The sequence below is a fragment of the Dipodomys merriami genome, unplaced genomic scaffold (genome assembly GCF_024711535.1).
Source record: "Dipodomys merriami isolate MVZ:Mamm:240054 unplaced genomic scaffold, mDipMer1.0.p SCAF_12, whole genome shotgun sequence".
Classification (NCBI taxonomy): Eukaryota; Metazoa; Chordata; class Mammalia; order Rodentia; family Heteromyidae; genus Dipodomys; species Dipodomys merriami.
Window position 1 is genome coordinate 35,006,870 of NW_027202493.1, and position 817,500 is coordinate 35,824,369.

The following is an 817,500-nucleotide window of genomic DNA, read 5'->3' on the forward strand; positions in this document are numbered from 1 at the left end:
AGGAAAGCCTGTGAAATTCTTATCTCTAATTAACCACCTCAAAAGTTGGAAGTGGAGCTGAGGCTTAAGTGGTAGAGCATTAGCCTTGAGCAAGAAAGCTCAGGGATAATGTACAGGCCCTGGGTTCAAGCTCCACAACACATACACCAAAAGATGCTTCGTAGAGCATTTACTTGGCATGCACAATGCCCCAGGTTCTATCCCAAACACTGGAAAGAGGGAGGGAAGCAGGGAAAAGGAAGAGAAGGAAGGGAGGGAGGGAGAGAGAGAAAAGAGAGAGAGATATGAACATGTCATGATAAAATGTTTAAAGAGCTCTATTCTTTGGGAATGTTGAAGGAGGTGACGAGATATTATATTCATAAACTGCTTTTTTGGTTGTTTTTGTTTCCCAGTCCTGGGGCTTGAACTCAGGGCCTGGACACTGCCCCTGAGCTTCTTTTGCTCAAGGTTAGTGCTCTACCACTTGAGCCACAATACACTTTTGGATTTTTCTGCTTATGTGGTACTGAGGAATAGAACCCAAGGCTTCATGCATGCTAGGCAAGCACTCTACCACTAAGCCACCTTCCCAGCCAATAAACTGCTTTGTTAAGTGGCATCTCTTCTGCACAACTACTTAAAGACAATAAAAATTCAAAAAGATTGCTCTACTCTTTTAAAAATATACTTTTATGATGACGATGAAGGTGCTGTTACCATTTTATTGGTCAGGTAATGAGTACATTTCTTTTTGGACAATGTCACACTTCTTTTTGCTTTTCCTGTTTCCCCCTCCTGTCCCTGCCTGCAAGTTATATAGCTCATTTTCAAACAAAGCTCTACTCTTTTAGTGAATTTCAAGCGTCCCATAAGAGCATCGTTAAGTGTAGTGTCACGGTGCTGTCCGTTGCAGCTCTAGAACTTTCTCATTTTCCAACAGAACCTTTATATCCTTTGATGTCCCCACCCAGCTGCAAGCAAGCCACTTTGAAGTGGCCCCATGTTGGAGTTCCAGCCCATTTGATGACTCTAGCCCCAACACTACCTAGTGCTGACCCAAGATGTCCTCAGGAGAGGCACAGCTGAGTCCCCACAAGGCGGAGCTGATCATAAGTCATCGCCTGAAGCCTCTGAGTTGGGATTGATTTGCCACAGAGCACTGGGTGCATGCAACACAAGCTGTTACCTGGGAGGCAGATTTGAACTTGGGTGCATTGGCTGTGGGACTGAGAAGCAGGTGAACATAACAGGACCAGGGCCGGGTGAGCGGTGATGTGAAAGACGGTGAGGAATGATGAGGAGAAGCTTGGGAGGAGGAAACGCTGGCAGTGCGGGGTCCGGGTGTCTGCAGCCATCTTACCTGCAGAAACACAGAATGCATGAATGGAGGAGGGCCAAGATTTTCCAGCAAGGATGATTAAGGTATAGCTTGGTTCTTTCCAGCAAGGACAGCGAAGGTATAGCTGCACATGCAAAACGAATGGATAGAGATGAACCACAGAGTTCTATTACATTTTTGAATAGCTTGAATAGATGATACAATGCTCACAAGGTAAGAAATAGGCAAAGATCAGATCTAGGGCATTGCCTGGGACACTGGTGTGAGGGTGAAAAAAATACACTTGAGCTGGTTGTGGTGCCATCATTATTCAGTCCCCAGAAAGCCTTGAAGAATGTTCTGTGGAGCTCCACACAGGTGGCTCACGCCTGTGATCCTAGCTGCTCAGGAGGCTAAGATCTGAGGATCAAGGTTCGAAGCCAGCTCAGGGAAGAAAAGTCCCCCTGAGATTCTTACCTTGAATTAACCACTCAAAAATGGAAACTGGCGCTGTGGCTCAAGTGGTAGAGTGCTAGCCTGGAACACAAAGAGGTTCAGGGACAGCACCCAGGCCCCGAGTTCAAGCCCCACAAGCCCCGCAAACAAGAAAGTTCTGTGGGAACTCTCAGGAGAGGAAGGATCTTCTAAGAACCTTAAAGCCATTTCTCCTGCTGTATGTGGGGAATGGGGTCATGTCTCTCTATTTGGGCTGCTGTATAGAAAAAGGTTCCTTGTAAAGAGCTGTTGGAGCCGCCCCATGATTAGTAGGGAAGCTGCTATTGTTTTCCTAGGCTGTGCCATTGGAGCTGCAGGACGCGGAGGTCTGTCTGTGGCCTGAGCAACCAGAAGCCTAGCAGATCCCTGTGATCTCAGAAGCAAGGGAGGGCTGCGTGTACTCTCCAAGTACTCAACCAAGTACTCTCCCAAGGGGAGTACTTGGGAGGGAGATGTAGTGTGACTGGATTGAGAAGGCAGAAATAGTTCACAATGGAAAGGGTCTTCAGAGACTTCCACTGTCTCCAGGCACGAAGCAGTTTGAGAGAGATATGAGACATGGAGTATTAATTGATGGCTTAATGAATTCATTCATCTGCCAGTACCGGCACTTAAACTTATGGCCTTGCGTTCTTACTTAGCCTTTTCCCATCAAGCCTGGTGCTCTGCCAGTTGAGCCACACCTTTACTTTAGCCTTTTGCTGGTTCATGAGAGATAAATGTCTCTCAGATTTGTTTGTCTGGGCTGGCTTTGAATCGGGATCCTCACATCTCAGCCTCCTAAGTAGTTAGGATTACAGGCGTGAGCCACTGGTGCCTGGCTTGGATTCTTTCTTTAAAAAAGAAGGACGAGCTAGAAGTCCAGGAGGTCGAAACAAATGCCTTGAAGAACTGAACCACTCCACAGGAGAGGATGAACTGAATTCACAATCTCTGTAAACTTAAAAAAAAAAGAGTTAATGAATTATTATTGTTATTATTGTTATTATTATTATTGTCAGTCATGGGCTTGAACTCTGGGCCTGGAAGCTGTCCCTCAGCTCTTCAGCTCAAGGTGAGCACTCTACCACTGGAGCCACAGCACCACTTTTGGTTTTCCAGTGGTTTATTTGAGATAAGAGTCTCACGGACTTTCCTGCCTGGGCTAGCTTTGAACCGTGATCCTCAGATCTCAGCATCCTGAGTAGCTAGGATTACAGGTGTGAGCCACCAGTGCCTGGCTATGAATTCTTAATATAAGAACACTATAGAGTGTCCAGCAATTTATCAGGACTCAACAAATATTAGCTATGAGCATTACTCCTTCGGACTTTTCTTAAATATCTTAATAAAAACATTTAACCTCATTGGAGCGTTACTTTATTAAAACACTCCCTCTAGGAAGTTAATTCATATGTTTTTATATTGTTATTAGATTATTAAAATGTCTTTAGAGCATCTGAAATGTCTGAAGTTATTTAGACTGATTCAATTAAATGAAATATTAATTTAGATGTGAGAATTTATGAATCTAGATGTGTTTTATGTTTAGATGGATCAAATGATCCCTGGGACAGTCCCTGAGGAGAGCTGGTAGAATACTGGGCTAGAAAACATATTAACATTTCTATAGCAAAATAAGTGAGCATTCACAGTCACAGGAATAAATAATTGCTAAAAGTAGTATTATATTAATATAGACATTGTCCTATCTATCTATCTATCTATCTATCTATCTATCTATCTATCTATCTATCTATCTATCTATCTATCTATCTATCTATCTATTCTGGTGTTGGGTTTGAATTCAGGGCCTGGGTGCTGTCCCTTAGTTTTTTTTTTTTTTTTTTTCCAATTTTTATTTTTTAACTAAAATCGGATGATCTGTCGCTGCTGGATTCAAACTGTGACCTTCAACGGTCAGTCTCCAAAGTAGCTAGGATCACAAGAATGAAGGATCAAAACCTGGCAAAATTTCTTAATTACTTTTTTTTTTTTTTTTACCAACTGGAAAAAACTACTAAAGGACTTAGATGATTAGGTCTGGAAACCTCCCACCGGCTCTTAAGGCAGGGACAGGAACAGATAATATAATGTAATTGTTTTTTGTTTTTTTTTTTTGTATTTGTTTTGTTTTTTTTGGGTCCGGTCATGGTGCCTGAACTCTGGGCTTGGGTGCTGTTCCTCAGCTCTTCAGCTCAAGGCCAGCACTCTACCACTTGAGCCACAGCGCCTCTTCTGGCTTTTTTCTTTTTGCTTATGTGGTGCTGAGGAATTGAACCCAGGGCCTTATGCATGCAAGGCAAGCACTCTACCACTGAGCCACCTTCCCAGCCCCAATCTAATGTAATTGTTGAGTAAAATCTGTCACATTCACAGTGCTGGGGACTGACACTGATGTGGAAAGGCTTAACATTTTGCTTTCATCGCATCGATTCTGACCTAGACTCGGGACAGAGGGGCACACACTGAACCTAACTCTTGAGATTATCATTCTTAACGCCAATAGCAAATTGTTTAAGGTTTATTCCCTTAGATAAGCCATGGCTGAAATATCTAATTCAAATGATGAGCAAGTAGCCATTCGCTCTTCTTTCTGATGTCTCTTGAACTAAATGAAGTCAACAAGATCCTAGAAAAAGAATAAAAGACCTTGGCTTGAGATACATTGCTGCCTGAGGTTTTGGTCTAATAAAGCAGGAGATTGAGTTGTGTGTTACAGATTCCCAAGCAGTACCTCCAAGAGCAGTTAAATTGGATAAATGTCAACCCTCCATATCTTCAGATGCCACTATTAGATAAAACTGCAAAGTGGGTGAAAGAGATGGTTTCCTTTGTCACCTTTCAGGCAGACACCAGACCTACGAGATTAGGCTTTCTGCATAGAGAAGCTGCTTCCTGAGTTTCTGGTCCTTTGTTTTTATTCATTACTGATGTTTGCAGGCACACACGTCATTGAGTTCTAAGCCTGACTGATGCATCAATGCATCATGGGACCTTTGTGAAAAGCTCTCTGTCACTCTGAATATATAGCTCAGTTTGGTGCATAACTTTGGACCTTTTAATGGGAACTCCTAAACTTAGTGTCGCTTTAGCAGCTATGTTGCTGGGAATTTTCATCCAGCAATAAAAACAAACAAACAAATAAGTTAACAAAAATAAGAAAATACCCCAGCGACTGAACTCACAAACCACTTCCTATTTCATTTTGGGAGACAGGCCTGAGCAAAGAGAGACACCATCTTCAGTGTAGACTGACCAGGCTGTGAGGACAGACTCACACCCAAAACAAGATGGCACTCAGAGCTGGAACACAGGGGAAAAAAAGCCAACCCACTTTCCCCCTAAAAATTAACATGTATTAGTTTTACCAGTTTTTTTTTTTTTGGTTTGGTGACATTTATATTCATGCAAATAGTATTTCCTGATCACCAGTGTACTTTACCCTCTCTAAAATTCTCTTATCCCCCCCCCAAAAAAAACAATTTCAACAGGTTGCATTGTTCTATTTGCATATATGCAAATAAATGACTTTGAACATATTCATCTTCATTTTCCCTCCCTCTCCTGCAACAGAACCTCTTATTTTCCTGTCATTCAGTATTTCAGTATTAAAAAAAAGATGAATTTTCATTGGACCAGGGTGTTTTTTTTTTAAATCATGGTATTATTTCACAAGTGCATAGCTTCTATTTTGTTCAGATTAAGCCCCTCAATTCTGATTCCCCTCTCTTTTCTGGTATCCCTTTTTCGGCCACTTTGGAAAGCAACTTTTAGACAACTTACCTCCAATCCTCCCTGCAACTTCCCCCCTCCCCCCCTACTACACACTGAGCATGTGCACAGCTTCATATCCAATGGCTTAGCAGTACTTCAACAGCAAAAATAACAACTGGTGTCTATACTGGAAGTCTAAATACATACATACATACATACATACATACATACATATATATATATATATTGCGGGACAAATTTCCTGCAAAAATATGTAGATTAGTTTTTTAATTAGATTATTATCAAGGATGTACTTAAAATGTAGAGAATGCTTAGAATTTGTGATTAAGTATCATAGCCTCAAAAGCTCTTTGACAAAATATGTGAAATTTGTTTTTTTGACTGAAGCAATTTACATACCTAAGATGTTGATATTTTTGAGACCATCGCTAGTATTTTGACGTTACTTGAACATATTTCTAATAATCTATTTGAATAATGTGAGAGTTCTAGTTTCTTAGTGGATGCCTATGTTTAAGATACGTAGGCAAATATGCTCCAGACACTAAATGTTGCTCTTATTATTTAGAAGAACATATAGACATATTTTAGGTTTTCTTTTTTCTTTTTTTTCCCAGTCCTGGGCTTGAACTCTGGGCCTGGGCACTGTCTTTTGTGCAAGGCAAACACTCTACCACCTGAGCCACAGTGCTGCTTCCAGCTTTTTTGAGGTTTTTTTTTTGTTTGTTTGTTTTTGAGATAATGGTCTCACAGATTTTTTTTGGGGGGGGGGCCAGGGCTGGCCTTGAATTGCGATCCTCAGGTCTCAGCCTCCTGAGTAGCTAGGATTACAGGTGTGAGCCACTGGCACCCAGTCCTAAGTTTTCTTTGTTGCAGTATTTTCTAATTTTCTTTTCTCCGGTACTAAGGAATGGACTCAGGATCCTGGGCAGACAAGGCAAGTGCTCTGCCACTTGAGCTGCATGATCAGCATTTATTTTCATATCTTGTTTTTAAGATGGGTGGCTAATATTGCCTGGGCTGACCTCAGACTCAATCCTTCTGCCTTACTCCTCAAGTAGCTGAGATTATAGGTATGTACTACCACACTTAGCTATTGTAGTAGTTCATTGGCCATTGAGAAATATTTTTGGTCTTTCAATTTTTGTTTTGTTTTGGAGATGGGGTTTCACTAGGTAGCTCAAGTTGGCTTTGAATTTGTGATCTTTCTAATTGTTATCTTCTAAGTGCTGAGGTTACAAGTGTCTGGTCATATGCCTAGTTTTGTACCCAAAACTCATTGATTATCTCTTATTAATTATACAAAATCTACCCTGCTTTTTTTTTTTTTTTGGCAGTTTTTGGGTTTGAGCTCAGGGTTACAGTCTCCCTTGTACTGGGGCTATATAGGTGTATACCACTGCTCCCAGTTTATGTGTTGAGATGAGATCTTGTTAATTTGTTTTTCTATGCTGACAATTTATTCTGCTTCAGATTTCTGCTTACATGTAGCAAGGATTACAGGTGTGAGCCACTCACTGTACTTGCTAATTATCTATTTTTTATTTTTATTTTTGTGAACATACTATACAGAGGGGTTACAATTACATGGGCATATCTATTTTTTTTAAAAGTAGGACAATGCTAGCTTGCAGAATCTTGGGCTTTAGAGGTGTCAAAGGTCACATCTCAGCTAGATCTGAACCCTTTACCCATCTTCTCATCATCACTCTTTTTTTTTGGTCCGGTCGTGGGGCCTGAACTCTGGGCCTGGGCGCTGTCCCTCAGCTCTTCAGTTCAAGGCTAGCGCTCTACCACTTGAGCCACAGCGCCACTTCCAGCTTTTTTTCTTTTTGCTTATGTGGTGCTGGGGAATCAAACCCAGGGCCTCAGGCATGCAAGGCAAGCACTCTACCACTGAGCCACCTTCCCAGCCCCTCATCATCATTCTTATTAGCTAAGCATTGGTGCTTGGCTTGCCCAACTGCAGAAGCAGCTAGAAAGTCCCTTTTTTTTTCCTTCTGTACTGTGATTCTTACAACTTAAAAGCAGGATTCTTTTTCTTTTATTCAAGGAGAAAAGTGGAGAATAAATGAATGGGCTAGCAAAAAGCCAAGCTGGAGGTGTGGCTCAAGAGGTAGAGTGCCAACCATGAGCAAGCAAGTCAAACTAGTGCAAGGTCCCAAGTTTAGGTTCCAGTAACAGCAAAACAATAAAACAAAAACCTATGAAGTTCATTACTTGTATTCATTAGGCATGGAATAACTATTAGTTTCTATCATTTTCTGAAAAAGTAGAAAAATTATTCACCCATATGTTTTATTACACAAACGAGTATCAAATGGCAATATAATTCCAAAACCTGTTTCTTAGCAGTTTTTTTTTCCCCTTTCTTTATTTGGGTCTTGGAAAGATCACAAATTCAAAGCCAGCTTAAGCTACCTAGTGAAACCCCATCTCCAAAACAAAACAAAAATTGAAAGACCAAAAGACCAGGCCTGGGCACTGTCCCTGAGCTCTTTTTGCTGAAGGCCAGCACTCTACCACTTGGGCTACAGCAGCACTTCTGGCTTTTTCTGCGATTAATTGGAGCTAAGTCTCACACACTTTCCTGCCTGGGCTGGCTTTGAACCACGATTCTCAGATCTCAAGTTCCTGAGTAGCTAGGATTAATAGGTGGGAGTCACCAGAGCCCGGCCTTACCTGGTTTTGAATATCAAGAAATAAAAAAAAAGAAGAATACAAAGAAAGCTCTAGTTACACAGTGCATTGTTGGCTAAGTGAAGAGATTTGCCATCAGTGACTTCTGTACTTAAGAGTTCTTACTCAAGTGAGACTAGGCACTAGAATTCATGCCCGGGACGGTGGAGCTGTGGACAGAGCTGACCATAATAACAGCTAGACATCTGCAGAGGGCGCCATTGCAACTCCTAGAACCTAGTCACCGCGCCTACTTTCTTTGCAGTGCTAGTTGTTTTTAATTTTTTAGGAAGTTAGTGGCACAAACTCTCGGCCTTTGAGGAGTAGGCTTCTCTGGAAACTGTCTCATGGCGTCATCCCTAAAGGAGTAACACAGGCAAACGTGTGATCCTGACAATTCAGTGTACAAACACCTTTGATCAAGTGAACTCATTTTTCCAAGTGAGTTTCATAGTTAATGCAGTGTTAATGCCCCAGAAGGAGGCAAATTCAGCCTATGCTATTTTTTTTCTCCAGAATAGGTGACTATAGCTCAAACTTGTAACAGGTTTGCCTAAAGGCCTTTGCATATGAAGTGCTACAGTTCTAGGAGATCGATTATTTTATTATTCCTTTGCCCCTATTATTTATATAGAAAGGTTAAGTAATGCAAAGACTTACTGTAAATTTGTAGCAGAATTAGGACCTGTGCCAGAGCAGAGAAGATGGTATGTGTGTATGTTTTTTACTTTTTATTTATTTATTTATTTTGTACCAGGCTTGAACTCAGAGCCTGGGTGCTGTCTCTGAGCTAGTTTGCTCAAGACCAGTACTTCACTAGTTGAGTCACAGCTCTACTTCTGGTTTTTTGGTGCTTAATTGGAGATAAGAGTCTTTCCTGTCTGAGCTGGCTTTGAGCCTTGATCCTCAGATCTGGGCCTCCCAAGTAGCTAGGATCACAGGATCACAGGTGTGAGGCACCGGTACCTGGCTATTTATTTCTTAATTACTTTTGTAGTATTGGGGTTTGAACTGTGGGTATGTGAGGCAAACACCTACAACTAAGTTATATTCCCACTCCTTGATTTTTCCAGAGAGGGTTAGGATTGTGACTCTGGCCTCGAACGCACTAGGTAGCCCAAGCTGGCTTAGAACTCATGATCACCCCACCTCCACCTTCCCAGTGTTGGATGACAAATATACACTTCTCTGCTTGGTCAGGGCAGGCTTTTATGTGTTCTTAAAAAAATTAAGTAGCCGGGTGCTGTGGCTCTCGCCTGTAATCCTAGCTACTCAGGAGGCTGAGATCTGAGGATCATGGTTCAAAGCCAGCCCAGGCAGGAAAGTCCGTGAGACTCTTGTCTCCAATAAACCACCAGAAAACCACAAGTGGCGCTGTGGCTCAAGTGGTAGAACACTCACCTTGAGCTGAAGAGAATAGGGACAGCGCCTAAGCCCAGAGTTCAAGCCCCATGTCTGACAAAAAATAAATAAATAAAGCTATTCTACATAAGATGTGTTGCATTAGCTTAAGGAAGTTTCAGAGTTCTGTAAATAGGTCTCTGTCCTATATGGAGATAAGATGTCTTCTAGTTCTTAAGTCTTACAGTTGCTAAAATAAACAAGGCCTAATATACACCAACTATTAGTGCTTTCCTGCTAATCCTTTCAAGAGATTAGTTTAATCTATACTCATCAACGAGATTGTCAGTCCTTACTTCAAGTCCCTACTATCCTACCACAAACAAATGACCACTCATTTAACGGAGCTGTTAAAGAAAATGACGAGCTGAGTGCTGGTTGCTCACTCCTCTAATCCTAGTTAAAATAGGAGGCTGAGATCCAAGGATTACAGTTCAGGAAAGCCTTTTTTTTTTCTTTTTTTGTCCGTCATGGGGCTTGAACTCTGGGCCTGGGCACTGTCCTTCAGCTCTTCAGCTCAAGGTGAGCGCTCTACCATTTGAGCCACAGCACCACTTCCAGTTTTCTGGTGGTTAATTGGAGATTCGAATCTCACGGATTTTTTGCCCAGGCTGGCTTTGAACCACGATCCTCAGATCTCAGCCTCCTGAGTTGATAGGATTATAGGTGTGAGCCACCAGGCCTGGCTTTTTTTTTTCTTGGAGATTCTTATCTCCAATTAATCACCCCCAAACTCCCCAAACAAAAAAACAGCCAGAAGTAGAGCTGTGGCTCAAGTGGTAGTACACTAGCCTTGAGCAAAAGAAGCTCAGGGACAGTGGCCTGGCCCTGAGTTCAAGCCCCAGAAAAACAACAACAACAACAACAAAAGAAAATGATGTGTGAAGAGCAGAGCTGGGTCTTCTGACAGAGAGCAATGTGCTGTGAGCTTCTGGACAATGAATCTCAACACAGACTGTCAGCAGAGAACTGGAATTCTCTTTGGAAACTTTGCCCAGGGTCATCGTGTGCAAAGTCTTTAGGAGAGAAGCAGATAGCCCGGCGGGGACATGAGATAAGTGTAAGACAGGTTTGATCCTTAACTGCCCAGTCATCAGAGAGGCTTCCATTTCTCACTTCCGACAGACAACACAGTTCTAAGACGAATGATCACACAGCCAGGAGGAGAGGCGTCCGGGGTCCTGGGTTTGGAGGAGACAGCTGGGAACCAGGTCTGCTTGGTGATTTGCAGGGAATGCTGCGCTCGAAGGGGAACTCAGCTCTCAAGATAGCACCTTTTCTTGGTGCCCATTATGAGGCCTGAACTCAGGGCTGGTTGCTGTCCCTGAGCTTCTTTATGCTCAAGGCTAGGACTCAATCACTTGAACCACAGCTCTACTTCTGGCTTTTGCTTTGAAGTTTATTGGAGATAAGAGTCTCACAGATTTTCCTGCTGGGGTTGGCTTCAAATCACAGATTCTCAGATCTCAGCCTCCTGAGTAGCTAGGGTTACAGGCATGAGCTACAGGTACCCAGCTCATTGTTAATTTCTGAGTGGGATTCAAAACATGGCTTTTGTGCATAAGTACTTATGAACTGATTTTTAATTATTGTTCTACTCGCACCGAGATCCTACCACGTCCCAGGTAGCAATTCTAGTATGGAGGAAACAAGTGTCCTTAGGACACAGTGCCTGTCTCCAGTACTGCTGCCTGCCTTTGGGAAAGAAGAAAACATCTGCGTGCTCATCCTTCCCATTATCATTAGTGATTTGCTCTGCTAGGTTTTCCCTATTGTCTAGTAATACTGGAAAATTCAAGTAGGGACGTCTTGCGATTATTTTAACTTTAGAAGTATGGTTTCTAATATTAAAGATTTCCAAACCATAATGCTCAGATTTTGTAAAATGGCCTCAATTTCCTACTGTTGGTTGTCTCACTGAATAAAGGAAATACTGAGCTCATGGGAGTCGCCTGGGTGGGGCAGTGGAGAGACATTATTGCAACACAGCCATTGTTGGGTTTATCTTAGGCTGTGTGCCACACTTCTTTCCGTTCATGCTCTATACTCCATTCACAAGCTCTATGCCTCCTTTGTAACTCATCTCTTGATTTTACTGTGTGAGCTGCTTCTCTGCCCCCTTGGTGCTGATACTGGGCTTGAACTCAGGGCTTTGTACATTTCTTGGCTCTCTCTGCTCAAGGCTAGCACTTACTACTTGAGCCATTCTTCTACTTCTAGGGTTTTGCTGGTAAGTTGGAGGTATGAGTCTCATGCACTTTTTTGTCTATACTGGCTTTGAACTGCTACCTTCAGATATTAGTCTTCTGAGAAGCTAGGATCATAGGTGTGAGCCATCAGTGCCTGATGGCTCATCCTTTTCTTTTCTTTCTTTCTTCCTTTCTTCCTTTCTTTCTTTCTTTCTTTCTTTCTTTCTTTCTTTCTTTCTTTCTTTCTTTCTTTCTTTCTTTCTTTCTTTCTTTCTTTCCTTCTTTCTTTCTTTCTCCCCTTCTTCCTTCCTTCCTTCCTTCCTTCCTTCCATCATGGAGCTTGAACTCTGGGCCTGGGAGCTGCCCCTCAGCTCTTCAGCTCAAGGCTAGCGTTCTACCACTTGAGCCACAGCGCCACTTCTGGCTTTTTCTCTTTATGTGGTGCTAAGAAATTGAACCCAGGCCCTCATGCATGAGAAGCAAGCACTCTGCCACCGAGCCCCCTTCCCAGCCCATCTTTCTTTCCTTCTTTTTTAAAAAAATGGTAATGAGGATAATATCTTGGTTCTTACACATGCCATGTGAGTGTTCTACCACTTGGGCCATGTCCCTACCCCTTTCATGTGAGATTTAATTCAAAACAGTGTTATGCATCTGTGAGATTCTACCTTCTAACAGCCTTTTCTGTAGTTCTTGGTGCTGTTTTTCTGTTTGGTTCGCATAATACTAAGGATACGTCCAGATCGTCTAAGAAGAAATGTAGCTTGCATGCCGGGACAGTTGACTCCCTTACTTGCTCCATGGGAACTACCCTATTAGTCTGAGTGGTTGGAAGACTAAGTCGAGAATCAAGAAACCACATTTCTTTTGCTCTTAGAGGATTCTAAGGGGCACAGGCTTTGGCAAGTTTTTGCTTTTTGTTTTTTTTAAACCCACAAAATTTACAGCTTTAATAAAGCTGATCTAGTCTTTCTAACTTTTCTGTGGTGAAATGTGATTTGATATTCACTGGAGATAAAGGAGATAGAAGGAGGCTTCGGCAGGCCTCCTGCTGGAAAGCTAACTAGCACTGGCAGAAATGAACCCGAGGATCATCTACGCATTAGGATCTGAGCCAGTCTGGGGAGATGAGGAACGTGCCAAGGGTTCAAGCGAGAACAGAACTGCTGTGGAGTGGGGTTTAAGTTAAATGCTCTGAGGTGTTTTCAGATGTTTCTGTGCATCTGAAAATCCAAAGGGAAGCAAGAAGCGAGCCTGAGGGCTTAGAGGGCCTCGGCTGCCGCACTTCAATAACTCACAAGCTGTATTGAGTCTCGTGATGGCTCACCCCCAGTGCCAATAGGACTACAGTGGTTTAGTTAAAAGGATATAAAACAAGGTGCCATTTTATCTTCCTCCTTTGTCTCTTCTTAGACCCACTGAGAACAAATTGGCCTGTAATGACAGATCGCAGGCCTCTAGCCCCAAATGGAGTAGCTGGTTGTCATCCATCATCACGACATTTCAGCTTTAGCAAACATGGCGGCTCCCAGAGGAACACAGGGCGTAACTCGGGAGGTTGGAGGGAGCAAGGTCTTAGGAGTCATACATCAATAAGGGGAGGGAGGAAAGAGGAGGGAAGTAGAAGGAGGAAGGGGAGGAAGAGGAGGAGGAGGCTGATGGGGTACAGCCTCTGTCAGTTAGCAGCACCAAGAATCTCAGCTCAGTATAATTCCTTTTACATTGTCTTAGAGAAAAAGTTCTAGAATGAATATCCAAAGATCATAGCTCTCTGATATTTGGGTGCAGTATGGAGACTCTGAAATCAGACGCAGAAGTTAGTGGCTGCTTTCTTAGAACTGCTAAAACTTTCCTTGAAAGACAAATCAGAGAAAGAGAACATAGGTTTGATTTTGATTTGGTTGGCTGTAAAATCATGCAGAATTTCTTTCCTTTTATTTTTGGTGAATGTGGTACTTTGTATTTTTTTTTTTCATTTCAAAGTACAATTAATAGTAAAAATCAAATAAGGGGCAACTTATTATTTAACCAAATGTCATATACCCTATTTTATTTTCACTCCACCATAAGCCACTTAGGAGGGATTTCAGAATTAGGGTCATCTGTAAAATGTTTGTTTAAAGAAGGGGAAAATAAATACAGACATATTAGAGAATTAAGGTTGGTGAAGTGGTGGCTCATGCCTGTAATCCTAGCTACTCAGGAAGCTGAGAGCTGAGGATCACGGTTCAAAGCCAGCCCAGGCAAGAAAGTCTGTGAGACTCTTATCTCCAACAAACCACCAGAAAACCGGAAGTGGCGCTATGGCTCAAGTGGTAGAGGGCTCGCTGTGAGCTGAAGAGCTGAGGGACAGTGCCCAAGCCCAGAGTTCAAGCCCCACAACCAACAAAAGAAAGAAAGAAAAAAAAAAAACAATTAAGGTTGGTGGCTAGCAATAGGAAAAAAAACAAAACATGCATCAGAGATAAGAGAGAGTAGAAAATGATGGGTGGAAACCAAGTGAGAAGCTAGTAGGTGCCACAAATGTCATTAGTTCAGACTGTGGGTTTGTAATTCTTGGTTCTGCGATGCTCCACAGCACAAATGGAGCTTCATTTATTCAAGTTTTAACTTTAGATGCTCAGGTAATTGTGGGATCCTTTAAGATACTTGCTATATCTATAGAGTCCGGGGAAAGACAGTATCAAATTGGAATCAATAGCAGTGGGAGTTCCCCTGCCCTAAATAACAGAATTATTCAATATGATCCTGTAAGAGGACTCGTTAATGTGTGTGAGAAGAGCTTGCCACGTAGTACAAGAGAATTTTGTTTTGCATTTCTTCTTCAAGATGCATTGTGCTGATTGATGACATGTTCTTCCTAATAACACTAGGAAGTAATTAAAGGTGGTCTGTCATTTTGCTAAAATGGAAAACTAGGCAGAGGCGATGTAAGTGCATGCTGTAAGGGAGTCTACTCCACACGAGGGCTGCCTTGTTTTGTCCTGCTCCCCGTGCCCCCCAAGCTTACCCACCTAAAAAACACAACTCATTCTATTAGGTTAGGAACTTAATTTTCACCAACTCAAGTTAGAGGGTCCGAGCAGATGCCAGACGACAGGAGAAGTCAGAGTATTGTAGGCAGGCTGGTTCCTCTTAGATGGTTGTGTGTGTGTGTGTGTGTGTGTGTGTGTGTGTGTGTGTGTGTGTGTGTGTGTAGGCTGTGCTATATAATTTGTGATGCACAGGGAAGAAGTGCTTTTCTGTAGGTAGACAAGATGGCATGGCTAATTTCCAGCTGTTGAGCTGTTCCTCAAGAGACTGAATGAGGGAAGACTTCGAGTGTTGAACTTTGCCATTGGAGATTAGAGATTAAGTTTTTAAAATTGATATTATGTAGGTGATGTACAGGGGAGGTTATAGTTACATACGTGGATTAGAGTTTTAATAAAACATAATTACCAAATTGAAACTCTTCACAGGCGATTCTGACTATAAAAGATGCTTTAGTAGAGAGTGAGGCTGTGAGAGTTCGTGTGTTAGGGCTAAGATGGAAGAGCCATTAGGACCAATGTTGTAACCAGTCTAGGAGTGAAATGATTTCAGGAGATGAGAAGAATGTAAGACTATACCTTCCTCTTCCTTCAGCAATTCTTCCTTGTAAGAAACACATATATTCTCCCTGTTTGCTTCTCCTGTGAGAGCTTCCCAGGGTAGCAAAAGTCACATTTTGCTTTTGATTTGAGTGCTAATCAGGTTATAGTCTGCCATTTAAGACTTGAAAGGGAGCCATTGGGGACAAATGAAAGCATAGTTCTCCTCAGTCTGTGTTCTCGTTTTTGGTGGATGTTGTACAGAAGTTTCCATAAAGGCTTCTGTGATGTTTGCTAGACTCTGGGTAGTTCGGCATTAGCAGAGCCTTTTGCAGGCTTTGCATGATGTTGGTTGGTCTCTAGAAGATGACTGTGGCACGGGCTCCCAGCAAGTCACCATAATGGGGGAAACTAGTTCTTAAGCTCTTAGTGCTTCCGCCCTTTTATTACAGATTAACTTCCTGAGGACACTTTTAATGTCTTTATATTCGTCAGAGCTGTACCTTTACATTTGAATTTGTATGACTTTTTGTTAGAAATTCTAACTAGAGGGCTGGGAAGGTGGCTCAGTGGTCGAGTGCTTGCCTTGCATGCCTGAGGCCCTGGGTTCAATTCCTCAGCACCACATAAGCAGAAAAAAAAAAGCAGGCAGTGGTGCTGTGGCTCAAGTGGTAGAGTGCTAGCCTTGGGCTGAAGAGCTGAGGGACAGCGCCCAGGCCCAGAGTTCAGGCCCCACGACCAGACCCCCCCAAAAAGAAATTCTAATTAGAGTCAACTGTAATATGTAGTTCTTTCTTTCTTTCTTTTTCTTTTAAAATAGAACTCTGGCCATCTATTTAAAAACATGTGCCATCCTGAAAGCAATATGTTATGCCAAAGGAGCCAGACATGAAGTACATAAAGTATTATGCACTTAGAAGAAGGCCCAGGGCACTAATACATGGAGACTGTGAGGACTTATTGTTTAATGGTATAGAGACTCAACGGGGGATGATGGAGAATTCTGGAGATGGACATAGTCCTGGTTATGTCACAATGGAAATCTATCTTATGCTACTGAAATGTGTACTTAAAAATATAATTTATATTTTTTTGTCTATCATAGGAGTGAACTCAGGGCCTGGGTGCTAGCTCTGAACTCTTTCACTTTGGGTGCTTTTTTTTTTTTTTGTCAGTTGTGGGGCTTAAACTCTGGGCCTGGATGCTGTCCCTCAGCTCTTCAGCTCAAAGCAAACGCTCTACCACTTGAGGCACAGTGCCACTTCTGGTTTTCTGGGGGTTCATTGGAGATAAGAATCTCATGGACTTTCCTGCCTGGGCTGGCTTTGAACTGTGATCCTCAGATCACAGTTGGGATTATAGGCATGAGCCAACAGTACCTGGTATCTGTGAGCCGCTTATCTCCAATTAACCATTAGACAACTGGAGGTGGAGCTATGGCTTAAAGTGGTAGAGTACTGGCCTTGAGCAAAATTGCTCAGTGATTCATGGATGGTATGAGCTCACTGGTTTCACTAGTGAGTTTTCACATTGCTTGGAATGCTTTCAGATTTTTTTTGTGTGCCTGTCCAGGGGCTTGAACTCTGGGCCTGGGTGCTGTCCCTGAGCTGTTTAGCTCAAGGCTAACCAGTTCCATTTCTGGCTTTTAGTGGTTAATTGGAAATAACCGTTTTAAGAACTTTCCTGCCCGGGCTGGCTTTAAGCCATGACTTCCTCAGATCTGTTTCCTGACTAGCTAGGATTACAGGTGTGAGCCACCAGCTCCGGGTTCTATCATCCGTTTCAACCAGGAGAAGCAGTAGAAGATGGAGCACAACTCAACCTTCCCTCAAAAATAACCAGTGCAGAAAGGGGCCGGAAGCGTGGCTCAAATGGTAGAGCATTACCTGTTTCACAACTTCAGGGGCCTGATTGCAATCCCAGGCCTAACCAAAATGAATAAACAAATAAACAAACCATGTTGTTTGCCATCAGAAGTCTCATAACAACTTGGGAGTCTATTTTCTTGGAGATCAGTTTGTGTTGTAGTGGCCTATAGAAAAATAGTTGAACAATTTGATATGGTTTCCAACATCTTTTATGGATACCGTCTTGGGTCTTTCCTTTTCAAATGAAGAATTATGAGGCAGGGGAATGGGAGCAGAGGCAAAGTTTATCTGAAAGTAAGAGGATGGGCTGGGAAGGTGGCTTAGTGGTAGAGTGCTTGTCTAGGTAGAACATGAGCTTCTTTTGCTCAAGGACAGTGCTCAGGCCATGAGTTCAGGCCCTAGGACTGGCGAAACAATAAAAACGAAAAGAAAGAGGAAGGGGAGGAGGAAGAAAGGAATGAGGGGGAGAGAGGGAAAGAGAGAAAGAGTGAGAGGGAGAAGGAGAGGGAACCCAGAAATGATCAGTTTGCTTGCAGTGCTTGTGTGGTCTCTTTGGGTGTCTTGGCTCTTTGGCTTCCTGGTGGTTCCCTGGGCCCATCTCCTCCATGGGAAGGGGTAACTGTCCTGTCAGTGGACTGCTCCAGGGTCTTTAGGAAGAAGGGCATCGTTTCCATCAGGCTGCCTTTTCTCCCTATTTACCTTGTCTTTCTCCTTCTGCCTGTCCCTCACTACGATGACTTCAACTAAACTTTCTGCCTTTTATCACGTGTCCTCCACTCCATTCGGATGTAACCACATTATTCTTCTCACTATTTTCTGAGGACAATTTGCTCTCCTGGCTTTCTATGTACTTGCTCAGGCACAGCCTGATAGGTTCTGTCTAGTTTTTGTCTTTCTGAAACACTTTGTCCTCTTTATTTCAAGGCTTTACGTGGGCTTTTAAGTGTAAAGTGATTCTTCTCCATTGGTAATCACTATAGCAGAGGTCTGAAAACTCAAGTTGCATAGGTTGGCTCATGCTAGGGCAGCTTTGGCATTGCGCCTTGCATGTTTGTTCATTGTTCACACATGTCTCATGAATGGTAAATTTCGTGAGTACTGGCAAAGTACTGTGGCGTTGTCATCAGAGCCTGCTGTTCTTCACATCACATGTTCCATATGTCTGTTTATGAACTTAAATTTAATTATGAAGCAATACCTCATGTAAAGAGTGCTGAGCCAGGTTTAATTGATCGCGTTGAAATATTAGTCACTCATTCTGTTTGCTATGAGATAAAAAACCAACATATGCAGATTTGAAATAATTAAAAAAGAAATGAAATAGCTGTGGCACTACTCACAATAGCCAAGATATGGAAACAACCCCACAATAGATGATTGGACCCCCCAAAATGTGGTACCTATATACAACGGGATTTTACACATTTTGTGGTCTGTACAACGAATTATTGATTGCATCCCCCCCCCTTTGATTCATCTATTACTCTCCCCTTGGCCCCACCCCTTCTTAGATGTATCCATTTCCTGGACTTGGACCTCATCTTTCTACAAGATTAAACTTGAGCTCTCCATAGAGTCTAACAGAACACAGACATGGCTACAGTCAATACAACCATGTTCATTGCTGCACTACTCGCCATAGCCAAGATATAGAATCAGCCCAGAAGATCTTCAATGGATGAATGGATCAAGACAGTGACACACACACACACACACACACACACACACACACACACACACACACACACACACACACACACACACACACACACACACACACACACACACACACACACACCCCAATGGAATTCCAACCATCCATTTCCTTACAAATGGTAAGACTTGGAAAAAATTAAGCCAGACTCAGAGAAACTAAGGTTACATAGTTTATCTCATTTGTGATAGCTAGAATGTGCCTATAAGCCTATAAGTAAACACTCCCGGTGGTATGCAAGTGATTACAGATGAATTAACTGAAGTATAATAGACTCTATGAAAAACTTCTTTTGAGAGAGATATTTATCTCAAACCAAATACCGTATGGGAAGGTGCACTTTGTAAGCAGTAGAGTAATTCTTTTTTTTTTTTTTTTTGGTCGGTCGTGGGGCTTGAACTCTGGGCCTGGGCGCTGTCCCTCAGCTCTTCAGCTCAAGGCGAGCGCTCTACCACTATGAGCTACAGCGCCACTTCCGGTTTTCTGGTGGTTTATTGGAGATAGGAGTCTCACGGTCTCTCCTGCCCGGGCTGGCTTTGAACTGGGATCCTCAGATCTCAGCCTCCTGAGTAGCTAGGATTACAGGTGTGAGCCACCAGCGCTCGGCTCAGTAGAGTAATTCTTAACATTAGTGGATGATATTTTATGCATTATGACCTACTTCCAACTCCATTGTGTATGTAAAAGCTCCTATTTTCTTTCTTTCTTTCTTTCTTTCTTTCTTTCTTTCTTTCTTTCTTTCTTTCTTTCTTTCTTTCTTTCTTTCTTTCTTTCTTTCTTTCTTTCTTTCTTTCTTTCTTTCTTTCTTTCTTTCTTTCTTTCTTTCTGTCCTTCCTTCCTTCCTTCCTTCCTTCCTTCCTTCCTTCCTTCCTTCCTTCCTTCCTTCTTTCCTTCTTTCCTCTCCCTCTCCCTCTCTCCTTCTCTCCTTCTCTCTCTCCCTCCCTGTTTCCCTCCCTCCCTTCTTCCTTCTTCCTTCTTGGTTGTTGGGCTTGAATTTAGGGCCTGCATGCTGTCCCTGAGGCTCTTTCTTAAGGCTAGTACTTTACCACTTGAGCTGCAGTGCCCCTTGCAGATTTTTTTGAGTGGTTAATTGGAAATAAGAGTCTCAGGGGGACTTTTCTGCCTGGGTTAGCTTTGAATCTTGATCTTAATATCTCTGCCTCCTGAGTATCTAGGAATACAGGTGGGAGACACCGGTGCCCAGCTTACTTTCATTACTTAAAGAAACTTATTGGAGTTTGTATCTTGTCTGCAAGCAGATGTTAATTACCATTTGATATAGGAATTAGAGATGGAATACACATGGAGCAGTGGCGGTGGTATAGTTAACATCAAGCATGATATACGTATCTTGTTTTTCAACATTATACTGAATAATTAAAATGATTCTTGTTTTGACATATTTAACAGTTTGGGTGGGGCCTGTCAGTACTATGTGGTTAGTGTACATTTCCTAGTAACTCATAAACAAAGGTGTATTGCTTCCTGTGCAAAAGTGGTTGTCAATGATCATCTCCTACTTGCTGTAGCACACGTTTCTCAGAGCAGGTGTGGGTTCTCAGTACGTTGGTGGGGATTGTGATCCACACTCTGCAGTTTTCTTTTCTCCTTAACTCCATGAAATCACTAATGTAGAATTCAGAAATAAGTTTAAGGAACAAATAATGCTATTTGCTTAGCAAACCAGTTTGTCCACTAAGGACTTCCCCCCCCCCCCCTCAATAATGTGAGAACATCCATTACTAGCAGTGGAGAGCTTGCCATGAAAATGCAGCTTATTTAAGACATTTGGGACAAGGAGTGAGCTATAATCTCAGAAGAAGGGAGTACTTCATGTGAAATAAAGGAGATGTTGAGATGAGTGCTGGACTTTGTACAACAGCCTTTGAGTGCTTATAGATATCCCTTTGTTCAAGGGAGAAATACTGAATAATTTTTTGTACAACACTTCTCTGAATATTTGAAAGTATTTATTGTATCTTCAGTTGAAGACACCCCTTAGAGCTCATATACGCTTCATGTGTTCAATAAATAACTCTTAAAACCTTTAGGTGTTTCATCTAGAAAAAGAGAAAAAAGTATTTATTTTTTTCACTTTGGAGTGGCTGCCTTTATAGGCATTGGTGAATAGAAGCATATGCCTTATTCATATTCTGACCAGAGAAAAGATCATCAACCTTGTATCTTTCCTCTTTTCGGAAGCTTGGATTTTCCACCTGTAAAATTAGAATGAAACACTTACCCTACAGGGTTACAAGTGGAATCCATGTCAAACATCAAAGCATTTAGCATAGAGCCTGACAAGTACAAGACCTGGGAAATTTTAGTTATCTTCCTAGATAAAAATGGAAATGTTTCTAGGGATATTTAGCATAGATTAACCACAAAAGTCACATCCTAGGATAAAATAGATATCATTTCTATTTAATGCTGTTCATGGAGCTCTCCCCAAAGGCACTTGGGTAATACTCTGATTTTGTAAGTCCTGCAAAGGGGTTTCAGGTAGTTCCCAGAGGAGAATGGAGTAGGAGGCAGAAGGCTGTCCCTGAAGTCCTTCATGCACTGCTGTAGATGAGATTAGCTGAGTTACATGCTGGCCATCTAGCATAGTGGAAGCTTTGAGTCTCTAGTGACTCAAAAGGAGATTATATTTTGGGTTACAGACCCCGCCCCCCAAGCCTACATATTCGAGTCCTTTAAAATTGTTGTGCCTTGGTGTGACAAAGTGACACATGTCTGTACTCCAGAGCAGCAAAAATCATCCAACTTGGACTATATAATGAGATCCTGGTTTAAACAAACAAATGATATGTCTGTATGTGATCTTTCTTCTTAGGAGTCCATTTCTCATCTTTAAGAATTTTTATTTCCATTTATATTTTCTTTGGTTGTAGAACTAAGAGGAGAATTTTAAAAAGTTTTTATTTTATTTTATTTTTTATAGTTGCAAGTCCTGGGCTTGTACTACTCAGGGCTTGGGAGCTGTCCTTGAGCCTCTTTGTGTTCAAGGCTAGTGGATCTACCACTTGAGCCACAGCACCACTTCCAGCCTTTTTTGAGTAGTTTATTAGAGATAAGAGTATCACGGACTTTCCTGCCCAAGCTGGCTTCAAACTGTGATCCTCAGATCTCAGCCTCCTGAGTAGCTAAGATTACAGTTGTGAGCCATCTGTGCTCATGTGGAGAATTTTTTTTCAATTAAAGTATATGATATGTAGGGGCTGGGAAAGTGGCTCAGTGGTAGAGTGCTTGCCTTGCATGCATGAGGCCCTGGGTTCGATTCCTCAGCACCACATAAGCAAAAAGAAAAAAAGCTGGAAGTGGCCCTGTGGCTCAAGTGGTAGAGTGCTACCCTTGAACTGAAGAGCTGAGGGACAGCACCCAGGCCCAGAGATCAGACCCCAGGACTGGACCAAAAAATAAATAAATAAATTATATGATACGTAAACCTTAAGTGAAATAAAAAATGACTTATTGCAGATATCTGATGGATGTAGTTTTCTTTTTGAAATGAATCAGAAATCCCACTTCTATTGTATTGTCCTACACATACATGCTCATACATGTTGGTTTTCCAGGATGGATTGTATATACAGCCTGTTTGTTCCAGTTATATCATCTAAGTCAATTCTTTAAGTTCATTCACTGTCCTGATTTTCATTTTTAAAAAAAGAAAGAAAAGCCAGTTGCCAGTGCTCATGCCTGCAATCCTAGGCTAAGATCTGAGGATCATGGTTTGAAGCCAGCCTGGGCAGAAAAGTCCCTGTGAGATTCTTATCTCCAGTTGACCACTCAAACACCTGAAGTGATGCTGTGGCTCAAGTGGTAGAATGCTAGCCTTGAGCACAAAGAGGCTCAGTGACACTTCCTAAGTTCAACCCCCATGGCTGACCAAAAAAAAAAAAAAAAGAAAGAATTATTTTTAAAAAAGTATAAAAGAAGGCAGTATTTCCTTTTTTTTTTTTTGGTCCAGTTGTAGGGCCTGAACTCTGGGCCTGGGCTCTGTCCTTCAGCTCTTCAGGTCAAGGCTAGCACTCTACCACTTGAGCCACAGCGCCACTTCCGGCTTTTTTCTTATGTGGTGCTGAGGAATCGAACCCAGGACCTTGAGCATGCAAGGCAAGTGCTCTACCACTGAGCCACCTTCCCAGCCCCAAGAAGGCAGTATTCCCTTGGGAAACTTGTAGTAAGTTGCTGAAAAACTTGAGTGGACAGGGAACCATGCTTGCCTGCTGTAGCACACCATGATACACTTGCTAAATGATTTTGGAGGACCGGCTTCTTGGGAGTCTGGGGTTTCCAGGGCTGGGGATCTTGGTGTCTCTGGACCAGCCCTGTCCCCAAAGTGGCTGACACCTTTTCCTTCTCTCATTTTCCAGAGATCCTAATGCATACAGGTGAGAGTGTTCATTGCTGTGTTCTTTCTAAATTAAGTTCTTCCAAGTGAGTAGCCTGTAGTTATGATGTTTCTCAGCCATTTGTTGATATTATGGTAGCTTTTTATTCTCCACATTCCCTTCTGGAGTGTGTGTCCCCATGTGCGTCCACAGGTGCAGCCTCTCCCTCTTTGGATGTCTCCTGCCCTCCTTCATACCTTTACTTGGTTCACTCTCTTGCTCAGCCTCTTGTTCCTTCAGACCACAGGAAGGAGCTGAGAGTCTAGGGAACAGCAGCAGGAGGCTGTTCATGTGAAAGGCAAATGTTCCAGGTTGTCTGTGAAACTGGATCATAGACCCTGTGGAATGCTTTGAAGACTTTTACTTCCCTCACATGCACCTTTGTAATGCTTCTAGAGTTGATGTTGATGCTCAAAGCTTTTTGTTTATTTCTTTCCCTATAATCTGGAGGTTCTGGTAACCTGTAGAGTATTTCCCCCCCCCCCCCATAACTGTTTTGTTTTCTTTTTCCCCTTCTTCCTTTCCTTTGGCCCTATGTCTTTCCCACTATGCACAGATAAAACTTCACTTACAACTTCTTAATATGATAGGTAGAGAATGTATGGAGTTTAAACACATCAATAGATACTTTAACTTTCAAAAAAATTAAATTATTATCTTTAAGTTGTAGGAAGGAGTTGTCATTTAACAGGGCAGTTTATGAATACAATATATATATATATATATTGATCAATATCATACCTTTCAACATTCTCACTCATCCTTCTTCTATCCACCTCTTCCCTACTCTTCTTAATTTGTAGGATATAAGTTCTTCATCTGTCTATCCCTTGCTCCTTGACTCCATTCAACCCCTTTTGAACACCTGCTTCCTGGTATTTTATTTTACTGAACTTTCATTTTTGGCTTTGAATCTACTGTATTTCAGTAAATGATTTTTTTTTTTTGCTCCAGTCCAGGGGCTTGAACTCAGAGCCTGGGTGCTATCTCTGACCTCTGATCTCTGACCTCAAGACTAGCTCTCTACTACTTCACTCACAGCTCCACTTCTGGCTTTTGGGGTAGTTAATTGCAGATAAAGTGTCTCACAGATTTTCCTGCCCAGGTTGGCTTTGAATTGTGATCTTCAAACCTCAGCTTCCTGAGTAGCTAGAATTACAGGTGTGAGCCACTTACACCGGTTGAGAAATGATTATTTAACATTTCAGGGGGAATCAAGCAATTCTTGCTCTTTTTGAAGGCATAACAATCACAATAGAAGAATTTGGTGATACATGCCAGGGCTTCTGGAGCTGAAGAGGGAGGACCATTGTGTATAATTCTCCTTTTCCTTTCTACTTAATTAGGATTATCTCTCTCCATCATCTGCTCATTAAATCAATATTTCAAAAGTCAAGGTATATGTTAATTATATTTAATACAAAATCTGCATTCATTAGATAACATTGCTTTCTTAGCCTTTGATGAGTTCTTTGCAATTGTCATGTTAGGGATAATATAGTAAGGATGATTTTGTTTTAAGTCCTACATCTGTAGTCTTATAATCTTTATTATTATTGGTGATGAAAATAAATTTCAAAATTCTAAAAGATCATCAAAACATCAGAGCATCTGTTCGCTTGAGCTATTCTCCCTAGAGTATCCATTTGAATGCAACATTTTTGTAAGCTAAATTTACCTTGGTGTCTTAGTCTATTTGTGCTGCTGTAACAGAATTCCCAACACTGAATAATTTACAAAGAAAGTAAGTTTATTTTTCACAGTTCTAGAGGCTGGATTGAGGGACCTGGATGTGGTGAGAACATTCTTTATCTCTCATAACATGGTGTATGGCGAGAAAGGGGGTGGGGGGACTCATTTTTTTTCTGGTTGGTCTTGGGGCTTGAACTCAGGACCTGGGCAATGTCTCTGGGTGTTTTTACCAAACGCTAGCATTCTACTGCTTAAACCACTTAAACTCAAGCTCTTGCTTGAGCTTGTTTCAAATCATGATCTTCTGCCTTGTGAGTAGCTAGGATTACAGAGGTGAGCACACTGAGGTATGGCAAGTATTGAATTTTGAGGAAGCTGTAAATTATATTTTCTTTATTCTAGAGTGCCTCAAAAATGAAACCATTCATTTCCCTAAAACCTGGCTTCTTCTTTTCTTGTGGATGCCAGTTTACAACATGGAAAAAATTATTATTATTGTTCTTATTTTTTATTGGGAAACATATGAGATTTCATTATTTAATTGGGTTCTTTTAAAAATAATTGTTATTATAAAGGTGATGTACAGAGGGGTTATATAGTCCACTCCTTTTTGGACAATGTCACCTCTTCCCTCACTTTCTTCTAGTTTTTCCCTCCCATTGCCACCCACAAGTTGCATAGTTCATTTTCAACATAGCGTCCAATGAGTTCTATTGCTGCATTTGTTCACCCTTTGTCCTTCCATTTCTGTGCTGCCCTTACATTCCCAAAGACATAAACGAACAAACAGAACTTAAAGAAAAGAAAACATCAAAAAAGGAAAAAAAACCCTCTTGTTTTCATTTCCTGGAGTTCCTGGATAGTGCTTACTTTGTATGATCAGATGCACATAGGCATTGTGCCTCTGTTCCTCTCCCATGGAGAAGCTCTTGATGCCACGGACAGGATGCAAAACTCTTGTTTTGTAGAGGAGTGCACATGTGTTTGCCTTATGTTCTAGTTCATTTAGTGACCTGTTGTATTTTGTATGGGGTAAGAGGAAATAGAAGAATGCACTGAAACAGGAATAAAAAAGAAATTATGATTATTCACCTTTTCACCGGGAACTATTATCTGCAGATTTTCATGAGTCTAAACATTTCACATGTTCCTCTGTCATTTACATATCTTTCCTGCTCATAAAGTTGCCAAGACTCTTATGCAAATGAAGAACCCAGGAGTAGAAATGTTAAGCAGTGCAGAGACAGAGTCGGAGAGGTGGGAATTAGCTTAATCTTCATATTTGCTCATATTGAACTTTCCTAGGCAGGCCGTGCTGACTCCTGCTCTGATTAATTCATTGACCTCGTATTATCCTATAAAAAATTACTTAAGGAAATTTTTATTTGATGCTGTGAGGTTATTATATGACTCTCAATAGCAAGCTCTGCCCATTTTTCTTCTTCTAATATTTATGCTTCCTTGTAGTTTTTAACTTTCTCTTTCTTTTTTCTTTTTCTCCCTGTCATCAAACTTTACTAAATTCCTTCTGTGGGTAGAAAGCTTTTTAGATTTGAAGGGGAATAAAGATACATAATACATGGTTTTTGCCTGGAAGAGCTTTGGAAGGGAGCGAGAGGTAAAGTAGTGACTGTAAACCATGAATCACTGTTTGATTAAATACTGTCATCATGATACTGGTGAACCTTCAGAGAGACAATTGTCTGTTAGTAGGTGCTCTTGGGATGTGGGACCTACCTGGACTGGGATTTAGAAGCAGCTGTTATGCAGAATAAAAAATATTATAGCAAAGCCCAGAAGATTTTTAGTCTCACGGTAGAATTTGTCTTGGGTGTGTAAAGAGTTTTCTTGAGTCTCAATGTCCTCATCTGTAAATTAAGAAGCTCATATATAGTTTTTTTTGTTTTTGTTTTTGTTTTTTTTGCTTGTCAGTTGTGGGGTTTGAACTCAGGACCTGGGCACTCCCTGAGGTATTTTGTTCTACTACTTTGAGGCACAGTTTATTGTTTTCTGGAGATAATAGTCTCACAGACTTTCCTGCTTAGCCTGGATCCTCAGATCTCAGCCTCCTGAGTATGTAGGATTAAAGGCATGAGCCACCAGTGCCTGGCCATGTATAGTTTTAGGAGATTACTTGAGCAAGTACCTAAGTTCTCCAATAGTGGCCAATGTTACTGTCTCTTGCTATTGACATTGATATGGTTTCATATCTATTATAGGATTATAAAATATTGGTATGTTAGCCTCAGTAGATTCACTATATTGTTTTACTGACATCCACTTTGATAAAGCAAAAAATTATGTTGAGTGGCCCTAGAAAATGAATCGAGGGCTTCCTCTAGACCAGATCCCGGAGGAACTGAGGACTTCCACCTAGCAGCCTATAAATAATGAACACTGTCAATGATTGGCTAAGTGACTGTGGAAACACATCACTGAGAAGAAGCCATGGTCTGGGGAAACACGGTGAATACAGCCTTGTGAGAGATCATGAAGGGGACCCAGAAAAACCCTTGTCCAAATTTCTGTACCACAGAAAATGTGAGATAACCAAGAAGTCATATTTCAACATGTTATGTTCTAGCAAGCAAGGGTAGGAGTGTAAGATGGTACTCAGCTACAGATAATGACTGTTGTATTTTGGTTAAAAAAGACTGTCTAGGCAGGACACCAGTGGCACATGACTGTAATCCTTGCTATTCAGGAGACTGAGATCTGAGGATCATTGTTTGAAGCCAGTCCACACAGGAAGGAGAGTCATAGCTCTGCGTCTGACTTTTTGCTGGTTAATTGGAGACAAGAGTCTTCCAGACTTTCTTGCTCAAGTTGGCTCCAAACAATGATCCTCAGAACTCAGCCTCTTGAGTAGCTAGGAATATGGGCATTCTAGACCTTTTTGATGACTTTTTACAAACATCCATGTGAAGAAGGAAATCTATTTAGGAATGTGCTCTACCGCTTGCTCTTTTTCATATCTCAGGGGTATCTGTACATGTCAGGCCTTTAAAATCTACCACATTCTTTTTCTAAGTCTGGCGGACATCATGTCCCCAGTGTTCTTTAGAAATAAGTTGGAGAATTTTCATTTAATGGCAGCAACTGGGTCTTATTTTTATCCTTATGCCCTTGAATCCAGTATCCTCACTGTTTTCAGCAAAACCTCAGTAATGGGCATTTCTTACATGGTCTTCGTAGTCGGTTATTTCTATTAAAACTGCCATCTCATGTTAAGGTGGTTGTTCTGTGAATCTCAGACCACACTTCTAGGACCTGGTCCTTCATTTATTATATTTGCCTGAAACATCTTTCAACTCTATTATTGCATGTAATTGTTAACAGTGACTATGTAAGCTAAGCAGAACGTAATCATTCTATTTTATAAAGGTAGATGATGAGTCTTAGAGGAAGTTACCTAACTACTGAGCATTCTGTGCTGTGACATTGGCCCTGCTGTGTCCTTCATTGTCCCTTGCCTGCTTACGACTGCCATTATGATGTCCCAGGAGACATTTTCTGCACCCCCGCACCTTTACTCTTTGCCATGACAAAACCTAGTCGGTGTATTTTTCTTTGGATAAATTAATATATTTACATGAATAGTGGCCTCTTCCTGAGTGTTACCTCTCCTGGAGTTATTTGTATAAAAGTTGGTGAATTAATCTAAATAAATAAGGACTATGACAGGAGTTGTGGGAGAAGATTAGAATAGACTTTAATGTACCCTAAATGATTTTATATGGAAGATCTCTGAATTCTGTCATGCCTATTGCCTATGTGTTAGGAAGATACACTGAGTGGGCCTCTCTCTGTGTTTTTCTTTAATTAATTTTATGGATTGCTCAAGAGTTTATTGAGTTACTGGTACCATGTAACTTTTAACTCTTTGCTGTATTTTTTTCTTTAGTTTTACACCTTTTGGCTTTATTATTTTTCCACATTTTTCTCCAATCTACTCCAGACAAATTGTCAAATAACCCTGAAGAGAAATACAGGTTCTTTGAAAGCCTTTTTTCCCCTCAGAATAGCTTAGAAAGTGTTTGAATTGTTGGTATTTATCTTTGACAATAACCCTTCATGAAAATGACCAAGGTGTTTTCAGAAAGTTAGACCCGTGGGATCTTTTACTTAGCAATTGCCATCTGACTCCAGTGATCTTATTTTCATTCAGTGAATCTGAGATTTTTTATTGCTAACACAGAGATTGAAAAAAAACTCATAGCAATTTCCTCAGGGATCTTTGCATCCTTTAGGGGCCATTTGTTGTTTCAGTGAGTGATTCTCCCAATGTGTTCACATTATTATTTAAGAGACAGTGTGGACCAAAGAAGAGATTTGCCCCTAGTAAAGAGTTTGTCTTCTTTTCCTTAGATCTGCACAAAAACAGGATCCTCCTCTCCCCCCAAGAAACTCATTAGCATGGAAATCTCTAATCCTTACTCAGAAATATGATTTTTTTCTTTAAAAAAAACCAAAGAACTAGGCTGCATTTAAAAAATCAGCCTGATATTTTTCATCCCTATGGTGTTTTTACATCCATGTGGAAAGATGATGCTTGGCTTGAAGAAGGCCGTGGTGTCTAGATGGGTGTGAAAACAGGTCAGTGCCATCTGCCCTGCGAGTGGAGGTGAGGAACCTCATGGAACAAAAGAAAGGCTGGAGCAAACTAATTAATACATCAGAGGATACCAGGAAATAGGTCTGCTGTTTTGCTGCAAATGAGATTTAATGAACTTTAGAAAACAAACCAAAAAAAAAAAAAAAAGAGAGAATTTTAGTATTCATCAGATAGACTTTACTATTTTCCCATGTAATCTCAGGTTATGAGCCAATCCCTCTTAAATTATTTGTCTTAGAATCGTATTATTGATAATAGCAATGGGATTAGTTAAAGAGTATTGGCAACGAACCAGGCTCGGTTTAGCCTACTTTCTACTGAGTGGGTTCAATCTGTCCCATAGTCTCTTAGGTAGGTCCAGCGATGCTCACTTTACAGATGTGAGCAGTGATTCTCCAGGCATTCGTAGCCTGCGCACGGATGGGAAACTAGTTAATGCCAGAGTGGGAGCTAAAGCAGCTGGGTCAGGCTGCGGTGCCCCTCTGACCTATTCAGGCTGGATGTTTCAAACCAGTGGGTGGAGCTGCACCCCTGTGCATATGAAATGAGAGCAAAGCAAACACCGTAGCAGCGAAGATCCTCCCTGATCTACTGGGCCTGAGCACTAATACTAATAAAATAAAGATCCCTAGGGGAAATACTTGGCTACTCTCACATGTTCTTTGTGCCAGTCATCACTTAGCCAACCAACATTCATTTAATGGACATCGCTTTGTAAAACCAAGATGAATGTTGTGGGCACTTGCAAAGAAAACAAAGGATTCCAGCCTGAGCTGCAACATGTTGAATCCAGATGGTGGTTCCGGGGGATGGGAAGAGGGCAAAAAGATGTAGAAAAATGCAATCACTGATCCCTCCCCCCATTTTTGTACTGTTGATGATTTGGGCACGATAATGACTAGCACTGTATAAAACAAAGCGAACATGTGAAACTTTTCCAGACTCTTCCTCCAGAAGCACAGTCACTGGAAGATGTTGATCATGAAGGTGATTGCACAACCTGATTTATTCTAAGCCTCTTCCCTTGTACCCCACCTCAGCTCCATTCGCCTCTTTCTTCCGTGTGTGTATTGGCTCTGGTAGAAAGACACAAGGTGCAAGCGAGGAGCTGTGGTCTCAGGGTTACACACTAACAGATGAACCTTTGGACCCGCTCTCTAGAGCCATGATGGATTGCAGAGACAGCTGAGAGTCAAGATCCATCAGTCATACCTTTGGGCAGTTCCCTGCTGCCCAGATTCTGGGCTGGTTTACGTGACTTGCTTTTTGGCCCGTGTCCTCAAGCAGACGAGACATAAGCAGAGATTGGCATGCAAATTTAGTTTGCCCTTTGTTTGATCCTGTTGCTCTGTGAGAGCTGTGTAGAGTCCTACGTGAGCCTAGAAGATGAGGAGATCTCTGTGTTGCAGCTGCTGCTCCTCCTGCCTCTTTTCTTTCCTTGTTTGGAGACAGGCTCTTGCTATAAGGTTACTATGCAGGCTTTCCTTGAACTTGCAATCCTCCTGTCATAGCCGCCTGAGTGTTAGCATCCAGGAAGTTTGCTACTATGCTTAGCTAACTTGTGAGTTCAAGGCCAGCCTAGTAAAGGTGCCCTGTCTCAAAAAAACAAAACAAATACCAAGTGGGCTGGAGGTGTAGTTCAGTTGTGAATCACTTGACATGCATTGCAAGAGGCTATGGGTTCAATCCCCAGCACCACAAACACCAACAGCAGCAACAACCATAGCTTTTCTTTTTTTTTTTTTTAAGTTAAAATTAGCCAATTTGCATCAATTTGGAGAGTCAAGACCATTTACATTTAGGGTTATTATTCAGAGCTATTCCTGTAATTATTTTTCCTCTTGTTTGTTTCAAGTACTTATTTATTTATTTATTTTTTTGCCTGGAGCTTGAACTCACGGCCTGGGCACTGTCCCTGAACTTCTTTTGCTCAAGGCTAGCACTCTACCACTTGAGCCACAGTGCCACTTCTGTCTTTTGTTTTGTTTTGTTTTGTTTATGTGGTGCTGAGGAATCAAAGCCAGGGCTTCATGCATGCAAGGCAAGTGCTCTGCCACTAAGCCACATCGCCAGCCCTTCGGTTGTTCTTTTCGTTTGGCTGCATTTATCTTAGGAGTTTGCTGGTTTAATGGGTTAAACATTTGATTTCCTCCCTAATTAATTAATTAATTAATTTTTTGGTCGGTCATGGGGCTTGAACTCTGGGCCTGGGCGCTGTCCTTGAGCTCTTCAGCTCAAGTCACAGAGCCATTTCTGGTTTTCTGGTGGTTAATTGGAGATAAGAGTCTCATAGACTTTCCTGCCTGGGCTGGCTTTGAACCAGGATCTTCAGATGTCAGCCTCCAGAGTAGCTAAGATTACAGGCATGAGCCATTGGTGCCCACCGCCAGCCCCACCAATTCTTATTTATTCATTTTACGAAACCTTATTCTTTTCTGAGCTCTTGTATTTTTCTTTCTTCTTGTATTTTTCAATGTCTTTCTTCCTTATGTTCCTGTAGGATTCCTTAAAATGTCTTCTGATATGCTGGGTGAGTAGTTATGAATTGTTTTAGTTTTCTATTTATTTGGGAAGATTTTTTTCTCCTTCAATTTTTAAAGGCTAACATTGCTGGATATAGTCATCTTGGTTGTCAGTTGTTTGTTTCTCAAGGTTTGAAGTATATCATTCCATGCTTTTCTGGCCCTGAGAATTCTGATGCACTTGGGAAAAGTTTTCCTTTGCTAATAAGTTGATGTTTTTCTCTTGCAGCTTTCAATAGTGTTTCTTTTTCTGTAATCTTAACATGTTCAGTAGAATACATCTTAGTTGGGTTCATTGGCTAAGCCTATTTGAAATTCTAGGTGCCTCTTTTACTTGAGTGTCCATATCTTTCCCTAGAATTGGGAAATTTTTTTTGGGTGGGGTCCGGTTGTGGGGCCTGCACTTTGGGACTGGGCACTGTCCCTCAGCTCTTCAGCTCTTCACTTGAGCCACAGCGCCACTTCTGGCTTTTTTTTTTTTTTTTTTGCTTATGTGGTTCTGGGGAATCGAACCCAGGGCCTCATGCATGCAAGGCAAACGCTCTACCACTGAGCCACCTTCCCAGCCCCTAGAATTGGGAAATTTTATGCCACAATTTTATTGAATACGTTTTCTATTCCTTCAGTTTTGTGTCTTGGCTCCTAGTTCTAGCCCATGGATTTTAATTTTATGGATTATTTCTAGTGGGTCGCTTTTTCCCACTACCATTCAGGGCACAAACAACAGACAGCAGTAACAAAAAGTAACAATTCAAAAACAAATCAGAGGAAGTGGCACTGTGACTCAAAAGTGGTAAAGCACTAGCCTTGAGCAAAAGAGCTCAGGGACTGCACCCAGGTCCTGAGTTCAAGCCCTGGGAGCCCTCTCCACCCACACACCCCCCAAACCCCACAAAAAATCCAACAACAACAACAAAACAAAGCGAAACCAAATCATATCTATAAATGTTGGAAATATCAATGGCACCCCGAAAAAGTTTCAAAAATAAATTTAGGATACTTCCAGATAAATGAGTTGAGAAAACATTAAAGCCAAATGATATTAATAAAAAGTAATTGACCTAGGCCCCGAGTTCAAGCCCCAGGACTGGTTCTCCCTCCCTCCCCACACATAAAAGGAATAGAGAGAAGGAAGAAATAGCAAGATAGAAAAATATATTGGGTAAAGGCATAAAAAATAATGAGGGAAACTGAGCATAGTGGCTCATGCATGTAACCCTAGCAATTCAGGAGGCTAAGCTCCAAGAATCATGGTTTGAAGCCAGCACAGGAAGAAAAGTCTGATGAAAAGTCCACCAGAAATCTAGAAGTGGAGATGGGGCTAGTTTAGGCCCAGAGTTCAAGCCCCAGTACCTGTGCCCTTGTGTGCATGCATGCACACACACACACACACACACACACACACACACACACACACACAGAGTAAATCTAAAGTTAATGTGGAAGGGGTGAAGCAGAAAGACAAGATTGGGTTTTATTAGAATCATTCTGGTAGATGATAGTAATCACTATTTGGATCACAGTAATCACCATGCCCAGCCATTAACTCAGAATGATGCAAGCCGGGCTAGCAATGGAGGGCTAAGGATGTAGGCAGCAGTAGAGCCCTCATTCAGCATGTGCTAGGCTCTGGGATGGAGCCTGGGTCTGGGCGCCAACTGCAGGTGGATGAAGGGGATTTAGAGGTAAAAGATCGCATAACTGTATCGAAGAGGAAGTAGTGACTGGAAAAGAAACTTTTTTCAAGAGCAAATAACATACCAGTTTCTGTTGTTTAAAAAGTTTTCCAATAGTGAACTTTCAGGAAGTTTAAAAAAAAAACCCAGAATTATAGAGAATTTGGAAAGGATAGAGGATTTACAGTGGTTATGAAACTGGTCACTGATGATAAATATATTAACATAGGAATTGTTCATGGCTCCACTTTGTTTGATATTATTTTCCAGTTCTTGACACTCTTGGCAATAGGTTTTTCCTTTGCTCCATCTGGCACCTTTCAGGGTAACCTGATTTCAGTTTGTAATGTCGTTAAGTCTTGTTGAAAATACATTCAAATATTTTTCAGTTGATAGTATCTTCCCAGGTTTGACTCAGCTCGTGTTTTCTAACAGACTCATCATTTTTCCTCCCCTTATAAGCTGATTTATTTTCCTACTTGTCCTTGATAAGTTCAGGAAAAGCAGATCAGACAATAGCCCTGCTAATACGGTTCAGATTTATATTTGTCCCACTCTTGTTAAGAGATTAATAAGACACATGTTCGTTGGTGACTGCCAGTGGATTGTTGGGGGAAATCTCATTTGCTCTGAGAATACGTGTGCGTGCGCGTGGTAAGGGCGCTGTCAGATATGTCACACTCCCGTTGTCCTGTTGTCCTCCCTCCAACTGCCTCTTCCCCGCCTCCTGAGTTTTGCACTTGTGAAGGAAATGGGACCCCTGGAGCATGACACATTTGCATTCAAGATCTTTGCAGTCAGATCTGATTTCATTTGCCAGAACTGAATGTGACCTGTAGGTTTTTATTTCTTTGGGAATTTTGTAGGCTTGGGAACAATTAGTATAAATTCTAAACTTAGACATTGGCTCTCTCTTCCTTCACTCCCTCCCTCATTCTCTCCCCTTCACCCCCCCCCAAAAAAAAGGACAAAAAGCTGTTTAAGAGATAGGGATGAAGGAAACTGAATCTTTGAATTTTCTTAAAGTAGTTGTGGCAATTGCAAAGAGAGAGAGAGAGAGAAAGAGAAATAGGCCCTAACTCAGAGATCAGTTGTCTCCCCAGCTCCTGTTTTTGTTTTTGTTTCTGGTGGTCATAATGGAGGTAGGAGAAGTCATTTTTAATGTTTCAGAAAGAGACAGCTCACCTCCAAAGCAGCAGAGCGGCAGACCCAGGAGTTCTCTGGGGAATCTGTGATGCGCAATGCTGGCGCCCGCGCGGGGGATGCAGGGAATGTCTTCGCCCAGGCTCAGGTGGAGGGAGAATTAAGCTTGCATCTTTCCATCTGGGTTTTGTCCTGCTCAGATATGGTTCTCTCTGCTTCTGTGACAGGATTTTAAATTTTAATGTTATCTTTTGGGTGCCCATCCTGGGGCTTGAACTCAGGTCCTAGGCACTGTCCCCTGAGCTTTTTTTGCTGAAGGCTAGCACTCTACCGCTTGAGCCACAGTTCTACTTCTGGCTTTTTTTTTGGGGGGGGGGTAGTTAATTGGAGATTAGAGTCTCACAGACTTTCCTGCCTGGGCTGGCTACAAACTGGGATCTTCAGATCTCAGTAGCCAGGAGTACAGACGTGAGTCTCCACACCAGGCTGACTGTAGCTCATTCTTTTTTTTTTGTTTTATTTATTTATTTATTTATTTTGGTCCAGTTGTGGGGCCTGAACTCTGGGCCTGGGCGCTGTCCCTCAGCTCTTCAGCTCAAGGCTAGTGCTCTACCACTTGAGCCACAGTGCCACTTCTGGCTTTTTTCTTATGTGGTGCTGAGGAATCGAACCCAGTGCCTCAGGCATGCAAGGCAAGCGCTCTACCACTGAGCCACCTTCCCAGCCCTGTAGCTCATTCTTAACCACTTGCTCAGTAGGGAGGGAAGAGACACCTATTACACAGAGCCGTTCTTGGGCCATAAGATGTAAGGAAATTATAGTTAAGAATATAATACAATTAGGAATATAGTTAAAAATACAGTTAATAATATCCAAGGGTGGAGGCAGGACACATTTGGAAAGGGCTCAGACCTGTTGGAGAAGGATTAGCCACCCAGCAGCAGGGCAGATGGTTGCTGTGGAGTCGGGGGGAGTGCTGGACAGCACCCCAGGTACTGATGTGGGGGATGTCATGCAGTGGGGGGCTGGGGGCTGGCAGAGTGTGGGAGAGCCACAGGTGTTGGGGGGCAGGCTGTGGGAGATTCAGAGAATCTCTGAATCCCAGAGGCTACCCGCTCCTTAACCTTGACTTTACCACATGAAAGGGGCTGCTTGCAGAGGGCTTGGGCCGTGTCCAGTACAGTTCATCCGCATCCCATTCGCCTCCCGGTGCTGCAAATTGCCCAAAGCCTTTTTTCTTTCTGTTTACAAAGAGAGCTTCACAGTCGACTCCCTGTAATGGGGAATAGCTGGAAGGCACTGGTGGTTTATCACAAAGCGTCCCCACACACAGGACCTGGGAAGCAGGCAAGCGACATCCCCAGCACGGCCACAGAGCCCAATGGCTATTTTCAGTCCCAGGAAGGAGAGCCATTGCGCCAAGCTAGCAAGCCACCCACCCCTCCCCACCCCCTTCTCCTGTGGACGAAAGACAGCATTTTTTTTCAAGGTATTAGGGCATATTGTTTTGTGCATTTCCAAACAGAGCCGGGCGATTTCTTATCTGTGTATTTAAAAAGAAATGGAAAACCTTCCAGAGAGTCGTATTCAAATAAGCATCTCCAAATAACCCCCAGAAGTGAAAACATTTTGTCTCTGGAAAACAAGAAAGGAGATGCGATTCATAAAGCTGGGGGGTAATTCTCACATGCCTCTCCCCTTTCTTCCCAGTTCTCTTTCATATCTGGTGTGTGTTGCAGTCTTGCACGTGTGAGTGACACTGTCCTGTTCTCAGCTGGCACACGGAAGCTCAGAAAACACAGCCTGAATCGCCCAGCGTTCCCTTCTCCCGAAATCCCTCGTTTGCCCTTACCTTTCTTTTCTTTTTCGTTCCAAAGTTTCTTCTACTTAACCTTTTCTTTTTTCTTTAGGCTGTTCACTCTATTCTTTGCCCCCATCCTGGGGCTTGAACTCAGGGCCTGGGCACTGCCCCTGGGCTTTTTTTGTTTTTGTATTTTTTCTCTCCCAAGGCTAGAGCTCTACCATTTGAACCACAGCCACGTCTGGCTTTTTCTAGGTGGTTCATTGGAGATAAGAGTCTCATGGACTTCCCTGCCCAGGCTGGCTTTGAACCATGATTCTTAGATCTCAGTCTCCTGAGTAGCTATGAGCCACCAATGCCCAGCTTTCTCTCTAGTCTTTTGTATTCGTCGTTCAATTATTCCTCACCCATTTTCTTATTCAACCTCCGAGAGTCCTTGAAGTACTTTGTCAGAGACAAAAACCTCCTCAGAAGGTGGAGTTGGGCTGAGCGGAAGGACTCCCTCCTCTTTTCTGGGGTGGCTGAGGAGGCTGAGAACAGGAAGAGATCAGAAATTCTGTCCTCTTCACCCTTTCTCCTCATCAATTTTTGCTGGCTCCTGCGAAGAGAGATGATATTCAATATTTAAATCTTCTTTCAGAAGTTCTTGAGATTTACAACCTAGGGCATAATTTCTCTTGTTCCCTGAGAAGTGCAGTCAGGTGAAGTCTGAGCGCAGGCGTGCGCGCGTGTGCGCGCACACACACACACACACACACACACACACACACACACACACACACACACACACACACACACACACACACACACACACACACACCCCATTCTCCACTCTCCACACACACACACACACACACACACACACACCATTCTCCATTATGGGAAATCTTGACCATCTGTATTATCATTTAAATTCTCTGCCCTTCAGTATCTCTGTTCCTCAGAACCTGCAGACAACTGTGCTCTCCCGAGTAACTCTGGGGACGGCTTCCTGCCATTTGCAGGACTTCCCCGGCCAGGTCAGCACCTGCAGGAATGCTAGCAGCAGCGTGGGTGTGCGCAGGCTGCCCTGTCATGCAGGAGGAGTGTTCCAGAAGGCACGAGATGCCACACTGGCTTTTACTCCAACCAGAAAAATAAAGTTGCTTGAATTGCAAGCTATTTTATCTGTGCATCGTTCCTTTACGAACTACGGATAGGATTGTGACAGTGTTGGTGGAAGTCAGCACGCACTGATTTCTAAACATGGGTGTCCTTCTTTAGGACATCTCTGGGTTTTCTTTCCCTTGTGTGTGGATGAATGGAAGGGTGTGGCTATGTGGTTCGGGGCCTGGGCACTTGTAAGTTAAGAGCATGGCATCAATGTGCAAGGGTCTTCCAGCTCTTTTCTTCTTGGCCTGAGCACGTCTCATTTGAGAGGACTGCTGCTCCTCGAAACAGTTCCCAGGAAAGGAGGACGCAAGGCAGAAAAAGCTGCCACTGAGCAGACCACTGACATACACGAGAAAAAGATGAAGATAGGATGTTGTTCCTTGGCATAGCTCAGATCATTTGGACTAATTTCCTGGACAGGAATATATCCCCTATCTATCATCTATATCTATTCATCAATTATCCACTGATTGATCTCTTCATCCTATCTATCTATCTAGCTATCTATCTGTCTGTCTGACTGTCTGTCCATCCATCTGTCCGTCTACCTCTATCTGTCTATCATCTATTTTTGTGTGGTACTGAGGATTGAACTAGGGTTCTTGTGGAAAAGAGAGATAATCGCAGGGTGATTATGGTCAAGAAGCATTGTAGACTTCTTAAGTTGAAACTCTTGGTACAACTAATTGATATAAATTAGAAAAAATAAGATAAGCTGAGCACTGGAGGCTTGTGCCTGTAATCCTAGCTACTCAGGAGGCTGAGATCAGAGAATTGTGGTTCAAAGCCAGCCTGGGCAGGGAAATCCATGAGAACTCTTATCTCCAATTAATTACCAAAAAGCTGGAGATGGTGTTGTGACTCAAAATCGTAGAACACTAGCCTTGAGCACCAAGGTTTAGGTACAGGCCCTTAGTTTAAGCCCTAGGACTGTGTGTGTGTGTGTGTGTGTGTGTGTGCGCACGGATGCACACACACATATACACACGTGCACACACACATACACAAGATAAACGTTTAATGGAAAGCTCTCCCTGGGAAACATTGATCAGGATCTATCGTACTCATAAGCTGACATATTGAATTGCAATTCCTTTGTATGACTAAAGATAATAAAAATATAGAATAAAAAGAAGAAATAAAGGAGGGAAGAAAAAGAGAAAGAAAGCTCTCTCTTCATGATAATCTTACCAAAGTAGAATCACAGTTACAAGAGGAGGTCCTTGGGGCTGGGAAGGTGGCTCAGTGGTAGAGCGCTTGCCTTGCATGCATGAAGCCCTGGGTTCGATTCCTCAGCACCACATAAGCAAAGAGAAAAAAGCCGGAAGTGGCGCTGTGGCTTAAGTGGTAGAGCGCTAGCCTTGAGCTGAAGAGCTGAGGGACAGCGCCCAGGCCCAGAGTTCAGGTCCCACAACCGGACCCCCCCCCCAAAAAAAAAACAAAAAAAAAAAACCCCAAAAAAAGAAAAACAAAAAAAAACCAAGAGGAGGTCCTTGCTATAAAAACAATTCCATTGCCGGGCGCTGGTGGCTCACGCCTGTAATCCTAGCTACTCAGGAGGCTGAGATCTGAGGATCGCGGTTCAAAGCCAGCCCGGGCAGGAAAGACCGTGAGACTCCTATCTCCAATAAACCACCAGAAAACCGGAAGTGGCGCTGTAGCTCAAGTGGTAGAGCGCTCGCCTTGAGCTGAAGAGCTGAGGGACAGAGCCCAGGCCCAGAGTTCAAGCCCCACGACCGACAAAAAAAAAAAAAACAAAAAACCAACAACAACAAAAAAACAATTCCATTTACACAGGTCCATACATTCATGCATTAAAAACAACAACAAAACAGAGGTACCACAAAGTGGAGAAGCTTGACCTAATTCTGTATAATTAGTTTAGAGAAATACACACCCAGACACCCAGACACAGACAGACAGACCGACAGACACACATACACACACACACATACACACACACACACACACACACACACACACACACACACACACACACACACACACACACACCAGTCATTAGGGACTGGAGAATTGTTGCCTTTTCTTTATTTGTTTTCATAACTCCTTTGTTTATATATTCATTCATTTATGTTTTTGTTTGATAACTGCATTTCATGCCAGCCAATACATAACGCTGGAGATGAATAATGCAGAAAATCCATTGTTATCCTTGTAATTAAATTAATAACCAATTCTTGTTCTGAAAGACAAGTGAATCATGAGGTCATTTCTAAATAATTTGCATTTAAATATCTGCAAACCCTGATGCACTGTGAGCTCATGTCATTAAGGAATGTGTATCCGAGCGGGCATGAAGCTTCTTGTTGGCTCTGCTGACCTTTAGTCTTTACAATTTTAAGATAGGTTTTCGGAAGTACTCTCAATATGCAATACAAATTTTAATGGATATTGAGTATAATTAAACCAACTGGTCTGGAAAGAGATACATAAGGAAACGGTGAACGGAAGAGGTAAAGGACTTCATTTTGCCAATTTGTTCAATTTGGATATATCAAAGGAGTCAATGTTGCCTATTTTTTCTCTACGTAATGGTACTTTTTAAAAAAGGTGTTCCCAAGTTGGGTGTGGTAGCTCATGACTATAGTCTCAGCACTCAGGAGACTGAGGTAGGAGGATTGCTTGAATTTACTACTTTCAGATTAGCCTAGCCTGAACAACCTGGGAAGACCCTCTAGCAAAGAAAAAGCAACTATGGTTCCACATATATGAGGAGCAGCAGCGACCTCCAGTGGTAAAACCCACTCATTTCAGGAGGCTTGCATGGAGTGTCTCTTTTTAGTGGTATTCAGTCTCTTGCTTTCTAGGAAAGGCTCCATCAAGCCCCCACCCAGTCCTTTGGCTTTTACTTGGTTCTGCAGAAATCACTCTAAATTTTCTCGCCTCTGTGCTTACTACAGAATATCTGGGGACCCAACTGTACACCACCCCACTCTAATTTTCTTTTTTGACAGCCTCTTGCTAAACAGCCCAGGCTGGCCTGGAAGTCCCCCCTCCTCTACCTTAGCCTCCAGTGTGCTGGGATTACAGATGTGCACCACCATGCTCACATTCATGGAATGTCTTGGTGGTTTGTGGTCTATTGTTTTTGAATGATTTCCTTTCACTGTGTGTAATGTTTGGCTTAAATATATTATTTATCAAGATAAATGTACGAATGATGGAAAAGCAACACAAAAGAACAGATCTCCCACAGACTAGAGTCTATTGGGAAAGAATGCAGAGAAGAAAATGTGTGAGAATATATTTGCTGTGTAGAGGGTGAGTTTTCAAGGCAAGGAAGGATTGGGTCAAGTACTGGATAAGAAGTCTTCGCTGTAAATACCCCTTCCAGGCAAGTGCTCTTCTTTTTAATTTTTCTTATTTTTGTGTTCTATCACTTGAACTCCATCGTAAGAACTCTTCTGAAGGTTGACTTATTCTATTTTTGGTGACCCCCTCAACTCATCAATAATCCTAAAAATGTCTAAAACGTGACACAATATACTCTACAATCTGCGCCGTACTTGAATGTCAGGTTAACATTTTGGAAGCAAATACCACTCGATTGCACTACATCGAACTATTTAAATATGAAATAACACATTAGCCGTTTTCTGTATTTGTCACTAGGGATACTCCTGATTTTCCCAGTGAGGTTTTGAAGGGCTTTTTTTTTTTGTTTTTTAAATCCCATTTGTTAGTTCATGCTATCTAGCAGGTCACATTGCTTCTGGGACATAGCACACAGGGTTGTCTATTCTGTTGATGTTAAACCTGTTCCTTGGTACAACAGTGTACAAACTGTGCTGTTTTCTCTTTATTTAAAAGGCAGGTTTGGCTGGGCACTGGTGGCTCGCACTTGTAATCCTAGCTACTTAGGAAGCTGAGATCTGAGTTCAGTTCAAAGCCATCCCAGCAAGAAAGACCATGAGACTTCTATCTCCATTTAAGCACCAAAAAAGCCAGAAGTGAAGCTGTGGCTTAAGTGGTAGAGCTGCTAGCCTTGAGCAAAATAGTTCAGGGGTGGTGCCCAGGACTAGGGGTGGCCTGGAGGAGGGGGAGGGGAAAAGACAGATGTAATTATGGAGGATGAGAGGAAGGAAGAGCAGGTAGAGCAAAGAGCATAGTTTGCATCATTGCTCTCGTGGATTGTGTTTTGTGGAAATTAAGTGGAATTGCTAAGATGCCAATATAGTTACATCTGCCAAATACAGAAAGGGAGATTTAGAAAATGGCTGGAATGTGGGCTGGGAAGGTGGCTCAGTGGTAGAGTGCTTGCCTTGCATGCCTGAGGCCCTGGGTTCGATTCCTCAGCACCACATAAGCAAAAAGAAAAAAAAAAGCCAGAAGTGGCGCTGTGGCTCAAGTGATAGAGTGCTAGCCTTGAGCTGAAGAGCTGAGGGACAGTGCCCAGGCCCAGAGTTCAGGCCCCACGACTGGACCCAAAAAAAAAGAAAATGGCTGGAATGTATACTTGGATACAGGTGAGGTGAAGGCAACTTTCATGAAGAGAATTCACGTATTCAGTCTACATGCTCCTGAACACATGCACTTGTGCATGCATGCATGCGCGTGCACACACACAGAGTTCAAAACAAATAAATCACTTATCTGAAACAAAGATGAGATTTACAAATCTTGGAGAAGGTTGAAATTATCAGCGATTACAGCTTCTCTCAAGAGCTAAGGATGCACCCGAGTAGGGACTTTCCTAAGAACCTGTAGACGAGCAGAAGAATTCCACTTAACTTCTGACTTACTTTTTAGAGAAAGTCATTGAACACACACACACATACACACACACTCACACTCCATTAACCTTCTGCTCTAATATCAAGGTGCATATGCATAAGCCTTTACTCGATATCTAATAAATGTTCAAAAGCACATTTCAGGGCTGGGTAAGTACCACTGCAGTGATAAGGGACTATTAGAAATGATGACAGGACACAAGGCCCTGTGGTCTGATGCTCTCTGCACAGCTGTCTGTGCTGGGGATCCAAGCATGACCTAGTACCAATGCAGATGGCAATTTTGGTTTTCTCATTGAACTTGGCTCAGGGTTCTTCAGGAATCTGTAATATGAAAGGTGAGTTGAGACAGACAGAATAGCACTTGGGTGTTGATCATGGGGAGAAGGCTCTTTTGACCCCAGAGACTCTAAAGTAGCTAAGGAGGTTGACGTCAAGATGAGTTCCCTGCAAACCACGTTCCCACCTACTGCTTTCCCAGCCTACCTGCGCCTCACAGTAGAAAAGGCCTGGAATGTTCTTGCCACTCCTGGGGACCAGCTGGCTTCTGTGCTGGGTAGAACTCATGCCAGCTAATAATGGTGCACTTTCTGCCTTCCTATACCTGTGAGTAGTTGGAGCAATCCAGAGTCGCCAGGCTGTCCCGACGAGATCAGTATTACCTGCTTACCCTATTCACCGATAGCCATGTACAGTATCATCCAGGTCCTGAGCACTATGTTAGTAAATCAGTGAGCAATCAGTGAGGAAGATAAATCAGTGAGCAAACATAGGTGTGTGCGTTCCCAGCCGTGCTCTCCGTGTGCCAAGGAACTTCTTCTTTCTCACTGTATGCATTTTAGTGGATGTCAAGGTTAAGGTCAAGTCTGCGTGTCCCCTTTGAACTTCTTGTGCAACACAACTTCCTTCCCACACCACCTTCACCACCATGCGTTTTGTAAGTAAGATCCAGTGCATACTTTCTCTATTTTGCTTTCTATTTTAACCTAGCACAATGCTGGCTGCGGATGATGTTTAAAACTCTCTGAGTGGGGACAGATTGGGGAGAGTGCCATGGAAAGGGTAACGTTGATCGCGATGTGCTCATAAATGGACATCAATGGATCCCGTTGAACAACTACTTAAAGATAGTAGTCATAAAAAGCTGAAGATACCATCGGTGCTTGATTGCTTTCTTTCCTCCTCCTCCTCTTCCTCCTCTTCCTCCTTTTCTTCTTCCTCCTCTTCCCTTCTTCTTCCTCCTCCTCCTCCTCCTCCTCCTCCTCCTCCTCCTCCTCCTCCTCCTCCTCCTCCTCCTCCTCCTCCTCCTCCTCCTCCTCCTCCTCCTCCTCCTCCTCCTCCTCCTCCTCCTCCTCTTCTTCTTCTTCTTCTTCTTCTTCTTCTTCTTCTTCTTCTTCTTCTTCTCCTCCTCCTCCTCCTCCTCCTCCGCTACTTCTTCTTCTTCTTCTTCTTCTTCTTCTTCTTCTTCTTCTTCTTCTTCTTCTTCTTCTTCTTCTTCTTCTTCTTCTTCTTCTCCTCCTCCTCCTCCTCCTCCTCCTCCTCCTCCTCCTCCTCCTCCTCCTCCTCCCTCCCCTCCTCCTCCTCCTCCTCCTCCCCTCCTCCTCCTCCTCCTCCCCTCCTCCCCTCCTCCTCCTCCTCCTCCTCCTCTTCTTCTTCTTCTTCTTCTTCTTCTTCTTCTTCTTCTTCTTCTCTTCTCCTCCTCCTCCTCCTCCTCCTCCTCCTCCTCCTCCTCCTCCTCCTCCTCCTCTTCCTCCTCCTTCTTCTTGGAACAATAAAAAAGATATTTGACCTCACACAGCTAAAAATAGGCTTGAAAATTCATCATCTGATAAGAATACAATTTATTTTAAATATAAATATAATTTTTATTGTTAGTATTAAGGTGTTATACAAAGGTGTTATATTAAGGGTTATTAATATTTTTTAAGACTATGATGATCTGTATCAGGAAAGAACACAAATGGGTTATTTATGAAAGCAAATGAACAAAGATTCTGTAAACTCCAATTTTATAAGAAAGATTATTATAATCCTCCCTAATTTGACTTGAAAAAACTATATTTGTATTTGAATTGTGTTTAGCTTGGCTGCAGCTTGGAATTTCAATGTAAATATAATCTCTCTGTCTTTTGGGTCTTTCTTTTTCCTTCCTTCCTTCCTTTTAAAAAAAGTTTTATTTTACTTTATTATAAATTTTTTTATTGTGAAGGTGATGCACAGAAGGGTTACAGTTACATAAATAAGGTAATAAGTACATTTCTTGTCAAATGCTAGCTCTACTTTCCTACTTTCCCTCTCCCCCACCCCTACCCCCCAAGTTGTACAGAGCATCTACAACATAATATCTTGTGTATATTGCTGTTGCATTCCTTCCTTCCTCTCTCCCTACTCTCCTCTCCTTACCTCTCCTCCCCTCCTCTTCTCTTTCTTCTTCTCTTCCCTCTTCCCTTCCCTTCCCTTCTCTTTCTTTCTCTTCTCTTCTCATAAATGTCTGCTTCATGCAAATACATTTTATTTTATTATTATTGTGAAAATACCATACAGAGGGGTTACAATTACATGGGCAAGGCAATGAGTACATTTCTTATCAAGCATTGTTGCTTCCTCCTTTGTTTCTCCTTCCCATCCCTTGTTTCCCCTTCCCATCCCTTCCCATCTCCCTCCCCCCTCTTCCCACACAATCCCCCCCTCCCCCACCAAAGTTGTAAAGTTCGATTTTCAACATAAGGTCTTGTACATCTCATTGTTGCAATGGGTCCACTTTCCCCTTCACAAATTATAACTATATCAAATGCAGTGCCCGAACTAGTAATGAGATTGTTTTTTAAAAGAATTCTCCTGTTAAAATTCTCCTGTCTGTCTGTCTGTCTGCCTGCCTGCCTGCCTGTCTGTGTGTCTATGTATTACACAAGTGACTTCCTCCAAAAAGTAGTTGTCTTCTTGCTGGCTCTAATGGTGCTCAGAGAGGGTAGCTGTGATCATTGTGTTTTGGGCTGGGGTGGGGGCTGGGTCTTACGCTTGCCAGCTCCTGACTGCTTTGTTTTCTTATGGACCCGACCATTAAAGAGAGGAGCTGATGACACTTCACCAGGATGCAGCTTGAGCAGAGGATGATTTTCTCTTTTAGAGAATGGAGATAAAAGTCTATTATTTTCTCCTATTTTCTTTCCTAAGGTATCCTCTGATATCCATAGAGGTAGAGCAGCTTAAAAAGCTCCACGGCATTGTTTCAATCTGTGTGAATATATTCCCTTACCTAATTTGCCACCAAGAAGATAAGACAAGAGATAAGAAATTTGGGGGGGGAAAATTTATACATGTTAGAGATCCCTTCCCCTCAACATTTTTTTCTTCTTCAGCAGGGTGTGAAGACACATGTGAACGGGGTGAGCAAATTGCTCCAATTGTCAGAGTTGCCAGGTAGTGTTTAAATGAATACCAGGTGATCAGTCACCCTAATGAAAAAATTCTGCTTGTGCATGTGCTTGTGGCTGTGTCTGAAATCCTAGCTACTCTGCGGTCTCAGGATCCTGGTTCAAAGGCAGCCCAGACAGAACAGTTTATAAGATTCTTATCTCCAATTAACCAACAAAAGCTAGAACTGGAGACTTAGCTCAAGTGGTAGAGTGCTAGCATGAGTGAAAAAATTAAGAGACAGCACCTAGGCCCTGAGTTCAAGTCCCAGTAGTAGCTTTGTGTGTGTGTGCATGTGTGTGTGTGTGTGTGTGTGTGTGTGCGTGCACATACACACACACACACATACACACACACACATTGACTGAAACCAAGGAAGATGATGTAGTCATTTCAGTCTTTTTCTTTCTCTTTTTCTTCTCTTTTCTTTTCTTTTCTTTCTCTTCCTTTTTCTTTTTGGTCAGTCTAGGCCTGGGCGCTGTCCCTAAGCTCTTCAGCTCTCTGCCAATGTTCTACTACTTGAGCCACCATGCCACTTCCGGGTTTCTGGTGGTTAAATAGTCTCATGCACTTTCCTGCTCAGGTGGGCTTTGAACTGCAATCTTCGGATCTCAGCCTCCTGAGTTGCTAGGATTACAGGTGTGAGCCACCAGCGCCCGTTATTCCAGTATTTTCTAAATGAAATAAGTCACTTCTATAGCATTTATATTGGATGGTTTTAAGCATTTGTGTGTGTGTGTGTGTGTGTGTGTGTATGTGTGTGTGTGTATACTGAGACTTAAACTCAGAGCCTGAGCTCTGCCCTTTACCATTTCTGCTTAAGATGATCACTTTACCACTTGAGCCACTTGAAGATGAACCTCTCATGGATTTTCCTGCCTGGGCTGTCTATGCAGTCCCAGATGTCAGCCTTCTGAATAGCGAGGATTACAGGCATGAGCCACCAGCACCCCGCTGATTTTTTTTTCTCTCAAAAGTATAATTTTACTGTATTATTAAGGTGTTGTACAGAAAGGTTACTGTTACATAAGTGAAGTAATGAGCACATGCTGGTTTTTGGACAGTGACACCCTCCTTTCTCTTTTCCCCAGTGGAACTTTGTTTTTACAAGTATCATATTTGCAATAGTGCTTGACTTATTTCCTAACTAGTGAGTATTTTCACTGCATATTTCTTACCCTGAGCAACTACAAAGAGTGCATTGGTTAAAAGTGTTTACCTTGAGGGTGGAGAGCGAGGATTTGTGGAAATTGTTCAGCGCTGTAGAGGGGGCAACACCCTCCCCCCCCAAAAAAATGTATGCATGTTACCCCCCAGAATCTGTGAATGCCAAAGGATCTGGAAATCTTTGAAAAATATAAGAATTCTAGCTGGGTGCAGGTGGTTCACGCCTGTAATCCCAGCTACTCAGGAGGCTGAGATCTGAGGATCACAGTTCAATGCCAGCCCAGGCAGGAAAGTGTGTGAGACTCTTATCTCCAATTAAACACCAGAAAAACCAGAAGTGGTGCCGTGGCTCAAGTGGAAAAGCGCTTGCCTTGAGCTGAACTGCTGAGGGACAGCTTCTAGGCCCAGAGTTCAAGCCCCATGACTGACCAAAAACAAAAACAAAAACAAAAAGAATTCTCCCAAGAGGGAATTATCCCAGATGTTCAAGTGGGTTCTAAATCCATGACAAATGTTTTTATAGGAGAAAGACTGAGAGATTTGGAAGACACAGTGGGCTGCGAATGCAATGTGATGAGGGGGCGGGGGCTGCACACCAGCCCGGCAACACCTGCAGCCACGCGGAGCTGGAGGAAATGAGTAAGACTCCCCAAGAGCCTTTGCAAGGGGCCCAGCCCGGCCATCACCTTGATTTTGGACCTCTGACTGCCAGGTATGTGAGAGAATGCCCTTCTGTGGTTTTTAAGCCACCAAGACTGTGGTCATTTGTTACCATAACATTGGGCAGCCACATAAGCACTCTAAAGTTTATAAGGTAGGCTTGATAATACTAACCTCCAAGGGCTATGGGGAACCAGGCTCCCCCTGTGAGCCCCGCAACGCAGGCAAAGGACCAAGCAAGGAGGAAGAGTGTGTTGTAGAGGTAAGTACTCACTGAGTCTCAGAAAGTTTGAGCATTGTTCAATGAGCTAATTCCATATGAAATAAACGGCATGGTGACTAAAGACAATATATGCGGCTAGAATTTTATCCTCCTTTTACAAAATATGAAGAACTCCATTGGCTGGCCATTTCTACGGAAGCTGCCCCTTCACTTCTGTCTGCAGTGCAAGTAAATGGTTGTCTTTGTCATCTGTGTTCTTTGAACTCAAGGCCTTGTGCTTGTTAAGTAGGCCCTCCATGTGGAGCGTGCCTCCCACGCCATCTTCGTACATAGTTGCAGGATCTTCTCAGTCTTACCTATACGTATACTCATTGTTCTTTTTCCCTCTCCTTCTCCACCCTCACCAACTGAATCAACTCATGTCCATGAATCATGTCCGTGAATAGGTATGCCCTTTAAGTCTAGTTGCCATTAATGAGGGAAAACATGACATTTGACTTTTTGTAAAGCTTGGCCCATCAACATGATGATCTCAATTTTTCCCCCTCCAAATAACATAGTCTATGTCTGTTGTTTACCGTCTATGTCTGTTGTTTGGAATCATGGTTGATTCCACAGTTTGGTTATTACAAACAGCACTGCAATAGACATGACTGGGCAGATATCCTTTCTTTCTTTCTTTTTTTTTATTTTTTATTTTTTTTGGGTCCGGTCGTGGGGCCTGTACTATGGGCCTGGGCGCTATCCCTCAGCTCTTCAGCTCAAGGCTAGCGCTCTACCACTTGTGCCACAGCACCACTCCAGCTTTTTTCTTTTTGCTTATGTGGTAATGAGGAGTTGAACTCAGGGCCTCAGGCATGCAAGGCAAGCGCTCTACCACTGAGCCACCTTCCCAGCCCCAGATATCCTTTCTTTTATATTGATTTACCTTCTTCAACAAATGCCCAGTAGTGGTATGACAAGTAACATGTTATGTGTAGTTTTAGGTTTTTGACGCATCTCCATACGGATTTCCTTAATAGTTGCATGAATCTACGTTCCCACTTAGAGTGCACGAAAATTTCTTTTTCTCTCTCATATTTGCCAATATTTGTTGCTGTTTATTTTCTTGATGACCATTCTTAACTGGCATGAGATGGAATCTTAGTGTAGTTTTGATCTGCATTTTCTTTATTGCTAATGTAGTTGAACATTTCTCAATGTGTCTGTTAGCCATTTGTACATCTTCTGAGAACTCTGTGTTGAATTCACTTACCCATTTAGTTTTTTTGAGAGTAATTAAAATGTTGTTAGTTTAATTTTTGTTGAGTTCCTTATATATTCTGAATATTAATCTGTCATGTGTGAAATAGCTGGTGGAGAAGATGTTCTCCTTTCCCGTGGGTTGTCCCATTTTGTTGAGTTCTTTATATATTCTGAATATTAGTCTATCATCTGTGAAATAGCTGGTGAAGATGTTCTCCTTTCCTATGAGTTGTCTCATGGTTTGGGTGATTGTTTCTTTTGCTGTGCAGAAATTTTTTAACTCATGTAATCCCATTTTTGAATTCTTGTTTTTGGGCGATTGAAGTCATATTTAAAAAACAATTACCAATACCTATAACTTCCTGTAGTATACTTATAAAGTTTCAAATTTTGCTTTGAGTACTTTGGACCATGTGAATTTGAGTTTAGTACAGGGTGAGAGATAGGGCCCAAACTTCAGTCTCCTGCAGGTAGACAATCAGTTTTCTCAAAACCATTTGTTGAAGAGACTTTCTATTCTCCTGCATATATATTTTATATCTTTGTAAAGAATTAGGTGATTATAGTGATGTGGTTTTATTTCTGGGTCTTCTCTTGTCCACTGATTTTTTTGAGTCTGTTTTTGTGTCAATATCATGCTTTTTTTTTTTTTTTTTTGCTGGTCATGGGGCCTGAACTCTGGGTCTGGTCGCTGTCCCTCAGCTCTTCAGCTCAAGGCTAGCACTCTACTACTGTAGCCACAGCACCACTTCCGGCTTTTTCTGTTTATGTGGTGCTGAGGAATCGAACCCAGGGCCTCATGCTTGCAAGGCAAGTACTCTACCACTGAGCCACCTTCCCAGCCCTCATGCTGTTTTTGTTAATATGGCTTTGTAGTATAATCTGTGGTGTAAGTCAGATATTATGATACCTCCCACACTGCACATTGTTCTTTTTGCTCAGAATTACTTTTTTTTTTGGGGGGGTCCAATCGTGGGGCCTGAACTCTGGGCCTGGGCGCTGTCCCTCAGCTCTTCAGCTCAAGGCTAGCGCTCTACCATTTGAGCCACAGTGCCACTTCTGGCTTTTTTCTTTTTGCTTATGTGGTGCTGAGGAATCGAACCCAGGGCCTCAGGCATACAAGGCAAGCACTCTACCACTGAGCCACCTTCCCAACCCCTCAGAATTACTTTTGCTATGAGGATTTTTTCAAATGTTTCTATATGCATTTTTGATTGATATCTGTTTCTGTGAAGAATAATAGGACTTTGATAAGTATTGTCTTGAATATATGAATTATCTTTGCTGGTTATTTTTCCCACATGGTTTTTATGAGATCATTAAGTTTAAAGGGATATATATGTATACACACATACATGTGTATGTGCACACACATGTAAATATATGTATACGTGCACATATGCACATATATTTGCACACACATGTATACACACATGCATAAACACACATATTTATGCACATGTATATATGTGTATATATGTATATAATATATACATACTATATATATGTAGTATATACCTTGATAAGAATTTCATCTCTATCACTCTACTTAATCCAACTTCCCATCTTCCCAAACTAGTCTCAACAAGATTCATTAACATAAGATCTCTTTTCCTGCTTAGGCTGACTTAGAACCATCATCCTTCCATGTAGCTTAGGATGATAGTTACACCCTACTCCTCGATACAGCTATAGGGCTGGTGAAGGAGCCTCGACAATTTTTCTACCTAGGCTGGCCTTGAACCATAACCTTTCAATTCTCAGGCTCCTAAGTAGCTAGGATTAGAAACACGAATCACAAGTGCCTAGAAAGTATTATTATTATTTTTAATTTTTTCATTTCTGACTCTCTTGTAATTATTAGAGGCTAAGAATCAGAAGCAAAATGTATCTTTAAAATCTCCTAACTCACATCCACATTTATATTCTGTAGATTTTGTGATCATCATGCTCAACACATTTCCCTCCCCCTCATTTCCATTTCCCACTTACATCCTTTCTTGGAACAAGTTTTATGTCAGTTGGAATGTATATATTATATCACATGTAATTTTTCAGGTGATTAAGGAACTCTTTTAAAAGGAGGAGACTCCCAGGCTATCAGATAATGCACCCACTCACCGAGCAGTAGCATAACTAATACTTTATATCCCAATATTGAGAACTGTGATATTATGGTATTAATATAGCCCACAGTTACAATATTCAGCAGAGCATTTGGCATTTTGTTGGCTACTTGATATATATGTTTATTAGATGGAAACATTTGGAATATCCCAATTGTTTCTGTGGCTGTTTTTGACTTTAGGGCTAAGTGTGCAGGATTTTCCTTCTACTCTTAATGCTTATGGATCATGAACAGTTCCACAACTTCCTTGGCAAAATAAAAACACAGGAAGAATATGTAGTTAGGAGGCTTCGTTGTTAGGCATAATTCTTGGAAATCGTTGGCAGCCTTTTAATACATGCATGGAAGAGACGATTCCTTCTATGGGCCTGCAAGCTTGGGCGCTCAGAATTGATTTCTGCTGGCTTTGCATGTGAGGACTAGAGCATGAAAGATGGTTTCTGAGGGTGCTTTGAAGGAGACGGGAGACAGAAGGCAGATGCTGGTGTGGGGAGCAGATGAGCCTCTCTTAGTGGTGCCTGGCGCCAGTACTGCTCTCTACTGCTCTGAGTCCAGACCAGGATGCAACACAGAGCAGAGACAAGTTGCTTCTTCTATATTAGATATATAAAGATGACATCTGCATAGGTCCAAAAGGATAGTTCAATAGAAGGAATTCGAGAGAGAGAGAGTGTTGAGTAAGGAAGGAAAATTAAACTATATATTTATAAAGCATGAAAGAGATTGCCTGTGTGAAGCTTGATCTCCATTTATAGGAGAGAAAATTTCTAAATATGAATTTAGCATTTAAACTTAAGAGACACAGGATGTCATATAATAGGTGGAAAATCTAAGTAAATCTTATGTTAGGGAATACTACTCAACAATAAAAGGGGAGGAGACTTAACGCCCACAGCCACTTGGATAAATCTCTAGGAAAGTCTATGGAGTTTAAAAAAAAAAAGAGAGAGAGAGAGCTAAGCTGGGTGCTGGTGGCTCACACCTGTAATCCTAGCTACTCAGGAGGCTGAGATCTGAGGATCATGGTTCAAAGCCAGCCCAGGCAGGAAAGTCCTTGAGACTCTTATCTCCAGCTAACCACTGGGAAAGTGGAAGTAGTGCTGTGGCTCAAGTGGTAGAGTGCTTGCCTTGAGCTGAAGAGCTCAGGGACAGCACCAAGGCCCAGAGTTCAAGCCCCATGACCGACCAAAAACAAACAAAAGAACTAGTTTTCCAAGGTCATATCCTATCTGACTCCATTGTATAATATTAAGTACCCGGCTTAATATAATAGTCTGAAGTGTTAAAATTATAGAAATAGAGAACAAACTAGTAGCTTCAGAATTAAGGCAAGAGTAGGAGTAGAAGGGAAGAGGGCGTAAACACCAGAGGATTGTGTAGAGATGGACAGGTTCTGTGCCTTGATGAAGTAAGTCCATGTTAATTTCCTAGTTATAGTTTTATGAAATGATTATTCCAGCTATTACCATTGGGGAAAAGATACATGGCATTGCTCTGCTGTATTTCTCACAATTGGTGATTTCTAAGTGAAGTGTTGACTTACAAAAACTAATTAATAATATTGGGCGAATATGAGAATAAGAGAAAAATGTCACCAGTGGAATAAGTTGCTTAGATATACTTTCCTGCTTCTAAGCTATAAATAGGAAGAGTTATGTTAAACATTTCCCTTGCTAAATCCACCTATGTGAGAAAACAGAAATACGAGCATTTGATAACATTTATTCTAGTGGAGGAGGGAGGTTTTATGTACATAATTTTGTCTCCAGCTAAAGTAAGGTAAAACTGTATCATGATTAAATAGTATCATCATTGTGCCTAATTTATAAAGTACAGATATTTTCATCTGTCTAGTATTCTCATTTTTCTTTTTTCATGTTATCTAAGTTTAAAACACTGGCAGTGCTGTTGTTAGCAGGAAAATCTTAGTTCAAGGAATATTTAAAAAACACCAATGATTCAAATTTCAATGCTACTGAACGGGGCTATTTCTAAGAGGCCATTTTAAAGTTGAGAGAAAAATAACAGTTCTGGTATTAAATTTATTAAAAACTAAAAGCAGTGTAGAGTGATTTCAATGAAGAGGGAGGAGGAAAATGAGCTAAGTTTTAGAAGCAAAACAGTACCCAACTATTCTTTGAACATAGGGAGGAACATGTAGTCTTATAAAACTCTTGAGTCAGGGAGATATTTGCATTTATAAAAACATTTTTATTTTTCTGAAAAGCCCCTTTTGTTTGGACTGCTTATGATGTAGTACATGCAATCACAAGAACATATTAATGCATGAAGAAGATATACATTTCCCTAGGTTTCTGCAGCCATTGTAACTCACTTCTGTTTCTTTGGAGTGGGTAATCAGTTAACTTGTGCTTCTTTCTGGTGACAATTTTATGTGGGACATATGTTCTATTCAGCTGCATAGAAGCATCAAACCAAAATAACAGGTCAAAATAGCAGGGCATGTGTACGGTCAGGCACCATGCTCAGCATTTGAGTGAATTATCTCAGTTAACCCCTGTAAAGACGCTTAGAAGAATGTGCTGTTATTCTCCTCATCAGGTGAATGTTCGCTATTGTGCGTGTTCTCTGATATGCTAATCATTGTATGGGGACCGTGCGCGCATGTGCATGCATCACACGTGGGGGCTTCGTTGCTGGCGGTCCCATTTCCCAGATGATGGAAAGGACGCTCTCTCATCATGTGTATAGCTGATAGATTGCAGGTCGGGGATTCGATCTCTAGCTATTGGTGACACGGCTCCATCTATCTTGGGTTCTGATGCCATGCTAACCCTTTTCACCTCTTTCTCGGTCACAAACTCTGTCAAACCTTTCTCATCTGTTTCCCCTATGGTGCTTTATAGAGTAAGGGACCAACACTGTATTTGTTAAATTATAATAGACCCTCCTTCAATGACAATTACAATAGCCCTTGTGCAAGTAGAATAAATAAAATATATCAGGTACTGGTCACAAGAAAAAAAAATGGATCTAGAAGCACAAGGTACTGATACTCTAACCAACAGAATTGCTCCTGATATGGATACAAACAAACGCCACTTTGGTGTATGGCTCTGTGTGGCCCTACTTTTGTTGCTTGTGGTTATTGTTGGTTGTGGAGCTGGAACTCAGGACCTGGGCTCTGTCCTTGAGCTCTTTTGCTCTGTATTACTTAGAGCCACAGCGCCACTTTCAGTTTTCTGGTGGTTATTGGAGCTAAGGGTCTCATGGACTTTCCTGCCTGGGTTGGCTTTGAACAATGATCCACAGATCTGTCTCCTGATTAGCTAGAATTATAGGCCTGAGCCACCAGCGCCTGGCTTGGCCTTGCATTTTGAGGTGAAATATAAACTATAAGCACAGAAGATAATGTTTTCTCTTATTTCATGTTTCACATTGTCTTTAAGCTGAGATGATAAGCCAGCTTTGGCTCTACCTAGTTATTCAAGATGAGTCTTCTTACCAAACACAATTGTGGTTGTCAAATCATGTTTTCTGACTCTTCTTTATACATATCTGATCTCTGGTAGGCGTTTCTCATCCTCTTACCTAATCAGGGAAGAAATGTACTTAGCAGTTTTAAATTTCTCATTGTTTTTCACCATTGGGCACATTTTCTTGGAGTTCGTGACATAGCTGTTTCTATGTCAGAGCAGGAAAACTTTTTGTTATGGAAATACTTTAGATGTCAGTCATTAAAATAAGGCTCTCAGTGCCGGTGGCTCACGCCTGTAATCCTAGCTACTCAGGAGGCTAAGATCTAGGGATCTCGGTTCAAAGCCAGCCAGGGCAGGAAAGTTCGTGAGACTCTTATTTTGGGGGGGGGCAGTCGTGGGGCCTGAACTCTGGGCCTGGGCGCTGTCCCTCAGCTCTTCAGCTCAAGGCTAGCGCTCTACCACTTGAGCCTCAGCGCCACTTCCGGCTTTTTTTCTTTTTTGCTTATGGGGTGCTGAGGAATCGAACCCAGGGCCTCATGCATGCAAGGCAAGCGCTCTACCACTGAGCCACCTTCCCAGCCCTCGTGAGACTCTTATCTCCAATAAACTGCTAGAAAACCGGAAGTGGTGCTTGTGGCTCAAGGGGGAGAGCACTCGCCATGAGCTGAAGAGCACAGGGACAGCGCCCAGGCCCAGAGTTCAAGCCCCACAGCAGACAAAAAAAAAAAGGCTCTCAAGTGACTGAAATCAATTCCCAGCACAGAAGAGCTTGGAGTAGCTAGTGTTAATGTGGACACAGGCAGCAACAATTTTTAATATTAGTTGACCTGTTTGGGCTATCTGTCAAATTCTCATCTTTTTCTGTGACCTTTAGCTTTGGGCCTGAACCATTTACAGTCTCATTACAACTAGTGCATGTAGAGATGCCTATAATTTATGAAATTCTTATTTATGAAGTCATAGTTTAATTTCCCAGCATCACTGCAGACTGAAAAGTGTATAATGGGGCTGTAATTCCAGCTAGCATGCATACCCAAAACCAAGCCTTGAAAGGAAGGAAGGAAGGAAAGAAGGAAGGATGAGAGGGAGGGACGAGAGGAAAGAGGGAGGAAGAAATGAAGGAAGGAAAAAAAAGTGTTAAAGTGATGGCTTAAAAAAAATCGAATTTCTTAAGCTCTGCCTTTATTTAAAACATAGCAGCACATGTTCCATGTGTTAAAGCTCTACAGTACATTTTAAAACTAGAGTAATATTGTATGCATGAAATAGATGTACAAATGTTCTAAAATTCTCTTCCTGCCCTTAATTTTTTTTTTTTTTGGGTCCAGTTGTGGGGCCTGAACTCTGGGCTTGGGTACTGTCCCTCAGCTCTTCAGCTCAAGGCTAGCGCCCTACCACTTGAGCCACAGCGCCACTTCTGGCTTTTTTCTTTTTGCTTATGTGGTGCTGGGGAATCGAACCCAGGGCCTCATGCATGCAAGGCAAGCGCTCTACCACTGAGCCACCTTCCCAGCCCCCCTTAATTTTTTTTCTTGTCACAACACCATGATACTTTACTCAGTTAGATATCAAATAGCTATTTTTTTTTTTCACGGAGATTTAAAGCATTAGATGCCATACATGGCACATGGGAAGAATTATTTAAAATTTTTCTCTAGAAGTGTAAACATAATTTTAGACACAGGGAAGAAAGAGTAAACTGAGAAAGAATCTGTATTGACTGCGGTTTATGGAAGATTGTCATGGTGCCTTTGTAAAGTTAGTTATTTCGATAAAAGGGTCCTGCATGCCTTTTGTAGCTCAGCATTATCTTCTCACCCCAGAATCCTTTCCATGAATTCAAGTCCATGTTTTTAGCGACAGACACCTCTTACTTGTAGAAATAACACCTGTCAAACCAGATGTTGTTTTGGCTTGTGCTCATCAATACCCAATGCTTTGCTATTCTACAATCTCCCCTAGCCTTCTGTGTGTCTGCTCCCTCCTGGGAGGGAGGCCAACATAGATGCCTAAGTATTGCTTACTGCACATGTCTGTGTGTGCATGTATATATATGCACAAGTGTGTATATTTTTTGTCTTGCTATAATCCTTGTTATAAGCCATGAAGTCTTTGGAACAATCTTGAATATATTCAACGTGCTTAAAAAAATACAAAGCAAGAAAAACGATCAGCTATCAGCATTAAACATTCAGGTGACTTAAAAGAATCAATGCTGACGTCTGGAATCACAGGACTTCTTGGGGCTGTAGAAGGAGCAGGCTATTCGTTACTCTGGCTGGTCAACAGCAGTGAGTAATGGAAGGGGATTTTAACCGATAGAAGGGATCAAGGACGTAGAAACTACTTTGTTCACTTTGAAAAATGAGATGACATTGAAGCTCACCAGCACCAGAGTGCAAGTGACTTTCTCTTAGGGGTGATGCTTTGTATGTTAATGATAATACCAGATACTAATAAATACTAACATCTACTGAGGGTGAAACTTTGTAACAATAGCAACAAAATAGTTATCATGGCTGAGCATGGCCTGCAAGGCAGAGATGTGAGGCTAAATGTATTTTTTCCATATGTATTTTTGATTGTAAAAATAGTTAAATGTATTTTTTTGAAGTAGAAATTTATTTTTATTTACTATTTTATTTTGTATGTGTGTTGGTAACTAGGACAGCCACAGCTCCACTTTGGACTTTTGCTGGTTAATTGGAGATATGAATCTCCAGGATTTTGTGTGTGTGTGTGTGTGTGCATGCACATGCACGTGCAACTGGCTTTGAACCATGACCCTAGATGTCAGCCTCCTTAGTAGATAGGATTACAGGTGGGAATCATTGGCACCCAGCTTTTAAAACTCTTTATTTATTAATAGTCTTAAAATTAGCTTTAAATATTTTAAAAAAGTGGTTTCAATTCCACATAACAATTTATGGGTGCAAAGCATGTTGATACACCCTTCCTTGCTCTCCTCATCTCTCTCCCCAAGTTCTCTGGTTCCATTTTTCATACTATATATATGTACATATGTATATTTATAATATCAGTATACATGTATGTATATATGTGTATATATAACATTATCACTATATTCATCTGCCCTTCCTTTCTCCATTTGTCTGTCCCTGTATCCTTTGACCTTCTCCCCATTCTGACAACACATGTTTTAGCTTCCTGGGATTCATTTTGTTGATTTTTAATTGGCACATAATCATATATATATTTATGGCACACATCATGATGTTTTGATACAGTATGCATGTGGAATGCTTGAATCTGGGTAATTGGCATGTCCATCACACTTACCCTTTCTTTGTGACCAGTTTATTCAGAAACCTTCTTCTGAGATAATACCATACACTTTTGTTAACTATAGCCACCCTGGTGTGCAAAAGAACACCAGATTTACCCTTCCTGATTGTAAAGGTTATCTATAGACCACGTGTCATCTTTCTATGATATTTAGCACAACACTAAGAATGGCTACTGTATCATAGCATTTTAAACTTAATTTTATTCAGTTGTGTTTTTTTTTTTAAACACCATTACTTTTAAATTGTATTTCTGAAAGTTCAAGTACTGCATAGGAGGTAATGAAGGCTGCAGCCTACCATCTAGCAGCAATAACTGTTTAGAGTTTCATACATGAACGATTGCATAATTTTCTATGCTTGTACAAATATGCATAAATTAGGTAGTTTAAAAACTAGTTTTATCTTAAACATCCATCTGGCAATTGTTTTTTACTTAAACATTATTTATTGCTGGTTATATGTATGTATATTGTATATGAATATGTGTGTATATATATGCTGTATGTTATTACACTCTGTACAACATAATCAAACTGTAATAATCAATGCAGATTGATGAAAGTTGACTATGCATTGTCTGTTTTACAATGATAAATAATGCTTGAGTAAAAATGCTGCACTGCATATGTTTATCCATTTCCTCTTTTTTTTTTTTTTTTTGCTGAGATCAGCACTAGGAGGAAACTTTTCCAGTTGTCACATTGCTAGTAAAGGGCAGTGCCCCAATATGACTCAGGTTTGATTCCCATACCCTGTTCTCAATCTCTGCACTCTACCCAGTGGCCTTACGGTACCGGTGCTGTGTAACACATATGTTTTTGTGGTTACCCCTGGCTTCTATCTTTCCCCTCCTGATAATCCCGGCACCTACACTTTATACACTGGATTTGGGAACAATACCATTGTTGTGAGAAGCAAGTCCATGTGATGGAGTCAGGGGCAGGTTGGCTGTCTAAGGAGCAATGTTGAGTAAAATGAGATCATTTCTTTTGTGCATCTGGGATCGTGTGGCAGTGTTTCTGATATTTGTCACTTCCTCTGCTCTCTTCTCTAAGTTCTTTTTGCCTGCTTGTCCTGAATGTTTAATTTAAGCAATCAACAAGTTTGCAGAGATGAGAAACATCTGGACTTAACTAATTTTTACTTATTATCTTTGAAGTATTACATTACTGCAATAAGCATTGATTACCATGAGCTTATCAGTATATATGTATATATATATTTTGTCACTGAGAAAATTAATATGGCTACAGGCAATACCATGAAAATCATTGAAACGACATCATTTCAGTGAAGCCAACATGATTTCATTCCAAGTAGCTCCATTCTGGCAGAGAAAATTGAATTTTCCCCACATTTTCTTTCTCCTTAAGATATACTTTTGCCTTTGGCTTAAAATAGTTTTCATTTCTTTGCAGGAGGTCAACTTTAATGGTTCTTTTTTTCCCCGTTCTTATCTTACTTTTATCACAGTGATTTTTGTTTGCTTGTTTGTTACTAGTTCTGGGACTTGAACTTAGGGCCCGGTGCTTTGGCTGAGCTTCAGTTTTGCTCAGTGCTAGCACTCTATCCCTTGAACCACAGCACACGTTATGGCTTATTCTGAGGAGTTTATTGAAGATAAAAATCTTATGGGCTTTCCTGTGTGGGATGACTTTGAGTAGCTAAGATTACAGGTATGAGCCACTCTTTTGCATTTTATTTATTCCGTATCACTGTTTCACATCTCAAAGCCTAGGGCCCTCTCATTTGACTTCTCAAAAAATACTTCTTTCCATCTATCTTATTTTGAAGTTTCTTCATAGCTCATTAGGACGAATAAAACAAATGGAGATGAAAAAGATGGGTTAAGTGTTGGAGACCGACTAGACTCCTTAACCTAAGTTCAGATACTAAGAATTTTCATGGTTAAAGATAAGAAGTTGTTTAAGATATTGTATTCCTGTACGTCCCCCCCCCCCCCCGACTTAGATGATATGGTTATGACTGTAGAAGTCATAAGTGTAATTATATACTAATACTAATTATAATACTAATAATTTTAGAACAACTATTCTTTGGTGAACAAGAAAGAATTTTTCTTTTAAGTAGAATGTGATTGCTTGTTGCTAATCAAATATGTATTCTTATAGTAGCTCCATGTTTTGGTCTTGCTTTGGCTGATCTCACAGAATATCGCATACCTGGTAAGTGGCTCAGGTTTGGGGTGAGATGTGTTGGCCAGTGTCAGATCTCAGCATCCGGACAGGATAGGCCCTCTGCTGTCATTGTACGGTGAGAGGGTTACAAGGCAGGAGAAGAAGACAATATAATAATCCTACTAGGTAGTAAAACCAAAAATGAAAAATTAAGCACCCGAAGTAAAATCTTGCATCTAACAATACCTCTATTCACTTGCCACTTAAACAGGCTTAAAAGAATCCAGTGAATTTGTAGCAGACTATAATTCTTTGCTTTGTATCTCTTGGCATCAGATTCATTGACCAGAGTTCAGCTCTTTCCCATAAATTTTAAACTCAGAGAATTGAAAGGTAAGATCTGAAGAGCTGTTTTTCTTTTTAAAGTCTCATTCTGCATTTTTAGAAGTAAGTGTGGGGGGGAAATAAGTGGAATCATGAGAGGTCTCTAATTGCTTATCATTAATTCATATTTTCACTGGATTGGCTGAACATAGTACGCTATGAATTCTTTTTCTCCTTTCATGGCTTGAGGCCTTCTCTGAGGTGGTCACTTAGATAAAATGCAGAAAAGTAACTCTCGCTGGAAAAAAAGAAGAATGTTTTTTATTTATTTCTAACTTGGAGATTCTGAAGTCTGTCATCTCAAGCATTAAAATATTATGTGCTTGACCAACCAAGAATGACAACTGTTTGGCTACACAGAATTTCTATATGGAAAACCTCCTCCCTGCAGTGGTTTATGGAGCACACACAAGCAAAGTCAATATGACCACAGTTCAATTGATATTTGCTTTATGTAATCAGATGAATAACACATTTATCCAGAGAAGGGCTAATGTAATAGTTAGATTCTCAGCAAGGCAGAAGGCTCCATGTGGAGAAAATACTTTCATATCTGTGATATAATGTAATAATGAGTGTGAAGTTCCAATAATGGCCTTCTCTCTGTCGGGAAGGGGTAGCCACTAATTGACTTGGTTTCCCCTCAGAGCGTGCAATCATCGTTATTTTCCATGTTGATTTCCTTATGAATATAACGTACCAGTGTATGTTCTTCATTAATGCCATTTTCAGCAATGATAGGGGTGCGGATTCTAGTTCCCTTTTCGTTTCCTATTCACTGTTTCTATTCACTGTTGGTTCAGTCACTCTATTCCTGCTGTAAAGATGTACTACGTAAGGTTCTCTGGGGAGACAGATGGGAGACGGAGGCAATGCTCTGTTCCAGTTTGGTCTCCTAAAGGAGCCATCTGTGTCTGTTGATAATAGAGACGGAAGAAATTAAGTGTGGCCTCTACTTTTCACCTCCATTTGCTCCTCAATCAGCCCAATCATATTAGGAAAGACACTTCTAATCTCCCTAAAGCTAAACACAATTCCGTTTTTTGGAGGGATGATATCATAGTTGATTTCCTTGGTGCATTTCCCATTATTATCAACCATTCCCATTTTCTCCAACACCCCCTGGCCTGGTTTCCATGACGACATGTAACCCCGACTATTTTCCTACCTTGATGGCTACTCCATTTTGAAGGACTCTTCTGTCTATTCTATAGTGGCCTCTCCGTATTTCTTTCATTTTGTACTGTGCATTCACCATCTTTTCAATGAGCATGTTTGGACCAGTGACAAAATATGAACAGCAAGAACTGTGAAAGCAAGAGGAGCAGAGCGGGTGGCAGCCCCCGGGACAGGTGCGGGAGCAGAGAAGTCAGATAAGTCAGTCTAAGAGTAGAGCCCTTATGTTCTTACTAAGGGAGGTTCTCATCAGAATCCACAGCTTCTGATGGGAGGGGGAGAGAGAGAGAGAGAGAGAGAGAGAGAGAAAGAGAGAGAGAGAGAGAGAGAGAGAGAGAGAGAGAGAGAGAGAGAGAGAGAGAGAGAGAGAGAGAGAGAGAGATAAAGAGGTGGGGAGAGAGAAAGGAAGAGGGAGAGAGAGGGGAAGGAGTTGTAACAATTCTCCTCTGCTCTAATTTAGGTGTGTGTGTGTGTGTGTGTGTGTGTGTGTGTGTGTATTTGTGTGTGTGTGTACTTGTGTACGTGTGTACTGGGGCTGGAACTCAGGCTTTATAATCTCCCTTGACTTTTTCACTCAAGGCTGGTGTTTTACCACTTGATCCACACCTCTGTGTCCAGCTTTTTGTTGGTGAATTGGAGATAAGAATATTACAGATCTTCCTGCCTGGGCTGGTTTATTTTATACATTTTTATTGCAAAAATACTGTACAGAGGGGTTATAGTTACATGAGCAAGGTAATGAATACATTTCCTATCAAGCATTGTTACCTCCTCCTTTGTTTTCCCCCACCATCCTTTCCCTCCCACCTCCACAACTACACCTCCCCCCCCACCAAAGTTGTAAAGTTCGTTTTTCAACATAACGACTTGTATATCTCATTGTTACAATGGGTCAACCTGTATTCCTATTTAAGCATTTTGTTTTTTCCTTTCCCCTCCCCAAATTAGAGAAGTGTATATACAAGATGCAGGGTACCGACATCAAATACAGTGAAAACAAGGGTTATACGGTGGGGGAGGAACATACAAAGAAACAAAAAACATCACATGGTATATTATAAATATGTTAGGAACAATGGCAAGAAAGAAAAAACCACTTGTGTCCCTATCTTGGGGTTCATTTTGCCTAGCATCATCTTATCTGGTCATATGTACATAGCTTTTGACCTATTCTGCTTATCCCAGACATATACTAGTTATTGCAAATAAGGGAAACCATGGGACCTGTGTTTCTTTGGGCCTGGCTTACTTCACTTAATATAATTTTTTCCAAGTCTTTCCATTCCCTAACAAATGGGGCAATGTCATTCTTTCTGATGGAGGCATAGAATTCCATTGTGTATATATACCACATTTTCTTGATCCATTCATCTACTGAGGGGCATCTGGGTTGGTTCCATATCTTAGCTATGGTAAATAATGCTGTGATAAACATAGTTGTGCTGGTAGCTTTAGTGTGGTCTTGTTTGTGATCATTTGGGTAAAGGCCCAAAAGTGGGATTGCTGGGTCATAGGGGAGCTCTATGTGAAGTCTTTTGAGGAACCTCCATACTACTTTCCAAAGTGGTCGACCAAGTTTACATTTCCACCAACAATGCAGTAGGGTTCCCTTCTGTCCACATCCCCTCCAGCATCTGTTGTTATTACAGTTTTTGATTATAGCTGCCTGGGCTGGTTTTAAACCACAAAATCTTCAGATCTCAGTCTCCTGAGTAGCTAGGATTCTAGACTTATGCCAGCAGTGCCTGGCTTTATTTTGATTTTGAAGACAGTATTTTGCTATGTAGCTCAGGCTCCTCTGGGACTCACTAAGCCAAACTGGCTTTGAGTATGTGATCCCACTGACTCTATGTGCTGGGATTATAGGCATGCTCTACCATACTGGCAGTGATTATAATCTTTTATTGCCTTATACTGTGATACTTCTCTTTTAGCCTCTTCTATGTGCGAGGCACTACCTTTACTTGGAAATAAGAGAAGAAAAACAACTGAGAGTGTTATTGCTCATTTTAACTCTAATGCTATAGTGTTACTCACATGTAACTGACAAGGAAAATGATTATAATTTTCCTTCTCAATCTCTTCTAATGTTCAAAATTACTGCCATCGTGGTAATGGTGTTATGTGTAATGAAAGCATTCATTTATGGTTTGCATTCGGGACTGAACTTTTTTTTTTTTTAAAGATAATAGCTGATGAGTAAGTCAATTTTAGGGTTGTTCTTTATCATAAGGTAAGTGGTAGCTTTGCTTTTCCTGTTGAGGTTTACAACTGCAGATCTACTACAGTCACCACCGCTCCAGCATATACATACACTTCTGTGACTGACAGGGTGAGCTTTTAAAAAACACTTCCCTTGTCACTGTGGATTTAATGAAAGGGGAAAGCTATGGTCTTTATGGTGAACCATGCAGTGCCTGCTGCTTAGACCTTTAGCGTCTCTTGATAAGGACCGCCTTCCTCAGCTTTGTCCTTATAGTTGGACCCAGCAGTGACCATATTCATGCATGTTTTCTGGTCCAAATACAAGAAAGTTTATGAAATACCATTCACTGAAAACCCGAAGGCCACCACCCACAGACTTTGCCAGGGCCTGCGCCTGCCTTGTATCTCTCGCCCTGCTGGGTATAGGAAGGGGCACACTTACAGCGGTAGTCCTGTGATCCTTCTTAAGGGGTGTGGTGGCACCCACCCACAGTAGACTCCAGCACTCCGGAGGCTGAGGTGGGAGGGTGGAGGGTTTGAGTCCTGTCTGATCTGCATGGTGACACCTTAGCTCAAAACCAAGTCACATAGAAAGTGGAGCTGTGGCTCAAGTGGTAGAGCGCCAGACAGCCTTGAGCAAAAATGCTAATGGAGGATGTGACGTCCTGAGCTCAGGCCCCAGTACTGGTCCCCCCCAAAATTAAAAAAAAGATAAAGTAATGAGGAAGTTAATAAAATAATAAACAGAAATAGGACAAAGTTGTTAGGTAGTTCTTGGGCTAAAAAATAAATAATTCTCAGGCAATATAGATTACCAAAAAGAAAAGACAAAGCCACCATTAGGAATGAAAAAAAATGTATGTATAAAAAGATTAAAAAGACAAACAAACCATACCTCCCTTTGTCATCAAGAAGAAGACATTTTCACGCTATTTCTTAAAACCTTTTTAGGTTTATCCTTCAATTTTAAGGATAATTTATCTGTATTCTGTATTTTTCTCTTGATATAAAATCTTCTATACCTTTGATATATTCTTTTTTATACTTGTGTGTTTTGTGTCCCCCAAGTGTTACTTCTCATGTTAGAAAATGCTGGGAGCAGCCTCTATTTGAAGGTATTTGGCATTGGTAGATTAGTCAAGATTTAACTGCGTGATTTAAATAATACAGATTGAGAAATGTATGTACCACATGGAAGGACTTCCAGCTGTAGAGCCTACAGGCTAGTGCTACTGTGTGTGGTACACACGAGGCCCTGTGTTCATCATTACATTCGTGTGAATGCACACACACACACACACACACACACACACACACACACACACACACACACACACACACACACACACACACACACACACACACACACACACACACACACACACACCTTTCCTGCCCCTCCCTTTCCCCAATTCCAAGCCAAAATGCATTCTTTTTTTTTGCCAGTCCTGGGGCTTGAACTCCGGGTCTGAGCACTGTCGCTGAGCTTCTTTTGCTCAAGGCTAGCACTTTGTCACTTGAACCACAACTCCATTTCTGGCTTTTTCTGTGTATGTGGCCCTGAGGATTTGAACCCAGGGCTTCATGCCTGCTAGGCAAGCACTCTACTAAGCCACATTCCCAGCCCCTCAAAATACATTCTTTTTTTTTAGATGTTATATCTTATTCTTTTTATTTGTACTACTTTTACTGGTATATTGTTAATATTGGGTTATTTTTCTTTTTTTCTTTTATTTATTTTTATTGTGAAAATACTGTACAGAGGGGTTACAATTACATGGGCAAGATAATGAGTACATTTCTTATCAAGCATTGTAGCCTCCTCCTTTGTTTCCCCTTCCCATCCCTTCCCATCCTCCCCCCATCCCCCCACGCAATCCTCCCCGCTACCCCCCCTCCCCTGCACCAAAGTTGTAAAGTTCATTTTCGACATAATGACTTGTACATCTCATTGTTGCAATGGATCTACCTGTATCCCTATTTAAACGATTTGTTTTTCCCCTTCCCCTCCACAAATTATGCCGACATCAAATACAGTGAAAGCAGGGGTTATACTGTGGGGGAGGGACATACAAAGCAACAAAGAAATAATCTTATAAATGCGTTAGAAACAATCGCATGAAAGAAAAAAACATATGAATACATATCTTAGGGTTCATTTCCCTAACATCACCTTATCTGACCTTTTCTGCTTGACTCAGACATATACTAGATATTGCAAATAAGGAAAACATGGGAAAATGCATTCTTTTTAAAAGTAATTTATTTGTCAGATCTGAAATGGAAGGCAAACAGTATTTATTGTTATTGTTATTATTATTGTTATTATTATTGTTATTATTATTTTGCCTGTCATGAAGCTTGAACTCAGGGCCTGGGCACTGTCTCAGCTTCTTTGGCTCAAGGCTAGTGCTCTCTCACTTGAGCCACAGTGCCACTTTAGGCTTTTTTTCTGTTTCTGTGGTACTGAGGAATCAAACCTGGGGCTTCATGCATGCTAGGCAAACACTACCACTGAGCCACATCCCCAGCCCATATTATTTATGAGTAACTGCTTTTTGTTGTTGTTGTTGTTGTGGGCATTGAACTCAGGGCCTGGGCACTGTCTCTGAGCTTTTTCGCTCAAGGTTAGTGTCCTACCCCTTTGAGCCACAGTGCCATTTCTGGCCTTCTGGCAGTTAATTGGAGATGAGTCTCACAGACTTTCCTGCCTGGGCTGGTTTCAAACTGTGGTCCTCGGATCTCAGGCCTCTGAGTAGCTGAGATTATAGGACTGAGCCGCTGGTGCCTGGCTATTGCTAATAGTTTTGATCAAAGAACGACTTTAGCTGAGTGTCTTTCATGTTTTCAACAGTTGTATGATATCATAGCTTTGCAGAGTTGACCTCTCTGACATCCTTGGGAAATCTTGTTTCAAAGCATGAAATTCCACAGGCCCCATTCTCCAGGAAAAGTACCTGATATGTATTTCATTCAAGAGGAGAAAGTTCTGGAATGAGGCCACGTGACCTCTTTATTATTATGACTTTTAATGCGTTTTACCTGTACATGTTAATGGATTTCACTGTGGTTGTTCCATACATTGTATATCATGCATTGACCACATCCAGTGTCCCAAAGATTCTCTTTCACCCTTCTCTCTTTCCCCCACTCCCTTTGGTATCCTTATTTATCCTAGTGGTCCTAGTACTACTTTCAGGTCCAATTAGAAAAATCTAGCTTCCACACACAAGAAAGAGACAGAAAGAGAGAAAAAAACCATGCAACACTTGTATTCTTGTTTTTTGGAGACTTTGGGGTTTGAATTGAGGTCATCATCCTCAATAGGCAGGTGCTCTACTACCTGAGCCATACCTCTAGCATGTACAACTTGTCTTTCTGTACTTGATTTATTCCATTTAAAGTGGCTCTGTCTTCATGCAGATGTTATCATTGTTCTTTATGTCTGAATGTTAATATATATGTGTGTGTATATAATATTAGAATACAGAATGTTAATATATATGTGTATATGTGTGTGTATACAGTATTTTCTTTATCCGTTATTTATTGATGGGCATCTAGGCTAATTCCATAGCTTAGCTATTGTGGATAATGTTGATAAGAACATAAGTGTATAGGAATATTTATTGTATGCTGAAGTCATTTCCTTTTGGCATCGACCCAAGAGTAGTTGTACCATATGATAATGACCATTTTTAGTTTTTTGAGGAACCTCCATACTGGTTTCCACAATGGCTGCACTCATTTCCATTCCTACCAACAGTGTATAAGGATTCCTTTTTCTCCAGATCTTTACCAACATTTGTTGATAATAATAATAATAATGTTATTATTTGATAATACCTATTCTGTTGGTATGAATGGAAACCAATGCTTTGAACTTTGAAAATGTTGAAGTTTTTTTTCATGTATTTATTGGCCATTTCTATTTCTTTGGAGAAGTATTTGTTCAGATTATTTGCCCAGATACTATTTTTTTTTGTTGAGGTCTATATATTCTGGATATTTGTCCATCAGAGGAATAGGTACAGTTTCTCTCTCACTCCATAGCCTGTCTCCTCGCTTAGTTACTTTCTTTGCCAGTGATCTCTTACACTTGAGAAAGTGGCTAAGCCAGCCAGATCTGATTGAGGAGAATGGTGCGTAGATGACCTGAGTTGTTAAGCATTTATCTCTGCAAGAGTTGGGAATCTTTGGTCAGATTTTGTTCTCAGATCCTGGAAAGTTCTATCTTGGAAGCTCTCATCTTGTTAGCGTTTAAGTTTTTGTCTTGATGGAAAATATTTCATTGTTTGGTAATTGAGAAGAAGCTGCTTGTGTTACTAACAGCTAAAGGCTGAGCACAGATATTTAGCCCATAAAGAATGGCATAAAGCAAGAGAAACTTCCTCCTAGCAGAAACATTGACCAATATTGCTTGGATAGAGTTTTTAATTGCTTAGAATAGTGTTGAAAAAGCACTTCATGGAAAACTGTGTATGACTTTGTGATATTTTCTGAGCAAGGTAAGTAAAAGAAATGGAAGAAATGAACATTAGAGGTAATGGTCTTAATTGAAGTGAAACAGACATGTGTAGACAAAGTTCATCCTAGGCAGAAGTAATTAGAGCCATGCCAGTCTTTCTCACAGTGTAAGCCTGTTGATTGGCTTACTATGATTCCATTACTAGTATTCTATTATTATTGTTGTTCTTTTCTACCTCGTGTTGGCCATGTAGGAGCCACATGCAGTCAGTGGTGAATTTGGTATTAACGAGTCCAGGTGAAGAGATTTTTGTGGTTATTCTTGGCTCTTCTCTCTCATACTTTGCTTCCAGCCCACCAGGAATCCTGTGCACATGATTCAAAACAGATTACGACTCCCTGCCTTCATTGCCATTCCTAGAAGGACCGCCATCTCTCACCAGTCCGTCTCCAGCCTCTTCAAAGTTCTCTCCATTTCCATTCTCTTCCCTGCTGCCTCTTTTCAATACAGTGTCAGGAGTGACCCCTGGAAAAAAGTTAATCAAATCATGCCACTCCTCAGCTCCAACTCTGTGACGGTTCAGTTTCACATATAGTATAAAAATGGAAGCTGTTTTTGGTGCATGTAGGGTTGTCAGCCAGGAGCTCTAATGCTAGCCATTTCTCTGATCTTACCTCCCACTTCACTCTTCGCCAGCCCCCTCTTGCTTGGCCTTCTCGCTTCTCACATATACCTCAAGGGCTTTGCTTATTTTCCGAAATACTCTTTTCCCAAAATACCCATCCAGATAGCTACATTTTTCAGGTCAGTTCCAATCTTACCACCTCTTCCCAATTTTAGTACATACTAAGTTGTAATTCTTGGAAACAGAAAAAAAATGGTAATACACGATGGACAACTTTCCAGAAAGTACATGCACTGACAATTTATTATTTTTATGGCCATACATTAGACACTGTATCATACTTTATCCAATCTATTTATATTTATGGAAGTTAAAATGTCTCATATTTATTTATTTATTGGGCTGGACCTGGGGCTTAAACTAAGCACCTGGATTCTGTCCCTGAGCTTATTTTTGCTCAAGGCTCATGCTCTAGTACTTGAGCCACAGCTCCACTTCCAGCTTTTTTGATCGTTAATTGGAGATAAGAGTCTCATGGACTCAAAGCCTAGGGTGGCTTTGAACTGCTATCCTCAGCTCACAGCCTCCTGTGTAGCTAGGATTGCAGGTATGAGCCATTAGCACCCAGGGCAAGGATGATTGAAAACAATGCAGTCAGTGGTGAAGTGAACGGATTCATCTGTGCATCTTCAGATGCGCTGTGACTGTCGAGAGCCGCTTCATAGCAGAATTACAAAATCAAAGCATAGAATGTCAAAAGGTTTGATGGTCCCTTCTAACTTACCAGCCAAAAAGGTTGAAACTGGTCTTTAAATAGGACGCTTTTATCCTTCTGCATGCCTTGCTTGGTTGGTGGAATCCATATCCATTTGCTTGGTGTGCATTGCGGATCTTCTGAAGGGGCGTGACCCTGGGGAATGGAGACAACCTTTCCACTGCCAGAAGGGATTCTGCATAATCCTAAGACCTCCACGCAAAGCCCCCTGCAGCAAGCGCCATGTATTTCAGATCTCTTGAGAGGCCTGCATTACACCTGGCTGTGTCAGCACAGCACCTGTGCTCTGGCACTGAATGGAGGCAATGGTGGAAAGGTTGTGCTCCTGGCTTATCTTCCTACTGACATGCTTTCCCGCCTGGACGCCCAGCTTCTTCATCATGACGCAGAGCTGCACTTACATGAAATGAGTTCTCACGAATTTTGTATTCATGTCATCATACTTAGGTATGTTCTCATGCTGCCTAAACTCAGGCGGTAGGACTATCACATGTATTTTCTGTCTGTCTTCAGTGGATAGACAGGGTAGTCTACTAGCTCATTTATTTGGTGCTGGGAAAGGTAGTTGTTTACTTCTTTTTATTGCTGGTCCTGGGGTTTGAACTTAGGGCCTGGACTCTGTCCCTGAGCTTTTGTGCTCATGGCTAGCACTCTACCACTTGAGCCATAGCTCTATTTCTGGCTTTTTGAGTGTTTAAGAGTCTCACAGACTTTCTTACCCAGGCTGGCTTTGAACCATGATCCTCAGATCTTAGCCTCCTGAGTAGCTAGGATTATAGACCTGAGCTATTTGTGCCTGGCTAGCAGTTCACTTCTTGATGATAAGTCTAAAGTAGAATAAACCCTAGAATGAATGACCATTTCTAGAGATTGAAATGTGACAGGCATAAAATGCATCCGAGCTGTTGTTTTCTTAGAGGTTAGCAAACTGTTTATTGTTTGTTACTGATCTATTCCGTCAAATGACTTTTCTTTTATTCTGGAAGTGATTTCCTCCTGTCATTTTGCAGGAAAGAACTGTTTAATAACCCACTTTTTAGCTCCTAGGTGCAGAGATACTGCTCTTAGTCGTGAAGGGGCAGTTGGTTAATTTCAATATGAGTCTAGAGAATGGAGAGTAGCAGTAAGCATGAATATAATAACTCTGTTACGCTAGACACTGGACAGCAACAGGAAAGATTTAGCCAGGAGGACAATAGAATCTGGAATTCAGCCCAGAAAGCAAAATCTGGCACAGTTAAAGACCTAGGCAGGATGAGAGTTAAGATTGAGTGCTGAGATACAGGGGCCTCTGGCACCAGGTTAAATCTCTTGTTCCCCACATAAATGGAAATGTTAAATTGGAAATCCTTTGCACAACATTTGAAAATAAAACAGACAAATACACATATGCAAAACTTGTGTATCTATCTCTATATGAACAAGTAAAAATTGTATACTTTTATATACAGCATGATATTTTGATGCAAGCAAAATATGGAGTAGCTAAAGCAAGCTAATGAACATAGGCTATAGCTTATATAATTCTCTCTCTTTTTTTTGGTGGTGTGATTACTGAAAATCTATTCTCAGCAATTTTTTTTTCAGCAATTTTTAACAGCCATCGTCACCACTGAAATTTACTAGTAGTAGCAATCACCATGATGTATAATAGAGCTTGAAAATGTATTCGGCACATCTAATGGAAATTGTATGTCTTTGATTAATAGCTACCCTAAACCCCAAGGCATCATTTTACTCTCCATTTATGAGTTCAGCTCATAAGTGAGATCAGGGGATATTTTCCTTCCATACCTATTGCGCTTGACATCATATTCTTAACACTCATCTGTGTTGCAAGTGACGGAGTTTTCTCTGCTCATTTGTTGATGGGTGCTGAGCATGATTCCATATCTTCGTTTGTGCTATAGTTTTGAGACTTGACGTTTCTCCCAGGGGTCTGGTGTTAGGCCTCTGTTGCTTGGTATCCAGAGTGATGCTATTGGGGGCTGATGGACCTTTAAGAGGTGGGCCCAATGGGAATTTCACAGGTCACTGTGGGCATGCCTGGGAAGCTGGCTGTGGAATTCCACTTCCTTTCTCGTCTCTTTTGCTTCCTAGCAATGAAGTTAGCACTTTTGCTCTGCTCAGTGCGATGTGCTTCTGCCTTGTGACAGGCCGAAAGCAACAGAACCAATGGAATCACTACTGGCACACTCAAGACTGACTTCATTGAGCCCCTTTCTCTTTTTTTTTTTTTTAATTGTATTTTATTTTATTTGAGAACATACTGTACAGAGGGGCTACAATTACATGGGCAGGATAATGCATACATTTCTTACCAAGCATTGCAGCCTCCTCCTTTGTTTACCCTTCACATCCCTTCCCAGCCTCCCCCCTCCCCCCACCCAATTATACCCCCCTCCCCCCCCCACACCGACATTGTAAAGCTGGTTTTGACATGACATTTTGTACTTCTCATTGTTGCAACAGGTCCACCTGAATCCTTAAACGACTTGTTTGTCCCCATCTCCTCCACATGTTATACTGACATCAAATATAGTGAAAGCGGGGGTTACACTGTGGGGGAGGGACATACAAAGCAACAAAGAAATAATCTTATAAATGCGTTAGAAACACATGCATGAAAGAAACGAAAACATTAAAATACATATTTAAGGGTTCATTTTCCTAACATCACATTATCTGACCTTTTCTGCTTGACTCATACCTATACTAGATATTGCAAATAAGGGAAACCATGGGACCTATGCTTCTTTGGGCCTGGCTTACTTCACTTAATATAATTTTTTCCAAACCTTTCCATTTCCTAACAAATGGGGAAATGTCATTCTTTCTGCTGGAGGCATAGAATTCCATTGTGTATATATACCACATTTTCTTGATCCATTCATCTACTGAGGGGCATCTGGGTTGGTTCCATGTCTTAGCTATGGTAAATAATGCTGCAATAAACATAGTTGTGCTGGTAGCTTTAGTGTGGTCTTGTTTGTAAACATTTGGGTAAATGCCCAAAAGTGGGATTGCTGGATCATAGGGGAGATCTATGTGAAGTCTTTTGAGGAACCTCCATACTGCTTTCCAAAGTGGTTGAACAAGTTTACATTCCCACCAACAATGAAGTAAGGTTCCTTTCTGTCCACATCCCCTCCAGCATCTGTTGTTGTTAGAGTTCTTGATTTTTGCTGTTCTAACTGGAGTGAGGTGATATCTCAATGTTGTTTTGATTTGCATTTCTTTTATGGCTAGGGATGTTGAACATTTCTTCATGTGTCTATTGGCCATCCTTCTTTCTTCTTCAGAGAAGCTTCTCTTTAAGTCTTTCGCCCACTTATTTATTGGGCAGTTGTTTCTTTGAGGATTTGTTGTTGGGTGGTTTAATTTTTTGAGTTCCAAGTATATTTTAGATATGAGACCCTTGTCCGTTGTATGGCTAGTAAAGATCTTCTCCCAATCGGTGGGCTTTCTATTGATCTTGCTAGCTATGTCATTTGCCCTGCAGAAGCTCTGCAACCGTATGCAATCCCATTTGTCCAACCTTTCTTTGATTTGTTGTGCTTCCGGGTCTCTATTCAGAAAGTTTCGGCCTGAGCCAAGGAGACCTAAGGTTTCTCCTATTCCATCCTGTAATGTTTTCAGAGTGTCTGCTTTGAGTTCAAGGTCTTTGATCCATTTGGAGTTGATTCTGGTGCAGGGTGATATATAAGGATCTAGCTTTAGTTTTCTACATGTAGTTAACCAATTTTGCCAGCACCATTTACTGAAGAGGCTGTCTTTCTTCCATTCTATTGTTTTAGCTTCCTTATCGAAGATTAGATGGCTATAGGTCTGTAGGTTCATTTCTGGGTTTTCAATTCTATTCCATTGGTCCTGAGGTCTGTTCTTATGCCAATACCAAGCTGTTTTGATTACTATGGCTTTATAGTAGAGTTTGAAATTTGGTATTGATATTCCTCCAGCAGTGTTCTTTCCGTTGAGGCGTGTTTTTGCTATTTGGGGTCTTTTATTGTTCCATATGAATTTTTGGATTGCCTCCTCTATTTCCTTGAAGAATGAGGGTGGAATATTGATAGGTATCGTGTTGAATTTGTAGATAGCCTTGGGAAGTATTGCCATGTTCACGATGTTAATCTTGCCAATCCAGGAGCATGGGAGGTTTTGCCATTTTTTAAGTTCTGTGTTGATTTCCTTTTTCAAGATTTTAAAGTTTTCATCATAGAGGTCCTTCACTTCTTTGGTTAAGTTAATTCCTAGGTATTTTATTTTTTGTGGGGCTATTACAAATGGAGTTGCTTTCCTAATTTCAGCCACACTTTTCTCATTGTTGGCATATAGAAAAGCCATTGATTTTGGGGGGTTAATTTTATAACCTGCTACTTTGCCAAAGTTTTGAATCAGCTTGAGTAATTTGGGAGTGGAGTCCATGGGATTCTTTAAATACAAGATCATGTCATCTGCAAAGAGGGAGAGTTTTATTTCTTCTTTCCCTATTTGGATCCCCTTTATGTCTGCATCTTGTCTTATTGCTGTAGCTAGGCATTCTAATACTAGATTGAAGAGAAGTGGAGAGAGTGGGCATCCTTGTCTCGTTCCTGAGTTAAGAGGAAATGGCTTTAGTTTTTCACCATTGAGTATAATGCTGGCTGTAGGTTTGTCATATACAGCCTTTATTGTATTGAGGAATGTTCCATGGATTCCTAATTTTTCCAGAACCTTCATCATAAAGGGGTGTTGGATCTTGTCAAATGCTTTTTCTGCATCTATTGAGATAACCATGTGGTTCTTATTCTTGCTCCTGTTGATGTGATGAATAATATTAATTGATTTGCGTATATTGAACCAGCTTTGCATCCCTGAAATGAATCCTGTTTGATCATGGTGTATGATTTTTTGGATGAATTGTTGAAGTCGATTGGCCAAAATTTTGTTGAGAAGTTTTGCATCAATGTTCATCAAAGAAATGGGTCTATAGTTCTCTTTCTTTGATGAGTCCTTGCCTGGTTTTGGGATGAGGGTTATGATGGCTTCATAGAATGTGTTCGGTAGTGAGCTTTCTCTTTCAATTTCATTGAAGAGTTGGAGGAGTATTGGTGTGAGCTCTGCTTTGAAGGCCTTGTAAAATTCCGCTGTAAAACCATCTGGTCCTGGACTTTTCTTAGCTGGGAGGTCTCTTATTGCTGTTTCTATTTCAATGCTTGATATGGGCCTGTTAAGCTGGTTTAACTCATCTTGGTTTAGTTTTGGCATGTCAATATTTGCTAGGAAAAGGTCCATTTCTGTCAAGTTCTCAAACTTATTAGCATAAAGTTTTGAGAAGTATTCCCTTATAATGTTCTGAATCTTGGTTGTTTCCGTGGTGATGTTTCCATTCTCATCTCTGAGTTTATTAATTTGGGTGTGTTCTCTCCTTTTTCTGATTAGATTTGCTAAGGGTCTATCAATTTTGTTAAGTTTTTCGAAGAACCAACTCTTTGTTTTGTTGATTCTTTCTATAGTTTTTTTGGATTCTAATTCATTTAATTCTGATTTAATTTTGATTATTTCTTTCCGTCTACTGGATTGGGGTTTATCTTGCTGCTCTTTTTCAAGGAGGTTTAGATGTGTCATTAAATTGTTAGTTTCCGATCTCTCCAATTTGTTGATGTAGGAGCTCAGAGCTATAAACTTGCCTCTGAGTACTGCCTTTGCTGTGTCCCAGAGGAGCTGGTAATTTGTGTGTTCATTTTTGTTGAATAGCATGAACATTTGAATTTCCTTTCTAATCTCTTCCATGACCCACTCATGATTCAGCAGTGTGTTGTTCAGCCTCCATGTGATACCGGACTTTCTTTGGTGGCTTTTGTTGTTGAGCTCTAATTTTATTCCCTTGTGGTCAGAGAGAATGCAAGGTATAACTTCAATGTTTCTGAATTTAGACAAGTTTGCTTTGTGGCCTAAAATGTGGTCTATTTTAGAAAACGTTCCATGTGCTGCTGAGAAGAACGTGTATTCTGATGCTGCTGGGTGAAATGTTCGGTAAATGTCTGTTAAGTCTAGTTGATCTATGCAGCTGTTTAGATCTGCGGTTTCTCTGTTGAGTTTTTGCCGGGTTGATCTATCTAGTGGGGAGAGTGGTGTGTTAAAATCCCCAACAATTAATGTCTTTGGATCTATATGGGATTTGAGGGAAAGTAGTGTTTCTTTGATAAATTTGGGTGCTCCATTGTTTGGCGAATAGATATTTAGAATTGTAATATCCTCCTGAAGTAGCGATCCTTTAATTAGTATGTAGCGACCTTCTTTATCTCTTCTCACGAATTTTAGTTTGAAGTCTATTTTATCTGATATTAGGATTGCAACTCCCGCCTGTTTATGAGGGCCGTTTGCTTGGTAGATTTTGTTCCAGCCTTTAACATTGAAGATGTGTTTGTTTTTACGGGCAAGATGTGACTCCTGCAGGCAGCAGATAGAAGGGTCTTGTTTTTTAATCCAACTAGACAGTCTATGTCGCTTAATTGGAGAGTTCAGTCCGTTAACGTTAAGAGATAGTACTGAGAGGTATTTGGGAGTTCCTGCCATGTTATCCACCTTCTTGGGGGCTGCGAAAACTGGGTTCTTCCTAAGGTTCTTGGATTCTCAGTTTGGGTGTAGTTTCTTGGCCTTTGTTGCGTTCTTGTTGGTTTTCTATGTGTAGGACATCTTTAAGAATCTTTTGTAGGGCTGGTTTGTTGGAGATGTATTGTTTCAATTTTTCTTTGCTATGGAAGGTTTTTATTTGGCCTTCAGTTATGAAGGAGAGTTTAGCTGGGTACAGTATTCTTGGTTGATAGTTGTTTGTTTTTAGGGCATGGCATACGTCATTCCAGGCTCTTCTTGCTTTGATTGTCTCTGCTGAGAAATCTGAGGTAATTCTAATTGGTTTCCCTTTGTAGGTGATTACCCTTTTCTCCCTGACAGCTTTAAGGATCTTTTCCTTGGTCTGGGTTGATCCTGTGTGGATTATAATGTGACGGTGGGATGTCCTATTCTGGTCTGGTTTATTTGGGGTTCTAAAAGCTTCTTGTATCTGAATAGGCCTATCTTTTTGTATGTTTGGGAAGTTCTCTGCTAGGATCCTGTTAAACAAATTTCCTAGACCATTAACTTCTGTTTCTAGGTGCTCCTCTACACCCATTATCCTTAGATTGGGCCTTCTGATGGTGTCTTCCAGGTGTTGGATAGACCTATCATATTTCTTGGACTTGTCTTGGATGGTTGTATGTTCTTTCTCTATAATATCTAGGCTGTCTTCAATCCCTGAGATTCGATCTTCTGCATGGTCTAACCTGCTGTCAAGACTCTCTACTTTGTTTTTTATCTCTTTTCCTTCTAATTGGTCAGCTTTGATGGCTTCAAGTTCTTTGTTGAAGCTCTGTTTTAGGTCTTGTATGAATTTCTTTACTTCCTTAATTTGGTGTTCAGTGTTTGTTCTCAAATCACTTAGTTGATTGGTTATGGTTTCTTTGGACTCCCATTCCTTCTGTTGGGTTCCATTCAGCATTCCCTTTGTGGTCTCCCTGACTTCCTTCAGCTCTTTGTTAATGGATTCCATGAATGCCTTTAGTGATCTTTGTGTATTCTCTACCTGGTCTCTTAATTCGTGAATTACTCTTTGATTAGTTTCCTCCCTTCTGTGGGATTCCTGCAGTTCTCTTTGAGTGTTTTCTGCCTGCTCACGCCATTCCTCCCTTTCTCTTTGAGTATTCTCAAGTTGTTCACGCAAATCCTGTATCAGTTTTTGAGACGCTTCCTCACGCTTATGATATTCCTGTATAAACTTCTGGGATGCCTCCTCTCTCTCCCTATCACGTTCATACAGAGTCCTTTGTACATTGTCAAACTTCTCATTTATCATGTTTGCTATTAGTGTTTGTAGAGCTATTTGGGAACTCTCCTCTGGATTATTCTTTATCTGTTCTAATCCCTGATTATCAAGGTTGGGAATTGAGATACCCGAATTTGCCATTTTTCTTGTGTTTTTCCAGCTTACTCGGCCCATTTGAGATAAAGATTGCACCAGTTTTGTGCTAGAACACTATCTTAAGGCAACCATCAACCAAAGTTTGCATTTGTACCGTCAATAGTCTACAGATACAATCTAGTTCAACAGATACATCTATTCAACATCAAAGGACTATATGTTAAAGGACTTCGAACCGCAGAAAAGAATTTGGAAAACCAGAAATTATTAGGATTAGGGAGAGATGTGGGTAAAAAATGGGAATAGATTGGTGTGGGGAGGCACAGGGAGAGTTAACTATGTCCTAATCACAGTGCAGGAAATGGGTTGGGTAGGATGCAAGTAGAGAGAGAGAGAAAAAGAAGAGACAGAAAGGGGAATAAAGAGAGACCAGAAAAAGAATAGAAACGTAAAAATTGATGTTATTATAGAGGTTAAAAGACCGTCTATTTAGAGAGGAATGTGAATATGTTCAAAGAAGGGGAGGGACATAGAGGAGATGTGAAAATCTTTAAGGATGGGAAAGGGAGAAGAAAAGATCAGAAGTTCAGTAGAGCTAGATAAAAAACAAAAAGATAATTAAGAAAGAAAGAAAAAGAGAAAGAAGACAAGAAAAGAAAGGAAAACTCTCATTCACGTATTCCTAAAATAAAAATTATAAGATGAGAAAAAAAAAGTTACTGGAAAACAATTATTTTTTCAGAAGAGGCAAAAATTAAAGATTAATAAAAGTTTTAGAAGGGAAAAAAATTTATATATATATATATATATATAAGGTAACAAAAAACAAAAAACAAGCAAAAAAAACGAAAAGAAGAAGAAGAAGAAGAAAAAAAAAAAAGAAAAAAAAAGTCTTTTGATTTTTTTTTTCGGGGGGGGGGGAGGAGTGGGAAGAATCCTGTATCTCCCTTTTGTCTGCAACCAGTCTCTTGTTGGAGTCTCTGGTCAGCTTGAGGTCCTGTGGCTTGATTGGTTTCTTAAGTCGGTTGGTTGGAAGAGGCAGAAAAATGCTCTGCTTTACCCAAGATTTTGAGATCCCCCTCCCAGGTTAGTTTTCTGGGAGGATGGTCTGCTTTGAGAGTCACAAAAGAGGGGGATGTGGTGATGAGGCTAGGTTCTGGGTAGAGTTGAGGCCTTTCAACAAACAGTAGTTTTTCCCTGGGGCTATTTTGTGATAAAGCTCACAGCGCCCAGCCTGGAGCCATTCTCAGGGTTTCTGTTTTTCAATTGATTGTGGTGGCTGCTAGAGGGAGGGGCAGCCTCTGGCTCTGGTTACCCAGTGAGGCAAGGCACTCTGATGGCTGGCGCCTGAGCTGGGTGACTTTTCCCTGGATGGAGCTGAGTCTGGCAGGTCACTTCGCGGTTAAGTTCTTGTGACCTGCTAAATGACTCATTTTATTCCAAGGCCTGAGCTGGAGCTAGCAGCTCCTCCGAGCTTTGTCGGTATCCAAGATGGAGATCACCGGTGCTGGGGGGGGAGGGGTGGCCTTCCCTCCTCTGCTCCCTGAGGAGTGAGGATGTCGGGCTTGTACTCACGCCGAGTCTTGGATCCTGGGTCGTCTCTGGTCTGCAAACAGCAGGATGAAGGTGTTCGCTCCTTGTCGGTTCTTGTTGGTGTTGAGTAGAATCCGCTCGTCCGCTGTGTCTGGCTCCTTCGTCCCCGACTCTCTGTGTCTCAGGTATGACTCCGCGGCGGTGGTCGCCGCCGCGACCCCGCCGCCGAAGCGGCAGCTGATGCGTTTCCTTGGCTTCCCCTCTCTTGTCTAACTCTCTGTCCTGTGATGGCACACTTGGTGTGATTCTCTGGCTTAGGACTGTTCACTGGAATTCTAAAACTACTTTCTATGCGAGAGCTTGTTCAGATTCCAGCTTCTCCTCCGCCATCTTCCCGGAACTCGAGCCCCTTTCTCTTTGTAAAGTTAATTATTTCAGGTGTTTCATTATAATTATATGAGACTAAGATAGCAATGAAAATGGGCATGTGCTGTCTCTTCAACTTGCTGATTTTTCTCATCCAGAAGCCTGATGGATGGATCATAGAGTAGTTCTTTTTGTAATTTTTTGAGGAAATTCCAAATACTGGCTTCCATAATAGCTAGGCCAATTTGCATTTGCAGTGAACACATGGGAAGAATAAGTTTTCTGAGCTGGATAGGTGTAGGAGTGGGTGAAGTCACATGTGCAATTTTAAAAACATACTAAGCTTCAAGTAGAACATATCTAATGTTTTATATTATTATGTGTGTTGATATAAATATATGTTAATATTCAGTTAAAGACACCGTATATATTCGGTAATTTTCTGTTATGTCTTTTGTGTCCACTCTAAGTCTCTCCATGTAGCCTGTAAGGACATGCATGCATTTATATTTACAGTGGGTTTGCATTGGTGTGGGTGAAGCATTCATTTTTAATGTTCATACTTAGCCCATCAGCAATGTTAGCCTCATTAAATTGGAAGTCAAAAATATTGTCCTAAAATCAGTGGGATCCAAGTATTTCATGAGCTTGTGCATTGTTTTTGTTGAAAGTAATATTGATTGTTACATGCCAGATACTGATTTTTACTTTATTTTTACTAAAAAATTATTGTTATCTTGAAGTAGTTGTACAAAGGAGCCAGATTTGATTTTAGCAGCTGGGAACAGGTCATCAAATGAAAATAATGCCCTTGTTGCTATCAGAGTATATTTTAGCAGAGGAATACAGAGATACAAACTGGATCATCTCTGCTTATGACTATCACGGAGAAAAGAAAAGCTGGGAAGGGATATCAATAGACAGAGGCGATGTTTGAGGGAGATCACAAGTAAACAACTTGCTGGAGTCAAGTTGATTTGCACCTGAATATCTGAGTGTGTTTCATGGCTTTGTGTGAAGAGAGGACCTGGCGCTTGTGAGGAACATGGGTAGATGAAAATAGAAGAGGTTGGGGAAGTTCTGAGGCCAACTAATAACCAACTATCATAAACCCTAGTAAAGAATTTGGAATCTATTTTTCAGAGCTAGAAGACATGGATGGTGTTGAGCATAGAACTGATATTTCAAAAAGGTCATGGCTACCGTGTAGGAAAATGTCAGCCGTGCTATGCCATGATTAACACCCTACTGTCTCATTGCACAGACAATGCCAATGTACAGAATAAGTCTATAGACTTATTGGAAACAAAGTATATATTGGAAACAAAGTATGCTCAGCAATGATTATTTTTATAGCACTGTACATTGTATACCCTTCCTGATGATATGCTTTTAGTCTTTTTAGTTTAAGTCTATAAAATAGTGTATTCTACCTTCAAGACCTGTCATGCTATGCAAATCTGGGCTCAGTCTATGCTGTCCTTTTCATTCTTTATATTTTGTAAATGCCATCCTGTGTATCTTTGCTAAAAGTAGAAAGCAATGGTATCTTAGTTCAGTAAAGTCTGATTTGTTGCAGTCTAGGAAAAAAATGTATTATGAAACTGGTATGCTCTTCGAGTCTTAGGAAGTTTTGGATAATATTAAAAGGGAGTATTAAATGAGCACTCAGCTGGTTTCCACACAATAGAAATTCAGCTGCCCCAGAGATTAGCGAAGTCAAACTCTTGAGAAAAAAAAATGAAATAACAAGTTTTATTGTTTTTAGTTATAAGGACTTAATTAAAAAAATGGATGTCAATTATGGCTAAAAGAATGCTGGAGTAAAAGACACAGGGAAATGTCTGAGTAAGGAAAAGGGACTTTCAGAAAACAGCAAGACTTTACCACCTTACACCACTTTTGAAATGTCATGATGATCCTCATTAAGTGTTCCTTATTTCTGGGATAAATTAAAGTCTCCTGGACCATTCTGAAATGGCTAAAAAAAATCAGGATAATATATTCACCACACAAACTAGGAAGGCCTGAGAGAAAGAGAACATGACATTTTCTCTCACAGCTGAGCTTCCTGGTGAATAACGCTTTGAAACGTCTGTTGAAAATAATTACTGAACAATGAGATAATACACCAACTCTAACTAGAATATATTGTTATTGAAGACAGACTTTCATATTTTACTCTTCCCTGCAAAACAATGAGTTATACTTACTTCATCAGTAATGACCTATTAGTGAGCTAAACTTCAATTAAAAATGAGGGAATTAACTCAATTTATTCTAGTGAGGGAAATGTGACCTTTCTAAAAAAGAAGCATCGATATTTTGATTGAATTATTTTAAAAGATGTACAGTTTTGTGTGTATGTGTGTGTGTGTGTGTGTGTGTGTGTGTGTGTACATGTGTGTGTGTATGTGCATGTGTGTATGTGTAAGTGTACTAGTCTTGGGAATACTGTCCCTTAGCTGTTTTGCTCAAGGCTAGTGCTCTACCATAGAGCCACAGCTCCACTTCTGGCTTTTTGGTGGTTAGTTGGAAATAAGAGTTGCATGGACTTTCCTGCCCAGGCTGGCTTTGAACCACAACCCTTTGATCTCAGCCTCCTTTCTAGCTGGGATTACTGGCATGAGCGGCCAGAGCCTGTTGAGATGTATAGCTTTTAATCATATGTACAATTTCCATACCATTTCTAACTTCTTTTATCAATAAGTTAAAATATTTTACAGTTGTTTATGTTCCTATTTTTCTTACAAATACAATTTTTATGTATATATTTTCACATGCAATTGAATGTAATTTTGGTTAAAGATATGAAGATATAAAGATATAGCTAAACATAATGTTACTATTATCAATTAGTGTGATGTGGGGTATGATAGGATCCTACACTTAAAAGACCCAAATAATTCTACCAGAAGACTCTTGGATCTGGCAAACACTTTCTACAAAGTAATAATAATAATAATCAACATATGACTGGGAGGAAGCAAAGAAAGGAGTGATATTGCCCTAAAGGAAGTATACTAATTAGCTGATTTATGAAATGGAACCATTCTGGACATCTTTCTAATAATAACAATAAAAAAACATAAAAATCAATACCTTTTCTATATTTTACACATACTCTCGTTGAAAAAAAAAACCTAAAAATATCTAAGTATAAAGTTAACCAAAGATAATTACAGGCCTATACAATGAAAACTACAAGACAACAAAGACAATATAGAAGACACTAGAAGATAGAAAGACCTCCCATGTTCATAGAATGGCAGAATTAATATTGTCAGAATGGTCAGATCACTAAAGCAATATAAAATCCAACACAGTCCTCACCAAAATTCCAATGACATTCTTCATAGAAGTAGGAAGAAGAGAAGGAGGAGAAGGAGGAAGAGGAGGAAGAGGAAGAGGAGGAAGAACAGGAGGAGAAGGAGGAGGAGGAGGAGACGATGATGACCACTTCCTAACATTCATTTAAAAAAGCAATACTGGAGGTATAAAATCTGACTTCAAATTGTATTACAGAGACACAGTAATAAAAACAGCAATGTACTGGCACAGACACATAAATGAAGGAATAGAACAGAAGATACAGAAAGATACCTAGGCAGCTATGACTATCTTAAACTCAAGAAAGGCATCCCAAGTATACATTGGAGAAAAAGTCTCTTTAACAAATGATGCTGGAAAAATTGGATATTCACATATAGAAGACTGAAACTAGAACCTCATCTCTCAGTCTTACAAAAAAAAACTCAAAATGAATCAGAGACCTTAATGTAAGAACTTAATGTCTGAAATTACTAGCAGAAAACTTAGGAAGAAGACCTTCAACATCTAGAAATAGAGGATGACTTTCTAAACAGGAGTCCAGAGCTCAAGAAACAAGAACTGAGAAAAGGGATTTCATTAGAAAGGTTTCTGGTTGGGATTAGGTGTGTGTGTGTGTGTGTGTGTGTGTGTGTGTGTGTGTGTGTGTGTGTGTGTGTGTGTGTGTGTGTGTGTGTGTGTGTGTGTGTGTGTGTGTGTGTGTGTACGTGTGTGTGTACGTGTGTGTGTGTACGTGTGTGTGTGTGTGTGTACATAGATATGTATGATGGAAGAGGAGACATTGAGCAAGTAGTTCTCCTGTTTACAAAGCTATGAGTTGAGAGATATTTTCTATAGGATTTTAAAGTCAGATGTCAGTCAGATTCTTGTCTTTTGAGTCATGATCAAATCTTCTGTTTCTTTCTTATGTGTTATTATGCTATAATATGACTTTAAAAATTTTATTTTATTGTAAAGATGCTGTACAGAGGGGTTACAGTTACATGAGTAAGGCAATGACTACATTACTTGAATATGACTTAAAAAAACTGTTCTGCTAAGAGTTCATTTGATTTTTGGAATCTGTATGTTGGAGTGTTTAATGAGTCTGGGGTATTTCTGAAACCTTATTTCTTCAAATTGTATCTATGCACTATTCTTTTTCTTGTACATCAAATGTGTTCAACCTCTTCTCCATATTTCATCCATTTAGCAATGGCTAATGTCATTTTCCTTTCCTTTTCTCTCATACCTGTGGGAATTCATCTTGGGAGATAGTAGAGAGATTCCGTGCAAAGACAAAGGCAGAGATTCATCATTTTTGTTTGATGTGTAATCCCCTTGCCAGCTGCTTCCTCTTGATGGATGTTTTCAAATCTGCATTTCATGAGTTGTAGACAATGAGAGGTTGAAATGCTTTTTATAACTATTCGATTTCATTTTGCAAACTCCCTTCCTGTCATGTTCTTCAGCAGCTCTCAGTCCTGAACTTGCCCAATGCTGATGGTGTCTATGTTTCTTGCCACAGTGAACATCACTGATTTCCTTTGCTAACTCAGATTCATGGGGGATTGATGAAGGGGGAGATGCCATCTCTTTTAAGTGACACAGGTCTTCTCAGTGCTCTGTAATCATGAGCAATTCGACATCACTGAAAGTTAAAAAACCCAGCACTTAGGAAGGCCCATCCAATAAGCTGGAAACTTAGCAGTGGTATGTCAACATGAACCAAGAGTTCTACTAAAGGCTTTAAAATAAATGGTAATAAGTTGAGTACATATCTGCTTTCTTAAAGGACACAAATTTAGATTTTTTTACCTTTGTTTTTGGGAGCTATGAAAGATAAGTAAAATCCATTTGTGCAACTATTTAAAGACTTGGAAAAAATTATATTAAGTGAAGTAAGCCAGGCCCAAAGAAACATAGGTCCCATGGTTTCCCTTATTTGCAATAACTAGTATATGTCTGAGACAAGCAGAAAAGGTCAAATAAAGTGATGTTAAGGGAATGAACCCCAAGATAAGTATTCAAATGTTTTTTTTCTTTCATGCAATTGTTTCTAACATATTTATAAGATGATTTCTTTGTTGCTTTGTATGTCCCTCCCCCACAGTATAACCCCTGCTTTCACTGTATTTGATGTTGGTATAATTTGTGGAGGGGAAGGGCAAAAACAAATTGTTTAACTAAGGATACAGGTGGACTCATTGCAACAATGAGATGTACAAGTCGTTATGTCGAAAAATGAACTTTACAACTTTGGTGGGGCGGGGGAGGATCGGGTAGGGGGAGGGGAGAAGAATATGGGAAGGGATGGGAAGGGGAAACAAAGAGGAGGCAACAATGCTTGATCAGAAATGTACTTGTTATCTTGCCCATGTAATTGTAACTCCTGGAAGTGGCGCTGTAGCTCAAGTGGTAGAGCGCTCGCCTTGAGCTGAAGACAGCGCCCAGGCCCAGAGTTCAAGCCCCACGACCGACAAAAAAAAAAAAAAATTGTAACTCCTCTGTATGGTATTCTCACAATAAAAAAAAAAAGATGATAGAAAGGAATTTGATTAGAAACATAATTTGACATAGGGAACAACCATGTGTGAACCAGAAAATCAAATAAATCAAGTTAGCAAGCTGGGTCTGACAGCATCCAGGCAATGTGGGAAGCATTAGGTAGTCGTGTTCATCTGAGGGAATTCAACCTTGCCAGCACACTAAAGGACTCCGAAGATGGTGCATTTGCTTCTGATACCGTGTGGTACAGAAGCGAGGGGGAGTTGTTAAGAAGAGGTGGCTTGGTCAGGGCAGCATGCTTTCCCGTTTGGCATTGGTCTTTGTCCTGGTCTTGGTTACACAGAAAATAACTCAAACAAGAAGTAACTAACTTCTTTTGATCAAATACAATGGTGAGTCAGTCATTCTGCTCAGAGATACTGATGTTGGAGGCGACAGGGCAGTGGCGAATCATCACACTTCTATCTCTTATACCTTCGCACTGAGTATCAAGTAGAATGTACTTGAAGAACAGTTACTATAGGGCAAGTGAAATGTACTTTTATTAACAGTTACCCTGTAGTTGTGTTCTTCCTTTCAAAGCCTAGGGAGTAAAAGGGAACATGTCCAGGGAGGTGTCTGAAAATAAGCTACTTTGAATGTTCGGTTTCAAGGTACTGTACCAGGTAGGTATATACAGGCAGGCTATGATTCTCTGTGCTTAGAAAATGCGTTGAATGCAGTCTTTAGGTCTGTGATAGAAAGATACTATCCTCAACTTGTCACCATGTCTCTCCCCTGTTTCAAACAAACAAATCAACCTTCAGGAGGAAACGTTTCTTTTCTTTTTTGTTTAAGACTGGGACTTGAACTTGGTATTTAATGCTTTTTGCTTTTGCTCATTGGCTGGTGCTCTACTACTTCATTCATGCCTCCAACCCCAGCAAAGAAATGTTTACAAACAATTCATTTGACAAGGGATTAATACACAGAATATATAAGGAACTCCACTCCACAGTAAACACAAGCAAATAAATAAATAATTCAATGAAAATGAGCAAATCTGATCAAGATATATTGTACTTAAATACTGACATGTTGAATTGAAATCCAGTTGCACAACTATTTAGAGATAATAAAAAAATGACCAAATGATCTGAGCAGAAATTTTTCAAGAGAAAATATACAAAATGTCTTAAATATATGAAAAATGCTTAACTCTAATCATTGGGGAAATGGTAATCAAAATGGAGATGTCATTTCACACCAACTAGACTGGATATTAAAAAAAGGACAAAAATAAAGACAAATGTTGGTGATGATACAGATAAAAGGGCACATACTTGGTGGGAATGTAGAGTATAGTCATGATAGAAAACAGTCTGGAGCTAGAAAGATAAAGCTAGAAGAAGAGTTACTGTATGACCCAGTGATTCTATTCAAACTAAAAGGAGATTAATGTGTTGAATGATTGTGCCTATACTCCTATGCTTACTGAAACACCATCCACAGTGACCAAGATACAGAATCAACATAGGTATCCATGAAAGGCCATGAACAAATAGAAAAGAAAAGGTGGTATACATAGCATTCATCTCTAAGGAAGAGCAAAATGCTATCTTAGGTGGCAGTGTGGCTTTGTCATAGGAGATGGTATGAGATCAATCAGACACAGCAAGATAAACACTGGGAAGCTAAATACATTGGCCACAGAAGTGGAGTAGGATACTAGTCACTGGAAGCTGGGGAAGGTGAAGCTTGAGTGATGAATAGGGACAGGGTAGCATTAGACAGAGAGTATAGCTTCTGATATTCTACAGCACGGTAGAATAAGTATGATTGGCAGCGATTGTTTTTATGTTCCAAAAGTGAAGAGAGGATTTTGAATGTTATCAATGCAAAGAAATGACAAATGCCTGCAGCAATGATCTGCCAGGGGTCCTGATCTGACCATTCCACATCAGATTCACGTACTGAGAGGTCACACCACAGCCTGTAAATAGGTACAGGTATGGTGTCCATTAACAAATTATAGGAGAGATACCTGCCTCCATCCAGGTCAAGGAGAGAGATTGAGTGAGTTAGCAAAGGAGCTATTTGCCATCAAGTTTTTGATCCAGAACAAAGGCATGGATGAATAACTTCCCTTATGAAGTGCTGCCTATACCAGATCTGGGCCTTTGTGTGTGTGTGTGTGTGTGTGTGTGTGTGTGTGTGTGTGTGTGTGTGTGTGTGTGTGTGTGTGTGTGTGTGTGTGTGTGTGTGTGTACACGTGTGAGTGCACACATGCCGGTGAGTGCATGCCCATTCCCCTTTTGTAAAGAACTCCCATTGTATACAATTCACACAGTAGAATTGCTGATAGGAGAAAACCTAGTCAAGAGAGTAATTTTTTTGGGGTGTGTGTAGCAGCAGCATCTCAGGATGCAAAGAACAATAATGTATTCTAGACTTTTCCATTTAATGCATTGCTCTCCTTATAATCCCACTTCATTACATTTTATCTCTTTCTCCCTTACGTTCCACTACACTTTTCTTTATCTGCACTTACTTAGTCTGTTATCTCCTTTCTAGTTTTATCCTTCTAAGTGTTGCCTTTGTTTATTTAGAGTTAGTCCCCACCCCCTTTTCAAATGCATCCCAGGATGCTGAGATGCTATTATTGACCTGCTGACATTGTTCTTAATCAAAAGTCTGAATTGTAGTTTCAATTACATTGCTGTAGATTTACTTACTAATTGGTTTGGGATGTGAATTTTTGCTTCAGGTGAGAGACCTCATTCAGCAGGGCTGGTTATGTCCTTTAATGAGGGAAACAAAAGCCAACGAGAAACAACATAGAATTCTTATTTGTTCCTTTCTGGAGCAATGTAGGAGAGATATGTAAATAATAGAGCTATTTATATCAGCTGTCACTTTGCTTTATCCAAGGAGTAACTCTGCAGTTACTTTAACCACTTCTGCCTGGCATCTATTTAGATGGGTGATAACTGTAAAACATTTTCAGTGTCAAGAACTGAACATTTGAATGCCATTTTTCATTTTTAATGGAGTTAGAAGCTTTTCGAACAGCTCTGATGAGAATCTTCAACTGATTCTGAAGCCACTATTACATTTATGTAAGAAAATTAGCAGTCTTGTTGTTACAAAAATGTACAATCAAATACAATTTTTTTTTTTTTTTGTCAGTTGTGGGGCTTGAACTCTGGCCTGGGCGCTGTCCCTCAGCTCTTCAGCTCAAGGCTAGCGCTCTACCACTTGAGCCACAGCACCATTTTTGGTTTTCTGAGTAGTTTATTGGTTATAAAAGTCTCACGGACTTTCCTGCCCAGGCTGGCTTTGAACCATGATCCTCAGATCTCAGCCTCCTGAGTAGCTAGGATTACAGGCATGAGCCACTGGCGCCTGGCCCTATTTTATTTTATTTTATTTTTTGCCAGTCCTGGGGCTTGAACTCAGGCCCTGGGCACTGTCATTGAGCTTCTTTTGCTCAAGGCTAGTGCTCTTCCACCTGAGCCACAGCACCACTTTCAGCTTTTTCTGTTTATGTGATACTGAGGAATAGAACCCAGGGCTTCATGCATGCAAGGCAAGCACTCTACACTAAGCCATATTCCCAGCCCAATACAACCCATTTTTAATTGAGAATAATGGAAGGAAAATAACTTTAATGTTTTGGAACCAATTAGACATATCTCCCTGGATATACATTTTTCCCCTACATTGGAAAATGCAAACATTTGGAGAATTTAAGATAAATATACTGTTGTTTTGTTAAATATTTTTGAAACATTTGTTTTGCTTTGCTGAGAAATATCTTTTCCTTGAGGCGATGTGATTCTGTCCAAAGGTTTTCTTTCTGTTGTGTTTTTATTGAGCTGATAGATGCTGTGTTTGAGAACATACTTTCTTTTCATGATTTGATGAATGGGTTCATTTTCTTTCTCCTTGTCTTTTATAATTTTTTTTTACTTAAAAAATCCAGAGGACATTTCTCTAGCTTACTGAATGTGTATTTAGAGCTAATGGTATAAAAATCGGATTTTTAATTCTTTTCTTTGGTGTGCTATCTTTCTATATTAAGATTGTCTGGAGTTTGTTTTACATTGTTCCCATTACACAACTGTGTATTACAAGATTTGATATGCTTTGCAAGTTATTTTTTCTTGATTCCATTCTATAGTTATGGATTTATGAAAAATTGATACTCTGCCTGTATAAGAGAAAAGCTCCTGTTTTGTTAACAAGACCCCAAATGCTGCTTTAAATCATTTATTCCACGAGCAAAACACAAAAGAAAACCCTTCTATCATTTTGAAAGCCAGGCTGTGGAGCTTATGATGTCTTTAGAAATGCACCATCTTTATTGTAAAGAACAAATACAGTTGTGATTCAGTAAAACTGGAAAATGAGTTTCCTGCTGTGGTCCCTGCAGCTGCAGGGTCCTGAGAAATATCTCACTCCTTTGGTTGTTTTCATGACTGGAAAAATTGGAAGCCATACTTGTCTTCATTTGCAGCATTGTGAGTATTAGATGGAGCAATGGATGAAAAATGCTTTTGTAGTCTGTAGATCTTTCCCTCCACATGAATCAAGCTTTTCCTTACATTGAAAGATCTTCAACTGATGCACTCACATGGAGAGGACTGGAGGCATCCATTGGATATGGAGGAGAAAAATGAAAACTGCCTGATAGAGCAGACATCTCATGGGCTCCTAGGAAATGCTGATAGTGACCGCCTCTCTGTCAGCAGACTCAGAATTGTTAAGATAAGGAGATTAACTCCTAGCAAAAGTGTGAGGCAGAATGGGTGGTGAATTTCTGTTTATAAAAATTACAGAAAGACATCCCGAATGCTATAGAAAGCTGTTGTACTTCTACTGTTCAAGCCTGGCCTTGACAATTAATGTATCCATGAATCTAATCACACAGTGGTTTTGGTGTAGAATGAGCAGCATGATTTCTCTGCCCATCCATTTCGCTAAAATGCTCTTCCTGAAATAGTTCACATTCTCAAGAATCAGCATCAATCAGTTGCCTCTTCATTGTACATTTGTAAACTCTGTTGCTTGATGGTTTCATAAACCTAGAGAATTTCCAAGCGCAGAGAGTTCCTAGATAATCACTGCTAGAGAGCTAAGACTAAAAATAAAGGCTGGGTATGGTGGTGTATGCCTATAATCATAGCTAGTTGAGAGGCAGAGATCAGGAAATCACTATTGGAAGTTATTCCAGGCCTCGGAGTTCACTCGATGGCTGGGAGGGGTGGAGCATGACTTATACCCCCGCTACCAATGGGGGACAAAGGCCAGGCATAGTGCATTTGGCTTGTCATCCTCAATGACATGGGGAAGGACAGGTAGGAAGAACTTAGCTTAGGTAGACCTACGTAGAAAGTGGGTCTCTACCTTGAAATTCATCAATCCAAAAAGGGGCTCAGGTGGTAGAGCCCCTGCTTTACATGCATGAGCCTTTTTAGGCCCCAGTACCACAAGCAACTTGATGCTAATAAAATAAATAAAATGAAATAGCTATGTGTAGAATATTGATTATTAAAATACGCAAATGAATAGAAGTGGTGTTTATAGAACATATTTTTGGAAATGCTATTTGGTTATTGGGAGCAAATCAAAAACCTAACGTAAATGATGAGACAGTTTTATTTGAAATTCTTCATCAGTCGGTTGTTGGAAAACCAAAGGGATTTTTAAACTTACATGAAATATCTCCAAAAGGAGCTGAGTGGGAAGGAGTGATTCACACTCTTATTCTTAAGTGCCTTTGATTTGTTCCTCTTCTGTGTCCATCTGGAAATGCCACTCAGCAACTGGTTTCCTTTTCTTTTCGTGTTCCCTGCCCCAAATCAGGTACACTTCCGTGGCTCATTAGCAAGTTCATTCCATGTTACCAGAAAGTTTAATAGGGGAATCAGGAAAAGGATTTGCATTGAATACCATGGGGCAAAATTTCACGAAAACTTCCGTTGAAATTTCTCCTTCCAAGTTTTCCTCTTCCTGTGAATTATTCTCTCACCATCTCATATCTCCTCCCTACCACCCCCCCCCCCCCCACTCCTATCTACATCTTCCACGTTATCTCTGAATGTCCTCCCTCACCTCCTCTGCATGTCCGATTTGGCTAAGCAAAAGCTCTGGTTATCCAACTCTTGAAAGTGGTTCTCTGACCAGGGAAGTCTGTGGGTGATTTCTACCCACGCATCCCCATCCTGATTTGCCAAAATCTTGCCAGGGGTTTGGGGGGTGGGGGGTAGAAGGAGAAGGCTCAGAAAAGAGCAGTCCAATTTTCCTAAGTAAAATGAGCTATTTTCCCCCTGAAATTAGCCTCCTTGGGGAAGTCAGTAGTATTCGCTGAGAGGCTGAACTTGAAAGAAATTTTTGTTTTATTTTTGGTGGGGAGGGCAGTACTAGGATTCGAACTCAGGGCTTTGTGCTTGCTAGGCAGCTATTTTACCTCTTGGGACATGCCTCCAGCTGTTTAGGCTTTTTTTTAAAAAAATAGGATCTCACATTTACTCTGTGGCTGACTTGAACTACAGTTCTCCTATTTCTACTTCCCATATAGTTGGGAAGGTAGTTGAAGCTAGGTATGTGCCACCAGCTTTTTATAGGTTGAGAGGGTGTCTTATGAACTTTGTTTTGCCTGGGCTGACTCAAGCCATGAATGATATTCTCAGCCTCCTGGGTTGCTAGGATTACCAGTGCGAGCCTCTGCTCCTAGCTAGGAAGAGTAAGATCAAGTAGGTAAAGGAAAGGGTAAGAGATTACCTACTCCCGGAGGAGAATGGCCTGTCCTGCAGTGCCATATTGGCAGTAGCAACGATGATGGTGTTAGAATTGCTTTTGAAGTCTTTTATTTTTGGCAGGTCCGAGTGCTGAACTCAGGGCCTGTACCCTGTCCCTGACCTTTTTGCACAAGGCTCTACCACTTTGAGCCACAGCTCCACTTCCAGTTCTCAGGTGGTTAATTGGAGATTAAGAGTCTCTCAGACTTTCCTGCCCGAGCTGGCTACAAATTTCAAATCCTCAGATCTCAGCCTCCTGAGTAGCTAGGATTATAGGTGTGAGCCATTAGCACCTGGCAGCTTTGAAAGTTTTTAGGCTGAGACAGGAAAGACCTAAGTAGGGTGTTAACATTACCACACTTACATTTTGAAGGAATAGTTATGAATAAACAGAGAATGGATTGATGTAGATGAAGGATGACAAGTAGACATAGACAGGCAAGTAAGAAGCTCATGTAGTAGTGAAATGGACATAATTGGAGCCTGGACCAGTGTGTTTATAGTTGAGATAAAAGGAAGAGAACAGTTAACTTGGGTTTGACAATGAAACCAGGAAGGGAGATTTAAAGATGACTCCTGAGGAATGTAGAACAGAAACTTGGTGACACAGCCACAGAGGTAGAGACATTATAAGTAAATCAAATTTGGTAAAAGGATTGTGGAGAGAAGATAGGAAGTGTGTGTGTGTGTGTGTGTGTGTGTGTTTACATGTGTTGGATGTGAGTTTGTGCTGATCTAGGGATACATTTGAGAAATATACGTAGAGTTTGGAAGTCAGAGAATCCTAAGTTAGAGATAAGAATTCTAAGAGATAAAATCTGAGGGCACTCCACAATAGTCTCTTTTGATGTGTTGTTGTTGTTAATTTAAACAATAGCTTTGTTAAAACATAGTTCACAATGTAAGCAAACCAGGCATATGCAGGGTACAATTCAATGGTTTTTGGTGTGTTCACAGATCCAGGCAGCCTTCACCACTGCCAGTTTTAGAACATTTTCATCACCCCGAAAGAAAACCTGCATACCTTGGCCATCTCTCTCCCTCCCCCTCACCCCCCCCCCACTGTCTCAGATTTTTCCCACTCTCAAGCCTCAGGCAAGGAGTAATGTACTGTCTCCTATAAAGTTCTCTGTACTGAACGCATCATGTGAGTGTGATATATAATGTGTGATCTTCTGTGTCACTTAGGCTAATGATGCATGTGTGACTTTTGCATTCTATCCTGTATTTCTACTTCATTCCTTTGTATATCTGAATATTTCACTATAAGCGCACACTACATTTTGTTTATACATATGGTTGTCTTGTATAATTGCAGGTGTGATGATTTAAGAAAAGATTACAGTGTGAGAAAACAAGGCTTTATACCATGCTGCTGTTGTTTAAATAAGGGTTTCTTCAAGGACGCTGTGTTAAAAGCCTGTGGTGCTGTTGGAAGGATGGTGGAACCTTTAAGAGGCGGGGCTTAGTTGGAAGTGTATCAATCATAACCAGCCTTGACCTTGCAGAGGATAATGGTATGTCAGTCTCTTCCTCTCTTTGGCTCCTCATTGTTACCAGGTAAGCTTCCTGGGCAATGCACCCTGACCATGATGCATTGCCTTGGCCTGACCCTTGATGCATTGCCTTATCACAGGTCATAGGGCAACAGGACCAAGCAACTACATCCTGCGCCCAAATAAGCTTTCCAGTTTTATAAGTTGATTAATCTCAGGATTATAGGAATGGACAGCTGCCCAGCAGACATGCTTTATGGATTGTTCATGAACAGCTAGGGTGATAGGAGGAAAATCATGGGGTTTTTGTGTCATGGAAACTAAAGAGCAAGTGTTTCACAAAGGAGGGACTATTTATCAGGATCAAGCACCCATGTGTAGTACAGAAAGATGGAACATAAAAATATCTTATGAATTGCGGGACATGAAATCTGTTGATATTCATTAAGTGGTGTGTGTGTGTGTGTGTTTGTGTGTGTGTGTGTGTGTGTATTTGTGTGTGTGTGTGTATGGCATTGGAACTTAAAAAACTCAGGATAGATGCTGTACCACTTGAGCCACATCTCCAGACTTTCATGATTTTTTTTTTTTTTTTTGTGGAGCAACAAGGGTGCAAATCCTATAGGCTGGAGGAGAAGAAGATGAAGAAATAGGCAGAGAAGATGCAAAGATAAGGAGATAGAATGTTATTGTCAACAATTGATCCCTTCAAATAGTAATGAAAAGAGGAAATGTGAATAGCAGCTGCATTTAGCAGAAGCTAGACAGGCAAAAAGAAGCAGGAGAGCTGGAGAGAAATTGATAGTCAAGAGTTATTGGGGGAGGGGTCCCCTAAACCCAGAGAGGAGATATGTACAGGGTTAAGGGGTTCCTTCTTTAGAAGACAGAAGGAAAGACCCTTCTCCAGGACCCGCACAGGAGGGAGGGGGCAGAGCCCGGGATGGTTGTGTGTGCTTTACATTCGAAAGGTGTGAGAATTTTCATTCCCAGGCCTCTGTTTTCTCTGCAGTTTTTTTTTTTCAACGTGCACAATACAAAGCAGATTGGTGAGCGAATAAAGAAAGAAACAAAGCAGGAGCCAGATTGTGAAAGACAATCTGCTGACAAAAAAAAAAAAAAGACAAAGAAAGGCAATCTGCTAAATCAAAAAAATAAGGCAGAGTTGGAAGGAGTTGGAAGCCTTGGTTGAATTTGTCTTTTAGCACAGTTGTTTTGATGATGATACAGAGTGGTTGTGGGGAGAGACTGAGGAGATTACTTAAGAATTTAGACAAGAGATGAAGTCTAGAAGGAAGGGGCAGGGGTGTGAAAAGGAACCAAGAACACACTCCAGGCCTGTCGGGAAGATGGAAAGTTTGTGACTGAAAGAAGGTTGGGTGGGGGAGGGCGGGGGCAAGGATGGACGGTGATTTCTAGATTGGATGGTCCGAGCAGTGGCTGTTGTGAGTTCCAGGTGAGAAACAGAAGTTCAGTGTAGACTTTTTAACTTGCAAGAGACTCTGCTTCAGCAAAGGGGAAACCAATAAGCAGACAGTCAAGGAAGAGGGAACAGCTCTGTGTGAACAACAAAGTGTTATATGTATTCATCGAAAATGCATGCTTAAGACGCTGATAACCAGTGAGACTTTTTAGGAAGAAGTAAAAAGTGAAAAATGAAGACAGAAAAACACCCTTGCCCCTAAACACCAGCATTTAAGGGGCCGGGAGAAAAAGAAGATACCTGTAAGTAGGTAGAAAGGACTACGGGATCAGAGAAGCTAGTGAAGAAAGTAGACTCAAGGCAAAGTCCAGTAGTCAAAGTCAAATGTCCAAGTCCAGTGGTATAAGGCTTTCGTTTTGCCCCTTGGTTGGAGAATTAGCATGATTAAATGTCTCTATTTTTAGGGCCATTCCAAATTATGAACACAAGTGATTGGTAAGAGAAACAAATATTCTGTAAATCAGGTTTTACCATACTGACTGAGGAAGAAATGGAAAACAATGAAATCTGAGAATTTTAGCCCAGTCTAGATGCATGAAGGAGCGAAGGTTTGGGGAGAATATTTTTACCACCTACAGGTAGAGCTTGGGACACTTTATTCCTTCTTTTTTTTGTTCTTTCAATCTTCTTTTAAAAACATTAAAATTTTATTTTTCTTGAATATTTTTATTACCTTTAAGTAGTGGTACAAAGGCATTACTTTTCAGCAATGCAGTTTATGAATACTTAAAGTAAGCACATTTTAATAACTATGAGCTTTCTAAATAGGAATTTGCTTCTAAGTAAAGAAGGATGGAATTTCATTATTCTGAGATGCGTTTGTGTCTGCTAGACACTTACTTTAGTCCTGTGGAGTCTCACATAGTTTAAAGGTCTGAGAGAGCCTTTTTATTAGGAGACTCCATTAAGTGATTATCATTTTGTTTGTAAAGGCTGACCATTATAATCTGAATTAAAGTAAAATGGTATTACAGACCTCTAGACTTGCTTTACATTTTTCCTGTCTCCTGTGTTTTCTCATTCTTGCACACATCATTCTCAATGAATGGAATGGTCTCTCTTCTCATTCATTTTAACTTCCTCCCTACCTCAAGGCTGGCGGTAGACAAGTTCCTGTCACATCAATTGTGCCTTTCCATGCTTCTGTCACCAGCACGTGCCAATGTGTAACTCAGAGCTATGCTTGCTGGGATGTCAGAAAATACACACACACACACACACACACACACACACACACACACACACACACATATTTAATGAGAGCTGTTGGCTGGTTGGTCTGTGTCAGTGTCTCCTAAATCTATTCAAAGTTAATGAACAAAAGCGGGCTGACTTTGCAAACAAAGCATAACTGGGAGAAAGTGATTTTGCAAATAAGATAAATATTTCTTTTGATCTGCCATGGTATATAAAAAACATATTCAGGGAAGGAAGTATGTGAGGAGAAGAGCCTTGCACTGGGGATGTGGGGTGTCTATTTTCTATCTACTAATATGCATTCACTGCTTATCGATGGTATTTTGTATTTATTTCTATTATTACTTTTTTTTTTTTGGTGTGGGTATAGGGATTGAATTCAAGGCCTGTCGTTAAACCAGTGGCCATATCCTTTTGCTTTTGTTTTTCAATAAGGTCTTTTTTGCATTAGCCAGGCTGGCATAGGACCATGACCCCCTACCTTTACCTCCAATTATCTGGGATTACAGATGCTTGTCACCATGCTCATCCCTAGTATTTTTATTTTGTGTATCTATTACCATCACCTGTCCAGACATTTTAAAGGTCACTAAAGGCTGTTCTGCAAATAGCTGAGGGAATACCTTTCTGAGAATTAGAATTTATCTTTTTGAAATATATTCTACATTGAATTGCTTTCAGCAGTGATGTGAAGATGCCAAATATAAACTGAATTTTTTTCTAAATTATCTTCAAGTACTTATACAAAGGAGCTGCCATTTAATAAAGCAGTTATGAATACAATGTGTTTTGATCAGTGTCAACCCCTTCAACAATTTTTTTATGCCAGTCTTGGGGCTTGAACTCAGGACCTGGGCACTGTCCCTGAGCTTCTTTTGCTCAAGGCTAGCACTCTACCACTTGAGCCACAGCACTACTTCTGGCTTTGTCTGTGTATGTGGTACCGAGGAATCGAACTCAGGGCTTCATACATACTAGGAAAGCACTCTACCACTAAGCCACATTCCCAGCCCTACAGTTTTTTTTTTAAATGAAAGAAATTTTGGTTGTCTTTCCATAATTATACAAAGGCTTCAGTTCAGCATATCAGATTATGAGTGCGGGGTATCTGATCAGCACCATCCCTTCCCCCATCCTGCCCTCTAGCCCAGCCTCACCCACCCCCTCAAGTTATTTCATTTCTCAAATAGGAATTTAACATTTTATTGAGTCAGAGTTGCTATTAGAAGATTACTGGGTATACTGGCTGAATTACTTCACTTTGCTTATGAAACCCATGTTAGATATAGACAAGCCTGTTAAACTCCGAAGAGCTAGAACAGTGTACTACAGAAGATCTTGGCCATTCTTGCCCTTCATGGATGGAGCTTGCAGTGTTTTCAGATTTCACATTTCATAGTAGCTTGCTGCCTGCGCTCCTCACTGTAGTGAGTGGACCTTCCTCTCACTAGCCCGCGTCTGTACCTTCCAAGTTTTGGATAGATTGTCTATGTAGATAAGAAAACGAGTCTGTAAGTTAAGTACATCAGCAAAATGCAAATCTGTAATGAGTATTTTAAGGGCCCTTTCTTAGAGTAACGACATGACTTTTGGAGGACAAACATGTCATCAATTTTTAGTGCCGAGAGGTCCAGTAGACGTATATTTAGAAAGAAAGAAATTTTCCAAGGCAGTACAAACTATAATTGATCATGCAATTGCCATTGCTCTTTGTTTCCATTAGAACTGTGGATGTATAAACAAAATTTATTGAATAGCAATCTGTGGATTTATATTCAAAACTTTAGATACTTAGGCATTTGGCCATTTGTTGGGCGCTGCTGATGGCTTTTCTGACATAACTGGGATGGAGAAAATTTTATTCATAGGATTTCAGGGAGGCCGGGCCTGCCTTGCTAATAAACAGCTCCAGGAGAATAAATAGTATTATTCTTGCAGGGCTTGGAAGCAGAGGGTGGTGTGGAGTGAGCGAGGCTTCAGAATGGGATGGGAGGAGAAGAATTCCAGAGCCACTTAACATGGCAGAGGGCTGCAAGGTTCTCCAATGTCCCATAATGCCTGTTGTTGCTGGAAAACGATGTCATTGGATGCCATTAAAATTAGGCTATTGCAAGAATGGAACGTCTTCTCTTTTCTTCTTTTTTCTCCTGGTCAGAATGGGATTGAACTCAGGGCCTGATGCTTACTAGCAAAGCACTCTATCACCAAGGCCACACTCCCATCCTTTTGCTTTTAAGTTGTATTTCAGGTCAGGTCTTTGTACTTCTGGCCCTGGCAAGTCTCCACCACTTGCATAGCTGGGATTACAGGTGTGTATCACCATGACCACCTTTGTTTTAGAGACAAACTCTCACTACCTTTTTGCATGGGATGGCCTCAAACTATGATCCTCCTATTTCTGCCTCCTGAACAGACAGAGTTATAGACATGAACCAGTATGTCTGGCCATTGAGCTCCATTCCTAAAATTAAAGCTGAGAACAAGATGAAGGAGCTGCAGGAATTATAGAGATGTTTCTGATCTTTCTGCTCTTTCTAGGCTTTTTAAAAAACCAGTCCTGGGACTTGAACTCAGGGCCTGGGTGGTTCCTGAGCTTCTTTTTGATCAAGGCCTAGCATGCTACCACTTGAGTCACAGCTTCACTTTTGGCTTTTTTGGTGATTAACTGGAGATAAGATTCTTGTAGAGGGGCTGGGAAGGTGGCTCAGTGGTTAAGTGCTTGCCTTGCATGCATGAGGCCCTGGGTTTGATTCCTCAGCACCACATAAGCAAAAGGAAAAAAGCCGGAAGTGGAGCTGTGGCTCAAGTGGTAGAGCGCTAGCCTTGAGCTGAAGAGCTGAGGGACAGCACCCAGGCCCAGGGTTCAGACCCCACGACCGGACCAAAAAAAAAAAAAAAAAAAAAAAGAATCTCGTGGACTTTCCTGCATGGGCTGGCTTTGAACCATGATCCTCAGATCTGAGTCTCCTGTGTAGCTAGGATTGTAGGCATGAGCTACCAGCTCCAAGTTTCAGGCCATTGTATTAGTGTTATATTCAAATTTCCTGAAATTCTTAAGGGAAAGAGAGCTCCAAAATGATTATTAAGCTAAAGAGAAATGATGCTCATGTTCTTTTTTTTTTTTTTTAAATTGTATTTTATTTTATTTGAGAACATACTGTACAGAGGGGCTACAATTACATGGGCAGGATAATGCATACATTTCTTACCAAGCATTGCAGCCTCCTCCTTTGTTTACCCTTCACTTCCCTTCCCCGCCTCCCCCCACCCCCACCCAATTTTACCCCCCTCCCCCCACCCAATTATACCCCCGTCCCCCCCCCCCCACCGACATTGTAAAGCTGGTTTTGACATGACATTTTGTACTTCTCATTGTTGCAACAGGTCCACCTGAATCCTTAAACGACTTGTTTGTCCCCATCTCCTCCACATGTTATACTGACATCAAATATAGTGAAAGCGGGGGTTACACTGTGGGGGAGGGACATACAAAGCAACAAAGAAATAATCTTATAAATGTGTTAGAAACACATGCATGAAAGAAACGAAAACATTAAAATACATATTTAAGGGTTCATTTTCCTAACATCACATTATCTGACCTTTTCCGCTTGACTCATACCTATACTAGATATTGTAAATAAGGGAAACCATGGGACCTATGCTTCTTTGGGCCTGGCTTACTTCACTTAATATAATTTTTTCCAAACCTTTCCATTTCCTAACAAATGGGGAAATGTCATTCTTTCTGCTGGAGGCATAGAATTCCATTGTGTATATATACCACATTTTCTTGATCCATTCATCTACTGAGGGGCATCTGGGTTGGTTCCATATCTTAGCTATGGTAAATAATGCTGCAATAAACATAGTTGTGCTGGTAGCTTTAGTGTGGTCTTGTTTGTAAACATTTGGGTAAATGCCCAAAAGTGGGATTGCTGGATCATAGGGGAGATCTATGTGAAGTCTTTTGAGGAACCTCCATACTGCTTTCCAAAGTGGTTGAACAAGTTTACATTCCCACCAACAATGAAGTAAGGTTCCTTTCTGTCCACATCCCCTCCAGCATCTGTTGTTGTTAGAGTTCTTGATTTTTGCTGTTCTAACTGGAGTGAGGTGATATCTCAATGTTGTTTTGATTTGCATTTCTTTTATGGCTAGGGATGTTGAACATTTCTTCATGTGTCTATTGGCCATCCTTCTTTCTTCTTCAGAGAAGCTTCTCTTTAAGTCTTTCGCCCACTTATTTATTGGGCAGTTGTTTCTTTGAGGATTTGTTGTTGGGTGGTTTAATTTTTTGAGTTCCAAGTATATTTTAGATATGAGACCCTTGTCCGTTGTATGGCTAGTAAAGATCTTCTCCCAATCGGTGGGCTTTCTATTGATCTTGCCAGCTATGTCATTTGCCCTGCAGAAGCTCTGCAATCTTATGCAATCCCATTTGTCCAACCTTTCTTTGATTTGTTGTGCTTCCGGGTCTCTATTCAGAAAATTTCGACCTGAGCCAAGGAGACCTAGGGTTTCTCCTATTCCATCCTGTAATGTTTTCAGAGTGTCTGCTTTGAGTTCAAGGTCTTTGATCCATTTGGAGTTGATTCTGGTGCAGGGTGATATATAAGGATCTAGCTTTAGTTTTCTACATGTAGTTAACCAATTTTGCCAGCACCATTTACTGAAGAGGCTGTCTTTCTTCCATTCTATTGTTTTAGCTTCCTTATCAAAGATTAGATGGCTATAGGTCTGTAGGTTCATTTCTGGGTTTTCAATTCTATTCCATTGGTCCTGAGGTCTGTTCTTATGCCAATACCAAGCTGTTTTGATTACTATGGCTTTATAGTAGAGTTTGAAATTTGGTATTGATATTCCTCCAGCAGTGTTCTTTCCGTTGAGGTGCGTTTTTGCTATTCGGGGTCTTTTATTGTTCCATATGAATTTTTGGATTGCCTCCTCTATTTCCTTGAAGAATGAGGGTGGAATTTTGATAGGTATCGCGTTGAATTTGTAGATAGCCTTGGGAAGTATTGCCATTTTCACGATGTTAATCTTGCCAATCCAGGAGCATGGGAGGTTTTGCCATTTTTTAAGTTCTGTGTTGATTTCCTTTTTCAAGATTTTAAAGTTTTCATCATAGAGGTCCTTCACTTCTTTGGTTAAGTTAATTCCTAGGTATTTTATTTTTTGTGGGGCTATTACAAATGGAGTTGCTTTCCTAATTTCAGCCACACTTTTCTCATTGTTGGCATATAGAAAAGCCATTGATTTTTGGGGGTTAATTTTATAACCTGCTACTTTGCCAAAGTTTTGAATCAGCTTGAGTAATTTGGGAGTGGAGTCTATGGGATTCTTTAAATACAAGATCATGTCATCTGCAAAGAGGGAGAGTTTTATTTCTTCTTTCCCTATTTGGATCCCCTTTATGTCTGCATCTTGTCTTATTGCTGTAGCTAGGCATTCTAATACTAGACTGAAGAGAAGTGGAGAGAGTGGGCATCCTTGTCTTGTTCCTGAGTTAAGAGGAAATGGCTTTAGTTTTTCACCATTGAGTATAATGCTGGCTGTAGGTTTGTCATATACAGCCTTTATTGTATTGAGGAATGTTCCATGGATTCCTAATTTTTCCAGAACCTTCATCATAAAGGGGTGTTGGATCTTGTCAAATGCTTTTTCTGCATCTATTGAGATAACCATGTGGTTCTTATTCTTGCTCCTGTTGATGTGGTGAATAATATTAATTGATTTGCGTATATTGAACCAGCTTTGCATCCCTGAAATGAATCCTGTTTGATCATAGTGTATGATTTTTTGGATGAATTGTTGAAGTCAATTGGCCAAAATTTTGTTGAGAAGTTTTGCATCAATGTTCATCAAAGAAATGGGTCTATAGTTCTCTTTCTTTGATGAGTCCCTGCCTGGTTTTGGGATGAGGGTTATGATGGCTTCATAGAATGTGTTCGGTAGTGAGCTTTCTCTTTCAATTTCATTGAAGAGTTGGAGGAGTATTGGTGTGAGCTCTGCTTTGAAGGCCTTGTAAAATTCCGCTGTAAAACCATCTGGTCCTGGACTTTTCTTAGCTGGGAGGTCTCTTATTGCTGTTTCTATTTCAATGCTTGATATGGGCCTGTTAAGCTGGTTTAACTCATCTTGGTTTAGTTTTGGCATGTCAATATTTGCTAGGAAAAGGTCCATTTCTGTCAAGTTCTCAAACTTATTAGCATAAAGTTTTGAGAAGTATTCCCTTATAATGTTCTGAATCTTGGTTGTTTCCGTGGTGATGTTTCCATTCTCATCTCTGAGTTTATTAATTTGGGTGTGTTCTCTCCTTTTTCTGATAAGGTTTGCTAAGGGTCTGTCAATTTTGTTAAGTTTTTCGAAGAACCAACTCTTTGTTTTGTTGATTCTTTCTATAGTTTTTTTGGATTCTAATTCATTTAATTCTGATTTAATTTTGCTTATTTCTTTCCGTCTACTGGATTGGGGTTTATCTTGCTGCTCTTTTTCAAGGAGGTTTAGATGTGTCATTAAATTGCTAGTTTCCGATCTCTCCAATTTGTTGATGTAGGAGCTCAGAGCTATAAACTTGCCTCTGAGTACTGCCTTTGCTGTGTCCCAGAGGAGCTGGTAATTTGTGTGTTCATTTTTGTTGAATAGCATGAACATTTGAATTTCCTTTCTAATCTCTTCCATGACCCACTCATGATTCAGCAGTGTGTTGTTCAGCCTCCATGTGATACCGGACTTTCTTTGGTGGCTTTTGGTGTTGAGTTCTAATTTTATTCCCTTGTGGTCAGAGAGAATGCAAGGTATAACTTCAATGTTTCTGAATTTAGACAAGTTTGCTTTGTGGCCTAAAATGTGATCTATTTTAGAAAACGTTCCATGTGCTGCTGAGAAGAACGTGTATTCTGATGCTGCTGGGTGAAATGTTCGGTAAATGTCTGTTAAGTCTAGTTGATCTATGCAGCTGTTTAGATCTGCGGTTTCTCTGTTGAGTTTTTGCCGAGTTGATCTATCTAGTGGGGAAAGTGGTGTGTTAAAATCCCCAACAATTAATGTCTTTGGATCTATATGGGATTTGAGGGAAAGTAGTGTTTCTTTGATAAATTTGGGTGCTCCATTGTTTGGCGAATAGATATTTAGAATTGTAATATCCTCCTGAAGGAGAGATCCTTTAATTAGTATGTAGCGACCTTCTTTATCTCTTCTCACAAATTTTAATTTGAAGTCTATTTTATCTGATATTAGGATTGCAACTCCCGCCTGTTTATGAGGGCCGTTTGCTTGGTAGATTTTGTTCCAGCCTTTAACCTTGAAAATATGTTTGTTTTTACGGGCAAGATGTGACTCCTGCAGGCAGCAGATAGAAGGGTCTTGTTTTTTAATCCAACTAGACAGTCTATGTCGCTTAATTGGAGAGTTCAGTCCGTTAACGTTAAGAGATAGTACTGAGAGGTATTTGGGAGTTCCTGCCATGTTATCCACCTTCTTGGGGGCTGTGAAAACTGGGTTCTTCCTAAGGTTCTTGGATTCTCAGTTTGGGTGCAGTTTCTTGGCCTTTGTTGCGGTCTTGTTGGTTTTCTATGTGTAGGACATCTTTAAGAATCTTTTGCAGGGCTGGTTTGGTGGAGATGTATTGTTTCAATTTTTCTTTGCTATGGAAGGTTTTTATTTGGCCTTCAGTTATGAAGGAGAGTTTAGCTGGGTACAGTATTCTTGGTTGATAGTTGTTTGTTTTTAGGGCATGGCATACGTCATTCCAGGCTCTTCTTGCTTTGATTGTCTCTGCTGAGAAATCTGAGGTAATTCTAATTGGTTTCCCTTTATAGGTGATTAACCTTTTCTCCTTGACAGCTTTAAGGATCTTTTCCTTGGTCTGGGTTGATCCTGTGTGGATTATAATGTGACGGTGGGATGTCCTATTCTGGTCTGGTTTATTTGGGGTTCTAAAAGCTTCTTGTATCTGAATAGGCCTATCTTTTTGTATGTTTGGGAAGTTCTCTGCTAGGATCCTGTTAAACAAATTTCCTAGACCATTAACTTCTGTTTCTAGGTGCTCCTCTACACCCATTATCCTTAGATTGGGCCTTCTGATGGTGTCTTCCAGGTGTTGGATAGACCTATCATATTTCTTGGACTTGTCTTGGATGGTTGTATATTCTTTCTCTATAATATCTAGGCTGTCTTCAATCCCTGAGATTCGATCTTCTGCATGGTCTAACCTGCTGTCAAGACTCTCTACTTTGTTTTTTATCTCTTTTCCTTCTAATTGGTCAGCTTTGATGGCTTCAAGTTCTTTGTTGAAGCTCTGTTTTAGGTCTTGTATGAATTTCTTTACTTCCTTAATTTGGTGTTCAGTGTTTGTTCTCAAATCACTCAGTTGATTGGTTATGGTTTCTTTGGACTGCCATTCCTTCTGTTGGGTTCCATTCAGCATTCCCTTTGTGGTCTCCCTGACTTCCTTCAGCTCTTTGTTAATGGATTCCATGAATGCCTTTAGTGATCTTTGTGTATTCTCTACCTGGTCTCTTAATTCGTGAATTACTCTTTGATTAGTTTCCTCCCTTCTGTGGGCTTCCTGCAGTTCTCTTTGAGTGTTCTCTGCCTGCTCACGCCATTCCTCCCTTTCTCTTTGAGTGTTCTCAAGTTGTTCATGCAAATCCTGTATCAGTTTTTGAGAAGCTTCCTCACGCTTATGATATTCCTGTATAAACTTCTGGGATGCCTCCTCTCTCTCCCTATCACGCTCATACAGAGTCCTTTGTACATTGTCAAACTTCTCATTTATCATGTTTGCTATTAGTGTTTGTAGAGCTATTTGGGAAGTCTCCTCTTGATTATTCTTTATCTGTTCTAATCCCTGATTATCAAGGTTGGGAATTGAGATACCCGAATTTGCCATTTTTCTTGTGTTTTTCCGGCTTACTCGGCCCATTTGAGATAAAGATTGCACCAGTTTTGTGCTAGAACACTATCTTAAGGCAACCATCAACCAAAGTTTGCATTTGTACAGTCAATAGTCTACAGATACAATCTAGTTCAACAGATACATCTATTCAACATCAAAGGACTATATGTTAAAGGACTTCGAACCGCAGAAAAGAATTTGGAAAACCAGAAATTATTAGGATTAGGGAGAGATGTGGGTAAAAAATAGGAATAGATTGGTGTGGGTAGGCACAGGGAGAGTTAACTATGTCCTAATCACAGTGCAGGAAATGGGTTGGGTAGGATGCAAGTAGAGAGAGAGAGAAAAAGAAGAGACAGAAAGGGGAATAAAGAGAGACCAGAAAAAGAATAGAAACGTAAAAATTAATGTTATTGTAGAGGTTAAAAGACCGTCTATTTAGAGAGGAATGTGAATATGTTCAGAGAAGGGGAGGGACATAGAGGAGATGTGAAAAGCTTTAAGGATGGGAAAGGGGGAAGAAAAGATCAGAAGTTCAGTAGAGCTAGATAAAAAACAAAAAGATAATTAAGAAAGAAAGAAAAAGAGAAAGAAGACAAGAAAAGAAAGGAAAACTCTCATTCACGTATTCCTAAAATAAAAATTATAAGATGAGAAAAAAAAAAGTTACTGGAAAACAATTATTTTTTCAGAAGAGGCAAAGATTAAAGATTAATAAAAGTTTTAGAAGGGAAAAAAATTTATATATATATATATATATATATATATATATATATAAGGTAACAAAAAACAAGGAAAAAAAAAGAAAAGAAGAAGAAGAAAAAGAAAAAAAGAAAAAAAAAGAAAAAAAAAGTCTTTTGATTTTTTTTTTGGGGGGGGGAGGAGTGGGAAGAATCCTGTATCTCCCTTTTGTCTGCAACCAGTCTCTTGTTGGAGTCTCTGGTCAGCTTGAGGTCCTGTGGCTTGATTGGTTTCTTAAGTCGGTTGGTTGGAAGAGGCAGAAAAATGCTCTGCTTTACCCAAGATTTTGAGATCCCCCTCCCAGGTTAGTTTTCTGGGAGGATGGTCTGCTTTGAGAGTCACAAAAGAGGGGGATGTGGTGATGAGGCTAGGTTCTGGGTAGAGTTGAGGCCTTTCAACAAACCGTAGCTTTTCCCTGGGGCTATTTTGTGATAAAGCTCACAGCGCCCAGCCTGGAGCCATTCTCAGGGTTTCTGTTTTTCAATTGATTGTGGTGGCTGCTAGAGGGAGGGGCAGCCTCTGGCTCTGGTTACCCAGTGAGGCAAGGCACTCTGATGGCTGGCGCCTGAGCTGGGTGACTTTTCCCTGGATGGAGCTGAGTCTGGCAGGTCACTTCGCCGTTAAGTTCTTGTGACCTGCTAAATGACTCATTTTATTCCAAGGCCTGAGCTGGAGCTGGCAGCTCCTCCGAGCTTTGTCGGTATCCAAGATGGAGATCACCGGTGCTGGGGGGGGGAGGGGTGGCCTTCCCTCCTCTGCTCCCTGAGGAGTGAGGATGTCGGGCTTGTACTCACGCCGAGTCTTGGATCCTGGGTCGTCTCTGGTCTGCAAACAGCAGGATGAAGATGTTCGCTCCTTGTCGGTTCTTGTTGGTGTTGAGTAGAATACGCTCGTCCGCTGCGTCTGGCTCCTTCGTCCCTGACTCTCTGTGTCTCAGGTATGACCCCGCGGCGGTGGTCGCCGCCGCGACCCCGCCGCCGAAGCGGCAGCTGATGCGTTTCCTTGGCTTCCCCTCTCTTGTCTAACTCTCTGTCCTGTGATGGCACACTTGGTGTGATTCTCTGGCTTAGGACTGTTGACTGGAACTCTAAAACTACTTTCTATGCGAGAGCTTGTTCAGATTCCAGCTTCTCCTCCGCCATCTTCCCGGAACTCCCCCCCTTTTTTTTTTTTTTTTTCTTTTTTTACACGTGGGGATGGGGGCTGGTCCTGAGGTTTGAACTCAGGGCCTGAGCATTGTCCTTGAGCTTGAGCCTTTGAACCACAGTTCCATTTCTAGCTTTTTGGTGATTAGTTGGAGATAAGAGCTCATAGACTTTCTTATCCAGGCTGGCTTTGAACTGCAATCCTCACTATCAGTTTCCTGAATAGCTAGGATTATAGGCATGAGCCACCGGTACCTGACATGTTCTTGCCTTTTAACTAGAAATTATTGTCACCAGCTACAGTGTGGGTATTTCAGTCCTTTTTCTTAATGTGATGTAAGTGTGTGTGTTTCGAGTATGCCTACCGGATTGAGTTGGTATTTCTGGATAGAATCTGCCAGACTTCCCATTTTCCCAACTCCTCAGAGTGCTTGGTAGAGTTCAAGGTATAGTTATTGCCGTTGATTGCTCCAGTAACTAAGAGACAACAGAAGTAAGTTCCTGTTAGTCTGACTGGATCCAAGTAGGACTGGGCCAAGGTATTCACCAGAGAGTTAAAAAACCAGGATAAAAGAATTGGCAGAAATAAAAGGACACTGAACACTGCAAACCTATATCATATATTACATAAATTGAGGTAAATACCTTGGTCTTTAATCAAGATTCAAGTTTTAATACATCTCACAAAACCAACTCCCCCCTCTCCCCGCTCCCTGGACCCCACAAAAAAAGAGGCAATACTTCAAACAAAATAATCTGTGGTTTAGGTTGAGTACAATGGCTCATGCCTATAATCCTAGATACTTGGGAGGTAGAGATCTGAAAGCTCATGGTTCAAGGCTAGCCTAAATAAAAAGTCAGCAAGATCTTCATCTCAGTTAATAAACTGGTCAAGGAAGTTCATGTCTGGGCAGGTGGAAGACTGTAAAGAGGAGGTTAGAAGTTTTAGACTGGTAAAAATGTGACAGCCAACCTGAAAAATGACTAAAAGAAAAAAAAAAGGAGAAAAGGCTGGGAATGTGGCACGGCTCAAATGGTAAAACACCTGACTATCTACCGAGGGAGAGGCCCTGAGTTGAAACCCAAATTGGGGATGATTTGATTGTATTTATGACCTCTATTCTTCAGTGCCCTCCTCCCACCAAACCTATAGCTTCAATTAGTGCAAAAGGGAAGGTGTTTTAATGGGAGGCCCACTTAGCTGTGGCTGTAATGGGAAAGTAGGTCAGACTCCAGACCAGCTGTATTGTAATCAAGTGATATGCTTGTTAAATGTAGATGCTCCATTATGAAATACTAAATTGGTCTCTGGAAAAGAGGGCTCAAGAATTTTTATTTCTAAGAGCTTGAAGTATGGCTTCAACAGAGAGCACAGATTTTTCTTTTTATTTATATATATATATATTTATTGTAAAAATGTTGTACAGAGGGGTTACAGTTACATGAATAGGGTAATGAGTACATCTCATAGCGAGCATTGTTACCTCCTTTGTTTTCCCCCTATCATCCCTTCCCTTCCCTGCAGGAAAGGGTACAATTCTGTGTTTGTTTGAATGAGCAAAGGGTAGAGCAAATTATGGTGTGCTATCATGTAGATGCAAATCCTCCTGCCCGCCCCCCAACCCTGACATTATAAAGTTTGTTTTCAACATAGTGTCCTGTACATCTCGTGGTTACAATAGATCAGCCTGCATCCCCATTTAAGCATTCCCCAGTATCCCTTCCCCTCCCCAAATTACAAAAATGTATATATAATGTGCAGAACACGGCATCAAATCCAGTGAAAACAGGGGTTATACTGTGGGGGAAGAAGCTACAAAAGAAACGAAAGAATCATAGTAGAGCATAGACTTTTGAGTTCAAACCTCAACCCCTCACTCAATAACAATAGCAATAGCAGCCAAAAACCTCAAAAGAATTTGCATTTTTAAGATTCTGTCCGGGCAATCCTTATGTAATCAAGGTTGCTGGCCTAGTTGAAGGACCACTACTGACATGAGGCAGGAGGAAAATGAGCAGGAAGTGTTTGTGGTTCCTTAGAGTAGCAGGGGAATGTGGAGGCCTTGGCTTTATAGTGTAACAGCCTGGCCTGTGATTAGGTGATCTACCCAGGGAGCCACCCAGGCTTCCTGATTCTCTGCCTTCCTTGCTGTATTTAAGTGTGAATCAGAGTACTAGAGATCCAGATGACAAATGGAGACAATTCATGGAAAGGACAAATGAGGTGCTTGGAAAGTCATACCTTTGATAACATCCAGTCCTATGAGCTCAATATGATCGCCCTACTCTGTGGCCATCCCACACCCTTGGCTGGAAGCCTGAAGATCCCACGTTTGAAGAGCATGTGTCATCAAGTAATTCTCCAACCCCTGTCAAATCGTTTCCTGTACCATGTGCATGACAAAACACAGATCACAAATATGTGCCCACAAGAATCCAGTTGTCAGAAAGAGAAATAAAATCTGTTTCAGGAATGTGGTAGAACCATTCAAACATTCCAGGATACAATGACAAAAGAAAAGTACAGAAGAGGGGTAAGGATCATATTGACTAAATGTGGTGGACTAAGGGAGAGAGATTCAGCTAACAAAGAAATTAAAATTCTAGCCCCAATGAAGTAGAGGAGAAACACTGAATCTCTGTTGTGTGTGAGTAAATCTAAGAAAAGCATGACAAGAAGACCTGAGGTAGGATGAAGTAAAATGGCGGGTAATGTCTGAGAGTTAGGTCCCTGCAGGAAAGGGTACAATTCTGTGTTTGTTTGAATGAGCAAAGGGCAGAGCAAATTATGGTAGATCATATAGATACGGACTTTCTGAGGATAAAGTATCTTTCACCCATTGAAAATGGATATTTGGACAATTGCCAGAGGCAGATTTTATTTTATCTTTTTTGGGGGGGATGGGAGGGTTGGTTATAAGGCTGAACTTTGGGCCTGGGCGCTGTCCCTCAGCACTTCAGCTCAAGGCTAGTGCTCTACCACTTGAGCCACAGTGCCACTTCTGGTTTTTGAGTGGTTTCTGGGTTTTTAAGTGATGTTTCTGCCTGGGCTGGCTTTGAACTGCAATCCTCAGATCTCAGCCTCCTGAGTAGCAAGGATTACAGGTGTGAGCCACTGGCACCCACCTTTTTTCTTTTCTTTTCTTTTTTTTCACACTTTTTTTTTAAATTTTATTTTATTTTATTTGAGAGCATACTGTACAGAGGGGTTACAATTACATTGGCAGGATAATGCATACATTTCTTACCAAGCATTGCAGCCTCCTCCTTTGTTTACCTTCACCTCCCTTCCCAGCCTCCCCCCTCCCCCCCACCCAATCATACCCCCCTCCCCCCCACACCGACATTGTAAAGCTTGCTTTGACATGACATTTTGTAATTCTCCTTGTTGCAACAGGTCCACCTGAGATAAGAGTCTCACATACTTTCTTTTTTACCTTGGCTGGCTTTGGAAGGTGATCCTTCTCTTCAAGCCTCCTGAGTAGCTAGGATAAAAGGCATGAGCCACTACCACCTAGATAATGTTTATTTTTATTTTTTATTGGTGGAGAGAAGCAATGTCTTTCCAGATAATTCTAGACAATTATTTTCCAGTTTACTAGTTGGTTATAATTCTGGTGTGGAATTCCTGGAAAGAGAAATATTTTGGTAGTGCTTTAACTTAATGTAGCAAGCAATTAACAAGAAAAGATGGCTTCCTTATAAATCAATTGATGTATTTTTTTTTCATAAAGCCATCTTGAGAATAGATTTAACAGTATTCTTCAAGAAGTTTTCTAATGTGTTTGTTTCTGTCCAATGCTAGATTGATTTTTAGCTTAAACTCCAACCGAGAAATCTCCTGTTTGAAACAAAACAAGCTAAACAAAAGACCTCTCTCCTATTTAAAGCAATGGAGAAAATCATTAGTAAAGTAAAAGCTGAGATGGCCATGGAACCACAGAACTTAACTGAGAAGTCAACTCTGGGTTTAGGCCAAATCAAGTTCAACAAGCTCTTCTGAATAAAGGCTTTACCTTTCCAAATTTTTTTAAGAAATGTGCTCCTGAGGATCATGACAACTGAATACAGTCCAATAAGCACAGATTGCTGCTGGGACAGCGGTAATCAGGCAGGCCACCCCAAATAGAATCACCCAAATCAAAGAGAGGATCTCGTTGCCTAGAAGACATCATGCATTTGACCATATCTAACTCAGTTTCCATGGATGAGGTATTTAGTCAGCATTTTACTGTATCTTTAAGCATTGTGCTCTGGGATGAAGCTAGTAAGGAAGGGAAATGCAGGCTAGGATTCCAAAGAGTTAAATGTCTGAGGAACTAGAATTCCACTTTGTGTGTGTGTGTGTGTGTGTGTGTGTGTGTGTTTGTGTGTGTGTGTGTGTGTGTGTGTAGGTGCATACACATGCACACCTGAGTTAAATATATTCATACTACATATTGTTATCACTTTACAGAATAAATGATTCATTCATTTTCTATGAATCTTTTCACTGAATTTCTGAATTCACTTCTCTGGCACTGTGTTATTGAGAGATCTTAGTAGAAGCAGTTTTACTTGATTACCCATCTAGATAGCAGAGCAATCAGGACTTACTGGGGTCAGGTGACCTGCTAGATGCTTGAGGAATATGGCCTTTAGAAGGCTTATCTGGAGTTAGAAGTCCTACACGTTTTGAACAAAGGCATATTCCTTTATAATAAGTAAAGTCATTGTGATTGGTTGTGCAGAAAAATGATGTCAAACATAACAGGTGAAATGGTTATTAATCTCTCTTTAAAAGACTTCAATAGGAATCTCAATCTTTTTATGGGGAGAAACCAATTTTTTCATAAAATGGGCTATTCTCAATGAGCCATAATTCATCAGCAAGGAATGGATCCTCACAAATGTTGGTGACCTTGTGACATTTGCCTTTTTTAGACATTTCCTGCATTTCTTTTATAATTCAACACTTTATATTTAGAAAACTGAATACATATATAATCCTAATCTCTTCTTGCCTTTACTGAAACACCAGCACCTTTCAGGCATAATTTTGCTATTCTAACTTACTAAAAAACTGCTACTTTGGTGTTTTGTTCAAGTGTCTCTTTTAGGTTGGGCAGGTGGCTCAATCCTGTAATCCTACCTACTAGGGAGGCACAGCTTGGGAAGATTTCAGTTGGAGGCCAGCCCTGGTAAAGAGCAGCAAGACCCCATCTCAACCAATAAGTTAGATATATTGGTGTCTATCTGCCATTGCAGCTACCCAGAAGGTATAAATAGGAAGATCATGGCCCGAGGACGTCCAGACAAAATGCAAGACAGTACTGGAAAAAAATTACTAAAGCAAAATGGTGTTAGGGTGTGGCCTGAGTAGTAGGGCACCTGCTCTCTGAGGTCCTGAGTTTAAAACTTGAAAAAAATAAAAGACTTCTAACCTATCATCCAGTGCTTCAAGATCTGATAGATTCGTGGCGATCTTTGGCAATTCTGAGGAAGAAACTGTCTGAAATGTGATACTATGATGATCATTGCCAAATCAGCAAGACAGACTAGAGTCAAAGACCTTGATGATTCCTTTCTGTTTTCCTGTGATACTGGGAATAGAACTCAGGGCTTCACATGGGCTAGGCAGGTGCTCTACCACTTGAGCCACAGCACCAGTCTTTTTGATTTTTAGTTTAATTTTCACATAGGTCTCATGCTTTTGCTCAGGCTGGCCTTGGTCTGTGATCTTCTATCTCCACCTAAACCAAGTGGCTGGGATTACAGGCATGCATCATCCCGTCCCGTTTGATTGTCCCTTTTAAAGTGACTGAGTAACTTTAAACGAGGTCGCTGTGGTCAACCTTTTAGTTTTTTTTCTGTGACTGGCAAGGAGAAGAGACAGGAAGAGGCAACTTGAGGATGAAAAGACTTTTCAAAAGTCTTAGTCTTTTTCCCTTTTTCAAATTCATGCATATGGAATAACATGACAGAGCAGCACCTCAAACTACTTTCAAGAATGATTAATTGCTGAGCAACAAAGGATTTCCCCAACTTCAGGAAGCGTCTCCTCACAGCTTACAATTAGTGTGTCTCCTCTGACACAGTGGCTGTCAGGAAGGGGAGGGAAAGCTTATTTTAAATAGTGAACACACCTCCATTTGTCATAAGCCTGCACTAAGCTTTTCAGAACTGTTTTCCATTTTCTTTACCGGAAGCTAAATAACCTCTAAACAAGGTAAATGTCTCTCCCTCTCTTTTTTTAGTTCTGAGGTGGCTGAGGCTTAAGTGTTAGCCTTTTGAAACACTCCAACTCAATTTCTTTCCTTTCTTTTAAATATTAACCAGGAGGCCCTAAATTAGGAAGTGCATAGATTTTCAGTTATAATCCCATTTATTAAGGTCTGACAGAATAACTTCACCTTGTTAAATCTAGTTGCAGTGCACTGAGATTTATTAAAAGGAATTGTAATGCGTCTGTCGACTTAAAATGAGAGCTGGGTACATCAACTAGATTCAGCGTTTATGGTGATTTAGAAGAAAGGCATTTTTTTTTCCCTTCTGAATTATTTTATGACATTTGTGAAAACCTCAAAAATAAGAAACTATAAAATGTGATTTTTCTCTTTAAAAGACTGTCATATGAATTTAGCATTTCTCATTATTTCAAATGCAGGACCAGAGAATTCTAGAGATACACCTATTTTTATTTCTGCCCAATACTCGGACAGAAGGAAACAAATTATAATTAAATTTATTGACTTATGATGCTTCTCATTTGCTTTGTAATCTAAATCGTTTCATAAGAGAATGTAATGTTGGTCATTTGGCTTTTGTGTGAGAAACTATTAGTAGAAAAAATAATCTTACTGTTAGATTTAATTCTTAAAAATGAAAATAGACAGTTGCAACCTAGGTAAGTGGCTAAATAATGGAGGCAATAGAGTTCTCTGCTCAGATTAAAAAAAAAAATTTGCTAGAGTAATCTACCAAGTTATTGCTATTAGAAAAGCCATTCACTTCCATGAGGATGTTTGGGTTAGGAAATAAGTTCATTCTGCATCATGCTCCAAATGTGCCAAATAAAGAAGAATATATATATATATATATATATATATATATATATATACACATATATATGTATATATATATTTGTACTGTTCTGTGAACATTGAAAGCCACTTATTTTAAAGACACATATGAGTGCTTTCCTCTCTAGGTGTCTCTGGTTCCCTTTGTCTATATGGCCTCATCCTACAGGTTGGCATAGAGTTGTCTCTCATCTAAATGACTCCACTTAATAGACTTACTAGCCAAGTGGCAGTGGCTCATACCTGTAATTTTAGCTATATGGGAGGCTAGATCTGAGGATCTTAGTTTGAAGCCAGCCGGGGCAGCAAAGTCCTTGAGACACTTACCTCCAACCAAAAAGCTGGAAGTGGAACTCTGGCTTAAGTGGTAGAGTAGAAATGCTCAGGGACAGTGCCCAGACCCTGAGTTCAGATCTCAGGACCAGCACAAAAGAACAACAACAAAACAATGATCTATTGAATAAGTTGATATGACTATTTTTTCTTTTTTGTACATTTTTTATTGTAAAAATGTTGTACAGAGGGGGTACAGTTACATGAATTTTTTTCTTAACCTTTATATATCTTTTTACTTTTAACTGGTATCTAAAATAAATGATCGGTGACACCAAGAAAAAGCACATTAACTTCAGTCATTGGGAATTCAGTAATTTCCCAGTTCCTGTTAGAAATATGCGCCCCAAGAACCACTGGAATCAATGATAAACACGAAAACATTGTTTCAGCAAGGCAAAGTGTACTTTTGCAGACGGGTGTGCCTTCAGCCAAAAATCTGGGAAGGACAGGACACCCTGTTATTTACCGTCCCAAGAGCAGGCCCCGCCCCTCTGCTCACATTGGTTGAGCTCAGCCTCACAATCTGCTCCTGACTGGCTAGTTGGAACACGGGTAAAATATATTTACATAAGATGACTTTGAAATAACATTAACTGTACACAAGTAATCTCAGAATATACCCACACCCTCTGTCATTTCTTGAACAATCAGAAGTGTCTTAATTCCATCTTGAAAAGAAATCAGTTTAAGGCAAAACTTAACAGTTCAAAAACCCTTTCTTATCCCAGAGCAGTTCCTCTTTTCCTGAACTAGAGCCACCAGGTCGAAGTAGGGACTTTTAACCAACACACTTTGATAGAAAAGATCATTTTTCTCATGCTGTGTGGGTCTGTCTACATTTTCAGGTCTGGATATGCCTTTAGGCTTCCTGTGGGTGTAGCCTTCCTACTTTCTCCCTTGCTCTGGTTTGTCTCCTAATTGGAGATAAGAATCTCAGGGGCTGGAAGTGGTGCTGTGGCTCAAGTGGTAGAGCGCTAGCCTTGAGCTGAAGAGCTCAGGGACAGTGCCCAGGCCCAGAGTTCAAGCCTCACGACCGACAGAAGAAAAAAAAAAAGAATCTCAGGGGCTTTTCTGCCTAGGCTGACTTCGATCTGGGATTCCTCCTTTCTCTGCCTCCCGAGTAGCTAGGATGACAAGTGGGAGCCGCAGGGTGTCCAACTCACATCACGTTTCCTTGACTTCCTCTTATCCTGCAGTCTCTGTCCTCTGTCTCTTTGCCTTCTCTATTTGACTTTTAAATCTTGAACGGCCTGTGGGTGTTTCCATTGACACAATCTTGTTATCCAATTTCATGGCTTTAAATATACTCTATATTACAATCATCCCCAAGTTTTTTGCCAGATTCTGCTCACTTCTTAACATGCCATTTATATGTCTAATAGATATGTCAGGCTTACATGTTTTCTACCAGATCCTCCTCTGATTGTCTCAGGGCAATCACACCTGAGTTATCTTTGGCTTCTCCTAGTCAGTATGTGCATATGAAAGTGTCTGCTTTACTTCCAAAGCATTTTCTGTCTAATACTCTCCATTGTTGTCAATTGTTACCTTAGGCCAAGAATCCTGAGGGGCTGCTATGTTTTCCACTAGTCCTAGCTTCAGGTTTTCTCTCCCCTACAAGTGACTTCATGCGTTCACTTATGTAAATCATTTCTTGGTGCAAAGAAACTATTTCTTTAGGCACAAGAACAGATATTACAGAACCATGAAAGCTATGTGCTCTCCTCCATGTCTCACCCTCTTCACAAGTGATTCTCATGCAAAGCTCTGAGTAGAAGCCTTTCTAAGTAATGTCACCCTCTAAACACCCCCCCCTCCCCCCCCCCCCCCCCGCCCCTCATAGGGCCCTTACAGATGCAGGAATTCTTCAACATTACCTGGTGGCCATGTAAACAGTGAAGATTTTGATTATGGGTTATAATGAGATAGACATTTGTATTTTTATATAAGAAGGTTCCTTCCTTCCTTCCTTCCTCCCTCCCTCCCTCCCTCCCTCCCTTCGTCCCTCCCTCCTTCCCTCCCTCTCTCTCTCTTCCTCCCTCCCTTCCTTCTTTCCTCCCTTCCTCCCTTCCTTTCCCTTCCCTTCCATCCCTCCCGCCCTCCCTCTCTCTCCTTCTTTCTTTCTTTCTTTCTTTCTTTCTTTCTTTCTTTCTTTCTTTCTTTCTTTCTTTCTTTCTTTCTTTCTTTCTTGTTCTCTCTAGTGGATCTTGGCTTTCTTTCAGAACCTTCCTCTCTGGGACTGGTTTATTAAAATGGGACCAGTAAGAGCTGGAGGATTGGCTCAGGTGGTAGAGCACCAGCCAACAAGCAAAAGAATCAGATGCTGAATTCGAGTTCTTGTCTTGGACAAGAATAAATAAATAAAATGGGACCTGGGCTTCTCCAGCTCGTAAGGCTGTGCTTAAATGAGTCCGGGCCCAAGAGCCAGGAGCCAGGGGTGGATGGCGTTTGGCAGTTCCTGTGGTCTCACTGTGAAGGGAGGGTCTTGCTATCATGCCATAGGTAAGTCTGTAAACACGGACTGCTACCCACAGAACACGTGTGTACCACAGGCACAGCTCCACGGGGAAGCTTGTTGATGCCTGGGTGTGTTATTACCCTACAAGACTCTCTCTCACCCAGCATGGCAAACAACAGAGCAAAAGAAAACAACAGACACGATTTAGAAAAAACCTAGATTATTAACAATAAAAGGATTTTCTTAGAGTCTCAGCGTGCGTGCGTGCGTGTGTGTGTGTGTGTGTGTGTGTGTGTGTGTGTGTGTGTGTGTGTGTGTGTGTGTGTGTGTGTGTGTGTGTGTGTGTGTGTGTGTGTGTGTGCGCCTGGGCGTGTGCTTTTCAAGTTTGCTGGACTGGGCCAGAGATGTGGTGATGTTTCACAGAATCGCATGTTCAACGTTTCCAGCCCCTTTTGGTGGTACTTGGATTGAGTAAATCTTTTTGCTCCTGTCATTTCAAAGATTACAGAGGTTTTACTCATTTTGAGACAGAACCTGTCGTCGAGGCTGGTCTCCAAGCCTTCTGCTTTCCAATATAAAGTGTTGGATGACAGGCGTGAGCCACTAGCAGTTCAGTTGGCCTCGTATTCTGGATTCCAACAATCACTATAAACTCCATGGCCTGCAATTTTTGTTTTTATCGAGGCAGACTCTCAAGATGGCCTGGCATTCAAGGTCCTTCTGCCTCAGCTTTCTGTGTGCTGAGATTCCAGGCATGTACCACCAGGCTCAGCAAACTCTCTACTTTCAACAGTGAAATATAGGACTCCATTGGCTCCACGAGTCCTGGCATCACTCACCTTGAAAGTGGACTTTAACTGCTGAAGTATTAACCTGTGTCACACAGAAAAAAGACCTTCTCCAGGGTCAGTGTGTCTGCTGCAGTAAGGGGTTCAGGACCCCTCAGATAGAGACAGTTAGCCCAAATCTCACCCCATTCAGCTTGACTATGTAAAGGGCTGACCTTTTTTTAAAAAAATTTATGATAGATCAGTTTAAACAGATTCCATATGTCTTTTATAGCTGAACTGTTCTCTTTCCAACTTGAGTTTTTAAAAGAAATGTGTGAAAGGCTTTATATCAGATACTGAGAAGCTCAAAATACTAAAGGGAGCTTAATTAAAGCCACTAGAAAATTCACAGTAAGAGACAATAAAAGCAGCAAGCGAGAGAAATCACACGGGCTGGATCTAGAAGCATGGGGTGTGTGTGTGTTTGTGTGTGTGTGAAGGAGAGCAAAGGGGAATGCCCGATGCCTCCAGGACAATCTAGCAGATCAAGGAAGGGAGAAAACCAAGTCGAATCTCTGTTAACACAGAAATCCCTTTTGACAAATATTGCTAACTCAGAGTCTGCAGTAAGAATACCTTGAAGAGCCAGATATTCAACAAAATCAAATCCTTTTTTCCCTTGTTTTCTCTCTATGTTCAGCTAGAGTTTTCTGATCATGTGCTGTCTTAGAGGGCTGGCCTCCAATGAATCCCTTAGAGTACCATTACCTGTCTCATTATTACCACCCATATGCAAGGATTGTGAGTATAGCTAGAATTACCAAACACTTAGTATGTTAGGCGGGTAACAGGTTCAGATCTTCTGCATCTCTGATAACCTCTATCCACTTTATTATTCAAACCCCTTCTTTGTTTGGTTTGAGCCTTTGGTGACATGCTAGAATATGGCGAATCAAGGATAACTAAAGCAATAGAATCTAAGGAGGTTTTTCACACTTAAACACATTTCCTTCCATCTCTGTATTTGCCACCGTTGGTCATACTGATCATTTTATAACCATACTGATCATGTATGATCATTGATGGTCATACATATCCCACATAAGAAGAATTACAGAATTTTCTAAGTGGCCATGTGGCTGTTAGAAGTTCTGAGAGAAATCCCAACATATTGCTACATGTATTAGAAAGATTACTGGGGGAATATCATGAGCTTACTGTCCTTTTATTTTTTGTGCTAGTCCTGGGACTTGAACTCAATAGTTGGGTGCTTCTTTTGCTCAGTACCATTTTCTGAGTAGTTTATTGGAGATAAAGCATCACATGGATTTTCTGCACAGGTTCACTTCAAACCATGAGCCTCAGATTTCAGCCTCCTGAGTAGCTCAGATTACAGGTATGAGCTACAGATGGCCAGCAGTTGCTTGCTATCTTTCTCGTAGCACATCAACAACTCCAGGTAGGGCATGTTCCTGGGTAGGCTGAGCAAAACTATATACTTATTGCTGTTTGATAAGACAGAAATGGTGATCCCAAGGTGTGACCAGGGCTGGCTTTGACCAATCATGCTGGGCCAGAATGACACTAACAACAGGAAGGCAACTAAACTGTGTCGAGATCAGATTAAAGGTGTGTCAAAGGATATTTTTTTTTGGTTAGTATTGCTGTCTGTGCACCTGCAATGTGTGTTGTGTATTGATACATGTTGTTTCTTATATTTCATTTAAACAGTCTGGGGTGGGGGCACTAGAGGGAAGGAGACGGGTAAATGGAGACGTGAACAAAGATGAATGTGGTCAAAATAGTTGAAGTACACGTGTGAAATAGAAATGAAGCTTTCTGCATTTGGTTTGACAAGTGAGGAAGTGGGAGGAGCGGAATCCTATGGAAAGGCAGCGTCTGATCAAGGTCCATTGGACATGTATAACGACAGTCAGAGGGAAGACCCCTCTCGCCAGATAATTGATGGTTAAAAAAAAATGTGGAAAAAATTCGCAAGTCAGCAAAAAGGTGCTGGTTCTAGAAATGATGAGAGTTGTACTGCGAAAAGAGAGCTGTCCATTGGTGAGCTCATTTGGGCATTTTGTGTTATAGTTCCTGATATATATTCTCTGTTCTGCGGACAGTGATTTTTGGACTCAAAACAAAACCAAGCCCTGAAAAAAAAAAAAGCTAACAGCTATCATTTGCATATGGTCTTTATTCACACAGACTCCAGGAAGCACTTGCTAAAAACATTTGTTGCTCACAAAGCCCATGGGGCTAATTCTCTTCTGACCACTTTGTATATGGCTGAGAGATGAACTATTTTACTAAAACCACAAAGTGTAAAGTGGGACAGGAACCCCCGACCTATGCTCTGAATCTTCTCTAGAAGATATGCTCTTGCCAGGTACCAATGGCTCACGCTTCTAATTCTAGCTACTCAGAAGGCTGAGATAGGAGGATCTTTGTTCAAAGCCAGCCGAGGCAAGAAAGGCTGTGAGACTGTTCTCTCCAATTAATCACCGAAAGGAACTAAGCCAGAAGTGGAGCTGTGCTTCAAGTGGTAGAGCGCCAGCCTTGCGCAAAATGCTCAGGGATAACACCCAGGTTCTGAGTTCAAGTCATAGGACCAGTCCACAAAAAATTATGTTCTCTAATTTTTCCGTGGCTCTGACTTATCATTGTATACTCAGCACTTAACACAGCACCTGACACTTCTAGGAAATATGTTTGGTTAGATCCAGCTTGAAAAAGAAGTGCTGAAAGAGCACAGGGGACATAGATAAAAGTGTGAACGATACAACTTGTGGGTAGAGATGGGAGGAAGGGAATGGGAGAGAATGAGGGAACAGACGACGCTGTATGAAAGGAAATGTACTTCTTACTTGATGCAGGTAAATATAAGCCCTCCATATATCACCTCTATAATAACAATAAACTAAATTAAAAAGATATGATTCTATCTATCTATCTATCATCTATCTATCTATCTATCTATCTATCTATCTATCTATCTATCTATCTATCTATCTATCTATCTATCTATCTATCTATCAATCTATCTATCTCATGGATGACAAGAAGTTTCTGTTTCTTCAGGTATTTTAAAATTACACTTAGAAATCTTTCACAGGAATCAGAATCGTAGGATCCCACTTACACCTCAAAAACCCTGGGGATCTGGTATAGAGAACAAACAATCTTTCTGGGGGACTCCAGTCACATGGCCCAGATGATCAGGTGGGTGTTATGGGGGAGGTGATGGTATATTCTGTTGAAGGGCTTGAGTGGGGTGAATAGGCAGAGGCAAAGCAATGGAGAACTCTGTTGTTGCTTGGAGGTTAATAGAAAATATCCATGCTTTACTGAGCATAACTCACTGCATAAAAGATGGCGCACGCTTGCTTAACAAGGTCACTTAGCTCAGGGAGATTTTTGATGTAATTCTCCATCAAATCCTTTCACCTGCCGTGGCTGGTCAAACCTTGCAAATGGAGTCAACGAAATTAGTCACTCGAAATTCAAGTGCCCAGATTGCACTTTCTTAGGATTGAGTTTCTAGTTACTGTCACTGCCTGGGGAATGACACTTCCTAATGGAGGGTACTCAGGAATGCCCAGAGGCCTCTCTGCTGTGAGCTCCAGAGGACATCTATTTATCTCATTTAGATTCAGGCTATTTATTGAAGAATGGCATTAGTGTCAGTACAAGGAGACAGCTTTGGAATATACGGTAGAGCCCCTCAGTGCAGGTAGCAGTCTGTTGACTGTTCTTCTCTGGAAAAACAAAAGTGGGACAAAATTAAGAGAAAAATGCAGAAAGCATAAACATAGGGTTAAACATGAAGATCATGGCACATCAGTGTCACTCACGTATCCAGCCAAAGCACACAGAACAAAGAGCTGGGAGAACTCTTATTCATCGTAATGCCAGGTGACTTGTGGGCAGATGTTTCCTGAAGACCTCAAGCCTTAAATATGATAATAGTGACTGGTATTGATGCGTGTGCTTGTCTGTGAGTGTTTGGTAGCACATTGGTTACATACTCGTGCACTCTAGCAGAAGGCTGGTTTTCAATGGATAGGTCTAGTGGCATCATAGGAAGCAATAAAAATTTTCATCCATTGTCACCACCATTTTGGCTGGTGATAGGTTTGGTTTTTATTTTACACTTGAATGGTAGAGATTTTGCTATAACTGACCTTCCCAACTCTTCTCATTTCCTTCCCCAGCCATTCCTGTCCAGTGCTCACAGATGGATCATAGATGAATCACGAACTATCTATGAAACGTTTTCTGCCCATGCACTTTTTTGGTGATCTTCAAAGTCTTAACCCAACACAGTCTCTCAATCATTGGTCCCTCCTTCTATTAGACTATTCTGAAGGGAAACAGATGGGTATTTGTTCCACACTACTTTGTCCACATTTTTTTGTTTTCTGAAGTTCCTGTCACCCCTTCTATTGTTGTGGGCTTGCTTTTCATTTTTTTTGGGGGGGGCAGTTGTGGGGCCTGAACTCTGGGCCTGGGCACTATCCCTCAGCTCTTCAGCTCAAGGCTAGCACTCTACCACTTGAGCCACAGTGCCACTTCCGGCTTTTTTCTTTTTGCTTATGTGGTGCTGAGGAATCGAACCCAGGGCCTCATGCATGCAAGGCAAGCGCTCTACCACTGAGCCACCTTCCCAGCCCTGCTTTTCATTTTAACAGGAAGTTTTCTGACTTCTTTCAGAGATCCTCAGATCTCAGCTTCCTGAATAGCTAGGATTAAAGGCATGAGCCACTAGTGCAATTGTTTAGACTATAAACATGTTTATTCATTTTTATTCCATATTTTATTCATCTTGGTATTCTTAGTGTCTGGCAAGGTGCTGAAACTCATCATAGGTTGCAGTATTTTTTGGATAAACCAAGTGAGTAGAATCCTATTGTTTACAAGAGATCTGAAGCGATTCCTTGGCTCATCATGACTTAGTTGGAAATTTGGCAACAGAACTCAACTTCATGGGCCAAGTTTTGTGCTTGTGCCACTAAATTGAAGGGCAAATATCACATTTTTTTTGAGACTGACAAGTCAATGGCCAATAGCTAATTCTCCTATAATGTTGTAAACCTTGCAACAAAGTTAATCATTCACTGTGTTTTGTTCCTCAGCTCATTGAAACTTGGAACACAAAAGAATGGCAAAGGCTGAATTGCTGTTTGTGAACTGAACTGCTCCTTCCTACAAAGTTGCTTTTTCACTTAAGTCATAATTCCTGGGCTGTGCTGTCCCCATGGAATATCAAACTTTAAAAACAATGTCTCATAACCTGCATAATCCAACTGATTTATAGAATGGTATTGGGTATAGTCATCTTTTCCATAAGCTTAGTGCCATAGAGAGGAGGATTCTGTCATGACACTTTGATGGAAGTTAATTTCCCCATTCCTTCTGTTTTCTCCGCACCATGGCCAGGAAGACTATTAGGAGATTGCCAGTTGGCCTGTCTCCTTCACTCAAACTCTGTCAAGAATGGTATTTACCACCAAGATAGAAGCTATCTTTCCTCTTGCCTTAGGGCTCCAACATATAATTTTGACAGCTTTTCCTTTATTAAAGAAATTGTGTCAATTAAAAAAAAACTGGAGCTTTCCTTTCTGTGGTTAATATTAAATTTTCAATGCAGAGGGATTTCTTTCATGCCAAATTTAAAAGGGAATTTAGGACCAAATTAGAGAAGATTTATACTTTTGAGAGGCCCATTAGTGTGACAATGATTTTCATAGCATCCCTTCAGCAGGATCTATTCAAGAATGAATTTTAACCAGATACTACAGTTGTTTTTAGACACTCAGCAGTATACAAACCACACACATCAGTTATTAGCATGTATGACATGTATGGTATATTGTGACCAGAGGAGGAGAGAGTTTTTAAGAGCCCGACCTGCATAGCAGGCTGAACAGATAGCTGACAGAAGAGATACTTGGTAACCATAGAAGCCAGCATCTCTGAGGCTGATGAGCCTCATCAGATGACAAAGCCAACATTACTAGGGCTTGAAGGGTTCTTTCTAAACAGCAGTAGACATGTTCCTCATAAAGCAAGAGTGTACCATGCTCCTGTGTGTGTGTGTGTGTGTGTGTGTGTGTGTGTGTGTGTGTAATTTTTTTGCCTTCTATTTTTTATTGAAATGAAACAGAAGTTCTAAGTCCTGGCTGCACATTAGAAATAGCTGTGGAGTTGATTCTTTTTAAAGCCTCTGTTGATTGGATCATATCCTAGTCCAATTAAATGTGAAAGCCTAGAGATGAGGGCCAGACCTAGACATTTTTCAAAGCCCCTCAGGTCATCCTATTATGCTTTAAAGTCACATCCAAAGTGAGTTTCAACCTGCTGCCACATTAGGGGGCTGCTAGAATACCCAGAAAGGCATTCAAAATACCATAGCATGAACTTCCTCTGTCAACAGGCTACGGAAATGGTTATAAATTGGATTCGTTTGCTTCAGTGCCCTCCTGACTCACCACAGTGCAAGTTCCCTCTCCAAGGCATAGTTTCCAAACAGCTACAAAAGGCCAGTGTAACTGAAAGGTCAAATCAAAGGAAGACAAGGGAGAGCAGATGAGCCGTCCACTGTACCCAGAGTGACCTGTGTTCGCAACTGTCCACACACACACACACACACACACACACACAACCAGAGGGAGATCAGTGGCCCAGCAGAAAATTCTAGGCATACAGAAATTCTTCCTCAATTTCAGCACTTCTTATGAGTTTAGGCTGGTCATCGGGGCTAGGGTGTGTATGTGTGAGTGTGTGTGTGTGTGTGTGTGTGTGTGTGTGTGTGTGTGCGCACATTCCATATTGCTAGAATGTTAGCTTTTTCATCTGCTAAATTGGTTGCATCTTCTCTGCAATTGGAACTCAAAAGTAACAAGGAAAATCCCTAGTTAATATGGGAAGAAACTCTCTACACGACACATTAAGCCTTTCTCCCAGCTTTTAACCCACACAGCTGGCCCGCAGCGCTCCGTGAATATCAAGGGCACAGGCTAGTGTTCATCACTCAGGCCCATGGTGTTGGGTGACCCAAAAGGAAAAGTTTGGGTTGTTTCTTCCTCTTTAAGATTCACTTCTTGTGCTGAGTGGAGTAGACAGCCAGCAGCTGTGGTTAAAAAAAAAACGACCCACCCTCTATTTGTTCCAGTTGGTTCTTTCATTCCCTACTGGGCCATCTTGTAAATTGGCAGTTATAAGTAATGACAAAGAGTCCCTCTCAAGGTTGGCAGGTGTGATGAGTGAGTCACATGCTGACATATTACCTGCAGTCAAACAATCTCTCTGCTGTCCCCCCCGAGATGGGAGAAAAAGTAAAAAAAATGAAATAAGATAAAATAGAATGCCTCCTTCTCTATCAGCTCTCTCCCAAACAGACTGAAACCTCAGGTTTTTCTTTACTATGAGCTTTGAACCGTGGCTGATTCAATCTAATAACAGCCTTTGTATTCTTGTTGCAGGAAACATCTGAGCTATTTAAATGGAGCTAGAATGAGCTGATATTCCTGTTGATTTTATGTTGGTAGGCAAAGTCACTGTTGGTGAGAACCAAAATGACCGCATTGGAAAGAGCCACTGACTGGTAAATAGACCCTTTACACTCTAGTGTTTCCATGTTCCCTCAGAAAATATGGCCACTAAATTTGACAACCCAGAACTAAATCCACCAATTCATTACTGAGTAAAAAGCCCAATTATTATTATTTTTTTAGTGAGTCATTGCACTTTCCAAGTGAAGTCTGTATCTTAGATCAGATTGGTATCTATCTACATGTGGTAGAATAGATCCATTATTTCTTTATTTTTTTGTATCACATCAAATATAAATTATGCTCATTTATTTTTTTATTGTGAACATACTGTACAGAGGGGTTACAATTACATGGGCAAGATAATGAGTACATTTCCTATCAAGCATTGTAGCCTCCTTTGTTTACCCTTCACATCCCTTCCCAGCCTCCCCCCGCCCCCCAACCAACCCTCCCCTCCACCAATCCTCCCCCTCCCCCAAAGTTGGAAAGTTCGTTTTCGACATGACAACTTGTACTTCTCATTGCTGCAACGGGTCCACCTGTATCCTTATTTAAATGACTTGTTTTTCCCCTTCCCCTCCACAAATTATACCGACATCAAATATAGTGAAAGCAGGGGTTATACTGTGGGAGAGGGACATACAAAGCAACAAAGAAATAATCTTATAAATGCATTAGAAACAAATGCAAGAAAGAAAAAAAACATTTAAATACATATCTTAGGGTTCATTTTCCTAACATTTCCTGTAATTATATATACATAATATAATATGTATTATATATAGTTACATAGCTGTAGTAACTATACATAGTTATATATATATATTATATTATTCTACATAATATAATATATTAGATATAATTACATAATTGTAGCTTCACTGTATCATAGGTTTTTTAAAAACAAAGCATATAGTGATCCCTCACCTGTTGTGTGAGTTACATTCCAGAGACCTCTGTGTTAGGCGAAAATCCACAAAGTAGCAAGAAGTGAGCCAGGATACAGAGAGGGATGAGCATCTAGCGCTGTTAATACGTAACTCCCACTATAGGTGAGGGATCACTGCATTACTATTTTGCTGAACTAGTGTGTTGGGGAGATGATAATTCAAATTTCTTAATTTTCTTTTTCTTTCTTTTCTTTTCTTTTTTTTTTTGTTGGTCGTGGCACTTGAACTCTGGGCCAGGGCGCTGTCCCTCAGCTCTTCAGCTCAAGGCTAGCGCTCTACCACTTGAGCCACAGCACCACTTCTGGTTTTCTGAGTGGTTTTTTGGAGATAAGAGTCTCACAGTTTTTCCTGCCCAGGCTGGCTTTGAACCATGATCCTCTGATCTCAGTCTCCTGAGTAGCTAGGATTACAGGCCACCAGCACTCAGCCCTTACTTTTCTTTTGAGTCTTTAAGTTATTGGTCCTGATTTTTTTGTTGTTGTTGTTGGTCATGGGGCTTGAACTCTGGGCCTGAGTGCTGTCCCTCAGCTTTTCAGCTCAAGGCTAGCAGTCTACCACTTGAGCCACAATGCCACTTCTGATTTTCTGGTGGTTAATTAGAGATAAGAGTTTCATGGACTTTCCTGCCCCAGCTGGCTTTGAATCATGATCCTCAGATCTCAGCTTCCTGACTAGTTAGGATTACAAGCAGTAAGAGACACTAGTACCTGGTTTAAAAAAATAAATTCTTAGAAATTCTATTGTGTTTCTCAAGATTATTTCAACACCAATAAGTAGGTCTGCCAAGGGAAACAATGTCTTATGAGTATGGAGTCAAGAGTGTGATTTTCTGCCTTTCATTCATCTACTAAAGGTGATTTAAGACATTGGTAGAAGGGTATGGTCAGCTTTCCTGAAATCAAGACTTAGGGCACTGAAATTTCCCATGGCCAGGGATAAAAGAAATCAGCTTCAGTGATAGTGGAAGTAGCAATTGTAAACAATGTCTTCTGGGCATTTGAACAAGAAGTAACTTGTTGAAAGTTGAAATTGGAGACCAGTGGTGTTTTTCTTAATAGACAGCTGTTGTTTTCCCTCTGTTCTGGCAGCAGTCTCTTCTTGTGGGAGCTGAATTTCCTTCCAGTTAACTAATGATTTTATTCTATCTTCTTGGTCACAGGAGTAATAACATAACACAAGCTGGGGTGCTTAGTGGATCCAACTACGATGTGCCAACAATGCCAATTGAGATCTTTAAACATTAGTAGCCGTCTGTGTCCTAGGATCAGGGAGAAGCTCTCTGTGTCCCACTGTGTTAACTGCTTGCCTGAGGGAAAGTTGATTGACAGGGCAGCCATGATTAATACAAGAGCCAGATAATGAAAATCAGAAGCCAGAGCAAGAAACCTCACAGGTGTATGGAACTGTGGCTTCCTTTTCTAACCACTTAGGCATCTTCATGGTACATTTCTACTTGCCAAGCAAGTGTTGCAATGGTAAAATGCTTTTTTAAAAATCTGTGTCTTGGCAATTGGGGACTTTGAAGTATTTAATCCTTATAAGGAGATTTGTAAGAGTGGATAGGTATGTAGATAGGTAAGAGGGTATATGAAAGACTTAGACATAGAGTACCCTGTCCTATTAACTATGTAAATTAAAGACACTTGAAAAACAGCAGTTGCGAGATTACTTTGACCTTTGTGCCATTTGTTAGAGGTTTAAGGAAATCACAAAATTCCCATGGTAAAAGATACCAGGTTTATCTTAGAAAGAAAGGCAACATTTTTGTCTCAAAGGATGAGAAGTTGAGACTGAATACATACTGTGTGAAGAATCCCAAATCTGGAAATAAGGCCACTGACTCAGTTAATCAGGGCAAAGAGTCTTTATTAGCTGTGCAGGGACTACACCCCACTATGTGGATAGGGGAATGCAGTGAGGTCTTTTTCTCATGAGGGTCTTTTAAGGAAAAACTACACAAGTCGGGGGTGGGGGGTGGGGGCGGGGTTGTCAAGGCAAGCAAGCAGATTTACAGAAGCAAAACATAGCCTTGAGTTGCAGAAGTAGAAGCAAAACATCATCTTGAGCTGGTCAGCATGACTGATACTATGGATACTATTGATACTTGGTTACAAAAATCAAAACCTATCCTTAGATTACAAAAGTCAAAACATAACCTTGGGTAGGGGTAGTCTGTTTTACAGAAACGATTTATATTATAAGCTCTTGAGTAATACAGCAACTTAGTACTGCGGGCGATAGGCCTCCAGGTTGTCAGTGGCCTTCAGCAAAGTTTGTGGTAAACTGCAAAGCTGCCAGCTTGGTGGACTTGAGTGAGGGAGAGATGCTCTTTGGCTTTTTAGCAAGGATGGAAAAGGCTTAGGCTAACTGCTGGCCATTTGACCTGGAGTTTCTCTCTTCAGAGAGGTTCTGCCCCATTTTGAATAATCAATAATTGTGTTCTGTTTCTGATTTCACACATTACACTGTGCAGACCTTATCAGGACAGCTCTTATTTTTAACCTCTGTCCACAGCAGTCAGATCTCTAATGTACTATTTGGCTAGTTCAGTATCTAACTGTTTTATTTAACGGTTTCTTTGGATCTCTACTTCTTTCTTTTTTGAAAATTTTATTTTATTGTAAAGATGCTGTACAGGGAGTTGCAGTTAGATAAAGTAATGAGCACATTTCTTGTGGAACACTGTTAACCCCGCCTTTGTTTTTCTCCTACTATCCCTTCCCTCCCCCACCTCCCCTACTTCTCCCTCCCACCCCCAGAAGTTGTAAAGTTTGTTTCCAACATGGTGTCTTATGAGTATCATTGTTGCAATGGGTCTCTATTTCTTTAGGAGGGCTTCTGCCCAGGAAAAACTTGTTTATCTCTTGCTAGTGTCTCAGGCCAATTCTCTTTTCTTTTTCTTTCTTTCTTTTTCTGTTTTTAAATTTAGGTCCGAGATCAGGACTCGAACTCAGTACCTGGCACTTTCACTCAGTGGCTAGCACTCTACCAACAGATTCATGCTTCCAATCCCTCTCAAGTCAGTTTTACTTGTGGATTCAGCTGAGAGCCTAAGAGGTGTAGGTGGAATTTTTCCACCCCTACATGGAATATTTACTGAAGCTGATGTAACTTAACTAATTTCCTGTCATCATTTTGACATCACAATGTGGCTAGCTAGCCTGAAGCCACTCCGTGGTGACCAGAGACTTATTTTTAGAAGACTTACACACTCTGGTTTGACACACAGATTCATTTTGATTATTTTTTCTTCCCTGGAGAGTTGAAATCCACATCAGAAAATGATGCTGATTTGGTTGTTTCATTTATCAAAGTGAGTTGAAAGATTTTTTGAAAGTTATTAAGAGTTATGTCAATTCAAATTTATCAAACCCAATTGAAGATATTGAGCTGTAGGCATCCTATCCAAGGGATATTTTAAAAAAAATTCAGAAAAGACAGCCATATTCACCCATACTAACACACTCAAATTGAAAAATGTTTTATTCCAAATACTTTTCTTAGCAATAAAGTATGTGTATTTCATAAGAACAAATTTTATCTAAAAGCTTGAAAATAGTTAAATTACAAGGATGAGACATACACTTTTTACTAGAAAATAAATGAGACACTAAAGTGTAGCAAAGAATTAGGCAGACAATGTCACCATTCCTGGTTTACTTATTTAAAAGCTAAAAAAAAATCACAACAAAATATTCTGCCCCTTTCTTCCACAAATAACTTATTATTAAAAAAATCTTTATGAAACAGCAGGCTTACAGTTACATAAGCCAGGCAAAGCGTGCATTTCCTTTGGGAAAGTACCCCTTCCTTTGCTCTCTTCTGGCCTTTCCCTCCCATCCCATTCACCGGTTATCCAGTTCATTTTCAACATGGTGTCCAGTGAGAACCATTGGTACATTTGTTTTGCCTTTATCCCCCCCCCCCATTTCTCTGCTTCCCCTTACTCTTCCAAAGACATATAAACAAGCAACCCAAAAAAGAGAAGAAAACAAAAACAAGAAAAAACTTCTTGTGTCTATTTTCTAGAGTTTATTTTGATAACTATTATTCTGTATGACCAGATGCCCATAAGTAAATAAATATTTTTTAAAAAAAATCTGGAACAAATGGATAAAAATGGCAAAAGGAAATAGTTATTTTCTAACTGCAGAAGTAGTTACTGCTATTAGAAACTAGTTACCACTTCCAGACCCCCTGATAAGCTGAGGACCCACTTGGGGAAATATTCTTTGAAAGCCCCTCAGCCTCCTGAATTCATCGTGGTTGGGTTTATAGGACCATAGTTCTACCATCCTTTGTTTCATCCAGATTTCATTTCTGTCATTCTGATTGGGACATCAGTGAAGGCCTGACTGTAGAACTAGAAGTCTGTTGAAGTTTCTGCAGCCAAAATATTGACTGAAAAAAAATAGACAATTGTTTTGGATGGGAATTGAAGCTTTGCTTTACCTGCAGAGGTACAGGAAACTCAGGAAGATCATGCTGCTGCTAAAACATCCGACTGAGGGGAGTTGCCAGTACCAACTAGACTATGATTAGAGGGCTAGGTAAGCAGAGTGTGAGATGCTGAGCAAGTCCACAGGCAATCCAGATACACAGCAATCAGAACTCTTGACTCTGGCTAGACCTGGAGCACAGGCAAGGAATTTCAGCACTGGAAGGGAAGTCCTGGGATCTGGGTAATGTGCAAATGTAGTTGCTCAGGAAGCTCACACTGCACTGGAATGGAAGGAGGGATCCTGTCACAGAGCCTTCAGCCTATTATTGTCTTTCCATGCTCTGAAGATGCTGGATTGTTTCTAACTTTTCTGAAACACGGACAGTAACATCACTGATAGGGGGGGCAGGAGGTGGAGGGGGAAGGATGGGGGAGGAGACAGGGAGGTATGGAGGGAAGGGATGGTAGGGGAAAACAAAGGAGGAGGTAACAATGCTCCATAGGAAATGTACTCATTACCTTGCTCATGTAACTGTAACCCCTCTGTACAATATCTTTACAATAAAAAATATATTAAAAACATCACTGATACTAATCACAGCAGCTAAGACACTGAGGAATTTCCTTTTTTTTTAAATTTATTTTTATTGTTAAGGTTTACAGAGGGGTTACAATTACACACGTAAGGTAGTGAGTACATTTCTTATCAAACTTGTTATTCCTTCCCTCATTTTTCTCCCAGAATTTGGTGTGTGTGTGTGTGTATGTTGCTCATGGGGCCTGAATGCTATCCCTGAGCTCTTCAGCTCAAGGCTAGTGTTCTACCACTTGAGCCAGAGCACCACTTCAGGTTTTCTGGTGGTTAATTGGAGATAAGAGTCTCATGGACTTTCCTTCCCCAGGCTGGCTTTGAACTGGGATCCTCAGATCTCAGCCTCTGGAGTAGCTAGGATTATAGGCATGAGCCACTGGTGCCAGGCCAGAATTTCTGTTTTAAGTACCATTGTAAGTGGGTCTCATGTATTTGTTCATTTAAATTTCCCAGCATCCTGGAGAAGTATCTTTAGTGTTATAGCAAGAGAATCCAAGGTCAATTAATGTTCAATTAGCTAGTGCATGGATAATATGGGTGAGGCCTAGATCCCAAAAAGGGTTTCTGTGTTTGTGTTTCAGACCCATGGGTATGGTGGTACTATTTAACATATTGGCATATTTTTACATTTAAAAATGTACATTCCTAGTTTCTGAAAATATTAATCAAGTGATCCTGAGTTCCAGTTTGTTCAACGTCATCTTGATTTAGACCTGTATGTATAGCCTGATTGATAATAGCTCTCCTTTTCACTCTTAAAAGAAACCTCTGGAATAAAAGTGGTTTTGCCTTCCTGATATTTCTCAGTTCCTTTTTATTCCTCTACTAATAATTCTTTATTGGTTCAGTTTCTAGATAGAATTTATTTTATGGTCCTAAGAGCCCTTAGCTTTGCTTATAAAATCTTACCAATAAGAATGTTTGATAAAATGGGATAATTTCCTTAATAAAACATGGGTTGTCTAAATAGGCTAAAAAACTATATCTAAGGAACTCATTTCATGAATAAGGACACACATAGATGTGTCAGGATGTCACTCAGTGTGAGAGCATGCACGTTGCATGCCCAAGGCTCTGAATGCAACACCTAGTACAAGAAAGGATAAAAGACACTCATAGGATGAAAGTAAAGGAATGGAAAATACACCCTGCAAGAAGAAATGAGAAGGGAGTAAAAGTAGATATATTTATGTCAGACCAACAGTCCAAAACTGTCAAAATGGTTAAAAACTGTACAAAGACAATAAAATTCACTATGTAATGATTAAGGGATCAATCAATAAGAGGTCCATCTGTATAAAGGTAAGCATCATTAGATCTAAATGGAAAGATAGACTCAAATATAACATAGTTGAGGACTTCAATACGCTGTTTTCATTGATGGATTGCTTGTTCAGACAAAGAAATCAAGAGAGCAATAGTTACACAATACCTAGGAATAACTGTAACAAAGAAATATGAGAAATTTACAATTATAATTATAAAAGGCAGATTAAGCAAGTTGGGGACAACAAGAAATGGAAAACCATTCCATGCTCATGTGATGAATTAATATGGTTCTTTAGTATAGTAGGATAATTATAGTTGAGAATTAACTGAGTACCTCACAGTAACTAGTATAGAGAATTTTGAATGTATCCAATGCAAAGAAATTATGTATGAATAAGGTGATATGCCAATCACTGTGATATAATAATTGACCATTATATACATGAATTTAGCTGTTACCCTTTACCCTATAAATACATATATTATTGCAATGTGTTAATCAAAATAAAATTATACTTAAAATGGAAAGTAATGCTTCTTTATAGTATTCAATAATAATGACATTTTTATTGCTTTCTCAGGAATCTGAATTTCAATCATAGTTTTACTTAGTTAAATGTATGACCTTCAATGAGATACTTAAATAGGATTAATATATCAGGTTATAGACTGAATTAAAACCTTGCCCCCAAATTTATATGTTGAATTTGTAACCTCTGTTACCTTGCAACTTCACTGTGTGGGGAATATGTATTTAAAAAGTAATTAAGTTTAAGGCAGATTGTGTTGTCTCATACCTATAATCCCAGCTCTTGGAATGTAGAGATCCAATACTACTCAACTCCACAAGTGGGTACAAATTCTTCAATACATGGTCAATTGGGGAGACCATACTCAAATCACAATGCACTCTGATGGGGACTAGAATTTGGAATGTAAGCCACTGAAAATACCATCTAAAGTCTGACATAATATTTTACAATAGACATTCAACAGTTATATTGATATTATTTATAATTTTATTATTGCTAAGTATAGGTTCAATTAACCATATAAAGCTACATCCTAAACAATCCTTCAAACTGATTATATTTAGAGACTTTGCATTTTTGTCATCAGAATCAGATGAGAGTATTTTATAAAGAGTTTGACTTTAAATATTTACATTATACTTATTTCAGAAATAATACACAATGATGTTTAGGACTAAGTGAAATAAAACATCATTATCAACAACAAAAGAAAAAAGAAAAGAAAAAAATGTGTTAACAAGTTCCTAAGGAGTGAATGCTCATGTTTAGTTATTTTTAATAGTTTTTTTTATCTAGAAAATTTCTATTGATTATACTCATATTCACATAGATATACTCATTCCATGTGGAGATATAGCCAAATCTACATACTTATCTATGTATTTATTTTATCCATATAGACAGGAAACTCAGTGTCAGACAATAGACCTTCTCTCAGATTGGCACTTAGCTACAGCACTTGAGATATGGAGAAGATACAACCTCTTCTCCAGATCTCCCCTGCTACAGATGAGTCCTGACTCTCACACTCAGTCCTGACTCTGGTTGAAGCCTTCCACAAAGAGCTGGGTTATTATGTGCTGCAGCTGGGTCTGTGATTCTGTCCGCGGGGCACATGGCTCACCTCTGTGATAGGTTGCAGACTTGCCTTCTTTTCTCTTTATTTCCCCATGTTGGTCAGCTGCCTAGTCTCTCCCTTCCCAATTCGCCATGGTCTTTCTGACTTTCTCTCCCTAGTATACAGTCTTTCCTTACTCACATAGTCTTCTGTTTCTGGTTTCCATCCCGCCCCTCCTTTCTTGTATGGTACCTTGTCTTTTCTAGTGAATTGAAAGTAGGAAACACAGCCTGTCAATCTTAATTCTGTATCTATGTCAAAGTTTATTTGTTATATAAGAAGAAAGACTGATTAAATAAGAAAAGTGTTAAGTCATTCTCTAGAGAGTAGGATCTGCTTCCACGAGAGTGAAAGGAATCCCAAATTGCTCACTATGGGGCAACTTGGTTCACATTGCATTCTTGGCATGATACTATTTCTGAAGTACTTCCTATGTTATAGACACGAGAAATCCACGGTATATGGAAAATTCATTAATATTTCAAAACATTCTGAAAGATAACTAAAAATGGCATTTGATAAATACACACATGTTGTGCACAGACATATTAAAATAGTATAATTGTCTGTGCTGGAATGTGTTTGCTATTCGATAGAAAACAGAGCATACTAATCTCATGTTTGATATGATAGCAATGTTTGTTTGCTAATTGGCTTTTATCCCAAACTATTACTTGTTAATGTTCCTAAATGTATTGCAGTCATTACTTCCCAGTAATGGCAATCTGAAGCATGTAAATAGAGCTGGGTGAAACATATTGTCCTAACTTGTGAATCCCTTTATTTTTTTCTAAAATAAAGGAGGAAAAAAGAAACAGACCAAGGAATAGGTACTAGTTGTTTATATAAGGTTATCTCCCGCTCTATAAAAGACATTGGCAAAGAGGGTAATAACTGTTCAGGAAGAAAAATGTCTGCAGATGGGTTGTGCAGTGAAAAAAATAGTTACTAAATTTTGGGCTAATTCCATTAACTCACATCTTTGGACATAAGTTTTTTTTGAAGAGTTTCACATAATTTCTTCTGTTTTAGAATGGCTCATAAATGATATAAGGTTTTAGGAAGAGCTCATTCTTATTGAATACCTGTTACCAGTTTGGCTAAAAATTACCTACTGAGAAAAATAATCACTCAGAAAGTCTTCCAAGTTTTTCTGGAAAACATAATGTAGGAGTGGAGAGTTGATTATAATGACTTTTCTTTTTTTCTTTTTTTTTTGGGGGGGATGCTGATTCTGGGTATAATGGGAACATTTAAACTCTTCTCTTTCATTGTAGTGGTTCGGATGTAGAAAATACCTACTTTTATCTATGAAGAAGTTCACATTTGAACAACTCCACTGAGTTTGATTCAGCCATTTGGTGGTGTAGACTGAAATGATTTATCTTCTTACTTTCTTTTGTAAGAGATATACTCTCTTTTTACAATCCCCCATTCTCTTTCTCTTTTCTCTCTCAAAAATTTTTATTAAATCTAGATAGGATATCTATCACCCTCCATGAATAGCTTGTAAAGAAATCATACAAAATTAAAGTTCCTGATGTCTTGCTGATCTGGTGTCCAATAGAGTCATATTAATGCTGTCTTCAATGTCTGCTTCCCCAGGGGTCATAGATCCAGTTTTTGTAATTTACGCCACCAAATATTTCTCTCATATTGCTTGTTGAAATGATGTATTTTATATCAGGAAGATAAGATACAGCTTATTGGAGGCAACATGGTCAGATTATAAAGGGATAATTCAAGTCCTAAATGTATATCTCCAACTATAGATTGATATTCGGACCAAGCAGTAAAAACAATAGATAAATTCCAGTAATGCACAGAGGAGACAGGAAAAATCAAACATATTACTAACAGCCATGGGGAAATAAAACAATTTCCAGGTGTCCCAGAATCATACCTGAATGGAAACAAAATGGCTATATTTTAAATGCTTAATTAACTTTTTGCTTGTTTGTTTTTTGGTTGTAGGGCTTATACTGAGGCCTGGGCTCTGCCCCGAGCTCTTTTGTTCAAGGTCAGTGCTCTACCACTTTGAGCCACAGTGCCACTTTGGGTTTTCTGGCAGTTAATTGAAGGTAAGAGTCTTACCAGCTTTCTTGCCAGGGCTGGCTTTCAACTGCAATCTTCACATCTCAACCTCCTGTGTAGCCAGGGCCATAGGCATGAGCCATCAGCCTCTAGCTATTCTTATTAACTTTAATAGCTGTACAAAGGAGTTTCAGTTCAACATATCAGTTTATGTATAGAGTCACCCCTTCCATTATTTACCCCCTCCCCATTTATATCTACCCCACCAATCTCTTCAAGTTTCCTAGTTTTATTTTCACATATGTACACTGAGTACTACATGTGTATTCACCCACCATTCCTCTCTCTGTTCATCTACATCCCTCCTCCAAAACCTCAGTCTTCTGAGAAAAGAGTTATTTCAGCTTCCTGGTATTTTATTAAGCAGCAATCCCCTCAGACAAGACAGATTTCAGCTTCCTGATGTTCATTTTATTAAGCTGTCTGTTAATTGTTTGAAGTTACACATGAAACCTCCTTCTGCCTATGTCATACTTCAGTCAGTTTCATTACATATCTATGTAAACGGCCCTGTACATGTTTTTATATATGATTGTATTCTAGGTTTAACTTCTTCTACATGGCGGGGGGTGGGGGAGACACGCACCCTTTGTCTCTCTGAGCATGACTGACTTCCTTCAGCAAGATTCAACCCCTCCCCCAAGTCCATCCATTTCTCTTCAAATGACATAATATTATTTGTAAGGCATCAGGTGTGTTTCTATAATTTGACTATGATAACTAGTGCAGCAAAGAATGTGGATGTGCAGATGCCTTTATTGCATCCTGACTTGCAATCTTTTGAATAGATGCCCTAGAGTGGTAGTGCTGGATTATAGGGTATTTCTATTTTTAGTTTTTTGATGAATCTCACACTGACTTCCATAGTAGATGCACTAATTTACATTCCCACCAACTGTGAAATTACTATTGATTGGCTGACTCTATAATTTAGCATCCATTTTGACCATATTAAAGAAATCAAAGTCTCAAGTGTAAAATCTCATATAATAAAAAAACTAGAAAAATTAGTGTCCTTATTAAAAGTATAAAAAAGTGTAATTTGGTTGTAAAATCAACTGTTCCATTAGAAGCCTCAGAAATATTTGAGTTTCTCTCTGGCCCTTCTTCCTTGCTGAAGTTATACTATACTCATGTAGAGAGAAAAGATGCTTTAAACTGGGTGCTGGTGACTCAGACTTGTAATCCTAGCCACTCAGGAGGCTGAGATAGGAGGATCACAGTTTGAAGCCATCCTGGGCATAAAGTCCATGAGACTGTCACTTCCAATTAACCAGAAAAAAAGAAGAGCTGCAAATGGAGTAGTGGCTCAAGTGGTAGAGTTCCAGCCTTGAGCAAAAAAGCTCAGGGATAACATGCAGGCCCTGGAAGAAATCCCCAGGACTGGTGCACATACACAAACAGGCTTAAGTAGATGGGTCAGTTTTTTTTTTTATCATTATACTTTCAGTAAATCCTGTGCTTAAATACTTAACATATATTTTCTAAAAGTACAACAGTGATGATAGTTTCACCTATTTACTTTGAATTCTACATGAAGTCTTGGTTACAGCTATGTAAGGAAGATATAGTCAAATCCACCATTTAAATGGGAATTATTAATTAACATTCTGATTGTAGGTACATATGAAAAAGCAAAAAAAAAAAAAATCAAAACATCCTAGCAATATGGAGGAAAACTTTTTCATGGAAACAAAATTGTTTAAAATTGTGCTTAGTTTTCTCTTTATAGTTTAAAATTTTTTACTTTTTATTTTAAATTGGCACATAGAGTTGTGTGTGTATCTGTGTAGTACCATGTGATGTTTTGATACATGCGTGCATTATATAATACTCAATAATGAAAAGTTAAGCTGTGGCTCAACTTATGTGGGGACATTTTATTTTACATTTTTAATTAGTGTGTATTAATCATATAGAAAAATAAGTGCACTAGGATATTTCCATATATGTATATAATATACTTCAACAATATTTACCCCCAGTCACTCTTCTTTGAACCCTTTCCCATCCCATATTCTTGTACTTTCCTATATCCATTAAAAACAGATCTACACATGATAGAAAATATTTCATATTTGTCTTTCTGAGTCTAAGATATTTCATTTGCTATGATAATTTGCAGTTCCATTCATTTTTCTGGAAATGAATCATTTTGTTTTTCTTTATGGCTGAATACTATTCTGTTGTGCATATATACCATACAGGTTTTAGTCTATAAGTTGGATAAATGCTTCTATAAATAGATGCATGCAGGTGGCTTTGTTGTGTGCTAACTTAGATTTTTTTTGGTTATATACCCAGCAAGTATGTTCAGAGTGGATCACATGGTAGTTAATTTTTTGAGGAAGCTCCTTCTGATTTCTATAGTAGTCAGATTAATTTACAGTCCCACTAAGAAGTGTATAAGAATACCTTTCCCTTATTTCCTTGCCATTGTAGTTTGTTTTCTTGATGATAGCTATTCTGACTGGGGTGAGAGAGATCTGCTTGATTTTGATTTGCCTGATGCTTAAGGATGTCGTGCATTTATTGGTCATTTGTACATATTCTCTTGAGAAGCATCAGTTTGTTTGCACATATATAGTTCATTTTTTTGTTACTTTGATGTTTAACTTTCTTGATTTCCTTTTATATTCTGGATATCAATTTTGTGTCAGATGAGTAGTGGGTGAGGCTTCACTTTTATTCTGTAGGCTATCTCTTCATGCTAGTAATTGTTTCCTTTGCAGTGCAGTGCTTTTTAATTTGATGCAATCTCATTTTACAATTCCCATCTATTATTTCCTGATCTATTGGAGTCCAATTCAGAAAGCCATTGCATTGAAGTGTTTTCTCTAGGCATCACAACACTTGATTTGACATCATACTATAGAGCCATATAACAAAACATCACAGTACTTGAAAACAACACACATACACATATTCCATTAGAAGAGAAGACCCAGAAATATACTCATATAGCTAGGGCTATCTCATCTTGAGCAAAAAATAAATAAATAAAAAAGGCACTGGTTAAGAGACAGCTTCTTCAACAATAGAAGTGGAAAAACATATATAGAAGATTGAAACTAGATTCCCTATGTCTAATACAGAACAAAAATCAACTCAAAATTGAGTCAAAGTCCATAATATAAGCCTTGAAATGTTCCCATTGCTTCTAAATATATCTTTTCATGTCAAGTTTGAATTTTTTATTTCATGTTGATGTTTTACTTCTATAATTGAAGAGATGAATTTGATTTTTTTAAAGGTCAGTTGGTTTCCTGATTTATTTTTTTCCAAGTTGCCACCCTACGGTGTGAGGTTAAAAACAGAAACTCAACTAAAACTTATGCAAAAAAGTGGTGATATTTTCCCATGTTGTATCTTGCATTTCTGTTCTTCTCAGTGTTGGACTCATCCCAACTTTCACAATGTTGTGAAGAAGACAGCGGTAGCAGTACTTAATTCACACCAGGCACAAAAGGAGTTCTTGCTTTTCCTAGGTTGTGGTCCCTACTAAGGTCCTGCACCAGTTCATGGTATAAGAAGTGGAGATAGCAGATGTGTCAGATAGCAGATTGCCTGAAACTTCAGGGCAATTCTTTGGCAAAGAAAATACAATCAGAAGAGAAAAGGGCAGCCTCTTTTCCAAACAAGAAGTAGGTATCTAGCAGTCATAACACGTGTGCATGTATATGTACACACACAATTTGTGAAATGCATTAAGATATTATTATGCTGGATTAAAATTAAATTAATATCCAGCTGCTGGTGGCTCACATCTGTAATCCAAGCTACTCAGGAGGCTGAGATCTGAGGGTTGCAATTTGAAGACAGTCCAGACAGGAAAGTCCATGAGACTCTTATCTCCAGTTAACCACCAGAAAACTGGAAGTGGAGCTGTAGCTCAAGTGGTAGAACATATAGCCTTGAGCACAAAAGCCCAGGGAGTTCAAGCCCAGGGATCAGCACAAAAAAGAAAAAAGTCACTAAATACACTAAAAAAGTAGCACTATTATCTTTATTATGAAATAAAGTATTTTTTATTTGTATTTATTCATCCTTGTGGTTTTGGAAAACCAAACTAGGTCCTTGCATGTAGTAGGCAAATGGTCCACCACCGAGCCTAGTTCACACCCCCTTTTTTAGTTTGTCTAATTCAAAAGAGCCAAGACTATTATTGGATGTCTGAACTAGCATATTGTCAAGATTACTGAGAGTGGGAAAGATTCTGATGGTAGAATCTGGAGAAGTTTAACAGCTTATTATGAAGCACAGAAGAGAGAAAGTTATAGTGTATCAATCTCTGGTAATATTTTAAGAACTTCACAATAAAAAAAAGAGTGCCCAGATGTGTGTCAGTCAAGTAACAAATACAGGAAGAAATATTTTGCCTTTCTGTTTTGTAATGTATACTTTTTACATCATGTATTGCTTTGTTACTGGTTATTTAAAACAATAAAGCAGCAAGAAAATGCCAGACCTATGTTAACAAAACATTAATATGCTGACAGATACAGGACTTTTGTTTGTGTTTTGCTTTTTGCAAAGAACATATTCAAATGCTTGATGATATAATCGGCAATGGTTTTGGAAGCACACTACTGAGAAAATCCTATTGGTTTCCAACACCTAGGAGGGGTGATTTACTAGTGACCCTGTCCTGGTGCTTGTAGCTGTGAGTAAACTGAGATGCTGGGAGAAACTGGAGAGACGGAAGCTCAGCTATTACTTATGAAACATGCTTCCCACTGTGAGAAACATCACCGTTGTTATGAACCCAGCAAGCACATAGTTATGCCTACTAGGGCGTATAACTCTAAGAGTTTCTGAAATAAAGTTTGGATTGCCTTCTGTTTGCAATGGTGAAATTCATTAGGAGAAGAACAAAAGCTTTGGTATGCTTCTCTAACACAGCTTAGTAAGTACTTGGGCCCTATTAATTGTGGTGAATTCAGTGCTTGATGTTTGACCCATTGAAAAACCATGAGAGCTTTATTGCTTTATTAATTAATTGGTATATTTTTTAATGTATCTTAACACTTTTATTGTCAAGGCGATGTACAGAGGGGATACAGTTACATAATAAGCAAGGTAGCGAGTACATTTCTTGTTGAACTTGTTACCCGCTCCCTCACTTTTCTCCCACTTTCCTTTCCCTGTGTACCCCCTTGATTTTGTTTTGAGGGTGTGACTCAGGAGTGAATACTCTGGACTTCGTATTTTCTCAGAAAACAACAACTTTATTCTTGTCATGCCTAATCCCTTAAGGCCTGTTCACTGAAATAATTTAAAGAAAGCCAACCGAAGAGATTGTCCTGCAGTTACAAACTCATCCTTTCCCAAGGATGACTTCCTTACTGTAATTGCTTCATCTTTACATCACTGTTCCTATCAAGTCCACACCATGATCAAGGTTAAAGGAAAGGAACAAAAACAGATACAAAAATGTCAATAAACTATCCAATTTTATTTTCACAATAGTTCCTCCCCTCCTCTCTCTTTTTGAGGGACATTAGTATTTAAACTCAGGGCCTGGAGCTTACTCAGCTTGCTTTGCTGGTATTTTACCATTTGAGCTATGCCCCTAGCCTTGCTTTTTGCTAGTTGTTTAAGCAGCGTGAGTCTCTCAGACTCTTCTGCCTGGGATGGCCTTGAATCGTGATCCTCAGTGTCTCTTTTTCATTGTTTGTCTACCATCATCTTTTTTCATATGTTTGTGTTTCCACTAGCCCTGTTGACAATAATAACTTAAAACTGAAATGTCAATCAGAAGTTAACAAGACAGGAGCACATCAATGGAATGCTGTGAAAGCATCACAGAGGTCATCTTAAGCTTTTCCAGTGAGTGGTCAAAGCTGGCACAGTTGCAACAACAAAATCAACCAATTGATTCATAAGGCAGTATTGGGTTACAGCCCAAAGCTAGAATTAAATAGAGATAATGAGTGGTTGTACAACAATGTGATCACACTAAATGCTACTGAATTGTTCATTTGAATACAGCTAATTTTATAATATGTGAATTTCATCTCAATAAAGAAAAAAGGGAAGGAAAACCCAAAGAGGCAATTAGCAGTAGCATTGGCAGCAATCCATCAAGAGCAAAATGTTAACACAGTTAACAGAGTAGCATGGCATGGCTCCACATTCTTTTATATCAGTTTCTATTTCCTTAGATTCCTAGAAAAAGATTATGGTAAAAAAAATCCGATCTCCATGTAAAGAAATAAGAGCATGGGGTGTATGTGTTTTATAGATGTGGTCTATAGCAAAGTGTTAGCCATTTCTGTTGATAAATATATGGACCTCACATTTATTGACTTCTGAGAAAAGAGGAGAGATACCCCACAAGCAGATGGGAATCTCTGAGCACATGGATGGAGGGGACTTCCCGCTCCCAGGAGCAGTGGATCAGGCACTGAGCATTGTTAGAGCAATGCTAAATGCTGTTGATGTTGATACTGCTGGTGTTAATGGAAAGCCTTTGTTGTAATCATCTCCTTTAGTATTTACTTTGACTTTAAATGTGTTGGGATGTTGGGAGGCAAGAGCATTTGCATCTCCACGGCTGAGACCCTTCCCTGAGCTACCCCATGCTTGAGTGAAGTACTCTCCGCCAAGCAGCAGACCAACATCCCTCATGGCAGCAACAATAGCTGCTTCCAACATGCCATAGACACCCTGAAGAAACCATTTGGCAACTATGGCTCCCTGCCAACGTGTAACTTTGGTCCTGAAGGAGCTGTCCCAGCACTCAGTAGATACAGAACATTTTTTAATTTGCCATCACAAGGTTTGGTGAACTCTAGATGACACTGCAGACTGAATGGGAATGGGTGGTTGTTGGAACTTCCTCTGGTGGCCTGCTAGAAACACCTGTGATAGGTGTAAACACAAGCCTCCATTTGCAGAAGAGAAGGCCGGGACGGAGCCATGATCCCTGCAGACCCATTCGCATGGTGGTTCTTCCACTACTGGTGTGGTGCCGTGGTCACACCCCTTTCTGATGGCACAAGAGGCTGTTCAGCTTTCTTTGGGAGTCAGCTGGGAGACAGTCCCTATGCTGTCCTCTGGTGTTAAAGTATTTGGCACAAGGAAAGGTTCATATCAAGTGATCTTTTCTTGCCAATTAAAAAAATTGTATTTTTATTATCTTGGAATCGCTGTACAAAGGGATTATCATTCAGCAGATCAGTTTGTAAGGACGGTCATCTTGATGGATGTCATGCCTTCTCCGTTCTCTCCCATCCCTCCCAGTGCAATGCTGCCTTTCCATTCCCTAGTTTCATAGGGTGTGCTCTGAACATTGCGACTGCGCTCTTCCCCTCCACCCTTCCTCTCTTCACTTCCTTTTATCCTCCCCCCACTTCAAGAGCCAGTTCTCTGGTATTTATTTCAATGGACTGTGAGTTTTCCTAAGGAATTTCCCCAATTTAATTCTCTCCTGTAAATGTCATACTTTTAATACATTTGTGTACACTTGCATCTCCAACCCCATATGTGTTTGTTTACTTGTATGTTTATAAATTAGATCTAGCTTTCACATATGAGAGAAAACATGTGTTCTTTGTCTCTCTGGGTAACATTATTTTGAGACTCTGACTAGTTCCCGAAAGCAGACGTAAAATACCACGTGCCCTCTGCCTCCCCAAATAGTCTACATATAAAAAAAAAAATCTCATTTAGGGTCCAGGCATGGTGACAGGCCCCTGTTATCCCAGCACTTGGGACAAAGGGGCAAGAAGACTGCAGGTTCTAGGCCAACCCAAGGGAGGGCCTGTCTCAAAACAATGAAGAAGTGAAAATCTCCAACTATTACCAGTCAGTGAGTTGCAGTCCTGTTGTGGAAAATGGAATGAATTAAGTTCCCTCCCCATAACTTGAAGAGAGCTCTGGGCCTGATCTTCCTTAGGACTGTGGTTTAGCATGATCTTAGATACCTGTTGCATTGACAGGACCCTAGATAGGGCTTGTTATACATGGACTATTGAGGGGGATGCTTATTCTCAGTGTTTTGAGGTATGCTTTTAGGAATTTTGCCAGCTTTAGCAAATATTGTAAGTTGCATGCCCAATTAAATTTTAATTTCAGCTAAGCAAACAAAAATTTTAACATAAATATGAATCAATTGTTAGAATGGTCATATTTATCATGAAAGCTTATTTATCTAGAATTCAGATTTTATTTGGTGTTGCTGTAGATAAATCTCTTAACCTCCTCCCTGGACTAAAGTAGAATCTTTGCTGCCAGCATTCTTTTTTTTCCCCCCTTTGTGCTGGTACTGGGACTCTAATTCAAAGACTCATGTTCTTACTCAGCTTTGAGCTCAAGGCTAGTGCTCTAGCACTTGGTCCATGCCTCCACATTTGTTCTTTGCTGGAGAATTGGAGCTAAGGGTCTCTCACATTTGTTTGCCTGATCTTGTTTTGAACCTCAGTTCCTAGATCTCAGCAACTGCTACTAGCATTCTTAAAGATAACCATGCAGAAGACTATGGCTACTATATTTCCTACAGAACTTTGCAATGACACCTCTCAGTTTATCGTGTGTGTGTTTAATCTTTTGTGTTGTGTTTTTGTTTCAAATAATAAGTTTCCAGTCTTCTGTTGTAGAGGAAGTCATGTGTAGTTGAACTTTCTTGACCAGCTTTTCAATGGTCTATTTATTTCAGCTCAGTAAACACAGAGTTCTCCTCACCCCCATTTATTGATGTACTTGTCATCACTTCCAGAGAGTTTAGGCATGGATGGTAGTACATGCTTTTCTTCATAAATTCTGTTGCATTCTGTTTAGGATGCAGGTTCCTCAGTCATGGAATTGTCACCACCTGTCCATCTCTCTTTCAGCTTCCTGAGTTCTTCCATTCTTGGAGAAACAAAGGGAAATGTACATTTTTTAACTCATGTTCCTCAACCACAGGTCAGATTTAGATATTTCATAGATGACATTCAAAGAACAGTGATCTTAATCTTAATTAAACTTTTTTTGGAGAAGTGGAAGAATGACTAATAAGAGAATAAGATTATGAAACAAAAATACGAGAGAGAAGGAAAAAATTATTAGGAAGCACATCCATTTTCTCACAAATAGGAAACAAAACCAAGTAATTTAATTTACATTATGGGATTCATGTTGAACTACTTTAAAATAAACATCTTGAGCAAGTTGGCCTTATACCAAGAATGTGCTAATTATTTTAAAATTAAAAAATCTGTTAATATAATTAACTCAAAGATATGAAGAAGAATATATCTTTATGAAATAAAGGAGGAGTGTGATAAACATTCCCATACTAGGCCGGGCGCCGGTGGCTCACTCCTGTAATCCTAGCTACTCAGGAAGCTGAGATCTGAGAATCGCAGTTCAAAGCCAGCCCGGGCAGGAAAGACCGTGAGACTCCTATCTCCAATAAACCACTAGAAAACCGGAAGTGGCGCTGTAGCTCAAGTGGTAGAGCGCTCGCCTTGAGCTGAAGAGCTGAGGGACAGCACCCAGGCCCAGAGTTCAAGCCCCACGACCGACAAAAAAAAACAACAACAAAAAACCCCCAAAAAACATTCCCATACTGCTTCAAAATAAAAACCCACAGAACTATAAATAGATTTAGATATGTAAATAGAAATACATACCTATATGCATGTACATATATTTCTATAAAATGTAAAGGCCCAAATCCCCATGTAGCTGCCAAATATCAAGAATAAACTTCATGTTTATTATTTGATGCATTATTTGATGATCAGGTTCTTGCCAATGACAAAGAAACTATATTTTCCTCATTTCTAATCAGAATTTACTGGGAGTTCTAATCAGCTCAGTGGGTTTAAATTAAAAATATGATGTAAGAATTTTTTTAAATAAAGTAAGTATAGCTTCACATGATTTATAGACAAAATGGTAGTTTGCTTAGGAAATCCAAGAGAATCTATAGTCGAAGAATGAAAAGTACTTAAGGAAGTTCAGTATGGTTACACGTTGCACAGGAAATCCACAAAAGTTACATGCAATTTTCACAGCAAAAATTTTAAAAAGATATAATGATGTAATGCTATGAAATGCAGAAACTTAAGTAAAATCCAACAAATGAGGTTTTAGGCTTTTGTAGAGCTAATTATGTGGTGTATTAAAAGACATGAATAAAAAAAAGTATAGAGTTAAAAATTCAAAATAACCTGTTTGTCCCTCAGGCCCTAATTAATCTTAAATTTAATACAATTGCCCTTAAAAGCCCAATAGAGTTTTGCTGATTTTTTTTCCCCCATGGTAAATTAAAAAGTAGATTTAGAAGTTCTTATGTACCTACCAGTAGAGGCCAAATTTGTCCATAAACAGCTGAGGAATAAAATGGTAAAGATTCACTTTAGCAGAAATGAAGCTCTGTAATAAAGTTTAAAAACATAGAAAGCATAGGGGCTGGGAAGATGGTTCAGTGGTAGAGTGCTTGCCTCGCATGCATGAGGCCCTGGGTTCGATTCCTCAGCTCCACATAAGAAGAAAAAGCTGGAAGTGGCACTGTGGCTCAAGTGGTAGAGTGCTAGCCTTGAGCAGAAAAGCTGGGGGACAGCGCCCAGGCTGAGTTCAGGCCCCACAACCACCGCTAACAATTATATATATATATGTATATGTGTATATATATGTATACATATATATATATATAGCGACACACTGATGTAGAGTTTGAATGCCAGATTAGAGTAATGAAGCTGATTGCTAGGAGAGAGACTTGTCTATATAAAGAAATCTTAAAACTTATGAAGGTGTTAGTACAAATCCACAGAGAGCCCTTGACTTATTCAATAGGTAGTATTGGGATAATTGTGATAATACAGGTAAGTATCACACAGTATACATTTATTTACTTCAGGCAGATTGAAAGCCTAAATGTGAAAAAAAGCCACAGTTAAAATTTAGTGCAATATTAGAAAAAATAATGATTTCAACCAAGAGGGTGTTTTTCTCAAATAAAATGTAATAAGTATAAGCCAAAAGTAAAATAAATTGATGAATGGGTTTGCATTAAGAGGATACATTTCTACATTTCCAAAGATACTGAATCAAGAACAAGTTCTATTTTGATAAAAAAAAATTCAAGAAAATATTAGTGTCTAGAATGTGTAAGGAACATAAAAACTTTTTTTTTGAGACTTTCTCATGCCTGTATGGCTCCTACCCTTACCTTCCTTTCTAGGCCCAGAGTATGAAATTGTTCTGCATCTTTGGACAACTGAGAGTTTTTCTCTCATATTCTCAACCTCTTCTCTCTGACTCAGTTACATCCTTTGAATATGTTTTCCTATCTGTTAAATAGGGGCAAAAATAACTAAGTTCTATTATTGTCCTGAGCATCATATGAGATTAGAGATCTAGGTAAATATTATTATTATTATTTTTATCGTGAAAATACTGTACAGAGGGGTTACAATTACATGAGCAAGATAATGAGTACATTTCTTATCAAGCATTGTAGCCTCCTCCTTTGTTTTCCCTTCCCATTCCTTCTTGTCCTCACCCGACCCCCCCCAATCCTCCCCTCCCCCCCCACAAAAGTTGTAAAGTTCGTTTTCGACATAACGATTTGTACATCTCATTGTTGCAATGGGTCCACCTGTATCCCTATTTAAATGATTTGTTTTTCCTCTTCCCTGCCACAAATTATACCAACATCAAATACAGTGAAAGCAGGGGTTATACTGTGGGGAAGGGACATACAAAGCAACAAAGAAATAATCTTCTAAATGTGTTAGAAACAATCACATGGAAGAAAAAAAAATTGAATCCATATCTTAGGGTTCATTTCCCTAACATCACCTTATCTGACCTTTTCTGCTTGATTTAGACATATACTAGATATTGCAAATAAGGGAAACCATGGGACCTATGTTTCTTTGGGCCTGGCTTACTTCACTTAATATACTTTTTTCCAAGCCTTTCCATTTCCTAACAAATGGGGCAATGTCATTCTTTCTGTTGGAGGCATAGAATTCCATTGTGTATATATACCACATTTTCTTGATCCATTCATCTACTGAGGGGCATCTGGGTTGGTTCCAAAACTGCAAAGGGCTATAGTCTTTAAGAACTTGTAATTTGTAATCTAGTTTTTAAGTCTCGTAGGATTTTCATTTCATAGAAGGATTTTTCTTTATATAGTATTAGTCTCTAAAATGTTTGCAGAAAATACTTGCTAAAGTTCACAAAATAGAACCCAGGGAAGAAAAGAAAATTGCATACTAAATGTGAAGAGAGTTCTGCAGAGAAAGAGACGCAGAACTTCATACAGTCTTCCCAACCCCCATAAGATGACATTTCTTCTTCAGAATGAATCAGAAGTATATATGAGTTATGAAAACACAGGTTTTAAAATTGATTAAAATGATGTATTATCTTATGTTCAAATTAGTAAATTGATATAGTACTTTGAGTGAACAGCAGGACATAAAAACACTTTTGAACAGTATTATGAAGCATTGCAGATGCTTTTTTTTGAATAGCTGTTCATTTCCTAAATAGACTTTATTTGATAGCTTTTCTCATTTAATAAAAGGATGAATTGGAAAAATACGAACAGATTGTGATAACCAAAAATAAATGAACTTGACAACCTGGAAGAGGAGCAGTTGCCAATGGACTGAATAATAATGTAGGAGAATTCTGTCATGCAAAATTTATGTATGCATAAGAAATAAAATGTCTGACATTTAAGTTTAGAACAGGCTGCCATGAAGCAGATTTTGGAAAAAAAATACCATTTGTAATTTCTCCCCAAATAATGTTTTAGTCAAATATGTAGTTGGCTATGTTTTAATGACTAATTTGAAATATCTTGTTTCTTCCTTCCTTTCATTCTTTGATTAAAGAAAAAAACCACAAAATAATATTCTAGTGAAGATGACTACAATGAAAACTATGGCTCTTTTTGTTTCAAATGTGTATTATTCATAAAAGGGAAGAATCTAATAATCCCTTGCTTGAATATTGTGATTGGAATTGATATCTCTGGTAAAGCAATTTATTCTTTTTTATCTTTATTTTTTTAGTGTAAAAAAACTGTGCATAGGGTTACAGTTAGATGAGTAAAGTAATGAATACATTTCCTATCGAGTGTTGTTACCTGCTCCTTTGTTTTTCCTCTACCAACTCTTTCCTCCCCACTTCCCTAACTTCTCCCTCTCCCCCCCCCAAGTTGTAAAGTTTGTTTTCAACATAGTGTCTTGTACATCTCATTGTTAAAATGGGTCAACCTGTATCCTTATTTCAGCATTTTGTTATTTCCCTTCCCCTCTCCAAATTAGAAAAATGTATATACAAGATGCAGGGCACCGACATCAAATACAGTGAAAGCAGGGGTTAGACTATGGGGGAAGAACATACAAAAGAAACAAAAAAAATCACATGGTACATTATAAGTACATTAAAAACAACAGCAGAAAGATAAAACCACTTGTGTCTCTATCTTGGGGTTCACTTTGTTTAGCATCATCGTATATGGTCATATGTACATAGCTTTTGAGATTTTTCTGCTTGTCCTAGATATATACTAGTTAGCTTTTTTTTTTTTTACAGAACTGGCAATGACAATCTCATTCTTATTGCCTATGCTATGTTGAGCAAATTGCATAACATCTCTGAACCTCAAATGACTCTTGTATAGAAAGTAACAGTTCAAGAATGTTGCAGTGTTCAAAGACGACAACTCATCTGACAGTGCATTCAAAACTGTAAATTATGTAAAATAAAATATGCCTATGCATATGTATTTTACACATGATCATTTCCCCACTGGAATTTTATGGCATATGGATTCGAGCATTCCAACAATTCAGCTTTCATTTTCTACTCATATAACTGAAGGTCCGTAGAAATGTTTAAGCAGCCATAAACCAATTAAGCCAAATCTAGTTAAACATTTCAGTAAAGAACCTCAAAAAGCTCATCTATGTTTTTCCTATTATTGCTGGAGAAACAAAGACACAAGAGAAGTAAAGATAGCCTACAGTTCATAGTAGGATCAGGACTTGGAGTTCAGCTGTTCTGAATCCCTCCTTTTGATAAACGTTTTAATATTCCATTCTGCTTCCTTTCCATGCACTAGGGATGGAAGCCAGTGCATAATGATGCCCTTCCTTAGTATTTCATATGGGCTTCTTCCAGACAACAAATGATCATTGCATGCTTTCTGTGATAGCGATGGGTAGTGAAAGATGGTATAGCACAACACAGGAGCAAATGTGCAAAAAAAGAGCCAAAATAATCTTGAGAACTGTACAATACAGAATTGTACAATAGAATTATTTATATAAGAAGCCTGGTGATGATACTGAAGAGAGGCCAGAGACGTCATAACGTAGATTTCCAAATAAAGAAGGTATTTTTCCCCCAAACTTATTTTGATGAAAAAAGGGAATCTTCTCTCCCTCTTCTCCCTCTTTCCTGCCCTCCCTGTTTCCTTCTCCTTCCTCCTCTCTCTCTTCCTCCTTCCCTCTTCCTCTCTCCACACGCCTCATTGTTGGTGGATGTAGGGTAACCTGAGAGAAATCACTGAAAGGGGAAAGTAAAGACCCAGGTGCCTGTGAAATGTAGCTTCATTGCTGTCAACTACAGGATGTGAGGGAGGGATCATCAGAGAATTTATTTCTAATAATACTGGTAGAGATCAGTGCAGATGGGAAGCTAGGAGGAGCAAATGGGAAACCAAAACTAAAACTTAGATTGGGTAGTATAGAACTTGAATAACACCACCACCACCACCACCACCACCACCACCACCACCAACAGCAATGCAATAGAAAACTAGTAACAGGTTTAATGAAGGCAGAACGGTCTCTTCTGAGGTTTGATTTTTTACTTCAAAATATCACCCTGAGTATGGAAAGGAGATTAAAGGGATTACAAACATAGGTACATAGTCAAACTGGATGCTGGTGGTTTGATGCCAGCCAGGACAAGAAAGTCTATGAGGTTCTTACCTCCAATTAACCAGCTGAATGTCAGAAGTTGAACTGTGGGTCAAAGTGGTAGAGTGCTAACCTTGAGCAAAAAAAAAAAAAAAAAAAATGACAGCATCCAGCTTCTGAGTTCTGACTGACAAAAACCAAAACCTCAAACAAAACAAAACTCCTCCCCCCCCCCCCCCAGCGCCCTCATGTACAGTCACATTAGGGACTTTTAATGGAGAGGGTGGGAATTTGATCTGAAGCAGTGGTGGCAGAGATGGGATAATGGATTAAGAATGAGTCAGGAATTGACATTCTCATGATACAGGTGAAGAAATAGTTAAGCTCAGAGAGGCTACGTAATTAGCCCATGATCACAATGTCAGGACCAGCTTCCCAGTTGTATTTCCTGAGGAGGGAAGTGCAGTCACCTAGACTGAGGGGACTGGAGAGCTTGGGAGATGCATTCAGCAATAGCATTTTCCCCTCCTTTTCCTCTACAAATGTTAGCTTTGAAATGGACACTTAAACCTTTTATGTATTTATTGGGTACCATGTGATATTTTGACCCTTGTACAGAATGACCCATGCACCTGGCATAGCTATCACCTCACACACGGATCTTTTTTATTTGTAAAGATAACAAAAATATTTTTTAAAAACCACTGATCTTCGTTTTGGTGTGGGAACACTCAAAATCCTTTGTGCTAGCTCATTTGAAATAGTCAGTTAATGTTTGTCATTCATATTCATCCTCTGTGCCAGAGAACATTAGAAGTTCTTATTCATATTCAACTGCTCCCCTGTATTCATGAACCATCCTCCCCCTACCACCCCTCTGCCTACTTTCTTTTTTTTTATTTTTATTTTAATTTTTTTCTGCCTACTTTCCTATCCTGTGGTAACATCTTTTCTAGGCTCGGATTCTTCTTCAAATAAGAAAGAGGTCAACATTTTTCTTCCACTTGTGAGAATGTGCAATGTTTCGCTCTATCTGACTTGTTTTGCTCAACAACATCTCTTTCAGTACCATTCACATGCCCACCAGTGACAGAATAATTCTATTTTAGTTTCCATAACTGAATAATCTGCTGTAAATAACTAAATATAATATATGATAGATCATATATAATCATAGTTCATATATTATCACATATTGTAATAATATATGGTAAATAGGATATATAATAGGTAATGTAAAATATATAAATGTATATTACATGTTATTTTATCCAGTCATCAGAGGATGGATTCTTAGATAGACTTTATATCTTGGCTGTTGTGTATAGTGCTGCAGTAATATGTGAATGCAGAGGTCTCTTCATGATACTGATTTTAATTCACCTGTCTGTCTATCTGTCTATTAGTGGATTGCTTGATCATAAGATAGTTCCATGATCTGAATTCTATTTCTAGTTTTTTGAGGAACCTTTATGCTGTTTTCCCATGATGAGTATAGTAACATGTTTTCACAGCAGTGCATGCGGGTTTTCCCCCCTAAGAATTCCTTGGCAGCAGTTGTGATTATTATTATTATTATTTTAATATTAGTCAGTAAAGTATGTGGTGAGATTATTGGTGTAGTTTTGATTTGTATTTCCCTGATAACTAGTGAAGTGGAGCATTTTTTCATATAACTTGGCCATTTACAACGCCTGTTTTCTTTCTCCAGTACTCAGATTGAATCCACGGCCTCATGCATGGAAGGCCAGTGCTGCAACTCTTGAGTCGTATGCTTAGCCGTCTTGTTTGTATTTTGTTTTTGAGATGGCTTCTCACTAATTTTGTCTGGACTGCCCCCAACTTGTAATCCTCCTGCTTCTACACTATTCAAGAAGCTGGGATTACAGGTGTGAATTGCAAAGCTGCTTCACATATCATCTTTTGATAAATGTCTAGAGTAAAAAATAAAAACAAACCCAACAAACACACAAACAACAAAACCAAGGCAGGCATGGTAGTACAAACCTGTAATCCTAGCTTCTCAGTCTGAAGCTGACAGGCAAAAGTGAGAGAACAAATATACAAAATAAGTTAAAGCAAAAGAAGGATTGGTTCTGAGTTTATGGGCTAGGACCAGAATTGCCTCCCCTCCCCTCCAAAATAAAGACAAACAAAATAGAAACTCCCCCCAAAACAAACCCACAAAATGTCTACTTTCTAAATGATCGGGAAATTTTGAATGATCATGAAAAATACTCAACTTTATGTAGATAAGTTTCTTACTAAAATGTCAAATATCTTCATTCAAATGGAAACTGTGAAGAAAAAGTTCATTTAGGTACATATACACCAAGTAAATACATTAGGGAAATGTTTTTCTTCTGCATTGCTCTTCTTGGCATTTCTAGACATAGCTAGAAAAGGCTCAGTTCCTTTAATATGATCAGGAAAAGTGGTGTGCTCCCTTTTAAGGAGAAGTTTGTTCTTTATCTTCTTCTTTTCTTTTTCTTTTACTACTGCTGGGAAAACACTCTAAAATAAAAATCCAATTCATAAAGCCTTAGGTAGCGGTAGAATTACATTATTCACACTTAGTTCACGTGGAGAAGTTCGTTGCAGCTAGCGAGGGAGGAGAGAAGTGCAGATCCCAGTGGATTTGGCCTTCCAACAAATACATCATTCATGAACATTTTGGCCTTCTTTCTCCATTCCTATTGTGTGGTATGACTCTCCCTAGGCTCTCATGCTCAGCACTGAACATTAGAAGCTTCGAGAAGCTTTACAGCAGTAGCTTAGAGTTCAAGTGTCAGCAGTTTTCTGTTCTTTTTTTTTATTAATAAGTTTTTTTATTGTGAAAATACTGTACAGAGGGGTTACAATTACATGAGTAAGGTAATGAGTACATTTCTTATCAAGCATTGTTGCCTCCTACTGTTTCCCTTACCATCCTGCCCCCCCCCAAGTTGTAAAGTTAGTTTTTCAACATAACGTCTGTACATCTCATTATTGCAATGGGTCCACCTGTATCCCTATTTAAGCAATTTGTTTTTTCCCTTCCCCTCCACAAATTATACCAACATCAATACAGTGAAAACAGGGGTTATACTGTGGGGGAGGGACATACAAAGCAACAAAGAAATCATCTTATAAATATGTTAGAAACAATAGCAAGAAACATTTGAGTACTTATCTTGGGATTCATTTTGCCTAACATCAACTTATCTGACCATTTTTGCTTGTCTCAGATATATATATATATATATATATATATATATATATATATATATATACACACACATTCTAGTTATTGCAAATAAGGGAAACCATGGGACCTGTGTTTCTTTGGGCCTGGCTTACTTCACTTAATATAATTTTTTTCTAAGACTTTCCATTTCCTAACAAGTGGGGCAATGTCATTCTTTCTGATGGAGGCAAAAAATTCCATTGTGTATATATACCACATTTTCCTGATCCATTCATCTACTGATGGGCATCTGGGTTGGTTCCATATCTTAGCTATGGTAAATAATATATCACCCTGTACCAGAATCAACTCCAAATGGATCAAAGACCTCGAAGTCAAGGCAGACACCCTGAAAACATTACAGGATGGAATAGGAGAAACCCTAGGTCTCCTCGGCACAGGCTGGAATTTTCTTAATAGAGACCCAGAAACACAACAAATTAAAGAAAGGTTGGACAAATGGGATTGCATGAAGCTGCAGAGCTTTTGCATGGCAAAGGACATAGCTAGCAAGATCAATAGAAAGCCCACAGACTGGGAGAAGATGTTCACTAGCCATACAATGGACAAGGGTCTAATATCTAAAATGTACCTGGAACTCAAAAAATTAAATCCCCCAACAACAAATCCTCAAAGAAACAACTGCCCAATAAATAAGTGGGCTAAAGACTTACAGAGAAACTTCTCTGAAGACAAAAGACACATGAAGAAATGCTCAACCTTCCTAGCCATAAAAGAAATGCAAATCAAAACAACATTGAGATACCACCTCACCCCAGTTAGAATGGCTAAAATCAAGAACTCTAATAACAACAGATGCTGGAGGGGATGTGAACAGAAGGAAACTTTACTGCATTGTTGGTGGGAGTGTAAACTTGTTCAACCACTTTGGAAAGTAGTATGGAGGTTCCTCAAAAGACTCCACATAGAGCTCCCCTATGACCCAGCAATCCCACTTTTGGGCATTTACCCAAATGTTCATAAACAAGACCACACTAAAGCTACCAGTTTCCTGTTCTGACAGAGGCCAACCTCTCCTCTTTTTCATTAATTGTGAACTTTCTCAAAGCTTGGTTTTCCTTTTTCTTATTTATTTTTTTAAATATGGGCCCTAATTTAGAAGTGGCCCTTAATCAATCTCCTCTTCCCAAGCAACTTTTCTTATTTTTCATTTATTTCAAGATAATTTAGACTAGTTTTTTTTTAAAAAAAATCACAAACATTCTGGCCAATTTTTTTCTTTTTAAAATTTGTTACGTCTCCCCCGAGTCATAGGGAAGACTGATGTTGCTGTTTCTGACACGGAAAATGCCATATTCTGCCACGTCTCTTTTGTCTCATGTTGTTTCTTCTATGAATATGACTGGTGTTATAAAGACAACCACATACATTGCGCTTGTACTCAGCCTGGGTTGGTAGTGGTAGGGCTCCACCAGTAGAATCGAGGGTAGAAGAGTTGGTTTTGCCAGTACCAGCTTTGCGCTAGTAGGGAAAATGAGGCAAAAGCATGTGGGTATTCCTCACCCTGTCCCATCTCGACCTTGTCTCCAATCTTGTCTGTTCTCCAGGTCACTGCTGTGAGCCCCTTCTATCTCTAAGAAGCAATTCTTAACCAGGAGGCTGTGATCTCTTAACTTGCTTTATATATAAAGGACATAGGAAAAAGAGCATTAGATAACCCCGAGAAAGCCTCCTGGCATAGATGTTTAAACCCTGTGATAAAGAGTACACTTTTACTCAGACTAAAACAAAGTTGAGATTTCTAAAAGAATGTTTTAGAATTTGAACCAAGGAGGAGGCTGCAATGCTTGGTAAGAAATGTATGCATTATCCTGCCCATGTAATTGTAGCCCCTTTGTACAGTATGTTCTCAAATAAAATAAAATTAAAAAGTCAAATAAGAAAATATTAACACTGAAACACATCATGGAGACACATTGGAACTCTATGACTTTATCTTCATTTTCTTTTTGGGATTACAACGGATAGGATACTTAATCACCTGAGTAGTTTTTAATCTTTATTTTTAAACTTTAATTTTATTGTCAAGGTGGTATACAGAGGGATTACAGTTACCTAAGTCAGATAATAAGGATACTTCTTTGTGAACAGTGCCACCCCTCCCTCATTTTCTCCAAGTTTTTCCCTTCCCCCCACGTTGTACAGTTCATTTCGGATATAGTGTCTGTCTAATGAGTATCACTGCTGAATTGGTTCACCCTTTTTCTCATCATTTCTGGGATGAGCACTTTCTAGCATTGTTGGAAAAGGGGATCTATTTGCATTTTCAGATTCCATTGCCATCCATTCAAAGATGCGTCTCTGGATTCATGGTGGGCAAGATACATTGTAGACCTCACAAATTTAACTGTATTCAAATGTCATCTCACAAAGGGGATGCACTGGAGGAGGTGCATTGGCAATAGTTGGCAGGTGGAAATTCCTTGCTTTGCTGAAGACATTTTACAATTGGCAACTCTTAGAGCAAATACTCATCCAGGAAGGGAAGTTCAGAGGGGCGGTGGTGTTTTCTATTTACAAAAGGAAGTCAGGGTTCTAGGAAGCTGTTTAACTGCTCCTTCTTTCTACCATGACCTCAAAGTTGGAACAATGAAAACATTTGTTCTCAATGGAATCATCCTTTGGATTGACTGCACACTGTTCTAACTGAGACAAACCTTACTTAGGCTGTGTCTCTTCAGTTTTTACACAGTCATCCAGTGTATTACAACCTATATGGAGCACACTCATAAACACGATACTTCTTTGGTTCTCACTTGGCACCTTTTGAGATTCTGCAGACGTGCAAGTTTTATATGCTGTCTTGGATCTGCTTCTAATTTGACCTTAACATTTGGGATCTCTTGCTAGGCAGGCACATTACCTGCCCAGAATCCCTTGCTTCTCTGCTTCTTCTCTATTCATCCCTCCTTCCTGAGATGGATAACCAACTCTGGTACCTTACTGGACAACTGTAGTAGCAGTGGGTTATTTTCAGGAGTAGCACTACCACAAAAGGTTATTTGCTCAGGAAATATCCTCTGTGTACTTCTTAACAGAGACTCTATTGCTAGAAGGAAATGTACTCTCTGTCTGACTTATGTAACTGCAACACCTCTAGTTTTAGTAATTTCAAATAATAACAACTAAAAAAGGAGAGTAAGACAAGAAGAATACAAAGAAAACCACCAAAGAAGTGCATAACTTTCCTTCAAAATTCCAAATAGATGCAGCCATTAAATCCCACTGCCTTTGGTCCAGGTGCTGTGATGCACTATGACTCTGGGGTAAAAAAGTAGCTACTTTCTTTCGTTTTCTTTTTTTTTTTTTTTTTTTTGCCAGTCATGGTGCCTGAACTCTGGGCCTGGGCACTGTCCCTCAGTTCTTCAGCTCAAGGCTAGCGCTCTACCACTTGAGCCACAGCACCATTTCCAGCCTTTTCTGCTTATGTGGTGCTGAGGAATCGAACCCAGGGCCTCATGCATGCAAGGCAAGCACTCTACCACTGAGCCACCTTCCCAGCCCCTTGTTTTCTTTTTTTCTTTCTTTTTAGATTTAAAAATTTTATTGTAAAGGTGATGCACAGAGGGGTTACAGTTACCTAAGTCGGGTAATGAGCACATTTCCTTTTGAATAGTGTCACCCCCTCCCTCATTCTCTCCCAATTTTTCCCATCCCGACCCCTTTCCCCCCAAGATTGTATAGTTTATTTCCAACATAATGTCTAGTGGATTTCATTGCTGAATTGGTTCACTCTTTGTCCCACTTTTCCACTGCTTCCCCTTCCCCTCTCCAAATCCGATAAACTTGCACACATGAAAAACAGTGGCAGAAGGGAATAAACCAAAGAAAAAAGGAAAGAAGAAAAGGAAAAGAAAAAAAAGAATCCCAAGCAGTACACCCTCCCTCCCTCCCCTACCCTCTTGCTTCTATTTCTTGGAGTTCATTTCGATAAGCATCGTTTTATGATCATACACACATAGCTCTTGGGCCCTTGTGATCCTCTCCTAAGAATAGCCTCCTTTGTTCTGTGTGAATGTTTAGAGTGCTGTTTAATTAATCATGTCCAGGTGTAATTATTTGTCTTTTACTATCCATTGGATTTACTTGTAGATTTATAGACATGTTCTAATTATTACAAATGGGAGAAAACAGGCAGCCCATATTTCTTTGGGTCGGGTTTACTTCCCTTAGTATAATTTTTTCCAAGTCTTTCCATTTTCTTACAAATGGGGCAATGTCTTTCTTTTGATGGAAGCATAGAATTCCATTGTGTATCTATACCGTATTTTCTTGATCCATTCATCACTGAGGGGCATCTGGGTTGATTCCTTGAATGGATGCCTAGGAGTAGGATTGCTGGGTAGCTGCTTTCTTTAACTTCCCATTGTTCTCACCTCACCATCCAGGGTTTCTCATTAGCATAACAGTAGCTTAAAGAAATGCTACATGGTGCAAATTCTAGACTCTGGAACAAGGCCCAAATTCTTTATCTATTATGATTATATGTTCTGATAGCTCTCTTTTACTGCATACCTACTGTGTGACAGAAACAATGCCAGATATTTTTAAAGTCATAATTTTTAATCCTACTTACAGCTTTCAGAGAGAGGTAGGAATGATTTCCATTCAGCAAATAAAGAAATTGTGGTTTAGAGAGAAAAGTGTATCAAGTAACAAATCTGGATGCAAACCTGTATGTGTCTGACTTCCATCCTCTTACTCATTCTCCACCCCAGAAGCTGCTTGCTTCCTCTTCTTCCTCCTCTTCCTCCTACCCCTCCCCCTCCCCCTCCTCCTCCCCCTCCCCCCTCCTCCTCCTCCTCTTCCCCCTCCTCCCTTCCTTCTTCTTCTGCTTACCCACTTCACTTCTCCCATCTTCTTTCTTTGCAGTTCTGGAAATCAAACTCAAGACTTTGAAATGCTAAAAAAAAAATCACTCTCCTGATAAGCATGCCCCCAGTTCACCTGTTTAATTCTCTAACTATGTGTACTAATTACATTTTGCTGTTTAACCATCTTACACCTATTTATTGTCTAAGTTTCTAAGGGGTCTGGAGACTGACTTTGTTGAGTCAACAAATACTATCATGGTATAGCTGATCTTCATACTTTGCTAGAGCTTTGTGTCTTCTTCCAAGTGGTTAAAAAAATTCATTTTCTGGCTTCTTGCCTGGTGTGGTACAGGTGGCCTCCTTCTCAAAGCCTTTCACGTGGTGCTTTGTCCTTTTCACATGTGCACAATAGAGGTGTTGGCTTCATCCTCCTCTTTCTCCTTCTCCTCCTCTCTCTTTCTCTTTCTCTTTGTTTCTTTCTTTTCTTCCTTTTCCTTTTCTTTCTTCTTTTTTTCTTTCCTTCTTACTGTTTTCTATTCTTCTTCCTCCCTCCTTCCTTCCCTCCCTCCCTTCTTCCTCCCTCCCTCCCTCCCTCCCACCCTTCCTTCCTTCCTTCCTTCCTTCCTTCCTCCTCTTCTTTTCTTCTTTCTTCTCTTCCTCCCTTTTCTCCTTCTCTTCCTTCTTCTCTGTCTCCTCATTTTCTCCTCCTCCTTTCTTATTCTCCTCTTTGTTCTCCTCCTCCTCTTTCTTCTTTTTCCTCCTCTTCCCTCTCCCCTTCCCTTCCTCTCCCCTCTCCCTCCTCCTCCTCCTCCTCTTCTTCCTCCTTTGCCTCTGTGTGTGTGTGTGTGTGTGTGTGTGTGTGTGTGTGTGTGTGTGTGTGTGTGTGTGTGTGTGTGTGTGTGTGTGTGTATGCCAGTATTGGGGCTTGATCTCAGCACTTCCTGTTCAAAATTGGTGATTGACTATTTGAGCCACAACTCCACTTCTGGCTTTGGCTGGTTAATTGGAAATAAGAGTTTCTCAGATTTGTCTGCTTGGGATGGCTTTGAACCACAATCCTCAGACTTCAGCCTCTTTAGCAGCCAGAACTAAAGTCATGAGCCACTGGCACCTGGTATTATTGGCTTCTTGAAGGACAGTTGGGAGTTTTGTTCTTCAGAGTGCTCCGGTAGTTTATAAAACAAACGAATCAAGGGAGTGCTGTGCTGCTCCATTTTCTGTGTTCTGTTTGAGTAAGTCACTTATGTGGTCCACAGTCAAGGGGTGGGGATCATACAGGTGTGTGGATTTTGGGGGTGTTTCTGCATTGCCCGCTTTTGAAACATTCTCAGAGGCTGCTGGTAAAGGTAAAGGGAGCTCATCTGAGAGCGCAGTAGGCTGGCTTTCCTGTTGCTGATGTTTCTTCTAAGTGCCTTTCCCCATCTGTAAGGCAGAGAGGGTGTATTTATCCACTTTCCCAGGGCAGGGTGACAATTTGACCATAAAATGCTTCATTGCCCAGGATGGAAGCTTCTGTATAAAGTCAGTCTTTTTTTTTTCCTCCAAAAAAAGAAAAATATAGAAAGAAGTCATCAGTTGCTAGGGAAACCACAACCTTTTTGCATGTGCTTATTTAGAAAAGAGATATATTCAAGACTCTTCACTATAGGAACAGGGATGGTGCATTATGTTTGTGAGAATAAACAATGAGGAAATACCATTCTCAAAGGGAAAAAAATCCATTATCTTGCATCTTGCTGAAAATATTTGATTCTCAAGGGGTTCAATTTGAAATTCATCCTCTTTGTCCCTCTGCCATTATTTTAGTCTGGCTTGCATATGAATTTTTTTTTGAAACCAGCAGAATCCCTGGATCTGGACAAAATTTGAGGAGATGAAGGGGTTCTGGTTAAACTAGAAAAATCCTGTTCCAATTTGGCATGGCAAAGAAGCCAAGATCTCCCCTTTATGTCCACATTACACCTGGGCATGAAATCAAGAAACACCTTCAGAACATTTAAAAATATTCTTAGGACCTCTGCAGACTCTTGTATGATCACTTAGATGAGCATGTTTTTGTAGAAATACCATGACTCTATTCACACTTTTGAAAAGGCAGTTCTATTTTCAGGTGTCTGAAATTTTAGCTAAAATAGTTTGATTCCTTTGGACTCTAACTACCCCTTCCATAGATGGCTCAGCACCATGACTCCTCCTTTGTTGATGGTAAGATGCCTCATTTAGTGAAACTCCTTTTAGTGATCCTGCTCAAAGTCATTAGCACTGGCCTTTTATGGACCACTTCATCTCTAAGGAACTGTGCTTTAGAATCTCTTCAGAGATGGTTTACTTGTGAAAACATGGAGGTGGAACACAATGACCCAAGGAGGAGATAATCAAATGAGATTTTCTGATTGGCAGAAATAATCTTACTTAACAGTGGTGCCTTGGTTGGGATCATGAGCTGTGTTAGCCTTCTGCAAACCTTCTGCGGAGAGTGTTACTTGCAGTCTCAAAAGGAAGAGAAAAAGCCCATCTGAAAACCAAGGACAATGTTATTTTGAGTTGAGTCTTTGTGCATAGTCTGTATACTACCAATAATTGTACTGTTGGTAACTGTAGGAAAAAAATATGCCCAGATGGATTGCTTCTCTCCTTGGAAAGAAGCCCTATGCTCAGAAGGTCATTCTTACTCTTCCAGGAAGGGATTAGGTGATGGTATAAGCGCAGAGGTTCAAGTCATCCCAAAGCTATCTGCTGATTAAACAGACCACTAAGGAGAACAAGCATGGAATCAAAGTACCCACAGTGCTCTAAGCATGGGAATACTCTCGCTCCAGCTGTCTCTTGTGCCTTGTTCACACATACCTCTGATCAGTGATCCAGGCCTGTGGCGAGGGGGCAATATTTTATTCATTAATGTGGCTCCTGCATTCAGGCTTATAAATCCAAAGCATTAAACATTGCTTAAAACCACTCAAACGATTGAAGCCAGAGTTAAAACTGATGTTGTGCAAAGAATCAGAAGCCTGAGAGAAATATTCGTAAAAAAATTTACATGTTGATTTAACAAAAACTGTTCAGATAGGTGCTAGGGGCTTCCAAATTTAATATTTAATATTATAGTTGTAATCCTGATTACATAGGAGTCTGACAGTGGGAGGTTTGAAGTTTCAGGGCAGCCTGGGGAGAGGGTGGGGGTGTGACTCCATGAGGGGAAGAAGGGAAGAAGCTGGGTGTGATAACACACACACACACACACACACACACACACACACACACACACACACACACACACAGAGTCCTCCTAGCTGCTATAAGAAGCCTAATATAGGCACACACCTCAAAGTAGGGGGTGAGGCCCTTGCTCCAAAAAGAACTGGAGTTAATGGCGTAAGAGGTTGAGTACCAGTCTAGTCAGCCTGAGTCCCGGAGTTCAAACCCCAGTGCCACAAAAAGTTGAAGCCCCCTTGTATTTAAATCAATAGTTTGCATCACTGTTTTGCCAAAGTCATGTACTTGACAGTAAACAAAAAGAACTTGGGTTAGCTTCCTGGAGAGGCAGAGAATCACGGTGGTGGGATGGGGCGGGGGGGCAGAAAAGGCTACTCATCTCAGGGCAGCCAGGATGGAAAGAGAGACAGGAGGAGGGACTGAGGTCCCAATATGATCTTCATCTCCTTCAAGGCAGTACTTCAACCACCTCCCTTTTGGTGGGCTCCATCTCCCTAAGATTCAACTGCCTTCCAAGAGCACCACGCACAGGCTGCAAATAAACATGCAATAAATGGTTTGGGGATCATTTAAGACCCAAACCATTACAGAATTGTATGGACTAGATTTGCAATTGTTCTCTAACCTCCACAGGGCTTAAATGTATAACTTTCAGTACCAATGCCTGGGCCCTGAGTCCAAGCCCCAGTATTGGCACACATACTTAGCACAGACACAGACACATGACAACTCCCTCACTCCACACGCATGGAAGAAAACAAAAAGAAGAAAAAAGGCAAATGAAATGGGCAGGAAAAGCAACAAAAACTGGTTAGTGTTTAGCTATTCTGCTTAGGTATAATGGGACACATTGTGTGTGAAGAGGCAAACTTTCTATCAGTCTATTGACTTACTACTTCAGACAGATGAACAGCTTGTGATACACTCAGAGAAGTAATTTCATACACTAGAAAAGAGAATTATATATTCAGTATAATTCTAGAGTAGAATTTAGGAATAATATGCTACATTTGAGAATAATATATCTTCAAACATCCAGTTAAGCTTGTTACTAGATCACTCACACTATTTCCTTCCCCTCCCTGACTTTTTTCCCCCCCTAGCTGTATTGGAGTTTGAACTCAGGGCTCACACTTGCTAGGTAAGAGCTCTGCTGCCTGAGTCACAACCCAAGACCTTCTGATTTCTGTTTGTTTTCGATTATGATCTCCTGTTTTTGCCCTAGGGCTTGCTTCAGACTGAAATTTTCCTACTTCTGTTCTCACATAGCTGGGATTACAGGAATGAGCTATCATGCCTAGCATATTTTTCTTCTTTTTAAAATTAGTTGGGAATAGAAAATCATGGCCAGATTGAGAATCATTAATGACCTTAGATCAGAAATTAATTCATCCACATGATTTACAGATTTCACTATTATTAGACTGAGAAATAAAATTTATCAATCAAGGTTCTTAGCCAGTATATTTTAAAAGTGAATAATTACATCTTTCCCTAACTGCTGCTTGTAAGGTTGGCTTGAACATAATTCCAGTGGGGTTGGAGGCGTGGCTTAGTTGGTAGAGTGCTAGCCAGTAACAAAAGTGGCAGATTCCAAGTCCTGGTCTCAGCCCTAGAAAAAGGAAAGAAAATAGTTCCAATAGAAATTAGCAATTAAGGTAGTGGAGAAATTTCAAAAGATACGGGATTAGAGAATCTTGTCATCCTTCTTCTTGGCCAGATAATTTCACACTTATCACTAGCCAGTGTCATGGTATGATTACAAATTTGTTGTCACTGCTTTCTTTTGCCAAACAGAAGGTGAGCGGTTCTGACACTAGATCTGTAGTTTTCAAATCCCACAGGTAGGTTGTATAAACGCAAAGACATCTGTAACATTTTGTGGTTGAAAGGGACTTAACAATCAACCAGTGACTGATCTGAGATCAGCGAGGCACAGGTCATGATGACATAGGCCAGAACAAGACTGAAGGCAGCTTGCTTCCTACTCCAGTGCACTTACAGCACGACATAGAGCATCAGAATTCGTGGTCGGTGTTTCGACTAGATATAAGGTTACTACACTGGGATTTTTCAGGACTGTGGATTTCCACAGGACATGGTTTCCAATGTGGACATGGTTTCCAAATGATTTTGGAAGCCTTAGGTGGCACCTGCTACTTTTAAATAAATGAAAAACATCTTTAATCGTTATTAAATTCTCCTTGCTTCCAATAGCAGTGTTAAATAACAGTAGGCAAGCTGTCAGCATCTTCATTTAAAAACAAAAACACCTAACAGACAGCAATATAAAGTAGTTTAAAAAGTCTTATTAGCAAAGTGATGAGTGGAAGTAGAGCCAAGACTGTGCCTCTATTTTTTTTCCAGTTATATGCAGTTGTCTGTTCTTTCCATAATCCAATGATTCATATTTTATTACTGCTCCCCTCTGCTGTAACATTGTAAGACTATCTTGAAGACACCAATGAGCTTAAGCACTGATTTAAACATTTGTATTTATCAAATCATATGTATTTATAATGATAAATATATAATTATAATGATATATTTTATACTATCTAAACTATAATTGGGAAATTATATATATGCATAAATTATTTGAAAACTAAAGTTAGTGTGTTTGAAATGGAAAAGTTATACCTGGTGTCATTTCAGTGAATTGCTTTCATAAAAATGCTAATGCCTGTGAGAGATTCAAATGCACTTAGAAGATTATGCACATGGGCACCCAAATTGTATAAAAATCCGGGAGCAACTTGCAATAACTAGTCCATGCAAATGCCAAAGATGCTTAGATTTTTCCCTGAAATCACACTCATTACATGACAATTAGAATGTGACGTCAAGTCTTTTTTTTTTTTTTTTAAACAGGGAGGCAAATCTGCTAACAGATTTGTCTTAACAGATAGACATATAAGGCACATCAATTTTAGAAAGGGGTCTCCTGTGGAAGAACCACTAGGTGCCACACTAGAGCATTTAGCTGAACTTCTACTTTGCTTTCTCATTGAACTATTTGTAATTGACTGCAATACACTTGCGTAGTTTTGACATTCTCATGACAAGTGCTTTTAGCTGCAAAGCCCAACTCCTGTCTGACTTGGACTTGCTCAGTATTAGCTGTGTGCATATTCTGTAACTGAGAATCTATACTCAATCATTTCATGTGGCTGTGCAGGTAGTAGTGTATAGTGACTGAAAAATTATGCCAAGATCACTTTCTGCTGGATTCCCAGGAGAATGATCTCATAGGTTGAGTTTTGCATAATCAAGTATTTATAAGTTTATTTCAACTTATGGGTTGTGAGGAAATATGAACTCACATTAAAGTTAAGTAGCTCTAAGGACAAGGAGAAAAAAACTAATCTGATTCTCTTAATTGAACACACAATAAGGGAATCTGAGAAAAACTCTTGCAGAGATTACAAAACAAATGTAAGTGATTTGTCAAAGCCAAAAGCTAGAAGTGATCAGTTTAGATCACTAGAGTCGGGAGGTCTACTAAATGGGATGAATTACTCAGCTCATTAGTTCAGGAATTGGCTAATGTTCTAAGAACTTCTCTAGTTATTGATATTCTCAGTTACCAGTGCATCTTGGCTAATAAAAACATAATTTGCCACTAGAATTGACTGCTCAGATCTTAAAACCCAATGATAATTCCCATTTCTGACAGATACTGTTACCTGAATTTAATGTTAAGAGTTTATGTCAAGAGTGATATTAATAAGAGAGATGAATAGAAGTCTCCAATGTGCCCCCTGCCACAGAAACATCAGTTTGAACAGTCATATTCTCATCAAAATAACTTTTTAAGAGCTCAGAAAAAATCCAGGGTGTGACTGGAACACAGAAATACCCAAAGACCCCTGAAGGGGCACAGGAAGGGGAGTTTCACATTACCTGTGTCGCCCTTCCCCTCAGCCCAGGGAACATAGTGGAGACAGGTGCTCCTCTCTGTGGAGGAGATGGAGTGAAACAAATAGATTTGTCTCAGAACTCAGCACTAGGCCCAATTCAGTGAACTCTGGGGCTAAGCTAAGCCTATATCCCCTGACTGTAGAATCACTGTAATATCACCCCATCCTCCATGGAGTGTTCCTGGTGTCCTCAGGCTCTAAATCATCAGGCTCATCATCTCCTGTAGGATCATATTAGTGCCCAGTGTACCCACCATCCAGTCCCATATCATCAGAACCAGACATAACACCCCTCCCCACAGAGCAAGGCCACAAGCCTGTCTGTGTGCACAATGATCAGGCCGCCTCCCTGCCCCTTGACTCCACGCTTGTCTCCATGAACCAGGATTCATACCTACACCTCAGAACCCAGGCTCTAGGCTTGCTTCTACAGATGTAAGTACCAGACCTACTCATATGGATCCAAGCTACAGAATGCTCCCCAGGGATCCACGTGCCAGGCCTGTCTGCCCTTTGACCCAGGCACAAAGTCAGTCAGTTCACAGACTTCAGGGCAAGCTCTCCCACGTATCCCTCAATTGACTTGATAGAGAATCTCTGGCTAGGCTGCTTGGGTGAGGGCTTTCTCTATTCTATAAGAACTATTTCTTCAAATGTGCTCTACAGCTGCATAAAGCCACAGGGATTGCAGATAATTCGCTCAATGTGACTCACCAAAGGAATGCAATAATGTACTAGTAATGGACCCTAAGAAATAGTGATCTGTGATTATGCAAGACAATCATTTTCAAAGAAGCTCAATGAGCTACAGGAAAAAATGAATACCTATATGAAATGATAAAAAGTTAACATAAGGATAAAATGAACAGTTCAAGGAAGAAGAAACCATAAAAGTAACAGAACAGAAATTCTGGAGCTGAAGAACACATCAATCAAGCAGAAAGGAGAGATATTATTCCATCATACTTGTTAAGAAGTACCTTACCATACAATTAGTGTGGACAGTAGTAGAGAGGCTCTTCAAGAAATAAAAACAGAAGCTAGGTGGCAGTAGCTCACGACCGTAATCCTAGCTACTCAGGAAGCTGAGATCTGAGGATCACAATTCAAAGCCAGCCTGGACAGGAAAGTCCGTGAGACTTTTTCTCCAATAAAAACCACTAGAAAAAACCAGAAGTGGTGCTGTGGCTCAAGTGGGAGAGTGCTAGCCTTGAGTACAAAAAGGCTCAGGGACAGTGTCCAGGCTCTGAGTTCAAGCCCCAGGACCAGCAAAAAATAAAAAATAAATAAAAAATCAAACCAGATACGATCTAGCAGTTCTGTTTCTGGGTATATATTTAAAGAAAATGAAGTCAGTATCCCCAAGGATATCTGCTCTGCTCTGATCCTGGAAGCTTATTCACCATAATCGAGATAGAGGTCCAACCTAAGCATCTATCCATGAAGTAATGAAGGAAGAAATAACGTTTGCAAGATACTACTCAGCCAGAAAGAATAGACTGAACCTGAACTTGAACCTGAAGGATGCGATGGTAGGTGTAGTAAAGCAGATACAGGAAGACCAGTTTGCATCATCTCATTTACATACAGAAGCCAAACAAGTGAGACTCAGAAGTAGAAAGTTGAATGTCAGAACCTGAAGGATTTTGGTCAAATGGTGTGCAGCTTCAATTATGAATGAGTTCTGAAGATCTAATCAGCCAAATGGCAGCTATCAGTAATAATCCTGTGTTATCTACTGAAATATGCACACGGATCAGATCTTAAACACTTTCAACACACACATACACACACACTTGCAATTAAGTGAGATGATAATTATGGCAATTCACTTACTTGTGATAATTATTTCACAATGTGTGTGTGTACCCAAATACCATGTTATGTACTTTAAATATATACATTTTTGTTTGTCAATTATACCTCAATAAAGCTGGTGGATGTGAATTAGAGTGCTACTGGGTAAATAAATAAGCCTCAGCCAACTAAATTGCTTGAGGAAAACCAGGCAGTTTGCCAAATTAAAAATCAGAAACATAGTTAAAATGAAATAAAGGTAAAGCTTGACATAGTATGCACGCTATTTTTGTAGCTGTTTTATTTAGCTTTTAGTCTCTACTTAGGTGACAGAATCTATGAGGGTATGGGGTCTTGGTATACTATGCTTGTGATTTTATAGCTTAGGTACAGCTTGAAAAAGATCTTTCTAGATTCTGAGTTGAGTAGAATGTTAACAGGAACTATTTGTAAGGAAGGCAAGCAAGCATGCAGAAGTGGTCTTTATTACTGAGAGATCCTAGTGAGAAACACACTCCCCTGCCAAGTGCAAAGAACGGACTTGAAGACCAGAAGTATAGCAGAAATGAGACTCCCAGATCAAGTGTCTGGAGGGCGGGCACGCCCCCAGACATGGCAGTAAGCAGTTATTCTCCTAATGGGCAAAACCCTTCCCTGCTCCTCAGTGGCTGAACACTATGGGGTGTACAATCTTCCCGGATATCACTTAAGTTTCATTCTTTTCTATTGGATGATCTTAATAGAAACCTTTTGGTTTCTTGGTTGCATTTTAGAAGCAGGCCTTTGTTATTCCTCCCCCCATTTTGTTCTCTGTGATAGGAAGTATTTTTCCCTGGCCATTCGAATTCTGGCATGCGCATAGTTTTTACGTGCTTTCTCATGATTGTGGCCCATCGTGTTGCCTGCTGGTTGGCTGGCTTCTGATATGCTATTTGTGACTCTTTGTCTAGGGAACTTCCAAGTGCATGAACTTTGGGATCATCACGTCAGTAAGCGGTTAGATCATTGTGTAAGCAAACTCTCAGTAACTTTTCACTTAGGGTCAGATGCCTTGTCTTGGAAATGGACTACCACTGGTTTTATTTTCCATCCTAGGAAAGGCAGAGTGAGGGGAGCAGCTTACAACATGGCCTCCACCTTCCTTGCCATCTGGGATCCACACCCTTTGTCATCTATCCCACAGTGAATGGATTCTGATCTGAAGGACCAATAGGACTAGAAAATGGATGATATATGACTTTTGAGACTAGAAACTGAAAGGCACTTTTTAACATATGATTTCTCTCCCCCCTCCTTTCTCTCTTGGATTGCTTATCCTATGATAAGCCAGCTCACATTCCATGCAGATGCACCAGACTTCCAGAAATCCACCTGCTGGAGCAGTGAGGTCCTCCCACCAAGTGGGTGCTGACTTCCCTGCCCTGTCAGTAGGGAATTGTTCAGCTCCAAATGAGATGCAGGATGACTGCAAAATGACAGTAGAAATCTAAGTGTAACTTCATGACAGCCCCAACCCGGAACTGCCCAGCCAATCAGCTTGCAGATTCCATTCCTTTCACAGAATCTGTGACAGGAACCAAATGATTATTATGTTAAGTGATTACTGTTTTAATATGATTTGTTATATACCATTTACTCATTAATATGGAGAAAACATGGTACGATAGCCAATTCATTCTGATTCATGGGACATTTCTTAGCAATAGAGAAAAGAACAGAGCTTCAGGTCAGGAATAAAGGATGGGGAGTTAGCTCTTTCTCTTCTTCTGGTGAATGGCTTTACTGTACATTTGGTGGGGGAAGGTAACTCTCACACTCTATTCATTCTTTTCTCTCTTTTCCCCCATTATTTCTTTTTCTTTCGCAAGGCTAGTGCTCTACCACTTGAACTACAATTCCACTTCTGGCTTTTTGGGTGGTTAATTGGAGATAAGAGTCTCATGGACTTTCTTACTGGGGCTGACTTAACACTGAGATCTTCAAATCTCAGTCTCTTGAGTAGCTAGGCACCTGGTTAATTAATATTTCTATTAGCATACATCAGTATAAGGGCTATACAATAAATACTGTCAATTTCCCTGCACGATCACTCTTTCTTATACTCCTGCTTCTTAAAACATTTTCAATAATAATAATAATAATAATAATAATAATAATAATAATAATAATAATAATGGTGTTTGAAGTCAGGCTCAGGGTACTGTCCCTAGACTTCTTTTGCTTAAGGCTAGTGCTCCACTTCTTGAGCCACAGCTCCACTTCCAGCTCTTTTTTTTTTTTTTTGTGTGGTAATTTATTGGAGATGAGTGTCACGGACTTTCCTTCCTGGGCTGGATTTGAATTGTGATCTTCAGATGTCAGCCTCCAGAGTAGCTAGAATTACAAGCAGGAGCTTGTAGCTTTATATATTTTGTATTTTTATACATGCACATGATGTACTTCAACCATATTCACCATCATTCACCCTCTCCATTCACCCTTCCCTCTGCTGCTGATACCCATCCTCCAGTGAGCCTGCTTTACAGTGACTGTTGTCCAAGGTCAAAGGAAGTGAAAGGAAGAGCTTCCTCTTTAGTGGTGGTTCTAGGGTAGAGATTTGATGGAATGTGGCATCACATTTCTTGGGATATTATTTTATTCCTAAGACATGAGATCTAGTATATTGTATAACTAGGACATAGAGTCTTCTATGAAGTAATTTTCCTTCAGAGTAAAATACATTTTCCTTTTTTTCCTAAATATATTGATTCTTGACTTTCATCCCTTAATGTGTATTATTAGGATAATTACTTGGTAATTATTTGCATCATTAAGTAGGTGTAGTTTTATGTTTTAGCATGCCCTTATAGTATTTGTTATTTGTTGAAGATAATGATTTTAATGTGTGTTACATTTTTAAAGTCAGATTTAGAAAATTAGGTAAGTAAAAAAGGTTGCATTTATTGCATTATTTGAATTAGAAATATTTTCATTAGGTACATATCATATTTTTTATATTCTAAGCCACTGAAATGACTGATTTATAAGTTAGTATGGTTGTATTCTCTAAACAAGCTTGCCAGAATCAGTTATATGAAACTGGTAATCTTGGAGTTCTCTCAGAAATAGCTTTGAGGCACAAATGAAATTGCGCTTATTTTTATACCCCAATTATGATGATTCTCCCACCATTCTCCATGTTTTAACAGCATCTCAAAACATCTCAGCTGTCTGGGGGAAGCCCACAAAACAAATCTTATTCATGCCTCTTAACCAGTCTTATGCCAATGCGTTCTCTGTAGCTGTTCTTAGAACATCCACTATTGTGACATCGTTGTACACCATCATTCTATAAAGCTACTCTTCAGACATGGCTGGTGGCACCCACAGTGAAAATATGTTATGGCTCTATATTGTCTCACGATTCTTGGAGCGATCTCATGGTGCTAGTCTCTGCAGAGACAGAGGGAAAGGACTTAGAGTTTCTTTCAAAGTCCTTAAAATAGGTCATTTGTCCTTCATTGAGAATCTCATCAAGTATTATATGAACATAGTTCATATAATAGTCAAACTCTGTTCACAGCTAAAATCTGGGGGATCTGCTGTAAGCGTCACAAAACTTCCTTAAGCCATCTTCCTGTTCCTATTTAAAATCCAAAGTTTCTTTTGTTTCTGAATCTCCCTCCCTCCCACTCTCCCTCCCTCCTTCTTTTCTTTCTTTCTTTCTTTCTTTCTTTCTTTCTTTCTTTCTTTCTTTCTTTCTTTCTTTCTTTCTTTCTTTCTTTCTTTCTTTCTTTCTTCCTTCTTTCTCTCTCTCTCTTTCCTTCCTCCTCCTCCCTCCTCTTTCCCTCTCTCCCTCCCTCCCTCCCTCCCTCCTTCCCTCCCTCCCTTTCCTCCTCCTCCTCCTCCTCCTCCTCCTCCTCCTCCTCCTCCTCCTCCTCTTCCCCCCTCCTCCTCCTCCTCCCCCCCCCCCCCTCCTCCTCCTCCTCCTCCTCCTCCTCCTCCTCCTCCTCCTCCACTGGGGAATTTAACTAGGGCTTCATGCTAGGCAAGCAAGCATTCTATCACTTGAGCCAGGCCCTAGTCCTTTTGCTTTTAGTTTACTTGTCACATAGAGTCTTGCACTATCTTTGCTTGAGTAAGCCTCAGGCCACAATCTTCCTACCATTGTCTTCCAAGTAGCTGAGATTACAGACATGAACCAATGTGCACAGTCCCTCAAAAGTGATTTCCTTTTTCTTTTTGGTGCACCCCTGGGTGTTGACCCTGAGCTTTTTTGCTCAAATCACAGCAATCCAGCCTTCTCTCTCTGGAGTCAAAGCCCTACCACTTGTGGTAGACTTGTAAAGGTCACCTTAAAGTTTTGTTTTTTGTTCTGCTTTTCAATTTCCCTCTGTGTGTGCAGTGATTAAATGGAAAAGGCAGTGTGCTTCAGTCTTCTTAGAACTGTGCGTCTTCTTCTGGCCTTGTGCGTGTATGCGGAGAGGGAGAGAAATTTCTATAAATACATATGTCCTCTTTTAGATGAAACTTCAGTGCTGGAAGAGGAGGGTAGGAATTTGCAGGCCATTAAGCTCCAATTTAAGTCCTGTCTTATCCTTTTTTTAAATTAAAATACAAAAATCAAGTCTGTTTCCAGCTTGATAAAATAACCTGTGGCTAACTGGACATTTTCATAAAAGAGACTGACTTGTAATCACGTAAGCTGTTCAAAAAATATGGCTTCAGTAATTGTTATACATGCCTGTTCTAATGAACTGTCCTAGCTCTCTACGCGCTAGGAGATGCATCTGGCTCATTTGAAGTCAATTCTACGAACCTTTAAACATGCAAAATGCTGTTAGTGCTCACTCCTATGGCTTCTAAACTTTAAAGGAGGACTGAAATAGTTTGTATTAGGTTAATTGACTCCCATATAGAATTTCTAATTATTAACTACATACAGTATAGAAGGGAAAAAAGGTAAAGTACTGCAGTCATAGTTGCAGTCTTCAGTTGCCTAACTGTTTAGAAATTAAAGGGTAGAACAGTTTGGAGAATCTTTATTTGCTAGTATTCTACAGTCATTCTAGGATTTCCCCCATAAGAATTTTAGAAGGTTGGATTTGGAATGACCATATCTAAATTGACTTCCCGGCCCTGTCAACTACCTTTTATGCAAAGATGACATCGTGTCTCTTGTCTTAGATCTGGAACAACAATGCTAACGGAACCCTTGATTTCAGAAGAGATGTAACATATTTTCATATATATATTTACAATTTAGTTCTAACTTCTTGAAAACATGTGCTCTTTGTCCCTCTAAGTCTGACTTACTTCACTTAGTGTAATTTTCTCCATCCATCTCCCTGAAGGGTGAGTGACATTCCATTATATATAATGAAATGTATCATATATTTATAAGCTACAGCTCATATTTTTGACCCATTTGTCCCGTGTGGGGCATCTGGGCTGTTTCTATAACTTGGCTATGGTGAATAGTGCAGCAATGAACATAAATGTGCAAGTGTCTTGTTTTCCTGTATCCTGACTTATAATCTTTTGGAAAGTGCTCAAAAGATGTATTTCTGGATCATAGGGTAGTTCTATGTTCAGTTGTTTTTTTTTTAAGGAATCTCCTAACTGCCTTCCATAGTGGTTGCAAGTTTACATTTACACCAACAGTATCATAGAGCCCCTTCCCCACACATCTCTGCCAACAAAAAATTCAATGTATTAAACTTTTTCCTTTTTTTGGTAGTTACTATACTAAAACATGAACATACCAGACATGGTTGATTCAACTTTCCCCCTGACTCAGAAACTTTTGTTGACTCAGTTGATTGCTGGCAGCTATTGGACTGAATATACTGTGAGGAAGGCCCATAAAAATACTGTGCTAGAGAGGATGGTATTGATGCAGGAGACCATGAAGAGTTTATGGTACTTAGCAAAAACCACAACATGCCCAGGGCTGTATCCTTGCTACTGATGAAAAAGGGATCTTTAAGCCTAAAACATTGGCATTCTAGGGAGATAGATGTCTTACTTCAACATTCTCCTGAACAAGACATGAAGAACAGCTTTACCTGACCCTCAGGGTATGTTTGACTTCGGTCCAGGGGACAGCAGAAGGGATCTTAACTTCAAATCCATCAGTGAGATTTATGATCCAAGTTTAAAAGGCAGAAAGAAAAAAAAAGAATCAAATGCCGACAGAATCCACAATGAAAAGGAATACACAAAGTCTGTAGGTATGCATGCACACATGCACAGATAGGGATATATTTTGACTGTCGCTCTGACCAAAAAGATATTAAAAATAGTCTTCAGTTGTATGACTCTTCCAGTTCTAAATGGAACTGAAAATGAAAAGAAAAATGCCTCTTTTTACATTCTGATACTTCTATTGATCCTGAAAGATACTTACAATTTTGTTTTGCTTTTTTTTCATGGAGAAGAATGTCTGAGCCCATTGCATTTATGCATAACCATTTCATGGGTGAGCAAAATTTTATGTCCCTCTATAGCCATCCAAGAAAGACTGGAATTTTTTCCAGGAGCAGTCCCAGGCTTCATTAATTTTAAGGCCATCTTCAACTACACAGATCATAGTTACTTAAGAAGAATTCTTATGCCATCAAGACAAATAAAACTTCTATTAGATATTCAAGCATTTGATTCAATTCTAAAGATCATAGAGAATGTTTCCTGGAATTCGGGTGACTAATGCTAAATGGTACACATTCAGAGATGAGATGATCGAATACAGATTGGGGTTAAACTTGGAAGTGTTGTAACATGTAAATTCCAGTCTTTTTTAAGTCACAGAATGGAGGGGGAAAAGACAAGGACAATTTGTTTTGTATGGAGATTTAAGTTCATGGAATATTAAGCTTTAATGGAAATTAACCACTCTCCACCTCACCCCACAGTAAAACCATCTCCATGCATCCAATGAGAGAGTGTGTGTGTGTGTGTGTGTGTGTGTGTGTGTGTGTGTGTGTGTGTGTGTGTGTGTGTGTGTGTGTGTGTGTGTGTGTGTGTGTGTATGTTGGGTGACATTTCCTTTATTTCTCCTGGAGTCCATGTAAACATGAAGTTTAATGGAAAATATTATGGCTATTCCTCAAAAAAATTGAGAATGGTACTACCGTGTGATTGTCTGTCCCACTCCTGGGCATATATCTAAAGCAGATGAACCTAGTAAGTCTAAGAGACATCTATATTTCTGTGCTCATGGAAACACAATTCCAATAGCCAAGATATGGAATCAACTTAAGTGTCTATCAATGAGTGAATGTACTATGTATACATAATGGACTAGTATTCAGCAGTAAAAAGAATGAAGTCCTGTCATTTGTCACAACACAAGATAGAGCTATAGGATGATCTTTCTTTCTTTCTTTTCTTTTTCTAAAGTGAAACAAGACAGTACAGTAAGAAAGATGTTGCATGATCTCATAGAGATAGTGATTGTAAGAGTAGTTCCCAGAAGCTGGGAAGGGAGAAAGGGGGTGGGGTGATGGGTGATGGGGAGAGATTGCTCAGTGTTCAGACAGGAGGAATAAGTTCCAATCTTCTATTGCACATTGGAGTGAATGTAGCTATTGTGTTGAGTATTGATTATTGTTTTGACTATTTCAAAATAGGGAGAAGTGAGGAATTTGAGGGTTCTTACCATAAAAGAGAGATAAACTTAAGAAGTGATAGTTATGCTGAATTCCCTGCTTTGATGGTTACACATTTTGTTCGGTAGGGTGAAACCTCACATATAAATATGTACCAGGTCTATGCATCAATTCTGGACTAAATAAATAATAAACATGAAATTCAGACTTTAGGATGACATGCACTCATACTTAAACATGAACATGCAACCCCTCTCCCATCAAGAACTTGAATCTTCAACATCCTTAACAAATCTCTGAAAAATTAAAAGTGCTTCCCTTCACAGTGCGTGAAAACTAAAATCAAATAGCTGACTTTTTTTTTACTCTAAAAAAAGATTTTTTTTTTTCAGATTCAGCTCCAGGTGTTTCTGCTACCTTTCCTTCCCTGTCCTAGCTTCCGGGTGCAAAACTATCAAAACTCCTCAGAGATACCTTCCCTCACTGAGACGATCCAATTGATAAGGTTCAGTGGGTTAGAGCTTCAGAATACAGATGACAAGTGTTCTAAAGGTGGCTTGGCTCTAGGTGATAGGGTTTTCTTTTCGGTGTTGTGGACTTGTCTCTTTGTAAAGATGCCACAACAAAATAATGCAACTCTATAGAGAGCTTTCCACATTGCCAATCTGAGAAGGCAATGTAGCTCTTTATGGACGATCTTTAAACAAGAGCAGTTTTTATTACTTCCAAATCACTTGCAGCTGTTATTCACTATCTTTGCAGTTGCCATAAGATCAAATCTAAGATACGGCTCTTGTTACAGCCATCTGTTTAATGCTTTGTTGAGAGACTTTATTTCCCTACTTTCATCAGGATTAGTTTTTGTGCATCCAAATGTTTGCAAAGGTGAGTGTGTAAACTCATTGGCTGAGAATGTACTGCAGCGCTGTGTGGAGTTTCCAATCTGTCTGCACCACAGTATAAAATGAGACCTTCAGAGGCAGGCAAGCTGGTTCTTTCTTTATTCCCACCTATCTCTCATCACCTGATCTAAAGTCTAGCCCAGGGTCCAGTTTCAGTCAGTGTTGATTGAATGAAGGAATGAGTGAGTGAATGAGTATGGAGGAACATACTTTACGAGGCAAAAAAAGGCAAAAGCTGCCCTCATTTTAAGATACAGAAACTAAGGCATTCATCTTTATCTAGGTGCCCATCTTTCGGAAAATTCGAGGCACAGTTTTTATGATAATAAGGTATTTTTTGATAGTGATAGAGCTTTCTTTTCCTTACTCATGTTCTAATAAAGAGTAGCACAGGAATGACTGCCATTGTTTCATTAAATATAGGCAGAATTGTTATAAGACTCTGGGTTAGATAGCAGCATACAACTGCTCTCTCCATCCACATCAAGGGAGGAAGTGCATACAGGTCCAAGAAGGTGAATCTGGAGCCAAGCTGTCTAGGGTCAAATCTCCATTGGGTACCTCCCATCATCTGTCCTCCGAGCCAGCTACATCACTGCATTGCTGTAGTTCCTCACTTGTAAAATAATGAACTTACTCATTTGTCAATACGTCCTCTCTCCCTCCCATGTTCCCTCCTCCCATTCTCCTTCATTCTTCTTTCTCAATCTCCTTCCTTCCCTTCTTTCATTCCCTCCCTCCCTTCCTTTTTTGTTCCCTCCTTCCTTTCTTCTTTTTCTGTCACCTTCTAGTATCGTCCCTTTAATTGCTGCTTTTTCTTCTATACTATTTTCACAATTTGTATTAGGTTGAAACCTATAAAATTGACGCAATATTTTGTTTTCAAGCCTGCCCACAGGCATTTCTAGCTTTCAGAAAGCAAACACAACACATTTAAATAAGTAAGCAAACATCCTTTAAGTCAGACTTGGCTGATATTTAATCTAGGATTTAGTTTGTTCTCTGTATAGAACTCTTCCCTCCCCCTCCCTTTCCACCAAGTAACGTCAGAGAAGTTCTCACACTGATATCTCTGCTGCTTTATTTTATGTCTTTTGACACTTGTTTCTTTTCCACATGTCATACTCTTTGAACCTGGGATGCACTGTACAGTCTCAGAGCCTGTGACTCTGGTCAGCCAGGCACCCTAGAGTAGCAGCCATGGTTGGTGCATGCACAAGTATAGTCATGGATATATGTCTGTCTGTCCCTGAAGTGGAGTTGTCTGTGTGACTGGCACTGCACACTTCAAATCAAATTCCAATTTAAAGTGTTAGAAATGAGCAAATCTATCATTTGGCAAAGAAACATAGCAGGGAAATCTAATGTTTATTCATGAAACAAATATTCATCATCTCAGGAGTAGCCACCCTCCCATTGTTTTCTTGGAAAGCAAATCAAAGTGTTTGAGGAAAATAATGGGCAGAAAACACTGCTCCCAAATATAGCATGAATGATTTAAATGAAAGAGCCAGAAGATGTTCCTGATTATTTCCTTGTCCCCTCTCTGTACAATTGAAGTTCCACTCCCCTTCTCTTCCCTGAGGTGAATGGAAAACTTGAATTCATTTCTTTACTTCTACTTGGAAATGTCCTGGGAAGATCATTCTGATAGCCTCCTCTCTTCTCTCTGAAGTTCACCAGCAGACAGACAGCTGTCTCCTCTTCGGGGAGGGAAGACATGAGGCACAAAGTGGTCAAGAAGGATCTGAACAAATAGGACTTGCCAGTCTCCATTAATAAAATTAATGGTGATTTTTTTTATTACCATTCAATCACATCCTTTTGTTTTCTAATCAGACATTTGCATGAGAGTCTATAAAAATACAATTACCCTTGGGTCTTTGGCCTTTTTATTTTTTGAGGTTTTATTGTCAGGTAAAATTCTTAATACATAAACTTGTTGTACTATGTTTTATTTTATTTTTCCCTGGTTGTGGGGCGTGAACTCTGGGCCTGGGTGCTGTCCCTCAGCTCAAAGCTAGTGCTGTACCACTTGAGTCACATCGCCACTTCTAGTTTTCTGGTGGTTTATTGGAGATATGAATCTCACAGACTTTTCTGCCTGGGATAGCTTTGAATCGCGATCCTCAGATCTCAGCCTCATGAGTAGCTATGTGCTATGATTTTTTTTAAATTGAGCTCTTTTGTTATAGAGGGTCTCAGTCTCAGGCAGGAACCTTTGTGATGGGTGAGGAAAATATATGACTTTTCTCCTACTAAACCACTAAGAGCAAGTACTCACAAGATATCCCACCATTATGTTTGGGACTAAGTTCTTTTTCCAGTGGTTGTGCCTATTACTCAGTGATGCACAGAGGCAAGATAAATTGCTAAAATCTTTTAGGTTAGATTTTGGAAAATGTTAAGACAAAGAGAAACTCGTGTCATTAAAGATTCACTTCACTAATTATAAAAAGAAAAAAAGTGCTTCACAGTATAATTAGAAGCATTTTTTAAAAAATAAAAGGGCATATTAAAATAGTGATGTGTGGCATCATGCCGTAATTCTAGCTACTCAAGAGGTTGAGATCTGAGGATCACTGTTCAAAGCCAGCCTGGGTAGGAGAAACTCTTATCTTCAATTAGCTACCAAGAAAAGCCAGGAGTGGAGTGGAGGCTCAAGTGGTAGAGTGTTAGCCTTGAGCAAAAAAACCCTCAGATGCAGGACCCAGGCCCTGATTTCAAGCTCCAGAACTGGCACATGTACATTCGTGTGTGTGTGCGCGCGCGCGCGCGCGCGCGCATGCGCACGTGTAATCTATTAATTTGGTGACTGTCATGTGTAAGGCAGTACGTGTATGAGATGCTGTATTCATTGTCCAGACGTCCACAACAAAGGTGCCAGCAGCACAGGCCTTCTCTGGAAAGCAGCAAGGATCCTTCTGGGCCTCCTGCTGGCTCCCTTCTCAGCTTAAAGCTGCAGCCCTCCAGCCCTGACCTTTCCATCTACCTCCCACTGCTCTTTCCGCCTGCCTGAGCCTTTCCATGCGCCTCGACTCTTCCAAGGACACAACCACATTGAACTAGGTCCTACTCTAGTGACCTCATCTTACCGTGACTCCATCTGCAAAGACACAAGAACCGGAAGAGAAGAATTGCACAAAGCTTTATGGCAACACTGTAATAGGTGCAGTTTGTAAAACGGAAATGGTGTAAATATGTTTTCAACCCACAAACTTCTTCCATTCTGGCAAAGGAGGATGCCCACATATGATAGGATAAGCTGTAAAGCAAAAACAAAAACAGTTAATGTAAGAAAAGTTAGGTGAGCTCTCAGGAAAATTGAAAGGAAGAAAATCTTTCCTATGACATGTCTATAATTGTTCTTCTGGAAACTTTGTTCCAAATAATACATACTACTCTCAACATGTCAGAACTTAATCTACTGCCATAACAGTGCATTAAACAATCAGTAAGCCTACCCATTAGTGTTTAATATTTATAATAATATTGTGGTAGCTATTATAGTTAATGTACCTAAATAGATTTATAATATTGCTCACTCCTTCCCATTGGAACTGTAAGTTTAGTCATAAAAATTATAAAACAACAGATGTGTCAAATATGAAATATGTAAAGCCGAATGATTTTAATTTTATTTCAAAGGCTTGAAGCATACGTATCTTCCACAGTGTTTTTTTTTATTCCTCTGTGCTGGTATTGAACTAAGGCCTTGCATGAGCCATACCCCTAGTTCCTACTTGTATTTATTAAAATGTTGAAATGGTTTAGACTTAGGAAATAGGCAGTTCAACAAAGGAAATGAAGGGGATATGTCTGTCAAAGTTCTGTTTTATTTAGCTTTGAATTTATTGCTGTGAATTAAGTTTCTCTTTCTCAACTCAGGGGGCACCTATGGATTTTGTATTGACTGGGAGGATTGCTGAATAGTCTGAGACTCAGTTTACCCATACGTATGATACACGTAGTAGACAGATTTAGCATGGTCTCCAACATGGCTCCATCGGTTCTCTTGTACAGCAATTTCTTTCTGAGTGTCAGTAGACCTTGTTACTTGTTTCTGGCCAATAACTTACGGCAAGGATGACTTACATATCATTACTCTCCCTGTAGTATGATATATGCATGACTTAGTCTTTCAGATGGATATATAAAAAAGTGTCTCTTCTCTGGTTTTGAAGAAGCAAGCTATCAAGAATAATTGTCATATTGTTGAAGTCCATGTGGTGAGTGACCTTTAGGAATGACAGCTGTCTCCAGAGATAAACTGAAGCCCTTCATTCTGCAGCCAGAAAAGAATCAATTCTGCCTACCACTCAGGGAACTTGGAATTGGGTCTTTCCCAGTCAAAACTCCATTGAGACAGCAGATATTCACAGCTAGGACTGAATTGCAGCTGATAGTATCCTGAAGCAGAGACACAACTACACCAGGCCCAGACTTGGGACCCACAGATGTAATAAAACAGTCATAGTGTATATTATTTAAATGACTAAGTTTATAAGTGTAAATATTTTTTATTTTATTTTATTTTATTTTATTTGAGAACATACTGTACAGAGGGGTTACAATTACATGGGCAGGATAATGTGTACATTTCTTACCAAGCACTGCAGCCTCCTCCTTTGTTTACCCTTCACATCACTTCCCAGCCTCCCCCCTCGCCCCCCAATCCCAATCCTTCTCCTTCCCCCTTTCCCCTCCCTCCCCCCCCCCTGCACCGACGTTGTAAAGCTCATTTTGGACATGACAACTTGTACTTCTCATTGTTGCAACAGGTCCACCTGTATCCTTAAACAACTGGTTTTTTCCCATCTCCTCCACAAGTTATTTGGACATCAAATAGAGTGAAAGCAGGGGTTATACTGTGGGGGAGGGACATACAAAGCAACAAAGAGATAATCTTATAAATGCATTAGAAACACATGCGTGAAAGAAAAAAACATTAAAATACATATCTAAGGGTTCATTTTCCTGACATCACATTATCTGACCTTTTCTGCTTGACTCATACATATACTAGATATTGCAAATAAGGGAAACCATGGGACCTATGTTTCTTTGGGCCTGGCTTACTTCAATAAGTGTAAATATTTAAATGAAGTTTACACTCACTTGTTTGCAACAATATAGAACACATATAGCATTAGTCTTATAAACTAATATTATGGGTTTTCTCAGAATGGTTGGTAGATATAAATAAGGAATGAATGTGAAAGATTCAGCAGAGGGCTTACTTAGCAAATAGCGACGTGGATCCTATGCTAGTTCTTAGCAGTTTCCTTTGTGGCTAGATTCCTGAACATAGGTCTCACCATTGCAATTTAAAATTAGATCAACCCGGAAAGCGGGCAAGAGCAAACAATACACAAAATGAAATGAAGATTAGTTATGTGCTTGGACACTTGGCGGTAAGAACGAAACTGAGAAGAAAATTAGGCAGGGAGTGAGGGGATGTGATTGCTTTGATGGTCCTGAATCACTAGGAACATTATTTTCCCCCTGGGTTAAAGCTCTTAAATTCTTCAAATTTGGAAACCACTGGATCTCCATTATTAAACCACATTCTCTCCTGGGGAATTTAGTTCCCATTACAGCAAACAGATAACGTGGGATTTCATTGAAACTTGTCCTAAACTCTACTGCTCATATATATAAATATATGTGTGTGTGTGTGTGTGTGTATATATACATATATATATACATATATATGCATATATATATTTGCTTATACGAATCTCTTAAGAAACTATCAATGTAAAGTAGTCCCCAGACACTTTGCAAAGATTTACTTTAACATTTACCTTTTAACAGAACCCAAGTTCAATACTGACTTTAATATTTACATTCTGTCTGTGGAATGGAGAGTGGATTTAGTATGCACTCTTTTTATTATATTATGAGGACAACAAGATATGAGGAGATTTCAGGAATCAACTCAGATGCTTTTTTTCTTCATGTTTTGGATTTTGTCTTTCTGGATATCCAGCATTATTTAAAATTGCACTCACAGTTATCACCAGACTCATCTGAAATATTCCAAAGTATAATATTAAGTAATACTTTTTTCATTTTTTATTGACTTCATATTTCAAGTTTAATCGTATGATTACTGCACTTGTGTTGATTAGTGAATCAATTATGTGACATGAAGCAACCAACTTTTTACTAGATTTGAATATAATAATTTGTATATAAGCACTATGAAATCAATTTGAATACAGGTTAAAACCAGTGATAACACAGTAATTACAATCCCAGAAGGCCTGTAACCTGTAATCTGTAAGTCTTTGCCTAATTTCCCATTTTACGGAATTCTCTTTCCTAGAGATCTGTATACAAAATAGGTGGAAATTTTTTTTTTTTTTTTTTTTTTTTTTTTGTCGGTCGTGGGGCTTGAACTCTGGGCCTGGGCGCTGTCCTTCAGCTCTTCAGCTCAAGACTAGCGCTCTACCACTTGAGCTACAGTGCCACTTCTGGTTTTCTGGTGGTTTATTGGAGATAGGAGTCTCACAGTCTTTCCTGCCCCGGCTGGCTTTGAACCGTGATCCTCAGATCTCAGCCTCCTGAGTAGCTAGGATTACAGGCGTGAGCCACCAGCGCCCGGCTTAGGTGGAAATTTGGAGTGCAACCAGGAGCACTTTGATGCATAACTGTGAAATCTAAAACAAGTATGTATTATGTAGACTTTAAAGGCATTTGATCACAATTTCCCTTTTCAAAAAAAATTAGTAACATATTCTTTCTTTTTCCTTCCTTCCTTCCTTCCTTCCTTCCTTCCTTCCTTCCTTCCTTCCTTCCTTCCTTCCTTCCTTCCTTCCTGCCTTCCTTCCTTCCTCCCTCCCTCCCTTCCTGCCTTCCTGCCTTCCTTCCTTCCTTCCTTCCTTCCTTCCTTCCTTCCTTCCTTCCTTCCTTCCTTCCTTCCTTCCTTTCTTCCTTCCTTCCTTCCTTCCTTCCTTCCTTTCTTTTTTTCAGTTGTGGGGCTTGAACTCTGGGCCTGGGTGCTGTTCCCTGAGCTCTTCATATCAAGGCAAGCGCTCTACCACTTGAGCCACAGTGCCAATTCTGGTTTTCTGGTGGTTAATTGAAGATAAAAGTCTTATGGACTTTCCTTGCCCAGGCTGTCTTTGAACCGCAATCATCAGATCTCAGCCTCCTGAGTAGCTAGGGTTACAGGTGTGAGCTGCCGATGCCCAGCAGAAATATATTCTTCAAGGGATCTATTTTGTGAAAATTCTTGGTTAACTTGTGTGTGGGCAGTGTCCCTTGAGCTTCTTTAGCTCAAGGCTAGTGCTGTACCTCATGAGTTGCTTCCAGCTTTTTCTGAGTAGTTGACTGGAGAAAAGAGGCTCATGGACTTTCCTGCCTGGGCTGCCTTCAAACTGTGATCCTCAGATCTCACCCTCCTGACTAGCCAGAATTACCTGGGCCACCGGTGCCTGGTTTTGATTACCTTTTTGTGTTACAGGGTATGGGGCACTGGTTAAGTAGGCAGAACTCTGTTGTTTCTTTCTTTCTTTCTTTCTTTCTTTCTTTCTTTCTTTCTTTCTTTCTTTCTTTCTTTCTTTCTTTCTTTCTTTCTTTCTTTCTTTCTTTCTTTCTTTCTTTCTTTCTTTCGTTCGTTCGTTCCGGTCGTGGGGCCTGAACTCTGGGCGTGGGCACTGTCCCTCAGCTCTTCAACTCAAGGCTAGTGCTCTACCACTTGAGCCACAGTGCCACTTCTGGCTTCTTTTTCCTTTTTGCTTAGGTGCTGAGGAATCTAACCCAGGGCCTCATGCATGTGAGGCAAGCGCTCTACCACTGAGCCACCTTCCCAGCCCTCTGTTGGTTGTTTCTATTGGAAGTGAATCTAATTGTGCTCACTGTTGAGAACTGAAGGCTGATTTTATATAACTGTCTAGTGTCAAAAATCATGAATTGTTGCTTTAGTGATGAGTAAGAATAATTATTCTTGAAATATGAAGAAAACTATACATAACTCTCAAATGAATGTAGTTTATCTTCAAAATAAAAAAAATGAGCAAAGTTTAGCATACTCACGGTTAACAGGTTGCAGGAAGGGGTAATGATGAGCAGCCTTATGGCCCTGCATCACCCCTCCAAGACCTTCCAGTTCTACTTCTGGTAATTTTCATCAAGTTTGCCACATGGTTCTAAAATCATTTCTTATACTTTGCCTAATTTAGATGCTATCTGTTCCCTCCCAGTGAGAATCATTCCTTAACTTCTTTTTTCCAGGAGGTAGATCAGTGTCCTTAAGGACATTGCTGGCCATCTCTGTAGACTGGACAACCCAAACTTCTGCTCTTTGTTACATTACTTCTAGAAAGCTCTGAACTCACCCTGGTTTTCAGCCTATCAGCCATGTGTTTATTTTACACTGAGATCATGAATGATTACAATCCACCTAACCAGGGTTTGATTGTGAAAGTAGGAGCCAGTGGACATCATTTGCATATCCATTAGCTTCAGCCAATCCCTGCATGAATTTTATGTGTTTTCATTAGGGTCCAATGTCCTGCGTCTTTCAAAGGAGAATTCCCTATCTACTTCATGTGTTTCCTTTTCCACACACTGCCAGTTACTTTCAAATATGTTAAAGATTTTCTATGTTCTAATGACATTATTCTATACACTCTTCCCCTCTGTTTTCCTACAGCTGTTTATATTTTATCTTTATTCTTTATCTATATATTTTATATTTAGCTATCCAGATAGGTTTATTTTTACATTTATTTTCTAGTGAATAAAATTTTTTAGATATTCATGATATGTAATATGTTGTAGAAAAGCAAAATCAAGCTAGTCAATACATTCATTACTTCATAATCTATTTTTTGTTTTTATGGTGAGAGCTTTTAAAATCTGCAGATATGCAAGGCATCACTATGAACCATATTTGCATTATTTTACAATAGATATTCTAATCATAATCCTTTTGTGCTGGGTGTTGGGTCTTAAACTCAGGAGCTAGTGCTCGCCTTTGGGCTTTTTGTCTTATGGCTGGTACTGTACTACTTGAGTCATGACTCTAGTTCTGTCTTCTTGCTGGTTAATTGAAAAGTTTTTCTATATTTTTTTTTCCCTAGACTGGCTTTGAACTGTGATCCTCAGATAAAACAGCTTCCAGAGTATCTGGGGTTATAATGAGGAGCCATTGGTATTCAGCTCTGAACATAATACTATTAACTGAAAATTTATATCCACACAGCCATTATCTGCCTTTTTTCATTTCAGCAAGTACTTTGTGCAAATACCATACAAGGCAATCTAGGAATAATAAAACTAGTAATATGCATAGGTAACATAAATCTTTATGTTTTAAAATGTTAATATAATTTCTGCCTTTAAGGAAGCTTTTATAAAATCATTTAACCCAAAACACATTTACTATGCAAAGGATTTCCCCTGCTTATTTTGATAGACAAAATAATTAAGATATACAGGATTGCACATTTTACTAAGGTTATCTGCTCCATTTCCCAATTCCTCTCTCTTCTTTATTAGCTGTCATTTCCGAGAATCTGGAGTTAAAGAGAAGGGTTGTATACTCAGGAAGTTCTGAGCATTTCCTAATCTTGTTCCTGAGCGAGTTAGCTAATTTCTCAGTGTCTATCATCTATGTAAGGACAAGGGTGAACTCCTTGGATTATTGGAACCATAAAATGAAATAACATATGTACTACATTCCTATGTCATACTGAGCGAATCCATGACACAGACTGGAAAATGCAATTCCATTTCAGTTTAGATTTTGCTCTTCTTGTATTTTTTATATGCCATTTAACATTTAGTTAAGCTCTTGGGATTTTTTCCCCTTATTCCTAGCCTTTCATACAATTTCCTTCACTTGTTATTTAGATCCTTCAGAAATTTCAGTCCTCTAATGCTAAAATCCTTTAACTACACTAGGTCCAGCCATTTTTGGGGGGAGTATGGAAAATTTTCCTTTGTAAGAGTAGCCAAAATTAGTTATATAAAATGTGAATTTTCTTTGGTAGGAAACTTGAATTGTTTGTAACCTCCAGTGTGTTAAAAAAAAGTATTTTTAGAGATAACTTCCATCATCTTATGATGAAGCTAACCGGGTCTTGATTTTTTTTTTTCTGGGAATAATTTTTTTTTAGCATGTAGATTATTCATGTCCTTTATTTCTCCTCCCTAGTTGGTCTGCCTCTTGGCTATTTTTACAGCTCATTAGTGCCTCCATCAGAGGATGAGAAATGGAAATAAAAGAAAATGAAACTCAAATGTGGGCAGTACCTATGCAGTGGAAAACGGACCTTTGGGGATGAAAGAAAACCCATCTGATTGGCTGTGGTGCTCTTAACGACTGAATTATACTCACTACTTGATTTCAGACGTTATCCACGACTGAATTCTCTTCCTGAAATGGTTGGTTGGTACTCATTACCACAGTGACATCTGTCAGCCACCCGGGCCATCAGACCTGCTGAGTGATTGTCTTCATCTCTGACTGGTGGGCAAGGTGTCTGCACAGGACTTTCAACTTCATTCTGTTGGATTTGCCAGTTTACTTACATCTTCTCATTCCTCATCTGCCTCTTGGGATTTGGGTTCACCTAGAAACTACAAACACGGCAGAAACCTACCTGTTCCATTGATGGTGTGGGAGTCTACAGAGCTGGTAATTTCAAAGGTTTTGGAAGATCTGACTCTGACCACTTTTGGGTCTGAAATGAAGGTAGGTTTGGTTTGCATCCTTGGATGACCTGTTGTGATCATTGGCTGGGCCACCAATAGAAGCCATTCTTTTCCTTGATTCTTTTTCTTTTTATGGATATCATAGTCCATGCTTAAAAACATAAGCTTGATAAAGGAGTGACTTGTTTTTCAAAACATGTAGATTCAGTTGACCACACCAATTACATCTGTGACAGTTTGCTTGGTGTTATATTTTTTTTTCTAACAATTTCTATACAGAGATCAGATTGGGAACCTGTAAATGTCTAATGGGATTTGGGCATTTTGGGGGCTTAGGTTCTTGTTAGCATGAAAAGAACAGGGTACAGTTAGCCGAATATGTATAAGTAAGTTATTGTTTAGAAAGAGTGCTAAACCCTTGGCCAGGTCCTTTTTCCAATTTTTTTATTTTTTATTTTTTATTGTGAACATACTGTACAGAGGCGTTAAAATTACATGGGCAAGATAATGAGTACATTTCTTATCAAGCATTGCAGCCTCCTCCTTTGTTTATCCTTCCCATCCCTTCCCAGCCTCCCCCCCAACCTAATCCTCCCCCCCCCCCAAAGTTGTAAAGTTCGTTTTCGACATGACAACTTGTACTTCTCATTGTTGCAATGGGTCCACCTGTATCCTTATTTAAACAACTTGTTTTTCCCCTTCCCCTCCACAAATTATACCAACATCATCCAATTTTTAACAATACGAGTTTTAATAAAATTTTGGAAATACCCATATTTTAAAAGGTTTCCCTTAATAGAAAATCTTTGGGTGAATCTCTTTGCTTTTGAAATAGGAAAGAGATAGATCGAACTTCCTACTCAGACACTCATTGGATGTCTCAGTTATCTTTTGGCTTAATATTGCTCCTTCCAGTTCATAAATATTATTTATATTCCAAAGAAAAGTGCACTTCAAAAGTGCTGTATTAAATATCACAGTTCCTTCCCCCTCTGTGGGTGAAAAAAGCCACAGTAGTCCTCTGAATTATGGAACGACATAAGTAAGGAAAAGTTTAACACAATGGAACAGCCGTGAAAGACAGCTTGTCTAGCTTGCCTCATTTTTTGGGTTGTTTTTAGATTGGTAATATGCCAGCGAGGCAAAGAAAGACATTAGGAAGAAAAGAGAGGGCCAGAAAAATGAATGGGGAATTTATTTGAAAAGCAAGGAACAACAGCTTCTTAAATTAGGGGCTGTCTGAATATATTCTGTATCCTAAAGTATGACAGAGAGGTAAGCTGGTTCCTGACAAATCTGATCTCCTTTAAATCCTTCTTTATAATAATAATTATTTTTTTCTTTTTTTATTGTGAAAATACTGTACAGAGGGGTTACAATTACATGGGCAAGATAATGAGTACATTTCTTATCAAGCATGTAGCCTCGTACTTTGTTTCCCCTTCCCATCCTTTCCCATCCTTCCCCCGGCCCCCCCAATCCTCCCCGCCCCCCCCCAACCAAAGTTGTAAAGTTCGTTTTCGACATAATGACTTGTAGGTCTCATTGTTGCATTGGGTCCACCTGTATCCCTATTTAAACGATTTGTTTTTCCCATTCACCTCCACAAATTATATGGACATCAAATACAATGAAAGCAGGGGTTATACTGTGGGGGAGGGACATACAAAGCAACAAAGAAATCATCTTATACATGTGTTAGAAACAATCACATGAAAGAAAAAAACATTTGAATACATATCTTAGAGTTCATTTCACTAACATCACCTTATCTGACCTTTTGTGCTTGACTCAGACATATACTAGATATTGCAAATAAGGGAAACCACGGGACCTGTGTTTCTTTGGGCCTGGCTTACTTCACTTAATATAATTTTTTCCAAGCCTTTCCATTTCCTAACAAATGGGGCAATGTCATTCTTTCTGATGGAGGCATAGAATTCCATTTTGTATATATACCACATTTTCTTGATCCATTCATCTACTGAGGGGCATCTGGGTTGGTTCCATATCTTAGCTATGGTGCATAATGCTGCAATAAACATAGTTGTGCTGGTAGCATTAGTGTGGTCTTGTTTGTAAACATTTGGGTAAATGCCCAAAAGTGGGATTGCTGGGTCATAGGGGAGCTCTATGTGGAGTCTTTTGAGGAACCTCCATACTGCTTTCCAAAGTGGCTGAACAAGTTACACTCCCACCAACAATGCAGTAAGGTTCCCTTCTGTCCACATCCCCTTCAGCATCTAATAATAATTATTTTAAGGGAGTTAGACAGTAAAGGAACTGTATGGAGTAGGTTGGCATAGTGTAAAATTTATGTCACGCCCATTACTGGGTTTCAAGAAACTGGCTCAAAGTTTTAAAAGGGAAGTCACTGTTCATTTGAGAAATAATGACCTAGACTTCAGGATTCCATTGTGAAAATTTAAGACAGTAGTGAAATTAATTAGCTCTTGCTTGTGGCTTTGTGGGACGATGGGAAGGTTCTGAATTCAGAGGGGTGGTCTTCCCCTCTGTGGAGGTGTGGACTTCTAGGAGACCAAACTAGAGAAATACATTTTTAAAAAGTAGCTGGTGGCTCATACCTATAATCCTAACTACTCAGGATGCTGAGATCTGAAGATCACTGTTCAAAGCCAGAAAAGTCAATGAGACTCCTATCTCTAATCAACTACTCAGAAAAAGCTGTGACTCAAGTTGTAGAATTCTAGCCTTGAGCACAAGGAGGCTCAGGGACAGTGCTTGGGCTCTGAGTTCAAGCCTCAGGACTGGAAAACTACTTCTCTATCATCAAATTGTTATGTTCATGCCACAGAGAAAACACACAAGAAGACCAATAATGACTCTTCTTTCCATCTTGAGTCATTAACTGAATTCTTAGGTTGTTTTTAAAAGTGAACTCTAGAATAATTCTCTTACAGATGACAGAGATTCTTTAAAAGAATTAGAAAGATGGCTGGGAAGGTGGCTCAGTGGTAGAGGGCTTGTCTTGCATGCATAAGGCCCTGGGTTCAATTCCTCAGCACCATATAAGCTGAAAAAGCCAGAAGTGGCGCTATGGCTCAAGTGGTAGAGTGCTAGCTTTGAGCTGAAGAGCTGAGGCCCAGAGCCAGGCCTCACTAATGGAAAACAAAAAGGGTTAGAAAGAGTATCTGTCCTGTAGTCAACATGACCTTTGTCATTTATTAGGCTGTTTATCTGCTTTAAATTTTTTCCCTCAGTATCTTTTCCTTTTAACTACCTGGTTAAATATCTTTGTAGGCCTTCTTAATTGAGTCTTTTAAAAGTCACGTAGAGAGTCCTATACGTTGCCTTGCAAAGGTCAGGAATGATTTGCACTTGAGTGGCAGTGGAGGGTTGTTGTATAAATAATATCTCTGCCTTGGAAAGGTCACGTGGAAAAGTGGGGAAAAGAATCTCATCTTCTATACTCCCTGAATCTCACATACATCATGTTCCTTTGGAAATCAGTACTTTGCAAACATGCCATTCAGTGTGTTCTTCTTAGCATGGATATCTCCCTCTTGGTTGCCTCCATGTTAGTAACTGAAGGAGAAACAAAGAGTATGCTTCATGTGACTGGGCAATCAGTATACACCTGCATTATAATCATGAGATTGTTAAAGCCGAGAACAACATTAACGCTGATCCTAATGCCTTCTTTCACTAAAAGAGACATGCAGATTAGGAGATTCCTGACTTGTTCTAATAAGTTAACTGTTTACCTTAGAATGGGCCTGGGTTCAAGTGTCCTGCTTTTATCAGTTCTGTGTTCTCTAGTGACGTAATATTGACTGCTACTGAGAAAAGTCTTCACCAAGACTTTTCTCAGTAGCAGTCAATATTACGTCACTAGAGATTACGTCACTACAGAACACAGAACATGGAAGGCGATGTCTAAGGAAGAATATTGTCCTTACCCCAGAAATCCCTCTTTGGTTCTTTCCTGGTCACTACCATAACCACCTCAAAGGCAATGGTAAGGCTGGCCTCCATAATCACGCTATTTCACATAATTTGTTACTTTTCAGGGTCTTCATGATGGATAATCATTTTTTTGTATCTATCATTTATGAGATGATCACTTGAGTGATTTTTAGTTTGGAGATCTTTTAATACTTTTATGAACATTCTTGTTTATATATTTGGATACATGCACTCGTACATGTACTCTCTCTGTCTCTGTCTCTGTCTCTGTCTCTGTCTCTCACACACATACACACATACACACAAACACACACACACACAAACTTCCCTCAGCTGGTTTCAGGAAACGGAATAGGAAGTAGGTTACAATAATGTGTCCCAGCTTTCCTTTGTGGAGATGGACTGCCACATACTTTTCTGCTTAGGCTGGCCTGGAATAACACTCTTCTCATTCTCGGCCTAGCAGGTAGTTAGGATTAAATATATAACTCACCAGCATCTGGCTCAGAATTTTTTTTTTTGGCTCAGAATTTTTAATGTTATGTGAAATAACACTGATAGACCTTGCAAATAAAATTTGGAGGGAAAAAAAGCCACTTACAGAAAATATATTTATATATAAAGTTTAAAAATGGTGCAAAATTCATGTATGGTGACTGAATCCAGGATTGTGATCACCCACGCGTGCAGTAGTTTTCATTACGGTTTGGTTTGCTTGTACTTGATAATTAATTTTGAATGTGGTTTTTATTTATTTATTACTTATATATTTTTCTTAACTGTACATTTTATGATTTTAACATAATTGTACAAATTCAGTATGTCAATTTACGAGTATAGTTCATCTCAAACAGTGTTATTCTGTCCATCCTTCTTCCTCCTACTCATGAACATGGTTTTTATATTATTTATTGGTTCGTTGGTACATTTTTTCCTCTTGGCTTGCCTACTTTTCCCCTAGTAACTTTTCTGCTTAGGCTCTTAGTACAGAATATCATTAACAGGGCTGAGAATGTGGCTTAGTGGTAGAGTGCTTGCCTAGCTCTCTTGAGGCCCTGGGTTCAAAATTCCTCAGTACCACATAACAGAAAAAGCCAGTAGTGGCACTATGGCTCAAGTGGTAGGGTTGCTAGTCTTGAGCAAAAGGAGCTCAGGGACAGTGACCCAGCCCGGAGTTGAAGCTGAGGACTGGGAAAAAAAGAAAAAAAAAGATCATTAACTGCATAGCTTATAAACAATAGACTTGTTTCTTGTTTTTGTGACAGGCTCTCATTAACTTTCCCAAGCTGAGCTCGAACTCAATAATTCTTCTGCCTTTGCCTCCTGAGTATGTCACTTCTTGGATAAGAAGGTTTTGTTTTGAGCATTCAAATTCATTTCTAAAATTGTGTTCATTTATTATCTTTAAAATACTTAATTTTTGGCTGGGTATTGGTTGCTCATGCCTGTAATCCTATCTATTCAGGGGCTGAGATCTGAGGATTGTGCATTGAAGCCAGCCTGGGCAGGAAAGTACGTGATACTCTTATGTCCAATTAACCAGCAAAAAGCTGCAAGTGTATCTGTGGTTCAAGTGGTAGAGCATCAGCCTTGAGCACAAAAGCTCAGGGACAGAACCTAGGCTTTAAGTTCAAACCTCAGAACTAGCATAAAAACACATAAAAAGCTTAAGTCTCTTTCAGATCACGTTCTATTATTACAAAGTTTTAAATGACATTATTACTTGGTGCTTGCTGCCACTAATATTTTTTTGTAGATGTTGATTCCATGTTCACCTGTTATAACCCTTTATGAAAAGAAAATCTTTCTTTTAAGAGGCTTTAGCATTGCATCTGCCAGATAGGCTCTATGCATATCCTTGGTATATAGACTATTGTATATTAAATTTCAGCTCTCTGGACAACATGCCAATGCATAACAAAAATATGTATACTTATAGGCACAAAATACCTCAGAGGTTTTTGCTTTTGCCCAGAACCTTCATGCATAGATTTTACACTTCCTGAAAGAGGATGAAAGATATAGGTATTTCTGACAATAATGTATGTAAAATATTCCTAAAAGAAAAAAAAGTGAAGAACAAATGTATCATGTTGTCATTGCTTTGGATTTTATAGAAAGATATAGCTCACTTATGTTCAATACAGAGGAACCTTACAGCATTTAGTAACATTTATTAGTATAAAACTTTTATAATGATGGAGGTAAGAGGTGCTCTAAGTGAAAAAAATACACATGGGATTTAAAATTTTTAGTGCAAAACAAGTCTATAAGTTGGCTCAGTGGTAGAGTGCTTACCTTGCATGCATGAGGCCCTGGGTTTGATTCTTCAACACCACATAAGCAGAAAAAGCCGGAAGTGGCGCTGTGGCTCAAGTGGTAGAGCACTAGCTGTGAGTTGAAGAGCTGAGGGACAGTGCCCAGGCCCAGACTTCAGGCCCCATGACTGACCAAAAAAAACCAAACACCTCATCAATGGTTTTTTTATGGATTACATATTGAAATGATGTTTGGGTATATTGAGTTGAATGAGATATACTATTACAATTAATTTGACTTAAAAACATAATAATGAGTGGAAAATCTAATTCAAAGGCTATAAAAGGAACTCCTTTTCTTTCTATGGTTGTCTGGACTCAGAATATTGGCACAGAAAGAATCTATATTTTGTTTTTACCTATTGGCTTTGTTTTCATTACAATTTTATCTCCTTTCTCTCTTGCCTAATAACAGAAAGGATACAGAACCATGCCTCAAACAGTGATGCACCAGAAAGTGTAAAAGCTTAAGGCAGAGTTTCAGGGACTGTGTGTTGAGCAGACTACATGAACTAGAGTGTCTCTTGCAGTTTGGTGTCTAATTCTCATTGTGTATACTTAGAGGCACTTCGCAAATCAGGCACTCTCTTTCAGATCAATGGTCAAAAAGATTCTAGGCGTAGCAAAGAAACAGATAATGAGAGGGAAAAAAATCAAGGAGAACAGTGTTGGAGTTAATTCATCTTTGTTAAGAAACCTCATTGTAGAAATATTGGCAGCAGCAGTGGTGAGAATCTAGCTGAGGATGAAAGGCACACACTCTTATTTTCATTCTCTTGGGGAAATAAGGACTAAGAATGAATTGGACCATAAAGAAATCAGGCAGGAATTCTCACCTGACTGATTTGATTTCTTCGTAAAGTTGAATATCTAAGATTTTCAACTTGCTCTTGGAAACAATTAGGAGACATGAAAAGATATACATTATAGGTACAGGAAGAATGAGAATAAATGCAACCAAAAGCTTTCTTTTTATGGATAATTCTACATTTCTTAGCTCTTAGGTTAGCTTTTATTTGTATTATAGCACATTTTTTGAAGGTGGGGAAGGAGAGTAATGGGGTTTGAACGCATAACCTCCTGCTTGCTGGAAGAAAATGGCTTTTTTAGCTGGGCATGGGTGGCTCACACCTGTAATCTTAGCTACTTTGGAGGCTAAGATCTGAGAACCTTGGCTCAAAGCCAGCTCAGGCAGAAAAGTCTGTGAAACTATCCCCAATAAACCACCCCAAAGCCAGAAATGAAGTTGTGATTCAAGTGGCAAATCACCAGGCTTTGAGTAAAAAAGTTGCGGGAGAGAGCTCTGGTCCTGAGTTCAAGCCCCAGAGGTCACAAATTCCCTGAGATATTCAAGTATGACTTATTCAACACTCTGACTAGTACTCTTAACACAGGACCATTGGGAAAGAGGTTTTTGGGTAGCAAAATATTAAAATATTCAGCCAGTGGAAGCCTCATGTTCATCGGTTCATCTTCAGTGGACAGACTTGGATGGTCCTTCTTCTTCATTGATTTTAGAAAGGCTTTTATGCTCTAATCCCAGCTCTAATCATTCTATTTCCCATGAACTGATCTCTCTCTCTCTCTCTCTCTCTCCGTCTCTCTCCCTCCCTCCGACTCTGCCTATATCAAGTAAGCTTTTGTTTTGATTTTTAATTTTATAGCTCTCATCAATGGAAGACATTAAGTTGTTGTGTAGCAAGCTTTGAAATGCTAGTGATTAACCATGATTCGACAAGAAGGTGGAGCAATGATCAGAACCATTGATTTGGGATCCACTGTGTGAGGAAGGTCACGTGATCACCTCTGCTTCTTTTGAAGGCAGAAGAATGTAAGACTTGCCTTTTGAAAAATAAAGTTTACTTATTTTTTTGGAAGTACTGAGGATTGAACCTAGAACCTTCTATGAGTGTCTAGGCTTTATACTACTTGAGCTGTGCCCCCAGCGTTTTTGTTTTAATTTTGTTTCGGAGACTGGATGTCACTCTCCTTTGGCACCAGCTGTCTTGGAGCTGTCCCTCCTGCTCCTGCCTTCCAACCAGCTGAGGTTACAGGCAGGGAACCCCTGGCCTTAATGTTTCCATAATTTGATTTGTTGTAAAATTAACACTCCATAGCGGTGAATGGAAAAAAATATTTTCTTTATAGTCGAAGGGCTTTAATTCTGTCTTTTATGTGCTGATAATGGTTGTGTTTTTATATACTGATGTTATTTATACCATTCTATTACTCATCAAGAGTGACACTGAATGTATACTATTTGTCAAGAATTCTAAGCACTGTGTGTGTGTGTGTGTGTGTGTGTGTGTGTGTGTGTGTGTGTGTGTGTGTGTGTGTGAACATGTGTGCATGCAGGTCCTGGTACCAACTCAGGGACAGGGCACTCTGCCTAAGCTTTTTCACTTAAAGCTAACATTCTGTCACTTGAGACACAGCTCCACTTCGGCTTTATGATAATGAATTGGAGATTGATAGTCTTACAGAATTTCCCTCCCAGACTGGCTTTGAACCATAGTCCTTAGGTCTCAACCTCCTAAGTAGCAAGGATTACAGGAATGAGCCACCAGAGCACAGATATAAGCACTTTTTTGCCTTTATTCTTTATGGTTTTTTTTTTCAATTGTAAAGGTGATGTCCAGAGGGGTTATGAGGTCACAGTTACATTAGTAAGGAAATGAGTACAATTTTTGTTGAACATTGTTACCCCCTCTCTAGTTTTCTCCTATTTTCCCTCTCCCCCAACTCCCTCCCCCTCCAAGTTGCAAAGGTTATTTCCAATGTAGTGTCTTGTGAGTATCATTGTTGCATTGCTTCACCCTTTGTCTTTTGTCTCGCCATTTCTAGGATTCCCCTTCTCATCCCCAAATCAGATAAACTTATATACAATATAAAGGGTACCAGGAAAAAAACAGTGACAACAGGTTGTAAACCAAGGAGAAATTATAAAAAAGAAATAAAAAAGAAATAACTGCATACAGTACACTAAGAAAAAAACCCTCTTGTAGTTTATTTTGATTAGAATCATTTTATAAGGTCATAAGTACATAGCTATTGAGCTATTATGAACCTCTGCTAGGACTATCCTAGATGTAGAGGGAACCACAAAGGCCATACTAAAGCTACCAGCACAACTATGTTCATTGCAGGATTATTATTTTTTTTTCTTTTTGTCGGTCGTGGGGCTTGAACTCTGGGCCTGGGTGCTGTCCCTCAGCTCTACAGCTCAAGGCGAGCACTCTACCACTTGAGCTACAGCGCCACTTCCGGTTTTCTGGTGGTTTATTGGAGATAGGAGTCTCACCGTCTCTCCTGCCTGGGCTGGCTTTGAACCGCAATCCTCAGATCTCAGCCTCCTGAGTAGTTAGGATTACAGGCGTGAGCCATTGCAGGATTATTTACCATAGTCAAGACATGGTATCAACCCAGCTGCCCCTCAGCAGATGAATGGATCAAGAGCATGTGGTATATATATACACAATGAAATTCTGTGCTTCCCCCAGAAAGAAAGACACTGCTCCATTCATAAGGAAATTTTATTAAGTGAAGTAAGCCAGACCCAAAGAAACATAGGCTACCTGAGTTTGCTTTTATTTTTAACAAAACAGAGACCCAATTATATATGTCTAGCTTCTTACTGCAAATCTCATATTGAGTGTTTTGAAGGCAATTTTATCTTCAGCTTCAAACTCACTAGTCTTCGTTTCTAGGTATAAACACTGTATCCACTCATTTCACTGGTCTTGACCTCGGCATTGCATTTGACCTGCCATTCTTTCTCCTGGGTTAATTGAGCAAGCATCAAGGCCTGGTGTACAGAACTGTCCATTCTAGTTTACATTAGCAGTTCCATCTCTACAGCTCTTACCTGTCCCTTATGTCACCTGCTCTACTACAAGAGGCTCCTAGCATATCTGCAAGGGGGCAGTGTCACTACCTTATGAGAAATCATCCACAGGATAATTACTAGCCTTATCTTCAGCCTTACCCTATGTCCCTGTGACTCTCCTCATAACATCCCAATCTTACTGGAGAAGACATTTTTATCAAGGAGAAATTCCCTGATTCCTTATACTAGTCTTGGTCTTCCTGGTATTGTCCCACAGTACATCATGCTTTTCTTTTTCTTTTAGCTTCTAGTTACGCATGCTCCAAGCATATTCCCTATTGAGTCTAGGCTTCATGGGAGCTGGAAACACACCAGTGGTGTTCAGCAAAATATTTACATTGTCTAGCTCTGTAATTGTCGTGTGTGCGTGTGTGTGTGTGTGTGGGGGGTGGTAACTGGTGTTTGAACTCAGGGCCTTGTGCTAGCTTGGCTGGTGCTCTAGCCCTTGAGCCTACTATCTGGTGGTTATTTTGGAGAAAATGTCTAGTGACATTGAAAATGTTTTTCTGAATGAGCTGGCGATGAACCACAATTCCCCAGATCTCAGCCTTACAAGTAGCTAGGATTATAGGCATGAGCCACTGGTACCTACCATATTTTAAATGAATGAATGAATAAAACCATACAGGTCTTCCATTTACAAGCCTGGTTCTTTTTACTATGCCATCTGCTTTCGGATACGTTTTGATTTAATTCTCCTTTCATAAAAATGCAATCTTTGCCTTAGGACTCTGATGGGAATAGCCAATATATTCAATATAGACATTTACATTTTGTTTCTTATTTAGGTACTTTCCTAGTTTTTCTTAGTGATAAATTTCTCAGGTTCTTTTTGAAATACTTACCAAAAAGATCAGAGAGGAATGGCTGTTTTTGAATGAGAAATGATTAAAGCACATTTTAAATTGTGTTGGATTATCCAAAAGCAAATTAAAAAAATGTGCTCCAGGCAAAAAGGTTTTGAATATTGATATTTCCTGAAAAGCATAGAAGTGACACCGGATAGATGGGAAAAAAAGCCAGAAATGTATGAAATTTCCTAAAACCCATGTTGATGGTTATGGTTGATCTTAGTTTTCATAGCATAGGAAGCATAGTCATAAGAGGGTTATGATTAAAGGTCTCAGTAGCACATACTTTTGAGTATCAGCGCTAAAGATGCATGAGTGTTTATGGATTTTAAACCAATACTCACTCATGTTTACAACAACAATCATCATCATCATAACAGTAGTAACCATATACTAGTATGTACCAGATAACTGTCTGATAGGTATTTTTCATGCATTATCTCCAATTCTTGCCATCCTGACAGTTAGATGTTACATTCACCGTGTTTAGATGAGACTCTATGTATATAGAAAGAGTGCATGAGGAGCACACAGCAAGGTGTGCCTGGCTTCCCAGCCTGTACTTTCTGCAGGTTTGCTTTCTCTGTGCAGCAGGGGTTATTGCTTCTTTTCTGGTCAGATTTGCCCTGGTAAGACAATGCCGGTGCTGATGATGTAGCAGGATTGCATATATTGTTCCAATCTGCTTAAATTGGCTACTGTGCAAAACTGAAGCAAACCCCTAGCAGCTCAATAGAAAATCTATATGTTCCAACAGGATGTCCGCGAGGGAAGCAGCACATCTCTAATTTGGAACAATCAGCACAGCAGGGAGTGTGGCAGGGCTGCTTTGGAGAAATATACAAGAGCTTCAGTCATCGGAGTTGGCAGAAGGAATAGGATGCATTGTCGAAACTAAGCATTTTCTTTAGAATCAGTCTTGGTCTGGATCTGGAGGCAGCAGTTGAATTTCCTTCATGTGAGGCATAGCTATGTCATTAGCTGGCTAAATGATATTAGTTAGACAGAGACCAGGATCAGTAATCAAAGAAGTATGGAGAAAATTTGAGTAAATAGAGCAGTTTTCCTGGTAAAACCCATTCGATCACTAAAGCATATTGAATAAGAAAAATTCACTTGGGAAAGTTTGAAAGTAGCATTTTAAAAATGAATTTGAAAAATGCTGTGACTTTAATTTGTGGCAGATACTTTTTGTGAAAAAAACGTATCACAACTTAGATGTTTTTTCTAACAAGATTTTTGAAGAACTGAGGGAGGTTGCATATGTGAAGGAAGTTACCAACATTTTATGATTTAATAATTTATTAAATTATTGGGGATTATAACTTGAACTCAATCCTTCAGTCTATGCACATTTCTTTAAATTATTTCTTGTTTTTTCTTTTTCTTTTTTTTTGGGGGGGGGGTGTCCGGTCGTGGGGCCTGAACTCTGGGCCTGGGCGCTGTCCCTCAGCTCTTCAGCTCAAGGCTAGCACTCTACCACTTGAGCCACAGCGCCACTTTGGGCTTTTTTCTTTTTGCTTATGTGGTGCTGAGGAATCGAACTCAAGGCCTCAGGCATGCAAGGCAAGCACTCTACCACTGAGCCACCTTCCCAGCCCCTCTTTAAATTATTTCTGCACACCAATTTATTAGAGCACTATTGACAACAGCCAAACTATAGAATCAGATTAGGCATCCAGCCTTGATGAATGGACAAAGATCTATCTATCTATCGATCTATCTATCTATCTATCTATCTATCTATCTATCTATCTATCTATCTATCTATCTATCTATCTATCTATCTATCTATCTATCTATCTATCATCTGGCATTCAACCATAAAAAAATGAAATTATTGTCACTTGCAGGAAAATGGGTGGGAATGCAAACCATTATGTTATCTTTTTCAATCCTTTTGCTTTATGTCTATGTCTGTGTTTATGTCTCTGTTTGTCTTTGCTAGTGAAGGGCATTTATAGGGGCATTTTTAGGATATTTTAAGGGTGGGGGAGGGCATCAGTCATGTGGCCTAGGTGGTGTTCCTGAGATTTTGTTGTGTTCAAGGCTAGCACTCTACCACTTGGAGCCACAGCTCTCTTTCCTGTTTTTTCTGGTGATTAATTAGAGATAAGAGTCTCACAGACTTTCCTACCCAAGCTGGTTTAGACCCTTGATCATCAGATCTCAGCTTCTTGAGTAGCTAGGATTATAGGTGTGGTCCACCACGCCTAGTAAAAAGCATCCTTATAGGCAAGAAATGGTTGGGTCTTGATTGATTGATTGATTTAGCCAGTCCTGGGGCTTGATTCAGGATCTTGGCACTATACTTGAGCTTCTTTTGCTCAAGGCTAGCATTCTACCACTTGAGCCACAGTGCCACTTGTGGCCTTTTCTGTTTATGTGCTACTGAGGAGACGAACTCAGGGCCTCAGGAATGCTAGACAAGTACTCTACCATTAAGCCACGTTCCCAGCCCTTGTTTCATTTGTTTTTTAAATCTAAGCTGGCAGACTATGTCTTTTGACATAACATTTGGAATTATTGTTGAAAGGTGGGTGATGGCTCAGGCCTGAGACTCCTGGGGATTTGGGCACTGCTGGCAGCTAGAATCCAGCTTTGTCAGGACATTCTGTGTCAGGACATCTGGCTGCTGCACACTGACTGGCTGGCAGGTGGGCCAGGTGTTCCTTCCAGAGGAGAATTGAGTCATGGTTATTTGGTTCAGATACAACCTGGAAGCATACACAGAGTTGGAATGCAGCACTTGAAGGTTGGTGGTCTCAGGACTTTCAGACCAGGCCCAGAAACTCCTTGTGCTGTGAGCAAATCACATGATTTGCCACATATTAGCTCAGAGATCATCGACCACGGACTTAGGGCTCTGTTTCTGCAGTGTTCCCAGCAATAAAACTCATTTCTGAGGGGGAGGAGGACTGTGGAGGCCTTCATTGTCCATGGCTCCTATTGCTTCCACTTCTCAGTTCATCCATGTCAGATTCTCTTCTTCTCCATGACCACCTCTGATGGCCATTTCCACAGACACTGTGGTAGTGGTAGGGTCCTGGGAATCTCCAAATCATGATTGCTTCTTATTTTCAAGTCCCTCAAAAAGTTTAGTTCTCTCTCAAGATGACATCTTGCTACAGTTCTTTGAGACAAAGGAAGCCACAAAAATTTTCTATTCAAAACTAGCCTGATGTTCAGGAGCAGCTATGGCCACACCAAACCCCATAATATATATTTCATCCTATGTTTAGTGTTACCTACCTATCACCAGGATCATCTGGTCTACCTTGTCTTTTATCTTGTACTTCTTATCTCCTTCAGGGAGTTGGAGTTGAGGTTACAAATGTTTTATTTTTATCTCCTTTTTTTCTCTCTTGCTTTCCTGTTTCTCCATTTTTTTTGGCTGTCCTCTCACCTCTTTCTGATTTCCAATGTTCTTCCTCTTTTATAAATCCTCAGAATAAATTCTCTCCTTTGTTATCTCGATTCTCATTCATGAAGTTGAATGCAGGATGCTTCTAATCTGCCATCTCTCTCTACTCCCAATGTCCTTACATCATAAATTTTTTCACATAAAAAGTTGAAGATAATACTGAGAGCTATTTTATTCTGTCAATGACTTTGGAAGAATAATATTTAGGAACAAAAAAGAATTCATGTTTAGAAAAGAATCATGATGTAATGACATTTTATTTTACTTCTAGGACGAAAATCTTGTTCCTAGTTTAGGGTTTTTCCGAATTTAAATGAAATTATTTAGCTTTCCAAAGCATCGGTTTAAACACTGTGTGAACCTTTTGGAAGGTTACATGGGATCTAATTGCCATATTCCTATTATGTTGAATTTACTTGATAAAATACCTTGACATTTGCTAGACAAATGTTTATCATTTCTTTGGAATGCTTTCTTTGTATACCAAACACTTCGAAAAAAATCCTAGACTATGCAGAAAAAATATATTGCAGACAACTTTATTTGCATAACATCAATCTTATGCTTGACTTCAAAAACATGATTTGAATCATTTGCATGAAAACAAGATCTTTGTCTTTCAAGTGCCTGTCTCTTTCTGCAGCTCTATAGCTTATACTGGATTATGACTTCAATGAAGAGTAAACAGCAGGAACAGATGAACTCTTAAAAATAAAGATCCTGTTTTCATGAAAATACCTCTAATAATTAAAACAGAGACATAGGGAAGTCATACTCAAAGTCTCTGGCTAAATCCAGTGGAGTTTTCAAAAGTGAAAAAAATACTCTTTTGCTTTGATTTCACACCCCAAATCAGTGAAGTGTTACTGTCTTTTTATGGATATTTATAACTCTTGTGGTTGGAATGCCAGTGACTTTCAAGTCGAACTCTTAGATTTCCTGCCACCTTTTTTCTCCAAAGGGCTTGGGGGAAGGAATGTAAGCACAACCATTTTCTCTCAGAGTTTATTTGTAAACACTTCTTAAACTTGAGAGGATGATGATAATAACGTGTAAATATTCATGTATCTATGCATAGGTATATAAATATATGATTCTTTCTCTATACTCATATATTTATGGTACTTTATATTATATTTTATAAATTAAAATATGTTCCTCTGACAACAAAAAGTTGTTTCGGCCTTTTGGAGGATGGGAATATGTGTGTGTGTCTATATATATATATATATATATATATATATATATATATATATATATGTATATATATATATATATATAAACATCACTGAAAAGTTTTAAGTTACTCTTTTTACATGATGCATGCTACAGTTTTGCTTTTTTCCAACTTCTGTCAGTGCTTATCTACATCAATTTTGAACTTCTCTTGATGGCTGGGCTTCCCTCTGTTGCTCTTTCTAAAATAGCGACTCAACGCATCTCTTCCATGGGTCTGTCACACCGCATCTCTGCTTGGGGCAGCTTGACTAGGGCTAGGGGATCCATTCCCAGGCTTGCTGCTTCATATGGCTGCCAATTTGGGAGCTAGCTGGTGCTGCTAGCGCTGCTGGACTGCTGGGAAGGGGCCTAATTTGCCTTCTACGTGGGTTCTTGCTATGGGCTTCTCCACAAGTTGGATGCTGGGTTCTAACAGTGAATATTTCAAGAGAGAGAAATAGAAGCTACTCGTCACTGAATCCCTGATTGCAGAAATTGGCACAGCATCATCTCTTCCATTCTCTATTGATCATGCAGTTGCTGCACCCTCCTAGATTCAAGAGGTAGACAACACAGCTCTCACCTCTTGATGGGAGTGTGTCAGAAGTTTTTTTTTAACCATCTTCACTGTAGAATATTTCATTTTTTTGAGATGGGTCTGAACTCAGATATTGGTACCCAAGCTTTCCCTCATCTTTCCAAGAAGTTGAACATTCTTCACCAGTTGCTCTGGTGGGTGCTGCACGTCTGTGAAGGCCTGCGGGCTCTCTTGGCTTGTCCTGTCAGGATTCCTCTGCAGAGTCACCAGCCTCAAGGAAGAGCAACATTCCTGTGAGATCGGAACAACTAGTGGGAATAATTCCAGAAATCCTTTGCTACTCAATTATATAGGACTAACACAAGGCTGCGAAATTGAGCTCTCCTCATTTAGTTATCTTGTTTAGCTGTTTCCCTTCTATCTTTTTACGATAATGAAAGTTACAGAATCAAGCTTGTTTGTTTGTTCCCTTGGCTACAAATCTCACAGTACATCCAGTTACTTTTTTAAAATTTATTATTTGTTTTGTTCTGGTTTCTGGGTTTTGAACTCAGTGCCCAAGAATTGTCCTTGAGCTTCTTCACTCAGGGCTAGTGTTCTACTACTTGAGCCACAGTTCCACTTTTGGTTTTTTGGTGGTATCTTGTAGATAAGAGTCTCTTGGACTTTCCTGAGCAGGGTGACTTTGAACCATGATGCTCAGATCTCAGCCTTCTCAGTAGCTAGGATTACAGGTGTGAGCCACTGGTACCTGGTTTACACATTTACTTATAAATTTGTAAAACTTGATGTCTGAACAGGAATATGGAGAGATACCCAGGGCTCCCAAATTGGCAGCATGTAAAGTCGTATTTCGGTAACATGTTAGTGGCATATAGCACAATCAGACCTAACCTTAAGTATATAGGAGCTATTTTCATGACTACTTGAGACTCAATGGTTGGACAGACTAACCCTGCCTATCTGCCCCTGGCAACATTTTATCTTTCAATTCCCTTTTCTAGTCTGAGCATCATGTCAATGCATATCAATTAGTTAGGTATAAGAAATATATGACTTTTGCATTTAATCCATTTTTATTGTGACTAACTCGAGAGTAGTCACAAGAAAAGTATCATACTAATGATTAGAATACCTTAGCTGACATTCTGGAGAATGACCCTTCTTTCTACCCTTCCTTCTCTCCTGATAATTTTCTTCTTTGTTCACCACTGATGCCATTCCCTCCCCCCTCACTTATTCTTCTTTTCTAGTCACATTTAGGACATTCTATTTTTGCCTAACTTGTTTTTTTTTTCCTTAAAGCAAAGCTTTAGCTAATAATCAGAACTTCACTAGCCTAACACTTCTGTGATCTGACTCCCAAAAATGGGCACTTTAATTAGTGTGCCTTTGGTGGCGTGGATGTGAATATAGCAAGTAGGAAAAGCACATTTTCCCTCTCTAAAAACCTTTACCAAATGAGCTACCTGATTGACCACTGGATTTTAACCAAGTCTGTGATGTGAGACTCCCAGTTTCAGAGCAGTAATAATGAGGAGGTGAACAAAGAAGAGATGCCCTGTGTCAACTACAAAAATGAGATAAAGATACTCCTTCTAAGCTTTTATTATCTTATGAACACCGTCTTTTCCTAATTGAAACCTTCTTTGGAGTTGAAGAGTAGTCACGACTCGAAGGGAATGTGTAATTTAAAAATATTCACAGTTGAAAAATCTACAAACGTTTTCTAGGGCGAGTTATGTGTTCAGAAAACATCCCCATTTTATGTCAGGCCACAATCTCATCCCCAATGCTGTCCTCCTCAGAGCTCTCCTCCAAGGCTCCTTCACAACCAAGTTGGTCCCAAATTATGCAAAACAGATACTTGACTATCTCTCCTCCTAATTATTGTCTAATGCTAGTAATGCTCATGCAGTTGTTGTGATGTATTCTTTTTTTTTTTTGGGGGGGGGGTCCGGTCATGGGGCCTGAACTCTGGGCCTGGGCACTGTCCCTCAGCTCTTCAGCTCACGGCTAGCGCTCTACCACTTGAGCCACAGCGCCACTTCCGGCTTTTTTCTTATGTGGTGCTGAGGAATCGAACCCAGGGCCTCAGGCATGCAAGGCAAGCGCTCTACCACTGAGCCACCTTCCCAGCCCCTGTTGTGATGTGTTCTATGGGGGCATATGAAGGCTAGTTTTATAGATTGACTTATGTGAGTCTTGAAGGTTGCCATGTATTTTGTTAAACATTATTCTAGATGTTTGTATATGGACATATTGGAATGAAACTATAATTTAGATTGATGGACTTTTAGGGAAGCAGATTGCTCTCTATAACCTGGTTTGGCCTCATCTGACTTGTGAAAAGGAAACAAACAAAACAACAACAACAAAAACAAACTATGCCTTTTTCCAGGCAGGAAAGCACTTCCAGCAGAGTATCTTTGGGTTTTGGACTGTCTTTGATCTACAGTATCAACTCATCTTGCAGCACTAGCAGATAGTTTTCAAATTGCCACTTGTACATTGGCTGTCCTGGTCTCCAGTCCATCTAACTACATGGGCTACTTCCTTAGACAATGTACACCCCTCCCCCACAATTGGTTCTGTTTCTCTGGAGAATTCTAATATAAGCCAATCTCATTGGGATTTTAGCCATTTGAATTTTCTATTATCAATGACCAATTATTTAAGTTTTTAAAACTAATTGTGTATATTTTATATTTTATAAATATATATTTATAATATTATATTATAGTTCTCTTACTTTCTTGTTAAGTGTATTTCATCAATTATTTCTAAAAATGTTGATGTGTAGATCAAAGATACATCATACTCAGATGTGTAATATATAGTGTTCTTCTTTTTTCCTTTAAGTCTTTTTTTCTGTAAACCACCACTTCATTCATGGGAGATAGGAAAACAACTAAAGTTAGCTAACTAGAATTCTTTAAGTTTAGTACAGTTTATTTAACTTTATTTAAATTCATGTTAGGTGATGGTTTAATAAAACTCAAATGAATGTGGCCAGTCTTATCTCTCTCTAACAATTTTACCCTTTCACCTCTTCAACAGAAAATTGTACTTAGATGTAGGAGAAAAGTCCTAGCAATGGATTAAAGGATGCTGGGAAGGCTAGCTTAGTGCTGCTCTTTTGCACTTTTCACTGGCTTCCAGGGAAATTTTCTAGGTCACTCTAGTCACCAGAATGCTGTAGATGCTATCAAAACACACCGCTAAGGAAAACCATGACCTCACATTCTGAATCGGCAACTTTGGACCCTGCCTTCCACCCAGCACTGTCCCATTGTGCCTAGCACTAAAGGGCTCTGTAGTTGTTCTCCAGCCTCCATGAATCCAGGGACCTAGTGATTCTCTGGTAGCTTTTGGCACAGGAGCATTTTACCTAACCACGCCACCTCCACCTGGGAGCAAGCTTGCAAGGCAAGCACCATCTGATTTCTTCTAGACTTCCTCCTCAGACCACATAGGATTTGGGATGCTTTTAAGCCACTCATGAGCTTAGGGAAGTTTAGAATGCTACCTCCATCCCATCCTAGTTGTGAATGTCCATAGCATTCGTTTTCTATTACACTTGAGGTTGGGGTGGAGTTCCATTCAAAGAGGCAGTGTCTGTGGGGTGGGGGCAGGGCGTAGGGGCCCTTGAGGTGGGCCTTGACCAAAGCCAGGAGCGAGGGGATGCTGAACACCCTTTTAATGTCACCTCCAATGTGACTTTCCTTTAGATTCCCCCCACTCTGTGGAGAACTCCACTCCTAGACTATTTTACTATCTTTATTGCCTTCATATTATATAGCAGCCTAAGCAAAGTCTTACATTTTGTACAAAAAAATAAGGAAAAATGCACTGATTCAATATTTAAGAACATGATTCCATAATACAGGGGGTAAATTTGTTCCAAGTACACATCGATAGAATAACATAATAGATATCAATAATATCATAACAATGATAATTAATTAATGATATCAAATATTAACCATAGTATACTTATATATCCTATTAACCATATTATTAATAATATATTGCTAATACTATTAATAGATATTGTCTAATAATCACAATGAATTTCCCTTGCATTATTAATGCTGATTAAAATAGTAAGCAAAGCTTCCTTCAATGAATTGGCCATGATTGTTTTGTGTTGGTGAATGGTGTTTAAATGAATTGAGTTCCTCTATTTTTAAGTTGTACTGAGAGGTGAATTTCAGTAAAGAAACCAAGACAAGATTGTACAATATACTAGTGAGATATAAAGGTTTGGGGCACTGTGGAAAGTGGTTGTAATTCTTTCTTTTTTCTTGAGAATTCTTTTAGAACTTCCTTCAGGACTGTGGTACCTTTATATAATATTATCTCAAAATATGTAGGCTCTTTGCGTGTACTGCATGGCCAGATTCAGTGAACAAATCATGCCACTGGCTCTGACTTCTGTGATAGTATAATCTGCTAATGTCTTCCCCTCCATTATATGCTTGCTGGTAATGATGACTTAGCTGTTTTTTCAAAAATATCTGAGAAATCGGAATAGGTCTCGCTCTAGCTGTTTTAGAAGTTTCTTTGCAACATAAATTAAAATGGTGAATTTATGATGTGAGTAGATTTTTCCTTGAGGAATAGCCCAACTCCAGCTGCAAAGGCTATGTAGAGAAGCTGGGGTTTAAATAGCGATAATCAAATTTTCTGTGTCCAAGGGAGTGAAGGAACACAGTTCTAAATGGATCAAGGGGTTCCATCTTGGTACCCTGCATGCTGTAATAATGTAGGGCAAGACCCAGGTTAAGTTAGGAGGGGTGACTTCATCAAGGTTGTAGGGATGAAGAGGAAGGAGGCGCAGAGGTGCAGGATGGTCTGTCGCAGTGGAGGGCTGTTAACAGCTAGGCGCCATGTAAATCCTGGGTCAGTTACATCGGGGTCACAGAGACAGCAATCCTGGAAGGAAATGAAACATTCCATGGGCCATTCCTAACCAAGGCTCCTCCACTCTCTGACTTCTTGCCCCTGGTGAGTCTTAGCACTGGCTGATTAGGCCACTCTGTTTGAACGGAATCCGAGACCTCGTCTTATCATCACTTAACAACGTTTCATGAATATGATGAGCCCCATTCATGCTCAGACTGTGGAAAACTCTGGCAGGGGGCTTTTAGAAGACTTCACATCCCCTACCATATAATTGTCAAATTGATTATATATTCATTATCTATGTAAGTGATCTTAGATGCACTGATCAAAGAGAGTTAATAATAAGTTAGTTATCCTATGCTTTTCGAAAAAAAGTAAATTTATCTCCATTGCTTTCTACCTTCTACATTTTTTTTTATGTTAATTCTTTTTTTTTTTTAATTGTATTTTATTTTATTTGAGAACATACTGTACAGAGGGGCTACAATTACATGGGCAGGATAATGCATACATTTCTTACCAAGCATTGCAGCCTCCTCCTTTGTTTACCCTTCACTTCCCTTCCCCGCCTCCCCCCTCCCCCCACCCAATTTTACCCCCCTCCCCCCACCCAATTATACCCCCCTCCCCCCCCACACCGAAATTGTAAAGCTGGTTTTGACATGACATTTTGTACTTCTCATTGTTGCAACAGGTCCACCTGAATCCTTAAACGACTTGTTTGTCCCCATCTCCTCCACATGTTATACTGACATCAAATATAGTGAAAGCGGGGGTTACACTGTGGGGGAGGGACATACAAAGCAACAAAGAAATAATCTTATAAATGCATTAGAAACACATGCATGAAAGAAACGAAAACATTAAAATACATATTTAAGGGTTCATTTTCCTAACATCACATTATCTGGCCTTTTCCGCTTGACTCATACCTATACTAGATATTGCAAATAAGGGAAACCATGGGACCTATGCTTCTTTGGGCCTGGCTTACTTCACTTAATATAATTTTTTCCAAACCTTTCCATTTCCTAACAAATGGGGAAATGTCATTCTTTCTGCTGGAGGCATAGAATTCCATTGTGTATATATACCACATTTTCTTGATCCATTCATCTACTGAGGGGCATCTGGGTTGGTTCCAGATCTTAGCTATGGTAAATAATGCTGCAATAAACATAGTTGTGCTGGTAGCTTTAGTGTGGTCTTGTTTGTAAACATTTGGGTAAATGCCCAAAAGTGGGATTGCTGGATCATAGGGGAGATCTATGTGAAGTCTTTTGAGGAACCTCCATACTGCTTTCCAAAGTGGTTGAACAAGTTTACATTCCCACCAACAATGAAGTAAGGTTCCTTTCTGTCCACATCCCCTCCAGCATCTGTTGTTATTAGAGTTCTTGATTTTTGCTGTTCTAACTGGAGTGAGGTGATATCTCAATGTTGTTTTGATTTGCATTTCTTTTATGGCTAGGGATGTTGAACATTTCTTCATGTGTCTATTGGCCATCCTTCTTTCTTCTTCAGAGAAGCTTCTCTTTAAGTCTTTCGCCCACTTATTTATTGGGCAGTTGTTTCTTTGAGGATTTGTTGTTGGGTGGTCTACCTTCTACATTTAACCCATTAAGTACCTGAAGATTAAAACTCCTTCCCCCTCTACCTCATTATTTTGTTCTCAAACCTAAGGAGGGAAATAATCCTGCTGGAAGGTCACCTCTAAAGATGAGTGCTGAAACCATTCATCCAGGAGGTCTGAGCATTCTCCCATCTTCCCTTTGGAAAGCGGGGAGGATGATGGAAGCCAAGGACAAAGTGGGTTTGCAAGCACAGCGGAGTTTTGTCTTTGCATCTGTCCTAAATCATACAAACCGTCTAGCTAAACATAGAGATTGCTCAATGCTTCTATCTACCCAAGTGGAAATTGAAAGCTTGAAGATACCTCACCAGACTGCAAGAAGCCTCCGTATGGGAGGAGTAGTGTATGGCAGGTCTCCATGTGCAGGGCCCAGGCAGGGGAAGGACAACAGAGATGCCCATCACCAGAGGGGCTATGGTGCCAGCAAGCTGCCGATCAGAATGAGAAATTCGACTTGGCTGCTAATGATGTCTCTAGCTGCCGATCAGAATGAGAAATTCGACTTGGCTGCTAATGATATCTCACACTGCTCACCAACAGGTGGTCAGTCCCCCAAATCCAATGGCAAATGACATGAGTCTCCGACAGTCTCAAATGCCAGAATACCCTTCTCCAGTGTTAGGACTCAGCTCAGAAGTAACAGTGTTATTGCCCCACAGGTAGGAGATAGCTCCTACACGACAGTTCCTGTTTTGACTTCACCATCTCCACCAGACTTGCAAAGGGCTCCATAATTCCAGCGCTCCACACATCGCCTTCAACCCTGTTCTAGAAAGGTCTCTCCTTAGATGGGCCACGTCTGGAAATCTAAACATGTCTGCATTCTGAAACATACTTGTACATGTTCGGCACAGAGGGCACTCACACCTGCAAGACACCAAGTGCACACCTGTCTACCACCAAGAAGGGAGGTGACATACTCGAAGAGACAGAGGCCATCTGTGGACACTGACAGCAGAACAGAAGATGAGGAACTAGTCTGCCAAGCCCAACGTGTGGATCAGTCCAGCCTAACATCGAGGCCTGCTGAGACAGCCTGAGTTCCCCCAGCAGTGCCCTGTCCACACCGGCACCAGGGCGGCCTGCTGTCACCTGACACTCCGTAGGCACATGGGCGGGACAAAATGGTCCTTCCGCTGCAGGTACAGGTGCTGTACTCTATCAGCCCAGGGAAAGCCACCCAATTCATGGTACTTTACTGCGGTAGCCTGAACTAAGAAAGCGTTTAAGGAGTCTAACTTTAGCCACACAGTTGGGAATTAGAACCAGGCAGTGAGCCAAGCCATCCTGGTGTCAAATAGTCTACTGTAACTTCCTGTGTTTTTTTTTTTTTAATGTGATTTCATGGTGTTAATATGTCTTGTTAAATTGAATTCGATTTTAAACTATTTAGAATAGATTTACATGATAGCAAAGGTTCCTCTCCTCTTCATCACCGACTCTAATTCCTATTCTATTTCATTCCTTTTCTTTTTTTCCTCCTTCTTTTGTTCATACTTCCTTATTTTCGGCTGCTAACTAAAAGATAATGAAGAACTTTGGAAACAAGTAAATTCAGAAGTAATGGCAGTTTAATTAAATTCTGACTTCTCTCTGCAAGTTTTATAGAGGAAGGAGATATGGTCTTAGGCTTTATTGTACTATAAAATCTTGATTCTAATTCCTAAGAAGAGGCTCCCTTTTCAAGCATGCCATCTGTCTGTTGCTTGTTAAGAGTGGCCCATAGATCACTGGACTTCTATTCTGGAATGGGATCTGGTGTAGGGAAAATAATTGTCATGACCTTGTTTGCAAAATGGGGGAGATAGTTCATCTTCACCACCCCTTCATCCCTAGGAGCCCTACAGAAAAGCTGTTCAATATCAATAAGAGACCATGGCATTTTCTGCCCCTTGGGGCTTATGAAATTAATAAAATAAAGCAACAACCCAAATGTTTAGTGGAAGTGTCTTATGTCCGTAGGCCAACCATAGTGTTAGGGCTCAGAGGTGACTGTGAATGTTTATCAATGGAAAATTCTCCCTACTGGCACAAATATCCTAAAGAAACAGACAGTTTAAATGATGTGAAAATGGATTTCAAGACTAGTGGAGTGGTTCAAGTGGTAGAACACCTGCTTGGTAAGCAAAAGGCCCTAAATTTAACCCCAAAGCAACTCCCCAAAACAAATGAGCTTCAAGATAAATCTTCTCTCGTTTGTCCCTACCTTCCCCCCTTAAGAGGTACTGCCCTTCCTTCTAGAAGGTCATGTAAGAACTCTTCTCAATCTTTTGATGGAGAGTACAAGCTTTATAAAGCATGGTCTTCTCCCCCAGTGACCTCGCAATTGGAGGGGAAATGCATCAATGGTGACTAAGCAAAGAGCAGTGAACTATTTCCTGAAGAAGAGAAAGAAGAGCAGATTGTAGGGACGTGGAGCTTCAGAAACATCCGCCAGGGACCGGAGATCCAAAGCTGCTGCTGGAGCACCCGGCCTGGCTCCCACGCGGGGGCCTGCCACTTTTCAACCTTGGCAGCTCAGGCTGCAATTGGTTTTGTTTGCCTCCCACTCCATAGGATATGGCGAGGACAAAGTAAATGAACACGCCAAAGAATGTGCAGAACCTTTCTTGTCCAAAGAGCACAGTGCTGGCTACCGCGGGGGGATGCTATATAAAGGGAATCCTTTGTACTGGTATGGCTTGGATGAAAACACAGAGGTGAATCAAGGGATGAGAACATCCACTCTGTCTGGACCAGGGCTGGGTGTTTGTTATTCTAGTGCGGTGGTGAATTCTGTTTCTTCTGCGCTTCATCTACATAAGGTTCCAGGTCAAAGCTATTAACCACTATGATCAGTTCATAATGCTGGGGACAGGGAGGCATTGCAGCTAAGCGGTTTCTCAGTGTTTTTAATCATAATATTAAAGGGAACAGTTAACACCTAGCACTTGGGTCAGGTATAGTTCTTGTGTTTCATGTAAACAGTCCATCTTACCACAACAGTCAGAAAAGGGATCTTGTTATTTTAGTCAATTCTTAAATTCTTTTTGCAATACTGATATTTGAGCCCAGAGTCTTGTGCTTTCCAGACACATCTAAGTCACATCTCCAGCCCTGTATTTTATTTTATTTTATTTTTCAGTCTAGGCTCTTATTTTCTGCCTAGTGTGTGACTGAGCTACCATCAGCCTACTTTTGAGCTTTCTGTTATTGCTGCATCCATTTTCCTTCCACGGAGATGGAAGTCTAAGTCTCCTGTCCTTTTCTGTCCAGCTTTCTACATAGCTTGGGATGACGGGAGAAAGCCACTATCCTAGCTCTCGGTTGAGAAGAGGGATCTCAAACTTTTCTGTCCTGTCTGGCCTCAAACTGCGATCCTCCAGTTCTCCACCTCCCAAGTAGCGAAGATTAGAGGCATGAGCCACTAGAGCCTAGTTATTTTATTTTTGTAATAGTTCTGGAGAGACTTGGGGGAGGTAAGAAACTTGGATTATTCAATGATTTGAACACATGAAATAGACTTCAGAGTTTTTAACCTACTAATGGAGGAAATATAATTAGGTAGCACATAGAGATGTTTGAAGGCACACAAAAGTTTTACAGCCTTTAAATTCATACCATTTGGGGTTCTGTCTGCTCTGTCTCTGGGTAAATAAACATTCTAGGGTCAATGAGTTATAGTTGCAAATGACTGAACCTAATGTATATAGTTAGACAATCAATAAAATCCCAGAACAGGGTCTTTACAGTACTGAAAGTATCTTTATTTTGTACTCCAATTGGTTTAAAAAACATTACATTTTGGGGGGTCCTATTGCATTTCACACTCTCCCAATTATCCATTGCATACATCCATTTTTTTTGTACACATAAGCCCTTGCTTATCTGGATACTAGGTTCAGCCTGTAGGCAGTAGCAGGAATAAGACACCCTTTCTCAGCTCTGATTCTTAGATTGCATAGCAACCTGAGCTAGGAAAGGAAAAGTGACTGGGAAATATTTCCAGTCACATCACAGTCCATTTGTCATTTTGTGTTCTTGACCCAGAAAGAGAAGAAGCTATTTAGACTCAGTGGCTGGAACTTTCACTAAAGTGCACAAATAAAATTAATGGAGCACAGTGTATGTCTCTGCATGTGTGTCTTTCTGTCACCATGTCATATGTCATGAATGATACAGGGAGTTCCAAGAGAAATGAAGTAAATGGCAGAGCAATTTGTAATGCAAAGAAGTGTTCTATTTTTTTGACAAGAAATTCTATTGATCAGATGGAAATGATGATAACATCTTATGAATTTATCATATGACACTAGATTGCAAAGATGATCCATTTGAAGAATAAGATGCTTACAATCCCTTGCCAGAAATGACATTTATTTATTATTTAAGGCTATACTAGTAGACACTGTAAACATTAGAAAGCAGATATAGAGCCAGCATGAAGAGACTTCAGAATGCAGAAGATCCTAATAAATACACACTATTTCTATGCTTTCTTGATAAATAAGCTATGTTTTGTTATGTATGTAAACAAATAAATCTAAGTATTCAAATTTGCATTTCAAGTATGTATTACTAGGACATAAGCTAGTGGAATGCTAGGTATTTTCAAGCTCTCAATTCATTGTTAAATACTATATTGTATTTATGTTCAGATAACTATTATATACAGTTGCCTTGTAGATAGTGATTACAGTACAATATATATACAGTGCAAGTCACAATACAATGGGAACTTTGCTGTTTGGGTTTATCTTATTATTAAGACATTTCTTCCCAGTTTTACCTCTCACTCGTATGACCTTAACCCAGAAGTAAAACTTGGATCATACCTCATTTAGAATTGGTTTTCTGAGGAAGAAAGGTATTGTTTGTGTCTTTTGAAAACTCTACAAAAATAGGTGGGGGGGGGCATTAGAGTTTTTGATTAGCCACATTCATGTTGTGATAAAAGGAAGTTAAAAAAACCCAAAATGTGAGCAAAAACCACAGATAGCTGTATATACTGAAATAAGTATTATTTTCTCTCTTCTCTCCCTTTGCTTTTTATTTCTGTTTCTCTTTTTCTGAAAACTTCCAAGATGACTGTGGGATGTGGGGCAGATTGATTTGCACAGCTTTGCTGTTAAATCACCCGTTCTGCCACCCAGAGTGCTCAAACCCTTCCTCCATCATTAATCTCAACTACTGAGCTGATGGGAATTGGACTCTGAAAACAGGTTGTCTGCCAAAGAAGATATCCCCAGGCAAATACTTACAATATTTTTACCTAGTAAACTAAGTTTAGATTGTTTTTCTTTTCCTTTCTTTCCTTCTTTTCCTTTTTTTTTTTTTTTAAAAAAAAACAAACCTAATCAAAACAAAAACAATAATCTGTTTTCCCCATGGACTGATGAGGTAACTCCAAATGTGCTGGAATTGAGAGGAAAATAAATCACCCTAGACACATTCAGCATTTGCAAGACCTAACTAATAGCTCTGAAAAATTCACAGAATAGTAGATAAAAGACTCACTTATACCTGGCTTTGCAGATAGATATTCTTGTTCAGAGTTAGAAAACAAATGCAGCTGTCTGTCTGGTCTCTATACTGTGCTGGCTGTGGTGGGCTCACTAGTTTAGCAGACTTGCTTTGTAAAAAGCCCTGCTTTTGTTATCCCACCTTTGAGAGAGTGTGAATTTGGGTTGGAATCACATTACAATTTTGGCTATGTGATTTCTGCTAAGGTTCAGTTTTCTCATCTTGGGACTGAGGGTGATAGTAGTACTTTCTTGTTAGTGTTGTGGAGAGCATTAAGTTAGAAACTATTGGGGTTTATACCTGAAGTATTGCACAAATGTCCGATGTTGAAGGCACAGTCCCCAAGGGAACAGCATTCAGAGGTGATGTCTTTGGGGGAACAATTGGATAACAAAGGCTCTAATCTCAACAGTGCATCAGTTCATTGATGGGTTCTTAGCTTGATGAGCTATTGAGAGATGGTAGAAACTTTAGGAGTTGGAGTCTAGTTGGGGGAAGTAGATTACTGGGGACAGGCTGTTGATGGATGCATTTTGTCCTTGGACCTATCCCCTTTCCCACCCCTCCTCATTTCTTTTCTTCCTGGCCTCCATGAGGTGAGCAACTCAGCTCCCCCAAGATGCTCTGCATCACCACACAGCCAGCCAACAACAATGGCCCCCAGAGACCAGGACCCCAAGAGACGCTGTGTGCCAAAATGGAATCATTCTTTTAACCCAGTTTTTATCAGACAGTTCTCTCATAGACAGGGGAAAAATAACTAGCTCAATGACTCAAACATAGATGTTAGATCATAGAAAACTCAATTCTAGCTTCTAATACAATATTTTTATGCTAACTGTTCCGATGAATAGATAGCATGTTAAGTACTGAGGACTCTGATGATTGTAGGGTTAGATGTTAGTCATGAATGTGCTCATGGTAGAATTGAGGATAATGCATGTAGCAAGCCATAATCAAATTCAGGGGATAAAGGGGAGATAGTTCTTAGTAAAGGAGTCATCACTTGTTTTTTTATTATAATGGCATCCCACGAATTGTAAAGTTCCCAAATGAGCCACACATTTCTGTTTCCAAAATCGATTTCTATTTCTAAAATCCTTGAATCTGGGTGGCCTTGAGACTTGCTTTGGAAAAATGAAGAATCCTGTTGCTTTATTTTCATTCTCTTGGATCAATATTGCCATCACATGAAGAAGCTTTGTCTGTCTTCCTAGAGGGACAGAGATCACGTGGAAGAGAATCAGGGAAGTCTAGCTAACGCCCAGCATCAACTACCAAATACCTGAATTAAGGCCATCTTAGATCATCCAGCTTCACCAATATGAACGACCTCAGGAGAAAATAGTGGAAAAGAGCAGAACTACCTAGCTGACCTCCACCTACATTGCTCATGAGCAAGCACATGGTTCTTGTTTTAAGCCACTGAATTCTGGAAAGATTTGTTATATAGCAGTAATTAACTCATCTGATTTCATATATGATTTTACTCTATAAATTTCAATCAATTTGGAGGTCCAGAGTTGTGTTTATGAGCATTTTATAGCACATATGTCAGATCTTGGCACTAGACCTTTTTGTTGGTGCCTGCCAAGTTGCCATTCAAATGCAGAGAAATTTCTTGGAAGGGAGAGAAGCTGCATCATAGGGATAGTAAACAATATGATCTAATAAAGAAAAAGATATTGTATTCCTTATATGTTTCTTCTTGAAGTGAGAAAATTAGTTTGTGTCAATATATTTTTTTTTTTTGGGTCCGGTTGTGGGGCCTGAACTCTGGGCCTGGGCACTGTCCCTCAGCTCTTCAGCTCAAGGCTAGCACTCTACCACTTGAGCCACAGCGCCACTTCCGGCTTTTTTCTTATGTGGTGCTGAGGAATTGAACCCAGGACCTTGAGCATGCAAGGCAAGTGCTCTACCATTGAGCCACCTTCCCAGCCCCTTGTATCAATATTATAATGTATAATATAGTATGTGTGAAGACCTTACTAATTAGAGTTTTGAAAGAATACCTGTCAGCATAATGAAGCATATGAGGGTCAGAAAAAATGGGGACCTGAGCAATATAGAAAAAAGAAGGCTTAATCATGATTGGTTTTCATTGCATCTTACATATTTTAGCAAACAAAACTCTTCATTTAAACCCTAGTACCACTAAAGAACTCGGACAAAAACAAAACAAAAATATCCCACAGAAGCACATGAAATATCAAATATGTAAAAGTTTCATAATACCAACCCTCTAACAATAATATCGTTATTGGGGGCGATTTAATTGCTTTTATAAATAAGCTAATATACTAGATCAAATAGTCAAATCAGAGTCACATGGATAGAGGATCTTGCCAAAATTAACTAAATAATTCCAAGGATCTAAGTAATCAGGTGAATCAGGTAGAACATAGGGGAATGTGGAATTTGAGGGCAGCTCTTCTGTTGTTACACAGTAGGTCTGTGATCCAGAGAAGTTGATGTATCTGAGACAGATTTGCAAATTTCCTTACACAAAGGGGGAGCATTTAGATTATTAGATATTTTTGTTACTCTCCTTTCCAAATATTATCACTTCTTTACTGTTTTCAGGAAGCCACTCCTCACAGATTCTAAGCTCCTTTCATGAAGTCTTTTTCTACTAGAAAGGAGGATCACATTATGTATTTAATGGTCCAGTTAGCAATAAGATTGGGACAAGGTCATCTGACTCCTCCCAAATTCTCTCCCCTGGGGTACCTGCCCCACCCCCTCCTCTGGTGAAAAGAATTGGATCACCTGCTTTCACTTCTGCCCCAAAGTTCATTATTTTTACTTCAGGGCACAAGCTACTGAGGAGGTATAATCAGATACTCCCTTTAAAACACAGTTGGATTAGCTCTTCTCTGGGTGCTTCTGGTTACCAAACTTGTTTCACTTAAATTTACATTTCTAGAAATTGCATTTTGGATTTGTCTTTAAAAGTTGGTATAAATGAATTATGTACATAGTAATGGGGTTCATTATGGCATTTCCATACATATATACATACATACGATGTACTTTTTGTTGTTGTTGTTGGTCGTGGGACTTGAACTCTGGGCCTGGGCGCTGTCCCTCAGCTCTTCAGCTCAAGGCTAGCGCTCTACCACTTGAGCCACAGTGCAGTTTCCAATTTTCTGGTGATTAATCGGAGATAAGAGTCTCATGGACTTTTCTACCTGGGCTGGTTTTGAACCATGATCCTCAGATCTCAGCCTCCTGAGTAGCTAGGATTACAGGCAGGAATCACTGGATCCCAGCCACAAAGTACTTTATAATACTACCATACTATGTACTTTATAATATGTACTATGTACATATTCACTTCTTAAGATGTCATAAATGTTTATCAAGCTCCACATCAAATACATAAAACAAAGTGTATTTAGACAAATCTAACTTTTATCCTTATTCTATATGCTTTATTCTCTCTTGTGACAGCTGTACTTATAGACTGTTCCTATTGAAATATGTATCTCTTCTTTCTTAAGCAAATATCAGTGTTCTGCCTACATTTTCTTTTGCTTCCCCTTAACATTATTTCCTAGAAACTACAATACAGCAGCAGAGATTTTTTCATTTGTCATTGCATAGTTCTTCTGTGTGTGTATGTGGTATGTGTGCATGGACATTTCAAGTAATTACCACAATGACAGACGGATAGACTTTTGGATTATTTCTCGGTCTCTTACCTTTCCTCACTTTTACTAACGCCATGGCAATAGCCTTGTACTCTTTTTATATTTTTGCAAGTATAATTTCAGGGTAGAAGCTAAATATGGTATTATAACAAAAAATAATATTTAAATATAATATTTTAAATGTATGTGTTATATATTACATAACATATGATATAGAATATACTTTTCATACATGAAAATATATAATATTGCATGTACAATATATTATACATATTTATATAGTAACATTATATATTATAATGTAAGTATATATACATTTTGCTATGCTTTTGCCAAATTATCCTTAGTGTTGAATTTCTCCATGGTCTCCCAAGCAAAGAATGATGAAACCTTCAGATTTTTCTTCCAAACTGATAGAAGACAAATGAGCAGTTCTAAAATTTAATTTCTCATTTATCAATACTTAAGATCAGTTGAGCATCTTTTCACATGTTCAAAGACGGTTTGTGCTTTTACTTTCTATGAACGATGTTCATAGATCCATTCCCATATCTTGCCCATTCCTTTGGCTATTGCTTCAGTTTTTAAAGGCTTTCGAATTACATTGAGTGTAAATAAAGGTTGAAAGTATGATGCATAAGTTAGAAGAATTTTTGTGGTCTTTCATTTTTATCCTCTCACGATAAAAGCTTTTATATATTCAAAGCCTTCCATTTTTATTTGGTCCCAATTATTTCCGTCTTATTGCCTCTCAATTTTAAACATAGCTAGGAAAGTTTTCCCACCTCCAAATTATAGAAAAGTTTGTCCATGTTTCTTCTAATACTTGAATGACTTTATTTTACATTTGAATATTTGATCTCTTTAGAATCCATCATATGTGTACAAGTGGGAAACAGATTAAATTTTGTGTCCTATTTTTCTATCCAGTTATTTGAATATCAGTTATTAATGTCCACATTTCTCCCAGTGACAGCCTGTAGTCCTTATCTCATATTAAATTTTCATGTGGGATTAGTTCTATTTCTGTATTTTTTAGTTCTGTTCCACTGCTGTGCCAGCTTATTCATGGTCTAATGCTACATTATTGTGCAATTGCCTAAGTTCTAGCATATGTTTTAATATCTGGCACAGCAAAATGCCTCCTGACTCTAGTTGATTTTAGCTTTACAATTTTCTTGGTTATTCTTATTTGCTTTCTCTTTCAAATAAACTTTATATCCAGTGGCTAATAAACTTCATATTCTGGTTCAATGACATGTATTTTTTTAATAAACAACCCACGCACCAACACACACACACACACACACACACACACACACACACACACACACACACACACACAATCCATTCTTGAAAAATCCAACATTGCTCTTGCTAAAGTCAGTAACTTCCATGTTTTAAAGTGTGACACACTATCGTCAGTTTGCTTATCTTGGTATATACACAGCATATGACAAGAAGCATCTTTACTTTTATTAAAAAATTAAATGATTTTTAAAAAGTTATCCTTAAGTAGTTGTACAGAGGGGTTTCAATTCAACACATCCGTTGTGAGTACAATGCATCTAGATCAATTGTCTCTACATTTATTGTATTCCCCCATTTCCTCCCAACCCACACCCATCCCCTATGTTTACCTAGTTCCATTTTCACATAATGTGTACACTGAAAATTCTATATTCATTTGCTTATCCAGCCTCCAGGATACCACTCTTCCAGTTTTCACTCTATCCACTGAGTTTTTTCTCATTGACTTTTGGTTTATTCCTACCTTCTACCCTTCCAGATGAGGGAGTTCTAGCACTCAGTGTTTGAACTTCTCACTTCTGTCTAAACTCATGCTTTTAATTACCTCACCATACCTTAAGGGTTAAAAGTTATCCTGCATGCTGAAAAATACTAAATTTCATTTCTTGCTCTCATCTTCACTAATTTACAGTCTCTTGAATCTGATCATTTCCTATTACATAGCCTAAGTTTCTACTTCGAGTTCTAATAAACATTTCAAAATGAGCATAACTCAAACTGAAATCTAGCTTTCTCCAACCTCAAATGTGTCATTTCCACTTTTTTTCTTCTAGTTTTACCGGTGGGGGAGGAGTTCTTTCAATTGCTCAGGTCAAAAGTGTTAGTGATATTATTGACTTTTCTGCCATTTGCCACCCTGATACAAACTTGTAGCTCCTGGTAGTTAATCTGTAAGCTAAGTCAACAATGGCAGTTTATTACAGGGAGTTTAGCCCAGCAACATAACTTGTCTGATTTAAAAAAATCACTATAAACTCTGGTCTCCCCACTCTCTCTCCACGTATATTTATCTTCTCTCACTGTTTCAATTCTTACAAATTTTCCACTTTGAAATTTCCTTTATAGCTTTAAAAGGGATTGAACAATATTTAAGGCTTTCTCTTGTGAGGGTCATGCTAGTCCTCATCAATTTCTTGATTTTTTTTAAATAAAAAGAAGGATCAGAAGAAATTGGAACAGAGAACAAAGCTACTTTTAATGGTGCAAAGTAAAGACTCAGAACTTGAAATTCTGCGTGCCTTGATTTAGATATTTTTCATGGTTTGAGGTAATGAGAAAAGTCACTTCTATGTCATGTGGTTCTGGAAGAAAGATATTTCATAGGTGGAATCCTCTCAGATTTCAAACTGCTTTGTCTCCTTCCTTACCTGTCTAAAGTTAAACAAATATGCATCATGGGATGCTTTCCATAGATTACTCAATGGAGCAAGGTCCAAGAAAATTACAAGGTGCTTAGTCTTCCGGTGAGAAAATGCCTGAGTTATTGCGTGTTCCTTATTATTCGCCTTTAGCATAAAAGATGAAAATGAAAAATTCATTAAATACACTGAAAAAAGGGCCAATCTATCAGGTAGAAGACAAGGCGAATATCACTTGCTTTAATATGAATGCTTTATATGGAGGAATTGATGATGAAGCGAAACAGGAAAACCAGTTGTCTCCCAGGCAAATGATGTCAAGGTTTCCTAGAAGAATATATGTAAAAAGGTGAAGAGAGGTTAATAAATTACATCATGGTCATCCTTGAAGCTAGATTGTGCCAATCAAAGGATCCCATCATCTCTTAAATATATGACTTCCCTGGATTTGAGAGTAGCTATCAGTTCTGCATGCCTTAAAGCCACAGTGTAAGATGTAAGCATATGAGCAAAATTCTTATATCCAAATTAAAAAGCTTATTATCTCACTAGAACAGCAAGAAAGGAACTCAGACATGACTTGTTATGGTTTGGCTGCTTGCTGAAGAAATTGACAGGTGCAGAAATGTTACTACCTCCTAGGCGATGTGTTGTATCCTCTGTGCCATTGCCCAAGGGAAAGGACCATCCTACAAAGGAAGAATTTCTCTTGTGCACCACATCCAGGCTGGCTTGGTGAGGGTATGTTCAATAATTAAGACTATGAATTTTTAAAAAGACCATGAATAGTAGTTCTTTAAAAATTATGGCTTCTTTTTGAGTGAGAAGATGATTTTGTTTCTTCTCGTTCCCATGTTGTTTCTCCCTCATTATTCTTCTTGAATTAAGTAGTTCAACAGAATTACTCATTGAGGTAATTTGAAATCTTCTTTCAATAATTATACACTGGAAGAGCACTTTTATCATTCTGTTTTACGAAGATATTTGTAAAACAAAATAGTGTTAAAATGAGTGAGAATTAAATTTCTGTCTAAAGACATATGGTTGAGTTACCATTGCTTCATTCCTTTTATTTTTTATTTACTATTAGTTTATTCTGTGCCTTAGATAAGTTGACAGATATTTAGATGAAAGAGAAATGATGAAGATCTTATGCTAATAAATAATATAGCTTTATTCTCTGGATATAAAACAAATTTGTGGACTTTGTATATTCCAGACAATAATACTACCACAGAGCTGCATCTCTGGAAATTTTTTTCTTTTTAAGACATTCCTTATAGATATGATAGTTAGATAAGGACTTGCATATATTAAGTTCTTCAGAATCCTTCTGTCTTTTATTGTAATACAGTAACATATATGAACCTTTGTTCAGAAAGTTACTCATGTGACATTATTTGTACCCAATAAATAATAAATATACATAAAATACATCAAAGTTTATCTTAGATTGCCTTGTACCACCAATAGTTTATTTTACATTACCAATACATTGCTTTTATACACTCCTTTTTTTTTTTTTGGTCCTGATTCTAGGGCCTGAACTCAGGGCTTGGGTGCTGTCCTTGAGAATTTTTGCTCAAAGCTAGCACTGTAGCATTTGAGCCACAGCTCTATTTACCACTTTTTGGTGGTTGATTGGCTTTGAATGCACACTATTCTCAGATCCTAGCCTCCTGAGTAGTTAGGAGTACAGGTGTGAGCCACAGGCACCCAGCCCAATTCCTGTCTTTATACAACAAAGTCACTAAGGATATGTTGTTAAATAATTCCTTATCACAGACTAGTAGAAGGAAGTAAGACTCACGCTCTGTCATTTGGACTTCACCAACTTCTCTGTGACACTCATTTCAACAAACAAGAGATACGAACGCTTAAATATTGGAGTTGTTTATGAGTCACTCATAAAAATGCAAGGAATTCTAGCAGATTATCTAGGAATGTCAGGTTGAGAATGCTGGAAATGAGATATTTAACATGAAGTATGAGCCTATTTAGTATCTGAGAATTGTTAGTTATGTGTTAAAGTAGGTGAGAGCAGTACCCTTGTTCTTTCTAACAATTATCTTCCAGAGTTCCCCAGATCACATGACTGCATTTTATGCAATGGACTTTAGAATATGTTCACATAGTATCTTTTAAGAAAGATCATTGAGTTAATGCTTAACATGTTCTTACCTGGGCCAACACAAATGTTTACAATTATTCTGTTGAACTGTTCCTTGTTGATTTGCTGCTGAGAATGAAAGCTTGAATGTTATTTTTTTTTTTACTAAATTGGGTGATTTTTAAAACAAAACAAAACAAATTAGATTCTCTAATTAGATTCTCTGTGACAGTGATCATTTATATGAAATAAAGAATCGAAGGGAATAGACTGCATGTAGCATAAGACACTATTTTTAATGGATTTGTCCATTATAAAATTTGAAGTGCAACCTAAATGAAACCAAGGAGAGGCTATCTAGGGAAAGAAGGCCCAAGAAGAGAAAACTTCAGGGTTAAGGCTCTGAGTTAGGAGAATGTTCTGAAAACAGAAATATCCCAGGGGTCAGTGTGGCTGGATTAGTGAATCAGAGTGAAGATATTAAGTACTGTTGATAGGGAGTCAGCCAGATCCAGTTAGAATAGAACTTTGTAATAGGGTAAGGAATGATAGCATTACAGGTCTTAATGGATCACTGTGGTGGTTCTGTGCAGAAAAGACCCAAATAGAAGCAAGAAACTTTTCAGGATTTGATGACTACATTCTGGGTGAAAATGCTGATGACTGAGGATAGGTGATACAGAGGTGAATTTGTTGACAGCCTTGACAACGGAACATAATGTAATGAAGATGGATGTAAACAGTGGTGCGATTTACTGATTTGAAGAAGCTGGAGGCAGAAATGTTGGGAATAAGTTTGATTTGAGAAGCTTATGGAAGCAAAGCCTTTTGTATAGTTTCCTCTGATGCACACAGAAGAGATTGAAGCTGAAGTGAAAGTTTGAAGTCCTTTACATTATAATCATAGTTAAAGCTGATGGAATGGAGTATGTTAACCTCAGGAGGTGATGTCAATAGATACCAGGTCTGAGGAGTAAGCCTCTTGGGACTTTCACTATGTAGACAGTGAGAAAGCAGAGCCATCCCTCACAGGAGATAGAGAATGACCAGCTATGAGAAACACAAAGAATTACGATGTTCTGGAAGCTAAAAGGCCAAATGTGAAAGTTCAGGAAGGAAATAGTTGAGAATTTTGGATGTTCCCCAAATTTAAATTAGATTCATAGACAGAAAATGAAACATGAGAAAACAATGTAGAGGTGACAAATTAACTTGACAGCAGGTGTTGACGTAGCATGGCTGGTATGAAATATCTATTGAAGTAAGTTCCTTGATAGAAATGGTGAGCACGAAAGTAGAATCATGGAATATGAACAAATGTTTTATTTTTTTTAAGAATTAGAAAAAGTAAGGTAGCAGTCAGGGAAAAATAGTCAAGAGAGAAGAAGAAAATCTGTATGTTGATAGCAAGATCTAGTGAAGAGAAAAATCAACAAAGTAGATCACAATCAGAATAGCTAAAGAAGCGAAGTTCTTGGGCAGAAGAAAGGAAATTGTCTCTTGGGGATGATTGGAGGTAATAACTAAGCAGATGCAGCTGTGTTTGGCTTGATGTACAGATGGTACATTATAAGAGGATGAAGAATGTAATGAAAATGTCTTTATATGTGAAAAATGGGCATGGAGATTGATTCTGGTAGGGCATAATTGGAGAATGAGTTCACAAGGAAAATGTAGGAGGATTGGCTTGGGTTAAAAAATGACAAACCATGATCTTGAGGTTGATTAGCATGATCACCAATGTACAAGTAAACCCAAATAGCAGGTAAGAAGTCTGAGAGGGCTTAGAAGTTGGCTCAGTGGTAGAGTGCTTGCCTCCCATGCATGAGGCCCTAGGTTCGATTCCTCAGCACCACATAAGCAGAAAAAACCCAAAGTGGCGTTGTGGCTCAAGTGGTAGGGCACTAGCCTTGAACTGAAGAGCTGAGGGACAGCACCCAGGCCCAGAGTTCAGCCCCCATGACCAGCAAAAAAAAAAAAAAAAAAAAAAAAGAAATCTGATAGCGTGATGTTTTAGTAAGAATCATATTTAAGCTTGAATAAGTGGCTACCCTGGCTTCCCAAATAATTTTATAACCTGGAGGATACCAGCATTTGTATGTGGATATAGACTATAGAATCCTTGTTGATTGGAAAGAAATGACATGGTATTACAATTGTCAGGATTATAATGAAATTTGTTGCTAACTGGACAGCCAGCTATCCAATGTGGCTTCCCAGCTACTGACTCAAACATAGCATATCTTGTCTCAAATCAGGAGTTCTGTCTTAGTCAAACCCCAAAGCTCCACTTACTTCTGCTGTTGGTTTAGATTATGCTCAGTGTCCAAATGGTTTAGGGCCTCCAAATGAAGGACCAAAATAGAGATAGATAAATGGAACAGAAAGGGGCAATAAGTAGAACAGAAGGAGGCAAGCCTGGAAAGAGCTGCCCAGAAAGTTTATGGATTTGGTAAGAATTCAAAACTTTCTATTTTAAACATAACAGTAAATACTGTAAAATTAGCAGAAAAAGTCAAATGTTTTTAGTACAGGAAAAAGCGTAGCTTTAATTTTTTTTGACAATTGAATGCTTTTGTATCCATTTATAATGATAACTTTTTTTTTGGTTAAACTGAAAGAAAGCACAGAATGATTATGTGGGTCCTTAGACAGAGTCCTAAGCAACAGAGAGCACAGTGTCCTTAAACATCGCTTTAGGATCAATAAAGCAAGCTTTGAAAGTTCCTTAAAAAAACAACTAAATTCTCCCTACAAATAGATGGTCTGCCTGCTGAATTGTCACTAAGTGAAGAGGAGTCTGGGAAGACTGGAGGTACATTTCGCCACAAACATTGTTCCTGATGGACACGCTCAAAGCAATGTCAGAACAAGGCACTTCTTAATCGAGTGGGTAATTAACACACTCATTATGAAACAGCTTTCAAATAACAAGTACCTTAAATGAGATTTGTACAGATGTTGAAGCTTATTCAATTTGTGTTCGATTCCCATGGGAGCTACTAAGAGCAGATAACTTTCCACTTCTGATTTCTGCACGCCCTGATGCTTTGCATGTCCCAAGAAGGCTGATGTGATGGTTTGATGGCAGATGTGGCTCACACTGCCTGGCCCTGGGTGATGTCTCATTCCACACAGCTGTGCAGTATGCTTCTGGTCTTAGGGGCTGAGATCTCACGAATCCTACTCAGGCCAGTCCCTTCGCGGGGGCCAGAGCTCTCCTGTAGTTTTCTGTGCTTTGTCAGTAGTATAGTGTTGAATGAGGAGTTGCTTAAAAGAATTTGATGATACAATTTCCACTCGGTGTTTTATAACCTCTTAGGTCAACATCATGAACTGTATTCAAGTCATGTGGATTTCTTCTAAAAGGCAAATTCCCTAGGGGTCCTATGCCAAGAAATAACTACTGAGTTAAAATGTGTCTCTTTTCCCTCATCTGTATTCTACAGACTTTCCCCAAGAATTTACTACCTCGAATGTCTAATTCTTGGCTTGGTGGCATTGGACTCCGATCTTGCTAGTATGAGGACTACTTTTAACTAAATATTCAAATATTATTTTTCTTAATAATATAATTTTTTTTCAGAAACAAATGCTGATAGCAGGTGAACTCAGAGCCTCAGTGTCTCACAGGGGGAGGTCTTCCAGGGATGGGCAGAAATGACAGGACCCACCCCTTACGCTTCCTTCCTGGCTTCCTGCCTTCCTGCCCCCTCACCCCATGTGCTGCTTCAACACAGACTCAAGGCAATGGGGCCAGCTGGTCATGGATTGAAACTTCCAAAACTCTAAGAAAAAAACCCACTAAAACACAAGCCTTTCTCTCTCATAAGTATTTGATTAGCATAATGGAAAGATGATTAGTCCAGCGTAGCTTTCTTCTAAGAAAACTCTTCGATCTGACTTAAGTTGATTTGCTTATTTTTACAAAGCACACAGCACATAGAATCAGATATCTTTTCGGAGGCTTGGGAGTGGACGTGAAGAGTTATCATTCATTCTGTGTCAGATGGATGCATCAGTTAGAAGATGAACTCGAGGTAGTGAATTCAACTGTTTCAGGTGCTGTTTCAGGCACTGCATAATCTCTTGTGTATTATTTTAGAAATTAGTGTTTTATGTACATTGTGGAATTACTGAGTATTTTGTGATACAAGGCTGCTTGATAGTTATATCTTTTTCAATTTAAAGTATTATTTAGTTTTAAAAAACCATTTCATTATCTTTAAGTTGTACAAAGGAGGAGCCATTCAACAAAGCAGTTTATGAATACAATGCCTCTTGATCAGTGTCATCCCTTTCAACATTTTTTTTAACGATTTTGTAGGATATGCATTTTGAATATTTGATGGCATTTTCCCCTTTCTCTTCATTCATTTATCCCTCCTCCCTTCACTCTTACCTTTCAAGTACCTGCTTCTTGGTGTTTATTTTGTTGACCTTTAATTTAGTCTGCCTGTATTATTTAGTTTTGAGGGAAAATATTTTTCATCCTATTCATACCATCACCACAGTGTAAATTCTCTCTAATAAGTAAAACTGACAAATTATTTGGATTTTATTTTATTCTACTCCTTTTTTTGGGGGGGGGGTCTGGTTGCCTTTTTTCATTTTACTTTTGTGGTGCTGAGGAATTGAACCCAGGGCCTCAGGCATGAAAGGCAAGCACTCTACCACTGAGCCATCTTCCCAGCCCCTGGATTTTATTTTATTAATATCATTAATATTTAATTATTGTTTTTCTTTATGTGCAACATAAAACTGACAAATTAAAAGCTAAAATTTTGCCAAGGAAAAAGCTATAGAACCTTATAAAAAACATTGGACCTTGATCTGCCTTAGTTTCTGTATGGTTTTGAAAAATTGTTACCATAAACTAATTCTACCAAAGGATTATATTGTGATGTTTACAATTTATGTATAAAGTACTTTGACTAAACTCATCCTAACTTTATTTACTCTTTCTCATCCTGTGGATTGTCTCTTGATTCTGGAAATCGCTTCCTTCAACGTGTAGAAAGTTTTTAATTTGATACAATCCCATTTGTTAATTCCTTCTCTTTTATACTGAGCAATTAGAGTCCTATTTAGAAAGTAATTGCCTATGCCTACATCATTAAATGTTTTCCCATAGTAGTTTCTAACTTTCCAGCTTTACATTTAAACTTCTTATCCATTTGCATTGATTCTTGTGCAAAGTAAGAGATGGAGATGTAGTTTAAGTCACCTACAAGAAGATGTCTAGTTTTCCCAATATCATTAATTGAAGCGTTTGTCTTTTCTTTGACATACGTTTTAGGCATTGCTAGTGATCAGATGGGTGTAGCTATGTGGGTTTATTCCTAGACCTTTAATTTTCTTCCATTGGTCTAATGCCTGTTTTTGTGCCTATACCATGCTGTTCCTGTTACACTGGCTCTTTAGTAGTTTCTTTATTTAGCTAGAGTATGAGTGACTTCTAAAGATTGGTACCCAGTCCTTGTGTTTGCTAGGCAACACTGTCTTGTCTTTATATTCTTGATTCCTTCTAATTTAATTCTGTTGAATTTTTATGTTTATTTTTTACTAATAGGGCTTTGTTATTGCCACATGTGCTTGCTTTTACACATACAAATTCTGCCACAAATGTTATATAAACTTGTCTATTTTCCTTGGAGTGTGATAAATTTGAATCTGATGGTAAATTTTTTAGTATTACCACAAAGGTTTTGTTATGATTTATTTGAAAACATTTGTATGGACCATAGAATAGGAATACTTAGGTAAAGCTCAGAACATGTGTTAGATTGAGTTAGATGAAAGTACTGAAATAACTCAATAGCAAGAAAACAAGTAGCTATTGAAAGTGAGCAAAGGAGTTGATTAGATTTTTCTCAAGAGAAGACAGGCAAATTACCAACAGATAAGTGAAAAAATACTCAACACCACTAACCATTAGGGAAATTAAAATGCAAACTGCAATGAAATATTACCTCATTATGATTATTATCAAGAGATGAAAGAGAATGAATATGGCAAGATGTGCAGACAGGACACCCTTGTACCCTGGGGACCAAAATGTAAATGAGGGAAGCCATTATTGAAAGTAGTGTGCAAGTTCCCCAAGTAATGGAAATAGACAGATGTAAAGTGCATACACTCAGGAGGTCAACGCAAGAGGGTCATGAGTTCATTACTAGCCTGAACTCTATATAGAGACCCTGTGGCAAACAATAACATCAGCAACAAAATAAAACAGCCAAACAAACAAGAGCTCCTCTAAATAATCTGGGTTAGTAGATGTTTTGTTGCTGTGACAAAAAACCTGACAAAAATGTAGATTTTTCCTTTCTTCCTTCTTCCTTCCATTCTCTCTCTCTCTCTCTCTCTCTCTCTCTCTCTCTCTCTCTCTCTCTCTCTCTCTCTCTCTCTCTCTCTCTCTCTCTCTCTCTCTCTCTCTCTCTCTCTCTCTCTCTCTCTCTCAGCTAATGGTTTCAGTCCACAGTCATGGCTCCCATTGTTTTGATGCCTGTGGCAAGGCAGACGCAGCTTGGGGGAGCAAAGCCATTCACTTCCTAACAGTGAAGATATAAGGGGAATAACAGTATGAGGCCAAGGTAGCATATGCCCTTCAACCTATATCTATATCTATAGCTATTCATTGTGCTTCAAGCGAGCAAATTCATTTTTTTCTGATCATATAGCCAACAGATATGAAATCAGCATCCTGAAGAGGCACGTGGGCTGTCTGTCCTCTTATTTGCTACAGCATTATTTATGATAGTCAAGTTATAGATTTCAACCCTAAGTTTCTATCAGTGGAAGAATGGATAGAGGAAAAAATAGTATATGTACACCATAGGATTCAGCCTTCAAAGTGAGGGAAGCCTCTGTCACTTGTAACAATATGGATGAACCAGGAGGATTACACTAAATGAATTCTCTCAATAGTGGGTAGAATCTAAAACAATGGAACTCCTAGAAGTGGTAAGCAGAAGAACGGTGACAAGAGGCTGGAGCTCTAAAGGGGATGGAGAGAGGTTGGCCAAAGCACACAGTGTTCCCACTACTCAGAAAATGAATACATATTTGAAAAAAGTCTATACTTCTTTTAGGTGGCGGTATGCCATTGGAGAAGCTGAAATGTTGGCTTTGGAAAGAGTTTTATAAACTTGAAATATTCTGTTTTCCTTGTTCCAGTAAGTACAAGGTGATAATGGTCCTTCAGAAGATTCGAGCTTCCTGAAGTGGCGGAGCATCTTTGTGCACCTCCAAGAAGGACCACCTACTCTCCTCTTTCCACCACCAAGCCTTTCCAGTATTTTGTCTTCCTTGTATTATTTTTCTTGGAGCTCTATATCTTAAAAATGCATTCCTTAAAGCAAATCTGAAAGATGCAAACCTATTGCACAATTTTAAAAATACCTATGTGTAAGGTTAAAATAGTTTTGCAGAATACAAATGCCAAAGCAAAGCAAAAAGGCCCTTGAAAGGGCTTATCATTTTAAGAATGGAAAACATGCACAAAAATAGAAATTTTGTCAAAGAAAGCCTGTTATGGCAATTTACTCAGTGCCTTTACCTTGGAGAGAAATATTCAACTGCTAAGACCAATTCGGAAGTAATTTGTCTTATTTCTAAATGCAAGAAAATAGAAAAATCTTAAGTATGGTACTGGTAAAAAGCACTGTCAGAATTCATAATTTTATGTTAAATATTGAAAACACTAGTTAAAACATTTTTGAGACAGAAAGGATATATTGTGAATGGAATTACCTCCGAAATAACAAGAACACATACACATTCTTGTAATATGTTGTAGAAGTCCAGAGCTGGTGGTTCACTCCTGTAATCCCAGCTACTCAGGAGGCTGAGATCTGAGGATCATGGTTTGAAGCCAGCCCAGGCAGAAAAATCCCTGTGAAACTCTTGTCTCTAAATAACCACTCTTAAACTGGAAGTGGTGCTGTGGCTCAAGTGGTAGAGCATTCTCCTTGAGCACAATGAGACTCAGGGATAGTGCCAAGTTCAAGCCTCACAACCAACAAAAATAAAAAATAAAAAACTCCTGTAGAATAAACTTCATGCACTACAAAATTGCTATTAAATAAAATCTATAAACATAATTGACAATACTTATCTATTTGATTAATACTGCCAGCTTACAAACTATAAACTCCAGAGCAACAAAGCAAATTAATTAAGGCATTTAGAAAACAGGAAAATAGCTGTGCCTTCCTTTGGGTACCGATGGAAACAATACAGTGTAGCTGAAATTGTAGTAATTTCTCTTCTTTGTTTGATACTTAGACACTGTAATGATCTTGACTTCTTTTGAATAGAATAACACGCACTTCTGTGTGTACAAGACATTAATGGAATTATACACAGCTCCTTGTATTTGCTCAAATTTCTGAAAAAAATAACAGATCCTGTAGCTTTCTGCCAGCAAATCAGGCTGTGCAAGATGCTGTCCTTGGTGCTGAAATCACAGTTTATGGACCTAAATGCAAAGTATGAGGGTAAAGTTTAAAGCACATGTGCGTGCATGTGCTTTAAAATACACACACACACACACACACACACACACACACACACACACACACAGAGAGAGAGAGAGAGAGAGAGAGAGAGAGAGAGAGAGAGAGAGAGAGAGAGAGAGAGAGAGAGAGAGAGAGAGAACACTTCTTATGGCTGAACAATTATGTGACCACAAGAATACTGCTTATCCAAGCAACTTCCATAAGTTCTAATAGACTCCTGGAAAATTCAAAACCAGTAGTTAACTTAAGTCTAATGCCCATGTTTCTGCCTTACATGGACTTCAAATATCATGAAACAGAACTCATGCTAACAAAAGACAGTATGCACTGATCTATAAACTGGAATTGTTTTTTAATCTCTATGTTGAAGTCTCTAATGAACATTTGCCAACAAATAAATAAATAATCTTGTAGTAAGAAAATATGAGTAAGTAGCATTTAGTTTTGCTGGGTGCTGTGCAAAAGCTTCACACACACACACACACATACACACAGTCACACACATACACACCACACACATATCTATATCAGGTAATGCAATCATCACCCCATCCCACATAAAGTCAACTCCATTACTCTCATTTTATAGGTGAGGATATTGAAATACACACCTAGAAAGCAGTGTAGACAGATTTCAAATTTAGGCCAAACTTGTTCTTGTGTGTTTTTAATAACTACAGCCTCTGCATGAGAACTCAAACTCCATTTAGAGGCTACTTCATAATGACAGCATAGAGAGAGATTATTGAGGTAATTTAATCCCTATTAGAAATTGATTGTGATGGTTCATTCAGTATTTTTATCATGATAGAAATAGATCAGTCCCAGGACTCAATAAAGGCAAGAATAAGAGCCAGAGTACTTCTTTATTCTGAATTTTGTGAAAGGCACGATCATCAATAGAAATTAATTCAGCTTTAAACTTGATAAAGGCAATTTTCCATAATGATTAAGCAGGGTGAGAGGCAACAATGTTTGGTGCTAAGTACCACTTGGGACATTGGTCATTGAATGAGCTTTCCAAGTAGTTTCTCTTTTTACACCTCAGTTTTCTTATCAACAAGTTGAGGAAAATAGTAATGATGCCTATTACACAAAGTTGTTTTTTGATTAAGAGGGTTAATGCATATAAAGCACTGAAAATAATGTCTGGCAGTTCACAGTCCTCAAAAACATTAGTTATAATTATTGTATTTGTTTATGACATTAATTAGGTTATGATTAGCGTTTTTGAAAACTCATTCTTTTTTCTTTTATATTAGCATTTATTAACCATACAAAATAATGGATTTCAGTATGACATTTCTAGGCCAGAATTTTTATTTTTTTTCTTTTCTTGTGGTACTGGGGATTGAACCTAGTGTCTTGTGCATGTTGAGCAAGCTACCACCACTGAACTTAACCTCAGGACTGAGTATGACATTTCTATTCATATATATAATATACGTTGCTTATATTCATCACTACCAATTGCTCTCTCTTGTTCCTACCTGTGATAAACCTTATTCTTATTCACAAAATACTTTGGTCAGAGGACATTATTTACATATTTAATTATCATTCTAATGAGTTGATTTTGTTTTTAAATACAGAGGTTTAATTGCTTCCACCTACCATCTGCACCTATCAAATACTGGCTATATATTGAGTAAATTAGAAACAACATGAGTTACAAATGTGGACATCTAGACAAATAGTGTTTTGCACTGTGCAGCAGATTTACAATAGATGATGTTGGTTACAAAGTCATAAGCAATATCTGTATACATTTGTGACTGAATCAATGAAAGTAAGGGAACTTAGGCTTCTTAATCATTATTAGTTAATTAAAAACTAAATAAACCAAGAAAATAACATTTATTTTTGCCACACTGAAATGGTCTGAAGGCACCCTATATAAATCCTTGGTTACAACTGAGTTAAACAACATGGGCACTTTAGAAAATATTACAATGACAATTCCTAAGAGATATTGCTTCATGTTAATATAAAAATGGTGTCATTCTTTTAGAAGGCACTAACAATTATAAGAAATTGTTCTATACATAGTACTCAAACATCCTATTAAGTTTTGGTAGCAATAACTCTGATAGTGCACATCATTAACTTCAGCCAGTTGCCAGGGATCAGAATGTAGAGACAGGATCCATTAAAAAAAACACTAAACAAAAATGAAAACAAACAAAATGCTATGTAGTTTCCATCCTTAAATGTTACAGAATGGGAAATGTATGAAGTAAGCCAATCATGACAGGAGAGCCCGAACTATATACAGAGGGGCCTGGGAAGAAAAGTTAGAGGGCATGGTGATGTACAGAGGTGTTACAGTTACATAAGTAAGGGAGTGGTTACATTTCTTGGATAACTTGTTATCCTTTCCCTGTCTCTGAAGTTTTAAACTTTTATTTTCACATTTTCTTCTTTTGCCATGGGCAAGCTCCCTTACTTTTGTTATTTCTCTATGTCTTCTCTATTCATTTCTTGGCTTTAGTCTTAGTACTTTTTTCTTTCTTATCTTTAGTTGTACAAAGAAGTTGCCATGTAACAAAACAGTTTATAAATACAATGTATCTTGTACCTTTCAACATTCTTACCCATCCCTCCCAATTCATCCCTTCCCTCACTTTTCTTGGTTTCACAGGATAGATATACACTGAATTTTTGACTGCTTTACTATATTTATTCCAGTTTTATTAAACATTCAATAATATGTCACGTTTCTCATGCTTAGAAACTTCTCTTTTTTCTTTTGATCATGGAACTTGAACTCAGGGCCTGAGTGCTGAGTTGTTTTTTGCATAAGGCTTTGCACTCTATTGCTTCGAGCCATAGCTCCACTTCCGATTTTTTTTGAGTGGTTAATTGGAGACAAGAGTCTCACGGGAACTTTTCTGCTTGGGCTAGCTTTGAACTGTGATCCTCAGACCTTAGTTTCCTGAGAAGCTAAGATTATAGGTCTGAGCCACTGGTACCTGGCATACTTAGAAATGTTATTCAATAAAATATAGTACTACTTTATTTGTAATTTCTGTCACTGTTTTGAATGGAAATTGATTTCTTACTAATGTAAAAGTCTATGTTCTTAATTTTACTTAAAATTTATTATTTTTAGTATTTAGTACTCTTATCTAACTGCTAAACTAAATGAAGCAAGTTATTTAGCTTCTCTGTGCATCAAGTTTCTGTCCAAAATGAGGATAAGTATTTTTTAGCATATTATGAGGCTTAAATTTATATATGTAAATTTATATGCATATATACGCAACACATGTGTATATAATGTATACATATGTAATAGCATGCACATAACATATGTATTGTATACACATAATGCTTAGACAAGTACATAAACATAGTAAATTCTGAATATGTGAACTATTATTGTTCACAGCCATTTGTCCATAATTACAAGAACCAGAAATATCTAAACATTGAAAAACTATAAACAACCTCATTTGGCAGCAAATATGACCTGCCCTTATATTAAGTTTGTTTTTATCACACTTGGTTTAACCAGAAATTTCATTACAGATGTTTATCTGTGTTTGTTTTCATGGTGCTAACTCAGGCCTCATTCCTTATTGGAAGGACTTATGCCATCACAGTCCTCCGTACACGCTCGTCAACATGTTTGTATATCTATGTATATGATCCTGTGTATGTTTTCCATATGTATTCATAATTTAGATCTAACTTTCACATATGGGAAAACCTGAACCTTTTTTCTGTGTCTGACTTACTTCACTTAACATAATCCTTTCATGTCTTTCCATTTCCCTGCAAATGACATCATAATTTTCTTTCTCGTAGATGAGTAACATTCAGTTGTATGTATACATACACACAAGTGAGTGCACATCACATCACATCTTGATGAGTGCATTACTGTAGGGCATCTGGGCTGTTTCCATAACTTGGCTATGTAAATACTGTGTCAGTGAGCTATGTGAGTGTCTTTGCTATCTTAATGTCTTTACTGTATCCTGACTTGTGTTCTTTTGTATAAATGTCAATGAGTGGTATCTCTGGATCAGAGAGTAGTTCAAACTGCCCGATATAGTGGTTATAGTAGTTTACATTCCCACCAACAATGGAACAGGGTTCCTTAGTGCCCACATCCCCACCAGCATTTGCTGTTGTCCATATTCTTGAGGATTCCATTCTTGGAGATGAAATTCTAGTGTTATTTTGACTTGCATTTCATTTATTGCAGGAGTTAGGACTCGTTGACCTAGGCACAGTATCAAGCAAAATCTGCATGAGGAAGTTTGTGAGGGCCATTCTCTGAACCACTCCACTTTTATGTGTCAAGGAATAGCGAAGGTCCTTTATAGATCTTTCATTTTCCTGTCTTCTTTTCCTTGTCCTTTTGCTTGTCCTGGTCCCTATAATTTGCTCACATAATTGGGTTCCCAGTATGACTTACAGGATTTAGCTTAGGGGGCTGGGAAGGTGGCTCAGTGGTAGAGCACTTGCCTTGCATGCATAAGGCTGTGGGTTCGATTCCTCAGCACCACATAAACAAAAAACAACAAAAAAACAGGATTTAGCTTAGGAGCCTTCTTTTTATTGATTTGTTAGTTTATGAATTTTATATCACCTTTCTTCCTTATCTTCTTTACTTACAAATACCTCTGAAATAAAATACAGGGAAGGCAGATAGGGTAAACTTCTATTTCCAGGTGAAAAATGTAAAGTGGCTAGATTAAATGAATTACTTATGCCATAAATCATACCATTAAGAGAATTAAGTCCAGAAGGAGACTTGTAGCATGCTGAGATTTTCATACATGACTCCAGTGTGTTTCAGGAGTTAGAGTTCTCTTGGAAAAACAGGAATGTCCATTAGGGACTTTCCTCAGCAAATACTTTTTTTTGTCAGAACAGTTAAGAAAATATGGCTGTGGAAGGAAATCTGTTGAAATATGACTCACAATCAGAAAATCAGAAAATTATTCTCCTGTTGTGAGCATTTGACTTTGTGGTATCCTTAATTCCATGCTTATGAATGGGCCAGTCAGACTAATCAAAGTAATATAAAGAAACATACAGGATCAAGCTGGGTGCTGGTGGCTCATGCCTGTAATCCTAGCTAATCAGGAGACTGAGATCTGAGGATCTTGGTCCAAAGCCAGCCCGGGCAGAAAAGTCCATGAGACTCTTATCTCCAGTCAACCACCAGAAAAGCGGAAGTGGTGCTGTGGCACAGTGGCTCAAGTGCTCTCCTTGAGCTGAAGAGCTGAGGGACAGTGTTCAGGCTCAGAGTTCAAGCCCCATGACTGACGAAAGAAAAGAAAAAAAAGAAACATACAGGATCATAAACTCTGGGTAAACAAATGGAAGACAAATCACCAATACCTCTTTTACAGCTAAATTCAGTGAGCATGTGAGGAAAATCAAAACTCAAAGATCGCATGACTGACACATGCTAAAATAAGTCCACATTTTACTTTCCAACTAGTTTTATTTTAGGGAAAAATGGTTTCAATACATTCTTTTATAATTTGCTCTTGCTATACATAGAGTTTCTTTTTCCTTCCCACAAGTTATGTGCCTGTTTCAAAAGAGAACCATCCTCTCTCCTTCCCTCACTGTTCAAACAAAAACAAATTCTCAAATGACCACTTCTCTGCCATATTAGTCCCAATGATTGGAAATACTGACAAAGCAGCAGGAAAATTAGCTTACAGTCAAAAGATAGATTTTGACCCATAACTAAAAATATTTAATAACTGAAGAATGTTCCAAAAGCAAGGTCAAAGTAACATTAGTATTTTAAACATAGACATGCACCAAAGAAGTTGTTATCTGTGATCATATCTTGCAAGCATGAAGATTCCCACCATTTGCTTACATTGTTTAATTGGTAAATGAGAAGCAATATAAGAGACAGGGTAACATCATACACTGAAAGAATGATCATGTACTATGTGTTCCTCTTAATCTTTCTGTAAATCTATTCAATAACCCTTGTTAACAGAGTTGTTAAGTGTCAGTCAATTATGTATACTAATAACATTTCTAAAAAGATAAAGATTTTGAAATACTCTATGATAAATATATATACTTAAGAAGATTGGCTGAACATTTCATGTTTTATCATATTTTCTCTGATAAAACCATGTAGGCAAAATGAACCTCAAGATAAGGACTCAAATGTTTTTTCTTTCTTGCTATTGTTTCTAACACATTGATAAGATATTTCTTTGTTGCTTTGTATGTCCCTCCTCCATGGTATAACCCCTCTTTTCACTGTATTTGATGGTGGTATAATTTGGGGAGTGGAAGGGAAAAAACAAATTGCTTAAATAGGGATACAGGTGGACAAGACTTTATGTTGAAAAATGAACTTTACAACTTTGGCCGGGGAGGGGGGACTGTGAGGGGATTTGGGAAGCGATGGTAAGGGGAAACAAAGGAGGAGGCAACAATGCTTGATAAGAAATATACTCATTACCTTGCCCATGATAGTTGTAACCCCTCTGTACAGTATTTTCACAATAAAAAAAAATCCAAAAAAACCATATGGGGCCTTTCTATATAAAATGACCAATTTTCCTGGCTAATATTCAAAATAGGGCTGATAGCCTTCATTTAGATAAGTGATGTAGTTTACCTTCACAGATCCACCTCTTTTATACAGAGAAGATAGTTGTTAAGGCAATCTTTTTATTTAAATAATGGTATATGATTACTTTTTATTTCATTTTAAGTAATATTTCCAAGCACAATGCCACCATGTTTGCTTTTTGTCTGAAACTGTTTAAGAGTAGATTAAATAGTAAAATACATTTAATAGCCCCAAGATACTTTTTTTCATAAATAACCTTAGAAGTATATCATTAGTAGGGTTAGTAGAAATAAAATAAATGAGTTTTGGAATTGCTGGAAAAGTGAACATCACCTACCTCACCTGAAGGAAAGTTATCTAAAAGCTGCAGATTAGGCTATATGTGTTCAGAAAGAGTAAATCTTACATTTGCTTTCTAATTATTAGTTGGCTAGATAATTTTTGTAACCCCTCTAGGTTTTGATTTGTTCCTTGCAAGAGAGGTCCACAATTTGAAAATTAAACAGCCATAATGTTTGACACATAAAACATTAGTTGTTTTTATTTATTATTTATCAACAGTTGACAAATTCATATCTAAGAAAACTTGTTTTACATATTAGCTATAAATTAGCTTATTAATTTCAACAAAACCAGAGCATAAAGTTTGGTAGAATCCATAAAGGAAAATGGTACAATATTTATATTTTTCCTACCCAAATGGCAGTTGCTTTTTGAAGAGAATCATCCCAAAACAGTTATCATGGTATTAGTAATTGAGACAGAATTAATATATCACTCTCAACCTTCAGTTCTGAGGTTTAATATATTCATTGTTTAAATGTGATTAGAACATAAGTTAAAGTTGTAAGATAAAATCTTTTGTGATCTAGTTTTTTCTTAGAATCATAAAACCTTTACTTTTTTGGTGCCAGTTCTGGGGCTGAACTCAGTGACTTAGGTGCTTTCTCTGAACTTCCTTTGCTCAAGGATAGCACTCTACCACTTGAGCCATAGCTCCACTTTCAGATATTTTGATAGTTTAATGGAGATAAGAGTCTCACAGACTTTCCTGCCCGGGCTGGCTTTGACCAATGATCCCCAGATTTCAGCCTTATGAGTAGCTAGGATTACAAGACTGAGCCACTGGCACCTGGAAAACCTTTACATTTTTAAAGACAACAATTGAATGCTTTATTTTGTTTTGTTTATAACCATCCATTGAAATAAAAATATCTTGAAGTGTTCAAACAACATGGCTTACAAATCACAAAGAAGTAAACACACACACACATGTATTGGATACAGGAATCTTTTGGCTCTTGGTAGGTGAACACAATGGGCAGAGAAGTTCTTGTCAAGAAGTACTAAGTTGGGGCTGGGAAGGTGGCTCAGTGGTAGAGCGCTTGCCTTGCATGCCTGATGCCCTGAGTTCAATTCCTCAGCACCACATAAGCAAAAAGAAAAAAGCCGAAGTGGCGCTGTGGCTCAAGTGGTAGAGCGCTAGCCTTGAGCTGAAGAGCTGAGGGACAGTGCCCAGGCCCAGAGTTCAGGCCCGATGACCAGAACCACCCCCCCCCACCCCCGCCCCCCAAAAAGTACTAAGTTCACGTTGCTAAGATTATAAGGTTGCAGTGACAGCCACTGGACTGTATTTTAAATTTTCAAATAATTCCAGAATCACAAAGCTGAAGACTTTTCTATCAGAACAAATAAACTATTGCATGTAAATGCATTTCATTTTCCTTAAAGTGAAAGATATGAGATTGCTTTAATCCTTAAGAACATTGATTTTAAAAAATGCTGAAGAATGTATTTTCTGATCACTGTAGGAACTAAACTCCCCTGATCTGCTAACTACCTGTGACCTTCTTGTACCAGGCTTGTTCATTAGCCAAGAGAATGCTGAAGAACAGCAGATAAAAAGAGGCAATGAAGATAGATGGAGCATCAAAGAAGCAATCTAGAAGGGAGGTTTACAACTTGACCTTCTGATATTCTTAGAACAGCATCATTAGCAGTTCTAATTACTTTTTTTCCAAGCAATTGGATCACTTTCTTATCTCAAAGACTGCCATTGTTACCTTCCCAGTTCCTGCTTGTCACAGTTTCTACCGAGTCTATTTCCCATTTGCTGTTATTTTTGATACTTATAATACTTGATACTTTATTTTGATTATCATAATTATTTTGATACTTATAATCTTATCCCTAGAAGTTTGTGCAGTGTGTATATTCTTTTGTACTTTGGGAGAATTAGTATGTGGCTGTCCTTTAAGATTTTTTTTTAAAACCTTAATTGAAAGAAATGAGGAGGAAGTTAAAGTACACATTTATAGTACATATGAAAGCATTATATGTGCTGACAATGTCAAGAATACCTTAATTAGAAAATAACATATTAACACTTTTACATTTCCTATATTCCCAACTATGTGCATCACAACTTTAAAAAATATTTTATTTTAAAAATGCTTTCTGCTCTTTCTTTGTCATCTGTAGACACTTTTGTCCCCCAGAGAAAATTCTTACTGGATCTCAATTTTCTAGCACATTAACAAGTCTATCTAACACAATGACTAGTTTTCAAGTTGTTGGCATTGTTTTTGTTATTATTGTTGAGCCCTCTTTGAAGTTACAAATGACAAGGAGTTTCTAATGGTATCCGAATTTGTTATATAATCCATTGCTAACGTCTGTATCTCTACAAATTAATGGTGGTGAATCAGCCTCAGGGTCTACAGACAGAAGTTAGGTGTTTCCAGTTAAGCCTTATGAGTCAGCGCTGACCTTCGGTACTGTCCAGGGCAATTTTCGTTTCTTTCAGGGTGCTAAGTAGAAATCTGGAGAATTCTGGAGAAATCAAGGGGATCCATGGCACAGACAGATTAAAGTGGCAAAGTTTGAGGTCTGGCATGTGAATAGCAGGAATTTTTGGTATGAAAGCTGCTCAGAAGTGATGTAGGGTGGGATCTCAGATTGTGTGTATGTGTGTTAATACTGGTGAATCTTTGAAAGTATTGAGTCGGTTCCCACTCTTCTGATAAAACGATTGATACTATATACAGTACCGAATTGCTAGCCAAGCACGCATGGCTGGCTGTTCCTTGTAATGATAGCTAGTCAGGAGGCTGAGATATGGAGGATTTGAGGTCTGAAGTCAGCCAGGGTTCAAAACTCTGAGACTTCATCTTCAAAATAACTAGCAAAAAACTAGGCTGGGGGCATGACTGAAGTGGTGCAAGATTAGCAGGCATGAGGTCATGATTCAAATTGTTTTACTGACAGAACAAACCAACTAACCCCAAACAGCACAACACAACATATTATCCTACCACCGATTTCTCTCAGTAAACTTTGACCATGACGGATGGCAGGCCTGGGGGAAGATGCCAAGCGGGCGTAGGGTGAAGCTACAGGAGAGACAGCTGGTAGTATTTGGTGGGAGGAGAGGAAAATGACTCCTCAGGCCAAGGGTGAGTTTCTGCTGGTTGCTTTGTCCTCCGAGCGCCTCTTTTTGGTGTTTGGGTCGTACAGATCATCCACGGTCCCCTTGTTTGCCAGTGTCCCATCCATGAACCGCCCCAGCCTTTCTTCCTCTCTTAACCCATCCCTGAGACTGACACTGGCCAAACATCCTGTACTTTCTCCATGGCCTGGACTGGGACTTCCAGAGGCTCCAGCTATATTCTTGGTAATCATCTCCCAGATAGGAAGCCAAAAAACTTTCTCCTCCTCACCCTGGGCTTGGCGGTCAGTCTAGATCTTGGGAGAGCAGAGCGCTCTGGGTCCAGGCCCAGCCTCCATGGAGCCCACCTCGCCCACTCCCATCTCCCCTCTCCAAGTGACACCTTTCTCCAGACCCCTCCTGTGTCCCGTTCCCTGACTCTGATGATGATGGTGTGTTGGGGGGGGGGGGGACGGAGGGGGGAGGGAACTCGCCCAGCCGGGGTGCCTGCCGCCTCCACCCGCTCGGCGTTCCCGCGTGAGCGCTGGATTATTCCAGTTTTTGAGCATGGCAGATTTCCACCGGATGACATCATGGGAGCCCAGTGAGTGCCGGCTCGGGAGAGGTGGGTGTGTGTGGCAGAGCCAGGGAGGGGGGCGCAGCGGAGGGGAGAGGGCTGGGGAGCGGAGCCGGAGCCCGGGGGCAGCACGCGGCGAGCTGCGGAGGGCTGGGGAGGAGCGCGCAGCCAGCTGCTGACAAAGGAGGCGGCGAGGATGCGGCTTCCCCGGGACACCGGCCGCCGCGCCGCCCTCCTCCGCCGCCCCCGGGTGAGTGAGTGAGCGCCACGGTTCATTCAGTCAGCCTGGCTCGGGGAGTCAGCCTGCCTCCCGCGCCTGCCCCGGGAGGCCGGTGTCTGGAGCGCAGGACTCGGCACCAGCGCAGGGAAGCCGGTGCCTTGGCCGGGCGGTGGTGGGTAGCGCTCAGGAGAGCTCCGGGCCCCGGGCTGAGGTTCTGGGCGGGTGTTAGGAGCAACTCTCCGCGGCGGGGCTGGCCGGGGTAAGGAGCGGGCTGCCTCGGGTACTTTTCTGAATCGGAGCCCCCCCTGCGCCCGCCCTGCGCTCGTGGCGTGCGGCGGATCCCCGGCGGCGCGGCGCGCGGGGTTTGCGCGCGAGCATCTTGTGAGTAGTGGTCCAGCCGCACCCCTCGGAGAGCGCGGGATCGCTGGCGACGGGCGCTTCCCCGGGCTCACCAACTCCGCGTGCGGGCTCAGAGACGCCAGCGCCCGGTTACCCACGGAGGGCGCGCGCCCCGCGCAAGACCTCAGGGCAGCCTTTGTCTGGGGTTTCGCGTGGATGCGCTCCGATCCGAGCCAGGCTCCCTGCCACAGTTGGGGTGGAATCCTGGTTCCTGGCATCCACCCGCCCCGGGGGGGCGGGGGCGGGCAGAGGTCCCATCCCATTGTGTTCGTGCGGGAGCTGGGACTGGAGACAGCGGCAGGGTCCCGCGCTCACCGGTGAGTGTCGCAGTCATCCAGGTGTGTGGAGGAGCTCTGGGCAGGGGGCTCCAGGAGGTGAGGGGAGTCGGTCGGTCAAGGCGCACAGACGCCCAAGTTTTATCCCCGAGTAGTGCCAGGAAAACAAACTTAGCGAGAATGGATGGATATCCATTATATATATATATATATATATATATATATATATATATATCCATTATATATACATATATACATACACACATATCACATTCTCTTTGCTATGTGTTTATTTGGGGGGCGTCAATCGTGGCAGGTGGATGCAGTTAGAAGCCTGTGCGGTAGTTGGAGCCCCTGTTTTCATGACAGTTCCTTTTGTTAGTAAGTCCTGGAGAGGTTTGCACGCTGATGTGTTTGAGATTGGGGCACCTTTTCTAGTGTATCCAGCTTTGCGGGCTTGAGGAGATTCAGGACCTGCTCGCCAGGTAAATGAGTTGGGAGCTGTATCCACCGCCCAGGTGTGAACGTAGTGGTCCCTGCCCACGCGTGTTGGCTTCCTGCCCGTCAGACGCACGTTGTTTTATCTATGAATTCCTTCTGTTTGGGAAGAGTCCAATTTTCCTATCACCAGAAGTGAGGATATCTATTGGAACCTCCCACTCCCCAAAGAAAACCCACTTTGAGAAAGAGAAACACGTGAAAATATGCTGTTCTGGGTTCAGATTTTTTATTTTAGAGTTTTCAGTCACTGCAGTACAATCTCATGATTATTCCATATTCATGATTTTAGGATATAATCATCACTGGATATCAGGAAGGTTCTCTGTACAAGTATTACAGTTCTAACATGATGACAGAAGAATACCCCAGTTATTCATTCAAAAGGTCATTTTATTTTTTTAAGGGCATATTTATTATTCTTCAGAACATTTCTTTGTCTTTAAAGATAGGTGATCTCAATGAAGCTTTTATATAAAAATGAGGATTGAAATACATTTTCTTGATTGGTAATTGTTTATATCCCTCATCACAGATAGGTTGAAGTGCCTTCCAAGAGACAGAAGTGAAAATTATTGGAATAAGAATGCGGGAGAAGTATAGAAAGCCTTTGGGGAGATAGAAGAGCGAGGGTTAAAAAAATTTTTTTTTAACTAAACATTAGTGGTAGCACTAGGAAGGCACTCAGGGGGTGTGACACTAGTTTTGTTTTTGGAAAAGATCCTGTGTCTTTGACAAAGCGTAAGTGCATGATCACATTAGAATATGTCGAGAGACCCATAATATAACCAAAGAGATTTTCTTTATTTGAGCTTTCTTGGGGTTAGCAGCTGGTATTTTTCTCCTGTGATTCAGAAATAATGTTTATTTCATTATTTGTTTCTTGGCTTCTTGTTACAAAAAGCTCCATCTATGTGTTCAAAGTTTCTAACTTCCACGTAGCCATTTCTGTATAGTACAGCATAGACACATTTACATTAAAGTTCTGAGAACCTGTTGCTTGTGTCGATGAAGGCTTTCTGCACACAGGGTGATAGCAAAAAATGCTTCTTCAAACCTGGTCCAGCAAACAGGTTATTTGCTGACGTTGTTACGTGACCATGTGCACTTGTCATAAATACATGCTTCCACATAAAACATATTTGTAATTCAGATCAGTCACTAAGCAATGTCAGGTAGATTTTTTCCAAATAATATTACCTATAAAATATGCTGTGTTGCTCATTGAACATGGTAAATAAAATGTAGATTAAGGAGATCTTGTTGTATTTTATATCTATGATAATTAATTTCATTTAAAAATAGTTATCCAAGAAAGTCAAAAGCCCTTGAGTATTTTACTATACATGCATTAGAATGTGAAGGGGCAATACCTCACAAAATGCTAGCTTACAGACAAATATGATTTGATGTGTTTGATAGGAAGTACAGTATTTATTTTGTAAAGAAGCAGGAAGTAAAATGAGCCATGAACTACAGATCATTCTTCTAAGAGTCTTTGATATATTTCACAAGTAAGTTGGTTGTTTTGCAACCCAAAGACCTGTACTTGAGAAAGATGAGGAGAAAGAGGCAGAAGTTACACTGTAAGACTAAAACAAAGTCATAGCATCTTGTCCTGAGTAGGAATAATGATGTTCCATGAACATGGAGAAGAGCGTATGTGGGGGGTTCTTTTCAAGAAAACATTATGTGAAGGAAGGGGTACTTACTGCTTGATGGCTCCAGCTTTTATGGTCCCAGTTGGTTGATTTAACAGATACTTTTAACTTATGCTTTATGAAATTTCCTTCACCTTCCTGGAGGCAAAGTTGCATCTTGAACTCTATCAGAAGGTTGCCTCGTGGCCTTTCCCTGAGGATGACTTACAGCTTTTCTAGTTTAAGGTGCATATGGATCACAGGACATTATGGTTTTAACTTTCGCACAGGTCTTTAATATGGAAATTGGTGAGTAAATTCTTGAATGAAGAGTTTTACCACTTAGTAGTTTTTTTTCTCCCCTTTCTGGAATTACAAAATAAGACTGAAAGCCAACAATTTATTGTTGTTATTGTTGTTGCTAGTCCTGGGGCTTAAACTCAGGGCCTGGACACTATCCCTAAGCTTCTCTGTTCTCAAGTCTAGTAGTCTACCACTTGAGCCACAGCGCTACTTCCAGATTTTATTGTTTATCTGGTACTGAGGAATGGAACCCAGGGCTTCATGCCTTCTAGGCAAGTGCTTTACCACTAAGTTATATTCTCAGCCCCAATTGTAGGGTTTTTGAAACTAGTGAGGAATATGATGATATCTTATTTAAAGGGTAAAGAAACTTTGAGGCAACTGGTTTCAAAGCCACCATTATCCTCTTGCTGTATGTTGTATACATTTTACAACTAAATGGGCTACTCAGTGCTGTTATTAATTAATTTTCTACTTCATAATGTCCAAGTAAAACTAGGTAAGCAATGTGTGTTCTAGTTTTGAGTTTGTTCTATCATTAGGACTTGTCAGAACACATAAACACATAAACAAATAGAGGAAATTAGAACAAATAGAGGTATATTACTTTTCTTTCACAGAAAACAATGAGCATTATATATGCCTTCTTGTTTAACTGAGAAGGAAGGGGAAAGATGTGCAGCACATACAAATCAGTTAATATGCAGACATGATTTCTGAAAATGTAGGGAAAATTTTGACAGAAATCATTAAACATTGTGAACTTTTACATTTATAATTACTTAAAGGAACTACAGTCAATTTAGATTGCAATTTCTAATTTAAATATCTAGTAATTTCAATTTATGTCATCCTTAGCAATTTATTTGTGGTAATTTGCTCATGAAATTATGAAAGTGGTTTTTATATTGACAGTTTCCTGACAAAAATGCTCGTGTCTCTTGTGTGGCTGAAAATATGTTTATACACATGTAATTCTAAAGAATTTTAAGGTGTGCATATGATGTTTGTTTGGCAGTTTCTTTTTTCAACAATTTACCTAGTTATTCCTTTGACTTCTGGCTGTTCTCAACCTGTGAGCCTTATTGTTTGTTATTTTGAAGGGAATATGTTATTGTCTTTGGCAGAATGTAAGATTTTTTATCTGTCATTTTCCTTGAGTTTTTACCATGTTGTTCCTAATACAGTTTATCTTCATTTTAGATTTCTTATACTTGTGGATTAATATCTTTCATTGGATGGAATATTAGGGTGAATTTTCACCATCATCTCCTTTCTGAGATCTCAAGTCATATTTAGTTAGTGGTTTCACTACATCCATCGTGCCTCTTACACTTCTGTGTTTTCTGAAATTCTTTGAGTATTTCCTTTTGTCCTCTTTTTTGATTCTGTAGTCATCTATGACCTGTGTCTATTATTCTGTCAAATGTGTTTGTGAATTATTACTATAATGATTGTATTTTCTGTTTTCAATTATGGCAGTTGGTTCTTTCCTATTGATTCCAATTGATCTATTTTCATGATTATTTCTGATTTACCTGTCTCTCTGTTTATGTATTTTGTCAGGTCTTGAACTCATGATCTGCTTGCCTAAGTCTCCTTTTCTTTTCATTTTTTCGGTGTTGAGGATGGGGAGCCAGGGCAGATGCTAGGCAAGCTTTCTACTACTGAGCTACCTTCCTAGCCACAAATCTTGTATTCTGCATTTACAGCTTTTAAAATAAGTGTGAGTTATTTGCTTGATAAAAATGTAAATCACTATTACTTGCATTAAAAAAATCACAAACAAAACTTCAATATGTTAACTTCCGTTAAATCTGCATGGATTTCTTATGGGTAGGCTTAAAATAAATTTTTTTTTGGGGGGGTTCGGTTGTGGGGCCTGACCTCTGGGCCTGGGCGCTGTCCCTCAGCTCTTCAGCTCAAGGCTAGCGCTCTACCACTTGAGCCACAGCGCCACTTTCGGCTTTTTTCTTTTTTGCTTATGTGGTGCTGAGGAATCGAACTCAGGGCCTCATGCATGCAAGGCAAGCACTCTACCACTGAGCCACCTCACCTTTCCAGCCCTAAAATAATATTTTTTATGTTTGTATATACTTATACAAATGTTATTTAATGATGGGCCAACATAAAGGGCAAATTAAAGCACATTGAAAGCAAGAACAAAGATGATATTGGAGGCAAAATAAGAGGGGCCACAAGGAAGCACCTAGAATAAATAAGTGCTCTGAAATGGAGTCTAAAGGGGTCTGATAGCAAAGATCAGGAAAGAGATGACAGGACATCAGTTCCTACTATTATAGTGCTTGACAGGAATGGTGCACATTGATGGTCAGTCATTGGTCATTTGTCTTCTATTTCCCAGGTCAGAATTTCAAGAAGCAGGAAACAATATCGTCCAAGTCATTTATTACTCTAAAGGCCTCACTGTGTCTAAACTGACACAGGGTAAAATTTACCCAGTTGTGAAGTGTTACCATCTAGGAAGACAAGACTATTGTCCCAGATAGGAGTTTATAGATTCAGTTTCTTTCCTTCCCTTTTTCAATTTAGTGTATGCTAATTAGACAAAACCACAGATTTCATTATGACATTTTCTTTGTCTTTAGATTTTATTTTTTATTACCAATTTATTTTTATTGTACAAGTGAGGTACAGAGGGGTGATAGTTGCATAAGTCAGGTAATGAGTGCATTTCTTTTGCACAGTGCCACCTCTTCCCTCTCATTAGAGCATTTTCATGCATGTATGCAATATACTTTGATCATTTTCATCCCTCATTATCCTCTCTTATCTACCTCCCGCCCGTCTCCTTCTTCTTCCCAAATATGATGACCTTCTTTCATCTGTATCTCTTCAAATTATATACGTAGAAAATGACAGGGTAGCAATCTTTGCAAAGTTTTGCTTTATCATGGCATACCTAATATAAAAAGTTCTTTGAAGAATTTGCCTTTCAGCAGTGTAAGACAGAGTATGTGCTACTAAATTGTCTTAAAACTGTTGATCATTCATATTAACTTGACCATATTCATTAGCATAAGAGAGAATAGTTTCATGCTGCCATGCTTTTCTCTTGAGTGTTTTAATGAGGAGCCCTCTTATTTTCCATGGTGTTTACTTTGCTGTAGTTGATGGACTGAACTCACAAGTTCCCCAGTCCCTGTAAGGTACTGTTTCTTTGCTTGGTAGCTGTCGAGGGACCACATAGGTGCTGGTAAGCACTGTTGCCTTGGAGGCAGATTTTAACCTTGGTTCTTCTTTGATGCCTAGGATTTACCATATTATATTAGGGGATAATTTTGTCATAAAAAACACTTTTCCAAATTAAATAGGAAGAGTCAGTTTTGCTGCTTTTTCCAAATTAAATAGGAAGAGTCAGTTTTGCTGCTAGAAGAATGGGAGGCCAGTGGTATTTGGAAAAAGCTCAGAACCGAAGCTATGCTGAGCTATAATGAAATTTCCACTGGGAGTTGACATTGGTTAAATTACCAAACCTGTTTAGAAATTGGTCTCCTTATCTACAAAATGTGTCTAACAATACTTTCCTCATGAGATGGCTATTAAAAAGATTAGAGGTGGGAGTAAATTCTCGGGTAAATTAATGGATAGTCGTAAGTAGCTCCTACTGTCATTAATGACAGTTTGTCACTTTAACTTATCAAATAGGTTTTTGAAACTTGACCCTCAAACTCAGCCTCCTGAGTGGCTAGAATTACCCTTGGTGCCTGGTATGGCTCTTCTTTTTAAAAACTTTACAACATTACTTTCCAAAGCATTCATTCTATGTAAGAGGTATTCTCTGATTGCTTCTTTAGACCCATTCTCCATGGGGCTGCATTCTCCTGTGCTTCTTTGGCTGTGGTTTCTGGTTGGATTTGATCACTGGGACTACACCAGCAGGAGCCTGCAGTGGAGACTGGAAGGACAATGGAAGGGAATTCATTTCTCTGGCTCCTCTGGCTCTTAAGTGGGTTGTGGTAGTAGATGCATATATTCATGTCCACAATTTCTCTGTGTCATTCCCAGTTCTACCTGGATTTCTACCATCGTTCTCTCGCATTAGATCCAGTAGGTAGCAGTGGTTGTGGGAGAGCTGATAAAGGAAGCAAGGCTTCCTCCTTTAATTCTGACCACCTGTCTGCATAGTCTCGATGGATGTGATATCTCTTTCTTCCAAGGGTTCTGACATACAGCTAATTAGGATTGGGAGTCTACTGGTTATATAGCTTATTTGAGAGACATGCCGTTTTAACAATAGATCTTTCCTATCCATATACTCTATGTAGTTCTTCTTTTATGTGCTCCAATGATGCTATGTGTAATATATATATATATATATATATATATATTATATATATATATTCTAGAAAGATCTTGCTTTGCTGTTTTGAGATTTATTCTCAAGGTCCGTATTGTTTTTGTTGCAGCTGTAAATGAAAAATTTAAAAGGATATGTGCGCTGTTTATTGCTGATGTATATTGATTTTCACATGTTGATTTTCCCATCCAGCAACATCAATAATAGTTTTTAATAGTTTTATTCAGAGTGTATTATATAGGCTAAATAACCATATTGTCTGTGTATAATGTGAATAATAATCCTCACTAAAAATTTATGGAGAATTTACTTATTGGGAAAGACATACTTTTTCCCCATTTATTTTCTGAGACAGTCTCACTGTGTAGCCCTGTTTCTCCCTAGATAGAGAGTTCTCCAGTTACAGGACAATCTGTGGAACCATTTCTACATGATTGGTCAAGGTTTTGCTGGAGTATAGGCTCATCTCCCTCTGTCCAGTCAGGGGTCCCTTGCCGTCTAAAAAAACAAATCTGTTTACAGAGAAAGGGATCTGCAGCATAACTAAAAGTTGGTGTACTGGTCTCTTTATTTTAAGCTCTTATAATATTTCATATAATCAGTTTAAAGATTTTGTATTATTATTATTATTAATTATTATTGGCACAGTCCTGGGGCTTGAACTCAGGGCCTGGGTGCTGTATCTAAGCTTTTCTTTTTTCCATGCAAGGCTAGTACTCTGCCACTTGAGCCATGGCTCTACTTCTGGATTTTGGGTGGTTAATTGGAAATAAGAGTTTCATAGATTTTCCTACCCAGGCTGGCTTTGAACCATGAGCCTCAGATCTTAGCCTTCTTAGCTAGGATTACAGATATGAGCCACCAGCATCTGGCTCTATTTATTATTAATGTAGAAGCCAATTTATTTTCTTGTGAATAGATTTTTAAGTTTTACCATTTGGGGCTTCTAATTCATTTATGAGGTGAATTTTCAATGATAAGCTCTCCTTACATTTTTTTTAATATAAATTCTATTTGGTCGGTTTATGCACATGCTGATGAATTTGGCTTTGAAAGTATTATTTAGGATTGTTGCAGCTGGGTCTAGATATGAAATCTTATACTTTTCCTTTCTTGGATTATATTTTCTTAACTTTAGTATGAAGGCTATATCACCTTAAAAGTGAGTTTGTGAAATTTACTTGTCTCTCCCTTCCTCTTTTCTGAGAAGTGTCTTGTATGATTAGTTTCTTCTTTGAATGTTTGGCAAAACTTGCCTGTAAAACTCTTTACAATTAATGCATTTTAATATACTATTTCAAATTAGTTAATAATTATGCCTCTTGATGTATTCATATATGTGAGTCATACTGAATAGCATATATTTTATAGAAAGTTAAGCCAAATATGGTAGGCAGAGGGATGGGGATCTTGAATATGAGACCCATGAGACAGTGGATCTTGCTCTTTTTCCCCACCGTTGCTCCAGTCAAACTTCAAAATACAGGCATAATAGATGTAGGTATGCCTTAAATGGTAGGGTGCTTCCATAGTGCATTTGAGATTGGAAGTTCAGTCATTAGTGCCTGAAAGAAAAGAAGACAAGGGCTGGGAAGGTGGCTCAGTGGTAGAGTGCTTGCCTTATATGCATGAGGCCCTGGGTTCGATTCTTCAGCACCACATAAGCAGAAAAAGCTAGAAGTGGTGCTGTGGCTCAAGTGGTAGAGCACTAGCCTTGAGCTGAAGAGGTGAGGGACAGCGCCCAGGCCCAGAGTTCAGACCCCATGGCCAGCCAAAAAAAAAAAAAAAAAGACAATTATTTAAGTATTCATTGTTTTCAAATTATTTAACATATCCTTATGAAGTCTTTAATTCATTAAGTCATGCCTGTTATGTTTTTAAAACATAACTTCCATATCTGTTTATTTTCTGCTACTTTATGGTATTTCTTTCTGTCATCTTCAACAGAGAAGAATCAAGCCAATACATGTCAATTTCTGGTTAATAAAGCAGAAAAATCAGGTTGGGTAGAGTGCTTGCCTTGCATGCATGAGGCCCTGGGTTCGATTCTTCAGCACCACATAAGCAGAAAAAGCTAGAAGTGGTGCTGTGGCTCAAATGGTAGAGCGCTAGCCTTGAGCTGAAGAGCTGAAGGACAGCGCCCAGGCCAGAGTTCAGGCCCCACAACCGACCAAAAAAAAAAAAAAAAAAAAAAAAGCAGAAAAATCTTGTCAGTATCAAATACAGGCATTCTCCCAAAAAACTTGGAATGTGGGAAGAAGTGAGCATACTGGAAATGATAAGGTTTGAAAACCAAGTTGGATGAAATTTTTCTGTCTGAACAGAAACATTTTTCTCTAATTCACAGTTTAGGTATGAGTTTGGACATTTCTCACATGTGTGTTTCTGAGAGTTTTCTCTTCTTAAGGGTGCATTTATGTCACATGTTTATAGAAGAAAAAAATGACGGGTGGTTGTCAGTCTGTGAATAGTTGGCTCTTTTGGAAGTAGGATATATTCAAGGGACAGCAAGACACCTGCTTCGCGCTGCCAAACTCTACCTTCTTTCTTTTAAATCCTGTAATTATGCATTTTGAAATATACATGCAACCTTGTACTTGTTTTGAATGTGGTGTTATTAATCTTTAGTTTTTCTTGGTTTTATTAACTGTGCTAATTTATGGAATATTTTTTGTCATGCTCCATAGTGAGGATAACTGAAGAAATGAAGGGACCAAAGGGTCTAGAGTTTGAAGACTTAGAAATACAGCTAGAAAAAAAAGTAAAGGAAAAATAAAACTAGGAAAACTTATGAAGGAAAAGCTAACATAGATAAAACTACATATTATGTCAAATGATGACCAAAATATTTCTTAAAGGGAAATGGTTAAAGGAAAGTACTAAAGAAAAATCATAGAAAACCTGGATATTAAAAAAGAATTTGATGGCTCATACTTGTAATCTTAGCTACTGAGGAAGCTGAGATTGTGGTTCCAAGCCAGCCTGGATAGAAAAGTCCATGAGACTCTTAGGTTAAGCACCAGAAAAGGTGGATGTGGAGCTGTGGCTCCAATGGTAGAGAGCTAGCCTTGAGCAACTGTGGTCAGAGACAGCACTAAGACCCTGAGTATAAGCACCAGGAACAGCACCAAAAAATTTTTTTTTGAAAAATGAGATGATGGGTGGGGGGAGAAAAATGAGATGGCACCTCTCAATGGAAAGTGAAAGTGAATAAAATTAAATAAATGTTAAGAAATTGAATACAGACAGTTTAAAAAAATATGTACAAAGTCAAATATGAATGCAAGTACATTTAGGCACTAATGTGTGAGATAAATAAAGGTTATTCTTTGTGAAAGATTATTAATATTTTGGCTTGGATGCTAGCTTTAATTACCATAATAGCTCACAAAAAATGAATGTATTTGGGGAATTTTCCAAATTCAGAAGTAATCACTAAATTTCAGCAAGAAATGAGCTATTTAAGGACTCATGATAGTTGCTTTGCTGATTCTCACAATGTTAATTATGATGCTCTTGATAATGGTTGCCCAGGGCAATTAATGAGGTGAGCTGGAGCAAATGCTTCTGGAAGAGGTGCCCACACCAGCTTGCTAATGCCAATTGCATGCAATGTTCCTGGGAGATTGCGCTCACCTTGGCTACTAGAATGCGATGTTCTCTGAACCAAAGTCATTGCGAAATTTAAAAACACCCATGTCTGTGACCCTTGATTTTGCTGTGTCTCACAATTACCCAGAGACGTCCTAAAAAGTCCAGATTTCTGGAGGGTTTTCTGACCACTTAAATGAGAAAGGAGCATCTGTCATCTTAGCAGACCTTTGTTCAAACAGAAAAATTGACTTAATTTGATGGCACTTATAGGTATTTTCAGCAATGATAAGGACCTTTGTTTAAATAAATAAAAGACATAATTACTTCAAAGAACTCATTAAAATAAAAAAAAATAAGCTCTAGAATATCTCTCATTATTTCATAGTAGAGTATAACTATGGTTTGGGCATTCTGTTACAGATAATTAACCCATACATTCACTTTGTCTCAAATATGGCCTGCAGGCTTCCATGATTTGAACATAGCACAACAGGAGAGAGGATTTTAGGGGGTGTGCCTGGACCGGAAGACTTCAAGGGGTGTGACCGGGCAGCGTAGACCTCAGAAAATGTGTGTCTCTTGTCCAAGAGAAAGCCTCAGGGGCATCTACTGTGATGCAGGGCAGTGCATGCAGATGTGCGTGGGCTCTGAGCTTTGCAACACAGCAGACAATACTGAAACCAGCGGCAAGTGCGAAAGATGGAATTCTTCCCCAAGCACATGGCTTCATCAACAGAGCCACCTCTTCCAGCGCCACCCACAGGCAATGACACACACCACTGGAGTTAATAGAGTGCTCACAGGCAGGATGCGGAGGCCCCGCTCTCCTGAGCATTCTCTAACAGCTCCATGAAAAGAAGCCCAGTTGTCCTCCTATGAAATAATGTCAATTGCCCAAGCAATGTTTACTCTGAACCCCCAGAAGGAATCTAGAATCTTTGCTTTTAAAGTTAGATTTCCCAGAGTCATTAGAGAAACACTTTTTCTTAAATGGGGTGTGATAACAGAGTGTTTTTATTGTTCTCATATATATATATATATATGTATACATATACATATACATGTATATGTATACATATATATATATATACACAGAGAGAGAGAGAGAGAGAGAGAGAGAGAGAGAGAGAGAGAGAGAGAGAGAAAGAGAGAGACCTTTCTGTAAAAAAAAATGGAGAAAACTAAATAACATTTAGAATTCCTTGTAGGTTTCTATGTTTTTTTTTTTAAATCTTTTCAAATGGCCTCTTGCTGAGTGTCCAGCATTATCCACAATCTGAAATAGCAGACGTTTTAAAAATATTGCCATAGTCTGGGCACTGGTGGCTTTCAGGAGGCTGAGATCTGAGGCTCTCGGTTCAAAGCCAGCCCGAGCAGGAAAGTCCGTGAGACTCTAATCTCCAGTAAACCACTCAGAAAACTGGAAGTCGTGCTGTGGCTCAAGTGGTAGAGTGCTAGCCTTGAGCTGAAGAACTGAGGGACAGCGCCCAGGCCCAGAGTTCAACCCCCATGACCGACAACAACACACGTGTGTGTGGTGTGTGTGTGTGTGTGTGTGTGTGTGTGTATGTGTGTGTGTGTGTGTGTGTGTGTGTGTGTGTGTGTGTGTTGCTGTACAGAATTTTCTATTCCATAAACTATTCTGAACCTGGTTTGCCATCCACAGGTGACATTTATTTGTAACACATCAATTACATGAATTGAGCAATGACATCACATGAATCCAACACATATTTACAACCTGATAATCTTACCAACTTCCTTCTTTAAATGACAAACTATTATGCTAGGCAGATCTACCAACTACTTCTCATCAAGGGTAGTATCATTTACTTCCTTTTAATTCTATTTATGTCTGCAAGCCAAAACTCATATTGAACATCTGTTTTATTTTTGCACGAAAATTTCAGCTCTCCTGCGTGAATGGAATTCATTTTGAAATTCTTGCTGTTTCTGTTTTCTTTCTCAGTTTTCCTTCATACTCTTGACAAGTTTTGTTTTGTCTTCTAATGATTCCTCTGACACCAAGGCAACTTTCTTGGCTGCCGCGTATTCAAAACCAATTCACTCGTGACTGTATTGTTAGCACTTATGCTCAGAGTCTGTTTCAAGGCTCCCCTTTCTGAGCACTGTTTCTAGGCACCCAAATGGAACCAGAGCCTCCTGCTGCACAACTGAATGTCAATACTCTCCGGGCTCTGCCCAGGTTCGGATGCTTGCCTGGTGGAGGAGGCTTGATGTGGTCAGCTCTGACTCACATCTTAAGTTCTCATTTTGTAGGGAGAGTGGCTCCTATTTTATTCATTAGGAAGACACAGCCATTCTTTGTGTATTTTCTGCAGTTCTCCTGTCTCTCCTTTGTTCCCCCTGTTTGTTACCTGTGCGTTGAGACTCTATAGCTCCGAGAGAACTGAAAACCCTCCCTGAAATTTCTTCTGGAAATGGACATTTCCTTTATCTTCTGTGGTTGTGTGTGTGTGTGTGGGGGGGGCTGAGAGGTGGGGAGGAGGGAGAGAGGGGGGTTGAACCATTTCTCAAAAATCTGTTTTGTGCAAAAATCTCCATACCTAGTCGAAGATTGTATTTTGTCAATATTGAGGAGAACATAAAATAACTTTTAGTTTTTATCCATCACACATTATTATCAACTGTCACTTCAAGTACAGGGCTCATGATGATTCATTTTTACATTCATTTTTACAAAGCCTTAGTCACTGTAGCATTCTGGCTTCCTATTGCATTGAAAATGGATGGAACTGTGCTCAGAAGCATTTTCCCTCTCTCTCTCTTTCTGTCTCTTTCTTTCCTTCTGTTCTTCCTCCTCCTTCCCCTTGATTCTTCTATTTTTTAAATTGATCAGTGTCTTACTATGTAGGCTAGGTTGTCTTGAACTTGTGATCCTTCTGTCTCAGCCTCCTGATTGTGGATCTTGACACTCAGGTAGCTGTGGTGGTAGCAGCAGGGTCCATTTATCTTGATAGCAAAGCAGATAGAGTTCTAGAATTGATGCAATGGATGTAGTCAGGGACAGGGGCTTTCTCTTTCTTCCCAAACATTAATCCTCTCTAGAGATTAATCCACTCTAAGATGTCCTATTCCCCAGAAACAGGACAATCTTTGGGTACACCAAAGCTTGCTGAGCCTTAAACTTAAGAGTAGATGTTATTTATCCTCATTAGAACATAAGACAATTAGTAATGGAGATTATCTGGCTTAATTAAAAAAATTTTTTTTAATTGTGAAAATACATACAGAGGAGTTACAATTACATGAGCAAGGTAATGAGTATATTTCTTATCAAGCATTGTTGCTTCTGCCTTTTAATTTTTGGTTGTATTTCTAGTATGTGGAAGAGTACATGCAATACAGGGCAGTTTCAGTGAGTAATGCTTGATTGTATGAATGAATTGAGTGAATGTGCTTTGTCTTGGTAGTACATAGTTAAAAACCAGGAGATCTTATTTTCAGGCAAAACCTATGGGTTCTGTTTTATGTGCTTTGTTTCTTAATGATCCATGGTATTGTTATTCAGTTGTTCTGGGCTTTTTTCCATCTAGAAATGATATTGAAACTCCTGTGAAGGTTAAAGTTCATGGCTCTCGAGGTCATACTCTGCAGCCTTCTTCAAAAGAGAATCAATAGATTGTCTGAATTTAGATGTTTCATATAGAACTGAGGAAACAGACATCTACTTACAAGCTATGTTATGATGTGTGTTTTAGGCACCTCTGAGTGAGATTAACAAAGCATAAACCTCATGGAAAGTTGGGATGATATAAAGTTCAAACCTTACTGTAGGAAGAGAAACTCTTGTCTAATGTGAGTAAACATTAGTTAATTAAAGAAAGATAATCCTACTTTTTTTTGTTCCTTTTTGCATACATTAGGGTAAAACCCTTGATTCCTCTTCGTCACCTAATTATAAAGGCAGTTAATAAATGCAAATGGACTGTTATCTGCCAAGCAAAGTCTATACTTTTTTTTTTTATATAAAACAGACTTTCTATGAAAAAAATAAAACAAATTCTCTTGAAGGCAATTACTTGGAAAACATCTAGATTTTTTTCTCTCTCTCTTTCTCTTTTACTGGCTTCCAGAATATTTTGAAAATATCAGATTGTCACCCTATCTAAACCAGAGACAAATGTTGATTTTTCATTTAAATGATTATTCTTTAATTCTAACTGCCCTCGCTTTTCAAAAGAAAACTTAATAGGGGTCTAATTGGATTCGAGGAAGAGTTTCAAATGCTTTGTGCTGACAAAATGAAAATAGAATAAATTGTATTAAATGTCACAAACACAAACACTTTCTACTTACTTTAATTAGCCCTAAAATAGAAACTTTCCATTTTGTTTCTCTGGACACCTTTGTTCATATTCCTGGTTTACCCTCCTGTCTCAACGTTGATGTATGAGAAACAGCAAACTCGCAGTGATGACAGAACTCACAAATAATGGTTGTCCACCTCTCTGCTAAATAGCTACTAAGAGCTTTCACTGATATTTCCTTTTGGCCAGTAAGATTAAGAATATTTGATTATCCTACAAAAAATGTGGCACAGTGCATCTCCAAGACTAAATAATTGCGCATTTTGAGAAGTGAGATATTGCCTTTTATCAGCCTGGTAAGTGAAGAGAAAATAGGAATAGCTAAGAACAAGCAAAGGAAACAAGATGAGTCTCAGATTTAACATGACACAGGAACTGCATAGAGCAGACTCCTTGGGAGAGTGAAATTCTAGACAACAACATGTAACCACTTTGCCTAAAGGATACACTTGTTTTTGACAAAGAAAAGAACATACTCCCTTCGTCATTGTTCAGCTCTCCAGGCCATTTTTCAACCATGTACGTCACCCAGGGAGTCTTGGGTTAGAAGGACACATAGAGAGAAAATCTGCCATCTCCCAACCATGAATCCTGATGACTTAAATAAGAAAAGAGGCAATAGGAAAGAGCTCTTCATTCATCTCAGTCCTGATTCAAGCTCCTCCTCAGAATTCACTTATTAGTCCATGTATTCATCGACAGCTATTGAACACCTATCAAGTGTCTGACACAGATCCGTGTGTTTAGGGATTGTCAATAAACAAGCAAAGTTCCACTCCTTCCTAACACACTCGCCGAGAGGAGTCCCAGTATGAATATAAGAACAGTGTGAGTTCTGTTTCTAATATGGGAATGTGAATACTGGCATATGAGTAAAAACAGTCTAAAATTTAATTCTTAAGAAAAATATTATTTTGTTGTTATTACAGGGGGGCTCAGGGTCTTACTTTTAGTCAGCAACTGCTCTAAACACTTGAACCAGACCCTTTTAGCTTATCCATGAAAAAGGGTCTTAAATCTATTTCTATTGGCTCACACCTATAATCCTAACTACTCAGAAGGCTGAATTCTGAGAATTGTGGTTCAAAGCCAGCTTGGACAGGAAAGTTTATGAGACTTTTATTTCCAATTAGCCACCCAAAAGGCAGAAATGGAGCTGTGGGTCAAGTGATAGAGCACTAGATTTGAGCGAAAAAGCTCAGGGATAGTACCCAGACCCCGAATTCAAGCCCAAGGACTGGCACACAAGCCGACACAAAGGTTTTTGCACTAAAAAGGCTAGTCTCCAACTGCTGGCCTCCTGTTTCCATCAGCTGAGTGGCTGAAATTACAGGAGTGAGCCACCGTGCCTGGCTAGGATTATATAATTTTTTAAATTTGCATTTTCTATATTTTCAAAAGACATTTAAAGAGGAAGAATCCTGATGCCCATGTGCACCATAAAAATTTTCTATAATGGTTATGGCTCTTTATAACTCATTCAATTTCAGTATATTCTTACTCTAGTGCCACACATTATCCCTAGGTGCTATATCCTAGAGCGATCTTTGAAATGATTCAGTATCAATTCTGAAGACTGAGCATTTTATATGGTTTAAAGTTCATATGTAAGCACATGTGCACATGCATACGGGCATAAGGACAATATTTGTCATGATCATTTCTTACTTGGTTCAGTACATTAGATACCAAGATGTGAAAGATGAGGACTAGATCTCCAGAACGTTTTTGTTCTACCTATTGAGATCATTCTTTAAAGAATAAATGTATAGGAACAATGCAATTCAGCTCTGTTTTCTCTTCAAGAAATGATAGTTTATAGGGAATCATAAAATCATACTTGCTTCTTAAAAACATAGGGAGTTATTTTATATCATGCCAATGGCTCTGCCCATTCGATAACGTTTCACTCCTGTACATTTATATGAAACTAATGTTTAGTTATCCCAATGTATCTTTTGTCTCTTTATTACATGAATTCAACTTCTAAGAGGTTCATTTTCTATATCCTGAGACATCTAGGGTATTATCTGTTTAGATCTTCTAAGCTCATTTGCTCAGAGCTAATGAGAACTGAGTCTCAGCTCTGATACCCAAGGGGACAGCTGGTCCTGAACTTGAATACTCATATATAATTTCAGCTCTTACTCATAATAGTGAATTTGTCTCAGTAGCACTCAAAGCTTTGGCCCACTAAAATTTATATGGATGTTAAAATGCGTTTTATATAAAAAACTAATCTTATTACTTACTCAGTCACTAGTAAAGGAATCATGTGAATGATTTTATTATTGTGAGACTCGTCAAAGCTGGGTTTAATATATCTCTTATTAAACTCATCAAAGAGCTTCTGGTATTTTCAATGCATTATCAAGTTCTGGATCTAAGGATTTATTTAGTGTTGACAAGAATAAGAATTACATATATAACTTGAAATAATACAACTAGAAATTGTGGCCTATTGAGGATAGATTTACAAATTAGACTAATGCATGACATATGAGAACTATTTGATTATTCTTTCCCCAAAAAGAAAACAATTGCTTTTGGTTATAAAGAAAATGCTTTAAAGACACAAACAAGCAAAAAAAACTTACTTAATTTAAAGTTTCCTTACTTTGTAGTGTCTAGGTAGGTTAGTTAAGGATGGGTATGTTCTTTGCTATTTCTGGTTGTATTTTTGTAGATGTGTGAATGGATGGAGAAGGAAGTAAGATTTTGACAGATAATAGTTAATTGGTTTTTGTTGTTGTTTATAAAAAACAACTAATTCCCAATGGATAACTTGAAAATTAGTACACTTATTTTTTGGTCAGCTGTGGGGCTTGAACTCAGGTCCTGACGCTGACAGCTTTTTGTAGTGGCATGTTTTGGATCTTTTCTTTGTATCTTTTGTCTATCCAGTGTAGATGTGTGTCTGAAGCTTACATAGCAACCCATAATAAGCTATCTTTTAGCTTGTAACAAGTTAACTTTCTTTTTAAAATGTAATTTTTAAAAATTATCTTTAATTAGTTGTACAAAAGAGGCACCACATAACAAGGCAGTTTAAGAGTAAAATGCATCTTGATCAACATTCTCACCTCCCTCCACTCACCCTTCCCTTACTTTCCTTGACTGCCTTCTCTCTCTCCTTTCTGCTTCATTCATTTTCCCCTCTTGCCTTGTCTGCCTACCCCTCTTAGATATACACATTTCCTGGTGTTGATTTTGTTGGGCTTTGACTTAGTCTTTCTAAAAGATTATACTAGTGAACTAGTATATGTCTAGGACAAGCAGAAAAGCTCAATAGCTATGTACATATGACCATATAAGATGACGCTAAGTGAAATGAACCCCTAGATAGGGACATAAGTGTATTTTTTTCTTCTTGATATTGTTTTTAATGTACTTATAATATACTCTGTGATGTTTTTGTTTCTTTTCTATGTTCTTCCCCCACTGTAGAACCCCTATTGTCACTGTATTTGATGTCGGTGCCGTGCATCCTGTACATACATTTTTCTAATTTGGGGAGGGAAAGGGAAATAACAAAATGCTGAAATAGGGATACAGGTTGACCCATTGTAGCAATGAGATGTACAAGATGCTGTGTTGAAAACGAACTTTACAGCTTGGGGCAGGGGAAGGAGTTGGGGAGGTGGGGAGGGAAAGGATGGTAGGGGAAAAACAAAGGAGGGGGAACGATGCTCGATAGGAAATGTACTCATTACCTTACCCATGTAACTGTAACCCCTCTGTACAGTATTTTTACAATAAAATATTTTAAAAAGATTATACTATTGAACTCTCCATAGAGTCTACTAGACTTCAATTAATTCATTTGTAGCCAACAACTTAACTTTGATTACATGCCCAAACACTTCAGTTTTATTCCCCTTTCTCTCATCATTTTTGATGTAACAAAAGCATTCTTTTATTTGTATCCATTAATAGTTATTGCAACTTTGTTTTTAAAATACTTTTCCTTATAATCTTTATGCAGAGGTATAATTAGTCTATCACCATTAAATTATTAGTGTGTTTTACCAGTGAGTTTTATATTTTCATATGTTTTTATATAACTAACTAGAAATTTCTTCCTTCAGCTTGAAGAACTTCGCTTATCATTTCTTGTCAATAGGTCTAGTAATAGTGAACTTGGATGTATTTGTCTGAGAAAGTCTTTATCATTCTTTCAATAGAGAAATTCAGGGCTGTTGGCTACAGTATTATTGGTTGACTTATTTTTAATTTCAGAAATTTGAATATACCATCATACTACCCCTGGATCTGCATGCTTTCCAGTGAGATCTATTATTGATAATCTCCTGGGAGTTCCTCTTCATGTGATCTCTTTTTTCTTGCTCCTTCCAAAATCTCTCTCTTTAAATTTTAGCTCTTTGATTATGCTGTATCTCAGGTGGGTATCTTTGGATTTATATTATTTTCAGTCCTTCCTGAATCTGAATTTCTATTTCCTTTTTTTGACATGACATTATTTCTTTCGAGTGTATTTTTTCTGTTCCACTTCCTTTCTCTTCTTCTCTTATGCCAGGGAATTAGATATTGTCATGGTGGGTAGAGTTCTATATGTCTCTTGAACCATTTTTGCTCCTTTCTTAATTTTCTTTTTTTTTTAATTCCTCAAGTTAGATTATAACTACCTGCCATTTCATTCACCAGTCCTTTCTTCTGCTTGACTTAGTCTGCTGTCAAACTCTCTATTGAATTTTTCATTTTATTTATAAAGTTTCTTAGTTTTTCAGTTTGCTTTCCTTTTTTTCTTCTATGCCTTTGCTAAAATTCTAAATTTGTTCTAGAATTGTGTCCAAATTGGTGAGCATCTTTATGATTATTGTTCTGAATTTGTTGTTGGAGATATCATGTTTTTTTTTTTTTCAGTTCCTAGTGTTTGCTTCTGAAAACTCATTCTTTTATTAGCTATGTTTTATCGTATTTACTATGTTCCTCTATTTCTTTATGTAACTTTATTTCTATGTTGCATTTTGTGCATAAGACAGTTTCTCCCCTAGTTTTGTCAGATCCATCTCAAATAAAGAGTTTGTGACCTGAAATTTTTTAATATATATTTTTATTGTAAAGATACTGTACAGAGGGGTTACAGTTACATGAGTAAGGTAATGAGTACATTTCCTATTGAGCATTGTTACCCCCTTTTGTTTTTCCCCTACCATTCCTTCCCTCCCCACCTCCCCAACTCCTCCCCCCACCACACCCGAAGTTGTAGAGTTCATTTTCAGCATAGTTGTGAACTGAAATTTTAAGGAGTCTCTTAATTTTTTTGTTTGTTAGCTGATTCTGCTTTGTGTAGCTTCCTGGAAAATACTATATGCCAAATTGTGTCAGAATATAGAGACGGGCAAAGTAGAGTCTAGACCCTGCAGGTGCCGTGTGAAGGGCAGAGGTGTTGGGTAGTGGTACAGTTTCATCTGTCTTCACACTAAAGCAGAGTACAGATGTTTGTGTCTTAATCGCTGTCAGAAAGTAAGGAGATGCTACGTAATAAATGTTTATACTAACACTAGGCCTGCACTCCATAATCATAAGGCACCATATTGGAAGTAGGTCCAGTCTAGGCCTACCTTCTGGTTTATTATGTAGACCATTCAGGAATGCAAAGACCTGTCAACAGCAGAGCTAGAATGTCAAGGAGATAGGAGATAGTTCTTTAGGTAGAAACTATAAAGTTGCAGTATGTAGCTGACATTATGCAAATGTTCATGATTGGTTACATTCTGCTGCCAGAGCTAAGTTTAGTGGTGTGTGTGTGTGTGTGTGTGTGTGTGTGTGTGTTTGTGTATCAGTCTTGGGGCTTGAACTCAGGGCCTGGATGCTGCCTCTGAGCTTTTGCACCCAAGGCTAGTGCTCTATCATGTGAGCCACAGCTCCACTTGTGGCTTGTTTTGGTGGTTAATTGGAGATATGAGTCTTACATTCTTTTTTGCCGGGGCTGACTTTGAACTGCGATCCTTAGGTCTCAGCTTCTTGAATAGCTAGGATTATATAGGTGAGGCACTGGCACCTGGCTAGGGTGGAGTTTGTTTTTTTCTTAAGAAAGTAGCTATACAAGTTGAAATGTTCCCTTTGTGGCATATACCCATACTGGAGAGATACTAGAGAAATGTGTGTATGCCCATGTAAAGTGATGCTTTTTTTTTCTTGTGGTTTAAAGAGTGTCACATATATTTAGTCCTCTCTGCTTCTGCAGCTAGCAGGTTTAGGCTACAGTCCCTTGGGTAGAAACTGCCAAAGTCAGGGCACTCAATGTGTAGAAAACTCTATTTTTAGAAGGACTAATAGAGTTGGAATTTTCACTGGGTCAAACTTGGAGAGAAGGCAGAGGAAGTGCTGATTTGTTTGTTAGGTTGCTGGCAGGCCAATATTAGGGTACACTTTCAACTTCTTGTTCTAAGTTCCTTAGAAACCAGGCTAAGTAGCCTCTAGAAGATTGTCATAACTCTCTCTAGGGAGAAACAAAGGGATGCTTTCCTTTAAACCTCTTCTTAATGCTTCTCTCAAAGGATGAAGGCTTAAGATGTGCTTGCATGCCCATCTTCACTGCTACCTTTTTCCTTTACTTGAGAAAGATTAATTCCCAGCCTTGGTGAATTAAGAGTCTATCTATAGAGAAACTTAGAGTCATGTGTGTATTGGAGGTCCAACCCCTTTGCTCCACAGGGATGAGTTGGCTGTTAGAAATTCTTTTCTTCCTTTTATGACACAGTGCCTATGCCTTGGGGTATACTTTGTGCATGAGTGTGCTTCACTATTTTGGACCTACTGTGAATGTTTCCTAATCTGCCTGGTACATAGGAAGTGATTCACTGTTGTCTTTTCACCTCCTAGCAAGTCATATTATATTGCAGGAACATCTCAACTAGCTATGAAACCTACTTCATATCACTCAGAGAGATTTCATTATGTATTTGATTGCAAAAGCACCCTATAGAAATGATAACCATAACATTACAATCCCACTTCAGAATTAGCAAAAAAAATAAAAGTATATTTCATCTAGGCAATTCTCAAACAACAAAATGTCTTAAAGCAGTTGTTCCTTTCTCAGCCAACTCACAGAACCTCTTGCCCACCATTACAATCTTGTGATACTGATTTCTGATTGAGACTACATCACAGATGCCCAGTTAATCAAGATGCAGTTAATGTGTGGCACTAATTGCACCAAGTTTTAGGTGCTGAAGTCAGGGCTCTTCCTTCTTGTACTCAAGGCCAGCTGTGATGTAAATTTGGAAATGCAGTAAAACTGACCTTCCTTTCTGCATCTTGGTCCCAGGAGTCAAGTTTTGCAGATGTGCTGTTTCCTGAACTCATGATATGGCTGGCACTCTGTGTCTTCCTGTGCTCCTCAGTGTGAGGAGGTCCACTTAAACCTAGCTATAAGCCTATTCTGGTCCACAGTACCATGTGCTAGTCCCTTACAGCTTCATTTTCTGTGCTAAATTCTGGTAGGAACACAATCTGTGCTAATTTAGACCAAGATATGTAAATTAGTAATATTTTTCTTGTAAAAATAAGCATTTAATTTTCTAAAAAAATTATCATCTTTTGCAAGAAACATGAGAATGTCAGAGGATATGAAGGGTGGAAGAGTGTGGCGTGAAATGTAAACTTCAGTACCCTGAGAGGGACAAACGGAGCATGACTGAGAGAGGTTTTAGTTTTAAATTTCTACTTGCATAATTATTATTTGTAATAATCTCCATAGGATCAGGCAGCTTGAGAGAAAGAATAGTTAGAAGAGGAATAAGAAGAGGTACAAAAGGAATACGGAGGTAGAAGGAAAACCAGAAGGAAGATAAATGCTTTGAAGGTCAGTGATTTGGGATCTGGTATATTTCTAAGGAACAAAACCACACATGGAGATGTTAAAATGTATTTCAGTGATAGAAACTTCGATAGTGCATCATTGTGCCGTCTCTGCTATTGTAGGTGTTTGAAATCTTACATAGTGAAAGTGCAGATAAGCTCTCTATCAATATATATCAAAGAGATGTTGCTGAGGCTGAGATTAAAGACTTATTCAGAGATTCTTAGAATGCAAAACACATTGTCCTGAGAAATGTAAGTTATATATACACGCACATTTGTGACACACACACCCAACACTACATGTAAATGTGATCAAAGAGAAGAAAATGGAGCCAATCAAAGTTGGTTGTGGGACCTGAACTCTGGGCCTGGGCGCTGTCCCTCAGCTCTGCAGCTCAAGGCTAGTGCTCTACCATTTGAGCCACAGTGTCACTTCCGGCTTTTTCTGCTTTTTTGTTCGTGGGTCTTCAACTCTGGGCCTGGGCGCTATCCCTGCACTCTTTAGCTCAAGATGAGTGCTCTGCCGCTTGAGCCATAGTACCACTTCTGGTTTTCTGGTGGCTGACTGGAGATAAGAGTCTCAGGGATGTTCCTGCCTGGGCTGGCTTTGAACCACAATTCTCAGATCTCAGCCTCCTGAGTAGCTGGGATTACAGGCATGAGCCACTGGCACCAGGCTCCAAAGTATTCTTTTAAAATGTTCACAAAGAAAAAAAAAATAAAATGTTCACAAAGAAACCTGCTAAGATTTAAATTTTAAAGGAAAGGAAGAGAAGTTTACTTCTATAGAAGTGTAATAGTTTGGTATTAATGCATAATATCTGTGAAATATGAAAGGGTAAGCAAACAAAAGTGCAGAGCAGTGTCCAAATCCCAAGGCACAAATGAAGAGTCCAGAACTAAAGGAGTGTGCATGTATTCCTTTTCCTCTGAGTTTGTGTTTTAACAAGTTGCTTTGCCAGGCATTTTGAAAGGACACTTTAACATACTCCTTTTTTCATTTTCTCTCTTTTATAGGAATTTGATTATTTATCAGCATGATTCCTTACAATTCATACTAATTGTCTATATAACTTATTTTGAGTCAACTTTTTTGTTACTATTTCTATCTCCAATGAAATCGCTGATTTTTTTTTTTTTTTTTTTTTGTCTGTGGTGGGGCCTGAACTCTGGGCCTGGGCACTGTCCCTCAGCTCTTCAGCTCAAGGCTAGCGCTCTACCACTTGAGCCACAGCGCCACTTCTGGCTTTTTTTTCCCTGCTTATGTGGTGCTCAGGAATCGAACCCAGGGCCTCATGCATGCAAGGCAAGTGCTCTACCACTGAGCCACCTTTCCAGCCCTAAGATTTTTTTTTTTTTTTTTTTTTTTTGGTCGTGGGGCTTGAACTCTGGGCCTGGGCGCTGTCCCTCAGCTCTTCAGCTCAAGGCGAGCGCTCTACCATTTGAGCTACAGCGCCACTTCCGGTTTTCTGGTGGTTTATTGGAGATAGGAGTCTCACGGTCTCTCCTGCCCGGGCTGGCTTTGAACCGCAATCCTCAGATCTCAGCCTCCTGAGTAGCTAGGATTACAGGCGTGAGCCACCAGCGCCTGGCCTAAGATTTTTTTTTTTAAGTAAGCTGGGTTTTAAAAAATAAATTGCTCTAAATAACAAACAAAAACATTAGTTTGGGGGATATAAATTGGACTAACAATTATTTGAAAAAATTTAGAACCACAAGAATGTAAAGCTTAAATTCAGGAATGAATGTATTCTGCAACTTGTGGGTGACACAATCAGTTAAATAGACCTGGTTCCTCATTATATAGAGGGTTGACCCTCACATAATCATGGTTTGCGTATTTCAACAAACACAGGAATAGCATAGATGACAAATATCTTATTTCCTAAATGTGGTTTAAAAAAGAAAAAGGTGGTGGTGGGAGGGGAGGATCTTAAAACAAAAGAGCGTGGCTGCCAGCAGGACTGTGATATTTTGGGATCCCATGTTGTCAATCTGTCTTACACCACTACCTCTGTGTGAGCAGCGTCAGGGCTGGGTGGATTCCCATCTCCACACTGGAGCCTCTTCTGTTCCTCGTATTGTAAGAGAAAAATCTGCCTGCTTTGCTTTTCTACCCCACAGACTTAATAATCATGCAGTTTGCAACTTTCAGAGTTGGAAACACAGGGAGCTTTTGTTTCGTAGTTCAAGGTGGCGGCGGCACGCGTGCCCCTGTGTGCTCCTAGTGCATTTTTCCACGTTTGTATGAATGAATAGTGCAGCTTCAGAGGTCTCACGTGGAACTCAAGAGAGGCGGCAGCAACCTGATGAGCTGCTTTCTGCAAGGGTTTTGCGGGCTCAGAGCTGATTCTGCACTGCCCACGTGTATCCGTGTATGGCGGTGACAAAGCACGCGGGTACCCTGGCTCACAGACCCTCACAGCCAATCCAGTGGTCTTGGAAGCTGAAGGCCCTTTACCTGGAGTTAGCTTCTCCAGGGGCTTTCACCTTGGTCTCTCAAGTGGAGGTGCTGGAGCAGAAGAGGGAAAGTGAACAGATGCTGGCTGATGGGGACACTGGCAGGCTGCTGTGTGGGGGGACGGGAGGCATTTCTGTTAGGAAGCCAAGATGCCCTCCGAGGGGTGAAGGCAGTGTGCCACGAGCGAGCAGATGGCACTCTGTACCATTTAAATTTGTGCCTCAGTGCAAGTAGACCATTTCCCTTCCTCCCTCCTGTCCTCCCTCCTTCCCTTCCTTCCTAATTTCCTCCCTCCCTCCCTCTCTTCCTCCCTCCTTCTCTCCCTTCTTCAGTCCCTGTCCCTCCCTCCCTCCCTCCCTCCCTCTCCCTCCCTCTGCCTCTCCTTCTCATCCCCTCCTTTCCTTCTGTGCTGATGCAACCCACAGCACACTGACTGCTTTCTCACGTTGTATTTTCAATATATGTATTTTAACCCTTTGGGCAGGAGAGCCTTTTAAATAATAAAAGAAGCAGATGTTACAGTTTCCACCAATAAAAAGATTGCCACAGAGGTCAAGGGTAGTTTACTTTAGCCGAAGCACATCTGTTTGTCTCTGCTGATAATGAGGATTTTCTTTGCTTCTGGCATTTAGAATTTCTCATCTAGGGATCAAATGAGAGAATTTTCTTTTGAGGGGAAAGTTCCTTCTCCAATAATGAGGGAGAGATGCAGAGCATCGTGAGAATGACCAAAGGATGTGCATCCAAGCTTTACTTGTACTTACCTTGCTAATCTATTTAAAGTGTTTTAGTAATCCTGATAGGAAAAGAAAAATATTTGTAATTGAAAGTCTATTCTGTGGCACACATGTTTAAGTGAGGGATCTTTGTGATTTACTGTGTCTTCACCCAAGTGTTACCATGGAAATATGTAAATTCACATTTAATTTGTTTTCCAATAATTCTCTGACCTTGGTACATGGACTCAACTATACTAGGTACTGTCGTTAAATGTCTTCTGTTGTCCATTTAAGGCGGAGTCTTACTATGTAACCCAGATTAGTCTTGAACTCAGGCTCCTCCTGCTCAGCCTCGAAAGTACTGAGGTTCCAGGAATGTAGTCCTACACCCTGCTTTATAGTTTGGATGTGAAATGTCATCAAAAGGCCTAGATGTTGAAGGCTTAGTCCCAATGGTGATAATGGGAGGTAGTGGGGCCTAGTGCAGGGCACTCCCCGAGTGACCAGGAAGAGATTGGGGCACCCTGTTTCCTTCTCTTTCTCTTCTGTGCCCTTGTCAGGAGATGAACAACTTTTCTCTAACACATTCTCCTGAATGGAATGCATGCTACCTTGCTACAGCCTCCCTCAAAGCAGCCAGTGAACCACGGATGGAGCCTCCCCAGTGGAGCCAAATAAACCTTCTTCTCTTTTTCCTTGCTCTAGGTTAATCTCAGTTACTTGCTGTAGTCATGGGAAGCTGACTAACACTGGAGCTTTGCTCTTCAGTTCCATTTTAGCTTTAAGTTTTTGACGGCTTGGAAAAGTAGATGAAGGCAGACAGAAAGTTTTCATTGGTAATTGTTCTAATAACCACGCCCCTGTGCTTGATACCCAGCTGTAGAACTGTGGAAAGCACTTTAAACCATAATTCTAAAACTACTCTTTGCTTTTTTTAAGTAAAAAAAAATCTGTTGTCTTTCAGAAAAATCATTGTCTTTTAGAACACTCCTGGTTGGTTAGCGAGTTTTTTCCCTTATTTAGACGTGAGAAAATATATCATTCACTCAAATACTGGTTCCAATCTTACTTTAGAATTTTCTCTCTACACCTATTAAAAAACCCCTAATAAAAATCTATGATCTGTAGTCCAACCCCATGCCTTCTCACCCTACAGCTTCTCTCGAGGGTGAAGGATAATATATATTCTGAGTGGGGATGGATACAGCTTTTTATCTCTAGCCCAAACATCTCTCCCAAGCCTGGGACTCAGTGCCTAACTGCATGGTAAACATGTTTTCTTGGATGCCTCTCAGAAGACTCATCTTGGACATGCCTCTCACAATCTGCTGCTGTTCCTGTCTCATACTGGCCGCCTGTGCTTTCCAGCTGCAAGAGCCGGAAGCTACATGCAGTCCCTAAGTTCCTACAACTAAATTACAAACCAAGGTGTTAAGGACTGGTTTCTTCTGCTACCGTTTGCCCTGTTTTTCCTTCTTGCGAATGAACCATCTCTAGGTTTCCCTGAATTAATCACCTCGGCGTTTGAAGTGGCCTATGTGTCTCAGTAGCCTACTCTCCATCTTGGATTTGGACTGCAGGGGCAACTGTGAGAAGGTGGCTTCCTGACTTAGAAGCTTTTCAAGGTTGCCAGGCACCAGCGGCTCACACCTGTAATCCCAGCTATTCCAGAGGCTGAGATCTGAGGATCATGGTTTGAATCTAGCTCATGGGCAGGGAAGTCCATGAGACTTCTATCTCCAATTAACCACACAGGAAAAGCTGTAAATGGAGGTGTGGCTGAAATGGTAGAGTGCTAGCCTTGAGCACAACAATCTGAGAGACAGTGCCAAGGCCTAAAGTTCAAGCCTCAGGACTGGCACAAAAAAAAAATGAAAGAAAGAAAGAAGAAAGCTTTTCAAAGTCATGTTCAAATTTTCAAGCATATAACATCTCGCTTCACTGATGATGTCCCAGCCACGCTACCTGGGTTCCTATCCCTTGGTCCCTACCTTCACTCAAGTTAAAGAATAATTTGCTGGTTGGGCACCCATGCCTTTAATTCTGGCTCCTCAGGAGGATGAAATCAGAGGATTGTAACTTGAAGCCAGCCCAGGCTGGAAAGAGACTCTTATTCCAATTAACCAATATAAACCCAGAAGTGGAGCTGTGTCTCAAATGATAGAATACCAGCCATGAGTGAAAAAGCTCAGGGGCAGCATCCAGGCCCTGAGTTCAAGCCCCAGGACTGGCATAAAACCCCCTCTCCCAACACACACAGCATAACCTGCAATTATTTCACATATTGCATTCATTTACCACGTGTATAGGTTTTGCACTCACTTTTCTTACAGTTTTTGTAACTGAAATCTAGAAGCAGGGTTTTGTGGATGTTCTGCTTTCATTGAGCTGTGTTTCTCCCTCTGTTTTCTCATATGCCTCTGTGTATAAATTGCAGGGCCTTGGCAGTATGACTTGAAGTTCCCAATTCCATGTCCCTGTCCCCATTAAACTAGCTTGACATTAAGGCTGTAGTTATGTTTCTGTTGCAAGTGCTAACGTAGCATCGAGTATCTAGTAGATTACTCAGTCATTGTAATTTGGCTGCCTGAACTCAAGGTAATAGTGATCCCTACTAATAATATCTACCTATGTCAGGAATTGGGCTATGCCTTATACATGTATATTCACATTTGATCCTTATAACAAGCCAGCGAAGTAGGTGCTATTACTACCTCTATTCAACCAAATCACAAGGACCTCAAGCAACTAAGTAGAAAGTCTAAGACTAGACCATCAGCAAACAGTCCTTAGTTTGGCCCAAGAATCTATGCTCTATGAATTTGTGAAAGCAAAGATAACTCCCCTAAACTTCTGCTTTTAGAGGTTCAAATTGGTCCAGGCTTTATTAAGGGAGTTATAATAAACAAAAAGGTAGATAACAAAAGGTAGATAACAAAAAATAAGGAAGCAGTAAGTTGAATACCCTCAGGCACTCATTCCATTTCTTTTGACAATGTTAGTGAAGAAGGTCAAACACTCAAAATCCCACATCGTTATTTAGACATAGGATAAAAAGCCACACAAGCAGCATTCCCTGCAGGTTTCATGCAGACTCAAGCACAGTAGTCAAATCTCCTGCAGAGTTCCCACAGGTCTCTGTAATTTTCATTCAAATTCATTATTTGTTTATTTGTTTGTTTGTTTTTAACTAAGGAGATTTCTTTTTTTTAAATTTAATTTAATTTTATTTGTGAACATACTGTACAGAGGAGTTACAATTACATGGGCAGGATAATGCATACATTTCTTACCAAGCATTGCAGCCTCCTCCTTTGTTTACCCTTCACATCCCTTCCCAGCCTCCCCCCTCCCCCCATCCCAATCCTATTCCTTCCCCCCCCCCCCCCCCCCACCGCACCGACGTTGTAAAGCTCGTTTTGGACATGACAACTTGTGCTTCTCATTGTTGCAACAGGTCCACCTGTATCCTTAAACAACTGGTGTTTCCCCATCACCTCCACTAGTTATACTGACATCAAATATAGTGAAAGCAGGGGTTATACTGTGGGGGAGGGACATACAAAGCAACAAAGAGATAATCTTATAAATGTGTTAGAAACACATGCATGAAAGAAAAAAACATTAAAATACACATCTAAGGGTTCATTTTTCTGACATCACATTATCTGACCTTTTCCGCTTGACTCATACATATACTAGATATTACAAATAAGGGAAACCATGGGACCTATGTTTCTTTGGGCCTGGCTTACTTCACTTAATATAATTTTTTCCAAGTTTTTCCATTTCTTAACAAATGGGGCAATGTCATTCTTTCTGATGGAGGCATAGAATTCCATTGTGTATATATACCACATTTTCTTGATCCATTCATCTACTGAGGGGCATCTGGGTTGGTTCCATATCTTAGCTATGGTAAATAATGCTGCAATAAACATAGTTGTGCTGGTAGCTTTAGTGTGGTCTTGTTTGTAAACATTTGGGTAAATGCCCAAAAGTGGGATTGCTGGATCATAGGGGAGATCTATGTGAAGTCTTTTGAGGAACCTCCATACTGCTTTCCAAAGTGGTTGAACAAGTTTACATTCCCACCAACAATGAAGTAAGGTTCCTTTCTGTCCACATCCCCTCCAGCATCTGTTGTTGTTAGAGTTCTTGATTTTTGCTGTTCTAACTGGAGTGAGGTGATATCTCAATGTTGTTTTGATTTGCATTTCTTTTATGGCTAGGGATGTTGAACATTTCTTCATGTGTCTATTGGCCATCCTTCTTTCTTCTTCAGAGAAGCTTCTCTTTAAGTCTTTCGCCCACTTATTTATTGGGCAGTTGTTTCTTTGAGGATTTGTTGTTGGGTGGTTTAATTTTTTGAGTTCCAAGTATATTTTAGATATGAGACCCTTGTCCGTTGTATGGCTAGTAAAGATCTTCTCCCAATCGGTGGGCTTTCTATTGATCTTGCCAGCTATGTCATTTGCCCTGCAGAAGCTCTGCAATCTTATGCAATCCCATTTGTCCAACCTTTCTTTGATTTGTTGTGCTTCCGGGTCTCTATTCAGAAAATTTCGACCTGAGCCAAGGAGACCTAGGGTTTCTCCTATTCCATCCTGTAATGTTTTCAGAGTGTCTGCTTTGAGTTCAAGGTCTTTGATCCATTTGGAGTTGATTCTGGTGCAGGGTGATATATAAGGATCTAGCTTTAATTTTCTACATGTAGTTAACCAATTTTGCCAGCACCATTTACTGAAGAGGTTGTCTTTCTTCCAGTCTATTGTTTTAGCTCCCTTATCGAAGATTAGATGGCTATAGGTCTGTAGGTTCATTTCTGGGTTTTCAATTCTATTCCATTGGTCCTGAGGTCTGTTCTTATGCCAGTACCAAGCTGTTTTGATTACTATGGCTTTATAGTAGAGTTTGAAGTTTGGTATTGATATTCCTCCAGCAGTGTTCTTTCCGTTGAGGAGCGTTTTTGCTATTCGGGGTCTTTTATTTTTCCATATGAATTTTTGGATTGCCTCTTCTATTTCCTTGAAGAATGAGGTTGGAATTTTGATAGGTATTGCATTGAATTTGTAGATAGCCTTGGGAAGTATTGCCATGTTCACGATGTTAATCTTTCCAATCCAGGAGCATGGGAGGTTTTGCCATTTTTAAAGTTCTGTGTTGATTTCCTTTTTTAAGATTTTAAAGTTTTCATCATAGAGGTCCTTCACTTCTTTAGTTAAGTTAATTCCTAGGTATTTTATTTTTTGTGGGGCTATTACAAATGGAGTTGCTTTCCTAATTTCAGCCACACTTTTCTCATTGTTGGCATACAGAAAAGCCATTGATTTTGGGGGGTTAATTTTATATCCTGCTACTTTGCCAAAGTTTTGAATCAGCTTGAGTAATTTGGGAGTGGAGTCTATGGGATTCTTTAGATACAAGATCATGTCATCTGCAAAGAGGGAGAGTTTTATTTCTTCTTTCCCTATTTGGATCCCCTTTATGTCTGCATCTTGTCTTATTGCTGTAGCTAGGCATTCTAATACTAGATTGAAGAGAAATGGAGAGAGTGGGCATCCTTGTCTTGTTCCTGAGTTAAGAGGAAATGGCTTTAGTTTTTCACCATTGAGTATAATGCTGGCTGTAGGTTTGTCATATACAGCCTTTATTATATTGAGGAATGTTCCATGGATTCAACTAAGGAGATTTCTATCTGAAGGATCAGTCAAAGCTAAGCAAGGTAGAAAGTTTGGGATGAATCTTTAAAAAAAACTATTTAAGTGCAGTTTCCAAATATTAATGTAATTTAAAAAACTTTTGGAATAGACAAAAAATGTACAACAATGATGTGCAACTTTAATACTGTGGTCACTGTTCGCTATAACGTGTTTTTAAATCTTAGGGGAAACATGCCATTTAAAAATTTATTTTTAGTTTTTCTTTAGCTGCGGGTAGCAGTTACTTTGTGTGTAGTATATTTTGTAAATTGTAGTATATATTTTTAGTAGAGTGAAATATTCCTATTGAGTTTCATATATTTGAGGTTTCCTAACTTTGTGAATAAGCTCATTTCAACATGCAATGGCTAAAAATAACTATCTTTAAGTCATCTGAAACTAATACTTGTATATGAAGTGAAATAGGGACCCAATTTAATACTTTATATTTATGTAGCCCATTATGTGAATACTGTTTATATAAAATGCAACCTTCCAACTGGCTTGATTTATAACTTGTCATCAGTCTAAATATATACATACACAAGTGAACAGAAAAAGTAGTATATATATATTTATTTTTCTACAGATCTACTTGTCTACTCCTATTCTTGTAACATATGGTTAATTATCTTGTAAGACAAATGTCTTTCTCTTCCAATACGCTTTTTTCCCCTTTTTTTGATGCTGTTTTTTTGATATACTTAGGACTTTTTTTCCATGTGGACTTCAACATCATCTTTACTCAACGAAAATTTGTAAATATTTGGCATTGTATGAAATTTATATATTCCTTTTTTGGGAATTTGTATTTTGGTTTTATAAATGCAAAAAAATAGAATACATCTCCTTTTTATTACATCATGGTTTGAGTCCTTTCTAGTTCATTTTATTATTGTATTGTTATAGATCTTGTGACTTGGTTGTTAAATGAAATCTATTTCTAAAGATTTTATAATTTTATTGTTTTTTCCAATATTCTTTCTCACTTCCTTTTCAATTACTTCTTGCTAAAATAGAGAATAACTATTGATTTCCTTTAACGTCTTTTAGACTGAACTTATGAATTTATTGTATTAAGCATAGACACTTTTAAACAAATTCTCTTGAGTTCAAAGCAATTGTATTCTCAGTTCATCATATAAAGTTTCATATAATCTTTTCCATTATTTATAGTTAATTTTATTTTCTTCTCTAATTATATTTACTAGATTTTTCAAGTCAATGTTAAATAACACTGTGATTCACTATGCAGTTTCCAATTACAGTTGTAATTGCTCTAGTGTTTCATATTTGGAATAATATTAGCTGTTGATCTTGAGGTAATTGTCATTGCATATCTGCAATGTCCTTTTCTTCTGTTTTACTTAGAAGTTCTTTTTGAAGCATATAAAACGTGTCAAGTGCCTTTCCTACCATACTGTCATGCTTATCTAATTTTTATCTTTGTTGATTAGCATAATTGATATCAGATTTCATGAAATGGAATCACTCATATGCACATATTTTTAATAGTCCGGTTCTCTATATAAGCCATTCTTGAGCTCTCAGGTATTAAATAAAGTTTGTCCTTTTTGTTTGCTTTTGCCAAATAAGAATAACACGTCATTCAAGTTATGCTGTCTTCTTAAAATCAGACAAAAATGTTCAATGTATTTTTACCTTGTTGGTTATTTTGAATTGCAATGAAAATTTTCACTCTTTCAAGTCCATATCAAGTTTTCTGAGTCCATCTAGCCCCGATTCCTTTTCCAATTCTAGATCCTTGCTTACCTTTTCAATCTTATTATTAGTAATCAAGGCCTTCCAAACTTTCTACTTCCTAGGTTTTAGATTTAGTTATGGTATATATTCTGTTCATCCACAATTCATGGCCAGGATTTCATTTATAATCTTGTCATTCATTTAATGTTTTCTGAAAGATGTGGTGATGTTTCTTTTCTCAATATGAACCATTTTCTATGATATCTTAACTCTTCCTTAACCACGGGTTAATTTGACTCATTGGCACTTTTGCAAAAGTTTTGAACCTATTTATTTTCTTGTGTTTCAATAATTTCTGCTCATTGATATTAATTTCATATTCCACTTCTTTCAGCATTTTGTTTAAATTAGTTGTGTTTTCACAACTCTCTTGCCTTTCTAATAAAGGCTGCACATGCTGTGCGTTTAACTTCTACATGTCTTCAGGTGGTTGGTCTTCTCTCTATCTGCGGGGTTCACACATAGAGTTTCAACCAATTTTGAGTTGAAAATATTTGAAAACTATTGTGTTTGTTGTGAGCATGTTTGAACTTTTTTTTTTAACCATTCCTGGGGTGTCAACTCAGGGCCTGGGCACTGTCCCTGGGCTTCTTTTGCTCAAGGCTAGTACTCTACCACTTGAGCCACAGCACCATTTTTGGCTTTTTCTGTGTCTGTGGTACTGAGGAATCAAACCCAGGGTTTCATGCATGCTAGGCAAGCACTCTCCCACTAAGCCACATTCCTAGCCTCAGACTTTATTTTTTTAAGTCACTATTCCCTCAGCCAACACAGTATAAAACTATTACTGTAGCACTTACATTATATTAGGTTCATAAATATATGAAGTATTTTAATTGTATGAGTTAGTATGGTGATTAGTTATTAAATGTTATATTAGGTATTACAATTACCCAGAGATGACTTCAAGCATAAAGAAATGTATGCCTAGATTATTTGCAAATACTAAGCCATTTTTTATGGAGGAATTGAGCATCCTTAGGTTTTAGTATCCAGGTGGGTTTTGGAAATAGTTCCCTGCAGATACTGAAGACTGATTTCCATACTCTTCATACTCTTTATATTTAGCTGCTGCTTTCTTCTGATCCAGGGGTTATTTTTGGCATATATTCACTCATTTGAAATAGGTTAAGATTACTTAACATTCTCCAAATTTATTGGAATATAATCAAAATATTTAACATATAGGATGTCTATAAAATACTCAAAAAGTCACTTTGAGGCAAAATATATAATTTATTTTGTTGTATTTTATTTCTTCTTTTTGGTATGCTTTTAAAACACATGCTGTATAGAAATATAATATTCTTTTTTTTTGCTCCATTTTATTATTATTGTTGCTGCTGGTGTGGTGTGTGTGCTGGCATTTGGATTTGAACTCAGATCTTTGAGCTTTAGCTCAACTTTTTACGCGTGTATCTGTCGTTCAGCTCTAGAAATAGAATATTCTATGCAATATAATTAATAAGGTTAATTTCCTTCATATTTAAAATGAATATCTTTTAAATCTCAGTGATTTGTCACTTATAATTTTATCCTGTATTTACTTTCACTTTTCCCTTTCATTTCTTTGCTTTGTTAGGTTTGCTTTGCTTATTTAGGGTTTGTATTTAGGCATGTTCACGTTTGTGGGCATAACATCTCTTTAGAAGTTATAATTACATGTGATGACATCATATTCCAACTTGTGTAGTTGTTTAATCTCAGGCTTTATGGGATCTGACAATAGTGCTGATATTTTTGCATTCTTTTGATCTGCATTCAGTACATGTTTTGGTTCGGTAATCCCTTCACACAGTTTTTTTTTATATTACACAATTTTCTTTGATTTTAATGAGTCTCTTAAGTGATATTTTAAAAAATTCAGATATGTTAATAGCAGAAGTCAATAAATGACTAATGCAATTTTATTTGTTTTTAGAGATGACTATTTTCCTTCAGAAGAAATTGTCCTTCCTTAACTGCCTCTTCTCTGTCTCTCTTTCCCTCTAAAGACACACACACACACACACACACACACACACACACACACACACACACACACACACACACACACACACACACACACACACACACACACACACGAAAGAACTATAGACTATTTTTACTTCTCTTTTTATTCCATCTAGGCTGACATACTTTGCTTTCTATTTCCTCTACCCACAACTCTTAGTTTTGAGGTCAGTATAATAATAGTTTGGTTTGTTGTGAGGATTAAATTTAAAAAATACTCAGAGCACCACTCTGTTACACAAGCAGCATTATTCTGTATTTTTATTGCCACTACTCCACCATCCTCCACTTGGATTTAGTTATTTGTAAATGCATCACATGAGCCTCTCTTCATCATTATTTACTTTCTTGTTTATTTTCCTGCCTAGGTTTCTCATGTTAATTATTTCAGTTCTGATTCATTTGGAGAGCATGCTTCTTTGTTTACCCTCAAAGTCTTCTGTAATGTTGAATATGATTGATATCTCCTCAGGGTTCTTGGAAAGTAGTTATCCAATTTGCCTGGTATGTAGATGTTTTTTTCTGTGAAGTTCTTGCATCCAGTGTTGCAGGTGAGAAATTTCATGCTAGTCTGATTATGGTTTCCTTGCAAATAACTTGTGCATTGTGGCTAGAATAGTGCCTTGTCTTACTATCTCTCTTTGATGTTTCTGTTTTGCCAGGATATCAAGAGTTGTATTTCCTCTATCTTTCTCCTTTGTGGAAATGTGTCTTCTACCTGGGTCCTGAGTTTACTAAAGCAGGTCACAATTCCTAGACAAAGTTAGTTAAATGCTTCGTACCGTGAAGATAGTAATACTTACTGTCCTTTTGTTCTCTACCCAGCATCTGAAATAGAAGATGACAGTCAGTATTTGTTAAATGGAAAATTGGATTCAGTGATTCACAATTAGACACAGGAATATATGAAATATGGTGATAGGGATTTATCCTCATGTGACATTGCAGTCATATCATCCCTCTTGTTGCACAAGAAATTGTGCATATTCCTGAAAATAGCTACAGAAATGGGGCAGAAAGGACTAAGTTTAAGGGGTAAGTACCTTGCTTATCTATACTTATTCTTTGTTATTCTCAATGACTGGCGCTTGTTTGCAGTGGTAGGGATTGAACCTGGGCCCTATGCATGCTAGGTAAATGCTTTACTACGGAGCCACATCCCCAGCAACCAATGACTGTTTCTAAATATGCAGAGAATTTTGCATATTCCTCTGCCATTCTCATTCTAAGAAGTGTAGTTGACCTAAGCATAGCTCAAAGGAATGCATAAGACATTTATCTCACCTTTTACTTCATTGATCTTTGTCTTCCTCTCCACTACAAAAAATCTTTTATTTTTATTGTCAAGGTGATGTTCAGACAGGTTACAGTTCCATAAGTAAGGTAGTGATTACATTTCTTGTCTCACCACAATAAAAAAAATCTTATTTCAACAAAATTCATCTGGACCAACTAAATAAGCAATTTAAAAAGAAAAAGTAGAACCCATTAGAACTTGGGGCTAGAAATGTAGATGAGTGGTAAAGTACTTGAATCACATGCTGTAGGCCTAGGTTTATTTCTTTTATTTTTTCATTATCTTTAAGTAGTTGTACAGAGGAGTTGCCATTTAACAGATCAGTTCATGATTACAATGCATCTTGATCAGTGTCACTCTCCTTAAGTTTTTAAATTGTCTTTTTTTATCTATATTTTACTTCCTGTTTTACTGATTTTACTTATATAGGTTTGATCCCCAGTAATCTAAGGAAACAAAATAGACAAGCCAACGAACACAAGAAAAAAATAAAGTAAACCTTTGGCCCTATGACATTTTCACATTCCTTTCTTTAAAGAGCCATATCAATGACAGGTGGAAAGATATTTCTACTACACATGGATTTATTAGTTCCTACTTTTTCTAGGAACAATATTACTTGAAAGCCAGTCAGAAGGGAATCAGTGAGGCGAGGTAGCCTTCTGGAGGTGCTACTTTTCTGCTAGCTTGCCCTGGGCATCTAGATCCTGTGATTGCAGTAGAATCTCCCAGCATAGATGCTTAGGACAAAACCTGAAGAAATCCTTGAACTCTTTTTGTTATCATGACAAAGCACATAAAATAAATGGAGTAGCTGGGTGCCAGTGGCTCATGCCTGTAGTCTTGGCTATTCAGGAGGTTGAGACCTAAGGATTGGGGTTTCAAGCCAGCCCGGGCAGGAAAGTCCATGAGACTTATTACCAATTAACCACCAGAAAGCCAGAAGTGATGCTGTGGCTCAAAGTGGTAGAGCCTTGAGTGGAAAACCCAAGGGACAGAGCCCAAGCCCCCTCTCTGGAAAAAAAAAATGAGTATTATTGAATCGTCTGATGATCTGGAAATGGTATAATGAATTTCAATAGAAATGCTTGTTTCCATGTGTCTCTATATTATCAAGGATACAGATGAAGGTTAGGTATTGAGTTTTACTTTCTCTTGTGGAAAGTGGTTATTTATGTTCTAAATGACATGGAAAGTTAATCCACATCTGCAGGGTCTTCCATTTCACTCATCTCATGCTGCTGCAACGTATTAACAGCGGCCGAGAATCCACAGGTAGTAGATCTGCACTTCGCACAGTCACCATTCAAGTACATTTCTATAGACCAACTCACCTTGCTTTTCACTGTACAAACCCAGATAATTCCTTCTGCATTGACCAGGGTCTTAAAAATGCCTGCTGTCTCTTTTGTCCTATAATGCTTTCTCCCTTTGTAAGATGCTCTTTCTCTCTGACATCTACCTTTGTGTCCTTCTACACAACACACAATCATTTTCCCTTCACGGTTTCGGAATTAGGTTGTAGCAGTCTAAAGATTTTACAGTATCTCACTCTTCCAAGGGAGGATCGATGGTAGATTGAGTATAACGAACCAAAATTGCATTTTCCTTTTCTCCCCCATTAACTTCAAATATTTCCTCACACTGTGATTTTTACTTTGTGCTCCACCACCTTCTGGGTGGTGGCTGATGATAGTGCATGGTCCTTTCCATAATCGAAGTCTGAAACTGATCAGAGGTTTTTTCTTTTAACAATTGCTGTGAACAAAGTAATGCTTTGCATTTAGATACTTGTTTAATCTGTGTTTATTTATTCATTCATTTAGTTAGCAGTGTCAGGGCTTGAACTCAGGGATTTGGACATGCTAGGCATGTATTCTACCATGTACTCAGATTTATTTATGTTGATTTTGAGACAAGGTCTCAATGGTACCTCTGCTCAGATTGGCCTTGAACTTGAAATTTTCCCTGCTTCTACTGCCTGATTAAGTTGGTATTAAAGGCATGCACTCCTAGCCAGTTCAACTTTAATTTTTATAACAACTCTGTGAAATAGTGTTCATAATTACTTCCCTCCCCCAGATCATAAACCTAGGATAGGGAGATATTAAACAATTTGTGTCTGTACATCCATCTGTATACTATGCTGTCTCTCATGATCTTGAATTTTTACTCCCCCTGGAGTTAAAACCATAGTCTGATTTCTCTCTTGTCAAGGACAACTATGTATTTAAATTTAGAGTGTAGATTAGGATAGAATCCTTCATTGTAGATGAAAACAATCTCAACTGTTGCAGAGCTAGGTCTTCTATTGACTGACTGTTATGGTGGGTTGTCACATCCTGGAGATTATTTTATAACAGTGTACTAGGTGCAACTCTCAGAATCTCAAATGAACGACAACAACAACAAAGAATACTGTTGATGTAATTCGGGTGGACTTTGGCAAACCTGTGTGAACTTGGATTTCCTAAGAGTCTCTTGTCTATCTGGAGCCATTCACCCATTTTCATACCTAGTCACAGCCAATGAAACCAAAATGCTGCCTACCTGCAAAAGACCCTTCTATTCACTTTCACTATTCTATTCTTTGATCTTTTTCTTTAGTGGAGTCAGTTGCTTGTCTGCCATTTTTGGCTTTTTTATTTACTTGTTTGTTTTTCTTGAGGAAAAGTGCTATTTGGCCAAGTGTTAGGTTTACTTATTCTTAGATCACACCAGGTGATTAGGCCTTCAGCTTTCTGAGAGAGGACAGCAGAGGGTCTGGGCAGCTGCAAGCAGTTCTAGATAATCTACAAAGTGGTTATTCCTTTAGACACTAGACACATTTGTCTCCATACACTTTCTTTTAAAAATCATAATTATTTTCTTATTTAAAATTGTTTAAATGGTCTTTAAGCAGCTGTGCTAAGGAGGTTGCTGCTTTTAACAAAGAGTTTAGGAATACAATGCATCTTGATCAGTGCAAACCCCTTCAACATTCTCACCCCCTTGGGCCCACCCCTGCCCTTACATCTTTTAATTCTGTGGTAAATATAATGAATTCTTGACTTCATTCTCTCTCCCTTCACCCTTTCATTTGATTACCCCTCTTCCTTTGGCCCTATCTCACCTTGCATGTATCCATTTCCTGGTGCTTATTTTGTTGGGCTTTGACCCAGTCTTCCTAAAAAATTAAAAATTTTTGAGCTCTCCATAGAGTCTATTATGCTTCAGTTAATTCATTTGTATCCATTTGCAGACCACCCAAAGTAATTTACTTATAAACACATTCTATCTACCACCAATGAGGTAAATCATGCAATCTTTGTTTCTCTGGGTATGGCTTACATCTTCTTCCTTGCTAATGTAGTTGGCTGCATCCTGCTGGTGTGGAACATAGTGCCACAGTATGGAGTGATTTTTGCTTTCCAGAATTAGGAAACTTTTGATATAAGCATGGCGCACTGGGGCCTCATGTTCCCGCATATGGGTCCTGTTCCAACAGTGGTTTGCTAACTATTGTCTCCAGATAGTAATGAGTGCTTTGCATCGCCTCTACACTTTCTGCAAGATGGCACTGTAATTGAAAGTTAAGGATCTGTGGAATTTTTTTTTAAGTTCAATTAACTCAACACAGAAGAAAACTAAAGTTGGCCTCAGCTCCTTTTATTGGCATTATTCACTTGGTTTTAATGGGATCTGAAATGTTTTATGGAGCATAGACAAACTTGGTGTTTCGTGCATAAAATTAGCTTGGCCATCTCCTTCTATTCTGCTACACTCTAGTAAACTGTGGAATAACCTTCTACTCTTTTTATTTAATGTATTTTATTTAATACTTGCTTGATGAGTGGCTTTAAAAATTATTCCCGAATGTTGAGGAATTATCACTAGTGAAAGATGAGAGTTTTCAGTGAGAATAATCAAAAGATACATGCATTCTGACTTATTTATTTCACCAAGAGAAAAGAACTTGAGAGCTATAAAATTACTTAGTATAGGAGAAGAGAAAACATCACACTGTAAATGTAGTAAATGTGTGACTCACAGGCACCTGACACATGAATTAGTGAAAGGAGATGATTATGAAGACAGGCAAGAACAACATTGCCGAACTATCAAAGGACCAATGGATACTTACTTAAAGCTTTGTATGACTTAGAAATTGCCTGATAATTAGTATATAGTATGCTAACCACTGTTATTATTAATGACTTTTATGTTTGTTCAGTTTCTCTAGGGTTCAAGGGTATATCATTGTCTGGTATTGCTTTTGTAGTAGATGTGATATTTGTAAATGCATGAAAGGACGATTGGTACTCGGTGATATATGTGTAATCGAAGAGTAATTTCAGGTAAAATGATCTGAGAAACCCTTCACTCTAGCTTTTGGTTGGTATGGAGAAAGAGAAAGAACAGCTATACCCAACTAACTTCCTCTAGATAATTGTGACATGCAAGATTAGTTCATTGGCTCAGGCATTGTGTGGATCAGAGACAAATACAAGTTCTGACAAACAGCTCTTAAAATTTGGACTCGAGTTGGTTAAATACAGTATTCCCTTAACCCTTCCCGAGTTTTCAGTTGCCCAGGCTCAATTGCAGTCTCAAAATGCTAAATGGAAATTTCCAGAAATAAACAACTAATGCATTTTAAACTGCCCAATGAAATCTCACAGCATCTTCTATGTCCTTCAGAGAATGTGAGTCAGCCATAGATAGGTACAGAGAGAATGACCATACGGTGTAGATGGCCTCCCATTAGTCACTCAGTATTGGTGCCCAAGAAAGCCTTATTTTACTGAACACTGGCCCCCAAACACCAGATCGATGAGGCTAGAAATCTAGATATGCCAAAGAGAAGCTGTGAAGTGAAAAGGTAAAAGTTCTTGACTTAATAATAATGAAAGTGTGTGTGGGGGGGAACAGGCACCGGTCACTGTAATTCTAATTACTTGAGAGACTGAGATTGGAAGGATCAGGGATCAAGGCCAGTCCTGGCATAGAGACAAATACGCCTCAACCATAGTTGAGTATAGTGGCATGCATCGGTCACCCCAGCTATGTGGGAAGGAGATATTGGGAAGATCACAGTTCCAGACCAGCTGAAACAGAAAACTCCCCCAAACTCCCATCTCAACGGAAGAAGATGGGTATAGTGGTGTGCACCTGTTGTCTCAGCTATGATGATGAGAAGCATCATGGTCCAAAAAGTGCTTCTGGAGAAAAAGAGAGGGCTCCATTTCAAAACTAACACGGGATAATAAGAACTGGAAGCATATTTCACCAAGGGCAAGGCCCTGAGTGCAAACCCCTGTACCACACACACACACACACACACACACACACACACACACACACACACACACACACACACACACACACACACACACACACACACACACACAGAGGAAATATTGTGTGCCTAAATTCTTAAGATCCCTGGACGAGATAATAGGGAAAAATCCTTGTATATGTCAGGCTCCGTTCAGTCACTTTCAGGCACTTACTGCAAATTTTTGAACACTTCTCTTGTGAGTAAGAGGAGACCGCTGTGAGGACAGACAGTGCATGTTCTATCTAGTAAGTAATGAATGAAATTATCCATTTGGATGCAGATCAGAAAATGCCATTGGGCAATTTGTGATCTAGAAAACAATCCGTGGAACATGCTGAATGAGCACAAATGAAGGACCTTCCAAAAAGCTGTAGCTTAACTTTATCTTTGGAGCAGTGATGGGTTGAAGCAAGGAGAGTGTCAGCCCTGATGTAGCTGTTGAAGAATTCCCTCCGGCGTTTGAGTGGGAAATGAATTAAAGGATGCAACTCAAGCTAGAAGGCTGTTTTCTTTCAGGCAGAAGAAAATGAAAATTGGAGCTAGGACAGATTAATAGGGATACAGAAAAGGCCATGGATTTGTGAATTATTCGTGAGACAAGTCTGTCAGCGTTTTTTAAGTGATTGAATGTGGGAGAAGGGGAACATTTATTCTGACTCTCTTGGTGCTGGTGTGGGTGCTAGTAGATTTAATTTTCATTCACTGAGTTAGGAAATCCAGGGAGAGTAGTATTTTGGGAAGATGATGCATTTAGTTATTCAGGGGTTTTGTTTTCTTTTAAAATGCATATGATTTTTTGGCATGGTGATGCATTAAGCTTTAGGAGCTATTCAAAGCTGGTGATTTTGTTACTTAGGAAGAAAGGTAGGGGAGCAGAAAGAAGAAACAAGAGCCACGATGATTATATGTACTTCACTACCTTTCTTGCCATGTCTCAACTTTGATCTTCTGTTTCTGAAAAATGAACTATAAAGAAAACCCATGTTTTGACCCTTCAGAGGATATAAACTTTGGCTCAGTTTATTCCAAAGAGAGATATCAAGGGCTCGGTCTGTAGACACTCTGCTTGTTTAGGTGCGTCAGTGGATTGAGAGTCACTGAAAAGCCAAACGCGGCTTTACACAGATCCACATTTTACCATTTGTTCCTGAGCGGTCCAGATGGAGACAAAGCATCCTCATGTGTCAGCACCTTTATTTATTGAGGGTGTAATTATCCATCTTCAGTGATGTCCCGGGGTGACCCGTAGCTGCTTCATCATTCCAATGTATAGTTATGAAGTTTGTGGACCTGTGGTCATGAACCTGTGTCTCCACATTGTATTTTTGCAAGGGTAGAATATCCTCTTTAATACGTACCTACCCGGAGGTCAACATGAAGGGCATTAAACATTTTTTGATGCTTGTATTTTTCTTCAACATGAAGAAGCCCTGTAAGAAGTATGAGATCATTCAGAACTCCAGAGATAACTTCTCGCTCCAATTTGGGTAGTTGTGGTTAGGGAGTCCGAGGAAAGAAAATCATTTATGAGGGGGAGAACGGAGAGAAAAAAAGGGCCTGGATTTGACTTAGGGTATGTGTTAAAATGGTCTGAGCTCTGTTAACATGTCCAATGAATACACGTTAATCAAATATATGTGAGTAAATTAAATGAAAACAATGTACAAGAGCTTCATGTGTCATTCACAAATGAAACCCGATTGCTTGAGGAAGATTTGTGAGAACATCTCTCGTGGTATTTACTCAGTGGGATGTCTTCATTGCCCTGTGGCTATGAGAGAGCTGTATTTTGTATGTTGGATTTACCATATCTAGAAATTCAACTGACAACTTGCCGAAGTTCTTGAAAGATTCAGTTCTGTGGTAACAAGGAAATTAGTGCCATCTTCTATGCGGGTGAAGGAAGTACCATAGATAAAAATGGACTTTGTGATTTTTGGAGTGAGGAGTGAATGATCCATGGTCATTATGGGTTTTCTTTGAAGTTAGAGATTAAAAGGGAAAAAATGGAAAGGAAATTCAGTCCAAAATCAAAGATAAGAGAGGGTCAATCATTGTGCAAAACATTAGCTAGCAAGGCACAAAATTCCTGTCCGTGCCAGGAAGGATTTACGTGACCAGATTGTTGAGTATTCTTTTTATCTGACACACATACATCATACAACGAAACTCTTGGTCATAATACTAGTGAGTCTCACATGATACACTTTATATTCATGATTATTTGGGTGTAGTTTTAATTCAAATGAGATTATGACTAATTCTGAAAGTTCTTTTTTGATTTATAAAAAATAAATTTATTACATAACACCTTGTTTTTTTAACAATGTTCATTTTTTTAAAAATTCAGAACACTTGTGTCATTCATGTAAGCTTGATACAGTACATTATATGTTATAGGGTTTTGTTTTCCTCAAAAATTCTGAGGCGCTTTTATTCCTCCTCCTCTGCTGAAGTAAGGGCATCCTAAACAATGTACAAACAAGTTTTTAAAAAGAAAAGTAACTGAACAAAATAATAGCACTACACCAATCAGCTTTAAAATCATGACAAAGTATCTGAATTGGATGCTGCACCTTTTTCTAAGGAAGTCATCATTCATGCTTTTCTCATTTTATCTAGTGTGATTATGAAAAAAATACTTTACCCCAAAAGATAAACAGCAAGATTAAGGTAAGCCAAGATGGTATCTGACATCATATTTTTCCCCTTAGTTTCATAGCAACTGGGAATGAACTACACAGATATCTTTTTAAATGCCTTATTGCCTTTCAGAACTTAAACAAACAGTTTAGCCAAATGGTTAGTGGAAAAGTTCCTTGTCCAATTGTTCAATAAGTAGTAATCTTGAAGAATGTTGTTTTCCTTAAAATGTGAAGAGCAGAGAAGTTGGTTAATCATATACGGAATAGGATCAAACTGATTAGTTTTACTTATTTTTCTATTGAATCATACAAATAAAGAAAATGTAACTAAGAGTCATACTTTTTGTTCCTTTTCTGTCTGCCTGAGCATTGCACCTGGAGGGGGAGGGGAACAGAACTTATTTAAGAAAATCTTGGTATTAGTGATAATTCTTAGAGGGTTAACTGGATCCACATCTATCAACAGTTCAGAATTGAGCTCAGTCAGCTAACAGGAGAAACTGCTCAAGAGTACTAAATAAGTGGTTAAAAAGCAGCATTTGCCTCTGGAGACAAGGTGGAATTAATGGTGGAGAACAGCTTCTGCCTCTAGAGACAAGAGTCCCTTTTCTAATGCTTTTGAAATGTTTCCATGTCCCTGGGATTCTTTAAGCTTCCATAAGACCAGTCATCAGCAGAAGGCAAATGTTTTAGTGGGAAGTCTGAACACACCATCTTAGTATACTGGGTTTTTCAAAATTAAATGTTTCAGCTTGCAATGTGAACCCACAAATAGTTAAATGGAGAAAAAAGTCAATATTTATCATCCCTGATTATTAGAAAAATTCCAAGCTGTGAGGGATAAATTATATTTTTATGTAATCTTAGTTATTCACTTCTATCTGTTCTTGGTTTTCTTAGAAAACCATATTATTGCTCTTTTATTAAATGCTTTAAAATTAAGTAGCTGTATTAGCTTTAAAGGCAGCTGTACGGTTTCTCCCAAAGCAAATATGTTACATGTGGTAAGAGATTAAACACTACAAAACTAATAAACTTTGTATCTAATATTGTAAGCAACTTTTCAATTTTCAGATAAACATAAACTTTTTTCATAAATGGCATTGTTTTAACAGTCTCTTCAGTCTACGTGTTCTTTGTAAAAATGAATTTTCCTCCTGTTGATTGACGGAGCATCTAAAAGGATTGCCATTTTATATGTTTGTTTCTTTGAATAACAAAAACATAATTTGTTGTGAAAGAAAATTCCTGCATTTTTAATATGGGTTTGGTTATATCACTCCAAAGAAAGAAAGGGCAATATATAATTGATTTCTCAAAATGAGCATTAGCCTAGTAAGGGATAACTCAGATAGGACCATCACTACCTGGCCTGCCTAGCAATTCCTCAGATACTGAATAGACCGTTGTATACATTGTATTGTATTGTATTTTGTTGAACGTCACTCAGTACCATGACTGGATACTAGATGGTTACTAGGTTCATGGCAGTTACCTTTTCTAAATGCAGCAGTAGGGCCTTTTACCGAGCTGCCTGCTTAGAATGCTGTGAGAGGTGTTGTTCATCCAAATGTGAGTGAGTGATCAGCCGAGTTCCATCTGTCATCCTTACTGGGTCCACAGGAAGGAATCTGTCTATAGGTCTCGGTTACCATCTCATCTGCTGAGTGAAATGTAGAGGAACCGAAGTGCAGACTACAAAGAAAATCAGACCCCTGCCCCTACCACATGTACAAGCATTATGCAAGCTTCACTCATGCTCTATGTAAGTGTTCTCTCTCCATATACTCATGTTTATGTATGTATATGCATGTGTGTGTGCACAATTCACCAACATTTGGGAGTTTCCTAGAATAGTATCTCTGAAAAGAATTTAAATTTTTTTTGACCACCACATACATAAATAGTAAAAACAAATATTATTTAAAAGTGATTCAATAGCTATTTTTTTTTTTTTTTTGGTTGGTAGTGGGGCTTGCCTGGAAGCTGTCCTTGAGCTCTTCAGCTGAAGGCTAGCACTTCACCACTTGAGCTTCTGGCTTTTTTTTTTTTAGTTGTTTAATGGAGTCTCCCAGACTTTCCTGCTCAGCTGCAATGGACATCCTCAGATCTCAGCCTCTTGAGTAGCTAGGATTACAGGCATGAGTCACCACACTTAGCTCTCTGTCTGATTTTTTTTTGAGTTATGTTTTTTTTTCTTTAATGGTAATTCTTATTTGGTGTGATCATGAGGTTCTTTTTTTTTTGGTTTGATATTTTAGAGTTTTTGATTTAATGGGTTGTTTACATTTTTTGTATTCTATCTTTTCTTAAACAGCAGCCATTGCAATGATCTGGAATACTTAGTCAAGCTGCTCTGGAACTTGACCAAGCAGAAACCTCGAAGAATGCAGTGTGAACTGATTAAGAAAATAATTATGCTTACATAATAATCATGCTTACAGATTAGTGCCCCTGTGAGTGTGACCGGAAATCAGTAGATTTCACTAATGATGGTGAAAGGAACTCTCATTTAATGACCTCTTTGCTTTGGAATCTGGAACAGAAACTATTAAAGTACTTCCCCTTTTGTATGTATTGACTTGAATACAAGAATGATTTCTAAGTATTTGTTGACATCACTCACCTTCAATGCTAAGCTTTAATGACATTTCAAGATCCTCTGTGAATTATATACAAATCGTCACCATCATTGTGATTTCTTTCCCCTACTTAGAATTAAATGTATCCAATTAAGTTAGCAGTCAATGAGAGATGGTTGATCTCATAACGCTAGGTAGGGAGGTGAATTTTCCAGTCCTGTCCCTCCAGCTTTTCTCACACATTGATTTGTATTCATTAATGTGCAGTTACCCCATCTGGAAGATATAAAAGAGTCAGTACAGCTATAAGACAACCTTAAGATTTGGCATGTTTAGTAGGCTCAAGGGGGCAACAATGTGAATGAAGACACATGATTTGGAAGCATTTACAGCACAATAGTTTTGAAGACTTGAACATTAAACTCATAAATTCTTCCTGAAAGGAAGAACACTATGATATGCAAACATATCATTGTTTCTTTATCTTTTCCCATATTTTTGGTGTGCCTAGACTCTGTCTTCTAACTATAACACTAATTTAAGGTAAAATAAATCTTTGGATATATTGGAGTCTTTAGTGCTTAGCTTAGTCTACTACGGAGAGAGTAGCACACATAACACAATGGTAGAGAATACATCGCCATTTCCCAATTTAATTTGTAATGAGAATTTCTATTCCGTTGAATGGCAAGAAAGTGAAATGAATTCAGGTGTTAAATTCCTTTTTTTTCCAGGGGCTCAGGCATTGGAAATGAATTAGGATAAAGATTTCATAGGTTTGGGAAAGAGAAAGGTTTTGACCATGTATTGATCTATCACCCACTGGCCCACCCATCAATTTATACAGCCTTAAAAGATTACTGTTGTTTATCTTTCTGTTTGTGCTGAGGACCACAACAAGGTTAATTCCTTTAACCAGAATCAGTCTACCTACTTTTTGACTATGCTGTTCTATAAGAAACTATGAGTCTTTATTTATCTCAACCCTAGGGATTTCTATATGGTTATAAAGCACAAGTCAGATTCTTATTCCTGAGACTTTAAATTGTTTGAGGTTCTCAGCTTGGTATCTAGTTGGGTAAGAAGTGAGGTCTGAGGCATGGGCAACTTTACTTTCTACTCATGTGTTCATGCAAAGCTTTGAGATCTTTCATTCAGGCAACGTTCTTCCTATTCCTTTTAGATCTAAGGGCTTAAGACTAAAGGCAGGAAGAAATCCTTACAGATTGGAGGGTAACATGGTAAGAAAATATAGAAAATATTCATGTAACATCTCTAAATATTACCCACTCAGCATTTAAAATAGTCAGTAAATTGATGTTACATGTTGATGATGATTAGTTCATAGCATGTTGTACCTCAGTTTCAATCAATATCTTTTGTATAAGAGGCTAAATATTTTCTCATTTTATTTAATTAAACATCGGCTCAGATGGGTGATAAATTGGCCTAAGAGTCTAATTGTTTTAATATATGAGCTCTCTACATGTGCACTGGATAATATGAGGGCACTCATTCATATTTTCATTATCTTCTCTGTCTATTTGGCTTGGGAAAGAATATCTTAACTTTTTCTTAGTAGCAGACATACATTGTGATCTAGTTGCCTATGGAAAATATACAGAAGTTTTACTAGCCCTTGAGTAATAAAATTTGAAATACAGTTCATACCAAATAAAGACATCAAATAATCTTTATTTTCTGTGAAGCACCAATTCACCAACTTTTCATGGGGTCACATTGTGAAGTCTTGGCATCTGCAGTAGGAATATGTGTTCTGTTTTAAATTTAGTGTTCTAAGGATCATACAGCCTATTTGTTTTTAATGTTGCCCTGAATCATATCTGAAATGGATGCATGCCACTTCGGTCTTCCATTTTTAGAAGTTTAAAAATCAGATCTTAGCTTAAATGGTCTTCAACTTCAATTTACTACTCAAAAGTCTGTCCCAAAATAGTCCATACTTTTCTTTTATAGTACTTACTCCCAATTTGTAATTTACATTTATTTGTTTAACACCTGTCTTTCTAGCAGGAGTGGGACCCATTTATTTTTTTTTCATTTTATTTTATTGTGAACATACTGTACAGAGGGGTTACAATTACATGGGCAGGATAATGCATACATTTCTTATCAAGCATTTCAGCTTCCTCCTTTGTTTACCCTTCACATTCCTTCCCAGCCTCCCCCCACCCCCCCACCCAATCCTCCCCCACCCCCTGCACCAATGTTGTAAAGCTTGTTTTTCGACATGACAACTTGTACTTCTCATTGTTGCAACAGGTGAGCGGGACCCATTTATGAGCAGGGATTATTTTCTCTTTGGTCCCTATTGTTTTCAATGCATAGAATAGTGTCTGGCACATAGCACACACTAAGTAAATTAAGATGTGAAGGGGTGAATGAAAGAGTCCACCATGATCATCGAAATATCATTTAAGACTTTGAAATGATGCCAGAAACTTCATAGACTACATCCATACTCACAAATTGATCTAAAAGGTCCAAGGCAACTCTTGCAAAAACAAACAACAACAAAATAAAAGAGATAAAATTGAATTGCTATTTTTCTGCATTTAGCTTTCTTTCCCCCACAAACAAAATGAAAATAACACTTACAGTCTCCTATGGGTAGACCCGGCTCTGGGTCTCATAAACATTAATAAACAGGCAGCATATCGACACAATGGACCCAGTCCTCAGGACAAGTTATGCTGCTTGTATTTATTGGGAAGTATCGAACTGTTACAGGATCAGTGGTGCTTCTAGTGTAGGAAGAAATGACATGTCTTGCCATGGACCTTGCCTTGATCCCTGTCCAATACTTCAAGTGCGAAGAAAGCAACTCAGAGAGTTTGTATACAGTCTTGGAAATTATCCTTAAGAAAAAAACCTAAGCTTGTACTGATAGATAATGTTGTATTCTGACTCTTAAGTCATTTCAAGATGAGTAAAATTGACAAAGGAGCGGGGACAAAGACCACACTGGAGAATGCATGTGACTTTTTCCCCCCCACAATGCACTTGCAATAAATGTAAAAACTCGTAGCTTACTAGTCAGCAATACCTGCTTTACATTATTGGCTTGATTTGCTTCTGTACAATTCAATAGGCCGTTGCTACAGGCCTCACAGTTTGTGTTATTTTCCCCAGTAACTTGTTTTGGTATTCGGAGACTATCTTCAGGGACGTCTACCCTTGTTTTACCCCCTTTTGTTATAGCCATTTCTAGCATCTTTTGTGCAATCTCCTACTTATGATCCTAATTGCAAGCTTCTGTACTATTTCATGGCTTCCAATCTTCCAATCTTTGGGGATTAATTCATAATTTGATTGCTTTCAAGAAAGAAATAGCTTGCACAGTTCCATTTGGAAGAGATTGAGCAGAATATCAGCTTGAGATGTTAAATGCCAGCCGTGAATAGGGACAGGGGAGCTTTTACTCAGATTCATCAGTCACTTAGGGTGTTGATTATCCCAGCAATGCCCAGAGGAGCTAGAACTTTCTTTTTTCCTAGTAGCAAGTAAGAAAATAAAAGTCTCATTACATTGTCTCCCATGAAATTGCACTTAACATTCTCAAGCTGAAAGCTGAATGTGTGTGTGTGTGTGTGTGTGTGTGTGTGTGTGTGTGTGTGTGTGTGTGTGTGTGTGTGTGTGTGTGTGTGTGTGTGTGTGTGTGTGTGTGTGTGTGTGTGTGTGTGTGTGTGTGTGTGTGTGTTGGTGGTGAGGACCAGGCCAAGGGCATGTAATAGTTATGGTAGTAAGGTGTAGTGAGATAAGCTGCCTGGTTAGTTAATGACTCCTTAACAAAAGTAGTTGAGAACTACTTAACAGGTCATGGGGACAATCCCATGCAGGAATAAAGGATGCTAGGTCTCTGACCACCTATTTCATGTAGGCAAGGTAAAATATGGTCTTTATATATACAATCCTATTTATTTCATATTTATTCCTGGGGTATATCAGACATAACACAGAAGAAAAATGTTAAGTTCTTTGTCAAAGCTGGCCCAATATGTTTGCTGTTTTTCCTCTGGGTGTTTCCCCAAATCCATCTTCCTCATCCCAATTGCTTTCTCCATACCTTCAAAGGAAAATATGTGCTCTTAGATCTAAGTTTCCTAAATTTATTGTACAGAAACAACTTAGAGTTTCATTACAATTCATAGGTTTTCCCTATCTGTTTTTCAGCTTCTGCAGACATCCCCATGGATTAGCCTATTGGGTTTTCCAATCTCAAATGCCTTTTCTTTCTCAGTTCTTCTCATGTGGTCAGGGGAGTTATTACTCCTCTGTAAAACTTAACTGTCTCCCATTTTCAACATATTAAATGCGCAATTATGTGTGATGATGTTTTAAGATCTGGTTCCATCTTAATTTACAGTGTCTTTTTTTAAAATTATAGCTTTCCAAACCTTATTCCAGGCAACTTTGAATGTAGTTGTATCTATATAGTTTAGCTTTTTCCTTTTCTCTTATCTTCTCTTTTTCCTTGTCGACTTAGATCTTCCTTATCCTGTAATGCTCAGCTTACATGCTACTATCTTTGTGATGTTGCCCTTAATCAGAGTAAGCACCTAATTTTTCCCATTGTTATTACCTTGCATGTGAAACTCTTATCTCCAATTAACCTCAAGAAAACCAGAAGTAGTTCTGTGGTGTTTATTTTGTTGGGTTTTGACTTAGTCTTTTTAAAAGATTATACTATTTGAGTACTCCATAGAGTCTATTATACTTCAGTTAATTCATTTGTAAACACTTGCAAATGGCACAATGTGTTGACTTACAGATTTTAGAGCATATTCTATATACCACAAACAAGGGAAACCATGCAACCTTGTTTCTGTGGATCTGGCTTACTTCTCTTAATATAATTTTCCCCAAGCCTTTCCATTTCCTTAGGAATGGTATGTTATCATTCTTTGTTATAGACGAGTAACATTCCATTGTGTCTATGTACCATATTTTCTTGATCCATTCATTGACTGAAGAACATCTGGGCTGATTCCATATTTTGGCTATGGTGAATAGTGCTGCAATGAACATGGTTGTGCTGATGGCTTTACTCTAATCTTATTTGCGTTCTATCGGATAATTTCTGAGGAGTGGGATTGTTGTTTAGATTCTGAGGAACCTCCATACTCTTCTTCAGAATGGATGAACAAAATTATGTTCCTTTCCTGGTTGAGAATGGATTACAACAGAGCACTAATGCTCAGTGGTGGTACTTGAGGATATCATGAAAAGCAGGCTTTTTTAGAAGGAGGTTTGTGTTCTTCATCAGTTGAGCCAAATAAAAGAACTTACTTTAGTTTAGCTAAGATCCCTACAACCTCAACTGAGGTGCTAATTGAGCTTCCAAAATTTTAATTCAGTGGGAAAAAATGTAACTTAACTTCCCATGAAAAACTGTGCTCTGTGTATTTTTGATCACTTGACTCATTTTTTGTAGTTAATACCCCATTTTAATAATAAAGGCAATTTCTAATTTTCTGTCATTATTTAAGGCTTGCTGCTTTCTTAAGCAATGATTTCTGTTCCATTATAATATTTCTAAGATTTCCATTCAAAATGTCAAAGTTGTCAGGACTTTTAGTGCTAGTTGGTTTTTATGAAAGGAGATTTAGGAACTATAAATTCTTGTAGTTACTAAAGGATTAGTTCTAGGAGATATCTCATGGAGAGAACAAAATCTATTTCTTGGCACAAAGCCTAGAACAAAGTAGACACCTGGTAAATACTTGCTAGCTGACCACAAGCTCACTGTGTGCCTTCAGTGATCATTTTTAGCAGATATTTGCTTGGTACATGTGTGTGCCTGGAGGAAGGTATTAGGAAATTGTAGGTATATACACCATTAGGTTGTATTTTACATGAAATGTCTTGCTCTGTAAAGAAAATACAACTTGAATATATTTTTATATGCTGCTGTTGTGTAAAGAGCCTTATTGTCCTGAAAATACGTTTTTGTTTTATTTTACAGAGTACACTGCATGAGATGTTAATTGTCTTCTATCACTTAATTTACCATATTACAGAAATTGCTGTATTGCTTTAGTCTTTGCATTGGTGAAACTTAGAGGATGATAAAATGTGACTTTCTTTGTGTAGATATTATCCAAAGGGCACTTCTTATCAGTTACTAGAGTGCTGTTTGTCTACAGAAGCAACAATATAGTGCTTATATATAATAATGTATCATGTAGGGTGTTAATATCCTGAAAAAATAGCATCCTGAGAGAAAAGTCTATATGAAACTCTGGTGGGAGTTAAGTTTAATTTTGTTGAAAACAAGCCTGAGAATCCTTTAAAGAGACTAATTTAAGGATAATCACGAGTCCCTGCAAAGGTGTACTTCATCTTACATGAAACAAAATATAAAAATTATTTAAAATATATGAAAAGAGATTGTCCAGTTGTAATTGGTTACTTTCAATGGATAATCACTGATTGGACTCTGAAAAAGTTCTTGCCCATAAGGTTATTTTTTTTTAACCTGGAAACCAGGAAGAGAAATATTGCTTTAGTTACTTAATTTTCTCAATATAGCCATCTTCTCAGTAACAATGTAAAGCCACTCTGGATGGCTCTTTATTTTTAATATATTTTATTTACTATTTTAAATTTATTTTGTATATTTGTTCTATACTTGAATTTGCTATAAAAATATTAGTAGGCAGTGGGAAATGCATAAAAATACATTTCTACTAAAATAAGTACTTCTGCTTAAAAGGGTAAAAATTATTGATATATTTGGGAACTTGAGTGTTATAATTTTTCTTCAATTCTTTTGCTTTTTCAGACATAAGAGGGGCATGAATTCATGCTTTTTCTTTTTTTTTTTTGTAGTTGTGGTGCTTGAACTCAAGGCTAACACTCTGCCACTTTAAGTCACAGCTACCCTTCCAGTTTTCTGATGGTTAAATGGAGATAAGAGTCCCATAGACTTTCCTTCCCAGGCTGGCTTTGAACCGCTACCCTCAGATCTCAGCCCCCTGAATAGCTAGGATTAGAGGTGTGAGCCTCCAGTGCCCAGTGAAATCATGTTTTTCACCCTCAGATTATATGTTAAATTATGCTCAGGATGGACATTCCCAACAATATCAAGACATTTTTTGCATATCTTTTTCTTCTTGTTTCCACCTACATTAAAAGATGTAAGTATGAGAGTAATTACTTCCATGTGAATAAAAGTATGTAACTTGAAATTTTAATCTTTCTGGATATTATATGGATACTTGCCCCTGACAAATGTCATAGGTTCATGAAAAAGGTAAGATGTGGGATTTGAGAGTGACAGAGACACTATTTATATCAAGTATATAAATATTACATTAAAGATATTGAGCTCTTCTAGAAATTAAGTTTTCATCATTATCATATGCTGGGATTAAAAGAAATCAACAACAATGAGAGATATCAAAAGAATGGGATCTATTTTACCAGTCAATGAGCAGCATCCTTTTGGGTGAGCTGACATATGATACATGATTGATTTAGTGATACTGCTTTTAATTAAAAAGTGGTTAGTATTTCTGATTACTTGTAACTTTCAGGCAAAATTTATTTTGAGAATTTAAAAGTTCATCTCTAGATGATTACATATAATCTAGATGTACAGGAACAAGGCTATGAATTTCCATTTTGCTTGGTGCCAGTGGCTCACACCTATAATCTTAGCTACTCAAGAGACTGAGATTGGAGGATCATGGTTCAAAGCTAGCCCAAGCAGGAAGTCCATGAGACTCTTTTTTGTTGTTGTTGTTGTTGTTGTTGTTGTTGGTCGTGGGGCTTGAACTCTTGGTCTGGACATTGTCCCTGAGCTCTTCAGATCAAGACTAGGGCTCTACCACTCAAGCCACAGCACTACTTCCTGTTTTCTAGTGGTTTATCTCTAGTGGAGGTAGGAGTCTCAAGGACTTTCCTGCCTGGGCTGGCTTTGAACTGAGATCCTCAAATCTCAGCCTCCTGAATAGCTAGGATTACAGGCGTGAGCCACCAGCGCCTGGCTCCATGAGACTGTTGTGTCCAATTACTCACCTAAAATCTGAGAATAGAGCTGTATCTTAAGCGGTAGAATGCTAGCCTTGAGCAAGAATGCTCAGGGACAATACCTAGGCCCTGAGTTCAAGACTTGGACTGGCACACACATACAAAAAATGGATTCTCTTTTTGTTTTGAAATAGCAGATGGAGTCATCATCATTACTGGTGGAGTGTGTGATTCTTTATTCTACTCTATGTGTAATCTAATCAATAATCAAGTGCTCTCTGTGTAATTAACTTTCAAATTTACTTTCTGTCTCCTACTCCTTTTGCATTAGTTTAGTACATCTTCTAGCTTCATTAAAAAAGAACATCTTTTTACCCTCTCTTGCTCTGCAACTTCTGCTTTTTCTCTTCTATTCTGTGAGAAAGGGCTTTATCATGTGATATTTATTATTAATTTTTTTCTGCCTCTTACATGCAGAACTGATAGTCAACAAATATAAATATAAGTTGCTTAAATATTCAAAACTCACCAAAGGGTTCTATCTTAATTGAAGAAACTTCTTGAGTATCATATTCCCATAGTATTAAGCCTATATTAGTTCAAATAAAATGTTATGTTTCTATTTTGTATAAAAGGTCCTACTTCTTTGATCATCTCTCTCTCTCTCTCTCTCCCTCTCTCTCTCTCTCTGACACGCGTGTGAGCGCGTGCACACACACACACATGCACTCAGTCTACAAAACTGAATTCAGAGCATTACCATCCCCAAATATGCCACATTGGCATAAATGTTGGTTGGACGTAAAGGGACTTGAAAAATAGCAAATGCCAGAGGTCATTTTAATCTCCCACGTTCTCCCTAAAACAGGAAATTAAAATATTGTCTGTGAAAGATGTTCTCCTGTACCAGGAAAAATAAATCTACAATGGAAACCATAGCCTAGGACTTCTGTACAGGCTTCATTAGCTATTTCTTATCGTCTTTTAGCTTTGACCTATAGTTTACTTATTTCTCCAGAGTTCTCTCTCTCTCTTTATTTGAGCTAAGATGAAAATATTTATGTTCTGCTCATTCTTTGGATCCTCATTTCTTTATGAAGATTGTAATGCCATGTAAAACCTACATAAATTAATTTAGTTGACTTTAGACCCAGCCAGCGTTCCTACAAATAAAGTAAAATTTTCATGGAAAAAAAACCCTACAGGTTAGATTTGGGCAGTAAGTAGGTGTCCCTGTAAAATCAGCTCAATTCATGTGGTTGAATTCATGTGTGAGGAGTGAGAATCCACTGAGAAAGAGAGAAATAAGCAAGCGATGTGTGAAGCTGGCAAGAAATAGGACAGGGTTCATGTATTTGTTGACTTTCACCCAGAGTGGTAGTTCTCAGGCTACCTCATTGTTGAGAATGTATTATGTGGGAACATTTTTGTGTTAAAGCACAATAAGATTGCATTTCTTGTATCCTAGCTTCTGATAATGATCTTGACAATAGATAATTTGAGGGTTGAGGACTGCTGGTCTTCAGCAATGATTTTCAACCAGGGAAAGTAATTGATAAGGGGCCGAAGAACCAGTGCAAAGGGGCTCTCCTGTCTTTAGGCACAGCAAATATAATCATCAGTTACAAATACTACTAATGTAGACGTACATAGACTAGCTCCGAAGATTCCTAATGAAAAGACTTTATCAGAATGATTTGTTAACTGAATAGTAGCTTCTCATTACAACAAGCTTTCTCGGTCTGAGAATAGTAAAATATGACTGGGTTCTAAAAAAGTCTTTAGATGAGATTAACTTAGTGGGGTTTATTTTTCTGTGTCACTAGAACTTGGTAAATATTTTACAAACAAGTACCTTGTTTTGGGAAAATAATTAAAATGAGCAATCCAGTAATTAGCATTAAACACTGGCAAAATATGTAAATAGATTTTTAGGTAGTAGCTAGCTTCAAGAATGTTGAGAATAGACATGCCTATATGAAAATGTCAGAATGAAACCCTTTTCACAGTTAATATAAACTAATAAAAAAGAAAGGAAGGTTAATGATGGACTTAAAATTGTATGCCATTTATTGGTTCAATTTCTCAATATAGAAATACTTATGCAGAGAGAGAACCATTTGGCTTAAAAAAAAACCTGTGCTATCATGTACTAATCTTCTAGGAGGGTTGTCAGATAAAATAAAGAATATTTTGGTTAAACTTGGATTTCAGAGAAACAACCAATAACTCTTTTAGCATAAATATTTAACCACATTGTGGATATTGTAATTCAGGAGGTTAGGGGAGTGTTAGGAATAGTTAAATTAATTTATTGATTAAACAATTAATTAGGAAGTATGAGGGATTGAACCTGGAGACTTGAGCATGCTAGTCAAGGTTTCTACCTCTTGAACCACATTTTTCAGCCTTCTTGTTTCCATTTTGCTTTTTTTTTTTTTAATATTATTTTATTTTATTTGAGAACATACTGTACAGAGGGGCTACAATTACATGGGCAGGATAATGCATACATTTCTTACCAAGCATTGGAGCCTCCTCCTTTGTTTACCCTTCACCTCCCTTCCCAGCTTCCTCCCTCCCCCCACCCAATTATTCCCCCCTCCACCCCCCCACCGACATTGTAAAGCTGGTTTTGACATGACATTTTGTACTTCTCATTGTTGCAACAGGTCCACCTGAATCCTTAAATGACTTGTTTGCCCCATCTCCTCCACATGTTATACTGACATCAAATATAGTGAAAGCGGGGGTTACACTGTGGGGGAGGGACATACAAAGCAACAAAGAAATAATCTTATAAATGCGTTAGAAACATATGCATGAAAGAAACGAAAACATTAAAATACATATTTAAGGGTTCATTTTCCTAACATCACATTATCTGACCTTTTCTGCTTGACTCATACCTATACTAGATATTGCAAATAAGGGAAACCATGGGACCTATGCTTCTTTGGGCCTGGCTTACTTCACTTAATATAATTTTTTCCAAGCCTTTCCATTTCCTAACAAATGGGGAAATGTCATTCTTTCTGATGGAGGCATAGAATTCCATTGTGTATATATACCACATTTTCTTGATCCATTCATCTACTGAGGGGCATCTGGGTTGGTTCCATATCTTAGCTATGGTAAATAATGCTGCAATAAACATAGTTGTGCTGGTAGCTTTAGTGTGGTCTTGTTTGTAAACATTTGGGTAAATGCCCAAAAGTGGGATTGCTGGATCATAGGGGAGATCTATGTGAAGTCTTTTGAGGAACCTCCATACTGCTTTCCAAAGTGGTTGAACAAGTTTACATTCCCACCAACAATGAAGTAAGGTTCCTTTCTGTCCACATCCCCTCCAGCATCTGTTGTTGTTAGAGTTCTTGATTTTTGCTGTTCTAACTGGAGTGAGGTGATATCTCAATGTTGTTTTGATTTGCATTTCTTTTATGGCTAGGGATGTTGAACATTTCTTCATGTGTCTATTGGCCATCCTTCTTTCTTCTTCAGAGAAGCTTCTCTTTAAGTCTTTCGCCCACTTATTTATTGGGCAGTTGTTTCTTTGAGGATTTGTTGTTGGGTGGTTTAATTTTTTGAGTTCCAAGTATATTTTAGATATGAGACCCTTGTCCGTTGCATTTTGCTTTGAGACAGGCCTCAAACTACCTCTACACATCCTGGCCTGGAACTTCTGCCTTCCCCCGTCACCTCTCAGGTATCTAGTATTATGCCCCCTCATCTAGTGTGGAATCTTAGTTTTTAAGAAGTTTCTCAATCACTTCTCACAATCAGGCTTGCTTACACACTCTCTTTAGAAGCTCTGAAGTTGGACTGGGAACATGGCTTCGTGGTAGAGTGCTTGTCTAGCATGCATGAAGCCCTGAGTTCAATTCCTCAGTACCACATAAACAGAAATAGCTAGAAGACTGCTAGCTTTGAGCACAGAGAGGCTCAGGATAGTGCCCAGGCCCTGAGTTCAAGACCCAGGATTGGCAAAAAAAAAAAAAAAAAGTCCTGAAGTATACCTGGCGCTGCTACAGCATTGGCCTTCCAATCTGACCCCCTTGGCTCTTTCCAGGCCCTTGGGTTTCTCCTCATAGTGTGTCTTCATCTGCCATCATTATCCTCAAAGCATGGCGTCCATGGAAATGCATGCATGCATAGGCAAAGAAGGTTCACTGTGATTCCTCCTCGTTTCTTTTCTTTTTAGGTGTAATAATCACTGAATTTAAGGTTTAAATGACAGTCTACTTAACTATTTGATGATTATATTACTCACTGATTTTTATGAAGATAATATAAGGATTACAATGAAATCTTACATTTGGGAGGGGGGGAGAAACAAAGGAAATCACCTCATAAGAGCTCATTATAAAAAGCATGTGGAATTTGTTTTTCCCCTAGTATTCTGCACTGTAACTTTATTATATAATAGTTGTTTTTTAAACATATGGGTTAAATGAACAGAGTAAACATGTGGACTCATATAGTTTCTGCTCATTTGGGGGAGATGAATCTCAATGGAGGCAGGTGTATGGAGAGCTTTACTTAAAATTAGTTTTTCTTTAAAAAATTGAATGTGCTCTTTGCGCTCTCACCAATTGTGCATAAAACTCTTTACGGTATGAGAAATTTCTATTCATATCTCTAGCCCACATTTAAAGTATGTTACTTGTTTTATTGATATTGACTTTTTTTTTTGGTCGGTCATGGGGCTTGAACTCTGGGCCTGGGCGTTGTCCCTCAGCTCTTCAGCTCAAGGCGAGTGCTCTACCACTTGAGCCACAGCACCACTTCCAGTTTTCTGGTGGTTTATTGGAGATAAGAGTCTCACGGACTTTACCTGCCTGGGCTGGCTTTGAACCACCATCCTCAGATCTCAGCCTCCTGAGTAGCTAGGATTGCAGGTATGAGCTGCTGGCACCCAGCTGAGTTGACTTTCTTATGTATTCTGAATAGGAATCCTTCATCCTTCCTTCTTTCCACTCTTCCTCCCCATTGTACGTAGGCTGGCTCCTTCTTTTGTTTATTGGTTTCCTTGCTGTGCAGAAGCCTTTTAGTTTGATAAAAAATCCAATTTGTCTGAGTTTGTTTAAACGGCCTGTGTTTGGTATCAGATCCAAAAAGAGCTTGTCCCCACCTAGGCCTGTGACCTAAGGCATGTTCTCTATGTCTTCTGTAGTTTCAGAGATGAGGGTCTTACATTGAAATCTTTAACCCATTTTGAACCCATTTTTGTAACTTCTGAGAGATGCAGTCTGCTTTTCTTTTTTAGCCTAGGGACATTTAGTTTCCCCCTAGTTCCACTATTTATGGATGAGACAGTCTTCCTCATAATGTACTTTTTAACTGCCATATTTATTTACTGCAGAACTGTTAATAACAGCCAGTGCATGAAGTAAACCTAAATGCCCATCATTGGACAATGGATAAAGAGATGATTTCATATATTGTGGAATTCTTTCAGCCACATAGAGTCTTGTCCTTTGTGACTATGTGGATGGACTCAAAGGATATTAGACTAAAGGAATTCAGTCAGTTGTAGAAGGACAAACACCAGAGGATTTCACTGGTAAGTGGAATCTTAAATACTAGTTTCAGAGCTGCTTAGAGTAGAAACATAGTTAACAGAGACTGGGAAGAGTAAGAGGTTGGGGTAGGGTAGAAATTGGTCAGTGGTACAATGTTACTGTTTTATGGGAGGAATAAAGTCTGGTGCGCCATGGGCATGGCAAGGTGGATATAATTACCTATGGTAACTTATGTGCATTAAAATCTCTCAAAAGAGAAACAGGAATTCAAATAATAAAGATATTTAAAAATTTTAAAGTGATATTCTAATTACTCTGAATTGATCACTACCCTATATATTCATCTGAATATATTCATATGTATGATTTATCAGATCAGTATATTGTTTGGATTTATGTACATATATTAGATGTAAATCTTACATACAAATCTAAAGGATGAAGTGAAAGAATGATCTGGGCATTGGTGGCTCATACCTGTGATCCTAGCTACTCAGGAGACTGAGATCTGTGGATCAAAGTTTGAAGCCAGCCAGCAGTATAGTCCTTGAGATTCTTATCTTCCATCAAAAAGCTGGAAGTGGAGGGATGACTCAATAGAACACTAGCTTTGAGCGAAAAAGCTTATGGACAATGTCCAAGCCCCAGGACTGGCACCTAAAATAAAATTAATGCATGCAGTTATGCAATGCATGCATTAAAATGAACAAAGTAAGGAATTTGCGGCACTATTTTCAAAGGAATGAAAGAAAAGCTTTTAATTATGTGAGTGACAGAGAGAGATTGAAAGTTCAGTTGTGTTTAAAATAAAAATTACCTGTCATCTAAGAGACATAATGACTATATTTTGATTCTGTCTTCTATCACTTGAACTTTTCCTTTTAATGCTGTGATTCTCTGTGGGAAAACAGAGGACAATAATCACTAAGTGACACATCTTGTCAGGTTATTAGTTTGTCAAACTAATTTAGATAGCATGTTCTATGTTACGGTTTTATTCCTGATGTTTGTTAATGTGGATAATTTGTAATAAGTACTTAGAAATGACCAGATATGTAGAAATATGGAGCTGTGTCATAAGGCTAAAACTCATACGTACTTTTTTATTTTCTCAGCAAAGTATTTAAATATCTATATACCAAATGCGATATGACACATGATATACCTAGATTAAATGGTTGGAATATACTATGAATTTAGATGTTATGGATGGTGGTTGTTTAAGTGTCCATATGAAGAACTTTCTAATAGAATCTTAAAAAATACACAGTACTGTAATTAAAATCTTACTCTATCTTTCAGAATTTTGAGCACAAGTAGATTACCCTGGCAAACTACTGAAAAAGTATAGTTATTTTGTTAGAGTGGCTTTTTTTGTTTGTTTGTGGAATATTTTCCTATTCTCCCTACTCGTAGTTTTCTGTTATTATTATGTTTTTTGTTTGCATGCTTACTTCTAAGTTCACTGATAAGGGTAAAAATGAGGCCCAAACAAATCTAGATTACTAATTTCTTAAATCAACAGTCCTGTTGAGAAAAAGAGATAATAGTAGTAATTATTAATTTTTCTTTCACATAGTGTGTAGCTACAGTTTAGCCTCTCTAAAATAATACAGTGAAAATTGGACAATTACGAGGCTGTTCAATTTAGAACATAAAATCAATAACTTTTTTTCTTGTGGTGCTAAAGATTAAACTCATAGCTTTGTGCATGCTAGGCAAGTACTGTTCAATTCAGTTATGTCTTCAGCCCCAATAAAATACTTTAAAAGTAAGTAGCATTGCAATTTTTAGTCTCAGTTTTTGATTGTAATGAAAATTATCATTCCTAGTGATGTGTCTTATAATTGTCTTTGTCTGGAAGCTCTCAGAATTCTTTACATTTCTATCATAGATGTATTATTGTTCAGCATAGTCAGGTAATTTTTGTATTATAAAAATACTCATATATTACCCCCTATAGTTGTCAAACTACTTTTATAAAATAAACATTTGCTGAAGGGGTTGGCATTTTATTTATTATCATACTATCAATTCATGAAGAAATAACACAATTAGCTACTGTAAGTGCATATGCATTTTAGCTAATATGACTGGGAGAAAATTCACTCTTGGTAAGTTAAAACTGTAAATATAGTTGGGTTACTTTGAGTTTAATTTTGGTATGCTGTGTTTGAAAAAGATATACCAAAGACATGATACTGAACTACTTCAATGTTTGTCTAGGAAGAAAAGTAGTTTGGTAGATGACTATTTTGGGGAGCAGTTTTTAATATATAATTCTAGATGCAAGGTAGATATCTGTGAGGGGAAAGTCTAGCCAAAACTTATATCTTTCTCTTATTTTTTTTTTTAAATTGTATTTTATTCTTTCTCTTATTTTTGTATGCCAAGCTTATAAAAGCTTTCTTTATTGTTAATTGAAAGTGCTTATCCAAAATATCTTTTCAGCAATTTTAAAATGATTTTATCTATTAAGGTACCAAATACTCAAATACTTAATTACTTATGTGTTATAATATTTTATAAAATTATGTATGCAGTCTATTTCCTATAGAATTTTTCTACTTTTATCAACTGACTCAAACTAGTTAACTGGTTTTCCTCTTGGTTTTTTTTTTTTTTTTTTTTGTTCATCATGGGGCTTGAACTCAGCCTAGGTGCTATTATTGAGCTCTTCAGCTCAAGGCAAGTGCTCTACCACTTGAGCCACAGCTCCACTTCCAGTTTTCTGGTGGTTAACTGGAGATAAGAGTCTCACGAGGATGTATAAGTAAGGCATGGGAAAAAAAGTCTCACAGACTTTGCTGCCTGGGCTGGCTTTGAACCATGATCCTCAGATCTCAGCCTCCCAAGTAGCTAAGATTACAGGCCTGAGCCACTAGCGCCTGGCTCTTTCTCCTCCTCCTCCTCCTTCTTCTCTTTCTTCTTCTTTTCTTTGTTCTCCTCCTTTTCCTCCTCTTCTTCCTCATCCTCATCTTCCCTCCCTCTCTACTTTTCTTTTTTTATTTTAGTGTAAGGACCACAATAATGGCAAAGTGAATAATCTAAATGTATTTCCATTTGGCCTATACTTGTAAAGACACTGGAATACTCAAAAAATGAATTAGTAAATATATTTAATCCTACCTCATATCCAAACTAAGAATGTGAGCTTTTCCTTCTATTCAATAGGTGATTTGAATAGTTTTCAGGGTGAATGTGTTTTTGTGCTTTCATCAACTTTAAGTAGTTGTAGAAGGAGTCGCTATTCAACAAAGCAGTTTATGAATACAAGTTTTCTTAGCCAATGGCCTCTCTGGAGACAGTACGATTACTGGAGCACTTAAGTTGCAGACGTGAGCCTATCAACGCATGGCTTGAGTGACTCAGTGAGGAGTTCAAGGCACTGGGAAATCAGATGATAAAGTTGAAGAAGTTTTGGAGAAGAATTTGATAGCTGGAGAGAAATTTGTGTGAGGAGGGTGGAGAAGCCAGCTGGTTTGGGTGTTGAAGATGATAATGCATGTAGGAGTAAAGAGTCAAAATGATCAGAAAGTGGTTGTTGTAAGCAAGAAAGACCGTTTCTTGAGGTATTCCACATGAAGAGCACAAACTTCATGTAAATGGGATTCAGATAATGCAAACATGTGAAGGTGATAATTATAAAAAGATTGATTAATGGGAGAGTTTATAGAGTTCAAGGTCTATAAGGTAGAAGGAATCAGAGATACAGAGATACAGGACAAGTATGACTTGTGCATAGAATGATCTTGCTAGCCATGGAAAGCTTCAGTTAAATTCTTTAGAACTATGAGGTTTTTCTTTGTTGTTGTTTTAAATGTAGCATGTGATTTCTTGTTTCTTTTGTATGTTCTTCCCTCTGTGGTAGATCCCCTGTTGTCACGGTATCGGTATTTGATTTTGGCATCCTGGGTATTGTACATATGCTTATCTGAACTAGGGAAAGGAAGGGGAACAACAAAATGGGGAGACAAAGGACAAGGGGGAACCAATGCAACAGTGATATACACAAGAAGTATGTTGAAATGATCTGTACAACTTGCTGGGGAAGGAAAAGAGGGAGAAAAAATGAGGGAAGGGGTAACAAGTTATACAAGAAATGTAATCACTACCTTACTTATGTAACTGTAAACCCTCTGTACATCACCTTGACAATAATTTTTTTAAGTATGGATTGTGATTGGCTTAAATTAATTTTTTTTGGTTGTGGGACTTGAACTGGGCACTGTCCCTGATCTTTTGTGTGCAAGGCTCTCTACCACTTGAGCCACAGTGACACTTCTGGCTTTTTTTTTTTTTTTTTGGTTAATTGGAGATAAAAGTCTCATGGACTTTACTACCCAGGCTGGCTGTGAACCACAATCCTCAGATCTCAGCCTCCTGAACAGCCAAGATTATAGTTAGGCTTGTCTTTTATAAGATAAGCTTACTGTCACTATAGCTTACAGTGGTGTGATGTGGTGTGTGTGTGTATGTATGTGTGTGTATGGTGTGTGATGTGTACTTGTGCAAGTGTCATGTAGCTTGGGTGACTGACAGTGCTTCACTTTGTCAGTGGCTGATTGCATTGTAGTGTCAAGTCACTGCCTTTCTTGCCCTTTAGTTTCAAGTTGGATCTTTAGCATTGCTCCTTTCAGCACAGCTAGGGAACCACTCTCAGTCCCCCCAGTTGATCTCTATAATCTCTTGCCTTTGGTCTACATATCTTTTCTTCTGCCTGAACAGGAACTCTGCTCTCATGCCAACCACCTCTGGGTTGAGCTGACACTTGCAGTCATCGTGCATGCTGCAACTTTGGAGTTGTCTCCTCGAAGAAGCCACTTCTATGCCTCAGCAGTGAATTAGTTATGGCCCGTGTTCCCGGCATGCTCCCCAACACCTTGTACGCCAATCAGAGTACTTAACTGCCTGGCTGCATTGCTGATGTTTAATGCAAGCTGTTTGATGGAAGGCAGTTTGAAGAGAATTTCCACCCTCTAGGTAGGAAAGATACCTGATAGCTTTTTAATATACATTCGCAGCATGGATGGACTGATTTGACTAAAATCAATTATGACATGAATTAGTTTCTGTTTTCACTACTCATGTCATTCATGTATGTTTTGCTATACAATAAATGATACCTATGTATATGAGGATTGTGTGCTCCAATAGATTTAAGAATATAATTGAAACATTGAGAGACCGAGTGAAGGTTTCATCCTGAGTATTCAGTTGATTACAGTACATTTTCCTTTGAGATAAATTCTGACAGAAAACATCTCATTCAGTCCTCTCTTTATTCTCCACAGTATTATATAATTGATGACTCTCTCTGTACACACCAGGCAATGTTCAACAAGAGTTAGGAATGTTTTCAGAATTACAAAATCACAACCAGTGTTCACATATCGTTGTAGAGTGAGCCCTGGTAAAAAGAAATAGAAATACATGTTCTGATTTTAAAAAGTCATGTTCCTACTAACTACCCAGTTCATTTAATGGGTCTAATCATATTTAAAGAATAAACTTCAAGAAATGAAAAATGAAAAAATAATAGAAGTCTGACTTTTAGTCTCTCGGCGTCTTATACATATTCTTGAAGTATATGTGAATTTGTGAAAATCACTGTTTTCCCTGCTGGGCTAAGTTGACAGATGTAATAAAGTTGATTTAAATATTTGAACATAAATCTATAATCCATCTGGAGTTTCTTTTGGTTTGTGTCATGAGGTGGGAATCAATGTTGTTCTTTTTTCCAAATGGTTAGCCAGTTGAACCAACACCTTGTCTTGAATTATTCATTGCTTTTTGCTAGGTTAAAAATGCCATCTTTATGATACACCAAAATTATTTATTTAATTAGGTTTACTGCTATTCTTTCTATGCAACACTATTGATTTTTCTATTCTTATGTTACTATATCAGTATATCTTGGTGTATGTATGTGTGTGTGTGCGTGTGTGTGTGTGTGTGTGTGTGTGTGTGTGTGTGTGTGTGTGTGTGTGTGTTTCTTGTTTTGTTGGAGACATTCTTTGAACACATAATAACCTAGGTTCAAACTTTAATTCTGGTTCATGCTATATTGGTGATGTTCAGGAACTATCTCTCTAAAGCTGACTGAACTCATTACTAAAATGGAAATGTTAATAATAAATTGGGAATAATGATAACACATTTTATAAGATTATTGAGGATTAAGTGAAATAATTTATAATAATTTTAGTAATAATTTATAATAATTTTAGTAATAATTTCATTGACTATTTGGTAAATTTATAATCTATTTCATTGAAAGATAGAAAAATTCTCTTTGACTTAACCTCTGTCTTAAACTCCAGTTTCCCTCTGTATATATTTAAGAATCTTAGTTGGGTACCAGTGGCTCACACCTGTAATCCTAGCTACTTAGGAGGCTGAGATCTGAGGATCACAGTTCAAAGCCAGCCTGGGCAAGAATGTCCATGATACTCTTATCTCTGATAACCACCAGAAAACTGGAAGTGTCGCTGTGGCTCAAGTGGTAGAGTGCTTGCCTTGAGCTGAAGAGCTGAAGGACAGTGCCCAGGCCTAGAATTCAAGCCCAATGACCAACACCACCAACAACAAAAAAGCTATGAACAAGGTTTGTATTCAGGACTTGTCATTAGCTTGGCTCGCTTGCTAGGCTGGTGCCCTATCATCATCCCTCCAGACTGGCTTTTATTTATTTATTTATTTATTTATTTATTTATTTATTTATTTATTTTTTGGGTCCGGTCGTGGGGCCTGAACTCTGGGCCTGGACGCTGTCCCTCAGCTCTTCAGCTCAAGGCTAGCGCTCTACCACTTGAGCCATAGCGCCACTTTCCGGCTTTTTTCTTTTTGCTTATGTGGTGCTGAGGAATCGAACCCAGGGCCTCGAGCATGCAAGGCAAGCGCTCTACCACTGAGCCACCTTCCCAGCCCCTATTTATTTATTTTTGAATCTGGAGTCTAGTGAATTTTTCTGCCTAGGTAGCTTTAAACCACTATAGTCTGGATTTCAGCCCTCTGTGAATAGCTAGGATTACAAATGTAAACCACCAGCATCTGACCCAAAGATATTACTTGTATATGTATTTATCTCCCTTATCTCTCTCTCTTCCTCTTCCCTTCTCTCTGTTCCTCCATTAGTATATAAACTATGAGCTGGCACCCACATCTGTACAACATGTAATCATTTAAGTAATTAGCACACACAAAACAAGCTATAGAGACAAAGCAGTGAAAAGAGCAATAGTTTAAGCCTTCACAAAGCTTTCAAGATTTAAAGGCTAGATGGAGAAAGATGAAATGATTCTAGATGTGAGAAAGTACACACACACAATTCCCCCTTCCCATGTGTGTTGCTTGCCAAAAATCATGGAAAAGTATGCAAAAAGAAAATGTTTTATCATCAGATTCTTCTCAGTGATGATAAGAATTTAAACATTTTTTTGAGTTGAGTGACTTCAGGGCGACTAACACTTATTTTGGAGGCGTAACAGGAACCAAGTCCTTGAGACTGGAAAGCCAGACATAGGAAGTGGAATCATAATAGCTAAAAAATGTTAGAAATATAAAGAGATTAAATAGTACTTTAAAGAAATCATTGAAGTGGGGGAATATAAAATGTGTCAAATTTGCCTTTTTGTTTTCATGGGAGAGACTGTGATGCATTTAGAAGCTGATGTAATAGATTCAGGTAAGGTAGGGATATTGACTATTTAAATGAAAGAAGGAAAAATTAATAATAATTCAGTGGGTCATTTGGCTTGGAAATATGGTGTGACTTCCATGGGGGCTTTACCAACTATAGAGACATCTCTCCAGTAATCAGGAGAACCATTGAATTGTTTTACCATTAGTATTTTAAACGTACATCTCCAGTTATCCATGACTCCTTTGTTAACTAATGCTACTGCTTTTTATGTGAAAGAGAAAAAATGCCCTTTCTTTCTCCTAATTTACTACTGAAGTTCAGTTACTCACTGCCTCAACTTTGCCTTGCCAAAGATGAATGAAATCTACACATAACATACATTTATAAGGCATGACAGCAGATAAATAGCCAAGGTTCTAGAGTGAATTTTACATATCTGAGTGGAATTTAACCAACCATTAATCTCTTTCTCTCTTCTCAGTTAATCAAGTTTATGTCAAGAGACAAGGAAAAAATTATCCAAATATTATTTAGAACAATTATCATTAATTAGTAATCTTTATCCAGAGGGGATTTTACCCATCCCCCATCTCCACCCCCTTAAGGATTGTTCTAATATTAGATTTGAATTCAAATGGTGTAATGATCTTGTCTCTTTCCAGCTGAATATTGATCATAAATCAATTAATTGTGAGATAGAAACGTGGAGTGACAGCTTGGTTGTCACAGTATATACACAGTAAGAGAATAACAGGACAAGAGGAGCCAACTTTCTAGGTAAATCATTCTCAAGTTCTTTTCTCTCATTTATTTTTATTTTTCTAGACAGAGTCTATGTAACCAATGGTGTCTGGCCTAGAACTCAGTTGGCAATATTCAGCCTCAGCTTCCTGAGAGGAGGTGTATGTTCACCATACCTGTCTGATTTTAAATATTTGGTGTAATCAATGAGCTATACTATTTTGCTTTACATTGGAATTCTTTATTGGTATACACATACTTTATTTAGAGCAAATTAATCTTATCTCCTCTTATGTTTTTACAACTTGCAGAAGAGCATGTTTCCGAGTAGGCTGAATATACAGTGGGTATCATTTGGAGCATTAGTATAAATCCTGGCTACGTGGTGGTGTTCAAACCAAATTGACCTACTTGACCTCTCTCTCTCTCTCTCTCTCTCTCTCTCTCTCTCTCTCTCTCTCTCTCTCTCTCTCTGTCTCTCTCTCTCTCTCTCTCTCTCTCTCTCTGTCTCTCTCCCCCCACCCCTTTAGCAGTACTGGAGTTTGAACTCAGAGCTTTGTGCTTGATAGGTAGGTGTTCTACCATTTGAGCCATATTCCAGCTCTTTTTTGCTTTATTTATTTATATATTTATTTATTTATTATTTGTCAGTCATAGGGCTTGAACTCAGGGCCTGGGTGCTATCTCTGAGTTCTTTTGCACAAGGCTATCACTACTACTTTGTACCACAGTACTACTTCCGGTTTTCTGGTGGTTAATTGGAGATAAGTCTCTCAGACTTTCCTGCCTGGACTAGTTTCAAACTGCTAATCTCAGATCTCAGCCTCCTGAATAGCTAAGATTACAGATGTGAGCCACTGACACCTAATTGCCTTTGTTGTTTTTGAGATTTGGGTCTCCCCTGTTGGCTAGGCAGGACTGGACTTGAATTTGCTTATTATTCTTCCCATGCAGCTGGAATGACGGAGGTTTATCATCATTTTTAGCTTCTGGTTGAGATGGGAGTGTTATAAACTTTATGCTTGGGCTGGCTTTGAACTGTGATCTTCTAGACTTCAGCCTTTGTAATAGCTAGGATTACAGATGTGAACTATATACCTCGTTGATTTTTCTATTTCATTTAAGAGCATTTCTATTTGTTAATACTTTTTAAACAAACTTTGGGATGGTCTTTCTTTCTATTTTTCTTTTCTATCATGGAGTATTCTAGGTGGAACTTGATTCTGTGAGTAAGCTAGCATCTTTGGATGTGGTTTGATGAAGAACATTATCAAAGTAGTTTCACTACATTTTAGTTGCTGTGACTAGTGAAACACACACATATCTGTCTCACTGTGGATATTTTCCTGTAGTTAGAGTTGTAATAATAGTTCTGTGTCAGATCAGTCACTTGAATCTCTGCTAAGACATTGTGCATGTTGGAAATTAATTTGCTTTCTTAGGAAGCTGTATCTACTATTGCAACTGAACAAATAAATTTTATACATTAGCCTAGGTTGGTTTAACACTTTCGATTGCTCTGTAGAAAGAATCCCATAAGACATTAACACATATTTTTCCCTGAGTTTAAAACCTAACACATGCCTGCTACATAAAGCTTGATATATTGCATGAAACATATATATTTATATACATATAGTTTGCTTAGTATCGTTTTTTTCCAAGTCCTTCCATTCCCTTACAAATGGGGCAATGCCATTCTTTTTGATGGAAGCATAGAATTCCACTGTGTATATATACCACATTTTTTGACCCATTGAGCAGTATCAGAGTTGAGGAGAAAACCATACAGTACACTATAAATAGCTAACTGCAAGTTAGCAGACGTTCTGAACTTTCTACACTGTCCCCTCTAATCATCTCTTCTAGTAAAGGACAATTTCTACCAAGTTGCAAAGTCTTATTGTTATTCTGTGGATAACATTCAGAATTGAGACTCTATCCTCATCCAAACACTCATATATTTGTCTTCAGAAGATCAGCATGTGTGTTTCTTTTATTCATATTTTCCTGTGATTCAGGGCATGATCAGGAAACAGAAGCCATTCTATATATTCTAGTATTACAATATTAACGAGAAGCTTAAGCTATTTTTGGAAAAGCTAGGACATAAGACATCAGGACAGCAACTAGAAAGGACTTCAAATATAGTAAGATCAGAGGAGTTCTGTTTGATAACAGAGATGCCAGTATGAAAGACCAGAAAGTAGGCAAAGAGCCAGACTTCGCATGGATTTCTGAAGTCTATAAGTCCCATCCAGCTGACAGTGGGAGCTTAGGAGGTAGTGTGCAGGCCAGCACACTGGAGCCAATCCTCCCATGTGTATTCCCCAAGCATGCTACATCAAAGGAACCCATCTTCTCCTTTTTCTCAACTGTTCATTAGCCAATTAAACCCAGAATGGTGTATGTGGACAGAGGCCTTCTTTATCCTTCTTAGGGCAGCCATGGTAGAAGTTGACTATCCAGCACAATTCCCTTCCCCTTTGCTCATGCTTTTCATTTTTTCCTTTTACTGTTAACCATCTTAATGTGCATATTTTATAATCTATATCTAGCAAGTGAGACATGTGAAGTCATTTCAAGTTTAATATATTTCTCTATTCCCCCAAGTTGTTTTATTCTATAAGATAGAATATATATATATATATATATATATGGTAGAATATAGAATATATTTTATAAGGTAGAGTATAATACATTCTAGAACTTGCCATAAAAGCACAGGAACAAATTTCCCTAAATTAACACAGAATCATTTTCAACAATGCATCAGAGAACATATGTAAAATGCATCAGAGAACATTGTGTAAAAGTTAAAATCCACACACATACACACACACAAACAGAAGCATAATCTATCATTTCTTTTTCTTGGTACTACTAAAAGATTGTTTTGTCCACGTTATTTTCTTAGACTAGAATACACATGCTTAAGGGTAAAATAAATTCTCTATGTTTTTATTTAAATAATAACCCTTGGTTATTGTCTGTGTTTATATACAAATACTCCCTTGAAAAGTATACCCTTAAGGGACTTTGCCAGTCTGATTTCCTTTTCTGAGCTATAAGAAATATTTAATTTGAAGATCTGGAGACAGAACCCTAAATGACCATGATTCGGTAGGTCTTGAGAGCCACTGTTACGAATGAGCATCCCAGTGATTGATGCTCACCAAATCAGGCCCTTCAAAGAACTTCGGGGATTAAAATGGCAGAGACTGTTGGTTGACATTTGCCTGTTTTAGAATGGCTGTATGTAAATAATGAGCATATTTAAGGCTGCCATACCTATTATTGTTTTTAAGTGAGAAATATAGTTTCTAATAATATAATAATAACCACATCTATTAAAGTTATTTTTAACACTTATGTTTTCTAATACTGATCCATATCAACCATCTCATTGGAAACTTAATAACAAGACAAGATGTTATCATTTGGGTTTTCTAATGAAATAATCTGAAGTCCCATAAAGGTAAGAGACTTCTGAATATCATGTGCTCTGGAAAAGATGGACCTAGACCACATTTATACCTTTCACAAAAACCTGCAGGATATTGCTGTCACAATCCATTTAGCATTCTGTTCTATCAATCAGGTGACTTCCATCCATTCAGTTCTTCATTCACTTACTTATTTGTTGAGAACTTCTGGTATATTCCAGACATAACTCTGATTCATACAGGAGTGCACAAAGCATTCATTACTCTCACACTCATGAAATTACAGTGTCACATTGGAGAGAGAAGTCAAACAATGAACTTTCCCAATTATTTTGAAATTTTAAATATGACTAGATATGATATGACTATAGAGTTCTTCTTAATTTAGGTGGATGGGAGGAGCCATTAATAACAGCTTCCCTGAGTCAGTTCCATTTAAACGGAATCATGATAGATGATGAATAATTTGTCAGGAGAAAAATAGTCGAAGGTTGAAGAAAAAGCCAGTATCAAGACATGAATTTTGGAATATGTTGGGTTTAAAAACTAGACATGTCATGTTGGCTAAGGCTGAGGATATAGCGCAGTGTTAGAGAGCTTGCTGCACCTGTGCTTCACAATCCCAAACTAGTCCCCCCTCCAAAATAAGAGAAAAACATTATCATATTATGAGGTACATTAATGTCTAGCATTGCTGTAACAAAATACCACAAGCTGGGGTTTCTTAAGCAACAGAAATTTAGTGTCTCACATTACTGCAGGTTAGCGTTCCACCACCAGGGTGTTCCCAGGAGGCCCACCCTGGTGGATAGAGGAGCTGGGACATTTTTCGTTCCTTGTTTCTTGCTTTGCTTCAGTTTGTGACAGCAGATTCTGGCCTGCTCATGATGTGCCCTTCTGTCTCTTTGTCCAGTTTCCTTTATTTTGCAGGAAGATGGTCATATGGACTCGAGCCTCCTAATGCTTCATCTTAACCAGTTACCTCTGCAATTTCCACTCAAGCAGTATTGAGTGGGGAAAGGAGGGGGGACTTTCCAATAAATAAAGGAACTCTTGATGGACTCAACTCATCACGTGTTGATTCTACGACATGATTATTGAACGATGGTAGCTCCCAAACAGAAAACAATTCTGTGATCTCATGAGTACTGAACCACAGCTTTTGTAGTGTCACTGTGTTTGTGGACTGTTTAAAGGCCCAGACATGCATCTGATAGTAAGGGGTTCTTGCAGAATCCAGATACTGAATATTAGATCAATGCTTTTCAGCCTCATAAAAACTGTTTCCAATTGAGAGTCTATAGGTCTAGTAAAGTTGTTAAATTTATGACTCAACCAAGTCACAAGTATCTCCTGCAGTATATCTCTGGATTGAGGGAAAACAAGGTGAGTGAACTAATCAAGCTGCTTTTGCTGACTTCAGCTGCAAGTTATGTTTGGTTGGTCAAGAGAAACACTCACAGGACTCCTGACCTCCCCCCCTGGTAATTAAGAATGTTACATGGAACCATTTCCAGAAAGTGTGTCAACTGGAGAGAGATAGGAAAGGGATAGAGAGTTCATTTACCATTTGCTCAAGTGAAGAATGATCTACAAATCCCACAAAATTTAAGTAGTCTTAAAGGACATGCCATTGGCAGATTTATCTTATAGTCGTTCCTTCTCTCGTAGAGTGCTTCAAAACAAAGCAATTTATCGATCCCAGTAGTCTCATTATTCTGGAGGTTTATAAGGTTAAAAATACCTGGAGTTTTATGAGCAGTGATAGTGGTGAATTGTGGCATTAACACTAAAGTGTATGTTTACAGCACTGACTAACTCAGATAGAAGCTGGAGGACCAACAGCCTGGATTGAGAAGCAAAGATAAAAATGTTGTAGATTCTTTTTAATTTTAAGAATGTCTATATTGTTGGTGAATTATCTTCTTAAAACTAGGTTGGTGATCTTCATCACCAATTACCTATTAAAAAAATCATCTACAGATACCTAAACACTGTCAACACTCAACTCTGTTTCAGATTAAATCACCACAGAGCCTGGCTTTCCAGCAGCCATATTTGAGACCAGAGATTTTCTCTGTGGCAGTCATTCATGACAGTGATAATTAATAGATATGAAAATTGCAAAGACAGTAATTGAAAAATCCTTTAGCTTATCTTCAAAGACCTGACCATAGTGAACCTAATGGTCCTTTTAGGATGAATTCACTTTAGATTTGCTCTTCATTGCTCAACCTAACACTGGAAAAACACTTACTTTCACCTTTCTATATATTTGTGGTCTTTTTTTATTAGAAGTGCTCAGTAGATTATCTATTTTTAAAAAATGAACTCACTATATGAAAGTCTATTCACATAGTACCAAATAGACCTTCAATAAGCATGCAGTTGCCTTTCTAATCTAACTTATGATGACAAATACTAAATTTTGGTGCCAAAAGTATTTGTATAATTCTGAAATGTCCTTATTTTTCTTCATTAATGTCTTTGACTATGAAAAACAATTTCCCAAATAAACCGAACCTACTAAAAAAAGGAGTTATATGATCCATAAGTCAGTTGGAAAATAAATTCAAGTATTCTTTGAATATATATTTAAATTCAAAGGGAAGGATGGACTTTAACTTAATACTCGAAATAGAAATGTATTACAAAATGTCTGCATAAAATGATCAAAACATAAACCTTGAAGTCTGTTCTTTGATATTGTAACTCTCTGCACGTGGCAGGAACTCATTTTGACAATCACATTCAGAGGAAAGAACTCTAAGACATAAAAGTAAGATAAACTACAAGCCTTAGGATATGTGTGGTAGTCCGCTTTCCATCACTGTGACAAGATTCCTCAGAAAAGTAACTTAAAAAAGAAGTGATTTATTTCACCCCATAGATTGAGAGATCTCAGCCCGTGTTGCTCAGGCCTCATTGCTTCAGGCAAATGGTGAGGAGAACCAGCACAGAGGAGTCCCATGATGAAGAAAACCAGCTCATTTCAGGTGCTAGGACAGGGATGGGGGAGGGGGAAGGGCTCAGGGGAAGGGGACAGGACAAGGAGAGGGCTGAGGTAACCCCATCCTCATTAAGGGTGACCTAATTTCCTTCCCCTAGGCCCCATCACTTCCCAACAGTTGCCGTATCTTATATGTCTAATTTTTTTTAATCTATAAAACTTGTTTCTTCTTTGTGATGGTTTGGGTTTTTCCCAGGTATGGGACTTCCCAATGTCTTTGACTTTGAGGAAAGTACTGAGCTGCTTCAGCACCCAGGTAGTTACTGAGCATGGGTTTCCGTTGTGGGAATGAGGGGTTTGGGAAGGAGCTTCTGGGTTTCCTGAGCTTTCTGAAGCATCCTCTTGTTGCTGGGGTAACCTCTAATGATTTTCTTTTTCATGTGTATATAATACAATATTATATATTATAATATAAATATAATCATATATAGTTGCATACTCTTTTATATTAAAACATCTATTGTTTCTTTTTTATTTTAATTTTATTGTCAAGGTGATGTACAGAGGGGTTACAGTTACATAAGTAAGGTAGTGAGTACATTTCTGGTTGAACATTGTTACGCCCTCCCTTGTTTTTCTCCTTCTTTCCCTCCCCCTTAGTGCTCCCCCAAGGTGTAAAATTCATTTTCAACAGCTATTGTTTCTCTTCTATACGTCTGTTGAAGATAATGGTAGAATCAGCATGTATTCTGTATTCTCATAAGTTAAAGATATAGAGCTATTCTCTAATACAATGATTTAAACCATATTTAGTTATAGAGTTAAACTTTTAGAAATTGTATCATTTAAGTTATGGGGGTTTTATCATATAGGTTTTACTTTTACATCTCTACAAAGATAGATTTTTTTAAAAAAATTCATATTCTTTCCTAATTTAGTAATCATCATCTCTGAAAATAATTTTGAGATTTTTTCTCTTCCAGCTCTTTATTTTATGGCTTAATAAAGATAATATTATTGATTTCTTAGGGAACTAATCAAAATCACTTTTGAATGTCCATTGGTTCTACTTCCTTCTTGTGTAAAATTATTTAATTATTTTGTACATTTGTCTCCTCAAAATTTGAGTTCTCTTGTCATTGTCCTGTCAGTTCTGAGAAGTAGCTTTTCGTCTTTGGGTCTCTGGGTTTTCACTCCACTGAGATTTCGTTAGCATGAAGCTGTGCTATTCTGTCAGCGCTGCATGGAGAGTTAGACAGGAAGGGTTGGTAAGGCAATGCAGAAGTGGCTCCGTGTAAGTGAGGGCTTGAATTTTCAAAATCACTGTGAAATTATTGTTTTTAAAGTCTGCAACAAAAAGTTTTGTTTTATCCATACTACGTGAAGTAATTTGACTTTACCATTATCCTGGATTGCCAAACCTCATCCATTTACACACTTTGTAAGACAACAATTTGAAATGATCACTGTTTCGATGTGAATTTCCCTTTGGCTCCAGGCTAGAATTTGACATCTGCAGGATACGCAGGATTGACTAGAAGAAATGCCAAGAAAGAAATCTTCTAGGGCAACTGTATATTTCATTATATTGTAAGCATCCTCAAATCATTACAACCTCATGGTTTATTCTATACACATGGCTTATTCTATACACACACAATATACATTATATACAAATATATTTCTGTATATCATCTAATGAAAATATTGTCAGCTTGAATTTGGTGAATAAACATACATACTCTGCCTTTGTAGTGGTATTTTGCCATAGAAAGAACGACTTCCTCTATCATATAGGGCAAAGAGCAAATTCAAATAAATTTTGCTAGGGAAATCCATTTCTGAAATAAATAACTCAGGAAATAAAGGCATAAACTAAACGTCTAATCATACAGAGTGACTAGCATGCTGATAATCATTGTATTGTTAAAGCATTGTGCTAGTAAATGAATGTTCATGGCATTATATTTCTTGATCATGGTTGTAGGTCTATGAAATGTCAGCAACAAAGGACATGTTCAAGTCTGTTCTGTTCTTCTCAAGTGAAAGCAGCAATAAAAACAAGTAGGGAATAACAAATTAGGTCAATTCAAGAAGGAACAGAAAGCATAATTAGTATTGATAGTGAATGGCTTAATTCAATCTCATCTCCATTTTCCTTGTAAGTTAGATTTCCCCTCTTCTTTATTTTAACCAATATTGTTGCAATCTTTTATCCTATTTCTCTAGATTCCAATAATTTTTGAAATCTTGAATTGCTTTTATTCAACAGATCATACTATTGGTTACTGAGTGTTTTTTTTTAAACCTTGTTAGACTTCATCAAGTTTTATGGTATTTATATAAATTACTCATTCTATGTAATCGACCTTGGATGAATGTTTTCAAAATATTAAAAGTGCCACACAACATATTAGTTCAATGTATGTGATGCTAATTTTATTAATTATGAAACCTTGAAGGGAAAATTAAAAGTTACAGTTTTTCTCTAACTTTATTCCTTAGTTTACCCAGTCAAGTCAAAAGAGTACTGAAATCATCTGATCTTCATCATGCAATTTGAGAGTTTATCTTTTATATTTTGTAGATTCAGACCTTATTTCTTGGTTCTCTTATTTTTTTGAGGAGAAACTTCTAAAATTAAGTAACAAATGAAGATCTGTATGACATCAAAGTTTACATGAGTATGTCTCTTCTATTTTCATTGACTTTCTCCTACCTTTGTTTTTTTTCCTTTTTTTGTTTTTTTACCAGTCCTGGGACTTGAACTCAGGGCCTGGGCACTGTCCCTGAGCTTCTTTTGCTCAAGGCTAGCACTTTACCATTGAGTCACAATGCTCTTCTCGCTTTTTCTGTTTATGTGCTACTGAGGAATTGAACCCATGGCTTCATGCATGCTAGGCAAGCACTCTACCACTAGGCCACATTCCCAGGCCATACCCTTGTGTTTAATACTGTGTTCTCTCTCTTGGTGTTCTAAATTAGCATGATACAGACTGGACTGTGTTTCTTCTCTGGATCTGTGACTCACTAAGGAACCTTAGATAAGCTCCTTAAATCACCCTAATTTTTCCCATCTATTACGAGTCAACACTAGGTAATACAAATAAAATACTTAGCATTGTATATGACTTTTCCTTCCCTGATACCTTCTAAGTTTTCCTTTAAAATTTTCTTTTTATTTCAGTCCAAGGAACATTTTTCAGTTTTCAGTTATCCTTGTTTCTCCTATCAAATTAATAAACGATCATCATTTATTTCCCTTTGATTTTGCCTGTACTTGAAGTCAAGAGATACTTTTGGGGGGCTAACATTTACTGTTCTTGACTCCATGCTCTTTCTTCCTCAACAAGTTCTACGTCATTAGGAAAAAACCATCTGAAATATAGTTCTATTGTGGCCTTTACCCATCATTTTCAGAGCACTCCCCAATACGCATAGAACAAAGTCCAGCTTATGTTGTTTTAGATGCAGGAATATTGTCATGCCCTTTTTCTAGTTAGTGTTATTGTCTTTGCAAACGTGTCTCTTCTGTTTCAACAGCACACATTCCCCGTGTTCTCTTCTCAGAGTCTTGTTCATTCTCTCGCCAGCCTTAGGGTCTCAGAAAGTCTTCTTCAAGTCCACATGCCCATATGACCAAACTCACACCCACACTTCAAAACTCAGGCCTTCTCCCTCAGACAGTGACTATTTAATTTAGTCCAGTCATTTCTTCACCCATACATCTCACTATAGCAAGTTGTCCAGAAAGTTCAGCTGTGATTATAGATGAAGAAAACAGGTGCTGATCAGTGGATTTTTTTCACATAGATAAAACATTCTTTATATTGGAGAACTATGCCCTTTAGGACTTTCCTAGCTCAAGAGACAAAGTCAGGGTCCGGCTTCAAACTTACAAAGAAGCTATCTCTTTTTAGAGGCTGAAGTAATTAGTGAATTTAGTTTGAAACTAATACCATGCCCCCAAATTCTAGGGCCTTTAAAAGTTATACTCAATCTATTTACTTGTGTTCTATCAATGAAACAACAAACCTGAAATCACAACACATCTGTTAACAATAGTGTTTCGTGAATGTGCTAAGCCCATGGGTGAAACCTGCTTCTGCGCAAAAGGATTATAGTCAAAATATTACTAATCATTGATAATGCATCTAATTACCCAGGAGGTCTGATGGAGACTTAACAGTGTTGTTTTTAATGCCTACTAATACAATAAGCATTGTGGAGCTTCAATGAAATATAGATGACATGTATTTAAGAAATATACTTCTTAAGCTATAGCAGCCATAGGTAGTGATTTTTCTGATGAATTTGGGAACAGTAAATTGGAAGCTTTCTGAAAATGATCCATGATTCTATATACAATTAAAAACATGACAAAAATAACTTTAAAGAGCACTCTTTTGATTCATGGGATGAGGTTAACTCCCATTATAAATGGGAGTTTGGAAGAAGTTAATTCCTGTCTTCGTGGAGGACTTTGAAGGATCCAAGATTCCAGTGGAGCAAAAGATGAAGATGTAGAGACTGAGGGAACATCACCCTAACAAGCAAAGTTTGAAGATGGGACCAAATGATTGCAACTGCACTTTAAGACTTCAACAGAGGAGCAGTGGTCTCCAACGGAAGAGTAAACAAAACAGCTTCTTGAATGAAGCATATTCCTGGTGAAGATGCTATGGGCATTGATGAAGTGACCACGAAAGCTTTAGATCATGTCATAGACTACAGTTGATAAAGCAGCTGTACAAAGACTAAAGATTCTCTTTGCTGTCAAACAACATTGGATGCTTCAGAGAAAACTTTTGTGAAAGGAAGAGACAATGCAATGAATCTTACCAATTTTGTGTTTTAAGAAATCATCACAGGCTCTCTCTGCTCTTTTCTAGCTCTTTCTCAGCTTTCCTTCTCTTCTCTTTCCCAGCTCCTTTCTCTTTCCTAGCTCTCTCTTTCCCACCTTTTCCAGATGCTCTCTTTTCCAGCTCTTTTCTGTCTTTTCTAGCTATTTTCTCTCTCTTTCCCAGCTCTCTCTCTTTCCCAGTTTTCCCAGCTCTCTTTCCCCACCTCGTGGAGGACCAAGATGGCCTGGTGCCAGCCGGAATGATGAATAAGCCTACCCCTTACCTGAATACCATGAGCGTGGTGCTGTTCTGACTCGGAAAGATAAAAAAAAAAAGAAAAAAAGAAAAAAAGAAATCATCACAGGCTGCTCAGCCGTTGGTAACTACTTTTCTATCCATCAGTATTCATCAGTATTCAATCAAAACCCACCTCGGACAAAAGGTTCTGACTCACTAATGATATGGGTGCTTGTGACCATTTTTGTCAATAAAGTATTCCCTAATTAAGGTATACTCATTGTTTTAGGCTAAATAAAGGGGAAAAAACTGTAGTCTATCTCACACTGAATAGAAAACAGTATAGTCAGTAGCTTGTATATGCAATGGGAAACAAAAAACTAATGCAACCCAGTTTATTGTGATGTTTGCTTTATTGTAGCGGGCTAATACTAAACCTGAAGCATCTCTAAAGCATGCTTATATAAAACCAGCATTCAGTTCTGTGAAATTGCTGGAAAGGCCAAAGAAATAAAACAAAGAAAATAGAAGGGCACACACGCACTTTGAAGAATTCTATGAGGATTCATGTTTTCAATAGTACATGTTAACCATCAAGGCTTACATAACTTGTGGTTTTATTACTGGAAATGTTGAAAGGCATTTGGATAACCAAAGTCTCTCAGTACATGACTTTTTTCAGATTTTGTCAAAACACTTAGTTGTGTTCTAAGCAGGTTGAATTACTCAGAATGTACTGCTTCTTGACAAAGCAGTTTGTACACTGTGTAATCCAGCAGGAAAAATCAAAGATGTCACAGACTGCCTAACTACAGTCATGTCAAACCACAGATTTAGCTCTCCAGGGGGGTATTTTATTTTCCTATGTGCTGCAATTGTACAAAAGAAAAGTTACCAAATACTAAAAGTCTCAGAGTGAAAAGAAAAATGGACTCTAGGTAAACTGTAGAAAAATTGTCTTTTTTTTAAACTAATAACATATGTCAGGCACACAGCCAAGAACCAGTCAGTAATTAAAATCAGATATTTATCAAATCAAAATAGATACTCCAAAATTCTTGGAGCACAGATAATGTATTTATATCATTACCAATACTGCTTGATCCTTTTCCTTTGAAAGGCAATTTAAATTCTCCCCTAGGGAACAAATTACTATGATAAAATAACTTTAGGCATATATGCTGAAGAAGTGAGAAATCATAGTTGAAACATAAATCATAAGAAAGCTCAGCAAAAACAAAACAATAAAAACCACTCCATAATCAACAAATATATTAAAAATTCTAACAGTCTAGAGCTATTTATTTATTGTTTGATGGATTGTTTTTTTCTGCTGTTCTGGGGCTTGGAATCAGGACACTCAAGGTTAATGTTTTACCATGTGATCCATAGCCCTACTTCTGGCTTTTTGGTGGTTAATTAGTGGTAATTGTGTCATAGATTTTCTTTTCCAGGCTGTTTAGTCCTCAGATCACAGTATCCTGATTACAGGATTACAGGCATGAGATACCTACAAGAGTTAGTTATTATATAGGTGAATAGTTAGTTCACCTAACTGTAGGTGAACAGAATATAAGAAGATTCTTTTTCCAGACCTCAAAATTACTCAGACATGGTCAGAAATATTTTGTGCATTCTGAGAAATGTTTATAAATGTATAAGGACATAGTTACAAACTAGAAAGATAAGTAACAGACTGGGAGAAGACCTTTACAGCTATACATCTGACAAAGGCCTAATATCCAATATATACAAGGAGTTGAAAAAGCTAACCCCTCCCAAACCTGTCACTTCATGGAAAAGGGAGCTAGGGAGAGACTTCTCAGAAGAAGAGGTAAGAAGGCAAAGAAACACATGATGGGAGGGGGGAATGGAGGAGTTGGGGAGGTAGGGCAAGAAGTGATGATAGGGGAAAAACAATGGGGGGGTAACAATGCTTGATAGGAAATGTACTCATTACCTTACTCATGTAACTGTAACCCCTCTGTACAGAATCTGTACAATAGAAAAAATATATATATAAAAGAAACACATGTGGAAATGCTCATCAACGCTGGCCATAAAGGAAATGTAGATCAAAACAACTCTGAGATTTCAGATTACCCCAGTTAGGTTGCCAACATTGTGAATTCTAACAACTAATATTGGTAGGGCTGAGGGAAAAAGGAAACCTAATGCATTGTACTACTGGTGGGAATGTAAGCTTGTACAACCACTTTGGAAAACAGTCTGGAGGTTCCTCAAAAACTTAAGTGTAGACCTTTCCTATGACCCAACCATACCACTCCTGGGCATCTATGTTGTACTGTTCAAAATAGCCAAGATATGGAAACATCCCAAATGCCCCACAATAGATGAGTGGATCCAAGAAACTTGGGACCTATTCACAATGGATTTTTACACAGCCATTAGAAACAATAAAATGATACCATTTGCAGGGAACTGGATGGAATCATGTAAAGTGAGGTAAGCCAAGCTCAGAGAGACAAATGGCACAGGTTCTCTCTGATGTGTGGAAATTTAGATCTAAAATTCAGTGAGATATGACAAATGATACAGGATTCTAGGTACTCACACACAGTGAGACCAAAAGAGGAAACTCTTAGAAAAGAAACACAAGCAATGCCTAATTGCCTATTTATGCTTATGTAAAATTATATCCAAGATATGGAAGTGAGATCTCTCTTTTTTTCTTAAAAAATTTCTTTGGTTGATTCTGTCTTCTTTACCTTATATATAGTGTATTCAAGTGTATATCTTCAGGAAGGGTCAGGGAGAGGGTATAGAACTCAAGGGAAAAAGGGTGAAAATGCAGCGGTTGAGCTCACAGGGCACTGATGAAAGTGAACTAAACAACTAGAGGATGGAGTTGGGAGAAGAGGACTGAGAGACAGTGAGAGAACAGAAGATACTATATGAAGGAAATGTACTCATTACCTGACTCATGTGATTGTAATCCCTCTGTCCATCACCTTTATAATAACAATAAAGTCAATAATAAATGTACAAGGTACTTAAAATTATTATCATTGAAAAATGCTTGAATTTCACAAGTTTTAACCATCACAGAAAATCCCTCACTTAACCACAAAAAAAGAAGCTCCAGTTTTTACTACAAGTTGGTTAAGATGTTTATAAAATATACATTATTCTGAAGGACCTAGTGAAAATTCATTTGATAACTCTTTTCTGGATTCAATTATATTGCTGTTTCTATAGAAATAACTTCAATATAGAGTTTGTTTTGCCTTTGGTTCAACACCAGGGCAAACTTGGTACCTGACTCTTTTGTTCATTGGCTACCCCTCTATCAATCACTGGCAAGCCTTCAACTCCATCTTCAATATATTTTATTAAAACTACAAAGTGGGTTAAATGGAAGTTTTTTTTAAAAAACTTTTTCTTTCTCCCTCATCACTGTTTAGATGGCAGTTAAAGTTACCTTCCTATTTATTACCTAGAAAATGACCAGAAACACAAACCAATTCACGACATTCAAGATCTTAATGAAAGGCAACCACAGGGTATGCTCTTAGCAGCAGTGGAGATGAGCTCAGGGTCGCATGCTTCCTAGGTACCTGTTTTGCCATTTGAGCCATACCTAAACCATTTTTCTTTCCGTTTCTTTTGCAGATAGGATCTCATTTATTACACTGATTGCCATTGGGCTCTGAAGCTTCTTCCAGCTTCTTAAAGTATCTTGGATTACAGACCTGTACCCTCACCAATTAGTAATTCAACTTTTTAATAGGTTTATCTTGTTTTTGTTTTACTGTTGTTTTTCTCTTCTACATTAATATTTCTGTCACCACTGAGTTAGAGGGAAACGTAGGCTCCTAGTATCTCGGCTTTCTGAATCTGCTTTTGAGTTGAACTCAGAGTTACTCACACAATGAAAATATACTTTGAGAAATGGATGCACACATTCTATATTCTATCCTCAAATGTTATTTATTTATTTTGATTTTATTGTCAAGGTGATGTATAAAATGCTTTCAGTTTCATACATAAGATAGGGACATTTCTTTTCGAACTTGCTACCCCTCCCTCATTTTTCTCCCACTTTCCCTCCACTCCCCCCCTCCAAACTGTCTGAATGCCCCAGGTCTTTAGAAATGTACATAGATAGTAGGAAAGAAGGAAAAAGAGGAGACTGTTGAGAGGTGTAGAGCAATGTCAAGGAAGCAAGAAGAACATGACATCTGGAGTGGTCAAAGGTATCAAGCAGTGTTCTAGTCAGTGCTTTGTGTTTAACTGAGATGGGAGACAAGCTGTTAGATGTCATGGGAGAGAAGTTTCTGGTGTCAGTGAAGAATAAAAATTTAATTGGACATTGGATGAAACAACTGGATTTTTCAAAAAGAATTTGCACTCTATCACATGTTTTGCTCATACAATGGGATTGTAAAAGGTGACTATTAGGGAAAAAGGAGAGGAGAGGAGGACGGGGAGGAATATTATAGAAACATGATATCAATATCTGTGTCAATGTATATGTTTGTATATGCATGTATGAAAAAAACTGCAAAATGTTAACAAGGGAGGAGGAAAGGGGTGGAATGAAGAACAATATAGATGGTGACACTTGGGTCAAAGTGCATCATATACATGTATATAAATATTACAAAGAACCCCCTTTGTACATTTAATTTTTGCTAAATAAATTCTCAAGAAAGAATTTGGACTGCTAGGAAAACGAAATCATGTCATTGGGTAAAAGTGGTTTATACAAGGATTTGAAAACAGAATGAAAATGAAATAAGAAACATGGCATGGACAAGGAAACTTTGGTCCAGTTAAAGGGTGCAATGTGTTGGAAGGAGGGGTTTGGATTTGGAAGTGTGAGGAAGCAAACGAGGAAGGTAAAGATAGAACAAATTTCTGTAGTTCTACATCCAAGGTAGCTTTACTAGTATACAATTGACAGAGATAGACAAGGCGGAACCATGGGCAGAGATACATTGAGTGAACAGTTTCTAGGGGTCAGCAAGCAAAAATACGGTGCTTAAATGCTCAAGGTATGATTTGAAATGTGTTCTCAGTAAGACGTGCCAGTGACTTGGAATCCTTATAATCAATTTTATTGATTCTCAGGTTCTGTATTTGTGGATTTAGCGAGCTAAACTTTTTTTTTTGGTGACCTCAAAAGTAATCTTGTCTGCATTGATGTGGTCATTTGCAGGCATGCACAGACTGGCAGAGAATTCTCTTTGCACATAGTAAACACAGGAAAGCTGGGCTGTGCTTTACATTAAATCAGTATTACATAAGCTCGGTCCAGCTGTAATCCTACTCAGTATGAATGTAATGTTTAATATACACTAAAAAACATACATACAAAACACACACAAAACAGTTATTGATTGGTTGATGGAATTACTGTGACTTTGCACTCATGGGAATTTACCTACTTACTCAGTACTTGCTAGTTCAGCTTGGAGAGCACAGACTTCCACAAATAATAAGAACTGATTGCATTTTTTTAATTGATTGCATTTTTAAATCACCCATATGTAAATAGGCCATTCAAATAGAATTCCAACAGCTCTTGAAATATTTCTTAGTTCTGTGTTTTCTGCACTAATAAATAATTTGCAAATTGAAAGGTCTGGATAAATACATGACTCATGACTCATACTTTTCTTTACCCAGAGCCTGGCAATTGATAAGAAGTTTTTCTGTCAGCTTCTTTCCTGAAATGAGTAAAATATATTTTGCTGTCTTTCCAAGCAACTCAAACTTGAAAAAGTTTCATAATATTTTATTCAATTGCTATAGATCTGTCAGATAATGATCCATTAAAAGTGATTTGCTAAATGAATCTTCAAACAATATTTTCAAAAACATCAACTATTTTATCATATGAGCTGCCATAGATAATAGCATATGGCATGTGTATTTTCTCGAGTTGGTATCTTTAGTTCAAATAAAAATCTTAAAATTCAGTTAGTATTATGAACATTTCCATAATATTTCCTAAGCCTTTTGTTTTATTGGTCCAACTGTAGTTTTCCTATTAACATATCCAAAATAAAGCTTATATCAGCAGTAAGGAAAATCAGTAGAGAAAACAGTTCAGTACTAAGAACTCTATAGTATTTTTGTAGGAACTATGGAATAAAATGCATAAGAACAGTCTTCTAACTAAGCTTTTGAGTCCCTCAGAAGATAGCTCATGTAATGAAATAGTGAAAGATATCACTATTTGAATTAAAGGATTCAATCCACACCCAAGCTTTTAATATTTAATGCAGACCCTTCTGAGAAATTTAGTGGTACAAGTATTAATTGATTTCACAGGCATTTAATAAGTCAAACAAGATTAAGTGAAATATTTCTGTGATTAAAAAGGTAGAAATGATTGAAGAACTGAAGGGAGGTTGGAGGGAGACTAATAAGTGCATTAAACTGTGACTGAGAGGTTCTAAGCTCATGTCCTTCTACCTTCAGAAAGTATGAGATTGAAAATGCAAGCTTTGCTTTACAAGTCATTATTGATTTAATATGTAGCAATATAAAATAATTGTTGCTATTTATCTTTATTATTTTTGGTCAAAATCTTAAATGTTCTTGTTTGTGTTGTTAATCCTGATTTGTCAGAGTAATTAAAATAAGCTTTGTACTATAATTTAGGATTTTGGAATATCAGGAAGATATTCTTTTGCAGGACACATTACTTCTTGTGTATCAGAGAACAATAAAAAATAGAAAAATAGAAAACAAAACCTTAAAAAATGCCATATTCCTTGTGTTTAAAGCCAGAAACTGAATTCAGCCAACATAACTTGTATATGGTTCAGGTTCTATTTCTTCCTCCCAAGTAGTGGACTTACAGTTATGGATTCAAGAGGTTACCCAATTTAGTTCTGATACCAAGGTATAATTTTAAAAACGTCAGTCCAATTCAATCCATTAGAGAATTTCTTTTTCCTTGTCATTGACTACTATTTTTGTAAGTGTATGAAAGTAATGAATTTAATGAAAGAGAAAAAAATGGGGTTGAAACACTGTATTAATCATTTACCATAGAGAATATAAATATGAATATATCTATCTATCTCTATCTATCTGGCTCCTTTTCATGAGACACTCATTGGGAAGATTGGTCCAACAGTAATTCTTGAAGAGTGAAAAAGAGTTGCATATAGTTACCAGGAGCTCTGAGCAGTGTGGATAATGTTTTAGAAATGAGTAGAACCTAGTTATGAGAGCTGGGTCACAGGCTGGAGTGAAGCGAGTGGGCCTGCTGATCAGATCTGATGGTTTACTCAACAGGTGCTTACAGGGATGCCATTAAACACCACACTTCGTATGGTCCAGAAGGATGTCTCTTTAGGTATTTCAAACATTTTAGGTGCTGGGATTGATTCTAAATCAGACCTAAGTCTGAAAATGAGGTTCAAGTACAAGTTTTGTAGAAGCAGGGTTAAGAAGCCCTCCTATAGGTCAGAGTATGAACATTATATATATATTTATACACATTATTTATACATACATTATATAAGTATATTAAATATTATATATTACATATATTATAGATAATGTTATATATAACATTATGTAATACATAACATAATATGTTAGTATATATTGTATATTACACAATGTTACATATATAATATACTAGTATATTATATGATACATAATACATGGCATAATATATTATGAGTGATATATGACATAATGTGTTTAATAGTATATATTTCATGATGGTTTATATATAAGTATTATATATAAAATATTAATTGATGATATGAGTAGGGGTCATTCAGTCATTTTCATTGTAATTATGGTGGTATAGTATGTAAGTCATCCACAATCAGTTAGAAGGGCTTGAAAGTAGAGTTATTTATAGACTGAAGAACATCCTGTCATTACTTTCATTAAATATTATGAGTATGACCTATAATACCAGAGGAAACTGGTAAAAGAGCATATTCTTTGGAAAGTCTTAAAGCAAAACTGTTGTTAACTACTAAAGAAGTTTCAGAAACAGAATCCATAATATAGCACAAGAACTCAGGTGTGTCTGTGGGCATTCAGGTGTGGTTGTGAAACTGCTATCATATTTGGTGCTGAAATTGAAAATATAGTTCGAGTTATATGTACATGTGATTTATGAAATATTCTGTGGCCAGACAAGCAAAGTGTAACTTATTTTACATTCAATAATAATCCAATGTAATACATGAGAAGGTATTTTAGAAATGATACTATTTTTAAGGTGTGGATTTTAAATAGAATCCATAAAGCGTATTATATGGGTGAAAGGAAAAAGTACACGTTAAATACATGGTCATCAAAGATTGCATAGCTCACTTAGTTTCTGCATGTAGGTTAAGGACAACCTTGAGGTTTAAAAACAGACCTTCAGGATATGAGGCAGGGGTTTATACTGTTGATTACTGGTTGACAGTCATTGATGTTAGGGATCTGTTTGTGACCGTATTTTGTGTACTTCCTTGTCATTGTACAGTGAGTCCCTGGCTATTATGTGAAGCATTATATAATCTCCCACTTCTTTTGCTCTGTTGCCATCATGTATACTTATGAGGTGATATGACATCATATTATATGCCATATAAACACCTAGGCACTAATTCTAGGAATAATGTTTAAGTGTTGTAGGGCATTTGTGCTGTTTTTATAGCAATAGGCACAAGTGAAGTATATTAACCTTCAAAATTAGCAGTCGTTAGGCAGTCAAGTAAAGACTGTGATTAGAACCAAAAGATGATGAATGAAAATGATGTTGCTTGATTAAAATTAGGTTTTACTAAAATGAGTGCTGACTTTGTTCTTTGTGAACTAATCAAGCGTGTCGAAGGGATGGTTGCCTTCTTTTCTTTAGAGTTCAATACTGTGTACATGAAATGATACGGTGGTTTCATTCTAAAATATCCCATTGGTCAATCAGAACACTGAAAAAGTTATATATCTCTAGAATATTAATTGATGATATGATTAGATGTCATCCAGTCATTTTCATTATGGTAGAAAAGTACTTAAGTTGTCCATAGTCATCCATTAGGGGCTTGGAAATAGAGTTCATTTTAGACTTACAGACTGAGTCTGCTGTCACAGTGCATTACTTCCATTTAACATTATGGGTGTGACCTGTAATATTAGAGATTCACAGGAAACTGTGGAGCAGGAGCCTATTCTTTGGAGAGCTCAGTGTTCAGTATTTTTATGTGTAATTTGGGTTAAGAGTTAGAAGCAAAAGAGAGGACCTTCTGAAGTAAAGCTGTGAATTTTGAACCTAAGTTCTTAGTAGCCCACTGCATATCAACAATGCCTACATCATTCATTCTTTTTAATTTTGTTCTCGCAGGAATGTATGTGTCAAATTCTTCAGCAGAAATACTAACCATCTCAAAATTTGGACAGTCTAGTTACTCTGTTTTGATCCAGATTGCAGAAGTATGTCCACAGGGAAAAGAAAGTATGACTTACCAAGAATCTAACGAATTGGGTTTTCTAAACTTAGCATGCTCTAAAAATAGAACATTTATCCATCAATGATATTATGCAACAGGAAGCCTTATTGCAAAAATGTAAGAATTATTGTGGAAGAAAAGTCTGTGGAAGGTTAGGTTACATTACACACACACACACACATACACACACACACACACACACACACACACACACACTTTTCCTGCACTTCAAAACATTTCATTACTTTCTTCATTCTCTTTTTAAAAATCTTTCTTATGCTTTTCTTTCTTCATCAATGTAAAATAGAATCCATGGTTCAGACAGAACTTGGACAGCAGTTCACAAGGGAAAGGAACTACCACATTAAAATACTAGACTATATTAATCTTCCTCCTATTTACTTTGAAAGAATTCTACTAGTTGTAAGGAAATTCTGTGCTCAGGAATATGATCATCCTGACATCCTAGAAATGATGAAACCTTAACACTAAGCTTGTGTGAGTGAATCACTCATTATCACCTTACAGACTAGTATACAGCACAATTAAAGCAGATATACATATTCATTCACCCCAATAACAATAGTAGCATATATTAATGGCAGCATAACAAAGTACCATCAAATTTAGCAATTTAAAAACAACTCAAGATAAAGGCATATACAAGATGCAGCGTATCAAAATTAAATATGTTGACATCAGGGGATATACCATAGAGGGAAGAATATACAAAAGAAACAAAAAAAAATTACATCCTACATTAAAAACAACAGAAAAACCTCATGTATATACATTTATCTAATTTGGGGAGGGGAAGGGGAATAACAAAATGCTGAATCAAGGACACAGGATGACCCATTGCAACAGTGATACTTACAAGCCACTCCATTGGAAGAACTTTACAATATTAGTAGTGGGAGCGGTGGGGGAGGGAAGGGATAATAGGAGAAAAACGAAGGAGGGGGTAACAATGTTCCACAAGAAATGTACTCATTACCTTATTCATGTAACTGTAAACCCCGCCCCTACAGCATCTTTACAATAAAATAAAATTAAAAACAAAAGCAACAACTCGAGACTGGCTTAACGGGCTGGTTCTGGCTAAGGCTGAATGATGCAACTGCACTCAAGCCTGGGCTGTATTAAGGAGAAGGCTGACTTGGGGTTGAGGTTCCACTTGTGAGAAACATTATACACATGGCTGTTGATCAAAGGGTCCAGCTTCTCCCTTGGTATTGGCAGCTAAGCTTCTGTTTCATGTGTTTCCAAACTGTTACCTATGACATGTCCCTAGAACAATCCAAAGAGAGAGCAGGTGGAGGAAGCGGCAAAGACACCTTTCTATCACCTAGTTGCTAAAAATCACAACCAGCCTTTTGTACTTCCTTATCTTCTTCACTAAGAGTAAACCCACTAAGGGAAGTCCTACTCCAGGGGACTGTCTGTCTTCAGGCCTTTGCCTCTTGAAGGGAGCGTAGAGGTGGTGAACATTTTGCCAGTTTAAAATGGCAGGCATCTGATGCTGGAGGGGATGTGGACAGAAAGGAACCTTACTTCATTGTTGGTGGGAATGTAAACTTGTTCAACCACTTTGGAAAGCAGTATGGAGGTTCCTCAAAAGACTTCACATAGATCTCCCCTATGATCCAGCAATCCCACTTTTGGGCATTTACCCAAAGGTTTACAAACAAGACCACACTAAAGCTACCAGCACAACTATGTTTATTGCAGCATTATTTACCATAGCTAAGATATGGAACCAACCCAGATGCCCCTCAGTAGATGAATGGATCAAGAAAATGTGGTATATATACACAATGGAATTCTATGCCTCCATCAGAAAGAATGACATTTCCCCATTTGTTAGGAAATGGAAAGGCTTGGAAAAAATTATATTAAGTGAAGTAAGCCAAGCCCAAAGAAACATAGGTCCCATGGTTTCCCTTATTTGCAATATCTAGTATAGGTATGAGTCAAGCAGAAAAGGTCAGATAATGTGATGTTAGGAAAATGAACCCTTAAATATGTATTTTAATGTTTTCGTTTCTTTCATGCATGTGTTTCTAACGCATTTATAAGATTATTTCTTTGTTGCTTTGTATGTCCCTCCCCCACAGTGTAACCCCCGCTTTCACTATATTTGATGTCAGTATAACATGTGGAGGAGATGGGGACAAACAAGTCGTTTAAGGATTCAGGTGGACCTGTTGCAACAATGAGAAGTACAAAATGTCATGTCAAAACCAGCTTTACAATGTCGGTGTGGGGGGGTAGGGGGGTATGATTGGGTGGGGGGGAGGGGGGAGGCTGGGAAGGGAGGTGAAGGGTAAACAAAGGAGGAGGCTGCAATGCTTGGTAAGAAATGTATGCATTATCCTGCCCATGTAATTGTAGCCCCTCTGTACAGTATGTTCTCAAATAAAATAAAAAAAAATGGCAGGCATCTGAATAAGAGCTTCTACCATGGTTAGAATAATGGTGCCATAATGGTGTCATCTTCAGTATAAATGTGCTAAGAGGCATATTCGACCTTCCCCAGGAATGAGATTAGCAACCTTATAAAAGCATTTTGGAGCCTGAACTTACCTTGTGCGTCCCCTGCTCCCTGTGGGAACACAACATTTGGGCATGCTGGAGGACCCACAGCAAGTCACCCTGGTGGAAGTGGAGACCGGTCTCCTCACTAGACAACAATTTCCTAGCATCCAGAACTATAGGGATTGGCTGTTGTTGTTTATACATGATCTATTCTCAGGAATTTTGTTGTAGTAACACAGACAGGCTAAGGTAGTGAGAATTAAATGAGTGCTTAGACTTTTATTTTTTCTTTTTGTGCTTGAACTCAGGGCTTGGGCACTGTCTCTGAATTTCTTTTGCTTAAGGCTAGTGCTCTACCACTTAAGCCAGAGATCCACTTCTGGATTTTTGGGTTTTATTTTATTTTATTTTTATTAGTGGTGTTTGGAGGTAAGAGTCTCAGGGACTTTCCTGCCCTAGCTGACTTGGAATTGTCATCCTCAGGTCTCAGCCTCCTGAATAGCTAAGATTATAGGTGTGAGTCACAGGTAACTAACTAGAGACTGTTCTATAAAAGCACAAAGCTGCTTCTTCATTACCTCATTTTCTACCTAAAGTTGCCTGCTAAACACAGATTGCCTACAAAGTTGGGTTGTTCTTCATTTCTATGGTTTCATTTCTTGCTCTGATTTAAGACTCCTCTTTCCTATATCTACTGATTTAACCCTGGGCTCATGTTATGATCTTCTTCCATGAATTATATACTTTCTCTTTTCTCCTTTTAATTAAAATTGGCATTTGGTCTGCTACTCCCTAGAGGAATTTTTATTTTTTTTTTCCTTTTCAAGAAAGACAATAGTTTTCAAACATTGGTTCACACTGAGCTAAAACTTGTTAGGCTAGGGACTCAAAAACTCTACCCCTACAATTCAATATTTAATTGTAAATGGCCATATATTCTCTCATTCTTATTTTACTGATTTAAAAAGCAAGAAAAAAAGATATGTATGTACACTGAATTCATCCCTGTTGAGTGCAGTTAAGAGTAAAGAAAACATTCCTTTGTCCCAGAGCTGATAAATTTGATCAGAAATTTGTGATTTCACAGTAACTTCCATGGCAAATTAAATGATTCTACATGCTCATTAACTGCTAAAAGAACTTTTTAAAGTAAAGGTTGTTAACTATGATAATTAGCCAAGAGTAAATCTATTTGTTATAATGTTTCATTTAATTCAATTAGAGAAAGCCATGTGTTTAATTCATTCCTCAGATATTCTCTAATAAATTCAGGAATCTTTTAGGCTAATGGGACCAAATAGAATAGAGAGACAGAAAATACAATCTTTTGTCACCAAGAGGAGATGTGTACCTATAAAGTAAGCTTGAATTATAACGTTATGTCACCATTGCCGCCACCATCAGTTAGCAGTTGTTGAAAATTTACTGTATAAGTACTACTTTGCATACATTCAAGATTGTGTTTCTAGCGAACATGCAGGTCACTTGAATCTAGTATTTCTATGTCAGAAATCCACATAGCATCTTATTGTCTATCTGTACTAGATTACCTCAACATTCTCTACTAGGTGCATTGCCTCTCCTTTCTACCACAATGTATTTATCATCTCAAAACCTTGTGAAGACGTCCCATATCTATGCAGTCATAGATTATAAGATCATAAGTAGTGAGGGCAAATGGACTATGTGAAGTGAATTATGTAACAGTTACTTGTATAGCTCTAGATTCTACAAAACCCCACATTGTCGTTTCTTGATGCACTAAGAATATCAGCATCTAGCCAACAAGTGTATGTTACTCATGCCTCTAGTTCTAGCTGCTCAAGAGGATGAAATTAGACAGATTGTAGTTTGAGGCCAGCCCAAACAAAAAATTGAGACTCCCTTCTTAAGAAATAGCTAAGTCATGGTGTCCTACATCTGTCATCTCAGCCATAAGTGGAAAGCAAAATATAGGATTGCTGTCCAGACATTAGCATTACTCTATTTCAAAATAATCAGTACCAAATATATTATACTATTTAATATAATATATATATAATATATATTACCACCAGTTATCTCCCTGAAAGACAGAATGATTTTGAAATCTACTTAGGATTAGAAAGCATGGAAAACAAAAATTGTATTTATGCTAAAGTGTATAGACCACATGAAATCAGCAGATTAATTGCGTAAGCCCGATAAATTTGATGATGAACTTTTAGACTAGCATCCAACCACTCCATTTCTGGCTTTGTTAAAATGGTTAATTGGAGATAAGAGTCTTGTGACCTTTTCTTGCCTGAGCTGGCTTTGAACTGTGATCCTCTGATCTCAGTCTCCTGAGTAGGTAGGATGACAGACTGGAGCTACCAGTATTTCACTCTGCCAATATTTTCGAATGTGCCCTCAGCATTTTAAATCATACCTGTAATATATCAGACAAAATTCCAGTTCCTTTATTGTCTCATGAACCCTGTTTAAAATCAGGTCTTAAATTTCCAACCATTGTAATATGACTTTGTGAAGGAAACCCCTCTGTGAATGATTTCCAAGAAGCATGAATATCAGTTCTTTCTGGTTGGAAAGAGCACATGCTTTAATTTGATCTCCATACACTGTAGATTTTCTAGAAGAAATGATGACATCAGTCAGTCACTGTATACTTGGTCATGTTTTTCTATCTTTATCATTTTTAGCATCAGCTATCAAAAATCAAGCAAAATGGTAAAAATAAAAAATCACCTGTCACAGGATCTTGGCTGTTCTGGAGATAGGCAAAAAAAATAAATAAATAAATTGGCAGGAGAGTCTTAAAATTATATACCTTTGGATTTTAAAAAATAAAGTATTTCCCACAAAAGAGGATAAACTTGAGAGAGAAAATAATCTATTCATTAAGCAAATGTTTCTTCAGTGTCTACTTTATGAAAAGACATCCTGGCAAGCTCTGCCACAGCACAGAATAGAATGCAAGTTGGTACAGGCAGGCTGAGACAATCGCACAATCACCTTTAGTCCAGAGCGAATTGTGCATTGTGCGTGTGAGACATGACTGTGGGGCTGTGGCGTTGTGAAGCAGAAGTCCTGGCATCTGTCAGGGAGCCAGGGGGAAATCTCAGAAACGATGAAGAACACCAGCATGGCCCGGAAGAAGGCCTAAGGGTCTCTGCGTTCATTTTGTTTCATTTTTAGTTGTAAAATTAGGAATCTAAGGTAGAAAGTTTTGAAAATCGAGATGCTCACACCAAGGAAAAGAGTTACCAAAAATTCCACATGCCAGTAAAATCCTAACTGAAATATGGTTTTAATCCACTTTCAGCTATCTTTGTACTCTTCATATATTTGAGAAAATCATTTGTATATAATTTTACATGCCACTTTCTAAAGTTCACAACATTATATTATATACAACATTATGATGTACTATATATTCTGTAGTATATTATTATATAATTTATTATACTTATATAAGTATATAAATATATGTTATAAAATATATACTATATATAGTGTATATATAAATATATAATATATAAATATATATAAATTTATATAAATATATATAAATTTATATATATAATATAAAAATATTTATTTTATTATTATATATAAATACATATTTATAAACATATATAAAATATAATATATGTTATATACTATAAACTATATATTATATACGACATTATATTATATTATATTCACTTAAAACAGCTATACTGGATTTTAAAAACAATTTTAGAGCCTTAATACTAAGTAGTTGTTTGTTCTAGCATTCTAAGTACTCTAAACACAGTCCATATAACACGTTTAGGTCATGTCTTAGGCTTTGCTATCCAAAGTCACATATTGAGATAAAAATGGATCAAGAAAATGTGGTATATATATTAATATATATGCATATAATATATATGCAATGCAATTTTACTCATTCATTAGGAAGAATGATGTTGCACCATTTGTAAAGAAAGGGAAAGACCAGACCTAGAACAAATGTTGAGGAAGTTAGACCCAGAAAGACAAAGGGTATATGTTTTCCCTTATATGTGGAAGCCAGGTTTAGCTTATACACTTATAAGTAAATACATTGGGTGGTATGCAAGTGTGTACAAATATTTACTGAAATATGGTAGATTTGAGGGAGATCTCAGATAGTGTAATTCCTTAGAAAGCCCCAAATCAAAGCTCAGCAAAAAAAAAACAAACACCAGAAAGTGGGTTCTCAAAAGGTTGGGGTTAAGGATTAAGGAGTGGGTGAATGAAGAGGAGAAGAAGGGGAAAATGCAGTCATAAACCCAGTGTGCAACCTACACGATTAAGAAGAATGAGGGAAGAGATGGGTGGGGGAGGGACGCATGAGAATGTTGAACAAGATGACATTGGTCAAGATATATTGTATTCATAAACTCCTTTGTTAAGTGGAAACTCTGTTGTACAACTACCTAAAGATAATAATTTTAAAAAGGAAAGAAAAAAAGAAAAGAAAATGGAAGCAGGTAAATTAAGGGGGTGGGAGAGTTGGAGAGACGGGAAAACAATGGAAAGAGCGACACTGATCAAGATGCCCTGTACTCGTAAATTGACATGTTGAATTGACACTCCTTTGTATAATTACTTAAATATAATAATAATAGTCACATATTGAACATTGAGCTTTCAAAAAATCTTTTTATTGTTATCATACAGATTATGTACAAAGTTGTTACATTTACATAAGTCAGGTAAAGAGTACATTTCTTTTTGGACAATCTCACCTTTTCCCTCATTCTCTCCAGTTTTTCCCTCCCATCACCATCCATAAGTTGTATAGTTCATTTTCAACATATTGTCCAGTGAGTACCACTGCTACATTTGTTTACCCTTTGTCCCTCTATTTCTTTGTGTCCCCTTGCCCTTCCCCAAACATATAAATGAACAAATAAGATCCAAGGAAAAGATAATGAAAATAGCAACAAAGAAAAAAAACACCTGATTCCATTTCCTGAAGTTCATTTTGCTTTTGTGTGCCTCTCCCAAGGCTATCTGCCTTTGGTCTCACTGTGTGTGAATGCTCAGAGACTTGTATAATTTATTATGTCCCAGTGTATTTTAGATTTGGCTTTCACATATGAAAAAAAAACATGCACCATTTGTCTCTCTGAGCATGGCTTACCTCACTTAACGTGATTTGTTCTAGGTCTGTCAATTTCCCTGCAAATGACATAACACTGAGCTTTTACTTAAAATTCTTTTCTCTATTTCAGACATTTGTAGGACAGATTATTAAGGAGAAGCTAGTAGGTGTAAGGTTGAATGCATTTTTCCATGCTATCAATATATGGTTAGGTGGGTAAGAGACAGATAAGAGTAAGCATGGAGATATTTTTAAAAGAGAAAAAAAGTGCAAGGATCCATACCTGTAATGTGTCTAGTTCTCCACTCTGACCAGAAGATAAAATAAAAAGTGAATAAGTAAAAAGAAATGTCCTGAGATGAAGCAGAGATGTTCTGAATTGTAATATTAGTTTCTTCTTTTTGTGCAGGTAGGTCTTGGTCAGGACCTTAATCTCTTGCTTGGTCTTTTTGCTCATAGCATGGCTTCTATCACTTGAGCTACAAAGTCCAGTTCAGCTGTTTTTTGAGTTGATTGTAAATGAAATTTTGTGGGCTTTTCTGCTTCACCTTGCTTTGAGCCAGGATTTTCAGATCTCAGCCTCCCAAGTAGCTGTGTTTACAGGCATTATCCAAAGGCATGAGTTTCTTCTTGTTAAAAGAATTTACTCATTTATGAATGGTGTAAATTTATTTCAAACTAGAGAATAAAAATATTGTGATGTTTCAATACACGTATCATTGTGTAACGTTTAAATTAGGCTAAATATATCTGTCTTTTCAAACATTTTTCTTAATGGTGGAAATGTTTAAAATCCATTCTTTTTGCTTTCTGAAATTTATATTTCACTATTTTGCTTTTTATAATTTAGTAATAATAGGTAGTCTAGGATAGCTGAATTGCTTTCAACAGTAGAATATAATAATTGGCAGGTAGTTGAGAAATTAGCATAGAATCTCTAATAAATCAATATTTATAGTAATCTCTAATAAGTAGTCATCTCTAATAAAGTACTCACTCTGTAGATTTTCATTTACTTCTAGTAGCTACAATTCTGCATTTGCATTCTTTTAATTCTATTGTTAAGGTATATTTCAAAGGACCTTTATGGAATATCTATGTGAATAAATTTTGTTATTTGCAATCATACATTTAAAAATTAGTAGCCAAAATATTGGATTATAACAGTGACTGGAAATGTTACCATCTTTTTAAAGTCAGGAACTTTTTTTTCAGTAACAGTAACCCTGTGGAGGTTGCTGACACAGTTTTTGTTTTTTTGTTTTTTTTGGTAAGAAATGAGATACCTGTGGTTCTCAACCTAGAGTATGAGTTCTGTATTCTATCATTAAACTAAGGATAATGGAAATTTAAATATTTTTCTTCATCCATAATTAATCTAATCCAAGAAAGGACTTTGCTTTATTAATAGAAAAATTAACTAATCTTGATCATTCCTTTGTTAGCCATTGGGTCCCAAGTAATTAAATTTCATATAATTATTTTTCAGTCTGCTGCCATTCTTTGTAAAGCATCCATTTTCCTCCTTTTTTTCTTATTAGAATTACATAGCCTTTCACCTTAAATTGGAAGATTTAATGAAGCAGTAATGAGACTTGTAAATTCAAGAGAATGTTTCACAATGTTATTTTCCAAGGCATTTAGAATAAAGAGCTGTAATTGCACATCGTTTTCCCACCTCTTGGCTATCTGAAAGTTTCTCCTCAAATCTTTTTTTTTTATTTCTAAACAAATGAATCAACTGCCAGCATTAGTACTTAAGGTGATTTCTTCAGTAAAGGTCAACTAAGAAGAAATGGCTAAACCATAAAAGAAAATAACACATTTATGTGATCCAAGGCTGGCCTTCTTATATAGATTTCCATTTTGCAAACACTTTCAGTGCAATTTATCTTTGCTGGATCCGTAAAGAAAAGTCTTCTAAGTTGCTGGCTCTAAACAAAATCAAATCCCAGAGTTCTCATTGATTAGCTAGGCCTTATAGGTGAACTAACTTGAGACTAAATATCATATTTTTCTTCATCTTTTCATTGTATGTGTTTAATTTCTCATTGTGTTTAACCATTTGGCTTTGTAGTGAGAATAGAGAGATAGGCTTTCCCTAGAATAATTGAGAAGTGTTTTCATTAATGATGTTGTAGATACATACTTTTCCACCCCGCCATTCATCACTGGACATGATACACAATTCCTTAGCACTTGACACTCCTCTTCATTTTTCTTCTATGTCTCCATCTCCTGTTAGTCTTGCCTTTTCTTCTTCTTCCCATCCTTTCCATCTCTTTCTTAAGTTTTGTTGATCAAGCTCTTGACCAAATTTGAAGAACCAGATGGAAATGGGAAACTATAATAAGGATTATGAGCAGAGAAATGAGGAGAATTGTGGCGAACTCCACGAAGCATGTTTCACACACTAACAGTAATGCATAATGATCTCAATGCACGAGAACAGACCTTATCATTTAAAAATACACTGTACATTTTCTCGCACCAAGAAAAAAAATGCATCAATCATCTTCACGCAAGCAAGTATCTCAGACAATGACAGAGCACTTGCTTTAAAAGTATTTGAAGGGTGGAAGGAAGGATGGTCATGACTGTTCAAAGTTCTTTTTCCTGTGGCTGGGGAAGAAGGAGAACAGTGGAATCAGAAATCAAGGACATCTCTACCACAGGGCTCTGAACTTTCCTGAGGCTTTGGAGACCACCAAGTCTGGCCATACTTGTTCATGGGAATACCACTGAAAGTCAGAAAAAGAGGAGCAAGGTGCCCTTCCTGCCTCTGCTTCCTTCTAGGCCTTTGTATTAGTAGACATGAAGGCCAGTCTGGGAAATATTATGTATGGGGTTTTTACTGCTCTGAAATAGAAAGGATAAGGAGAAATGGGTAGAGTTGTTGCCAAATGACAATCACATCAGGAAAAACACTGTAGAATCTGGTGTCTTTCCTGAAGTTCTAATGAGCTCATTTCCTTTCCAGTCCTCTACACCACTTTCCTCAACACATCACTGACATTTTTAATTTAATTATTTTAATCATTACTTTGGTTTGAACTTAGAATCTTGTTAGGCTAATGTTCCCCACTGTGGAGCCTCTGGGCCTTTTGATTAACTTGTTTTTCAGATAAGGTCTTGTACTTTTTTTCCTGGGCTGGTCTGAACAAAATTCCTACTACCCCTGTTTCACACATAATGGGGATTACAGATGTAGTACTATGCCCAGATTGTTGAGATGGGGTGTTGCTAATATTTTTCCCAAAGTTAATCCTCTTTATCTCTGCCTTTTGTGTAGCTTGGATTATCAGAGTATGCCACCAAGCCTGGCCTACTTTGAAAGTTTTAACGACAGGAAATATGCATGTATTTTTTTTATCCCTTTGCCTGTATTGAATTTCAATCATATTTATAACTGCTGGAGTCTTATTGATTCATAGTACAGTTCAATCCACATCTCTGGTGTTCTGATAGTAATCACTGTACCTTTATAAAGCCATAGGTTTTATAGTACAGTGTACTTAATTTGGGAGGGAAGAGCACAAAATACTTAGGATTCATGTGTTGCCTTAAATCCAGGACTTTTTCAAGGTTTGAGAATATGTACATTTGTAAATATAGTCTACATTTTATATTTTGGACCTTTCCGTTTAAGTCTATGGTCAGTTTCAAATTATCTATGTGTGTGTGTTAAATGACGTATGATTTGAGGGTCAGTTTTTTCCCCCCACCTTTCCATTGTTATAGCAACCATTTATTAGAGGTGATATTTGAAGTGTTCAATTTTTTACTTTTGTTATTCTTGTCATGATGTGTAGCTTAAAAAACCAAAACATTTCTGTTTTGTGTTTGCCAGTCATGGAGAATCAAGTAAAGTTCAAAGTCATTTCGACAATAGGAAGTGTATTTTGCTTTTCAGCAGCAATGACATCACTCTTTTTTAAATTTGATTTTATTGTCAAGGTGATGTACAGAGGGGTTATAGTTACATAGGTAAGGTAAATGACCTCACTCTTAACTTGTAAATTTATATGAGTCCTCTGCTTCAAGTCTAGATGGATCCTAAGCCATCACTAATAAGTGACCCAAGACATTTTTTTCTTTCCAATTGTCAGAGAAAAATTCTAAAATATTGTGTCAGGTATTTTTAATATATCCTTGTCTGTTGCCAAAATGTTATGAGTTCTCCCAAGTGCCCATAACTTTCTAACTCTCCAGTGTGCTATATATTCCCTAACAATTAGTTCTCACCATCTATGTGGAAAATGAGCAGTTAGCAAAAATTCTAATATCAGAGCCCCTATGTACTGTTGCATGAAGCCTTGTCACTCTCAATATTCCTGGTAAAGACTGTGTTTTACTACATATATCACATATATTCATATATATGTATACATATGTATATATGCTGTATACACACGCACACACATATTGATTCCTTTAGATATTTTGCCGTCTTAACTTAGTTTTAATTCACACAATTTTTTAAAAAAACACCAGAAGTCATCAGTTTAAAATTAATGATTTTTTTCTGCAAATGTAGACATAGGTTTTTAAATGAATATTCTTGTTAGAATATATTTACTAGGAAAAAAGAATATATTACTCACAATATAAAATACATTTTTGGGGGGGCAGGTGCAAGTGGCTCATGCTTGTAATCCTAGCTACTCAGGAGGCTGAGATCTGGGGATAATGGTTCAAAGCCAGCCCAGGCAGGAAAGTCCATGAGACTCTTATTTCCAAAAACCACTAGAAAAATGCAAGTAGCACTGTGGCTCAAGGGTACAGCACTCACCTTGAGCTGAAGAGCTGAAGGACAGTGCCCAGGCCCAGAGTTCAAGCCCCGTGACTGACAAAAAAAAATTTTTTTTTGGGGTATCCATTTTACATTTCAATTAATAAGATTTTGGGTGTTTATCATGTTTACATATACTTATAAATGTAATTTTTCTTACAGAACAGAATTGGAATCACATCTTAAGATAATAAGAGTTATTGAGTCTAAATGATATCTTGTGTATGATATATGGCCTTTAAAATTTGAAAAATATTCCATGTAAAATATTCACTGAAATATCCTTCCTCTGACTACTATCAACATGTTTTCAAGGATGTATAATATTCCACTGTTTACACATACCACATTTTCTTTATGTAGACAGCTTCTTGGCTGTTGATAATAGTGCTAGTAGTTCCTACTACTTAAATAAGTTTTAAATATACAGGTTTTTGTGCACTTATGCATTCATTTCTTATTATTACTTTTTATTACCTTCATAATTTTGAATCCTTTCTATCTACCCATGAATGCTAATTTTGATATCTTCTGATTAGAACCACAGAGCTCCAGTGTATCATATATGTAATCGTTTACCTGCCTTTCTCAATTGAGTAACATCTGGTCATCTCAAAACTAGTCTGCTCCAATCTTTACTCTTTCCTGTTCTGTTCTATTATCTATTTTTTTCCATTTTACTTAATGGGATTTTCTATTATCCAATTTCTTATGCTCCAGATGAGGAATTGTCTTTAATAGATTTCCTCCCTCATCTTCCTTACCAAACCTGCCATGAAGCTCGAACTTTCTACTATAAATGTTCGCGGGCTTTAAGAAGTCACCTTCTCTACCCCTCTGCTGAGGGTGGTTAGTGATTCAACCTCTCTCACACTTGGGCAAATGTCAGGGTTTTCTATCAGTCTCTCTGTTTGCATTCTGGCCTCTTTCCAATCAATGCTCCATGTGGTAACAGAATCTGTATTTCAGTAATTTTTTTTCTTTATGTAGTGGAATGCTCAACCAGACTATTTTTGGGCTACCCACAGTGAATAATTCTGAAGCAAAAAGGAAGAGAAAAAAATCTCATGATCTGCAACTTGCCCAAATATGTTTTGTGAAGTAGGTCCCTGCAGAGTCTGAAATGCCAGATAATCAATATGTCTCCAGTTTGCTTTAGAGGCGGCTTTTATTTTGTGTGTGCTTGGTTTTCTTCTTGTTATTAGTTCTATATTACACTTTGACATGATTTCCATGAAGCCCATTTTTTTAGAAAATTCAGGAAAATTAAGAGATTTGTTTGTGTATCAGTAAAGAGTTCAAATTATACCAATCTCAGGGAAGTAGCTCATTTGCCCAAATCAAACACAAACACAGAATGTGCTTCCTGATCACATGGCTCTCCAAATGGCAACTCAGGAATAACTTCCTTCCAACCTCAACCTTTCTTGATTTTTTTTTTTGGCGGGTGGGGGGTAATACTTGAGTCTGAACTGGGAATCTTGGCTTGCTGGACAGACACTCTGCCATTTGAACTATGCCTCCAAGCCATTTTTTTCAGATAACATTTCATTTTTGTCCTGGGTCAGATTCAATCCATGATCCACCTACTTCTATCTTTCAGATAGCTAGGATAAGAGATATGCTCATATCTGACACCTGAGATTTTTGTTGAGATGGGGGGGGCAGGAAATCTAAGGTTTTTTTCTTCTAAACTCTGCCTCCTAAGGAGTTGGGTTTACAACTACAGGTGTGCACAGCCATGATGCCTACCTCAGTAAAAATGTGTCTTTTGGAATCTGAGGATCCACCTTTATAAAATCTCAGCAGTGAGAATGAATACCAGACAGAGGAGACTCCTGTAGCCCAAGGGATGGAATCTAATCACTGATCTAGCAAGAACTCAGTGATACATCAGTGCCCAGCAACCTGGACCACAGAGTCCAGCTGTGTTCCCAAGAAGAACATAAGACAGGTTGACAAGTCTCTGGCATAATAAAGTTCTATGCATTTCTGGAAACTGTGATGCTGAGGAACCATCAATAGGGTAGAGAAGTTCAGATGTAGGAAAGCAAGACAGACCACAATGTTTTCATGCACGAGGGCTGGGGAGGGCAGAGCGAATCTAGATTGGGATTTTAGAAGACAGGATCTTTTACAGATGTAATTTTAATCCTGTCACTTTCTTGTAGAAATACTTCCCTGTCACTCTTTCAAATAACCTTCTCATCCCATGGGAGTCAAATTCCACAATCTTGACAAGAACTAGCAGGCACACAGCCCTTGCCCATTATTCCAGAACTCTCCGCAGGTGTCTGTGGTTTGGATCTAACCATTTTATTTTTAGAAGAGTAAGATAGATCAGAAATTCACATTCAAAACAGCCCCATTCCCAGAGAATGCCACCCAGAGAGCTTTGCCTATCAGTTTGACCTACAAGACTCTGCTTAAATATCCCCGCATGCAGTGAATGTTTATCAATATCCGTCCAAAATTGCCTTCTTTTGTTTTCAAGCTTTTTTTTAATGAAATGTAATTTTCCTTTATGGAAGCACTTTCAATTTATATTTATAAATTTGCTTTTATGACAACTTGTTTGATATTGCCTGTTTTATTCTCATCTGGAGCCATTTCCAGTGCCTGTTACAAAGGGAACAGCCAAGAAAGGCATATCAAATAAGTGAATTCCTAACAGAACATTAAAAAGACTGTTAAATTTGCTGGCCCCCTATTAACCGATCATCTCTGAGTTTGACAATGCTTTAAACAGCGTGATCAGATTATGCAGATGTTTTTAGGAAGTAATGTTCTTATGAATGGTAAAGCATAAAATTACAGGATTTATTTTGGCACATATATTTCTGTTCTTTGTTCTTAAGAATGGCTTTTAAGCTAGGTGTGGTAGCAGATGCCTTTAATACCAGTTACATGGTGTGAAGATAGGAAGCAGGAGGGTCATGAGTTCAAGGGCAGTCTAGGTAAAGTTAGCAAAATCCTGTCTCAGAAACAAAATAAAGAATGATGAGCAGCTGGACTCCAGTGGTTCATACCTATCGTAACCTTAGCTACTTAGGATGCTGAGATTTGAGCATCACAGTTCGGAGCCGCCTCAGGAAGCAAAGTCCAAGAGACTTTTATCTACAATTAATCACCCCAAATCCAGAAGTGGAGCTGCAGCTCAAGTGATGGAATGCTAACTTGAGCAAATAAATCTGTGACGCTGCCCAGGCCCTGAGTTCAAATGGAAGAACTAGCAATACCACACCACACACACACACACACACACACACACACACACACACACACACACACACACACACACACACACACACACACACACACACACACACACACACACACACACACACACACACACACACACACACACACACACACACACACACACACACATCCAAACAATCCAAAGAGCTAGAGGATGGAGTGGTAGAGCACTTGTGAGCCTGCACAAGGCCCTTATTCAATCCTTAACACCCAAAAATTAAATTAAGAAAGAATGGCTCTTTCTTCCTTTTTTCCTTGCCCTCCCTCCATCCAGAAAAAATAGAGATGAGAACTATCTTGAATAAATGTATGTAACCAGTGCTTACAAGACTGCCTTCATAATGCAGGTGGGCTGTTACATTTATTGCCAATTTTTAAAATTTAGTATATATGTTAGTGATAAGTTATTACAGTTTTAGTGATAAACTATTAATGATATGTTGTCTTAATTTTAATGATGGCTTATTACAGTTTTAACGATGTTATTAGGGATAATTGACCTTAATTTTAAAGCTAAGTTATTATAGATTTCATTTGGTTTTAGTACAAGTGTTAATCATGATGCTGAACTTGATTTTTTTATTGTAATTTACAGAATATTTTTACTTTGCTCTTGATTTGTTCTGTAAGTGTGAACACTTATATGTAATTATTAAATATATTTACTTTATTACAGCTAAATATATGACTATCCTAGTTACTTGTACAAAGTACATTTTGGCTAATCATTTATTTTAAAAAGATGAGGATCTCAACTCACATAGTTCCATCTTTGAAAGTTAAATCTCTGTTCTCTTTTGTCTCTTTCTGTCTCTCTCTCTCTTTTTTAGTACTGGGGTTTGAACATGGCCTCACACCTGCCAGGCAGACAATTTACCACTTCAATCATGCCCCTAAACCTTTTTTATTTTTAGGTTGTTTTTAGAGAGTCTCTTTCCCCTCCCCTAAGGTCAGCCTAGCCTAAGACTGTGATTCTTTTACTAATTCCATCCTTATAGCGGGATTGCAGACAGGTACCACTACTTCTGATTTATTGGTTGAGATACGAATCTTTCTCACTTTTCCCCTCACTGTCTTTAAAATTCAACCCAACTGATCTCCATTTTCTGGGTAGCTAGGATTACAGGTGTGAGCCAAAGTGCCTAATCGAAATATTCTTCTTTATTTGCAAACAAAAATGAATGTGGTTTCTGTGTTACAATAAATTAACAGATTCATATTCTTTTACCTTTCAGGTCTTAATTTGAAGCCTGTGTTTTATAGTGTTTTACAAATTAAAAAAATAGAGCAGCTTATTTTAATTTCAATTTCATGAATGTGGTTTTCTGGAGCAATTCTGGATATTCCATAGAAAGAGAGGAAAGCAACACGAAAGCTTTAGCTTGGACTGTGTATAATGAAGCAAAAGTTTATCTATTTTCAATTCTTACCGAAAGTAAGTGAGGATGATAATATCCTGGTGCTTTTATTCCTTAGGAAAAAAAATCTAAGTATATAGAATAGAATAGGGTAGAAGAGTAGAGAGGAATAGAATGGAATGGAACGGTTCATTCAGAGCTTGGTCTTAGATCTGATTTTTGGCTTTTAGAGAAGATACTTTGTTGCTATAGACAGCAGGATCAAAGCTAGGGTTTTCCATGTGGCTTTAGACAACTTATCCTATATAAATCTTGTTTTTGTGTTCCAAATGCAGATGAAACAGAAACCACTGTCATCAGCAACTTATAAAATATTGAAAGAAGTTCTTATTTCATTCTGTGGTTTTCTTACTAAGTGCTAAAATGTAGCTAGCTGTTATAACTGTTTTGCATTTTAATCAGTGACTAATTATAAAATTGTTTCCTAGATATTAATTTTACGTGATTAAATAGAAAATGCTTATAACATGAATCAAACAATGCGGCACTTTAAATCCTGAAAGGAAGGAATGTACTAAAGCACTAAAGAAAAACTAAAATAATTTCTCATAGAAAATATTGACCACACTGAGATCACTGTAGGTAAAAAAGAAAAAGAATCATTGAATACTCCTTTATTTAACTCTCTTTACCTTGAAAGAAATTGAGTACCTTAATTGTACAGATATATTCAAATACTGATGTGGCAAGAAAGAGTTGAATATTTTAAGTGTGAAATTAAATTTTAATGTTCTTCTTTAAGTTTACAAGTCCTTGAACCTGTTGCCTCCAGAAGATATTTAGTGTTCTGTGCTCTAAATCATGTCTCAGTACCCTCACACTATCTTTACTCAGCCTTTCCTGACAGTCATTGCTGCTTTTCTGATTCCTGTCTCAGGCCACATCTTCAGGATTGCTCCTGAATCAGACAAACATCTTGCATATTTTATGAGCCATAACGTTTCCTAATACAGAACAGTTAACTATAACCGGGTCATTGCAACTGAACAGTGAATGGCACATTGAATGTCATTTTCACTGCAAAATTGGCTCTGTACTTAAAGAGACCAGTGACTCACACTAAATGGAAAAACGCATTAGTTTTCTTTTGCCTGGCTGTCTCAGAGCAGTAAAAGTAGTGATTTTTTTTTTAAAGTGAGTTCCTTTTGTGGTGGTCCATGTTTAAAGTGTAGAGGAAAACATCACTCATTCCTCTCCTCACATTTTGTAAGTGAAAAGTTTTCTTAACTTGATGACTGTTATGTGTCGATTTCTAATATTTGTTCTCCTTTAGCACACATTCCAAATGGTGAGCAATCAGGATTTTGCAACATCTTCTGCATTGAGAGAATGACATAAAAAGCTTAAGAGTTTCTACTTTAAATAAGGCTTCATGCCACTAGCTTTCATTTAGCACCTGTCATCCATGTGTACATCAGAGGGAGTAAGAGAGTCTGTTCTTCCTATGATGAGGATAGAATCACATCATGATGACTGTAATACAGGGCGTGTGAACTAGCACAATTAAATTTTGTGCACAAAAGTACCCCAAAAATCAATGGCGTTGGCATTATAAATGGAACATATTCATAAACACATATTTATTCCTTATAGTTGGATGTATTTGCAGATATTTATTTAATCAGTATGTAAGTACACAGATTTGATAGCTGCCATGTAACTCATTTACTTTATACTTCAGTCCCAATTTTCCACCTTTCTCCTTAAGATTGTCCCATATCCTCCTTTCCACCACTTTCCACTCCTCCTACACCATAATCAGTTCTTTTCTCATTTAGGGATGTATTCTAGGGTCTAGGTTAATGATAAAGCAAATCTCTATTATTGTCCAAATCTCCAATGACAGTTGAGTATTACGTCAACTTGGCTGAGCCATTAGTGGCCAGAAATTTGTGGGTGTTTATGTGTTTTGTTAGTTTTCTTGCTTTTCTGATATCAGTTTTGATATTTGTGGGCTTAGAGTACCTCAGATTATCTTTCATACTGTCGGTGGCCTCATCTAATCAGCTGAAGGCCTTCATAGAACCAAGACTGGTCTGGAATAGACTGACTTTGAACTTGAACTGTAGCTCTCTTCTAAATTGACTGCTGGCTTTCTACATCAGACTTGGAGTCTCTAAAATTTTATGGGCCTATGTCTTCAAAAAAAAACCCTGTATCTCTATCTATAGCATTTATAGAAAAAATATGAAAGCCTTCTGTTTTATACTATGCAAATAGAATGCTGAATTTCGCTCCTGAAATTTGTTCCTTTCTACCCGGACCCAATGTAATGACACTGCTATTGCTCTAGCTACTTAAACAAAATTCCATGAGGGTTTTCTTGAGGCTGCTGCCCTATCCCCATGAACAAGTCCTCATGAATCTGTCTCCTTTTCCACCACTATTCCCTTTGTCTAGGCCACTAATGAGACCCATCGGTACACTTCAAAAGCCTCCTTCTAAAATCCACTTTTTTCCCCAAGCTATTTTGAAGAACACGAATCAGATTTTGGTAAAAGGGAAAATATTTATACGATCTGAAGAGAAACCAGAGTATACGAATCAGATTTTGGGGTTGAGAAGTCTTAATGTCTTAGCACCCAGCTAAGATAACATTCAAAGCCTTTTCTTGTCATGTAAGGCCAGTCCGCAATGATTTCGGTTATGTATTTCTTTCCCATCTTCTCCAGTCCTTTCTTCATAGCCTCATGGAGCTGACCTTCGTTCTACTCTTGATCTGATCTTCTCTGGAAGTCCTTAGCCCTCAGATGTGCTCTTTGCACACCAATCCAGTCTCTTCTCTTCTTAGCAATTATCACCCCTGGAATGATCTGCTTTGATTGCCTTTTTAAAAAACATTATTCTTACCAGGATATAAAATTCCTTGAAAGCAGAGGCCTGGTTTTATTTTATTGTGATACATTTGGTGCCTGTGTTGTAGAGGGATTTAATCTTTTCAAAAGGAAGGTGCACCCTTTTGTAGAAAGGTTATTGAAGTACAGTTTTGTATACGAATACTTGCAAAGTATCTCTAGGTGGCTCATCGGTCATGGTAGAAAAAGGAAACATAAAAGAATAAGTATCATGGAACTGCACCTTGAAAGACAAGTAGGATTGTTAGTTGTGCAAGAGATATGCAGGAAAGAGACATAAAACATACTTAGAAAAAAGTTATCATATGGGTATAATTAGAATGCTAGTAAAAGGGCAGGGATATAAGGTTACATCTTACTGTTTTTTAATTTTAATTATACCAGAAGGGATGTCAGCTTGATACTTTTGGAAAATACCCAAAGTGTGTGTGAGTGTGCGTGTGTGTATATGCGCGCAGGCACGCACGTGCCAATACTTGAGCTTGAACTCAGGACCTGGGCACTGTTCCTGAGGTGTTTTGTTGTGTTTTGTTTTCCTCAAGGCTAGCACTCTACCCCTTGAGCCACAGTTCTACTTTTGGTTTTTTGGTGGTTATTGGAGATAAGAGTCTCACAAACTTTTCCTGCCCAGGCTGGCTTTGAACCCTAATCCTCAGATCCTCAGCCTCCTAAGTAGCTTGGATTACAAGTATGAGCCACTGGTACCCAGCTTCCAATGATTTCTTTTAGATATCTTGTGATCATATAATATGGCAGACACTAAGATCACAAAGTAGTGAATGGAGTAAGGCATTGTAGAGGATGCAATGATAAACATCTGCATATCACTAACAGAGGCAGACAGGTGTGCTTCTGCAAATCCAGTGTGGCCTGCAGGTCCCTGCAGTAAGTAATGAGTGTCTTTTTTAAAAATGTTTTTTTATTGTGAAAATACTGTACAGAGGGATTACAGTTACATGAGCCAGGTAATGAGTACATTTCTTATCAAGCATTGTTGCCTCCTCCTTTGTTTTCCTCCTACCATCCCTTCCCTCCCATCTCCACAACTATACTCCCCCCCCCCCACCTAAATTGTAAAGTTCATTTTTCAACAACATCTCAGTTACAATGGGTCAACCTGTATCCCTTTTTAAACATTTTGTTTTTTCCCTTCCCCTTCCCAAATTATACTGACATCAAATACAGTGAAAACAAGGGTTATACCATGAGGGAGGGCCATACAAAGCAACAAAAAAAATCATATGGTTCCTTATAAATATGTTAGAAACAATAGCAAGAAAGAAAAAATACCACTTGTGTCCCTATCTTGGGGTTCATTTCGCTTAACTTCATCTTATCTGGTCATATGTACATAGCTTTTGACCTCTGGTTCTTGTAAGAAAAGGTTAATCGGAGTAAACTATCATATGCATACATGTGAACTACAGAGCTATAACCCCTATGGATGATTAATATACAATAAAACTATAGGACAAATTGAATCAGGAAAGTACTGCAGGCTGTGTTGGGAGGCGGGAACTGAACAGGTGGGGCGAATGGAAAGGGTGGTGAGGTGAATTTGATTGAAGTTCTTTGTATGCATGTGTGGAAATCCTTCTGTTGTAGATCTAAGATATGCTAAAAAAAGGATTCAAAAAAGGCCAAGGAAACTCACTGACCATTGCCAAAAGCCCAAGGTAGGAGAGTCTGACTCCTCCAAGGCAAAGCTTTGAGCTGTTTGTGCTGTGTGGCTAGCGCTTGTGATGAGATAAGAGGAAGACTGGAGAGACACTCAGGTACGCGGGCACAGAGCACTCCAGGTGTCAAAGAAGTGTAGAACACTTTGGCATGCCTCTGAACTTGGGGAAAAAGATGTTCCTATCTCTATTTTAGAGGGGTCCTTCTGATGTCTATATATTTGCTGGACTTATGAGAGGTAAAGCAGAGGATAAGAATTCAGCTCTAGGGGTCTGTTTTTGTTCCAGCACCAAGCTGTTTTGATTACTATGGCTTTGTAGTAGAGTTTGAAATTTGGTATTGATATTCCTCCAGCACTGTTCCTTCTGTTGAGGATCCTTCCAATCCAGGAGCATGGGAGGTTTTGCCACTTTCTAAGTTCTGTTTTGATTTCCTTTTTCGGGTTTTTAAAGTTTTCATCGTAGAGGTCCTTCACTTCTTTAGTTAATTCCTAGGTATTTTATTTTTTGTGGGGCTATTAACGAATGGAGTTGCTTTCCTGATTTCAGCCACGCTTTTCTCATTGTTGGCATACAGAAAAGCCATTGATTTTTGAGGGTTAATTTTATACCCTGCTACTTTGCCAAAGTTTTGAATCAGTTTGAGTAACTTGGGAGTAGAGTCTATGGGATTCTTTAAATACAAGATCATGTCATCTGCAAAGAGGGAGAGTTTTACTTCATCTTTCCCTGTTTGGATCGCCGTTATGTTTGCTTCTTGTCTTATTGCTGTAGCTAGTCATTCTAAGACTAAATTGAAGAGAAGTGGAGAGAGTGGACATCCTTGCCTCGTTCCTGAGTTAAGAGGAAATGGCTTTAGCTTTTCACCATTAAGTATAATGCTGGCTGTAGGTTTATCATATACAGCCTTTATTGTATTGAGGAATGTTCCATGGATTCATAATTTTTCCAGAACTTTCATCATAAAGGGGTGTTGGATCTTGTCAAATGCCATATTTATAAGATGATTTCTTTGTTGCTTTGTATGTCCCTCCCCCACAGTATAACCCCTGCTTTCACTGATTTGAAGTTGGTATAATTTGTGGAGGGGAAGGGAAAAAACAAATCGTTTAAATAGGGATACAGGTGGACCCATTGCAACAATGAGATGTACAAATCGTTATGTTGAAAAACGAACTTTACAGCTTTTGTGGGGGATGGGAGGAAGGTGGGGGAGATGGGAAGGAATGGGAAGGGGAAACAAAGGAGGAGGCAACAATGCTTGATAAGAAATGTACTCATTATCTTGCCCATGTAATTGTTACCCCTCTGTATGGTATTTTCACAATAAAAACAAAACAAAACAAAAACAAAAAAAGAAAAAAAAAGAATTCAGCTCTAGCTAGAAATTTGCTACTGTAGAAGCTGGACAAAGGAAGCTGCTGAGGGCCAGAATCTAGAAATGGCTGTAGGAATGGTAAGGGAATGTCAATATTTGGGAAGAAAAATGGGAAACTTTGCAGGTGTTTGCTTTTGAGACATTTTAAGGTTATTAGCTGGTCTAAATATTTTCCTGCTATGTATGGGTTATAGGATTTGGGACATACCAACACTTTAAGTACATCTGAATAGGATTGTTATAATCTGTAATTTTTTAAACTACTGGAAACTGAGCATACCTAAAACTTTGCTATCTTACCAAAAATTGTAAAATACACATCCAAACCATAGAACTGTATATCTACAAGGTTTAATGGGAAAAAAACCTATGATTAAATATGCTTGGAGAAGTAACTGTTATTATCAGCTAAAAGAGATACAACCCATACCCATAAGACAAATAGTAACCATGAAACTAATAATAATTATAATTTAACAAGTGATGAATAGCAGTAATTGAACTCTGATATAACAGAAGACACCCTCAATGAGACCTTTAGCAGTCCAGGTATTTATAAATGTATTTATTACTGGAAAATTGTAACATTTTTTCCTATATTCATGTTGAATTTAAGCACTAAGGGATTTTTTATTTTGCATATCATTACAGACTTCAATTGATTCTAGTAAAAATTTTATCTTTAGTTACTATTATTCGACATCAGTTGACCTTTAATAGTTTATGCAATTTATATCATCTGTAGAATAAAGGCCTATAGAATTTCAGAGCAAATCCCAAAGTTTATATAATGTTGGGTTAATCTAAAATGGAGTAAAGGCAAAATCCAAGGTGATCAACAAGGTGAAATGTCATTAGCCTCTATTGCCAGACTTTTATTGCTGGCCTAGATCATCTTTCAAGTCTAATTTTGTTCTGAAATCCTCTTGCTTTATTTTTTTTTAGGAACTTAAATTCAATGGTTCTTTTTATTTCTTTTTATTATTGTGAAAATATTGTACAGAGGGGTTACAATTACATGGGCAAGATAATGAGTACATTTCTTATAAAGCATTGTAGCCTCCTCCTTTGTTTCCCCTTCCCATCCCTTCCCATCCTCCCCCTGCCCTTCCACCCAGTCCTCCCTGCTCCCCCTCCCCCCTGAAATCCTCTTGCTTTATATATCATGCAAATGAGGCTAAGAGGAGTTGAATCTTAGGTCATAGGCACCAATCTCCCAGGGAGTTACAGAGCTAGGCTACAGGGTGACATGTGTCTCCATTGTCGTCAGAATCACCCAGATGGAAAGTCTGGAAAACTTGAGACATAGATCTCATTTAGCTTCTATATGTAACCCTCTAGGTTTGGTTAAAACATCTTTAATTTCCAAAACATTGTATTTACCATTTAAACATGTATAAGCATATATATAATCCTATATATACTATATATAGGTATATATATAAATATATATCTACATATAGATTAGATATAGACATAGATATATATTATAGAGATGGATATATTCTGTATCTATATATAATTAATATTTTCTCTTTTAAATTATCCATAGTTATAGCAATATAAAAATTCTAAGATTTTGCCTTTATAACTGTAGTTGGAAAAACATCTTTTTATTCATTCAACAAACACAAATGGCTTGTTACACAGAAACGACTAGCTAGATATGTGGGGAACAAAGAGGTTGGTAAGGAATGAATCATATCTTCAAAGAACCCAAGTGACCATGACAAAAGTAACTTTGCTTTCTGAATGAGTGTTCTCAGGTTTGTGCAGTGATATGCTAGGTATTAAATATTTTCAATTTCTAAAATACTAAAATTTTGAAATTTAGTATTTGATATCCAAAGGTTATAATCAGACTTTTCTCCCTTCTGATGAAAAATCCATTAAATGTGTCACAGAACTTGGCCCTAATGTTTCGATATTAGTCAGTACCATTCTGCTAAATTTTACTGTAGAGTGACAGCATATAATTAAGAGAAGTAGACTGAGAGTGTGAAAAGTTAATTAACTGTGAGATTTTTGACAGACACCAGATAATTAAAAATTAAAATTAAAATGGGTGTTTTGAAATTTTTAATTGTGTTTTATTTTGTATTGTGATGCCAGGCCGTGTGCAAAAGGATGCTTTTCCATGAAGGAGCTTGGGGTGTCCAGCGTTAGCTCCCCAGAGAAGTCATAATGCACTTCCCACCTGCCGTGTCCTTAATCTGTTTCTGAAAGTAATTTTCGAAATTAGAATACTGCTGTGGCATTAAAATTTAATTCTCTGTTGGCACCACCGGGAAGAAATTTCTAGAAGAAAGAAATCCACACAACTCAAAAGAAAATTATATTTCTTACACTTTTGTATTTTCACAAAGGAAGAGATAGTGCTGGGGTCTGTAATTCAGTCATGAAGGAAAACAGTTTTGTGCATGCCTCAATATGATGCCTCAATATGACTCCTTGTGTCTCTAACTCAGGTTCCTGACATTTTTCTTTTGTTGATGATTTCGATGTACTCCTCCCAGTTTTGAAAGAGACAGCACAGTTTTGGAAATTATAGCCTATGCTCATCAGTTCCCTTAAAATACATTTGGTCTACTGCATATTGGAAGTTTTTTTAAATTTAATTTTATTTTTTTATTGTGAACATACTGTACAGAGAGGTTACAATTACATGGGCAGGATAATGCGTACATTTCTTACCAAGCATTGCAGCCTCCTCCTTTGTTTACCCTTCACATCCCTTCCCAGCCTCCCCCCTGCATATTGGAAGTTTTAAACAACTGAGGTTGTTAAAAGAAGTCTAAATTGTTACTTAAAACTTCTCACTATAGAAATCCAGGGTCTTGGTAGATATGAAAAAAAGGCCTTATGATGGTTTGGGTATTTTTGAAGTACGTTGTTTACCATTATTTTTTTTAGAGAGTACATTTTTTTTAATTGTGAAAATACTGTATAGAGGGGTTACAATTACATGGGCAAGATAATGAGTACATTTCTTATCAAGCATTATAGCCTCCTCCTTTGTTTGTTTGGTTTTTTTTTTTAGAAGCTTGCTTTCCAGTTTGATGGTAAAGAAGCATTATGGAACTTTTAAGAATTGGCTAGTGGAAGCCAGGCACTGGTGGCTCATGGCTGTAATCCTAGCTACAAGGCCCTTTGGACTGACACAGAATGGAGTTCTGGCCTGAATTCCAAAGGAAATCTATTCCCTTGCAGAAGTAAATCTGCTTCCTGCCCATCGCAGTTTGCACTGTCCTTGAACACAGCTTCTAATTCCCTGTCCTCAAAAGATGCACATAGCTGCCAGATTCATGGAGTCAGTCTCCAAACCTGGCTGCATCCATTGTCCATAGGTGTGTGCCGCCGATGCTGAGAATCTGGGCAGGACCAGAGGTCCAGAAGCATTTGCACTCAAGACAAAGCGATTGCTTCACTCACCATGGAACACAACTTACTAGCATCTCATCATATTTTTGTGAATAAAAAATTCTTATGTATTGCTTTATAATCATGTAGGCCAACGACTTTGACACTCATGTAGGCCAATGACTTTGGATATTTAATCTTGAGATTTAATCTTGTATCTTAAAAGTCCTGTCAAGAAATCAGCGATACATAACCATTTAAATGATAGGAGCTTTAAAAAAGTGAACTGTCATGAGACTTATTTTAGTTAAACCTTAAGGATTCTTAAATAGCTAAGTGCTGTGCTTAGATGTTTTTTTAATCTCCCAACAAAATATGAGCAAATTTTATTTTATTTTTATTATTTTTACCAGAAGTGGTGCGCTTTCTCTTTGCCTCAGGCCATATTGTTTTCTCTTATTAAGAATGTAAGAGAAAAGAGGCCACTCACTGGAAAGATTTCCTTCCTAGCAGAGTCCTAGGAGACTGACTTGACCCAAGAGCATGTTGCTAGTTTAATGAAAGTTGGCATCAAGAATTTAGGAGTTTGAAAAAGTATTCTCAAATTTTCCTACAATTGGTGTGCATAGACCATGGTTAAGCTATAACTTAAATTCTTTGAGGATGACATTTAAAAAAAATTATAAAGTGAGAGTCATACAGAAATATCAAAATCAATGAAGGCGTTTTAATCATTGAGGGAATCCTGGACATCAGTTCAACATATTATTCCCTTGGTTGGTTGTGAAGTATCAGGATTATTGCATATTTTAAAAGATTACTAAAATGAAATCAACAGTTAGCCTGTAAGGTTCAATAAAAGCATATACTTATACAGAAATTTAACTATTGGCCTGAAATTGTTTTTCTGAGTAGTTAGAGTATCTCTTCCAGAAGAAGGAATTTAAGTGTTTTCTTTTCCTGAAAATAAGTGACATAGTTTATAAACTATCTGGGTATGTTCTTATCTCACCGAAGGAAGATATTTCATTTGTTAATCTCTCCAGAATTTGCAGCAAAGATATGTGTATCCATAATTCTACTTTCAGATGAATTGAGTCTCAACTAACATGAAAACAAATTTGAAGCATGGTTGCTTAAATATTTTACTTCACAGCAGTCCATCTTGAAGTATTTAATGTTGTCCTGAAGAATAGACAACAGTGTAATGAAATCTGTTGAGCCAGCATGTTAATAGTGGACTCGAGAAGGTATCTTTGCTGTGTGAAGAATTTAAAACTGATTAACCCTGGAATAAAAATTCCCCTAATGAAGTTATTGGATTTAATAACTGCAATATTTCTTCATTTGAGTGAGAGCTCACTTCAGTAAAAATAACCATTCCCTCAGATACCTTAAGTGTGCTTATGTTTATTGATATCTTTCAGTATTAGAACTTCAGTCAGAATGAATGTAGCATGCTACATGCCACATAAAAGAAATCCAAACAGAAAAGAAACCCCATGACAGCTAATATGGGCTATTTTTCCATTCCTAACACCTGTCCTAAACAGAATTCTTAAAGACTTAATTTTTAAAAATTGTCAGTTGTGCGGTTTGAACTCAGGGTCTGGGTGCTGTCCCTGAGCTCTTTTACTAAAGGCTAGCACTCTACCACTTTAAACCACAGCACCACTTCTGGTTTTCTGGTGGATAATTGGAGATAAGAATCTCATGGACTTTCCTGACCAGTCTGGCTTTGAACCACAATCCTCAGATCTCAGCCTCCTGAGTAGCTAGGATTACAGGCGTGAGCCACTGGCTGGCTTCTTAAAGACTTTTGAATGCAGCAAAATGATTTCTTTAAATGATCAGTTTGATACTGTTTAATACCAGTATGTCAAATTTCATGTTGCTTTGTTACTTTTACCTTTTTAAATCTTTAAGAATTTTTAATCCTTAAAAAGACCTGTGAAATGAAATTTCAGCATCTCACTCACCTTGAAGACATCACGTCATTGTGCAACTATTATCACTACTCATCTGTACAACTCTTTGCATCTTCTTTTACCTATGTGGGTTCTCCTCAACAGATGAGGAATGTTCTAACGTGTGCATTGTAAGTCTCACATTGACTAGCCTAACCTACTGAACATCCCAGCTGAGCAACATGGCACCCAATAGAGGATCTGTGCTTTGCTCTTGTCATCTGGTGGCTAAATGGCAGTTGTGGTGGGATGAACCATTTTGTACTGAAGACTGTCTGGATTATGAATGTCCAAGTCATCATCCTAGGAGCCATAGAGATAACTCTCAGGCATGGTGATTCAGTGAAATCTAAGGAGGCAACCATGACTGGGTTCAGCTTTCCTCTCACCAGTGTCCAAATGACCAACTCCACATACAAGTCTGTTGTGACATCCAGGGCTGTACTGCCAAGAGAGTTAATGATTGATTGTGTCTTTGCTAACGTGTTATTTGATATTGAGTTGTCATCAACTGGTTGCTATGGAAAGGTTTGAAAATGGGACAACCATTTTTTTCTGATAGAACCAGTGTTTTGGAGTGAAAGTTATATCCTCATTGTGTAAGTAACACATGACATGCAACTCTGTTAGTGAAAACAGTTGCTATGCCTGTCAGGTGAGAGGTAGGCGAAGAGACCCACTCACCCAATGGTTATTGAAAGGGTGGAATGAGATATGTGGTGAAAACAAACCAGGATTCCTCAATGGAGCTTTATCCCTACATCCAATGGGACATGGAAAGAAACAGAAATGATAGATGGAAATGTCAGGAGGGGTTAAGAAAATAATTGTAGACGCCAACTTATGCATACAACTCATTCCATTAGTGTCTAGTGTGTTGTGATTTGAACAAACCAGCTCTGCATTGTAGTGAGTCTTTACCCTCACTAAGGGTGCTGAGCCAATATTACATCTGAATGGTGATTCCCCGCCCCCCCCCATTTCTATTATTTCCCATTGCTTTCAGAAAAATGTTCAGGTGCCATGGTGAGCTTTCAAGATTCTCTCCCAAAAAACCATAACCCTCTCTCTACAAGGGAGCCCCTCCCAGACCTCTTTCTTCCTGCCTCCCTCTTGTTTCCCACCTTTAATAACCTAGTGACCGGGGAATTTCTTTCCTTCCTCTCTTCAAATGTCACTTCCTTGGGAAGGTTTTCTTTTTCAATTTAACCCTCCCCTGAACTTGATTACATCCATCTGTTCTGTGTTCTCATAAAATCCTGAACTCTATTTATCATGAAGTTCATTGCACCTTATTTATTCCTCCTCTGCTGTATTTTATATTTTATGATGGCAGTAGATACTCTTCTTGTCACATACCATCATTCAGCCCTGTGCTTTGTACCCTTTCAGAACAAAACATGGAAACCATTCTTGAAAGTTGTACATGCAAAGGAATAGGAGGATAAGAGATGCAGGAAGAAACATAGGATGCTTTCTTTAAATGAGAAAATTTCTATGTGAAAACAGTGTGTACTTGATTTAAAGTCAAGAAGCTTCATTTTGACCATATAAAAATCAGATACTTCTATATAGCAAGAAACCCAAACAACAAAAGCCAATGATTGAAAAAAAAATGCATAGTGGAGAAAAGATTTTCTACTCTTTATATGGATGAAAGATTGTTGAGAAATACCAGTGAACTAAAGAGCAAAGTATTGGAACAAGCAGTTCCTAGATTCAAACTAGTATATGTAACATTGGGAAAGTTCTGCTGCTGATAATCTAAGCTATTTTGGGAGTAGGTGTGAATGGGATTTGAACTCATGTCCCTTCACTGGCTAGGCACTTGGACCAAACACCAACCACATTTTGCTTTGGTTATTTTTTTTTGAGATAAGAGTTTCACATTTTTCCTGGATCACAACTTTCCTATTTATACTTTCCTCTGCATGACAGGTGTGTACCACCATGCCTAGCTTTTTCTAGTGAGATGGGAGAATTCACGAACTTTTGCCTACATTGACCTTGAGCCACAATCCTCCTGATTGTAACCACCTGAGTAGCTAGAATTACAAATGGTAGTCCATGCCCAGCTTGCTAAGATGTGCCTTATGATATTCATGTATATTTGAACTGTCAATGAACAACTTGTCAATGATTTCTAAAATTATAAGTTGAATCAGTAATCTCCCTTTGGGAATTTTAACTGAGACGAAAATCACACAGTTAAAAATGATATTCACACTGAATTATTCATCTTACGATTCTTTTCAAGAGTAAAAGTTTAGAAATATAAATACCCACCAATTGCACATTGGTTAGATAAATTATAATGCATCATTACTATCCAATATTGTACATGGAAGAAGTTCTGCCAGTATTTTTGTTTATTGATGGATCTTTGTGTCCCGAGTGGGCTGGAATTCAGGACCTTGCCCTTACACTTGGCTCTTTTTTTTTTGGTGCGAGAATGGTGGTGTACCACTTAAGCCATGTCCCCATTTTAAAATGACAATATTTCCAAGTTTTATTATTTTAAAGTGTTTCACAATTATGTATAAAGGATCTCATCTTATGTAGTAAAAGAGCTCTGTGTGTGTGTGTGTGCATGCGTGTACCTTACATATTACATATATAAGGATATGTGAACATGTATATATACTATATAAATTATATATACAATCACCTTCCTCCCTAAATATTATAATTTAGCTCTATTTGTGACAAAATTAGTTATGATCAAAACCATTATGGAACTAAATAGCAAGAAATGTGGGTTTTATTTTGTAAGGTTTTATAATTTATAAAGTATATTCTGTGCCCTAACATTGGAATCTTTGTTTTTTTTACAAGCAAAAGGACTCTTCTCTTCATGAAATCAGTTGTTTGTGGACTGTAGCTAATACATTTGCTGAGATTCAGAATGTCTCAGAAATTAGAGAATAATAGATCGGCAAATGTAAAGAGACTTTTAATATAGACACATTGTATATGTGCATATGCATATATACATACCTTCTATATATACATATACATGTTATCATACATGAATGCAGTATCTATATACAACAGAGAACAAAAATACTCAAAAGAGATACATAAGACTGCATGAAAAGATTATGAAAAGTTGATTCAGAGCCAAACTATATTGAGATTTCTTCTTTTCCCAGTTGGAGTGGCTATCATTAGAGAAAAGAAAACAATAGGATGCTAGATTACAAAGGAAACCTGTTACACACTAGTGAGAATGTAAATGAGTTTGGTCACATGGAAGATCCTTAAGATCTGGGTCTATGTCCAAAAGAGTCAAATTTAGCTTCCTGCAGAGCTTCCTGTGTACTGATCTTTTTTATTGAGGTATTTATAATAATCAGTTTATGGAATGAGCATGACTACTCATCATTGAGTGGACAGAAAAAGAAAATCACACACACACACACACACACACACACACACACACACACACACATACACATACACAGAGCAAATATCCAATACCAGAAATCTTATCATCCCATATAGAAGTTGTTTTTTTTTAAAATTCCTAGTCTCTCTTTGCCACAACAATCAGTACACTTAAACTCTCCTCCCAGTGGAGATTATTGAAATATTCTTTTTTGGTACATTTTTATTGCAAAACATGCTATACAGAGGGGTTACAGTTACATGAACAAGGTAATGAGTACAATTCCTACTGAGCATTGTTACCTCCTCCCCTGTTTTCCCCCTACCATCCCTTCCCTCCCACCTCCACAGCCACCTTCCCCCCCACTCTACCCCCGCCCCCTGCCGAAGTTGTAAAGTTGATCTTCAACATAGTGTTTTGTACATCTCACTGTTACAATGGGTCAATCTGTATCCTTATTTAAGCATTTTGTTTTTTCCCTTCCCCTCCCCTAATTAGAGAAGTGTATAAACAAGATACAAGGCACCAACATCAAATACCGTGGGATTCTGCCATGGCGGAGGAACATACAAAGAAAAAAAATCACATGGTACATTATAAGTACGTTAGAAACAACAGCAAGAAAGAAAAAAGATATTTGTGTCCCTATCTTGGGGTTCATTTCACTTAACATCATCTTATATGGTCATAAGTACATAGCTTTTGGCCTTTTCTGCCCATCTTACAAATGTACTACTTATTGCAAATAAGGGAAACGATGGGAAGTATGTTTCTTTGGGCCTGGCTTGATACACAGCGGGACACAGCGGGGGAAACAGCGGGGGTCACAGCGGGAAACAACGGGGGACACAGCGGGACACAGCGGGGACACAGTGGGTGACACAGCGGGGGACACAGTGGGTGACACAGCGGGGGACACAGCGGATCAAAGCGGGGACACAGCGGGGACACAGTGTGGACACAGCAGGACACAGGGTGACACTGCGGGACACAGCGGGGACACAGCGGAGGACACAGCAAGGACACAGCGGGACACAGCAGGACACAGCGAGACACAGCGGGAACACTCCATGGGACAGCGGGGACACAGTGGGACAAAGCGGGGGACAGCAGGGACACAGCAGGTCACAGCGGGACAAAGCGGGACAAAGCGGGGAAACAGCGGGGGACAGCGGGGAAACAGCGGGACACAGAGGGGACACAGCGGGGACACAGCGGGACACAGCGGGGGACACAGTGGGTGACACAGCGGGGGACACAGCGGATCAAAGCGGGGACACAGCGGGGACACAGTGGGGACACAGCAGGACACAGGGTGACACTGCGGGACACAGCGGGGACACAGCGGAGGACACAGCGAGGACACAGCGGGACACAGCAGGACACAGCGAGACACAGCGGGGACACAGTGGGAACACTCCATGGGACAGCGGGGACACAGTGGGACACAGCGGAGGACAGCAGGGACACAGCAGGTCACAGCGGGACAAAGCGGGACAAAGCGGGGAAACAGCGGGGGACAGCGGGACACAAAGGGGACACAGCGGGGACACATATTTTTTTCCAAGTCTTTCCATTTCCTAACAAATGGGACAATGCCATTCTTTCTGATGGAGGCATTGTGTATATATACCACATTTTCTTGATCCATTCATCTACTGAGGGGCATCTGGGTTGGTTCCATATCTTAGCTATGGTAAATAGTGCTGCAGTAAACATAGTTGTGCTGGTAGCCTTAGTATGGCTTTGTTTGTGATTGTTTGGGTAAATGCCCAAAAGTGGGATTGCTGGGTCGTAGAGGAGCTTTATGTGGAGTCTTTTGAGGAACCTCCATACTGCTTTCCAAAGTGGTTGAACAAGTTTACACTCCCACCAACAGTGCAGTAGGGTTCCCTGAAATATCCTTAAATGGAGCAAAGCTTCTAAAAAAAAATTCCCCAGCTTGATATTGCCCCATTGACAAGGTGAGAGGGAGGTGGGGAGAGGATGGAAAGGGATGGGAAGGGGAAACAAAGGAGGAGGCTGCAATGCTTGATAAGAAATGTACTCATTATCTTGCCCATGTAATTGTAACCCCTCTGTACAGTATTTTCACAATAAAAAAATTCCCCAGTTTATTGTATTATATAGATTGTAGACTAGTTGTTTGGGTGCAAATCAAAATTCTTTATCACAAAAAAGAAATCTTTTTGGAATTTTACTAGACAGAGAGTAATTTAGTACAAGTAGGAAGATTTATCAATGGTGTCTTATAAAAGGACATTTTCCACAGGAGCTAGGAGAAACAATGGATGCGCAAGGTTTGCTTATTGAAGTGCCCTTTACAAGCTCTCTGTGTGTATTTTAATTTCAGGTAATTAATTTTTAGAGTTGACTTTTATGTCATAAATGAAACATTAATTAGAAAATGTGCATCTTTCAGTGATTCCAGACTTATTTTAGCTTTGAAACTATTTAGTATTTATATAGTAGTGGTTTATTTGCTAAATCACAGAGAATTGCTACTTTTCCCTTTGTATCTCCAAATGTTGCATACTTTGGCATACAAATATGGCTATTAGAAATTGATGCCAAAATAAATTGCAATATGCAGCTAGGGGAATGTGGAGCTTATTAATTTTTTTCTGTTTTCTTTCTTCTGGTGCTGATCTTAGGGCTAGAACACATGGCCTGAGCCACTGTCCCTGAGCTTTCCTGCTCAAAGCTAGGGTTCTACCATTTGATCCACAGCTTCAGTTCTGGTTGTTTTGTTTTGTTTTTTTTGAGTACTTTCTTGGAGATGAATGTCACAGATTTTGACTGCTCTGGCTGGCTTTGAACTGCAATCCTCAGACCTTAGCCTCCTAAGTAGCTAGGATTGCAGGTGTGAGCCACTGGTGTCCAGCTAATTCTTAGCAGTTTAGCTCATCTGTAATGAGGGTTTACTGTGTGTAGTACCCTGTGTTGAGTGATCCAATAGTGACTTTTGTTGAATCCCATGAAGGAGAGGTATGGCTTCTTCCATATTATCATCTTGCTCCTTCTGTTTGCAGGGACTGTGTACCATCTGACCCAGTAGTTGAGAAGCCAGACAGAGGTAAAAGGCTCCTGGACATTATCAGGAGAAGAAGAGGTCCCTTCACAACCAAACTGTGCTAGGGAGCATGGATGCAGACAACTGTGTTTTCTGATTTTCTTTGCTTTCAGCTGAGGTCCTGAGATATGCTGTCATCTTAAGAAAACAACAAAACAACAACAAACACCACCACCACCAGAAACAATCAACAAAAACCATGATGCAGCTTTCCAATTTGTAAAAGAGACGTTTCCCCTTTTTTTTTCTTGGAATTTGTCTCTTCCCTGTGCCTCTAGTATGATTATCTTCGTGTTACACCTTTAATATGTTCACTGACACTGTGTTTCTCCAACTCTTAGGTAAAACATCTCAAGAGTTTAAAAAACCATCATCGTTCCAACCACTACCAGATGTAAAGCTTCATCTGACAAGAGAAAACAACCTAGCCCACCCAAATATGGCATGCTAATTAAAATCATCGTGACATTTTAAAATTCCATATACAAAATAGCATCCTCAATTCTCTGTGATTTATTCTGAGAGGCAAAGAGTGCGTCACTTTACCGCTTCAGCTCCTTAGTCTGATGAGAATTCTATGGCAAATTATAATCATTTGTCTGTTACCTCATTAGTTAAAAGTGTTAAACCAAAGGAGGTAAGGGAAAACTTGCTCGTATCTGGAGCCTTGCCCTTCATGGCATGACCTCCCAGCTTTCCTGAGGATCACCACCTGTGCCCCCACGTTTCTTCTTGCCTCGTAGCTGTATCCTTCAGCCACGTTTCTATCTAAGCATCACTCGCTATGACATTTGGTTGCTGGCCGCTGGCTGCTTCACAAGGGCAGAGCTGGGTGGGGGGAGGTCTACTATCTCCAAACTGAAGTTATTTCTTTCGATGACCTCTTCGGGGACAAGGTCATCCCCAATACAGTGGAGACCTTTCTTTCCAAAGTTAGAAGGTAGATGTGGGTTTGCTATGGTGGGGTTATTTGAGATAGGACTATTTATGAATTGTGACAATAACTGGGTTCAAGACTGTGAAATGACCACTATCATCAATGGCTTAGATTCATAAGCATGTGCTCTATGACGTTCTTCTAGAGCGGCAGGTAAACTCTGAGGAACCAATGATGGAATTGATGTCCTTCCCTGGCTAATAGGGTCACCATGCCAGTTTGCTAATTTGTCTTCTAAATGCTAGGATTATATTTATCGTCCTTCTCTTCTCTTCCTTTCTCTGCCACCATTTAGACTCACATGTACAGGGGCAGAAAGTTTCATATATATTGGTACAATATGTTTCTGCAGATTATAAAAATGATAGCCCTCAGTTTGCCCTGAGTTTGGGAGTTTGTGCTTTGCTTCTGTAATGTGTCCACTTTAGAGCTTGTTGTCATGTAGCTTGTATCTAGCAAGTTCCTGGTCTCCATCATAAGAATTACTGTTTCCAACAGAATAGATAGAGAACGATCTACTCATTGTACTTTAAAGCCAGGAAAACTTTTCTGTAGAGTCTTCTTTCCACAATATTCTCCTGTGGCATTTACAAGTCAGGCAATGCTTGTGTTATGATAATTGTAACACACTGGAAATCAAAGACTCCAGATTCTGTACTCACTTCTGACCTTTAGTGATTGTGTGATTTTAGTAAATAACCTTACTTTTTATTGTGTGATATTGAGGGCTAGGACCCAGGGCTTCACAAATGCTAGGCAAGCCACATCCTCAGTCCAAACTTTACTTCGCCAGTCTTTAGGTTTTAGTTTTATGAACAATAGGGAAGTCACTGTGTGAAGTAATATATCTGAAGTTACTGGCTCTTGAAATCATTAGATCAGGATGAGGACTGGTGTGGTTAGAGGTTAGAGACCCACTGCTCTGTGCTGGAAACTGACCCATAGGTAGTATTAGAAAAGTTACCTTGATCATATATTACTTATATGTACATTTGTGTGTATTAAAGGCAGTCTACTTACTTACATTGGTAGTTCCATGGTGATAAGCAACATGCCTAATGTTGCCTGTGAAGTACATCTGTATACCTATACCTGTCTCTGTCTGTCTATCTGACTGTCTGTCTGTCTGTCTGTCTGTCTGTCTGTCTGTCTGTCTGTCTGTCTCTCTCTCTCTCTCTCTCTCTCTCTCTCTCTCTCTCTCTCTCACACACACACACACACACACACACACACACACATCCCTGGGTGGGGACAGAGGGGCAGTTATTCAGGTATATATCAAATTCAATTTAAGAAAAAAGTAAAAGAAATCCAGGAATGAATCTCAACAATGAATGAATCCGAAGGACCAGTTGCTTGCTTATTTAGAATTATAAGCTAGAATGTGATTGCTTATAACTTTAATCTCAGCTACTCAGAAAGCAAAGATCAGGAGTGTCATGGTTGAAAGCCAAATATGGACAAAGAGTTACTAAATCTCCCCCTCCATAAACCAGAGATGGTGATGCATGCCTATGGTTCCAGCTATGTGGGAGGATACAGGAGGAGGGTGGTGATGAAAGGTTGGTCCCTTGGCAAAAAAAATGAGACTCTAACTGAAAAACAACTAGAGCAAAATATGGGCTGAGGGCACAGTTCAAATGAAAGAGTGCTTTCCTGGCAGATGGAAGGGCCTGTGTTCAAACCCTAGTACTGCCATCCAAAAAGAAAGTCAGAAGGCTACAAACGAAAGCCCTGACCAGTGGATCTATCAAAGGTATCTCTGTACAACATCTGGGTGACAAAATAAATCAACAACTTAAAATGGATCCTGATGTCCCTCTTTCTCAGAAACGCTTTATCTTGAATTCTCAAATGCTCAGGATGTGCCTATATGAATTGTGGGTGTGATTTAATGCTCTGATAGCGTGATCCTCTACTCCTGTGCATTTGATTACCCTTAGGGAGTTAATTAATTTAAAGCAGTTGAATATTAATTTTGCTAAGAGGGTTGGCATTACCTGAAGTCATAGGAAAATGGGGTTGCTGTCTTTTTTCCTTTGAATCTCTCTCTCTATATATATGTAGATATAGATATGTTTAGATATTTATATATCTATAATATCTATATCCCTGAACAGAACAAACTATCCTGAGAGAATATATAGATACCCTTAGGTAGGGCTAGGTACTACAGATGTGGGGCGGGTCAGGTTCTGCCTGTCTCTGTGCAAGCACAGGGCTTTGGTATTGGATTCATGCCTTAGAAGAGCAGCTGTGAAATGATTGTGTCTTTCTCCCTGACTCCTTGGCATCGTTGTCATAGTGACCACATTTAGTCAGGTTGCCTTAGTGATCGCCGAAGCTTGAGGTAAGATGGGAAGAGAGATTTCCAGGTTGTAGTCATACCACTCAGTATTTGTTTTTAAAAGTCTATCAAACTTGATCTTGAGTTTATTTTGTGTCAACATACTGGTATTTACGCTAATTGTTTTAGCCTTGCATTCCAGAAAAAAATGAAGGTTGCTTTTTTTGGGCAATGGCTTGATGAAGATGGATGAATAATTTTTGGAATATTGCTGAGTTATTAAAGTCTGAGTGAAAATAATTTGGAAAAGGTTATGCGAATGTACTAGTCAAGGGTTGCAAGAGAAACAGAGGCAGTAGATGTGTATGTGGAGAGAGCAGGGAGGGAGAGAGGCAGGGGAAGAAAGAGAGAAAGAGGAAAAACAGATAGGATAATGTATTTTATGGAAGTGTGTGTGTGTGTGTGTGTGTGTGTGTGTGTGTGTTTTAAAGTGCTTGTGGAGGCTGACTAGTCTAGAATCCGCTGGGCAGTGTGTACTTTAGTGAATAAAAGTGATCTGGAAGCAGAATTTCTTCCTTTTCTTGGAATCTCCTTTCCTTCATGGTCTTCAACTGATCAGTTAAATCCGCCTACACCATGGAGGGCAGTATGTTTTCTTCAGTAATTGTCGATTTAAATATCTGTTCTATCATGGCAGCACTTCTAATGATATTTGAACCAGAAACTTAGTATCATATTCTAGCCAAGCTGACTCAAAATGAACCATTATAAAGATCCATAAAAATCCCATAAACATTTAAAAACCACCATAAAAATGATTTCAACTACAAGCTTTATATTGCTTTGGGGGACAACCTAATAAAGTAAATAATATTGTAGAAGTCCCAAGTCTGAATACTGGAATTACTCTTGTGGGCACCTCTGTAGAAATGGGACAATATTGTAGGAAGATACATCTAGATTGTAGGAAGATACATCTTGGCTTTGGTAATCATAAATAAGGACAGGCTTTGTAATGACAACGTAATAATTGCAACGATAAGTAAGTCTACTCTACCACAAAACTGAAAAGCTTGAAGTTTGTGAAGACTTTCTCAACTCTATAGTTGAGATTAGTGCTCAAATAGGTTGAAGCTAGTTTAAGTTTAGTCGGTGTGAAATACAACTTGATAACAATGCAGGTGAAATATTTTTTTTTGCTGCCATCACAATTCAAAACTATCCTAAATAGAAGATGTTTTCTCATTCTTCTATCCATTGTCTTGATGAACTCAGAATACCTGCACTTTTTTTTTTCTTTTAAGGAAACTCACTCTTCCTAGAAGTAGGAGCATTAGGTAACTACTAACAACTTTCTAAACAGTATCTAATTTTTTCCTTCCTGGATAATTAGCCACAATTCATTTTTGAGATTAATATTCCTTGGGGGGGGGATGAGGATGATGTGGACACCAAAGCATAAGTAGGCAACGAATTGCCACTGTAAAGGGCTGGATATATTTCCAAAAGACTTATTTTCAAAAATAACTTGCAATTAAACTTTTAACCGATTAAAGAAACATTAAGTCCCATAGGCTTGACAAAAGTTCTCCCCTACCAATGTGTTATACCTCCTTAGGAGATAGTTGGCAAGATGCCTTTCACCAGGCCAGTGATGAGGCTGTTTCCTCTATCACTCTTCGGTGGAACTCTCCCAGGGACCACTCTCAAGTCCTTTCTGCTTCCTCAATGACATAGTTATATTTCTAAAATATGTCTAAGAAGGAAAGAAAGGAAGGGGGAAAAGGAAGGAAAAGAGGAAAAAGAGGGAGGAGAGGAAAAGAAAGGAAGGCAAACAGAAAAGGAAGAAGATAGGAAGAGCAAGAATATTCTTGAGAATATTTACTATCCAACACTGCTTTTACCTCTGCCTCTCATTGCTTGTTAGCACCCTGCAGGAGCTGAGAAGCTGTAGGAACTGCTTAGGGCTGAGTCATGTGACCATGCTGTCCTTTAAGCTCTCTTCTTCTGCTCCTGTCACTATGGGTTTGCTATATATAAAGCCAAGTTGTATATGTAAGTTCTCAGACTTGCAGAAACTGAATTGGCTTTTAACTTAAGAATGGCATGTTGTATTTTATTGAGAATTTATTGTATCAAGGTCTATTCTGTGTAAGAGCATATAGTAATAAAGAATACATCTTTAGTAAACTCAATGTGCTTACAATATTCTGAGAAACACAGGCAAGACCTTAAGTTTTATTAAGGGAAAATTAATTTAGATCTCTGATCATGTTAACTTTCTGACATTCATTCTAATTCAACAAACATATAAGCAGTTGCTAGAAAATGTACCATATTCATTGTCCATGAAGAGAGTATAATCTCAAAAATAAGAATTTTGATGCCTGTCAATGGAAAAAATGAATAAAGAAAATGAGATCTAGATACACAATGGAGTTTTACTCATCCATGCACAATTTGTAAAGGAATGGAAAAACCTGGAAAGAAAATCATGTTAAGTGAAGAAAGAGACAAAGAGACAAAAGGATGCATGTTTTCCCTTATATGTGAAAGCTAGATTTAGCTTATGAACTTATCAGTAATTACATTGATATTCACATGGTCAATACATTGATATGCAAGCATAGACAAATGTGTTAACTAAAGTACAGTAGATTCAAGGGAAAACATAAATAGCGTAATTCCTTAGAAAGGCAAAGAAAGTTAAAAGTTCAGTAAAATGAAACAGCAAGAAGTGGGTACTCAAAAGGGGTAGGGTGGGGTGAACAGGAAATGGGTAGATGAATGAGGAGGAGAAGATGAGGAGAATGTAGCCAAGAGTCCAGTGTAGATCCTACAATTAAGAAGAGTAGGGGAAGCATTGGGTGGGTGGGGGATGGGTGAGCTTGTTAAGAGGGGTGACAGTGTATTGTATTCATAAACTGCTTTGGTAAGTGACAACTCCATTGGACAACTACTTAAAGATAATTTTTAAACTCACGAAAAGAAAAAGAAAGAATATTGGTTACTTTATAGGTTTCCATTTTATTTTATTTAAGAACTTTGCTCACATTCTTTGTTCTAGGCACTAGGGAAAGAAATGAAGCCATATAGATGAGAAGTCATAGTTCTTACTGTAAGAGTAGAAAACAAATGAGGAATGAGGGATGAGAATGGGCTACACAAGAAAGGAGCACAGGAAATGGAACTGGTCAGTGTGCCAGGTCTCTGCAGTACTACTGGGCTGGTGTGGCTTTGACATTTAATTCTTTATTTTTTTGACATTTTAATTCTATGACATTTAATTCTATGAGAGCCTGATGGATGTTGGAGAGACTTTCTTTGATGTGGAGTTTAATTATACTTAACATACAATTAACGGAGGGGGCCAGACAGATAAAGTCAATGCCAACTGAATGGACTATTCCTTGGTCAGATCAGTACATTGTTCTTAATAGTTTACTGGGAAAGTGGATCCATATTGGTCTTACCATATTACAATTGTGCCACTAGCCACAGATTTACATATTGCTTGAGAAATTGTGAACGGTAAAATTTAGAGACTTAATTTGTTTTCTTCGCAGCCTTCGTTTCCAAAATGATCGGCATTTGGGTGATAGGAATTGTCACTATATTGAGGAACTCAATGTAAATTTATCATTCTTTGAAGTATTTTTAAAAGTTTTGGACTCTAGAGTCCCTTCTTTAGTAAGATTTAGAAAAAGCATAACACACAACACACTCTTCCTTTTTTATTGTAAAAGTGTAAAAATCTATTTTTAACAATTAAAAGAAGAATCATTATTTGTGACATAAACATGCCTAGAAACTTCTAATCACCTCATTAACTTTGTATACAGTATAAAAAGCACTGTGAAAATTTATGGATACTGAGCAATATGTTTTAAAAGCAAATGAGTAGAGGTACATAAATACATACATACTTGTTATATTATTACTCTTCTATAATTTTTATTAATGTGGCTTTTCTAAGTAGGCATATTTCTAAGTCAAAAGCAAATTACCATGATGGAAATACTTAATGTCTTGAATAATCACATGCTCTTTGTACCTTTTATTGTCATAGAATCAGCAAGCTTTATAGTATTCACATTGGAAATATTTTATTGAAATAAATGACAAAAGAGTGTGCAAAAGAGGAAGCTTATACCATCAACTACAAATACACAGTAAGACTTTTTTCCTTGTAGTTTAATTATCCGTAACATCCAATTAACAATAATATTTAATGAGTAAAGAAAAACCATGAGTAGACATTGGTTCATATATAAATGGATAAGCTTTTTTTTTTTTAAATCCCAATTTGGGATCTCTAGTAAGCAGCAATAATTCGTTATGTAATTTTAAATTAGTTTCATCTGATTTTCTCTGACACCTTCATTGAAGTAGAAGGAAGTCATCATAATTGCCCATGAACATTTGTGCCTGGGAACATGAGTACATTTTTCATGCCAATCAGCACCTCATAATGCTTTCTCCCCAGTGTTCTCGATGACATTTCCTTTCACCTATGAGGGGATTTGTTCCAGCAGTTGTGAAAAGTCCTTACTTCCATGGAGCTCACTTTTAGACTCCTTTGTAAAATATTTCATGTGGATTTAAGAAAAAAAAAGCAGTCAGGTTCAAATGTCTGTCCAGACCATCCAGTGATAGATCAGTACCAACATTGCACACTCTTGGAGGGAAGAAGCTGTACATAATTAATGTGCATTGAACATGTGTTCTGTACCTCACACAGTCACATAGAGTGTCTCATTTCATCTTTACCTTTGTAGTGGTTGTGAAACACAGTGCTAGTTATGATTCAGGCTCAACAAACACTTGATGCTTAACAGATTAATGTCACTGATGAACCTGAGTTTATACAGGCTGAAAAATACCAAAATTTCTCCAACCCAGTGGTTGCAAGCTCAGAAGACATTTTCAGTAAAAGAAATTAATTTCTGCTAAGCCTCACCAGAAAATAAACTGATGCGAATTTGTGAAGGATTGTGTGTGTGTGTGTGTGTGTGTGTGTGTGTGTGTGTGTGTGTGTGTGTGTGTGTGTGTGTGTGTGTGTGTGTGTGTGTGTGTGTGTGTGTGAGACCACAGCATGATGCTTTTAGAAGGGTTGCTCACATTTTCTTCTGGATATATTTACTATTTTCATTAAAATAAGAAAATCTGATTTTCAAAAAATGCAAAGAGCTGGCTCCTATTAATTTCATCCCCTCCAGCACTCTTGTGTGTTTTGGACATCTGCCTTTCTGGGTAGATAGCTGAAAATTTTGGCTACCAAAATACACCTGAGTCCAATTAAGCAGTCTGGAAATATGGAGAGCACTAGGTGTAAGTACAACTAGTCAGAAAATGACACATGATTTGGTGATGTTAAATGAAGGGCAAGTACATCCTTTGTGGAGGTGATAGATATTTAATTCACCAAGTGGTTTGGCTGTGTTTGCTGAGTGACACTGATGCATGGGTGGATTACTAAGGGGGTTAGTCATCCTCTCAAGCAAAGATGGTAAGTAGAAAAGGTCTCGAAGCAAATGACACATGCTACTGGGCTCCAGCCATATAGCTTTCAATGCCCAGCAGTCCTGAGTAGCACGGTTTTTGCATTTTTCTTTAAAATGTTGAATGTATCTTAACAGACATAACAGTTCTCTCTTTGGTCTTGATAAATGGCCACTATCCCAAGAGAATATATTTCAAAATGAAGGGCAAATTTAGAGACTAGATGTTTTCTTGATAATCCATGGTCTGTCTTTATAAAATAATACTCAGATATGAAATTTTTTGATATATGATTTTTCTTTGGATAACTTGATTGTATAAGTGCAGAAATAATGAAAAGCATTTAACTAGCTTCACACTTCATTTGGACTGTGATGGGATTTTATTAGAGTGAACAAGCTCACCCAACATGCTTATATATTTATCATCTTGCACATAAAATAAGGGTGGCAGAGGAAAAGGCGTGGAGAGAGACAAAAGGAGCACTTCAAAGGCGAGAACCCTTATTAGGCTGATAGAATTCTATCCCCAGGTTGATTTTTAATAGGCATACAATCCTTTGAATTTCTTATCCTAAACTCCAGAGAGAGTGTCTTCTTAAAAGCTAAGTCTCTCTGTCTGTGTTTTTTGCATGAATTAATTTAAAAACATCTTTGAAAATGAGTTGCTGCATTATTTGCGAAGCATACCCAGCCTCTGTAGTTTCATATGCAATTAAAATAAACAGGGAGAGGGAAAATAAACTGCAGTGGTATTTGATTCCTCTGTTGGTTTGTTCAGTGATGATTCTAGCAATCCACTGGCTGCTTGGTGTGTTGTAGTAATGGAGATAAGAGAAAGAAGAGATTTGGTAGGGAAGACCACTCCTGCATACCTGATAACACCAAAAGATGAAGGAAGAAGTAGAATTTAATGTTATCAGGCAACTCCGAAGTCAAGTCTACCCGACATCTTTTCTGTGTCCACTTGCGTGTTGTCCTAAAATTCAAGGTCTTTCATCTCATGATTATCTTGTCTTTTTATTCTACCAAAACGTTCTTTACTGTAACATATAACACATGTTCACCAAACGCTGCTAACACATTGACTGGAAATAGAAATTGAAGAGGTCTTAGTCAACTTGTGCTACCAGAGCAAAATACTACAGACCAGCTATCTTAACCAATAGCAACTTATGTTCTCAGAATTCTGGAAGTTGGAATTCTAAAATCAGTGTACCAGTGTGGTCTGGTTCTGGTGAGGGTTTGTATTCCTCTTAGCTTGCAGTAGACCACTTTTCTGCTGTATCTTTATATCACACACACACACACACACACACACACACACACACACACACACACACACACACACACTTTCCCAGCCCACACATGTATCACTGCTTTAGCTGTATTCTCTCATATCATATAATATTTTGTACTCACCCAGTTGAGTTACACATTCTAGTTAGCTAGAAATTCATCATTTCCAAATGCTTGTTAATTACAGATAGCTTCATGCTATTGATTATAGCACAGATAGTTATTCTTAACCTTGCTTTGATGATGAGAAGGAAGGGAAGGGAAGGAAAGGAAAGGGGGAATGGAAGGGGAAAAAGGGGAGGACAGGGAAGACCTTGTAAGTCTGACTATATTGATCCCAATCAGACTTTCTCATAGATGTAAAACTTTGTAACACTTAACCTGCATCCTTATTTGGGAGCTTCCATTTCTATTGGTGTGATATTCTTCGTATTTTATTCTAGTAGACAAATTCTTGCATACTTTTCTATTGATGTGTTTTACATTATTAAATTCTAGAAATGCCATTTCATTTTTAATCAAATCTGTTGACACTTTAAAAACAAGTCTTTGGGTTTTATTCATTTTTATCTTCTTGTTTTAGATGTTTATACCTACAAAACATTTCTTTTATATGCTGATAATCCCTGTATCTGAACTTCTCAGAGATCTGATTTTACTGATCACTGTTTTGTGCATATACTGTTTCTTTTAGTGCTTTGCATATTGTAAATGTGAGTTGTTTATTGTTGGAAATTCATTTATGGCAGTGTTCTGAGTTCTGGGATGAATAGTGGTTTTCTCAAATGATTCCATTTTTCTCTACCAGGTCCCTCAGAGAACTACATGTCAAGGATTACTATAAATAAAAACATTCTGGAATAAAGACTATATGGAATATGTCTAGTGGTAATTTTTCATTTCCACAGTAAGATAGGTGAATCTAATTTACCCTTAAGCCATGGTGATAGTAATTCAGTGGCCTGGGGCCTGTATCCTTTTACAGATACTTAACCTGGAAAGTGATAGCAGGCATTATCTCACAGCCTTTCATTTACACAAATCTGCAAGGAGACAAACTCAATTTTGTAAGATCTAACAATTATGCTAAATATACAAATTATTATGGGTGATTCACTATCCTGGTTTCTGCTTTTAGCCTGAAGATGATGTCGATAGTGGTGGTGATGGTAATGATTTTAACATCACTCGGAGAGATTTACGAGTCTACTTTTGCTAATTATATCCAACTTTGGTAATTGACTTCACTTGGATGAGGTCTTGGTATACCTTGAAAGACAAAGTGCTAGAATCCACACTATTGTGTTTCCTTCTTATCTTTTTTTTTGTCTTTTTGTACCAGATATGGCTTTTATATAAAGAGCTTAGAGTCACTTTTACTTTTACGGAGTCGGAGATTTCATATCATTTAATTGTGTCATCTGTCTTCTGTTATCTTATTACATGCTTTTCTGATCTTTAAAATGCTTTACGTGGGCTAGTCTTTAAAAGTCTCATGGAGAAGCAATGCCTTGAGCGGATCATGATGAAAGCGTAGCTGTCAGTTGGAGATTTGTAATGAGAGGAGGAGGGAGTCCTTCAGTGAGGGAGCACGTGCTCAGGCTGGATCATGCAGTTTCTTTTATTTGAAAAGGCCATATCAAAGTTCCCACCCAGAGGTTTTTGTTAATGGTCCTTACTTTTCTGATAATGGATATTTGATTTTTTTCCCTAAAAATGATGATCAGAGCAGTCATCTAACGCCACTCGGTAACAATAAAATGTCAATAGAGAGTTCTACTAAAATATGAAATTGAGGGAAAAAAAGTTTTCAGAATTCATCCATCTGTAGGATGGTGAATTAAATTAAATAATAAGAAGTGATAGAAGCTTTTCTGAGGATAATACTAAGAAAGATGCGAAGGCAAAATCCTGCTTCAGTAAGAGGAAAGTCTTGAAGGGTAAGTCCTGTGTTTCAACGACTTTGAAAGCATTGAATGCCACCCCTGGACCCACAGTGATTAAATTCATTGGGCTCAAGTTACACTTGAGACTCAAAGAAGAGACACAATTACTGGACTCAGACAGCTCTTATCTGGCACAGATAGGATTTAGATCTTACATTGACTCTAAACTCAGTCTTTTCTACCCTACTGTATTTTGTGCTAGCTTACATTCTTTTCCACCTCCAATAATTCCCATAAAAGGGTTTCACAAATATCTCCTTTATGGCCAGTTTATGCCAATATAATAAACTTTTTGCACGTTTTTACAAGCATCACCTGGATAAATACACAGGCAATAGTGAGACCGTGCTATAAGGAATGTGCTAAAGGTGAAATCTCTTAATTGCCCAAGATGAGGAACAGCTATATAAAACTTTCTTCATTATTTCCTGTATTTCTAAAAGGCTATTATTATTATTATTATTATTTTATTGTGTTTGGTAGCAAAATCCTAAACATGCTCAGTTTTCAGTTCTCTCATCTGTGTGTATTACACAGTGGTTATTGAAAAAGAGAGGTGTATTTAGGCTACCAAGAAACAAATGAAAAATAAATTAAATACAATTAAATTTTCTTAGAAGAACATTGTGGTAAATGACCTATGACAATTCATGTAATTCACAGATACAACAAATATTGGTACTATTTCCTATAATTCCTAATTTTTACCAATTTTGATTTAATATTTTTTAGATCAACTGCAAGGGGCTTTATTTAGTACTTACACTAATGCTATCGAGTTTATTGCTTTATCTAATAGCTCTATTTATATTAGAGAAAACAGAAACTGGGAGGGGTTAGATAATTTGGCCATCCTCTCACATGAGTCAATCAGGACATGGAGTCTCAGTGCATCCGATTGCAGGCTTGAGGTCTTAACCACAAGGCTCTCTATTGGAATCCTGAGCACAGTTAAGACTTGGCAGGAAAGAGCACAACTATTTGTAGAATGCTACATGAGACCTTGCTCATTGCCATGGTCATCTCTGAGATGCCTGTGTAGGAGAATGACTCAAATGCAGAGACATTCATTCAGAAAATGTCAGTTAGATGGGGCTTTGGATAAAAGGAAAGAGGACAGCATTGGATGTTGCTGCTGGGTGGTGGTTGGAAACGTGGGAACAAGTGTGGCGAATATGGAAATGCTTAGGTCAGTTTAGCTGGGGAGAAACTGCATGGAAATAGTCACCTGAGATCTTTGGAATGAGAACCATCTTTCATATTTGTGTGCTATATATTTGGTTCCTATATCCTCATCAGAATTGTATTTGTAGTTCATGACTACAAAGTATAACACTAATCAGATTAGGCAAGAAGATACAAGCAGGAGTGGAGCACATCTTATCCAGTGTAAAAAATGAATTATCTGTAAGCACACCTTAGATTGAACAGGTTTAAACTATAAGAAGAGTCATTTCTGTTGGGGTTGGAAGGTAACACCAAGTGCATGCAGGCTCTTCTCTTGGAAGTTGTAGATGAATTTAGCCACATGAATATGAATAAGCAATTACTTAGAATAGGACTGATGGAGTCAATCATCAAACACATCACATTGAAAACCACTGTTAAGCTGAGTACCAGTGGCTCACACCTGTAATTCTAAATACTCAGGAGGCTGAGATCTGGGGATTCCAGTTCAAAGCCAGCCTGGGCAGGAAAGTCCGTGAGACTCTTTTTTTTTTAATTTAATTTTTTTTTGTCGGTCATGGGGCCTGAACTCTGGGCGTGGGCACTGTCCCTCAGCTCTTCAGCTCAAGGCTAGCACTCTACCACTTGAGACAGAGCAGCACCACTTCCGGCTTTTTCTGCTTATGTGGTGCTGAGGAATAGAACCCAGGACCTCAGGCATGCAAGGCAAACACTCTACCACTGAGCCACCTACCCAGCCCCTGTGAGACTCTTATCTCTAATTATCTACCCCAAGAGCTAGAAGGGGAGCTGTGGCTCAAGTGGTAGATCTCTAGCTTTGAGCAGAAAAGCATAGGGAGAGCACCCAGGTCCTGAGTTCAAGCCCCAGGACTGGGACAAAAATAAAGAAGGAAAAGATAAACCACTGTTAGAATTGGCCTGGATGAATTGCTCTGAACACAGACGGCAGTAAGCCAGGGCTCCCCTGCAGGTCTCAGAGGGAGCAGCACTAAATTGACTCCTTGATTTCAAGCATCTAGACATGTGGTAAAAGGCTTTTCTGGGAATTCTGTCTACTGGCTTGTGGCATTTTGTTATTGTAGATCTAAGAAAATAGTACAACATGAACTTGAATAAATCAGAAGTTTGCAACTTTTTTTAAACAGAGTATTTTTGCATGATCTTAAAACCCTTTGAAGGCTTTTCTAAATTTTTAAAAGAAAAGCATATTTTGTTTCATCTTGAACGTTTTGCTTAATCTATTTGAATAATACAATTATTCAATAGAAATGTCATTTGCTTAATATTAATATAAAAAGCAATTATTTTACCTGGCTCTGGTGGCCCATGCCTGTAATCCAAACTACTTTGGAGGCTGAGATCTAAAAAGCCCAGTTCAAAGCCAGTCGAGACATAAAAGTCTATGAGACTATTATCTTGTTAGCCACCAAGAAGCCAGAAATTGAGCTGTGATTCTGTGATTCAAGTGTTTATGTGCCCACCTTGAGTGAAAAAGCTAAGGGCTAGTGCCCAAGACCTGAGTTAAACAAAAGAAAAAGTTATTTCATCATATTTATTTTAGATTTGCTGAAAATATAAATTGAATGTATTCTACAGTATTATACATATATGCTGTGATATTTTCATATTTATTATATTCTAGTTTTTAATTTTTTGTTTGTGGAAAAATGAATACATCTACATGTGGGTATTTATCAGGGAACTAAAAAGCAATTTTTAAGGATGAAAGAGGCAGAAAAATAACAGGACCAAAATGAAGGTCAAAATAACTGACTTCTAATATTAGCATCGTTATTTAGATGCAGTCTCCTTTAGCCATTTAATCTCTGACTAAACATGTGATTTCCTCTGCAAAAGTGGCATTTGCTGAGATGTTTGAAGGTCAAATGAAAGGGTACCTCTTCCACTGGCAATGTTCGAGTACAACGTGCAGGTCAGAATAGGGCTGTAATTGGAAGAACTCTTGGATTAATACCGTATTTGTGGCAGACTTCACTTAATATAAAATGACAAGGATTTTGGTTTCTCTTCCTTATTTCTCTATTGACATTATTCCTACTGAAGTGAGAGTTAACTTTGCTTCATTAGTTGAGATACTACATACATATATGGGATTTATCTATATATCATATAATGAAGGCATAAAAAATTGTACAGTTGTCACTATCTTTAAGAAATTAAATCAGTTTGGTGTGACCCTAGTCAAAATGTCAATCTGCAAGAAAACAAATGCTGGTGAGAATATGGGGTGAGAAAAGGAATTGAGGGTGGGGATGTAAATTAGTCAAGCCATTAGGGAAATGAGTATGGAGGTTCCTTGAAAAACAAACTATGTTAAGATCCTCTATTCCACTCATGAGTATATTCTCCAAGGAAATAAAGTCAGCAGGCAATAGAGATACCTGCACACCCATGTTTATTGTGGCACAAATCACAGTAGCTATTCTGTGGAATCAGACTAGGTGCCTCTCAGCTGATGAATGGATAAAGAATATGGAATAAATGCATAATGGAATATTATTTAGACCAAAGAAGAAAAATTGTGTCATCTATCAGAAAATGGATGGAACTTGGGATCATGATATTAAGTAAAATGAGCCAGACTCTGGAAGACAAATATTGTATATTTTCTTTCATTTGTACAAGGCTAGTGCTCTACCACTTTGAGCCACAGGTCCACTTTTCGTTTTTGAGTGCTTAGTTGGAGATAAGAGTCTCACTAGGACTTTTCTGGCTGGTTTGAACTGTAATCTTCACATCTCTGCTTCCTGAGTAGCTAAGATTACAGGCATGAGCCACTGGTACTCAGCCAGTCTGTATTTTTTTAATGACATAAAGGTAGAAGCTAGGCTATTTAGGGTGAGGAAACAACGGATAGGCTATTTAGGATGGGAGACAAGAGAAGGTCTGAATAAATATAATGAAACTACATTTTAAGCATGTATAAAACGTCATGATGAACTACATTACTTTTACAATTCATATGTATCAATAAATATGTAGAAATATTTTAATGTGAGAAAATGGACTTTGAGAACTTGTTTGAGATGTATAATTGGGGGAACTTGCTTCTAGAAATTAAACTCAGTAGGATTTCAGTCATGTCCAGATTCTGTATTTCAACCATGGCTCTGTAATTCTTGAGCTGATGACTTAAATCTTAAATTACATTCAATAAAATATCTCTGTCTTAATCTCAGCTGCACTGCCTGGCAGAAGGGTTATAATTTGATGTTAGCCTGGACAAAAATGTCAGCAATATCTTACCTCAAAACATAAGCAAGGCAAGGTGACATAATTTGTAATCCTAGTCCCATGGGAGGCACAGGTAGGAGTATTATGGTTTGAGGCTGGCCCTGAGCCAAATCAAAACCCTATCTGAAAAGCAAACTAAAACAAAAGGGCTGGGCATGTGGTTCAAGTGATAAGAGTGTTTGCCTGAAACAGACACTTTCCAAAAAAGCTATAATTTCATTCCCTGAAAGAGATACTTTCCAAAAAGCTATAATTTATTACCAGTATATGTTTCTTTGAACTATACCTGAAAGATGAAAATCCTCCCCAAGGTAGAAGATGGAGATTATAGACACTAAAATTTGCTTCACATAAAGAAACTCTCAACAGAAATTTCACATCCACTGAGGCTGGAAACTACTTCATTGCTTGAAAGTCTGTGAAATTCAAAGAATAAATGACATCATTAGGTCTTTAGTAAAGACTGGCGTAATTTTAATGTTCTTGAAACGATGATTAATGTTAATTATGTAAAATCATGAACATTCACTTTTCTGGCTCCAGAAGATGTTTGTTTTGATTATTTATAACAATCAGTATGAGATTTCCAATAAGTGAAGCAGAACATGTTAAAGCAGGACAAACCCAAGCTGGGGCTGAGCAGACCCATGTACATGGTTCCTCATTTCTTGATTGGATACCACACTTTTTACATACCCCCAACCTACTTTCCTCATATATAAGGATGGGTATGTTGGATGGGTATGTGTGTGTGTGTGTGTGTGTATGCCTTTTTCTATTTCTTAAAGATATAATTCTGCATGTTTGCTTTTGCAAGGCATCCATTAGCAAATTTTAAAGCATGAGTGAAGAAAATTCTATTTTCTTTATAAAAGCTAAATGGCAAATGACAAGACATTTTTCACATTTCAATAGCTACTTTTTTTTTGAAGCCCGTTGTTGTAAATGTTTATCGCATAAGACATGCAAAAGTACATGGGAAGTATTATACTATGTTTTGAAGGGTATCAACTAATTTGTCAAATATTCACAATGTGTGAAGTGCACCAAACTCACATTTAGGTTACTTCTTGAGTGGCACAAACTACCATATGGAACAAGGAATTGCAGTAATTATATTTCTCTGGCTTTTACAGTTTATAGAACTACTTCTGAAAGTGTTCTCTTTAACAGTAAACTGGAATTTGAAAGACAAGTCCTGAATATGCTAATGGATAATGCATATGTTATGTATAAATACACATAGCCTCACCTGAGTTTTGTACCAGTGTATTTATTTTAAAGGCCTAATTTAAGATTTAAAAAAAACCTCAAATTCTCTTCTATTCCATTACTATGGTTATTGTTATTGTTGACTCAGTTGCAGGTTGAAATTATGGCTTCACACCTGTTCAGCCTTCTTACAAGGCTTCTTTTAGGGTTTGTTTGGCTGGTGCCTCTCACTTGAGCCATGCCTCCAGCCCAGCTTTTTACAGGTTTTTTTTTTACTTATTTATTTTTCAAGAAGATTTATTTTCTTATTTTTGTATTATCTTTAAGTAGTTATGCAAAGGGGTTTTAATTAAACATGTCAGTTTATGAGTACGATGAATCTTGATCACTATCACCACTTCCATTATTCTTCTCCCATTTGTTCCAGCCTTGCTGGTTGGAGTTGGAGTCTCATGGACTTTTCTACCCTAACTGTCCTCAGATCATAATCCTTAGATCTCAGCCCCCAAGTAAATAGGAGTCTGAGCCTGAGTCACTAGCGTCCACCTTAAAATTCTATGTTAAATGAACGATAGCTCTTTATCTGCGGTGGGATTTTTGTTTCGTTTTGTTTTTTTTGTGTGATGTTTATTTTTTATGTCAGCTTTGTCAGGGGGCCTCTTGTTTGAGAGTCCCAGTTGGTCATAAGTGCTGATCTGTGAAAGGTCAAGCAATGTTGCATCCCAATTAGACTGCATACTTTAATTATTTAGAAAATGATTTACAATACATAATTTTCTATTTAAATCCATAATTTTGAAAGCAACTTTTAAAAAAAATTTAAGTCTATTTTTGATAATCAGGAATAATTAATGTGTAATAGTTTAATTTATGTAACAAAATTGAAATTATAGGGATTTAAATGAATCATTTTATCATACATAAAAATATATTTTCCATATATGTAACATATCCAAAGTTTATATTTTTCACAGTAATGAGAATTGAATTTAACACCTTGTGCATGCTAACACCTCATACATTATTGCTCCAGTAGTTGAGTTACAGCTTCAGCTGTTTGATTGTATTTCTTTATACACTTGAGATAAATAAAGCCTTGCTAACTTTATCTAGGCTGGCCTCAAACTTCAATCCTCCTGCCATCACTTAACAAATTGCTGGGATTATGGGTGAGAATCACCATGCCTGGTTCAACATTTTCAAATCATTTCCTACTCATGTTTGCATGTTTTTATTTTATATAAATGATTATTTGTCCTGAATGGGGTATTCAAAGTGGGATTGTTCTTTGTATAAGATGCTTTAGAATGTCTCCTCTTTATTTTTTTAATGTCTTTTCTTTTTTGTTTTTTTAAACCAATAAAAATGGGTATTTTATAAATTTACAGATTCATAGGTGTAAAGTGGTTTGAACTACTGCTTTGGTGATTAAGGGTTAATACATATTTGTGTTTTTCTGTGTGTGTCTAAGTGATTTTATAATATATTTAGTGTAATCATTCTTTTGCCTAAAATATGAGTTTATGCACACTCTGATTTTTCTAGAACAATGGAAGAGAAAGGTAGGGACATAAATGACAGAATAATGTTTGCTAAGTGTTTAGAAGTGATTTTGATATAATTTTGGCTCAAGTGATATCTTTTTAGGGCATTCTGGTTTCCATTGCTTACTTGTCATCTTAGCAGATATGCCCACCTAAATATGTCTATTTAATTTATACGTATGAATGTGTTTGTTTACTTTTTGTTTTCTGTCCCATTAGAATATAAAAGCTTTGTACATTTAAGAATTTTTGGTTTTGGATGTGAGGGCGATCTGGCTGCGACATCTGTCACCCCATTGATCGCCAGGGTTGATTCGGCTGATCTGGCTGGCCAGGCATGTGTCCCCCTCCTCCCTCACTGCTCCATGTGCGTCCCTCCCGAAGCTGCATGCTCCGTCAAAGAGGTCGACCATCTCCAATAGAGAAGGACCAGTCTTCGGTCAAGGGTATCCAAGTAGCTGCGCTCCCCTGCTAGAACCTCCAAACAAGCTCTCAAGAATTTTTGTTTTCGTTTGTTTGTTTTTGCTAATTATCACATTCCATACTCTCAGAACAAAGCTTGGCAAAGAGTAGTTACTGGATACATGAAATGAATGAATAAATGAATATGGTTGGAACTGTAAGGATGAATAATAGGTACCAAACCAAAAAAAAATTCTCATGATTGTGAGGGGTAAGAGCCAAGAAAACATGAGTAAGTGGCAAAGTTAAATACAATTTATAAAAAACAAATGAAGTTCATGTTTATGGCTAGTGGCCAGGTAAGCGGAGAGGCTGGCGAATCTGGTCTGAGGTGAGTTAGAAAGTTTATAATGTCTAGTGTTATTTTCCTAATTTCACTAAAAGCACAAAATCAGTTTTTAAAAAGATATTTAGCAAAGGAGGAGGCTACAATGCTTGATAAGAAATGTACTCATTATCTTGCCCATGTAATTGTAACCCCTCTGTACAGTATTTTTACAATAAAAAAATAAAAATAAAATTCATCTCTTGCACCAGCAAAAAAAAAAAAAGATATTTAGCATAGTGTTCGGGGACTTCTTTGGATGTAGCAGGCTCTAGGTGGGCTGCGAAGGCTTGATTGGCAGGTGAGTCCCTGGGGGAAGTGATGGACCGCATGTTTAGAGTAAAGTTCAGTGAACATGACAATGCTGGGGAAGTGGGAAGAACCGCCCATCGTGAGCACAGACGCCTTCCGTAGGAAACAAGGGTCGTTTAAGAAATGTTACTTCATCATGTAGAAAACAGACCCCAGTTTTCAGTCTATCTGTGTAGAGAGATTCACAGGTGAGGATTCAAAGGTGGGAAAGTTCAGCCCAAGAACAAAGTGTGTCAACTCTGATATGATCCGGCTTGCTGATGTGCTGCAATTTTGAGCCGAGGAGCAAAATTGATTTATAGCCGATTTTTCAAAAGCCAGATGGAAGAGTTTTGGTCATGCTTTTTACCTTCCAACTGTCTTAGCTCCCCTATTCATCACAGTCTTAGTTTCTATTTCTGTTGGAACAAGGTTATTACAGACAAATTGGTTTAAAATAACTCACATGTATTTCCTTACTCGTTAGAGGTCAAAGTGAGTCTCATTGGGCTATAATCAAATGTCAGCATCACGTTCCTCTCTCTGGGAGGAATAAGTTTTCTTGCCTTGTCTGACTTCTAAAGAAGCTTTCATCGCCTGGATTCTGATCCTCTACCATCTCCAAAGCCAGCACTGGCTGATCAAGTCTTGCTCACGTCCTATTAAATCACTCAGACACGTTGGCCTTGCTCTCCTTCATTCACAGTTCTTATTCCCCACCCCCTTGTCCCAAGATGAGTTGGGATGAGGTTGGTCCATGAAGACTTACTGTGTTCGTTTTTTGTTTTTTTGTTTTTTGCTTATGTGGTGCTGGGGAATCGAACCCAGGGCCTCATGCATGCAAGGCAAGCGCTCTACCACTGAGCCACCTTCCCAGCAAGACTTATTGTGTTAAAGTCTCCTTTGCTACGTGAGATAAGTTATTTCTAGATTTAGGGGTTAGGAAGTGAACATTTCTGGGGGACAATTGTGTGCCTTGACGATTGCATATATTCTTCAGGAAAATTTGGCCTTTCCTGAAAACAAACTTATTTCTAGAACAGAATAATTTCTTTTCCTATCTGTTGCAATTGGTCATACTGATCTGGTAATACGGTTATTTATACATTAGTTATGTAGTACACCGTATCTTAATGATACAATATGCTAATTGGTTATACAAATTACTTCTTGCTTACTGCTATGCTCTGAGAGGACAGGGTTTTTTGATGTTAGCTGAATAGAGCCAGACTCAAAAAGATCAAGTTCAAGACCAGGAAGGCAGGTGTCACAGCTGGAAATCAGTTTTGTTTTTCCAGTTAGGCTTTGCTCATCTGTTGTGGAATTTTTATTTTCCGCATGCGAGGAAAGCCTTACCATTCTCCTTATTCCACAGAGCTTGCTGCTGGGAGTCAGATCGCCATGGATTCATACGCAGTGTTCTTCTGCACACTCCTTGAACTTCATGGGAATATTTGAGCCCTGGGGAAAACCCAAAAGCAGCACTGTACGGTTGCAAAGTCCACACAAACATTTTAGAAAAAAAACCCTCAAAAGCATTTTAGAGAATAAAGTTAATAATAAATTATCTGAAATCCATTAGTATCTGTCCAGGTGAAATGTAATAATGAAATGTATCAGCTTGGCCTCTGTGACAGATTCTTAAATAAGAATTAATCTCTGTAATTAACTGATAATGGAATTTCGCTTTTTAATTGTGAGTGAATAAGACCAACCAGTTGCATATATATATATATATACATATATATATATAATTTTTTTTTACTGTTTTTGGCAGTGACTCTTCCATCACATTGTTTTATGAGGCAATAATATAGTGTCTAAATAGAAAAACCCAGGGCACAAATAATTTATCCTATTGAATAACAAAGAGATTTCCATGAATAAATCAGGAAATCAAATTACTTCTCGTGTTGGCCAGAACCAAATGTGACATTTATAACTGCAATAAAAATCATGATGAATGATGTTCGAATGTCAGAAGTTTGAATATGTGACATCAATTCATTAAATGTCCAGGAATTTATAATATAACCCTCATCTCAAACAAGTGGCTTAGATTTCTTTGTATCACACATTTAATATCTGCTATAGTCCAGATTAAATCTGACTTCGAGTATGTCCTAAAAAGTATATGAACTCATTGTATTTCTGACCAAAAACGTGAGCTTTTACTATTCACACAAATCTAAAAATGGCTTTATTTGATCATATTTTATGATTTTTTTTTTACTGAAGGACTTCTTGAAACTGTTGCTAGGAAACCAGCTTTGGAAAATAAGGGCAAACTACAATAAAAATCTACTGGTTAAAAATGGAAAAGGACTCCGAAAAGCAGCCATTTTTTGGAGGAAAGATTATATATAGTAAAAAGCTTTTCTTTTTAGGACTAGGGAATTAGTCCATCTCCTGGTTGCTAGGCCATAAAATAATAAAAAGTTATTCTACTCTCTGAGCTATATACCTTATGTTCTGATGCTTCGTGAACTGTTATCTATTGAATTCTATAAGAATTCACTTTCCAAATGCAAAAATCTTGAAAAGACCCTCGAGTTTGTAGGCCATACTGCACATAGAGCAGGCATAATCCTTGACTTCAGGAAATTAAATGTGGTGAGGAGATACATACGAGACATGATTGTGTTCATTTCTTTGCCCATGTTAATTGCTTTGGACGGGCTGCAGGTAGAAAAAGCAATATTTGCTAGCATCATGTAGGATTTCCCGTGAGAATTAAATGCTTTATTTCAACAAAGAATATTTTAACTAACAATGTGGTCAGTGAACAGAATGAATTTGTTTTTGAAATTGCTTAACAATAGTCAGTTTAGAAAATAGCATCTTAAAGTGACACATTTCATTTCTTCATGATACTGAAGCTATAGTTTTAGACAGTGGTTTAAGTAAAAGCAATATCTCTAATGACCTCTACAGACTGAAAACTTGCAGGAGAGCAAACTATGAGCAGTGAAACCAGAAGAGGAATTTTTAAAAGAGTAGAATGGGTTAACGATTGGTGGTGTAAAGGGGTTCATGATTATCCATAATAACTTGTCTCACAGAGACTATGGGGTAGAAGAGTCCACTTTATCTGCTTTCATTAGTGAGTCACATGTTGAGCACTGACTCATTCAGGAATCATTCAAGAACAGAGGAAAATCTAGTGAACTGGCCTCATGTCAATATTCTGTTGATAGTTACAAGGTCAGGTCTTTCCTGGTTCCTTTTAAGATATGTTAACAGATCAAAAGCCAAACACCATTTGCTTTTGTTTCTTCACATGCATGCATTGCTGCCTTACTCAGTTCCTTTTCTGTTCTTTTCCATCCTTAGCTGGTTACTGCAAGCCCAGTAGCAGTAATGACCGAGTCTCCCACTATTCTCCTCTGGCCTCTTTACCTGGTGTGTGGTCACACAAAGCCCTTCATTTCCCCAAATATAAAAAGGCTGTGTTTTTGATTGCTTGCTTATTTATTTTTTTCGGGCTGTGGGGCTTAGAACGCAGGGCCTGGGTGCTTCAGGGCTAGCACTCTTAACACTTGAACCACAGCACCACTTTTGTTTTTGGAGTGGTAATTGGAGATAAGAGTCTCACAGGGACTGTCTGTTCCAGCTGGCTTCAAACCGTGATCCTCAAATCTCAGCCTCCTGAAGTAGCTGGGGTTACAGATGTGAGACACTGGTACCTGGCAAGGATGTGTTTTTTGGTTAACCTTTTGTAAACGTTTAATGACTAATACAAAAAACAGTACAAGGAGTGAGAGCATGCAACGATGGCAGAGCCCATTACCACAGAAAACACGGGTCTTCCGTTCCAGGTCTGCTTCTATGTTTTGCTCTCACCCTCCACCATGTTGGCAAGTCTCCCAACTCTACAATTACTGCTAGTCTTTCAGAGCTGTGTACCCTCTCTCTCAGGGAGTGATCATAGTGCTCAGACTCACCCTTTGCTCGCTGGTTCCTGCTTTGGTCTCAGGAGCTAACTTTCCCTGGACTCAATCATACTTGAAACCAATTTTTTCATCTCCCCTGTAAAAAAATATCTTCTTGAATTGTGCCCCCTGGTGGTTGGTGGTGGTATGTGTGTGTGTTGGGGGTGGGGTGGAATCACACCTGCAAATCATACTTTGCAAAGTATAATTTAGTCCTTTTGAATTAGCAACAAGGACATCTGTTTTCTAGTTCAAGCCCACATCATTCTGTTTTTTTTTTAAATGTCATTCTCCTCTCCATCCCAATTCTTTTTGTAGTGCTCAAGTTGGCACTGAGGGTACAGAGAGTTTTACCCTTGACAAGCCAGGGTTCTAACACAAGCTGTGGCTATTTTTCACATAAGACCGCTGGCTTTTTTCCCCAGATCAGACAGTCACAATCCATATATATATATAAATACATATCATCTGTATAACTGGGATTAGAGGTATGGACCACTATATCTGGCACAGTTTTTTTGTAATCCACAAATACTTTAAATTGTGTCTGAAGCCTCAGGTACCTCAACTTAAGTTGTTCCTAAGGTGATTTCTGAACACACACACACACACACACACACACACACACAGAGAGAGAGAGAGAGAGAGAGAGAGAGAGAGAGAGAGAGAGAGAGAGAGAGAGAGAGAGAGAGAGAGAGAGAGAGAGAAGAAGAGAAAGGGCAAAAGAGAGGGAAAGGGAGAGCAAGGGAGAGAAGGAGAGTGAGAGAAAGAGTGAGAATAAAACATAGGAACATATCAAACTAATACAGAACTGTGGGGAAATATTGATTGATGGATGTTTAAAACCTCATTAAGATAAACAGACATACACACACACAACTAAATGTGTAAACAATGGGCTCATCGACAGGAAAAAAAAGAAACTGCATTTTGAATTTGAACCATAAAACAAATTACACAAGCCAAAGACACTGCTATTATATATATACTGCTCTTGAATTCAATTCACATTTCACCACTCTCATTATTTGCTTAAATATTATCATTTTTGTTGCTGAAATTCACTTTACATTAATTCTACATTAGTTCTCTGGCTGTGCTATAGATTCAACACAATGTTTGCACACGTTAGGCAAGTCTTTTGCCACTGAGCTACCTCTGCAGCTCATTCTGACACATTTTCTAATTTTAAAAATTGTCAGGACTTCCCTGAAGATTTTTCATTCCCTAATAGACAACCTTGTAACTTACTAGACTGAAACTGCAGGATATGTCAAAAGGCGAATTAGTCTCAGTAAAATAATTATGTTAATATATTTCTATGATATTATGATAATAGAATATGACAGATAAAACTCCGTGATAAGATACATAGTCATATCTTTCATGCAACATCAACAGAGTGATTATTTTTAATAGCACTAAGGAAAATCCTGTTATCAACCTGCTTTCAAAATGTAAGTTTCACAAGTTTGAGTCTGACACTATCGATTGAGTTTATTGGGTTAATACTGGGTAATAATAGCTCTTTCAAAATATTTCAAAAGATGTGTGGCTAAAAGGTATGTACAAAAAGAAACAAATCCAATGTCTTAATTTTGAGAATTACATTTAGTAGAATAGGTCATTAATCACACATGGGTAAACTCCACTTTTGTATTTAATCATTTGTTCTGTTTCCAGACCAGTTGGGAATATATTTTGCTGGTATCACTTATATACTAGAACAAAATTCTTAAAGCCAACAAAACAAACTAAATCCAAATGATAAAAAGTTTGTTAAGAACTGACAGCAGTAGATTTATTGGGAAGAGCTTTTGAGTAAATCCATGTGAATTGAGCACAAAGTAAGAGATTTGAAAGCATTCTTATCCCTGGAGTCTAGTTCTAAAGTTTACAGTTCGTTTTCGACATAACGGCTTGTACATCTCATTGTTGCAATGTACTCTTTCATTTGAATCAGAGATTCCTAAAGATAGGGATCAAAAAGCACGTTCTGCATAAAAATATTTCAAAGGCCCTCAGGAAATGTACAGTAAATATTAAAGATATCCATTACCCTGCCCAAACTTTGAACATGTTAATAGATGTAAGTTCAGTTGTCTCATATTTTGGTTGCTTGGAGAAATAAAACTTGGAAAATTCATATTTTTCTAAGAGTGATTCTTTGACAGAATCTATATAGTCCATTTTTCTGTTGTTGTAACAAAATATTGGTGCTGGGTACTTAATAAACAAAAAGAAGTTTGTTCAGCTCACAGTTATGTGCTAAATAGCCAAAGACTTGAAGAACCCATTCTTTCAACTAGTGGACATGGGGGTCAGAATGGGAGGATCACATTCCAAAAAGATCACATGACCGGAAGATGGGGATCCAGGTCCAGGCTTTTTCTTTTTTTTTAAATATATCAATCTATTCTTGCAGAATCTACTAAGGTCCTATTATAACTATATTAATCCCTTCTAAGAGCAGTGCCCCCAATGACAAGTTCTACTTTATAAAAGCCCAGCACCTCTTAGCATTGCCAGACAGAAGACCAAGCTCCTGGCTCTGAACTGTGGAGGGACACAGCCAAACCATGTCCAAACCAAAGAGACACAATGCTTCCTTTTATACTTTGTGTCTCTTATCTTACTTAGTAACACATATGTATGCTAAAAGAAGTTCTTTGAGCTTTTTTTAAATATAAAAATACAAAATAAATATAAAAATAATAGAGAAAAATGGATTCTATGTTTTTACTCCTGAACACAACTCTCTAGTTTTCTTGTTAGGAACCAACTTCTATTAGAATGTGTACTTTCAGAATATATTAAAGATTGTGGTGGTGGTGGTGGGGAAGGATATCAATAAATGCAGGTGAAAGATTTAAGATGATCAGTAAAAACCTCCCCTTCCCCCAAATAAAAACACCTTGCTAAAGAATGACAGGATCCCAAATATCTTAAGTAGCATAGTTATCATCAGAATGACTTAAATACCTGGGAAAAATATGACACACTCTTAAACTAAGAACATATTCTCTAAGAATAGAAAGGACTTTCATTAGTACTATTTTTAGTGGCAATTTGAAATTTGAATGAGTATGCACATTAGCATAATGAAAATTACTGGAGTTTTAAGATAACCCTTGAGAAACCATCAATTTTAAGATAACCTTGGAAACCATCAATTGTCTGGCTGAGCAAAAATCACTGAGGATTCTGTTGTAGTAATGTGTGTGGAAAGCAATTTGGAAGTAAATGGATAAATTGTTTCTTTGGGCCCATTCAGGAAATCTCATTGCAACTAATAACTAAAAAGACTCCATATATATATATATATATATATAGATAGATAGATGGATAGATAGATATAGATATAGATATAGATATAGATATAGATAGATAGATAGATAGATAGATGGATAGATAGATATAGATATCTCTCTATATATATGTATATATAATGACCCTCAAAAGGGCAAACATCATAACTATTCATTAGATAAAAATGACTTGGATAACAGAACTTGAATACTTACTGCTAATGGGATCCCATGAGTATCAAACACCTTGAAATTTTTTAATATAGTGGGCAAATGACTTATATGTGGGAAGTTAGATCTTAATACTGTATCCATTTATAAAATGAGATCTAATGTGTGGAATAATGGCACATACTATTTCCCAATGATATGGGAGGTATAAATAGAAGGATTGTAGTCTGAGGCTGTTCTGGCTAGGTGAAAAATAGCCCAATAGAAAAACTGGAGGCATGAGTCAAGTGGCAGATGTTTATGTAGCAAGTTCATGGTTGTGAGCTCAGATGACAATATTAAAAAAAACAGAAAGATAAGAAAAGAAAAGAAAGGAAGCAAGAAAGCTGTCAACAAGCAAGCAAGAAAGCACAAATGGTAGGTAGGTAGGTAGGTAGGTAGGTAGATATAGATAGATAGATAGATAGATAGATAGATAGATAGATAGATAGATAGATAGATAGAAAGGCAAATAGATGATAGGAAGGAAACAATATTAAGTGGACCTTGAGTCAGATTCTTTTGATACTTATTCTAGTCTTGTAAGTGATGCTGCTCATTTAAGTCAATGAGAAGACTACTAGCAGCTATCATGGTTGGAGAAAAAGTTGCTTTATTAAAATTTAAAAAAATTGTTATCTTTGTGGTTATGACTTTATCAGTAGCCTACCAAATACCTATCTATCTATCTATCTATCTATCTATCTATCTATCTATCTATCTATCTATCTATCTATCTATCTATCTATCTATCTTTCTTTCTTTCTTTCTTTCTTTCTTTCTATCTTTCTATCTATCTTTCTATCTATCTATCTATCTATCTATCTATCTATCTATCTATCTATCTATCTATCTATCTATCTATCTATCTATCTATCTTTCTTTCTTTCTTTCTTTCTATCTTTCTATCTATCTTTCTATCTATCTGTCTATCTTTCTATCTATCTATCTATCTATCTATCTATCTATCTATCTATCTATCTATCTATCTATCTATCTATCTATCTATCTATCTATCTATCTATCTATCCCTGTCTGTATTTTTCTAGTGTTGATTATCACTATAACAGGGCAAATAGGGATACTTTCTTTTATTTTTTTTTTATTGTGAAAATACCAGAGACACTTTCTTACCGTGTGTGTGTGTGTGTGTGTGTGTGTGTGTGTGTGTGTGTGTGTGTGTGTGTGTGTGTGTGAGAGAGAGAGAGAGAGAGAGAGAGAGAGAGAGAGAGAGAGTTCTGAAGCTTGAACTCAGGGCCTGGGTACTGTCCTGGGGCTTCTATTGCTCAGGGTATTTCTCTACCACTTCAGCTGCAGCTCTAGTTTTGACTTGCTTTAGGAAATGAGTCTCACAGACTTTCCTGCCCAGGCTGCCTTTGAACCATGTTCCTCAGAACTCAGCCTCCTGGGTAGCTAGGATTATAGTTGTGAGCCATCAGTGCCTGGCACTTTCTTGACTTCAGATACAATGCAATATAGTATTTTTTTGCTTACAATGTCAGATATAAGTAATGTATCTATACCTGGTTCCAGGTTATAAAAATATGGGAAATGTAAGAAAAATAAATATCCCATGATAAAAAGGACAAATTAGGTGGTTTTCTGTAAAAAAAAAAAAAAAAAAGCATTTTAAAGTCAGAGGGCTGGAGTCATAGTTCAAGTGGTAAGGTACCTAGCAAGTTTAAGACTAGCACTTCCCACAAATTTTACAAACTTGGGTACATTCTTCTAAATTAAATGAGACTAGAATCCATAGCAAACAAATGCAAATGCATAAATGTTAGTGAGACCCTAGTGAAAAGAAGAAGAAAGGAAGGAAGGAAGGTAGGAAGGAAGAAAGGAAGGAAGGAAGGAAGGAAGGAATGACAGAAGTTAGGAAATTTTTCTAGTGGAGATACTGCATACTGATACAGCGCTGCTATAAAATGCATTTGCATTTTATATACATGACATATGTCACATGTGTTCAGAACACAGATTTCATGTAAGAAATTACCTTTTTATGCAAACTAATTTGCTGAGGGCCTCTCAGGAGTGATCCTAATTAAAATGGTGGCTGGTTTATAGCATTTCCACAAGCTACTCAGAGTGGCAGGCACAGGAAAGAAGTTTACAAGTGGGGAAACAGCAGTAGAATTTAAAAAGGGTTGTTACTACCTTTGATTCTTCTTCAAGCTTCAGGGTGTAGGGCAGTCATTCTGTTTACCTACAATCACCAAAGAGAGAGGAAAAATACAAATTCCTGTTAATAAAAGAGGATAGTAGTTTGTTTTTCTCAGTCAGTTCTTAGAAATTGCTTCCTTAAAGAAGTGTTACGATGCCACTGTACAAACTGCTCTCCCAAGTTTTAAAACAAATGAAGTTTATAATTATGGGATTGTATTCCCAAATACTGACTGTAATTTGCTCTACAGGAGGAATATTTTCTTCTTTAGACAAAGATACACCTCCTTCTATTGTTTGTCAAATTAAACAGAAAACTTCTCATTGCAACTGAGCATATACTTTGCCTTCTTTCCATCTACTTGGCAAATACTCTTATAAAACCTCTTATAAACCGGTATCCCATAGCAACCCCACTGGCATTTTAGCTCTGTGTCTCCCAGTTGAATTTATCTCTCCCAAGAAAACCACCTTAGCACTTCAAAGAAAGCAATTTTCATTCATTTGGAAGGGCTTGGCCTGGGACCCCCCCCCTTAATTTCCTCTGTGGGGTAGAGCTGTCAAGTACACATTCCTTACACTTAAGGTAAAAATACTTGATATTTAAGCACCTTGTCAATTCTATTTAAATCTCAATGTGGACCGTGAGTCAGATTATTTCACACAAAATTCACTATCCTTCTATTGCAGACAAGTCAGGGCCAGATAACCCAGTTAAAGGAAGACTTCTATCCTACAGAGTTTGGTGAAAGAAAAGCTATATTAGAGTTAGAATTTTAGTGAGAAGAAATTCAAATACACTGATTTTTAAATATGTTTTTATCATAAAGATACTGTACAGTGGGGTTACAGTTACATGAGTAAGGTGATGAGCACATTTCCTATCGAGTGTTGTTACTTCCTCCTTTGTTTTACCTTACCAATCCTTCCCTCCTTACCTCCCCAACTCCTCCCTGCCCCCCCCAAGTTGTAAAGTTCATTTGCAACATAGTGTCCTGTACACCTCATTGTTACAGTGAGTCAACCTGTATCCTTATTTCAGCATTTTGTTATTTCCCTTCCCCTCCCCAAATTAGAAAACTGTATATACAAGATGCATGACACTGATATCAAATACAGTAAAAAAACAGGGGTTATACCATGGGGGAAGAACATACAAGAGGAACAAAATAAGCACACAGTACATTTTAAATATGTTAAAAACAATATCAAGAAAGAAAAAACCACTTGTGTCCCTATCTTGCAGTTCATTTCACTTAACATCATCTTAAATGGTCATATGTACATAGCTTTTGAACTTTTCTGCTTGTCCTCAACTTATACTAGTTATTGCAAATAAAGGAAACCATGGGACCTCTGTTTCTTTGGGTCTGGCTTACTTCACTTAATATAATTTTTTCCAAGTCTTTCCACTTCCTAACAAATGGGGCAATGTCATTCTTTCTGATGGAGGCATAGAATTCCATTGTGTATATATACCACATTTTCTTGATCCATTCATTTGCTGAGGGGCATCAGGGTTGGTTCCATATCTTAGCTATGGTTAATAATGCTGCAATAAACATAGTTGTGCTGGTAGCTTTAGTATAGCCTTGTTTGTGATGGTTTGGGTAAATGCCCAAAAGTGGGATTGTTGGGTCATAAGGGAGCTCTCTGTGGAGTCTTTTGAGGAACCTCTATACTACTATCCAAAGTGGTTGAACAAGTTTATACTGCCACCAACAATGCAGTAGGGTTCCCTTTTGGCCACATCCCCTCCAGCATCTGTTGTTATTAGATTTCTTGATTATAGCCATTCTAACTGGAGTGAAGTGAAATCTCAATGTTGTTTTGATTTACATTTCTTTTATGGCTAGAGAAGTTGAGCATTTCTTCATGTGTCTATTGGCCATCCTTCTTTCCTCTTCAGAGAAGTTTCTCTTTAAGTCTTTAGCCCACTTATCAAATACACTTATTTTTTTGAATTTGTTGACACATAACTGTATCAGTTGAATTGTTAATATGTGCTGAGGAGATGGTTATGTCCTGGAAAGAAGAGCAAGACCAAGCCATCACCCCAGAATATCACTTGTCACTCATGGAGTAGGACTTCAGTAATGGTAATCCTCAGTTTCTCAGATCAGGAATGGGTACAAGCTTCCCAGGGTGTTGTGAAGATCCTGTGAGACTTATAGAAAACCTTTTCACAAGGAATGAAACTCAGTGGTAGGGACTGTACCTACATGAGCAAGGCACACTGTTCCCAGTATTGCAAAACACAAACAAACACACAAACATATACCATGCAAACAAACGTCATCTGTGCAAAGAGCAAGCATTGTTTAATTCAGAATTTCCTAGTCCACTCTTTGATTTCTGATTTGCCATTTTATTATTGCAAGTGCCTTTTATATGCTATTTAAATTAAAAAAAATTCAGAGAAGTACAATACAAAAAAAAGAGAAAATTACTGAAACCAGTAAAAAAAATACAATGATATTGTAGCCTGAAGTACATTTCTGAAAAATAATGAAATAAAAAACAAAATGAAATTCTTGTTAATATTTTGCAATCTTGAGAGGTAATAATGAACTAAACTGCTGTTTCATAATCTACCCTTTAAAAATAAAAATAAATAAAAAAACAACAAAAACCTCTAAGCCAGTCTCCCTCATGCCATTCAGAATCCAAATTTAAAATGATTTTTTTGCCCTTGAATATACACCCACATTTTAATAGGCACTTTCAAGTATAATTATTTTGAAAAAGTGCATTAACACTTTATTATGAATAACTTCTGTAAATAAACAAAATTCAGATGAGCTTGAGCATGTTTATTTTAACAATCCTTTATACCATATTTTTTTCTAGATGTTACCACTAGTCTTCAAATTCGAAGCATAATTGCTAATGTATTAGTTTTTGTATCTCTCTGTGTCATATTCAGTCATTTAAACTTATTGCATATGGTTTTTAACAAATCTGGATAATAAATTACAAACTTGATCAAAATTTAACAGTATGGGATTAGCCTCTCAAAACTTAATATACGGGCTAGGAGTATAGTTCAAATGGTAGAGGCCTGACTAGCATGTGTGAAGCCCTGGGTTCAATTCCCACTGTTGTGAGAGGGGGGAGATATGAATATAAATTCACTTCTTTTTACATTTTTTCTAAATGTAAAAAAGTATCCAGGTAGAAATTTATTTAGAACAATAATGTTAACTAATAAAAAACTTCAACACTGGAGGGTTGTGGGATTGGTGGACTGCACTCACTTACGTGAAAGAAACTTGGGGGGAAATATCTGTACTAACTCAGTCCTGTTGAGTTGATATGTAAAGTCATAATTCAAAGAAAAATTTATAGAAGTAGTTGAAATGCTTGTCATTGAACTTTTCAATGACTGATTCCCAGAGACTGTTGTTATCTTTTGAGAAGTCCAAATCAGAAGATATACATAGTCCCTAATTTCTCAGCCAGCACACCCAAATATGTTACTAGAAATTTAGGGCAGCTAAGTTGACGTAGGTCCTTGTATCTAGCAAGAGAAGTATTCAGGCAAGATGTAAACATAATAAAAGTGATAGGGAAGTTTATTAAAAAAGAAATATGTCGATGGGGGGGGTGAGGGAGACAGACAGACAGACAGACAGACAGACAGACAGACAGAGCAACTAGCATAGATGTGCCACTGGAAGACACCCAGCCCTTCAGCCCATATCTACCTGGAGAGGTCTTTCCTCATAACAGAGTTTAGCTTTGGGTTAAATAGGGAGGATTGGAGTCCTTGAAGACCACTTTCTGATTGGCAGTTCTCCTTTCTGTTTCCTATAAAGTTCCACTGCCAAAGAATGAATGTTCCGCCCTTATTTCTTCATTCTTTTTGCCCCTCTTGTTTCGTCCTCACACATTTCCCTGTCAGGCAGGTTTTGGCTTATCATGTCATCCTGCCGTCTCCAGACTCTATAGACCACAAACCCTTCTGCTTATTCATTCTTTTATACTTATTTATGGTAGTACTGGGGGTTTGATTCAGGACTTAATACTCATGAGAAAAGTGCTCTACTACTTAATCCATGCCTCCAATTCTTTTTGCTCTGGTTATATTTTTGATATTGGCTCTTACTTTTCATTCCAGTCTGGTGGGATTGCATCTTTGTTGTTGTTGTTGTTGCTTGTGATTGCATCTTTGTTGTTGTTGTTGTTGTTTTTGTTGCTTGTGGGGCTTGAACTTAGGACCTGGGCGCTGTCATTGAACCTCATTTGTGTTCAAGGCTGCCGCTCTATCACTTGGGCCACAGCACCACTTTGGGTCTTTTAGTAGTTAACTGGAGACAAGAGTCTCATGGGGACTTTTCTGCCCTGGCTGGCTTCAAACCATGATTCTTAGATCTCAGCCTCCTGAGTAGTTAGGATGACCGGTGTGAGCCACAGGCCCCTGGATGCATTAGAATCTTATTTAAGCTTTCTGCCATAACAGGATGATAGGCACATGCCACCATGGTCAGCTATTAATTTATTTTGAAATAATTCATTCCACCTTTAATAATGGGAGGTTTTCGATAGTATCCATAGAATTATAACCACAGAAAATAGATCAGTACATTTTCTCACACTAGTACAGTATGAGGTTAATTCGAGGTTCTTTATATTTTCTTAGAGAGCATATCAAGCCATTATAAAAACTCAGTAATCACGTTCTAAAATAAATTAGATTTACAAGTTTGAGATTGTATCTGCAAATGACAAATGGCATTTGAAGCAGCAAAGAGGCATCAAATTGTAATCATTTTACCACAGAAAGTAAAACTAACCACGGTCTACAACTCCAGATGGACTGATATTTTGCTAAAGTGGTACTTTGAACTCCTGAGTGCCAGCACTTTTCCCAAGGGGAGATATTAAAAACATCACCCGTACTTTTTATTTTCTTTTTCTTGACTTCAACTTTTCTCTACTCTCCTTCTCTTTCTGTCTCTGTCTCTGTCTCTCTCTGTCTCTCTGTGTCTCTCTCTTCCTCCCTCTCTGTCTCTGTCTCTCTGTCTCTGTCTCTCTCTTCCTCCCTCTCTCTCCCTCTGTGTGTCTCTGTGTCTCTCTGTGGTTCTGGAGTTTGAACTCAGGGCCTCAGCACTGTCCTTGGGCTTTTGTGCTCAATGTTAGTGTTCTACCACTTGAACCACAGCTCTACTTCCAGCTTTTTTCCAGATTTTTGGTGGTTAGAGATAAGAATCTCACAGACATTTCTACCTATTTGGCAAAATGTTGCTGCAATGTTTTATGTTATTTCAGTGCAAGATTTTAAAGAATAGTATAATGTTTTTCAGCCACTGATAGGTTGATTTCTTATTAACACATATTATTACTTAAATTTTACTTGAATGTCTCATATCTTCTAAGATGTCATTTTAAATACTAGATTCGGAAATTTAAGAAACTAATAATTGTGTTATATCTACTTATACAAACATTTTTTCAAGTGTTCATATAAAAGTATTGAAATGTTCAAATCATTCATGTCTATTAATTGTAATTATCTGTATCAATCTTTCATCATGAGCTGTTTCTAAAATAATTTTAATAACATGCCAAATGCTAAATGACTTGTTTCATCATTTCTGTAATAAAATGATTCAGTTTTTAAATATAATTTCTAAAATTATGTGTGATATCATTTGGTGCCAGTGTTTATTCACTAAAAATATTCTTTCACAATATTATCATTTTATTATGATCCCTGCCAAATGTAAGAAATTTTCATTATCACTCTTATATAAACTTTTTTGGATCATCTGTGGAGCATACTTGCTTTGCCAAAACTAGAATTATGTATATTATACGTGTTCAACAACAACATGCTATCTCTTCATTTAGGCTCTGAGTGAATAAATACAGCCATTGATTTTTCCAAATTAGATTTTAATTTTAAACAGTAGCAATATGATTGTGTCCTCAATCATCTTATTCTCACCTAGTCATTGGTTGCAATCAATCCTTGGCCATTCTTTTTTTTAAACCTAATTTTATTGTAAAGGTGATGTACAGAGGGGTTAAAGTAACATACATAAGGTAATGAATACATTTCTTGTTGAATATTGTTACCCCCTCCCTCAATTTTCTTCCACTTTGCCTCCCATTTACTCTCCCTCCCCAGTTGTACAATTCATTTCCAACATAGTGTCTTGCATTGTATTGTAGAGTATTGTATTGTAGAGTATTGCTGGTGTATTGGTTCTTGACCATTCTTAACTATTGTTTCAGTATTTTGATCCTCAAAGAAATTAAGACTAAATATAAAATCATGTGCATAAAGCAACCAGTGCGTATTTTTTATTTGAATTAGTCAGAATATAATAAATATTCTGAAAGTTTCTTCCTGCTCTGTCTTTCAGAAAGTCAAGCTTTTGTTTGTCAGATGAATAATTTTCAGCAAGTTTATTGCTGAGTATCTACAAATAGGTCCAAACTTGAGGATTGCAAGGATTGATTCGATGAATTCTTAAGATTTTTCTTCCATTGTTAAATTTTCTTAGAAGTCAGTATTCTTCATCATAAAGGAGCAGAGTGATTTCATGTCATGGCCGGTCAGTGGAGACCAGTTGAAAATTATGGCTCTAAAGTTTTATTTCTTTTTCATAGTTCACAGCATTCTTTCAGGAATTATTTTGTGTAGGAAGTTTCTTAGGTTTTTGGTTAGTTTTCCTATCTTATTAATACTTACTATAACCAAGTAGTTTGTTCTAATAATTGTCTTCTAATGGTTTTTCTTTTTTTCAATACTAAGGAAGAAAAATAAAAGATATTGGAATGTAACACATATGGTATATTTAAGAAAAAAAATAGCAAGTATTCACATAACTTTTTTTCTTTCTTTTTGGTCAGTCATGGGCTTGAACTCTGGGCATGGGCGCTGTCCTTCAGCTCTTCACCTCAAGGCTAGCGCCCTACTACTTGAGCCACAGTGCCGTTGCCGGCTTTTTTCTGTGTATGTGGTGCTGAGGAATTGAATGCAGGGTCTCATGCATGCGAGGCAAGCACTCTACCACTGAGCCACCTTCCCAGGCCCACATAACTTTTTGTACTGATCATATTTCTACCTTAAAATGTATCTCCTGTGATATAATAGTGCATTTATAAATACATATATATATTCATATATATGATGTTAATATTTGATTTAGTATTATTGGTAATCAACAATTGCATTAACATCATGATTTGTATCAGATTGAATATGAAGCAGACAGTGATCCCCCTAGACCCATGAGACAGATATGTTCTTGTGCTCTTAATTCGTATCTTGTGAAAACTACAAATTAGCATCTTTACAATAAAATAAAATTTAAAAATAAAGCATTATAAAAAAAGAAAAGAAAACTACAAGTATACCAGGTGCAAGGCAGTGTCTAGAGAGCAACTGGCCACTGATCTGCTTCTTACAGGAGAAAAATCTTAAAATATGAGGAAGAAAACTTAAAAAAAAATAAAGCCATACTCATGACTCGTAGAAATTACTGCGCCCTGGATCATTCAAGCAGTCTGGTATAGGGAACAGTTCCTTCCTCTGATTTGGGCGGGACTAATATCATTAACTACCATGATGCCCACAATCTCCTTCCCATATCTTCTTCACACCCTTCCCTTTACCCTCATCCCTTTCTTGAGAAAAATGTTTCAGGAAAGCTTTTGCCTGAGGTTGTTTTCTCCATGTATCTCTTATTACTGGGACAAATGTTCCTTTGTACCTGATATCAAGATTTACAGAAATGAATATTATATTACACAGGGATATATCCCTGTTGTATCATACTATCCCATTGATTTAGAGAAAACCATGGTGTGTACAATCTGTATGCAGTCTTTTCATTGTACAAGTCATAATTTCTTTATAATCATTGTAAGCATAGACTCAAGTTTATTTATTTTGATTTTTCTTTTTCAGGACATGTACTCTAGAAGAGTTTTGAGTGGACAGAGCCAGTTGTCCTGCTGTGACTAAACAACTCTGCCACAGTTTGTAAGTTCATCTATTTTCTCTCATTTAAATAAGACCTGTTCTTTCAGAAACCCTATTTATTTTCATTGGTAATTAGAGCTGAATCTTGTTTTCAATGGGAGGCTTAATTGACTATTTTCCCCCAAATTTTGTTTTAACCTCAATTGTATTCAATTTCAGTAAATACTGAAAAAGCATTTCTTTGTTAGACTATGTTTCCAGGTATCTTTCAGCCAACATTTTCATGACTTGTGGTAAGACCCTTATCAGTGGGTGAGACAGATCAAAGAGAAGGTGCTGCTTGAAATGCTAATTTAGCTTGAGCAAAATATGCTGGTAATTACAGAGTTCACTGTTTTCATAAGCAAATACATTTAATTTTATTGTCACCATTGTTCTATATGGCCTCATCAAGAGAAACACTTTCACTAGTCCAAGCTGAAAGAATGGACTCTGAGACCAAAAGTTTAGTGGAGGTGAGATTTTAATGGTAATTTTGTAGGATCAGTTGTCTTGTGGGCAGGCAATCTCTAGAATACACAGCAAGCAATTTGTTACCTATGGCACAAATCCCTCCCCACTTCCTCATTGTCTAAGTGATATGGGTTGTATAATCTTTCTGAAAGTTGCCTGAGTTTCATTATTTTCGTATCCTGTTTCCTTCTCACTTTAAGTGTACATTTATTTACAAGGATACTTTGTTACTCTTTGCCAATTGGCCAGTCCTCAACATCTTATTTGCCTGGAGGCTTTCCTCCAGGGCATGGATTTAGAGTTCCTCCATTAGCAGGTTATTAAATAAGTTCATAGTAATTTTCCACTCTGGAATTGGATTCCTAGGTTTGAAAATGGGCCACCAATAACTATTTCTCATACTTGCCAATGTAACTAACTCTTACTACCTATAGAAAATTTTGCCTTTCACTAATATTTAAATTTATAGTAAATGATTATCATATTCACAACAATGTTGGTTAATTTCAGATAAATGTCACATGGACTTTCCTGCCTGGGCTGGGTTTGAACAACAATCCTCCGATCTCAATCTCTTGAGTGGCTAGGATTACAGGCATGAGCCAACAGTACCTGACACATCACTCCATTGGAAGACATTTAAAACAAGACAGATCCTGTCTTGAAGGACCATTTTGTGTTTTTTTAAATTGAAAACAAAACACAAAACCCCAAGCTCTATGCTACAATTATCAACTTTTGTTGAAAACAAAGATATTTCATAGTGAGAGTTATAGGTTATGATTTTATTCGCGTAAGCATGCTGTATACCTTTTTTAGTATATTGCAAGCCATTTAATTTTACCACCAAAAGTGATAAATAGTTTTTGTCAGAAAGAACTTGAGTTACTTAAAAGAGTAATGAAGTAACTCTGAAAGTTTTGTGTGTCTTTCAGAGATTTTACAGATCTTGAAGAAATAATATATTTCACCAACATAATAAAAACTTGGGTTTTCACTAATGATTTTTGCTTTATAGAAACTATTGTAATGAGTCTATTCAGTGAAGATAATTTAGTTTCTAGTAGATTCATGAGTTATTTGGAGTAAAGCTCTTAACACTTCTACATAGAGAGAACAAAACTGCCTAAGTACAAAAGAGTAAGTTTAACAAATAGGAGTCTCTTAAAGAAAGACTCAGTTTGTCTTCAGCTAAAAATTTATGTATAGAATAAAGATCACCAGGACAGTAAGCCTCAGAAGGCAGCATGGTATTCTATGTATTATTCTGTCTCATGATCTAGGGCATTGTTCATTACTGATCAAAAGAAAGATGCTAATTTTTCCTTTTATTCATAATTACTAACAATTACATCCTGGACATTTGGGATAGAATATATACCCAAATGGAAGTGGAATATATAACAAAAGTCTCCTTTTTCACAGTTCTTCACATATCTATATGTATGATTTTAAAACTTAAAAGAACAATATGAATATTCTTTTGAATCATTTATTTAAAAAGATTTTCTTTCAGTATGATCTCTAATTTGTTTTTCCAGCATAATTAACAACCATGTCTTTTCATTTCATTTGTCTTAACACTCATATTAATGAATTTGCCTTTTGTCTTGCTCTGAACTTGATACTGAAAAAGGTTTTCTGCACCATTGCTTCTTAATGTGCCACAGGTAATTAGCTCTGTTACAGTAGCCTCTAAAATACTTCTCTAAAATGAATAGAGACTTTCACAGGAAACAGATCTATCTCAAAATGATTTCGTTTCTTTGAGGTCAGTATCAAGATGAAAGACATTTTGAGTAAGAAACTTAGGAAATTACAGAAAATGTCTAACATAGATAGATGGACAGAAAGTATTTTCCATATACTATCAAATATCATTAATATCAAAATTTTTAATGTTCCAACATGTTCTGATTAAAGAAATGAAAAAGAGGGCTGAGGTCTTCCCATGGCATAGAGGAGAACATGTGTTCCAATCTGCTAAATATATTCTGTCTTTTCTGTAACTGACATCCCCTGTGTTACTTGTGGATTGAGCACCCTGTTAAAGTCAGACCTTTTATTTATGTAGCTGGGAATACTGATTTCAACTTGGTGTTCTGTGTGGTGGAGACCATGAATCAAAGCATTGCCAAAGGTGAAAATGTAGGCATTTGGCAGTGCTTTGATGGCTCTTCATACAAATTCTAACATGGGCCATATTTCAAATGCTAAATTTCAAAGGGGATAATGTTTTGTACTTTGCAAAATAGGAAAAATGTCTGCTCTTAAAGCCCAAAAGGAAGAAATTGGATTATTTACATGGCTTTTGGAAATGCTAGTTCCATGTTTATTTCATCAGTATTTTTAATATATATATATATATATACATATATGTAAAATGATTTATTGCTCTAAATGCATTTCTAGACATGTTTTTGGCCCAACAGTGGCCAGGAACAAAGTGGTGTCTGCTTTAGCATGAAGTCTGCCTGAAATTTCATGTCACTAAAGGGTCCTTCTTTTAATTTTGTCTCTCTCGTTACCAAATCAATTATCGCAATGAACTCTCTTCTTTCTTCAAACGACTGAGAACCCAGCCCTATATATTGGGGATGTGCTGCCCCTCATTCTGTGACACAAGAAACCACTGAGAGATATTTGAAGCCCAGTCCTGCAGCAAGAGTGAAGTGTTTAAGTCACCACAGAGCAAGGCTAGGTTGTTCAATGAACTCAGCTACACACAGGAGTTCAACTCTGTCTTTGGATTGAATTATGGCACTCCAGGACTAGTCTTCAACAATTCCCTCTCACTGAAGTATTAAAGTTAAGTGTCTGTCTCAGTTTCTTAAAGGTCGTGATTGGTAGCTAGTAGCTAGTTGACAGACCCTGGAATATAATCTCAGCCAACTAATCTTGGAGTTTGAAATTTTAATTTCTATTCTAAGAATCGTATTTTTTCATTTTCTCATTTCATTTATCAAATGACAGATATTATTTCTGGTTGAGACTTGGCCACTTAGAGGTTTACAGGACTGCTATGTTAGCAGTGATGATTGTAATGGGTAACTTTTTTTGTGTTTGTGCTGATCCTGGGGCTTGAACTCAGAGCCTGGGTGTTGTCTCTTAGCTTCTTTGGTTCAAGGTTAATGCTCTACCATTTGACCTACAGTGCCACTTTTGGCCTTTTCTAAGTAGTTCATTGGAGATAAGAGACTTATGGACTTTTCTGCACAGGGTGGCTTTGACCTGTTGTTCTCGGATCTCAGCATCCTGAGTAGCTAGGATTACAGGAGTGAGCCAATAGAGGTAGATTTTAATGATATGGTTAAAATAGATTTTAATGGTATGTTTTTGGTTTGTTTACTGAAGTTTTTGATGGTGTTATTGTTATAATTCAAGTATCATTCATAATGCAAAGCTGTATTCTGATATTTCCATTATACCAAGTATTTATCAGAATTGTTCTTGAATATTAAGTGGCTTTCAGTAAGATAATCAGATGCTCTTTCCTTTGCATTGGAAATATATTTCATTAGTAAGATTCGAATATTTTAATAATTGTTTATCCTTTAAACTTAGTGGGAAATAGCACTTAATGGCTTTGAACTTGATTTTCTCAATGTTTGCTTTGAATCCACATATTTCATTCATATTCTTGAGGTAGTTTTATATGTCTGCAATCTTTGTGAAATCAAGATCATATAAAATAATTTCCACTCCTTGGGGATTCTTACCCATGCATGCTGTTTTATGCTGCATTTTTGCAGTCTTAGCTATGAATCACATTTTTTAAAACAAAACAGGGATGATAGCCAGGATTGGTGAGGTATTGTTATAATCCCAGCACTTGGAAGGGCTGAATCAGGAAGGCTGAGAGACCAGTATGGGCTATACAGAAAGACTCTCTCTGCAACGTACAAAGGAAGGAGGGAAGGAAAGAAAGAAGGAAAGAGCAAAATAAGGAAGAAAGAAAGAGAAAAAGATAAAAAGCATACTTTTTTATTCTGTAGCTTTAATGACTACGAGTATATGATTACTGACATCCACTTCTCAAGTTTTATTCTGTGCCCCTGGACCTTGTGAAAGCCCAGAGGCTGTATATTGACAAAGTTTTCTGCACCTTGGCCTGTGGCATTATATATTCCTCTTTTTGTCTCTCCATGGAAGTCTTCATTCAGCGGGTCCATAGTGCAGCCTTATCCTCCCTCACTAACATGGTCTCCTTGGAAGCCAAAACCTGTGTATGCATCTCAGCAAGCAAGAGGCTTAGAAGTGCAAATGATGTCCTTTTCTTTGCCTGCCTGCAGAGGTCAGCCCTTTTGAACAAGCTGGACCACCTATGCTGGTCATGTAGTCATGTTCTGCACAGCAGAAAGACCTGAATAGTGTTGTGAAAGAAATCTCTGAACCTTCAGGTTGCCTCTTATCCCAGCCAGACATCTCTCTTGTTTGCACTAAAAACCTGGAGAGGTGAAACCAGAACATGTATCATTCAGATGACCAAAACCACCCTAGGTTTTTCAAAGAGAGAAGTGAATAAATACTAGGCTAACTGTAACAGAGGTAGAGAAAGGTGGAGTTGGTGGATTGAACAAGAGACAAGATAAGGCAAGTGAAGAATTAGTAATTAGCCTGGAGGTACAAAACCATTACTCTTACCCTAAGATTTCCATGCCTAGAACCCAGATGTCCAGGAACATAATCCTGTATCATTTAGGAACTCCATAGGCCTCCCTGTCGCTGTCCACCCCTCCGGTGCTGAAATGGCTGCGCACAGCCCTGCTGGAGGTGCCACAGGAAACTTGAGGTGAAGGGAGTCCCTCTTCCATTCCCCTGTCTTCCGGTGTCCAACGTATGTCTCCAAGAAAGACGTTTAGCCAAGGGAATGTGGGAAGGATAGTTTTCTGGGAGCCGAGGGACAAAAGTCCACACCAGTCTTGACCTTTAGTTTCTTAACATCTATTTGTGTCCTTTGTTTACATGGCAATAACATCATGCATCTGCCATTTATCTTTTAAGGCCCATTATCACATAAGTGAAGAGGCTCTTTCCCTCTGTCCTGAAAAAGAGAGAGTTTTTTGATAGTCCCCATCTTATGGTCTAGTTATATTCCCATTGTATATTCTAAAACCTAAAAGCCATATTTTAAGTATTCTATGTCCAGTCTTCCTTATATAAAACAGTAGGTAAAAAGAAGAAAAGGATCAAATGTAACTAATCTCTTACTATGTGGCTGAGTGGTCCCTCCAGCTGCTACTTATTCATGGATATGGAAGTTCCTGGCTCTTCAGCCTTTGGGCTATAGGGTTAACAACAGTAGCCCCTGTGCTCTCAGACCTCTGGTGTTGAACAGGGAATTTTATATTGTTGTTTTCCCTGGTCCTGAAACCTTTTGACTTTGATATTCAAGCAGTGGGCTTCCCTGGTTTATCCTGCAAAGAACCTAGTGAAATTTCTTGGATACTATAATTGCACAAGTCAATTTATGTTTAATAATCTCTATCTATCTATCTATCTATCTATCTATCTATCTATCTATCTATCTATCTATCTATCTATCTATCTATCTGTCTGTCTATCTGTCTGTCTATCTGTCTATCTGTCTATCTGTCTGTCTGTCTGTTGATCTATCTATCTATCTATCTATCTATCTATCTATCTATCTATCTATCTATCTATCTATCTATCTGTCTGTCTGTCTGTCTGTCTGTCTGTCTGTCTGTCTGTCTGTCTGTCTGTCTGTCTGTCTGTCCGTCTGTCTGTCTATCTATCTACCTACCTATCTTACAGGCTCCATTATTTGTTATTTATATATGGGTATGGGTTTGTGGAGAACCCTAATACAAATGGTATTGCAGGGGTTCATAGATATCAAAACTTAACAAAATTTTACATGCAAAACAGATGCCGCTTTTTATCTTGAAACAAAACAAAACTAGATATGATCATCTGGCCCTATGAAGCTTCTTTACCCCAATTTTATGTATTTGTTATCTTCCCTCACAGTGGTTTGAATGACCCCCACATTGTTAATTCTATTAATTCAACATTAGTAAAATGAATGCATATTGGTCATAGATACCGTTCTATACTCTGTAGATTTCATTTCTGGTACTTTTATCTGGAAGTATCAATGACAGTAAAACAAGTTAAAATTTCTCATTCTGTAGAGAGTGCGGATGGATGTACTGTGCAATCCCTCCTCCTCCTCCACAGTGTGTTTAGGTAATAGTTACACCGTCTTCTAAATTTGACAGGAAAGCTCTTGGTACTCTGTGGTCAGATTTTCAAAGTCAGTGCTATTGTTCCAAAGTAAGGTGCTTTTCTTGGCTTACAGCCTAAGTTTTCTTTAGCACTTCAATCAAGTTAGGTTCCTGAAGAAAATATAATTTGCTTTATCTTTAGGATCTCTCTTCACCCCTAGAGCTTCAGTGCTTTATTCCCATGTTTGAATGACAGCCATGACTTCCCAGAAGTTAGCCCTGAGCCTCGAAAAACTTCCTCACTGGTTTTCTTCCTTCATGGATGCTTTGGTGCCTTCCCTGTATTTCCTTTCCCTGTATTTCATGTATTTTATGTACTATAATATTTTATTATTTTATTAATTGATTAATTCATTAAGCTGGTCTGAAGCTTGAACTCATCACCTAGGTACTATCCCTGAGCTGTTGTGCTCAAGACCAGTGTTCTATTACTTGTGTCATAGCTCCAATACTGGCTTTTTGTTGGCTAGTCAGAGATAAGAATCTCTTAGACTTTCCTGCCCAGAATGACTCTGAACCCTGATCTTCAGACATTAGACTACAAGCATGAACCACTGTCCCCTGGAGAGTTTTTAATTTTTTTATACGTTCATCAAGTGTTTTTATTATAAGGCTGGATAATGTGATTTAGAAGACAATAAAAGATGATATTTCCAACCACAGATATGAAGCACCAAATGTAATGGATATATACCACTTCTTTGTTGTTGAAATTATGTGTTTTCAAAATCAAATTATGATGATTTTTATTATTATGAGATAATTTCACAGATGTGGAATGACTAAGGAAGTGAGTAGGAACATTTTCAGCCCCTTCATGTACAGTGATAATTTTCTGGCCAAATTGTCTTAATCTATCTAATTTCTCAGTTCTTGTTTCAACAATTCTCAGTATTACGAGCTTACCTGAAACTGTTTTTAATCCCATATCACAGGATAAAGCTGAATTCTCATAAAATATTTTAGTATATTTATGTGAAAGTACATATGTTAGTGGTCAAAAAGCATGAGTAATTACATTTGAGAAACCTCTTAGAGACAATTTATGTGGCAAAATGCATAAACATTTTTCTTTTGACTCTTTTGACATGTGTATTAGCGCAATTTCTTTTTTCTGATTTATAGGAAAAAATTATCTTGTCTTTAATGCCCCTTCATATGTTTGAAGACCATTTTAGACTATATTTCAGTTTAATGTATGTATTTAATTTTGGCAGCATTTCCATGTCAATCATCTTATCCTTCAAAGTAATGCCACATGTGGAATTATTCAAGTAATGAAAGTAAATACGACTCACCTTTCCCTGAGATCCGTTAGGCATCCATTATGTCTTCTAGCTTAGAAAGCCTGAAAAAACTCACTAGGCTATGGTATGAAGTTAGAGTCTATTCAGCTCCTTGATGAGAGGGTGGTTTTGTGTGAAACTTCTTGGATTATGAGTAGCTTTGGCCACTAAATTGTTCTAGGAAGCCATGCATTACGCCAAGACCCTCAGCTAGAAATAGAATTGGCAAAAGAGTATTGCTCTGACAAATTTTTAATTGTTTTCTGTTTTTATCCAACTTATTAATAATCATGGATAAGACCTGATGGTCTTGAGAGGTTTCTTGAATGCCTTTCTCTCATTATGTAGTTTATATTTTGCATGTTTCTGTTTCTCAATCTCCATTTTCTTACTCGAAATAATTACAAGTGCTTTGTAAAAATTAGAAACCATATTATTGAAAGTGTGGTTGCTAATTGATTTATACAATATAACTTTGAAATAGTTATGAAATATATTTTACATTTACTATAGAAGAGCAGTAAGAAAAACAAATATTTCCTCTAATCAGAGCAATCTATTGCTTGTGTGGTTGTCTTAAGTGTTTGACAAGGTAGAAAAACGTTCTACATATTATCCATATCAATAAATCTAGTTGGCTGAGTTGATATTGCATCATTCATGAGTGGGTCATGTGGTAGTTCCCCCATAACACGAGTCTAGCTGATTACCTAAGTTTATTTCAGATCATTCCTGCATTCATTGAGTTGTAACTAGTTGTTCATTTAAAATATATTTATTTTCCAGGTATTGTGCTAAAGACTAGATTCAAATAAAACTTACTAGTGGTGTTCTTGAGTTTTATTTCATTGCAATACTTTATTATTGTAAGATTTCCTTTTATTTACTTTCTAGATATTCTTTTTCCTTTACCAGCCACCATCCATCTGTTTAAAATCATTTATGTTTGCATCCATAATGAGAAATCATACAAAGAGACTACTTGTAGATTTTGGGTGATAATTAACATCCCTGATTAGTATTTTCATTTAGGTACTGTTAATCTTTAAAATTAAGTGGAGTGGTTTATTGCTTAAGCCCACAAAAAGAAATGAGTTCTTCTGGGCTTGAATATAAATTTTGTCTCTACTGGATATGTGGTTGCTAATTTGAAATTTTGAGCCCTTAAAATGTAAAAATGGATAGGTGAAAAAGTTCAGTGAGATGATACACATTAATAAATAATATCTGGTAAATATAACTATCAATGGCTAGTATTTATATCATGAAATGCTGAACTTTTCCTGACAAAACGTTAAATTTATCATATTGATAGGTGATCTGTGGTTACTCCTGGCCATATGAATACTCATTAAAGAAATAATTCCATATGTGAGATAATATTATTTCAGAAACATCCTAATAGTGTTTTGTTTTTTAATTATATTCAATTGATAAGATCATAATATTTTTATCACCATTGATGAAGTGTGTATAATGGGTTTTAGAAACAGAAAATAAAACTATTCCTGTTGTTTTGAACTGAACTAGCCCTTGAAAAGCCATATTTGGTATGTAAATAAAAGTTAGCATTCTGTTAAGGCTTTAAAAAGGTAATGGATTGAGCTGGGAAGGTGGCTCAGTGGTAGGGTGCTTGCCTCGCATGCATGAGGCCCTGGATTCAATTCCTCAATACCATACACAGAAAAAGCTGGAAGTGGCTCTATGCCTCAAGTGGTAGACTTGAGGGGGATAGTTTTACTAAGAAAAGCAATCAATTCCTATAGAATAATTAAATATCCTATTCCTAAACCAAAATTTCCTTTGACTCATAGAAATGGGAAATAATCATGTTATATTTTTTCATGATTTATTTTTTCTTGCTTCAACAGTATCTTCGTCTATCTAATTCCTATCCAGAATGCAATGAGGAATGCACAATCATAAGCTGAATGATTTCTGTGTACCAAGAGTGTTTTGAATTGCACTGCAGAATTTTCACACATATAATGAAAAAAATCCCAATTGGCATTTTCTTTGGAAAAATCCATAATAATTATACATGCTATACATCCCTTTTAGTACCCAAGGGTTTAATTCTTGATTACTATGTATTTTTCCATGTACAAAACTCTTACATTATAATAGTCCTTCTTCAGTCTGAGCTGAATGTCAAAGAGAATTTGGCAAATAAAATGATAAGGAAATGTCCTGTTGAGCATATTGTGAGTAGTTATAATGGTTTTTCACTCTCTGTACCATTTTGGGGTTTGCTTATACTTATTTTTTTCCGATAGCTTGAGATAAATCTGGGTTATTTATTTGAAATTACTCTTCTTAAAAAAATTACCTGTAAGTAGTTGTACTCAACAAATCCGTTATGAGTACAGTGAATCTTGATTGATATCTTCCCTTTCATTGTTCTCTACCATGGCTCCCAACCCCACCCCTACTGTCAGTCCTCAGGTGTCCATTGAATATTATGGGTGCATTCTTCCCCCATCCTCTCTTCATTCCAGATTACTCTTTTTTAAATGTAGGTAATTACAACTTTATATTTTTCTTTTAGCACTGCCTTTCTTATATCCAAAATATTCTGGTAAATTGCATTCTCATTAAATGCTAAGATCTTTTTTATTTCCTTTCTATGATGACCCACTGGTGAGTCACCAATATATTGTTCAGTCTCCCATGTGTTTGAACATTTTCTATTGTGTTTGTTATGTTGTTTATTTCTAGCTTCATTCCATTGCAGTCAGATAGAATGCAAGTTATTTTAAGACTTGCTTTATGTCTTCACGAGGCTTCTTTTGGCTATAAAATACAATCTATATTTTGTCTCTCAACCAAATAGGATGCCCAGTACCTTGATGTCTTTTGTAGAGTGACCTTAAAATAATTGCTAGCTAGACACATAATGTTAGTCTCTATGCTTTCTAAGAAATGTGTGAAATATCTTTAATGACCAACATTTTCCCTATGTCTTTTAAGTTTTTCTTTCTTTGTAAAGTTGTTGTCTTCTAGATTGAAGTCATGTTAAAGACTTGGTGAAGATTCACTGTGCTCATATACTACTTTGTTGAATGGCAAACTCCTCTGTACAACTACTTAAAGATTAAAAATTTAAAACAAAAAGAGGTGGATGCATAAGAATTACTGCAAAGGTCTTTTATGAATTGCTTTATTTTCTGTTGTCCTCACTTGTCAGTAAATGAAACATACAGATATAGGTATAAGTTGATATGTGTAAGCTGATGACACTAAGAAATGGAGCAGCAATACCTCATGTCCTGAGGCTCATTTACTTCACAAATTCACAATTTCATGCTTTGTTAAGAAAGAGAGAAACTGTTGATGACTGAAGGTGAAAGGAGAAGATAGGCTTCACTGGAGAGGAGCAGACACCTCTGCAGTTCACAGGGAGAGTGGTTTTGCAGGAAATATACGCATGCATGTATTGGGAGGAGAAGGCTCGGGGAAAGCTACCTCCCAGGGCTGTTTTCACAATTTAGAAAACACTAATTTATGAATCAGTTGCCTGGCTCTGCTGGCAAGGTAGATAAGATGCCATGCACCGAGCATAGCGAGCAGGTCTGGGCACATTTGTCAGCCAGATGGTGTGAGACAGTTTATTAGCACACTGTCCTTAAGTGATGTCTCTATTAGTCCTAGTCAAGTTGACTATTAAGGGTAGTGTGACTCTGTTGGAGCTAGAGATAAAATACACTGTATTCAAAGAAGCAAAGGCAAAACCTTTAGGTGAAAATTTAGGAGCCAGTTTTTCCTTTTATCTATCTGTTTATCTATCTATTTCTTTTCTGCTGACACTGGGGCTTGAACTCAGGACCTTGTATTCTCACTTGGAAGGATCTGATTTTCCAGTAGATCATGAGGACAGGCGGTGTCATTTTTGCCTTAATGTGTATATGCATGTGTCTCTGTGTTTTCCCCTGAGTCCCAAACCAAGCTAAGAAACATGGATACATGAAAAATGTTTTTTCTCTTTGTTGTCACAAAACTGAGACCAGTGGTGTGCTGTTATGTTTGCATATAGGCGCACTCACAGTATGGGTGTGGGGGAGGGGATATTCCCCCCAGGCCCCCAGCTTCCCCTCCCTGTTGGGTGTCCAAACTTGTGAAATAAGCAATGTGAGTATTCTGAAAGTGACTCCATTCTGTGCCTTCATTCTGACTTGCAATCCACAGGAAAAACAGGATTTTCATGAAGCTGCATCTTCACAAATCACTGCTATACAGCATAATTTTCTAGGTTATGGCTAAACAAGGAAGAGTGCTAGAAATCACAATAATTTTTTTATTTATGACTTTGGCAGGAGGGAGGTCTCCTTTTACAAATATCTTTCTTCCCGATGATTTAAAAACGTGCTAAAATTGTGTTAAACAAAATCAGTGGACACGGACTGGGAAGGTGGCTCAGTGGTGGAGCACATGCCTTGCATGCCTGAGGCCCTGGGTTCGATTCCTCAGCACCACATAAGCAGAAAGAAAAAAGCTGGAAGTGGCACTGTGGCTCAAGTGGTAGAGCGCTAGCCTTGAGCTAAAGAGCTGAGGGACAGTGCCCAGGCCCAGAGTTCAGGCCCCACGACCAGACCCCCCCCCAAAAAAAAAATCAGTGGACAATATCTGCTGTCATAATTATATTTATCTTTCCTTTTTAATCTGAAACATGTCCAGTGTTGGTGATTTACTATTTGTCCACATCAAGATATTTGTATAGTTGAACATTCTCCAGTTGTTCCATATAGTTTGCCATCAACAGCAAATTTGATCTTTGCCCCGAAAATTTTAAAGCTTTGTTTCCTCTGAAAGAAATTTCATACAATAATCTCTAGGGATTTCAAGGATGCTCTGCTTTTCATAGGTTTAAAACATCTGCTTTTCTTTTTACTTTTGACTATTTGACCAACTTGCTAAAAATTTATAAAAGATAGAGCGGTATTAAACGTACTTTTAAATTTACAAGTGAAAAGACATCTTTTGGGGTTGTGGAGGATTGCAGACTAGAGGCTTTCTTCTTTAGACTTGAAGGAAAGTAGTTTGAGAAGCAAAGGAAAGACTCTCTACAGAAAGGCCCCCAAGGGAGGAAGAGGATAGCTGAAGTTTGTGGCTAAACAGAAAGGTGACAGAGAAAATGAGCAAAAGGTTGGTGACTCCAGTAAGAACTCTATGGCAGGGTAATCTGTCGACCTCCCTCCGTGACTGCTCTGTAGACCTAGTCACGGGACAGACCCATGCCTCATTGCAAGCATCAAACCCTGGCGTGGGATTTGATGGGTTAGGGACTTCCCCAGTGAAGTCAGATTCAGATGAAACAGGCTTTTGTTGCCCATATTTCAGACAATGGAAGGGAGATGATTTCTTGTCGGGTGGTCTCCTGCTTGAGACTGAGCTACTCAGATAATCAGATTTCCTTAGCAGCCTGGAAGCTGCTCATGATAAATTACCTCTGTTAGAATAAATCAGTAGAAATCTATACCCTGTTTCAAAAACACGATAATCTCTCTTTTTCTTTCTTTCCTTCCTTCCTTCCTCCCTCCCTCCCTCCCTCCCTCCCTTCCTCTCTCCCTCCCTTCCTTCCTTCCTTCCTTCCTTCCTTCCTTCCTTCCTTCCTTCCTTCCTTCCTTCCTTCCTTCCTTTTTTTCTTCCTTCTTTCCTTCCTTCCTTCTTCCCTCCTTCTTTCCTTCTTTCTTCTTTCCTTCCCTTCCTCCCATCTTCCTTTTCTCCCTCCTTCCACCCCCTCTCTGTTTCATTCTTTCTTTCTCTTTCCTCTCCACAAAGCTTATTTATCTGCTGTACATTTTGGAAATAGGTGAAGATCACTTGCATACAAACAAGTAGTGAATACTGACTTGATTTAGAGCTTTCCCTAAAAGAAAATCAGCCCCCATAGTGAAAAACACACTCATCCAAGCTCAATAAAAAAGAGGAAATTTTCATTGTGGTTTTATTTATTCCAAAATGATACTTTGGGTATAAGATATTAATGAAAAGATCTTAGCATGGTAACTTGTTTATAGCAAGATATCAGAAAATTATATATGGTTGTTGTTTAATTAAGTTGGCCTTTCTAAAATATGATATTCAGTGTTGATTTATTTCCTGCATTTTAATATGAAAATTGTTAGCTGATATTCAAAGACCTTTCTATCTTGTCCTTAATGTACATTTCTATGAGTCATTTGTCTGTTAATCAACTCAACCCATATTTAGGAAATAATCATGAAGTTTATATGAGTTCCTGTTCTTCAGAAAAAAACAACAATTTTGTTCCTGAATTTGCATATCATTCTTCAAAACTTAGTACAACTTTCTATGTCTGACTTTCTTCTCTTGACTTTTATCACTGATGACATGGTTACTAATTATTTCCCATTTCTCTTATTTTACCAATACTTATGTAGACTTTTCACACATTTTAATACCTTTTTATGTCTATTATAGACACTATTTTATTAGTAGTCACCCGATACAAATTTCTCAATCATTATTTCCTTATAGATCCAAGTATCTGGGACATTAACAAGGGTATTTTCAATAGAATCATTGCTTGAGTTCCAAGATTTAGTGCTGTCAGTTTCCTTTGAGAAAGTTGAGACGATAAGAATGTTTAAAGTTGATCTATTTTGAGAGAATGCCATTATACAGTGAGTAATGTTGGAAAAACCTGAACATACATTGGGAAATTACAAGGCTTTTCCATTTTTTAACTGTTTTTATTGTGAAAATACTATATAGAGGGGTTACAATTACATGAGCAAGGTAATGAGTACATTTCTTATCGAGCATTGTTGCCTCCTCCTTTGTTTTTCCCCTACCATCCCTTCCCTCCCACTTCCACAACTACACTCCCCTCCCCCCACCTAAATTGTAAAGTTCGTTTTCAACATAGCATCTTATACATCTCATTGTTACAATGGGTCAACCTGTATCCCTGTTTAAACAATTTGCTTTTTCCCTTCCCCTCCCCAAATTATACCAACATCAAATACAGTGAAAACAGGGGTTATACCGTGGGGGAGGGACATTAAAGCAAGAGTATACTTGCTTTTATCAGTTCCTAGTTTTCTCCCACTGCACATCTTCAGAGATGAATCAAATAGGGAAGAAATGACAGTGATGGCTTCCTTTTCTAGGTCTTTGACCATCTCAGAGTATAGGGCTCCAGTGCTTTCATACTTCTCTCTAGGGCTTCTGTATCTTTAAAAGTCTACAGATTGCTGGTTATATTTTTGCTACTGGCATAATCTAGTTAATCTGAATTCCACTTTCTTGCCCCCAAAAATATTCATAAAAGATACAATGGCACATTTGTCTTTCTGCTCAGAGTGCAGCAGTCTGGGGGAAGGAGATGTAAATTTCTGTTTCCTATCGTATGTACTTACAGTAGGAGCCAGAGACACACAGCAGGGTGAGACATTTTAAAAGTTTGCCACTAAGAAGTGGTGTGTTGTCAGCAAGGACCACAGAGATGTCGTATAGAGACAGAGAAGAGCAGCACAGAATCTCAAACAAAGGAACAAAACAAAACTTAAATATTCATTGTAACAAGTTGAATTGTTTGAGGGAACTGTCATTGTTTTCTTTATGAATATTAACCTAAGCTAGGTAAAATATCTATCGTTAAAGGTAAATGTACTGGTCTTTGTTTCTGGATGCTTTGTAATATTTCTGAGTATTTAGAACTTTAGTATTTTAGTCATAATTAACTTTTATTTTGAAACAGAAAAGATAAGTATTTTTGACTTATGATTTTTCTGTGAAAAGTAATACAGTTTTTAAAAAGTATTTTATTGTCTTTAAGTACTTGTGCACAGGGGTTACCATTGAACATGCCAGTTGATAAGTAAAGTGACTTATAATTGATATCACCCCAATTAAAATTCTCCCCTTCTCTCCCTCCCCCTAATATAGTCTTTATCAAAAAATCTCAACTGGTAAAGAAGAATTGTGTTTTCTCTTTTCCCACATCTTTAAAATTTAAAAGATACTCTTTAACATTTTCTAGAGCACTATTTGAATGCCATACTAATTAGTTATCATGTTTATAACCAATACTTTCATGTACAAAGGAAAATATGTTTCACTTGTAAGGTAAATAAAGCGTGGTTTATTTACTATTACTTGTTAAATTGGAAAAACAATGTTTATTTTACAGCTCAAAGATCAGTGTCAAATCAGATTCAAATATTACATGTTTGAATGGTTTGAGAGAAGGCACGGAGGCATTGAGGATGGCGTGGATTGTGAGACCCGGCCTCTCTTTCAAGTATTTAATTGCATGTTAATACGTAGAAGTAGAGTTCACAGTGCAGCCTTAACAAATCCCTCCAGATCAATAATCCCACGCGATTCAGTTGGGATGAATTTGTGCCATTTGTCATCTCAGGCAGAACTGCTTTGAGGGGTGTAGGAGCACAAGCCAGATGTGATGACGTGTTGGTGGTGAGAACTGAATCGGCTGAGTCTAGTGAGACTATGTAGTCATGTTATGGATGTGATGACGTGTTGGTGGTGAGAACTGAATCATCTGAGTCTAGCGAGACTATGCAGTCATGTTACTGAGACTGCATATGGAATTGAGGTGTTAGCGCCTCTTTTGTGAGTGAGGCAGAAAATGAGAAGATTGCAGTTTGAGGGAAGTCCTGAAAGAAAGTTCATAAAACCCAATTACAACCAGTAAAAAGTTGGGCATGACTCACACCTGTAATCCTACCTACACAGGAGGCTGAGATCTGAGGATCACGGTTCAAAGCCATCCCAGGCAGGGAGGTCTGTGAGACTCTTTTCTTTTTTTTTTCACTTAATAAGTTTTGTTTTATTGGGAAAATACTATACATAGGGGTTACAATTACATGGACAAGGTAATGAGTACATTTCTTATCCAGCATTGTTGCCTCCTCCTTTGTTTATCCCCTACTATCCCTTCCCTCCCACCTCCACTATTACATTCCCCCACACACACCTAAATTGTAAAGTTTGCTGTTCGACTATCTCAATTAACCACCAGAAAAACAGACAAGGTGCTGTGGCTCGAGTGGTAGAGTACTAGCTTTAAGCTGAAAATTTGAGGGACAGTGCCCAGGCCCAGAGTTCAAGCCCCATGGTCTACCAAAAAAAATTGGCATGCTGGTACATTCCTGTTATCCTAGCCATACTGGAACATAAGTAGGAAGATCATAGTCAACTTGGGCATTTTTCTGAGAACTTATCTGAAAAATAGGAGAAGCAAAAAGGTATGGAGGCATGGCACAGGAGTAGTAGAGTGCCATCCTAGAAGTTCAAACTCAAGAAGAAGAAAGAAGAAGAAAAGAAGAAGAAGAAGAAGAAGAAGAAGAAGAAGAAGAAGAAGAAGAAGAAGAAGAAGAAGAAGAAGAAGAAGAAGAAGAAGAAGAAGAAGAAGAAGAAGAAGAAGAAGAAGAAGGAAGAAGAAGGAAGAAGGAAGAAGAAGAAGAAGAAAAGAAGAAGAAGAAGAAGAAGAAGAAGAAGAAGAAGAAGAAGAAGAAGAAGAAGAAGAAGAAGAAGAAGAAGAAGAAGAAGAAGAAGAAGAAGAAAGAAGAAGAAGAAGAAGAAGAAGGAGAAGAAGGAGAAGAAGAGACATTGAATAATTCTAGCAAGTTTTTCAAATGATTCCCATCATGGTTGCAAAAACATACATTTTAGTAAAAATTCTAGATAAGGTCCCTTTGAAGTTCATGACTACAATCTCAAATCTAGTGGGAAATTTCCTGCATCTCTTGCACGGAATACAATTAATTTTAAGGGTAGATCATATCACTCATGTATCATATATAGCAGTAAATGTCATGTCACAAAATTCTTACAAAAAACAGCTATTTTGAGTGTTTTCAAATAATGTTTGCTACAAGATTGTTTTTCTGGTTACCCTGCTTATACAGTGTGTAAAAATGCAGTTTGGAAATTGAAGAATATTGTCTGTAAAATGAGGGCTTAAAAGTCTAAAAAATTAAGTACAATGAAAATGGCATTCAGTTTTGTTAAAATTGAGAGAAATAAAAGTCCTAGCCACTATAATAAGGCTAGATGATTTAATTTTTACAGATGATGAATTCAGCCTCTTGAGTCCAAATTTACATTCGTATTTTCCCATTAGAATATTTCAATAGAAACATGTCAAAAGGAATTCAAATTCTAAACGAACAATAATTTCACACTAAGTTATTGAAAGATCATTCATTTACAGTTTGAAAAACCATGATGAATCAAAGATTCAAAGATGATGTGTCCAAGACTTCTCCTCAAATCTATTGGGAGTAATACATGACATGATCAAGATTTAAGAATATAATAATATGGAACACTCCATTGCATTTTAATATCCTAATAGGTTGTATTCAGAAGCAAATCCACACAAATTATAGGATAGCTTATGAAGGAAAGTACTTTAAAATGTAGTAAATGACATGGTGAGCAGGAATAAGTCAAAGATTCTGATGTGAATGATTTTTGATTAGTCTTTTTGGTTTTTATTGTTGTATGTAACTCAAAATGTACTTGGCCTGCAGGAAGATTGCAATAATTTTTTTAATGTGACATTGCAAATCAACTTGATGAAGGAGTAAAATGATAGATTATTTGAATGAATTTCCATGTGATCAAACAACCATTGTCAAAGAGAATTGGTTAATAAGCTGATATCATTTTGAGGATCACTTTCTAACTATAAATAACCTGTTTCTCCAACATTTTTGCCAGTGATGGCATAGGTTATTTATGTACTTATAAAATTATAATGCAATGCAGAATGCAGAGGATGAAAATATATAGGAAAATATGGAGTGGAATGTCTTTAGGGTATTATAAAAATTCATTTCAACTTTAATTATGACCAGTAGAAAGTTCTTATTTCTATTGACTGGAAATATATTTCTGCGTAACTTTTACTTTATTTTATTTACTGGTTGTATTTCTTAGGAGAAATAAGGAGTGTTGGAGCTTTTTTTCCTAGGAAGAAGCTGTTCTATTACTGAAAAACTCTCATGATTGTTTTATTTTGCTCTGAAAACAAATTCTTATTTTTTCAAACTACTTATGAAGTTACATGCTCTTACATTTTATGCACTATTTCTTAATTTTCTTAATTGATCCTAAGAGTTTTTACATACTTCATCACAACTTAATCTAAAGATAAAATGAGAAATACTTTATAACATAAAAATAGTGTTCCATAAGTTTATTTTTAAGGCATTATTTTCTATCACTACAGCTTGAGCACACATTAGAAAGTTAGCTCAATTTCTACAAAATTTTCCAACATGTCTTGTAACAATTTTTGTCTAAATTTCTGTTTCTGTAGCTTATACTCCAAGAACCAATTCTGAAATAAATTCTTAAATTTTATAGTCCACTTGTAAATATAGTATAATAGTTTGAAAAATATAAATATTTTGAAAAAATGGGCAACTTTGATTTTTCCAATCCCTTATTTTGTTCATACAAAAACTACAGTCTTAACAGAACATGATACAGAAGCATAGCGAAGATAATTTGGGTTGGTAAATGTATTTTACCACATATGAAGTATCTGATTTAAAGTTGACAAAGCATTCTACAAATAGGAAAATGGATACCCACTTTATCCATGTTCATAGCAATGCTAAATAATAGGCCCAAAATGTATTACTCACCTACTTGAAATCTGTGACCTCATCAAAAAGTAGATATTTTGTTTTTGTAATTTTATTCTTCTTTTTTATTTTTATTTTTATTTTTTTGTGAACACACTGTATAGAGGGGTTACAATTACATGGGCAGGTTAATGCATACATTTCTTATCAAGCATTGCAGCCTCCTCCTTTGTTTACCCTTAATTTTATTCTTCTTTATAAAGAATTCTAAAGCCAATTTCAGTATTTCCTTTTCATTATTTTAAATACATTAAATATTATTTTAAATATTTCATTATTTAAAGTAGTGCCCAAATAACAGAATATTGTGATTCATAAAAGAGTACAACATTGAGAATTTCATATGTATGACATTCGGGACAGATTCTGTTGATAAGAACTGCCATAAGTGGAGAAACCAGCGTGATTATGGATATCTGTATTTATTTACATCATTTTAAATTTGACTTAGAACACATAAAAAATAGTCCAATGAAGCTTACATGTCGTATAATTTTATTTTCCATGCCGAGCCTGTTGGCACATAAAAGCCAAAATGTCTTTCATATGGCTAGGCACTCTTTGCCAGGAAAGCTAAAGAAGCATGTTTTGTTTACCCATTGTGAAAATGCATTAATTATGTAGAGGTTGTTTTTTTTTAATGAGGAATCTCAACTTGAAAAGGCTAGGGACTTATCACAATTTATCTCAATCAAAAAGCTTGGTCTTGAAGCATTCCAAAGAAGTTGCTTATCACATCACTAAGAGCAAGAGAAAGGATCCCAACACGTCAGAAAGCACTTGGAGAAGCCATATGCCCTGGGAATGCCCTGGTGCATGAGCGGCTATAGAGCCTCTGTAATAATACACCATCTATTCCAGAATTACTGATATTCCGTTTTAATATTTGGAAGCAGATCATGGAGGAATTGGCACTTTTTATTTCCCTTCATCATGCTCGATGAATCTCCTCTTGTTCTTTCAGAACAACCGGCTTTTATGTGCATGCATCAAACATGAATGAAGAATTCCTATTCTATGAGCCCTTTTGCAAGCTGTTCAGGCCATTGGTATCTTCACATGGAAAAAAAAAATTCTGTGCCAACCTAGTCTTCAACTGGAAAGAAAATCTTGTTACCCTGCTTAGAAGGAACACCTGCAGGTTTTGGCAAAGTCTCTGAATTTGCAATTTTAGGGAACAAAGAGGTTCAACAGGCATCAGTGTGACTCACTGGTTTCTATATCTGTGCGGATTTGCTTCAGAGACAGTGCCATCCCTCCCTAAAATGCTTTTCCCCACTGCCTTGGAAGTGGTGAATTTTATCAGAAACAGGGGAGACCAAGTACATATTAAAATCAAGAAATGCAACAAAATTTCAAGGTACTGTTTCAGTGTAACAATGGATTTTGGCTTTCAGAGAATAGGATTTTAAAACCTTTCTTTAAGAAAAAGGAGTGCCTTTGTTAGCCAAAGTAGTTTTCTCTGCACATTTATGGGAAAAAATAGTACCATGACTTATTTAGATGGAAGTGTATGTTATTTGCCAACAGACAATAAATTGAGGTTTGTAGCCAATCAGAGAAAGCATGCATCTGCACTTAGGACTTCAGTATTTCTGATTGGCTGTTGAGCCCATGGTTTGTATCCTCACAATGATATTGTGAGCCAAGATGGTTGCTTCTGGGCTAAGGTTACATAAAATAAAGGAACAATTTGTGTGTGTGTGTGTGTGTGTGTGTGTGTGTGTGTGTGTGTGTGAGAGAGAGAGAGAGAGAGAGAGAGAGAGAGAGAGAGAGAGAGAGAGAGAGTGCACAAAAGGAGAATTTTTAGTCATATTCCATTGATGTCCCAAAACTCCCCATGTAACATTAAATGTCCTTGTACCATATCCAGATATGATGAATTCTGAAAAATCTCTCCAGAATTATATAAGAGACTGTGGTTAAAAGAATAATTAGGCATCTTGTACGAAGAGAAAGAGGATGAAATAAAAGTTGGGTTAAACAGATCAGCAGTGTCTGCCATATTGGCTCTATTGAGTATACTTTCCCCGCCTTTGGCTCAATGGATAGAGCTTTTGTGACTTGGGTATGGTAATGCTTTTCATTGAATGTGCTGCTATCCTTGCTGTCATGATTAGGATAAAAAAGAAATGACTGAGGCCATATACAGTGTTTGTGGGTCCCTCTGAAATTTGAAAATGCAGTGGGGGGGACTCCTTTTCCAAATGCGGACACAAAGCTTGTTTCCTTCCATCAGAGTTTCTCTTCAGTTGTCACACTGTTTTAAATGTGCAATTTAGAGTTGTATTCCCCCAGGGTGCTTGTAGAAACTCACAGATGCTTATGCATCTTCCCTGAGCACCACATAATCCTCCAGGATTCACACTCAAGCCCCTTCTGACAGAAGAGCGGCCACAGTTGCCAGGTCAGAGAGGAAGTGAGACATGAGAGCCAGTCTGTGCTCAGGCAATGTGAGAAGAAGATGACAGAAGTTAGGAGCATGTACGAGCTACGGCTCCACATTTTCACGTTGTCCCTTAAGATTTTACGAATAAAGTACAAATTCAAAAATCCTAAGAGAATTCAACTTTCTTTTTTGTCAGTCCTGGAGATTGAACTTGGGGTCTGGGCACTCACTTTCCCTGAGCTTTTTCACTCAAGGCTAGCACTCTACTGCTTTGGGCCACAAAATCACTTTTGGTTTTCAGAGGGATTTTTGGAGATCAGAGTCTCACAGACTTTCCTGCCTGGGCTGGCTTTGAACCATGATTGTCAGATCTCAGCCTCCTGAGTAGCTAGGATTATGGGCATGAGCCACCGGCACCCAGCTAAGAGAGTTCATCTTGAAATGTCATGTGTGAGACCACCTTCTGATCAAGAAATCCTGTGTGATGAGTTGATCACAATCAGGAATGTCAGAGCTGGGAATGAATTCCTCTACCCAATTTCTTCCTGTAAAGGAGCAAGTTACCATGTAACATGACTGACAGTTCTAGGTTGGATTTCTGAGAGATAGACCCAGATAGGAATTTTCCTGTGAAAAAGTCATTTGTTAAGAAATCTTCCCAGAGAAGCATTGAGACAAAACGGGGAAAAGAAGTGAGGTGAATATTTAAAAGTTCCCATTAGAACTTTGCCTTGGAATACACCTTGAACTAGTGCAGGTTGTAGTTCTCAGGCAATCAAAGCATTTGTAACTCTACACCTGTCAGTATTCATTGAGGGTTCCTCCACTCAAGACATACTTTCCCAGACACTTTCTATTCACCCAGTAGCACAAGGGCCAATGTTGACTTGGGCAGCTCAGAAAGAGCTGTGCACAAGAGAGAGGCTGATACTTAGGGGAGGCAAAGGTCAGGGAGCTTTGGCATCATGACGGTGGAGAAGAATACAAGGAACTGATTGGATAGGGGCCTAGCACCAAATCTAATGGGAAAACACTTCTGTAGACTGCAGTTCAACTTCTTATTTTTTTCCTGCAGCAAATATTTAGGTATTTGGAAACATCACAAACTTATTTAAAACTTATTCCTGCAGGGCAAATATTTGCAGCTTTCCTTAAGGGATGAAGATGATCAGCACCTAGTAGGGTGACTTGGACAAAAGTCAGGGGTCAATACTCAACCTTTCTTCAAGAAATCAGGCGTCTCTTGTTTCTAAGAAAAGTAGAATGGACAGTGGTGTATGCATATGGATGTGGACATGTTTGTACAGACTGACTATAAATTTAATACAGAAATGGCTCCCAGAGGCCCATTATTCCAAAGACTGTATTTAGCTTCCTATAGTCCATGCTGCTAAATATATTTTAAAGAAAATGATAAATGTTTCAATTGACTAAAAGTTCCAAGTGAGTCTCCTATTCATTGATAACTTCTATCCTTTTAGGTCATTTATTTTTCTACATAAAGTCTATTTGGCGTTGAATGTACATGGCAAGGACTCAGAGGACACTCTTGACCACAAGATCAAATCTGATCATATAATTCAGGTTGATTTCCCTCTTTGTCCTTTTCATTAACTCACTGTACCTTTTTATATGTGCTGGCTTATTTATGTTTTTCATTCCTCCCACTTATGTAGTCCTGAACACATTGCATAGAGGAATTAAATTAAATAACATTCAAAGTCACTTGTAACTTTTATATCCCAGGTTATGAAAAGGGATAATTTGCTAACAATTAAAGCTACTCCAAGTCAAGATGCCCTTCTCCATGACCTAGTGAGCCACTCCTGTACTTTTTCAAGCAGAGCTTGGTAAGCTGCATAACAGTTTGTTTAAAATGTGAAAGAGAGGATTTCATCATTAGAAAAAGGAGTGGAATGAACTATCATTAAACATTATTTTCCTCTTTGAAATGTAAGTCTAAACAGGAAAGTGAGGAGAATGCTGAGTTATTTGAACTTTATCTTTATGGACTGAAACAAAACTCTTCAGCTTAATGGAAGAGGCATATGGAAAATACAGTGATGCAGTACTGTAAAGTGGTCTGGGTCTAAAAACGGGAAAATCAGTGTGATTCAAATATTCTTAACTCAAGTCCACAGCACAAATTTCTTGTGCATAATTTAGAAAATGAAGAGTCTATTGCATATTTTCAATCACACACCCATGGTCCCTTGGTGGACCAGTGGACTCCAGGATCCTTAAGATGCAAGCAAGTTGACTCCATACAGTCATCACATCACCGAATGAGCAGTCCTAAACTTGTAGCTTTCCTTACTAAATCCTGTGTAAAATAATGTCAAGAATGTTCAAACACAGATCATTTCATGGAGTTTAATCTGTAAGCACTAGAAAAATCTCATGGATTGCTTCTAAGGAAGTGTGAAAGCCTATCTCATCTCTCTTGTGTATTGAAATAGATTTTTTTCCAGCCAAGAATTCTTTTAAAAAAACTTTTAAAAATGATCACATTTTATAAAACATAGTTCTAAGTAAACATACTTTTGAAAGAAATCAGAGTGAAAATGAGAGGGCAGGGGAGGGGGTAGGCTCTGGAAATTGAACCCAAAACTGTTCTCATGCGAGGCAAATGTTCAAATGTTCTACTAATATACTCATCTCTGGACAAATTATAAAACAAAAAAGATGACAACAAATTACAAGAGATGGTCACTGGTTAAAATATTTGCAGAAACATTGAGATGTAAAAAAATCTCTGATATAGGAGATTTATACAGTGAGCTGATCTTTCTTGTCATTCTCTCTTAACGTAATCACAAATCCTCCCAGTTGTCAACCCACAACTAGTAGCCCACTATGGTTTCTAATCCTTCTACCAAGAACTGGTGTGAAACAGGACTTTCACTTAGCCTGTCGGATAGTAAGGAATCTGCTGGTTCACCAGAGTCCCTAGCAGTAGATACTGCTGAGGAGGTAGAGACACAAATGTTTACTATTTGTGGTTAAGCAGGAGATGAGGTTCAGGAGTGTTTTAGTAGATATGATACATAGCAGCCCCGCTCTGTCCACAGCAGATCTCTTTCACAGCTAGGAAACTCCTAGGTTAGAAAACTCATAGTTTTTCAGCAAGCAGATAGCAAAGTGAAATTTTCTGTTGTTGTTTTTTTTTACCCAGGAGGAAGGCATTATCTTCATTATCCTGATTTGAGAGAAATATAATCTCTAATTTTCAGGACTGACTATGTAATTATCCTTGAAAAGATAACACAAAACAAAAAGCTGTCACAAGATTTGTGGGGATACCTCTGAGAATTTGTAGAATACCTACCTAGGAATATTGCTATTAGATTTTCTACATCAGAAGTGAGATAGCAAATATTATCATTTGAATTGTGTTTATCATCTGGGGACCAGATAGACAGATAACATAGATAGATGTTTTTAAGATCTGTAATCTCATTGTAGTATTATAACAATATTCATTTTTCCATGGAGACACATAAAAATTACTTTGCATTTTGGGAAAGAGTTGTAGGAGAAAGCAGAAATGTTTTCTATATGATAAACCTGAAAGTGTCCCCATTATTTTTGAGTGATCAGGATTATTCTTTATAAACTCTATCTTAGCACTAATAGGGTAATGGATTGCTTTCTTTCTTTTCCTGTGCCCCCTCACTGAATAGTTTGGTAAGTATCTGGACTCTGAAATCTGTCCTACCACAATACTGACTCTGGTACTTCCTTATTGCATCTTCCCAGTCATAGTGGCAACTCTTTGTATGAGATAGGTACTTCTAATCAGGAGGGAAATATTAAATTTTGTCTTGTATTTTGCAACGTGGAGTGTTTGACACATTGTTAACATGCAAAATGTTACCTATAAATATAACAGTATGAATTCAGGAAATACAGAAGAGCATGGGCAAGATCATTTAGCAATCTTCCTCCAGGTATAAGTACATGTAGCATTTCAGTTTCTTTGCTAAGAAAACATAATAGTACTCTTACAAGTATAGATTGTGGAGCATATAGTACATACATACTATATAAATACTATATATACTATGTATATACACATATATATTATATAAAATATACACTATAGTATATATTGTATATATAGTATATACTATATACTATATATATACTATATATACAGTATATACTGTATATATAGTATATATATAGTATATATATGTGTGTGTATATATATATATATATATATATATATATATATATATATATATATACTGTATTCTAAACTCTTCTTCCACCTTAAAAATGGATAAGAGGGAGAGAATGCAGTCAAGAATCCAATCAATGAGAAAAGTAGAGGGCAGGGAGGGATGGGTGGGAACATTGAAAGGGGTAACAATGATCAGCATACATTCATAATCTGCTGTGTTAAATGGCAACAAATATTTAGAAAGTGTATCAAGTGCATTTCTGAACTCCAGTAAATAATGTATGAAGTGCATGCCTATCCTTAGCTACATCATGTAGGTGTGTTATATTTCAGCAGTGAGTAATCTGTTTCCATCCATAAGTTTCTATAGTCTTCTATATGCCTTTGAGCAGAACTTCATTATATACAAGATAAACATTCTTTGCGTTGGAAGGTTAAAGAAAATGAGTATGAGGGATGGAGGTAACAAGTTAGACAAAGAATGCAATCACTACCTTACTTATGTAACTGTAACCTCTCTGTATATCACCTTGACAATAATTAAAAAAAAAAGAAAATGAGCATTTTAACCTCTTTTGAAATGTCGTGCCCAATTGTCCTTCAGTAAGAGGGAGTCTATCTCTCATCCAAAAAGAATTACAGAAGTTGCTGCGTAGAAACAGAAGAAAAAGGGAGGAAGCGAGAACACAAGTTAATAAGATACTCAACACTTCATGTGCTCATGGTCACTGGGCATCGTTACAGTTCAATTTCAAATGTAGCAGGACTGCAGTGAGCCCAATTCACTGCACGTCCATCAATCCTGACATATTGCTGACTGTCTCTGAGGGTCTCATGCTTTGTGCAGCAGAAGCCAGAGGGGCTTTCCAGCAAGATGAGTGGCCACGGTGACTTCAATGGGAATCTGCAAGAGAAGGGTGGCTGCCTGGTATACTGTGGGAAAAATCCTCTCAAGGTTGGTGAAAGACTGAGAAAGGAGTGAATGGCATTTCAGGACTTTGATGATCATCTCCTGGACTGTGAAAAAGCTGTGAGTGGAGAAGGAGAGCATATAAGAACGAAGAGCTAGGGTATGGTATGCAGCGCTTAAGTTTCCCTGGATGCATAGTCTGGGTTGCCTGCTATTAGGTAACCATCTAGTAAAAATGTTGGGTGGTTTTTAAAAATACAAATTCAGAATTCAGGGAAATAGGCCAGGTCAAATAGGTACAAGCCTCTGTACATAAGCGTTATTGTAATATAAATCTGGGCCTGTTTAAAAACTACAAGGAGAGAAAAAGGAAAGTTCGAGAATAATTCATCCAGCTCCTCCAATACAGATGTTTGGTGTAGAAACATGCACAAAGTGTACATAGCAAGAATTGACTTGAAAGTTTCTGTTCATCATATCTTTTAATTCCTGTTTGCTTTTTTTTTAAAGCAAGAAAAAATGTAAAAGCAACAATATTCTAGCAGTATTTTCCATCAAAAATCTCTGAAACAGAGTATCATGTAGTTCAGGCTGGCCTTGAACTTGTGACCCTCCTGCCACAGCGAGCCAAGTTTAGTGATTACAGGCATGCACCACCATGGACAGCCTTCTGTCAACTTGTTTGTGGAAAGGAATGAACATACACTAATTGTACTTTTTCAGTGTGTCTTAAGACATGACTGCTAGATGTTACAAGATGATGTTTTGCACCAGATATTATGTGATTAGGACCGGTTCTAATCCTTAATGACTATGTATATTAAGTAATTAATTGACTTCTCTGATCCCTTCTATAATAATATTTGGAAAAGGGATTATAACACCTGGTCCCCAAGAGGGTAGAGAGAAATAAAGCAGTTAGTACTTTTAAACTAATCGCTAATATTTTATGCATTATGCTTTTGCTATCTGTTAATTCATGTTAAATAAACATTGGCTTTTAATGAATATCGTAATTATTTTCTAGACCAGAAGTTTCTGTGTAAGAGAATTAGACAATGGTGATGCTTTTTGCTCCTCACTTCTAGATAAGAATAAATTAGATAAGAAGTCCAAGTGAATGAAATCTTTTATAAAGACAGCTAAAAGGTAATGAATTTTAATATGTTTAAGAAAGAGATGGAAAAACTTGATGCTGACAATTAATTCTGGAAAGAATTTCTCAAGAGCGTTTCCATATTGATTGAAATGTTCAATGGGGAAACATAACAAACCAAACTCTCAAGGAAATTAGAAGTTTCAAAAGGCATTTTGTGACATGATAAGGATGAGACAATAGGTAAGTAAACTGAAGTCTTCAAATTAAATTAGAAATCAAAAGACAAAGCATACGTTAGTTGTACGAGGAAAGGAGGCATTTCATTGTAACACTTCCACAAAAGCATACACCCAGATGAGTTTCACCTTCGCCATCATTCTCCCTCATCCCCCATGCCCTCAAGACAACTTCCCTATTCTCAACATATGTATTTTTGCATATGCAACATACAAAGTACATCAATCATATTAACTATAGTTTCCTCCTTCTGGCATCTGGATCCCAACAAAATCAGTTTTACTGTCTTTTATTACATTTGGGTGTATATTAATTATACCAAAGGATTTCTCCTTAGTATCTCATATCTGCATAGACTGTCCTCCCATTTTTCAACTGTTTTCAGTCAGGGAGATTACTTGCATATTCTTCATACATAACAAATTTACTGTGATTTTATTTATCCTCCATTATTCTCTTTCCCTCTCCTTACTTCCTCTCATCCTCCAAACAGTCCACTAGTTACAAGCATATTTTCTATATCTAGATGTGCATATATCCATATATATCTATAGAAATATAGATGATAGTAATAGATGATGATAGATGAGTGATAGTTGAGAGATACTAGATAGATGCATAGATAAATGGTAGATATGATAGATAGATAGATGATAGATAGATAGATGATAGATAGATAGATAGATGATAGGTAGATGATTGATAGATAGATGCCTTTTAGATCTGGATTCCACAAATGACCAAAACTCTGCAATATTAACCTTTCAAACTTGACTTATCTCACTCAACCTGATGATCTCCTTTTCTATTCATTTTCCTGAAGTGACATTGTTCCATTTTTCTTTTTAATCTCATCCCTACCCAGTCACAACATTTAAAATTATATTTTTTTCATTTGATTGGGAACATGCCATCTAGTATAGTATCAGGAGTCATTTTATTTAATTTCATCATTATGTTTCCATCTCTTTGAAGTTTTCTCTTATTTGGTTCATTGCCCTGGATTTTATGAATAGACCAAACCAAAATATACTACCATTTTGGATGTGTTAGGTACTATTTGGGGAAAATAGTGGCCACACAGGAGAGCAAAATGGTATGCTTGTTAAGGTACTTCAAACCTAAGATAGATGGGAAGATGTCATGACAAATATAAGGTATTAATCATTTGCCCACAAGTGAACATTGTAGGTAACCATATTAGAAGTGTCTTTGCCCTAGATTGTTAAGGAGGACATCATTTTATCTGGGGATGAAGCTGAGCCTAAAGGGTGAACATGGTCTTTCCTGGCAGAAATGATCCACACAGATCTTCTTAGAAGAGTCAAGAACACAATTGACAATGACTGGCTAAAAAACATATTTAAGTACAGAAAACATTAGCAAAGAGAATATATTAAATATTTACATGATCGAGTATGTATGGGAGGTTTTTTTTAAAAAAACAACTGCAAAAATGAGCTGGCATGAGGAGCCAATGGCTCTCTCCTGTAAATCCTAGCTAATCAGGAGGCTGAGATCTGAGGATTATGGTTCAAAGCAAGCCTGGGCAAGAAAGTCCATGAGACTTAGTCTCCAATAAAAAACAACCCAGAAAAAAAACAACCCAGAAAGAGAGCTGTAGCTCAAAGTGGTAGGGTTCTAGCCTCAAGCAAAGAAAGCTCAGGAACAGCACCTAGGCCCTGAGTTCAAGCCCCCTGGACTGGTACATGCACACAAAAATGAGCTGGGATGTATCATTGCTGTCTTTATAAATTACCACAGATTCAGTGGTTGAGAACAGCACTCATCTATTATCTCACAGATCAGTATGTCAGAAATCTATGTGACCTGCTGAACTACCTGTGCCTGGTCTCACAGGACCTGCAGGAAGGTCTTGGCTGAACTGGTCTCTTTTGTAGAGGTGTGATAGATCATCAAGGCCCCAAACCACTCCCGTGTCTGTAGGAGTTCACAGTTGCATGTACTTGATGTGCTTGTGGCACTGAGGTCCCTGTGTCCTTGCTTCTGGAAGCAGAAAGTCATTCCCAGCTTTCAGAGCTATACTCTGCGCTGAAGATACATTTATATTGACTTAGCTAGGGTTAGGAGCAAAACCACCACACTTGTGGCTTAGAAGTACTAATGGAATTGTTTTTAGGCATTTTTTCAAATGAATATATTCATATTTAGCAACATTTATGAAAACTTACATTTCCTTGAGGAAGATTCATTTATTTCTTATAATTAACTTTGTTTGTACAAAGTGGCTCCAACATTAGCATTCTAAGTTTTTTCCATAAAAACATTATCTGCAGTAGTGTTTGCCTCTTTTCTACTGAGTGGTTCTTCTGCATGAAACTTTTTATGTATAATCTCCTAAAATATCCTTCTCTCTTTCCTTCACTTTGTTCTGGATTTCTACACTGGTTTTTCACCAAGCTATGCTCGATTTATATAATTCAACTCTCATTCACAAAATGCAATTGTTTCCTAGAAATAACGTTATTTGGGTTTACTCACCTATTGCAGGTCTAATGCATTTACATTTTTACTAACATTTCTTAACTTGATTTATAAACTTTTCACAGAACAATGATGGCAAAGTATAATTGAGTGTAACCCGAAGATTCATTAAGCAGTTATTGCATGATTTTATAGGAAGGATGTTGGTTATTAAATTCCCATTGGTCATTTAAAAATATCCTAATTCTTAGTATCAAGGAATGCTATGAAATTGTGTTTACACATAGAATTATTTCTATTCATTAACTAATGAGACCTGGAAGAAAGTGCCTACTATAGGTTGGAGACAATTCTCCAAGAGGCTTTTGTTTTTCTGTATATCTTGTGAAAGGAGACACCAAGAGCTTTCCGTCTGGCCAATTTGTTTGGGAATATTGTTAGAAAGAACAGCCTTGGATTGAAAATGAAGTTTCCCTCTGTGATATAAGGCAGAGTGGTTTTTTTTGGCTGTCCAGTATAATAAAGCTTATGTTTCCCTCTACACCGAAAGCTTATTCTAAAACCTTGGGATTAAGCTTGAGCTTCTTTTCTACCACAGCCCTTGCCTATGCAGATGTCACATGTTGTTGTAACGTTCCATTATCTCTGACTCTTCAGCCAGCATCCATATAGCTGCAGCAACCTGGCCTACTGCATGCTAGAGGGAGGAACGTCTGCATTTTTTGTAACTCTTGTCATTATGTTTCAGGTATCCTGCTGAATACATAAAGCACGTTCAATTACATTGTTGCCCTCACTTTTGTTTGAGGCAAGAATGTTAGAAAATATTAACCTTAAATTGATCAAACTTGTACTAATGTAGGTAGCTTATTTTGACAGGTCCTTGTTATTGTTGTTGTTGTTGTTTTGGCTTGGTTGGGTTGATTTTGAGGTTCTGCAAATAGTCTATTTTTGGTCTGCTGTATTATTGGTTGTTTGCCTCTTTGCTGTTAAGTTCTATGGTTTTGATACCTTTCTCCATATCACAGCCACATCAGTTCTATTATCTTCTACAATTCCTAGAAGGTATTTTATGTTTTTATTTTTATGTTTTTAATTTAGTTTTATTGTAAAGGTGATGAACAGAGGGGTTACAGTTAAATCTGTAAGGTAACGAGAACATTTCCTGTGGAACATTGCTACCCCTCCCTCATTTTTCTCCCACATTCCCTTCCCCCTCCAACTCCCTCCACCCCAAGTTGTAAAGTTTATTTCCAACATAGTGTTTTGTGAGTATCGCTGTTGCATTGGTTCACCCTTTGTCTTTTGTCTCACCATTTTGCTATCCTCCATCCTTTCCTCAAATCAGATAACGTATATACAACATACAGGGTACCGAAATGAAAAACAAGGACAACAGGAGATAAACCAAAGGAAAAAATGAAAGAAAAAAAGATAAAACTTCCCACAGTACATTAAAACAACAGAGTTCATTTTGATTAGCATCATTTTATATGGTCATATGTACATAATCATTGAGCTATTGTGATCCTTTGCTAGGACTATTCCTAGACAGACACTAATTATTACAAGTGAGGGAAACTATGGAGCCTATGTTTCTTTGGGTCTGGCTTACTTCACTTAATATGATTGTTTCCAAGTCCCTAGAAGGTATTTTAAATTCTCATTTTCTGGAGTTAACAAGAAGGGTATCCTTTATTCTAGTTACTAGATGTTACAACTTCTTGATTTTCAGATGATTTCATAGGAATTATTTGAGGACAGGAGGAGAAAAAGATCATGTAAAAATGTGATTATCCAATTTGAGGGAAGAAGGGATAGAAAACTATTAGAGGTCCCAGGCTCGATTCCAGTCACCTGCCATCTGTTCCCCTAGAATTTAACTTCTCTCATGGAGTGATTTAGTTTAATTAGGACATGAATCTACTTGTTCAGCCCAAACAGACTGAAGCTAGAAGAACAGAATCATCTCATTCTTGGTTCCTGGCCAGGTTGAAGAATCTCTGAGGACAAAGGATAGAAGACAATCATAAACATATTTACTCTCTTAGGAAGTAATACTAATTAAGAGAAATAAGTTGAATATTGTTGGTGATGACACTTTTCAGCAGTACTTCTACCTCTCAGGAGGAAGATGGTTATGAAACTGTGAATTACAGTATTAGGGAAGAGAGAAAATGTCTCTTCTTTTAAACCCAGGTGGATCATTTCTTTTTTTCTCCAAAATATCCATCTTAATTTTACAAAGTACATTTACTTAGTGATCCATGAGAGCTACACAGTGAAAAGCTAAGGAAAGGCGATCAACGTGCCATGAGTTTTAAACCAGTGGTTCTCAAACTTTTGCCTATCGTCAGAATCACCAGGAAAGCTTTGCAGAAGCATATTTCTGGGCCCTATCTCCACATCACAATGATCATTTATAACGAACTATAAAGTGATGTTTGTGCTATTGATATTGATCTCACATTGAGAACCACAGTTCTTAGTGGGAAAATGGAAAGGAAAACCACTTCCATATTCTAGTTAAGATACCACGCTCTATGCTATAAAGTACTTACTTAACTTGATTCTGTAGTCACAGACTTCATCCAGCCATAAATAATTAGGAAGGCCTAAGGAGTCACATGGTAGTAATTGTAACAGAGAAATGCAGGAAGGAAGCATGAATCCTATCTTTGGCTAAGAGATAAGCCATATGAAGCAATGATATCTGATAGAAAAGTTAAATGCCAAGATTTAAAAAAATGTGTGGATTTGTTACTACGGTAGACACAGAAAGGAGATATTTCTGAAAGCACCCGTAGGGTAGTGGTTCTGGAAAGACAGACCTTTTACCTCCGGGCCTAAGCCCTCTTTCAGGCTCATAAAACATTCTTGTTTGTATATGCAGATGCTACTGCAACATTTACAGTTTGCTCAAAGGACAAATATCCAGCAAAGTCTGGGGCACACTAAAAGCTAGTAGTTGGCTTGGCTAGTTTTAGAATACCATGTGTGGTAATGATTTTATATACTATAAGCCTATTAAAATTGTCACTACCATTGCCTATGAGATTTCAAATTGAATTTATTTTCTGAAAGCTAATAAATTTGCACACTGTCAAGAATGTAGTAGTGGACACATATTTTGTGAAAATGTGCACATAATTTCTATTACATCACACCATTTAAAGGTTCAGATACTTTCTAATTTATAAGTCAGTGCTGCATCCTAAACTTGTTTTCTAGATTTGAAGCCCTCAAAGCACAAAGCAAAATCATTTTGTAGCAATAAAGATATGGGCTGGTGTTCAAGAAAGTCATGTTTGGTGTATTAAAGAGGGAAAACATTGGATACAAGTGTTGCTTGAGCTGACTTCACGTTGAGATTTTCTGATCTCAGCCTCCTGAGTAGATAGAATTACAGGTGTGAGCCACTGGTGCCTGGTCAGAAATCTACCTTTTTTTGGTCATCAATACACATCTATCTCAATTCAGATGAAAACAATTAAAAAATAGATTTACCATATTCAATTCTACAAATAAATGTTCAAATATGTACTTAGCTATAATATTTATAAATACACACACATATGTGCATAAAACTTCATAAAGTGCCACTTATTTTTCTACATTGAGCACCTATTCCTAATCACTTTTACTTGGTTGTTTCTGAAAATATCAAGTGTCATAAGGAAAAACGTGCCCATCTTACTAAAAATCCACTCAAGTGGTAAAGACCACTTCCATTTTCTTGAGCCAGATGTGAAGAATTTTTGAGCTGCTCATTTAATATTTCCTTAAACTTTTGAGTGTCATTGCACTACTGCGGGCAGCCTACATGTCTGTGCTTTCAGTGTTTTGTGTCTGAGGAGTGTGGATGTGAAGAGAACAGCGTCTTAGGTAGAGTAACGAGCTGTGGTGAATAATAGATGAAAATTCATACTTCAGAGAGCAAGCCCTTCCTTTTCACAGAGCTCTCTGTCATGCAACTCCAGTGAGCAAGTGTTATCGAGGTGTGGGAACTGGGAAGTGTGCGATATGCTATTTTTATAACTGTGATTACGTGAGCCTTCTGTCTTGGATGGTAATTGTACATGGAAAGAACTTCTTATTTGAAGGACTTCTGCACTCTTCACCTAATTTTGTTGCTTGGGTTTTTATTGGTACATGGCAAATGCAATTTCAACCCAATCTCTTTCCCTGTATCATTATTGGCATGTCAAAGTCAATATATGTTGCTACTCTGATGTGAAAAGGGCCCCAAAGAGATTCAAGTTCTATGCCAGGCCGGTGGTTCCTATAACTATTTTTTGAAATATCTTCCAACATGGGACCTATAAGCAATATTGTGTGTTGCCATCTAAGGAGTAAAAGAAATATACAGAAAATTTCTATTCTTTTAAAGTAATAGAGATGAATACATTATTGTATATTTTAACCTATTAAAGATGTCTGTATGTATTTTTCTATATGTTCACATTTTCTACTTATGTATTAAACTAAGTTTTGACAGCTTTTCATATAGTGTAGATACTAGGCCTTCTCAGATATGTAATTTGCACCTATTTTCTCCCTGCATGACACTAGTCTTTTTTAGCAGAGTCTATGAGAAAGGAGACTTTGTTTGTAATATATTCATAAAATATATTTTATGGAAATATAAAATATATTATACAATATATGATATAGAAATATAGAAGTATGTATATAGACTTCTATATTTATAATATATCAATATGTATCTATAAATATAAGAAGGACATACCATGTTAAAATATTTATAAAACATATTAAAACATATCAAAATGTAATATTTATATATTATATAATATATGTCTATAAATACAGTATTTATTGGATTTTTAATATTAGGAATTATGTTTTTGATGGCAAACGATTGTTTTTCCTACCCCTTGATGCTGAAGACTTGCTCTTTTGTTACTTTCTTTCTTGAAGTCTTGTAGTTTTAGGATTTACATTTAAGTCTATGATCCATTCTGAGCAAATTTTTGAAACACAGTAAGGTTTAGTAAAGTCACCAAATCAGGAGATATTTGCCATTAAAAAGGAAGTCTGTGGGGCTGGGAAGGTGGCTCAGTGGTAGAGCGCTTGCCTTGCATGCCTGAGGCCCTGGATTCAATTCCTCAGCACCACATAAGCAGAAAGAAAAAAGCTGGAAGTGGTGTGTGGCTCAAGTGGTACAATGCTAGCCTTCAGCTGAAGAGCTGAGGGATAGAGCCCAGGCCCAGAGTTCAGGCCCCACAACTAGACCCCTCCCTCCCAAAAAAGGAAGTCTGTGGCTCACAGATCCTGCAAGCAGAGGCCTTGTGACACCAAGAAACCTGCAGGATTGATTGCAATACAGGGGCTGGGGGATCTGAGAAGAACTATTCATTGAATTTTCCACAGGAAGGAACAGACAGGGTAGGTGTGTCCAGCATGCACACACAGGACAGCTATTGAAGAATCAAACTCCAGAACCTAGAAATGTGGTTAACCTGCTTTATGAACTGGAAAGTCTTATACCATGTAAGCAACTTTGCTTTCTAGACCCATTGTCTGCTTTCTCTGCTCTAATTTGGGCCCTGAGAGACAAATCTTAATGTACTGTCTTGCTTTATCTACTGTCCCTGTGGCTTCTGGTAGTAATTAGAAACAAAACAAAACAAAACTATACTGTCATAGGTTGTAGGATGAGAAGCAGGCTCTGGGTATTTATATTATTCCTGCTCTTCTTTGCATTTTCCCCACTTATGTAGAACCCTTATGAGACAGCTTTTCTGCTACAAATACAACTTTTACAGAGGCCTGGTAACTTTCTTTATTTCCTTTATGCTTAGTGGTTGGTATGCATTCCTATTGTTTCTAGTCCATGGATGCTTCATCGTCTCTTACAGATTTTCTTTTCTGCATGCTCTTGATATGATCCTCCAGTAAACTGTCAATTAAACTGAGATCTTAACTGCTACACACATTCCTAGATCTCCACAGCCTTGTCAGCCCCAGTGTGGTTGAAAGAGCATCAGTCCTTCATGCTCACAAACAGCTCTTTCTTTTCTAGCCCCATTCTTGGATTGAGTTTTGGTGAAAAAACACACAGACTGCTTGTTTCACTCCCACTAGCTTCTTTGTCCTGTGCTTCTCCAACTACATAATATACGAACTGTCCATAACATGAAAGAAGAGAAAATCAAAGAAGTATCTTCTTCTTCTTTTTTTTTTAGATGTATCTTCTTTTAAGAGTGGCTGTCTCTCAACAAAGTCTTTATGTTTATGGCTCTTCTTCCAATACAATGACACATTAAGAAAAGGATTCTATTTATCATTCACATTTCATATGACTGTATTCATTGAGTCAAAATAAGCTAGTGATTCTTAAGCATTATAATTTCATGGGAAGCCGTTAATCTTGGGTATGGCTTTTACTAAACAAAGTATTATGGTGCATTTTGTATTAGTTCATTTATTTTTCATTATGTAATTGTAGAATTATGTATGAAAATGTACAGCTCGCACAGATATTTCATCCCCAGTGGCAGTCTAGACCTGGTGAGGTTGGAGTGAACCACGTTGAGCTAATAGCTTTTAAAAACTAGAGATTTTTATGAGGGGTTGAAAGTAATTTGGATTAAAAAAACCTGCGTGTTTCTGGGAAGGCTTATGAATGAGGAATGGAAAAGAGGAACTTAGTTTGCCAAAGAGCACTGGATGGTACCAATCAAATGCAAGATGGCGGAGAGATTTCTATGGGTGCTGCAAAGGGCTCCAAAATAGTTGGAAAGACTCTTTGATGTATTGCTTATCAGTTTTTCTCTTCACTTATACAACGCACTCACACTTTTAACATTAGCTGTGATTGTAATCAGGTACTGGTTTTCATTAGCCTTTGTCTCTAATTATCTTTACTTCCTTAATGACCTAAGATGATGATATGACTTTAAATATCATCTCTAGGACAGAAACTCCAAATTTTCATCTCTAGCTCAGTTCTTTGGAACTCAGACTTGCATGTCCAATAGCTCAGGGGATCTTCTGCATGGGTTTCTAATTTGCATCTCAAAATCTACACGAATTCCCAGTCACCCTGACTATTCCATTGATGGCATCATGCAGACAATTACTCAGACCTCAGACCCCTTATAATAATGGCTTGTTTGTTTTTTGTTTTTTGTGGATTCTAGGGCTTACCTCAGGGCCTGGGTGCTGTTCTTGAGCCTCTTTCTGTTCAAGTCTAGTGCTCTAACACTTGAGCCACAGTACCACTGTCAGTTATTGAATGGTTAGTTGAAGATTAGAGTCTCATGGGGACTTTTCTGCCTGACCTGGCTTTGATCCATGATCCTCAGATCTCAGCCTCTTGATTACCTAGGATAACAGGTGTGAGCCACCAGCGCCCTGTGCAGTTATGCATTATACTGCTTCTTCTCAGACTAATCTAGTCATAGAATCTTATTGAGTCTACTTTTAACTGTATTCCCAAATCTAGTTGCATACAACAAATGCCATTGCTAATACTGGTCTAAGACACTATCTTTAACTTAGAGGTGATATTACTGATTGTTTAGAGTGCAATAGACAATATTAGATGATATCTATATAATGAATAAATATCTCCTTTGCTCAGTTTCTCACCACTAGATTTGTAAATAAATACATACTTTGCTAAATTTTTTCACCACTAGCATTTTTCATTTTTTTTCTTTCTTGTAGTACTGAGAATTAGTTTTAGTTTGTCAGAAAGAGTCTCCCACAAACTTTTGCCAACGATGGCCTGAAAGTACAATCTTCCTAACTCTGCTTCCAGAATAACAGGAGTGATCCAACTCACCAAGTTTGTTTATGAAATGGGGTCTTAATCATCTTTTTCCATTTATGTCCTTTAAAAATGATCTTTCTAAGCTAGGAGCCTATGGTTAATGCCTATAATCCTACCTACTCAGAATGCTGAGATCTGAGGATTGTGGTTTGAAGCATCCCAGGCAGGAAAGTCCATGAGACTCTTATTTCCAAATAATAATAGAAAAACCTGGAAGTGGTGCTGTGGTTCAAGTGGTAGAGTGCTAGCCTTGCATAAAAGAGCTCAGGGACAGTGCCCAGGCCCAGAGTTCAAGCCCCAGGACTGGCAAAAACAACAAAAACAAAACAAAAAGACCAACAATCCTTCTAGTCTACCTTCTGATTAGCTAGTAATACAGCCATGAGCCACTTTACCCCATTTATCAATAGTCTTTTAAACTTCAGCCTTTTAACACAAGTATTTAATGATTTCACCCAGTAGTTTTAATTCTTAGTTTCTGGTCACAAAACAAAGCATTTTTCTTGCCAGTGTACTTACCATTGGTCTAGTGAGTTTCATGAATTGTTTGGAAGGCTATTATTTATTGAAAATGAGGGCATAAAAATAAGTAATTTGGATGTTCTTTTATTTTTTAAATAATATCTGAAAATATAGCAAGAACAGATGATGTACACTTTTATCCTTGTAACTTTGATTTATGTAAATTAAATATCAATTAAGCATTCCGGTCCCCCACATTCCATGTTTTCAGGCAGCCTTCTAATCATTTGAGAGCAATTTTATGGGTTAATTTTGCCATTTCCCTATGCACTTACAATGGGAGTTTATTTGTTTAGAGAAGACAGATCCTTTTAGAAGCTTGCTTCAGTCTTCCAATAATGAAGTACATTTTATACAATATAGTGTATACTCTCCAACTAGAGAATAGAAAATAATGTCAACAAGCCAGCAGTGTCTGTCACATTATTTAAAAATCATAATTAAAAGGGATTATCTGTGAGTGAGGTAAACCACTAAATTATTAGGACTTTAAATGAAAACATCTAGCAAATAACTAATCCATTCTTAGCAACTCTTATTTGTTAATAATTAAAAGCAATCCTTACTAATTAGATCTGGTTTCACTAAGGCTTTAGGCTGGCCTTGACTCATGATCCTTGTGACTCTGCATTAGAGGCAGGGACCACCACACCCAACTTGTTTGAGGTTTTTACTCCCTTTTATTGAACTTGGAACTAGGAAATACGTTGCATTTTACTGTATACCTTAAAGACATTTTAGCACATTGTTAATGTCCATACTTTATGTATTTGTGTGTTACTCCTTAGTTGCTATTTACTTAAAAGCCTTCTTTATAAACATACTTTGCTCCCCTAAATTGCCCATTCCTCAATCCCAATGTCAAGAATTGGCATAGATCTGAGCTTTAACTTTCATAGAGGGTCAGCAAGTCACGGCAGCTCTCAGAAAACACCAGGTCCTGGACTCAGAGAGAAAATATGCATGAAATTCACAGGCATCAAATGCTGAGCCTCCCAGCACAGAGTAGGACTGTGCCACAGCCAAGGAACACACAGCTCAGGAAACACAGAACTTTCAAGGGACTCCTAACAAAGCTGACTCATTTTTACCAAGGAGAAAGACACTGTCTTTCTTTTGTTACCTTGATTTGAGGGATATCCAACCTAACTTCCTGGATTGTGGACTATACAATCATACTGGAAAAGAACACAAAACAGGAAGCTCACCAAAAGAATTTGCTTTTCCCAGTTACGGTTGCAGTAGTGAGTTTTCTTCTAAACCTATAGGGAATTTATATTGCTTAAATATTATTCATACACAGAGAAGCTGTGGATTTAAGTTGTCAGGTTGTTTCAGAACTTTCCGCATGCAGAGGGTAATTAAAGAGGGTAACCACCCCCTCTGGGTTTTCTACTTATATCCATTATGAGATTCTGCAGACATTAGACCCTGGGTAAGCTGTTAAACTTGCCTGATTCCACTAAGATAATTATTTTCAAAAGCTTGGATCAAACATAGAAATGTTATGCCTTCAAGTATTACTTCATGTAAAAACTATATGAAGTCTTTTATTAGGTAAAACGTTAAGGAAAATATCAAAATATTGAGATGTATAAGATTAATGGAGATTAGCGGTATTTCTCTCTTATATCTCCTTGATAATGGGGTGTTGTATGTGTTTCGGTGTATATAGTGGAAGTGAGTTGATAACACTTTTATAAAGTTGCACAGATGTGGAGAGATCTGAAATTGGTCTGCAGTTCTGATGTCTGTCATCGAAGTGACTTCATAAGGTTTATTTAATTTCTCTGAATTTTAGAGTCTTTGGAAAACTGCGATAACAATGACAGTCATTCTGAAATATAAGGAAATACTTATATACACAGAAAACACAGCATAAAATAGAAGTATGAAGTTCAGTGTTGGAAGGCAGGATCTGAGCATAGTGCTTGGAAGATGCACCCAGGAGTCCCGCGAAGGGTTCCACACAGGTGTACTGTCGATATTCTTTCATGTTCTTTTTGTAGTGCTTTTGTGACATCCTTAGTATCCTCAGCGCCTGCCAAATGTTATAATGTGGACCCGTGAAATGATTTCATTATTTTATATCAATGTGAAGTAGTTTTAATTCCAAAACGTATTTATTCCCCTGAGACTCTGCACTTGGAGGATTTTCCAGTCATTTTCAAAGCCAATGAATATAAGTCACACTTTGATGTGACAGTGGGGTGCAGAATGAACATTGTGGTGGGAATAGTAATTTGTCCCTAGATTCTTCCTATAGGACATTAGAACAGCCTACTAGCCTCATGTCATCAAACTCCCTTTTCTTACCGATGCCTCTTCTGCTTTCCACTTCTACCATGTGATGTATGTGCACATGCACGTGCACCTGTGTGTGCCCGTACTGGGGCCTGAACTCAGGGCTTGGGCAGAATCCCTTGGCTTTTTCACCCAAGGCTAGACTTGTACTACTTGAGCCACAACTCCACTTCTTGCTTTTTGTTTGTTCACTGGAGATCAGACTCTTAGGAATGTTCCTGCCCAGGCTGGCTTTAAACTTCAATGCTCAACTCTCAGCCTCCTACCTAGGCAGAATTACAAGATAGGCGTGAGCCACCAGCATTTAGCTGTCTACCCTATTCTGATCTTCTCCATCCAGTACCTTCACTCCAAAAACATCCCTCACAAAAATATACTGAATCATTCATGCTGAAAATTGCATTGTGGTTGCTATCTGCACCACACAGGCTTATGCATGACAGTGTATTATCCCAAAACCAAATCAAGCCTGTTTTATAAATCTTAACTCCTCCACAAAGCCGGCTCCTCCCGCGTCTCTGCTCCCCACACGGGGCCTAATAACATTCTGGATACTCATCAGACAAAGTTGTTTTACTGTAATTAAAGACTGGTGCACTCACACATGTCTGTTACAATTAGGTGGGTCTTTCATATTAAGGCAAGTCGTTCGGAGAAAATGTTGGAATGAAAAAGTGAGTTTGATCTCGAAGCAAGAGGAAAGAGGGGATGGCAAATTACTCTACACGATTATTACAGAGCAGCTCTTCATCTTCCCTGACAGTTCATGACCAGAACAAAGTGCACTTAGGAGAGGAATATAAAAATGCTTTTACTCCTATTTGGAAGAATAAAAAAGTAACAGAAAAGGTAAATAAGTTATTGGTTTCATTTTTTTAAAGCCTCTCTCTTTCCCTCTCTCCCTCTTCTTCTTCTTCTTCTTTTCCCTCTTCCTTTCTCTCTCTCTCTCTCTCCCTCTCCCCCTCCTCCTTTCTTTTCCCATCTCTCCTATCCTCCCTTCTTTCCCCTCCCCCTTGTTTTTCCTTTGCTTCCAGGGTTAGAACCCAGAGCACCATACATGGTAAATATATTCTCTCACAGTGAACTGTGTCATCAGCCCTTGTTGGCTTTTGTGTGTGTGTGTGTGTGTGCATTTTACTTGTAATATTTTATTAACTATATTTAAAGTTTGACTAAACAATATCCCTTCTGTAATCTGACAACTTCAAATAATGAAGGATGTTAAAGAATGTGAATATTATAGAGAAACCATGATCGCCTTTATATCAGTTGTGTGTTGCTTCTCAGGAAACACAGCTTTTCCCTAATTCCTTTCCTTTCACAGCTGCTCCTGTTATTGACTTCTGTCAGTTTTTCACCTCTAAGGCCTGTATGAAAGGTAGAAGCCCCACAGGTAGAAAAGGAGCTCTGCTGTTTTTCTCTCTGGTTAGCACGGAAAGACGAGTCAGTGAAGGATGCTGAAGAAAATCAGCATATTATTTTTGAGATATCAGCTCACGGGGAGATCATTGGCGCATTTCTTTTCAAAGAAGACTCCTTCCCAAAGACAAAAGAAACGGTTTCCATTGGTAGTGACATTTTAGGAAGACTCTTAGCATTCAGATGTTTTTTTAATTCATTATCTTTAAGTAGTTGTGCAGTAGTTGTAGCAGTGTTTGAAGACAGTACATCTGGATCAGTGTCATCCCCTTCATCATCCTCACCCCTTTTCGACCCACCTCTTCCCTTATTTTTCTTCATTTTGTGGTAAATGAATTCTCGACAGTATTCCCCTCCCTCCCCCCCAACTCCCCTTTTTATTCATCTACCTCTCTCCCCTTGGTCCTACTCTTCTCTTGCATGTACCTGTTTCTTGATGTTTTGTTGGGCTTTATCCTAGTCTTTCTAGAAGATTATATGACTTGAGCTCTCCATAGTCTATTATACTTCAGCCAACACACTTGGAACCACTTTCATTCTGCCTAAACATGTCTGTCCTGCTGTTTTGCCTTCACCTTATGGTTCTTCTCCCTTCCCCCATGTAGCTGATAAGCTATTTGGTGGATAACCCAAGCTGTTAACATGACCAGTCCCCTACAGTGTGGTCTCAGGATTCATCGTCAGCCACATCTGTCCTATGATATCCTATATAAGAGATCATTTTGAATTTCTTTAAGATTTTATAGCTTTCCACCTGGGCTTTGCGTTGACCATTTCGGGCATGTGTTTCTCCTTGTGGAGACTTTCCATACTAATCTAGATGAATACTAGCCTTGTCCCCTTGTGGATAACCCTGTCCTGTCTGGGTTTTTCACAGCCACAGAGGGTCAGTGACCAACACTCCATGCTTTGTGTTCCTTTAGCACAGTTCATTTCACATTCCTTTAGGGACAAATGAAAAATGGTGATTCCTCTTCCTCAAAGATCATACTCTTTTCCCCATCCACGGGATTCTCCATCTGCTCTCAGATAGAGAGCAAAGCCAGCCAAACATCCTACTCATGATAGCAGTTATTGTTTTAGGACTGTGACAGAAAAAAGATGGCACAGTGAAAAATGGCTTCACCAAAACAAATTTAAAGAAGGAAGAGTTGCAAAAGATCAAAGGAGGGATGGTGAGTCACCCAGGCGGTAACCATCCTAGGAAACCTGTGGGGAGCAGTAGAGAAATTGAACAGTACCAACAGCTTCCATTTTGTTGCTATTTTCGCTCTCTCTTTTTACTTTTTATTTTAGGTGGTGTCTTATTTTAGCATCGTAATGTAGAAAATCAGACCACTGAAGGCTTTTCGCCATGAGCACTTACATAAGTACATCTCAAACACTCTGATATGCTGGTTTCCATTTTCATTCATTTCCCAATTTGCTCTCTATTAGCCTGTGAGATTTCTTCTCTGGCTTGTTGGGTGTATTGAAATATATGAATGGACTTCTAACTATTGGGGGGAATTTTCTAGATTTTCTTGATATTGATTGCTAAGTCCACGGAAATTAGGAAACACATGCTTGATTAGCTCAGTTCTCTTAAATGAGCAAAGGCATTTTATTGCCCAGTTTAGGAGATATTTTATATACATTTGATAAGAATGCAACGGATGGGGTTGGTTGGCAGACTCTTTTAGTAACTATTTCCATTTTCCTTTCAATTACAGAAGTAGTAGTTTTGAAGTGGAAACTCAATTGGGCCACTTTTATTTGGGTTAATTTCCACCGTACTTATTTGAATATCTGTTATGATGTGCTTACATATTCATAGTACTGCTATTTTTCAATTTGAATATCCCAATTATGCAGTGAGGCTTGTTTCATTGAGCTTATAGTTCCATATATGCACATACTGTATTTTCAATAAATTTACCCCCTCTGTTACTTGGCTGTTATAGTAAACATATAAATATGACTATATAAAATACATTTTGATAAATATATATATATATATATATAAAGAGAATACCAGAACCTGATTGCTGTAGAGAACCAAAAGATCAATAATAATTTTTAGTACTGCTCAAATAAAGAAAATATCCAAATGATTATTATAGTGTTCTAATTCATTGTTTGGGGGACCAAATCATAAATGCAGAGCATCTTATAAAATTGTATAATTATGTAATGGAACTGGCATGGGGTGCACACCTATGCTCTAGGCACTCTTGAGGCTGAGGCAGAAGGATTGTCGTTAGAAGCCAGACTGGGTGATAAAATGAAACCTGATCTGAAAAATAAAATAGTTAATTTTTCTCATAAAGCATTTGCAATGCTGCTTTAAAATATTCACTAGCCAATTTTTAAATATTTTATACAATTGATTTTACATGTTTTTTTAAATGTCTTTTTTCTATGAAATTTTTTTCATGGTAATAAAAATAGCTTTGGTTCTTGAAAGTTAACCTATTAAAATATTGTGTGTTAATTATGCCTCTATATAGGCATTTTAAATAAGAGAATTTGTGTACATTTGTACTTTATTTAAGCCAATTACTTTAAATTATAGATAAGGTATATGTCACTGACAAAGAATAGCTGATAATTAGGGAAGTATATTCTTTTCTTTTTTTGTCACAAGTCAATGATTTAACTCTTCTTCTGTGATAAGGTCACATACTCCTGTGATTGCCTCTTTATTTTTTCTATTCTTCTTTATAATAAATAATCAATAACACAGTCTGTCTATTCATATCAAATCCTGCTTCACTACAAAATATCACTTTCACATTAGCATCTCTATGTGAAAACACCTTTATATACAAAAAATAAACACAAAACTTTATGTTGCAGAATTTTCCAAATTAAAGGGTATTCAGAAGTTAGCAAATCCAATATTTCAAAAAATATTCATCGTTCACTTGGGGTTATATTTGTTTTTTTTTTTTTTCGTTTTCTCGCTCAGATTCTATTAAAGCAAGTAATTAGGTTATAAAAAACTAGTCAGTTATTGGTCACTGGTAAATGAATGTAAGTCATTTCCCACTTTGTAAAAACTTCATTTAGTGTCGAGGGCCATTAACAGAAATTAGTAATGATTTCCATTTTCAAAAGTTGGAAAATTAACAATGGACTGTTCTTGTCCAAGGATGTCAACTCTCAGTTCTGTATTCCAATTTCAAAAGAGAAACATTCCAGTTGTTTTCTATTTGATATTTTGTTTGGCTGAGAAAAATTTTAGGTGAAATGCAATAGGCATGCCCTTGTAGCTGTGGGGCGCTTTGAATTGGTGACAATTTAGGAATAAACATTGATGGCATTATTAGGTTTTAGCAATTTGGCTAAACATATACCAATTGGTATCTATAAACAACTTACAGAAACCAATAATATTATAATAAATTACATCTTCATTGCCTCGGTGGTATTGGAAATTATATTTTTCCCATGCCCATACATGGCTCTTTGAATAATAGTTATTTTTATTTTTGGCAGTCGTGGGGCTGGACTCTGGGCCTGAACACTATCCCTCAGCTCTTCATCTCAAGCTAGTGCTCTACCATGGCACCAATTCTAGTTTTATATGCTTATTTGGTGCTGAGGAATGGAACCCAGGGCCTCATGCATGCGAGGCAAGCACTCTACCACTGATCCAACTTCCCAGCCCCAGCTAATAGTTTTAATGAAATTTTCTAAGTCCACTGACTGTTTTGACTCTTAAATATATAGCATATTAATCAGTAGAAAATACAAATTATGCTCTGTAGTAACCATTTGGAAAATCTGCCATAGTGAAAGAAGAGTATGTAGATTATCTTTCTAAATATTGATCTGTCATTTCTTTTTTTGTTTCGGTTATGGGAATTGAACTCTGGGCCTGGGCACTGTTCCTCAGCTCTTCAGCTCAAGGCAAGTGCTCTACCACTTGAGCCACAGTGCCACTTCCTGTTTTCTGGTGGTTTATTGGAGATAAGAGTCTCATGGACATTCCTGCCTGGGCTGGCTTTGAACCATGATAACTCAGATCTCAGCCCCCTGAGTAGCTAGGATTACAAGTGTGAGCCACCAGCGCCTGGCTTGACTTGTCATTTCTTAAAGTGCTTCCCAAAGTTTTGCTTATGTTGAAAAGAATCAGTGTCATAAAAATTACCATTCTAAATTAATAGTTGTATAAGTGTTAACACCTGACATTTTTCATGATCAGAGGACCATGTAGCAAAAAAAGCTAAGGTTGCACATCTTGGTTCACAACTACAATCCCTGCTCAGAGATAGAGATGAGGCAGTTTAAGCCAGAATAACAAAAACTTAGCAAGATTTTATGTCTGTATTTCTGTAATTTCAGATTCATGAAACATAAATAGGAAGATTGTGATCTGAGACTACACTAGGTAAAAAGCATGAACTCTATCTGAAAAATGAAGTAAAAGGTTCTGGGGGTATGGTTTAAGTAGTAGAGTACTTGCCTAGCAAGTGCAAAGAGAAAGAAAGAAAGAAAGAAAGAAAGAAAGAAAGAAAGAAAGAAAGAAAGAAAGAAAGAAAGAAAGAAAGAAAGAAAGAAAGAAAGAAAGAAAGAAAGAAAGAAAGAAAGAAAGAGGAAGGAAGAAAATACTGGAACTAGCTGTCCTTTACTCAATAATTTTTCCTCAAATTATGAAACATTCAAATATTTTTAAAAAAACAGCAAAGTGCAGTTTCCAAAGAGCAGATGCATGATTAGATTAGAAAGAGCAGTTGCATCATAAAAAATTTTCCTTCTTGAAAACCTATTAGTAATAAATAAATAAATAGAAAATTAACGGTTTATGTAATTGTGTTTATCATGTAGATATTATTTCAAACAAATCGAAGCATACACTCATACTCATCAGCTGGGCCAGTCATTGGTGAAAGAGCTGAAGAATCCAAGCAGGCAGATGGTTCACCTTCTCTACCATCTACTGGTCTTCAATTCTGTGAGAGTACCTTGTCTCTGAGGATTTAGTCTAGCCAGTCATCTACAAAACAGTAGAGTGCTTTCTATTCCCCTTCCAAAATATAAAAATCCTGTGATTCTATTTTCCACCAAAGCTAATAAAGATTAGTAAGAGAAATCCCTCTAGGGGAATAAAAATAAGAGATATTGAACCTGTACTTATTTCTCTACATCCAGGCTTAAATTTTAGTTAAGAATCCAAGATAATGTCATATGCTTTTTGTTATGTCCATGCGCTTGATTAGGAGTGTCAGGGCCAATTCTTAGCTTAAACCTTAAATACAGGAAGCATATTAGTAAATGTACTCCAATTTTCTGATGCAAATGAACGATCACGTCTACGTGATGGGAAACTACTGATTCTTTCCTTAAGCCACTGAAGGTCTCAGGTAGATTGTACTGTTAAACTCCAAGAGTACTGGGGTTTATATGCTTCTGGGGATACCGATAATGAAATCAGAACACGACTGTGGACCTCTGCTAGCACATGCGCACACCACACTTTCAGGCCATGGCGACAAGGCCAATTCTGAAACACGAGGGACTCAAGATTTTCTGTGATGATGCTGATTCTTCCATCGATGCCAAGCCATGTTCCTCACTTTCTGAAGAGCAGAAATAAATGTAGGAGTTCCCATTCAACAGAGCAGTTAATAACTACAACACATCTTGATCATTCTTTTTTTTAATTAGCTAAATAATATTTTGAAAGTCACAGAGAAGGTTAGGATGGACTTATGCCTTTATGTGCTTACAAAGCTAACTTAACTTTATTTTCCAAAACACATCTTGCTTTTACATTCTTATTTGTGTGTGTGTGTGTGTGTGTGTGTGTGTGTGTGTGTGTGTGTGTGTGTGTGTGTGTGTGTGTGTGTGTGTGTGTGGTGGTACTGGGGCTTGAACTCAAAGCCTTACAGTTGCTAAGTAGGCATTCTATCCCTTGACCCATGCTCCTCACCCTTATACCACTTTAAATAAGATATTAGTTCCATTAATGTATCAATTCCATTAATTGCCAAGAAGATAACATAGAAATTTGAATTTAATTCTTTATTTTATTTTATTTTTTATTGTGAGAATACCGTACAGAGGAGTTACAATTACATGGGCAAGATAACGAATACATTTCTTATCAAGCATTGTTCCTCCTCTTTGTTTTCCCTTCCTGATCCTCCCCCCCCCTGCCCCCGCCACCAAAGTTGTAAAGTTCATTTTTCAGCATAACGACTTGTACATCTCATTGTTGCAATGGGTCCATGATTTGTTTTTTTCCGTTCCCCTCCACAAATTGTACCAACATCAAATACAGTGAAAGCATGGGTTATACTGTGGGGGAGAGACATACAAAGCAACATAGAAATCATCTTATAAATATGTTAGAAAGAAAACAAAACATTTGAATACTTATCTTGGGGTTCATTCCTCTAACATGACCTTATCAGACCTTTTCTGCTTGACTCAGACATTTACTAGTTATTGCAAATAAGGGAAACCATGGGACCTATGTTTCTCTGGGCCTGGCTTACTTCACTTAATAAAATTTTTTCCAAGTCTTTCCATTTCCTAACAAATGGGGCAATGTCATTCTTTCTGATGGAGGCATAGAATTCCATTGTGTACATATACCACATTTTCTTGATCCATTCATCTACTGAGGGGCATCTGGGTTGGTTCCATATCTTAGCTATAGTAAATAATGCTGCAATAAACATAGTTGTGCTGGTAGCTTTAGTATGTGTGCTTTCTTTTTTTTATCTCTACTGACCTTTTGAGCCTTTTTTTCTTTCTTCTCTCATTCTTTGCACTTCTCTTCTTTCGTTCTTTTCTGCATGACTTAATTGCTGTTCTGCTCATCCTCAGATATACCCGTCATTGATGATTAGATCTTATCCCCCATTGTGAATGTAATTCTAAAGTATTTCTGCCAGCTAATTAATTCTTAATATCTGCTAATCCTATTTAAAATTTCAGAACTTTTAATAGTATTAATTTTTTAAAATTTCATAATAAATTAGAAAGGAGAAACAACCTCATGATGCTAATAGAAATATTGTGTTTGTGATGATATTCTTTTGTAATATGAATAATATAAAGAATTCAAAATCGTACAACTGAATTTTAATGCCTGCTGTAATTATTACCCATTTCAGTGGCTGTAGTGTTTACTACCGAGTCCTCGAAAGATTGAAATCATTTGCATGACTCTGTTGCAATATGCTCCAATCTTCAGAAATAGACCTGGCCAAAACTGGGATGAATACTTTCCAAAGAATACGTGCAAGGATTTTGAACATTCTTCCAAAATATCATCTTTAGTGCTAAAACTTTATCTTCCAATTCTTCTGAAAAGTTTCAAAAGGTCTTCCACATTAAAAGGATGTTTTTGTAGTTAAAATAGACACAGCACATACCAAACACACATCACCAAAATTGGATTCTAAGAATCTGAAAAACAAAAATGAAAACAGAAAACACAACATTTTAACATTTTATAAATACTATATTACATTCCAGACATCCTAATAAATTCAGAACAAGTTATATTAATCAATATTTTTTCCTCTTTCCTTATTTGGCTTGTTGGAGTTGTTCCCTTACTCTTCAATTTAAGTGCATGCTTCAGCATTTCCCTAAGAAATGCAGCTATGGCTCCCAGAGCCTTTTTTCTTGTCCCTTACTGGGTACCAGGACTTTGTGCAGTGATGGCTTGCCTTGTATTTATTCTAGATAACCATCTTTGACAGAGTCATCCAACACCTATAATGGAGATGCATTGAAAACCCATTCCATCCATTTTTTCTCTTTTTTTATTTCCAGGGAATTTTTGTTAAAATATTTTTTCTGGGTACAGAGTACCCTTTTTTATTTTTCTGATCATTTGAAATTCTTAACTATACTATGGCTCTCTGTGTCTATAATGTTGACACTGTGTGACATAGCTGGTTTTCCTTTCTTCCTTTTCTGGTTTTTTTTTCCTTCTGTGTCTATCAGTATCATATTCTAGGGACCACATATGGCCTAATGCAAGTGACAATCTGAAATACATTTTCTGTGTTATTTTAAATAGTGTCTAGAATCCCTAATGCCAATCTCACACATCTTTATGCTTTAAGATAACTTAGTCATTTCTATTAAATTTAACCCAGGGCCCAAGTTCTTCCCTAAGTCTATCATGACTTATTTAGAATTGTTGTGCTTTCTCATTGCTCAAACCTTCTTGCACTCGGAATTCCATTTTATCTTTCAGATATTAATGATACGTTGTGATATTTTTAAACAAATTGTCTTGTGTAGGTCACATCTCTCTAATGACGTGAAGTAACCCTTTAGAATGTGCAGATTGTGACACAGAATTGTAAAAATTACCTCTTGCCCTTTCATTCCCAGAATATTTCAGAAAACTCAGAAGATGCTCAATAAATGTCTATTGCATTGCTTTATCAGTATCCTCATTTAATGCATTACGATTCTTACTTCCTATCTTGTCCTTGCCTAATATTATTTCCTTTTTGCTTAATTACATGCAATATAAACTTCTTAAGAGCCAATTAGTTTTAAATTTAACTGGCCAAGATTGTGACAAACTTTATGAGCGTGACCTAGAACATATTTTGTTTTATTTTCCTTTTATCGACTAGGCTACCAAGGACAAGAAGCAGCAACAAATCAGACTATCTCAAGGAAAGCTGAGTTCTGAGTAGCAGAGTTATCTGCAGTTTTCAAATTCAGGAAGGTACGAGGTGCTGTTTCCAGAAACAGAAAGTTTTAACCAGGATGTTGAAGCTGAATAAATACACTTAAGCTGCATATTGGGAATAGTATCTGTAAGGTTACTGAAAGGAGAATGACACATGGATCAGACAGAAGAGTTTATTTGGGAGAGCCAACTGCTGGGCCGCTCTAAAGACAGGGTCCTGAACTAATGGCTGAGAGAGATTATATAGGGAAGGGCAAGAAGGAGGTGTGGCCATAGCCCATGAGAAAGTGACCTCAGAGGATGAGGAAGTGACCTGAGAGCCTGGGAGACCTCCCACTCTCAGGTGGGCCAGTTACCTGCATTACAGGTGCTGGGCAGGGACTTCTCGGGAGGACCACATGCAGTTTTGCATGCAGAGAGAACACAGGGGATGGAGTCTACATGCAGTTTTGCATGAAAAGAAAACAAAGAGAAAAGGACATTTTTTCCCCCTGGAGGACCTAACGGTATTCAGGTAGAGAGTCAACACTATAGAATAACAATAACAATAATGGTAGTTCATAGTTTACTCTCTCTCTCTCTCTCTCTCTCTCTCTCTCTCTCTCTCTCTCTCTCTCTCTCTCTCTCTCTCTCTCTCTCACACACACACACACACACACACACACACACACACAAAGAGAAAGAAAAGCTTAGAATTCTGGATCATGTATCATGATTGTGTATGCATACAAGAGAGTTGAATGGCTTTCCTCTATAGCTAATGCTTTTTAGGGCTCCGTTGCTGAGTGCGTCCATCCTTCTTTACTTTCTTAGGGATTGATTATTGAGCAAGATGGCCTGTGCTCCCACAGAAGAAATGCAACTTCAAGAGTTTTCTGAGCTTTTGGCTTGTTTCCTAAGCAATCACCCCTAGAACCTGCATGCTCCTGCATACCACAACACTTTGGAGCTGTTTGAAGAACAGCTGTGAGTGCTTATAACTCATTGCCATTAGAGGTATACATGCCACTGTACCAAAGCAGCCCTGACTTAGACCCAATGTCAAAAACATGATTTTCCCACTGATGCAACTTGAAAATTTTAGGAGCTTAATTCCTAATACAATACTTCACGAATGTGTATTGGTTTTCTTATTTCTAAAATGCTTTAAAAAGATACAGCACATTTCCTCTTGCTTAGTATGTAAAATACTCTAAAAAATACTCTTTTCCTGAAATTCAATTTATATTCTAAGTTTTAGGATACAAGAAAGCTAATTGAAACAACTCAACCATATAAATCAAATTAACTTAAAATTTAAATCTTATTTTTTTTAAAAAAAATCTCATAGTAAACAAAGGATAACTTCACATGCATAATGAAGTACAGGATTAAGACAGCCACTGAGTTAATTCAAGCTAAAAATCTCCTTTCCGGTAACTTTAATGAATATTTTCAGCAAGAGTACGGAAGTCTCATTTTATCTAAAAAACTGTCTTGGCTTTTAATGGAACCTTTCATGGGTGTAAACACTGACATTACTTTTCTAAGGAGGTTTATAATTTACATTTTAGTGTTTGTCACAGACTATTAGATTTACAGACTTCTATTTCCAACTTTCTCTTAATTAAGACAGTCCTGGAAAGGATTAACACTCATTTTTAAATTTAATTTTATTGTCAAGCTGATGTCAGAGGTGTTATATTTACATACATAAGGTAGTGAATACATTTCTTATAGAACTTGTTACCCCTCTCATTTTTCTCCCACTTTCCCTTTCTCAATCCACCCCCCAAGTTGTATAGATCATTTCCAACATATTGTCTTGTGAGTATCACTGTTGGATTGCTTCGCCTTTTATCCTTTGTCTCACCATTTTGCTGTTCCTCTTCCCTTCCCTAATTCAGATAAATGTATATACAATACCCAGGGTACCAAAATCAAGTACAGTGACAACAGGGGATAAACCATATAAAAAACACATATAAAAAAGAAAAAAGAGATCACATAGTACATTAAAAACAATAGTATCAAAGTAAAACCTCTTGCCATAAGAGAAATGCAAATCAAAACAACAACCTCACCCACTATTGGTGGGAGTGTAGTCTTGTTCAACCACTCTGGAAAGCAGTGTAGAGGTTCCTCAAAAGACTAAATATAGAGCTCCCCTATGACCCAGTAATACCATTTCTGGGCAAATAATCACATACAAGGCCATAGCAAAGCTACCAGCACAACCATGTTTATTGCACCATGATTTACCATAGCTAAGCTATGGAACCAACCTAGATTCCCCTCAGTAGATGAATGGATCAAGAAACTGTGGTATATATACACAATGGAATTCTATGCTTCCATCAGAAAGAATGATATCTCCCTATTTGTAAGGAAATGGAAAGACTTGGGGAAAAAATCATATTAAGTGAAGTAAGCCAGACCCAAAGAAACATAGATCCCATGTTTTCCCTCATTTGTAATAATTAGAATATGTCTAGGGTAGCCCTCACAGATGAGCAGAAGAGCTCAGTGGCTATGTACATATGAGATTAGGCTATACAATCATTCTTAAAGTCAGGAAATGTCCCCTGCACACTTTCAGATCACAGATGGGATCTGTAAACTATAGCAATGTGTTTAGACATTGTCATCTTAAGTTTGGAGGTGGCATTTCTGGAAGAGGTTGGCCTTTCTTCCTTTTATTCAAGCTTCTGTACTTCACAAATATGCTTTGTAAGCTAAGTCTGATGATGAAGAAATATTGAGTGTGGCATGACCTTTATTTTTTTCCTAAAGCAAGAAGTTTGTGACTGTACAATCTACAGCTTATTGAGCTAAGGCTGTTTTACTGATATATTATAGTGGTTCTCAAAATTAATTTAAGAATCAACTGTGATTGTTTTAAAAAACTATCCATTTCAGATTACCACCACAGCTTTGTGGAACTGGAATCCACATTACTGGGTCTTGGGTCAACTAACTTTGCATTTTTAAAATCTCTGTGGCTGAGTCTGATAAATGGTAGAGGTTAGAACCTGGAAAGGTGACTAATTGAGTTTAAAAGAATTGGATAATTGGGAACGACTTGACAAAACATGAAAATACTTATTTTGATGCAAATATTTAAATTAAAAATGGATTTGTTAAATGGCAGATATTTTGTGCAACTCCTAAAATGTAGTTACAATAAATAGATAGATAAATAAATGCTTGGTTTGGGGCTATCTTTACATTGTTTACATTTGGTTTTGTTACAAATGAGAGTATCTATCTTTGCCAAATTTTTTTCTAGGTGGAGCTAAAACATTATATTATTATATTGGAACAGGCATTGCCATTGTGAAATGGAAAGATGTGTCTAGAGATAAATTGTCATGTATAAAACAGCACCCTGTGACAGAAATCTCTATCTCTATCTCTATCTCTCTAATTTTTTGGGCTGCATAAACACAAAAGACCTTAGGATACCTGGTCTATTCATAACGACCAGAAAATTGTATCAAATGAAAGAAGAGAACTTGGCTTTGTAAAGACAGAATGCCCTAAAAGAAGAGGAAATCACAAGGGAATGTGATTTTTACAGTTAGAGCATTTTTAGGATTTCATTCATCTGAAATACTATTTTTATTTTTGTTGTTCACGGGGTCTGAACTCTGGGCCTGGGAACTGTCCCTCGGCTCTAGATCTCTACCACTTGAGCCACAGCACCACTTCCCACTTTTTCTGCTTATGTGGTGCTGAGGAATCGAACCCAAGGCCTCATGCATGCTAGGCAAGCACTCGACCACTGAGCCACCTTCCCAGCCCTGAACTATTTTAAAAGGTCACTTGGCTTTTTTTTTTTTTATATAAAGTAAAGAACAGAAAATCTTACTCATTATTTGTTTTTTTTCCCAAATCATTTATTTCTGAAGAAGAATAGAAAAGTTCTTAGCAGAGTCTGTTTCCTTCATGGAAGAGCAAAGCAGCATTACTACTGATCCTAACAAGTACATTTAGAGAGCAGGACAGAGACCTAGGGTTCAGTACTGATGGTGCTTTCTGATTTTGTTGTCAGCTCTCCATAGGCTATGCAGTCACCTTCAGTCGCTTTCCTCTGTTATTTACTCTTCCAGTCTCCTCTCTCTTCCCTCCCCTTTCTCTCCCTTCCTTCTCTCTCCCTTCCTTCTCTCTCCCCCACCTTAGTGGGTGCTGTTCACTTGCAGGCAGGTCCTTTAACCTAAGCAGATTACTGTAGACATAGAAGCACGAAGGACAGAGCCAGCTAGTGAGCTTTCCAAGGAAGAGATTTGGCTCTAACTAGGACACTAAGCTTTTCAGCCTTCTGCTTATTTACCTAAGTCAGCAGGATGCAGTGTCTCTGGGTGCTTAGTGGACTCCTGGGGAATGGGGGGGAACGGGGGACCCAACAAAAGCAGAAGTGGCAGCCGCTGCACATGTGGGAGTGTGTGCCATTAAAGGAAGCAGTTGCTAATAAGGGCCTGTGAGACCTGGGTTTCCTTGGTTTCCATGACAGTTATTAGGTACCATAGAAATTGAATTGTCTCCCACAATGCTCTGAGGGGAGAGGGGGTGCTCCCGTGACAAAGCAGTGCAGTTATGACTTGCAGTAAACCGTCCTTTGGAGAATGCAATCCTCCCTGGATTATTTTGCTCTTATTCCTTTTCAACCCTCCTTTCAGTGGACTTGGCATTTTAGCCAGAAGACCCTGGCACCTGCTGCACCATGTCTCAAACACTATTTTTCCCCCTTTTTATCTAGACCTGAGCTTGGCAAAGCAAGGATATGAACAATTGTGCAGGTGGGCTGCTGAGGGCCAGTGAAGAGATCAGGCGTCCAATCAGGGATTGGCAACCTGCAGCCCTGCCAATATGCCCCTGCACCAGATTTCTGTAATCCCTGCCCGGGAGACTGCCAGCAATGGGAGAAGTTCAATGGGCAGAAACAAAGAGAAGAACAAGGAAGTCGAGGTAAGAGGAGGTTTGCCTTGACAAACTTAGAGAACTATGGATTGTAGCCAACACAGCTTGCGCTCTTTCTGTCTCTGTCTCTGTCTCTCTCCTCTTCTCTCTCCTCTCCTCCTTGATCTCTGTTTCTTGCTGTGAGCAACAAGATGTGGCTCAGGTGTAAGAACAGTCGAATTCCAGCTGTCAGCTTCTAATAGTAGAGTGGGAGAGAATCATTTGCAACTAACAGGGACATAGGAAACAAGTTGTTTTCTGAATAAAGAAAAGAAGCAGATGGATTAGGACATTTGGCATTTGACAGATCATCACTTCTGCCTTTTTCTGACCAATCCACAAAATCACTTTTCACATCTTTGACTCATGGGATAGAACCCAGATGTCCTGAATTGGTCATGGATGCTGCCCTTGTCCATTTTCAGACACTAGGATGGTTGATGTGCGCCAAATCTGCTCACAGCTCATGAAACTTACATGTGCAAAAGTAACTTTCTTAACATAGTAGTAGAGATGTCAGGGAGAGAAAGCTGTAACACTGAATACATAGCACATAACAGGGTAACTTTGTTGTCATTTCTTGATAGTGTACGGATGCACATGGCTTTTACTTGCTGTCTGTTCAATTATATTTTATTCTTTATGATAAAAAAGCATTGCTTGAAACAACATAGTATATAATGCTTATTATATTTCGGTTTTGTTTTAGAGTGAACCTAATGAGCTATCGATGTAACTTACACTGTATGAAAGTTTGGTTATGAGTACCTGTTTCAAAGGGTTTTAAGAAAGGGATTGAGTAGAGTCAAGCAGACTGGGTGAAAAGTAAGTACTGCTAAGATCACCTCAAAGGAATGTAGAAATTAGAAATCAAGCAGGCATTCTTAAAAGACCAATGCACGCTTTGAATCCCCACATGAAGTTAACCTAGACTGCCAGTGAGACCCTGTCTCAAAAAACAGAACTGGATCTGTAATCCTCTTATTCTTTTTAAACAATTATAGTTAGTTATTTGTTTATCTTTGTAGAATATGAGCTGTTCCTACTTTAGGTCTTTGGGTTAATCTTTTTTGCCCAAGGATGTGTGCTCAAGACACACAAAAAATAAACAAGAAACAAAAATAAGGGAAATAGCAAGTGAAGTATCAAATAGGCTTGATAGGAAGCAATTAATAAACTTGTATATTTACAGCCCCCCTCCTGCTTTCTTTTACCTGGTTTGTAAAATATCATTTAAGTGTAATGAGTTCTTGATGTGGCTCAAGTGTACAGAAAACTTTAGGAGCATTTTCTGCCTAAGTTAGTGTGTGACAGACTTTTACTTTAGCAATTCCTCTAACATATGGACAACAATGGTCTTTAAGAATGAAATATAGTTGGTAATGTAACTTTGAAGATCAATATTAGCTGGAAAATCTTGATGTAATTACAGAAAACTCTGTCTTAAATGTATTAGTGTGGATTAAGGGAAACAGGAGTCACAGATCGATTCTGTGAAAACAGGTATGGAATACCATGAGCAATATATGCAAATGTTATGGATTACTTATTCACAACTTAAATCTTTGAGCAAATTTATAATATATTTAAGACAACTTCAGAGGATTTTTGAATCTTTTTTATTATTAGGTATCAATTTGTTTGGTATCTGGAATGATGAGAAATGAAAATACTACTTCATTTGCATGTCCAAATCAGACCTCTTCTGTTACTGATTTCTACTTAGCGTGAATCAGATAAAGTGGAATGGCTTAAATGACTTGACCATCAATCTCTTCCTTCCTTCTTTCTTTCTTTCTTTCTTTCTTTCTTTCTTTCTTTCTTTCTTTCTTTCTTTCTTCCTTCCTTCCTTCTTTCCTTCCTTCCTTCCTTCTTTCCTTCCTTCCTTCCTTCCTTCCTTCCTTCCTTCCTTCCTACCTTATTCCTTTCTCTCTCCCTTTTTCTCTTTTGCTCACTCTCTTTTTAAATCAATCTTTCTTTCTTTCTTTCTTTCTTTCTTTCTTTCTTTCTTTCTTTCTTTCTTTCTTTCTTTCGTTCTTTCTTTCTTTCTTTCTTTCTTTCTTTCTTTCTTTCTTTCTTTCTTTCTTTCTTTCTTTCTTTCTTTCTTTCTTTCTTTCTTTCTTTCTTTCTTTCTTTCTTTCTGTCCTTCCTTCCTTGCCAGTACTGGTACTTGAACTCATGGACCCATATTCTTGCTTAGCTTTTTAAAAAAATCTTTTGTAGAATATTTCTTCTATCCTGTGCTCATTTTTCTAGTGTTTTCAAATGATATAGTGCTTGAACTTGCTTAGTTTTTACAGTAGTACATTGATACTAGGACATATTCTCACCAAACTTTGCAAGTATTTATATGGAAACAAGTATTAATTTTTTCAGGGCAAACACACTTTGATACAATGGTGACCAAATGTAATAAATTTCCTCTTGCTGAATGAAAAGCTAATAAGCACAACTTGGAGACAAGGGGCTAGATAAAGGTTTCTTACTTGCAGGAAATAAGGAATCAATGGAGATAATTTGTGAAACAAGCTCTTCTCTAACAAGGAAAATCAATGTATTTTATTGAGGAAAATAATCCATATTCATATGAAGAAGCCACCTCCTCATGTAGAAATGAGCACCTTTTAAGGTCTACATCACATGTCCAAAAATAATGGTGGACACAAATGTCTTTGGGAAGAGAATTTTGTATTCAAATGAGACGAGTTTACTCTAGGTCAGCTACAAAAATAGGAGCCACAATGACTCCTTGACTTTTTTATTGTCATTGCAAAGGTGAGGTACAAAGGGGTTATAGTTACATAAGTCAGGGAATGAGTGCATTTCTTTTTGAACAGTGTCACCTGTCTCTTGTTCTCTCCTAGTTTTTCTCTCTTGTCTCGCCCACAAATTGTATAGTTCATTTTCTGTATAACGTCTAGTGGGTATCATTGCTGCATGTGTTCACCCTTTGTCTCACCATTTCTGGGCTACTCCTTACTCTCTCAAAGACAGATAAACTTATATACAAGACAAAAGGTACAGGAAACAAAAAACAGTGACAAAGGAGAACAAAAAAAAACAATAAACCAGTAGCAAAACCCTCTTGTTTCCATTTCCTGGAGTTCATTTAAATAAGCATCATTTTATATGATCATATGCGTATAGCTATTGAGCCTTTGTGATCCTCTCCTAAGCATATCCTCCTTTGGTCTCATTGTGTGAATGTCTAGAGTCCTGTATAACTTATCATGTCCAAGTGTATGACCCCTTGACTCTCTGAGTTCAAACACAAACAATGTTTAAGGTATATTAAGACTTTTAAATGGGACATTCCACCTCTACAGTATAAGTAGGGATTCCTTCTAGAAAATGAAACAGTATTTTCCATAAGGGATGTCAGTGGGAGTTCTAACAGGAGGAAAACTAGGTTAGCTGTGAGAAATGAATAGAAAGATTGAGCTTATATATTCTTTTAAAAGGAGATTTAGTTTTGAGTATGAGAAGGAAAAGAAGTAGTTTTAAGGTTTCAAATCCATCTTACTTTCTAATGTATGATGTTAAACATTTCTCTTTAAAAATATGGTGGACGAATGTTTAAACCTTATACACAATTAATGACTTCTCTCTATATATTTTATTACATTTTTAATTTTCTTTAAGTTGTACAAAGGAGTTCCCATTCAACAAATCACTTTGCAAGTACAATGCATCTTTATCAATGTTACTTCTTTCCATCATTCTTCTCTGTCTCTCTCATTTGATTAGCTGGTCTTAAAAATCAACAATTGCCTTTTAAGATAGGTAGACAATAAAATTTGTCTTGTGTGTTAGAAGTCAGGACTATGTAGTATAGAGCAATAGTTTCTATAAATTAAGTGATTTCTGCTACAAGAAGATTAAGAATCTGTTGAAAATCGTATTTACAATTTCCTATTGTTTTTGCTTGTTTTAACCAAAGAACCCACATGAACATTTGAGCAAATGATCCACATTCTAATGATCCACATGTTTCTAATTTAAACATAAGCCAATTTAATTTCTACTTCACTAGAAACTTAGAGACTCTTGGATAAATGAATCTACTAACAACATGAGTTGCTTTTTTATTTTGCTATATATGGAAGAATGAAAAAATAGAAATATATTTGTTAACTACCGTTGTAATCCTAGGCTGTAAAAGACAATTTCAAATTTAATACTGAATATATATTTTGAAATTTTTGCATGGCATACGGTTCTAAAGATTTACATATTTGGTTAATAACTCTAGATGCAAATAAACAGAAAAAAGAACAACAATAACACATACCAAGTTTGGATTGGGTTAATATTAAAGGTAAGAGGAGGGATATAATTTTTCTTTTAGAAACATCAGCTCCAGAGTTTGCTCAGCCAGTTAAAAATCAGTGCCATACTCTGTGACCTGTACAAGGTTTTATTACGCACTTACTTGTGGCACACATGTACAAGGCTTTATTAGCACAGTCTAGATTTTAATAGCAGAGCTAGAGTGATTATCATAGCCACTCTAATTTGTTATGAAGTAGATAGACATCATTCTATCACAAAGCTATGGATTTAGTATAATTCTATGGATTGACATTTTTATTTATATCTGGACATAAAAATATATAAATTACTGATAGAATGCATGAGTACAAGCCCCAGCAAGTTCTGGGGGTGAAAATACCAATTAGTCTCTTAGTAGCATAGAATTAATGTGAACAATGAGCTGATTTGGCTAGGATAATTTACCTACACTTATACAATCAGGATGTTAGGGTAAGATACTTCTCTAAAGATGCACATGGTACCACATTTGGTTTGCTCTAATTGAGTGTTAAGAGACCAACAGATGGGCTGGGAAGGTGGCTCAGTGGTAGAGTGTTTGCCTTGTATGCATGAGGCCCTGGGTTTAATGCTCAGCACCATATAAGCAGAAAAAGCCGAAGTGATGCTGTGGCTCAAGTGGTAGAGTGCTAGCCTTGAGCTGAAGAGCTGTGGGACAGTGCCCAGGCCCAGAGTTCAGGCCCCATGACCAAATTAAAAAAAGAGAGAGAGACTGACAGATTAGCTTCTACAAATCGCTTTTAGCAATTTTGCTAAATATGTGGCTTTGCTTCTATTAATCTTTTCTTTCTTTCTTTCTTTCTTTCTTTCTTTCTTTCTTTCTTTCTTTCTTTCTTTCTTTCTTTCTTTCTTTCTTTCTTTCTTTCTTTCATACTAAACCACTTATTAGGTTGTAATTAATTCACATTAGAGCATTGAGCCCATAAGACATCTGTCTCTTACAAAGGTAGTAAATTTCATTCTTCAAATTCTTAGCCCTCTGAGGGTGACTTAATTTTCTACTGTAAATCTGGAAATTATAACTATACCAATCTTAGTATTCAGTCAGAGTCTAAGACATATTTCATAACTCTCTGGGGCTTTGTAGGCAAATGTCTCTTAGACTCACAGTATTTCAGGCATTTCAGTCACATTTGTGATGGTTCTATTGTTGCTGTTGCCACTTGCAACTATATCTTCCATCAGAACCCAGTGGCCATTCTTGAGATGATGGTGTTATGGAAGAGGAAAGAACAGACCATGAGCCTTCCTTTCCTGTGACAAATACGCTTTACAAAGATTTGAGAGGAAAGAAGAAAAAATTTCTTTATATATGCATTATCTTGACCACTGTCCTGATTGTGTTATATTTCTCTACTTTAAATTTCCCATTCTATTCCCAAAAGTATACTTCTTTTTCTTTTTCCTAGGATGTCACTCTCAACTATAAACTGTGGGTCATCTTTCTTTCTTTCTTTCTTTGTTGTTGTTGTTGTTGTTGTTTCCTCAAGGGGTAGCTGTAGATTTGTTATTTAAAAATCCTGAACTTCGGTGAATTTAACAAAACAAAATATTTGTCTTCATTTTTAAATGAAACAAATAAATGATAGATGTATGGAATCTTGTTTTATACTGAATAGCAGAAAAAAGTTACAAAAGCCATACTGAATATCAGAGTGGAGATTAGTATTCAGGTTATTATAATTTTAAATCCTATATACTTTCTTTATAATTAAAATACCTTCATTTTCTGAACAAAATTTGTAGAAACAAAGGGTACATTAGTCGACCAGAATCAACCAAACACCAGACTTTAATGAGATTTTGGTTAAGTCATTTTGCTCCTAAAATCTTGTGGTCTTGTGGAATGAATGGTTCTCCTCTTAGAGTTGGTTTTCATGAAGACCTTAGATCTGGATATAAAGAAAGAACTGGAGCTTCAAGGAGAATACTAATGTTCCTGATGCCAAAGGTGATTTATAAATAAGCAGGGGGAAGGGAAGAGGAGAGAGAGAGGAGAAACAAAGAGATCAATTTCCCTATGGACTACTTCAATATATGCCCTTCAATGCTTATGCCTTTTTTTTTTGTTTCACATTACAACAAAAAGGACCCTAAATGTTAACTTGCCAAAATACAGTTGCAATTATTCCTGCATTGTTACCTGTGCTGTGACTGATTTCTGAAATTAGAAATAGCTTGGATCTTGGTAAAGTTGTCACAAACACGCATTTATGCACAGCCTCTGCTTGAGAGCACACTTAAGCAGAGCATACAGGTTAATGCTCTGTACGTACCAAGTGAAATGCATCGTTAGTAGGTGTGAATCTGACACTGGAGGGAGAATGCCAAGGGGTAGAAGGCTAATTCTCCTTTGCATTTCTCTAGAGAAGCACTTCCCAACTTCTCCCCTGAGTCTAAATTGCGTATTAAGAGTCCCGTGTGCTTGGAATGAATTCCACTGAGCATGCTAATAATGTTAAAATACTTTCTTATATAATGGAAACCAGGAAATTTCCATAGAATTATTTGCTTTTGGCAATGAAATTAGCATAATTCACATTATTTTTTTTAAAAGCAGATGGTGTAGGAGAGTGCATTAAAAATAAGACTGAATAGCATATTTTATTGATTATCAAATGAAAGCAATTACTGGCATACCTTTGTGAGTATATTTAAAATTGTGCATCCACTTAGTAGGTAGATACTAGAGCGCCTCCCTGGAATTAATCTTTAAAAAGTGATTATGAATTCATGGCTAAGTTAATGAAAGCCCAGGTAGTCATTGTGTTTGAGAGATGATTGAACAAAGCTCTTTCTTAGAATTGTAGTTTTATTATCTTTAAATAGTTATGCATTTTGATCACTGCCACTGCTTGAACTGAGATCTCGATATGGAAGAGTCTTGGGGCAAAAGGAGCAGACATAATGACATATGTTTTAGTAAACAGGGTTAGTAGAACTTGCCCATTGGCCAACATTTACCTTAGTTCTTTGCAGCACAAAAGGAACGCTACTGACCCGGATTTAGAATCCTTCAACCTGAGGCCCCTGTGAAGGGGAAGATCATGGCCTGGGTATTGCTTTTCCCCAGCTCCTTCCCAGGAATCTCACCGGAGCCCCTAGCAGTCGCCTTCATAAACTGCTGATGAGGATGAGAAATGACATCTGTTCGATACTCATTCTCTTTCCTGTCTCTGTAACCCTGCTAAGTAATGGAAAGAAGCTTGACAGTCAGATAGGAATGGTGATGAGACTTTGCTCTTAAAAGAGTTGAAAGGGGACTGAAGAAAAAAACCAGAGTGCTCATGAGAACCAAGTGTCACTCTTGTATTTTTCACCTTGATTGTTCATTCATCAAATTGTGCAAATCTGGATGACAAAAGACAAGGGGAAAACTTTAGCAAGATCTCTTCACCCTCCTATCCAATGAGGGCACATTTTCGAATACAAAGCCTCCAACATGCATGTTACATTCTTTTTTTTAAATATATTTTTATTGTAAAGATATTGTACAGAGGGGTTACAGTTACATGAGTAAGGTAATGAGTCCATTTCCTATGGACATTGTTACCCCTCCTTTGTTTTTCCCCTACCATCCCTTCCCTCCTCACCTTCCCAACTCCTCCCCCCTTCCCTCCCCAAGCTGTAAAGTTCGTTGTCAACATAGTGTCTTGTACATCTCATTGTTACAATGGGTCAGCCTGTATCCTTATTTCAGCATTGTGTTATTTCTCTTCCCCTCTCCAAATTAGAAAAATGTATATACAAGATGCAGGGCACCAGTATCAAATACAGTGACAACAGGGGTTATACCATGGGGAAGAACATATAAAAGAAACAAAAAATCACAAGTACACTAGAAGTACATTAAAAACAACAGCAAGAAAGATAAAACCCCTTATATCCCTATCTTGGGGTTCATTTTGCTTAGAATCATCTTATATGGTCATATGTACATATCTTTTGACCTTTTCTGCTTGTCCTAGACATAGATTAGTTATTGCAAATAAGGGAAACCATGGGACCTGTGTTTCTTTGGGCCTGCCTTACTTCACTTAATATAATTTTTTTCCAAGTCTTTCCATTTCCTAACAAATGGGGCGGTGTCATTCTTTCTGTTGTACGTTGCATTCGTAAGAGTTGATGCTTTTAATGTCACCAGGAGTAAAAGGAAATTTCTTAGGGGAAAAAGTAGCATTAGGAAAGCATTGGACGTGCAATGCTTTCAACTAAGAAAATGAAGCTCATATGGGATACAGAAAGCAAACATTTGGTCACCAGCTATGTGGCTTCACATGCAGTCACATTCTCTAAAGAAAATAATTATTCCTCCCTATAAACCTAAACAGGTTTATGCTAAGAAAGTTCCCTACAGCGGTGGATGCCCCAGAGTTTGCAGTGACTGAAATTTGCACAGATGGAATTCTGAAACAGTTCTACTTTTCAGTTTTACTCAAACTAATTAGGAAGTACTTTAGAAATTTATTCTTGGTGCTATTACAAAGATTTGACCATCTAACTTATAACAATAGCTTTTATTGTGAATCCCAAACTACTTTTCATATAAGCATATGCAGCTATTGTGGCCGTTCATTCAGGTTTCAGTAAGAGCCATTTCTGTGTGGTCAGGTTCTTAACACAGTGAGGGCTTGCTTATGATGGCCATTATTGACATCCCACCTGGACACTATATTTGAGGCCCAAGGAAAGTAGAAGAGAGTTTTAGGTTTCAGAATTAGAAGAAATGCTCTACCTGCTACATGGTTGCCTGGGGTAAATGGCAACAATGTGGTGGTTAAGAGCATATATCTGGAGAAAGGGAGAAAGGAGGGTGTTCAAATTTGGAAGCCATTGTTATTCTAGCCAACAGTGATTGATCACATACTTTGTGTTTAGTTGGAACTCCTGTGCATGCATGTGTGCGTGTGTGTGTGAGTGTGTGTGTGTGTGTGTGTGTGTGCGTATGTGTGTGTGTTTTGTTACCACTCACAACCACTCTCTGCAGTGGTTTTCTAGTTGGCATGGTAATGATTTGCCCCCAACTTTGATACATTAAAATAACTAATCTATCATGCCTTTAAATTCTGTGGGTCAAAAATTTGAGCAATTCAGAGTAGGATACTGCACTGTGGATGACTGTGGCTTTAAGTCTATGCTTCTGGGAGGGACTTAAACATTGGGAATGTCATTACATGAAATCTCATTGTCTCAGACAGTGGACGCATGGATGGAGGTAATTAGAGGCACAAAACTGCCAACCAGGAAACTGGTGTGATCTCCCTCTGTGTCTTCACATCCTCACAGTATGATGCATGTACTCCTATGGGACTCGGGTTTCAAATGTAAATTTACAACAAGCAAATCAGAATCCCACTGCTTTTATATAACAGCCTCAACAATGATCCAGCATCAATTAAGCAATAGCACATTGGTCAAAGTAACCATGTATATACCTGCCCAGAAACAAAGAGGATATATGTAGACATCGCCTTTTGATGGAAACTGTCAATAATTTTTGGATTCTAGTTTCATAGCTACTACACTACATGTTGTGTTTCCCTTTGCCTTTCAGGGTAAAACTTGTAACCTTTCTCTTCCCCCAGATCTTGGAAATCTCATTTATTTTTCCAACAACTATAACTCCAAGAGCTATCATCTAAACTTCAGCTGAAGCTGAGGCTTCTTGAGTATGTTCTATTATAGTCCTTTTCAATCTGAAGACCCAACTAGAGAGATGAATTATCCATTGACTACACTTTTAAATATATTGAGTAACGTCTATACAGAATCTTATGAAACAGACAACTGACAGTTAATGGTTCATAATGATTCTGAAACCCATAATTTCTTAGAGTCTAGACTACTTCTCCCAAACATTGTTCTGCCCTCTGACTTGTAGCTCCTTCCCTAATTTAGTGTTTTCTATGTGTCCTGTATTCAAATGAGAAGGCCAACTCAGACATTCTTCCTGCTCAAAATGCTGGCAAGCTCAATGGTATCTTTTCGCTTTGGACTGACTTTGTCTCTTGAGCTCCAACTTGAACAGTTTCTTTCAATGTATTATGCAATTTTGCATCTCAATTTATAATCTAGTCCATCAGAAAAAAAGCATACCCAGAAATCTCTTTGTGATAAACTCTTATGTACTTTGAGTTCCTGTGAAGATGCTGAACATAAAGCCCTTAAAATTCCAAGAATACAAATTAAATGAAGATGCCCGCCAGGGATATTTTTAAGATCCTTGGAAGGCTCCTGTCTCTTTGCAAGGATTGATGGGACACTACTTCTAATCTTTATAAGCCTTACTGAAGGCTTTGTATAATCATGCCCTTGATTTTCAATCTGAATTAATATTTCTTCTGAATCATTTCACCAATTTTAGGTTCTGCTGGGGAAGAAAGTAGGGAAGAGAAACTAGTTTTGTTTTTCAAACCCAACAAGTCCAGGCTTTTAAAAATATTTCTTCTACATTTTGTTTGAAACTTTTTACCCCCTTAGTTTTAATCTACATGCACCACCCTTGGATATTTTAACCATCATAATCAAGTGTTGCCAACCTTTTTATCATTAAGAATGATAAAATTCTTTCTCATCTTTGATCAGAAGTCTCTTTTATGTCTATCTCTCGTTCTCTCCTCAAGATATGTCAGTCATGATTCTCCAGAATTGCAGGAATGATAGGATATACAATATACATATATATATATATAGTTATTATTATAAAAAAAACAAGAAGTCTCAAGGTGTTGGCAAGGGAGACTTGGGAGGGGCAATGACACCAGTTCAATGAAAAGCTGGGATTCTGGAGGTTAAGGAGAGCCACTTTTCTAGTTTTAGTACAAGACAGAAGACTGGTGTTCAAGCTCATATTGTAAGGCCAGAAGAGTTTCTTCTGACTCAGCCTTTCTGTTATGTTCAGATCTTTAACTGACCGAATGAGGTCTTCCCATGTGAGGAAGGGCCATCTGCGCTATTCCATTTAGCAATTCAGTTGTCCAAACACTCTCACAGCCACTCCCACAGTCATATACCACCAAATGTGCAGGAATCCAGTGATCCAATCAAGTAGATGAATAAAGTTCTTCATCACAAGACCTCCTTCGCTTTGGCTGCCACCTGTCCCCAAGCCCAAAGTATATGCTTTGGCTTTTTTTTTTTTAATGGCAGGGTCTTTTTATTCCAAGGTACCATATTTCTCATGCAATCACTATTACCATGTAATAAACTCAAAATTTAGTGGTTTAAAACACACAGCCCTATTATGAATGCTATCCATTAGAAATTTAGGTAGGGCTTAGTAGTGTTGGGTTTTCACCACCTCTAAGTGTCCGAAGTCTTAGTTGTGAAGTATCAAAGGTTGGAGAGTATCTCAGCCATTGAAATCACCTTATTGTTTGTTCACTCACCTTTCTGGTATAGGTTAGGAAGAGCCCAAGAATAGGCTTGTCAGCTGACCATCTGTTTGTAGACATTGACGATCTTCATGTTGTCAGATGTCTTAGATAGAGGTTAAGGGTTTCAAGGATAGGTATTTTAAAAATTGAGGTTATGTTGAGCCACATTTTTTGTGACCAGTTCTTACAAGTCATATGGCATTATAATGACCAAACTTATTGGTTAACATGGTTACCAGGTCACGCTATTCAGAAGAAGAGTCATAGACCGAGAGAGCCTACCTCTTAAAGCAAGTAATGCCAAGTAAAAACAATAACAGATGAGTGAGGGGGTGTCTTTCGTGATCTCCATTTTCTAGGCCACAAATTTGGGCCCAGTAAGTTATGATACTCTCTCTAATGACATGTGTTCAATAAGAAGTAAACTGAGGTAATCTTTCAGGAGTAGGCATATTCAAAGCTACTGTATTATCCTGTTTCTCCACCCCCCCCCCCCTTACTGGGCTATATAGAATGTGTCTTTGTATCCTAGATCTTCTAGTGGAAAAGTTACTTCTATTTAAAATTGTTCATATTCTCAAAAGACATTTGTTTGTGATAAGAAACTCTACTAAGGATATCAGAAAGCAAAAAAGATATGATCTCTGTCTTTTACCACAGAAAACTTAGTTTCTTGTCATCTTTCTTAGAATACTTGTTACTTCTGACCATAGGTTCATGTCATTTTTATTAATGGGAAAATACATTTTTATCATAAGTTACTGTATTTAACCACAGTGATTACATGACAGTGATGACTCCTTGCTTGATATTTTCTCCTACATTTATGGCCTTTGCTAGTGACCTCCTCCTCATACGAGGACCTCCTTCACCCAGTGGGAGAGGAGGAGCAATGGTGAGAGCTGAGCCTTGCAATTTGCCCTTCTTGCTCATCTTAAAGAGGAGATAAACCAGACTAGCAAGTTAATGGTGAATCATGTAACACACTCATTCCTATTACCTTCGGGCTACAGGTGTCCAGTCACTAGACCATGAGAGTGAGGCTTAGACCAGCAGGTCCCAACTGATGGCAGATGTATGAATAAGCCTCTCAGAGATTATTTGAGCTGATCCAGGGCTTAATATCTACCCCTCAGAATTAGAGGCTAAGTAGATGCTGTTTAAAGTCACTCATTTTGAGGGTGATTAGCTATGCAACAATAGAAAACATACTGTGGTCTTCTTTAAACCATAAATAGATGCTTTTTGTTCTAGAGCCTGAATCTACACTTGATACATTTGTACAGCTGGTCTGGATCAGTCTCCAAAGAAGTTAAATGCAGATTTTATGCTTGCTATACTATTTTTTGAGAGGATATGACAATCTATTTTAATTCCACATTTACATATAGAAATCATCTTTGCCATTGCTAGATTGGTTAATTTCAGCTGCTAAATGAACTTTACAACCATTACAATTACACTGATAGTGACTAATTTTGATTCTTCTAAATTGAGCGCCTTAAAATTCCTATACCTAACAGAGCTCCTAAAACAAACACATTAGACATTTTAGTACAAGTATACCTTGTCATATAAATGAATATGGCATATAAAAGTCCAGCGTGCTTCAGATTTTAAAACTGAATGATTTTAAATGCAAGCAATGCTCTTTCCTTTGGTTAATTCTTATTTTGCTATTTTCATCAAGTTTTGGAATGACTACAGAAAAGGCATTATATATTTAATTCTTTTATATGTAAGATTGTATTCTGAATAAGATAGTATCTTAAGGCATTGGTTATTCTCATCTTGCCCTTAAAAGTCTATAGTTAGCAGCTCTGTAATATATCTTATATAGAGACATAATTGCTTATAATATGTGGGCCAAAAAACTGGTTTGAGTTTAGCCTAATCTTTAGTTCCCTGGCTTTCGAATTACTTTTTGCTTGTTTCAGTTTCCACTCTTTTACTCTGGTCTACTCTCCACATTTGAAAACACTCTTGACCTTTTCCTTGGTGTGTCAACTTCAAGTGCTTGCTGCACTCACACCTCTGACCTCTCTTCTACTTCCAGTCTTTATAGAGAGCTTTCCTTTAGCTTTGGCTTAGTGGAACCTTTACTAACCAGACTAGCAAGCCTCACATGATAAACTTGAACTAGTAAACTTTGAAACACAACAACTTAGCTACAGATCATACAAGTATTTCCCTGCCCATGAGTGGATTCTTTATGGCCCATGAGTGGATTCTTTACAGCCCATGAGCTTTTCTTTAGTTCAGGAAGCTCATGTATGCCTCAGAGATTCAAACAGTGTTTTCACTCACTTACCATGCCTTTCTCCAGATTTCCTACTTTATTATTCTGCTGAGTTGTCCGAAATGATACTGTAGCATCTTACCTCACTCTCCTGCTACTTGGGAGTCTGTTCAATGCACAGGGATCACTCTCTGGGATTACTTTATGTACTCTTGCTTGAAGACAGAATACCTGAAAGAGAAGGGCTCTGTCTCTCTTCTTGTCAGAGCCATTGTGCTCACAGTGGCATTGACACATGGCAAGGCTGTAGTCAATATTCCTGGAGAGAAGAAATTTTCTTAGACCTGGTGAGATGGATGGTGTTGCTACCCTAATCTGAACTGTGTAGGACTTACCCAGATCTTGTGTTTAGCTGTCCTGCATCACTGAGTACCATTATCAAACCAAAGCATCCCTACAAATTGACAACTAAAGTCAGTGAAGGGACTTTAAACCTTTTTTCTTTAAAGATCTGTTTCAGGAGCATATATGGATCTATTATAGGAAATTGAGATAATGTTTTTACCCATAAATTTTAAAAGCATCTAGAGACTTGAATTGGGAGAGAGATTAAATATATTTGCTATAGCACTGAATACACAATGTAGAATTAAAAGCATGCTGCACGTCGCAGTCTAATGATAAGTTAGATTAAATGCACCCATGCTTCTTTTTCAGATCAAGGAAAAACAAATCTTGATGCTCCCAAATGTTATAGCTAGCTCTTGAGAAGATGGCAAAGCTAGAATCAAGATTTCCTGATTCCCATTACATTGTTCTTTATGCTGCAGTTGTCTTTCTACTTAGTGCCATTTTTTCAAACCCTGGAAATGTTTGTCTATCCATCCATCATCTATCCGTCCATCCATCTAATCATCAACCTAGCATTTATTGAGTAGTTACCATTTGTATGCATGGATGCCCTGTTATGAAGGAATCGTTGTATTCCCTATGTGTACTGATTAGCTCCAGGAGTCTTTGAGATTCAGGAGAGAGCCTGGTAGCTACAAATTTGTTTGCTCAGAGTGATCAAAATAGTATAAAAGCAGAGGTTTACAATACATTACAACTTCCAACCTAATAATCTACCCCCAAACAAGTACATTTAAGGTCCTTACAAGTACCTAACACTCTGTGAAGAGTTTATAAACATGACCTTTAAAATGTCATGCCATGAGAACAGTCTAAGTCATTATGTCTTGCATTAGAAACTGTCCTTTCCCAGGCCTGTCATCAGCTATCTGCAGCCACATCTTTGCCTGTAGCTCTGTTCTACTGATCATTCTCTTGTCTTCTTTTTGGGCAAGTGTCACTTTGGTTAAGTTATTTAACGCAAATGTGTTTGTTTGAATCTAAATTGTGCATATAATGGTTTTCTTTCACGTGTCAGGTGATTTTGGGACTTTGTTCCCCGTAGTCTTCCTTCAAAGGGACATGTGTTATATAGACTGATTTTTACTAGTTTGAGTGGAATTATTTCCCAGGGCATTCCATATTTCTACTCTAATCTACATATTTTTGTTAAATGATAATGTGTTTGTTAAGGCTAAATTGGATCAAGTTTTTAAAAATTGGATCACAGGAACACGTTGCATGTAGCATATATTTTTGTTTCGTGTCATTCATTTTGATCTGTTGCCCATCCAGATGGACTACAACATATGCTACATTTATCACTGAAGATAAATAACAAAAGGGCAGACTTACAGTCTAAAGCACATCATTTTTATTTTACACTAAATCTGATTTAATTTTCTGCAAAAGCAGAAATCATGTTAAAATAAATATTGCTATTGTCCTGACATATAACAGCTTTATTAGCAAGAACCAATAGCCCTCCAAAGCATTACTTTTTCCCTGAAATACATCACTACACTGACAGAGATCTCTCTGGACACACATGTAAACATCCTGGTTTGAGCAAACATTTGCCTTAACTGGTAGAAAATGCCATAGGGAACCTACACATTTCTATGATGTTGCTCATATATTTTCTGTGCTTGAAGTGGTACTCTTAAATATTGAGTTTAGCCCCAAATAAGAAAATGCAAGTGGCGTCTCCCAGCTGTGCACATGAAGGAAGCAAATGTGCTCCTTATGTTCCTGGCATTGTGTGAGCTACATTTCTCTCCTAGGGATGCCTTTCTACTTCTTTCTTGTAAAGAAAACCAGAAGAACACTCTAGAGAGCACCTAGCCATCCCACACGACTGCCAATCTATTATTGTAAGAGGAAAAAAAAATCCCTCCCAGCCATGTGCCAATGGCTAGCTGGGAGGCCTCTCTGCTCGTTCTTTGTGAGATCTGAAACACAGGCTGTTTCTCTGGCCTCTGAAGCCTACGAGAAGGCACTGTTACAGTACCATTTTCCTTCCTGCTTTACCCAGGCCAGGGGAGCAATTCAGCTTAGTCCTTCTCATTAATGCTCTGTGGCTAGACACAGTTAATTTAGACAAACAAGTCCTGAGCCAGGAAGTGTACTCTTTATTTTGTTGCCTTTTATTTTCCCAGGCTGATGGTTTCTGGTTGTATGTGGGAGGAAGGGTAGATGAAAGAGGAGAGAGGTGTTGAGTGAGGGAGGAAATGGTTGCTGAGTATTCTAGCTGTCTGCAAAAATAATCCCATACCTGTCAGAAGTGCAAACAGTCCAGTGTGTCTACCAGGGAAGGAAATGCCCCAACTATAAGAAATGCAGAGAGCTCTTATTTTGAGTTCAGTATAGACTGGGAGCTCATCAAATGCTGTTGAATTGTAATAGTATTTTTGATTAATACTATGTGCATGAATTAAACTACTCCAAACATTATTTGATAACTCGAATGCATGGAACATAATGGAGATTTTTCTAAATCATAGAACAAACCAGTAATACGAGGTAGTGATCATTGTCTTTGCAACAAGTAGTAAAATGCATCTTCACAATTCTCACTTGGCAAGTTGCCCATTTAGAAATTCAAGTATAAGTTTCCCTCTTATGTTATTCATTTAGTTTGTCTGTCTCTGTAGCAGGAATTTCAAGACAAACGCCTTCCAGAAAGCTGGAACTTTTGATTCTTTTTCCTGGGCAGGTAAGATAGTGAATAGCATTCAGGGAACATACAAAGCTCTCCACAAATAAAGCATTCTCAAGGTGGACAGAGTAGCGTCCACCTACTGTTCCAGCTCTTGGACTGAAATATTCCTGCTGATGTAGGAACATTACAAGTTCAAGACCATTCTGGGCTATATAGTGAGACCCTACCTTAAAGAACAAACTAAATAACAAACAAGCACAGCATTTTGTGGAAATGGTACATGGATTCCTGACTGATCCATGACTAGGGGAATACATACATTCACCAAGAGGATTTTCTTCACGATGGTCTGAAACTTTACCGCCACGAAGGTCAGACTCTTATTAATGCTTAATTAACATACCATCAAGTAGAACCTTATTCTGACTCATCCATATGTACCCACAGTGATTTTAACTTCAGGTGTCAACTGAGAGGGTATTTTGGATGAGATAACATTTAAAGTCAGTGAATTTTCAGGACCTACTCATGTAGGTCTCATCTAATCTGCTGAAGGTCTTTCATACAAAAAAAAAAAAAACCCACTGCCTGTCCCATGCAGGAAGGGATTTGTGAGCAAATTCTAAACACATATATCTCTCGATGGCCAGCCTGCTACTGATTTTAGAGTTCTGAGCTCCCACTATCATGTGAGCTAATTTTCTTCATAATGACTCTTCCCCCAGTCTGATTTAGCTGCAGACACAGGTAGAGATCTAGAGTAAGGTAGAGGTATAGAGATAGCTGTAGGCATGACTAGATAGGTATGGAGATTTCTGACTAATGCTGTTTTCCTAGAAAATCCTGAGGGATACAACCACCAAATATCTTTTGATATTTCTCTGTGCTGCACTAACAGAAATACAAGAGACCTGATACACTAGAGGTAAGGGATAGAGGAAAATAGGGGAGAATGTAGGAACAGGAAAAGGCATTGACAATAGAAGGCCAAACATGGTTCCTGGAATTTTTTTAAAATTTTATTGTGCTAGTTATGCAAATAGCCAAAGTAAAATGCCTGTCTTAAATTATCTTTAAAGGACCACAGCGGAGCTTCAGCACAACAAGGTACTCCATCCATCCTGTATCATTTCCTCTCCTCCTTCATTCCCAAAGCTCATTGCTCCTGACTCAAGCCTTTCAAGGACCAACCTTACTTTGTGAACTGGTTAACTTAGTAAAAGATAATAATTGAACAATATCACTCCCTTGCTAAGTGACTTTGATTGCTTCCCACAGCCTTCGTGGTGAGTTTAAGTCTCTCTCTTGTCATGTTGTGCAAGGTCCCTTGCTGACATGATACCAAAAGACATTTCTTCTTCCCAGTGTCACTTGCAGCCTGTCATTCTCTGCTTGCTGCAGATTTATTGGTGTGCCTATTACTGTCTGATTACACAATGCTGGAATGTCCATTTCTCTGGTGCTCGCTTTTTAAACACATCACTGAGAAGGGAACTCATGGCTTAGCAGTAGAGTGCCTGCCTTGAGCAAAAGAAGCTCAAGGACAGTGCCCAGGCCCTGAGTTCAAGCCCCAGGACTGGCCAAAAAAAAAAAAAAGAAAGAAAAGGGAACTCATTGGTACAATATGCTTAATTACATATAGACCCAGAATCATTCTCAACTTTGTACTGTGTGCAAACATGTTTTTACATAATTGTGATTATACATTCACACCAGTTTTTAGCAGACTGTGTTGCATGTTTCTTACACTCCTGCTGGAACTCTGAAATAGACAAACATCGTTTAGACCCTCTGCTGTGACACCAGGCAAAGTATTCCCTAAGGCTCAATTTCCTTATCTGTACAACTGAGAAAGTAATAGTAACATTAATAAATCGTGGTGCTTTAACATATGAAAATGTTCAGAACAATTTCTGGCATATTTGCTTTAATTCATTTATGTATTGCCTCTTCGATCAAGATTGAGTTCCCGTCACATGTCACATACTGTTCATTATTTATCATTGCTACTCTTACCATTATTGGATTCCTATTTCTTTTTGAATGCTGAGCAGCTAGCTCAATAAATGTCACATAGATGTTCATTATATATTTATTGATACAAGAATTGTTTTGGTCATTAGGCTTAAACTCTGGGAAATTGGATGCTCAGTTTTAATCCTATTTATTAGGTAAAGGTTTACAGATTATAGCTATGAAAAAAATGTTTTATGCCCTAAAGCTGTTTTTCTTAATGGTAGGGAATTTAAATAACCTAATTAAAATGAAATAATATCTTCCTTGCATGCAAAATAACTATGTTTATAAAGACAAGGCATTAGGAAATCATACTGGAAACACCAATTTACAAATGGTGAGATTGGGTATTTTATTCTTAATGTAATATAGAAAAGTTTAGTATAATTAGATGTAAATTGTCCATTGAAATATTAATAATCTCAACTCTAAGGCAAAGTCAATATTACTTTTTAGGCACTGCATATATATTAACTCAATAATAGCATAACATCTCATGCCAACTATACTATATATATATATATATATATATATATACATATACATATGTCTGATATGTTTTTTATGTTGTCATGTCTGCCATCTCTCAGTTTCTGATATATTATAAATTGCACTTAGTATTGTGAGAATGGAAAATGAAGGTATGTCCCTTCCTTATAGAAATAATGTGTACATTCATAGATCTATCAAGCAGAGGTCATTAAGGTTGGGTCTATGCTCTCCAGTGTGATGTCCTCAGCTTTAGGAACAAATCCTTCTTTCATCATGGCTTCATAACCTGGTCTGATGCTGTGGTTTTCCCAGGCAGGAATCTGTCCATTTAGAGATAATGACCTAGGTGAACTTGGTTAAACTGTGCTTGTGCATCGTTGAAGGCTAACAAAACAGAAGCGAAGGCAGTGCCATTCTAGACATGGATATGCCGATAATTCTGATTAAAATGTCATCTACAGTACACCTGGAGACAAGACAAGAGCTAGGTCTGAGATCTTGATGTTGACATCGGAAGCTCGTTAGCACTTTTTTCTCTCATTGTCCTGAAAGAGAGAAGCGAAATAAAGGAAGCCAAATTCTAAGAAGGCTAGACTCTGAGTTGCCCAACTTCAGTTGTGTTAGGACATTTGTTTTTCCTCCGTAGAGCGGCTTCCTACTATGTTGATGAAGAGGCTCTAGTGGACCATCCATCCATAGGCTGTAGAGAAATGAGGTTTCAGTGGGATGCTTCATGGAAAGTGCACATGTCTGACACAGTGGCCAACCTGCACCTAGCGATCACTAAGGAGAGAGATAGCTAGCTATCTAGATTTCTATAGAGATATCTAGAAGACATCTGGATTTGTAGGAACATATCTGGATTTCCTATCTACATTTCTTCATTGAGTGGAGCACTTTCCAAGTTCAGAGTTTGAAAAACTGTCTCACCCTTCTACTTGTTTTCTGCTAATTTGAATACCCGAGATGCTATATCAGAAACCTGTGTGTCATTGTTCGTGATTCCAGCTGCCATAAATGCTAATAAATGTCTTGAGACTTAAGCTCATTGAACTACTTAAAAATCCAATGTTCATGTATCATTCCTTTTTACTTTAGGGAAATAATTCTTAAACTTGTATATGACCCTTGCCCTATAAAACCATAGCAAAATTATCAACCAATTTTACTTTAATTTTGGCTTTAACTGTACATAAAAACAGTTCATGTCCGATGATATATTCATTCCGTGGTGGTTACTGTTGATACAAGAATAATGACAGTATAATCTCAACCCAGAATAAGCTCAATGCTGAGAATTTAAACAATATTTGTGAGCTCTAACTGAAACCAAATTTTTTTTAGCATGTTCTACATATTTGGAGGAAACCACAATGTGACAGTCATTTTATAGAAGACCAAGACAAACAATGAACAAACCCGAAGATCCTTTTTATTGAATGAATGGGTTACAGAAAAATTGGAATCACATTTACATGGAGGTTTTTTCCTTTTACACATTATCTTACCTAGGATTCTCATGTGTGTTTCTTTACTCTTGACATAAAGCATCATTTTGGAACCTCTTAAAAGTGCAAGTTTAGTAGCCATGGTTTAGGTCCTTTGAATCAGAAACTCAGATAGAACCCCCAAAAATCTGTTTGTAGCAAGCCCTTCAAGTAACCCAAGCATGGTAGCTTATCAGATTATACATAGGCAAAGATTTACATTCACTGTGTAAGTAGTGTTAATGAAACTCAGTTTTAAGATATAACTGAGATTACTAAATAAGTACTGAGTACATTGTATGTTTCTGATTGTCCCGCACATAAGCTGCAGATCTCATCTGCTTTCTTACTAGTGATAAAAAACAGTTAAGTAGAATAATAACACAGGGCAGTATTTGCTGATAAGTGTTTATTTATAAAAACAAGTGATAGAGCCGCACACCACAGCTTCAGGTGGCTGTGGAAAGAGCCAGGCAGTAGAATTGAGGCCAGGTAGGATGTGGTCTTGTTTAAGCTCTGTTTTCTAGATAAGCATTCTATTGACTGCTGAGTAACAAAACTGCATGATGACTGATGGCCTAAAATGAAAATTGATTATTTTCTCACAGTTCTAAGTTTACTAGGTTTAATTGGGAAGTTCTGGTGCATTGACATCTGATTGCGTTGCTGGAGCTGGAATCCCCAGCTGGATATTCAGTAAGATTCCTTACTCACCTGCCTTGACCTCTTTCTGCACTCTGTGTATCTCTTCCCTGGGAGCCTCTCCAGGAGCCTTCAGCTCCAGCACAGCTGTTTCTGGGTAGGACCTTTTATATCATGCACCTGGCTTTTGAGAGCGAGGATATGGAAGCTCCCAGTTTCCTGAAAGTCCAGAAACTGGAAGAACATCAATATTACCACATTCAATTGGCCAACACAATCACAGGTCCAGGCTTGATTCTCAAGCATGGGTTCCAAAAGGCATAGTTTGTTATTGGGCCATGACTAACTGTGAGTCACTAACGACCTCTAGAAAATATGAGGTTTGGCCTAGATAATGTCTGGAACTCTGGAACACACACACACTTTCTCTCTCTCTCTCTCTCTCGCTCTCTCTCTCTCTCTCTCTCTCTCTCTCTCTCTCTCTCTCTCTCTCTCTCTCTCTCTCTCTCTCTCTCTCTCTCTCTCTCTCTCTCTCTCTCTCTCTCTCTCCCCTATTCTTTTGGTCATACTTCAATTTGAATGAAGGGCCTCAGGCTTTCTTGGCAAGGGCTTACCTTTTGAGCCATGTCTCCATTTCTTGGAGTATTCTCATATGTAGCTTTACCTTTCCATGACTCATAGCACTTCCTTCCATAAATTGCAATTCACCAAGGAGAGTAATAAAATATACTTTAAATGAAAATCATCAGTTTTCGAATCCTATGATCTTTTGTTTTCAGTGGGGTACCAGTCTGTGCTATTGAAAGTAAAAAATCAAATAAATTTTCCTTTGGGTTATAAAGCCACCAGCAACCTCTCAGAAATATAGTCTCTTACATGGATGAAGCACTTTTGCTCTCACTTTATCTCTGCATGCAGAGTACACAATTGCCCCAGGCTATGACCCAGTCTTGAAGTGTTAATATACAACCAGCGTGTTTGTGTATGTAAGGTTTGCAGACTGTGTAGTACTTTATAAGTTCATTCATGTGGAGCATTTCTGTTTTTTGAACTTTTATCCCATTTAAATCACCACTCTTTAAAAGCATAATAGTTTTATTCTGAGCCAGATATTTTGAAGTCCAAGGTTCTATAGAGAGATTCAGTGTTCTCTGGAACACCTGTTGAGTAAATATAAATGTAATGTCTTAAAAATATGTATGGAATATACAAACCCTATTGCTCAGAGGATAGAGGTTGTAGAATAAAGCCAGATGCTATGTTTTTATATGAAACTCATCAAAGTTCTTTTTTATTATGTATAATGTATTTTTAGTACATTTTTATTGTAAAAATACTGTACAGAGGGGTTATAGTTACATGAGCAAGGCCATGAGTACATTTCCTATCAAGCATTGTTACCTCCTCCTTTATTTTTCCCGTACCCTCCCTTCCCTCCCACCTCCACAACTACATTCCCCCCTTCCCCCTCCCCGCCTAAACTGTAAAGTTCATTTTTCAACATAGTGTCTTGTACATATCATTGTTACAATGGGTCAACCTGTATCCCTATTTAAGCATTTTGTGTTTTTTTTTTCCCCAGATAAGATGATGTTAAGCAAAATGAACCACAAGATAGGGGCACAAGTGGTTTTTTCTTTCTTGCTATTGTTCCTAACATATTTATATTGTACTATGCAATTTTTTTGTTTCTTTGTATGTTCCTCCTCCACGGTATAACCCATTTTCACTGTATTTGATGTCGGCACCCTGCATCTTGTATATACACCTCTCTAGCTTGGGAAGGGGAAGGAAAAAAACAAAAAACAGTTATTTTATTTATTTATTTATTTATTTTACTGAAAGAGCAAAGTAAAACCCTCAGCTATGAGAACTTTAAAAAAAATCGCCTTTAAAAGTTTATTCTCTGGGGCTGGGAAGGTCGCTCAGTGGTAGAGTGTTTTCCTTGCATGCATGAGGCCCTGGGTTCGATTCCTCAGTACCACATAAGCAGAAAAAGCTGGAAATGGTGCTGTGGCTCAAGTGGTAGAGAGCTAGCCTTGAGCTGAAGAGCTGAAGGACAGAGCCCAGGCCCAGAGTTCAGGCCCCATGACCAGCAACAAAAAAAAGTTTATTCTTCAAAAAATAGTAAAGGATTTTTAGGAAAAATGAATTCGGATTAATAGGAGATTATTCTTGAATGTTCTAACAAGAATGGCTGGAATGAATGAGGGAGAAGATGGAATTAAGGTGGGTTCAGGACTACATGGGGACTTGCAGCCTGTTGTATTATTATGCTTAGGATTAACTGGGTATCATTCAAGTTCTTAAAGGCTCTCTGTAGTGTAAAGAAGTATGAATTAAGTAGGGAGGTCTGGGAGAAGTGACAATAGAGAGCGATACTTGGGTGGGAACTGTGGATATATGGAGAACTGGCCAGATTTCCCACTATTTATAGACCTAGGCTGTATATAAAAGACAGTAGTCAAAAATGACTCACATGACTTGGTCTAGGAAATTCAATGACTGACAAGTAGACCCTCTTACTTAAGAGAAAGCAATAGAGAAGAGCAAGTTGCTGAACAAAGGAAAGCGAATGCTTCGTGTGCATGCAGAACTGCCCACCATTGTCTCTGCTACACATCTTTCATCAATCTCTCTCCCTCCTTCCCTCCCTCCATCCCTTCTTTCTGGCTTTCCCTTCTTTCTTCCTGTCCTCCATCTCTCCCTCCTGCTCCCCTCTCTTCCTTCCTATTTGCCTTCTATTTTCCTTTCTTTTTGTTTTTATTTCTTTCTGCTAAAACAAATGAAAGAGTATATTTTAATAAATAGGAAACAAATTAAAAATCCAAGCTCTTGACAGGGAAGCAGAACATTCTGGCATCCACAGAAAATTAGATTCTAGGTGGTATAATTTTCTGGGCAGTACATTACTGTCACTAGGTTTTATGCTTGTCTGATGTCTGCTACATGAAAGTAATCATTATTATCCCTAATCTATTCTTTATATTAGTTTCTCATTATGGTTAATATATACATACAGAAATTTTTGAAAAGAAATGTGTCATAATACTTTCATGATGGTAGAATTTAGTTTGAGTTAGAATTTAGTATTAGCTTAATTAAGCAGCTATCCTATTTTTTTCAAGAAAAACTTCAGCTATAATTGCAATTTTGTTAATAAATTCAAATAAAATGTATTAAGATAGTCACAGCTTCTATTATGTTCCTTTATAACATTTTTGACAGTTAAAATAGATTTTAATGTATGAAAACCACGCAGTTTCTCTATTTGTTGGAAAAATTAATACAGCTCTCTGAGTTCCCAACCATACAAGTGTAATGGGCATACATCTGAGTTAAGGGAGCATGTGTAATGGAAGTGATTGGCCTTAGATAAACTCTTGGAATCTTTTGGCTAAATATCTATCCATCAAAGTATGTGCAGATTCAACTTTCGTTTCATGAAGATATAACTTTATATGAGTCATTTTTCAGTCAGCATTCCTTATCTATTTATTTTCCCCAAACCACTTATCAGTCATCTCAGCGCCCAAATTGTACTATTTACTTAAAATTCTTCTGTATCTTCTGTTAAAAGTTTATGTCTAAAATGGTTTATTTCTCATATTAAGTGAAGTAAGCCAGACCCAAAGAAATATATACTCCATGGTTTCCATCATTTGTAATAATTAATACATGTCTAGGATAGTCCTAGCAGAGGATCATATTAGTTCAATAACTATGTACATATAACCATATAAAATGATGCTAATTGAAATGAACTCCATGATATAGAAACAAGAGGTTTTTCTGTTTGTTTCTTTGTTTTGTTTTTGGTTTTGTTTTAATGTACTTGTGAGGTTATTTCTTTTTTTTTTCTTTCATTTTCTTTCCTCTGGTTTATCCCTGTTGTCACTGTTTTTTATTTTGGTAACCTGTGTCTTGCATACATGTTGTCTGATTTGGGAAGGGAAGGAGAATAACAAAATGATGAGACAAAGGACAAAGGGTGAACCAATGCAACAGCGGTACTCACAAGACACTGTGTTGGACATGAACTTTATAACTAGGGGGGTGGAATCCAGGATGAAGGGATAGTGGGAGAAAAGAAGGGAAGGGGTAACAATGTTCAACAAGAACTTTCCTCATTACCTCATGTATGTAACTGTAACCCCTCTAACATCACCCTTAAAACCAAATTTACTACAAGATAAATGGCTTCTTTCACTGATAATGTTTCCTATCCTGTTGCTTAAGAAAATATTCTCATGGCAACATCTTTTTTTGCTTAAAGGAACAATTAACCACTTGAAATTCTTCTTACTAATTCACCAGTAGATTAAAAAATCACTGTGCTAGCCAGGCGCCGGTGGCTCAGCTACTCAGGAGGCTGAGATGTGAGGATCGCAGTTCTAAGCCAGCCCTGGCAAGAAACTCTGTGAAATTCTTATCTCCAATGAACTACTAGAAAACCAGAAGTGCAGCTGTGGCTCAAGCTGAAGAGCGCCCAAGCCCAGAGTTCAAAACCTATGATTGACAAAAAAAAAAAAATCATTTTTTGTTTACTTTTATTTAAATGGTGACATTCTGGAAATATACTTTCTTTTTTCAAATATAATTTGATTGCTATTTTAATATAATTGTATTGTGTTACACAGAGGGATTGCCATTTCATAAGTCAGGTAATGAGCACAATTCTTTTTGGACAATATCATTCCTTTCTTCACTTTCCTCCACTTCCCCCCTCCTGTCCCTGTGCAGAGTTGCATAGTTAATTTTCCATAGAATATATACTAAATACCATGACTGTATTTGTTCACCCTTTCTTCCTTCATATTGCTGGTTTCTTTTATTGGTCAGTTCACCAGATTTTTTAATGATCCAATTTCCAAAATAAGTTGTTGTGTGCTGTGTTATTCATGTCTGCAGAGTTCATTCAACACATTTTCAAATTCTTATGATTTGTCAGACATTTTTCTGGGTTTGTTTCATAACGAAAGGAGTGGAGGAAATTTGGCTACCATTTTAGCAGGCTTTCTTTTAAGTTTTTTTTTTTTAATTTTGGATTTAGATTTGCAGACATATTCTGAAGACAGTACAAAGTGTTCTGATCATTACACCCACAGTTCAGATCCTTCTAGTGTTAACATTTACATAATTATAATTTTTACATATTAATTTTATCAAAACTAAATAACATGGTTTGGATAATAATAACTTTACTAGCCACAGTCCTTTTTTTGTTATTCCACCATTTTTCCTCAATTTTTCCATGCCCATATTTCTGCCAGAATCCCACATTTTGTTTTCTTAACATATCTCTTTGTCTCTTCTCTAGGGCAGTTTTCCAGAAGACTTTTGAGATCTCTGGTATTTACATACAAAATAGTTAAATATTTATAGTTTCTTATGCATTTTATACTAATACAAAAGTTGTTTTATTTTATCAGTTCACTGGGCATTGTCTAAACATGTACCCAAATGTTCTCTTCTTGGCATTGGAAAACAGACATGATTAAAAGGCCCTTTTTCTAGACAGGTTCTATTTTAAGCAAAGCACAAGTATTGTAACAAAGATGTGAGGAGGATGTAAGGGGCAATGCCTCCCACTGGAAAGATGAGATGGGGTCTTCAGAAGGAGTAAGTGAGACTTCTATAGATGATTTGGGGAACGGGACCAGGGAACTCCAGGTTTAAGGACACAGAGATGAGTAGCTGAGTATTATTACAGACAGAACTGGTATGTTCAGTGACGAATGACTTGTAAAAGAGTGTAGTGGCCAGGGATTGTCAGATTCTGAGCCTTGTATGCTCTGCTAAACAGTGCAGACTTGAAGCTATAGAAAATGGAAACCATAGAAACTTCACCCCTTCCTAACAGACCCTATTGACTTATTGCCTTATCTTACATAACAGGGCTTGCTTTAAGATCATTAGAACATTCTGGTGAGTTACTAAACTTGTGTTCAGGACACTTCTTTAAAAACCGCAGATACTATTCTTTTTTAAAAAACTTTTATTGTAAAGATGCTGTACAGAGGGGTTACAGTTACATGAGAAAGGTAATGAGTACATTTCTTGTCGAGCATTGTTACCCTCTTCTTGGTTTTTCTCCTACTATCCCTTCCCTCCCCCACCTCCCCCACTCATCCTCTCCCAACTTGTAAAATTCATTTCCAACATAGTGTCTTGTGAGTATCCTTGCTGCATGGGTCAACCTGTATCCTTATTTCAGCATTTTGTTATTCCCCTTCCTCTCCCCAAATTAGATACATGTATATACAAGATGCAGGTTACCAAAATCAAATACACTATCAGCAGGGGCTATACTCTAGGGGGAAGAACATACAAAAGAAACAAAAAAAAATCACATAGTACATTAAAAACAAGAACAAAGAAAAAATGATTACAGACACCTTTAGGACAGAAGCTATCATTCATACACATTTGAAAATTCATTTCTCATTAATACACATTTTTAAATGTAAAGTTTGGTGTATTGCAAATGTTGTCCAAGTTCACTTATGTTTTCCCAATGAGAAATGTTTTCATTTTAAAGTAGACAGAAGGAGAGACTACAGAAGAATACAGAACGTTGTTAAAATCTACAATTGGCTTTCTGAAAGCAGAAACAAAGGGTGTTTTTTTTTATAGAACACTGACATTTAAAATTCTAAACAGTTTAAGAGTTTATTGAGATCTCCAAGTCAAGCATCAAACAAAGCAATTTTATGGTGAATTTATACAAGGTTCCAGAAGCAAAATTATTCATTTTAAAGCATTGCCATAGTACTCTTTGTCTTTTTGTGAGAACCAGTACTAGTATAGCTTTTTGCTCAGCGTGGATCAGCATTAGTGGGGGTTTGGATCTGTATCTGCATTAATAACAACCCCCAGGTGATTTACATATACATTCAGGCAACCACAGGAGTAATTGAGTAATCTAGCTCATTAGATTGTTAAGGTTTTGTGAAGTATTTGATAGTTATTAATAAAGTTATGGCTACATTTTGTTTTTAAAAGATGAAAACCTGTTAAGACAACATGTCATGGCTAAGATTCTGAGGAGGAAAGAACAGTATGTATAATCAATCTTTTTAAATATGCACTTAATTTTTACCTAAGCACATGTGAGAGACAAATGAGAAAACTGTTTTTAAGCATCTTTAAATGTCACCTCATTAAGTTTCACTCCTTCTGATTATGTATTTTTAATGACTGGGTGAAATTTGGTATATCAGTCTTCCAAGAAAATTTTAGATATGGAACTTTAGATCTTGAGTTTTTTAAACCTAACACTTAAGTTTATGCTAAATTGGAATGCACTTTAAAAAAAGAATCTGAATTTCTTAGAATTTTAATAACTCTGCCTTAATATCTTACATAATTTCTTCATATATAAACAGAAACACTGGCATTCTAGAGATCATTGTTCTTTTTTCTTTTCTTTTTTAGGTATTTTAGAATTTTTTTATTGTGAAAATGCCATACAGAGGGGTTACAATTACATGGGCAAGAAAATGAGTACATTTCTTATCAAGCATTGTTGCCTCCTCCTTTGTTTCCCCTTCCGAGATCGTTGTTCTTAATGACTTGAGAAGAAAAACAGAGCATGAAAGACAGAGAGGAAGAAACATTAAGAAGTAGAAGTTATTGGCAAACCAAGTCCTAAACATTGATTTGGTATTTTAAGTATGTCATCCTGTCTAAACTTCACCTTAGCCACAGGAATAAGTACCATCTCGCATATGAAAACACTTGACGCCACAATGACTTAGTCCATCAAAACCCAGGCCTGCTATGTCTTAGGAAGATTTATTTTTAGAGAAAGATGAGGGACAATGTTGCAGAAAGTGTGACCGTTATTTGAAAATGTCCGGTGGAATTGTGTCTCCAAGTCTAGAGGTACAGTGTGGGGAGAATATAGCAGGGACTAAAACAGAGGGATGCTGAGCAGTTTTAAGCATAATGGACCCAGCATTGCCTTTCGTCTCGCTTCTCCTACACGTGTCTTCCTCTTTGCTTACCTTCGCTGGCTTTTCAAGCCTGATGACGATGGAGTGGTTCACACTATTTTGTGCTTCTGTTTTCTGGTCTTGGGTTAACTTACGAAAATTAAGCTCAGTGCTGCTCCCCTGGTACTTCTGAGTTGCTAAGAAAAAAACTCAGGAGGAGAAAAAAGCCCCCTTTCTTTGGTGATTTTTCCCTGAAGCCTCTGAGCCAACGGTCTTGGGTAGTGTGTGGTCATAGACTACAACGGAGGTATTGGATAGGAGGTTGTGTCTTTCATAGACCATTGCCTTTTGTACTTCCGAAAAGCAGATCACAGCCCCACAGCTATTGAAATAATATGCAAATGGTATCTGATAATTTAGATCCTAAATACTACATAGCTGGAATGGTGAATGTTTCATTAGTACAAATATGCACCTTATGCAGATTCTCTATTCATTGTGTAATGAGCCTATTGGGAAACATAACCTACATTTTTCTCTTAATGACTCAGTCTCGTATTTTATTATGTGCTTAATTTCTAGGCATTTTAATTGTTCTTTGTTCAGGAATCCCGCTTAAACTTAAGAGCCGCGGAAGGATATCAGTGATGTCACTTGTCCTTGGGTTATTATTTGGGGCCATGTGCATCATGAGCTAGGATAAGGAAAGAATAAAAGAATATAAAACCATCTCTCTCTTAGTGAAATCTAGGCTATTAAACAACTTTAACTCAGAGATGGACAGTACAATTTTGTATCTGAAAGATCAAACCCAAATTTAAATTTCCTATGGCTTCATGCTTATTCAGGGAAAAAGAAGCAATTTTTATGGCGTCTTAAAGAACTAAGGGATTAATAGCATCTTTGTTGCTACTGATAATCGTTTCGGAGATTTAAGAAATGTTCTGTCTTTTGTAATATTAAATTGCGTCATGAAACCAAGAGAGAAGATGCACGGATGGCAAATAATTTTATGCATGTGTGACGTGCGTAATGCAGAGTATGTAGCATGTTTGAAATGGTAACGTGGGGACTTGCCTGTCTGCTTATAAAGAATGCCATTCTAACTTACCTTAAGCACCTTGAAATAACAAGTATTTTTGAAGGTACACAGAGGAATATTACTCCTATTTCTTAATTGATTCCTTGGGCTAATATAAATTATCCCTAGATTCTCAAGTTCCACAGATTCATTCTCATGACCTCTCAGGCCTTTGAAAGCCAGCTGTGAAAGGCAGTGTTATTTTGGTCCACTTGCTACTTTACCTGTCTGATTTACTCTCTCCTTCTATGTTCCTATTTCAGTCCTTGCTCTCTTGGGCTGTTCTGTTTCCACTGTCTCTCTGATCCTTGTACTTTTTTACTCTTACAAGGACTCTGATTATGTTGAGTCAGTCCATTTGGATAATTCAAGATCATTTTCCTTTTTGGACATACTTAAGTAAATCATATTTTCAAAATTTCTTTTATCATGGGTATGATACATTCACAAGTTTCAGAGATTAGGAAGTGGCTATCTTTGTGGGGGTAACTTTTTCTGGCTATCATCATTACTATTATTAAGTATATCATATCATTGCCTATCCGCTTTCTATTCTAAATACCTTGAAAAGAGTAACATGAAAAAATTTAAATCTGGAATATTGTTAGATCATATTGTTAGCAATTCAGTTTTAGATAAAGTGAAACTAACCATTTTCCAAGTAAATTTATATAGGAAAATTTCATAACAAAAATTTTAACATCTCTTTCCTCATTTATGTACTGATTGAGTCAAAAAGCTCAAAGAATTATTCATTATTTGATGAGTAGGCCATTTTCATTTCTTCCCTAACAGCTTTTATAAAAGGCGAAGACTATCCATTTAATAAATCCTGTAAATAAGTGCTCTGAATTTAAATACATACTTGGATTTTTTAATAGAAAATATAAAGAAACTGACAGCAGTTTCCTAGTGAATTTCATGATTAACATCCAAAATGTTGCAGTGATATATAAGGGACATTTTTATAAATAATGCAAATCCTTTTCAGGGAACATGAACTGTGGGAGATTGAATCATTTTTAATTGCTGAAAACTATTGAGATGCCTCTGTTCTATTGAAAGCATCACCACAATCATGTGAAGTTTGCAAGATTGTTGGAAACCAAATTAATCAACATTGATTGTTCACTTGTGCTCAGTCTAATCTGAAGCCTTTGGGGAACACAAAATAAATGAAAGCATGATCATGTCTATCTATTTGGGGAAGATAAATAAGTATTCATATAAATTAAATTCCATTAGAAGCTCAGAGACAAACATGGTGGTCTTGGTTTAGAATAATCAGAGAACTGCCCAGAGTCTGTTATTTTCTTTTTAAAAAATAAATGCTATCCTGTATTTTTTTGAGTGATATCAAGTATACTTCAAAATACACACATATAGGACATATGTATAGATAGCAAAATGGTAGCTATAGTGAAGCAGATAATCATATCTATATAATCTCACATAGTCACCTTTTTGGTAGTAAGAGCAGTCAAAATCTACTTATTTAACAAAAATATCTCTAATCAATTTTTAATTAAAAATGTAAAATTGTTGTTATGAAATTGATGAACAGAGGGGTTACAGTTACATAAGTCAGGTCGTGAGTACATTGGTTTTGGGGCATCGTTCCCCCTTCCTTACTTTTCTTCCAGGATATCCCTCCCACACATTGTACAGTTTACTAGTGTCTACTGAGTACTACTGCTGCATTTGCTCATGCATTGTCTAATGAAGTTTTATTAACCTTGTTACTCCTGCTGAGCATACCTCTAAACTTGTTTACCCTTCAGGTTGCTATTGTATATTTGATCTGCATCTTCCCACCACCATTCTAGGGATTACCACTGGTTAGTCTTTGTAACTGCAATGATCAAAGTTATAATATAAATTTATGAATTTTTGTTTTATAAGTTTATGTTATTCTTATGCTGGGTGTTATAGGTTGAGCATTGTAAACCAAATATGAAGTTGATAGAAAAAAATTAGGAAGTGTGAAGAGTAAAATGAGGGAGAGAGAAGGATGTGCGATGGTTAGATTTTACATGGCTAAACTAGGGAAAATGAGAGGACCAGTGAGAAACTGGACATTGTGGTGACACCTGTCATCCCAGAGGAGGATGAAGCAGGAGGATCTGGAGCTTGAGAACAGACAGCGGCAGAAAGTCAGACCTTGTCTCAAAAACAACAACAAATGAGCAAAAAGAAAAGAAAGAAAGAGGAAGGAAGAAAGGAACTAAAGTAGGAAAGAAGAATGGAAGGAAAGAGTGGTGGCTCAGTAAAGACAAATAGTAGATTCGGGGTTTGTGAATAATAGAGAAGCAGAATATTCTAATCATCTTCTGAGATAAGCTTATGAGTGCATACCTTTTTTTTCTTTCAATAGTTCATCTTTTGAAATGGCAAGATTGCTTAACACATGAGCTAGGAATGCCCAGGGAAATTGTGATTTCAATTAAATTCATATGCAGAATATTGAGTTGCTAATCATAATCTAGTTTATAGAGCTAATGAAGTGTGCCACTGATGGGAAAAATTGTAGCTGCAGTATTTCTGGACTGGATTTGGCAACTCAGAAAGATTTAGGCTTTTTTTTGTAACTTATCCAAATTGATTTAAAAATATTATGAGTGGTGATTTTTTTAACTACCACTTGGAAATTATCTTCCCTGCCTCTGTCACCTTAGTCAACCCCAAACAGATTGAAAAAAAAATCACACAAAAGAATAATATTTATTATAAAATAGGACAATAGGACTTTTCTCCTTATATCTACTCATGTCTCCAGTTAGAGGCAAAAAGCAACTTCCAGAGTTTTCCCGCCAGAGAGGAGGGGACTGAGTCTGTATTTTAGAGAAAATAAGGAGAAAACGTAGACTTCTATGAAGTGATAGTTTTTTTTTAAGTGTGACATTATTTTCTTGAGATCACTAAAAGCAGAGGCTGATAGAGAAACTTCAGGAGTACCTCAATTGAGTGAAACTCAGAGCTTACAGGTGTTGCTCATATGTATGAGATGATATATTTTTGTGTTTTGTCTGTACCTCAATGGCTAAATTAATACTGAATTGGCTTATGGAGATGGAAGGGTGAAACAGAAACATGTGAGTCTGTAACTTCCCAGAATACCAAGATTCATTTCATATAGATGTATGCTGCTTTCTTCTAGCAGCTATATCCAAACATATTAAACTGACTCTAATCTTGCAAAACCTGATTAGTCAGATTGTCATGGGCATCTGGAGATACGATGTTGTGTGGAAAAGTAGACATGACATTGGATTTCTTGCCAAGAAATATATGTTCTAATTGAATGTCTGCCTGCAAATAATGAGACTTTGAACAAGTCACATTAAGAGTTTGGTCTTACTTGAAAAGTACTGTTGAAGTATTAAAAGTTGAGTTTTCCAGAGCAGGTTTAAGAAGATTGGGATTTCAAGATGTTCCTTAGAGACCAGTTTGGGGGAAAGCCAAGGAGAAGTGGGATTGAGCAGAGGAAAAATCGAAATCTAATGTAAATCCAGCACAGCTTCCCTTTCCTCTCCCCAAATCAGATAGACTTATAGACAAGATAAAGGGTGCAGATGTTAAAAAAAGAAAGAAAGAAAAACCACAGTGGCAGGGAATAAACCAAAGAAAAAAAGAAAAGACTGAAAAGAGAAGTGAAAGCAGTATAATAAAACTCCTCTTGCTTCCAGTTCTTGGAGTTCATTTTGATACACATCCTTTTATATGATCTTATGCACGTAGCTTTTGGCCCCTTGCGATCCTCTTCTAAGATCATCCCCCTTTGTTCTCACTATCAAACACTTTTTAACAAGCTATTTCTTCATTTTTTCATGAATGGATTATTTCTGTTTCGAGTACTCTATTGTCCCAGGGAGGTTTCATTGTGACATTTACATATGGCCATCCAGTGGCGTCTGCTCAGACTCAAATCTCTATCACTCATCCACCCCTTTGCCCAGGTTGGAAAACAATTTCAGCAGGTTTCCCTGTTTTACTTTCATACATAATTATAAACCATTTTGTGCTCATCCTTTGTGACCCTGTCTTTTAGCCCTTACTTTTTCACTGGTACCTATTCAAGCACTAACTTTTGTGATTCTCTGGTTTGTCAAAATACATAATAGAAAATCAGGAGGTTACCTTAGATGGCTACAGAACCCCTTCCTTATCAGCTTGTTAGGAATCTTAACAGGAGTTGTGACTAGATGACTAGATGGAGAAGTGTTGTTTTCCTCTCCAGAAAAGGAAATCCCTAATGCTCCTGGATGTAAAGTGAAGACTGGAGACCTGTGACTAATTTCTATGCTTCACTGCTTTATGCTTCTGCACTTTGAGAATGACTTCCAAATTGGTCATGGGAGACTGGCTCATTCTTCGAAGGAAATGATAGTATGGAACATTACAGCTTCACAAGGCATCTCACAAAATCAGACTGTGACTTTGGAAATAGGCAATATAAAACATGCTGACATGCCGTTTTACTGTTCATGAAGTTGAATGCAACAATTTTTATTGAGAAGGTATTGCACTTTAATCACCATTGCACCTTAAAGAACATGTATCATATATTGGGCTATGGACTCAAATGCAAACACAGAAAAGAAGTTCTTTGGTTTAGGAACCATGACAAGTAGCAGGTTTATGTCAGTTTGTAAATGAAATATTTTGGAGGATGAATTAACACTGAAAATTGAATCATAATTTTAAATGATAATTTCAGGACATTTTTATAGCATCTGCTATATACTGAACATCAGCTTAAGTGCTTTACATGTGTTGAATGTCTTAATCACCAACAAAGTTCTCTGACATGTTTATTATAATCTGTTTATCACAAATGACAAAACAGAAATCCTTGAGTCTACTCTTTTTCCGGGACAAAACCCAGAAAATTGTGAGTGTCTTTGAGGAATCACTGGTAAAGGGAGAACCATCATTAGACAAAAATTATAATGGCGGATTTTGTTGTGTGCTTCATATAAATAAAGGACCCCCTTAAAGGTAGAAAATAGCAAGAGCAGGACTTGAGAACAGGAAGAAAAACATTGCAAAAGTTTACTTTTTACTCAAGCACCCAGAGTTTTAATAAGATTTGCTGGGTTTCTACCCAGTACTGAATCTGACAAAGTTATTCTTACCTCAACATTGGCCTGGATTCTTTTCATTTCATGGTTTGTTGGGTGGTTCTTTTTTCTTCTCTTTAGCTTATTTGCATGAATTCACTGCCAGTTTCAATTCTAACTCCATCATGAAGCTTTTCCAGGGTTTGCCTTTCTTTTCGCTCCTAAATCTCAGGCAACTCAACAAAGAAATCTTTGAAATAGGTTATTGTTCCTCTTTTAAATAAAGTCAAGATAGTAAGTTTTCTTCTCAAGGCCTAGCCAAAAAAGACTCAAATAAGTGGTTTCTAGCCTTTACAGGAAATGTTCTTCAATCAATGCACCTGTTTATCTGCAGCTAGACTGAAAACATCATACCTTAAACTGCTGTGTCTCTCCACATTTCTACTACAAGTGTTTGGAATAATAAATAAAACCCATTAGAAACACAAATATTCATTAAGCATTGACTCTTGTCCAGGTAATTCTGTACCAACACCGGGAGGAAAGTATTGTGATCGCCCTTATTTTTCAATGGTGACAACTAACTTTAAGAGATAATCAGTGAATGAATACATAATCTATGCTTCTTTCTAATCTTTGAGTTATTTTTTGCAATGCAAATTCACTTTTTAACATAAGGTTCCCCATTTGTTTTAGGCTTTTATTAAGTGAGACTTATGAATATTTCATAATAGGGCAAAAGAATCTCAGTAAACAAGTGTATAGTGTGTGTCCTTTGTGAATAGAGCATTATTTTGGACCTTGGGCTATTGTACCTGACCCAAGTCCTACTGTACCTTACAGATTAGTGATGTGTGTGTGTGTGTGTGTGTGTGTGTGTGTGTGTGTGTGTGTGTGCGCGCGCGCAATTTATGAGAGTAATACATATCTAATTGGCATGTTGCAGCTGTATTTATATATACATATATATGTAGGTATTTCTCCTTCTCTCCCGAGTGTAAAGATATTTATAGAGACAAATAAATACATATTTCAATACCAGTGCATTAAAAGTAGAATATATAAATAAATAAAGCAGAATTCACAAATAATTTGCATGAACAGGTGGCTTAGATTCCTGGCTGAAATTCAAGTTTCTATAACAGATTACTACAGAGCAAGTACCTTAGGCAACATGAATTTATTTCTTACATTTGTTGAGGCTGAAAAACCCCAAATCTGGGTATTGGTAGATTAGCTATTCAGGGAGGACCCTCTTCCTCTATGGTAGGACTATCTTCTTATTGTATCCTTACATGGTACATAGAGAAGAAAGAAGAATCAAACTCTACCATGACTTATACTGAAAGAACACTAATTCAATTTGTTAATTCAATCAGTAACATGACAACATAGAAATTTAGGAGGACACAACATTCATTTTATGACTTTCCTACAATGCTTTCTCCTTCTGCATTTATTTTTTTCCTCTACCTAAATGTGGTTCAGAAGAAGTTTCTTAGTTCTGATGGTTCTGTATACTGTGCTAGCATCAACTGGAAATGGAATTCAGCATTAGTGCAATCCTAACTCGAAATATCCTGAAAGTCATTAAGAAAAGGCAGTAAGTTATAAAAAGCTTGAAGTGGGGTATGGTGATTTTATCTTGCACAAGAGATACTTAAGGAGATAAAAGTCATTATTAGTAGTTGCTAAACAGTTTTTTTGATGCTCAGGAACATAGAACAGGATTGACAGATGGGTGACAAGAAGGACTGGGAAGAGCTATATTAGGTCTTGAACAATGAGCATATGAAGAATATGAAGAATGATAAAAAATTATCCACAACAGTGGAGACTTTGAATAGTTCTGATAATCAGGTGAACGTGAAAGTATTCTGTAGATGCCAGTCAGACATTTTCCTCCAGTTTTTTCAAAGCATAGTTTTGGGTGGGCAAATTTGACTCAATTAAATCAGAAATTTCATCCACTCTCATATTATACACTATCAAATGTTATTGAAAAATCATGATAAAAACACTCAAAAGACTGACAAAAGACAGGGAGAGGGGGAGGAAGAAGGAGAAAGAGAAGGAGAGGGAGGTAAAAAAAGACAGGAAGAAATGGAGAGGGAGGGGGTAGGGAGAGAAATCAAGACATTAAGGTAATATCTTATGTCCTGCTTTCCTAGATTAGATTAGATGTACCCATTCCCCAGAATAACAGATGAGAACCTGTATTAGGTCTGTGGGGTCATCTCAAATAATTAGGAACATTTAGATCAGAAACCATCTCCAAATACATCCCAAAGACATGTATGGTGTTCAGGGATCTGAACCTCAGAAATTACAAGTTGTACTCACTCTATGTAGTCTTTATGTAGGGCCATCTTGGCAAGAGCATTTCTACTTCAAAGTCTCTACCTGACAGCAGATACCATTAGCTTAATTGTTTCTTACCTGAGGTGTATCAGCTGTGTTAAAGGAGTGAATAAGATGTTTTCAACCAGCCCTCTAGGTATGTTTGTTCACTGTGCAATGTGAAATGTGGACATGGGAGCAGAAATAGGAGACATGCTTTATGGCTCCACAGCATCTAAAGCAATGTTTCTTTTTCCTTACCAAAGCTGTTTAGGTCATCACCACTACTGGATGCCTAATCCTTTGAAAAGCAGAAAGGCACAGAAAACTCCTACAGGACACTTTCCTCAAAAGAAAGCAGCCAGTCACAGCATTAGACACCTTCCAGCAGAGAAGACAGTAATTTGCCCTTGTTAGAATTAATTGCCAGATTGTATTCTAAACACACATTAGTATTCCCAGCCAAAACTAGTACTACTAATACAATACCAATGCTTTTTTCTTTTTACATTGTTCAGGGCCAAGATAGTAATTTCAAACAAAAAAAAAGTGTACCTGTGGGCTCATAATCAAGAATTATCTGGTTTGGTCATATGCTCCATCATTGTAAGACAGAGGCCTGATATGGTGAAATGATATATTGATGTTATAGTATAGTTTAGAGAGTATACTCTTTTTAAGATGTGATATTTTTGGGAAGTGGTGCTATGGCTCAAGTGGTAGAGCGCTCGTCTTGAGCTGAAGAGCTGAGGGACAGCGCCCAGGCCCAGAGTTCAAGCCCCATGACTGACAAAAAAAAAAAAAAGCAAAGATATGATATTTGTCTTATACAATGGGAGAGATGTTTTGAATCAATGACTAGGATTGTGTCATCTGTCCTGCAGCAAAACCTGTGGGCCTGGGAATTACAGGGTGAAAGATACAATTTTATTGCTTATTATTTTATCAAGTAATTCCTTGTTGAACTCTTGCATTTCTTCTTTACCATAACTTAGACTCTGAATTTCTTCTTATGGCATGGAAAAAATGCTTTTCTTAGAGAACACAACAATGGTTTCACTGAGTTATTAGTTGAAGCAGCCAATTGGCTACTTTGTAATTCTCCTGTCAAGAAAGAATATATATGTTCCTGAAGGAACATGTATATTATTGTATATTATTGAATCACTACTGCTAAAGCAACCTAGGGGACTATGCTTGCAAATATAGATTATCTGGGATACCCTCGATCTAATGGCAAAAGTTAGTAAAATAAATTAGCAACCCTAGCCCCAAAATATATAGAAACATTATAGATTCGAATTCTTTAGGCATGAAGATTCAAGTTACTCTGCATAAAGCCAATGACAAAGGACATGTGGGGTTTTATAGAAGATAAAAGGTTATAAACTACAACTACACTACATGACCAGCTATAAGACATATGTCAACTATGCATATTTTATTATTCATATGTGATTAAATTCATGTGTATATTTGTTTGTACGCATTTATTAATTCCTTGTGACCCCCCCTCATTGTTATTATTCTATTTAAGTCATGATAATGATATTTTACTTCAAAATTTACTCTTTAGTTTACAGAGATATCCTGTAGGGCTGTGGCTATAATAGAAGAGCAGTGAACATCACTACAGAGGCATAAGTTGTCAGGGAAGATATTTCTTTCTTGTTAACTTGTCAGGTCCAACAGTTGATCAGAAAGAAAGAACCTAGGGACCCATAGAGGAGTCTTCACGGAGCAGAGTTATTTAAGCAAAACTAGATTTTGGTAAAGCCAAAATAATTATGAAGAAATGGGACCCCTTCCTTGCTCAAAGAAACTCAAAGTAGGCAGGCAGGCAAACACTTTGAGCTTTCAGTCTTAGGTACTTTTACAGAGGAGATGAGGTTCAATGATTATGGTAATGATTATGCTAAGGATATGTGTACCATTGCAGAGTTTTCCAAGAAAGAGGTAGGCATTTACAAGAACTGAGTAAATCTTACTTAATAAGATGTCATCAATGCGAAAATGGTGATTTGAGGGGACAAGCATTCATAAAACCACAATTTTAATGAGATGTAAATTAGATTTCTGGCTAATTCTTACAATCAGAAAGGTCTCAGTTTGGAGAAATATATTTGGGTATGATACTTGTACCTGTTCTTCTCTGAATGGCTTCATGTATGAACAAAAACATTACATTGCCTGCTTTCTCTTAATACTCTTTTCTTTCTTTTTTGTTTTTTGAATGGAGTTTGTTGGAAGTGCTATCAGATTTGTTAGATGTACTATGAGATTAATAGCAAAGCACATGTGATAAATGTCAGCCCTTGGCCAGCTTCACACCTGTTTGTGTCAAGGTCTTTAAATTGTATCCTGTGTAGGGAGACCAAATTCAGAATCACTGGAGATCAAGGCCAGTGAGACAAAACTGTGACTTGGGACCTTGAAAAGCTCTTTCAGATTTAGGATTGTGCAGAGTATAATGCTCAAGAACATTATTTTATGCTTTTACCCAGAGGGCTGGATCCAAAATAAATTAATTCATAAAAATGAAGGAGAATACAAGAAATAAATTTTGTAGAAATGCATGTCATGTTGCTGCTTAAATTACTTTTCCTCGAGTTAATAGCAATTATAAATATGGGAAAATAGAGAGAAGAAGTAGAACAAAGCTTTCATTAATTAGCTCTTTATCACCACAATGAGGTATCTGAGATAATCTGATAATGAGAAATAAGGCTCATTTTGGCTCGTGGTTTTGGAGATTTCTGTCCACAGTCAAATGGCCCAGTCGCTTTTGTGCTGTCAGGTGGCTGTTCTTCTCATGACAGCCAGGAAGTGAAACACATGACAGAGGAGGCTGAGATCCCAGTATTTCCTTCCTCCCACTAGGTCCTACCTCTAAAAGGTACTTCTCAACACTATGATAACATTTGTCATAGAGGCTTTGGGAAAACACTTTTCTGAAACATAGTAATGATCAGATAAATGTGTAGTTATAATTTCATGAGAGAAATTCTTTTTTATTTTTGGTGGGAGGGGGGGCCCGGTCGTGGGGCCTGAACTCTGGGCCTGGGCGCTGTCCCTCAGCTCAAGGCTAGTGCTCTACCACTTGAGCCACAGCGCCACTTCTGGCTTTTTTCTTTTTGCTTATGTGGTGCTGAGGAATCGAACCCAGGGCCTCAGGCATGCAAGGCAAGCGCTCCACCACTGAGCCACCTTTCCAGCCCACATGAGAGAAATTCTTAGTACTACCTATACTCAGTTAAATAAAACAAATCAAAAGTAAGTAGGAATTGCTGTAGATAAATAAAATCGAAAGAAATCACTAAAAATGCCACTATATGATATTGCCTTTAACATAGCTATCCTATTTTCTATTTTTACTGTGCTGTTTTCTATTTTTATCCATATTATTGTTATTGTTGTTATGCTATTTTTATTATTTCTATTTTCTCCTTATTCTATGAGACATTTTATGCTCATAAACCTGACACTTGCTGAAATATTTTGCCTGCATCAAATAATCACCTTTGACACTTTTCCTTAACTCATACTTTCCCTTCACTTGTGATGCTAATATTCTAATATTCCTATGTCCAATGTCTAACCAGCCTTGAAAACTTAGCTTAAATGCATTGGATTCTCTGATTGCTCTCTAAAACAGGATGTTAATTTCTTCATCCTCTGAAACAGTAAAGCATAGCTTTCCATCTTGCATTATAGTTTCATAAATATGGCACTGTGTCTGGGAGATGTGCTAATCTTTCTGTACTCTATGCATCAAGGACATTTTTTTCTGGCATAGTCTTTCCACAAATAGTCGTTGAATAGATTAACTAATACTGACATACATTTTTACATAAAATATATTGCTTTTAAAAATCAACTTTTCTAAGACTACTCACTGACAAAAGTACTTCAAAAATAAGTGGTATAAAATTGTATCAATAATTAGACTTGAATTTCCTAAAACACAGTATTATATGTCCATTTATTAATACATCTCTTTTATCTGTCTATCCATTGTAAAAGTCTGCAAGAAAATATCCTAGATATTGAGACTATTTATGCTGGCATTGGGGGATGGAGGAATGCCTATTTGATAGTTTTGAAAAATCCCAGTACATCAACATAATAATAATAATAATAATAACAAAAATAACAATAATAAAATCTTAACACATGCATACTTTTATTAAAGTAGGTTACTGAAAAGTTTAGTTTTAGATTAAATAAATTTACATAGCTGAAACAATTTAGTAGATTTGCTTTAGGCTTTCAGCACATTGATTTAGTGCTCACTGTGACAACAGAGTGTGTGGGATGCGTCCTGCTCCCTTACTTCTCCTCAGTCTGACAAGTTGGTAATAAAAATCTGGAAAACAACTTGAATTAAATTGTACAACTTTTAATAACACATCTGAAATGGGTTACTCAATGTTTCTCATTCAGAGCTTCATAGAAAAAATGTCTTAAGTTGTTTTAATTTTGCTTTTGCAGAAAGCCAAACCATGTAGAGAAACATGAAGACATACCTGAACAGGAACACAGTGATTATATGTGTGTGTATACATACACACACATATATGTATATATCTCAGATCTGTAGAGTATTTTTAAATGGTTCATTTTAAAATGGATTTTATAGTAGTGCACACAGAGGAAGAGTTAAACAATATTTTTATGATTTGAAAAGAAAGATTTGTCTTTCAAGATAACAAATAGGAGAGTGTTTAACTGGCCCTCTTCCAAAATTTATATTCCAATGATTACATGATCATCACCCTGAGGTTAACCAACTTTGAATCACCTTTAACATGATTTTTCAAATATATTTTTAACGTCTTTTTTTCTGTTTTGAGTGGTACGAGGGTCTGAATTTAGTAGCTTGTGCTTGCTAGATAGCTGGCTCTACCACATGAAGCACAATTCTGGCCTATTTTTTATTTTCTTATTTTCTAGGAAGGATCTTAGATTTCCTGGGAATTGTGGCTTCAGAACATAATCCTGCTACTTATGCCTTCCTGGTAGTGGGATGGCAGGTACACACTAGCACAACTGGCTGTTTAATATCATCTCTCAGTAGGACTTAGGCCAGACCCCATGAGGGGTACACATGCCTGTCATTAGTCTACATAGAGATCTCCTTGATTCTTGGACAAAATTTTCTTTATTGGCACAGCTTTTCTAGGATAAATTTTTTCATTTGATTTATTTGCTTGAGCTGAGTTCACTTTATTGGTGAAATTTCTTTAGCCCCAATTCATGTTTGTTGAAGAAAATTTATCTGTGTGTGTGTGTGTGTGTGTGTGTATGTGTAAACAAAGAAATAACCCAATAGTAATAAGATGAAAACAAACGTGTTGTTTACTCAGTAGGGAATGTCTATTGACACCTGTTATTTGTCATTTAAAGAAGAATGAATTGCTCCTTGTGAACTCCATTTAGCTGACAAATTTGTGTAATATAGTTATACAGAAATAAGCTAGAGAGAGAGATTTAAAATTCAAATGATATAAAACCAAGCACCAACAATGCAACACCTAAGTCAACAAGTTGTTCTGAGACTTGCAAATTGCAATAGCCATGCGTGAAAAACAGATGGGTGCCTTAAGTGTATTCAACAGTCTGTATTATGAAGAACTCGATTGCCAGAGATTTCTTGGTAAAGTAGAGCAGATCTGTGTGACTAACGGTATAATGGCTCAAGAAAGCTTATTTTCTGTTTGGTACATAAAATTGCTCTAAATGAAAACCTTGTACGCTTTTCTACTCTTTTATGATGCAAAAGATTTCTAAGACCTTATTCAACTAGGCAATAGAGTAATTTAGAATCATCTGAGTACAGGGCTACATGTGTTCCAGATACTCAGGAAGCAGAGGTAGGAGGATCATGGACAATGACTAGCTGGGGAAAAGTACGAGACCCATTCGAAAGCAAACTAATGCAATAAAATAGCTGGAAACAGTGATCCAAGAAAGCATGCTTTCCTGAGTTCAAATCTGCCCTCCACCCCCAGCCTCAGAAAGCAATGAATGAAAGAAATAATAGCTTCCTCCAAAGTTTTAATCCTGTATTTTCTGAAGAGTAAACCTCTCTGATAAACTGACGTTTTTCTTTATCATGGTACCTTTTTATGCATTTTTTAAAAAATAAAAATCCAAGATGACAATAGGTCCCATGGTTTCCCTTATTTGCAATATCTAGTATATGTATGAGTCAAGCGGAAAAGGTCAGATAATGTGATGTCAGGAAAATGAACCCTTAGATATGTATTTTAATGTTTTTTTCTTTCATGCATGTATTTCTAACGCATTTATGAGATTATTTCTTTGTTGCTTTGTATGTCCCTCCCCCACAGTATAAGCCCTGCTTTCACTATATTTGATGTCAGTATAACTTGTGGAGGAGATGGGGAAAAACCAGTTGTTTAAGGATACAGGTGGACCTGTTGCAACAATGAGAAGTACAAGTTGTCATGTCCAAAACGAGCTTTACAATGTCGGTGCAGGGGGCGGGGGGGAAGGGGGGGAAGGAGAAGGATTGGGATTGGGGGGAGGGGGGAGGCTGGGAAGGGATGTGAAGGGTAAACAAAGGAGGAGGCTGCAATGCTTGGTAAGAAATGTACGCATTATCCTGCCCATGTAATTGTAACCCCTCTGTACAGTATGTTCACAAATAAAATTAAATTAAATTAAAAAAAATAAAATAAAAATCCAAGATGACAGTAGTAGACTGAAAAAAAATACCCCAGTAAGACTCCCTGAAGTCAGATTGCTAAAGCTTACTACAATTCTGCCTTTGCTCTTCTGTACCTTTGAGTCATTAGGGAGGGTTTAGTAATGGTAAATCTATGTGAACACTGGCATCCATACTGATGCTCCATTTTGTCTTAGAATCCACCATAACTTGACACAGGAATGATAAGAGAAATACAATATGAACATAAACTTCTGCATCTACCTACTTTCTCCTGAACTGATTATTTGAATTTACTTTATCATTAACTGAAAAGAAAATCTAACTACAAGATCCTGAGAGACTCTTGAGTTTTATCCACAGGAAAAACTAAATATAAGGTATTCTAAATGAATTTGTTTCCCAAAGATGCACAAAAATAGATTTCATGACAACTCCTACCATCATGTGCTTTTTAGAAACATCTCCATTAGTCTATGCTTATGTTTTCTCTCTTAGTATTCTGAATCTGGAATTAGATTTTTATTTTACTCTTAGTGGTACTAGGGTTTGAACCCAGAGCCTCAGGCTTTCAAGGCTGATATGCTAGCACTTGAGCCATATCCCCCAGCACCTTTTGATTTTATTTTTGAGATAGAATCTTGCCAACTATACTCAGGCTGCCCTTGAACAGTGGGCCTCCATATCCTGAACAGCTAGGAATACAGGCACAGTCAACCAAAGCTGACTTCTTACCTGGCATTTAAACTGATCTATCCTTTGTTTGCTCTCTTTAAAAACAATGGCATTTGTGATTTATGTTTTTGATCAAAGGTAATTTTAATATGCTAAATATTTAAAATTAAATTTCTTTTCAAAATCTATATTATTGAAGATTTATGTTTTATTATATAAATTATACTTAGCTAAAATCTTTTGCATGACTCTTCTACTTTTAAAGTTTCTGCTTACCGGGGTTTCTATATCATTCATATTACACTATTTAAGAATCGAAATGTTGTTAATTCAACCCTAAAATATAGGGACTATCTATTTAGGGGCTATCCTTAGGTAAATATTCTTAAATATCCTTAAAGAAGCCTTAAGGCTTATTTGGATAAAGACAATGTGTATATACAGCATTATCAAGTATTATCAAGGTCTCAAGAGGAATAACATTATGCCATGTATAGGAAGGTCATCATGTTGAGTGAGATCAGTTAAGCTCAAAAACCCAAAGATCACATGTTTTTAATCATATGTAGAATCTAGATCTAAAATGATGCTACTACTAATAAGAACAGTGCAACATGAGAGTAAAAGAGGGGATTTCCTGAGAGAGTCAGGGGGTGGACAAAGGAGAGGGCACTGGAGAAACAATGGGGGGCAAAAGGGAAGGAATGGGGGCGGGATGTAAAGGCAATTAAAGTGGCAAAGCCAATCACTTCCTTTAAAACACTACTAAGATGGAAATGCCCTTAAGAAATGGTGCTAAAATATATTACAACCAAGGGACTGTTAAAATATTTCTGGTTATTTCGAATATTAAAACATTTTAGTAGGTGAGTTATTTATCTATATCCACATTGCTATCGTGTTGTTATCATTTTCCTTAATGAAAATAGTCACTGTGACTCTTATTAGGGACTTTATCTTTACATAAATTCATGTCAAGTCTAACATCTTCCTCCAATATTTTTTATAATAGATTTTCTGCAAATAAAAACATTTGAATGTTTGTTCTTGAAATGAAATAGATTGTAGCTCATAATATGTTTGGTAGCCAATGGCATTTCTCCGGATTCCTGCTCACAAGCTTAAGAAGAAATCAATATTGTCTCATGGATTGTAGTCAATACAGTTTCTTAGGTCAAAAAGTAAACAGTTGTTTTGGATTAGTGTTGTTGATGACCTTGCCAAGATCTATCTCCCTTAAATAACCAACAAAAAGTCATGGCAAAAGCAACTGAATTCCTCAGAAGCTCATGCTACAGAAGAAAAAGAGTAGCAATCTATAATATCAAACTCTTCTAGACATCTCTATATAAATATCACATGCATGGAGAAACATATATGAATAGATTAATGAAGAAGCATTCTTATTTTTCTTTTTGCTTCATATTACTGAGTCCTAACCAATGAGTTGTCAATCTACATTGAGAAAAAATAAACCATACAAAAAGTAATTAAACAGTAATGAACAATGAACCCCAGGTATGTCATTTTTAATAGACATCACCATATTTTTTGACAAAAACCACACAACTTTAGAATGAAGCAAACAAAGTTGTATGGTCCTGAAAATACAAATCTTTCCTTATTGTTGAAATCTCCTTTAAAACGCATTATGTAGATTTCCCTATCCGGATGCTCTTTTTCTCATTTTTTCCCCCCATTTCTCCATGTGCTTTTAGTTTAATGAAAGTGAATTTCCCAGTCTAACTTGTGCTGCTTGAGTAGACAAGGCACAGACTGGGAGAAAATATTTACAAACTATGCACACAATTATATAGAAAACTCTTAAAACCCAACAATAAGTACGTTTACAACCTGATTAAAAGTAACTCAAAGGTTGAGTGCCAATGGCTCATAACTATAATTCTAGGTTCTCAGGAGGCAGAGACCTGAAGATCATGGTTTAAAGCCAGACTGGGCAGGAAAACAAAGAAAACTGGAAGTAGAGCTGTGACTAAAGAAAAAGAGCTCTGTCTTTGAGCAAAAATGTTAACAGATATTATCTAGGTCCTATGTTCAAGTCCTAAGACTGGCGCACACGCACACACACACACACACACACACACACACACACACACACACACACACACACACTTACACATACACAACAAAGAATCTCACCAATGCTATTTCTATGTCCTGGTATTTTTAATGTTGGAAAATCAGCAAAGCTTTAAATTCCATCTTCTTTCATTTATGTTTTTAAATTGCTTTGTTTATAACTGACATATTATACATTCATGTAGTTAATCATGAGAAGAAAAAGGAATAATTTTTTTGACTATATAGGCCCCTCTTCTCTCCCATGCACTGTTTCCTGAAATCATTTATAAGTTAAGCCAGTTCTCTTCCAGAGAGTGTTTAAATCCTCACCTTAGGCTAGGGAAGAATGAGAGAGGGGAAGCCTACTATGATTCTATTTACAGTGAAAATTTCTAATGATTCTATCAGAATGTCTGTAGAAGAAAAGTAACTTAGTCCATAATTAAAAGACAATTTAGATAGCATGGAAGGAGATGATAAAGAGTCCCTTTTAAACTGACATTTTCATAAATTTTGATACTACGTATTCCCAGTCTACATTATATCACATTTAAACAATACATGTCAACCATATCACTTATTTCTGAGTCCCAAAGGACAAAAAGAAAGACTTGAAATCTGTGTACTGCCCCATCCCCTAATACTATTCAACCTCATGTCTGTGCTGTCCTCTGCTGTATACATGTTAAAGAAATTGGCAGAAGGAAAGCCAGGCATGTACTCAATTAACATTTATAAATGTCTACAATATGCTGGGCTTGTGCATAGTGCAGTGATGGAAACAAGAGATGACAGGAATTGTCAGAAGGAAAGTCACCATTGTCCAGAAAGCAATGGAACTGGTATTAGGACATCTTCACGTGTGATAACACCCATGGTCCTACAGGCTATCACCTGGTCTCTCTTTCGGCCTCTTCCTCTGTATTCGAAACATGAAACCTGATTGGCATGTTGCAGCTGCCAAGGCTTATTAACTACCCTAGATTTTAATACAAGTTGTGAAAGAGGATGAAGGGATTCACCCTGAATCTCCTGACACCTGCCCACCGGCAATGCAAGAACTCCACAGAGGTAGTAAGATCCTTAAGCCTGTTTGTAGGAAGAATAAAAGAAACTTTCCTCAAGGAAGAAGGTTTTAGATCTCAGCATATAGCACTGAAAAGTATTATTAAGTGGATATGTGAGGATCCCAAAGAAAGCTATTCTGAGTAATATATTTTGGGGGAGTACAATGTCATTTTACTGCACATTGAAACTTGAATAATACCCTCTCTGGGGGCACAGAAAATTAATCAAAGCTTCCATCATCATCAAATATAGGGATCGAAAATCAAATGTACACCATACGTGTATATGCATATGCAAAAAGATAAAAGGAATTTGATACTCTGATGAACTTTGATTAGTTAAGGAGAGTAAGACTTGCCATTGTTCTATAATTTTGTAGTTATAAAAAACAAAAAAGCATAAAGCAAAAAAGTTTTTCAAGGCTGGGCGCTGGTAGCTCATGCCTGTAATCCTAGCTACTCAGGAGGCTGAGATCTGATGACTACAGTGTGGCACCTGCCCAAGCAGGAAAGGCCCTGAGACTCTTATCTCCAATTAACTACAAGAATGCTAGAAGTGGGGCTGGGAAGGTGGCTCAGTGGTAGAGCACTTGCCTTGCATGCATGAGGCCCTGGGTTCGATTCCTCAGCACCAAAAAAGCAAAAAGAAAAAAGCCTGAAGTGGCGCTGTGGCTCAAGTGGTAAAGCGCTAGCCTTGAGCTGAAGAACTGAGGGACAGTGCCCAGGCCCAGAGTTCAGGCCCCACGACTGGACTCCCACCCCCCCCCCCCAAAAAAAAAAAAAGAATGCTAGAAGTGGAGCTGTGGCTCAAGTGGTAGAATGCTTGAGTAAAAAAGTTTAGGAACAGTGTCCAAGCCCTAAGTTCAAGCCTCAGGACCAGCACAAAAACAAAACAAAATTTTCTTAGATATTATATATACATATATATGAATTCTCCACAAAATATCCTTAAATAAGATTGTAAATTATAATATCAGTTCAACTTGCAACCTGGCATCATTTATCTTAGAAAAGCCTTTCTGTGATTTGTTTCCAGTTAAAGAAGAATTGGTTTTCTTTTTCTTTTCTTTTTTTGCCTTGAGGAAGATTTTTTTTTATGTGTAACATCCCATATTTTATTTTATTTTATTTTTTATTGTAAAAATACCATATAGAGGGGTTACAATTACATGGGCAAAATAAGAATTGGTTTTCTATGAATGTATCTTTTACATAGCTCTTTATATTTATCGAAGTAGCTTTATTTCATGCGAAATTACCCCTAGTGACTTCCAGTGTTTTTCTTTTGTTCAAGCTGTGTTTCATTTCAGTTTCCATGGTTTTTCGACAGGAAGTTAAGGCCACTAGAAAATGCTGCTCTATGCTGCTAGGTGATGTAATTGTTTTATTTTGTTCTGCTTTGTTTACATGGCTTTAACAAGCAGTAAAAAAGAAAGAAAGTTAAGTGTCTTAATGATCAGTATGGACCACCAAATTAACCTGTAGAAGATAGCAAATGATAATAACTAGGAAAATGGCAAAAGCAATTAAACCAAGCAAGCTTAAATCCAATTCAATAGCCAACTCCTGTGGATTTGAAATATTATTTCTTGCATACAATTTTTTTTCCTATGCAGGCATTCCAAGTGTCCCTTCATTCTTCATTCCCTGGAGCCAACAGTATTCTGGATCAACCTATACCTAGAAGCTGCTGGCTCTTTCAGGGAATGTGTAATTAGATAAAACTTCCTTCTTCCGTTCCTTGGTTCAGAACCAGTGTTTTATTGGCCAGTGTCTATTCTCTCCCCTTTAACTAAGAGAATTTCAAGCTTTTACCCAGGCACATGGCTTCTGCAAATGACTATATTTTCTTTTCTTTTCCTTTCTTTTCTTTTTCTTTTGTTTTTTGGTCAGTTGTGGGGCTTGAATTCTGGGCCTGGGCACTGTCCCTCAGCTCTTCAGCTCAAGGCGAGTGCTCTACCACTTGAGCCACAGTGACACTTCCATTTTTTTGGTGGTAATTGGAGATAAGAATCTCATGGACTGCCCAGGCTGGCTTTGAACTGTGATCCTCCTTTCTCAGCCACCTGAGTAGCTAGGATTACAGGCGTGAGCCACTGGTGCCTGGCAATGACTGCATTTTCTAGCTGGGCACTGATGGTTTATGTCCTTAATCCTAGCTATTCAGGAGGCTGAGATCTGTGGGTTTCGATTCAAAGCCAGCCAGGGCAGGAAAGTCCATGAGACTCTTTATCTTTAATTAAATACCAGAAAGCCAGAAGTAGAACTGTGGCTCATGTGGTAGAGCACTAGATTTGAGCTAAAAATCCGACTTCATGCCCCAGGGTTGGTATGAGTATGCATGCATACACACCACCACCACCACCACCTACTTCTACTACTACTACTACTACTATGAACAACCAGATTTTCCAGCCTCTCTGTGAGTATCTAGGATTGCCTAGCAATTGAATGTTGGAGTGAGAAGGGAACCCTCACCCTCTCCTGTTCTTTTCCTCTTGGTGTCTGAATGCAGATGTGATGATTGGAGCTGTATAAAGAAAGACATCTGGAATCCTGAGGATTTTACCGCGCTGCCCTACCAACTCTAGACTTATGGTCTTTGTTTTCTCTGAGATATGAAATAGCCACCTGGATGTAACCTCTTGCATTTATTTGTTAGGGTTTCCATAACAAAGTGCAAGATACAGGGCTGCCAAACAAGGAAAGTTTACTTGGTCATAGCTCTGAAGGCTCCAAGTGTGCGGTCCAGATGTTGACAGGATCCATTTCTAGGAATTTTCCCCCAGGTTCTCTATGTTCACATAGTATTTCCTCTAAGCAGGTCTTTCTGAGTTTACAAGGATATTACTATGGGATAGAACACACACATAGAAAACATTCTGAGGTTGGGACTTGGCTATGGTTGCAAAATACTTCTCACAGTGTTCTTTGGTTGTCATCCTATGGTTCTAATGGGAGATAGTAGACATTTTAGCAGGTGAAGCATAGTGGAAAGAAGTTAGGTCATCATCAGCATGGTTTTGGGACAGATGGTAAGGCTGTGTTCCCCCCTCTTTCCCTCCCTCTGTTCCTCTTTCTCCCTCCCTCCCTCCTTTCCTCTTTCCCTCTCTCCCCCAACTCCTTCATAAAGTTGCATCCATCAACTCCACCATGTTGTGCCATGATGTAATGGGAGTCACAGGTTCAAAGCAACAGGGCCATGTCACCATGAACTAAAACCCCTGAATGTGTGACCTGAAATAAACTCCTCCTCCTTATCATTGGTTTACCACAGGTGTTTTAACACCATGATACATAGCTGACAAACAGAGGTTTTAGTAAAGTTTTGGAGTGATATAATTCAGCCTATAACCAATTATGTAGTTATTTATGCATTTGTTGTTTCTTCTATTTATTTTTGCAGCCAGACATATGATATAACTCAAGGGCTGTCCAAATGCTGTAATCTCTGGATGGTTCAATGACCTGTGTCAGATCTGCAGCTCCCACTGGCTGTCTGGTACCTTTCTCCTCATTAACATTGGCTTCCTAGAATCAGTTATATGCCACCCTGGAATAGGAAACCATGCCCTACTAGCTTAGTTTTACAGAGCAGAGAGAACAGAAAGTGTGCATCAAAATAATCACAAGCAGCCACAGAAATGCAATCTTTTCTGCCAAACTCACCACATCAGCTCAGCCAGCCCCTACCACCCTCTAAATACAGGGATAAAGAGAGAAGGAAAACCTAGGGATTCCTCAAACATTCTACACATGGAAATAACAGGCAGTTTCTCATATTGAATGAACCCTTCATGTCCTTGCTAGTATGAGTAATTGTTTGTTATTTTGCATTTAACTTTCTGTTAAGGGACGAGAACTTATTTTAAGTAATAAGGCCTGGGCATGCAGTTTATAAATGTACCTAAGTTGTCCTTGATTCTCATGTTGAGATAGGCTTTTAGAAGGTTTTGACTTGATAAACAATAAAGTCTAGCAGAGTGGAAATGACACATTGCAGGAATGTTACAATACACAGACAAGAAGACATTCCTTTGAGAATAAGACAAGCCCCTGGGAATCAACCCACTCTCAGGATATCTGTTATTTGTAAATATTGATGTGAGGCCGAGGTGCCTAGCTCAGTCTTCTGTTTTTACAAATACCATTACCAGAACATACTGTTGGTTTTTTTTAAGTCTATAGCTGCCTTTGTACTAAAAGAAATTTAAGTTATGAAAGACATTGTTTATCATTCTAAATGTCTACTCTTCCACAAATATTTATGAATCTAGGCATAGAAAAGCCTCATGAAACACTCTCATTTTTAACCATTGGTTCTCTGCTTTTTAAACATTAACTTCTCAGGTTGAGGATGCAAATTAGTAGTAGAGAGCTTGCCTGGCATGTGTGAGGCCCTGAAAAAAATAATGTGTAGTTGATTAAATAGAATCAATTTACTTTTAGCAATTTTGTGCATTAGTTTAGATATAAACTAATGAATTCTGCCTGTCTTCACAAGCTGAGGGTTTGGTCCTTATATGTAGAATGTTTTTCTGTGATTAGAAAATTATAAGATATTTCTCCAACTAGGCTAAAAAAATCAATGTTCTAGGTGAGATATAGTAAGCAATTTTATTTCCAGTGTACTCTAATGTATTAATATTTTAACAGCTGATTTGACATGATAGCTGAAGAAGTATTTTCTTGGTATATTAATTGTCTTGGATAATTGCTCACTTGTATGTCTCAATTTAACAGCAAATACAAATTGAATCTGGGTATCTGTCACATAAATGTATGCAAATAGTCTGTTTCCTAGTGAGTGATTTTTACAAATCTGAAGTAATTTAATCTAGGTTGCTCAAGTTAATTTGATATCAAGTTAAAGTTCTTTAATTCTTCAAGATCTAGTCACAGATCAATTAAGTATTTGATTATGTAAGATGATCTTTTATTCTAACTCAGAAATATAAACAAAACTAGCTGCTACTTAATGAGAAAAAATAAGATTAATGATGAGCTACCCCCCTTCCCCTACCCCTAGCCTCACTAGAAAGCTAAAGTTTTGTAGATAGTGAACCTTTACAGTTACACACATTGCCTTCCCATAGAACAAGGAGGCTTCTTGGGGCCGGCTTGTTAAAGGGGTGACTGATTATGATACATTATTTGCATCCATTGACACATTAAAATGAACCCTCTCTGAACAATTGACACTGAAAGATGTCACAGAGATGGCACTCTTTCTCTTACCCGTGAAAATATTATATAGCATTTTATAGTAATTATAATATGAGTATGGATTAAACGTAATTTTCAGTGTCATCTCTATTTACCACAGTAGGATACAACCTATGGGCTTGCCACAGCAGAAGTGCTTATGTTTGTGCATATGAATGATAACGTTAAATCTCTGCAATCAGAATCCTGGAGTGTGATAAGAGCTCATTATCATCTCACATTCAGACACATACTGTTTCTATTATTGCTAGTGGCTTTCATAGTAACCACTATCTGAACACAATGTAATTGCATTATTTAGCAGCTTAAATTAAATTAACTTAATCCAGAATGGGCTGTTTACAGAAGGATATTATACTGCAATATGCCAATTAACACTTATTAAAAATAAAATTTAAGCCTACATCTTCCACAAGAAAATGTATTACTGGAAAGAATCACAATGTTAAGAGAGAGGCAGAGAGAGAGAGAAAGAGAGAGAGAGAGAGAATAATGAAATTCAGTATTGATTTTCTTTTCCTAATTTTATATTCTGGCAGAATGAGATAAGCCTTATTGATCCATGGATTTTATATTCTCTATTTCCCCTATAAATTGTTATATCTTTACTTAGCATTTGTTATTAAAACAATGTAAACAAGATGTATAGTTTTAAATTTTATTAATTTTATTCTTAGGAACATAAATACCAAGATTACATAGAAGGATTTTGATGGTAAATTAGTTATAATAAAAAATTTATCATTAGGAGTTTTAAAATGATATTTTTAATTAGCTTTAAGTAGTTTTACAGAGGAGTTGCTATTGACCAGTTTATGAATACAGTGCATCTTCAGTCTCCTGATTTTATTATTGAAAGACCCATTGTTAACTAGCAAACATTATTGCCTTAAGATGTACAATTTGTCACTGTGAATCTTACCAGGCCATTTTAGAGAATCACTGCGCTACATACTATTGGCTGGAATCCAACCTTTGATTGATGATCCAATCGCATCTTTTGGTATTTAGTGTGGTAATGTTCACAGGATTACTTTGTGCTCCAGTTTAGCAGGCTTGTGGCATCTTAGATGATTTCTTCATTCTGAGCACATGAAATCCATTGGCTTCTTTATAGGATATGGTTTTAATCCTTGGCTGTACGTATGGGATCTGTCCTTCCTTGATTTACCCACCATGAAAATCTAGTACAAAACCATGTCCCTTCAAGACATCACTACATGTACTGCACTCATTTTACTGCTTTATTATTTACTTCAGAATTTCATGGATAAATTCTTGTAAAAGTACATTTTAGTGTTGAAAACATTAACCATATTGAAAATCTCTACTGGAAATATGAATCATTATACATTCTCTCCCTCTTTGCCTCATTGTCTCTCATCATTAGGGTGTCTTTACATAGCAAATGCACCAAATATTCTGCATGTCACATGTCCACGGTTAATACTGTTGACTGAAACTTCCTATCTGTAACAAGGTGAATTTTCAATTTACTATGTGCAGGTAATAGTTTCAGATCTTCATATTAGCTACTGAGTAAATACTGAGTTCTAAGCTGCATTCCAATATTACCAGGTTATATTTCTGAAATACTCCTATGAGAACAGCTATCACATGCATATCGTCTACACATTCCAAGTGTAGACATCAGCTTATAGTAGCATTTGTGTAGGTGCTAAATGCACCGTGTTTTTCCTGGCCTATGGAGTTGACCTAGCTAGAGGAAGGTAACTGTACTACAATACTCACTTATTCCCAAGGTTCCTAATGCTCACTTCTGTTGATGTTAGTATATATTGGGAGAGCTTTGTGCTAAAAGGTTTTGCATCAGCCTCCCTTAGGTATTAACGTGACTTAATAAACCATGGTGAAGTAATGTAAGAGTCAAGTTTTCTTACTATCTGCAGTACTTTAGTTGTATTTAGAGTTTAAATAGGAGAAATGAATCAAAATGGAGCAGGAGGACCAGAGAAAATAAGAAATTACAGCTGTACTTTATTCTGTTCAGCTCTCTTTTAGGCTTCTGTTCCCTCTTAGATCATTAGGATTTCATTTAATTAAAAATACAATCTAGAAATTAAAGTTTTTACAGAATTTTCTACTTTTAAAACTCTGCAGAAAATATGTATCTGATTTATTTGGAATCAGGTGTTTTATTCTCTTATGACTTGACTACTTTGTTTATATGGGATTGTTAAGAAATAAGGGAGAATATGGCAGACAATAGCCAATGGTTCCTAACTTACATATTTTCCTTTAGTACATTATTGAATTTTATATTGTAACCTATTATTGGTTTTAGAACTTTTTACCTGTGTCGATTCCTTTATCTTAAAATAAATAAAAATATATAAACATGTGTACAATACCATCATAAAAGTAAATTCCATTCACTTCTAGTCTACTTTGTTGGAAAAGAAAACTCTAAGACAAAGAAGTGGCAATAGAGATTTAGGATAAGAACTATATTAAAAGGAAATGCTATGAAAGAAAATTTATGTTATTGATCATTAAATGTAATTCTGAGCGTCTGAACCTAAGGCAAGAACTGAAAAGGATTGCTTTGTATTTCTTATCACATGATATAAAATACACGTTTTCAATAGATGTCAATGATTCTGCCCCTGAAGTTCATGTGACACTTTCTTGCCCCCAAAATATCACATCGACTCAGACCAAGAATTAAAGCTAATAAATGTCAGTATATGAATAGTGGATTCATAGAAGATGCTCATAATATTCTACATAAAAGTATTATTGATTTTCCATGAAAGTGCAAAGCATATAATTACAGTCGATGCAATTATGACAATGATTTGATTATTTGGTTGTGTGTTCTGTTCTGAAACCCCAGGACATGCCTTAGATACACAGTACCTAAAAAGTAAAGAGGCAGTGTGCTCCTTAAACTGTCTTTGTCAATATCAGCTTTCTTGCCTAGGATGTTGACAGAATGAGGAAAGTTGTCAATCTGAAGTTAAACTACCTGCCCATAGTCTCTAGTGCCAACAGCCTGAAATGCAAACAAGATTGTCTTGTTTGCAATTGCCTTGCTACACCTTGCTGCAAAGATGATGGGAGGGGAAGGGAACACGTTGTAATGATAGTTTCATGAGCCTATCGCCAAATGAATCAAGAACTCTACCTTAATTGCTTGAGACTGAAGTTGGTTCAATATTGGTATAGCCATGTTCTATATTGCAAATTTAAGTCTTTAAGCTTGAATTGAAAAGCTTGAAGAAGAATCATTAAATGAGTCTAGTAAGTTAGTTTTAGAGTAAGAGGGTAGCTCAACTAGACTTATATGGAGGAATGTTTAAATGGAGTACTCAATATATATTGTTGAAAGGAATTGAAAACTATAATAGATTTCCTGCATGATTGTTTAAAAATTTCTGGATTATTTTGGTGAAAACTTGAAGTACAGTTATGTACATTATGGTCTAGTTTCTCCATTTGTTATATTAGAAACTATTACCTCTCTAATGGGCGGTTATAAATCTGGCAAAGCTCCAGTGTGAGACATTTATCAATCACTTAAAAATATATTTGTCTGGGCACCAGTGCTCATGCCTGCAATCCTAACTACTTAGGAAGCTGAGATCCAAAGATCGCAGTTCAAAGCTGTCTTAGCAAGAAAGTGTGTGAGACCCTTTATCTCCAATTAACTGCCCAAAAGCCAGAAGTAGAGGTGTGGGTCAAGAGGCAGAGCGCCAGCCTTGAGTGAGAAAGCTCAGAGATAGAATCCAGGCCCAGAATCAAGTCCCAGGACCAGCACAAAAATAAAATAACATAAAATGCATTTGGTGTAAAATAGAAATATTATTTTTGTTAATGATGGTTTTCAAATAAAATATTGACAGAGATGGTTGTGGAGCATAATACAAGAAATATTTTTCCTTTTTTTTGCCAAGACAATTTTAGCTGTTATTTTAAAGCAACGTGAAATACAATTTAGAATCCCATGTAATGATGTACCGAATAACTGCTCATATTTGTTAACATCAAGGAAAAAGAAACAGAATTAGGAGACTCAAAATGATTTACAAAGTACATGCACACACATGCAAGGGAGCCATACTGAGAAAACAAATTATAAACTTCTTCAAGGCAGAAACCTAGAGAGTGAGACTAATCATATAAATGTGAAATAAATCTTTGCTATTTTAGAAAAAGGACTTGCTACAGAGAAACAAACTTGCCCTAGTATGTACTGTGCCAAGGGATGGGTCACCAAATATGGATTTCCGTTGACTGTGCCTTTGTTTCTGGTTAAACACAGAGACAAATATATTTATATATACATATATATGCATATGTATATGTGTGTGAGTGTGTGTGTGTGTGTATGTGTGTTTGTGTATATATATGTGCCCTGAAGGAGGGTATAACCCTCTGGTTATACCTCTGGTTATACCCCGAAGATCATCTAGGACTAACTCCACTTCCTTCTTGGTATTCATTTTATTAACACTTAGTCCCCTCCCCGTCAGAGTTCGGGTTTCTTGAAGTCTCTGGAGTTTAAAGTCTAACCATGTCCTGAAGATAGCATTGAGATGAAAGAGTGAAATGCTCTGATGTTAATTAACAGCATATTCTGGTTAAACTGACTCTGCTAGTGGTTAGTTAATTACACTTGTACTTAAATTTATTCAGCCTGTCCACTGAGAGTTACGTGATTGAAAGAAGTTTATTTTATAGGCATTAAGGCTCAATTTGAAATGGGTTATACCTATAGAGATTTCCCGTATTTTTCATATAATTTAGAACAGGAAATAAAAAGTGGGAACTCCATAGAAGCAGGACAGATACTAAGTGAAAATACATTAATCAGAGATTATGTCCTTCAGATTTATCTATACACTTGTGTGTGAGAGAGGGTGCACATGCACACAGGTGCCAAATCTGGAGCTTGTCCCTAAGCTTTTTAATTGTTTTAGTTTATTTTTTAGGCTACAGCTTTACCATTCAAGCCACAGTTCTGTTTCTGGCTTTTTTGTAGTTAGAGATAAGAGTCTCAGGGACATTTCTGCATGGGCTGGCTTTGAACTATGATCCTCAGATCGAGGCCTTCTGAGTAGCTTAGATTACAGGTATGAACCACCAGCACTCAATTTAGCTATATATGGTTCAAATAAGACAGATTAATTTGAATCACTAGTTAGATATATATTATTTACATCACTGTGCAATAACAATACACTTTCAAATTTTATTTGAATAAAACAAAAATTATATAGGATAAAAATGGTTATTCTTTTTTTTTTTTTGCGAGTATTGGGGCTTGAACTTAGGTCCTGGACACCATCCCTGAGCTTCTTTTTGTTTAAGGCTAACACTCTACCACTTGAGCCACAGTGCCACTTTCAGCTTTTTCTGTTTTTGTGGTACTGAGGAATTGAACCTAGGATTTCATGCATGTTAGGCAAGAACTCTACCACTAAGCCACATTCCCAGCCCCCAAATGGTTATTCTATCTAAACTTTGTGTTCATCATTATTTTCAGTTTTATTTTTAAAAGGTACAATACAGTGGTCAATTCTAAGCAAAATGTACTTTTTGACTTTTAGTTAAACAAGTTAAACAGATTACTTTTGAAGTCACAATCATTAAACCACTAAACAGATTACTTTTGAAGTCACAATCATTAAACCATCTCCCATTCCTTTTTAACCAGGCATTTTGAGATAAGCAATGGTATATAAATTTTGGAAACATAGGAAGTAGAACTTCAAGAAGGAGATACCCCCTAAACAGGGAGTGAAGACAGACAAAAGGGTTACTAACCAGAAATTACTCCTTAAGGGTTAAATATTTGGGACTTTTTTTTGAAGATGTCAGGTGAATTTATAAGGTTATATGATGTGTTTTAAGGGATAAATCATTTGAGACTGCTGGGTCTCCAGTCTCCTTTTTGAAGAACTGGTGTTATGAGGAGTCATTTTGGAAATGAAAGTCATTAGAAATGGTCTTGGGAGAGTGGCATTTGAAAGCACCACTCCAAGGAAGTGGGTGGGCCAAGACCTCATGCCTCCCAGCAGAAAGGGAAAGAGGAGGTGAACAGAGAAGGCTGCAATGGTCCACAGAACCAGTCATGCGGGTGGAGTCCATCCCAGCTGGTGAGAGTTTAGCTGTGAGGAGCCCCCCCACCCCCGGGGCATGAAGACAACATACAATACTTGCATCTCAGGGAAGAACATTTATTTGCAATAGTAACAATGGGCTTAAATCAGTGCATTGTCACTAGCCACTGGTAGCTCTCAAGAAACAGTCCATCACAAGCTCCTTACCAAGGGATGTGGGATTTAAAAATTAAAGATTTTTTTAAAAACATATTTTTATTATCTGTAAGGAGTTCTACAAAGGAGTTGCGCTGAAGCAGTTGATGAATACAGTGCATTCGAGCAATGTCACCCCTTTCAACATTCTCATATTCCTCCCAACCCACCTCTCCCCTTGCTCATCTTAATAGACTGAATTTTGGGTACAATGCTTCTTGATCTGTGTCACCGCTTTTCTATTGCGGTGCAGTGAACATTTTCCTCCCTGAAATTCTTGGTTTAAAAGAGAGACAAGCATTAAAGATGCCAAGGTCATTTTTAACAAGTATTGACAAATTAGACTATGACGGAATTGTGTCTCAAAGGTTTTCTCATTGAACAGAGGAGCTGATCATCAATTAAAAAATAAAACACTTGTGTCTGTAGTGTTAGTGACACTTAAGGTACTCTATGAGCTAGAGCTAGGATTCTCTATTTCTGGAAGACCATGTCTCATTAGGACATCAAACCTCTAGAAAGGATGCACACCGTCTTCATAATATTTAATTAGATTTAAAAAAATCAGCACCTCTGATGGTTACTGAAGCATATTATAGTTGCTTGGCCAAATTGGGAAGACCCTCTGAAGTCTGAAGGTATCCTTGACATTAGCCACAGAGAGCTCTTTCAGGTTTTTCTCACTAATGCTTCTCATGGAACATTGCCTACTCTGCTTTATGATGCATCTGACACCCAGTACCACCCATCCCAGACATGTTTCCTTGTCCTTTTCTGAAGAGATTCTTGGAGATACAGAAAATAATAAGAAGCAGGGTTTGTTCTCCCAACTGGCAATATGTTCCTATTCATCCAGCAGTTTTATAGCAAAATTTCTCCCTTAAGTGATGTCGTATCATTCTATTTCCCACAAGACTTGAAGTTTGATGGTGATTTTTAAAGAGCAGAGGTTTTAGACAGGAAGATAAGGCGAGCCGAACCCTTGAGGCAGACAGAGCATTTGCATTGTTTATTCTGAGGTTCCTGAAAAGAGTGCTTTAGTATACAGGATAAAGGCAAGATTATGGATGCCTGGACGTTCCCATAAATTCAGCAAAAACTCTGAATATCTGAGATAGGACACAAAGACTGCTCTGCTGGGGGAGACATGCCAGTCCTGCTGTAAATCTTTACTGCCCAGGCCTTCAGGATCCATTTGTCACTCTATGCTTTTCTATAACAATTTTAACTCTGAAAAAAAATATCCCCAGGGCTGAAAACTTATTAAAACTCTCTGTGTGGAGCAAATCTGCTGCATTGGGGTCTCTAAAGAGCTACAAAATAAAGAAGGCTGGTCCTACCTTTAGGGACTGTGACTCTAACAACAACCATGGGCAAATAGAAAGGATTATGTAAATAAGATAGGAAACCAAATATTAATGAAGAGGTCTGCATTCATAAAATAAGCTGAATGAAGTCTGCTGTGAGGTCCTAAAGCTGTAATTCCTCAAGAATGGAACACATGCTAGTCCTACCAGGACCTACTACTGAACTCCTCTGACTACTAAACAATTTATTTACCTTTTTTATATTAAATCTTTGCCATACCTCATGAAATAGGATAATCACTAACTGGCAGAGAAGAAAGGTAATATTTTAACAGGCATATTTGCTTTACAAAGATCACCTGAGTTGGTTATCATCAAAGCTGTATTTGAATCCAAGTCGTTTCTTTACTATTTTATTATGTTTCTAAGGTATAAATTGTTTATAATTAATGATTTTTAAATATACATTGGAGAAGTTCTCATCACGTTGGCATAAAATTGTACTTTTAGCTAAATGATGACACTCTAGATACTAGTTTGTCAGGTCAGGACCTGCCATAAAAATCTGACATTACTTAAATAGATTTATTAGTGTCATTTCAGAGCTATTATTTATATTAAATGTCAGTTGTTAAGACAATGTATTGATATTTACTATGTCATGTTCCTTGGTGCATGCATTTATGATGGATCTAGCTTTTCTACTGAAAATTCTGAAGAAATTATCATGTCTATATTCTATCCATACCTCCCTCAATACTAAGCACAGGATGTCTTCCTCACCAAACCAAAGACAGAATATCTTAGAATATCTTAGATAAAACAGAGTCTTAGACTCTTTAATTCATGTCATTAACAGGACTTAACCCTTTATAAGCAATAGATAAAAATCATCACATAGAAAATATATTTACTGAAAAGATTTAGATCTGTTCTAATTGTGTGAGATTGAAGAAAGCTCTCCAATACTTTTAGTCATTTACTTTCTTGGATGTATTGTCCAATAATCAATTTCAGGACACTCTTTAGGTACTCTTTTGTAGGTCATGAACTATGTGGGGATTTCATTTCTGAACCAGAGGTATAGAAGCAAGATTGCTTGTGAGATTACAAGGATCACTATGATAATATTGAAAAAATATTGTGGATAGGAATATAATAATGACTGCTTTGCAGTTTTCCCTCAATAAATCTTTACATTTTATGAGATTGTAGTCACCATTCAGCAGTCATTCAATCAACTTGTACTTAGGAGACTACGCTGTCGCAGTAATTATTCTCAGCATGTGTTTTTGCAGTGAACAAAACCTATGGCATTCATTTGTTGGTGAGAATAGACAGCAATAAAAACCAGTATCAAAATCTTCTAAGTAGACCATGCACTGGTGGCTGATACCTACAAACTTAGCAGTTCAGGAGGCTTTGATCTGAGGATCAAGGTTCAAAGCCAGTCCAGGCAGATATATCTGTGAAATCCCTATCTCCAGTAAACATGCATGAAGCCAGAACTGGAGGTATATCTCAGTGGTAGCAACACACACACACACACACACACACACACACACACACACACACACACACACACACACGACTTTCTAAGTAAAATGTTGATGAAGGCACTATATATAAAATAGAGAAGCCAAAAGGATTCCTGGAGCAGGGGGCCAGAGAAGACTCCTGAAAAGGCAGCAGGTATAAGAGCAGTGGGAATGAGGACCAGACTCTGTTACAACTGGAAAGCAGACTTCCAGGCTGAGATCAAAGCACGGGTAACTTCCCTGGTATATAAAGAAAATACTATATAATATATATAAATGTAAGTATGGCATTTAAAGCAAGAGAACTCAATATCAGTTTAGCATTAAGCCTCAATAAGATAGAAATCTGACTATAGAGCTTTATTCTGTCCTTTTAGGCTGAGAGGTAGAGGCCAAACAAAACAATAACTCCAACTGAATCCTGTTGATTTGGTTCTTGGTCTCATTATCCTTATTCTTATTCTTATGATTAATTATTATAATCAACTAATCAACTGCATACTAATAAACCCTAATGTCAATAGAACAGGAAATTATTGTTTTTTCCTTTCTCAGCATAATCTATATTTAATATAAATTCAACAGAAGGAAAGGTGATACAATCAAAGAATAATATGAAAACTTAATCAGAGAGCACTGTTTTCACGTTACATTTAATGTTTGCTTTAAGACATCATTTATATTTCACAAAACAGTGCCTTATAGTTTCTATGAGTGATGCTCATAGCAATGAAATCTACTTTTATTGGGTTTCCATTTTCAACTGTGTTGAAACTGTGTTGAAACTGTGTTGAGTGGTAGGGCCATGTTTACTGCATGGCTAAGCAATAATGGCAGAGTGGAGAGTCTTCCGAGGTAGCAAGGGATTTTGTTCATTTCCTACATCTCATAGCTCAAGCGCTCACTGAGCATGCCCAGTGGCGATGAGAGCAATTCCTACATATAATTCAGTGCACTCAGAAGATGAAAAATGAATGTGAACTGACCCAACCTTCTGTATAAAACCCGATCTGAAACAGAAAACCTTTTTCACAAGATGTAAGACTTTGTTAAATTTGTGGGACAGAGTCTAAACGACAGAGACCCCTAAATATATTGTTTGTCTTTTCTTGTTCTATCCACACTCTGCACTTTAGACGTTGAAAGAGCTTTGGGTGACCACACAAGCAATCAAATGTGAAGCGTTTAACTATTTCTGCTCCAAGTGAGGAAGTGGTATGCTGAGGTTTAGCTAGTTGCCTCTAATGAGCATAATAATTCAGTACTTATCAGCTATCAAAACTCACTTTCTAAGCCAGTTCATCAGGCACCCAGGAAATATAGCTATTTCAGGAAATCAGGTAAAATGATTTAATTGTGTTCAGAGAGGGTTTAATTGGCATTTGGAAAGAGAAAAAGGAGTGAAGGCAATAATGAAGCTAAAGAATGGCAAGTTGTCCTACATTACGTAAGGAAGCATTTTCAATATTTAAGCTGATTCACACTTTCGTGCTGCAAGTTTCTAGATGCTGTAAAGGTATTTTTATGTGCACATGTTATATGTATATGTGTAGCTGGAAATGCATCTGCGCATATATGTGTGTAAGTATACTTACTATCTTCCAGAAAGATGTTTTAACTGTGTCATATTTATTCTTTTTGTACTTTTTTTATTGTAAGAATATTGTACAGAGGGGCTATAGTTACATGAGCAAGGTAATGAGTACATTTCCTATTGAGCATTGCTGTCTTCTCCTTTGTTTTTCCTCTACCATCCCTTCCCTCCCTCCTCCACAACTACCCCCTCCTTAAAGTTGTAAAGTTTGTTTTCAACATAGTGTTTTGTACATCTCATTATTACAATGGTTCAACCTGTATCCTTATTTAAGCATTTTGTTTTTTTTCCTTCCCTTCCCCGAATTAGAGAAGTGTATATACAAGATGCAAGGTACCAATATCAAATACAGTGAAAACAGGGGTTATGCAGTGGGAGAAGAACATACAAAGCAACAAAAAAAAACACATGGTATATTATACATAGGTTAGAAACAATAGCAAGAAAGAAAAAAGATATTTGTGTCCCTATCTTGGGGTTCATTTTACTTAAGATCATCTTATATGGTCATATGTACATAGCTTTTGACCTTTTCTGCTTGTACTACACATGTACTAGTTACTGCAAATGAATCTGTCAATGAGGCTTAACTCTTCATTAACTAATTGTTCATTTAGTACTGTATGAATGCTTACTATAAGTCTGTGCATCTTTGTACCACACATATTGGAGAGGTAGCAATGATTATGAATGATTCAAACCTTGCTTTTGATTTAGACAAGTAAACGACAAGTAAAGTGTTAAATGCTGTAATTAGAATTCTACAGTAATTTAAAGGAAAATTGCCAAACTAATCTACCTTGGGTGAAATGTTTCCTCGCATGGTTAGCTGTTTTGAAGGATGCCTGCGGCTACTCACCTGTCTGTCAGTCCTTCCACAAAAAGTCATACTGTTTTATAAGTAGGTGGCCTGGTTATTCTGAACCATCATCGACTGCTTCATTTCTGGGATTACACAAGGAAAATAGGGAAGTAGTTTAAAATGTTTAATTGAAGTGCCAAAAGCTAGCATTAATAGGATGTATTGAGGCGAGCCTGAGCATTGAGTCTGTCCTCCGCAGTGATCAAATCTGGAGTAAACAATAATTTCCGATCCCTTTAAGACCTTCAAGCTGTGTCTGCCAGCACTTCTTTGATGGTGTTGTTCCTGCTGTCTGGCATGGATGTGGCTCCTTGGCATATATGTGGCTCTGTAACATTATATGGATCTGTGGCATGTGGAAGAGTTCCTTGGCCTATATGTGGCTCAGTGACACATATGTGTCTTTGTGGCCTATCTGTGACTCCAAAGCATGTATGAGGGGGAGGGACTCTGTAGCATGTACGGCTCTGTGGCCTGTATGAGGATTTGTGGTACACATGTGACTCCATGGCATGCAGGTGGTTCTACAGCATGCATGGTGGCTTTGTGGCATATATGGGACCCCATGGTTCAATCTTCCATGCTACAATGAATCCAGTGAATGTTTTGGGGACATACTGCCCTTCTAAACAGCTTTTCTTTTGCTGGTTTTGTTTTTTGCAACTAGTTAATTTAATTATAAATTTATCTAAAAGAATTACATTTTCCTGACATGCATGCTGCTTATGACAGAGCATTGACTCCATGATCAAAATCACAGCAATTGGTGCCTCCCCAACTCAAGCAGCGTGTTTCTCAGGTGTGGCTTCTCAAGTTCATTCAAGTTCATGCGCAAGCCACCCGGCAGGTTGTGACGAAATTGAAGGATTTGCTTCCCTCAATATCAAACATAGCAGTTCTGTGCATCTATGTTCTAAACATTATAGACCTGCCTAAAGTTTTACTCATCAAATAACCCCGAATAGATGCATAAAGCAACACATGCATAAAATAATGATAGCTTTGCACTAAATTGTGCATTGAAAGGGTTTGTGCAGTAGTAGAAAAACTGGTTAAGGTTATACATGTTTTATTTTCCTTCTGCTTGGTGTTCTTAACATGTGAACCAGTTGAGCAATTTAGCTGTTCTGACGTTTAAATATTTTACTTCCTGCTTATTTAAAATTCAATTTAATATGGTTGCTACGGATTCGAAGTTCCCTTAAAAATTCAAGTTGAAGTATAGTCACCATTAAGAGATAGGAAGAGGGAGGACCTAAAGAAACCACTGAGAAGGTTCTTCCCTCAGAGGTGTATTAGTCTATTACCCATGAGTAGACCCATGAATAAACACTAGTTTCCTCTTCTTGGATTGACAGAGCCATGAAGCTACCTGAACCTCCTTCCTTCATAAATGATCAAATTCATAGAGTTTGATTATAGACACCAAAACATTGACTAAACACAACTATCAGTGAACCAAAAATTCTGTGCTCCCTATTTTGGGTTTTTAAAATCCATCAATACCCTTTAGTGTCTCTTTAAAAAGAGACGATTTAATGCTTTGAAGTGGCATTTGATGATTATGGAATAGTAAGCAGGATGCAATCTCGTACTAAAATTATTCGCCAATAAAAGAAAGATGTAGTATGCTATTAATTTCCTCCAGGACTATGAATACCTAGGAAAATCTTTGCGAAGGAGGAAGAAAAGTTCGCCTCAGTTTGTTGTTCTGTGGTGATTTTGGCAGTAACTTACAGAAATCAGGTTTGGCTCCATTCTTACTGGTGTTTACAAGGTAAAAGTTATCAGTGTTCCACTATTTGATAGTAGTACACAAGACAGGCAAAGACAGATCCCTAGGGGACGTTGCAGGGTATTGTGGGATTTTGTTGGAAAGTCTTTCTTTGCTGTGTGATGATGGCTTTTTTGGTCTTTGCTTTCTTTCGTTTTTGTGAGCTGAGAGAGTTCATAAATTTCTGTAGGCAGAAATACTCCTTGGTGGAACATATTTTGGGGGATGAAAAAAATTATCCTGTAGATGTATATACTCCAGAAATTTATGTTAACCTTTAAAAATGACAACACAAACCAGAGAGAAATGTGCATGTGCAAATAATCTCATAGGGAGTCGTGAGCATATATTTTGTGGCTAACACCTTTTATTCTTGATTTTCTTCATTACATTAAAATTATTAAATTAAAATTATTCACCATATAAGCCAGGAAAGTACCTGATCTATGTTGCCTATGTATGAAGACAGGGGGACAATTACTTATTTTCTCAGGGTGGAAATTTAATTTCTGTTTGTCTTCTGCCAATTTGAAAGTATATAAATAATAATTATTAAAACATGTATAATAAGTCTCTCAAATATATATTGCCTGACCAGGCTTCATGTGCCTTTACTTCACTCTCATAGTATTCCCTGAACTTCAAAGCCTTTTTTTTTTTTTTGCTTTTGCCTTTTGAAATACCGGTTGATTGTGCTAAGTAATATAAAGTCAGGAAAATAAAAGGAATGTAAGTTGTAAGAAGACATTTCAAACTCAGTACAATTCTGTGAATATTTACCCACTTACAGATGGAAATCTGAGATCTGGCAGAAAATTTACCAGTGAAGATATTTTTTAACCATTTTAATAGAATTTTGAGAACTTAAGCTTTACAAATTCAAAAGTTCATAGGTCTTGCAAACATAACACTTATTAGAGCACAAAGAACATGGCCCACGAGTGCAATACAAACAAGAAAGGGTAATTAATAAAAACATAAATAAAATGTTATTGAATGTTATTGGAAAACTAGACATTTCTCAAAGCAGAGAGAATAAAAGATAGAGTAGGTCTCGCAAGAATTGCTGACCAACTACACAGAGATGCAGGAAGGGGAGGAGTCATTACCATTTTAAGGTCCAGAAGAGACAGGGATTATAGTCATCTAGTTCAGATTCCAGACTCATGAGTACTCAAAATCGCTGACTTCTCCTTTTCTCCTCAGATCTCACCCTCTACCAGTGAGTCCCATATGAACTCTCCAGTAAAGCAGCCCTGGAGCCTGGGGGTCACAGGGCTCAGCCTCTAGGTTCTGATAGGAGGACCCAGAGTGAGCCGATGTGGGCAGATGGCAGCTCAGCTCACAAAGTATCTGACTAGAGCGTGCTCCTTAAACCCACCTTACACCATATTTCATCTCACACGTGTGACCCAGAAAAAGTTGGCCTTAGCAAAGCTGTGACTAGAAGGATGCTGGTTATGAGACTGAAGAGAGCTATGGGAAAGATGGATATGGAAAACTTTATCAATGGGCACGAAGTCATATTAGATAATAGCAAGAAGTTTCGGTGTGCTATTGCACAGTAGGATGATTACAGATAATGATACGCTATTGTGCATTTCAAAAAATATAGAAGAAATGATTTATTACTATTTTTCTTTTGATGTGCTGGTCCTGGGGCTTGAACTCAGGCCTTGGGTTCTATCCATGTGTTTTTTTTCTGAAGGCTAATCCTCCACCACTTGAACCATACCTTCACTTCTCATGAACTTCAGTGCCCAGACTAGCTTTGAACCACCATCCTCACACCTGTGTTGCTAGGTCTGAGCCGCCAGTGCCCAATAGAAGAAAGTAGTGTTTTCATCATAAAGTAATGAAATGGTTGAGAAACTAGGTATGTTTACCTTGATTGAGAATGTATTCACAGCATATATATAAATATATATATGTATATATATACATATATATACATGCATACATACATATATATATACATACATATACATATATGTATCCAAACATTATCTAGGACACTGTAGATATGTACAGTCTTGTGGATAGTTGTTTTTGTATCCGTTAAAACAAATTAATTAAATTTTTTAAAAAAGATTCCAAATGACTGTCAATTGTTTAAATAAATAGCAGGAAATTTAAAGAGAGAGAGAGAGAGAAGCAGAGACAGAGACAGAGATGGAGAGAGAGAGAGACAGAGAGAGAAAGAGAGAGGAGAGCAATGCTGGGGGAAGTCTTGTGAAATGAGGAGGAAGAGTGAACAAATACAGTCATTTTGTTCAATGTACATTAGGTAAAAGTTGAACTACATGATTTGAGGGCAGGGATGGGAAGGGCAAAGTAGGAGAGAATGAGGGAAGGGGTGACATTGGATCAATATACCTTTTGAATTCATCACCAGACTTAGGGTGATGAATCATCAAACTCCTTTGTACAGCTACTAAATAATAATATAAAGTCCACTAGTGAATGAAAGGACATATCCAGTGGAGGAGGCAGAGTGGGGGATGGGGCATTTTTCCTCCCTTGGGAATCAACAGGGTCCCCTGCATTCTCCAGCACCCCTGGGGCACCCTGGGTCATTTTGATTTAACTACAGCTTGGCAGTGACCTCAGTGAATGCCCCAATCATGCTGCTGTGCTACTTCATCTGTTCTCATGCCTGCAGTGCCATAACTGCCAGACCCAGAAGCCAGGTGGGCGATGCCTTTTCCCTCATTGTCCATTTCCTCTCACTCCGGCATTGACACCTGTGTCTGTGGAAGCCTGGGAAGAGCCCATATCGGCCTTCTAGAAAAGGAGGCAACGGCCACTATCTTTCAGATGTATCAAGTACATTTTCTTTTTGTCATACAGCTAATGGCAGTCATAAACAAAGTTTCAGTCTCAGTCTGCCTGACTCTGAAGCTAACCTTTTTGACTTCTGGCCTTTTGTAACCATGATAACCTGGGGGTGAGTGATTTAAATCCAAGGAATTCATTTCACTTCTTAATTCTGGCACAAAACCATAGGAGCTGCGGCGTTTGTTATGGAACATGGAAAATATGGTGACATCGGCGACTGTCTTTATTATTGACAAGCAATTTTTATTCTCTCATAGATGGTGGATGAAGAAGCTTTGTGATAGGAATATCTGTGTGAATGAAGTTAGGTGGGAGTCGCCAGGTTAGGCAGGCATGGCTTCTGATTTGTAAAATTATATTACAATGTAAAACAGGATCAAAACACGATTCCCACTGTGCCCTGATTCTCTACTGAAATCAAAGTATATTAGTGATTTCTTTGTCATGGTAAAGAAATGTTATTTCCTCATGAGAGGAGCTGTTTCTTCATACTACTACTATTCCTCAAAGGAGATGGTCAGGAATCAATGCATATGTGAAGAATTGGCATTCTATCTTGTCTTTGCTTTGGCAAAAAGCAAAAAAAGAATTCTCTGGCTCATGTATAACCAGCACATCCCAGAGACACATTGCATGTTTACTTCAGTGACAAATGCTTCCTATAATTGTGGAGTTTTTTTTAAAGCACTTTCAGAAGCAGACATGCCCAAATTTCCTCTCATCTCTACTCTGAGAAGCACTGCCTTTCTGCAAATTAAAATGAGAAGCAAGTCTCTTGCCCTGTAGGAAATGGAAATAAATCAGTAAGTAGGCGTTGATGCGGCAGACAGTACCCACAATTCACTATTTATGTACCTTCCTTCATGAAGCGATGTAGAATTTATTATTGTATTTATAGAAAGGTTCACTCGCTCTGGGTCACCTCATAATCAAGATATTTCATTTTCATGATGCTCTTTTGAGGAGATAATAGTCTGGAAACATTAGACCACCATGTCCACTCCTGAAAAGGAAGTGGAGTTCAGGCTGCTCTCACATTTAATCCAGAGTCCACCCATACTCCTTCTACTGTTATTATTGGGGTCAGGCCCAAGTAAAGTTCATTGATGTGTTTCTGTTATTAAATCTGTTCATAGGTTGTCAGATAGTGTTTCCCTATATACTACAGATCCTCTATCTTTTCTCTATTCTATATGTCCTTTATCTTTTCTCAGTTTTGATGCCAACCAAATCTCTCCCTCTATTCCTTGCTCTGCATGCAATGGTGGGTTGAAACCTCACATGTCTACTGGCCCTCCTCCGCCTAGACAAGAGACTGGCACACAGTGGACGCCAAGTCCAGGGTTTGTTGGCTGATTTTTTTATTCACTGTATTTTCTACAGTGAACTGGGAAGAGTTTGTGCATTTCAGTGTGTGCCTGGATGGGGCAGCATCCTGATTGTGGAGGTCTAGAGCCACTTCCTGCTATCCTTACGTTAACACTGTTGTCCATGAGGCTGGTAGGCAGACAATCTCCTCAAAGCATTACCATAGTCCCAATCCTGTAAAGAAGCCTTCAAAAAGGCTTCTCTCCCTTATCACTGAGGGATGCCAGACATTCACTGCCAGGAGGCGTAAAGGATGCCTGCAGTAACCTAGGGGAAACATTTGCTCAAAATCAAGATAATGCATGATGCGTAAATATACTACACATATTATGTTCAGAAAGTAAGAAGACATGCTTCTGAAGGACACAATTTCACAGAAATTCATAGAAAAAATTGATTTAATTGTTCTTGTTCATATCTTGCACCAACAATAATTATTTGCCTTGATAATGGACAAATAATTGGCTGAATAATGTAGTAAAATCTGCATTTATGTAGTAGTCTGTATTATTCAAGAAAAGTTACTTTCTTGTATTCACCAAAATAACTATTTTTTTGTTTTTATATAATTTAAAAGCTAGCAATAATAATAAAGGATTAAAGTAATTTAGTATAATTGCACTAAAATATAGAAAACTCAAAACTCATTGTAAGAATTGTTCATTAAAATAAATGTAAAGTAGCATGCATTACTATTGTTATTATTGCTTATTAAAATTGCTTTTTCAATATGCAAAGTTTCTCCATTATATTTGAAAGACTAATTGCAAATTATATTTAATGAGTGTCAAAATTTGAGAGCCACTTTATTTTAAAAGTAAAAATTTATAAATTCTGAAGATATTTAAATTTTACTAAGTAAGTGGTTAAAAATGACAAATTTTCAAAATCATTCAAAATTATTGTCTGTCTTTTTTATCACTGTTTCCATGTATTAAGTAAGCTATGTCTTCATGATTCACTGTCTACAAAATCTAAGTTTTAAGATATATTTTATAAAATACTTTTTATACATTTAATATGGGAAATTTTCACATTGTATAGAAATTGATTAATTTATAAATACATAATTGCATAAAGTATGAAGCATTTAATATAGCAAGATTTCCTTAATCATGCACAACTGCTGCAAATGCCTAATTAGTCATTATCACAAGTGCCACCAATTGGAACCAAAACGAGAGCAAAATTACAAATAGTTACCATTTCATCTCCATTTGTATTTCACCCTAAAGGTTTGAAATTTTATCTTTTATTTTCAATTTCTGAGTTTTAAAAACTATACACACCCCTCCTCCAAACCCTTTCTCCATCTCATGATTTTTTAATTACCTAAAGATGTAACTCATGGTATAAATTCAAATACTACAATTTATAAAGTCACTATGAATGGTCTGTGAGGACCACTATAGAAATCCAAACATAAGCAGGGAGATCAAGGTGTGGAACACTAAAACTAAGACATCGTCCTGTACTTATGTTTTATATATACAGTATATTTTTGTATGTAAGCAAGTAATTCATGATTGGGAAGCTGCAAAATTTTGGGAAATGGCTGTTTAGTTTTGGTCATGTTAACTTGAAATGTTGCTTTTCCAAGCAAAGCAAAGAACTGAAGTCAAACTCAAGTTCTGCCAAAAGGGAGAAAAAGAAAGAAAAACAAAGAAAAGAGAATGTAGGTTGATGATAAAATCTGATAAGGTATAGACAATATTCCAGGCAACAGGGAAAAATGTAGATCAATGATTTTTAACCTTGTCTGTTCATTAGGAAAAACAAATAGTGCCCACACTCAAATCTAAACCAATTCACTAAAAATGTCAGAGAGAAGATTGATAACAATGGCAAATTTTTTCAAAACTCTTCAGTTGATTTAAGTGGACAGTAAGGATGGAGAAATATTATTGGAGGGAGAACACAGAGAACTCTGAGACAAGTTTTCTTTTTAAAGATTAATGATGAACATATTGAGATTAAATCACTGGTGCCTGTGTCACTTAGACATTTAATCAAGAATATTTCTTTAATAATGAAAATAACTGATCTGGAGATCACAAGTGATGACAGACCAGAGGACCTCGTAATATAAGCCTGTCATTATCACTTATATGACATGGTTCTTAATACACTCACTGTAGAGCTAAACGTGAACATTATATATTATTTAGAGACCTGTGGCTTAAAAAAAAATGTTTTGAGGCTATTATATGCCTCCCAAAACATCCAATAATTGATAGTAATTAAAAATGGTTTAACAGAATTAATTCATATTGTATTCATAAAATAATCTGTTTTCTTATGGCTGACTAATCATTAAATATTATTAGCATTTTGTTCTACGGAGCCCTCTCAACCATCAAAATTCTTTAATAATTGGGAAAATCTAGTTTGTTAATTTTCTAACTTCACTAATGAGCTAATGAAAAAAAATTATCGACATGTAAGATTGTAAAAGAGCATCCACTTTGTTAATTTTCCAGCTTAACTATTAAATTAATGAAAGAAGTTATATCTACACGTAAAAGAACAATTGACATTCCTTTGTTGTGTCTGTTCAGCCTTTTCCCCTTTCCCTTTTCTTTTTTAAGCCAATACTACTGACTTCCCTGATTTCTAGGATTACTTCTATAGTCATAACTAGCAAATCTGCAACCTTAGCCCTATCTTAGCCCTAACCTCCATCCTGTTCCACAAGAATATTTCAAATTGCTAGTTATGCATGTCTGTACAGAGGCCCCAACACAGGACATCTTAAAGTACAGGGAACAGATAGGAAGCGATTTTAATATTCATAAGGAGAATAGAATTATCTATTTAATATTCATAAAGAGAATAGAATTATCTAAATTACAGTAGAGGGAGAGAGAGAGACAGAGACAGAAACAGAGACAGAGACAGAGACAGGGACAGACAGAAAATGGAGACTGAAGTTGAGATGGACTTTGAGGTTAATCTCTACGATGGTGCCTGACTAGAAATATGGCGACGATAACATCCATTGATGACATCTATGTTTCTAGTTTAGGAGCCCGAGAGGATGGAAGGTCTTAACAAAAATAACAGTTTCATGGGATGAAACAATCTTGAGGCTAAGTTCCATCGTCAACATAGTAATTCTATAATTTGTAAACTGACTTGGTGACAATTGAAGAGGACTCTGAAAAATGAGTCTGGACCAGAGGAAACAGAAAGGGGTTGAAACTTGGTTCTTTTTCTATATTTTCCTTTTATTTTCTTTTCTTCTTTAGTGGCACTGGGGATTGAATTTAGCCTTATACTTTCTAAGCAAATGTCCTACCACTTAAGAAGCTCTATTCTTCAATTAAATATTCTTGTCCATTCTTGCTCTCTGGGGTTTATCGACAGTTTCTCTGGAAATAGCTTTGTTTTTAAAACAAATAGATTATATCTAATAATCTTATGAAGTTTGTATTATAATTGCAATGTTTTATTTTCTTGATCTACTCAGCACATATGTCTTCATCATTTAGTGTTCTCTAATTCTGTTATTCTCTCTGCCTCACATTTACTTTTATCTGTGTTTGAAGAATCAGTTGCTTAGCTGTCAAAGGGTACTTTAATTTTCTCTCTTCAGCACCCCTGATCTGAGTCAGTCACTTCTGTAACACAAGTAATGACCCCAACAGCCTGTTGAACATTGGATTTAAGCAGACCTCATTGTATATTTTTCAAGGAGAGTCTAACAATTTACAAAATAGGCAGTTTGTGGCCATAATTTTGTATATTGGTTCAACCCTGGAAAAACTGAGTCTACTTTCTAAATCAGAGAATTTGCAATAAAGGCAAAGATTCCAATATTTTAAGTCAATCCAAAAAGAAGACTTGCAACGTCTGTTCTATCTTTGGTGAATGAGTCAGGCTGTGGAAGTCATGAGTATTCTCACAGAATCTTATGACAGGGAAAGTAAGGGAGTAATTTTCCTTCCTTGCAGTTTTAATCAGCATCAATTTGAGGTTATTTGGGAAGAAATTTGTGAAAAACTATTTACATTTATGACATTTCATTGTTGGAACTTTCTTTTTACATCAATAGCTTCCTAGAATAAGAGTTCTTTTAAAAAAATCAAGACAGTGAACTGCTTGGGAATCACTTGTGTAGGTTACAAAACGACTTAAACAGTGTGATCAAACTTGAAGGATGGCCACTGTGGATGTGTAAATACTAAAATTCAGTGTGTGTGGTAGGTAAGGAAAAATTTTAAATGAATTCTGCACTCATGAATTATCCTGAACTAAGTAGAATTGCAAAAAGTGGGAGATTATAGAAATATATAAACGGGAGGTAAAATTTTCAAAAAGTATCTTAGAAATTTCACCAAGTACAACAAAGACTTAAACTTCTCTGTGGTTAAAGGGCAAACTTAAGATTTATGTGAAATGTGCTTTTTCCCTTTTCCCTTATAAACTTGGATCAACTTTAAGAAGAACAAATATAAATCTTTATGTGAAGAATGATGAGCTATCCCAAAAGCAAGTATATAAAATCCACAAGTTTGCAGAACATTTTAGGAATTTGTCTAAAACTAAACTTTTGCTAATAAACTTTTGCTAATAAACTTTTGCTAATAAAGCTGAAAAGGCACTTCAGGGGAATAAAATTTCTCCCAGAATATAATTGATCCTGTCTTTAACAAGATTCCTTAGGTACCAGATTTCTCACTGAATATTTTCTCTAGCTCATCCATGCCTGATATGTATCCTGGTAGCCACCCAGTTTTATGTAAGCGGTGTTAATATGACTTTTACAGATGATTTGCTGTAGCTACAAAAAAAACTGTAGTGTAGTTAAGACACAAAAATTCAAGCGTGGGCCAATACAGCACTGTGACTTCTTGGCTCACTGGCAAAATCTGTCATTTGGGTGTTCTTTTGTTCTTCTCCTCTGGGGCCTTGCAGGATTTTATGGGAAGAGCTGAAGAAAAAAATCACATTTTACACATACCCTATGGTTTGTGCTTCACATATAAATATGTATGTGTTCATATTTGTTTATACATGTCTGTATATAGATATACACATATATACTTATGTATGTATATGTTTATATAACATATGTAATATATTATGTATATTATATATTATTTACATACATACATTTACCTACCTATATGTAATGTGTATGTATGTACTATATATAATATGTATATATTATATATAATATGTATTATATAATGCATAATTATATATATTATACATACATATATTAGATAGTGAAATCATAAGACTGTCAAATTTGTCTTCATATGCATATCTCTGTAATTACCTCCTTTCTGTAATTATAGTCACAGGCTCCTCTTGGGACAATACATGATTGGCATTCTTTCCTCAAGTTTCTAAAGTCTTTTTATTTGGAACACTTTATCAAGCTGCTCACTACTCCCCCTGTAAAATAAGCTATAAACTAGCTAGAAAGGAAGCCTTAAGGAAAACTTTTCCAGCAATTCAATTTTCTTCAGTCTTTTCTTTCAAAAAAGAAAGACAATGCACAGTACCTGCTGAAAGCCCTTCACAAAATGATTATTCTTCTAATTTCCAGTGAGTCTTACTTTCCCAGCGTGTTTATTATTTCTAAATACGTGTTGTGAAATGTCACCACAAATGCCCACCCAAGGAAACTAGCATTTTTACATAGACAATCTAGAAAGTATAGATTATTTGCAATAACAAAAATCCCTACTTCTCCTTGAGTGCAAGTAATACATGCTTGACTTTATTTTTATTTGAATATATATAGCATTACTACATAATAATCACTTTGGAAGTCAAAGAAGAAAACTTATTAACCATACCCTACCTATTTATTATAGAAAAGGTAAGTATGGTTTTTCATATCAGATAATTCTTCATTGGGAGTTTCAGACTCTGATCAATTCTTTGAGGAATCTGTTTTCATCTTTTGTTACGGATACAGATTTATCACTTTTCAAGAGTTCACTTAACAAGATTTAAATGTGAAGCATGATCTGGCATTACATCCCCGAGTGTTGTCTTCATCTTCCCTTTGGGCAGGAAATCTATTTAGTTCCTTTCAGGGTAATGAGCTGCCAGACAGCTATGCAAAACGCCCACTTTCCATTGAGCAAAACAATGGCCAACACATTACTGGATGCATAATGTTATTTTGAATTAAGGTTCAATTCCACTTTTATCGGCACATTTAGGGATTTATTTCTAGTTATGTCTAGTAAAACATCCAACTCTCATGACTAATTTTGTTCTATTATGAGTCATAAATTTTGTTCTTTTGAAGTTTTTCAAAAACTTTAAGCTGCTTCTTAACTAAACTAATTTACTAATAAATTCTAACATCAAATATGCTTCTGTGGCTATCAAAACTCATTAAGTTTTGAGCATTATAGATGAAGAAATTAGTCATTTGAATAAGCTATATAAGGCAAACTGTTTCTTGCTCTTGATTTTGGATAATCATAAGTGAATCCCTGGGCTTAAATATGAACAAACAATGGTGATTTTTGTAAAACTACACAATAAAGGAATAAAGGAATGAGCATATAATTTTCTTGTAATGAAAATGTGAACGTAAAATGTATCTCTTGTGGCCATTATTTTTTCTGCTTTCCTAGAGTCATATACATGGTATATATTAACATAACAAACCAAACATGAAATTGAAAATGTTTCTGCAAGTCAATTCATTGTTTAATCCAGCCTTTCCGTATCTTTTTAGTAAAAAGTTAGTTAGAGGACAAAACTTCCATTCAGGGTTCTCTGAAGTACTGCTTTGTTATTGGGATAGATAGCATTAAATGTGTTATGCCCTAGTAAAACTATTTCATTTTACCCCAGTTAGGTCTTTACTGAACACTTAATTTTTCTGCTTCACATAAAAACCAACACTCTGTGATTATGTCTGAGAATCATACAACACAAGAAGCAAAAATAGCATTTTTACATATGAAAGTTATGATTTAATTTCTGCTTATTGCTTTGTTTCTAACTTTCTTAATATCTCTGAGCTTCAACAGAAAAGACAGTGTCCATGTTAGCTGTTGCTCTTATTTTGTCTCAGTTTGCTTCACTGGAACAGTGAAAGAGAAAAAGTGTACTTGAGATTCCATTTCACAGAACTAAATTAATTGGAAGTAATATGTCATGATTGTTAGATAACAACACTATTTGAACTTTGCCAGCAAACCACACCAAAAAATTGTATGCTTGCACAAGTGCACCATCTCTCTTCTGTTTTGTTTATATCCTAAAAGTATTTGGACAAAGGCAAGGGTAATGGATAATTGAATTTCTTGAAAACAAAAGCTTTTCAAATGGAAAATGTTTCAGATACATCTTAAGGACAATAGTGGTGTGGAAATGTCAAGTATATAATTTAGAAAAATTAAGTAATTCTATTATGAGTCATTATTTTTCCCCATATTACTATAGATAAACCACATGGAAGTCTTGCCTAGCTAGAAGATTAACTGTTAAACAACAGGAAGTATTATACATTACACCTTTATCCCTGTAGCTGAAGTAAGTTCCAAACTCCTGGGATAATATCAACATTTATGTATACAAATATCTTAGACCTTGTATTTCCCAGCTGTAACACTCAATATACTTCGTATCAATCCACTTTTATATTCTCTTTGGTTTGAGCTTGAGAATTCAACACACATCATGTCATGGATGACAATAGTGTCTTAATAGATCAACATAAGAAATGGAAACAAGACATTATATAAGCTTGCCTTGAATCATGAGAGGATTCATCAATATAGCTATGTAATTTCTTCTAGAATAGTCATTGGCTTAATACTATTTAATAGCTTTGGTGTTATCTTAGTAGAAGAATAGTACTCTTTAGTAGATAAACTGTTTAAAAGTTTTGGTGTTTTTCTATCTTCCTTTGGATTATCTGATAGACAGTATATAGAAGGAAATTGTCAACAGTATCAACTTCTAATACGTAATTTGTGTTTTTATTTGATGGTACATTTTGAGGTCAAAGCAACCACGAAATGAATGGAACTAAGGAAGATTTTATACCTGTTCTGAAATTGCAGACTACCGGGTCAGAACTTCATTTCAGCAACCTATTGGAATGTGCAAAATTGAGTCTGCTCATCATCTGAGCGATACCATTAGGTCACTCTTGTTACTGGGATTTACCATCACCAAAGGTCATAGGGCATCTTTGTAACAAACATTCTAAAAAATAGCTTGCTATATATACCTGATTGCTCAGAAGCCCTAGTCAAGCTTGCATAAATCTCAACAGTATCATCGGCCTAGACTATGCTCAAGGACATAAAGCATGATACCAGAATATTACTAACGTCATTCATGCCAACTCCAAACTACACCACTCATTCCTGTTTTTCTTACCCCTCTACAAATCTTTAATCCTTTGGCTGAAATAACCTTGCTTCACTAGGCTATAATTTAAAGTGTCAGACATTTCTTTTTTTGTGCAATGTGAATTAAATTTGGGGAAGCTACTTCATATACTGTAAATAGACTATGGAATACAACTTAAAATTCTGTGTTCAGGCATATGGCAACAAAGCATTATCATATGGGACTTAGCTTTTTAATCCATATGACTTCATTCATCTTTTCTGGAAAGAAATCCAAATCATCCTCCCAGATTGAACAGTTCTTTGCTGTCGCCACACAGGCAGTCTTCGAAAGATGTGAAGTCCAGCAAAGCTTCTTTATATTTTATTGTGTCAAAATTCAAAGTTTGCTTTTCTTCTTTTATCACTAGTTTGACTTTTTCTCTACAGTGAAACAGAATATATTTTAAATGTCAAATTTATTTTCAGATGAATTTTCACAGATGACGTTTTAGAAGTTACAGTTCACCCAGATTTAGCCTTCAGGAGATCAGTTCCAAAATACACATTTGTGTGTATGTATGTGTGTGTGTGTGAATATATATGAGAGAATATTTCCATCTATGTATCTCCTTTTTTCTTTTTTTTGTGATAAAATTAGAAATCTTCAAAAGCTCATAATTTTCCATACTTGCAAATTATAGGTTTTTTTCTCTTTTTGTGTCAACTGTTGAATGATTTCCTACAATGTATTTACTCATTCAATTCCAATATTCTATGCATATTTAAAGTAACTTATGGTTTCTGTCATAGCATAAGAAAGTGTCTCTGTATGAATTTAGTTTTATATATAGTACATAACATATTTATACATTTTCATGCACACTGTTAAAAGCTGGGTGACAATTTTCTGCTTTCATTAATATATAGAAGATAATTTGCATTGACAATCTCCATTTTCCCTCCATTGATATCAATATTTGATATTTATGTGTTGACATTATTGAGTATTGAGATTTGTTCTTTGTCCTGTGTATTTAGGAGACCAAGACTGAAATCAAGCTAGAATAAGAAATCGTATATATATCCATCAACAAAAGAGTGGTTAAATAAATAGTGCTATACAATGGATATGTAAAAAGAACTATGGCTTTTGGCAAATATGAGAAAAAGAAATATGGTTATCTAGATCATGTACATCTTATAGTTTGCAAAAAATAGTATTTGAGGAAGCTCCAAAGACAGAAAAAGAAATATGGTTATCTAGATCATGTACATCTTATAGTTTGCAAAAAATAGTATTTGAGGAAGCTCCAAAGACACATTTGGAGCATTAGGTTAAAAATTAGCCTAAAGGATGTACGCTAATAGCTGGTGATTAAACATTAATAAGTGCTCAGAGTGAAGCCAACAATATTTCTTACTTCACAGTGTAGTTTAGGTAAGAACATTAGAAAATGTTTAACTCTTTGTTAATGGCCTTCTGAATTTCCTTGAAGATAAAATGAGAAGTATGTAACTACTCTAGAAGAGTTATGTCAAAAAGATAAAAATAATGTCTTTGATGATAAGAAATTAATAGAAAATGTAATTGATAATATGAGAGGTAAGGAAATAAGGCACATGATATCCTAACATGAGCAAAACACAGAGAAATCTGTATAAGACATTTTTTATTCTTAAGGATTAAAAAAGTATCAGAAAAATCTATGCTTATATAAAAGTCCTCAAATTAAACCCAGATATTTACACAAGCTGTATTTATAGTCTTGTCCATTTTTCAAATGACTACATAGAGTTCACATTTATACTAAATAATGATATAACCCAGCAATGATAGTTTTAAATTGAACAATAAAAGGTGTGTAAAAGATTTGATGAAAGTATCCAGTCACACTTATAAAGATGTGCCACTCTCATAAAATTGTATATTAGATACTTTTATACCAAATAGACAAATACTCCAATACCTTTTATGATACATTACATAAATCCCTGAGTCTCTGAGGTGGAGGTTTATGTTATTTAAAATAACAAAGTTATTATAATCAGGACTTAAATCCATGTGCTGATGCATTTCTCAATAAATCTATTTGAAATATTTACTATTTAGTCAAGGTCTCACTAATCTTTCAAAATAAAAAGATGTCTCACACTGGGAAAACTGAAAAGCAATATTTTATTCAGATATCTTTATGTTATTCGGAAAGCTCACCTTATGCATTCTTATGCACTCATAGCTTTTAAGCTTGCTTACAAACATAGTTACATGCCCAGGATAAATAAAATATTACAGAATGTGCTCATAACAAAATCTATTCTTTAAAGGTACTGGATTAAATTCTATAACTTTTTCTATTTCAACATATCCCTCATTTCCAAAATACTGGTTTATTGTCAGTCAAGATGTGATGATTTTGTTGGAAAGTTTGAATAAAATCATTTTTTCAACATCTGAGTACTAAAATAATGCAAACTTTTCTGCCAGCCTCCTAAGGGCATTAATTTATTCCTCTCAAGATAGTAAAACTACTTTTACTCAAAATTTCTAACTTTATCTGCAATTTTTTCTGTAATAAACACCTGAAACAAATACTTTTGATAAAATGTATTAGAATATTTAGTCATTAGCCTTTGCATGTATGTAACTTTTCTGATTATTTCTTAGAAACATATAGTAAAGCAATGTTCTTTCACAGATATGAGAAAAACAGAAGCAACATTTCGTATTTTCTCCTATTATTTCTTCTTAAATTTTAGGACACTTTCAGCTTTATAGCCAAATTACCAACATAATTTTAAAGTTCCCATGTACCTTACACCTATCTATTGTCTCCTAGTATTAACATCTTATATTAGTGTGGACCATTACTTATTTCATTATCTTAAATAAGGCCCATACTTTGTTCCGATTTTTTTTTGTTTTTACCTACTATTGTTCCCTAGTAACCCATCATTCTCATCACATTTGGTTGTTGTACCTCTCTTGGCTTCACTTCACTTTTTAAAAATATATATTATATAATTATATAGAGAGATGATATCATCAATTACAAGATATTTGAAGATACCATCTCAGTAAATTAAAAGGCGACCATTTGTTAGCCTGCAGAGTATTATGATACCATTAACATTCAAGAAATGCATTCAGAAATCTTATTCAAATGAATACTCATGCATGCAGGCCCCCATGGCTCATCTCTAGAATCCTGTCTACTTGGGAGAGGTTGACAACAGGAGGATCGCAGTTAGAGGTGAGAACCTTCGTCAGCCATAGCTGGACAGGGTGTGCCACCCTTGACATCATGGAGAGATCACCATGGACACTGAGATGAACAGCTTGATGGCAGCTGGAGACAGAAAAATCTGTGAGACTGCCCCCACAGAAGCAGCTCGACCCAATTAGGAAGGGAGGAATACGGGGTCCTGGTGCATGCCCAGCATGAAAGTAGATGGAGGCATGGCCCAACAATTGAGCCACCTGCCTAGCAATCTATTCACTTTGGCTTCTGATCATTGTTGGTGTCTCAGGCCTATGCCATTATCTCCAGCTTCCCTTAGAACAGGGGGACTTGTGTGGGCTCTAATTCTGCCCAGGCTGCTGAGTGCTGGTGGCTCATATCTAGAATCCTAGCTACTCAAGAGGCTGAGATCTGAGAATCAGGATTCAAAGCCACCTGGCTTTGAGAATTTGTTAGCTTTTTCTTGCTTCGGTGACCTTGAGGGTTTGGTCAGGTCCTTTGTAGAATGCTCCTCACTTGATTTTTTTCCCTCATAATTGGACTGGGATTATGGGTGCTGGAGAGAGAAATGTCTAAGTTAGAGTACCCTGTTTATAAAAATCACATCTCATGTAAATTTTGCATTATAGAAATCACCTGGCTGAGGTAGGGTTTGGCTATTTCTTCCACTGTAAAGTTACTTTTCCTTTTCAACTTTCATAGTTGTACTCCAAGCATTTCCATGTGCAATCTACAATTGAGTAATCTGTTGGATTTCCTAAAAAATGTGTAATTCTGCAGAAAATATTTTTCTGTATTCATTCATTTTTTTTCTATCTTTGTGGGGCTTGAACTCTGGGCCTGGGCACTGTCCCTCAGCTCTTCAGTTCAAGGCTAAAGCTCTACAACTTGAGCCACAGCGCCACTTCCAGTTTTCTGGTGGTTTGTTGGAGATAAGAGTCTCATGGTTTTTCCTGCCTGGGCTGGCTTTGAACTGCAATCCTCAGATCTCAGCTTCCTGAATAGCTAGGATTACAGGCGTGAGCCACCGGCACTTGGCCTCGTTCATTTCTTTTTTTTTTTTTATTCAGTCATTCATTTTATCATTGTACAAAATCACGATATTTATCTTATTTGGGGGCTAATAATAATCAGATACCACTTAATTTTGTTTTTCCATATGTACTAACTTTACCCTTTGGGAACTATTTTCTTGACTCCTTTGTCCCTTTGAGGCATACCCCCAAGAAGTGTTTGATTTGTGTCTTGTTTTGTTCTATTTTTAGTGCTTTCTTTCTTAGCACTATCAATGTCTCAAGAGTTGTTGTCCTGGAGATCAGCCACTTAGGGAAGAGTATTGACATCTAAGGTGTGGCAGAAAGTATATTCATAACTACTAGTTGCTTCTAGTTCTGGTCAGCTGACAAATTGAGAAGTGATAAGCATGTATAATAACCCATGCATTACATATTATGTGGATGCATCTATAATAACCCAAAACTGAGTTCACAGTAATGTCCTCAGCTCTGACTCATTACACAGCCACCCGACTGCAACCTCTGTCTACAACACTGAGAAACCTGGCTCTTGCTATCAAACATTTATGTAATTGTAGGATTCCAGAATATATTTTAGCATTTTCAGAATCATTATCCTATATCACCATGGCGAATAATTGTATGAATCCAAGCACACACTACTTATGTACAGTATCTTTTGCCTCTTGCTTCACAGATCCATTTCTTATATATATATATATATATATATATATATATATATATATATATTATTGTAAAGATACTGTACAGAGGGGTTACAGTTACGTGAGTACATTGAGTACATTTTCTATTGAGCATTGTTACCTCCTCCTTTGTTTTTCTCCTACCATCCCTTCCTTCCCCACCTCCCCAACACCTCCCCACCCGAAATTGTAAAGTTCGTTTTCAACATAGTGTCTTGCACATCTCATTGCTAGAGTGGGTCAACCTGTATCTTTGTTTCAGCATTTTGTTATTTCCCTTCCCCTCCCCAAATTAGAAAAATGTATATACAGTATGTAGGGCACCAGAATCAAATACAGTGACAACAGGAGTCATGCCATGGGAGAACATACAAAAGCAACAAAATAATCACATAGTACATATAAAACAACAGCAACAAAGGTAAAACCTCTTGTGTCCCTATCTTGAGGTTCATATCACTTAGCATCATATAGATTCATTTCTAAATGTGCTCAGCTCAGCACATTTTCCCTCTCCTTCTTCAATGAGGTATTATATTAAATTTATATTTGTAGTATATTCAGATGGTATCTCTCATAGTGTTTTATGTATTTTATAGTGTTTTATAGTATTTTATGCTGAGATCCTCAACATTTTAAATGATGAGCTAATTTGCATGCATATGAAGGTTAAAACATTAAGCTATGAAATTCTATAATTTTTTTTTACAAATACAGAATGTGAGATATTTATCACTAGGTGTCATACAGAATAGCTTCACTACCTAGCACTGGTCATTTTGTTGTCATGATAGCACTGACCTTCTGCTCATTGGAATCAAACAGGAAGTAAAACTTTTCAGTTCATTGAAGTATCAATATGAACTTAATATTCACAAAGCCTTTTATGACTTTGTAACTCATTTCTATGTACTTATGAATAATACATCATTCTATGGATGGCCCACAATTTGTTTATGCATTCACTTTTGAAGGACATTTTTGTTGTTTCCAGGTTTAAGTGATTATGAATAAAGCTGTGGTAAATATTTGTGTATAGAGTTTTGTGAGACATAAACTTTAAAATCGATTGAGTAAATGTTTATGAGTACATAGCTAGATTCTGTGGTTTAAAAAAAAAGTACCAAGTAATCTTCCAAAGAGCCTGTACCATTTTGTATTCCCACAAGCTAAGCATTCCTGTTACTCTATATCCTTGGCAGCCTCTGGTGTCATCCATTTATGAGAGGTTAGTCTTTCTAATAACAAGTGTGTAGGTTCTATTGATCTAATGACATGATGTCCAACTGTTCCTATACATGTTTTCCATATGAATATCTTCATTATGCAATTATCTGTCTAGAACCTTTGCCCCTTTTTCACCTAATGTTTTGTTTTCTTGTTGAATTTTTCACATATGACTTCTATGTCTTCTATAAGCACCTACGTATTTTGAAAATATTTTCCCCTAATCTGTGGCTAGTCTTAAAAGTCTTTCATGGAATAGTTCACAATCTTATTAAATCTCACCTTATTAAGCTTATTTCTTTTATAATCATGATTTTAGTATTATAGCAATACCTTATTGTTTATCCCAAGGCCATTTACAAAAATCTGTTTTCTTCCAGAAGTTTTAAAGCTTTACAATTCGATTTAGGTCTATTGTCTATTTGTGAAAGGAGTAAGGCTATGTCCAGATTCCTTTTAGTATTTTGGTTTATATATGGACGTTCAGGAGCATTTATTGAGAAAAGAATATTCTGTCTCCAATAAAACTCCTTTGCCAGTTTAGAAGGAGAAGTTGATTGTACTTGTGAGTCTGCTTAAGCACTATCTACCAAGACCTATTGTTGAATATATTTCTTATTTTTCTAGTATCTCACCTTCTTGATTACTGTAACTTTACAATAAGTTTTGAAACTAGATACCTAATGTTATCCTTCAGAATTAGTGGTTCTAGGACTTGTGCTTTTCTAAGTGTGAATAAGTTAATTAGTGCTTACAAAATAGCTTGCTGGGATTTATATTGGAGTTACAATGAGTATTAAAGTTGAGAGAAACTGACATGTTATCAATATCACATCTTCACATATGTGAGCACACACTTTCTCTATTGTCACTTAGATTTTGTGTTTTAGAAGAATTTTACAATTTTCATACAAATCCTTTAAATATTTTGGTGCTATAAAATTGGGCATTGGCTTTTAATTTAAAATTCCAGTTGACCTTTAGTAGTAGTGTATATGGATATATACCATTTCTGTCAGTAATTAGATGACTATTGTATATTATTAATCTTGTAACTAATAAATAGTTCTTCAATTCTATTATCTTTTTGTCTTTTGGTGTTCCAGTTATATATATATATATGTTAAATCTTTAAAAGCTATCCCATAGGTCTGGGATATTCTGTTTTATTTCTCTATTCTTTTACCTTGCATTTAAGAAGTTTCTGTTGTTCCAGATTTGAGTTCAGTGAAATTGGTGTGAAAAGGCATGCATATTATAATTTCTCTTCTATCTAAGGAATAACTCTTTTTTGTGTATCCTGGGCTTGAACTCAAGGCTTGTGTGCTGTCCCTCAGATCTTTTTGCTCAAGGCTAGCACTCTACCACTTGAACCATAGCTCCATTTCTGGAATTTTTTGTGGCTAATTGAAGATCAGAGTCCCACAGACTTTCCTGCATAGTCTGCTTTTGAATCATAATCCTCAGATCTCAGGGTCCTGAGTAAGTAGGATGACAAGTATGAGCCACTGATGCCTGGCCAGCTTTTTTAAGGAATAATAATAGTGAGGATTCATCTTGGGGCTTATGTTTGCAAAGCAGATAGAAGCTCTATCACTTACGCCATATTGCCAGTCCTGAGAGGGTAACTTTGGTAACATGCAAAACACACTCACACATTAACACATCCATGAAACATTTTCAGAGAAATGCAGCTTCATTATTGTTTCTTTCATGATGGAAATTAATCTCCATTATTATCCGCAGGTGGGTGGACAGTTCCAATTTTTCGTTGAGAAAAATTCCTTTTATTTTGAAAGTACTGGGGCCTTGAACTGGGGACTTTGTGTTGCTGGGCTGCCACTCTGCCCTTGAGCCATGCTTTAATGAGTAATCGTTCCTAATGTATGACCAATTAATGAAACAATTTTGCAGCTAAAACTCAGAGATATTCCCACTGAAGTATCACCTCAAATTCTCTCACAGCATTGCAGTGTTTTCCAGGAAGAGGGTATGCTGTAGCCCAGCCTGATTGATGTGTCTGCTCCAGTGACTGATGCATCCCTCTGGAGTGTAAAATGCACCTGCACTGGGATAAGCCTTTGGTATTGTCATTTTCATTGAAATTCCTTGGAATTTTGTTGATTTAGAGTCTTCCAAAATCAACCTTCCTTTACACCCAGTGCCAAGTTAAGAATGTCATCTTTTACATTTTTCCTAACGTTCAGTGTGATGCTACCAAAACTCTTAATATACACCAGCTTGTAAAAGTTGGAGTACTTTTCTAATTTTCTTTTTGGCCCTAAGCACTAGATTTTTCCATCCCTACACCAATAATTCTAAGCATATTCTTTGGCATACAGGAAATGCTCAGTATATATTTCCTTAATTCAAAGTTAATTATTCTCCCTAAGATACACCCAATTGCTTTAGGGATATTTTTTCCCTCTCTTGATTTTAATTTGTTGTCAATTTAGTCCACCACGAATGCACTATTCTCCTATTTATTGAATTAAATATCTGCTTGAAGTGGCATATTAAAAATTAAGCTTAGTTAAATCTCAATTTCCTGTGCTCATTATATAAGTTGCTTATTGCTGCATCTCATATTAACTTAGCTCAATGGCTGGATAGCAATTAACATGAATGCTTAATGGCCACTTCCTTTTCCAATACTAATGATACTTACAGTTGAAAGTGCTTTCGGGTTAATTATTGATGCATATAATTTGCCTCCAAGTCTGGCTGACAGTACAGTCTCACACCTAAGGACTGACAGGACAATCTCACACATGATAAGGACCCTAGACATGTGGAGGAAGAAGGCTTGTTTGCAGGAGCTCAGTGATCAACATTTTCAACCTTTAAGTTCTCTCAATTTGCCCCCACCATTTCTAGATTCTACACTTTAACATCAATGATGAGAAACAAAGCCTCCAAAATATAGTACAAATCTGTTTTACAACAGTAGAAAAGAAGAGATTGCTGAGGGCAATTGTGCATTACCTACAAAGACTCAAAAGGTGAGACAGTGCAAGTCTATTTTCTTCTCTCGTTCCTTTTATCACTTTTCATTTACACACAAGCTACTTCCTTTGAGCCAGGTAAAGACTGATTTGGACAGATAATGCTTTGATTCTCAGGTAGCTAGCCAAATCAGATGATGCATTTTAGACAGTTGTCACCAGGCAAAATTCCTTTTTTCATGTTACTATTTAAAATCTTGCTGTACCCCAACATTGTGTGTTTATTATATTTTTGGGTGCTCTTCATTAATGTAATAAAAGCTGTTGTAATTCTGTGCTAACACATGGAACCCAATTCAAGAAAATCAAAGTAATGCTCATTGTATTGATGTTCCATTACGTCTTCAGTGCCTATAGGCTAATAGGCGCTCCATAAATATTTTCATGTGAATGTGGGCTGGGTAAGGAGTGAACACTGCCACTGCACATCCAAAGCCTGATATGAATGAAGGCAATGTTAGTTCATATGACTTTAGAATCAAATAGGAAATAAGAAGTTGGTTGGCTTACCAAACATTCCTTATAAAGGAGTACTCAGAATACCATCATTTGGTGAACCACTTACTATGCTTTTGATTCAAACACAATTTCAACATTATTTTACATACTACAGTGATATTAAATCATAGAGTTGGATATAAAGAAGGTAAATGGCAATGACTTCAAAGTGGAATGTTGTTTGTACTTGAAGTGTTTTGGTTATTTGGCTTTTGCATAAAGACATCCATTTTCAATTACGCTTAGCACACTGCAAATAGTACAAGTAAAGGTGATAAGGGCTGGGTTCTAGAGGCTCACACCTGTCATTTTAGCTACTCAGGAGGCTGAGATCTGAGGATTACAGTTTGTAGCTAGCCTGGCAAGGCAAATCCAAGCAAGACTCTACTCTTATTTCCAGTTAACCTTCAAAAGGATGGGAGTGAACCTCTGACTCACATGGTAGAGCACTAGTCTTGAATGAAAAAGCTAAGGGACAATGCTCAAGTTCTGAATTCACACCCCAGTAGCAACACACGCACACACACACACACACACACGCACACATACAGATAAACATACAAACATGAACATATTTCATTAAGTGTCCTTAACTTACTTTTTATGGAAGTTTTTTTTATCTCTTCGCTGTTTACACTGTGCAGGTCCATTTGACTTGAGTATTTTGTCATCTCGAGTAATAACTCATCAATCTGCAGGGCAGCCTTTCTTTATGTTACTTTTCTTAGTGCTCTGAAATATGCTATTTTGAATCCCTGAAATGTTATAAAGCAACAACAGATTGCTAATTGCTTTGGATGCTGTGAAAAATAATTACTCCACATTATTTTTGATATTTAATTGACAGTGTAATGCATTTAACTAAAGACCTGCAATAAACTATTTCTAATTACTGAGGGTGGTGGAGTGGAAAAGTAGGCTGTAAAACTTTCCCGAGGACCCAGTGTTTCTCAATTATGTTAAAAAGTCCCTGTGGATAGGAATTTTTTAAGAGACAAACATTTCTCCTAATGGAGAGTTCCAGAAACCAAAGAGTTGGGGAGAGTATTTCTATTCACAACAACATAATAAGGATTTTTAAGACTGTTACTTTTTAAAGTTGATTATACTAGTGATGGATATGATATCTACATTTGCTCTATTGGTGTCACAGTATTTCTCTCCTTGGTAGAATGAATAATCTGGGTTCAGTTTCTTCTGTTTCTGTAGGACAATTAGCTTTCAGGTTGTATCAAACATTATTTGTTATTGACATAGTCATGTGACACATGAGGATGTAGGGGAGTGACTGACTATATAAAGGTGCAAGGGTGTAGTGGAGTGAATGGACTTGGTGTCCAGTGACATCATAGATAGGTGTTTAATTTGACATGTTTACTTAGACACCAACTTAGAAACCTACTGCACTTGCACGGTCATTTGTATAAAAGTAGACGATGGACAGTTGTGTATGGCACAAAATACTTGGTAATAAATGACCATGTTACGGGCTTATATATTTCTACTCCTATCCTTTTCATCATTAGTTTAGAGTGCATGATTACCTGTATTAGAAAGGTGCACTGTGAAATGGGTCATGTTACCATTGGCAGCAGTTTTAGACATCTCGCCTTTGCAAGAGGTAATGTCCAGAGTAACTTGGACCATTTAGTTCAGTGCAAGTACATTTTGTGATGTTGACCCAGCTATGAGCTCACTTACTGACTCATTTTTCAGACCACACCACGCTTAGAATTAAATAACGTGCTTGGATGTAGATTCCATCAGGAACTATGCCTGTTATTAGCTTCCAAGGTAAGAACCTATACCTATGAACAGATTTTTGAAAATAGCACTTAGAACCTGATTCAATGAACAAAAACAATCCTTCTGAGTTGGGAGCAGGTGGTTTGTGCCTGTAACCCTGCCTACTCAGGAAGCTGAGATCTGAGGATCATGGTTTGAAACCAGCCTGGATAGGAAAGTCTGTGAGATTCTTATGTCCAATAAACTACTAAAAGTGCCAGAAGTGGAGCTGTGGCTTATGTGATAGAGTGCTACCCTTAAACAACAACAAAAAAAAACCCACCACCAACAACAAAAAACAAAAAACAGCAACAACATAAACCCCAAAAACAAAAATCCAAAACAAAAACTTGAGGACAGCACCTGGGATCTGAGATTTGAGTTCAAGCCCCAGGACCTGCAATAAAATAGATAGATAGATAGATAGATGGATGGATGGATGGATGGATGGATGGATGGATGGATGGATAGATAGATAGATAGATAGATAGATAGATAGATAGATAGATAGATAGATAGATAGATAGATAGATAGATACGATGCTAGACTGATTGATAAGATGTGTACAGTTTTCATTGTCCCATTTCAATACCTGCAGGGTATTACTAATGATTGCCAGCATATTCTTAGTTTCCTATCAAGTTTTCTCATTGAAATAAAGCAATTTTTATGAGTAGGCCATGACATTGTTGATTTAATTTCATGTATGTGCATTTTCCAAAACACAAATAAACAGAGTGACATGTTTCAGGGAATGTAAATTATTTTCAGAATTTCAGGAATTGAAAAGGGAAAAGAGGAAGGAGAAAATGCTGGGCTGGTGTGAAGCAATAGCCCGGAACCCTCACAGATTCCCACACAGCACGCGAACACCCGAGGGCTCAGGGGACCTGACTGACACCTCGCAAACATCCACGCTGGTGAGTGGAAACTTACCTCAGTTCCTTGCATGGAAATGACATGCTTTCCAACAGCTTGGGGGAGGCCCCGGCCTTCCCAGGAAATGCTGGTTTTCTTTATTATAGTATTTGTATTTGTAGTACATTATTTGCCTAGATTGTCCAATGAGTGGACATCAATTGTAATGTCTAAACATTTCAATGAATAAAATAGTATGATACAGAATTTAACATAATCAAGCAAAGGTTTCTTTTTCTATTACTTTGGAATTGTATTCTCATTTTGTTAAAGAAATATAATTCTTAGATTCTAGGCAACATAATGAAACACAGGTTCAGAGTTAAGTGAACATATTTAAAAGAATCCGATTGGGACTTCTGTATGTTTCTTCTATGTTTGTCTGAAAAATATCTGAATGAAAGGATTCCTACACTGACATTTTCACATCAAATTGTAAATTGTAAATTAACCTGCTGCAAAAGTAATTTAAAGTAAAAAAATCAACCCTATAACTTTTCACATTTTTGTTTTCAGCATTAAGTGCAAATACATAGCGCTCAGTTAGCCACTGTTTTCCAGTGATTTGGAAAAGAGAATTCATTAGCAAAAGCAATTCATTATTCAAAAGCATGTGTTACCCACCGTTTGTAGATATAGCTGGATTTATCAAGTATCAGGCAATAGCTAAAATTTTTAAGAAAATAAAATTCTATAATTTTATTAAAGTCCATTAAATTGTAGAGCTTTGCTTATTACTGGTAGCCTGACATTAGCATCATTTTACTAATGTGTATTGTGGCCGAGAGAAGTTAATGGACTTACAGGTAGCTGGACAACAATGAAAGAATTACAAGAATCATTTCTGGAGACCTGGCTTTTCCACCAGACACACACAGTTTCACTTTCTTCAGGACATTTTCTTCCCATTCCAACACTTTTCATAGAAAGAGATACTTAGCCACTGGCTTAATTAAACCCACGAGCTACATTTAGTATTCTGTTGGGGGATAACCTCAATCCAAGACAACACAGAGCCCTCAAATCTCAGCATGTTCCTCCCTCCTGTCATCGTCTAACCCGGGTGAAATCCTCCTTAAGAACATTGCATCTTCAGCCACCAAGATAAAGCAAGAGACTGGGTCACGGTGCATCTGGGCTCTCATGGAGAGCCCAATCAAATGACCCACTTAAACTTCCAAGGAAGGTGGTAAGTGTGGTCTTTTTGTGTGTCCAGGATTGGATATAGAGCTAGCATCCAGCGGATAGTTACTGCATTCTGGTGATGCAGCGGCCAATGAGTAGGGAGGATGGCATTTCAGATTGATATTTTAGTCTGGATTCCTTCGAAGTCCATGACCTTTAGTTATGTCAGCACCTCATCAAAAAAAAAATCATGGCAGTAATGACCATGTTATCTGCATTGTGCAAATCTCCAGCCTTTAAAATCAATATTGTAATATTTTTATTGTGAAAATATCATACAGAGGGGTTACAATTAATTACATGAGCAAGGTAATGAGTACATTTCTTATCAAGCATTGTTGCCTCCTCCTTTGTTTCCTATCCTTCCCATCCATCTCCCCCCGTCAGCCCGTCCCCCTCTGCACCGCCTCCCCCCTCCCCTCCCCCCCCCCCCCCCCCCCCCCCCCCCCCGCCAAAGTTGTAAAGTTTGTTTTTCAACATAGCGTCTTGTACATCTCATTGTTGCAATGGGTCCACCGTATCCCTATTTAAACAATTTTTAATATTGATTTTAATATTCCTCTTACTTGAGGAAGAATATACATGTAAGAGTTATGTTAAGTCTTAAGTATTTTAAATGTTCATCTCTGTGGTCTTGACATTCCATCACTATAATCCCTTAGGGATCTTATAAGGGTTCTTTCTGATCTATTTGCTTCCTGATGTTCCATGTATTTAGAAAATTTCTTTCTTGATTCTCTTATCCTTCCCTTCTCTAGTGTCTTTCTCAAATTTTGACGTCTTGAAAAATTGGTGAAAGGATCGCATCCTCATCCCTATCTATGCCCCGTGATTCCTCAGTCAGTCGGGAGGTGTTGCTAGATCTTAGCTGTCAGGTTGTCTTCAGTTGCCCGTGAGTCACTGGATTCGAGTGAGAATTTTTGCTGAAACTCTGTTGTTCAGTTCATCAGCATCATGCTTCTCTATCAGTGTTTTAGAAGAAGCCAGCCATATTGTTCACCATACCTCAGAATCTTCTGAATCCATTCTGTTCCTCATGTCTACTGGGAACCAGTTAGTTCTATGCTCATGGTGTTTTTTTAAACAACTTTCCATACATAGTAAGGAGCCAGCAAGTATTGTAAGATATTGTTTTCCAATCCATTATTTGTATAAGGGATAACTTCATTGTGACATTTTCACACATGCATAAGACAAATCAAACACAACCCCACTATTACTCACCCTTCCTCCTTGTTAAAACGTATCAACAGCTTTTGTTGGTCTGTTCTCATCTAGCCAAAGAAACTACTTCAACCATATTTATTTTCAATTCTCACTAATTCTCTCTTCAACTTCCATTTCCCACTGACATCCACCCCAACACACCCTATTTATTTCCCTGTTATTCATGTTCTAGTGTGTACTAATTGTGCCAAGGATTATCAATGTGGCATTTCTCATGTGCATATATTATATTGAAATCAGAAGAACTCTATTAATTTCTCCTTCCCAGCCTCTTAAACCCCTTGAAATACCTCTGGCATCCTCTACATATTTGCATTGTATTTTGAAATTATTCACCTCCATTGCATTTTCCCACTTTCTCCCCTCTCTCTTATCCCCCCAAACAGTCTTCTAGTTAGAATAATGTTTGATTTACATGCATGTACATGTTCATTATGTCTGGTAAGTCTAGTTCTACAAATAAGTGAAAGCATGATAGTTGTTGGCATTTTGCACCTGAATGAACCCACTCAACATGAAGTTCTATTTTCCCACAAAACAACAGCATTTAATTTCTCCTTATAGCTGAATAATAGTCTATCATATGGTATATGCATACCACATTTTCTTTATTCATTCATTTATTTTGGCCACTTTGGCTGATTCCATAGCTTGGCTACTGTGAACAGCACTGAAAGAAACTTGGTATGTAAATATCTTTGTGTGTGTGTGTCCTAATCCTTGTACATATGCTCAAGAGTGGTCATTAGGTAGATACATTTTTACTTTTTATAGAAATTCTATCATGATTTCCATAGTGATTATAGTGGTTTACACTTCTGCCATCAGTGAAGAGGGGCTTTGACCCTGCATCCTCACCAGTGTTTATTTTCTTGATTTTTACCATTCTGACAAGTGTGAGATGCAATCTGTTTTTCTTTATGCATTTTACTTGTCACACAAAGGTGAGGTACAAAGGGGTTACAGTGACATAAGTCAGTTAAAGAGCACATTTCTTTTTGAATAATGTCACGCTTTCCGTTGCTTGCTCCCTCCCATCCCATCCACAAGTTGTCTAGTTCATTTCAACTATTCTGTGCATTGTCTCCTGGTTCTTTTAATTATTTCTTTGGCTGTACAGAAACCTTTTCATTTCATGTTGTCTCATTTGGCCATTATTGCTCATTCTTTTCTGGGTAATTGAATCAGGGACCTGTTTAGAAAATAATCATCAATTTCTAAAGTTTTAGAGTTTGCCCTCATGTTTTCCTGTAGGTCTTATATTATTCTTTGGTTCATTTGGAACTGGTTTTTGTACAGAGAGAAAGTTATGGCTCAGTTTTCAGTCTCCTGCGCAGATATCCAGTTCTGTTAATCATTTGTTGAATGCTGTCTTTTCTCCCATCTATGTCATTTGTTGAATGCTGTCTTTTCTCCCATCTATGTTTTTTGCTCCTTTGTTGACAATTAGATGGCTATAAGTATGTGAATTTATTTCTGAGTTTTCTGTTCTGTTCCCTTGGTCTTCATGTCTACTTTTTTTTAGCACTATGCTGATTTTGTTATGAGAGCTCTATAACAATTTGATGTCCAGTATTGGGTATTGTGTGTGATAATTCTAGTGCTGTTATTTTTTTATTCAGAGTCGTTAGATGCTTACAAATGAATTATAGTAAATTTTATATTTCTGTCAAAAGTAACATTGGGATTTTTATGGGTATTGCAGTCAGTCTCCGTAGAGTGATTTTTGGCAATATAGCCATTTTCACAATTTTGCCAATCTTTGAGAATGGGAGGTCTTTCCACATCCTGGCATCTTAGTCAATTGATTTCTTTAAGGTTTTATAATTTTTAATTGTAGCAGTTTTTCAGTTCCTTGGTTAAGTTAATACCTAATTATGTTATTATTTTCGAGGCTATTGTGAATGTAATTGTTTTCCCAATTTCTTTCTCAATCTGTTCATTATTGGTATATAAAAGAGTTGTTGTATTTTTGCATGTTAAACCTAATATCTAGCCTCTGATTCTTTATGATCAGCAATCATGCAGTTAATCTAAGTCTATCATTTTAATGTACACATATTAGGCAATAATCATATAAATCAAAATCCATTTCACAAATTCATAATATGGAGATGATATTTATCAGTTAAAGAGATGAGAATGATAAACATTGATGTCTTCTTAATAAAGTCTGGATCAGATGGTCATCACTGTCTGCAAGTATTTCCATGGCTAGTTCCTTCACCAGGACAAAGTGAAATCTACTTTGATTACTTCCACTAAATTTTCTCTTATTGTTGTGCCCAATTGGACTTCATGCATTCATTCTGTCTGCCAGTGCTGACTTTTTTGTTTTCATAGACTCTTCTTTATTGGAAAATATTTATATAACTACAAATGCGTGCTGGTTTATATTCTAGTTCATCATAGGCAGATATAACATGAAAAAAGGAAGATTTGTTCTCTTCACCTCGGTATCTTCAATATTTCAAATGTAATAGGAATTTAATAGACTATGGGGGATGGGTCAACAGCTTGAGCAGAGAGCATGAGCTGAGCAAAAGCAAGATTGTTTTCTGTTTATATAGCTCCACTAAGTGCCATATCTCATGTATTTAAATTCCTTCTGCTTATTAGAAATGCCATCTGCCTTAAAATATGGAGGAACTAAACTTAAAGATCAAACACTTCTGAGATGATTTCTATAGCCAAAATAAATAAAGTCTTAGGAACTAAAATTATGACTATAGAAATCATATTGTGTAATATATAGGACTCTGCCTTCAATAAGGACAACCAAAACCATTGCAGGTAGTTTTTCCAGTACATAAGGCAGTAAAAGCATAAACTTGTCCTTTCAAAGAAAGCATGTATACTAGTTATTACTTACCATAGACTTCTTCTGCACTCTCTTTCCAATTATCCCCATCTTCTATTTTTGGTTTATTATAAGGGAGTCATATATCACCCTGTAGCAAATGAAACAATGTTGCCCTAAAACATAGCTTGGAAATATTGAGAAACAAAAAGAGGAGGTTGAGTTCATATTAAGTTCCTCATTAGAACTACTGTTTTATTTTCGACAGACTCACCTTTAACTTTTGCACTAAAACTAAAATTGAAACTAAATTGAAATAGAGAAGATAGAGTTTACGTTTGTATACTTTGTTTTAGTTTCTATTTTAAATTCTTTAATCACACATTGTTTATCATTTCAGTTGCTACTACAAAGCCTTTACTTAGTACTGCCAAAGGCAACAGTGAATAAAATCTAAATTTTTATTTGAGCAACTATCCAAAAACAAATGAGGGAAATTAAATAACAGACATGATGCCTTTCAAGAGCTTTGGTATTTGTTAAGAAAGTAAAATCATTAAGAATATATCCCAATGGTTGTTATGGAAACAGATTGACTTGGAGGATGCAGACAGGCGAATGATGCTTCAAATATCACACCATGAGGGAAAATTACATTTCCCCTGCAACTTAAAGTGGTATCTTAGCTTTAATTGTATAGATACTGAAACAGTGTCAAAACATGAGTAATAATTGACCTGAAATTTTTTCTTATGTGAAGAAATCTTTAAGGAGTGAAGTCAGAAGATTATATCACCAGTGCTTTGCATCAAAATATATCATGTCTGTCTACTTAGTTTAGATGTAGTTTTATTTTTTTAATGCCAGACCTGGGCTTGAACTCAGGGTCTCACATTCTTGCTTAGCTTTTTTGCTCAAGACTGGCATTCATCATTTGACCCATACCTCTACTTCCAGCTTTGCTGGTTAATTGGGGCAAGAGTCTCTAGGATTTGTCTTCCTAGGCTAGCTTGAATCTGATCCTCAGACCTCAGTCTTCTGAATAGTTCATGTTAGTGCCTAGCTACCTGTACTTTGAATTGTGATTTGTTAAAGAAGAAGTTGAAGTCTTGGTGGTTAATTCTACAATCTACATCATGTTTAAGACACATTTTAAAAAGTATTTTATTATCTAGTGATAATAGAGCCAAGCTGTACCTATGAAGGAGAAGCCTAAAGGTACATCTGGGTTTGAGACTCACCAGATCATCCCACTTGTAGGAGGCACTCATGGAAGAAGCTTCTTTGTCCTTCATTTTGTGACACTATTGTTAGCTTTCATAAAGGGGACAGGCAAGCCAAGTTGACCAGTCTTTGTCTCGTTGAATTAGTTTAGCTCAAAATGAAAATCAGACCTGGAAATAAGTAGTGCCAGTCAGAAAATAATAATGAAAAGTCTGAGGAATTCAATCTATGAAACAATCTTTTGATACACATAATGGGACACATAAATTAGCGTTGTCATATAAATTGTTGTCTCCATGCGCAATAACTAACAATAGTGTATGAGTGGGTGTGACGTCAGAGTGTAGGCACATGTGTTAAAACTTCATGGTAACTCTGGAAGTATATATTCCTGTTCTCCTTATCCAACAGGGGAACTAAAGTTCAGAAAGATTAGAAGAGTGGCAGCGCAGAAATCCAGAGTCCTGCATCTCCCTTGGCTTCTGTGCTACTTCACAGATGATGCGGTCTTTGTGTAAATATTTCACAGGTAGTCACATGACAGGCCATAGCGGTTCTTAAGCTGGGACAACTACTTAACTAATTCACTATCTGTACACACAAGCTTCTTAAGTCCATTATCAATCATTGCTATCGATGGAGCTATCAAGGAAAAGAATTGTGAAGTCCCCAGTGTGTGTGTTGTTAAAGTACAGGATTGTCTGCCAATTAGGGGTAAATATATAGCCATGGAAATGGATGATTGAAAGTGTTCTAACACCAGTGATGAAGCATACCCAAAAAATGCTTGAATCACAGTGATTATTCAACTTAGGAATATCTCTATTCTATATATTTATATATGTATATATATAATGTATATATGTATATATATGAATAGAACACAAAAAATTTACTCCAGATTCTTACTTAACTAATCCTTTTAAAACACATATACATACACATATTTCCTAGATATTTATCATATATGCATATATATATATATCCCAAAACAGAACTCTGAGGTAGAGCATATTCCCCATTTCACAGATAAAAAATTTAGATTTTCAGTTAATTAGATGTACAGGAAGTAGCATCGATGTGTAGAACTGGATTTCAGGCAGATTGGTATATTTCTATCTGATATATGACATGATTGGCTAATTATGCTCAAAGGTACTAATAATTATCCACTATATCTCTGGAGAAAAGGCTACAGTTATTTAATCGGTTCTCCTTTATAGGCTTAATTTATTTTAACTGTTAACACTATAACATTTAGTAAAATATCTGTTCAACATATGAAGCAAATTCCTTGGGTTAGAAGCCAAAAATCCACCTCTTAGCTGATGGACCATTAAATTGTTTTCGTATCACAAAAGGTAATTGTCAACTGTAATTATTAGGTGAAATAACCCATGAGGAGAACTTTGTGATTCCACATTAAGAAACCAGCAACTCAAACATAGATATGTGAACATAGACACCTGGCTTCTGTGTGTCTGATTCAGCCTACAGGAACAAAATTTAATTTAACAATCCAATAATTCTTTAAAGATAAAAAATGAAATAGCTTTCACATTGCAGTTACCAACTTGTCAACTTCCACAGACATATTGTCATACTCCTAAATTTTATTACACCTAGTGAAAGGAGACTGCAAACAAAAATTGGTTGTCTTGTTTTCATGGGCTGAGTAATGTCACCTCTGGAACTTAGACAAGCCAGTGCCTTTCAAGGGGTTTTAACGTTATTGGTATTGGTATTGTTCCTCAATGTGTGGGTATACATAGAAATTAGTGGAGCTGCATGTGTATAATCACATTATCAAAACCTGTATTTTCGTACCAGCATACTTTTGCTATGCTTAGCTTTATAATGCTTCAGAGATTCTGTTCCCCCCCCCCCGCCCCACCAAATTGAAGTTTTATAGTAATTCCTACATGAAGCAAAAGTGTTAGCACTAACGTTTCAACTTAACACATCTCCCTTTGTGTCTCTTGGTCCCATTTCAGTGTTTTTTTTCCAGTGCTTCATTCTTTTTCATTATTATTATATCTGTTATGGCCATCTGTGATGAGTAATCATTGATGGCACTCTTGTTTCATGATGCCACAAACCACGCTGGTCAAAATCAACAACCTAAATCAATTAATGTTGATTGCATTCATGAGGTTCCACCAGCCAGTCATTCCTTCTCTCAAGGAGAGAGTCTTCCCTTCTCCAAAGACTTATCCAAATCCAGAAACACAGAAATATTAATTAATAACCCCACAATGGCCTCTAAGTTTTCAAGTGAAAGGCAGAGGCTGACATCTCTCACCTTCTAACTAAGTTGATGGGATTAAGCCTTGTGAAGAAGGTATGTCCAAGGACTGAATGAGGCTGAGAACTGGATCTCTCCCACCAAATACTTAGCCAAGTTGAAAACGCAAAGGAAACATGCATGGAGGAAATGGTAGGTGCTGTTCCACTGAACACACAAATGATAGCAAAGCAAAACAGCCTTGCTGTGGATAGGGAGAAAGTTTCAATTGTCTGAATAAAAGATCAAATCAGCCTCAACATTTACTCCTTTAAACTTAATTCCTAGGAAGATTCCAATCCTCTTAAATTCTATAAAGGCGGAGAGGAGAACATTCTGAAGCTTAAAGAAGTTGGTTGAGGAGTTTTAAAGGGAAGCAGCCAGCTATCTGTTATGTAGAGAAGCAGCAAGTGCTGATGTAGAAGCTGAAGCCAGCTGTCCAAATGGCCCAGTTCGAACATCCACAAAGGAGGAGAGTTTTGGATCATAGAAGATGTGAATTTTCAATGTAAATGGAAAATTTTATAGTAGAAGAAGATACCACAGAAAGTTTTCACAACTAGAGAAGGAGGGGATGTCAGTGCTTGGCTTCAAAGATTCAAAGGACAGGCAGATTTTCTCTTCTGAGGTAAGTCATCATAACTCAATTGTAGCCAGTGCTCATTTACCATTCCAACAATCCTAGGAATTATGCTCACACCAGAGATATTCTTCTGTGCTCTAGAAATGAACATCAAAACATGAATAAGATCACATCTGTTTGCAATGGTTAATGCATATTTTAAGCCAACAGTTGGGACACAAATATTAACTGCTTTGAGCTGAGTATATATAATAGATTGTGTCTATAGTTCCACCTTTGGAGGCTGAGGTAGGAGAATTCTTGAGCCCACAAGTTCAAGGACAATCTGGACAACAGTGTAACTGTTATCTCAAAAACAGCAAAAATTACTGCTCAATGACAATACACCTGGTCACCTTCTTATCTCTTACTCTATTAGAGCAACATTAATAGTGGCTTTATATCCATTCCATAGTCCATGGGTCAAGAAGTAATGTGAATGTCAAAGGGTATTGTTGAAGAAATACATTTGTTAAGACTATATGTGCTGAAAATGATGATTTCTGGGAAAACAAAGTAAACTCCTTCTTGAGAGGGATGACATCACAGATGCCAATTAAGTGCATTTGTAATTCATGAAAGGAAAATTAAGCCATCAACATTAAGAGCACTCTGAAAAGAAGTAGGATTCCAATCTCCACAGATGACTTCCATACATTCAAAACTTTGTTGAAGGAAGTACTGTCAATGTAGTGGGCATAGCAAGAAAACTAGACGTGTGTCCTGAAGGGGCCTCTGGATTGATAAACCTCATGATAAAACATTAAGGGCTAATGAGTGGCTTCTTGTGGATGAACAATGAACATGGTTTCTTGGGCTGGCATTCATGTTCAGTGAAGAAGCTACTAGACACATTGCTTTAGTAACACTACTGTGTATCAAATTCAACTCAGTTGAAGCAGTGGTAGGATTTGGGAGGGTTAGTTCCAGTATTGCAAAGAGTTCTACTGTGGGTAAAGGACTAACCAACAGCATAGCATGCTGCAGAGAAATAATTCATGAAAGGAAAAGTCAAATGATGCAGCAAACTTCATTGCTCTCTTATTTTAAGAAAGTTTCATAGAATACAGGTGGACCTGTTGCAACAATGAGAAGTATAAATTGTCATGTCCAAAACGAGCTTTACAACGTCGGGGGGGGGAAGGGGGGAAGGAGAAGGATTGGGATTGGGGGGTGGGGGGAGGCTGGGAAGGGATGTGAAGGGTAAACAAAGGAGGAGCCTGCAATGCTTGGTAAGAAATGTATGCATTATCCTGCCCATGTAATTGTAACCCCTCTGTACAGTATGTTCACAAATAAAATAAAATTAAATTAAAAAAAAAGAAAGTTTCATAGAACCCTAACTTCCAGCAACTGTCATTCCAGAGTCAAAAGCCAGCAACAATGAGACAAAACAAAATCCCCAACCAATAAAAGTATATGGCTGAATGAAGGCTCAGATGATCAACAACATATTGTTGTCATAAAGTATTTATAATTACAACATGCACATGTGCATTAAACTTAGTGCCATTATTTTACATGCAACAGACCACAGCACAGTGCAAGCCTAACTTCCTTTGTGTATCTGTCCTGGAGAGTGAACTTGGGGCCTGGGCATTGTTCCTGCACTTTTGTGCACTCTACCACTTAAACCACAGCTCCACTTCTGGTTTTTTGATAGTTGGAGTTAAGAGTCCCACATACTTTTCCGCCTAGGCTGGCTTTGAAACCATGATCCTCAGAACTCAGTCTCCTGCGTAGTTAAGATTATAGGTGTAAGCCACTGGCTCCCAGCAGTATAACTTTTATATATACTGGGAAATCAAAACAGTCACACAATTTACTTTATGATAATATTTGCTGTATTACAATGGTTCCGAACTGAACCAACAATAACTCTGAGGTATCCTAGTCATGTTTTATTCTTAGGCTATACTGTTACTGGCTTATATTAATGTCTTTAAAAACAGGCTTTATTTTTCTGAGCAGTTTTAGGCTTCTGACAGTACTGAGAAGAAGGCACTGGCCTCCCATAAGCATAACCTTTCCAAGTTCAACATTACCCACTACAATGGCGTATTTTTTACATTGCCACATTGTATCATCCAAAGTCTGTATATTATATAGTCTTCATATTATATAGTCTATATTAGAGTTCACTTTGGATATTGGACATGCTTGGGGGTTGGAGATATTTCTAATGCACAGTTTCCATTGTAACAATATCACACACCACCCTACAAATCCTCCATACCATCGCTAGGCTGTGGCTCTTCCTGGATCTTAAGTATTATACATACCTAAATTTAGTGAAAGCAGTTTGTTTGTTTACCTAGTCATAATGCAATGTGTTTATTTTGGATTTTTAATGCATTGATATTTTATGCAAAATATCAATGCAAAGATTATTATTTTATGCAAAGATTATTTTATGCAAAGATTATTTTAAAATCTGCTTATATATTTTTCCCCAGATTTATTGAAGTCAATTTGAACAAAAATAATACACATGTACTTCAGGTATACATCAAAAATTACTTCAGCAATCTTATTGTTAAACTATTACGTATTGTAATTACAAGAACCTCATTAGGTATAAGATTGGAAAATGCTTCCTCTCAATTTATGGATTATCTTTTTCTGTAGTGATGATGATCTTGAAAGGACAAAATATATAGGAACCCTGAATATGGTCACATCTGTTCCCACATATTTATTATGAATGACAATACTAATGTTATCATTGCTACTGCAAGGAAATTTATTCCCTATCAATATAACATATTTATGTACATTGACAACGATAACCTAGGTTTCCACGATATGCCAGTATAAATCTATAAAGAGATTTGAGAACTGATAAGCAGTTTTATATTCTTGTAGCTCTTAAAGATTGATAAAGCATCATGAATCACGTGTCCTATTTCAGTTCTACATATTACCAAATTTTATTTGGAAGGAGAGAAAACAGTCTATACAAAATTTTCCAGCTCTTAAGAGCATTTAGCAGGTATTAACAGGCACCCAATTGCTAGTACTGTTGTTCTAAGGAACACCATCAGTAAACCTACAACATGGTTATTTTTCAATGCTTGCATTTCTGTGTCAAGACTAGAATTAACTCAGATGCCAATTTACAAGTAGAATTTTTGCCCCTGATTTATTCTTAGAGAAGAACATACTGTCTTTTCTCCTTGGAAACAAAACAGCATGTTGCAACTGTGGAGTTTTTTTTTTCTTTAACATAATAAGACAACAAATAAAATATCCTGCCTTCGTTGCTTATTTGCTTGTCAGAACCACTGAAAAAGAAGACAGGATTCTTAGTTGCCCACCTGCTCCTTTGTGGACATGGACTTGATGATGAAATTGTAGTTCACTGCATCCCCCTGACTTCTAATTGCTTCAGGAAAGCTTTGATTGATGTTACATGGGCACAATAACCTAGAACACATTCTTTCACTGCCATTGTTTCATTTCCATTGAAGTCCCTGAATTGCTCTAATAGTATCCATTGTCTTTCTCAATGAAATAACATGCTACAGACTGTGTTTCTCCCTATTTTACCTACAAAAGTAGTCAGAAAACCCATTCTGAAACAAAAAACAATAAACAATGTTATAAGTCTAATTTTAAACAGGGCTAGACAGAGGAAACAGTTTCAATTTGTTTAAGATTTTAGGATTTAACAAGACATTTCTAGCTTTGCCTCATAAGTTACATCAACAAGGAAACACTCAAAAACTGATTTGATTTTTTTCATGTCACTGTCATCTTCATTTTTATACTTTATGTCAGCCATATGGATTGCAGAAGGCACATATTATTATACATGATCAGAGAAGGATTTAATTTAGGATCACTCAATTCATAGGGAAAGACTAAACTTTGGAATCACATAGGTCTGAGTTTCAAATTTGTTGAGCCCTAATCTGTTGGCTGGTATGATGAATCTGGACTTGTTCTATATCCACGCAAGGCACAATGACTCACCTACATCCACAAATTAGAAACTCCATCCCTTAATCTTAGTTCTTAAAACTCTACCTCAGATGTCTTTTCAATTTGTCCTTATTTCAAGCCATTCCTTCATCATAATCATCTCTTGGTTTCCTTAGTGCTTCCTAGTCTTACTGTTTCTGTTTTGAAAATATTTTCTTGGCTATTGGGAGTAGTCTCTAGATCTTATCTTTCTGAGCTGGCTTAAAGCCATCATTCCAGATCTCACCTTCCTGATAAACTCGGATTGCAGGAATGAGCCACAGACTCCCAATTTACATACATATTTTATTTAGAAAGCTTCATTATATATATATATATATATATATATACAAAATTTTTGAACTATTGCATTAGGTATTTATTAGAATTACACAAATAGGATTTACACACTAATTTGACCTAATTTTATCATTTGTTTGAGACATTTTATAATTCCATCTCTTGAAACTTTTGCTTAATTTTATTTTTGCAGTTTTTAATATTGTGATTCTAGACCTCCATCCTGATAACAAAGAATTAAATTATAGAAAAGTATTTTATTATTTCTACACAGGGCAATATACTCTCTAAACTGGCTATAATGTTTTCCAATTTCTATTGATGAATCTTAAAATTACTTCAATATTTTTATTCCGAATACATTGACTGTGGTTTTTTTAAATTTAGAAAAACAAAATAGAATTTTCCTGTGGGCCTGATGTTATTTGATTATTCTTATCATTAGATTCCTCTAGATTATTTTCTTCTATCATGCTTTAATTACCTCTTTTGATCATTCTGCTTTGTAAACATTCATGCTCTAGTAGTGTTAATTATAAAATGGATGGTCCAGTATGGAAAATCATCAACTCGGTTAATTACCTAAGACTAATTTGATGACCATTGTTATTAGTTTGCAATAGCAATAACAGTTTCGAAGTGATGATAACCTAGATTTGCTTAGAAAGCTGTTTTGCTATAAAATTAGAAACATAAATCACTTTCTTAACTCTTCCGTGCCCTACTGCTTAACTTCTGAGTTAGTCAGCTTTGCATCACTAGGATGAAATACCTGAGATGGACAAATAGGTTAAAAGGAGGAATGGATTGGTTCGGCTCATGGTTTCTGAGATTTGAGTTGGATTGGTTCCGCTCATGGTTTCTGAGATTTGAGTTCATGGTTTGAGGAATATGATGAAACTGGACATCATGGTAGTGGGAAAAGCAAGTGGTGTAGACTGTTTACCACATGTACCACATGGCAGGTAAGAAATAGAAACAGAAAAACAGAGAGAGAGAGACAGAGAGACAGAGAGAGAGCCAGAGAGACACAGATTGTTACCTCTGTAACAGCCTACTCTGCTAAACTCATGAAGCTATGAACTCATAAACAGATTAATCTTCCCCTGGGTTCAGAGTCCTACTGACCCAATCTCCACACAGTAACTCCATCTCTGATCATTGCTGCATTGAGTAACAAGCAGCCTTCCATATATGAGCACTTGGAGGATTCTTAAGATTCAAACTCTAATACCTTCTGTTTGTTTGTTTGTTATCAGTAGAGCATGGTGTTTAGAGTTGATTAGATGAGGGTGAAAATTCTGATTCTACCACATCATAACTACCTGATCTAGGCCAGTAGTTTTAAACTCTTGGACACTCAGTTTGTTCATCTATACCATAAGGACAGAAACACCATCCTTACAGGATCGTGTGAGATTGTCCAGATAGATACCTGGCAATGCAATTAAAATTGAAAATGATACTTCCCTGGCATAAACTTGATACCAGTGTACTGGATATCTAAATTAGTGTGAGAATATGAAGACAACTATTCATCACTTCCGTGAAGGCTTGAACTTTTGGTAGGTCAACCTGCTAACATTGTTACAATTGATGTGAGCAGAGGAGAAGCAAAACACTTAATAAAATAAAGTGAGATTATTTGTGTTAGGATAGTGGATTAATAGTGGGTATGAAAGATAGAACATTCATGGGATTTAGGTGGTCTTAGAATCCATAGTTTGTAGTATGATTCTCCATTTAGATACATGAGTGGCACTAAATGCAAAACACACATCACTTGATTGTTTTTTAGATAGTCTTTTATGTGAAGTCCACTTTTCTGGACAAGAGTCAGAGATTCCAAGACATCTCAATAACATATATGACCTCCACATCCAACTGGTTGAAAAATTCCTGTATCTCTCTTTTTTTTGCCTTACACTATAGGTTTACAAATTAATAGAACACAGTGTGGATGTGTTTCAATACTTACTGTTACATTTCCTCAATTGTATTGGCTATGTGCATGAAGTTATTACAGAACAGGTAACATTTAGAATGGAAACCCAAGAAAAAGAATGAACCATGCCATATCTTCTTGTACTACTGAGCCATTGCAACAATGAACCAGGTGATCCAAAGCACAGACCGAGTCATGAAAGGGAATGAAAACCAGTCGTCTCTATAAAGTTATTCCTTTAGTTCCCAACGTAGAAATTGAATTACAAAAGGTTTATATCTAAGAACTTCAAGGATCTAGTATGCTTTGCAAAAGCATTGAAAGTCCTAACAAAGCATAAAAATCAGAATAAAGTAATACTTTCATTAACTTCATTGACACTAACATAATTGCACTAATTTTCTTCCTTGTATGCCTGTGGCCAGTGGCATATAAAGAAGTGAACTCATGGTGAAAGTTGTTGTATGCTCTGTTTGCCAAGGGATCTTCTGTGATTATGGAGCCACAGAGCCACTTTGCCTCCTTTGTGGAGACAAGATTGGAACCAAATGACCTTGGTTTCTGAACCATGGAAAAGAGAAACCTTCTCCCAAGGTCTTGGAAATAATAGGGTTAGAATTCAAAGCTATGGTTTTCCACTTTCATGCTCTTTGTATTCTACAAAGGCTACATTTTCTTTGATTTATAGAATTGCATAAAACTGGCAAAGAAATAGAAAATTAGAGAGCCTAAATGCTAATTAATGAGTCATTTGCTAATCTTGCTGGCAAAATGTTTATCACTGATTTTTAATTATAGACTTTGAATTTTAAAATGCTTGACCCCACTGTATTTTAATTTACTGGCTAATGTGAGTGATTTAATTTGCCACACATTGGAACTCTGGATGTTTATGTTAAGGATCCTACAAATATTCAATGAATTTCTATTACTTCTAACCCTATATAAAGCATTGACCATACATGGCTCTTGGAGGAAGTACAATTAATCAAATATTTAAGTAAACACAAACACATGAAGATAAGTATTCAATAAATGGCACAGAATAAGTTTTCAGTACATAATTGTTTATGAATATGTCACCAAAATTATGTTAATTTAAAAATAATAAGAAATTACTTATAGTATAATTTAACATGTTCACTAATTCAGTTAAGAAAGAAATATCTGCAAATAGAGTTTTAGCTGAACAACATGTCATTTTTAAAAAACATTTACACTAAGGCCTCATTTCACACATCTGGTGTGGTGTAAATGCTTTTTTGAAAATCAATGAATTTATGAAAATGATTTGACAAAGTATTCACCCAGAACTATCTAGGAAATTATTTCTGCTTACTGACCAGCCTTGGGTCTTATTCCCTTTTCTCAGCCTTTTTATTTTTTCTTCAATTTCTTTGAAGCAGTTTAGGTGTAATTACAAACATCTGGGCCCACTGACTCTGTCTTAATTTTGCAGTTATTGCCCAAGCTGCAGACACTCTTTCTAGAAATACTGCTTTATTGTTCATTTAGCAGAAATGAGTGCAATATGGTTGTTGTGAAAAAGTGATTTCTGCCAACCCTTGGAGATGATCTAGTACTTTGTTCTTGATAAATACATGCACATTTCCCTGTAACAGACTACTTGCAATAGTATTTACTTTTTTCCAGCCACAAAATGGGGAAACAAGGGTAGTTCAAATAAAAATGAAGATAGTTAAAAAGACATGCCATGGTGTATTTTTATTTGTTTCACTCATTTTCTCAGAATTTTCAAAAGAATGTTAACTACTGAGCTGGTTGCTCCCATATTATTTTTTCCCCTTAGAGGAAATCAATGCATATATTACTGCAATATTTCTTACACTATTTTGATATTTTATATATAATTTTCATTGATTAGGCATTGAAAATTTTAAATCCTTGGAAGATAGGTATCTTTAAATCTTGTTTCACAACGTTGAAGCTTATTGGATAAACAATAAAATGACAAAAAAGAAAAACCAAGTGTCTCTGAACGTGATGAGCTTGGTCTTGGTTGCCTGGAATGTCAGGATTGGAAACCCCATCTCTTTCTGAAATGGCTATGAAATACCCAGGTTTCCTGTCTCAGAACCTCTCTAAAATAGGGATGGTGATAGCATCAAGGTTCAGATGAAATTTAATACAACCATATGTGTGATGTGCTTAGTGTACCTGATTATGTTGAGATAAAAAATTGCATTTGCTACTGCATATGTGTGTGTGTGTGTGTGTGTGTGTGTGTGTGTGTATGTGTGTGTGCATGCACACACACCATTATTGGGGCTTGAATTCAGAGACTTATGCTCTCTTTTGTTTTTTTTGCCCAAGACTGGCACTTCACTACTTGAACCATACCTCCACTTCCTGCATTTATTACTTGGTAATAAATGAACAATGGCAGCAAAACATGACATTGTTAGAAAATTCAAAATATTATTACACCTTCTTCAATTAATTTGTGACTAATAATCTAAAATATACGATTACATTATAGAATCACTATGCTAAAGTTCTTAAAGCAACCCACACTGAAGATGTACTGATGTGTCTATTGAGATGTCATGGTTATCCCCATTTTTTCTTCATTTAGTATACGATCAGCTCCAGTTTTCTTTATCAGAGATAGAGGTCAAGCTTACAAGGTCAAATCTGACTTTGAAAGTTTGGTTTATATCTTAATAGCCAGGCATTTAAACCAGAGTACCTCTTTATTTGACCAACTCTACTTGCAGCTTTTTTGTTTTTCAAATGCTCCATTTACATGAACCATTAGGAAAGCAAATCCTTAGACCAAAAGAAAAGTGAGTTTTTTTGTGTGTCAATGTTCCTAAGTGAAAGATTTGAATGCAAGAGGAAAAACTTTATTGAAAAAAATCTATAATTTTGTTTCTGTCCTTCTAATATTTATACAATACCATTCATGGTTTTCATTTTAAATTGTTTTTAAAATTTTTCTATTTTAATTAAAAATTGACCACATCTATAAATATGTATATAATGGAATGTATACATAACCTTATATAATGTATAACATATTACAATATAATATAATGTATGTATATAATAGAATGGTATATATTATTTTAAACAAAAGAAATTTCCATTCTCTTGCATTTAATAATTTTTTTACCAGCTACTTCTCATTTCATATGTCTTGCCCTTCAAATTGTGACCTTTGTTTTTTCTGCAAACAAAAAGGACTTCATAATAAGAGAAGGTCAACCAAACAGCAATTTAACATTTTCAGTTCTCAGGGAAATCTTCACTTACCAAAAAGATGGGCAGAAATGATACTTAGGACTAAGACACTGTTTTGAAATAAATAGAAAAGGCATGATTATATTATAGATGTCATTAGGAAATGTAAATGTCACAGCAGAGGGGACCAGATAAAGAGGTCTCTGGTGGCTTTTTCTTGAGAAACTTCAATGCTGACGATGACACTGGGTGAAACTTGTTCTTCTCACAGTTAGTAAACTAATTTGCACAACCTCAGAGCTATGCTCCTCTTACATAAACCATAAATCTTTTTATTAGTCTGTATTAATTGCACAAATATTTCACCGTAGTATCTCATGCATGTACGTTGTGTACTTAATCAGATTAACCTTTTCTGTTGCCTTTGGTTTTCCCTCCCCCATTTGCCATACTTCCATCAGCTCTCAGTGGGTTTCCTCATGTCATCTTTGCTCACAAACACAATGTATTTCTATATTATTCACCCCCCATCATATTCCTTTATTAGACCTTCAAACAATCCCACACATGCAATTATGTGTAAAGGTAGATGGTGATAGGTATATATACTTTCCTATCCTGCAAATGACAATCACTTGCATATTACTCTATCTCTATCTCCATTATATCTCTCTCTTCTCTCTGTCTCCCTGTCTCTGTCTCTCTGTCTCTGTCTCTCTCTCTGTCTCTGTCTCTCTCTCTGTCTCTGTCTCTGTCTCTCTCTCTCTCTTTCTCTCTCTCTTAGAGAGGAAAGGAGAAATAGAGGTTGTTGCATATTTTGATTGATAGATGGTGCTAGGTTTTGAAAGCCAACCCCATCTGGATGAGATGATCTACTCTGACCTCCACCAACTAGCATGTCTTAGTTTCTCTCTCGGTGCCACATTGGACTTAACATGCATTTCCATGGGTTATTTCCCTCACATGACTATATATAGTTCCAAGGTCTTATTTGTACTACTGTTGCCAATGTTGCTTCTGACTCTGGAAAATACTGTTTTTTTTAGACTTTTTTTAATAGTGAAATTACTGTACAGAGGAGTTACAATTACATGGGCAAGGTAATGAGTACATTTCTTATCAAGCATTGTTGCCTCCTCCTTTGTTTCCCCTTCCTATCCCTTCCCATATCACCCCTCCCCCGTTTTCCTTCCTACCCCCCCCCCCGCCAAAGTTGTAAAGTTCGTTTTTCAATATAACAACTTGTACTTCTCATTGTTGCAATGGGTCCACCTGTATCCCTATTTAAACAACTTGTTTTTTCCCTTCCCCTCCACAAATTATACCAACATCAAATACAGTGAAAGCAGGGGTTATATCATGGGGAAGGGACATACAAATCAACTTATAAATATGTTAGAAACAATTGCATGAAAGAAAAAAAACATTTGAATATTTATCTTGGGGTTCATTTCGCCTTACATCAACTTATCTGAACTTTTCTGCTTGACTCAGACATATACTAGTTATTGCAAATAAGGGAAACTATGGGACCTATGTTTCTTTGGGCCTGGCTTACTTCACTTAATATAATTTTTTCCAAGTCTTTCCATTTCCTAACAAATGGTGCAATGTCATTCTTTCTGATGGAGGCATAGAATTCCATTTTCTTGATCCATTCATCTACTGAGGGGCATCTAGGTTGGTTCCATATCTTAGCTATAGTAAATAATGCTGCAATAAACATAGTTGTGCTGGTAGCTTTAGTGTAGTCTTGTTTGTGATCATTTGGGTAAATGCCCAAAAGTGGGGTTGCTGGGTCATAGGGGAGCTCTATGTGGAGTCTTTTGAGGAACCTCCATACTGCTTTCCAAAGTGGTTGAACAAGTTTACACTCCCACCAACAATGCAATAAGGTTCCTTTCTGTCCACATCCTCTACAGTATCTGTTGTTATTAGAGTTCTTGATTATAGCCATTCTAACTGGGGTGAGGTGGTATCTCAATGTTGTTTTGATTTGCATTTCTTTTATGGTTAGGGAGGTTGAGCATTTCTTCATGTGTCTTTTGGCCATCTTTCTTTCCTTTTCAGAGAAGTTTCTCTGTAAGTCTTTAGCCCACTTATTTATTGGGCAGTTGTTTCTTTGAAGATTTGTTGTTGGAGGATTTAATTTTTTGAGTTTTAGGTATATTTTAGATATGAGACCCTTGTCCATTGTATGGCTAGTGAAGATCTTCTCCCAATCCGTGGGCTTTCTATTGATCTTGCTAGCTATGTCCTTTGCCATGCAGAAGCTCTGCAATTTCATGCAATCCCATTTGTCCAACCTTTCTTTGATTTGTTGTGTTTCTGGGTCTCCATTAAGAAATTTTGGCCTCTGCCACGGAGACCTAGGGTTTCTCCTATTCCATCCTGTAATGTTTTCAGAGTGCGTGTTTTAACTCAGAGGTTTTTGATCCATTTGGAGTTGATTCTGGTGCAGGGTGATATATAAGGATCTAGCTTTAGTTTTCTACAAATAGTTAACCAATTTTGCCAGCACCATTTACTGAAGAGGCTATCTTTCTTCCATCCTATTTTTTTAGCTCCCTTATCGAAGATTAGATGACTATAGGTCTGTGGGTTCATTTCTGGGTTTTCAATTCTATTCCATTGGTCCTGAGGTTTGTTCTTGTGCCAGTACCAAGCTGTTTTGATTACTATGGCTTTGTAGCAGAATTTGAAATTTGGTATTGATATTCCTCCAGCGCTGTTCTTTCTGTTAAGGATCATTTTTGCTATTCGGGGTCTTTTTTTGTTCCATATGAATTTTTGGATTGCCTCTTCTATTTCCTTGAAGAATGAGGTTGGAATATTGATAGGTATCACATTGAATTTGTAGATAGCCTTGGGAAGTATTGTAATTTTCACGATGTTGATCCTTCCAATCCAGGAGCATGGGAGGTTTTGCCACCTTCTAAGTTCTGTTTTGATTTCCTTTTTCAGGTTTTGAAAGTTTTCATCATAGAGGTCCTTCACTTGTTTGGTTAAGTTAATTCCTAGGTATTTTATTTTTTTGTGGGGCTATTACAAATGGAGTTGCTTTCCTAATTTCAGCTACGCTTTTCTCATTGTTGGCTTACAGAAAAGCCATTGGTTTTTGAGGGTTAATTTTATAACCTGCTACCTTTCCAAAGTTTTGAATCAGCTTGAGTAATTTGGCAGTGGAGTCCATGAGATTCTTTAAATACAATATCATGTCATCTGCAAAGAGGGAGAGTTTTACTTTTTTCCCTATTTGGATCTCCTTTATGTTTGCATCTTGTCTTGTTGCTGTAGCTAGGCATTCTAATACTAGATTGAAGAGAAGTGGAGAGAGTAGACTTCCTTGTCTCATTCCTGAGTTAAGAGGAAATGGCTTTAGTTTTTCACCATTAAGTATAATGCTGGTTATAGGTTTGTCATATACAGCCTTTATTGTATTGAGGAATGTTCCATGGATTCCTAATTTTTCCAGAACCTTCATCATAAAGGGGTGTTGGATTTTGTCAAATGCTTTTTCTGTCTATTGAGATAATCATGTGGTTCTTATCCTTGCTCTTGTTGATGTGATGAATTATATTAATGGATTTGCGTATATTGAACCAGCTTTGCACCCCTGAAATGAATCCTGTTTGATCGTGGTATAGTATGATTTTTTGGATGAATTGTTGAAGCCGATTGGCCAAAATTTTGCTGAGAAGTTTTGCATCAATGTTTATCAAAGAAATGGGTCTATAGTTCTCTTTCTCTGATGAGTCTCTGCCTGTTGTGGGGATGAGGGTTACAATATCTTCATAGAAAGAGTTGGTAGTGAACTTTCTCTTTCAATTTCATTAAAGAGTTGGAGGAGTATTGGAGTGAGCTCTGCTTTGAAGGCCTTGTAGAACTGCTGTAAAACCATCTGGTCCTGGGCCTTTCTTAGATGGGAGGTCTCTTATTGCTGTTTCTATTTCAATACTTGATATGGGCCTGTTAAGATGGTTTAACTCACCTTGGTTTAGTTTCAGCATGTCGATATTTGCTAGGAAAAGGTCCATTTCTGCCAAGTTCTCAAACTTATTAGCATAAAGTTTTGAGAAGTATTCCCTTATAATGTTCTGAATCTTGGTTGTTTCTGTGGTGATGTTTCCATTCTCATCTCTGAGTTTATTTATTTGAGTATGTTCTCTTCTTTTTCTGATAAGATTTGCTAAGGGTCTGTCAATTTTGTTGATTTTTTTGAAGAAACAACTCTTTGTTTTGTTGATTCTTTCTATGTTTTTTTTTTATTCTAGTTCATTTAATTCTGATTTAATTTTAATTATTTCTTTCTGTCTACTGGATTGGGGTTTATCTTGCTGCTCTTTTTCAAGGAGTGTCAGATCTCATTAAATTGTTGGTTTCAGATCTCCTATTTGTTGATGTAGGAACTGAGAGCTATAAACTTGCCCCTGAGTACTGCCTTTGCTGTGTTCCAGAGGAGCTGGTAGTTTGTGTGTTCATTTTTTTGGGGGGTGGTCCGGTCATGGGGCCTGAACTCTGGGCCTGGGCGCTGTCCCTCAGCTCTTCAGCTCAAGGCTAGCGCTCTACCACTTGAGCCACAGCACCACTTCCGGCTTTTTTCTTTTTGCTTATGTGGTGCTGAGGAATCGAACCCAGGGCCTCAAGCATGCAAGGCAAGCACTGAGCCAACTTCCTAGCCCTGTGTGTTCATTTTTGTTGAATATCATGAGCATTTGAATTTCCTTTCTAATCTCTTCCATGACCCACTCATGATTCAGCAGTGTGTTGCTCAGCCTCCATGTGTTACAAGACTTTCTTTGGTGGTTTTTGTGTTGAGTTCTAATTTTATTCCCTTGTGGTCTGAGAGAATGCAACATATAACTTCAATGTTTCTGAATTTGGACAAGAATGTCAGGGTTCTACTTAAGCTGGAGTGTTAGTTCCTGGGTAGTCTCTGGTCTGTGAACTGCAGGATGAAGATGTCTGCTCCTTGTCAGTTCTTGCTGGTGTTGAGTAGAATCTGTTCGCCTGCCGCATCTGGTGCCTTTGTCCTGTACTCTCTGTGTTGTAGGTATGGCAGCTACGGCCGCCACAGCCACAGCCACAGCCACAGCCCGGCAGCCACAGCTGCAGCTGCAGCCGCAGCTGCTGGCAAGTGCTCAGATCTGTCTCTTTGCCTGGATTTTCCCTCTCTGGCCAAACTCTCTGTCCTATGATGGCACACTTGGTGTAATTCTCTGGCCTATGACTGTTCACTGGAACACTAAAACTGCTTTCTATGTGATAGCTTGTTTAGCCTCCAGCTTCTCCTCCGCCATCTTCCTGGAAGTCTGGAAAATACTTTTTGACCCGATATTAACTTTTTAAAGTGTATATTAAGAAGACATTTTAATTGATACTCATAGTTGACATTTTATTTCAGCAGAAGCATTTCACATTCAGCTGCAGAACTTTCAGGAAACTAGGTCATCGCATGTGGGGCATAGCTGCCAGCTGTGGACTTGAATCAGCAATGCTTATCTAGAAAAGACAGGTAATTTCTATGGAGAAGGGTCGTTGCAGACCCTGTGTGGCTAGTAAAAGGGACATTTTATTGCAGGGGTTATTGTTGGGTTTGGGCTAGTGGTGGGGTTTGTTGCAATTACATTGCCTAGTTGGTGACAAAATAATGTCAGTATCTACCTTAAAATCTTTTGTTTTGCTCTTAAAATATTGTCACGAACAGCACAAGAGACATCAAGATGAACCTTTCAACACTGGCTTGTTTAGAAAAGTAAAGGCATACCAGGCCAAGTGTAAATTAAAGCCTGCAACTCCATATCTTAAGATATGCAACCCCATATCTTAAGAAGCACATTTTATGAAGCAGCTACTACAGAAATCAGAACTCAAAATTCTTGGTTTAGGAATGATTTCAAATCAGTCCTCTATGATGGGTTTATAGTTTTATTCTTTCAAGAATGTACTTACATAAAATATTTTTCAAAACTACATTCTTGGCTTTGCAATTTATGAATGCTGAATTTACCTCCCCCCCCCAACCCACATGGATCTGAAATGGAAACTTACAAAGCAATCTTACAATCTTACATTGGTGAAGACTGGGGATATCTGACATTAGTTTTAAGCAAAAATGACTAACATCTTTCTTTAACAACATAGTAATCGTGAGAAGTACTAGCCCTGGTCTGTAATTTAAGGACAATGTGATTGACAAGCTAGAGCTGTCCATCACTGTCTGGATTTAAAGGGCAAAGTTTCTTTAGAGTCAGGGTAAAAAATAAAGTTCCTTAAATACTTGTTTTTCCTAAGGAAGTATTTTAAATACTCAGAAATAACTTTTCAATAATGGTAGAGTTGTAGACAGTTCTTTATACAAATTCCAATGGGTGTGTTTTAGCAAGAATTCAGCAACCTTAAGGCTTAAGGAGAGTAAATCTGGAAGTAAATGGGTAGCATGTGTATAGCTTGACTGGGCTACTGGAAATCATGTCTGCCATGTGAAAGGGATGACTTACATGACTTGGAATAATGGTCAGAATAATAATGCAACATTACATCCACCATTTGGCAATGCAGCTCTCAGATAGGTGTCTCAGAACCATGCTTACCTTTCTCACCAGATGACAGAACTACAATAAGCTATTTATCACTTCTTATTTTTAAAAAATTAAGGCCCTAGTAGGAACCTATAAAATAAAGGGACATTTTAGTTGACAGTCTTCTCTCAAAAAAATTGAATGTGTCAAATACATTTTCAAATTACTTTGGCCTTCCGATTTCAAGTATTTTTTCTCTGATATTTATCAGAGTAACAAACTGATTGATAAAGAAGTATTCTGTAAAATGACCTAAAATAAATTACAATAGAAATTGTGGAATTTAAAAACAAATGTTTTTATATATTATAAAATACATGAACACCATAGCTATTTAAAATACAAATATTTGTATATTAATAAGTTAGTTTGGTAAAGCTAGAATTGTAGTGCTTTCAAATGTATATGCTTTCTGTTATATATAATTTTCAGTATTTTCAGTGTCTACTAAGTACCCAATACAGAAATATTCATTAGAAATTTAGAGAGAGAGAGAGATTTATAGATACTTAATCTTTTGTTTTAACAGGATAGAATACAAGTAAAATGAAAAAGAGAAAATATTTGAAATGTAATAATGAAAAAATTCAGTGAAATCCAAAGGTAATCTGTATAATTCTAGAAGTCTATAAAAACTCTAATAATCTCCATTAATAGAAGGTGGCAGATGTCCTAGTAATTGTTACCTTTTGTGAAGAAGAGTTGGTTGAGAAAGGAAAACAAGCATACCAGGGTTGTGAAAATGTAATTTGGTCTTGGTGTATTCAGGTATGCATTTATATGTAATATGTTATTTTGTTCTATGCTTAAGATTAGCATATATCACCAACTCTCTGTTGTACCTTGGAAGAAATAAAGTAAAATCTAATTCGCTACACATAATTCAAGTTCTTGTTATAGTATAACTGAAACTATTAAAGCCTAATATCTTTTAAACAGAGTGAAAATTGGAGTTTTCTTAAAGAACCTTGGAAAACATATACCCAGGTATCCAGGGAAATTTCTCTTTTAGGAACTGGTGTGCAGAATATTACTGATAAGTTTGCTTAGTAGTGACTTTGGGATGATTCCTAAAACGTCTTTTGAAATTTTCCCAAGATGATAAATCTATAAATCACCCACAACTACACACCTCCAAATTAGGAGTTACTCTTTAAAAATCCTGAGTTATAAGCATAGTTTAATCATAGACTTTTGTTTAGAGAGGACTTCTTTATTGAAACAACAAAGCAATGTCTGTTCTTTCTCTCCCATTTCTGGTTCCCAAGTGCCCCCCGTGATGGCGTTGCGATTTCTCTAAGAATTACTAATGGAAGGAGTGTGGACATTATAGACTCCTATGAATGCTGGCTACAGACATGAGCAGTTTTAGTGCCTGGTGTCCCTCCCCATGAGGATTTCAGTTCACAGTACAGAAATAGGCGACAGGATTTAAGAGGAAAATAATTGATTTCAGAAACACCTTGAACTCTTCGGTTATTATCTGTTTATTGGCTGATGTGAGAGCTGGCCCTATTCCCTGGAGTTTAAAGACGCTGACAAGATCTTGTTCAAAGTCTCCCCTGATGGAACATTTATGACGGTATTTTCATTTAAAAGGTTTTCAATTTCTTCTAGTAATGATTCTTGATGCTCTGTAGAGAGTCTGAAGACTTTGTGAAAAGTCAGCTTAAAATGGAACACATGAGATATAATTTTTTAAAGTCTCTCTACTGGGTAATACTTTGTTGTTTCTGCCTTAAGTGAAGTGAAACAGAAGACAAATATATTTTATTATAGAATATAAGCTATTATTTATCTTTGTATAACTTTTTATTGTCCCCAGAAATTTCTGTGCATAGGAGTTTATAGAAGAGATTTTTTATATGACTCCTAATAATTATTCATTTTTATTTAAGATATATCTAGTAAGGATATGAAACTCAGATAACATATATATTAGGAATGTGTTAATAAAATGAAAGAGCTGTTTAAAAAGTGCATGGGTCAATTAGATCAAGGAAACTACTGATGTACAATTAGTGTATAATTTTAAATTTAGAATAAAAATAAGGAAAATTCTGAAAAATGTAATTGTATTTCTTAGTTGAAATTTTACTATTAAGGAAACAAATAATGCTTTTCCCTAGAATCCAGTTAAGAAATCTTTCTCTCCTCTCTCTCTCTCTCTCTCTCTCTCTCTCTCTCTCTCTCTCTCTCTCTCTCTCTCTCTCTCTCTCTCTCTCTCTCTAATTCTACCTGCTGCTCTGTGGTCTTAATGTTTATTTGTGATTTCTCAACTGTGTCCTTCTCTTTCTGATTGGAAAACCCATTTCTTTTTCTCTATATTCCCTAATCTGAGTATAGGAATGACCTAGGAATCTACTTACTGCCTTGGGAAGGATTGGAAAGGGTTAATTCCCCCCCCTCCCCGAAATCTTGTAAGTGGTCCAGATCTTATGTAGAACCCACAGTCACCAAAAAAATCAAAACAAAACAACTCCTTTGAAAATGAGAATCAAATTTAAGTTAATGTTGTCAGTCATGCTACTTGTTAGGATTTCCAAAACAGAATAAGAAATCATAGGTAGAACAGCTAGCAGAAATATACTTATTTGGTCAGAATAAAACTTCTGGAATACCCCAAATCAGACTGATGAGTTGACTGGCTTCTTGTGATGGCCATGACCTTGGCATACAGATTGCTGCCTTCTAGCTAAATCCTTCCATGATTTATTTTTTTGTACATTCAAGTAAAAAAAGGAAATTTCCTATAAATCTCAGTATAAACTAAAGTTTAATGAGATAGATTGTGAGTGAGCAAGCCAGCGAGCAAAGGAGTAAGTGAGTGAGAGACAGAGACACCTAAAGAGAGAGAGTGGACAAGGAGAGGAAAGGGAGAGAGAGAGAGGTAGATGAAAACTAAGATAGTAGTCAAATTGCCTAATGTGTGGGTCTGGTGGATCACGCCTGTAATCCTAGTTACTCGAAAGGCTGAGATCTGAGGATCACTGTGCCAAGCTAGCCTAGGCAGGAAAGTCTGTGAGACTCTTATCTCTACTAAACTATCAAAGAAGCCAGAAGTGGAATTGTAGCTCAAATGTTAGAGTACTAGCCTTGAGCAAAATATACCCAGGAACAATGCCAAGGCCCTGAGTTCAAGCCCCAGCACTGGCACAAAAAAAAAAGAGGTAAGTAGATCTCTGTTATATCAAACAAAATGAGTGTAAAGCCCGTCAGATGCAGCTAGACCTGGTCCAGCTATTATTCAGTATATTGATGTCCTAATTTATTAAATATGCAGGTGTCAATGTTACATAGTTTCTAAAAATAAACATAACAACTGTAACTACCAAAATAGTGGAAAGAAAAGATTAGGAAGGACAAAATAGTAATCAAAAGTACACCTAATCTCCAAATGATATGAAGAATACAGTAACCCACTATTATCACAAGAGTTGTAAATGACACATATTTACCAAATAAAAGAGAAAGATTGTGAGAAGTAAATAAATATGGTGCTGTGCTATGTTTAGAGCTGTGGCTAAAACTTCAGGATACAGGGAAGTCTAAAGATCATAGGTAGAAAGCAAATGTGTGGCACATTCTGACTCTCCTTTTCCTTGCTCAGGGACAGTAGTAACAGCAGAAAATCTAGATGCCACACTTAACAGCTAGAAGTAAATCTTGCTACCCACTGAGTTTCAAGTTCCTAAAAAAAAAATTCAATTTTCTAAAAGAATGTGATTAATACAAACTCGCATGCATTAAATAACTTTGAAAATGTATCCTAACCCCTCAAATAATGGATATATCTCTCTTATGAAAGAAAATTATTGACATATTTCTATCAGTAAAAAAAATAGAGCAAAGGAAAAATATAAGCTAAAAAGACTCAAGCAAGACAATGTGAACACTTTCATGTAATTACATTTCTATACTAGTAAAATCAATTCAAACAGAAAATATCTAGGAATTGATCTAACAGAAAAAATATACATCTATGAAGTAAATCATAAAGTTTTACTGAGCAACACTGAAAGAAGAGTAAATGTGATTAAATAGGAAAAATCAACTTTACAAACTGACATTATTATGAACTTGATTTATAGGTATAATTCCATTCCAATCAATGAATTTTCATGAATACTGATAAAATGTAACTAAAATTTAAATGAAAATAAGATAGATGAAGAATAATTAAAATAGTCAAGACAGGTAGGAAATATAAAACAATTAGAAAACCATGCTCAAATACAGAATGTTTTATTTCTTATTTTTAGTAGTGGAGTTAAAAAATGTTTGTTTCTACCATTTTAACCCTTATTTTCTCTGTATTCTGTGCTATGTGCTGTATTCCTAATAAATTATTTTTTGAAAATTTATGTTACAAATCTGCTATCTCAGCCAAAAAAGCTAGGATATTTTACTGTTGTTTATATAGAATTATTACTGATATTTACATTTTAAAAACAAAACACTATGGGATTGGAAAAGATTAGGGAGAATAGTGAAAGGGGTAACATTGACCAAAATGTGTTGTACTCAGAATCTGAATTGTGGAATTGAAACCCTTCATACAACGACTTAAACCAAACATGTTAATTACATTTTAATATAAGTAAATGCATGCATAATTTTGAATATTTAGAAGATGTATGAAAGCTGAAGAAAATAATCAAAAAAAATCTCCATAACTTTTAAGATCCAGCTTAACCCCCACAGATACCATTAAGCATCTTCTGAGCTATATATGTCTGTGTATTTAGTTATATATGTGCAATAAAATCACTGTCTTATTATGCATTCAGTTCGTATTCTATTTTTTATTCAGGCACATTTATTATGTAATAATGTTTAGAGCCTTGTAAAATCTGCAGGATTTTTGTTATGAAAAGATAGAGTTGAATACAATATGATTGATCAAGCAATTTTTTTCTAGAAATAGGAACATCTTAGGAAATAAAACTGGAAAATTCAGCAAAAGAAGGGATTATATAGTGAGTAAACTATATTTATTACACAGGAATTTTTTACAGTAGATATTATAAAGAATTAATTTGTAAAAAAAAATAAGTAAGCAACATGTCTTAGAAATTTATTCCTGTACAAAATTTAGTATAGGAAATTTACATCTAGGTAGATAGATAAATAGGATAGATATATATATACATATATACATATAAATGTATATATTTGGTAAGAAAAGGTGGGGGACTGATTAGATATCCATCATCCATCATATGACATCATCTTGAGTCATAGCACTTTGCAATTTGTATGCCACAAAAGTTATTTGTTAATTATGAAAATGTGGTATAAAAGGTTTTCCTTAAGCCATATGTTCATAGAGGCTGGTACCTATAGTCTGCATAAATAATACATCTCTATCCACAAGTACTAAGAAACAAAGCAGTATATTAAAATTAATAGCACAACCAAACACTTTATACACTGTTTTATTCATTGCATCATAAAAATCAGAATGAACCTCAAAGTCACTAGATGTCCTGAAAAAAAAAACATGTTTCAAGAGAGAAAACTTTTGTAGCTAGAGAAATTCTTCTGTGGAAGGCTATATCTTTTCCTCCAGCTAGCAGAATCAAATTGGAGGCCTTGGGATGGATCTTGGCCCCATCAGGTAATTTTATCAATCTACTCATGCCACAACCTCTTCTTGAGAGTTTCCTAAATGCTGTTTTTAGTCATGAAGCCCATTCCTGTTCCTGACCCAATGTACATGGAGAGTGAATATAGCGCTACTGGGATTGCCATGGCAACTGGCATCTCGAGATGGAGGTGGTATTTTACCTGTTTATTTCTATTTTCAGGGAAGGATAACATTTTATTGCCTTTTAATTGAAAAGAAATAATGTTAAGTGTGTAGAGAAATTTATAAAACATCTGCTCTATGGCAATACTTTGCTAAATGTTTATATTCTTCTGTCTGTACAGAAGAATATAACTCTCAAAGGAACCTAGCACATTGTAGACATGATATTGCAGAGAAATTTCAGTACTTCATACATGCTTATGTCAAAAATTTACAAAGCAATAGAGCCAGGGTATGGCAGAACTGGGGGCCCCAAGATTACCTGTCCTCTGCATTTTTCACTCCTCTCCACTTTCTCCACAGGCCTTTCTATTGTTGTTGTTTAGTTTTGTTAATACTGGAGTTTGACCTTGGGCCATTGTGATTGCTAGGGTGGGACTCAAACACTTCGGTTATACCTCTCCACTCGATTTTAATTTTCAAATAAAGTCTTTATGCTTCCCTAGCTAGGATTACAGATGTGTAAACATACATTCTCTGCCTATGTTATTTCCTCCCTGGGTTCCTAGTCTAACTGCCCCCTAAAACTAGCAACCACTTTGCAAATACCAATAAGTAAATGGCAATATGTCTGTTTAAAGTGTTGAGCCCTGTAAGTTTAATTGTAATCCCCATGTACAGAAAATTGCATCTAAATCAGGAATGACTGATTATGTTTTTACTCTTCAGTTAAAATAGTTATTCAAATGCTGTAATTGCATTCAATATGCTTTAGAAGATGATAGCAATTAAGTAGTTAGAATTTAGCTATAGACATGATGGGGATTTCATTATGGAAGGATTATATCTGTACTTTAATACAAATTTATAGATGAAATATGCATTGCAAATATTAGATTATAAAGAGCAGAATATATTTATTGAGCATGAACAGATATTGGTACAGGTTATAATTTGGGGTATGTCACTCAGAACAGCAAAATAATAAGCAAGAATTATACTTATAAGCCATTCAACCAAAACTAAGCTATCTATTTAATTCTTTATTTGGACTCAAATATTCTATTTGTTTAAAATTAGGTATGATTTCCTTTCCATTTTATTTGAGAAACTTTTTCTGAAATTAAAGAATATGAGGACTAATATACAAAGAAAACTTATCTGTAATAGACATTATGAGTTAGTTAAATGGTTCTGTTGTACTGGCACTCGGTTAGTTTAAAGACATTAACAATATTTGCAAAAACAAAAGCAGGGAAAATCCTTTACAATAGTCCATAACACAGCCTCAATGAAAAAGAAGGAACTATTTTGTTATCAGAAATAATATTGACATTATGGTTTAAGTACCATATCTATTTCTTTTTCCTGTTGATTAACAGTAGGAAAAGTTCTCAGAAACAGTTTTTATCTGGAGAGTTTGAGGAGCAATTAACATTTGAAAACAAGACAATTTCTACTAGAGTTATAGACACAAAGGTCAACTGGAAGTAGCCATTGTGAACTAGTGAACTGTAGAAGGAGAATGCAAGGTTTGCCTTGGCAAAGTTCGGGAATGATGGGAGAAAGAAATACAGCTGGGTAGAATGAAAAGTAATTGCTAATACACTGGAAACCTAATTTGTTCATAGGTTATCAGAAGGAAATCAGAGCAGAAGCTAATGGAAGATTCAAGATAAAAGTGGAATGTTACATGGATTAAAGGAGGCAGGAAGCAATGCCTGAGTAGATAGATTTGCTCTCCTGTAATGAGGAAAGGTACTTTCTTTTAGAGGGAAGGGGCCGGGCACCTAACTCTCATTCTGTATACAGTCCTATAAAAAAAATCAGTCCTGTCAAGCAAGGAGGTTTTAAATTGATGTGATGCCATACTCTAGCAGGGAAGCAATTTTGATTGACACGTTATTCCAAAAAGTTAACATGAATATGTATAATAGCCAGAGCACAGGAAAAAAAACTTAAGATATTATGGGTGTTATACATAAATAACTTTAAATGAAATGATAGCCCTTAAAATAAATTCAATGTGGTATCATTTGGGGTTTTAGGAATAGTCTAGATGTGTCACACATCAATGGGGTATAGATGATAGAATCCGTGCATAGTAGAATGAATGTAATGATGGAATATGAAGGGGACCAAGATGGCTATGTTGTTTCCAATACCATTCATGACTGTCTAACTCAGATGCAGCACACTTTCAAAAGCTCTTGGAATGCCTGAGTTCAGTAGTGTATGTGCTTCTACATGGTATATTCTGCATGCCTTTAGAACTCAAAGTATTGTGGATTTTAAATGTTTACTCTAAACTCATTTTTGGGGGGGCGGGATAGCTTCATATGCTAAACCCAAAAGTCAACAAATTGAAAGACCCCCGACTTCGGGTGTCCCCCAAATCAGGACCTCCCTGCCCCAAGCACCAGTCAGACGACACCAGATGCAAAGGCAAGAGGGTTTTATTTGGGCATGCCCAAACTCCCAGGTGCACGTGACCTCGAGATCTGCAAGGTTCGGGTCAGTGGCTGGGAGCCCTGAGCAGTCCTGGGGATGGTCCTTTTATGGGACCCCTCAGTCCGTTACAGTAGAGCCCGCGCTTTTTCAGCCAGTAAGTTTAAAGTGTTACAACTAGGTCTGCACGCAGGCAGCCAATCCTTTTAAAACAAATCATATGAGTTGGCCAATTACTGTTCTGATGGGGTCCCCGGTGTACGTGCCAAGTTGTGTGTCTCCGGTCCTTGGTATGAGGAAGCGACCTTTATCCGAGTTAGCGCCTGTCGTTCGCTCACACCAGGGGGGCTGGCTGGGGGGGGGCGGGAATTAGTTAGTAGGGTGTGGGCTTATTGATTAACTGGTGAGGTTAGTTATCAAAAGGGGAGTGTGGTAATATAATTTTCTTAGCAAAGCATGTTACAGAAGCCAGAAATAGCTTGGTTAAATACAAAACTTTGTTCCCCTAAAAAAAAAGAGGCTCAGGGCCTGGTTGGTTAGGGAGGGGGTCTTTCAAAATGAGTGATTTTCTCACTTTTTCAAAAATTTCCTAAGTGCTATTGAACATATGATAAAGGAATGAAAAAAATTCAATGTTGGGAGATGTTTCATGACAATGATGTTTTCCTGACGTTCAGTGCTTATTCTTAATCATATTCCTTCAAGACTGGGATTTTCATTTCTGAATTTTTACTCATCCTCAGTGCTGAGACTACAACTCCACGTGTGGACACCCTTATGTCTCATTCCTCTGCTGCCTAACACACTCACTCCTCTTTCACAACGCTTTTTGTCTAGTTTGGATTCGTATATACTATTTGGGGTGAGGGTGAAGGTATTAACATACTCACTGCGGTGACACAGGCCCAGATTCATCTCTGGGACCATTTTGTAAGAAAGATTTTTTTTAAACTATTAGTTTCTTCACTATGATAAAACTTATTATACATTAAAATGAAGGTAGCTTTTATTTCAGGTTTTGCATAGCAAAGGAGAAATCATTAAGTGATTAAGTGATTAGATAAATATGCACAAACAAAAACTACCATGCCTTTTAAAATCTTATGAAAATCTGAACCACTGGTAATGGCATTAGCTGGCAGTTAATTGCGTTTTTGTCATTTAGGTACTTTTGATCATGTGGTTCTTTATGCCTAGAAATCAAGTCTTTGAAAAAAGCGACTACCACATGCCTTTAATGGCCTAAGGACATATGATTTCATAGATTACAATGGTAAAAGTTTGTTTAGACTGTTTGGAAAGACTGAAATAATCCTAGAAAAGGTACTATTAAGCTGTATGCTGGTTTTCAGGGTTTTTTAAAATTAAACATTGGGAAAATAGTTATTACACATTCTGTCTCATATGACCAGCCTTTCCAACAATCCTGTCTATCTACCAAGTGTCACAAAGAAATCAGTAAGGAAGATGACAAACAACAGAATATTAGAAAAGATGGAAATTCCACTTATTTGCCCTGAGCCTTTTCTTTTTGTGTGGTTATTCTTGCTGGGTAGATGCTCCTTGAATGCTTTCATGGTATCACTTTCAAACTCGATACACATGATTCTTACCCACTGGCTTATGGAAGTAAAGACCACGTTTAATAACAGCACCTGGAACTCTGAACTAATACATTCTGAAACTTTTAACTAATACCTGGAGATTTTTTCCTGAAGGTTATCTAGTCAATTTTCTATAAATTTGAGTACTGAAGTACTATGTGTTCTCACAGAGTAAAGAATGACGCATGGTAGTATTGATGTTTATGCCAAGCAATATTGTGTAAACTTTTCACGTTCATGGATCCAAGTCTTCAGCATATTTTCTAAAATGTCAGTTGTGTACAGCACTGTTTCCCAAATGATAATGTAGTGAGGAAAAACCCGAGGACTTGCGCTTTCTCATTGTTCCCAGCTGACTGTAATGGGCAGTCAAAGTTAAAGCCAATTCCTGGATACTTACATGTAAAACTTACCAATGATTTTCAGTGTTTTATATAAAGGATTTTGAAACAATCCCATGAAAGAAAAAAAAAAACATTCGAATACATATCTTAGGGTTCATTTCCCTAACATCACCTTATCTGGCCTTTTCTGCTTGACTCAACACATTTATAAGATGATTTCTTTGTTGCTTTGTATGTCCCTCCCCCACAGTACAACCCCTGCTTTCACTGTATTTGATGTCGGTATAATTTGTGGAGGGGAAGGAGAAAAACAAATTGTTTAAATAGGGATACAGGTGGAGCCATTGCAACAAAAAGAAAACGAACTTTACAACTTTGGTGGGGGGGAAGAGGATTGGGTGGGGGGAGAGCGGGAGGATGGGAAGGGGAAACAAAGGAGGAGGCTACAATGCTTGATAAGAAATGTACTCATTATCTTGCCCATGTAATTGTAACCCCTCTGTACAGTGTTTTCACAATTAAAAAAAAAGGATTTTGAAGTCATTTCTATTTCTGCCCCCACAATATTTGCATGTTTAAAAGCAAGAGATTAATCATCATCTACTCTAACTTATACCAGACCATCTTTTCTTAGGTAAGGACCTTTTTGATTCTATGGGGCCCACCTAGATGATCTAGAATATTCATACCACCTCAGAATCTCTAATTAACCCCTTCCTGAAATCGATTTCCATGATAGCTGGTACTATGTCATGGGTGCATTTCTAGGGAACCTGTCAGAGTGATGTTACATTCTGTGTTATTTGTTAAATTTAGGATAAATTTATATTATTTGGTAGATAATAGGGGAATCTATTAGCTAGTACTTGCTTCTTCTAACAAAGTATTAAAAAGTGTTATCTTACTTGTATTCTCCAATTAACAGCCACCAGCACTGATGACATATTCTTCTTCTATGTCTTCTCACATTGTATTAGATAAATATTTTTGGAAAAAAATACCATACCTACTTGTCTGCATTGTGCTTTGATTCTGGCTAAATGGGAGTAATAGAGGTATAATTTTAGTTCAGGATTTGACAGCACATAGGTCTGAAATGGCTGTGGAACTGAGTGTCACAGTGTGAAATGTCCACTTCTTTAGGTTTTAAATGTCTGTGAGAGGTTGTAACCAGAGTAACTAAACTAAAGAAATGGACAAGCAAACTGTGGACATTAGCGGGAGACACTAGGGAAGATGTCAAATGATAAATTTATATAATTGGAAAGAAATTATATTTATGTCACCTTGCCTTGGTGGCTGTAGTTAACTTCAAGTTGGAATACTTAATTTTTAATAACACAAAGTTCTAAAATCCGTGACTCTTGAATTCTATAGTCACTATCCCTACATACTCCATGTAATTAAGAGTAACTGTCTTGGTGTTTTATTTAGGACCAACTATCTCTCCTGCATTTCTTTTGTCACAAGGTGTCTGTGATAGGATTCTCTATTTTGCAGCCAATATCTTGACTGGCACAAAAAGGTATTGATTAGAAGCAAGAGTGTTTTACAAGAAAGAGGTTGAGAGGCCTGAAATTAGATAGAAATCTTTGCCTTTAGGACTGGACTTTATCAGAGTCCTTGGAGAAACATAAATCAAGAATATCTAAAGTGGAATTTTTTTTTGTAAAAGTCATAGGTTTTCAATCAAAAGTTGAAGTTTATTAAAAAAGGGGGGGTTCATGGAAAATTAATTGTTAGGGGAATATATTTATTGATGATATGTTAGCATTTCTGTCTGCTAAGCATTTGCAAGAATTCAATGATTTGGGATTTCAGCAGTTCTTATAAAATAAAACTGTCTTCCAATTATTATGTTTCCAGAAATGGAGAGCAATACAGCAAGTGAATTAGCAAAGATAACTTATGCTAGTGTCATAAGTAGATACACCGCTGTAATTTTAGCCTGCCGTTTGGATGAATTGTCCCTCAGCTGCCTGGCAAAACAATCCAAGTGTTCCAGAAAAGGTCAATAAATGTTGGATCCCACAGACGCAAGAAATATTAGTCCACATATCCATGGGACATTTCCTCTGCCTCATAACCCAGGAAAGGCAGACATCATGTACAGGAAGCAGAATTGAAGGAGTGTCCTCCACTCTCCATGCGTGTTCCTGAGAGTGAGACTTCCTTTTAAATGTACACCCGGGGATGCACCCTAGTAACTCCCATGGTTCTCTCCATGCAAGGTGGCTGCTAAGACTTTGAATCAGAAAAGAACAGGGATCTGGGCGCCAGGAGTTCATGCCTAGAAGCCTAGCTACACAGGAGGCTGAGATCTGAGAATCATGGTTTGCAGCCAGCCGGGGTGGAAAAGTCCTCATGAGGCTCTTATCCCACATTAACTACTCAAAAACAGGACGTGGGGCTGTGGCTGAAAGTGGTAGAACTCTAGCCTTGGGCGAAAGGAGCTCTGAGTTCAAGACCCTGAGTTCAAGCCCCCCCTCCCACCAACAGGAAGAGACAGCTGGGAGGTAGGATGCTGGTGGCAGATACAGTGTTCAGTTCTGCACCAGCACCGTGAGAGTTCCCATATAGCCAAGTAAATGTGATGGCAGTGGTTGGCTCCCACGTCTGACAGCTTTCTTATCTATCCAGCCTGTGGCTGGATACCTATATTAAACACCTCCCTGTTTATACTTGGTAGATTTAGTTCTTCTCTCTAAACCTGAGAATTCTGATAATCAGAGAGTTTTGTCTCTTTCTTTCCTGGCTCTATAATCTTCAACTTTACCATGCTCTCAGCTTCCATTTACTGTCTGCCAAGGCATGATAAATTTGGACCTCATGGGATATTTTGATAATTAGACCCAATCTATTTAACCACAGTGTATGACACATGTCAGATAATTGACAGCTATCAGATGCTTTGTTATTTATTAAACTGAGAATTTTAGGCCATCCATACTTCCCATTGTCCTTTATCTCTACCTTGGATTGGCCAATGTAATTTTTCCTCTTCTTCTATATCTGATTTTGTTTTGTACTATTATGTTCATAACCTGGAGTTCTGCTCTGTCAGCTTTTCTCCCCTAGAACAAATTCCTTTCATTGTTAATTTGCTGTGACGCTCTGTCCAATGAGACTCAAATACTGCTTTACCCTTAACATTCCATTAAACTCTGCAACCTTACACACCAGGAGTGGTATTTCCTCTATTTCTTGCCTATTTCACTGACCTGATGTTACAGCCTGCTTTCACCTTCTTATTCTCCATCCCAGTGAATGTATGTCTGTTTGCCTAAGCCCATTTGCAGGACCTTCCCTAGGGTGCTTCTGTCTAGATATCTAGCTGTAGCTGCCTATTGCCATACTTCTAGGTAGTGGCAGCCTGCCTAAGGACATTTCTTATCTCTTACAAGTAATAAAACCATGACCACCTGCAAGATTCCAGAAGGTTTATCATATCTTCCAATCAGACTGCTTGTGCTTCATCCTGTCCAATCTTTGTTTCTCCAGGAGTAGTTATGAAATGAATGATACTTTTCCTTAGGAAAAACTATTTTTCTTCTTTTAATAGTATCAATAACATAGATTCCTTCAGGTAATAATGTAAGACAGCTTTCTCTACATCATACACTCACACATACACATATGTATATATAGAGAGATATACATGTATATCTATATATGTGTATATATAATTAAACATGTATCTGAAAAAAGTGTATTTTGGTACAAGAAACCTAGTTACAGATAATGATATATTCTAAGGTGAAATGTCATATACTATAGCTGAGAGGAAAAGTTGTGTCAGGTAGGAATCTGAACAAAGCACTGACCTTACCTGGTTTCACCTAAGTAAGACCTAGAAAGAATTCCCTTAAAATGCTTCAGGCAGTTCTCTTAGACTAGAGATAACAGCCCTTTAGAAAGACATTTTCTGTCTGGAGGCTAACTACAGGTACGTACAACTCACATATTTCTATACATACTTTTGTTCATTTTTGACCCTTGTCCTTTTGCAGGACATGTTTTCCTCTTTGCCTTTCCGTTATTTTTTCTCCTCTGGTAGGAAAAGATGAATCTTGACAAGGTGACCTGTAGCGATTCACTGTACAAACTGCTGTTCTTGATTCAGTTTTTTCCCCTCAGTAAACACAGGACACTTCCCATCTTTGAACCTTATGTTCTAGCTTCACTTCCTGGAGATGCTGTGTCAACTCCTTCTCATTTTGTGAGCAAGCACAGGACAAACCTCCAAGGGATTCTAAGTGAGTTGTGGTCAAATCTCAACCTTCAGCACCAAATGGGACTCACATGAAGAAAGACCCAATAAATCTGCTTGATAGATACTAGGCCAAACTTTTATTTCTGTTTATTTTGGTGGAACTACTTGGCTGTCTGCCGATTTGGTTCCTTCATTCTTGCTTCTAGGCAAAATCCTTTCTGGTGGTTTAAGGATCTTTTTAATGCAAAATCATTAAGATCCAAAAGTTGCATGGGTAAACAAAGCTATAAAAAAAATAAATAGTATCACTTTTACAATCAAATAAAAAGATAGACAGTAAGCCAAGGAGAATCTTCAGTAAATGAACAATATTTTGCACAAACGCGTTTTGCACATAAAAGAAATTATAAATGAAAAAAAATCAATTTGTAGGATTTCTTCAAAATAGTCTTAGACTTAAAGAGTTAATTTGCTTGTTGTTGTTGTTGTTTGTCGGTCGTGGAGCCTGAACTCTGGACCTGGGCGCTGTCCCTCAGCTCTTCACCTCATGGCTAGTGCTCTACCATTTGAGCCACAGCACCACTTCTGGCTTTTTTTCTGCTTATGTGGTGCTGAGGAATCAATCCCAGAGCCTCATGCATGCGAGGCAAGCACTCTACCACTGAGCCACCTTCCCAGCCCAGTTAATATGTATTTTAAAAGGTCAGCAAAGAAGTCTTTAATTATACCTACTCAAGACTCTTAATTGTCAAAAATATACTTGAGGATTAAATCTTGTTGCCTTAGTCTTAGGCTGGCCCAAGGGGAAACAACAAGAAGAAGGTCACTGTTTTAGGAATTTGTTCCCCAAAAATCACTAGAAAAGAAAGGGAAACAGAATATCAGCCTCTTGAAACCAAATGTATGTTGTTATCTTTGCTTTGCTGAATGCTTTTCAAAGATGAGAGAAGACAAATAGTCACCAGAGGTAGGCACGATATATGAAAAGACACTTCTCCAAAGCAGAGATGAATTGGTAAATAAGTGCATGAAAGGATGTTCATTCAACATCATTATGCATTAGAGCATTACAAAGCAAACCCCCAGTGGGATAATTGTACATGCCACTAGAATGGCTGTCACAGAAAAGATGACAATGCCAGCCATGAGTGAGTGCATGAAGCAACAGTTTGTGAGCTTCTTATGTAGTCAAACATTTATTTGCCATGTAATCTAGCAGTGTTCCTCCTGGTCTATCTATCCAGCCAAAACAAAAACCATATGTACCCATAAAGCATATATACAAATATTTTAACAGATTGATCTACAATAACCAAATTGTAGAATAACAAAGAAACATCCATCAAATGACAAATTGAATAGCAAATGCTGGCTTATAAGTATAATAAACGTATATATCGTATATATATACGTTTATTATACATATCAATGTGGATGAATCTGGATCTACTATGCTGAGACAATGCATACCTCATGATCTGAACAATGCAACATTGTAGAAAAGGTCAAACTATGACAGAAACCTGTCCAGATGCCACTAGCACTAATTTGGTGGTGGAAAGAAAAGATTTTCTGCTAAGTCCCCAGGGAGCTTTTCCAGATGAAGGAAATAATCTGAATTATGATAGTGATAGTTACCCTGCTGTATATGTTTGCCAAACTCACACCAAATGGTACACTTAAAATGGTTCAGTTTTGTTACACACAACTTATACCTCAATTAAAAACCATAATGGCAATGAAAAATATAGAAGAGAAAATATTGTTGTACCCCTGAAAATCTTCCCAAAATGTGACTATAAGCCTATCACAACAGATAACTCCCAAAGAAACATATGTTGTTGTTGTTTTTTATAGTGATCTCGAATTCTTGGTGTTCAGTGATTATCACTATGGCATTAAAAAATTATTCTGGGTAACTGTAACCTCTTTGTACAGTATTTTTACAATAAAATGTATTAAAAAAGAAATTATTCTGGGAAGTAATCAATTGACCATTTACTATGTGCCTTTTATTTCCATAAAGTGTTGGTTTTGTAATAATGAACATTAGAGGCCCCTAAGATTAAAACAAGAATAATACAATACATATGAAAAAGCCCCAAGTTTCATTAAAATGGTTTGATGCAGACAGCCAAGATAAATATAAATATGTCCCTTGTACTGTTTTTAATTTATGAATATAGCTATTCATCTTTACACAGGATGAGTGAATATAGCCATTCATCTTTAAGCAGGATGAGTGAAATGGTCCGTCATTTGGCAAAGGAAGTATCTTTTAGTGGAGTTTACACTCTCAATAAATTCCAACTGCATGACTACTGTTTAAAAGACCAATTCATCTTTGGAGAAGACGTACCTTAGCATGTAGTTTAAACATGATTTATTGACCAAAGCTTCTGAGGAGACAGTGCCTGGACACAGAAGTAGATAATCATAAACTGCTGTCTGACTTGAATCACATAAATTGAAAGTTGATGTCTTTTCTTTTTAAATATGAATTTAAATGATTTACTTTGGAAAGGGGTTGAATTTAAAAGACTAAGTGGTTAAGTAAAAGAATTGGTAAAGAGTAGGAAGACAATGTATCTTAAAGGTAGAAAAAAAAAACAAAACATCTGTGATTCTAGTCTCAAAATTACCTACATTGTCTGTGTGTTGATAGAGGATATACAATTTCAACTCAAATCCTTTATGTTATATGAGATTTATATTATATATTTGTTATATATGGTATATTTATAAGTCTTTTATATCACTTTAAGTAGTTGCACATAGGGGCTTTTCAATTCAGCATGTCAGTTTGTGAGGACCATGCTTCTTAATCATCAATATTGCCTTCCCATCATTCCCTTCTATTCATCCTAACCCCACCTATTATTTTTAGGTATTTAAAATTTCCATGCTCAAGATAGTCCTTCTCTACAGCAGTGACACTTAGTATACGTTCACATGTTGTTTTGCACATAACTCTTTGCACAGGGAGACCATGAGAACCATCACCTGTGACAGTTGCATGTCTCAAAGGAGACACGAGAGCCATCAAGTACAGACTTTCTCTGATTTGGGATGGTTTGGCTTGAGGGCTTCTGGTTTTATGACATTGCAAATATGATGTGCTTTCAGGTGAAACTGTCCTAACTTGACCATTTGCAGGGATAGCAATGGGCAGGGGATACTTCGCTCATGAGGCTGGGCACCAGGAAGCAGCCACAGTCCCAGTGGGAGATGCATTTTAGGGAGGAAGAAGGGTGGGATCTTACTGTATAGCTCGGGTTGTCCTAGAACTCTCAGGCTCCTGCCTCAGACTCCCAAGTCCTGGGAATGCAGGTGTATCACAGCATTTCCATCAATGTGCTTTTGCATCATGTCATTTCTACAGAATATCCCAAAGTGTGTGTGTATGTGAGTGTGCATCATATCTAATACTTTATGATAAAATAGTCTTTGAACTAGATGAAATGGCCCAATGTAGACCAATGCTAGCATTCTGAGTGTGTTTAAGGCTATACTAAGCTACGGTGTACAGCAGGTCAGACGCATTTAAGTACCTTTCAACTTACATCTTCAGGTTAAAATTAGTTTATTGGGGGGCTGGGATGTAGCTCAGTGGCAAAGCGCTTGCCTAGCAAGTGCAGCGTCCTGGGTTCAATCCCCAGTACCAAAAAAGAAAAGACAAAAAAAAAAAAAGTTAAAAAAATGAGTTTATTGTGACTGCAGGAACATCAGTATCACCAAAAGGCAAAAATATGCTAAGTACTTAGGTAAAAGTTCAAAACAAAACAGTACTAGAATTTTGGTGCTTTTTTTTGGATATACACTTTAATGAATATCAATTATCTACATAATAAATGCTGAAAAAGAGAGACAGAGAGCAATTGCTAAAATGTAGCAGATACAGCTGAGTGCCAGTGGCTCATGCCTGTAATCCTAGCTACTCAGGAGGCTGAATCTGAGGATCACAGTTCAAGGCCAGCCTGGACGAAAAAGTCCGTGAGAATCTTATCTCCAGTCAATCACAGAAAAAGCTGGAAGTGGAGTTGTGGTTCAAGTGGTAGAGCACTAACCTTGAGCAAAAGATCTCAGAGACAGCACCCAGGCTCACCCAGGATCAGCAAAAAGAAAAGAAAAAAGAAAAAGTGGCAAATTTGGTTTTGAACACACACTTTATTGGCTAAATGTGTATTAATTTTTTCCAGAACTCCAATTTCCTCGTTTATAAAGCTTATGTATTTATATTAAATAATATCATCAATAAGTGCTTATTAATGGCAATGACAAAAGGATTAGAAAGAGTGAGAAGTGGTAGGATCTAAACAGATTACTTATCTCCCATTTTTCTCTCAGTCCACATATTATTTCAGTTTCATGTCCCATCAGAGTCTTCTTGCCATAAATACAGCCTGAAGCTTCATTCACCCTTGCCAAGAAATTGTTAGCAACATTGGCAGATCATTTCTTCACACAGTGTTTTTTTTATAGTGAAAATACCATACAGAGGGGTTACAATTACATGGGCAAGGTAACGAGTACATTTCTTATCAAGCATTGTTGTCTCCTTCTTTGTTTCCCCTTCCCATCCTTTCCCATCCTCTGCCCCATCCCCTCACCACCTCCCCCCCACACACACCAAAGATGTATACTTCATTTTTGACATAACATTTCATACATTTCATTGGTGCAATGGATCCACATGTATCCCTATTTAAACAATTTTTTTCCCTTCCCCTCCACAAATTATACCAACATCAAATACAGTGAAAACAGGGGTTATACTATGGGGGAGGGACATACAAAGCAACAAAGAAATGTCTTATAAATATGTTAGACACAATATCAAGAAAGAAAAAACATTTGAGTCCTTAATTTGGGGTTCATTTCACCTAACATCAACTTATCTGACCATTTCTGCTTGTCTCAGACATATACTAGTTATTGCAAATAAGGGAAACCATGGGACCTATGTTTCTTTGGGCCTGACTTACTTCACTTAATATAATTTTTTCCAAGTCTTTCCATTTCCTAACAAATGTGGCAATGTCATTCTTTCTGACAGAGGCATAGAATTCCATTGTGTATATATACCACATTTTCTTGATCTACTGAGCTGTATCTGGGTTCATTCTATATCTTAGCTATGGTAAATAATGCTGCAATAAGCATAGTTGTGCTGGTAGCTTTAGTGTGGTCTTGTTTGTGATCATTTGGATAAATGCCCAAAAGTAGGATTGCTGGGTCATAGGGGAGCTCTATGTGGAGTCTTTTGAGGAACCTCCATAATGCTTTCTAAAGTGGATGAACAATTTTACACTCCCACCAACAATGCAGGTTCCCTTCTGTCCACATCCCCTCCAGCATCTGTTGTTATTAGAGTTCTTGATTTTAACCATTCTAACGGGGGTGAGGTGGTATCTCAATGTTGTCTTGATTTTCATTTCTAGAGAGGTTGAGCATTTCTTCATGTGTCTATTGGCCATCCTTCTTTCCTCTTCAGAGAAGTTTCTCTTTAAGTCTTTAGCCCACTTATTTATTAGACAGTTGTTTCTTTGAGGATTTGTTGTTGGTGGATTTAATTTTTTGAGTTCCAAGTATATCTTAGATAGGAGACCCTTGTCTACACAGTGTGCTTAATGCATCACTGCATCTATGTTGTTCACCAGTAAATGTGCATCATACCATCAATTATGCACAAAATCTCTCTTGGATCAACCATCACTGGCTGCTCTAAATGACAGCACATTGATGGGCTCCTCCTTTTTACTCACTTTTCTATTCCCCTCAGGCATTTATGTCCTTTTTCCTTCCTTTAAAATGTTTGCCTAAGGCCAGGTGCCAGTGGCTCATGACTATAACCCCATATACTCAGGAGGCTGAGGACTGAGGGTCATGGTTGAAAGTAATACATTCATTCAGCTGTGTGAAGTGGTTACTCAATAGCAGGCTTTGTATGTGGAGGGGACATTACACCAAACAAGACAACATCTCCTTCTCATGCAGACAGAAAGAAGTTCAGACAGCAAACAAATACATCAACAACAGACTCTTTTGGAGTATGTCTAACATTTTCAGAAATTCTTCTTTTTTATTTTAATTTTATTGTCAAGGTGATGTACCAAAGGGTTACAGCTACATAAGTACAGTAGTGAGTACATTTCTTGCTGAACTTGTTACCCCCTCCCTCATTTTTCTCCTTCTTCCCCCATGCCCAAGTTATACAAATCATTTCTAAAATATTGTCTTATGAGTATCGCTGTTGCTTTGGTTCACCCTTTGTCCTTTGTCTCACCATTTTTTTGTTCCCCTTCCCTTCTCCAATTCAGATAAATGTATATACAATACTCAGAGTACCAGAATCAAATACAGTGACAACAGAGGTTAAACCATAGGGGGAAAAACACAAAAGCAAAAAGAAATCATGTAGTACATTAAAAATAACAACAACAAAGTAAAAACCTCTTGTGTCCATGTCTTGGAGTTCATTTCACTTAACATCATCCTATATGGTCATATGTACATAGCTATTGAGCTATTCTGCTCATCTGCTAAGATTGGCCTAGAAGTATACTAATTATTACAAATAAGGGAAACCATGGGACCTATTTTGGGGGATTTGGCTTACTTCATTTAATATGATTTTTTCCAACTCTTTCCATTTCCTTGCAAATGGGGTGGAATCATTCTGACAGAAGCATAGAATTCTATTGCATATATATATATATGCACATATATATATATATATATATATATCACATTTTCTTGATCCATTCGTCTACTGAGGGGCTGAAATTATGATTTGATGAAAACCAATGCAGAACATCGGCCCAAACTCAAGCTACAATAGTACATCATCAATGTAGGCTCTGAGATAAAGGAGAGTGACATGGGCAAGACAGACAGCTTTACTGAGGTTGTGTGCACCAGGGTGAGCAGTGTGAAGGATAGAGCAGGCCCTCCAAGGACACAGCACCTGTGAGAATCATGACAAATGAGGTGTCACCCAGTGCCGCATCCGTCTCCTACTTCACTATCTGTAACAACATGGAAGAGAAGACAAAGTAACTGTCCCTGTGTTCTCTATTGCTCGAACATGATTATGAAGAATCTCCCAGGCACGTTTTCACTCTTAGCATGATCACCATGGCCCTTGCCTCAGAGTTCTGTGGAAGATGATAAACTGGGTCCTAAAGTCCCATGGCTTCTAAAGTTCTCTGAAATGCTTAGCTGAATAATTGCATCCATTGTATGCAATACTGAAGGCCCAGGGATATGCATTCTTTTTATGGTTGAAAAAAATAGAAGCAGCCTGCTATGGGTATCTCACACCTGTAATCCTAACTACTCAGGAGGCTGAGATCTGAGGATCAAAGCCAGGGTGGGCAAGTCCTTGAGACTCTTATCTCTAATTAACTACCAGAAAACTGGAAGTGGCACTGTGGCTCAAGTGGTAAAACACTCGCCCTGAGCTGAAGAGCTCAAGGACAGTGCCCAGGCCCAGAATTCAAGATCCAAATAGAAGCAATCATATTAGCACAATTTTTTTTTGTTCAAACTTGGTAGAAACCTGACTCCCTTTTAAGAAGACAGATCCCTGGGTGGAATTGAGAAGAGGCAACTTGTCTTTACCCCTCTGTCCATCTCTGTGTTCAGTCACTCTTAGTTTGTGTCTACTCTGACCTAGTTAAAACCTCTTTCTGCTCTCCTGAGACATAGCCAATTGATTGCTGGGCTCTCAGAATTGGCCAGTACCATTTTTACCCCATTTTGTTTTCTGCTAAAAATCCCTCTCCTCATAGTCTGCACCAGCTGGATCCAAACTGTTTGACATACTTAAAGCTTTGAGACTGTAATCTCATTCATTTTCAGCAAGTGCCAGGCAAACAAAATAGAGGTCTTCAGACATCCTCCACAGACAGGTTTATGAATTTACCAACATGCTCTCCTGCTTCTGTCTTTTATCTTATGCCATAGGGACTTCCCTACCCATAGAGACTTGGCAGTTCAATGGCTTTGTGTGATGGACAGAATATTAAAATGCTAGCCAAGACTTCTGCCCACCTCCCCCCAACCTCTGTGTTTTGAATATGCTGGATCGTGCTTGCATGATGAGGAGACTGACATTACGTGACAGCTGACTGAAAATCAACTGATGACCTAACCTAGTCATATAAAGGATTTTTATTTGACTAATGGCTGAAGGAAAACCAGAGATCCAAAGGGGTTTCATGAGATATTGCAGACTTGAAGATAGATGGGAGGGAACCACACAAGAAAAAAGAATGTGTATGGTCTTGAGCAGCCAAATTCACTCTGCTGACACTTTAATTAATAGGAACCTGCAACGACAAGAAAGTGAACTGTACCCACATGAAGAATGAGAGTAGAGTGTATTTCCCTGGAGCCTTCAGATAAGCCAGCTGATCTACCCTTACCTTGCCCTTACCTGCTTAGGAAACTCATTCATCCCTCCAAAACAGATGGAATACATGGATGCTTGAAGCTACTAAATGTATCAGTGATTACAGTGAAATAGAAGAAAATACATACTAAGTCAATTCTTCTCTCATTTTAGAAATCTTATCCATTAGATTAGTTCCTTTGACTTTTCTTGCTCTGTTGTGCTGCCGTAAACACCACACTCCTAATAGGAATTGCACAGGCTATATTGATAAAGCATCAATCTGTTGCACTGCATTGATATTATCATAGATGCTTTATATTGGTTATTCTACTTAAAGTTACCTAATCATAAAAGCCAGGCAACTTGTGAAAATGTTGATCAAGAGTCTGGAATAGTGGATTGCATTCTGAGATTCAAACTCCCAGTTGCCTTTTCTCCTGATTTAAGGCTGAATTTGTGGCTAAAATTCATGAGATCTAAGGACAGAATTTCGTTGTGTGGTGAGTCCTATCACAATGGGGCTGCTTGGCACCATTTTTATGTTAGATAAAAGCCATCAAGTGGTATGACCTGGCTTTGATTGGCATATCTGAGTACTTACTTTGATGTAAACAAAAGAAACCCAATATATTACCTGAAGGAAAAGGTAATCTACAGGGGGAAAAACGTAACCTGTGGGGAAAAGTAACCCACATAGCTGAGTTGTTTCCTATATTCCATTTTTCACCCTTGAGATCGAAATGGCTAGAGGCAGTGCTTGGTCACTTGTATTTTTAATAAACTTCTATATGATATAATATGCTTTGTTCCCTCACTAGGGCTTATCTACCATGGTGGACTTTTTAATCTGGGAAGAATAAATTTTGGGTTGTTTTAAAACTATTGAGTATGGCTGCCACTGCTCAGGGTTTGCCCAAGAGACAGAACAAGTGGAACATATATAATTGTAAGAGGAAATTTATCAGTGTGACTTACACAATTAGAGATTGATGGCCTTACCATGGTATCAACAAGCTAGAGAGCTGAGAAAACCAATAGTGGCTCCAGGCAAGAAATTCAAGTCTCAAAATGAAGACAGGACAGTGATTCAGTCCAGGCCAAGGGCAAAGACTGGAAAGCCCCGTGGAGAACCACTGAACAAGTACATGGTCTGAGGCTGAGCAATCTCGAGGCTGGTGTTTCTAAATGGCCATGATAATAGCAGCAGAAAGTACAACCATTCTATCAGGGCCCAGTGCAGGTGCAAGCTTCCCATCTACATTTTTGTTACATCCAGGACATGGCACCTTCAATGATGTTGTTTATTTTCAAGGAAGATCTCCACTAAATCTCAACTCAGTGACCCTCCCCATACCAGTCTTCTTAGGAAATGCCCTCGCAGCCTTACCCAGAAGTGTATTTCACTAGTTCCCAGGAGCCCTTCAGCCCAGCCAAGGTGACAACCCAAACTCAACTCACAATGGAATTTTGTTGTAGCTACCTAAGACAGCATCCCAGGTAAGTTCTACATCTTTAATAAGCTGGTTCTTGGCATTGCTGGCATTTTAGAATGGGTGACTTTTGGTTGTGTGAGCTTGTCTGGTGCTTCATAGAATATTTTATGACACCTCCACTTATAACATGCCACTAACACCTTCCCTCAACTGTGGCAAAATCACTTTATTCAGGGCTGATGCTCAAAAGTTCAACGAAACTATACTAGGTTTTCATTGAGAGAAGACTAGCCAAAGGTGTCAATCTTAGTCAAGGACCCTGTCACTTTTGTTCTATAAAAAATATAGCAGAATAATGCTACATATCCATAAAATAAAAGTGAAGGCATGATCAAACTTGCTTAATGAAAAATATCTAAGTAGTCTAATTATTTTATTTCTGCAACTTTCTAAGTTCACTTGCTTAATTAAGTTTTAATTTTGCAGTAATTTACTCTTTAATTTGTAATGCCCTGGTTAATACTCAGCCTTTTTGAAGTACACTCCTCTATTTTTAAATGATTATAGCTTTCTGATAGAAGAGATGAAGACAAAGGTTATGTTTTATTCTTTGTCTTCTTAATGTTCTCTGTGAACTTTGAAGTATTCTTTCTTTCCAGTCCCCTTCCATGTTTTTATTCCCACTTAGTCCTTTGTTTCTGTCAAATACCTCTGTTAAATTCTATGCCACTCTTTTCTCTCGAGAAGTAAGGTAGATTAAAAAAGGATCTGATACTGAAACATTGTGTCAGAGTAGGCCTAAATCCTTTTCACTTTATGTGAGAGTGTGTAGGTGTTTGGAAAGGGAAACCATATTCTGACAATAATGCTGCTACATTATGGCCAAATATTTACCTGCCTTTGAATTTATATTTTATGCTTAATGAATTGAGTCTCTCAGTAAAGATGTGCGAAATGTCTGTGTTCTTGCCAGCAATAATTATTTTCCATGGAAAAATTTGAACCATGATTTTAAGTTTAAAATCACTGAGAGTGTGATATTATATATATGTAAATATATACACACACACACACACACATTGACTCTTGGACCATTGATCTCAGATTGTGCTCTGTGTGGTACAGGTTGTGCTCTGTGTGGTCATTCTAAATATATGGTATAATTCACTTAAAATTTACTAATTATTTTAGCTAGTGGTAATTTCCAAGTCCAGAGGTCATTCTAGAAGAAATGGTGGGGAGATCAGGGTTTGTGCAAATCCTGCCAGTGTGGGCCAGAATACACCTCGTTCATTGTCATGGTCATTACTTAGAGTCCATTCAGAGAGATGTCACAGAGTGGAGCAAAATCTGATTTTTAGAGGGGCACAGATGTGAGATTTATTCTAAGCCATGTCACACCACGTTGGCAAATAAATTCTTCCAATCTTACTTTCTCCATTCATAGAAAGAGATGAGCCAATCTCATGGATTTCTTGTGAAGGTTACATAGTATAAAATACTTCGCCCATGAGTAGTAGGTCTGTGGAAAATATTCAGCTTATAGTATTTATTGTTTTGTTGCAGTACTTAACAAAACAGAATGAAATTTGAGAAATGTGCTGTTGGGCAATTTCATCATCATGTGACCATCACAGAGGAAATTTACATGAAGTCAGATGATATAAGTCAATCACGTGGTTTCACCATATAATCAACAGGCTCAGTAGACACCATCAAGTAAGGTTTCTACGATCATAACACAAATACTGTTTCACAATAACTGTTTTAGCATACTCTAAAAGATTATAAATGAATAGTCTGCTAAACACATAAAGCAATGAGGCATTAATCATCATGCACAATATTAGATAAGAAAGGATTGTTTGTGCGAAGTTTTGTTACAACCTGTATTGCGGTGGGTTTGTTTCCTCCATCCTCACCAAAACATGTGAGGGAATGTGTCACACTATTACATTAACAACAGCTACGACATCACTAGGCAGGAGGTATTTCTTCCTTCCATTCAAATTTTATGGGGGGCTGCTGCTATTCCCATGGCCAAGTCTGTGTTTTACTTCTCTAGTCCAAGGGATAGAAATCTATGGCCTGTCTAGATATCTCTTTTTCCTCATCTTAGGTAGACATATATACATGGCTCAATCAAAATTTTATTTTTCTTAGTAACATCTATAACATAAATTTGCATATAGTCCTAAGTCACTTGTTAAAATATTTTCATCTGCTTTTTTAGGAGCACAGCAGTCTCGATAATGGCCTGAAACTAGGAAAGAAGGGACTTAATAACCCCACTTGATCACGTGGTGTGTAGTTTAAGGTGCATTCTCACACTAAATATTTTCAACATTTTTGTAACCCCCTAAGAAATCCTGCTATTTAATGTGTAATGATTTATTGTCAATCAAAGAGCTAATGGTTCTAAGAAAAGGAATAGGAAATTTAATTCTATTGTGTAGGTAAAATGATTATTGACTTACAGTTCTTACTTTGCTACCTGCCTATTTGTCAGAACTCAAACCAAAGAAATGAAACTCAATTTGGTTTTATGGAGAGATGAATTTTCAGAAACAAACCACAAAGTGCTAAAAGTTATACTCCATAAAGGTCTAATGAACACAGCATTGTACATAACTCATGCAGTCATTGAAATCTATTCAAAATCTATTCCATCTTGCAAAATAATTATTGCCTATGCATTTTCTAAGAAAGAAGTCACAGATTGTCGTAGCATTCTGTTAATAAACCATTTCAAACCTTTCTTCATGGCTTTTTTATTTAGGGTGACTGAACAATCTCCCTGTTTGGCAGCATTTTTCTTGTTTTGTGTGTCTGCCCCCTCCAGAATTGAATAAAACTGCCTGTACTTCTAACTAATCTAAATTCTATTAATAATATCCTTATAACCAGATACCAAAGCACTTTGTAATGACAATTTTGATTTCTCTTTAGCCTGAAAACATGTGACAGTTGAAAGAGTTTTAGATGTTTTCTATTATAAATCACATTAAATCTTATTCTATCATCTATTATAATACAGAAACACACACACACACACACACACACACACACACACACATACATACCCCTACCTGTCTGGCTATTTTTATACCACTGCTTGGGCCACACAAACTTTTACAAAAATTTTTCACATAAATGCTATGTTATGTTCTATATGCATTTGTTAATGTAAACAGATTTTTGATCATGCTTGCATGGTCTACCTAACATTAAGGAAAAACAAACAGCCTGGCACAGGTGACTCAAGCCTGTAATCCTAGCTACTCAGGAGGCTGAGATCTAAGGATCTCAGTTCAAATCCAGCCCAGGCAGATATGAGTCTATGAGACTCTTATCTCCAACAAACCACCAGAAAACCAGAAGTGGCACTGTAGCTCAAGTGGTAGAGCACTAGCCTTGAGCTAAAGAGCTGAAGAGCTAAGGGACAGCGCCCAGGCCCAGAGTTCAAGCCCCACAACCAACAACAACAAAAAAAAAAGAAAAAGAAAAAATAAAAACAAACAGATAGGTAAGTAAACTATAGGTATATGGTTTGGTTTTTTAAGATTTTTTTTGTGGTTTAGAACCAAAGGCCTTGTTCATGCCAGGTAAGAACTTTACCAGTATACTGTGTTTCCAGACTGCTTTTAAGTTTCTGATGGGAATCTGTAGAGAGAGAAGAAAATAAGACAAGTGAGGAAGGTTTGTTTTCTCAGTGGCAAAATAACTTGCATGAAGTTTCTCTTCTTTGGAATAAGAATTGGGACTTCTGGAGATGGCATTTTTTAAAAAACGATGTTGTGGGCTGGGAAGGCGGCTCAGTGGTAGAGTGCTTGCCTTGCATTCATGAGGCCCTGGGTTCGATTCCTCAGCACCACATAAGCAAAAAGAAAAAAGCCGGAAGTGGTGCTGTGGCTCAAGTGGTAGAGTGCTAGCCTTGAGCTGAAGAGCTGAGGGACAGCGCCCAGGCCCAGAGTTCAGGCCCCACGGCCAACAACAACAACAACAAAAAGTCAATGTTGTTACCTTAAAAAAGAAGCAAGTTTGAGTGTTGGGTGTTGCTCCAAATTTCATAATATTAACTTGAATGTAAAAGTAGAATATGTCAATCTAGAGGTGAAGATAGCTCATAGGAAAAGCGGGGAAAGGCCAACTTTAACTTTGCTGTCACTCAAGCTCATAAATGACAACATTGGACAAAAGACACTGCAATGTGTGTTCTCTGGTGATAACTTGGCAGAACCAAAATTAATCAGATTTTCATGGGTTATGAAAAAGACATTTCTTCAGTCTTGATTACTTTTCCTTCCCAAAGGCGATGAATAAAATTTCATAGAAGGAAACAATAGAATCAGGCAGGTCTATAAGACACACAGGCTGTAAGTCTTTAGGCAAAATATTTATCTTTTCTGCATCTCAGTATCCTTATCTGAAAACCACAACACTCTATCCCCTGAAGAGTTCCATAGAGATTGAATAATGTAATGGAATGTTGTCAATCACACCTGATGAACAAGAATTATTACTTCTACCACCAGAAATAATATGTGTGTTTATTGGAGCTATATATCAACATTAATTTAGTAATTTAATTTCCTGTTTAAAAACAATTTCTTTTTCCACATATGGTTAAAAAGTCACAATATTTTTATTATAGATACAAAAGTGTAAAGTTTTCATGTTTCATTGAATCATGATTGAGAATCATCTTGTAGTCCCACATAGCTATTTTTTTGTTATCAAAATATAAATAACCCACTAGTTGTGGAAAAAAAAGTCTCTATGAGAAAATTTACTGCTGGGCATGTAATTGTATTGTGCAGTATTTTCTATGGATGGTGGTAAGACTTGTAAAGAAATCGACACTTCTCTTTTTTGTGGGCTTGGTGCCTGCATCTGTGGCCTGGGCATCTGGGCTTATAGATTGTTTGACAGTGGATTGTGATTGTCAACCTAGAGTAAAACTAAGCTAAAAGGCCCAAGGCCGCTTTATCAAGGATATATGATATGATAATCACAAATCAAATAATTTGCTCTGTGCATTGACTCACAAAGATGTCGAAAAGTCATATATAATTTCAGAACTTGATAAATTTGAACATAACTCTAGATTTAAGGTTAGTTTATTGGAGATGAAAAATATGCTCTTGGAAATGAATACACTTATTCGTTTCTTCTTAGTCTCCCAAAGGCAACAAATGAGGTTTTGATCATCTACTTTGCCCCATTTCTGCTAAGAAGAACTAAGCAAATGATTTCTAGGCATTGTTTTGCTGTTTGGCTTGCTTGGCTTTTTGGTTGCTGTTGCCATTAATATAGGAGACAGATTTCCCCTTCATCCTTTCTCAAACGTGATTCTTGATCGGAAAATATTGGCAATGATTCAACAAATCTGTAGATAATGTCTAACTTCTCAACAGATAATGTCCAACTCTAATGTGTGAGTACTATTTGAAGGGACAAAGCTGCATTCTATCTTCTCTTTACTCTTAAACTCTGAAATGGCCTAGTTAGGTTGAGTTTCTAACATTTTTAAATTATGTGCAAAATTTTCAGCCATTTAGAAATATAAGTGAAGAGTAAAGGTGGGAAAGTTGAGAGAGATAAGTATTCTCTTTCTTGGTTTGGTATTTTCTCCAAAGTTGGAACAGCTTTCTCTGGATGACATTTTTGCTGAGTGTTTTTCCTTTAGGTTTTTCAAGCAAAAACAGAAATCTTGAGGGAAATGTTGAGCTGATTCATAAGTAACACACCTCTGCTGTAAAAATACCATTGTCTGTGATGTACTATTCAGGCTATTTTCTTGTTTTATAATGTGTCAGGAAATGTTTGGCATTCTACTCCTATTATAGTGCATACTCATGATGTGAGAATTTATTGATCATAGAAAGAAATTCATAGCAGAAATTAAGGTGAAAAAGCAGTCATTAAGTCTGTCATTCAAGAGTCAGAACAAAGGAGAGAAAATAATTTTTTCCTGAAATACATAACAGACCACTCCTTAGAGTTTGCCATTTACACTTTACTCCCATTGGACTGCTTTTACTTTGAAGAATGAAACTAGTCTTCATGTTTCCAGTCAAGAGTGATTCTGAAAATGGGAGCTATCAGTAAAAATGGCTAGAATTAACAAACAACTAACTGAGCTTACGGTTCTAAATTTAATAATTGAATAATCTCCTGAGTTTATATAAGCCAGCTTCAGCATAGAGTTTATGATATGGGGTTCGAGGTTAAGATATAACAGTGACAATTTAATAAATGAAACACAAAATGACTGAAAGTAATAGCACTCAGTTTAACACATGTCTGTGTCTAGTAGAGTCACCTTTATAGTCCTGTTTTGTGTTTTCTACTGAAACATTTACCTGCTCACTACCGATGTTACCAGGAAGTTTGGGAGCTTGAGGCCACAGTTCAGAGAAGGATATTTCTCAGGAATTTCTCCAATTTCAGTGGGTGAATAATTCTCATCACCAAAATATGTTTTCTCAGAGTAAGAACTGACTACCGGTGAACTTTTACAATGTCTTGCTATGGATATTCACAGCACTGCTATTTTCAAAGTTAGTATGTATATGTGATAGAATCAATCTCAATCACTAAAAATGTCTCAAGAATGTTCTGGGGGTTCAGGGCAACTTTTGCATATTCTTCTTTCTATTATTTATGTTACAAAATTGCAGTTGGTTTGTGTTCCTCTTTTTCCTTCATCTTTCACAATTTACAAATGACTAAGACATGGTGTTTCATCTTAAACTTTACTGTATCTAAATTTTCTAGAACACCTAAACCTACAAAGTCCTCCAAATCCCTATTAGTGGGTGTGTCTTTAAACTTAGGTTAATAAATAAGGAAATAATAGGTTTAGGCCTTGTGGCAAAGAACTTGACTTTTACTTTTTAGCTTTATATGCCTGAACAGAAAAAAAAAAACTGAAAAATCTCCAAAGATGATTCTTTTGGCCTTATAGTTGAATCTTCAGAAAACATTTACAAATGAAATTGAATGAATTTAATTTACTTTTGAATGAATTTAATGTAAGTTTAAAACACATAATACAACAAATAGTGAGGTTTGTAACTAAACAACTCATTTTCAGTGTGACACTGATTTAAAGGCAGATCAGAAACTTTACCATCACAGATTTCATTTCTCTACAATATCTATGTCCTCAAATAAGGTATTACTGTCCAATGTCATGTAGTAAAATCTTCTTCTAATATGCCAATTCTTTTTGAAACAATGATAGAATGCCAAGGTGAAAAAGTCATTCAGAAATCCACAAAAATAGCGATTCTTAAATTTTACTGCTTATAGTCCCTATCGAGAACATCATGAAGCCCTGAAAAACACACAAAATTTTGTTATAGTCTTACAATTAAATGCTACAGAGTAACTTGGTTTGGGCAAACCTTAGCAAACAAAAATTAATTAACTTGAGGGAAGATTAATGCAATCCTTAGGGGAAAAAATAACAATACCAGATCTAAGAATAAACATGTATATTTTTTAGCAAAGAAGAATGACATTTGAAAAAGTACAGAAGTCAGGACAGGGCATGACCACAATTACTTCCCCAGAAAATATCCTAAGACCTACTTAGATTTCTGTCCTCAGATTTCATTAAGGATAGAATGAACCATAAAGATTTGCGGTGCAGATCCCAGAAAGGAAATGCATCCAGACTGATTTATAGTGAAATAGGAACTATAAAGTCTTTTCATTTAAGGTTTCTCTTTTACTGCATTTATAAAAAATAAATGCTAAAATTGTGCTCAGAATGCTAGGAGCATGTTTACGATCTCGACGACATGAGCACAGGACTTGTGTTTTACTTCTGTGGTTTATTTTGTCCTTTGAGCATTTCAATGTAATTAGAGTGTTGTTAAGTGAAGCAGGAAGATGCATGATTACTTTATGAGGAACAGAAGACTCATCTTCTCATAAAACAGCCATAATGAGCATCAGGAAAGTGTGCAGCAGGAAAGGAAAATCCTAAATAGTTAATACATAATGTCAGAGTCAGATTGTGATCACCTATTAGCTCTCTAGACGAATATCATATACACACAGATAATATACATGCCACATAGTTCACATGCTAGGCAAACACATTTTTGAAACATTATTTGACTTTTTAAGTTACTAATTAAGATAAATGTGTTATTTGTATAATTTAAGACATAATATATGTTTGTTGTGGTCCAAAAGCAATATTAAGGGCCATACTTTCTTCTTACTGGGCTCTGGTCTCATGCCTGTTATCATAGCCACAAAGGAGGCAAAGATTTGGATGACTGAAGTTCAAATCCAGCCAGGCAGGAAAGTATAACAACTCCATGTTCAGCAAAATGCCAGACTGGAGGCATGGCACACTACTATAGAACCATGAGCAAGACGCCAAGCCGATTTTAAGCTCTAGTACTAGTAAAAGAGAGAGAGGGAAAGAGACAGATATTCAAAACTTCTGGAGTATGAAAGTCCAGATTTACATTTATGGTGACTTTATATATATATATATATACATGTATATTTATAGTTTGTTTTAAACTTTTTGTGTACATAAAAAGAATTGAAAAATCAGGACAATTCTGAAGATAAGATAGAACAAATAATACAATTTTTCCCTTAAGCCATTAATGAAAAGAGATTTAACAGAAAATCCTGGATCATTACTGCCATTTTCTTTTTCTTTTCCTTTTGTTGGTCATGAGACTTGAACTCAGAGCCTGGGTGCTAAAGCTTTACCACTTTGAACTACAGTTCCAATACCAGTTTTTAGGTGTTTCATGGGAAATAAGAATCCCATGGACTTTCTAGTTTGGGCTAGCTTTGAATCACAGTCCTTAGATTATGGCTTCTGGGTAGCTAGGATTACAGGTTTGAGCCACCAGCCCCTGGCTGCAGTTTTCTTCTTGATTAACACATTCATAATTAATTTTTTTATTGATTTGAATGTACCAGAGTTAGATTTTACCTGTCATTTTTTTAACAGTGACTCTTAACCTCTTAGTCCCTTGGAAAGTCCCATTTTTTTACCAGAACATTTGGGAGATATCAGAAACCATAATTAATTTTTGCCAACTTTGTTAAAACAATGTATAAATATCTATTTTTACTCATAGTTAGAATAGAATTCTATAAAGGATGGTCTTAAAATGCTCATGTGTTAATCATACAAGTCAGATATACAAATATGAAAAATATTTTACAAACAAATATATGAATAATACAAAGTGAGAACACTTGTTTGGAGGAATAAAACTTAGGGAAGATAGGATTTATAAGAATACACACACACACACACACACACACATCCAGCATGCAATGGCATTATACAGATAATCACCTCAATTTTCCAGTTCATTTAGCTAGTTAACACTCCAGGATTTCTGTGGAAAGAGGTATGATAATTCCTGTCATATTGTCTTAGTTCTCATTATAGAAACAGAGCAATTCTTTGGCTTGAAATGGCCAATACTATCTTTGTATATGTTGAAACAAAAAAGAAATGAGAGGTCTACAAACTCTCATTAGGTATATTTTTAGCTGCAGAACAATGCAAACATTACTAGTTTTCTTCCCTGACATCTGGCATTCAGAGTTGGGTTAATAACTGTGAAACTACATTCTCAAGAAGTAGAATATAACTCCATTTAACAGATTTAGCAGAAATATATCTAATTGATGAAAATTTTACTTTTAAAGAAAAATTATAAGGAAAGTTAAAAGTTATCAGAAAAATACTCCTAATGCATGATAGCCAAATTAGAAACCTTAAAAATTGGATAGACCAGGCTGGGAAGGTGGCTCAGTGGTAGAGTGTTTGCCTCTCATGCATGAGGCCTGGGTTTGATTCCTCAGCACCTCATAAAGAGAAAAAGCTGGAAGTGGTGCTGTGACTCAAGTGGTAGAGCGCTAGCCTTGAGCTGAAGAGCTGAGGGCCAGCGCCCAGGCTCAGAGTTCAGGTCCACAACCAACAAAAACAACAACAACAAAAAATGGATAGACCATAAAAAATAAGACCATAGTTACTTTCTGAGTTAGTTTTTTAAATTGGTTCTGCTTTTTCACATGAAGAAATAAGACTTTCTTTTCTACTCAGTTCTGCAGTGTAGTAATATCCCCAAAGAAACATCTTGGATGCAAACTTTATTTCCAGTTCTCAAACTCTTGGTTAAATTTTCCATCATATTTATCAAGCTAGCGCTAGAAACTATGTTCAGCATAGTGCAAACCAGTACATCACTGCCAATCAAAAGAGGGAAAATTCTTCATTTGCTCTTCTGAGAGTAAGGTAAGGGCATCACTCTCTCCTTAGTTGTAAAGTTTCTGTTCTTGAAAGGTGTCAAGTTAGCAATGGTTTATTTTGGAACAGTAATAGGAACCTATAAACACATATCAGAACCAAATGAGCAAATAATCTCATCAACTTCCAAAGAATGAATTCGTATTCACATCAGCTCCATCAACTCTACTGAAAACGAAGAGACAAAATGGAAATAAATGTGCAGTTAGATAAAATTCACATAAAAGGAAATCTACCATGTTGTGATAATCATTTTTAAAAATCTGTACTTCCACCTTTCTAGTTTTTGTGTAAAAGGAGAAAATCTTAAAGAGACGAGAAAAATCATAATACATGCATTGCTAGCTTAACTTATGGCCCTTCCTGAATGATATCCTTTGATTATGTGAAGTTCATTTCAGCTTCAAGCAGATGAAATCGAATCATTGACATTCCCAACTGGACTACCAGATGGAATCACATCTTAATTAACTTTTCAAGTAGAATACAGATGTGCTGCTTGGGATCATTATCAAGAAATCATTTGCTTTCCGCAAAAGAAGAAGCTCTGGTGGCAGATTGTAGCTTAGAATGATTGATCACATCATGAGATCATTAACCTCAAAATACTTTTAATCATTTATTGACCAAATAAAGAAAAAGCTTGTAGGCCAGTATTGAACACATCTAAGGTACATTGTCAATACCTTTAGGAAGATTAAATTAAATATTTACCTTACATAATGATCTATTTGTGTATATTATTAACTTCCAAAAAATACCGCATGGCTTTTGATTTTTAAGCTGTGATACATTAATGAAAGAGTAATAGCTTGGAAAGAGAAACTTACCTAGCCATTACAGTTAGTGCTTTATCACCATCAAATAATTGCAATGTGTATTATAAAGGGAGTAAATTCAGTCAAAGTACAACATGTGCATGCATGTGAATATCATAACAAAACATCTTTCTACAATTAAACAAATTAAGGGGATAAAAGAAAAACAAGTAAAGTGTGTATGTTTCAAAGTGTTTGAAACAGAAGCAAATATGGATAATCTATCCTAAAAAATTAAGTTGACATAAATGAGATGTAAAAATTATTTAGAATTATATTGAAAGGATAAAGCCACTTATATAATCTATTACTTTAATGTTTAGTGCTTTTTGAAGCTATACTAGTAACTGAACTAGAGTAGCAATCACTAGTAGCTCTAGTAATAAGAAACTAATTTTTTAAAGACTTTCTTAATACTACAAACATTTCCTTTGCTCATTCCATACGCCATAAGTGAAAGGCAATGTGTAAAAATACCCCTGTTGTTATCAGCTGTTGAATCATATGTTCTGCATGAAAGCAAAAAACACAAGAGGTATGTCTTTGAAGAGCTTTAGGCTGTGAGAAAATAAAAGGCCAGCATTTAAGACATCAGAATCAAGCCCAGGTTATTTAGTGTGGTTTAAGATAGCAAGGTAGAAAGTGTCGATCATCTTTTCATCTTGCTCATAAAATCATCATATGTCTTTAACCTGGGTATAAAATGTTCACAGAGTGAATTGAAATTGCACGTTATATTTCTGTTCTTCCAGCACAATAATTTATCTCCTGAGGGAAACTGAGATAGTGGTAGTTCCCTGAGTCATCAAGCGAAAGACACCCAGCAGCTCCTGATCTCAGTTTACTCACCAGGAAGAAAAAAAAGTCATTTCCAGTTGTAATCAGTACATCAGCCTCTGATTCTGTTAAAAATATCCCATCCAGGAGTCCAGTTCTTTTTGTTTTCTTTTTGTTTCTTTTTCCGGTTCTTAAACTTGGTCATGGTGGCGAGTCCTCATGACACTAGAGTTGGAGCAGAGTAAATCTCACTCACCTTCTCCTATTTCCCACCATGCAGTCACCTGAGCCTGCTCATTTCTCAGATTTCAGAATTACTGCAGTTACTCAGACCACACCAGTGCGACTTGTTCTGTCTGAATCTAACTTCCTGGAATAATAGTTCCAACCCCATTTGAACTCTACCTTCTCAGGCTCCCATCCCACAGCTGAGCAGCTAGCCTAGGAAATCTTGACCCCGAAGATATTAGGATAAAAATCACTGTTGATGAAAATGCAGTCAGGTCATTTGAAGGTTCAGGTAGGGTTAAGAGGCATGGGAGAAAATGATGGAAGGAGTAATACTGAGCACATGAATAACTGACACATGGAATTTAAATCCCTTTGTTCAACTACATAAAGATCCTAACACAAATTCTTCAGAAAACTAAGAAATAGTTTAATAAAAACATTCTAGAAAAAAATTAGTAGGAAAAGAATAAAAACAAAGAAAAAAAGTATTGGACAAGAAAATAAGTAAAATAATGTTTAACTTGATTCAAACTGTATTATCTCTTTCTATAGAATACCATGATTCTTTTTGGGGGGTGTGGGGGAGGAGGGATGAGGGGGGTCATCATGGGGCTTGAACATAGGCCTGGGAGCTGTTCTCAAGCTCTTTTGCTCAAGGGTAGCTCTCTACCACTTTGAACCACAGTGCCACTTCCAGTTTTCTGGTGGTTAATTGGGGTCTCACAGACTTTCCTGCCTGGGGTAGCTTCCAACTGTGATGCTCAGATCTCAGCCTCCCGAGTAGCTAAAATTACAGGTGTGAACCACTGGTACCCGGCCAAGATTCATTTTTAATAGAACTGAACTAGAAAATAAAATTGTGACCTGAGAAATTAATTTCAGTGCAGAGATGATTGCTCTGAAATATCATTTTGACCCCTTCAACAGAGTGAACTCAAATTTATTTTTTGTGAGTACAATGAAGCATGCCAACACTTGGATCTCTGATGAAATAACCACTCATTCTTTAGCCATAAGGCTAAAATGACCATCTGATTCAAAGGCTCTTTAGTTGGGCAAATGTAAATGTTTCTTTCGTTGATAAACATGATATTTAACTTATTTAAAACAGTTGTTTCCTTTGCTGTGAACGCAAGGCTGCACTGAGTTGTGTTACTCAAATTGTTCTTTTCTTTTTGGCAACTTTTGTTTTTCTGTTGTTTTTGGTGGTCTTGGGGCTTGAACTCAGGGCCTAGGCACTATCCTTGAGCTCTTTTTGTTCAAGGCTAGAACTTTACCACTTTGAGCCACAGCACTACTTCCTGTTTTCTGTTGGTAATTGGAGATGAGAGTCTCACGGACTTTCTTGCCTGAGCTGGCTTTGAACTGTGATCCTCAGATCTCAGCCTTCGAGTAACTAGGATTGCATGTGTGAGCCACTAATACCCCACTTACTTTTTAATGCTTGCTTTTCCCAAGTTGATAAAAATAAACATAAAGGCAGTCATCATCTTAGGCAAGCTTTTCTTCAGCTTTCTATAAAGTGGCATCCTTCCGTTGCCAAAAGTGGCATTCTTCCGTTGCCAAAAGTGGCATTGTTATCATAGGTTCAAAACTGTGTGGGTGCAGGACTTAAGGTACAATCTGGACTTAGCCTGTTCCACATTGGTTATTCTCCTAAATACTATATTTTCTCTACAGTGTATTCAGAAATGCATTTGCAGTAATTGATGGTGAGTGAATTTACTGTTTTGGAGAAGTGCCTGGTTTTGTTCTGGCTTTATGGTACATCAACAATCTTCTCATATAAACATTCATATTATATGGAAGAAACATATGTACCACATAGCAATGCCTCATTGCCAGGAAAGTATTTTGATCATGTACATTGGTCATGAGCTTTGTAAAACTGCTTCTGAGTTTACTTGGATTATAGGAATAGTTAAAAAAAAAAAAAAAAACAACATGGCAGTAACAATTGCTGTCTGCTTTCATTTGAAGTGTGATCCTTAAATCCTTCAACATAATAAAGAGAGACAGACCCTTTGCACTGTGACCGACAAGTATGTCAATAGGTGATAAAAGAATTTAAAATCCACTGGAAAATCATCGCCTTTCCTTTGCCTTTGCATATAGTAGTTTTATCTCATATGAGGTTTTCTGCTTTTATTTTTTGGGCTGTATTAGAAACCTTAGAATCTTAAACAATTTACTTTAGTAATTAGAATATAAATAGCAAGTTTTTATTACTCGTTCAAATATGATAATATAATATACATTATTTAAATTTTACTTTAACATACCCAGAACAGATAACAGTTAAATTATGGTCTATTTTTTTTCCTTTTTTTTTTTTTAACATAGAGCTTTCCTATGACCAAGCAATCCCACTACTGGGCATGTACCCAAATGAACATAAGCCAAGCCACACTAAAGCCACCAGCACAACTATGTTCATTGCAACATCGTTTACCCTAGCTAAGATATGGATCCAACCCAGATACCCCTCAGTAGATGAATGGATAAAGAAAATGTGGTATATATACATGATGAAATTCTATGCTTCCATCAGAAAGAATGGCATTGCCCCATTCATAAGGAAACAGAAAGATTTGGAATAAAATTATATTAAGGAAAGTAACCCATACCCAAAGAAACATAAGCTGTATCGTTTCTCTCATGTGTAATAATTAGAATCTGCATATATATCTACAAGTAAATCTAATGGATAATAAACAAAAAATAATTACACTTGGACATAATTAAGCAGCACTCTAAACATTCTCACAGTGAGCCCAAAGGAGGAAATACATAGGAAATGATCACAAGGGCTCAATAGCTATGTGCATCTGATCATATAAAATGATGCTTATTGAAATGAACTCCAAGAAATGGAAACAAGAGGTTTTTATTGTTTGCAGTTTTTTTCTTTGGTTTATTCCCTTTTGTCACTGTTTTTGGTTTCTGTACCCTTTGTCTTGTATATAAGTTTATCTGATTTGTGGAGAGAAATGGTGGAACAAAGGGTGAACCAATTCTGCAGTGAAACTTACAAGATCTATGTTGGAAATGAACTGTATTACTTGGGGGAGAGGAAGGTCAGGAGGGAAAAATTGGGAAACATGAGGGAGGGGGTGACATTGTTCAAAAAGAAATGTCCTCATTATCTGACTTCTGTACCTGTAACCCCTCTGTACATCACCTTTACCATAAACATTTTTAAAGTAACTTTCATTTAGCCCAGTTATCTCTCTCAAAATGGAGCTATACTGATGTAATTGACAGAGCTTTGAAATAGGAATTATACAAAGAGGGCTGAATTCTGTCCTGTATTAATTACCAGATTTTGGACTTCAGCATTTTTTTTGCAAATTCTTTATTGTGATTAAGTGATTACATAATTTCACAAATTTCACAGTATTGTGGGATAGTGATGCTTAGTTAAAGTCACAAACACATTCTAACTATCATGGGGCAAATTGTTGTGGTCTATTAGTTTATGAGTTTGATGAGCTTTGACAATACAGTTATTTCTTCTACATTGGGTGATATAATATGTGCATTTCTTTCCTTTTGCATAACATCAGCTGTTCCCTGTTTCCTACTCGTTCCCTCCCTCCCATTGCTGCCATTGAGTTGCTTAGTTCTTTTTGATCAATGTCCAGTGCAGCTGATGGGTCCGGCTGTTGTACGTTTTCCCCTGGACCTAAGCATTAAAAGAAAGAAAATATCTCATTGTCCACTCTTGACTTTGGCGTGTTTTGGTAGTCACAATCTAAACTCTGAGAGTGTTTTGTACACTCAGCATCCTATGATGTGAAGCAATATTTGAGTTGGTTTGAATGAGAAGAGCTGGGTGTGATAACACATGTCAGTAATTCCAGCCACTCTGGAGGAAAAAGCAGGTGGATCACTAGTTCAAGGCTAGCCCAGGCAAAAAGCTAGTGAGACTGTCTCTGAAACAAATAAAACACAAAAGGACTGAGGATGTAGTTCAACTGGTGAAATATTTACTAGCCTGCACAAGGCTCCAGGTTCAATCTGTAGTAGAGGAAGTTAAAAAAAAAAACAATTGACAAGTAGCCTTAAAGTGAAAGCATTTGGCTGACAGTTATCCACAGGCACATAGTAAAGTCAGCTGATGCCATAGCATAAAACTTCTTCCATGCTTTCAGAAGTCCAATATAAATACATTTAGTAGTAAAGAGCCAATGATTTAAATTCAACTGATGATTTATTATTGGAAATAACAATTCACCTCCTGAGAAGAGAAGGTCAGTGTGTACATTTGCTGGTGTTTCCTGGGTAATCTCTTACTCAGAAGCTATATTATTAAGCTTGCTTACTTCTTCATGGAAGGTTGGGGCTACTTTGCTATTTTCCTTATAATGGCATTGCTACATTGTATGGCATTTCTCCTGAATCTATTTTGGTGATGTTATTTTTCTTTGCAGATGCCCAGTAGTTGAGGGAGCAAGTATCAGTTGAACAAATTGTTTCACCTCTTGAGTCCTTTTTTAAAGGAGGAAAATTGGATCTTTGTACTGTGGCTCCCGTTTGTTTTTTTTCTTCTGTATGATCTTACAAAATGATAGTTTCAGGAAGAGCAAGACTGTTGAATTCACTGCTAGTGTTAAATTTGGGGATGACATTGATGGGAAAAAAATAGGAGTCCCAGTATAGTCAGTGACTCAGCATGCAACTTGTATTTAAGTTGATCTCTACCAAACATAACATTTTTTTTTTGTCAGCCATGGGGCTTGAACTCAGGGCCCAGGAGCTGTCCTTGAGCTTTTCTGCTCAAGGCTAGTGCTCCACCACTTTGAGCCACAGCTCTACTTCTGGTTTTCTGGTGGCTAATTGTAGATAAGAGTTTCATGGACTTTGGTGACAGAGATAGCTTTGAACCACAATCCTCAAATCTCAGCATCTTGAGTACCTAGGATTACAGGTGTGAGCCACTAGCATCCAGCCAAACATAATTATTTCAGCAGATTGATGGAGTTGCATAAAGAGCCTTGCCTTCCATTGAAACCAAACCACACAGAACATCAACACAAAACCATGTATTCATTAGCTTCATTTTACTTTCTCCATGAGTTTCTCAGTGGTATTTGTATTAATATGTTGTACCAGATAATCATTGCTAGGTGTGCTTTAATTGTAATATAATATTTTGTATAGTATGTTGGGCCTCTACTCCCTTCAGCCTCTTCTTAGTAACACTATCATCTTATCCCTACTCTATTAGAAAGAAATGTAGACCAAAAATGTCTCTGGAAGTGGTCAAATATCTCTAGAATGCCAAAATTATATGCAGGTAAAAAAAAAGTCATTAGTCTAGAGCTAAAGTCTCAAATGAGACTAGAAGCAAAATCCAAAGCTTATCATTGGAATCTTTGCTCCTCCTTTTATGCTTCCTTCCTCTCTTCATCTTCCTCCTAAGATGGCTTTCTTTGCTTCTTTGTCTTTAGGGCCCATTTCCCCCCCTTATTTTGTCTTTCTCATATTAGAATCTAATCTCAATGCTTATAAAACAATTTATTAGAAATCAGGGCTCCTACACATGCGATTGTTTTAAATACTCTATCTCACAGAAAAGTCTTGACTGGGTTAAAATCAAAGCAATAGGGTTTGAGTTGTGGAATGTTGAGTATTGAGCTCTGGCAAGGGGGGAGAAATAGATAATGCACACAGTGCCGACTTAGCTTCCCCACAAACACCCACCCCCAAATTCTTGCCAGAAACCCACATATACCATCCCTTGTCAGCTTTTCATTTTTGACATGTTAGTTATAATAATCAGTTTATTGGTACATGATCCCACTTGAAAATTCCTCAGTGTCTAGTTAGTTCAGTACATCTCATACTATGCAATAGTTACTTGCTGTTTTCTCTCCCAATTTTTATTCTATTTTTTTTCCAGCAATAATCACAGATTTAATGTGGGGGTAAATCCCTCTTCTGTCATTGGCTCAGATGATTTAAAAGGAAAGGAATCCTCTTGGCCAGAAGAGTGATGGCCACACCAGTCAGCCAATGAGAGTGCTCTTTCTTTGTCTTACCACAATGAGTCTTCTGAGTGTGGAAGCGGTGTTGACTTGAAACTCACAGAGGTGCTAATGAATAGTTCTTGCAGCTGCTGTCTGTGGGCCTTCCAGCCAGGGGATTTAGATGTGTGCTGCAAAGACTCAGATTCTCTCTAAGCTTCCTCTTACCACTCCCCCCACCCACTTCCATTTCTCTCAGGGCATTTGTGGCAATATTTTCTCTCCTGCAAACAGTTTCCCATGAAAATGGAGCTGTGGTGATGAACAAATCAGAGAAGAGAGAAGTAGCAGACAAGGGAAAAGTCGTTTCTTTGAGTATTACATAATTAAAATATTGACTTTAATTTATTATTTAATAAACCATAGAATATTTACCCAGCAGGAAATCTGAGGAAGTCACTAATTCAAGGCAATCATTTTCATCTTATTTTGTTTCCATTCAGTAATGCAAGAAAATGTTTATAGGGTAAGTATATGAGGATGTATTTAAAAGAGTACACAGAAGCCACTTTGTGGAAGGAAATTGCTCTTGTGCATACATATTTTCAACTTCATTGCTAAGGAAAAAATGTTTCTCAGGGTAGTTGTAGGAATTTATATTTGAACTAGAAGAATATTAGTGTTAGTCATACATTCTTGCTTGGATTTGGCAATGCTGATTTTTCTAGTTTCGCTAATTTTAAATTTGGCTGATATTTTATCAGCCAAAGTTGCATAGGTTTCCATGTTTTACTGAAAAGTCATGATTGTTTCTTTAGGTAACTCATTTTTGCCATATTTTTTACAAGGTACTTTCATTTTTCATTAATTTTCATAAGTACCTTGAATAATCTATATGTGAATTCTATGCTAGTTACATGTTCTCTGAAAGTTGTATTCATGTGTGGCTTATCTTTTCTCCCTGTTATAATACTCTTACATAGTAAAATTTATAATTTAAAAATGCTTGAAAGTAAAGATGTAAAGCCCAATGTTACAAAGCTACTGAAACTAAAACCAAGTCATCTGACTTCACGATCTATTATCTTACAGTCTACATTGTACTGATTTTCCATGATTTTTAAAACCTTATTCAACAGATACTATGAAAATAGTATAATCTGTGTTTGACTCTTTTCTCTGAATGTTTCACCTCTGGATGGGCAGGGTACTTTAAGAAATTCTTTCCTATTCAGAATTACAAAATGCTTATCATGTTACTGTCAAACATTTTGTAGATTTTCTTTCACACTTAGCTCTTCCATCTACTTGGATCAATTTTTGAGTACAGTATATGATGAGTCTAATGTTATTTTGCAAATAGCTGACAAATTATTAGAGCCTGATTTAGAGAAAAGTCAATTATTAACTTCAAAAAATACCATCTACATATAATCTCTAAAATACTCTCTATCTTATAAATCTTACTCTACATCCATATATTTACAAGCTACTTTTTCAATTCCAAAGAAAAAAGTTATTAGCATACCAATTCATATGGTTTTTATTTTTCTATGTATTGAGAATCCTCTCACTAAGTTTTTCTTCTTTCAAATGGCCTTGGTTATTCTTCTGTTTTTTTCCTTCTATCTATGTCAGTTGACAACCTTCTTTACCTGTTTTGCATTTATGTTGGAATGTTTCCTGGCACTACATTACATCTGTATCATAATCTAGATTATATCTGCTTGAGAAAGAGTGGTATTCCACGAGGTTTTTTACAGTTATTAATTACATTTCTCTATTTAAGTCTAATTCACTGTTTCAATAAAACTTTAATATAAAGATATATACATGAACTTTCCTGGGCATACCTCTTTAAGTAAAAATGGCTTTCCTTATGCTGGATTTGGTGGTACAATCTAGGAAATCCCAGCTACTCAAGAGGTGAGTCAAAGCTCAAGATCCTACCTGAAAAATAAAAGAACAAGGGGCTGGGAAGGTGGCATAGTGGTAGAGCGCTTGCCTTGCATGCATGAGACCCTGGGTTCGATTCCTCAGCACCACATGAGCAAAAAGAAAAAAGCTGGATGTGACACTGTGGCTCAAGTGGTAGAGTGCTAACCTTGAGCTGAAGAGCTGAGGGACAGCGCCCAGGCTCAGAGTTCAGGCCCCATGACGGGACCCAAAAAATATTTAAAAAGAAAAGAAAAGAAAAAAAACAAAAAAGAATTGAGGGCATGGCTTAAGTACAGTGCTTGTTACAAGCATGAAACTTTGAGTTAATCCTCATTACTGCATATGTGTGTGTGTATGTATGTACATATACAGACATATGTACATAAACACATATACATGTATCTCTTCTTGCTCTGAATATGCATTTTGTTCTGCTTCAGTATGTATATCACTTACATCTTGCCAGTCCTGCTATTATATCTGTTTTCATCAAACCTTCTGCTGAAGGGCTAGGTTCTCATGGGCTACAGAGGAGATAGACATGTGAAATTATGGCATTGGAGGGGAGATTGCAAGGTACTGACTCTGGTACCCTCTATGCACTAGAGTCTGATGGCCATATTGTCTGTTTTCAGTGACCTCCAATCATGCACTGATGCCTTCTCTGCTGGTGCACAACTTGGCCACCTAGTATAATGGTAAAATAATACCAGTTCTCCCAATGTGGCCTACAGTTCCAAGGTGTTACCATGGCGAATCCCAATGAGATTCTTTGTAGAAAATAAAAATCTGATTTGAAAAGTTCATGGAAAGACAAAAGACCTACAATAAATAGTACAATACAGCTTTTTATCTCTCAGTTCTAATGAAATACAGGTTAGGTTTTAAACATTAGAGTCGCTAATTGTTTTATTATGTTGCTGTATCTTTTTCTATATTTTTCCAGGTTATGATGGAAGTAAAATAATCAGTGTTAATGAACTTATCCGCAACATCAAATTCATTGTTAATTTTATCCCCTTTTCAATGTTATTATAGTTACAGACTATTTTAGCTCTAGAAGTTCAATCTTGTCCCTTTATGCATTCATCTTGTAATCTTGTTGGTAATTCTAGTTACCTTTTATTCTCCTGACTCATTGATTTCATCAATAATTATTTTTATTTTTAAAATATTTTTATTATAAAGATACTGTACAGAAGGGTATAGTTACATGAGTAAGGTAATGAGTATATTTCCTATGGAGCATTGTTACTCCCTCCTTTGTTTTTCTCCTACTATCCCTTCCCTCCTTCCCCCCCCCCCAAAGTAGTAAGATTCATTTTCAACGTCTCATTGTCACAATGGGTTAACCTGTATCCTTGTTTCAGCATTTGCTTATTTCTCTTCCCCTCTCCTGCATATAAAGATGCAGGGCACCGGAATCAAATACAGTGACAACAGGGGTTATACCACAGGGGAAAGAACATACAAAAGAAACCAAAAAAAAATGGCATAGTACATTGAAAACAATAGTGACAAAGAAAAAACCTCTTGTGTCCCTATCTTGGGTTCATTTCATTTAGCATCATCTTATATGGTCATATGTACATAGCTTTTGACCTTTTCTGCTTGTCTGGTAAGATTATCCTAGATGTATACTAGTTATTGCAAATAAGGGAAACCATGGGACCTATGTTTCTTTGGGTCTGGCTTACTTCACTAAATATAATTTTTTCCAAGTCTTTCCATCCATAATTTTGATAACCACTGCACATACAGCTTATTTTACACTATCACTGAACTCAAGTTTGGGCATGTCACGTTTATCTCTCAGTTTGTTTGCTGCCTCTCACCTGTAGTATTTTGTTTTCTTGTGAAGTTTAAGTTCTTAGAGTGAATTTTTATACCTTGAAACTTTATCCTGTAAGTTTTATTATGAGAACAAAGAATAGGTTCCATCAGAGAATATTTGTATTTGCTTCTGCCAGTATCTTGGGGTTTTACAGCCTGGCATCCCCATAAAATAAATTCTTCATGTGAAGTATCTTTGTCCAACCAAATGTTAATCATATGACTGTGGGACAGATACACTTACTTTGGGGGGAACGCGTCTTCACTTTTCTAAATGCTAGGATTTCTGAAGAAAAAAGAAAAATTTCCTTACAGTTCTCCAAAAGGAAATGAAATCTTTCTTTTTCCTTTTGGAGCTGACAATACAGTTTTTTAATGTTATAAACTGTTCATTTATCTCCTCCTAGACTGTGCTGGGGGCAGACTCTGAACTTTGTTTTTCTTTTCTCTTTTACTTTTTGCTGATCTAGAGGCTTGAACTCTGGGCCTAGGTGCTGTCCCTGAACCTCTTTTGCTCAAGGCAAGTGCTCTACCACTAGAACCCCAGCCCCACTTCCAGCTTTTTTTTTGTTTTGTTTTGAGGAGTTTATAGGAGATAAGAGCCTCATGGAGTTTCTGGCCAGGCTGGCTTCAACCCGTGACCTTCAGATCTCAGCTTCCTGAGTCGCTAGGATTGCAGATATGAGCCACCAGCGCCCAGGTGAACTTCTTTTACCTCAGTGACAGGCAATGTGACACCAGGTTGATCCAGACCATGCAGCCTTGAAACCATTCCCAAGGTGAAAGACCAATTTCTATAGTCGGCTGATCTCTGGAGTTATGCTTTCATTCAGTTTTTGACCTCTGACTAGGGAATCTCAGTGCTCCAGATGCTTCAACTTCTGACATACACTGATGAGGATGAGAATTCAAAAGAAAAACATAGTCAGGAATTAAGAGAAATGATACCAAGGATAAAGGGAATGAGGAAAAACCAAGAATTTGTAAGTACTAGAGGTATGCATTCACAGCAGATGAGAATACAAAATATACAGCCATTACATAACACAGTTTGGCATCTGCTTGAAAAACGAATCACAACTGTCATGCTGTCCAGCAAATGAGCTTCTGGTATTTACCCAAAGTTACATTCACACAAAAACCTGCATATAGATATTGCTAACTGTTTTACTTAAAATTGTCAAAACTTGGGAGAAACTAAGCTGCCTTTCAGTAGATAGATGGATAAATAAACCATGGTACATCTGGATGAGGAACTATTATCTAGAAATTGAAATCTAAATATTATCTAGAAAATAAAAAGTGATCAAATCATGGAAAGACATAAAAGAGCTTAAATTATATATTACTAAAAGAATGACGCTAAGCTGAAAAAGGCTATAGATTTGAGGCCATCTCTACAGCATTTGAGAAAAGGCAAAACTATAGAGATGATAAAATGTTCAACACTTGCTAGGGATAAATGGAAAGGGAGGGATAAGTACACCTGGTATTGAGGGATTATAGGATAATGACACTTGTAAAATTATCTTACTAGGTACATATACTTTATCATGTGTTTGTCTAAGTCTGCATGAGTGAGCTATGGTCTTAGGATGCTAGTGATACCTCATTGTAGGTTTGCGGATTGTAACAGAGGTACCACTCTGATGCAGGATGCTGATAATGGGGGAAATTATGCATATGCATAGCGAAGACAAGAGGCATATATAAAATCTACTTCTTCCTCTTAATTTTTCTGTGCGGTTACATAACTCTAAAAATTAAGAGTTCTGTTTATTCTTTTTCTTTCTGCTTTTTCTTTTTTCCTTTTGGCCAGTATTGGGACTGCCCCCTGAGTACTTTTGCTCAGTGCCAGCACTCTACTACTTGAGTGATAGTTCTGCTTCCTGTGTTTAGGAGGTTACCTGGAAATAAGGGTTTCACAGAATTTCATGTTCAGACTGGCTTGGAATATGATCCTCAGATCTCAGTCCCCCAAGTCATTAGGCTTATAGACACGAGCCATCAGCACCTGGCTCGTCAAAGTAACTTCCAAACCACTTAGAGGATAAGAAACAGTATTTTCCACTGGATGTATGCCTTTTACTGGCTCCTAAAAGTTTTTTTTTATCATGGCATGTAATGGACATGAACAATTTAGAAATGCAAATTTCAATTTGATGTTGCACTGTTTGAGGAGGAAGGAAGCAGAGTTCTAACAATTCCACCTGCAGGCCTTGGAGACCTGTCTATCAAAATCAGCCTGCCCACCTATCAGCCCATCTGTGCTGCTCCAGCCTGTGTCCTCAGTAAGAAATTTGCTCTGTATCTGTAGGACTATGTGGTTAAGTACATTATCCACTACACTACATGTTCCTTGAAAAACAAGGTAGGAAGTAGTTTTCAGAATAAGTATTATGGAAAGTTTCATCCCTGGTGTTAAATTGCTATGATTTTTTTAAAAGCATGTAAACTGTACTTCTGAATTAATCTTATTTTTCTTTCTGTTTGGTCCTTCCAGAATTCCATCAACTATCCCACCTTTTATAGTAGGAAGACAAAGAAATAAAAACTAGAATTAATAGAAAATTAAAGTCCATTTTTCATAATTTCTCGATTATCTTTCTCAAGTTTTATATCTTTTCCAGTTCAGTTTTATCTTTAATTTATTGGGTTTTTTATTTTTTTAAATGAGTTTTCTCAGCACGTTTCTGAAATAAGCCACATACTCAAAAGGCTACAGCTATTCTTCAAAGGATAATTATTGCTTTACTGTAGGATTAAAAAAAGTATATAATGTTGATTTATTATTTGTCTCTCTCTTCAACTGTAGCACAAGCAAGTCACTATCAAGGCAAAAAGCTCTATAAATATTGCTTTCTATTTTCTAGGTATTATTCTTGTCATTTTTTTTTCATTTGACCCTCCCATAATATCCACCAACAAATTCAGTATTTGTTTCCATTTTGCTGACAAGGCAATAGTAGTCAAAGAGCTTAAAAAACTTCAAATTCAGATTGACTCAAAAATATACACTGATTTCAATGCCTACATTGAGACCTGGGAAAATAAAATATGATGAATAGCATGTCAACGTGGTATATTATTCATGGGATAGATGGGCTTGAATCCTAACTCCGTACCTAAAATGAAAAAAAAAAAAAAAAAACCTCTGTCTGAGGATTCTCACTGAAGAAGGGGAAGACTTTTGTTTGATAACACAAATGAAATTTTGAGAAAAGTCTCCAAGAGAGTCCTTAGAGTCTTCTTGTCTTGATAAAAAATGCACACAGTAATAAATCAATCATGGCTCCCTGTGAGGGGGTTACTAGCAGTCACTTTGAAAACCGCTCAGCCACCTGCTCACAAAATAGAAATTGATTGGAAAATAGGGGTCAGTTTCCAAATGTAGATTGATATTTCATGGAACAATTAGATTTGAAATACTCACTAACACTAAGGTGATTGATTGCATCCACTTAATCAAAGCTGCAGTAATACCCACAAATTGAAAGTCTGAGGTTTGGCTGGAAACCCATCTTTCAGGACCTACTGCATTTCTTTGTTATAGTGTTTGTTAAAGCCTGAGTGACATTATGGGTTTCTGCATTATGAGTTTATTTAATTATTCTAATTAAAGCTGTTTAAACAGGGAAGCAAATCAGGTGTAAACAACTATTGCCCGGTTTCTTCGGGCATTCTCTTTACCAGAATCAGCCACATCAATAAGAACTTATCGTTACATTTATTTCATATCTTATTCTGTTGCTCCTTTCATATAGTATAGATGGACAACAGCCTTTAGATGTACAGACATTTTAATATCCTCCTTTTCATCTCTTTTTATATACAGTGTGTGAGGGCCTGAAAATGAGAGAAATGTAAAGTTCGTATACAAGGTTCTTATAGATTTTTTTTGGAACTCCTTGTTTGGACCCCTAGTGACTGCTCAGCATTTGCCAGCTGTCCAGAATTTTCCCCCCATGTTGCTTGCTTTGAAGTCAAGATTGTTCATCACTTCTGTCCTCTTTTTCCAATATTTATCTTAAAATCAGAGTCAAGAATGGTGTTTACAACACATATCTTATGTTCCCCGAATTCAGAAGAAAATAAGCTCTGCACAAATACACGTTTTAAAGACACCATTAAATGGCAATCAAGGAGTGTAACAAGAATGTCATTTTCTTCCTATATGCTTTTATATTCTTTGTATTAAAGTGCTAGAATATCTTTGATAGGATTTCGGTTTACATCTGTATGCTTAACTGACCAGCTATTTGTGTGTCAGGAATGCAAACAGGTATGCAGAATAGAATCACTGGATGAAATCAGATTAAAATATTATTTATCACCTCTAGGACCTCCTTCGGGGTGCTAGTCACGGTCACACTGAAATCTTATCAAAGGAAGCACTACTAAAAATAGAAGAGAGAAACCCAGCATAGAAATCTTCAAGTGAGGAAAGGGTCCAACCCTTTGATTCATCTTTCCAAAATAGCTGAAGCTGTCTCATGCAAGTCACATGGGGAACCCCATCATGCCGACCTACACGCTCATCTAAACACTGAATGCCAACAACAGTTTCCTTTCACATTCTTTATTTTAAAAAACTCCGTATATAATCAATGCATAATTAGCCATAGCAAGATAATTGCATCTTCGGCTCACATATTTAACTTTCCTCTTCTTAATAACTGCTCAAAGCCTTTTAAAATTCTCTTTTTCACTAGAACTGACTATGATGCAGATAACCCGTTTGTGACACATCACTAGAAGGTGATTTAGAAGTGTTTCACCACTCCATAGTGAATAATAGCAGGTCAATGACAACACTTACAGCATCTAAGAAGCCCAAAGGGTGTCTTCACTCTGTGGTTACCAAGCCAATCATCTTTTTCTCTCGTTTCTCCCTCCCTTTTCCTTGTGTTTCTTTTTTTCTTCCTGTCCAGACCTGTCAGAGGCACCTATGGGGGTTAACCTGTCATTTGAAACTAATGAATCTGTTGACAGGTAAATTATTAGCCCTCTTTTCACAATCATGTCTCATGATGGCAGCAATCGTTGTCCAAGGTGCAGCTTTAATCGGTGTCTTTGAAAATGATTTCTCTCTCTTTCACTGAATTATTCCCTGATCACCATAGAGAGCAATCTCCTGACCTTGACTTTATTAGTCTTGAGGTTTTACTAGCTGAGCTATCCAATGTAAACTATTACCATCTGCTTCTCTTAGTACAGTGCAATTGCTCGCCAGGAAAAAAATGGAATGAATGAGAATTTCTCATGAAGAATCATCAGGGAGTGAATGCCTACATTAACAGTGCCAGTGGTGTTACTAAAATGTCACTGGTATAATGAGGAGGTGGAACACAGTAACGAGAAAATCCTGGTTGCAGAGATGGTGGTCTGCCGACTCGTCATCTGGCTAAAGTTCTCAGTCTGCATCTACACAAAGAAAGAAAGCACTTACCTGTTTCCACAAAGCTGAGCAAAACCAGCCATTTTAGTTATTCAATAGCATTTGTTACTGAGCTCTACGTAACAAGGATTATCAGGAATGAAAAGAAAAATACAACTTTAAGGTGATAATTCTATATTTTGGCCAATGGGTCAAAATATTCCCAGAAAAGAACCTACCTTTTGGCATTACCTCAGATCTGTTACGGAGATTCATAGGCAAATTTCTCTTTCACTAACTGAAATCACCTTCCACCTTTGGGACTTAAAGCCCATGTCCTTTCTTAACCCAGTCTGGGAAGGGACTTAGGGACTTCTTGTTATCAACCAATAGGGGGGTTGGGGGGAGAGTAGAGGGATGTGGGAGGGGGTGTCTTTTTGTTCCACTCTGACCAAAATTGAGACTAGGAGTCCCCAAGACCTACAGTTTGGACTGGCCAGATCAGATTTCCAAGCCCGGAGGGCTAAAAGGCTATATTGCTTCCAACTTTAGAAGCCAGAAATGTAAGGCTATAGATTGGAGACTTGTTGCATTTAACTTTAACCACCAGTTGGCCCAGAACTTGTCACCTATTGTAATTCTCAGCTTCTGGCAGCAATGAACAAGAGCTGTAAGCAGGAGCAGGCTTCAGTAAACAGCATTTGCATAGGAGCTGGGAAACATCAGCGTCTACATTGACTAGAGCTATAGCTCTCAGGTCTAGGATATCTGGGGCTTGACATTGGCTGACATTATAGCATTTAGTCTTGGGAGCCTTGGCCTTAAAGGCCTGGAAGTGAGTTGCTTATAACTCTTCTGGTGACTGAGACCCACCGTTGTTGCTTTTATCTCTACATCTTCATGACCTTCTATCTTTCTACAGCAGCCATGCCTTCTTGTTACCCTCCTTCTATTTCTGCTAGTGTAGAGTGCATGGTTTCTACCCAGCTGGTCTCTGGACTCTTCCGCTGCCAGCTCTGAAGCTGCCACCACTGCCATCACCAGGGGACAGTTGCTGCTGTCATTTGTACCACGGCTAACACTGTGGCTGAATCTGCTATCTCCTCTTCAAGTTACCAGCTTAGCCTACTCTACTAGTGACAAAGATCCACAAGAAAAGACCACTGGAGAGATTTCTTTTATTAAGCCTAGTGTTGCAGCCCAGGGGCTGGAGATGTTGCTCAAATAGTGGAGTTACTGCCTACTAAGTATAGGGCTCTGGATTCAAGTTTAAATACCATCAAAACACTGGCCCATCCAATGGGAGGTTGTCAGATGTAGTGGTTCAGGCCTTGGTGGAGTAAGGCCACATTAGGTAAGATGTTTTTATGAAACTATCACCACCAATACTATGTTGAATGCAATAGCACCTGTCATGCCAGCTCTTCGAGAAGCCTAAATAAGAAGTTCACAGTCCATGTTAGCCTATATAAAAAAGAGCAAGGCCCTATTGAAAAATAAAAAAGCTAAATGGGGTGAGCATGTTGCTCCAGTAATAGATCATCTGACTAGCATGCACAAGGCTCTGAGTTTAAACTCCAATATTGCTAAGTGGGACCAAGGAACACAGACAGAGAGAGAGAGAGAGAGAGAGAGAGAGAGAGAGAGAGAGAGAGAGAGAGAGAGAGAGAGAGAGAGAGAGAGAGAAGCACAGCACTGGAGGGCTGTGTTCTAATCTCATCAATAACCAGAAAAGTCAGCAAAGCAGCCTGCTTATATAACTGGGTAGAGGGTATAGCAAGGATGTGTGCACCTGGCAATTTTTCATAGAGGTGAAGAATTGCCTTACAGTAATCATAGCACAGTCTTCCATGCAAATGAAACATAGAGTTTGTACAATGGTCATCTTCGACTGGTCTCCAGGAAAACTATTTCCCCACTGTCCTGAGTTGAAGATGGCTGCCAGGTAATCCGAGTCAGGCTGAGCTCACCAAAGCTTGTCCAAGGCTGGTCCAGGCTATTTGGAGCAGTCATGAGTAAAGCATGTCTCCATCTGTGGTTGTAATTGTTCTCTGCCACTTTTTGAGTGTCCTCCAGTGATAGCAAAGTGTCTAAAACATCTGGGCATAGATTGAGGGTAGTCCAGTCAGTTGCTAGCAGAAGAGCTGCTTAGCTGCTGAAAGTAAGGCAAGGGCCTATGGGATAGAGCGCATTGTGTGGCTCTCCTCCTTCACAGAAAGCATTAAAGAGTGTTGGCAATAAACAAAGAACGCTTAACATGAACTCACAATTTGAATAACATTTAATAGTAAGATATAGTATCCCACAACGCTGAACACTATTTCCCCTTGCCCCAGAGAGCCTGACTGAGGTGAGTGCAGAAGACCCGCCCTATCCTGACTCAGAGCAAGGCTCGTGCGTTTCTGCTCCAGCATGATGGAGGGAGGGTCCTCTGTTGCTCCCACCCCTGGGTCACCCCTGGGTCACTCCTATCCGCAGCCAGTAACTTAATATCTAAGGTATTCATCCTAAACTAGGGGGACGCAAGAGCCTAGTAATTAGACTATACACGATCGTAATTATTTGAAGTTTGATTCTGAGGCAGAGACATACTTAATTTACACTACTATGATGGTTCGGATATGAAATGCCTCCCACAGCTGGTGGTGCTATTTGGGGAAGATATAGAGACTTTCTGAGGTGGGGCTTAGCTAGAGAAAATAGACTCTAGATGGCTTGCTTTGAAGGTTATACCTGGTCCCTGATCTCCTCCCTCTGCTCTCTCTGGTTAACAAAATGGGAACTGCTCTGCTCTGTCACATGTACCTCCAAATCTGTGTGCCCAAAGAAGCCTTTCCTCACCTTGTTGTTTGTGTACATTATTTGGTCATGGTGGTACCAAGTAATTAATACAATTACTGAACAAAATAGGTTGTTCATTTAAAGTATGTCTATACTTCTTAAATTGCTATAGTGCATATGTTCTTTTCTATAGTAACTCGATTTAAGAATTTCAAGTTCCACATTCAAACTCTGGAAGGATTTTGAGTCTTCTCATCCCACTTTTTTACTCCCAACCATGTGAAAATTCAATACAAAGTCATGATGTCACTTGAAAATGCTATTTTGTTCCATCTCTCTATAGTTTACCTCAAAACCTGACAGAATTACTTGGAAAAATTGTCTTAAAATACAGATTTCTGGATACTGTCTTATATCTATAAACTCATAATCTTTGACAGGACATGACAGTGGTGAGAATTTATGATTTCAATAAGTGTTTCAGTGAAGTTTAAAGATTGCCCATTTCTAGCCTTTAGGCCACAGAACATTTTAGGCTCTGGCCATTCCATGATTTCCCATGGCTTCTTCAAGTACGTCCCTGTAGAAGAGGCTTCCGGAAAGAAGAGCGATAACTTGAGGCAGGATAATGAAGCCAGACAGTACTTCCAGATACTCTTCCTGCCCACAGTCATTGTAATAAGTGACTTATCCCCTTTGAAGTGCACGTACTCAATTTTAACCAGGATTATTTTAGAATAGAATAATAGTATAATGTAAATGATCTGTGTAGTAAGTTGTGTACTTGTGGACTAGAAGAGAGGCTGACAGTATAGATTTTCTTTCCCATGATTCATTGTTTGTTTTTTTCTGTTCCCATGAGAAACAGCTGCAGTCATTACTGTGGGGAGATGGAATTGGTGTTGTGGAGTGGCACCCGAAATTGTCTGTTCTAAGCCAGTCTTTCCTATACATGGTGACAGGCTCTAATCTATCTAATCATCACTTTTAGTACTGGTCAGTTGACTGTCATGGTTGATGTTCATCAATGTTCATAGCAAGCCTGAAGAAGAGGCCTAAGGAGTTAACGGGACAGTCAGGGAAAACAGCTGAATTGGTAAATTTGGTAGAATATCATACAAATGGTTTCCCTTTAGCCATAATTTTGGGCCATGTTCTCCTAAAAAAAAGATTTGCAAACATGCTCTCATTGTATCAATATTTAAAAAATAATAATTTAAAATGCATATATTAATGTTCTCATGATATCACAAGTCCAGAACAGAAGGTCGAAAAATAAGGTTAAAGAAGTAAATAGAGGTGATGAAATATTGCGCCAGCTCAGTACCGAATGCCACTGAATTGCTTAAAATAATTAAATTGGTAGTTAAAAATAGCTAAAATAATAAATTTTATATTGTAGGTATATTTTATCATAATTGCAAAATTTTTGCAATATTAATATGAATGTCAAGAGGAAATTTTATCAGTCTAGAATGACTGATGTGCTCTGAAGCCTTGTTGGAGAGATAAGACACTTAAAAGAAGAGGAAATATACTCAAAAACCTTCTCTGTTCCCTACTACACAAGGGCAGATCTCTTTTTTGGGGGGGGGGGCGGGGAAGGGTCCAGTCATGGGGCCTGAACTCTGGGCCTGGGTGCTGCCCCTCAGCTCTTCAACTCAAGGCTAGCGCTCTACCACTTGAGCCACAGCATAACTTCCAGCTTTTTTCTTTTTGCTTATGTGGTGCTGAGGAATCAAACCCAAGGCCTCATGCATGCAAGCAAGCAAGCACTCTACCACCGAGCCACCTTCCCAGGCCCAAGGCCAGATCTCTTGTAAGAGAACTCCATCAGCAAATATCTGAGACTTTAAAGGAAAAAAAAATAACATATTCCCAGCTTTCTGATCTTGGAGAGGTTGCTAAACTCTTGGATATTACATTTCCTGATTTTTTAATGGAAGGCAAGTTTGAAAGAATTTGCACTTATTTACTTCAAAAATATACCCAGACACCCTCCATCAAACATTTTATAATCCTCAGGAAACCTTCAGGATGTAGATAATTATTCCAGTTTTATTAATGGGAAAACTAAAAATTTAAAAACAGGATGTAAACTTGTTTAAGATCATACTGCAGAAAATGGCAGATTTCAAGTCCGGATCCATGTCTCCATCCCCAGGACAAATCACAGCCCCTCCTCCTAGAGGCAACAAGGGAGGCAATCTTTGGAGGAGTTTTGTACAATTTAAGCACAATGGACAGAGTCACTTCCACTCTGTGGCTGAACAAAACACATCTATATGCTTTGAAAACGTTTGAATGTCCCTTTACCCTATAGCACTCTGTATAATCACTACATTAATGAGAATTTGGGGTTTGCCTTCAAGAACAAATGAAAAGCAACATTAAAGCAATATCTCAATATAAAGGCAAATATCCCATCCTCAGAGAGATAGACTTGTTGATTGATAGGTATTTGATAGATTATGTTCTCCATCCCACTATTCACACACACACACACACACACACACACACACACACACACACACAAAGTTATGTACACATGCACACTCAACAACAATCCTGAGCAAGTGAAAATATGTCAAAAAACATTATGGGTAGCAGAGCAGTGCTCAAAATTTGATATCCTCGTTTTCTATATTGTCACACATTGCTTTGTGGGAATTAAGTAGGAAAGAGAGCCCCACACGTATAGGCAAGAGGCAGAAGATAAAAATGTCGCTCACAGGGCGACCTGTGGCCTCCTCACTCCTAGGGCAGAAGTGTTCATACCAACAGGTGTTGTCTCATAGAAATGGGGGAGCTATTCTTTCACTCAGCAACACAGACATAAACTTGAATCATATGGGAATACAATTCTCTATGAATTCATTCTATATCTGCACATTTCACTAATACAGACACTGTCTGTGATCTTCATTATCTTTTAAAGAATGCAGGTATAGTTAAAAAAAAAAAAAAGTCTTGGAAAAGAGGCAAAGTGCCTAACTCCACAGCAAAGGGTAGGCCTAGTTACTGGCCATGATAACTGATTTGAGTTCCCTAAAACTCCAGGGTTTTTCCCCCATTTATAGAACCCAGTTTCCAACTGTAGTTCGAACCATGAAGAACCAGTATCATGGCATACTTTGGCTGAGACCACTATAAGTCATAACCTATTTGTCTCTGACCCATGAACCTCGTGTCTTGTGTCTGTATCCGTGAAACAATGCAGGCAGGTCTTTACCAGAAAGGTTAAAATCTCCCCGGGTTCTCTCTTTGTTTTGCTTTTGTTTTTTGACAACTATTACAACTTGAAAGGAATGATGTGAGTCAGGATATTTGTTTGTTTGTTTGTTTATTTTTGGTCAGTTATGGGGCTTAAACTCTGGACCTGGGTGCTGTCCCCCAGCTCTTCAGCTCAAGGCTAACACCCTACCACTTGAGCCACAGAACCACCTTTCGTTTTCTGGTGGTTTATTGGAAATAAGAGTCTCACGGACTTTCCTGCCCAGGCTGGATTTGAATTTTGATCCTTAGATCTCAGCCCCCTGAGTAGCTAGGATTACAGGCCTGAACCACTGGTGCCCGGCTGAGTCAGGATCTTTAGTGAGGCCAAATAGTATACTGGCAAACAAGACATGAGCTCTGCCCAGAGCAGGCTTAGGCAGAATCACCAAGTTAGTGGGAGCGTGACAGCAGTGTGGGACATGGAGGCAAGTACTTTGTCTTTTTCAAGAACTCAGATCCCTTGTGCTCCTTCAGCTGGTATATAATCATCAATATGTCTCTCATCCTAAATGATGGTGAACCAAGTTTCATTCAGTGATGCAGTCTGCCTATAATGGTCAGATGATGTACACATGAATAAGTAAATGACAAAAAGATGTTATGACAAGGAAAGGTGAGTCAGTCACAACTAGTTTTCTAACCATAGTCAGACTTGGGGACTTAAAAATGGAGTATCATGTCAGGGAGAATTAGACTGAACAGCACATGATGAGAAAAGTGGACTTTTACCACGTGATAATGTTTTGTGAAGTTCCAAAGTACTAAGTACAAAGTACTAAGCTGTTTTAAAGAAAATGTACCTTAATCTTAACCTCAGAATATGAAGTAAAGATTATGTCTAAAAACGGCACATAAAAGAACCAATTAAATGTAACTGAAAACTTTTTGTAAGAGAAAAATTAGTTCCTCCTGAGGATTTATTCTGAATGTCACATTAGTGAATTTTACATGATTATCTCTTATACTATTTTAGTTTTTAAATACTGAATAGTGTTCTTGAAAACTTTTGTGAGGAGATTTTTTGAGTTCGTGACATTTCCGTTGATTGTTCTTTTATTAAGAATATGGTGTACTTTGAAATTGCTGCTCTGCCACCCGCACCACACAAGTGATTTTGCCATTCTCTCTGAGGTAAATGTCAAGTGTATGGTGTCCTTTTCAGTATACTGAGTTTTCTCATATGTAATAATCAGCCTCCTTAATTTGTGAATAATAACTTGTCCAATGATGACATTGAACTTACTTTTGAAATCCTTATCAGTTGACTTTGTATTTTAAGAGAGTCTGATTTAGTTGGGACCCTACAAGATGTCTTGGGCTGGATCACCTAAGGAGTCACTCAAATATTTCTTTCACCAATCAGTGTACTGTAAGGTACATGAAGTCTTTCAGGGATATGGACAAGCACTTACTTATGTCAGAGTGTAACATGCATGGCTTCTAGTCTATTTCTCAGAAAAGTCCTTGTTTCCATCTGAAACTTCATGAGGTTGGCCATCCCTTGTTCTCAGTCCAGTATGCCTTTTGATACTCTGAATTGCACATTAAGATCTGCTTATAACATTCTAGTGATTCTCTAGCCTACTTCTCCAATTTTGTTTTGCAAATTCCTCCCACAAACTATTTTCGATTTTTGTTTTTTGTTGGTCGTGGAGCTTGAACTCTGGGCCTGGGCACTGTCCCTCAGCTCTTCAGCTCAAGGATAGTGCTCTACTACTTGAGCCACAGCGCCACTTTGGTTTTTTCTGTTTATGTGGTGCTGCAGAATCGAACCCAGGGCCTCATGCATGCGAGGCAAGCACTCTACCACTGAGCCACCTTCCCAGCCCCCACAAAATATTTTCAAAAATAGTTTTTTCTAAACACAGAGTCAGGTGGTCATCGCCGTAACTATCCCATTCCTTGCACCGTTTTCTGTGTGAGTTACTCTTCTGATCACTGTGAAAACTCGACAGACACAAACATCCCTGACAATACTTGACAGAAACAACCTAAGGTGCAGGGAGATTAACTCAGCTCTCAGTTTCAAAGATCTCCATCCATGGTTGCTTGGCCCATGTACTTGGATAGAAAATCATGAAAATGGCAAGTACTTCATTTTATGTTGGACAGGAAATGAGACTAAGGAAGGGACCAAGGATCAGGGATTACCTATGAGATCAGGATGCACTTCCTCCAACCACCACTCCATTTCCTGCTTCCAGAACTTCTCCAACGAGTAACACTATTTGGGACCAAGTATTGGATACATGAAACGAAGGGATATTGTTCATGTTCAAACCATAACACACAAATAAATCGGGGGGGGGGGTTAGAATAAAGAAATGAAACTAGATAGGAGATACAGTTCAGTGAGAAATAATCCGCCTAGAACAGCAAGGTACCAGATTCCATTCCCAGCACTGAAAACAAAGAAAGAAGGAAAAGAAATGAAAAACAAATTGTTAGAAAATTATGTATTATGAAGTATTGTGTATTTGATTTATATGCCCCAGTACTGTTTTCTTCCATTGAGTAAGGATTTGCCAGGCTAAAAAGAATTTCACCAAAAGGAAATTTCCACCATGGATTTCAGGAATTATTCTTTACTTTCTTCATTCCCCCCATTGTATAAGAAGCAATTGTCATTTCAGTTAGAAACGAGATAGATGTTGCTTATTGGACCTGAGAACCTGGAATACTTATGAAATTTGAAATAATTCATAATGTATAATGTGCTATAGGCTTTAAAGTTTAATGAGTGTTTTTCTAGCCATCTCTTTAACTATGACTTTTGTCCTTATGACAGCGAAATAGTTTTACCATCTTGAATCTGAACAGAGACTGAAACACTGTTCTGTTTGTATCTGTGAGAACTGATGTTTGGGAGAATGTTCTGTTTGAAGGTGTGGCTCAAGAGGTAGAGCACTTATCTAGCAAGCATAAACCTTATTGCAAACCCATTATTATCCCCTCCAAAAGTAATCATTATTTTGAATATGCAAACCCATTATTATCCCCTCCAAAAGTAATCATTATTTTGAATAAGAAATGTAACCCTTTCCTAGGTAGAGAAGGCTGTTCAAGGCATGTCTCAGTAACTGTCCTAGGTGGCTAATGATATACTATCCCCAATTTGAAGATGATCTGTTTCACATTCAAATGTGAACTCTCATGTGTGTTATCACCTAACAGATAATAATAGTTGATGGACAATTCATACAAAATTATGCAAAAGCTCCCTGATGGTAAATGTATTTTTCCATCGGAGTCATAAGTGAAACAATTCCAAGCCCAGAAGCTCGCAGCTTTATTTTACCAAGAAATGTAAAAGGTCTCAGAGACAGGTTTTAGTGTTCTGTTGGACGTTTCTACTATTAACAGAGAGTCTTTACATTGGCGTCAGGGACTTGAAATGACAGTAAAATATATCCTCACCATATTTCTGTTGATTATACCAATTCAATTGATAAGCTACTGGGGTCTCCTTTCATCCTTTTTCTACTAACAAGAGTCAAAGTTGCAAATGTTTCCTCCATGGAACCAGTTCCACCGAGCCTTCTACTCTACTGGTTTCCAATAAGCACACAACCCTAACCATGTCTTCTTTAACACAGCCAACATCCACACAACCAGGAAGTCTAAACTCCTTTCCAGGGCAATTTAAGAAAGCAGTCAGTGCTGAGAAGTCTCTTTAAAAATTGAAAATAGCCACAGGGGTCATCTACAAGTGCAGTTCCACTGGCAGACAACTTTGTTCGCTATAAATTCAGGTGGCTCTTCCTCTGTGCCTTACCTATGAGAAAGTAGTTGAAAGAAGTTTAGACCCAGGCCTGCACGTCTGTCATCAATTTTTCACTCATTGGTTACATTTATGTGTCAGGTACCACTGAATAAAAATTTATTCGGCTTTTCACTTATGTGTACTAAGGGAGAAAACAAAAATAGGCAGTAGAGTTTAAAAAGTATGAACCAAGTGAATTATACTTTATACCAGGCTTTAACTGAAAAATAATTTCTAGCTCATAAGGGTAAAAAAATTAGCTATGTGTTGACAATAATAGAATAAAACACATTTGGTGAGGACTGTGGAAATATTATTATATTTATTATATATGATAGGGTTTAGTGTCATCTACTGATAATTTATTTGTTATAGCTCTTATTTATAAACTTCTAACCTAATAATCCTTAGGTACCAAGTGATGTTTTTATATATTTTGAACATTGCTATCCATTTTAGCATGATTCTTTGGTAGTATTGACAGAGATATTTTTGAATTTTTCAAACATTCTAAACCTAATCTATATCCTTAAAAATGGAAGAAAAATCTTAAAGAAATGACAGAAACTATTCTAATACAACAGTGTACAGAACAGTAAAAATTTAATGTTTTGTTCGTTAATTTGTTTGGAGCAATTAAACTTCATCCAGTGAACAGCATATTAGACACTGTTCCAAGGAATAGAGTTAAAGTACTAAACAAAACAGATTTTCAGTAACCATGAAGAAACTTCTATGAGTTACTTAGAAGAATAAGACCTGATGAATGGAATAAATTTCATCTAAGGTGTTATCAAGTTCTGAAGTTTCTTTTTTTGTTTCTTTGAATGTTTTATCTATTGGTGAGTGTGGGTCATTATAGTCTTCAACTATTATTGTACTACGGTCAATCATTACTTCAAAGTCCAATAGTATTTGTTTAATAATATTGAGTATATCAAGATTTGGTGCATATATGTTAACAACTGTTATTCCCTCTTGATGGATTGTTCCTTTTATGGACGTGAAGTGGCCTTCTTCTGATTTTGATTTGAAGTGTACTTTATCAGATATGCCTGTCCTCAGAGCTCACTTGATTTGGATCTTTCTCTACCCTTTCACCCTAAGCCAATGTTTGTTGTTGAAACTAAGATTCATCTCTTGTAAACAACAAATGATTGGTTTTGCTCTTTAATCCTACTCCAAGTTCCATCCATTTCTATCAGACAGCTAAAACTATGAACATCACTATTAATGTCATAGTTTCTGATATTTTGTAGTTTTTGATGCTTGCTTTTTTGCTATGCCTTCATTCTTAGTCTACTCATCAATTGGAGTTTATTCCTGCCTGTATTTCCCTCTTTTCTTGTTTATATTCCTCTGTATAAGATTGCTAGGCATCTTCTTTAGTGTTTATTTATTTGGTAGATATAAATTCCTTTAGCCTTTGTTTATCCTGGAGAAGTTTTGTTTGTCCTTCAGTTATGAAGGATAGTTTTTCTGGGGACATTGCCATAGGTTGACAATTATCTTTCAAGGCTTAGGTTATATATTTCTATGCACTCCTTGCATTTAGTGTCTGTGTTGAGAAATCTGCTGCTATTACTATAATGGGGTTTCCTTTGTATGTGGCTTATTGCTTCTATTTTGCAGTTTTCAATATTCTTTATTGGTTCTATTTTAGGTTTTAACTATATTATGTCTGGACATATTTCTTCTGTGGTCTTGCCTGTTGAGTGTTCTGTAAGCCTTCTCAACCTAAATGACCTTCTCTTCCTCAAGCTTTAAGAAATTTTCTATTATTTTACTGTATGTGTTATCTATGCCATTAGCTTATAGCTGTCCTCCCATCTAGTCCCATGATTTGTAGGTTTGGTTTTGATTTTTGTTTTTGTTTTTGTTTTATAAGGCTTAAACTCCAGGCCTGGGCACTGTCCCAGAGCCTCTTTCTGCTCATGGCTAGCTCTTTAACACTTGAACCACAGTGCTACTTCCGGTTTTTGAGTGGTTAATTGGAGATAAGAGTCTCACAGGGACTTTTCTGCCCTGCTAGCTTTGAACAACAATCTTCAGATCTCAGCCTCCTGAGTAGTTAGAATTACAGATTTGAGCCTCTGGTGCTGGCTGATTTGGTCTTTTGATGGTATGCTCCACTTATATTGACCACATTTTGTCTTCATCTTTCTCTGATTGATATAGTACCTTCAGATTTTCTTAATCCCTGATTTTCTATTTTCAATTTGTTTTATTCTATTAGCAAGACTCTCTGTTGAGCTTTTGATTTTGATTATTGAGCTTTTCTTTTTTCTTTTATCTTAATCATACAAAGGGGTTGTCATTTAACAAAGCAGTTTATGAATACAATACATCTTGATCAATGCCATTTCTAAGATTCTATTTTGATTTTTCCCACAATGTTTGTGTGTTTATTGAATTCCTCTCTCATAGTCTGCATTGTATGCATTCCTTTACTCATATGTTTGTTGGAATTTTCTTTCAGCTCAGCCATCTATTTGTATCTTCTTTGATTTCAATCAAGCATTTATATATTCCTTCCCTCATTTCATTGATCTTTTCAGTATTTGCCTTTTGAAGAGATAAATTTCCTTTTTAGCACAATAATATTTCAACGGTGAAATTTATGTATCTAAGTACACGTTTGGTTTAGAAGGCTTAATCTTTAACCTTGATTTGGGTATTTGCTAGTATTTAAGTACAGCTGGGTTATGATATGGTCGTGATGATTTTTGTTGTTGTTTTTCTTGGAGGATGATTTAGCTCAGTACATAATTAGGCCATTGTGTTCAAGGTACTGAATCCTGACCCCTAGTCCACTGAGACAGGAAGAAAAGTAGCTGTAGAGAAAAATCACTAAGAACATTGACCCACACTGTGACTGCACTACCAGAGCTCTGGTATGTTGGGAAGAATACAGGAGCCAAGATGATCCTTTGTGAGAAAACTGGAACTTAGAAAGAAAGGGTGGTAATAAAATGGACCCAAGAGGGATAAAGCTAGTGACAATTACATGGTATGTGTGTGTGTAGCAGGAAGGCAGCCAGTGTAGTGGCTGAGGTTAGCAGAAGAGGCTAATGAGAGAGTGGATGGAGTATGGTAAGTAGATAAGGCCTGCTCAGTGATGTGTTGAGGAAGAAAGGCAAAAGAGCAGAAAAGACGGGTCCCTAGATTAATAAACCAATGGATCGACAAAAAATGATCTGGCAATGCAATGACCTTCTGAACATATAGATAACACAAGATTTCTGATTTGGGAGTATAGGTAGAAGAAAGGATAACCAGGAGTACTATTCAATTTGTAGAGGGAAAGAAAGCTCGGATGGGGTGGTGACTGGAGAGGGCAGGAGAAGATGTGTTTTGAGGTCAAATATTGAAAGGTGAGTGTCATGTCTCATGTACAGGGGCTGCAAATAAAAGGGAGAAAGGGAGCTAAGAAGAAAGAGAGAACAAGAATACCCAAATTGAATGTACAGCCTTTGGTTGGTTTCTAAGTGGAGGAGAGGAGTTAAGTCTACAGGACCCTCAGCCTCACTCAATTTCCACACACTGTGATTTCCTCTTCCCTACTAGCTGCAGACTCACGGCCTTGTTGAACTTAGCTTAGTGAAGTTTTTGCCCCAGGCTGCTGCCAAGGTCTTCATTTCTGTAATGATTTCCTTGGAGTTTTGTCTGGACCTCGAGTTCCACCAGACCTTAGTGGTGCTCTCAGTTTTGTCTCACAAGGGAGTATGCAATGCAGATGGCGTGTAGGAGACACTGACAGGTCTCTGCATGACCTTCACTGGGTGGTACTCACTGAGTGGTCATAGCCTGAATGCTCTAGATCCGAATTTGCCGACAGACCCTGGGATGTTGTCACCAATCAGAATGTAGGGGCATGGCCTTCAGTTTTGAGACATCAGGTCATCGTTATTGCCAGGATTTTTATTTTCCCATTTAAGAACAGAGTTGAATAAAGTAGCTTTGTTCATGCATCCTTATGTTCTGCTTTTATTTCTCTGGCATAGATGCTTAAGCGAGATTACTGCGTAAAGTAAGGTTTGTTAACCTTAAGTGTTGCCAGATTTCTTTTCAAATAATACTGAAAAAAAACTGTCACACTCCCAGTAGCAGTTTTTGAGAGTATTTTTTTTACCTATCTCATCAGCAACAGAAGTGATTACTCTTCTAAATTTTCCCAGCATGATATGTGGAAAGCAATGTCAGGTTGCTTTTACATCTTCCAGATTGCTTGAGACTTTAACCATCTTTCCTATCTTTATTGACAACTTGCAGTCTTATTTTATGAATTTCTGTCTCAATCTTTTGCTCATTTTTTTTTAAAAATTGGGTTACTTTCTGTCACCTTTTTCTGAATAGCTAAAACTCTTTTGTATTGAGGAAGTCAAACTCCATGGTTTTCTAACAGTTATTTACTTATTCACTTTGATTTTTTTTCATATTTCTTCAGACAGCATGTAATTAAATACACTGATATCATCACTTCTGATTCCTGTTCGGTTTGCCAAACCTAAAATAGATCTTCAAATTTAGGTTTATTTTCAATGGTTTTATTTGAACGCATAAGACTTCGTGATAATGTATCCATGTGATAGAGGCGTGGATTATACTTTCAAATGAATAGCCAGTTGTCCAGCAGTATTTACTACATCAGCTTTAAAACCTTTCAAAATTGATATCAATATGAATCCTCCCCAAGTTCAATACAAGTACACACACACACACACACTTACACCTTATATTCAAAGTGTTAATTCTCAAAGACAATACTACTGGAAATGTTTCAGATGACCTTCAAGTTACCGCATCTTGTGCTTCTTTGAAATACTATTAACTTTTAAGCAGGGAGTGGGGGAGGGGAACAGTATATCATGTCAAGGATTTCAGTGAAAATGTCTCAAACTGGCTTCTTCACACAAGACGATTCCATTTTTCTTTAAATTTACACTAAAAACTTCAAGTTTCCATACTATGTTCTTCCAATCAAATAGTTTAATACACAGATAATCATATGTAGATAATGCATGACTCATCGTGTTGCATATTCTTTAATATATACCAGTCCATTTTAAAGAGAAACAATGTCTTTTTCCTTAGAGTATATCATTAAAAATACATTTAAACCAAATTTGATAATGACTTCCTGATTTGGCAGTCATTTATTATGGAAAAAGAAATCCAACTATGTTTACTAAGATCAAACCTGAGGAAAAAATACTATGAAGAATGACAAAAATAAACTAACAGTAACAAATGATAAATTGAAGAGAGTACATTCCTTGAAAAAAATAAAATATTATTCTGAGAACTGCTTGTCTCTCTATACTGGCAATGACATTCTAATATCCAACAATGCCACCTAATGAGTCCATACTTTTTATGCAGACCTGACAAGAACTCTTGTTGGCTCCAACTTTTATTGACTGACAAGGTCATTATAATTTGGGTAGCAGGAAGATTGTTAGATTCTGAGACAGCTTATATTTAATCTAAAGTAAAATATTTAAATTGATCGTAATGAGATATGACAACCATATTGACTAATCTACAAAGAAGAATATGTCATTGTAACTGTAATGGGACAAGCTACCAATTAATTAGTAGCAAATTGGACAGACACTTTTGGAAGTCTTCCAAGACGGAAAGAGCTTCCAACACTTTGCTTGAAAAGCAAGGCCGACCAACTTTCTTAATAACCTTGGCTAGAAAAAAAATGGCAATATTTGTTTCATTCTTAAATTTTATGTGCCGAAACCTAACGCACCTCAGAGTTTCAAGATAGGGAAACCGAGATGTGTACGAGAAAACCATCCATGTAGGAGCCTGCAAAGATGGCCATGAGTTTTGTGGAGAAGTTCTTTGTCACTTGTAAAAAATAATAGAAATACTTCAACCCTGTGATTGACAAAAGATTTTCTCTTATAACTCCTATGATCCTTATAAGATTGCTCCACGACGTTACCTCTCTATTGTGTAGAGGTGAAATTCAAGTTCACAAATGCCAAACAATCCACTCCTATTAGAGCTAGCTCACCCCCGTGTGAACTAATTCAAAAGTGACGCTACCTGCATATCACAGTGGCACAACAAGAGAATACACGACTGTCATCTCACACACTTGAGTACCTGCCTTGTCTATGTGCTGAACAGAACCGTAGAAAACTTGTCCTTGAAAAGAAAAATTTCCAACCTTCACCTAAGTTTGTTTCTTTCAATGTTTGACCTTGAGTTAGGAGAGCATAGAGCCAGTGGATTTCACTATAAAAGACCTTTTGAAATACTAAAATATTCAACAGATGCTGCCCCTCCACTAGACTGTAGGATACAGGTGAAGAATGAGGAAATCACCTGTTTACTCCACCCCGATGCTGAGCTTACATTTGGGAAGGGAGGGAATCTCTTTCAAAGTGGTTTGAAAAATTAAGTGATCAAATGGAAGTGTCCTACTGCTTTTTTCTCACTTCCTGCAGCAGCTTCAATTCTGATTCCTTAGCCACATACTCGAGTATCACTGGAATAAAGGAAACATAACAACACAGACTCTAGGACAAGTCTGTTTCCAAAGTCTATTACTGCATGTGGTTTATTTACCTCTGTGTTACACAATCATCTGTCAAAACCCTGAGTTTCAATGCAAAGAAGTGATCGATTGATTTTGTTAGCTGGAGTCTAGAAGAGGAGTTGAGATGTCAGTAGAAAAGTGTCTCTCTCCATCACCAGAGAAAGTTAATCAGGGAAAAATGTCACTGGGTAGCACATCCATTCATCTCCTGCTGGCTGGGGAGGGGGCTGTTGTGAGATGTAACTAATTGCATTGTTGTGACTCATCTCAGTCTGTAATAACATGTTCCGCCATGACACCATGGTTGGAGGAGATGGATGCTGCATGGGAAGGAGAATGCTGCTCGGCAAGGCTGTCTGCAAAGCCTCTTCCTCGCAGTGAGCGAGCTGCTTGGGCCGCACAGTTGCCCCTCTGCCCGAGACTGCTCTCTCCATGTCTCTCTAAACTGTCTCCAGTAGCCAACCTGGGCCACTTCAGACCCAGACGTCCTGACGGCAGCTCACTTCTCAGAAATGACCTCTGTCAAAACACACCACAGGTCCACGCTGAGACAGAATCTAGAAGCTGAACAAAAAGGAAAGAAAAGAAAGAGGAAGGATCCTTACCCCGAGTAAACATTTCAATGCAAATGTTGATACGGATCCTTCACAAATGTGTGGTATCCAGAAATGATCTTTCTAGCATTTTCTCTATAGAAGAGATGGACTCTTTCTACTTGTAAAACGTAGAATGCTACACACCTTGATTTTTGTAGTCAATGATCCATTAAAGAGTAGTTGGCAGAGTAGGAAGAATGAACAGGTGCCTAGTCTCTAGCCTTAGGGCCGGCTTGACATAGACACAAACTCTGTGATTGCCAGAAACAAAGGCTTGCTGACTTCCAACAGGGGCTCAATTTCCCAGTCTTTTTCTACTTTAAAATTACATGACTTTACAAAAATACCATTTTTCCTATTTCTTATTTTTTTTTGAAACTAGGATCTCTTAAGCCCTTAAGATGAGAACAGGGTATTAATTTTTAAAACACTTTTAAGTTTTAAATTTTAAAACATAACTCAAAGAGCATTTTAAAATTTAAAAAGCAAATGTGTTAAAATTTCAAAGTGTGTAACATCACAGAAAAGACCAATCAAATGTATTTTAGAAGAACACGATGAAGGTATCTCCCACGAAGCTGACAGGGTCAGATGACTGGCACTGAGAACCAGAATTTACTCAGAATTTCCAAATACAAATGTGGAAGTAACAGGATTGTATATTTGTCTTGTCTGTTTTATTTTCAAAGAAATTGTGCAATTTCTTTCTGGAGCAATAATCATTTTCTGGAAATGAATACTCTAAACTTGATGACTACTGAGAGGATAAGTGAAATGTTTTCAAAAGCAAACTTCTTATTAGAGAGATACAATTGAAGAGAAAAGTCATTCTCTACAAGCAATTTGTATCTCAATAATAAAAAAAAGCACCATTTGAGAACATTCAATCATCTAACCTGGGCTGTGCTTTCTCTTCTCAATGGTAAACAGCATTGCCACATTGTCTTTTAATCAGTGTTTCTAATCTTATTTTTCAGAATGACAAATCCCCGGGGAGATCTGCCAGTCGATCGAGTAACATTTCAAAAGTAGGTGAAATACATTCCTGTTCTCATTTATTGATTTCTACATTTCATGAGCTCAATAAAGATTTGTAATATTTGACCTGGAATTGTTATCAGTGAACAACACAAAGTTGTTGACAGTGTTAGCTGTTCCAGTGTTAACTATTTGTTGTATAAAAATACATGATTTGATAGCACTAAATAAGTATTTCTCCTCTTCTGTGCTAAATAGAGATGATTTGCTGCTTACAGACTTGTAATGCAAAATATGGTATTTTTCTTACTTTAAACACCAAAGTGCCACAACTCCAAGTTAAATCTAACTTGGCATATGCCCATAAATCTAATTTTTTAAGAACTTGGATTCAGTCCTTTCAGAATTGATTTTCCTCACCAAGGTAAATTTTAGAAATCAATTTGGGAAATATATTATTAGTTTGGTCATGTTTAGGTTATCGAGTCATCACATTTACAAACAAAACACTCCTGAGACTCTCTGAAAATTTAAACCAGGCTTCAGAGTATTGAAGAGATTCTGAAGTCAGAGAAAATCTAGAATTTGTCTTGCCTAAAGGAACCGTTCTCTAAACTCAGGCACCATGGGCTGTGTGGTGGTGTTCTTGAGAATTGAAAGCAACATAAGGCCTATTTCTTAACAGGGGAAATTTTGATTTCTAAGAATCTTATTAGAATCAAGATGAAGTCACTGTGAACAGAGCTTGCTATTCAGATGACTGACTAGTTAGCCATCTTCCACATCCCTGACCTTAATTTTATATTAGTAATACTAGATCACTTTCCTTATAAAGAACCTTGAAAATAGTAATAAGCTCTAGGCATTGTAGATACTACATCAGCTCTGAATTGAGAAGGGTTTGTTTTTTATATTCAGAAACAAAGGAATTACTTGCTCATTGCAAAACAAGAGTAGGAAGAATATCCATGTTTTCTTACATTGGATTTCCAAGTCCCATTCTTACAGAACAATGTCAAACTGCCAGGAGGACTGTACACACACATATACTAGGGTGGTTATATTAGCTGAACCCAGAGGTTAGAAACCTATGAAGGTTTTAAGGTTAATTCTTGATACACAGTAAACAAGCCTGCCCATTCTCCTTCTGGAGACTGTGTCTCTATCTTGCAAGGCATTGTCAATTAAAGTATCCTTTGAAAGATAAACCAGAACAAAAGCAGGCAATGTGTTTGCTTGTAGGACTTAGGGACACAAGAGACCCATAGAGAATGGCACAATTTGGAGACAGTAGATTCCATAAAAGGCAGGGCCTGGTGAGAACCGCACCCTAGAGGGGAGCTGTGGGAACTTTCCTCATTGTCCAGGCTCCCCTTCACTTTTTGTCCCACAGCTCATCCTCATCTTTGGGTGAAAACTCCAATTTAACACAGACCCCAAAGCATGGGGCTCTTCCTATTAACATAGGCTTAGAACTTCCAAAAATGAAAACGGACAATCCCTTTTTCCACAGAAGCAAATGATCTTCCATCTTGGCTATTGTAATGGAAAGCTAACGGATACCTCAATGTCTCCGATTTCATTCAAATTTGGGTTTCCTCAGAGATATTTGAAAGCCAATGTGGCCACCTCTGGGTTGAGACCAAACACTGAGTTCTAGTCTCTGTCCTGTCACTTCCTATCCGTGTGACCCTGGGACATTCCCTTAGCATCTGTAAGCACAGTCCCCTCCGCTGTGATGAAGGATGATAATGTTCATCACCTGAAGGAGGGTCTCTTCGGTATATATGAAATAATGCAATGCCTTTCCAATGCCTTCCAGCCTAGGCTCACAACCAGAACTCTGGTGACATCTTTCTGATCTTGAAAGTAGATGTTGAATAAGTACAACTTAGATACTTGTAAACAATACTGACAATTCTTTCATTGCATCAAGTATCATGGTCTAGGAGTAAAACTCTACTTTCTAAACTGCTGAGTTTACATCATGCAGCTTGTTTACAGTGGTTAGCTTTATTTATGGTTTTTAGAAAATGAATCACAAGTATAGTTTCCCTTCCATGAATTCCTCTTTCAAGTTTTACTATATATTCCAGTTTCCTTAAACATAGATTTGTGAATAGCAGTGAATTCACATAGGTCAGTGTTAGTTTTACTCGGAATGAATGTCTTCTTTTATCTTTTCTCTGTTTCATGCTATCATTATTACCATCAAACTTCAGAAAGTCCTGAGAACTCTCTCCAGAATAGGAATGGCAAAGGCTCCTCCATCATAGCTCTCGGTCTGTTCACCTGCCTCTTCCTTGCAGCTTGCTACTGAAAGATCAAGTTTCCCAATCATTAATTCTTGTTTAACCTTGTTCCATACCATAGTGGAGGGTTGGGGGGGGGGGAAATCTCTATTCCTTCTTCAGAAATATCAACTGAGAAGGTTCAATAGATCAGATCAATGTATGTATATACACATATTGTATGTATGATATACATGGTACATATGTATAAGTACACACATAAATACAATGAGGAAAATCACAGCAACATGTCCATAGAACAAATGGCCTAACAGGTTGGAGACCCTCTATTCTGAAAGATCTGTTGGAAGTTTGGTCCTGGCATGCATCGAAGAACTTGTATTTCAAGAGTAGAGCGCCACCCCACCTGATAAAAATGGTTCATTGTGTCAGTATGACTAAACCATATCTTACCCCAAACACGTGCTTGCCTTCAAATGGATGCCCACAGGATGGAGTCTCCAGTGATGGTTTGTTTTTTCCTGGTAAACAATGCTGCATAAGTTTTGTTATAGCTGACTGTTATAGCATGTAGTACATCCTGTGCAATCTGCTAGGAAGAACTTCTGGGAGCAAGTTTTTGTTTCCTCTGACCGCAGCCCATGTGCCTTTCCTCTTTGCTGATTTTTCTTCGTATATTTTTGTTCTGAGAAGTCATAGTTAGAGTATGTAAACCCATACCATTAGTTAATGGCTTGACAATAGAGGTGGATATAGAACCCAACGAAGTCCTTGAGCTCTGCTACTACTTTTGTGAACACGCATGGAACTAAATTACCAAAGTTGCCATTTAGGAGCATTTATTATAAACAGGATCCTGGTATGGTCAACAGGGAAACTTCCAAATATTAACTAATAAATGTTAAACTTTTGGAGAACATCAAAATTACATCCATAGTTATTGCACCTGAATATTTGTTCTATGTAATCTCCAAAGGCAATATACTTTGATTTTTCTGGTTATTTCAACATCTCCATATTAGTTAATATTTCTAGTTCATTTTAGTCAATAAAAAATAGTCCATAAGTCTTTTTTTCTTTTTTTGGAAATTAGGTATACTTTAGATATGTTAAAGTTGACCCAGGAGTTACAGAGAAATCACAGACATTTCAGATGATATTGTTTAATAGTGTTGGTCTAAAGAAAGCAGCATGCATTAATCATTAATCCTTATTTTCTTTTTTTAAAAAAATGGCTTAGATATTAGTAGTTCTTGTTGCTATTGAATGCACATGTGGCTCACAAATAATTTCCTCAAGGTAAAAAATTAGATTAAAAGAATTTTCCTTTCTTTGATCTCTTGTCCATGAGAGGCTTTTCTATCCAACTGGCATTTCACAAGGAAAAAAAAATTCTTGAAAGCAGATTATCCCAAAGAAACAAAGCCTTTATTTAGAGTTCAACAGAATTTTCTTTTAAATACAATACAGTCTTTTTGGTTGTTAAAGCAGTTCACAATATCTAATCTATTTATGAAAAGAAATCAAAAGCCACTGTCTTAACAGAATAATATTTTAGCTTTTTTTCATAATTTCCTAGCATGTTCCTCAGATTTCCTCGACTTTGCAAAGGTTCCTCTAAACTATTTAATCAATTTCTGCATAGAAAGATGTTAGACAAGGTGAATACATTACCTATTTTACCAAGTAGTATTCCTCTCTCTCCTATATGAATAATGCACTCATTCTTCAATAAATGAAGGCACAGTGTATAATATAGTCAATACAATTAATTCAACAATACTTTGGAGGGTGTATGATGTACAAAGCACTAATACAGATCATAACATTTTAAGCAGATGTTTTGTGGTGGTCAAATATTCATTTTTACTTCTAGAATTCTTTAGCTGTCCATATTCTGCCACATTTGCCTTTAAGAATCCAAATTATTTTCAGCAAAGAGTCAAGGTGAAAATGTTCCCATTATGTAAAATGTGCCGGGAATTCTTTCAGCTGAACCTGAGCCACACATTTGCATCTCTGCACAGGTGTTTAATGTCCTGATTTATTGAGAGATCCATCTTGGTTGGCTAATCCTAGGGACCTATAAATCAGCCATACCCTCAGACAATATTCCTTCAGAGGCTAAGTTTGATAGGCAGGTTGTAAAATTAGGGACTAGCTGGAAATGAGGTGAACTAATTTGAGGATTTAACTAGAACCTCAATCAAGATCCAGCCCAAAGCCAAAATTGATTGAGTAAAGGCTGTAGGGGGAAAAAATAATAAAAGCTGAGCATATCTTGTGTCCTAAAGCTTTTAGAAATTCACTCCTCGGCTGGTCTCATCTAACCTCACAATTTGATACATAATCAGCGGGTCCAGAACTCTCAGACTTGTCTCATCCAGTGTTGGCCATGAATCCCAGGCTCAAATAGCCTACTCAAAACTTCTGTATTAACTGCATAATAGGAAGAGAGAGGTCTTAGGTGAGACTGTCCAGAGATGATAAGATGAGAACATTGTTTAAAAGAGGCCTGAATAGGCAAAAGCAATGAGGAGGAGCCCCTTGGCCCGGCATTGGGACTCCAGCCTGTAAAATTCACTTGAACTTGCCTTCCTCCACACCCAGGCCAGGGAGCAAGGTTTTTTTATTCTCCAATACTTGACATTCATCAGTTCAGGGAGAGGAAGAATCCTAGACACTTTCACTCACCTTACATATAGATGAGCTGTCCACAAGCCAAAGGACTGTCCAGAGTATCGGCCCTTTCTGCTCATTAGATGTGATTATACATGATTATTTCATTAATATAATGCATAACTCTGCTGCTCGACAATTGCCAGTCAATTGAGGTCAGCTCCAATCTGCAGTGTGATACGTGCCTGGGGCAGGACCAAGTAATGTGCATCGATTTCCATGTCAGGTGCATGAACACTGCTTTCGGACTTCTTCGACATGTGTTGAAAATAACACAGGACAGAGCAATAGCCGGATACCCAGGCCAGACAGTGCATCGATCCATTCCATCAGAGGCACCGCAGGTGACACACAGCTCAATAGAGCTCTGGCCTGGTTATGTTCACAGGGTCTACCATCTATTGCCTGAACCACCAAGATTCTGCAGGAAACAGACAGACATAAAATGCTGACATGCTAAAGCAGTTATCTTTATATCTTTATAAGCCCACTTTTCACATAATGACCGAAATAATCCTTCACAAATACAAGTTAGTAGGGTTTGTCTTGCTACTGTTCAAAACTTCCAATTCTTTTATGTCATCAATCCTGACAGTGGCCAAGAAGCCATAATCAATCCCTGAACTCTTCCTCCAAATGTATTCTTATCACTCTTCCTTGTTATTTTTTTTTGTCAGACATGGGGCTTGAACTCTGGGCCTGGGAACTGTGGCTTAGCTCTTCAGCTCAAGGCTAGTGCTCTAACACTTGAGCCACAGCGCCACTTCTGGTTAATTGGAGATAAGAGTCTCACAGATCTTCTTGCCTGGACTGGCCTTGAACTGCAATCCTCAGATCTCACCCTCCTGAGTAACTAGGATTACAAACTGAGCCATGGGGGCCAGGCCCTTATCACTCTTCCTGTTACTCAGCACCAGGCACACTGACTTCCTACTGGTCCCCAAACTTGGGTTTTGTCCTTTAGGCTACTGCTTCCCTAATGATTGTTGGCCTGACATCAGTGTGATTGGCTCTCCTTGCTCTGTCCAAATATCACCTTATCAATAAGGAGCTCTGTCTTATTTCTGTATGTACGTATGGATGGATGGGTGTGTATGAATGAATGTATGACACTTTTATTAATTAACTGATTGATTGCTTTGTGCAGAGAGTATCTGTTCATAATTAAGGCTGGCTTCAAACTCAAGATTCTCACTCCTCAGCCTTCCAAGTACTGGGATTACAGGCATGAATCACCATGCTCAACCTCTTTATTGTTCCTTTAAGAAAGACTTCCAAGCATCATCTCAACCACAAACCTACTTCAGAGCACGAAGAATAAGGCATCGGATGTGAGATGAGGACATCTACACAATCTCCCAGCAAGAGCTTGCTGGCTTCATCCAGCCATCATCCAGCCTCTTGAATATGCATCAGTCTTAGGAAAGTGAGCCAGGGAGATGCCATAAATCTCAAAAGTACAATATATTCATATAGCAACATCCATAAAATGTGCTTGGCCCCTTGTGGGTGCTGGAGTTAGGTCCAGACATTAAGGGGGAAAGTAAAGTGACCCTCAGCAGCATGTCTTGTGGTTCCCTGGAGGAATCTGTGCCCCCCACAGCTGTCGCTGAGAGATCTGTGGATGTTTGAGTTTGGATTGAAGGCAGGGACTCCCCCAGTGCAGCCCAGAGAGAGTCTTTGTAAAGCTAAGACTCCCATCTGGCCACTTGGGTCTCTTTATAATGATAGCCCAAGTAAAGAAGTCTGCGTTCAGGCTAGTCTTGATGAACTTGGGAGAATCTATCTGAGGCTTTGTCTTGTATTCTGGCAAGTGATAGGTGTAGCAGAGTGTGAAATACATTTTCTCTTGTCCTTCTGTATCATCCATAGTCCTTAAATTATGTCCACTTTAAAAAAAAAACATTAGAACCCTTCCCAGTTTGCTCAGCCTTGTGATAATTGGAAGAACTGGAAGCTCTAATGGATTTCACCTCTAAAATAAGAAAATAACTTTTCACAGTTTTTAAGGCCTCTTTTAGCCTCACTTTTAAGTAAGTTACTAAAGCCCTGAATATAATGCCCACAAAGAAGCTAGGATCAATAACGTCATTTCCTCCAGCATCTTAGTAGTTGGATATAGTCTCCTTTCAATGTTTCTTCCCTGTATTGCCTAGCCACTCTGGCCTCCCCCGGAGGTCCTGAGCCAAGATAGCATTAGTTGAAAACAGAGTGGGTTGTTAAAAAGCACTGTGTTTGTGGAGCTGAAATTCAGAAATGCAGCTGTAGGTTGGCTCAGAACTCAAGCACAATGGGCACGGATTGCTGTTGGCATTTGGCATTAAACTTATCCATCTTCTTAGCTGAAGAACGCTATTGCCAGAGCTCTTGACATAATGCCCAACCAAACACAGGCTCCTAAAGAATTCAGAGGAGTGGCCATGCCAATTTGGGTTGTTGACATAGATAAAGTGTCCACTTTAATTTGACGTTAAGCTCTTTCCTATGTGCTTCCCTATTTAAATTTTTTCCTCTTTTGATTATAAGATATATTAGAGCCTCGTGAGATGGATTTATATCATTATGGTGTGTGATTTTTTTTTAATGTTCCTGACATCGTGGGCAATTGTTGCCAGTTCCACAGGTTATTTGAAGATGTCTCTCTCCGAGACTTGGCCCTTTAGGTCAAGGTGAAAAAGATCTGCATTAGGCGATAGATGGAGTAGAATAATGTACCTGGCAACGCTGATCAAGATGCAGTGTTCTCATAAATTGATATTTTGAGTTGAAATCCTTTTGTACAACTACTCATAAATAATGAAAAACAGTATTAAATTTTTAAAAAGACCTGTTCGCTGGTGGCTGACAACTGTAATCTAGCTATTCAGGCAGCTGAGATCTGGGGATTATGATTTAAAGCCAATCCAGGCAAGAAAATCCATGAGACACTTATCTCCAATTGATTACCAAAAAGGCAAAGGTGGAATTATGGCAACAAAAGCTCAGGGAGAGCACCCAGGACCTGAGTTCAAGCCCTACCACAGGCAAAAAAACATAATTTCAGAAGCAAACAGATGGAAAAAATATCCCACACTGGTGAATTTTTCATTGCAAATTGTTGGGTTTTGATTCTAGAATTTCACTGTCCAGTACAGTAGCCTTCAGCCACAGAGGGATATTTAAATTTCAGTTTCTTGTCATCATAGCATTTTAAAGATCTTTTCAATTGCATTGAGCTAAATGATCCTGAAGGGGCCCACAGGAGTAAATAACACAGCTCTATTTGTTAGGACAGTGGTACTGGACCAGTATTTGACTTCCATTAAAACTCTGGAAGCAAATGCCTAACATGCAAATTCATGGGGCCAAGGATGGAAATTGGCTCTCAGTATAGAACATCTCAGTCTCATCATACGATGCAAAGAACCAAAAAGCAATTTGGCTGTCTTAGTATCTCTTCCAATAGAAGAGATTTCTTTCTTTTCTTTTCTTTTTTTTTTTTTTTTTTTTTTTGTTGTTGTTGGTTGTGGGGCTTGAACTCTGGGGCTGGGCGCTGTCCCTAAGCTCAAGGCTAGCGCTCTACCACTTGAGCCACAGCACCACTTCCAGCTTTTTCTGCTTATGTGGTGCTGAGGAATCGAACCCAGGGCCTCATGCATGCGAGGCAAGCGCTCTACCACTGAGCCACCTTCCCAGACCCTAGAAAAGATTTCTTCTAAGCCAGGTATATTTCATTCAATTTACTTCTAATGTGTGCAGATATTCCTATATTTCTGTGTCACAAATCTCTAATTAAATGGGAATATAAAATTAAAGTCTGTTTATAAACATGTTTACTGAGATTTGAGGCGGTCAAGATAGGAGATATTCAAAGAAAGAGGAATAAATTTTGTTGCTTGGCACTGTCTCTGAGTTTCCTCACCTAAAATCTCCAGACACAAGGAAGATGAATCTGGAGACAAGCTGATACTGTTTTTGAATCTCTTTGAAGTCATTAGACATAGAAACACTGTTTCTAAATTCATGGTGTCTACTATGATAGTTTGGTAGTTGCATATGTGTGTGTGTGTGTGTGTGTGTGTATCCTATGATTTTATTTTAGGAAAAAATTATTCTACATACTTCTCAACTCATGACAGGTTTCATTAGTTTTTCCCATCTGCATCAATTATCTGCCAAAAACTTGGACATACTTTAGTTCAAATATTTCAAAATTCAAGGAAGTATTGTTTACTGGAGCTGGATGAGTTTTTATCATCTTTAATCCTTTCCCTTTTATATAAAAGGTGATATGTTTCATGGGATCTCACCATCACATCTTGGTGCTTCTTTCTTTTCCTTTCAGTTCTCAGATTAGTAGATATTATTTATTTTAATTTTTATATGATTGGTTTTCCCCCCTTTTTCATGTTAACATTGAGTCTTATTTCTGCTTCTCTGGGTACATTTAACTTGGTTAGTTGCTACCTTCAGTTTGGATTACCTGTTTGTTGTGTCCTTCATCATCTTCTATTTTTGAACTCTTTCCATGAACCCTATAGTGAGGAGAATGTTGGCAGCTGTGTTGTTAATATAATTAACATGGATAATCAATTTGGATTGACTAGGCTAAACAAATCCATTTTAGGCATTGGATAGTTTACCCCATTTGGCTGTCTTTGTTGATCAGATTAACTGGATAATTGTCAAATCTCCATCTCACTAATTACTGCAGAGACACATTATGTATTCCCTCATTTGATTCTCATTTCATTAAAATTTACAGCCAAACTTGTGTGAAGAAATAATGACATATAAACAGAATGACTTGAACTGAAATTCAATAAGTTTAGCCATTGTTTCCCTTCTTTTCTTTCTACTAAAGCAAAGAAAGGGAGGAATTATAAAACTACATTATTCTACCAGATGCTAGTGGCTCATATCTATAATCCTAGCTAATAGGACTGGGATTTGAGAATTGAAGTTTATCTCCTGTCAACTACCTAAAAAGTCAGAAGCAGAGCTGTGACTCAAGTGATAGAATGCTAACTTTGAGCAAAAAAAAAAAAAAAGCTTAGGACCTGAGTTCAAGCCTCACGACTGACTAGGGAATTCAGTATCCTCTCTACCTAAAACCTATGAATACAACATATCTCCTCTCAAAACACCCACGTTCTCAGGTTCAATGGCTTTATTTCTTCAGAACAGTAGCAGTATAATTAATATCTCATCACAGGCCTTCAATCTATCAGTGGATATTTTTAATTCATAAAGCCATAATGAAATGATTATTCAGGAAAGATCTTTTTTACATGTGTGGACTAGGAAAAAAGAATATGGCTTCTGAAAATGCATATTGGTCTTAAAAGCCTAGATAGATAACCCAGTTATATTAAGATTTTTCTTGATTTTCATACTCATATTATTTCCACTACTCCAAGATAGTTTTGTTCAAATTAATACAAATAATATATAAAAATTAGTTTTGTGATGTCCCATCTAAAACCACTGAGCAACAACATATGCACTGAAAAACTAACAATAACTTTATAGTCACTAATTTATGAATTATCAGGGAAACTTTAAAACTTAAAGTTCTAATAAGAAGGTTCAGGCTTATAAAAACCAATTGGTCCTAAGAACAGAAAAAGATGACTAACGTATAATTTTAAAAAATCATAATTATTAAGCAACTGCAAATGCTTCCTTTGGCTTTTGTATTTCTTGGGCTTGCATAGTGAATGACAATAACATACTCATTTAATACATGGGTAAATGTAATATTGAACAATGTTTTTTAATGTGAATTGAATCTTCTTTTACTATTTTGCCAAATGGAAAAATTCAATAATAGGTTGAATATTAATGCTTTGCATTCTGAATTATTTAGGACTGGTGTCTTTTGTATATAACATATTTTTACAAGCATCATGGAAATAAGATGGGCAATGGGGGCTGGGAAAGTGGCTCAGTGGTAGAGTGCTCTCTTTGCATGCCTGAGGCCCTGGGTTTGATTCCCCAGCACCACATAAGCAAAAAGCAAGAAAGCCGGATGTGGCACTGTGGCTCAAGTGGTAGAGCACTAGCCTTGAGCTGAAGAGCTGAGGGACAGGGCTCAGGCCCAGAGTTCAGGCCCACAACTGGAATAAAAAAAATAATTTAAAAAGTATTTTTAAAAAAGATGGGCAATGCGTAGGCAAATGGATACACGAATAACTATGGAATAAGATAAAACTGGAAAAATGTTAGAAATGTGTGTATTGGATAACCTGATTATTATTCCACAGTTCTTTCAACTTGTATGTTTATTTGAGATTCTCATAAAATGGGAGGCATACATAGCAAAATCTTGAGAACTGGCAGCAAAAGATATCTTCAGAAGTGTCACAATGAATCGCATATGAGTTCTTGAGAACTTGAGCAACCTTGGTGAGGATGAGAGACAGGAAATAGTGCCTGTGATAGATATTTGAAATAGAGCGCTGACACATACCGATTTAGTTAGAAGCAAGGGGTGGAATATAAAGAGAGGAAGAAATAGAAATAGTATGGAGAGATTTCTGGCCTGGTAAAAAGAATTGCTGTTGATGTTCTCATATGTGGGCATTGAGGTCTTTCATGTGATGTGTTGGCTGTTTTTCGAAGCTCTTCTGTCACGTGTTTGATTGAGCTTGGTTTGGTGTTTTGGAAACTGTCCAAACTGGAATTCTCCTTCACAAGGGCAACATTCTTTCCACTTCGCATCTCACAATCCTTCTAGGGCTTCTTTAACAGGCTGTATCATTAGATGCTCCATATCCCATGCTTTTCCTTCAACACCATATTGGTAGTCCTCTATCAAGAGGGGACCATGTCTTTCTTCCCCTTAGAAAGTTTCTCCCCAGCTGAAAGTAAGAGTAATTTTTCTATTTGGCTTCAAGACTGGTTCATGGAGGGTGATGTGCCTTCCTTCTCTTGTGGTCCCCTCCTAGAGGGCTTTGAGATGCACTTTCAGCCCCTGCTGGAGAGATCACATAGTTGAGGGGTGTGTGTGGAAGAGAGGGGAGGGGAGGGTGTGGAGAGAGAAGGAGGGAAAGGGAGAAGGGAAGAAAAGAGAAAGGGAGAGGAGAGGGAAAGGAAGGACAAGGAGAGGGAAAGGAGGGAGAGGCCAGAGGAATCACAACAGCTGTGCAGGCTCGCAGCTATTTGCATCTTCCCAGGGCAGCTGGCAGCCAGGAGATGAGTGACCCTCCACATGATTCCTGCCCCAAGCCTTCAATCCTCTTTAGCTGACAGCAAATGGATACAAAACTTACCTTTGCTGAACCCTGTCCAGATTACAGATTTATGAACAAAATAAATGTTATCATTTTAAGCCACTAAGTTTGGGCGTGATTTGTTACATTACCACTGGAAATAGAGTACAAAAGCATCCAGATGTTTTCCAATAAAGTTACTTTGCCCCAGCGGGAATGCCCAATTTGCTTGAAGCCCACAGAAAAATGAACCTTCACTCCTTATCAACAGTAATATATCTTATTTCAACTAGTTTTTCCTCTGTAGTCTGCATTTGCACTTAGATTTGGTTAGTCTCTTATCCTTACATTTTATTTATTTATTTATTTATTTTTATTTATTTATTTTTATTTTTGTTGGTCATGGGACTTGAACTCTGGGCCTGGGCACTGTCCCTGAACTCTTCAGCTCAAGGCAAGCGCTCTACCACTTGATCCACAGCACCACATCCTGTTTTCTAGTGGTTTATTGGAGATAAGAGTCTCATAGCCTTTCCTGCCCAGGCTGGCTTTGAACCGTGATCCTCAGATTTCAGCCTTCTTAGTAGCTAGGATTACAGGTGTGAGCCACTGGCACCCTGCTTACCTTTAAACTTTCAAGGATGAGAGATAGACAATAATCAGTGGAGCTTCCAAAATCTGAATGGTGAACATCAACCTCAGGACTGGCCATTGTGTATTTTTGTATAAAATAGGAAAAAGACACCACTCATTTAAGATCTTTGAATTCCATGCTCTTAAATTGTCATACTATACTGATTTGTTAGCACAATATATTTTATTGTTACTTGATTAATAAATTACTTCACTGCACTCAACTATCATAGCTATTATGTGAACCAGATCCTGAAGGCGCAATGTGCAACCTGCACAACCGTTCAGGCCATCCCTGAGAGCGCTTGAGGTCTTCCTACAGGTTCTGTAACTTGACGTGCGATGGATGAACACATTGCTCAATCTACTGAAAACCACTTCCCTCATAGAAATAGCTCCTTTTCATTTAGCATAAACTTAGCTTATGGGATAGGAAAGTCAAAAGAGTACAATCCTGGAAAACGTAAGGATGCTGGTCACCTGTGCTCAGGTGCAGTTCAGAAGCAAGATGGCACCGTTGATCATCTGATTGACTTCCATTTAGTCATCTAGTGTCTGTTGCATACCTAATGTGTGCCTGAGTATGGATCATAAACACACGCGTGCGCGCGCACACACAGTACCATGCAACTATAGACAATGGTGTTCCAGTGTTAGGGTCATTTAGGAAATCTTAAAATCATACAAGTATATAATGACAAATTTTGATAAGCACCATGAGGGAATTTTTAGTCATGATGGAGCATCTTGAAATACTAATCTGGATTGAAAATAGAGTTTGGAATTTTTTCTATAGAGGTGGAAGTTCTAACGATAGGAGATGATGTCATAGGGAATAGATATATAGAAAAAGGGTCCAAAAGCCTGAACATAGAGTTGCAAGAAGTACCCCAATCAGAGACAGAGAAACAGAGAAACAGAGAGAGAGAGAGACAGAGAGACAGAGACAGAGAGAGGGTGACAACCTCAGAACAGCACAGAAGTAACAAGGAAAAAAGAGTAGGTGAGGAACAAGCACAGGCACAGAATTGCAAACAAGTATGTCTCCTAAGAAGCTCATGTTGGAGGCAGCAAAGCTCCTGGAGTTTAGGGAGGATTACATCTGAGAAAATATCATTAAGTTTGACACAGATATAAGCAACAGTCAGCCTCACTTTCAGGGAAAGGATCCTTAATTCATGATAAGGCACAAGAAGGATATTATACGGCCATAAAGAAGAAAAATCTAAATTAGGCTGCCAGACTACAAAGTCTTTCTGAGTAGGTCAAGCTCAACCAGACTTTTAAAGGAAGAGTAACAAGAAATTAGGAATAAGTTACAAAGTTATAGAAAGATAGAACAGCATGTCCTGGACCTGCTAATGGATAAACTGAATGGTTACATTCGGGAAAGGAATGAGGATGGAGGTAAGTAAACTCCATCCTTGGACTAATTTAAGGAGGACCTTACTGTGAGAGTTAAGGCAAAGAGTCATCTAAAGACTCAAAACAGGACTGTAATATGAGAAGATCTCAGTTTTAGTAAGAGCACTATGGCTAATCTATCAAATAAATAAATAAATAAGAATTAGTTAAGACACAGTGGTAGTTGGCCTGAGGGTAAGACTGGAGTTTCAAATAGGAAGTAAAAGTAAAATAGAGCTACCACTTATTTTCTATCTATTTTTGTGCTGGTCCTGGGGCTTGAACTCAAGGCCTAGGTACTGTCCCTGAGCCTTTTTTGTTCAAGGTTAACATTCTACCACTTGAGTCACAACTGCACTTTGGGTTCTTTTTGATGGTTCATTGGAGATAAAGTCTCAGGGACTTCCCCGTCCAGCCTTTGAATTACAGTCCTCTGATCTAGCCTCCTGAGTAGCTAGGATTACAGGCTTGATCTAACAGTACCTGGCTAGAGCTACTATTTAAAAGGTGGAAAATGGATGATGTAAAGACTTGGGAGTTTGGGAGCTAGACGAGAGAGGAGATGCAATTTGGGGTTCTGTCCTTGTTTCCAGGACCATGTGTAGATTGGTGCGCTGCTATGTATTGCTGAAGAGAATACAGAAACAAGGGATTGTGAGGTGTTGTATAAATTGTTGTGTTTTTTTTTAAGTGGGAGTAGACTCAAGTGTGAGAATCTAGGCTTGCAGAGAAAATGGATTTGTCAACAAAAATGCTCAGAGATTTTATTTTTCAATTTGGAAGAAAGAGTAGATTAGGGGATCTTCATATCTTTATAAAATCCAATGAATTCTTGGGACTCATGGCACAAGTTTAAACGCGAGGCACAGAAATTCTGATTTGACAAGCTCCCTAAGCACTTGGATGGGACTGGAAGCAATCTCAGCTCTCTCTGCTTGTAGTGGATTGGGGTCTTGTGAGAGGCACACTCCCCATGTAACCATTCACAAGCCCCCTCACACCTCCAGCTCCACTTTTTTCTCGTGCGGTTCCCACACTGAGATGCACACACCTCAGTGTCTAGCTCCATAGTCTATGCCTCATTTTTGAAAGATTATGACAGTTGTGTAAATAAAACATTCAATTCTTGACAAGCACTTACTACCAAAGAAAATGGTTCATCTACACGCAGCTTTTCCACTAAGTGAACAGTTAAAAATTACTATGCTTGTCTAGCTGATGAAACAGCCTGCTAAATCAAACAGATCATCTGTGAGTACACAGAAAGGTAGGAACCTAAATTTCATTAAACTTCCACAAGTCTAAGAATTCAATACCCAGGAAGAAAAATGTAGGAAAATACAGAGTATTCCTGGAAACATAAAGTAAATCCCAAAGAGACACAGCCAATAAAGAGAACAGTATTCATTGTACTGCTGCCAGTTTTATTCCACATAACTCACACAAATAGCTTATTTTCTGCCCGCAAAAATGCTCCAAGATAGTGGAAGAGATATACTGGGTGTTTATTCTAAAATTATGTCGTAGAAGACTTGAGACATTTGTTTCCTGAAAGGAGTCTGCCTGACATTTGAACTTCCTTATAGAATTGCTTTAAATATGTATCAGCTTGGAGAGCCTACCAAAATAGAATAATGCATTTTCAATTTAGTCTTGGTTACACTTGACCTGTTTTAAAGTGCTCCTCTAATGAAATGGAAGCTATACCAAAATTAATTCTATGCAAAAGGCATAACAGATCCTGTTATTTAATCTTAATGTATACCATTCACTTTGCCTGAGCATAGAAACAATAGAGAGATAGCAGTTGTTTTAATCTGGCAGGCCTGATAACATTGTCATAATAATCAAAATGAAGTTCAAGTGCTTTTCTGACCTGAGTATAGCAATCAAGTTTTACTATAAAAAATAAGCAAGGTCAGGGAACCAAAGAATTCTATCTGTGATCGTTTTAGCTTGTAGTTGCACTAATAATTTGATATCAAGGGTAATTGAGCTAAGGAAGAAGGGACCAGAACCCAATCTTCTTCATTACCATCATCCATTAATTCCAAGCGCCACCATTCTCCATATTTTATATGAATTAACTCAAGAGTTTATCCTTTCAACCTAGCAAAGTTGTTTGAAATGATTCTTACACATGAGAAAACTGAGGCTAGAAGAATTTTAGTTCCAAAACTGTTTCTTCATTTTTTTGGTCATGGGGCCTGAACTCTGGGCCTGGGTACTGTCCCTCAGTTCTTCAACTCAAGGCTAGCACTTTACCACATGATCCACAGCACCACTTCTTTATTTATTGGAGATAAAGAGTCTCACAGACTTTCCTGCCCAGGTTGGCTTTGAACTGTGATCCTCAGATCTCAGCCTTTTTAGTAGCCTTACAGGCGTGAGCCACAGGTGCCCAGCCTCAGCTCTTTTTAATTTTGTTATAAAGAATAAAGTCTCTCTAACTTAATCCAAGTTGACTTTGAATTAATGATCCTCCTACCTCAACCTCCTAAGTAGCTGAGATTACAAGCATACACCACCATATCCAGTCTCCATTCTTATTTTTTAATCCAGGGTCAGTGACTGTAACTTTTTGTTCTCAATTATATATGAATGTAATTATTTTTCTTGTTTACTTTTATTTTTTTTACTTTCATTTGATAGGTATAATTTAGCTTCCATTTTGAACCTGTGCATTACTGTGCTGTTCTTATGGTAGTTACCTCAGCTAAAGAACTGTTTATTTTTAAACATCAATTTTCCTATATTTATCAATATTTACATAATCATCAATATAAAACTATTACCTTATATCAGACTATATCCTTTTGTTGTTTTCATTTCCCCTTTTACTTATATTTTTAGAACACATTTGGCCACATTCCCAGAACCTGGAAAATTATATTTTGGATCTCTGTTCTTTAACTCCACCATCTGGAAGAGTTCTTCAATATTAGTGATTAGTTCTTCAATAATTATTATTTAATAATATAAAGAATATTAGTTCCTCAATAAGATCACTAATTAAAAATATCTGGCATATCTTCAGGTATCTCCAGCCTGATATTTCTACCTTCTATTGTGTTTTGAGTAGTTTCTGTTATTTTCTACTATAGGATTTATTTATGCATTTTTATATTGCTATTGGATTTATTTATGCATTTTTATATTGCTAGTATCTTACCTTAATGGCTCATACATAACTATACCTGTTGTGCTTAAAATTCTTCCTCTGATTATTGTGATTCAAATTCTATATATTATCAAATTTGGACCTTTCCTTTATAATAATGTTACTCAAATATCTCGTGTTTATCCTGTTGGTTCCTGTTTCCCTGGAAGTATGAGTTCCTTCCATCTGGGGGCGCTAGAGAATGGATAATGCCCAGGAGTACAGATAAAAACCCAGGCAGGGTGTGCCAAATGCTCACACTGCTATTGATAGCACATCCATTTGCCTTCATTGCTTCTTGTCACTTCTTCCCCTGAGTTGTGTCAGGGAAGCTTCCTAAAGAGGAAACCTACTTTGTTAGAATAAAAGCTAGTTGCCCAGGCAAAGGGAAACTAGAAGCTGTAAAGTTGCTGAAGGCATCTGTTCAGTCCCCCTGGATGTCATTTCTCAGTCCAGTAGTTTGGTGCCCTTCTCCTTTGTGTTTTGCCCTATTCCCTTTGTGTAGTCTAATTGTTTCTTAGATCAGCCTTCTGGGTGCTGATAATGACTTGGATATTGAGATAGAAAGCAGCAATTCTGCCCTAGGACAGGGAAGGGGAGAAGCTTAGAGGAGACTTCACATCTCTCCACCCAGCTCAGCATTTGCCGGGGTCAAGGCCTTGGGACTTTGCCCAGGGTGAATCATGTTGGATTGCTGTTTGTTAGCTCCTGGAATTCAAATCCCATACTCTTCCTTTGCTAGTTACACATTTTATTTTGGAAAAAGAGGAAAAGGTCCTGAGCAATCTATGTTTGTTTACCTTCTTAAAAGGAGTGGGAATATATTTTTCTGGTGCTGTTTCTTTGATGAATCAGTAGTGTCCATATATTCCAACTTCAGTTCATGAATGGCATTTATGATAGATTATAAAAGTAATATTTAATTCATCAAGTCGGGGAGATATGACAAGTACTTAAAAAAAAAACTTATGCTTTTTTGTAGCATAGAGCTTATAGGTTTCTCCAGGAATTCATTGCTTTATTCATGCTTCTATTAGATGTTACAATATCTCACTTTTTTGGTCACTTGAATTTCATGGAGTAGCTGTTTTAATATGATAGAAGAGCCAGTCATATTTACTAGGATAGCCTTATTCTCTTAGTATTTTAGAAGGATCATAGTCCAGTGCTGGTCAGAGTGAAAGCATATTATTTTATGGAAAGTAACTAATGCAAAAATCATGATTTAAGGAGTAAAGCTCTTCCCTAGCAAGTACAAAGTCCTGAGATCAAACTCTGGGATCATAAAATAGAAACAACAGACAAACAAACACCCAGGAGCAACCTGAAAAAAGTGACATTTATATATTTGTGCATTGAATCTAAAAGTTTTTGTATTTTTTCCAATTTTATTTTATTTTTTATTTTTTTATTGTGAAAATACAATACAGAAGGGTTACAATTACATGGGCAAGATAACGAGTACATTTCTTATCAAGCATTGTTGCCTCCTCCTTTCTTTCTCCTTCCCATCTCTTCTTATACCCTCCCCCCTTCCCCTACCCGCCCCCCCCACCAAAGTTGTAAAGTTGGTTTTTCAACATAAGGACTTGTACATCTCATTGTTGCAATGGGTCCACCTGTATCCTTATTTAAATGATTTGTTTTTTCCCATCCCCTCCACAAATTATACCAACATCAAATACAGTGAAAGCAGGGGATATACCATGGGGGAGGGACATACAAAGCAACAAAGAAATCATCTTATAAATGTGTTAGAAACAATTTCATGAAAGGAAAAAAAAATTTGAATACTTATCTTGGGGTTCATTCCCCTAACATCAACTTATCTGACCTTTTCTGCTTGATTCAGACATACAGTGGTTATTGCAAATAAGGGAAACCATGGGACCTATGTTTCTTTGGGCCTGGCTTACTTCACTTAATACAATTTTTTCCAAGTCTTTCCATTTCCTAACAAATGGGGCAATGTCATTCTTTCTGATGGAGGCATAGAATTCCATTGTATATATATATATATATATATATATATATATATATATATATATATATATATATATATATATATACCACATTTTCTTGATCCATTCATCTACTGAGGGGCATCTGGGTTGGTTCCAGATCTTAGCTATGGTAAATAAGGCTGCAATAAACATAGTCGTGCTGGTAGCTTTAGTGTGGTCTTGTTTGTGAACATTTGGGTAAATGCCCAAAAGTGGGATTGCTGGGTCATAAGGGAGCTCTATGTGGAGTCTTTTGAGGAACCTCCATACTGCTTTCCAAAGTGGTTGAACAAGTTTATACTCCCACCAACAATGCAGTAAGGTTCCCTTCTGTCCACATCCCCTCCAGCATCTGTTGTTGTTAGAGTTCTTGATTATAGCCATTCTAACTGGAGTGAGGTGGTATCTCAATGTTGTTTTGATTTGCATTTCTTTTATAGCTAAGGAGGTTGAGCATTTCTTCATGTGTCTATTGGCCATCCTTCTTGCCTCTTCAGAGAAGTTTCTCTTTAAGTCTTTAGTCCACTTATTTATTGGGCAGTTGTTTCTTTAAAGATTTGTTGTTGGGGCCTTAATTTTTTTGAGTTCCAGGTATATTTTAGATATGAGACCCTTGTCCATTGTATGGCTAGTGAAGATCTCCCAATCCATGGGTGGACATAATTTAGCTGTATAATCATATAAAAGTACCTTAAAAAACAGACAGAGATCTCCTTAGGAGTATCCCGTGGCTTCTTCTGTCCTAATTCTAGGCTTAACTAAAGATTATAAAAAATTATAGATAATTTATGACTGCTATGCCCAAGCAGTTGAATATTAATTGCAAGATTTTCTAGGGTATTTTTTTATGGACAGTATAACCCTCAGCAAGTGTGAGAAAGACAGGCCATTCAGTGATGGGAAATGTATCTCTGTGTTGCCTTTGGTTGCTGACTCTGTGGACCTGTCCCTGTCGCTCTGGTTCCAGTCAGGTGCACAGCATGAGCCACGTACGCTAATGCCCATCTCTCAACATCACCTCAATTTGCAACCCGAGCTCGGGAACTTGACCATGCACATTGCTGAGATGGCTGCAGATAGGCACCCTCCTTGATCTTTTTTTGCCATTTGCTTTTTAAGATATTTCCCACCTCTATCTGGCTTTTTAAAACTTTTATGAACAAATATTTGTTCATAAAATCCGCCACCCCACCCCCCCTGCATGTAATTCCAGTCAATGAATATTAAAGGACCAAAAGACAGTGCAGACATTCAAGAGGAAAAACAAAATCTCTTTACTAAAATGCTTTGAATCCAGGTAGAACACAAAGAGTGGCAAGCATACTGAGGTATGTGGTTTGAGTCTCTTTTGTATTTACCTTTTTAAAATGGGAATTTTAGGATGTTTTTAAAATCAATTTTAAAGTAAGAACATTCGATGGTGGTTAATAACAGGAAGTGTAAAGCAGAACTGAAGCCTATGAAAACAGACCAAACGCCAAATTTCTAAAAACATTTCGTTTTGTCATGGGACATCCTGTTTGGAGCAAACTGTCCTCCACAAATAAACTTGACAGCAAAGACCATGATAGGTGCTCAGTCCACCTCATGAAGCCAAAACACAGCAGCCGAACGTTATCATATCACATGACACTAACAAGTGACATGTTCATCTTTTTCATAAGACACATGAACAAATGGTTCTGGTATTCTAGTAAGCCTAGTTCTGTGCTTTCCAATTAGACACAGATAGGAATGTCATTGACTTGGGCTTTTATTGATATTTGTTTTCCATATATATTTTCCATATATTATTTTTTTCCAGAGCTGAGGACTGAACTGAGAACCTTACACTTGCCAGGCAAGGGCGCTTCCGCTGAGCTAAATCCGCAGCCATTATGTTTTCCATATTTAGGATGATGATGTGTATGACATCCTCAACAAGTAATTAAATAAAATCGAATATCTCTAACTCATTGTATGAGATTTGAGTGGACATGTTTGTAAGCCGGCACAAATGCTATGTGTGTCTGAAGGGACCTGGAAAAGATACACAAAAAGCTCATGATTTACCCAAATCCTCTTGCTCTAAGAGATTATCATGGTAGGCCCAAGGAAGTAGTGAAACTGGCCATTTGCAGTTATTAAAAATAAACTTCCTATGTCCTTTATGAGATTGTAATAAAACAGAAGTTTGGGGGGGGGTTGTCACAGATGTATTCATGTCAGGTTGAGGATGACAGCGGTCAATGTTCTATTTAGAGTTTGCTATTGTTCTATGTGGAGAAAAAAAATATGAATAAAGGGGGAAAATACAGTTGATGAGGAAGGTGAGTCCTAACTCTGTAGTGACACTGTCAAAAGAGCTCTGAATATTTTCATATTTAATATATTTACAAATATTAAAAGTGTCATAATGAACGTTAACTGGAGTCTCCCATGGTGCATTGTGGGAGACCGTCATTGGTTGCCTGTCCTGTCTGAGAATGGTTTTGAAGAGGATTTCTTTTGAGACAGAAGAGCTAGCATACCTTTTTCTTCAGTCTTTTTACCATGTGGAGCATCTGACTCTTTTGGAAGAAGCAAAAGCCATCGACACTCCCATCACAAGGATATTTTATTTTCAGCCTCTGTTTTGAATTATCTCATTGAAAGAACCTTTGAAGCCATGTATAAAAACTGAAATTTGCATACACGCAGCTATTTTTTGCAGGGTTCTGGATTGCTTGAGATTATGACACCAAGAATGGCGTGGGAATTCTCCTATGCAAGAGAAACGCATTGCTTTCAACCCTTTGGAATGTTCTGGAATGGTTAGGACCAGGGGGTCAAAGCATCCCATGCCCTCAGCAACAATCAGTGTTCGACACTGGCATACTTTGATGCCTGTGGACCTGGGGTGCTCATGTATCACTGGACCCCTTCTTCTCAGAAGCAACAGAAACATATACCAAGGTGCTCCGGATTCTTCACTCTCCATTCATAGAAACTATATTAGGTTTTCTGATTTTTTTAAATAAAATATTTTCATGGTCCTTTAAAATTATGACAAGTCCTGAGCCCTGGCTCTAGTTTGCCTTCTAGATAAACTGGCAGAAATAACGTCTTCCATCCTGTGTGAAATTTAAGGCAGGCATATTGCACACCATAATCCAGGCAGTTTGGAGGTTTAAGGGTAAAGGTCACAAATTCAAGGCCAGCGTGGGCTACACAGCCAGAAGGTGTCTCACAAAAGAAGAAACGTGGAGGAGGAGCATGTGGGAGGAAGAGGATGATGATAATGATGAATGCTTAGTTTGGAAAAAAAATTTCCCTGTTTTAAATCAAAATTTGAATAATTGACTTGGACTTACGTGTAGACCAGGTTCTCTATTTCAATATTATTTAATGAACTTGCTATCATCAATCTACATCTAGCCATATAGTGAAGAACATGAGGTTGATAAGATCACCACAAATACTGAAGTCCTGATTTAACTAACTCGTGGAGTATGTTTATTATTGTCCAAGAATAGGGAAGTAGAGACAGAAGCTTATAGGTTCATGGCCACAAACTCCATATTCTTCATATTCTTTTGTTGAGCAAAATGCTTTCTTGGGCTCTCAGAATTTCAAGTGCTGTTGGATTTATTATCTCTGAGAAAAATGGTAGTGAGACTGGTTATTTTTCAGTGTCCAATCTCTGCTTGAACCATGCAAATTCACTTATCACAGCTGATTGCATTTGTCATCTGTTTGGTGTTTTTGTCAGATTTTTTTTAACTATGCTATTTTTGGCAAGCTCATTGCAGGCTTGACTTAGCTTTCTTAACAGTTCAAAGTTCTAACGAATAATCTAGCAGCAAGAGGTTATAGAGGAAATTAACTATACAGAATGGAAGTCACTAAATATTAGACTTGAAGAGTTTAGCTTCTAAACAGCTCCCTATTTCTGAATATAAGATGACAGATATTAGCATGAGCTCATATGTGTTAACATGTTAAGGCCAGAATGCTTCATAAGCTGAAGAGATCTGGGGACACATTATTTGGAGAAAGGAGGGGGCAGTGTAGCAGAGAACCTGGCTCTGCCACTTACTACTTGTTCTTGGGTTACTCATTAGCTCCATAAGCAAGAAATAAACCTCATCTCAGGCACCTGTTATAGTAACAGAAAACTGACAAACACATGTCTCTTTGTGAAAGACATCCCAACCTGTCAAGGCCTTGCTCAGATCTTCTCATGTAGATGAGTAAAAGATAGTTCTGTCTCTAGTCATCACAGAAGTGGGCTGTGCTTATTTAGTCACTTCTTTCTTATTTTCCTCAGCCACTCATTATGTGCTGATCTTCAAATTGATCCCCTCTCTGCTTTCTTGACTTGGGGAATAGAGTATCTTATGGAAGCAGCTATAGCAAGAATAAAGTGAGAAAAGCATGAATCAGTATCCTCTTATGTGAGGAAGATAGGTTCTAAGATCCACAGTGGATGCCTGAACCTGGGGTAGTTATGTAGTCTATGTTTTTAACTACACAGAGTAAGGTGTAATTCGCAGATACAGCACAAGAGAGTGACACCAACAACTAATAATAAGGTAGAGCAATCACTATATTGCATAAAGGAGGGCTTTCGGGAGCATAGCTCTGCAATACCTGGATAGTTAATCCGATAACCTAAACAGTGACTAAGGGATGGCATTCAATGTAGCAGGGTATGCTGGGGAAAGGATTGCCCACAGCCTTGGGGAGATAGAGGGAGGCTGAAAATACTGGACGATTTAGCTCTGGTGACTTGTTTACTTCTGCAATTTTCCATTTAATATTTCTTGGCTCAGATAACTGCAGGTACCTGAAAGAAAAGAAAACACATAAATTAGAAGGACAAATGTCTAAATAAGCAGACATTCCAAAGATGATTATAAAAAGAGTTCTGGCTTGTGTTTCAGGGGAAACATACCCTGTGTCGTAGCCTTCACATGCTGGACTCTGTATCTTTAACTCTTAAGAGATCAGCAAGTTGCATGGTTTAGGGCTGGGAAGGTGGCTTAGTGGTGAAGTGCTTGCCTAGCATGCATGAAGCCCTGGGTTTGATTCCTCAGTACCACATATGCAGAAAAAGCCAGAAGTGATGGTACGGCGGCTCAAGTGGTTCAGTGCTACCCTTGAGCAAAAGAAGCTCAGGATCAGTTCCCAACCCTGAGTTCAAGCCCCAGGATTGGCAAAACAAAAGATACAGGCTTTATGTTGCAGGTATTGTTTTTATCCTAAAGAATCTATTTCAACATTTACCAGACCAGTCTTTCAGATGGATAGATTTGGAATAAACATGTGAATCGTCACCAATTATTTGTTCCAAGAATCTTCTCTTTTGTGCAATGTGGTTGTCATTTATAAACTCCCTGCTTGTAAATTTCTTTTCCATTGTAGCCTCAGCAATTCCTGTGGGGTTCCAGGAAAATAACTACAGTTAAAATTTTTAAATATATGTATTTCAGGAAAATGCTGGCATTTTTGTATAATGTAAGTCAATGTGTGGGCTTTAGGAGCCTCTTTCTGGGCAGAGAATCTATTCATTTTAATAGAATATCCCGTGAAATACAGTGCATTGTGCTCAAAGAAAAACTTATTCTTAGGATTGTGCTGAGCCAGGTACATAATTTACCAGAGATGAAGTTAAGTGCGGCATATTCTAGAAAAACGAGGCACACAAGCCATAGATCTTGCTCTAGGCATTCAGCTTAAGTACTACTGTTTGTCTTCTCTAGCCAGGATGATTGGAGAAAAGCTCAAAATACAGTTACTTTGGGAAAATAGGCTTCAGGGAACTTCCTGTGTCTTTGTATTTTCTTCCTGAAGTTAGTGCATCCAACAGAGCTAAAGGCACCACTGGGAAGGACAAAGAACTTCAATTGCTATCATTGCACACTTACATACATGCTTACATTTATTCTGACCAAATATCAAAATTTCTATCACTTCCTTTTCCCGATCACATCAATTCCCCTTTGAATTCCTCTTTGAATGGCTATTTAATAGTTTTCATGTATATTGTGATGGTAATTTTATCTAGTTCTTTCCTTAATTCTAAGTTACTTCTTGGATCTTTAATCCTGTTGGCTTTTCCTCTGACATTATATATGCTCCCCCCCGCCCCTTTGGCAGTTCTTGAGTTTGAACACAGGGATTTGTGCTTGCTCAGCAGATGCACTACTGCTTTAGCTATGTACCTATTTAGATCAGGCACGTTTTATCCTATGAAGCAACAATTAGTAAATATGTTTAACTTCATAGGTCATAAAATGTGTCACAGCTGATGTGCCTTAAAATTGCTAACTCGCCAAAGTTCAACAATACAAACCAGTCAAATATGCTGTTCTTTATCTGTATTCTCTACAATGTGCATTAGGAGTCAATATCTACGATTAGTCTTGATCATTTTATAATGGTCTACTTTTTCTACTCAGTCTAAAACCTAGCATCTCTATGAAAATAAATATTTAGTCTGAATTTCTTTTCTTTCTTTTTGTGCCAATATTGGGGCTTGAACTTAAGGCTTGAGCAATGTCCCTTAGCATTTTTGCTCAAGGCTAGAGCTCTACCACTTGCATCATAGTTCCACTTTCAACTTTTTAGTGGGTCATTGGAGATTAGAAATTCATAGACTTTCCTGCTCAGTTTGGCTTCAAATTAGGATCCTTAGATCTCAGCCTCCTGAGTAGGTAGGATTGTATACATGAACCACTGGTACCTGCTGAATTTCCTATTTTGACTAAGAAAAACAATTTTTCTTTAAGGTCTGGTAGGTAGGACCTTAAAGACATTTTAGTAGCTAAATGAGTTTTAATTAATTAAAAGATTCGAAGTCAATACAAAGATGTATGAGTCTGTATCCCAAGCCTGGAGTGTGCCTGACTCCTTGTAGATCACCCACAGATGGTTTGGGTGGCAGGAGGAAGATCACACAGGGCTATAACTGAGCCCACAGTGATATGGGAATGTTTGGATCTCCAGTTCCAACTTAGTTCCATTCTACTTATTTTAAAGATACATATGTGTATATATGATATTCTTCCACATTTTCCCTCTTGTGATTTTCTTTCTATTCTGATAAAACAGCAACAAAAAAATGAACTGAAAGCCTACTGTGAAAGAGTCAAAGACTTTCCTTAGTTTAGGGAAGAATGTTCAAAGAAATGAAAACCATTGAAATCACTGCCAATTATTTACAATATTCTCTGAGAAATTATGACAAGAGAAACTAAATCTTCATTTGCCTTTGACTGTTTCAAAGCCAATATTTGGGGATAGTTTACTCACATAAATGAGTTTCTTCCTTGTAGCCTATGCTCATCATTTTGACCATCTTTAACAACACAGAATATAAAAACATAGAAACAGGTCAGTGTTTCTGTTAGTGCTTCACCTCAACTGAAGGAGCTCTCTCTTCTTCTTGATCTAAATTTCTTCTGCTTATTTTCTAAGAATAGTAGTAAATGATTTATATTCATTGTGGTCAAATAATTCTAATCATTGTGCTCTGTAGATGCAGATGATTTTAGGAAAATTACTTCGACAGCCTCACAGAAGCACAATACCTGAATTCTCCAGATTAAATTGAATAAATCTTGAGTTCAAGGGGAGCAAACCATCCCCTAATTTTTTTTCATTTCTTTTCCATACACTTGATTCAGAGCACACAATACAATCTAATTTTAACAGCCATGTGGAAAAGAATTTTACCTAGCTAACTTTCCTCCTTTATCAAAAGACTAATATGCAATCAAGCCAATCACAATACATGGCAATGATTTATAAACACAATGAGACTGATTCACCCAGAAATGAAGTGAATTTTAAGCTAACTTTGACAACTAGAGTTGTCATTTCAATTTTATTAGAAAATAAGTTCAGGTGATCTAGTACTCTGTAAACTATTTCAGCACTGTCAAAATAGAGACGAGAAGAGGCTTTCAAGCAATTAAATATTCACAAATGAGAACTAATTCATTATTATCTTTTAAAAAATAAAAGAATAAATGATTGAATCTTAGCCCCACCTGTGGATGGGTGTATAAGAAAAATGTAAAGACTGTTTTCAAATCTTCCCTCCAGATAAGGGTAAAAACAAGTACAATCACAAGAAATGTTGCATTATTTATGAATACCTATATATTAAGCTCAGTTAAAGTTATAAAGTACTTGATCCAAATAAAGTCAGAATGCCAACTGACTTCTTGTAATCTGCTTGATGCAATCACACATTTGGTCTAGATAACACAACTCTTGGAAAATAAAATGGTGTTAGCATGGAAGACTGGAGGCAAGTAGTAGAGAAATGTCTACAAGAGCAGAATCACAAAGTTTCCATTGGTAGACACACAGGCATCAATTTTATCTTGACCTTCAAGTCACATATCCTGTTGAGTTGTTGTTGTTGTTGTTGTTGTTGTTGTTTTTGGTCTGGTCATGGGGCCTGAACTCTGGGCCTGGGCATTGTCCCTTAGCTCTTCAGCTCAAGGCTAGCACTCTACCACTTGAGCCACAGCGCGACTTCTGGTTTTTTCTTTTTTGCTTATGTGGTGCTAAGGAATTGAACTCAGGGCCTCATGCATGCAAGGCAAGCGCTCTACCACTGAGCCACCTTCCCAGCCCTCTTGTTGAGTTTTGTACAATGCAAATGAAGCCAAAGAAATTGTAACTTTTTTATAATTTTTAATTATGAGACATAATTTTTAGTGGAGATAAACCAGATTCATTGCTCATCCCACTTATTTCTAACACTGATCTTGAGAAAATGACTATAAAGAACAAGGAAGACATGAAAATCAAAAAGAGAGGTTGAGGATTTTGCTCAGTGAAAGAATTTGCCTGGCAAGTACAAGGCTCAGCTCTTTAAAAAAGCAAGAAAGAAAATCAAAGAGAAAAGAGACAAGTATAGGAAGGTAGGAAATTGATTTAGGGGATCCTTTGGTACTCTTAAATATACATGAATTATGTTTTTCAACCAAATTAGTTACTGTTTTCATCACTGTGACAAAATACCTGATCTAAACAACCTAAAGGAGTAAAGATTCATTGGCTCCTTGTTTCAGAGGGTTCAGTCCATAGTTGCTTATTCCTAGGTGCTAGGGCAAACATTATTGCCCATGTAGTGACAAAGATTCTTCCCCATATGGTAGATAGGAAGCAGAGTAGAAAAATTCCCGTGGTAACTGGTTCTCTTCTTTTTTCCCTCTTCGTCTATCTGGGCCCTCAGCCTAAGGGATTTTGCTGCCCACCTTAAATCTTCCAATTTGTTAAACATCTCTGGAAATACCTTCACAGACATTTTATTTGTCTCTTAGGCATTTCTTGAGCTAATCAAATTGACAAACAGATCAAGATTAGCTATCAGCCAAAACTCTACTTTTGTTATGACTCTTGCACATAAACATTTGCTTTGAATTGAAGTAAATTTAAATATATTTGTTAGTATTTTTATGTCCTGAGTTTAACAACATAATTAAAAACTTCCCTGATTTTTGCTCTTCCTGGTCAAATGGGGCTAAAGATAACCAGATAGAGTAGATGGTTGATTTAACAGAAGAAGAAGGAAAGGGTTACCCTTTTTTCCTTTGGAAACTGCAAACCTATGAATACCATAGCAGTTCATTTCTTGTAGATGTTTCCTTTTCCCCCTATATTCATAATCTTCTTAACACTATTCTTAGTCATAATAACTAAATTATAGGAACTGTAACAACATTAATGCTTTTCTTTCTTCTCTCCCAAAGTGTTTTTACTTGATTTCCCTATTCTCTCTCAATCAAAGTTAAATTATCATTTTATTCTTTAGATGTGACAGATTTTAGGAAATAATGATGTAGATATTAAATATTCTTTAACTCCATATAGTAGGTGCAATTTAGAAATTAGCATGAATGAAAACGCAATACTGACATAACACTAAGCATTATCAGATGTTAAAAAAATGACTTCAGGGACAAGAGAGACTGTACTTAAGGTTGACATAGTGAAATTTTAGGCTAAACCATTAAAATACATGAAGGAACTATGAAACAGAAATAAGTATTGCTAAGTTTATTTTTTACATTCTGTGTCTTGTTGCCCATTGGTCTTCCTTTGGCCTTTGAAATGGAAAAATGGGCATGCTTTTTCACACATATAAAATTATTTGAATGAATATACAGATGATCTTAACAGACATACAGCCCAATTATTAACTTATTAGTCTAAATGTCTGCAAGGTGATTGCTCTACAATTAAATGTGATTTTGCTAAGACTTAAAATGCCAATGACTCTCTATAAGCATCCAGCTTATGCAATTATCAAGGTATGAAGGTGACAATCAATTTAACTTGGTATATGTAATAGAAGATGAGAGCTCAAGATGCTAAATATAATAAAGGCGGTTTTCTAATATTTTTCTGTACAAACACAGAAAAAAGACGACTGTATACGTGTTGAGTTTGTCCTAGACTAAAATAATCTGACTTTTGTCTCTTCTCTTCAGTAGCGAGACTTATGTGTATATCTTTGGTTGACATCCTTGCTGCTGTCTGGTAGCTTTTCTTTTTAGACACACCTTTTAGATAAGCTGCTTAGTATGAATAAGTGGCATACATTTGCCTCACCTTGTCTGGATCCACAGTTAGCTGGCAACATTTAATGTCTTTAAGGAATAGGAGTCCAAGAATATGTTACTCTGAACTCATTTCATTAACAACCCTTTGAGGCACAATTATGATGTTTCCTGATCATTCACATTCCTTGCTTTAAAGTTGATTCCTGAGTGAACACAGATAGAAAAGAATGCTTTAGGTCCCCATCTATGTGTTACTGTTCTGAGGAGTTGCTTTTCATTTATGCAACCTAAAGTAATACAGACCTTCTTATTCTTAATTTAAGTCCCATCTTAACACAAAAATCTCATTCAGAGAAATGAAAACAGGACTCTCCAAGCACTAGTGAGCTCTGTCGTGAAGATTTTTGTGAGGGTGGTCTGTGGACTGGGGTAGGAGTAAAGAGAAGGTTAGATCCTGGTCAAAGAACACAGAATAAGGATGTCTAAAGATTTCCTCCCTGATCTCTATCCTCAGGTCCTCAATAGATGCTCATTTTTGTCTCACCCACAAACTCTTGGAGCTGCTTTCAACATCTTATCATTCTATCTCTAATCTTCTTTCTTATTAGGTCTTATTTACTTCCTTTACAAACTTTTGCTTGGTGGAGAAATCTATTCCATCTTTCTTTTTCCCATAACACGACTATCTGCCAAGCCAAATAACAAAGACTTGATAGAAAAGCAGTGATTTTTTTTTTAAGGGAGATATGGGGGAAGGGAACCATTCAGCATATTTTAAAATGAATAAACCAACAAATATCAAACACAACCTCATTATTTTTTTCTGTAGGTATAACAACAAAGTAATATTTTTCTTTTCTTTTCTTTCTTTCTTTTTATTTGGTTGATGGTGGGGCTTGAACTCATGGCTTGGGCACTGTCCCTGAGCCTCTTTCTGTCCAAGGCTATGGCTCTACCCCTTGAGCCACAGCACCATTTCTGTTTTTTGAGTGGTTGATTGAACATAAGAGTCTTACAAGGACTTTCCTGCCTAGGCTGTCTTCGAACCATGATCCTCAGATCTCAGCCTCCTGAATAGCTAGAATTACAGGTGTGAGCTACCAACACCCAGCTAATATTTTATTACATTGAATTTTACCTTACTATCATTGGAGAGTAATAATAAGCCTATGACATTGCCATCTTCATTATTCAAATCACATTGAATGTAAGGATACATTAGTGTTTATTTTAAATTATCACCCAGAAGTAAAGGCTCTCTTCAATCTCAGTACCAGAATTATGGTTCTAATTATTATGTTTCTTATAATTTTATGGACATAATTCTTTGTAACAGAGACTTTAAACTTACTTAAAACCAAATTAGAATTGCTTCTCTGACCAATGTCCTCAGAAGTAAAAAACAAAACAAAAAAAAACTCACTGGAAATCATCATGTCAGCTCTGATTCTCCTTTTGTCTCGTTACATTTATTTTGTTGCTTGTGTTACCTTGTGCAAGGCACAAACACCGTCCCCTTCACCAATTTTAAGCACATAGTATTAAGTACGTTCACTGTGTCAGCTTCCTGTTGCCATAACAAAATACCTGAGTTGTGCTAACTTTGTAGTAAAGAGATTCCTTTAGCTCACAGTTTTGTAGGTGGGAATTTTGGAGGGCCTGACAGGGACAGGCTTGCTCCTTTCATTACAGCCTCTCATGAGAACCATCTTCAGAGAATGCTTCAAATTCCCAAAGACGTAAGGACTTTCCACTAAAGCTTGCTTCTTAGAGACCACCTCCTCACAAAGCAGTCACCAAAATTCCAATCACATGGACCCTTGGAGAACACAGAACTTGTATTCTAATAACATTTAAATGTCTGTCTCAAATTGCAAGTTCCACTGATGCATTAGCTGAAGAAGTAAGCTGAGTCCAAGACTGTGGATTCTAACCCCAGTACTATAAAAATATCGATAATAATAATATTAATAATAATAAATTACCTTCTTAACTTTGTAGTATATCCATTGGCCTTATTCATGTGAGTCTCTTTCTTTGTTCTCTGATGTTTCTTATTGATGAGTTAGTACAGACCTTTTGGTTTCCTTTCATTTTAAATTACATTTCTCATCAATTGTACTTGTTACTCAGACCCCTTCACTGATCACATATCAAATAAGTTTGACCAGTACGTAGAGCATTGAAGGCCCATCCTTGAAGACCTTTCTTCACAGATTTGCTGTCTGCTTATATGAATAAGGTAGAATCAGATGTGGGGTATGAGGAAAGAAGGGGACACATGAAGATCAAAAAGCTTAAAGGACAATGAAATAAAAAGGAGCAGACGTTAAGAAAATTCTGGGTGGTTCTATGGGATACAATGAGAATTCAAGATGAAAAGCACAGAAAACAAGTTTCAATATAATGTTAGCACTCTGAACCTGCACAAAGGAGATGAATTCCCTCATCCTGACTCAACAGGAGTCAGATAGGCACTTTTTCAGAATGACATAGTTAGATCACAGAGTCTAAGGAAAGCTAGTCCATGACACCCTCACAGGTAAGCTTTCCTCTGGACCTGAGGCTACATTAAATACATTCTCAATATTCATTTGTTTAATTGAGAAATATCTTTTTTTTTCACAGCCGGAAAGTGTTTATTCAAATGACTTTTTCCACTAAATTTCTGTTCTGTGGAACCAATATAACATTTCACTTAGTACTTAATTGTTCAACATGATACTCACAAAAAGAAGCTTTTGCAGCATTTCCATCTACAGTTCTAAAATCATATTCCATGGGATATTATTAATGTATTCTTAAATAAGAGTAGCCATTTATAAATGATTATGCATGGCTCTTCTTTGGCAAACCATACATTATATAGAGGGCTCTTCCAGGGGCAAGCATCTAAACTGGTTAGGGCAGCAAAAGGCAACAGCTTCAGAATCTTTTGAAACAATAATTAATTTTCCAAATGCCAAGGCCAATTGTCAATGGTTAACATTGCCCCCAGAGTATAATCATGGTCTAGATGCCATGGAGACAAGTTGCCTTGTGTTACCTATAAATGGATTCTCCAAAAATCTAATTTGAAATTACTGCCTTTAATTATACTGCTGATATAAATAACTTTGATAAAATTAGTGCAGCTGGCCTCCTGTTTGTTTTCCCCATCTGAATGCACTGTACAATGTAATCATCTGAAATAAACATCCATTACAAGGAATGCGTTATTTTCAAAGAACGTATTGTTCTACTCAACCAGCCAATTGTTATTTTTCCCTCCCCAGCCCCATTTCAATCTTGTGCCTATTAAAGAGATGAACAAATGACTGAGTTCTCATAATATGCCAACTAGCAAATTAAAACAATACATTGTTGTTGAATGGGGCTCTGCATTTAAAAGATTTTAATTCACTTTTATCCTCAATTACCATGTTTTCTTTTGAACCGGGGCCTGCCAGCCTCAAAATTGTTAAAAGCATGCTCCTCTCTGAAAATTATAATTATATAATTTCCTAAGCAAAAATCCAAATCTTCAAAAGAAAAAAAAAAACAGAAGATGAACATCTATTTGATATTGCTTCTCAAATCTAGAATCCAAGGAGAGGGTCTCAAGACTCAAATAAAACTTCAGCCTTGGTTCATTGATTTTGTTACAGGGCAGAAATTGCCTCTTCTTCAGTGGAGGGTGGAACCTGTTTTGCTTTATTCATTGTAAGGGGATTGATTGTCATCTCTATCTGGACTGCAATCAGGACAGGATTTACCAAGGTCAATTCAACTCTGTTCATCTATCACCAGGCTCAGCTCAACTCCATTCAACAATTACCAAGCTCAATTCCACCCCACAATTCTTTGTTAGTTATCTGCTACATACAAGACACCGTGAAGTTTTCCAAAATGAGTAAGACATGGCCTCTTCCCTTTGTTTTGTAGTGAAGCGAAAGAGATTAGGTGTAGAACATTGTGGCAGCCTAGAAATGGGTAGACAAGGACACAGCTGATAAAAATAGATGCTAGAGCAAGATTAATACTATAAGAAAAGTCAAAAGGGGGCTCTTGGAGTTCAAGGGAAAGAAAGAATGTATCTAAAGCTAGGAAAATTAGCTGCACTTTGAGGGAAATTCTTTCTCTGAAGCCATGGAAGTGAAACATGGGTGTGTTTAGACATAATAAATGGAACTGGGATGGACATAGGAATTAAGAGAAATGAATGGAAAGAATGCTAGAAGTCGGGAAAATCCAGAACATAAAATTCTTTATCTCTTAAACCATACTTAATTTGCTGGGTAATAATGAACTATGAAGACCTTCTGTGAATGGAGAAGGAAATGATTGAGGTGGCATCTTAAGGAACTAAATCTCAAAACTGATTCGACTATAGATTTTTTTAATAGAAGCAGTGAGAAGTGTTGAGTTGATTTGTGTATTTCTCAACAATAATTAACTGTATCAAACTGAGGAAAGGTGAGCATGTGTGTCGTGATCTGCTTGCAGTGGGACTCAGATCAGTCCCTAGATCTACCCCAGAGGCACACAGGTGATTAGGAATACATACAAACACAGGACCATAAAAATAGTCCAGACCAACATGTTCAGTGACTGAAATCCATCCATGTATGCTCCAAATATGTACTTCATCTCCTACGCCATACACCCACCAACTCTTACTGCCATACCTACCAGGATCTAGGTTTGTTTTTCCCCCAATGCAGGTCCTATGAGCCCATGCAAAGAGTTTGCCTGAGAAATGCTCATTAGGAAGAAGGAGTGATTTAAAAAAAAAATCAGTGTGCCAGAAACAGGAATGGAAAGATTGTAATGCAGAAGACATTGGTATGCCAACAAGACTGCATTGATCAAGATCTTGCAAGAAATGTAAAGAACTGGACATGTGAAGAGTTGACAGGGAGCTGGTGTATTTATATAGTTCCTGCCTTCTTTCAATTGAGGATTGCCTAAGGATGATATCTTTAAACTCGGGTTACACTTGAGCACAGGCATACTTAGAGTGTCCTTGGTTGATAGCTGTCTCAGTAAAACATGCCATTCACTTTCAAATACATTTCCAAAGCAGTTATCAAAGCCTAGGAGTATTAAATAACTACATATCTTATCATCCCATGCCACAGCTCCTACATGCTTCTCTACCCACTTGGTGTACGAGAGACCTCTGAATACTAGAGAGATGAGATATTTGTTAGGTTATAAACATGGCATTTTCTTATAGTTTTGAGTTGATGCATTAAAGTATATGTCTCTTTTTTATATATAAACCAGAACTCATCATGTTTATCTGTCTTTTCTTGCATTAACTATCTTTCCATGCTCAATATTATAAATATGCTCAGTTACGGTTTGTTTGATTACATTTAAGTCTTTCGTTCACCTAAAATTTAATGTAAGTGGTAAGTATGACCTTCTTCCAAGTGATTAATCATCTGTTCAATAGCATTTCTTGAATAATTCACCTCTGTTCATGATTTGAAATGCAACTTTATGAAGAGATTGATGGATAGATGATGATGAGGGTGGTGGTGAGCGTGGGGGTGGGGGTGGGGGTGTGTGATAGATGGACTCATCAATAGGGGTCAAACCATATTGAAATTGCCTGTTCACTTGTATGTCTCCTCAACTAAATAGATGATGAATAAAGACTAAGTCTATTACATAATCGACCCTTAATTCGTGTTTCCTGGCACAAGAATCAAAAGTGAAACAAGCTAGGATTCATTTTGTCTCAATTGGGTTCTATAATAAAGGGCACTAGATCAAAGAAGTTTCCTACCTAATTTACAGTCTGTCTTCGTTGGATACAAGTAATTCTTCTAGATTGTTCTTCCAGAAAGAAAAAGCAAACAATGCATAAAAACCTTCAAACAGACAAAGATTACCAAAAACTTGTTGCCTTTAGAGTTTTTGTTTGTTTGTTTTTTGGCGGTCATGGGGGCTGAACTCTGGTCCTGGGCGCTGTCCCTCAGCTCTTCAGCTCAAGGCTAGTGCTCTACCACTTGAGCCACAGAGCCACTTCCGGCTTTTTTTCTGTTTATGTGGTGCTGAGGAATCGAACCCAGGGCCTCCTGCATGTGAGGCAAGTACTCTACCACTGAGCCAACTTCCCAGCCCTGCCTTTAGATTTCATAGTTTTGAAGATCAAAAGCTATACCTGCATCACACTGGGTTGAAATAAAGGTGACAATAGGGCTACGTTTCTCCTGCAGGCCCTACAAAAGAACCATCCCAGGTCTCCAGGACACATGCATTCTATAGTTCAGGCTGCCATCTCTTTCCTTTCAAAGCCAGCAGTGGAACATCTTCCCTCCTTTCTGCTCTCTACCCTTCTCTTTTGTTTTCTTCATGATTCTATTGAACCTGCCAAGATAACTCAGAGTAATCTGAAAGTCATAGATAGATAGATAGATAGATAGATAGATAGATAGATAGATAGATAGATAGATAGATAGATAGATAGATAGATAGATAGATAGATAGATGGATGGATGGATAGATAGATGGATAGATAGATGGCCAGGTAAGGATAAGTATGTACAAGGTCCAGAGATTAGGGTGTAGATAAACTGAGAAGGCCGTTTTTCAATCTACTATACCTATTTACTGATTGCTTTTCTTAATGCCTTGAGTTAGAATTATTTTTTCCCTTCTTGGAATCCCATCAGCATCAGCATCTCTTACCTCTTACCTGGGACTTTTGAGAATGACTTTAAAATGTGGGGTTAATCTATCTCCGCTTAAATGTCAACCTCTTGGTGATAAAATTTCATACTGCACCTTTGCATGCAGTCAGGCCTCAAACTTGATCCATAACTTCCTTGCTTTCCTCCTGATTAAGGAAGGAGATACATAGTCAGGAGCTGAGACCTGAGGATCGTGGTTCAGAGCCAGCCCAGGCAGGAAAGTCCGTGAGACTCTTATCTCCAATAAACCACTCAAAAACCAGAGGTGGCACTGTGGCTTAAGTGGTAGAGTGCTCGCCTTGAGCTGAAGAGCTGAGGGACAGCGCCCAAGCCCAGAGTTCAAGCCCATGACCAAAAAAAAAAAAAAAAAAAAAAAAAAAGGAAGGAGATCCTGGGGCTGGGAAGGTGGTTCCGTGGTAGAGAGCTTGCCTTGTATGCATGAGGCCCTGGGTTCGATTCCTCAGTACCACATAAGCAGAAAAGGCCAGAAGTTCTGTGGCCCAAGTGGTAGAGTGCTAGCCTTGAGCTGAAGAGCTGAGGGACAGTGCCCAGGCCAGAGTTCAGGCCCCATGACTGACAAAAAAAGAAAAAAAGAAAGGAAGAAAGGAAGAAAGAAAGAAAGAAAGAAAGAAAGAAAGAAAGAAAGAAAGAAAGAAAGAAAGAAAGAAAGAAAGGAGATCCTACATTTCTAGCGAATCAGAAAACAGAAACAGAGGCTGGAGCCAGATTCCCCATCCAAATCTATGTTTAGCCACCTATTGGTGAGAACCTGCTCCATTTTCTTAGTTTTCTCAAAAACAGTAGCATAAAAATAATTACAACAATTAGCATATATATTTATTCTATGAACTGAATACATGAGAATGTGCTTAAAGTGATGATTGGCATACAGCCACTCCAAATCATAAACTATTGCTTGTAACATTATTATTAAGGACCTGGGAAGATAAAGACCACAGAGCTGGACCACATCACAATTTGACATGGTAAATTATCAATACATCCTGGTTTTCATCATCATCATCATCATCATCATCCGTATTTAACCCAACTTGACTTATTGAAGTCCAATAGAATGAAGAAAAAGCTGTGTTTCGGGCTGGGAAGGTGGCTCAGTGGTAGAGTGCTTGCCTTGCATGCATGAGGCCCTGGGTTTGATTCCTCAGCACCACATAAACAGAAAAAGCTGGAAGTGGTGCTGTGGCTCAAGTGGTAGAGCGCTAGCCTTGAGCTGAAGAGCTGAGGGACAGCGCCTAGGACCAGAGTTCAGGCCCATGACCTGCAAAAAAAGAAAAAGAAAAAGGAAAAGCTGTGTTTCAAAAGTAGGAATGTAGTGAAATGTACTCAATTTTGGCTGTTCTCCAAAGGCTCAGTATGTCACAGAGTTAAAAATATATTCAAAGTTAAGAGCATTAACATGGGCAGCTCTTGTTAGTTTCACTAATGAACTAATACTAGTAACTTAGGGATGTTAAATACTTCAGTGTTGTTTTTAAAGTCTTGTTTTGATGTTTAACTCCAGGCAGTATCTAACAACCTCATGGTTCTTTGATTCCTCACCAGAATATTGTCATCTTTATTGTATCAAAGCATTTTAGTTCTTGATATCACAGGATCTTCAGAGTTACTCATTTGTTTCCCAGGCAAATTAAGTGATTTTTCCTTCCCCCAAAGAATGATAGTAAATAGAATAGAAACTTGTGGAATCATCTTCCTCTCTCTCGCAAGTGAAGCAACAGCAGAGCAGTGCAGCCTATCAGCTGTTCCAAGTTCCTCAAATTGAGTTTTACTTTTGCAAAATGAGCCCACTGACTTCCTACATTCGGTGAGCTGCATCATGAGCAACATGACTGGCAGCCACGCTTGTTGCAATTTTTTAAATATGTGGGAAAAAAGCAAAATATCAACCATGTATTACCTGAACCAAGATGCCAAACTATCTAACTTGTTTCTCCAGGCTAGCAGTCCAACCACAGGAGCAGCTCCCAGGAGCCATTCCAGGTTGTCTGTCTGTCCATCCACACAGGACATCTGCAGGTAAGTGCTGAGCCAATGACGTTACTCAATGTCTCTTAGCGCAAATGTCTGGTGTTTTTCTTTTATATTCTGAGAATGTGTGGCTCTTACTTCAGCTTTACGTTTTCATGACAATTTGTACTGGCTTAATTTTATTTTCCTTTTAATTCATTTTCTTCTGTTGATCTTCATTTACCAACTTCTGGTCATGCTCTCACTTCTCATCATTCTCTCTTTCTCCCTGTTTTCCATGACTTTCCTCTCCATTCCCATTTCCCATCCTTTACCTGCTGCTACATCTAGATCTGCCATCTTGCATGACATGTCAGAAGATGCATTTGAGCACTGCACCCCTGTCGTGGTGCTGACCCCTGCTAGGAAGGAATCTGGCAAAAAGCCAGTAAAACAGAAGCCTAGGAGGAGGCGCAGGGCTTCTGAGAGATATGAGCATGCAGAAGAGCGAACCAAAGAGAGAAAAAATGACTTTCACCTCCCCATCGCAAGTCCCAGGTGGAGGGAACTTCATAGAGATTCTTCAGGTTCATCTTCCACAGATGAAAGTCAGTGGATTCAGGCCAAAAGGAGAGCCCAGGTTAAATTCCGATTGTCACGAAGAAGGCGAAATAATATTAAATCAAGCGGAAGCTTGGCTGGTTCTTCCACTCCGAATGGAATCGAACTTGTGGAGCTGGGATCTGAAAGGGTGAAGCCACGGGAGCTGACGGAATGCGAGAGGTGCTCTCTAAACCTCTGCAAAGGAAAAGTGACCAGGTACCAAGCAGGCAGCTCTTCACAGCCCAGAGGATCCTTGGAGGCCAAGAGACCTTCAAGGATCCATCAGGGAGGCAAAGGCGGAGGCTGCCACAGAGATGATCAGCTCTTGCACACACTTGAGCAACGTGAACCAAGCGGGAACAGATTTGCAGCAATGGATTCCAGCACTGAAATACTGACGGTTACAGAAGGTGGCACGTTTGCAGTTGACACGGGGTTGCAGGTGAATAGCTCTGTTCAGACGCCTCCTGATGCCCATCAAAAAGGGGCCGATAATTTAAAAGCCTGCAGGTCAGTAACTGTGGTAGAGAGAAAGAATGATGTCATCCCATCCTCCTCCTCCTCCTCCTCCTCCTCCCTGCTGTGAGTTAGGCCCACGGAGGTGACCCATCCCTGGAAGATAATGTGTAAGCAGGTTGTCGTTTGTCTGACTGGATCTAAACACTGCTGACATGGGAAAAGACGAGTGAGAGAATAATCCATGGGATTGACCAAGTGTCTGCTGCCATTCTAGTTTGTGGAAGAAAGAGAAAGGCAAGCCCTAGTTGTTTAAAGCAAATCTGATGAACTGGTCACCTATGTTAAAAAGGCTAGGGACCATCAAGGTCAGGTTTTTTTTTTTTTTTTCATCAGAAAAACCGCCTCTGCTGTTGTCTCTAATTTGTTCCCCAACTGTCTGACTCAGCAGGGTAACTCGAGGCTGAAAGGACGTGGACACAGGTCATAGACACCACAGTGGGGTGGCTGGAGCCTCTTGGGAAGGACAATCCTTTTAATATGTATACATTCCATTGCTATGAAACTGTGATCTTGGACTGTTAAAGCCATAGCATGCATTTCCCAAGTAACAGTGTTGTGGGTTTGTTTTTTTTTTTAAGCCCATTTGTAGGACTATCTGTACCAGTAGGCAGAAATGAGGAAATTTTAAGCAACCCAAATATTTCAAAACGTTCCTATTCTGCCCTATCATGTGAGCTGTTTGGATCCTATTGGAGAGCAAGTGGAAAGTTTTCTGGCAGGATGCTTGGTAGCTTGGGTGTGTGGTTATACAATGTGAAGTTACTTTATAAAACATGTTATGCCTGTTTTATATGAATCACATGTCCCAGAGAATGTGGTCCTGGTCCATTCATGGTGGGAGCAGGTACAAGGAGGCTCTGATTGTGAATAACTGTTTCCCCGAAAGTTCTATAAGTCAGTTATTTTAAAATGTTCGTTCATTGATTCATCTTAGCACTAACTGTGCCTTGGGCTTTATTTGAGACATGATAATGTTTGGATTGTTTATGGCATGATGGAGCTTCTAATCTAAGGGCGAACAAGATATCAATATAAAAATTACAATTATTATATATCTATAATCATGATAAGGAATTCAGGAGTTTGTAACAAGGAGGCTTAACTTCAGTCTGGCTAATCAGAAAGGGCTTAACAAGAAATACAAAACAGCCAAAAGATCAAAAGATGACAGGAATTGATCAAGGGCAGAATCAGGAAGAGCATACAAGCAGGGGATGTTATAAGCAGGAAGATAGGATAAGAGGAGGAACTTCGCAGGCCAGGGAACTGAAAGCCTACTATTGTGGCCAGGGTGTGGTGAGGGAAGGGGCTGGACCGTGAAGATAAGGATGGAGAAGCAGACCTGGCCAAATGAAACACGCTAGGGAATTTAAAAGGATATTTAAAAGTAAGGTGACACCATGATGGTTTGTGTATTAGTGTCAGTTACTTATAACCTTTTGAAATATGATTAATATGTGGCTTTTCTGTAAAGTTAGGGGATAGGCCAAACAATATATCTGCTCTAAACTAAGAACTCCCTACCTGTTGTTATTTCTCTTTCCTACTCGTAACATAATCCAACATAGGAGAGCCAAAAGAAACTAGCTTTAACAGCGATGGTAATAGGAGAAAATACTGTTTCCAATCAAAACCTTCTGCGCAAATACTGCACTGTAGAACCATTTGCAAAGCATTGTTTCCCTTACATTTCTATAAACAGTGCTCGTGATGGGCTTAGTGGCACTCTTTCCTTCTGTGAGTTAATATACTAACTAAAAAGTATGATGGACAGTAGATTATGCTAGGTGCTGAACATAAAGTGGGGGGCAGAGATGAGGTTTTTCATGTCAGTGCCTGATTTCTAAGTGGTGAAACTCATTGCACCTCTGAAAAAAGGTAAAGACAGCAGAAGGTGAAGTTAAGAAGATATACTCTGCAGGAATTTGCAGAAGGAAAATGGATTCAAGGTGAGGTGGCTTAGAAGCCCTTCAGAAGATGAGGGACTAGATTTAAAAAGTTGAATTGAGATTAGATGAAGTGTACGGGCCATGTTTCAGACACTCAGGTCAGAGGAAATACCGTTATCAGGTGAAATGTGCTTGTGACTCACGTTGCCTTTAAGAATGTATTGTGAATTTGTGTCACCAGGTTAGAAGGCTCATAGAAACTAATAGCAACCAACTTTTAAGGCATTTTGAAGAAAATATAGTGTCATTCCAAGTTGTGTACTACTATTCTGTATTTCCTAGTAGAATCAATGAACTGCATCATTTCAAGGTTTTGCTTTAAAAGCGGAAGGCAGAAGGCAGGAGGGAGGAGAGGAGGTTAGCCTATCTTCAAAGAATGTTCATGATTGCCACTTTGAACACTGGGGCCTTCCACAAAGACAAACAATTCAGAAGTTAGGAGGGGTGTGTCTCCTACCTGTAAATCCCAACTACTTGTAATGCAGAGGTCAGAAGGATCATACTTTGAGGCCACCCTGGACTAAATGTTACCAAGACCCTCATCTGAACAAATAAAATAGGTATCATAAGAGCAATCTGTAATTCTAGCCACGTGGAGGGAGGGGTACAAAAAGAAGATTACAGTTTGCAGCCTACCTGGATAAGGGATAAGACTCTATCTAACACATAACCTACAGTGAAGAGGGTTAGATATATAGCTCAAGTGCACATCACAAAGAAATAAGGCCACAAGTTAAAACCCCCAGAATCATGAGATGTGGAAAGAACAAACATAAACCCTGTTGCTTAAAAAGACTTACTGAAGAATCCCATAGCATAGCCATCCCTGTCTCTGAGGGGTGCCAAGTGCTGACAAAGCATCCTAGACTTAGCAGGAGTTTGGATAGGTACACTCTACTGTGAGTTGAACAGGATACCACGATGAAGGGACATGGAAGCAAAGAACAAATGGTATTTTTCTATTCCACCAAATGAATAGCAACAACCTTCACGGTAGATTTGGTGAGAGCCCAAGACAAATGGATCAGATGACTCCAAATCCTTTGCTCGGGAGAGACAAGCAATGATAGGGTTTTAAACATGTGGAAGATAGGTCAGAGGTCAGTGGACTTGAGAAAGATGATGAGTTCAACTATAAGCAGATCAGTTGATGCCAATGGCTTTCCAGTGTCAGCTATCCACGGACTATACATGGCATGTTATTGAAATCCAGGGGAGCAATCAGACCTGGAGAAATATAATTTTCCATCATTCGTGAATTATACACAGTACAACATTAATCAGTCACATCTATGGGATTGTTTGTAGTAACATGACTCACTGACCCTGAGAAGTAGATATTAAACATGGAAATTCTTCTCATGACTTGGGAGAATAGGTTTAGTCATTGTCCTCAGGGAGGTGACAGCAATGATCAGAAAGTGAGTTATTACAAGAGATCATATGAAGGAGACAAGCCTGCAGATTTACAATCTGGGTCTCCTGCATGGGAAGGAAGCTGGCTGTGAGGGAAGCAGTCGAACTTGCACTTCTGCTGATTTAGACACGCATAGACAGGCACAGGCTCTGCCACAATAGCAAAGCGGAAGCAGCTCCGGGGCCCTTCCTCCTTTTCTGTTCCGGGCATTTAGTCCCCACCTGGAGACTATATCCGCTTTCATACCCTCCTCACTGCTTCCTTCTGAGCAAAACCTCTAATAGCCCATTGTAACTTAGGATTGAAATCACCCTGCGATTATATCTCTACCTGTGTGCCATGGGGAAGTCTTTGCTCTTTTTGATAGACTATTTACATTTAAAAAAAAATACAGATCAGACCATGTCAGGGCCTGACTGAAACCTCTCAGTGGCCTCTGCATCGTCCTCCCCAGAAGGTGTGCAATTTTTCTGAAGATTTTCATTCTGCAGGTGCAGGATTTCCCTGTCAGCTCTGCCCTCCTGAGCTGGACTTTTCTACCCAGGCTGGCTTCAAACTGTGATCCTCAGATTTCAGTCTCTTGGATTAGACATGTGATCCACTGGCATCCATCCTATAATTTTTATTTTTATTTTTTAGTGGTACTGACATTTGAACTCAGGGCCTCATGCTTGCTACCTGGCCACTGTTCATTTGACACACATTGCTTTAGGTGTTTGGGTTTTTTTTTTTTAGATTTATATTCTTGCCCAGGCCAGGTTGGACTACAATCTTCCTATTTACATCTGAGTTACCAGATTACTTACTGGCCAAGATGACAAGTATGTGCTATTGCACCCAGCTTGTTGGATGACATAGGCTCTTGCTACCTTTTTGCTCAGGCTGGCCTCACCCTTCATTCCTCCAGTTGTCTGCCTCCTGAGTAGCTGGAAATACTGGTTTGAACAACCATGCCTGGCTCATAGCCTAAATTTTCATTACTTTTAGTGATTCATTGTGCCAGACTTGATCACTACTATATCCAAAACAGCTGAAGCAAAATCTCGCAGACAGAACATGCTTGGTACATCATTTTTGAATAAATAAATGTAAGAAAAATTAATTTTTCAGAGAGGCTGATGCTTACTAGTGAAATCATAGTCTTGAGTGCTGGATTCCCTCACTTGCTACAGATCCTGGTCCTAGTGACTGTCAACACTGACTGCAGAACGTGTTAACATAAAGAGCCCAGGTCACTTCTAACCTTCTGTGGATTCAGTGGCTGGACCAATGAAATTTGAACTTCTAAATTCTTCTTAATGATCTAGTGCTTCTGAGGCAGGGACTACACCTTGAAGGAGACAGTTGTATGACACAAATTCTCCTTCTTTGAAGTGGGAAGATAAAGGAGAAAGGGGAACTAAAAGAATGAGTTGGGGAAACTAAGTGATGTCGGTCCATAGTTTGCTATCATGTTCCCTGGAATGCTGATTAGAGGAGAACTAAGTTAACTTCACAGGGTTTCACCAGAGCAGCATGAGTCCTGCCACTAAAACCATGAGCTGACTGAGTCCCTCATTTTTTTCCAAGAACCCAGCACTCAGGGTTGGGTGGGCTGCTTCCATCCAAAACCACTTCCTCATCCCAACCCCTCCCATTTCCACCCTGGATCCCATAGATTTCCCCAATCTCTCAGATTTCAATTCTCATTCTTCTGCATTGGATGTGTCCCATCTCCAATGAAGTCCTACTGTTTCACTTTCCAGAATTTGCTTCTGATTGGTGCCTTCTTCCTGATTCCTATTGTTAGGTTCTGGTTCTTCTCCATACTTTCTGTCTCTGCCCACATCCACCTTATTCACCTTCTACCTGGTTTGGACAGGACTTCTCTATGAGGTTAAAATGGACAAAACCAACTCAATGAAGCTTAAGGAAGAAAGGGACTAACCATAGAAATAGTGAAGCCAGATGGTTTCAGGGACTCTAAAAAAAGTCCAACTGTGTGACTCATGAATTTTATTCTCTTTCTCCTCTTTAGCTCTCTTCTGCTTTTTGTGTTGCCATTTTTTCCAACTGCAGACCTGCTTCCTCTGCGTAGAAGAGGGAAGATGTATAGTTAGCAGAGGTTGCTACAGGTTTACATTTACAGCCTGCAGTTTTCAAGTGCTTAAGCATAAAGTGCCAGGGCAGGGATTTAATCAGCCTGCCCCAGGTCAGTCATCCTTGAGTCAATCATTTACCAGGAGTAGGGGGCATCATGCTTGGGTGAAGTCCTTGGATAGGAAGCTTATATTTCAATTGCAACTATGAGCAGTTCCTCCAAAGTCTTATAAATTGGAGGAAGGACATTATGACAGTATAAAGAGCAATACCCGCATCGGAAGTGAAAATATACACTTGATTTTAAAAAATTTAATACTCCAGATGTAAAATATACCATGCCATAGTTTTATATGCATTAGATGTTAAAATAATGCTAACTTGATTAGACTGGGTTAAAGACACTTTATCCTTATAATTTCCTTAAATAGGTGTAAAAAGAATTATAAGCTGGGGGCAGGGGGAGGCGGGGGGCTGGGAGAAGAAAACAGAAGTGTTCAACTACCCTGCCATTGTTTGCAACCCTTCTTCCTCCTAAATGTCTTCCTTTTCTTCTCCAGATGCTCAAGCTTGGCCATGCTTCAGTGTTCTCAATTTTGTCCTGCTGTCTGAAGCTTTTCCAGGCTGTTGTGATCCACTGTGATCTTTTGCTTCTTGGAATTCCTATATCATGCGTAATCAACATGTCACATATCTTCTTCGCAGTTGCTCTCCAGTTTCAGGTGTTTTCATCCTCTTTTCCCTAGAGAATTGTTTCTTGAAGATAAGTGAAGACAGGGGTTATGTCTTACCTGTTTTGTTCGATATTCAGAACAATAGTCTATAATATTTAGAACAATTCTTGCATAGCTCCAACGTAACTTTGGAAATGGCCTTCATAATCAGTGAATAGCGAGTAGAGGAGGGTGCGTGATACTCTTACTGTTAGGTTTTTAAAAAGAGGTAGCCGAGTAAGAACTGCACCACGCACGTGGTATTCAGGTAAGGGGCAGGTTTATTCAGTAGACCTGCTGGGACCAGGCAAGGTTGGCACTCCACGTGGCTGGGAAAGGCCTGGGAATGAGAGAGAGCTGGGAAAGAGAGGAAAGAGAGAGGAAAGAGCTATAAAAGAGAGAAAGCAGAGAGAGCTAGAAAAGAGCAGCAAGAGAGCAGAGAGAGTTAGAAAAGAACAGAGAGAGAAAGTCTGGGCCTGGGCTAGCCCTTATCTAGGGTATGGGCGGAGAAAGGTGTGGCCACATCAAATTCAGATGTGACCTCAGCGGATGCAGATGTGACCTCTTCCAGGTGTCCCAGTTGCTGCGAGGAGGGTGGAGTCTGCTAGCCATCCAGGAGCGGACCTTACACTTACCTCCTGTTAACTACTGAACAGCCAGAAGTACAGCTGTGGCTCCAGTGGTAGAGTACTAGCCTTGAGCATAAAAGCTCAGAGATAGTGCCCGGGCCCTGAGTTCAAACCCCAGGACAGGCCTTAAAAAAAAAAAAAGAACAAGGTGGACCCCAAAGGTAAGTGATAATCCCTGGTAATATTTTTTGCTCTAACTTGGCCTGGATGGGGAATTTAAGAATATACTTTAATATTATGCTGCAGCTTTTATGTATCATATATTCTGATTTTTATTAAGAAATATTTTTCTTCTCTCCCAACTCTACCCATTCCTTCAAGTTGCCTGATACCATTTTTGCATGTGTACATTGAACATTACAACTACTTGCAATCACCTTTCCTCTCTCCATTCTCCTACTGCAGCTCTTCTTCGCACGCATGCGCATGCACACACACACACACACACACACACACACACACGTTTCAACTTTTTGATATTCATTTTTAACTGTATTTTATGTGTACATAGGAGTTACACCATTGCACACTTTCCTACATATACCATACTTTAGTCAATTTCTGCCTATCGGTGTATCTCTGTGTATCTGCATATGACCCTGTGTATATTTTCACGTTTATAATTGAGACTTAAGCCTTTGTTTTTGATAGCCACTAGACGCATCTGCTCAAAGCAAGCATGTTGGCTGCAGAAGTCAACATCCAGTGAAGTCTGAATTTCATATAGAGTCCTTTACCAGCCATAGTTACAAGTATGGACTTTCTTCCAATGACAGGGGAACATTTCTGCAGTCTTTAAGCAAAACAGTGAGTCTCGGTTTGTGTTTTGGACACTCATTCAGGCTGTTGTTAGAAAATCATATTGGTAGGACTAAGTCAATTAGAGAGGCAACACCAATTAGAGAGGCAAGGCTGTATCCTAGCAAAGGGGAGAGTAGTTGTGGGGGGGAAAATAAAGAGGTAGATGGGATTTTAAAAATATCTTGCAAGAAAATCATGCAAGACTTGATGATCAATTATACACATTTTTCCTCTCTTTTTAAATGTTTTTTTTTAATTGTGAAAATACTGTCCAGAGGGGTTACAATTACATGAGCAAGGTCATGAGTACATTTCTTATTAAGCATTGCTGCCTCCTCCTTTGATTTTCCCCTACCATCCTTTCCCCCACCCACCCGCCTAAATTGTAAAGTTGGTTTTTCGACATAGCATCTTGTGCATCTCATTGTTGCAATGGGTCCACCTGTATCCTTATTTAAACATTTTGTTTTTTCCCTTCCCCTCCCCAAATTATACCAACATCAAATACAGTGAAAACAGGGTTTATACAGTGGGGGAGGGACATACAAAGCAACAAAAAAAAAAATCACATGGTACCTTATAAATACGTTAGAAACAATAGCAAGAAAAAAAAAAACCACTTGTGTCCCTATCGTGGGTTTCATTTCACTGAACATCATCTTATCTGACATATATTAGTTACTGCAAATAAGGGAAAACATGGGTCCTATGTTTCTTTGGACTTGGCTTACTTCACTTAATATAATTTTTTCCAAGTCTTTCCATTTCCTAACAAATAGGACAATATCATTCTTTCTGATGGAGGCATAGAATTCCACTGTGTATATATACCACATTTTCTTGATCCATTCATTTACAGAGGGGCATCTGGGTTGGTTCCATATCTTAGCTATGGTAAATAATGCTGCAATAAACATAGCTGTGCTGGTAGATTTAGTATGGTCTTGTATTTAAAAACTTAGGTAGATTATAGTACCTTCCTTAACTATTGAAAGAAAGCTCCGCTAAAGAGAAAGAATTAAAAGGGAACAATACGCTCAGTTTGAGATATAATGGTCCAAAGACAAATATTCTGAGGCAAATATCCAGGAAGTGGTATATATAAAAGTTTAAAGTTCCAAAGAAACCTTTTGACATTGGATGAGGTATAGAAGGTTTCAAGTATTCTAGTGGTAACTGTGAAGTTCTCCTATGGAACAAAAAAGTCTTTCAACTAAGAAGATGAAGATGAAGGAATGGTAGTCCCTATAAAATAGCATTAATGACCCAAGGAAAGGAAATGAAGCCAACAGAGAAAAATAATGGTCATGAAAAGCTATGCAACAAGGAAAGTTTCATAGGCAGAGAGCAAGATGAACTGTAGACCCTCCTTTTTGTTTTGCATTTAATTTAGATGATCCTTGAGCTCAGAGAGAACATTTGAAGATATAGAACATTGAAGGATCTGTATATTGTTTCCACCAAAAGGTAGGAAAATATGGAATGTCAAGTGGAAGAATTAGCTGTATCTAGGAAATAATGATGTCTTACTTTACAGTAGGAGTAAAAAAGGAAAATAATAGATTTGGAAACATACATATTTATAGATTTTTAAACTATTGGGTTAACTTCTTAGAGTAAGGAAATTGTAAATCTTGTATATGTTTGCTAAGTCTAGCAATGGTAAACATAGGAAGATAAACAAGCATTGCTAAAAACCCTGTATAAGTATACCTAGGAAGGTGACTGATTGTAAGAAATACAATTTACCTCTGCAGTGCATCATATAGAGACCACAAGTGGGGAGCTGACCCCAAGCCCAGGGTATGGCATCATACAGTATCTACAAACATTATTTGCCAACTTGATGTGCACATGCTTTGGTAAATTGGCAACTTGAAAGTGGAGGAGAGCATGTCTTATCAATAAGATTTTTAGAGTCAAATAGCATTTCAGTAAGTGGTTTCCCAATGTGCTGGCCTTCACCTTAACCTTTCAGGCCATTGCTAACCATTGGGCAGTTGTAAATCTACCCATTATCATGGTTCCTTTCCATCTGTTCATTGAAGACCTAGAGAACACTAGCATAGGATAGCATCTGTTACTTCCTCGGACTTTTTTTTTTCCTACTGGAGCAGTTTTTTTTCCCCCTTTCTGAGTTTCTAATGGTGAGAATATTCTTTTATACTGTTTCCTTTTATTTCCTACCTGTTGGCCCTAGCTTTATAATCGCTTAGTGATAGTTTTTGTCCCACTTTTGTGACTTATTTCGATCATTCTTTCTAGTTGCATTTTTATAGAAAACTGAGATTGATGTTCTGTTGTCAAAATTCATCCCATGGCTGAACGATGAGCTGTCTACTGTTTGGTGTTCACATGAGATAAATTACCCTAAGTGATGAAAACAGGAAGTTCTTATTTCTAAGAGGCAATAGACATTAGAGACAGCTCACAAATTCACTCTCTTCCTTGGGCTTTGGCTTTTGTTTTGTTGAGTCTTGCCGAAATTAATAGCAACCTTTGTCCTGTCCATTGAAATAGCAGCTGATACAGGTGTCAACAGAGCTGGGGTAAAGCACTTGGAAGATTATTTAACATAGTCAGAACCCTTCTGACTCATTTCAACACTTTTTGTTTTTCTCTACTAGGGAATGGTTAAATTGCCATCTCAATACTTAAGCAAAAATAAAATGGGATAAATGAGATGTCCATTGAATATGAATGCACTCCAGACACCATTCCTAGCATGATACGGTGTTTTAGAGCTAATTTTCTTCTTGAACTGAGTAATTTTCTTCATTGCAGTCTTCTGTAAAAACCCCAATAAACATCATGCTATGTTGTAATATTATGTTTATGGTTATTATCCAGTCTTTCAGCATTTATCTCAGTAATTTTTATTTTGAATGAACAAAAACAATGACGATGCACACACAGAATTTACAAACAATAACTCAAAATTATTGTACAAGTTGCCTTTTTTTTAAATCCTGCGTTTATATCTTGTAAAGACATGCTTTATTCTGAGCAGGGTTTTTTTCCCCTAGCCTTTCCCAGTTGGAGAGATAATCCTTCTAGGAATAGAATGTCAGTATCATCAATAATACTGATTACCTTGACTGGTAAGTTGTTCTATATGACTAAAACCAAGCGGATTGAGTAATTACCTGCTAATTTGGCTAAGCAGTTTAGTACTGTTTTTTGGAAATACAGTGGAGTCTGTATCAAATTAAGCAGTTGTTTTTAATAAGCCTGTACTCAGAAACATTTTATCCTTTAATAATTTCTACGTTTAGTAAGTATGCAATCATCCCAAAGGACAAAATACTTCATAATATATTAAATTATTTATTAAGCCAGGCACTGCCGGCTCATGCCTATAATCCTAGCTTCTCAGGAGGCTGAGATCTGAGGATTGTGGTTTGAAGCCAGCCCAAGCAGGAAAGTCCATGAGACTCTTATCTAATAAACTATCAAAAAAAGCCAAAAGTGGCAGTGTGACTCAAGTGATACTAGTGTTAGCTTTCAGCAAAAGAAGCTCAGGGACAGCACCCAGGCCCTGAGTTCAAGCCCCAGGACCTGTGCAAAATGTATTTAAATGTTTAACTACTTCTTAGTGTAAGAACAGTATGCATTCAAGAATATAGCTTCCTTTAGTGAATTTATATCAGTTCAGCAATATAGAATTTCTCCTCTGTGAGGAAAAAAAAATAATAAAACACAACCTACCTTCTCTTATCTCACATAAATTCATTGTGTATTGCATTTAGATCTTCTTATATTTATAGAAACAGAAAATGAGCAGTGTATATGTAAGCTGGTAGATATTCCTTGAAAATGACATTAATTATTTTTCCTGATGGATGAGTAAAATCAGACAGACAGATACAAATACACCCCCCAACCATTTGTCCATTGACTGAAGGACATCTAGGCTGTTTTTATAACTAAACTATAGTGCAGCAAATGAACATGGTTGTACAGATGACTTATTGTGTCTGACTCATATTCTGCTGGTTAAATGCCCAAGAGAGGTATCACAGATCTACATTTAGTTTTATGTTTAGTTCTATGTTTAGGTTTTTGAGGAATCTCCAAACTGCTTTCCACAGTGATTGTACAAGTTTACATTCCCACCATATCCAACCCAATAATGTCTTTAAGAAAGTCTATAACTTCTTTGGTTTTTCAGAATTATCCAGCCTCATATACTGTAATTAAGTTAAAAATTAAATCATGAGCATTCAGGTTTTCAAGTGTTAACTGTGGAGATAGACAAGGCTCAGAGGCCCTGAACATAGATTAATCTTGAGCACCTGTCCCAGGGAACTTTAATTAAAACTAAAGTCAGACTGACTCCCATTCTCCCACAGCTCTCCCCTCCTTTGTCAATGGGATGCCTCAGTTCTACAGACTTTACTTTCACTTCTCTCTCCACTTTTTCCCTTCTCACATAGTTTCAAGAGCTTTTGCTGACTTCAGCATTGACCTTGAATATTGGGAATATTCTCTTCTCTTTCTGTTTACTCTTTCAAAGCCAATATTGCCAGATTAATAATTCTAATCACCCTTCCTTCTTTTCCTAGGCAAAGACTCTATTTACTTTTTTATTGCCATTAATAACAAAGCATGAAACTTACCCTCTTGATAAGGTTTAAGTATACTATCTTATATTTATTGTTAACTATGGTTATAATACTATACAGCAAATCTCTAGAGCCGAATCATTTTGTATAACTGAAAATTATAGCAACTGGAAAACAATTATTACCTCTATTGCCATCTAGTCCCTTGAAGAAACCAGTGTATTCTCTGATTCTATATATGTTCAACTATGTTATATGCTTCATAGAAATGATGTACTGCAATATTTTTCCTTATGTGATTGGATTATTTCACTAAGCATAATTTCCTCAAGATTTATCTGAAAGTAAAAAAAAGTAAATCTAATTTTGTGGCAAAAGATAAGATTTCTGTTTTCTTTTTCTTTTTCTGTGGGGCTTGAACTCAAGGCCTGGGGGTTTTCCTCAAGGTTGGCACTCTATGTCTTGATCCACAGCTCCACTTCCAGTTTTCTGGTGGTTAATTGGAGATAAGAGTTTTTCAGACTTTCCTGCCCTGGCTGGATTTGAACTTTGATCCTCAGATCTCAGCATCCTGAGTACCTTGGATTACACATGCTGAGCCATAAGCGCCCCACAAGATTTCTCTTTCTAAAGTTGATTTCTCTTTCTAAATCCACTACATATGCATTTTACATTCCCTTAATTTGCAAGGCTACTCAGGTTCTTTCCTTATCTTGACTGTTGTGAAGAATGGTGCAATAAAGATAATAGTTCAAATATCTATCTTGAGGTTTTAATTCCAATTCTTTTAGCTAGTGACTCAGGAGTTAGACTGTAGGGACAGACAGTGTTTGTATTTTTCATCATTTGAGAGCACTCACTGTTTTCAATATCCATTGCAACATTTCACATTCCTAGCAGGCTACAGGGCTTCTAGTTCTTTACATCTTCAAGAGGACCCCATTGTCTCTTTTTGATAATAGCCATTCCAATAGTTCTGGGGAAATACAAAGCTGTGGTTTTGATATGTACTTTTCTGGTGACTTTTTATGTTGAACATATTCTCCTTCCCTCCCTACACATGTGTTGATCACTTGCATGATTTCTTGGAAGAAATATTTGCTTAAAGGCCCATCTAAAAAATATAATCTTTACTGGAATTCTTCAATATTCCTGCTGATATTTAAGGCTCCTATATATCTGTATGTATGTATGTATGGGTAGATGTTGCAACCAAGTGAAGGAATTACAAAGATTCTATCATCTTACCTTATTTTTTGGTTTTATGTCTTACTATGCTTTTGCCCAAGGGTTTATGTTTCTTTTCAACTTGGCTATGTATTGGAAACAAATGAGCTGTCCATTTCTACTTCTTTGCTTTCACTGAGAATTATCATCCTGTGCCTAATAGTATCCCACAAACATTTATCAGCCTTTGCCAAAACTGTACTGCAATTCATAAGTCACATCTTCCATCAGGCTTCAACTACCTTCCCTTGTCCCACCAATCTTATAAGGTCTTTCTTATACTCATATTCAAATAAGCTTGACATGGATCCCATCCGCTCTAACTCTCACTGGAACTACACATGCAACTGTTTAACATAGAGACTATCATAGTATAATCTCCCTAACTGTCAGGCAGTAGAATTTATGAATGTTTGCATTTATCACAGCATCTTTGCAAAGTCTATATGTAGTACATAGTCAACAAGTTATTTATTGAGAAGATGAGTGAATGAATGTGCAATCTTCACTCAGTGTTTGGAACTGCTTTAAGAGACCGACTTTTTTCCAAGACACTTACCTGCCTATGTCACAGAATTCATATTCAGAGGAAAATATCTGAGCGAAAGCATTCTGTTATCTATAAATAAAATGCTTGCTTTGACAATTATCCATGGCAATGTGAGACTTGCTTTGATGTAGTGCTTGGCAGGTGGGGTGAATGCATGGACAAAATTGGAAAGAAGTCATGGTTGAGGATGAGCTCACTTGATTTGGAGCACTTAGTAATAGCAAAGTAAGAATGATCAAAAATCAGTTTGAATTAAGAATTTCTTTCACATGCAGAAAAGGAAATAGACTAAGAACTTGTAATTAGGTGATTTGTCTAAGAGCTCTATTATTATTGATGTACAAAGCTTTATTCCCTATCTGATCATGTTTCTTTCATTATGTCTGCATGGTAAATCCAAATGAGTTTATATTATCTGTCTCTTTGTTTTCCCTATTCATCTCACTGCATTCACATAATAAAATTTTATCAAAATAGTTATGAGAATATCCACTTAGAAATATCTCTATTTGATTTTTTCAGTCTTATTAACAAACACAAATTATCAAAGATATTATAAAATGGATGCTTATGATAAATAAAAAGGTAGAGAAAAATCATGACCTTGGAATATTTATTAAATAATAATTATTCATTTGCTTATAACTTAGGATCTGGAAATGTGGAGCACACTAGGAAAACATAACACATCCCCATGGCATACATGAAGTCTTATAAATACAAAAGAAAAACAAAAGAGGAGCTTTGAGCTTAACAGCAGAGTACAGTTCTGCTTAAGAGGAAAATGTCCTAAAAGATACAGCACAGCTTTTGATCTGTCTTTGGAAGACTTGCACAGATGTAGCTAATCCTAAAAGTAATGATAAGTATTTGCTTCCTAGGCAAAAACAGGGAACTGAGCACAAATGGAATCTAGTGTGTCCCACAAGCCTAGGGAAACTTAGCCCTAAAAGCTGGGTATGGTGGAACACCCCTCAAATCCTGGCACTAGGGAATTTGAGGCAGGAAGGTCATGATTTCAAAGTCAACTGGGGCGAATGAGAATCTTTGTCTCAAAAGGAAAAGGAGAAAGGCAGAAGGAAGGAAGGAAGGAAGGAAGGAAGGAAGGAAGGAAGGAAGGAAGGAAGGAAGGAAGGAAGGAAGGAAGGAAGGAAGGAAGGGAGGGAGGGAGGGAGGGAGGGAGGAAGGGAGGGAGGGAGGGAGGGAGAGAGGGAGGGAGGGAGGGAGGGAGGGAGGAAAGGAGGGAGGGAAGAAAGGAGGGAGGGAAGAAAGGAGGGAGGGAAGAAGTAAGGAAAGAAAGGAAAGATATTTTCCAAGGAGGCTTGACCCACTATGAGACTGGATCGTCAGCCCAATCAGGTTTAAATTCCCAATACCATGGTATCAAACCATCGCCAGAGAAGACTCTCAGAGGAACAACAGCAATGGAATCTATGCAATCCTTTGCAGAACTCATGTCTGTGAGTGTAAATAAATGTTGGCCTCCTCTGCTTCCATTCTTGGCACAGCAAGGTGATCATTATCTTCTGCACTGTTTTCCATCCATGGGATATCTGGTGACAAGTAAAGGCCGCTGATTAGCTGGGGATTTGGATTTGCTCCAGGAATAGAGTGGAGAGCCAAGAACATTGCTATGTCATTGTCTTTGTTGTTGATCATTCCCTACAGCTCCATGCAGATGGTCTGAGATTTTGACCAAGTAGGGTAGGAAATTACATTCACGGAGTCCTGCTATGCAGCAGCCTCTCTGTGCTTGAAAATACCCCCTTGAGAAAATGAAACAGACTTTTTAAAAAAATCACTTCTGTATGAAAAGCTGTCACTCATTTGTAGAAGTGGAAAAATTGTTGATTCAGAGAAACCAAATTTAGAATTACAAAAATTGTATTTGTCTATAAGGCAGTGTACTCTTATGATGTCATAGTTTTAGTTATGATTAAAATTTTCAAGATGCCTTAACTCTCAGGCTTATTGACATCTTAGAATAGTTATTTTCCTCTCTATGAAGGGAATGTTTTTGCTATTATTTCATAAGTATATGATGAATCCATGTGGGTGGGTGGAGCTAGAGGCAGCTCAAGGCCTGCCCACCTTCTTCTCTGGTTATTCAGAGGCACTTCCTTTTTTTTCTTTTGACTGCAAATCACTTTGCTTGACTTCCTCTACTGCTCTGTTAGAGGCTAAAACTGGCACACCTCAGTTTAGTTCCTCAAATACAAATTAAAGTGTGGGGGGGGGGACATAGGATTAAACCTGTCTTACTTTCACTGTGTGAAATTTCCAAAAACATAAACAAAACACTGACCGTTGGTGATCATATCTGAGAATTTCTTTTTTTGTTGTTGTTGTTGGTCGTGGGGCTTGATCTCTGGGCCTGGGTGCTGTCCCTGCGCTCTTCAGCTCAAGGCGAGCACCCTACTGCTTGAGCCACAGCGCCACTTCTGGTTTTCTAGTGGTTTATTGTAGATAAGAGTCTCATGGACTTTCCTGCCCGGGCTGGTTTTGAACCGTTATCCTCAGATTTTAGCCTCCTGAGTAGCTAGGATTACAGGCGTGAGCCACATATCTGAGAATTTCTAAATCATGAAACTAAGCAAGTTCTTTAGCTCCATGCTCTGTGCATGTGTTAGAGAAATATCCTAATGTATAGCTTTTCCAGTCTAGTAGAGTTAGTCTAGTGGTGGTTAGTCATCTTTACTCTGACTTGATGATACTCTTACCACTTACATGAATCTTAATATCAATACAAACATATAAAAAAATCCTTCCCCATGATTAGTAAACATGAATGTATTTAGCTTATAACATAAGGATATAAGAATATCTCATCAATGAAATAATTTGCAATGAGTCAAAACTCAACCTTGCTGCTGTAGGTTTTAGGAGCAAAGATAGCTCAAGAAAGGAAGTGTGCATTGCCCAGGAGGGATAAGTAGCCTGTGTTTCAATAAGAATGTGAGCTGACAATGTGTATGAATCTTAAACTTAGTTGAGACAGTGTCACCTATGTCCCACATGAAGATACTTTCAGGAGGACTTGTCAGTGGGGCAAAAGGATATTTGGAAAAATAAAGAACTAAAAGAAGTCCTTAACTTGACTATAAGTAGAAGGTGGGTATCAATATGGAAGAATAATCTCCATAGAGAGAAAAATGGAGGAACTATTGCTCGTTCTTTCCCCATAGTCCTTTGAGTTGAATCATGACGCAACGATAAAGTGCAAACGTGAGAATTCAGTGGCTGGACAAAGCCGCAAATGCCTTGCATGTATAGTACTTTGCAACACTCCCTGTGATTTTGTTGATCTTTTTATATTGACAGTGATCCCTTTGTTTGGGAATCGTGTTTCACCTTTGTGATATTCTCTAAATTATCTTATTCAAGTCTCTTACTGGCCACAGGAGATTTTTGTACCTAAGAAAAACAACTCTTAAAAACTTGTCTCAGACCACCCATCCTCAGAAGACAGTGAATTCGGATCCAGATTTTCCCTCTACAATCCCCAAAGTGCTGTTTCACCTAGCTTTCTTTGAGATATGTCTGTGACATGGCCAACCACGAGTTTCAAATGTCTCAATAGATGCCTCATCTGTACGGAGTCAAAACTTAGAACTTAGAGCATAGGAACATAGCTTCTCACAAACCAATTAGCAAAAACTATTCAGCAGCTTAGGTCAGCAATGCCGTAGGTCAGCCGAATTAGTAGTAATCACAGTCATCCCACGACACCATAACTAGCGCTAATAGAATTAACAGTCAGTTCAAGTTGTATGTGCTTCCAGTAATTGAATCAGATAAAGAAATACTTGATTTTTCACCATGGGCCAGGTGCTACACCCTTTTATCTCATTAAATGGCCATGACATGCCAAGAGGTATTTCTAACCTAATTTGACAAATGAATACACTGAGAATTTTTCCAGTTTACTGGAGCAAAGAGCTGAGTGGTGAGTCAGGATCTGATCTCTTGCCAAATAGTTCTATAGAATATTTGTTCCTGTCACAATAGGGGGGAAAAAGTAGAACCCAACAGAGATGAACTCAATCCTGAGAGGTTAGCGTGGCCACTGCCTGTCACTTCACCATCAGTACTTCTCAAGCACTGTGACTTCCGGTCTCTCAGGCCCACCCTATGCTCAGAACACATAACCATGAGAAGGTTTCACTTGCCTCCCGTGTGCAGAGTCTAGGACCGAGGGCCATAGTCTTCATGCTGTATTCTCTTATGTATCAGAACCCTTCCCCTGGGTCAGGAGTTTCTGACCTAGTAAACTAGGCCTGGTTAGACTGTACAGTGGAATGGCTCTCCACCACCAACTCGCAGCACAACAGGAACAGCGTTTCCTATGAATTCACTCTGTCTAATCTCACCAGGAAACCTCAAGGTGTCTCCATGATTCTTATATTCATGCTTAGTTATTTCTCTTACATATTCTCCAAGTGGCTTTGTCTAACTATTTATAGCATCCATAAAACTTTAACCCTGTGCCTTCCTTCCTCCACGTCAGCAAGAATTTCTTCTGTATCACAGAAGATAGTTCATTCTATACCTTCTGCAATTTCTTCCGCCTTTACCATATGCTCATCATTATCATTTTTCCATTGACTTCCTGCTCTTAGGGGAAAATGCCTGTTTCCCTCCATGATTTTTTCTAATTGTCTAAAGATATTTCTCTGCTGTGTGTCTTTCTCTATAATCTCTTCATCTCACAATGATCTTCCTTTAACAACTCTTGCCTGACTATGTGTTAACTATTAGATTCTCTATGACAACTGCTTTTAAACAACTGCTTATAAACAACTTCATGGTTTTCATACCAGAAACAAAATTAAATCAATAGTAAAATAGAGCTTTCTGGCTGGGAGGTGGTGACTCATGCCTGTCATTCTAGCTATTCAGGAGACTGAGACCTGAGGATCACTGTTGGAAGCCAGGCAGGAAAGCCCCATGAGTCTGTGGCCCATGCAGAAGAATGTTAGCATTGAGCTAGAAAAAGCTCAGGGACAGTACCCAGGCCCTGAGTTCAAGCCCTTGGCTGGGATAAAGTAATCATATTACTACTACTACTACTACTAATTTGTTTACTATCCTATCTTCCTACTATTCTGTATCAAAAGATAGAGACACAGAGAGAGACAGGGACAGATTATATATCTTCACTTATTTACTTGACCACTCATTTCTCACTTATGGGGTTTTCCCCAAATATTTCCAATAACATTTTGGATTAAGAAATGAAGTTCTGACTAGGAATGAGTGCCAAACTCTGTAGCATGAGTTTGAATGACTACCATCCAGATTAACTCAGCAGAAACATAACCATCTCCGTTATCAGTAGGCAAAGAGATTATTCTGCTGAGAAGGGTAGGGAAGGAAAGGTGACAGGTAAGTGGGGAAGAGCCTTAGTAAGAGTTGGCAAAAGAGAAAGAGCCAGACAGGCTCAGGGTCCCTTGTCTCCTCCTCATGTCACCATGATGGTCCCCGTTCTCACTACCTGGATGATGACAGTAGCTGCCAAGCCAGGTCCCTTCATGTCGAATCTATCTCTGTCTGACTTGTTTGCATAAAGTAAGAACTAAGAAACTAGTGATGTAAAAATAAAAATGACATTCTACTAGGATGAAGAGTGGCAAGGGAAGAAATGAAGAGTCTTAAGAGTTATTTCAATACCAAAATAAAAGTCTACTTTTCTTATTTTTTGAGGGGGAGGGGCTTACTGAGGATTGAAGTTGGGGCTTCAAGCTTGCTAAAACAAGTGCTATGCCTCTTGACCCACAACCCCTGGTTCTTTTTCTTTTTGTTTAGATATAGTTCATTTACATATAGTTGTTCATATAGAGTTCAAGCATTTGCCTATACTACCTTCAAACTATGGTTCTCCTAACTCTGACTCTAGAGCAGCTGGTATTACATTCATGAGTCACCGTGTCTAGACCTTAAATATCAACATATACTGATTAGATTGTAGACACTGTTAAAACAAGAAAGTGGCAATTATGTACTCATCTCACTGATTATCAGGTACCAATGTGGATAACTAATTATTATAGTAGGTAATCATTGAATTTCCAAGACTCAGTTTCCCATCAGGTAAAAATTCATCAAAATTATGTCTTTTAGAATGTGATTTATAGCAGTAACATCCTTTTCTCTGGGAAAAAAAACATGCTTATGTTTTCCTTACTATAGTTTCATTTATAAAGCAGTAATTGTAATTTGTGTGAAGTATATGAATTTTAACAATTGTTTAATTCTTTACTGGCACTATCCCATTATTATTATTTACTGATAGTAGACATTTGAAGTTGATATTTAGCTCTTAGGTTCATCTAGGCTATCTAAATTTGCTTTGAAAAGACTCTGAGGATTCACATTTAGGGGTATAATTCAAAATGCTAAAAATAAAATGCAGAAATAAGCCATTGGCTGTTGGAGGCCCACACCTGAAATCTAAGCTATTTAAAGGATGAAATCTGAGGATCAAGGTTCAAAGCAAGCCTGGGCAAGAAAGTCAGTGAGATTCTTACCACCAAAAAGGCTGAAAGTGGAGTTATGACTAAAGTGGTGGAGTACTAGCCTTGAGCAAAAGACCTCATGGACAGCTCCCAGGCCCTCAGTTCAAGCCCCAGTCCCAGAGTACAAATGAATGAATGAAGAATGAATGAAGAAAATGGGGATGAAAATGAACCAAGTGTTGATATTTTTTCCATGGGAAATAACGTTAACTTTTGTGATAAAAATGGTAGTACTGCTTGTTCTCTATATCAGTGTTTCAAAGGATCATTTTTTTAAAAGGACATTTTGAGACTCAGAAAGTTGGCTTGTACTCAGAAGCTGGTCAGGTTAGTTTGAACTCAGTAATCAGCTCAGTCTTTGTTTAAAGCTACTTATAAATAACTTTTCCCATGCTGTTAAACATCAGAGCCTCAGAATCTTCTTGCCGCTATAGAACATTTGACAGTCTTTTCTAAGGAACAAATTATCAGATGGCATTAACTCAAAAAAAAGTTCTTTTCCAAGTGAAGTGAGGAATTTTGTCTAGAGAAATAGCAGGCTTGCAGGGCTTTCATTTCGATTATGTTATTATTGCTTCTCTATGGAATCTTGTCTTCAGTTTTTGTTACTGGCAGAAGTTGGAGTGATTTATTTGTAAACATTTGTTTTCATTCTTTCAATAATATTCATGCATTCTCATTACCACAAAGTCACCAAATATGTTTCCAGGTGGGGGTTTTCAAAAATTTTCTGAAAACGAATCAATGCTTAATCACATAATCAATACTTAATGAAGTAATCAATACTTTAGACTTTGCATCTAAACGGTCTCTATTGCAACTACTAGATTCTGTTGTGATACTGCAAACCTAGCTGTCAACAGTCTATAAAGCAATGAAGGAGGCTATGTTCCAATAAAACTTCATTGATTAAACAGTCAGTGGACAAACTTGGGCCATGATTTGGTGACCCCTGATTAAAGAAAGGGATGCTAAGAAAGTGTTGAACTAAAAGGTTCAAGAGCTTAAGAATCTTCTTGATCTCTACAATTCAGAGATTTCAGATGGTCCAAAAACAAATGATCAAATTAAGTGCTACAGGTGCTCAGATTGTCTCCAATGGCTGCTTTTGTAAGTTATATATTTCACTGGCTGAATTTTACTCCTTTCAATCAATTCTCCTGAACACCAACGCTGTGATACTGTGAGGCTTTCAAGGCTGATACACATAACCTCATTTCCTGATCCTTAGCCCTGTGGAAAGGAGCTATTGATGCTGGAAATAGGCACTCAGATAATTTTCAGTTTTCTCCCATATTTCCCTTAGGATGTGTCCTAACTCAGTCCAGGCATTGATTTTGATCTTGCCTGTTTTCTCTTTCCATCATTTCTACAGCAGGGTTGTAGAGATCAATGTTCCTTTTGGCTGTCGTTAGTTAGTTTGACTTACAAATTCAATACACAGGGTTGGAGGTGGCTCAGTGGTAGAGTGCTTATCTTGCATGCATGAGGCCCTGGGTTTGATTCCTCAGCACCACATGGGCAGAAAAAGCCGGAAGTGGCGCTGTGGCTCAAGTGGTAGAGTTCTAGGTTGAGCACAAAAAGGCTCAGGAACAGTGTCCAGGCCCTGAGTTCAAGCCCCTGGACTGAACAAAAAGGAGGAGGGAAGTATCCGAAATGTGTACACTTTTTCAGCCTGCCACTATACCCAACTCAAAGTAATTCTGCCAATTTAAACTATTTTTAATGTTGCATTCAAAACTCAATATATCTGGCTGAATTAATTAGCAACTCCTAACTGCTGATTAAATTATTAGACTTATTGCAAAGCTGAGATTTTAATTCACTACCTGGAGTTATGAAAGGCTTACATCATCACAAAAGAAAATAAATTATCCTTAAAAATCTGAGTATGAGAGCAATAAAGATTTCACGGACCATAATCTATGAAATGGATTTCATAATAATTGGGAAACTAGTTGAACACTCAATTTATTGTCTGAGGTGATAATTAACACTTTCAAATGAAAGGATTTACTGAATTCAAATTTCATGTCTCCAGTAATTTTTTTGTGAGTTCTATACAATAATAACTACAGACAGCTCATTATAACGTAGTAGGTGCTCATTGTGACATAGTAGATGTGCATCTTTTAGGAAAATATTTGTAATTATTTTTAGTCTGAGGTTTGGTATTAACTTTTTTATTCTTTTTGTACTAGTAGCATGTCTTGAACTCATGACTTGGTGCTCTAACTTGGCTTTTTCACTCAAAGCTGACATTCTACCACTTGAACCACAGCTCCACTTTTAGCTTTTTTTGGTAGTTAATCGGTTAATTAACTAGTTAGTTAATTAGTTTCTCAGATTTGGCTGCCACATCTGATTTCAGTCCACAATCCTCAGATCTCAGCCTACTGAATAACTAGGATTCCAGGTGTGAAACATTGACACTCGGCTGGTATCCATTTTATTATTTGGTTATACCTCCAAATCTTCAGAATTCTGTAAAAATAAGATACTATGCCTAATGAACTATACACAATAACCCTATAGAATTGCCTTCAAGGAAATGGCAGCATATTTTGGAAGAGCTAGTGACTAATGCCTTGAGTCTAGCCCTAACAGATGAAAATAAATTAATCTCAGTGGTAGATTGGGTTATATAGCAAAACCCAATGAAATGTCCAAGTGTTCTAAATTTTGATTGCTATTTCTCTAGCCTGGAATAAGCAAACAGGGGTGTAAGTCTATTGGTGAGCCATGTTCTCCGGGGCCTCTCACCCTGACGGGCTGTGTCCTCTCCCAGGATCTGTCACTGCGAAGGGGATGAAGAGAGCCCGCTCATCACCCCCTGCCGCTGCACGGGGACCCTGCGCTTTGTGCACCAGTCCTGCCTCCACCAGTGGATCAAGAGCTCCGACACACGCTGCTGTGAACTCTGCAAGTACGACTTCATAATGGAGACCAAGCTGAAGCCGCTGCGGAAGGTACAGGGGGCGCTGGAGCGGGGCTGGGACCGAGAGCGTGCCAGGCCTGCAGGCAGCCAGGGCGGCGGGCAGGCTGGCTGTCCTTCCAGACCCACTGCCTTCGATTCCAGATGACTGTAATACCCAGGAAAGACACTTGCCTGGTGCTGGGCTCCACCCCATGCTTTATGCGTCAGTCTCCAGACTTTGAAAAGAGCATATGCACACACACACACACACACACACACACACACACACACACACACACACACACACACACACACACACACACACACACACACACACACACACACACACACACACACACACACACACACACACACACACACACAGAGGTAGGGAAAATATAACTGTAATTCAATGCAAGGAAACTGAGATATTGTTATTTGCAGTAAAGATCTGTAAGAATAAGATACTGAAGTCACTTCCCAAGAATGATAAATTCGATTTCATAATATGAATTCATCTAATACTTTGAAAGCCAAGTACTAGATTTTTTTTAAACTGTCTTTAAGTAGTTCTACACAAGAGTTGGTATTTGACAAATCAGTTAAGGAGTACAATATACCTTGATCTGTGTTGCTCCTTTCAACATTCTCGCAAATTCCTGCCCTCTGCTCCTCTTCCCTAACTATTCTTCGTTTTGGTGGATATACATTGGATTCTTGACAGCATGCTTCCCGTCTTCTCTTCATTTGTCCATCTCTTTTGGCCCCGCCCACCCCTTTTGAGTACCTACTTCCTGGTGTTTATTTTGCTGCACTTTGCCTTTCTAAGGAATTACACTATTTGCAATCTCCCTTGAATCTACCATATTTCAGTGAAGACACTCGTCTACACTTGCATGCCACCCAATATATTTACTTAAAAGTTTATAAGCTAATTCTCAAATGATTTCCTCAAATGAGGTGCAAGCTCTTTTTATTTTTAATTGTATTTGAAGATTGGTTTGATGTTTAATATGGATAGAGTAAGTAGAAAGAAAAAAAAGTAGTGTGCATCAAACTGTAAGAGAGGCATAAGTATATTTTTAATCCATAAAGTGTATTTTCAAATTCTTTATTCAACATTTTTTGAAAGTATGGCTGTAAGTTTTGGAGTCAAGTTTAAAATTAGCGTCTCACTCACAGGACTAGTGATAGGGGATATAAGCAAGGACATTGGGCTTTATATAATTCACACTTGAGAGCTAGCCTCTGGATTTTAGCATGCAACTTATTCAGTTTTTGCCTGTCTGCAGAATTACATATATATGGATGCCTCAATTTCCAAAGGAGAGTATGCAAACTGCAATTTAAATAATGAAGCAGCCCAGAGCTGCTTTTTCATTTAAATTGAATGCAAAGCTAAAGTGGATAGATGGAACATTGCTTGGAAATAAACATGATGGCTTTCAGAATAAGCAAGGATGTACAGCAAATAAGAATGTTCCAGTGGGCATCTGACTGGTGGCTGACCACTGTAATTCGTCATTAGTTCTGAAACTCAGGAAGAGGGAGAATAATGTTCCCTGCTTTTATAGCTTTAAAAATCTGCAAGAGGTTTATAGATGTCAAAAATTATGCATAGAGTGCCTTTGAAGTGTGAGCTATCTTTTTTTTTTTTCCTTTTTAACACGGAATGACCTGAATACCAAAAGGTGACACTCTGTTCCTTTAAGAGCAACCAATGCCAAAAATAGAAATGGATGTTTCTTCTTTGTCCTTTCTTGATCCACTAAGCAGATGTCCCGTGTTGTCTAGAGGGCTAAGTGGCATTCTGTGTTCCCTCGGGGAACTGCAAGTTGTTTTATAGCATCTGCGTATTCCTTTGGGTTTCTCCTACCATCTATCTAACCAAAGCTTTTATTTCAACTTTGTCAAACATAGCATTTCCATTTGAGGGCTAAAATCTGGATTGATGACATAATCAAACTCATTATTTATGACCTCCCATCGTTACCATTTTTGGTGGATAAACTCAACATGATTCTGGTGGGAAAACTGAACAGAAATGTGTTCTCTCCTCAGCTTTCGGGGAGTCAGCCATCTTTTAAATACGACCTGAAGCTTTTCTTAATATTCCATTACCAATAATTTACAACTCCACCAGGAATTCCTTCTCAACTGACCTATTTATAAACCAAATAGAAAGGAAGCAAATACATCCATCTTTTTAAATATTCATGATAATGAATATGTTACTGCCACCTAATGGGTACCTACTAACTGTTGATTAATGAGATATTCTAGTGTCTTTTTTAAAAGAAAAACTTTCTCTGAGCATAAATATTGATGAAGGACCGCACTTCAACATCCTTTATTTTTAATAACACTTGAGTCCATCCAGGAAGTGTTAGAATCTAACCTAGAGGCAATGTTTCAGCATCCCACGGATGTGTTTTCTCTGAACCACAGGGCTTACAACTTGACTATTAGTTGCTGACAGTTTAATGTATGAATATTTCAAGCAAATTACAGGTGTCAAAATTCACTTGGAAACCACAATCTCTGGCTCTACTTGTCTCATTCCCTGTATGACAACAACCAGGGGAGCTAAGCAGTAGCTGAGCCCTTCAAGAGAGAATTTGCTTTCAAGTTCCTCCCATCTCTTCCCTCTTACTCTTTTTCTGATTCTGAGTCCTTCTGCCATATCCACTTCCCTGAGTACATCCAGGCCTGGCATAGAGATCTAGTGTCCAATTCCTGTTGCCCTAAACATAGGAGTATGTCTTCTAGTCTACCTTCTAGAATGTCTGGGGCTTTGCAACCAAGGAAAAAGTTTTACAAATTCTCAGGCACACTTGGAAGGATACTTTAGAGGTAGGCTCTGGAATGAGTTCAGATTGTGCAAGGTAATATGAACTCTCCAGACCTGAGGCAGTTTTCCTTGTTCTAGGTGGTTTGTTTTGAAATGGCACTGGGATTCATCAACAGTTTTCTTTTGGTAGATTTTAAGTGGCCATAAAGAATGCCAGGTATAGCATTTGGTTGGAATATATTTGAAGTATATCCAATTAATTGCTCTCTGTTCAGTAATTCCATTACAGTTTATAACATTCTAAAGACAAAGCCCATGAAACAATTAATTTAGCTAATGATTCTGAATTTCTGCCGTTACCCAATGGAGACAGGAGATTCTGCTTAAATGAAATGACTTCATAAGTAGAAAGGTACAAATCTTCATAGTCTGAAGAACCTTGGTGCTTAATAGTCTTTAAAGATATCAGTAAAACCTTACTGAACTAATTGCTGTTACTATACCAAGACCTACAATTAGCAAATTCATCAAGGTTTCCAGAAGAAAATATTTATAAAGGTAAAATAAAATCAGTGGTTTATTTAAAGTAAAACCATTTTAATCATCTTTCCGTCAGTAGCTCAACTACTTTTATGACATTCAGTAAAAGTCCTATTAATTTGCTGAGTTTTCCAGGGTCAGAAGTGACTTTTCAAACCCAGACAAGTCAACAAGTCTCAAACAAATAAAGTACAGTAATGACTAAGTGAAATTTGGAAAAGTATACAATATTGATTAGGAAGCATAAATGGACCAGATTCTAAAACTGTGAAGTTGAATGAGATTCAGTTTTGAATCTTCCTGAGTGAAAGAAACTGGGTTTTTAAAGCCAAATCTGTAAGCATAGAAAATACCCCTAATCTTCTCCCTCTCCTAAATTTTTCTTTACATATTTTTCCATGTGGAAAGTCTTGATAACTGAACTGTATATTACAAAACCTTTAGCTCCATGCAATCCTTATGTTTTTGGTCTCAGTTCATTAAGCCTGCCTTATGAAAGCTTACCAAGTCTATTTTACAAGTAAGGAAAATGAGAGACCATATCAAACAGAATATCATGTACCCCAAAACCCTTCATTCTAACAGTTTTACTCAATGAGTGCTGGGTGCCACTACATAGCTAACGAAGGATCATATTTTAAGTGTGGTGGTGCACACCTATACTCCCAACACTCAAAAGAATGAGGCAGGGAGATCTTGAGTTCGAGACTAGCCTGAGCTACATAATGAGACTTTGTCTAAAATAAAAATGATGATGATGATGACGACGACGACAATGATGGTGATGATGGTGATGGTTGATAAAGACAGTGGTAAAGGTTGCCTTCTCTAATACTGGCATCTTAACTTTGGATTCTTTGACAATCTTAAGTTGCATTTCCGGAGTCCCTATTCACGCTTTATTGACAAAGTCAAGCTTTCCAGTTTTGATCTTTCATGGAGCCTGCAGTGGGTGTATAAAAGAGGATTCTTTTTAAAACAGTAAGAGGAGGGACTCAAAGAAACATTCTCCAGATTGTCTTTGGGGGGAAAAATAAACACAGAAAAAGAGATTCAAAGTAACATCCTACCTAGAATAACAGGATATAAAAGAGTAAATTGAAAATATTTTTAAAACTCACTTATGAGCCCCACACACAAAAAAGAAACTTTAGCTTCCACTTAATCCATTTCTGATGGGAATCGTTCAAATAAAATGTTTCTAAAACAAGTTCTTCTTTTCTGATATTTCACTTCCTTCTTATCCAATAACCTTTCAACTCAGTTCCATCATTATATATACATTAACTCATTTGCAGGCTGAAAACGATGAACCTCAATAATTTGAAACATACATTTCTATTGTCTTTTGTATTTTATACATTTTTCTTATTTTTAAATTATTAAGTAGTTGTACAAAGAGATTTCAGTTCAACATACCAATTTACGAATACAGTGAATCATAATCAATGTCCTTCTCCATTCTGTCCCAACTCCATCTATCCCCTCTATGTACCCAGCTCCATTTTCACAGATGTGCATTGAATCTTATGACCTTATTTGCCCACCCTTCACCTCTCCATTCATCTATCTCAACTTGAATTCCCTTCCTTCTGGCAAATTTCAGCTTCCTGGTATTCATTCTTTGAACTCTAAGTTAGTTGTTCTAAGGAGTTACACCCTTGGAATCCTCCCTTATCTATATTCTAGTCGTTTTTGAAACACATATTTTTATTTTCACTCTGCTTTTTCTAGCCTTTTTAAAGATGGTTGGAGGGCTTTCTATCTATCTGTTGTTTCTCCTTCTTCCATGGACTAAGAACATCAAACACTCTTTGGCTGTTTCTTCAGTAGACTTCTTCAAGATTTCATATAACTCTTTCTTTTCTGCCTTGAACCAACACTGTGATGATAGAAATCAGACTTTATAGAACTGGGTTTGCCAGGGTGAACGTCACTTCTGGATAGACTTCGGCAAGATTGTCCTTTGATTTCAGTCAAGTGTTTTATTGGTCTTGGATAATCTGACCTCATTCTAGGATTTTCAGAGATTGGAGTGGGGGACATCCTGCTTGATTCTCAGTGAGATCTAAGAAGTGGGGGCTGTACAAGAAAGCCCTCAGTAATAAAGTGCTGATTCCTTCAGGCATTCGCCTATGACTAGAGCTCAGCTCTGAGGGTTAGATAATGCTATTCCATTTCAACAAACATACAAGTCTATCAGCAAGTAAAAGCTGCACCAGTGTAGTCCAGGTGAAACTTCCTTCATGCTTCTTGTAAAACCAACTGTACTCATAATTCTCAATGCATATGTCCTCTCCTATCTTTGTTTTAGTACCACAACATTTAGTTCCTCAATTTAATACCTCAATTACTACTCTGAGGACCACAATTGATGTGTTAAGTAATCCACGGTGTACACATGACAATGCCAAGGTGTCTTGTATCAAATACTTAGCAGATGCAAAATACAAGTATTTCAGTGATTATTCTAATAGATACTTGTGATTTATCAAATGTCTTTAACTGAAATACTACTAGGTCAATTAGTCTTCAGACGTTTCGAAGAAGTAAGTAGGCATCTGGAGTCAATATTATAGTGTTCAAATAGAAATATTGTTTTCTGGCCAGCCAAAGAGTTTATTGTTATGAAACTCCCAACTGCAAGTACAGTCCTCCCTCTGGATGGATTTGAACTCATGTCCCCAGCAAAGGATGTCCCAATGGTTGTTCTAAAGGGACCCAGCAATGCAAGATTTAGTCACTCACTCAATTTACTGTACAAAGAATCTACTTAGTAATATGAGCAAGACAGTTCCTATTCCTGACCTCAGAATGCAGAGAACAAACCACAATAGGATGGGAAAGGAGGTGAGAGTAAAGTATCACTCTGGGGGATAGATATGACAATTCAAGGAGAGAGTTAGCCATCATGACCATTTGTCCTTGTAAGACTATCTCTAAATAAATATATGTAAATAAGGCAAGAGAAGAAAACTATAAGCACATAGCAAAATGATTACCTTTTCTCTTTTTTCCTTCCTACTAATCTAGAAGTCAGTTCTCAATAGTGAGGTCACCAGGACAGCAACTGAATGTACAGAAAAGAATTGGAATAGCAAGTAGAGTTTATTTAATCTAGGTTTGGATAAATAATCCTTGAATAATTGGTTGGTTCTGATTGATTAAATGCAACATTTTTTCTAGCAGTTCTTTATTACTTCATCTAATTATACACTGTTTAATTCTGTTTCTTTCTTTGAAAACTAATTCTTGAAGAATACAGCCTCAAGAAGAATGTTACCTTATATTACTATTATAAATATAAAATAGACACTTAATTTTACATTATTATCCTTGCCATTGAAATCTGAAACCATTTTTGAGTTTCATCCCTGGGGAAAGAAAACGTTTTATTTTAACAAATATCAGGGACACAAAACAGAGATGTTTTTCCCTTACATATTGCACAATCTGATTTTTTTCACACATAAATTATGACTGAGGTTAGGGAATAATATTCCAGTGATCCATAGAAAAGCAAACAGCATCAAATTAGAATGTGCTAATGCACACATACACACAGGTAGAAATCAAGATTTCCCCAAAGTATCATCTCATAATTGAGTTTTAAATTGCTTTTTTATTTAAATATTCCTCCAATATAAGATTTTTTTCCAGTTAAAGGGTATTTTTTCTTAATGCATTATTCCAATTTTTAAGTCTTGTATCAAATATAAGAATACTTTTCACTTAATTTTTTTAGGAGAGAGAGTATTATTAATGTACCCAAGTTGGTCTGCAACTTGTTACCCTCTTACTTTTGCTTCCCAAGTGCTAGAATGTGTAGTAAGCCCTTACCTCAAAAAATTAATCTAATTTAATTTAATTTTTTAAGATAAAACAAAGTGTGGGGAAGGAGGGACAGAATCATACCCAGTTCCTTTTCCCATTGGCACTGATAGAGAATGAGAGAAGGACAGAGAGGCAACTCTTACTTTGCTGGTGAACCTAGCACAGCATACATGAATCAAGGTATAAAGAGTTTTGCCTAGAGCAGGTAAATGCTTCCCTCCTACCTCATCACACAGGGCATCCTGTGCTCGGGATGATAAATATCACGAAGTCACCTTTTATTTGAGATGCAAGGAAAATAACTGAATACTAAGAAGAAATGATTTTGAACATGTCAAGTTCTGGTCTAGCAGAACACTAGGTTTTCCTTCTGGTCCTGATGCTTAATTCCTCTGAGCCTTCCTGCAGTGCTTGCCATTTCTAAAAGGAAGCTTGGCCTTCAAGTTTCCTTCAGTTTAAAATTCTTTGAGGTCATGAAAAGAGAAGTAAGGAATTCACTTCTTTTTTAAAGGAAGACGAGATAGGAGTCCAATTTGTCTTTGAGACCACAATAGGGTAATTGTGAAGCCAGTGTGACCATATAGTGACACCAACCTCAAAAGAATAAGAAGGAGAAGGAGGAGGAGGATGAGGAGGAGGAGGAAAAGGAGGAGGAGGAGGAGGAAAAGGAGGAGGAGGAGGAGGAGGAGGAGGAGGAAGAGGAGGAAAGAGAAAAAGGGAAGGCAGGAAGGAAGGAAGGAAGAAAGGAAGTGCTTGTGTTAAATGCATAGAAATGGCAAGAAGAAAACAAAAAGTAGACATATCTGTGGTGGGCTAGGCTGTGTGGGACAGGATGCAGAGCAAAGACAAGAGGCTGGTAGGAACTTCCATGCTTGTTTAATCTTACTCACTACTTTTTAAGCAAAGCATGGTGGGAAAAGCAAAATGCTTTGTCTATATTGAAAAAAGAAAAGAAAGTGCTTAAGTGATTGATGTTCAGTCAGGGAAGAGAAAAGATGAAGAGAGCAGGAAGGAAGAGGAAGAAAAAGGAAGAAACAAACAGAAGGAAGGGAAGGGAGGGCTGTTAGCAGGAAGGAAGGTGGTCTGTGCCCAGGTCTCTGCCAGGTCTGAGCCCAGCCCACACTTCTTTTCTTACAAGTTCTAACGCGAGGGTTAAAGGCCAAGGTAATGGAAATTCATTGGTTCCCGACAGCAAATCTATTGTGCAGCCCTCAGTCACACAAGACAGGGCTTTGACCCTGAGAAAGAGGCTTGGATGAGCTCAACGTCATTTCTCAGCTTGGCACAGGATGGAAAATAAAAGCACATTTAACATCTCAGTAAGTCAGTTTAGTGGATTCTTAAAAAGTTGATCCCTATTTTCTTTAAGGCCAGAGTTTATATAAACATACAACTAACCTCTCGCAGTACAAAAGGTGATACTTTGATGAAGCACTTTTTGTTAAAAACAAATTTAGAAGCCATATCCTTTTATGCATGTGGGAAATGGATTCTTTCCTGAAACACTGTCCAGCTCCCAATAGACTTTAGTCACATATAAGATGACATTGACAGACGGTGAGTCTCTAGGGTCACAGGTGCAGGCTCAAGGACTGCCCAGTAATGAGTCCCTACTCCCAGTTTAGCATCGCACAGCTATTTACTGAGCTACCACAATGGTACAATCGCTATTCCTAGCATGAAAATTAGAGTGCTGAGTAAGACACCGGTCCTCTGACCTCAGAGAATTTCTATTCTAGTGAGATGAGGATGGAGGTAGAGAGTTTGAAAATGAATTGGTTATATTATCTTAAAATAGACTTGAAAATGGGATAGGGGACCATTCTAGTTAACTCCAGTCAGGATTAATAGAATTCCAACGACTAAATTATAACTCAAGGGAAATCTGTAGGAATTTTTGAAAAAGAGAGAAAAAAAAAAGGACATTCCATTTCATAGCTGCCTCTCTCTTCCATGACAGGAAGGAAATTAAGATGAAAGGTTTTGGAATGCATGTAGGGAGACCAGACTAGGAAGAGGCACAAAAACAACCTTGTCCAGGTTAGCGGAGAGAAATGACTGACAATGGCTATGAGAAGCCACTTCCTCCGAGGCAATTTACTTCTACATTAGGAGCCAGAGAACTCCTATAAATTACTAATGAATTCTGGTTTCATGGTGACAAATAGCAGGTAACCCAAGGAGCAGTAAAAGACTGTGGCGTTCTGACACAGGCATGCTAACTCATCTACACACACACACACACACACACACACACACACACACGAAACACAGCCCCACCACCCCAGTAGAGTGGTGTCATCAAGTACCTTTCCAAAGGAAGCCCAAATGGTAGATTTAATTTCATCGCTTTTAATTTTTTAAATTAATAATAATCACTTCAAATATGAAAGCTGTACAGAAAAAAAAACAAAACCAAAGAGATCTCTAAAGACTTGATTTAGCCCACAGGCCAAGAATGTACCATCTCTGTGGGTAAGAATTCCTCCTCGCTCTGTGAATATTTACCTATAGGGCACAGTGGAATGCGGCAGGAAGAACCTAGATTGTGTGGAAGAATGGGGTTTTATGTCTCTGCACCAGGATCTATGGTTTTATATGAGTCATGTGACCCAAGGCAGCTTCCTTTTCTATCAATAAAAGGGAAGGGTGGTGATGGGAACTATTTTGCCAGCTTTGAAGGTTTGTGTTGGAGATACCGTGCTTGTACGCACCTGGATTTTATCCCCAGCACCAAAAGCAATAACCGATTACAGTATTAAATAGAATGATTTAAGAAAAAGGCAAAATGCTCTGATTAGATGAGTGAAGAGCGTAAAAATCAAAATACCTAAAGACATTTCTTTTTGGCTTGCCACAGCCCCTGAAACTCTAGTCCTTTAGCCACAAGAACTCTAAAGTCCTGTGCTCTTTAAAAACAAAAAACAAAAAACTTAGAACTCACTGAATCTAACTTTTTATTGTATAAGAAGGGGAGAAAAATTCCTAAGCGTCAAAGACTATTAAATATGTTGCTCATATTCATACACGTGTATAAAATGATCTTATTGTATGTTGTAAATATTTTGTGTTGTAAGTCATCATTGACTTCCTTAGGTTATAATTAAAGATGCCTACTTTCTTTTCTGAAGTAGAGCTCTTCTTAAATGTGCAAGTATAAAGTGAATTCAGCTCTGTCACCCAAATGGCTCTCATGCCATAGGACCCCAAGTGAACCAAAGGACATACAATGAGTTCTTGCTTAGATAAAATAACTTGGTCCTATGGCCCTATAACTGTGTTTGTGTAGAAGTTGCACTTGTGAGAATGTCAACTTGCAATGTCAAAGCATGCATGATGGCTTTAGCTGTTTGTTTGTTTGTTTTGTTTTTTGTATTGTCTGCAATCTTAGCCTGAGGAAGAAATTCTAACCTTTAGTTGTGAATCAGAAGCTACCTATGAGTACTTCTTAGACATGCATCCCAAATAAGATGCCTACATTGCTTTCTGTCTTATAGTCTGGGAGCCATCATTGATGCAGTATGTTCACTTTTAAGACAGTGAACTTTAAAGCAAAGCTTCCATTCATCCATCATCACTTTGAGCTATGCACAGGATTGGAAGGGCTGCTCCATCAGGCATAAAAGGTAATGAGTATCACTCACCTGGAAGGAAGGTTCTTGATCTGCCACTTAGGCATCCCTCTAAAGCCCAGGAAAAGGAAATTCAGTGCTGGTTGGAATAAAACCTTTCCTTGTTCTTAGCCTTCATGGTCAATGGTGCAGTCTGCTAGATTACCTTGGCCCTGTATGAATTGGAGTTACCATTGTCTTCAGATGCATGCTGTCCAAATCATAGAAGCTTTCCCTAGTGTTTCTCAACTTTGTTATAACAGAGGCAATATTACAAAGGCAATTGCTCAATTCATTTCTGCAATCTTAAAGCCAGGAAATAATATATTTTAAAAAAGCCAAGGACAGCCCAGCTACCCAAAGTGTCTCCTTCACCCAAGGCCCATCTCTGATCATATCAGATGAAGCACAGTGTGAAACGGGAATGAGAACTAGCCAGCCTCATACTGCAGTTTAAGTCAAAGAGAAACCTAGTTCTGCTTACGATTTTTTTTTTCCTAAAGAAATACCATTTTGTCAGATGACATTCCAAACTCTTATTCAGAATTGCTTTACGGTGCTTTTTTAAAAGCAAGCCAACAAAACCGTGAACTGTGAACAATGTCACAGAGAGGTCCTTGCTGGGCAATGGAAACGAGCTTGTTCAATAATGTAGGTTTGCAATAACAAAGCTTTGTGTTTGAAGCTTGATACTTTACAAATAAATCTCTCCTTGGCCCTGCCAGTGTACTTGGACTAGAGGTTATATATGTTAACAGGATGTTGTTTTTTGTTTTTTTTGTCTCTGGCATTCATAACCAGCTTTGTTGTGGAAATCATTATTTATATGTATTATTTAAGAAAAGCCAATAGGCACAGTGATAGTCCCCAGGGAGCAGCTTTGTGGTGAGGGCTCAGAAAATCAACAGAATTAGGCAAAAATAGATCTCCTTCCTCCCCCCCCCCCCCCCTTGCAGAATCAATGTGCAGAGAAAATGCAGGAACCTCCTGGACTCCCAGCTAGGGTGTGGTGTTTTAAAGGGGAGGAGATCAGACATTTTACTCCTGCTCTCCTTGCTGCCTTAACTATGGGGATTTTTCCATCTCTTTTCTAACAAAGTTCATGATCAAAAAGTGAGAACTAATATAGCAGAGGTCAGGTAGCCCTGGTTTGCTGTGGAATTCGTTTTCCTTTAACCTAATTTGGTAAATAGTGTGAAATCTTGACATACCAGAAGAAGGTCCTGCATCGCCATGGATTTCTTGAAGCAACGGTTCCATGTTGCTAAGGCAACCAACTTCACTGTTTTCTTCCCTCTGGAAAACCATCTCCACTGTTACAAACCTTAAATCACAATCATCTCTTAGACTACTCGGGGTCAAATATGTCTCCTATATGCACAAAACTGTTCCTTCTTTTATGAGCTATCCTAGTGTTACAGTGAGAGAATTTGACTTGGGGGATAAAGTGTATATTAAAGCATTCAAGTTAAAATAATCCCATAACATTTAGATTGTGCCTCTTGGGTCCCAGGAGATGCTAGGCTGTTTATTCTAAGCAGTTACTTTTTTTTTTTTCCTTTTGGAGCTGAGGTATCAATGTTGGCATATTTTGACTAATCTCTATGTAAATTGGTTGCAATCAACTGCTTTCTCGTAGTTTTTGAAATCACATCTCTACGAAGACAAAGTAGTTTCTGGGATTCATATTACCCACCTGTTGTTTATTTTCTCTCCTTTTTTTCTTAAGAGTAAAAGCCCCATTTGGAGAGTCTTTTCCTTTCATGTAAATGGAACCGGTTTGCAGTTTTCAGAGACATTTCAACAGCATCACACCTGAATTCAAACAGAAGTGCTTCCTCCATTCCCTACCCCTCTGCCCCCCTTCTCGTCTACCCCCCCCCCCGTCTCCCAACCCACGCACTATAGTCATGTACATATGTGGAAATGAAACCACAGAATTTGAGGACAGCGGTGGAGTTGGAAAGATGAAGGAGCAATAGAGAGGGTGATACATTATACTCATGAATGGACTGGTTGGATTCAAATCTCTTTGTATAACTACGTAAAGACGATATAATGCAAAGAATAAAAAAATAAACATGCTTCCTCAAAGATCCTGCTGCAGATGGGTTGCTTCAATGGAAAATCCCAAAGGAAGGACAGTAAGAAATATTTGAAGGAAGTTTTCTGCTAGCTTGCCCTGCACAGGAAATCTGGGTTTGGTTAAGATTCTCCCTGAGATTTGAAGAGCTAATGACTTCTTTTTTAGAAATGAATGTCCACACTATACTTCGCCAGCCACATTTAGCCTGCATAGTAATTTCAGATTATTCTTAATCAACCACCCATGACTGCGGGTCTAAACTTCCAGTTAGTTTTTCAAATATTTATAAGATTGTCTTCCTATTGCATTTCTTTTGGGAAGTTGATTGCATAAAGGGGAATCATGTTTCATTTCAGGATTCCCAAAGGCTTCAGAATACAAATATGTGGCTTTCAATGAAGTTTCGGTCTGTGGCTTAATGGTCCAGAGCATTTACATGTTGCACATTTATTAGATAAAACATACCTCAGCTCCTTCCAGCTGTCACTCTTCTTTCAATAAACCAAGGAATGTTTTTTTTTTCCTCCAGATAAACTAGTACAAATTATCATATCCACTTTGGAAAGAACTGGCATTATTTTCTTTCCATTATTGGGATTTGACACACGAGACATTTAAATGTCAGTCAGACTAAAAAGGCTTTTAGGTTGCTCTCTCAGCTCACACCTGTTGTATCCTTCAGAGATTATTTGCACTCTATCCCAATGCTCAAAAGCATTTAAACTCGATTACAGAAATCTATACCGAAATGTTAGGTGATTGGTGAGGGAGGTTGTAGGAAGTGCAAAGTCCTACAGCAAACATACGCAGAGGATTACTTGGGGCCTGGACACAGTTACATAGAAAGAGTCATTTGCTTCTTAAACCTTTAGCATCCAAAGTAAAGAGGGAAATGTCATCCATTAAATGACTTATAGTAGATAACTATAAATGTTTATAAATGTCAACACGCAGACTATCAGATCACAGAGATCCTAAGGAAACATTCCTCGTGGGGTTTCATTAAGTAGAAGGAATTGTGGTTTACAGTAGCAACTGTACACTACGTTAATGGCCACAATCATCAGCCAGAAGGCACTGATCCTACTGCCTTTCCAGCCCTGCACTGTGCTTTGTGTATACATAGACCCACTGAATCCTTTCCAGACAAATATTCTTATTTGCATAGTGTCATGGTTGAGAAAACTGTGGGTGAGAGGGGTTAAAGAATTGGATGAAGTCTTCCCAGGTTTGACATAGCTGGACTTAAGATTAAATCGATGTGATGTTCAAGTGTATGGTTGATAGTGTTATTGTCCACTGGCTCTATGGTCAGAATCAAGGGAGACCATACCTGCCTGGGTGGGTTGAACAGTGCTTCTCCGAGCAGCAGTTTGTTGGGACTGTGTATGATCTGCGACTGAACACTTCCCACTGAGACTTAGAAACTTGAGGACGTTGCAGACATGGAAACAGTACATTTACATACACAAAGGAAGAACAACTCAGACATTGAAAATAGCCAGCTTTACCAGAAAGATGACCACAGGCAAGTTTCACAATGAAACCACTTTGTACAATTAATATAAGCTCGTAAAAATTTTATAAACTTTTATGCTTCAAACAGGTGCAGGATATGAGGCAATTATATCTTGATAAGGTGTTTTTTTGAGCAACAAATAATCTAAGGAGAAAGCAGGGGTTGAGTGGTTCGGATTTATTCCATTCTGCCTTCTTACTTCCGACTAATTATAGAGCAGAAGATTTTCTCAGCACTACTCCTCTAGATAGCCAAGTTTGAACTCCTTCCTATAGGCACAAATACCCTGGGGCACTGGACATGGAATTGTCCGTGCTGGTTATACAGATAGCTACTGAGAAAGGCATGGTGACATTCTTGCCTGGTGGCCAAGGGTGAGTTTCTATTCCCGGGCACCATTGATGTAGGGAATGGCAGGCAGCATGGGAAACAACAGATAATCAGAGGTTCTTGAAGAAAGGAAAGAAGATTGTCTTTGAGATGTGACTCAGTCCCTGGGTGACTCTCTTTAATGCTGTCATTCAAAGTGGCCCTTTCTTAGACCTGTTCTGCAAGTTCTTTCTGAGTGATGAGGCTGTGCAGGGAGATCCTGTAGCCATCATTCAAACTGTTTGCTCTTCTCTCTCTATACTCTCTCCTCTGCTTAGTTCAAAGGAATCATCTTTTCTTTTATCCTTGTCTTCAGCTACTCCATTTCTCCCCGCCTCATTCTGCCAGTGCCTCACAGACATAAAGTTACACAAGAATTAAAATTCAGTCTCAACATGGTCTGAATGTTCATATGCCAGAATATGGGTGTGTGCATGCACACTAATCAAGACAGAAGACATACATTGCAAATGAGATTATGGATGATTTCATCTATTTAATTTTTTCCCATATTTTAGGAGTTTCCTACAATGAACAGGCCATTGATGAAAGTAAGGGCTTATTGTGAAATAAAATGTAGGGGAGACAGAGGGACACATTTTCATGTTGAAGGGAAGGGATCTAAAGAGAAAGACAAGTTAAAAATAAATTTTACAAAGAAACTATAAATAAATGAATAGAAATAAATCAACGAAGAGATAGAGGGTCAGTAGCTTGGAGGAATGATTTCTTTGGGCAGTCGTGGGATCTTTTGTTCTCTGAGCAAAGAAGAAAGGAAGTGTGAAGGGCAGAGAGAAGTTAAACTTAGTCTCAGGATGAGAAGCTAAGGGAGTTGACCCATGTGACTACCAAAGTCCTATTTAATAATACTCTGTCAGGACCCAGGTCCCTTCTGGCCCCTGCACTACTGTAGGACATGGTAGCCAATCATTCTCTGTTTCATCTTTCCCAACTCCAAGAATGACCCTCTCAAAGCTCTGACAACCCCAAAGCCTTTTTCCCTCAGGGTTTGGCGATTTGCTTCAAGTTAGTTCCAATCACAACCATGGTGTGGGAAATTACAGCTCCCTCATCTGTTCTTCAAGGGCTTGGAGTTTTTATTGTCTGTTTCCATATACTCTGTCCTTTGTTGATGTCAGTCTGAGTTCAAAGATTCATCAGCTCATAGGTTTCATCTTTAGATCCTCTCACCTCTGTGGTTTTAGCAGAAGAGAAATCCCTGGCTAAAGCCAGAGCTTTTGCTTCTTCCCCAGCTCCTCCCCTATCTCTCCCATTTCCTCCATCGCATACTCCTCAAGTGTTCTCTTCCACTGTTTTATCCAGGAGAGGCCAGCCTACATCTGTGTCCCTTGTGGTCTTGGTTTCATACCCCAAAGAATTTTCTTTGAACAAATTCTAGGAAGAACACTGTCTATTCTCCCTGCATGTGAACTTGTTATTCCCCCAGTCCCTCTGATGATCATAGCTCTTCTTTCTCACCGTGTATCCTTTCACCTCGAGCTCAGACTTCCTCTTCTCTGGTTCCTGTGACCAATCTCTCTTCGGCACAATTCCGTGTCTTCTCATATCACTGAAAGTCCTCTTCTCTTCTTTCCTACTTTGCATTGATTGCCCTCATGCATCAGAAGGTTTTTATGGCCTCCGATAGAAAGAAAAGACTTAAATGGGAGCACTAATGATTCCTGGTCCTTTTTCAGCTTGATAAACTTTGCCTCTTTGTTTTAATATGAGCAAATTGTAAAAATAGTATTAGAGTAGTGTAGCAATTTAATTTCTACCTCCTTGCTAGAATCCAGGTAATAAAGAAATTGACAAAGAATCTGGAGTTTGTTATCAAGATTAATAAATGATAATAAATATCTGGGAAGGAAGGATATAAGCAAAGAGGCAAAGCCACACAATTTTTATTACATTACCAAAGAAGAAGGCAAAGAGAAATAACAGACTATTAAATAAAGACTTTGGAATAACAGTTCCACTCAAAATCACTCTTAAACTTTGGGAAGAGAAACAAAATATGTTCTAGAAAATGAATGACTATCACCTGTGTCTTCAGGAATTCCACACAAAGGACATGTAGATCTAAAGGAACATTACAAGAAAGTAAAAAAAAAAAAAATCTCAAAGGCTCTGATAAGTCACTCTGATTTCCTCAGAACTACAAGGAGCTACTCCTGCACCTCCCTACACCCCCAAAATTGTATTGGTCTAAACCAACTTCTCCCTAATTGGACAAAACAAACCAATATGAATATGGCAGGATGGGATGAGAGTATAACTGCTTATACAGCCAAATAGTGAAACAAAGTTGAATATTCTTATATAAACACAAGTGCAAATTGTACATTTTCTGACTGCCACTGAGCGGGTACGAGCCCTGGAATGTGCTCACCAGCCTATGTGCTGTAAATGAGAAAACCTGGCCAGGGGTGGCCGCAGAGTCATTCTTTGTTTTCCAAACATATGGAGTCCCTGAACCTCAAGTTTTATTTCTAGCCTCTGGGATTATATCTCCAACCCTTCTCTGGGCCAAGACTTCCTTACTTTGTAAATGGCTATGTCACTAAATTAGTTCATAAAGGATAGTTTGAAGTTTGGGCTTTTAATCTGGAAAGGATCTCAGATCTCTGAGAATCCAGGAGAAATTCAGAGCCTCTCACAGAAAAAGGAAAAACACACAATATTCCACATGCCATTTAAAGAATTTATATACTATTAGAAACCACCAAAAACATCTTACCTCTAAGCAAAAGACATTTTTAGTAAATAAATTTTAAAGGATGGGTCAATATAAATGCCAAAAGTGTGCTCCAATAGAGTATATTTGGCCAGTTATTCATGCTTGGCATCAAAATCCTCAAAACTAATTTTAGTTATGGAACTAAAATACTACTTGTTTCAAAGTATTGTTACATTTAAGTCTTGAGCCAATACTTCGAGAGGTTAATGTTTCACTGGCTGCCATTTTAAGATGAAGTAGTGTATACATGTATCAGATTTACTTCAAATAGTTTTGTGACTAAGAGTCTCTGAGAGTAAAAGAAAAAATTCAGTCCAATCATATTACACACAATATTCAGATATCACACTGCTCTTAAATCTGGGAGGAATAAGATGCAGGAAGGAAAATCAATAGTGACAATGGGCTGACAATAGAATTGAGGTTGAAGCTGGTACAAAAAACTAAGTGTTCCAAGCAGAAACTTATTTTGTGTGCTGCCACCCAAAGGAATATTCTAGAAAGATATTTCTACACACCCACACACACAATTGGGAGTGTCTCTTATAAATGAACATTACACAGTCTCTGAACATACAAAATTTCACAATTTCAACCTTAATATAAATTTCATGCAAACAGGAATCTTAGCTATCTTCTTTCCCAACACCTTGAACAAAGTCTGACACTTCAATAATTAGTTCTTGAATTAAAACAACCCGCTAATAATGTATTGCACCACCCTGAGCATATTAGGTTGATTTCCAGACCTCCACTAGAAAAACGAGACATTTCAAATAGAACATCTCAAAGGTCTTTGCCACAGGCTGGGGATGTAGCTCAGCGACAAAGTACTTACCTAGCCTGTCTGTGGCCCTGGGTTCAATCTCCAGTAATTAAAAAAGAAAAATCTTTCTCTCTTAAATATTTTCAGTCTCAGGCTGGGAAGGTGTCTCAGTGGTAGAGTGTTTGCCTCACATGCATAAGACTCTGGGTTCAATTCCTCAGCACCACATAAACAGAAAAAGCTGAAAGTGGCGCTGTGGCTCAAGTGGTAGAGCGCTAGCCTTGAGCTGAAAAGCTGAGGGGCAGTGCCCAGGCCCAGAGTTCAGGCCCCACAACCACCACCACCACCACCAAATATATATATATATATATATATATATATATATATATATATATATATATATATATATATATATATATTTCAGTCTCTGTGATTCTGTTTAGTGCATGGGAAAACTTCCTCCCAGATGGTGCGGCTGCAATGATCCTTACATATAGAGGGGGGGCCCTCCCTAGGATAGAGGCATGTAGATTATGGGTGCTCAGTAAAGAGCACACAAGGATGCGTACACAATGGAAATGAAACTGAGCAATGGGTTATGTCCATTCCAAGAGTCTTAGTCTCAGGCTTCAATCTGTAGGGAGGAGAGAAACAGCCACTTTAGGATCTGTGACCCAATTATTCCTGTGGTTTTCTTTATGACGTTGTGGTCTCATGGATACAATACTACTGTTTTGTCTGCACAGAAACAACTGGCTTCTCTTCCAGAGGAGATGAGATGGTATTTCTCACCAGCACCTCAAGAGAAAACAGACAACCACTTACTGGTTAAAGATTTTTTAAGATATTTTTGTCTGAAATACAACCACGAATTATTTTCTGGATGAATTTCTGTTCTTATATGATAATAGCAACTGACTCAGAAGTAGGATTTTGGTTGGGGTATTTTGGTGAGGTAGACACACATGTGTTCACTCTTAGTAAACAGTGTTAGATGTTATAGTGCCTCTCTAAAATATTTCCCTAAACCTTTTCTTAAGGAACTATTTCTCAAACTTCAGCATAGATTACAAATCACTTGTAATGCTTATAAAGTATATAGATTCCACCTGGCACTGATGGCACACACTTGTAATCCTAGCTATTTGGGAGGCTGAGATCTGAAGATTGATGCTAAAACAGCAGAGCAAGAAGGTCCATGAGACTCCAACTAACCACCACAAATCCAGAAGGGGAGCTGTGGTTCAACTGGTAGAGCACTAGCCTCGAACATAAAACCCCGGGGACAGTGCCCAGGCCCTGAGTTCAAGCCCCAAGACCAGCATAAAAGGTTAAAAAAAAGAGAGAATAGATTCCTAAGTTTCTCTCTCCTAATATGCATGAAAGCATAATAATTGCTGTTTTAACTATCTCTTCAGAAAATATGCTACCTACCACATATTATATGTATTTTTCCCTTTGCTTTTTCTTTTAGTCTCAAATCATCTTCATGTGTAGTGCCATTACACCCTCTAGTGGATGTCTTCATTCAGCAAATATATATTACAAATACCTACCTCATAACTTTTAGGGAATTTCATCTATCATAAAAACTTGACAGAAAACAATGATTGATTTCACATTCTTAAGTATTCCTCTTTTTTTAGAGAAGCTCATTTGTCATTTTAAAATAAATCTGCCAGTTGCCTGCAGTATTATCTTTGCCCAAACGTGAACATCAATTCCTACATTCCCCAATTCTAACTTAACTATCCCAAGGATGGCAATGTGATATTTCTATTTTGACTGAATACTTAAGAGATGAATCTGGACACAGGGACCATGGCTCCCTGTTCCCACTTTCAATTTCCTTTGGCTGTGTGTCCTAACTTCCGCTAGTGCAAGGCTATTTCCTCTTGCTTTTGTTACCAAGGGAAGCATAGAGGCTACATTCAGCCAGAAAGCACCACACACACACACACACACACACACACACACACACACACACACACACACACACACACACACACACACACACACACACACACACACTTTTCCTTTCAGATTGGAACATGTAGAAAAGATGTCAAGGAATTGTTATTATGGGTGGATTTAAAGTGGAAGAGAACTAAAGGTAAAGATATTCTAGCAAATTATCATACACACAGAATATTTGTAGAGCAATTGAGGTTTCACTTCTTAGCTGTCGAGCCCATGTCCATGACCAGCTTCAGTTCCACAAAGGACATAGTTGCATCCTGTACAATTCCTGATTTGTATTAGGCAGCAAAAGCCTCCACTAACCCGTGACCTTACACAGTGTCCATCGTTTAAATCTCAATACAGCTTCTGTGTTTCCCAGCAATCGTCAAGTTTGCAGTAATTTCAAGTCTATAGCAATATCTAAAATCATCAGATTTCCCTTAAGGGTCCTTAAATACATTGTTAGAAGGGAAATTATTTAATTGGCACAGCCACCATTGGCAATTTCTTTTCAGAGTTATTCCGCGTTAATAATCAGTTGGTGGTTCCATTCTCTCCCAGTGGCCTTGAAATTGTAACTGCTGCAGTTAGATTTTAATAAGCTTTCATCCGACCTAAACAATACTGTGAACCGTAAAGTTAAAAATGAAATTGTTTGTTTTAGTGACTAATGAGCTAACTCAAAACTATTTTATTTCAAACCAGTTCACTGGCTTTGTGACTTTTCTCAGCCAACCCGAGCGATTTTCTCACAAGTAGCCCAGCTTGTGTGTTGATGTCTTCCTCTTCCTGGATTAGTCACCGTTTCAGGGTGAGAAGTGACAAGTGCTGCTTCTAGTACATACTTCCTGGTGGCCACTTCCCTGCTCTGCCAGGTGTCATCCAACCTCAGACTGCACCAGAATAACAGAAGGTGTGTGAACACCAATCGCAGCTCCTGAGGTCCAAACTTCCCAACCCAGCACATTGGATGTGGCACCCCCAAATATTAGATTTCTAACTAATCCCAGGGTTGGCTCTTGGAAAACAATTCAACACTCTTTGAGAACTATGTTTTCCCAGAAATGAATTCTCTAGAAACTTCTCCAAGACAGCAAGTCCCAGAACCTGTGAAGGACAGACATACTGACAACTTTCAGCAATGAAGGTAGATAGGCAATGCAGTACATTTGAAACATGTTATTCGAGGTTATTGTGTTTACACCTGACAAACCCATTCAGTCATATGCCAAATGGGATCAGGAAAAAAAATCAGACAGTTAAAATGTGGGTTTGCATTTATGATGGCATTTATGATCTGATAGCCAGAGGGCAGATCTGGCTGGCAGAGAACTCCTGGAAGTAATTGCTTAGACCACCCTAGTGTGGCTACTGTTGGGGGCCTACTGCCACCTCGTGGTGGGTTTTGGCAGTACCATTTCACAACTTGATTCTGGATCCAGTGGCTGCTGGAAAACAGAAGCAAAATTGAGCTTTGTACAGAAATGGTTTTGCCAAAGTAGTCATCGCCTCCTATTTTAATATTGCGCAACTAAGCAGCCTTGTTTCTTCACATGTACAAAAAAATTAAACCTATTTGATTAGGCAACAGTTCAAATTTATTTCCCAGGACAGAATAGATGCCAGGAAAATTCACAGCAACAATATTTGCATTGATTTCTATTACAAATCAGAAATCTTTTCAGAGAAAAATGAGCCTGTTGTAGATTTCTGAATAAGTCAGGGTTCTGTTGGATTTGTTCCATGGTTTCAAAGTTTCAACAAGAGAGAAAATACTAACAAAGCAGGGCCGGCAGACCCAGAGAATATAAAGCCTAAATCAAGGTCCAAGTCCAGCTACATAGGAGGGCCAGCGTTCTGTGAAACTGATTTGCAAACTTTTGCTGCTATGCTTGATTCTCAAGGAATAAACTTTAAAGAGCAGTAAAGGGCAAGCAGAAGTGGTGAGGTGAAGTCTTTGATCAGTGGTGGCCTGCCATGCCAAACAACCTGGCTTTTCCCCCTTGGGGCAGGGAAAGGGAGCTGCTCCCTGTTTTCTATCAGCTCCTCTTAGCATATCTTGGAGAGCTATATATGCTCCTTCACACTGAGGAGTGAGTAATTGTCTCCACAGTGATCATGTGAACAGGGTCTTGTGGCCCTGCTGGTGGCCTCATTGGTGGGAACTGCCCAGCATCACCCTGCTGGCAAAGCCAACGTGCGCATTTCTTCCAAGTGCTTGGGCAATGTTGGCACTGAAAATGATGTGCCAAAGAACACACTTTGAGAAACCAAAGGATCCAAATCTGATCTGCTACCTCCACAGGTCTAACAATAGTAGTGTCTTATATCATGTCATGTGGGCACATGACATTGTTTAAGAAAACTAGGTATAGGTATCAAATGCTATGAGAATTTTCCAGGTAATCACTTTTCTTATTCCCTAAACATGCTTTAAGTTTTCCTCATTGTTATCATTGATAATATGGAAACTATTATTGGATAAAAACAGAGGAAGAAAGATGAATTGTTAATTTGTCCTAATACATCCCTGTAAGGAAATCTCAGAGATGGACAGTCAGTAAGAAGCAAGTAGGGCATGATATTTTCAAATAAAACCTTGGGTTTCTTCTAGAACATTTCAGATGCTCTACAGACCCCAAAAGATCAGATCTACCCACGGATCATGTGGTGGCACATGCCTGTAATTCCAGATTGAGTCAAGGATTGTGATTCCAAGGCCAACTGGGTTTAAGTTGACTCTGTCACCCCCAAAGAAAACAAAAATCAGATCCAGTTTTAAGTACTCAGCTCTTTTACAAGTCAAATTATACCATGTTGGCCCTCAGACTGAAGAGGAAGGTATGGAACATCTATTTGATTCTTATTATCAGAAAATTGCATTTGATAAAATGTGGCAGCGAGCTCAGGAATGGCTCTGTGAGACAGAGCTCTGTCTTTCTTCCACACAGTGTGATGTCCGAAGCCAGGCTAGTGCTGGCCAGACTCGGGTCTTTAACTCCCAAGTCTTTTCCTTGAGCCTGACAGTGGATTGCTGATAGTCTTTCTGATGGATTATGACTTCTCAGTAACCAAGAAGAAAAAACAACCATTCTCACACCCAGATGGAAAATTCTTATGTCTGAAAAGATATCTTTTGCCATTTCCCTGGTAGAAAGAATTTCAATGTCATTCTCTACCAAGACAGTAAAAAAAAAAAAAAAAAAGAAGCAGCATGTCTGAACACAACGTCAACCCTAGCAGGATTAGCCTCCCACTGAAGGAAAAAATGAAAGGTAGCAATTCTCTTACCCAGTCTTCCTGTCATGGCCTTTACCAGAATATCCTTCTCATGAAATGAGGAGCAGGAGCTCCTAAGCACTGAGCGATTCCATTTACAGCTGAAGCTGTGACAGGTCCTGACCCTGCCCTTCAGGAAGCAGATGGTGTTGCTCTTGTGCACACGGAGTTGTACCCTGTTGCTTGGGTGGGGGAGTGAGGTCTTAGGAAGCTCTAAAGACTTCACTTTAGCACAGACATCATAGTATAAACAATCTTGGATTATGAAAAGCTCATATATGAAATCTACACCTGAAAAAAATCAAAGTACTTTATTCACACATGAAACCAATTAAAAATAGTTTAAAAGGGAAGAAAGAGGGTGTAAGAAAGAGTAATCGGGGGTGGATTTGAGCAGAACTCTTTATATGCATGGATGGACATGTCGCAATGAAAGCTCTTTGTGCAATTTATGTACACTAATAAGAAACTTAGGCAATAATGTATCCGGTTATATAATATTCCAAGGAGACAGTGTTTCCTGCTCCTAACTTGGCACCACAAAGAAGTGAGGGGCAGGAACATGCAGTAAATGTTCCCCAACCATTCCACCATCTTACAACTCTCCCACTCGTGCTACAGAATGACACAGCGAGTGGGAAATCAGAGATGCCTTGATTTAATTCATCTGGAGAATCAGAAAAAAATACTTTGGCTCTTCCTTTTTTATCTTTAACTTAGATTTAACAATCCTGTGTGGCTTCCCAACCCACCCAGCACACAGAGATTTCTTTGAATAGGACAGTGTCAAGCACAATGACCCCCCCAGAAGCAATATTTTCTTTCTATGAGTGACCTGTGTAGGTGTGGGAGGTACAACTCCAGTGAAATGTTCCAGTGATGAGCCTGGCTGTGTGTGATTTCTCTCTGATCACAGTGGGAAAAACTACAGATGACCACGAGCGAGAGGAGGAAGATATTCTGCTCCGTCACGTTCCATGTCATCGCCATCACCTGCGTGGTCTGGTCTCTGTACGTGTTGATAGATCGGACAGCAGAGGAGATCAGGCAAGGCAACGACAATGGTAAGAGCCTTCTTCACGTCCTGGTCTCCTCACCTGGAGTCTAGCGCCCTGGGGGGCGTCACTGGCTCTCCGTTGAGGTGTCCAGGTATGATGCCTGAACAAAGCCAACTCTCGCAGGGCCTTTCCTGAATACATCCTTGACTAACTTTCATGAAAAATCATTGACTCCATGGGGTTCCTGCCTAAGATGTAAGGTGTGTAGAGTCTATGTAAAACCGAACCAGGGAGAAACCTTTTGGTGGTGTTTATGTTCAGTGTTTTGAGAATCTTGAAGATGGATGAGGAACAATAGGTTCTGCCTGGTCATAAAAGGCGAATAGTTACAACACATGGAATGCTTCCAAGGCTTATTTAATTCACTCTCTCAAGCGAAGAGTCAGGTAGAGTGTGTGTGTACATGGAGTGTCAGCATTTGGGCAAGAGGATTGTAAGTTTGAGGTTAGACTGGGCTACATAGCAAGTCTCTCTCTTTCTCTCTCCCCCTCCACCCCCTTCTCTCCCTCCCTCCCTCCACCACCCCTCCTCTCTCTTTCTCTCGCCCTCCCTCTCTCTCTCCATCCCACCCTCCACCCCCCCCACACACACACATACACATACACAACAAAGACACAAGCAAAACCAGGAAGCAAAAAGACTACAAAATAATGTTGCACTCACTACTTTCATTTTAGGCCCTTTGACAGCTTTCATATATAGCGTAAATTACAATTGATAGATCAGTGAGAAATCTTCCCACCGCCACCCCCTCAAGAAACAAATTAATTTGAAAGGCTAAGCTGTTCAGAAGGTAACACCGTACATTTGTGGTACTAGGAAAAGTGTCTATGCCTTCCTTCCCCCAAAGAAGAAAACTAAAGAAGGAAAAAGATGGGGTAGAGTGAGAGGAAAAGAGAGAGGAAAGTGCGTTGCTTTCGGTGTGGTTTCATCCTACATTTCCAGTCTTTCCCTGCTGGTGGCAGCAATGCCCAGCATTGTGCTAGCATGGATAGTTCTAGAAAGCCAGGGAAGAGCTGGGAGAGGGGGATTAGGGAGCCTTCCCCCACAGGCACTGTGAGCACAGTTTATGTGACTGAGGAGGGGGAACCAGTGTCAGACCCACAGATCCCACCGTTCTTCCTGAAAAAATGAAAATACTGCTGAATCCAAATGCTAGAAAAGGGTAAGTGTTTGATTTGTTGTTGTTGCACTATAACACTTTTATATACTGCATCATTTATATTAAACTACACCTTTTTTTTTTTTTTTTGCCGGTGATAGGGCTTGAACTCTGGGCCTGGGTGCTGTCCCTCAGATCTTCAGCCTAGCGCTCTACCACTTGAGCCACAGCACCACTTCTGGTTTTCTGGTGGTTAATTGGAGATTAGAGACTCATGGCCTTTCATGCCTGGGCTGGCTTTGAACTATGATCCTCAGATCTCAGCCTCATGAGTAGCTAGGATTACAGGCGTGAGCCACCAGCACCTGGCTTAAACTACACTTTTTTTTCCCACATGTTCTCTGTTCTGAGGATATGGTTTTCAAATGTTATATTACATGTGAACTAAATAAATACACCTGAGGGTAGGATCTTTTTAAAATAAAACTTTAAACCATAGGGTTTTTAAAAATATAGATATACTGGCCTAAGTCAAGCAGCAGAATCTTGTGTGGATGGAAAACACCCCCTTTCTCCAATCCCCCCACACCCCACACCCCTTCCTGAGGCTAATTACCTGAAGACTCAGATGTTTTCCTAGCAACCCAGAGACCAAGTTACTTCTCTTACTTACACACCTGATTTACAGCCCAGTGTTTGAGGACCTTCATTTGCTTTGAGGTGATGTAGCTTCATCATCTCTCAGTGGTCAAGCCTGACTTGGCCTGGACTCTCTTCTTCTGGAGAGATGCAGACACTTCTCCTACAGACCACTTAGAGGCAGCATTGTGCTTCCTCCATACACAATCCTCTACAAGTCACCCCTGAGAAAAGCCCTGTTACATTTACTTACTCCTCTGTGCTTATCAGTCACATGGATGCTGAGATTATTTATTCTACAATGAACAGTTAAATTGTCTCAGCATTAGCAACCCCAACAGCCCCAGAACTCAACAAACCCCTAGCTCTTCCATTTTTCTGTACACTGCTCTGGTTATTCTTAGGATTTTAGCTGACATTTCTATGCTGATGACCTTCCAGTGGTACCTCCAGCTCATAATGCACCCCAGCCCATGCATCTACTTTCTTCCTGAATGCCTTCGTTGAGGGTCATATGTCCAAACTCATAAGTAACTGCTACTTCTCACTCTGAAACCATTAGAAAGACACTACTACATCCAACAGCCAAATACTCAGCTTTCCTTCTCCCCGTCCTCCTCCTCCTCTTCCTCCTCTTCTTCCTCCTTCTCCTTCTCTTCCTCCTCCTCTTCTTGCTTTTTCTTTTTTTCTCTCTCTCTTGTTCCCTCCCTCCTTTAAATCAGTCACCAAATCTCACATATCCTGACTCACATCACCCTAGAATCTAATTACTTCCACATGGACAAAATCTATGTGCAAGCCCTAATGTTTTTACTCAAAAACTGCAAACGTTTCTTGCTTAGGCTTTCTCTAGTTTTGTCCACTCTCAGCTCAGGATCCATAATATAATGATGACAAATTACAAAACTACAAGTTGGATCAAATTCTATTTCCTCTTAACATATGAGCTCAAGCCCCAGAACCAACCGCAAAAAACAAACAAACCCAAGTGTCGTGATGAGGGATCAGCTTTTATGTATGTGCGCACACGCACATGTATACACATATTCACATAGGCATATGTATAATTCATAAGTTATTTTCAGTGCCTTAAAGTTCACTGAAACTAAAATGTGTTATTCAGGGCTTTAAAATTAGAAAGCACTGGGTGCCAGTGGCTCACGCCTGTAATCCTAGCTACTCAAGAGACTGAGATCTAAGGATCATGGTTCAAAGCCAGCCTGGGCAGAAAAGTCCTTAAGACTCTTATCTCCAATAAACCACCAGAAAACCAGAAGTGGCGCTGTAGCTCAAGTGGTAGAGCGCTAGCTTTGAGCTGAAGAGCTAAGGGACAGTGCCCAGGCCCAGAGTTCAGGCCTTGTGACTGACAAAAAAAGAAAGAAAGAGAGAAAGAAAAAAATAGAGAAAGAAAGAAAGAAAGAAAGAAAGAAAGAAAGAAAGAAAGAAAGAAAGAAAGAAAGAAAGAAAGAAAGAAAGAGAAAAAGAAAGAAAGAAAAATGTCAATCTGGGACAGAGGCTGAGGCCATCCTTACAGAACAGGCCTTCCTAGGACACATGGATTCCTAGGTGGAATCCACGGTGACCACTGTGCACCCCATCACCTGCGCTGTTGCTCAAACTGTATTTGAAACCTTAGTTTCCAACAAAAACACTTAAAGGGAGTGTGGATACCTTGAAGTCCTTATGATTTTAATCTTCCTCTGGCATTGAAATGCTGATCCTGAATTTAGTTTTAAAGCTATTGGGGGAACACTGCATAATTTACAAGCTAACATATTTTAAATCCATCTTGAAAACCTTCAAAAAATATATGAAGGGGAACAAATAGTCCTTTTCCACCAGAACTGAGGTTGACTATAAAGCGGCAACATCATTTGAACTGTAATGACAATGCTGAGAGAAAACAACATCATTCATGTGTTTTCAAATGCTATTTTCTTTTAGATTAAATTTGTTGGATGCCCTAGACAAAGTTTTCTTGCTCTATCTCCCTCTCCCTCTCCCTCTCCTCTCCTCCCCTCCCTCTCTCCTCCCTTTATCTTCTTTGCCCTGTGGTAAGCCCCACAGAAATCCCCCCCACCTCAAATAGATGGTACTTGAAACCCTGGAACAAATTCCCCAATTTGCGCAACAATTATTCTTCCTACCTTAGCCTTAACTTTTGTTGATGAACACTTCAGTATAGTACTTGGTGTAAAAACAAAACAAAAATCTCTAAGACTGAAAAAATGGCAGCAACAACTTATACTACAAGTTGATTGTGTCTTCTCCAAGAATTTGAGGGTTTTTTTTTTCAGATTTGGGAATATTTGTATATCTAAAGAGTTACTTTGGGAATAGGACCTAAATCTAAACATGAAGTTCATTTGTTTCATGAACCCTTTATACGTATCCTTAAGGTAATAATGTAACTGCTCTGCACCACAATCCATCTAGTGAGGTAGAATTTTCCACTGTGGTACCATGTTGGTGCTCAAAAAGCTTTGAATTTTAGAGCATTTGGATTTAGGAAGCCCAGGCTGTATTAAGAGACTGACTGTAGGGACAGATATTAAAAGTTGCCCCCGAATGATAGAGAGCTCTTAGCATTGGCAAAATCTTGAGAATATTTGCTGGCGGCTGCTGAATCAGTAGATAAGAGCATCCCAAGTAAAATACACAGAAAACCAAAGCTAATAAATACACTGTCTCTGGCTAGGTTTTAGAAGGCCAGAATCCTAAGTCTGTCTTACTTACTGGCTTGAATATGATAACCTCTTGGTAACACAATTTCTACATTCGTGAAACTAAAAATGTTGGATTTTGTGTCTTCTGTTGGTTCTTTGTATAATGTATTTGTCAGTACTTGATTTTGCTTCAGGTAAATTGACACATGTTCATATAAATAGCACGCATATATCATACATGTTTACCCCCAGGCAATATTGAAACAGATTAAGAAAAAGATAGGTGAAATGGCTGTTGTTCTTTAATTTATTCAGTTGGAGAGAAGCAGCTGGGGTAGTGGGGGAGAAAATTCTCACATACGCATATAACTCTGTATAACCTAAGCCCTGAGCCAAAAACACTCCCATTTAACAGTGAGATGCTTGGTCTAAATATACACTGTCCCTGCTCAACGAGGCAGGTTCTCTTCTCCTGTTTGGTGATTTCCAAAGGCTTTTAGACACAAGCCAGGTGCCTGCAGCCACATGAGCTACGACAGAAAAACATAGCGGATTTCAAAAGGTGGAAGAGACCTTGCATATCTTTGTTTTCCAAGTGAGAATTTAAAGTGATTTCCTCATCTCCAGCTATATTATAAAGACCCAGTAGGAGTCTTTTGGTTCTTTGACTTAAAGAGAAAACAGGAAAATGAGGCATCATAGTTGTCCCCGAATGGGAGCCTCCAGTGCAGAATTGGGACCAGAATCTATTCTTAAAGGAAATGCATTTCCTGAGACAGAATAATTGTTGCAGAGCAGATGCACCTGGAAAAGTCCAGTGGTTACATCCCAACTCCTCCCAAGTCATTGTTCTTTGACTGGAAACTTGGAATAAATGTGCCCTAACAAATTCAGGACATGCAATTGTTCCCTAAGTTTTTAAGACATTTTTGGGTTTTTGTTTTGTTTTGTTTTGTTTTTGGTGTTGTCTGAAGTATTTTCTGTTTTCTTTCCTTCATTGCTTTGTTCGTTCGTTCCTTCCTTCCTTCCTTCCTTCCTTCTTTCTAATTTTCTTTCTTTCTTTCTTTCTTTCTTTTTCTTCCTTCCTTCCTTCCTTCCTTCCTTCCTTTCTTTCTTTCTCTTTCTTTTTCTCTCTCTCTCCCTCCCTCCCTCCCTCCTTTCCTTCCTTCCTTCCTTCCTTCCTTCCTTCCTTCCTTCCTTTCTTTCTTTTCTTTCTTTCTCTTTCTTTCTTTCTTTCTTTCTTTCTTTCTTTCTTTCTTTCTTTCTTTCTTTCTTTCTTCCTTTCCTTCTTTCCTTCTTTCCTTCTTTCCTTCTTTCCTTCTTTCTTTCTTTCTTTCTTTCTTTCTTTCTTTCTTTCTTTCTTTCTTTCTTTCTTTCTTTCTTTCTTTCTTTCTTTCTTTCTTTCTTTCTTTCTTTCTTTCCTGGTCCTGGGGATTGAACTCTGGCCCTGGGCTCTGTTCCTGAGCTCCTTTTGCTCAATGTTAGCACTCTGACACTTGGTCCACAGCACCACTTGTTTTTTTTTTGTGGGGGGGGATTTCTGTGATTAATGGAAATAGAGTCTCACAGACTTTCCTGCCCAGGCTGGCTTTGAACTGTGATCCTCAGATTTCAGCCTCCTGGGTAACTAGGATTACAGGAATGAGACACCAGCACCTGGCTGAACTATTTTTCTGAATGAGAGAATTTCAACTACAAAGGACACCCAGGGGCACTGGTAAGGAGATGCAAAGCTTGGCTGGCAGCTAACTGGAGTTCCCTCCTAGGTTCTGGAGGTTTCCATTTCCTGAGTCAAGGTAGGATTCCCAGGCTGAAGCCTCAGGACATTAGGGAGATCTGAGCAGTAGGCACCAGTGAAAGTTCTGTTTTTAATCTCCAGCTTAATCAGCCAAAGACATAACTTATATCATGGCTATAACCATTTATAGAACACTTTGAAAGTCAGGAACTTCTATTTCATTGGCTGCACAACACTAAGAACTCCATAATCTGAATACGAACTCTTTAAACCTATTTTTTGTTTGTCTTTTCATGTTTTGCACTGTGGATTGAACCCTCTGAGCTACATCTCAGCCCTCCCTCCATTTTTAAATGTTGTCACAGTTGATGTTGTGGCTTAAAAAATAATCCCAAACTTAGTGATTTGAAACTCTAGCTGTTCATTTAGCTCTCAGTTCTGCAAGTCAGTTAAGTATTTCTTCTGGTATGGACCAGCAGCATGGCTGGTATCATTCACTTTGCCTGCAGACAGCTGGTGTTTTGACTGTGACTAAATAATTTACAAAGCTTAAACCTTTTTTATTCATTTTTACTTTTTCATTTTAAATTCTTTAAATGTAGTTAATTTTACCTGGACATCACAGTTTTTCCCATTTGCTTGTGTCTGAGTAAGAGTCCAAGGATCTAGAATGAGCCATTGATTTCTCTTCTTGTATTGTGTTGTCCCTTGCTCATTAAATAACATTTTCCAATAACTCATGTAATGACTTCTGTGTTCTGGAAGCATACTTTCAAGAAGTCATGTAGCATTTTGATTCCTCCAACTCTAAATTCTGAAGCATTCAACAGCATCTTGAAGGACCACACTACAGTACATCATATGCCTTTCCTGGAAAACCTATTGGCATGTTTATTGCTTTGGAATGGCATGTTCCAATGCTGCAGTCCTCAAGTACTGAATCAAATAGACACAGTTATAAAAAGGAGGCCTGGAAGAATTTAATATTCATAGATTGAGAATCAATTGCCCATTCTTGTGGAATCAGTGCTCTGGAATAGAAAGGAACCAATTAAATTTATTATGAAAGATAAGGTTCCCATTTCTTCCCAAAACAATGATAGGCAGAATATCCACTCCTGCCCAAGAATTCCCAAACAATAGTTCCCATTAATGAACAGGAAGTAGGTAAAGGCACAGTATATCTCTTAACTTATGGAAATTCAATAGAAAGATTTCAAGCACCAAGGCAACAGTAGAGATGCTTCTGTCTGCTGTTCCACAAATGAATTGGTGACTGAATTGCCTGAAGTATTTTTCCAAATTCTTCCAAACTAGAAAATAGAAAAAGGTTGACATTTCCCAATGGTGGCTATTGCTTGGTATACATATTAGTGAGGACAAAATCTTCCTAAGGTTGTAGAAAGGATCCTCAGGATGTTAGATTTTTGTCTTCCCTTCTTTACCTCTGTCTTTTCTATTTTGTACATTCTTTCCTCTATGTAAAAGACAGCAAAGAAACTAAAAGTACAAAACAGAGTATGAAGACAATTTGCTAAGTCTCCATAAAAGCAGGCAACTACTTCTTAGCAGTGAAATCCAGTGAGGTCCGTTTTAGCATCTTTCTAGTGAGTTTTACAGGGTTAAAAAACTCATAACCACTCAATAATAACTTATTTCATTGACAATGAAAAATCTTGCCCATTGGACCCAAATGGCTTTGGTATGTGCAGTTAGGAGACACTTTCCACACTAAATTCAGCCCAGACATTTAGTGGGAGCTTTGACTTTCCAATAACATCTGAATGAAGGATGTGCTGGGCAGAGGAAACCAATTCAGAGTTATCTAATAAAAGTAAGTGGAGAGAGCAGATTCCCAGAGATATCTCCTAGAGAGATAGCTCCTAGAGGATCCTCTGCATTGTATTGCAGAGTATCCAGGAGCAGGTATAGCCTCTATTTACTGAAAGTCATCCAGCCCACCCTAATTAGTTGGTAGAATCCACTCTGAAAAGCATTTGTGTCTGCTGCTTCCTACTTTGGAGTGTTATTGTTCATTTGATTTTGTTAACATAGGCATAAACATACTATTTATTTCTCCATGTATAAGCTTTGGCTAACAATCATATTTTGTGATATTACTTCCATTGAGAGCAAGTGTGTGTTCAGGACACTGAATACTATGTATTAAATAATTTTTTTAAATCCTTGAAAATTAGGAATTAGGAAAAAATTCCTTACTATGTATAAAGGTTCTACGAAGAGATTTGATCCACTGGAAAACTAAGCCTCATTCCTGATATCAAGCAATTCATTTTACATCAATGTCCAACAGAGCAGCATAATGCAACATCAACCATAGTGAGAGGTTTTTGCATGTCAAGTAAATTCAGAGAGATTCCCTACCCCTGCCCAGTAGTTCAAAGAAAGAGTTAGAGGTAAAGCATTTTAGAAAAGAAAAAAAAAAGGAAAAGGAAGTTTGTGTGCTAAGGTTCAAGGGAGTCAGACTTAATGAAAGATCTGCTTTCCAAATGGCTAACACAGCAGGTATTTATTTAATAGAAAAAATATGGGAAAAAATGACTATCATTAGTAAGTTTGCATTTGTTTGCTCATAGGGTAAAGCAGACTCTTATCACAGGATTATCCTGTCCAGAAAAATTTTGACACAACTTGCCACATCAGCTATGTGAAACCCAAGACTAGTATTGTCTTTGCTGGGGATTCTGGAGCCTACAAGAAATGCCCACTGTTTTGGAGATAAGCAATTGACAGGGAACTCTATTACTTCTGATTACTCTTAGTGCACCAATGTACTTCACCATGACAGAAAAAGGGTCCAGTGTAAAGCAAATATCACTAGTACAAAAATATAAGTAGTAGAGTTTTATGACTCTATTCATGGTTACAATAAAAACTCAACATGAAACCATTGTGTGTTTGCAACCTGTAGTTTCTATCAACTTCTATAGTCCCTCCTAGACTTCACCCTACTAGCCTTACTTTCATGTGACAGCCTCTTGCATAAATCACTTAGCACCTCTGTATTATCCTAAAGTGTACATAGTGAACATTTATGTGGTTACAAAAGCTCCTATGAATTCATTCATAAAATGGTTTATTTTGTAAAGGAAAATGGCTTATTTTGTAAAGGAAAGTCCATTTTTCATAACGTTGATGGAAATTCAGAGAAAATACAGACATCTAGGAACATGATGCTTGTTGGTGTTATGATACAGGATTTATGATGCAAATGACTAACTGCATGTCTTCAATCAAGAAATTCTCTGGTAGAAAAATGTGCTCTTACATCTTAATTCTCTCTTCCATTTAGGATCTCTGAAGGAAATGTGGCACTCATTACTTCATCTGCTTAAAAGCATTTGAAATAGTAACTAAAAATAAAAGCCAAAGCCAGTATCCAAAGTCTAACATGGGATCTGGGGCCTCCAGTTGCATGTACTTGGAACTGGGAGAAATGAGATCATTTGCATTGATCAATGAGAACGTTTTCCGCATCTGTAATTTTAACACTATATATTTAGGATATCTGAAAGTAGCTCAGCTTATTCGGGTTACACATTTTACTAGTTGTTAAAAATGTATCCCTGATCCATATCATGTGGCAGACAGGTATGATCTTTCAAACGGAATGAGAAGCAAAAACCAAGGAGATAACATTGCCTCTTTTTTTTTCTTTCAATTTCAAAGGTGTCCTTGAATGGCCATTCTGGACAAAACTGGTTGTGGTGGCCATTGGCTTCACAGGAGGTCTCGTCTTCATGTACGTACAGTGTAAAGTCTACGTTCAGCTGTGGCGCAGGCTGAAGGCCTATAACCGTGTCATCTTTGTGCAGAATTGCCCAGACACTGCCAATAAACTGGAGAAGAATTTCTCGTGTAATGTCAACACAGACATCAAGGATGCTGTGGTTGTGCCTGTAACACAAACAGGTACAAATCCACTGCCACCTGCAGAAGCTGGGCCCCCTGAGGTTATACCAGTTTGATGGAACTAGCTGGGAGTTTCTTCATTGGAGGATATCTTGCTAGCCCTCAGCCACTACACACATCACAAGGGATCCTGCATTATTCACTCCCTTATCTTTTCCCTCTCCTACTGACTCATTTTTCCCCCTTACTTCGCTCAAAAGAAAAAGAAAGGAGGAAAAAATAAACCAACTGACCAGGATCCTGTGAAGCAGGGTCAAACGTGAGATGTGGAAACAAGAAGCTTGCTGGAGAGTGATTGTTAAGACAATAAGGAAACAATGGCATCAGGATTGCTTATGAATGACTGAGTGGACACGATGCTCTTTGGGATAGCTGGAGAAAAGTTCAAGAATACAGACTTGGATTACAATGTGTGTTTCTTCTTAGGGCCTCAACTGGAAATAACAAATGTATTTGGTCTCAAACCTGAAATTGTCTCCTTTATCCCTCTCACCTTGGAAGCAAACTTGGAGGATGTGTATTTTGATAGACTTTGACAGCTGATTTTTATGGGTATAGTGGTGTCTGGTATTTTGACAGATGCATGTTTTAAAAAACAATGGATGCAAGATACATTTGAAGATAGAAACATTTGGAATTATGTTTAAATCATGAACAAAAGATTTACACAGAAATTTGAGGGTAAACTAGCCTTGTTTAATACCCTCTCCCAAGTTGAAATCAGCTTTCAGGTATTTTATCTGATCTTTTGAATACAGTGATGTCCAAAAGGCAAAAGCTAGGGATGCAGGTCACATATGTAAATTTTGAATTTCCTAGTACATATTGAGCGCATCAGTAGCTCATGCCTGTAATCCTAGCTACTCAAGAGGCTGAGATATGAGGATCATGGTTCAAAGCCAGCCTAAGCAGGAAAGTCCCTGCAACTTTTATTTCCAATAAACCACTAAAAAGACAGAAATGGAGCTGTGGCTCAAGTGGTAGAGTGCTAGCCTTGAGCAAAAAAGCTCTGGGACAGTGCCCAGGCCCTTAGTTCAATACGCAGGACTGGCACACACACACACACACACACACACACACACACACACACACACACACACACACACACACACACACACACACACACACACACACACACACACACACAATTTCCTAGTAGCACCATTAGAAAAAGTAAAAATGGGTTAATTTTGATAATTTTTATTTAAGACAATATATACAAATGATTTTATGTTATCAATGTAAAAATTATTGAAATAATTTATACTTTTTTTTACCAAGTCTTCAAAATCCTGTATGTATTTTATAACACACATCCATGTTAATTAGCTGAATTGGATAGTAAATAATTAAAGTTATAGAATAAGCCTCTGCTTCATTTAATAGTTGAATATTTCAAAACAGCAGCTCAATCTATTCTTTTACTTAACAGTTTTATTTAAGGGTGATAATTTTTAAAAGTACTAGAGAAGTATCCTAGTTTGAACTAAATGAAACTGCCATTTTTCTCAAGGGTGAAAACAACCAGAAGCATAGAAAGATTAGTCAAATTGTGAAATTAACTTATTTGCTACAATAAAGCAATTATGATAGGAAAATAAAAATTAAATATTTTTATTATTAAATTAAAGGCATAAGGTTTTGTTTTATTTTGTGTTAATCCACAGAAGATGTCAACTTGACAGATCACTAATATAACCAAGAATTCAAGGCCCTAGTCCCCTTGCTTAGTTAAGCAAAAATACTCAGCAGATTCTATGGTGTGTAAAAAGTTAGGTTGTTTAGTTTGGGCCACTATGATGTTCTTCAAGTATTCATAGGAAACTGGAGTATGAATGGTACTAATGTGAGCTAGATTAAGAATTGTAAACATAGCAACTTGTGAAAGAACAAATGTCTGACATAAAAAGAAAAGTAATTTTTGTGAGCTGTCATATTTATTGTCATGCAAGGGGCAGAGATGGCCCTAAGAACCAAAGCATGGGTATGATGTTGCACAGACTTGGCTATCACATCAATGCACTTTGTAATTACCAGTGTGTGTGTGTTCTTCACAGTTTAACAAAGGAAAAGGGGGAAATAACCTTTTAATGAGGAGACAATATGGATATCAGCAGAGGTGGGCACTGAGTCCAAAAATGGTCCATTCCTAGACTTAAAGAAATGAAGAAAGGAAAGGAAAGGAAAGGAAAGGCAAGGGAAGGGAAAGGAAGGGAAGGGAAGGGGAAGGAAGGAAGGAAAGAAGGAAGGAAGGAAGGAAGGAAGGAAGGAAGGAAGGAAGGAAGGAAGGAAGGAAGGAAGGAAGGAAAGAGTCAATTGTGTATATGTCTGTGTATTCATGTGTATATTCAGGAGAGAAATGTTAAAGTATTCAGTAAGGAAAGAAAAGGCTTAAAACTCATCTAAAAATGGGGAGGGCATGGAATAGATGGACAGAGACAAACAAGTGGAGATAACTAGATTGGACCAAAAAAAATCACCCAAATAAGTATATAAGAGGCAGTTATATATATATATATATATGAACCTTAAACAAATTAAAACTTTGCATTAACTTCCTCTTAGGTTTCCATTTTAAAGACTTAAGACACACCTGAACAATAGAGCTGTGGGTGATTTTAAAATGGTCCGCAAGGAACTAAAGTTGATTTTGTTTCCCAATGGTTTAGCCAATTGGAAAACAAATGATTTTCCAATATGTTGTATGTAAATATTCCTGGGGAGAAAGTATAGTCACCATCACATAAAAAATGTTGATTCCTCTTTTGTTTGTATAGGAATGAATGAAAAGCATTATTGAGCTTAATTACTCTAGAAAATACTTTTTCAAAAGATAGATTAAGTGCACCTCTCATTCACAGTGGGAGATGATTGCTACAATAAAACCACTGTATCCAGGGGTGCACTTAGCATGCAGTAAGCATTCTAGAGAAAAATAAAGACAAACTGCTGTATTAATGATAAAGGATAAAATTATGCTTTAAAAACTACATCTAAAATTTTGGAATTGACTTTTATAGGCTTGGCTCTAATCAAGTGAGAAAATACATGCAGTTCCCTAACAGCTTAAAAATCAACATTTAATTCTACTGAATTTGACCTTCCAAAACCCTAAGCTGGGTATCACTTAGTAAAATTCACTACAGCAAATTTCTTTGCAAAAAAAGGATGTCTATGGCTCAGACAATCTGAAATGATTACATTCACTTAAAAGCTACTGTTAACTATTTTCTTCTGACATTCTATGTGGCAGTGGCATACTTGCCCCCTTCAAACAATGAAGATTTGCATTTGTGACCATACATTTGGTGAACTGATTTGCCTTTTAACAAGAAAAAATGTTGTACAGAATAATAATCTTTTAGTGTAAAGAATAAAACGAAACTGAAACAAAAGACTGAATTTAGAAATGAACTTAGTGTTTAAAAACTCTAGTTTTTAAATGCTACATGAATTTATAGCATTGGTAATACCAAAAATCAGATATTGATGTTGTTCTTTGTTTAAACTAAAAACTGTCAATTTTATGATACAGAATGAAAGATTAAACTGAAAAGGAATATTTGAACATCTGTAAAGCAGAAAAGTAGATAAAATTTAAGCACGCACAAAAAAGAAAAATAAGTAATCCCAATCACCCATATACAGCCATGTAGCAATTGAAGGCATCTTTTTCAAAAGCGCTACCATTAAAACTTACTTGGAGCTGCTGTTCTACATGATTATAGTCCTGGCAAAATGGCCTCATTAGTTGTATTTCTTGTTTTGCAAAAGTCTCTTGGAACTACCCTTCAAATATATACTATGGCTGGAAAAAAAATAGCTCATTAGTGGGACCCAAGTGGTTCACACCTATAATACTAGCAACTCAAGTGGCTGAGATCTGAGAAACACAGTTCAAAGCCAACTTGGGCAGGAAAGTCCAAGAGACTCTTATCTCCAGTTAAACACCCTCAAAGCTGGAAAAGGAACTGTAGCTTAAGTGGCAGAGTGCTAGCCTTGAGCAAAAAAGCTCCGGGACAGTGCTCGTGCTCAGGCCCCAAGTTCAAGCCCCAGGACTGGCACCCCACCCCCCAGTATCACACACACACACAAAAGCTAATCAAGATAATGACATCTTTAAGAGAAAGCATAATGAAAAATGGGAAGGTTATTCCATCTGCCAGGCTAGTTACCTTTCCTTGCCTTGTTAATGAATATTTTGGAACAAGAGGAAGTCTTGAAACTTATTACTATCATTATTATTGTACTTGTTATAGAATAATTCTGTAAGGATTATACTTTAATTAAGAGAGATGAAAACTTTTCTTTCCTTAAATCAGCCCAATGGTGCTATTTTACATATCAATACAGTTGACAGGAAGTACTGTTGTTTTTTGGGCTGCAGCATTTCCTCCACATTTGAAGACAGCCCATTCTGAATTTGGATATCACATCAAGACAAAGGAGAACATAATTATTTTAATGGTGTGCAATTTTAGAGATTGAGCATTTGTACTTTTTCAGTTTTACATAATTCTCTTTCGTTACCAACTTACTGTGTGTGAACAATGTGCACTCAGAAAAAAACTAAAGAAAATAATTGTCTGTGAAAAGACTTTGTATATTAAACAAGTGATCCAAATCTTTGTTGTAGTTTCTATACGTTTTGCTATTATACTGGGATTTCTGCACATATTATTTGCAACATTCAAACCCCCTTAATACCTACTTTAAGATGTTAACAATGGAGTGGAATTTTAGGCAGGCCCTGAACATATCTGTAATTATTTTAAAGTAAATATATACTGGAAAATCTTGGATATCATCAAGAAGAATAAATAGATGCATTCACCCACAGAAATAATATAGGTAGGTTGGGGCTGGGAATGTGGCACAGTGGTACAGCGCTTGCCTTGCATGCATGAGGCCCTGCATTCGATTCCTCAGCACCACATAAACAAAAAGAAAAAAGCTGGAAGTGGCTCTGTGGCTCAAGTGGTAGAGCGCTAGCCTTGAGCTAAAGAGTTGAGGGACAGCGCCCAGGCCCAGAGTTCAGGCCCCACAACCGGACCCCCCCACCAAAAAAAAGAAATAATATAGGTAGACTTTCAAAACTTATTAAGTTTAAGAAACATCACAATACAACCTAGATTTTCTTATAAGATTCTATAGCATAGTAATATAACTGTACATTTCTACTCAGAGATCATAAATGAATGGATAATTGCATTGATTTAAAAAAAAAAAACTTACAAAGCTGGGCACTGGTGGTTCATGTCTATAATTTAGGTACTCAGTAGGCTGAGATAAGGGGATTGTGGTTCAAAGCCAGCCCAGGCAAGAAAGTCCATGAGAATCTTATCTCCAATTAACTACCACAAAACTGGAAATGGAGCTGTGGCTCAAAGTGATAGAGAGCTAGCCTTGAGTAGAAAAGCTCAGGGACAGCACCTGGGCCATGAGTCCAAGCCCCACAACCAACACAACCAACAAAAAACTTATGAAAACACTATTCCTCTACAAGAAGTTTGATGACAGTAACACACACAAAAAAATCCTTTTCCAAAGCCCCAGCTGCTTTTTTTTCCGTGTGTGTGTGTGTGTGTGTGTGTGTGTGTGTGTGTGTGTGTGTGTGTCCTAGGGCTTGAACTCAGGAACCTGGACATTGTCTCTGAGCTTTTTTGCTCAAGACTAGTTTTTGTTTTTGTTTTTGTCGGTTGTGGTGTTTGAACTCTGGGCTTGGGCGCTGTCCCTCAGCTCTTCAGTGGTCGGCTAGCTCTACTACTTGAGCTACAGTGCCACTTCCGGTTTTCTGGTGGTTTATTGGAGATAAGAGTTTCACGGACTTTCCTGCCCAGGCTGGCTTTGAACTGAGGTCCTCAGATTTCACCCTCCTGAGTAGCTAGGATTACAGGCGTGAGCCACCGGCGCCGGGCTTCAAAATAGTTCTCTACCACGTAAACCATGGCTCCACTTCTGGCTCTTTGGTTTACTGGAGACAAGAGTCTCATAGATGTTCCTGCCCAGACTGATTTAGAACTGAAATCCTCAGATTTCACCCTCTTGAGTAGTCGAGATTACAGATGTGAGCTACTGGTGCCCAGCAAAAGCCCCAACTTCTAATCCTGAATCAGAATGAACAGATCTCCTGGCCCCATGGGCCTCCAGGCCTTTCCACTAGTCTGTCTGAGTTCAACCTTCTGCCCACATTGACTATGTAAACACACAGCCTTCTTTCTCCTACCAAATTAGGCAAACCCTCCTGGACCAGTCATCACAATCAATGAATTTCAACTCATGATCCTAAAAGAGGTCACGGGATGGACATTTCCAAAGTTAGGAAGAATGTGAGGGCAGAGATATCTTCACTAGAGAGTGCTTGCTAACTTTAAGCTGAGACCCGAGGATGAAAACAATAAAAAAAAAAAGTGATAGTTAAATTTGTAAAAACTCTGACCGGCTATGCAGGCAGAGGGAACAAGTCTTACCTGGGAAATGTTGAGCAAGAATACCTGATTCAGCCAGCAAAGAAAGAAGATCTTATTAGAAAAACAGTCACAGAGGTGATACAAGGTGGGAAAGATGTCATCCTTCCTTATGCCTCCTTCCACAGGAAGATGCAGACAGCAAGGCAGCCTGGTGGCGTGCAAAGTGACAGGAGGTAAGACACCATTGTGAGATGCTGAGTCCCTACAACTCTAGTTGTATGGCCTGTGGTTGTATGTGAGTTGTGCTGGAGAAGGAAAGTCTCATCCTCGATGCTTGTATCCAAAGTGAGATCACAGGACATTTTTCGAAGTAACAAAGCTTTGCTTTGGCTAAGTGAATTACTCACCAAATCATCAGACCCCCAGCAGGAAGAGTAAGAATGGTGGTAGAAAGCCTAGTTAGGAAGGGACACAGAAGGTTGATATAAGCTATTCAAGCTCAGGTAGGGGTAAAAAGATGGAGATAGCCTTGATTTTTACTCTCATTCTGTAAATGTAAAACCAGGTCAGAAGAAGGAACAAAGGGAGAAAGAAAACAAGAAAGATTTACAGGAATCTTTCTTTCTTTCTTTCTCTTTCTTTCTTTCTTTCTTTCTTTCTTTCTTTCTTTCTTTCTTTCTTTCTTTCTTTTGTCGGTCGTGGGGCTTGAACTCTGGGCTTGGACGCTGTCCCTCAGCTCTTCAGTGGTAGGCTAGTGCTCTACCACTTGAGCTACAGCACCACTTCCAGTTTTCTGGTGGTTTATTGGAGATAAGCGTTTCATGGACTTTCCTGCCCAGGCTGGCTTTGAACTGCAGTCCTCAGATTTCACCCTCCTGAGTAGCTAGAATTACAGGTGTGAGCCACTGGTGGCCGGCAGGAATATTTCTGATCAATAGTCTGTTAAGATACAAGGATCTGGAATACAAGTAGGAATGATTTTTCCCTTGGAAGAAGAAAACACACTGCATTCTTTAACTCAAAAGCTAAGATCATATAGACTTTTGTTTTATAAAAAAATTTGTAAGAAGTTAACAGCCTGGAGCTGAGTTGCTAGGATTAGACTGGGAGCAGAGGATCATAGTTTGAGACCAGCCTAGGCAATTAAGTGTTAAGAGTATCATCTCCATTTAACCAGCAGAAAACCAGTAGAGATATGGCTCAGGTGATAGATTACCAGCCTTGCACAAAACAAAGCTCAGGTTCAGCATCCATGCTCTGAATTCAAGCCCCGGTATTAACATACACACACACACAGTCAATTACTTTTCATTTTATGGCCAAGGGCTATGTAAAATATCTTATGAAGATACATTACTGATATAAAGGACAGTCTAAATAAATGGGAAAAAGTAACAGCACAGACTGAAAGAACCTGATTTATGAACAAGTATTAAAACATCACATCACTTCAAAGACAAGTTGTCTGTTAGACTACTCGGACACAGTCAAGAAGATATAATATTGATTACTATGCTCTTACATGGAAAATCCATTCATTTAAAAATGTTTAAGTGTATCTTACTAGTCATATTTTTTGAGTGTGTTGACAACAAAGAAAAAAACTAGAAAAAATAGGGAAAACCAGGTTTGAGGGGGTGAAGCATCTGTGGCTTTGATAATTCATCCATCTATCACTGTAAGCTTTTAAGTATCAGACTAGATTCTTTACTCTTAAATCTTTTCTTGACTAGTCCTCAAAGCCATTTTAATACGAGTCACAAAGAGTTACTAACAATCTAAAAAGTTATCAGCTTCTTATATTATAAAAACCATAATCTTTACAGATTACAAAAGCTGATTACAATTACATCTCTATACCGATTTGTACCAGTTCTTCCATTTTATTTGAGCCCAAGGACTCTCTTATGAACTGTAATTGTCCCATCTGTTATCCCTAATTTTACTTATTTAGTTGATTCTCCTTTAGGTCAGACTTATGTGGGTGATTTCTTTTCTCCCTTTGATCAGATTGGCTAAGAGTCGATCAATTTTGTTTATCTTTACAAAATATAGTATCTTGAATCATTTCTGTGTTGTCCTTTGCATTTAACCCCTAATTTTATTACATAATAATATGACCAGATACAGGAGTTTAATTTTCTTGTATTTGCTATGACTTCCTTTATGTCCTAGAGTATAATCTATTTTGGAGGAAATTCTGCTCTTGCTGCAGCAGAATGTGTATTGCTGAATGTATATTTTGCAACTACTGAATGAAATGCTCTGTAGCTACCTTTTAAATCTATTTTGCCTATTTTAACACTTAAATCTGAGATTTCTTTGAATTGTTTTTTTCCTGGATGACAGTGGAGTACTGAAAGTTATATTATGATTGGTTTGAGGTTTATGTATGCTTTTAAGTCTGATAGTGTTTAAGAAAGTTGGGTGCACCAAAATTTGATGCCATAGGCTCACAATTGTTACATCGTCTTTATTATTGGTGGACCATCACTGGGCTTGAATTCAAGGTCTCATGCTCTCGCTTGGCTATTTTTGCTCAGGGATGGTACTCTACCACTTGAGGCACACCTTCATTTCTGTTTATTTACTGGTTAACTAAAGACAAGAATCTCTCAGTTTTGTCTGCTTGGGATGACACTGAACTGAGTTTCTCAGATCTCAGTCTCCTGAGTAGTTAGGGTTACAGGTGTGAGACACAAGTGCCCAATTTGCTATGTCCTCTTAATGAAAAGCTTCTGTTATTAATATAAAGTGACATTTTCTCATTAATTTTGAATTGAAATCTTTGTCAGATGAGTAGAGCTATTCCATTCCTCCTGGGTCCATTTGCTTGGAAGATTTTTTTTTGTTTTTTGTTTTTTTGGGTCCAGTTGTGGGGCCTGAACTCTGGGTCTGAGGGCTGTCCTTCAGCTTTTCAAGTGGTAGGCTAGCGTTCTACCACTTGAGCCACAGCGCCACTTCTGGCTTTTTTCTTTTTGCTTATGTGGTGCTGAGGAATTGAACCCAGGGCCTCATGCATGCAAGGCAAGCGCTCTACCACTGAGCCACTTTCCCAGCCCTTGGAAGATGTTTTACCAACACTTAACCTTAAGTTAACGTTTGCCTATGTCAATGAGATTTTTTTTTTAAACTAATTTTTCCTTTTTTGTCGGTTGTGGGGCTTGAACTCTGGGCCTGGGCGCTGTCCCTTAGCTCTATCAGCTCAAGGTAAGCGCTTTACCACTTGAGCTACAGCACCACTCCCGAGATGTTTTTGTAGGTAACAGATGGTGGGCTCTTGCTTTTTGGTGAGCCAAATCACCATTCTGTCTTTTGATTGGAGAATTGAATCCATTGATATTGACTGTTAAAATGGAAAGGCAAGTCTTCCTTTTCCCAATTTTAGGCTTAGATATTTTCCTTCTGTGCTTATCTGCTCATCTGGTAGGATAGATTCTCCACCATTTTCAAGTTTGTTTATATTCTTCTTTTGCATGCAGATGTCTTTGAGTATATTCTGTAGTTCAGGCTTAGTGATGGTAAATGAACTTATTAAGGAATGGTTTTATTTGTTCTACTGTGAAAGTTTTGCTTAGTAGAGTATTCTGGGTGAGCAACTGCTAACTTTTAGCATTTGAAATTCATTATCCCAAGCCCTCCTTGCTTTTAAGACTTCATTTGACAAACCTGCTATTCAATTGTCTTTCCATTGTAAGTCAAATGCTTGTTGTCTGTTGCAGCTTTACTCCCTCAAGGAGGGTAAGTAATTGCTCTGCAAGTTGGGCTGTATGAGAATGGATCCACTCTTCTGGTCTCAGTTCCTGCTCCAAGATCTGTTTTCACAGCTGTAATCCAGGTAGTGGATGACAAATCGCTCTGCTTCCCTTGAAACACACCCTTTGCCCTACTTAGATTATGCTGTGTATGTCCTGAGGAAGTCACTGGCATTCTTTCTTTCTCTGGCCTATTATGTTGGTGGGTGCAGCATGGGTGGCATTCCAGTCTCCCATTTGGAACTTTACTCTGCTACAGGATTTCTCATGTGAGGTAACATGGGTTTTCCTGGGTAGCGTTCCAGGGATAAAGCACATTAATTACAGAGAAGAACCAATAAAGTGCCATTTGTTTCCACCCTCGGCTTTTGCTTTGGATGTGGAGACCTCCAATTAGGGACAGCCTCAGTGGTGGGCTGTGGCACTTTCCTCTGCTGCAGAAGCATTTGTCTCCTGCTTGATGAGGAGAGATGCACTGCTGCCATTCCCTTACACTCACCCACACAATCAAGTGACACAAGGCACATGGCTCTTCTCTCTACCCACTTACGTGGGGGTTCATCTTGTGGAGACACCATGCATGCAAATCTACCTTCTGAACCAAGCTGGCATTGTTGCCCAGTGGTGCTCCCTGATCTGTCTATTCTGCTTGGGAAGAGGGACTCATGTCAGCTTGTTCCCAACTTTGCCTTTTCCACATGCAGGGCTTACTATTCTCCATGTAGCTGCACCATTCCACAGGTGTTCTATGTGTGCAGGTCTTGTCAGAAGGAAAATAGAGAAGGAAGAAGAGAAAAACAAAAAATAAAACCCAAACCAAATGGACCAGAAGACAAAAACAAGTTGGGTGCCAGTGGCTCAAGTCTATAATCCTGACTCCTCAGGATGCTGCATCACAGAGGATTATAGTTTGACTGCAGCCCTGACAGAAACAGTCTGTGGGATTCCATCTCCAACTGAAGAACAAAATGCTGGACTGATAGCATGGTTCAATGACAGGCTCAAGGCCCTCAGTTCAAATACTGATGACAAAAGAAAATAAAAAGAATGAAAAAAATCCAGAAACTCTCCTGTTCTAATGCCATCGGGGGCTCTCCTGCTCTTGGATCCATCTGCAGGGTAAATTTTTTCCCTTCCTTGTTTTAAAGGGTTAAAGTAAGATAACTTTGATTTCTACTAGTTTCTTTTGCCTATACTTTTTCTGGTGGCCTCCCCTAAGCTGGTCTTTCCCTAAGCCACATACCTGTTCTGTCCACAGATGTAGAAGAGGTGGCTGTCCTCAATCTGCCATTATCCTACCTTCTCCAGATGCTCACATTTATTACACTCTACAAATATCCAGAACATCCATATTTTTATGACTTGTATACTAAGCTACTTACCAATTAAACATCTCTTGGAAATAACAGCACAGGTAAAACCATTGGTTCCCCAATTCTTAGTTTTGTCTTGATACATAAAACCTAACACTTTTCACAGTAAGGAAGAAAATAATATTCATCGAAAGGAGTGAACCTCAAAAATCACTAATTCTCTTTGTGAAGAGTAAATGTGGGAGATTCAATTATAAACCAGACAACAATAATGCATGTTGAATAAGAATTCCCTATCACGTTTTCCTCCTATTTTATATAGAAAGAAAATACATGTGTAATGTTTGAGGGAAGATTTAGGTTGACAAAACACAATTTTGCTATTATCACAACTCAAGAAACATCCCCAGGAATGGTTTAGAAAATAGATTTATTCTCCAAATTGTAAGATTAGGCAATGCTAAAGACTTCTCTGTTGATTTACATATGGTTTAAATGTGTCCCAGAAGGGTGTAAATGTTGGGAACTTGGCCTCCAGTGTGACAATGTTAGGAGACAACAGAAAGCTTCCCAGGGATTTCCCTATGGGTCACGTCTCCCACAGTAACTACATGATGCAGCTGGCTCCATGCAGTTTGGACTATCAGCCCTTAAACCACGAGTGAAGCAAACTTTTCTGAATTCCCAGAGTCAGGTATTTCACGATAGTAATGGAAAAAATGACTGATCCAACCTCTATTTTTAAAGCAAGTGAATGCAAATGAAGAGCAACCTATGGTTTTTAAATAAAAATGCTAACACCATTTTTGAAACTGCAAATGGGACTCTATGAAATAATGAATACCACATTCTTGCACCAAGGTAATTACAACAATGAATGGATAGAAATTAAAAATCTTCAAATTATTTATTTTCAACTCAATGAAAGACAAAAAGGCACTGGAGTCATTTCTTCATCTGAGTCAGACTGACCTGCTAATTCCAATTCCCCTAAATCTAGGTCTATAGGTAAATTAGTTTTCTTCTTGTGTTTCTTTGGAACTGCATCATCAGCACATACTTTGATCATTTTAATGTTTGGCAATTTCTTCAGATCAAAATCCCATTCCCTAGACAAAAGGAAGGGTACATAGTGTTGAAACTTAGGTAAAGATAAGCTAAAAAATCTGAACACAGCAGAATTACAAAAACAAAAGCAGCATTCCAACCCTTGATACTTGCTTTCCTATATCCATATGCCTGTTCTCAATCTACAGCGTCAACCCCTGCATGAGGAATCCCACAGTTCACAACTTCAAACCAGGAAGTATTAAGTTCTTAAGTAGTAAGTTCTCTTCTTAACCTAAATAATGCCCTGTGCTAGCTATATGTTCTTGAGGATCTCAAATGCAAGAACCATGTCATACCCAGCAAATCTCCTAAATACCAGTGAGGAAAAGATTTTCTTCTCACACTCAATGGTACACTGTAGTTGAATCTTGATTAATTGATATTCTTATAAGAGAAACTTCCAATTTTTCAAACTTAGTATTTTCTGTGACAATTCTGTTCAATTACATTAGTAGAAACGAAAAAAGAAAAAAAAAAAACTATCTCCAATGCTGAATTCTGATCAATACTAAGAGACCCTGTCCATCTTTTCTCTCACTTCTGGCTTTCCTTGGAAGAGGCAAAACATAAAGTGTTTCAGAAATAAGAAATACATTTGTATTTGATTATGCCTGGATGTCAGTTCTGCTAATTTCAGGAGCCTGAGATCTGGAGGGTAATGTTTCAAAGCTGTTCTGAACATCAAAGTTGATGAGACTCCATCTCCAATTAACAAGGCAAGGCTCAAGCGGTAGCAGGCTGTGAGCAAGCAAGCAGAGTAATTGTTAGGCCCTGAGCTCAAGCCCAGGTACCGCACACTATATAAATACAGAGATTTCGATATGAAAAAGCAACAACAAAAACCAACTGAAAATCCTACTCAGTGGTCTTCCTGAGTATAAGATTTGTAATTACACAGATTGCTAGACCAAAGAATGCTTAATGACAACACACTGTCCCTGGTATGACTTCTCATCTGTCTAATACTGTTACTTCACTTTTTTTAAATGAGTATATAAGTAAGAATTGGAGAGGAAGTGAAACATTTTTAAAGTATGACACTAAAGTACCTGATTTGAAAAACAAAAGGTACAGCATCATTATTTCACTATCAGGTGTTTCAAATTAACATGAATGTGGAAATTTTTACTTTGTCTAATAAATGCAAAAGGTTAAGACAGACCTGGTTTTCTTTCTGCTCTAATGTACTGATTCAAAAGGAAGGTATTTATGTTCCATGTGTTTTACATCCAGCTTTCAGAGAACCATAAAAGATACTTACCTAAAAGTTTTAAGATTACTTCCATTTAAAATGTCTGGTATCTCTGGACAAGAAAATAATGTACAGCCATTAGGTTCATTTCCAAATTACATCATTTTATACTTTCTTCACCACTATTTCAGATAAACAAAATAATAGCACTAAAACAAGATTTTAAGCATTGCTATAACAAAAAAGTAAGCTTGGCAAGTATAAAACAGGTTTTAGTTTAAGAAGGCAATTTCAGGATAATGCTGAGCAGAAGACATGTTGGCTTATGCCTGTCATCTATCAATTCCAATAGTGGAGGCACGAAAAATGAAACTTCAGGCTAGCTCAGATTATATAGTTAAATCACAGACCAACTTGAACTACATAGTGAAACTTTGGGGCTGTGGCTAACTTAGTAGGAAAACACTTGCGTAGCATGTACAAAGGCCCGGAATCAATCTCCAGCACTACAAACAAAAAATAAAAGGAAAAAGTGCTATTAAATAATACATTCTAACATGAACAAGAAGTTATGTAGCCCAGGCTGTTCTTGACATACAATTCTCTTGACTCTGCTTCCAGAGTGCTAAGACACTTTATTTGTAAACTTAGGAAAACAAGGTTTTGTTAACTAAATTGCATTTTATTACACAGTAGGGTACAAGGATATATGTGTGGATCTATCTAGTTCTAGAGCTACTTTTTTTGTTGCTTTTCAGTTAAGAAATTCACTTCTTGGAGCTCCAGTGGCGCACTTGGTTAGCACGTGGTACTTATAAGAAATTCACTTCTTAGCAATGAAGCACCATCTACTTCAAAGTTTCTAAGTTTTATCCACAGAACACTTCCTTTAAGGTCCTATACTTTCATGTTGTTTTATTTAAATTTTTACTTTGCTATATTATTATACTATCCAAGAAAAACCTATGTAACTTGAGTGCCAATAAACACTAAGTCAAGTAATATGAGTGACAGAAAAGTTAGGTTCCTAACAAACATTAGAATACATGCTCAAGTCTACAAGTGAAAGCTGCTACTCCATTCCTGATTATGCTACCAAATCATCAGACTTTTCTTACCCTAAATGAAGCCAGAAAACCTTTACTTTTCAGATAAATTCAGGAAGTATTTTTTTATATTGACAATTAATAAGCTAATTAACTACTTCTTGCAGGCCATCCAGCCGTTGAAGAGCCACTTACCTGCAACTTTGCAAGTCCCAGTAGCAAAATACTCCCCCTATTACATAATTTTCGTTAGACAGTGTTGATAGGCTAACAGCATTGTTCTCTTTAGGAATAATTAGACATGCTAGAATACTAAAATTTGATTTCTGTAGATTCCAAAAATGATTGTAAGAGTAGCTGTGTAGAGTAAGATTTTTAAAAATGAGGAGTTAGTATCTAAAGAAATTTAAGTTACAATTGGAGACAAGTTTAAAACCCTATAACAAAGAAAAGTAGGTTCGTGCGTGGGAGGAGGAAAGGAAAGTACTACGGACACAGTAGAAAGACAGGATGTCACTGTCATAAAAATGAAAATTTTGTTGGGAATGTAGAAAAACTTCAATTCAAAAATTATTCACAAAAGGAGATCAAGATAAATCAAGAGAATAGAGGAAACTAAACCCACGAAGTGAGTTGTACAGTGGATACACTCTGTATTGTAAGAACTTAAGAAAAACGAATAAAATGAATAAGATAATACCAAATAAAAAAATAAGAAAATTAAAAAATAAATAAAGAAAAAGGAAAAGAAATCACCAAGAATGTACCAAAGCCATAGCCTCCATACTGCTGCCGCTCCCGCTCCATGGTCTGCTTGATGACTGTCTCTCGGGAGGAGTGCCGCCTGCCCTGCCGGTCCTTGATGCTGTTATGTAACTCGATCTGCTCCAGCTCACCGCTGAATCGACTTAAGTATCTGAAAAGGAGAAAAATGACAAATCAACGTAAGCTTTACCTGAGTTCACATCGGCTCAGGCAGACCTTAATCCCCAGACTTCCCCGGTTCTTAAAGATTTACACTCCTGAGCTCATCATGTCCTCAAACCTCTTCACCCCTTTACTGGATTACTCAATTCTTCTTTAACTTTAGGGACCAAATCACATCCTGCTATCTAGTGAACATGTCCAATCAGCTACTGGCTCTCCATTCAGATGTCTCCAAGAGTTTCCTCCTCATACAGGAAACCTGACATTAATTTGCGTCTGTCTCCGTTCCTCCACTAAGCCTGCTCCACTCTTGGGCTCCCCATTCATCCAGTTGCCCAAGCAAGAGAAGTAGACAGCCTATTTGATCCCTATCTCCCTATCATTCTACACTTAAGTTGTCATTAAAGAGTGAAATGTCTACCTGAGTAATTTCTCTGGAAATCTTCCATTTCTCTTCATCAAATGCTACTAACCAAGCCGAGGCCACCATCACCACACGTGCACAGTGACGCTGGCCTCTCAACAGCCTCCTTGCAAAACCAAATCCCTTCTCAGTAGGTTTTCCTCCTTGACCTTCCTGAAGTTCGAATAAGGTCATTTGGGGTCCTTGCTGCGCAAGTCTCCCACAGCTCTTAATATCCTTAAATAAGGTCCAAACTCAGACTGACCGCCAAGGCTTTCATTAGCCAAGTGTCACTGATAGCACTTGAATGCTAACCTTTTGGAACTTGTCATTTCGGCCATTAAAACCTCCGAGGCTCACTCTCACCCCAGGGTCTGACACATGCTGTTCTCTTGGGCTCCTCAATCTAGCTTCCCTCTATTTACTAACCCCTACATGCAAGGAGCCAGTGCGTAGGAAACTTTGTTAGCAAGTCATTCTAATGACCCTATTGTAATACTCTCTGAGACTCACAAGATTATAAACCAAGGAACTTTCTGTTAACAAAACTTAATTATCCTTTTACAAATCTTCTTAAAATACAGACTAGAGTGTCCCTTTTCTGATCCTCAGCTCATATGCCCAGTGTTTACCTTTCAATTAATTCACAAGCGTCTTTTTTTGAATATCTCTTTTTTTGAGGATCCAGATGATTATGAAACCACTGCAGTTTTTCACCTATGAACAAGTACCAAGACAGCTTAGCCCACAAGTCATCATTTAGGCAAAGAGGTGTACACTGTAACTCTCAGTATAAAACTGAAGCAAAATTACTTTAATGTTAAATATAAAGCTCTGCGTAGACTTAAACAAGTCTGTCAGAAATTAATCAAGGCTGCACTGATAAAAACAACATTTCAAAGTTGGCTGGGTACCTTTAGATTATGCCTATAACCCTAGGCACTAAGAAGACTGAGATCTGGAGTATAACAGTTCAAATTCAGCCTCAGCAGAACAATCCTTGAGACTCTAACTCCAAAATAATCAGCAAAAATCCTAGCTAGAGTTCTTTGCACTAGCAAAGAAAGCAAGTGTGAGGCCCTGTGTTCAACTCACAGTACAGGCAAACAAAAATAATATTTCACTAAAGCAAATAAAAAGAAAAATTGACATTGGGAAAAAAATGCACTATACTCTAGCCAGGGTTTCAAATAAGCAAATGCACTTACCAATAAGGTTGAGCCGCAAGGCCTTTTCATTCTTCATTCTTGAAAGAAAAGTGTACATACATTAGAAAATTTCCAAATCAAGTTTTAGAAATGTGTCAAAAGAAACACTGACCAAAGAACTTTGATCTAAATGTCATACATGAAATGTTGTGATGGTTAACACTAAGTGTTAACTTGATTGATTTAACTTACTTTTTGAGCACTAACACATCATCCTTGAGAATTTCATACCTAATCTCATGCAAAACACAGATGCACTAAAACTTCTGTATAAAATTACCTTCAGGCTATTTGTATAAGGTATATATGAAACATAAATGCATTCTGTGTTTAGACTTGATTATCATCATATGCATATTGAATAGATGTATATGCAAATATTCCAGAATCTGTATCAACCCAGAATCTAAAATACTTCTGGTATGAAGCATTTCTGATAAAGGATACTTTCAACCTATATTTCCTAAAATATTGGAACATATACACTGGCACCACAATGGTCACTATGTAGGTTTAAAAAAGGAATTAACCAACCATTCACTAATAACCAAGTTGCTTTTTCCTACATCCTCCTTTGATACTGCCAGATTACATGAAGAACAGATTACATTAAGAGTTAGTATATAAGTTTAACAATCTTTGCACTACCAAGAACATAAGCATTACCTAAGGCTCAGACCATCCATAGCTCGTAATACTACTGGATATAAAGTAGTATTGGTAAATTAGACACTTGATAAAATAGTATTGATAGACACTTGACTACTTGATAAAGTAGACACTTGATAAAGTATCTTTTTAAAAAAGTGATATTCAAGGGAAAAAAATTCAAATACTAATAAGTAGTAGTACAGGACAGTGGATATCATCAGGAAGTGCCACCACAGCAACAACCACATCCACACCATCTGGAAACTTGTTGGAAAGGCAAAGCCACAGGCTTTAGATCTTGGGCAAAGCATCAACATATAACCATACAGGTTATAACCTTGCAGATTTCCACCTGCTAGTATGCAAATACATCGAACATCCATTATAATGTAAGGCTAGCCAATATATATATATATATATTTTTTTTTTTTTGCTGAGGAAGAATTCCTTTTATTATTTTTTTCCTTTTTTTTTTAATTGTGAAAATACCATACAAAGGAGTTACAATTACATTGACAAGGTAATGAGTACATTTCTTATCAAGCATTGTAGCCAATATCTTTTATATGGTATTTACTTACTGTAAGGAATCTTTGAAACAACATTTTTGTCAGTCTCCAGAATCCTTCTTTATTGAAAACATCACAAACTATGATTTCAATTTATTTAACAATTTCTGATAAGCTCTATAAGAGTAGAGGTTGTGTTCAGTTTTCCCTTGGTACAAAGAAAACACTGAACAAATATTTGTTAAAGGAAGGGAGGAGAGAAAATCAAGGAATAAATAATATAGAAATGGCCCAATTTATGTCAAATGATGAAAAGATACTTACTTTTCCTTTTTATCTTGTTTGTGGGCCTCCCTTGTAATCTGAGCTGCTTTTCTACTGTAGGGATGGATGACCTTTTTTTCCCGTCCTGTACTTTTTCCCTTTAGTACTTTAGGCTAAAACACAGGAAAATAAAGGACACATATAACATAATCTAGTGAATCTAGTCACAAAAATTTTCTTTAAAAATAAGCTTTAAGAGCCAGTAGCTCATGCCTGTAATCCTAGCTACTCAAGAGGTTGAGATCTGAGGATCCCAGTTCAAAGCCAGCCCAGGCATGAAAGTCCTGAGATTCTTACTCCAATAAACCACTCAGAAAACTGGAAGTGGAACTGTGGCTCAAGTAGTACAGCGCTAGCCTTGAGCTGAAGAGCTGAGGGACAGTGCCAGGCCCAGAATTCAAGCCCCACAACCAACAAAACAAATTAAATAAATAAATAAATAAACTTTAAGAACAAAAATAAAAATGCAATAAAGCAGAAACATTACATTATGAATAAAGAGATTTTTAAAACAAATCGTTTAAATAGTGATACAGGTGGACCCATTGCAACAATGAGATGTACAAGTTGTTATGTCGAAAATGAACTTTACAACTTTGGTGCGGGGTGGGGGTGGGGAGGATAGGAAGGGATGGGAAGAGGAAACAAAGGAGGAGGCTACAATGCTTAATAAGAAATGTACTCATTATCTTGCCCATGTAATTGTAACCCCTCTGTACAGTATTTTCACAATTAAAAAAAAATAACTTGTTTGGTAATTCTAATAGTATTTGCTTCCAGGATATTATAACAGAAATGATATATTCACACCAATTCTCCAATGATGTAAGACAAAAAAGAAAGGCATAGACAAACCCAATAAATTTAGTTCTTCAACACTTCTACTTTCAGAGCAGGTACTTAGAATACAAATAGTGAGACTTGGGCTGGAAATGTGTATTACAATTCAGGAGGTTAAGGGTAGGGAGCACAAGATATTAGTGTGAATAATTTGAGCAATTTCAGTGTAGACATAGCACATGGATGAGAGTGGTCAGTGAACTAAGAAAAAAAAAAATCAAAGCTGGCCTCATGGTCTGTACAAGTTAGGAACAAAGGAAAAAACAGAAGCCATATCAAAATCAGCATATACAAATGGGAACCAGTTATCCTCCCCTAAATGTCTACCACGGAACTAGGTCACGATTCCTTCAGTCTTCCTAACTAAACATCTCAGTATTTTTTCTCCTACACATTCCTGTATCTTTTCCCACCTGTATTATTGATCAGGTTTGGATAGGCATAGTGGCACACACCTGTAATCTCAAGTACTCAGGAAGCAGAGATAGGAGATCACAGCTTGAGGATAGTCCAGGAAAAAAAGGCAGAAAAATTCTATCACAGAAAATAAGCCAGGCGGGGCTTGGAAGTTGGCTCATTGGTAGAGCGCTTGCCTTGCATGCCTGAGGCCCTGGGTTCGATTCCTCAGCACCACATAAGCAAAAAGAAAAAAGCCGGAAGTGGCGCTGTGGCTCAAGTGGTAGGGCACTAGCCTTAAGCTGAAGAGCTGAGGGACAGTGCTCAGGCCCAGAATTCAGGCCCCACAACTGGACCAAAAAAAAAAAAAAAAAAATTAAAAAAAAAAAGAAAAAAAGAAAATAAGCCAGGCATGACAGTGCATACTTGTAATTACTTGGAGGCATAGAAGGATCACTATCTAAAACCAGCCCAGATCCTATCTAGAAAAAAAAGCAAAACAAAAAACAAAACTAAAAAAACATAAAAACAAAAAACAGGAGGTGTAGCTCAAGTGACAGACAAACTTCCTAGCAAGTGTGAGGTCCTAAGTCCAAATCCAGTAACGTCCCCTACCCCGACCCCAGAAAAAAACTCTCAGCTTTGATCCTTTAGAATAGAAACCACAAATTTTAAAAAGTGGCTCAATCCACATAAAGTTTAGTTCTCTCCTGTTGAAAGCAGGAGCTAGAGCTTTGCTCCACAGAGCCCTTAGGGATCCAGGCTCCTACCATCTTTCGAGAGACTACATAGTCCATATAGTCCAAAATACCTTAAGACCAATCAATGCCAAGTAGGAAAGATAATTCAGACAACACAGGCCATTCGTGTAAGAACATGATCTAGAAAGCTGCATCCCTTTGCGTATGTCACACTTGTCTCCTATGTATCTCTACACAAGGGGGAAGCATGCCAGGGATGATGTGGTAACAATTTTAAGAGCATAAAGTCTACCAATACTAAGCAAAGTGCATCAAGTAAAAACTTGCGGGTCACGTGACAGGCAGCCTCTAGGATGGTCACCAAGGCTTTGGCACCTCCTGGTCCTCACAGCCTCATGCATTCCCTTACCTCTCAGTGTCAGTGTCAGCATTTGGTTAAGTGACTAAGATTAGGCTATGAAAAAGGCTCTGATTCCCATCTTCCTTCTTCTCTCTCCCAGCTGTGCCTTGAAATCACAGCCCCTAGTGACAGCTTAACCATGAAAACCTCTAAGGCAAAGCATCCAGGTAACTAAAATAACGACATTGCTATTTTAGGCCACAGTCTTAAGGAATATTTAATGATCCATGCAAGGACAAAAAAAATCAAATCAAATCAAAGATGTATCCAATGAAAAGGTATCTGGACCTCATACATCATAATGAACAAACTGCTTTGTTTTAAAATGATTTGAGAAAGAAAAAACAAAAAAGCCCACAAAATCCTAAGGCAGGGAAGGGAGGAAGAGACAAAGGTTCTTGGTAGCTATTAGGGAATTACAACTGAAGTTACATACTCATTACCCTTCAGCAACATATCTAAGTCCACACAAAATTTCCTTTAAAGACTTAAAAGAAGTGACTCACAACCATTGAATGTGAAAACATCGTCATAGCTTTTGTTCTTTAGAGAACTTCCAACACTCAGCACAAAAAAGTGTTACAAAACTCAACTTATATTCCGACTCAGCTGTAGCTTAATGATTCCCTGGTAGTAATTTATTTATGAAAAGGTTGCCTTGAGGCAGAATATGAATATACAATAAGGCAAGGAAATATGTGCAATAAGATTTACTACATTTCAGACATTCTCATTATTTTTGAGGAACAATTAAAAAATGCTTCACCAAAGAAAAACATGATGTCAAACATTCAGTAAGATGTTAATATACTAAGCAGTAAAACTCCAGCTCCAATCAGTTTGGCAAGACAAACTGTTTCTATTTAAATTAGTTGCTCCTAGAAAAAACCAACTTTCTGTCACTATTTCTGGTGCTAAAAAAGAGTAGGTTGATTGACTGGCCAAACAGATGAACAATAACCCTTCCCAGTACTTGTAAAAGGAGCTATCTAGTTTAAAGCAATTCACCAACCACAAGGACCATACTAACACACACACATACACACACACAGAGGGGGAGGGAGAAGAAGAGAGGGAGCGAGAAAAAGAGAGAGAGAGAGAGAGAGAGGGAGGGAGGGGAGGAGGGAGAGGGGGAAGGGAGGGAAGGAGAGAGGGAGAGAAGAGAGGGAGAGGAGAGAAAGAAAGAGAGAGAGAGAGAGAGAGAGAGGGAGAGGGAGAGGGAGAGGGAGAGAGGGAGAGAGGGGGGGAGAGAGAGAGAGAGGCTAAAAACTCTATCAATTGGATAAATGAGCTCCAGATTAGGATATTTCATTTCTAAATCTGATCCTAGAACTTATAATGTACTTTACCTTAGAGAATAATCACTGCTTCTCAAGCCAAGGGTTCAGAATGATGAACACATAAAAATACCAATAAGGCACAGTTTTCAAAGCGCACATTAAGATAGCAAATAGCTTTTGTTATCTTTCACCTTTTATAACTCAAAAGCTTGACTGTACTTTCTGTGGGTGTAGGGTACAGTATCTCCTGTGCATTCAGGTTTTAGATTTGAATTAAATAAAACATTTTAAACACTCAAAAAAGTAATGCAGGGTACTTTTTTAAAAGTTAAGAACAGCCTATGAATCAATTAAGTTTGATGTAACATTCCTTAGTCTATTTAAAATTCCTTATAGACCACAATGAAACATAAAATGAAACCATGTAGGTCTTGGAAAACTGAGATTTTTGTTTCTCACTTCAGATTGAGAAAGATCTCTCTAAACATTATATAAAATCTAGAAGATGTTTTTTTAAAAAATGACAACTCTACATGAAAATTTAAGTCTGGCCTACAAAAGATATGACAGACCAAATCAAAAGCCAAATTATAGACAGTATTTGTAGCACAAACAAAATAGTTAACCCCTTTTACATAAAAGTTCTATGATCAGTAGGAAAAAGATCAGCAATCTAACATAAAAGATTAGGAAAATACAAGTAATAAAAATAAAAAGAAATGCCTTAAAGAATTGAAGCTGGTGTGGCCAGGCAAGTCACCAGGAGCTACTGAGGAGGATGAGATTTAGAAAGCATGGTTTTGGCTAGCCTGAGAAAAAAGTTCTAACATCTTCCCCTCCCCAATTAATAAAAGTTGAGTGGTGCACAGGCCTGTTTTTCTAACCAGGAAGCACCCTTCCATTTAGGAGGATCATGATCCATCCATCAAAAAGTAGAACCCTCGGCTCAGTGGTAGAGTGCTTGCCTTACATGCCTGAGGCCCTGGGTTCGATTCCTCAGCACCACATAAGAAAAAAAAAAGCTGGAAGTGGCGTTGTGGCTCAAGTGGTAGAGCGCTAGCCTTGAGCTGAAGAGCTGAAGGACAGCGCCCAGGCCCAGAGCTTGGGCCCCACAACCAAACAACAACAACAAAAAAGTAGAACCCTTATCTCAAAAATAACCAAAGCAGAAGGGGCTGGAGGAATGTTAAGAGATGGAAACATCACAATGAAAGGCCACTTGTACAACTAATAAGAATATCTGTTAAAAACAAAACCAGATTTGAAAGGATAGGTGCTCTGGTTTCAAGTAAGTGTAAATTGTTTCAACAAAAAAGAAACATTATGACTGCCAATGTAAAAAATTAACACAACATTAGTGAAGGCAAATTAATGTTCTCATACATTGGTGGGTAACAAAGTGGCAGTCTGCTAAAGAGCAATGTAATAGTTTCCATCAAGACAAAAATTATACTTTTTTATGACTAAGGGGTTTTATATCTTTTCATTTATTTTACTGACATACTTATACACATGCCAAAAGAAAAAGACAATACAACCATGTTGCATTACTGGCAGTACTGAACAGAAACAGTTTAAATGATCAACAAAGATCTGATAAAATTTCTGAAAGTACACAATGGGATGCTAGCTGTTTAAAAACCAAGTCAGGACAATTTCTATTGTTTTGGTTTTGTCTCCCTTACCTTCCTTTTTTTGAGCAGAGCTGGCATTTAAACTCAGGGCCATCTACTTGCTAGGGAGATGCTAATGCTCTCCCCTTTGAGCCATACCCACAACCCTCCCATTTCTATTCCTGTAACAGAGTCCCTGAGATTGGATATTCAGGATGACAGAAAATCCAAAATCAACACAACTGTGTCTGGTGAGGGTCTCCTGTGGCTCAGAAGGGGCTGATGACAGCATTAATCTACTCTCCCTCCAGGACCAAAAATACCTGTCATTGGTCCTCTTCTTCCAACACTGCCACACAGAGGACTCAAGTTTCCAATACATGAAATTGGGGAGTGGGGGGAGACCACACTCAAACATTTCCAAAATTGAGAAAAGCAAAACGCACAGGAGCATGCACAGTACACTGTATATATAAATAGAATTAGAATAAATAGCACTAGAAGACCTATGTATCCGCTGGCATGTGCACATACAGCTGAACCTATAGCTAGGAACAGATAAGAGTCTCTTACTGTGAACTGGGGCAGCAGGCAACAAACCTGGAAGAAAAATTCCTTTTTGGGTGTGTGCATGGCAGGCGAATGTCCTGTCCTATTTTCTTGGAACCTGTGACTGTGTCATTGTACACAGGAGAAAAGAACTTCATAGAATCAACTGAACATCCCGGGATGGAGAGACTCTCTCGAACCATCCATGTAGACCTCAAAAGAAATCTTAAGGGTTCGTAATAAGGTGGTAGGAGGATCGAGGAGTTTTAGAATAGGCCTGATCTTCACTGGAGATTCGATGTCGCTGGCTTTGAACATGGAAGACGCCAAGAACCAGGAAGTTAAAAAGGAACCGGGGAAGTTAAAAAGGAAGGAAATACATTCTTCACCTGAGTTCCTGAAGGGAAGAATGCCCTTCCCACAGCTTGACCTTATCTCCGTAAGCTTCGGTTTTCAGGGATTACAAACCTAGAATTTAGAGTGTGTCCATGTCTGGCAGACGGTTACATTTTACTCTCTCCATCACGTAAGTAAGGGAAGAGTTCCCTTTAGAGGCAATCACTGCACAGACAAGCTTGTAACTACTGGGTTTCTAACACGACCTGGACAGAACAGCCCCCGCGTGCTGGAGGCAGGGCGGGATGGGGCAGGAGGGGGTGACGGGCCAGGCAGGGGGCGCAGACCGTGGGGGACGAGGACTGGGACTGAAGAGCACAGCAGGGTGCGCCGGGGCGAGACACTGAGTCACGCCTGCGCCCCGGGAGCGGGCGGCCGTCGGCGGACATTTACACCCCGCCCCCCACGCCCCCAAACCTTTAAGACCAGGGAAAACCCGGGAGGGGGCGGGGAGCGGGTACCTGCGGCCACGGGGCGCGCATGCGCGCTCGGGCCCGGCCGCCCGGCCCGCGGCGCCACAGCTCGACTTTAACCCCTTCACGTCCTCGCCCCACCCGAGCCTCTCCGGGGACGGAACGAGCACGCTCGGGAAGCGGGAGGGGACCCACCATCGTGACGTCCTAGCGTAGAATTCCGCACCCCAAGGCCCGCAACGTCACCGCCGCGGCTGCAACACGGCGCGGTCTCGCTCCTTCCGGGATGCACGTGGGTGCGGAGGAAGCCTGGCCCACCGGACCGGAAGGGGCGGGGCGAGCGCATCCCTCTAAATGGTCCGCGGAATCTGACACTTGGTCTTTTCTGGGCCGCGGTGGACGTTCTCGCCCTAGGCCAAAGCTGGCCTACCTAGTGGGTTAGCAGGAGCATCGGAGAACGGCCGTGGGGAGGGAGGGTGGGCTGCCATTGCTTGAGAGCTTGTCTCCACAGCCAACTAGCCTTCCCAAACAACCCTTCCCTTTGCGGGGATCCCTCTTCATGGGCAGTGAACCCCTCAATGAGGCAAGCTCCGACATGTGCACCAGGCCTTACTACAGTGAAAGGCTCTGCCATCTGCCTTTCCTTGTACCTAAATACCTAGGCCGAGATTACAGGTCAGGGCACAGTGTTCATGGCTGCACTATCCACCATAGCCAAGTTATAGAAACAGTCCAGATGCATTACAAAAATTGAATACATCAGGAATACATACATACATACATACACACACATAATGTATGGATATATGGATTTTCACTTATCCTTCAGGAAGAATAATAATATGCCATTTACAGAGAAATGGATGGACCTGTAAAAAAAAATTAATTGAACTCAGGCTCAAAGAGTTCAAGGAAACAAATTTTTTTCTCAAATGTAGAAGTTACATCTAAATGATAAACATATATAAAAGCATCTATAGACATAAGTGTAGTGTCTAAAAGTGTGGTATTTACAGGGGAGGATAAAATGATGTAACTTTTGAACAGTTAAATAATAGTTTAACAAGATGAATACCAGGAAGCTGTAATGTGTGGTCAAGAGTGAGAGACCAAAGGCTAGGGTAGCGGGGGTAGATGAATGGAAATATGAAAGGTGGATAAATACAGTAAAAATTTCAATGATATGAAATAAAATCAGGGAACTTGGGGGACGGGGAAGAGTTGAGTTGGAAAAGATGGAGGAAAACAATGGAAGGGGTGACATTAATCAAGATGCATTGTACTTCTAAATTGTTATATTGAATTGAAACCCCCTTGTACAACTACTTAAAGATAATTTATAAAAATAAAAGTTAAAAAAGCGAATCTGGTTTTTTCTTCATAATTACAAGCCTTTTCCAGCCCAGTTTGTGTGTTTTTACCCCCACAGAATGTTGGCATTCTATAGGCAATTCATGCAACAAATATTGTGTGTGACCTCATGCTACACATCTTGGGTGCTCTATCACTATCTTTACTCCTGACCTTTGCTCTGATTCCAGAGTGTCACACAGTAAAGCCAACAAGTATTTCAAATACCATCTGGGATCTGAAGAAAATAGAACCGTTGAAAGGATCAGGAAAACTGTTTCATAATTCATGGTCACTCTGAACTTTTAGAAATGATAGTGAGCAGAGACCTGAATAAGGAAACCAGCCATGGGAAGAAGCGCCAACCATAGTAGAGTTGGCATGCTTAGATAGGGATGCAGGTATCTTTTTAATGAGTGAATATTATATGCCTACTTTTCAACAGTTGTTTAAATGGTAAACAAGAATGTGTGGCCAGCAGACTCTTGATCTAGGAACAGAGATCATTTTTTGTGAAGGAGGAGGTACCAGGCTTTGAACTCAGGGTCTGGCTGGTGGCCTACCATTTAGCCACAACTTTATCCCCAATGTTTGCTGATCATTTTGAAGATGGAATCTTAAGGGCTTTTCACCTGGGCTAGCTTCCAACCAGGACCGCAGGAACCTCATTTTCCTGAGTAGGATTACAAGCATGAGCCACAAGTACCCAGTTAAGCAATATTTCTTAATATAGGTAGTGGTAGTTTTACAGCACGAGGGACCATGATGTTGCTCATTTTCAAGACAAAGTCCAAGAGAAACATCTACAAGTCTAACTACTGCAGAGCCTACAAACTGTCCAGAACAGCTCCTCTCTAGCAATGCCTGAGACCTTCCTCTGTCTCCTCCTTCATCACACTGGCTCCTTTCTGTCTTCCCACTGTTGGAATTTTTCTTCCAACAATCTATTTTTTTATGCTTCATTCACTTTTCAGGGCTCATTTTCAGTGAAGCCTGTTCCCCCTCATCACTTTTTTCTACTTTTTTTTCCTCCCCCCCCCTTAGGAGCTCAGATTATTTTCAGAAAATTAGCCTTCTGTCATATATAATATAAAAGAGTGAGTTTTATTTTGAACTGTTTGTATGACTCCTCCATGCCCCTACTGTAAAGATGTCTTTCAGGATGAAGCTAGTTGAAACATAAATGATTAAAGATGGCCCCTGTATATTAGCCTATGTGTACTTTGCAGCAGGCTTGGGCCTATTCACTCAAAGACCTGTGGATGCAAAAATCCAAAATTTTACATATTCAATTTGTTTTAAATACAGCACCAAAAATGTCTCTTGTTAGTCATTTAAAGCCTGCCTGCTTTGCATACCCTCAATCTGCACTCAACATCTGGTAGCTATGGATACCACAGATGAACAAAAGCTGGGATCTGACAGACTCCAAGCCATCGCTACTCTCCGAGTTTTGTACAGACTCTACCATATGATGTGGCATCACACAAACACGGCGTCTTCTTCAGACTTTGATCTTTGCACTCTGGCTTTTAGAAGATACAAAGCCTTGAGAGACTGCCTGCCCAATCCTCTACCGAGGTGAGCAAATCTCTCTAGTTCTCCTTAATAAATTACGTGCTAGTGCCATCTTGTGGTCATATATTTTTTCCTCGTTCAATCTCCTAAATGGAATTTTTTTTCCTTTAGGTAGGTAAATTACAAATAATTAGTTGCTACTGTTTAATAAATTGATAGCTAAGGTCTGGGGACAGAGCACTTGCTTAATCAATCACAAGGCCCTTAATCCAAACCCCAGTGTCACAGAAAAGATATCGATCAGTATGCACGTGGGAAAATTTGGTGAACTTAGATAAAGAATAAACTATAAAAGAGTACACATTACACTCCCACTTACAATAAAATGAGTAATGAAAATAAGCACAGATGCTTGTCCATATACAGAAGAGAACTGAAACAAATCAGGATAAACTTTTCACTTGATAAAGTTAGGATTCAAACAGGGAAAACTCTGGAAGAAGAAACTTTTCACTGTGTTTTTTGAAAGTCCTTGAGATTTTATAATTTTTTTCCAATTAAATGAAAGAAGATTGATCCAATGAATAGGATCATTCATGTGGCTAAGGACTATAGTGCAAAAAGAAAGGATGATACACAGAAAACGGCTGGAGACCAGGCCCAGCAGAAAGCTAGGGAGAACCTCATTGTAACAAACAAGCGAGGTACAGTGGTGCACATCTGTCATCTCAGATATCTGCATTGTGTGCGTAGAAGGAGATGAGGATATGGTCTAAGGACAGTTCAAGCAAAATACAAGAGCTTATCCAAAAAATAGCTAAAGAAAAAAATGGCTGGGAGCATGACCCAAATACATCTGCATACAATGTTCAAAGCCCTGAGTTCAAAGTCTAGTACTGCGAAAATCACAGAGAGAGAAAGAGGTGAGACAGTCAAAGACAGAGATGGAGAGAGACAGAGACACAGAGAAAGAAACAGAGGGATGGGAAAGAGGAAGGAAGGAGGGGAAAAGGGAGGGAAAATGGAGGGGAAAGAAGAGGAGAGGAGAGGAGACAGGAAGAGTGGAGAGGGAAGGGGAAAGGAGGGGAGGGTAGAAAAGAACTGGACTCAGATACTTACATTGAGAAAACTCCATATGAAAACTGGAGTTATGCTAGTGTGGGTGTGTGCTATATGTGGGGGTATTGTATCTCCCCCCCCCAAAAAATCTATGTTGGAATCCTGACCTCTAGTACCTTAGACTGTAATTGGAAGTGTTTATAGAACTCTCTCTCTCTCTCTCTCTCTCTCTCTCTCTCTCTCTCTCTCTCTCTCTCTCTCTCTCTCTCTCTCTCTCTCTCTCTCTCTCTCTCTCTCTCTCACACACACACACTATAAAGCCATTCCAAAACTAACTAAGGTGAAGTGAGGTCATTATGACTAGTGTCTTTATAGAAATTGAAGATTTGTTTGGTGACTCTCATTATGTAATCTATCTATATTCCCATCACTGACAAGGAAGAAACAGGAAATTACAAATTGAAGGCCAGCCTGGGCTATAGTAAGACTCTACAAACAACATTATAAAAGGAAAGGAAAATTCAAACAGATATGCACAGAGAGAAGAGACTGGAAACCCACAGTTACCCACAGTTACCCACAGTTACCCACAATCACCCACAGTTACCCACAATCACCCACAGTTACCCACAATCACCCACAGTTACCCACAATCACCCACAGAGCACAGACCAATGCAGGCTCTTCCTTTACAGCCCTCAGAAGGGATTGTCTCTATTGACACATTGATATTCCACTTCTCATCTCCAGATCTCTGTGACACTAAAATATTGTAATTTAAACCATCCTGTTTGACACCTCCTACCAAATTAAATACATTTCACCAGAGTAGGTCCAAGGCACTGTTTTGTTGTTTTTTTCTTTTTATTTTCCTTTTTTTGGTCCAGCTGTGGGGTTGAACTCTTGGCCTGGGTGCTGTCCCTCAGCTCTTCAGCTCAAGGCTGCGCCACTTCTGGTTTTTTTTTTCTTCTGCTTATGTGGTGCTGAGGAATCAAACCCAGGGCCTCATGCATGCAAGGCAAGCGCTCTACCACTGAGCCACCTTCCCAGCCCTGTTTTTCTTCTTTTCTTATCCTCTGTCTTACCAAATAATCTACTAACCTGCATTAAAATTAGGCTCAATATGCTCCATCCAATTTTGTTCTGAGTTAACAAGATGAATGTCTTAAATCAGTCTTTTGTTATCTGACTGACTCATCCTCCTGGCCATTTCATCTCCCTTACCCTATCACCTCTTCCCACAACTCCTCCTAATTTTTCCTAACACTATCCAAACAATTTCCTAAAACACTCCTATAGTCAAGACACTCAGATGATAAACAGCTTTCCATTGTACTTTGTCCTCCATCCAAAAGCAAGAGAATCACACAAAATACCAAAACAACCCACTTGGGTTCTGTTTCAACCCTTGATTTCTGGCTTGACTGCTGACTTTCTCAGCATGAATTGTTCCTTCCTTTCAGAGTAGAAATTTTCTTTCCTCACTTATAATGTTGCTCACTGACTTTCTCCCTTATTAATCTGACCAATATTCTGCTCTCTCTACAAAGCTTAGGTCAGAGAGTTCCCTTCCGCACATCTTCCTGCTCACCTGAGAGAGAGAGAGAGAGAGAGAGAGAGAGAGAGAGAGAGAGAGAGAGAGAGAGAGAGAGAGAGAGAGAGAGAGAGAGAGAGAGCGCATTTGAACCCTCTGCCTGTTTAATGCTCATGGACATAGGCTGTAATCTTTCTTCCCACCTTATGGCTCATATTAGAAATACAGCTCCTAGAGAGGGAAAACAAACTTTCATTCCTCTGCAGAGCATTACATAAAGACTGTCCTCTATCAAGTATATCATAAAAAATGCACATCATTACTATATAATGACAAATCTACCTTGGTTCAAAAGCATGAAATTCATTGCTTTGCAGATGAATTATTTTGGCTTGGAGAACATGGTAAAGAATAAGTGTTTGTGTCTACACAGTACAGCCAAAATACTAACTCTTGAGACAGTCCAAGAGTTGAGACATATTTGTCATAAATTGTCTTCATAATTTTCTACTCTAAGTCAAAACAGACAGTGCCAGTTTGTTACATTTCCCAATGTCTCTTATATTGAGTGCAGTTTTCACTAATGGAAAATAAGAAGTGAAATTTGAAATTTCTGAGTCACTTCCTGAAAGAGAAATGGATTGGCCTCTTGTATTCTTTTTGTTTCTTCCTGTAGAGGTCAGCTAGCTGAGATGGTTGCTGACTTCAATTTTACAGTCGAGAGCAACAATTGAGCCAGTGACTAGACAACAATAAAATGCAGGGTCTTTCAGCAGAGCAGCCTGACAAGGCAGGACCTCGCTATAATCTGAAAACTTATGTGACAGCAAAATAATCTTAAATCACTTTCCATTTTCTCCCTTGTCATCCCATTATCACACCATATAACCTGAAAAATATACTGAAGTACAGTAATAAAAGGATACATTTATTTCAAACAAAGATGCTTGAAATGACCTTCCTTGGACACTATTCTCACTAGTTATTTTGATTTATGTGATTGAATTTCAATAGAGAATAATAGTATTTAAAATGATGACCATGAGTCCTCAAAACCAAGGTTAATGCTCCATATGAAAGGAAGTTGTGATTTGATGTGTTTTTAAAAGTTCATTTTTAGACCATTCAAATGCAAATGGCTTGTGTTTCACAGAGCAGTATGAAATATCTCTAGAAATGTTAAGTGGCCGTAACAATGAAATGTTTGGTGGTACTAAGCTTCGAACTCAGGGTCTTGTACTGGCTAGGCAATCAATCACTCTACTACTTGAGTCACATCTCCAGTCTTAATGATGGGATTTTTTTGCTGGTTTGTAACAATTTAAGATTTTATTAGGAGATGTATTTCTTATTAATAGCTCCACCACTCTAGTAAGAAATGGTGGTTAAGAATCCCACATTGAGGGCTGGGAAGGTGGCTCAGTGGTAGAGTGCTTGCCTTGCATGCATGAGGACCTGGGTTCCATTCCTCAGCACCACCTAAGCAGAGAAAGAATCCCACACATCATAGTGCTCTGAGGTCATCTGGAGGTGTGTTCCTCAGTGGGGTGAATGATGAGAGCAGGCCTACTTGGTCCATGGTTTACTTTGCATAGGGTATGAACTTCAAACACCATTGGAGCTACCGTTCTGAAGCTCTGGTAAAAATAACTGGAATGAGACTTTTATCTCATGGAACAACTTGAAAACTGGATGAAGACCATCATCATCACCACCACCACCACAAAAGGTGAAGAATTCCACACACTGGAAAGGGGCTACCTTCCAGGGCTACCCCACTGAAAGAAGAAACATAAATGCAGGAAAGCATGATGTGTTTGTGGCTTTCCTTCTGTGGTGCCTCAAATGGAGCTGTGGGGAGTGTGTCTGACAGGGCATCCCAGCACAGAGATTGAGGCTCTGGAGGCAGAACTAGATAGGAACTTTGAGGGCAGAATACTTACAAAAATTGCTTTTACATGGCTCTCTGGAAATTATTAAAGGGATACTGATCAAGATGAATTATACTCATAAATGGACACATTGAATTAAAACACTCCAGTACAGATATGTACAAATACATGGAATTAAAAAAAAAAACTACCTAGCAAAGTGGACTCATTCTTTTTCTCTTCTACTCTGAACTTCTTAATTGCTTCTTTGCCCTTGATTATTAGAGTTCTAGAAGCTTCAATGACCTACTTTCTGTTAGGAATGCTTTCAGTTGTAGATAATAGAAAATCAGTCCATGAAGCTAAGTCACAGGTTAATGTTTTCTTAGTGAATATTCTGGAAGTAGTGATCCAAAGGCTGTTTGTGAATGCACAACATTATGATGCATTGCAACTCCTCTACCTTCAGTTCCACCATACCAAGCCAACGTTAGCTTTCATTTTGAAGAATGTCCAGGCTTTCCCATCACCTCCTCTGGGTCAAAGGTTGTAGTGACAGTGACTGTGGTAGGAAGAATCAAAAGAAGACATCCCAGTTCCTTGATACTCAGGAGTTTATCAGGAAGGAAGATTTTCATTGAAGTTATTCTCACTTGCAGCAGATTGTGGATCTGACCTGATTGATTTAGCTGGAACATAATCTAACCCCTATTCCTGGCATGGGAAACTAAACACTATTTGTTGCTTGTCTTCAGTTAATGGTGCTTGTCTACAGGGGCAAAGGTAGGCTTAGTTTTCTAAGCATCTTTTGCTTTTCCCTTCTCTCCCTCCAAAATACAATTTATAAACCATAGGAAAAGTAGGATAGCAATAATAATATTGGCTATAATTATCATGGAGCTAACCTTCCTCAACAAGCTTGAGGCAGGACATAGTGGCATCTTCCCCCTTTGTTTACTAAATTCAACCAAATTCAAACCTTGGAAAATCTGATGAATACAGCATTGGTTCTTCTAAACAACTGCCATTTAATAAAATTCTATGGTTTAGATAATATGTAAGTAAAAATTCAGTGTTTTCAACTTCTCACATAGTAAAAATACATTTTTTTTCACAAAAGTGGGTAGGCCTCCTTTAGTAATTGGTAATAACATGTTCTGTTTTCAGTACTTCAGCCCAGTAGAAATTGTACTTATCCATTTCTGCTATTTATATGCCACTTTCTCCACATAGCTATGGTGTCAGTGATCTTGCTAGGTTTTATTTTTATTGAAAGCACCTGTTAGCATACTCTACATAGTATGAAAGAAATTGTACTGAAAAATATAAGCAAAGATATGGTAGGGAATTTGCTTTTTACTTTTAATTTCTTGTTCCTTTTTGTTTGTTTGTTTTTTTAATGGACATTAAATCAGGAGTCAAAATTGGTTGGGCATAGTGGTACAAGCCTGTAATTCTAGCTACATATAGATAGCAGATCATAGTGCAGGATCCGACCTCAAGAACCAACTAAAGGCAAGAAGACTGGAGGCACTGTTTACTTGTCCAATGAAATGTCCCCAAGGTTTTCAATTTTGAATGCCTTTCAGTGGATTTGTATTCCACAGTTTGTCACAGCCCTCTCCAGTCCAGTCTTCTTACAGTATCCATGACAATTATGTAGTTGTTGTATTTTCCCAGGCACTTGAATATGTTAATCCTTACTTCATGAGAATAAACCAAAATGTTAAAAATGAGTAATTCTTTCCTAGTTGTGGGAAATATTTGGCTGGTTTCCAAAAGAACTTCCAAACTGAATAATGTACTCTTCTCCAAGACAACTGAGTTTTTGGCATGTTGCCTTAAAAACTTTCATTGACCTTTTCTTAGGAATAGACTTCTAAATAAGGCCCTTCAGTTTGGTATTATGTTTTGTTTTTTATTTGACTAAGTTTTGTTTTGGTCACATTGAGTAATTCTACATAATCAAATTGTACATACGTTATACTTAAAGAGTCACAACCATGCCATTTAAAATGTGTTTCAGAGGACTAAAATACTTAAGAAAAATAATTAATAAGGATATATATATATATATACACACATATATAGTTCCCACATTTCCTTTTAAAAACATTAGAACAACACTTCATGCATTCTTTACCAATAGTTTACAAAGTGATGTTTTCTACATAGTTAAAAAACCCACACAGTCTCACTGAGAGAAACTGTTACTCATTATCTAGGGCATTAAATCTCTGCGACCACACTCTTTTCTTAACAAATTTGACCTTCCTAATGTCAAAACCTTTCTATTTAATACTTCAGGAAATAGGTACAATTTAATTACATGGAAGAATCTATTCTTATCTATTTTTCATGTGAGCACTAACTCATAGGCTGGTTTTATACACTGTGTTTACCAGTTATATAGACTAAGCGTTTTTCAACCAAAATAACTGCTGATACCTATCTTCCTAGTCACTGTTGTCCTATAGTTTGCTATTTTTTAAAGTGTTTCCTATAGTTTCCCATAGCTTGCTATTTTGATGTCGTAATTATTGCTTCTGCTGTTATCATTATTATGATCATATTATTTATTGAATGGTTTTGAATCAAGATAACTATCAGGATCCTTCTGCCTCTGTTTTCTGCGTGGCGGGAATAGAGGTGTTTGTGCCACACTTAGCTTTGCTATGATTATTGTAATCCTTTAATATCCATCTTTCTTACTGCCAATCTTAGTCTAGTATGCTTGCGTTTTCTACCATTTGCTTTTAGAAAGATAAACAGGCACTAATTTGTAAAGGTCATGGGGAGTGATGAATGCAGTATGATTGCTTGAGGACTTGTCACTTCAACATTTCTTCCTTACGTTTTTTTTCTTAAAATCTTCACTGCCACACTGTTACTGTGACAGTCATGATAAAGCTAGTTGAAATATATTTGTGAAATATAAAGTAAAGCAGTATAAATATACAGATTAGCACAAACGTCTCTTAAGTTGTTTACAACCCTATGCACTGAAATTGTCCAGGGAGCTTTTGAAATTGCTTATATTCTAATTGACTTGGTGTGAAGCCTGGACATGATAATTTTTAACTAAGTATCCCAGATGATTTTAAACTACACCAATGTCGAGAAGTTCTTGTTCCTAATCTTGATTTAACCAGATTATCAGCTCTCAACGTTAATGCTCAAATTCATGGATAAATTAAAATAATAAAGACTCTACAATCTGGACATGGATATGTACTCTACAATCCTAGGTATGTGAGAAGCATAGATAAGCAAATCATAGATTGAAGCTGGCCCTTTATTAAAGAAAAATGTGACTGCATTATAAAACAGAAAGGCTTAGAGTTGGCTCAAGTGAGAGAGCCCTTACCTAATAAATTCGAGACCCCGAATTAACATCTGAGACTCTACTATTCACTAAAAAAAAGTAATATAAATATATACTCTCTCAAGTTCCCAAAATTCAAGTCAACTTGCATGGAACTCAATTATATTTTCGAGTCTTGATTTTAATGTGAAATCAAGGTTAAGAATTATTGCTTGAGAACCAAAGTGTTCTAACATTACAGCATAGGGAAGAATGATGCTGCCATTATATTTTCACTTTTTTTTATTTAGCAAATCTTTGGTTACCAGAAAAATTCACTGGCAAAAATTCAGTTTTACAACTTCAGTTAATTAATTTTGTTTAGAAAATTATTTGTAGTAGCAGTGATTAGAAGTAAACTGAAGAATATTAAAATATTAAAGAGTGTGTTTGAGCAGTCAGTGATTCATGCATCAAGTTCTTACAGATGTCCAGGAGCACCAAAAAATGGGCCAAGGAGGAGACTTTTATTAGGGTGAAGACAGATTAATGAAAATAAAATCTTTGATGACAGTTGCAGCATCCAAATCCTCTTTTGTTTTCGGCAGTTAGTGGACAGTTCTGACTAATAAATGTTGTATCAATGGTTTGCCCTGAACTGGGTTCCTGTAGAGTACTCGAGCTGTCTTCCTGAATGTAATAATGGAATTTCTTAAGAAAGGCTCTAGACGTTCTATGTGTGAGTAGTTTGAGCTTTTTTCCTCCTGTGATGAAATTATTTTATTATTTTTAATCTAAGATTCAGAAACTTTAGTTGCTCTGAGAAAGTCCCTGTTGAGAAAGTGTTGCCATATTGGTTGGGTTAATAATGACTTTGGATCTATTATGTTTACTGTTCTAATATAAAAGAATGTCTCTCACACAGCTTTTGTTCATCAAGGAGACACGATCTCAGCCCTAGCTTCTATAGAACATGTAAGAATGAGGGCCCTTCACTATTTATACCAAGGTAGAAAGGGATTTAATTACTTTGACAATGCCAACGTGCCAGCCAAAACAGGAGTCATACTCAGTGTACATTACATATAAAAATATGAACCATAGTATGTAACTGGAGGGCAGGGACAGGGCGGGAATGGGGGGGATGAAAGAAGGGGTGACATTGACCAAGAAGCACTGTACTCATAACTCGGCTTATGGGATTGTAATGTCTTTCTACAACTACATAATAATAATAATAATAATTAGATTCATTTGTGTGTGACAAAGAGGGGTGGTATAAGCCTCACGGAGACCAGCCATGCATGCGTGCACCTGCGTGCAGGTGTAGATAGGGCATACAGTGACACAGCATCGTGGTGGTCACATAATGACAAGCTGGCTTGTTCTGAGTAGTCCAGGCGCCCTACCGCGCAGGCGCCCTACCGCGCAGGCGCCCTACCGCGCAGGCGCCCTACCGCGCAGGCGCCCTACCGCGCAGGCGCCCTACCGCGCAGGCGCCCTACCGCGCAGGCGCCCTACCGCGCAGGCGCCCTACCGCGCAGGCGCCCTACCGCGCAGGCGCCCTACCGCGCGCCGCGCAGGCGCATCCACACTTCTACGTTTGTTCCCTCCGCAGCAACGGACAGAGCACCGCCATGGCCACGGCCAAGGGCCCCAACCCCGACGCGGAGACGGTGCAGGTGCTGCAGGACATGGCCAACCGCCTGCGGATCCGTTCCATCAGGGCCACGTGTGCCTCGGGCTCCGGGCATCCTACGTGGTGCTGCAGCGCGGCGGAGATGGTGTCTGTCCTCTTCTTCCACACCATGAGGTACAAACCGACGGAGCCGCGACACCCGGACAACGACCGCTTGGTCCTCTCCAAGGGCCACGCCGCACCCCTCCTGGACGCCGCCTGGGCCGAGGCGGGCCGCGCGCGCGAGCCCGACCCGCCGACCCCGCGGAACACGGACGGTGCCGCGGAGGGCGCCCCCTCCCCGCGCCTGCCCTTCGTGGACGTGGCCACGGGCTCCCTCGGGCAGGGCCTGGGCGCCGCCTGCGGCATGGCCTTCACCGGCAAGTACTTGGACAAGGCCAGCTACCGGGTGTTCTGCCTCCTGGGAGATGGCGAGTCCTCGGAGGGCTCCGTCTGGGAGGCGCTGGCCTTCGGCTCCCAGTACAGCCTGGACAACCTCGTGGCGGTGTTGGACGTGAGCCGCCTGGGGCAGAGCGGCGCCGCCCCGCCGGGCCACCGCACCGACGTGTACCAGCGGCGCTGCGAAGCCTTCGGCTGGAACGCCTACTCGGTGGACGGCCACGACGTGGAGGCGCTGTGCCAGGCCTTCTGGCAAGCAGCCCAAGTGAAGAACAAGCCCACCGCCGTCATCGCCAAGACCTTCAAGGGTCGGGGTGTGCCCCACATGGAGGACGCCGAGCACTGGCATGGGAGGCCCGTGCCCGAAGAGCAAGCCGATGCAGTTATCGCATCGCTCGAGAGTCAAATAAGATCCAACCGCCGTCTCACACCCAAGGCCCCCGTGGAAGACTCGCCGCAGATCAACACCAATAACGTGAAAATGGCCTCGCCTCCTGCTTACAGACTGGGCGAGAAGATAGCCACCGGAAAAGCCTCTGGTTTGGCCCTGGCTAAACTGGGCCATGCTCACAAAAGAGTTATTGTTTTGGACTGTGACCCGAGGAACTCCATCTTCTCCGAGATTTTCAAGAAAGAGCATCCCGAGCGCTACGTAGAGTGTCTGATGGCCGAGCAGAACATGGTGAGCGTGGCTCTGGGGTGTGCTACCCAAGGGCGGACCATTGCCTTTGCCAGTACCTTTGCTGCTTTTTTCACCCGCGCCTTCGATCAGATCCGAATGGGTGCCATCTCGGACACCAACATCAATCTGATTGGTTCTCACTGCGGGGTGTCCTTTGGTGAAGATGGACCCTACCAGATGGCGCTAGAGGATCTGGCCATGTTCCGAAGCATTCCCAATTGCACCATCTTCTATCCAAGCGATGCCGTCTCCACGGAGCACGCTGTTTATCTGGCTGCCAGTACCAAGGGAATGTGCTTCATTCGTACCAGTCGGCCAGAAACTGCAGTGATCTATACCCCACATGAACCTTTTGAGGTCGGACAGGCCAAGGTCATCCACCAGAGTGCCCAGGACAAGGTGACAGTTATCGGAGCTGGAGTTACTCTCCATGAAGCCTTAGCAGCTGCTGATGATCTTTTCCAGCAAGGCATTTCTGTTCGTGTCATTGACCTGTTCACCATTAAACCATTGGATGCTGCCACCATCATCTCCAATGCAAAAGCCACAGGTGGCCGGATTATCACCGTGGAAGACCACTACCTAGAAGGTGGCATTGGAGAAGCTGTGTGTGCAGCCGTCTCTGGAGAGCCCGACATCCACGTTCATCGGCTGGCGGTGACAGAGCTGCCTCGAAGTGGGAAACCTGGGGAATTGCTGGATATGTTTGGAATCAGTGCCAGACACATCATAGCAGCTGTGAAATATACTTTAAAGAACTAAAATAGCTCATTTCTTAACAACTCTAAATCTCTTTGCATTGGTCTTAAAACACTGGAGTCTCCATATTCAATTTATACTTGTATGTAACCATCATATTTATTTGTATAGTTGGGCATATTTAAGAGCAAAGCTATTTAGCACCATATTTTCTAATTCAAAAATTCAAGTCACAAGCTTACTATAAATGTGTATCTATGTTTATATATATATTTATAAGCTAATCATTTTTGAATGATTAAAGTGGGTTATAAAATTTTAGGTTGAAGAATAGGAACTAAGACACTTATCTAATACAGAGTTTTCAGGCAAGACTATATAGCATTGGGTTGTGTATCATTTCTTTGTAAACTAAGAAAATGTGAATTTAATTGTAGCCTTTGTTAGTCCAGAGTTTGAAACAAGTTTGAATGTTCATGTAATTCAATGGCCATTCTACACCTGGAATTTTCCAGTTGATGTTTGACAGTAATTGCCTTGAAATGTCCTCAAGTTTATTTCCCCTCCGAAGTCTAAGGGCAATAAGAATAACAGTGAAAGTTACTCGGATGGCCCATACTGCTGGAGGTGCCATTCTGTAAAGAAATGAAAACAAAACTAGTTCCAGGTTTCATAGTGCACGCACTGTCCTGTGAAAATTCAGGACAGTGAGTTTCTTTTTTCTTTTTCAAGACCAAGCAAGATTGCTAACTTGATTATATTGATCAACACAAGGAAAATAGTATAATAAAGCATTTATAAACAAGCTTAGTTTCTGTTGTGCATATGTGATTTGGTTTCCCTGATAAAATTGTAATAAGTACCAACATAAAACAGAGGAGAGACACATCATCCAACAAAAAATTTGACAAAACATGGTCAGGGCTAAGTCACTACAATGAATAAGATGAAAAGAAGTCCCTGAAGCAGAATCCTTACTTTTAACTGTGTATATATAAATGATACTCTTGGCATCTCATGGACCAGATGACTCTACATGTGTGGATGTGTTTTACTGTTCAGCTATTGGACTTTTCTTATTCCCATGTTTCATGTTTTCATTGTCATCAATTTTTAATATCCAGGAGTTTAAGTCCTCTACTTCCTCTACATTTGTTCTATATTAACATTTTTTGGCTATTTTAGTCCTTTATTTACATAAACATCTTAAAAATATAGTTTGAAGCCGAGCGTGGGTGGCTCACGCCTGTAATCCTAGCTACTCAGGAGGCTGAGATCTGAGGATCTGTGGCTCAAGTGGTAGGGCGCTCGCCTTGAACTGATGATCTGAGGGACAGCATCCAGGCCCAGAGTTCTAGCCCAGTGACTGACAAAAAAAAGAGAGATCATGCTTTTTGAAAGTAATTGAGGACGTTACACTAAAGATATCTAAATTACTAAAGTGATTCTAGCAAATCAGGTTCAAAATCGTCAAGCTGAGGTAAGTGTGTCTTATGGGGAACTAAAGACTTTCCCAGTGGTGTACAGGCATGAAAATTAAGGAAATCTCCTTCTAGGCTCTTCGGTCCTAACATTGATCTGCCTGGGCATATCACTGAGACCCTTTCTAGAATCCTGTTTGATAATTGTCACTCTTCTACTTTTCAAAAGAAAGGCAAACTTCTCATCTGTCCACAATATTATCACTCACTGCTAAGTTATGACAGCATCTCGGTGCCAAGCAAGGGAACATTTCAAAATACTGGTTTAGACAAAACCAGGGAAGTCCTAATGAACTACTAACAGTTAATCATTGTGTCTCTCCTCATCTTCTTTCTAGTTTCAGTAGAGGTAAAGCCTTCATATGGAAGGTGGCTTTGCCATCATGAGTATGGTCTAAATTCAAGATCTGTTGTGAGTGCTGGTTATGATAAACATTCTTTTCTCCCATCCCCCTCCCACCACTATTGTTCAGCATTGCTGCTGACAATCCCTTGACAGAAAGATGAACACCAGAAAGAAATACTAAAGATGACAGCAACTTATTTACCTGGTATACTACTAGTTTTGAAAAGTCTCCATGCTTTATCATTTTTCACAAGAGAATGTTAAGGACTTACCAACTTTCTCATTAAAAAGGAGCCTGGTAAAGACTCTCATTCATGTGTGAAAATAGTCTGAAATTATACTTTACATATAAAAGCAGAGGAAGTTAAAATTCCATGATTATTTTTGATAGACCAATGCGAAGCAATTTGTTTAGATTCACTGGGAAACATGTTTTACTTGACACGTGACAGGATTCCTGGGTGAGGCACGGCTATATGATTTTCTTTATGTAAGATCCTCACTATCACTGATAAACTTTATTATTTATTTACTTATTGTTGGCGGCCATCTCTTACATTCCTGCCATGTGCTTACTGGTTTTAGACTCACTTTATTTAGATATATTGTCGAGGCTACTGGATAACTAGAGGACTTAAGAGACAGTCTTCCTGTGTAAACCTTACATTTCCTTTTGGCTTAATATCTTATTTCTGATGATAATTTCTACAAATTAGATAAGAAACTCTCCTATTATCAGAAATCTTAAGAGCAGGTGCAGGTCAAAATGTACTCCTATTTGCAATCTAGGTCAGTCTAGGGCATGGTAACCTGAGCTTTAGAGAATTTGCTTCTTTTAGTCAGAATTAATTTATTTCTCTCAGATTTGATCTGACTCTAATTCTATTAGTTATATTGAAATGAGATAGAATAGATATCATAAAAGCAAAAGCAAATTAATAATATAGCATGCTACAGCTGTTGATTGAGATAACCTTAATTTGTATGTAGGGGATAAGTTTTTTTTTAAAGACAAGTGGTCTAGTTAATTGGGACCCATTTGTAGCAGGTAGAGATGGCAACTTCTGGTGTCAGGCATGGATTCCCATAAAGATCATCCATTTTAGCTTGAGTTTTTTCTTTCTTTTTTCATAACATTAAATTTGAATTGAAGAGCTGAAGGCAATTATATTATCTGTCTTCCATCATCCTTAAGATCTTAAATCTGTATAACTTTTTTTGGCTCATTGCTGAAGGCATTGTAATTGGCAAGTGTCAACTTGTGAGGCCATCATCTCAAGGAGTAAATAGCTGTTATTAGCGATGGAGATACAAACCAAACTCGTGAGAAACTGTAAAACTTTAGCTGGTGTCATGATGCACAGCTTTAATTTTAGAACTTGGAATGCTAATGAATCAGGACTGTGGATGCTAAGGCAGGAGGCTGGTCTGAGGTACAGGCTGAGATCATGCCTGAAGCCCCTCCCAATGGAAGTATAAAGATACAAAACAACTTGGGAGTAGATGCCAAAACATACTATGTTCTATGACAGAAAGTGTCGAAATTATTACTCTGAAATCAAATTTGACTGGTATCCAATACAAATAGGACCTATATGGAGTGGGTAAAAGGAGATAAGATGATTAGAGTGATGATAAAAAGTTTCTAAAGTTTTTATACTAGGATAAATGTCTCTCTTTCCTTCATCTTTCCCTTCCTCATGTCTTCCTTCTTTCCTTTCTCCCCTCTTCCTTTCCTTCTTTCCTTCTTTCTCATTATGTTGTCTAATGTGGATTAAAATTGATAGACTCAAGCAATCCTCCCACCCCAGCCTCCTGGTAGTTGAGCATACAGATACGCTATCATGTTCAGCTTATCAACAAATAAGACTGCATGATTTGAAGGACTCAATATGAAACAGAAAGACAGAAACTTTTGTGAAAATTAAACCAAGGGTAGAGCTCTGTCCTGTTGCACAGGCTGTATGTGGGTGAAGCTCATGGTGGACTTGTCCATTTGGTGATCTCTTTCCATGAACTAAAGAAATGAGAACTAAAGAAGTGACTCAGAAAGTCACCTATGTTCATGATAGCAACCATCTGCACTTTGGACTCCTGGCTTTGCACTTGTATCTGAAAATTCATTTTCTTTCCCAATAAACAAATCAAATATAGTTGGTTCTGGGGCTTCCATCTAACTTTAAGACTCCTGCTTAGGTTAGCTACATACAGGGGTTTTGAAGACATTTTCCCAGCCATTCGGGTCCTGAACGCAAGATGGAGAGCTGCTCTACAATACTGTCTTTACCCTGAAAACCTTCTCCTGAAAGCTTTCCTTTCACTATTCTCTTTGCTTTTAAGTGCACTTTCCAAGCATTCATCAGACTAAGATTGACATCATTTTTTCATTTAAAAAAATAGAATTGAAATCAGACTGGATGATAACATATTTTCCAGCCATTTGGAGCTGGTCTTCATCTGGACTTGGGTCTTTCAGCATGACTATATACTGAGAAATCATAATGGAAAAGTTTTTATGTACCAGTTAATCAATATACATGGAATAGCCTTTTGCCTGAAGGCAGCAATTGAAAGATGCATTTTATGAGTAATGTTGACTTCTGTTCTTTAAAATTTAGCTAAATCATACATCAATTGCTAGACCTTCCTTTCATGTTCTCAAAGAGCTTTTCTTTATCATGTCCTTTTTTTAAAACCACTTAATCTGTTCTCTACTTCAGAATTTCTCTGTATCTTTATTTTTTTCATTCTATTCCATAGGCAATATATATTATGTCCAAGATGTCCTGTTGGCCTTTAGAGAGACAAAATTTTGTGTGTGTGTGTGTGTGTGTGTGTGTGTGTGTGTGTGTGTGTGTGTGTGTGTGTTTTAAAGATTTGGATGCTATTCAAGGTCTTTGGTTAGAACTATACATCCTTAACAGTGGTACAAAATATGCAGAGATATTAGATTAGAACATATGAAATTGCCATTTTTGTAGGTCAAAATTGATAAATGATGAACATGTCTCTGAAACTTAACCATAATGCTATGACTAACTCTATCAACTGGATGTAGCATTTTGGAAATGCTTAAGATATTGTAAGAAAAATAGTAGAAATTGGTGTCCCTGCCTATACTCCTAGCTAAGTAGGAGGCTGAGGTCTAAAGATCACAGTTCAAAGCTGGGTAAGTCTGGGCAGTTATGTCTAAAAGACTTTTATCTCCAATTAGTCAGAAAATGCTGAAAGTGGAGATGTGGCTCAAGTGGTAGAGTACAAAACCTTGAGTGAAAAACTAAGCAACAATACAAGGCCCTGAGTTCAGGATCCAATACTGTTAAACTCCCCCCCCTTTCCCCCCTCCCCCCCAAAAAAAACAACTAATCTTATTGTGGTTTTATTTTATGTTTACCTTCCTGTGAATTACCTGTTAAATGATTTTTATGAATCATGTTGCTTATTTTCTATGACTGTTTTTATTATTAATTTTATCATTAATCCATAAGTTTTTAATCTATTTTAAACATGAGGATATATTTAAAAGACCATCAATAATATTTTGAAATTGTTTATAATATGATGGTGAAAATATTAGCAGCTCTGGGTGCACAGAAGCAATAAGTATTCTTGAGAATGAAAAAGTAGTCAAATATGTTTGCTATCTTTGTCTTCTATGGCTCTCGCCTTGTTAAAGAAGATCTATCTAGCCAAGCTTGATGGCACGTGCCTGTAATTCCAACACATAGGAAACAGAGGCATTGTGAGCTCCAGGCCACACTTAGGTATCAAGACTGTGTCTCCAAAAACATAACAACAAAACAATGTTAACTTTTAATATTTTGATTTTATACCAGCATTTAATTTTGGCTTTACAATTTATCATTTAAAGTAAGATTGAACATTGTGACTTCCATTAGATGTGTCAAAAAATATCAGCACTTGATATTTTGGAAGAATTTACATAGATTATACAGATTAACCTTTCCTAAGAGAGATATCTGTTAAGAATGAGCAAAAGCCAGTACAGAAATGAATTCACCTTTCTATAATCCAGAATAACCTCCTTGAGCTCTTAAATTGAGAGGTAGTTTGTGCTAAAGCATAGATTTATTTCAAAATAAATAACTGCTACATAGGGTAATACGTGGGAGCCCAGGATTTCACACAGATCCACATAATCTACCTAGTTTGGGACAAGATGCTTAACTTTCATAGTTTTTCTTAGTTTTCCTCATTTTTCTGATGACCATAATGAAATCTGTAACATACAAGATTACATACTGTGGTATATTTTAAATTGCAGCATAATACTTTACAGATGATAAACTTGCAACCGCTATTAGTATTAAAATCTGTTAAAAATATATTTTCTCATCTGATATATATGTCTGCTTTAATACAAAGCTAAAAATTGTGGACTATTGCAGGGTAATACATAATGAACTGAAGACTGTTTTTGGTAAAATTCAAATTGATAGAATTAAATCTGGTTTTAAAAACTTAATACAAGAGGAGTAAAAATTGATTTTACTTACTATATTTTAGTCTTAAAGTCATGGATTTTAAATAAATATATGGACTGATTAATCTGATATAAATAATTTTCTTTTTTAAATGGCCTTTTGATAGATCCTAGATGTCGATACTACATGATTTTTTTTTTTTTCTGCTCGTGGGAACTCTGGGCCTGGGCGCTCTCCCTATTTTCCTTTTGCTCAAGGTCAGTGATCTACTACTTGAGCCATAGCACTATTTCCAGCTTTTTCTGAGCAATTTATTGGAGATAAAAGTCTCAAGGACTTTGCGACTCAGGCTTGCTTTGAAGCATGATCCTCAGATCTTAGCTTCCTGAGTTGCTAGGATTACAAGTATGAGCCACTGGCACCCAGCTATGATTTTAAGTCAATGTTTCTTCATTGTTATTCTTTCTTAAATTTGGGACTAACCAGTTTTTTATCTGCAGAGTTTCTCTAGCTTTTGTAAAATTGGATTTTTCTAAGCCCTGCAATTTCATTTGAGTAACTTTCTTGCATCTCAATTTTTCTGTTGGAAGAGAAAATACATTACACATCATACCCATCATCACACTCTGCTTGCTCGCTCTGCCTCCTCCCCACTTCATTTCTGGTGGCATGGTTGATGTCTTTGTAGCTTCATCAAGTCAGCATATTCTTCAGAACTTTTGATTTTCCCCTGGAAGTGAAGTGTCATCTGAAAGCTGGTATAGAGTATATCATATCTTTCTAAAAGAAGATTTAAAAATATTCACTTACAAACAAAAAATAGATAGTACACAGCTAGGTACCGAAACAGGTGAAATTGTAGTATGTTAAAAGCACTTTGGACCCCCAACCCAGAAAATTTCACATTGTCTCTCATCCTCTGGACTCTCTAATTCTTATCAAACCATCTAGAGTATTTATATTTCCTCTTTTCTAGGTCCAAGCAGCAACTCCAATCAAGGTGTCTTGGGAGATGGTGAGATTATCTAGTGTCCTGGCCATTGAACAATAATAGAGTCAAGTTGACATAATTCTGAGTTAGACGTGTAAAGGCTGAAGTGTCATCATTCCAGAAATTGGCTCAGTTCTCTATTTCTCAGTTATAAGAAAAAAATAATCATTTGTAAAATCAGTAGCTACAGAGTAGGTGTGATAGGCTGTGATGGATGACTGACAGGCCCCAGGGAAGACACCATGTTGGGAGCACTCATAGCCATTGGCATGGCTGTCTGATTACTCTTATTGTAATCCACTGTCATTCTTCAAGATGCATCCATTGTTCCACAACGGCCAAAGGAACTTTAAAGAAATATATGATAGGAATATTATCTTTTATCATGGCACTTTGGATTTTTAAGGTCGGTCAGGGCCAAGACTTCATTCATTTCAATAATCACAATACTTAGAAATTTGCATGACATTTGATCAGTGCCATAAAGTATCTGTTAAAATTTAAATATAAATTGAAAGGTGGTACATTAGGGAATGCCAAGGGAAACTGAAGGCACTTTTCATGCAGAAGACTCTGGAATTTATTTTGTAAGCAATAGGAGTGACTAAATAAGATTTAGAGTAATTTGGTTATGTTGTTAAAGTAGTGGATAGTTTAGAGGATGAAGAATCTGACAACAATGAGATCTAGGAAATAGACTAAATTAGAGATACAAAGCCTCCCTTCATCCAGAGATTCCTTGTCTGCCTGTAGCCAATTGTGGTTTAAAAAATTCCAGCTTTCCTAAATTATAAATTGCATGCCATTAGTATGATGAAATCTTGCACTATCCTGTTTATCCTGGGATATGAATTGTCTTTTTGTTCAATGTAGGCATGCTATACAGTGGCCTTCTCCATGATCACATTCCCCATCCAAACCCTGGACTCAAACTGCTTATATTCAAGAAACTCTTATTTAACTTTTAAGCATTGTCTCAAAGTTCGAGTGGTAATGCTGGCATTTCAAATACTCCAAAATGAAGCTTTAAAATACATTTTATTGCAAGGAGTAAGTATGCTATTCATATATACATACATACATACATATATATATATATATATGTATCTCTTATGGATGAAAGGGGCAATTGTAAGCATCTGTGCTTCTATGACACATACATGTTTCTTAAACCTATCAATCATATTCATTTCTTTGTATGCTGGTACCAGGTCTTGAACTCAGTGTCTTGTACTCTTGTGCAACTTTTTTGATCACAACTGGTGCTCTACCAATTCAGCTATGCCTCAAGTCCAGCTTTATTGCTGGTTAATTGGAAATGGAATCTCTCAGGTTTTTCTTTCCACTCTGGCTTTGACCTGAAGTCCTGAGTTACAGACCCCCAACTAATTAATTCTAGTTTTATAACAGGCTCAGCTTAATACCTACCTGTGACAACCATTCTTAGAAAGATAGAAATAAATTTAACTTTGTTAAAAATACTATGCAAAATTAAAGAAAGCATTAATTAGTTATAAAATGTTAAACGTATTAAAATATTACAATTAAGGCAGAAAACAATTCTACAAGGAGGCCTACTGAGAAAGAAAAGCAGCTCTCCTGATCTTATATCGTATATATATATATCAGATGATTGTTAATATGGCATGATAGGGAATAAACATTTTCAGAAAAGAGCCACACTAGACAAGAAAAGCCTGTGAATACCTGTAATGGAGTGAGAAAAACCAAGAATATTCCCTAATTAGGTTTGAGCATGATGAAAAAGAGATGAAAATTATACAAACTACAATAAATTTCAAGCATCATCCTCTGTATACAACATGAGTGACTGTTAGGTTCTTAGCAAACAGAGTTTTAGCATCTTTCCCTTCCAACTACTCGATCAATAAAAATTAAGAAATGCAATAAAGGAATTAACCATGCTTTCTGCAATACCTAGAACAGCAAAACTTAATTGGATTTTCTCCAGAATCACCTACCAGAACTCATCCAGTAAAAATCTGTTCACAGCTTGCTCTTAGTGAGATACTTCATTGTATTCTCAAGATCAATGATTTTCCTTGTATAGCAAACAATGAACCCAACCATGTTTGATTCTGGAAATCATGTGCTCTTTGACTTGTGGGTATCTATATTACTGTAAATAGGAAATATTCTAAAAGCAATGAGGGAGCAAAATATACATTCCTAGAAAGAATGCAAAAGAAGCAATATCTTCAGCATACATTTGTTTCACTTAAAGGTAAAGGGAATATTCTAAGAAACGAATGAGCACCACTTGTTGAAGAATCTGTGTCTTGCTAGTGTTAGACAGAGGATAAGGAGGCAAAAAAAAAAAAAATCCAGCCAGAGGGGCACTCATGACCTGAAGATTGACTTGGAGCTCTCACACTGGAAGACAAAAATACCTTTTATAAAGTTCATGGTGACACATTGTGGCTTAGCAATGGCTTTCTTGAGAACAAACAAGATGATTTTTGTCACCGTGAGAAGTCATCAGGAGCTCCAGACAGCTGTACACAGAACTAAATGGTAAACTAGAAGATGAAGGTTGATTTGGAACTGTTAGACTTCATGTAGAAACAAAAAAAATAATGACTTTTATTACATGATCCATCCTTCTTGTCTCAGGCATAGTATGATATTGGAGCTAGAAGATTCTAAGAGCCTTTTAAATATGGGTTCATTTTTGAAACTCTCTTTTCAACAGCAAGGTAGAGGCTAACAAGGGGCCATGTTCCTTAGAATTCTATTTTTGTTCTCTTTTTCACAGAATATACTGTAGCTCCTAAGTGACTTCTATTGATTATATCTGAGGACCAGGGGAAAGAAAAGTATAGAGGAAGTTACTAGTTTCCCTCTTAGTTTCTGCTGCTAGAGAGATGGAGGAAATGGGAAGGTAATAGAAAAGGATGTACTCTATCTCGATTTCTGCCATTTTTTCTATGTAATAGACTTTACTCCTGTTTGTTTGGATGAATACTTTTTCCCCTATGAAACTCCATGTAAGAATTGAGTTTTAAGTTAGATATGATGGCACATATCAGTAACTCTAGCACTCAAAAGGCAGAGGGAAGAGAATCACGAGTTCCAGGCTGAACAGAGTTACATAGTGAGAACATGTTTCAGAAAAAAGAAAAAAAAAGATTGTCTTCAGGGAAACCTTTACACCTTTACACCTACATCAAGTTGTCTCCTTCCTTCTACCTATATGACAGTCACCCCAAGTTAATGTAATTGATTTACTTATACGTTGTGGTGTTTGATTTCATGGAGCCACATATATTTGACTGAGCTGATTTGAAGATAAACCAAGTGTGTGTAACAAATATGGGATCACAGGGTTAAAAAATCTAATCTTCTAACTTTTCCTATGCTATTTTTATTCATAAAAATAACTTGGATGCAGTTTAGTTTCCTAGTCTACAAAAGTAAAGGCTTGGGGAGATCTGGACATCACTTTAGATGTTGTAGTTGTAGACTTTATAGTTGTTTGCATACACTTTGTAGTTGTTTGCATAATTTGCATTAAAACAGTAATATGTTTGTAGGCATATAAGAGCAAAGGGAGCATCAACACCAAGGTTCTGCTGGAAAACTAAGGGTCAACTAGGAAATTTGAGTTAAATTACTTTAGTATTTTTCCAGGCACCAGTGGCTCACACCTGTAATCCCAGCTACTCAGGAGGCTGAGATCTGAGGATCACAATTTAAAGCCAGCCTGGGCAGGAAAGACCGTGAGACTCTTACCTCCAATAAACCACTAGAAAACCAGAAGTGGTGCTTTGGCTCAAGTGGTAGCGCGCTCGCCTTGAGCTGAAGAGCGCAAAGACAGTGCCCAAGCCCAGAGTTCAAGCCCCACAACTGACAACAACAACAACAAAAATCACTTGAGTTTTTCTCAGGGTCACCAAGTCTGCCATTTAGACTTGAAAACAATCAAGAGTAGTATAACTTATTAGCCTTGTACTTAAGTATAATTCACATGATGGCCTTGGAATCTATTGAATTATCTTGAATATGAAACAGTTTATATCACTAAGCTGGGAAGACCTGTGCTTTGTAGAAATGACTTCAAAGTTTATGTACACACAGTTAACCTGTGTCATTAAAGAGTAATTCCCTTTCTACATTTTGTATCTAAAAAATAAAAACAAATATTCAGCTGCCAGGAACAAGCTATGAGAACAGTGTGATTTCAAATAAATTAAATAGCTACAATAGGGCTGGCATTATGAAGATGATGTTTACAAATGATTGGCTTGCCTTTGAACTGTTTTCACAAAGAGCAACACTGGCTTACAAAACAAGGACCTTTCCATTAACAAAATTATGTTATTTCCTCCAGCTGGTTTTATAAAAGAGATAGGTAATTTTATTTTGTACTACCAGATGGAAAAGTAACAGTATATTTTTTATGCAAAGTAAATTAAAAATGCATATATATTCTTGGCAATATGTAAATATCAATCCATATATATGTATATATATATATATAATGTACAACATCATTATGATGTCAAGGAGTGTGTCATAGTGGTGCTGGAAAGTTTATGTTAAATATTAGTATATTGGTGAATATAATCTGAAAGAGTGGCAAGGATGGTTCTGGACATAGTCTGCCTTTAATGTTATTCTCCAATTCTGTATAAACCTGATAAGCCATCAAAACAGTGGAATTTTCCCATCTGAAAAAAATTGCTATAATTATATTCAAATGATGATCAAGGCTGTAAAATTACTTCCTATAAAGCATCGCCTTTGAGTAAAGAAGTCATTTGTGTAAATGCTAGGTATTAGATATACTCAGTGTGAGGTTCACAAAGTGATTATTTTCTAAAAAACAAAAGAGAAAGAAAGAAAGAAAAGCAGAAAGCACATTTACTCTTTTATTTTTGGTGTGAGGCCAAAATAAATGCGCCAAAACCTTTAAAAATGTTTTGTACTGAAATGTTTCCAGAAAAACAAAGCATTTGTTCTCAGTAACAGTCCATTTAACTGAGACTGTGTTCCTCTATGAAAACATTGCTCTGTCTCTCCCTTGTCATGGAGATGACTAGTGAAATTGATATCACCAGAGGAATTACAGGGTGTCAGCATTTCCCTTGGATGATCCTGACTTTGTGAAGTCAGTATGTTTTACTTTTCTATTGTATTCGTGGCAGAGTCTTCCAGGCTTAGTGACATAAGAAAGCATACATTTATTGTGCTATAGCTCTTGATGTTAGATGTTCCAAATACAGCTCAGTAAACCAAAAATCAAGGTAATACACTTCTGGAGGCTCCAGGAAGTATTCCTATCCGTACCTTTCTCTAGCTCCTAGATGACTCTTGGCTTCTGGCCCCTTCCTCCATTTTTAAAATACATCCATCACTCCAACCTTTGATTCTGTCATTATACCTTTTTCTTGACTTTGATACTCTTGCTAACCTCTGTAAGGGTTTTTTGGATAACTTGTGTAACTAGTCTAAGACTTTCTTTATCTCGGTGTCCTGATCTCAGTCACCAATGCCTCTGGCTGATGAAAAATTAGAGGCCAAATACAGCAAAAACTTTTGGATTTCACAAGTCATGCGTTAATAAAGGGTACCCTTATAATAGTTAGAAGCGACAAATCTTTATGGTTATTGGAATAATGACCATTCACTGGGGCTCACTCTATGTTTCCTCTGATCTTGTCTCACCTTTGTCTATTGACAATCTCTTTCTCTTTCTCACAAATAATTAGAGGTGTACTCATTTTCAGATAAGTCTCTCTAACAAAATTTCGGCTTTGAAATCATCATAGGAGTACTGTTCAAAATGTTTGTTGTTTCAATTCAACTCTGGAATCCTCCTGAGGCCCATCTGTGGGCTGCTTGATGTCCAGGGGATTGGGGTTCAGAGGTGGCCATTGAGAGACGACTGGAACATGAGATCTCTCATCACATCAATTCCTGGGCAATACCAGAGCCAAAGGTATATTTTGTCCCTGAAGCTTTCCTCTCACTCTGCTTCCTGGCCGCCATAGAGTGAGTGAGCTCCTCCGCCACATGCTTCCACCACCATAATATCCTGCCATTCCTTAAATGTAAAGTGGTGAAACAGATGACCTCAGACTGAAAAATCATGATCACAATAACCCTTTTTCCCTTTAAGCGGACTCAGGTATTCCGTCATCGCGACAGAAACTTGACTAGTGCAGTAAGTTTAAATTGAAAAATCTCTGAAGAAAGACAGGTCTTGGAAGCTAGACAGATCCAAGCCAACACATAGAAAGTGTAACATCTCAAGGCTGGCTTGTCTTGCCCCCTGCATCAAACAGATCCTCTAATAATATGTGAACTTTCAAAGTAAGATATTTGGGGTGTACTGTACACAGCACATCTCCACCTTTTGTAACATTTTCTATCCCCCTAAGACTATATAGCTTCTGTGTTTATTCATTGCATGTTATGCTTAATCACATATGCTATTAAAATATATTTAGATAGTAATATTATGAATTTGGAGACTTTTTATGCAGAGGTTCAGTTAATACATTAACAAAGCGGTTGTTCTGGGTCACCTTCTCTTTTGCATTTAGGGAAGAAAGGAAAGATTTGAAGACTGACCATCTAACTCCTTTTTTAATTTTCATTTTAATTTTTTACTTATCTTTAAAAATATTTTATTGTAAAGATACTGTACAGAAGGAATACAGTTACACGAGTAAGATGAGTATATTTGCTATCGAGCATTGTTACCTCCTCCTTTGTTTTTCCTCTACTATCCTTTCCCTCCCCACTTCCCCAAGTCCTCCCTCCCTCCTCCCCAAGTAGTAAAGTTCATTTTTAACATAGTTCTCATTGTTACATGGGCTAACCTGTATCTTTGTTTCAGCATGTTGTTATTTCCCTTCCTCTCCTCAAATTAGAAAAATGTATATACAAGATGCAGGGAACCAGAATCAAATACAGTGACAACAGGGGTTATATCATAGGGGGAAGAACATACAAAAGAAACAAAAAAATCACACAGTACATTAAAAGCAACAGCAACAAAGAAGAAAAACCTCTTGTGTCCCTATCTTGGGGTTCATGTCACTTAGTATCATCTTATATGTTCATATATACATAGCTTTTGACCTTTTCTGCTTGTCTGGTAAGATTATCCTAGATGTATACTAGTTATTGCAAATAAGGGAAACCATGGGATCTATGTTTCTTTGGGCCTGGCTTACTTCACTTAATATAATTTTTTCCTAGTCTTTCCATTTCCTAACAAATGGGGCGGTGTCATTCTTTTTGATAGAGGCATAGAATTCCACTGTATATATACCATATTTTTTGATCCATTCATCTACTGAGGGGCATCTGGGTTGGTTCCATATCTTAGCTATAGTGATTAATGCTGTGATAAACATGGTTGTACTTCTTTTACTTCAAAACACAGAAACACATTGGCAGGTGACACTAGGTAAAAGGAATGAGACAAGGGACATAGCATACCTGGCCCATGGTATCTATGATTATACTCCATTTCTCTGTGGGTGAATGGAAGCACTCATAAATGTGAAGGGCTACTTATGAGTTGGTCATACAATACAAAATTCAAAGGATTTGAAGGAGTCCAACAGCCTAGTAAAATCTTTCTCCTATCTGTTTCCTCTCAGATGACGAGTTCTTTTTTCTAGAAATGACCACTATGGTCAATTTTATATTACTTACCTTGTTTTCAGAGATATTTCAAACATTTTAAAAACATTTGACCTTTAACAAATTTCATCTTTCATCTTCTTTGGAATTCACAGGGAAGAGAGTGCTCAGTGCTGGGTGCATGTTTTTCTGTGAGTGATGAAGTTAATGTGAGTTCAGAACTCTGGACTTAGTCTTATCTCTTTAGTATTTTTCTCTAGCCAGTCATGCTCATCATACCCACTTTCTCTTCTTTAAGCAGCACAACAAAAATATAGTTTAATTGGATAATCATTGGTATAGCCTCTCTTATCTGTATCCTTTGAAGATTTTTTTATAAGCCTGTAGGAGTCTTCTCTATTGAGAAATTTGCTGTAAAAATCTTGGGTTAGCCATAATTTTTTCTCTTTATCTTGTTGTCAGAGCTATGACTGGAGGCTTTTCACATTAGGGAAATTTAAAAATCTTTGGAAAATGACACCAGGTCAAATAAATTAACACTCCTTTTTCTTACGAAGAGAGAATGCCACCATAACATGAAACATTGTGTTAAGAAATCGTATCTCTTATGGAATCCAAGGTATTAGAAATCTTGATAAGGTAAGCTCTGAATAGTTTCAGGTTATTGAAAGCAACATTATAACTGTTAGGGCAATTCCTTCGTGGACTAATTAGACAGTGCATTAAAAAATTCTTTACCTGGTGTAGAGAGAGAAGGAACATTTGGTCTGATTTAATTTAGGAACTCTGAGAATGCTTCCTTCTCTAGCCAGTAACACACTGAGAAAGAAATCCTCTTTTGTGCTTTGAAGATGGCAAAATGAAATTTCAGCCTGAGGTTTACTGAGAATGTATCCCAGTCTCCTATGGAGTTTCATCACAGAAGCTAAGTGACTTCTATGTAGACAGGGTAGTGTCTGTTGTCTTCACTCCCTCACCTGCATTTTAAATAGTAGGAAAAACATATGCAAACGAATAAATCTAAACAAAATAAGACAGATTAAAAAAAACAAGAAAAAATAGTGGAGAAACTTTTCTTTATTGAAATGAGAAGGCAGATACAATTTCATACTAATATCCTAAATAATACCTTCCTTTACAAAACAATTTGTTTTAGGGCCAAAGCTGAAAGGCAACACAAAGATAAAATACAAATCTAGAGTAATACAATTTCATACTAATATCCTAAATAATACCTTCCTTTACAAAACAATTTGTTTTAGGGCCAAAGCTGAAAGGCAACACAAAGATAAAATGCAAATCTAGAGTAATGTGCTAGACATGAGTAAGTTCACCACTCCCCTGAGCGAAGGTAATGGGTACAAGTGCCATTCCACCACAGGTGAGCACCAGAACTTCTGCCTGGCGTAGATTTCATCCCTACAGAATAGAAGTGCTTCAAGTTGAACAAAACATCTCTTAGCATGATGCCATTGGGTTTCTGTTGAGGCCCACTCTGCTGGAGTACCTTCAGCTTGGCAGAATCTCTTTCCATTCCCTTTGTATTCTTGTCTTTATGGCTCAAGACTGCTTTTAATCCCCTGTTAGTGTGGACAACCATCATCTGGCTGGTAACTCTTACAATGTCTTCCTCAAACTGATTCCCAACCTGTGGAATCTCTTGCTCTGCCTCTTCCAAAGATATGTGCCTTTGGTGATCGTATTTAAATGCCAAGGTCTACTCATGAGCAATGTTCTTGATCAATTTTTTAAGGGGCCTTGTTTACTTTAGCATCTTAGATCGTGATCTATGCTTTATTCTTTTATAAAATTACATGTCCTACAATACTGTCATTTTATGAGTTGTTTCAGGTGGAAGTCCTGCTGTTTCTGTTTTTATTTTTATCTCTTAGAGAGGATTTCTTTGCAGGTAATAATTATTTTGTGACTACTGTGTAGTTATTTTGGTGGGATTTTGTTTTGTCTGGATTTTTGTTCCTTGGGAAAGGGTCTTACTATGCAGCCCAGCTTTCTTTGAACTGGCGACCCTCGTGTTCTCCCCTGAAAGTACTGGAATGACAGGTGCATGCCATCCATTTGATACATTTTGGTTTTTAAAAGGTGAGAATCACAACTACATGAAGTGCTTTTTAACTTTTTTCCCCCCTTCTGGTTTCATGGCTTGAACTAAAGGCCACTCTGATTCAACTTCCTTTGCTCATGGTTGGCATTCTACTACTTAAGCCACAGCTCCAACCTGGCATTTTCCTGGTTAAATTGGAGATGGACAATCTCAGACTTTTCTGCCTAGCCTGGCTTGGTACCAGGGTCCATCACATCTCAGCCTTCTGAGCAGGACGGATTACAGGAATGATCTACCAGCATTGAACTGAAATGCCTTTTAACTTCTGGAAGGTAATATTTTTCTCTAAAAGAAATAACCCTCAACATAGTAAAGAGTATCTTTCAAGGTCCTAGAATTCATCATCGTGAAGCAAATGAGTTTCCTGATTCCTTGTAGACTTTGCCAGCCCTTCAACATCATGATATAGCCCTTAACCTTGAAATCTTATTACAGTTCAAATGGCTTTGAAGTTTCTCTCAAATACTTAATTATCTTATGCAGATTGCCTCCTCTTTTTGAGTAGATTGCTCCTATGTATTTCATTACTGAGACAAAGTTATGAGAAGAATTGTTTTGTAGGTTTCTCTGTTCAAATCTTTATCTTGGTTTGTGATTGAGTTATGAAAAACATGAAATACCATCACAGTACACAAGATAATGTAGAATACAAAGTTATAATTATTTGTCTGTGATTTCCTATGACACAGTAACTTCCAAATGGCTTCTTGTACATTTAGACCCTTGTATACTTGGAAAAGGAGAATGATTTAATGGAAGGGAGAGAGGGCTGAGAGTGAAGCGAACCAGTGACAGTCAGCCAACTCTAAATAAAAGCTTTTTCCCCAAAGCATTTGGTTTCTTAATTTTCAAATCTTGGAAGCCATACCCTTGAAACTTCTAAAAATTATACTTATTAGTTTAAATTAGTAAGATTTTCATATATAAATCTATCCACCTTCCTTCTAGTCTCATATGGAAACCTTTTCATCCTATTTAACTTTCTTTCTTTCTTTCTTTCCTTCCTTCCTTCCTTCCTTCCTTCCTTCCTTCCTTCCTTCCTTCCTTCCTTCCTTCCTTCCTTCCTTCCTTCTTCTTCTCCTTCCTTCTTTCCTTCTTTCTTTCTTTCTTTCTTTCTTTCTTTCTTTCTTTCTTTCTTTCTTTCTTTCTTCCTTTCTTCCTTCCTTCCTTCCTTCCTTCCTTCCTTCCTTCCTTTCTTTCTTTCTTTCTTTCTTTCTTTCTTTCTTTCTTTCTTTCTTTCTTTCTTTCTTTCTTTCTTTCTTTCTTTTTCTTTTTTGCTGGTCCTGGGCTTGAACTCAGGACTTAGGTGCTGTCCCTGAGCCACTTTTTACTCAAGGCTAACACTCTTCCACTTGGACCACTGCTCTACTTCTGGCTTTTATTGTGAACTTTTCTGCCTGGTCTGGCTTTGAACCACGATCTTCAGATCTTAGCCTCTGGAATAGCTTGAGCCACTGGGGCCCAGCCTCTTTACCTTTCTTGTAGGACTTGTTTTTGTGGACATATTTTGAGAATTATACAATCGTGTATTTGCAAGCAACTTTCATTTCACTATTCTTTTCCACATATCACAAATGAAGACTCAGAAGGGCAGAGATATAAGCGTGTCTCTAAAAGTCAATGATGTACTAGAAAGATTCTGAACTCCGATCTGATTTCAGTTACTTCTAAACCTAACAGAAATCTTACGTGTCAATTGACCCAAGGCAGGTTCTGCCACCTGGTCCCACATCATTGGTTGTCTATCCATCTCCACACTCCCATCTTCAGCTCTTCTTCTCTACATACAGTCTTGGTCTTGCCACTTTGGATGCAATCTTAATCCATATTGCCATATCTGATCCATTACCAGGGCCTGTCACTGTCGACTCTTCCTTTGCTCTCCTTCCATATCTATTAGCTGCAACATCATTTTGGTTATTTGTTACATTTTCCCCTTTAGAGTTAACTTTCAAAATGTCTCCATTATCTCCTAATGCATCTGCAAATAATTTACTGGCAAGAATTATACCATATATGTCTCTTTACCTTCTCCATCTATTATTTTGATGCTCGGTATGACATAAAAGCTTAATTTCCCCTTGCTGAATTCCTTTGTAAAATTGATCTGAAAATTTGGTGGGAGAGTGGCAAACATGTTACAAAAGTTACAAATATAAGTTAACATTATTTCCAAACTGAAGTTTCCAACCATCTTTATCCAGTGATGATTTATATAATTATTTTCTATTAGCTTCCAACTATCTGTCCCAAAAGATAGTCATTATTTTTCAGTGTAGATGTTATAAGAATCTGCATATCCATAGTCTTCTATAGTAAGATTCTGCTAGTAGTAATGGCCAATACTGTCTATTAAGTCCATATAGTATGCTCTAAAATCTCAAAGGCATGTGAATTATTTCATTATTTTACATATATCATCTATAGTCCTGAACTACTTACAAAAGCTACTATTTCTTCTAAATACAGAAGGAACTAGTGATTTTTTTCACATGTAACAGTAAAAATAACTCATTACTGGATTCCATTAGGTTCTAATTTCAAAGCCTTTGATTTTTTCATATTGACAGTTTAATATAGCCTGTCCTGGTGCAGGATAGAACCAGTGTTTCAAATACATATTTTTCTTGTTTTCTTATGCAATATATTGATTTTTTTTGTTGATCGTGGGGTTTGAACTCTGGGCTTGGGCGCTGTCCCTGCACTCTTCAGCTCAAAGCAAGCGCTCTACCACTCGAGCCAAAGCACCACTTCTGGTTTTCTAGTGGTTTATTGCAGATAAGAGTCTCATGGACGTTCTTGCCTGGGATGGCTTTGAACAGCACATGATCCTCACATCTCAGCCTCATGAGTAGCTAGGATTACAGGCTTGAGCCACTGGTGCCTGGCTCAATCTATTGAATTTTTAATGTTATTTTAAATGGAAGCAAAATGAGCTATGTAGGACAGAATAGAAAGTAGAGAACATTTTTAAAAAGAAAAAGAAAACATTTAAGCCAGGTGCCAGTAACTCATGCTTATAATTCTAGCTACTGGAAGTGGAGCTGTGGCTCAAGTGGTAGTGCACCAGCTTTGAGGGGGAAAAAAAAAGCTAAGAGTCAGGGCCTAGGACCTGAGTTCAAGTCCTAGTACCAGTACAAATCAAAAAAAGAGAGAAAGCTATATTGATCTACATTGATTTTGTTATTCAAATATTACTGAATTTCCAAGATAATTTTATTCTTCAAAATAGCTTCTTTTCAGGTGCTTTGTAAATACTGTCTTTTCTAATATCAGATTCTACTGTAAAACTTCCTAAATTTAGGGATTTTAGAATAAATAATAAGTTGGTTCTGTCATACTCACATTTCATGCTTTTGTACAGTTTTCTTTGAAATGTCCGAAGAACTATGCTGATGTGGGATGTATTGATGAATAAAATTTGAGAAAATAAATTGTACTCACTGTAAGATATCTTAGCCAACAAATTTCACATAGACTTAATTAATTTTTTAGGAAACTTTCCCCATATAACTTATTGTTGCTCACAAGCCACTTAACTTATTAAATTAACAAGCTGGGAAGCCACAAATTGCAGAAATTGAAGACAGATAAAATATAAACATAGATGCTATTACTTGTTGATAAGACAATGTTGTAATGACAAAATTGTTGCTAACTGACAAGAAACACCAGAGATGCAGTGTATAGAGTTAAAATTGGTCTGTGGCAGGGGAAATACTCTAAACTGTAAATCCCAGGTGTTTAGATATACCAATCTCTAAAACACAGAATAGTCTCTTACCTGGAGTGTTGAGTTGTGGCTAGCATGTTTCATACAAACTTAGATGAGAAGTGGTCCCAAGTAGAGAGAATTCATACTATGGCTTGACTTCATCTGGTTTGCGGTTTGGGAAGCCCTGAAAAGCCAGTTTTATTGTAGAACACAATAAATCTAAAACTTCTAATAATGCTTCTGAGGTATCTCTAAATTTAAAGATTATACCGTGACTGAACTGGGTTTCACACAGACTTAGAATCAGGTTTTTCCCTCCATCAAAATGTATGTGATCCTCCCTATTCATTTTTAAATATATGAAATGAAGAGAGGACGCTAATTTGGACAGGAGTCCTGGCTCTTTACAAAAAACCACTTGTGATTAAAAATGAGATGAATGTTTATCATGTAATTTAAAGCACTTCAGTTGGTATTCACACAAAAGATTAGTATTTTGGATAAAACTTTAATTTGAAGAAATACATTCCCTAAATGCATGTAAAGAAGAGATAAATTGGTTCTAGCCTTAAAAAATATTTTATTTTTTGCCTCCAACCTTTCAAAGCCTATTCATCTCTAGAAATTTCTAGTTTTCTTTATCAATGTTATCATCACAATGAACATATTTCATCACAATGAACATATTGTCTTGCCAGAAAATATCTTGACTCAATTAGTGTCCTGCTTCACATCAAGATGTTTTCTAACCAAATGGTTTTTTTTTTTTAAAAAAATACAGTAAAATAATGCTAGTTCTACTTCTTCATTTTGTGGAAGAGAAAAGTAGATGACAGATATTAAGTGACTCAAGGATTACAATAATTTCTTAGTGATAAGTTAGGAATTCACATAAATTCTGTTCCACACTAAGTTACTTCTCTGCATGCTAAAAAAATTATTACAATGGAAATGGTAACTGTAATTCCTCAAAGGTTATAGCTATTCAAATTTAAAATCCACAATAGGTAACAAAAATGGCATCAGAATATTGAGCAAATGGATATGAATAATATTAACCTATTATATCTGAAGAATAGCTTTTCCTCCTCATTAGAGAACACTTTTTTCTAGCAATGACTTGAATATTCATGTCTATCAAGTCAAATAATCCAGGATATCTGTCAGCTGCATACTACTAGGTAAACACTGACACTTATTTAATTGCTCTCATTTTTACTGTTTCAAAAATCACACTCCAGAAATTTGTTAGTATATAATGTTATGTTTGTTAAATGTTATAGTTCCCAGGATCACAGATTTTTTTACATTAGCTACCATTTGGGCAGAAACTTAATCATTATCTTAATATTCTTCAAATAATAATGGATATGGATTTCATCTATGTCCTGATGCTGTGCTTGATTCAATTGTACTTTAGTTGATGACTGCATCTTCTTCTTTGTTCAGAATTGTCATTATCTTTGAGTATCAGGGAGTTTTAAAACTGAAATATTTATGTGTGATTCATTACAGCGCAGATATTTATCATGACCTAGTTAAATTTAGGTCATCCACTAGGTCCTTTTGGAAGTGTAAAGATAAATATGGAACCAGAGTTCTTACCTAATTCAAAGACTATCAGCTCTCAATGTTAATTTGTAGCTAACTAACTGAATAACCAAATTTAGATTTTAAAAATTTCTTCTGAATGAAGGTTACATGCACACAACAGTTTATGGACAATTAGAAGCAGGAATAAAAATAATGAAATACATATCATTTTGGTAAACGGCTTAAATATACTACAAACTAAATACCACAAAGGCTTCATTGGAATCAGTTGTTTCATTGGAGGCAAAAATGATAAGATCAGGATGAGAAGCCAATTTCTGATAAGTATTTGTGTGTGTGTGTATATGTGTGTGTGGGGGGGTGTGAGAGAGAAAGACAAAGAGAGAGAAAGAGTACATAAGAGCTGTTAGTCAAATCTCTCTCACTCTCATATTGAGGTAGCATTTGGAATTCTGTATGAAATCAGATTAAATGTAAGAGTACAGACCTGAGATTATTGCTGTATAAAGAAAAATGGTCTCCCAGTTTCCCTTCCCCCCCTCCCCCACTTGGAGAATGACACTTTTCAAAAGGAAATATACTCATTACCTGGCTTATGTAACTAACTCCTCTGTATGTCACCTTCACAATCAAAGTTTTTAAAAAGAAAAAAAATGTTTTGATGTGAGATGTGCTTTCTATTGTAGATATAGGATAACAAAAAGTATTATGTGTTATTTTAACATTTTGAAAAGGTTTAATTATTATGACTTTAAGGAAAACTTTCTGTCATTTTGAAATTATGCCATTTTGTTCTCTTTTTGAGTCAGGAGAGATGACTTATGCAATTCAGGATTTGAGAGTCCCATTGTGGCTCAGCCATATGAAGTCACAGTGCCTTCAACATTCACGGGACTGTCTGTAAAACACCCAGGGAAAATCGCAAAAATGACTGTGTCTGGCATGTTGCTCTCTGAGGTGGAATTGTGGAAAATTAAGAGCATAAACAATGAAGTCAAGACCTTGTCCAGATCTGGTTTCTTGTCCAGAGTATGTTGCTCAACATACTTTTTTAGGGCTTTGGACAAGTGATTCAATTCTGAGTTTTAATTTCTCAGATGCGTGAGGCAGATCCTTAATGTTGACCTCAACCTTATGAAGAATAAAGGAAATTCATGCTTGCAAGTATGTACCATATTTGCTGACAACTACCCTTAAAATAATCATTTTTACCTAATGTTACATATGTGCATTTGGGACTGGGAATGAATCAAAATAATGATACTGAAGCCATTTAGGACTTAGTTATGGTAATTAATCAGACATTAGACAAATTGGCACAATTTGACCCATCCAGGTAGGTGAGCATATAGAACTCTCCAACCAATGACAGAATCCTAAATTTGTAGAAGGTGTATACATACTGTTGATCAGAGACTTCACAGTTCAGTTCCTAAATACCTTACACTTGGAACATTGTCCAATTTGTTTATAACTGAACTGAAGAAATAATCTTAAAACACTTTTTAAAAAATTGCTGATGTTACTCTCTGATAACAGGTCAGTTTTAAAGATTCCATGTGTTTCCTCTTATGTCCCTTATAATTCAACTTCTATTAACTCATGATTTTGGCTGATAGGAAACACACACATGCCATTTACTTCCCTACTACATGGTGAAGATAATACTAGCTAGAATGGGCTAAGCTTCAACAACAACTCCCTAAATTTAGAAACTTTTGTAAAGCAAGAAGCTTCTTTTTCCTTCTGTAACTGTACCAAGGTGCAGGCATCAAAGCGAGCGAAGAGGCTTTTCTTTATAAAATGACTGCTTGATGAGACTGACAGCTTCTGGGGCATTTTTAATCTGAGGGCACCCAGGGCAGTGTCTTCCCCTCAGCCAGAAGGGGGAAGAACCTGGAGGAACATGTGTAGGAGACGTGGTGAATTATAATTGAAATGGCACCTGTGACCTCCACTGGGTACGACCCAACTCACAAAGCTAAAGCTGACTGCAATGAAATAGCCAGGTTTTTGTGCCAAGAAAGAAGAGGACAATGGATTTTAATGAAACGCTAGCAGTCTTTGGCACATTTTCAATGTCAGGGAAAATGGACTTAGCTTGAATGTATTTTTTGTATTCACTAGATGCTTTTGGGGAATATCTCCTGAAATGTCAGAGGCAAATAATTTTCTCTGTTTCAGTATCTTGAACTCATTCATGTTACTTAGTGATTAAAAACAAAACAGAAACAATATCTTTTAAAAGTTGATATACACCATTGGTAAATGTTAACAAGGGAAGGGACTGAATTGGACATCTATCTATTAGTTTGAAAATTGACCCCTAAGCAAAACCATTAATCCATGCCAATTTCATGTTCTTCTTGGGTCACCATGGTAATAGAAATGAATCAGCTTCTCATGGAACCAAATCTGTACTTCAGAAATATGATTTATATCAGGGATAATTTTCTTCAGTTTTCACATTCGTGTTTTTTTGTAAAATGAATGTTCTGTTGATGTTAACCCTTTCCTCCAATATCATATCATAGTTTTGCTGAATAACCTTGAAATTACAAGCAAGAGATAAAGAAAGGATCAAGACATTTCACATTTATACTGGTGTTTAAAAGCATACAAAAGAGGCTTACCCTTTTATTGTTCTGGATGAATCTAGCCATACAAACAAGGCCTATATTTTTTTGTACTAATTTTTAATATTTTATTTTATTTTATCTTTTTGTTAGTTGTGGGGCTTGAACTCTGGGTCTGGGCACTGTCCCTGAGCTTTTCAGCTCAAGGCTAGTGCTCTATCACTTTGAGCTACAGTACTACTTCTAGTTTTCTAGTGGCTAATTGGAGATAAGGATCTTACAGACTGTCTTGCCTGGGCTGGCTTTGAACTGTGATCCTCAGATCCCAACCTCCTGAGTTGCTAGTATTACAAGTGTGAGCCACTGGTACTGGCTTTATTTATTTTATTTTTTACCTAATTCAGTGTTCACTGGATTTGGATCTAGGATTCACTCACAATTTCGATGAGGCATGCCTCAAATAAAAGACCCAATTTAGTTCCCTGCTAGTCTCTAAGCTCTATTTAAAATCACTATACTTTTCTTTATATAAGCTCTGTATGAAACTAAACAATAAACATTACTTTTAGCTTAGACAAACATTAATTAGGCCACCTAACTAACCCTAACACATGGCAATAGAAACATAGTATTATATAGAAGCTATAGCATATTTTGAGTTCCCAGAGACAAAAGTTTCAGTGAGATTGTTCAATATTTGTTTGGTACCCACATAAAAACAGATCTGCCACATACACGAAGATGTATGTATACAGCAGTTCTAGGAGTATATCTAATCATGACGGAGAGAAGTTATAACTGGCTCTTGTGTATTCAGGTAATCAGTCTTCCAAGAAGAGTTCATGATATGTACTTTCACCTGCTAGCTCTCAGGGTCTGGAGATAGAATCATAAACGACCTCTGTTCCCCACTACTGTCAGACATCTCAGGTTGATTTGGGGGTCTAGTGTCGTTGGTGTGCGAGAGACTGAATTACTGTGCTAGTGGTTTTAGAAATCTTTTATCTAAGGACTGGCACCATCCCCTAAGGGATTTTCACTCTATAGCTTATTTTATTAGCTGGTGTTTTTTTCCAGGCTAAATAATTTTCATCATTTTTAATCAAGTAAACCATGCAACCCATTTTAGGACTACCACTCAACTTTTTTATTTCCTGCTATTTCAATATTTGGTGAAATCACCCCAAACTTCATTTGCAACTGTCACTTGCAACTGTCATGTTCCAACAATATGAGAGACAGCACAGAACTACAGGGTTTCTCTACATACTCTGTTAGTACTCCTTCAGTAGTGCTTAAAGTATACATTAAAACTAAATAGAGCCTTAAAAACAGCTTTAATGAGACAACACTGACCTAAAATAATATGTATTATTAATAAGTTTGGGGATATGCATATAGTCCCATAAAGATATCATCAACATTAAAAAGATGACCATATCCATTACCCCAAAACTATTCTGGTAATGTGTGTGTGTGTGTGTGTGTGTGTGTGTGTGTGTGTGTGTGTGTGTGTGTGTGCCTGTGTGTGCACACACATGCGTGTACACCCATGTGCGCACACACCAGTGCCAGTACTGGGGCTTCAACCCAGGGCCTTTTCCTCTTGCTCTTGCTTAGATTTTTTTGCTCAAAGCTGATGCTCTACCACTTGAGCCATGACTCTACTTCTGCCTTTTGGTTACTGAGTAGAGATAATAGTTTCACAGACTTTTCTTTTCTCACTGATACTTTTCTAATTTTGAACCATAATCCTTAGATCTTAGTCTTTTGAGTAGTTAGGAGTACAGGTATGAGCCATGAGTGCCTAGCTCCTTGCGGTCTTCTACAATGCTCTTTCAACTATGGCTACTCTACTGTTAGTCAAAAATGGATCTAGAAATTTACTTATTACCTTATTTATGTAACTGTAATAAAAAGCTATTCAAATAAAAAATGGATCTATATTCTATCACCAAAAACTTGTTTGCATGATTCTAGAATTTTTTGTCACATATAATAGATGTGGTGAATTGATAATTAATTTGTTATTGCTAAGTAGTATTCAATTTTATGACTCTATAACCATTTATCATTTAACCATTTACTTGCTGAAGAACATTTGAATTAATTCTAGCTTTTAGCTATTAAAAATTAAAATGCTGTAAATATGTAAGTGCATATGTTTAAAGATAAGTATTTGTCTTTTCTCTTATGTAAGTGAGAACTACCCAGAATGCACTGGTTTGGTTCTATGGCAAGGTATGTTTGACCTTTAAGAAACAGCCAAATGGTTTTCTAGACTGAGCATTTTATATTCTCACACAGTTTGGATGATAGTTCTCCTTCCTTCAAATTCCCACCAATATGCAGTGTGGCCAGTGTCTTCTTCAATGAGTTCTTAATTTTTTTTATTAATGTTTCAAAGTTCTTTATGGATCTTAACACAATTTTTTTCCTAGCAGATAGTTTGCTTTGAGAAAGATTATTTGCTAGTCTGAGGCTTATTATTCATTTTCTTAACTATATCTTTTGAAGAGCACTAGTTCTAAAAATTTGATAAAGCCTGATTTAATCTTCTGTCCTTCTCTATATAGATTATACTACACATTCAGTGTCTTGTCTACAAATGGTGAACAAACACATGACCATAGGACTTTTCTTTCTAACAGATTTAAAATTTTGTATTTAGATCCCAAATCCATTTTTTGTTACTTTGACCCTTTAGAGCTGAAAGATATTTATCGTCTAAGGCTGAAATTATTTTGAATTTTTTTCAGGCATTACAAGATAAGCTGTTTCAGGTCAGGAAACATCTGTTTGTTTTCTTCTAGAGAACAGATAAAGATTAATGCTCAGCAGGTTTTTTTGGGAATTACTGTCCAAGAAAACTGGGAAAAATAGGAAGAAAAGTGGTTCCCATAAAATTCCTAACAAATCCCATAGACAGTGATGCCCCTATAGGTTTGTCCCAAGTTGAGAAAGGAAAACTTTGTATCTCACCTTAGCCAATTACATCATTCAGGCCATCCTCAGAAGAGGATCCATTGGAGGAGTTAGGGCAATTCCTGAAGATGGACATCCATGAGCCCCCCCCCCCCCCATCACTGCTAGGAAATAAGTTCCTGAAACTGAAGAAGGAATGTCTTCAGAGGAAGGTGGGAGTGGAAGATATTCCATCCTAAAGCTTACTGTTGGGTCAAATTATTTTGTCCCCAAGACAACAATGGACTAAGTAAGCCAGATGGCTTCTGTAGGTTTTTTAGATACACAAATTCTTGCTTGAAATAGCAGAGATGGGAGCAGAATTTTTTTTGTGAGATTTGGTAAGAAGAACCTTATTTTAAGCAAGAGAATCTTTCAAATTAGGATAATGAAAATCCATCAAGGTAAAATAAAACACTCTCCCCTAAGGAAGTGATTGATTCATGCTGAATCAGTTTATTTCATATTTTAAATGAAAGTCTGACTGCTGAAAATTATTAGCCTATGTATTTTCATGGAGAAAATATGTCTCCGTTGCCTTTTGAGAGAATTTTAGCTTACATCTATGTTGTTAGCCCAAGGGGGTAAATTTGATGGAAGCTAGAGAGAGAGCCATAGGCTAACAGTGACAGTTTCTAGAAAGAAGAAATATGCGAGATAGAAAAATGTGAAGAATGACTAAGTTGAAGTTTACGGGAGTAGATATAGGCTAGGAAACATATTCTAATAGGTGAATATAACAAGTGCTAGTTAGTAAATTTAAAGCCAAGAAACTAATTTCAGAGTAGTGATTGGTTTTGTTGTTGTTGTCGGTGGTGGTGGTGTTTACTTGCAGTTCTGCTCATTGAACCCAGAGCCTTATGCATACTAGGCAAATACTCTAACAAAGCTATAACACCAGCTTTTCAGAGAAGATTTTAAAACTGCAAACAGTCATAACTTTATCTGAATGGAGTAAACATGAATGTCAAATTTACTGTTGTTCATTTTGTTTTAGAACTAGTTCCTCTACTTGAAAATGATTTAAAAGAGGCAGTTTTTTTTTTCTGATGGAAGCATAGAATTCCATTCTGTGTGTGCATGTGTGTATGTATGTGTATATATATATATATCACATTTTCTTGATCCATTCATCTACGAGGGGCATCTGGGTTGGTTCCATATCTTAGCTATGGTAAATAATGCTGCAATAAACATAATTGTGCTTTTAGCTCTAGTATGGCCTTGTTTGTGGTCATTTGGGTAAGTGCCAGAAGTGGGATTGCTGAGTCATAGGGGAGCTCTATGTGTAGTCTTTCGTGGAACCTCCATACTGCTTTCCAGAGTGGTTGAACAAGTTTACACTCCCACCAACAATGCAGTAGGTTCTCTTTTGGCCACATTGTCTCCAGCATCTGCTGTTATTAGAGTTCTTGATTATAGCCATTCTAACTGAGGTGAGGTGGAATCTCAATATTGTTTTGATTTGCATTTCTTTTATGGCTAGAGAAGTTGAGCATTTCTTCATGTGTCTATTGGCCATTCTTGTTGCCTCTTTAGAGAAGTCTCTCTTTAAGTCTTTAGACCATGTATTAATGGAGCAGTTGTTTCTTTGAGGATTTGTTGTTGGGGGATTTAATTTTTTGAGCTCTAAGTACATTTTAGATATGAGACCCTTATCTGTTGTATGGCTTCTCCCAATCTTTAGGCTTTCTATTGATCTTGCTAGCTATGTCCTTTGCCATGCAGAAGCTCTACAGTTTCATGAAATCCCATTTGTCCAACCTTTCTTTGATCTGTTGTGTTTCTGTGTCTTTATTAAGAAAATTTCATTTGTAAGGAAATGGAAAGACTTTGAAAAATACATATTAAGTGAAGAAAGCCAGACCCAAAGAAACTAGGTCCCATGGTTTTCCTTATTTGCAATAATTACTATACATTTAGGATAATCAGCAGATGAACAGAGTAACTCAATAGCTATGTACATATGTACCATATGTACCACATAAGATGATGCTAAGAGAAATGAACTCTAAGACATGTACAAAAGAGGTTTTTCTTTGTTGTTGTTGTTGTTTTTAATATGCTACACCTTTTGTTTCTTTTGCATGTTTTCCCCCTATATTATATGCCCTGTTGTCATTGTATTTGATTTTGGTACCCTTGTATTGTACATAAACTTATTTGAATTAAGGAAGGAAAAGGAAACATCAGAATGGTGAGAGAAAGGACAAGGGGGGAACCAATGCAATAGTGATATACACAAGACAATGTGTTGGAAATGATCTATACAACCTGAAGGAAGGGGTAACGAGTTTAATAAATGTACTTACTACCTTATTTATGTAATTGTAACCCCTCTGTACATCACCTTGACAATAAAAAGGATCAAATGATTTAACAGTTATGTTTCTCTTAT

At 37.9% G+C, this 817,500-nt stretch overlaps 3 protein-coding genes across 9 annotated transcripts; 2 read left to right on the forward strand and 1 right to left on the reverse strand.

Annotated features, from left to right (window-relative positions):
* Positions 1–243,419: 243,419 nt before the first annotated feature.
* Marchf1 (membrane associated ring-CH-type finger 1) lies at positions 243,420–752,382 on the forward strand. Of its 6 annotated transcripts, none has more exons than XM_070016532.1 (8): positions 243,420–243,435; positions 406,707–406,781; positions 555,244–555,392; positions 650,122–650,172; positions 688,631–688,710; positions 712,997–713,177; positions 737,539–737,686; positions 747,516–752,382. In XM_070016532.1, exons 3-8 carry the CDS (start codon positions 555,282–555,284, stop codon positions 747,812–747,814), a joined length of 870 nt encoding a protein of 289 aa, XP_069872633.1. In that variant the 5' UTR covers positions 243,420–243,435; positions 406,707–406,781; positions 555,244–555,281; the 3' UTR covers positions 747,815–752,382. The 6 variants fall into 6 exon arrangements, with proteins under 6 accessions (XP_069872633.1, XP_069872634.1, XP_069872632.1 ...); XM_070016533.1 differs by lacking the exons at positions 243,420–243,435; positions 555,244–555,392 and adding exons at positions 243,556–243,637; positions 463,120–463,328; XM_070016531.1 differs by lacking the exon at positions 243,420–243,435 and adding an exon at positions 243,556–243,637.
* A 7,736-nt stretch (positions 752,383–760,118) lies between these two features.
* Positions 760,119–773,506, reverse strand: Tma16 (translation machinery associated 16 homolog). Of its 2 annotated transcripts, none has more exons than XM_070016538.1 (7): positions 773,390–773,506; positions 766,607–766,719; positions 765,123–765,160; positions 764,547–764,631; positions 763,352–763,500; positions 761,608–761,650; positions 760,119–760,345 (listed from the first exon to the last, which is right to left on the reverse strand). In XM_070016538.1, the coding sequence occupies exons 1-7, from the start codon at positions 773,390–773,392 to the stop codon at positions 760,150–760,152; spliced, it is 627 nt and encodes a 208-aa protein (XP_069872639.1). In that variant the 5' UTR covers positions 773,393–773,506; the 3' UTR covers positions 760,119–760,149. The 2 variants fall into 2 exon arrangements, with proteins under 2 accessions (XP_069872639.1, XP_069872638.1); XM_070016537.1 differs by lacking the exon at positions 773,390–773,506 and adding an exon at positions 773,243–773,380.
* An 11,947-nt stretch (positions 773,507–785,453) lies between these two features.
* On the forward strand, positions 785,454–788,093 carry Tktl2 (transketolase like 2). The gene has a single exon (XM_070015998.1). The coding sequence runs from the start codon at positions 785,468–785,470 to the stop codon at positions 787,349–787,351; it is 1,884 nt and encodes a 627-aa protein (XP_069872099.1). The 5' UTR covers positions 785,454–785,467; the 3' UTR covers positions 787,352–788,093.
* Positions 788,094–817,500: the final 29,407 nt, after the last annotated feature.

Bases quoted from the DNA above. Each gene is read 5' to 3' on its own strand.
- Marchf1 (XM_070016536.1), top strand. From the start codon at position 555,282: ATGCTGGGCTGGTGTGAAGCAATAGCCCGGAACCCTCACAGATTCCCA. The intron at 689,755-712,996 runs GTCAGTAACTGT...GTCCTCTCCCAG, and splicing joins GATAATTTAAAAGCCTGCAG to GATCTGTCACTGCGAAGGGG. The intron at 713,178-737,538 runs GTACAGGGGGCG...CTCTGATCACAG, and splicing joins AGCTGAAGCCGCTGCGGAAG to TGGGAAAAACTACAGATGAC.
- Tma16 (XM_070016537.1), bottom strand. From the start codon at position 773,263: ATGCGCGCCCCGTGGCCGCAG. The intron at 766,720-773,242 runs GTACCCGCTCCC...CCTGTGTTTTAG, and splicing joins TGCGCGCCCCGTGGCCGCAG to CCTAAAGTACTAAAGGGAAA. The intron at 761,651-763,351 runs GTACATTCTTGG...TTTCTTGTCCAG, and splicing joins GTATGGAGGCTATGGCTTTG to AGATACCAGACATTTTAAAT.
- Tktl2 (XM_070015998.1), top strand. From the start codon at position 785,468: ATGGCCACGGCCAAGGGCCCCAACCCCGACGCGGAGACGGTGCAGGTG.